The 1153433-nt window shown below is 43.8% G+C and overlaps 1 protein-coding gene across 4 annotated transcripts; it reads left to right on the top strand.

The window, feature by feature from the left end:
• Positions 1 to 313144: 313144 nt before the first annotated feature.
• Positions 313145 to 986760, top strand: ADGRB2 (adhesion G protein-coupled receptor B2). Of its 4 annotated transcripts, none has more exons than XM_075336138.1 (30): positions 313145 to 313873; positions 652900 to 653638; positions 769288 to 769374; positions 802004 to 802168; positions 823769 to 823933; positions 824817 to 824981; positions 826893 to 826994; positions 827278 to 827384; positions 860706 to 860900; positions 867603 to 867671; positions 869147 to 869255; positions 873384 to 873530; positions 873654 to 873832; positions 882003 to 882046; positions 885401 to 885527; positions 902049 to 902152; positions 907443 to 907545; positions 931372 to 931522; positions 939208 to 939277; positions 939579 to 939645; positions 945952 to 946037; positions 949124 to 949219; positions 950147 to 950318; positions 959399 to 959494; positions 976547 to 976625; positions 977309 to 977946; positions 978274 to 978309; positions 978463 to 978558; positions 982235 to 982291; positions 985929 to 986760. In XM_075336138.1, the coding sequence occupies exons 2-30, from the start codon at positions 652915 to 652917 to the stop codon at positions 986088 to 986090; spliced, it is 4398 nt and encodes a 1465-aa protein (XP_075192253.1). In that variant the 5' UTR covers positions 313145 to 313873; positions 652900 to 652914; the 3' UTR covers positions 986091 to 986760. The 4 variants fall into 4 exon arrangements, with proteins under 4 accessions (XP_075192253.1, XP_075192249.1, XP_075192252.1 ...); XM_075336134.1 differs by having other exon boundaries at positions 978238 to 978309; XM_075336137.1 differs by lacking the exon at positions 824817 to 824981 and having other exon boundaries at positions 978238 to 978309.
• The last annotated feature ends 166673 nt before the right edge of the window (positions 986761 to 1153433 follow it).

Below are 1153433 nucleotides of genomic sequence, written 5' to 3'. Positions count from 1 at the left end.
GCTTTCCTGAAGTTTAGTGTCCTTGTAGCCCCTCTACTATACATCTTACTAAAGAATACATGGAAACTTATTATTTTGTGATCACTATTCCCCAAGTAACCCCCAACTTGTATATTTGATATGCGGTCTGGCCTATTGGTTAGTACAAGGTCTAGTAGTGCTCCCCCTCTTGTGGGGTCCTGTACCATTTGTGAAAGGTAATTATCTTTCATTGTTATCAAAAATCTATTTCCTTTGCTGGAACTGCAAGTTTCTGTTCCCCAATTTATATCAGGATAGTTAAAGTCCCCCATAATAATTACCTCTCCGAGACTCGCTGCTTTATCAATTTGCTTTATGAGGAGATTCTCTACCTCTTCCATAATATTCGGCGTCTTATAACACACCCCTATCAGTATTTTATTATTCATTCTCCCCCCCTTATCTCCACCCATAGGGACTCTACATTCTCAGTACCCTCACATATGTTGTCACGCAGGATGGGTTTTAAGGATGATTTTACATATAGACACACACCTCCCCCTCGCTTATTTGTACGGTCATTCCTGAATAGGCTATAACCCTGTAAATTAACAGCCCAGTCATAGCTCTCATCCAGCCATGTCTCTGATATCCCCACTATATCATAATTTTCTTCCAACAATATTAATTCTAATTCCTCCACCTTATTTGTGAGGCTTCGGGCATTAGTGTACATGCACGTTACGTATTACTCTGTACCTATATTCCTGCTTACTGTATTGACTGTCCTAACCCTTCCCCCCGTACCACCCCCAATTTCATTACTTGTGCCCTGGTCACTATCTGCACTACATTCCCCTTCTATAAAGTGAACACCCTCGCCCCCCATTCCTAGTTTAAACACTCCTCCAACCTTCTAGCCATTTTCTGCCCCAGCAGAGCTGCACCCTCCCCATTAAGATGCAGCCCATCCCTAGCATAGAATCTGTAGCCAACTGAAAAGTCGGCCCAATTCTCCAGGAACCCAAAACCCTCTTTCCTACACCAATTCCTGAGCCACCTGTTAACCTCCCTGATCTCTCTTTGCCTCTCTGGTGTGGCTCGTGGCACAGGTAGTATTTCCGAAAATACCACCTTTGAGGTCCATGCTTTAAGCTTACAACCTAATTCCCTGAAATCATCTTTAAGGACCTTCCACCTACCTCTAACTTTGTCATTTGTGCCAATGTGTACAATGACCGCTGGGTCCTCCCCAGCCCCTCCCAGTAATCTGTCAACCCGATCAGCGATGTGCCGAACTCGAGCGCCAGGAAGACAACACACTGTTTGGCGATCCCTGTCTTTGTGACAGATTGCCCTATCTGTCCCCCTAATAATTGAGTCCCCCACTACCAGTACCTGTCTTGCCTGCCCTGCACTCCTATTCCCCGGCTTACTGGAGCAGACACTCCTCTGGCATTCAGAGGTCATGCCTTGCTGCAGCAATGCTACCCCTGTAATGACATCCCCCTCATCTGCCAAGTTTGCAAACCTATTGGGGTGTGTCAGTTCAGGACTAGCCTTCCTAGCACTTTTCCCTTTACCCCCCTTTCTAACTGTCACCCAGCTACCTACCTCACCGTCCTGCCGCTCCCTACTACGATCCTCCCCCACATCTGACCCAGCAAGCTGCTGCTCTGTGAGCAGCACACTCCTTTCCATATTGCTAATGCATCTCAGAGTTGCCAGCTGCTCATTTAGATCCAGTATCTGGGCTTCCAAATGTGCAACTTGCGCACATCTCGAACAACAGTATGCACCCTCGAACGGCTTTTCAAGGACTGCATACATGAGACAAGATGTACACTGGATCGCATTAGCAATAGTGGAGCACATTTTCTAATGGGGATAGCACTAAACAAATGTTAAGTAATTAAACAACTAAATACAAACAATTCTACTCACACTTACTTTTGCTCACACTTTGCTCACTCACGCTCACAATGAAGAAGACAGGCTAAAATTCACGCGCCGCTAGGCTTCATACTTCAAGAAGCACCCAGAAATGGATGGAAACAAATTGCTGGAAAGTTCTAATGTGGCCAGCAATGTATGTGGATCTAAATCCCATTGAACATCTGTGGAGAGATCTTAAAATTTCTGTTGTGAGAAGGCACTTTTCATGTATGAGAGACCTGGAGCAGCACAAAAGTGGGCAAAACTTCCAGTTGAGAAGTGTAAGAAGCATGTTGATGGTTATAGGAAGCAATTGACTGTAGTTATTCAAAGGATGTGTAACCAAATATTAAGTTGACGGTGCCAACAATTTTGTCCAGCCCATTTTTGTAGTTTTGTGTGAAATTATGTCAAATTTGCCTTTAATTCGTCTGGTTTTTTTTTGTGTTGTTCCAGTACACACAAGGGAAGTAAACATGCATAACAAAACGTGTAATTCCAATAATTTTCAAGGAGAAATAGTTTATTTTCTGGAACAATTTCAAGGGTGTCAACACCTTTGGTCATGATTACATATAGATGCTGAGCATATTTTAGTCAAGAACTATTTCCAAAATTTTAACAAGATTTTCATAAAAATTTTTGAGCTATAACAAGAAAGTAAAGATAATAACATAAAGTATATGGGGTACTTTGCACGCTGTGACATCGCAAGCCAATGTTTACGATGCCGAGCGCGATAGTACCCGCCACCGTCGCAGCAGCGATATCTTGTGATTGCTGGCGTAGCGAACATTATCGCTATGCCAGCCTCACATGCACTTACCTGCCCTGCGACGTCGCTCTGGCTGGCGACCCGCCTCCTTCCTAAGGGGGCAGGTCGTGCAGCGTCACGGCGACGTCATACGGCAGGCTGCCAATAGGAGCGTAGGGGCGGAGATGAGCAAACATCCTGCCCACCTCCTTCCTTCCGCATTGCAGCCGGGACGCAGGTAGGAGATGTTCCTCGCTCCAGCAGCTTCACACACAGCGATGTGTGCTGCCGCAGGAACGAGGAACAACATCGTACCGTCGCTGCACCGGCATAATGGAAATGTCGGACCCTACACCGATGATACAATAATGACGCTTTTGCGCTCGTTAATCGTATCATCAAGGATGTGCACACTACGATGTCGACTGCGACGCAGGAAGTGCGTCACTTTCGATTTGACCCCACCAACATCACACCTGCGATGTCGTAGTGTGCAAAGCCCGCCTAAGACTTACATTACAAAATCTTCATTTTTACTCAAATTAGTTGATACAAAAACGAATACACCGTACATAAAAAACAACTACATTAAGTATTTTATAAGACCGTCATGGTTTTTATAGACAGCCTTAAGTCTTCTAGCCATGGAACAAATAAGTTGGCGACAGATTGGAACATCTATCTTTTTTCATTCTTCAAGAACAACCTCTTTTAGAGTCTGAATGCTGAATGCAGACTGATACTCAACTTGTCTCTCCAGTATTCCCCATAAATGGGTGATTGGGTTCAGATCAGGAGGCATACTTGGCAATTGAATCATTTTCACACAGTTCTTCATAAATTCCTTAGATGTTTTTTTGGGTCATTATAATGATTGAAAAGTGCATGTCTACAAAGAGCATGGTTTGATGGTAGCAACTTATCTTTCAATATTTCTGTGAAAGAAATGTCTGTGAATTCATGATACCATCAATGAAATTTAGCCTCCCCACATCAGAAGCACTCATGCAGCCTAGAATTAGGACATTGCCACAACCGTGTTTTACTATGGGAACTATACATTTTTCTTTATACTCCTCAACATTGTGACCCCTTACAGAATTGAAGCCATCAGTTCAAAACATCTCATGCACATCATTCCTCAGCAATATACATTGTATTGTGTCACACTCACCGCAGTTTGGCCTTCTTTTCTTTATTTATTTTTTAATGAATTTAAAAAAAAAAATCAACATAAGGGCACTTTACATGCTGCGATATCGCTATCGATATCGCTAGCGAGCGTACTCGCCCCCGTCGGTTATGCGTCACGGGTAAATCGCTGCCTGTTGCGCACAACATCGCTTACACCCATCACATCAACTTCAATTCCCTGCGACGTCAGCCGTCCAATAGAAACAGAGGGGCGGAGATGAGCGGGCGGGATATCCCGCCCACCTTTTTCCTTCCTCATTGCCGGTGGACGCAGGTAAAGAGATGTTCATCGTTCCTGCGGTGTCACACATAACGATGTGTGATGCCGCAGGAACGACAAACAACCAGTGGCATGGACCACCAATGATATTATGAAAAGGAGCGACATGTCAACGATCAACGTTGTTTGACGTTTTTGCAATCGTTGATCGTCGCTCCTAGGTGTCACATGCTGCGATGTCACTAACGACGCCGGATGTGCATCACTAATGATGTGACCCCGACGATATATCGTTAGCGATGTCGCAGCGGCTAAAGCATTATATAGGCTTTGCCCATCAAGCACCCGAGCATTTTACTGCTCACTCATCCCTACTCCTGACCTCATAGCCAGCAGAACAAGTAATCAGATCAGCTGACTCCAGTGTCGGCCGATTACTATTTCTGTGTCCCGCTGCATCCATCGCAGTGTGTACGGGCTGTGAGGTCAACTGAGTTCGGCCGCCACTGGAGTCGGCTGATCTGAACTCAGTTGAACTCCAGCCCACACACTCTGTGATAGGCCCCCTTCACAAGTCCGTGAAAATCACGCACATGTTTTCGCCTGGTGCGTTTTCCCCTCCGTGTGCCTGTTTATGGCACTACGTGTGTTCTCCGTATGTTATACGTAATAACACACGGAGAACGGAAAGCCCCGCCTTACCTGTTTCTTCCGGAGCTGTCTGTGGTGCTGACTGACAGTGTCCGGCACAGGCCACGCCCCGCTGACGCTGCTTCCGACTCCCAGTGAAGAAGATGCGTTATTCAAATTCCCAGGGTGTCGGATGCAGGTGACAGCCGCGGTAGAGACTGCAGGGCTCGTGGGGGTGAGTTTGTGTTTTTTTTATTTTTAAAATGACACATGTGTTTCTCCGGCGTGTGTCACGTGGGTCCGCATCCACACTACATCCGTATGGTACGTGTGCAGGCCGCGTGACACCCGTGCTGCTGAGAAACACGGACATGTATCCGTGTGGAGCACACGATCTCACGTCTGCTCCACACAGAGGCACGGGCCAATGGCTAAACAGGTGCGTGCACATAAACCCATTGATTCTAAGGGGTCTACGTGTGCCCGTGTCTCCGGTACATGCGGGCACGGACCTAGCACGTCCCGGAGACACGTGCCTGTGAAGGCGGCCATAGATGCAGCAGGACACAAGTAATCGGCCGACAAGTAATCGTCCGACACTGAATCAACTGATCTGATTACTTGTTCTGCTAGCTAGGAGTTCAGCTGAGTTCAGATCAGCTGACTCCAGTGCTGGCCAAACTCAGCTGACCTCACAGCCCGCACACGCTGTGATGGATGCAGTGGGACACAGAACAAGTAATCGGCCAACACTGGAGTCAGCTGATCTGAATTCAGCTGATCTCCTGTTCACACAACCTGCACATGGTCACACGTGATTGGCAGCAGGCAGTGACTGCTGTTAACCTGCATCCATCGCAACTTGTGTGAGCTGTGAAATCAGGAGTTCAGCTGAATCCCGATCAGCTGACTCCAGTGTCGGACGATAAATTCTGTGTCCCGCTTCATCCATCGCAAGTAGAAGTAGAAGGATCTGGCAAAATACAATTGCGGTTGCATGCGTTGCACATTCAATCCACAGAATTCCGGTCATATGGGGTGTGCGTTTTTTTGCGTACAGGCAAAAAAACGCTGATGTGAAAGTAGCCTAACTGCAGTGAATTTGTATGTTGATTTTTTCAACCTTTCTCATCAGAAGACATTCCCGATTAGATGTTAACTTCCATGGTCAGCCTGGATGTCTCTGTGATATGGTTGCAGTTTCAGCTTTGTTAATTTTGTTGTACCACTTATTCTGACTGATAAGTAAAGCTTTGCTGACCTTTTTGTAGCCTTCACCTTTCTTGTCTAAAGAAATAATTTTTTTGTTCAGATCTTGTGACATTTCTTTTTCATGCAAGGCCATTGATGACAGCATGAAATGAGGAGTTATCTTTGTTAAGTAATGCCCTTTAATAGTAAACTGTCTGCTGGACATCTGTTTAATGTATAATTAAACTTATCATTGGTTTAATTCTTGTAAATTAGAATTTTGTTGTGAAAAACAAAATCTAAATTTAACCAGAACACCTTCTTCTGCACGTTAAGTGTTCTTTAAATGGCATGTGGAAGTTGATGCTTGGTCAGACCAAAGAAGAACTTTTTAGGCTAAATCCAAAACAATATGTGTCGGAAAACTCACACTGCTACTCTCCCTGAAAACACTATCCCCATCTTCAAACATGGTGGTTAATCAAACTAGCTTGGATAAAAATGATGGTACCCTTATTTTGCTGTCTTGTACCATTGTCCACTCAGTTGAAGCATCAGAGTGTGGACTAACATCATTTTACGTTGTCGTGTGGGCCTCCCCTTAATCCATTGCAGCACTGATATATTCCAGATTGTCATACCTTATTCAGTAGTGGTCAGTACCAGGGCCATAACAGATCAGTAGTTCCCAGTGGAGCACAGTTTGTATGGCAGGATTGTTTTCCATCTCCAAAGTCACTGGGTTAGTCTCTCTCTTTTTTAGTATTTCAGCTTTTAAGGCCAGAGGAGTCCACTCTCTTTTGCCTGTAGAGTGTAAGCTCTTGTGGTCTCTCTATTTCTCGCTTTCTGCACTCCACCATGTACATTTTCCAAGCAATTACAAGCTTTTTAGTATTGAGATTCACGCAAATTTGTTCACTACAAATCCCACTTTTTGGAACAGTTCAATCAGCTAATTTGAATTTCAAAAGATCCACTCATCCCTAGTAATAATGATCATTAAGTTGATATGTAAATTGAAACAATTATTAATTGAAACAGCTGTGTAGGAATTATAAAACTGGGTGAGGAACAGCCAAACATTGCAACAAAGATAAGGTTGTGGAAGACAGTTTCAGTAGACAGTAGATAAAACACTATAGAAAAACTGAGCACAGCAACAACACGCAAGGTAGCTATACTGCATCATCAAGGTCTTTTCCAAATAAAGGTTTTAAAGTAGACAGTAATTTCAAGATGTGTTATGCAAGCATTTTTTTAGAAGTAAGATTTTTTTAAATATCTAGCTATAACAGAAGGCAATTTGTTTGATGAAAAGCTGAAAAAACAAAAAATAATGATAGTGTTAGCTAGCAACAGCAAAGCATGATGGAGGTTTATTTTACATCTGTGGCAAATGGAATTGATAATTTGGTCAGGATTAATTTTGTCCTTTAATGGGGTTTTAACTACTAAGACAACCTCTTCTGATTCCACTTGTTTCCCCCAGTTAAAATAAAAGACTCAGTACTCACCTCCCGTTCTGGCACTGTCGGTAACTGCAGTTCGGGGCTCACATGACATTGTGATATCACGCTAGCCCTGCATCAAATCATCGCTGGTTCCTCTCTCCACGACTTCAGACCAAATAAGCAATCAACAGGAAGTGAATAGCAGCCACAGCATCACTTTCTGTTAATTAACTCATTTGAGCTGAAGGCAGGGAGAGAGAAGCTGGCGGTGATTGCACGCAGGGTTCGGGTGATATCACAATGTCACGTGAGCCCCAAACCGCGGTTACTGACAGTGCCAGAACTGGAGCTCAGCATATCATTGGAGTGCAACCAATCAGAGATGTAGGGACTGCCAGAGGGTGGGGAAGGAGTGCATATGTATGAAGGACAATGAATGGCTTCAGAAGTAGTATGAGCTGACCCAGAAGGTAACTGACATTGCTGGAATGGCGCCAGAATGGGAGGGGATTACAAGGTCTTAAATTTTACCTGGATGAAACTAGTGGAATAAGAAGGGGTTGTCATAACAGTGGGCAACACCTTTAATGCTGAAAACAGTCAGATTGTTATCCATCATGCAATACCATATAATACCATCAGGGTGAGGTCTAATTGGCTCCAAATTTAATTTGCAGCAGGGCAATGCCCACAAATAAACATTAATGTCAATAAGGACTATCTTAAAAGTACAGAGAAACAAGCAGCCCTGGAAGTGATTATATGCCCCCCACAAGAGTCCTGATGTCAGCATAATCTAGTCTGTGTCCGATTATATGAAGAGACAGAAGGGTTTGCACAAGCCTACACCTACAGGAGATTTGTGGTTAGTTCTCTAAGATGTTTGGAACAACCTGCCAAGTTCCTTCAAAAACTGTGTACAAGTATTCCTAGAAGAATTGATCCTGTTTTGAAATCAAAATGTGATCAAACCAAACATTGAATTGATTTAGGCTTCTCTTCTATTCATTCATTTTACTAATTGATAAAAATAAACTATGTATAATTCTATTTTAATACATTTTTACTTTGCAGCGTTTGTGTCCAAAACCTTCCTAAACTTTTTGCTCAAAAATGTGTATAATATTTTGCCTGTACATACTGTATATTTGTATTTATTGGTCAGATTTTTCATGAAAGTTTTACAATTAATACCTTTGAGCCTAAAAATGCTGCCTTTGGGTACAGGTAGCATTTACTGAATGACTAGCACACCAATTATGTAAAGCACCGTAAGCAATCTTCAAATTAGCTAACACCCAAGATATAGCAGGTAGTGTGAAAGTGTGCACATCTGCTGCAAATCTCTGCTTCCCATCGCACCTTATTTAAAAATGATTATATTAATGGTACAATTAACTGAAGAAAGAGTGAGAAACTGCTGAAGCGCATACCCTCACAAGGGTGTGCATGCAGTGATAATTTAAAGATGGCTTTCACATTAAAAAGGGGGTAGAAAAAAAATTAATGATGTACTTGACTAATTCCTTTCTTCTCTCTCATTACATCTTCCAAGGGAAAGAGCATCCAATTGGAAAGCAGTTTGCAGAACAAGCTCTTTTATATTTTTATTCTGTTTCTATAAGAACTAACAAAGGATTTTTATTAGGTGGCAATCACATCCAGATTCCATTAATAAATCCAGTACACGAAGACATCCACCCAGACTTTCATTTTAATAATGAACCTAATTATCCTTATAGTAGCGTAAATTCACCACAAACACAACTTAGGATAGAATTTTAATCCTCAACAATGGTCAAAACACAAAGGAAATTGGAGTGATTATTTTATATGATAAAGAGATTTTTTACAATTAAGCCAAAATCGACATACAAAATCCGTTTCCACAGCTTACAGAAACTTAGTGTCAGGTCTGGCAGTTTGCATGGTGGTGGGCATCATAGCAGGTCTCGCTCTGGCTGTGTTTTGCTCTCTAAGTGACTCACCTTAGGTTGTGGCATTGCTGGGAGCTGAGATGCCATCACTCCCAGCGATTATGTGGTTCAGGGGTCTCGGAACACTGGGTCCTCTAGTGTCAGCTGTTGCCAGGGGATATAGGATGCCATGTCTTTTGCTTCAGCAAGATGGTGGGAGGTTCAATCTTCCTCTCCCCCTCCCTTGCTACTCTGGATTGAAGGTGGACACTGGGAGTTACCGCAGCAGTGTCAGCTGATCAAGGGGAGGGATATTAAAACCTGCCACACCCTCTGGTCAGTGCTGATTGTTTTCAGTTTTGCCTGGGTAGGAAGGTTAGTAGTTTGTGTGCTGCTAGTTTGCGTTGGTCTTTTGTTTTTGGTTTTGTCCCCAGACTGCCCTTATACCTGTATAGTGGTTACAACTTTCCTTGCTTATGTTGGTGCTTTTGATCTGACTGTGGCCTGTGTGCCAAGCCACCAGTCACCTCACTATTTGTCACCTGGGAAAGGCTCTACCAAAGTCCCCCCTTCCAGGTTCGGAAGGTGGGTGAAATGTACCCCGGCTCTTAATGATGTACGGTGGCGTGACGAAACGCGGTACACTTGTACACAGTATTTGAAGGAACTTGTTCCAGGTAGGTTGTTCCAAACATCTTGGAGAACTAACCATAAATCCCCTGTAGTGTGTCTGGCATACTGCATTTGCTGGCCTTCAGTATTATCATCCCATCACTATCTGTGCATTACACTTAGCTGTTATAACTAGAGATGGGCGAATTGTAACTATGTGTGATCGGATTATTCGTAATGAATCCCAAAGTGCTATTCTGCTATTTGTCACGAATAACAAACCTAATGCAAGTCAATGGGGAAACTGTGCATTTTTTTTTGCCGTGACAAATACTGGAATAGTACGCGGTATTCAGTAAGCATTATCCGAACATGAATATAATCTTCGCCCATCTCTAGTTATAACACTACTGTGCATATGCTTTTTATATCACATTCAAATGATACCATTCCGCCAGGTGCCAAATATTGAAGTTACCATCTGTTTGGTGACAGTATATAACATGATAAAGTACAAGTAATATCAAAATGGTGCCCAGTCATTACTGAAGGTAAGAGAAGGGGTGCAAAAATATCAAGAAGGGTCAAACAAATAGTGAGATATAACACTAAGTATCTGTACTATTGGATCAATATTATTGATATAAATGAATTATTTATATCATCAAGAATATTGTTAGCTTTTTTACTGTTGAAAGATACTTTTATGAATATATTCTAATATTGGTATTAATGTGGTTGTTCACAACTTAGGAAATGTCAATATTAGATTGATTGAGGTCCCACCATCCAGCTGTTTAGTGTCTGCAGCAGCCGATGTAACCAGTGTATGGAGCTGGAACAGCATGGCTCCATACACGATCTAATGGTCTTCTTGGATATTGACGCTCAGCAACTATTCACTTCATTAGGAGCTGACTTACAGCACATGAGAAAAGGCACTATACAGTGTATAGAAACATGCTGTTCCGGCTCCGCACATTTTTTTATATCCATCTGTCAACTGTGTTTTAAAGAACTGATCATGGGGTATCAGATGTGAAAGCCAAAAGTGAAATTGGATCCCAAAAAGAATAGAAGGACTGTAAAATGGAGAGGTTTGAGAAATGGGAAAAATAAAAATGACAGTTGTAAGGCTCATATTTGATATGATGTTTCACTGGTTTGCTCAGCTGCATCATGCCCGTGGTTTAAGGTCGGAACAAAATGTGAACCGATCAGCTTTTTCTTCATTGGTCTATGTACATTTCCTGGGGGGACTTGGTTTATTTTAACTTTCCAGTTCTGTGATGATGTACTGGTTCAATTAAAAGGGTATATAACCTTTAATTATACTCATGATTCATTTTCATTATTATCTATGGTAAGCAGAAGGCAAACCTACACATGTATAGTAGTGAAAAAAAATGTATACATATATATATATATATATATATATTATTTATATATATATATATATATATATATCATACAAAAATATACATTTCCTAATAAAATGCTGGCATTGTAGTAGCTTTCTGCAATGCACCTCTAGGTCCCTGCTACTTCTCAAAAAATATTTCCCCAGCCAAACCATACGGCTTCAATGAAATCATTCAGTATTTGTTCATTTATGCCTTCTTTGCTTCATAGGAGTTATCATATACTTGCACTGAAAACTATCGTTGTTGGAAATATAGCAGCTGCAGCTATGCTAAGGTGACTGTATCTAGCAGACAGCATATTGTGCTATGTTCTAGTCTCTATTGTACGACCTCTCTGGCTTGTTTTGCTCCAGTTCTCTCTTTTATTATTCCTGTTTTGACAAAGGAGATAAAGGTTTCTGTATGTTCCAAATAAATCTTTTCTCCACAATGTCTGACAACTGATGATTCTGCTGAAAGTTGGAATTCTGAATCAAGTTATCGGTCTAGTTGAAGAATGACACAAAAAGAGACTGTGAACAGACTGATGGTCAACAGACTGATGTAAGGACTCTTCCAGATCTTCTCATGTCCTGAAGACAAGTAAAAACCTCAGAAGGTTTTTGTGATGTAATATGAGAGCACCATAATTTTTTTTTTAATGTGACCGTGCACTGCAACCCCAGGATATAGAAGAGATGGGATCATCGTGAGACCCTGCACGGGCCTTTTGGAGGATGGAGTATTTTTACTTTTTTTAAAATATTTTTTTTCTCTATGTTGTATGTTTATTTCTTTTTACTTAGACGATTCCCCATTACTAAACTTGGGCTTGATGAATGCTTTTTTGACAAATCACAGCTGTCATTATAGTACTTCGACTGCCACTGCTCCAGGAAAATTGAAATGAGCAGGGTAAAGTGCCAGGATTAGTGTATCTAATGGATGCACTAATTCTGAGGCAGCTGAAGGCCGCTATTATTGGGCAAGGCTGAATAACCATGGCCTTCCGCAAAATGGGAATACCAGTCCTCAGCTGTACGCTTTACCTTGACAGGGTATCAAAATGGGGGGGGGGACCTCACACTGTTTTTTTAAATTAGTTTAAATAATTTTTAAAAAGCCGCATTGGGTCCTTTGTATTTTGATACACAGCCAATATTATACACACAACTGGGGGCTGCAGCTACCATCTGTCTGCTTTATCTGTGCTGGGTATCAAAATATGGGGGACTATAAGTCATTTTTTTCCAATAATTGTTTTATTTTTACACTCCACTTCTGGGAGCCAGACAGCTACTGTGAGATCAACCAATCACAGGGTGGGAGGGGAAAGCAGTGAATACTCATGAAAGTTAATGAGCGGACCAGGAAGTAGTGTGACAGACGTGTGGAGAGTTGGTAAGTATAACTGTCCTGCTTTAATCCACATTTTTCTTCCTTTTACATCCCCCTAGATTATACTAACACCATGTTATAACATTCAAGTTCCTATCCCCCAAGACTTACATGGGCGTCGGCGTCTAGGGTCAAGTTCGGGGTTAAGTCCAATCATACCCATTGAACATGATCATCTATGAGTTCTTTAATCTATATTGAGAAGAAGTGTTGGAATTATAGCAACAGCTGCAGCTGTACCAGAGGCAAACAAAATAATACCATTGGTGCAACCTGTGAGGCCACACAGGGACCCGAGAAGGAAGGGGGTCCATTTCTATCTTCAAAGTAGGTGTAATTTTGCATTTTTATGGGCTCTAGGGATGCAAAGGGGTAATATATTCTACTTTCACAGAGGTCTTTCCTGTCTATGTCCGCCAGTGAACAGAGGGATTCTGTAGAGCAGTCAGCAGATAGTGCTATGTTCCAGACTGTATTGTATGACCTCTCAGGTTTATTTTGTTTTATTTCACTCTTGTGTTCTCAATGTCATGAAGATGCAGCTAAGGGTTACTATTTGTCTTAAGTAAAACAGTTCATTCTCTAACATTATACAGTGTTTCCACCTATATCCTGTCCACCACCATTAAGAAGTGGTGTCTAGGTATAGTAAAGTAGCAATGAGACCACCTATAGCGCCACCTGGTGGAAAATAACGGAGTTAGCATTTTTATCTCGAAAACGGAACGAGATAGAGAAAAAAAGTTAAAGAAGTTGTCCAGTTATCAAAACTGATTTTTTTTTCTCATAAATCTTGCTAATATGTGCCTCTCCACACATCTATTATGTTTTTTTCAGCAATATTACCTTTTATCGTGCTTTAGCAGCACATCCTCATTGCTGGCTCCAGCTCTGATGGGGTTAATCTCTCTTCTGACTTCCTGGGTTCAGTTACTACAACTCCCATCATTTTTGTGGCTCTAAGGCCTTAAACACACGTCCTTGAAAACCACGCACGTGTAAAACGGGCCATTTTTCGGGTCCGTTTTCCGTTTTTTAGGTCCATTTTTATGGTATGTGTGGCCTGCCTGTATATCCCGTATGCTAGCCGTATGTGCATGTGGAATGTCCGTGTGTGCGTGAGGGAAATAACTGACATGTGTGTGTGTTGTCCATGTGAAATGTACGTGTGTGATGCAAAATGTCGTTACTACATGTCGGAAGACAGATTAGCGGGATGAGAATGAACTCGGGTGAACTTCACCCGACTTCATTGTCATGCCGCGGCTCTGTCTGTGTGCCGTTTACTGATTAGCGGTCACCTGTGAAGGATTCACCGCTGACCGCTAATCCCCCGAGTGACTGAAGTGTCCCCCCCTCTCTCATACTCACCGATCCTCGATCACCGGCACCGCACGGCGTTCACACTGCTCCGGCGGCTTTTTCTATTTTGAAAAAGCCGGCCGCCCATTAATCAATCTCGTATTCCCTGCTTTACCCGCCCACCGGCGCCTGTGATTGGTTTCAGTCACACACGCCCACCACGCTGAGTGACAGCTGTGTCACTGCACCCAATCACAGCAGCCGGTGGGCGTGTCTATACTGTGCAGTAAAATAAATAAATAATTAAAAATACGGCGTGCGGTCCCCCCCCATTTTAATACCAGCCAGATAAAGCCATACGGCTGAAGGCTGGTATTCTCAGGATGGGGAGCTCCACGTTATGGGGAGCCCCCCAGCCTAACAATATCAGTCAGCAGCCGCCCAGAATTGCCGCATACATTATATGCGACAGTTCTGGGGCTGTACCCGGCTCTTCCCGATTTGCCCTGGTGCGTTGGCAAATCGGGGTAATAAGGAGCTAATGGCAGCCCATAGCTGCCAATAAGTCCTAGATTAATCATGTCAGGCGTCTCCCCGAGATACCTTCCATGATTAATCTGTAAGTGACAGTTAAAAAACACACACACACCCGAAAAAATAATTTATTAGAAATAAAAAACACTAACAAAGTCCCTCATCACCAATTTATTAACCCCAACAAAGCCCTCCATGTCCGGCGTAATCCACGGACCTCCAGCGTCACATCCAGCTCTGCTGCATGCAGGTGACAGGAGCTGCAGAATACACCGCCGCTCTTGTCACCTCCACGCAACAAATGAGGTGAGTAGCGCGATCAGCTGCTGTCAGTCAGGTAACTCGCGGCCACCGCTAAATCCAGCGGTGGCCGCGGGTAACCTCAGTGACAGCTCAGCTGATCGTGCTACTCACCTCAGTTGCTGCGTGGAGCTGACAGGAGCGGCGGTGTACTCTGCAGCTCCTGTCACCTGCATGCAGCAGAGCTGGATGCGACGCTGGAGGTGAGAAGGTGTGTCCAAACTTTTTTCTCCTTCAAACTATCACCCTGACCGCAAAAACGAGAGTGGCCTCATGACTCCTATGAAAGTGAACCTGACATACCTGTTGCCGGAAGGGTCCCTACAGAGGAGTCCCCGCAGTGTCCCGCAGGCGACAGCTGCAGCGCTGTGGTGGGTGACTCATAGCCATGCTGGCTCAATATGCCTTCAATTTTCAGCTGTTTCACACTTTTTGTTAAGTATTTCTTTCCACATGTGGTAATTCATAGTTTTGATGCCTTCATTGTGAATCTACAATTTTCAGAGTCATGAAAATAAAGAAAACTCTTTGAATGAGAAGGTGTGTCCAAACTTTTGGTCTGTACTATATATATATACATACTGTATATATATATATATATATATATATATATATATATATATATATATATATAGTTATTTCTCTATATTGCCAGCGTGAATCTGACTTTAGGGATATTAGCAATATATTGGAAAATGTCCTTAAAATTTAACATTGTATCAATTAGATACTACATGGAGATGTTTTCAGAAGTGTGAATACTGTATGTGGGGTGTATTTTGCTCTCTACAAATGTTTAGCTTTTTGTGAAGTCTTGCACTTCTTTCTGCTTACTCAAACTTAAACCTGATTTAGTCACTATTTTAACACCCATAAAAACACAGCAATCTTTAGAAGACTTGATTGATTGTCTTTGTAACTGAATTCCTATAACCTCGAGAGGGTCATGTCCTTAGAGGAGTGGGTAGGACAACACTGCACCATATCCTATTTACAAGTATTGCTTTTGTTTCTGTTTGTTTCATTTACTATAAAAGCGCTCTGTAACACAAATATGCATTAGTTACTATGCACAAAGAACTGTATTTCTCCGGATAATTATGTTCATAAGAGATGGCGCTGTCACAGTTATTGTTCTACCATCATTTATTGATGTATTACCTATAAAAGCTGAAAAGTCTAATGCAACCTAGCATCCAAATTTTCATGAGAAATTATGCAATTGTTGCATGGAATGACTTACACTGGAATCAGGCATCTGAGAGCTACAAGAATAATAGCTGTGCAATAACAAATTAAAGGCTGTTTTTCACTATAATTATAATTTTAGAGATTTCATACCAACAAACTGTTGAGTCTGCATTGACTGAACCAGTAATATTAGTATTTACCATGAGGGCTGTGAGCATAAATAAAAGCGAATTAGCATTAGGAGAAATGTATTTACCTGGCCTATTTAATAAAATATCTATGAGATACTGCAGCATTTTCAACAAAAGGTTTTCCTTAATGGCTTGTCCACCACTTGGGTTTTGTAAAAGAAACAGTGCCCCATGTAATATTAAACAGCACATACTCACCTTCTGAGAAAGCGCTAACAGCACTGTCTATCTGTGCTCGTGTGATATTGTTGTATGACATGAGTGCTGCAGCCTATCAACTGCCACTGATGGGCTGCAGCGCTCATGTCACATAGAGTCAACATGCTGGAACAGTGCTGGCCAGAGAAGTGATCATATGCTGATTTTATTTTAGCTGGAGCATTTTTTCATTTAAGAATGACTTGTCCAAGTAATGGATAACCCCTTCAATCCATGGAAATCAATGTGATAAATGCAGCTGCCTTCACTAGTTTATTGATCTCGCACAGTGCTCCTAGATTTCTTTCTGATGTTACAGAAAACTATAGATCTGTAGAAATACAAGACCCCCAGTAGACAAAGAACAATCTCAAAATGGGCCTAGGATAGGTTTAACTAAACCACAAAAAGAGGAATTAAATTTTCCTCCAAAAAATCTGAAAAAATTCACAGAAATAAAGGGCAACCAATGCTTACCTGCCTGGGCCATAGGAACAAATGCATAATTATTCATTTGTTCCTATGGCCTGGGCAGCTAAGCATTTGTGCCCTTTGTGCCCTTTGTTTCCGTGAATTTTTTCTAGGATAGACTTACCCTGTTTATCTTCTAGCACAAATAAAACTCAATACAAAAGATGTGGACGCTGTGGAGTTAAGAAGTTTGATGTCACAGTAGTGGTATGACTACCCAACAAAAACTATATAGTTTTTGTGAGAATCCAATGTGCCAGTCATAGGAAATCTAGCATGGAAGCCGAATGGAAATCAGCCTGGAAGTGCACTAAGGCTGTCAGCTTCTTCGTAGTGTATTGCTCCCCCCAGTGCACTTCTAGTTTTATTTAGATATGGCTTCTATGCTACATTTATGATGACTGGCACACTTGATCTTTACCAAAAAAAGTTATTAATATTATTGAGGAACAATCACCCTTACAGCCATTACTCAATTCCCTATTTGAAAAAAAGGGCTGAAGGGTTAACTATAAAAAATTATTTCTAAAATCTTTTTCCTTTCTATAGTTCCCAGCTGACTGTCTAATGCATATGATCTGAATGGAAATGGATTTTATAGAGCAGATAATCACCAGAGATGAACCCCTTGAAGACCCTTAACCACAAGGGTTCCTAATCTCTTCACCCATTAAAGGTACCGTCACGCAAAGCAACATCGCTAGCAACATCGTGCTGAGGCACGACTTTTGTGACGTAACAGCGATGTTGCTAGCAATGTTGTTGTGTGTGACATCCAGCAACAACCTGGCCCCTGCTGTGAGGTCGCTGGTTGTTGCTGAATGTCCTGGATTATTTTTTAGTTGCTGCTCTCCCGCTGTGAAGCAGACATCACTGTGTGTGACAGCGACAGAGCAACAACTGAATGTGCAATGAGCAGGGAGCCGGCTTCTGTGGACGCTGGTAACCTATGTAAATATCGGGTAACCAAGGAGCCCTTTCCTTGGTTACCCGATATTTACCTTCGTTACCAGCGTCCGCCGCTCTCACGCGGCGAGTGCCGGCTCCCTGCTCCCTGCACACATAGCCAGACTACACATCGGGTAATTAACCCGATGTGTACTGTGGCTAGGAGTGCAGGGAGTCAGCGCTAAGCGGTGTGCGCTGGTAACGAAGGTAAATATCGGGTTGGTTACCCGATATTTACCTTAGTTACCAAGCGCAGCATCGCTTCCACGCGTTGCTGCTGGCTGGGGGCTGGTCACTGGTTGCTGGTGAGATCTGCCTGTGTGACAGCTCACCGGCAACCCGTGTATCGACGCTCCAGCGATCCCTGCCAGGTTAGGTTGCTGGTGGGATCACTGGAGCGTCGCTTATAAGTGTGATGGTACCTTTAGTCCAAAAGAGAACAGTAGAGATATTACAAAATAACCATTTAACCACTTAAATACTATTTAGGCATTTTGTGGATCATAATTAAATTACAACAATGAGAAAGAAAGATAAGAATGGAAGGAAAGAAAAAAAGAAAGAACAAAAAGAGAAAGAAAGGAAAGAAAGAAAGAAAGAACAAAAGGAAAGAAGGAAAGAAAGAACAAAAGGAAATAAAGTATGTAAGGATAGAAAGATAGAAAAAAACAGCAAGAAAGAAAGGAAGAAAGAAAGAATAAAAGGAAAGGAAGAAATAAAAGGAAAGAAAGAAAAAGTAAGAAAGTAAGAATGAAAGTAAAGAAAGAACGAAAGGAAAGAAAGATAGAAAGAAGGAAAGAAAGGAGAGAAAGGAAAGAAAGAACAAAAGAAAAAAAACAAAAGAAAGAACACAATGAACGAAAGGAAAAAGGAAAGAGAGAAAGAAAGAAAAGGAAAGAGAGACAAAAAGAAAGAAACGTAAAAAGAAATGCGCAAAGACAATTCGTGTTTCCAATAAATACTCTTAGAAATGCATGAGCGTTTTATGCTGTCCGTAGTTGCATATGTAAATTAATATTTTGGCCGGCTAGTGCAGATTATTCTGATGCTTTAGATGATTGTGGTCTTGTTATTACCAGGTCATTTTGATCATTAGATTTTTGAAAACCTAACCTGCTATACGGTATTTCCATTTTATAAATAAATCATGATACATAATAATGAGTAATGCTCTTACTTAATACAAGTTCCGTATTCACATATATTACACCTTATCATAATTTCAGGTTCTCGCCAGCACTGATTATAAGCAAATACTATTACATTTTACAATGTGTCTCTAACAAAACATATTCATACTGTAAAAACAATTTTCTAGATGATTTAAAGCTATCACTTTGGATGAGGTCTTGTCAAGCTATTTATTTGAGCTCTTTTGCTCTGGGTGTCCATCTATACTGCAGAAGAAGATAATAGAAAGTAAATAAATCAGTATAAAGAAAAGTCAACCAGCAACCCAACAAAGCAGAAGGAAGTCTAGGTGATGTGGAAATAATTCTTTAGTCTACATCTTGGATTTGTGTAACCTTAAGTACATATTTCAGCCGTGAACTGGTTATGTCTAGCTAATAGCGAGCCGAGGCAGTGCAGCATACAGAGAGCACTGAGTTTAGGTCCTGTGTGCACTGAATATGATTAATGATTTATATGAGCTCGGAAAAAAACAACCTATGTGATAGTGGAAAAGGCCCACCAGGCACATAGTTCACCACTCAGCCCAAATTCATCCTTCTTCCATGCTCTTCTGTTCTCCAACATATTAAATTTGCTACTGGCAAACAAAGTCACATCATTCTGTCTGCCAAAGCTGTGTATAAGGTCAGAAATAAAGTTGTATTATGGATTCCTCGTACTGTCAACATTCAGCTGAGCACACTTTCAAAGGCCGTCATTTAATATTTATTTTTAATAAATATTTCTGAGTTGGAATACTTATCTAAAAAAAACAATTACGGGGTGAAATAATAGCAATTATTGAATTATTTTCTATAGGTAAGGGCTCAGTTTTTCTCTTACATGGATAAAACTCATCCCTAGTATAGTCTATGGGACTGATCACATGTCTGTGTATTTTTGTGGACTGACAAAAGCCCAGAGACTTGTCTGATTTTAATTCTCGGATTAAATTTGCAAACACAAGTTTGTGGGTTCATGATAAAATTGGGCAACACCATCCATGAGCTGTCCATCTTTCACTGACCAATTAATAGGAAAAACTTATAATAAAGAATAATAAAAGCTCAAATGTCTCCCAAGGTCCACTGAGCAGGTGGCAAGGCTATAGATGGACAAAGGAGAGGAAGACACAGCTTCAGAGAACACAAAAATGCACAAGGCAATGTTAACGTCACACACACCGGCAAACAGGACCTCCATTGTTAACTACACAGAGAGGACCCTGCAGGTGACTGTCCGGGCACGAACAGAGCACTTCTGAACAGGAGATAAAGCTAAGTTAACTCCACTGAGCTGCCACTGAAGGACTGGATCAGTGGAGGAGAAGCAGAGTGACAAACCCGAACAGTAGCTTCACCACTTAGTCTTGACATGATAGGTACTGGCGCCTGACCCTGCCTATTGCTTCTAGACTACTGTGCAGCTCTAACAGTGGAGGAGAAGCAGGTTGACTAACCCTAACAGTGCCTTCACCACTTAGTCTTGACGTGATGAATACTGGCACCTGACCCTGCCTAGCACTTCCAGACTACTGCGCAGCTCTGACACACTGAACAGAGCAAAAGTGACGCATGTGCAGCCATGTGCGTCATCCAGGATCTTTTAAAGACTAAGCTGCATCACTAGTGACGTCACGCGCATGAGCAATAGCGCGACTTACGCACTTAGAGCCAGGAGAGGCAGCGTGAACCTGTGCACGCAATTCAGGGACTTAGCCGCAGATGACACAGAGACCCTGGACACCTGACGCCTAACAGCCAGGCGCCTGAAGCGGTAGACAGGTTGCGCAGGAAAGTCGTGAGGCACCACAGAAGGGAATGGAGGCCAGGCAGGCGCAGTTCGAGGCTCAGGAGAACCCTAAACCGTGACACCTCCATAAGGGTTTTTAGAGAAAAAATGATAAAACTCTGACCAAACTATGATGGTAAAAGCCCACAGACTGAGCAAACTCTGAGGAAACTCTAATCAAAAGCATTGATAAAACTTGGACCGTTGTTTATATACAATACATTTGAATGAACACGATTACACACATTTATCAAAAATTACATTGTGGATAGAAAATAATTTTAACTTTAGCTGGCAGTTATCCATTATAGTGTTGTATAACACCATGGTAATTTCACAAATGTTTGATAAAATTGTCTTGTATATTCTGTTTATGTGAACAATATAAAATACAAGAAATGTGTTATTTTCTTGTACCACAAAAGCAATATTGATCTGTTCTGAAAGGAATATACTATTTATGTGCTTCCTCTGTCTCCCTGTCCGGCTGTTTCTTTATAATTCATGCTGTTTCTAAATTAAACTTTTAAAAAATTGCATTGTTACTCCATGCATAAAAAAGTCAGCCTGTTCTAACAAAATTACCTACTTAGGCCGAATTCACACAATCTAATATATAAAGCTAAGTGCATGTGTGTATGTATATACTGTATATCCGCACCGTCACATTTACAATTACGAAATTTTGCACAGACACTCCATGTGACTCAGGGAAGATCATAGACTATGTTTGGACGGGAAAATGTAACCCCACGTTTTACAGTTACTCTCCAAAAATCCTGCCTCCATTGAACTGAATGGAGGTGAGAGCTACAGGCTATTAATAGCAACTGTCAGGGGTTGCTATAGGAACAAAATAAACTGTATAAGAAGCTTATGTGTGAGATAATAAGATGTCAGTGGCAAGACGGATAGCGAGAGACAGAAACAAACAGAGACAGACAGACAGAGAAAGGGAGACTGGGAAAGAGAGGACAGACAGGGAAAGAGAGAGAAATAGACAGTCAAAGAGAAAGACAGAGGTAGACCGACAGACAGGGAAAGAGACAGGAAGACAGGAAAAGAAACAGAGAGACAAACAGACAGGGAAAGAGAGAGACAGACGGGGAAAGAGTCAGAGACAGACACGGAAAAGACAGATAAGGAAAGACACAGACAGACAGGGGAAGAGACCGGGAAAGAGACAAAAACAGGGAAAGAGACAGAGACAGACGGGAAAAGAGACAGACAGGGAAAGAGACAGATGGGGAAAGAGACAGATGAGGAAAGAGACAGATGGGGAAAGAGACAGACTGGGAAAGAGACTGACAGACAGACACAGAGATAAAGAGAGACAGACAGTCACAGAGATAGAAAGAGACAGAGAGACTGATACAAAGACAGATAAAGAGATAGACACAGACAGACAGACATGGATAGAGACACACGTGGCTAGAGACAGACACACAGACAGACAGAGACAGACGGACAGAGACAGACAAACAGACAGAGACAGACAAACAGACAGAGACAGACGGACCGAGACTGACAGACAGACACAAACAGACGAAGATGAGAGACAGACAGAGAGACAGTTACTATCCCGGGCAATGCCCGGGTACTACAGCTAGTCTAATATATAAAGCTAAGTGTATGTGTGTGTGTGTGTGTGTATGTATGTCCGTCAAAGGAATTTGAACCGTCACATTTACAATCACGAAATTTTGCACAGACACACCATGTGACTCAGGGAACGTCGTAGACTATGTTTTGACATGAAAATGTAACCCCGCACTTTACAGTTACTCTCCAAAACACCTGTCTCCATTAAAGTCAATGGAGATAGGAGCTACAGCTTAATAGGAGCTGTGAATAGTTGCTATAGGAACAAAATAAATTGTTAGCATAAGAAGCTTATGTGTGAGGTAAAAAGATGTTGGTGGGGAGACGGATAGAGAGAGACATAAAGAGACAGACAGACATAAACACAGACAGAAACTGACAGACAGTGTGTTACGAACCGGTGCTGCCATAGCCGCAAGCAGCCTGCTGGGGTTCCTGTTGCGCCCAAGCGCCGGCTGCCATTCTTGGCCGTGCCTCGGGTCGTCCAGTTGGCTGCTTCTTCCACCATGTCTAAGTGTGGAGAGGCGGCTAGTGCGCATGCGTGCGCCGATTTACCCCAGCCAGAGTCTAAGTCTCTTGTTTTGCCTACTGAGCATGCTCAGCCTGATTGTGTCATTTCTGAGACTTAAGCCTGCTTTACACCTTACGATCCAGCATACGATATCGTATGCGATCGTAACCGCCCCCATCGTATGTGCGGCACGTTCAATTTGTTGAATGTGCCGCACAAACGATTAACCCCCGTCACACGTACTTACCCGTCCATACAAACTCGCTGTGGGCGGCGAACATCCACTTCCTGGAGTGGGAGGGACGTTCGGCGTCACAGGGATGTCACGCGACAGCCGGCCAATAGCAGCGTAGGGGTGGAGCTGAGCGGGACGTAAACATCCCGCCCACACCTCCTTCCTTCCGCATTGCCGGCTGGAGCCGCAGGACGCAGGTAAGATCTGTTCATCGTTCCCGGGGTGTCACACACTGCGATGTGTGCTACCACAGGTTACGATGAACAATCTGACGTTCAATTCTAGAGAAATGAACGATGTGCATGCGATGAACGTTTTACCGTTCAATCACAATCCTACGTACCTATCACACACTGCAATGTACCTTATGATGCCGGATGTGCGTCACTTACGACGTGACCCCGCCGACACATTGTAAGATACATTGCAGCGTGTAAAGTGGGCTTAAGTCCTCAGTTCAGGGTACTGAGCATGCTTCCACAATTAATCCTAACAGCCTCTTTGCACAGGTACCTGGACTTCGTGCTGTGTCTAAGTTCTGGGATGTGCCTACTGAGCATGCTCAGGCAGATAGTCTGATTTCTGAGTCTGTTATTCAGGCTACTGAGCATGCTCAGGCACTTAGTGCATCAGAGGCTAGGTCCGTTAAGGACCTCACTGAGCATGTCCGTGAGGTGACAGGCCCTTATAGGGCAGAGGGTGTCAGGTGTCCTGATGACGCGGCCACTCCGGACTGGCTCGCAGAGGCCCGCCCCTATGATCTGGCACCTCACCATTGGTCATCAGACAATGACTGGTGAGGTATTTGGGGCGTGGCTGCCATGAGCTCATCAATGACGTGGCGGTTCCGGATAGGCCGCTGGTGATGTCGCTGATGATATGGCACTCTGCTATTGGACCTTGGTGGTTCCACCCTGGGTTTGGGGCGGATCTAGGTTATAAAAGAGGCTGGAGACAACATGGAGGTGTGCTGTCTTCACTCATATTCACTTAGAATTCATGGTGGCATAAGCCTTGTTGGAAGCGATAGGTAGGGCTAGGCAAGCGGTGCCTGTCACGTCAAGATTCGTGGCTCAGCACATGAGGGTCAGGCACCATGTTTCCTTGCTACCATTCCTGTTGTGCTATAGCAGTCCAGTGGCATAACTGGGCTGCGGCTTCTAGGTCACCTGTCCAGTTGTGCCTCCTATGCACACGGACAGCATACCTGCTGCGTCACCTGTCTGAGAGTGTCCTCTACGCACACGGACAACGCACCTGTTGCGCCACCTGTCCGGTTGTGCCTCCTACGCGCACGAACAGGGTGTTCCAGGATTGGGTGTGTGAACCTGTTGTCCTCCTTGGCTTCCCAGTCAACGCTACTGGTGTGATCCCTTGGCCTGACGTGTCCTCTATACATGTGGCCATTCGAGTAGTGACCAGAAACTCTAATCGAAGGACCGCTCGGCCTGTCGTGTCTGACACACGTTGCCGACAGGGCGCTGTCGCAGCGGTCTTCTCGGTCAACGCTACCTGGTCACCATCCGGTCTGACGTGTTCCCTGCACACGTGGTCGGGGTTGCGCAGCTTCCACCGACACGCTAACTGGGTTGTCGTCCGGTCTGACATGTCACTATACACGTGACCGGTTCCCTAGGTTATCTCAGAGTCATCCAGCTCTATAGTCTCCGCCTAACCCACAGGGTGCCAGCAGCTCCATTACCATCTGGAGCACGGTGGGCCCCGGCTGGCGATTGGGATATATACCCCCTGGTCCTAATCTGCCGGTTCCCCCGTAACAGTAAGACTGCGCCAGGGTCTGCCTGGCATGGCGGAGATGGAGCAGCTATGTCAGTTCATACTGCAGCTTGAGGCCAGAGTGAGGTCTCTGGAGCAGTCTGCTCTTGCTGCTGATATCAGGAAAAAACTTTGGAGGAAGAAAGCGCAAAATAGGGTCTTATCTGGTGGACAAGAGATTAAAATGTAAAGAGACAGGTACTCACCTGTTTCAGTTGTGACAGGCACAACTCCTCTGCGAGCATTTAGGCAGAAAGTGCATATGGTGGTCAGCTGCAGCCCCGATGGGAAGGTAGATCACAAGATGTATGAGAAAAACGGGTTTGATGCTGCGCTAAAAACCACAACTCCAGGGGATTTGATGAAATCCTTTTCTTTATTTGCACGGGTCAACGCGTTTCGAAGGCACAGCCGCCTTCTTCATCAGGACAATACAAAGCAAAAAAGAACAGCATAACACATGTTGCTGCACACAGTGAGATATATAGTACTGAACAAGCAACAGGAATGACGTCAGAAGACCAGTGACTAATCGCCACGTGGAGTTCTCAGAGTAGAGAAAAAAAAGGCGGGTGTAACTGTGAGATGAGAAAAAAGGAAAAAAAAGGGGAAAAAAAAGGGAGGGTGTAACCAGTATTGGTCTCAAAGGTGCTGGAAAAATACATTGATAACATTAAATTAATGAAAATAAATTGTGAAAAATATATATATGCACATGTATGTATATCTGCAAAAAAATACACATGCATAAAAAGCTGCAAAGATATGAATTTATATAAATAAAAATGAATTAATAAGAAATATATGAAAAGTGTACAGTGAACACATGAAGGTATCTGATATATCCATATTCTTCTTCAAAAAGGAGTGATAACTGTTAGATAAAAATATTGTTTAAGGGGTTTAATTTATTAGATTCATTAAAGTGACCGATAAAGTATATTTGGTGCAGGACTATTGTGGTTGAACAAGTGTGGAGAACCCTTATCTAGATCGAGGTGAAGAAAGTTCAAACAAGACCGTGGGAAAAAGAGATACTGAGCATGCGTGAGCTGACCCAGCTCATTATCACAGGGACCCGCTCGCAAGGGTAATGTGCGGACAGAGCGTGGGAAAAAGGAAAAAACACATGTGTAAAAGGAAAAAATAAACGCAGCAAAGGGAAGGATTAAGAAATATGCCTGCGAAGGCTAAAGATAGGGAAAAAGGGGGGGGGGGAGGAGGAAGAGAAGGTCCTACATTGAATCAACTGTAGGAAACCAGTTGAGATGTGTTCGTAAAATGGTAGGACATGTCCTGCAGAAATGTGGCCGACAATAGTAAAATGAGCACGGGGAGCTATGAAGGTGGCAATGCAAACCTCAAATTTAGAATAATGACATATATGTCTACATAAAAATATATCATATAAAAATATAAATATATATAAATATATCATATAAAATGATTTCATCCTTAAAGAAAACACACTAAAATGTGGAATAAAAGGGGGGGGCAAAAATATGGAAACAACTTACATAAAAACTATATATATATCCATGTGTACATAAATATCGTGTATCCGCATGTGCTCCTATATGCTAATTTCGGCATATAGTAGTGAAAAATGATAAAAATATTATTATTATTATAAAATTCGGGCGATGAAAAATATATATATATGGCTAATGAAACATGTAAAACATGAATACATATATATACATATATAAACATACAAAAACGCATAAATGTATAAAAATATAAAAATATAAAAATTGATGTTAGGTTAAATTAATAACGAAAATTAATAAAAGAGGTCCGTAAGTTCATTGAGGCCATGGGGTTTCAAAGTATCAAGTTTATGAATCCAGAATGTTTCTTTTTTACTAAGTAGTTCCATTCTGTTGGGTGTATCCGGTGGAATTTGTTCAATGGGGGTGATCTTAAAGCACATTGCTTTATTATGAAACACGGCACAATGCCTTGACAGGCCATGCAACATGAACCCTATCTTGACATTATGCCTGTGAGAATTCAACCTACAGTGTAAAGGCCCCGTCACACTAAGCAACATCGCTAGCAACATCGCTGCTAACGAACAATTTTCGTTATTAATTTAACCTAACATCAATTTTTATATTTTTATATTTTTATACATTTATGCGTTTTTGTATGTTTATATATGTATATATATGTATTCATGTTTTACATGTTTCATTATCCATATATATATATTTTTCATCGCCCGAATTTTATAATAAAAATAATATTTTTATCATTTTTCATATTTCTTAATCCTTCCCTTTGCTGCGTTTATTTTTTCCTTTTACACATGTGTTTTTTCCTTTTTCCCACGCTCTGTCCGCACATTACCCTTGCGAGCGGGTCCCTGTGATAATGAGCTGGGTCAGCTCACGCATGCTCAGTATCTTTTTTTCCCACGGTCTTGTTTGAACTTTCTTCACCTCGATCTAGATAAGGGTTCTCCACACTTGTTCAACCACAATAGTCCTGCACCAAATATACTTTATCGGTCACTTTAATGAATCTAATAAATTAAACCCCTTAAACAATATTTTTATCTAACAGTTATCACTCCTTTTTGAAGAAGAATATGGATATATCAGATACCTTCATGTGTTCACTGTACACTTTTCATATATTTCTTATTAATTCATTTTTATTTATATAAATTCATATCTTTGCAGCTTTTTATGCATGTGTATTTTTTTGCAGATATACATACATGTGCATATATATATTTTTCACAATTTATTTTCATTAATTTAATGTTATCAATGTATTTTTCCAGCACCTTTGAGACCAATACTGGTTACACCCTCCCTTTTTTTTCCCCTTTTTTTTCCTTTTTTCTCATCTCACAGTTACACCCGCCTTTTTTTTCTCTACTCTGAGAACTCCACGTGGCGATTAGTCACTGGTCTTCTGACGTCATTCCTGTTGCTTGTTCATTACTATATATCTCACTGTGTGCAGCAACATGTGTTATGCTGTTCTTTTTTGCTTTGTATTGTCCTGATGAAGAAGGCGGCTGTGCCTTCGAAACGCGTTGACCCGTGCAAATAAAGAAAAGGATTTCATCGAATCCCCTGGAGTTGTGGTTTTTAGCGCAGCATCAAACCCGTTTTTCTCATACATCTTGTGATCTTGCTGCTGATATGGATGATGTGGTGGCTCAAGCGGCTGCAATGGTGTCGGCCACCAAGCCCACTCCAACCCTCCCTCACCTCTCGCTGCCCAACAAGTTTTCAGGGGACAGCAAGGCATGTAGGGGATTCGTGAACCAGTGCTCCATCCATCTGCAGTTGCTGGCTACACGGTTCCTTACAGAGAGGTTGAAGGCCTGTGAACTCCTCGGTGGGTGGGGCCAACCGCTTGGCTCCGCCCCACCTGGTGTGAACATCAGACCCTGGAGGGAGGCAACAAGGGTTTTGTGTTTGGCTGGTGTCCCTGTCTAATGGGGGTGGGGGTGTTTGTGTGTTATCTGTGATGACCTGGCTAGGCCAGGGCGCCACATTAGCGTCGCGTGAGGTACAAACTACCCTTGAGGGCCTCATGACTCTGGCTACCCACATTGACATACGGACCTCCGAACGTCAGCTGGAGCACAGGTCAGAGGGTCGTTCAGCCACTGTGGTGGTCTCTCCTACTGCACCTCCCTTAGAGGACGTCTCTGTCCCTATGGACATCTCTAGGGTTGGTGCTGCTAGGTCATCGAGTCGCAAGGGCATTTCCTGTTTCGCTTGTGGGCAGTATGGTCATTATGCCAACCGTTGCCCACAGCATCAGGGTAAGTGACCGCGATTGGTGACCATAGCTGGAGGTAGACTGGACTCGGCGTCATCCATTAGGGTGACGTTTCCTGTGTCCATTTCCTTTAAGGGGTCAACATGGTCCACAAGGGCAAGCGTGGACACAGGAGCTGGGGATAATTTCATCTCCTCCTCTTTTGCCCGGCGGCATGCCATCCCGCAGGTGCAAATGCCAAGGCCAGTGAGAGTTCGTGTGGTGGATGGGTCCTTGTTGCCCAAGGTAATTCACCAGCGGACAGTGCCCATTACCCTTGCTATGTCATCTGGGCATAGGGAGACCATTTCATTTCTGGTTCTCCCTAAGGGTGCAGATGATATTCTGCTCGGTATTTTTTGGTTGAAGCGGCATTCCCCACATATCGACTAGTTGTCAGGGGTGATTATGCGGTGGAGTGAGTCTTGTAGCTCCCACTGCATGTCTCCATCTTCCGCCCGTCGCTCAGTGGTATCTTTGGCGACTACCTGGTCACCATCCGGTCTGACGTGTTCCCTGCACATGTGGTCGGGGTTGCGCCGCTTCCACTGACACGCTAACTGGGTTGTCGTCCGGTATGACATGTCACTACACACGTGACCGGTTCCCTGGGTTATCTCAGAGCCATCCAGCTCTATAGTCTCCGCCTAACCCACAGGGTGCCAGCAGCTCCATTACCATCGGGAGCACGGTGGGCCCCGACTGGTGATTGGGATATATACCCCCTGGTCCTAATCTGCCAGTTCCCCCCCACACAGTGATAGAGGGACAGTCAAAGAGACAGACAGAGGTAGGCAGACATTGAAAGAGATAGACAGAGGGAGGGAAAGAGACAGAGGGGGGGAAAGAGTCAGGGGGGGGGGGGAAGAGACAGAGGGGGGGAAAGAGACAGAGGGGAGGAAAGAGACAAAGGGGGGGAAGAGACAGAGGGAGGGAAAGAGAGAGACAGGGGGGGAAGAGACAGAGGGGGGAAAGAGAGACTACTACAGAGACAGACAGGGAAAGAGACTGACACACAGACAGGGAAAGAGGCTGACACACAGACAGACAGGGAAAGAGGCTGACACACAGACAGACAGGGAAAGAGACTGACACACAGAGCCACAAACACATAGACAGAGATAGACAGACACAGACAGACAGACAGACAGACTGGGAGAGATACAAAGAGACAGTTACTATCCCGGGCAATGCCTGGTTACAACAGCTAGTAATTAATGATATTTATTCACTTATATAGTGTTATTAATTCCACAGTGCTTTACATACATCATCAACACTGTCCCCATTTGGGCTCACAATCTAAACTCCTTATCAGTATGTCTTTGGAGTGTGGGAGGAAACCAGAGAGCCTGGAGGAAACCCACACAAACACAGGGAGAACATACAAACTCATTACAGATGTTGTCTCTGGTGGGATTTGAACCCAGGACCCCAGCGCTGCAAGACTGCAGTGCTAACCACTGAGCCACCATGCAGCCCTCCATTTGTTTCATAGATAACATTCATACCTATCATACTCTATGTAGAGGAAAGAAAGTTCCGCTCACCGATCCTGCTATCCACCACTCCTTGTTCGGACCAGCGCATGGAAGGCTTGGCTGCCAAAAATCCAGAGAAAGAAGAAATCCAGCGCAGTCCTCAAGTTATAATATATAATATACCCCATCAAATACACATTTCGACACACAGTGTCATGTCCTCTGGAACTCGCTGCCTCAACACGTCAGATTATCTGCTACACTTGCAAGCTTCAAACGGAACTTGAAAACTTATCTGTTCAGAAATGCCTATAATCTTCACTGACCCCAGTGCCTCACCACCACCACAGCAGCTGCCTCACCACCACCATAGTTGCCGCCTCACCACTGTGCGGAGCTGCCGCCTCACCACCGTGTGGAGCTGCCGCCTCACTACCGTGTGGAGCTGCCGCCTCACCACCGTGCAGAGCTGCTACCTCACCAACGTGCGGAGCTACTGCTTCACCACCGTGCGGAGCTGCTGCCACCTCACCACCATGTGGAGCCGTCGCCGCCTCATCACCATGCGGAGCCGCCGCCCAATCAACACCCCACTTATTGTCTCCTCCCCAAAATCCTATAGAATGTAAGCCCGCAAGGGCAGGGTCCTCTTCCCTCTGCACCAGTCTGTCCATTGTAACTTGTGTATGTATTCTGTATGTAACCCCTTCTCTTGTACAGCACCATAGAATTAATGGTGCTCTATAAATAAATATTAATAATAATAATGCGTAATGACTAAGACTATGTGTCGAAACGCGTGGTTCGATGGGGTATTAGATTGATAACATCGCCCTACACACTGCTATATCTTTAATGGAAATTTACCAAATAAACGTTGGATTTTATTTTATAACTTAAGGACTGCGCTGGATTTCTTCTTTGTCATAGTCTATGGGACTGGTCACGACAGATTTGTTTCTTGGACCAAGTCAAGTGTGCAAAATCATAGCGAGATGTACGATATTGATCCGAGTATCAGATTAAAATTGGCAATGCAAGTCTATGGGTCAGTGAAAAAATTTGATCTCATTCCAATGATATCAATGTGCTATCCCTTTTTTACTCACAGATCGGAGATAGTGGAGATTTTTTTTTCTCAGTGAAGAAAAACTGATGAAACACTGAAGACAATCTGGCATTTGGGGTTATACGTTAATAGGGTTGATGTTAGCTGTGTATGTAGTGTGACGCCGTTGACTAGCTAGGTAGTCACAAACATAACATCACACACACCCCCCTCCCCTGGATAGTCTACATCAGTCAAACAAAATCCTTGTTGCCTCCCTCCAGGGTCTGATGTCCGCACCAGGTGGGGCGGAGCCAGGCTGTTGGCCTCACCCACCGAGGAGTTCACAGGCCTGGAGGCGGGAAAAGTGACAGATTCGTTTCAGAGTTGAAAGTGAGAGGACAGAAACTGTTAGTGTCTGGGTAGGAGCCCAGGCACTGTCAGCAAGGTCAGCAGACGGTGGTGGCCGTCTGCAGGAGGTGGTGCAAGTCAGCGGAACCATAGGACCTGGGACGGGAGGTGGCCCGCCGGTACCGAGCCGGAGAGCAGATTTGTACCAAGCACACAGGCAGGGCCATCGGACCCCGACTAGGCTAGGAGCCGCTGACAACGGTCAAATACGAGAGTGACCGGAACCCCAGGGGTTTCCTAACACCCAAGACCCGACAGAAGGCAACAGTCTACACAGACAGGATAAAAAGCCACCACCATAGGCTAGAGATCCAAGGGCCAGCGCCTGCGGGCAAAATGGGTTCCTTCGGTACATACACACCGGGGAGCGGACTACCGTTGGGAAACCATCGGAGTCGATACATGCACAACGGTGCAGGGAAAGACAGCCACCATCAACCTGTCCGGGGAGAGCAAAAACACTGCAACCGGCTGCGGGACCCGTCCATCCAGCCGTTTGGTTTACCAGAGACTGTGAATTTGTGCCTGAGTGAGTACCACAGTGCCATCCGGCACCGCGCTGCGCTGCCCCTGCAACCCTGCACCCCGGCCATCCAGCCTCCCCGTACCACCACCGGGCCCCGAGATCACCAACCCCTACCCACGGAGGGGGAACCAACATCCTAGCTGCTCCCTGCCATCGCTCCCGGGATCCCCGTCACCAGCAGCGGTGGTGCCCATTATCACCACGGCGTCACGAACTATCTCCCCAAACAAACCACCCCTTTTCACTCGTGGGCGAGGAGCGTGGCTCGAGTCCCCGGGTCCGGCCCACCACTCGAGCCACCGAGCATAGCGAGTGCAGCCCCTCTGCCCGAGACAGTAGCGCCCTTGAAGCCATCAGAGAGCTATATGGTTCTGCATCCCCACCAGGATCCAGGGCCTACCCCCAGGGACACAGAAGACCAGTGCCGGTAACAACTAAACATTCCAGTTAATCCATGTTTTCCCCAATTCCCCAAAGACTGGTGACATACTAGGGTTGGACCCAATGGATGGCAACCTAGCGGTGGAGCCGATCCAGTCCACTAAACAACCCGGTGGGAAGGGACAGACAGTGTAGAGTGGACAGTGAGCAGTGAAAAGACAGTAGTTGGAGAGTGAGGCATGTGACAGTGACCTGAGGGCCCAGGCATGTGGTTGCCAGTGGAGTACGGTCGAGTAATTCCGGAGCCATAGCACCAACGGGGTACAGAATCCTAGTTTAGGCAAAAGCTCCAGGCAGACCTGATAAAATCTGCACAGTGAGGGGACCATCAAGGACCTCACTGACCTTGATGTTCGGGACACCGTAGTAACGGGAGAAGCGGGTAACCAGACCAGTGAAACCAACCCCACAGGGTTCACGCTACTGTCATATGGACTACAGTTGAGAGACTACCAAGAGGGGACCCCCAGGCGCTCCAAGCCATGGGGACCCACCAGCCAGAGACAGGTGCAGGGAAAGAAGCTAACAGGTCACTACACCGGCACTAGGACTAAAGGGACCTGCTGCGCACTCCCCAACGTGCTCCATCCCCCATGCTGCACACCCCCCATCGTGCTCCATCCCCCATGCTGCGCACCCCCCATCGTGCTCCATCCCCCATGCTGCGCACCCTCCATCGTGCTCCATCCCCCATGCTGCGCACTCCTCATTGTGCTCCATCCCCCATGCTGCGCACTCCCCATCGTGCTCCATCCCCCATGCTGCGCACTCCCCATCGTGCTCCACAGTCACACATCAGATAGTATACATGCACACATCTGATCGCATACACTCACACACACACCCCACTTCTCCCTGTGCCCACCGGTGGGCGGTCCGAGCAGCTGTGCTGCACGCCGTGCTCCTCTGCCGACACTCACAGATCCGATCGCATACACTCACACACACACACTGACGATATCGCACATACGCACTCACACAATCACAACATCCGGAGATACCACACACTTCCGGCCATGTGATCCTCCGGCAGGTCCTGGAAGGTCACTGCACAGTATCGCCGCCGAGAAGCAAGCGATATCACGGGATGTTGTGAGTGTGTGGATGCGATCTGATGTGTGTGTGAGGTGTGTGTGAGAGTGAGTGTGATCTGATGTGTGTGTATGTGTGTGTCTGTTCTTAGGTGTGTGCGTGTGTGTGTGTTCCGCCGCTGCAGGGAGTCGGTTCGGGGAATGTGTGCGAGGGGCCAGAGCAAGCGTGCAATGCGTGAGGGGGGGCGGGGCGTGGCCGAGTTGCCAATGCGTGCAGGGGGCCGGGCCGAGAGGCCAATCAGTGTGAGGGGGCGGAGCTGAGGCGAGGCGAGCGGCCAATGTGTGCGGGGGGCGGGGCCATGGTGAGCCCAGCGGCCAATCCGCTGTTTGTTACCGTAAGGACACAATTTTGGAGCAAGACAGACAGATAGACAGACAGACAGACAGACAGAATAAGGCAATTATATATATAGATATTTTTGATAATTTACACTATAGTCCAGCACTTTACCTAGTGTATGTGACTATTTATTATATTTATCCTATTTATATTTATCTATTGTTACTTTATACTGCATTTGTGCAATCCTGTGCTGTTCCTATATTTATTTATCTTTTGACATATATACATTGTCCATTAAATACATCTACATTTTCTCGAACATTCATGGTGGAACCGTTTACATAATTTTTGTGATATATTCTTGTGACTTTGTTAAATTACTCCTGTCCCCTGTCGTGCTACCTTTTTGTGCAAAATTGCTCTTTTAATGATATTTTTTAAATCATTCATTAATAAAACCTGTTTTTATTATGATCATTTGTGTAATGGCTATTTGTTTATAGGGTTATTTGGGAAGTTTCAGAAAAGGCAGAGGACAAGAACAAGGTTGATCTTTCTATAGAGTGTATATTCATCAATTTGCCATGACTCAAGATTGAGCTCAAGGCAGTTAAATAAAATTATAAATATACAACACTCATCTTATTTAGTGCTACACTTGTACAATTACTGCCTGGAGTGTTTGTCCATTTGTTCTGTAGGGCACGTCAGTATTTGACTGGGTGCACTCTGACTGCTGTGCCTCATTGTAAAGGGTTAATCTGGTCGTCCCATGTAATTTCTCCCTCCTCCATGTTTTGTTGCAGCCAATAATTTTGCTCCTCCTCCTGCTTCCCCTTTATAAACTTACTTCCTGCTTCTTTCTGTCTCTCCTCACCTGGAGACCTGCTGTTCCTGTTTATGCAGCCTGTCACTGGTGAGAGAAGATGGCTGATGCCATTAGAGACATTATCCTGGGGAAGGCGATTCCTGACTCACCTGCCTCCTGGGTGAGCAGGTTCCCTTCTCTCCTGAGGCTCAGGCACTTATGCACAGCGGCCGGCGGACAGCACGGCGAAAAGCCCGCTGTATTGCTTGAGTTCTCCGTCACTTTACATGACATGGAGAGCGCTGAAGCTGCACGCTCTCCCGTCTTGCCCGCACCCATTCGCCCTGCTTTGAATTATGCGACGGCTGCACGCCTGCCCTGTCTCTGAGGCTACGCAGTGCCGCCAACTTTGATAACTATTCCCCATTTCCTACCCCGTCCTTTGAGTAACATGGCAGCTGCATGTCCCCTTGGCAGGTAAGCAGCGCCTTAGCTCCTCTCCAGCCTGTCGGTCTGATAAGTTTTCCTTTCCTGCCCCATCCCCCTCCTGGCCGGAGTGTTTTTCCTCTCACTATGGGAGGTCAGGCTGCAGCAGCACCTGTAACACTGAGCTGCCTGGTGCTTAGTAACATGGTAGCACAAGGCATATTCAAATAACATTTAAAATTCATAACTTAAATAATTTATATAAATAAATAAATAGACACAGACAGAATGTGGATGAAAAGTGGCCGTGATGGTTTATTAAGAGTAACCAATACAATCAAATAAACATTAAAGATACCAAAAACCTATAAATACATTTTAAACCAAATTGCATGATGTTCCACCATCATGCCACCCAAATAACCATTACCAAGCAAATCCACCCAGGCGAGCTGGGCGATTTTTCCCTCTAATAACACATCACGACATATGAAACCACTGTATATACGAAAAAACAGTGGGCGGGCGGGCGGGTATTTCTTCAATCTTCATCAGCTGGACTGCCAGCTGACCGGTTAGTCACTCATATATATACCGAAAATCTCCCGCACAAAAACACTAACCACCAATCATATTACAGTAAAAAAGGCGCGCAACAGCTGGTTCAAACCAGTTTCCTCAGCTGTCCGCGTTACATCACCTCACTTCACCCTTATCTAATAAGTTAACTCTTCCTTTACCAGCTTCAACCTCGCTGATCTTTTTCTCTGCCTGTGCGACCATGGCAACCCCTCGATATTGGCTATGGGGTTTTTTCATGGTAGCACAAGGCATATTCAAATAACATTTAAAATTCATAACTTAAATAATTTATATAAATAAATAAATAGACACAGACAGAATGTGGATGAAAAGTGGCCGTGATGGTTTATTAAGAGTAACCAATACAATCAAATAAACATTAATGATACCAAAAACCTATAAATACATTTTAAACCAAATTGCATGATGTTCCACCATCATGCCACCCAAATAACCATTACCAAGCAAATCCACCCAGGCGAGCTGGGTGATTTTTCCACAAGGACACGACTAAACAGTCGTGGCCCCCCCCAAACCACTCAGCCACTTCTCAACCACAGACTGTAAACCCACATTAAAAATATCTAAACCGATCTCAGACAGATGAACCCAATCAAACCTAAATAACCCTGGAGTAAAGCCCTCCAAATCAATGTGCCGATAAGAGAAACCACCCAAAACACTAAACAATTTTTCTAGTTCCCTATTAATCCTCTTTCTAATCTTATTCATGAACAAACACCCCTCTTGACTCCATACTAACCGCGGTATCATCTCCGAATACACCAAAGTAGTGTCTGGAAAAACAGTTTTTATACTCATTAAATCCCTTCGCATTCTAAATAACATTTCAAGAGTATTAATTTTTCCAATGTCGTTTCCTCCTAAATGAATAATGATTAAATCTGGAAGAGGGGCCTTCAAGATCAAATCATTCAAAACATGAACTAAGTTTAACCACCGTAGACCCCTGTATCCGAACCAAAAAATTTGAATAGATTCCTGCTGGAATGATAAATTTTCAGTGTAGGTCCTGTGCTTGGCTCTCTTCTGAGCCCAAAAAATGTAAGAGTGTCCTACAATCCATACCGTCAAAGGTCCTAAAAAAATTGAAAAATGATTAAAACAATAAATTAGGACGAATGTACCCCTTAAACCTCTTTGATTCCCAGCGGCCAATACACTTATTTGTGTCATCGCCTAGCCCGAGCATTGCCGCTTCAGTGGCAGCTCCTATCCTAAAAGAGTGAGAGGAAATTTTTTGGGAGCCAATGTGCAGTTTAGCAAGACATTTCTTTAGAACACTATTAAACTGAAATATGGTAGCTGGCTCCCCATTGGCATGGACCAAAAACGAGCCAGGCACCATAGCACGATAATGGAACCATTCACGAACATTACTAACCGGACATACCTCTGACTCCAGCACTTTATTTAATGAAATGACACGACCCTTACCCAATTGATCCGTTTTTGATCTCCGAAGAGTGATCAATAGTCGTTCATTTGATAACACTACATCGCTCAATAGTAAACCAGATAACCGATTCTTACTACGAGCTACCAACTCACTGATCCTCAACGCTGCAAAAAACATCAGGACGAAGGCCGTTCTGAATAAACATGTTTCAAACGAGTCAAAACAAACAAATGGTAGTACTTCCCATAGTTTCCCGAGTAAATCAAAAGAAATTGGACATCTTTTATCGGGGTGACACCCTGCTCTTTTTAAACCTTTTAAAACCTGCTTCACTGCAAAGAAACTATTCAGAGGGGGGCTGCCTTGTAATTTTAGAAAAAATGAAACACCGGCAATAACCCTTGCAAGTGAAGCATAACTAATATTCTCATTTAATAAACCACTTATGAATAATAAAGCTGCATCCATATTTACTGCATCAACCTTTACATTCCTTTGAACACAAAAATCACACTATTTTTTCCATGCGACTGCATAACCAGCCCATGTTCTACTAGCCACTGAATTCATAATTGCCCCACTAATCTGACTCATAGAATGTCCCACAGATGACGAGGGCAAGGAGTGCCGTCTTGATCGGCATCGGGAACCAAATGCCGAAACATCGCCAACTGCTGGTGAGAGAGACAATCAGCCACCGTATTCCTATTCTTCTTCATATCAAATGTTGCTTTTAACCAAATATTAAACTTTAAGCAAATTAAAACGAGATGCCTCAATATCTTTGACGCCCAACCACATTTTGAAGATAATGTGTTGATACAGAAAACTAACCCTTGTTTATCGGAAATAAAAACAATCCTTTTATTTGCTAAAATTTTACCCCAGATCACTACTGCTACAAGAATTGCAAACAGCTCCAAAACCGTATCATTCTGAATCACCTTGTTCTGAACCCATGACTCGGGCCAGCAACCAACCGACCACTGGTTATGTAGAACAATCCCATAACCCAGAGAACTATTGACACCAACAAAAAAGGACAAAGCTTCGGATGACTGAAACTGTTCCTGCCAACAAGCTACCCCGTTAAAATCCTGAAGAAAATCCAACCAAATAGCCAAATCCTCTTTCATGTTCCTAGAAAGCCTGATATGAGCCCTAGGGGATTTTACCCCTTTTGTAGCGTCGTAAAGGCTCCGAGAAAACACCCTGCCCATCGGAATGATCCGTAGGGCAAAATTCAAAGACCCGAGTAATGACTGTAAGTCTTTTAGCACTACCTTTTCTTTTGCTGACATATCACCAATCAAGTATTTAAGTTTAGTAACTTTTTCTTCAGGTAACCTGCATTCCATTTTTTCAGAATCTATCACGATGCCTAAAAACTCCAACCTGCGGCACGGGAACACCGTCTTCTCGTCCGCAAGTGGGACCCCAAACAACTTAGCAATATCCATGAACTTTAATAATAACTCCAAACACCCTGACGACTGACTACAACCAATGAACAAAAAATCATCCAAATAATGAATAACTCCCCCTACTGACATCTCATATTGTAACACCCATTGCAAAAACGAAGAAAAAGCTTCAAAATACAAACAAGATAAAGAAAAACCCATCGGTAAACACATATCAAAATAAAACTTGCTTTCAAAACAAAAACCTAAAGAATTAAAACCTGAAGGATTCACTGGCAACAAACGAAATGCCGCTTTAATATCTGCCTTTGCCAATAAAGCATTCCTACCGAAACGTCTGAGCAATTCTACCGCCATATCGAAAGACGCGTATTTTACAGACGTACTAGCAGTATCAATCTCATCGTTTAAAGACCCGCCCGCCGGGTATGACAGGTGATGAATAAGTCTAAAACTACCTTTTTCTTTTTTGGGCACTAATCCTAATGGGGAGACTCTAAAATTAGCGAACGGAGGAGCACTAAACGGCCCAGCAACTCTGCCGGCCTCAACCTCTTTTTCAATTTTTTCTTTCGCAATATGAGGAAGCTCCTTAACCGAAGCCAAATTTTCGAACATACAACAACCTAAACCCTTAAATTCCGGTACAAAAAATCCCTCTTTTCCCCTAGAACAGCAGCATAAATCGAAAAAGCCTGGATCCAGTTGTTAAATGATTTAAAAGGCTTTTTCTTGTCATCAGCCTCCTGTTTATCATCCCTCTTATCCGACCTATGCTGCTGTTCCCTACCTATTGGTAATAATGTAAATAAATCAATAAACTCGCCATTCCAGATTTTTTCCTTAACAGAAGCGCTCAAATGGAAGCCAAGCGGCGATAAGTCACATGTGATTGCCTCCTTAAGGAAAGAGTCAGGAATGCCCTGAGTTCTAGTACTATTCAAGGAGTTCACTACAGATAACTCCTGACTATTACCCTTTAAAATATCCACTAATGTTTTAAACACCACATCTTTTAAATTATTAGGGAAAATGTTCTGCACAGGGAAAGGGGTAGTAGGCATCTCACCCCTCCTGCCGTCCTGTTCCTGAAGACTTGCATCCGACCCGTCATCGCTGGACCCAGTCCCAGAAGCCGACCGATCCTCTTCAGGGCAACACCGACCTCCGCGCTCCTCTTCATGCCCCGCCGCTGGAGCAGGCGTACCGCCTACCCAAGCCCCGAGTGCCGCCGCTGCCCTAGAGCTGCTCTTTTGCTTGGGCAGCGGCTGAACACCCCGGCCTTTGCTGCGCCCCCGTTCCCTGGGCGCCGCCATCTTCTTCCTGTTGATCGCGTCAGCTGACTCACCGCGACTTCCTGTCGCGGTCGCTCCGGACCCAGATTGATGACGCTGCTGCTCTCGCGATGACGCCCCTTGAGACTTGACACCCGACGTCTTCTTCCGCTCCACAGCACTCCTCCGCGATGGCGCTGTCGGCGGTGAGTATGCTTCTTTTCTTCTCCTTTTCCTCCGCTGCGTCTTCTCCGCCGACTCCTCCGCTGCCGACTCAGGATTCACGACCGGCGGCGACTCCGCCGGCCGCTCCGCTTCAGCTGGCTCCAACGATGCCGACGGATCAGCGGCTTTCAGGCAGGATCTCGGCCATTCCTCGCCGCCTCGCTCTCCGGCTCTTCTCAACAGCTGCTGCAGGAGGTCTTCCATGATGTATTTCTTCAATCTTCATCAGCTGGACTGCCAGCTGACCGGTTAGTCACTCATATATATACCGAAAATCTCCCGCACAAAAACACTAACCACCAATCATATTACAGTAAAAAAGGCGCGCAACAGCTGGTTCAAACCAGTTTCCTCAGCTGTCCGCGTTACATCACCTCACTTCACCCTTATCTAATAAGTTAACTCTTCCTTTACCAGCTTCAACCTCGCTGATCTTTTTCTCTGCCTGTGCGACCATGGCAACCCCTCGATATTGGCTATGGGGTTTTTTCAGGAGCAGCAGCATCTCCTATTATAGGTAAGGCTTTCTCCACTCCCCCTTGCCTGCTGATGCTGCTCTGCCTCAGTCACTGATAGGGTTCATCAAACAAGCTCCACCATACACCCCCACCCCCATTTTTGCCCTTCCTTTACCAGTGGATGTGGCTCCTATGCCACTTCTTCATACATAATGTCAGCCCAGTGGGTGCTGGATCATCGGTCTGTTAAGGACGCGCTACCCGCTCTGCTGGCCTGTATTCTCCTTGATTCTCATAGTCCCGAGGGTCCCCATCCATCAGCAGCTATTAATAACACAGCTCCATCGTTCAAGACCCTCACATGGAGAAGGACCCCTTACATTCATCGGTGATTGCCCTGCAGTTGGTTTACAGGTCCAGACACTATTGTAGAACCTCTGCAGAACCTTCATCATGCAAAGTGTTGGTAAGTACCAGTATTCAGAGGCGGGGGGATAACCAGCATTATGTCCCTTGCCATCTAGCCAGTTACTTTTCTGCCTGATTTGTAGTAGTGCTCATTAACACCCCCCTCAGGTAAGGGTCTTCCTTGCAGCATACATAGGCACGTCTTTTACTAGGTTCAAACTTAGACATCAAAACAGTTATTAAGATTCAGTTTAATTTTACATTTTGTCACAGCTTTACTATTATTATTGCTTATTATTATTGTGCCATTTATACCATAGCATGTTACGTGTAAGAGTGTTCATTAGAATTAAAAAAAAACAAACCCTTCAATAATCATCATTATTATCATCATTGATACATGGTACATCCTGGTACAGTTGGAGTGAGGATCTTGCCCATAAGCTCTAAGCTCACAGTCTAGAAGTGTGATGTGTATAGGCAGTCGTCCAGTGACATAGTGGAAAGGATTATTGCTCATCCACCAAAAAAAAAAAAATATATAATGGATGGATGGCATTATGGATTCAACCCCCGAGCATTTCTAGGGATGCTAAATTACCAGCTTTCTATTTAAGATACATAAGGAGTTTTGTATTTACTCACCTTGCATCTGCATTTCAGGGGTTTGCCTCCATACAGGGTGTCTCCCCATCCCCGGTTACACCGCGGGCATGGTGTGTTTTTCTTTAATGAGCTCTGCTGCCCCCCCCAGTGTCAGGTGAATTACGTAATTAATCAATTATTAGATGATGTCATGACTACTTTCGCTACTTTTTATTTTATTTCGAAATTTCAGTGAGCGTTTTGTGTTCTTTAACGTCGGCATTGCTGATAATTAATTTCTGTATATACAGATATGTCCAAATTCAATGCATGTCAGGTTTCAGCTTTAACAACGGCACTTTCGATAATGTCTTGTGTACTTATGTACCGCCCCGCGCTCGGCTGTAGCCGAGCCGCTCGGATCCGGGCTCGTTGCTGGGTGGCTTGAGCGTCTCCGGACCCGGGGTCACTTCGCTCTGAAAGGGTGCTGGCGCTACTTAGGGGGGTGGTAGGTAGGTGTACGGTCGGAGCCGTGTTTGAGTTCGTGACGCCACCCACAGGATGTGGTGAAGGTGTAGACACCACCGCTGCAGTTACGGGGCACCCGGGGGAGATGGTGATGCAGCAAGATGTTAACCCCTCCGTGGGCAGGGATAATGGCCCCGGGACCCGTTGGGGAGAGTAGCTGGGTGGTGCAGGGCGGTGCACAGCCGGATGACACTGTTGTACTCAATGTTATTGACACACACAAGTCTCAGGTAAACAAAGTTGATGGTGGTCGGTGCCCGCAGCCGGCTGCATCTGGTCCCACACCCGGTTCGGTGGTCTTTGCCTTTCTCCTGCACCATGTAGTGTATGTGTAGACTGCCTGCACTTCAGGGACGGGAGTCTGCTCCCCGGCTGTGCATATGTCGGAGGAGCCCGTTTGCCCGCAGACGCTGGCCCATGGGATCTCTCTGCCTGTGCGGTGGCTTTCTATCCCCCTCGGTGGGCTGTTGTCTTCAGTCGGGACTTGGGTGGGAAAGGACCTATAGTCCAGACCGCAATCAGTGAATTAACTCAGTCCAGTGGATTCTGGACCTTGTTTCAGGGTCTAAGTACCACCCTGTGGGCTCCAGTTTCCAGTCGGTTCCCCGGCTCGGTACCGGCGGGCCACTACCCTGTCCCGGTCCACCACGGTTCCACCGAGCCGTCTTCCCGGCTCTTGCAGGCTAGGGCACCGTATGCCTCCTAGCCAAGGTGTGCGGGCTACGACTCTCACACCTGTCAGTCCATCACAGGCCTTTACCACAGGCCTGACATCCTCACTCCTCGACACCCAAACTCAACTGTCTTGACTACTCAACTGAACTGAACTCTCTGTCTTCCTGCCTCAGGCCCTCTGAACTCCTAGGTGGGCGTGGCCAACCGATTGGCTCCGCCCCCCTGGTGTGACCATTAAGCACTGAGGGAGGTGACTAGGGTTTATGTGGTTGGCTGGTGTTACCTTGTGTGGGACTGGTATTGTGCGGGGCGCTATCTGTGACTGTCTGGCTAGTCCAGGGCGTCACACATACATAACCAATTTTCAACACATCCCAAAAGTTCTCGTTAACATAATCATATCGATAATTACATTTTCAGCCTGTGTGGGTTTATAACAGTTTTCAACTTATGTTAACCCCTTCATGACCGGCCAATTTTTCGCTTTCCATTTTTTTTTTCACCATTCTTCTTCCGAGACACGTGACTTTTTTATTTTTGAGTCAATATGGTCATGTCAGGGTTAATTTTTGCGGAACAAGCCGTACTTTTAAAAGAAACCATGAGTTTTACCATATATTGTACTGGAAAATGGCAAAAAAATTCCAAATGAGGAAAAATTGCAAAAAAGTGTACTATTGTTTTTGAGATTTTATTCACTGTGTTCACTATATGGTAAAACTGATGTGTGATGCTTGAGGTCGTTGCGAGTTCATAGACACCAAACATGTATAGGTTTACTTTTATCTAAGGGGTTAAAACAAAATCAGAAGTTTGTCCAAAAAAAGTGGCGCACATTTTACGCCATATTCCGTGACCTTTAGTGTAGCGCCCATGAGACCATCAGGGTGCTATAAGGTTTTGCATCCCCGCCAGGATGCAGAGCCTACTCCCTTAGGGACCCAGAACCCCAGTGCCGATAAAACCAAAAACCCAGGTAATCCCAGTTTTCCCCAACAATCCCTCATACAATGGTACCTAGATAGGGTGGGACCATGGATGGCCGCCTAGAGGTGGAGCCACTCCAGTCCACTAGTTCACCAGGTGGGAGGGCTAGACTGTGGAGAGTAGTCAGAAGTCAGTTGAGTAGTGACTGTGGAAGTGTAAAGGTGGAAGAGAAGTGATTCCCTGACTTGGGTTGATGGTGACCTGGTACCCAGGAGAGGTAGTTGCCGGTGGAGTATGGTGGAGTTCTCCTGGAACTACGTACCAACAGGGTACAGTACCCTAGAACAAGAAAGAGCTTCAAGCTGACCTGTTAACACCTGCACAACAAAGGGGACCATCAAGAACCTTGTAGCAAAGAGAGAGTCGGGGACAGGACAAGAGACTCCGTCCCCACAGGGTTCACACTACTGTCAGGAGGACAGAGGTGGACAAACCACAAACCAGGGACCCAAAGGGTTCCATACCATGGGGACCCACTTACCAAAGACAGGTGCAGCGTAAGAAGGTACCAGAGAACCAGACTGGCACAGGGACGAAGGGGACCTGGAGGTGAAACTAGCCGGCGTTGGGCAACCAGTTAACACCAATAAAGTGAGTAAACCAGTTGCACTGAATACCTGTCTGGACTCCTTCCGACATCTACTGCACCATACACCTGCTGGGGTAGTACCCTACTTGCAGAGGGCCCAAGTCTTCAGAGTTCCACATTCCATCAGCCACAGCAAAACCTGCAGCAGCGGCTCCCTACACTTAGCCGCAGCACCGCAATGCGCATCACAAATAACTTTATTCACAAATCACCTGTAAATATTCCCCATTACAAAAAGGACCCAGGGCATGGAACGGCCACCATCGTGACACTCCCAATAGAGGCACTGCCCGGAACCAAGTACCCCATATCCCTGGGTGCTAAAGTAGCCTTTTTATTTTTCGAGATCTATCGTTCAGTGATGGCTTATTTTTTGCATCTCAGGCTGACATTTTTAATGATACAATTGTTGTGCAGATGTTACATTTTAATCGCCTGTTACTGCATTTTGCGCAAAACTTGCCGCAACCAAAAAACGTAATTTTGGCGTTTGGAATTCTTTTGCCCCTACGTCGTTTATTGATAAATGTAATTGATTTTATATCTTGTTAGATCGGGCATTTCATTTGAATGCGGCGATACCAAATATGTGTATATTTTTTATTTTCTTAATCCTTTAATTTTCAAAGGGGCAAAAGGGGATTTGAACTTTTAGGTTTTTTTATTTTTTTTAATTTTTTAAAACTTTTTTTTTTACTTTTTTTTTTAATTTTACTAGTCCCCATAGGGGACTATAAGGATCAGCAAAATGCCATATCTGCTGATCACAGCTACACAGCTGTGAAGAGCAGATATACTTATTTCATGTCTCACCCAGCTCTCAGCTGGGTGAAACTGAAAGTGATTCATGTGAGCTACAGGAGTCACCACATGACCCTGTGCTACCATGACAACCACCGGAAGTCACATGATCACGTCACGTGACTTCCGGTATCGGCCGATAAGTAAATGTTTACCACCGATGCCGTTATAATGGCGCTGTCCCATATTGACAGTGCCATTTAAGGGGTTAAAAGGCACGGGCAGATAATGATTCTGAGACGTGCACCGATCGCTGCATGCTGCCGGCAGAAGACCGCGGGCAGTAACACTATGACCGCTAGGACGTAATATTACTGCCCGTGGTCGATAAAGGGCTAAAAGTTCCACTTCGGTAACATATGCATCATTAGACATTGGGTCTGCCTTCCGTTTTTTACTGGTTCATTCACACTGTCACCATTTTTCCACCTCTTTTTGGTCATTTTGCAGACTGGCATTAATTTAACAGACACCTGGCTATGAGCTCCTGTGATCTACATGCTATACCCCATGGTGTATTGATACCTGGTATATAATTCCTGAACTGTTTGGAAAGGACGACGGGGATGTGACTTTCTCCCCTGTTGTCAGCTTTGACCCCCTGATGAACCCAAGGCACAAATGGGGGGAAACGCGTTGGGAGAAGGTCGAGGTCAAAGACACAACTGAGCATTGCTGACATATCAATTGTCATTATTTGCTGACATGCATGGCTCGACAGTAGGCCTGGAGGCGCTACCAACAAATCGTAAAGTACTCAATGGGTGTATTCCTTTTTCTCAGCCACCTATCTATAATCATCTGATATGATTCATGCATCTTTCTAGGGATGTTTCTGGGGACATGTTATCCTTGGATTAATGGAGTATGGTGCTTTATCCTTTATATGTGAACTGTAATCCCTGGATTGAAGACATTCAACCAATGAGCTGTATGTTTTTTTGCATCTTTCTTTGCTAGTGAATTTAATGAGTGACAATCTAGAGTGCCTCGATCTCATATTCGTTCAATTTCAATGGATCCAGTGAATTACTGGTGATACCAGTCCTGGGTAACTCTAAGGTGTCACCTAGTGTAAATATTTATTGCAGTTGACTCTTTTGGGTAGCAACCGCTCTACTAATTTGTGTCTGATGTATGTGTATATGTGGTTTTGAACTTAGCACTTTATTCTGGTAAATTTGGTGATGGTTATCTTCAAGTTAGTAAGGGATACAATAGAGGCAGCCACCGTGGAATGGGGGCACCAAGAAAGTTAGGGTGCTTAAAGCCCCATTGCTAGGCAGGGACCAATTAAGGGTAAGTCATATCCCCTAGGGTCCAGCATCTAAATCTATTAGGTTTATATACCATTGATCTGCACGGCCCCTAGATACAATTACCCTTACACTTTCAATCCGGTGTATCTGTACCACCCCGCTCTCAGCAGCCAACGCTGCTCGGATCCGGACCTTCTGTGGGTGGCTCGAGGGTCTCCAGACCCGGGGGTCTCGCGGTCACTTCAATTGAAAAGGGGGTTATGGTGTATGGGATTTTGGAAAGTTTGTACGTGCTGCCACCCACGGTATGTGGTAAATGGGGTACCCCCGCTGCCGTTGAGGGGACTCCCGGGGGCGTTGGGCTGGCAGCTGGATGTTATTAACCCTCCGTGGGTAGGGATGGATGCACCCGGGGCCCAGTGGGAGTTGTGGTGGTGGCAGGGATTGCAGGGAGCAGGAAACTCACAGTTAGGTTGCCCTGGTGTTGGATGAGGCTGCTTTCATGTGACTTCTGCTTTCTCTTGGTTCCACTTCCCCTGCAGCACAGGGGACCAGAACCCTGTCTCCACTCCTCTCCCTCCTTCCACCGACTGACTCAACTCCTCCCCTCCTGCTCCTTTTGTTACACTGGGGGGGTGCGACTGCTGTACCAGTGTGGGATCAGGTGGTACCAAGGAGGTTTAACTCTTTCTGTGACTACCTGGTTTTGCCAGGGCGTCACATACCCCTTGGTTAAACAGAGACCGTCCGCGGGCTGTCCAGACACCGATGTTTGTTATTTTTCAGGAAAACTGCAATGGAAGAACTGGTTAAACATTAACATTTGATCCCCCTAAGGGGAGGCATTTTTGCTTAAACGTTACTAAACTGTCCTTCCCGCCAGTCCATAAAACAACAAACATTTTTACAACTGCTGCCGCTCCCAATACGGGGCATGGGTTCCGTGCTCCGACTCATGCTCAGGAGCCAGGCCCACTCGGATGCCCTCGGCGCTTCACTAACTGCCGAGAGCCCCAACGCTCAGTGGCCTGCTCCTCCTCTCGGCAGGTGCACTCCCGCTGCTCCACAGCCGAGACGGGGTATTTGGGAGCTGCTGGCACTGCAGCTGGGGGAGTTTTCAGGACGGGGGCCGCCTCGATTGCGGCCGGGCGGGCTGCCGGAACCGACGTTATCATCGTTGCGGCCATGCTCGGGGCTGGGTGAGATGTCATCGGGGTTGCAGCCTGGCTCGGGGCCGGACGGGATGTCATCAGGGTTGCAGCCTGCTGTGACATCTTGCTGCTCTTGTGTCCAGGAATGGAATTTTGCAGAGTCCTGGCGTCCCTGCACTTTAACTGCTCGGTCACATGCTCCAGAATCTTCACCCGCCCCCCCCCCTTGGTCTTTTGCTGGCACTTCTTTCTGCGGCCTGTTAGTTTCGTTTTGCGACTTCTGGGCTCGCTTTCCGGCCGCGTTCCCAGGGGGCGGGGCTTCGGCTTTCACACCCTTTTCGTGGGGAAGATGATGCTGGGCTGTAATTTTCGCGCCCAAAAATGGCGGCAAGATGGCGACTTCTGTAAATTTTACAACGGATCACCGCTGACTGTCCAATACAAGGCGCACTTCCACAAGGTAAGCGGATGGGTAAGTATCCTGTTCGTGACGCCAAAAATTGAGGTGTACCACCACGCTCTCAGCAGCCGACGCTGCTCGGACCTGGACCTTCTGTGGGTGGCTCGAGGGTCTCCGGACCCGGGGGTCTCGCGGTCACTTCAATTGAAAAGGGGGTTATGGTGTATGGGATTTTGGAAAGCTTGTATGTGACGCCACCCACGGTATGTGGTAAATGGGGTACAACCGCTGCCGTTGAGGGGACCCCCGGGGGCGTTGGGCTGGCAGCTGGATGTTATTAACCCTCCGTGGGTAGGGATGGATACCCGGGGCACAGTGTGAGTTGTGGTGGTGGCAGGGATTGCAGGGAGCAGGAAACTCACAGTTAGGTTGTCCTGGTGTTGGATGAGGCTGCTTTCATGTGTAGGGTCTGGAAACAGAGTCTAGTACTTAACCAGAAATTGCCGGTGTCCGTAGGCCTTTGATACAGGGGTGTTCGGATCCCACACCTGGTACAAGAAGCAGGAACCTCTCTCTCTCTCTTGCACTCCAGCTAAGAGTCACTTTCTCTGTTTCCGATGGGGGAAGTCCTCTCTTTGCACAAGTCCGGGGTCCCTTGCACACTACTGGCGGGCCACTACCCTGTCCCGGTCCACTACAGGTTCCTCTGAGCCTACTCTCCACTTCAGCTCCAAGACTTCTGCTTTCTCTTGGTTTCACTTATCCTGCAGCACAGGGGACCACAACCCTGTCTGCACTCCTCTCCCTCCTTCCACCGACTTACTCAACTCCTCCCCTCCTACTCCTTTTGTTACACTGGGGGGGAGGTGCGTCATCTTCACTGTACCAGTGTGGGATCAGTTGGTACCAAGGAGGTGTAACTCTTTGTGACTACCTGGTTTTGCCAGGGCGTCACATATCTAACACTATATGCACATTGTGTGTCTCTGGCTGCATGAATATAACCTTTTTAATTGATATAGAAATAAAGTATACATTTTTATTAGGAGTTTTTTTTGTTTGGTTTAATAGTTGATACCCCTGATACTATATCCTTTTGGTCTTTTGTCTGGCATTAATTTAACACATTTTTCCTTTGGGTTGTTTTAATTTCTGTTATTTTGAGCCAGTTTAGTTGTTTCCTGAAATGGTTCATTAAGTATGTGGCAGGTATTGTCCCATCAATCACAACCTTGATGATTTAATTCTTGTCAAGTTTATTAAATGCTTTTTGTCATGCTCTGTCCAGCGTCCTGTATTCGGTTTCACACTTTGTTTTTCTATTGTTTGTTCAGCTGATAATTCTTCCAACGGGTTAAATTTTCTCTCATCGGTTGTTCCTTCCAACAATGGGTTTTGGCTGTGATGACGTGTATAGCACAAGGGTAACTGTGCGGTTTACAGACAGAACTTTGGGTCCTGGTTCCACTAGTGGATAGTTGACATTTCCCTTAACACTGTTACGGTTGCTGTGGCTCTGGAGACTATGTCCGGATTTCTTGCTACTGCACATGTGCAAGCGCTGGAGACTAAGTCCTATCTTGGAGCCATTGCACATGTGCGGGTGACATGATCGTTGACACGAGGTCACATGTCTCTGACACCTTCTAAGCTGATTTTCCACTGGTCATGTGCTTGTGACACGTGGTCACATGTCTCTGACACCTTCTATGCCGATTGGTCGCTGGTCATGTGCTTGTGACGCTTTGCTCGGTGATAGGCCAGCGTGACGCCATTGCTGTCATTCTGGCAGCGGATTGGCTCTGGAGTCCTCCATCTTGGATGAGGCACAGAGTCTATATAAGACCCTGACGCACGCCGCCTGGCGCTCAGTCCTCTTGGTTCATGCATGAGGGTAGACGCCCTGTGCACGTCCCTCTAGGCATCTCTCTGTCTATGTTAGGTGAGCGCTACCGGCAGGGTAGCGTTCTTATACCTTACAGCTTCGGCTGCAGTCCGTATCCTTACCTCTTAGTGGAGCGGACATAGGCAGGTGCCTGAGGCACATGGTCCGGCTGGGCCTTGTGATTCTACTCGTAGGTGGACGTTGCCGCTAGGGTAACGTTCCTTATACTGCGTCTGGCAGTTGTTCATATCCTCGCACACTAGGGGAGCGAACAGAGGTAGGAGCTTTGTGCGGCTTATACTGCTGTCCGTCTCTTTTGCACCACTAGAAGAGCGGACCTAGGCAGGTGCCATATCTAGTGGTTCGTGTCCTCGCACACTAGTGGAGCGAACGCAGGTAGGAGCTTTGTGCGGCTTACACTGCTGTCCGTCTCTTTTGCACTACTAGAAGAGCGGACCTAGGCAGGTGCCATATCTAGTGGTTCGTGTCCTCGCACACTAGTGGAGCGAACGCAGGTAGGAGCTTTGTGCGGCTTACGCTGCTGTCCGTCTCCTGGCACCACTAGAGGAACGGACCTAGGTAGGTGCCATTTCTCACTCACTGCTTTTGTCTCTCTGATCTTTAACAGAGACCATTCCACACACCCTCCAAGGTAAGGGAGGAATTGCTTTATTTTCTAATTATATTCCTCTGTGAGTTTAACAGAGGTATTGCACTCTGCACTTGTGCTATTATTTTTTACAGTGGCACACTTATATACCCCTTATCCTCTGCCATAGTCTGCAGCAGAGTCTTTGCACGGTGGACCCTGACTGTCTGACATTCCTTTAGGTTTATAATCAGACAGCCCCCGTAACATTAGGACTGAGCCAAGGGTCTGGCAGTTATGGCAGAATATCAGCAGTTACACCGTTACATACAAGTACTTGAGTCGTGGCTCAAGAGTATAGAGGATAAACCTCAGACCATGGTGACATCTGCACATGATCCTCGACTTGCTCTGCCAAACAGATATTCTGGCGATGCCAGATCATGTCGTGGTTTCATTAGTCAGTGTCAGATACACCTAGAGGTCAACTCTTCTCGCTTTTCTACGGAGAGGTCCAGAATAGGCTTTATCATCTCCTTACTTCAGGACAAAGCCTTAGAATGGGCGACTCCCTTATGGGAGCGCTCTGATGTGGTTACTCTGAGACATCAAGACTTTCTTGATGCTCTTAAAGCGGTATTCATGGGTCCGCAGGTTACCCATGATGCGGCCCTGAGAATCTTAGATCTATCTCAGGGTTCGTTATCCACTAGTTCTTATGCCATTGCTTTTAGAACTCTGGTGGCAGAACTAGATTGGCCAGAGAAGGTGTTGATTCCTATCTTCTGGAGAGGGTTGGCAGGCTATGTCAAGGATGCCCTTGCTACTCGTGAGGTCGCTGCTTCTCTGGAGGACTTGATCACAGTAGCAACAAGGATCAACGTACGCCATAGGGAACGTAGACTCGAGGTCTCTTCCTCACGCCCTAAGCATCGGGCTATTCCAGTTGTTGAGGGTCCACTACCATCTTCCTCAGCATCTGAAACATCTCCCACTCCTATGGAGTTAGGTCATACGTCCTCCAGACTACGCAAGTCTGGTCCTCCTATATGTTACGTATGTCGTCAGGCTGGGCACTATGCCAACAAGTATTCTATTTTTCAGGGAAACTCCCAGGCCTAGTAACCATTAGAGGGGGGTTACTAGAGACGTCTTCTGCACCCTCTAAGTGTAATACACCACAAATACCACATTTTAATATCCACCAGACAGCATCATAACCATAGAAAAACACTAAGTGACTCCTCAAGGAAATCACTAAAATGCCATAATGTCATAAAACAACAATTTTTATTGATATATTTTTTAAAAAATGACAGTTTTTACTTTTGGCACAATGGGACATGCTGTTTAATCCACACAGCATGGTGGCGTTCGCGCTGAGAAAACACATGTTCCTCTGCGCTCCCTGATTAATTCAGGGTATAAATAGATCCTTAGTTGTTCCCATTGTACACCTGCCTCCCGAAGAAGCAGCAGTGAAGCGCGTTGAGGCGTAGTGGCTGCAGGTACGTGGTCGGCTCATCGGTCAGGTCTGTTTACTCTTTTGGCTATTATATGGTCTGGATGGCTTATGGAACTGGTAGGTGACTGGTGGGATTGGACATCACCGCTCTGATTCTATTTAGGTAGTATATTCCTTGATTTGATATAGCGGTGATACCCTCTCTCACTGCCTCAGTATGATTTATGCTGTGTTGGCATGATCCGTTACTAGAACTACCAGAATTGCTATAAACTTTAATTATTAATTAGAACTTTTTTTGTGTACTGGGGCCATAGCGTTCTCCTGGGTATACCCACATTGACTAGAGACATGTAATTTAGAATTATACTCTTTGTCTATACTATGTGGTGGTGCTTCAGGAGTATGCTATTTGCGTATGAGAGTTACCCTTGAGGTTCCATAGCCATATGGCGGACTGTTTGTATTCAATTAATATTATTACTTTGTATCATATTTGACCTACACGGATGGTCTGACTGCGTCCGCATCTACCCCTCCCTTGTTAGGAGGGACTCACTTGTGGTCTACACTGTCCCATTGTGCCAAAAGTAAAAACTGTCATTTTTTAAAAAATATATCAATAAAAATTGTTGTTTTATGACATTATGGCATTTTAGTGATTTCCTTGAGGGATCATTTAGTGTTTTTTTACCCTCTAAGTGTAGTATCACAGGTCAGCTCTCATTCTCTGAGAATACATGGCCTATTATGGCTTTTGTGGATTCCGGAGCTGACGGGACTTTTGTGTCCTCAGGATTTGTAAAAAGACACAATATTCCCTCTATCATGTTAGAGGCGCCTATTCCTGTCCGTGTTGTTAATGGGACTATGTCGTATCACTCCATTACATTAAGGACAGTTCCCTTGCGCCTTTCCCTGCCTCAGGATCACATAGAGGAGATTTCTTTTCTTGTTTTGCCTGAGGGTATAGACGACGTCCTTCTGGGTCTCCCATGGCTTCGGACTCATGCTCCTCACATTGACTGGGAGTCCGACAGCATTATTAGTTGGGGTTCGAAATGTCAGTCCCGATGTCTTCCCTTACCACCTAAGGTCGTTGCGGTTGCATCAACTGATCTCTCTCCCATACCTACACCCTATTTGGATTTCGCTGACGTGTTCTCCAAACAGGGTGCTGAGGTTCTTCCACCCCATAGGCCGTATGACTGTGCCAAAGACCTTATCCCAGGTTTGGTTCCACCTAAGGGCAGGGTTTACCCCCTGTCGATACCTGAGTCGGAGGCCATGTCGACCTATATAAGAGAGAGTTTAGAGAGGGGGTTCATTCGTAAGTCTGTCTCTCCCGCGGGAGCTGGGTTTTTCTTTGTTCGGAAGAAAGAGGGTGATTTGTGTCCCTGCATAGATTACAGGGGTCTCAACGCAATCACAATAAAGAACAAATACCCGTTACCTTTAATTTCGGAGCTCTTTGACAGACTGAGGGGAGCTCAGGTTTTTACGAAGTTGGATCTGCGGGGTGTGTATAACTTGGTACGAATTCGAGAGGGTGACGAATGGAAGACCGCTTTTAACACCCGAGACGGTCACTATAAATACCTCATCATGCCTTTTGGTTTATGTAATGCACCCGTAGTATTTCAGGACTTCATAAACGATGTGTTCAGGGATTTACTGTTATCCTCCGTCGTGGTGTATCTGGACGACATCCTGATTTTTTCTCCTGATCTGGAGACTCATCGTCAGGATGTCGTTCGTGTCCTTTCCCATTTAAGGGAGCACTCTTTGTTTGATAAACTCGAAAAATGTGTATTCGAGCAGTCATCCTTGCCTTTTTTGGGCTACATTATCTCACAAGAGGGTCTGGCTATGGATCCTGCAAAGTTCTCTGCTGTCCTGGAATGGTCCGAACCTCATTCCTTGAGGGTAGTGCAACACTTCTTAGGATTCATAAATTATTACAGGCAGTTCATACCCCATTTCTCTACTTTGGTGGCCCCTTTGGTGGCCTTGACTAAGAAAGGTGCTAATCCAAAAGTCTGGTCTACTGAGACATCAAAGGCTTTTGAGGCAGGAAAAAGACACTTTTCAACTGCTCCCATTCTTCAAAGACCCGATGAGAATAAGCCCTTTCTCTTGGAGGTTGATGCCTCTTCAGTGGGTGCTGGTGCGGTCTTGTATCAAAAGAACGGTTCAGGTAGAAAAAGGCCGTGTTTCTTCTTTCCTAAAACCTTTTCACCGGCAGAGAGAAACTATACCATTGGGGATAGGGAACTGCTCGCCCTGAGATTTGCCTTGGAGGAGTGGCGTCACTTGCTGGAAGGAGCGAAACATCCTTTCCAGGTCTATACAGACCATAAGAATCTGACGTACTTACAAACCGCTCAGCGTCTGAATCCTCGCCAAGCCTGCTGGTCCTTGTTTTTCTCTTTCACTTCTCCATCAACTATCTGTCTGGGAGTAAGAATAACAAGGCAGACGCTCTGTCTCGCTCTATGGTTTCTACCCAGGAAGAGATTGACGAACCTCGTCTGATCCTTCCCTCCAGGGTTTTTCATACGCTCTCCCCTGTGACGTTAGACCAAATCCCACCGGGCAAGACCTTTGTGTCGCCTGATCGACAGAATGATATACTGTCGTGGGCCCACACCTCAAAGGTGGGTGGGCATTTTGGTATTAGGCGGACACGAGAGTTACTGGAGAGGTGGTATTGGTGGCCACACTTAGCCAGCCATGTCAAGAGATATGTCGGTTCCTGCTACTCGTGTGCTCGCAACCGTCCATTGCGGCAGAGACCGGCTGGGCTCTTGCATCCTTTACCAGTGCCAGATAGACCATGGGAGGTGGTAGGCATGGACTTTGTGGGTGATCTTCCGTGTTCACAGGGACATAGATTTGTGTGGGTCATTACGGACCATTTTTCCCGGATGGTTCATCTCGTACCGTTATCAAGAATCCCATCGTCTAGGCTACCAGCCAAACTATTCCTCAAGCATGTCTTTAGGCTTCACGGGATGCCAGATCGTATCATTTGTGATAGAGGCCCGCAATTTGCTTCCCGTTTCTGGCGAGATCTTTGTAGCCTTCTGCAAATTGAGTTGAATCTCTCTTCGGCATACCATCCGGAGACCAATGGTTTGGTTGAGCGTACCAATCAATCCATGATTATATACCTTCGACACTTTGTTGCTGAGAACCACGATAACTGGTCCTCCCTCCTACCCTGGGCAGAATTTGCCCTTAACAATTCGCTGGCTGAGGCCACTGGGCAGACACCATTCGTACTCAATAATGGGCAACACCCTAGGGTACCGGTACCGTTTCCCGCTGCTGCACCTTCTCCTCTTGTGGCCGACTGGGCAACTAATGCCAGAGAGGTTTGGGATTGGCCTCAAGAGTCGATCCAAGCAGCTAAGGACCGTATGAAGACGGTGTCCGATCGGTTTCGTCGCCCGGTTCCTGTCTTTTCTCCAGGGGATTTTGTATGGCTCTCTGCAAAACACGTGAAACTTAGAGTGAGCTCTGTCAAATTTGCTCCTCTCTTACTGGGTCCTTATGAGGTTCTTCGACAGGTAAATCTTGTAGTCTACCAATTCAAGTTACCCGTCCATCTTAGGATCCATGACAAATTCCATGTTTCACTGCTAAAGCCGGCTATTTTACCTCACGCTCGTGAAGTGCACTCTCCTGCCTCTGATTCCTCTCGCTCTAGCTATGAGGTAAGAGCCATAGTTGGTTCTAAGATGATTAGAGGGCGCAGGTTCTTCTTGATAGATTGGGAGGGCTATGGCCCGGAACATCGCTCTTGGGAGCCTGAGGAGGCTGTCCATGCTCCCGACTTAGTTGCCGATTACCTGCGTTGCCGGGAGGGGGGCCCTTGAAGGGGAGGTACTGTTCCGGTTGCTGTGGCTCTGGAGACTATGTCCAGATTTCTTGCTACTGCACATGTGCAAGCGCTGGAGACTAAGTCCTATCTTGGAGCCATTGCACATGTGCGGGTGACATCATTGCTGACATGAGGTCACATGTCTCTGACACCTTCTAAGCTGATTGGCGACTGGTCATGTGCTTGTGACACGTGGTCACATGTCTCTGACACCTTCTATGCTGATTTGTCGCTGGTCATGTGCTTGTGACGCTTTGCTCGGTGATAGGCCAGCATGACGCCATTGCTGTCATTCTGGCAGCGGATTGGCTCTGGTGTCCTCCATCTTGGATGAGGCACAAAGTCTATATAAGACCCTGACGCACGCCGCCCGGTGCTCAGTCCTCTTGGTTCATGCATGAGGGTAGACGCCCTGTGCAGGTCCTTTTAGGCATCTCTCTGTCTATGTTAGGTGAGCGCTACCGGCAGTGTAGCCTTCTTATACCTTACAGCTTCGGCTGCAGTCCGTATCCTTACCTCTTAGTGGAGCAGACATAGGCACATGGTCTGGCTGGGCCTTGTGATTCTACTCGTAGGTGGACGTTGCCGCTAGGGTAACGTTCCTTATACTGCGTCTGGCAGTTGTTCGTATCCTCGCACACTAGGGGAACGAACAGAGGTAGGAGCTTTGTGCGGCTTATGCTGCTGTCCATCTCTTTTGCACCACTAGAAGAGCGGACCTAGGCAGGTGCCATATCTAGTGGTTCGTGTCCTCGCACACTAGTGGAGCGAACGCAGGTAGGAGCTTTGTGTGGCTTACGCTGCTGTCCGTCTCTTTTGCACCACTAGAAGAGCGGACCTAGGCAGGTGCCATATCTAGTGGTTCGTGTCCTCGCACACTAGTGGAGCGAACGCAGGTAGGAGCTTTGTGCGGCTTACGCTGCTGTCTGTCTCCTGGCACCACTAGAGAAACGGACCTAGGTAGGTGCCATTTCTCACTCACTGCTTTTGTCTCTGTGATCTTTAACAGAGACCATTCCACACACCCTCCAAGTAAGGGAGGAATTGCTTTATTTTCTAATTATATTCCTCTGTGAGTTTAACAGAGGTATTGCACTCTGCACTTGTGCTATTATTTTTTACAGTGGCACACTTATATACCCCTTATCCTCTGCCATAGTCTGCAGCAGAGTCTTTGCACGGTGGACCCTGACTGTCTGACATTCCTTTAGGTTTTATTATCAGACAGCCCCCCGTAACAAACACGGTATTGTATAACATGTTAGAGTGAGATGACCTGACCGTTTGAGAGCTTCTTTCATCCTATACTTGCCTTATTCAGCTCCCGGGTTCGATTATCAGGAATTTATCTTTTTTAGAAGATGTCGATTCTGTGGGTTTTAAGTGGTCTCTAGTGTCTCAGTGTTCGTTAATTAATCTTACATTGCTGTGTTGTTTCCCATTGATACCACACTTTGGATTGACTTTTTGCATTTGACCCGCTAGTGTTGCAGCCAGGGGCTGCTGCCGCTTCCCTGGGGCCCGCTCGGATCCGGGTTCGCTGCTGCAGCTCGAGTGGTGACTGGACCCGGGCTCGCACCACCGCCCGTCCTCACAACCGTCGGAAAAGGGGGTTATGTACAGGGGGAATTGTCTGTAACGCCATCCGTGGGTTGCGGTGAGGGATGGTGACACCGCCGCTGCCTGGTGATGGGGTGCCCGGGGCTAGTGGATTGGGGCAGCTAGATGGGATCCCTTCCACGGGTAAGGGAGGTGTAGTCCCGGGGCCCTGTCGGTACATGGGAGTAATCCCTGCTGGAAGTGGCGCGCCGGATTGGACCAGGGGTCAGTGGTGTACTCCAGTTCAGTAATTTCACACAAGTCCAGTGGTAAACCAAGTTGCTAGTGACCGGCTGCCGTTGGAGGGTGTATTCGGGTCCCACACCCTGGTTAGTGAACAGGTGTCCCTTCCTCCTGCATGTTATGTTTGTCTCTCCTGTTGGACAACTTTGCATGGAACGGAGAAGTCCACTCCCGGTTTTGTATGTATTTGGGAGCTGTGGCCCACGAAATCTGACCCTTGGGATCTCTGTGGGTTCTGACGGACACCCTATCCCCCGCGTTGGGCTTCCGTTTTGCTCTCTGGTACTTCGGGAGAACAAGGCCTGAAACCTCGTCCTCTGCTGGTTAATTAACAAGGGGGCTTGCAACTTTCCTCGTCCTAGGGTCCAGGCACCCCGTCTGTGCATGGCCTCCGGACCGGATTCCCGCTGTCGGCACTGGCGGGCTATGACCCTGTCCGGTCCACTTAAGGTTTTCCGCGACCTGATCTCCGTCGCCTGTGGCCCTGTTCACTGTCTGCCACCTAGCCAGGTAGTCAAGGGGCCTCTACCCCTGACTCCACTGCTGTCCACACTTGACTTCACTACACAACTCCTCCACACTTCAACTGTCAGCTTCAACTGTCAACTCTCTTCTCTCCAAACTTCATCTACTGTGTTCCCGCCTCTGACACATCAGGACCCCTAGGTGGGCATTCTCATCCGCCTGATCCCGCCCACTGGTGTGTCCTTATTATCATGAGGGGGTGGCTAGGCTTTTATGGCTGTGTTGTACCTGAGTCTGGGTTTCTGGTGGTAACAAGGAGGATGTACATTTTTGTGACTACATGGTTTTGCCAGGGCGTCACACTAGCATCAGCATTACGATTCTTAAACTATTTGTCATAGCCTCCTCACTAGTGATGAGCGAGTACTAAAAAGCTCGGGTGCTCGAGGCTCTGGCCGAGCATCCCAGGATACTCGTGTACTCGGCCCGAGCACCGAGCCCAATGTTATCCTATGGGAGACCCGAGTATTTTTATGAAATGACCCCCGGCAGCATGTAGAAACCCTAATAATGTCACAAAAGTCTCAGAAGAGTGCTCAAATGACATGGCAACAGCATGGGGAAGATCCCTTGAAGCATTTATCACTCAAAAGTCACAGCTGTGAACAATATTGTCCGCGTTTTACGCCATTTTTACGGACTCACCAGAAAACCTTCCAAAATGACACCAAAATGAATTTTCATGGCGGAAATGTTAAGGGCACATACCCAATAGTGAGATAGAGCTGGTGTATGTTACTTTTGGAGATTACATGAAAGATTTTACGTGAAAACATTGTGTGGCACTTCGATGTCCCTGAGAAGAGACGTACATGAAGGCCTCTTGAGTCTAATGTGCCCATTTTGAGGAAGTGGGTCTATTGTAGTATAGCCCTTTGGCAGGGCAGCCAAAAATTGGGAGGCTCCACATTGTCCCTGGATAGAGATGTGCATGAGGGCCTGTAAACCTGAAGTGCCCATTGTAAGGAAGTGGGTCTATTGTAGTATAGCCCTTTGGCAGGGCAGCCAAAAATTGGGAGGCTCCACGTTGTCCCTGGATAGAGACGTGCATGAGGGCCTGTAAACCTGAAGTGCCCATTGTAAGGAAGTGGGTCTATTGTAGTATAGCCCTTTGGCAGGACAGCCAAAAATTGGGAGGCTCCACGTTGTCCCTGGATAGAGACGTGCATGAGGGCCTGTAAACCTGAAGTGCCCATTGTAAGAAAGTGGGTCTATTGTAGTATAGCCCTTTGGCAGGGCAGCCAAAAATTGGGAGGCTCCACGTTGTCCCTGGATAGAGACCTGTTAGGGTCTTAGTGCGTCCGTGCTTGCATTTAAAAAACGCACGTGTGTGCCTGTTGGTGGCAGCGTTCAGGTGCACTTGTGTGCGTTTTGCACAAACTTGGATATAACGCACAAGTCTAGTGAATACACATCAGCACAGCATTGCAAAATGCGCAAGGGCGTTGGCAACGAACAAGGAAGTGGACGTGATGGTGGTGCAGGCAGAGACCGAGGTCGTGTGCAAGTTCTAATTTCACCACAACAAAGGGCCACATCTACTCGCTCGCACGTCCTGTCCCAAATTCTTGGGGACCGCAGCAGTACACCGCTCTTGAACCAAGACCAGTGTAAACAGGTTGTTAGTTGGATAGCGGATAATGCTTCCAGTCAGACTGGCACCACCACAAACACTCTGTCTTCCACACGGTCAAGTGTCAGTAGCCGTGATACTGCACCGCACATTTCAGAACCTGATCCTCCTTCCTACCACCAGGCCGAGTACACGTCCACGGACATTACTTACCCCACACTTGGACACTCGGAAGAGCTGTTCACGTTTCCATTCACACATTCTGGCCTCTCGCCAGCTCCTGTTGAAGTGGGCCATGACAAGATTGTATGTACAGATGCCCAAATATTTGAGCAGCCACGTTCTCACGAAGTTGGCAACGTGTCTCAACAAGGGGTGGACGATGATGAGACACAATTGTCAGGAAGTCAGGAGGAGGAGCAGGGTGCGGAAGAGGAAGATGATGTGGTGGATGATCCAGTAACTGACCCAACCTGGCAGGAGGATATGCAGAGCGAGGACAGCAGTGCACAGGGGGAGGGAGGCGTAGCATCCCAACAGGCAATAAGAAGCAGTGTGGTGGCCCCAGGCAGACGTCAGGCAACCGTTCCCTGGAACAACAACACGACACAAGGTGCCTGTACAAATGTTAGGTCTTCCCGAGTCTGGCAGTTTTTTAAGTTGGCTCCAGATGATTCTAAAAAGGCCATTTGCAACACCTGCCATGCCAGCATCAGCAGGAGTACCAAAACTAGCAGCCTGACCACCACCAGCATGATCAGGCACATGTCAGCCAAGCACCCGACTTTGTGGGATGTACAACAGAGTCGAGGAGCAGTGCTTGCTGATGTCACTGCTACGTCTTCGCTTGTTGTGCATGCGAGCCAATCCCCTGTCCATGCTGCCCGCGAAAAAGCCTCCTCCGGCCCTGCACCTGCAGTTGCCCACGCAGAAATAACACCATCATCAAGCACGTCCTTGTCCCAGCACAGCGTTCAGTTATCCATTCAGCAAACCTTTGAACGCAGGCGCAAATACACTGCCAACGCCCCACATGCCACACTTCTAAATGCTAACATTTCGCGACTGCTTGCGCTGGAAATGTTGCCTTTTAGGCTGGTGGAGACAGAAGCATTCCGCGACCTGATGGTGGCAGCTGTCCCACGTTACTCGGTCCCCAGCCGCCACTATTTCTCCCGGTGTGCCGTTGCATAACCACGTGTCACAAAACATCACACGTGCCCTGAACAACGCTGTTTCAGCCAAAGTCCACCTAACCACAGACACGTGGACAAGTGCTTGTGGGCAAGGCCGCTACATCTCGTTGACGGCACACTGGGTTAATATTGTGGAAGCTGGGACCCAGTCTGAGCGTGGGACGGAACACGTCCTTCCCACACCAAGTTTTGCAGGCCCTACCTCAGTCAGGGTTTCACCCACACTCTACAGCTCCGGAATGTCATACTCCTCAGCCTCCTCCTCCTCCTCCTGCGCATCCTCATCCACTTTACCCTCCACACCAGTCCCAAGCTGGAAGTGTCGCGGGCGGAGGAGGGGATGCTGCGCTCTCCCACTGCTCGGGTCCGGCTGCCGCTGCTCTACGGCTGCTGCTGCTCGGTGACTCGAGCGATGGCCGGATCCCGGGGACTCGAGCGGCGCTCCTCGCCCGTGAGTGAAAAGGGGTGGTTTGGGTTTTGGGCATATTGTCCGTGACGCCACCCACGGTTGTGGTGATTGTGTGGACACCACCGCTGCTCTGAACTCCCCGTCCCATCCCGGGAGCCTGTGACAGGGAGCAGCTTTGTTGTTATTTCTCCCCTCCGTGGGTAGGGGGGTTGGTTGTCCCGGGGCCCGGTGATGGGGTAGAGATGGATGACAGGCAGGTTGCGGGGCCTGATGAGGTGCAGGGTCGCAGGGGCAGCGCTGTGCCGCACGGCACGGAGGTACTCACTCAGCCCAATAATGATGACACAGTTCACGGTAAAAGAAGCGGCTGGATGGACGGGTCCCTCGGACGGCTACGGTTGTTCCTCCCTGCAGGTTAGTGATGACTGTCTCTCCCTGCACCTAAGTTCAGTGTTGGTAGCGATGGGTTCCCACCGGTAACCCGCTCCCCAACCTGGATATGGGCCGGAGGAGCCCCTTTTGCCCACAGGCGCTGGCCCTGGGAGACGGTTGCCCTTGGCGGTGGCGGTGTCTCCCCTTCACGGTTGGACGGTTGCCTTCTATCGGGACTTGGCTGTTTGGAAACCCGGAGGTCCCCTTCACTAACGGATTTGGCAAATTCACGGCGACTCCAAGCCTTGCTGGGTTCCGAAAGGCCCCTGCCAATGGTGCTGGCTTCTCTTTGTATACCGGTCCGGTACCGCCGGGTCACCACCCGTCCACTGTCCTTACGGCAGACTCCAATCGGCCTCCACTGCAGACGGTCACCACATCCTGCCAACCTTGCTGTCCTGTCCGGGCCACACACCCGGACCAACTTCAGGCTCTTTGCTGTCACTTTTCTCCTCTCTACTACTTTCCTCCTTCCACTTCCTTAGCTTAACTCTCACTGCCTGTGTTTTCCCTCCTCCAGGACTGTGAACTCCTTGGTGGGTGGAGACCAACCGCCTGGCTCCACCCCCTGGTGTGGACAACAGCCCCTGGGGAAGGCAACAAGGATTTTGTGTTTTGACTATGATGTGCCTGCAGGGAGTGTGGGGTGTGTAAGTGTTGTGCTCTGTGGCCCCTGGCTTGTCCAGGGCGACACAGAAGCACTGCAGCACTGCCTCGGCGAAGCGGCAACAGGCTGTGCTGAAGCTAATCTGCATAGGTGACAAACCCCACAATGCAGAAGGGGTGTGGACAGCTCTGAAACAGCATGCAGATCACTGGCTCACAACTCTGAACCTAAAGCCAGGAAAGGTTGTGTGTGACAATGGCCGGAACTTGGTGGCGGCTTTGAGGCGAGGCCAGCTGACACATGGTCCATGCGTGGCCAATGTGCTCAACCTCGTGGTTCAGCGGTTTCTAAAGTCATACCCAGAGCTGTCTGATCTGCTGGTAAAAGTTCGCCGCCTGTCTGCACATTTTTGAAAGTCACCTACGGCTTCAGCCAGCCTTGCCGGCTTTCAGCGCCATTTGCATCTTCCGGCTCACAGACTGGTGTGTGATGTCCCCACGCGTTGGAATTCAACTCTGCACATGTTGGTCAGGATATGTGAGCAGAAGAGGGCAGTTGTTGAGTACCTGCATCACCTAAGCCGTAGGAAAATGGGTCAAACTCCACACATAACACCTGAGGAGTGGAGATGGATGTCCGACCTATGTACAATCCGCCAAAACTTTGAGGACTCCATCAAGATGGTGAGCAGCGATGACAACATTATTAGCGTCACCATAACGCTTCTCTGCCTTCTAAAATGGTCTCTGCTCAAAAACAAACATGATGCATTGCAGGCGGAGCGCGATGAGTTGGAGCAAGAAACAGTAGTGGGTGTGGGTGATAACACACAGCCCAGCCTCGTCTCATCACAACGTGCAGTGGAGGACTATGACGAGGAGGAGGATGAAGACATGGAGCAACTCTCCGGCCAAATTGAGGATATGACATGTAGTCATATCCTCGGTTCAGTGTGGCTGGCCAGAGGACAGGGTAGATGATGAGGAGGAGGAGGAGGACAGCATGTTCAGTCATCGTGTTGGTCAGGATACTGAAGTGATGGCTGTTAAGAGTCAGGCACACATGGCTGACTTTATGGTAAGCTGCCTGTCTCGTGACCCTCGCGTTAAGAACATCTTGGCCGACAATCATTACTGGCTGGTAACACTGTTAGACCCACGCTAAAAGGAGAACTTTATGTCTCTTATTCCCGAGGCGGAGAGGTCAGGCAAAATGCAGCAGTTCCAGAAGGCCATAGTCACGGAAGTAGGCAAAGCATTCCCCTCACAAAACGCTAGCGGCATAGGTCAGGAATCAGTGGACAACCAAGGCGTACAGCCGAGAGGGGCACAAGTCCAATCCGCCAGAGGTAGGGGAACAGTCTTTAAGATGTGGGACAGTTTTCTCAGCCCCTCACATACCACAGCCCCTGAGGTGCGGGGTAGTGCCACAAGAAATCCTAAGTTTGCCCAGATGCTCAAGGAGTACCTTGCAGATCAAGCAACTGTACTCCGACATTCCTCTGTGCCTTACAATTAATGGGTATCCAAGCTGGACACGTGGCATGAATTTGCTCTCTACGCCTTGGAAGTCCTGGCCTGCCCTGCCGCTAGCGTTTTGTCAGAGCGTGTTTTTAGTGCCGCAGGTGGAATCATAACAGATAAACGCACCCGCCTGTCAACTGAAAATGCTGACAGGCTGACTCTGATCAAGATGAACAAGGGTTGGATTGGGCCAGACTTCACCACACCACCAGCAAATGACAGCGGGTTTTAAAGTTTGTAACGGGAATTTGCCATGTACCTCCACTCACCCATGGTAACACACTTCTGGACTTTGGCTAATCGCTGGACTGCTCCTCCTTCTCCTCATGCGCCATCATGATGACCGTTACAATAGTTAGGCCGTTGTTTCAGGTATACCCCCAGAGGTAAATTTTTTCGCCCATTCTTTCAGAATGGGCATTACAACGACAGGAGACCCGCTCCTTTGCAATGGGAACAATGTTTTGAGGCCCTCATGCACATCTCTATCCAGGGACAATGTGGAGCCTCCAAATTTTTGGCTGCCCTGTCTAAGGGCTATACTACAATAGACCCACTTCCTTACAATGGGCACTTCAGGTTTACAGGCCATCATGCACGTCTCTATCCAAGGACAATATGGAGCCTGACGCTGCCACCGACTGTCACACACGTGCGGTTTTTAAATGCAAGCACGGACGCACTAAGAACCTAACAGGTTTTTAGGAGCGACAATTACTGAGAAGTCTGACACTATCAGACACTGCTGACTGACGTGTATTATTCACTAGACTTGTGCGTTATATAATAGTTTGTGCAAAACGTGCACCTGTACGCTGCCACCGACAGGCACACACGTGCGGTTTTTAAATGCAAGCACGGACGCACTAAGAACCTAACAGGTTTTTAGGAGCGACAATTACTGAGACGTCTGACACTATTAGACACTGCTGACTGACGTGTATTATTCACTAGACTTGTGCGTTATATAATAGTTTGTGCAAAACGTGCACCTGTACGCTGCCACCGACAGGCACACACGTGCGGTTTTTAAATGCAAGCACGGACGCACTAAGAACCTAACAGGTTTTTAGGAGCGACAATTACTGAGAAGTCTGACACTATCAGGACTGTTTTAGACTGTGTACACCAGCCCCAGATATGGTGATGAAGTCTGGTATACGGTCACCACTAGGAATGGCTATATACCCTGCCTGCCTGTATACTGCTACAATAGTCCTGACAAGGACTCTTCTGGTCACTAGCCTGTATTCCGACCTGGCTATACCCTGCCTGTATACAGCAACAATAGTCCTGAGAAGGACTCTGCTACTGTACTCCGACCTGGCTATACCCTGCCTGCCTGTATACAACTATAATAGTCCTGAGAAGGACTTCTGGTCACACTGTTTGCAGCCCTGCTACGGAAATAACTATAAAGGGCCGCAAACCTTTCCCTGAAGCAGCAACACTCTCCCTGCACTGACTGTCTGGATGGCTGTGTGCAGAGCACAGCGCGCCCGCCGATATAAAGGCTCGGTCACGCTGTGCAGGCCGGCCAATCACTGCAATTCCACAACTAACAGGGCTGTGGCAATGCAGTGATCTGCCAGCCAATCCCTGCATGAGGGCTGGCTCTCAAAAGAGCGCCAACATGCAGGGATGAAGACCACGAGTACAGCACGAGTATTGCGAGATTACTCGGTCCCCGCCGAGTAGCCCGAGTACAGTGATACTCGTGCGAGTACCGAGTAGTAACAAGCATACTCGCTCATCACTACTTTTCACCCCTCGGTAATACAGTTCATTATGTTTATTGTTCTTTAGGGCTTTGGTTTCAACATTTGGTTATGGGCCCGGTACATTTTAGTTGTTGAAATATCATTGCTGACACTTTCTCATTTTCATTATGTTCTGAGAGTTTCGCCCCAATGCCTGAGTGTCCATTTCCATCCCTCATGTGGGAAGTGGTGAATACAGGCGATAATGCTGGTGAGGTTTTTTGGTGGCTGTGCAACATGGTAAGCTCACAGTAAAACATGGTGAGAGTGGTATGTGTGAGCGATCACTGTTTCTTCATACATTCGCTGTTAAATGTTTGTTTCTAGAAATGAAAAGACCTGATAAATATATTTATATAAAAAAAACAAAAAATATATATATTTACTCCTTATGTCAAGTCAAAATTTCAAAGTAAAGGAAATATGAGTTAGCAATTGTTTTATTTATTTTACACTAGTCTATATTGGTATCTAGGTTTTTTGCATCATATATTCAGGTAGGTGCTCACTTCTTGAAGGTGTGTTTTTGCACCATTGCACTGATTCCTGCATACTTGGAGACATGCGGAGTCCCGATTACAGGAATAGAAGTGGGATAATATAATTTTGTTTCCCAAACAAGCCCCGGTGGTCTTTATTGTGATCACGTCAATTTAGTGATTGGGTGTTTTGCATTTGGATTCGATGCTCAAGCAACCGAGCCTCCTGATATTGGTTTATGGGTATCTGTTTTTCCTTCCTTGGACAAAGTTTTCCCTGTCCCTAGTGGCAATTACCTTTCTTTCACCGTTCTGGCCCTTCTTTCTTACCCCACGACAATGGTTCCCCTCTCATAAATATTAATTTTATTGCTCCTTTGTGTTTCTCAGCCTCAAGGCTAGGAGATTGGTACTTATTCATAATTGGTGCCATTACTTGCCAATCCTGAAATTCGACATATTTATAGTTGCCATGCTGAGTGTTTTTTCTTCATGTATATTAGACCGGTTTTATTGCGTTTGTAACAATTTTCTCTATTACAGATGGTATCAAACCTGTGGTATCGATTTTGGCCATTCATTTATCTTTGGTGGCCAGGAGAATGGAGAGCCATGCACATGGAAGACGACTTGGTTTTTTAGGGTTTGGATGTTCCCTGGAAAGGCATCAAGGATCAATAGTTGGGACCTCCAGCGTGCCTCCTTACCTCTTATTTTGTTTTTCCATTCTGCCGGGAATTACCTCTGTCTCTTCCATTTAGCGCAACTTTCCACTATGGCGTGTTCCATGGTTTCTTTTGGAAATTGGTTTAGTCAGAGATCATTCCTCATGTGTATGACATGACAGCTATATAGGGATCACGGAGTCCACTTCATGTTGGAGTGTCACGTTTTATTCGCTTTGCAGCGCACTATTCACAGCTTCTGTATCCCGATGGTATACATTTAACGGAAATTAGAGCTCATTTATTTCTTTGGTATTGAGTTTTCCTTATTTTATGGGTGGGGGTCGGAGCACAGTTTGCTACTTTGCTCTTCCTTGGCGGTCAATTTAACAGCGTTGATGGGTTTTTGTACGAAAGCTTCCTGTGCTGGGAGTCCAGCAATGGCATAACGCTTTGTACTGGTTTACTGGGGTTTATTTATGTAATTTTATCTTAATATTTTATGCTGTGACCGACCACCATCCACTAAAAGATGAGATTTGGTTATTAAATCTCCAAATAAAGAGAGTTCGGTTTTATATACCTGAGTGTGGTTTTTCATTACATGGAATGATAATTTTGGGTTTGTTGGGGTCTCAGCAGTCATTGTTTTTAGAATTTTCTGTTTCTGCTAAACATTGAGCTATGACATACTGTATTTTCCCTATTATAAAATGGCTGCAGTATTCACTGCTTTAGCTATTATACAGGCAATGAAGGTTCTTTCTGGCACTATTCCATGTGATGTGATATCTGCAAGGCATTATGGGAAACCCAATATGGTAAAATCTGAGGTAATATATGTTTTTTTGTTGCTAATGCATTGTTCTGGAATGTGTAACGTTGGTTGGTAATTTTCAGGGCTATTCATAAGAATCAAATTGCAAATTTTAGGGATTCATTGGGATCTGCAAATTTTGTAAAATTCAATTCATATTCTATTTGTATTGAAGCGATTTGATGTTCCAGCTTAAAGGAAACCTGTCAGGTAATTTATGTGTTCTAACCTAGTAGCAGTGTGATGTGTGTGCTACTAACCTCTTCCTACCCATCCCTGTGTTGTAATAATGTGTAATGTGAATGTATAAAAATGTGTTTTATTACTTATGTGTACCCTATGTAAATGAGCAGGTGCTCTAGCCCCATGGGCGTCGCATCGCCCTATAAGCGTTTGCATGTTTTCCATGGTATCACATGCCTGTGGGCGTGATACCATGGATTTACATCAGCGACAAGACTATCGCTACTTCAGATCCTGCGCATGTGCATTTACCATTCCCGCAGCCTTGTTATGTGAGTGCTTGCTTCTCTTCTTCAGACGCACTCTGCACATGACCGGAACCGCAGGAGTCTTCTGAGCAGGCGCAGAGCACATCTGAAGATGAGAAGTAAGCAAGGCTGCGGGTATGGTAAGTGCACATGCGCGGGATCTGAAGTAGCGACGGTCACATCGCTGATGTAAATCCATGGTATCACGCCCACAGGGGTGTGATACTTTATATAGGGTACACATAAGTAATAAAACACATTTTTATACATTCACATTACACATTATTACAACACAGGGATGGGTATGAAGGGGTTACTAGGCCACACATCACACTGCTACTAGGTTAGAACACATAAATTACCTGACAGGTTCCCTTTAAAAAGGTTGTCTGGGATTTGATGACCTATCAACAGGAAAGGTCATCAATAGCAGATCACTGGAGGTCGGATGTAAGAACTGCTGAATGCAGTTCAATTCAAAATGTAGTGGCCTTTACCGGCTACTGCAGCACCTGCAGCACCTATGCAATAAAATAAGAGCTGCAGTACCCAGCAGAGGTGATCAGCAGCTACTACACTTTAATCAGAGGTGCACTTATCAGTTCCAGCAGCCACCAGAGCAAAATACTGATAGTGATGGGCGAACCCACAAATATCTAGGATCGGCAGGTCTAACTAGATTTTTAAAAATGACCTGCCTCGGACCTGGAATTAATTCCAGACATGTATGGAAACCTGAATCAGGCGCTTTAAAATGGTAGTAGAAGGGATAGGAGGATTAGAGCAGGTGCGTTATAGTTACGAGTCTCCTGTGCAGCGGTAACACTTTTTCCAGGGCCGCTTATTAACCTCATGCATTAGAACTGCTTCACATGCCCACTGACAGCCCCGACGTCTATAATTGGTTGCATTCAGACCACGCCCCCACTCTGTGTGACAGCGTGTCTAACTATTTATAATCGCACATGCTGTCTGTGTATGTATAGTGGTGTAAAAATAAATAAATTAAAAAATTGGCGTAGGATCCCCCCCATATTATGATTCCCAGCACAGATAAGGCAAACAGCTACAGGCTCCAGCCCCCCGCCATCTGCTTATCTTGGCTGTGTATTAAAATAAGAAGGACTCCATGTAACTTTTTTAAAATATTTGAATAAATATTTTTTTTTTAAAATACGACATGCGGTCCACCCCAATTTTGATAACCAACGAAGCTGACAGCTGGGGGTTAGCACTCTCAGGCTGGAAAGGTTCATGGTTATTGGGCCCCCCAGTCTAAAGATAGCAGCCTGCAACCGCCCCGAATTGTTGCATCCATTAGATACGACAATCTCTGAACTTTACCCTGCTCATCCCAATTGCCCTGATGTGGTGGCTATTGGGGTAATAAGGGGTTAGCTGTCACTAAGCCTTAGATTAGTAATGGGAAGTGTCTATAAGACCTATTACTAATCTAGGGCTTAGTGGCAGCTGTGAGCTATTATAAACATCATATTACCCTGATTGCCACCGCACCAGGGCAATCGGGATGAGCCAGGTAAAGTGTCAGGATTCTGGGCTGCTGTGGTCTGCTATTTTTAGGCTGGGCGGCTCAATAACCATGGGCCTCCCTAGCCTGAGAATACGAGCCCCCAGCTGTCAACTTTATTATGGCTGTAAGCAGTCAATCATGCTGTCAAACAGGGATCAGTGCACAGGTACTAGGTTTCCCCATGGATCCACACTTTTATAGTCTGACTTCTCCCATCACTAAAGATGACCAGTGAGCTGGCTGTGTCAGACCCCAATAATTGATTAGAATGGGAAGCGAATATGCAGTATCCGGCCGTGGCCGCTATCAGATGACAGACTAGCACCGGAACTGAGCATTTCTGGCTTCCTGCTGCCGCCACTGGGGCTGAGACCAGCTAATAAGCGTGGAAGCTGGTTGTCGGACCCTGACCGGTCAGACATTCATGATAAGGGTAAGTCATCAATGTCAAAGTAGTGGACAACCCCTTTAAGTTTTTGATACATATACTCACTTTAAACATACAGCATACAGTATTGTGGGAGATTTTCTTCCCGCCTACAAGAATTTTTTTCACAATGATGGTGTGAAAATATATCTTGCATTGTCAGAATATGTGAAACTAGTTCAACACTTTTGTCTAATTCTCCTAAAGGTATGTTCACACATGGTAAATTAGTTGCCGATTTTCCTGTGCCTGAAAAATCCATTCCATGCATCTGAATGGGATTCTTTCAGAAGTAAACACATTGATTTTTGTAATGCCTAGGCAGATGAATGGGACAGCAGCATGTGAATATACAGTAACACCTTTGTCCTCATACTTTTCAGCCAACTTGCAGCTCATAACAGCATTCTTCATACACTTACACTTTTATTTCTAGAATAAATCGAAATAAAAAGTAACTTTTGAATGTGAAGATTATTTTTACAGTGAAAGTACTGTATATTGTTTGACGGCATTTTAGAAATCATCATTTAAATCAAAGGAGATCTATATAATAGAAGTAAGTTATTTTGAGAAATGAATATAGGGAGTTGTACAAAGAAATAGAGAATTACAAGAAAAACTAGACAGGCACAGTCTTACTCTGTGCATTATAAATTGGCAGCAGAATTCCCATGCCCAGAGGAAATCTCAGACAAGAACTGGGATTTTAGCATAATGAGCTTCTACAGAAAAAAAAATAAAATAAAACAAGAGCGAATGTTAATAGAAGATGCGTGTTTTGAAGTTGATTGATAACTCAGTTCATTCTAGGGTGGAGAAATTCGTAACAAGTTCATATCTCCTGACTGAGCAGCAGATAATGTGAAAATGCAATCAATGACTGCAGGGATTTGATTATTAATGAGGTTATTAATCTTTAACTAGCATATTACATATTTTTTAGGTACATTACCCAAGGTTTCTATTTGTAAACTCCCAGGTCTGCAGTCTTTGTCTTAACCTGCATGTTTATTTTTAATGTTGTAAAAGGGTTTCTCAAGGGTAGCCATACATCTACATTGCTTCCCTGTCATGGTATATATTCTATATAATTCATATTTAATGAAGATTGATATAAACTATGATGGTGTCTCTAGGGCCCTACTCATAGGGGCCAATATTGACAATTTGACAATTATCATGATGTTTTTCCCATCTGAGCTGAGTTTTTGCCTCGATTTTTAAGTTGTGTCTACACTAATTTGCTTAGAATCTTGATGGAAGATAAGTAGATATATACAAACACATGACATAGACCGCCAAAATATAATTGTACCTGGTGGACATATGGAATAGAATCAGATACAGAAGCAGTAAATGGCTTGATCAATTTATCTTTATTTCAACACAACTTGGGGGCATGAGGTTGTGGCCATGCAATTATATCAACAATACAGGTTGTCCTCCTTCGTGACATACTGCCCAATCATTTTCCACATACTGTACAGTTCTCACAGTTCTCCTGTTCTCAAAATGGCACTTGATGGAGGATCATGAGACCAATTCTGTCCATTAGCTTTCTTCTGCTGAAAGATGGAATGCCTATTAGAAGTATTTTTCATCTGAAGGAGGAGGATGGACAGGGCTGGTATCACGTTCCTCCATTAACAGCAATTTTGAGACCAAGAAAGCTTCATTTCACAAAGGAGGAGAAGCTGTAATACTTACATATTGTTATGTGCCACAAATGTGCACACAATGTTTGTTAAAATAGACATTCCCTTTAAATGTAATAATTGTAAGCCAGTAAAAGTATTTGTTGATCACTATATATTGCATTATTTGTGCATGTACCCTAAATTTAGTAATGCTCTTACTAAAACAAACATGTCACCTTCACATTGGAGATCTTGATATTATGTTCTGCTTAATGTAATAGTGTAGAGAGGCTTTGCAGTGCAGAGAGCCACTGGCTTCCTGAGCCACAATACCCATTGTATCCAAAAACAACTGTGGGTATTTATATGGGCTATCCCCTATTCTGGCGCACAAATTAATTATAAGATCAGAATGGGGGACATAAAGTGTATAGGGGACAGAATGGAAGACATTACAAGAGTATGGGGGCCTAAATGAGGACATTAAGTGTATGTCAGTCTGAATTTGAGATATTATAAGTATATGAGGGCCAGAACAGAGACAATATATGTATATGGGAGCCAGAATGGGGACTTAATAAGTTTATGGTAGCCACAATTGAAGACATATCACAGCAACCTCTGCCATTTAAAAGATGGTAGAACCTAGCCTCACATGCTGAAGATAGCTCTAGCTCTGCTCCAGCGTTATCAGTCTTTGTGCGTGGTGATCCAGTTCTTGGTGATCAGTTGTATGCTATTTGGTGTGCTATGGAAATATCCTTATTGTTTGTTTATTTCCTCCCTGTACTTTATTTCTCCCTGAGAACATATTGTCTTTTCCCCTGTGTGTGCTAACAGTGTGTTTGAGCTTTGGCTTTCCCCTGTCTGTCGGTATTTGTGGTTTTCTTTACTCTTGTCCCTGCCCTCCCCTGGGTGGTGGGGGAGAAGAAGTATTATACCAAGGCTGCTCAGGTGTGAGGGCCATGAAGGCGGTCCAGACCTGGCTACCATCAAGCCTACCTCTGGAATAAGGGAATGAGGGCCAGTCTAGGTGCTCTTACTCCTGGTTATAAAATCATACTCATGAAAGCAGATCTACAATTTGTCCCTTGTGTTCTTAGACAGATGTTTGGTCTTGGCCATGGTGGAGAGGTTAGAGAGTGTGATTGAGTGTGTGGATAGGTGTCTATTAATCAGGTAAATAGTTCAAACAGGTACAATTAATACAAGTAATGAGTGCAGAGTAGGAGGGCTTCTTAAAGACAAAATAACAGGTCTTTGAGAGACAGAATTCTTGCTAGTTGATAGGTGATCAAATACTTCTTTAATGCAATAAAATGCAAATTAATTATTTAAAAATCATGCAATGTTATTTTCTGAATTTTTTTTTTATTCTGTCTGTCACAGTTGAAGTGTACCTATGAGAAAAGTTATAAATCTCTCCATTCTTTGTAAGTGGCAAAACTTGCAAAATCGTCAGTGTATTAAATACTCATTTTCCCCACTGTATCTGTGCACTTACGCTGCATTATTTTGGACATCTCAGGAGGCGTGGTTCTGTCTGTGGGTGTGTGTCAAATGTCTGGAAAAAATTTGGACTGTGTGAATTTTGGTCCAATTATCAAGGAAAAATTGAATAGTAGGTTGACAATCCTGATCTGTGCCAAATTAAGAGCAAAATATATATACCTGTACTATATACTATCTACAGAACTCCTGTGTATAATGTCAGTGATGATGATCACTGTATTACCTGTACACTTACACTGTACATTATACATTACTGACATAGCTCCTGTATATAGCTGTCATTGGTGATCACTGTATTACCTGCAAACGTGCACTATACACTACATACTATCTACAGATTTGCTCTATATCATGTTCTGGCACCGCTCCTGTGTATAACTCTCATTGGTAGTAATATTAGTTTTAGAACAGTGGTTTTTCTGAATGATATTGTTTGGTCACCATTGTATATCCTAGTACTACGTAGTCATGATGTTATGCAGCAATATGTGTGCCTTGTATGTGATTTTATTTATGATTTATTTATGGTCTTTATTTAGTGAGTTTTGTTTAGTCATCGGATCGTCGTTATATTAAGCCACTATATGATGGAGATATACGGTCATGGTGTGGCGGCATTATTTTGGCTTAGTGTAGTGGTATTGGTTTTGGTATAGTGAACTTTGCTCAGTAAGGGAATAGTGATGATATTTGCTATTTGGTAACTGTATGACTTTTATTTAAAAGCATTACGTAGGAAATTATCTTATTACTGCGTTTTCTGTGAAATTTATATTTTTTTCTGCATTTTTTATTATTTACAAATGGTTAATACACATGTTTTTATTGGCCTATGTATATGACCAACATGTTGGTGTTGGCAGGAGGGATGGTGGCCCAGATCTTTTTATACCACTGGTGTTGACACAGAACAGAAGTTCATAACAGAACAAAGCACTCTGGATTTTCAGTCGGACAGTAATTATTATTTTATACTTCTTTTTAAATCTCATGTAATGTTTGTCATGAGCAGCCCAGACGGGTACCGGATGCACAGATAGTTCCTGTATAGCTCATAACATCATCAGTCAGCAAAGGCCACCTATGTCAAGACAACCAAGGATCTTCCGAAATATGAGGATCTAGTAATTGGAACTACGGGGATTAGAAACTATTCTTCATGGGAAAAAGATGCTTTTTCAGCTTTTCCCATAGAGTCATTTTAATATGTTGAATGCAAAACCATACTCTATCTAAGGCTAGCGCCACACATCCGTGCCTCCGGCACGTGTTTGTCATTTTTTACACGTACCGGCGGCACGGAGACACTTTAACCAATGCTACCCTATTGTAGCAGGCACACACACGTAAAACCACACGGAACGTGTGTCCGTGTGCGTTTGTACGTGTGTGCGTTTTTGAAAGCGCTGACATGTCAGTGTTTTCTCCCGCAGCACGGGTGTCACACGGCCCGCACCCGTACCACACGGGTGTAGTGTGGATGCGGTCCCGTGTGACACGCGCCAGAGAAAACACACATGTCAGTGGAAAAAAAGAAAAACATTAACTCACCTTCTCCAGCCCTCCTGTCTCCGCCGCTGCTGCCTCTTGCTGCCGACCGCCGCTCATTATTCTCATTGAATATTCACTTCACTGCCTGGCAGCAGCAGCAGCGGGGAGACGGGAGGGCTGGAGACCGAAGATCAGCACCACGGACAGCAGCGCGGACATCAGGAAGGACCAGGTGAGTATAATAATTACCGGTTCTACGTGTGCTATCGCGGATAGCACACGTAGAACACACGTGTCACGCACGTACCAGAGACACGTACTTACCTGCACGCAACACGCAGGGAAAATACGTGTCTCTCGGCACGTGCGTGAATTTCACGTGAGTGTGGCAGAAGCCTAAAGTAGTACTTTTCTTTTCTCATAGAGTCAGTGTATACAGCTAATCTAATCCTTATCCATTGGGGATTCCTGAAGGTATTCTCTATTAACACACTCAGGAAAAAGAACATCTTGCACAAAACAGCACACACGCATCTGGTAGATGTAAAACTTGTGTTCTGGCTACTTGACATAAAATGACTTAAGTAGTAAACATGCCCTGTAAGTAAACCAGTATGAGCAAGAACACAGGGAGGGAAGGACATTACAAAATGCAGCATTTCTGTCTTAACACCTTTCAGAAAGGGTTTACACGTTTTCTCGGGGACGGAGACCATTAAATCATGTTTGTCATCGACTGTGCATGCTTGGCCCTACCCTGTCAGCTTCTTTCTCTCATTAGTATGCTGAGCCGTCTCTATGCACATGCCTTTGGAAACAGATACTGCATTGGCAAACTATTTGAAACCATGGACAGAATGACGAAAGCCTGAATTTATTTATTTTCCAGACTCCTAAAAGCCTGCTCTATCTAATCCTAATAGAGAGGGAGGAGGGTGACAGAAATAACGATATATAAATTACTGTATATAGATATATAGATATATAGATATAGATATATATCAGAGCATTTTCCTTTGGTACCTGCTTACAATTTGAGACCTTTCTTTTTTAATTAGCAATTAAGTAAAACGTTCAAAAACACAGCTTCGGAACGAGACGGAAACAAGGAAAGCAATGCAAAAAGGACAGTGAGGCTAAAATCTGGGATAAAGTCCAAAAAAGCGAAGCACATGACAAAATATACTGCCATGTAAGATCTAATTCATATACTGTACGCCCGGGGTTTAGGGCTTTAATAAACACAAGGGATGTCTATGGTATCAGGTCGGAGTCATGATTGCATGCTATAGTCTACGTAGTTTTCTCATTTAATTAATGCTGGCTTTCCCTTGTGATTTTGTTTCAGGGGTTGAAATAAAAGAGTGCAAATGGGTTGTAGCCTATTCTTTTCAATCTGCGAGCAGAGACAAAAGGGTAGATCACTGCCCTGGAGACTCTGATGTGGCAGATAATTAAAGAATGTATTATTATCAGTGTAATGCTATTCATGCACAGAAAATCTTACTAAAGATACTGTAGCAAAGGCTCAAAGGAGTTTTCAACAGTGAGTTTAAGACACCATTTACAGTAAATGTGATAGTTGTTTACAAAAAAAAAATTTAGACACATTATCGGAAAAGTCTTCAGGATTTGGCTCAAAATCTCCATTTTTTCCAATATGTACACAGATAGGTCTTTAAAAGCTTTTCACATAAGCATAGTATGGTGTTATATAATGCGATTTACTGGCAGAACTGATGCACTTTGTGTATTAGATATGTCATGTGCTCACCAGGAGTTACAGACAATACTGTAGTTACATCGTTTGTAAGTTATAAAAAAAATACAAACATCAATCTGGTTCAGCCTATTATACTGCGGAGTGAATAGGTAAAATGCCAAAAGCGTTAGTCACTCCTAGCTTCCGGCATTTAAGCAGAGATGAATAGCACAGCATGATGTAGGTACGGTATTACTTAACCTAAGGCATAAAATGTTAACACTGTACAGGAAGGATAGATCATGGTTGTGAAGCATCTTACAGGTCATTAGTAAAGAGGCTAAAGATGATTTTCGCTGCAGCCTACATTTTACTGGGAAGACCCATTGCTTTTGCTAATGGTTTGACACGGATTCTAGTTCAATACAATTCCAGTGTCCATTATAGCAGGGTGAGAGGTGAACATAAAAAAGGGGGGTCCACAGCAAAAATCAATTGAGCCCTTCCTATAGCGGCAAGTTGTTTTTTTCCCCTCCATACTCATGCTATGGTCTTTTAGCAAATTTCCTACCCCTTTATTTGCGAGCAGAGCTGTTTTCTCTGGGGTTTGTGTGTTTGTGCCACTTAAAATCAAAAAGAATGAGGCTAAAAAGGGCTGTCCCCTTCTCTCATAGAAAATCAAAAAAGTCCATGGAGCTTCTGTTAGGAGTTTCGACACGGAAAATAGCAAGATATCTCTCCAGGAAGGACCTAGCTAAGGAGTGGCTCTTTTTAGGAGACCACCATAACCACCATATTAAGTGGCCCTTTTAGTCAATATCCAGCTCTTGATGAGTTTAACACTAGAAGTCCCAGGAATTTCGAGCTCCCTCCTGAAGTCCCGAAAGAGGGTCAAATGACCCTTAGTCCAAACTGACCTAACTAACTAGAAACTAAATGGCTAAACTCAATGGAAAACAACAACCTCCTGTGGTGCGACAGTAATGGCCTTAATTACAGAACAAAAGACGGTGATTATAGAATGTTAGCTAAAATCCTTCAGGTCATTCAACCTGTCTCTGGGTTCCAAAGGTAGAAATGTTAAATGACCCCTCTATGGGACTTCTAGTGTAAAAGATATGACAAGGGAAATACCAAGGCCAGGTATCCATCCACAGACAGCTGGTTCGGGGTATTGCCCCTCATCAGTGTGGAGTAGGATTCTGGCCAGGTGGGAGCAATGCCTAGTAGACCAAGGATTTAACTGTGTTGAGTTCCTTTGCTGGCTGCTGGCAGTGTTTTCTCTGGCTGGTCTCCCCGAGATCAGGGATTGTTTTGCCCTTCTCTCATAGAGTCAGACAGCAGTTACGTTGGCTGCCTTGCTTGAATTTGATGAACATTTTTTTTTCTGTCTGCTTTAAGATTTATATTTTTTTATTAGTTAAATGTTATGCACACTAAGTGCACAGGTGGCAAACTGTAAAATGAGGTTTTACTTAAGACTGCTACACCTGGCCCAAGTGACCTGAGTCTTGTACAAACTATAGGTTCCAGATGCGCTGTCCCTAAAGGCCCCTGCACAGACTGAAACAACCCTAACCGGATGACTCAGATGACCACTTGGATCTATTTCTCCCTAAGTGGCCATCGAGTGTTCCACATACCTCCTTAAGAAATGTGGAGAAGGTGCAGAGTAACATAAACCAAATAAACAAAAATAAAACAAAAGTAATAATGACCCAGGAGATAAACAAACCAACAGGCTTTAGTTCTAAGCAGGGTCAACTTCCGAAATATCACCATCAGGGGATGGAAGCCTGGGAAGACTTTAAATAGTTACACCCACCAGGTGATAGGGCAGATCAAATTACATTAGAGGAAACACTTGTTGGCAGAAAGTCAATGAATATTAAATGTGTAAACCTAGAAATAACTAGTTCAGAACCCGGACAGTGTCCAAACATGACTATGGTCCAGTAGAGAGGGAAACGGCCCACAGTACAGGAGGCAGCCAGATAAAAACCAAAACATGATATCAAATTTGGCATGGTAATGAAAATCTCTTGAAATAAGAAAAATCACAGAAGCTAATTAACTACCTAGTTGACAGGCATCTTCATTTTCACATGATTAGGGCTTGTGCATAATAAAATATGTTAGCCTGAATTTCATGTCTGATAAATGGGAGCTAGCTGTGGAAGTGCAATGTATGAAGGGTACCTTAGTATTTACTTTGACTTACACCTGTTATTTGTGGCATAATTTCTCTGCAGCAACTATTAAAATGGTTGTCCAGGACTTTCATATTGATGACCCAGCCTTAGGATAAGTTATTAATATCATATTGATGCAGGTCTAACAACTCTATTTCCATAGAAATTATATATTAGGAGGTCCCATGTAGTTTGCATTTATACAGTGTTCAATGGGCATTAAGCTACCATATTCAAGAGCAGGTACTGCACACTACACAGTGTATAGAGCTGAGGTATTCTTGTTTCTGTTTCATAGCTGCTTATCGCGGAGGTCAAAAGATGCTTTACTGGTGCCCAAAATATATCTGAACCCCAACAATATCATTCTGCATAAATCGGTTTCAAACCTCAAATTTTAAATTTTTTGTAGAAAAAGCTGGAAGACAAACAGAGCACAAATAGGGTCTTATCAGATGATACCAGGGTGAAAAAACTCTCTAGGGGAGCTCACAACTGACAAACCTTTTAGCCACAGCTGCTGCAGCTCCACATGGAGAAAAGGACGATTGTTGGATGTCATTGTTCCTGAGGGAGGAGAAGGGTTTCTTTCCAAAACGCGTTGAAATAAAAATCACCGTTTATACCCAAAGGGCTTTTTTTCATCCTCACGGCAGTACGGCATCTTCCTGTCTATCCAACAGTCAATTTTGAATTCTTAGAATTCTGGCATAAAAAAACTTTGAAAAGTTGCAAAATAGTGGGCCAATGCGAGGCTAAAATTTTCAGAGTTTTCGTGGTCTCACATCATTTTTCGCCAGCTCCAACAAAGTTGGGGAAGGTTAGGCAGTATGTAAGTGTGGCAACCGCACATGTCAGATTCATGATGAGTGGTGGAGTTTCTTACAGCACAAATCTTAATCTAGTCAAGCACGTCACTTGTTAGACACACCAGATTCCTTAAGAGGTGCGCTACATTTAATGAATTAGAAGCATATGAAAAGCGGTATGCACTTCAGTGTGCAGCCCGCCACAAATCCTACTTCAGTCAGGGACTGGAGTAAACTTTGTTGTGAAACGTCCTCTGCTCTTCATGAATTTGATGAGCAGGTGTCGCCACACCTCTGCAGCTTAGTCCCACTTTGTCAGAGCTGGGCAAAAATGTAGTGAAAATAACGAAAGTGGCAAAATTTTAGTACAGCGTAAAGCCTTTACGAATTCTGGCATAAAAGCTTTGACAAATTGGGCCTTTAGTTTCTTTTTTTGGATCTACAAAGCAAATGATATTATATGTACTTCACACAAACGTACCAACGAGCTGACGAGGTGGACCAAAACATATTCTTTTTAAAGTTTTGCATAAAAAACATGTATGTTATAACGTCTATGACAAAACAATAAACAAACGTCCACTACGTCTGGGTGTCCACCTGCAGAAAGCATATATGCCTAAAAAGGGTGCAAAACAGAGCACTTGCTGACTCCGTCTGCTCCATTATAGTCAATGGCCCCATCGACACATGTGTCCGAAATCTATGTTGCAGGGGGGTTCAGATGGAAGCTCCGACGGGACTAGTGAACGTAGGTAATAACACAATGTGAAAGCAGCCTATGTCATCACACAAGAAAAGCATTTATTGATGCCTGGTGGATGCAATACAGTAGCCCCTTCACTATTGTTCTAACCAGAAACAGTAAGGCTTACAGCATTTTATTACCCTGTGCATATCAGTATCTGACAAAGTATCAGTGCATACCGACAGCACCTTTTCCAGGTACTAACTACACCTCATACATTTGCTTCCATCACTTGACCGTTGACAATTCTGACATAAGAATTATTTTTTTTTTTAATATCATATCAACTTTAAGAAGTAAATGTTCTCAAAACAGCAAGTATATTACATTGAATATTTTTCTCATTTAGAAGTTGAATATGATCGTTTATTCTATTAAATATATTGGTGTTTTATATGGATATAAAAGTGAAATCCAGGAATATAACTGTCCAAGGACAAATGCTAAAGCAATGGTGGGAATGAGGTTAGCACAGTGGGTAAGCATTTCAAAGACGTAGCATAATTGTAGCTCCAATTAAATTGGCTACATGGTGACTTGAAATACAGTAAATGGTCAAAATGATTAGCGAAAACCTAATGTCGTTGATTTAAAGTGTAGGCTTTACATTTTCTAATCTTCTAAAAAATGCACAAATTTCCATCTTCTCAGATAAATCTATAGCTAGCAACTAGAAAAAGAACATATAAGAACACTGATGCCTTAACTATTAATTTCCGACAGATGTAGCATTTATTAGCCCACAGTTCCCCAACTCCAGTCCTCAAGAGCCACCAACAGGGCATGTTTTCAGGATTTTTTTTAGTATTGTAAAGGTGATAATTTAATCACCTAATGATTCCAACACTTGCATTAAACTAAGGAAATCCTGAAAACATGACCTGTTGGTGGCCCCTGAGGACTGGAGTTGGGGAACACTAAATTTGCCTAACAACACACAATGCTCCATAAGGTATCTTGACACAGAAAATGTTAACAGTAGAGATGAGCGATCCTGCCAAGGATCACATTGATTAAGGATTGCTGATCCTGCCAGAGATCGCGAATGGATCGGCGATCCTAGCCGATCTGATCGTTGATCCTAGTCGAACCCATTAAATCCAATGGGAGGTAAAAGTGATGTGTTGTAAAATGGTGTGGGGTGGCTGTAAAAGAAAGAAAATAAAAAAGGGTTAAAGCAGGACATGCTTACCCCGCAGGTGCAGCGGTAGTTCCGGGTCCGACAATTATCACTAATGCATATACACTGCTTTCCCCTCCCATTGGCATCTCTGATTGGCTGCCATTGGACCATGCCCCTACCCTCTGAGAGAGCATCTGTGATTGGTTGGAATCACACATGCTGTCTGTCTCCTTATACTGGTGATAAAAAAAATAGGGTCCCCCCTGTATTGATGCCAGTACAGATAAAGCATACAGATACAGGCTGCAGCCTCCAGCTGTGCACTTATCTTGGCTGTGTATCAAAACAAGAACAACCACATGAGGATTTTTTTATTTGTAATTATTTAAATAAATAAATAATTTTAAAAAACATGTGTGCTATTCCTCCAATTTTGATACCAAGCCATGATAAAGCCAGACAGCTGGTATTCTCAGGTTGGGAGCAACCCAGCCTAAGAACATCAGCCTGTAGACTCCTGGAATTGCCAAATCCATTGGATGTGACAACCCTGGAATTTTAGCTGGCTATATCCGATTGCCCTGGTGCGGTGGCAATCGAGGTAATAATGGTTTAATGTCAGCTCATAGCTGCCACTAAGCCCTAGATTAGTAATGGAAGGCATCTATGAGAACCCCCCCTTAACTAATCTGTAAGTGACAAAAAACACCCTCTTTCACCAATTTATTAACGCCAAAAACACTCAGGTCCAATGTAATTCACACAAGGTGCCAGGATGATTCCTGATCTGCTACATTACTGAAGGCACAGTGTGCGATCATGGAACATAACTGCTCACTGTGAGGTTCAGACAGTGACTGAGCTGCAGTGATGAGCAGTGATGTCAATCCGGTTATTTGCGGTCACAGCTGTAGGTTTCCATGGCCCTCCACCTGTGATTGCAGGTAACCTGACCACAGGTGACCTCAATGAACTCTCACTGAATTCATAGACCTAGCAGAAAACTGTGGTGTTTTTGCCAAGAGATACAGATTTAGGGTTAAAATTTCTACACCATGTTCCTAAACCCAATCTATACGTCCTGGCAAAAAAATGCATCACTACCGCATGAAGTATGATGCAGTAGTGATGCAAAGTTTTTGACAGGAGGTGTAGATTTGGTGCAGGAATATGGTGTAAAAATGTCAGCACCAAATCTGCATCTCTTGGCAACCCCCCCCCCCCTGCATTTTTCTGCCAGGAGATGGAGATGCAAGTCTGTTAACTCATTGAGGTCCTCTGAGGTTAGGTTACCTGTGGTCACAGCTTGAGGGCCATGGGTGCCTCCAGCTGTGACCACAACTGACCTCATTGACTTCATCGCTTATTGTGTGGCTCAGTCGCTGTCTGAAGCTCACAACAGGCAGTCATGCTCTATGATGCTTGCTGTGAATTCAGATGTAGCAGAGCTGGAAGCTTCATGGGACTTCATAGTATGTATTACGTCGGATACGTCAGACCTGGGTATTTTGGGGTAAATAAATTGCTGAAAGAGGTTGTTTTTTTATATATTTTTTTTTAAAATAAAGGATTTTTCTCAATGTTTGTGTTTATTTCCTCTGAGCACCAGTTATAGGTGGTTGGAGTGGAACCTTAGCCTTCTATTACATTTAAATTAAAGTCCTGGGTGTGTGTATTTGCTAATGCTAATACATTGAGTACCTTAAGGCCGGTAATGCTGTGCTCCAAATAAGGACAACAGACATGTTCATAACAGTGACAACGAAGTACTCTTTACTTGGCACAACACCTGAGCACAGAATAAAGCAGAAAGCACACTTCATGGTACCTTCTATATTCCGGACAGTAACCTTCTGTATAACACAGAGGCACATTCATTGCCATTTATAGTAACAGCACTTTACATGTGAATAGTCTTTAAGCCAGGCAAGATAAATTAACCCTCCTTGTCTATGGCAGTGGAACTCATGGAGCTAATATTTTTCATTTAGTATTCTGCACCCACAGACACCATCAGGGATCCCTTGCGAAGAGCCTCCTCTTAGAGCCACATCCATCTTCCTTGTGTTCATAGCTGAGCAACACCTTCACTTCACCAGGACCTCCAGTACCGGCATAACTGTGCGCATAACTGCATCTCCTCAGACTCCGGTTTACTGATGCATCACCAGTCAGTCTCGCCGGCCACACTCCCTTTACTTGTCATCTCTTATCCAATGAACCGGCCCTTGGCATTAGGACATCTTTTCTTCTGAGCTGACACTCCCATGGGCTAGGCAAAATTTCATGCTCTCTGGCGCCATCCACTCCTAACATGGGTTTGACTCAATAGCTTCAGGCCACATGTCGCCACTATCTTGGGATCCACGCTGTGGTCCACCATTTTAAGTTGCTCGTTGTCCATCATTTTTGTGTCGCCGCTTATCAATGTTAAGTCCATACACAGCACCTCTTCAGGTCGCCCTACTTCAGTTCCTCGATTTTCTGCACCACGGGGTGCACAATTATTGGGGTTTATAGGAACAGCACTTTATTTGTGAATAGTCTTTGAACCAAGCAAGGTAAATTAACCCTCCTTCTCTGTGGCACTGGAACCCATGGATCAATATGTTTTGCTGAGTATACTGCACCCAAAGTTACTATGAGGGATCCCTTACAAGGACCATTTTTAGAGCTGCAACAGTCTTCCTTGTGTTCTCAGCTAGGCAGCACTCTCAACTCACCGGGTCCTCCACCACTGGCACACACTGGACTCACTACATTCCTGGCTTCTTTCCCACAGGTCTCTATAACTTGCCTACCACTGTAACCGCTGTCACACCGACAGGTTCCCTTGAAAGGTTTCTTGCTGTTTCTGTGCTATGTGCTTCACATTACACTAGGTCTAAAAGAACAATCCCTTCCTTCACCAGTACTACAAACCTCTAAACCCACACTGACTCTTGAACCAGGAACTTCCTCTTCTCTAGTGCTTTCCACCCCCTCCCCACTGCGGGTTGGCCCTAAAGTAAACCATGTCATATTTATCTATAGGACCTATGGCTATGGAGGTGAAAATAAACTTGCAATAATTTAGCATAGAAAAGTTATACATCACACATTTGTAATTTCATAACTGATGCCTTCAGCGCACAAGACCGTAGGTCTACTCTCATACATTGGTATTGTGAAATTTGGTGAAAGGTATGGTTTAACCAAGCACAAAACATTAAATATGTGATGATAGGTGTCGAGTTAAAGCTTAAAGCCTTGGGTTTTCTTATCTCTAGCTACGACCACGCATATAGTAACAATTGGTTAGTTGCTAATAGAAATAACCATGGATATCTAAGCTCCTGCAATGCCCTACACATGAGGTAAGAGACATAGTGAATTATATCACATTTCTAATTGGACGTATTTGCTAATATTATTATTATTATTACACATACTACATATTGGGATAGGATCTTGGAGATGGGAATACCCCTTTAAGGTATTAACCCCTTCACGACCGGCCGATTTTTCGCTTTCCGTTTTTTTTTTCGCCATTCTTTTTCTGAGAGACGTATTTATTTTTCAGTCAATATGATCATGTGAGGGCTCATTTTTTGCGGAACGAGCTGTACTTTTAAATGAAACCATCAGTTTTGCCATATAGTGTACTGGAAAACAGTATTTTTTTAATTCTTTCATTTTCAATGGGGCGAATGGGGGGTGATTTGAACTTTTAGGTTTTTTTGTTTTTTTTTAAATTTTTTAAAACTTTTTTTAACTTTTTTTTTAAATTTTACTAGTCCCCCTAGGGGGCTATTGCGATCAGCAATCCGATCGCTCTGCAGTATCTGCTGATCACAGCTACACAGCTGTAAACAGCAGATACGCTCTCTCTCGCTTTTGCTGTGCCGCTGGCGAAAGTGAAAGCAAGTCATGTGTAGTACAGGAGTCATCACATGACCCTGTGCTACCATGACAACTATCGGAAGTCACGTTATCGCGTCACGTGACTTCCGGTATCGGGCGGTAAGTAAAAGTTTACCGCGATCGAGCTTATAATGGCACTGTCACGTATTGACAGCGCCATTTAAGGGGTTAATCGGCACAAGCAGATAACGATTCTGCTCGTGCCTAGCAGGCACACATCTCAGCTGTGAAAATCAGCTGAGCTATGCGCCGATCGCGGTACGCTGCCGCCGGAGGACCGTGGGCAGTAACATTATGACACTTAGGACGTAATTTTACTGCCCGCGGTCGTTAAGGGGTTAATGCTTAAAGGGAACCTGTCACCAGTTTTTTCACTATGAAACCATATGGCAAAGAAGGCCACAAGCAGGGACAGGAGACGAAAATGAGCACGCCTATCTGAGCCCCACAGGTCATTAGCAAACCTAACGGTCAAGTTTTATAAAGTTATATTCGGGGTCTGCAAGGGGAGTCAGGACACAAGGTACACCTTCACAGAATGTAGCACAGGAGCTGCATAAGGTTACACTTGTGGTTTCACAGTGAAAAAACTGGTGTCAGGTTCCCTTTAACTTGCTCACTATGGTTGTGTTCACTAAGCAATGCAATATCAGTATATTATTTATTCTATTCTTTAAAATAGTGTAATTGCATTCAATGTGTACTTTTTACACAAAAGCAAGTATTGTGTTATCGGGTCATCAAACAAAAACAGATTTGACTTACTTTAATAGCAAGTTATTTATTTTACGCTCAAAGAACATTTGTCCTTAATACAATTTACAAATGTATCATTATTGAGCTCTGTCTAATTATCTTCTTATATCATACTTGTAACCATGGCAAAAAGGTATCACATCCAAGTCACCTAGAGAAAAGATTTCTAACTCATCATAGATTGGGATTATTTATTGTAAGAGCAGTAAAACCATGGATTAAAGATGAGAGAATCTGCTGAAATTCTAATTCTGCAGTTTCACTTACCTTCAGCCAGATTCGCGCAAATTGACACTTAAAAACATTATGCTCTCAGATCTCTGAAGACACTGGAGAATAACAAAGATATGGCATCAAAACTGCAGATGTATATACATATATGTGTGTATATGGATGGCACATGGTGAGGCTTATTTTCTAATGGGGAAACTGATGGACTGGTGTGGTCAGATGCTGCTTCATCAGCAGTCATTTTATATCTAACAAGGGAGCTTTAACCCTTTCACCCCCGTCCACTTAAACACTCTTCTGACCAGGCCATTTTTCACGATTCTGACCAGTGTCACTTTGACAGGTTATAACTCTGAAACGCTTCAACGGATACCAGTGGTTCTGAGAATGTTTTTTCATGACATATTGTACTTCATAATAGTTGTAAATTTAGGCCAATTTTTGTTGTGTTTATTTGTGGAAATTTCAGAAGTTTGTCGAAAATTTTGAAAATTTTGCAATTTTCAAACTTTGAAATTTTATGCCCATTAATTCGAGAATTATGTCACACAAAATAGTTGCTAAATAACATTTCCCACATGTCTACTATACACCATTGCATTTTTTTAAACAAATTTTTCTTTGTTAGGAAGTTAGAAGGGTTCAAAATTTTTCAGCAATGTCTCATTTTTCCTACACAATTTACACCATTTTTTTTTAGGGACGATGTGACATTTGAAGTGACTTTGAGAGGCCTAGGTGACAGAAAATGCCCAAAAGTGACCCCATTTTAAAACTGTGCACCCTCACACTGCTTAAAACCATATTTAAGAAGTTTATTAACCCTTTAGGGTCTTCAAAGCAATGTGTAAGGAAAAAATGAAAATTTTACTTTCTTACACAAAAATGTTATTTTAGCCATACAATTTAGCATTTTCACAAGGGTATCAGGAAAAAATGCACCATAAAATGTATTGTGCAATTTGTCCCGAGTATGCTGATACCTCATATGTGGTGGAAATGAATTGTTTGGGCACACATCAGAGCTCGGAAGGAAAGGAGCACCATTTGATTTTTTAAAGCAAATTTAGCTGGAATCATTAGCGGCTGCTATGTCGCATTTGAAGACCCCCTGAGGTGCCTAAACAATGGAGCTCTCCCATAAGGGACCCTATTTTGGAAACTAGACCCTCAAGAAATTTATCTAGATGTTTGGTGAGTACATTGAACTCCCAGGGGCTTCATAGAAGTTTATATCGTTGAGCTGTGGAAATATTTATTATTTTTTTACCACAAAATTGTTGCATCAACCAGGTACCTTTTTTTTCACAAGGGTATCAGGAAAAATGCACCATAAAATGTATTGTACAATTTGTTCCAAGTATGCCAATACCTTATATGGGGTGGAAATAATTTGTTTGGGTGCACGGCAGAGCTCAGAAGGAAAATAGTGTCATTATACTTTTTGAAAGCAACATTAGCGGATTCCATGTCGCGTTTAAAGACCCACTGAGGTGCCTAAACAATGGAACACCCACACAAGTGACCCCATTCTGGAAACTAGACCCCTCAATGAATTAATCTAGATGTATGGTGAGCCCCTTGAAACTCAGGGGGCTTCACAGAAGTTTATAACATTGAGCCGTGAAAATAAAAAAACATTTTTTACCACAATTGTTGCTTAAACCAGGTAGCTTTTTCCACAACGGTATGTGGAAAAAATGCACCATAAAATGTATTGTGCAATTTCTCCTGAGTACACTGATACCACATATGTGGTGAAAATCACCTGTTTGGGCGCACGGCAGGGCTCGGAAAAGAAGGAGCGCCATTTAGCTAAAAAATTGTCTGAAATGATTAGCAGACCACATGTCGGGTTTGGAGACCCTCTGAGGTGCATAAAGAGTGGAGCTCCCCCATAAGTGACCCCATTTTGGAAACTAGACCACTCAAGGAATTTATCTGGATGGTTGGTGAGCACCTGGAACCTGCAGGGCTTCACAGATTTTTATAACGTTGAGCTGTGAAAACGAAAAAAATAAATTAAGTACAAAAATGTTAACGCCAGATTTTTCAAATTCACTAGGGTAACAACATATAATGATCCATACAATTTGTTGTGCAATTTCTAATGAGTACATTAATACCCCATATGTGGTAAAAAACTACTTTTTAGGCAAAGTATGAAATGAAGAAGAGAAGGAGTGCCATATTGGAGTGCAGATTTAGTTGGAATGGTTTGCGGGTGCCATGTCACATTGGCAGAGCCCCTCAGGTGCCAGAAAAGCAGAAACCCGCCAAAAGTGACCCCCTTTTAAAAACTGCACCCCATAATTAATTCATCCAGGGGTGCAGTGAGCATATTGACACTACAGGTGTGTCACAAAATGTTCTACTATTATCGGCGGTGAACAAAAAAATAAATACATTTTTACCACTAAAATGTTGTTTTAACCCCAGATTTCCAATTTTCACAAAGGAATAGGTAAAAAGGACCCCATAATGTGATACATTATCCTAAATGTGGCAGCAGCTCACATGTGACCGTACAGTACTGTTTGGCCACACCACAGGGCTCGGAGGGGAAGGAGCACCATTTGATATTTGAAGCACAGATTTTCCTACAATAGTTTGCATACTCCATTTGCAGAGCCCTCAAGTGCCAGAACAGAAGAAATCCCCCTCAAGTGACCACATTTTGGAAACTACACCCCTTTGGGAATTCATCTATGAGTGTAGTGATTATTTAAGGGTACTTTACACACTGCGACATCGCTAGCGATCTCGTTAGCGATGTGAAATTCTAGATCGCAAGTGCGATCTTTTGAGATCGCACATGCGTAAAATGACCTATGTGCGATCTCAAAAGATCACACTTGCGATCTAGAATTTCACATTGCTAACGAGATCGCTAGCGATGTCGCAGTGTGTAAAGTACCCTTTACAAAAGTAATGAGAATACGCTATGCAAGCGATGGTGCTGTACATAACAAGAGAGGACACTATAAAATAAGGGGCAGCGCCATACATAACTAGAGAGGATGCTAATAATGGACAGTGTTAATCATAGTAAAAGAGGAAACTATATAATTAAGGACGGCGCTTTACATAATAACTGAATACACTAAATACTATTCGGCAGCTCTATATATAATAAGGCTTCATTTCTGTATCCATGTGAAGTGTCGGTGTGCTGCATGCTTTTTTTCATGGACAGCACACTGACCCATTGAGTATGTTCTCTTCCTCACAATTAGATCAAAACAGCACATGCCCTGAGTCTCGCAGATCTCATTCTCATTTTAACGGATATGAGAATGGATCTGTGAGACTCTAAGTCTGCATGCAGTGGACAGGCAGGCAGACAGGGGTGGGAATAACTAGCAAAACCCGACCCACCTATTAGATATTCTGTTGCACCTCTCATCAAATAACATTGCATTTCACAAAGTTTACTTGCTTATATTTCAGAAAGTATAGATCCGATCTCACAACTAAATGCATGTTTAGATTCAGCATGATGGTCCCAGTATAGCACTGGCTTTAGTTTATATATATGAAAATCATGGTGGTTGGTCCTCTTTAAGAGCCCTATGAAGTGATTGGAGCAGGAGGAAGCTATGTGTCAGGACTGCTCCAAAAGCGCTGAGGAGCCCCTGAGAGAGACTGGAGCTGGTGGATGCTTTATGGCCTTCATACCCCTTCCTGGCCCTAAAACAAATTGAGTAAAATGGCAGCCGGACAAATTTTATTCAAACTGCAATAAGAAGCCTAGAAAGTGATCCATCACTAGAATCAGGGTCTCTACCCTTACATCATGCTGCTGTCAGATTGTGAGATGGTGAAACAGCTCCCATTGTTCATGGCCAGAAATATGTACCTGGTTAAAGATGTGCATGGCAAGCCCCTGTATCACCTCACAAGCATAGTTTAGACGTATATATTTGTGTCTCATAAATGTGAACAGTATTTATTGTATGTAACTTTATAACCTGCAGCTGTCAGTAATGATGTGATAATACTTTATAAGGGACAAAAATGTCATTATTCAACCATAAGAGGACGCTGTTTCTCAGCACAGATGAAAGACTGCAATAGGTAGCTCAGATGGGGGCGGAGCTACAGGCTGATAAAAAAGTACATCACAGGAAGTAGAGCAGCGGCCATCTTGGAAGCGGTTGGCAGTTGGCAGTGAATGAGTACAGAGACAGAGGACGTGCAGAAGAGGGAAGAGAGAATATTTGCGAGTAGAAATCTATCATCTTTACCAGAGCTGTGGCGGAGTGGAGCTGACCGTGACTGTATCTGAATCCTTACCAGATGGGAGAAGATTGCTAAATGGAAGCTATCGTGAAGTTGATAAGATGTTGTCAAGGAGACCAGCCATAGTTACAAACAGTATTGGTCATCGGTTGGAGAGGCCTCTCATCTGACTGCGTATTTCAGACATTTTCCAGAGCAGACCCGGATCAGTAAGATAAGTAAGGCCCACTGCGCCATCGCGGTGGGTAACCGTGCACGCACCTCACATCAGTTTGGCGCCAGAATATTTGAGACTGAGGCAGGGCCTGTAGTTAGTTTAGTTAGGCATAGTAACCCTGTCAGGCCACAGTTACTGCCACAATCACCATTTGGTGCCATCGTTTCCACGGCTACATTATTTAAATCTTTGCCATTGAGGTTTCTCTGTGGACCACAACTACCTCACACCCGGATGTTACTAAGACCCATCATAGACTTCAGGGCATAATCGAGCTCATCCAGGAAGGAACTTGTGTTGGACAAAATATCTGTTATTTATGTTTTTATGCTCTTTGCTAAGCAGTCATTGTATATAGTAAATTGTTTGGTTATTCAAGGTGAATCGTGGGACAAATCCTCCATTAAAGGGCACTATATTTATATTGGGGCAGGGGAATAGTCAATTGGGGGTTAGAGTAAATTTATTTTAAGTTTGTAAACTGTTGTGCTATACCGTGGGCGGCTTGTATTTCACACCCATCCAATTTTTTTCATGTTTAAGGGTATTAATAGGTAGTTGGCGGTTGGAATATCCAGTCATGCCTGTAGGTAACATATAGTATATATATTGTAGCAGTCTCATGTTGTAAGGCGCCACCCTGTATAGCACAAGGGTCTCAGCCTCTTCGCTGAGTGTTTGTGGATTTTCCCTAAATGTCTTCCCCTGTTTTGATTGCATTCATATTCAAATTGTAGTAAAGCACTTTTGTTAGTTAATCTACTTTTGGGGCCGTTTATTTCTCGTTTGTGACTTCGCTGTATCCTAAAGAGCCCACCCCGGTGCATGGCTTACAAATTTGGCGTAGTCGGCAGGATACAGCGACCGTTATGGACGGGAATGCGGCGGGAGTCAACTCACCGGTATTAGCAGCACCAGTCCAGGCCCCAGCACAGGCAAGCCAGCTTTCCCTAATGTCACCAGTGCAATCTGCCATGTCACCCCAGGTAGGGTACCTTCCAGCGGGGACTTTGTTCCCTCCCTTGGTTAGGTTTGATGGTAGCAACATCGGCCTTGAGGATTGGATGGAGAGGGTTCGGAGTGCAGTCAAGATGTGTAACCTGACTCCGGAATTACAGGCAGAAGTAGCTCTGAATGCCCTAGAGGGTTATGCCCGACGGACACTGATGGTGCGCCCTGAATCCGAGAGAGACAACATTGAGAAGGTATTTGCCCTGTTAGAGAGGGTCCATGGGGCCCGTGTGCAAGTGGCGCAGCTGAGAAGTGGATTTTTCAATCGGCCACAGCGTGAAGGAGAAACACTTATGCGGCATGCAAACGCCTTGCAGGAAGCAATGCAGGAGATCCGCAGGCGTGACTCAGTGGGCATGGGCGCCTTTCAGGAGCTGGACAAGATCCTGAGGGACCAGTTCATTGCTGGGATAGCCAATAAGTCTTTACAGGATAAGCTCCGAGAGATGACTCGGAGCAACTCATCTCTGACATTTAATGACAGCTATCTAGCCGCTTTAGAACGGGAGGAGGAGTCAATTCCTGTGATCAAGAAGTGGGTGAGCAGTGCCCATATTGCAGAGGGTCAGAAAGGATCAGGAGAGGCGGCTGTCCTGAGGGATGTGATCAAGACTTTAACAGAACAAATGCAGGAACTTCAACTGAAGGTAGCTCAGGTGTGCGACCGACCACTTCACGCACCACCAATAGCACCGCGACCCCAAGTCGCGGTGCAAAACACCGGCCAGGAGGCAGAATTCCATGAGGTACGACACATTGGGATCGCAACCCCACCGTGGGCCCCAATGCTGGTGCTGTCAACAATTTGGCCATATCGCCAGAGACTGCTCTGCACAGATGGGTGCCGAGTCAGCGTTAAACTATCAGCCGCCGCAGTCAAGTCCAGTGTATGAAGAACACAACTTATATGCCAGAAGCCCTGTAATAGAAGCCGAGTTCGAAGGTCAACGGTTACGCTGCCTAGTCGATACTGGGTCGGAATGCACGATTATGCCGCTGGAATTCTTTGAGAGACATTTTGGGAACTTGATGGAACCGGAAGATGGAAGTGTCATTAGGCTGACAGCTGCCAATAACAAGGAGTTGGATGTACAAGGAATAGTCTGGATGCATATCCGATTGTTAGACCAGAGCATTGGCAAGAAGGGAGTTGTGCTCGTGAACCATCCGTCCCGGAGAGGATTGGACGTGACACTGGGTATGAACGTGTTGAGAGATCTAGATCACCACATGTATGCCAAGGAAGGGCCTAAGTATTGGCAACGGGCTACCACACATCGGCAGACACAGAAAGTTCTGCAGCAAATGGTGAGGAGCTGTAGCCTGCAAAAGAGCACCAGGTGCGGTCAGCCAATCGGACGAGTGAGGGTGCCGCTGAAGACTCAGGTGAAGATCCCACCACAACAGGAGCAAATATTGATGCTGCCTGTAGGTGCTGGGAGACGACTGAATGGGCTGGAGGTCTTGATTGAACCTGTCACTCAAGGGGAAGCATCAACCCGACCGCTGGTAGCTCGGGCTCTTGTCACCGTAAAGAATGGGTGTGCACCTGTACGATGCATTAATGTCCTAGACAGTGAATTAACCATTCCTGGAAATACTCTGCTGGCCGAAGTCTATGTGCTTGATGGGGAAATTCTTCGGCGGGGGGATTTCACACTACAGCCAGATAGGAGGTCAGCCTGGACTTATGCCGTAGGTGTCCAACAAAGAGCGACCCTGTCAGCTGAATGGAATGGCCAAGTGATCATGTCTCTGATGGGAGTGGACTGCCGAACCCTCACTCCGGGGCAACAAAAGCTTCTCGAAGACACTCTTTGGGAATACCAGGAAGCGTTCTCAAGAAATGATGAAGACTTCGGGTGTACTTCCGCCATTGAGCACGAAATTCCTACCGGTGATGCTGCGCCAATCCGGGAACGCTATCGGCAAATCCCACCCAAGATGTATCAGGAGGTGAAAGATATGGTGGCCAGCATGTTGCAAAATCGGGTGATCCAAGAGAGCCAAAGTTCATGGGCAGCGCCAGTGGTCTTGGTGAGGAAGAAAGACGGATCCCTTCGATTCTGTGTGGACTACCGGAAACTGAATGCCCAGACTGTCCGGGATGCCTACCCTCTTCCACGGATCGAAGAGTCATTGTCTGCCCTAGGTCATGCAAAGTTTTTTTCGACTCTTGATTTGGCTAGCGGGTACTGGCAGGTACCAGTGGCCGAAAAGGACAAAGCGAAGACGGCTTTCATCTTACCCATGGGACTCTACGAGTTTAATCGCATGCCATTCGGCCTGTCCAATGCCCCGGGGACCTTTCAGCGGTTGATGGAGCACTGTCTGGGTGATCTCAACTTTGAGTCGGTATTGATATACTTGGATGACGTGATAGTGTTTGGAACTTCATTCGAGGATCACCTCCAGAAGTTGCGGCAGGTCTTAGGGCGGTTGCGAGACCATGGTCTCAAGATCAAGCCCAGGAAGTGTCAACTGTTTCAACATCGGATAGAGTACTTAGGACATGTGGTCACCACAGAGGGGGTACAGCCGGCCGCCAGTAAGGTTGAGGCCGTCCAGAAGTGGCCGCGGCCAAATACCCTACGGGAGGTGCGGGCCTTTCTGGGTCTGGCCGGGTATTATCGAAGGTTTATACCCAAGTTTGCTCATCTGGCCGGCCCGATAAACGAGTTGCTGAGGGGCACGGCTGGGGGACCCAAAACTCGGCCCATCGAGTGGGGACCACGTCAGCAAGAAGCCTTTGAGGCACTGAAAAAGGCTTTAACGAGTGCCCCAATTCTGGCCTATGCGCGGTTTGATGCCCCATTCCTGTTATATACTGATGGGAGTTTACATGGTCTGGGGGCAGTACTATCTCAAATGCAAGATGGACGTGAGAGAGTAATTGCTTATGGCAGTAGGTCTCTGAGGGAGTCAGAGCGCAACCCCGACAACTATAGTTCTTTTAAGTTGGAACTTTTAGCACTGGTATGGGCCATGACGGAAAAGTTCGCTGAGTATCTGACGGGTGCCGAAGTGACTGTAATGACTGATAATAACCCATTAGCACACTTAGGGAATGCCAAACTAGGAGCTCTTGAACAGAGGTGGATGGCTCGTCTTTCCAAGTACCAATACCACATCCAGTTTCGGTCAGGAAGGGAGAACAGCAATGCTGATGCACTCTCCCGAGTTCCTGTAGGATTGCCCACCCAAAATGTTGATGAGGAGCTAGAGGACACTGAAACACCGAAACTCGGTCGATTACCTCTATTCCAGAACTTGGCACATTCAAGTGGGGTGGCTTCTGGGATGCCCATGGTGTTAGAAAAGACTTTGGATGATTGGGGGAGAGTCCAGCATGGCTGTCCGGACCTACGGCGAGTGAAAGAGTGGGTCCGGACCAAAGTCTGGCCACGGCCGGAAGAGAGGGCCTGCCTGACCACAGAAGGTCAGAAGTTGCTGAGGCAGTGGGATAAACTAAATGTTATCCAGGGAGTCCTGTGCCGGACTGTATACTTAAAGTCTGAGTTGCAGTACCGACAACAGATTGTTATACCTATGTCTTTGGGATCAGAGGCGGCCCGGGAAGCCCATGAGAGGGGCGCCCATTTTGGGAGCGATAAAACCTACAAGTGGCTCCAACGGCTAGTATATTGCCCTGACTTGGGAGATATGGTAACTGAGGCATGTCTGAAGTGTCGAGCTTGCGGATTGAGTAAGAGCCCCGAACAACGGGCCCCTGTCCAGGCCATCTTCACGTCTGCACCCCTAGAAATCTTGATGATTGACTATGTACAGATTGGGTATTCTGCCTCAGGACACTCATACTGCCTGGTCATGACAGATCATTTTACAAAATATGCAGTGGCCGTACCCACCATTGACCAGACAGCAGAGTCAGCAGCTGAGGCAGTCTGTAAACACTTTATACAGGTGTTTGGGTGTCCAAAGAGGATTCATTCAGATCAGGGGGCATGCTTCCAGGGCACCCTGATGACTGAGCTGTACCAGCTTTATGGCATAGAGCGTTCCCGCACGACCCCATATCACCCCCAAGGGAACGGGGCATGCGAGCGATTCAATCGCACCTTGCTCCAGATGCTGCGGACTCTGGAGGACAGTCAAAAGGCTCGGTGGCCAGAATACTTACCTGAACTGATGTGGGCCTATAACAACAGGGTACACAGTACCACCGGTTACTCACCACATATGCTCATGTTCGGGAGAGCCGGACGGGAAATCGAGGATCTCCACATGCCTGATCCAAGCCAGCCACCTCCGAGAAATACCACTGCATGGGCGCAAGAGCACCGGCGTCGGCTGAGAGCAGTGCACAAAGTTGTGGGGGAGCGCCTCAAACAAGTGGTACACCCAAATCCGAGACCCGTGCAAAAAGACGAGTATGCTCCGGGTGACCGGGTGATGGTCAAGGCCAAAAAGCCAACTGGGAAGTTGGATGGGCGGTGGGAGGCGATCCCATATGTGGTGAAAAGAAGGGTAGATCCTGCTATCCCAGTCTATGAGGTGGAGCCAGTGGGGACTGAGGGACCCTCGCGGAACCTTCATCGTAACATGTTGAGACGCTGCACCTTTGAAGAGCCCAAAGCAACAGAGGATGTGCCTATCCCTACTTTGAGTACAGTGGAAACCCCTTTAGTTGAGGAATGGTGGGTTGTCCCTGTCCCGGGAACGACTGAGGTTCCATCCGTGGTAAGCTTGCCACCCAGGGAGGGAGTTGTGCAACCGGCATCCCCTCCCTCAATAAATGTACATGAAGTCCCCGATCCCACGACTCTGCGTAGGACAACCAGGTCCAATGCTGGTGTACCTCCACAGCGCTATGCGCAAGACGAATTTGTATGGGAAGGGTTGCCGAGGACGTCAACCTCTAGTGGGGTGGCATGTGAGATGGTGAAACAGCTCCCATTGTTCATGGCCAGAAATATGTACCTGGTTAAAGATGTGCATGGCAAGCCCCTGTATCACCTCACAAGCATAGTTTAGACGTATATATTTGTGTCTCATAAATGTGAACAGTATTTATTGTATGTAACTTTATAACCTGCAGCTGTCAGTAATGATGTGATAATACTTTATAAGGGACAAAAATGTCATTATTCAACCATAAGAGGACGCTGTTTCTCAGCACAGATGAAAGACTGCAATAGGTAGCTCAGATGGGGGCGGAGCTACAGGCTGATAAAAAAGTACATCACAGGAAGTAGAGCAGCGGCCATCTTGGAAGCGGTTGGCAGTTGGCAGTGAATGAGTACAGAGACAGAGGACGTGCAGAAGAGGGAAGAGAGAATATTTGCGAGTAGAAATCTATCATCTTTACCAGAGCTGTGGCGGAGTGGAGCTGACCGTGACTGTATCTGAATCCTTACCAGATGGGAGAAGATTGCTAAATGGAAGCTATCGTGAAGTTGATAAGATGTTGTCAAGGAGACCAGCCATAGTTACAAACAGTATTGGTCATCGGTTGGAGAGGCCTCTCATCTGACTGCGTATTTCAGACATTTTCCAGAGCAGACCCGGATCAGTAAGATAAGTAAGGCCCACTGCGCCATCGCGGTGGGTAACCGTGCACGCACCTCACATCAGTTTGGCGCCAGAATATTTGAGACTGAGGCAGGGCCTGTAGTTAGTTTAGTTAGGCATAGTAACCCTGTCAGGCCACAGTTACTGCCACAATCACCATTTGGTGCCATCGTTTCCACGGCTACATTATTTAAATCTTTGCCATTGAGGTTTCTCTGTGGACCACAACTACCTCACACCCGGATGTTACTAAGACCCATCATAGACTTCAGGGCATAATCGAGCTCATCCAGGAAGGAACTTGTGTTGGACAAAATATCTGTTATTTATGTTTTTATGCTCTTTGCTAAGCAGTCATTGTATATAGTAAATTGTTTGGTTATTCAAGGTGAATCGTGGGACAAATCCTCCATTAAAGGGCACTATATTTATATTGGGGCAGGGGAATAGTCAATTGGGGGTTAGAGTAAATTTATTTTAAGTTTGTAAACTGTTGTGCTATACCGTGGGCGGCTTGTATTTCACACCCATCCAATTTTTTTCATGTTTAAGGGTATTAATAGGTAGTTGGCGGTTGGAATATCCAGTCATGCCTGTAGGTAACATATAGTATATATATTGTAGCAGTCTCATGTTGTAAGGCGCCACCCTGTATAGCACAAGGGTCTCAGCCTCTTCGCTGAGTGTTTGTGGATTTTCCCTAAATGTCTTCCCCTGTTTTGATTGCATTCATATTCAAATTGTAGTAAAGCACTTTTGTTAGTTAATCTACTTTTGGGGCCGTTTATTTCTCGTTTGTGACTTCGCTGTATCCTAAAGAGCCTACCCCGGTGCATGGCTTACAAGATTTCATAGCAAAAACCTGCTGACAGATTACCATAAAATGGGGTTCATAGAATCATAGAATATTAAGGCTGCTTTACATGCAGCGACATCGCTAGTGATGTCGCTCGTGAAAGCACCCGCCCCCATCGTTTGTACGTCATGGGCAAATTGCTGCCCATGGCTTACAATATCGCTAGGACACGTAACACGCACTTACCTTCCTAGTGATGTCGCTGTGGGCGGCGAATAACCTCTTTTTCAAGGGGGAGGTTCATGCGCCATCACAGCAACGTCACACAGCCGCCCACCAATAGAAGCGGAGGGGCAGAGACCAGCTGCATTAACGACACGCCCACCTCGTTGCCGGAGAATGGAGGAACACTGCTGTTCGTTGTTCTCGGGGTGTCACACATAGCGATGTGTGCTGCCTCAGCAACGACGAACAACCTGCGTCTAGCACCAGCAACGGCTTTTTGAAAATGAACGACGTGTCAACCATCAACGATTAGGTGAGTATTTTTGATCGTTAACACTCGCTCATAGGTGGCACACGAACGACGCCGGATGTGCGTCACGAATTCCGTGACCCCGACGACATATCGTTAGAGATATCATTGCGTGTGAAGCCCCCTTTAGAGTTGGAATGGACCTCCTGAGTCATCTAGTCCAACCCCCTGCTCAAAGCAGGGTTCACAAAATCATCCCACACAGAGGTCCGTCCAACCTCTTTTTAAAGACTTCCATTGAAGGAGAACTCACAACCTCTCATGGCAGCTTGTTCCACTCATTGATCACCCTGACTGTCAAAAAGTTTTTTCTAATATCTAATCTGTGTCTCCTCCCCATCAGTTTCATCCCATTGCTTCTAGTCTTTCCTTGTGAAAATGAGAACAAAACTGATCCCTCTACAGTGTGACAGCTTTTAAGATATTTGTAGACAGCTATTAAGTCTCCTCTCAGTCTTCTCATTTGCAAGCTAAACAATCCTAAATCCTGTAACTGTTCCTCATAGGACATGGTTTGGAGACCAGTCACCATTCTGATCACTCTCCTCTGAACTTGCTCCAGTTTGTTGATGTCTTTTTTAAAAAGTGGTGCCCAGAACTGGACACAATATTCCAGATGAGGTCTGACCAAAGAGGAGTAAAGGGGTATAATGACTTCACGTGATCTAGACTGTATGCTTCTGTTAATACATCCTAGAATGGTGTTTGCCTTTTTTGCTGCTGTGTCACATTGTTGACATGTTTAGTCTGTGATCTATTAGTATACCTAAGTCTTTTTCACACATGCTGTTGGATAGCTCTATTCCTCCCATGCTGTATATGCTCTTTTCATTATTTTTGCCAAGATATATGACTTTGCATTTCTCCCTATTAAAAACCATTCTATAAATTGCTGCCCATTGTTCCAGCTTGTTTAGATCTTGTTGAATCCTCTCTGTCTCTTCTCTAGTATTAACTATTCCTCCTAGCTTTGTGTCATCAGCAAATTTAATCAGTTTACCTTTAATACCTTCATCTAAATCATTGAAAAAGTTTTTGAACAACACTGGGCCCAGGACAGAGCCATGTGGTACCCCACTAGAGACAGTCTTCCAACTGGATGTGCAGCCATTTATGACCACTCTTTGACTCCGATCACTAAGCCAGTTACGAATCCATCTAACAGTTGCCTTATCCATTCCACACTTGGTCATTTTTTCAATAAGGATTGTATGAGATACTTTGTCAAATGCTTTACTAAAGTCAAGATATACTATATCAACTGCATTTCCCTGATCCATCCAGTCAGTGATTTTGTCATAGAAGGAAATTAAGTTAGAAATTGTGCTGGCTCCCTCATTCTCATTTTTCTATTGGCAGGTTGTTAGCCTCCACCAAGCCGTGCACCCTTTTTTGGTCATTCTAGCTGTCTGATTTTGGCAAGTGGTTACTGTTCACACTCAGCCATCAGCCCTGTCCACAGGCTATTTAATCCAAGCAGCACTTGCCTGGTCCTGTCCCGCTCACAGCTATAATTTAGTCACAGGTACAGGAATGTAAAGCATCAGTAGGTGCTGTTTTAAATAGTTCTGCTTTTAATGTGTGAGGCCGCATGGCACCCTTCAGATAAATTAAATATTAGTGTAGGACTGCCCCCTGAGATTTGCCGGGAAGTGGTGAGGGAGCTCAAAATATTGCAATGTTTTGCCAAAAATCTCCATTTCTTAATAAGTACGATTTAGAAATTGTGCTGGCTCCCCCATTATGATTTTTCTATTGGCAGATGGTTAGCCTCCACCAAGCCGTGCACCCTTTTTTGGTTGTTCTGTCTGATTTTGGCAAGTGGTGACTGTTCACACTCAGCCATCAGCCCTGTCCACAGGCTATTTAATCCAAGCAGCACTTGCCTGGACCTGTCCCGCTCACAGCTGTGATTTAGTCACAGGTACGGGAATGTAAAGCATCAGGTAGGTGCTGTTTTAAATAGTTCTGCTTTTAATGTGTGAGGCCGCATGGCACCCTTCAGACAAATAAAATATTAGTGTAGGACTTCCCCCTGAGATTTGCCGTAAAGTGGTGGGGGAGCTCAAAATATTGCAATGTTTTGCCAAAAATCTCCATTTCTTAATAAGTACGATTTAGAAATTGTGCTGGCTCCCTCATTCTCATTTTTCTATTGGCAGGTGGTTAGCCTCCACCAAGCCGTGCACCCTTTTTTGGTTGTTCTGTCTGATTTTGGCAAGTGGTGACTGTTCACATTCTGCCATCAGCCCTGTCCACAGGCTATTTAATCCAAGCAGCACTTGCCTGGGCCTGTCCCGCTCACAGCTGTAATTTAGTCACAGGTACAGGAATGTAAAGCATCAGTAGGTGCTGTTTTAAATAGTTCTGCTTTTAATGTGTGAGGCCGCATGGCACCCTTCAGACAAATAAAATATTAGTGTAGGACTTCCCCCTGAGATTTGCCGTGAAGTGGTGGGGGAGCTCAAAATATTGCAATGTTTTGCCAAAAATCTCCATTTCTTAATAAGTACGATTTAGAAATTGTGCTGGCTCCCTCATTATGATTTTTCTATTGGCAGATGGTTAGCCTCCACCAAGCCGTGCACCCTTTTTTGGTTGTTCTGTCTGATTTTGGCAAGTGGTGACTGTTCACACTCAGCCATCAGCCCTGTCCACAGGCTATTTAATCCAAGCAGCACTTGCCTGGACCTGTCCCGCTCACAGCTGTGATTTAGTCACAGGTACGGGAATGTAAAGCATCAGGTAGGTGCTGTTTTAAATAGTTCTGCTTTTAATGTGTGAGGCCGCATGGCACCCTTCAGACAAATAAAATATTAGTGTAGGACTTCCCCCTGAGATTTGCCGTAAAGTGGTGGGGGAGCTCAAAATATTGCAATGTTTTGCCAAAAATCTCCATTTCTTAATAAGTACGATTTAGAAATTGTGCTGGCTCCCTCATTCTCATTTTTCTATTGGCAGGTGGTTAGCCTCCACCAAGCCGTGCACCCTTTTTTGGTTGTTCTGTCTGATTTTGGCAAGTGGTGACTGTTCACATTCTGCCATCAGCCCTGTCCACAGGCTATTTAATCCAAGCAGCACTTGCCTGGGCCTGTCCCGCTCACAGCTGTGATTTAGTCACAGGTACGGGAATGTAAAGCATCAGGTAGGTGCTGTTTTAAATAGTTCTGCTTTTAATGTGTGAGGCCGCATGGCACCCTTCAGACAAATAAAATATTAGTGTAGGACTTCCCCCTGAGATTTGCCGTAAAGTGGTGGGGGAGCTCAAAATATTGCAATGTTTTGCCAAAAATCTCCATTTCTTAATAAGTACGATTTAGAAATTGTGCTGGCTCCCTCATTCTCATTTTTCTATTGGCAGGTGGTTAGCCTCCACCAAGCCGTGCACCCTTTTTTGGTTGTTCTGTCTGATTTTGGCAAGTGGTGACTGTTCACACTCAGCCATCAGCCCTGTTCACAGGCTATTTAATCCAAGTAGCACTTGCCTGGGCCTGTCCCGCTCACAGCTGTGATTTAGTCACAGGTACAGGAATGTAAAGCATCAGTAGGTGCTGTTTTAAATAGTTCTGCTTTTAATGTGTGAGGCCGCATGGCACCCTTCAGATAAAATAAAATATTAGCGTAGGACTGCCCCTTGAGATTTGCCGTGAAGTGGCGGGGTAGCTCAAAATATTGCAATGTTTTGCCAAAAATCTCCATTTATTAATAAGTACAGTTTAGAAATTGTACTGGCTCGCTCATTCTGTCTTTTCATTATTCTTGCCAAGATGTATGACTTTGCATTTCTTCTTGTTAAAAACCATTCTATTAGTTGCTGCCCATTGTTCCAGCTTGTTTAGATTTTGTTGAATCCTCTCTCTCTCTTCTCTAGTATTAGCTATTCCTCCTAGCTTTATGTCATCAGTAAATTTAATCAGTTTACCCTTAATACCTTCATCTAAATTATTGATAAAGATGTTGAACAAGACAGGGACCAGGACAAAGCCCTGTAGTACCCCACTTGAGACAGCCTTCCAACTGGATGTGCAGCCATTTATGACCACTCTTTGACTCCGATCACTAAGCCAGTTACGAATCCAACTAACAGTTGCCTTGTCTATTCCACACTTGGTCATTTTTTCAATAAGGATTGTATGAGATACTTTGTCAAATGCTTTACTGAAGTCAAGATATACTATATCTACTGCATTTCCCTGATCCACCCAGTCAGTGATTTTGTCATAGAAGGAAATTAAGTTAGTCTGACATGACTTATTAGTTAAAAACCCATGCTGGCTCTGGTTAATCACTTCATTCTCATCCAGGTACTTGCATAAATGTTGTTTAATAATTTGTTCAAAGATCTTTCCTGGTATGGAAGTCAGGCTCACAGGCCTGTAGTTCCCTGAGTCCACTTTCTTCCCCTTTTTGAAGATAGGGACAACATTTGCTCTTCTCCAGTCTTCTGGAACTTTTCCTGTTTTCCAAGAATTTTCAATAATTATGAAGATTGGTTCTAATATTTCCTCTGCTATCTCCTTCAGTACTCTGGGGTGTAATTCATCTGGACCTGGGGACATAAATTCATTAACGTTAGCTAAGTATTCCCTCACTATCTCTTTTTTATTGATGGCCTGGATTCTTCTAATCCTACAATAGAACGATGAAGATCAGTTGATTTTACTTTTACTTTTTCAGAGAAAACAGATGCAAAATAACAATTTAAAAGTTCAGCCTTCTCAACATCATTTTTTACAACTTCACCATTTTCATCCTGTAAAATTCCTATAACATCTTTAACTTTTATTTTATTTTTTTACATAACTCCAAAATGCTTTTTTATTGCTTTTGACATCTCTTGCAAGCCTTACTTCATTATCAGCTTTGGCTAATCTGATGTGTGTCCTGCAGGTTTTGCAGATGGTGTTATATTCTTCTTTAGATATGCCTCCCTCTTTCTTTCCATTTAATAAACATTTCTTTCTTCCTTTTTAGCATGTGTTTAAGTTCTGTGTTCATCCATCCTGATTTCCTTAAATGTTTCTTCTTCCCTCTTTTATGGATTGTTAACAATTGCGCTTTGAGAATCTCATTTTTCAAGATGTCCCATCCTTCCTGGACATTTCTGCTCTTAAGGATCTAAGGCCGTTGAATCCCTGCTATCCTTTTTCTGAGTCCCTTAAAATCTGCCTTTCTGAAATCCAGCCTTGAAGTCTGAGTTTTCACCGATCTTCCTGCTCTAGTCATCCAAAACTCTATGATAACATGGTCACTGCTTCCCAGGGTCCCAGCCACCCTTATCTCTTCAACCATTTCCTCCCTGTTTGTAAGGATTACATCTAAGGCAGCAGATCCTCTTGTTTTCTCCTCTACCTTTTGGAAGATAAAGTTGTCAGCAACAGAGGATTTGGCCCCTTTCACATTGCATTTTACCTTCCGCTTACAGGTCCCGTCAGAGCATCCGTCCGCTTGGCAGAGTGGGGGAGGGGCGGTTCGGACGGATCCTCCGATGGGACCTGTGGACATAGAGAAAAACGCAATGTGAAAGGAGCCTAAGAATTTGTTGGAACTGTTACTTTTGCCTGAGAGAGATTCCCAACTGGATAGTTGAAATCTCCCATGATCACAACATCATAATTTTTTGAGAAGTTGGTCATCTGATGTATAAAGAGTTTATCCATATCCTCCGCCTGTCTAGCTGGCCTGTAGTACACGCCTACAATGGTGTTCTTTCCCTTGTTTTCTCCTTGTTTTCTTACCCAAACAACTTCCACAGAACTTCCAGTCTCTGAAGCTTCAATCTCTGTGGAGATATATGATTTTCTAACATAAAATGCGACACCTCCTCCTCGTTTATTATGTCTGTTTCTTGCAAATAAGTTGTATCCTTCTAGCTTTGTATTTCAGTCATGTGTATCGTTCCACCAAGTTTCAGTGATTCCAATGACATCACATTTCTTTTCCTGAGTTAGTAACTCCAATTCTCCTTGTTTGTTGCCCATGCTTTGTGCATTTGTATAAAAACCATTTTAGTTTGTGATTGTGTATTCTTTCTCCCATATTTTCATTATTCTGACTTTTTTGTCTTAGTTCCTCCAGGGTTGTCCAGGATAAGACAAATGATCTGCCTTTCTTTTAGAACCTGTCCATGGGTTGTGTCAGGGTCTAAAGTTTAGTTTTATTGATGAATGAATGTATGAAAGATCAATTGCATGAAGGATCATCAATACCACCCATATGTTAGAGACAGGTGAAGCACTGGTTCCATGTTTTAACCTTATGCTGTCTTTATATATATACAGTATGTATATGTGTATATGTGTGAGTGTATATATATATATATATATATATATATATATATATATATATATATACATATCTCTGACAAACTTGTTATGGAGAACTAAAGCAACCAACAACCAGCCAAAAGGGTATGCTTGTAAGCTTAAAAAATATATTGCTTTTGTTGCAGAAAATATTAAATGGGATATGCTAAAATATTTTTTTTCCTCCAATTTTCAAAACAATTGAATTAATAAGTTGACTTTGAGTTCCGATGCAGTTGACGTAGCAACTAAAGAAAATTAGAAACATTATTTGATTAATGAAAAATTTGCCACAAAAAACGTTTTTCCCTTTTTGTAGATTACTAAAATGTTATATTAATATATCTGAATCAAAAGTAACTAAGGGTTGCTTTTGAACATTCCTTACATATATTACCATATAATAATTTTTTTGTTGATCAAAAATAGCAATCATTTCGAGCATAGTATAAATAGGGATTGTGTTTATTCCCAAATTTTATAGAAAAGGCAAATTCTTATATCAATGTGTTCATTATTTTAATGCAATTAGACTTCCATTGATTATGTAACAAATTAACACATTTCTTTATATTTAGAAACAACACGATTAAAACAAAGAGTTAAAAGGCATTACAATTAACTGCTGTGTTCAGTTAACACCAGATTCATTCAGCTTTATTGTTTGCAGTTTTAGTACAGATTTAGGAGTGATTACATTGATTTTCACAGAATACAGAACGACTCAATGAATCTTTCTTAAAACTTTCCTTAGATACAATGTTCGGGGAAAAAAACATCTTTCATTTATCACAGATTCTAAGGCACCTCGGGCAAAGAAAGGTTTGTTGGGGACAAATTTTCCATTGCCAATAATGTTATTGCTGACTTCATAATAGAGAGAAGTTTGTTAATTGGCAGGATTAAAATAAACAATCCTTTAAGTTTGGGTGGAGTGGATTTCTGCCTTTAGAAAGTAGGTGAAGATGCCAAGAAATATGTAAATCCTCTTTGCTAAAAGCCTCAAAAAACTGCTTGATAAGTTTCATTGAAGAGCTTAAGCGTTGCTCTCACTTCCTTATAAACAATAAGCCTTTAACGTTAAAAGAGTAAAAAGGGAAATTATGAACCTGTTGTATAAGATAATGTTAATAGGCAAGATAATCAGAAGTCTCCCTGATGGTATTGGATGATAGATAAGTACCGTATTTTTTGGATTCTAAGACACACTTTTCCTCCCAAAAATTTGGGAGGAAAATGAGGGGTGCATCCTATAATGTGAATGTAGCTTACTGGGAGGTAGAATGGGTACTGTGCTGCCTGTGGGTCGCTGTGCCCCCACTGCAGCCAGCACAGCCCCCACTGCAGCGCCTGCAGCATCACCCCAGCACTGCCCCTGTCTCCTGTGACCCCGCTGCACCACCGCTGCCGCCCCCCCTCTGGTAAAACACCACAGGAGTATAAGACGGTCCCTGTTTATTTTACCTTTTTTAACTCTAAATTTGGCGTGCGTCTTATAAAACGAGAAATACAGTAATTGCCTGTATTTCTCAGAACTGAGGGAACCAATATTAAACACTAGAGATGAGAGGACCAGACGGGTGTTTGTACCAAACATAGACTTTAGAAAGAAATCAGAGTTCAGGTTCAAAATTCTGGTGCTTTATGTATGGTAACCACTCATGCGAGCATTGGTGTGCTTCGGTACGCTTGGTACTCAGCCCAGTGTGAGCCGCTTGTAGAGTTTAAATGGCTCACACTGGGGGTAAAATCAACATTACCGGATGTAGTGCGCCCCCAAAAAAAAAAAAAGACAAATCCAGCCTACCTTTTCCCAGAAGGGATCTGTTTATGGCTGGCTGTATGTGGGCGGAGACCTGAACTGCCCACTTAGTGATTTCCATTGGATTTCAGGTCAAGTCCGTGTCCAGAACCAAACCATATCTAAAGTCCAGCTGAACCGAACTTCCACGGGTTCGCTCATCTCTACTCCTGATCAAACACCAAACTCCATTTACTGAAAAGGAGCCCCAAACCTGTAAAGAACCTTCACTGTTGCCTGCAGACACTCATAGTTGTACCACTCTTCAGCCCTTCAGCAACCACAGTATGTATTTGTGCAAAGTAGAGTCACTTGGTCTTTCCATGTAAAAGGTACATTATGGTTTATGCTTGCAATTCCATGAAAATCACCAAAGTACTCTGAACAGTAAAGGCTATGTGCAGATATTAAGTATTTGGTGCAGAAATTTCAGCACCGTTTCTGTGTCTCTTGGCAGGAAAAACACAGCTGTAAAAATGCTAATTGTGTGAAATCTGTAGAAAAACGCTGCTAGAATTCCCATGCTGCAGATTTAATTTTGCGTCAAATCTCCTAGGAAAAAATACTCAACGTGTGCATGAGGTTTCAATATTCTCATTCACTTTGCTGGCATCAGGAAATGGTGACAAATCTGTGCAGAATATAGCACAACAAATCTGCAACATGTGCACAGGCCCTTAATGGGTGTAGTTGGGTAACACTGATTGATGTGAGTTCTGAGCTGATAGTAATAATAATAATATAATAATATTTATTCATTTACATAGCACTGTTAATTCCACAGCGCTTTACATACAATGGCAACACTGTCCCCATTGGGGCTCACAATCTAGGTTCCCTATGAGTATGTCTTTGGAGTGTGGGAGGAAACCGGAGAACCCGGAGGAAACCCACGCAAACACGGGAAGAACATACAAACTCCTTGCAGATGGTGTCCTTGGTGGGATTTGAACCCAGGACCCCAGTGCTGCAAGACTGCAGTGCAAACCCCTAAGCCACCGTGCTGCCCCTGTACAAGTCAATATCTTCAGAGATAAAAGGCAAGTAAACATATGTCTTTCATCACCTGCCACAAGTTTCCTTTCCTTATATAGTTGATAATATAACACATACACGAAAACCACATTAATTTTCATTTGCCCCTTATTTGTTTGTAAGGCTATGTGATGTAATAACACCATCCCCTCATCATAAGCATTCAATATATTGGAAATATCATATCCTTTCAGAAATCCTCATTTAATATATCCAGCATTTCTTTTTTTCTCAGATATTTCTTAATTCTCACAGAAAAACTTGCTGTATTCCACGCTAATTGGCAATAAAAATGGCTTGGCAGAAGGATTATATGCCAGTTTTTAAAGTAGCAGTTGTGATGATGCATCCTCTATGTAGGAAAAAAAGCATCTAGTTTACAAGCTGTCATATTCCATGTTTTCTTTGAATTCAGAAAGTCTACAAGGATTTTGGTCATTTAGTGTCTCCTTGGGACAGATGGCTGGGAATTAAAACCTTTTTATAATACAGTTTTGCAAGCATTTGGAGCACAGAGCCGTCCAATTTTTTTGCCATATTGCTGAGAGCATCTTATACTCAGCTTTAGTTTCTTCTACTGCTGTAAATTGGGTATTTTTACTTTTAAGTTTACAGACTCAAATCAGAGAAGAGTTACACGTAAAGAATACAACTTTGCAAATCCAGTTCTACTTTTACATCAATATACAGGTGCATCTCAATAAATTAGAATATCATCAAAAAGTTAATTTATTTCAGCATTTCAATACAAAAAGTAAAACAGATATATTATATAGAGTCATCTGTTGTGAATGTCATCCGAGTGGGAACTGGTGTGGAGTTCCCTCTAGTGGCCAGGAATGGTAATGAAGCTGAGTTGGATTCTGTGATTCAGACAGGTGATGGAATTAATTGGGAATCCAGGAAATCCTATTGCAGATTAGCCTAGTTTATTTTGGAGAGCATTGTGTGCCTGGCAGTCACCGGTGATAGATATTCCTGCCTGCTTCTGAAGATGGCTGGGAGTTTTCCCTTCTGATTTTCCCATTTACTTGGTGCCTGAATCTACTCCAGATAAGTTTACTGTTTCTGTGCTTAATTGCTGGATTTGCACTTAAGAGTGTTTCTGCTTATTCCATTTGGTTCTGTGTTTGGTTTCTTGTATGTGAGGATCTGTCTTTCTGCTTTTGGGAGCAGGTTAGTCCCTACAGCAAGAAATGGAGCTTGCTCCCTGGTCAGTTTTGGATTATTTGCACTTTAGAATATTACTTGTTCTGTAATTTTGTTTCTTCCTTTTATATCTGCAGTTCTGTTTAAAGTGTCTGGCACAAGAGTACCTGATATAGTGGGGGAGACTCCATGTGGTCTCAGTATTTTTTATTATCAGGATATTTGTATTTTACAGGGTTTTTTGCTGGCTGCAATCAGTTATCTGTCCTGTTCTGTTCTATCTAGTAACTCGGGCGGGGACAAAGAGAGTTGGAGCGCACCACTGAATTTAAGTATACAGTTGGATGCACCCTGATGCAGTGAAAGGGGAATATATGTCAAAAGAAAAAGAAACAGCACTGCACAGAGGACCAGGGGCACCCCAGATGTCATATAATTAGCAAATAGAACCTTTATTCAAAGACAAATTGTTGTTTAAAAACATTAAAAACAAGACATGTAGGACAACTCACGCAGAGCGGAACCTATATCGTAACACTGATGGACAAGAAAAAATATACAATATACAATAATAGACCCTGTGTTCAAAAAAGCAACAAATGTAATGCAATAACATATGAGGTACAGAATGACATGTAGATATCATAAGACCATCAAAAGATGGGAGCTGTGAAGTAAATCATTGAGCTATATAAACAAGGGGTCAGGTGTGCAATTATAGCAAGGGAGGTCAAGAGGAAAAAAGCTATATTAGCAACACTAGAAAAAACACCTATGTCAGATAAAACATCAACCCTATGGGGAGGAAAATATGACAGTCAAAGGATTGTAAAATACTTATCACATAAAGGGCGAAAGGTAAAAGAGGACATAAGGCATCATATATCAAGTAAACAGGCACAAATGCCTATATGAGAGGTACCAGCACAATTAATGTTCATAGACAATAAATAGTAGCAGAAATTGAAAAAAAATAAAATAAATCTTTATTTTTATATAGCGCTAACATATTCTGCAGCGCTTTACATACATCAGGAACACTGTCCCCATTGGGGCTCACAATCTAAATTCCCTCTCAGTATGTCTTTGGACAGAAGAATGGCCGTATGTATATTACACACACAAAGAGGAGTGTCGCAGGATCAGAGCACAGATATACCCTGGTGGCGAGGGGTGTAAAACACCCATGGGTCAGGTGAACCCAAATGGTGACCTGCTTGAATAGTAAATGTGCACAGACCATGCAAGACAGCTCAAGTAGCTGGAGACCTAAATGAAAAGATAACCCAATAACACAGAGGCACTAATTTGCTTTAAATATGTAGCAGCAGTCTCTTCAAATAACGAAGGGTAGAGTGCACTCAAATATAGAATAATGATACAGCCTAAATATATAACTTTAAATAAGTTGGCATTTATAGAACTGGATACCTGTGTGACATATAAGACCTTATGAGCCTGCAGACAGTAAAGCAGGCGTATACATGAGAAGAGCACCCCAAAACCCCACAGCTTACCTAAAGGGTGCTATTACCCCTAAGAACTACAGAATAAGCCGGCAACAATAAGGCCATAGGACAAAAACATTTTTGCATAACAGCATAGGAGGGTTAGGTTCAGGATGGCTAAAGAATAAAAACACAGGGATAGCAATGACAAGTCACCATGTAGCCATAAGAGGCAAGGAAATGCTCAGAGTGGGTGACCCCATGTGTATCGCCGCCAAAGCGGCTTCATCAGGGAAAGTAACTCGGGCCTCACCTTTGCTGATCTAAATTTTCTATCTGTGTATTGTGTTTTCTTACATCACCATTGTTGCATATTGGGGGCTTGCTATTTCTTTGGGGACTGCTTTGAGGCAAGTTAGGATTCCTCATTTCTATCTTTGAGGTGTAGCAAGTTTCTCAGGCAGTGATGAGGTGTCTAGGTGTGTTAGGAACATCCCACTGCTACTTCCAGTGTTGTCTGGTAGATAGGGGATTGCGGTCAGCTCAGTTTCCAACTACTCTTGTGGTTTTTGTTTTTTTCCTTATTAATGGGATTTTTTGTGATCGTCCACGGTTACCAGATAATAACAGTTATCACAAACAGAGTGATCTATTTCAAGTGGTTATGTCTGTTAATGTTGTTGATTATGGCTTACAGCCAATGCAAACGCAAAAGTTATTATCTCAGTAAATTAGTAGAATCACCGCAAAACACCTGCAGAGGCTTCCTAAGTGTTTAAAATGGTCCCTTTGTCTGGTTCAGTAGGCTACACAATCATGGGGAAGACTGCTGACTTGACAGATGTCCAGAACACAGTCATTGACACACTTCACAAGGAGGGTAAGCCACAAAAAGTCATTGCTAAAGATGTTTGCTGTTCACAGAGTGCTGTATTCAAGTATATTAATGGAAAGTTGAGTGGAAGAAATAAGTGTGGTAGAAAAAGGTGCACAAGCAACTGAGATAACTGCCACCTTGATAGGATTGTTATGAAAACGCCACTTAAAAATTTGGGGGAGATTCACAAGGAGTGAGCTGCTGCTGGAGTCAGTGCTTCAAGAGCCAACACACAGATGTACCCAGGACATGGGCTACAACTGTCACATTCCTTGTGTCAAGCCACTTTTGACCAATAATCAATGCCAGAAGCGTCTTACCTGAGTAATGGAGAAATAGAACTGGGCTGTTGAACTGTGGTCCAAGGTGTTGTTTTCTGATGAAAGTAAATTTTGAATTTCATTTGGAAATCAAGGTCCCAGAGTCTGGAGGAAGAGTGGAGGGGCCACAATACAAGCTGCTTGGAGTGGAGCCATGTCATCTGCTGATGTAGGTCCACTGTGTTTTATTAAGACCAAAGTCAGAGCAGCCGTCTACCAGGAAATTTTAGAGCACTTCATGCTTCCCTCTGCCAACAAGCTTTTTGGAGATGAAAATTTTATTTTCTAGCAGGATTTGGCACCTGTCCACACTGCCAAAAGTACCAATACCTGGTTTAATAACCCCACTATCACTGTGCTTGATTGGCCAGCAAACTCACCTGACCTAAACCCTATAGGGAATCTATGGGGTATTGTCAAGAGGAAGATGAGAGACACCAGACCCACCAATGCAGATGAGCTGAAGGCTGCTGTCAAAGCAAATTGGGCTTCCATAACACCTCAGCAGTGCCACAGGCTGATCGTCTCCAAGCCACACCAAATTAATGCAGTAATTCATGGAAAAGGAAGCCCGACCAAGTATTGAGTGCATTTACTGTACATACTTTTCAGTAGGTGCCAAAATTTCTGAGTTTAAGATCATTTTTTCAGTTGGTCTTATATAATATTTAAATTTTCTGAGATAATGACTTTTGGGTTTTCATTGGCTGTAAGCAATAATCATCAACATTAACAGAAATAAATACGTTAAATAGATCACTCTGTGTGTAATGACTATCTAATATATGCATTTCCCTTTTTTTATTGAATTACTGAAATAAATTATGTTTTTGATGCTATTCCAATTTATTGAGATGCACCTGTATTTTCTCATAAATTAGATTAAATCAACCTGAATGATTTTAGCTTGGGGTGACTTTGCAGCCCCTTGTGATAAGAAGAATTAAGAGGCCATAGTGCTTGCTGAAGTGCCATGATCTCTTCATTGTGTATCCAGAAACAGCACCGGTACAACTGGTATGGCTGTGCTTGTACTTCTGGTTTTCACTTTGGTTGCTGTCCTAGGATTCAGACCCCCATTGATCATAAATTGATAACTCATCTAAAGGATAGGCAGTCAATGTCCTAGACAATCTGCTTAATCAGTGGTGCTTTATGACACAAAATTAGCAGTTTGTCACAAGTGACGAGCGATCACTATTATGTTCATGTGCTCAGTACTCGTAGTGAGTAATTGATGCTCAGATTGGCAAATCTTGAGTACCTGAGTATAATGGAAGTCAATTGGGAACTTGAGCATGTTTCCAGAGGATTTCCTGGAAAAATGCTTAAGTTTCCAATTGACTTCCATTATACTCGGTTAATCGAGTAGCACCCATCCGAGCATCAACTGATCATTATGAGTACTGAACACCTGAGTGTGGTAGGTCTCGCTCATCACTATTGGTCACGAAAAAAGCATAAATGGTGGCACATCAGTTTTTTGCTTTATTTTGTTTAGTACAATACCTGTATGTTATATATGAGAGAACAGATGTTTGTACAGATGAATGAGGCAGCTTCAGGCACCTTCTGGAAATTGCACCCAAGGATGAACCAAACTTGTGCAAATCCACAATTCTCTACCTGAGATCTTGGCTGATTTTTTTTTTTAACTTTCCCATGATATTACACAAAAAATCAGTGTGTTTCAGGTGTGCATTAAAATACATCCACAGGTGTGTCTCTAATTAACTCAGATGTTGCCAATAAACCTATTGGAAGCTTCCAAAAACATGACATCATCATATGGGCTGTCCTATATTATTTAAAGGCATAGTACTCATAAGGGTGCTTTACACGCTGCGACATCGCTAACGATATATCGTCAGGGTCACGGTGTTTGTGACGCACATCCGGCGCCGTTAGCGACATCGAAGCGTGTGACAGCTAGGAGCCATGATCAACGATTGCAAAAACGTCAAAAATCGTTGATCATTGACACGTCACTCCTTTTCATAATATCGTTGGTGGTGCTGGTTGTTTGTCGTTCCTGAGGCATCACACATCGCAATGTGTGACACCACAGGAACGACGAACATCTCCTTACCTGCGTCCACCGGCAATAAGGAAGGAAGGAAGTGGGTGGCATGTTCCGGCCGCTCATCTCCGCCCCTCCTCTGCTATTGGGCGGCCGCTTAGTGACGCCACTGTGATGCCGAACGAATCTCTCCCTTAAAGGAGAGATTGTTCGGTGTCTCCAGCGACGTCGCTAAGCAGGTATGTGCGTGTGACGCTGCCGTAGCGATATTGTACGCTACGGCAGCGATCACCCCCATGACGAAACAGCAACGTGGGCGGGTGCTATCGCGCACGACATCGCTAGCGATGTCGCAGCATGTAAAGAACCCTTTAGTGTATGTAAACTTTTGACTTTGCAGAAAGTAATAGAAATGCCTTAAAACATTCTATCTCTCTCTCATTATTCTGGCAGTTGACAAATTATAAATAATTGTGGTAATCATAATTTACCTAAAACAGGAAAGGTTTATTCTGATTTCATATCAGATAATGAAAAAATATGCATACAGTATGTGTCATTTTAGATAGTGTATGTAAACTTCTGGTTTCAACTGTAGCTAGTCAAATTAGTGGATGAAGAATGATTAAATTAAGTAACCCCATTAGTCATATATGCAGTCTTTATCCATAACGTGTTAAAAAGGTTGTCTTCAAATGAAGCCTAATGTACATGATGATAAGTAAACCTGTAGAATTTAATGTAAAAAAGCAATTTTAATCAGAAAAAAGGGGTTTAAATAGAGCACCACTACTTACAAGTGATCAGCCTAAAGCAAACCACAATGAGACATAAACAAAAGGGAATAAAAAGTATGCAAAACAGTGGTGATCACCTAAATTATATAATTACAAGGTGAGTCAAAAACCTTAAAAACACTTTCAAAAGATCATTAACTTAGCATAACCTACCCACAATAGGGCAACAGTTATTCCACTCTGACATGCAATGATTACAATAAATTATGTACAATAAATATTGGAAATATATAACAATCCGTCAAAATATACCTGGATGGGTCTTAGGCTAGAAAACTTGGTAAATTAATCAAATTGTTCACAAACTAGTAAATTAATTTTAAATGTAGATGGCTCTCTGAGAGATCAAATAGCAAAATAGGGTACGACCAGCACATAGAATAGTAGTGTAGATGAGAAAGGATAGCACGGACTGCCTGCCCCAAAGGGGCTTAAAGGAGGGCAGCATGGCTAAGGAGGGATGCTAGGCCTGTGGATGTAGCAAGTGGTTAAGTTGCGAATGCACTTTGTGTGGGAGAATTGGAGGGTGGGTTATAGAGGCTGTTGGGTTGTAGGGCCCAGTGATTGGTCATGGGGGGTCATTTATAGAGTAGTAAATAGGGCAGGGCTTTGAGTTGGGGGTGGTCATTCGGTACCTGGCAGACATTCAGAATCATCCCGCCCACCCACTGTATTTTGGGACTTTTGGAGATCGACGTGGAGAGATGAAGAGGCATTGACTTTGTTGCAGCAGCAGGAGGAAAGTAGGGAAGTATTTGAAATTGGCAGATTGCACAAAAGAGCGGGGGGGACCCAGTGCAGGGACGGGTTACCCCTGGTGGTACAATGCTATGGTTGGGTAATATAGATCCCTGCTGGGCTGGGTCCCAGCAGGACATTGGTTCAAATGTGCACAGCAAAGCATCAAAAATGTACCTAACTGTGAAAAGGAAACCTGAAAGATTAAATCAATTTATCCAAAAACAGGCTAAATAGGTGCAAATGTAAGTAGCACTGAATCAGAGCAATTATGAGCAAATTGCAATGCCACCAGCATGAAGGATAAAGATGTACATGGTTTGCAATAAGCAGAGTAATGGAATAAGCCTGTAATAAAAACAACTTGAAGCTGAAAGAAATCCCACGCATTTCACCACCCTGTGCGTGGCTTCTTCATAGGCAGACAGATATTTTAATCGGTGGTAACCAGGGACTTGGTTATTTATGCCACTCTTAAGCCCGCGTTACACGCTGCAATGTATCTTACGATGTGTCGGCGGGGTCACGTCGTAAGTGACGCACATCCGGCATCGTAAGGTACATTGCAGTGTGTGACAGGTACGTGCGATTGCGATTGAACGTTAAAACATTCATTGCATACACATCGTACCTTTTTCTAGAATTGCACGTCAGATTGTTCATCATACCCGGGGTAGCACACATTGCAGTGTGTGACACCCCGGGAACAATGAACAGATCTTACCTACGTCCTGTGGCTCCCGGCCCACAATGCGGAAGGGAGGAGGTGGGCGGGATGTTTACGTCCCACTCAGCTCCGCCCCTCCGCTTCTATTGGCCAGCTGCCGCGTGACGTCGATGTGACGCCGAACGTCCCTCCCACTCCAGGAAGTGGACGTTCGCCGCCCACATCGAGGTTGTATGGAAGGTAAGTACGTGTGACGGGGGTTAATCGTTTGTGCGGCACGTTCAACAAATTGAACGTGCCACACATACAATGGGGGCGTTGCAAATCGCATACGATATTGTATGCGAAATTGCAATGTGTAAAGCAGGCTTAAGACGTTTACCACATTCATGTAGGTCTAATGATACTTTGCCACTATCTTAACTCCCACATTGTTCTGTGCGCAAATGCTGCTCTTCTTAAGGTGGATTTTCTTATATCAGTGGGCATTAGGAATACCCATGGAATCAGCTACTTACATGCAAAGTAATAATGTGTTTTTAGGAGCTGATAATCACAATGAGTGAACTTATCGATCTGCTTGTTCAAGCTTATACTCCAAGCCACCACAGCTATCCTGTTTTTAACTGAATCCAAACAGTTTGTGATAAGACAAACTGACATATAATGGAGGCTTTCAGCTTTTGGAGGTATCAGTATCCAAAATACAAAATTGTGGGGCTGAACACAGCGCAACTGAATATTTACTCTGAGCTTTAAATCCTGGATAATGATAGGTGATTCCCATAAACATTGTACAATATTAATATAATGGTTGGTAACAAACAGAATAAAATGGATTGTCCTTCCAGCTTTCATTAACTACTTACAGAAAGGTGTGTCTTTTGTTTGTCAAACAGTTAAAAATACCCACCTAAACGCAGTATGACTTCGTACATATGTTCGAAAATCTCGGTTCTTGAGAGGTACACTGATGCTGCTGAAATGAGCCGCGCACATGCGCAAGATTTCTAGGAGCTGGCTATGAGGCCTGTGGAAATCATGCCATCATGCCAAATTTTTACTATTGCTAGTGAATAGTGGGTTGAAGGTATCATAGATTAAGTAATATATACAACTAGGGCAGTAGAAAACAGTTTGGACATGGCAAGACCATGCAGATGAAGTAAAATGCATTTTATAGTGTTATTCTTTCAATCTTGGTTATGGCACAGTTATTTCATCTTTATTAATTTAATAAAAGTGTACTTTTAAATTGCTCGCATGTGAAAAAAGTAATGTAAAGGTCACGCTTCAGACTTAGTTACTTACAAGCATTTTATTAATTTAACATGTTTACAAGTAACTTGGCAATTAAGGTAAAAAGGCTCGAAGAATTAACTGTTTAAAGAAGTCAAGGAGTCATAAATTAAATTGAAATAGATCATTTCTTGTGCAAGGTGTATAGATAAAATAAGGAGCCATGCTGCTCATCAGACATATGCTGTGCAACTATATAATTAGATGACTCCTATAATATAAAATATTTGCTATTACAAAATGCTGATAAAACCTGGTATTATAGAAATAAATATAATATAATATATAAACACTGTGCATATATATATATATATATATATATATATATATATACATACTGTATATATATTTATTACTAAATGAACCAACCAAATGTTCAGTACTATGTGTATGGTATGGTGTATCAAAACAGATTGGATATCTCTCAGAAATGTTTAGCACCAAGATCCAGACCAACAGTATGGTATAAATTGGCATACTGGGGTGTCAAATCCACATCGGTAATCAATTTGTGCTATAGAGGCTCCTTACCATATTTCATCAGAATCATATTTCATAAAATCTCATTTTTCAATCTGTTGCACAACCTGCTGCACATTGGACTTGTGGTAACAAGGCCAGAATGACCATCTGTCAATTCTGGCAAATGCCAGAAGGGCAAGTCTGGCCATGAGTCATCTTGGTGTGGTTATGGAGGACATCATACTGTATGTAAAGAAAACAAATACAGGAAAATAAATTCCTTGATCAGCTCACCATGTCAGAGTTTGCCTTGTAATTCCTCCCTTGTAACTGCCTTGGAGTCCCGTGCACACAGGCGGAAGCAAACCGCACTCAAGGTAAATAGGAGAAGACAGAATAGAATCTTTCAGACCTTGATGAAGGTGACACTTCAGTGAAACGCATAGTCTGTAACTTGGAGAACTGCTCAAAAAGTGAGCGTATTCATTGCCTTACTTTTACATGCTTCAGCAATAAAAGCTATGTTTTATTAATGCCAAGTTTGAATGCCGTCATCAGAGAAATCCACCTTCTGCCACTTTTCCAGCGTCCATCTGTTAAGCAGGCTGTGGGACTTGGCAAATGCCACATGATTTTTTAATTGCCTTTTGTTTGGTGCTGGCTTCTGGGCACTGATTCGACCATGGAGGCCATTTTGAGACAGAATTCTACAAACTGTTCTAGTTGACACAGGGACATGAGGTGATCAGGCCTTTTGGAGCTCCGCTGCAGTGGAAGAGGGGCTGGCTTTGGATTTTCTAACCAACAAACGTTCCTCTTGAGCAGTTGTCTTGTGGGGTCTGCTGGACCAGGGCTTGTCAACAAAACATCTCCAGTCTCTTCAAATCTTCTTATAATTTTTTGTACTTGACGCTGAGACACATTAAAGGTGCCAGCCACCTCTGCAATGGATCTGGTTTTCAGACTCTTGAGAATCAAGGCTTTGGTCACAGTGTGGATTTTTGGCATGTTGTCAGAGGTCAAGTTGAAGTTCAACTGAAGGTCTGGGGTGCTAGGTTTCTTTTTATACACACCACTAATTAACGGATCATTTAGTGAGCAAACGGGAGGATGTAAACTAGGATTGGGTGCATTATATGACAAGGCGACAAAACTTTTGTCTTGCCAAAATCTGACCTTTCTGTGTTCATTAAATGATCAATATTTCAGCTTTGCAGCAACTTTATTTTCATAGCCTAAACCAAATTTGGGAGGATTTCAGCTTTCAAAAGAGTAATTTATGAAACCAGTGGATGAATTTAAAGTCAGGTTATAAGCTTTTATTTACATAACATGGATAAGCGACAGAACTTCTGTCAGGGACTGTACTGATGGGGGTCATTATACCGTGTGGGGGCATAATACTCTAAGTGGGTCATGAAAGGGGTATCATTGTGAGTGAGACCATTTAGGGGCTTTGTTTAGTAGGGGCAAAATAACTGTGAAAGTGAAGCAATACATATTCTTCTTTGTTTCTTAATAAGTTGGGAGATATGCCTTTCTTTGACTGTGATGTGACAGGACTTATTCTATGGGACGCCTGTTATTCCAAAGATATTACCTTTGTAAACGCCCATTTACAAAGGTAATATATGTTTGCCTCATTATTGGATGCAATATCACTTTTGTTACACATAGCATTTGGGCTTTAGCTTATTATTTTGTACTGTAGCAATTACAAATACAGTGGGGGAAAAGTATTTAGTCAGTCACCAATTGTGCAAGTTCTCCCACTTAAAAAAGAAGAGAGAGGCCTGTAATTGACATCATAGTTAGACTACAACTATGAGAGACAAAATGAGAAAACAAGTCTAGAAAATCACCTTCTCTGATTGGGCAAGATTTTTTTTTTTCAAATTATGGTGAAAAATAAGTCTTTTGTCATCTGAAAACATGCAAAATTTCTGGCTCTCACAGACCTGTAACTTCTTCTTTAAGAGGCTCCTCTGTCCTCCACTCATTACCTGTAGTAATGGCACCTGTTTTAACTTGTTATCAGAATAAAGACACCTGTCCACAGCCTCAAACGGTCACACTGGTAGAAACACAAGCTCGTCGTGTTGGGAGGAGACAGAATGCTGAGTTGCATCCAAAGAATATCATACCTACTGTGAAGAATACAAATAAGAAAGCCGCGGAGACACCATCACGTGTTTCTCAACGCTGCCAGGAAACTAGCCAGGTCTTTCACCGGGAAGGAACAACCACGGGAAGGGCAGTCTCCAGTCAAGGAGACCACCTATACCAAACATGGTATCCATCCACAGACAGCCATTTCGGGGTATTTGCCCCTCATCAGTGTGGAGTAGGAATCTGGCTAGTGGGGGCAATGCCTAGTAAAAGACTACTTTAGCAAGCATTGTTGACCTTAGGGAGATCAACATATCCACTGCGGAGACACCATCACGTGTTTCTCAACGCAGTGATTCTAGAGCAACGCCCCCTGGGAAGTATGCAAATAAGAAAGCCGCGGAGACACCAGCACGTGTTTCTCAACGCTGCCAGGAAACTAGCCAGGTCTTTCACCGAGAAGGAACAACCACGGGAAGGGCAGTCTCCAGTCAAGGAGACCACCTATACCAACCATGGTATCCATCCACAGACAGCCGTTTCGGGGTATTTGCCCCTCATCAGTGTGGAGTAGGAATCTGGCTAGTGGGAGCAATGCCTAGTAAAAGACTACTTAAGCAAGCATTGTTGACCTTAGGGAAACACGTGATGGTGTCTCCGCGGCTTTCTTATTTGCATACTTCCCAGGGGGCGTTGCTCTAGAATCACTGCGTTAAGAAACACGTGATGGTGTCTCCGCAGTGGATATGTTGATCTCCCTAAGTTCAACAATGCTTGCTACTGTGAAGAATAGGGGTGGAAACATCATGCTTTGGGGCTGTTTCTCTGTAAAGGGACCAGGACGACTGATCCGTGTACATGAAAGAATGAAGGGGGTCATGTATCGTGAGATTTTGAGTGCAAACGTCCTTCTTCCATCAGCAAGGGCATTGAAGATGAAACGTGGCTGGATATTTCAGTAGGATAATGATCCCAAGCAACACCACCAGGGCAATGAAGGAGTGGCTTCACAAGAAGCATATGAAGGTCCTGGAGTGGCCTAGCCATTCTCCAGATCTCAACCCATTGAAAACCTTTGGAGGGAGTTGAAAGTCCGTGTTGCCCAGCGACTGACCCAAAACATCACTGCTCTAGAGGAGATGTGCATATTGTATATATTGTATAAATATAGTGGCTCAATATTGATGCATACAAGTCGACTCACGTGGGTATGTATACAGCTTTTGCTTGAGCTACCCTGTGACATGGCGGAGTAGCTCAAGAAATTGCAATTTTTTTGTAAAAATCTCAAATTTTAATAATAAGTACAGTGTGGAATTTTTAGTGCAGTAGAGCACATTTAGTGCTGGCTTTCTTGTTTTTTGTTGAATTGGTCGGTGATTGACCCCCACCTTGCCGTGCACCCCAATTTGGGTTGTATTCCACCTGTCTTGATTTTGGCAATTGGTGACTGTTCACATTCAGTCATCAGGCCCTGTCTACAGGCTATTTACTTCAAGCAGCATTTGCTTGGGCCTGGCCCACCCACAGCCATGATTCAGTCATGGGTACGGGATTGAAAAGCACCAGGTAAGTGCTGCTAAGAACAGTTCTACCTTTTCATATGTGAGGCCGTATGGCACATTTTATATAAAAATATTTTAGAGTAGGACTACCCCAAAGAGATTTGCTGTGACGTTGCAGGGTAGCTCAAGAAATTGCAATTTTTTTTGCCAAAAATCTCAAATTTTAATAATAAGTACTGTTTGGAATTTTTAGCGCTGTAGTGCACATTTAGTGTTGGCTTTCTTGTTTTTTCGTTTTTACCTTTTGCTTCAACTCTACTCACAAGTACTCAATTGAGTTGATGCCTGGGAACTGTGGGAGCCAATCCAATACCTCTACTTCATTGTCATTGAATCATTTGTTCGCCAATCTTGACTGATGCTTTGGGTTGTTGTCCTGCTGGAACACTATGTTGTCATTTTCATACCCATAGACCTAGAGTGTAAGAAGTAACTCGTCTTGTAGGATACTCACATATAGTTCAGCATTGCGACTACCATTGATCCTGGTCAATTATCCAACGCCTTTGGCTATGAAACAACCCCATATTATTAGGCTTCCTCCACTAAACTTCACAGTTCCTTCAAATTCACAAACCATTAACTCCTTTTTCCATTGTTTTTTCCTGACCCATTTGCCACATCAGAGCCTAGTCTTTGGACCTTCATCTCACCACTACAAAATAACCCATTTCCCATCTTCTACTGTCCACTTTTTTTTTTTTGCAAACTCAAGCAAAGCTTTTTATGATAATATTGAAGTTGAGGCTTCTTCACCTTATTTTGAGCCACCATTCCAGACTTGTGTAACGTGCATAGCACAGTGCTTGCATGGATGTCTGTGATCTCACTATTTACATACATAATCGATAGTTTCTGTAACCTTATTCCAGCATGCACCGCGGCACTGTCAGTTGCGCAGGTGCAGTTCATACACGTCACTGCTCTTCTCACACATGCACAGTAGCAGTTTGTATGCAGACACACATGGATACACACACATGGATACACCGAGCACATACAAACACAGCACACATGCATGTATACATTGAACACACACACACCTTGATACTCACCTGTCCCCAGCAATGCAGTCCCCGACACTGAAAGTCCCCAGCACTGCTCCTGCTTCCAGCTCTTCAGAGCGGTGAATATTCAGTGAGTATAATAAGCGGGGGTCAGGAGCGGGAGGCAGCAGAGCTTGAAGACAGCCTTGCTGGATACAGGTAAATATAGAAAATCTTTTATTTAAAAGACCTGTGTTTTCTCCGGGGGGGGTGGGGGAGAGAGAGAATACACACACACGACACTTACAGCCATATCACCAGTTCAGCCATTGCGGTGAAACGGGTCCCGAAGGTTCAGGGGGCCCTTGGTCGCCAGTCAGTAATGAGGGAAATCTGACCTTTTGTCTGGAGCTCCAGGCTCCAGGGGACCCTGGTCAGATCGCCCTCATCACATACTACGTGCCGGGCAGGGAGCGATCCTGCATCTCCGCACAGTCAGTGCAGGCAGCAGAATGCAGGAAGCTGTCCTCTGTTCCCTGCCTGGCACGTTCTCTGTGACACACGCGCACTCCCTGATGTCGTCAGGCAGGAAAAAAAGCGGCACAGCCGGGGCCTTCTTGGAGAGAAGCAGCTGTGGCGGCCCCTAGTAGAACAGCAGTGGCACAGCCAGTGCCCGTACAAGAGAAGAAGCAGCTTGGCGGGGGGCCCATATGGAGGTGCTTCAGGAAGGAGAGGTAAGTGGTGACTAATAACCTGAGGGGGGCAATGAGGGGGGTTACTGGTGACTAATATTGGGGGTTAGTGATGTATATGGGGGTGTAGTGATGTCGTTTTACAGGTGTAGTATATAGAGGTGTAGTGGTGTAGTTTATTACAGGTGCAGTATATAGTGGTGTAGTATATAGTGGTGTAGTATATGGGGGTGTAGTATATAGTGGTGTAGTATATGGGGGTGTAGTATATAAGGGTGTAGTATATGGGGGTGTAGTATATAGTGGTGTAGTATATGGAGGTGTAGTATATAGTAGTGTAGAATTTGGGGGTGTAGTATATAGTGGTGTAGTAATAGTAGTGTAGTATATAGTGGTGTAGTATATGGGGGTGTAGTATATAGTGATGTAATATATGGGGGTAATGTATATAGTGGTGTGGTATATAGTGGTGTAATATATGGGGGTAATGTATATAGTGGTGTAAAATATGGGGTGTAGTATATGGGGGTGTAGTGTATGGGGGTGTAGTATACAGTGGTGTAGTATATAGTGGTGTAGTATATAAGGGTGTAGTATATAGGGGTATAGTATATAGTGGTGTAGTATATGGGGGTGTAGTAAATGGGGATGTAGTATATAGTGGTGTAATATATGGGGGTATAGTAGATAGTGGTGTAGTATATAGTAGTGTAGTATATACTGGTGTAATTATGGGTGTGTAGTATATAGCGGTGTAATATATGGGGGTGTAGTATATAGTGGTGTAATATATGGGAGTGTAGTCTATAGTGGTGCAGTATATAGTGGTGTAGTATATAGAAGTGTGGTAATGTAATTTACTACAGGTGTAGTATATAGTGGTGTAGTATATGGGGTGTAGTATATTTGGGTGTAGTATATAGTGGTTTAGTATATAGGGTGCAGTATATAGGAAGTAGTATATGAGGGTGTAGTGATGTAGTTTATTACATATGAGGTGTAGTATATGGGGGTGGAGTAATGTAGTTTATTACAGGTGTAGTATATGGGTGGTGTAGTGATGTAGTATATAGTGGTGTAGTTTGTTACAGGTGTAATATATGGGGGGTGTAGTGATGTAGTTTATTACAGGTATAGTATATAGGGGGTGTAGTAATGTAATATATTACAGGTGTAGTATATAGGGGTGCAGTATATAGGGGTGTAGTATATAGGGGTGTAATATCTCAGGGGTGTAGTGATGTATATAGGGTTGTAGTATATGGCTGTGTAGTGGTGTAGATTGTTACAGGTGTAGTATATGGTGTGTAGTGATGTAGTATATTATGGTTGTAGTATATGGGGGTGCAGTGATGTAGTATATGAGGATGTAGTATATTACAGGTGTAGCATATGGGAATGTAGTATATTACAGGTATAGCATATGGGGGGTGTAGTGAGTGATGTAGTATATGAGGATTTAGTGATATATATATATATATATATATATATATATATATATATATATATATATATATACATATATATAGTTATATATACAATACAGACAAAAAGTTTGGACACACTTTCTCATTCAAAGAGTTTTCTTTATTTTCATGACTCTGAAAATTGTAGATTCACATTGAAGGCATCAAAACTATGAGTTAACACATGTGAAATGAAATACTTAACAAAAAGTTAAGTTTTGCATTCCTTTCCCAGGAAAGGAAGAGAGTCACCTCTGCTGCGGAGGATAAGTTTATCCGAGTCACCAGCCTCAGAAATCGCAGGTTAACAGCAGCTCAGATTAGAGACTAGGTCAATGCCACACAGAGTTCTAGCAGCAGACACATCTCTACAACAACTGTTAAGAGGAGACTTTGTGCAGCAGGAATTCATGATAAAATAGCTGCTAGGAAACCACTGCTAAGGACAGGCAACAAGCAGAAGAGACTTGTTTGGGCTAAAGAACACAAGGAATGGACATTAGACCAGTGGATATCTGTGCTTTGGTATGATGAGTCCAAATTTGAAATCTTTGGATCCAACCACTGTGTCTTTGTGCGACGTAGAAAAGGTGAACAGATGGACTCTACATGCCTGGTTCCCACCGTGAAGCATAGAGGAGGAGGTGTGATGGTGTGGGGGTGCTTTTCTGGTGACACTGTTGGGGATTTATTGAAAATTGAAGGCATATGCATGGCTACCACAGCATCTTACAGCGGCATGCTATTCCATCTGGTTTGCGTTTAGTTAGACCATCATTTATTTTTCAAAAAGACAATGACCCAAAACACACCTAAAGGCTGTGTAAGGGCTATTTGACTAAGAAGGAGAGTGATGGGGTGCTACGCCAGATGACCTGGCCTCCACAGTCACCAGACCTGAACCCAATCGAGATTGTTTGAGGTGAGCTGGACCGCAGAGTGAAGGCCTAACATTGCCACGCCTTGAGTGATGTTGCGGCGAGCAACGAGACATGGCGGCACTGATGAGAGGGAGAGTGAGGAGAGAGAGAAAAAAAAAATACCTACACATTGTTTATTTACACTAAAAATACACACCGCCTTTAACACATTAAATTAGCCCCAAAAGTGCAAACACTGTGACACATGTCCACTGCTCCTGTCAGCACCACTAAGCATAGACAGATGTTAATTTCACCGCACTCCGGATGCGATAGCATTGGGCCTATTTCTAGTTACAAAGCATATGAGCCACTTCCACTGTCGCGTTTGATGCTTAAGAACTGATACACCTTATGATGGGCTGACTTGTTGATGCCAATATTTTGCCTAGACGTCCACCTCTTGGCTTTTGAATGGATGGACAGATTTCATTTTGTATTCTTCCAACCGTCATTGTACTCCCATATTAGAGTTTGGCAATTTTCTTGGCTGAGAGACCTCTATGGATGAGGTGGATGCTGTTTCTCTTTTTCTTGAGAAATCTTCTTCATGGCTGCTCCTCTGTTGGAACAAATGACTTTCACTTGGGCATCAACCTAATAAAACACTTGAGCTATTAGGGAATGTGAGAACAGGTTGTAATTTGTAGTATACAGGAAGAAAAAGATTTTTACACCACCAGGAGCAAAACAGTAACAATGCAGTGACATGACAAAAATATGCATAACTAATTATATGCTAAACAATTGTAAAATTTATGTATGACATAGCCAAGATGATTGTCTATAAAATGAAGGTAGTCTCATGTTTAAAGCTGTAGTGGATGATGAGATATGGAGCCTGAAAGTCAAAAGTTCAAAACATTGTTACCCTTTTGTTCATCAGTGTAGATAGATAGATAGATAGATAGATAGATAGATACATACATACATATTTATATACCCACAAAATACATCATAAATTCATATTACCAAACGGCAGTGTGCTGCAGTCATAGAGCAGCAACTGAACATCGTTGTTGCTTTGGTGTTAACTGCATTTACTTTGATATTCTTTAGTCCTTACATAATGTGCATGTCGATTTGTCCTTTGAAATAAATTGTACGTTGTATATTATTTTAAAAGCACTTCTATAAATAAAAAGTATATGCTTATTTGACATTGTCACATTGCCATGGTGACAAAGGAATTTAAGCTGCTAAGCAGGCATAACTAGAATAAAATATGTGCAACATAAAAGCTAAAAGCAATTGTATAAGATGACTTAAGAAACATAATAAAACACTGGATGGTTAAAATCCACTATGGTTCAAACAACCCCTCATACACTTTAACACTGTACTGTATGCAATCTTCCCCCCATATAAATACAGTACTCTCAAGACTTATTTTATGATAACCATTATTTACTTGGTGAAATAGTATTTTACTATGTTTCTCATATTATTTTCACCTCTCTTATGTATACTATATGTTATCATTCCTAATTCAAGTCATATCAGCCTATCACCTCTAATATCCAACCATGCTACTGAGGAGATAAAAAGAAATGAGAGCAGACAACTGCTATTTGTCCAATTAGGATTGGCAGAATCACATTGTCATAACTAGATATATATGCTTGTCATCTGAACAAAATTAAGACAGTTTTTACTGTAGACCTTAGTGCGAGAAAATTTATGATTTCTACATAAAATTAAAAGCGGATGATAAAGCCATCAATCAAAGATGTAGCAAGGCTTCTCTTCACCCAACATTAAAATTCAGAGTGATAGCCCCCCTTCAAGCTTATACATACACTCATACCTAGATCTTTAAATGTGTCCACCACCTAATGTTATAATGTGGGGTACATAGCCCCCTCGCACATATACAGTACAGGCCAAAAGTTTGAACACACCTCATCTCTAGAGCAACTATTAAGAGGAGACTTTGTGTAGCAGGCCTTCATGGTAAAATAGCTGGTAGGAAACCACTGCTAAGGACAGGCAACAAGCAGAACAGACTTGTTTGGGCTAAAGAACACAAGGAATGGACATTAGACCAGTGGAAATCTGTGCTTTGGTCTGATGAGTCCAAATTTGAAATCTTTGGATCCAACCACCGTGTCTTTGTAGAAAAGGTGAACGGGTGGACTCTACATGCTTGGTTCCCACCATGAAGCATGGAGGAGGAGGTGTGATGGTGTGGGGGTGCTTTGCTGGTGACACTGTTGATGATTTATTCAAAATTGAAGGCATACTGAACCAGCATGGCTACCACAGCATCTTGCAGCGGCATGCTATTCCATCCGGTTTGCGCTTAGTTAGACCATCATTTATTTTTCAACAGGACAATGACTCCAAACACACCTCCAGGCTGTGTAAGGTCTATTTGACTAAGAAGGAGAGTGATGGGGTGCTACGCCAGATGACCTGGTCTCCACAGTCACCACACCTGAACTCAATCGAGATGGTTTGGGGTGAGCTGGACCGCAGAGTGAAGGCAAAAGGGCCAACAAGTGCTAAGCATCTCTGGGAACTCCTTCAAGACTGTTGGAAGACCATTTCCGATGACCACCTCTTGAAGCTCATCAAGAGAATGCCAAGAATGTGCAAAGCAGTAATCAAAGCAAAAGGTGGCTACTTTGAAGAACCTAGAATATAAGACATATTTTCAGTTGTTTCACGCTTTTTTAAGTTTTTCATTCCACATGTTTTCTTCATAGTTTTGATGTCTGCAATGTGAATCTACAATTTTTAGAGCCATGAAAATAAAGAAAACTGAATGAGAAGGTGTGTCCAAACTTTTGGTCTGTACTGTATATGTGTGTATATATATATATATATATATATATATATATATATATATATATGTGTATATATAAAAATGTTATACCACTAACATACAGCACATGGAGAAAATTGTTAGGGTACTTACACGTTGGACGTACATGAGATTTTATGATATCCCTTTTCAAATCTGTAGGCATTAAAGGGAATCAGTCAACAAGTTTTTACAATGTAATCTAAGGACAGCTTGTAGTAGTGGCTGAGACACAGATTTAAGTGATGTATCATCTTTTAGGCTGTGTGCTCTTGTTTACTAACAATAATTGTTTTAATACCAGAAGATAATCAATGCCAAGAATAAAGTTCATGTGATGCACTCATAATATTATATAAGGCTATGTGCCCACGGGACAACGTACCCATGGATTTTTCCGCAGAAAACCTGCAGATTTATCTGGATTTTCCCGATAAATCCGCAGTTTCTAGCAAGTACAGACACTCCCCATGTTATCCTATGGGATTTGGGGAGTGCTGTATCAATGCTGCGGTATGTGCGGCTGTAGAAAATGCTGCAGATTTCCGCAGTCGCACGTAACTGTATGTCAATTATTAATGTGGAAATATCTGCGAAATTCCCGCTCCTTCACTATGGAGATACAGGGCGGGAATTCCGCAGGAATTCTGCACAAAATCAGCACTATTTCCACAGGTTTACTGCAACCACTCCGCAGAAATACTGCAGCAATGGATAGCTGTTGATTCCTGTGAGCAGCTGCGGTAAACCTGTGGACAGACCTGCGGCAAAGTCCGCTGGTACATTGTCCCATGGGCATATAGCCTAATTGGTCATTTTGCCCCTTTATCCAGTAAATTCTTCTGTTTTCTATTAGGTCTACGGCATCACGTGATTAAAAGCAGGCTAAGTCCTTCTAAGCTCTATGTAGAAACAGGAAGTCTCTTTTCACTGAGTATAGAAAAATGTGACAAACAAACCAAAGTCTGGTTGCCGCTTTATACAGCAGCTTCATCAGTTAGTGTCCTACAATGACTTCAAACAGTCTTGACGGAGTTCCTAGAGGTGCTGAGCACTTGTTGCTTTTACACTATAGTACAACTACTCCTAATCATCTCAAACAATTTGTTCACCGAATGGTTGCAAAGTGGTAAAATAATAAGTGTCTGCAAGCAAAGTGAAACATCATGGCATTACCTTGAAAATTGGTGTTTGCTTTTCAGCAAACGAAGTTGAAGATTTGGTCTGGCCTAATGGTATCATCAATATTGAGAAATACAAGGGAATCAAAAAGGATTGGGCATAATTATAGCCTTGGTATTCATAACTGAGGAAATATAACACATTATATTTAATGTAAAAATACCCACTACCTATCCAAATTTCATCTAAACACTACAAATCTTCAATAGAAGATGTACTCTGTACTCATGGCTTACAATGCATAAACATGCCATACAGTGGTTATGGTACCTGTATTAGTATACTAGTCAGCCTGTTGCCTTTCGTGTAACATGGCTGAATTCTGGACAATATCTCTTCCGAAGTCTTTGAGTGGTCCGGACTCTTCCCATGATATAAAAACCCTGGGGTTTCAAATTAGTTTCTCAACACAAAATGTACATTTACCAAATTAATTCTGAACGTTTTCATGCACTGTCACAAAATACCCCATTCTTTCAAATTGCAACACACAAAAAGATTTTTTTTAGTTTGACGCCACCATTTTATGTCATGCTATATGAACACATTTTAAATATGTCACTTCAAAAATGAAAGTTTTGCTGTAATTGGCTGCTAAGAGCATCTGAGACAGTTTTACTTTGATTTTTTAGTTTCTTGTCCATTTATCACTGATGTTACATTAACTTCTGACCTCTACTTTTGATCATCCGTTTTGAATCATACTGCACAGGCAGATGCCTACCCTTCATGGAATACCTTCCGGAAGGTGTCTGGCTCCAAATTTATTCTGCAGTAGGACAACGACCCAAATCATACAACTAATGTTATTAGGCGCTATCTTCAGTGTAAGGCCGGTTTCTCACATCCGGCATTTCGCCTCTTTGCCGGATCCGTCACACTCCAGTACTGTGCAATACAGTACAATGGCATCGCGGCAAGCTGCGGTCACATGCTGTAATGTGACAGAAGCATGTGACCGGAGCTTGCCGTGATGCCATTGTAGTGTATTGCACTGTACAGGAGTGTGACGGATCTGGCAAAGCGGCGAAATGCCGGATGTGTGAAAAGAAGAACGAGGATTCACGGAAATGATAATATGGCCCCCACCGAGTCCAGATCTCAACATCATAGAGTCTGTCTTGAATCATATAAAGAGACAGAAGGATTTACTCAAGCATATATCCACACAAGATGGTAACAGAAAGATAATAGATCCTCCTTGGGGTCAAACTCTGTGGGCACCAGTACAATTCGGATGGCAAATCAGTAATCGGTAAAGGAAGTGGAAAAGAGTTTGGCACATCCATCCAGGTCATTACCTAGATAGATGTGCTGAACTCCTTTCCATTTCATTTATCCACAGGCGATATATGGAAACTTCTATTAGTCATTTGGAGCAACAACTAGCCCTTTCCAAAACTATGTGCAACTATACCTAGAATAATTGATGCTGTTTAGAAGGCAAAAATTGATTTGGTTTAGATTTTTCTTTTGTCCATTCACGTTGAATTTTGTAGCTATTTACGTAGATTGTCCATCTTCTATGTTTTGTAATGGTTGAACGATGTAAATTTCATAGTGTACCATAACACTGTTTATATGGCTAACAAACTTTGGTGTTTGTTACATCTGTAAAATGTACACATATACGCATACACATAGCACAAACGTATAGTTATATACTTCTACAGAGTTCTCTTGTGTCTGCAATGGAGAATAGGATGTGATGAGCACTGCTGTGCTGATCCTATCTTTGCACTCTTTCCATACCTTATCATTCTCCTGTCTGTTGGGATGGAGCCGCTGCCTTGGTCAAGTTACAACAGCCAGCAAACTGTCATAGGTGGTGTAATTCAATGGAACAAAAGAAGGAGGGAGTTGGAAAGACTTGACTGTGATTTAGCACCCCATGTCAGCATTCCATGTTAGTGTTCAGGGCAACTGACCTGTCTGTTCCACCAGCTGTGATCCTATCTGTACAGATAAATAAAATATATCTTTGTTAGCCAGTAGAGATAAAAAAAAAATGTTTAAAAGAACTGAGAGTCCTCAGTGGTTGGTACCTTTTAATGGCTAACTGAAAAGATGGTAATAATAGCAAGCTTTTGAGCCTACGCAGGTCTCTTCATCAGGCTCAGTATAACACAAAATCTGAAGTCACATATTTATACACAACAGGACATAGAACAGAGCAGTAAATAAGACAAGTTATGTGAGGACATAGGTTATGTGCTGCTCCGTTCTGTCTTATTTACTGCTCTATTCTATGTCCTGTTGTGTATAAATATGTGACTCTTTAGATTTTGAGTTATACTGAGAATGATGAAGAGACCTGAGTAGTCTCGAAAGCTTGCTATTATTACCATCTTTTTAGTAGCTATTAAAAGGTATTATGGTGCCCCTGCGGCTTCAGGCGCCACACAGTACTGCACCTCACTTAAGGTGCAGTATTCATCTTACGAAGGAGGTCGTCGTCAGTAACAACCAGCAAAACACTCAATCAAAACATAACACGGGGGTTCTGTCACTGGGACCGGGCTAGGGTAGGTGCTGGGGTGGCCATCACGAGGTATGGGACCTCATGCCCACTAGTCAAGAAACCGGGAGATGGGGCACCCACAGGGGAAGTTAGGAGCCATCCGACACACAATAGGCAGTCAGCACCGTACAGTGTCTGTGTGAGGTCGCACTTAGGAGGAGTAGGCATAAAACGAACAGTTCGGGGCCCGTGGTCTGGAGATGGAGGCTCGACCTGGGTTCTTAGGAAAGGAAGGGGAATCCCAGGGTTTGCGGGGAGTGCAGCAGGCACCCGTGACCCATTCCCGGCCCATGAGCTGGGGTGGAGGGAGACCATTGAAAGGAGTCTAACTAAAGGGACCGCTGGTCACAACCTCCGAAGTATCCAGGATCGGCGGGAGCACATCACAGTGGGAAGCGGTACATCCAATGGCAGTGTGTGACTAGTGCGTAATGAGACCTTGACCTGCACCACTTGTGTCGTTCTGTTATTGCTGGCTACCTCACCATCATGCCATGGCGCTAACAGCGTCAGGCGAGAATAACTACCGCCATCATCCTCCCTGAGGCCTAGCTCTACCTTTGGAGAGCTGAAACACCCGAGCTGCGTCACCATCCGCCCCAGCTGAGAAGGCACCCGCAGCTGCTGCTAATAGTGGCCTCGCACCACAGGTGGCATCACAAACAACTACCCCCATCATCCCCTTTCTCCAAAAGCCTTTTATTGATACTGGATGGGGTTATATGGTTGAAATCCCATATGTATCAAAGAGTAGATATTAAACAGTGGAGAAAACTAATATATTTTTGTTGTTTTGTTTGTTTTAATGTGTTTATTGAAGCAAAAAATAAGAATACAAAGTCAACAGAAATCACAGTCTTAACCAATATTATTGCAACTGTATCGTGAGCTTCCCATTGTATCTGTATAACTCAGACTACTTGTGTATTGTCTGAGCTTATCCAAATGATAGACTAAGCCTTCCGGCTTTTGGGAAAGTCCGATCCAGATTATTAGCCTGGTTTCTGGGTTAACATGAAACAATTTTTAACAGTAAGTACCATAGGAATTAGAAGTAGGGGGGGTAGCTAGAATCTAGAAGAGCGAATTTATATCGCATGGAATTCAGTTAAGGGATTAGAATTAATAGGTTCAAGGGACGGAGAAAGAAGGGGAAGAGATAGGATAGAAAGGAGAAAGGAGAGGGTTTTGGTCTTGAGTCCACTCATTTCGTGGTTGGTATGGTCCGACATCTGTCCTTCATCTCATTGGAGGGGGGTAGGATGACTCACATTTCCCTATGTTGCCGTCTGCGAAGTAACTACTGAAAATTGGGGTTTAGACTTATAGGCCTGCCAAGCCTTCCAAACCTGGTGAAAAGGGAGCACATTCTGACGTGAAAGGGCCGAAAGTTCTTCGACATGATATAATTGATCAATCTTCAGCAAGAGCTGCGTGATGGTGGGAATTTTCGTTGTGCGCCACAATTGGGCAATGAGAAGTTTACAAGCTGAGCCTACAAATGACGCTAGTTTCGAAGTAGCTTTATCTTTAGGCCACATTGGGAAGTTCAGAAGCATTTGTCTAGGGTCCAGGACCCCCTTTTTGCCTGTGAGGTCAAATATTAACAGGGATGCTATCCGCCAGAAGGTCTGGATAATCGGACATTCCCACCACACATGTAAATATGTTCCCTTGTCCCTCTCGCAACGCCAGCATTGATCCGAGGTGGAAGAGCTCCACGTACTAGACGAGGTGGGGACAATGTACCATCTCGCAATCACTTTGAAAGAATTCTCTTGAACTCTCACACAACATGACGGACCGTGTGAAGCATTATAAATTTGGCTCGTTTGAAGATCGGTAAATGTGGTTTTCAGGTCCCTTTCCCATCTTAGTATATACGCTCTCTTTACCACCAGTTTTTTTGTAAGCAGGGTATGGTATAGATTAGAAAGAACTTTTCTGGGAGCCCGGGTTTGCATGCAGAAAGATTCAAATGTAGTTAAAGGTCTGTCGAGATTGGTGTGGGGTAATAATGGGTGGATCACATGTTTTAATTTCGTATGATGGAGAAATGTGAGCCTAGCGAGGAGAGGGTTCATACCCATCTCCTGTTCAGATATCAAAGAGCCATCCACCAAAAGATCAGCTAACGGAACATTCACATTGGTCAGGAATGTGGCCTTCGTGGACGCGGCTTGATTGACATCAGCGTCTAGTATGTCTGAAACTTGGGTTAGAGGGGAAAGAGGTGGGGCCAATATCTCCCTATTTTCCTTCCATTTGTGTATACGGGTTCTCGTTAGTTCATTTGTATTGGTTCTTTTATCTTTCTGGTTAGGAGGGGAGAGTAACATAGCTCGTAGAGGGGCGGGGGCTAAGTATTCTTCTATAGATATCCACAATTTACTCGGTGGGCATCTGATCCAGTCTACCATTCTGGAGAGGACGGCGGCTTGGTAATATAACGATATATTGGGTAAACCCATGCCCCCTTTGTCTTTTGGAAGGTTCAATGCTTGAAAATTGATTCTTGGTTTATGTTTATTCCAGATGTAGTTGGAGATTAAAGAGTTACATTGAGAAAGAAAAGCTGTGGGGATTGGTATGGGTAACATTTGAAAAAGGTAGATAAACTTTGGGAGTATAATACTTTTAATTAAGTTTTTCCGGCCCTTCCACGAAAGAAAGGGAGCCTTCCACGAGGCTATTTGTGCGGTAAGATTAGGAAGAAGGGGTTTGTAGTTGAGGTCAAACAAGGACTTGAAGGTTTTCCCTAGTTTAATGCCTAGGTATGTTATGTGACTATTTGGCCACCGAAAAGGAAACGAGTTTTGGAGAGACTTTGTAACTTTACTGGCGATATTAATGCTTAATGCTTCTGATTTAGATAGGTTAATTTTGAAGTTAGACCAGTGGCCATATTCCTCTAGTAATTTCATGAAGGCAGGGAAACCTCTTTCCGGCCTGGACATTACCACCAACAAGTCGTCGGCAAAGGCGGCAGACTTGTGATGAACTCCCTGCAGGTTGAACCCCTCAATTTCCCGGTCCTGCTGGATGGAAGTTAGCAATGGCTCCATGGCCAAGACAAAGAGTAGGGGGGATAAGGGGCATCCCTGCCTTGTGCCATTTTTAATGTCGAGGGGGTCGGTGAGAGTATTATTTATCTTAATCCTGGCCGTGGGGGATGTGTACATCTGCAGGATTGCGCGTATGGTATCTGGAGGGAAACTGAAGGCCTCCAGTGTCCCCTGCAAGAAGGTCCAGTCCACCCTGTCAAACGCTTTCTCAGCGTCCATTCCCAGCAGCACCAGAGGCAGCTTATGGGTCCTGGCGTGTTGCATTAAGTTTATTACTCTTAGCGCGTTATCCTTCCCCTCTCTACCCCTAACAAACCCCGTTTGTTCAGGGGAGATGAGATCTGGAAGGATATCCGCCACTCGGTTAGCAATTAAGCTAGCATATATCTTTAGATCCACATTCAGGAGTGAGATGGGCCTATAGTTTCCACAACACTCCGGATCTTTCCCGTCTTTGTGTATTAATGATATATGCGCCTCTAGTGCTTGCTTGGGTATAGGATCGCCGTGTAGTAAAGCGTTGCATGATGCTAAGAGATGTTCCCCCAGGATGTCAAAAAAAATTTTATAATAGATAATGGGAAGGCCATCTGGACCTGGAGCCTTCCCCACGGGGCTCCTAGACAGGATGGACTGAACCTCAGCTCGAGAGAACGGTTTTCCCAGGGACGCCTGCTGTATTTTAGAGAGTTTCGGGAGATTTAATTTAGCTAAGTAGTTTTGTATACCACATTTCCTCTTGTCCCTTTCCGTAGCCGACTCCTCTGGTCGAATTTGATATAAATTTTTATAAAAACGAAGGAATTCGTCCGAGATTTGGGAATAGTCTTGCATACGATGACCCTGTGAGGTTTTAATTGCATGTATAAAAGTGCGAGCCTGTCTTTTTTTTATCAGTGACATCATAAGTTTAGAGGCTTTATCCCCGTGGAGGAACATGCGATTCCTCCAACCGAGATAGAATTTAGCCGACTGTTTTTTGAGTATATCCCTAAGTTCCACACGTTTCGCAGTCAGTTGTTCTAATGTCTGTTGGGATAGGGACTTTTTATGCTCAGCCTCCAGCGTGGCAATCTCAGCGTACAAAGTCTGCAAGATCGATTTCCTCTGCTTGTTGAGGTATGAGGAAATGGAGATCAACTCTCCCCTAATGACCGTCTTATGCGCTTCCCACAACATTGGGGCCGCAATATCTTGTGTCTTGTTCTCTGCAAAATAATTACGGAGACATTCAGATATGCGTTTCTTATTTTCTTCCGAGGAGAGAATTGATTCATTCAATCTCCACGTACGGTGAAGCCAATACGGCCTCAGGAGTGAGAAACTGACTGAGACATAAGCATGGTCGGAGTAAGGGGATGATTGTATCTCTGAGTCATTGACATTAGGTAGTAGATGCCTGGGTAGAAAAATGTAGTCTAGTCTGTGGTATGATTTATGGGGATTAGAAAAGAATGTAAAATCTTTAGTTGTGGGGTGTTGGTAGCGCCATATATCTATCAAAGAAAGGGAAAGGAGAGAGCATTTAATCCGAGATAGGTCCCTTAAAGAGAGGTGACCTTTTTTTGCAGTGGAGTCCAGTTTAGGTTCCAAAGCCACATTAAAATCACCGCACAATATTGGAGTACCTTCTGAAAAAATGCGAAATTTTTTGAGTGTGGACATCAACCAACGAATCTGTTTGACATTTGGGGCATACACATTCCCTAGGGTTACCATAGAACCGGCTAAAATACCCTTAACGAAAATGAACCGGCCCTCTGGGTCAATAGCGACATCTTGAGCTAGGAAGGGTATATCTTTAGCCAGGGCTATGGAGACCCCTCTAGAACCTTTACGTGGGGAGGGGGCATGGAACCAGGTGTTGTAGTATGCTTTGTTAAAACTTGGGATTTTGCCTTCGCGGAAATGCATTTCTTGGAAGAATATCATGTCTGCGTGCTTCTTTTGTAGGCTATGTAGAGTCTGTGACCTTTGTATGGGGGAATTTAACCCATGTGCATTGAGGCTTATCGCCGTAAATACCTTATGATGTAATGCCATGGTAATACAGGCGGAAGGACATTCTGTTCTTTTTCCATCGGGATGAATGGACCAGACCTATGACCAATAGAAGAGAAGAAGAGATAGAAAGAGCAGGGGGTAGAGAGAGATTCAGAGGAGAACAGGGTATTAGTATCAACATTTTCAACTATTTGCAATTCAAACAAGTAAGAGTGTGCATCAAGAGGGAGCAATAGGTGCAAAACCCCTATAATAACTTCATGTTTTAACTAGCATAATCAGTTGTGTGCAACAGCAGACCCACTCAAAGGCCCCTTCAGGGGGGCTCGCCCTCAGAGTTCATCTGGAGTTTCTTCGCCGCTTTGCGTCTGGATCTGTGGGTCTTTGGGGTGAGACTATGCCATGGTGCCGGATCTGGAAGCATTTGTAGCGTAGAGGCCGATCGATGGATTTCCAGCTCCGGGTATTTTTTCCAATGTGATCCCCAAATCTTCACAAATCCGCCTTATCTCCGCAGAAGTTTTGGCTTGGTAGTGTTTTCCATTAGCAGATATAGCAATGCCAAATGGATATAACCAGCGGTACGGAAACTGGCGTTGGTGTAACACTGTTGTGAAGGGTTGTAGCAATCTCCTCTTGGTCAGAGTGGTGGAAGCAAGGTCCTGGAAAATCAGAATTTTAGAGCCTTCATGACTTATAGACTCCGCTTCTCTGGCTTTTTTAAGAATAAGTTCTTTAATTCGGTAATCCAGGAAGCGGCATATGACATCCCTTGGTGGTTCCCCTTGTTTGGGTCGGGGTCTCAAAGATCTATGAGCTCGTATCAGTTCCATTGTCGGAGCAGGGTCAGAGTCCATCAGGTCAGAGAAGATGCCCTGTAGGGTCGGGATCAAAGCTTCATTTGCTACCGATTCTGGAAGTCCCTTTAATCTGAGATTGTTTCGCCTTTCTCTGTTTTCATGATCTTCCAGAATGGCATGAATTTGGTTGATATTGTCCTCCTGTTGGCGAAGGCAGGAGATGACAGTGTTGGAAGTGGAGGTTATTGTGGCTTGGGTCGCTTCCAGGGTTTCCACTCTGTGTCCAATTTGGCCGATTTCTTGTTTGATATCTGATAGCTCCCTTGCCACCGGTTCCAGCGCATTTTTGAGGATCCGTTTTATAAAGGATCTTGAGATGGGGAGACTCTTGCTATTATCAGCACCTTCAGTGTCACTTTCAACGTCATCCATATCTTGTATATCATTAGTAGACGTGCTTTGGGGGCTGTCTGTTTTAGCATCAGCTGCATGTAGGTGTTTTTTGAGAAACTTATCGACATCAGCCTGGGTAGTGGACTTAACCGGTCTGGGCAGAGAACTGGCACGTGCGTTGCCGATTTTGACCATGTTAAAGTTAGACATACGTGGTTTTATGATTAAGTGAGTGAATGGTAGGGGTTTGGCCACTCCACTCCCTCCAGGTAGCACAGATTTTAGTACATTGCACTCCCTCAAAGAGGGGGAAGGAGGCGAGAAGAGAGTGTCTCTATGCTAGAGGTACGTCTGTGTGACCCCCTCTCTATATCATCTCCACCCACGGGCCTCTCTTGCAGCCTCGGTGTTTAAAATGGTGTGTGGAGCCGGATCTTAAAAAAAATTCCTTGCCGCTGTCCAGGTTGCCAGGCTGTGGAGGCCCAAACCCAAGCCGACAGAGCACCCTGTAATGTGTAGGGGCACAGAGCAACCCCCCACGGCTCTTAATGTCCCTGGGTTATTTAGAGAAGGGGTCCCCTTGAACCGGGTCCGTTCTCCTATCTTCACCCTCCACCTGGCAGAATTCCAGTGTAGGGGGACTTTGTCTGGCGTCTTCCCCTCAGCACTGGCCCCTACGCTCCCTGTGTCTCCACACTCAGCAGCGTTGTCGGCCGCTGAGCCACGCAGGGGGGCTATGGAGGGGGGCGCCGGGGTGCCGGGTGCCCGCGACTGGGCCCGAAAGACACAGCAGGCCGGACCTGGGGCTTCGGTGCGGGAGAGGAGCGGGCGTGTAGCCGGACGCTAGATGGGGTCTCACTCACCGCCAGGCCGTCCCGCCGGGTACTGCAGAGTTCTCCCGAAGCGCCGCTCCCAGCCGCTGCGAGATCTCACGCTGCGTCCCAGGAGCTCCACGCGGCCTCTCCAGAAACCCGCGCGGCTCGTAGATCTCTCACTTCAGTCCCGCCGTCCAACAAGCTGGTGAGTATCGGGGCTCTCTGTCTCCAAAGGCCTTCCGGCTTGCTCCAGCGGCCTGTGCGGTCTCAGCTCTGCCCACCTTCCTCGGGGCCGGGCGGATGTGGAGTTAAGATGGCGGCGGCTCTTCTCCCGCTGTAGCCTGGAGCGTCGGACAAGCCCGGATCGGGATGAGGGGAGGTGAGGATCATCAGGCCTTTTGGTTTCGGTCCGCTCCTTCTGAGCCCCCTGGTAAGCTCTATCTTTCCTCCAGCGGGTGCCTCCGTTTCTCTGGGACCGCGCTTCTCGGGCCTTGCCACCCCCAGTGCCCGGTCAGGCCACAGCTTTGGATGGGTCTTAGGATGCGCCCTTGTGGGTGCAACCAAGAAATGAGGGTCTCTTCTCCCTTGTGGCGTTCTGGGGACCTGGATGGGGGAGCCAGACGTGTGTACTGTCCGTCGGGGAGCAGGATGCCTGTTGATAGATCAGGAGCTCCCACATCCACGTCTGCCCCTGACAGCGGCCATTTTGGACTCCCATATTTTTGTTGTTTTAATCATGTCCTGCTATTGCTATAGTTATTTGTCACAGGAGTGTATGGATGGAACAGGGGCTTCTAGGCTGACCCTCACACTGGGACTCCTGTGCTGTCCCTTATCCCAACGGTAGACTTGATGGTAGTCAGGTTCGAGCCTCCAGCGTGACCCTGTCTCCTGTCCAAGCCCTGATACTACTTCCCCCCATCCAGGGAGCGGGCCGGAGACCCAGATACCAACACCCCACAAACAGTCACAGAGAAGGGTAAATGAAAACCCGTGCACACTGCACTCAAACACAAAGGATGGACAATATGTGAACTGGGGAGTAACATAAAAGTTGTAGGAAATAAGTTCACAACTGGAGGACTCACATACCATGCTGAACCGCAAACTGATGATCACCATAGAACTGTATAACCACAGGAACTGAGGTAGCAGAAGCTATATCCGGCATTCAGCACCCGGGCTCTAGAAGCCTATAAAGGCTGAAGATGGTGATCAGCAGCCTGAGCTCCCAGCAGCTGATCACAGATCAGCAGAAATTAACTTTCGCTGTGCTAGAGAGCAGTGAAGCCAGAACCAACAGACACCCATGGCAGGCCGTGCAACTGAAGAATCCCAGGCAACTTGTTGGACTCTGCAGTGTGAACAGAGTCCGACGCCGCAATTGTGACGCCCCTGACCCGGTCAGGCACCACTGAGTACTGCACCCATACTGGGACAGTACTTTCAGGTAATCCTAAGGGCCAGAATGAGGTGTGTCACACAGACATAGCAACCAGGTCTCCCACACCTTTAGAGGGGACCCTTGGGTAGTCTCCAGAGAGGGCTAGACTTCAATTCTTTTCAAGGGGTGTAGTGGAGGGGCTGGGAGCTAAAGTGCAGAAGCTGTCAGGAAAGGAGTGGAGCGAGCCAGTCTGGTAGTGGTGAGCAGCGGTTGCTAAGGGATACGCGCGCTCACACTAGTCAGACCCTGCGCAGTGTAGTGACAGTTGGCGGGGAGAAAGGTTACCGAGAGTCGGAGTAAAGAGGTGCTCCTGGTGACTAGGCACATACGGGGACAGGTCCCTAGAGCAGACTCTAGTTTAACTATCTGCTAATCCTGCTGGTGAGGGGAACTACAAGTACCTCACCAACCACACAGAGTCCGAGCCTCAGCAGAAACACAGGGACCCATAAGGAGACAAAGCTTGAAGCCATCTTACCTGGTCCACGCTGCCGGCAAACGGGCCAAACACAGGGGAGAAAAGGCAGTTGCGACTCCCTGGATAGACCCCCATGGTACTTCAAGTCAGGGGGTTATCCGAACACAGAAGTGCTAGGAAGGGCAAGCTAACCTGTTACACTCAGACTGGCCTGAAGGAGCTCCTGGTCCTACCTGGTTCATCATAGCAACGCCCGGGTCAGCTCACCATAACAACTGTGTGAGTAAAAATCAGTTAAATGATTTTTGGACTGAGACTGAGTTATTCTGGGACCTGTTTTTCTACACACCCGAGCCCCTGGGGCCAGCCTCACTCACAGGAGGCCACACCATCTGACTGCAGACTCCATCAGCCCCAAACGCTCATTAAACCTGCAGTGGCGGTCACCCATATCCCTGACCACAAACCGTGAGTGGCGTCACGATACATACAAACAAAAACTACATACCTGTTGCCTTGCCATATACTAAAGAAGACCCTGTGGCGTCCCTGAAGGTGGATCGATGTCCTTGGGACGACCGGGCTTCATACAATGACACCCAGTGAGTTTAACAAAGAACACTGAATGACATTATTATTGCACAAAAAAACATGACATCACTGTAAGGTAGCTGAGTTTACAATAAGTGGGCTGTTGGCTGATTGCCGCCAACATCACTATTCGATCCGTGCCATCAATTCTCTGATACTGGTCCTGGCTCATGTCCCACATCTATAGAGGATCACTGACTGTGACAAAAATAGATCTACAGTCTGACTATGACATCACAAAATGATGTTTTGCCTTATATTTGCTTCTCCAGATAGTGTGTACTGGTGTACTGCCAATCAAGAATTTTTTTCATAATGTTACGATAGGTGCAATGAAGCCCATAACTTTCCGAGAAGGGTCATGGTATTTAAATGAGCTGTCAGAGGCTTAGCTTTGGGAAATGTAATATATGTACAACATGTTACAGATATATTTCTGCTAAAAATGGAAATGGACTTCTTCATAAATAATTATCTGTAAAACCCGACTTTCTGTAAAGTTTGGACTTTTTATGCAAACTGGCAGTGGATTGTCAAATTTGAAAAAAAAAAATCTGTGTAAATCATTTCTGATTACATGGAGTCTCGGAGTCCAAATGACCATAAACCTTTCTATCTCATCAGCAGCAGAAAGTAGACTTTTTATTATAATTTAATCTAAACTTCTACTAGGGATATGGGTAGATGCAAATAGCAGAGAAGACACACTTTTCTAAACTTATAAACCATCATATTTGAGAGGAACAACAGCTAGAATGTGTCTAGGACTAATATATCAGAAACAGAGAGAGACCTATAATATGATTGGGACAAGAATCAAACTTTACAATGAGAAATACTGAGTACTCATGGCTATGGAATTGGCCTATATTGCACAGGGTAATATTTTATTGCACAGGGTAATATTTTATATATATATATATATATATATATATATATATATTAGCTGTACTAACTGCTGTTAACAAAATAGATTGTGTTAACAAAAATGTATTCTGCACACAAAAAACAAAAAAAAATAGATAGAAATGTAATTATAATGTCTGTCTCCCCATCTGTATATATCTCTCTGTCTCTCTCTCTCTTTGTCTGTCTGTCTTTCCCTGTCTGTCTCTGACTGTCTCTGTCCCTTTCTCCGTCTGTCTCAATCTCTTTCCCTGTCTGTCTATCTATCTCTGTCACTTTCCCTGTCTGTCTCTTTCCCTCTCTTTCCCTGTCTATCTTTTTCCCTCTGTCTCTGTTGTTAACAAAATAGAATGTATTAACATTCCCGGGATAGAATGTATAAATAGAATGTATTAACGCCCGGGATAGTAACTGTCTCTCTGTTTCTCTCCCATTCTCTATCTCCCCCTCTGTATATATCTCTCTGTTTCTCTCTCTCTATCTCTTTGTCTGTCTGTCTCTTTCCCTGTCTGTCTCTGACTGTCTTTGTCTCTTTCTCCGTCTATCTCAATCACTTTCCATGTCTGTCTATCTATCTCTGTAACTTTCCCTATCTGTCCCTTTCCCTGTCTGTCTTTTTCCCTCTCTGTCCCTCTCTTTTCCTGTCTGTCTCTTTCCCTATCTGTCTCTTTCCCTCTTTCCCTCTGTCTCTTTCCCTATCTGTCTCTTTGTCTGTCTCTTTACCTGTTTTTGTCTGTCTCTTACCCTGTCTGTCTCTTTTCCTCTCTTTTCCTGTCTGTCTGTTTCCCTGTGTCTGCCTCTGTCTCTTTGTCTTTGTCTGTCTCTTTACCTGTCTGTGTCTGTCTCTTAACCTGTCTCTCTCTCTCCCTCTCTTTCCCTGTCTGTTTCTTTCCCTGTCAGTCTGTCTCTTTGTCTGTGTCTGTCTCTTTGTGTCTGTCTCTTACCCTGTCTATGTCTATTTCTTACCCTGTCTGTGTCTGCCTCTTTCCCCTGTCTGTGTCTGTCTCTTTCCCTGGCTGCATTGTGACACGTCAACATTCCATATAAGGGCGTGGCTGCGCATTCTTCTGAAGTTCTGGCTGCACTGTGGCTCCCAGCTCCATTCGCTTTAATGGAGGCAGATTTTTTGGTGAATAACTGTAAAGAGCGGGGTTAAAATTTCCCCTCAAAACATAGCCTATGACGCTCTTGGGGTCCAGAAGTGTGAGTGTGCAAAATTTTGTGGCTGTAGCTGCGACGGTGCAGATGCCAATCCCGGACACACATACACACATTCAGCTTTATATATTAGATACTAGCTGTACTACCCAGCTTCGCCCAGGTTAATAACTGCTGTTAACAAAATAGAATGTATTAACATTCCCGGGATAGAATGTATAAATTGAATATATTAACGCCCGGGATAGTAACTGTCTCTCTGTTTCTCTCCAATTCTCTGTCTGTCTCCCCCTCTGTATATATCTCTCTGTCTCTCTATCTTTGTCTGTCTGTCTCTTAACCTGTCTGTCTCTGACTGTCTCTGTCTCTTTCTCCGTCTGTCTCAATCTCTTTCCGTCTGTCTGTCTGTCTATCTATCTCTTTGCATGTCTGTCTATCTATCTCTGTCACTTTCCCTGTCTGTCTCTTTCCCTGTCTGTCTCTTTCCCTGTCTGTCTGTTTCCCTGTGTCTGTCTCTTTACCTGTCTGTGTCTGTCTCTTAACCTGTCTCTCTTTTTCCCTCTCTTTCTCTGTCTGTCTCTTTCCCTGTCAGTATGTCTCTTTGTCTGTCTCTTTGTGTCTGTTTCTTACCCTGTCTATGTCTGTTTCTTTCCCTGTCTCTGGCTGCCTCTTTCCCTGGCTGCATTGTGACACGCCAACATTCCATATAAGGGCGTGGCTGCGCATTCTTCTGAAGTTCTGGCTGCACTGTGGCTCCCAGCTCCATTCACTTTAATTGAGGCAGGTTTTTTGGCAAATAACTGTAAAGAGCGGGGTTAAAATTTCCCCTCGAAACATAGCCTATGACGCTCTCGGGGTCCAGAAGTGTGTGTGTGCAAAATTTTGTGGCTGTGGCTGCGACGGTGCGGATGCCAATCCCGGACATACACACATACACACACACACACACACATACACATACACACACATTCAGCTTTATATATTAGATATATATACACAGTACAGATCAAAAGTTTGGACACACCTTCTCATCTCTAGAACAACTATTAAGAGGAGACTTTGTGCAGCAGGCCTTCATGGTAAAATAGCTGCTAGGAAACCACTGCTAAGGACAGGCAACAAGCAGAAGAGACTTGTTTGGGCTAAAGAACACAAGGGATGGACATTAGACCAGTGGAAATCTGTGCTTTGGTCTGATGAGTCCAAATTTGAGATCTTTGGATCCAACCACCGTGTCTTTGTAGAAAAGGTGAACGGATGGACTCTACATGCCTGGTTCCCACTGTGAAGCATGGAGGAGGAGGTGTGACAGTGTTTTGCTGGTGATACTGTTGGGGATTTATTTAAAATTGAAGGCATACTAAACCAGCTTAGCTACCACAGCGTACTATTCCATCCGGTTTGCGTTTAGTTGGACCATCATTTATTTTTCAACAGGACAATGACCCTAAACACACCTCCAGGCTGTGTAAGGGCTATTTGACTAAGAAGGAGAGTGATGGGGTGGTACGCCAGATGACCTGGCCTTTACAGTCACCAGACCTGAACCCAATCGAGATGGTTTGGGGGTGAGCTGGACCGCAGAGTGAAGGCAAAAGGGCCAACAAGTGCTAAGCATTTCTGGGAACTCCTTCAAGACTGTTGGAAGACCATTTTCGGTGACTACCTCCTGAAGCTCATCAAGAGAATGCCAAGAGTGTGCAAAGCAGTAATCAAAGCAAAAGGTGGCTACTTTGAAGAACCTAGAATATAAGACATATTTTCAGCTGTTTCACACTATTTTAAGTATTTCATTCCACATGTTTTAATTCATAGTTATGATGTCTTCAATGTGAATCTACAATTTTTAGAGTCCTGAAAATAAAGAAACTCTTTGAATGAGTAGGTGTGTCCAAACTTTTGGTTTGTACTATATATATATATATATATATATATATATAATGTAGAGATAGTAAGTTTGAGAGTGACCCCACACTGGTATTGGTGGGTACACGTCACTCTTATTCTATAGAAAAAAATTAGACTTCTTTTGATGATACTTCCATTGATTTCACTTGGTTTTCATTAGCTTAACACTGCTTTGGAAGGCTAAAATTTTCATCATTGCAGATTTTCAGATTTTACAAAATCTTGCAAAACCATCTAGGCCCTGATTCATCAAAAGCACCGTGAACAATACCGGTCTTGATGAGTGTGTCGTGTTGGAATCAGTTCCTCCTGATTCATTTAGAGGTACATGCTTCTTTATGAATTGGAACCGTCTGAAAAGTGAAGTGCACTTCCGTGTCCCTCAGCACACATCTTACTCCAGTCTGGGACTGGAGTAAGGTTTCTGCTTTAGGTTATGACAAAGCTTGTGATGAATTAGACAAGCTGTGGCATCAAAGCCCCTGTTCTGACCTATCCCAACACAGTTCAGCTCAGTTTGGTAGAACTGGGTGAAAATGATGTGACAACACCAAAGATTACAACAGTTTTACACAACCAGTTGCAGAAAAAAATTGTTATTTATCAAAGTGTTTTAGGTAAAAACTTTTTGATGCATTGGGTCCCATACCCTTAATGTAACCTAGAGCAACTAGTCTCTTCTGCTGGCTTTCATAGTTATTATATTGTCTTCACCAATATGAATCTGAACAATGTGGTGAGATAAATGTGCTATACTGACCAGCTGGTTCTTCACTACAATGGCCATGTAGGTTGCAAAAAAAGAGCAAAAGGTACAGTCCATGGGTGCGAGTATAACATTAGACTGCAGATGGTACTGAGTGCAGTGCGATAATCACATCAGATGACAATGGAGGAGATGGGGAGATTTATCCCACCTCTCCTCCGCTGCTGCAGGATCGGGTCACAGTCGCATGACACTCGACTCACACTGGCAGCACAGCAGGAGGGTCATTAGCATATCACATCCGATGCACTCGCATCATGTGAATCCAGCCTCAAGATGTTTCCATGGATTTCTCCAAGTACATCTTTGACTTTTGTTCCTATTAGAATATGGATTCTGTTCCTGACATTGATCTTAACCCTGAGATTTGTCTTGTTACCAGATCACACTTCTAGCTGACCCTTTGGATTGCCCCCTGGTTCTTGTGGTCCTATTTCTGGTATTGATTCCTGGTATGTCATTTCGCTAGTATTCTATCTCATCCTACTGACTGCTTTTCATTGATAACCTTAACCTAAGTTCATGACTTTTTCTTGAAGTTCCTTGCTACAGTAAAACAGCCACCAATTAGAGACTAATCTTTAGAACTATGATCCGGGAATCCAAATGAAAAACTCTATAACTTTTTTTGCCAAAGTTATAAATGAAAAATAAAAAAGTTATGCACCTTGCCTAGCCAACACTAATCTGATTGTAGATTAGAAGACCCACTTCTCTGATGCAGGTTAGTGTGATCGAGCACACATATAATTAGCAGCTAGTATCAGATTATGTCTTAAGGATTTTGCTATTTCCCAGGTTGTCTGCTTGAAAAAATAAGTAATCTTTAGGCCCTGTGCGCACTTGCCGGTTTTTGCCGCGGATTTCCTGCGGTTTTGCTGCATATTTCGCTGCATGTTATGTTCCTAACATCTCTGTAGTGATTCACCAGCAAAACCTATGGGAAAAAAAATGCTGTGCGTACTATGCGGATTTTGACAGCTACAGGTTTTGCTGCAGGATTCCCGCAGCAAAAACAGTTGCATGTCACTTCTTTTCCGCACATCGCTGCGGCATTTCACTCCATTGACTGCAATGTAACCGTGAAATCCCGCAGGGAATAACGCAGGCAGCAAATTCTGTGTGGTTCATTGCGTTTTCCTGCGTTATTCCCTCCGGTATTTCATGGTTTCGGGACATAATGTACATCACTGCCTGCGGTTTACAGGGAAGTGATGTCATTATGACAGGAAGAGGAAGCAGAGCAGAGAGTAAACAGCCACACATCACAGACATAGAATACACACACATCGCACTCACACACAGACACAGACATATAGAATACACATAGAAATCAAACGGACATATAGAAAAAAAAACACGTGGGCTCCGCTGTATTTTTACCTTCCAGCCAAGGTAAACACACAGCGGCGGCCCGGTATTCTCAGGCTGTGGAGGGCGAGGGCCAGGGTTAATGTCCCCCCCTCCCGCAGCTGAGAATATCAGCCCGCAGCTGCCCTGGGACTGTCACATGCATTATGCGGCAGTCCCGGAGTGTCCCCGGCTCTTCCTGTTGCCGTGATGTGGTGGCAATCAGGGTAATATAAGGAGTTAATGGCAGCGCATCACCGCCACTGAGTTCAGGCTTGATCATGGCAGCGTCTATGTGACAGCTGACATGATCAACCCGTAAGTAAAGTGAAAAAAACACACACACCGAAAAATCCTTTATTTTAAATAAAACACAAAGAAGCCCCTGTTTCACCCCTTTATTACCCCCTCCCGAAACACACAGCTCCGGCATAATCCAAGTCCTGTGATGCTTGCATCCAGCCAAACTACAGAATGCAGCCTCGCAATGAGACAGCAGACAGCAGAGGTAACCACAGGTCATTTCCCACGGCCGGTAATGTGAACACACTATCGCCGGGAGAAATGCAGCGTGTGCTCACAGGGACTCTATCTATCTAGCTATCTATCTATCTATCTATCTTTCTATTTATCTATCGATCCCTCTATCTATTCTTTTTCTGTCTATTTATGTATTTATCTATCTACTATCTATCTCAGAAGGAAATTACTTTTTTTTTCAATGTGCTTTATTGCATTGAATGCATTAAAACTCATGTACCAACCCGCACACGGCAAAACCGCGGCAATACCGTGAACAATACCGCGGTAAAACCGCTGCAAACCGCATGCAGTTTTCGGGTGCGGTTTGCCGCATTTTTTTACCGCGGGTGCGGTAATCTTTCAGGCCCTGCGGAATTTTCTAAAGAAAATTCCATTTTCCAGTGCACACAGGGTCTTAAAGAGATATTCTCAAGTTTTAACGATATCCAGATATCTAATTATCGGAATCTGGATATCAATAATGGAGGCCAATCATACACACTACCACTTCATTAATTGGCTCAGTGGTTAGCACTGCAGTCTTGTGGTGACTCAGTGGTTAGCACTGCAGTTTTGTGGTGGCTCAGTGGTTAGCACTGCAGTTTTGTGGTGGCTCAGTGGTTAGCACTGCAGTCTTGCAGTGCTAGTGTCCTGGGTTCAATTCCCACCAACATCTGCATGGAGTTTGTATGTTCTCATGTTTGCATGGGTTTCCTTCAGGTTCTCTGGTTTCCTCCCACACTCCAAACACATATTGATAGGGAATTTAGATTGTGAACCCCAATGAAGACAGTATGATCACATCTGTAAAGCGTGGTGGAAATAATAGCGCTATATAAGTGAGTAAAATAAATAAATATATAAATTCTTATGGGAATACTCAAGACCAGCCAAGCGATGCGCTGGGCTATCTCTGGTTGCCCCATCAAGAATTAATTGAGTCGCAGCACGCATGATCAATCACTGCTCCATTTACACGGATTCTGAAAATTATTTGGGGTCACAGCGGTCAGACCCACAGCGATTGGGGAGTTATCAAATATCCAACAGCTAGGGAATAACTTTCAAACTTGAGAATAACCCTTTAATGGAAGGACAGTCAGCAGTGTTTCAAGTATAGATAATGATACAAATATATGTATCTATGTAATTAAAATGAAAGTTTCAATTACTGCATCTCAAAATGTCAAACTCAAGACTCCAATGTGTAATCTGAAGAGATTCTAAAGAGCAATGGGCATTTCCTTCCAACAGTTGATTTTCTCCCAGCCTACCCTTGATTAGTCATGAGGGTATATATATACTTGTTTCTAAGAAGGAAATTAATGTACTGGAAAAGGAGACAGAACAGTAGATATAATAATTCGGTATCAAAGAATATTACTGCAGCTGAAACATTAAAGTTATAGATATTTTAGAATGCCAAAGCAAAATCCCAATATGCAACCGAAAGATGCATGATCAGAGGAATCAACACACAAATGGTATTGATTGAATAGGAGGAAGTGTGCTGAGCTGACAGACTCACTGTAATTAAAGGGGCATCACAGAATTAGAAAAAACACATGGCAGCTTTCTTCCATAAGGAGCACCCCCCAGACTGCAGGTTGTGAGTTAACCCATCATTTTTATTTCGTATTCTCTCTTGAGATGAATGTGTAATATAATTTTAACTTATTTCTCTGTGATGTATAAAGTAAAATAAAGTAAGAGTAATACTAGGTTCACATCATGGCTGGTACATTTCTTTACAGTTCAATGTATTATTAAAAGGGAACCTGTCATCTTTCCCAGGTCACCCAACCCCGCACTATGAGTTTATTAAACCCTTTATGTACTTTGTAACAAACTCGTCCAGAGCTTTGAATCTTCATGAAATCCATTTTATAACTGTGCTTGCAATATGCTAATTTGTAGTTGTTCAAATTGTCTCTCCAGGAAAGGAGACAAACTCTAGTGCCACCTATTGGAAGTAGCAATCCTAAACGTCACAAGTGGCCTACAAACAATCCTTTTCATATGACCTAGGATATATGCCAGATCAGAATCACAATTTGCAGACACAGTGTTTCGGGGTGATTGCCCCTCGTCAGTGCAAAGTGTGGGTAATTGATCTGGCTTATGAGAAGCTTTGTTTGGATCACGGGGGAAGACTATTTGTAGTTGACTAGTCATCGGGGTATTGCTTTCCCTGGATTAATCTTCCCATTAATCATGATTTACAAGAGTGGCAACACGTCTGCTCTTAGCAAATGTGCAATGAAGCCTGGGTGTACCGAGCTCCATAGGCACACTACGCAGGACCAGAGAGCCAACAGCAAATCTCAAGTATTACATAAATGCTGCCTTCCTGGGCTGTGAGCTGATGAAGTCAAGGAGCATTGCCAGAGAAGCAGAGCGCCATGCGCACGCATGAGGATTAGAGATGAGTGAACCCGAACTGTAAAGTTCGGGGTCATTCATATAATTAATCTATATATGTCGGCTATTAACTGAAGTGGCGGGAAGCACTGATAAACACTATAACCTCTATATGTCCTAGGGGAGAACAAGGTGCTAAAACAACCCAATGTGTATAAAAAAAATCATTTTTATTTAGATGTTTAAAATAACAAATGTAAAAAATAAGTATGGGGTCCTAAGGACCATGGGACAGTCCATAACACCAGATATTGCATAATAATACTATGTAACTTGCTATAAGATGCACCAAATCTTATATCAAAAATTGTTGTGTGTGTATATAGAGTGGGGAAAAAAAGTATTTAGTCAGCACCAATTGTGCAAGTTCTGCCACTTATAAAGATGAGAGAGGCCTGTAATTGACATCATAGGTAGACCAAAACTATGAGAGACAAAATGAGAAAGCAAATCCAGAAAATCACCGCGTCTGATTTGGCAAGAATTTTTTTGCACATTATGGTGGAAAATAAGTATTTAGTCATCTAAAAACATGCAAGATTTCTGGCTCTCACAGACCTGTAACTTCTTTAACCCTGCTGTTCTGTTCCCATGTACTATACACTTGTATTGCTCCTGGGTCACTATGACCCGATTTATTAAATCTTGATTTTAGATACTCTAACTCAATTATTTTTATACCTTTTGCTTACTAGACTGTATGGGAACATGTTTGGAAATAAAAAAAAAAGAAAAATGAAATTGAAATCTTTTTTTTTTTATTCAGAAAAAACTTAGTAATAAGCAAAACGAAAAATAGCAAACTACACATACATGGTAAAAAAAAACAAAACAAAACAAGCAAATCAAACATTTTGTGAAAAAAAATTAAAGATAATAATCACTTCAATTTGAACATATTCACATGGTAATATTACTTTATGTATTCTTGCATGAAGAACAATAAACATGGGCTTTGCATAAGAATTTTTGGCATCCAGAACATGTAATACTTGTTTTATTATCGCAAGAATAAGGGCAATAGCTGCACCTTTTTCTTTTTATTCTTGAAGCACCGCTGGTAGAGGCCATGGGGGTAGAAGTGGTTGTGGAGGCCATGGTTTCACTTTCCTGAGCATGTTGCTGGATGCTCTGTACAAGGCCTGCTGCTCCTTCCGTTCTGGGTGTTACCTTTCTTTCCTCAATATACGGCCTAACCAGTGCTTTTCCAAGTTCTTCTATAAAGAGTCTTCGTTTATGGAGTTTGTTTGTATTCCAATTCGGGTTGATTTCCCTCCACAACACAAAAGCATTGTATGCCGACAAATCAAGAATGTTGTAAAACAGAATCATAGGCCACCGATTTGGGGTTTTTTTTGCAGGTATATGTACTAATGAGCTGATCTAATGTGTCTACACCACCTTTGGTTGCATTATAGTCCAAGATCATGTTAGGTTTTTTATCTTCCTGGGTACTGCATTATCATGGTGGTTCGTACTCATTAGAATTACTTGTTTATTTCTTTTTGGAACATACGCAACAATTGTTGTAAGTAAAGTAGAACATGGAACTATGTACATTTCTTTTACTCAAGATACCTTGCGGTCGTTCAGGCTTATTTTTTCGGATCATAGAAAACATGGTAAGTTGTCGCTTTTGTAACATTTGCCCTAGTTGGTAGGAAGTAAAAAAATTATCACATGTGACATTTTGTCCTTTCAGTCCATATGTCAAATCAAGGACAACTCTCATCACCTGATTTTTTTCTACTTTTTGTACTGGTGTTTTTCCGGTATACACCTGTGCATTGTAAAGGTAATAACTTGTACTGTCACATAATGCCCGTATTTTTACACCGTACTTCGCCGGCTTGCTTGGTATATACTGTCGAAATGGGCACCTGCCATGAAATGACACTAGTTGCTTATCAACGATTACTGCATCACCAATATTGTATAATTTTGACAGAATATCTACCCATTTATCCCAAAAAATCATTTGGAGGCCTTTAGAGCTCAGCTTTACAAAATAAGGCCCTCTTACACAGCGTGTTCTGTGCAGTCCGTTCTGCGCACAATATACACGTGTAGTGCACACCTAGTCTTCTCTCTGGATGCGCTCTACATTTTAGTATAGACTACGCACCAAAAATAATCAATATCAAGCCATTTTTATGGTGGGCAGATCTCAATGCATACACCCGGCAGATCTTGTGTACGACCCCATTGAAATAGTTTAGGAAATAAACAAAATGATATACAATAGTAGATGGAATAAATAGACCCAACTGAGGTTATAACTCCTTTATTTCACTGAACATATGGGCTCACAGCTGTAAAAAATGATGCTGGGTCACTATGACCCAAACACGACATGTGTACAAATCGGCGTGTAGCTAAAAGTAAACACACAAAAAAAAAATACTCATAGATAGGTCCCCCCAAATGAGGAAAAGTCAAGTAACCTCAAGTTTTAGAAACTTATAGAAAAATATCTACAGGGCCACAAAAAATTGTCTAAGGGTCACTATGACCTGAACAGAACAGCAGGGTTAAGAAGCTCCTCTGTCCTCCACTCATTTCCTGTAGTAATGACACCTGTTTGAACTTGTTATCAGTATAAAACACACCTGTCTACAACCTCAAACAGTCACACTCCAAACTCCACTATGGTGAAGACCAAAGAGCTGTCAAAAACAAAATAGTAGCCCAGCACCCGGCTGGAAAGACTGAATCTGCAATAGGCAATCAGCTTGGTGTGATGAAATCAACTGTGGGAGCAAAAATAAGAAAATGGAAGACATACAAGACCACTGATAATCTCCCTCGATCTGGGGCTCAATGCAAGATTTCACCCTATGGGGTCAAAATGATCACAAGAATGGTGAGCAAAAATCCTAGAACCACACGGAGGGACCTACTGAATGACCTACATAGAGCTGGGACCATCGTAACACATCGTAACACATTACACCGCCAGGGACTCAGATCCTGCAGTGACAGACGTGTTCCTTTGCTTAAGCCAGTACATGTCTGGGCCCATCTGAAGTTTGCTAGAGAGCATTTGGATTGTTGTCACGGCCAGGTGGACGGGCAGACCCAGGAGGTGGATCCACTGGGCCGAACTCCTAGATGGTAGTAAAGAGTCCGGTAGCTGGAACACTATAAACAGCAGAACAGTCCGTGCACACGAGTATAGCGGAGAAGTCCCTGGGACCACGGAGTCACGGGTGGTAGTCCGGGTGACGCAGCTCAGGTTCGGAAGCCGAGATGATGTCAGGCGGGGTCCGGAACCTTTGGAGCGAGATGACGAGTCACCGCAGGGATCCGGGATGGTGCGGACTGTCAGGATGGCAGATGGACAGCGTTCGGGGTTCAGGATACGGCAGGACTGGATGGCGAGGCAGGCACGGCTCTACAAGAGAGATAGGTGAGTATATCACAAAAACACCAGGAGACCTGACTCCTAGCTTAGGAAACACGAAGATCAGGCCCCGCCCCCTTGGACAATAAACCCCTTTATACCCTGTACCTGATTAACCTCATTTCCTGTTAATGGACGCTGGCCCTTTAAGAAAGGGTCAGTGACCGCGCGCGCGCCCTAATGCGCATGCGCGCGGCCCGGGTGCCAGAAGCCAGGGAAGGAAGCTGAGAGGAGGACGCAGGGGAGCCGGCCAGGGCCTGGGAAGCCGTCGGGCGCCGGGATCGGAGACCAGGGGGCCTGGGAAGGACGGGCACCGGAGGCTGGAGAGCGGGGAGCGTGGCAGGTGAGCCGGGGAGCGGGGCTGAGGACCCGGGGAGCGGAACAGAGGACCCGGGGAGCGGAACAGAGGACCCGGGAAGCGTGACAGTACCCCCCCCCCCACGCCCCCCTCCCCGCAACCGGGACATGAAGGCACGGATCAGAGGAGTGCCCACGTTCTCCCTGGGCTCCCAGGACCTATCCTCAGGACCATACCCTTCCCAGTCCACCAGGAAGAACTGTCGACCTCGAACGGTCTTCATGGCCACGATATCCCTTACCGCATAGATGTCGTCATCGGCAATAGGTGGAGGAGCCGGACTGGCAGCAGCGGAGAAGGGACCAAGGACAACCGGCTTGAGCAGGGAGACGTGGAATGAGTTGGGTATCCTCATCGTGGCCGGGAGCTGTAGCTTGTAGGAGACCTCATTGATCTTGTTGAGGACTTTAAACGGCCCAATGTAGCGAGGACCCAGCTTGTATGATGGTATCTTCAGGCGGACGTACTGGGAAGCAAGCCAGACGAGATCTCCAGGAGAGAAACACGGAGGGTCCAGACGTTTCTTGTCTGCGTGTCTTTTCATCCGCAGGGAAGCACGCCCAAGGGACGCTTTGACAGAGTCCCAAATGGTTGCAAAGTCACGGGCTACTGTATCTGCAGCAGGGACATCCGAAGAAGGAGATACAGGCAATGGGATGGACGGCTGAAGTCCGTAAACGACATGGAAGGGAGAGCTGGAGGACGACTCACTGATGTGGTGGTTGTGGGAGAATTCAGCCCAAGGAAGAAGAGCGGACCAGTCGTCGTGATGGGCGTTAACATAGTGACGTAAGAAAGAGGTCAAGATTTGATTGACCCTCTCTACCTGGCCATTAGACTGAGGATGGTATGCAGATGAAAAGTCCAGAGTCACTCCCAGATGTGTACAGAGAGCCCTCCAGAAGCGGGAGGTGAACTGAGTTCCTCTGTCGGACACGATGTGTAATGGAAAGCCATGCAAGCGGAAGATGTGTTGTATATAGGCGTCCGCGAGTTCCTGAGCAGAGGGCAGTCCAGCCATAGGGACGAAATGGGCCATTTGTGAGAACCGGTCCACCACGACCCATATGACTGTGTGTCCGGAGGACAATGGCAAGTCCGTAATAAAGTCCATTGCTATGTGTTGCCACGGAACTGAGGGTATCGGCAGAGGCAGAAGACGGCCATATGGGAGGTGTTTGGGCGTCTTGTTCCTGGCACAAGAGGAGCAGGCAGAGACAAAAGCAGCGACGTCCGTGCGAAGGGATGGCCACCAATAATGACGTACAATCGCACCCCATGTCTTTTTCTGACCAGCATGACCGGCTGTTTTCGAGGCATGACCCCAGTGTAACACTTTTTTCCTGTCTACCTAGGAGACGTAGGTCTTCCCGGGCGGTATCTGGGCCAGGGTGACAGGGGCCACCGGAATGATTTTACTAGGACAAATGATGGGTTGGGTAGTCTCTTCCTCCTGCTCCATGGGCATGAAAGACCTGGACAAGGCATCAGCGCGTACATTCTTGTCCGCGGGTCGGAAGTGAAGCTGGAAATCAAACCTGGCAAAGAATAGGGACCACCTGGCTTGTCGTGGGTTCAGACGCTGAGCGGACCGTAGGTATTCCAAGTTCTTGTGGTCCGTGTAAATAATCACGGGGTACACTGCCCCTTCCAGGAGGTAGCGCCATTCCTCCAAAGCCAGTTTGACTGCCAAGAGCTCTCGGTCACCGATGGTGTAGTTGCGTTCAGGCGCTGAGAAGCCCTTGGAGAAGAATCCGCAAGTCACCATCTTCCCGGAGGAGGACTTTTGCATGAGCACTGCTCCGGCTCCTGAGGAGGAGGCATCCACCTCCAAGGTGAACTGGCGGTTTAACTCCGGACGGTGGAGTACAGGAGAGGAAGCAAAAGCCCGCTTCAGAGAGCCAAACGCGGCGTCAGCCGCAGGTGACCAGTCCTTTGGATTAGCCTCCTTCTTAGTCAAAGCGGAGAGAGGAGCAGTCAAGGCAGAGAAGTGTGGGATAAACTGGCGGTAGTAGTTGGCGAATCCCAGGAAGCGTTGGATTGCCTTCAGTCCAGAAGGAGGAGGCCAGTTGAGAATGGCGGAGACCTTCTTGGGATCCATCTGCAGTCCAGTATCAGAGATGATGTACCCCAGAAAGGGGAGAGAAGACTGCTCAAAGACACACTTCTCATACTTTGCGTACAGACGATTCTCTCTCAGTCTTTGTAGAACCAGCTGTACGTTTTCTCTGTGGGTTTGGAGGTCCGGAGAGAAGACAAGGATGTCATCTAGATACACTACCACACAGATGTAGAGAAGGTCCCGGAACACGTCGTTCACCAGTTCTTGAAAGACGGCAGGAGCGTTACACAGGCCGAAGGGCATCACGCAGTATTCATAATGTCCATCGCGCGTATTGAACGCGGTTTTCCATTCGTCACCAGAGCGGATGCGTACCAGATTGTAAGCACCCCGAAGATCCAGCTTGGTGAACACACGAGCTCCTCTAAGCCGGTCAAACAATTCGGGAATGAGCGGCAGAGGGTACTTGTTTTTTACGGTGATTTGATTCAAACCCCGGTAGTCTATGCATGGGCGTAAGTCGCCCTCTTTCTTCTTGACAAAGAAGAAACCTGCTCCAGCAGGAGAGGAGGATCTCCGAATGAACCCCCTTGCCAGGCTCTCTGAGATGTAAGCAGACATGGCCCTTGTTTCGGCTGGAGATAAAGGATATATCCGTCCTCGTGGTGGTGTTGTTCCTGGGAGCAGGTCGATGGCACAATCGTATGGACGATGCGGCGGCAGTACCTCGGATTCCTTTTTATCAAAGACATCTGCAAAGGACCAATAGGCCGAGGGCAGCCCCGGTAGGTTCTCTGGAACCGGAGGTCGTCGGATGGGTTGTATGGACTTTAGGCACCTCTCATGACACGAAGAGCCCCATCGGGTGATTTCGCCAGTGCCCCAGGTAACTGATGGTTCGTGTGTCCGCAACCATGGAAGTCCCAGCAGGATCTGGTGGGACATGTGTGGGAGGACGTAGAAAGCGATGTTCTCGGTGTGAAGGGCACCGATACGCAGTTCGACCGGCCTGGTGATCCAGGAGATGGTGTCAGAGAGGGGTCTCCCATCCACCGAGGCAATCACTAGGGGCTTGTCGAGTGGAATAACAGGCACCCGGTACTTGTCCACCGTGGCCTGCTGGATGAAATTGCCTGCTGCCCCGGAATCGAGGTAGGCATCAGCCGTGAACCGCGTCTCTCCCGTTGTCACTTGCACTGTCCATGTAACCGGGTCAGAGAGAGTCCCAGCACCTAGGGTGGCCTCTCCTACCAACCCTAGGCTTTGGAGTTTCCCGGCCTTTCTGGACAGGAGCGTAGCAGGTGTGTGCCCTCACCGCAGTAAAAGCAGAGACCCTTGGCGAGCCGCTCTGCTCAACGTTGTTCAGACTGACGCACTCGGTCGATCTGCATGGGCTCGTGGACGGGAGCCCCAGCTGTCGATGACTGAAGTACGGAGGGTTTCTGCGGAGGAGAGGAATGCCGTACCGGACGTCTCTCACGGGACACTTCCTTGGATCGCTCCTGAAAGCGAATGTCCACTCGAGTCGCTAGGGCAATCAGGGCATCCAGGGTGGTCGGTACGTCACGACCCGCCAGCTCGTCTTTAATTCGCCCTGAGAGTCCTTCCCAGAAGGTGGCGGTTAGGGCCTCGTTGTTCCACCCGAGTTCTGAGGCCAGGGTGCGAAACCGGATCGCGTATTGACCCACCGTCAGAGTCCCCTGACGTAACCGGAGAAGAGACGAAGCAGACGCGGAGGCGCGTCCGGGCTCATCAAAGGTACCACGGAATGCCTGCAGGAAGTCCTGGATGTTCGTGGTCACAGGATCCCCCTTCTCCCACAAGGGGTTCATCCACGCCAGTGCCTCACCCTCTAGATGGGACATGATGAAGGCGACCTTGGCTTGGTCGGAGGCAAACAAATGCGGCAGCTGCGTGAAATGGAGGGAGCATTGGTTTAAGAATCCCCTGCAGGTCTTGGGGTCTCCGGCGTACCGGGGTGGTGAAGCCAAGCGAAGTCTGGTGGTATCTGAAGAAGTCGCCACAGGAGCTGGATCCGTGGATTGACTAGTGGAGGCCCGAGATGCTGAAGACGTGACTGCCGCTTGTAGCGTGTTCAGGCGGGCGTCCACAGAAGACATGAATTGCAGCATGCGGGTCTGAGTCTCACGCTGGCGTTGGAGTTCCTCCTGTACGGCTGCTAGTGCTGCAGCGGGATCCATGGCCTGATCTTACTGTCACGGCCAGGTGGACGGGCAGACCCAGGAGGTGGATCCACTGGGCCGAACTCCTAGATGGTAGTAAAGAGTCAGGTAGCTGGAACACTATAAACAGCAGAACAGTCCGTGCACACGAGTATAGCGGAGAAGTCCCTGGGACCACGGAGTCACGGGTGGTAGTCCGGGTGACGCAGCTCAGGTTCGGAAGCCGAGATGATGTCAGGCGGGGTCCGGAACCTTTGGAGCGAGATGACGAGTCACCGCAGGGATCCGGGATGGTGCGGACTGTCAGGATGGCAGATGGACAGCGTTCGGGGTTCAGGATACGGCAGGACTGGATGGCGAGGCAGGCACGGCTCTACAAGAGAGATAGGTGAGTATATCACAAAAACACCAGGAGACCTGACTCCTAGCTTAGGAAACACGAAGATCAGGCCCCGCCCCCTTGGACAATAAACCCCTTTATACCCTGTACCTGATTAACCTCATTTCCTGTTAATGGACGCTGGCCCTTTAAGAAAGGGTCAGTGACCGCGCGCGCGCCCTAATGCGCATGCGCGCGGCCCGGGTGCCAGAAGCCAGGGAAGGAAGCTGAGAGGAGGACGCAGGGGAGCCGGCCAGGGCCTGGGAAGCCGTCGGGCGCCGGGATCGGAGACCAGGGGGCCTGGGAAGGACGGGCACCGGAGGCTGGAGAGCGGGGAGCGTGGCAGGTGAGCCGGGGAGCGGGGCTGAGGACCCGGGGAGCGGAACAGAGGACCCGGGGAGCGGAACAGAGGACCCGGGAAGCGTGACAATTGTCCAGAGGAGAATTGGGAGAATGTTATATGGTCTGATGAAACCAAAGTAGAACTGTTTGGTAGAAACACAACTCATCGTGTTTGGAGGAGACAGAATGCTGAGTTGCATCCAAAGAACACCATACCTACTGTGAAGCATGAGGGTGGAAACATCATGCTTTTGGGCTATTTCTCTGCAAAGGGACTAGGACGCTTGATCCATGTACATGAAAGAATGAATGGTGCCATGTATTGTGAGATTTTGAGTGCAAACCTCCTTCCATCGGCAAGGGCATTGAAGATGAAATGTGGCTAGGTCTTTCAGCATGATTATGATCTCAAGCACACCGCCAGGGCAATGAAGGAGTGGCTTCATACGAAGCTCTTTTGCCAAGTATTTAAACGGATTGGATACGGCTTTAAAGAAGGCGATTAATTTTATTATAATGATTAAATGATTACAGAAAATATGAAATAGTGTGGTATTGCATACACTTTTGCATAATATAGATCAGAAAGGTAAAATTCTTACATTACACACTAAAGAAGAAAGAAACTTCACCAGGAGCCACACATCATCTGCCCGGAAAACATCAGCTGTAAGAAGCAAAACAGCGAAGACAGAGAAACTCCTGGGATCCACACTGTGGTGTCAAGGGTGTCCCCTCCACAGGTAAACAGGCCTCTGACTTCACTGTAATCTTCACCAGCCTATATCTCACTTGAAAACAAATTGCTTGCATAACCAAATGTTACAGAAACTCTAAAAGGTTCCATTTGTCCAATTAGTATCCCTCTTCTGAGTGGCCAATTCTTCAGATGCAAACATTAGAGTTGAGCCACTCCCCCTAATGTTCGAGTTCGGTTCGGTTCTTCAAACGTCAGGTGTGTTTGTCAAACGTTCGATGAACACCTTCGAACCCCATTGAAAACAATGGCAGGCAAACACAAACACATACAAACACATAGAAAGCACCATCTAAGGTGTCCAAAAGGTGACAAACAACTCAGAAGACACCACAAACACATGGAAAAGTGACAAGTACATATACTCATGCTGAAAGAAAAGAGCTGGACGAGTAAAAGGAGGAGGAGACACAGATATAGGAGTATCTGCAAGTGAACATCGATGCCATGACTGTGCAACTTGAGCCTTGCTCATTTTGGGCTTCCAATCAGGAAAAAAGGCCTGAGCTCGCCACTTACGCCTTGGAGATCTTGTCGTGTCCCGCAGCCAGCGTTCTCTCAGAACGTGTCTTCATTGTTGCTGGGTGTGTGCTGACAGATAAGCGCACGCGTCTGTCCTTTGACAATGTGGATAGACTAACGTTCATCAAGATGAACAAGTCATGGATCTACAAGGACTTTTCTACCCCTGTGTCATCCTGAGAAGACTAAAGGCTTGTGGATTTTTGAATGTGCTTTATGAACATAACCATTTTAAGTTTGCAACTGTGGGACAATTGATGCCACATAAGAGGTGTCTGTGGCCAAATTTTTGGGGAAAATGGAGACTCTTGTTGGAGTCCCCTTGCTGTGTTTTACATGATTTTAGAAGGGCATGACATGCCTATATCTGTGTCTTCTCCTCCTTTTACTCATCCAGCTCTTTTCTTTTCGCATGAGTATATGTGCTTGCCTGTACTTTCCTCCAACAGGGACACCAGCTTTCATTTTTGGCAGGTGAAGTTTGTCTTTTCCACTGGTAAGTCTTGGAACCTGTAGCATGAAATGCAGCTCACTAAATGGCTTCTGACCTCTTCAATGTAGTTAATGTTTATAAGATGTCAAAGTGTTGCAGAATGGGGAAAAGTTCGACTTCCTCCTTTTCACTGCAATGGGCAAAATACTTGAGATCGCGGAGACTCTTCACTTATCCACAAATGCACTGGAAATATGGAAATGATCTTGATAGGACTCCTACTCTGGTTTTCACATTTCCTCCTTTCGGCTGGAACAGTCAAACTCTGGTGTTTCTTGAGTTCACAGAGACTCTTCACTTATGCCAGAATGCACTGGAAATATGGAAATGATCTTTACAAGACTCCTACTCTGGTTTTCATAATTCCTCCTTTCCACTGCAACAATCAAAATCCGGTGTTCCATGAGTTCGTGGAGACTCTTCATGTATCCCAGAATGCACTTGGAATATGCAAATGATCTTTGCAGGACACCTCCCCTGGTTTTTCAATTTCCTCCTTTTCCACTTCAACGGCCAAAATCTGGTGTTCCTTCAGTTTGCAGGAGACTTTTCACTTATCGCAGAATGCAGATGAAGATGCCATTGAAAAAAATGAGTCAAAAGAAAAAATAAAACTCGCACTCCCTCTCCCGGAAATGCTCTGTGTATAGCAGGCTTTATGTCGGTGGAGAGCCAAACTGCCAAATCATTGACTTTCAATGTGTACGGACTCCAGGATCAAGTTCAGGTCAAGTTCGGTTGCAGACTTGAACTTTATCTAAAGTCTGGCTGAACCCAGCGAACTCAAACTTCCACTGGTGTGCTCATCTATAGTAAAGAGTGCATAAAGCTAGCTGGAATGCTGCTCCTGTAAATCATGTCACTCATGACCACAGGGCATCTTTACATGATTAGTGGCAAGATTAGTAATGCTCCCACGACTAGTCCACTAATTAGCATATCATAAGAACAGTTACAACATTGATTTTACGACTATTCAAAAACCTATAAACGACAAAAAGAGACTTGTTAGGAAGTGGATAAAGTATTCGATAAATGGTGGTATCCTGTGGGACCTGGGGAAGGTGAAAGGTTCCCTTAAATCCTGATGCAATATTTTCAAGCATAAAAAGCATGGCTGAAATAGGTTTCCTTAAAGAGAAATGTCACAGCACTAGATTAAATGACACATTGAATTTTGCATTAATTATGCACACACTGTACTCCATTCTTTGCTGGGTTAAGTGGGTGACATTTAATGGAAAATTTGCGGTATCCCTAATCATGTCATCTGTCATTGCATTTTCATGTGTAAATACAATAAACTTGAAGAAGCCACTTAAGAGACTGTCTTGCTTCCTCATCACATTTACAGTTAGGTCCAGAAATATTTGGACAGTGACACAAGTTTTGTTATTTTAGCTGTTTACAAAAACATGTTCAGAAATACAATTATATATATAATATGGGCTGAAAGTGCACACTCCCAGCTGCAATATGAGAGTTTTCACATCCAAATCGGAGAAAGGGTTTAGGAATCATAGCTCTGTAATGCATAGCCTCCTCTTTTTAAAGGGACCAAAAGTAATTGGACAAGGGACTCTAAGGGCTGCAATTAACTCTGAAGGCGTCTCCCTCGTTAACCTGTAATCAATGAAGTAATTAAAAGGTCTGGGGTTGATTATAGGTGTGTGGTTTTGCATTTGGAAGCTGTTGCTGTGACCAGACAACATGCGGTCTAAGGAACTCTCAATTGAGGTGAAGCAGAACATCCTGAGGCTGAATAAAAAGAAAAAATCCATCAGAGAGATAGCAGACATGCTTGGAGTAGTAAAATCAACAGTCGGGTACATTCTGAGAAAAAAGGAATTGACTGGTGAGCTTGGGAACTCAAAAAGGCCTGGGCGTCCACGGATGACAACAGTGGTGGATGATCGCTGCATACTTTCTTTGGTGAATAAGAACCCGTTCACAACATCAACTGAAGTCCAGAACACTCTCAGTGAAGTAGGTGTATCTGTCTCTAAGTCAACAGTAAAGAGAAGACTCCATGAAAGTAAATACAAAGGGTTCACATCTAGATGCAAACCATTGATTAATTCCAAAAATAGACAGCCCAGAGTTAAATTTGCTGAAAAACACCTCATGAAGCCGGCTCAGTTCTGGAAAAGTATTCTATGGACAGATGAGACAAAGATCAACCTGTACCAGAATGATGGGAAGAAAAAAGTTTGGAGAAGAAAGGGAACGGCACATGATCCAAGGCACACCACATCCTCTGTAAAACATGGTGGAGGCAACGTGATGGCATGGGCATGCATGGCTTTCAATGGCACTGGGTCACTTGTGTTTATTGATGACATAACCGCAGACAAGAGTAGCCGGATGAATTCTGAAGTGTACCGGGATATACTTTCAGCCCAGATTCAGCCAAATGCCGCAAAGTTGATCGGACGGCGCTTCATAGTACAGATGGACAATGACCCCAAGCATACAGCCAAAGCTACCCAGGAGTTCATGAGTGCAAAAAAGTGGAACGTTCTGCAATGGCCAAGTCAATCACCAGATCTTAACCCAATTGAGCATGCATTTCACTTGCTCAAATCCAGACTTAAGACGGAAAGACCCACAAACAAGCAAGACCTGAAGGCTGCGGCTGTAAAGGCCTGGCAAAGCATTAAGAAGGAGGAAACCCAGCGTTTGGTGATGTCCATGGGTTCCAGACTTAAGGCAGTGATTGCCTCCAAAGGATTCGCAACAAAATATTGAAAATAAAAATATTTTGTTTGGGTTTGGTTTATTTGTCCAATTACTTTTGACCACCTAAAATGTGGAGTGTTTGTAAAGAAATGTGTACAATTCCTACAATTTCTATCAGATATTTTTGTTCAAACCTTCAAATTAAACATTACAATCTGCACTTGAATTCTGTTGTAGAGGTTTCATTTCAAATCCAATGTGGTGGCATGCAGAGCTCAACTCGCGAAAATTGTGTCACTGTCCAAATATTTCTGGACCTAACTGTATTCCTATTGATGCACTATTCATGTAGCTGAGATATATATATATATATATATATATATATATATATATATATATATATATATATATATATATATATACTGTTTAGCAATTTAGGATATTAACTTTGTTTTCTTAAATAGTCTTTATCCCTTGTTTGACATACTTGTCGAGACTTTATTTCTCACTGTTGATGCCAAAAAAACTGTATGGTAGAATTTTATCAGCTAATTAAAATTATAAAATGATGCTTCTCCTTAAGTAGACAAACTGGGTATGAAGTCTTATTGACAATGTTTCATACGCAAAGGAGATGCCTACAATAGGTTTCCCTAAGGGCAATCTTGTTTTTTTCCTATAATAGCAATTTTCATCTCTTCCACCACCTGTCTCATGTATAGGCCAGGTAAGGTTTTCATTAGCAAATCCATTATTATAGACCTTACTTAGTATACCTTACTGGGAAAACAATACTGGGAGAAGCAATGCTATAGAAACTTATACCGATAGATACTTATATATATGCTGTCTTTTCAAATCATGGGACTCAACATCATGAAAATCTCTGATAGACTAATTGCTCCTATACAAAACTTGACTTTTTGCTGTGTGCAATCAAAAAGAAACTGTACTGTGTACATCCACCAAATTAGATCTGTTTGCCAGGCTCCCCATGGTGAAATATTTATACACTGATTTAGATTTTAATGGTGTTATTTTAATGTAATCGCACCCCAAATTTGTAATTTTAGGCATATATGCCTGTTTCTTATTGTCATGAGTGTATCTCACCCGGGGTAAACCCCGGGTGAATCTGGTGTCAGAAGGTCACAGCACCTGGCACTGGCAGGTTTACTACTGTTATTTGATAACCACCACTTTGCTTGTGGTACTGTAAGGGTTAAACACCCTTTCCTGCCTGGCTGCTGGTTGTAGCTTCCAATCTCAGGTGCGGCTCTTTGGGATCACTACCCTTCCCTATTTAAGTCATGTGATCTGATGATCAAATGATGCCTGTGATAGAAACTGAATAACTCATTTCTATGTGGTCCACTTTGAAAGGAGCCTGCACTGGAAAACGTTTGTCGTGTTGTGTACAGCAGTGGTGTTTGCTGCACTGAGCTGCCTGCAGTGTTTTTCCTTTGCATGTCTATTTCCCTTGTTTGTATTCCTACCCTTGTGTTTCTGTATTGTAGTGGCAAGACTAGTGATTTTGTTGACCTGCTCACTAGCCAGGATGAGTGTAGGGATAGCTGAGGGCCTAAGGTATCCGGTTCGGTGAAAGGTTGCAAGAACCTGTATAGGGACATTAGGGAGCTCAGAAATCAGCTTGAGGTAAGTTTAGGAGGTGTCCCTTCACCCCTCTTCTTAGCTGCAGGGACTTCCATTGCATTATGACCCCTGTGTTCCCTGTGTATTGTTCCATCTTCTGGCGGTTTACCTGGTATCGGGTAAACCCTGCTAGTCACGTGCATGACACTTATTGATCATTCCACCGATGTAATGGGAAATGTTGACCAATATAACTTCTATTTATTCTGGAATGGCATGGCTTGATGTATGCATTATTTTATTCACCTTTTGTCACTAAATGTGACTCAAGCTATAGCTGAAACTAATGGAAGTGTCCAGCTAGTAAATATAGGAGAAGTGTGAATTTGACTGGTTCTCCTATAGCATGGAACTAAAGGAGATTAACAATCAGACCAGCAGAGATTAACTCTTGCTAGCCTGTCTATGAACTACAAGTCTGTGGGTCAATGCCAGAGTCTCCCTGTGCTGATCACAGACTTCAAAGAAGTTAGAAGGCAGAATCTGGAGCTTCTACAGATCCTGATGCTGCCATGACAGTCGGTAATGCTTGCAAAAGCCTCCGTGTGACAATAAAAGGTTTCCATATTCTCATATCTTATACATGTTTAAAGAATAACAGTACAGCTAAATTTACTTTTTGACAAGCTGACAGAAAAGGACAACCCAATGCTTCATGCTTTTTTGATGTGTACATTGGGGAATATAGGTTACAATAGGTAGCAACCATTTAACTATATCAATTGCCTCAAATGTTTCTTACCTTGAAAGCCACAATCAGCTGAGACGTGGTCACAAGCCACATTTAGAGGTCTCATCCTCCCCTACCATAGTAGTAGTGTCACCAAAAGCCCCGATTACCAGTATACCAGCTAAAGCTTTTCCACAGAAAGCATCTGTGCCCCCTCCCTTACAGACGGTATAATTATATTTTGAGGTTTACATCATACGCCCATTTGGACTTCTCGCATGAAACACTCCCATCAAACTGCATCCAGGCTAATCACCCTTTTATCTAATAGTATATTATCCTATCTCCAGGTTCCCATATTTTTAAGCACGCACCCCACGAAGTCAGTATATGTACAATCATTAGTGTTTTTCCGTGAAGGGCTAATCATAAAAGTCACCATCTGGAGACCTTGTCTGCCAGACCTGGTGCAAAACACTAAGTTGGCACAAAGCCACGAGCCTCTCATTACGGGGGAAGGGGGGGGGGGTCGCATGTGGCTCCGAAGCCATAGGTTGGGGATCCCTGAACTATATTGCAAAAAAATGCTGTCGTAAAAAGAAACATAAAAAGATATGCTTTCATACTCTACAACAGACGAAAATTAGATTGTTAGCTGTCTGAACAAGAGTCACATATTTTTTGAATTATGGGGCCAGAAGCCTCAAATTAATCTTGTTCTAACATAGGTTTTATCGAGAAATATATAATAAATGTGATTTGTGCTCATACCTAGGAAGCCTTGAAATAAAATAGAAAGATAGGAACAAGTGAGCATGGCAGGAAATAACTCAATACGAGTATCCAGGGTAACGTGTAACATTTATCTACAATCAGGTTTAACCCCATAAAGAGAAGAATTATATTACATATGACATATACCAGGAAGAAACCAAGAGTGAGCTGCAGTAACAATTAAGTTGTCAATCTTGTCTAGTGGCTGTATAAAAAAATATATGTAAGCCATATATCAGTTTCAATGCTTCTGTAGAACAAATGTAATCATTCTTTCACATAGTGGCTTGAGCTAATCATAGTTAAAATGCACAATCAACACTACTAGATACCAAACTTCACTCTGAACTCTGCAAATAACATTAGACCTTGTGGACAGTGTATGCTATGGGGGGCAACATGTGGCTGTCCTGAGAGTGTGTCAACTAACCATAATCTAGACTGCCAACTTTGTAGAAGCACGTCATAGTAGGTAAAAGCTTCATGATGTTCTGGGCGATTTGGAGAAGATAGGGAAAGTGAATAACTACAATTATAAAAGAGAACAACAGTGAGCCTTTGGGTATAAATTGCTATTAAAGTATTTTTTCACAAACACAAGAAAAAAATAGAATAATGTATCAACCACAATTCAGATTTCTGCTTCCATCCAGACCTCCTTCCCACTCTTGGCTGTAGGAAAAAAAAATCCACAGATTTAATTACTCTACTCCTTATTTTATTCTATCTTTCTGAGTATGCCTGATCAGTTCTGTAATTACCTGTCAGCATATTGTTGTAATAATTGGACATAAAACAATGCTATTCTTGATATTAGTTATATATTTTTATGTATATTACATCTAATAATGTTGGTACAAATTATTACATTTGCCTTGTCAGCAGTTGTCTGACACTGTTTGCTACAGTTAAGCAGGCTTTACATGCTGTGACATCGCTAGCGATGTCACGAGCGATAGCACCCGCCACGTCGGTGGCGCGTCACGGGCTGATCGCTGCCGTAGCGAACAATATCGCTACGGCAGCGTCACACGCAATTACCTCTTCACCGACGTCGCTGTGGCCGCTGAACAATCTCTCCTTTAAGGGGGAGGTTCGTTCAGCATCACAGCGGCGTCACTAAGCGGCTGCCCAATAGAAGCGGAGGGGCGAAGATGAGCGGGCGGAACATCCTGCCCACCTCCTTACTTTCTCATTGCGGGCGGCCGCAGGTACAGTGATTTTCCTCGTTCCTGTGGTGTCACACGTAGCAATGTGTGCTGCCTCAGGAATGACGAACAACTTGTTTCCTGCAACAGCAATGATAATTGGGATTAGAACGACATGTCAACGATCAACTATTAGGTGAGTAATTTTGATCGTTAATGGTCGTTCGTGCGTTTCACACGCAACGTCGTTGCTAAGAGGCCAGATGTGCGTCACGAATTCCGTGACCCCAACGACATCTCATTAGTGATGTCGTTGCGTGTAAGGCCTGCTTTAGGCTTACTGCCAACTAATTGTTGCGATAAGGTTCAGCTAGAAAGCCAACTATGGAGAGGATGAGAGTAACAGTAAATGCTGAGCTAAGATAGCATATAAAGAGAGCAAAGACAAAATTGTAAAGATTTAGGGGCTAATTCATTAAGACTGGCATTGTGCATGCTAGTCTTAATGAAGGGGGATTGTGGAGCAAGATGCATCTAAGTATTAAGAGGCGTACACCACTTAATGAATTTGGCGCATCTTCTCAGTAGTGTGTGCCTCCTAGTTTGAAGTTTAGGGTAAGTTTTGCCTTAACTTTTAATAAATTGACTGGCAGAGACTGGTGTGAAAAGATCAAAAGTTTCAAAATTTTGGGGCAGCTTTGCATTACACAAAAAATTAGCAACTTTTCAAAGCCTAACATTCAGGCAAACATTTAGTTATAGAAGCGCTAAACTGAGTTTGTCCAGGAATAGTAAAACAAAGTTTTTACAAACACTGGTACATGGTACTGAATACAGGCACTTCTTCAGGGGTACAGAATACTGGTAATGAAATAGACAAAGCCCAAAAAAAAATACAAAAAAAAATCAAATTGTGACTATACCTATAGTAAGTAAACAGTTATAGTATAGATACAGTGCCCTGCAAAAGTTTAGAAACCCCTGGTCAAAATTATTGTTATTGTGAACAGTTGAAGATGAAGTGATATCAAAAAGGCATAAAGTTAAACATTACACATATCCTTTGCATTTTAGGCACAAAACAATTTAATTTTACATTTTTAAATTAACAGAAAAGGAAAATGGACACATGCAAACGTTTGAGCATCCTGCATGGTTAGTCACTATTAGCACCCCTTTTGGCGAGTATCAAAGTTTCTAAAAGTTTTTTGTAGCTAGCCAAGAGTCTTTCAATTCTTGAGGGATTTTCATCCATTCTTCCTTGGAAAAGTCTTCCAGTTCCGTGAGATTCCTGGGTCGTCTTTTATGCACTGCTGTTTTTAGGTCTAGCCACAGATTTTCAATGATGTTCAGATCAGGGGACTGTGGGGGCCATTGTAACCTTTCAGCTTGCGCCTTTTGAAGTAGTCTATTGTGGATTTTGACGTGCGTTTTGGATCATTATCCATTGGTAATAACCACCCTCATTTCAACTTCAGCTTTTTACAGATGTTGTTATGTTTGCATCAGGAATTTGTTGAAATTTCATGAATCCATTCTTCCCTCAACCTGTGAAATGTTCTCCGTGTCTTGGCTGCAACACAACGTCAGACTATGATTGATTCGCCCCCATGTTTAATGGTTGGTCATATGTTCTTTTCAAGACATTTTATGCCCTTTTTCTCACACATTCCTTTGATCATTGTAGCCAAAAAGTTCTATTTTAACATCATAGGTCCACAGGACTTGTTTCGGGAGTGAATATATGGAGCAGGTAATGGCTGTGTATAACAGCCAGGACCTGCCTCTAAAAATTGCAGGTAGAACTACCCCCATGATTGTTAACCTGTTAAATCCTGTTGTCAAACTCTGAGAGTGGGATTTAACATCCGCCGGAAAAGGGGCACGCCATTCAGTGAGTCCATGACATGATTGTCAGTTGGTGATGGGTTGCTATGACAGCAGGGGGTCTGCTGAAGACCTCCATGCTTGTTATATAGCTGGGATATACTTTACTTTGTACATGGATATGGTGGCCGGATAGGATACCGCTCCATGTAAATATAAAGAAAAGGAATCGGACACTCATTAATTAACAAAAGATATAGATTTAAATGGAAATTGCAATCCGATTCCTGAACTATGTAACGTTTCTGTTGGCACCATTCACCTGGGCTTCTACCCCCAATTTATTAGCGCTTTTTCATATAGTTTTTCAAGACAGTAGTCTGCTATCCGTCTTGCTGACTGAAACATAATATATTTGAGGATTCTGATTTACATTAAAACCTATATCTTTTGTTAATTCATGAGTGCCAGTTTCCTTCTCTTTATTTACCTCAATGCTTGTCTTAGCAGCGCTCCTTTGAAACCTTGCCTGTGGCCAAGCTTCAAAGGAAACAGTGATTGTCACTATATGCTGCAGTGCTATGGCATTGCTGTGTATAGCACAAGTGATCAGAGTATCGCCGGTTATAGTCCCTTGAGAGGACTATTAGAACAGTAAAAAGTAAAAAAAGTTATCAAAAATTAAAAAAACAAAACTTCAAATCATCCCCCTTTTACCCTTTTGAAAATAAAGATATTAAATTATGTTAACAAAAATACATATATGTGGCATCACCATGTTAAGAAAAGTCCGATCTATAAAAAAAAAAAAATAATAATAATTAACCCGAATAGTAAATCCTGTAAATTAAAACAATGCAAGAACACCAGTTTTTTTGGTCACTGCAATATCACAAAAAAGTGCTGTAAGACGCAATCAGAACATTATATTTACCCAAAGTCATATTAATAAAAATACTGTTTCGTGCTGCAAAAAACAAGCCATTACATGGCTCCACTAACCAAAAAATGAAAACGTTATGGGTCTTGGAAAATGGCAACACAATCCCCCTCATTTTTTTTTTTTGCAAACTTCTGATTATTTTTTTCACCACTAAACTAATAACAAAGATAATATAACATATTTGATATTGCCGTAATTGTACTGATGAGCAGAATCACACTGTGAGGTCAATTTTTACCACAAAATGTACACTGTAGAAATAATTCCCCAAAAAAATATCAAAATTGTGTTTTTTACACAATTTTTCCCATTTGGATTTTTTCCATGTTTTACACTACAGTTTATGGTAAAATTAATGGTGGCATTCAAAAAAAATCTTGTCTCGCAAACAACAAGCCCTCATATGTATATGTGCACAGAAAAATAAAAAGTTATGGCTCTGGGAAGGAGGGAAAGAAAAAACAAAAATGCAAAAACAAAAATTAGCTGCTTCGTGAAGGGGTTAAGTTTAAGCTACTTAATATGTCGGTACTGAGGAAGGCAAAACCCAATGAGATAAGTGCTAATTGCCCAATATTATGAGAAAAAAATCTTTGACACCAAAATTGTCAATCATTGTCAATAATTCAACACATGTTCAAGCTCTAGAAACTTAGTACCCAAAACCTATAATATTGCAATATGTTTTTCAATGAAATAACCATCACAGTATCTTGTTCAAGAGATTTCCATAGTAGCATTTCTTTAACAGTAAAAAATCCTGCCTTTGATTATGAAACCTTCTAAAATCGTGATGCAGAGGATTCCGTGTGCCATGGATTAAGGTGTATGTGTAAAAAAATCATTAGAAAGTTCTTTGTACTGTCGTTTTGTTTATTTGTACATTGTAGCTAGATTACACCTTCTATTTAGTGCATAGTTTAATGGTAGAGGGAGATGGACAGGAGGGGATGCTGATGTGGAAATGCCTAAGGGGTACTTTGCATGCTGCGACATCGCTAGCCGATGATAGCGATGCCGAGCGCGATAGTACCCGCCCCCGTCGCACATGCGATATCTTGTGATAGCTGCCGTAGCGAACATTATCGCTATGGCAGCTTCACACGCACTTACCTGCCCTGCGACGTCGCTCTGGACGGTGACCCGCCTCCTTCCTAAAGGGGCGGTTTGTGCGGCATCACAGCGACGTCACACGGCAGGCGGCCAATAGAAGCAGAGGGGCAGAGATGAGCGGGACGTAAACATCCCGCCCACCTCCTTCCTTCCGCATTGACGGTGGAGGCAGGTAAGGAGATGTTCCTTGCTCCTGTGGCTTCACAGGAGCGATGTGTGTTGCCGCAGGAACGAGGAACAGCTTCGTATCTCCTATTGGTGCGACATTATAGAAATGTCCGATGCTACACAGATCACCAATTTACGACTCTTTTGCGATCGTTTATCGGCGCATCTAGGCTTTACACGTTGCAACGTCGTTACCGGCGTCGGATGTGCGTCACTTTTGATTTGAGCCCGACGATATCGCAGTAGCGATGTCGCAACGTGCAAAGTACCCCTAAATATAAGAAGAAATGCTGCAATTGTAAACTATTAATATTTCCTTTAGTTTCTTTACTATTTGGATGAAGAGAAAACTAATGCAGAAACTAGCTGACAACTCTTTTTACTCCTCCAAGTGTTTGACATAGGGCCCACTGTTCAACCTTTTCATTGATCACGTAATGTATAGCTGTATATTAAAGCAAACAACAGTTTAAATACATAGTGAAACTTGCAGATTAATTGTTTTAGATAAGTGATAGGTAATTAATGATTTCAATTTCTTTAGAGAAGAGTGTTAATAGGATGTGGGAAAATAAGGTCTCCAAAATCTTGATCATGATGCAGACCCATGTCTTTCATACTACTTTAGACATAAAATATCAAGTTTTATGTAATTCAAGTGTTTGAAGTTCTGCTACCAATAGATATTAACTGCTGCCGGACTACTCATAGACTTTTCATATGCGGTATTCATATTACACTCCAATGACGTTTCAAAATGTCAATGCATTGCATGCAGAATGAGATAGTAAAGCTATAGTACCAAGGAGCCAGCTATCAGACACAGCCAGACTCCGCCATAGAGAAGACAGAGATGGTTTATTACCATCACTGCCATCTTGTTTACTGTATTGCTGAACAAGTAGTGTATACAGATGTGAGAGCGTTTATAGTGCGTCCTCTCCTCATCTTAGCAATCAGAAAGCTGCAGAATCCTATCAGACACACATCAACTCTGCAGCATAGTCAGAAGTCTGAATTTACTTTGTAACTAGGCTAATATGCCAGCCCTAGATGCATGACAAATCAGATTTGAAAACAATTATTAAAATATTGCAATTATCCACAATTGCTTTGATCTAAGCCATTCAATTTCAGCTCTGCTATATATTTAGGGTTGTTGTCCTGTTGGAAGGTGAATCTACGCCCCAGTCTCAAAACAACACCCCACCAGGAGGCATCATGCTGTGGGGATGCTTTTTTCAGCAGAGACAGGGAAGCTGGTCAGAGGTTCACCTTCCAGCAGGACAACAACCCTACACATACTGCCAGAGATACAATTCATCACCACCAAGGTCATTTTTATTATAATATATATATATATATATATATATATATATATATATATATACATATATATTTATATATATATATATACACATATATATATAATCTAATATATAAAGCTGAATGTGTGTGTGTATGTGTGTGTGTGTGTATGTCCGGGATTAGCATCTGCACCGTCGCAGCTACAGCCACATAATTTTTCACACTCACACGTCTGGACCCCAAGAGCGTCATAGGCTATGTTTTGAGGGGAAATTTTAACCTCGCGCTTTACAGTTATTCGCCAAAAAACCTGCCTCCATTAAAGCAAATGGAGCTGGAAGCCACAGTGCAGCCAGAACTTCAGAAGAATGCGCAGCCACTCCCTTATATGGAATGTTGGCGTGTCACAATGCAGCCAGGGAAAGAGACAGACACAGACAGGGAAAGAGGCAGACACAGACAGGGAAAGAAACAGACATAGACAGGGTAAGAGACAGACACAAAGAGACAGACACAGACAAAGAGACAGACTGATAGAGAAGGAGACAGACAGGGAAAGAGAGCGAAAGAGAGAGACAGGTTAAGAGACAGACACAGACAAGTAAAGAGACAGACACAGACATAGAGACAGACACAGGGAAACAGACAGACAGGGAACGAGAGGGAAACAGACAGACAGGGAAAGAGAGGGAAAGAGACAGATAGGGAAAGAGAGGGAAAGAGACAGACAGGGAAAGTGACAGAGAGACAGAGATAGACAGGGAAAGAGATAGACAGACAAAGAGAGAGAGACAGAGAGATATATACAGAGGGGGAGACAGACAGAGAATGGGAGAGAAACAGAGAGACAGTTACTATCCCGGGCAGCGGATATTGTGTGTAGAATAAATTTTTGTTAATACATTCTATTTTGTTAACAACAGTTATTAACCCGGGTAGTACAGCTAGTATATATATAAAGCTGAATGTGTGTATGTGTGTGTGTGTGTGTGTGTGTGTGTGTGTGTGTGTATGTCCGGGATTGACATCCGCACCGTCGCAGCTACAGCCACAAAATTTTGCACACTCACACTTCTGGACCCTGAGAGCGTCATAGGCTATGTTTTGAGGGGAAATTTTAACCCCGCTCTTTACAGTAATTCACCAAAAAACCTGCCTCTATTAAAGCGAATGGAGCTGGGAGCCACAGTACAGCCAGAACTTCAGAAGAATGCGCAGCCACGCCCTTATATGGAATGTTGGCGTGTCACAATGCAGCCAGGGAAAGAGACAGACACAGACCGGGAAAGAGGCAGGCACAGACAGGGTAAGAAGCAGACATAGACAGGGTAAGAGACAGACACAAACAAAGAAACAGACTGACAGGGAAATAGACAGACAGGGAAAGAGACAGACAGGGAAAGAGACAGACAGGGAAAGAGACAGACAGGGAAAGTGACAGACAGGGAAAGTGTTAAAAAATATACTCTTAAATATATTCTTCTTCAAATACGTAAAAGCGCATGAAAGAAAAGACTTCAAAAATGTAAAAAATAAATGTATTTTATCTATTTAAAAAAATGGTTGCCAGGGTTCAGTTACAGAAAGGAAAAATAATATACTTTGTTAGCTTACGCAAAGAGTTCATTTAGTCCATACTGAACAATGGGAAATCTTTACCCATCTCTCTTTGGTTCCTGAATGGCAAAGCAGGGGATGTCATCTCTTAGGCCGGACAGCGTGTGTGTTCATCTTGCAGCCTCGAGTCTTCTCACAGCAGGCAATGTGGAGGAGCGACCAGTGGCCCCCTCCATCGTGTATTATATACCAGCTGTTCAGTCCATATAGGGTGTTCTAGTTGAATATAGTTCATATGACATAATCTTCTAGAGGCTTCGGGAAGGATTTATATATATCCTTCCATGTCAGTACTCAAGTATACTCAATATAGATATTTTAATACTTCTCCTTATAAAAACTTAATTAATAAACTATGCCCTCCAACATAAACAGAACTGTGAACGTATATGTCTTACTATGAACTATTTGATAACTAGATGTATTAATTTTAATGTTTTTACAAACCCCCCTTGAAGCGGGTGGAGTAACCCCGAAAATTAATTAATACATCATTAAAATAACAAATCTTCTTTCCTTATTTGGCGATAACGGATTAATATCAATAATAATGATGAAGAATAATTAATTTGCATTATTCATGTTATAAGTTCAATAATATAATAATGTTGATTCCTGTTATGATAGGCCATGACTGATCAATCATATAAAAATATATAACTATACTTCGCTAGACCTAAAAAGAAATGCAAAAAAACAAATCCGGTCACCATATGATGTCCTCTGAGTTGATGTCTTCTTATCTCCGATGTAATCCGGCATAAACACAGTCTCTTAGAAATAAATCCTTTGATAAAAATGGATGGTTACCAATTTATACAGTCCCATATTGCGTTTATCATTGTTAGATCAAAGTCCATAAACTTTATTTTTTATTACAAAGTCCATAGCCAATGTTGATAAACCACAGTTCATGAGTGTAGAAGAATAGCAAAAGTCTTTGATGTCTGTGCAGTGTAATTGCCTTCATGCTGCCTGTTGTCAAATCCTGGAACAGATGTTAAGACGTTCTTGGTCAGCACGACAGGGGTTAACTTTAACACGTCATTGCTCTTCTTAGTAACTTTAGGGAGGTCTTAATGCACAGACCATGTGTCATTGTCCATCCTGGAATCATAGGACCACTATGTTTCTGAGATGCAAACGCGGTAAGTGTATTTTGTATGTTTCACAGTCTTATTTGAGACGTTACCTTTTGGACCTTTTTGCAGAATCCCTTTTAACTTTAGGATAATTATAAAGTCTTTTTATCTTCTATAATCTTGATTGAAGACTGATTCATTCCCTAATCTAAATACCAAATATGGCAATAACTATCACTAATAAATGTCACAGCGTATCATAACTCTGATACTATAATACCATGTCATTATTATTATTATTATCGTAGAAGTATTAATAAAATTGATACTTAGAATGATAAAATACTGCATAATGGTATAAACAATAGTATTTCCTTGTAATGACCTTTTTGTCGTTGGTGCATTACCCTTCCAAACCCATAGGTGGCAATGTGTTGAATGTAACCAAAATATAATATAAAATATGAAATAATATAATGTGTACCTATAACATGTATCATATTATAAATATGAAAGGCAACAATGTGGCTTATTTAGTTAGATCATTTGTAAAATTATAAACCAAAGCAAATAACCTTTTAGAAACGACTGGAGGATTCCATCAAAACACAATAATACCCATTATAAATTATTATTGATTAAAAATATAATATATATTATTTGTAAATATAGGAAGGTAAACCTAGATATACCTCGATCTTCCATCTTTATTACTCTAATTTAATCATTTGATTTGTCTATTATTTATTAAATAACCTACTATAAGAAAATGTGTAACTATAAGTAATAATTCATCCTTATTGTGTTAACATACTAATATAAAAATAATGTATTACTAGGAAGTAGACAATTGTATATATTGATGAAGGAAGTATCTTTTTCTTCCAAAAAGGTGGAACTTTTCCCTTTTAATATGATTCATATTTAATAAAGTAATATTCTTATATTAGATATTACTGAACTAAATATTGAAGTGTTTTCTCAATTGAGATATTTAAAATCTGAAGAAAAAATAAAAATTGTAGAATTAAGATTTTGATTAAAAATGTGAATATTAAATAATAATTAATATAAAAAATAGGAATCAAAGGAAAAATGAAAATCGGAATAAAAATAAAAATTGAAATAAAAATAAGGCCTTCTATGTATATAACACCTATGTCTTTAATAATACATAACCTTAATGTTACCAGTATCTTATAGGATTACCATACCTATTATATCAGTAATTAAGTCATGTAACCTTGCAAATAATACACTTCTCTTAGTATATAAATGCATTATCATATACTTCAAATATATATATATTTTTTTTTTTCAATTCTTCCTTTGTACTTGAAATATTAATTATTAAAGTAACACATATATTTATCAAATATAAAATGTGTGATTGAGACCAAACCTCCCCCTTTCAATATCATGAAATATGATATTATAAAAATTAATATGTTTAGATTAAATTAAATTAAAATTTGTGTTGTATATCTTCAAGACCATATTATAAATATCACTTCCATATTTGAAAAGAAAAATGATTTTCAATCTATGTACCAATAAAAGAAGTGACTAACACAAAAGATATAAAAAAAATCAAAACGTTATAACCTTATTCTAGAATGTAACTCTTCAGAATAAACCCTTAATAAAAAATCCTAATATCTCTATACTAAAGAAATATGTCTAAGAATAATATATATATATTCGGTATAAATTCCTTCATTTATACTTATGTATAGTGATGAGCGAGTATGCTTGTTACTACTCGGTACTCGCACGAGTATCACTGTACTCGGTCTACTCGGCGGGTACCGAGTAATTTTGCAATACTCGTGCTTTACTCGTGGTCTTCATCCCTGCATGTTGGCACTCTTTTGAGAGCCAGCCCTCATGCAGGGATTGGCTGGCAGACCACTGCAATGCCACAGCCCTGTTAGTTGTGGAATTGCAGTGATTGGCCGGCCTGCACAGCGTGACCGAGCCTTTATACCGGCCGGCCCGCTGTGCTCTGTACACAGCCATCTCATATTCCCTGCTTTCCACGCCCACAGGCGCCTATGATTGGTTGCAGTGAGACACGCCCCCACGCTGAGTGACAGGTGTCACACTGCACCCAATCACAGCAGCCGGTGGGCGGGTCTATACTGTGCAGTAAAATAAATAAATAAATAATTAAAAAAAACGGCGTGCGGTTCCCCCAATTTTAATACCAGCCAGATAAAGCCATACAGCTGAAGGCTGGTATTCTCAGGATGGGGAGCTCCACGTTATGGGGAGCCCCCCACCCTAACAATATCAGTCAGCAGCTGCCCAGAATTGCCGCATACATTATATGCGACAGTTCTGGGGCTGTACCCGGCTCTTCCCGATTTACCCTAGTGCGTTGGCAAATCGGGGTAATAAGGAGTTAATGGCAGCCCATAGCTGCCACTAAATCCTAGATTAATCATGTCAGGCGTCTCCCCGAGATTCCTTCCATGATTAATCTGTAAATTACAGTTAAAAAACACACACACACCCGAAAAATCCTTTATTAGAAATAAAAAACACTAACAAAGTCCCTCATTACCAATTTATTAACCCCGACAAACCCTCCATGTCCGGCGTACTCCACGGACCTCCAGCGTCGCGTCCAGCTCTGCTGCATGGAAGTGACAGGAGCTGCAGAAGACACCGCCGCTCCGGTCACCTCCACGCAGCTAATGAAGACAGCCGTGCGATCAGCTGAGCTGTCACTGAGGTTACCCGCTGTCACTGGATCCAGTGACGGCGGGTAACCTCAGTGACAGCTCAGCTGATCGCGCTACTCACCTCATTTGCTGCGTGGAAGTGACCGGAGCGGCTGTGTCTTCTGCAGCTCCGGTCACCTCTATGCAGCAGCGCAGGATGCGACGCTGGAGCATCCTGGATTCCGGCGGACATGGAGGGCTTTTTGGGGCTGATTAAAGTGGTGAACCAGGGTATATGTGTGTGTTTTTTATTTCTAATAAAGGATTTTTTCGGGTGTGTGTGTTTATTTACTGTAACTTACAGATTAATCATGGAGGGTGTCTCATAGACGCCTGACATGATTAATCTAGGGTTTAGTGGCAGCTATGGGCTGCCATTAACTCCTTATTACCCCGATTTGCCAAAGCACCAGGGCAAATCGGGAAGAGCCGGGTACAGCCCCAGAACTGTCGCATATAATGTATGCGGCAATTCTGGGCGGCTGCTGACTGATATTGTTAGGCTGGGGGGCTCCCCATAACGTGGAGCTCCCCATCCTGAGAATACCAGCCTTCAGCCGTATGGCTTTATCTGGCTGGCATTAAAATGGGGGGGGACCGCACGCCGTTTTTTTTTAATTATTTATTAATTTATTTTACTGCACAGTATAGACACGCCCACCGGCTGCTGTGATTGGGTGCAGTGTGACACCTGTCACTCAGCGTGGGGGCGTGTCTCACTGCAACCAATCATAGGCACCGGTGGGCGGGGAAAGCAGGGAATAGGAGATTGTTTAATGAGCGGCCGGCTTTTTCAAAATAGTAAAAGCCGCCGGTCACCTCCACGCAGCTAATGAAGGGAATAGCGCGATCAGCTGCTGTCAGTCAGGTAACTCCCGGCCACCGCTGGATCCAGCGGTGGCCGCGATTAACCTCAGTGACAGCAGCTGATCGCTATACTCACCTCAGTTGGTGCATGGAGCTGACTGGAGCGGCGGTGAGTATAGCGATCAGCTGAGCTGTCACTGAGGTTACCCGCGGCCACCGCTGCATCCACCGCTGGATCCAGGTAACCTCAGTGACAGCTCAGCTGATCGCTATACTCATCTCATTAGCTGCGTGGAGGTGACCGGAGCGGCGGTGTATTCTGCTGCTCCTGTCACGTGCATGCAGCTGAGCTGGACGCGACGCTGGAGGACTGTGGATTACGCCGGACATGGAGGGTTTGTCGGGGTTAATAAATTGGTAATGAGGGACTTTGTTAGTGTTTTTTATTTCTAATAAAGGATTTTTCGGGTGTGTGTGTTTTTTAACTGTAATTTACAGATTAATCATGGAAGGAATCTCGGGGAGACGCCTGACATGATTAATCTAGGATTTAGTGGCAGCTATGGGCTGCCATTAACTCCTTATTACCCCGATTTGCCAACGCACCAGGGTAAATCGGGAAGAGCCGGGTACAGCCCCAGAACTGTCGCATCTAATGTATGCGGCAATTCTGGGCGGCTGCTGACTGAAATTGTTAGGGTGGGGGGCTCCCCATAACGTGGAGCTCCCCATCCTGAGAATACCAGCCTTCAGCCGTATGGCTTTATCTGGCTGGTATTAAAATTGGGGGGACCGCACGCCGGTTTTTTTAATTATTTAATTATTTATTTCACTGCACAGTATACACACACCGGCTGCTGTGATTGGGTGCAGTGAGACACCTGTCACTCAGTGTGGGAGCGTGTCTCACTGCAACCAATCATAGGCGCCGAAAAGCAGGAAAGCAGAGAATACGAGATTGATTAATGAGCGGCCGGCTTTTTCAAAAGAGGAAAAGCCACCGGAGTTTGAACAGCTGTGCAGCGCCGCGGCAGTGATCGGGGAACGGTAAGTAAGAGAGAGGGGGGGGAACTGACCGACAGACTGTGAGAGGGGGACAGACAAGACAGAGAGAGACAGACCGACGGACTGAGGGAGATAGAATAAAAAAAAAAAATGACCGACATCGTTAGTAAAAAGCACAAAACGTGCGTTTTGGACATCGGACTGCCACACAAGGTTTTCATGTAAAATCTTTCATGTATTAATCTCAAAAAGTAACATACACCAGCTCTATCTCACTATTGGGTATGTGCCCTTAACATTTCCGCCATGAAAATTCATTTTGGTGTCATTTTGGAAGGTTTTCTGGTGAGTCCGTAAAAATGGCGTAAAACTCGGACAAAATTGTTCACAGCTGTGACTTTTGAGTGATAAATGCTTCAAGGGGTCTTCCCCATGCTGATGCCATGTCATTTTAGCACTCTTCTGAGACTTTTGTGACATTTTTAGGGTTTCTACATGCTGCCGGGGGGTCATTTCACAAAAATACTCGGGTCTCCCATAGGATAACATTGGGCTCGGTGCTCGGGCCGAGTACACGAGTATCTTGGGAGGCTCGGCCCGAGCTTCGAGCACCCGAGCTTTTTAGTACTCGCTCATCACTACTTATGTACTATAACTTATTATCTAATAGTATACATACATATATTATAACCTCGAAGTTAAAACAAAAATTCCCTTTTTTTTTTCCTCTCTGGATCCAAGTACTTTGACTTTAGCAGCTGCTCAGACAATCAATCATTCATAGACACATCTATGCACACAAGACTGCCATGGTTCTTTAACATATACTTCTACATAGAAACTGACAAACACATATCCCTTTTTTTTCCCAATATTCTATGCGCATTTCAAAAATTATGTTACTAATTTGAAGTACTTCTTGAAAAATACAAATTCCAATGTATTACATACTGTACATATGACCATGGAACCGACAGACATTTATTATTAGCTTTAGTAATTCAAAAGTCACATGCTCTGGTACGTGCAAAGAACATCATTCCAAAACAGCAAGCAGTGTTACTACACTCCAAAGCTCAGATTACATTTCTAATAACTCTAAAGAAGATATATATTCATAAAAGAAACGTTAAAGTAATAATACTCTGGCAATTGGTACCTGAGAAAATATTAATTATTATTAATCGTTCTTTCGCGATTATCCTTACCCAATAAAATATATGTTACCTGATTGAGGACAAGAACAAATGTATAAATAAAAAGTTAATACTTCATCAATCTGCTTTACTGATAAATTCTGAGGGAAATAAAAAGAATAAAATTATTATCATATTTATGATAAAAATGAAACACTTAAAATCTGTTACTTTCTCTTATTACTTTATTTTAAAAATTATTATTCATATACAGAGATCAAATTATTAATTTATAACATTTAACTATCATTTTACTAAATGAAAATATGACCTTCATTTACTATCACTACCTTTAATATATATATATATATATATATATATATATATATATATATATATATATATATATATATACATAAATTCACTGTATATGAATAAACATATTTATCAAACAATAAAATTAATTTCCCCAGAAATCCACTTTATCTTGCTGAAGACTAAACCTAAATTTTTCTTCAAAGATTCGATTTATGAGATCCATTTTAAACTTATAGGAATCTCTGAACTTATGTAATTCAAGTTTTTCTCTTATATGAGAAAGAATGTCTCTCTCTGAAAGACCACCCAGCTGCCACTGGCTATGAAATCCCAACCCAGGGAAAGAATCTGTACAAGACACCTGTTTCTGGTTTTCAAAGCTTTTACTCATCATTTGTCTGGGATCCTCAATCCCAGTGACCGATCCCTTCACTGGTGACAAGGGTTTTTCCTGTGGAAAAAGACTTTTAGATGATAAAAATCGGGGTGGATTGTATGGTTTATAACACGTATGCATCTTCCTCCGAACTTCATACACCCTGTCACAGAAATATCTGGATCTGGGAGACACTGTTGGTTTTTCACAAAAACTCTCCCTTTTTTGTATTGGTTTTTCAGAATTAATTAATTTCTGTTTTGATTGACTTTGGCGACTTCTAACAAAATCGATAAATGTCGTACATTCGAATAGGGACTTTTTATTTAATGCCACCGCACAGGCTGCATTATCAAGGAAATGAAATTTCTTGATGAATAAACGTATCATTCCATCCAATCTGACATTTGGAATGACCGCCCTATACAAACGTTCAAAAACGGACATAAATGAGAACGTACTCTCATTCTGTTCAATTTGTAATTCCTTCAACATCTCATAATTTGGATCAGATTCATTCCTTGCACAGAAGATGAGATTTTTCAGCCTTATGATATCATTATCATTTGAACAATCAAATGTCTCATTGTCAGAAGACTTTTTTAATGCCAATTGTCTAAAAAAATGCTGAGGTAACCACATACGGAATAACTGATTCGTCTCACTATTGGTTAAATTTAACTTCTCAATGGAACTTTCAAATATCTCTGAATTTCTGCAAACATGTATTTTAGGATTATATGCGGGAATTAATTTGCATATGTCCAATAAATTTTTTCTAAGTTTAATCCCTAACTTAGCCTGTTCCATTTTTAGAAACTGATCGTCGCCATTTTCTCTCTGCACGTGTCCTTTCTGCACGTGTCCCACTCTGGCTCCTCCCCCTTCTGGCTTCTCTACGTCATTTCCTGCTTCTTTCCCAGTGTCCTGAAAATGACCTTGATTACGTAGCACATGTCTGCCGCCATTATCAAAATTCTGATTTGCAAAATTACAGCCAACATTACAGTCAGAATTCACAATATCACTGACTGACATTCCAGGTTCTAAGCAGTCTTTAGATTTCTCTGTCACTGACTCTCCTGACAATTCAGGTTGTCTATTTCCACCATTTCTACATTTTTCTACGATTAACTTGTGAAAATCATAGACTAAATGACAGACATTTCTGATTTTCTGTTTCTCTCTATTAAAAGACCTTGCACATTCTATACGTGAATTCTCAAGTTCACACTCCTCATAAAAGCGTAACCAAATCTCTTCCACATTAGAAATATCTGGATAAGTGAACTGAAGTTTACTTTGCTTAACATATGAAGAGATAAAATCCATTTTCTTACCTGAAATGATCAGATGATCTGATGGATGATCCTGTAAGACTTGATTCACCTTGCTTAGCACGTCCAATACTTCTTATGGACTGACTTTATCTTTCTTGCTCAAAAATACGTCAAAAGTTAACTTCTGTGGCTTTGTAAAAACTTTAAAGTTCATTCAAAAAAAAACTTTCATGCAACTTGACTTATACGTATTTCCTAGGTTCTGCGAGATTTTTTTATAAATTGTCGATTCCTGATCCTTTGCAGGAGATACTTGACCCCCCTTATGCAAAGTGAAGGAACAACAAAAAATGCAAAAAAAAATTACGAATGGGTGGCTCACCAAAATGTTAAAAAATATACTCTTAAATATATTCTTCTTCAAATACGTAAAAGCGCATGAAAGAAAAGACTTCAAAAATGTAAAAAATAAATGTATTTTATCTATTTAAAAAAATGGTTGCCAGGGTTCAGTTACAGAAAGGAAAAATAATATACTTTGTTAGCTTACGCAAAGAGTTCGTTTAGTCCATACTGAACAATGGGAAATCTTTACCCATCTCTCTTTGGTTCCTGAATGGCAAAGCAGGGGATGTCATCTCTTAGGCCGGACAGCGTGTGTGTTCATCTTGCAGCCTCGAGTCTTCTCACAGCAGGCAATGTGGAGGAGCGACCAGTGGCCCCCTCCATCGTGTATTATATACCAGCTGTTCAGTCCATATAGGGTGTTCTAGTTGAATATAGTTCATATGACATAATCTTCTAGAGGCTTCGGGAAGGATTTATATATATCCTTCCATGTCAGTACTCAAGTATACTCAATATAGATATTTTAATACTTCTCCTTATAAAAACTTAATTAATAAACTATGCCCTCCAACATAAACAGAACTGTGAACGTATATGTCTTACTATGAACTATTTGATAACTAGATGTATTAATTTTAATGTTTTTACAGAAAGTGACAGACAGGGAAAGTGACAGAGATAGATAGGGAAAGAGATAGACAGGGAAAGCGATTGAGACAGACGGAGAAAGAGACAGACAGACAAAGAGATAGAGAGAGAGACAGAGAGATATATACAGAGGGGACGACAGACAGAGAATGGGAGAGAAACAGAGAGACAGTTACTATCCCGGGCAGCGCCGGGTGCTATGTTGTGAGGTGAAATTTTAACCCTGCGTGTTCCAATTTACCAATCAATTTTGCCCGTATCTACATAATGGGGAAAAAGTGAAACGAAAAGTGTTGGGGGCAAATTGACAGCTGCCAGATGTGAACAAGCGGGACTTAAAGAATGAGAGCGATGGCACCAAAGAGTATATACCGTACAGCTGCTAAGGTAGGGCCTCGACATGGGATACTCACCACACTCGGGGGTATGAACACACACACAAAATGCGCCACACACTACCACGTGCTTGAACACATATACCACCCTCAGCACACATCTCACCACACATACACCAGCCTCACCACATAATCGGCCTAAAACACACACAAGTTTGGTATTATCCTTCAAAAATAAAACTCTGATTAATAAGCAGCCAAACTACAAGAACAACAAATGTACCACATAGGAAATACGGCAGCTGTCAGTCACATGACCTGTCTATTATGTGTATGTGTGAGCTCATATATACTGTCAGGATGGAGGGCTTTCTGTTGCCTGGAGGTTTATCAGGCTGCCAATAGCAACCAATCACAGCTTAGCTTTTATTTTGCTACAGTTAATTAATCTGAGCTCTGATTGGTTAATATAGGCAACAATTTAATAATTACAATTCTATCTATTTGTTTTGTGGTTTTTGTGTGCAGAATACATTTTTGTTAATACATTCTATTTTGTTAACAGGGTAAGAGACAGACACAGACAAAGAGACAGACTGACAGGGAAAGAGACAGACAGGGAAAGAGAGGGAAAGAGAGAGACAGGTTAAGAGACAGACACAGACAAAGAGACAGAGACAGACACAGGGAAACAGACAGACAGGGAAGGAGAGGGAAAGAGACAGACAGGGAAAGAGACAGACAGTGAAAGTGACAGAGATAAATAGACAGACAAGGATAGAAAGAGAGACAGGGAAAGAGAGACAGACAAAGATAGAGAGAGAGACAGAGAGATATTTACAGAGGGGGAGACAGACAAAGAATGGGAGAGAAACAGAGAGACAGTTACTATCCCGGGCGTTAATATATTCTATTTATACATTCTATCCCGGGAATGTTAATACATTCTATTTTGTTAACAGCAGTTATTAACCTAGGCGAAGCCGGGTAGTACAGCTAGTAATATATAAAGCTGAATGTGTATGTGTGTGTGTGTGTGTGTGTGTGTGTGTGTGTGTGTGTGTGTGTGTGTGTGTGTATGTCCGGGATTGGCATCTGCACCGTCGCAGCTACAGCCACAAAATTTTGCACTATCACACGTCTGGACCCCGAGAGCGTCATAGGCTATGTTGTGAGGCGAAATTTTAACCCCACGCGTTCCAATTTACCAATCAATTTTGCTCCTATCTACAGAATGGGGAAAAAGTGAAACGAAAAGTGTATCCGCACCGTCGCATTTACAGTCACAAAATTTTGCACAGACACCTCATGTGACCCAGGGAACGTCGTAGACTATGTTTTGACAGGAAAATTTAACCCCGCGCTTTACAGTTACTGTCCAAAAAACATGCCTCCATTAAAGTAAATGTAGCCTGGAACTACAGGTTATTAGTAGGAGCTGTGATTGGTTGCTATAGGAACAAAGGACATTCATAGTATAAGAAGCTTATATGTGAGGTAATAAGATGTTGGTGGGGAGACGGATAGAGGGAGACAGAGAGAGACAGACAGAGAGAGACAGAGAGAGACAGACAGAGACAGACAGGGAAAGAGACAGACAAACAGTGAAAGAGACGGATAGAGGGAGACAGAGAGAGACAGACAGAGAGAGACAGAGAGAGAGACAAAAAGAAACAGACCTGGAAAGAGACAGATGGGGAAAGAGACAGATGGGGAAGGAGGAGACAGCCAGAGAGACAGACAAAGATAGATGGAGAAAGATACAGACCTTGATAGAGAGAGACAGCGAAATAGAGACAGACAAGGAAAGAGACAGATGAGACAGGCAGACAGGGAAAGAGACAGACAGGAAAAGACATAGACAAAGACAGGGAGACAGACGGGGAAAGAGACAGACCTGGAAAGAGACAGATGGGGAAAAAAACAGAGAGATAGAGACAGACAAAGAAAGAGACAGACAGAGACAGGCAGATGGGGAAAGAGACAGATGGAGAAAGAGACAGATGGGGAAAGAGACAGACGGGGAAAGAGACAGATGGGGAAAGAGACAGACGGGGAAAGAGACAGAGAGGAAAGAGGCAGACTTGGAAAGAGGCAGACCTGGAAAGAGACACCTGAAAAGAGACACCTGAAAAGAGACAGACGGGGAAAGAGACAGACGGGGAAAGAGACAGACCTGGAAAGAGACAGACCTGGAAAGAGACAGATGGAGCACATTACTTGGCCAATTTAGTTAAATCTGTGTGGAATATCTGTGGTGTTGAAATATATGTTGTGAAATGCTTCTATTAGCTTAGTTTTTGCCTTTTAATAATTACATTTCTATCTATTTGTTTTGTGGTTTTTGTGTGCAGAATACATTTTTGTTAATACATTCTATTTTGTTAACAGCAGTTATTAACCCGGGCGAAGCCTGGTAGTACAGCTAGTATATATATATATATATATATATATATATATATATATATATATATTAGCAGGTCTAATGGAAAGACTACATCAGTAACCTTCTTTCACTCATTTTGTATAACAGGGTTAAATAGCAGCAAAAGTTGCTGTGGTTATCTTATTTTTATACCATATGGTGAAATTAAAGGGTATATGCCATAAATGGCTGATAGTAGTCAGTTTTACTTTTAAAATTACCAGCTTTTTAGAATATGAAGGTCTTCGTCATCTTCATGAACCTAAAAGAGGTCCCACAATTGCAAAGTATCACCTTTCTGATCACTGATAGTCCAATGCACATTGCTGCTCCAATAATTTTCTAGTTATCACCTTCACACCATAGAGTTGAACAGTTCAAAGGATCCCTATTCTCGGTGGGACCTCCAAGGACCAAACATTTATCACCTCTAGGTGGTAAGCAGACACAAATACTAAAATGTAGTCATAAATGGAGGGATATAGCCAGGTCTTGAACTAATTAAGAATGTGGCTAGATACTAAATTGAGTTGGTGTGAATCGATTCACAGAACCCGGTCCTTCAGCCACATCAATAATCTGTGGTCGTTGGATGGGAGATCTGAGAACGGCCTCCTACCTGGTAGCATTCCCAGCTCTTCGTTTGATTAGCTGGCCTACTGCAGCATTGTTATGATTCAGTGATCGAGGAGGATCAAAAGGGTATAAACTAGGAAACCCTGAGAATCACCAGAGTGATTGGAAACTCAGCTGACTGCAGACCTCTAACTGACAACACAACTTGAAGCAGCCATGGGACGTGTCTACGATGACCTGGTTGCCTCGACACAGCCGGAGAGCTATTTGTTCCTAAAGAGAGAAAAAAAAAAGGAAAGCTAATCTTCCTCGGAGCAGTTCCCCAAAGATTATAGGTAGCCCCCAAACATGTAAAGCTGGTGAGACAAGATGAAATACAGTACACAGGTAGAGAACAGATTCAGCAAAGATGAGGCCCAAACTATCTATATCGGAAAGGACAGAAAAGAGCACTGTGTGCAGCCGCGCAAAACCCTAACAAAAAAACAACACCTGATATGAAAAAACTGAGACCACACGATCTCTCCACCACTATATCAGTACTCTGGTGTTACTGGGATCCAAGCAAAATACTAATATAGAGGAAGGACTGAAATTAATATCAAGCATGACAAAACAAAAATACATTGCAGAATATGGAGCTGGGTAAACAGACATTCCCAGCAGGGAGTAATCCAACTCCACCCAGAACTCCACACAAACAGAAACCAGGAAACAAGCCTTAATACCACAGAAATAAAAACGACAAGAAAGTGGAAACAAACTAGCAAATGGTACAAAGACAAAACTTATCTGCAAGTAGTTCAGGTGGAAACAAAAGATACGGCAGGCTCCAGAATGTCCACAGCACCACAGGAGACAACATTGATCACCAGCCCAGACCGAGAGAACACTACTCAGTTATATAGGCCCAGTCTGAGCAGCCTGATTTCCAATCATCATCAGCTGTCTGGCTTCTTTTAAGCAAACTAACTCTATTATCAGCACTGGCCACAAGAGGGAGCCCCAAACCGGAACCCAGTCCAAATGTGTTCACAACACACAATGATGCCAGGCTGGAAAGTCAAACAAAGAGCTGTGAATTCCAGGGGGTAAGCAGAGGTTCTCAGGGTTTACGTCCAGTGGCTACAGATTATTTACATGGCCAATAGACTGAATTGCTGTTAATTGATTCACACAAACTCTAGTAATAAAGGTTTTTTGTCAAAAGCATTTTTGATGCATATTGAAAAGATATTATCATGGGACGGGACCTGTCCTACCTCGGACCCCGGATATCTATGCAGTACTGTCTTATGTTGGACCTCATTTATCCATCCCTGCATTAAGCTAAGTTTACAGTTCTTTTACATCTGCTTCTTTGAAAATTTAGTAAGGTTACTTTGTGTGTATACATATTGGTTTATATTTACCCCATTGCACTCTGCAGGGTTATATGATGTTGCATTGGTATTGCATTTGCACTGCTTTAACTATATTGCAGGATATCTACTTCTTATATAGCTGGTTAGTTAGACCAGATGGTTTGGTATTGTCTGTGTGGCACATGAAATTGTACTACAGACTAAACTATATAATATATAGCATGTGCACTTTATGTGCTTATGGTGTTATTTGCATTTGCACTTTAATATATGGTGAGATATAGGACAGCGGATATGATTATTTAACTTGATATCCATAGAATAGATACCCTTTATTTATGGTAGTGATAATAAGTTATTTCTTGTTTACACTCATGAGGAACCTCTCAGTTCAGAGGGGAAATGCGTTGAGTCTTTTTTAATGACTTTCAGTCTATTACATTATTCTTGACAACATTTAGTACTAATTCTTATTGGTTATTGAGTTGTCCATATAGTGGACAATATGTAATATCAACATCTACTGTCCATATGGTATATAGTTGGACTTTAGACACATGATAAATCTTGTCCTATTAGGTGGTCGAGTGGTTGGTGTTCAAGTATTTTTTGGATTACAGTCAGAATTAACATCTACTGACCATTCCCTTACAATTTTTTTTTCAATTTTCCCATTGGGTGTTTGGTGTGGTGAAGATTTTACTTTGCACATGATCTGTTCTTCCTTATCCCAACGTATGGAGTATTATAGGGACAAGAAGGTAAGCCAACGAGGAGTGGGGTGCCATTTTTTGCAGGTTTTAGGGTGCCGACCTCTGTGCCTAGGTAGGAATAGGGTGGGATTTATCAGGGATAGAGCTCCCCTCCCTCCTGAGAATAATATTTTCACTATTGTGTCTTGGTATTTATGTGTTTGTAATGCTGTTTTGCACTTTTAATTTGTGAATAATAAAAATTAAAGAGAACTTGTCAGCAGATTTGAGGCCTATAAGCTGCGGCCACCACCAGTGAGCTCTTATATACAGCATTCTAACAAAGATGGACGAAAGAGGAAGCGCCGACACTGGAGAGCAGAGACCCAACTCCACCGCAGCGACCGTTTAGGTAAGTATTATAAAGTGATGTTTACGTTCTACACAGCGGCCTGGGCTCTTATATACAGCATGTTAGAATGCTGTATATAAGAGCCCACTGGTGGTGGCCGCAGCTTATAGGCCCCAAATCTGCTGACAGGTTCCCTTTAAAGTTTTAGGGGTTTTTTTTCAAATACGTTTTTGGTCTTGAGTACTCCTAATACTATTTGCTATGAGGTTGTTTGAATACATTAATCTGTAACTGGGGTAAGTTTAACTACTGGGAACCACATTAAATGAGAGCATTGTAATCCTTTGGTCCATAAACTGCATAAGAAAGGTGGCGTGCTCCATTATACTATGCAGAGATAAGGAAACAGCCGCATCCTATCAAACATTTGACATGTACTTTGGCTAAAAAATGACTGTTGTAAGAAAACAAAGAATATAAATATCTCTGCACCTACAGAATAAATAAGTAACCAACTTGTTACAGTAACTGCGCTCTCTTTTGATTTACTAATATATATTATAAGCATTTTAATGTTTTGGGTGGAAATCCTATTTGATAGCTATTGCATTATGCCTATGGAGACCTACAAACAAGAGAGTCCAAGTTATTAAAACAAAGATGCCTACTGGAAAGATTGCACTATGGCACTCCTGAGGAACATTTTTATAATATTCTATAAGCTGATTTATGCTTTACTGACTTATACTTTTCTTTCCAACTCTAGCATTAGGTTGAAATCTGAAGCTATCCAAGAATCTAATAGAAGCTGTATGATTGTTCCAAAGCGCTCAAGCACATTTAAAGACCCATCCATACCTGTAAGACAGCTTTGACATTGCCCTCTAAATCATACATTATTACAAACATCTCATACAACCTGTATACATTAACCAATACATTTATATAAATATTTTATGCTCTACTCTTAGTCTTAACATATATAAAAAGACCATTTGAATTGTTATTAAGTAATTTTGAAATGCACTAAGTCAACTTTACCAATTTATTAATATTTTTAGAAACATAGTACTAACCGATCTTACTTCACACATCCTTCAAAATAAACCCATCTGATTCATTACAGTGCGTAATGTGGTAAAGTAATGTCATCATGAAAGTGATAGTCCTTAGAGTAGCATGGAGCAAGTAAAGGTTTTACTCTCCATCACTGAAAGCTTTCCATCTTATTACAGTTAGTTTAATCTCTCCCATGAGCTCACAGATTATCCTACTTAAAGGTCTTCACCAAGTAGCGTGTTTTTCTAGGTTATGAAGACATGAGACGTTGGAACAACGAAGACATCTAGATGATGACAAGATCAGGGGATTTTAGTGTCATTAAAAACAATGAGAATTTCTTGTGTTGCTCATTTCTTTGAAATGTGCAACATAATCTTCTTTCTGAAGGATTTTTACTTTGTTGTCCTGTGCAAATCAAGACCTTTTTACAGACCGGAGAGAAGTACCTCCTGTCACTCCTACCACAGCGCAGGGACCACCTATTTACTTCTAAGAGACATAATGAGGCATGACCCCTCCGGGGCTCTTCTTGCTGAGATAACATTGTTATCGTAATGCAGCAAAATGTCATGTCAGCTTAACAGTTTCTGAAACAAATGTGACACATTATTCATCTTGCTAATGTGACGTTGTCACCTGTCACTGGAGAATATGTGGCTCTTTACTGAGAAACCTTCTGTAGTAGTTGCAGATCCTAAGAACAAGTCAAAACATTCATGTTACCATTTAAGAGATGTATGAAGAATACAGAATATGAAGGTTTACCATCCTTTTTATGTATCTTAAGTGATTTCTTTATGCATTCATCTTTGCTTAAAGGTACACTAAAGTCATTTTATAAAGCTCCTAAGTTATCAGTCTATTAAAAGATCTGCTTATACCAGTCATAAATAGATATGCAAATGTTGCTAGCAGTAATCAGAACTAGAGATATGTAAATCACAGTAGTGATCATGCCAGCAGACTTTTTACTGGACTTCATAGAAGTCACAATTGCACTGTTTGTAGAAATTTGGCAGGAAGGGTCATCTCACTGAGGTCACGTCAGGGACAAAATCAATAAGTAAGCATCTGGTCAAAATAAGGGGGGCTTCACACATAGCGAGCTCGCTGCCGAGATCGCTGCTGAGTCACTTTTTTTGTGACGCAGCAGTGACCTCATTAGCGATCTCGCTGTGTGTGACACTGAGCAGCGATCTGGCCCCTGCTGCGAGATCGCTGGTCGTTACACACAGCCCTAGTTCGTTTTCTTCAAAGGCGCTCTCCCACTGTGACACACAGATCGCTGTGTGTGACAGCGAGAGAGCGACGAAATTAAGCGAGCAGGGAGCAGGAGCCGGCGTCTGGCAGCTGCGGTAAGCTGTAACCAAGATAAACATCGGGTAACCAAGGTGGTTACCCGATATTTACCTTAGTTACCAGCCTCCGCAGCTCTCACACTGCCTGTGCTGCCGGCTCCGGCTCTCTGCACATGTAGCTGCATTACACATCGGGTTAATTAACCCGATGTGTACTGTAGCTAGGAGAGCAAGGAGCCAGCGCTAAGCAGTGTGCGCAGCTCCCTGCTCTCTGCACATGTAGCTGCATTACACATCGGGTTAATTAACCCGATGTGTACTGTAGCTAGGAGAGCAAAGCTAAGCGGTGTGCGCTGGTAACTAATGTAAACATCGGGTAACCATACCCGATGTTTACCTTAGTTACCAGTGTCCGCAGCTTCCAGACGCCGGCTCCGTGCAAGCGCAGCGTCGCTTGCACATCGCTGCTGGCTGGGGGCTGGTCACTGGTCGCTGGTGAGATCTGCCTGTTTGACAGCTCACCAGCGACCATGTAGCAATGCAGCAGCGATCCTGACCAGATCAGATCGCTGGTCGGATCGCTGCTGCATCGCTAAAGTGTGAAGGTACCCTAAGAGTCAGAGAAGCAAACAGGATTAATCAACAGGAGCAAGGACTAGGACTGTAGATCAGGTTAGCTGAACTTATTGGCCGACAGTTCAAGTGAGAGGTTCAGGCGTTTAAGTAGCAGCTCCACCCAAGGCTTTCAGGAAGGAGTACTCAAAACCAGACATAATTAAGCCCATGGATCCCTAATTTAGTGGCAACAAACATTTCAGAAATAAAAAGGGAGTGTTGTTGGTATGCGTCTACCGCAACAAAGGTGCAGTGCTGTCCAGCGCCTGAAGCAGAAAGAGAGTGGACAAGAATCAGCACAGATGTTACAGGAAATTAGTACAGAGATTGCACTGTTCTACAGCAAAAGTGATTCAGAGACAAAAACAGTCGAACTCAACTACTTTTCTGGTGCTGAAAACTAATATGATGCTTAAATTTGCCAATTGGCTCTAATTTTCAACATCCAGATGAGAATGTAGTTTCTTATGACACCTTTCATGCAGGCTTATAGAAACATGCAATCTTTATTATTTCATCACCATTATTACATTATTAGCTAGTCTATTACTTCATCTATTTAGTCTATTGAGCCTTCAGTATTCTATCATCTTAGGGTGACAAATCAATAAACGTCAATTCAGCTCCGAGAACGTAATCCTAATTACAGTGGCATCACTTACTTTTATAAATGCTCTCTGTGTAAAGTATACAGTTTTATGATTTCTTAGCTTAGTTTCCTAGCATATTTACATATTTCTATATGTTTTTCAGATATGAGAAGTCACTTTTACGTCACAAAGGCAAAACTTGACTATCATGATAAGGAAAGCCTACTACCTGTATTTTTGCTGCAGAATAGGAGATCAGGACAAGAGTTGGGCTCCACACATGTGCTACAATAGATGTGCATCACATCTTACCCAATAGTTGCATCTATGGCTTTTGCAGTCCCAATGATTTGGAGAGAGCCAATCAATCACGTTAACAATTGCTATTTCTCCATGGTGCCCCCATTAGGAAAGGAATACTTTAATGTATCCAAAAAATCAGTCTGCAATACGCCCAGTACCATATACAGAAGAACTGGGAGTTCCAAAAGCACCAGAAACATTTTCAGTAGAGTCAAGTGAAGAATAAGATGGCGCTTGGTGTCATGAAGCATCTTCCTCTCATGACCCAGACATTCTGTCAGCAATCTCAACTGAACCACCCCTTATATAATACGTAATGAACTGAACAATATTGTTAGAGATTTGGATCTGCCCCAGAGTAAGGCTGAGCTCTTAGGTTTCAGGTTACAGCGTGCAATCTCCTATCAGGCGCTGTTTGGATTTCTTTGCTCTGTAACCGTGATAAAGAGCTTGTCCAATACTTCTTCATGAAAGGTGATCTTGTGGCATGCAAGAACATCAACAATTTAATGGAAGCTCTGACTACAAGTCATAATCCAGAGAAATGGAGGCTCTTCATTGATTCATACAAAACAAGCCTAAAAGCTGTCTTACTGCATAATGGCAATGCGCTACCTTCAATTCCAGTTTGTTATGCAGGCCACATTATCGAAACCTGAATAGGATAACTGAAGTGAGCACTAATATATATATTATGAGTGCAAGCCAAAAATTACATACTATATACGGATAAGGCTGCACATCAAACTTAGATAATGGTATAATGCCTCAAGCATATGGACAAATATTGGAATATACAATGAAAAATGCTACTTGCTAATTTGAGCATGTGAATAATGAATTGCATACCTGCCATGAATATTAGGAAAAAGGAGATATTTAGCAATCGCATTGATCAATGTAACTGAGCCCCAAGGCCTCGACAAGGCATATCTCTATATTGGGGTCCCTAGCTCTGTGACCCTAACTGTGTGTCATCTCATTGCAATTAAAAACTGCTATGGGTGGAGAGGGGTAACTAAGGACTTTCTTATATAGGAGATGGAAAAAACATGGCCGAAAGGGGCGGAGCTGTGTTCACATTCAGAAAAAAACTACATATAACTGAATAGGATAACTGAAGTGAGCACTAATATATATATTATGAGTGCAAGCCAAAAATTACATACTATATACGGATAAGGCTGCACATCAAACTTAGATAATGGTATAATGCCTCAAGCATATGGACAAATATTGGAATATACAATGAAAAATGCTACTTTCTAATTTGAACATGTGAATAATGAATTGCATACCTGCCATGAATATTAGGAAAAAGGAGATATTTAGCAATCGCATTGATCAATGTAACTGAGCCCCAAGGCCTCGTCAAGGCATATCTCTATATTGGGGTCCCTAGCTCTGTGACCCTAACTGTGTGTCATCTCATTGCAATTAAAAACTGCTATGGGTGGAGAGGGGTAACTAAGGACTTTCTTATATAGGAGATGGAAAAAACATGGCCGAAAGGGGCGGAGCTGTGTTCACATTCAGAAAAAAACTACATATAACTGAATAGGATAACTGAAGTGAGCACTAATATATATATTATGAGTGCAAGCCAAAAATTACATACTATATACGGATAAGGCTGCACATCAAACTTAGATAATGGTATAATGCCTCAAGCATATGGACAAATATTGGAATATACAATGAAAAATGCTACTTGCTAATTTGAACATGTGAATAATGAATTGCATACCTGCCATGAATATTAGGAAAAAGGAGATATTTAGCAATCGCATTGATCAATGTAACTGAGCCCCAAGGCCTCGTCAAGGCATATCTCTATATTGGGGTCCCTAGCTCTGTGACCCTAACTGTGTGTCATCTCATTGCAATTAAAAACTGCTATGGGTGGAGAGGGGTAACTAGTGCTCACTTCAGTTATCCTATTCAGTTATATGTAGTTTTTTTCTGAATGTGAACACAGCTCCGCCCCTTTCGGCCATGTTTTTTCCATCTCCTATATAAGAAAGTCCTTAGTTACCCCTCTCCACCCATAGCAGTTTTTAATTGCAATGAGATGACACACAGTTAGGGTCACAGAACTAGGGACCCCAATATAGAGATATGCCTTGACGAGGCCTTGGGGCTCAGTTACATTGATCAATGCGATTGCTAAATATCTCCTTTTTCCTAATATTCATGGCAGGTATGCAATTCATTATTCACATGTTCAAATTAGCAAGTAGCATTTTTCATTATATATTCCAATATTTGTCCATATGCTTGAGGCATTATACCATTATCTAAGTTTGATATACATTATCGAAACCTATGACAACATGAAACAGCTGCTGAGGTGCCTGAACTATTACCAACCTTTGTGGCCCCTCTGTGGTGACTTAAAGTGGATGCCCTCTAAGTTTGTCTTCATGGTGGAGGTGTGATGCCCCAGGGCTGTGGGGTACTTGGTCCTGGGCGTGTGTGGCACTCAGGGGGAGTCGTGGTGCGGCCAATTCCCGATTCCGTGACCCTGGGGGTTGGTCTGATAAAAAAGGGGTGACAAATAAAAAGGAAAGGGAAAATAAAATAAAAGAGTTTGTCGACTACACCACTTGCGGTATGCGGCCAGGTTATTGGGGCCGCCGCTGCAGGGTCCTGCTGGGGCTGATGGAGTGGTGCAGCTTAGGTGTTTAAGCTCTCCGCAAGCAGGGACAGGGCCCAGCAGTGAATGATGGGGGTTGTAGTGGGGAACCATCTGTGTGAGTGCACGGGGCGATAATAAACAGTCCACACCAGTATTGCAGTTTCAACTTGCCTTGCTTTTACTTGTGGTACTTGGACCCGCTGGTGCCAGTTCCAGGTGTTCCCGCTCCCCTTGTTCTCCGTGCCAGCTATGACCTGGGTTGGCTGTCCTCCATGCACTCTTGTTGTGGTTGGACTCCCGTGGCCTAGAGCTACTTGGAAGTCCCTTCTCTTTAGTCTTAGTCCTAAAGCAGGCAGCTTGGACTATTGAAGAGGTTCAGTCCCCGGTCCCCTCTTTGCTGCTTGTGCTTCAGACTTTTTGGGCTGGTGATGGACCTTGGAGATCATCTCTCCCGGCAGAGTTAACAGCTGACCATAAAGTGTCCCACTGTTCTAGGGTCTGCACCCCACCTTGTGCTGATTCCTGTGAGCCTTGATTCCAGACTTCCACAGGCGTCCCGCAGTTCCTGGAGTCTTATACTTCCACAGGTAACCCACAATGCCTGGAGTCCTGGTTCTGTACTCCACAGTCCTTCACTCCTTTTACAGCACACCGGTGTCTCTTCAGGTCTTTTCTGTACTTTTGCTCTCGCTCCTTCTTTCTCTCCTCACAACCCCTCTACACCTTCCTTCACTTCCTCACTACTCGACTTCTGTCTCCTCTTCCCTCCAACTTCCAACTGACCACTTGCCCCCCCCCCTCGCTGGGTCTCTCCCTACAGATTGATTGGCGACTATCCAGTCAGTGCCCTTCCCTTTTACCTGTTGCTAGGCAGCCTCCCAGTGTAGTGTTGGGGTTGTGTATGTGGCCTGAAGGTGCTGGAGTACTGGCCGGTACGAATATTCTGGGGTTTGGGTTTCCACAGGTTACATTTGTGGCACCTGGTACCGCAGGGGTGCTACAGATACACAAATTACTGCTGTTTTCTGTGTGAGTGGAATAGTTGTTCAAGAGAATATAACTAAGATAAAAGAGACATTTACTTCAGTCAGGGAGTAAAAATGTCCCGCATCCAGCACTTGTTGACGCACATAGGATTTTGTTACCACCATTGCATATCAAGTTGGGCCTAATGAAGAAATCTGTAACATCAATGGATAAAAATGAAAAAGCATTCAAGTATCTCATTGATACATTTCCAAGGTTGAGTAAGCAAATATAAAGTAAGAAGACTTTATTGGACCTTAGATTCATAAATTTCTTTACGATGAGGACTTTCTTCATTTTGTTGCTGGGAAGGAAAAGCCTGCATTGATAGCTTTCACATTAGTGGTAAATCATTTTTGGGGAAACTCAATAGCAGATGACTATGAAGAGTTGATGGAAAAACTCTTCAAAACATATAAGGATTAGGCATGGGCAAGCACGTTCGCCGATACTCGGTGCTCGCCCGAGCATCTCAGTACTCGAGATACTCGGGCACATGCTTGGCTCCCCCTCCCTGCATGTTGGCACTCTTTACAGATTCAGCCTACAAGCAGGGATTGGCTGCCACACACTGTAATGCCACAGCCATGTTGGTTGTGGCATTACAGTGATTGGCTGGCCGCACAGTATCATCAGGTTTATATAAGACCTGACGGCGCTGTGCTCATCACTGTGATCCACAGTAAACTAGTGTAGAGAGAGGTGCTGCTGAGCCAGGGACAGATTTAATGTGTCAGAAAGCACAAGGAGAGGAAGAATGCTTCTGCTTCTCGTGCTGTCTAATCACTCAATGAGTGAGCAGAGACTGCGGGTTGGTAAGCGGTGACATCACCGCTGCCATCGTTGCCATAGTAACATAATGAGCGGGTTACTATAGCGATGGTGATCTCCGATCACCTGATTACTGGCGCCGCTATTCAGCAGCTCCTGCAGGAGCCACAGGGTTAACTCCCTGATTACCAGTAATGCTATTTACTGGCTCTTGCAGTCTCAGAAAATCAGGTGATCTGAGATCACCATTGCTATAGTAACCCGCTCATTAGGTTACTATGACAACGGTAGCAGTGGTGACATCACCGCTTACCAACCCGCAGTCTCTGCTCACTCATTGAGTGATTAGACAGCATGGGGACCAGTTGTTCATAAAAGCCGGTCGGCTTTTAAACAATCATATGATGAATTAGCTGATCGTTCATAACAACCGGACACCTTTTTACTGCCCAGCCGATTTAAATGATCAGATGATGCTGTCAGGTGACAGCATCATTGGGCTCGGTGCTAGTGTCGAGCACCCGAGCATTTCAATATGCTCAATCCGAGCATCGAGCACTCAAGCATTTTACTGCTTGCTCATCTCTAACAAGGATCTTGGCTGTAACATGTTCTTAAATGGCAACTGTCGTTTTAATTTTTATTTCATAAACTAATAGTACACATGAAAATAAGCAAGTTATCAGACAAATTTGCTTCTTTCTCTCACAGAATTGATCAGTCATTATCAAAATTCTCAATTGTGTTAAAATCTGTATTCAGTGAAGGCTTTCCCATTTCAGAGATAGGAAATGGCAGCTGTTACTGATGAGATTCTGTGTAGATACAAAAAAGAGGAAGGGGTGGAGCTCTGCAGCTAACTCCTACTTCTGTCTCTACCTCCCCCCCCTCATCTCTTTTTTATCTACATAGAATCTCATCAGTACCAACCGCCATCTCCTATATCAGTAATGGGAAAGTCTTCACTGAATAAAAGCTTATCTCAAAATTGAGAATTTTGACCATGACTAGTATTGATTTATGAAATAAAAATTAAAATGCCTATGCTTTAAAGATTCATTTCTTACATTCACATCTAGACTTTTTTCCACCAAACTGCAGAGTGACAAATATGGTAGGAGATCTTACCAAGATATTGCTGCAATGAAGAAAAAATATCAAGTAAAATGGAACCCATCAATGCTTGCACATTACTGTTCAACAATTGTAAGAGATGATCTGATGCAGTAGACAAGCAATGAAGAGTTGTCACTGAACGAGGACCAAATTTTATAGTGCAATTTCTGTAACTGTTTATAATTCACTATAGTGTCTCAGACATGTTTTCGTTATATATGAATTGTTGCTAAGTTTTCTCTAAATATCAGAAAATTTATGTAACAAAATATTTTACATTTTTATATTTGCAAAATTAATGTTTCAAAGTCCTGAAACTTTTATGCAATAATTATATGCAGCAGTAAAAGGAAAACTCTTTGATATAATAGAAACAAGAGCCAACTAACATTTTCATTGTCAGATTTGAATTCAGGAGTTCAAAATTATTAAGAAATGGCTCATGTCATAACTGAACCTGACAACTTTTGAAAATATGTAGAATAGTGTTGTCATTTTCCAGCAGATCTGTTGTATTGATGTCACAATGACTCAGGGATAGTGGGGAACCAGGACCCGTAAACCATCCTTCAAGCTAAGAAGCCATATGCTATTCTCAGGGATACCCCTAATGGTGGGGATGCCTGAGTCTCCTTACTAGCCCTGCTCCTGACCAGTCCTGATCTGATTCCCCCTCCCCTAACCACAGGGAGGGACAGGACAGGAGTGTAATGAAAATCACAGATATAGACAGACAAAGGAAAACCAAAACTCGGACACACAGGGTGCACAAACATAGGTAAAAACAATAAGAGATACAGGAGGAAAGAGAAGAATTGGAAGAAAGCTACAAAACAACAGAGGTAAATTTCCACAACTGCAACAAGCTAATACCACAATTTTCACCAGAGAATCTGGGACACCACACCCCATAGATCAACTATAGCTGGCATAGGTAGAAGATTTAATTCCGCTTAAATAGAAGGGGGGCAGATGTGATTGCCTTCCCCACCACATGTGATCAAATAAACCTAACAAGCAGACTAGCAGAGAGTAAAGGGCGCTTTACATGAGAAGACATCGGTAGCGATGTCGCTAGCGATCGCACCCGCCCCCGTCGTTTGTGCGTAACGGGCAAATCGCTGCCCGTGGCGAACAATATCGGAGGTATGAGTCAAACGTACTTACCTTCCTAGCGACGTCGCTGTGGCCGACGAACAACCTCTTTCTTAAGGTGGTGGTTCATGCGGCGTCACAGCGACGTCAATCAGCGGGCCACCAATAGAAGCGGAGGGGCGGAAAGCAGCCACATTCACGTCACTCCCACCTCGTTGCTGGAGGATGCAGGAACGCTGTTGTTCGTCGTTCCTGGTGTGTCACACGTAGCGATGTGTGCTGCCTCAGGAACGACGAACAACCTGCGTCCAGCATGAGCAACGATATTTTGAAAATGAACGATGTGTCAACGATCAGCAATTTGGTGAGTATTTCTGATCGTTAGTGGTCGCTCGTACGTGTCACACGCAACGACGTCGCTAACAAGGCCGGATGTGCGTCATGAATTCCGTGACCCCAGCGATATCTCGTTAGCGATGTCGTTGCATGTAAAGCAACCTTTACTCTTACTAGCCTGCCTATGAATCAGCAGTAGAGATGAGCGAACTTTTCAAGGTTTTGTTCGTCGACTTTACCAGTGTTCGCGAAACAGTTTGATGAATGTAAACGACGAGTGAAAGTTAAATGCCTGGTGGGCTCGGAGCCCTCATACCTCATGCAACAGCTCAAACTGCTTTTCTGCTCATCTAGAATCAGGTGGTACCAATATTAGCTTCATAGGCTTTTAATGCTAGACATATTTAAAAATAGTAAGAGAGGTAGATGAGTGAAATGTAACTGCATGCCTGCCAGTCTGGGAGCCCTACTGCTACAGGCAACACACAACAAGGAGACCCATCTATGAGTCCTCATCCCCATTTTCCAAAATTAGGGGCAGACACCAGGGAAGTGGCATCAATTACACCAGACTACAAATAGTATAAGGGCGCAGAAGTCAGGCCTGGACCATGCATGAGACAGGGTCTGGGTCAGCATTTATGACTTTCAAAAATTAAGTTAAAATTAAGAGGTGGGCGGGTTAGTTATCACGAAAATAGCAAAGTGAATAATAGAACCCCTAAAATATAACTTTTAATCTAATTAGTAATAAAAAATCCAATTAGGACCTATAGATCAAAATAAAACCGCCAATGTACTCAGCAACCGCAGAGAAAAATTGGCCAATTAGAAATTGTGGAAAATATCATTCATGTGACCAGTTACTGTAAATAACCGAATAATAACATCAGCAGCATTATTCATGTAGTGAATGTTGCATATCATACAGCCACATAGTCACCTGCCATAGACAGATGGTAGTAAAAAATGGTAGTAAAAGGAACGGTCTTACCCAATCTGCCGTGTAAACCTTTCCCTACTTATATAGGCACTGGATGCTGGATAGTCTCGGTAACCACCATAATAGAGAAAACCTGGTCCTTTATCTGGATGACTCAAGGTCTCCACTGGTTACAAACATGCGTCCAGCCGTTGTACATATTCTCCCAACGCGTTTCCTATTTCTTATATCATCAGGGGAGTGTAAACGCGTTTCCTATTTCTTATATCATCAGGGGAGTGTAAAAATCCTAAATTCCGGTCACAAATGACCCATACAGCATGGCATAAGTTACTGTTGAAAAATATATAATAAACCACGTCAGACAAAGGTCCAAGACAATAACAAGAGCAGACGGCCAGTGCAGCAAATCGGGTATAACTTACATCCATCACATCCAGGAGTTTCCTGGGCAGAGCGCATCTATCGTACCTCGCCACCTGGTTTAAATGAACCGCTCACTTAGAATAGCGTGTGACGTCACATCCGTGTGCAGCGGTGAGCTCACTTCCGGGTCACCTGATCGCGGCCGCGATGTGCACGTCACAAGGGGGCGTATAATTTAGTCATGTGCTCCTAAGCTTCAAAGGTAATATGACTACAACAAAATGGCCACGATTAGCATCGCAAATCAGCGGTAATGATACGGCCAATACTTTATAACAGTGGCCCATCCAAATGGGTCAAACGAGCAGCTGTAACACCTGTTACAGGCACCCAGATAGGTAGATAGCTCTAAAAAGTGCAACGGGCAGATATAGAAAGACAAAACCAGGACGAATCCATAGAAAGGATTATCAAAGGAAGGAAGGTACACAGAAAAGAAGACATTTATAGTTATTAAAAATAAAACCCATAACAATGGATCAGGAAAGGCCAGGATGGACTGGGAGGGTTAGATCACATCAAACAATATTATTGAAAAATATTAATGAAAAAAATGCATAATAGAACAGCAGACCTCATTTGATCGGACAAGAAAAAGAAAAAGAAAGAAAAAGAAACCACCACCAACCTAAAAATTCCTAGGGGCCCTATGGTAAAAACCTGACCCTACCTATTTGTGGAGGTCGGCACCCTGAAAAAGTACGGTGGTTGGTGCCCCCACTCGGGCGACGACTATCCCTCCTAAAATCTATCTAATCTAATCCACCACAAAGGGTGCGAAGGAGAGAGCTTCATTAAGGCCCAATGGTTTGCTGGTTTTAAGCCAAAAAATCCACTTGGTTTCTTGTTTAAGAATTTTGTTGTCCCAATTACCACCTCTAAGAGGGGGGGGCACTACATCAATGCCCTGGAAACTAATTGCTTTGGCATCCCCTGCATGATGTTCCATAATGTGGCGGGCCACGGGAGTATCATTACCCAGGCGAATGTCCCGGATATGCTCCCCTATTCTCCTCCTAAATTCCCTTTTGGTCTTGCCCACGTATTCTTTGTGACAGCTACAGGTGGCTTTGTATATAACGCCCTTGGTTCTGCAGTTAATGAAAGAGCGGATGTCATAGCGTTTTTCCAGAACGTGGGAAAAGAAATATTTTCCTGGGTTAAGGTAACTGCATGCAATGCAACCACTGCACTTGTAGCAGCCTTTGACTGGATTAGTCAGCCATGTCCCATTATGACATGAGAAATGGCTGTGCACAAGTCTCTCTTTAATAGAGCGAGCCTTCCTGTAGGTCACTGCAGGGGCATTGGGAATAAATTTACCGATGTCATCATCCATTTTGAGAATGGACCAATGTCTCTCAAGAATCCTTCTAACCTCCCCTGATCCATTATTGAAGGTGGTAATGAAACGGATAAATTCCTCATCTGATGTTGGTCTCCCTGATCCATGTAAAAGGTCGTTCCTAGTCTTCTGCTGGGTCTCAAAAAAGGCCTTCTTAATCACATGGTCCGGATACCCTCTGTGATGAAATCTGGAACTTAAATCAAGGGCCTGTTGACGAAATCTCTGCTCATCCGAGCAGTTTCGTTTTAATCTGTGAAACTGGCCCTTCGGAATACCCCTTTTCAGACCATTAGGGTGGCTACTCTCCCATCGTAGAAGCGAATTGGTAGCCGTCGGTTTTCTATATGTACTAGTATGGATGTTACCCACAGAATCTCTTTCAACCAGCACATCCAAAAAGGGCAACTTCCATCTATCAAACTCACAAGTGAAAAAAAGGCCCAAAGAGTTATTGTTAAGTGCAGCAACCGTTCTGACAATCTCATCTTCAGTACCCCTCCATAGGACGAACACGTCGTCTATGTAACGACACCATAGCATAATGCTATCCTGAGGAACAGGGGATAAGTCTCCAAAAACGCAGGTTTCCTCCCACCAACCAAGGAGGAGATTAGCATACGATGGGGCCACCGGACTCCCCATCGCGGTCCCCCTCAGCTGGTGGTATACCTGTCCATTAAACAAGAAGGAATTATTTTTGAGCCAAAACTCCACAAGACTCAAAAGAAAAGAGTTATGGTCATCAAATTGCTGTCCCCTACTCCTCAAAAAAAGTTTACCGCCTGTAGACCAAGATCGTGTCTGATGGAGGAATAGAGGGATTCGACATCAATGCTCACAAAGATGACATCATCCTCAATGGTGATACCCTCCAATTTTTTAAGTAAATCTGTAGTGTCTTTAAGATAGGATCCCAAGGATGTAACAAAAGGTCTTAATATTCTATCAGCATAGACACCTATATTTTGCGAAACACTTCCAATGCCAGACACTATTGGCCTGCCCCGCAATGGAGATAGGCCCTTGTGTACTTTAGGCAAACAGTAGAAGGTAGGAGTCACCGGAAAAGGAGGATATAGATAGTCAAATTCAGTTTTGCTGATCAAATCTCTGTCACGTGCACTCAACAATATCCCTCTCAAAGTCGACAAGTAATCTGATGTAGGATTACCATTAAGTTTCTCATAATTAGATTTGTCCCCAAGGATGTCCATACACATTTTTTTGTAATCAGAGACATTCATGAGTACGATGTTACCGCCTTTATCCGATTCCTTCACAACAATGTTAGTGTCCCTCTCCAAATTCCCAAGACATTCCATCTCCTGCTTAGTAAGATTAAATTTACTATTGTGCTTTTCGGTGATCATACCTAAGTCACGTGTAACCAGATTACAAAATACATCAATAGCAGATACTTCACTATTAGTCGGAGGCATCTTACTGCTCTTGGATTTGAGATCAGTAAAAGGACCCCTACCTTCCAAATTTGGATTGATGTCACTTAAGTTTTAAAGAAATCTGACATCCTCCAAAAGATCATTCGCAATACCCATCTCCCTACAAATTTTCTTATTCTCCATGGCAAAGTGTTTTTTCCATTTAAGTTTTCGTGTGAACAGATTGAGATCTTTTACTGCATCAAAATGATTGAAATCAGATGTGGGGACGAAGGAGAGACCCTTACTCAGTACCGTCATCTCTAAATCGGAGAGGGGCCTATCAGATAGATTAATTATTTGGGTTGAACCCCCTGTGGGTTGTACCCCACCGGACCTTGTTTGCTCCTCAGAAAGTGGTTGGACTCTAAAAAAGGTCCCTTGTTGTAACCACCCCTATCGGAATTCCTACCTCTTCCCCTTTGTTTGGTCCTCCGCTGATTGCTCCTCCCCTCTGTGTCAGAATACTCTGTATCAGTCGAGGTACCCTCCGTATCACTAGGTTTATTATATCTAATAACCGGAAAATTATAGGCCTTGTTATCTCTAAATTCCTGTACGTCTCTGATATAAAACCTGTGTTTTTTCTCCTTAAGATGGTACTGGTGTTTTTCAATAACACCCTGTAAAGTGGTCTCCTTCGTCCCAAACTCCGCCTCACTTGAAAATTTCTTGGTGATCTCAATATGTTCCTTGAGTAGGCCGTCAAGTTTGGCCAAATTCTTCTTCTCCTCTTCCAAGAGGAGGGTCATTAGTTTCAATGAGCAGTTTGTGATCTCCTTACGCCATGCAGAAATTAACTCCGGATTTTTGTATCTGTAATTAGGAGTAAGAGAAATGCGTATATTGCGTGGTACAATTTGATCTTTAAGATAACATTCAAGGGACTGTATCTCCCACCAGGAAGTGATCCTGTTCTTATATGTTTTGGTTAGATCCCTAAATGCACCATTAAGTGAGGGTGTATATTTTTTCTGTGTGAACTCCCTCTCTGAGAACACCTCCCTCGCCTCTGTGGCCCACGTACTGGTATCAAAGCCCGTTGCTAGAAAGCCAGCCATACCCTAATAATTAATTATGAAATAGCTACTGGGTATCAATTCACAAGAAAATGACGAAAATAGCAAAGTGAATAATAGAAACCCTAAAATATAACTTTTAATCTAATTAGTAATAAAAAATCCAATTAGGACCTATAGATCAAAATAAAACCGCCAATGTACTCAGCAACCGCAGAGAAAAATTGGCCAATTAGAAATTGTGGAAAATATCATTCATGTGACCAGTTACTGTAAATAACCGAATAATAACATCAGCAGCATTATTCATGTAGTGAATGTTGCATATCATACAGCCACATAGTCACCTGCCATAGTCACCTGCCATAGACAGATGGTAGTAAAAAATGGTAGTAAAAGGAACGGTCTTACCCAATCTGCCGTGTAAACCTTTCCCTACTTATATAGGCACTGGATGCTGGATAGTCTCGGTAACCACCATAATAGAGAAAACCTGGTCCTTTATCTGGATGACTCAAGGTCTCCACTGGTTACAAACATGCGTCCAGCCGTTGTACATATTCTCCCAACGCGTTTCCTATTTCTTATATCATCAGGGGAGTGTAAACGCGTTTCCTATTTCTTATATCATCAGGGGAGTGTAAAAATCCTAAATTCCGGTCACAAATGACCCATACAGCATGGCATAAGTTACTGTTGAAAAATATATAATAAACCACGTCAGACAAAGGTCCAAGACAATAACAAGAGCAGGCGGCCAGTGCAGCAAATCGGGTATAACTTACATCCATCACATCCAGGAGTTTCCTGGGCAGAGCGCGTCTATCGTACCTCGCCGCCTGGTTTAAATGAACCGCTCACTTAGAATAGCATGTGACGTCACATCCGTGTGCAGCGGTGAGCTCACTTCCGGGTCACCTGATCGCGGCCGCGATGTGCACGTCACAAGGGGGCGTATAATTTAGTCATGTGCTCCTAAGCTTCAAAGGTAATATGACTACAACAAAATGGCCACGATTAGCATCGCAAATCAGCGGTAATGATACGGCCAATACTTTATAACAGTGGCCCATCCAAATGGGTCAAACGAGCAGCTGTAACACCTGTTACAGGCACCCAGATAGGTAGATAGCTCTAAAAAGTGCAACGGGCAGATATAGAAAGACAAAACCAGGACGAATCCATAGAAAGGATTATCAAAGGAAGGAAGGTACACAGAAAAGAAGACATTTATAGTTATTAAAAATAACAATGGATCAGGAAAGGCCAGGATGGACTGGGAGGGTTAGATCACAGCAAACAATATTATTGAAAAATTTTATTTATTTTTAATAACTGGGTCCTGGGACCTGGGTCCTGTTGTATTGTATATTATTGAACTAATTTGGGTCCTGCTTTATTGTGCATGCCTGTTGGAGGACCCAAATAGGTTCAATAAACAGAAGAGATATAGCCAATAGTTGATACAATGCAAGTACAAGACAATGCAGGTATAACAACAAACAAGAGTGCATTCAAATATAGCACAAAGAGAGCTGGTATAAACAAGCGGTGACCTGCCTTAGAAAGATAAATGGAGCCACAAGCGGAGCAGGACACATGCGCGCATACAATGACCCTATTTGGGTCCTGTTGTATTGTATATTATTGAACTAATTTGGGTCCTGCTTTATTGTGCATGCCTGTTGGAGTCTCTTATTTTGGGGTTCTTTGGCCTGTTGTGGGGGTAGGGTGCTTTTTGGTGCCATATACCATTGGTACCAAATGTGTGTATAAGTTGTTGCTTTTTAATTGTTTTTATCTCAAATCCGTGTTCTGGTATGTCTTTTTTCATATAATAAATGATATTTTCTACTATTTTTGGTGATCCCACTGTATGCGCATTTTCTTTTTCTCCTCTTTTCAATTTGTCTTTTATTATGTGCTAGTGGTTTTTGATCCCATTTCTATTCATCTATATATACCCTTAGTGCCCTCCCACATATGTTGTTCTAAGGGAGCCCTCATACCTCATTCAACAGCTCAAATTACTTTTCTGATCACCAGCATTAGCATCCTCCACCTCTTCTGCTGAGATACTCGGCTGCGTGCTTCTGGGCTCACACCAAGTGGGATCTAGAACCTCATCGTCATCCTCTCTGTTCTTGTCCCACTCCTAACCCTGATAGTCACCCTCAAAATTTATATACTGAAATGTCTATTTGTGGAAGGACCACAGAATTAGCAATCAGAATTTATATGCTGATAAGTCTATTTATGGAATCATCATAGAGTTATCAATTAGTACGTATTTGCTGAACTATATATTTGTGCCAGGACCACAGAGTTATGAATTAGTATTTATCTGCACTGAAACATACAAGTGCATCTCAATAAATTAGAATATCATCAAAAAGTTAATTTATTTCAATAATTCAATACAAAAAGGGACATGCATATATTATATAGAGTCATTACACACAGAGTGATCTATTTCAAGTGCTTATTGCTATTAATATTGATGATTATGGCTTACAGCCAATAAAAACCAAAAAGTCATTATCTCAGAAAATTAAAATATTATATAAGACCAACTGAAAAATTGATTTTAGACTCAGAAATGTTGGCCTACTGAAAAGTATGTACAGTAAATGCACTGAATACTTGGTGGGGACTTTTTTTGCATGAATTATTGCACCAATGCGGCGTGGCATGGAGGCGATCACCCTGTGGCACTGCTGAGGTATTATGGAAGCCCAGGATGCTTTGATAGCAGCCTTCAGCTTGTCTACATTGTTGGGTCTGGTGTCTCTCATCTACCTCTTGATAATACCCTATAGGTTCTCTGTGGGGTTTAGGTCAGGTGAGTTTGCTGGTCCATCAAGCACAGTGATACTGTGCTTATTAAATATCATATTGATACTTTTGGCAGTGTGGACAGTTGCCAAGTCCTGCTGGAAAATAAAATTTCCATCTCCAAAAAGCTTGTCGGCAGAGGGAAGCATGAAGTGCTCTAAAATTTCCTGATAGATGGCTGTGCTGACTTTGGTCTTGATAAAATACTATTAAACCTACACCAGCAGATGACATGGCTCCCAAACCATCACTGATTATGGAAACTTCACACTAGACCTCAAGCAGGTCTCTCCACTCTTCCTCCAGACTCTGGGACCTTGATTTCCAAATGAAATGCAAACTTTACTTTCATCTGAAAACAACACTTTGGACCACTGAGCAACAGTCCAGTTCTTTTTCTCCTTGGTCTGGGTAAGACACTTCTGGCGTTGTTTATTAGTCATGAGTGGCTTGACACAAGGAATGAGACAGTTGTAGCCCATGTCCTAGATACATCTGTGTGTGGTGGCATTTGAAGCACTGACTTCAGCAGCAGTCCACTCGTTGTAAATCTCGCTCACATTTTTGAATGGCCTTTTCATAACAATCCTATCAAGGCTGCAGTTATCCCAGTTGTTTGTGCACCTTTTTCTACCACACTTTTTCCTACCACTCAACTGTCCATAAATATGCTTGGATATAGCACTCTGACAGCTTCTTTGGTAATGACCTTTAGCTGTTTACCCCACTTGTGGAGTGTGTCAATGCCTGCCTTATGGACATCTGTCAAGTCAGCAGTCTTCCCCTTCCCCATGATTGTGAAGCTTACCATTTTAAATGCTTAGGAAGCCTTTGCATTACCTTAAGAAAAAAAAACAGCCCACGGTTCATCTGACCTGAGAGTTACCGAAGATATGGCGAATATTAACAATTTTGAGAAAAGAAAAGTGTTAGGGAATCCGAACCCGAATCCGAATGGGCAAGGCTCGTACCGAATTTGAGATTTACAAACCTTTTTCAAACAACTTTGCTCTTCTCTAATCAGCACACACCAGATTGATGCCTATGTTGATCCCAGACACCAGAGAGACCATCGGGCAGAGTGTCAGAATCTGCAATGTGAACAGAGCCCGGCGCCGCCATGACAATCAGCGTGGATTGTGCAAAGCTCTGTGTGACAATTGAGCATGATAAAAACATATTAGAGAGCAAGTGCAGACTGGGTGTCTGCCTCCAGAAAGTGTACACTCCCAAAATTGGTACACAACAGAGCACATGGTGACTCAGTCTACACCATTATAGTCAATGGCCATGTCGGCACATACGTCTGAAACCCATTTTGCGGGGTCTTCAGACAGAATCCCCGATGGGACCACTGAAACACAATGGTGACTAGTTGGGGCCTGTACCCATAGCAATAAAGATGAATTGTTTGCAGATTTGAAATGAAATGGAGCAAGATCCCTCAAGATAACTTGAATTCCCTAGTGTCCATCGGTGTGGTGCAATCATTAAAACAAGAAGTTATGCTACAAAATACTAAGTTATGTCTTGTATGATGAAAGCTTCATGTGAGTCGCCCGGCCACAGCAGTCGCTCCAGGGACATCGCTCCACCTCCAGGGATGCTGCAGGGACTTCTCCTTTGGATCCCCTGCAACAGGTATGTCAGGATATTTACATCTGAGTCGTGATGCCACTCTCGGTTTGTGGTCAGGTTTATGGGTGACCGCCACTGCAGTTTTATCGAGCGTCTGGGGCTGATGGAATCTGCAGTCGGATGGTGTGGCCTCCCGAGAGTGAGGCTGGACCCAGGGGCTCGGGTGTATGTGTGTAGAACAACAGGTCGTAGAATAACTCAGTCTCAGTCCAATGTGTTTTGCAACTGGTTTTTACTTACTTTCAGATGCTTTTGTGAGGTAACCCGGGCGATGCTGAGATACACCAAGAGAGAACCAGGTATCCTTCAGGCTGGTATAAGGGTAACCGTTAGCTCGCCTTCCTAGCCTTCTTGTTTCGGATAACCCCTGACGTGAAGTACCGTGGGATTCATCCAGGGAAGTCGCAACTGCCTTTTCTCCCCTTTTTAGCCCATTTGCTGGAAGCGTGGACCAAGGAAGATGGCTCAGGCTCGATCCTCCTTATGGGCCCCCTCGTTGATACGGATGCTCGGACTCTAGTTGGTTGGTGTGGGACTTGTGGTTCCCCCCACCGGCATTTTTAGCAGACCAATTAAATGGATATTCACTCTAGGGACCTGTTCCCTGTGCATGCCTAGCCACTAGAGTCTCCGTACATGACCAGCTGACTTCCTCAGCGTCTTTCTGTCCAACTTCTGGTGACCGTTCTCCCCCGCCAACGGCCACTACACGTGCAGGGTCTGACTAGCGTGTCGGCTTTCCTACGTCCCCACTTCAGACTGGCTACCTCCAGCTCCTTTTCCTGACTGCCACTGCAACCTAGCTTCCAACCTCCCTACCGCACCCCTTGATTGGATGTGGAGGCACGCCCCCCCTGAGTCTGCCCAGGGGTCCCCTCAATGGTGTGTGAGACCTGGTCACTATGTGTGTGTGCATACACACCCTATTCCAGCCTTCAGGATTACTTATTTGCACTCACCCTGCATGGGTGCAGTACTCAGTGGCGCCTGACCAGGTCAGGAGCGCCACACATGCACTTTCAATTCATCACCAGGAATGAAATATTTGGTCGCCACTAAATACTGTATGTCAGGACTAGAGTTGAGCGCGGTTCGTGGTTCGAGGTTCTCCAGTTCTAGGCTCGAGTGATTTTGGGGCCTGTTCTAGATCGAACTAGAACTCGAGCTTTTTGCAAAAGCTCGATAGTTCTAGAAACGTTCGAGAACGGTTCTAGCAGAAAAAAACCAGCTAATTCCTAGCTTGGTTTCTGCTGTAATAGTGTAAGTCACTCTGTGAATCACACTATTATGACATTTCAGTGTATAGTGTGCGTGAACAGCGCCTTCAGATCACTGCTGTTTCTATAATGGCGATCGCCATTTTTTTTTTTTTCCTTGTCTTCCTTCCCAAAGCGCGCGCGTGTAGTGGGGCGGGCCAGCATGTCAGCCAATCCCAGACACACACACAGCTAAGTGGACTTTTAGCCAGAGAAGCAACGGCATGTGTGATAGGATGTCCATGTCACATGTCCCTGCATTATAAAACCGGACATTTTCCTCCAGGACGCCATTATCTCTTCTGCGTCTTTGGTGTCAGACATCACTGTCGCAGCTCCGTCCTCCTGAGTCCTATCGCCGATACAGCTGTATGCGCTCCATACACAGCGTTAGACAGCTTAGGGAGAGCACTTTCTATCAGTCCTTTCAAGGGCTCAAACTGGCAGGGTCAGAGAGCCATAGGTGACAGGTCCTGAAAACAGAGACAGCGTCTGTGTAGCCAAGGTCAGGGATTTCGTCGCTGCATTTCACCATTAGGAGGGAATAGAAAGGCAGGCTTCCTTTCCTCTACCCAGAGCCCCACAATCCTGGCACTGTACCCTCCTGTCCTCTGCACACTCCAACTCATTATAACTAAGCCATTATACTAGCAAACACTCAGTGTACCTAGTGGCATCCTAAACGTGGCTATTGGACTTTGCTATAGTCCCACTAGTGCAAAGACATTTGCAGAGCACGTCTGCCTGCATTGCACACTCCAACTCTTTTTAACTAAGCCATTATGCTAGCAAATAGTCAGTGTACCTAGTGGCATCCTAAACGTGGCTATTATACTTTTGTCTAGTCACACTATTGCAAAGATATTTGCATCACGTCTGCCTGCATTGCACACTCCAACTCTTTTTAACTAAGCCATTATACTAGCAAACAGTCAGTGTACCTAGTGGCATCCTAAACGTGGCTATTGGACTTTTGTGTAGTCACAGTAGTGCAAAGATATTTGCAGCACGTCTGCCTGCATTGCACACTCCAACTCTTTTTAACTAAGCCATTATACTAGCAAACAGTCAGTGTACCTAGTGGCATCCTAAACGTGGCTATTGGACTTTTGTCTAGTCACACTATTGCAAAGATATTTGCATCACGTCTGCCTGCATTGCACACTCCAACTCTTTTTAACTAAGCCATTATGCTAGCAAACACTCAGTGTACCTAGTGGCATCCTAAACGTGGCTATTGTACTTTTGTCTATTCACACTATTGTAAAGATATTTGCAGCACGTCTGCCTGCATTGCACACTCCAACTTTTTTTAACTAAGCCATTATACTAGCAAACAGTCAGTGTACCTAGTGGCATCCTAAACGTGGCTATTGTACTTTTGTCTATTCACACTATTGTAAAGATATTTGCAGCACGTCTGCCTGCATTGCACACTCAAACTCTTTTTAACTAAGCCATTATGCTAGCAAACAGTCAGTGTACCTAGTGGCATCCTAAACGTGGCTATTGGACTTTTGTCTATTCACACTATTGTAAAGATATTTGCAGCACGTCTGCCTGCATTGCACACTCAAACTCTTTTTAACTAAGCCATTATACTAGCAAACAGTCAGTGTACCTAGTGGCATACAAGAAGTGGCTATTGTACTTTTGTCTATTCATACTATTGTAAAGATATTTGCAGCACTTCTGCCTGCATTGCACACTCCAACTTTTTTTAACTAAGCCATTATACTAGCAAACAGTCAGTGTACCTAGTGGCATCCTAAACGTGGCTATTGTACTTTTGTCTATTCACACTATTGTAAAGATATTTGCAGCACGTCTGCCTGCATTGCACACTCAAACTCTTTTTAACTAAGCCATTATGCTAGCAAACAGTCAGTGTACCTAGTGGCATCCTAAACGTGGCTATTGGACTTTTGTCTAGTCACACTATTGCAAAGATATTTGCATCACGTCTGCCTGCATTGCACACTCCAACTCTTTTTAACTAAGCCATTATGCTAGCAAACACTCAGTGTACCTAGTGGCATCCTAAACGTGGCTATTGTACTTTTGTCTATTCACACTATTGTAAAGATATTTGCAGCACGTCTGCCTGCATTGCACACTCCAACTTTTTTTAACTAAGCCATTATACTAGCAAACACTCAGTGTACCTAGTGGCATCCTAAACGTGGCTATTGTACTTTTGTCTATTCACACTATTGTAAAGATATTTGCAGCACGTCTGCCTGCATTGCACACTCCAACTTTTTTTAACTAAGCCATTATACTAGCAAACAGTCAGTGTACCTAGTGGCATCCTAAACATGGCTATTGTACTTTTGTCTATTCACACTATTGTAAAGATATTTGCAGCACGTCTGCCTGCATTGCACACTCAAACTCTTTTTAACTAAGCCATTATGCTAGCAAACAGTCAGTGTACCTAGTGGCATCCTAAACGTGGCTATTGGACTTTTGTCTATTCACACTATTGTAAAGATATTTGCAGCACGTCTGCCTGCATTGCACACTCAAACTCTTTTTAACTAAGCCATTATACTAGCAAACAGTCAGTGTACCTAGTGGCATACAAGAAGTGGCTATTGTACTTTTGTCTATTCATACTATTGTAAAGATATTTGCAGCACTTCTGCCTGCATTGCACACTCCAACTTTTTTTAACTAAGCCATTATACTAGCAAACAGTCAGTGTACCTAGTGGCATCCTAAACGTGGCTATTGTACTTTTGTCTATTCACACTATTGTAAAGATATTTGCAGCACGTCTGCCTGCATTGCACACTCAAACTCTTTTTAACTAAGCCATTATGCTAGCAAACAGTCAGTGTACCTAGTGGCATCCTAAACGTGGCTATTGGACTTTTGTCTATTCACAGTATTGTAAAGATATTTGCAGCACGTCTGCCTGCATTGCACACTCAAACTCTTTTTAACTAAGCCATTATACTAGCAAACAGTCAGTGTACCTAGTGGCATCCTAAACGTGGCTATTGGACTTTTGTCTATTCACACTATTGTAAAGATATTTGCAGCACGTCTGCCTGCATTGCACACTCCAACTCTTTTTAACTAAGCCATTATGCTAGCAAACAGTCAGTGTACCTAGTGGCACCCTAAACGTGGCTATTGTACTTTTGTCTATTCACACTATTGTAAAGATATTTGCAGCACGTCTGCCTGCATTGCACACTCAAACTCTTTTTAACTAAGCCATTATGCTAGCAAACAGTCAGTGTACCTAGTGGCATCCTAAACGTGGCTATTGGACTTTTGTCTAGTCACACTAGTGCAAATCTATGTGCAGCACCTCTGCATGACACCCTCCTGCTCTGTTTTTAATAAGCTATAATGATAGCAAAAAATACTGCCATTTAGTGGCATCATAGAACTGGCTGTTGTATTCCATTAGTGCCCCACTGGTGACAAGCTATGTATAGCACCTCTACATGACACCCTCATGCACATTTTGCTACGCTAATGTTATAGCAAACTCATGGAATTCATTGCTGCATTTGATAATTCGGAGGGATAGAAAGTCAGGCTTCCTTTAGCTTTTCCTTCTGTTCATAGACAGCATCTCCAAGTTCACACCCGAAGAGCAATTTCTCCTCCACGTCTAAGTGTGGAGAGGCAGCTAGTGCGCATGCGTGTGCCGATTTACCCCAGCTGCAGCCTAACTACAGTGTTTCGCCTAGTGAGTATGCTCAGCCTGACTGTGCCATTCCTGACGCTAAGTCTTCATTTCGGGATACAGCACATGCTCCCACACTAAGTGTGAAAAGCCTCTTTGCACAGGTACTTGCATTCCGTGCCGGGTCTAAGTCCTGTTTTGTGCCTAGACACCATGCTAAAGCTGATAGTCTTTTTTCAGAGACTGTATTTCATGCTACTGAGCATGCTCAGGCACTTACTGCATCAGAGACTAGGTCCGGTAATGAACTCTTTGGCCCTGCCACTGATGTGGGGGGGCACATATAGACCACAGGGCATCAGGTGTCCTCCCAAATGGCTTGCAGAGGCCCACCCCTATGACTTTTCACCGCATTATTGATGGTCAGACGATGACTGGTGAGGTGTTTGGGTCATGGCAGCCATGAGGTCATCATTGAAGTTGTGGTTCCAAATAGGACGCTAGTTATGCCACTCATGACGTGTCACTCTACTTTTGTCTCCAGGAGGTGCATTGTGGTTCACCCTGGTTTGGGGCGGACCCAGGTTATAAAAGGGGCTGGAGCCAACAAGGAGGTCTTCTATTATGCTCCGAAAGAGCACACCTCCATGTGTTGAACCCATTGCGGCTTTAGGCCAGAGGTAGGCAGGGATAGGGTGTCGATGCAGGCCACCACCACAGTTGGTAACGCAGAACGGTTAAGACCAGCTCCTGTCCTACCAGTCCTGCTTGTGCAGCCCAGTGGCATTAACAGGCCTGCTGCTGCTGATGCGCCTGCTGTCCACAGGTGTGCCCCTACGCACACGGTCAGCGTACTCAATGGCCCCTGTGTTGTTAACAGGGAGTTCCTGGGCTGGGTGGGCATGTGGACCCTGTGACGCTAACAGGGCTCACAGTCTCCAGATCCGAATGGCGTCTAACTCGGTTCAGGCTACTATTAGTTTCATAGCCACACAGCTCTGTATCCTCCACCAAACCTTCCAGTTGCCAACCTCTCCTTTTCCAACTGGGAGCACGGTGGACACTGACTGCTGATGGGGATATATACCTTTTTCTTTTCTTATTAATTTTCGTTATATAGCGGTAACATAGTATATACCACTTTATCCAAATCTGCCAGTCCCACTGTAACAGATGGTGTTTATTCAGCAAATGTTACTGTTGCTTAACCACCAAATCCACGGACCAAAACTTTTTTCCCCTTTCCAACACACCTGTTCCACTTTCCACCAGCATCTGTCCTTTTTCAACTCATTTTGGTATATGACCAAAAGTGCAACTCTGCAGGGACACCGTACTCAACGCCATCTCAGCACAGCAGCCATCCCTCGGTCCCTCCGATGTGGACAAGTAAAAGACCATTTCCTCCTATCCATGACAAAGCGTTGAGATTCACTCTGTGCAGCACTGGTGTTTAGTGGAAAAGCAGATCTAAGATTGCGTACCACATTCTGCAGATACTCCTGTATACGTGCGTCCATTTCTAAGGCAGGAATTATTTTGCCAAATTTTTTCTTGTACCGGGGATGTAACAGTGTGGCAACCCAGTATTCTGGATTACTTTGAATTCGTACAATCCGAGGGTCATGTTGTAGGTAGTGCAGCAAGAAGCCGCTCATGTGTCTTGTGCATCCAGGAGGACCAAGTCCTTGGTGTGTTGGTGGCAGAGAGGTGAGAATCGTGCCTCCTTCCTCTGCCCTCTCCCCACAACCTCGCACAACCGAAATGTGAGCAAGCTCTCACTCATCTGCTGAGTCTTCCATGCCCATCGCCAGTTCGTCCTCCATTTCTTCATGGGCTCCTGCACCTTCCTCAACACTTTTTGCTGATACTATGCGCCCTTGTTAATCCCTCTCCCTCACCATGACTGCCGCATAGGTGCCGCTGACCATCTGGACCTCGTAGATCTTGTTATCCCTTCCGCATATGACTCCTCCTGTACTTCCTCCCCTTCCTCTTGTCCCAACACCTGACTCCGAATAATAATTACAGTGCGCTCCATCATGTAGATGACCAGAATTGTCACGCTGAGAATGACATTGCCAGTGCTAAACATCTTCGTCGACATTTGTAAACTGTGTAGCAGGGTGCATAGGTCCTTGATCTGACACCACTCCAGCAGCGTGATCTGCACCACCTCTGGATCAAGTTATCCCAGGCTATATGTCATAACGTATTGCAGCAGGGTTCGGCGGTGCTGCCACAAACGCTGCAACATGTGCAGATTCAAATTCCTGCGTGTGGGCACATCGCATTTCAGGCGTTTAACCACCAGACCTAAAGACTTCTGTAGCGACGAAAGTTGTTGAGCTGCTGTGTGCGCACGATGGAAGTGAGCACATAGCAAGCGTGCACGCTGCACAAGGCCATGTAGGCCATGATGGTGTTTTAAAAATTGCTGGAGAATTAGGTTCAACACGTGAGCCATACAAGGCACGTGTGTCACATTGCCCTGACGATGGCCCGCAGCCAGGTTTGCATCATTGCCGCACACGGCTGTTAAGTCACCAACGGAGTCCGCTCCGTCAATTTGTACTCCGGTCGCCAGGTGACAACGTGTTCCTTTCATGAATAGTGCTGATGATGGGAGAGGAGTCGATGCCAGCGGCGCAGGTGGACGCAGGTTATGCTCACCCACTGGGCTGCATTACCTTGACAGATGCAGAATCTCTGGCTGAATGTAGCTGGTGGGTATCTCACAGATGAAATACCATCATTCAGCTACAACCAATGGGAAGACACCACACCCTTTTTTATGCCCATCCTGTCTGCAGACCACTGCCAGACATAGCTCTGCTTTTACCCCCAGTTCAGTTTTATGATTTTGTGTGCTTGTTACCTGACTACTTTTCCTGCTTGCTGTTTATGTACCTTGTTGGCCGATCCGCATTTCACCTCTGCTTGTTTTCTGATTAAGTCCTGGCCGTCCCATTCTGTTCCTGTTCCTCAATTAATGTTTTGACCCTGCCTGACTACTATTCTCTGTAACTGCAGCCTTCCACAGGTATTAATCACCTTGGGCCCTGTGCAATTCCTAATCCCTGTATAGGGGTTAAAGGGTTTCAGGGTTCTAGGGGTCCTGCTTGGAGAGTGGCTTCCCTCTAGCCTATCATTAACAGCCCATCTGAGTGTGTGGATCAAGGAAGCCGTTACACCGTGCTCTCTGCAGAAGGCCATGTGGGCCAGGATAGTGCTTTAAAAATTGCTGGACAACCAGGTTCAACACGTGAACCACACAAGCCATGTGTGTCACATTGTCACAGCGAAGGGCCGCACCCATGTTTGCATCATTGTCGCACCCAGCCTTCCCTGGCTGCTGGTTGAGTGGAGACAACCATTGATGAAACTCGGTATCCAGAGCTAACCGTCCACAACTTCTCAGCGGTGTGACTCACATTTCCCATACATTTCAAAGTAAAACTTTGACCGCCTGATGGCATTGAGCTCTGCTGCCAGCATAGTAAGGAGGTGTGTGGTAGTCCTTGTGCGCAGTTACAAGGAAGGGTGGCCTGACCACACAGGGTTTGCGCCAAGGTGGAGGACCCACACGAGGTTAAAGAGGCAGAAGCAGTGTATTAACTTCTACATACAGAAGAAGGATTGAAACAACTCGTGGGGACGGCAAGACTTGTACAGCAGACCCTTCTCCATCTCTCACCATAGTTTGCCAGTGCCCAGTCAGTGACATGTAATGACCCTGTCTATGCTTACTGGTCCAAGTATCTGTGTTGAAATGCACCCTGTCGCACACAGAGTTTCTCAAGGAAGTGGTGATGTTGTGTGCGACATGCTGGTGTAGCGCGGGCATGCTTTTCTTGGAGAAGCAGTGGTGATTGGGCATCTTGTACTGGATCACAGCGACAGACATAAGGTCTCTAAAATCCTGTGTGTCCACTAGGCGGAAAGGCAGCATTTCGGTAGCCAACAGCTTACAGAGGGATAGAGTCAACCTCTTAGCTTTGTCATGGGTCGCAGGAAGTGGCCTTTTATTTGACCACATCTGAGGGACAGAGATCTGGCTGCTGTGTGTGGACGGTGTTGAGTAGGGTGTCCCTGGAAAAATGCAGGTTTGTGAGGAAAGTGCAGGCGGAGACATGATGTTGCCTTCATCCAACGTTGGTGCTATCGATGTCTGAGAGAGCTGTACACACTCACTTGTTTCCCCTTCCAAACCAACTGACGACCTACCAAGCAAACTGCCTGTTGCGGTTACAGTGGTGGAAGTTGTGGGTGGAAAAACAGGTGTGACAGCTGTCCCCACAGTCCTAGAAGATAACGAGCGCGCGGATGCACTGGAAGGGGCAGGCGGTGGGTGGTTCGCTCCGCTAGGCCGCATTGCAGCATGGTGAGCTTCCCACCGGGCCATATGATATTTATTCATGTGACGATTCATGGAAGAAGTTGTCAAACTGCTGAGGTTTTGACCTCTACTAAGAGAACCATGACAAATTTTACAGATCACATAATTTGGGCGATCTTTTTCTATGTCAAAAAAGGACCAGGCTAGGCAAGGCTTAGAGGCCATGCGACCTGTTGATCCACCCCGAATAATGCTCAGAGGCAGAGTGGTGGCTGAGGATGCAGTTGTAGACGTGCTACCAGTGCTCCGACTCTGTCCAGGAAGGCGCAAGGTAACTTCGTCGTCGGTTGCATCCTCCTCCACCGCCTCTGTTGACCTCCTCGAGTGTCTGACTGTGGGTTGACAGTAGGTGGGATCTAGAACTTCATCATCAATTGTTGTGTTTGCACTCCCCTCCCCCTCAGACCGAGCCTCTTCTTGCCCTGACCGAATATTTAAGTTGTCATCCCAATCGGGTATCTGCGTCTCATCTTCATCAGTATGTTCCTCATTGTCTATAACCACAGGTGTTGGAAAGGCAGCATTTTGGTAGCCAACAGTTTGCAGATGCTGAAAGTCAACCTCCAAGCCATGTCATGCCCTTCTAAAAGCATGTAAAACACAGCGAGGGGACTCCAACCACAGTCTCCCTCGTTTCCACTAACTGGGCCACACACACCCCACTTGACTGGCATCGGTTGACCCCCCTTTTGAAAAAGAAAAAGATGCTTTGCATGAAGCACTCTCAAAAATACGCGTGCCTTTCCCGTCCCCTGGCTGACCCAGGGGAAGAAAAGTCCTCTGAGAGCCATGACTTGTTCATCTTGGTTCTTTTAGAAACACAGCGAGGGGACTCCAACCACAGTCTCCCTCGTTGCCACTAATTGGGCCACACACACCCCACTTGACTGACATCGGTTGATGCCCCTTTTCAAAATGAAAAAGATGCTTTGCATGAAGAACTCTCAAAAATACGCGTGCCTTTCCCGTCCCCTGGCTGACCCAGGGGAAGAAAAGTCCTCTGAGAGCCATGAGTTGTTCATCTTGGTTCTTTTAGAAACACAGCGAGGGGACTCCAACCACAGTCTCCCTCGCTTCCACTAACTGGGCCACACACACCCCACTTGACTGGCATCGGTTGACCCCCTTTTGAAAAAGAAAAAGATGCTTTACATGAAGCACTCTCAAAAATACGCGTGCCTTTCCCGTCCCCTGGCTGACCCAGGGGAAGAAAAGTCCTCTGAGAGCCATGACTTGTTCATCTTGGTTCTTTTAGAAACACAGCGAGGGGACTCCAACCACAGTCTCCCTCGTTGCCACTAATTGGGCCACACACACCCCACTTGACTGACATCGGTTGATGCCCCTTTTCAAAATGAAAAAGATGCTTTGCATGAAGCACTCTCAAAAATACGCGTGCCTTTCCCGTCCCCTGGCTGACCCAGGGGAAGAAAAGTCCTCTGAGAGCCATGAGTTGTTCATCTTGGTTCTTTTAGAAACACAGCGAGGGGACTCCAACCACAGTCTCCCTCGTTTCCACTAACTGGGCCACACACACCCCACTTGACTGGCATCGGTTGACCCCCCTTTTGAAAAAGAAAAAGATGCTTTGCATGAAGCACTCTCAAAAATACGCGTGCCTTTCCCGTCCCCTGGCTGACCCAGGGGAAGAAAAGTCCTCTGAGAGCCATGACTTGTTCATCTTGGTTCTTTTAGAAACACAGCGAGGGGACTCCAACCACAGTCTCCCTCGTTGCCACTAATTGGGCCACACACACCCCACTTGACTGACATCGGTTGATGCCCCTTTTCAAAATGAAAAAGATGCTTTGCATGAAGCACTCTCAAAAATACGCGTGCCTTTCCCATCCCCTGGCTGACCCAGGGGAAGAAAAGTCCTCTGAGAGCCATGAGTTGTTCATCTTGGTTCTTTTAGAAACACAGCGAGGGGACTCCAACCACAGTCTCCCTCGTTTCCACTAACTGGGCCACACACACCCCACTTGACTGGCATCGGTTGACCCCCCTTTTGAAAAAGAAAAAGATGCTTTGCATGAAGCACTCTCAAAAATACGCGTGCCTTTCCCGTCCCCTGGCTGACCCAGGGGAAGAAAAGTCATCTGAGAGCCATGACTTGTTCATCTTGGTTCTTTTAGAAACACAGCGAGGGGACTCCAACCACAGTCTCCCTCGTTGCCACTAATTGGGCCACACACACCCCACTTGACTGACATCGGTTGATGCCCCTTTTCAAAATGAAAAAGATGCTTTGCATGAAGCACTCTCAAAAATACGCGTGCCTTTCCCGTCCCCTGGCTGACCCAGGGGAAGAAAAGTCCTCTGAGAGCCATGAGTTGTTCATCTTGGTTCTTTTAGAAACACAGCGAGGGGACTCCAACCACAGTCTCCCTCGTTTCCACTAACTGGGCCACACACACCCCACTTGACTGGCATCGGTTGACCCCCCTTTTGAAAAAGAAAAAGATGCTTTGCATGAAGCACTCTCAAAAATACGCGTGCCTTTCCCGTCCCCTGGCTGACCCAGGGGAAGAAAAGTCCTCTGAGAGCCATGACTTGTTCATCTTGGTTCTTTTAGAAACACAGCGAGGGGACTCCAACCACAGTCTCCCTCGTTGCCACTAATTGGGCCACACACACCCCACTTGACTGACATCGGTTGATGCCCCTTTTCAAAATGAAAAAGATGCTTTGCATGAAGCACTCTCAAAAATACGCGTGCCTTTCCCGTCCCCTGGCTGACCCAGGGGAAGAAAAGTCCTCTGAGAGCCATGAGTTGTTCATCTTGGTTCTTTTAGAAACACAGCGAGGGGACTCCAACCACAGTCTCCCTCGTTTCCACTAACTGGGCCACACACACCCCACTTTACTGGCATCGGTTGACCCCCCTTTTGAAAAAGAAAAAGATGCTTTGCATGAAGCACTCTCAAAAATACGCATGCCTTTCCCGTCCCCTGGCTGACCCAGGGGAAGAAAAGTCCTCTGAGAGCCATGACTTGTTCATCTTGGTTCTTTTAGAAACACAGCGAGGGGACTCCAACCACAGTCTCCCTCGTTGCCAATAATTGGGCCACACACACCCCACTTGACTGACATCGGTTGATGCCCCTTTTCAAAATGAAAAAGATGCTTTGCATGAAGCACTCTCAAAAATACGCGTGCCTTTCCCGTCCCCTGGCTGACCCAGGGGAAGAAAAGTCCTCTGAGAGCCATGAGTTGTTCATCTTGGTTCTTTTAGAAACACAGCGAGGGGACTCCAACCACAGTCTCCCTCGTTTCCACTAACTGGGCCACACACACCCCACTTGACTGGCATCGGTTGACCCCCCTTTTGAAAAAGAAAAAGATGCTTTGCATGAAGCACTCTCAAAAATACGTGTGCCTTTCCCGTCCCCTGGCTGACCCAGGGGAAGAAAAGTCCTCTGAGAGCCATGACTTGTTCATCTTGGTTCTTTTAGAAACACAGCGAGGGGACTCCAACCACAGTCTCCCTCGTTGCCACTAATTGGGCCACACACACCCCACTTGACTGACATCGGTTGATGCCCCTTTTCAAAATGAAAAAGATGCTTTGCATGAAGCACTCTCAAAAATACGCTTGCCTTTCCCGTCCCCTGGCTGACCCAGGGGAAGAAAAGTCCTCTGAGAGCCATGAGTTGTTCATCTTGGTTCTTTTAGAAACACAGCGAGGGGACTCCAACCACAGTCTCCCTCGTTTCCACTAACTGGGCCACACACACCCCACTTGACTGGCATCGGTTGACCCCCCTTTTGAAAAAGAAAAAGATGCTTTGCATGAAGCACTCTCAAAAATACGCGTGCCTTTCCCGTCCCCTGGCTGACCCAGGGGAAGAAAAGTCCTCTGAGAGCCATGACTTGTTCATCTTGGTTCTTTTAGAAACACAGCGAGGGGACTCCAACCACAGTCTCCCTCGTTGCCACTAATTGGGCCACACACACCCCACTTGACTGACATCGGTTGATGCCCCTTTTCAAAATGAAAAAGATGCTTTGCATGAAGCACTCTCAAAAATACGCGTGCCTTTCCCGTCCCCTGGCTGACCCAGGGGAAGAAAAGTCCTCTGAGAGCCATGAGTTGTTCATCTTGGTTCTTTTAGAAACACAGCGAGGGGACTCCAACCACAGTCTCCCTCGTTTCCACTAACTGGGCCACACACACCCCACTTGACTGGCATCGGTTGACCCCCCTTTTGAAAAAGAAAAAGATGCTTTGCATGAAGCACTCTCAAAAATACGCGTGCCTTTCCCGTCCCCTGGCTGACCCAGGGGAAGAAAAGTCATCTGAGAGCCATGACTTGTTCATCTTGGTTCTTTTAGAAACACAGCGAGGGGACTCCAACCACAGTCTCCCTCGTTGCCACTAATTGGGCCACACACACCCCACTTGACTGACATCGGTTGATGCCCCTTTTGAAAATGAAAAAGATGCTTTGCATGAAGCACTCTCAAAAATACGCGTGCCTTTCCCGTCCCCTGGCTGACCCAGGGGAAGAAAAGTCCTCTGAGAGCCATGAGTTGTTCATCTTGGTTCTTTTAGAAACACAGCGAGGGGACTCCAACCACAGTCTCCCTCGTTTCCACTAACTGGGCCACACACACCCCACTTGACTGGCATCGGTTGACCCCCCTTTTGAAAAAGAAAAAGATGCTTTGCATGAAGCACTCTCAAAAATACGCGTGCCTTTCCCGTCCCCTGGCTGACCCAGGGGAAGAAAAGTCCTCTGAGAGCCATGACTTGTTCATCTTGGTTCTTTTAGAAACACAGCGAGGGGACTCCAACCACAGTCTCCCTCGTTGCCACTAATTGGGCCACACACACCCCACTTGACTGACATCGGTTGATGCCCCTTTTCAAAATGAAAAAGATGCTTTGCATGAAGCACTCTCAAAAATACGCGTGCCTTTCCCGTCCCCTGGCTGACCCAGGGGAAGAAAAGTCCTCTGAGAGCCATGAGTTGTTCATCTTGGTTCTTTTAGAAACACAGCGAGGGGACTCCAACCACAGTCTCCCTCGTTTCCACTAACTGGGCCACACACACCCCACTTTACTGGCATCGGTTGACCCCCCTTTTGAAAAAGAAAAAGATGCTTTGCATGAAGCACTCTCAAAAATACGCGTGCCTTTCCCGTCCCCTGGCTGACCCAGGGGAAGAAAAGTCCTCTGAGAGCCATGACTTGTTCATCTTGGTTCTTTTAGAAACACAGCGAGGGGACTCCAACCACAGTCTCCCTCGTTGCCAATAATTGGGCCACACACACCCCACTTGACTGACATCGGTTGATGCCCCTTTTCAAAATGAAAAAGATGCTTTGCATGAAGCACTCTCAAAAATACGCGTGCCTTTCCCGTCCCCTGGCTGACCCAGGGGAAGAAAAGTCCTCTGAGAGCCATGAGTTGTTCATCTTGGTTCTTTTAGAAACACAGCGAGGGGACTCCAACCACAGTCTCCCTCGTTTCCACTAACTGGGCCACACACACCCCACTTGACTGGCATCGGTTGACCCCCCTTTTGAAAAAGAAAAAGATGCTTTGCATGAAGCACTCTCAAAAATACGTGTGCCTTTCCCGTCCCCTGGCTGACCCAGGGGAAGAAAAGTCCTCTGAGAGCCATGACTTGTTCATCTTGGTTCTTTTAGAAACACAGCGAGGGGACTCCAACCACAGTCTCCCTCGTTGCCACTAATTGGGCCACACACACCCCACTTGACTGACATCGGTTGATGCCCCTTTTCAAAATGAAAAAGATGCTTTGCATGAAGCACTCTCAAAAATACGCGTGCCTTTCCCGTCCCCTGGCTGACCCAGGGGAAGAAAAGTCCTCTGAGAGCCATGAGTTGTTCATCTTGGTTCTTTTAGAAACACAGCGAGGGGACTCCAACCACAGTCTCCCTCGTTTCCACTAACTTGGCCACACACACCCCACTTGACTGGCATCGGTTGACCCCCCTTTTGAAAAAGAAAAAGATGCTTTGCATGAAGCACTCTCAAAAATACGCGTGCCTTTCCCGTCCCCTGGCTGACCCAGGGGAAGAAAAGTCCTCTGAGAGCCATGACTTGTTCATCTTGGTTCTTTTAGAAACACAGCGAGGGGACTCCAACCACAGTCTCCCTCATTGCCACTAATTGGGCCACACACACCCCACTTGACTGACATCGGTTGATGCCCCTTTTCAAAATGAAAAAGATGCTTTGCATGAAGCACTCTCAAAAATACGCGTGCCTTTCCCGTCCCCTGGCTGACCCAGGGGAAGAAAAGTCCTCTGAGAGCCATGAGTTGTTCATCTTGGTTCTTTTAGATACACAGCGAGTGGACTCCAACCACAGTCTCCCTCGTTTCCACTAACTGGGCCACACACACCCCACTTGACTGGCATCGGTTGACCCCCCTTTTGAAAAAGAAAAAGATGCTTTGCATGAAGCACTCTCAAAAATACGCGTGCCTTTCCCGTCCCCTGGCTGACCCAGGGGAAGAAAAGTCCTCTGAGAGCCATGACTTGTTCATCTTGGTTCTTTTAGAAACACAGCGAGGGGACTCCAACCACAGTCTCCCTCATTGCCACTAATTGGGCCACACACACCCCACTTGACTGACATCGGTTGATGCCCCTTTTCTAAATGAAAAAGATGCTTTGCATGAAGCACTCTCAAAAATACGCGTGCCTTTCCCGTCCCCTTGCTGACCCAGGGGAAGAAAAGTCCTCTGAGAGCCATGAGTTGTTCATCTTGGTTCTTTTAGAAACACAGTGAGGGGACTCCAAACACAGTCTCCCTCGTTTCCACTAACTGGGCCACACACACCCCACTTGACTGGCATCGGTTGACCCCCCTTTTGAAAAAGAAAAAGATGCTTTGCATGAAGCACTCTCAAAAATACGCGTGCCTTTCGCCTCCCCTGGCTGACCCAGGGGAAGAAAAGTCCTCTGAGAGCCATGTCCACATTGTCAGTGGACAGACGCGTGTGCTTATCTGCCAGCAGACCCCCAGCAGCACTGAAGACAGGTTCCGAGAGAACGCTGGCTGCAGGACATGACAAGATCTCCAAGGCGTACGTGGCGAGCTCAGGCAATTTATCCAGATTGGAAGCCTAAAATGAGCAGGGCTCAAGTTGCACAATAATGGAATCGATGTTTCCTTGCATATACTCATATATCTGTGTGTCCTCCTCTTTTTCCTTGTCCAGCTGTTTTCTTTTCGCATGAGTATATGTCCTTGTCACTTTCCCATGTGTTTGTGTTGTGTTGTGAGTTGTTTGTCACCTTTTGGACACCTTTGAGGGTGTTTTCTAGGTGTTTTTCTGTGTTTGTGATTGCCTGCCATTGTTTCCTATGCAGTTCGAGTTCGGTTCGTCGAACGTTCGACGAGCCGAACTCGAACGGGACCTCCGTTCGGCGAACCGACCTCGAGCCGAACCGGGACCGGTTCGCTCATCTCTAGTCAGGACTTCAGAATGTATGGGCTACTGGTGGTATATATTAGTGAGGACTAGAGATGAACGAACCTAAACTTTAAAGTTCGAGTTTCGTATCGGACACCTAGTTCTCCCGGAAGTCCGTATCCGAATTCAATGCTGAATAAAGCTTTTTGAAAGGCTGCAGCGCAGTCAATCAACAAGCTTTTCAGCTGTAGACACTTCTGCAGCCATCACAGCCATGCAGTATTGACATGGCTGTGATTGGCTGGTGCATCACATGACTCGGCCTGTATTAATGCTGGATCACAGGTGGCGCCACCATTTTGCTCTGACTAATGTAGGGACAGGACTAGAGATGAGCGAACCGGTCGCGGTTCGGCTCGAGGTCGGTTCGCCGAACGGAGCTCCCGTTCGAGTTCGGTTCGTCGAACGTTCGACGAACCGAACTCGAACCAATAGACTATAATGGGAGGCAATCACAAACACATAAAAATGCATTATAAATGTACACATACAGTTAATAAACATTGCTATAACACTTACCGGTCCCTGCGATCCCTTCTGCACTCTGTCTCCTGCCGCTATTCCATCCAATGATTGCTGAATCCTCCCGGTGACCGGCACTGCCAGCAGAGATGCAGGACCTATCGTGACGTCAAAATAGCCATGTGACCAGTCACGTGGCTATTATCTCATTGGCTACAGACTGGTCACATGACTATGACGCGTCATGTAGGACCTGCGAGTGCATCTCTCCGGTACACGGTGCACATTTGTGTATCGCCGTGTACCGGCGACATGCTCTAGCACACAGTCGACTCCCCGTTCCGTTAGGGACCGGCTGACACAGCCGGTCATTAACGGAGATCACCGTTGCCATAGCAACGCAGTTAGCGGTGACGTCACCGCTAACCGCGGCTCCGGGAGCACCGTTGCTATGGTAACGCGTCTGTCAGCGTTACCGCTGTTACCGCTAGCAGCACTGATCACTCACGGAGTGAAGGCTGCACGCTGCTTCTCGTGCAGCTTTCACGGAGTGAATGTTCCACGGGAAGCAGCGTCTTCCCCCATGCAGCAGTGATGTAGCAGAGCTGCATTTGTTGAACGAGAAAGACAGAAGAGCAGGATGACAGGGGGTAATAAAGATGGAGTCTCTAATGTGTCTGTGTATTTATTTCTCTTAAAGTATTTTTTCTCTGTGTGGTGTCTTTTTTTTAACCCTTTATTGGAGATTCTTAATGGCCGGGTCAAACGTGCCTGACATTAAGAATCTCTGGCTTAATACTGGCTAGTAAAACTAAGCCAGTATTAACTCATGATTACCCAACAAGCCACCCGGCTCCAGGGCTGTTGGAAGAGTTGGATACAGCGCCAGATGATGGCGCTTCTATGAGAGCGCCATTTTCTGGGGCGGCTGCGGACTGCAATTCGCAGCAGAGGCGCCCAGAAACCTCGGGCTAACCTGTGCTGCGGATTCCAATCCCCAGCTGCCTAGTTGTACCTGGCTGGACACAAAAATGGGTTTTTCATGATTACCCAACAAGCCACCCGGCTCCAGGGCCGTTGGAAGAGTTGGATACAACGTCAGATGATGGCGCTTCTATGAGAGCGCCATTTTCTGGGGCGGCTGCGGACTGCAAATCACAGCAGAGGCACCCAGAAACCTCGGGCTAACCTGTGCTACAGATTCCAATCCCCAGCTGCCTAGTTGTACCTGGCTGGACACAAAAATGGGTTTTTCATGATTACCCAACAAGCCACCCGGCTCCAGGGCTGTTGGAAGAGTTGGATACAGCGGCAGATGATGGCGCTTCTATGAGAGCGCCATTTTCTGGGGCGGCTGTGGACTGCAATTCGCAGCAGAGGCGCCCAGAAACCTCGGGCTAACCTGTCCTGCGGATTCCAATCCCCAGCTGCCTAGTTGTACCTGGCTGGACACAAAAATGGGGCGAAGCCCACGTCATTTGTTTTTTAATTATTTCATGAAATAAGTGAAATAATTAAAAAAAATGTGCTTCCCTATATTTTTGGTTCCCAGCCGGGTACAAATAGGCAACTGGGGGTTGGAGGCAGCCCATGGCTGCCTGCTGTACCTGGCTAGCATACAAAAATATGGCGAAGCCCACGTCATTTTTTTGGTGGGCAAAAAACTTCTGCATACAGTCCTGGATGGAGTATGCTGAGCCTTGTAGTTCTGCAGCTGCTGTCTGCTCTTCTCCATACAGACAGACAGCAGCTGCAGAACTACAAGGCTCAGCATACTACATCGAGGACTGTATGCAGAAGTTTTTTGCCCCCTGAAAAAATTATGTGGGCTTCGCCATATTTTTGTATGCTAGCTAGGTACAGCAGGCAGGTACGGTTGCCCCCAACCCCCAGTTGCCTATTTGTACCCGGCTGGGAACCAAAAATAAAGGGAAGCCCTTATTTTATTATTTCATGAATTTCATGAAATAATTAGAAAACAAATGATGTAGGCTTCGCCCCATTTTTGTGTCCAGCCAGGTACAACTAGGCAGCTGGGGATTGGAATCCGCAGCACAGGTTGGCCTGAGCTTTCTGGGCCCCACTGCTGCGAATTTCAGTCTGCAGCCGCCTCAGAAAATGGCACTTTCATAGAAGCGCCATATTCTGGCGCTGTATCCAACTCTTCCAGCACCTGCCTGCTATACCTGGCTAGCATACAAAAATATGGCGAAGCTCACGTCCTTTTTTTGTTTTTTTTGGCAAAAAAAATAAAAAATGCTTCCCTGGATTTTCCATTGTCAGTGAAGGTAACACCAAGCAGTGGGGGTTAGCAGCCAGTAGCTGCTTGGATTACCCTTAGCTAGCAATACAAAAAATGTAGCGGGAGCCCATATATATTTGTTTTAATTATTTATTTAAATAACTAAAAACAAAAAGGGCTTCCCTGTATTTTGATTGCTGGACATCACAGTGCTGTAAAAATAAATCTTTAAAAAAATGACGTAGCGCTCCGCGGTATTTTTGATTCTCAGCGCAGATAAAGCAGACAGCTATGGGTTGCCACCCCCATCTGCCTGCCGTTACCTTGGTTGGCAATCAAAATACAGGGAAGCCCATTAATTTTTTCTATTTAAAAAATAGTTAAAAAAAAAAATGACGTTGGGTCCCCCCATTTTTGATAGCCAGCTAGGGTAAAGCAGACGGCTGTAGCCTGAAAACCACAGCTGGCACCTTTACCGTGGTTGGGGATCCAATGTGGAGGTCACCTCAGGCTCTTTTTTATAATTATTTTATAAATATTAATAATTACACAATAAAAGTAGGGTCCCCCCCAAATTGGATCACCAGCCAAGGTAAAGCGGACAGCTGTGGTCTGGTATTCTCAGGGTGGGAAGGTCCATAGTTATTGGGCCTTCACAGCCTAAAAATAGCAGGCCGCAGGCACCCCAGACGTGGCACATCCACTAGATGCGCCAATCCTGGCGCTTCACCCCAGCTCATCCCGTGCCCTGGTGCAGTGGCAAACGGGGTAATAAATCGGGTTGAGACTAGCTGTAAAGTCACCTGAGATCAAGCCCAGCAGTTTGTGATGTCATGGCGTCTATTAGATACCCAACATCATAAACTGTCAGTACTAACAAAAAAAAAAAAATCGACGAAAGAAATTTATTTGAAAAAACAGTCCCCAAAACATTTCCTCTTTCACCAATTTATTGTAAGAAAAAAAATAAAGGGGTCCCACGACGACTCTGGACCATCTAGAATATGGGGGGAGACACTCAGGGAACGTATCCCCCATTTTCTAGGAGTGCGGACCCTTCATGTGAGGAGTGTGGGTGCAATGAATCTGCACTCACTCTCCCCGGGTCCACAGCAGCAGAGTCCATGTCGTAATGGTTGCTACCAAAGCTGCAATGCCCTGCTCATGAGGTAAGGGCATGCCTAATCAGGAGAACTACTGTAGAGGAAGCTCTGCTCACTGGTATATAGGTGATCAGAGGTAATAATAGATAAAATTAGTGAGTAACCTCGGCACTCTATATCTCCCAGAATAAGTCAGTAAGTCACAACGGATAGTAATGCAAAATCACTCTTTACTGGTCCGTATTAAGAAAAAAAAATTTTCATAAGCATATATGTTTTTGTCCAAAACAAGTTACAAATGACGTTTTGGCCTGAGCCTTCGTCAGATTGGACTTATCTGCATGTAATCATGAAAAATGACAATAATCAGTATCACATAAGAGTGAGAGAACAATAACATAAACTCGAACAATGTAGAGGTACAATTGGGATGCAGCAAAAAAATTGCAACACAGCAAGAAATGAAACACATGATACAAATGTCATAATACAGTACAAGGACAATATAGTAATGACAAATATAGGGTCAGAGTAGGCTTAGACAGCTCTGGTACGAAAGAGATGTCAATCATAAAGTAACAAGTGCAGTAGGTGTAGAGCTACACTATGCATGGCAGAGCTAATGGGTAGACCGACCATAGAAAAATAACGGAGAAAAAGTGGAGAAAAAGTGGAGAAAAAATGGAGAAAAAAATGTAGAAAAAGTGGAGAAAAAGTGGAGAAAAAGTGGAGAAAAAATGTAGAAAAAGTGGAGAAAAAGTGGAGAAAAAGTGGAGAAAAAGTGGAGACAAAAATGGAGAAAAAGTGGAGAAAAAGTGGAGAAGAAGTGGAGAAAAAGTGGAGAAAAAATGGAGAAAAAGTGGAGAAAAAGTGGAGAAAAAATGTAGAAAAAATGGAGAAAAAAATGTAGAAAAAGTGGAGAAAAAGTGGAGAAAAAATGTAGAAAAAGTGGAGAAGAAGTGGAGAAAAAGTGGAGACAAAAATGGAGAAAAAGTGGAGAAAAAGTGGAGAAGAAGTGGAGAAAAAGTGGAGAAAAAATGGAGAAAAAGTGGAGAAAAAGTGGAGAAAAAATGGAGAAAAAGTGGAGAAAAAACGGAGAAAAGGTGGAGAAAAGGTGGAGAAAAAGTGGAGAAAAAGTGGAGAAAAAATGTAGAAAAAGTGGAAAAAAGTGGAGAAAAAATGGAGAAAAAATGTAGAAAAAGTGGAGAAAAAGTGGAGAAAAAATGTAGAAAAAGTGGAGAAAAAGTGGAGAAAAAGTGGAGAAAAGGTGGAGAAAAAGTGGAGAAAAAGTGGAGAAAAAATGAAGAAAAAGTGGAGAAAAGGTGGAGAAAAAGTGGAGAAAAAATGGAGAAAAAGTGGAGAAAAAATGGAGAAAAAGTGGAGAAAAAGTGGAGAAAAAGTAGAGAAAAAGTGGAGAAAAAATGTAGAAAAAGTGGAGAAAAAATGGAGAAAAAGTGGAGAAAAGGTGGAGAAAAAGTGGAGAAGAAGTGGAGAAAAAGTGGAGAAAAAGTGGAGAAAAAGTGGAGAAGTGGAGAAAAAATGGAGAAAAAGTGGAGAAAAAATGGAGAAAAAGTGGAGAAAAAGTGGAGAAAAAGTGGAGAAGAAGTGGAGAATTGGAGAAGAAGTGGAGAAAAAATGAAGAAAAAGTGGAGAAAAAGTGGAGAAAAAATGGAGAAAAAGTGGAGAAAAAGTGGAGAAGAAGTGGAGAAGTGGGGAAGAAGTGGAGAAGTGGAGAAGAAGTGGAGAAGAAGTGGAGAAGAAGTGTTTGTTCATGCCAGATGGGAGATAAATAATTTTTTACCGGCGCTGTCATTTACTGTAACGTGATCATCGGTGTACGGTGTATACCTGTGATCACGTGAGCGGGGACCGGAAAAACCGTCCTGAATCATGATCTCCAGGGTCTCAGCTAGCCCTGAAACCCCGGAGATTTTCTGACGCTGGGGGGCGCTATTCACTTATTTCTGCCTGCTGTTTATAAACGGCAGATCAGAATAAGGCTACATTAACACGACCGATCCATTTTTGCGGTCTGCAAAAAACAGTACATTTTTTTTCACGGGTGCATCCGTGTGGCATCCGTTTCCGTTCCGTAGATGGTCCGTATGTCATCTGTTTGTCATCCGTGTGCCTTCCGGTTTTTTTGTGTACTGAAGGAGGGTAAATGCATAAATTTACCCAGGATCCATAGCTTCATCCTACATGAGGCGGTCACATGTTCACTCCAGTGCCATTTTCTACTGCTTTTCACAGCGTAGAGCGCTCTGGTGATTTTCTTGTGCTTGTGAACTTCATATCAGTCTTTTCTGTCATTATAATGGCAGAAAGACACATAATGTTCCACTCTCCTGCATTTTGTAATTTTGCACCCTTTGGTGCCTTTCATGTGGCACTAAGGGGTGCTTAGCTTTGTATTTAGCCAAAAAAATGAAAAAAAAAAATGACGTAGGGTTCCCCCTAGTTTTGTAGCCAGCTAGGGTAAAGCAGACGGCTGCAGCCTGCAGACCACAGCTGGCAACCTCACCTTGGCTGGTAATCCAAAACTGAGGGCACCCCACGCTGTTATTTTAAATTAAATAAATAATTTTAAAAAAAAACACGTAGGGGTCCCCCCAAAATTGGACCACCAGCCAAGGTAAAGCAAACAGGTGGGGTCTGATATTCTCAGACTAGGGAGGTCCATGGTTATTGGACTCTCCCCAGCCTAAAAATAGCAGGCCGCAGCCGCCCCAGAAGTGGCGCATCCATTAGATGCGCCAATCCTGGTGCTTCGCCCCAGCTCATCCCGCGCCCTGGTGCGGTGGCAAACGGGGTAATATATGGGGTTAATACCAGATGTGTAATGTCACCTGGCATCAAGCCCTGGGGTTTGTGAGGTCAGGCGTCTATCAGATACCCGACATCACCAACCCAGTCAGTAATAAAAAAAAATAGACGACAAACATATTTTTATTTGAAAAAACACTCCCCAAAACATTCCGTCTTTAACCAATTTATTAGAAAGAAAAACAAATCCAGGTCTGGTGTAATCCAAGGGGTTGCCATGACGATCCACACTGTCCCAGTCAATGAAGAGCAGAATGTTCCCCATTGGCTGGGAGAGCAGTGCAGTGACCTGAGCTAACATCAATGGGTCAGCCCAGGTCACTGCAGGGCATGACAAGTGCTGCTGTCAGCGAGGTACATTACCTGCGCTGATCTCCTGCACTGCTGACAGCACCTGTCACTGAGTTCAATGACCGCCGCCTTCACAGCCAAGTATCGCGAGAGGCCCGAGACGTCACCGCTAGTCAGTCTCGGGTCGGAAGCGAGAGAAGGTGATGTGACAAGCGGCGGCCATGGAGGACAGTGACAGCGCTGAGGTCGGGATGGCGGGACTTCATCACCGCAGGTAAGCCGAGCGGGACCATGTGTGCAGAGTGTGTGTGCAGTGTGTGTGTGTGTGTGTGTGTGCGGGCAGGAGGGGGCGGAGCGAGCTGAGCGGGGAAGTGTGGGCTTCCTGCACGTAACTAGGATAAACATCGGGTTACTAACCAAAGCGCTTTGCTTGGATACCCGATGTTTATCTTGGTTACCAGCTTCTGGCAGGCTGCCAGTGATGGCTCCTGCACACTGTAGCTGTAAAAAGCCCTGCTTTTTGCTGCTAGAACCGTTCTCGAACGTATCTAGAACTATCGAATTTTAGCAAAAAGCTCGAGTTCTAGTTCGATCTAGAACAGCCCCAAAATCACTCGAACCGCGAACTGGAGAACCGCGAACCGCGCTCAACTCTAGACAGGACGCTGCTTAAGAAAGGGTCAATGTTAGGTTACAGTTGGGCCATTCTTAAAAAAAAACTCTCTGTGTTTACTCTGCACCAGGCTCTGTAGGGTTATTTGTAAAAAAGGTTCTCTGTAACCACTCTGTAGTAAGCTATGTGGGGGTATTTTAAAAAAAAGGGCTCTGTGAGGCCACTCTGCACCAAGCTTTTTGGGTGTACTTTTAAAAAAGGGTCTGTGTGGCTACTCTGCACCAGGCTCTGTGGGGGTATTTTTTAAAAGGCTCTGTGGGAGCAGTTTGTATAAAAGCAGTGTAATAATCTGCTGGGCCCTAAGTTTCTGTATTCAGGCCATGTAATACTCTACTCTTTATTGGTGTGATAAACATTTGGAAAAATTCAGATAGGATATCGATGTGGTGCAGCTGCTGGTGGTGGTGGTGCAGCTACTGCAGGAAAAGGTTGTGGTCGATCTGTGCCTGTATGCACCCAAATGAAACACCTTTATCTGGTGCATGAAAGAAACAGGATGTTGAGTGTAATTTATCCCACCCAAGTACCGTGTTTCCTCGAAAATAAGACATCCCCCGAAAATAAGATTTCGCGGGCAGCGGGGCGCTGCGCTCACCACGCTCGGGTCCGGCGCTGTTGCTGCTGCTGCTTGGTGGCTCGAGCGGTGGGCCGGATCCGGGGACTCGAGCGGCGCTCCTCACCCGTGAGTGAAAGGGGGGTAGTTCGGTTTAGGGATTTGGTCAGTGACGCCACCCATGGGTTGTGGTGAGGTTGGGCACCACCGCTGCTATTGACGGGGATCCCGGGAGCGATGGTAGGGAGCAGCTGGGATGTTTCTCTCCCCTCCGTGGGTAGGGGGTTGGTGGTCCTGGGGCCCAGTGAGGTGAGGTGTCGGGGAGGCAGGGTTGGCAAGGTGCAGGGTCGCTTGGACTGCACAGCGCGTTGCCGGATGGCACGGTAGTACTCAAACAGCCGCAAATGGATGCAAAGTCTCTGGTAAACCAAACGGCTGGATGGACGGGTCCCGCAGCCGGCTGCTGTGGTTTCTCCCGGACGGTTGGTGGTGGCTGCCTTTCCCTGCACCTTTGTGTATGTTCGGTCCCGATGGCTTCCCACCGGTACCTGCTCCCCAGCGTGTATATGTGCCGGAGGAGCCCTTTTGCCCGCAGGCTCTGGCCCTTGGAACTCTAGCTGTGGCGGTAGTTGTATTTCCTTTTGCTGGTTGGACGGTTGCCTTCGATCGGGTCTTGGCTGTTAGGAAACCCCTGGGGTTCCGGTCACTGACGGATTTGACCTATTTAACGGCGACTCCAAGCCTGGTCGGGGTCCGCAGGCCCTGCCGGTTTGTGCTGGCTTCACTTCGCTCCCCGGTTTGGTACCAGCGGGCCACCGCCCGTCCCCGGTCCTACGGTTCCGCGTCGATCTGCCTCTCCTGCAGACGGCCACCACCATCTGCCAACCTTGCTCTCGGTGACCGGGCCACGTACCCGGACACAGTCAGTTTGCTCCTCTACTACCACTTTACTCCTTACTCTTCCACTTCCCTAACTGCACTGAACTGACTTCCTTTCCCGCCTCCAGGACTGTGAACTCCTCAGTGGGTGGGGCCAACCGCCTGGCTCCATCCCACCTTGTGTGGACATCAGCCCTTGGAGGGAGGCAACAAGGATTTTGTGTCTGGCTGATGTGCCTATCTCGGGGTGGGGGTGCATGTTGTAGTACCTGTGACGACCTGGCTAGTCCAGGGCGCCACAAAGACATCCCAGGAGTTTTCATGGAAGCTTTAATATAAGACATCCCCTGAAAATAAGACATAGCTGCGGTCAATAATGAAGTGTCATGCAGCGGTGAAAGAGTTAAAGACACTGCAGGGCACTTCATTATAGGCAGCGGGCACCCCCAGAAGAGAGAAGACAGAAGAAAGAAGACCCCCGATCATACTCACCAGAAGCCGACCGGGAGCAGGTGAGCGCATCAAGGTCCTGCAACGGCGGAACACACACATAAGAACAGACACACACACACATCAGATCACACTCACTCACTCTCACACACACCTCACACACACCTCACACACACATCAGATCGCATCCACACACTCACAACATCCAGTGATATCGCTTGCTTCTCGGCGGCGATACTGTGACCTTCCAGGACCTGCCAGAGGATCACATGGCCGGAAGCATGTGATATCTCCGGATGTTGTGAGTGTGTGAGCGTGTATGTGCGATATTGTCAGTGTGAGTGTATGCGATCGGATGTGTGAGTGTATGCGATCGGATGTGTGCGTGTATGCTGTCTGATGTTTGAGTGTGTTCTGATGTGTGAGTGTATGCGATCGGATCTGTGAGTGTCGGCAGGATGCAGAGGAGCACGGCGTGCAGAACAGCTGCTGGGACCGCCCACCAGAGGGCACAGGGAGAAGTGGGGTGTGTGTGTGAGTGTATGCGATCAGATGTGTGCGTGTATACTGTCTGATGTGTGACTGTGTGAACGTAAGCGATCGGATTTGTGAGTGTCGGCAGGAGGCAGAGGAGCACGGCGTTCAGCACAGCTGCTGGGATTGTGGGGTGGGTGGGAAGAAGCAGGGTGGGTGTGTGTTTGTGTGTGAGTGAGTGTGATCTGATGTTTGTGTGTGTGTGAGAGAGATCTGATGTCAGCCAGACGCAGGGGAGCACAGCTGCAGGGAGATCACAGGGAGAAGTGTGTGTGTGTGGTGTGTGTGTGTGTGTGATCTGATGTCGGCCAGACGCAGGAGAGCCATGCAGCACACCTGATGGGAGATCACCGAAGGATCTGGGAGCCATACAGATGTCCGGGGCTGGTAAGTATGATGATCCTGGGATGGGGGGGGGGGTCTGCTTTTTGTGGGGGGTAAACTTACCCCCAACCATGTCTCCTCGAGAATAAGACACCCCCTGAAAATAAGACATAGTGCTTTTTTCAGGGCAAAAAAAAATATAAGACAGTGTCTTATTTTCGGGGAAACAGGGTACCGCCGCATGAATGGTGAAACCAGAACAAGTAGAGGCAGTGTTAGATTGGATGGCTCGGAGTGCCTACAGTCCCTTTGCTTTGTCTTCCACTCAGTCCTCCGTTGAAAACGCAGAGTTTGCACCTGCAGCTTATGGACATCTGGGTTCCACCTCACCCCCTTGCACATCAGAGAAGTACAGTAAAAAGACACCGGCGCTCACTGGTGGGAGAGTGATAGAATGATGTTTTCTTGTGGCTGAGAATAAAGTATGCAGTAATGGAAGCTGCAGGTAGTGGACAGGTACCGCGTGTGTCCTGTTTAAGTGATAATCACTGACTAGATGAGTTAAAGTAGAACTACCGCGCTGCACAAGTGGGGCAGGCAAAAAAAAAGGGGGGGGTTGTGTGAAGGGAGGGGGATAGGGGTGGTGTAGGGATTGAGAATGGTTAGTAGGTATGGGTTATGAAGGAAGGAGTCATAGACCTTTTCAAAAAAAATTAAATCTGTTTATTGATAATTAAAACTGGGATTCATAGTTAAAATTAAGTAAAATATTGGTAAATGGCAATGCCAGGATTCAGGATTTTTCAACCACTAGATTGATGTAGGACCTAGAAGGAAAGAACAAAAAAGGGGTGTGTGAGTGTCTAACCAGCGCCGCATTTGTGGCGCCACAGCCAACTGCCAGTACTCACTGGTGACGAGGTCAAGGATGGAAAAGTAATTAGCGGTTCTCAGCGCAGCCAGAGATTCCTCAATGCGGGGCAGAGGGTAAGCGTCCTTATGTGTTATCTGTTTAATTTTCCGGTAATCCACACACATCCGCATGGTGCCATCCTTCTTCTTAACCAGTACCAACGGGGCGGCCCAGGGACTACAGCTGTCCCTAATAACCCCTGCCTCCTTCATGTTCCTCAACATGTCCTTGGCACATTGGTAGTGTGCAGGGGGAATAGGCCTGTACCTCTCTTTGATAGGGGGATGCTCACCGGTGGGGATATGGTGTTGGACCCTTTTAATCTGCCCAAAGTCTAGGGGATGTTTGCTAAAAACACGCTCATACTCCCGTACCACCCGGTATACCCCTTCTTTGTGATGTGTAGGGGTATCGTCAGTGCCTACGTGTAGTTGTCGACACCACTTGTCTAACTCCCCTTGGGATGGGTGAGTGCTGGCAGTAGGTGGTGAGGTTGGGGGGACGGCCTTGTGGATGGTGTGGGGATCCAAGGTGAACAACTTGGCAAGGGTAGCGTACCGGGGAAGCCTGACTTCTTCCTCCCCGCAGTTCAGCACCCTCACTGGCACTCTCCCCTTTTTTACATCCACCACCCCTTGGGTGGCCATTACTGTAGGCCAGTGTTCAGAGGGCATGGGCTCTATCATGGCGGGGTAGTCACGCCCCTGGGGCCCTACTGCTGCCCTACACCAAATCATCATCTCGCTCCTGGGAGGCACAATCAAAGGGGCAACATCCATCACTCTCACCCCACCAATCTCTCCTCCTGTCGAGTTCACATGTTGGCGGTACATCAAGGCTCGGATCTCACGCTGCACAGCTCTCTGTCGGCTCTCCACCGCCGTGGTGGCCAGCTGCTGCAGTAGGGTTAGCACGTCACTCATACAGTGCTCCATCACGTTGGTCCCTAGCACTACCTTCGGGTTATGATCACTGGGTTCATTCATTATCACAATCATACACTGGTGTTGCAGTTCAGCTCGCCCCACAGTCATGGCCACTTGTTTGTATCCCACTTGGGTCAATGGGAGTCCATCAGCAGCAATCAGTGTTATACTGGCATCTGGGAGAGCCAGATCGTCTTTTCCCCAATACCGTTGATACAGTGTGTATGGTATGGTGGTTACCTGCGATCCAGTGTCCAGGAGAACCATCACCGGTATGCCATCCACAGCCACGGGGATGATGGTCCAGGCCCCGATGTACCGGTCCCGCCAGTCTGGGGGGCCATGGGGTTCTACTCCTGAGGATTGGCCCGTGGCCCCAGGGGTTGCTCGTTTAACGGATACCGTCGGGAGTAGTGGCCGGGTTTGCTGCACCTGTAACAGATTGGGGGTCCATTCCGTGAGTCATTGGCCCTTCTCCGCTGCATCCAGGGGACGGCCTAAGGGCTGTCGGCGAGCTGCATCTTCACCAGGGCCTGGGATCTGGTCGGAGGCTGGAGTTCGGCGAGGATCTTAGCGAGGTCCCCATCCATGCGGCGAACCTGAGCGGCAAGCTCTTCCATCGTTCCACTTGGGGCTGCAAGCACTGGAGGTGCTGATGGGGTAGGGGCCACCACGATGGGAGCAGTCTCAACCGGCCACGGGGCTGGTTCAGGAGCTTCACATGCAGGAGGTTGCAGAGCTTTGATGGCCCGTTCCTTTAATACGGCAAAGTCCACATCAGGGTGTTCTAGGGCCCACAGCCGAAGCTGTTTGCGGTCCTCTGAGGACCTCATCCCCTGCACAAACTGCTCGCTTAACATTTTGTTACTGTCCGCACTGTTGATGGTGTCCAATAGAAGGAAGGAGAAAAGGAGTACTAGATGGCCAACCATATAGTCAACAAATGGTATTGGACTCCTGCCCTGGCACTGACCTAGCACTTGCACCTTCTAATGGGTAAGCAGCTTTGCTCAATAGACACTTTATTGGATCTGTGGTAAGAGGATTACCTCTGCCACATTTTTAGGGTGCTGCTTACCCATGTATGTACATACCTTTACCATATTGGGCTGATGTCCTCCTGTTTATTGGGAATGATTTTCTGGGACTGACCTCCTATTTACTATGTCTTTTTCTATTATCATGATTTTACCATTGTCTGAAAATATGTCTAATAAACTTTAGATTTTATACTTTATTGACAATGGTCCTGATATTTGTTGACTATATGGTTGGCCATCTAGTACTCCTTTTCTCCTTCCTTCTATTGATGTTATTGTGGAGTGGCCGTAATTTATTGTTATTATACTTTCCATCTATCACTCAGAGATTTTTGATTGTAACTGTTGATGGTGTCCACCCGCTTCAGTGTGCGGAGTGCGGTTAGCAGGTGCAGGGCATAGTCCCGAATGCTATCTGCGGGACGTTGCCGGCATTGATAGAACTGCATCCGCAACTCTGCCTCGGTACGGGTCTCAAATGCAGTCTGCAGCTTTTCAAATATGGTGGCTACAGAGGACCGGTCCCCCTCGGCCCAGGTCTCCGCCTCTTGCTCAGCCGCGCCGGTTAGCTGCCCTAGCACTAGCGCTGCACGTTGCTTATCAGTCAGGGGGTACAGTTCTAGTAGCGGACCAAGTTTCTTTCGGAAAACCTGCAAGGCATCAGGTTTCCCATCGTACTGCGGTAGCCAGGCAGCTCCGGGCACATAGGGCAAAGAGAACAGCATCACCTGAGCGAGAGCTGGGGCCGCGGCGCCCCCCGCCAGCGCGGCCGGGACCTGGGCAGGCCCATTCCCATCGGCGGGTGCTCCCACGGCTGCGTCCGCCGCTCTTCCAGCGGCTCCGTCGGGTGCAGACATCTTGTTTCCGTCCCCCTTAGTCTCTTTCCGGCTCCTCCTCTACAGGGGCGGGGTTTTGGCCTTCGCACCTCTACTACTCAAAGAGACGCTCGAGCGGGAATTCTCCGCGCCCAAGATGGCGGCTTCACAAATTTTTCGGCCGGACACCTCCGGCGGTAACACAAGGCGCACCTCTACAAAACGGCAGAGCGGTAAGATCCTGTTCGTGACGCCAAGTTGTCGTGGGCGGAGGAGGGGACGCTACGCTCTCCCACTGCTCGGGTCCGGCCGCTGCGGCTGCTGCTGCTCGGTGGTGGCTCGAGCGGTGGGCCGGATACTGGGGACTCGAGCGGCACTCCTCGCCCGTGAGTGAAAAGGGTTGGGATTGATTGTGGGGGATTTAGTTATTGTCCGTGACGCCACCCACGGTTGTGGTGATATTGGTGACACTACCGCTGCTCTGGACGGGGATCCCAGGAGTGGTGACAGGGAGCAGCTTTGTTGTTAGTTCTGCCCTCCGTGGGTAAGGGGTTGGTTGTCCTGGGGCCCGGTGAGGGGGTAGGGATGGATGGCAGGCGGGTTACGGGGCCTGACGAGGTGCAGGGTCGCGGGGGAAGCGCTGTGCCGCGCGGCACGGTGGTACTCACTCAGCCAATGATGAGGACACAGTTCTCCGTAAAACAAACAGCTGAATGGACGGGTCCCACAGGCGGCAGCAGTGTTTTTCCCCTGACCCAGTTTGGTAGTGTAAGTCCTTTCCTGCCCCTTCTTGTACGCTCCTCCTGCGCTCCGGTTTCCAGATGGCTCCCCAGTTCGGTACCGGTGGGCCACCGCCCAGCCCCGGCTACCTACGGTTCCACCAGACTGTCTTCCCGGCTTTCGCAGACGGCCACTACCGTCTGCCTGACTGCTGCACGAGGGCCCTAGGCTCCAACCTAGGCCCCAGTCTGCGTCTGCCTCTCTGCAGACCTCCTCTCTCTTCCTCTGCCTCGACTTGTCTGCTCTAGTTTCCTGCCTCAGGCCAGCCAGACTTTTCGGTGGGCGTGCCTATCTGCTTGACTCCACCCACCTAGTGTGTCTGTCTGAACCCGAGGGAGAACTCAGGTCTCAATGGGGATGTCTGCTGTGAACTGCTGGGGGTGGGGTTGTGTGTGTGTTGTTACCTGCGGGCCCCTGGCTTGTCCAGGGCGCCACATTCCCCCTTAGTAGAATGCAGACCGTCCGCGGGCTGCCCGTCCATCACCGGTTTTATTTTTGTTAACTGTAGAAAAGAGGGTAAAACGGATAAAACAGTAAAACAAGCATTTTGTATAAAACTTCCCTTAACCCCATAGCGACGGCCTAATGTCTCAAGACGTCGGAAAAACAGGGTACTTATTCTGTTCCGACGTCTTGAGACGTCAGGCCGGAAAAAGCTTGTAGCGCCCCCCAGTGACGAAAAATCTCGGGGGTTTCAGCTAAAACATGTCAGATGATAAAGAAATATAAATTTCTAGTGCCCCCAAAGCCCCCGGTACCGGAGAGTTCCCCCACCACCCCTACCCCCCCTCCGGAGCAGTCGAAATGGCGCCGACTCGCGCCGAAAACTGCAGCCGCCGCCAGCTCTGCATTCATTTCCCTCCGATCTGAAATGATCAAACATTTCAGATCGCAGGGAAATGTCCTCCCCCTGACCCCTCCTCCGGTCCAGCGGAGCCCTCTGGTCCACCGGAGCCCCTCCGGTTCTCTAGAGCGCTCCCCCTCCCCCCGCTCCGGAGCATGTAAGATTGCGCCGCGCAGCGCACAGAGCGCCGCCGCATTCATTTTGCTCTTTCTGCCGCATGTGACACGTCACATGCGGCAAAAAAGTCGTCCCCCGGTCAGTCCTCGGTCAGCCCCCTGTCAGCCCCGGTCAGCCCCGTTACCTACCTGCTGCTCCGTCCCCGCGATCACTCCGCCTCCTAGAAAGCTGGCGGCGCATGCGCAGACAGCAGCTGTCAGCTGGATCCTTGTAAGCAGGGATGCTGACCTTGCTGCTGTGCTGTGGACCGGGGGAGAGTGAGTGCAGTAATCTGCAGCCACACTCCTCACAGGGGGAAAGCCTGCTGTTCTAGAAAATGGGGGGTACGTTCTGTGAGCGTGCCCCTCATATTCTGGAATGAGGTTACTGCAGGTCACTCTGCCCTAGGTTGGACCGGGGCAGTGTGAGTGCAGTATTCTCAGATTACTGCACCCACACTGCTCATGGAGAGCTTGCTCTTCCAGAAAATGGGGGATACGTTCCCTGAACGTGCCCCCCATATTCTAGAAGGTCCAGAGTCGCCGAGGGACCTCCAAAATGGATTACAGCGACCAAAATTTATTTATTTTCAATAAATTGGTGAAAGAGGAATGTTTCGGGGAGTTTTATTTTCAAATAAATTTTTTTTTGTGTGTTTATTTTTTTCTATTACTGACTGGGTTAGTGATGTCGGGTATCTGTTTAGATGCCGTGACATCACTAACCCCAGGGCTTGATGCCAGGTGACATTACAGCTTGTATCAACCCCGTATATTACCCCGTTTGCCACCGCACCAGGGCGCGGGATGAGCTGCAGCGAAGCGCCAGGATTGGCGCATCTAATGGATGCGCCACTTCTGGGGCGGCTGCGGCCTGCTATTTTTAGGCTGAGAAGAGTCCAATAACCATGGCTCTTCCCACCCTGAGAATACCAGACCCCAGCTGTCCGCTTCACCTTGGCTGGTGATCTAATTTGGGGGAGACCCCACGTTTGTTTTTTTTTTTAAAAAAACGCCTGGGGAGCCCTCCAAATTGATCACCAGCCTAGGTGAAGCTGTCAGCTGTGGTTTGCAGGCTACAGCTGTCTGCTTTACCCTAGCTGGCTATCAAAAATAGGGGGGACCCCATGTCGTTTATTTTAATTATTCATTTTCTGGGGGGCTAAATACAAGGCTAGGCACCCTTTAGTGCCACATGAAAGGCACTAAAGGGCGCCAGCTTAGAATATGCAGGGGGTGGGACGTTATATATGTTTGACATCTATCCATTCATCCATTGTAGCATTTTAGGCTGTGTGCCCACAATCAGGGTTTGCAGCGTTTTGGGCGCAGAGTGTTTTCCCTGCATCCATAGCGCTACGTTGTGCAGTAGAAGCACAGTGGAAGGATTTTTAGAAATCTCATGCCCAATGTGCTTCTTTTCTCCGCAGCATACACTGACCTGTGGTGCAGCTTCCCGAGCCTCAGCATGTCAATTTATGCTGCGGAGACAAGAGTGTTCTCTGCAGGTAGCATAGAGCTCCACAGCAGCCTGAACCCAAATCGTGGGCATGGGCAGCTGCGTTCTCCCGTGGACAACACTCACATCTCTGCAGGAAGGCTGACACTGTGTACTAGACGCCGTGTCGCTGGATCATGGCCACATAGCCTAAAAGTGAGAAATTTGTTGCTACAGCAACATTTTTGTGAAGTACCTGTGGATTCAAAATGCTTACTATACTCCTGAATAAAATCCAGTTTCCAAAATGGGATCACTTGTGGGGGGTTTCTGCTGTATAGGTACCCAAGGGGCCCTGCTAATGTGACATGGTGCCCGCAATTTATTTCAACTTTTCCAGAATTCAAATGGTGCTCCTTCCATTCCAAGCCCTCCCATTTATCCAAACAGAGGTTTTTGGCCACATGTGGGGTATCCCTGTGCTCATAAGACATTGGATAACAACCTGTGGGGTCCACGGTTTGTTGTTGCCTCTTGAAAAAGTAAGAAATATGATGCTAAAGCAACATTTTTGTGAAAAAAATGAAAATTTTCAATATGGCAACCTAAGCTTATCAAATTCTGTGAAGTACTCTTGGATTCAAACTGCTCAATATACACCTAGATAAAAGCCTTGAGGTGTCTTGTTTCCAGAATGGGGTCACTTGTGGGGGACCTCCACTGTTTAGTTACCTTAGGGGCTTTCCAAATGCAACATAGCGTCCGCTAATGATTCCAGCCAATTGTGCAGTCAAATGGCGCTCCTTCCCTTCCGAGCCCTGTTGTGCACCCAAACAGTTGATTTTCATCACACATAAGGTATCAGCATACTCAGGAGAAATTGCACAATAAATCTTATGCTGAATTTTTTCCTTTTACACTTGTAAAAAAAAAGCTACCTGGTTGAAGTAACAATTTTGTGGTAAAAATTTATTTTTTTATTTTCACAGCTCAACATTATAAACTTCTGTGAAGCACCTGAGGGTTCAGGGTACTCACCAAACATCTAGATAAATTCCTTCAGGGGTCTATTTTCCAAAATGGGGCCACATGTTGGGGAGCTTCACTGTATAGACACCTCAGGGGCTCTCCTAATGCAACATAGCGTCCGCTATTGATTCCAGCCAATTTTGCAGTCAAATGGCACTCCTTCCCTTCCGCGCCCTGTCATGCGCCCAAACAGTTGATTTCCACCACATATAAGGTATCGCCAAACTCAGAAGAAATTGCACAATAAATTTCATGGTGATTTTTTTCCTGTTACCCTTGTGAAAAAAAAAGCTACCTGGTTGAAATAACAATTTTGTGGTAAAATTTTATTTTTTTATTTTCATGGCTCAACGTTATAAAATTCTGTGAAGCACCTGGGGGTTCAGGGTACTCACCAAACATCTAGATAAATTCCTTGAGGGGCCTAGTTTCCAAAATGGGGTCACTTGTGCGGGGTTTCTGCTGTTTAGGTACCTTAGGGGACCTCCAAATGCGACATGGTGCCCGCAATCTTTTTCAGCCAAATTTCCTTTCCAAAATTCAAATATTGTTCCTTCCGTTCCAAGCCCTCCCATTTGTCCAAACAAAGGTTTCAGACCACATGTGAGGTATCACCGCGCTCATAAAAAAGTGGGTAACAAACATTGAGGTCAAATTTTTGGAATTACCTCTTGAAAAAGTGAGAAAATTGATGCTAAAGCAACATTTTTGAGAAAATTATTAAAATTTTCAATATGACAACGTAACGTTAACAAAATTTGTGAAGTACCTGTGGATCCAAAATGCTCACTATACCCCTAGATAGAAGCCTTGAGGGGTCTAGTTTCTAAAATGGCATCACTTGTGAGGGGTTTCTTCTGTTTAGGTACCTTAGTGGACCTGTAAATGCAACATGGTGCCCGCAATCTATTTCAGCCAAATTTGCTTTCCAAAATTCAAATATTGCTCCTTCTGTTCCGAGCCCTCCCATTTGTCCAAACAGAGGTTTCTGACCACATGTGGGGTATCGGCACGCTCATAGGAAAGTGGGAAACAAGTTTTGTGGTCCATTTTGTTGTGTTATTTCTTCTAAAAGTTAATAAATTTGGGTTAGAGCAACATTTTTAGGTAAAATTTAATTTTTGCTTTTTTTCATTCCACATTGCTTTTGTTCATGTGAAGCACCTGAAGGGTTAATAAACTTCTTGAATGTGGTTTTGAGTACTTTGGGGGGTGCAGTTTTTAGCATGGGGTCACTTTTGGGTATTTTCTGTCATCTAGGCCTATCGAAGTCACTTCAAATATGATGTGGTCCCAAAAAAAATGGTTTTGTAAATTTTGATGTAAAAATGAGAAATCGCTGATAAACTTTGAACTCTTCTAACTTCCTAACAAAAAAAAATTTTGTTTCCAAAATTCTGCTTATGTAAAGTAGATAAGTGGGAAATGTTATTTATTAACTATTTTGTGTCACAGAAATCTCTGGTTTAACGGTATAAAAATTCAAAAGTTGAAAATTGCTAAATTTTCTAAATTTTTGCCAAAATTCAATTTTTTTCATAAATAAACGCAAAAAATATTGTCCTAAATTTGGTACTAACATGAAGTCCAATATGTGACGAAAAAACATTCTCAAAATCACCAGGATCCGTTGAAGCGTTCCAGAGCTATAACCTAATGAAGTGACACTGGTCAGAATTGCAAAATTTGGTCTGGTCATTAAGGTGAAAATTAGCTCCGTCACTAAGGGGTTAACGGGAGGTACAGTACTTAAACGTTGCAATAACAATACACTTTTAATAATAACAACGGAACGGGTCCTTCAGTCACCCACCCAAATAACCTGGCCCTGATGCTGCCCCTAAGAAGTGGGCAGCACCCCTTGACCCCAGTCCAGGAACGGGCCCAGATTCCTTAACGGGATGGGTGCTTCGCTGCCGTTGCGGCCGGGCGGATTGCCGGAGCCGTCGTCATCTCCGTCGCGGCCGGGTGGACTGCCGGGGCCGTCGTCATCAGCGGTGCCGGACGGACGGGACATCTCGTGCAGCGGTGTTCCAGGAACCAAATACTTGCAGAGTCCTGGCGTCCCTGCTTCCACAGCCGCGGTTCACATGCGGCCGGACGCCATCCGTTCCCCCTTAGTGTCTCTCTGGCACCTCCTCTACAGGGGCGGAGTTTAGGCCTTCGCGCCTCCACTGCTCGAGGTGATGCTCGAGCGGGAATTTTTCGCGCCCAAGATGGCGGCTTCTCAAATTTTTCGGCCGGACACCTCCGGCGGTCACAAGGCGCACCTCTACCAAACGGCAGAGCGGTAAGATCCTGTTCGTGACGCCAAGTTGTCGCGGGCGGAGGAGGGGACGCTGCGCTCTCCCACTGCTCGGGTCCGGCCGCTGCTGCTGCGGCTGCTGCTGCTGCTCGATGGTGGCTCGAGCGGTGGGCCGGATCCCGGGGACTCGAGCGGCGCTCCTCGCCCGTGAGTGAAAAGGGTGGGGATTGATTGTGGGGATTTGGTTATTGTCCGTGACGCCACCCACGGTTGTGGTGATATTGGTGACACCACTGCTGCTCTGGATGGGTATCCCGGGAGTGATGACAGGGAGCAGCTTTGATGTTACTTCTCCCCTCCGTGGGTAGGGGGTGGGTTGTCCCGGGGCCCGGTGATGGGGTAGGGATGGATGGCAGGCGGGTTACGGGGCCTGGCGAGGTGCAGGATCGCGGGGGCAGCACTGTGCTGCACGGCACGGTGGTACTCACTCAGCCAGTAATTTACACGGAGTCTCTGGTCAAACAAACGGCTAGATGGACGGGTCCCACAGGCGGCAGCAGTGTTTTTCCCCTGACCCAGTTTGGTAGTGTAAGTCCTTTCCTGCCCCTTCTTGTACGCTCCTCCTGCGCTCCGGTTTCCAGCTGACTCCCCGGTTCGGTACCGGTGGGCCACCGCCCAGCCCCGGCTGCCTACGGTTCCACCAGACTGTCCTCCCGGCTCTCGCAGATGGCCACTACCGTCTGCCTGACTGCTGCACGAGGGCCCTAGGCTCCAACCTAGGCCCCAGTCTGCGTCTGCCTCTCTGCAGACCTCCTCTCTCTTCCTCTGCCTCGACTTGTCTGCTCTAGTTTCCTTCCTCAGGCCAGCCAGACTCTTCGGTGGGCGTGCCTATCTGCTTGACTCCACCCACCTAGTGTGTCTGTCTGAACCCGAGGGAGAAATCTGGTCTCAATGGGGATGTCTGCTGTGAACTGCTGGGGTGGGGTTGTGTGTGTGTTGTTACCTGTGGCCCCTGGCTTGTTCAGGGTGCCACACATTCACTCTATAACTGATTCTGAATATACAGAACATAGGACGCAGGTACAATTCCCATACATAGTTTGCCAATTACCTGCAACACATTAATGTATTAGACATTCACACACCCCTTTTTTGTTCTTTCCTTCTAGGTCCTACATTAATCTAGTGGTTGAAAAATCCTGAATCCTGGCATTGCCATTTACCAATATTTTACTGAATTTTAACTATGAATCCCAGTTTTAATTATTAATAAACAGTTTTAAATTTTTTTTCAAAGGTCTATGACTCCTTCCTTCATAACCCATACCTACTAACCATTCTCATTCCCTACATCAGAGAAGTAGTCTGAGCCCTAAGTCATGCAGTAATCACTTCTGCTTTTTGATGACTTAGCTGTTTGGGGTTACGCAGGCAATCCACCTGGCCATGCCCCAGAAATGGAAACGTTTGAGTGCACTGATGTCCAACCACTTGTTTAATTGGAGGATAAGGCTATGGGAAGGCACACCGGTAAGAAGGCCATGGATGAGAAGTGGGTGAAAAATGTTGCTGGGGATGATGAGGTCCTAGACCCCACATGGAGTCAAGGCCATCCATGTGATTTGCCTAGTTTGGATGAAGAGGTGAAGGTCACGCTGCCCCACCTGCATAGCAAAAGAGGGAGCAGGGTGCAAAAGCACAGTGGCCATCCCCTAGGTCAGTATGTTGACTGCTACTGACCACCATGCCAATGGAATGAGAACAACAAGGGCAGCTCAAAAAAGCTCACTAGCATTACATTTCTTCAGTCAATGGGGTGATGACAAGACATGCAGTGCTTTCCACGCTGTGCCGTAAAGGGCCTGAAGCAAGGTTTAAATGTTCTAATGTGAGCACCACCTGCATGACGAGGTATCTGAATGCAAAGTACGAGCTGAAATGAAATACAAACCTGAAAAAAGCAAGAAACATCTGAGGCGCCTCTTGCTCCCTTTTCTTTTGTGTTCTTGGCCTCTTCCTCTCACTCCCGAGCAACAGGGTCACCTGGCTCCCCACAAAGAGAGAATGTGACAGCAACACCACCAGCAGCATGACCAAACATCTCCACACCATCCCATGGAAGTGTTCAGCTATCTATCCCCCCAAACACTTCAGAGAAATGGGAAGTAACCCCTACCCACCCACGAGCCCTGACCCTGTATGGCAGCATTTCAAAATTCCTTAAACAGGGTTCATTACGTTACAGTCCTTGGTGTTGCAAGATACAACCAATAGACCGTTTCAGGGCCAATTTAAATACATTATATTCTCAAATAATACCTCTTAATCTACAATTAGTGTAGGGTTAGTGTGACGCCCTGGACTAACCAGGTAGGCCCTTACACAAACACCCCCCCCCCTTAATAAGGTAACAGCAGCCAACCTACAAAACCCTTGTCACCTATCTCAGTGTTCAATGGTCATACCAGGTGGGCGTGGCCAGGCGGTTGGCCACGCCCACCTAGGAGTTCGGAGAGCCTGAGACAGGAAACAGTGAGAGTGTGGAGTTGAGTGAGTTTGGAGTCAAGTTCAAGTGCAGCAGGCCTGAGGTGTCAGGTCTGCAGCGTCAACACTGACCGGTGCCGGGGTCGTAGCCCTAGTACCGTGGCAAGGAGGCAGACGGTGGTGGCCGCCTGCAGAGCTGGGATTACAGCCGGTGGAACCGTAAGGGACCGGGACCGGGTACTGGCCCGCCGGTACCGAACCGGGGAACCGATTGGAAAACCGGAGCACCAGGAGGGGTACTCAGACCCAGTACGAGGCCCAGAAACCACTGGACCTAGTCGAATCCACGGATTGAGGACTGGACTTTAGGTCCTTTCCCACCTAAGACCCGACTGAAGACAACAGCCCAATGATAGGGGTAGAAAGCCACCGCCCAGGCATCGAGACCCCACGGGCCAGCTGCGGGCACCGTCCACCTTCTTGTTTGGTTTACCAGAGACTCCAGCGTGTCTGTAATAGTGAGTACAACAGTGCCTTCGGGCCGCACCGCACCAACATGCCAGCACGCCTCCATTCCCTCGCCTTGGCACCTCCCTCAGGCCCCCGGGACCATCATCCCCCTACTCACGGAGGGGTCAACACCAAGCTGCGCAACACCGTCCCCGGTAGCCTTTTCAACGGCAGCGGTGGTGTCCATCTATTCACCACAACCCGTGGGTGGCATCACGAACTTAAATCCCCAAACAACCGCGGCCTCAGTCGTGAACATCCCAACCGAACACTACCCCTCACGTAGCGCCAGCATCCTTTCAGAGTGACATGACCCCCGGGTCCGTGAGGATCTCGAGCCACCCACCGACGAGCATGGATCCGAGCGGCTCGGCAGCTGGCCAAGTCCCAGGGCGGTACACATCGACTCTTCTGGCGTCACGAACAAGATCGAACCCTTCCACTTACCTGTGGAAGTGCGCCTTGAAGTTATTGTCAGCGGAGTCCCGTTGAAAAATTTCAGAATCCGCCATCTTGTCACTGTCCTGTGGCACGAAGTTTCTCGCCCAAGCCATCTTCTCCAAGGAAAAAGGCGCTAAAGTGAAGCCCCGCCCCCAGAGAACAATGCGGTGCAGCCAAGAAGTGAAGCTGAGCAGAAAGAAAGCAGAGTGCCCCGAAAAGACCAGGGGGGGCGGGTGAAGACCCTGTCCCATGTGACCAAAGGGATAAAGGGCAGGGACTCCAGGACTCTGCCACCCGTCTGGTTCCTGGACCCCGACAGTGCACCATGTTCGCCCCATCAGGCAAGCCAGAATTCCCGGAGCCCGTGCCTGGAACAGCGGCATGGGTGGAAGCCCAGACGACCCTGATGTGTTGCCGCTTGCAAGCCCAGGTGCGGTTCCTGATGGAAAGATGGGTGGCCGAGATGGAGGAGATAGCCGCGGCCGTGCAGGTGCGAGAAGTGGAGGTGAATTTTGGAGAGCGGGTAAGCGACCCACGCCCCTATGTCCCCGAGGGACCGGCCGCTGCGGCTGAGGGACCCGGTCTGCCCCTACTCTCCATGTTGCTTTCCTCACCGCCCGTGCCAGTTGCCGCTGCTCCCCTGCTCGGTCCGCTGCCCCCGGCAGCGGAATCTGTCCCATCCGCCTGTGAGGACCCACCTGAGGAGGCAGCCCATGGACGGCCACTTGTTCAGCTTGCACCAATCCCGCTTCCCTGGAAGCTTAGTTCCCGGAGGATGCCCGCTCCCAATGTGGTCCCCCCGGTCCCGGAAGTGACCGCGCCCCAGCTGCCCAAGGCCCTGGCAATCCGCCCAGCCAAAATGGAGGTGGATCCCGGCCGGAAGGAGGCCCAGCGGGTAGCGCTGGCCATTCCCAGATCCCAGGCCTCGGCTCAGGCATCGTGGGGTTGCCGCTGCAAGGCAGCTCAGCAGGCCATGACACAGCGGGGTTCCCCAGCACAGAAGGTGCCAGTCGTAGCCGGCACAGGGGAACTCCGGCTGGGCCTGACCCCTGCGCAGAGGGAGCAGGCAGACGCTCCATACTGGGAGCGACGGCAGGGCCTGCTGGGGTGGGAAATTGCGGCCCGTGAAAGGCAGAAGGTGAAGGTGCTGGCCCGGACCATTAAGGAGAAAGAGAACCTCCGCAGCGCCACCTATCGGGTGCGGGGCCCGAAGTAAGAAGGCCAAGTACGCCAGTTTGACCCCTGCCGTGGATGGGGGTTCATTTTCGAGCCCAGCCTGGAGGCCGAGATCTTTGTCTCCAGGAGGGATGTCTGTCCCCACCTTCCAGTGGGTCACCCGGACCGTGACCTAGTACCTGGTGAGCTGGTCACGTACACCCGGCATTGCGGGGAGATGGGCTGGTTCGCCCTTGACGTGAAGAGGAGGGAGAGCCGCAGTGTTCCCAGGCGGCCCCATTCCCCTCCCCCACCGTACAGCTCTGAAGTCACAGTGGAAGAGGAATATGAAGATGATGAGTAAAGGTAGCGGATCCCGGCTACCAAGTTGAAAAGTCCCCGTTGGGACCATACTGCCCGTCCCCGTTGAGACTTTTTTTTGCCCCATTTTAAAATGAACATGGCTGAGAACTTGCAGGCCACCCAAAAACTTTTGGGCTTGTAAATAATTCCTGAACCGACCGACCCCGTTTCACAACCTCCGGAGAGGCAGACTGGAAAGTGATGGCCGAGGCCCCGTCACCAATGTAACCAGTGGCGATCCTCCAGGTCCAGGGTCCCCTGGACGTGGGACCCCTGAGAGACAACCGGGTGTGGAACCCTGTACCCGTCCAGTGAAGCAAAACCTGGGCCCTTTTCTGGACTGGGGAAAAGGGGTGCTGACCGTTTCTTAGGAACAGCATCAAGGCTAGGTTTGTTTGGGTGGGCAAGCAGAAGGACCTGGTCCCATTCCCATTATTAATAAAAATGTTTTATAATTCAACAGTTAAAGAATGTGCCTCCCGTAAGGGAAGATTTAAAAATATGCTTGAATTGTACAAAGTTTATTATGCTTGTAAATATGTTTTATCTATTTCTTTCAGTTAAAAGCAACAAAAAATAAACTGGTGGTGGACGAGCAGCCCACGGATGGTCTGCAATAAACCAAAGGGGAATGTGACGCCCTGGACTAGCCAGGTAGTCACAGGTAGGCCCTTACACAAACACCTCCCCCCCTTAATAAGGTGACAGCAGCCAACCTACAAAACCCTTGTCACCTATCTCAGTGTTCAATGGTCACACCAGGGGGGCGGGGCTAGGCGGTTGGCCACGCCCACCTAGAAGTCCGGAGAGCCTGAGACAGGAAACAGTGAGAGTGTAGAGTTGAGTGAGTTTGGAGTCAAGTTCAAGTGCAGCAGGCCTGAGGTGTCAGGTCTGCAGCGTCAACACTGACCGGTGCCGGGGTCGTAGCCCTGGTACCGTGGCAAGGAGGCAGACGGTGGTGGCCGCCTGCAGGAGCTGGGATTACAGCCGGTGGAACCGTAAGGGACCGGGACCGGGTACTGGCCCGCTGGTACCAAACTGGGGAACCGATTGGAAACCGGAGCAACAGGAGGGGTACTCAGACCCAGTACGAGGCCCAGAAACCACTGGACTGAGTCGAATCCACTGATTGAGGACTGGACTTTAGGTCCTTTCCCACCTAAGACCTGACTGAAGACAACAGCCCAACGATAGGGGTAGAAAGCCACCACCCAGGCATCGAGACCCCACGGGCTAGCGTCAGCAGGCAAACGGGCTCTACCGGCATACACAAGGCTGGGGAGCGGACTACTGTTGCTCAGGCATAGGAGTCATCATTTCTACCAAAAGTGAGGTGCACTAGAAAGGCGGAAACCACCAACCTGAAAAGGGAAAAAGCGCAGCCGGCTGCGGGCACCGTCCACAATCTTGTTTGGTTTACCAGAGACTCCAGCGTGTCTGTAATAGTGAGTACAACAGTGCCTTCGGGCCGCGCACCGCGCCGCACCGCACCGACATGCCAGCACACCTCCATTCCCTTGCCTCGGCACCTCCCTCAGGCCCCCGGGACCATCATCCCCATACCCACGGAGGGGTCAACACCAAGCTGAGCAACACCGTCCCCGGGAGCCTAGTCAACGGCAGCGGTGGTGTCCATCCATTCACCAGAACCGGTGGGTGGTGTCACGAACTTAAATCTCCAAACAACCGCGGCTTCGGCCGTGAACATCCCAACCGAACACTACCCCTCACGTAGCGCCAGCACCCTTTTAGAGCGACGTGACCCCCAGGTCCATGATGAGCTCGAGCCACCCACCGACAAGCACGGATCCGAGCGGCTCGGCAGCCGGCCGAGCCCCGGGGCGGTACATTAGTTTCTGGAACAGGAATAGTGTATTAGAGGCATTTATGCAAGGTTCATTATGTTACTACCACATAATGCTGCTACCACATATAACTAACAGACCTTCTCAGGCCTAATTTAAATAAACTATTCTCTAATCATACTGCTCTCACCTGTGAACATAATTTAAAATGTGCAAGGGGTGCTTTAACACTAGAAGTCCCAGAGAGGGGTCATTTAACATTTCTACCTTTGGAACCCAGAGACAGGTCGAACGACCTGAAGGATTTTAGATAACATCCTATAAACAACGTCTTTTGTTCTGTAATTAAGGCCATTACTGTCGCACCACAGGAGGTTGTTGTTTTCCATTGAGTTTAGCCATTTAGTTTCATAAGGGTCATTTGACCCTTCACTAAGGGTCATTTGACCCTCTTTCGGGACTTCAGGGGGGAGCTCGAAATTTCTGGGACTTCTAGTGTTAAGGGACAGGCAAGTGGACGTTCTGCTGATAACAGTGCACGTAGAGGCCGTGGCCATGAACCAGGGTAAACTGAGACTGATGCGAGGGCACACCAAACACATACATCATCTAGACCTAGCATCCTGTTCCACTTTGCAGATAAAGCTGTTTCACTACGTGCAAAAGCTGAAAAACATTTACCCCTGCGGGTATAAATATATAGGTATGTGGAGAGGGAAGTGTCCCAATAATAATACATACACATATATATAAATGTATATTTGCATGTTTGCCCTTTTGCAAATATATATATATATATATATATATATATATATATACATATACTGTATATATATACAGTGTTCCCCCTCTGCATGTCTTGCTTGCTAGATTGCGATCCCTCTTGTAATTTAGCTAGGCCTCTCACTGAGTGAGTTAGAATTTTTCAAAATTGTACCAGAAGTGAAACACAGTCCCTCCTCTACTATGTCTCTAGCTGGCTGTTTTGCAATCCCTCTCTAAAATTTTTGGATAGGCTTTGCACTCAGAGCGTAGACTCTACAAGTCAAGGAGTCCCACTCCTTAAAAATGTAAAAAAAAAATGTTGTCTTAAGTCCTTTTTTATGTGTCCTCCAGGGGATATAGTAGTCCATCTTTCAAATTTCCTTGCCACCCAAACGTCCTGGGAGGGTCTTCCGGAAAAATGCTTGCATTTCCCATTCGCGCTGCTGTACAAAGAAACACTCCAAACAATAAAAGCACCATCGGTGGATTTTCCTGAGGAAGAAGAGGGGATATCTCTATGAACTGTGTAGAATAGACCATCCACATTGCTTTTATTATTTGGAGTGTTTCTTAATACAGCAGCATGGAGTATACCACAATTATCCTGGTTTTTGTCTTGCTTCTGCCTTTGGCACGTGGGATCGGCTGCAGCTGTTATATGTCTCTGTACTGGTTGTGAGTCTCATTCCAGGTGAGCGGTTTTCCTATTAAAAAGTCACCATATTTTACACTGGTAAGACCCTATTGCGCCCCTTATATCCACAGCTTGTTCCTGCGTTTTCCATTGACGTTCATTATACTCGCTACTCGAGACAAGCAGCCTAGCAGTTTGATTGCTCAATTCGACCACCCAAGTATTTTAGTGCTCGCTCATCAATATTAGGGATATTTGGCTTTCGGGTGAAATTTCATGATGATTCCAATATGCACTGTAACCTTTTAAGGTTAACTTAATGTGACATTCTCTAAACTTTTAAATACACATGTCCAACTGTTCAATGTTTTAGTACTGTTTACACAAATTGCTGTTCTCTAACAAAGAGCTTAATGGCAAAATTCACAACAGGTGTTGATTCATGAATTGCCCAATAAATTTCAAGTTCAATTAGAATTGGTATTTAAACAGTCCTCATCATGCTGTTCACATTATGACATCATGAGACCAATATGACACCTAACAATTGAACAACAGTACCTCACCATTGCCAGGCTTCTAGCAGTATTTTCTCAGACAGAAGTGGCCACTGAGCTTAGAATGTCATAGAGTGTCAGCATAAGGTTGCAATAAAGATAAAGAGAGACTGAAAGAGTCACAGAAAGGCCTAGAAGTGGATGTTCTTTGGCCACATCTCACAGCTTCATTGTGAACAATACCCTTCAGAACTGGATGATTAATGCCACACAACTCCAGGCACATTAATAAAGGATGTTAGATTCTCTCAATTGTCAGACCATTCAAAACCGTTACATCCACGTGGTCTGCACTAGATGACCTTGCAAAGGTACCTGACCAAACTACCAGGCAAAGGCATCATCTCCGCTGGACGAGGGATCAGTGGACCTCAGTGCTGTTCACTAATGAAAGCTGATTTACACTTTGCAGAAATGATGTCTGCCAACGATGTTGGAGACATCAAGGAGAGCACTATGCATATGTCACTGTTGTCACCAGATGAGCCTTTGATGATGTTGGTGGCGTTACATTGTGGGCAGGCATGTCTATGCAATACAGAACTGCCCTACACTTTGTGAATGGTACAGTGACAAACCCTTACTACTTGAATAACATCTTTAATCCAGTCATTGTGCATTAGCATGAACAACACAGGCCTAATTTTATCTTCATAGAAAACAATGCTCCAGCTCATTGAAATTGCATCATTAGGGAACAGCTGCTGGAACCTGGAGTACCTCAAATGGAGTGGCCTGCACGTTCTTCAGACCTGAATCCCATTAAAAACCTATGGGATTAGCTGAGTCACCATGTAGAGGCTTGTAACTCTGTGGCCAAGAACCTCAATGATCTAAGGACTACACTTCAAAAACTGAATGATGATATGCCTCAGCAGACAATAACTCGACTTGCGAACAGCATGAAATATCATTGTCAAGCTGTAATTCTGTAGAATACAGAGGGATGTGATATCCTATGTGTTTGCATCTGCCACCTTTGTGCACTCAAAGGCATCGCACTGTCATCCATCAGGTTGCAGCCTTTTAGTGTTCCTAGACAACCTTGGATGGACATTCCATGATTTTATTTCGGATCTTCCTTCCTCTGCTGGTAATACAGTCATTTTTGTTGTGCTGGATAGGTTTAGTAAAATGACACATTTTATCGCCCTACTTTTGTTAGCCAATGCTAAAACTTTAGCTCAGGTATTTAAATGTGAGATTGTCAGACTCCATGGAGTCCTGTCTAATATTGTTTCTGATAGAAAAACTCAATTTATTGCCAACTTTTCGAGGGCTTTCTGCTCTTGGTAAGGGATTATTTCTGTATGGAAATCACCACACTTGTCAAAACATTTCATACAATTTGGCTTTTTATTTTAAACAGACAGGTGATGGACAGGTACATAAAAAAGGCGACACAAGGGATTCAACTGCCTCATTGATCGGCGTTCCATCCTCAATCTGATGACAAAACAAGAGCATGAATCAGAATTCAAAGAAGTATTTGCGCTGTTTCTCAGATAATCAGTAGGAGTGGTCCTCATACCTTCTTCTTCCTGAGCTTGATATCCATAATCACCACGATGAATCCTCTGGTGTATATCTTTTCATTGTGTTTATGATCATCATTCCCGGTTCTGGAGGGGCACTCATCTGGGGTACCTGGGGAGTTCCAATTGGTCTCAGCACTATCGTCTACATGTGAGAAGGTTCAGCAGCATTTGCATGACATAAGCTCCAAGTAAAAGTGTGTCCTGACTGTAAACTTGTATCTGGTCAGGACTAGAGATGAGCGAACCGGTCCCGGTTCGGCTCGAGGCCGGTTCGCCGAACGGGGGTCCCGTTCGAGTTCGGTTCGTCGAACGTTCGACGAACCGAACTCGAACGTATAGGCTATAATGGGAGGCAATCACAAACACATAAAAATGCATTATAAATGTACACAAACAGTTAATAAACATTGCCATAACACTTACCGGTCCTCGCGATCCCTTCTGCACTCTGTCTCCTGCCGCTATTCCATCCGATGATCGCTGAATCCTCCCGGTGACCTGCACTGCCAGCAGAGAAGCAGGACCTATCGTGACGTCAATATAGCCATGTGACCAGTCACGTGGCTATTATCTCATTGGCTACAGACTGGTCACATGACTATGACACGTCATGTAGGACCTGCGAGTGCATCTCTCCGGTACACGGTGCACATATGTGTATCGCCGTGTACCGGCGACATGCTCTAGCACACGGTCGACTCCCCGTTCCGTTAGGGACCGGCTGACACAGCCGGTCATTAACGGAGATCACCGTTGCCATAGCAACGCAGTTAGCGGTGACGTCACCGCTAACCGCAGCTCCGGGAGCACCGTTGCTATGGTAACGCGTCTGTCAGCGTTACCGCTAGCAGCCAGCACTGATCACTCATGGAGTGAAGGCTGCACGCTGCTTCCCGATTGTAGTGAGCATTGTAGTTAGGATGGAGGTTCCCCAGCCCCAAGTGATGCCCCTCACTACAATCGTCACTACTACTACACTAGAAAGAAAGAAGACAGAAGAGCAGGATCGTGGAGGGCTGACAGGGGGTAATAAAGATGGAGTCTCTAATGTGTCTGTGTATTTATTTCTATTAAAGTATTTTTTCTCTGTGTGGTGTCTTTTTTTAACCCTTTATTGGAGATTCTTAATGGCCGGGTCAAACGTGCCTGACATTAAGAATCTCTGGCTTAATACTGGCTGGTAAAACAAAGCCAGTATTAACTCATGATTACCCAACAAGCCACCCGGCTCCAGGGCTGTTGGAAGAGTTGGATACAGCGCCAGATGATGGCGCTTCTATGAGAGCGCCATTTTCTGGGACGGCTGCGGACTGAAATCCGCAGCAGAGGCGCCCACAAACCTCGGGCTAACCTGTGCTGCGGATTCCAATCCCCAGCTGCCTAGTTGTACCCGGCTGGACACAAAAATAGGGCGAAGCCCACGTCATTTGTTTTTTAATTATTTCATGAAATAAGTGAAATAATTAAAAAAAACGGGCTTCCCTATATTTTTGGTTCCCAGCCGGGTACAAATAGGCAACTGGGGGTTGGAGGCAGCCCGTGGCTGCCAGCTGTACCTGGCTAGCATACAAAAATATGGCGAAGCCCACGTCATTTTTTTGGTGGGCAAAAAACTTCTGCATACAGTCCTGGATGGAGTATGCTGAGCCTTGTAGTTCTGCAGCTGCTGTCTGCTCTTCTCCATACAGACAGACAGCAGCTGCAGAACTACAAGGCTCAGCATACTCCATCCAGGACTGTATGCAGAAGTTTTTTGCCCCCTGAAAAAATTATGTGGCTTCGCCATATTTTTGTATGCTAGCCAGGTACAGCAGGCAGGTACGGCTGCCCCCAACCCCCAGTTGCCTATTTGTACCCGGCTGGGAACCAAAAATAAAGGGAAGCCCTTTTTTTATTATTTCATGAATTTCATGAAATAATTAGAAAACAAATGACGTAGGCTTTGCCCCATTTTTGTGTCCAGCCAGGTACAACTAGGCAGCTGGGATTGGAATCCGCACCACCGGTTGGCCTGAGCTTTCTGGGCCCCACTGCTGCGAATTGCAGTCTGCAGCCACCTCAGAAAATGGCATTTTCATAGAAGCGCCATCTTCTGGCGCTGTATCCAACTCTTCCAGCACCTGCCTGCTATACCTGGCTAGCATACAAAAATATGGCGAAGCTCACGTCCTTTTTTTGTAGCTTTTTGGCAAAAAAAAAAAAAAAAAAATGCTTCCCTGGATTTTCCATTGCCAGTGAAGGTAACACCAAGCAGTGGGGGTTAGCAGCCAGTAGCTGCTTGGATTACCCTTAGCTAGCAATTCAAAAAATGCAGTGGGAGCTAACATATATTTTTTTTAATTATTTATTTAAATAACTAAAAATAAAATGGGCTTCCCTGTATTTTGATTGCTGGACATCACAGTGCTGTAAAAATAAATCTTTAAAAAAATGACGTAGCGCTCCGCTGTATTTTTGATTCTCAGCGCAGATAAAGCAGACAGCTATGGGTTGCCACCCCCATCTGCCTGCCGTTACCTTGGTTGGCAATCAAAATACAGGGAAGCCCATTAATTTTTTCTATTTAAAAAATAGTTAAAAAAAAAAATTACGTTGGGTCCCCCCATTTTTGATAGCCAGCTAGGGTCAAGCAGACGGCTGTAGCCTGAAAACCACAGCTGGCAGCTTTACCGTGGTTGGGGATCCAATGTGGAGGTCCCCTCAGGCTCTTTTTTATAATTATTTTATAAATATTAATAATTACACAATAAAAGTAGGGGACCCCCCAAATTGGATCACCAGCCAAGGTAAAGCGGACAGCTGTGGTCTGGTATTCTCAGGGTGGGAAGGTCCATAGTTATTGGGCCTTCACAGCCTAAAAATAGCAGGCCGCAGGCACCCCAGACGTGGCGCATCCACTAGATGCGCCAATCCTGGCGCTTCACCCCAGCTCATCCCGTGCCCTGGTGCAGTGGCAAACGGGGTAATAAATCGGGTTGAGACTAGCTGTAAAGTCACCTGAGATCAAGCCCAGCAGTTTGTGATGTCATGGCGTCTATTAGATACCCAACATCATAAACTGTCAGTACTAACAAAAACAAAAAATCGACAAAAGAAATTTATTTGAAAAAACAGTCCCCAAAACATTTCCTCTTTCACCAATTTATTGTAAGAAAAAAAATAAAGGGGTCCCACGACGACTCTGGACCATCTAGAATATGGGGGGGAGACACTCAGGGAACGTATCCCCCATTTTCTAGGAGTGCGGACCCTTCATGTGAGGAGTGTGGGTGCAATGAATCTGCACTCACTCTCCCCGGGTCCACAGCAGCAGAGTCCATGTCGTAATGGTTGCTACCAAAGCTGCAATGCCCTGCTCATGAGGTAAGGGCATGCCTAATCAGGAGAACTACTGTAGAGGAAGCTCTGCTCACTGGTATATAGGTGCTCAGAGGTAATAATAGATAAAATTAGTGAGTAACCTCGGCACTCTATATCTCCCAGACTAAGTCAGTAAGTCACAACGGATAGTAATGCAAAATCACTTTTTATTGGTCCGTATTAAGAAAATTTTTTTTTCATAAGCATATATGTTTTTGTCCAAAACAAGTTACAAATGACGTTTCGGCCTGAGCCTTCGTCAGATTGGACTTATCTGCATGTAATCATGAAAAATGACAATAATCAGTATCACATAAGAGTGAGAGAACAATAACATAAACTCGAACAATGTAGAGGTACAATTGGGATGCAGCAAAAAAATTGCAACACAGCAAGAAATGAAACACATGATACAAATGTCATAATACAGTACAAGGACAATATAGTAATGACAAATATGGGGTCAGAGTAGACTTAGACAGCTCTGGTACGAAAGAGATGTCAATCATAAAGTAACATGTGCAGTAGGTGTAGAGCTACACTATGCATGGCAGAGCTAATGGGTAGACCGACCATAGAAAAAGTAGAGAAAAAGTGGAGAAAAAGTGGAGAATAAGTGGAACATAAGAGGAGAAAAAGTGGAGAAAAAGTGGAGAAAAAAGTGGAGAAAAAGTGGAGAAAAAGTGGAGAAAAAGTGGAGAAAAAGTGGAGAAAAAGTGGAGATTAAGAGGAGAAAAAGTGGAGAAAAAAGTGGAGAAAAAGTGGAGAAAAAGTGGAGCATAAGTGGAGAAAAAGTGGAGAAAAAGTGGAGAAAAAGTGGAGCATAAGAGGAGAAAAAGTGGAGAAAAAAGTGGAGAAAAAGTGGAGAAAAAGTGGAGCATAAGAGGAGAAAAAGTGGAGAAAAAGTGGAGAAAAAGTGGAGCATAAGAGGAGAAAAAGTGGAGAAAAAGTGGAGAAAAAGTGGAGCATAAGAGGAGAAAAAGTGGAGATTAAGAGGAGAAAAAGTGGAGAAAAAGTGGAGCATAAGAGGAGAAAAAGTGGAGAAAAAGTGGAGAAAAAGTGGAGAAAAAGTGGAGAAAAAGTGGAGCATAAGAGGAGAAAAAGTGGAGATTAAGAGGAGAAAAAGTGGAGAAAAAGTGGAGAAAAAGTGGAGAAAAAGTGGAGAAAAAGTGGAGCATAAGAGGAGAAAAAGTGGAGAAAAAAGTGGAGAAAAAGTGGAGAAAAAGTGGAGAAAAAGTGGAGATTAAGAGGAGAAAAAGTGGAGCATAAGAGGAGAAAAAGTGGAGAAAAAAGTGGAGAAAAAGTGGAGAAAGTGGAGAAAAAAATGGAGAAAAAGTGGAGAAAAAGTGGAGAAAAAGTGGAGAATAAGAGGAGAAAAAGTGGAGAAAAAGTGGAGAAAAAGTGGAGAATAAGAGGAGAAAAAGTGGAGAATAAGTGGAGAAAAAAATGGAGAAAAAGTGGAGAAAAAGTGGAGAAAAAGTGGAGCATAAGAGGAGAAAAAGTGGAGAAAAAGTGGAGAAAAAGTGGAGAAAAAGTGGAGCATAAGAGGAGAAAAAGTGGAGAAAAAAGTGGAGAAAAAGTGGAGAAAAAGTGGAGCATAAGAGGAGAAAAAGTGGAGAAAAAGTGGAGCATAAGAGGAGAAAAAGTGGAGAAAAAGTGGAGAAAAAGTGGAGAAAAAGTGGAGCATAAGAGGAGAAAAAGTGGAGAAAAAGTGGAGAAAAAAGTGGAGAAAAAGTGGAGAAAAAGTGGAGAAAAAGTGGAGAAAAAGTGGAGAAAAAGTGGAGATTAAGAGGAGAAAAAGTGGAGAAAAAGTGGAGAAAAAGTGGAGCATAAGAGGAGAAAAAGTGGAGAAAAAAGTGGAGAAAACGTGGAGAAAACGTGGAGAAAAAGTGGAGAAAAAGTGGAGAAAAAGTGGAGCATAAGAGGAGAAAAAGTGGAGAAAAAGTGGAGAAAAAAGTGGAGAAAAAGTGGAGAAAAAGTGGAGAAAAAGTGGAGAAAAAGTGGAGAAAAAGTGGAGATTAAGAGGAGAAAAAGTGGAGAAAAAGTGGAGAAAAAGTGGAGCATAAGAGGAGAAAAAGTGGAGAAAAAAGTGGAGAAAACGTGGAGAAAACGTGGAGAAAAAGTGGAGAAAAAGTGGAGAAAAAGTGGAGAAAAAGTGGAGCATAAGAGGAGAAAAAGTGGAGAAAAAAGTGGAGAAAACGTGGAGAAAAAGTGGAGAAAAAGTGGAGAAAAAGTGGAGCATAAGAGGAGAAAAAGTGGAGATTAAGAGGAGAAAAAGTGGAGAAAAAGTGGAGAAAAAGTGGAGAAAAAGTGGAGAAAAAGTGGAGCATAAGAGGAGAAAAAGTGGAGAAAAAAGTGGAGAAAAAGTGGAGAAAAAGTGGAGAAAAAGTGGAGATTAAGAGGAGAAAAAGTGGAGCATAAGAGGAGAAAAAGTGGAGAAAAAAGTGGAGAAAAAGTGGAGAAAGTGGAGAAAAAAATGGAGAAAAAGTGGAGAAAAAGTGGAGAAAAAGTGGAGAATAAGAGGAGAAAAAGTGGAGAAAAAGTGGAGAAAAAGTGGAGAATAAGAGGAGAAAAAGTGGAGAATAAGTGGAGAAAAAAATGGAGAAAAAGTGGAGAAGAAGTGGAGAAAAAGTGGAGCATAAGAGGAGAAAAAGTGGAGAAAAAGTGGAGAAAAAGTGGAGAAAAAGTGGAGCATAAGAGGAGAAAAAGTGGAGAAAAAAGTGGAGAAAAAGTGGAGAAAAAGTGGAGCATAAGAGGAGAAAAAGTGGAGAAAAAGTGGAGAAAAAGTGGAGCATAAGAGGAGAAAAAGTGGAGAAAAAGTGGAGAAAAAGTGGAGCATAAGAGGAGAAAAAGTGGAGAAAAAGTGGAGAAAAAAGTGGAGAAAAAGTGGAGAAAAAGTGGAGAAAAAGTGGAGAAAAAGTGGAGATTAAGAGGAGAAAAAGTGGAGAAAAAGTGGAGAAAAAGTGGAGCATAAGAGGAGAAAAAGTGGAGAAAAAAGTGGAGAAAACGTGGAGAAAAAGTGGAGAAAAAGTGGAGAAAAAGTGGAGAAAAAATGGAGCATAAGAGGAGAAAAAGTGGAGAAAAAAGTGGAGAAAACGTGGAGAAAAAGTGGAGAAAAAGTGGAGCATAAGAGGAGAAAAAGTGGAGATTAAGAGGAGAAAAAGTGGAGAAAAAGTGGAGAAAAAGTGGAGAAAAAGTGGAGAAAAAGTGGAGCATAAGAGGAGAAAAAGTGGAGAAAAAAGTGGAGAAAAAGTGGAGAAAAAGTGGAGAAAAAGTGGAGATTAAGAGGAGAAAAAGTGGAGCATAAGAGGAGAAAAAGTGGAGAAAAAAGTGGAGAAAAAGTGGAGAAAGTGGAGAAAAAAATGGAGAAAAAGTGGAGAAAAAGTGGAGAAAAAGTGGAGAATAAGAGGAGAAAAAGTGGAGAAAAAGTGGAGAAAAAGTGGAGAATAAGAGGAGAAAAAGTGGAGAATAAGTGGAGAAAAAAATGGAGAAAAAGTGGAGAAAAAGTGGAGAGAAAGTGGAGAAAAAAATGGAGAAAAAGTGGAACACCCTTTGGTACCTTTCATGTGGCACTAAGGGGTGCTTAGCTTTGTATTTAGCCAAAAAAATGAAAAAAAAATGACATAGGGTTCCCCCTAGTTTTGTAGCCAGCTAGGGTAAAGCAGACGGCTGCAGCCTGCAGACCACAGCTGGCAACCTCACCTTGGCTGGTAATCCAAAACTGAGGGCACCCCACGCTGTTATTTTAAATTAAATAAATAATTAAAAAAAAAAAACACGTAGGGGTCCCCCAAAATTGGATCACCAGCCAAGGTAAAGCAGACAGCTGGGGCCTGATATTCTCAGACTAGGGAGGTCCATGGTTATTGGAATCTCCCCAGCCTAAAAATAGCAGGCCGCAGCCGCCCCAGAAGTGGCGCATCCATTAGATGCGCCAATCCTGGTGCTTCGCCCCAGCTCATCCCGCGCCCTGGTGCGGTGGCAAACGGGGTAATATTTGGGGTTAATACCAGATGTGTAATGTCACCTGGCATCAAGCCCTGGGGTTGGTGAGGTCAGGCGTCTATCAGATACCCGACATCACCAACCCAGTCAGTAATAAAAAAAAAATACACGACAAACACATTTTTATTTGAAAAAACACTCCCCAAAACATTCCCTCTTTAACCAATTTATTAGATTGAAAAACAAATCCAGGTCTGGTGTAATCCAAGGGGTTGCCATGACGATGCACACTGTCCCAGTCAATGAAGAGCAGGATGTTCCCCATTGGCTGGGAGAGCAGTGCAGTGACCTGAGCTAACATCAATGGGTCAGCCCAGGTCACTGCAGGGGGGTGACAATTGCTGCTGTCAGTGAGGTACATTACCTGCGCTGATCTCCAGCACACTGACAGCCCCTGTCACTGAGGTCAATGACCGGCGCCTTCACATCAAGTATCGCGAGAGGTCCGTGACGTCACCGCCAGTGTCAGTCTCGGGTCGGAAGCGATAGGTGATGTGACAAGCGGCGGCCATGGAGGACAGTGACAGCGCTGAGGTCGGGATGGCGGGACTTCATCACCGCAGGTAAGCCGAGCGAGCGAGCGAGCGAGCGGGCGGGCGGGCGGGGGGGGGGGGGGGTGGATGTGTGTGTGTGTGTTTGTGTATGTGTATGTATGTGTACATGCCGCGGGCAGGAGGGGGTGGAGCGAGCTGAGCGGGAAAGTGTGGGCTTCCTGCACGTAACTAAGATAAACATCGGGTTACTAACCAAAGCGCTTTGCTTGGATACCCGATGTTTATCTTGGTTACCAGCTTGTGGCAGGCTGCCAGCGATGGCTCCTGCTCACTGTAGCTGTAAAAAGCCCTGCTTTTTGCTGCTAGAACCGTTCTCGAACGTATCTAGAACTATCGAGCTTTTAGCAAAAAGCTCGAGTTCTAGTTCGATCTCGAACAGCCCAAAAATCACTCGAGCCTAGAACTGGAGAACCACGAACCACGAACCGCGCTCAACTCTAGTCAGGACCTGTATGTGGGTGGTCCACGAAAAATTGGTTAGCTCTGGGATCACATGTTGTTGGAAACCTATTACATTTACTCCCCGCCTTTTTAAGATGGTGGAACTTGTCTTCCCATGCCGACTATAGTTTATTGCTGTGTTGGTCTGTGAGCTTTTGTGTCACAGACCTGCTGGTGATTATATTGCTTGGAGTTGTAGTGGAATTCTTTCGTCATCTTGTTCTTTCCTCCCTGCTCTTATTTTCCTCCTTACCTCTTATTGTCTTATACCTATGTGTGAGCTGTTTTTGATTACACTGTTTGTCTATCTCTGTTGCTTTTATCACACTATTGTTCCGGCCCTCCCCTGGGGTAAGGGGGAGAGGGTTTAAGATCAGGGCTGGTCAGAAGCTGCATCAGGAAGGTTGCTCAGATATCCTCACCTTCAGAGGTAACCCTGAGATAAGGGATAGCTAGGGTCCCCCTAGTCTGTGGGCCAGTTTAGGAGGCTCTGTCCCCTGCTTGCCTCGATTATCGTGACACAAGATCTTTTTAGCACAACAGTCTTTACTTTTAGATATAGATTGCATAGCAGACAAGCTGATTAACATTTTTCCTCTCTTACTGGATTATCTCTTTCCTCTAGGACTCCCACTATAGGTGCAGAGGCAGTTTCGCCATTCCCAGGTTACCTTTTGAGCAGCAGCAACCTCTCCTTTCTCCATCAATATACTCAGAGTGGTTCACATGGGTATTTAGTACCCCAGAATCATCTCATTTTCTTTCCTCCAACTCCCCTATGCATCACGCACTGGGAGCTTTACCAATCCCATACAGGATGAGCCTTATGCTCCAGACCTTCTGGGATTGGCATTGGGATTTTCAGGACCAACCCTGACACCTAGGCCCTTCTCCTGCTAGGCAGAACCTTAACTGATTTGCTCTCTCTTGTAGCCAGGAAGTCTCTCACTCTGTTCAACACTAGTCCCACCCCCCCAATGAGATGGATTTAACATTCTGTTTCTATTACTAACAAATTTCATCAACATAACATTGCTATTCAATGCATTACTTCCTGTAAATGACATCCTACACCTTTACCTCACACTACATCCTTCTTAACATTGCCCACCCTGCTATATGACTAATACACTTCACTACACATTGTTAACACATTTAATTTACATAACATCACACTTTTAATTGCAGGGGACTTTGCCACACTTCTACTCAGTCACCATATATTGTACATATTGCTAGAATCATGGCCTCTGGTCCTAACTCATGGTGCTGTTAGATTAGCATAAACCTTCCCCTTAATTATATAATTTACTGTTTGTTCCCAAGATTACTGGCCACCTTTCAGTCTATTAGCACGTGGCTGGTTCCTGGGAAAGAAGCATGTGCTTGCAACCTATTTGCCTTAGTGCTTGCAAACACTGCTGTGAAGTTACCCAGTTTGTTGGATCCAGCCAGAATTTAATAATTTAATCTAAATATTTTTTGTAAAAAAGACACTTTTAAACTTTCTTAAGCTGAAAACATAAATAATTGTACAAGAATTGAGAAATAAGATTTTCAGGCCCCAGTTCCACAGGCCATGGCAATAGTCCATTGCTGTAAGATCAAAGCCCTGCAGACCTCTTCCTACCTGCCTTCATCCTCTTGGTCCAATTCAGAAAATAGATGGCATTATGAGGAAAGAAGATTATGTGGCAATACTGAAGCAAAATCTCAAGACATCGCAAGGAACATAAAGTTTGGGCGGTGATGTGTCTTCCAAATAGACAATGACCCAAAGCATGCTGACAAACTGGCTAAAAAGTGGCTTAAGGATAACACAGTCAATGTTTTGGAGTGGCCATCATAAAACCCTGATCTCAATAAGATACCAAATACTAATGAAATGTATGTAAACTTTTCACTTTGCAAAAAGTAATAAAAATGCCGTAAAACATTCTTTTTCACCTATTATTCTGGCATTTGGCAAATATAAATATATAAGATGCGACAAGCTCGGCACTTTACCAGGCTCTTCTCGATTGCCTTGATGCGGTGGCAAACGGGTAATAGCAGTGGCTAATTACAGCCCACAGCTGCGCTGCTACTAAGCCCTAAATTAGTGATGTGAAGGGGTCTATGAGACACTCTTATCACTAATCTGTAAGTAAAAGTAAATAAACACAAACACCGAAAAAACACTTTATTTGGAATAAAAGAAAAACCATCCTCTTTCACCACTTTATTAACTCCAAAAATTCCCTTATGCAAACTCAACGTAATCCACACGAGTTTCCACAATGATTTAGCTCTGTTACATCCAAAATCACAGCGAGCGGCCATAGAGCATGACTGCCACTGTGAGTGCAGAGACCAAGCTGCGCGATCAGTGATGACGTCACTCAGGTGATTTTCGGACACAGCTGGAAGTTCCCACCATCCTCTAGCTATGACAGGAGGCAACCTGACTTCAGGTTATCTCAGTAAAGTCAGTGAACTGACTTGCATCTCCTGGCACAAAACTGCGTTTTTTTGCCAAGAGATGCAGATTTACTGCTGAAATATTCACACTATATTCATGCACCCAAGTTACACTTCCTGGCAGAAAACTGTATCAATACTGTGTCAAAAACCACGACAAAAAAAAAATGTGTAAAAAAACCCCCCTTTTTTTGCCGGGAGGTGTAGATTGGGTGCAGGAGTATGGTGTAAAAATGTCACCACCAAATTTGCATGTCTTGCTCCAAAAATTCAAAAAAAACATTATTTTTTCTGCCAGGAGGTGAAAGTTTGGTGACGAAATCTGGTGCAGACCATTTTAGCACCAAATGTGCACCTCCTGTCAGAAAACCACGGCAAAAACACGCTGCAAAAAAATGCATAGAAAAACACATTTTTTTTTGCCAGGAAGTGTAGATTGGGTGCAGGAATATGGTGTAAAAATGTCATCACCAAATTTGCATCTCTTGGCCCAAAAATGCAAAAAAACTTTTTTCTGCCAGAAGATGCAAGTTTGGTGCTGAAATCTGGTGGAGACCATTTCAGCACCAAATGTGCACCTCCTGGCAGAAAACTGCGGCAACAAAAGTGTAAAAAAAAAACATGTTTTTTTGCCAGGAGGTGTTTTTTTGCCAGGAGGTGTAGATTGGGTGCAAAAATATAGTGTAAAAATGTCATCATCAAATTTGCATCTTTTGGCCCAAAAACCTTTTATTCTGCCAGGATGTGCAAAATTGATGCAAAAATCTCATGCAGACCACTTCATCATCAAATGCGCACATCTTGGCAGAAAACCACGTCAAAAACCTGGGGCCAAAAATGCGTAAAAATATGCGTCTTTTTTCCCAGGAGGTGTAGATTGGTTCAGGAATATGGTGTAAAAATGTCATCACCAAATTTGCATCTCTTGGACAAAAAAAGGAAAAAAAGGTTTGCAAATTTGATGCTGAAATCTGGTGCATACCATTTCATCACCAAATGTGCACCTCCTGGCAGAAAACCGTGGTAAAAAACGCAGAAAAACCCGCAACAAAAAAAATGTGTCAAAATACTGCTTTTTTTGCCAGGAGGTATAGATTGGGTGCAGGAATATGCAGGAAATGTGTAAAAATTCCAGCACCTCTTGTAAAAAAATCTGCGGTTTTCTGCCAGGAGATGCAGGTGTCACCAGAGGTGAAGTGAGGTTACCTGCTGTTACTGTGGGAACCACCATCTGTCACCACAAATTACTGAGTAATGTCGCCGCTGATTATATGGCTCAGTCTCTATCTGCACTCACAGTCATGCTCTATGGCCGCTCGCTGTGACTTGGATTTAGCAGAGCTAAATCACTGTGGCACCTCGTGTGGCTTACATTGGACCTGCAGGGGTCTTTTGTGGGTTAATAAAGTGGTTAAAGAGGATGTTTTTTTGTATTTTATTCCAAATAAAGAATTTTTTCGGTTTGTGTTTTTTTACTTTTACTTACAGATTAGTGATGGGGGTGTCTCATAGATGCCTGTGCCATTATTAATCTAGGACTTGGTAGAAGCTGTGGGCTGTTATTAACCCCATATTACAATGATTGCCACAGCACCAGGGCAACAAGAAGAGCCGGGTAAAGTGCCAAGCTTGTTGCATCTAATAGATTTTTAGTCTGGGAGGTGGCCTAATAACCATAGGCCTCTCCAGTCTGAGAATACCAACCCCCAGTTGTCTTGCTTTATATTGGCTGAGTATCAAAATTGAGTGGACCACATTCCATTTTTTAAAATAATTTATTTAAGTAATTAAAAACAAAAAGCCGCATGTGTTTCATCTTATTTTGATACACAGCCAAGATAAGCACAGGGTTGGAGGCTGTAGCCTGTAGCCATGGGCTTTATCTGTGCTTGTTATCATAATACAGGGGGACCTTACACTACTTGTTTTATTTATTTATTTTTATACCTCGATACTGACCCGCATACAGCCTGTGAGTGGTTGCAGTCAGATGCTGCCACATAGGCTGGGGGCACGTCTGACTGCAACCAATCACAGATGCCAGGATGGCCGGTGGGCAGGGAAAGCAGTACATATACGATGACCAAAATGAGCGGCACAGGAAGCGAATGCGGGATCTGGAAGCAGTTTGCCTCCATGAGCCTCGGTAAGTATGAAGTGCTTGCTTCATTCTTATTTTCTTTTTTTTTTTTAACTTCTGGAGTGCTGAATCTGTATCAAACACCCAGAATCCCAGGCCCGAGTCCGCCACCTGAGTACCTTTGAAACCGCACGGATCCAAACTTTTACAGTCTGGATCCACTTATCCCTACTTGGTAGACTTTGAGTAGAGCAAGGTTTATAGAACACTTGTAATTATGGGTGCTCAAGAAGGGATCAAACCCGTCGTTAGATACAACAGAACTTTTGGCACACCAAAATTGAATATAAGGACTTTATTATATAGGCAATCCTAAAAAATGTAAAATGTAACGTTTCAACCACTATATTTGGGTCTTCATCAGACACTGAAATTAAACATATACAGAAAAGAAAACAAATATATGTGTGACTTTCAAGGGTAGATTATAACAAAAATGTATATATCTTAAATTATTTATCATATGAATATTATATTTAATTTAATTTCATTTACAGACAACATGAGACCTTATATTCAATTTTGGTGTGCTAAGTTCTCTTGTATCCATTGGTAGACTTTGAGGCATGCTTGGCATCCTTGTCCTGTTAGAAAGTCTAAAGGTACACATAACGAGATCGCTAGCGAGATCGCAGCTGAGTCACGGTTTCTGTGACGCCGTAGCGATCCCGTCAGCGATCTTGTTGTGTGACACCTACCAGTGATCAGGCCCCTGCTGTGAGATCTCTAGTCGTTGCAGAATGGTCCAGGCCATTTTCTTCAAAGGCGATGTCCTGCTGGGCAGGACACATCGCTGTATTTGACACTGTGTGACAGGGTGTGACATCTCACCTGCGACCTCCCAGCGACTTACCTGCGATCCCTATCAGGTCGCATCGTTTTCGGGATCACTGGTAAGTCGTTGTGTGTGACTGGGCCTTAAGGCGGGCTTTGCACACTACGACATCGTAGGTGCGATGTCGGTGCTGTCAAATCGAAAGTGACCCACATCCGGCGTCACAGTCGATATCATAGTGTGCAAATCCTTTTTGATACGATTAACGAGCGCAAAAGCGTCGTTATCGTATCATCGGTGTAGGGTCCGACATTTCCGTAATGCCGGTGCAGCGACAGGTACGATGTTGTTCCTCGTTCCTGCGGCAGCACACATCGCTGTGTGTGAAGCCGCAGGAGCGAGGAACATCTCCTACCTGCGTCCTGGCTGCAATGTGGAAAGAAGAAGGTGGGCGGGATGTTTACATCCTGCTCATCTACGCCCCTCAGCTGCTATTGGTCGCCTGCCGTGTGACATCGCTGTGACGCCGCACGACCCGTTCCCTTAGGAAGGAGGCGGATCGCCGGCCAGAGCGACGTCGCTGGACAGGTGAGTGCATGTGAAGCTGGCGTAGCGATAATGTTCACTACGCCAGCAATCACAAGATATCGCTGCTGCGACGGGGGCGGGGACTATCGCGCTCGACTTCGCAGCATCGGCTTGCGATGTCGCAGCATGCAGAGTACCCCTAAGGCTGTGTGCGCACGTACATGCTGAAATTTCTGCAGCGATTTGTCAGCAAATGTGCGCTTCAAATTGCTGCCGAAACACTGCATAATGGATGCAGTGTTTCAGCAGAATAAATGCCAATTTCATGCACTCGGGATGCTGCCTCTTCCATAGACAGAGTGGGAGAAGCATCAAAAGCGCACAAAAGAAGTGACATGCTGCATTTTTTAATGCACCGATTTGGCTCTGTAGCGTACCACAGGGTCTTAGGGTACTCGTCACTGGGCCAGTGGTTCCTTGGGGTAGCTGTGACTGAGCTGACCCGGTTCTGTGACCCCGTCGGCTACATGAAAAACAAACAACAAACAAGTGTACAGTACATATAGGGATGGAAGGAGGGTGACGGGCCCCTGGGAAGCGTATCACTGGTTGCAGCAGTGACTGGGGTCTTGTCCTCCTCTGCCGCCGACCCTTCCTGCGACTAGTCCTCTCCCAGGGGCAGTGCTGGATAGGGAATAAGGATGCTTTGCAGCGTCTCCCATGGTATGCGGCCAGGAATTAGCCACCGCTGCACAGTCTCTCTCCGGGGCAGGTGTTAGGTGCAGCCGGGATGGTGTCGCTCCCCATGGGCGGAGTGGGGGACCCCGGGAGGTTGGTGAGAACGGGGGCGGCAGTCCACGGGAGCACCGGAGTGCAGAGCGGCAGTAGTTACTCACAGAGTCTCCAGGTGTGGGTTCCAGTCACTTTATTTACTGGCTCAGGTGGTATCGCACCCGGGGTGCTGGTCCTCGTCATCAGAGACTCCGGTCGATCCCGGGCAGGTCAGAGGCTGGATCCGGTTTGTAATCTGTGGCCTTTCTCCTCCATGCACAACTCTGTACTCTCCCCCGGTCCTGGCCCGTACAGGACGGTAGCCTGGGCCTCACGTGGGTTGGACCTCTGTCCCATCTCCCAGGCTCTCTGCTGCCACACTGCGGCCACCCAAACTAGGGCTCTGTACCTCTCTTGTGCTCAGTCCCATGCTCTGGCGACTACTCTCTTTTAGTCCACAATTACAGGTGCCGGGTCCCGTCTTTCTAGATGTTACTGGCCCCAACTTGGCTGTGCTGTCTGTAGGGTGTTACATCCAGACAGCTCTGTTCTGCCTCCCCAAGGAGCCTAGCAGTCCTCACTCGGGGAGCTACACACTGTGCATCTGCTCTGTCTTGTGTCCAAGCTGTTCTCCCTGATTAAAACTGAAACTGCTTTGTTTTCTACTCTTAACTGCTCATGCCCCCACTTTTGCAAGTTGCTATGGCAACCACTCTTGACCTAATTATTGGATGCCACCTGGCATCAAGCCAGGAACTGTGTGTAGAAACATTGTTAACCCTTTCCTAGTGACTGCTTCTCCCTGCTGTATGGTGGTGTGAGGTATGTGTAAACTTACCGGGCCAACCTCTCCATGCCTGGGAAAGATATGATATATCCTGTTGCGACCAGTCTCAGGGGCGCTACAGATCAAAATTTCAGCATGCAAATCGCTGCGTTCAAAAAAGCATTGTGCGCAAGGATTATGCACAATGTTCATAGATTTTGCAGGGGACACAGGATGCATGCATTTACACTGCAGTGCTAGACGCAGCTTAAATGCATGCAATACGCACACGTGCACACATGCCCTTATGACGCCCAACTTTCAGCTTCTACGTAGAAAGTATGATATTTTCTCCTAGGATTTCCTGATATTTTATTGAATCTACTGTATCTTATCCTTCATATTCTGCAGGTTTCTAATGTCAGAAAAAACAATGCAGCCTCAGAGCATAACCGAGCTACTGAAATGCTTCACTGTAAGCAGGAAATTCTTTTCAGTATATGCTTCATTCTTTTAATCCATGGGCCCTAAAAGTTCCTATTCTGTTTAATTTTGCCACAAAACAGAATACTACAACTTCTGTTGTTTATTTGTATAGTGTAAGCATACTTAGGCTTACTTTAGTTGTGCATTTAGGTGACTAAAGGTGTATATTTTGAGGTTCAGGCATAAAGATCTTCAGCATTTACAGTTATGGCCAAACGTTTGGAGACTAACAATAAAAATGTGATTTTCCCAAAGTTTGCTGCATCGGCAAACTTCATTAACTCTAAATTGTTATGAAGAGTGGTCAGATAAAATGAAAACAATTACAGTCATGTCTTGCCATAAAAATTAACTCACGAACACACCACTCCACTAAAAATTAGCATTACCACAAAATGATATACTTACTTTTCAGCAACTCGGGAGAAATTGTTAACAATCAGAAAGCAGCTCATATTACACTGTCTTTCTGTGTGAATTACTCCTATAAGAACAGGCTGGTTGCTTTAAAATGAGGGGTTTTCTTGAAAACCTTGTGTTCTTCAGATAACCATGGTTACCTCCAAGGAAACGTGCAGTCATCTTTGCTTTGTATCAAAAGGGCTTTACAGGCAAGGACATTACTGCTTATAAGAGTGACCCCCTATATTAACCATTTATCGGATCATCAAGATCTTCAATGAATGAGGTTCAGTTGCTGGGAAGAAGGATTCAGGTTAACCAAGAAAACCAAATACAGTAGCTGCTAGTGTTATCTACTAAAGAGGATTCAGCCATGGAATATGTTCAATAACAAATAACGTTTGGAACACCATTCTAAGTCTGAACTGGGTGCAAAAACCTAAAAAAACATCACTATGGGGAGATAAGGTATGCAACACCAGTGACTATGTAAGGGGAATACATGAAATAGCAGAAACTGCTGTGTGAATACTGACTTGAAAAATCCAATAGCTACATGTAAGAGTGAAAATGTGAAAAATGGAATCTGCATTACTGCCATGAACATATGAATAAAGAGAAATTTAGCTACTGAATTGATCAATGCAATAGAGCCCCAACACTACGCCAAAGTATTTCTCTACGTTGGGGTCCCTAGCTTGTGTGTGTCCTCTCATGCAGTTAAAAAAACTTACCGTGTATGGGAAGCTGAGACCCAGGCTATATATGCGTATGATATGGATTGGCAATAGGTGTGTGGGGAGGGTTCACAAACGAAAAAAACTACTAACAATAACAAATAACGTTTGGAACACCATTCTAAGTCTGAACTGGGTGCAAAAACCTAAAAAAACATCACTATGGGGAGATAAGGTATGCAACACCAGTGACTATGTAAGGGGAATACATGAAATAGCAGAAACTGCTGTGTGAATACTGACTTGAAAAATCCAATAGCTACATGTAAGAGTGAAAATGTGAAAAATGGAATCTGCATTACTGCCATGAACATATGAATAAAGAGAAATTTAGCTACTGAATTGATCAATGCAATAGAGCCCCAACACTACGCCAAAGTATTTCTCTACGTTGGGGTCCCTAGCTTGTGTGTGTCCTCTCATGCAGTTAAAAAAACTTACCGTGTATGGGAAGCTGAGACCCAGGCTATATATGCGTATGATATGGATTGGCAATAGGTGTGTGGGGAGGGTTCACAAACGAAAAAAACTACTAACAATAACAAATAACGTTTGGAACACCATTCTAAGTCTGAACTGGGTGCAAAAACCTAAAAAAACATCACTATGGGGAGATAAGGTATGCAACACCAGTGACTATGTAAGGGGAATACATGAAATAGCAGAAACTGCTGTGTGAATACTGACTTGAAAAATCCAATAGCTACATGTAAGAGTGAAAATGTGAAAAATGGAATCTGCATTACTGCCATGAACATATGAATAAAGAGAAATTTAGCTACTGAATTGATCAATGCAATAGAGCCCCAACACTACGCCAAAGTATTTCTCTACGTTGGGGTCCCTAGCTTGTGTGTGTCCTCTCATGCAGTTAAAAAAAACTTACCGTGTATGGGAAGCTGAGACCCAGGCTATATATGCGTATGATATGGATTGGCAATAGGTGTGTGGGGAGGGTTCACAAACGAAAAAAACTACTAACAATAACAAATAACGTTTGGAACACCATTCTAAGTCTGAACTGGGTGCAAAAACCTAAAAAAACATCACTATGGGGAGATAAGGTATGCAACACCAGTGACTATGTAAGGGGAATACATGAAATAGCAGAAACTGCTGTGTGAATACTGACTTGAAAAATCCAATAGCTACATGTAAGAGTGAAAATGTGAAAAATGGAATCTGCATTACTGCCATGAACATATGAATAAAGAGAAATTTAGCTACTGAATTGATCAATGCAATAGAGCCCCAACACTACGCCAAAGTATTTCTCTACGTTGGGGTCCCTAGCTTGTGTGTGTCCTCTCATGCAGTTAAAAAAACTTACCGTGTATGGGAAGCTGAGACCCAGGCTATATATGCGTATGATATGGATTGGCAATAGGTGTGTGGGGAGGGTTCACAAACGAAAAAAACTACTAACAATAACAAATAACGTTTGGAACACCATTCTAAGTCTGAACTGGGTGCAAAAACCTAAAAAAACATCACTATGGGGAGATAAGGTATGCACACCAGTGACTATGTAAGGGGAATACATGAAATAGCAGAAACTGCTGTGTGAATACTGACTTGAAAAATCCAATAGCTACATGTAAGAGTGAAAATGTGAAAAATGGAATCTGCATTACTGCCATGAACATATGAATAAAGAGAAATTTAGCTACTGAATTGATCAATGCAATAGAGCCCCAACACTACGCCAAAGTATTTCTCTACGTTGGGGTCCCTAGCTTGTGTGTGTCCTCTCATGCAGTTAAAAAAACTTACCGTGTATGGGAAGCTGAGACCCAGGCTATATATGCGTATGATATGGATTGGCAATAGGTGTGTGGGGAGGGTTCACAAACGAAAAAAACTACTAACAATAACAAATAACGTTTGGAACACCATTCTAAGTCTGAACTGGGTGCAAAAACCTAAAAAAACATCACTATGGGGAGATAAGGTATGCAACACCAGTGACTATGTAAGGGGAATACATGAAATAGCAGAAACTGCTGTGTGAATACTGACTTGAAAAATCCAATAGCTACATGTAAGAGTGAAAATGTGAAAAATGGAATCTGCATTACTGCCATGAACATATGAATAAAGAGAAATTTAGCTACTGAATTGATCAATGCAATAGAGCCCCAACACTACGCCAAAGTATTTCTCTACGTTGGGGTCCCTAGCTTGTGTGTGTCCTCTCATGCAGTTAAAAAAACTTACCGTGTATGGGAAGCTGAGACCCAGGCTATATATGCGTATGATATGGATTGGCAATAGGTGTGTGGGGAGGGTTCACAAACGAAAAAAACTACTAACAATAACAAATAACGTTTGGAACACCATTCTAAGTCTGAACTGGGTGCAAAAACCTAAAAAAACATCACTATGGGGAGATAAGGTATGCAACACCAGTGACTATGTAAGGGGAATACATGAAATAGCAGAAACTGCTGTGTGAATACTGACTTGAAAAATTCACATTTTCACTCTTACATGTAGCTATTGGATTTTTCAAGTCAGTATTCACACAGCAGTTTCTGCTATTTCATGTATTCCCCTTACATAGTCACTGGTGTTGCATACCTTATCTCCCCATAGTGATTTTTTTTAGGTTTTTGCACCCAGTTCAGACTTAGAATGGTGTTCCAAACGTTATTTGTTATTGTTAGTAGTTCTTTTCGTTTGTGAACCCTCCCCACACACCTATTGCCAATCCATATCATACGCATATATAGCCTGGGTCTCAGCTTCCCATACACGGTAAGTTTTTTTAACTGCATGAGAGGACACACACAAGCTAGGGACCCCAACGTAGAGAAATACTTTGGCGTAGTGTTGGGGCTCTATTGCATTGATCAATTCAGTAGCTAAATTTCTCTTTATTCATATGTTCATGGCAGTAATGCAGATTCCATTTTTCACATTTTCACTCTTGCATATAGCTATTGGATTTTTCAAGTCAGTATTCACACAGCAGTTTCTGCTATTTCATGTATTCCCCTTACATAGTCACTGGTGTTGCATACCTTATCTCCCCATAGTGATGTTTTTTTAGGTTTTTGCACCCAGTTCAGACTTAGAATGGTGTTCCAAACGTTATTTGTTATTGTTAGTAGTTTTTTTCGTTTGTGAACCCTCCCCACACACCTATTGCCAATCCATATCATACGCATATATAGCCTGGGTCTCAGCTTCCCATACACGGTAAGTTTTTTTTTAACTGCATGAGAGGACACACACAATCTAGGGACCCCAACGTAGAGAAATACTTTGGCGTAGTGTTGGGGCTCTATTGCATTGATCAATTCAGTAGCTAAATTTCTCTTTATTCATATGTTCATGGCAGTAATGCAGATTCCATTTTTCACATTTTCACTCTTACATGTAGCTATTGGATTTTTCAAGTCAGTATTCACACAGCAGTTTCTGCTATTTCATGTATTCCCCTTACATAGTCACTGGTGTTGCATACCTTATCTCCCCATAGTGATGTTTTTTTAGGTTTTTGCACCCAGTTCAGACTTAGAATGGTGTTCCAAACGTTATTTGTTATTGTTAGTAGTTTTTTTCGTTTGTGAACCCTCCCCACACACCTATTGCCAATCCATATCATACGCATATATAGCCTGGGTCTCAGCTTCCCATACACGGTAAGTTTTTTTAACTGCATGAGAGGACACACACAAGCTAGGGACCCCAACGTAGAGAAATACTTTGGCGTAGTGTTGGGGCTCTATTGCATTGATCAATTCAGTAGCTAAATTTCTCTTTATTCATATGTTCATGGCAGTAATGCAGATTCCATTTTTCACATTTTCACTCTTACATGTAGCTATTGGATTTTTCAAGTCAGTATTCACACAGCAGTTTCTGCTATTTCATGTATTCCCCTTACATAGTCACTGGTGTTGCATACCTTATCTCCCCATAGTGATGTTTTTTTAGGTTTTTGCACCCAGTTCAGACTTAGAATGGTGTTCCAAACGTTATTTGTTATTGTTAGTAGTTTTTTTCGTTTGTGAACCCTCCCCACACACCTATTGCCAATCCATATCATACGCATATATAGCCTGGGTCTCAGCTTCCCATACACGGTAAGTTTTTTTAACTGCATGAGAGGACACACACAAGCTAGGGACCCCAACGTAGAGAAATACTTTGGCGTAGTGTTGGGGCTCTATTGCATTGATCAATTCAGTAGCTAAATTTCTCTTTATTCATATGTTCATGGCAGTAATGCAGATTCCATTTTTCACATTTTCACTCTTACATGTAGCTATTGGATTTTTCAAGTCAGTATTCACACAGCAGTTTCTGCTATTTCATGTATTCCCCTTACATAGTCACTGGTGTGCATACCTTATCTCCCCATGGAATATGTTCAACACCAGGACTGAGCTTTCTAAGGAATGGCAGCAGGCATGTGTTAATACATAAACACTCACTATGAGGCAAAGGCTTTTTAAGGATGACCTGGTGTCAAGAGAAGGGCAGCAAAGAAGCTACTTCTCTCTCCAAGTAAAAACATCAAGAACAGTCTGACATTCTGCAGGAAGTACAGAGATTGGACTGCAGAGGACTGGAGTAAAGTTATTTTTCTCTGATGAAGCCCCTTTCATGTACTTTGGAGGAGCTGGAAGAATGATTGTCAGGAAAAGAAACTGTGAGTGCTATCATAACAAGTCCTGTATCATGCCAACAGGACAGCATACTGAGACCATGTCAGAGTGGCATTGTTTTGCATCCAAGGTAGTGGGTTCACTCACAATGTTACCTAAAAACACTGGAAAAAATAATGAATGGTATCTAAAAATCTTCCAAGAGCAACTTTTCCCAACAATCCAGCAGCAATTTGGTGATGAACAATGCTTTCTCCAGAATACTAGAGCACCATGCCACAGTGCAAAAAATTATAATTAAGTGGCTCAGTGATCAAAACATTGAAATTTGGGTTCCATGGCCAGAAAACTCTCTTGATCTCAATCCCATTGATAATATGTGTCAATACTCAAAAAGCAAATGGAAGAAATAAACCATAGAAACACTACTCCCTGAAAGCGTAACCATCGTTTTAACTTTTATTTCATGAATCAATAGTATACATGAAAATAAGCAACTTTGTAATATATCTTATCAGACAAATTTACTTATTTATCTCCCAGCATTGATGAGTCATTATCAAAATTCTCAATTTTGAGATAAAATCTATATTCAGTGAAGACTTTCCCATTACTGAGATAGGAGTTGGCAGTTGGTACTGATGAGAATCTATGTAGCTAGAAGAGGAAGGAGGGTGCCGAGCTCTGCCTCTAGCTCCTCCCAATTCCTATAGCTCCTCCCTCTAGCTCCTCCTTTCTCCCATCATCATAGAATGTCATCAGTAACATCTGCCATCTCCACTCTCAGTAATGAGAAAGTCTTCTGAATACAGATTTTACCTCAGAACTGAGAATTTTGATAATGACTGATCAATTCTGGAAGAGAAAAAAAAATCAATTTCCCTGATAAGATATATTACACAGTTGCTTATTTTCATGTGTACTATTGTTTTATGAAAAAAAAATTAAAAAGACTGTTGCACTTTGAGTAAAAAGTCTTGCAATGAAAAACAAGTTGTATGAATATTAGAAAATTGCAGCACACACATTACAGTATTACAGTGCAAGCCACAAAAATGCACAGTACAGTTACACAAACACACATCACGCAAGCGCACAGCACACGTCACATAAGCATACTCACACAAACACACAGTGCACATCACATGTGCATATCAGAAAAGCACACATCACACAAGTAGACCGTACATGGGACACAAGCTTAGAGCACACATCACACAAATGTACAGTACATATCACAAAAGCAGACAAATGTACTGTGAATGTCAGAAAAACACACATAGAATGTCACAAAAGCTCTGAGAATGTCACACAAGCATATCACATAAAGACACATTACACATCATAAAACATACACTGAAAACATACATAAATATTTATGTCATCTGGTGATCTCCTAAGAGCTCCACCCATGAACAGCGCTAAGCCACGCTGAATATGTTGCCAAATTCCCATTTTAAGTTGTGATGGGACCTCTGTTCATTCAGCGAACATGTGCTGCTGCAGTCCATAGAGAGGAGATAACAAATCTTGGTGGAAACCGGGGAAGGGGTGACCTGTTTCATGTTGGACATACTGTATGTGTGAAGGTATAGTGCAGTGTGACAGCTACCGAGTGCATTGTATCAGCACAGGGCCAAGTGGCAGTTTTGCGAAATGGACTACATTATGTTTCCAAAGTAACTACCATACCGTGCACCCTATTTTTCCACGTTGTAAAGGAGTCCCTGATGGCAATACCAGCTTTACTGACTAAATGGTAGCCCATACATCCAATGAATCAAAGCAGTATTATATGCAATTTAGATAAACATGTTCTGTTCTTCATGGCAGCTCCATAGAGCCAACTAATCCTGACTGTAGAATGCCAAATCTGTCTAGTAACTAGAAACTTGAAATTATGCTGTGCAATTAATCACTATGATTAAACTGGCTCTCATAAGGGCCCCCCCAGGAAAGAAAGACCAAGAATATTCTTTGCTGCAGAGGATAAGTTCTTCAGTTAGAAGCCCCAGAAACCTCAACTTGTCAGGACTTTATATAATAACCCTCTAAAATGATGATGCACAGACACACCTTAAACGGAATCTATCACTAGGTTTTTGCTACCTCATCTGAGAGCAGCAAAATATAGGAAGAGAAACCGAGTCCAATGATGTATCATTTAATTTACTTGGTGCAGCTGATGTAAGATACTGTAGTTTTTGGATGCAGCATGAAGCAAATCTCAAAAATCGAATTCTGCACACACCACAGCTTTCTGTGTACATTGTCTATTGACAGCAAGCTGCATATCAGAGGAGGGCACATGCTCAGACCATGGCTCATTTACCATGTAGTTAAGGCAATGATACTCTCCTGGTGACAAAACCTTCACTGTATGGAAAAAAACAGCACATAGCCTAATAAATGACACATCAGTGAAATCTATGTCTTCTGCTGTCCACAGATTACATAGCAAAAACCTACTGACTGATTCCTTTGACAATTATTGTACAAGGTGACATTTTTTAAAAGATGCCTTTTTGGTGTTAATTCTTTTTCATAGTGCACTGTCCACCTATGTTTGAGGCCTGCAACACACATCCGTGTTTCCGGTACGTGTTTGGTACGTTTTAGCACGTACCAGAGACACGGAGACACGGAGACCCATGTTATTCAATGGGTGATGGCACACACACGTAAAATCACACGGAACGTGTGTCCATGTCATAAGTACGTGTGTGCAGTTTTCTACACGGACGACATGTCCGTTTTTGGCCGGCAGCACGCAGGCACGGACCCGCTTTAGTCTATGGGTCCGTGCCTGCACGGACCGCACACGGAATATGTCCGTGTTCAGCACGTATCGTCCGTGTCCGTTTTTAATCAAAAAATCTGAAACACTTGTTACCAATCTATTAGGTCAATTGTAGGCCATTAATTCTGGCGCCAAACATACATTTCCTGTCTCATTTACATGCCAGACAGAAGCTGGGCACCTGTCCTCCCACTGCAGGGGAACTTTGAGCTCAGAGAACACCACAGGTACTGCTCATGGCACCCAGAATCAATACAGAGAGGCTGATTGGGGAAGTAGAGAGGCATCCTGAGCTGTGGGACACACGTGATGATGGCTACCATGACAGGTTGATGGTGGAACAAGCATGGATGTCTGTGGCTGAACTAGTCTACCCCAGGAATGGATGGTCTCAATGCACCCCTGGAAGGAAAAATAGATATGGTGAGTACAGATATTTACATTACTTCTGTCTTTACCTACATGTGCACATTCTGTAGGCAGAATATCGGCATATTTGTATACTTTGTTTGGCATGTATTAATGGGCCTGACTCATTTTGAGCTACACTGGAGACTCACAAACAGGATAGTGTTGTTTCTTGGTATTTTAAACTAATCCTTGTTGTTTTGTAGTAATATCATCATGTGTATATGGGCTGCAAAGCACTTCATGCATGTACAAAAGGCATTTCAGGCTGCTAAAGCAGCATTCAAACATTTTTTTTTATTTTTGTAAGGCTTTTTACAATGTGCTGTTAAGTGTCTATACATTAATATTTATTGGTGTTTTTTTCATGCATTACCCTAGTTGCCACCATTTCTGTAATGGTAACTGTAAATTGTAGTTTGTAAAGTACTAGATTTGCGTAACATATGGCACTTCATGGGTTTGTAGACATTTAGGGTCTCATGGCTTACTGATGACATTTTTTTTAACAAGTTGTAAGTGATAAATGATTATAAATTGGTTTAATCTGTGTAATGGTGAACTGGTTTACATCTTCAGGTTAATTGTGTTATTATGTCACTATATGATTGTCATGGGTTGCAGTTTTAATCCACATGAATGTGTTAACCTAATTATTGAATAGTTTGGGAGACAAGATCAATGTGCCTTTTTGTAATGGAAAATATTGTGTTCATGATCTTGATATATTCTGTTTTTTTTGGAAACAGTGGATCTTGTGAAATGCCGTTGGCGGTCTGCACGTGGCCAGTTCAGAAGAGAATATAACCCGGTGCCAACCACAGCTGCTGCATCAAAAAAGAAAAAATATGTCCATTATGAAAGACTCAGCTTCCTCATGCCCATTATGGAAGTACCAAAGTAAGTTTAAACCATTACATCACATGGCGTTTTTTTTTTAAATGCACACATTAATTGTTTTTCTTTTTTTTTTCTATCTTCAAAGTACAGAGGATAATCTAGAAGATAGTGAGCCCAGTCAGCAGTATTAACAGCGACCTCTGCTTCCGAGATGGAGCCTACCTCATATCAACCACCAACAATCCCCAACACCAGCCAGCCAGACGCAGAAGAAATGTCCTCTGATTTGGGTTTGGGAACAAGTCAATCCCCTAATGTAATTCCAGGCCAGTCTACAGGGAAACAAAGTGACCCTTCACCAGTTCTTGCAGAGAGTAGTCCACAGCAACATGCAGGCACACAGCCAAGAATAACAACAAGTACCATGCGCACAGTAGCCCAATCTATCCGTGGTCGCAGACATAGGCGTTATGAAGATTTACGTTCCCTGCCAGATATCATTGATACCAGAATAATACACATGATGAATTCACTGATACCAGAGAGTGATGGAGAGAGATTTTGCCGCTCCCTTTCTCCCTCTCTTGCATTGGTCCAAGCTGATAGGCAGGACAGGTTAAGGGCGTCCTTAATAACACTGATATCTGCTACCCAGCGTGAGCCTGAACCCATATATTGTTTTGAAGTGATTGAGCAATGGAGAGCAAATCCACATGGCCCACACACAAACACAATCCTACAAACTGTGGAAACCCAAACAAATGAACATTACTCAAATTCACAACTAAATACTGTAGTGCAACAAACACATATACAGTGGCCTTCTTCTTCTATGGGAAATGATGTACAAATTAGGCCAACAATTGTCCAACATCAAACTGGTACATTAATGATACAAAGGCCATCTCAACAGCCATCATTTAACCCACAAGGCCCACAACAGACACCAATACAATCATCTTTTAGCTATCCAAGTAATGTTAGTAATGTTCATAGACTACCTCAAATGATTCAACAACCAACATCCTACCATGTGCCTAATAATCTACAACAACAGTACTTTCAACATCAGCCTTACCCACCTAACTACACATACACACATACTCAGCCTCTTCAAACACATCAATATGTACCACCTACACTTGGTCTTCCATCTGCTCAAACAACTGCATCAATATTTGTTCCAAGTACAACAACTGTTACAAGTGGAAACACTGATCAGTCACTTACTACAACATCTAGTGTTGGCCAACAAACATATTCAGTAGGTGTCAATGCAATGGAGACTACACAGGAAAGCATCACTAACCTAGAAGATTTAGTTGACTCATAATGTGATTAATAGTGATGAGCGAGCATGCTTGTCACTACTCGGTACTCGCACGAGTATCGCTGTACTCGGGCTGCTCGGCGGGGACCGAGTAATCTCGCGATACTCGTGCTGTACTCGTGGTCTTCATTTCTGCATGTTGGCGCTCTTTTGAGAGCCAGCCCTCATGCAGGGATTGGCTGGCAGACCACTGCAATGCCACAGCCCTGTTAGTTGTGGAATTGCAGTGATTGGCCGGCCTGCACAGCGTGACCGAGCCTTTATATCGGCCGGCGCGCTGTGCTCTGCTCACAGCTATTCAGACATTCAGTGTAGGGAGAGTGTTGCTGATTCAGGGAAAGCTTTGCGGCCCTTTATAGCTTTTTCAGTTGCAGGGCTGCAAACAGTGTGACCAAAAGTCCTTCTCAGGACTATTCTAGTTGTATACAGGCAGGCAGGGTATAGCCAGGTCGGAGTACAGTAGCAGAGTCCTTCTCAGGACTACTGTTGCTATATACAGGCAGGGTATAGCCAGGTCTGAATACAGGCTAGTGACCAAAAGAGTCCTTGTCAGGACTATTGTACCAGTATACAGGCAGGCAGGCAGGCAGGGTAGTGGTGACCGTATACCAGCCTTCATCATATCTGGGGCTGGTGTACACAGTGTAAAACAGTCCAGATAGTGTCTGACTTGTCTGTAATTGTCGCTCCCCAAAAAAACCTGTTAGGTTATTATTGCGTCCGTGCTTGGTTTTTAAAACCGCACGTGTGTGCCTGTTGGTGGCAGCGTACAGGTGCACTTGTGTGCAATTTCCACACACTTTGATATAACGCACAAGTAGTGAATATACACGTCAGCAGTGCACAGCATTGCAAAATGCGCAAGGGCATTGGCAAGGAACAAGGAAGTGGACGTGATGGTGGTGCAGGCAGAGGCCGAGGTCGTGGGCAAGCTCTAATTTCGCCACAACAAAGGGCCACATCTAGTCGCTCGCACGTCCTGTCCCAAATTCTTGGGGACCGCAGCAGTACACCGCTCTTGAACCAAGACCAGTGTCAACAGGTTGTTAGTTGGATAGCAGATAATGCTTCCAGTCAGATTGGCACCACCACAAACACTCTGTCTTCCACACGGTCAAGTGTCAGTAGCCGTGATACTGCACCGCACATTTCTGAACCTGATCCTCCTTCCTACCACCAGGCTGAGTACACGTCCTCCTCGGACATTAATGATCCCACACTTGGACACTCGGAAGAGCTGTTCACGTTTCCATTCACACATTCTGGCCTCTCGCCAGCTCATATTGAAGTGGGTCATGAGGAGATCGTCTGTACAGATGGCCAAATATTTGAGCAGCCACGTTCTCACGAAGTTGGCAACGTGTCTCAACAAGTGGTGGACGATGATGAGACACAATTGTCAGCAAGTCAGGAGGAGGAGCAGGGTGCGGAAGAGGAAGACGACGTGGTGGATGATCCAGTAACTGACCCAACCTGGCAGGAGGATATGCAGAGCGAGGACAGCAGTGCACAGGGGGAGGGAGGCGTAGCATCACAACAGGCAGTAAGAAGCAGGGTGGTGGCCCCAGGCAGAAGTCAGGCAACCGTTCCCCGGAACAACACGACGACACAAGGTGCCTGTACAAATGTTAGGTCTTCCCGAGTCTGGCAGTTTTTTAAGTTGGATCCAGATGATTCAAAAAAGGCCATTTGCAACACCTGCCGTGCCAGCATCCGCAGGGGTACCAAAACTAGCAGCCTGACCACCACCAGCATGATCAGGCACATGTCAGCCAAGCACCCGACTTTGTGGGAAGTACAACAGAGTCGAGGAGCAGTGCTTGCTGATGTCACTGCTACGTCTTCGCTGGTTGTGCATGCGAGCCAATCCTCTGTCCATGCTGCCTGCGAACAAGCCTCCTCCACTCCTGCACCTGCAGTTGCCTACGCAGAAAGAACACCATCATCAAGCACGTCCTTGTCCCAGCGCAGCGTTCAGTTATCCATTCAGCAAACCTTTGAACGCAGGCGCAAATACACTGCCAACACCCCACATGCCACAGTTCTAAATGCTAACATTTCGCGACTGCTTGCGCTGGAAATGTTGCCTTTTAGGCTGGTGGAGACTGAAGCATTCCGTGACCTGATGGCGGCAGCTGTCCCACGTTACTCGGTCCCCAGCCGCCAGTATTTCTCCCGGTGTGCCGTCCCCGCGTTGCATAACCACGTGTCACAAAACATCACACGTGCCCTGAACAACGCTGTTTCACCCAAGGTCCACCTAACCACAGACACGTGGACAAGTGCTTGTGGGCAAGGCCGCTACATCTCGTTGACGGCACACTGGGTTAATATTGTGGAAGCTGGGACCCAGTCTGAGCGAGGGACGGAACACGTCCTTCCCACACCAAGGTTTGCAGGCCCTACCTCAGTCAGTGTTTCACCCACACTCTACAGCTCCGGAATGTCATGCTCTTCAGCCTCCTCCTCCTCCTGCGCATCCTCATCCACTGTGCCCTCCACACCAGTCACAAGCTGGAAGCACTGCAGCACTGCCTCGGCGAAGCGGCAACAGGCTGTGCTGAAGCTAATCTGCATAGGTGACAAACCCCACAATGCAGAAGAGCTGTGGACAGCTCTGAAACAGCAGGCAGATCACTGGCTCACACCTCTGAACCTAAAGCCAGGAAAGGTCGTGTGTGACAATGGCCGGAACCTGGTGGCGGCTTTGAGGCGAGGCCAGCTGACACATGTTCCATGCGTGGCCCATGTGCTCAACCTCGTGGTTCAGCGGTTTATAAAGTCATACCCAGAGCTGTCTGATCTACTGGTAAAAGTTCGCCGCCTGTCTGCACATTTTCGAAAGTCACCTACTGCTTCAGCCGGCCTTGCCGGCTTTCAGCGCCGTTTGCATCTTCCGGCTCACAGACTGGTGTGTGATGTCCCCACGCGTTGGAATTCAACTCTGCACATGTTGGTCAGGATATGTGAGCAGAAGAGGGCAGTTGTTGAGTACCTGCATCACCTAAGCCGTCGGGAAATGGGTCAAACTCCACACATAACACCTGAGGAGTGGAGATGGATGTCAGACCTATGTACCATCCTCCAAAACTTTGAGGACTCCACCAAGATGGTGAGTGGTGATGACGCCATTATTAGCGTCACCATACCGCTACTCTGCCTTCTAAAACGGTCTCTGCTGAAAAACAAACATGATGCATTGCAGGCGGAGCGCGATGAGTTGCAGCAAGAAACAGTAGTGGGTGTGGGTGATAACACACAGCCCAGCCTCGTCTCATCACAACGTGCAGTGGAGGACTATGACGAGGAGGAGGATGAAGACATGGAGCAACTCTCCGGCCAAATTGAGGATATGACATGCACACCAGTCATATCCTCGGTTCAGCGTGGCTGGCCAGAGGACAGGGTAGATGAGGAGGAGGAGGAGGAGGAGGAGGAGGACAGCATGTTCAGTCATCTTGTTGGTCAGGCTACTGAAGTCCTGGCTGTTAAGAGTCTGGCGCACATGGCTGACTTTATGGTAAGCTGCCTGTCTCGTGACCCTCGCGTTAAGAACATCTTGGCCGACAATCATTACTGGTTGGTAACACTGTTAGACCCACGCTACAAGGAGAACTTTTTGTCTCTTATTCCCGTGGAGGAGAGGTCAACCAAAATGCAGCAGTTTTGGAAGGCCATACTCACGGAAGTAGGCAAAGCATTCCCCTCACAAAACGCTAGCGGCATAGGTCATGAATCAGTGGACAACCGAGGCGTACAGCCGAGAGAGGCACAAGTCCAATCCGCCAGAGGTAGGGGAACAGTCTTTAAGATGTGGGACAGTTTTCTCAGCCCCTCACGTACCACAGCCCCTGAGGTGCGGGGTAGTGCCACAAGAAATCCTAAGTTTGCCCAGATGCTGAAGGAGTACCTTGCAGATCGAACAACAGTACTCCGACATTCCTCTGTGCCTTACAATTATTGGGTATCCAAGCTGGACACGTGGCATGAATTGGCTCTCTACGCCTTGGAAGTCCTGGCCTGCCCTGCTGCTAGCGTTTTGTCAGAGCGTGTTTTTAGTGCCGCAGGTGGAATCATTACAGATAAACGCACCCGCCTGTCAACTGAAAATGCTGACAGGCTGACTCTGATCAAGATGAACAAGGGTTGGATTGGGCCAGACTTCACCACACCACCAGCAAATGAGAGCGGAATTTAAAGTTTGCCATGTACCTCCACTCACCCATGGGTACACACTTCTGGACTTTGGATAATCGCTGGACTCCTCCTCCTTCTCCTCATGCGCCACCATGATGATGACCGTTACAAATTGCAATACTTAGGCCTTTGTTTCAGGTATACCCCCAGTGGTAAATTTTTTCGCCCATTCTTTGCAGAATGGACATTACAACGACAGGAGACCCGCTCCTTTGCAATGGGAACAATGTTTTGAGGCCCTCATGCACGTCTCTACCCAGGGACAACGTGGAGCCTCCCAATTTTTGGCTGCCCTGCCTAAGGGCTATACTATAATACACCCACTTCCTTAAAATGGACACTTAATGTTTTGAGGCCCTCATGCACGTCTCTACCCAGGGACAACGTGGAGCCTCCCAATTTTTGGCTGCCCTGCCTAAGGGCTATACTATAATACACCCACTTCCTTAAAATGGACACTTAATGTTTTGAGGCCCTCATGCACGTCTCTACCCAGGGACAACGTGGAGCCTCCCAATTTTTGGCTGCCCTGCCTAAGGGCTATACTATAATACACCCACTTCCTTAAAATGGACACTTAATGTTTTGAGGCCCTCATGCACGTCTCTACCCAGGGACAACGTGGAGCCTCCCAATTTTTGGCTGCCCTGCCTAAGGGCTATACTATAATACACCCACTTCCTTAAAATGGACACTTAATGTTTTGAGGCCCTCATGCACGTCTCTACCCAGGGACAACGTGGAGCCTCCCAATTTTTGGCTGCCCTGCCTAAGGGCTATACTATAATACACCCACTTCCTTAAAATGGACACTTAATGTTTTGAGGCCCTCATGCACGTCTCTACCCAGGGACAACGTGGAGCCTCCCAATTTTTGGCTGCCCTGCCTAAGGGCTATACTATAATACACCCACTTCCTTAAAATGGACACTTAATGTTTTGAGGCCCTCATGCACGTCTCTACCCAGGGACAACGTGGAGCCTCCCAATTTTTGGCTGCCCTGCCTAAGGGCTATACTATAATACACCCACTTCCTTAAAATGGACACTTAATGTTTTGAGGCCCTCATGCACGTCTCTACCCAGGGACAACGTGGAGCCTCCCAATTTTTGGCTGCCCTGGCAAAGGGCTATACTAAAATAGACCCACTTCCTTACAATGGGCACTTCAGGTTTACAGGCCATCATGCACGTCTCTATCCAGGGACAATGTGGAGCCTCCCAATTTTTGGCTGCCCTGGCAAAGGGCTATACTGAAATAGACCCACTTCCTTACAATGGGCACTTCAGGTTTACAGGCCATCATGCACGTCTCTATCCAGGGACAATGTGGAGCCTCCCAATTTTTGGCTGCCCTGGCAAAGGGCTATACTGAAATAGACCCACTTCCTTACAATGGGCACTTCAGGTTTACAGGCCATCATGCACGTCTCTATCCAGGGACAATGTGGAGCCTCCCAATTTGTGGCTGCCCTGGCAAAGGGCTATACTGAAATAGACCCACTTCCTTACAATGGGCACTTCAGGTTTACAGGCCATCATGCACGTCTCTATCCAGGGACAATGTGGAGCCTCCCAATTTGTGGCTGCCCTGGCAAAGGGCTATACTGAAATAGACCCACTTCCTTACAATGGGCACTTCAGGTTTACAGGCCATCATGCACGTCTCTATCCAGGGACAATGTGGAGCCTCCCAATTTGTGGCTGCCCTGGCAAAGGGCTATACTGAAATAGACCCACTTCCTTACAATGGGCACTTCAGGTTTACAGGCCATCATGCACGTCTCTATCCAGGGACAATGTGGAGCCTCCCAATTTTTGGCTGCCCTGGCAAAGGGCTATACTGAAATAGACCCACTTCCTTACAATGGGCACTTCAGGTTTACAGGCCATCATGCACGTCTCTATCCAGGGACAATGTGGAGCCTCCCAATTTGTGGCTGCCCTGGCAAAGGGCTATACTGAAATAGACCCACTTCCTTACAATGGGCACTTCAGGTTTACAGGCCATCATGCACGTCTCTATCCAGGGACAATGTGGAGCCTCCCAATTTTTGGCTGCCCTGGCAAAGGGCTATACTGAAATAGACCCACTTCCTTACAATGGGCACTTCAGGTTTACAGGCCATCATGCACGTCTCTATCCAGGGACAATGTGGAGCCTCCCAATTTGTGGCTGCCCTGGCAAAGGGCTATACTGAAATAGACCCACTTCCTTACAATGGGCACTTCAGGTTTACAGGCCATCATGCACGTCTCTATCCAGGGACAATGTGGAGCCTCCCAATTTGTGGCTGCCCTGGCAAAGGGCTATACTGAAATAGACCCACTTCCTTACAATGGGCACTTCAGGTTTACAGGCCATCATGCACGTCTCTATCCAGGGACAATGTGGAGCCTCCCAATTTGTGGCTGCCCTGGCAAAGGGTTATACTGAAATAGACCCACTTCCTTACAATGGGCACTTCAGGTTTACAGGCCATCATGCACGTCTCTATCCAGGGACAATGTGGAGCCTCCCAATTTTTGGCTGCCCTGGCAAAGGGCTATACTGAAATAGACCCACTTCCTTACAATGGGCACTTCAGGTTTACAGGCCATCATGCACGTCTCTATCCAGGGACAATGTGGAGCCTCCCAATTTTTGGCTGCCCTGGCAAAGGGCTATACTGAAATAGACCCACTTCCTTACAATGGGCACTTCAGGTTTACAGGCCATCATGCACGTCTCTATCCAGGGACAATGTGGAGCCTCCCAATTTTTGGCTGCCCTGGCAAAGGGCTATACTGAAATAGACCCACTTCCTTACAATGGGCACTTCAGGTTTACAGGCCATCATGCACGTCTCTATCCAGGGACAATGTGGAGCCTCCCAATTTGTGGCTGCCCTGGCAAAGGGCTATACTGAAATAGACCCACTTCCTTACAATGGGCACTTCAGGTTTACAGGCCATCATGCACGTCTCTATCCAGGGACAATGTGGAGCCTCCCAATTTGTGGCTGCCCTGGCAAAGGGCTATACTGAAATAGACCCACTTCCTTACAATGGGCACTTCAGGTTTACAGGCCATCATGCACGTCTCTATCCAGGGACAATGTGGAGCCTCCCAATTTGTGGCTGCCCTGGCAAAGGGCTATACTGAAATAGACCCACTTCCTTACAATGGGCACTTCAGGTTTACAGGCCATCATGCACGTCTCTATCCAGGGACAATGTGGAGCCTCCCAATTTGTGGCTGCCCTGGCAAAGGGCTATACTGAAATAGACCCACTTCCTTACAATGGGCACTTCAGGTTTACAGGCCATCATGCACGTCTCTATCCAGGGACAATGTGGAGCCTCCCAATTTTTGGCTGCCCTGGCAAAGGGCTATACTGAAATAGACCCACTTCCTTACAATGGGCACTTCAGGTTTACAGGCCATCATGCACGTCTCTATCCAGGGACAATGTGGAGCCTCCCAATTTTTGGCTGCCCTGGCAAAGGGCTATACTGAAATAGACCCACTTCCTTACAATGGGCACTTCAGGTTTACAGGCCATCATGCACGTCTCTATCCAGGGACAATGTGGAGCCTCCCAATTTGTGGCTGCCCTGGCAAAGGGCTATACTGAAATAGACCCACTTCCTTACAATGGGCACTTCAAGTTTACAGGCCATCATGCACGTCTGTATGCAGGGGCATTGGTGAACCTCACAATTTTGGACTGCCCTGGCAAAGGAAAATACTACAAAGACTCACTTCCTCAAAATGGGCACATTAGACTCAAGAGGCCTTCATGTACGTCTCTTCTCAGGGACATCGGAGTGCCACACAATGTTTTCACGTAAAATCTTTCATGTATTAATCTCAAAAAGTAACATACACCAGCTCTATCTCACTATAGGGTATGTGCCCTTAACATTTCTGCCATGAAAAATCATTTTGGGGTCATTTTGGAAGGTTTTCTGGTGAGTCCGTAAAAATGGCGTGAAACGCGGACAAAATTGTTCACAGCTGTGACTTTTGAGTGATAAATGCTTCAAGGGGTCTTCCCCATGCTGTTGCCATGTCATTTGAGCACTCTTCTGAGACTTTTGTGACATTTTTAGGGTTTCTCCATGCTGCCGGGGGGTCATTTCACAAAAATACTCGGGTCTCCCATAGGATAACATTGGGCTCGTTGCTCGGGCCGAGTACACGAGTATCTTGGGAGGCTCGGCCCGAGCTTCGAGCACCCGAGCTTTTTAGTACTCGCTCATCACTAGTGATTAAGTATGCATTGTTCAACATTTTGTTATGTTTTCAGTGTTATAGTAGTTGGTCTCAAAACATTTCAAAATGTTAAACATTAATTACTCTATATGCATGGGAAAATTTTTGTCATTATGTTTCCAAAATTTATACAGAAAGTTAATCTATCACTTCCTAAACATTACCGGCCTGTAAGAATGTTGCCTTGCTCTGGACATGGTGTTTAGTCAATCCATTAGACAAAACTGTGTTTATAGAAAAAATACACGCACATAAACTACTACACTAACATTCAAACACCTTTATTACTAAAAATCCACCCACTATGCAGTATCTGCATATGGTCTGGTCCCATACTTGTATTCCAACATTGTCAAACAAATCATGTTTGCGTGACATTATTGCATAATACAGTATGGTGTTTTGTATGGGATTATGTCCCTGACAAAATTCTTTATAAAAAATAGAATACAGTGTGTTTTGCAAAAGAAAAAAGACATACATAGGTACAATAAACAATCAGGACTCCAATTTTTGAAAACATATAGTAATTGTTTTTATTACTCAGCTACATTCAGTAGTAATGTCACTGTCACAACAATATTTACTTAGTTTTTTCCCAAAAAAATAAAGCCAATAGCTTATTGGTAGCTGAAACACAACAAAACAAAAAAGTACACCAAACAATATACCAATGTATGGTGATTTTCTCTTTTGTATTACATATGTGTTTGTAATTATGTAACCGAGATAAAAACATATATATAACAATGTCAATTTTATACATGACTATGGAGATTTAAATTAAAATAATCTTTAAACTGATTCCTCACTTGTAGACTAGAAGAGGACAAATTGGTTCTAATAGTACCATTATTTACAAATGGGGCATTTAAAACAGGCAACTCTTCAATGTCTTCATCATTGCTTTCATGTAATCTACAGTAATTATGTAACACTACTGTAGCTTTCATGAGTTGGATGGTGGTTTGATAAATGCGCCATCTTGAGGCCAAAATGCCAAAGGTACATTCAACATAGCAACGTGCTCTTGCCAAATTGCCATTAAATTGGGCTTTTGATCTGTCCAGCCCCCTTCTGGGATATGGACGCATCAATTGCCTAGACAAGGCAAACCCCTGATCTGCAACCATGACAAAAGGTAAAATAGGCCAATTAGTACCAGGCAATGGTCTTGGTGCAGGCAAACTTAAACTATCAGACATTAATCGTCTTGCTAAACGTGAGCTTCTGAAAATGTGTGCATCTAGGCCCCAATATCAGCAAAAACAAAGCAGTAGTTTGTATCTACCATTGCCAATATAACTACAGAAAAAAAACTTGTGAAAATTATAATATCTTGATGCAGAGTTAAGTGGTTTCTTCAATCTAATGTGCTTTCCATCAATGGCGCCAATACAATTTGGGAAAGATGTTTTCTCCAAAAATTCATCCGAAATGTGCATCCAATCCTGTGTTGTTGGCTGCTGCATGACATGATGCCTAAGGGTCTCTCATAGCATAGTGCAGGTATGCAGGATTATCTTCCCTATTGTAGACCTTCCCAATAAGAATTCGAAATGTAGACTGCTGATGGATTGCCCAGTTGCAAGGTAACTGAAATTGAAACAGAACAAGACATTACTTTGTGTAATCATTACAGTTGGTTTTCAAAACAAATATTTGTGTCATGCAATGGCTGGCAACATACTCTGTATGACTATTATTTTATTGTTTTTGTGCTTAAAACATATTTATTGATATTTACTTTCCATATTGGAAACAAAAACACTGATCTGTTTAATAAACAAGATAGTTTGATGTTTGTCCCTTGTGTGTTATATCTTTTTAGCAATAGAATGGTATGGGTAAGCACTCAGCTCATTATCATTGTTTACAATGATGTTATGTGGTCTATATTCATTTTCAGCACACATAGAACATTTAAAAAAAGCATAGTTACCTAAATGCATGCCTTTAATTCGTTATACATTTTTCACACATTTTTGCCAAACACATGAGTATACATAACAAAACCTATCGTAAAGTGACCAACAGTCATTCCTCAGGGGAGATGCTGAGGCGCATAGAGGTGTCCTGATGCTTCAAACGATTATACACAAGGCCAAGGATGTTGTCAAATGAATTAATGGTGAGATGGCAGTAGGCTTTGAATTTGGCAGGAAATTTCCGCATTTCGGCATAGAGAATATTGAAATGCCCATGTGTTTTCCTGAGCTTCACAAGGGGGTGAATCCACATCCTTTTCTCCTGTGCTGGCTCTTCTTCAATCATATGTCGCCTAACCCCAAATCTCCTAGATATCAACCACAGCAAATACATGGTTGCTTCATTGGAGAGAGACATGTTGGAGTGTGTATGATGTGATAAAGAGCCCAAAAGCCTTGCTTTCACAGGGTTTTAAACAAAAAAACAAAATTGGGAAGTTAATTGTCCAATTAAACGCAACTGGAGCACATCATGATGGGTTAACAAGGTTATTAGTGGTAAAATACGGTTCTTACAAAACGGACCGCACACGGACAGCACACGTGCGTATTTTATGACAATACGGACAACACACGTACACACGGCTCGCATACGCCATCACATGGATGCTATACGTACCTGAAAAATGCCCCTAAAATACGGAACACGGACCCAAAAAACGGAACGTGAGACACGTACGTTTTTTATGCGGAAGTGTGTTTTAGGCCTTAAAGTGTATCGGCATTAAGTGCCTTTTCAGAATATCAAGTTTGAATTGTAAGTAATTGTAATTGTAAGTTTCCTGACAGAGAGATCTCAGAAAAACCTTACTCAAAGATGGAGGGGTCTGAGGAGAAGGAATTACTCTTGCCTGCAAGACTTCTGCTGAACTGTTTTCTGCATCGGCTTGCAGAAAACCTTACAGACAGATCAATAGACTTCACCTTATTCTTAAAAAAAATCTTCCTTTTTAAGGTTTTGTGTTCTTCAACATGACATTTAAATGGTGTAGTCTGGCCATGTTCTATCCTATACATTTTGGTCTTGATTAACCTGTAAAGGGTTTCATCACTGCAGGTTCAAGGGTAAAAAACTCATCACTGTACAGTGCCAGCAAGGTCAATTGGACTTTTGAATTCTCATGCTTATACTGCTTATTATTTTCCTAGCAGATTTGAATCACCAAAGCGTTTTTCAAATCTGCAGCATATCAATTTTTTTCAGTGTTTTTCACCTATTCAAATCAAAGCAAAAAATGCATAAAAAAGCACTAAAAAATGTAAAATGACCAAAAATATAAACGCAAAACGTTTTTGATCTCATTTTTCATGGGCTGATCTCAAAGATCTAACACTTTTTTTTGTACACAAAAGGCCTTTTTCTCTCAAATGTGTCTAAATCTGTGTTAGCAAATTCTCCTTTGTTGAGATAAACCATCCACCTTACAGGTGTGGCATATCATGATGCTGATTAGACACCATGATTATTGCACAGGTGTGCGTTACGCTGGTCACAATGAAAGGCAACTCTAAAATGTGCAGTTTTAAGGAATTAGTGGGTCCGGGGTGGTCAGAAAAGCCGTCAGTATCTGGTTTGGCCACCATTTCCCAAAAGTCATTGCTGCTTTTGGATGCAGGTTGATCGTCGTTCCTGAGGCAGCACACATCGCTAAGTGTGACACCGCAGGAACGATGAACAGCACCGTACCTGCGTCCTCCGGCAATGAGGTGGGCGTGTCTTTCATACGGCTCCTCTCTGCCCCTCCGCTTCTATTGGACGCCTGCCATGTGACGTCGCTGTAACGCCGCACGAACCGCCCCCCTTAGAAAAGCGGCTGTTCGCAGGCCACAGCAACGTCGCTGGGAAGGTAAGTTCATGTGATGGATACTAGCGATATTGTGTGCCACGGGCAGCGATTTGCCCTTGACGCACAAACGACGGGGGCGGGTGCGATTGGCTAGCGATGTCGCTGCGTGTAAAGTGATCTTAACACAATTCAACAGATACCAAGAGGAGTGAGGCCCCTGCTTGCAAGTTTACAATGATTGAGGACATAGTGGAGGCAAAAAATGTAAATGGTAAAAAGTGCTTGTATTATATGGTCCGGCATTCAATATAATAAATAAGGAATTCATATATTACTGCATGAACTGGTCACCAGTCAGTATGTGTAACTACAGATACAGAGGGCTAATAGGTGCATGGAGGATGTATAAACAGATTTTGAAGAAAATATTGTAAGGGCAAAACAGGAATAGTTAGATAAGTGAGGAGAGGTGATAGGCCAGTCAAAAGAAACGCATTTTTAGGGCACACTTAAAACTTTGGCTACTGTGCATTAATCAATTTTTTTTTGATGTGCGTTCCAAAGAATTCGCACAACTCGCAAGAAGTCTTTGAGATGGCAGTGGAAGGTTCAGATTATAGAGGTTGTCAGTCTTAGGTCATTAGCGGAAAAGAGGGTGATTGAGATGAGGGAGGAGATGTACGGTACTGCAGAACTTTGGAGGACTTTGTGGGCAACAGTGATAGGTTTATACTGTACTCTATAGCTATTCTAACTCATGGATATGTAAGACGTAATGGCGCCTCAACACACCGTTTCATTTCCCACGTTCATATCGGTTCCTCACATAGTTTGACTCGGCCACAATCTCATTGCAAGAAGACTCAAGGAAAAGATTAATGTTTTAACTGAAAATCTTGTATTGATGATAATGCAGCAGGTAAAATGAGTAATTTTATCCAGAGCGCATACAGCATGTTACATAAGACGGCTGGTATAAAACACTACATGGAGAAGAAGGGCGGGGAATGCTGAAATTACAGAGTTACAGGGAGGAGAAAGGGACAAAATACAAGAAAAGACAAAGCTTCTGCCTAGCAACAGAAAACCAATACACAGCAATGACAACAAAGAACAATTCCCAAGTCATGGAACATGACACTTCCCGTATGAAATCCTTGGATCTCACAATGTCCAGTATAACAGGAAGTCCTTTGAACCTGAAAAACAAGAAGCGGAAAAAACACACATATGTAATATAAACCTCAAACAGTTCTAATGTCCAACTTGTGGTTGGCGACCTGTCGATCACAGCGGGGGATTAATCCAAGTCTTTTAGGAACTCATCTTCGGATTGGGGTAGCCGCAACATACCAACTCTTCTACCAACCCAACAATGCAATGGCAATGTTCAAAGTTCAATCCAATGGAAATGTCAATTTTCCATTACAACTGGGAAAATGAGGAGGTATGCTCTCCGCAGTGGGCTACGTCCATCAGCAATGTCTAGTTCATGTGATTTCCTCCTTTGGCAGAATCAGCACAAGTTCGGTGATATGAGGAAGTAAAATTTGGATTGAGCACCCTTTTGTCACCTTAACTTATGCCTTTCAAGTCTTTCCATCTTTGCTGGGAAAGACCTTGGTGATAAGGCCCATTGGCCAGTTGTTACAATGAGCCTCTTTGTCTTTTAAAAGAACAAGGTCTAATTTTTGGAGATTAGGACTAGGTATCTGCCATTTGTGACAGATTTGAAGCAGATGCAAGTATTCAGTCTTCCAGTGGTGCCAAAACACATTAGTCAAAGGTTGTACTTGCTTCCACTGACATTTGTAAATGCCTCCGTGGTCGAAATTCCAGGGGGAAGTGTAGCAGCTCCAATCTTCTGTGTAAGAAGTGTAGCCGGAGTAAGAATTATTGGACCATCAGGGTCAGATGATACTGGGACCAAAGGCCTAGCATTTATTATGACCGTCATGTCTGCGAAAAAATGACCAAAACTTTATGGGTGAGAGGAAGTTTATGGTCCAGCAAAATGGAGTCGAGGACCCTTTGTGGAACTCCAATCATACATTCCCAGGATCCACCCATGTGTGAAGAGTGTGGAGGGTTGAATACCCATGTGCACCCATTGTCGGTCAAGAAGTTGTCAAACTGCAGTTCCTTGCAGGCTCCTACAAAGTTAGTGCCGCTGTCAGACTGGAGTTCCTTGGCAGGTCCCTGGATGGAAAAGAATCTTCTTAGGGCATTTATGAAACAAGAGGACTCCATGGATTCAATTACCTTGATGTGAACTGCATGGATGCAAAGACAGGCAAATAACACAGCCCACTGCTTACTGTTAGCGCCTCCTCCACAGGTTCCATTGGAAAAACTGACCATGGGCCAAAGATGTCTACACCGACCCATGAGAATGGGTGGTCTGTGCTCAGCCGGTTCGCTGGAAGATTAGTCATTTGTTGTTGCTAGTATGTTCCTCTTGACCTTCGAAACTTGACACATCTATGGAAACTGAGGAGACACATCTCTTCATCTCCATGATCCACAAACCAGCAGACCTGATGGCACCTTCGGTAAGATGTCTGCCTTGGTGCTGCATTCGTCCGTGATGATGATGTTGGATCAATAGAGTAGTGACGTGGTGTCGACCTGGAATGATGAAATAGTTCTGCTCCTTATCATATAGGTCAGATTTGTTTATATGTCCATCCACTCTTAGTAACTTGCGATGATCGACTACTGGGTTCAAGTCGAGCAGTGCACTGTTTTTGGATTGACGCCCTTGGTAATACTGTCGATCTTGTGTGAATATTCTTCTTGTTATACACACCTGATGATGACTTGTTCAGCATGGTCCATGGTATGATGACCCTTACACAAATGCCAGCCATGGCACTCTGAAGATTTGTCACTGGTAAAACAGCGAATGATGTGGATAAGATGAGCTACAGCTCATACAGCAGAGGACCAGCTTGAGAAGCGTTCGAAGAGATGAGACTTTAATTTTAACCTTGGTAGCATATAAGTATAGTGAATGGATATACTTTGTCTGATTGACTTATCAGATTCTAGTTCCAGCAGTTCATAGGCATTACTGATATTGCTTGCACAGAACACTTCATACAGGAGACTTGGAGGCGTTAACCACATGTTGTCACTGAGCTTAGATGCAGCTGTAAGTCTTGTTCCTCGGTCGAAGAGATGAGACTTTAATTTTAACCTTGGTAGCATATAAGTATAGTGAATGGATATAGTTTGTCTGATTGACTTATCAGATTCTGGTTCCACCAGTTCATAGGCATTACTGATATTGCTTGCACAGAACACTTCATACAGGAGACTTGGAGGCGTTAACCACATGTTGTCGCTGAGCTTAGATGCAGCTGTAAGTCTTGTTCCTCGGTCATCTGGCTTTTGATCGGTGGAGATGTGATACCACTGCTTGGGAGTAGAAAAATTTCTGATGCACTCTACTCTGTTGCTTACATAGATGTAGAATTGTTTAGTTTGGTTGTATATGTAACCAAGTACCACTGCGCTATCTGTATAGAAGGTAAAGGAATCAATTACAATGTCCATTTCATCTAATACAACTTTGGCAATTTCTACTGCCAGTACTGTAGTGCAAAGTTCAAGCCTTGATACGGAGTGTGCAGGTTTTGGGGTTAATTTGGCCTTACTCAGGATGAAACCACAATCCACCTTGTTCGCTTCTAAGGTCTTCAGATAAGCTACTGCAGCTATGGCCTCTGTAGATGCATCAGAGAAAATGTGGACTTCTCCTCTGACTGCAGCCGAGTGAGTCACAGTCCGTCGCCTTGAAGAATTACAGTATCCTGCAAAATATTTTGCAGGGATCCGTTTTTTCCCCATAGACTTCTATTAGCGATGGATTGTGACTGATGGCCCTGTGTTGCATCCGACGCGTGACAGATCAGTCGTTTACTGACGGTCAGGCAGGAGCAACGCTGAATGTAACGTTTTTTGTGTGTGGTGGATCGATTTTTTACTGTTTGCATGCGCACAGTAAAAAACTATGATCAACTGTAAATTCCGTTCCAGTTCCAGCGGCCGGAATGATCGTTCACAAAAGCCGGCCGCCGGGCGATCAGCTAATCATTCACAAAAGCTGTCCGCCGAGCAATCAGCTGATCATTCACAAAAGCCAGCCGCCGGTAAAACAGTAAGAAAAAAAACAACGGATCGTTTTTTTGCAGCATCAGTCACATCACTTGTGCCATTATCTGCAATGCATCCGTTGCATCAGTCACACAACTGATTGTGACTGATGCAAAACAACGCAAGTGTGAACTTAGCCTTAGTAGTATCTTGCGTTGAATGATGATAAGTGCAACAAACCCAATAGGATCATAGATGCTGTTTATGACGGATAGGACTCCTCCTTTGGTAAAGGGTTTGTCACAGGGTGACACTTGGAAAGTGAATGTGTCCTGTTTGATATCCCATAGTAAATTAAGGCTTCATTGTGTGGGAGGAACATCGAAACCCAAATCGAGGTCCTTTAAGTTTGTGGCGTAGTCCTCGGATGGAAACGCCATCATTACCTCTTGATTATTAGAGATGATCTTCTGCAGTCTAAGGTTTGATGCAGACAACATTTCCTGTGTCCTAGAGAGCAGATCAATTGCCTCCTGACTCGTTGGCAAAGACTTGAGCCCATCGTCTATGTAGAAGTTCTTCTATATGAATTGGTGAGCATCTGATCTATACTCTCTCTCACCTTCCTGAGCTGTCCGTCTCAGTCCGTAGATCAACACAGCAGGTGTGAGGCTATTGCTGAAGACATGGACTTTCATCTGGTAATCTACAACTTTGTTGTTGGCATCATTGTCCTTGTGCCATAGGACCCTGAGATGGTATCTGCTGTCTTCCTTGACGATGAAGCAATGAAACATCTGCTGGATGTCGGCCATTATTGCAAAAGGTTCTTGTCTGAAGCGAATCAATACTCCAATGAGGCTGTTGATCATGTTAGACCCAGTTAGGAGCAGGTTGTTGAGGGAGAGGCCTTCATACTGAGCATTGGAGTCAAACACCACTCTGATCTGGTTAGGCTTGTGAGGGTGATAGACACCAAAAGATTGAAGGACCAACTTTCTTCTCCTTCCTTCAATGGTGGCACAGGTGCAGCATGATCTTTGTAGAAGATGTTCTGCATGAAGACAATTAAATGCTTTTCCATCTCTGGTTTCCTCTGAAGGGTATGCTTTAAAGATAAAAATCTTGCAGTAGCATGCTGTAGGTTGTTTGGCAACCTTGTTCTTGGAGAATGAAAGGGTAAAGAAGCTACCCAGCTGTTAGAGTCATCTTGAGCAAATTCCCTGTCCATAACTCTTATGAATTCTTTATCTTCCCTTGTAGACGCCAATATGTTATGTTCAATTGTGGAATTGAACACCGTTGACCAGAGGTTTGCACAACAGGGCAGGAGCGTATTCATGTTTTTGAAGGATTCCTGTTGCCACTTAATGTTGCTCAGTTTCCCGTTCAACCAGTAATAATATGGGCATGGCTGAAAATTAGTGCTGTGACTAATAGGCAAGATGTGCATTTTGTAGGAGGAGATGTTGTTGGGTTTGTTCATTTTGTCTATGCAAACATTGTCTATGATCACTAAACCTAGATCAAAGCATTGGGCAAATGGTACATCATGCGGTCCGTTAATTTGCTGACGTACCTTGTGCAGCCGGAGAATGTCTCTGCTGAGCAGAATAAGGATATCTGCGCTGTTGTCAAGGGCTGGTATCCCCTTGAAATGTGGGTGATTAAGAACATCCTCTGGCGTTGGGATTTCTTCTCTGTTGGATAGGATCTAGTTACAGTTGACGAGCATACGTAAGGGTATCTCAACAGTGTTCTCAAGAAACCTTACTATAAGACCACTAGCCCTTCTCCCAGAGACCTATGTAACACCGCAGCAAGTGCCTAAGGTGTAAGGGTAAGCATTTCCCTTTAAGTTGAACATATCAAAGAGTTCTGACCTTGCGAGTGATCGGTTGCTCTGATGATCCATACGTCTTCACGGCTTTCTCTAGGTGACCCTTTTGATATAAGTTCATAAGACAAGTTTTCGCACAGGACTTGTACCAGAGGCCTTCTCTGCAGACTTCTGTGCATGAAGAAGATATTGTGGTGTGACTTGCTGCTTGACCTGCGTCCTCTCCGCCTTGGCTCATGGTGGGGAAGGAGTAAGTGCATAGTCAGGTCGGGATGGGTGGAGCACTTGTACGTGGTCCTCACTGTCACACTCCAAACACTTTATTGTAGTTTTACAGTCTTTAGCAAGGTGTTCAGTAGAAGCACAAAATCTGTAGCACACCCCAAACTTCTTTAGAAGCTCCTTGCATTCTTGGAGCGATTTCTTTCTGAAGCAGATGCACTTATTTATGGGATGTGGCTTCTTATGGATGGGACACTCACAATTTGAGTTTTCTACCCTTACATCCTTGTTGCTCTTGTCTGGAGCTGATAGTGGTGAGGGAAGAATATACATCTTCTTCACTGACACTGGACCCCTGCGATTTCTGTCATTCGAGTGTGTGCTCACATATTTGAAAGGAGATGTGGCTGGGCTATGAGTTCTCCATAGGAAAAGCTTGGGTCATTCTTACACACTGCAGTGTATTTTACAAACTCACAGAAGTAGGAGAATGGTGGAAATGACACTTGATGGTCTTTCTTGTATTTTGACCCTAGCATGGTCCACTTCTGTTGTACATTATGTGGTAGCTTGGAAACTGTGGGGTTTACCTCATAGGCAGTGTTCAGATAGCTGAGGCCAGGTACGTGGGTGTCTACCTTGTCTAGCTTGTGCTCTAATAGCAGGTCACTGAGTTCTAGGAATTTTGATATCTTCGGAAAACTCTGTAGTCGCTTGAACAGTGCATACTCTATGGCTTCTAGACTGCCAAAGTTTCTTTCTAGTCTTTCTCACGCAGCCATGAGACCAGCCGTTGATTACTGATATGTACGGACTTGAGTGTTTTAACCCACTCTATGGATTGTGGTCCTAACCACCTAATAAGCAGGTCCAGCTCTTCAGTAGCAGTGATGCCGAGGTCACTAGTTACGGTTCTAAAGGCACATTTTCAACATCTGTAATTTTCAGGTTGATCGTTGAACCTTGTGAGGCTTGTCTCAGTAAGTTCACGGCAAATCATGTATCTTGCAAAGTCAGACATGTCTGTTCTTTCTGACTTTGGGTAGTGTCAGCTGGGCAGTGCTGTATATAGGATTGGTAGTGTCTTGGCTTAGAAATGTGATGAAGTATGGCATTTAGTCCAGCAACCAGTTTGATGGGTATGGTCTCTGCCGCATGCGAAGGTGGTACTGTGTGGTTGTCGAGAGTATGGTGACCCGCCGGCATATTGCGTTCATGTAGGCATTAGCGTGTGGCATTTGGTGAGATGCAGGGTCCTGGCGCATTCTAGGGTATGAAGGAAGTTCAAGGTTGGGAGCTGGTGGAGCATTGTACTGACCTTGAATGCAGGGTGCTGTAAAAAGGATCGGCATCCTGGTGTCAGAGTTCCGGGATTTCCAGTTTTCTTCTGAAGGATCTTGCCCTTTGTTAACATGGAGTTTTCTGTTCTGTTGCCCTACTTCCTGTTCATCTGTTTAAAAGCCCGCCCCTAAGCTTAGTCTAGTTGCCTGAGTATACTGCTTCCTGTCTACTCCTGCCCTGCTGCTCTTGGTTCCTGATTGCTATTTGGATCCTGTAGAAACACCCGACACCGGCTCTGGACTTCACCTGGTCTCATCAAGCTGTGCCCGGACTCCGTCTGCCGTCTCTGGTCGGCACTTCTGCCCGGTTCCTTCCGTTTCATATCCACCCTAGGACTCACATCACGTACGGACATTTTTGGACTTTACCTGTTGCCCTTTCGTGTCCCGGCTGCTTCGCATTTAGGCCTTCTGGGGTGATCGGCAGACAGCCCCTGTATAGGGGTTCGCTCCTGGTGGTCTCCCTGGGGAAGTCCGGTGCGCGGCCCCGGGAATTCCCCTTTGCTCCGAACCTGGCAGGTATTTACTGTGTTTATGTTCTACTGTGTTTATGTTCTGTTCTGTGTACATATTGTTGGTTGCATATTATAAACGTCTTTGCACCAAGAACCCGTCTCTGGTTGTCATTGCCCTAACGCAATCGAAATCCTCAGTTCATACAATAGTATTACACCTGGTGCCCTGGAGAAGTGTCAGCAATGTCAGGAGCATTAGTGGTGGTCAGCGGTCCACTGTCTTGGCTTAGCACGTAGTCTCTTATGCGTTAAAGGGGGTCTTCTGCATCCATTTCACACAAACTGACACTATCTTTTTGACTCCCACTGATAGCTTGCTCCAGGAGCTCTAACTTTGCCATGGCTGTCGCATGCTCCCATTACTTCTATAGAGCTTTCATTTCCACTTTCATGTGTGCTGTTTCTGCTTCCTTGCGTGCTGTGTCTGCATCCATTTCTGCCTTCTTTGGCGAAAAAGCGGCTTGTATCTTAGTCGTTTCCGCCTTAGCACGTGCTCTTATAAGCTGCTCACTGAGAGTTGAATATTTTGATGAACTTGATCTAGATGAGCGTTTTGAGTGTTTAGTGGATTTGGATGAGTGAGTTGATGTATCTGGTATCCAAGCAATTCTAGCTTCTATCTTGGTCATAATGTCAAGTACAATTCGGTCTCTGTCAGAATTAAGTTGCTGGACACTTTGCAATTCGTTTAAAGACTCTGCGGAATTCAGACTTTGCGGAACAGTGAAGTATTTCTTACAGATATCCATATATAATTGGTATGCTGTGCACAATTGTTCTAGGGCTCCCTCAAGTGGTAACTCCTGAGAAGCAAGCCTTGATACAGTGTCTAGGTGACTCAGAACTTTTTTTCCATAGCAGACACACATTGTAAGACAATTCACATTTTGCGGTCTCCAAATTCTCCTTAACCTTTCATGTGGGCTTGACTGAGCGTTTCCCTCTTTCACTAGATGGTGGATGGGGATCTGGGTCTCTTTCCTGTGATTCTAAGTCTGGTGGGGACAGTTTAATCCTTCCTTCAGACATGATAAGCTGCATGCAGTGCAATGATAAGGTTTGTGGTATTCCTCACTGTAATTAGTTGCTAAGACAGGTGCAGCTGCAGGTTTGTAGATTCTTATGTAAGCTGGGATCTGGCTTAACAGTATATCTGGAAAATGTCCTTTTCCTCTGGGATTTAAACACAGACCTTGTGTTGCTGTCTCTGAAAGCAGATCACTCTTTTTACTATTCTGACACATGCATATGTAGGACGTGATGGCGTCTAAACACACCGATTCTTTGCATATTCGTACTCACGTTCATATCGGTTTCTCAGTTAGTTTAACTCAGCCACAATCTGATTGCAAGAAGATTCTAGGACAAGATGTTTTAGTTGAAAATCTTGTATTGATGATAATGCAGCAGGTAAAAAGAGTGATTTTCTCCAGATGGCATACAGCATGTTACATAAGATGGCTGATATAAAACACTACATGGAGAAGAAGAGCAGGGAATTCTGACATCACAGAGCTACAGGGAGGAAGAAGGGACAGAATATAAGGAAAGTCAAAGCTCCTGCCTAGCAACAGAAAAGCAATACAACACCAATGACAACAATGAACAATTCTCAAGTCGTTGGACATGACAGTAGAAAATGGGCAACCACGGCAATGGCTGGCACATGGTGGAGGCATCGGTGTAGCGATTGGAGAGGATTATGATCCTGGCTGCTGCATTAAAGATGGATTGGAGAGGGGATAGTTTAGTAAGAGGGAGACCGATTAGTAAAGAGTTGCAATATTCCAGACGAGATTCAATATGGAAAACAGTAATAGTTATTACAGAGTCAACAGTAAGAAAAGGTATAATTCTGGAGATGTTTTCGAGGTGTAGGTGTCATGAGCGTGTGATCAGATATAGGGAGTGAAAGAGAGATCTGAGTCCTTGAGGTCGATAGACCAGAGCATAGTGAGGAGGAGCTAGTGGTCAGATCAAATGCAGCAGGGAGATCCAGGAGAATCAACAGTAGTGGCCATTACATATAGCTGTTAGTAAATCATTAGAGACTTTAGTAAGAGCAGTTTCAGTTGAGTATAAGGAGTGGAAACTGCATTGTAAAGTGTCAAGAATGGAGTTATCTGAAAAACAGCAAATTAGAGGGGACTGGACCAAGTAATCCAGAAATTTGGAGATGAAGAAGAAATTAGAGAGAGGTCTGTATTTATCAGTGCAGTTGTAGTCGAGGGATGGTTATAAAAAAAAATGCAAAACATCCTTTACTCATCAACCGTGGCTTCACTGCTGAGTCTCTGCCACAGCTCCCGGTAGCTGATATTGGCTGCAGCACTGACGTTACGTCAACAGTGCAGTAATCAATGGGCAACCTTAGCGGCTCTGCCCGTGTAGGCAGAACACTTCAGTTAAAGGTTGTGAGTGCACCGATAAAGTGACTTCTTCACTGCACAATCAACATGAGAAACCAGGAACAGCTGCGGATACTGAGAGCTGGACCTGGGCAGATTCTGAGAGCTGGACCTGTGGAGGGTGAGTAAAGCCTACTTTGTTTTATTACAAACTGAAAGGTGATGCCCCTTTAACGCTTCTTCCGCAGGTTCGGCTACATAAAAGTTGTTATGACAATTATTACTCTAGTCAAGTTCGATCCTCTTGTTGTATATGGAGGTTTTAAAAAGTGTAATAAATGGTAAGTTTAAGGCCATGTGCACCTGTTTAGTATGTGGTGAGATTTTTCCTCAGTATTTGTAAGTAAAACCAGGAGTGGACTAATCAGAGGAAAAGTATAATAGAAACTCGAGCACCACTTCTGTATTTCTTACCCACTCCTGGTTTTCACTTACAAATTCTGAGGTAAAAAACTCACCAAATACTGAAAATATGAATGTTGCCTTTGTCCATCTGTGCACCTCAGTACAGTAAGACCACATGCACACAATGAATATTTGGTGAGGTTTTTACCTCAGTATGTATAAGCCAAAACCAAACCACGAGTGGAACAATCAAAGGAAAAGTATAAAGGCTGCTTTACACGGTACGACCGATTGTGCAATTTCACAATCGATCGTACCCGCCCCCGTCCTTTTTGCGTCACGGGCAAATCGCTGCCCGTGGCGCACAAAGTCGGTAACCCCCGTCACACATACTTACCTCTCGTGCGACCTCGCTGTGGGCGGCGAATGTCCACTTCCTGGAGTGGGAGGGACGTTCAGCGTCACAGCGACGTCACACGGCCGCCGGCCAATGGAAGCGGAGGGGCGGAGATGAGCGGGACGTAAACATCCCGCCCACCTCCTTCCTTCACATAGCCGGCGGCGGCCGCGTGACGCAGGTGAGCTGCTGTTCATCGTTCCCGGGGTGTCACACGGAGCGGCGTGTGCTACCATGGAAACGATGAACAACTAAATTAAACGATATTATGGAACCTAGCGAAAAGTACACGACTCATGATTTGTGAGCGATACTGCGTCGCTAGGAGGTGTCACACAGGCCGGCATCGCCAGCGATGCCGGATGTGCGTCACAAAAACCGTGACCCCGACGATCTATCGCACGATAGATTGTCTGTTGTAAAGCAGCCTTAAGGCTATGTTCACACGCTGCATCTTTTACTGCGTTTTTGGTGCATGTTTAACGTCACAAAGATGTACCTAAATGCGTGCATTTCCTTCTTCTAGCAAAGTCTATGAGATTTCTATTTTGCTGTCCACACAGTGCATCTTTTTTTGGCTGCATCTTGGCTGCATTTTTGAAGACGCAGCCAAGATGCAGCATATCAATTCTTTTTGTGTCTTGTCCCTGCGTTTCAAAGGACTGGCGGACCAATCCCCCGCTGACACGAGGTCGGCAAGGAATTGATCCCTGGTATCTGGTTAGATGCCGGTTCCCATAGAGTCAATGGGAACTAGAATCTGGCATAAAGGGGTAGGAGCAAGTGCTTCATACTTACGAAATCACCGGCGCTGTCACACTGACCCGGTCATTCACTTTCTGAGTATGCACTGCTTCCACCGCCCACCGGTGGCTGTGATTGGTTGCAGTCAGACGTGCCCCCATGCTGAGTGACAGCTTTCTGGCTGCAACCAATCACATCCGTTGGTGGGCGGGTCTATATAGTACAGAACAATAAATAATTTTTAAAAAATGACATGAGGTCCCCCCAATTTTGATACCCAGCCAAGATAAAGCCTCACAGCTGAGGGCTGGTATTCTCAGGCTGGGGTGACCCATGTTATTGGGGGCCCCCTAGCCTAAAAATATCAGCCAGCAGTTGCCCGGAATTGTCGCATCCATTAGATGCGACAGTCCCGGGACTTTACCCATCTCATCCCTATTGCCCTGATGTAGTGGCAATCGGGGTAATAGGGAGTTAATGCCAGCCCATAGCTGCCACTAAGTCCTAGATTACTAATGGACACCCTCCATGACTAATCTGTCATTGAAATGAAATAAACACAAACACCGAAATAATGCTTTATTTGGAATAAAAGACAAAAAAACACCCTCTTTCACCACTTAATTAGCCCCAACACAACCCTCCAGGTCAGACGTTATTCGCATGAAGTCCCATGACACTTCCAGCACTCCTACATATCTAAAGCTCACAGTGAGCATCATAGAACAAGACTGCCCGCTGTGAAGTTCAGGTTGCAACTGAAGTGAGCCGCGCGTGACGTTACTCAGGTTAGCCACGGCCACAGCATGGCCACGGCCTCCACCTGTGACAGCAAATCACCTGAGTGACATCCTGCTGATTGTGCGGCTCACTTCAGTCACTTGAGTGATTTGTTGTCACAGGTGGAGGACTCCATTTGTGGTCGCGGGTAACCTGAGTGACGTCACCGCCTATTGCACGGCTCACTTCAGTTGCTGGGTGGAGCTCAAATTGGGCAGTCTTGTTCTCTGGCCTCTCGCTGTGATTGTCAGATGTAGTAGAGCTCGAAGCATTGTGGGACCTCGTGTGGATTACGTCGGACCTGGAGGGGTGTTTGGGGGTTAATAAAGTGATGAAAGAGGGTGCTTTTTTGGCTTTTATTTCAAATAAAGGATCTTTGGGTTGGTTGTGTTTATTTATTTTCACTTACCGATTAGTGATGGGGGTGTCTCATAGACGTCTGCCGTCACAAAGCTAGGGCTTAGTAGCAGCTATGGGCAGTTATTAACTCCTTATTATCCCGATTACCACCGCACCAGGGCAACAGAAAGAGCCAGGCCCAGCTCTAGAATTGGAGCATCTTATGGAGGTGCCACTTGTGTGGTTTTAAAAAATAAAAGGGGGACCCCACGTCTTTTTTTTTTTTTTTTTTCAATATATCAAATAATTTACAAAAAAAGCATGGGATGCCCTTAAGTTTTCATAACCAGTCAAGGTACAGCAGACAGCTGAGGGCTGCAGCCTGCAGCTGTTACTGTGCTGGATCTGAAAAATGGGGGGACCCTATGTCATTTTTTTAACAAAAAAAAAATTAAAAAACAGCTGTCCAAGCTGGAAATTCCTTTATCAAGATATTCTGTTATTTCTTTCTTTTTATTCTATATGTTCTTTCTATTATCTATTATCTATCTATTATCTATCTACCTTTTATCTATCTATTCTCCCTCTATTTCAGCTATCTATCAATGATCCTATCTTATCATGTTTTTTTTCTCCTTTAAAAAACGTATTAACAAAAACACAGGAAAAAGGTGGCAAAATTACATGCGTTTTTTGGGCCACAAGCTGCATTTTCTTAGACTACAGGAGAAAGATGCGATCAAGATGCACACAGAAAAAAGATGTCGTGTGTGAACATAGCTTAACAGAAACACGAGCACCACTTCTGTATTTCTTACCTAATCCTGGTTTTGGCTTACAAATTCTGAGGTAAAAACTCACCAAATACTGAAAGTATGAATGTGGCCTTACGAATACTGAGGTAAAAATTCACTAAATACTCAATGTGGGTACGTGGCATTACAAATACTGAGTTAAAAAAATCACCATCTACTCAATGTGTGCACGTGGCCTTACGAATACTTGTTAGGACCTGCTGGTGGAAACACTGGACCATACACCGGATTCCCCGGGTGAGGCAACCAGGCTGGTCACCTCGCCAGAGGGCTTGATGCACGGCAGCCGAAGCACTCCTGGTAGCAAGACAGTCCGTACGGAGAAGGTAGTCCAGGTGACGAGGCTCAGGGTTAGAGGCCGGGTAGATGTCAGGCAGAATCCGAAACCAGCTGAGCAAGATGGCAGGTCACCACACGGAGCCAGGGACTGGAGACTGGCGGGACTGAAGAGGTGGTGGATTATCAGCCGACAGTCACCGACAGGAGTCCTGGAGCTGGCGTGGTTAGAACCGGTTGGCGTGGCAGGACAGGCTCTATGAGACAGCGAAGAGTTAATACCGGACAAGGCAAAAGGGGGACCTGAACTCCTAGCTTACTAAACACGTAGAACAGGCCCCGCCCACCTGGAAGGGGAATCCTCTTATACCCTGTACCTGTATAGGCAATATCCTGTTTCTGGGTGCTGGCCCTTTAAGAGAGGATCAGTGACCGCGCGCGCCCTAATGCGCATGCGCGAGGCCCGTATGCCAGAAGTCAGGGCAGGAAGCGGGGCAGAAGAAGCAGGAGTGCCCGGCAGGGTGTCCTGTGAAGCAGAGGAGCGCCGGGAGCGGGGAACAGGACACATGGAGGATGCAGGCGAGGGAGAGGGAGCAGGGAGGCCGTGGAGGGAAGGACCAGGAACCAGAGCGGTGAGCAGGGAACGCCGTCGGGAGCCGGAGAGCGCAGCATGGGGACTGAGGAGCGCAGCACGGGGACCGGGGAGCGCAGCAAGGGGACCGAGGAGCGTGACAATACTGAGGTAAAAATTCACCAAATACTCACTGTGTGAACGTGGCCTTACAAATACTGAGGTAAACACTCACCAAATATTCAACATGTGCACTTGGCTTAATGTATTTACTCTTTTTTTTTATTTTAAGACAATCCTGTATGATTTTTTGTTGCCATTGCTGTCTTGTGTCAGTTGATACATCATAAATGAACCAGAAGCGTTTCCTCCTGGATTCAGCTTTGTTTCCATGTCCCCAACATTAAATGTGAGGGTGAGGCAGATCTATGGTCGGTACAGTGGTGACAACTTGTTTCCCCCTCCGCCGTGAACACTCCAGATCCCCCCTTAGGTGCAGGGGTAGATAAGTGTCAGGGGAATTTCTGGGCTGGCCACATAATGTCATCAATGTGTTCAGGAATATGAAAGACATAGTGGACGAAAGGAAGAGAGAAAAACCCCAAAGAGATGGAAGTGAGTGAAGGATGGAAAGAAGCACAGAGTTAAGGAGGAGGCACAGAGAGGAGAGGGGGAGCAGAGATAGAGAGGGAGAGAATGAGGGAGGAGGAGGGATACAGAGCCGAGATGGAGGAGCAGATACACTGAGCCTGGTACACACACAGGGGGCACAGCTGCCAGGGCTGGACACACAGGGCCTTCTCTAGCTCCGAGCTGCACCATCACAGCCCGGGGACTGCCAGCAGCGACACGTAGACACCTCGGGGACAGCAGCGGGCACAGCTGGCACGGGACTTCGGAGGCTGGGTATACGCATCGCATACTGCGCCGGAATCCTGTCTGTGCCCAACCTCCATCACCTGGGATTGCCGGAGGAGACACGACCGTGCAGAGGGAGCAGAGCCAGGGATGGAAGTGTGAGGGATGGAGAGCAGCGCGGAGCTAAGGGGGAGGCAGTGAGCGGAGCAGAGCCAGAGCAGAGCCCGGAGGAGATGGGGGAGAAGATCCACTGAGCCAGTACACGGAGCCAGTACACGGAGCCAGTACACGGAGCCTGCACACGGAGCCTGCACACCTGGACCCTGCACACACGGAGTCTGTACACACAGTGCACTGCTCTATGCGGTAGATAACGGCGCGCTCTCCACCCGTGACACGTCCACTCCTCACACTGACGGGAGACACAGGAATAAACTTATCCGTGGAGATGTGACATGGAGCTGTGACTGAGCACGGGCAGACACCCCGGATCATGGGACATCCCAGGCGGCAGGATAAAGCCTCCCCCTCTAGAAAGTACTGCTAACAGCGGCCAGGTAAGAGAGCAGCACCCCCTGCCTGGCACCGTGCGTGCTGGCACCGAGCGCTGGCGCCCTGTGTGTCCTGCCATATCTGCAGTGGATCTCAGTCACGACTGTCACCAGTGCCGGGGCTGGGGAGGGGGATGGCGTCCTGGTCAGCTCCGGGATGGCGAGTGGAAGGAGCAGTGAGCCGGGCTCGTCACGTGTCAGGTCGGGGCCGAGCCTGGTTCTGGCCAGTGGTGCCGTGTGGGCAGCTGTGGGAATGGTCCTCGGCATTACACTGTCGACAGCACATACGTATGGACCGGTGGCAGTGTGGACCCCTGCACACAGCCCTGACAGGGTCCAGCCTTCATGGAAAGTATGGAGCAGGATCGGGGTCAGTGCGGAGCAGGATCGGGGTCAGTGCGGAGCAGGACCGGGGTCAGCCCGGATCCAGACCGGGGGCAGCATGCACCTGATTCAACAGCACCATGGAGCAGGATTGGGGGAAGTGGGGAGCAGGACCGGTGGCAGTGTGGACCCCTGCACACAGCCCTGACAGGGTCCAGCCTTCATGGAAAGTATGGAGCAGGATCGGGGTCAGTGCGGAGCAGGACCGGGGTCAGCCCAGATCCGGACCGGGGGCAGCATGCACCTGATTCAACGGCAGCATGGAGCAGGATTGGGGGAAGTGGGGAGCAGGACCAGGGGCAGTGTGGACCCCCGCACACTGCCCTGACAGGGTCCAGCCTTCATGGAAAGTATGGAGCAGGATTGGGGTCAGTGCAGAGCAAGACCGGGGGCAGCCCAGATCCAAACCGGGGTCAGCATGCACCTGATTCAACGGCAGCGTGGAGCAGAATTGGGGGAAGTGCGGAGCAGGACCTGGGGCAGTATGGAGCCGGACTGGGGGCAGCATGCAGCTGGACCAGGGGCAGCCCGGAGCAGAATCGGGGGCAGCATGCTCCTGATTCGACGGCAGCGTGGAGCAGGATTGGGGAAAGTGCGGATCAGGACTGGGGGCAGTATGCAGCTGGACTGGGGGCAGCGCGGAAAAGGACCGGGGCGGCCTGCATCCAGACCGGGGGCAGCATGCACCTGATTCGATGGCAGCGTGGAGCAGAATTGAGGGAAATGCGGAACAAGACCGGAGGCAGTACGGAGCCGGGCTCGGGGCAGCATGCAGCTGGACTGGGGGCAGCGCGGAGCAGGACCAGGGGCAGTGCGAAGCAGGATTGGAGGCATCGCAGAGAAGAATTGGGGGCAGTGTGCAGCTGGACTGGGAGCAGCACCTAGCATAATGGGAGGCAGCACCTAGCAGAACTGGGGGCAGTGTGTAGCAGGATCGGGGGCAGCGCATAGCAGAACTGGGGGCAGTATGTGGCTTGACCGGGGGCAGTGTGTATCAGGATTGGAAGCAGCTCGGAGCCAGATCAGGGGCAGCGCGGAGCCCAATACACAGCCCTGACTGGGTGCAGCCTTAATGGGACGTATGGAGCAGGATCGGGGGCAGCGCAAAGCAGGACTGGGGGCAGCACAGAGCAGAAGCGGAGGCAGGGTAGAGCAGGATCGGGGGTAGCTTGGAGCCATACATGGGGTAGTGTGGATTCAGACCAGAGGCAGGGCAAAGCAGGAGATCGGGGACAGCGCAGATCAGGACTGGGGACAGCACAGAGCAGGACCAGGAGAACGCGGAGTTGGACCAGGGGCGGTGCAGATCAGGACCAATAACAGCACGGACAAGACCGGGGGCAACGCAAAGCTGGACTGTGGGTAATGAGGAGCAGGACGGGGACAGTGAGGAACCAGATCCGGGGCAGCACGGAGCTGGATCAAGGTAGTGATGAGCAGAACCAGGGACAACATGGAGCAGGTCCGGGGGCAGTGAGGAGCCTGACCACAAGCCCTGGCACACACAGACTTGACCAGGTCCAGCCTTCATCTATGCAAAGAGTGGACTATCTAGAGTGTTTAGTGGCTGTGGTAGAGACGACCACAACCAAACTTACTGACATTGGGGCACATAGTCCTGCAGGAGCTTCCAGTGGCCTATATGCCCTCTGTCCTGGAGTTACTCTGTCAATCCATCTATCCATTTTCTTTATGTCTGTCTATCCCTATATCTATTATGTATCTATTCACTGGCAGACACAGACAGAAGAGGACCCCTGTGCAAGAACAATATAGAGACCCTTTGTAATCCAATAACTCATCATAATGCCTGTTTTGGAGGCAGAACCTATCTATCTATCCATCCCATATCTATCTATCCATCCCATATCTATCTATCTATCCATCCCATATCTATCTATCCATCCCATATCTATCTATCTATCCATCCCATATCTATCTATCCATCCCATATCTATCTATCCATCCCATATCTATCTATCTATCTATCCATCCCATATCTATCTATCTATCCATCCCATATCTATCTATCTATCCATCCCATATCTATCTATCCATCCCATATCTATCTATCCATCCCATATCTATCTATCTATCCATCCCATATCTATCTATCCATCCCATATCTATCTATCTATCCATCCCATATCTATCTATCTATCCATCCCATATCTATCTATCTATCCATCCCATATCTATCTATCTATCTATCTATCTATCCCTTTATCTATCTATCGATCCCATATCTATCTATCTATCGATCCCATATCTATCTATCTATCCATCCCATATCTATCTATCCATCCCATATCTATCTATCTATCGATCCCATATCTATCTATCTATCCATCCCATATCTATCTATCTATCCATCCCATATCTATCTATCTATCTATCTATCTATCTATATATCCATCCCTTATTTATCTATTTATCTATCTATATCTATATCCATCTATCTATCGATCCCATATCTATCTATCTATCCATCCCATATCTATCTATCTATCCATCCCATATCTATCTATCTATCCATCCCATATCTATCTATCTATCTATCTATCTATCTATCTATATATCCATCCCTTATTTATCTATTTATCTATCTATATCTATATCCATCTAGCTATCCATCCCATATCTATGTATCTATCTATCAATCCCGTATCTATCTATGTATCTATCTATCTATGTATCTATCTATCATTTATCATCTAGCAATATTTATCTAACTCTATATCCATCCGCCTATCATCTATCTATATCTCTATATCTATATGTACATTCCATCTATCATCTATGTATCTATCTCTCTATCATCTAACTATCCATCCATCCATTCATATATCTATCTATCTATCTATCTATCTATATCTCTATATCTATATGTACAATCTATCTATCTATCTATCCCTCTATTATCTATCTAACCATCCATCTATCTATCTATCTACGTATTTATCATCTATCTATCATCTATATATCTATCCCATCTGTTTATATATTGCCTGGTTATTTTCGTCATATCTACGTATGTGCCTATTGATTTTCTATCTATTGATCTCCTATATCTGTCTATCTACAGTGTTATCATGTCCATGTCACTGTGGTCAGTCTGTCCGGCTGTTCATCCATCCGTCCTGTGGGTAGAAGCTGCCCTTCATTATCTGTACATATGTAGCAGTTTCTTCATCTCTCCCAGTCTCCTTCTCTCTCCATCACTTAACCCTTTCCCTGACCCTTCATCCGCCGGTCTTCCCGCCTAGGATCCTGCAGGTTGCTGCTCTTGATGGGCTTCTCTGTACTATCTGTGAGATGCTATGAGAATGATCGCTATTGCAGCCTGATGATTCTGGGAATAGCTGTGATGCCATTTCCCTCGCTCACGAGGTTGACTCCTGTAGCTTGGTATGAACAAATGGTTTGGACATTTTTCTACTTAGTGGCTGGTAATGTGCAGCAGGTCCCACTAGCACAGTTAATTAATGGAAGCTTTTATCCATCCAAGGTCTTTCAACCACATAAGTAAAACTGTGTGTCAGGGACAGCCATCAAGCTCTATGTATATTCTGCCAAAGGAACCTCCACATAATTGCTACAGATGAAGGAAACTAATTTTTTTCTTATTTTACTGTGAAGAATGAATGATTAAGATTAGGTCACAGGAGGCTAATTGTCTTACTTTGGAGGCCTTTTATGGTGACATTTAATGTACTGACAAAAGTCTTATAGTATTCTAAAAATAATTGTGCTGTAAAATGCAACATGCTGCAATATCTATGGGATTTGTTACATCCCTGTAGACTGTGAGCCCTCGCGGGCAGGGTCCTCTCTCCTCCTATACCAGTTTGTTTTGTACTGTTAATGATTGTTGTACGTATACCCTCGCTCACTTGTAAAGCACCATGGAATAAATGGCGCTATAAAAATAAATAATAATAATAATTTATGTCAGCATAGCAGCGGTTACAGGGGTTGTCCCCACCACCCATTCTCATATGTCCCCTTAGGGCGGGGGACAGTTGGAGAGGGACACCCTCGCTCTGTGCTCCTCTTGGAATCAAAACTGATGCCCCTTCAGCCCAGATGGCCATTCACATGCATGGTAATGTGTAATACCGTATCTCTCCTGTAGTGGCCACTACAGGGAAAATGAAAAGCCAGGAGGAATTTTCCAGGCAAAACCATCAGCATTGGAGCTGCTGGCATTAAAGGGAATCTGTCATCAGGTTTTTGTTATGTACTCTGATAGCCACCTGATGCAGGGACAGAGACCCTGATTCCAGTGATGTGTAACTTAGTTTAGAATCACTGTTTTTTTTCTTTCGCAGATCTAGCAGAGCTGAGATGTTGTGCTGTGTATAACCCTGCCCACACCACAGCTTTCTGTTTATATTGTATAGTGAAAGCTACTAATTAGTGCTGGGGACGTGATTAGACTAGGAAGCACAAGGCCATTTGTCCTGTAGTGATAATCTCCCGTTGATAAAACAATTATAGTATTGAAACAGGAATACAGCCCACTAAGTGACACATCATTGGAATTAGGGTATCTGCCCCTACTTTATGGTGTTTTCAGATTACATGACACATCACTGGAATAAGGGTATCTGTCCCTACTTTATGGTGCTCTCAGATTACATGACACATCACTGGAATAAGGGTATCTGCCCCTACTTTATGGTGCTCTCAAATTACATGGCACATCACTGGAATAAGGGTATCTGCCCCTACTTTATGGTGCTCTCAGATTACATGACACATTACTGGAATCAGGGTATCCGCCCCTACTTTATGGTGCTTTCAGATTACATGACCCATCACTGAAATCAGGGTATCCACCCCTACTTTATGGTGCTCTCAGATTACATGACACATCACTGGAATCAGGGTATCCGCCCCTACTTTATGGTGCTCTCAGATTACATGACCCATCACTGAAATCAGGGTATCCGCCCCTACTTTATGGTGCTCTCAGATTACATGACACATTACTGGAATCAGGGTATCCGCCCCTACTTTATGGTGCTTTCAGATTACATGACCCATCACTGAAATCAGGGTATCCGCCCCTACTTTATGGTGCTCTCAGATTACATGACACATCACTGGAATCAGGGTATCTGCCCCTACTTTATGGTGCTCTCAGATTACATGACACATCACTGGAATCAGGGTATCTGCCCCTACTTTATGGTGCTCTCAGATTACATAGCAAAAACCTGAGAACATATTCCCTGTAAGGGGTCTTTTTGCATTGTTCAACCATTGGTGCAAGAACTATCTACATAGGTGATGGCTTGACAAGTTTTAATATGATGCCCAATGCATTTTTGCATGCAATAGCTTGTCCAAGTATGTCAAGCTGGTAGCTCCATTCACCTTTAGGAGAAAGAAGGGTATATCAGCAGAGCCAGAATGGCCCCATCAAGATGTATAGCGCTTGAACTGCCAAATTTATATGGCTTGTCCTGTTTGACCCAGGCACAATATGGGCTGAAAGATATTTACTTGGTTTGCACTTTTCTCTCTGTTTATTGTATATTATATCAGTAAGCAAAGGCGCAAGAAGAAAAGTTATGTGCAGTTAGTGTAGTGTACAGGAAGAGCTATCTGGAATCGAACTCCATGGCCATTAAATTCAGACATGTTTATGGCTTCTGTAAACATCATAAGTATGTGATGTACTGGCTTCATTAATCTCATCCTAATTTCCATACAACACCTATAAACTCCTTGGACCAGCTCCTTTTTGGCCATTTGCATCTGGTGCATTTATTAATGTGAACCTGTTTTCATTTTACTAACTCCCCCGTCATGCTCAGATTTATTACCTTCAGTAGCGCTGAGCTTGCCTTGTAAAGCTAGTGTAGAGCTGATGGAGAACATGGGGAACCTCTGGCACATCATGGGGCTGATTCCGTTTTTAAACAGCTATCCTGGAGGTCCATCCAGGTTGAAGTGGCAGGTGCAGCATCACTCCGACATTTGTTTTTATCGCTTTAATTTTAGTTCCAAAATTCCTTCAAACACATAGTTGTTCATCCCGAGCTAGCTGTTTCATGTGTGATGTGTAAGGCAAACTAATTTTTTGGACCTTTCTTCCACACCTGCTTCTCCAAAACACAGTTAGTTGCCAGCAGCCAAGCGTTGACAGTATCATAAATATGAAGAGAAAAATAAGACTATAGTAAGAGGTTATGAGAACCTCTTCTTATTAGAACAAGCTGAAAGTGCCACCTGCATGAGCGAATTATGTCTCATGGGTAGAAATTCACATGAGACTGAAATCAGTGCTTACAGGTGGCATTACTGGTGTCAATCAATTGTGTACAGACCTTATTTTGGCCCTTGTGTCTGTCTGTCTATGTGTATACATGGCAGAGGTAGAAATGATAATCTAGGCTTTTGTTGTTTTGTTTTGGAGGAAATTTGATGTCTGTAGTATACAGTTGAAACCAGAAGTTTACATACACTATCTAAAAAGACACATCTGCATGTTTTTCTCACTATCTGACTTGAAATCAGAATGAGGCCCTGTGCGCACAGTGCAGTTTTTGCTGCGTTTTTGGGTGCAGCAGTTTGTTGTCCTAAACTGCATGTCTCTACTTCTCCCAGCAAAGCCTATGAGAATTCAGAAAGGCTGTGCGCACGTTGCTTCGTTTTTTGCCTGCAGTATTGGGTGCAGAAAAAAGTAGCAGCATGTTATTTGTTTTTTGCCTTTTTTCCTGCATTTTTCCATTGAATATATTGAAAAAACGCACCAAAATGTAGCAAAAACGTACTGAAAATGTACCGAAATGCGGCATGTGGTTCTTTTTTTATGAGTTTTTCGGTTCGAGGTGCGTTTTTCTGCCAGAGGGTGCGTTTTTTGCTGAAGAAACAAAACTGCAGTGTGCGCACATAGCCTAAATCTTTCCTGTTTTAGGTCATTTAGGATAACCAAAATTATTAATATTTGCCAAATGCCAGAATAATGAGAAATAGAGAATGTTTTAAGGCATTTTTATTACTTTCTGCAAAGTCAAAAATTGACATACATTTCATTAGTATTTGGTGCCATTGCCATTAAACTGTATGACTTGGGTCACACGTTTTGGATATCCTTCCACAAGCTTCTCACAATAGGTAGTAATTTGGGCCCATTCCTCCTGACAGAACTGGTGTAACTGAGCCATGTTTGTAGGTCTCCTTGCTCACTAGGCCGTTTCTGCTTTGCCCATAAATTTTCAATAAGATTGAGAGCAGAGTTTTGTGATGGCCACTCCAAAACATTGATTTTTGTCATCCTTAAGCCACTTTGTAACCAGTTTGGCAGTATGCTTTGTGTCATTGTTCATTTGAAGGCACATTTCCACCCAAACATGCTGGCTGATGTCTTGAGATGTTGCTTCAGTATTGCCACATAATATTCTTTCCTCATGATGCCATCTATTTTGTGAAGTTCACCGGTCTCTCTTGCAGCAAAACAATCCCACAACATGATGCTTCCACCTGGTGTTTCACAGTTGAATGATGTTCATAGGCTTCAAAGTTTCTCCCTTTTTACTTCAAACGTAACAATGGTCATTGTGGCCAATCAGTTAAATTTTAGTTTCGGCAGACTACAGGACATGTCTCAAAAAATTAAGGTCTTTGTTCCTGTGTGCATTTACAAACAATAATTGGCTTTTTTTATGGTTCTTTTGGGGTAATGGCTTCTTCCTGATAGAGTGCAAAACAAGAATGCCGCGGAGACACCATCACATGTTTCTCAACGCTGGCAGGACATTAGCCAGGTCTTTCACTGGGAAGGAACAACCACGAGAAGGGCAGTCTCCAGTCAAGGAAACCGCCTATACCAAAACATGTCATAGCTGTTATCAGAACTATAAGAAAAAACCCCAAATGCAATTGTCCCCTGGATTTTTTCCTTGTGGGATGTGTAAGGGATGCCTCAACATGACTAGGTCAAAAACCTTTTTTGGAATGAGGAATTCAAAGGAATATGTCATTAGACCACACTTGACTTGTTCTTCCAAAAATGTGATATATCAAGCGGAATGTGGTTGTGGGAAATATTATGTAGGTCTCACTAGCCGGGAATTGAAAATTCGCGTACGTGAGCACGTACACGACATAGAAAAATCTAAGACGGCACAGGAGACTGAACATCTCAAAACTCTACCGAGACACTATAAATTATATCACAATTCCAATCCCACCTCTTTAAAAATCAAAGCCATTGACCAAATAAAAGCTGATCTGAGAGGAGGTGATGTGGGTACCACTCTAAGTAGATTAGAAAGCCAATGAATTTACAGATTGGGTACTGTTGCACCCATAGGGCTAAATGAGCACTTTGGGTTCAGCTCTTTTTTGTAGGTTGAACAGGTTTTAATATTGGTTTTATTAATTTTAACCAGTGTGTAGGTTATTATGGTAATTAAGTTGGGGCAATATTGATGTGATCGGTAACATGTCAATGAATATGGAATGCTAAGTATTAATTCTGTCTGTTCTTATGTTTAAGGGCTGTTAGATTTCTGACTAATTCACAAATGGAGTTGAAACGAGATCTTGAAGAAATAACCTTATTCTATACGAACAAAAACAACAAGAATGGATATAGTCTTCCCTATTAAGAACGACCGTAATTTCGTATTGCTCTTGTATTGCATTATTATGGGATCATGTTGTATTATATGTCAATAAGTGTCATACCGGGAGATTGTATATATTGCCAAATTGGGGTCATGAGGGCAAGTTCTAAGGTTGTGCGTGGGGCCACGGTGGAGCCCAAACATCGCTTCCCGTCTTGGTCTGGTTGACCGAGGTTGGGAGACGGATGTGTCTGGTGTCCCCATTGTTGCCACGCCATTTAACCTTAAGGATATAATAAAGTGTTACAGTCAATTTGAGGACGCTCATGGCTGTCATACTATTATTAATCGTTGAAAAATTAGTTAGGGATGATGTCTGATGATGGTATAATACAACAATAGGTCCTTCACGAATAACCGTGGACATCATGGTATATTGGGTCCAAATAAGCTGACACAGGGTTACGCACGTGCAGGGACATAGTTTCCCTGTAGCGTTGTATAGGGGGTTACTCTGACACCTGGTTGTAATTGGTCTTCCCTGGGGGGGTAGGTTTTTCACTTTGCACTATTACCGCCCATGACTCGTATGTGTCATCACATTGGGGGACTGGCATTTATTTACAAACACGCCATGTCCGGTTTCCATGTAACGACACCCACAACGCAATTGCATCGCCGAATGAGGCTATTGGTGGTTAGTTGATTATGTTACATTTGGCTTTGTACGTCTTGCTTCCTCCCCCCCCCTGTTTTGCATAATCACTCCCACACATAGGTGTCATCAGATAGGGGGACTGGCGGTCACTCACAAATACGTCATATCCGATTCCTTATGTTATTACGCCCATAGCGCACGTGCGTTGCCGAATGAGGCTATTGGCGGTTAGTTGGCTACGTCACATCCGGCCCTGTACGTGTGGTGATATGATCCTGTTGGAATGTATGCGTGGTGACGCGTCGCTCACGTGATCGCGGTGGTGGAGCATGCGTACTGACTTGCTCAGACGCAATTGCGCTCATGACGCACGTGCGTCGTCAATAGATAATGACGCAGGGCGCTCTATTGGTCCAATTACACCATGTGAACTATCGATGTGGGAGGATGTAGTCACCTAGTGATACACGCATGTTCTTAATAGTCAGGTGATCAATGGTGATTGGACTGTGTAGGCTGCTATCACATTGATTGACATATGGCTGTCCCTATGGGATACTCACAAACTACCCACGTGGGATTATGGGAAGTACATGCCCCCTTCACTTTACACTGATTGCCCACACTATATATACCTGACCTGCACACAGTCCATCATACGTCCCCTGAAGAAGAGGTGAAACGCGCGTAGGGACAGGTGGGATATCCAGAGCTGCTGCGGAATAGGTCAGTACTGCACTATGATACTGGAGTGATTTTGTCGTATTGGTGGGGAATTGCCCACAGCAAACTACTGAATGCATGTTATGAGCTGGGTATACAGGGCTTTTATTCTCTATACCAAAAACATTTAGATGCAGATGGCACATGGCTGGGTGTTCAGTCACCAGGGAACAGCATTAGGAAGGAGGGACCTTGGTGCATGGTGTATGTGATATTTGGTCACAGTAATGTGCCTAATACATATTTAATTACTAACTATATACACACCATGTATGTAATTTTGCCATATATGTATGTACTATGTGATTGAAAACGTATATGACCTTTTGTAATACTCTGTACTAAGTGTATTATATAGTAAAACCTTGACCATAATAAGTGTGAACTAATTCGCATGCAGTTCTGTTAATCCCATTCAGGACTCCTTGTCATATTATTTTAATGTACAATTAATAAAGTTTGTATTTATTGAATTGGAATCGTACTACTCTTTCTCTGTTGTTCATCTCACTATACCAAAACATGGTATCCATCCACAGACAGCTGTTTTGGGGTATTTGCCCCTCATCAGTGTGGAGTAGGAAACTGGCTAGTGGGAGCAATGCCTAGTAGAAGACTTCATAGGTAAGGATGGTTGACCTCGGGGAGATCAACATCCAACACCGCAGAGACACCATTATGTGTTTCTCAACGCAGTGACACTAGAACAAGGCCCCCCTGCGTTGAGAAGCACGTGATGGTGTCTCCGCGGTGTTGGATGTTTATCTCCCCGAGGTCAACCATCCTTACCTATGTAGTCATCTACTAGGCATTGCTCCTACTAGCCAGTTTCCTACTCCACACTGATGAGAGGCAAATACCCCGAAACAGCTGTCTGTGGATGGATACCATGTTTTGGTATAGGCGGTTTCCTTGACTGGAGACTGCCCTTCCCGTGGTTTTTCCTTCTCGGTGAAAGACCTGGCTAGTTTCCTGCCAGCATTGAGAAACATGTGATGGTGTCTCTGCTCCATTCTTGTTTTGCATATTTTCCCAGGGGGCCTTGTTCTAGTGTCACTGCGTTGAGAAACACGTGATGGTGTCTCTGCGGTGTTGGATGTTGATCTCCCCAAGGTCAACCATCCTCACCTATATAGTCTTCCTGGTAGAGTGGCCTATCAGCCCTTGCTGATACCGTACTTGTTTCACTGTGGATAATGAGACAATCTTACCAGCTTCCGCCAGCATCTTTACAAGGTCTATTGCTTTTGTTCTTGGGTGGATATGCACATGTCTGACCGAAGCATGTTCATCTCTGATACACAGAACCCGTCTCCTTCCTGAGTGGTATGATGGCTGGACATTCCCATCTTGTTTGTACTTGCGTATATTTGTTTGTACAGATGAATCAGGCACCTTCAGGTATCTGGAACTTGCATCCAAGGATGAAGCAGACTTGTGCAAGTCCACAATTTTCTTCCTGAGATCTTGGCTGATTTCTTTTGACTTTCCCATGATGCTACACAAAGAAGCAGTGTGTTTCAGGTGTGCATTAAAATACATCCACAGGTGTGTCTCTAATTAACTCAGATGTTGCCAGTAAACCTATCAGAAACTTCCAAAGACATGACATATGATATGGGCTGTTCTATATTGTTTAAAGGCATAGTACTCTTAAGGCCTCGTCACACACAGAGATAATTCTTTGGCAGGTTTGTGGTTGCAGTGAAATCATGGACATATTGTTCCATTTGTACACAGCCATAAACCTGGCACTGATTGTCCACAATTTCACTGCAACCACAGATCTGCCGCAGATTTATCTCTGTGTGTGACAGGGCCTTTAATGTATGTAAACTTTTGACTTTGCTGAAAGTAAAAAAATGCCTTATCTTTCTCTCTCATTTTTCTGGCATTTGGCAAATATAAATAATGTTGGTTACTAATTGACCTAAAACTGGAAAGGTTTATTCTGATTTCATGTCAGAGAGTGAGAAAAACATGTATTTGTGTCTTTTTAGATAGTGTATGTAAACTTCTGGTTTCAACTGTATATAACATGTATGAATGACATGTATATAATGCTTGGTATCTACACTATACATGACTTGTGATAATGCATTATGGTATAGTGACAAATTTTAAGCACAATGCTTTCTTAATGGGGGATTACATATACACTGTGTGACGCTGAGGCTCTGAATGTTGTGTAATGGCATCCATGCTGGTACTGCTTCTGTGAGAGTAGAGATAGGCGAGCTGGACCGCCACTTCTCTATATATACCATGTATAGGAGACATATGAGCTATGGGGTCTACAGAGGAAAAAAGTGAAAACTGCAGGAAGCAAGGTATATAATGGTTAGAAGTAATGCTACTCCTCATGTATACACATGATAGCAACAAATGTAAATTTGGAATGTCTCCCAGATACTATATATATATATATATATATATATATATATATATATATATATATATATATATATATATATTCTATAAGTTGAGACAAAATATGTCTCTAAGGTTAAAGCATCCCTTTTTTATAAAGTTTTGATATTGGCTGGGTTCACATCAGATTTCAGCTTCACATTCTTGGCTTGACATGTTCAATAGAGCCATTGAGTCCAGAATCTGCAACTTTGGATTTTGTTTTGCCATCTTTCCAGTAGTGTTTGTCCTTTTAGCAGGAAACAATAGTGTAGTAGACTTCTATTTTGTCCTTCTAAAAAGACAGAGCCCAACCTAATGGAAGCTAAAATAAAGTGTAATATTAGCCAAATACTAATAAGAAGAGTTCAGATCCAACACAGGAGAAAAAAGAACAAAACAGCAACTCACTGGGGAATGAGATCAAGTCTTCTTTATTGTGCAAACACAGGTAACATGTAGTGTAGGGAGGGGTAGCCCAAGCCTCGGACAATGGTGACCATTTGGCGCTAGTGTGGCGCTTCTACGGGTCCTATCGGCTTAGGACCCGTAGAAGTGCCACACTAGCGCAAAATGGTCACCGTTGTCCGAGGCTTGGGCTACATCTCCCTGCACTACATGTTACCTGTGTTTGCACAATAAAGACGACTTAAGGGTGCTTTACACGCTGCAACATCGCTAGCGATTGCTAGCGATGTCGTGCGCGATACCTCACGCCCCCACCGTTCTTGCGACATTTGGTGATCACTGCCGTAGAGAACATTATCGCTACGTCAGCGTCACACGCACATACCTTTTCAGCGACGTCGCTGTGACTGCCGAACAATCCCTCCTTCAAGGGGGCGGTGCGTTCGGCGTCATAGCGACGTCACTGCGGCGTCATTAAGTGGCCGCCCAATAGCAGAGGAGGGACGGAGATGAGCGGCCGGAACATGCCGCCCACCTCCTTCCTTCCTCATTGCCGGTGGACGCAGATAAGGAGATGTTCGTCGTTCCTGCGGTGTCACACATAGCGATGTGTGACGCCGCAGGAACGACGAGCAACCAGCGGCATGCACCACCAATGATATTATGAAAAGAAGCGACGTGTCAACAATCAACGATTTTTGACATTTTTGCGATCATTGATCGTCGCTCCTTGGTGTCACACGCTGCAATGCCGCTAACGGCGACGGATGTGAGTCACTAACGACGTGACCCCGACGATATATCGTTAGCGATGTCGCAGCGTGTAAAGCACCCTTTAATCTCATCACCGGGTGAGTTGCTGTTTTTTTTTCTCCTGTGTTGGATCTGAACTCTTCTTATTAGTATATGGCTAATATTACACTTTATTTTAGCTTCCGTTAGGTTGGGCTCTGTCTTCTTAGAAAGACAAAATAGAAGTCTTCTACGCTATTGTTTCCTGCTAAAAGGTCAAACACTACTGGAAAGATGGCAAAACAAAATCCAACGTTGCAGACTCTGGACTCAATGGCTCTATTGAACATGTCAAGCTCCGGGGCAGGTGTCCCATGTCTGCAATAGCGGTCTGGTTTCTTAGACCAGTGCGAAGCTGATTGTTGCTCGTCTGTGGTGCCCGTTTTTTTTTCTCCACACGTGAACTAATAAGAGGAGAGTAGCTACATTTCAGTAATGGTTCATGTTTTTTCTTGTTTCAGGACCATTTTTAAAGAGGTGACAACAAGGAGTGCGACCAAATTGTTTGACAGTTTGTGAGCTAGAAACTGAAGCATTTCAGCAAGTTTTATCAATAGCAAAGTGACAGCTTTAGCATCAGCTGCAGAGAAGCTAATTGAATTTTTTGATTGTAATAGGCAAACATATAGCCAAACCCAGTGTGAATAGAGCCGAGATACTTATTGTTTAATTAGCATTTCTCTCTTTTGTTATTATACACTGCTCTCCTGCAGACCGCTTTTTATGTTAGGATCCGTGAAGCTCCTAATATTTCAAAGTATGCTTAATTATACTGGACTTATACAGGCAGGTTTGCTTGTTTTGCCTTAATACAGTCTTCGTAGGTTTTATAATGGCCTGTGTGATATGAATAAATAAATGATATTAATTACTATGAGAATATAAATGAATCATTAAAGCCGTCAGCCACTGTACCAGAAGAGGAGAAGGGAATTATTCTCCAGCAGTGTTCCCCAAGTGCAGTCCTCAAGGCCCACTAACAACAGGACACGTTTTCAGGAGATCCTTAGTATTGCACAGTTTATAATTTAATCACTTGTGCAATGCTAAGGAAATCCAGAAAACATGACCCGTTAGTGGGCCTTGAGGCCTGGAGCTGGAGAACATTGTTCTAAAGAATGTGAGAAAAAATGGCTGATAATGACATTCAGAATATGTAATTGTTTTCAGGTCTGACAGCACAAAGCGCAGAATCCTGAAATATTCTGCACTGTGGTCAAACGCATATACACCGTGCATGGTATAGGTAGTTGTAATGCTGTGCATGTATTGGCGGTGTAACACTACCCCAGGCAATATTTCCTGTCTATCTTCTTCATTCCATGAATATCAAACTGAAAATACATTGGATTTGAAAGTACTATATTTCCATACATATAGTAACTTGTAGTTCAATGAGGGAAACCTCCAGAAGGCTACCTCTTCGTGGAGACCACATGCTTATCCAGATTAGATATTCTGTGACAGATTTTACATTTTACCTTACGCATATCTTGTATATTTTCTATCTATCTTGAAAAGACCACACCCTCAGAAAACCACTTTGCAATGCCATTGCCAGTGTAAGGGAATATGTGCTGTAGTTCTTTTATGCCAAGAACTAAGATCTTTACTCAGAAGTTAATAATTTGATTTTTGATGGCCATAGCCAGAACTGTTCTGACTTTTTCTGACTTTAATATGGTGAACAATTGGGTAGGAAGTTAAATTAGGCTGTGACCAAAGTCGAATGTAGTCAAGATTTCTCTCATTTCAATTCACCGTTACAGTGCCTTGAAAAAGTATTCATACCCTGTGACATTTTCCACATTTTTTCCGCGTTCCATACATTAATTTAAATGTATTTTACTTAGATTTTATGTGATATACCAACACAAAGCAGCAAGTATTTGTGAAGTGTAAAGGAAATAGTACATGGTTTACTAAATAAATATATATACATATATATATATATATATATATATATGACTTGGGGACAAAATATAGAATTGGTGGAGGAAGGTTGAACTAGATGGACCTAGGTCTTTTCTCAACCTAAGTAACTATGTAACTATATATATATATATATATATATATATATATATATATACTTCTAATGAAAATGGGCAATGACCTTGAAAACTTCCGAATTCAGGATTAAGACATCTATGACCTATGTTTACAATAGGTCTTGTATCAAATTATTATGGTTGTGATACCCCAATACCTGTCACCAGTAAGACCCCGATGTCTATTCATCAGCTACTCACAAACGGTCGTGATACGTGGTCATGCCACTTACATGCTGCCACTGTCAAAGATTGGCATTTAAATAGTTAAATAGCAGCAATCGGAGATTGAATGCTCTCTCACTATTCTAGATCCCCTAAAATAGTTGTTGCATTCCCTGTTGGAGCTTTTTTTACACGAGCTATGATAATACTTCCTGATTGCCTGATTTATACCTTGTGGTATCTGCAAAGCATTATCAGCCTATTTATTTATTTTTAGATTTTTGCAAATTAATTCGCAAATTGTTCAAATTTGCCAGGACCTGTGAATTTCATACATTTCAACTCAGAAGTCGATTGGCATTGAATTGATTCACTCATCTCTAGACAATAGATCGGCTGGCCAATAAGCAGAGCTTCTGTTAGAGTAAGAGAGTGCCTTAAGGGAGGCCTATCAGAGTCTAAATTGAAGCCAGAAATGTTCTTGGCACCACAAGTAATGCAAGTCAGGGAGTCAGGACCAAGCTTGGAAAAGTCAGCCGATGCCAGGCAAGGGGCAGGGTCATTCGGCAGGGTGCACAACCATCTTGTAGGCCATCTGTTGATCTTCCTCCACTTAATTTAAATCATTGCCCCTTTTAACTCCAATGGGAAGTATGCTCTTAGTCCTGGACAATATTAAAGATTGTAAATACTTTGAATTATTATGAGATAGTCGAGTTTAATAAGTGCAGAAGTTCTCTGACCAAACTCTTGCCTGCTGTCAGTTGTTGATTTTGCCTGATGAGCATAGGAATCTAGTAATTTTAAAGGGTCATCCTCTTTCAGAAAGATTTAACTGCCAGCTCACTTTGTTTCTTTAAAAAAAATTGCATGTTAAGTTCCCTCCCCGACTCCAGCGCTGTGTCTCCGACACTGCTCGGGTAATTGTGTATAAGCTTTAGTGATGACATCACATTGACAACGCTGCAGTGAATCACTCAGCTCAGCTGCTCTACCATTGCAGACAGCATGAGCTGCTGAGTTTAGTGATTGGCTACTTCGCAGTGTATGTGATGTCGCAATTGTGGATAAACAACAGAGACCAAGGCAGTTATGGAGATACTATTCTGGATTTGGAGAAAGTAACTAAAATGCAGTTTATTTGCTTACAATAAACTAGGCTGGCAGGCATTTTTTTTTTAATTTTTTAAACACAACCCCTCTAATAGGAACTAATCATATCAGTTATCTGTGTGCTTTACACTGGATAAAAATAAGTAGTGAACACGTCACCAATTTTCTAAGTAAATGTATTCCTAAAGGTGTTATTAATTAGAATTTCTCACCAGATGTTGGTAACAATCCATCCAATCCACACAGACAAAGAAAACATACCATACATAGATGTCCATAAATTTAGTGATGTATAAAAATGAGAAACGACACAGGGAAAAAATATTGAAAACTCTTACTGAAATGTATTTAATACTTTGTACGAAAGCCTTTGTTGGTGATGACAGCTTCAAGACATGTCATTATGCAGAAACTAGTCACATGCATTGCTCAAGTGTGATTTTGGCCTATTCTTTGACACAAACACTCATCAAATCCTTAGGGTTCCAGTGCCGGATATATATAAGAGCCCAGGCCGCTGTGAGAACATGAAAAACACTTTATAATACTTACCTAACGGTCGCGTGGTTGGCCATATGGGTGTCTCTGTTGTCTGGTGCAGGCGCCGCCTCTTTTGGTCATCTTTGTTCTCCTTCTCTAGCCGCGGTGCATGACGCGTCTGACGTCATACACACTCGCCGGAATTCAGGTCCTGAGCAGGTGCACTTTGATCTGCCCTGAGCAGGGCAGATCAAAGTATTGTAGTGCGCCTGCGCAGGACTGGTGGTGGTGGCCGCAGCTTATATGCCAAAAAAGTGGTGATAGGTTCCCTTTAAAGAAAAGGCAAGGCTAATAAATAAAGTAAAAATCAAAATAATGTTAAGAATATCAAAATTGGAATCATACCTCTTTTCCCCTAATTGAATATAAGAAAATATATACATGTGTTTTTTTTGTGTTCGTGAAAGCCTAGTCTATCACAATATAAAATTAACTCAATCAGTAAACGTCGTAATGAGAAAATAAAATCAAAATGTCAAAATTGCGTATGTTAGGTTGCCGCAACTCAGCAAAAAATTTAGTAAAAAGCAATGAAAAAGTATACGCACTAAAATGTCAATAAACAAACGTTGCCCCACAACAAAAAAGTCCTTAAGCAGCTCAATCAGCTGAAAATTAAAAATATGGCAATACAAGTATATTTTTTATTTTCCGAATTTCAATTTTTTTTTTACTTCTTAAAAGAAAGACAATACAAATTTGCTGTAATCATAGTGACCTGTTGCCAGGCCATGTTTAACAAACAACAAAAAAACAATTACAGATATTATGCTTTGTCTTTTTTTTTTTTTTTTTAATAAAAAAAAGAATGGCGTCATTCAAAACTACAACTCATCAAAAAAAAAAAAAAATAAAATCCCTCATACATTTATGTAGAAGGTAAAATGAAAAACATAGGAGGAAAAAAAATCAGAAAGCACAAAAATGGAAAATTGCCCAGTTAGGAAGGGGTTACATTTAGGCTATTCTAAGGATGGATCAGGAATAGTCTGCTGGATATGCCATTTTTCAGGCTTAGTAGCCTTAGTAGTGCGTTAGCCTATTAGGGAAATTAAAGATGTTTTTCATCTGATTTGGCTTAATCTTATCTCGCAAATTTTCTGATGTGTAACGTACCAGTAGACGGTTTGCTTTCTAAAAGTCATTGGTTGCCATATGTCGCTTCACTCTTCTCTGGATACATATTTGGGTCACGGTAAGTTCAGGAAGCACTTTGCAGTAGTACACGGTACTGTGATGATAAATGATATGCCATCCGATTTGACACTGAGTTTAGAGTTGTGTAACAGTCTCCACCGTACAGCACTACTGGGCGACTGTGAGAGGTGACATGAGCAGTGATCAAGGAGTTCTTTTCTATATTTGTTCATTTTTTTACTTATAAAATGTAACCTAATAAACACAAGTTGTATTTTAGTTTGTAATTCTTTTATCTTGTATAGATATTTCACTATTATTAGACATGTCTTTAGGTTTTACTAATATCCTGGTATACTCGGAATTCACCAAATAAAAGTCTGTAAGCAGAGATTATCAGCAGTAGGCCACAGCATCTTTTTTATTACATTATATTATAAATTTCTTCATAGATATTGGCGGAGCATTGTGATTTATAGTTATAATTAGTAAAGAAATGTAAAGGATCTAGTGCACATGAATACACTAGAAAACAAAGCTCACTAAGTGAATGGAAGTAGCATTTTAAGGACAAGGCATGAAGAAAACTGAATAGTTATAAGGATGTTCACAAAAAATAAAATTACTATGGGCTGATTCATTATTGCATTTGCACCTTTTTTGTGTTTTTCGTTTGTTTTTCATTTATGTCCATTTTTTTTAATTTGCTCCTTTTTTAAAATCTTTTTCTTGTATGTGTTCCTCTGTTTTGGTTTTTTATGTTCACCACTGTGAGCACAGTTTGAGATTTCAACAGCAGATTCAACAATTGTATCTTTTTAAAAGTCACAATTTTAGGCGTAAATTTTCTTAAGGCACCCTTCCCCATTTTGTGTGATTTTATGTCCGCAAGTTAGTTTGGCACCCTTTTATGAAACATGCCTTTTTGTGCTAAAAAGTCACAGATTAAAGATGAAAATAAACCTTAGATCCGTATGTGTGTGTGTGTGTGTGTGTGTGTGTGTGTGTATTTATGTGCTTAAGTGTGTGTATATGTGTATACAGTGGCATGCAAAAGTTTGGGCACCCCTGGTCAAAATTACTGTTATTGTGAACGGTTAGTGTAAAACAGCCAAGCAATTGATATAATCAAAAGTGTGGTGACAGTTAAAATATAACTTTTAAGAGCTAATAATAAAAAAATTAACCACACAACATATTCGGTTGTAAAACCAACCTAAAAGTATGATCGGAGCAAGTGTCAAGGTCCCACTATTACCAAAGAGGACAAAAACGGTGAGAGAGTCCCTCACCGTGCATGAAAATATTGGAGTGACAAAAATTGGACAGTTGTCACGCCAATGTGTACACCAAGATATATTTCACATTAACCTACAGTATTCAGAATATTACCAAAACCATTGGTTAAACATCACTGCGGTAAATAAAGCAAAAAGGTGTTGTCCAATAGAGGAGGGGGCAGAAACAACAGCCTCACACTACCCCTCAAATGGCAACAATCTGACCTTATACGTTCTTAGACCTCCCAACGCGTTTCTTAATTCACTTAGTCATCAGGGGACTGTGGTCAAGAAACCCAAGGCTTCCGTATAATACGGACTTCCAGCATGGTGTGTCTGGGCATGGCATAGCTTATTGTGAACGGTTAGTCAAGGTAGAGATGAAATGATCTCTAAAAGGCATAAAGTTAAAGATCGATGAGGCTGAAAAGACAAAAGACGCAAACCTGGCGTCTTATCCTGGTTGGAACCAGTGTAAGGAGCTGCAGAGAATCACTCACCTGGGTTACTTGTGCAAGTCACAACTTCTGTAATGCGCTTGTTAGCATGAAAAAACAGCTGCTGCAGCCCCACGAGGTAAAGTGTTGATCAGTGGAATATAAGAAATGGGCTGTTATGCCGTGCTCTCCTGAATCTATCTGGTAGCATGGCATAAAAACCTATTTCTTCTAATCCACTGATCAATAAAGTTAAAGATCATATGTTTCCTTTGTATTTTAGGCAAAAAAATATATATACATATATTTTCATCTTTACATTTTATAAATTACAAAACGGAAAATGGACAGATGCAAACATTTGGGCACCCTTGGAGATTTTTGTGCTCAGATAACTTTGACCAAGGTTTTGGACCTTAATTAGCCTGTTAGGGTTATAGTTTGTTCACCTTCATAGTTATGAAAAGGCCAGGGGGTGAAAGTTTCACAGCTTTATAAAAACCCAGCCTCCTCTAAGCTTGTGCCAAAACAAAACAGCCGTGGGTTCTTCTAAGCAGCTGGCTAGCACTCTGAAAATTAAAATGGTGGAGGTCCACAAAGAAGGAGAAGGGTATAAGAATGTAGCAAAGCATTTTCAAGTTGCCATTTCCCCAATTCAAAGTGTAATTAATTAAATGGCACTTAACATGAACAGTAGAGCTCAAGATAAGGTCTGGAAGGCCAAGCAACCTTTCTGTGACAGCTGCTCGTAGGATTGCTAGAGAGGCATATCAGACCGACTGTTTGACTGCAAAAGACCTTCAGGAAGATTTAGCAGACTCTGGAGTTGTGGTACTTTGTTTTACTGTTCAGATATGCCTGAACAAATATGGCCTTCATGGAAGAGTCATCAGAAGAAAACCTCTCCTGCATTATCACCACAAAATTCAGAGTCAGAAGTATGCAAAAAAACATCTAAACAAGCTGATGAATTTTGGACAGTCCTGGGTACAGAATTTAGTTAAAAGAACATATCACTAACCATTAAGCATTGGGGTGGACCAATCATACTTTGGGGTGGTGTTACAGACAATGGCACTGGGAACATTTCACAGGAAGAGGCGAAGAATGGATTCAATAACATTTCAACAAATTCTTGGTACAAACATAACACCAGCTGTAAAAAAAAACGTGAAGTTGGAAAGAGGATGACTTCTACAAATGGATAATGCTCCGAACCACATGTCAAAGTTCCCAATAGACTACCTCAAAAGGAGCAAGCTGAAGGTTTTACAATGGCCCTCACAGTCCCCTTGTCTCAACATCATTGAAAATCTGTGGCTAGACCTGAAAACAGCAGTGCATCCAAGATGACCCAGGAATCTCACAGAGCTGGATGACGTTTCCAAGGAAGAATAGAGGAAAATCCCTCAAACAAGAATTCACAGACTCTTGGCTGGCTACAAAAAGCGTTTACAAGCTGTGATAGTTGCCAAAGGGGGTGCTATTTTTTTTTTTGTGGAAGAATGAATTTGGATTGTTTTTAAGCGGGCTTTACACGCTATGATATATCTAACGAGATGTCGGCGGGGTCACGTTGTAAGTGACACACATCCGGCATCGTTAGTGATATCGTAGCGTATGACAGCTATGAACGAGCAGAAATACTCACCTTCTCGTTCATCGCTGACACGTCGCTCATTTTCTAAAAATCGCACGTCCTGTTGTTCATCGTACCCGGGGCAGTACACATCGTTCCGTGTGACACCCCGGGAACGATGAACTGCAGCTTACCTGCGGCCGCCGCCCCTCCGCTTCTATTGGCTGGCCGCTGTCTGATGTCGCTGTGACGCCGAACGTCCCTCCCCCTTCAGGAAGTGGATGTTCGCCGCCCACAGCGAGATCGTTTGGAAGTTAAGTACGTGTGATGGGGGGGTTACAGCATTGTGCGACACGGGCAAGAAATTGTCCGTACCGCACAAACGATGGGGGCGGGTTTGACGCAAAAGCGATCGCACGATTAATTGAAGCATGTAAAGCAGCCTTTAGTGGGAAAATATAAGACATCCCCTGAAAATATATTTCAGAGCAAAAAAATTAAAAAAAGACCCTGTCTTATTTTCGTGGAAACACGGTATATATATATATATATATATATATATATATACCGTGTTTATATATATATATATATATATATATATATATTATACTGTTCAGAAGTTCTAAGCAGATGTGGAAAGATGCTTCAAAGTAGGAATGCGTTAAAATTCAAAGTAGACGTGTTAATAGTTTACAGTTATCAATTAGCAAAATGCAAAATAAATGCCCAGAAAAGAAATCTAAATCAAATCAATGTTTGGTGCGGGCGGCTTTTGACTTCAAAGCAATAGACTTTCAACCTGGTACACTTGCACACGCTTTTTGATTGATAGAAAGGTTGTTCCAAGCATTCTGGAAAATTAACCACAGATCTTCTGTTCATGTAATCCCAGAAAGACTCGATGATGCTGGATCAGGGCTTTCATCGTCACTTCGAGGACTCCTTGTTCTTCTCTACGCTATAGATTATTCTAAATGACTATGGCTATATGTTTTTTGTCATTGTCCTGCTGCAGAATACATTTGGAAAAAATTATACTCCTATGTGATGATAATATATGATGGATAAGAATCCTTCATGTATTTTTCAGCATTGAGGACAGCAAGAAATGGCAACATTGAGGAAAAACACATCATGCTGTTCAAAATTGGAAGATGCCCAGTAGTGCCATAAGCTCAGAACTGACAGCATCCGGTGTGACCCAGTTACATCCATTAACTGTTTGGAGATGTCTGGCCAGAAATAGTCTATTTGGAAAAAATATGGACATAATCCATACCTTCAACATGGAAATAATACACAAAAACATAGTAATTTGGGTGCAGAAAAATGGTAGGACATGCTTGGGACAGATGGAGAGTGGTACAATGAGTAAAAAAGTAGTTTTACGGAGGTTTATTGCAAGTTTGGGGCAACATTTCAGCCAATTGGAGTTGGAAATTTGTCAGAATTACGTTTTCCTCTGCTAAAAATGCAAGCAGATACAATGTGCAACACTATCAGGGAGGCATCTAATTGTCTCCAAATTTATTCTACAGTGACATCGACTCCAAACATACAGCCAATATTACTAAAAACTATCTTCAGAGTATTGAAAAACAAGAAGTCTTGGAAGGGATGATCTAGCACCCACAGCCCTTATCTCATGGAGTCCATCTGGGATTATACAGAGAGAGAAGCCTTCAGTCACAGAAGATCTGTGGTTAGTTCTCCAAGATGTTTGGAACAACTTCCATTATGATTTTCTTTACAAACTTATAGTAATACTTTGATGCAGTTTTGTAGACAAAGGGCGATCACACCGCATATTGATTTGATTTAGATTTCTGTTTTGTTCATTCATTTAGTATGCTTCTATTATTGAAAGCTTTCTTACTTTGCAGCATTTTTGCACACCTCTATTGGTGCAAGATTCGTAACAGAAAATAATGGTCCCATCTTTATGCTCCAGATTCAGTCATTTCTAGCTTGGTTGTTACCAAAACTGACTTTGTGCATAAGGTTTGATATGACTGCAGTGAAAAATCTAATAACCAAAGGGCCTGTCACATCTGAAAAGATTTGCATGAAATTTGCATTTGTATTGCAAGTTAGTTTTTGCTTTTGGAAATAACCTTTGCATGTGCCCACATTTGTGTATTGCAACTCATGGAAATTATTGAATTGAAAGGTGCATCCTATGACTTCTGAATTAAACCATAAATTCTGTTTATTCATGTTTTCATCAAAATCATTTGCATAATTGCTTATTTTTTATTTTAAGTGTGATAAATGCAATTGTCCCTCAGATTTTCTTAAATACGTTATATGGGATTTTACAGAATCTGTACTAGAAAATGGAATTTTAGAAATGAATAGATAATATTTTCTTACCCCTTGAATTGCCTGCCACTCCAGCACTATCACTGGTGATCTCTTCCAATTCTGCAGTGTGGATGTTCCATGGATCAGTCATTTGCCTGGCCTCAATGGGGACTTTTCATGTAGGACTCATGACCTTGTTATTGACCTCAGCGGTCAGGTCACGGTAGGACCAGCAGTGGTACAGCTGGAGCAGCAATGAGATCATTGGTAAATGATGGTTATTTGCTTATTTTAGGAAAGGTTCAAAATAAAGCAGGAAAAAATGTATCTGGTGATGAAGGAGGTTGAATGCAGTAAATCAGAGTGTGAAGGAAAGCACCATTCTTCAGGGAGGGCAGATCAGACAGAATGTCAGCGTTTTCAATATTAGAGTATTCATCAGGCAAAGTTTACAATAGCAAAATAAGTTTGTTATCATGTCGTGATCTTGCATTGAATTTGTTTGGTGAGAAATTCGAGCACCTAAAAGGAACCTGAAAAACGCTATTTACGTTCAGATATGGGGTTCAACTACACTCTGTAGGTTAACAGCATTACTTTATGGCCTGTCCGCGTCTTCCCAGAAGACACCAGCCTTCAGTCACATGAATGGAGCAGATAGTCACCCCTTTCTATACTGTGAGCTGTGGCTTTAAACAAGCCCGTTTGATTGACAGGTGGCTTTGCAATGTATCTGTGCAGAGTGAGCTGACAATCAAAGTGGCGCTGTGTGCTTACAACTGCTCCTGATGGTATTGGTATAGGTGCTGTAAGTAGTGGCTGTAACCGATCCATGCATGCCCCATAACTAAAAGCAGGTGGGGCCTAGCAGCATGTAAGTTCATTTTCTCCCAGTATCCACACTTCAGTAATGCAGCATTGTAATGCTATTTACTTGCAAATTAACCCTATAACAGCAGGAAAATAGTGTTTTCTGAGGTGATATGTTTCTCTTAACCAAATTTGAGCAAAGGGAATTGTGACCAGATCTGTTTGTGCACCAGAGATTGTCAATAAAAAATATATATATTGCATATTATACATGCCAGATGTACTATCAGTAGTTTAAAAGAATGATGGATGGTGTCACATCCCCGCCAGGGTCCACTCCTGTTACTTCTGCTTCGATCACCAGGTGGCGCCGTGTTCCCGCTGTGGATAGTGCTCGTGAAAGGAGAAGAGTCGGTGCCAGTGGTGCTGGTGGGCGCAGGCTCCGCTCATCCTATTAAGCCGGATATCCTTGGGACCTGCAGTACCACTGGCTGACTGTAGGTAGTATGTGTCTTCCAGCTGAAGTTACCACCATTCAGCTACAGCCAATGGGAAGACACCACACCCTTCTAATCCCCCTCCTGTCTGCTAGTCACTGCCAGAGATAGTCCTGAATTTCAGCTTCCTGGTTCCCGTTCTGTTTTGTATAGTGATTCCTGTGTTCTGACCTCTGCCTGTTCTCTGACTACCCTCCTGCCTGATGTTTTTGTACCTCGCTGCCCGATCCGAATTTGACCCCTTCTTCATTTTCTGATTGCGTCCTTGCCTGCCTGATTCCGTCCCTGTTTTGCATTTCCTGGTTTGATCCAGCCTGACTACTACTCTCATCGGACTGCAGCCTTCCACAGGTAGTGATCACCGGGACCCTGTGTAATTCCAAATCCATGTATAGGGGTTAAAGGGTTTCAGGGTTCTCGGAGTCCTGCTTTGTGAGCGGCTTTCCTTTATCCTTTCCTTTACAGCCAGTCTGAGTCTGTGGTTCCAGGCAGGTGTTACAGATGAACACTGATTATGAAGGGGCAGGGTACCAGGCTTGGGCTCCAAAAAAGCTGATCAGCACTACCCCTTAAAATTATTTTGGTCCGAATGCTATCCGATGAAAAAATCGGATAGCACTCATCCAAGTTATACAGTGATGTGAGTGAGCTCTATGACAGAAAAAGTCCTCTTGTGGCTCACTGCTAAATCATCTCCCTGCCATACTAGAGGTCTTGAGTTTGAATTGAAAAACCATACTTTAAAAATCAATTAATGAACTATGCATGAAAGGATCTACTGTGCACAGAAAAATACAGGGGGCCCCTGTATTCATGGGGAGAAAAATGTAGGCAACCACAATAGCATTGGAAATACATGCAGTGTAACTGGGACACATGTGGTATGTCTGCCCCTGGTAGGACCAATATTTAATATATATTTTAATTCACATTATTTATATGGGAACAACCTTTTTCCCAGAGCTATACACAGATTTTAATGACTCACTTTAGTCAGTTGTGTGGATCATTAAATTTAGCCTCGTGGTGAAAATGATGCAGCAGAGGTAACAGCACCAATCACTAAATAATTTGGTGGGCAGTAATAAGCCAAAGATTAGGCAGAGAAATCTTTTCCAGTTTCCAAGTCAAACACTGGGATTTTAATAGAAGAGTGCTTGTACCCGATTCCTCAGTTCCCCACATTCCTTTAGATAACACATACCCCACCATTGTAATGTATAAGGGTGTATTGATTGTCACAGGTTTTCATTTATATCAGCCAATAGTGCAGACAGAATTTTTTTTTCATATGGGCGCTCAAACAAATATAGCATTTGAGTTACTGAAAGCTTTTCGGCTGTCTAGGTAGCCTATATTTACAGTTGATCCATCACTTTAGTTACATAGTAAAAAAATCAATTACAGTAGATTTGTTTGAAATGATCTTTCTTCAGTAAATCCATGCAGCCGTGGATACTGCTTGACATTAAATGCACGGCACTATTTTACAGAGTGTCTTTTATCTTTTTCAATACTGATGTTATACTCATATAGACAGATGAAGATAATTCAACAAGTTCCAGAATTCTAAAGATTGAGGTTCTGAATTGATTTACAAGATGGGACTCTCAGTTCTCACTGATACTTTTCTAAGTTATTCTGTTTTATCATTTTACTGAAAACTCTAGACAGATGTTACTGTTAACGTGCTCATTAATACTCATTTTTTATGACAAAACCCTCCCTTACAGTAGTGTAAACAAGAGATAAGAATCCACTTATTAACTTCATTAATGGGGTTTGCAGCTTGAAGTGTAAAGCGGGCTTTACACGCTACGATATCTTTAATGATTTATCGTCGGGGTCACGTTGTTTGTGACACACATCCAGCGTCATTAACGATATCGCAGTGTGTGACACTTATGTGTGACATAAAACGATCGCAAAAGCCTCCAAAATCATTTGCCGCCGAGAGGTCGTCCTAAAACAAAAAATCATTCTCTTCTAATTAGCGATGTCGTTCCTCGTTCCTGTGGCAGCACACATCGCTATGTGTGATACCGCAGGAGCGAGGAACATCTCCTTACCTGCCTCCACCGCCAAACCGGAAGGAAGGAGGTGTGCGGGATGTTTACGTCTCACTCATCTCCGCCCCTCCGCTTCTATTGGATGGCTGCTGTGTGATGTCGCTGTGACACCGCACGAACCGCCCCCTTAGAAAGGAGGCGGCTCGGCAGCCAGAGCGACGTCGCAGGACAGGTAAGTCCGTGTGACGGGGGTAAGCGAGGTTGTGCGCGACGGGCAGCGATTTGCCCGTGTTGCACAACCGACGGGGATGGGTACGATCGCTTGCAATCTCGCTAGCGATATCGCAGCGTGTAAAGTTCACTTAACTTTAATAAATTCCAGTTCTCTCTGATGTTTGAACGTCAGCAGATCTGCAAGACCCGGTAACAGCTGATTGGTGGGGTTGTCAGATGTTGGACCCCAGTGATCTAATTTTGATGCGCTGTTCTAAGGATCTTGTGTATAGAGGTGTTACTTTTTTAAATTCTTTTTAAGCCAAGGCACACAACCATACCTTCTCTCATCTGAGGGAATTGGGTTGATTATGCTGAATATACTCAGATCAGAGTTTGATCCTAGTCTTAGTATTATGTAATTCAAGAGAATCAGAGCACACTGTGAGGAGAAGATGAAGAACAAAGTTTCTCCATCTTCTCCATTGTGTCACTGTGTGAAAAATGGCCTGCACTCAGATGACATCCGAGTGTAGTCCTATGACTTCCACAAACTCTTAGATTTGAATGGCCAAGTCTCATCCAATTTCTTAGTGAAATCGCAGTACTTGATTTTTTTTCACTGACAGATTCTCCATCTTCTCCTTTGTGTCATTGTGTGGAAAATGGCCTGCACTCAGATGACATCCGAATGCAGTCCTATGACTTCTACTCACTCATAGATTTGAATGGCCGAGTCTCATCCGATTTCTTAGTGAAATCGCAGCACTCTATGGTTTTTACTCACTGACAGATTGTTAGTAAAAATATAGGCCATCGGCACTATCCCATTGAATAACATTGGTCTGAGTGTTGTCCGAGAAAAAAATTAGATACTCGTCTGATTTATATGGTGGTGCAATTGAGCCCTTAGGGTGATAATGAGTCTACTGTACGGAGCAGGAAAATACTAAAATATCCTTACTAGCCAATGTGAAAATTGCAAGATTTCTATTTTTTAATACAGATACTTGCGATATGAAAAAATACTAAAATTAAAAAAAAATTAATTTAACACAAAAAAAATTAAATAATAAGTCATTTTCTGATGATGCATTCTCTATAGCATCAATTAAAGGGACTGTCCCTTTTCAAAAAAGCTTTTTCCAATAAGCTCAATTACCCTAAAAAAAAAGTAAATGAAGTCAATTCCCTTCCCTGGGTCCAGAGCGGAGTCTTCGTCATTGCACTGGTCTCTGTTGTTTGGCGGCAGCGTTGACACTACGTCAACAGCAGTGTAGCCATTCATTAGCTCAGCAGCTCATATCATCTACATTGACAGAACTGTTAAGCATGGTGATTGGCTGCAGTGCTGTTGTTATTGCTGCAGCCAAACAATAGAGACCGGGGCAACAGTGAAGACACAGCACAAGACCTGAGGAGGGTAAGTAAAGATCAGTTTGTTTCTTTGAAGATAACTAAGACTATAGGAATACATTTTTTGAGAAGGAACAAACCTTTTAACAAATGCGAATCTGCTTGTTGACAATTTCCAAGTATCATATTTTTTGTTCCACACTGCACAGGGTATACAGAAATTGCCAAAATCATACGACATAGGATAAATACTGAAGATGATAGGTTTTACTGTTGCTGAATGGTGACCTCTTGGCGGTGCACACTCTCCTGTTTCTTCCTCGGCTTTGTTCTTTGTCTTCTCTCTGTGATGTTCACTCATGCATTAATGTCAGCTTTCTGAGTTTATTTTTATTGACATGGCATATAACAGGTTTGCTCTTCTGTATTTCGTGGATACAGCTTTATCTTGATGGGACTGTACCCACATCTGAACTCACCAGACCATTTATACAATTCACAAGGGGGTATTTTATGTAAAGGAACTTTAACTTTAGTTTTTTTTACTACTTCAAATGGTGATTTTTAGACTGACACTGAAATCTGCCTTTTAAATATGTTATCCTGGTTTTATGAGCCCTTCGCTCATAAAATAACAGACTCATAGGCATTAGCCTTTATAGAACAAGATTTTGTTATCTTCTAGAGATGAGGGAATCTTTTTCATTTTGAATCCGCCAGCTTTGCTGAATTAAAAAAAGAGAAAATACTACTCCAATTAGCCTGAAACGACGTGTTTAATACCCTGAGGTCTCCTGGGACTGTATCCAACTCATTTCATGTTCTTTAACACAACCACAGCATTAGTAATATCAAAGTGACCTCACCATATATGTCTATGGGTAAACAGATGGCAACTGTTCTTCACTGCTGAGCTGTCACACTCTATCTATAATGTATATTCTGTGTCTTATGGCTTTCTCTTCCTATCCCTGCTGATGAGCTGTCAGCTCTGATGTCCTCTTACTATCAAAATTCACCACAAAATGGCTGTTGCATTCCCTGCATTAACTTTTATAGAGACTATGATAGTCCCTCCTGATTGGCTGTGCTATACCATGTGTTGTAATAGCTGTAAGGAATTATGGGGAAGCCCACCCGGCTACTTCTGAAGTCATGTGAGCCTTCTCTGGCTGATGAACTCTTCTGCAATGTGGAAAATGACGATTTTCAGTTTGGGACCTTCACATGAACAGAGTTGCAAATTATTAAAATTTGCCTGGTTCTGTGAATTATTAAAAATTCATCTCAAATGGGATTCACATTGAATTGATTTGCTCTTCTCTATTATTTTCTCTTTGGCATATTACCATTGTGTATCTGGCATTATATATTGCTTTTCCCTAGGGCAGAATATTGCCTAAAAGGTTGGTTTGAAGGTCAAAATAATTTTTATCTAAATCCCTATTTGTTTAGTGCCATAATCTAAACTAATTTCAAATATATTTGCATTAAAAATGTACTATCCTTCCCTAGCTATATCTAACTGCTATTGTTTTTTTTCCCTACTTCCGCTCTGATAATGAGAACCCCAGTGCATGCTGGAATACTCAAAGAAAACAACAGCTTTAGAATGCACAGCCAAGGAATTCAGATAATGACCATGAAATGGGGGTGCACACGTCAAGCAAAACACATTTTGGACAGGAGAAACAAGAAGCTTGACCATAAAGGCACTCACTCCACAAGGTATATAAAGGGTTAAAAAACAATTTTATTTGTGTACAAAATATTAAAACCAACAATAACAAACATGATAAAGTGCACAAAGTGTGATAAAGCACCAAAGACAACAAGCAATACCCAGTTGGTCTTCCTATAAAATTATTTATAATGAATTTTCCATACGGTTCACAGGGATTGGATCTATATAAAAATTTGAATATCAAGCCGTTTACTTCATATCAAAAAGCACTGGAATTCAAACAATACAGTACAGACTTAATAACCTAATCATCAGAGGATAATATAGTACACTGATACTAGTACCTATAAGTCCTTGACTGGACCCCAGTTTGAGGCAGCAAAAAAAAAAAAAAAATCCTGACCCAGTAGTCAAAAGATCCAGATCCACTGATCTAAATATACGCAATCCCTGTAATGATAAATACTTAGCTTATAATAAGGAAGACCTGGCCCAACGCGTGTCGCTTAGAGCAGCTTCATCAGGGGCAAGGGGCACTCCTTGCCCCTGATGAATTAACAATGATTAACAATTCCTGCCATCCAACTCCACCAGCCATAAGCACCAAGCGCTCAATCCAGGTTCCTTGTGTAAGTCCCCATACCTGTTTAGGGGTTTAAGGGTTAATGCTAACCTGGGACCTGATAGTTGGAGTCCCAGGATGCCCTATTTAGAGCTGCCAGGTGACCTTGGACAGAGCCAAGTTACAATATCAAAACCAAAAATACCTTATGTTGGATTGACAGCTCCAATTTAGCAACTTTCTTGTACCATATACTTACCTACTCTTGTTTAGTGAAACATCCAAAATTCCTCTGTAAAAAGGAAAACACACCAGCAGAGTCTAGGCATTAACAGTCACTATTGTTTTCCTATCCTAAGAGTCTAATATGCTTTCAAAAAAACATTAAAAATGTGAGTACCTTCTTGTTGGGTACCTCAATATATATCTGCTCTCTATATATATTTGTGGGAAGATATTACAGAAGGTACCGTATCCAAATTTTTTGTAACATTCAAGGGGAATTAGATTAGCCGCAAATCAATCTGCCAATCTCTATCTCAGGCACCTATCCTTTTATGAATATATACAGAATATTCACATTATATTAGATGTTCAAGTTCCCAGATCCTTATTTACTTGTAGACATGATAAGTGTCCACACTAAATTAGTTGTTCCTGTCTTTGGTCTCTTATCCCATACTAAACGTATAGTCACATGGTGGTTTATTTCTTCAGATTCAAATCTAGAATACATCATATACAATATCTAGACAAGGAGGATTGAAGCGATTCTCCACATTGGGACTGAAAATTGATTATACATTGCCCATGAGAAGTTACCCTTCTTGGTGCCTTCTACTTCCCTCCCGCAGCCTCCTCTACTCAACTCAGCCTTCCATTCCTCCTCCTCCTATGTTGACCACCACAGTGGACTGGGGAGTTCGGCGGTAAGTTTAAATCAATGCCAACCCCATTACGTAAATATATGGCTTGTAGTCCTGGAGCGTGTATTAAACAAACTCAGAAATTGAGCCCTCATCTATAACAGCAGTGGCCAAGATATAGCTCCTATCGCTGCTGTTTAACCATTTAAATTTATCATTGTTATTTGAGGACATGGGGAACCGGTATGTTATCATGGCACCTGGTGCTATACTGAAGGCTCTTGTACTTGCCATGTTTACCCTCCTGTGAAGCTCTGTGACTAGCTCAGCTGCATAGGAAAACTGTGATTTCACTGCACATGTATACTGTGGTATAGCAGCATACAGTATAAGTGATCAAACCATTAGAAAACTAAAAAATAAAGTAAAAAATTAAAAGAAAAGTTAGAATTTATATTTTTTTTAAATATAAAGGTGTAACTCACGCCCCTTTCCGATCTAAAAAATAGAGAGATGAAATAAACAAACATATTTGATCTCCCCTTGCTCGTAAAAGTCCAATCTATCAAAAAGTCACTCCCAACAAAAAAATGCATCAAAAAGAGATTAAAATGGTATTAGAGACAGAGTTAAAACATCTAAGAAAGAAACATTTTAGCTGGTGAAGACCTTGTATAGAAAGTTAGAATAGCAGTATACTAGTAGAAGCACCATTTATGTGCACTATTCTTTTATATTCATCACCCTGGGTCCAATTTACAATGATACTTGTGAGCTGATTTCATAGGTTATGGTTAGTGATGGGCAAGCACTAAAATGCTCGAATGCTCGTTACTCCATTCAAGCTGGTCAGACACTCGGATGATCTCGATGCGAGTAACGAGCGTCATGGAAATTCAATACTTGGCCTGTTCTGGTCTCCACCTACATAGCTAGCTATAAACAAAGCATTTCCAGCAGAGAACATCTGAGAACGTTTAATTCCTCGGGAGAGCAATTCAGAGACTGTGAACTGCTCTCCCTGGGGTGCCTGCACACATCATGCAGTGAACCAAATCTGTGGTTTGTGGTCGATGTTTCACGAATGAGATATCCAAGCACCTGCTATATGCAGCCAATCTTCGTGAGTCCCAAAACACGCTAATGCTCGCCTGAGTACCGAGCAATGCCGAGCACGTTCGCTCATCAGTTGTTATAGTGCATTTGGGATATATTTATAAGAAACCCATTTAGAATAACATAATGCCTACTATCCATCCCTTCATAATGCTCATCATTAATGTTTAGAGATTTCTATCTTATAATTACTTTGAACATTGGACTCGATCATTCATCACACAATTGTGCAGGCTCGTTAACACCAAACAATCATGAAACATATAGATTTTTAGAACTACCCCCCTATCCTATGCAGCCGTCCCCCACATCCCCAACCCTCACAAAATACTTGACGATTGAAATATATGTTAAGAGCACTTGATAAGTATGTAATCCATCCCTACTTGTCATGTCTTAAGCACTATATGTGTGGGAACATGGCTGTGCTGTATTCACCTGAGTGAATGGGCTTTATGTGAGGATGTGGGATAGTATTCTATTATGTGAGCACATTACGGATATAAAAGAAGGATTGCACTACATCCAGTCCATGCTTACCACAAGAGAGAGGAGGATTCAGTTTGACAGCTTATCAGTCACTGTTCCATGCACTGGATCCTGCTGTTTCCCAGATTTTTCAGGTGCAGGCACCGTGACTTATGGTTAAACAATACATTTTAAAACAACCTCACTTTCTGTCCTCATTGTGCCAGTTGAACAGCTTCACATCTCACCCAGAGAACAAGTGTGGTTACACTATGTGCATGTTAAATACACAGTGGTGTATTGATAAAGCTTATAGGCCGAAAACCCTGGCATTAAGCGAACGTCAGATGCCTGATTAATGTTACTTGTCTTCTTTTGTGCCAGGTAAGTCACAAAGTCACATTGTACTGTGAAACATGTGCTATGTGCACAAATTTATGTGTATATATATATATATATATATATATATATATATTTCTATGCATATATATATGTATAGATATCCATCTAAAAAAAGCATAGGCAGCACTCTAGTTTTTCAGTGAAAAATATGGACTTTATTGAGCCCAGTTGCAATGTTTCAGTTCCTGAGAACCTTTATACATATGTGTGTGTGTGCTTGTTTTAGTTTAGGCCGGTATAGAAAAAATGCTTTCAAAACTAGACGTGTTAGGCCCTGTGCGCACTTGCCAGTTTTCCTGCGGATTTGCTGCATGTTTCGCTGCAGAAAATGTTCATAATATCTCTGCAGTGATTCACCAGCAAATCCTATGGGAAAAAAACATGCTGTGCGCACTATGCGGATTTTGACAGCTGCATGTTTTGCTGCGGGATTCCCGCAGTGAAAACAATTGCATGTCACTTCTTTTCCGCAGATAGCTGCGGGATTTCACTCCATTGACTGTAATGTAATCGTGAAATCCCGCAGGGAATAATGCAGGCAGCAAATTCTGTGCGGTTCATTGCGTTTTCCTGCGTTATTCCCTGCGGTATTTCGCAGTTTCGGGACATAAAGTTCAGCACTGCCTGCGGTTTGCAGGGAAGTGATGTCATTATGACAGGAAAAGGAAGCGGAGCAGAGAGTAAACACACACACATCACAGACACAGACATAGAATACACACATATCACACTCACACACAGACACAGACATATAGAATACACATAGAAATTAAACATACATATTACAAAAAAAAAACGTGGGCTCCACCGTATTTTTACCGTCCAGCCGAGGTAAACACACAGCGGTGGCCCGGTATTCTCAGGCTGGGGAGGGTGAGGGCCATGGTTAATGCCCCCCCTCCCGCAGCCGAGAATATCAGCCCGCAGCTGCCCTGGGACTGTCGCATCCATTATGCGGCAGTCCCAGAGTGTCCCCGACTCTTCCAGATTGCCGTGATGCGGTGGCAATTCGGGGTAATAACGAGTTAATGGCAGCGGATCGCCGCCACTAAGTCCAGGCTTAATCATGGCAGCATCTATGAGACAGCTTTCATGATTAACCCGTAAGTAAAGTGAATAAACACAAACACCGAAAAATCTTTTATTTTAAATAAAAGACAAAAAAGCCCCCTCTTTCACCCCTTTATTAACACCTCCCAACACACAGCTCCGGCGTAATCTACCGAGGTCCCACGACACTTGCAGACTGATCCAGCCGCCACTCACACTGTACTGAATGCAGCCTCGCAATGAGCCTGCAGAGGTAATCACAGGTCATTTCTCACGGCCAGTAATGTGAACACATTACCACTCGGGAGAACTGCAGCGTGTCAATTGTTGATTAATCTGTCCTCTATCTATCTATCTATCTATTCTTTTATTTGACTATTTATCTATCTATCTACTATCTATCTCAGAAGGAAATGACTTTTTTTTTTTCAATGTACCAACCCGCGGCAAAACCGCATGCGGTTTTCGGGTGCGGCTTGCCATGGTTTGTTACCGCAGGTGCGGTAATCCTTCAGACCCTGCGGAATTTTCTTCAGAAAATTCAATTTTCTAGTGCGCACAGGGCCTTAATAGTTTGCTTTTATCAGTTAACAAACCGAAGTGAATGAACAAAAGAGAAAGCAAAATCAAATCAATATTATATATGACCGCCTTGGCCTTCAAACCGGCATCAATTCTTTTCGGTGCACTTTCAGAAAGTCATGGATTTTTCTAGGATTATAGTCAGCTGTATAAGTAACCAATAATGACAAACAGGTGATAATGGCCTGTCTAAAATAATGACAGAACCAAGCAGAGCAACAAGACACAAGGTAGTTAAACTGCATTAGAAAAGTCTCTCCCAGGCAATGATTTCAAAGCAGATTGGGGTTTCAAGATGTGTTCTTCAAGCTCTTTTGAAGAAAAACCAAGAAATGGGCAACGTTGAGGAGGTGAGATGCAGTGGTCGGCCAAGAAAATTTTAAAAAATACAATCTGTACAAACAGATACATAGATAGATAGATAGATACATACATACATAAAAAGATGAATAGAAAGATAGATAGATACATACATACATAAATAGATAGATAGATAGATAGAGATAGATACGTAGATCGATATCCAAAAATAGAAAAATAAAGGCAGCATTTTAGTGAGAAAAGGCTTTAATGAGCCTGTAGCCACAAGCTCATTAAAGCCTTTTCTCACTAAAAAGCTGGAGTGCTGCCTTTATTTCTTTATTTTTCTATTTGTTTTTATATATAATACAACTTATGGAAAGTTGTGGTAAGGCCTGGCAGCCAATACCTGCAATAATGGTGCTTTTATATGACTATATTTTCTTAGATAGATAGATAGATAGACATAAAAGTATCAAAACACATTTCTTAAACATTGAATTCAGGATTTGTATGCATCCCATTGCCACAGATGTATACAATCCAGCAATCAGCCATGCAGTCCACCTTTATAAACATTTGTAAAAGAATGGATCATTCTAAAGAGCTCACTGAATTTGAGCATCCTGTAATAGCGGCCATTGTTGTATCAATTCAGTTCAGAAAATGTCTTCTCTCCTAAATATTCCTTTTAATATGCATTTGGTATTAATAAAAATGGAAGTAACCACACAGCAACTGAGCCATGACATCATTAATGTGATTACTTTGTTACATTTCCGAGTTGGATCACCCCATGCTTAAGGCCGCTTTACACGCTGCGATATCGTGACCGAAATCGCTAGCGTGGGTACCCGCCCCCATCGGTTGTGCGACATGGGCACAACATCGCCCAGACCCGTCACACTACTTACCTGCCCTGCGACGTCGCTGCGACCGGCGAACTGCCTCCTTTCTAAGGGGGCGGTTCGTTCAGCTTCACAGCGACGTCACAGCTGCGTCACTGATCCGCCGCCCAATAGAAGCGGAGGGGCGGAGATGAGCGGGACGTAACATCCCGCCCACCTCCTTCCATCCGCATTGCGGGCGGGAGGCAGGTAAGGAGAGGTTCCTCGTTCCTGCGGTGTCACACAGAGCGATGTGTGCTGCCTCAGGAACGAGGATCAACTTCGTTACTGCTGCAGCAACGATATTAGAGAATGGACCCCCATGTCACCGATGAGCGATTTTGCACGTTTTTGCGACGATGCAAAATCGCTCAAAGGTGTCACACACAACGACATCGCTAAAGCGACCGAATGTGCATCACAAATTCCGTGACTTCAACGAGTTCTCTTGAGCGATGTCGCAGCGTGTAAAGCGGCCTTTAGGCACAAAGTGAATAAAAGTCACTTATACTTTGTTGATTCAGTGACTACAGAGTTTACAACCATTTCTGGCATTAACATCAGCATAACAATTGTCCCCTCCACCCCATTGCAACTTGCCGTGGGCTTCCATGGTGGAGTAGCTGCCTTACATCACCAAGAGCAGAAGGAGTGGTGTCCATTACGCCATCACTGGACTTTTGAGCAATGGAAACTTTCTGTGGAATGAGGAACCATGCCTCTCTCTCTATCAGTCTCATAGATGAATTTGGGTTGACGAGCATTAAGAGACCGTTACCTACCTGACTGCATTGTGACAACTGAAGTCTTTGTCTTAGGAAGGTAGTGCTATAGGGTTCATTTCAGACTTTGGAATAGACCCTTTCGCTCCAGTTAAAGGGGTTGTCTGGTCTAAAATAGCAAGTCTGCAGTTACTCTATGTCACTGCAGACTTGTGAATTCTGATGTCGCACGCACTATGAGGATTCTCCAGTATCGTTTTTGTAGAAAACCTTCCCGGAAGACTGAAAGCTGTTTAAGATGCAAAGTGAATGTCTAACTGTAAATGTATACCTATAGATTTACAATGGGATTTCATAAAAGCTCCTGTACGTATCCCAATCTTTTTGTCCTTATAGACTGTGTCCATCTCTTTATTTATTGTTTATTACTTATTATAGGGTAAAGTTCATATGCAATCCTCTAGATCTTTTAGCCATGGTACATGGGCGATTTTTGGTGGGACCACTTGTTGCTGTTCTATACGGCTTTAGTTATCATTGAACTAAAATATCATCAACCAATGGCAATCAGCTTTCATCTGTCTACTAAAAGTTAAAGAAAGCAAATGTGATTGGTTGCCATGGTTATACTGCAGATTTTAGAAAACTCAGCATGTAACCTTCTGATAAAAAGAGCTTAATGAGAAAAACAAATCAGCAAAGATAAAATTGCATCTGCATCTGGCATTCTGCATGTGGCGTTCTGCATCTGCATTGGTGAATGCCACAAGAGGGTTTTATTTTTATAACAGAACATCAATTATCAGATTGATTTTAAATAGAGAGATGTAAAGTTGTTCAGAAAGTCTTAAAGTGAAAATAATCAAACCACAGTTGAGGGTAACGTTTATGAGGCATCCCTAATAAAATCGATGTTTTCACATTGTGCAAAGATTTCCCAAAAGCTTTAACACTGAATATCATCCTTTCCTGATGCCCTGTCCTATCTGATGTCATACATCATTTTTTTACCTGGCGACTTTACACAATATATTCCAAGTCAGATATGCATATATATTTAAATAGTCATAGCCATTTCAATGAACTTAGACTAATCTTGTGGCCAGTGCAATATCTAATGAAATTTCTAAGTACTTTAATTACCCTAAAATTACATTATCACGCTTAAAATCATTCCAAAGTGCTGACCTCTAAAGGCGGCGTCACACGGTACGATATACCGTGCGATCGCATGAGCGATCGCACCCACCCCCGTCGTTTGTGCATCACGGGCAATTCGTTGCCCGTGGCGCACAATGTCGTTAGTCCCCGTCACACGTACTTACCTCCCTAACGACGTCGCTGTGGGTGGCGAACATCCTCTTCCTGAAGGGGGAGGGACGTTCGGCGTCACAGGGACGTCACACAGCGGCCACCCAATAGAAGCGGAGGGACGGAGATGAGCGGGACGTAACATCCCGCCCACCTCCTTCTTTCCGCATTGCCGGCGGCCGCAGGTAAGTTGTGTCCGTCGTTCCCAAGGTGTCACACGTAGCGATGTGTGCTGCCTCAGGAGCAACAAACAACCGGCGCACAGAAGGAGGAATGACATTATGAAAATGGACAACGTGTCAACGAGCAACGATAAGGAGAGTATTTTTGCTCGTTAACAGTCGTTCGAAGATGTCACACGCTACGACATCTCTAAGGCTGCTTTCACACATCAGTGTTTTGCAATCAGGCACAATCCAGTTTCATTCTCTCCCTGGAAAAAGACTGCTCGTCGAAACGCGCGTAGGAGTTTCCAGACAAGACCTTTGTTTCTCTAGGTAATTATGCACTTACTCTGATGGCTTTAACATATCCGTGATTATTCACATTGTTTACTATTGTGATCCCTTGATTAGATTAGTGTGGTTCTTTGGCTACCTGTTTGTGCAGGGCTAATTGTGGTGGTTATTTACCAAGCATTGACTATACAATTTCTCTTGATAATGGTTATTCCTACCTTGAGTCAGCATGCTTACTGAATAAAGTGCAATATTTATAATTTTATTAACATCACTAGGTATCTAATTCACGTACATTGCCTGCCTACTAACATCTATATATGATCCCTTATCTGGAATCACAGTAGTCTATATATTGGGGATATTACATCAAAAATTGGTTCATCACGGATATATGGTGTATTTTTTGTCTAGCAAATTTTTGCTATGTACATTATTTGTGACCTTGTTGTGAAACAATCGTCTTCTGTCTTTAATTCTCTGCTGACGCCATGTCCACTTATTGATACTATTTGTTAGTAAATTATGAAATAATAAAAATTAATTCTTTATATGTCGTGTAGCGCAATTTTTTGTATGATATATTGCTAGTGTTGCGCTGACATAGGGTCATATTTTGTTTAGGCTTAAACCGCCTTTCTTTGACCTTATAATTAGCAAGATGTTTGATCTATTACAATCCAGTTTGTGCCTGATGCAACTGATCCGTCTGAGTGTGTAAAAACTGATGGGACGGATCCGGAAAAAAAACGGATCCGTTTTTTTTTTTTTTTTCTTTAAAGCTGAGAGAGAGGGAGAGACCCCATCATCACCGCACATACACCGGCACTCCCACTCGTATCATCACCGCACATGCAGGCACGCCCACACGCATCATCACCGCACACAACCCAGCACTCCCGCACGCATCATCACCGCACACACCATGGCACTCCCGCACGCATCGTCACCGCACACACCCCGGCACTCCCGCATGCATCATTTCCGCACACACCCCGGCACTCATCATCACCGCGCACACCCCGACACTCCCGCACTCATCATCACCGCACACACTCCGGCATTCCCGCACTCATCATCATCACCGCACACACCCCGGCACTCCCGCACTCATCATGATCACCGCACACACCCCGGCACTCCCGCACTCATCATCATCACCGCACACCCCCGGCATTACCTCAGTGACGTCACCGCTGACGACGCGACTCCCTTCAGTTGCTGCGTGGAGCTCCGAGGAGCGGCGGTGTTTTACTGCCGCTCCTGTCAGCTTCATGTAGCAGAGCTGAAATCGTCGCGGGACCTCTGTGGATTACGTCGGACCTGGAGGGGTATTTGGGGATTTTAATAACATGGGGAAAGAGGGTGTTTTTTGTCTTTTATTCCAAATAAAGTATTTTTTCGGGTGTATGTATTTATTTACTTTCACTTACAGGTTAATCATTGGGGGTGTCTCATAGATGCCTGCCATGATTAACCCCTTATTACCCCGATTGCCGCCGCACCAGGGCAATTCGGGATGAGCCGGGTAGAGGCCCAGGACTGTCGCAACTAATGGATGCGACAATTCCGGGCGGCTGCTGGCTGATATTGTTAGGCTGGGGGGATCCCCAAAACATGGGGCTCCCCATCCTGAGAATACCAGCCTTCAACCGTGTGGCTTTATCTTGGCTGGTATGAAAATTGGGGGGGACCGCACGCCTTTTTTTTTTTTATTATTTATTTATTTATTTTACTGGAAGATATAGACACGCCCACCGGCGGCTGTGATTGTTTGCAGTGAGACAGCTGTCACTCATCGTGGGGGCGTGTCTGCCTGCAACCAATCATATGCGCTGGTGGGCGTGGAAAGCAGTGAATATGAGATTGAATAATGGGCGGCCGGCATTTTCAAATCAGGAGAAGCCGCCAGAGGAGTGGGAGAGCTGTGCAGCGCCGCGCCGGTGATCGGTGAGTGGGTGAGAGTGAGTGAGTGAGTCAGTGAGTGTGATTGTGAGTGTGAGAGAGAGGCTGGGGCCACACGGGGCACTACTGGGATGCTCGCATGACACTCGGCTTGTGCTGGCAGCACAGCAGGAGCCGAGTGTCATGCTACTGTCCCTGCGTCTGCGGTCTGACTGTGCGAGCAGACCACAGCTGCGGGTGGCGGGCAGGCTCTCAGGAGGGGCGAGCACGGAGGAGGGGAAGGTGGTATTTATCTCCCTCTCTTCTCCGTTGCCGGCTATTGCGACTCTCACTCTGCACAGTCGGTACACCAGTGTACCGCGAGTGCAGTGCGATTTTTCTCTCGCCCCATTCACTTGAATGGGTGCGAGAGAAAAGAGTCTCGCATTACAGTCGCAGCATGCTGCGATTGTTTTCTTGGTCCAATTAGAACTGAGAAAATAATCACTCATGTGCGCTGACACACAAGCTAGAATTGGTCCTAGTGGAATGCGATGTTTTATCGATTTTCTTGGGCCAGAGAGAGAGAGTGAGATTTTCTGACAAGCAATGTTTTTCTCACTTCTGGGCATGCTCAGAAGTAAAAACCGAATCCGGTACATGCTTCCAGCGTTTGATGCATGCCACCGGATTCGGCGTGCATAGACTTTCATTATGCACCATGCCGCATGGCGCCGTACCCGGCGCTATTTCGTTTTTTGCCGCTGGCAAAAACCGTTCCTCTCTGCGTCCTGTGCAGCCGCCGGAGTGACGATTTTTGCCGCAACCGGCAAAAAACGAATCAAACACAAGTACATGCGGCACAATCCGGCGCTAATAAAAGTCTATGAGGAAAAATCGCACCCGGCGGCAAAAAAAAAACTGATGCATTTTTTCTGCAAAGCGCCGGATTGTGTCGCACTGCAAAAACCGGATGTGTGAAAGCAGCCTAACGATGCCGGATGTGCGTCACAAATTCCGTGACTCCGCCGACATATCGTTAGATATATTGTAGCGTGTGACGGGGCCTTAAGTGTTCTCCTTCTGTATAGCTCACTGTCCACTGTATGGTGTCAAGAGTAATCCATCACTAAACCTCCTTCTGTATAACTCGATGTCCACTGCATGTTGTCAAGAATAATCCATCACTAAACCTCCTTCTGCATAACTTGCTGTTCATTGTATGTTGTTGTAGCGCCCAGGGAAGGGGGTACTCGGTCCCGGGCAGAATATACCGTTAGGGATGTCACTTTGGTGGCCGTTGCCCGGTTCCGTGCCCTGGACCATTTTTACAAAGAGGGATATTTACAGGGGAGAATAGAGTTAATGTCATGTGACGTCACCTGTGGGTTGCGGTTAAGGACGGAGAACTGCCGCTGCTAAATGTGCGTACTCCCAGAGCTGGTGGTGATTACAGCAATGGTGTTAGGATGTCCGCTGGTAGGGCTGTGCCTGGGAGATGATGAGGGGTAATAACGGAGACCACACCAGGTTGTCTTTAACAGTCTCTACTCACTCAGGCCATTGGATTGCTGGTTCAGATCCCAGGAGTATCAGTGCCAGTGTAGTGACCCAGGTTGCTCTGTCCCCGGTACTCTCCATTGGTTGGGTCCCCATAGCGTGAAGTGTTTGGGGCCCGACTGTTCCTTTGGGGTACAGTCTCCTTCTCCGTACGGCGGGCAGTGCAGACCTTGTGGGGAGGTAGGTGTCCGAACCCCGATCCTAGTTTACTGCTGATGCCACCAGATTATTTGGTTCGGTGAAGTCCGTGAAGATGTCCTCACCAGGCAGGTATTTATCAAGCCGTGGAGAACTGGCACCTGATCTAGGGCCCTGTGCCCCGTGCATGCTCCGGTCCCAGTGGTATCTCTGGTACCCGACTTGGCGACCTCTCTCCTGTGCCCCCGGGTCACCGCTGCACGGACCCAGCTCAGGCACGTCTGCACACCTCTCCTGTGTGCTGCACTCTCTAGATTCCTCTAACTGACTGCTCACCCCTCCCATCAGGCTGGCTAATCCCAGGGACTCGTTCCTTTCCATGGCGACCATCCCCTTACTTGGTTAACCCTCTATGTCTGGTGTGGAGTGGAGAACTAGGATTTTGGTTGTGCTTTGGTGGTATCGGCACTAATACTCCAGGTCCCAGAGGGTAGATCCTGCATCCCCAGAGGATGCAGTTCCATGTAGTGCCCTGAGTGTCTCATGGGTGCTACATTGTCAAGAGTAATCCATCACTAACACCAGAGAATGGTCAAAAAGACAGCAGCCATAACAGAGAGGTGGGTATTCAGCTCTGAGCTGACAAGTTATTGCACATTGTCAAGTATAGTAGAAGAGGGTAGGAATTTCTGGGTCCTATAGTGCTACCAGGATACTAATGAAGAGGAATTGCCAACTCAAAAATTGTGGATAGCAAGGTACAGAGCATAAGAGGCACCAGGTCATTTGCTAGACATATTAGAAAGATATGAGCACAAAAAGTAGTGTGGAGTATTGAGTGAGGTCATCAAGATCATGCTTTTACTCTATTAAGAAGAGCAAAGGTAGGCTAATAAAAGTGTTTCCAGTCCTAGATGAGCCAACAAGTCCATGCATTATATCAATAGCTCACTAATAGTAGGAAACATGTAATGTTTCATTTTACAGATGTGGCAGTTTAGTGGAATTGGAGCAATTAATCCTAATTGCCTGCACAACTCTTGGGGGGTTTCAGCAGTGGGAAACAGGTGATCAGCTTATTGCCGGGAGACACTTGTAGCTAAAAATATTTTTTTAATATGTTTAACCACTTTTAGAGCGATCTTTTTCTGGACTCATTTGGTATCTTCACAATTCGGGAATTAGAGGATTATTGTATGTGCTTATTTTACGTATATGAACCAGCAGTAATTGTGAAAGAACCAGCAGTAATTGTGAAAGAACCAGCAGTAATTGTGAAAGAACCAACAGTAATTGTGAAAGAACCAGCAGTAATTGTGAAAGAACCAACAGTAATTGTGAAAGAACCAACAGTAATTGTGAAAGAACCAGCAGTAATTGTGAAAGAACCAGCAGTAATTGTGAAAGAACCAACAGTCATTGTGAAAGAACCAACAGTAATTGTGAAAGAACCAGCAGTAATTGTGAAAGAACCAACAGTGAAAGAACCAGCAGTAATTGTGAGAGAACCAGCAGTAATTGTGAAAGAACCAACAGTAATTGCTTTTGACCAACTTAGGTATATTTTAGTATTTTTCCTATGAAATAACTAAACAAAACTGAAATAAGAAAGGAATGTTTCAAAGAAAAAAAGGAATGATTTCTTTAATCTGTGAAATATAAATTTTTTTTATCAAGAAAAACACAGTTAAATAGTATAAATTGTGTTGCTGAACAAGTAATCTTTCTTTTCAGTAAACAAATTCCCTTGTGGTCACCAGCATGTGAAATAATTATGAAGAATCTTACAACTTCTAATACGTCATCTTCATTATCGTCTGTGAATGTGACATGGATGTCGAATGGGAAAATTGGTATTGGAGGGTTGCCTACTACTGGGCAAAAGCTTCTTAACCCCTTCCCGCTGTGGCAATTTTCCATTTTTGGGGTTTTCTTTGTTCCTTCCCTGATTTCCAAGAGCCATAATATCAATATAGCCATATGGAGGCTTGTTTTTTGAGGGATGAGTTGTACTTTTGAATGACATAATTTATTCTGCCACATAGTGTACTGGAAAACAGAAAAAAAAATCCAAGTGCGGTGAAATTGCAAAAAAAAGTTCAATTCCACAATCAGATCAGCTGACGTGCAGGGAAAGATGCAGGGTGAGTGAGCCCTCATCATAGGGAGCGACATGACCTAGCACATTCCAGTACATCCTATGTTGGTAAGGGGATAATAGCTCCTCTCAAAACCCCAAATTTAAAAAAATATATATTCTTACACTCCCTGACCAGCTTCCCTTCTAATCTCTACGCTGCATTGACCGACAGTCATGTGCCATAAACGTCCATTTAGACAGATTCGTTAAGGCTTCAGCTGTCAGGCGACATTATTTATGTCAGGCGACAGTGTGGACAGCGAAAGAATGGCACAAGTCTGAAAATTAAGATATAGGTTTTTCTTTTTTTGTGCTGCAGAGTTTTGCTGTTAAAGGGTTTGTTTACTACTTGGACAACCCCTACTTATTCCCCTTGTTCACCCCCATAAAAAGAAATACTCCTATGCTCAACTCCGGTGCAGTTGTGGTTTCAGCGATGCCTGCAGTCGCGTTTCCAGGGCCCACGTGACACTGTTATAACACGTGAGCCCCGAACCGAACACCAACTTAAAAAATCAAGCAAACAAAAAAAAACATTTCATCCAGCACTTGAAGATATAATATTATATCTTCAAGTGCTGGATCTAATGTTTTTTTTCTTCGCTCCATTAATTCCGGTATCTGGCCCGCTGACTGTCTATTTCACTGATCTCTAAAACCGGCCACAGCCAGCTTTGAGGTGAGCTGATCCTGAAACAATTTTTCTCTCTTCTGTTTAAAAAAATCGAGGTTCCAGTTCGGAGTTTGGATGCTTTTCGTGCGAGCTTCACTCACGCTAGCAACGCTGTGCTCAGGTATGCTTGGTGCTCAGGTACGCTTGGTGCTCAGCCCTGTTTGCAGTGTTTGAACGGCTCTCACTGGGGGTAATGTAAGCACGGTTAGATGTATGGTGAAAGCCCCAAAATTTTTGAAAAACCCTGCCCACCCTCCCACGGAAGTAATCTGCGTATGGCTGGCTGTATGTGGGCAGAGACTCGAACTGCCAATCAGTGGCTTGCTCCAGTGTTCGATTCAAGCTCGAACCAGTGGAGGCTCGGCTCATTTGCTGCCGGCGAACCAAACCTCCATGGAACCGCTTATCTCTAGTTGTGACTACCCATTGGCACCCACGATCACATCTAGGCCGCGCCGATGGGTGTGGGCAGTGACACGCTTGTTGCCCGCACGTGTTAAATCCTGCTGTCATAGATTTAACTGGTTAGCAACCACGGGTGGATTGGAGATGTTAGAGGCACATGTGGGCTGATCAGATGAGCCAACATGTGCAGGGAAAGATGTAAGCTCGGTGTGTGAGCTCGCAGGGGACATGACCTATGACGTATCAGTACATCATAGGTCGGGGTTAAGAAATGCTGAGTAGTCTGCAGGTACAGGAATGTATACAATGCATAAACAGGCTTTTAGAGATTCTGCTTTCTTTAAATCTCTTAACGGTTTTGCAATTTATTAGCCGGACCTGAAAATTGTTGGGTTTTGAAGAATTTAGCAGCTCCAGCTACACTGCGGAGCTATGGGAATACCGTGCCCTTCTGACCTGCCTTCAAGCGGAGAAAGAAACAGAATACACGACCAATCGAGTATGATCTACTTAAGGAATAGAATGGCAATATACATGTAATCTATTTGCTGGATTACTGAGCCTCAATTGACATATTTTACCTGTAAATAAAATCTTCTGGCTATTCATAAGATTATTTGTTTGCTTTAATGGAAGGTTGCAGTTCTCAATTCTATCTATCCTGCATCTAACGGGAGCATGAAATGCACTCAAAGCATTTTATTATTTAATGGAAACCGCTCTTTATGCCATTACTGTTAGCATTTTCTTTTTTTTTTATTCCCTTTTTAGAGCTGATGGCAGGAAGGGATTTTTTTCAGCACAGAAGCTGGTAGATAGCGTTGGAAGAGGAACGGGGGAAATTAATGTAGTGACGGCAGCTGTGAAATAATGAGAACATTTTGTTTTCTTTGTGTTTTTTTTTATTTATTGGATGGATTAATTAGCTTCTGTTTGGTTAACGAGCTCGCTTGCGCCAGAAATGTCACGTTGGTTTGTTTTTTATCATTTGTCTTGCTAAAATGTTTCTTTACTTCCCCTTTTATTGTTTCTGCTACTTGTGCATTTATTAATTAAAACACTGTAAATAAGGCTTATGACATAATGAAATGTGATGGATATATTACAAATATTAATCTGTAAATGGAAAGGTTCAGTCATTCTGTGCTGCGGGGAAAGTAGAGGTGTAATTCACAGCTATACATAACAAGTGCTGGTTTCAATAGCGCTATAAAACAGGGCCGTCCTATTAAATGCTGTGATATCCCCACATGACCTCTTTTATCATCTCGTTGCTCGCGGACCCAAAGTTCTGTTTATATCCTTTGCACCCCAAGGGCGCTTCTTCACCCGGAATGGTTTTATATTTGATGTACTCACTGAATAGCAGTGTGGATTTCTTTTTCTAGTCAATTAACAGAAATATGACCCTTCTCTATAGAGCTTATCACATTAGTATAATATTAACCTTATAATGCCAGTTACGTGGAGATGAGACATACAGTATTCTCCAAACCAACAATACTTATGCTGCTTTACTTTATTAAGATCAGAAATCTGACATCCTTCCGGCCTTTCACGTCAATTGCTCTCATTCTGCAAAACTGACCTCATCCGCAGTCATCCGTCTACTGCTCCTGACTATCAGACTGTCGTCTGCTCTGCTTGCTGTGTCTCTGCCATTCTGCTAATAGCACTTGAAATAATCGTGATTTGTGTGATCTTTATGTTTTTGTGATTCTGATGACGGGTGACTTTTAAAGCAGAGGGCTCCTTGATGCATTTGGGACCAGTTTGGAGACATACGAGACCGCCTGATCACACTAATCAGTCTTTTTACCCTGATAACCAGACAAGCGGTGACCCATAGATGAATGCTCTGCTCACCCTCAAGATTTCTATGGTAATTACTAGTGAATAAGCATCACTTAAACAGAGTTAACCATCCTTAGCTTAGGTCAGAAGTCCGAAAGGAATGGTTTGCAGTCAAGGTCTGGACTGGATAATCAATATGCAATATGTGACAGATTCAGGGGCGTTCTTCTAGACTTACTTTGACAAGGCTGCCTGCCTGGTTATGAATTGCATCTGTCAACATTAATTAACATGCCCTAAGTGTTATTTCTCTGTTTTGTTCTTTTTACAGTTATATAAATATGGAGGGGAAAAAAGAGTAAAGCAGACTTTCAGTATAAAACAAGAAAACGTGCCAAAGGAAATATTAGGTGTTATGCTATTTTGATGGGAATTAAATTGATTTTATAATCTACACCTGATGAAAGCTAATCATTTGGGCAGATACAATGGGGCACATCTAGGCTATGTGCGCACACTGCAGTTTTGTTTCTCCAGCGGAAAACGCACCCTCTGGCAGAAAAACGCATAAAAAAAACACATGCTGTTCGGTGTGTTTTTGACGTGTTTTGGTGCATTTTTGCCCTTGCATTTTTTTTAACATTGTAAATGGCAAAAGGCATGGAAAAACACAGAAAAGGAGTGCCATGATACTTCTTTTTTCTACAACCAAAACTGCAAGCCAAAAAGAAGCAATGTCCGCAGAGCCTTTTGGATTTCTCATAAACTTTGTTGGGGAAGATCATTCATGCAGTTTAAGACTACAAGCTGCACCCAAAACTGCACCGCAAAAAACGCAGCAAAAAAAGCAGCGTGCGCACAAGGCTTTATGAAACTGCCTATAAGAAAAACTGACTGATACCCATAATAAAGAATCACCATGCAGCTTTCATTTTTCTTGAAATCTACACGAATGAAAGATATCCTCTCATTGGTCATTGTAGGCAACAAAAGCAATTTTCTATTAGATAGTTTCATACACTTCCCTCTGGAGCTTCAGTACAGCTATTTGGATCCGTTCACATAGCGATTTCTCAGGGTCATTGCTCTAGGGTTATGTTTCACAATGCGTGGTCCAAGTGGCCTTTAGTAGCTACACCACCCTGCAAAACCAAAACTGCTGATATTATCCTATTGTAGCCAGTTATGTCTCTGTATAATAATCATCTGGAATGGCCCACCAGAATTGTGATGAGCCCATTCTTTTGCAGCACTCAATGGTTAAAGTGAACCAAACAGGTCTCACAGGCTTCCCAAAATGCCCCCATAATGATTTAGAGCCATAATTCAGCAAATATCATCATGCCCTTCATGTACTATCTTGTTATTCCTATCTCTGCCCTCACATATGCAAACTAGTTATCACTAGCCCAAACCCACATACCTCTCCAAGAACAGCCGGGCTTCACCTCTGGGTGTGATTAACGCTCTTCACACTGCCAATACTATGTTTTCAGTGGTTGCAATCATGTTAATTCATGCAAATTCTTTTCTCTATGGACAGGTGTCACGAGACTCCTGTGCGTGGTGGCCTAACAGCTCTTTATAGCATTTACACGGATAGTCTTAAAACTAGCCATTCTGTCTATCAGATCTCAGGGTTTGTCCTCGCCTTTACCTTTTACCCACCCCATGCAAGGATTTGGACTTACACAGAAGTCCCTAGTTGAGTCCACATAATAGCTACTGGTTGATGTATAGCCAAGGTGAGTCAGCAAGATGCATCAATATACCAGTAGATTCAGAACACGAGCACAAACATCAAACAGAAGAGTGGTCAAAATACAAGTTGAGTATTCTAATTTGGGTGACTATCTTGCAGTTAAAGCACCACTCCAGCTTTTTTTATTACATCTAAGTCCCCTACCTGCTGTCATATTCTCACCTTCCGGCGGTTTCATCTTTTTCCAGTGTCACTCCAGTCGGTCTCCGTCAATTTATAACCTGCCGGCAGCTCCAGTGTTTCATGGAGCTCGCCTGAGGTCACAACTCCATACATCTCTATGAGAGGCTCGTTCTGCCCTCATTCAGGATCTCATAGAGATGCATTGAGTCCTTCTGACTTTTGGCCAGCCAGACGTTTCAGGCATAAGATGGCGCTGTGGGATCTCAGCGACGTTAGTGAAAGTTGAAGACACCGGAAGGTGAGTATAATGCCGAGCACAGGGGGATTAGATTTAAAGAACCACTCGAGCCCTTAAAAAAAAACCTTGAGTGATGCTTTAGGCTATGTGTCCACGGTAGAATGTACCTGCGGATTTTTCTGCATGAAAATCCGCGACTTTCGCGGCAAATCCGCACCCGCGGATTTGCCGCGGATTTACCGCGGATTTTGATGCGGATTTTTTTTTTTTTTTTTTCCCCATTCTATACCCAAATCCGCACCAAAATCCGCAACAAACAATTGACATGCTGCAGATTTTTCCGCATCAAAATCCGCGGCATATCCGCGGCAAATCCGCAGCAGAAAAATCCGCAGCATGGACACAGCATTTCCAAAATGCCATTGAAATGGCTTGGAAGTGCCGCTGCTGCAGATTTTCGGGAAATCCGCGGCAAATCCGCGGCAAAATCCGCGGCAAATCCGCAGCGTGGGCACGTAGCCTTAAAGGTTTTGTTTGTGTTATAGGATTTTGTATTAGCCAGGGTGCAGTTTCCCATTCCAAATAGACAAGATTGTACAGCTTTAGAACCAGATTATGTGGTTCAGGTCCTACTAGCTGCTTGGTCAGGTTACATTTATCCACTTAGGTAAGATATACATTATATAATTGTAGTTATATAGACTATTAACTCCTCTATAAAAGGCACTACCTCCCTTTTGGAATAATAGAAAAAAAGGGCACGAAATCTTTCTTTTTTTTCTGCATTGCAGAATATTGCTAAGCATGGATTGTCCTTTACCTTAATTCATCTTATGTTTTAGCACAAATACTTGTTTAGTCCTTTTTTTCTTTGTAACAACCAAACTAGCAATTGAGTGAAAGATAACAAGCATCTCAGCACAAGGTAATTGCCTCGCCTGCCCTGTTCCTTTTATTGCTTCTCCTCACTCCAATGAGGACATGCATCGCATTTGATGGTAAATCCTGAGATTCTGAGTAAGCCACCTAATTACATTTCCAAAAACCTTAAATGTTAATTTATTCATCTTCTGTACTTCATTTACTTCATCCATTTATTTATTGTTGTTTTGCAACAATTTCATAAAAGAAGAAAATGAATGGCTGTGCTGGTCATTATTTTAGTTTGTTATTGGTAACGTGGTTGAGAAATGCTGAATATTACTCCAATTTCAAGAGTTGGTGCTACCCATTGTAAATGAAAAAGCACAAGCTCTGCACCCGGTCTAGCTTGTTGAATGGTTCTTTTAAGCTGGTCAACAAAAGTGACTTTATTTCGGATTTCACCAGAACCTGTTCAGCACAGGTGTAACTCAGTGGGAAGAAAGATTGAATTGAATGCATGATTCATATGGCAGTGGCCTAATTCTTTCATGAAGGAACAAAGAATTCGGTATACTCATTCCATGTTACTGTATCATCCATATCAAGGGGAGGTTCGGAGGCTTCTAAGCACATTAGAATGTCTGCCAAAAATAATCATGGAGAAAACATACCAACACTATTCCGATAATCCTGCTTTCAAAAGGACTAGAAAAATTGATGAGTTAGGGTATGTGTCTATGATCAGGATTAGTAGTGTTTTGGATGCAGCATAATTTTGTAGTGTGTCCAAAACGTGTTGTACAGTACAATCAAAGTGGATTGGATTTATAGAAATCTCCTGCCCACTGTATTTTTTTTAACACTGCTGTTAAGCTTCCACTAGGGGACGCAGGGACTCAGTGGAGAATGAACTCCAAAGTGCAGTAATACAAAAGCCCACCTGAGGTAGCTAGCACAAAAGTGAGAGTAGTCAGGCAAGCCAAAGTCAAACCGGGATGTCACGTCAATACAGGGGAGTGAGAAAGACAAAGTCAAATGGAAGCAAGGGGTCAAAAGCCGAGAAGTCACATAAGGAGCTGAGGAGGAGCAGAGTCGTAGTCAAAGGACATTACTGAGGTCAGGGGCCAGGAGAGCACTTAAGTACAAAGGTGGGGGTAGAGGCAGAGACATGGAACAGGACCAGGGTGAGGTAGGCAGGGCGGATAGACAGCACGGGGGAACGGAAGTCAGGGGGAGGTAAGCTGGGTAGCAGGACAGACCAGAGCTAATTCACGAACCAGTGTGCACGTTGCATAGCTGAAACTATTACTGCCAGCGTCCCGGAGGAGTCCACACCATAATAAAGTGGCGAGAGTCCCAGAACAAGGCACAACTGAACAGACCCCTTCCACCTGACTTAACCCCATCAGAGCCAAGCAATACTCATGACAGCTGCATAAACTGACCAGTGGCGCAGGTTTCCTATCCACAGCATTCCAATTTGTTGTGCGGAGACACTTGAGTCTTCTGCCCTGGGGAACACAGCGGATGCCACATAACCCTGATCGTGGGTACGCACCCTTAGGGTCTGTTTTCATGTGGCTACTGGCAACACGATATGACCACTGTTCGGTAAACTTTTATGGTCTTTTACACAGGCAGACTAAAATAAATCATGCATACTGTAAAGATAGTATGCTACAGTAGATTGCTCAATGCCCATAAACTGCCATGGTTCTCGGCAGTACGAGTGGTGTTTATGCAGGACGATGCACCGCCGAGAACAATGATCTTTTATGCTGTACAAAAGACAGTTTCACCCAATGAACAAACATTTTGAAAATTCATCGGGTGATTGGCAGCCTGTTTACACACCAGGATAATCGGGAAGCATACGTTCTTAACAACGCTTGTTCACAATTATCTTTCAGTGTAAATGCCCCATTTGGTAGTCAAATGAATGCCCAATAAATGTCCAAACCTTTCTCAATTCTTTTTAAAAGATTTGTTCGGCAAGGATAGTCTACTTTCCTAATGTATCCTCCCAGTTGATCATGATTTGGTCTAGCTGCTGAAACCCATAGAAATATGTAATTATTATCTGGGATATGTACCTTTCTCTGTAGATTTCCTCTGCAATAATTCTAGAGATATACTATGGCAGTACAAAGTGCCCATTCAAAAGAAATGACAACCATATAACCTAGCACTATTAGGTTTTGTTCACATCATGTTTGCCCCTATGTTCAGTGGTTCTGTTGGGGCTTACATTCAAGCCCCTGCAAAACAGGGCCATTGACTATAATGATGCAGATGAAGTCGCAGTGTGCTTTGTCTTACATCATTTTTACACCTAGATGAGTTGGCTATGTCTTGCCCACCTATAATAGGCATGTAAGGCTGAAAATGATGCCCGACAGAGCACAATGTGACTCCATCTGTATTTTTATGGTCAGTAGCCTCGTTGGTGTATACACCCGAATCCGGTTTTGTAGGGGTTCTGATTAAGCCCTGATGGAGCCATGGAATGTAGTGGTAAACATGATGTGAACTCATTCTACGTCTTTGCAGTTTTATCTCAACTCCCAAGTGAACAATCCCTTTAAGGGTATTGTGCAGTATTTTATATAACCTTGGGTTAAAGTCATGAATAAATCCCAAGCTCTCAATGCTTACCTGATCCGTCGTGTTTAACCTTCACCTGCCCTGTTTAATATGGTTAAGCTTATTCATTTATTTGAATCTAAATGTAGATTTAGAAGATGATTAATCCCTATTAAAGAAGACTAAGCACAGCATACTGTAGCACATAAAGGGCAACTTCATAGGCTTGTACTGTATCTAAAACTATCATAGCTGATTACTTGTACAGTATAATAGAAGGCTTGTTATAATAAAATCTGTAGCATCTTTGCTTGCTATAAAGTTAAATGATGTGTAAGTTAAATGGCAACAAAGTAAAGAAAAGGCAAAACAGAAGTTACAGCCCCTGTAATGACCTATTTTTATGACAGCCATATGCACTGACCATATCAATGAGCAGCAGGTAAGAAACATGCATTAAATTGTTAAAGAGATCGCACCATTTTATGGAGTAAAATTTGTTCGGAATAATGCACAAGAGAATGCTGAAGAGAAGGTTAGTTTTATTATTAGCAACTCAGAAAATGTCGAGAGGAAGCACAAAAAGCAGACTGACCAGGGGGAGGGTGGTTAAAGGGGTATTGACAAGCTTCAAAGTTATCCCCTCTCATTTGTATAACGGATAACTTTATGATTCCTGGGGATCCGACTGTCATAACCCCCAACGTTCCCGAAGACCCCCAGCCAAATGGAGCGTAGGTCAATCATGTGCACTACGTCACTATTCATTCTAATGCGAGCGCCAGAGATTACCAAACACTGCATTTGGCTGATCTTCAGCACTTCCTGCAGAATGACTGGAGAAGTAGTATGCATGATCGACCTTCATGCCATTCAGTAGGAGTTATTCAAAGCCCTGATTTTCTGGATCACTGGAGGGAGGGGAGTATTAGTGGTCAAACTACTAAGGATCAGAAAGTTATCACCTATGCCATAGATAGAGGATAACATTAAAACTTCAGAATAGGGCAGCAAAATTGTTGATACCTCTCTGTTGAAGTCACTCAAATACTTCAAAATGACAAAAGTAATTTTCAATTTATTTTTCTGAATATCAACAATTGAAAATCAGACATTGTCTTTTAATTTTGGTTCAACATAAAAGAAAAACAAAAAAAAATAAAGTAATGAAAATGACCTAGACAAAAATGATTCTACTCTTAATATATTTGTTTGAGGCAATCATTGTAAACAATTTTTGTAACTCTCAGTGAGACTTCTCCACCTGTCCAACAATAATCAAACTGCTTCAGCTGTCTCAGGTGGGAAGGGTTCCTTGTACAGACGTCTTCAGATGGCATGTTTCAGCTCCTTCCACAGATTTTCAATAGGATTTAGATCATGACTCCTTGAAGGCCACTTTAGAATAGTCCAATGCTTTGCTCTTAGCTAGGGATGGGCAAGCACTAAAATGCATGTTGCGCGATTCAAGCTGATCAGACGCTCGGATGAGCTCAACGCAAGTAACAGCATTATGGAAAGTCAATGGTTGGCCTGTTCGGGTCTCCACCCACATACAGCCAGCCATGAACAACATTTAGGTCTCTTCAATTGTCATCAGTTTTCCTCTTTCAGACACCTCAAGGGAGGTTGGCTATAGTCCCATAGAGTTTGAACTTCTGAATAATATGTGTGACTGTAGTAACAGGAATATCAAGTTGTTTGGAGATGGTCTTTAGGTGGCTTTACACACTGCAACATCGCAAACGACATCGCTGTAATGTCACCGGTTTTGTGACGTAATAGCGACCTCCCCAGCGACATTGCAGTGTGTGAAACACATCAGCGACCTGGCCCCTTCTGTGAAGTTGCTGATCGCTACAAATCGTTCAGGACCATTCTTTGGTCCTTTGTTTCCCACTGTGCAGCAAAGTCTCAGTGTGTAAAGGGGACTTAAAACACTGGAAATGAGTGATGTGTCACAATATCTGTCAATCACTATTCTCTGTCAGTCGGTCTCTCCCTCTCGGTCTCTATTCTCTCTCTGTCGGTCCGTCACTATCTCTGTCCCTCTCTCACAGTCTGTCGGTCATTTTCCCCTCCTCTCTCATACTCACCGATCCCCGATCCCCGGCGCGGCACTGCACGGCATGCACACTGCTGCGGCGGCTTTTACTATTTTGAAAAAGCCGGCCGCTCATTAAACAATTTCGTATTCCCTACTTTCCCCGCCCACAGGCGCCTATGATTGGTTGCAGTGAGACACGCTCCCACGCTGAGTGACAGGTGTCTCACTGCACCCAATCACAGCAGCCGGTGGGCGTGTCTATACTGTGCAGTGAAATAAATAATTTAAAAAAACGGCGTGCGGTCCCCCCCAATTTTAATACCAGCCAGATAAAGCCACACGGCTGAAGGCTGGTATTCTCAGGATGGGGAGCTCCACGTTATGGGGAGCCCCCCAGCCTAACAATATCAGTCAGCAGCCGCCCAGAATTGCCGCATACATTATATGCGACAGTTCTGGGACAGTACCCGGCTCTTCCCGATTTGCCCTGGTGCATTGGCAAATCGGGGTAATAAGGAGTTATTGGCATCCCATAGCTGCCAATAAGTTCTTGATTAATCATGGCAGGCGTCTCCCCGAGAAACCTTCCATGATTAATCTGTAAATTACAGTAAATAAACACACACACACCCGAAAAAATCCTTCATTAGAAATAAATAACACAAACAAATTCCCTCATCACCAATTTAATCAGCCCCAAAAAGCCCTCCTTGTCCGGCGTAATCCACGGACCTCCAGCGTCGCTTCCAGCTGTGCTGCATGGAGGTGACAGGAGCAGCAGAAGACACCGCCGCTCCTGTCACCTTCACGCAGCTAATGAAGACAGCCGCGCGATCGGCTGAGCTGTCACTGAGGTTACCCGCTGTCACTGGATCCAGCGGTGGATCCAGCGGTGGATGCAGCGGTGGCCGCGGGTAACCTCAGCGACAGCTCAGCTGATCGCGCTACTCACCGCTGCTCCGGTCAGCTCCACGCAGCAACTGAGGTGAGTAGCGCGATCAGCTGAGCTGTCACTGAGGTTACCCGCGGCCACCGCTGGATCCAGTGACAACGGGTAACCTCAGTGACAGCTCAGCCGATCACGCGGCTCTCTTCATTTGCTGCGTGGAGGTGACAGGAGCGGCGGTGTCTTCTGCTGCTCCTGTCACCTGCATGCAGCTGAGCTGGAAGCGACGCTGGAGGTCCGTGGATTACGCCGGACATGGAGGGCTTTTTGGGGCTGATTAAATTGGTGATGAGGGACTTTGTTTGTGTTTTTTATTTCTAATAAATGATTTTTTCAGTTGTTGTGTTTATTTACTGTAATTTACAGATTAATCATGGAAGGTATCTCGGGGAGAAGCCTGCCATGATTAATCTAGGACCAATAACTCCTTATTACCCCGATTTGCCAACGCACCAGGGCAAATCGGGAAGAGCCGGGTACAGTCCCAGAACTGTCGCATATAATGTATGCGGCAATTCTGGGCGGCTGCTGACTGATATTGTTAGGCTGGGGGGCTCCCCATAACGTGGAGCTCCCCATCCTGAGAATACCAGCCTTCAGCCGTATGGCTTTATCTGGCTGGTATAAAAATTGGGGGGGACCGCACGCCGTTTATTTAAATTATTTATTTATTTATTTCTATACTCCATAGTGACACGCCCACCGGCTGCTGTGATTGGGTGCAGTGAGACACCTGTCACTCAGCGTGGGGGTGTGTCTCACTGCAACCAATCATAGGCGCCTGTGGGCAGGGAAAGTAGGGAATACGAAATTGTTTAATGAGCGGCCGGCTTTTTCAAAATAGTAAAAGCCGCCGCAGCAGTGTGAATGCCGTGCAGCGCCGCGCCGGGGATCGGGGATCGATGAGTATGAGAGAGGAGGGGAAAATGACCGACAGACTGTGAGAGAGGGACAGAGATAGTGACGGACCTACAGAGAGAGAATAGAGACCGAGAGGGAGAGACCGACTGACAGAGAATAGTGATTGACAGATATTGTGACACATCACTCGTTTCCAGTGTTTGACTAGCTAGGTCGTTCTGCAGGTCCGGATCGCTGTTGCGTTGTTGGCCAGGTTTGCCTGTTTGACAGCTCACCAGAGACTTTGTAGCGATCCCGGCCAGGTTGGGATCGCTGGTGGGATCGCTGAAAGTCTCAGTGTGTAAAGGGGCCTTTTTACAGTCTTAAGGTCCCCATCACACACAGAGATAAATCTTTGGCAGATCTGTGGTTGCAGTGAAATCATGGACATATTGTTCCATTTGTACACAGCCACAAACCTGGCACTGATTGTCCACAATTTCACTGCAACCACAGATCTGCCGCAGATTTATCTATGTGTGTGACAGGGCCTTTAATGTTTAACATAATTGTCTATAAAATTCTTTGTAATCTGCAGTCACAACTCTCTCTTTATCTTTCTTTGGACTATGTGCAGTGTGGTAAGCACCATGATACCTAACAGCACAGTGACTACTTTTCACTCTTTAAATAGGCAGACTGACTGAATACAAGTTTGTAGACACATGTGATGCTGATTACACGCGCACACACACACACACACACACACACCTTAGTTTAACATGTTCCTATGCTCAAATTATTTTCAATCATTTCTAGTGGTACCATCATTTTTCTCCATGCCATTTTCATTTTTTTTTTCAGTTTAACCACAATTTAAAATCTATGTCTTATATTCATTAGTTGATATTCAGAAAATTTAAATTGAAAATTACTTTTTTCAGTTTCAGGTTATGTTAGTGACTATTGTGGGTTTCTAACTTTAACAAAGAGGTGCCAGCATATTTTGTCCATGTGTTTACTTCTAGTTCATCTATCTACTTGTATCTTTCAGAAAAATGAGGAAAAATATACACGACTTCTAAAAAATGTAAATAAAACATCTAAATTGAAATATAAATATTTTAGTGGAAAAATTGCAAATATTTTATTATTCTAATACAAATTTCCCCACGTTTTGTTATATGATGCAAAACTGTATTTGGGGGTCATAGTATTTTTGTAGGCAACTACCGTAACTGTTCCTGCTTACTGTTGATGTTCACTAGATTATGCCATACAATTTCAGTTTACTTGTAGCCATAAAATAGGGAGTAAAGTATTTTATTTCCATCGCATTATTATTGACTCGTTTAAATAGGGTCATTAAGTTAGTCTCTGCCGTACCAGAGATACCATTAGTCTACATGTGCAGACAGCCATTAGCTCATGTTATTCTTTAAAAATATTTTAATAAATATAATTATGATAGATCAACCTTTACATTGATAGATGTGCTTAAAGGGAACCTGAATTATATATACATACATCGACAAAATTGTTTTCCTTTTTCCTAAGCACTAATAAGATCGTAGTTGCTACCTACCTGCCTGTTGTGCCTGTCGCTATTCTATGCCAGCATAGAGCAGTCACAGGCCACTCCTACCAGCAATACAATGGCTTTGTCAACAGAGCGGAGGCTTCACTCTGCTCTGTAGATGGGGTAGGACAGCCATATCATGTCGATTGAAAGCCAGCCCCTCACTGCCTAACTGGGGGAGTCGGCTGCCAATCAGCGTGACTGGGTAGCCGGCTGTCAATCAGCATGATGTCAGCAGTTCCACCCCTTCTACAGAAAAGTTGCTGTGCCCGCGGAAGCAGGTGACTCACTGGCGGGAGTGATCTGTGACTGCTCTGAAGTGGCAAAAAATAGTGCCGGGCCCAACAGGCAGGTATGTAGCAACTTCCTGTCTGTTAGTGTTTAGGCACATTTTTAAAGAAAAAAAAAGTCCAGATATACTCTTTAACCCCTTCATGACCAATCTAAGAAGTTAAAAGGCGCAGGTGGATCTCCTGTTAGATTTTCATGTCTGCTGATCAAATCAAATGTGCGGGGATTATTCAACACTTTCAATTCTCTCCTCCATCCCCTAGCACCACCTCCCTCTCCTCTCATCTTAGCTAAAGATTTTGCCTCTTTCTTCAAGCAGAAGATTGACACCATCAGAGCAAGCTTTGACCCACAATCCCCACAGCCCCTCATCATAGCTACTCAGCCCTCTCCCTCCAAATCCAGCTTCTCCCCTATGACAGAAGATCATCTTTCCACTCTACTCTCATGATCACATCTAACCACCTGTGCACTTGACCCACTCCCGTCGCACCTCATCCCCAACATTACCGCAGTCCTCATCCCAGCCCTAACCCATCTCTTCAACCTATCACTATCAACTGGTGTATTCCCTTCATGCTTTAAACATGCTTCGATCACACCCATCCTCAAAAAGCCCTCTCTTGACCCATCCTCTGTGTCTAGCTACCACCCCATATCCCTTCTCCCCTATGCCCCAAACAACTTGAACAGCATATCCATCTTGAACTGTCCTCATACCTCTCTTCCTGCTCCCTCTTTGACCAGCTACAATCTGGCTTTCGATCGCATCACTCTACTGAAATTGCCCTCTCTAAAGTCACCAACCTACTAACTGCCAAAGCCAAGCAACACTACCCTGTCTTCCTCCTCCTGTACCTGTCCTCTGCCTTCGAGACTGTAGACCTCTCACTCCTATTACAGGTTCTCTCCTCTCTGGGCATCACAAACTTGGCCCTATCTTGGATCTCTTCATATCTAACCGACCGAACTTTCAGCGTCTCCCATTCTCACACCACGTCCTCATCCCACCCTCTATCCATTGGTGTCCCCCAAGGTTCAGTTCTTGGACTCCTGCTGTTCTCCATCTACACCTTCGACCTGGATCAGCTCATAGAGTCCCACGGCTTTTAGTATCATCTCTATGCCAAGGATACACAGATCTACCTCTCTGAACCTGACATTAGCTCCTTACTAACCAAAATCCCTCAATATCTGTCTGCTATTTCATCCATCTTCTCTGTGGGATTCCTAAAGATTAACATGGACAAAACAGAATTCATTGTCTTTCCTCCTCCTCATTCAACTCCTCCACCAAGCCTATCCATCAAAGTTGATGGCTGCTCACTCTTCCCAGTCTCCCAAGCTCGTTGCCTTGGAGTAACCCTCAACTCTTCTCTATCCTTCAAGCCGCACATCCAAGCTCTCTTCACCTCATGCCGACTACAACTCAAAAATATCTCCTGGATACGTGTTTTCCTTAACCAAGAACCTGCAAAAACATTAGTACATGCCCTCATCATCTCCCGCCTCGACTACTGCAACCTCCTGCTCTCGCGCCTCCCTTCCAACACTCTTGCACCCCTTCAATATATCCTGAACTCTGCGGCCCGCTTAATCCACCTCTCCCCTTGCTATTCCCCAGCCTCGCAACTCTGCCAATCCCTTCTCTGGCTTCCCATTGCCCAAAGACTCCAGTTCAAAACATTAACCATGACCTACAAAGCCATCTACAACCTGTCCCCTCCTTACATCTGTGACCTAGTCTCCCGGTACCTACCTGCATGCAACCGCAGATCCTCACAAGATCTTCTTCTCTACCCTCTCTTATCTCCTCTTCCCACAATCGCATACAGGATTTTTCCCGTGCCTCCCCCATACTCTGGAGCACTCTACCCCAGCATATCAGACTCTCTCCTACCGTGAAAAGCTTTAAGAGGAACCTGAAGATCCATCTCTTTTGACAAGCCTAAAACCTACAATATTCCTCAGTCCAGTACACCACTGTGCAACCAGCTCTGTCCTCACCTATTGTACCCTCACCCATACCCTTTAGATTTAGACTGTGAGCCCTCATGGGCAGGGTCATCTCTCCTCCTGTACCAGTCTGTTTTGTACTGTTAATGATTGTTGTACTAATTTTTATGTATACCCTTTCTCACTTGTAAAGCGCCATGGAATTAATGGCGCTATAATAATAAATAGTAATAATAATAATAATAATATGGCATGCTCGTCGAGCGAGCATGCGGTAATGGGACAGATATGGCCAAGGAAGTACCGGTACATCCTTGGCCATATATGTCCCATCATCACATGCTTGTGCTTCGAGCATGCCATAATCCCAGCACATGTCTGCTGATTTGATCAGTAGACATGTGAGGCTAACAAGAGATCCACCTGCACCTTTTAACCCCTTAGATTGTGCCCTCAAACTCTGGCAACGTGTTCAAAAGCCCTCCGGCGTGGATTACGCTGATCCCCAGCACCATTGGCAGCCCCATGAAGTGATCATAGGGCTCCAATGGGTTGGCATGGCAGTGTGGGGTCAGATGATGATCCCTGTCGGTGCCATAACTAACTTCCTGTAAATGCTAGTAGCGTGGCAGCACTCACAGGAACACAGGAATTCTGATTCTGAACCATCGCTCTGATCAGCAGAAGCAATTGGACAGTGTAATTATAAAGTCCTCTAGGGGGACTAGTAAAATCAGTAAAAAAAATATAGAAAAGTTTTCAAAAATATTAAAAAATAAAAAAACTATAAAAGTTCAAATCACCCCCTTTTTCCCCATTGAACATAAAACAATAATAATAACAATAATAATAATAATAATAATAATAATAATAATAATAATAAAGCCCACATATTTGGTATCATCACGTTCACAAAAATCCCAATCCATGAAACTATAAAATCAATTAATCTGATCGATACATGGCGTAAGAAGAAAAAAAATTCAAACGTGAAAGTTACATTTTTTTGGTTACCGCATCATTGCATTAAAATGCAATAACATAAAATTTACACAAAATGGTATAATTGAAAATGATAGCTGAAGATGCAAAAAATAAGCCGTCATTGAGCCCCAGATCCTGAAAAATGAGTGCGCTACAGGTCTCAGAAAATGACAACAAAAGCGTAATTCTTCTTTTGTTTTTTTCTCAAACTTCTACATTTTTTCCACGGTAAAGGTAAATCTATACATGTTTGGTATCTAAGAACGTGTACTGACCTGGGGAATCATATCGCCAGGTCAGTTTTTCAAAATAGTAAACACTTTAAATAAAAAAAAACGCCAAAACAATCGTGGAATTACACTTTTTTTGAAATTTCACCGCACTTGGAATTTTTTTCCCGTTTTCCAGTACAATATGGGGCAGAATGAATGGTGTTGTTCAAAAGTGCACTCCGTCTCTCACAAAACAGGGCCGCATATGGCCATATTTACAGAAAAATAAAAAAATTATGGCTCTTAGAAGAAGAGGAGGAAAAAATGGAAAATTGACCGGGGGTGAAGGAGTTAAGATGTAAAGACCTAGATAAATAGATCTAAATTTGTCTCAATATTTTAGGAATTTGCATTAATTGTTTTTAATGTTCTCCCAACATTTTAGACATTTCAGATTGTAGATTGCATCAGCCAGAGGCTCACGTGATCTTGGGCTTTGCCAGGTGGGCCTCCCCATAATGCCTTTCAGCTGTCTTATCACATGGTATAGCACAACCAATCAGAGGGACTATCATAGCCGGCACAAAAGCAGAGCCATTTTACAGCGAACCTGGATAGTGAGATCATGTCACATCTGACAGTTTAGCCACATAGGAAGAGAAAGTGATAAAACACTGAATAAACATTACAGATAATGCGTGACTGCACACAAGAGCAGAACAGTTACTATCTGTTTGCCCATTCCCATGTATGTGGAGGTTACTTTAATATTACTATAGCTGTGATTGCTTTAAGGAGCCTAAAATGAGTTGAATTAAATCCTATGAGACCTCAAAGCATATAATCCAGATTTTATTAGCAAACAGGAAACTCAAAGCCCCATATGTCCGCTTTACCTCTTATCAAGTAATGCATCTACTTTAATTTTCCAAAAATCGTTTTTTTGTTTATCATATGGCTGATAAAATAAGTAAGATGTTATGGAGGTACTCCATCCTTTTCTAAAACACTCCATTTAGATCCAACCTAAAATATTTTGGGGCATTTCTTAAGACTAGAATTTTACACTACCACTAGATAAATATACACCTAATTTATTAAAGGGAATCTGTCACCAGGTTTTTGTTCCCCCATCTGAGAGCAGCATAATGTAGAGACAGAGACCCTGATTCCAGAGATGTGTCACTTACTGAGCTGTTTGCAGTCATTTTGATAAAATCACTGTTTTCTCTGCTGCAGATCTAGCAGTTATACAGAGCTCATGAATATGCTGGACTACCTGCAGCACGACAAGTAGTCCTCTAATGATGATCTACTGCTGATTAATCAGTGATTTTATCAAAACTACACTAAGCAGCTGAGTAAGTGACACACCGCTGGAATCAGGATCTATGCCCCTGTGTTATGCTGCTCTCAGATTATTTGGCAAAAACTTAGTGACAGATTCCCTTTAAGAGGTGCAAGCATCTCTGGGTCTTCAGGCACCAGAAAATCAAATCTATCATTTTTCTTGGCTGGAGTCTATATGTGCTTTAATTTTTTTCTGTAAAATCTCAGCCACAATTTTTTGGTGACTTTTTAGTCCATCTTTTTTTTTTCTCTTGCTAAATCCAATTCTAAATGTCTCCCTTTTTTCTGTGCTCGACAATAATGGAATAGAGTATGGGGCATATGGGGCAAGTAAAAAAAAAAAAAAATATATATATATATATATATATATATATACATGTATATATATATATATATATATATATATATATATATTTATTTTATTTATTTTTTTACTGCACAGGAGAAACTGTTTCACTATGATTGACTCAGAAAGATATCCTGTGCTCTGACATTTGTCACGCTGAGGCCTGTTCTGCAAGGTTGACGTCTGCAGAGCGTATCTACATTGACATACAGTTGCATAGCTGAGAATGTGTCCTCGGCGGGGGGTACCGGCACATAAAACAAGGCTTGGGACTATGTGTACAGTGAGCGGAGACCTCTCTCTAGAGCAGATGAAAGAGATCCAAGGGAACGCATGATACTGCTGGGCAAGATGCTGTACTGAGCAGCTAAGGTGTATTCTGTATGGAAGATCACAGGAAATCATGCTGTCTTTCCGAGGAGAATAATAATAGCATTGAGGAAAATGCAGGCAGGCTTGAATGTTTGCAATGTGTCGTTATTTGCAGCATGGAACTGTACAAAAACTATAATGATGAGCTTTGGGGAGAGACCAGGGCTGCCAAAAGGATATTGTGCCCAGAACAAGCTCCGAGCAACAGTTTGTAGTCCCAGACATCAAGCTATATACATGGCAGCCTAATCCTGGCCTTGGTGGGCTTAGTTCTTCATTGTGTTATTCATACCCTTCTGTCAGCTGCCTTTTTTCACCATATAAATGTCCATGTACGTGACTAATAATTCTAAAAAAAAACGGTGTTATCCCTAATATATCACTTTATTTCTAGCTGTCACTAAAGAAAAAGGTTAAAATATAAACATCTGACTTTTTCTTTTCCCAAATTATAATATCTACGGTACCTGGGCATATTTGTTACAAGTATTTATTAAAATGTAACATGTACACTACTGTATTGCTAGATACCACCAGAAATCTTAAAGGGAACCTGTCACCATATTTGGGGACTATAAGCTGCGGCCACCACCACCGAGCTCTTATATACAACATTCTAACATTCTAACATGCTGTATATAAGAGCCCAGGCCGCTGTGTAGAATGTAAAAATCACTTTTTAATACTTACCTAAACGATCGCTGTGGTGGAGTTGGGCCCCATGGGCGTCTCCGGTGTCGGCGCCTCCTCTTTCGGCTATCTTCGTCCTCCTTCTGAAGTCTGTGTGCATGATGCTGCTACGTCATACACATTCGCCGATCCCACACAATGCCGGTGAGTGTAGATGACGTAGGACATGTCATGTACCCCGGCTTCAGAAGAAGGTCGACAAAGATGGCCGAAAGAGGAGGCGCCGGCACCGGAGATGCCCATATGACCCAACTCCTCCTCAGCGACCGTTTAGGTAAGTAATATAAAGTGATTTTTCCATTCTACACAGCGGCCTAGGCTCTAATATATAGCATGTTAGAATGCTGTATATAAGAGCCCACTGGTGGTGGCCACAGCTTATAGGCCAAAAAACTGGTGACAGGTTCCCTTTAAATGTTTGCCTTTCTATGTGTATCACACAGGTAGAAGTGAAGACCGGGTTTATGCCGCGCTAAAAACCACTGATGTGTGTAAATTAAAAGATTTCCTTTTTATTTGACAGTTCCTACGCGTTTCAGAGACATCCGTCTCCTTCCTCAGGAAAGGAAATCATGATTTTTTTTTCTGAGGAAGGAGACGGATGTCTCTGAAACGCGTAGGAACTGTCAAATAAAAAGGAAATCTTTTAATTTACACACATCAGTGGTTTTTAGTGCAGCATAAACCCGGTCTTCACTTCTACCTGTGTGATACAAAATTCCTCTCCCGGGGCTGCAGCTAAACCACCGGGCACTCACAGGCTATCATAAGGGGTTGTGACTGGCACAACCTCACCAGGTGAGTGCTTCTTTGTCTTGTCTGTCTACCCTCATACCGGGTAAGACCCTATTTCGCTTTTTCCCCCCTACAGTTTTGCCTTTCTATGTGGACAGAGTCAGCATGATTTCACGCATCAAAGTATTTATATGTGCATATATCTCTTTCTAAGACAAGTCACTGAGAAATCAGTGTTTGAATTGATATGAAAATGAGGCTGAAGATCTCAAGCATATCTGAAGCTTCAGTCACTCCAGCTCTATTCCCCAACCAGTGCTGCCGCCTCCTGCTTAAAGGGAATCTGTCAGTAGGTTTTTGCTACCTCACCTGAAAACAGCATCATGTAAGCGTAGAGCCCCTGAATCCAACAATGTATCACTTTGTTTGCTTGGCGCAGCGGTTCTGACACAATCAGAGTTTTTAAATTTAGCAATACAACAAAGCTGAAAAAGCTGCTAATCACAGAAGGGGAGTGGTATGTCTAGGAAGTGCATGTCAAGTAGTTGAAGCAATGTTTAGTGCTAGTCCTAGTGCTAAAAGAATCATTGCAAGTAAGAGAGACATAGCTGAAATATGTGTTTTAACCCTTACAGTATGCTGTCCTCTGATTGCATAGCAAAAATGTTGCGGGCGGAGGAGGGGACGCTGCGCTCTCCCACTGCTCGGGTCCGGCCGCTGCTGCTGCTGCGGCTGCCGCTGCTGCTCGGTGGTGGCTCGAGCGGTGGGCCGGATCCCGGGGACTCGAGCGGCGCTCCTCGCCCGTGAGTGAAAAGGGGATTTTGATTGTGGGGGTTTTGGTTATTGTCCGTGACGCCACCCACGGTTGTGGTGATATTAGTGACACCACCGCTGCTCTAGACGGGGATCCCGGGAGCGGTGACAGGGAGCAGCTTTGTTGTTAGTTCTCCCCTCCATGGGTAGGTGGTTGGTTGTCCCGGGGCCCGGTGATGGGGTAGGGATGGATTGCAGGCGGGCTATGGGGCCTGGTGAGGTGCAGGGTCGCGGGGGCAGCGCTGTGCCGCACGGCACGGTGGTACTCACTCAGCCAATGAAGAGGACACAGTTCTCGGTAGAACAAACGGCTGGATGGACGGGTCCCACAGACGGCTGCGGTGTTTTTCCCCTGACCCCAGGTTGGTAATGTAAGTCCTTTCCTGCACCTTCCGTACGCTCCTCCTGCGCTCCGGTTTCCAGCTGGCTCCCCGGTTCAGTACCGGTGGGCCACCACCCTGCCCCGGCTACCTACGGTTCCACCAGACTGTCTTCCCGGCTCTCGCAGACGGCCACTACTGTCTGCCTGACTGCTGCACGAGGGCCCTAGGCTCCAACCTAGGCCACAGTCTGCGTCTGCCTCTCTGCAGACCTCCTCTCTCTTCCTCTGCCTGGTCTTGTTTCCTGCCTCAGGCCAGCTAAACCCCTCGGTGGGCGTGCCCATCTGCCTGACTCCGCCCACCTGGTGTGTCAGTCTGAACCTGAGGAAGAAATCAGGTCTCACTGGGGATGTCTGCTGTGAACTGCTAAGGGTGGGGGTGTGTGTTGTTACCTGTGGCCCCTGGCTTGTCCAGGGTGCCACATTCCCCCTTAGTAAAATGCAGACCGTCCGCGGGCTGCTCGTCCATCACCGTTTTTATTTTTCTCTTTTAAACTGAAAAGATATAAAAACAAACACCAAACAGTATACATTTCAAATCTTCCCATACGGGAGGCATAACACTTCAACTGTTGCAACAGCAATAAAACACTTTTAATAACGGCAACGGAACGGGTCCTTCAGTCACCCACCCAAATAACCTGGCCCTGATGCTGCCCCTAAGAAGTGGGCAGCACCCCTTGACCCCAGTCCAGGAACGGGCCCAGATTCCTTAACGGGATGGGTGCTTCGCTGCCGTTGCGACCGGGCGGACTGCCGGAGCCGTCGTCATCAGCGGTGCCAGACGGACGGGACATCTCGTGCAGCGGTGTTCCAGGAACCAAATACTTGCAGAGTCCTGGCGTCTCTGCTTCCACAGCCGTGGTTCACATGCGGCCGGACGCCATCCACCCCCCCTTACTTAGTGTCTTTCTGGCACCTCCTCTACAAGGGCGGGGTTTTGGCTTTCGCGCCTCCACTGCTCGAGGAGACGCTCGAGCGGGAATTGTTCACGCCCAAGATTGCGGCTTCTCCAAATTTTCGGCCGGACACCTCCGGCGGTCACAAGGCGCACCTCTACCAAATGGCAGAGCGGTAAGATCCTGTTCGTGACGCCAAGTTGTCGCGGGCGGAGGAGGGGATGCTGCGCTCTCCCACTGCTCGGGTCCGGCCGCTGCTGCTGCTGCGGCTGCCGCTGTTGCTCGGTGGTGGCTCGAGCGGTGGGCCGGATCCCGGGGACTCGAGCGGCGCTCCTCGCCCGTGAGTGAAAAGGAGATTTTGATTGTGGGGGTTTTGATTATTGTCCGTGACGCCACCCACGGTTGTGGTGATATTGGTGACACCACCGCTGCTCTAGACGGGGATCCCGGGAGCGGTGACAGGGAGCAGCTTTGTTGTTAGTGCTCCCCTCCGTGGGTAGGGGGTTGGTTGTCCCGGGGCCCGGTGATGGGGTAGGGATGGATTGCAGGTGGGCTACGGGGCCTGGTGAGGTGCAGGGTCGTGGGGGCAGCGCTTTGCTGCACGGCACGGTGGTACTCACTCAGCCAATGATGAGGACACAGTTCTCGGTAAAACAAACGGCTGGATGGACGGGTCCCACAGACGGCTGCGGTGTTTTTCCCCTGACCCCAGATTGGTAATGTAAGTCCTTTCCTGCACCTTCCGTACGCTCCTCCTGCTCTCAGGTTTCCAGGTGGCTCCCCGGTTCAGTACCGGTGGGCCACCGCCCAGCCCCTAGGCCCTAGTCTGCGTCTGCCTCTCTGCAGACCTCCTCTCTCTTCCTCTGCCTGGACTTGTCTGAACTTGTTTCCTGCCTCAGGCCAGCTAAACCCCTCGGTGGGCGTGCCCATCTGCCTGACTCCGCCCACCTGGTGTGTCTGTCTGAACCCGAGGAAGAAATCAGGTCTCACTTGGGATGTCTGCTGGGAACTGCTGAGGGTGGGGGTGTGTGTGTGTTGTTACCTGTGGCCCCTGGCTTGTCCAGGGTGCCACAAAAACCTGCTAACAGATTCCCTTTAACTGACTGCCTCTATGCTGTATGCCGTCAGGCAAAGGAGCTATCAGTCAAACCGGAGGAGGCGATGGTGCAGAGTGGGGAATAGAGCTAATGTGACAGAGGATTCAGACAAGCAAATCTGCCTAAATTTGAATTCCACATATTTACTCAAATCAGGCAGCGGAATTCAGTTTACATAGTTACATAGGTTGAAGGAAGACCTAGGTCCATCAAGTTCAACCTTCCTCCACCAACATTTTTTTTGTCACTGAATTAGCTATAACCCACAACGTTATATCCACTGAGGAAAGCATACAGCCCTTTTTTAAAAGCTGTTATAGTGTCTGCCATTACTGCCTTTTGTGGTAGGGCATTCCACAGTCTGACTGCTCTGTTAAGAACTTTTTTGCCTTACTTCCACCTGTAATGACTGAACACTTGTCCTTAGTATTGTCTTTGGAAATAATGTCATGTGCAAGTTCTTTGTATTGACCACACATATATTTCTAAATATAAGTGAGATCTCCTATAAGATGTCTCTTTCTTCAGCTAAACAAGACTAACTTTTCCAACCTCTCATCATATGGGAGGCCTTCCATTCCTTGCAATAATCTAGTTGCCTGCTTTCAACTGACTCTAAAGTGGGCTTTACACGGAACGACATCGCTAAAGAGATGTCGTTGGGGTCATGGAATTCGTGACGCACATCCGGCCTTGTTAGCAACGTTGTTGCGAGTGACACCACAGGAACGACCGTTAACGATCAAAAACACCATATCGTTGATCGTTGTCTAGTCGTTCCTATCCCGATTATTGTTGCTGTTGCAGGTACGATGTTGTTCGTCGTTCCTGCGGCAGCACACATCGCTACATGTGACACCGCAGGAACGAGGAACAACATCGTACCTGCGGCCGAACGCAATGAGGAAGGAAGGAGGTGGGCGGGATGTTCGTCCCGCTCATATCAGCCCCTCCGCTTCTATTGGGCGGCCACTTAGTGACGCCGCTGTGACGCCGCACGAACCGGCCCCTTAGAAAGGAAGTGGTTCGCCGGCCACAGTGACGTCGCTAGGTAGGTAAATATGTGTGATGGGTGTAAGCGATGTTGTGCGCCACGGGCAGCGATTTGCCCGTGATGCACAACCGACGCGGGCAGGTACGCTCGCTAGCAGTATCGCTAGCAATATCGCTGCTTGTAAAGCCCGCTTAACTTCTGAATATCCTTCTTAAAATGTGGATCTTAAAACTGGATCCCATATTCTAGATGTGGCCTTTCAAGTAATTTATAGAGGGGTAACAATACGTTGGGATCTAATCTTTCTTTATATACGCCCTAAAATCTTGTTGGCTTTAGCAGCTGCTGCCTGACATTGAGTGCTGCTGCTCAGCTTACTTGTAACTAGAATCCCCAAGTCCTTCTCCTGTTCTGTAGTCCCGAGTTTACTTCCATTTAATGTATATCCAGCAATAGGATTACCCCATACTAGGTGCATTACTCTACATTTATCAACATTAAACCTCAGTTGCCAAGTGTTTGCCCATTCAGACATTGTATCGATATTGTTTTGCAATATTGTACTATCAAGATCTGTTTTTAATATCCTACATTTTTTGGTGTCATCAGCAAACACTGACACTTTACTCTCAATTCTTTACACAAAGTCATTAATAAAGAGATTAAAAAGAATCGGTCTTAGCACAGATCCCCGCGGCACCCCACTGCTTACTATAGCCCATTTACAGAATGTAAGCCCGCAAGGGCAGGATCCTCTTCCCTCTCTTCCAGTCTGTCTACTGTAACTTGTATCTGTATTCTGTATGTAACACCTTCTCATGTGCAGCACCATGGAATTAATGGTGCTCTATAAATAAATGATAATAATAATTTACGATGGCTCTTTGATTCCTATCGTTTAGCCAATTCCTTACCCATCTGTTTATTGTCTCCCCATGTCTCTGTTTCTGGAGCTTTAGTATAAGGTTATTATTTGGTTGAGTATCAAATGCCTTCTCAAAGTCCAGATAAATCACATCAGCTGCATTACCAAAATCCAGATTTGTACTTAGCTCCTCACAGAAGCCCAACATGTTGATTAGAAGTTACTTATTGTTCATAAATCCATGCTCTTTGTCAGTTATTATACCTATTATCTGCAATATATTTTTGCAGGTCATCTCACATAATGCCCTCAAAAACTTTACACACTACTTATTCAGATTTACCAGTTGGTAGTTGCTTGGATCCACCTTCTGACCTTTCATAAATATCGGTACCATGTCAACCATCCTCCAATCCTATGGCACCAACCCTTATTTGTGCATGAATACACTCTAAAGCAGGGGTCCCCAACCTGTGGCTCGGAGTCAGAAACAACTTGCAGGACCATAATTTGTGGCTTTCGGCTGTCTGCCAGCTAGGTGTATATGTTCCAGGTCTAGCAAACAGCTATAAAGAGCAAGTCACCTGATGATGACTTTTGTAAGTAGCCCCACACAGGAGAGCAGATCTTAATGGTGGTAAGGTAGGAACCCCTGGCTCTAGGTATACTGTCTTGGTGTGATTTCTGTGGAAAAGCTTTTGTTGTCATTATACCAATAATGGGGGCTCTGGGTGTCATTGCTGTGAGGGTGACAGGATCTGGATGTGGTTCACGACCCTTTCTCAGAGCTGAATGTGGCTCAAGATCCTCTATCAGACCTGAATGTGGCTCTCAAGGTCAGAAAGGTCTGCTCTAAAGCATAATAAACATAGATAAACAAATGAATAGTATAGTTTCTCCGGGCCTTGATTGTCACTTTCCTTTCTTGCTTTTTTGGGCATCCTCTTGTTCCCTTTGGTTTGGTCTGCAATTCTAGCACTCAAGAGGGAGAAACACAAAGTCTGAAGAGAAGACTGAACCAGAGGCAATGACAAGATGCATGAAGAGCAAAACTAGACTGGAAGGGGTAAAGGATGAGGACCGAGAATAGGAAAATAATATATATGGATATAGAGGGTGGTCCAAAAGTAGGTGGACAGTATGTGTAATAGGGTTATGAAGGGGGAGATTTATCAAACATGGTGTAAATACCTGCGTTGATAAAATTTAAGGGCTTTTGTATTATTGTTCAGAATAAAATGTAATTGCCAATGTTATTCTTGTGTTAGTAAATATAATTTTATATATAAATCAAAATAAATGTTATTATTTTCTGTCCACCTACTTTTGGACCACCCTTTATATATATTGTTTCCAACCCCTTCCTGGTCCTTTGGAAGCCAGCAGCAACAAGCCATTTTGCAATATTTGCACAAAGCAAATCGCCCCAATAATTAGACTGTATAAACTCCAATTATTTGTAGAATCAGGGCTAATTTGACTCATTTGCTCATCTTTAGACCATATCGTTTTATATTACAGCAGAGCAATGAAAAGAAAAGTCGTCAGTCTTTATACTTTAACCTTATATTGAATCATGTAACATTTTTTAGCCTTTTTTAATGCATTGATAAATAGAGGATATGATTTATAGCTCTCCTGGAGCCTAGGGGATGAGAACACTTTATTCTACATAATGAAGTTCATAAACAGGAAGTTTCCACTTAGTACAAGGTCCTGGTGTTTGCAAATGAAGAGCTTTGGTGATTTCGGGAGGCTGCTATGTTCTGTTGTCCTATTTGAAAAGGAAGCCAGCAAGCAAAGCTCCAACGCATAATTGCCTTGACATTATTCTGGTATGTGCGCTGAATGCTAGTTGCTGGGATGTCAGAAAAAAAGAATGGGCTGGAGAATGCTAGAAATGGGCCATGATCTTTTGATGAACATTCCCAATATATGCTCTTACTTTGTGTCCTTTATTAGTTTTTTCACAGCGATAGACATTAGTTCTGCACTTGTAGAACATTTTTTAGGTTAAATTCACGCTATTGATAAAATGGTATAATTTAATACAATGCTAAAGAGTCAGCTCAACCGTGATCAAAATGTGCATGGTATCACTTATCTGATGCTTTCAAGTAGACAGACTAAACTGGGAGACTTCCGGTGATAAAAGCATGATTTCAAGAGTATCAAGCATCTTATGACCTTGAAGGAAATTTTTTTATTGAACATTTGGCTTCTAAAAGCCACTCTTTATATTGGTATGACCATACCTCCCAACGTTTTAAGAACAGAAAGAGGGACAAAGTATGCAGCACATCGCTGCAAATTTTGGCTACACCCCAAACCACACCTGTATGGCAGGGAAGGATGTTCAGCAGACGCCCCAGACTGTTCATTCTATGATAGCAGTCAGAACATTCCTCATATTTATATAAGGCTAGGCTCACACGAGCGTATGGCATCCGATGCAAGAGCATCGGATGCGATATGCTAATGACCCCTGGCTCATGCACTGCTGCGAGTGTGCCACCCTCATGCCAGCAGCCGAGCTGCTCGGATCCGGATCCGCGGTGGCTAGAGAGGTCTCCGGACCCAGGGGTCATGCGGCCACTCAAATGAAGGGGGTATTTACAGGAGATTGTGTTAGAGTTCGTGACGCCACCCATGGTATGTGGTAATTTGGAGTACCCGGGGGTGATTGAATGGGGCAGCCAGGTGTTAGAACCCTCTACGGGTAGGGGGGAATGCCCCGGGACTCGGTGATGGTGAGGGGGAGTGGCGTTGGGTGAGAAGGGGGTCACTTGTGTACCTACTCAGTCCATTAAGTTGACACCGACAACTGGCTAAACCAAAGTTCTGGATACCGCTGCCGCTGAGGGGAGCTAGTTCGGGTCCCGTACCCAATGGTGCTGCCTGGTGATCCGTGACCTGCCTCCTGGCACAAAGTTTACTTCTCTGTTGGTCCCGGTAGTATGGAACTTGCTGGGTCCCGTTCCCCACTATGGCTAAGTGTGGGAGCTTGCTCTCAGGGTTCACGCTTGGGATTTTCTGGACCGTTTTAGTGGAAAGTCCTATCCCCCTTGTTGCGCTAGTACCCCGATTCTGGAGTGGGTAGAGAGCGGATCTTGAAGGCTCCGTTCTCGTCGGGTAAATTGTCAGGTTGCCTGAAGCTACTCCCTGACCTAGGGTCCACGTACCTCGTCGTGTCCTGGTCCCAGCCCGATGATGGTGCAAGGTCGCTGGCTGTCCTCCTCAACAGTTCTGTGCCCCTTGCCACGATCCCCTGCGACCAGGGGTCCAGCTCCTCTAGGCCCAGACCACCGTCTGCCACCTAGATAACTTCCTAGGAGCCCTGCTCCTGACCTCCTCTCTCCTTCACTTCCAACACACTTCTCCCTTCTCCTGACACTCCTCTCCTCCCCTAACCAACCTCCCAAGTGGGACTGGTGTGTCTGGTGGGTGTGGTGCAGAGTGTACCTAGGATTTTGATTAGCTGATGTAGGCAACACCATGTAGTTGGGGACCCATAACCAAGAAGGAGATGGATATTGCACGGGAGGGCAGATTATGCAATACCCTGTGATGACCTGATAGTCCAGGGGCGTCACACGAGCATGAGCCGAGTGTCATGCGACTGTGACCCGATCTTGCGATCGGCTCACAGCTGCGAAGCTGAGGGCAGGCACTGCGGAGGAGAGGGAGGGGTTATTCCCCCCATCTCCTCCATTGTCAGCCTGTACATATATTGCACTACACTGGGATAACATCCCAGTGCAATCTGATGTTTCTATCGTACCCATTCACTTGGGTGCGAGTGATACGGCTCTCGCAGAAAATCAAAGCATGCTGCTACTTTTCTCGCATCCAGAATCTGGATGCAAGAAAAGCTGACCAACTGCTCGCCCTCATTGACTAGCATTGGTCAAAGTGCAATGCGAGATTTTCTCGCATTGCACTTGTAGTGCCCCTGAAGCCATCAGGATGCTACAAGGTTTTGAATCCCCACAAGGATGCAGAGCCTGCCCCCTAGGGCCCACAGAGACCAGTGCTGGTAACAACAAAACTCCAGGTAATCCCAGTTTTCCCCAACAATCCCCCATACAATGGTATATAGCTAGGGTCGGACCAATGGATGGCCACCTAGAGGTCAAGATAATCCAGTCCACTAGTTGACCAGGTTGGAGGGACAGACTGTTGAGAGAAGTCAGAGTGAGTGTCAGAATAGGAGAGGAGTGAAGGTGAACGTGCGGAGACGTTCTGACTTGGGTTAACGGTAACCTAGTACCCAGGAGCGTAGTTGCCAGTGGAGTACGGTGGAGTACTCCCGGAACTACGTACCAACGGGTTACAGGACCCTAGGACAGGAAAGAGCTCCAAGCTGACCTGTTAACACCTGCACAGCGAGGGGACCATCAAGGACCTCTCTGACTCCGAAGACTCAGTAGCAAAGGGAGAACTGGGGACAGGAATAGAGACTCTAATCCCACAGGGTTCATGCTACCGTCAGGCGGACAGAAGTGGACAAACCACCGGACAGGGACCCCCAGTTTCTCTTCGCCACAGGGACCCATTTACCAGAGACAGGTGCAGGGGAAGAAGGTAAAAGAGTACTAAACTGGCACTGGGACGAAGGGGACCTGGAGGTGAAACCAGCCGACCTCGGGTAACCAGTTACCACCAACCAGCAGTGAGTAAAAACCAGGTGCACTATACCTCTGTGTGGACTACCTTCTTCCGATGCCCGTCAAATCACCCATCCTCTGGGGCCCGGCCCTGCTTGCGGAGGGCCTACCATCCAGGCTGCAATTAACACCAGTCCCAGTAGTGACATACTGCAGCGGCGGCTCACATATGTAGCCGCAACACCGCAAGTGGTGTCATGTATGAACACTAACCTAATCCCCTGAAAAATACACCCCATTACAAAAAGGGCCCTGGGCACAGAACCGGGCAACGGCCACCCCAGTGACATTTCCAAGACATATACTGCCTGGAGCCAAGTACCCCATATCCCTGGGCATGACACACTCATCCGATTTCAACGCTCGCTTGAGTGTACCCTAAGGCCCTGTGCGCACGCTATGGATTTATCGTGGATTTTGCCGCAGATTTTCTGCAGCATTGCTGCAGAAAATGTGTCTAACATTGCTGCAGTCATTCCCCAGCAAATCCTATGGGTTTTTAAAAATGCTGTGCACACAGTTTTTTTTTATACCCGCGGATTTACCCGTGGATTTTCCGCTGCGGAATTAATGAGTATGTCAGTTCTTAAAAAAAAAATAATGGGTTTTCCTGTGTTTTGATTGTCAGCCAAGGTAAAGCTAGGCAGATATTGGTGGCAGCCCCCATAGCCGTCCGCTTTATCTGCACTGAGAATCAAAAATACCGCAGAGTACTACGTCATTTTTTTAATTTTTTATATTTATTTTTACACTACAATATGTGTGAGAGACCCAACATCCAATCACAGACGCTGTAACCTGAAGTCTGCCCATATATGCTAGGTGCTAGAATGTATGAGCTGGTTTCAGGTTACTCCAGCATCCAATCACAGACGCCCACTCTGTGACAGCGTCTGTGATTGTCTGTTATTTTAACAGTAAAATAAAACAACAACACAGAGAAAAAAATATTTTATTAGATAAAAAACAGAAGACATTTAGGACTCCATCTTTATTACCCCCCAAAAAAACTCTGATGTAGTCCAAAGGCGGACGAGCATCTTCAGCTCTGCTACATCTGTGCAAGGAGACAGGTCTGCTCACACAGATGAGTAAGCACAGACTCAGCTGAGAGCTGTCGGAGACTCTACCCGAGTTCACAGCTGAGGCCGGTCACTTGTGCCCCCGGGTAACCTCGACTGACATCACTGCAACACTGCCGTAAAGTGAGCGTTGCAGTGAGAGCTCTGACATCTGGTCACATGGCTATCACATCATGGAAGGTCCTGTAACCCATGAGTTAACAACAGCATTCACACCAGACTGGTCACATGGCTATGACGTCATGGAAGGTCCTGTAGTCAGTGGAGGTTACCCGTGCACTCGGGTGAAGTCTCTGACAGCTCTCATCTGAGTCAGTGCCTGCTCTCTGTGTGAGCAGACCTGTGTTAGTCTCCTCGCACAGATGTAGAAGAGATGCTCACCTTTGGACTACATCGGAGGTTTTTTTTTTTACAGCCCCTGGACCTGAACTGTACAGTTAGGTCCAGAAATATTTGGACAGTGACACGATTTTCGCGAGTTGGGCTCTGCATGCCACCACATTGGATTTGAAATGAAACCTCTAAAACAGAATTCAAGTGCAGATTGTAACGTTTAATTTGAAGGTTTGAACAAAAATATCTGATAGAAATTGTAGGAATTGTACACATTTCTTTACAAACACTCCACATTTTAGGAGGTCAAAAGTAATTGGACAAATAAACCAAACCCAAACAAAATATTTTTATTTTCAATATTTTGTTGCGAATCCTTTGGAGGCAATCACTGCCTTAAGTCTGGAACCCATGGACATCACCAAACGCTGGGTTTCCTCCTTCTTAATGCTTTGCCAGGCCTTTGCAGCCGCAGCCTTCAGGTCTTGCTTGTTTGCGGGTCTTTCCGTCTTAAGTCTGGATTTGAGCAAGTGAAATGCATGCTCAATTGGGTTAAGATCTGGTGATTGACTTGGCCATTGCAGAATGTTCCACTTTTTTGCACTCATGAACTCCTGGGTAGCTTTGGCTGTATGCTTGGGGTCATTGTCCATCTGTACTATGAAGCGCCGTCCGATCAACTTTGCGGCATTTGGCTGAATCTGGGCTGAAAGTATATCCCGGTACACTTCAGAATTCATCCGGCTACTCTTGTCTGCTGTTATGTCATCAATAAACACAAGTGACCCAGTGCCATTGAAAGCCATGCATGCCCATGCCATCACGTTGCCTCCACCATGTTTTACAGAGGATGTGGTGTGCCGTTCCCTTTCTTCTCCAAACCTTTTTCTTCCCATCATTCTGTTACAGGTTGATCTTTGTCTCATCTGTCCATAGAATACTTTTCCAGAACTGAGCTGGCTTCATGAGGTGTTTTTCAGCAAATTTAACTCTGGCCTGTCTATTTTTGGAATTGATGAATGGTTTGCATCTAGATGTGAACCCTTTGTATTTACTTTCATGGAGTCTTCTCTTTACTGTTGACTTAGAGACAGATACACCTACTTCACTGAGAGTGTTCTGGACTTCAGTTGATGTTGTGAACGGGTTCTTCTTCACCAAAGAAAGTATGCGGCGATCATCCACCACTGTTGTTATCCGTGGACGCCCAGGCCTTTTTGAGTTCCCAAGCTCACCAGTCAATTCCTTTTTTCTCAGAATGTACCCGACTGTTGATTTTGCTACTCCAAGCATGTCTGCTATCTCTCTGATGGATTTTTTCTTTTTTTTCAGCCTCAGGATGTTCTGCTTCACCTCAATTGAAAGTTCCTTAGACCGCATGTTGTCTGGTCACAGCAACAGCTTCCAAATGCAAAACCACACACCTGTAATCAACCCCAAACCTTTTAACTACTTCATTGATTACAGGTTAACGAGGGAGATGCCTTCAGAGTTAATTGCAGCCCTTAGAGTCCCTTGTCCAATTACTTTTGGTCCCTTGAAAAAAGAGGAGGCTATGCATTACAGAGCTATGATTCCTAAACCCTTTCTCCGATTTGGATGTGAAAACTCTCATATTGCAGCTGGGAGTGTGCACTTTCAGCCCATATTATATATATAATTGTATTTCTGAACATGTTTTTGTAAACAGCTAAAATAACAAAACTTGTGTCACTGTCCAAATATTTCTGGACCTAACTGTACCTGAACTGTTAAACGGATTTCCCAGGAAAACTTGTGTTTGGGACCTTGTGCACAAACACCATGTGTTCGGTACAGACCTCGAACTTTACAGTTCGGGTTCGCCCATCACTGTTCACTGTTCACAAGCTGCTAAGTTCTAGTCCTGTCCTGGGAAATCAGAGCAGAAGAGAATTTAATTTATGTCCAGCACATCTTGAGTTAATTTATTCATTGCACTGAGGGGAGAAGCCGAGAAAAAAGCTGTGAACAGTGGGACTACAGGAGAGAGCCCTCAAATTGGGACAGTCCTGCTGATGGTTGGGAGGTAAGGCCACGTGCACATGTTGAGTATTTGGTGAGTTTTTTTACCTCAGTATTTGTAAGACTAAACCAGGAGTGGGTAAGAAATACAGAAGTGGTGCTTGTGTTTGTAATATACTTTTCCTCTGATTGTTCCACTCCTGGTTTTGTCTTACCAAATCTCACCAAATCCTCACCGTGTGCATGTGGTCTTAGTCCATCTGTGCACCTGTATGAAGCTACATGCGCACAAGGGGTATTTGGTGACTTTTTCCCTCAGTATTAGTAAACCAAAAACAGGAGTGGAACAATCAGAGAAAAAGTATAATAGAGACACGGGCACCACTTCTGTATATCTTAAGCGGGCTTTACACACTGCGATATCGTTCCCGATATCGCTAGTGTGGGTACCCGCACCCATCTGTTGCGCGACACGGGCAAATCGCTGCCCGTGCCGCACAACATCGCCCAGACCCGTCACACATACTTACCTGCCCGGCGACATCGCTGTGACCGGCGAACCGCCTCCTTTCTAAGGGGGCGGTCCGTGCGGCGTTACAGCGACGTCACTGAGCGGCCGCCCAATAGCAGTGGAGGGGCGGAGCTGAGCGGGACGTAACATCCCGCCCACCTCCTTCCCTCCGCATAGCGGCCGGGAGGCAGGTAAGGAGAGCTTCCTCGTTCCTGCGGTGTCACACGGAGCGATGTGTACTGCCGCAGGAACGAGGAACAACCTCGTTACTGCTGCAGTAACGATTTTTGAGAATGAACCCCCATGTCACCGATGAGCGATTTTGCACGTTTTTGCAACGATGCAAAATTGCTCATCGGTGTCACACGCAACGGCATCGCTAATGCGGCCGGATGTGCGTCACCAATTCCGTGACCCCGAGTTCGCATTAGTGATGTCGTAGCGTGTAAAGCCCCCTTTACCCACTCCTGGTTTTGACTTACTAATACTGAGGGTAAATAGTCCCCAAATACTCATTGTGTGTATGTGGTCTTAGACACCTGCACGGATGGGCTAAGGCCACGTTCATACTTTCAGTATTTGGTGAGTTTTTTTCCCTCATTACTTGTAACCCAAAACCAGGAGTGGAACAGTCAGAGGAAAAGTATAATAGAAACACGAGCACCACTTCTGTATTTCTTACCCACTCCTGGTTTTGGCTTACAAATACCGAGTGCTGGCTATTTTAGATATCAAAATAGTATATAGAGCCATTGATGTGATTTTTGTGCCACTTCCTTCTATTTTAGTGATGGTGTGAACTTGACCTTATTTACGCAAACAATATGTGTTAATTCAAGTTCGCTATAGGGTATGTGCTCTCGTTGAGTATTTGCAACACATCTTTCGACAGCAAAAATACAGAATGTTGGCAGGAACAATGCAGCATAAAATAAGCTCATTATTGATGTATCTTTCAATGGGTGAAAAACACTGAAAGGATAAACATGCTGCAGATTTGTAAAAAAAAGGAAACACTTTGGAGATGCAAGTCCGCAGGCAAAAAATAAGCAGCGTGTGCCTGAGATCTCAGAAATCTCTTTCACTTTTATTTTATTGTAAAACACTTCAAAAACGTGCTGAAAAGACGCACTGGGTAAACAAGCAATTCCACAGAATTTTTACTAACACGACATAATGCGCATTTTAATGAACTTTTCAATGATAATTCCACAAAGAAATTGTTAATTTGGCATTCTTTTTTTGTAGACATATTGCTTTGTCTTTAATTAAAAACTGTCAATTTCAAGGCTTAAATTCAGTTGCTAATTTACTATTTTCTCTTTTTAGGCTTTTATTTTGTTTGCTTTTTTATTAAAAGGGTATAGTAAAATTTTATATTTCAGTGAAACATTCCTGATTTAGAATTGCAGCCTATTTGAGAAAAGACCATGCTTATACTAACATTTTTCAGAAATACGTCAGTCTTACCTGTAAGACTATTAGGCTATGTGCGCACAGTGCGTTTTTCGCGGCGTTTTTGCGCGTTTTTCGGGTGCGTTTTTGGCCTCAAAACTGCATGACTTTGCTTCCCCAGCAAAGTCTATGAGTTTTCATTTTTGCTGTCCGCACACAACTGTTTTTTTAAGCTGCGTTTTTGAGCTTGAAAAAAAAAATGGACATGTCAATTCTTTCCTGCGTTTTTCTGCGTTTTCCCCCCATGCAATGCATTGGAAAAACGCAGCAAAACGCAGAGATCAAAAACGCAGCAAAACGCAGCCAAAAACGCACCAAATCGCGGTAAAAACGCATGCGTTTTTGACGCGTTTTTTCGACGCAGGTGCGTTTTTGTGCGTTTTTAGCGGCCACAAACGCATAAAAACGCAGCGTCAAAAAGACGCAGTGTGCGAACCTAGCCTAAGGTGTACTGCAGTGATTCAGAGCTTACAAGGACCAATATCTTAAGACAGTAATTTGAAGTAGGGTGAATAGCAAGGCTGAAATTTGTGAAAGACACAAGACCGTATCATTGGATTTGCACTTTTTATTATACTCATTCTTTGGATATGCTATTATCCTAGTTTGTATGTTCTCCCTGTGTTTGCGTAGGATTCCTCTGGGATCTCCGGTTTCCTCCGACCCTCCAGCTACAGTGCCTACAAGTAGTATTCAACCCCCTGCAGATTTAGCAGGTTTACACATTCGGAATTAACTTGGCATTGTGACATTTGGACTGTAGATCAGCCTGGAAGTGTGAAATGCACTGCAGCAAAAAAGAATGTTATTTCTTTTTTTATTTTTGTTTTAAATTGTGAAAAGTTTATTCAGAGGGTCATTTATTATTCAACCCCTCAATCCACCAGAGATCTGTTTGGTTCCCCTAAAGTATTGAGAAATATTTCAGGCACAAAGAACAATGAGCTTCACATGTTTGGATTAATTATCTCTTTTTCCAGCCTTTTCTGACTAATTAAGACCCTCCCCAAACTTGTGAACAGCACTCATACTTGGTCAACATGGGAAAGACAAAGGAGCATTCCAAGGCCATCAGAGACAAGATCGTGGAGGGTCACAAGGCTGGCAAGGGGTACAAAACCCTTTCCAAGGAGTTGGGCCTACCTGTCTCCACTGTTGGGAGCATCATCCGGAAGTGGAAGGCTTATGGAACTACTGTTAGCCTTCCACGGCCTGGACAGCCTTTGAAAGTTTCCACCCGTGCCGAGGCCAGGCTTGTCCGAAGAGTCAAGGCTAACCCAAGGACAACAAGGAAGGAGCTCCGGGAAGATCTCATGGCAGTGGGGACATTGGTTTCAGTCAATACCATAAGTAACATACTCCACCGCAATGGTCTCCGTTCCAGACGAACCCGTAAGGTACCTTTACTTTCAAAGCGTCATGTCAAGGCTCGTCTACAGTTTGCTTATGATCATTTGGAGGACTCTGAGACAGACTGGTTCAAGGTTCTCTGGTCTGATGAGACCAAGATTGAGATCTTTGGTGCCAACCACACACGTGACGTTTGGAGACTGGATGGCACTGCATACGACCCCAAGAATACCATCCCTACAGTCAAGCATGGTGGTGGCAGCATCATGCTGTGGGGCTGTTTCTCAGCCAAGGGGCCTGGCCATCTGGTCCGCATCCATGGGAAGATGGATAGCACGGCCTACCTGGAGATTTTGGCCAAGAACCTTCGCTCCTCCATCAAGGATCTTAAGATGGGTCGTCATTTCATCTTCCAACAAGACAACGACCCAAAGCACACAGCCAAGAAAACCAAGGCCAGGTTCAAGAGGGAAAAAATCAAGGTGTTGCAGTGGCCTAGTCAGTCTCCTGACCTTAACCCAATTGAAAACTTGTGGAAGGAGCTCAAGATTAAAGTCCACATGAGACACCCAAAGAACCTAGATAACTTGGAGAAGATCTGCATGGAGGAATGGGCCAAGATAACTCCAGAGACCTGTACCGGCCTGATCAGGTCTTATAAAAGACGATTATTAGCTGTAATTGCAAACAAGGGTTATTCCACAAAATATTAAACCTAGGGGTTGAATAATAATTGACCCACACTTTCATGTTGAAAATTTATTAAAATTTAACTGAGCAACATAACTTGTTGGTTTGTAAGATTTATGCATCTGTTAATAAATCCTGCTCTTGTTTGAAGTTTGCAGGCTCTAACTTATTTGCATCTTATCAAACCTGCTAAATCTGCAGGGGGTTGAATACTACTTGTAGGCACTGTAGATATATATATATATATATATATATATATATATATATATATACTCTCATATCTACTTTTTGGACATATTTGATGATGATTGTATGTGATTTATACTTTTATAACGCAGGGGCTGCTCTTTTACGCATAGATATCTGTGCAATTACTTAATAATATATTACCAAAAGATGTTATTTGGCATCTTATCCTCTAAAACCTCATACAATGTCCCACAAAGCAGAAAAGTCATGTAAACCTTTTTGTTCAGCATATAGAAAATGCGAGTAACCAACCACTCACAATAGAAGACCAAAATCCCATTTAACAGCCTTGATTGAAAATGAAGTAGAAAATTAGGAAATTGCCAAAAGGCCTCTCCACAAAATGATCTGTATGGTAATCTTTTCTAAAAAGGAAAGTATGACTCCGAGTCATACAATTGAGCAGTATCCTGCGCTTTACCGAAAATGTAATGTACGAATGATCGGCTCGAAATGAAAAGTTATCAATGATCATTTTTCTGAGTGTGTAAATAATTCCCATATGTCTCTTATCAACTATGTTAACATCATTTCCAGTCAAATATGACCATTTCCAATAAGTGTGGTATAAATATAATGACAAAAAGTAGAAAATCAGCAAATAATATAAGATGTCACCCCAAATGGAAATGAAATTATAGAGAGATCTTGATGTTGCCGGTGACATTAATGGCTAAGTCATAGACCAGTTCGAATAAAGCAACAACCAGTTTCTTTACAGGAAAGAAAATGGATCAGGTAGGAGAAGAAGGAAAGGGGATTTTAATAATAGAGAAGATTATTCTTCTTAGAAGACCAAGTTGAGCAGACATTTATATATCACATAGAAATGAATGATAGTGCGGTTTGCATATTTTGCTCCATATTTCAATTCATTTGTAGGCTTTATTGTATATTATTGTAAATTACTGCCTTTAGTCTGTGAAGCTCGTCTTCATAGCATTCCATTTCGAGGGTCTGCTTCTATCAAACATCATTTTACTTTCAAGTTATCTTTGTCACTTGCAGTACCACTTGTCATCACTCGATGCGACAGATGTTTTCTATCAGCATCATTATAATAGTGTCATCATCAACGTGATTTATTTCAGGCAAAACATGGAATGTTTTAACGCCAAACTTTAAAGTAATATAACCACATAATATAGAGGATGTCACATTTTGCCCTTCGTTACCAACTGCCTCTTTAACTGCCATTGATCATGTGGGAAAATACATAATGGCTACTTAAACTCAAACAAATATAATAAAAAAAAATGTACTGACGTGACAAATGGTAACATATATAATAGGCCAAGTAGTGAGGTACATACGAAATGTCAGCACGAGAAAAGAATAGCCACAGAGAGACTTACAATGGCTTTGGCAACACTAGACGTGAAAAAATAAAAAAGCAAATGGAGTTTAAAAATCAAGTCTGTGAAACGAGGCAGAAGAAAAAAAAACGTATGTGGGAATTTAGCTGTTTATTTGATTTACTTGAACAGGTCCAGAGAACACAGACTTAGTGCTCACCCCGGCATTCGGGGAAAATAAACAACATCCTAGATATCACAAGCCCGCTCCTGTATTCCCACGTCAAGAGACGGAAAGTAAAAGACTATATGAGAAGCTTAAAGGGGTTCTCCAGCCGAGTGAAAAGAAGTTATTTTAAGCACAGGTTCCTGCAGATTTATCAAAGTATAATACTGAATTTAGAGGGTCCTTTATGTACTCGTTATATATATCAGATGAAGCAGTCTTGAATTTTTCCTTTTGATAGATGTGTAAGGCAGGAAGCCTGGCTGAAAAAAAAATCAATCTTACAGAAATCTATGCACATGCTTTACATTCGCCGGAAAGTCTACAACAAAGGTCCATATTATTTTGCTGGGCTTAGATTTCTTTTCTTTCAATGACCATTCTCCAAAAACCATAAGGAGGTAAAGGTTTTCGGAGAATGGAGAATGGTCATTGAAAAGAAACAAATCAAACCTTTGCAGTTCCTTTACATACTTCTAGGTCACCCATACTTTACTCTGGACTAGCGTTCTACAACATAGTAGTGTATGCAGGAGGTTGTCCAGACTACCCATAGAGAGGGCACACATGATTTATTATCATGGTTATTTTCCTGATCACTGTGCTTCCACCTTCAGACCCAACAATCACATGTAGGGAGAGAGCAGGAACTGCTTGCTTCCAGGAGACCCAGTCATCTCTGTCATGTAGCTGGATGCTGATTTTCCCCTGTAACTGGGGCTAACATGCTCATCCCAGATATGGGAGAAATAAGCACTAAAAATAATGTCTCAATATCTTCAAATGCCCACTTTTAAGACCTTATGGGGTACACATTTTGTAAAATAAATGAGTAAAGAAATAAAAAAGCAAGAAAAAAATTAAACCAAACCTAAAAAAAGTCCACACAACAACAGTCTGAGTTTCTGTTTATGGCCTCAATCGAAAAAATATATGTGTCAGGTATGAAAATAGTTTTTAAAGTAAAGTGAACAATAAAATAGAAGAAAATTGAAAAATAGACTCATTACATTTTCTACATCAGCCCCCCCATAAAAGGATTATAAAAGTAACATAAAAATTAAGCCCCAAATATCACAAAAAAAAAAAGAGCCAAAAATTATTTAAATATCTGAACCTGAATATTTTTTTGAAATGTTAAAAACGCATGTATAAAACACAAATGCTCTGCGTCAGGTATAGGGAACAATGAGCCAGGCCTGAACTGGTTCAGAGTGTATTGCAAAAATTCCTTGCTCACCGCAGAAGATCCTTTTGTATCCTTCTCCTATAGTCCCATGGTATATACAGTGTATCCACTCATATCCTGTCCACCGCCATTAACTTGAGAACGGCGGCAGCTATAGGCATAGAAGTGGTCTAGGTATAGTAAAGTAGCCATGCGCTACACAATGAAACCACCTATAGCGCCACCTGGTGGAAAACAACGGAGTTAGCATTTTCATCTTGAAACCAGAACGAGATAGAGACAAAAAGTGAATTAAAAAATTGTAGGGCATTATCAATTCAATACGAATCGACACCTTGCATACAGAAATGCTATGATATGAAACCCATGACCCCCCCAAAACATTGAGTGCTGGTCATGCATATGGCGCTCATTTAACTTTGATGCTCAAAGTGGCCACTGTCAGCTGCAATGCACATCTGGACTCTGGACAGCATACTGTATCTTGCTGCACGTTGTGCAATATGGTAGGTGACACGTTTGCACAAGCATCTGTGATACGTTGTCGTAGGTCCTGCAATGTTGGTGGAGGGGTCGCATACACCTGCTGTTTGATGTGACCTCACAGAAAGAAGTCTAATGGGGTCAGATCAGGTGAGCGTGGGGGCCTCTCCACGCAGCCACCATACCCAATGACTTGTAGGAAGTTCTCCATGAGGTATCGCTTAACGTCCGCAGCCTTGTGAGCTTTACATCTTCTATTCATAGCATTTCTGTATGCAAGGTGTCGATTAGTATTGAATTGATGATGCCCTACAACTTTGTAATTCACTTTTTTTCCTCTCTCGTTCTGTTTTAGAGATAAAAATGCTAACTCCGTTGTTTTCCACCAGGTGGCGCAATAGGGGGTTTCATTGGGTAGCACATGGCTATTTTACTATACCTAGACACCACTTCTATGCCTATAGCTGCTGTCGTTCTCAAGTTAATGGCAGTGGACAGGATATGGGTGGACACACTGTATGCTCTTGACTGTATCAGAGATCTCTTTTAATCTTTCATATGTTATATCAATGTGTGTGTTCAGGGGCATAACAATCACAATCATAAGGAATACAACTGCAACTGGGACGGACGAGACAGAGGGCTATAAGCAGCTGGCTCAGTGAGGTAGAAGCTTTGCTGCGCCTGTATTAAGCCAAGGCAACCAACAAATATAAAAGCTTTTAAATACCAGACTGAGGGGGTACTACAGGGTAACTAGTAGCACTTCAGGGGATGTCATCTGGGGGGAGGGGATTTGGTTTCCCGGTGTGAGCAGAGGCTGGTGTGTTGATGGCTACAGCTTTAATGTTAAAGGGTTAGTCCCATCTCCAAGATCCTATCTCAATATGTAGTAGGTGTAATAATAATAATATTAGCAAATACCTCCAATTATATGTTGTATAGTTCCGATATAGCCGTGTCTCTTACCTCATATGCAGGGCATTGCAGCTTAGGTATCCATGGTTACGACCACGAGCAACTAACTAACTTCTAGAGTGGTTGTAAGTATTAATTCCTGTTTTCTTTAAAGTTGTTTTTCAGTGGTCTTACTAAAACATTGTCAGTTTGTGCCATAGGGCGTAAAATGACAAAATGTGTAAGTGCCAGGAAGTAGCTACTTCTTCACTCAATGTCATGGTCAGCCGTTGAGTAATTAATTTGCTATGAAGGTTTGTATACCAGGTGAGCATCTGACATTTTCTTCACCTTGTATTAGTAAAATAAGCTTACAATATTTTATATTTAGTTATATCTTAAAGAAATTGGACCACGGGGTACTAAAAAGAATCTGCCACCACAAATAATGCAAATTGAATAAAAAATTTAATAGACCTGGTGAAGCTGGTGAACTTACTTTGAAAATCCACATCAGAATGGATATGTATTTTTGAAAGTTTTCCAGCCTGGTATTAAGGTAAGCATTTTATGACTCTTGCTAGACCTAGACTTCTAAACAATATTTGAAGGTTTTACGCTTCTGCACATAGTGACATGTCAAAATCGCTTGTCTTGTGAAAGACCATCTTTTTTGCTGAGGATGATGGGCGGGATGAAGTGATATATATGTTCTCATATGAAAGTACCTAGTCACAGTTCTGCCAGTACTCACACTCCTAAATCACTAAAATGAGATTTTGTTATGTGCCAGATATACAGACTTACAGCAGATGGAAGACGTCACATACATACAAGTACATAAATGCCGGATAACAGTTGCCTGACAGTTGGGGAAATGCTCCTTTTCTTTCATTAGTGAAAAAATATTACTCAACAGCTGGGCAAAAATTAATTGTCCGGGTATACTTTGTAGTGAGGGGTTTAGCAGTTCAACCATAGCCTACTTGTTATTGTCTTTATTTATGAATGACTAAGTTCTGCGTGTTGCCTTTATTGTTTTTGAGTAGTTCTACAAATCAATGCTTTAAGCCTACACAATGCAAACGAAAATACTAAAATAATTTGGAACCTTGGCTAGGAGATATAAGGAGCTGGAGATACCCCCTTTCAGTTGTGCTTTTTGGCTGCAGCATTTGTGCAGGCTGCAGCAGTTTGTGGTGTGCTTGTTACGGTATGGAAGTTACCCAGTAGTCTGTTTACTTCCCCCCTTTTAAGTTATTTCCCTTGTGCACTTTAAGTGGCTCCTATGTCTGTGGTTGCCGTGTGTACGAGTTGTCATTGTTACCCCTATTAGTCTTTATTTGTCGGTGGAGTTTTTGACTTTTGTTCTTGCCCCTTCCCCGTCAGGTGGTGGGTTGTTTAGGGCGTCTTACCTTCAGGAAAAAGGATAGGAGATAGGGCCAGGTTGGAGACTCGGACCTAGTCCCTACCTTAAAGAGTACCTCTGGGTGTGGGGGTGAGCCCAAGGGCCCCAGCCTTAGGGCCAGTATAGGTTTCCCTGTGTTCCCCAGTCACCTGTGACAAAATCCTACCACAAACAACTTTCCAAGAAGTTTATATGTTTGTATGGATTTCCTGCCACACGCCAAAGACATACTGATAGGGAATTTAGGCCGTAAGCCCTAATAGAGACAATAATGATAATGTCCATAAAACAGTGTGGAAATTATTGGTGCTATATAGGCAAGTAAAATATATAAATGAAATCAGCATCGCCTCCTCCCACCTGCATTCTGAACTCATCATTCAGTCTGAAAAAAAAATAACTGATAAAAACTGTCTGACTTCGGAAAAGATTGAATTTCAGCCTACGGAGGGATCAGATTACAGATGCCTATTGAGATTCAGAGGGAGCAAATAGATAAAAAGAAACGGTGCTGCTAGTTCTAGTGTTTTCCTAATTCTCCCCAGAGCTGGATTCGTAGCTACACTGCTCAGTATTGCTGGATAATATCCCCCATACTGCTGCTGATTTTCAATGTGTCCTATAGAGACACAAGGGAGAAGGATCTTCTCTTTGTGTGCAGTTTTCATCCATTAGCTTAGTGAAAAGGGACTATTTTATAGCGTTTGCAAATAGGAAGCAAATACATGACATGCTATTGTGAAGTCTCCCGAAACGTGTTTGATTTATGTTATTTTGACTTTGAATTTTTTTTTACTATGCACAAACAATGCAATCTCCAACTTTTTTCATTACTTAGTTTGCTTTTACTCTCATCTTGCTATACTTGTGTTTTATTCCGGAACGTTACCGCGTCATTATCTCTATATAAATCTAAAGATGCAATAAAAACGTAGGTGTGTAATACATAAATACTCCAGAATAGTCTGTAAGTGACATGGCTCTAATAGCTATGCTTGAAACCTATAAAGCTGTATTCTCTAATACAGTATATTCAATATTCCCACATCTGCTTACCTGGTGTAAACTCTACCTGCTCCTTGGTGCACCAGGACATGCCACGATCTGTACTCAACCACCCAGAAGACTGATGAATGGAATAGGGTAACTGACCCACGTCCTGGCTTACTAATAGATGGTCAATTTTACACATTAAATGAAAATTCACTTTAACTAAGGTGAAAAATGTAGACATCGATTTCTTAAGTAAATTGTCATTCACATGATTATTTCTGAAGACTTTAAAGGCAAATATAATTAGGGAAACGTCTTTCGGCAGTCGACTTATATGCAAAATGGATAGAAAATGAAAAATAAACACATAACAATGTTCTCCCTCTAAATTATTTTGTTCGCTAGATTTTCTAAAAGCTCACGTATGCTTTTAAGCAATTAACCAGGAGTTTCAAGCTGTAGATGCTCTAAATGGGCGAAGCTGAGAAATGTATTGTGACAACTTGCTATGCACAAGAGGAATCAGGCAGAAGGCAGTGGAGTGAATCGATCGGTAATATTGATACATTTTGCTGGCTGTGTAATGACTGTGTCCTGTTGTGTTTTTGGATATGTCTCTTTCAAGGGTGGTTGACACTAAAAGAAATGTTAAAATCGGTCAGGATGCAAGATATGTTAAAAGCAAGACATACAAAAAACCTTCCAGAAACAGCTTTAAATGAGAAGAGTCACAATGGGAGGAAGCCAAGATTTCACTTTCTCTTTTTGGCTGAGGGAGGGCTCATGCAGAATGTACAACACTCCCTGAGTTAAATTGGTAGTTGAGCACAGGGGTCTTGTTATGTTACCTCTTATATTCTTTTACGAGTCCACAAAACCGTGCATGTATCACAATGGAGAATAGAAGTTCATGTCACAGCTAAGGATTTGGTAAAGGCAAAGAGTACAAAAAACTATAAAACATTGTTCTTATTGTCTTTGTTCTCGCTTCTTGGTTTGCTCCTCTCCGGGTGTTTCTCATTTTCCCGTTTTGGTCTGCCTTATCAAATTCTGGGTTGAGTTATATATGTTCAAATTTCCCTGCACTTTCTTGCTGGCTATGCCTCTAGGTGGACGTTTTTGGAGTTCCAGCTCTTCAGCTTAGGGATTTACCTTTAGGGAAAAACTAGTTGAGTGTCTGCTGTGAGTTGGTTTGTTTTCCTTTCTAGCACCTATTCCTGTCATCTTATATGAGCTTGTTTTTAGTTCTCTCGCTCTGGATTTTTCGTGTTTTAATGCACACCTTCCTGTCCCATCGTTGATAGTGTGTCGCAGACTCCCCTCTGGTCCTTCAGAAGTAACAAAAAAATCCTTGGCGGCCTTTTAAGCAGTCAGGTCCAAAGTGGTGTTGTTGTTAGTGATGCGGCTAGAGTCTTTCTAGTCTAGTACTGGGACCAGCTGGGTGTCGGCGCGTCTTCACTCTGTATTAGGTTTTCCACTTTTCAGTTACCCTTGTGGTAGAGTGTTTATGTTCATAACAGTTGCTTTGCACCGCTGGGTTCCCTGGTTGAAATCCCACTAAGGACACCATCTGTAAGGAGTTTGTATGTACCCCCTGTGTTTACATGGGTTTCCTTTGGATACTCCGGTTTCCTCTCCACACTCTAAAGGTATACTGATAAGACATTTGGATTGTGAGCCCCAATGGGGACAGTGATGATAATTGTCTGTAGAGTGTTGTGGAATTAATAGCGCTATATAAGTAAAACAATTAAAAATAATACAGTACATCACAAAATTGATAAAATGCCTCATATTTTTGTAAATTGTTATTAATGTCTTTTCATTAGATAACACTGAAGATATGACACTTTGATATCATGTAAAGTAGTCAGTGTACAGCTTGTATAACAGTGTAAATTTGATGTGCCCTCTAAATAACTCAACACACAACCATTAATGTCTAATCCGCTTGCAACAAAAGTGAGTACACCTTACCTGAACAAAGCCAAATTTTGCCCATTTGCGGCCACCATTATTTTCAGGTGCTGCCTTAACTCTCTCGAACACGGAGTTCACTAGAGCTTCACAGGAGCCACTAGAATCCTCTTCCACACTTCCTTGTGCTCCTTCACCTTCTGTTTGAAGATGCCCCTCAGATGTTCAATAGGGATTAGGTCTGGAGACTTGCTTGACCAGTCCAGTTACCAATTACCCTCATTTTCTTTAGCACAACAGTATTCGTCTTGGAGGTGCGTTTTGTGGTAATTATCATGATGATATACTGCTCTGCTGCCCAGTTTCCATAGGAAGGGGATCCTGCTCTGCTTCAGAATGTCACAGTACATGTTAATATGCAAATTGCCTGTTTAAAGAGGAAGAGGACTTGAACTGTAGTGCCACCTATTGGGAGTAACAATCCTAAATGTCAATATTGACCCATTAGTTTGTCTTCAGGGTTTCTTGTTAATCATCTTTAGAAGAGTCTTCCTTCTGAAACAACAGCCGTTCAGATCAATTTGCTGCAGTATGCAGCTTATAGCGTGAATACTGAAAGGCTGAACGTCCCACCCACCCCTTTAACCTAGCATGTTCTGAGTGGGAAAACAAAAGGGAAAACCACCCTGCCTCTGAAGAACCACTGATCCAAGGATGGTGAATTTTTATTTGTTAATTCGTTTCTAAGAATCAATCTCCTTCATCAGGACAAAAAATATCACCAATTCACCATCCTTGGATCAGTGGTTTCCCCTTTCATCCTCCCACTCAGATCATCTTTTCCAGAGGTGCTGCAGCAGCCGCCTACATACATTAATAGTAGTTGTGATTCTCACAACTACTCATGGTGAACCATGCAACCTACACTAACCCATCTTGTTTTTCCATGTAAGACCCTATTTGTGCTCCTTGTCTTTCCAGTTGCTTATTTCCTAGAAATTCTGGTGCCACTCATGACATCTATTTTGAAAAGACAACCTCTGGATGACACTGTGCAGATACACTCAACTTCTTTGGTCGACCATGACGCGGCCTTTTTTGAGTGGAACCTGAATTGCTAAACCGCTGTATGGTTTTGGCCACCATGCCGCAGTTTAGTTTCAGGGTGTTGGGAATCTTCTTATAGCCCAGACCATCTTTATGTAGAGCAACAATTATTTTTTTCAGATCCTCAGAGAATAGTTTGCCTTGAGGTGTGATGTTGAACTTCCAGTGACCAGTATGAGAGAGTGTGTGAGCGATAACACCAAATTTAACACACCTGCTCCCCATTCATACCTGAGACCTTGTAACACTAATGAGTCACATGACTCCAGAGAGGGAAATTGGTCAATTGGACACAATTTGGCCATTTCACTTAGTGGTGTACTCATTTTTGGTGCCAGGCTTTGAACATTAATTGTTGTGTGTTGAGTTATTTTGAGAGCACACCAATTTTACACTGTTATACAAGCTGTACACTGACTACTTTGCATTGTATCAAAGTGTTGTCTCATCAAAAGATATTATAAAATATTGACACAAATGTGAGGGGTGTATTCACTTTTGTGATATACTATATGTTTTGGGTTTTTTTAAGGATCAATCAAAAATAATCATTTCTGTTCTAAACTACTGGTCAGCCTATAATACCCACAATTGAACCAGTTGCATTAAACTAGCTGCTATACTTGGGCAAAGCTGAGAAATGTATTGAGACAATTTGTTATTGTACAGGAAAATCAGGCCGAAGGTGAAGCGAATTGATTCGCAATATTGATGCCTAATCCTGGCTGTGTAAATCCCATCTTCAGTGGTGATATTTGATGTGTGCCGCTGTGATACATGTTATAAAAGAAATACAACCAAGCCTATTAAAATCAAGACATGTTGGGGAATTTGAGAAAGAAGTTGTTTAGTATTCTTGTATTGTTAGCATTTTGTACAGTTATATTTACTTACATTTCTAGAGTGATTTCAGTAAAAAGCTCATTAGGGCTTGGATAAATGAGGTCTATCAAGGTTCTCATTTATTTGGAATTATTCATATATAATCATAAATGGTAATGTATTTAGGGTACAAACATGCCTGCTGATACCCAGCTAAGTACAAAAGTATCAGAGGAGATCCCATAAGAAAAATCAATTATACAAGAGTGAGCACTATGACAGAAGAAATCATCTTATATAGTCTCATGTACTATTATTGTCCTGGATAAATGAAAGGCATGGAATATAATAGTGGAGAAGACTACTGTAATTAGCACCACAATCCTGATCTAAAAAGAACCTGTCACCAGGTCAAAACTGGTCAGAATTTGCCTTCCCTGCTGCTCCCCTGAATATTCAGTTTTTTATTTTTAAAATATGCCGTACAATTCCAGAGATAGGGACCTTTTTTATTTAGTGCTAATTTTTATTGCCTTCAATAAGTAGGCGTGGCTTACAGGGTAATAATGAAGAGTAGTGGTGAGTGAGCACTACCATGCACCTGAGCATAGTAGTGCTCGCTCACCACTAGTCTGCATTATTACTAATTCAGCACAGTTTAAATACACCCCCCAGAGAATCCTGTGAGCCACGTCCCCTTACGTATATATAGTTACATAGATTGAAAAAAGACTTAGGTCCATCAAGTTCAACCTTCCTCCACCAATTATACATTTCATCACTAAATCATCTATAACTGACTATGTTGTGTACTGAGGAAATCATCCAGCCCTTTTATAAAAGCTGTTATAGTATCTGCCATTACTACCTCTTGTGGTAGGGCATTCCACAGTCTGACTGCTCTAACTGTAAAGAACCCTTTCATATTTAACTGTAGGAATCGCCTTTCTTCCACTATGTATGCCACCTGGTATTTTGTATTGTCTTTGGAAGGAATAAGTCATGTGCCAGTCCTTTATATTGACCACACATGTATTTATACATATAACTGACATCTCCTCTGAGATGTCTTTTTCATAAGCTAAAGAAGCCCAACTATTCCAACCTTTCATCATATGGAAGGCCTTTCAACCCTTGTAATAATCTAGTTGATTGCCTTTGAACTGACTCTAACTTCTGAATGTCCTTTTTAAAATGTGGAGCCCAAAACTGGATCCCATATTCCAGATGTGGCCTAAGAAGAGATTCACGAAGGAGTAACAATACGTTGGGATCACGGGATCTAATCTCTCTTTTTATACACCCTAAAATCTTGTTTGCTTTAGCAGCTGCTGCCTGACATTGAGTGCTGCTGCTCAGCTTACTTATAACCAGACTACCCAAGTTCTTCTCCTGTTCTGTAGTCCCGAGTTTACTTCCATTTATTGTATATGCAGCTATAAGATTACCCCGTCCTAGGTGCATTACTTTACATTTATTAACATTAAGTCTCATTTGGCAAGTGTTTGCCTATTCAGACATCTTATCTACATTATTTTGTAATATTGTACTATCAAGGTTAGTTTTTATTATTCTACATAGTTTGATGTGGTCGGAAAAGACTGACATTTTACTATCAATCCCATCCACAAGGTCATTAATAAAGAGATTAAAAAGAATCGGTCCTAGCGCAGATCCCTGTGGCACCCCACTGCTGACTATAGCCTATTTAGAGAATATACCATTTATGACTACTCTTTGTTTCCTATCTTTTAGCCAATTCCTTACCCATCTGCTTATAGTTTTCCCTATACCTTGCTTCTGGAGCTTGATAAAGATCATTAAGAGTATATAAAAATTTCTATATCTGTGGAGCCAAATAGCGGTTAAAAAACAAACAAACAAACAAAAAAAGTGGGGGACGAGCGGGAATAAAGCAACAGCAAAAAATGGTCACTTTTGACTTGTTGGAGGTAAATGTATGCCAATGCAATGAAAAATATTCTATTAAAAATTGTGGAGGAAAATTTAATATTTTGGTTTGAAACAGTAATTATAGAAAACTAGAGTGAACAGAGGCCAATAAACAATATCAAACTGTTGCCATGCTTTTCTAAAAATATGTTATGATGTGATAAAATGTTATGATGTGATTAAAGCATTCTCACTTTGCATGAATTTAGTAAAAAATATGTGATAAATTTCATACTGTACGTCACAGAGCTTTGATTGCATTTCACCATATTTTACATCTAAAAAACAACAGTTATAGAGGCTAGGCCCCCATTAGGAAAGATTCTTGATTCAGAAAATCTTCTTGCTCATACATGTAATTACCATATATACTTATACCCCCTGTCCCATCTAATTTGCCATTGAGAATACTTAATGTGGAGCCAACAGCTCTGCAAACAATGAACACGAACTTATACCCTGCACTTCATGTCACATGCCTCATTAAGCATACATGGTAAATACGGCCTTGTATATAGGATATCTATCTATAGCTCCTGCATTCTGAGCCCATTCTAATTATTGGCCTATGGTAAAATTACATGTGGAACTTACAGGTGTTTGTTGCAGCAAGAATGCCTTAAAAGTATAAGAATTTGGATGTTAGTGATCAGGAATAATCTGCTATCAAACATTTGTACTTATGTCATGCAGTTGTCAAGGATGGAACGCAATAGTTTGTGGTACTATAACATGAGACCAGCTGCATGGAGTCTTGTATTCGCTGTAGTTGTTTTTTTTTTGTGTAACTACATTATCCCCATGTCTGTCAAGTTTACCGGAAGCGCTGCTACAGGTTGAAAATAAAGTCTTCTTCAAACTGCAGGAACTCGCTTACAATCACTCCCCAGTACATTGACTGACAGCCTTCACTGCAGTGTCTCTGTGCAGTGCTGGCTGCCATTCATTGTGTCAGGGAGTGACTACTGTGTGATCACTGTGTAGTAAGCGGTGACTGTGACTGCTTCCTGCTCCGCCCCGATGATTGTAAGCGAGTCCCTGCAGTGGAAATAACACTTTATTGTTTCCATGTTGCAGCATAGAATTGGAACCCTGATACTTTAGAATTGCTAAAGTAGATTATGAAGATCTTTTGATAATCCTTGTTGAACAAATGACCTCTTTCATTTCAAAGTCTTTCAGGGGCATGAATAGAGGTAGTTAAAATTGGATCACAATCCAGGTCAGTAATCTTTGGCTGTTAGAGAAGAACCGCCTCCTACTTGGCAACATCATTGTTAAAAGGGAACCTGTCATGACTTGTTTTGCCCTATAAGCTGCGGCCACCACCACCGGACTCTTATATTCAGCATTCTAACATGCTGTATATAAGACCCCAGGCCGCTGTGAGAACATAAAAAACACTTTATAATACTTACCAGTCATGCGGTGGGCCTAATTGGCGTCTCCATTCTCCGGTGCCGGCGCCGCCTCTTTCGGCCATCTTCGTCCTTCTTCTGAAGTCTGTGTGCATGACGCGTCTATGTCATACACACTCGCCGATCCTGCGCAGACGCACCACAATACTTTGATCTGCCCAGCTCAGGGCAGATCAAAGTGCGCCTGCTCAGGACCTGAATGCCGGCAAGTGTGGATGACATCGGACCCGCCACGCACCGCGGCTAGAGAAGAAGGAGCACAAAGATGGCCGAAAGAGGCGGCGCCGGCACCAGACAACGGATAAACCCATTAGGTTCACCGCGCGACCGTTAGGTAAGTATTATAAAGTGTTTTTTATGTTGTCATAGCGGCCTGGGCTCTTATATACAACATGTTAGAATGCTGTATATAAGAGCCCGGTGGTGGTGGCCGCAGCTTATAGGGCAAAAAAGTGGTGACAGGTTCCCTTTAATGCAGAAAAGCTGGGAGGTGGGTGGCAGTTCTCAGAGCTCTTTCTCTCAGGTTTATCTCCTGTAAGATGGCTGCAGAATACTGACCTGACTTCTGAACCGGGTCCAACTTTAGTGTCGAATCAGTGATTATTCTCATTGATCAGAAGTATTAATCTGTTTGTGCTCTAGTTTTGGCCTATAATGCAGTTGTTTTGTGCACCTTTGGTTTCTTGTCATTTATATTCCTGTACAAAACTAATAGTAATTTGTTTGCAATTTTGGTTGTACATTGAACATGGATGAAATCTAACATGTAGGCACATTTCTAAAAGTTTAAAGATTGATTCTGTACATAGTTTTAGACACAAATGGTAACAGATCCTACTTGGCAGGAATTAAAGAGTTTGTCCACTACTTTTACATTGATAGCCTATCCTTAGGAAAGGTCATCAATGTCTGATCGACTGGAGTCCAACACCCTGCACCCCCATCAATCAGCTGTTCTTGGTGCTGGCATGGCAACAGACTGCCGCAAATGCTCAGTTCCGGAGCTGCCCCATCTTCTGATAGCCGCCTCGGCCCCGTTCTGCACATGCCCTTCCTATTGGTTTGAATGGGAGGCAAATGTGCAGTAGCTATCAATTGATGGTCTACCTCCAGAACTGAGTATTCCCAGCCAACCGCCGCCGCCACCGTTAACAGTTGACCAGTGGGGGTGTTGGATGTCAGACCCCAGACATTGATGACCTTCCTAAGGATAGGCCTTTAATGTAAAAGTAGTGGACAACCCTTTTAAGGTAATCAAGTTGAATGACAGATTTACCTATGTGCCAAAGTTCACTGGCAGAAACAGACAGAAGAGGGCCCCTGTGCAAGTACAGTAATGGGCCCTTTACAGTCCAATAGCTCATCATAATTCACAATTCCACCTGCTTTGGAGATAAAGGGGGGCCACTTTACTTTTTGGGCCCCTATGCGGCTGCATAGATTGTGCGAATGGTATGTTTGCCCTGCCAAAGCTATATACTGATGTGTAGCACATTTATTAAGTTCTCCGAATAATTTCTGAGGGATTCAGAACCGAACCCCATTTAAGACAATACAACACATCTTTAACAGGTAGGAAAACATATTTTTTTAACCTGCACATGAATATTTAATTAAAAAGATCATAACATGAAAACATAGAATAATTACAACCATGCTTTAATTCGAGTTTCAACATAGAGCACGGGATAATCAAAGATGATCCTGACATTAATAAAGAGTGAATTTTATCATCTCTATAAAATACCGGACTCAAAACAAAGATATTGGAGGATGGGAACTATAAAAAATCCATCTAGTTTCTTGCACACAGCGTATTATAGATCCATCCATAAATCCCTGTATCACCGAGAAGCTGGTAATGAAAACTCGGGGAAATACAACCAAATCTATGAGATAGAAGAAAGATCATAATCTTGTTCAAAAGTTCATCCTTAAGTATAAGCAGGTCTGTAAATTAGCTGCCAGGAAGTAGGGACAAAGCAGTGTGAATCTGCTCTTGATATAAAAGATGAATTACTGTCCCATACACAGTTCACTTTATCTCATTGCATGTTGGACGCAGAGTTATAGGACCTGTAATAAAAAAAGATTATTCCTCCCTCCTTCTCCGCTGCTTTATTTTCCTGTACTTTCGCTTCCCTGTGCGCGCCATCACGCTGAGAAATGCACACAGCTCAAAATGAAAAACCTCCCCTGTTATGGAAATTTACATTTTTTGTGTGTCTCTTGTTTGCACTGACATTGCAAACAACAATTATACAAGAGCAAGAGTCTTTGAAGCTGAGAGAAATTGTACAAGAAGCATTAATCTTAAAGTCCGCGAGACGGTCTTCTCAGCTTTATGTGCGTTCGAGAGGCAAGCTTCATCCGCTAATCAAGATGTGTCACAGGACCGGAGGATTGAGGTCACGTATAACAATCTCTCTGAGGTGCAGAATGATTCCTATAAATTTATAGAAATGTGTACAGGGCAGCCCTGGTCACTTGGCTGGCCCTCCTTTCTCCAGGTTGTATAAATGAAGACCCTATCGACCCTTGGACTAATTTATTATCAACAGTAAATGACAGACAGCCTGACAAATTGTAAGGAGCAGGTTGGGTTGGATGCCAACAAAGAAAATGTTTCCAACATGCTGATTTCTTGCTCAGGAATAATCAATGTAAATACTATTATGTCCAAAAAAAGAAAAAAGTATTCTAGGAGTGATACCTTTATTCCCTAACCAGAAAATGTATAAGCTTTCAGAGCACAAAAGCGCCTTCCTTTTACAACTGAATGACTGAGACAAAAGCACAACATCTTAGGCCTGTTTTACATGTCCATGAATGGAAAACACACACATTTTTTACGGATGTGGTGAAGGTGCGTATTGCCCTCTGTGTGCTGTGATTTTGGCACATGTGTGATCTCCGTGTGCTATCCGTGGTAGCACACGGAGATCAGGAACTTTTTACTCACCTGTCTCCGGTGCTGCTATCCGTTGTGCTGATGTCTCCGGTGCTGCAGTCACATTTTCTTCCAAATTCACGGTGCAGTGAATATGCAATCAGCATAATGAGCGGGCCCTGAAGCAAGTGTCAGTAGCACCGAAGACAGCAGCGCTGGAGACAGGTGAGTATAGAAATTCATTTTATTTCAAAGACACATGTTTTCTCTGGTACATGTCTCACGGATAACACCACTTCGTGGTCCGTGTGACATCAGTGCTGCCAGAGAAAATCGGACTTGTCTCCGTGCAGAACACATGGACACGCGAGTGCTCCATACGGACACATAGTCCTTGTAAAAACACTGATGTGTGTGCAGACCCATTAATTTTAATGGGTCTGCGTATGTCTGTGATTCCAGCACATATGAAAACGACATCATACATACCAGAATTACTGATGTGAAAGGGGCCTAAGAGATATTTTTTGCTTAGTAAAGGATCACTCCTAGAATACTTTTGTCTTTTTTGGGGCATAAAAGTGTTTACCACAACTATTCTGGATAACTCAGTACCACAATTTAATATTTTATTGTACATCATTGCTCAGGCATATCTGAGTTTATTTTTGGCAATTATTTTACATAAATATTTGTTAATATACTTATTTTTTCGTGTCTGCCGTTATCGGTTGTGGTGATAAAAAAGTACACAGTGTCTATGTAAAGCTCCAGTTTTATACTCAAAAATAATTTTTGATTCCAGTATAGATTTACTCAGGACCAGGCATGTTCAAAGAGTAATTCACTGAGATGGCAATGATGATTTTTGTTTTCCATGTTGTTCTGCATTTTCTAAGGGATAAAGTTTCACTTTACCGAAAGCACCAAGTTGGTATGAGAAGACTTTTAGGTCATGCAATGCACTCCCTGGAACTTAAGTATGCAAATAGCCAGTGGCGTAACTTGAAACTCCTGAGCAGCAATGCAAAAGTTCCAACGGGCTCCCCATTATTGCAAATTTTCATTAGTATTGGCCTTACTTTTTGGGCTCCTTTTGCTCCAGGGCCTTTGTGGTATTGCAACTCCTGTACACATTGTTGTAGTTATGCCCCTGCAAATGGTCTATAGTGATATATGTTGGATGTAACAATCCTAAAAGTCAATATCAACCCTTTAAAAGGCCTTGCACTTGAGTTGGGATAAGATGACAAATCAGAAACTCCATTTGGAGACACGTTTTAGGGTAAATGATCATAGGCAAACACCCCAAAATGCATGAGGGGAGCTTTTGGTTTGTCTTCTTTTCCTTAAGTTTTATTTTCATGAATCAACTGGTGGCCACCAATCATTAAATATTTACTCAACAGCAGTTGTTTAATGGCCTGTTTACACAGTCAGACCGCTTTTAACGATGCTCACTGACCGAACTCTTATAACTCATTCGGTGCACATAGGCCACTATTATTCTCGGCAGCATGAGTCCTGCTTATACAGGACGATGCGCTACTGAGAACCTTTTATCTTTTGTGCAGCACAAAACATTTCACCTGACAAATAAGCATATTTGTCTGTCAGGTGGTTGGTAGCCTGTGTAGATTGCAAGATTAGCATGAAATGGCCTTAAAGAAAACCTTTCATCATGAAAATATAGTCCAATCTGCAGACATATTTTTATAAAGGAAAGGGGACTGGGCAAATTAATAAATAGTTCTGTGAGAAAAGATTTAGTTTTACCTGTGATTTAATGATTTAATCCTCTGTGCTTTCTGGGATTTATGCTTCAGTGGGCAGTCCTATCAGTGTCCACACTTATACAAAGGAAGCTGTCAGCCACTGATGGCACTGTCCACTGGATTGTAAATCCCATAAGATGTTTAAATAATTAAAACACATTTTATACTAAATCCTTTCTCACAAATCAGTAAATTTAGCTGTATATAGCAGAAATCATTGCCTCCTTTGAAGTCCGGCCACAGAAATGGCTTCAAAGGAGTGCTGCTATGACAAACACTGATGTTCCAGCAGCCCCCCTGCTGTGCACCAATGGGAGATTGAAATGGCGCCCCCATGTCGACATTTTTTAAAATCCCTCTGTCAGAGTTTGACAGCGGGATTTAACAGGTTAATAATTGCAGGTGGAGCTCCACTCCTCCACAAATGTTAGCGGCAGGTTCTGGCTGTAACAGCGTTCTAGTCCTCTTCCTCTCTAAAAAAAAGGCTGTTTATATATCTGCCTTTTCTAGGATGGTTGGTTAGAAAAATGTCTGAAAGTTATGCATATGGCGTATCATTAGTGTACAGCCTAAAATCCTAGGCATGTGATCATTTAAATTTTCAAATTAATTCTTTTGCAGTATTATTTATACCTTGTTATATTTGGAATTTTGTATGCAAATGTTTTTGATGTATAGACACTCTACAGTCCATTATTTTTTGAGTGTACGGCGTTGGCAGAAATGTTTAGCACTGTTATCTTAACATTGGTATGGAAGTGTTATGCAGCAAAGATTTAGCCACATTTTGGCATTATCCTGTATGAAATTAATAATAAAATACTATTTCGTAAAATTAATTATACACAACATGGCATTACATAATTTAGACAGTTGCCAATAGGGCACTATTCAACATAAGGACTACTAACTGATGACTGTTGTTAGTCAGAATGCACTGGTTAACCATAAAAGTACTTATCCCAGTGCCAAGTACACCTAAAGGCTACTTTACACACTGCGACATTGCTAGCGATCTCGTTAGCGATGTGAAATTCTAGATCGCAAGTGCGATCTTTCGAGATCGCACATGCGTGAAATGACCTATGTGCAAAAGATCGCACTTGCGATCTAGAATTCCACATCGCTAACGAGATCGCTAGCGATGTCGCAGTGTGTAAAGTAGCCTTAAGAGTGAAGCGGCATTAGGTAATTAAAGTATTAACACACAAACTGCCTTTTAGATATTATAGCCATGGCTCCAGAATTGTCGAAAGGGCAATTTCTCTTTAAATACACTTTAGTGGCAAGACAAGAAAAGATCTGCACACCTATGTCAATGTTTTGTAATTCTCCCATCATAATAATGGGTATGCCCATCAATCACAAAAAAGCAGAAGCAGCCAGTGGCTAGCGGGAATATTTGTAAGTCTAGAATGAAGATTTCTTCCAGCACTTCCCATCTAAATTACAATTTTTTATTTGAAAATCATATTAGAAACAAACACACAAAAGTATCAAATGCTCTCACTGTCTGTTACGGTCCATTGTCATTTTTGCATTTTCTACTGTGCAATTTTTCGTTTTAACTCAGAACACAGGAAAAGAAATTGATTACTACAAAGGGGAAAATGTACAATAACTGCTTAAAATGAATCCAAAAACTGATGCAGCTTATAAATACTGATAGTCTGGATCAAGAACAGCTGAAAAGATAAAACGCTTACAGAAATGGAAGAATTCGGTTAACGTTATATAAAAAATGATAAGAAATGGATTCAAATACCTAATAATAATGAATAACAATGGAAATGACACCAGTCAGGTATTGACATTTTTCTAAATCAAGAAACTGGGTGAGTAGGCAGATATGAATGAGAAAGAAACTTGATGAGTAGGCAGATGGGATTCACCCCAAAATTAATAGCAAAACTTGTTCATAGTGATTGGCGCACAGAAAATCCCTCGGATCAGTCTGGCTGAGATTACTCAGATTCTCAGCTCATTTCTAAATTTGCACTGAAGAAGTGAGAAGTGGCACAGAAGCTTGGCAGTACTCAAACTATACTTTGTCTCTCTAAAGCATGCCATTCAAAAGTTAAGGAGTTCTCTGGCTTATGTATATCATATAGGGGAAGCGAACCTGGGCAAAAAAAAGAAGAAAAGCCACTAGACTCCAGTTCTGGCTCCAGCATTGCTGGTCTGACAGTTTCCATCAGATCGGAAGTGATGACGCCGAGACCACCAGTGATCTGACTGCTGAGGCCAGAACCACTAGTGAACCGACCGTAGAGGCCAGGACCACCAGTGATCTGATTGCTGAGGCCAGGATCATCAGTGATCTGACTGTTGAGAGCAAGACCACGAGTGATCTGACCATTGAGGCCAGGACCACCGATGATCTTACTGTTGAGGCCAGGACCACCAGTCATTTGACCCTTCAGGCCAGGACCACCAGTGATCTGACCGTTGAGGGCAGAACCACCAGTGATCTTACCGCTGGAGCCAGGACCACCAGTGATCTGATCATTGAGGCCAGGACCACCAGTGATCTGACCATTGAGGCCACTGACTGTCTGCAAGGTCAGGTAATCAGTGGTCCAGACATTATTGTATTTCTTGCAGTGAAGACTGTCGGAAGGGCAGTGGAGTACAGTGCTAAGTAAATCTTCTTTTTTCTTTCTTACAACTGGCTTATACCTAGGAAATATAGAAATATACTGGATAACCTTTGTAAAGTAAATTTAGATTGAAAACACTTTCAAGAACAGCAAGAGAAAAATGCTTCAGAATTGTTATTTTACGAGAAATGTCAGCATTAAAACATTTCTAAGACCTGCCGGGTGTTCTTTAATGAGCATTTGCTCTAAAATATATATTTAAGTATGCCTATAAGGTTTCTTTTATAGAATAGTTTCTATGTGTCTTAGGTTATACCTCTACACTGGGATGCTATACACTACTTACGAGGAGTATGAACGGAAGGGTAGTCAGACAAGTTGGGATCAGAAACCAGGAGGGCACAACAAGACACAGGGAGAAAGCAGAGACTCAGTAAAGTCACAGGCCAAGGGTCAGGATTTTAGGAGATTACGCATAGAATTCAGGGAGCAGACAGATGTGGTCAGGAAATGGTCCCAGGTCAGAAGCCAGGAGGTAACGACAAAGAAAGGGAGCGGGCAGAGACGTGGCTAGAAACAGTCTGGGGTCGAGAAGCCAAGATCAGAACACTTAAACAAACAGGAGCCAAGGGCACTACTGAGGAATCAGTAAGTACGACTGGCGAAATTCTGGCAGAGCATTCCAGTAATGAAACAGAGCAATCACCAGGAACGAGGAGCATCTGTTTAAGCACCTCCCAGAACAACCCGGGACTTAGTGCTGAAAAACAATCTATCTGCAGGTACTCAAGACACATAGCAGAGCATTTCCAAATGCAAAATGCTCTGCGCAAGGAAACATGTATGTGCCGCCTCTGCAGTTGAGGACAGCACGGGAGAACATACCAGTGTGCAAAATGCTCCGCACAGCGTAATTGTGACATATACATTTTCCAAAACACAAATGCCACTAAATAAGCACTGACTATATTTTGTGCACACAGAAATCCAGTGTGAACAGGGCCTAATACTTAATCTTAGGATGGAGGTATGTTGGTATTGGCTGAATGCCCTATGTAAATTGGGCATACGCAGAAATGCCATGTGAACAGGACCTAATTCTTATTCTCAGCACAAATGTATGTTGGTATTGGCTCAATGCACTGATTAACACTAGAAGTCCCAGAAATGTTGAGCTCCCCCCTGAAGTCCCGAAAGAGGGTCAAATGACCCTTAGTCTAAACTGAATAGAACTAACTAGAAACTAAATGGCTAAACTCAATGGAAAACAACAACCTCCTGTGGTGCGACAGTAATGGCCTTAATTACAGAGCAAAAGACGGTCATTATAGGATGTTAGCTAAAATCCATCAGGTCATTCGACCCGTCTCTGGGTTAAAAAGGTAGAAATGTTAAATGACCCCTCTCTGGGACTTCTAGTGTTAAATTGGGCATACACAGAAATGCAATGTGAACGGGGCCTAATACTTATTCTTAGCACAGTTATATGTTGGTATTATCTGAATGTAAATTAAGAAATCAGCATTGTGAATACTGACAAGGAAGCATGTCCGCTTATGCCAAGACCTGAGCCTCAAGCATGCCAGCAGAGCATATGCTTCTGGAAATGGGAAGACATAAGTAAGTGACCTTTGCCTGGCACCAGATGTGCAAGATTCCCAGCGGCCGGATGTAGGTCATGACTGCTACAAGGTTGGCCAACTCTTCCTAAACAAGCCTCAGTCACAGCCATGGTTAAGGGATGATGGGGCAGATGCCATGTTTACATATTTTTATTTGCTAGTTCGTAAACTTTAGTGTGTTTGGCTGGTTCTGAAGTGCAGCCCATCCAAGCTGTTTCTTTGATGCAAGACTGCCTTCTGGAAATGAACCTCACGGGTGCTGTTTGAATATAATATCACAAAGCTGAACTGCTGCGGGAAATGGAGAGGGATGTAGCTCCGCCGGGCAAATGAACCCTAGTGTGTGACAGTCATCGGTGCTGCAAGATAACAAGTGCCATGTAGCATCAGCGTCATTAGCGTGTGTGGCATGTGTGTACCTTCTACCAGGCCGAGGATATTTTAAACTAGTGAATGAAAATAATGAAGTGTGTTTAAACCTACCTGGTAATGAGGAGAGAGATGTCATCGTCAAATGTCAGCTCCCTTATCTCACTCACTCCATGTGACCTTTATCAATTGTTTTATAAGTATACGGATAGTATAAAAATAGGATAGCAGATTCTGGCATCTTTTTATGCTTTGTTGAGATTTAATTATTTTCTATTCCTACCAAAGTACCGTATGACACCAGCTTCAGTCATCCACACTCTCCCTTCCCCCAGCACCCAATGCCATGCATCGTGCAGAAATGCGGCAATCCTACCCGGAGCTGACAGTAGTGCCTTGTTCGTGTGAATTATCATCATGGGCCCATCCAGGCAAAACTAGATAAAACAAATACCCACGGGAGATATAGGTGTTCTTCATGAACACAGCTGCTCTGCCTGTCCCAAAATAATCTACATCGTCTTTCAGATAACCTCAGTCAACAGTTCTCGCAATGGCAAGTGTTTTTGTCATCATGAGTACTTACTAATGCTGAGTGCACTGTGCAAAAATCTGTATGTATTCATTGTAATTGCAGCACCGAAAGGAAATGCAGAGTGGATATGCCTGTCTATTAGGAAATTGCATTTCCTAACATATATATCAATTATCGGAAACACTCTCTTTATTAGTGTGCTATTGTCTGGCATTTAAAAGCAGCTTGTGTTGTCTTTGAGCCTGGAAAACAAGGAAATCTATTTCCCCTTCACTATCAGGCTCCTTTTTCAAAATCATTTCTGCTAACAAAGATCAAACCTAATAGTACGAATACTGCTGTATGGACAAATGTTCATAAATAGTAAAAATGGACTTAAATACCGGGGCTTAGAGACTCTCTACAACATACACCAAGAGTCTCCAACTTGTGGCTCAGAACCAACATATGACGTGCGGGTTCATGATGTGGGGCTTATGGCTGTGTGTCAGCTCGGAGTATTAGCACCAGGTACGGCAAACAGCTATAAAGAGAAGGTCTCCATATATTGACTTTTGTGAGTTGCCCTGTACAGAAGAGCAAGGCTGAATGCAATCAGTTGACGGATCCATTTTCCATAGACTTCCATCTTAACCCCTTTTCATTCTATTTTTCCATCTGTTTTTTTGCTCCCCTCCTTCCGAGAGCCGTAACTTATTTATTTTCCATCAATTTTGACATATAAGTGCCTATTTTTTGCGGGACGAGCTGTAATGTTAAATGAAACCATAAATTTTACCATATAGTGTACTGGAAAACAGCAAAAAAAATTCAAGTGTAGAAAAACTGCAAAAAAAGTGCGATTGCACAATAGTTTTTGGGATATTTTATTCACTGTGTTCACTATATGGTAAAACTGATGTGTTGGTGTGATGTCTCAGGTTGGTACAAGTTCATAGGCACCAAACATATATAGGTTACTGTTAGCTAAGGGGTTAAAAAAACTCACAAGTTTGTCCAAAAAAAGTGGCGCATTTTTTGCCCCATTTTTCGAAACCATTTTTTTCAGCATCTTTGGCTCAGTGATAGCTGACGTTTTTAACTGTACCATTTTTGCACAAATGCTAAGTTTTGATCACCTATTATTGCATTTTGCGCAAAAATTGTGATGACCAAAAAACATACTTTTGGCGCTTGTAATTTTTTGATGCTACGCCATTTACCGATCAGATTAATTCATTTTATATTTTGATAGATCGGGCATTTCTGAATGCGATCATACCAAATCTGTGTATTTTTTTTTTTATTGTTTTAACCCTTTAATTTTCAAAGGGCCAAATGGGGGGTGCTTTGAACTATTAGGTTTTTTATTTCTTTTTAATTTTTTAAAACTTTTTATTAACTGTTTTTTTATTTTACTAGTACCTCTTCAGAGACTATAATGATCAGCGGTCTGATTGCTCTTCCATTTCTCCAGATCACAGCTACACAGCTGAGATCTGGAGTAAAGCTGCTTTACTCTCACACATGGCAGTCTGCCGGCAGTGAGAGAAAGTGATGCTTGATAGCTACAAGAGTCATCACATGACCATGTGCTACCATAGCAACCACCGGAAGTCACATGACTTCTGATGGCACTGGGTAAGTTATGCTTACGGCGGTGCGCTGATACATCTTGCTGTCAGATTTTGACAGCGAGATGTAAGAGGTTAATAGGCGCAAGTGGAGCGCAATTCCACTCGCACCTGGCAGACACACATGTCAGTTGTTGAAATTAACCTCACACGATCCATGACATACCCAGTACATCATGTGTCGTGAAGAGGTTAAGATCTATGGCCCGTACACTGATCTCCTTCAGAATCTGCCTCCAGAGCTTATTTTAAATAAAACAGAGACCTGTAGATCAGAACAGCATACATGTTAGTTATTACATGTCTCATACTTGTAACGCCTATTCCATATAAAATAAGCTCCAGAGGCAAAAGCTCATGCAGATGTGTTTCTCCTGACAAAGAAGCTGGTTTAATCTCAACATATTTCGAAGCTTAACCAGCTTCTTCATCAGGAACCCACATTAATAGATATGGATCCTTACTGTTTAATTTGATTATCCTGATGAAGAAGCTGGTTTATTCTCTATGCGTTTCATAGCTTAACCATCTTCTTCATCAGGAGACCCACATTAATAGATAAGGATACTTGTCTATTAATGTGGTTCTCATGATGAAGAACCTGGTTAAGCTTCGAAACACGTAGGCCTTCCAGGACTTTTGAATTAACAGCAGCGCAGACTAGTATTCCCATTCTTCCACTACGTTATATAAAGAGCTTAGGAGGGTTGAACCTACTGACAAATTCCCTTCATTTATTTTTCATTCCAATTGGTTCTTTATGTGAGTGTAGATCTATAGTTTGCACTATACAGTGTGTGATAGTGTGTACAAAAGTGTAATACAGTACACTACTATTATTACTACTACATGGTATAACAATTGGACAATTTTACAACTTTGTGAAGCTACAACTCCATAAAGTTGGCTTTTAATTTCTCATTTCATTATTTGGTGTTGTGTACATAGTGAAGACCTTACTTATGAATTCCTATTTACTCTTCCTATAAGAGTATATTTATGAGTTATCATTAAGTGACACACATGAATGCAGCAAGGTGCACATATTAAATGTCATGTGGCTTTAATATTTGCTCACAGACACTTTTATGCATTATTGATGTGTTACTATGATCTGATGCTGGTTTTTTTTTAACCTGCTACATTACCCATAATTCACTGAAAAATACACCATATAACACATAATGCTTTTCACATAACTATCCATTAAATACTATTCTATACCGCATAAAGCTATGGTAAATCCATGAACAACTCAGCAGACCAAATTGCAAGTTGACGGTGCATGAAAATGTGTGTGAGCCATCTCTAGTGCACTAATGCCTAATGTGTGTGCATGTCCATTGCTGAAAAAACATGACTGTGATGTTTATGGTGGAGAGTGAGTGAGAATATCATCAGTAGACTATCTGGGCTCTTACTGAACCATGTTTCTGTTCAATTTCACAATCCTAATTTTATTTTAATTGTTTTCTAACTAGAAAATGTTACAATAATATCAATAAAATAATAGAATGCATCTGCTAAAAAACAAAGTTTAAATACTTTGATCGAAAAATTTGATTAATGGGTTAAAACAATAATAAATAAAAAAACACACCCTATGAATGAAAAGTTTGTAGAAGAACCTGTAGAAACAATAACTTTAAGTACCATTTATACTTGAGTATAAGCCGAGTTTTTCAGACCATTTTTTATGATGAAAATGCCCCCCTCAGCTTATACTCGAGGGAGGTTCCTACAAAACATTATTCTCACTTGTCCTCCATTCCTGCGGTGTCCTCTTAGCTGCTTCTTGCAGACTGCACATAGACCCCTCCATGATTGTGTCTGGTGTACGGGGCCACAGCTGCTGTCATTGCTTTACATAGTAATAATAATAATATTTATTCATTTATATGGTGCTGTTAATTCCAGCTTTATATACAATGGCAACACTGTCCCCATTGGGGCTCACAATCTAAGTTCCCTATTAGTATGTTTTTGGAGTGTGGGAGGAAGCCGGATACCCCGGAGGAAACCCACGCAAACACGGGGAGAATATACAAACTCCTTGCAGATGGTATCCTTAGTGGGATTTGAACCCAGGACTCCAGCGCTGGAAGACTGCAGTGCTAACCACTGAGCCACCGTGCCGCCCATAATTTTCTTCAGTTGAATGCTTTGTGGTGGTGGCACTGCAAAACATTCACCTGAGGTAAAGTGTCTACGGCACAAGGATGGGCACATCACTACAAGATGGGCACATTACTACAGAATGGGGCACAAGGATGGGTACATTACAACAGGATGGGGATAAGGATGGGCACATTATAACAGGATGGGGACAAGGATGGGATCATTACTACAGGATGGGACACAAGGATGGGCACATTACAACAGAATGGGGCACAATAATCGGCACATTACTATAGGATGGGGCACAATAATGGGCACATTACTACAGGATGGGGCACATTACTACAGGAGAGAAGGATGGGACATATTACATTCTATTAGTCTGTATTTTTATTTTTGCATTTCCCACCCTAGGTTTATACTCTAGTCAATAAGTTTTCCCAGCTTCTGTGGGAAAAATAGGGGCCTCGGCTTATACTCCGGTCAGTTTATAATCAAGTATATACGGTAATAGTTTTCTGTATGACTATTATTCTCTCACATTGTTCTGGATGCATTTTGTCCTAGTCTTGGTCACTGCAGTTGTGTGTGCAGATAAGGAATAACACTGTTTATAGCCATTTTATGACTTTTATCCTGTATTTTGCAAACTTTTCACCAATGCAGGCTCTCCAAATTTTCTATTGAGTTGGTGGGAGGAGACTAGCAGCTGTAATCTCTCCCATACACAGCACAGCACAGAGAGAGGGATTCCTGCTCTTCATTACTTTTTAAGCACATTGTTTAAAGAAGATACATATGAACAATTCAGAACTCTTGGGATATTTCTCAATGACATATTTAAAGTAGAAGACTTGTTAGAAAGCTCATCACAGTCTTACTGTGTCTCCCACTGTCAGTTTCCTCACTTTGCTCAACATTTATCTTCCCCTCTCCATGGAGTATAATGGGCTATGTAAAATGATTCCACAGTAATCTTGGTCTGTCTTGTCTGAGTGAAAAATACATTCAGAAGACAGAGTTGGAGGAGGAAGTGGATGACAAGATGTATTACAAGTTTCTTGAATTCTTTTCTTTGGTATTGATTTATGCAAAGTTTGTTGAAAGAACAGTTCCTTTTAAGTTTATTAAGGTTTGTGGACATTCATTTATGCACTCTTAGGCCCAGTGCCCATGCTGTGTAGTTTTGACGCGTATTTTTAGAAATCTGCAGCAAAATCTGCATGTCCATTGTGAAACCAGCAAAGTCTATGAGAATTCAGAAGTGCTGTGTCCACGTTGCTTATTTTTCCCTCGTGTATTTCGTGTAAATTTGGTGCAGAAAAAACTACAGATTAGGATAGGATCATGGAGATGAGAATACCCCTTTAACTGTTACTGTACCTGAAATGAAGACTACAGGGGCTCCTCCATAGTACATTATGCCATCTCACACTATAATCCTATCAGAAGATACAATATAGGATACAAAAAGGCACTTGTATAGTCAATCTTTTTAATTAATTAAAAAAGTATTCGTAGCAAAAGCAGAAGAGGATCAATCTCTGTTCCAGCCTTCTTTGCTCCAATCCAGTTTCTGGTATCCATCTGTAGACCATGTAGGCAACGAAGTAACATTTCACTGTTCCCACTCCCGGGATTATAGCACATTATATCACAATGTTCTATGGACAGACCTCTCAATTCTTAATTTCAGGTACACTAATAGTTTGAAATAACAATGATTTGATGGGGGAACCAAAGGTACGGCCATTTATCTAAAATGTTCCAAGCCAAGAGACATTTTTTAACACAAGAACGCCAGGCTGTATATTGCTCATGTTTATGGCCTAAATGTGATATCATCGCCTGCAGTGTCTCCAGACTTTTCTCTCATCGAGCACACTAGCAGAATTGAGACATCATCAGATGGCAATTGCAAAAGGACCTGACAGCAGCGGATTTTGATGATTTGCATTCAGCATGGCAGAATATTTCCCAGACAACCATTAATAACCTCATCAATGGCATGTCAAGGCATCTAAGTGTGTGACTGTCTCTGTGTAGAACCTATACTTGATACTGAATAAATTGAGATGTTTAAAAAAAACTTTGTTTTCATTTTGTCATCACTTGCATATCATTAACATATCTATTCTGTGATTTCCATAATTTCGCAAGTTTTCCTTCTTGGCATTACAATTTCCATAGTGAGCAATGTATATCATTACAAATCCACAAGTAATGTGAGTAGGGTCTGTTTTGGAGAGTTTTTAGCCAGCAGATTTACTATCCATATCCAGCCCTTGTGATCAATTAGAACATGAATCATGGTGGTCACCAGGTTTTTCCCTTATAAGCTGCGGCCACCTCCAGTGAGCTCTTATATACAGTACAGCGTTCCAGAATACTGTATATAAGAGCCCAGGCCGCTCTGTAGAATGTAAAAAACACCATTATAATACTCACCTCGGGGGGGGCAGTCCGGTCCGAAGGCTGTTACTGCTCTTGGTCCGTTGACTCCTCCATCTTGTGCCGCCATCCTCCTGCCCAACCCCATGTGCATGATATGTCCTGAATCATTCACACAAAGGCCTCCATTGCGCTCCTCCGCATTCGCACTTTCATCTGCCTGGCTAAGAGCAGATCAAAGTACTATTGTGCGCATGCACAGGTGGTCTTTGACCTTTCCTCGCATCTGCACATTACAGTACTTTGCTCTGCCCTCAGCAAGGTAATTCAAAGTTCGCATGCGGAGGAGCGCAATGGAGGCCTCTCTGTGAATGATGCAGGATGCATCATGCACACAGGGCTGGGCAGGAGGACAGTGGTCGCATAAGATGGAGGAGGCGCCGGACCGAGTGCAGTGACAACCATCGGACCGGAACGACCCCTATGTGAATTATTAAGGTGTTTTTTACATTATACAGTGCGGCCTGGGCTCTTATATACAGTATTCTGGAATGCTGTATATAAGGGGACACTGGTTGTGGCCGAAGCTCATAAAGGAAAAACCTGGTGACAGGTTTCCTTTAATTCTGTATATGGTGTCTGGTAAAAAAAAATAATGACTGGTTTGTAGTGGTTCAAAATATATTCAACTTTAAATTTCTAGAGGTGTATGTCAGTGATACAAAGTGTTCACTGTGTCATTTGAGGTGGTAGTTGTTTTGTCAGAAAAATAATCTCCTGTGACCTACATTCTAGTGGCTGTCGTTATGGTTCCTAGTGGTTTCATTTCTAGAATACAGAAAGAGGCTGGCATTTTCTCCATATGACCAAGAAGGCCAATAAAAGTTGTGGTTATTATTATTTTTGAATGTGTAAGTTAAATGGTTGGTTACCCAAATAGAGCAAAAAGTCATCTCAGCTGTCCTTTGTACGCAGGAAAGCTTCAGTAAATTCCGAAAATTTAGAAAGGGTACAACCAGCACAAATATCATCCATAGAATGAAAAAATAAAATCCAATCAAAATTCTCAAAAATCTTCAGCACAATGCTACAGAGCATAAAGTGGATGAAAAAAACACCGTCAACGCGTTTCAGCCGTAGAATAGTCAGCAGTTACTGTCGAAGCTGCTGTTTGTTTTTTATCCTCGTTATGCTCTGTATCATTGTACTGGAGATTGTTTATGGAATTGTAATTGGATTTTATTTTTTCATTCTGTGGATGATATTTGTGCTGGTCGTACCCTTTCTACATTAAATGGTTAGTTGTTATTGAATAAATTCCTGTGATATGCTGGATATTTTTAACATAAGTGCTAAACTTGAATGTATTTTCTTTGTAGATATTATACCTCTGTTTCTGCCGTTATCTCTGTAGATATTATACCTCTATTACTGCCATTGTAAAAAATAATAATAGAAATCAATCATTTTGGACGTCCCAAATTCTCGTTGTGCAGCGGCCGATCCTAAATCTCGGCTTTGTTATATAACAGATGAGATTCCTAAAGATGACAGAAAAGGCGTGGTACCTGCTAAAGTCATATAGTATAATAAAATAAAGCCTGTTCCAATCTCATAGACTCCGCATCATTGCCTCAACGCGATGACTACGGTGCAACGCTCTGTAGACACTGAATCAGCTGCGGGACACATCTGCAAGTATCAGCTCGGTGTCTGGGAGGTGGGTACGGTTTATCCTGAGAATTATGTGACAGCTTTGAACTTCACTGAGTGTCAGAGGGAAAAAAGGAGGAGGGGGGCCTTGTATTAATTTATTAGATCTCTCCCGGGAAATGCACAACAGTGGAGGAGAAACCCCAGCACCCTATAAATATTTATAATGCACATGAAAATTTTAAAGCACTGCAGTAATAATCTTGTGTAGGGCTATTGGAAACAACACGCCGTGTGCCTTTTCAGTCTGCATATATGGATGGGGGCTATGGGGATTTCTGACACATGGAGAGCACTGGTGGCTAGGCAATATTATATGCATATTAGTCGACATCGCGCACGGCTCCTGAAATGCTAAGACCTTGATGTTTTCTTACAGCTTGTTAATGACACTAACATTACTGCAGAGATGCTCAGCAGTCCATTCACATACAGTTTTCCTTTCCAGTGTTCCTGGCTTTTCGAGGGAACTGTTTCCTATAACGACAGTAATGCCTTTATGCTACGGTTTTGTATGGAAAACAGAGTGCACATCATTTACATTATTAATAATAAATAGAAATACATACGTAAAGAAAGAGAAACAATGTATCACAAGCCTGAAAATGGAGAATGATGGATCTGTTGCCTCCACAAACAGAAATGGTAGCTGAAATCCGATTAGTTTTTACAGAGAACTTGGATTTCTCTCTCTTTTTTTTAAAGGGTTTGTCCACTACTTTTACATTGATGGCCTAGCCTTATGATAGGTCATCAATGTCCGATCGGCTGGGTTTGACACCCCTGCCTATTATATTGCTCTCAGTGCCGACGGCAGCAGCAGGTGGCCAGAAATGCTCAGTTCCGGAGCTGCTCCATCTTCTGATAGTGGCCAAGGCCGGGTACTACACTTTCTATTGATGCTCAGTTCTGGGGCTGCTTGGTCTTCTGATAGTGGCCGCGGCAAGGTACTGCACATCCTATTGATGCTCAGTTCTGGGGCTGCTCCATCTTCTGATAGTGTCCGCGGGGCCGGGTACTGCACATCCTATTGATGCTCAGTTCTGAAGCTGCTCCGTCTTCTGATAGTGGCCGTGGGGCTGGGCACTGTACATCCTATTGATGCTCAGTTCTGGGGCTGCTCCATCTTCTGATAGTGGCCGTGGGGCTGGGCACTGTACATCCTATTGATGCTCAGTTCCAGGGCTGCTCTGTCTTCTGATAGTGGCCGCGGCTGGGTACTGCACATCTATTGATGCTCAGTTCCAGGGCTGCTCTGTCTTCTGATAGTGGCCGCGGCTGGGTACTGCACATCTATTGATGCTCAGTTCCAGGGCTGCTCTGTCTTCTGATAGTGACCGCGGCTGGGTACTGCACATCTATTGATGCTCAGTTCTGGGGCTGCTCTGTCTTCTGATAGTGGTTGCAGTCGGGTACTGCACATTCTATTGATGCTCAGTTCCACGGCTGCTTCGTCTTCTGATAGTGTCCGCGGGGCCGGGTACTGCACATCCTATTGATGCTCAGTTCTGAAGCTGCTCCGTCTTCTGATAGTGGCCATGGGGCTGGGCACTGTACATCCTATTGATGCTCAGTTCTGGGGCTGCTCCATCTTCTGATAGTGGCCGTGGGGCTGGGCACTGTACATCCTATTGATGCTCAGTTCCAGGGCTGCTCTGTCTTCTGATAGTGGCCGCGGCTGGGTACTGCACATCTATTGATGCTCAGTTCTGGGGCTGCTCCGTCTTCTGATAGTGACCGCGGCTGGGTACTGCACATCTATTGATGCTCAGTTCTGGGGCTGTTTTGTCTTCTGATAGTAGTCGCAGTCGGGTACTGCACATTCTATTGATGCTCAGTTCCATGGCTGCTTCGTCTTCTGGTAGTGGCCGCGGCCGGGTACTGCACATTCTATTGATCTGAAAAAATATTAATGTGCCGAGTCAGTGCCACCAAGCCAGGCCGGGGTAACTGGTCATCTAAAATTGTGCCCCCTCTGGGGTAGAAGGTGGATTGTCATCATTCTCACTATCTGTAGCTTTTTACACAGTGTAAGGCTATGTGCATATTTTGCTGCTTTTTTTCTGCAGCAAAACCTGCTCTATTAGCAGTTAAAAAGCTGCTTCCAAAAGGCTGATTTTGCTGCTTTTTTTCCTGAGTTTTTTAGCTGTGTTTTTGTTGTGTCATTTGTCTACAGCACGCGTTTAAATAATAGTTTCATTCACCACAAAAACAGCAAAAACACAAAACAGGAAGAAAACATCAGTTGCGTTTTGCACTTTCGCATTGCTTTCAATGGTGACAAAAAGCTACAAAAGCACTGGAAGAATTCAAATGCTGCTTCTTTCAAAAACAGCAGTTTTCCATTTCAGTCAAAAAAATTAAGCAATCATGTGCATGAGATTTGTGGAATCTAATAGGTTTTGCTTGTAACTATAACAAGCAGCTTTTATTTTTGAAAAAAAGCAAAAAAATAATGCAGCAAAAAGCAACGTGTGAACATAGCCTTAGGGCTTGTTTACAAAATGCAATTTTGCCTTGTTATTCCACGTTTTTTGACAGTGTTCTACTGTACAAGCAAAGCGAATGAGGTTTCTAAAGTCTCATGCACAAACTGCTTATTTTTTCCTTGCAGATTTGAAGCAGTTTCAATTCTTTTCAAATGAAGAAAAAAAAGCATAAAATTTGCAGCATTTTTCCTGCCAACAGCCCAGTATTTCCAGTGGAAAATGTTCTGCAAAGGCCGGGATCACATTTGCATATCGCTTCTGATGCGAGAGCTGTGGATGCGATGTGGTAATGACCCTCAGCTCAGGCTCTGCTGCCAAAGTGTCATGTGACTGTGACTTGATCTTCCGATCGGATCAAAGCTGGGGAGGAGAGGGCGGGCGCTTTAGAGGAGAGGACAGGATTAATCTCCCCATCTCCTCCATTGTCAGCCTATGCATATATCGCACTGCACTGGGATAACATCCGAGTGCAGTCGTATGTTTCAGCATGCTGCAATTGTCTGCGAGAGCCGTGTCACTCGCACCCATACAAGTCTATGGTTGCGAGTGACACGGCTCTCGCAGACAATCGCAGCATGCTGCGATTTTTTTCCTTTAGGGCTGAGGAAAAACTCTCAGATTTGAGCTCCCTGATTGATTAACGTTAGGCCGAGTGCAATGCTAGATTTTCTCACATTGCACTCATGCGAGTCCGGCCAAATGCTTTTTGTGTGCACATACCCTTAAGGGTGCTTTACACGCTGCGATATTGCTAGCGATGTCGAGCGCGATAGCACCCGCCCCCATCGTTCGTGCGATATTTGGTGCTCGCTGCCGTAGCGAACATTATCGCTACGGCAGCGTCACACTCACATACCTTGTCAGCGACGTCGCTGTGACCGCTGAACAATCCCTCCCTCAAGGGGGAGGTGCGTTTGGCGTCATAGTGACATCACTGTGACGTCACTAAGTGGCCGGCCAATAGAAGCGGAGGGGCGGAGATGAGCGGGCCGTAACATCCCGCCCACCTCCTTCCTTCCTCATTGCCAGTGGACGGAGGTAAGGAGAAGTATGTCGCTCCTGCGGTGTCACACATAGCGATGTGTGATGCCACAGAAACGACGAACAACATCGTACCTGTCGCTGCAGCGATATTAAGGAAAGGAGCGACATGTCAATGTTCACCGTTTTTGAACGATTTTGCAATCGTTGATCGCCGCTCCTTGGTGTCACACGCTGCGATGTCGCTACCAGCACCGGATGTGCGTCACTAACGACGTGACCTCGACGATATATCGGTAGCGATGTCGCAGCGTGTAAAGCACCCTTTAGTCCCCTTTTGATGATCAAACTGGCCTATCCAAAAAAATGGTTTGGGAAAAAAACTCTGTGACTTGGATAAAAAACAGTCATCTGAACGAGGCCTTATACTAAGACAGTCTTTTTCCTGTTGAAGGTGCATGATTACACATTGCAGACTATGTAAAGAGGCAGATAAGAATAATGATGTGGCCCATGCTAACTTGTCACATTTCATTTATTTAATGTAAAAGTGAAGGGTAAAATATGAAGGCCAGCATCTGGTCGTCTGCCACGGGCACAATGCTACATGTCCTCACTAGTTCGAATACAGGGCCCCCAAATTTTCATAGGACAGTTGTCAGCAAGATTCTGTTGGGTCTTGAAGTGAAGATGTAATAATAACCCAGAGCTCAGCTATTTCCATCCTCCGAACAGACAGCGGCAGCTCTGCTACTTGTACTTATGAAGCCGCTTATTGCTGCTGGCCAAAGTGATGTTACTGGCATCTTTACAAGTATGAGGAGGTGGATTGAAGAAGCAGATGGGACCTGAATACTGAGTACTGCACATTCCTCTGAAACTGAAGGTGGAGATGGCAGCATTTAAAGTGGATGTGCACACGAAAAAAGCTCTTCTTTAAAATGACCTTGTTCTGTGTCCTTAGTGCTGCTCAGAATACACCCCCTATTATGAGTGTCTATATATGATGCTGCTGTTGGTTTCCCTTGTAAATCTACAGTATGTATAAAAGCTGGTGTCACGTAGGTCATCATTGACCGGGCAGTATGGGAGGATTCAGAATCTCAAATTCTCCATAACACAGCTGTGAGATCTGGGGCAGCAAATACTTAATCCACAAAAAACTAGATGTGATTTCATCTGATTTGGTAGTCAGACTTGGTAATTAAGTCTTCTCCCAATAAAGTCATAAACATGATCCTGACATTACAGTAAATATTGTCACCCTGTCCGGAATAATTGCAGAGTCCTACAGTTCTTATTGCCCTCATCTCAGCGACTTCTGTATACATGCTGTTATATGTGCCTTCACCTATGGAATATTGAAGTAACTACATAGTTATTTTGGGGCAGATACAGATAGCATAACAGAGAGCCCAAACAGTGTGCATAAACCTCTGGCCCTCCAACAACTCCTCAAAAGTCCCTTTGCCCTTTGTCTATTTAAAACACCACCCTAGCATTTTGGGGTTTTTTTCACCACATGTAGTAGCCAGCCCCCAGTCCCCCTCTGATGTTATATCCTTTTTCAGCACCAGTTCAGTGGTGCCATCTTGTGCCTGTAACTTCTGACTTGCTGTAAGTCAGAGGTTATGTCACAAATGCTCAATGCAACTCTATAAGAGCCTCATTCTTACTCTCATAGAGTTGCATGGTATTGATTTGTGACCTCTGCTGTGCTCCATGAACCACTGGAGCTGCCAGTAGGTCACAAACTGCTGAAGATGGACACTGGAAACAGATGAAGACTATGGCAGGTGAGTATAAGACATGGGACAGGGGACTAACATTTAAAACACCACTCCAGTGGTGAAATAAAAAAAACACTGGAGCGAGTCTCCGCTCACACACCCCCATACAAGTCTATGAGTGCATGTGAAACACTGCACTCGAATGTCATCTAAGCACAGTGCGATATATGGCACGACAGGAGCGGAGGAGAGGGAGAAAGTGCTCCCTCCCCCTTCTCCGCAGCCGTGATCCGATCACAATATTGGATCACAGTTACATGACACCCGGTTCACACTCGCAGCAGGATCATTAGCCGAGGATCATTAGCATATAGCTTCCGATTATCTCATATCAGAAGCATTTTGCAAGTGGAGCTGAGGCCTAACAAATACACAATAATACTGAGCTAATTCTGAGCTATAAAATCAAAATCAATTTTCTTAAAGAGAACATGTCACCTCAGAAAATGCTATTAACTTACAGATATGAAGTTAATCTGAAGGTAAATACCATTGTAATCCTGCCCAGCTGCGTTACTGAAACAATGGCTGCTAGAAAATGAACGTATTTCCTCACAGGAGCCGCCACCTTTCAGTCATGGGGTGGCTTCAATCATCCCTCACTCTATTCTGAGGGGTGGCTGTAAGTATGCCCTAGCACTTTGATTGAAAGCTCAAACTGCACAGATGCACCGCAGAGCCTGCTGTCAATCAAAGTGTTCGGGCGTACTTCCAGCTGCTGTTCACAGGATAATGATCGATGGCTGTATCCACTTCCTGCATTGTCCTTATGACTGAAAGCCAACAGCTTCCAGGAGGAAATTAATTAATTTTCTTGCTGTAGCCGCACTTTCAGTAAGTTAGCTAGGCAGAAGTAATGAATTTTTTTGCAGATTACCCCTATATCTGTAGGTAAATACCATTTTTTGAGGTGACAAGTTCCCTTTAAACCATTCACCAATAGGTTGATAAAAGACCTAGGTCCATCAAATTTAACCTTTCTCCATCAATTATACATTTTGTTATCACAAAATTATCTATAAATTACAATGTTGTGTGCATTGAGGAAATCATTCAGCCATTTTTTAAAAGCTGTTATAGTGTTAGCCATTACTATCTATTGCAGTAGGGCATGCCACAAACTGCCTGTTCTAACTAAAAAGAACCCTTTCCTATTTAATTGCCAGAATCACTTTTCTTCCACTCGTAGTGAGTGCCCCCTGGTCCTTAGTATTGTCTTTGGAAGGAATAAGTCATGTGCCAGTCCTTTATATTGACCACACATGAATTTATACATATAAATTATATCTCCTTGAAGATGTCTTTTTTCTAAGCTAAAAAAGCCCAATTTTTCCAACCTCTCTTCATATGGGAGGCCTTCCATTTCTTTTAATAAGCTAGTTTTCCGTCTTTGATCTGACTCTAACTAATGAATATCATTGTTAAAATGTGGAGCCCAAAACTCGATTCCATATTTTACATTTGGTCTTATAAGTGACTCAGCGAAGGGTAACAATAGGTTGGGATCACAGGAGTTTATCTCTCTTTTCACATACCCTAAAATCTTGTTTGCTTTTGCAGCTGTTGCTTGACATTGAGTGCTGCTGCTCAGCTTACTTGTAACCAGAATACCCAAATCTTTGTCTTGTTCTTTAGTCCAAGTTTACTTCCATTTAATGTGTAGGCAGCAACAGGTTTACTTTGTCCTAGGTGCATTACTCTACAGTTTTCAAGATTTTATAAAAGTCACTGCTCATGTAGCTCCAGAGTTCTAATGAACTGCTTGATACTTTCAAACATTGTGTAGTTGTACCTAAGAACCCAACAAAATCCCTGCTGCTCTTCAAAGTGAGCCATAGCCTTGTACTACTCTAAAATTCTACATTGTCTGATATTCTGCCATTGTACACACTACAGCAAGTGCCTTCAGCTCCACCTCCTGCACTGAATAGGAGGGCAATAGTGGTTGCTGTATTGTCACATCTTCCACCAAGGTGGTCACTGTGTATTCCTTGCATGGACTCCTATTATGGTAATACCTGAATTCACCTACAAAAAGCTCATAATTTGGATTAGCAATTGAGAATCACAAAATTCTCAAGTTCTCATCTAAGTTCGTGGACGAATTATTTGTGGCATTGGTTCCTATATATGGGGACCCCAAAGGCTAGAGCACTAAAATTTAGCCTTCCCCTGGGATAGGGGTAACACATAGTCCCTTTTGGGAACTTCCACAGTCACTTCTAGCGGACAGGGGGAGATGTCCTTAATAAAGACTGCAGAGATGGTAGCACCAAAGAACTTGCTTCTGCAAAAACTGCCCCTGACCACCTGGTTATGTTTTTTTAAACCAGGGAAGACCCAAAACAATGGGAGTGGGTAAACCCTCCAAAACGTAACAGGAGAGATGCTCATTATGAAAAGAGCCTACACACAAGTTTATACCATGTACCGCCTGGGTAAACTCCTTCTGGCTGAGGGGGCCAAATCAATGGCCAGGATAGGAATAGGAATCTCGCTAACACACTACAAGTCAGACCCTGAGTCTGAGCAAAGCAAGAATCCACCAGGTTACCACCCGCACCACTGTCCACCAGGATAGAAACTGTCTCAGTACTTCCACCAATAACCATCAGGTGGAGCAGTGCATCTGGGGCTCAAAGATTATTGGTCCGTTTAAGGAGGAGGGGAGTGGCCACTAAAGGCTACAGCTGAGCTCCAATCAAGCAACATGCAGCAAGGGAAAACTGTCATTTAACCAACAGAAAGCAATGTACATTTAATACAGTCTTTAGAGTAGGGAGAAAGCCCAAAAAACAGAATCATCATAAATCTCTCAACGCCGAGAGATAAACGTGACAAATATACAATATATAAGAGAATACAACACATGCAGAGATGGTAATTAGCTATCATTATCTATATTCATGATTCAGATCAGATTGAATTTTAGGGTGATTTCTACTTATCTCTTGAACACTAATATTGCACTAATATAATTTACTCATAAAAGATTCAGTAAGAATCTAATTCTGTAATAATCCTGATAAAAAAGGTGCAAGACTATCATAATAGTGAATCACGGCATTAAATATTAATTAAGTCATATGAAACAATTTTATTAGTTTCCAACAAAGTACTCATTACACAATTGTCGCCCTAAATACTCACTCATAGCCACACAGCTGTGACGTCTGTTTTTTCCAATCAGGAGTCTATGAAAAGATGGGTGGCATAGTCTCTTTATCTAGTTTCTTTTCCTGGAACTTGTACAAATATTCTATATTTTCTAGCAACAATTACTTTATGAAGATAATTTAATAAATCCCTATAAATGATAACAAAGTCTTCCTGATGTATCAACATCCCCTAAAAATCTCTATATTTTAAACATACAGTCAGTTAGAATCTACACCGTATGCAGAATTATGAGGCAAGGTGTATTTTAGAGGATTTTTTTTATTATTGATCAACAACTATGTTCTCAATCATCCCATAAGACTCATAAATATCAAAGCATAATATTTTTGGAAGTTGGAGTGTTTGTTTTTTTTAGATTTGGTAATCTTAGAAGGATATCTGTTTGTGCAGGTAACTATTACTGTGCAGAATTATTAGGCAACTTAATACAAACCAAATATATTCCCATCTCACTTGTTTATTTTCACCAGAAAAAACAATATAACTGCGCAAAATTTAAAATAAACATTTCTGATATGCAAAAACAAAACCCAAATAAATTAGTGACCAATATAGCCACCTTTCTTTATGATGACACTCGACAGCCTACCATCCATAGATTCTGTCAGTTGCTTGATCTGTTTACGATCAACATTGCGTGCAGCAGCCACCACAGCCTCCCAGACACTGTTCTGAGACGTGTACTGTTTTCCCTCCCTGTAGATCTCACATTTTATGAGGGACCACAGGATCTCTATGGGGTTCATATCAGGTGAACAAGGGGGCCATGTCATTATTTTTTCATCTTTTAGACCATTACTGGACAGCCACGCTGTGGAGTAGTTGGATGCATGTGATGGAGCATTGTCCTGCATGAAAATCATGTTTTTTTGAACAATACCGACTTTTTCCTGTACCACTGCTTGAAGAAGTTGTCTTCCAGAAACTGGCAGTAGGCCTGGGAGTTGAGCTTCACTCCATCCTTAACCCAAAAAAGTCCCACAAGTTCATCTTTGACGATACCAGCCCATACCAGTACCCCACCTCCACCTTTCTGGCATCTTTGTCGGAGTGGAGCTCTCTGCTCTTTACTGATCCAGCCTCTGGCCCATCCATCTGGCCCATCAAGAATCACTCTCATTTCATCAGTCCATAAAACCTTTGAAAAATCAGTCATAAGATATTTCTTGGCCCAGTCTTAACGTTTTATCTTATGTTTCTTGTTCAAAGGTGGTCGTTTTTCAGCCTTCCTTACCTTGGCCATGTCCCTGAGTATAGCACACCTTGTGCTTTTTGATACTCCAGTAACGTTGCAGCTATGAAATATGGCCAAACTGGTGGCAAATGGCATCTTGGCAGTTTCATGCTTGATTTTCCTCAATTCATGGGCTGTTATTTTGCGCCTTTTTTGCCCAAACACACTTCTTGCGACCCTGTTGGCTTTTTGCAATGATTGTTCAGTGATCACGCTGCAAACGTTTGTCAATTTCAAGACTGCTGCATCCCTCTGCAAGACATCTGACAATTTTGGACTTTTCAGAGCCCATCAAATCTCTCTTCTGACCCATTTTGCCAAAGGAAAGGAAGTTGACTAATAAGTATGCACACCTTATATAGGGTGTTGATGTCATTATACCGCACCCCTCCTCATTACAGAGATGCACATCACCTGATTTACTTAATTGGTAGTTGGCTCTCAAGCTTATACAGCTTGGAGTAGGACGACATGTATAAAAATTATCATGTGATCAAAATACTCATTTGCCAAATAATGCACACAGTGTATATAATGTAGTTGCTTTATTTTACTTACTGGAGATAAACTAACCATCAGCATCAACACTGTATATCTTCTTTATAGTCCCATTTTAAAGCTAAAACACATTTTGTTCATTTCGCATCAGTTAGTTATTTTTCCACTTACTGTTCAGACACAAGAGGGCATGTCTTTTATGACTGGATCCTTTGAATAAATCATTAACCAGTTATATACAATTGAAAACTAAATTAATTTAATATCATGTTACTTAAGCAAATAGATAGGAAACCTTTCTATTTCTTTTTCATGAGGCAGTATGAGACTTTCTTTGTATACTATATATGTATAATATATTTGTTACCATCCCTCTTAAGCTCATTTTTTTACCTCCTCTTCACACATTTTATGACTTCTTTTGGCTTTGTCTGGACAAAGGACCCACCCTATATGACTCCTCTACGCTATATGCAAACTCAAAATCTGTTACATATAAGACCTTATTAAAACTTTATAACACATACACTATTAGATATTTCCTGTTCACAATCCTTTCAATATATTCACATTATGAAAATAACAGCATATTTTATTCACCATAAACTATCACCCACAGCATTTGCAAAAGACAAAAGCATAGACAAATCCCACACTTCTTTTTTCTAAGGCTATGTGTCCATGGGAGAATGTAGCTGCGGATTTTTCTGCATCAAAATCCGCAGCTTTCCCGCAAAATCCGCACCTTTTCAAAGGTGCGGATTTACCGCGGATTTACCGCGGAATTGCCGCGGATTTGATGTGGATTTTGGTGCGGATTTTTTTTCCCAATTTTAAAGCCAAAATCCGGATGAAAATCCGCAACAATAATTGACATGTTGCAGATTTTTACGGACGAAAATCCGCACGATTTCCGCTGCGGAAAAATCCGCAGCGTGGACACAGCATTTCCAAAATGCCATAGAAATGGCTGGGGAGTAGCTGTGCTGCAGATTTTCGGGAAATCCACGGCTTTTCCGCGAGAAATCCGCGGCAAAATCTGCGCATTTTCCGCAGCGTGGGCACATAGCCTAACAATTCACAGGAAACATCACCATATTCCTCAAACACAATTCTTTTCATGATATTATTCACATTCAAGTAATATACTGTTGACTGTGCTACAGGTGATCATCCACTACCTGCATACACATTAGTATATTTCTTTTCACATTATCATATTATATTACGCATTGTAGCTATTTTGTCAGCTCGTACATAGAATAATACAACTTAAGGCTACTTTACACACTGCGATATCAGTCTCGATATCGCTAGTGTGGGTACCCGCCCCCATCTGTTGCGCGACACGGGCAAATCGCTGCCCGTGTCGCACAACAGCCGTCACACATACATACCTGTCCGGCGACGTCGCTGTGACGGGCGAACCGCCTCCTTTCTAAGGGGGCGGTCCGTGCGGTGTCACAGCGACGTCACTGAACCGCCGCCCAATAGCAGCGGAGGGGCGGAGCTGAGCGGGACGTAACATCCCGCCCACCTCCTTCCTTCCTCATAGCGGCCGGGAGGCAGGTAAGGGGAGCTTCCTCGTTCCTGCGGCGTCACACGCAGCGATGTGTGCTGCCGCAGGAACGAGGAACAACCTCGTTACTGCTGCAGTAACGAGATTTGAGAATGGACTCCCATGTCGCCGATTAGTGATTTTGCACGTTTTTGCAACGATGCAAAATCGCTTATCGGTGTCACACGCAACGGCATCGCTAATGCGGCCGGATGTGCGTCACGAATTCCGTGACCCCAACGACTCCGCATTAGCGATGTCGCAGCGTGTAAAGCCCGCTTTAGACATACGAATGATTAGAGTACAAATCATTGGACAGGAAAATCTGAAAGGAACGATTATAGTAAGAACTAAAAAGTCTTACTTTACCAGCTCTTTTTGGTTTCCTCCCATCCTTCATGCCATTTCAGGTCATATGTAGCTCTATTTTTTCTGGGAACACAGTGAGTATCCAACATTGCAGTTAGAATTTAATGTTTAATTTCAAATTCAAATATTCAGTCCAGTGTAATTGTCACACTGTGTTTTGCGCTAAACTTGCCGAGTGTCATGGCAGCATTAGACGCTGCTCAGATTACAGACTCTTAGGCGGGCTTTGCACACTACGACATCGCAGGTGCGATGTCGGTGGGGTCAAATTGAAGTGACGCACATCCGGCTTCGCATGCGACATCGTAGTGTGTAAATCCTTTATGATATGATTAACGAGCGCAAAAGCATCGTAATTGTATCATCGGTGCAGCGTCGGCGTAATCCATATTCACGCTGACGCGACGGTCCGATGTTGTTCCTCGCTCCTGTGGCAACACACATCGCTGTGTGTGAAGTCGCAGGAGCAAGGAACATCTCAACCGGCGTCACCGCGGCTTCCGTAGGATATGCGGAAGGAAGGAGGTGGGCGGGATGTTTACATCCCGCTCATCTTCGCCCCTCCGCTCCTACTGGCCGCCTGCCGTGTGACGTTGCAGTGACGCCGCACGACCCGCCCCCTTAATAAGGAGGTGGGTCGCCGGCCACAGCGACGTCGCAGGGCGGGTGAGTCCATGTGAAGCTGCCATAGCGATAATGTTCGCTACGGCAGCTATCACAAGGATATCGCAGCTGCGACGGGGGCAAGGACTATCGCGCTCGGCATTGCAGCATCGGCTTGCGATGTCGCAGCGTGCAAAGTACCCCTTACACTCCTCACTATGCTTTCATGCTTTTTCTGGTGTTTCTGAGTTGTACAGGCAGGCTCAGGCGTCAACCAGCTGTGTGCTTTATAGTAATCGGACTAGCAGGAGTCAATTTCTGCTAGCCTGCTGGTTACCTTTTGGATCATATGTTGCAGGAGATCTATCAGAAGTACTCAGGTCTGATTGCTCTGCATGAGCATGCTGTGGGATAAAGTTTTGGATTTTCCTGTTTGTTTATCACTGTTAGTGTTTACCTACATGCTTCTGTTACCACTATTTTTCCCTTTACATCTCTAAAAAAAATCCCATTTTTTGTTGTTTTAGGTTTTCTGGATATTTTAAGGACAAGCCCCCAAACTGTTGGAGCAGATCTAACTCCAATGAATAGTTTCTGGGATTCATTGTACATCGCCAGTGAGAATTACAGAAACACACATGCATGTGATTTCCAAAGCTCTCCAAATGAATTTAATGAAGATAAAATCTTTTACACCCTTCAGAAATAAGGGTGTACCATGCAGAAATTTAGGTGGTTCATACATGATAGCAAATAGAATACATACAGTCATATGAAAAAGTTTAAGCACCCCTATTAATGTTAACCTATTTTCTTTATAACAATTTGGGTTAATGCAACAGCTATTTCAGTTTCATATATCTAATAACTGATGGACTGTGTAATATTTCTGGATTGAAATGAGGTTTATTGTACTAACAGAAAATGTGCAATCCGCATTTAAACAAAATTTGATCGGTGCAAAAGTATGGGCACCTCAACATAAAAATGACATTAATATTTTGTAGATCCTCCTTTTGCAAAAATAACAGCCTCTAGTCGCTTCCTGTAGCTTTTAATGAGTTCCTGGATCCTGGATGAAGGTATATTTGACCATTCCTGTTTACAAAACAATTCCAGTTCAGTTAAGTTTGATAGTCGCCGAGCATGGACAGCCCGCTTCAAATCGTCCCACAGATTTTCAATGATATTCAGGTCTGGGGACTGGGATGGCCATTCCAGAACATTGTAATTGTTCCTCTGCATGAATACCTGAGTAGATTTGGAGCGTTGTTTTGGATCATTGTCTTGCTGAAATATCCATCCCCTGTGTAACTTCAACTTCATCACTGATTCTTGCACATTATTGTCAAGAATCTTCTGATACTGAGTTGAATCCATGCGACCCTCAACTTTAACAAGATTCCCGTTGCCGGCATTAGCCACACAGCCCCAAAGCATGATGGAACCTCCACCAAATTTTACTGTGGGTAGCAAGTGCTTTTCTTGGCCTGCCACTTCTGGGCTTAACAAGAACTGTACCTGTGTTCTTCCATTTCCTTACTATGTTCCTCACAGTGGAAATTGACAGTTTAAATCTCTGAGACACCTTTTCATATCCTTCCCCTGAACAACTATGTTGAATAATCTTTGTTTTCAGATCATTTGAGAGTTGTTTTGAGGAGCCCATGATGCCGCTCTTCATAGGAGATTCAAATAGGAGAACAACTTGCAAGTGGCCACCTTAAATACCTTTTCTCATGATTGGATACACCTGCCTATGAAGTTCAAAGCTCAATGAGGTTACAAAACCAATTTAGTGCTTTAGTAAGTCAGTAAAAAGTAGTTAGGAGTGTTCAAATCAAGAAATTGATAAGGGTGCCCATACTTTTGTCACTTTTATGTTGAGGTGCCCATACTTTTGCACCGGTCAAATTTTGTTTAAATGTGGATTGCACATTTTCTGTTAGCACAATAAACCTCATTTCAATCCAGAAATATTAATATTCAATCCAGAAATCCATCAGTTATTAGATATATGAAACTGAAAAAGCTGTTGCAAAAACCCAAATTGTTATAAAGAAAAAAGGTTAACATTAATAGGGGTGCCCAAACATTTTCATATGATTGTAACTGCATAATAAGTAAAGACACTCCCAGCATCACACCCCCTCAGCAAGCCTTTGTTTCAATAATTTCTTGTGAAAACTACCACAACCTATGAGATTTTGGCTGGAACTGAAGACATTAAGGGTGGTTTCACACATCTGGCATTTCACCGGATTGCCGGATCTGGCACACTCCACTACAGTGCAATACAGTACAATGGCATCGCGGCAGCCTCCGGTCACATGCTGTCATGTGACCGGAGAATGTGACTGGAGCTTGCCACGGTGCCATTGTACAGTATTGCACTGTACTGGAGTGTGCCGGATCCGGCGTTCCGGCAAAATGCCGGATGTGTGAAGCCACCCTTACCCTTTCTTACTCTAACAGATGCTAAACCCATATATGTATATGAGACTTTTATTTGTGAGGATCTTTGATATAAAATATCTTGCATATTTTCCAGAATTTTTGAAAAGCCTAAAATAGTCGCAGCTATGTGCAACTCTTACAATGGGTTATGTCCAACCCCCCCTTTTGTGGTGTCTTTTCTTGAGTCTACAGGAACCCATAAAAATGTCAGTAGCATTCACATTTTCTCAAACAATTCTGACTGTTCTTCAGCTTCTTATGAGATGTGGGTTGCTCATAACTAGGCTTTAGCTCTCCAAGCTTCCGGCATATATAACTTTAAATAACAATAGGCTTACGGATTCAGCCATATTTTTCCATTACCTTTCTGCTTATAGTAAAATCGCAATGTTTATTTCAAATCGCCAGCACATTAGAATATCAATTGTACAATGTTTCTTTAGAAAACGTGCGGATTAAGGTAACAGAATAAACAGCAGGATAAATACTAGTGCTATAATAAAACGACGTGGTTGTAGGGAATGAATAGCCTTAAAAATAGAGTTAGAGGAAAATCTCCTGCGGTTGTACGTTGCCGGTGATAGGATCGCTAGGAAATTGTCTAGTTCTCTTCTGTTCACAAAGCACACACAGAGACCTGCAACATCAGTATGCAAACATTTGCTGAGCACAGGAGGAACACAAGAGACAGAAGGACAGGGAGCCAAACAGCATCCGTGCCTATGCCTCCAGTGACTACAAAGTACCTGTCATACAGGCTGTCTGGCCATACATTTCACTATATTGATTCTGCATGACCCTAGTCATGGCACATCAATTCCTATTTATTTCCTTTTCATATAAATCCCCATATTTCCTCGTACTGCTGCATATAGCTTCTCATGTATCTTGCTCCCTACATACAATTTAATAAAATGCTCCTATGATTGTATCAATGAATAAGTATTTTTCTCTACTAGCACTATCAGCGCAGGTCACATTGCAGTATCCATTTATATCAGTACAATTTATTATCCTTTATCTCCCTTTTATTTACATGGCAGGGTAGTGTCATCCTTCCCGCACACATATTTTGCTTTTTTTTTTAACCTTTTAACCCGCCTGTTATATTCAGTTATCATGGAGAAAAGGGCTGCCCTTCTAATATTTATTAACGCTTTAAATGAAATACATTCCACGTTCTAACTATTTCGATCACTTAAACATTAACCGTAAGTCACAACCATGCTTATCTGCTATTTATTTTCTTTATTGGATTTTTTTCTTATTTGCTTCTTCCTCAAGATGCCCATACATCTTTAACAGTTTTCACCCTAAACGTTAATCTGACTGACAGCTATTACTTTCACATGCACATTCACACTTAGGCCCTGATTCATCAAGAGACATCTTGATGAGGGGGCGTGCTGGAGTCAGACGCTCGTGATTGATGAAGAGGTGCACGCCTCTTAATAAATCTGTAGTGTTTGACAAGTGGCTTGAGCCTCCATGCGCTACATCAGAAACCTCACTCTAGTCAGGGACTGGACTGAGATTTCTGGTGTATGGAGCACCACAGCTCATCATGAATTTGACAAGCTGTGGCGTAATGCCCCATTCCACACCCACCTGCGTCCATGTTGCTGAAGGTGGAAGAAATTGAAAATGCCCATAGTTATAAAATTTAGATTCTGTCATGAAAGTTTTGGTGAATTGGGCCCTTAGGCCTATGCCACACGGCGAGAAAAACGGTGCGAGTGGAGTGCGATAAAACATTGCATTCCACTCGGACCAATATTAGCCTGTGTATCAGCACCCATGAGCGATTATTTTCTCAGCCCTAATCGGACTGAGAAAACAATCGCAGCATGCTGTGATTTTAATGTGAGACTCTTTCTTTCGCACCCATTCAAGTGTATGGGGCGAGAGAAAAATAGCATTGCACTTGTGGTACACCAGTGTTCCACGAGTGCAGTGCGAGAATGGCAATAGCTGGCTATGCAGGAGAGAGGGAGAGAAATCCCTCCCTCCCCTCCACAGTGCCAGCCCTGCTCCTCCTCAGAGCCGGTTCGCCCCCCGCAGCTGAGGTCCGCTCGCACAGTCGGACCTCAGTCGCAGGGATACTCGCATGACACTCGGCTCTGCTGTACTGCCAGCGTGAGCCGAGTGTCATGCGAGGATCACACTAGTGCCCTGTGTGGACCCGGCCTTAGTTCTATTGCGTGTACCTGTGTTTTCAATTAGGAGAGGAGAGCAAGCCACTGAAGAACACCTCTGAAAGCAGCTTATCCTCCCTTAGAAAAAAGGACTGGGCATGTTGAAATCCAAGATTCATCATTATCTCCAAATTATTCACTGGGAAAGGTGGGAGACATCATAACCAATAAGATAGTCCCTTGCTCTGATGAGTATGGGCACCTTTACGCCTGTTGCATTAGGTAACAGTTATACTCATTGTTTATTTGGATTCTGATAAGGTCTAAAACTCACCACCTATTAAATCAGAATCTCAGATTCTTGCTTATTCCATCTTTAAATCTTTAAAGTAATTCTTCTCAAAATGTCATGTGAGCTCCGCATGTAACACCACTCACAGTCCTTGATCAGACATGGCTTAACTCTAAAAGATTCCATAGTCGGTGGGGCACATCTAATTTTCAGGCCATAACATTTCTACCCAGGAGATGTTACCACAAATAATTTAATGTAGCAGAACAGGCAGAGTGTCAGGACACAGGGGGCACTGTTATTGGTACTGTGGCACAGTGTCTGCTTTTGTGTGGTACTTTTGGTACTCTGGTAGAATGTCTAATACTTTGGGGGAACTTTTGTTGGTATGGTGGCATTGTGTCTGATACTGAGGGTACTATTGTTGGTACTGTGGCACAGGGTTTAATACTTTGGGGAACTTGTGCTGTTGCTTAGGATCAGTGTCTGATACCGTGAGGAACTGGACTGCAACATAATGTCTAACACTGTGGGTAGTGTTGTTAGTACTCTGACAGTGACTAATACTGTGGGGAAATGTTGGTACTGTGGCATAGTTGTTGACACAAGGACTTTTATTTTCACTGTGGCACAATTACTTACTGTGGGGTACTGTTGTTAGTAGTATGTCAAAGTGTCTATATCTGAGGGAACTGTTGTTGGTTCTGTGGCACAGTGTCTAATACTGAGGTCACTATTGTTGGTACTGTGGCACAGGGTCTAATACTATATGGTACTGTTGTTGGTGCTACAGATCTGTGTCTGGTACTTTGGGGAACTGGAATCCAGTACAATGTGTAACATTGACAGAATGAAGAATCCCATAGCAACTAGCGGGGGATTGCCATGATCACACGGGCCCTGGGATAATTCTGCCTAGTAACGTGGGTGTGTGGCCTGGGGCCAATCAGCACACTGCGCGGGTGTTTACAAATATTTTAACAGACTCTGAGGTATTCTGCTTAGTAACGCGGGTGTGTGGCTGGCGACCAATTAGCACACCGCGCGGGTGTTTGAAGTATTTTTATTGGTGGTATCAGTTGTGTGGGATAAGATTTTTGATATAAAAAGGGTGGTTTTGGTCAGCTGTGCCATTCACAGCTGAAGAGCAAAGAAGAAGTTGTCATGGAGTCCCTGCTGGAGCAGCTGATTCGGAGGGCTGGCGAAGAGGACGGCGTTCAGTGGATGCGAGCCTGCCTGGGCGGAGGCGCCGCTGAAGTATCGGAAGACCGGGAGAGGGGAGAAGTGTCAGGGCCGGTGGTTCCTGTAGCGGTGACAGAGGATGGTGTCGGCATCGCGCGGAGGGCGAGGAAGAGAAAGGAGAGCTACTCACCGCCAGCGTCGGAGATGAGGTCCAGGAGCGGCAAGTCTGGAGCGGCGTCGGCAGGTGTCCGGAAGAAGGCGGCGGCGGCAGCGACTCAGTCATCGGCATCACGGAGCCACGAGGGTGTACGAAGATCCGGAAGAAGCGGAAGCTGCGGTCGTGGCAGCGGTCGCGCGAGATCGGCGCGGGCCGCGTCAACAGTCTCGCGAAATTTCGAGAGGTCGGCGCGAGACTTCAGGAGATCGGGTCATCAGGAGGCGCCAGTGGTGCCGGAGGTCGTGCGAAGGGCTGCCGCTGTACAGAGTGCCGGTGAGGGGGTTGTCGCGGGCAGTAGCATGCCGCCGCTGCTGCAAAAGAGCTCCCTTGCAGCGGCGGCGCTACAGGCCTGGACCTCCGATGACTCGGTCAGCGACGGCGGTGAAGTCTGTGGCGATCCTGGGCCTGCCGCCGTAGGACCATCGGTCGCTGCCCCCCAGCTATCGGATGCCAGCGGCAGGAGGGAGAATCGGGACTTCAGGAATGGTGAGCTTTCCTTCTCACATTCTCCTTTTGCTAACCTAAGTGTAGGTAGTGTAGATATTGTTAGGGACCTTATATACAGTATTTGTACGGAGTTTATGCAGACTGGTGCTAGATCAGCTACCCCCCAGCCAGTGCTGCCTGTAGATTTACATGAGCCTTTGGTTCAGGGTATCCCCCAAACTTGTTATAAGGAAGCGTTGACATGTAAATCTTCTCCTTTGGGGTTCCATTTGAGTGGAGCCGTGAAGGAGAAGATTTGGAAAAAAGAATATGTTGATGTTTTTTCACTTTTGCCAACTGGTAGGGAGTCACGGATTGTGGGGTCTGAGGTCAGGGGTGATTTGGACGGTGATAAGAAAAAGATTTACAAGTCCTTTCATAACTGGCTTCAGGCGTTCACAATCTATGCATCTGTCTTGGGTGAGCGGTTTCCTGGAGATTGTAGTGGGCTGTTCCAGCATATTGATGCGATATTGGAGGCCTACCGCAATTTTGGGGGAACCGCATGGCTTGTCTATGACGAGTCATTTAGGCAAAAAATGTCTGTGCATGATAGTATGAAGTGGGGGGAGAAGGATGTGGGTTTGTGGTTGAATTTAATGTTACCACAGAGGAATATGGTGGCAAAGCAGGCTCCTAATCTGCAGTTGAAGAAAGGAGTCTGCTTTGCTTTTAATGAATCAGCTTGTAAGTGGCTGAATAACTGTAGGTTTAGACACGAATGTTCTAATTGTGGTGGCGCACATCCCATGGCGAGATGTTTTAAACGTAATGCGCCAGCTGGTCAGCAAGCAACCAATCCGCGGGAGCTTTTTCTCAAAAGCACAGACTCCTGTGATGTTGGGAAAAATGCTTCCGTGGTTAAAACGGTACCCAGACAGGCTGAAAGCCAGCATAATAGCTAATGGCTTTGAGTATGGTTTTTTCGTACCGCCATTTTTGGGTCAAGGATGCGTTTTGGTTCGCAATTTACCTTCTATTAGGCCGCATATTCAATTTGTCTCTGAGCACATTCGGAAGGAATTGCTTTTGGACAGATTGGCGGGCCCATTTTCTTCTCCTCCGTTTGCAGATTTCCGAATTTCACCATTGGGTATAGTGCCAAAAAAGGAGGCTGGCAGTTTTAGGGTGATACACCATTTATCGTTTCCAAAGGGGGGGTCTCTTAATGACGAGGTTGATTCCAGGGATGCATCTGTTCATTATGCATCATTTGACTTGTCAGTTGAGCTCCTTCGACGGTTTGGTCGCGGAGCTCTGCTGGCAAAGTCTGATATAAAGTCGGCATTTCGATTACTGCCTGTCCATCCTTCTGGATTCAATTCCTTAGGGTTTTATTTTAATGGGGATTTTTACTTCGACAGGTGTTTACCAATGGGGTTTGCTTTGTCATGTTTTTATTTTGAAAGTTTTTCGTCATTTTTACATTGGGTAGTGCAGGATTCCGTGCCATCTGGCGGGATCCTGCACTACTTGGATGATTTCTTGTTCGTGGGCCACAGGGATTCTGATTTGTGTGGGGAATTGCTACAGAGGTTTTTGATGTTTATGAATCATTTTGGGGTCCCTGTGGCCAGCGAAAAGACAGTATCCCCTTGCCAGAGGTTAGATTTTTTAGGTATTACAATTGATTCGGCTTCATTAGAATGCAGCCTTCCAGCTGATAAATTGAGGCAGCTACAGGATTTGATTGATAGCATTGTATTCAAGGAGAAGGTCACTCTTCGTGAACTACAATCTTTGTTGGGATCGCTTAATTTTGCCCTTCGTATCATTCCCATGGGAAGGGTGTTTTTGCCGCAGGTTATATGACAGTATGAAGGGTCTTAGCTCTCCTGTGGCACATATTCGGGTATCGGCTGAAATGAGGGAGGACTTAGTGGTTTGGAAAAGATTCCTGTGTGAGTTTAATGGTATTAGTTGTCTGCAGGAGCAGTTTTGTTCGTCGGAGGAGTTAGGTCTTCTTTTTTGTACAGATGTTTCGCATGGTTTTTTAGTTTCTTTAGGGAATGTCTGGTCGGCGGATGCCTGGCCCAAGAAATGGTCAGCTGTTCGCTTGACGGACAAAAAGGTAGTTTTGGAGTTATTTGCGGTTTTTGTGGTAGTTTCCCTGTGGGGCGATGCTCTCGCTAATAAAAGGATTTGCCTTAGTTCCAGTAGTAAAGGCCTTGTTTTTGCTGTTAACACGCTCTCTTCCAAGTGTTTTTGGTCAGCCAGGTTGCTGAGGCAGATTGTTTTGCAATGCTTGAGAGCTAACATCTGGTTGAAAGCAGTGTTGGTACAGGAACAGGCCGTGGTTTCATCTCTATCTTTTTTGCAGCGGTTATCCGGGTGGAGAGAAGGAACACGGAAGGGGCAGGTAGAAGTGGCTTGTCCGGAGCACTTCTTCCAGATTCTGGGGATTTGATCTCGGGTTGTATAAAGAATTCTCTGGCTCCGAATACATGGGCAGCTTATGCTGCTGCATGGATCAAGTGGAAGCAGTTTTGTGATGCTAGAGGGTTTGATAGTCACAGGGGTGAGTTGCCCGCAGTTTGGGCTTATATACACTTTGAGTTATTGGGAGGGAGTAGTCATTCTGCATTACACAAAGCCTTGTCAGGTATTTCATTTTTTTCTGAAAATGTGGGGTTTTCAGTCGCTTTTTTCTTTTTTCTCCATTCGGCAGTTTTTTAAAGGGCTTAAGAAAGGGTCAATCCAGGCTGATGCCAGACGCCCGATCTCAATGGATTTGTTAGGAGAATTATGGGTTGCGCTGGCGTCTGTTTGTTTGAATAATTTTGAGACATTGTTGTTCCGGGCTGCTTTTGTTTTGGCCTTTTTCGCTGCATTGCGGATTTCGGAGTTAGTTTCTCATAGTAAGAAGGTTGTTAGTGGGTTAATGTTTGAGGACGTGAAGGTTTTTAGAGCTCATTGTTTTATTTCTGTTAGTAGCTCAAAAACTGATCAATTGAGGAGGGGTCAATTAATTAAGCTTTCGTCCATTGCTAATTCTCGTCTGTGTCCAGTTTTTAACCTTAGACAGTGGTTAGGCGTTCGCCCTCCTTTGGCTGGAGCTTTATTTATTCATAGCTTGGGCGACCCGGCAACAAAATTTCAGTTTAATTTAATTTTAAAACGTTGTCTGTCATTTTTGGGGAAGAGTGATGTGAAGATATCTTCGCATTCTTTTAGAATTGGGGCCGCCACAGTGGCAGCCAGCCTGGGACTGAAAAAAGGAAAAATTATGAAGTTGGGGAGATGGTCCTCAGGGCGGTATCAACTGTATGTCAGGCCTCATTTGCTTACCTAATCAATTTTTGTTTTCAGAGCCCCTGACTGTCTGGATTATGGGCCACTCGTTTGTTTATTGGGCCCAGAAGCGCGCCGCTGCTCGGACATATACTGAGAACCTTACATTTGCTCATGAACAGGTTAACATTTTCTGGCTTGGCAGCCGGGGTATGAAATGGGAGCACTTTTTGGCTGAGTTGAGGAGGAGAGCAGCGTACTACCCATCTCCTGATTTGTTAATCATTCATATTGGAGGGAACGATATTGGGAAAGTACGAACTCTTGATTTTATTGCTCGAATAAAAAGAGACATTGTTTTGGTTAAAAATATTTTTCCTTCAGCAGCGCTGGTGTTTTCTGAAATCATCCCCAGGTTGGTTTGGTGTGGATCCCAGTTTTTATTTATGGAAAAGATTAGAAAACGGATTAATAGGGTTTTATCTAAATTTTTCTTTTCTATTGGGGAAGCGTCCTTTAGACATCTGGATCTAGAGGGTTTTGAGCATGGCATATATAGGTCAGATGGGGTACATCTATCTGATATTGGTATAGATATATTTAATCTGGGATTGCAGAGTATGGTGGAAAATTGGCTTGTTGGTCGTGTGGGGGGACGCTAATGAGGCATTAGCGTCCGTGTGGGAAAAATCGCCCAGAGTATCTGGGTGGATTCTGGTTATTATTTTTGTGAAGTTTTGGTATGGTTTTTATATGGTAATGTTTTGTTATGGTTTTTATATATTTAATTGTTTGGTAACCCTTAATAATAAACAAATGGCCAATTTATTCCAATCCATACTCTGTAGTCTGTCTCAGTTTTATTTGTATGTGAATGTATGGGTCTTGTGTGATCATGAAGAATCCCATAGCAACTAGCGGGGGATTGCCATGATCACACGGGCCCTGGGATAATTCTGCCTAGTAACGTGGGTGTGTGGCCTGGGGCCAATCAGCACACTGCGCGGGTGTTTACAAATATTTTAGCAGACTCTGAGGTATTCTGCTTAGTAACGCGGGTGTGTGGCTGGCGACCAATTAGCACACCGCGCGGGTGTTTGAAGTATTTTTATTGGTGGTATCAGTTGTGTGGGATAAGATTTTTGATATAAAAAGGGTGGTTTTGGTCAGCTGTGCCATTCACAGCTGAAGAGCCAAGAAGAAGTTGTCCCGCCCTCCCGCCCCAGATTTTATCCTTTAATTTTTTCTTTGTTTTTAATTTTGTCATTTGTTTATATTAGAGGGGAAAAATCGCCCAGAGTATCTGGGTGGATTCTGGTTATTATTTTTGTGAAGTTTTGGTATGGTTTTTATATGGTAATGTTTTGTTATGGTTTTTATATATTTAATTGTTTGGTAACCCTTAATAATAAACAAATGGCCAATTTATTCCAATCCATACTCTGTAGTCTGTCTCAGTTTTATTTGTATGTGAATGTATGGGTCTTGTGTGATCATGACTAATAATATGGTGAACTGTTGGCACTGTGGCATAGTTGTTGACAGAGGGCACTGTTGTTGGTACTGTGGTATTGCACAGGGTGTATTACAGTGGAGGGCTGTTTTTCTGTCGTGATACTGTGGCATAGTGCCTGATACCAAGGTCACTGTTGGTGGGACTTTGTACTGTACTGTTAGTTCTGTAAATTTGCTTTTTTTTCATAGATGTTGACTGCTCTTGAGACCATATACTACCATGGTTCCATGGGTATGGCCTCAGATAGAATATTTTGAGAAGCCCTGCCTTAAACTCCAATTATATTTCTTTAGATTAGATTTTTTTTTTTGAGCACAAGTTTATTAGACAGTGAGTACAAAGAAAAATATATGTAATTATATTAAAGGGAACCAACCAGCAGGATTTTCCCATATACAGTAAAGGCAGTGCCATACTGGCGCTAGGAGGGAGAAACAAGTCATACCTTCAGTTTAGAGATTGGATGTTTGATTGCAGAAGAAAACTTAATCAAAGGTCCAGAAATAAGTGCGTTGGATGAGTGGAATGTGCATCGGGGTTGGAATATATGGGTCTGGTCTTGCGTTAATAGTCCTCTCCTGTGTGCTTTTCTGGCCTATATGTACATTTCTTTTCCCTATCGCCACCATTATACAGTACTTATGGCTGGCGCTTGCCAGATGATGTCAGAATTAGCGCCTGTCCATCCTGCTATCTCTGGCGCCATCTTATTGAAGATTATCTTATTATCCGAGCGGCAGTATGGCACTGCCTTTACTTTATATGGGAAGGTCCTGCTGGTTGGTTCTCTTTAAGAATAGAATGGCTAAAAAGATCAGCTCAAGACTATTATATTAATAGGGTTTTGCTATACTTCTACTGTGCGGGGGGACATGTTGTCCTATGTGCTACCTCTTAACCTTCCTCCTTTTTTCTGAGCAACAGACAATTAATGCTTATCATAGCATCAAAACAATTGCTTTGTGCGATAATGCACACAAGGAAGACTTAATTTATCATTTTGCCTCGCATTTCCTGCAAAAACTAAGAGATGGAGATTGGTAGTTCAAACAGCATATTTATGGTCCATCTGTGCAGATACTTTGCATGATCATTGCAGATTTCTCTCTGTAATTCAAACTGGCTTGCTAAGAAACTGTGGTCTCAAATAATTCTACTTTAAAGGCAAATAAGGATCTTTACACATATTTTTCATATTTGTCTGTTCTTTATACTGATGTCTACAAAATGTTTCGGGAAAAGAGAAAAGTTATGGTTTGGAGCACAAACATTGTAAGAGCATTTTCCTATCTCACCAAGTTTTCCCTTATAACATGTGGTAAATATCGTGTTTCCCTGAAAATAAGACACTGTCATATTATTTTTTGTCCCGAAAAATGTGCTAGGGCTTATTTTCAGGGTAGGGCTTATTTTTCGGGAAACACAAGTTTGGGGTTTGTGTACCCCCAAAAGAAGGCAGACCTATTCCAGGAGAATTGCACTTACCAGGCCCCGGACATCTGCGTCACTCCCAGGTCCTCCTGCATTCCAAAGTAGGTGCTCCCAGCAGATCCTCCAGTGTCCAACAATGGGTGCTCCCAGCAGGTTGTCATGCGTTCTACAGTGGTACTCCCCTGATTCCAGCCAGCAGGGGGACCTGGGACACAGTGGAATGCATTTCTCCGGTCTCACATACACACACACATCCAATCACAGTAACATTACACATCACACACATCATACATACATCCGATCGCAGTTTCATCACACACATCCTGTAATATCGTACTGCTTCCGGCTGGCAGAGGGACTTTGGACGCTGTGAAATTTGAGAACCTGCAGTGGAACGCATCGAGAAGTAGGTCCTTGATGCATTCCACCACAGGTCATTACATTCCACAGCATCCCATGTTGCCCTGCCGGCTGGAAGCAATACGGTATCACCGGATGTGTGTGAGTGAGAGCAGAAGGATCTTGGACCTGATGTGTGAATGTGAGTGGACCTGATAGCGACGCAGATCACTGTGGTGGAGCCCATATACCGTCGGCACCTGCCAGCTGTAGTTGTTTGGGGTCTGGTGAGTGTGATTGTGAGGTCTGTCTTCTGTCTTTTTGGCATGTCTTCTCTTTTTTGGGGGGTGTCTGCTTTCTTTAACGAAGTGTTCTGCTGTATTCTATAACTTTTTTAGCTGCATGGACACTTCATTATTGGACCGTAACTAGAGCTTATTTTTGGGGTAGGGTTTATATTCAAGTCATACTCCGAAAAGGCCAAGAATTCCTGTTAGGGCTTATTTTCGGGGTAGGGCTTATTTTCGGGGAAACATGATATAGCTTGCCATACGTCTCATGTATTCTACACAATGTTGGGGTTGATTTCATTATGTACCAGTACATGATGCACAAAAAACCTCAATGCTTTGATGGATTTTAGCGTCTCACACACAAAAAGGCAACCCTACTTACTATGTCAATGACTAAAAAGAATGGCGTATCATTACAGTACAACCACTTTCTGTTGTGGACTCAGTTTATATTGGCAGAAGAAAAGATTATGGGTCTCAGGTTTACATTTTATAACTGTCACCTCTAGCATTGGCTAGACTAGTGCTTTTCAAACTGTGAGATGGTCCTCACCATTGAGGAGCCCCTGAGATATTGGTGGAGCATTGTTCATAGATGTAATCATATTGTGCACAGCCATTCCTATGGCTGCAACAATCTCTGGTATAACTGATTCTAAATTGACCCAGGAGACTAAAAAAGAAAAATTAAGAGATATTTTAACTCCTTCTCGACCCATGACGGATATATCTGTCATGGATCGTGTGAGGTTAATCCCTGCCCCCTGCTGTGGGCAGGTCGCGGCGATCTGCGCACATATCAGCTGATTTCAACAGCTGACATGTGTGCCTGCAAGTTACGAGTGGAATCGCATTCCACCAGCAACTTTTAAACCCTTACATCTCGCTGCCAAAATCTGTCTGCGAGATGTATATGCGCGCGGTCATTACTTTTACTTACCGCCACCCCCACCGAAAGTCACGTGGTTACTTGGCGTCTTTTACGTATCAGGTTTTTTTTTCACACATTTTGGATTTTTTTTTTAAAAAAAAACCAAAACATTTTATAACTTTCAGAATTTTAGAATCTCAAGCCTTTGTATTTTATACTTGGCACGTAACCATTACTTCTCTAAATTTTTCCAGAAAGCACCAAATTGTGTCTAATGTGCCTTTTTCCATTTGTGTTGTCCGCAGTTTAGCACTGGAGTGGTAAATGGACAGAGTAAGTAGAGCATTGCCTATGGCTAATCATTAATGTATTCTGGGTACATACTCATTAAAATTTTTTAGTATGGCCCTAAATGTACAGAAAAGGGTAATAATAATTATCAAGCAATGTTAATAATTGATGAAAAGTCAAAGATGTCTTGTAATGGGGCAGACTCTTGCACTGCAATTGGAACTCCACTCAACTGAAGTGCAAAAGTACAATAACAAATGGACTCCTGAGTTTATCAACAATAACACAAATAATAATGAGAAATGTATAAATGGTTACATGTTATAAGATATTGTATCTCCAAACATTAACTGTATCGGTAGTGTCACACTAGGTACGGGGGAGTAGTAAGCGAACGGCGAAAGGGAAGGGAAACTCTGCGTCTAGGGAAGGTGAAGATGGTGACCCCTGACCAAACCTACCACTGGTTCCTGGGGTCCCTCATCACCCTAGATAGGTTCCTCACTTATGTGTGGAGTTGGATACCTGACTGTAGGATGACCCTAGAGTTGGGCCCTAAATAGGGAATGGGTGGGATGAGCTCTTCATCACCCCACTAAACACTATAAAAGACACAGGGAGCACACACATGGGGGAAAAGCATGAACAACTTATCTCCAGATGTCTAATGAAGAAGTTCAGCAAAGAGCAGCAACGATCCTACAGATGAGTGCAAGCCACCTACTTGCATCCAGAGCTTGTGAAGGAACTGAATATCACTAGCAAAATTCCAGGGAAAATGAGAGTATTTAAACCCAAGGGGAAACAAAGATGATTAGCTGTTGAAGCGAAGAGGAGCTCTGCTGCATTCTAAAGGGAAAAGGATGAAAACCCAGCAGAGGCAATCGATACCTAGTAAACTGAATACTTAAAGCAGGAATAATAGAAAGTCAGGGAGCTTTTTGTGCAGTCAAAGCTGTGACCTTCTATTGTCGGACACCACAGGATTGTCTGTCACCCGTGACACACCCGTGACAGGTAGGGTGACATGGAATACACATTTTATGGATTTTCATACTTGGATGGTCATCACCATCTTTATGTAAAATGCACTTTGGCACTTCCCATTTAGTTTGTCCTGGGTGGACCACTTAGGCACAGAAATGGAATATGGTTACCTTGACCTAGAAACATATTTAGGATTGTATATATTTTAGGATTATATTGGCTCACTTACAATTTCTCTGCCAATAGACGGGGCAGTTTAAAGAGCAGCCTCCATGAAGAGCCCCAAATAGTTAGTCATGGCAGCTCCAAGTTGGATATCTTAGCTCTTATGTTCTGATGTTAGCGACACTGTAAGTATTTTTCATAAAAAAAAGGTATACAGGTAGAATTACATTCACTAATTTGTCTATTCCCATTACACACTTTTTCAGTAGTGCCCAGAGTAAAGAGCCAATACCTCCTTGCGCTGAAATCAGCATTATCAAGATGAATAAATCAATACAAAAGCCACAAAAAACATGTCGTGTCATGAAAAAAAGGAGACCATTGATGCGGTAGAGGCGAAGAGCAATTATATTCTGTATATTTGCATCATAAATGACCACACAGCTGTCATGACTATTAACTCTTCTCCATTTTAGTGTATACTGTGTATATGTAGGTTTTACTTGTTGCTACAATACCATAAAGTAACGTAACCTCCAGTGACCACAAATTAGACCTTCTGGAGACTGTATGATTTATGTGAAGCCATAAAGGTGCAGATAATGATTGTGGCAGCAGTATTTTTAGAGAAACCATAGGTCAAAATAATTAAGGGCAGTTCTGTTGAGACAATTGTCAGTATGCAACTTAGAATATATCATTGAAATATGAAAGGAAAAGGAAACCCCCTTTATTTCTCACATATTGCTATAGTGCGCCAGTCTTAAACACATACAGTCCAGAATCGAATAGAAAGTCAATTAAATTAATTTCAACGTCAGGTGCGGGATTAACCGAATGCATATACCGTAATTTTCGTTTTATAAGATGCACCGGATTATAAGACACACCCCAAATTTAGTGCTAAAATAAAAAGGTAAAAAAAATAAAAATGGGGTCTGTCTTGTACTCCTGTGTTCTTACCGGAGGGGGGCAGCAGTGGTGGTGAATAGTTTGTTCTGGAAGCCGCGCCGGGTCCGTGGCGGCAGCAGCGGGGGGTTCAGTAGTGGAGTAAATATTTTTGGGTTGTGGAATAAATTGTCTGCGTTTCAATTATTTCCTATGGGAAAATTCGCTTTGATATAAGAGTAACTTGGTTTTAGAGCACACTCCCGGAATGAATTATGCTTGTAATCCAAGGTTCCACTATATTACTAAAGTTCTGTCTTAGACCCCCTTTCCACGTCTGTGTCTCTGGTACGTGTTTGGTACGTTTCCTCATGTACCGGAGACACAGACACATGTAGACCCATTAAAATCAATGGGCCTGCCCATACGTGCGTGTTTTGCCATGGACCGTGTGTTCGTGTGGAGCATACGTGTGTCCATGTGCTCCACACGTAGACATGTCCGTTTTTCTCCGGCATCACGGGAGTCACATGGACCGCATACGGACTGCGTGGATGTGATCTGTGTGACACACAGCGGAGACAACACACGTGTCTGTCAAATAAAAAGAATTTCTATACTCACCTTCTCCAGCACTGCTGTCTCTACCGCTGCTGTCACTTGCTTCCGACCCCCGCTCATTATGCTCATTGAATATTCACTCCACTACGGGCTTGGAGCAGCAGCAGCGGGGAGTCGGCAGGACCGGAGACTGTAGAACAGCACCACGGGCTGCAACACCAGAGACAGGTGAGCAGAAAGTTTCTGTTCTCCGTGTGTTATCATGAAAAACACACGGAGAATACACGTTGTGCCATAAACACGGCACATGGAGGGCAATACACACCTTTGACACATCCGTGAAAAACGTGCGTGATTTTCACGGACGTGTGAAGGGGGCCTTAAACACACAGTTCTAAAACATGTTGCTGAAACTTTCTTTGCCAACTGCACTTAGTTTTTGCACATGTGTATTTGTGCCAAGGTTGTTCTGATTTAAATAAAAAAAACAAAACAAAATAAGAGCTCAGTGGAGATAAGTAACAGATGGAATCATTATTTCATATATATTAAAAATAACACAATTATCTGGGATTATTGAAGAGATCATAAAAATATAGTTCGATTTTAAAAGATGTTTTATGTCTAAACATTAACATCAGAAAGAATTATTGAAATCACAGGATTGCTAGACAAGTTAATGATATGCAAATGACATTTTCAAAACATCTCGATTTATTCAGGGTCATGTACAGCATGCTACAAAAGTAAGTACACCCCACACATTTTTGTGAATATTTTATATCTTTTCCTGGGACAGCACTGAAGATATCTCACTATGATACAAAGTAAAGTAGTCACTGTACAGCTTGTATAACAGTGTAAATTTGGTGCCCTCTAAATAGCACAGCATAGAGCCGTTCATGTACTGCTAAAATATTAACAAAAATGTGAGGGGTGTACTCACTTTTGTGATATACTGTATGAGTGCCACGTATAGAAATACAGTATATGCATTTACACGTTATCAGTGAAGTTATTAATAGTTGTCTGAGGAATGTTCTAGCATGCTGAATGCACTTGGGCATGCAAATCATCAAGATCCGCTGCCGGCAGCTCCTTTTACAATTGCTGACCAATGGCGTTACAAATGTGCTCAATCTGAGACAAGTTCAGAGACACTGCTGATCATGATAGCACATTTAGTCTATGCATGCTGCTCACAATAGCAGGACCAACATGCAACCTGACATTGTTGTTGTTTTGAAAAACGTGAAGATATTCTTCATGGCGTTGCTCAAATGGTCTCCAGACCAATCTCTGGCTATCATTGCATCCAAGAGAAAAGTGGAACACTGGAAACCATAGAACTCCATTCCATCCTCTATTGCCACCTTGTTGTCTACCACAACAGCCTTTAAAAGAGGAGGCGTAACGTTCATGGGACACCTGTAGCTGAACCTCTGGCTTGTAACCCAGTGTTGTTCAAACACATTCTGATGGGTTGTGTACACACTGTGTGACATCTTAGGTAGGGTATGTAATATCTAATTGTACTTGTAGTGCAGAATATTCGTAGATCATTATACGTCATTCTTCAAATCTGACTTGATCATGTGGGCAACGTCATGAAGAAATGTCACAGCAATCCTACTTATGATGGTGGGTAACATATTGTAGTAAAACCCATCTAGTGTTGATTTCACTTAAGGCCCCGTCACACACAGAGATAAATCTTTGGCAGATCTGTGGTTGCAGTGAAATCATGGACATATTGTTCCATTTGTACACAGCCACAAGCCTGGCACTGATTGTCCACAATTTCACTGCAACCACAGATCTGCCGCAGATTTATCTCTGTGTGTGACAGGGTCTTTACACTAACATCCCAGTTTTACATTGATTTGGTCGAGAAACCAGTGAACCAACAATTTCTCTAATGTTTGCCAAGAGCCAATTTTCAAAACAACAATACAACGCCACATGTGGCTTGTGCTACTGTAAGAAGCAACATAGCCTAAACCTGTTACCATGGCGTTCAGTATCTCCAGACTTGTCTCCCATCAAGCACACCTCTAAAGGCCCTGTCACACACAGAGATATATCTGCGGCAGATCTGTGGTTGCAGTGAAATTGTGGACAATCAGTGCCAGGTTTGTGGCCGTGTACAAATGGAACAATATGTCCATGATTTCACTGCAACCACAGATCTGCCAAAGATTTATCTCTGTGTGTGACGGGGCCTTAAGCCTGCTTTACACGAGACGACCGATTGTGCGATAGCACAATCGATCGTACTCGCCCCCGTCGTTTTTGCGTCACGGGCAATTAGTTGCCTGTGGCGCACAAACTCGTTTAACCCCCATCACACGTACTTACCTTCCGGGCGACCTCGTTGTGGACGATGAGCGTCCACTTCCTGGAGTGGGAGGGACGTTCGGCGTCACAGCGACATCACACGGCAGCTGGCCAATAGAAGCGGAGGGGTGGAGATGAACTGGATGTAAACATCCCGCACACCTCCTTCCTTCCATTAAGCCGTCGGGTGCCGCGGGAGGCAGGTAAAGCTGCTGTTCATCGTTCCCGTGGTGTCACACACTGCGATGTGTGCTGCCACAGAAACGATGAACAACCACCGCCATTTTAATTAAACAATTTTATGAAACCTAGCGACGAGTACACGACTCACGATTTGTGAGCGATACTGCATCACTAGGAGGTGTTACACGAGACGACATCGTGTACGATGCCGGATGTGCGTCACGAAAACCGTGACCCCGACGATGCATCGCACGATCAGTCGTCTCGTGTAAAGCCCGCTTTAAGATGTCATAGGTCGGCAATTGTAAAAGGAGCTGCCAGCAGAGGATCTTGATGATTTATGCACCTAAGTGCATTCAGTGTGGCAGCATTTTTCTCAGCCAAATATTAAAAACCTCATTGGTAGCATGCCAAGTAATGTAAGTACATGCATTTCTGCTCTTGTCACTCTTACTTGATGCTACATACAGTGCCTACAAGTAGTATTCAACCCCCTGCAGATTTAGCAGGTTTACACATTCGGAATTAACTTGGCATTGTGACATTTGGACTGTAGATCAGCCTGGAAGTGTGAAATGCACTGCAGCAAAAAAGAATGTTATTTCTTTTTTTTTTCAAATTGTGAAAAGTTTATTCAGAGGGTAATTTATTATTCAACCCCTCAAACCACCAGAATTCTGTTTGGTTCCCCTAAAGCATTAAGAAGTATTTCAGGCACAAAGAACAATGAGCTTCACATGTTTGGATTAATTATCTCTTTTTCCAGCCTTTTCTGACTAATTAAGACCCTCCCCAAACTTGTGAACAGCACTCATACTTGGTCAACATGGGAAAAACAAAGGAGCATTCCAAGGCCATCAGAGACAAGATCGTGGAGGGTCACAAGGCTGGCAAGGGGTACAAAACCCTTTCCAAGGAGTTGGGCCTACCTGTCTCCACTGTTGGGAGCATCATCCGGAAGTGGAAGGCTTATGGAACTACTGTTAGCCTTCCACGGCCTGGACAGCCTTTGAAAGTTTCCACCCGTGCCGAGGCCAGGCTTGTCCGAAGAGTCAAGGCTAACCCAAGGACAACAAGGAAGGAGCTCCGGGAAGATCTCATGGCAGTGGGGACATTGGTTTCAGTCAATACCATAAGTAACGTACTCCACCGCAATGGTCTCCGTTCCAGACGAGCCCGTAAGGTACCTTTACTTTCAAAGCGTCATGTCAAGGCTCATCTACAGTTTGCTCATGATCACTTGGAGGACTCTGAGACAGACTGGTTCAAGGTTCTCTGGTCTGATAAGACCAAGATCGAGATCTTTGGTGCCAACCACACACGTGACGTTTGGAGACTGGATGGCACTGCATACGACCCCAAGAATACCATCCCTACAGTCAAGCATGGTGGTGGCAGCATCATGCTGTGGGGCTGTTTCTCAGCCAAGGGGCCTGGCCATCTGGTCCGCATCCATGGGAAGATGGATAGCACGGCCTACCTGGAGATTTTGGCCAAGAACCTCCGCTCCTCCATCAAGGATCTTAAGATGGGTCGTCATTTCATCTTCCAACAAGACAACGACCCAAAGCACACAGCCAAGAAAACCAAGGCCTGGTTCAAGAGGAAAAAAATCAAGGTGTTGCAGTGGCCTAGTCAGTCTCCTGACCTTAACCCAATTGAAAACTTGTGGAAGGAGCTCAAGATTAAAGTCCACATGAGACACCCAAAGAACCTAGATAACTTGGAGAAGATCTGCATGGAGGAGTGGGCCAAGATAACTCCAGAGACCTGTGCCGACCTGATCAGGTCTTATAAAAGACGATTATTAGCTGTAATTGCAAACAATGGTTATTCCACAAAATATTAAACCTAGGGGTTGAATAATAATTGACCCACACTTTTATGTTGAAAATTTATTAAAATTTAACTGAGCAACATAACTTGTTGGTTTGTAAGATTTATGCATCTGTTAATAAATCCTGCTCTTGTTTGAAGTTTTCAGGCTCTAACTTATTTGCATCTTATCAAACCTGCTAAATCTGCAGGGGGTTGAATACTACTTGTAGGCACTGTAAATCAAGATGTCTTCAAATGTTTTCTTTCTATTTCTTCATCATTTGCATATCATTAACATGTCTGTCGATTTCGTGATTTTCATAATTCCATGACCTTTCCTTTTTAGGTTTGCAATTTTAGGAGAAGTGTAGTTTTCAGTCTAGAAAAAATACATTTTACCTTGACAGGGAAATCTTAACTCAAAGTTTTAATTAATATCATACATCACAGGTACTAAAATATATGCTGCATCATCCAATATACAGGTATAGAAAACAGGGCCGACTTCAAGTGTTCGTGGGCTCCGGGCATACACAGACACGCACATACACAGATACGTACACATACAGGAATACATACACACACACTGTCATATACACTGATATACATAGATATACACATCTTACATGCACACACAGGCAAATTACAGATATTTTTAAAATGGTGAAGCCGGCAACAGCCTCACTCACCTCCCTCGCTTGTCTCCGTCCAGCTCATAGTGGGCATATGGCTGTGCAGACTGCGCTTCATGATGGACATCACTTTAACAGACATGGCTGTGCACAGTGCACACTGACACTGCTGTATATACATCACAGGAGGGGCTGAGAGCTACATTATATACATCACAATAAGGGATGGGAGCTACAGATTTACATATCACAGGAGAGGCTGGGATCTACAGTATATACATGACAGGACCAGCTGAGTGCTACAATACATACATCACAGGGGAGGCTGGAGGCTACAGTATATAAATCACAGGGGAGGCTGAGGACTACAGTATATACATCATAGAGGAGTCTGGAGGCTACAGCATATGCATCACAGGAGGGGTTTGGTGCAAAGACATTACTGGGGAGTATACACGTTGCTGAGGGGTATACACGTTGCTGAGGGGCATACACATTACTAGGGGGCATACACATTACTGGGGAGTATACAAATTACTAGGGGCGCATACATATTACTGGGAAGTATACACATTACTGATGGGGCTAGGAGGCTTAGACGTTACTGGGAGGCATACTGCTCTTGGGAGTGGCTCATACAGGTCTGGGGGCCCATACTGCTCTGTGGGTGGCTCATACAGGTCTGGGGGCCCATACTGCTCTGGGGGGTGGGTCATACAGATCTAGGGGCCCATAGTGCTCTGGGGGTGGCTCATACAGGTCTGCGGGCCCATACGGCTCTGAATAGGAGCTCATAGAGGTCTGCGGGGCGCATACTGCTCTGTGGGGTGGTTCATACAGGTCTGGGGGTCAATACAGGTCTGGGGGCCCATACAGGTAGGGGGAAGCATGGGGGAATGCACATACATACCTATGTCGCCAGGCCTGGGACTGTTAGTGTTGACTACGGCTAATAATTTATAAAAAATTGGTATAAATAGGGTATGTTGTTGGGTTTTTAATGTTTTTTAAGGTTAATTGATTTTATGTATAATGTCTCTATTTGTTTCAAACTTTGTATTTTACATTTTTATGTTGTGAGCCGCTCTGAGTCTTTGGAGGGGGGCGGCATACAAGTTTGACAAATAAATAAATAAATACAGCTCTGGGCCCGCTTCCTTGTGATGCTGCCTGGCACTACGGCTACTCTCGCTCTTCATCTGTGCGACAGGAGCGCGCGGCGTGCTAACTCCACCCACAGGTGAACTTTTATGCGCTGCTGTGGGAGAAAGTGCTGGGCTGGCAGCCAGGAAATGGGTAGCTGCCCGACTGAAAACTGCTGGCCCGGAGTCCGCAGAACTGATCACCGCTGCTGACGTCGGTGAGTGGGCACCCCCAGGCTGTCCAGGGCCCCAGCATTTGCCCAGGCACGCCGGGTGCTGACGTTGGTCCTGAAGCAGAGAGTAAATTGACAGAGATAACACAGCAATAGGATATCATGGCACTAAAAGTACAATTTGACACCTAACTTGTCAACAGTCAATGGCCAGTTCAATGTTAATTTACTTTCTTAAATCTCTTAAAGGGATTGTCTTGTCCGCTATTAGACAACCCCAGTTTAATCAATTCAGGAACCTAAAGAAATGAAGAACAATGGATACTCATCTCTCACAGTGATGCCTTTCCAGCAATGTTGATGCTGCTATTCCCTGCAGGTGATGTGACATTGTGACTACTGCAGCCAGTTATGACCACTGCAGTCAATCAATGGCTACTAACCAGCTGCAGCCTTTACTGTTTGTCTAAACATACATCTGCTCTGAAGAAATACTGATCAGCTATCACTTAATTTATCGGGAACTGCTCTGAGTTGATTAAACAGGGGTGGTTTAGTAGTGGAACACCCTTTTAAGTGAGATAATTTTCTGTATGAGGATGGTGAATCATGATAACCTTTGCTACATCTGTACGTCACATTAAAACTTTGATTTTCTCTAACGCATTGGTTAGTTGTAGTTTAAAAGCAGCTACGACCATTATTGCTTTCATTGAAAGTGAAGTGCCCTCCCCTTCACATTGCATTATATGCCCTATCTAATCCATTAGGTCAATGGACTATCCTGCTTAAAGGGAATCTGGCAACTGGTTTTTGCTACCTCATCTGAGAGCAGCATGATGTAGGAGACAAAGAGGTCCTGAATCCAACAATGTATTACTTAAATTACTGGTTCCAGCTTTTCTGACACAGACAGAATTTTTAGATTTAGTCATGTAGCAGAGCTGACAGAGCTGACCCACCCACACCAAGCTCTCTATAGAGATTGTACATTGACAGTGAAGTGTCAATCAGAGGAGGAGGTGTGCTGGACTGCCATGCACGTGATATTTTAGTCCAATCAATGATAGGAGCAACAGATCGGACTGCGACAAGACAGGCAGCTATGAATTTTCTATGTTAACCCTTGCAGCATGCTAGCTTCAGATTACATAGCAAAAACCTGCTGATAACCTGATGATTCCCTTTAACGGCCTTTAAAAAAAAAAACCTTCTCAGACAGCTACTTACCTATTTATGAGGCACATGATGCCAACTGCCTTTGCTCTCCTTGTCCCCATATCTGTCCTATAACTTTACCTTTCTGGCATCACCATGTAACTATCTTTAATCAATTTTTTTTTACTACCTTCTTTTCTATCTCCGTCTTGTGTAATTGTTTTTCATTCCTCTGAACGTGATGGACGTTCATTGACTGTATTGAGGCAGAAAGCATTTTTCTTTATTTGCTTCGGTAAGACCCTTTTAAGTACCGGTGAAAAAAGTCTTTCAATCTTCCATTGTACTGCCCATTGCTTTTCACATTGTGTGTGTACTGAATGTTTTCTTACATGAGCGGCCTGTTTTAGACATTTGTATTAAATTCATGGCCGCCTCTATTTCTTTCTTAGTCTCCCAGCATCTTGTTAGCACAGAGTTGGTATATACACCCTTAAACACCCACCAGCAGTCTTAGGGCTAGAACATCTCTGTGTACTGGTTTCTCCACTGATGCTCCTATGATGTGCCTACAGCTAGGTAGTACCTACTTTGTATAGTAGCATTTTTCCCATTTTTTTCGGGGGGTTACAAGAGTGAATAAAAAAGCACACTGATACATACAGCATTGTCATCATCTTTGGACGAAAATGCTAACAAAGACGGATTTTGTGCTGCTCAAGTCTCCCTTAGTGCACTTCACTTCAGCACTTCTTTCATCCCATGCCCCCGGTGTCACTTATTCTATTGTAACACATTACATCTAGACAGTTAGATCACACAGTCAGACATTAGATTCCATCACCTTCCTACCTTTATTACTCTCCTAAACACTCCATTTCATCCACAAACCTACACATCAAAGTGACAGCATATCTGTACAACCTTCAGCACGACAAAACACCCCTTCACTAGTCAGGGCGTCCCATTAATCTGTCATACTTTGTTGATGTTCATACTCTAATGTGCTGCGTAACATTCACATAGCTCCAGTTATGCTGCTTTATCCTCGCGGTATCTAAATCTGCTCTCAACGCCATTGTCAATAGCCAGGTCACATTATATCATCCTGTGCTTCAATGTTATCGGCCCCTGGGCTCTTCAATTCTTTAATGCCCTGACATTGCTCTGCACGTATTCTGCTGGTCTGTGTGTAACAAACTCCCTAAATTACACATACCATTCAGAAAGGTGAAAAAGTTTATTCCACGTTTTAGACGTGGATTCTTGGATTACGAGCATAATTTGTTCCAGGAGTGTGCTCTTAAACCAAGTTACTCTTATACCAAAGCGAATTTTCCCATAGGAAATAATTGAAACGCAGACAATTCGTTCCACAACCCAAAAATATTTACTGTATTTATACAAACATATTACAGTAATACAAAATAATGTCCTGTATTCATATAAAATTATTACAGTACACTAAAACACAATACCGTACAGTACAGTAAAAACTGTATAAAACAAAGTGTACGTATGCTTTCAATAGATAGAATTGTTGAGGGGGGGACAGTATAGAGAGAAAAAGCAATGTGCTGTATGGGTTAGCAGAAAGAAAGTACCGTACTGTATCCACAAATTCTAATTGATAGACATGCTATATAGTATATACTGTACTGTACAAGTATGTATACTGTATACATACTGTAAATATGTTATACTGTACACAGTACATATGTACAAAAAGTTACCTCCAGAGCGGGTCAAAGCACGGTGAAAGAAGGGAACCGGAAGTGTGCACGCTGAGTATTTGCTCTTATTGAAAAGCATTGCTCTTAAACCAAGTTACAAATGTTTCGCCCTGGACTAGCCAGGTAGCCACAGACAAAACACACACACCCCCCACCCCCGGACAGTTACATTAGTCAGACACAAAACCCTTGTTGCCTCCCTCCAGGGTCTGATGTCCACACCAGGTGGGGTGGAGCCAGGCGGTTGGCCCCACCCACCGAGGAGTTCACAGGCCTGGAGGCGGGAAAAGCAGTCAGATAGAGTTTGGAGGTGAAAGTGAGAGGTCATGTACTGCAAGTGTCTGGGTTGGAGCCCAGGCACTGACAGCAAGGTTGGCAGACGGTGGTGGCCGTCTGCAGGAGTTGGTGGAACTCCGCAGAGCCGTAAGGACCGGGGCTGGGCGGTGGCCCACCGGTACTGGACCGGGGAACGGAGTGAAGCTAAGCTCACCCAGGCAGGGCCATCTGACCCCAACCAGGCTTGGAGCCGCCTACAATAGTCAAATCCGAATGTGACAGGAACCCCCGGGGTTCCCTAACAACCAAGTCCCAATTGAAGGCAACCGCTCACACCGTGAGGACATACAGCCACCGGCTAGAAGTCCAAGGGCCAGCGCCTGCAGGCAAAACGGGCTCCTCCGGTATCTATACACCGGGGAGCGGACTACCGTTGGGAAGCCATTGGAGTCATCACAGTACACAAAGGTGCAGGGAGAGACAGCTACCATCACCTGTCCGGGGAGAGAGACACTGCAGCCGGCTGCGGGACCCGTCCATGCAGCTATTTGGTTTACCAGAGACTTTGTGCATCCATTGCTGAGTGAGTACACTCGTGCCATCTGGCACCATTCCGCGCTGTCCCTGCAACCCTGCACCTCACCGACCCTGCCTCCCCGTCACACCACCGGGCCCCGGGACCACCAACCCCTACCCATGGAGGGGGAAAACAATATCCCAGCTGCTCCCTACCATCGCTCCCGGGATCCCCGTCACCAGCAGCGGTGGTGCCCATCTTCACCACAACCCGTGGGTGGCTTCACGGACTAAATCCCCAAACAAACCACCCCTTTTCACTCACGGGCGAGGAGCGCCGCTCGGGTCCCTGGATCCGGCACACCGCTCGAGCCACCGAGCAGCAGCAGCAGCGCCGGACCCGAGCGTTAGCGAGAGCAGCGCCACGCCGCCCGCGACACAAATAGTTAGAAATCTTTGCTTGACTTGCAAAAGGCTCTAAAACCAAATTACTCTTAATCCAAGGTTCCACTGCATATCTATCTATCTATCTATCTATCTATCTATCCATCTATCCATACACGTGTATATATATATATATATACCCGTGGAAGCTAAACATTAGTGAAACGGCACGCCGTCATCCGGCGTTGTATGGCACGCCTCACCTCCCCTACCGCTTGTACCTGCATGTAAATGTGAAATAAAGATGGAACAACACTGAGATCTTTACGGTGTGCGACCCTCCTTCTTCCTTTGGATATATATATATATATATATATATATATATATATATATATATATTTATGCGTACATATGTGTGTAGTAAACATAGTATATCACAAAAGTACACCCCTCACATTTTTAGACATATTTTATTATATCTTTCATGGGAAGATATGACACTTTGATACAATGTAAAGTGGTCAGTTTACAGCTTGTATAACAGTGTAAATTTGGTGTGCCCTTTAAATAACTCAACATACAACCATTAATGCCATAATAATTATTAATGTTCAAAATCCTGGCAACAAAAGTGAGTACACCCCTAACTGAAAATGGCCAAATTGTGCCCAATTAGTCATTTTCCCTCTCCAATGTCATGTGACTCATTAGTGTTTCAAGGTCCCAGGTGTGTTTGGAAAGGAGTTGTGTTGCATTTGGTGTTATCGCTCACACACGCACTTATACTGGTCACTGGAAGTTCAACATGGCCCTTAAAGGCAAATAATTATCTGAGGATCTGAAGGAAAGAATTGTTGTTTTACATAATGATTGCCTAGGCTATTAAAAGATTGCCAACACCCTGAAACTGAGCTGCAGTATGGTGGCCAAGACCATACAGTAGTTTAACAAGACAGATTCCAATCAGAAAAGGCCTCGCTATTGTCGACCAAAGAAGTAGAGTGCATGTGCTCAGCATGATATCTAGAGGTTGCCTTTTAAAAATAAATGTATGAGTGCTGCCAGCATTACTGCAGGGTTTAAAGGGGTCAGCCTGTCAGTGTGTAGACCTAATGCCGCACACTGCGTCAAATCAGCCTGTGTGACTGTCATTTCAGAAGGAAGCCTCTTCTAAAGATGTTACACAAGAAATCCCACAGTTTGCTGAAGACAAGCAGACTAAGGACATGGATTACTGGAATCTTGTCCTGTGATCTGATGAGACCAAAGTAAACTTATTTGGTTCAGAATTGTGTCAAGCGTGGTTGGTCACAAACAGGTGAAGAGTACAAAGACAAGTGTGTCTTGCCTACAGTCAAGAATGCTGCCAGCTGTGCAGAGCAATAGTTCATTGAGGGAACCATGAATGGCAACATTTACTGTGACATACTGAAGCAGGAAGGAATCTTCTCTCTTTGGAAACCTGGCCATATGGCAGTATTCCAACATGATAACAACCCCAAACACACTTCCAAGATGGTCACTGTCTTGCTAAAAAAATGGGAGGGTAAAGGTGCTTAATTGGTAAAACTAAACCCTATTGAACATCTGCGGGGTATCACCAAACGGAATGTGGAAGATCACAAGGTCTCTAACATCCACCAGCTCTGTGATGTCATTCAGAAGTGGAAGAGGATTCAAATGGCAACCTGTGAATCTCTAGTGAACTCCATGCTCAAGAGAGTTAAGGCAGTGCTTGAAAGTAATGGTAGCACACAAATTATTGACACTTTGCTCACAAATTGGTCCTTTTCACTTAGGAGTGTACTCAGTTTTGTTGCCAGCATTAACATCAATGACTGTGCAATGAGTTATTTTGAGGATATACCAAATGTACAGTTATACAAGCTGTACACTGGCTACTTTACATCGTATCAAAGTGTCATATCTTCTGCATTGTCCAATGAAAAGATATAATAAAATATTTACAAAAATGTGATATACTGTATGTATAGCTAAGCCCAAAGTGTTGGCACCCGTGAAACCGTTCCAGAATATTTGTTTCCCCCTAAAAACAACCTGAGGGAAAAAAAAAGCAAATTGGAAATCTCCAGAGATCTTGATGTTCTTTTGTCCATGGTGTGCAACATAATCAAAAAGTTTACAACCCATGGCACTGTAGTTAATCTCCCTAGACATGGACGGCAGAGAAAAATTGTTGAAATGCTGCAAAACAGGATAGTCCAGATGAAGGATAAGCAATTACAATCAAGTTCCAAAGAAATTTAAGCTGTCCTTCAGGCTCAGGGCATCAGTGTCAATATGAACGATACATCAACATTTGAATGAAATTAAACCCTAAAGCAAGAGACACAGGAGGACCCCACTACTGAGATATAAAAAAGCTTGACTATAGTTTGCCAAAATGTACATGAGTAAGCCAAAATCCTTCTAGGAAACTGTCTCATTCACAGATGAGCTCAAGATAGAGCTTTTTGGTAAAGCACATTATTCTACTGATTACCAAAACTGGAATGAGGCCTACAAAGAAAAGAACACAGTATATACAGTCAAATATGTTGGAGGTTCAAAGATGGGGTTGTTTTCCTGTCTCTAGCACTGGGCTCCTTGACTGTCTGCAATTCATCATTGAATCTGAAGATTCCCAAAGGATTTTTTGTCAAAACATAGTGCCCAGTGTCAGAAAGCTGGGTTTGTATCCTAGGTCATAGTCATGGATGGAAACAAAGCACTGGAGAGTTTTGAAGTTACCAGCAACTAGTCTGGATCTAAATCTCGTTGAACACCTGTGGAGAGATCATAAAATTGCTGTTGGGAGAAGACACCCTACAAATATTAGAGACCTGGAGAAGTTTGTAAAAGAAAAATGGTCCAAAATTCCAGTTGAGAGGTGTAAGCAGCTTGTTGATGATTATAGGAAATGATTGATTGCAGTCATTAATTCTAAAAGGTGTGCAACCAAATATTAAGGGGGGCTTTACACATTGCGACATCGCTTCCGAAATATCGTCAGGGTCACGTTGTTAGTGACGCACATCCGGCGCCGGTAGCAACATCGCAACGTGTAAATCCTAGGTGCGACGATAAACGATTGCAAAAGCGTCAAAAATCGGTGATCTGTGTAGCGTCGGTCATTTCCATAATGTCGGGTCGACCGCAGGTACGATGTTGTTTGTTGTTCCTGCAGCTCCACAAATCGCTGTGTGTAAACCCGCAGGAGCAACAAACATCTCCTTACCTGCGTACCGACGGCAATGCGGAAGGGAGAAGGTGGGCGGGATGTTATGTCCCGCTCATCTCCGCCCCTCCGCTTCTATTGGCCGGCCGATTAGTGACGTCGCAGTGACGTCGCTATGATGCCGAACGCACCTCCCCCTTGAAGGAGGGATAGTTCGGCAGTCACCATGCAGATATGTGCGTGTGAAGCTGCCGTAGCGATAATGTTCGCATGTGCGACGGGTGTGGCTGCTATCACACTCTGCATCGCAAGCCGATGCTAGCGATGTCGCAACGTGTAAAGCCCGCCTAAGTTGAGGATGCCAACAATTTTGTACGGCCCATTTTTGTGGTTTTGTTGTGAAATTATGTCCAATTTGCCATTTTTTTCCTCAGTTTTTTTTGTGTTGTTTCAATACACAGGATATAAACGTGTATAACAAAACTTGTAATTGCAAAAATGTTACATTAATATATCTATAATATATAAATTAATATTAACATTGATATTATTAATATAATATATTCATTATTTAATAATAATTTTCTGGGAGAAATACTGCATTTCCTAGAACAATTTCAAGGGTGCCAATACTTTTAGCCATGACTGTATATACTTGGCTGGTGCTAAACATCTCAAGTAGATATTTTGATCTGTGTGCTCTCATATTGCTTTTGAACAAAGTAATGGAAAGTTTTCAGCTCACCCAAACTAATGCATGACAAGGGGGAAACACTCTATGTTGAAAATACACTTCAGATAAAATCATATATCCAGCAGCTCATCCAAGTAAAACATCCAATCCTTTCTTTGATTCCATTAAAAGAAATGCAGCACAAAAACAATAAAAATAGTAGGCTGACCTACATATTACGCACTAAAATATCCACAGTCATACCACTATACTTTTGCCAAAAAACTCTATTTAATAGCTGATTAAACACAGTGGAAATGACATCAGTTGATTAATAATTCACAATAATTTAAAGCGGTATCCTACAATAAAAAAATGTACTCATGCAATCATGTAATTGCAACAATCAAAATGCACATGTAAAACTAGGTATGAAGGTAGACATTACACTAAGGGAGTACTTATTTGTGGCTGAATTAGGCAAAATTGATTATCAGTATGTGCACATTAGTTCCCACACACGCTATGATTGATTGAAGAATATGTATTATTTATATCATTTACTAGCTGTAGTACCTGTTTGTCTGTCTCTCTCTCTCTGTCTCTTTCCTTGTCTGTCTGTGCCTGTCTCTTTCCCTGTCTGTGTCTTTCTGCCTCTGTCTTTGTATCTGTCTGTCTCTTGCCTTCTCCACCGATATCATATTACCTCACACACATAACCTTGTTACACTATGAATGTCTTTCGTTCCAACGTAGCAACCAATCAGAGCTGCTAATAATAACCTGTGGCTTCCAGCTCCATTGACTGTAATGGAGGCAGGATTTTTGGAGAGTAACTGTAAAGCACGGGGTTAAACTTTCCGGTCAAAACATAGTCTATGACGTTCCCTGAGTCACATGAGGCGTCTGTGCAAAATTTCGTGATTGTAAATGCGACGGTGCGGATTCCCTTAGCAGACATACAAATACATACATACATACATACATACATACATACACTCAACTTTATATATTAGATATTCCTAAACAGTGAATCTGTGTATTTTTATACAAATTGAGTAATCAATTTTCACATTCATGCCATTAGGGATACGTTCGTTTATCAAACTTACATATCCAAAAAGCTTCTCAACTATGTATCAGTCATATGTGGTTCAGGACAGAGACCTCCCTCATATGTCCGTTTTTTGGTCTACAAGTGCTATCCGTGTTTTCACAGGTAGCACTCGTACCTATAATAAAGAATGGGGTAATTCACATGTTTGTGATTTCCATGGACCTAGTGGCCAGGGCAAAATCGAGGAGACATGTACAAGTGTTGGATCAAAATCAACAATAGAAGTCTGTGGACCAGTGAAAAATTTGGACAGCGTTCAGATGACATTTGAGTGTGGTCCAATTTTCACAGAATGTTTGATAAAGAATAGTTTTTGGTTTTTGTCACTTTTCTTTTTCATGGACGACACTAGACACCAGTACAGTACAAAATGGCATCTATGTGCTGTCCATATTTAAAGTGATCCTGTCAGGTACAATATGCTTGCTGAACCACGAGAGGTTCTGGATGCATATTGATAATTCCTGCCTAACCGTCTCTGTATACACTAGCATAGATAAAGAGATATTTAGAAAAAGTATTTCTAAAGATCTTTTATCATATACTAATGAGGCCAGTGACTAGTCACAAGGGCGTTACTTCCTTTGGCTAGTCGGCCCCCGTAGCATGTAAGCATACCCTGTGGGCGTGCTAGCATGCTAATGAATGCGCAGTATCAGAGACATGGTCAATCTCATGGCTCTCTGCTGCCACCGCGCCCAACGCTGGTTTTCGGTTCAGTACGCATGATTAGAAGTCCCGGACTTCTAGTCATGCATACTATGAAACCGGGTGAATGCATCCCGGCTTCAGACTGGTATAGTGCGCATGACCAGAAGTCCAGGGGCATAATGATCTTGTGCACTGAAGCAAAAACCTGCGGTGGCAGCAGAGGTGAGCGCGACCATGCCTCTGACACTAGGCATTGAATAGCATGTTAGCACACCCCTGTGGATGTGCTAACATGCTAAGTGGGCTGACTGGCCAGGGGAACTAATGCCTTTAAGACTAGTCCCCTCGCTCATTAGCATATGATAAAAGATCTTTAGAAATACTTTTTCTAAGGATCCCTTTATCTATTATTTATCTAGTGTATACAGGGACAGTTAGACAGGGATTAGCAATATGCACCCAGAACTGCTTGTGGTTCTGGGTGCATATTGGACCTGACAGGTTCCCTTTAATATTGCAGAGGATTTGAGAAGTATGTAATTTATTTATTTATTTATTTATTTATTTAATTATTTATTTATATATTTATTTAATTATCCATCCTTGAAAAACATTGATGAACCTGATGGACAAAACAGATACATGGACCATACACTGATAACATACTGATCCAAAATACTGATGACACTGTTACCATTTTCCCATGTATGGGTTTAAACACAGACATGTGAATGTGGCCTAACTCTGAGGTATTTTACATCTCCAACCAGATTTACTGTAAAAATGATTGGATTCACCAGTTATGTTTCTTGAGTTAAAGCTTATTCAGATGTGAGTTTTTCACATACAAATGCTATTTTTTCTTTTTTTACAGTTAGCGCTCATACCTGAGATAATCTATGGGGCTGTTCTCATGTCAATGATTTTTTTTGTGGAACAAGTGGTTGATACAAAATCATGATGACATGTCTAATACTGATCCAAGTGTTCGAACAAACTCAGCAATAAAAGTTTTTGTGTCCGTGAAAATATAGGCCAGCACTTGGATGCCATCTATGTGCTGTCTGCTTTTTACTGACTGATAGATAGGAGAAGGTGAAGAAACGATTTTTGTCATCAGTGAAAACACTAATGAAACAATGATGAAAATAACTGATGAAGCATGAAGCATTCGGGTTTTGGGGCCATTATAAAGACAGAAGGTGAAATAAGTATTGAAAACATCACAAATTTTCTAAGTAAATATATTTTTAGAGATGCTATTGACATGAATTTCTCACCAGATGTTGTAACAACCCATCCAATTCATACAGGCAAAGAAATCAAACCATGGATGTCCATACATTTAGTGATGTGTAGCAATTAGAAATGAAACAGGGAGAAAGTATTCAACACACTTACTGAAATGCATTTAATACTTTGTACAAAAGACTTTGTTGGAGAAACAGCTTTGCATGCATTGCTCAGATGTGATTTTGGCCCATTCATCCACATAAACGCTCTACAAATCAGTCATATTCAGTCATATTATGTTTGCCAGTGCTGAATGCTGAAAAATAGTCCCACACCATGATATTCCCACCTGCAAACATCACTGTTGGTATTGTTGGTTGGTTTTCTGGAGTGATATGCAGTGCTTTTTAGCCTCCAGACCTGGTGTGTATTCTGGCTTCCAAAGAATTCAATTTTCGTCTTATCTGACCAGACTATATTCTCCCAGTACCTCACAGGCTTGTCTAAAAGTTGTTTAGCAAAGTTTAAATGTTCTTGAACCTGATTTTTGTCCCGCAATGGAGCTTTGTGTGCTTGCGTGTTGAGCATGTATACCGGCCATGTAGGTTAAGTGTATTTTCTTTGACACAATTGTACCTACTGATTCCATGTCTTCCTGTAGGTCTCCAAACGTGGTCCTTGGTTCTTGGAGAAGTCTTCTGATAATTTGTTTCACTCCTCTGTCTGAAATCTTGTGGGAAGCACCTGGCCGTGGCTGTTTTATGGTGAAATAATGTTCTTTCCAATTCTGGATTATGGCCCCAACAGTGCTCACTGGAACCTTCAGTAGTTTAGAATTTCTTTTGTAACCAATGCCATCAGTATTTTTTGCAATAATAAGGTTGTGAAGGTCCTGAGACAGCTCACTCGTTTTACCAATCATGAGATGTTTCTTGGTAATGAGACACATTTTTATAGGCCATGAATTAGACCAGCTAATATTATTTTCTACTAAGTAGAAAGACTGCTTTCTAATTACTGATAGATTTCAGCTAGTGTCATGACTTTCCATGGCTTTCTACACCTCTCTTTCTTCATGTGTTCAGTACTTTTCTTCCCTGTGTCATGTCTCATTATTAGGTATAACATAATTTATGGCTATCAATGGTTTGATTTCTATGTCTGTGTGGATTGGATGGGTTGTTACTGACATCTTGTGAAAAATTCATGTCAATAGCACCTTTAGAAATATATTTAGTTAGAAAATTGGTGGTGTGTACTTATTTCACCCACTGTATGTTCTCCTATGCATTTATATAATAGTGTATATGTGCAGCCATGACTTTGGTATAGTCGAGCTACGGTGACCCCCTCCAATACCTTTTACCTTAACCCCTTAATAATTTAAGAAATAAACACATACAACAAAGTTGGATGAAATGGCCACAGCAGACTTTATTAAACATATACCCACAGGAAATTAACTTAAATAGGGTGTGGTCCTCGAAGGTCATAAAATCTAGTGATTAACTAATACCTTATTAACATTACCTTCCCCCTGAACCACACTTACTCCCAGTCGTAACCACTAACTTGGGAGCACCAATAAAAGGGGTGGAAGGGATAACTACCAAACCCGGCACCCGACATTCCATTGCCGGTGGTCCCCCAAATCACCAGACCACCATCCAAACCGGCCAATAAAAGGGATCCATATTCCCTTGAACCCCCCAGTAACAATTTACACCAACTTCGAGGACCCACCCTAACCGTCAATAGCCACAATGACCCTGCAATACCTAAAATTAGGGAGGGAGGGCAGGACAATGCCAGGGGAGTGCAGGCCAAAGATATCCTCCACCCCCAGGTTGGCCTATATATGCTCCAACTGACCATAATCCCCACCCCACCCTCCTCCTTCTGGGGGTCACCTCCTCCTAACCAAGTCATGCTGGCCTCCACCCACACCGGGGGTGGGGCTCCGTCCTTGTACTGTGTATTGAACGTGACTAGCTTCATTGTTTATAACATAAGTAACAAAGCCACTGGCATTCATGAATAATTTAGTAAAAAAAAAAAACTGGATCGTTGGCATATGAACAGTAAGGTTTCATGTGGTCCATATGTGAAAATAAACCACTTAATGTTTGGTTGCACCTGTGTAAATGTTTAGTACCTAGTCAATTAGACGCCTTGATTTGTGAGTAGGGGACATGCTCACTTGAGGAAACGACACTTACTAGAAATAAACTTGCAATTATCTCTCAATGTTTGTTTAAGGGTACGCTCACACTTCTGTACAATAAGGGAATAAATTGCATTGTATCTTACCTTATGTTATGCAATGAGGCAGTGCTGATCCGTGATTTTTTCCTGACCTGTACTGGGGCTGAGGATAAAATCACAGCATGCTGCGCATGGTCGCATAAAACGACCGAGACTCACCATGCAAGTCTATGGATGAGAAAAAAAATAGTATGTCTCACGGACCATACATATGCCATCCAATTTTACGGATACATTACCATTCTGTATATGGTACTATAAATGAGTGTTAAATAATAGCTGCTGAGAAAAAAACGCATGTGATACGGATGTTATATGGATTCTAGGCGCTAAAACTCGCATGACATATAGAATAGCAAACAGATTTCACTCATCTTACTTTTCTGGATGACAATCAGACTGATAGACCAGTGTGAGTGAACCCTCATTGTCACATCAGTATGTAACATTTACAGTTACTTTTTAAAGGGAACCTGTCACCAGAATTTTCGCTATTAAACTAAAAGAATAACCTTCTGCAGCTTATGGCCTGCATTCTATAAAGGTTCATCTTGCTCCTGGCCCCCCTATCAGACCTAAATAACAACTTTATAAAATATTACCTTTTGCTATGGTAATGAGGTTTGTTGGCCCCAGGGGTGGGCTGTATTTCGTCCATTCTTCACCCTCCTGCCGCTGTTCACCATCCCCTTGTGTTCAATTACATAGATGAGGCTGCCGCCCTCATGTTCCGCAGTGCTCCGGGAGTCTCGCGCATGCGCAGTGGTACTGACAACACTGTTTTCAAATCACGAGCGCCGGTGATGTTGTTGCGCAGGCGCGAGATTATGGGCATCGCTGTGAATGTCATCACCAGCATCATCCAAGTACCCGCCCATAATCTCGCGCCTGCGCAATAACATCACCGGCGCTCGCGTTTTAAAAACAGTGCTCAGTCCCGCGATAGTTCCACTGCGCATGCGCGAGACTCCCGAAGCACTGCGGAAGATGAGGGTGGCAGCATCATTTATGTAAAAGAACACTGGGGGATGATGAACAGCGGCAGTAGAGGGGATAACACACGAAATACAGCGCGCACATGGGGCCAGCAAACCTCATTACCATAGCAAAAGGTAATATTTTATAAAGTTATTTAGGTCTGAAAGGGGGGCCAATAGCAAGATGAACCTTTCTAGAATGCAGCCCAGGAGCTGCAGAAGGGGAATCTTTTAGTTTAATAGCGAAAATTCTGGTGACAGGTTCCCTTTAATGATGTCCACTGCCTGAGAATAATAATTATTTGTATACTTTGAGAAAATGTTCCTTTAGGAAACATGGCAGTGTTATCTTTGTTGTATGACATTACATATTTTTTCATTCTTTAAGAATTAGCCATTTGTTTACCCTGAGAAAAATACATTTCTCTGAACTTTTAAGTCTCACTCTGCCTATGTGTGAACCTGCATAGGTAAAATAACAAAGCACAGTTGTGCAGTTTAGTATCTAAAAATCTGTGAAATAAAAATGACTTTAGTTTCTTTAAAGGGAATCTGTCACCAGGTTTTTGCCACTTAATCTGAAAGCACTATAATGTATAGACAGAGACTCTGGTTCCAGCCATATCATGTACTGGGCTGCTTGCTGTAGTTTTGATAAAATCACTGTCTTATCAAATGATTATTATTACGGGACTGGTAAACCTGCACCCTGTAGTCCTATATATTTGTTAGCTCTGTATAACACCACCCCACGAATTAATGGTAGCTTTCTGCCTATGCACAGTGTACACAGAAAGCTGCCTATCAGTGGTGTGGGTGGGGTTTTACAGAGCTCAGCATTCAGAGAACTGCAAGCAAGCAGATAAGTGATTTTATCAAAATAACATCAAACAGTCCAGTAAGTGACACATCTTTGGAAACAGGGGCTCTGCTCCTAAATTATGGTGCTCTCAGGTGAGGTGGCAAAAACCTGGTGACAGAGTCTCTTTAAACAAGAGAACCTCTTTGTTAAAGTGTAATTCTGCAATAGATGGATGAAGGGTGATATGCTTAAAGAAGCTGGCTAAATACACATCTTGACTTAATAATCATTTGTTTGTCAGTCTTTTTAAGGCCTGCTTCACATGTCCCCCCCTCACATTATTTGTATAATTGTATGGATTACAATTGTTCGGATGGTGGTAGTGAAGTAATGAGTATTATAGAGGTTTTTTGGTAATACGAGCAATCTTCTTGCGGACCCCTCCCCTCCCCCCACCCCGTGTGACAAAAACGAAGCAGCATGTTTATTATTCTTGTGTTTTTGTCACGTTTTGTCACCCATTAAAATCAATAAGGGGTTTAAAAACACATACAAGAACACGTTACCAAATTTGGTGCGTTTTGCATGTGACTATTCTGGAGCAAATATCTCTCTCTTTCTCCTCTCTTTCTCTCTCTCTGGTCTTATAAGAGGTTTCCCATCTGTTTAATTTATTTGAACCTCACATTTTCCCCTGATAAAGCCTGTATAGGTGAAACATGTTGGTGAGGCTTGATATTTAGCATTTTAGGACAGCGTTTATTACTAATGGCTACTGACACAATATGCAGCAATTATGCAATCACAGTAGTAGAGTGATATATTTAGAATCTCCATAAAGGGATTAGAATGAGCTGTTCCTTCACTAAGTGTTCTTAAAAGTATGTATAGTGCACTTAATTAACATTTAATTTTGGTGATATTAAAAGTTAAGATTTATCAATAGGTCTTTAGTTTAGGGGTTTAGTTGCTATTGGCAAATACCAATCAAGATTACCCCTACGCTGACTTTGTGAACTATCTAATGAGTAAGTGCCAGAATTGGCGAAACTAATGGATTTGTCAATTCTGGGGTGGCTGGAGGCTGCTATTTTTAGACTGGGAAGGGCCAAATCATCATGGGCCTTCCCAGCCTGATAAAACCTGTCTGCTTTACTTTGGTTGTTTATCAAAAATAGGAGGCACACTACGCCTTTTTTAAAATGTATTTAGTAAATTGAACCAGGTTAAAGCACCCTTTAATGCCACATGAAAGGCAGGTAATAAACCTTGCATATATGTCGGCTCTAATCATCTTTCCCTGATCTGCTTCCAGATATGAGTGTGCCTAAGACCTGATGATGCAATACAGCCAGCGAATCACAGTAATGCCAGTTGCCAACATTGTCAGGCAATCCCCACAGGTTTAGTGGCTGAAAAACAGCCACAAAACATGTGGGCGGGCATTCGAGCATGGTGCTCAAGCACCTACTTTACTCAACTGTCTAACAAGTGTGCCCGAGCATCCCAATGCTCGATCGAGTATGCTTGCTCATCAAGAGCATATTACTTACCATGCATAGATTCCATGAAGCAACACTGGGTTACTATGTGCTGAGAATTGAGCATAGTCATTACCGTTGATTCTCTTGAGATCCACACTTCTTGACAGAGTTTTACAATTTCCTCAATTAATATGTGATGAATCAATTAAGGGTAACAGTTTTTTTCACAGCAGTGCAGGGTGATGGATAGCATGATAACAAGTGGAATGTTAACTTTCTCATCAAGTAGAGTAACTCTTGTCAGGCGAATTAGGTTTAAACACTTTGTTCTTCAGACTATCTATATGAAAAAACTCACCCATACACAATCAGATCACAACAATGCTTTGAGTATATTAGGTACTGTGTAATCAATGAATAATTAGTCTTTATCAAGGAGAATTGTGTTGTGCCACATGGTATGGCATCTTTTGCAACCAGCCATATCCTTGTTTAGAGATACAACCAGCTGGACACTGCTCTCGAAACTGCTTTTAAAGGCCCTAGAGCACATTAGACTAATAGCGGGTGATCACACCAATATCAGTCTAATGTGTGGCCTCCCAACGATCTTCTTTCGGATGACGATAAACCATCCTTTTGTTCCACAGGAGGTAAACTACTGCTTATGGAGTCTGGCAGCATCTCTCTGGAGTAGACCACAGGAGTGCTTGGCTGTGCGTGTGGCATATCTAATGAGTGTGGGAGCTCTTAACTACTCCAGTACAGCCAGTCTGCCCCACAATCCTTTGTTATGTACATATATTTTTTGGATTATAAGACGCACTTTTCCTCCCAAAAATATGAGAGGAAAATGAGGGGTGCATCTTAAAATCCAAATATAGTTTACCGGGGGGTGGTGAAGAGGGGTCAATGGAGGCAGGGGTAATGCTATGCAGTGTGCTGCCCACGCTGGTCAGTGCAGCGCTGTTCTATGCATCGGGCGGTGCGGCTCTGCTCTGTGCGACCAGGCTCTGCTCTCTGCGGGGCTGCTCTGCTCTGTGCGAGGCTGCTCTTCTCTGCACGGAGCTGCTCTCTGCGGCAGGCGGTCATTCTGAAGATGTCGGTGGTCAAGGCTTCAAATAATGGCACCTAGAGTCAGCTCTCAGCTCAAGCCGCCATTATTTGAAGTCCTCAGCGCCGACCGCCGACATCTTCAGAATGGCCCGTGACTCACTGCCTTTTGCACACAGCAAAGCCGCGCCTCGCCACCCCGCATAGAGTCATGCTGCCCAGAGCAGAGCCACGTCAACAGTCCCGCACAGAGCAAAGTCATGTCACTAGCCCCACACAGAACAGAGCCGCATCACCAGCCCCACACAGAGCACCACCCGCAGTGAGTATCTGGTCCCCTCTCTGTACCACTGGCAGCATTGCAGTACTCCAGTACTGCCCCTGTCTGCTGTGATCCCCGCTCCGCTGCTCCCCCCTCACTCTGATAAAACACCACAGGATTATAAAACGGACTCGATATTTTTTTTTACCTTTTTTTCCTCGAAATTTGTGGTGCGTCTTATAATCCAGTGCATTTTATAAAACGAAAAATACAATAAATATGTTGGTTTGGACCTTTTGATATTATCATTACTTTCCAGTAAAGTTACTATGTTCTGAGAAAGGATGAAAACTTCCTTACATTTTATATAGCATTTTCATTATTTATAAGCAGTAGGGTGTTTTGGGTGCTTTCTTTTTCCCATCCATTTTTGATAAGGTATACGAATATCCACAAACATACCGTGAAGCGTTCTTGTAAAAAGTCTTTTTGTTTGTTATTTGGATCATTATACCTATAACTAAAATCCGGTGTCCTCTAGCCTTCTTTTTCATTTTTACCATATTTTGTTGCTTGGTTCCATAAACAAACACCTTATTAGCAAAAAAAAAAGTAAAAGATAAAAAGAAAAATGTAAAAAAATAACCAGACGCTTTGAAGACTACAAATCAATGGCATTTTTTGCTGACAATGTTGTATCCACTTTCCAGCAATGGAAATCATTGAGCGGCGGCACAAGGCTTTTATCGTTCTATAGAGCTTTTTATTTCTGGAAGTCAGAGGTAGAGTCAACATTAGACTTCTCCAATGTCATCTATAAAATATGAGAAGATCATCTTCACTAAATTTCTCTTTTAACTAAAAAGACATAAAACATGCAGCTCAAACAAGTGTTAAGCTGATATTTGTCATATTTTTCTGGAAGAAGCGGATAGATAGGTGTAGAATATGTGTTTAGGCAGAGTAGCATGTTCAGGAGCACAGTTGCATGTGTGCACAGTGTGGCATGATTACTCCATGTACCTAATGCGGTGCTGCATATGTAATATTCATTAGCGTAACATCATTCTTCAATAGCAAGGCACCAAGGCTTCCGTCACACATCCCTAAAAAACGGTACCGGTGTCATCAATGTTTTGGACCAGTGTGTCATCAGTGTACAGTCCATGTGTTAGTTATTACCATCGATGTATCAGTTTTTTTCACGGATGGATCATTAACTATATAAATTACAAAGCTTGTCCTATACTTTTCAATGTTAAACATGTACAGCCATCCGTGTGCTCTACTGTATGTGTTTTTCACAAACCCATAGACTGCTATTGGGCCTTGTCTTCCGTGCTTCCGGAAAAAAAATGGTCATGTATCTGTGCATAAAAACACAGATATGTGAAGAGCACCATAGGTTATAATGAATACAAATGTGGTATCAGCTCACCAGACTTGCTGCAGGTCCTTAGTAGTAGATTCAGCGCACGGATGGTTAGAAGTCTCCAGGTAGATATAAAGTACAAATCCAGCGCAATCTCATGAAATAGTAAAAATATATATTTGCTTCTTTATTCATAAATTTCCATAAAATCCAAGGGGTACATGCAGCATAAAATTATTAGATGCCCAGGTGAGAGCGACGCGTTTCAACAAACTGTCTTAGTCATGGTCATGGCCATGACTGAGACAGTTTGTTGAAATGCGTCGCTCTGACCTGGGCATCTAATAATTTTATGCTGCATGTACCCCTTGGATTTTATGGAAATTTATGAATAAAGAAGAAAATATATATTTTTACTATTTCATGAGATTGCGCTGGATTTGTGCTTTATAGGTTATAATGGGTATGTGTGGTATCCGTGAAAAAAACAGGTACCACATGTACTAGAAAGACGGATGTGAGAAGGAGGCCTAACAGTATGTAACCAGATATCACCGAGACACGTAAAAGTTGCGCTACCGGGTATTAGTGACAATAATGTGCTTCAATGGCAGACACATTGATTTTCATGTATATAGCCTTAAGGGTGCTTTACACGCTGCGACATCGCTAGCGATGTCGTGCGCGATAGCACCCGCCCCCGTCGTTCGTGCGACATTTGGTGATCGCTGCCATAGAGAACATTATCGCTACGGCAGCGTCACACGCACATACCTTTTCAGCGACGTCGCTGTAACCGCCGAACAATCCCTCCTTCAAGGGGGAGGTGCGTTCGGCGTCATAGCGACGTCACTGCGGCGTCACTAAGCGGCTGCCCAATAGCAGAGGAGGGGCAGAGATGAGCGGCCAGAACATGCCGCCCACCTCCTTCCTTCCTCATTGCCAGTGGACGCAGGTAAGGAGTTGTTCGTCGTTCCTGCGGCGTCACACATAGCGATGTGTGACGCCGCAGGAACGACGAACAACCAGCGGCATGCACCACCAATGATATTATGAAAAGGAGTGACGTGTCAACGATCAACGATTTTTGACGTTTTTGCGATCGTTGATCGTTGCTTCTTGGTGTCACAAGCTGCGATGTCGCTAACGGCGCTGGATGTGTGTCACTAATGACGTGACCCAGACGATATATCATTAGCGATGTCGCAGTGTGTAAAGCACCCTTTAGTGTCCAGGTGGGTCAATATATGGACAAACGAAATGAGGAAATGGGCAATTTGAGCTTTCAGTTGACAGCACTAATTCGTTTAACTCTTCACCAGATATTCTTTGGGCCCCATATATAATTTTCAATTCAAATATACCCCAATATATCTATGTCGCCTTATTGTATGATCTTATGCAATTATTGATGGTTAAATCATAAACTAGATGGGATTGGGGGTTGGTGGGAGTGGTAAAACACCATTGCTCCTGGATTTGGATGTCTAATGATGTTTATATTATTGACGATATCTATATCATTGCCTAATTATGATACTCATTGATGTTGTATGTTTGTCTATTGGTGAATTTTAGCAAAAATTAATAAAGCACTAATTGGCATTAATGTAATGAGTGGGCTTTCATGTTAGGAGGAAGTACATTAGAGGAATGGCAAATGGCTTTAGAGTGTCATTAATAGAGCAAGTGTTTTTAAAAAATAATATTAGCGGGTATTCCTATACATTTGCATAGTCGCTAAATCTTTGAAAAATAGCAAAATATTAAAAAGAGGACAAAACATCCAGAATAAGAAGGAGGTGATTGCTGGATAGTAAAATTGCACCTTAGTGGCTTGCATAGGGCTCCGTTCACACTTGCAGGTGCATAGTAACCTAGTCAGCAGCCTATTACACGCCCATACTATTCGATCAGACGGGCTGCCCGGTACTAGTGTGCACCATATATTGACAGAGTCTCCAATATGCAAGTCCCATTATTAAGGGGCCTGGCTGCACCCTGTATAAAATGTCATGTGCAGAAAAATAAATACACAATATCTGAGGTATTAGTCCATATTATGGCCAAAATAATGGTAGCCTACAAACCACGTCACGGTTCCTCATACTTGTAGGTCCCTACACTAATCTATAAAATTAGAAAAATAGCAAAATAGCAAAAAGAGGATTAAATATCCTCCACAATTTAGAATACTCGCAGCAGGATAAAGCAGTAATGAACTGCCCAGGCCAAGAAAAACTAATACACTAACAGGGTGCAACCAGACCCCCAATAGATGGAAATATCACAGGTGCAAGAGGAGCAAATCACTCACACATTTAGTTGCTAAATCTTTGATAGCAAGAGAGTGAAAACATACATGCCCCATCTCATCTAGGTCTATATGGGTGACTGAGGGAAGCAGACTCACTGGAATGCCTTACGGCCTCCCTCATCAACACCCTGGACATTCTTTCACAAATCTGGGTCTTCTGGGATGTCAATGATGCCACAACCAACTGCCTAGAAGCCTGATGGAGTCACGATATTGCTTTCCTTGGTCCCTTTTGTCCTAACCATTCCCTCACTTCATACCCCTTGCCTTGTGGTATGTATCCACCTTTCTGACCCCTTTTCTTCTTCTCTTCTTATTAGACATTGAATTGTACATATTATTAAGAGTTCAGAACACTGGACATATAACACAACTGGAGAATTAGTCATGGACCGCACCTCCAAAAATCATACCTTGATCTAATGCCCCTAGGCAAAAATTAAATACCTGAATACATGTATGATGTTCTTGGTTTAACATTCTGATAAGACTGTATTAAGCCCATAGCCACGTCACGGTGAACCTCTGAGTGGGTGGACGCCTCAAACAATGTGGTGCTGCGTGCCGACCACTGCCGCAGCGACAGTGGCAGGTGACCTGATGCCTCACACCACCCATGCTGCAAGGCAGAGTCCCCATGACTCCAGGCCACACCGGCCCACTGACACAAAACCTAATAGGGTCCACATCATGGGTATGAACATTATTGTATTATGTATGTGATTTTTCAATAAAGAAGAAACAAACATTTTTAAGGAATTATCAGTGTTGGACTTTCCTTTTCTCGATAAAGGGTGAAGACCAGGATAACCCCTGGGTTCTGTGAAATGGACTAGCTTCAGCTTCAGCGATTTAGGTGAATTAAAACATTTGAGCTTATGTTTCTAAAATGAACACTTCCATTTGAAAATAACAGAAAAGGGAACCACTGAAAACAACATATAATGTCAATACAATATCATCACCAGATATACAAAATATGATGTGAATCTAGCCTAAAATACATATCCTTTTGGATTGCCTCGTCTCCCTGCTGGTGCTTCTCAGTTGCTGATACGGTATCAGCGCCTACTTATTACTTGCATTTTGCAGACTGCGCTAAGGACATACATTAATTACAATAAATGAGTGGAAAGAAACCTTTTTAATCACGTTTTAGTTCCCACTAGGGGACTTCTTCTGACAGAAGGACTACTTATTTGCAGTGGTTATGGTTAATATTGACAGCATCTAAGGGGTTAAAGCAACAGTGCAGTCCTCTGGGGCTCATTCTTGTGACCACTATGGTAAAGTGGCAAAAATGTCACCCATGGGGGCTTAATATAAGTCATTTAAAATTGACACCGCATCATTAAGAACCTGCAGAAAAATATTAATACACGGCATAGCAGAGATACAGAAGGTATTTAATAAAAAAATGATAAAAAAATAAACACAAATACTATGTTCAATGCAAATTCTCTTAAAATACTAAAAATATATATAGTACTCGAATATATTTCACTAACTAAATGCCAGGTAATATAATGTCTTCAATGGACTTTTAATTACAAACATCTATTTTTAATGCTATTATGCCACAAAGCATGATTGCATTGTTCAATTGCCACAAGTACAAAAAAAACAGATTTTCCCAGAAAAGACTCTCATCACCGATGCACAACAAATGAATGATCATTGAGGGTCTTATAACTGGAAAGTCATAGGATTTGAATATTTTCTACAAAAATCTGCAGTATGTATTCTTTATGTATGCTAACCACTCAATCGAGCATTCGGGTCCTTGGGTACGCTCGGTTCTTGGCCCAGTGCGAGCCGCTTGCAGTGTTTGAAAGGCTCGCACTGGGGGTAAAACAGCTTTATCAAATGTAGTGTGTACAAAAAAAAATGAAAAACCCTGCCCTCCCCCTAAAGTGCCCTGCTTATGCCCTGTTTATGGCTGTCTGTATGTGGGCAGAGACCTGAACTGTCCAATCAGTGACTTCCAATGAGGTTTAGGTCAAGTCCGGGTCCAGAAAAGAACTTTATCTAAAGTCCAGCTGAACCCGCCGAACCTGAACTTCTACAGGTCCACTTATCACTCATCACTTGTGTTGCCATCTGTCTGAGTTTCTGCTGACCTATGATCCCAGCAGCCTCAGCATATACATAGAATAGAGGTCAGGTACTCCTTATTTTCAGGTGCACGATCTTTCAGAGCTTCCACTGCATTCATCTCCTGGACTCAAAGAAATCCAGTAAATCACTACATCCAAAGACAACTTCCATCAACTTTCAGGCTGTTGGGCACTTATCAGTGTTCATGCCATGATTGCCAACTTTACTTTTGATTTTTTTTCTGGACAGCCTATAAAAAAAAATCGTGACCGACAACATTTTTTATGAACATATTTGGAAACCGTAATAAAGCTTTATGATTATAAATGATTGATGCCTACAGACACTAATTGTGATAAGAAGACATTATCTGTATTCACTGTAAACTGTAAAAAAAAGATAATTTCTGTCAAAATAATTGATAGTGGGGGAAATAATTATTTCATCCCGTGCTGATTTTGTAAGTTTGCCCACTGACAAAGACATGAACAGTCTATAATTTTAAGGGTAGGTTAATTTAAATAGTGAGAGATAAAATATCCTAAATATAATCCATAAAATCACATTGTATAAATGCAAGCAAGAGATCAAATACTTACAGTATTTCCCCCAATGTATATATATATATATATATATATATATATATATATATATATATATATATATATGACACCTCAATTTTTTTCTATGGACAGGGCAAAAAGTGGACTGTCCAGGAATTTCAGGATGGTTGACAACCCAGTTTCACGTTGTCGGTTCTGAGCAGTGCTGCTATTTCTTAATACATGAGGCCCTGAAGTTCCTTCAGTAGCAGTACCGAGCAGTGTTTGCATCCTATGGCATCTTACTAATTATTTAGCCTGTGCTGTGAGTGCTACAATTAGGCTGGGGCCACACGAGGACTACTGCGATGTTCGCATGACACTCGGCTCGCGCTGACAACACAGCAGGAGCCGAGTGTCATGCGAGTGTCCCTGCGACTGCAGTCCGACTGTGCGAGCGGACCTCAGCTGCAGGGGGCGGGCTGGCTCTGAGGAGGGGTGGGCCGGCACGGAGGAGGGGAGGGAGGGATTTCTCTCCTTCTGTCCTCCATAGACGGCTATTGCGATTCTCGCTCTGCACAGGTGGTACACCGGTGTACTGCGAGTGGAGTGCCATTTTTCTCTCGCCCCATTCACTTGAATGGGTGTGAGAGAAAAGAGTCTCGCATTACAATTGCAGCATGCTACGATTGTTTTCTCGGTCCGATTGGGGCTGAGAAAATAATCGCTCATGTGCGCTGACACACAGGCTAAAATTGGTAAGAGTGGAATGCGATGTTTTATTGCACTCCACTCACACAGATTTTCTCGCCGTGTGGCTTAGGCCTTACATTGTGCCTGAATTATGAAAGCAAGCTGCAAAATTGATGTTTCCCCCTATGTTAGAAAAGGGTAATGCAGCCTGTGCATTTCTAATTTCAGTTCCGACATGTGGGTGCAAGGCTGGCCGGGCTTCATAGAAGCCTCTATGGACATACTTCTGCTTTGTCCCTGCTCATATAGAAGCCCCAAGATCTGGAGAACCACTGCAGGATGTGTATACTTTAGGTCAGAAAGTGGCACAGCCGCGATTCTCAACCTGTCCTGCTCCTATCTGCTCCTAAGTAGATCGGCATCACAGGCAGTGAGGAATTAAGACTTCTCTTGCTCCTCTCTGGCATCAATGACAGAGGAGTCCTAGACTTATCCTTAGATGTGCCCAGCATGCATAGCTGCTAAATAGAGGATACAGTCAATAATTTATATTCTATGCTAAATGTACTACACGTCCAAAGTCTACTAATACACCAGGCCTGAGGGCAGATGCCGGCCTGCCCCCCTGCCCAGCCACCACTGCTGGTCGCCTCAATTGCACTCTATAATTTGCTAAAAATCATATTTTATTTGCTGTTAGCATTCTTTCTGTACAATTCCGGCTGTATATTATTGCTCATAAAGTATAAATGATAGATTATTTTTTAAAATTTATTTTACATGGTGATTTTATTAAAACCTGCTGTGTTGCAAAATCATATTAAAAGACTGTCATGAATGACATACCGTAATTATTAAATTACCTAAGTGTTGGAGAGCAATGCTGTGTACGACATGGTAATTTGCCATACATACTGACATGTCCAAACGTTTCCCTAATACTGCAGACAATGCAACATTTTCAGAATTTGTATGTATTTTAGATGTCAAAATGTTCCAGGAGTTCTATTATGTCATTTATTGCTTTTAAATTAATAATCATTAGAGATGAGCGAATCTTTTGAAATTTGGCATCTTTGACACATTTTCCACAAAATGTCTGTTTGAATCTCCATACTAGAAAGCTTCTAATTACCCTGAAAATAGGTGTATAACACTCTAAGGTCTCCTCTGACTGTATTGAACCCCTTTTGAGCAATTTAACTTATTAATGTCTAAGTGATATCAAATTATCTGGCTAGGAAAAAACAGATGGTAACGGGTGGTAGCCAACAACCTATTTAAAGTGAACCTGTCTGGTACAATATGCATCCAGAACCACGAGCAGTTCTGGGTGCATATTGCTAATCCCTGCCTAACCATCCCTGTATCCAGTAGCATAGATAAAGGGATCTTTAGAAAAAGTATCCTTCATTGTATGCTAATGAGGCCAGCAACTAGTCGCAAGGCCGTTATTTCCCTTGGCTAGTCGGCCCCCTTAGCATGTAAGCACACCCCTGTGGGCGTACTAACATGCTAATGAATGTTCAGCCCCAAAGGCATGGTTGCTCTCGCATATGCTGCCATCTCACCCGATTTCAGCTCAGTGCGCATGATCACTGGACTTGCACACTACACCGTGTGCAGAATTATTAGGCAAGTTGTATTTTAGAGGATTTTTTTTATTATTGATCAATAATAATGTTCTCAATCAACCCAAAAGACTCATAAATATCAAAGCTTAATATTTTTGGAAGTTGGAGTGGGTTTTTTTTTAGATTTGGCTATCTTAGGAGGATATCTGTTTGTGCAGGTAACTATTACTGTGCAGAATTATTAGGCAACTCTGCCAAAGGAAAGGAAGTTGCCTAATAATTAAGCACACCTTATATAGGGTGTTGATGTCATTACACCACACCCCTCCTCATTACAGAGATGCACATCACCTGATTTACTTAATTGGTAGTTGGCTCTCAGGCCTATACAGCTTGGAGTAGGACAACATGTATAAAAATTATCATGTGATCAAAATACTCATTTGCCTAAATATTCTGCACACAGTGTATGAAGTTGGGTGTATGGTATGCGTACCAGTTTAAAACTGGTGTAGTGCGCATGACCGGACGTGCTGAGGACCTCTGATCATGCGCACTGCCCAGTGTTCTGAGGCGATGCAACGGACACAGGTATGCACATCACTGCCGATGATGACGCTGGACAGTGGGCATTAAATAGCATGTTAGCACTCCCCTGTGGGAGTGCTAACATGGTAAGAGGCGGAATGAGCGAAGGAACTAACGCCCTTGTGACTAGCCCCTGCACTCATTAGCATATCATGAAAGATCTTTAGAAATACTTTTTCTAAAGATCACTTTATCTATGCTAGTGTATACAGGGACGGTTAGGCAGGGATTAGCAATATACACCCAGAACTGCTCGTGGTTCTGGGTACATATTGCACCTGTCAGGTTCAGTTTTAAGGAGAATTCTCATGTTATTAAACTGCATTAGTTAGACAGCATGAAAATAAGTAAGTTTGCAATTTAATTGCTTTTTCTATCTGGTTTGATTCTCTTGATGTGAGAGCTTTAATCGTACATAGTGTACAGCTTGTTTCCAAGGATACCAGCCATCAGAGCCTGTCCAAGTGTGCACAGTGGTTACATTCCAGAAGAGGAGTTAAGGACAAACATCCTAATCAGAACTCTCCCAGCAGATAGCTGGTAATCTCACTCCCTCTCTGCTCCTGACAGAGCTCTTATCAGTCCTGTAGAATCAAAGCCCCCATCATCAGCAGTTTCCAAATCAGTTTTCCTAATCAAGGATCTTACTTTTTTGATCTGAGTATTTGTTCAAATACACTGTTATCGCTATATGTTAATATAGTAAAAAGTGTTGGATGCTCTCCAATAAAATAAAGTAAAATGATTTATTTCCCCGCAGCAATATGGGAACTGCTTGATATGGGATAATAAATAATTTTTTATTGATTTTTTGGCATGCTGCCAATTTTTCTACTATCCAAAGGATCTGCTCAAAGGTTCTGGGACTTGCACCTATCCTTTATTGCTATGGTGCTGCTTCTGATTTCTCTATTATATGTAAATATAGCGATAACAATGTGGACTGGGAACAAGCACTGACAGTTTGTTAATGTATTGTAGTAGCATTAATCTCTTGGATTAGAACTTTCATTTAAAGAAGAGTGCATCCGACTCCTTCCAGAGGACCAGGAAGTAAGGAGATTGCTCAAATGTGAGCTGCTTTAGAAACAATTTAAGGATACCCCTTTAAGAAAGAAATGCAATAGACTTTTTAGGTCACTTAAATTGTAAACCTGCAAATGGCTGCAGTATTTGGTTGGCATGTATGTGTGGCGCCCTAGGACCTGGTCGCCACAACAGCATTGCCCTCCCAAAGGGTTAATGCTGAGCCTGGAGGTAATTGGGAGATCCATTGGCCAGCAGGTTTAACACCCAACACAGTTCTCCCTCCGGCCAGCAGGGGGAGCTCTGAACCTGGGATTCCAGGGAGCCTTCCTCTACCCGACCAGAGGGAGGAAGTGGAGTCAGTCTGAAGGGAGTAGTGGAAGTGAACAGACGCAGAGTGAGCTGTCCTGTGAATCTGGGGCCTAGAGCTGGAGCAGCTTGGCCCAGAGAAGCAGGAATAGCTGAGAGGCAGCAGAGAGACTCAGACATCGGAGTCTGTGGTTGCCAGGGTATAAAATCCGTCCCTGGTAGCCGAGTCCGAAGGGCAGGAGAGCTGCAAGCCCCTGGCCCAGAAACATCCAAGGTACAGCTGCAGCATCAGGGCCCGGTGTGGACTCCAGCGGAGAAGCACCAGAGAGAGGGTCTGCGCAGCCACCTACAGAAAGAAGGGACGTGCCATCGGTCCCAGCAGCAAAGAGGGCCATTGCTGGATTCAGAGAAGCAGGGTCCTATCATCACAAAGCAAAGTACAGGAGTAGGCCTCATACTCAGCTGGCCAGAAAGATCATCCCAAGTACTTCCAGGCCGACCGGATCCCCATCACCACCTGTAACGGTCTCCCAGGACTGGACTGTTCCCAGAGTAAAAGAGGAGAAGGTAAAGAGACTGTTGTTTGTGCCTGGTTCTTTCCTCGCCTGTCGGCCCTGCACCGTGTTAGCCACACAACACCATAGACTTTCACGGGCACCAACTGTATCCCGGGGCATCGCTCCACCTGTGGGGAGCAGTACCATCATAGCTGCCATAACATCACCCCGGAGTTCTCCCATAGCAGCGGCGGCTTAATAGCCGCATACCACAGGTGGCGTCACGAACATTAACTTTAACTCATCAGCCACATATTCAACTGACACCCACCAGGGCCACGGAGCCGGGCCCAGCCACCACCGACTACCACCGGACTAGTCCGGCCCGGCACCGGGTGTCCCATAGCCCTGGGGTGGGCGAGTCAACTTTTGGCGTCACGAACAGGATTTCGTGCCCGGTCACACCGGGTACTGTGCGCCTGAAGAATTGCGCTTTAAAGACTGTATTACTGCGTGTTTCACTGTTTGAAAACTGCCGCCGCCATTAGCCTCACTGAGCGCAGGAAGAAGGGGGGCGTGCCTGACAAAGAGCGCGAAGGGAGCGCGCCATCAGAGCAGAGCGCTGTTAACCCCGCGCGACCCAGAAGGAAATTTGAAAAGTGAACGGAGCCTGGTAAGGTTCACTAAGGGGGAGGAAGATGTCCGACGCAGAGGGAGGGCAGGTGGCTGCCATAGCCCGAGACGCCGCAGCACCAGCCGAAGCGATCCCTGTCGCCGTCGCCCCATCCCCCGCTGTAGCGCCGGTAATGCCGATCACCATGCCGTACATACCGGGCGCAGAATGGCTGCCGCAGTACTCCGGGGAGTCCCATACCTTGAGCGACTTCAGAGAAAGCCTGCACAGCTTGTTCCGGGTGTATCCGCTGACTGAGAGCCAGAAGGTGGGCATATTAATGGGACAGCTAGCCGGCGCAGCCCAGCGTGAAGCGAAGTCCTGGCCTGATACAGATAAAGGGACAGTAACCCAGATACTGGCCAAGCTAAAGAGTACTTTTGACACCCGCACCGCAGCAGAGATAAAGATGAGATTCTTTGGGTGCAAGCAGCGGGCCACAGACAGCATAAGGGACTATGCCTTAAACCTGCAGGAGGCCCTGAAAGCGGTTAAACAAGTGGACCCAGAGAGTGTACGTGAGGAACACAAACTCCTAACTGAGCAGTTCATAGAGGGGCTCCTGTCAGATGCCCACAGGACCCAGCTGCGTATCATGGTCCTGCAGAACCCTGCTCTGGACTTTGCAAAGTTTAAGGACCAGGCCATCCGGGTACTGAGAGAATCTACACCGAATGACCCAGTACCCCTCCGGCCTCTTGCTATCACGTACCCCGGGGTGGTGCCTGCAACACGAGCCACTGCAGGGGCTGAGGCGCAGTCCCTGGATAAGGATCCCACTGCAGAGCTCAGACAGCAGGTCCAGGAGCTGACCAAGACTGTAGCTGCCCTTGCCAAGACCGTGCAGTCTCTACAAGTGACCCCATCGCCTGCAAGAATCGAGTTGGCCTCCAGCCCAGATGACGTCCCATGGATGCGACAGAGGAGGGTTCCGCCGACCCGAGGCAGAGACACAGACCGGTATGATTCAACGGGACAACCGATCTGCCGCCGCTGCAGCCAGGCGGGCCACATTGCACGATACTGTCCTTTAAATGGGCCGAGCCTGGGGCCAGGAGCCGACCCCCAGGTGTAAGGAAGCCCGGCTCAACACCCAGCCGCAGCAAGTATGTGGGAGGACGACCGGTCCTTCCCATTGTGCTGGATGGGATCCCTTTGAATGCCCTCCTGGATACGGGGTCCCAGGTAACAACCATCCCCTACAAACTGTACAAAAGATATTGGGCTGATTCAGACATTGACCATGGCCCAGATGATGATTTAACAATTGTGGCCAGTAATGGTCAGCCCTTACCTCAAATTGGGTACAAAGAAGTAACCATTAAAGTGGGGCGGGTAGAATTGCCGTGTCAGGGGATGATAATTGTAGATATTGATCGCAAAGAATCTGACCCATTGGTAACCATTGGTACAAATGTGATAGAAAATTGTGTTGCCGAAGTGATAATTTTGTTGCAACAGGCGTCTGAAACTGCCAGCTCCGGGCAGCAGCGTGCCCTACAGAGGGAGATCAGAGCCCTGATGAGGAGGCAGCAGGTAGAGCTGGCCGGAGGAGAAATTGGCAGTGTGAGGGTAAGTGACCCCCTCCCCATTGCAATACCCCCAAGAAGTGAAATGTTGATATGGTGTCGGGCAGCAATAGGCCTCAAGGGTCAGGATTACCATGCCTTGGTAGAACCGGTGTATTCAGACAGCAGGCCTGGAGTCCTGATAGCCAGAGGGGTAGCAGACGTCCGCAAGGGGAGAGTGCCCATCCGTGTCCTGAATTGTGGGGAGGAGGAAGCCAAATTGCCCCGGTACGCCACTGTAGCAAAACTGTACACTGTCAGCAACAACACCATCAAAGCAGTGGAACCCTTGATCCCGTCCGACCAGGCGGAAGACAATGGCTCCAAGGGGCAGCTGGAAGACTGGTGCCAAAACTTACATGTGGGCACCGACTCCACCCCCTCACACCAAAAGCATGGGGTTTACCGGGTGGTACAGGAGTACGAGCGGGTCTTCAGCAAACACCCCCTAGATTTTGGGCAGGTGAAAGGGGTTAAACATCAAATCCCCACGGGTGATCATCCTCCCGTTAAAGAGAGATACCGCCCTGTACCCCCCGCACAGTATCAGCGTGCCAAAGAAATGTTACGGGAAATGAAGGAGGCTGGGGTTATCAGAGATAGTTGTAGCCCCTGGGCAGCTCCACTAGTGCTCGTAAAGAAAAAAGATGGTACAATGAGAATGTGTGTAGATTACAGGCAAATTAACCGCATTACACATAAAGATGCTTATCCACTACCCAGAATAGAGGAGTCACTAACAGCCTTAAAGTCAGCTAACTATTTCTCCACCTTGGATCTCACCAGTGGGTATTGGCAGGTTCCCGTGGCAGAGGCGGACAAGGAGAAGACTGCATTCACGACGCCAATGGGCCTCTGCGAGTTCAACTGTATGCCATTCGGGCTCTGCAACGCCCCAGGGACATTCCAACGGTTGATGGAGTGCTGCTTGGGCCACCACAACTTCGAAACCGTGCTGTTGTACCTGGATGACGTCATAGTCTACTCCAAGACTTATGAAGACCACCTGAAGCACTTAGCAGAAGTGTTTGAGTCTTTGTCAAAATATGGCCTGAAGATCAAGCCGTCCAAATGTCACCTCTTGAAGCCAAAGGTACAGTACCTGGGTCATGTGGTCAGCGCAGAAGGTGTGGCACCTGATCCGGAGAAAGTCACCGTAATCAAGGACTGGCCAAGACCCACCACGGTAAAGGAGGTGCGGCAGTTCCTTGGGCTGGTGGGCTACTACCGAAGGTTCATTGATGGTTTCACCAAGATAGCAGCGCCCCTTCAAGATCTCCTGGTGGGCCAGCCAAAGCAGGCTAAGAAGCAGAGCCCTCCCTTTGAATGGAGCAGCCAACTAGAAACATCCTTTGTCCAGCTGAAAGGGGCTCTCACGGGAGAAGAAATTCTGGCCTACCCTGACTACAGCCAGCCGTTTGTACTGTATACAGACGCCAGCAACGTGGGCCTGGGAGCCGTGTTGTCCCAGGTGCAGGGAGGCAGAGAGAAGGTGATAGCGTACGCCAGTAGGAAGCTTCGGCCCACAGAAAGGAATCCAGAAAACTACAGTTCCTTCAAGCTGGAGTTCCTCGCTATTGTTTGGGCAGTGACTGAACGCTTCAAGCACTATCTGGCGTCGGCCAAGTTCACCATCTTCACGGACAACAATCCGTTGACACACCTGGCAACAGCCAAGTTAGGTGCGTTGGAACAGCGGTGGATGGCCCGGCTGTCTAACTTTGACTTTACCATCAAGTATCGGGCTGGCAAGAAGAATAACAATGCTGATGCGCTGTCCAGAATGCCTCACTTACCCGAATCTGGAGAAGACCTGGATGAACTCGAAGAGATAGAGTTACCGGCTTTCCATCATCAGGGTGTTTCCCAGTGTGAGCATGCTGTGGGAGTGAAGCGCTCGAGCCAACACGAGGTCTCGGTTAACCCATTACTCCACCATAATTGGGAAGAGACACAGAACGGTGACCCGGCTGTGCGATTGGTCAAAGAAAAGCTAGCACAAGCTGAGACTCATCTTGGCCCAGATGCTCCAGAAGAAGCCCAGCAGTTGTGGAAAGAGAGGGGACGACTGTTCACCTACCAAGGCAAGCTCTGCAAGAGATATGTCAACTATCGAACAAATGAACTTGTCTGGCAGATAGTGGTTCCGCAGAGAGATGCTCCAATGGTCCTAGCAGCGTATCATGATAACGCAGGACACTTCGGGTGGAAGAAGTTGGAAGCCCTACTCCGTGATCGGTTCTATTGGGTGCACATGAGAAAGATGATCGAGAAGTGGTGCCGAGACTGTGGCCCGTGTAACCTGAGGCGGAAAGACGATGCCAGCCAAAAGTCTCCCCTACAGCCAATTGTCACAAAGCAGCCCCTGGAGTTGGTGGCCCTGGACCACGTGAAGTTAACACCAAGCCGGTCAGGCTATGTGTACGCCCTCACCATTGTGGACCATTACTCTCGTTTCCTGGTAGTAGTGCCTGTGAAGGACCAGACAGCCAGGACAGCAGCTAGAGCGTTCCAGGCATCCTTTTGTCGACCTCACGGCTATCCGGAAAGGGTACTGACTGATCAGGGTCCTGCATTCGAGGCTGAAGTGTTCCAAGAGTTCTGTAACATGTACGGTTGTAAGAAAATCCGAACCACACCGTACCACCCCCAAACCAATGGACTGTGCGAGAAAATGAACCATGTGGTTATTGATATGCTGAAGACCCTGCCGCTGGAGGAAAGGAACCAATGGCCAGAAAAGTTGCCAGATCTGGTAGACCTGTACAACCACATCCCAGTGAATTCGACCAACTGCAGCCCCGCTTACCTGATGCGAGCCAGACCAGGCAAGTTGCCTGTAGACTTTGAGATGGGGACTGTGTCGCCTGAGGCGGTTCAAGAAATAGAGGATTGGGATACAGAACGGCAGCAGCGGTACCGTAAGGTCCAGGAGTGCGTAGAAAGGAGCCTGTCTCAAGCAAGAACGAGGCAAGAACAGCATTACAATCAAACAGCCCCAGCAACTCCCTTAGCACCTGGAGAACAAGTCCTCAAGAAGAAGCGGAAGACGCATAAATTGGATGATCAGTGGGAAAACGAGCCCTACACCATTATCCCCTCCAACTTTGACAACAGTAAGGTGTGCCTCATAAGCAAGGATGAAGGCAAGACTTGTCAAGCAGTATCCAGAGACCGCCTGAAGACGTGCCCTGAGCGGTGCAAAGTTCAAAAGGAAGTGGAGGAAGTTCGAGAAGAGGGGGAAGAGATGATACAAACAATCCTCGGCAAATTCCCCAAGACTTGGACCCGCATAAATGGTGCCGTAGTGGTACCGGTCCTGACGTTCCCACAGTTGGTCGAGCCAGAAACAGAACAGGTTCCGGATCCACCCAAAGAACCGTCCGCCCCGACACGAGGTGACACGCCAGCAGCGGAACAGGAGGATCAACCCCCTGTCAGTGGTGAACCTGTCATACCCTTGGCGACTCTTAGACCACATGGGCGATCATCATGCATACCTATTGGGGTTAGGCCTACCGGTAGTGCTGAGATAGGAGACACACTAAGTAGTCAGGGACAAACACCAGAGCTACGCAGGTCCCAACGCAGCACTCGGGGACAACCCCCTCTAAGGTATAGGGAATCAAATGTATAAAGGAGAAAGAAAGAGTATTTATTGGAATGTAAATAGTTATGCGAAATGTCTGTAATGTTGTGTACAAAATGTTTTTCTTTTTCTTTGATTGTGAAAATGGACAATTGGGCCACTGGACTATGGGTGGCCAACACCTAAATTGTTCATAGTTAGCACCAGTGTGCTCGACACCCCTGAAGAAAAACCCGTCCGGCGTGCATAGAGTGGGGTCATCAATGCTCTGACGCACGCCCAGAGCCTACGTTGGGGGTTTTATCGCGGCGGGTCCCCCATGGAGCAGTGTAATGGACACCCGGCAGGGAGCCACACTGGACTCTTATAGTACTGTTTGAATTTGTAACGTTAAAGAGAATGTGCCTCCCATATTGGGATGAAATGTATGACATGTTATGTTTTGTTTCCACAGTCCGGGAGTACTGAATTTAACTAAGGGGGAGTGTGGCGCCCTAGGACCTGGTCGCCACAACAGCATTGCCCTCCCAAAGGGTTAATGCTGAGCCTGGAGGTAATTGGGAGATCCATTGGCCAGCAGGTTTAACACCCAACACAGTTCTCCCTCCGGCCAGCAGGGGGAGCTCTGAACCTGGGATTCCAGGGAGCCTTCCTCTACCCGACCAGAGGGAGGAAGTGGAGTCAGTCTGAAGGGAGTAGTGGAAGTGAACAGACGCAGAGTGAGCTGTCCTGTGAATCTGGGGCCTAGAGCTGGAGCAGCTTGGCCCAGAGAAGCAGGAATAGCTGAGAGGCAGCAGAGAGACTCAGACATCGGAGTCTGTGGTTGCCAGGGTATAAAATCCGTCCCTGGTAGCCGAGTCCGAAGGGCAGGAGAGCTGCAAGCCCCTGGCCCAGAAACATCCAAGGTACAGCTGCAGCATCAGGGCCCGGTGTGGACTCCAGCGGAGAAGCACCAGAGAGAGGGTCTGCGCAGCCACCTACAGAAAGAAGGGACGTGCCATCGGTCCCAGCAGCAAAGAGGGCCATTGCTGGATTCAGAGAAGCAGGGTCCTATCATCACAAAGCAAAGTACAGGAGTAGGCCTCATACTCAGCTGGCCAGAAAGATCATCCCAAGTACTTCCAGGCCGACCGGATCCCCATCACCACCTGTAACGGTCTCCCAGGACTGGACTGTTCCCAGAGTAAAAGAGGAGAAGGTAAAGAGACTGTTGTTTGTGCCTGGTTCTTTCCTCGCCTGTCGGCCCTGCACCGTGTTAGCCACACAACACCATAGACTTTCACGGGCACCAACTGTATCCCGGGGCATCGCTCCACCTGTGGGGAGCAGTACCATCATAGCTGCCATAACATCACCCCGGAGTTCTCCCATAGCAGCGGCGGCTTAATAGCCGCATACCACAGGTGGCGTCACGAACATTAACTTTAACTCATCAGCCACATATTCAACTGACACCCACCAGGGCCACGGAGCCGGGCCCAGCCACCACCGACTACCACCGGACTAGTCCGGCCCGGCACCGGGTGTCCCATAGCCCTGGGGTGGGCGAGTCATATGGGTCTATTATTGGACTAGTACAAGGTGATTCACTTGCCACTTTATCCGGAAAAATAGATGTAACTTCTAAAAGAGCCGGTAAACCGTACTGAAATTTCATCTGTACATACTTTGGTTCTTGAGAAGTGAGCGTGCAATGAACCTCAGCGACAGCGATGAAAGGCATCCTTGCGCTGAGTGGTCTCGCCGACTTATCGCCCCACCATTCATCCCCACTACTTTATGCACGCATTTCTGCAGGTCAGTAGTGTATGTGTGGTTCTTGCATTTCCTCCTGCTGAATTCCTTCTTCATTTGTTAACAATGTGCAGATACACTTTGGACGGATGTGTTTTCAGTGTGAAAACTTATTGAAAAACTGAGTCTTTAAAGAGGAGTCAAAGTGAGTTTCTAAGGAAGGTTGGAGGTCGAAATCCACCATCCAAACTGTGTCATTGGTGAATAAGCTGGAACATGCCAGAACATTACTGGATAGGTATGATAGAGGAGATCCGAAAATGTCTGAGGACACAATTCAATACGTGAAACAGTGACTTTTGGCATCTACATGTAAATCGTTGCACAGTATTTCTCAAGAGACAGTCATGTCTTATTCCACATTCACTTTGTTTCAGGATTTTTCTTCACTAACAAAATTAGAACAAAGGGGTATTAAATGGCCCTCCTTGTTTGTTATGAATCGAAAAAAAGGGCTAATTAAGGGGAACCAATCACCAGGATTTTTGTGTATAACCTAAAGCCAGTGCTATACAATTGATTTCATTTTTGACTTGCAGGACCTGTGCTGATGTCATACCAATGTGACCAGAATGGGTGGGGCTTCAGCCAACAGAAAAATGTTGCTTCCTGGTATCAGCATTGTTTGCTGAGGCCCCGCCCCTTCTGGTCACATGGGTATTACCTCACACAAGTCCTGCAAGTCAAAAATTAAATCGATTGTATAATACTTATGCTAATTCTAACAGGCGGAGGGGCTAAGTATGAATACCCCCCCAGATATTATCTGATCCTCAGCTGTTGTCACTCAAGAAGCTGCCGATTTTATAAACTTTACTTTCCTGGGTTTCAAAACCTAAACATCCGAGCTGACCACTACAGATATGTATAGAATCAGCCTGATAGTGCCAGTATAGCACTGGCTTTAGGTTATGTGATTGGTTGATTGCTGATTGGTTCCCTTTAACATTTTGTAATTCTGTATACCACAGATCAATTAACAGTCACACAAACTCTGCAAGTCCTACACCTCTCTATTACTTGAATCTTTGTATTATGGTTCACTAATGGAAACTACCTCTTCTATTTTCCATGTTCTTCAGATCTTTAGTAGTTTATCACAAATGGGTATACCCTTTTAGATCCCGAGCTGATGCAATCTTCAGAAGTGTGTAATTGGTGCCGGACATTTTTTTGTTGAGCAATTCTCAAAATTGAATTGCAAATTGTTAGAATTCACTGGGACCTGCAATTTTAAGAAAATTCAACTCCTTAATCTCTAACAATTAGTTTACCTTACTTTTTACCAAAATATCCAATACTGTCCAAATATTTCATAAAGTATGTGGTAATTAATATAGTACTAGTTTTTATTTTTACCATTGAGCTTTGCAAAAGTATATGCTCTCTTGGTTATGGGCATGTTAAACATATGTTCTTCAATGTTTTTCAGCTATGACCCAAATCTGCTTGCCGCTTTTTACGTGCCGATGCAGATGGTAGATTCCCCTTTGCCTGCCCTGTACTGTATCCTATGACACGGCACCTATGCAGGAGCCTGGCAATATTCCCATCCTGTCACCGAGCAAACTTGATATGACAGCAGATATTCCAGGAGGAGGATTTTGCTAAACGCCCTACAAATTGTGAAGAGGCAGTTTATCCTAAATCATTCTTAGCTTTGTGGAACTCTTTCAGTAAGCAGGCGTGCTGCATCCCTGCCATATGCGGACAGCCTGCACAGAAAAGGTTTGTGGCAAGAGCCCATGTTAAAGACTTGGACAGTATTGTAATCTGGCACTCGAAGGATTTGGAGTTCAATTACCATATGGAAGCCCCTTATAATCACAGCAGCTAAAGGGAAAACTGCAAGCACTGCAAACAATTTATCATACAATCAATATAATTCTGAAAAAAGTCATACATAAAAATCAAACAACTCATACACAATTATTTATAGTAAGCCTAAATGAAGGCAAAATAAATTATGCCAGTTTTTAGTCTCATCTTGAATACCTCATTCACATGCATTACTAGAAAATACTGGAACCATGTCAAACTTTTGAAAGCCCCTTTTCACCAACCTTTTCACCAACCACCAACCTTTACTAGCTCTACCAGTATGTAACAGTTAAGTCTCTTTCACATATCCGTGTAACACAGTCTACTTACGGACCATGATGCACAGACTGGCCACGGGTCTTCCTATGTTGGGTTGTTACATTCCCCTTTTTTTATGAGGCTGTTAGGCTATGTGCCCACGGGAGATTAAACCTGCGGATTTATCTGCGGAAAATCCGCGGATTTTCTTGATTTTCCAGATAAATCCGCAGGTTTCAGCATGTACAGGCACTCCCCATGTTATCCTAAGGGACATGGGGAGTGCTGTGTCCATGCTGTGGATACGTGCAGCTGCGGAATATGCTGCGGATGTCCCGCAGCCGCACATAATTGCATGTCAATTCTTTCTGCGTAATTACCTGCGGAAACCCCAGCCCTCCACTATGGAGATAGGGCCGGGACGTCCGCAGGTAATCCACAGGAATGTCCACAGGGTTACTGCAGCTATTTCGCTGTACTATTGCAGCTAAAAATAGCTGCGGATTCCGGGTAGCAGCTGCGAGGAACCTGTGGACAAACCTGCGGATATATATCAGCAGGTGCGAGCTCCCATGGGCACATAGCCTTAGAGTTTTTATGGAAGACATGAATGCGAAATGCACATTGGTACTTGTCTATTTACACTCAGGTCTCTCCCTATCCACTATTCTTTATTCAGAGGCGTATCTAGGGGGGTCTGGCGGGACATCTGCCCTGGGCGCAGCTGTGAGGGGGGCGCTGTCAGGCTCCCTGATGCAGCACTCTGAGAGTCTCCCCGGCGGCTGTGTTTTACCGCCCTCTGTAGTGGGAGCCGGCTTTTCTCCGAGTCCAGCAGTCAAGCGGACAACCGGAGTCAGAGAAAGTGTGGCGCGCGGCTCCCTGTGATCATTTGCATGGCCAAGGGTTGCTTTGTGCGACCTGTGCAGTGACACAGTGTGCCGGTCGGCAAACAACACTGGGGGGGACTTCCCCCCGCCTCTAGCTCCTGCACATCTCCTGTCAGATTGCAGCGTGATGGGGGAGGGGCCCGCACGACCGTGCTGCATAGTGCCATGTGCTCAGCCTGTCACCCTCCCGTCCTGTGCACTCATGCCTATGTGCTCGGCTCTAGCACCTCAGAGGAGACAGAAGAGGAGAATCAAGCAAGCGCTGATTGGCCGCACATTAAACCCTTAGTGTCCGGCTGCTGCCTCCATCTTACAGGAGGAGGGTGCGTTAGTCAGGAAATTGTGCTGCACCTGAGCTTACAGGGGCAACTAGGAAGCAGGTATTTATATCTGAGCTAAGTATGTTTATGTCTAATATACAGTATATCACCATATATCTGATGTATTAGTGACTTCAATGTTCAGTGTATGTGTGCTGTATATGTCCAGTGTGTGAGTGCTGTATAGAAGTGTGAGTGCTGTATAGAAGGTGTGAGTGCTGTATAGAAGGTGTGAGTGCTGTTTAAAAGGTGTGAGTGCTGTATAAAAGGTGTGAGTGCTGTATAAAAGGTGTGAGTGCTGTATATGGGGTGTCAGTGCTGTATACGGGGTGTCAGTGCTGTATACAGAATGTGAGTGCTGTGTATGGCTTGTGTGAGTGCTGTATACGGCGTGTGTGAATGCTGTATACCGGTTGTGAGTGCTGCATAAAGGGTGAGTGCTGTATACAGCGTGTCGCGTGTGTGAGTGCTGTGTAAGGCGTTTGAGTGCTGTATACGGTATGTGAGTGCTGTATACAGCGTGTCGCATGTGAGTGCTGTGTACAGGGTTTGAGTGCTGTGTACGGCGTGTGAGTGCTGTATACAGTATGTGAGTGCTGTATACAGCATGTCGCATGTGTGAGTGCTGTATACGATATGTGAGTGCTGTATACAGCGTGTCGTATGCAAGTGTTGTGTACAGGGTGTGAGTGCTGTGTACAGCATGTGAGTTCTGTATACAGTATGTGAGTGCTGTATACAGCGTGTCGCGTGAGTGCTGTGTACGGCATACAGTATGTCCAATGCATGTGTACTGTATATGGCCAGTGTGTGTCGCGTGCAGTATACAATATCACCAGTGTGTCAAGACTGTGTGCAGTATACGCCCATTGTGTGAGTACAATGTGCTGTATACTGCCAGTGTGTCAGAGTTGTGTGCGGTATATAGCCAGTGTGTCATGGCTGTGTGCAGTATATGGCCAGTGTATCATGGCTGTGTGCGTTATATGGTCAGTGTGTCATGGCTGTGTGCGTTATATGGTCAGTGTGTTATGGTTCTATGCAGTATATGGTCAGTGTGTCATGGTTGTGTGCAGTATATGGCCAGTGTGTCATGGCTGTTTGCAGTATATGGCCAGTGTATCATGGCTGTGTGCGTTATATGGTCAGTGTGTAATGGCTGTGTGCGTTATATGGTCAGTGTGTCATGGCTGTGTGCATTATATGGTCAGTGTGTCATGGCTGTTTGCAGTATATGGCCAGTGTATCATGGCTGTGTGCGTTATATGGTCAGTGTGTCATGGCTGTGTGCGTTATATGGTCAGTGTGTCATGGCTGTGTGCGTTATATGGTCAGTGTGTTATGGTTCTATGCAGTATATGGTCAGTGTGTCATGGTTGTGTGCAGTATATGGCCAGTGTGTCATGGCTGTTTGCAGTATATGGCCAGTGTATCATGGCTGTGTGCGTTATATGGTCAGTGTATCATGGCTGTGTGCGTTATATGGTCAGTGTGTCATGGCTGTGTGCGTTATATGGTCAGTGTGTCATGGCTGTTTGCAGTATATGGCCAGTGTATCATGGCTGTGTGCGTTATATGGTCAGTGTGTCATGGCTGTGTGCGTTATATGGTCAGTGTGTCATGGCTGTGTGCGTTATATGGTCGTATGGTCAGTGTGTCATGGCTGTGTGCAGTATATGGCCAATGTGTCATGGCTGTGTGCAGTATACGGTCAGTGTGTCATGGCTGTGCGCGGTATACAGTCAGTGTATCATGGCTGTGTGCGGTATGTGGCCAGTGTGCCTGATCGGTTGTGATCCAGCACCTGGCACTCTCGCCAGTTGACTGTTTTTAAGGGAACCTGTCAGGTGCAATATACACTCAGGACCACGAGCAGTTCTGGGTGTATATTGCTAGTCCTTGCCTAACTGTCCGTGTATACACTAGTATAGATAAAGAGATCTTTAGAAAAAGTATTTCTAAAGATCTGTTATCATATGCCAATGAGTGCAGCAACTAGTCCCAAGGGTGTTATTTCCCTTGCTAGTCAGTCCCATTAGCATGTTAATATGCCCCTGTGGGCGTGCAATCATGCTAATGAATATGCAGCATTAGAGGATCATCTCACTCACCTCTCCGCTGCTGTTGTCGCCTGACGCTGGATTTCGGCTCAGTGCGCATGACCCCGGAGTTTCAGTCATGTCAACTACTACAGTTTGAAGCCAGGGTGTGTACACCTGGCTTCATAGTGCACATGACTAAAACTCCGGGGTCATGCGCACTAAGCCGAAATCCAGCGTCAGGTGGCGATGGCAGCATCGCATACGATGAAACACCTTTAGAAATACTTTTTCTAAAGATACCTTTATCTATGCTAGTGTGTACAGGGACAGTTAGGTGGGGATTAGCAATATGCACCCATATTGTACCTGACAGGTTCCCTTTAAATATCAATGACAGCAGCAGACGGCCAGAGTGCTCAATTCCAGATATGCTCTGTCTTCTGATAGTGGCCGTGCCCAGGTACTGTACATCTGTTCCCATGCTAATCAATGAGGCAGATGTGCAGTACTTGGCATAATTGTGCTCATGACTCGCCCACCCCAGGGCTATGGGACACCCGGTGCCGGGCCGGACTAGTCCGGTGGTCGTCAGTGGTGGCTGGGCCCGGCTCCGTGGCCCTGGTGGGTGTCAGTTGAATATGTGGCTGATGAGTTAAAGTTAATGTTCGTGACGCCACCTGTGGTATGCGGCTATTAAGCCGCGGCGGCTATGGGAGAACTCCGGGGTGATGTTATGGCAGCTATGATGGTACTGCTCCCCACAGGTGGAGCGATGCCCCGGGATACAGTTGGTGCCCTTGAAAGTCTATGGTGTTGTGTGGCTAACACGGTGCAGGGCCGACAGGCGAGGAAAGAACCAGGCACAAACAACAGTCTCTTTACCTTCTCCTCTTTTACTCTGGAAACAGTCCAGTCCTGGGAGACCGTTACAGGTGGTGATGGGGATCCGGTCGGCCTGGAAGTACTTGGGATAATCTTTCTGGCCAGCTGAGTATGAGGCCTACTCCTGTACTTTGCTTTGTGATGATAGGACCCTGCTTCTCTGAATCCAGCAATGGCCCTCTTTGCTGCTGGGACCGATGGCACGTCCCTTCTTTCTGTAGGTGGCTGCGCAGACCCTCTCTCTGGTGCTTCTCCGCTGGAGTCCACACCGGGCCCTGATGCTGCAGCTGTACCTTGGATGTTTCTGGGCCAGGGGCTTGCAGCTCTCCTGCCCTTCGGACTCGGCTACCAGGGACGGATTTTATACCCTGGCAACCACAGACTCCGATGTCTGAGTCTCTCTGCTGCCTCTCAGCTATTCCTGCTTCCCTGGGCCAAGCTGCTCCAGCTCTAGGCCCCAGATTCACAGGACAGCTCACTCTGCGTCTGCTCACTTCCACTACTCCCTTCAGACTGACTCTACTTCCTCCCTCTGGTCGGGTAGAGGAAGGCTCCCTGGAATTCCAGGTTCAGAGCTCCCCCTGCTGGCCGGAGGGAGAACTGTGTTGGGTGTTAAACCTGCTGGCCAATGGATCTCCCAATTACCTCCAGGCTCAGCATTAACCCTTTGGGAGGGCAATGCTGTTGTGGCGACCAGGTCCTAGGGCGCCACACTCCCCCTTAGTTAAATTCAGTACTCCCGGACTGTGGAAACAAAACATAACATGTCATACATTTCATCCCAAAATGGGAGGCACATTCTCTTTAACGTTACAAATTCAAACAGTACTATAAGAGTCCAGTGTGGCTCCCTGCCGGGTGTCCATTACACTGCTCCATGGGGGACCCGCCGCGATAAAACCCCCAACGTAGGCTCTGGGCGTGCGTCAGAGCATTGATGACCCCACTCTATGCACGCCGGACGGGTTTTTCTTCAGGGGTATCGAGCACACTGGTGCTAACTATGAACAATTTAGGTGTTGGCCACCCATAGTCCAGTGGCCCAATTGTCCATTTTCACAATCAAAGAAAAAGAAAAACATTTTGTACACAACATTACAGACATTTCGCATACTATTTACATTCCAATAAATACTCTTTCTTTCTCCTTTATACATTTGATTCCCTATACCTTAGAGGGGGTTGTCCCCGAGTGCTGCGTTGGGACCTGCGTAGCTCTGGTGTTTGTCCCTGACTACTTAGTGTGTCTCCTATCTCAGCACTACCGGTAGGCCTAACCCCAATAGGTATGCATGATGATCGCCCATGTGGTCTAAGAGTCGCCAAGGGTATGACAGGTTCACCACTGACAGGGGGTTGATCCTCCTGTTCCACTGCTGGCGTGTCACCTCGTGTCGGGGCGGACGGTTCTTTGGGTGGATCCGGAACCTGTTCTGTTTCTGGCTCGACCAACTGTGGGAACGTCAGGACCGGTACCACTACGGCACCATTTATGCGGGTCCAAGTCTTGGGGAATTTGCCGAGGATTGTTTGTATCATCTCTTCCCCCTCTTCTCGAACTTCCTCCACTTCCTTTTGAACTTTGCACCGCTCAGGGCACGTCTTCAGGCGGTCTCTGGATACTGCTTGACAAGTCTTGCCTTCATCCTTGCTTATGAGGCACACCTTACTGTTGTCAAAGTTGGAGGGGATAATGGTGTAGGGCTCGTTTTCCCACTGATCATCCAATTTATGCGTCTTCCGCTTCTTCTTGAGGACTTGTTCTCCAGGTGCTAAGGGAGTTGCTGGGGCTGTTTGATTGTAATGCTGTTCTTGCCTCGTTCTTGCTTGAGACAGGCTCCTCTCTACGCACTCCTGGACCTTACGGTACCGCTGCTGCCGTTCTGTATCCCAATCCTCTATTTCTTGAACCGCCTCAGGCGACACAGTCCCCATCTCAAAGTCTACAGGCAACTTGCCTGGTCTGGCTCGCATCAGGTAAGCGGGGCTGCAGTTGGTCGAATTCACTGGGATGTGGTTGTACAGGTCTACCAGATCTGGCAACTTTTCTGGCCATTGGTTCCTTTCCTCCAGCGGCAGGGTCTTCAGCATATCAATAACCACATGGTTCATTTTCTCGCACAGTCCATTGGTTTGGGGGTGGTACGGTGTGGTTCGGATTTTCTTACAACCGTACATGTTACAGAACTCTTGGAACACTTCAGCCTCGAATGCAGGACCCTGATCAGTCAGTACCCTTTCCGGATAGCCGTGAGGTCGACAAAAGGATGCCTGGAACGCTCTAGCTGCTGTCCTGGCTGTCTGGTCCTTCACAGGCACTACTACCAGGAAACGAGAGTAATGGTCCACAATGGTGAGGGCGTACACATAGCCTGACCGGCTTGGTGTTAACTTCACGTGGTCCAGGGCCACCAACTCCAGGGGCTGCTTTGTGACAATTGGCTGTAGGGGAGACTTTTGGCTGGCATCGTCTTTCCGCCTCAGGTTACACGGGCCACAGTCTCGGCACCACTTCTCGATCATCTTTCTCATGTGCACCCAATAGAACCGATCACGGAGTAGGGCTTCCAACTTCTTCCACCCGAAGTGTCCTGCGTTATCATGATACGCTGCTAGGACCATTGGAGCATCTCTCTGCGGAACCACTATCTGCCAGACAAGTTCATTTGTTCGATAGTTGACATATCTCTTGCAGAGCTTGCCTTGGTAGGTGAACAGTCGTCCCCTCTCTTTCCACAACTGCTGGGCTTCTTCTGGAGCATCTGGGCCAAGATGAGTCTCAGCTTGTGCTAGCTTTTCTTTGACCAATCGCACAGCCGGGTCACCGTTCTGTGTCTCTTCCCAATTATGGTGGAGTAATGGGTTAACCGAGACCTCGTGTTGGCTCGAGCGCTTCACTCCCACAGCATGCTCACACTGGGAAACACCCTGATGATGGAAAGCCGGTAACTCTATCTCTTCGAGTTCATCCAGGTCTTCTCCAGATTCGGGTAAGTGAGGCATTCTGGACAGCGCATCAGCATTGTTATTCTTCTTGCCAGCCCGATACTTGATGGTAAAGTCAAAGTTAGACAGCCGGGCCATCCACCACTGTTCCAACGCACCTAACTTGGCTGTTGCCAGGTGTGTCAACGGATTGTTGTCCGTGAAGATGGTGAACTTGGCCGACGCCAGATAGTGCTTGAAGCGTTCAGTCACTGCCCAAACAATAGCGAGGAACTCCAGCTTGAAGGAACTGTAGTTTTCTGGATTCCTTTCTGTGGGCCGAAGCTTCCTACTGGCGTACGCTATCACCTTCTCTCTGCCTCCCTGCACCTGGGACAACACGGCTCCCAGGCCCACGTTGCTGGCGTCTGTATACAGTACAAACGGCTGGCTGTAGTCAGGGTAGGCCAGAATTTCTTCTCCCGTGAGAGCCCCTTTCAGCTGGACAAAGGATGTTTCTAGCTGGCTGCTCCATTCAAAGGGAGGGCTCTGCTTCTTAGCCTGCTTTGGCTGGCCCACCAGGAGATCTTGAAGGGGCGCTGCTATCTTGGTGAAACCATCAATGAACCTTCGGTAGTAGCCCACCAGCCCAAGGAACTGCCGCACCTCCTTTACCGTGGTGGGTCTTGGCCAGTCCTTGATTACGGTGACTTTCTCCGGATCAGGTGCCACACCTTCTGCGCTGACCACATGACCCAGGTACTGTACCTTTGGCTTCAAGAGGTGACATTTGGACGGCTTGATCTTCAGGCCATATTTTGACAAAGACTCAAACACTTCTGCTAAGTGCTTCAGGTGGTCTTCATAAGTCTTGGAGTAGACTATGACGTCATCCAGGTACAACAGCACGGTTTCGAAGTTGTGGTGGCCCAAGCAGCACTCCATCAACCGTTGGAATGTCCCTGGGGCGTTGCAGAGCCCGAATGGCATACAGTTGAACTCGCAGAGGCCCATTGGCGTCGTGAATGCAGTCTTCTCCTTGTCCGCCTCTGCCACGGGAACCTGCCAATACCCACTGGTGAGATCCAAGGTGGAGAAATAGTTAGCTGACTTTAAGGCTGTTAGTGACTCCTCTATTCTGGGTAGTGGATAAGCATCTTTATGTGTAATGCGGTTAATTTGCCTGTAATCTACACACATTCTCATTGTACCATCTTTTTTCTTTACGAGCACTAGTGGAGCTGCCCAGGGGCTACAACTATCTCTGATAACCCCAGCCTCCTTCATTTCCCGTAACATTTCTTTGGCACGCTGATACTGTGCGGGGGGTACAGGGCGGTATCTCTCTTTAACGGGAGGATGATCTCCCGTGGGGATTTGATGTTTAACCCCTTTCACCTGCCCAAAATCTAGGGGGTGTTTGCTGAAGACCCGCTCGTACTCCTGTACCACCCGGTAAACCCCATGCTTTTGGTGTGAGGGGGTGGAGTCGGTGCCCACATGTAAGTTTTGGCACCAGTCTTCCAGCTGCCCCTTGGAGCCATTGTCTTCCGCCTGGTCGGACGGGATCAAGGGTTCCACTGCTTTGATGGTGTTGTTGCTGACAGTGTACAGTTTTGCTACAGTGGCGTACCGGGGCAATTTGGCTTCCTCCTCCCCACAATTCAGGACACGGATGGGCACTCTCCCCTTGCGGACGTCTGCTACCCCTCTGGCTATCAGGACTCCAGGCCTGCTGTCTGAATACACCGGTTCTACCAAGGCATGGTAATCCTGACCCTTGAGGCCTATTGCTGCCCGACACCATATCAACATTTCACTTCTTGGGGGTATTGCAATGGGGAGGGGGTCACTTACCCTCACACTGCCAATTTCTCCTCCGGCCAGCTCTACCTGCTGCCTCCTCATCAGGGCTCTGATCTCCCTCTGTAGGGCACGCTGCTGCCCGGAGCTGGCAGTTTCAGACGCCTGTTGCAACAAAATTATCACTTCGGCAACACAATTTTCTATCACATTTGTACCAATGGTTACCAATGGGTCAGATTCTTTGCGATCAATATCTACAATTATCATCCCCTGACACGGCAATTCTACCCGCCCCACTTTAATGGTTACTTCTTTGTACCCAATTTGAGGTAAGGGCTGACCATTACTGGCCACAATTGTTAAATCATCATCTGGGCCATGGTCAATGTCTGAATCAGCCCAATATCTTTTGTACAGTTTGTAGGGGATGGTTGTTACCTGGGACCCCGTATCCAGGAGGGCATTCAAAGGGATCCCATCCAGCACAATGGGAAGGACCGGTCGTCCTCCCACATACTTGCTGCGGCTGGGTGTTGAGCCGGGCTTCCTTACACCTGGGGGTCGGCTCCTGGCCCCAGGCTCGGCCCATTTAAAGGACAGTATCGTGCAATGTGGCCCGCCTGGCTGCAGCGGCGGCAGATCGGTTGTCCCGTTGAATCATACCGGTCTGTGTCTCTGCCTCGGGTCGGCGGAACCCTCCTCTGTCGCATCCATGGGACGTCATCTGGGCTGGAGGCCAACTCGATTCTTGCAGGCGATGGGGTCACTTGTAGAGACTGCACGGTCTTGGCAAGGGCAGCTACAGTCTTGGTCAGCTCCTGGACCTGCTGTCTGAGCTCTGCAGTGGGATCCTTATCCAGGGACTGCGCCTCAGCCCCTGCAGTGGCTCGTGTTGCAGGCACCACCCCGGGGTACGTGATAGCAAGAGGCCGGAGGGGTACTGGGTCATTCGGTGTAGATTCTCTCAGTACCCGTATGGCCTGGTCCTTAAACTTTGCAAAGTCCAGAGCAGGGTTCTGCAGGACCATGATACGCAGCTGGGTCCTGTGGGCATCTGACAGGAGCCCCTCTATGAACTGCTCAGTTAGGAGTTTGTGTTCCTCACGTACACTCTCTGGGTCCACTTGTTTAACCGCTTTCAGGGCCTCCTGCAGGTTTAAGGCATAGTCCCTTATGCTGTCTGTGGCCCGCTGCTTGCACCCAAAGAATCTCATCTTTATCTCTGCTGCGGTGCGGGTGTCAAAAGTACTCTTTAGCTTGGCCAGTATCTGGGTTACTGTCCCTTTATCTGTATCAGGCCAGGACTTCACTTCACGCTGGGCTGCGCCGGCTAGCTGTCCCATTAATATGCCCACCTTCTGGCTCTCAGTCAGCGGATACACCCGGAACAAGCTGTGCAGGCTTTCTCTGAAGTCGCTCAAGGTATGGGACTCCCCGGAGTACTGCGGCAGCCATTCTGCGCCCGGTATGTACGGCATGGTGATCGGCATTACCGGCGCTACAGCGGGGGATGGGGCGACGGCGACAGGGATCGCTTCGGCTGGTGCTGCGGCGTCTCGGGCTATGGCAGCCACCTGCCCTCCCTCTGCGTCGGACATCTTCCTCCCCCTTAGTGAACCTTACCAGGCTCCGTTCACTTTTCAAATTTCCTTCTGGGTCGCGCGGGGTTAACAGCGTTCTGCTCTGATCTCGCTCCCTTCGCGCTCTTTGTCAGGCACGCCCCCCTTCTTCCTGCGCTCAGTGAGGCTAATGGCGGCGGCAGTTTTCAAACAGCGAAACACGCAGTAATACAGTCTTTAAAGCGCAATTCTTCAGGCGCACAGTACCCGGTGTGACCGGGCACGAAATCCTGTTCGTGACGCCAAAAGTTGACTCGCCCACCCCAGGGCTATGGGACACCCGGTGCCGGGCCGGACTAGTCCGGTGGTCGTCAGTGGTGGCTGGGCCCGGCTCCGTGGCCCTGGTGGGTGTCAGTTGAATATGTGGCTGATGAGTTAAAGTTAATGTTCGTGACGCCACCTGTGGTATGCGGCTATTAAGCCGCCGCGGCTATGGGAGAACTCCGGGGTGATGTTATGGCAGCTATGATGGTACTGCTCCCCACAGGTGGAGCGATGCCCCGGGATACAGTTGGTGCCCTTGAAAGTCTATGGTGTTGTGTGGCTAACACGGTGCAGGGCCGACAGGCGAGGAAAGAACCAGGCACAAACAACAGTCTCTTTACCTTCTCCTCTTTTACTCTGGAAACAGTCCAGTCCTGGGAGACCGTTACAGGTGGTGATGGGGATCCGGTCGGCCTGGAAGTACTTGGGATAATCTTTCTGGCCAGCTGAGTATGAGGCCTACTCCTGTACTTTGCTTTGTGATGATAGGACCCTGCTTCTCTGAATCCAGCAATGGCCCTCTTTGCTGCTGGGACCGATGGCACGTCCCTTCTTTCTGTAGGTGGCTGCGCAGACCCTCTCTCTGGTGCTTCTCCGCTGGAGTCCACACCGGGCCCTGATGCTGCAGCTGTACCTTGGATGTTTCTGGGCCAGGGGCTTGCAGCTCTCCTGCCCTTCGGACTCGGCTACCAGGGACGGATTTTATACCCTGGCAACCACAGACTCCGATGTCTGAGTCTCTCTGCTGCCTCTCAGCTATTCCTGCTTCCCTGGGCCAAGCTGCTCCAGCTCTAGGCCCCAGATTCACAGGACAGCTCACTCTGCGTCTGCTCACTTCCACTACTCCCTTCAGACTGACTCTACTTCCTCCCTCTGGTCGGGTAGAGGAAGGCTCCCTGGAATTCCAGGTTCAGAGCTCCCCCTGCTGGCCGGAGGGAGAACTGTGTTGGGTGTTAAACCTGCTGGCCAATGGATCTCCCAATTACCTCCAGGCTCAGCATTAACCCTTTGGGAGGGCAATGCTGTTGTGGCGACCAGGTCCTAGGGCGCCACACTCACATGACCCTCCACTCTTGCCCCTGGCATGGAAGAATCCTAAAAGTGTGCAGAGCATGATTTGTGAGAATTCAGAAGCCTGCAGTCACCTAGAGTGACTGCAGACTGTCATCACAAAAAATTAAAATTAAGCTTTGTAGCCCAATGCTAACAACGTATAATATACTCACTGTCAGGATTCAGCTCTGCTTGCTGTTTCCAGCAGTCATCACATTGCAGCACCACTCATATGCAAGTCTCATATTTAGTTATGTGACAATTAGCGTCTCTTTTTACTTCTGTTTTTTTAATGAAGATTGAGAGAGTTAGGCTGAAGCCACATGGGGATTACTGCGAGTCCCTGCATGACACTTGGCTCACGGTCGCAGCACAGTGGGAGCCAAGGGTCATGCGACTGTGGTCAGATCGTGCGATCAGACCACAGCTGCAGTGGGGAGGGCTGGCGCTGCGGAGGGGAGGGCTGGAATTTTTCTCCCTCACTCCTCCATTGCCGGCTGATGAGAGAATCGCACAGCAGTCGCAGTACACCGGTGTAACGCAAGTGCAGTGCAATGTTTCTCTCGCCCCATAGACTTGTATGGGTGCGAGTTAAACAGGCTTGCATTACACTCACAGCATGCTGCGACTATTTTCTCGGTCTGATTAGGGCTGAGAAAACAATTGCTTATGGGAGCAGGCACATAGAGTAATATTGGTCCAAGTAGAATGCGATTTTATTGCACTCCACCCGCTCTGTTTTTTTTTTCTCCCTGTGTGTGCTAGGCCTTAGGAAGAGCAGCTCATCTGCACATGACTAAATGTGCAAATCATATATGAATGAGCAGCCATATGACGACTACCCAAACCACAGAGCAGGGGGTGGGGGATGGGGGGGCCCAAACAGGATTCTTGCCCCAGGTGCCAGAAAGCCTAAATACACCTCTGCTTTATTACCATTTGCACAACTATTGTGACACTTTTTGGCTATATTTACTCACTATATCCTTGTTTTCTGTCAATCCACTAGGCCTTTTGTAATATAGTGTTCAGCATAAATGAGTACACCCTAAAAGATTTGTCAGAAAACTTTTCAATTCCTTTCAGAATCAACATTTTATATGGGATGCCATACTATAAAATACTCCCACAAATGTGGGTCATTGTTTGCGAACACATTTTGTTATTTTGCACACCCAAAAAAGTAATTTTCCTAACATATCTATATATAATTGCCTTATTCTGTCTTGCTCCAAAATGACGTCATTACAGTGACAACCGTCGTATTGGCTGCTCGGCCCGGCCCCGCGTGCATCGGCCGCTCGCCTCGGCCCCGCCCCCGCACACATTGGCCACTCGGCCTGCCCCCCGCACACATTGGGCACCTATACACCTCCCCGCAGGACTACTCCACCTATTAGCCACCTCCCCCCATGACTACTCCACCTATTAGACATTTCCCCCCAGGTCTGCTCCTCCTATTAGACTCCTCTCCCCCAGGACTACTCCTCCTATTAGACTCCTCTACCCCCAGGACTACTCCTATTATACTCATCTCCCCCCAGGACTACTCCACCTATTAGCCACCTCCCCCCATGACTACTTCACCTATTAGACACCTCCCCCAGGTCTGCTCCTCCTATTAGACTCCTCTCCCCCAGGACTACTCCTCCTATTAGACTCCTCTCCCCCCAGAACTACTCCTCCTATTATACACCTCACCTCCAGGACTACTCCTATTATACTCCTCTCCCCCCCAGGACTACTCCTCCTATTATACTCCTCTCCCCCCAGGACTACTCCTCATATTATACTCCTCTTCCCCCAGGACTACTCCTCCTAATATACTCCTCTCTCCCCAGGACTACTCCTCCTATTATACTTCTCTCCCCAGGACTACTCCTCCTATTATCCTCCTCTCCCCCCAGGACTACTCCTCATATTATACTCCTCTTCCCCCAGGACTACTCCTCCTAATATACTCCTCTCTCCCCAGGACTACTCCTCCTATTATACTCCTCTCTCCCCAGTACTACTCCTCCTATTATACTCCTCACCTCAAGGACTACTCCTCCTATTATACTCCTCTCCCCCCAGGACTACTCCTCCTATTATACTCCTCATCTCCAGGACTACTCCTCCTATTATACTACTCACCTCCAGGACTACTCCTCCTATTATACTCCTCACCTCCAGGACTACTCCTCCTAATATACTCCTCTCCCCCCAGGACTACTCCTCCTCTTATACTCCTCTCCCCCCAGGACTATTCCTCCTATTATACTCCTCTCTCCCCAAGACTACTCCTCCTATTATACTCCTCCTATTATAGTCCTCCTATTATACTGCTCTCTGAGGGGTGCGCAACATGGGGGATGGAGCACGATGGGGGTGCACACCTCTTCCCAAAACACACACACTGCCACACACACACCGCACAACACACCACACACACACTGGGAACCACAAACACCGCCCTACACAGACACCCACACACACAGCCAACGCTGCACACACACAACACCCAACAAAAAACACCGCGGCATACACAAATATACGCATACACCGCGCAACACACACACTGCACAAAACATACCTCCCCCAAAACACACACGCACCCCACACACCCACACAAACCGCGCAACACACACAGCACAACGCACACACAACGCTGCAGATACACAGCGCTCTACAAACAACGCAACACACACAACGCAACACACAAACAACACAGCTCTCACACACCCCCCACCCAGACAACACCCAGAACATTTACAGCGCCCTACACAAACACTTGGCAACTACACACAACAACATCTATATATATAACAGAAATCATACATTAACTACACAATAAATTCTAGAATACCCGATGCGTTAGAATCGGGCCACCTTCTAGTTCAATTAATATCATGCTGGTAAAAAATAGTACTCCTCAATGAAAGTCTTAGGAGCAAAGCAAAAGTTTAACCTACCAATTCTGATTAACCCCTTCACGACCGGCCAATTTTGCGCTTTCCGTTTTTTTTTTCGCAATTCTTCTTCCGAAAGCAGTAACTTTTTTATTTTTCAGTCAATATGGTCATGTGAGAGCTCATTTTTTGCAGAATGAGCTGTACTTTTAAATAAAGCTATGAGTTTTACCATATAGTGTACTGGAAAATGGCAATAAAATGTCAAATGCGGAAAAATTGCAAAAAAAAGTACGATAGCACTATAGTTTTTGAGATATTTTATTGGCAAAATAAAATGTGATGCCTCCGGTCGTTGCAAATTTCGTAGACACCAAACATGTATAGGTTTACTTTTATCTAAAAGGTTAATAAAAATCAGAAGTTTTTCCGAAAAAAAGTGGCGCACGTTTTACGCCATATTCCGTGACTCATAGCGTTCTCAATTTTCAGGATCTATGGCTCATTGATGGCTTATTTATTGCGTCTCAAGCTGACGTTTTTAACGGTATGATTTTTGCGCACAGGATACGTTTTGATCACCTGTTATTGCATTTAGAACAAAATTTGTGGCGACCAAAAAACTTAATTTTGGCGTTTGGAATTTTTTTGCCGCTATGCCGTTTACCGATCAGATTATTTCATTTCATAATTTGATAGATTGGGCATTTTTGAATGTGGCGATACTAAATATGTGTATATTTTTTATTTTTTTAACTCTTTAATTTTCAGTCGGGCAAAAGGGGGGAAATTTGAACTTTTAGGTTTTTTTTTTTTTTTTGTTTTTTAAAACTTTTTTTTAAACTTTTATTTTATTTTACTAGTTTCCCTAGGGGATTATATGGATCAGTTGATTGCTCTGCCATATCTGCTGATCACAGCTACACAGCTGTGAACAGCAGATAAACTCATTTGCTGTCTCACCCAGCTCTCGGCCAGGTGAAACAGTAAGTGAGTTCTGTGAGCTACAGGACTCATCACATGACCCTGTGCTACCATGACAATCACCAAAAGTCACGTGATCACGTCACGTGACTTCCAGTTTCGGCGGTATATAAACGTTTACCGCGATCGTGATTATAATGGCGCTGTCACTTATTGACAGCACCATTTAAGGGGTTAAACGGTACAAGAGGATAACGATTCCTCTTGTGCCTGGCAGACACACATCTCAGCTGTATATATCAGCTGAGACCGCTAGGATGTAATTTTACTGCCTGCAGTCGTTAAGGGGTTAAGAAGAATTCAAAGACAGTTAAGTCTAATTATTCATTAAACAGGTGTCCACCAGACAGTTTATAATATTGGGTGTTAATTAACAATAAAAATCCTTTTCCATTTAAGAATGGCACCACATGGAAGAGAAATGTCACAAGACTGGAGAAAGAAAATAATTTATTTACACAAGAAAATTGAAGACCACAAGAAGATCAGCAAAGCTTTACTTATCAGAATACTGTAACAATAGTTATACACAAAAATAACAAAGATGGAACTGAAACAATCTCGCAGACATAGCCAGGCTGACCACAGAAGTTAAAGGGAATGTCCAACCTTGGGGTGCAAGTCTGCAGTCACTCTGTGTGACTGCAGATTTGTGAATCCTCAAATCACAGAGTATGTGTGCTGTCAGGTGTTTCTAGTGCTGGCTCCAGGAGCAGGTGGTCACAAGTATGTATGTGATTTGTATACTTCCCGCCATATTCTGACTAGACATTTCTGGCCTTGTTCAATTCACTTGTATTGAGCGTGGCCACTTATGTCTAGTTGGCATAATTGCATACTTGCAGTCATGCGCCCGCCTCCTACTGGCACCAACACCAGAGAATACTGACAGCATGCGCTGTGTGCACTGTGAGGATTCACAAGTCTATAGAGTTCATGGTGCCTACAGTGAAACATGGTGGTGTCAGTGTACTAATTTGGGGCCGTGTGAGTGCTACTGGTGTCTGGGAGTTACATTTCACTGATGGTATCATGAATTCACAGCTGTACTGCTTTATATTGAAAGAGAAAATGCAACCATCACTCTGTGTCTTGGTAAACGTGCACTTTTCCAACATGACAATGATCCAAAACACACGTCTAAGGTCACTGTGGCATTTGTTAACAAGAACAGGGTGAAAATTATTTAGTGGCCAAGTATGTCTCGTAATCTGAACTCACCTATGGGGAATTCTGAAAAGACAAGTTGGGCTCCACGCTCTATCCAGAATGGAAAAAGATAGATGCTGTAATATGTCTCCAACTTGTTTATTCCATGCCTAGAAGATTTGGTGCTGTTCTTAATAATCATGAAGGTTATAGAAAATGCTAGCTATAGACGTTTTTAATGTGGGGTGTACTGATTTTTAAATTAACTAATGTGAGTAAATTTAAGCTATTATATTGACAGTAATTTTATTCATCCTACTTTCATGTTTTGGGTTATAAAAAAGCCCTACAAAAAGCAGTTTTGTTAAAATCTTGGAAATTGTTCTTGTCTGTCGATGGGTTTTTCCTTGGTGGTATAGATCTCTGTGCTACATTTTCCTTTATTGGATTCTGTCCATCATGTCTTTTGATGAATTATAAATAAAATTTGTTACTTTTATTGGTCTTTCTTGCTTCCTTTATTTGTAGTTTGTTTATGAGGCTGTCAGGTTCAGGTCATGAGTCCTGCGGCAAATCCATGCATCACATTTCATGTTAAAAAGTCTTCTGAATGAGGCTTTAGTATAAGGGCAAACTTGCCTGCTAAGTTGCAATAAAAAAAAGCATCTTGTGACAATGGTACCAAGTCAGACTCCTAAAGTAGTTCAAACCCCAAACTAGATGTCATAATTAATTCAGTCTCAAGGCGAGAAACGTAAATCATACAAAAAAAGATAATGTTTTACCTCTCCATTCTCCATTTATCTTCAGAGCCTAGCGCAGAAGCTACCCAGTATTAGAATGTTGTATATGACCCATCACATAAAATCATGTGCTTCCACAAATGATTATCTTTCCAGGGTCAAGACTTTGAGTGCCAGATCCTGAAAGACCTGATTAGGATGTGTGGATGTGGGCTCTCTAGACTATAGGACTCAGGCCTATATATAGTTTTGCAACTGGTGGTCATCAGTTAGCGAATTTATAGCTAAAGGGAACCTGTCAGGTGCAATATGCACCCAGAACCACCGAGCCCAATGTTGGATTTCGGCTCAGGTCACATGATCCCCGGACTTCTTGTCATGTGCACCAAGAAGCCTGGTGTATGCATCCCAGCTTCAAACTGGTGTAGTGTGCATGACCGGAAGTGCCAGGGACTTCTGATCATGTGCACTGACCCTTTGCCCAGCGTTCTGAGGTGCTGCAATGGACACAAGTACGCGCGTCACTGACGATGATGACGCTGAGCAATATGCATTGAATAGCATGTTAGCATGCCTCTCTAGGCATGCTAACATGCTAAGAGGGTAGAATGAGTGCAGGAACTAACGCCCTTGCGAATACTCCCTGTGCTCATTAGCATGTAATAAAAGATCTTTAAAAATACTTTTTCTAAAGATCTCTTTATGTATGCTACTAGATACAGGGACAGTTAAGCAGGGATTAGCAATATGCACTCAGAATTGCTCGTGGTTCTGGGTGCATATTGTACCTAACAAGTTCCCTTTAAACAGTAGTCAATGTGGAATCCCTCCTAGTATCCTAGTAGCTAAATATGCTTAGCTCATGCACCATGGCCCACAAAATTCTGCTGCTTCCCAGTATTAAGATTTTATATACCGGGACCTGAAGAGCCTTAATGTGTCAGTGGAGCCTGTAGGCCCCCTGGACCAAGATGCTAGGTTGCACACAATACTACAATTCCTATAGTTATGCCATTGGTCACATTTCTTTTTTATAATTTTTCAAAATTCTAAAAAAAACTGAGACATGCATGTCATGCAACTAATTTTTTGTACTGGTATCACTTGTAGGTCAGTGACTTTGCAAAATCCCTTAATCTTTGAGCACCATGTTCAGCAATATGGCCCACATTAGGCTACACATTCTATACAGGTAAATTTGCCTACATTTCAGAATAAATATTGTCATAAGTGTTGCCATATTGACCCATAATGTATCTTTTCAATTAGAATTCATAAGTCCTCCAGCTTGTCATATAAGTCGTTGTTCTCTTTCTTACATAGTGACACGTATAGGCATAGTTTGCACTTTCTCATTGAGATTGCAAAGTAAGCTTAGGGAAGGTTTATGTGGATACGAAAAGGTTAAAAGGACAGCATCGAACAATTGGCCAGCAAAGACCTTTCTATTGATTTGTAAACTCCTATTTATTTTCAGCAGTGCCAATTTTGCAGTTTTTGTGCAATCGAGATTTGACAATCCAATGAATCTCCCGCTGGGTTGCGTTGGAGGCCCACTTTTCCATTTATTGCAAGTTCATGCTCAAGACTATTGATCCCAAGAACAGGCTTATAGATGAGGAGAATAAGAGAATCCTTTGTTGCCGACCTTAACAATCTTTTATGCTCTTTTCTGGTTCACATTTCCACATTCATCCCCAAGTCACATGCTTGATGAAATAGCATATTGCTTGGCATTTCAGGACTGTATTGAATTGTAGAATTGAGGCCATCGATAGCCAAGGAAAGAAGGCAACCATAGCTTTATACATAATCACTTTAACCCACTGTACAAAGTTGTCCTAACTTCTCTGCTCATTTTCCATTTGCTGTAATAAGCTGCATTAATAATTTATTTTGACATATAGTGCATTATAATGATTCTGGGGTAGTCTGTGGAAAAACAGAGAAATACAGAAGACCATTAAACTGTCCATCAATGCAAAGTAATGTTTTTAAAAGCTTCTTAATTTCCACTATTTATTTGGTCACTCAAGTTTTTAGGCACGTACAAAATATCAGGGCCAGGAATATGCTTGTATTTTGGAAATACATATTTTTAGAAATTTTAAAGATGGTGAGTTCCTTTAGATTTATGTTAAGCGAGCTTTACACGCAGCGACATCACCCAAGCGATCCCGTTGGGGTCACGGAATTTGTGACACACATCCGGTCGCTTTAGCAATGTCTTTGCGTGTGACACCTATGAGCGATTTTGAATCATCGCAAAAACGTTCAAAATTGCTCATCGGTGACATAGGGGTCCATTCTCAAATATCGCTGCTGATCAGTCTACGAAGTAGTTCATCGCTCCTGCGGCAGCACACATTGCTATGTGTGACACCGCAGGAACGAGGAACCTCACCTTACCTGCGGCCGCCGGCAATGAGGAAGGAAGGAGGTGGGCGGGATGTTATGTCCCGCTCATCTCCGCCCCTCCGCTTTTATTGGGCGGCGGTTCGGTGATGCTGCTGTGACGTCGCTGTGACTCTGAACGAACCGCCCCCTTAGAAAGGAGGCGGTTCGCCGGTCACAGCGACGTCGGTAGGCAGGTAAGTAGTGTGACGGGTCCACGTGATGTTATGCGCCATAGGCAGCGATTTGCCCGTGTCGCACAACCGATGGGGGCGGGTACGCATGCTAGCGATATCGGTCACGATATCGCAGCGTGTAAAGCGGCCTTAAGTACACAATCACGTTAAAAAAGTTATACCAATGTTTTACTAATATGTAATGTGTAGTTTTATATTATACATGTGGAGACACAAGGGTCAGTGGGTGCTCTTGTCTGCTGGCTCAGCCGCCTTTAGAAAGACCTCATGAACCAGGGCTCATCCTAACTGAAAGCCCGAACTCCTTACCTGTGGGCAGATCACTATTCAGACAACACAGGGTGATAAAGACAATAATTAGACTTTATTGGATCCCCAACAGTCAAAGGCACATAACACAAAACCATGCAAATCACATGATGTAACAGTCTCATCCTTCTGCTGGCTCACCAGGCAGTAGAATATTGGTGACTTCGGAGCTTCCACAGCCACATACCCCAAACCAGAAGCACCATGCTTTTGGCAGTCACCCACCGAAAAAATGTTAGTGACAAGCGTAGGAAGCTTTACGAGCACAGCAAGGTCCAGAGCCAGGTAACTGAATCGTCCCAATCTGGGTTTCTTCCAGCCGAATCCTAGAATTCTCAGCTGTACTCCTGCACAATATAATCCAGTTTCTGATTCCCCTAACCAGCAACAAAGTGCCTAGACTGGGTAAAGGCCTTCCAAACGTGATCGAAACCCCAAGGTTGAAGCCATGTAGCAAAAGAACGCCCTGGTGACTCAAGCAGTCCCCTTTGATATCTCCCCGGGCACTTCTCCCAGGGTATGGTGGTCTTCTAGGATTGGTAAAATAAGGCTGTTTCCTTATTCAGTGCCATTCCAATCCACATAGTTAATTCTCCTGTATAATTCTCCTCTGAGTGAAGTAGACAGAGAGGTTGAGGAAATTTACAATAACTTAGCAATACACATCCTCAGACAACGGATTGGTCTGATGAGTCCAGTGGAAAACAATGACTTAAGAAACACAAGTTAACACAGCACAGGGACGCATGTCTGGCCAAATTAAGAACTTTAACCCCTGACAGACATTGAACAGGGCTGTGTCTTCACAATACCTAATTCCAATAGTCATACACTTTTATCTTGACATCTATGAAGCCACAAGAGAGCTTGTTATTTTGGGGGGATTAATTGTAGCATTGAATGACACCATTCATTTTTCCATACATTGCAATGGAAAGCGTTCCAAGTACCGTGAAATAGTGAAATAAAAGCACAATACTACAATTGTTTTTACTGTGTTCACTCTGCTATTGTAATCAACTGGTGACATGATTCGTTGTGTGTAGTTACATCAATACCAGAGTTGTTCAATTTTTTTAATAAATTTCAGAAAGTAGTAAAAAAAAATGTACCTCTATATTGTGAGACCCGAACTTTTTCTAAGTCTGAAATCTTGTTTTTTACATTGCAAGCAATTTTTTTATTGGCATTACTTTGTGGCACAGACAATTTTTTATTGCTTTTATATGTATTTTGGAGTGAGGGATGTTTGTCAACTGAAAAACAGCCTCAATTCAAACACTATATTTTTGCTTTATGTCATTTACCTTAAAGGAGTTTTCCCATGAACAAAGTTAATTTTAAAGTACATTTTAATAAATAGATCTTACACTAATAATAAGTTCCACAATTGGATGTGATTAAAAAAAAAGTTCCTGTGCTGATATAATTTTATATATGTGTCCCTGCTATGTACTGTGTAATGGCCGTGTCTGACTGTACCAAGACATGGTCTGATCATACCACAGCTAGAGATGAGCAAACCTGAGGTTGGATTTTCGGAGTTCGTAAGAAATACAGCATTTAATCAAAAGAAAGAGTTCGAGTTCGGAGATCGGGTGGTTTACGTATGAAATTTGTAAGTAAAGAGAAGAAAATATGGTCCTGCACCACCACACAATACCTTAACAGGTGCTGTTGAGGAGAGAGTCCGCTCAGGTACTCCAAGTAAAGAGCTTGCAGGGGGTTCTCATCTTGCAACAAAAGTAAGCATCCAATGAGTAATCCACGAAAGCAGAAGTGACACAATCCATGATATAGCCAGAAAATCTTGCTTATTCCAAAGTGTGCGATAAAACTACGCTTCTTAGGGTCCTGTGTCCAGGACCCGTAGAAGCGCAAGCAGGCACGAAACAGCCATTTACGTATTTACGTATGCAAACCACTCGCTTAAGCATTGCTGTGCTCCGGTACTCTCGGTGCTCAGCCCAGTGCGAGCCATTTGAAGAGTTTGATTGGCTCACACTGGGTGGTAGCAACAGCATTATTGAATGTAGTGTGCACCAAAAAAAAAATGGAAAAACCTCGCCCATCTGCCTCCAGAAGTAATCTGTTTAAGGCTAGCTGCATGTGGGTGGAGACCCGAACTGCCCAATTAGTGACTTCCATTGAGGTTTAGATCAAGTCCACGTCCTAAACCGAACTTCATCAAAAGTCCGGCTGCACCCACCAAACAGAACTTCCAGAGGTCCGCTCCTCTCCAACCACAGCTCCTGGGTCAATGAGGAAATAAAAAAAGTATACAAACATTACAGCACGGGATAATAGCTTGCTCTTATTGTGAGATAAAACATTTCCCTGCATGTTTTTTTAAAAATGTTTTACTTTTTACTTTGATGCACAGGTCTTAATAAATCAACTTTTTTTTAAGAAACAAATACAAATTGAGATATATATATTTAATATTGTCAAACATGCTACTTTTACCAGCAGAGGCACCAACAACAAATGATTAACCATCGTTGCTGTAGATAATGCTGTAAATAACAGTATTTTTTTCAAATTTAATAAATCATGCTCTAGGTATAATGATTTTGTGTCATTGTTTTTTCTATTGCTGTGCATTACTCTTAGACACAGCTCTACGAACATCATTACTTTAAAAGAACAAAATAGATAAACAGACATGCTTTAGAAATAATCTGCACACATTTTAGGTTCACGAAAATTAGGATCTATAGAAAGGCAGGGATACAGTCATATGAAAAAGTTTGGGCACCCCTATTAATGTTAACCTTTTTTCTTTATAACGATTTTGGGTTTTTGCAACAGCTATTTCAGTTTCATATATCTAATAACTGATGGACTGAGTAATATTTCTGAATGGAAATGAGGTTTATTGTACTAACAGATAATGTGCAATCTGCATTTAAACTAAATTTGACAGGTGCATAAGTATGGGCACCTCAACATAAAAGTGACATTAATATTTTGTAGATCCTCCTTTTGCAAAAATCACAGCCTCTAGTTGCTTCCTGTAGCTTTTAATGAGTTCCTGGATCCTGGATGAAGGTATTTTTGACCATTCCTGTTTACAAAACAATTCCAGTTCAGTTAAGTTTGATGGTCGTCGAGCATGGACAGCACGCTTCAAATCATCCCACAGATGTTCAATGATATTCAGGTCTGGGGACTGGGATGGCCATTCCAGAACATTGTAATTGTTCCTCTGCATGAATGCCTGAGTAGATTTGGAGCGGTGCTTTGGATCATTGTCTTGCTGAAATATCCATCCCCCGCATAACTTCAACTTCGTCACTGATTCTTGCACATTATTGTCAAGAATCTGCTGATACTGAGTTGAATCCATGCGACCCTCAACTTTAACAAGATTCCCAGTGCCGGCATTGGCCACACAGCCCCAAAGCATGATGGAACCTCCACCAAATTTTACTGTGGGTAGCAAGTGCTTTTCTTGGAATGCCGTGTTTTTTGCCTCCATGCATAACGCCTTTTTGTATGACCAAACAACTCAATCTTTGTTTCATCAGTCCACAGGATCTTCTTCCAAAATGTAACTGGCTTGTTCAAATGTGCTTTTGCATACCTTAGGCGACTCTGTTTGTGGCGTGCTTGCAGAAACGGCTTCTTTCGCATCACTCTCCCATACAGCTTCTCCTTGTGCAAAGTGTGCTGTATTATTGACCGATGCACATTGACACCATCTTCAGCAAGATGATGCTGCAGGTCTTTAGAGGTGGTCTGTGGATTGTCCTTGACTGTTCTCACCATTCTTCTTCTCTGCCTTTCTGATATTTTTCTTGGCCTGCCACTTCTGGGCTTAACAAGAACTGTACCTGTGTTCTTCCATTTCCTTACTATGTTCCTCACAGTGGAAACTGACAGTTTAAATCTCTGACAACTTTTTGTATCCTTCCCCTGAACAACTATGTTGAATAATCTTTGCTTTCAGATCATTTGAGAGTTGTTTTGAGGAGCCCATGATGCCACTCTTCATAGGAGATTCAAATAGGAGAACTACTTGCAAGTGGCCACCTTAAATACCTTTTCTCATGATTGGATACACCTGCCTATGAAGTTCAAAGCTCAATGAGGTTACAAAACCAATTTAGTGCTTCAGTAAGTCAGTAAAAAGTAGTTAGGAGTGTTCAAAACAAGAAATTGATAAGGGTGCCCATACTTATGCACCTGTCAAATTTAGTTTAAATGCAGATTGCACATTTTCTGTTAAGGCCGCTTTACACACTGCGATATCGGTGCCGATATCGCCATCGTGCGTACCCGCCCCCATCTGTTGTGTGACACGGGCAAATCGCTGCCCGTGTCACACAACATCGCCCGGACCCGTCAGACTACTTACCTTCCCTGCGACGTCGCTGTGACCGGCGAACCGCCTCCTTTCTAAGGGGGCGGTTCGTTCAGCATCACAGCAACGTCACTGCAGCGTCACTGTTCCACCGCCCAATAGAACCGGAGGGGCGGAGATGAGCGGGACGAACATCCCGCCCACCTCCTTTCTTCCGTATTGTGGCCGGGAGGCAGGGAAGGAGAGCTTCCTCATTCCTGCGGTGTCACACGGAGCGATGTGTGCTGCCGCAGGAACAAGGAACAACTTCGTTACTGCTGCAGTAACGATATTTGAGAATGGACCCCCATGTCGCCGATGAGCGATTTTGCACGTTCTTGCGACGATGCAAAATCGCTCATAGGTGTCACACGCAACGGCATCGCTACAGCGGCCGGATGTGCGTCACAAAATCCGTGACCCCAACGATATCGCTTTAGCGATCTCGTAGCGTGTAAAGCCCGCTTTAGTACAATAAACCTCATTTCAATTCAGAAATATTACTGAGTCCATCATTTATTAGATATATGAAACTGAAAAAGCTGTTGCAAAAACCCTAATTGTTATAAAGAAAAAAGGTTAACATTAATAGGGGTGCCCAAACTTTTTTATATGACTTATTAGTAATACGTTGGCAAAGTTGTGCACTAAGGATTTTGCTGCTGATTTTATTTTCAGTGTGTTTACTAGTTTACTGGTTTATTTGGTCAATACCAGAAAAACTAATTGGATATTGCATATAAATGTAAAGTAAAATAATAGCATAATTTATAAGGAATTAATTATTTAAATTGATATATAGGATCAAAAATCTAAAATAATAAATAGAATCAATAAGCAGTAATAAAACAGAGTAATTAATTTTACATTTATTCTCACAAATATTCTTTCCCGATCTAAAACCTTCTATGGGTTTTCCACTGCTATTTGACCCTTTTTTCATATGTCCTAACTCTACAAACAATCCCTTTTCTAATATACTTTCATTACTTCTTCTATGAGCACAGCCCGCTGTAATCCTTTTGTTGACATGTAGGTAATACTTCCTCTCTGTTATGTCCAATTCGTACCTTGTCTGGACACAGGATTCGGAAAGAATTGAGAAAAGTACGTCACCCTGCTCTGATAGGGACATAGCTGCCTTTAAAATGATTGATAGCATGTCTGAGCATGCAATCTCAGATCAGTCAATGCTTTGGAGCGCCTCCCCCTTCAATTGACAAGCGCTGCAATGTGTTTTCATTAGAAAGCACATTTCATCATTTGTCAATATAAGGATCCGGCATCTGCACTCAAAAGCATCAGCAAGCTCCAACGACAGAATTCACTGTCCTCTGCAAAGATCCTTCCAATGCTTTGGAGCGCAAGAGCTAGCCCCTTCAATTGACAACTGTTCTAGTATGCTTTCTAATGGAAAGCACATCGCAGCATTTGTCAATTGAAGCGAACAGCAGTTGCGCTCCAAAGCATTGTTAGGATTCATGTAAAGTTTGTCATTAGAGCCTATGTGCTTAGATACACTGCCAATCATTAAAGATGAGCGATCTTGTTCAAAAAAGGTTTGTCAATCTCATATTTGTAATGAGCTTTGGCTCGTTTGGTTTGGGATCAGATTCACAAACAATTTTCTCAAAAATCGGCAAAGTTCGGCTTTGTTTGATAACTGTTCGCTTTTACACTGTTGGAGAAACCATACCTTTCCAGCCCCATCACAGCCATCTCAAATATTGGTATGGCTGTGATTGGCCAGGGAAGTCATTGTAAAAACAAAAAGTAAGTAAAATGGTTAAAGCAGAACATACCAGTCTCCAGCTGTATGTAATATCTTGGCTGTGTATCAAAATATGAGGGACCTCATGCCGCTTTTTTAAGTTATTTTAATAAATAATATAAAAAACGGTGTGTGGTCCCCCCAATTTTGATACCCAGCTATGATAAAGCTGATAGCTAGGAGCTGTTTTTTCAGGCTGGGGATGCCCACGCTCATTGTGGCCCCCCCAGCCTAAAAATAGCAGCCTGCAGCAGCCCAGAATTGTCGCATCCATTAGATGTGACAATTCGGGCACTTTACCTGGCTTATCCCGTGTGCCTTGATGCAGTGGCAATCAGGGCACTATAAGGAGTTAATGACAACTCACAACTGCCACTAAGTCCTAGATTATTAATGGCAGGGATCTATAAGACCCCCTGTTATGAACCGGCGCCGCCATAGCCGCAAGCTGCCTGCTGCGGTTCCTCTTGCGCCCAGGTGCTGGTTGCCGTTCTTGGCCGTGCCTCGGGTCATCCAGTTGGCTGCTCCTTCCACCACGTCTAAGAGTGGAGAGGCGGCTAGTGCGCATGCACGCGCCGATTTACCTCTGCCAGAGTCTAAGCACGGTGTTTTGCTTAGTGAGCATGCTCAGCCTGATTGTGTCATTTCTGAGACTAAGTCCTCAGTTCAAGCTACTGAACATGCTCCCACAATTAATCCGAACAGCCTCTTTGCACAAGTACTTGGACTTCGTGCTGTGTCTAAGTTCTGGGATGTGCCTACTGAGCATGCTCAGGCAGATAGTCTGATTTCTGAGTCTGTTGTTCAGGCTACTGAGCATGCTCAGGCACTTAGTGCATCAGAGGCTAGGTCCGGTAAGGACCTCACTGAGCATGTCCGTGAGGTGGCAGGCCCTGATAGGGCAGAGGGTGTCAGGTGTCCTGATGACGGGGCCACTCCAGACTGGCTCACAGAGACCCACCCCTATGATCTGGCACCTCACCATTGCTCGTCAGACGATGACTGGCGAAGTCTTTGAGGCGTGGCTGCCATGAGGTCATCAGTGATGTGGCGGTTCCAGATGGGCCGCTGGTGACGTTGCTGATGATATGGCACTCTGCTATTGGACCTTGGTGGTTCCACTCTGGGTTTGGGCGGATCTAGGTTATAAAAGGGGCTGGAGACAACATGGAGGTGCGCAGTCTTCACTCATATTCACTTAGAATTCATGGTGGCATAAGCCTTGTTGGAAGCGGTAGGTAGGGCTAGGCGAACTGTGCCTGTCACGCCAAGATTTGTGGCTCAGCACATGAGGGTCAGGCGCCGTGCTTCCTTGCTACCGTTCCTGTTGTGCTATAGCAGTCCAGTGGCGTTAACTGGGCTGCGGCTGCTGCGTCACTTGTCCAGTTGTGCCTCCTAAGCACACGGACAGCATACCTGCTGCGTCACCTGTCCAAGAGTGCCCTCTACGCACACGGACAATGCACCTGTTGCGCCAACTGTCCGGTTGTGCCTCCTACGCGCACGGACTGCATACCCCAGGACCTCTGTGGAGTTAACAGGGTGTTCCAGGATTGGGTGTGTGAACCTGTTGTCCTCCTTGGCTTTCCAGTCAACGCTACTGGTGTTATCCCTTCGCCTGACGTGTTCTCTACACACGTGGCCATTCGAGTAGTGACCAGAAGCGCTAATCGAAGGACCGCTCGGCCTGTTGTGTCTGACACATGTGGCTGACAGGGCTCTGTTGCAGTGGTCTTCTCGGTCAACGCTACCTGGCCACAATCCGGTCTGACGTGTTCCCTGCACACGTGGTCGGGATTGCGCCATTTCCACCGACACGCTAACTGGGTTGTCGTCCGGTCTGACGTTTCACTTCACACATGATCGATTCCCTGGGTTATTTAAGAGCTATCCAGCTCTATAGTCTCCACCTAACCCACAGGGTGCCAGCAGCTCCATTACCATCTGGAGCACGATGGTCCCCGACTGGCGATTGGGATATATACCCCCAGGCCTAATCTGCTGGTTCCCCCATAACACCCCCCCCCACAATTACTTTCCATGTAAGTGAAAAAAATAAACAAACACTGAAAAAATCCTTTTTTGGAAAAAAAAACCCCAAAAAATCCCACAATCTTTCTCTCCAATTATTAACCTCCAAACACCCAGGTCCTCACACGAGGCCCCATGACAATCTTGAAAGTCGCAGTGTGTGGGCACAGAACATGACCTTCCTATGCGACTTCAGGTAGAGACTGACTGAGCAGCTGTGAGTGGTAACATCACTGAGTTTATGTGCGGTCATAATTGGAAGTTCCCATGGTAGCCCACCTGTAACCAAAGGTAAACTCACCTCAGGTGAAATGATTGAACTCAGTGACCTTACCTCAGGTGCACTGAGTTCAATCAGATCTGCATCTCCTGGCAGATAATCCCGTTTTTTGTACCTAAGGGACCCTACGCAATTTTTTTTAAAATTTATTTATTTTTACACTCCATTAGACAGACAGCATTTGTGATTTCAACCAATCACAGGCTGTTACACAGTGCAGGGACACGGTCTGACTGGAACCAATCAAACATGCTGAGACTGCCGGTAGGTGAGAGAAGCAGTGAATATGTATGAGGGTTAATGAGTGAACCCGAGCAATGTGACAGCCGCGCTCATATGTCCTGATTTATTCATTTATTTTTAATGTGCAGTGCCCCTAGCCCTTACTAACACCAGCCCACCTAACCCCCAGTAACAAATAAGTTTTGCCTCCCATTGAATTCAATTATGCTCAGATATGTTCATCGAACTGTTTGACGAACACCAAGAAAGCTTGTGAATCCAAAGCGAACCAAGCGACAGGTTCGCTCATCTCTACCAATCATCTATAGGTAGTTCTTCTGCCATCTCATGCAGAGGGACGTGCTTTTCTCATTCCATCTGAATCCTGTGCCTAGATGAGAGATGGATCAAACATAATAGACAGGAAGTAGCTCTAACTCATTTGGATGGAGAGTGTCTGTGACTAGCAATTTTTACGTCTTCCTACAGATTCTTAATGGGATTTAGGTCTGGAATTTGACTGTATAACATAAATATATTTTGCTGTAAACCATTTAATTGTAGCTCTGGCAGTAAATATAGAGTTGTTGGCCTTCTGGAAGGTGAACGTACACCTCAATCTCAAGTCTTTTGTAGCCTTCAAGATGTTTTTCCTCCAGGATTACCCTGTTTTTAGCTTCATCCATTTTCACATCAACTATGACAAGCTTCCCTGTCCCTGCTAAAGAAAAGCATCCTTACAGCATTATGCTGCACCACCATGTTTGATAGTGGGTATAGTGTTTTCAGGGTAATGTGCAGTGTTAGTTGTCTGCCACACATAGCGTTTTGCATTTAGCCCAAAATGTTCTACTTTGGTCTCATTTGATCAAAACACCTTTTTCCACATGCCACGTAAGGGACACAGCTAGCATGTGGAAGACTTTGTGTTGGTGTATAACATGAAATACATTTAAGTTTGAGGATGTAATATGAAAAACTGTAGAAAAGGTCCTGGGTTATGAATACTCTTTCAAAGCACTGTAATTTTAAAGAAAATATGTCAACAGAAAATGACATAGTGCATAAAACAGGATATTATATTAAAATGTATATAAAATGTTTTTTTCTTTTTTGTATTATCTATTAAAAAAAAAACATTTAGCAATTTTCACATTGACCACTGGCGCTATTCCAGACTCACACTTCCTGCTCTTTCAAAAAATTCACATGTACATTAGGAACAATAGTGACTCAGACTCATATCTTTTCTGTTGAAGCATCTAATGAGTCTGTTCAAGCAAAGGTCAATGTGAAAGGAGAAGGAATAAAGGCATCTGTGGCATCACCTATTGTGAATAGTATATCCAATGTTATTAATTATGTATAGAAATGTTACCTGTCTTTGTAATCCTGCCTGTGATGATAATGAACCTGATGAAAATTTCTCCAGAAATAGGAGGTATTTGTCTAAAATTACCCAGTTGCCATGGTGAAAATTGTAAGATTTTTATTTTTTTTAAACTAATATCATGACACAAAAAATGGGTAAAGTAAAAAAAATATGCATTCAATATGAAAACCGGATTTAAACAAAACATCATTCACTTTAGTATAACCATTTTAAAACATCAATCAACATGTGACAAAGTACCATATTTTTCCGTTTATAAGACGCACCGGACTATAAGATGCACCTCAAATTCTGAGCAAAGAAAGGTGAAAAAAAATGGGGTCCATCTTATAATTCGGTAGTGTCTTACCGGAGAAGGCGACAGCAGTGGTCGAGCAGTCACAGGAGGCAGGAGCGGTGGGCGTACCAGAAACTCTGTGCTGGTGCTGGGGCTCCGGCGGCAGCTGCTGTGCTGGGGTTCAGGCTATGGCGGATAGGGCAGCTGTGCTGGTGTTGGGACAGCCGTGCTTGTGTTGTGGCAGTTGTGCTGGGGCTCAGGCTGAGGCATCGGTGGCTGCGGGCAGTGAGGGCTTCAAATAAATTATGCCAGTGGCAAGCAGAAATCTCATCTGTGCAAATGCCACCTCCGGGCATCATTTTCCTTAAGTCCGCTCTTGGGAGATCAATAGGGAAGAGGCAGATCATGAGCAGATGAGAGCTTGAGCAAAGAGCTCCATCTGTGCATGCGTCGACTTTGGGCGACATTATTTGAAGTCCTCACTTCCCACCACGCAACACCAGCACTAGATGCCACAGACCCAGCACAGCCGCCCCAGCACCAAACACTACACCAGCCGCCGCAGACTCCACACAGTACACCAGCAGCAGCTACTTCACCAGTCACCACAGACCCTGCACAGCCTCCGCAGACCCCGCACAGCTGCCACAGCGCCAGAGCAGCCATGGCACCACCTGCACAGCCACTGCAGCATTCCCCCGGCCTCCTACGACTCCTCTCCATCACCCCGATAAGCTACATTCAGATTATAAGATGCACCTCTCATTTTCTTCCCAAATTTTTGGGAGGAAAAGTGCATCTTATAATCCGAAAAGTACGGTATCTCATTTGTTTTCTATGGCATCTGTGATGATCATGTTGACTGGATCTTGCCTTTTAGTTCTTCTGCCACTCTACTATATGATATCATATCATGCCATATTTGTCTGTATTCCTTGCAGAAATGTTGTCATTGCACTTCTGTGCTACCCACTTGTAATGCTGCTGTGTTCTAAATTTAGTAGGAAAGCCTCTGGCGTCTAGCGGTAGGGATCCTACTGGTATGCCACTTCAAAGAAAACTATATTATACAATAAAAAAAATATTCTATATATAGAATATCTATGTACCACACTTGAATTAAGAAACCAGCCTTGGTATTGAATAAAAAATATTCTTTTAAGTCAGTGCTGCCCAGTTGTCACCGAATCATATTTTTTTAAATTTGTGTATTTTTAGTCTAATTCTTCAATATAATTATGGGAGCTATGAACAGTGTTCAATATATGTTTTTAACCCCTTCACCACCCAGCCTGTTATCATCTTCCTGACCAGACCAAATTTTACAATTTTGACCAGTGTCATTTTATAAGGTAATAATTCTGGAACGCCTCAATATATCCAAGTAGTTTGTAGTGGGGTTTTTTCGTGACCCATTGTCACCCATTGTCACCCATTTTTCGTGACCCATTGTACTTCATGTTAGTGGTAAATTTTGGTCGATATGGTCTGTATTTATTTATGAAAATATAGAACATTTGACCAAAAATGTGAAAATTTTGCAATTTTTAAGCTTTGCATTTTTATGCCCTTGAACAGATGGTTATATAACAGAAAATCATTAATAAATAACATTTGCCACTAGAGATGAGTGGACCCATTGAAGTTCGGGATCGGTGGGTTCAGCCGGACTTTAGAAAAAAGTTCAGTTGTGGAACCGGACTTGACCTGAACCCCATTGAAAGTCACTTATTGGGCAGTTCAGGTCTCCGCTCACATACAGCCAGCCATAAATGGAACACTACCGTTGAGGAAGAACGTGGTTTTCCTTTTTTTGTAAACAGTAGGTGCGATAACCCTGGTTTACCCCAGGTCCGAGCCATTCATACACTGCAAGTGGCTTACACTGGGTCGAGCACCGAGAGTATCCAAGCACAGCGATACTCAAGTGAGTGGTCAGCATACGTAAAGCACCCGAACTCCGAACTTGAACACTGATTTTTTTTCTAAAGTCTACGAACACTGAACCTTCCTGTTTGACTTCGCTCATCTCTATTTGCCACATAACTACTTTATATAAGCACCATTTTGAAACATTATTTTTTTTTTGTTAAGAAGTTAGAAGGGTTAAAATTTTATCAGCAATTTCTCATTTTTTCAACAAGATTTACAAAACCAATATTTTTAGGGACCACATCTTATTGGAAATTACTTTGAGGGGCCTATGTGACTCAAAAGTGACATAATTCTAAAAACTACACCATTCAACGTGCTCATAACCACATCCAAGACGTTGATTAACCCTTTACACAATTCACAGGAACTAAAACAATGTGGAAGGAAAAAAATGAAAATTTTACTTTTTCCCACAAAAATTTGCTTTAGCCAGAGTTTTTTTTATTTTCACAAGGATAAATGGAAAAAAATGGACCACACAGTTTGTTGTACAATTTCTCCTGCGTACACTGATATTCCGAATGTAGTAGAAAATTACTGTTTGGGTGCATGGCAGGGTTTGGAAGGGAAGAAGCACTATTTGAATTTTGGAGCACAGAATTATCTGTAATAGATAGCGGACGCCATGTCGCATTTGTAGAGTCCCTGATTTGCCTAAATAGTGGAAAGCCCGATAAGTTACCCCATTTTGGAAACTAGACCTCTCAAGTAATTTATCTAGATGTGTGGTGAGCACTTTGAACCCCCAGGTGCTTCACAGAATTTTATCATGTTGAGCTGTGAAAATGTTGAACAGCACTTGAAGAATTGGTTTTATTTATTGATTTATTATGCCTTTCATCGTGCAGTATAAGAGATTAGGCGGCTTCATTCCTCAGGTAAGTACGATTACAGCGATACCAGAGATATATATTTTTTTAGGTTTGACTACAATCCCTGTAAAAAGTGTTTTTTTTTACAAAACAAAGATTTTTGCATCATCATATTTTTTTATATTTCTATCAACAGAGTCATATGAAGGCCTGTTGTTTGCTGAATCATTCGGCGTTTTATATTTTATCGATACCATTTTGGGCCACATAATATCTTTTGATTGCTTTCTATTCCGCTTTTTGTGAGGCAAAATCAAGAAGAAACAGCAATTCAGGAATTGTTCCTTATTTGTTTTTTCACGCTAATCACCATGTTGTAAAATTGATAAGACAGCTTTATTCTTCTGGTCTTCTGGTCAGTATGAATATAGCGATACTACATTTATATACGTAATACTAGCTGTACTACCCGACTTTGCCCGGGTTAATAACTGTTGTTAACAAAATAGAATGTATTAACAAAAATTTATTCTGCACATAAAAACCACAAAACAAATAGATAGAAATGTAATTATTAAAAGGCAAAAACTAAGCTAATAGAAGCATTTCACAACATATATTTCAACACCACAGATATTCCACTCAGATTTAACTAAATTGGCCAAGTAATATGCTCCATCTGTCTCTTTCCAGGTCTGTCTCTTTCCCCATCTGTCTCTTTCCCCGTCTGTCTCTTTCCAGGTCTGTCTCTTTCCCTGTCTGCCTGTCTCTGTCTCTTTTTTTTGTCTGTCTCTATCTCTCTGTTTCTTTCCCCATCTGTCTCTTTCTAGGTCTGTCTCTTTCCCAGGTCTGTCTCTTTCCCCAGGTCTGTCTCTTTCCCCGTCTGTCTCCCCGTCTCTTTGTCTGTGTCTTTTCCGGTCTTTCCCTTTCTGCCTGTCTCTGTCTGTCTCTTTCCTTGTCTGTCTCTATTTCTCTGTCTCTTTCCCCATCTGTCTCTATCAAGGTCTGTGTCTTTCCCCATCTATCTTTGTCTGTCTCTCTGGCTGTCTCCAGCTTCTCTGTCTGCCTGTCTCTGTCCCTGTCTGCATGTCTGTCTGTCTCTTTCCCTGTCTGTCTCTCTGTCTCTTTCCCTGTCTGTCTGTCTCTCTGTCTGTCTGTCTCTGTCTGTCTCTCTCTATCCGTCTCCCCACCGACATCTTATTAGATCACATATAAGCTTCTTATACTATGAATGTCTTTTGTTCTTATAGCAACCAATCACAGCTCTAATAACCTGTAGTTCCAGGCTCCATTTACTTTAATGGAGGCATGTTTTTTGGAGAGTGACTGTAAAGCGCGGAGTTAAATTTTCCTGTCAAAACATAGTCTACGACGTTCCCTGGGTCACATGAGGTGTCTGTGCAAAATTTTTATTTATATATGACTTTTTGATCGCGTTTTATTCCACTTTTTTGTCAGCTGTATGATGTAAAGACAGTTTTTTTATTTATTATTTTTGGATGTTCACTGAAGAGGTTAACTAGTGTGACAGTTTTATTGATCGTTCTGTTGCCAAATATGTTTACTTTCTTTGTCTATTTTTGTTTGTAGATAAATATACATTTTTATTGGAATATTTTTTCATTTTTTATTCGTTATTTTCTGATTTTTTCAATATTTTTACAATGTTTCAAAACTTTTTTCACTTATTATTTAGTAACTATATGGGGCATTAACTTTTATTACACTGATGGCTGGTATAATGTATTGCAATGCACATACATTGCAATACATAATACCTGTCAGTATGACAATGACAGAACGCCTCTTAGACCGTGCTCCTTGCATGGTCTAACATGCCACCCTAGGCAGCTAACTCAGAGGTCGTCATTTGTCCTCAGGTTATCATGGAAATGATTGGGCACCCGTGATTAGTTCGAAAGGTCCTAATCATGTTGGAAAGGGAGAGAATTCCCTCTCCCAGCCTCCTGCGATTGCTATTTAGGGGCTTAAACAGCCAGAGGTGGGCACCATCACTGGCTGTGACAGCCAGAGCTCCTTAATCACTTTCACCGGTCTGTCGTATGGGCCGTGCTCCTGTGCCCCATGCAATCACCAAGATTTAAGTTTACGTCATAGGTCATGAACCCGACCGTAACATAAATTTATGTCAAAGGTGGTGATGATGGGGTTACACTAGTTTTGTGCATGTAACATTTAGGAAATCTCATCATAATGAGACCTATTAACTTTCATGGGAGAGTCTTGTGAGCAGGCTCTGTGATCTGTGCATGGGTCACTTGTGCAGAGAGGGAAGAGGTGAGATGTGCCGTCAATTACGTGATTCTGTGTTATCTGGTTCCTAACTTGTAATTGTCGTGTTTCCTTTCATTTTATCAATGAATTTTAAGACCTGGACAACAATATAAAAAATGGCAACATTTCAGTATATTTTTTATATTTAGACCGTGACATAGCTAATTAAATAACAACATTGAAAAAAATTTTTTAAAATAATTTTTTACTTAAAGCAACTTTATTTAAGCAATGGTTCATTGTTGATGATTGATTCCTTTTAAGAAAATGTTATCAAAAGGATATCTTGCTACTTGAAGTAGTGTTATCATTGACCTATCAGTAATAGACATTGATTACAGGTTGGGATTTATTATATTAATACATTTTAAGGTATGTTAAGAAAGCTGAAAAAATAAGCAGATGTACCAGCACCATACCATAATCAAAATTATGGAAACATTCGAGAAGTTTTTGATGGTAATTTTACGATACCACTTCTGTAGCTGCTTCTCTCCATTTTCAATTACTTTATGAAAGGGAGCTTCATCACAAATGATGTAATTAAAATGATGCATGTTTCTCCAAAGATCAATTATATTTAGCTTTACACAAAACATTAAAAGATTAATGATAGCTATGCTTTAATAGGTGAACTTTAACTAGGGCATTGGGAGTTTGATGTCCCAAAACCGTCATCATGACATTCCTCCGGTCAATAGATGATTTCACAGAAGAGAGATGTAATCTTGTGAAATCCTTACATCTCGAAATCTTCAAACACTTATGGGACAAAGACTACCATTCCCCTTCAAAGGTGCAGAATCCTGCCAATTGAGTACAAGTGGGGAGGGAGTATTATTTGTATGTGAGTAACTTGGCACTTGGAGATATAAATTAAATGAGGTAACATAGACACTCATATTTCTTTACATCCATGTATTTTAATTATGATATGCACAGTATCATTCATTATGTAGAGAGAGAAAGTCTTAGCCCAGTATTGGCTAGGTTGATTTATAGCATATTTGTCACAAGTGTGTTATGGCCTGATGTGACCTTGGGGGGATCTGAGATCAGAAGGTCACAGCGTTTAGTTGATCACAGAGCCACTTTAGTGCCCGGTTGGAACTTATTTAATTCCATCTGGTGCTGAAGGGGTTAAGATTCCTTTCTATCCTGCTAATGATTAAACAGGTAGTTGTAATCTCAGCTGCAGCCACTCTCTTCTGCTACAAATATTCACTCCACCCTATGCTGGCTATAGTTCATTCTAAGCTGACCTGAGAGGGAGCTGTCGTTGGAGAAAGCAGTGGTGATTTTTCCAGCATTTGCGGTGGACTCTCTGCCTGGAGAAGAATTGGAGTTCTATGTTGAATTTGTTCCCTTGTTTGTTGCCCTTCATTGTGATGTCTTTATAATAGAACTAAGACTATTTGTTTGCTGGCCCGAGCACTAGATGGTGCTAGTCCACAGTCAGCCAGGGCCTAGGCACGTGGGCGCGCATGGGAGGGAAGCACCTGTCTAGGGATGTTAGGGAACTCAGAGATCATTTACATCTCCTCTTATGTCGCACGCCGAGCGGCCCTCACTCTAGTGTGACATTATAGCCGGCCCACATTTTTCAAGATTTTTCATGGATCCTGTCGCCTTTTTTTACTGATCAGTTGCAGACTCTGTGTCTAGATTTCACAGATCTGTGGTCTGAGTTTTTGCATCAGCATGTGCAGTCACCGAGTCTGTTGTTCTCGGCAGCTAACCAGGTGAAATTAGAACCTAAAGTGGCTCTCCTGAATAGGTTTTCTGGGAGACATGATAAGTTTGCAAACTTTACTTCAAGCATCATCCACGTTCATCTCAGGGTGAGGAACAACAGGTAAGAATTACTGTATTATTTACTTCTTGCAAGATGATCCTCAAACCTGGGCCATTTCATTAATTTGACAGATGAGCTTAGCCATACTGTCTTGTCCATGCTCTTCCTATATTGGCATAGCTGGTTGAAACTAGCATGAAATTGCCAAAATTTATAATATGTTTATGCATCTTCTGAGTTGTTCTGAGTTTATAAAAAATGTTGTGACTTATTAAGGTGTTTGATACAAGAATTCTATGGATCAACCCCTTTAAGGTCCCAAAACAGCAGGTGAAAGGTGCTATATTTGATTTTTGGCAATCAATTCTTGTTTTATTGTGCTTATTAGAAATGGGCAGATGGATTTGTGGGACTCTTGTCCATCGACCAGGTCAGTTGTTGTAGGTCACGGAACTGCCAGCTTAAAAATCTCTCACTATCCAAGATCCCCAGTGCTGCTCTTGGCTAGCTGTGCTGGTGCGACATCATGATGGTAGCATGACACGCAGATGACGTCACTCCAGCTCAGCTAATCAAAAGGAAAAAGGTTTGCTGAGCTCCTGTCCAGCGGCCACAGATTATGAATCTGGCCGATGTATCGAAGTCTTGCAAATCGATCTGGCCATGTCATGCGGTGTTTGGTTCCACACTCGGGGGGTGCAGTTATGGTGTCGGTCTCTGTTCACATTGTAGCATCTGACAATCAGCCTGAGGGCTCCTAGTTGCTCAGTCTGAGCCAAGCTTCTGGTGATTACTTTTCAGTGCTCCCCAACCCTGCAGGAGTTAATTCTTGTGGATTTGTGTGCAGCAACTAGGAGCAGGTTACTAATTACCATCCACAGCTCTCTCTTTCCTATTTAAGGTATGGGAGCCTATGGTTCTGAGTCGATAATAGCTTTAGCATAGCACCAGCGATTCCGGTCTTAGTGGTGATCCAGTCTTTGGTGATCTGTAGTTGTTATTTTAAGTGGTATTGAAGTGTCCCTGTCGTGCGTTTATTTCCTTCCTTTTTTCTTTATTCCTCTGTACATGTATTGTCTCTCCTTTGTGTTAGAGTGTAGTGTGTATGAGTTTTTGTTCTCCGTTGTCCGTGTTGTTTCTGTGAGGTTTTGTTATTGTGTTTTCGGCCCGTTCCAAGGGTGGGGGAGAGGGGAAGTAGTATCAGGGCTTGGACAGGAGTCAGGGTCCCGCTGGGGGATCAGACCTCTGAGATAAGGGACACTGCACGGTCTCAAGTCTGATGGCCAGCTTAGGAGCCCGTTTTCTGTTATTTCTTACCCTGTGATAACCCATCTCCGCTATTTACAGTCATATGAAAAAGTTTGGGCACACCTATTAATGTTAACCTTTTTTCTTTAGAATAATTTGGGTTTTTGAAACAGCTATTTCAGTTTCATATATCTAATAACTGATGGACTGAGTAATATTTCTGGATTGAAATGAGGTTTATTGTACTAACAGAAAATGTGCAATCCGCATTTAAACAAAATTTGACCGGTGCAAAAGTATGGGCACCTCAACATAAAAGTGACATTAATATTATGTAAATCCTCCTTTTGCAAAAATAACAGCCTCTAGTCGCTTCCTGTAGCTTTTAATGAGTTCCTGGATTCTGGATGAAGGTATATTTGACCGTTCCTGTTTACAAAACAATTCCAGTTCAGTTAAGTTTGATGATCGCCGAGCATGGACAGCACATTTCAAATCATCCCACAGATTTTCAGTGATATTCAGGTCTGGGGACTGGGATGGCTATTCCAGAACATTGTAATTGTTCCTCTGCATGAATGCCTGAGTAGATTTGGAGCGGTGTTTTGGATCATTGTCTTGCTGAAATAGCAATCCCCTGCGTAACTTCAACTTCGTCACTGATTCTTGCACATTATTGTCAAGAATCTGCTGATACTGAGTTGAATCCATGCGACCTTCAACTTTAACAAGATTCCCGGTGCCGACATTGGCCACACAGCCCCAAAGCATGATGGAACCTCCACCGAATTTTACTGTGGGTAGCAAGTGCTTTTCTTGGAATGCCGTGTTTTTTTGCCTCCATGCATAACACCTTTTTGTATGACCAAACAACTCAATCTTTGTTTCATCAGTCCACATAACCGTCTTCCAAAATGTAACTGACTTGTCCAAATGTGCTTTTGCATACCTCAGGCGACTCTGTTTGTGGTGTGCTTGCAGAAACGGTTTCTTTCGCATCACTCCCCATACAGCTTCTCCTTGTGCAATGTGCGCTGTATTGTTGACCGATGCACATTGACACCATCTGCAGCAAGATGATGCTGCAGGTCTTTGGAGGTGGTCTGTGGATTGTCCTTGACTGTTCTCACCATTCTTCTTCTCTACTTTTCTGATATTTTTCTTGGCCTGCCACTTCTGGGCTTAACAAGAACTGTACCTGTGTTCTTCCATTTCCTTACTATGTTCCTCACAGTGGAAACTGACAGTTTAAATCTCTGAGACAACTTTTTGTATCCTTCCCCTGAACAACTATGTTGAATAATCTTTGTTTTCAGATCATTTGAGAGTTGTTTTGAGGAGCCCATGATGCCACTCTTCATAGGAGATTCAAATAGGAGAACAACTTGCAAGTGGCCACCTTAAATACCTTTTCTCATGATTGGATACACCTGCCTATGAAGTTCAAAGCTCAATGAGGTTACAAAACAAATTTAGTGCTTTAGTAAGTCAGTAAAAAGTAGTTAGGAGTGTTCAATTTAAGAAATTGATAAGGGTGCCCATACTTTTGCACCGGTCAAATTTTGTTTAAATGCGGATTGCACATTTTCTGTTAGTACAATAAACCTCATTTCAATCCAGAAATATTACTCAGTCCATGAGTTATTAGATATATGAAACTGAAATAGCTGTTACAAAACCCCAAATTGTTATAAAGAAAAAAAGGTGAACATTAATAGGGGTGCCCAAACTTTTTCATATGACTGTATAATGCAATTACATGCTTTCAGAGTGGACCTGTGCTGGAGTTCGATTTCATTTTGTTCTTTGCTGAGTTTTTCTATGCTTTGCTATTATACAGTGCCTACAAGTAGTCTTCAACCCCCTGCAGATTTAGCAGGTTTGATAAGATGCAAATAAGTTAGAGCCTGCAAACTTCAAACAAGAGCAGGATTTATTAACAGATTCATAAATCTTACAAACCAACAAGTTATGTTGCTCAGTTAAATTTTAATAAATTTTCAACATATAAGTGTGGGTCAATTATTATTCAACCCCTAGGTTTAATATTTTGTGGAATAACCCTTGTTTGCAATTACAGCTAATAATCGTCTTTTATAAGACCTGAACAGGCCGGCACAGGTCTCTGGAGTTATCTTGGCCCACTCCTCCATGCAGATCTTCTCCAAGTTATCTAGGTTCTTTGGGTGTCTCATGTGGACTTTAATCTTGAGCTCCTTCCACAAGTTTTCAATTGGGTTAAGGTCAGGAGACTGACTAGGCCACTGCAGCACCTTAATTTTTTCCCTCTTGAACCAGGCCTTGGTTTTCTTGGCTGTGTGCTTTGGGTCGTTGTCTTGTTGGAAGATGAAATGACGACCCATCTTAAGATCCTTGATGGAGGAGCGGAGGTTCTTGGCCAAAATCTCCAGGTAGGCCGTGCTATCCATCTTCCCATGGATGCGGACCAGATGGCCAGGCCCCTTGGCTGAGAAACAGCCCCACAGCATGATGCTGCCACCACCATGCTTGACTGTAGGGATGGTATTCTTGGGGTCGTATGCAGTGCCATCCAGTCTCCAAACGTCACGTGTGTGGTTGGCACCAAAGATCTCGATCTTGGTCTCATCAGACCAGAGAACCTTGAACCAGTCTGTCTCAGAGTCCTCCAAGTGATCATGAGCAAACTGTAGACGAGCCTTGAGATGACGCTTTGAAAGTAAAGGTACCTTACGGGCTCGTCTGGAACGGAGACCATTGCGGTGGAGTACGTTACTTATGGTATTGACTGAAGCCAATGTCCCCACTGCCATGAGATCTTCCCGGAGCTCCTTCCTTGTTGTCCTTGGGTTAGCCTTGACTCTTCGGACAAGCCTGGCCTCGGCACGGGTGGAAACTTTCAAAGGCTGTCCAGGCCGAGGAAGGCTAACAGTAGTTCTATAAGCCTTCCACTTCCGGATGATGCTCCCAACAGTGGAGACTGTTTGGGGAGGGTCTTAATTAGTCAGAAAAGGCTGGAAAAAGAGATAATTAATCCAATCATGTGAAGCTCATTGTTCTTTGTGCCTGAAATACTTCTTAATACTTTAGGGGAACCAAACAGAATTCTTGTGGTTTGAGGGGTTGAATAATAAATGACCCTCTGAATAAACTTTTCACAATTTAAAAAAAAAATAAAAAAAGAAATAACATTCTTTTTTGCTGCAGTGCATTTCACACTTCCAGGCTGATCTACAGTCCAAATGTCACAATGCCAAGTTAATTCCGAATGTGTAAACCTGCTAAATCTGCAGGGGGTTGAATACTACTTGTAGGCACTGTATACCTATTACTTTTATATCTGTAAATAAAATGCTAAATAAGCTCTATGTTAAATGTTAATGAAACCAAATGTGACAGGTGTTCTTTAATGCTTTCTTTCAATTGCCTCATAATACTTACACAAGTTAAGTCTTGATATATCTTTAGCAATAATGAAAATAATCATTTTTAATATGGTATCACATATTTGGCACCTTTATAAAAACAAAGTCCTGCAGAGACGTAGGCTGGGCATTATTTTCATCTGATTGTGCTTGTACGTTACTTAGTTGTATGTATGCACAGTTTATACCTCTTTGAGGATTGTGAGTCTAGAAGGTCATTGTGACCCAAAAATGACAGTCACTTTAATTTGGTCCCAGCACTAAAGCGGATCCACAGCTGTTGTGAGGATAGCTCACCTTTACTGAGAATGTGCAGGGAAATGGAAGATGGGCCTTATTGGTATACATTCACCAGCATATTATATTGGATCTGTTCCCACTCCAGGGCCTGGTGGGTCATCCTTATGTCATGAGCTGTAGAGTCCTGGTGGATTTAGGAATCAATTACCTATCTCTGCCTATGGCTAACAAGCTCTTAGTAATAACTGGAGCTTTTATTTTCTTTTGGCATTTCATAATAACTCTTTTAGCTTCATAAGACTTCAACCATATTGTTCCAAAGCCATGTATTAATGAGGCAGTGTCACAGTGATACATACTGACTGTGCGTTTATGGTCCTTGCATAATGAATCCCTTTTCAAAATGCCATTCATTTTCTATCATTGCGGGCTGTCATTATTATGTACGTAGGTAAAGTTATAACTAATTAGTTACTTACACATTTTATTGCACATCTTCCCAGGGGTGCTGACTGTATTCTCCATATTTATACAGACAGCCTTTCCTGCTAAAATGGTATAGGCGGTGAGAAGAACAGCATGGGCTTGGGCTGAGCAAATCCTACCTGCAGTAATTATCGCCCAAGGGATAAGATTATGATCCTCCTAGGAAGGAGTAGCTAATAGATAGTGCTAATTTTTCCCATTGACACAGTATTAATGGCGCTGGTGGCACCCAACAGAACCCACGGACTTAGGCTTTTGATGGCAGGAATAACGGTTCATGCTAAACTATCCTTGTTGTCAAAAAGTGATGGAAGCCTCAAATAGAAAGCCCCAACGCAGATGTGATCATGCCATTATATAAAACTGCACTAGTTTGTGGAAGAAAAAAGGAAGAGCTGGATAAAAGTAAGTCATTCTTAAAAAAAAACACGGCATATATATGACCCCAATTTGTCCTATTCTTTCAATTTGTCAAAATTACAAGTAAAATTATTACCAGTCATTTCTTTATTATATCTGTTCTTGCAAAACTGGGTGACAACCTATATAACCAGTCTTCCTTGTTATCCCGCAATATGTCAGCACCACATAATTAGGCAGATATGTCATTCTGCACCATGGCCATTATGTCACTTAGGTTTCCTAGTAACAGGTATAGCAAAGAAATTTTTAAATAAAATGTTTAAAGGCATTTTACAGGAAAAAAGATTTTATTATTTCACTAGTTCCTGCTCGAAATAATAAAAAGAGATGTCTACTCACCCTGCGCTGCTACAGTGACGCCTCTCCGCCGCTGCTTTTGCTTTTGTTTCCAAGCTGCGTTAGTGACATAATATGGACTGCTGCAGCCATGAGTTCATGCCACCTACATCAGCAAGGCTACTCAGCTCAGTGATTGGCTGCAACAGGTACATGTGTTGTAATCATGACATCACTGCTGCAGCCTGTAAACAAAGACCAGAGCAGCAGCAAAGAGGCGGCACTGGAGCAGCTCGGGGTGAATAAACAGCTCTTTTTATTATTTTAATCTAACCAATGAGATAGAATGAAGAAATGTAATCCCAAAAAACTCATTAGTTTCTCAGAAAGTAAAAGATCAAGAACTATTAAAAGCATTTTCCAGGAAAAAGATTTTATTATTTCACTAGCTCCTGCTCGAAATAATAAGAAGAGATGTCTACTCATCCTGCGCTGCTACAGTGACGCCTCTCAGTCGCTGCTCTTGCTTTTGTTCACAAGCTGCATTAGTGACATAATATGGACTACTGCAGCCAATCAGTGAGCTCAATGGCACATGCCACCTACATCAGCAAAGCTGCTCAGCTCAGTGATTGGCTGTAGCAGGTACATGTGTTGTAATCATGACATCACTGCTGCAGCCTGTAAACAAAGACCAGAGCAGCAGCAGAGAAGCTGCACTGGGGCAGCTTAGGGGCATGTGCCCCGGGCACAGCTCCTGTGCCTTCATTATCCCGAGGAGTCCCAGAGGCATATCTTGGGGGGCTGGTGGGGCATGTGCCCTGGGCGCAGTGCCTTTGCCTGCATTATCCCCAGGAGTCCGAGAGACATATCTATGGGGAGGCTGGTGGGGCATGTGCTCCGGGCGCAGCTCCTGTGTCTGCATTATCCCCAGGACCAGAGGCGTATCTAGGAGGGGGCTGGTGGAGCATGTGCCCCAGGCGCAGCTCCTGTGCCTGCATTATCCCCAGGAGTCCCAGAGGCATATCTATGGGGGGGCTGGTGGGGCATGTGCTCCGGGCGCAGCTCCTGTGTCTGCATTATCCCCACGACGAGAGGCGTATCTAGGAGGGGGCTGGTGGAGCATGTGCCCCAGGCACAGCTCCTGTGCCTCCATTATCCCCAGGAGTCCCAGAGGCATATCTATGGGTGGGGGGCTGGTGGGTCATGTGCTTCGGGCGCCGCTCTTGTGCCTGCATTATCCCCAGGAGTCCCAGAGGCATATCTATGGGTGGGGGGCTGGTGGGTCATGTGCTTCAGGCACCGTTCCTGTGCCTGCATTATCCCCAGTAGTCCCAGAGGCATATCTATGGGCGGGGGTCTGGAGGGTCATGTGCTTCTGGCGCCGCTCCTGTGCCTGCATTATCCCCAGGAGTCCCAGAGGCATATCTATAGGGGGGCTGGTGGGGCATGTGCTTCGGGCGCAGCTCCTGTGCCTGCATTATCCCCATGCAGGCACAGGAACTGCGCCCGGGGCACATGCCCCAGCAGCCCCCCCCATAACGTCTCTGGCTTGCCATACACAAGTGAAATATCTCAATACTTGTTCAGATGGTAACTATTACCCCCAAGCTCCTCACATGCACCACACATAGATCATGCATGTACATTATTATAAAAAATGGAAAGGGATACACTCCCAGACAGAAGAAAAAAAGCTTTAAAATGTTAAAAAAATAATTTACCTCTATACAGCTATCATATTTCTGCTATTGTATCCAACTTACTGCCTCCAAACACTCATTGTTATCTGGTGTCCCTTAAATCAGTAGGATCCATCAGCATTTCTCTAACATGCTTGGCAGCTTTAGTTGTTTCCATATCAGACCTCTGCATTGTACAGTCTCTGGTGTCAAGTTTTAATTTTGTAGTTTGCAGGTCACTAGAGAGAGCTCCTGTGCTGACTTTGAGCCAGTAAGGCATGCTGAAAGATTTTAGCTATAAATCCAGTAGAGCCACAATTGTAGCTCTGGCAAGAGTATAGACTATGATTCAGAGTCACTACAATAATACCATCCATTTCCAGAGTTACAGCGTTTCAGAGTTTAAAGGGGTATTCCCATCTCCAAAATCCTATCCCAATACCTAGAATCTGTAATAATAATAATAATAATAATAATAATAATAATAATATTAGCAAATACCTCCAATCAGAAATGTAGTATAGTTCTCCTGATATAGCCATGTCTCTTACCTCATGTGCAGGGCATTGCAGCATAGGTATCTATGATTACAGCCATGAGCAACTAACTAACTCACTATATGTGGGGACTAAGATAACATTGGATTCCTAAGCTCCAATGCCCTGCACATGAAGTAAGAGACATGGCTTTAACAGGAGACCTATACTACATTTCTAAATTGAATATACTTACTAATATTATTACGCCTACTATATATTGGGATAGGATCTCGGAGATACGAATAACCCTTTAAAGGTAACAACACAATTTAAATGACTACTTATAAAAAATATTAATAGAATCTACCTGTCAAAATAAAAAAAATCTGTAAAGAGAGGTGGAATTTTATTAATGGTAATCTTAAAATAAGATAACCCATATAAAAGCATTTGGCCTTGTTTATATGGCCATGGAATCATGAAACTCCTGTTATATTTATTGTTTTTGAAATCCCTTGGGAAATTTTTGTAGCCAGACTGGCCAAAGAACTCTGATAATTTAATACTCACAAAGTTAAATTTTAAAGGTTTATTTTCTTTGGATAACCACTTTTGTTAGACATGCTTAATAATGAGTTAATTGATATGATCTTTCATTATTAACAGTTTGCTGTGTGTCACATGGAGCTTTGCACAAAATTTGCCAACTGTCATGGTGGCATTAGGCTCTGTTCAGATTGCAGATTCTGACACTCCCACCCAAAGGTTTCTCTGGTGTCTGGGATCAACACAGGAAGACTGGTGAAAATTGTGTTTATTGTTTGGTGAGGTTGTGAATTTTACCCCTGTTGTTTTGTAGCTTTCTTCCTTCTCTTGGTTCTCCTCCTTAATCTCTTGCTGACTTTGCCTATGTGTGTGCGTGCTGTATTAGAGAGTGTTGGCTTTCCCTTGTCCATCTTTATCTGTGAGGTTTCATCACACTCCTGTACCATCCCTCCCTGGCAGAGGGGGATTAGATCAGGACTGGTCAGGAGCAAGGCGAGGAAGGAGACTCAGGCCTCTCCACCATCAGAAGTATCCCAGAGGATAGGGGGGGAGGGGCAAGGGGAATCATATGAGGACTGGTGAGGAGCAGAGCCAGGAAGGAGACTCAGACCTCTCCACCATCAGAAGTATCCCGGAGGATAAGGGGGAGGGGCAGGGGGAATCAGTTGAAGACTGGTCAGGAGCAGAGCCAGGAAGGAGACTCAGACTTCTCCACCATCAGAAGTATCTCTGATGATATGGGGGAGGGGCAGGGGGAATCAGATGAAGACTGGTCAGGAGCAGGGCCAGGAAGGAGACTCAGGCCTCTCCACCATCAGGAGTATCCCTGAGGATAGGGATAGCATAGGGCACCCTAGCTTGAGGAACAGCTTAGATCCCCCAGTTCCCCACTATTCCATACTCATCATGTCACTGGGATTGCTAGAAGTGGCTAATGAATTAACAATGCCTCTAAAGGTGAATTGAAGTATTACACGGCATCTGGTGAAATTAGTGGACTATTCATGTAGTTAACTACTTAATCGTTTCCCCAAGAAAGCCATCTATTTCTATAAGGACATGATAAAAAGAGGTTTAATGAGGAGCACAAAGTCTTTATGCAAGAGAAAGACAAATTAAATAGCATATATGAGTGCAAACATAGCGAGAATTCAAAAAAATGATTTAAAAATAACAATGAAAACAAGGAGGTAAAAGTTAAAGAATTGAGAGGGCAGTATAACATGAATATAGAATTGTGGAAGATGAAGGTCTCAGTGGAAGGAGATAGGGAATTCTAGCTGAAAGAATAGATAATTAAACATTTACAATTTAGAAAAAGGTCACGTGAAAGCGTCTGGTTGAAGAATGCCTTGAGTAGAGGCTTTATTGGGAAGGTCAGCATGGGCCTCTCAGCAAACAGAAAAGCCCTGTGTTATCACTCTAAACAGCTAGAAAATACTTTTCATTTGCTTCCCTCTCTGTTCTTCTCCATGCAGTCTGGGATTTCTTGCTCAACTAAGCTGGGTTAAAAGAGGCCTAAAAATCGAATGAAACCTCCCTTTTGTTATTTCTATCATTTTCTATCAGTGTGGGAGACCAAAGACTTGATAATCACTGCTCACTCTGTGAAAAATTCAATCAATACCGTAATAGTATAAATTCATTGGGGGGACAAAATGTGAGCACTTTCCTGTCTGATGTTGTGTGATGATTTTCAGTTTGTAACCGTGACTTAATAGCATTACATTATCGATTGCATTCTCCACATCTTCCCAAGGTTTTTTTCTTTTTTTTTTTTTTTCTTTAATTTTTCCCACAGCGATTTTCTGTTCTGGGGATAACCTACTGCTCTGGTTTCTGATTATCAGCTCATTAGTTATGAGCGAAGCTCAAGAATTCTTCTTTTTAGGAATCTTCAGCTGGTCATAGATTTTAGATCTTCTCCTTGGTGAGAAAATGCACACGTCCCTGGGGCCACATTCGAGATTTGCTTTTATTATGTCTTCGCTGTCAGATTATCTTGTTTTCCACCGATATAAGCATCAGCAACAGAAAGCTGCTCATCTGCCCTTCAGAGTACTTCAAATTATTCCATGAACAAAATTTATAAAAATATAAATTTATTGGTTAAAACTAAACACACATATATAAAATCAGACACACATAGACCACATAATAAAGGGAGGGCGTAAGTGGGTGGCCAAGGGAGCCCAAATCCTGATGCAGTTATACAATCAATTCATCAAAACAGTGTTTACATACATAATAAAGTCAGAATAGACATTTGTTCAGATGAGTAGAGATACAATTCATAACTGGCAAAATATTACGTCAATGTGCAATATTAACCTTAAAATGTATACATAAATTCACTATATCCAGAAGAAAGACACAAGTTTATCATATAAATTTCTGAGGTCACATGTAATATAAAGATGTCAATAAATTACTTCTAAGATGATGGCAGATGATACCCCTTAGTGTAAACTGCAACAGTGGCAAAGAATGGAGGAACCACTCACTCATATATGATATGGCATTCCTAGACACTATTTAAATCCCCAAAGTAGAGAAAAAGGGGTCATTAACCAACATTAGAGAGACCACATTGAAAAAGTGTAAAGCCAGAATCATAGATGTAGTATCAAAAGAACTCATCAAACAGCATCCATTATAACCAGTGTAATGGGATCAATACCAAAGCTCAACCAAGGCCAAAAAAGAGTTAATAGCCCACCCTCACCAAACACTCCACACTCCAACGATCGTTTCGCAACCGCTTCGTCAGGGAGTGAGGTGGGTGGGCTCGTGGGCATCTTAAATACCTGTACGGCAGCTGTGTCTAATGAAAAACCGGACGACACCATGATTATCGGGCGGCGCGACTCGCGCATGCGCAGAGTCACAACTCCGTGCCCGGATATCCGCCTACGTCCACCAAGGGCGCCACAGTCGCCGTTGATGATGCAGGCAAAACATCCACACACGGACCGCAACCCGCGCATGCGCAGTCACGCCGCACAGTGTCGACCGCCGCCATCTTAGTAAAGGTATGCCAGGCATATCACAGCCAAATATATCAGGAGGAGGAGAAATAGAAGCGCAATAGCAAAGATAATATTTATTGATAACATATCTATCACATATTTACCCGGTAATAGGTATTGCGAAGTGGACAGAAAGTGCACAATTCAGTAATCGTGCATTGCATAAATATTATACTTGAATTCATGTGTGGATTTACATCATTAATAACATCAATTATCCATATCATCTCAAATATCAGAAATAGCAATGGCTATACATAAGAATCCATACATAAGAATCCATAGCCATATGCATGATGACAGATGTGTACACACAAGTTTTTATATTTTAATTTTAACATAGCATAGATCGAATATATTAACAAAAACACCCATATGAAATATGTATCATAAACCTATAAATGTGTAACCATAAATATATAGGTGTCATAACTAGACTTATGTATTCAAACCTATCATCATTGATCTTAAGCCGTCCACTTACACACATAATATCAAAAATTACTCTCTCGGTCCATCTCCCAAAACCAATGTGATACAACACCCACAAGCCTCACCACCTACATAAGAGAGAAAAAACAATGGAGGCGGAATCAAAAAGGGGAACTATATCACTAAAATACTATAATAAGGAGATGGCAAAGACGACGAGACCCAAAGAGACAAACCCTCAAATAAATAAACGTATCATTGGACAGAGCATTCTCATAAGAAACTTGAGAAACCCCACTGATCGTTCAGACCCCTCGGTTTCATGCACTTAAGAAGTGTAATCCACCTACATTCTAACTGACTGAGTTTTTTGAAAAAATCTCCTCTCCTGTTCCCTGGATAAATGCGATCTATCCCACTGAACCTTAATAGATGTGACTGTCCTAGATGGAAATCCCTAAAGTGTCGAGCAAGAGGTTTGAGTTTTGCAATCACAAAAACCTGGTCTGCTGGAACTTTCTCTGCTGCCCTTATATCTCTAATGTGTTCCTGTATGCGAACACGAAGTTCTCTTGTAGTCATTCCTACGTATTGTAGGTTGCATGGACATTTGGCCACATATATGACCATTGATGTTCTGCAATTAATAAAGTGCAATATTTTGTATTCACGTTCTTTATTTGAATCTGAAAATGTATTAGTCTTAGAGACATAATGGCAAGCAGTACAGCTCCCACAAGGCCAGCAGCCCCATTTCGGGCCTTTAGACCCAAATAAAAAATTGGTAGAAGAGGACGGTACATGATGACTATGGACTAGCAAATCCCTAAGGGTTTTTCCCCGTTTGGCGACAAAATAGGGTTTCTCTGTAACGAAATCAGATAGCGATGGGTCTTCTCTTAAAATAGGCCATGACTTCGTTATAGCACTAGTAAGCTCTCGCCACCTGGATTGATAATTGGAAATAAATCGAGTAATGTCCTTTGATTCTTTTTGCTTCTTGGAGTATAGTAGCGAATGTCTTCCAATACTTTTTGAAACCTGATATGCGTTATCAATATTATCCCTCCGGTAGCCACGTTGTGAGAATCTTTTCCTAAGCTCTTCTGCTTGGAGTTCAAAATCTTCATCCCTATCACAAATCCGCCTGGCGCGGATAAATTGTCCCTTAGGGATAGCTCGAATGACATGGGAAGGGTGGGCAGATCGTGCATGTAAAAGAGAATTCACACTAGTGTCTTTACGAAACACAGTGGTGTGAAGATGACCCTCCCCATCGGTTGTAATATGTAGATCTAGAAAGTCAATGGCTGTTTGACTGACGTGATGTGATAGCTTGATGTTCCAAGAATTCGTATTCAGATGGTGAAGAAATTGGTCCAGGAGAGATCTCGTACCCTGCCAAATAAACAGCACGTCGTCAATATAACGAATCCAGAGTGCCACCGATGCACAAAAATCATCATTATTTTGGATGAATTCTCTTTCCCATAATCCCAGAAAGAGATTGGCGTAGCATGGGGCACAAGCCGCCCCCATTGCCACGCCCCTCTTCTGTAGGTAGTACCTATCCTTGAACACAAAGTAATTGTGTGATAAAACAAAATTCATCAAGGATAGGAGAAATTCCACCATTTTGGAATCTAAATCCCGGCCATGGAGAAAGAACTCCAAAGCTGACAAACCCAGGTTGTGATTAATGCAAGTATATAACGATTCTACATCACAAGTGACTAGAAACATGTCAGGGGTCATATGTATTCCCTCCAATCTCTGAAGAACTTCCGTGGAATCACGCACATATGAGGGTAATTCCATTACAATTGGTTTAAGGAAGTAATCTAGTAGTCTAGAGATAGGTTCCAAAAGACCCCCATTTCCGGACACAATTGGTCTACCCGGAGGGTTGTGCAAGTCTTTATGAACTTTGGGTAAAAGATATAAAGTCGGTACCGAGGGACTCTTGATCTTTAAACCCTCCCATGTTTTTTTAGGTAAAATGCCATCATCATATGCTTCATCCAAAATCCTCCCCAAATCTGTTTGAAATATCAGGGTCGGATCTTTTTGTAATTTTTTATAGCATAAAGGGTCTCCCAACTGTCTAAATACTTCCTTTTCATATAATTCATCTGGCCACACCACGATATTACCTCCCTTATCTGCTGGCTTGAAAGTGACCCCCTTCATCTTCCTAAGTTCTCCTAGGGCTTGTCTCTGTTCTTTAGTCAGATTGTCATATGGCCTGTGACCAGGGATTTTAAAAATCTCCCCCACAACCATCTTCACAAAGACCTCAATGGAGGAGTATTTTAGTGATATAGTTCCCCTTTTTGATTCCGCCTCCATTGTTTTTTCTCTCTTATGTAGGTGGTGAGGCTTGTGGGTGTTGTATCACATTGGTTTTGGGAGATGGACCGAGAGAGTAATTTTTGATATTATGTGTGTAAGTGGACGGCTTAAGATCAATGATGATAGGTTTGAATACATAAGTCTAGTTATGACACCTATATATTTATGGTTACACATTTATAGGTTTATGATACATATTTCATATGGGTGTTTTTGTTAATATATTCGATCTATGCTATGTTAAAATTAAAATATAAAAACTTGTGTGTACACATCTGTCATCATGCATATGGCTATGGATTCTTATGTATGGATTCTTATGTATAGCCATTGCTATTTCTGATATTTGAGATGATATGGATAATTGATGTTATTAATGATGTAAATCCACACATGAATTCAAGTATAATATTTATGCAATGCACGATTACTGAATTGTGCACTTTCTGTCCACTTCGCAATACCTATTACCGGGTAAATATGTGATAGATATGTTATCAATAAATATTATCTTTGCTATTGCGCTTCTATTTCTCCTCCTCCTGATATATTTGGCTGTGATATGCCTGGCATACCTTTACTAAGATGGCGGCGGTCGACACTGTGCGGCGTGACTGCGCATGCGCGGGTTGCGGTCCGTGTGTGGATGTTTTGCCTGCATCATCAACGGCGACTGTGGCGCCCTTGGTGGACGTAGGCGGATATCCGGGCACGGAGTTGTGACTCTGCGCATGCGCGAGTCGCGCCGCCCGATAATCATGGTGTCGTCCGGTTTTTCATTAGACACAGCTGCCGTACAGGTATTTAAGATGCCCACGAGCCCACCCACCTCACTCCCTGACGAAGCGGTTGCGAAACGATCGTTGGAGTGTGGAGTGTTTGGTGAGGGTGGGCTATTAACTCTTTTTTGGCCTTGGTTGAGCTTTGGTATTGATCCCATTACACTGGTTATAATGGATGCTGTTTGATGAGTTCTTTTGATACTACATCTATGATTCTGGCTTTACACTTTTTCAATGTGGTCTCTCTAATGTTGGTTAATGACCCCTTTTTCTCTACTTTGGGGATTTAAATAGTGTCTAGGAATGCCATATCATATATGAGTAAGTGGTTCCTCCATTCTTTGCCACTGTTGCAGTTTACACTAAGGGGTATCATCTGCCATCATCTTAGAAGTAATTTATTGACATCTTTATATTACATGTGACCTCAGAAATTTATATGATAAACTTGTGTCTTTCTTCTGGATATAGTGAATTTATGTATACATTTTAAGGTTAATATTGCACATTGACGTAATATTTTGCCAGTTATGAATTGTATCTCTACTCATCTGAACAAATGTCTATTCTGACTTTATTATGTATGTAAACACTGTTTTGATGAATTGATTGTATAACTGCATCAGGATTTGGGCTCCCTTGGCCACCCACTTACGCCCTCCCTTTATTATGTGGTCTATGTGTGTCTGATTTTATATATGTGTGTTTAGTTTTAACCAATAAATTTATATTTTTATAAATTTTGTTCATGGAATAATTTGAAGTACTCTGTGTTTGGTTATATTCCTGAACTTGACCTTTTGAGGTACACTGGGATGAATATCCTCCTGATTATAGGTTTTCTTCATCTGCCCTTCAGTCTGGTCTATTAAAATAACGTGGGTGTGGAAACTTGGCAGTCAAGATGTATGTGAATAGTGGTCTTTTATTGAGAAGAACTTGTAGGACCAGCACAAGCACATACATTTCGATCAAAGACTGCCACACAGACAACGGTGGACTCCGCGTCATCCCCAGTTACACCGTTTGCCAAGTTGCTATACCTTCTGAGGACCATCTGCACGCACACTGATGAAGGTCTTTGACCGAAATATCTGTGCTTGTGCTGGTCCTACAAGTTCTTCTCAATAAATAAACACTATTCACATTTATCTTGAGTGCCAAGTTTCTAAATCTACTTGAGACGGTTTTAGACCCTACTTGAGCACCACACCAGAAGTGCTGTGTGTATCAACTCACTTATTAAAATAACGTGAACACATGGAGACTTATGGCCAAAATCAATTATGATAGCATGATGCACTGTGAGCAATATACTGCCTTAGGCCTCTGCCACACTCACGTGAAAAAATCGTAATGTTTTTTCACGTACGTGTTAAAGGGGTTGTTTGCTCCCCGTGTGCCGTGTTTGTGGCACGTACGTGTTCTCCGTGTGTTATACATAATAACACACGAAGAACGGAAAGCTCCGCCTTACCTGCTTCTTTCGGTGCTGTCTGCGGTGCTGAATCCCAGTGTCCGGCCCAGGCCACGCCCCACTGACGCTGCTTCCGGCTTCCAGTGAAGAAGATGCGTTGTTCAAATTCACTGGGGGACGGATGCAGGTGACAGCCGCGGCAAAGACTGCAGGGCCCGTGGAGATGAGTGTGTGTTTTTTTAATTTTTAACCTGACACGTGTGTTTCTCAGGCGCTTGTCACACGTGACCGCATCCACACTACATCCGTGTGGTACGTGTGCGGGCCGTGTGCCACCCGTGCTGCCGGAGAAAAACTGACATGTCAGCGTATAGAACTCACGGACACACGTAGGTATGGAACGGCCACACGTTCCGTTCCTAAATACTTACGTGTGTCCTGACCATTAGGATTAACTAGGTCCCCATGTGTACGTGTCTCTGGTACGTGTAAAAAATGGCAAACACGTACTGGCAGTACGGATGTGTGATGGAGGCCTTATGCACTTAAAAAATTATCATAATAAAAATGCCAATTTTGGCCATGTATTATCTGCAGATTTTATGGAGTTGTGACAGTAAACACATTTTTTCAATGGAGGTCGAAAAAAGTGACCAAAGAATATAACAACGGCCAAGAACCATAACTTTTTTAGTTTTCTAAGGCTCTATTTTGTGTTGGACACATTTTTCTTTTCATTGGTACCTTTCTGTGGACTTCTTGATTAACTTTTATGCATTTGCTTTTGGGAAGGAAGATGAACAAAAATATATCAATCCTAGTATTTTTTTTACAGCTTTTAGGGCACAGAATAAGTAACATATTCATCTTACAATACTAGTCACAATTTTTATGGCAATGCTAATTGTGTGGTTTTCAAAGTGTTTTATTTTTATTTTATAAAGGACTTTGTATGGTGAAAGAGTTTTTCTTTTTTATCGTTATCTTTCTATTTTTATAAAAACTTCATTGGAGGTTTTAGTCGTCCATGCAGGACATCTACCTCTAATCACTTTTAAAATGCAGTACAGAGCCACTTAAGCAATTTCTCCTGAGTATGCCAATACCCCATATATGGTGGAAAACTACTGTTTGGGCACACGGCAGGGCTCGGAAGGGAAGAAGCACCATATGACTTTTGGAATGCAAAATTGGCTGAAATAGGTAGCAGACACTATGTTGCTTTTACAGAACCTCTAAGGTGCCTTAACGGTGGAAATCTCCCACAGTTATCACTATTTTGGAAACTACATGCCTCAAGAAATGTATCTAGATTTGAGGTGAGCACCTTGAACCTCCAGGTGCTTCACAGAATTTTATAGCGTTGAGCCAGGAAAAAAAGAATAAATTGTACCCAGAAACAGCTTTTGCTCTATATTTTAAATTTTCACAGGGAAAAATGGACCGTATAATTTATTGGGCAATTTCTCTTGAGTATGCCAATACCACATATGTGGTGTAAACTACTTTTTGGGTGTGCGGCAGAGTTCAGGAGGAAAAGAGTGCTATTTGCAGTTGGGAATAGATTGCACACTTCATGTCACATTTGACAAGCCGCTGACAAGGCAAAACTGCAGAAACCCCCCCACAAGTGACCCCATTTGATTTCGTTTTATTCCCAGCGGTTTGATTAAATAGGCTAATTTTTGCCACGGTTTTCACTGGAAGGGTTAACTAGTATGACAGATGTAAAGATGGGGTCATTTCAGATGCAGCAAAACCAAATATGTATACTTTTTTAAAATATTATTTATTTGGAGATTTTTTAAAAATATTTGTTCAATTTTTTTTTACTTTATTTAATCACCCTATGGTATATTAACTTTTATTAGTCTGATCACTGGTGTAATGCATTGCTATGCACACTGAAGAATGCCTATTAAACCATGCTCTTGGCATGGTCTAACAGGCTACTGTAGCCAGGTAACCCGGAGGTCGTCATTTAAGCTTGGGTTGCCATGGCAATGATGAGGACCCCATGATCACCTCACAGGGGTCCTGATCAGGTGAGAGAGGGAGTTCCCCATCTTTCCCAGCCTCCTAAATGCTGCAATTGTTATTGATTGTGGCATTTAGTGGGTTAAACAGCCACAGGAGCCTGGCTGCACAGACAGCTGGAGCGTAGCTATCTTCTTAAGCCGAGCTCCTGGTGACAATTGTGCGTTCACAGCTCCTGTGCCCTTCACGATCACCATGACATGCCAGTATGTCCATTTGTGGGAACGCACTGGAAAATAGGACGTACCAGTATATCCAATGTTAGGAAGGTGTTAAGCCTTTTATTGGTACACTGATAAACAGCTTATTAGGTGCTGTATGTGGAAGGGTCTACAAGACTTAAACCCACCTACACAAAACATGAGGCAAAAACAAAATGAGCAAATTCTCTGTTGGAAGTAAATAATGAAATTGTAATAAAACATGCAAATAATATAGGGTACTTAGTTGACACCATTTTGATCAAAACAGCGTAAAAGCCATACCACCGCGCCAAGGTATACCCAATCAGGACAGTCCTATGTCTAATATAAAATCTATCTGTGTTACTTACTATTACAATTTATTAATTTACATATAAAAGAGTATTTGTTCATTTTGTGTTTATCTCAGGTTTTGGCTGGTAAATGGTCACAGTGTGAATGTTCATCTACACTCTGCATTTATATCAAATGCCCCATCTATATTGAGGTCTGTTAACACATGGAGAAGTTTTATATTATAAATAATACTGTTCCGAATGGGTACACCTTGTCGCGATAGGATGGCTTTTATGCTTTTTTATTTAATCACAATGATGTTAATTAAGTGCCCTATGTTATTTATATGTAATATTTAGAGATGAGCGAACCGGTCGCGGTTCGGCTCGTGGTCGGTTCGCCGAACGGACGTCCCGTTCGAGTTCGTCTCGTCGAACGTTCGACGAACCGAACTCGAACTGCATAGGAAACAATGGCAGGCAATCACAAACACATAAAAACACCTAGAAAACACCCTCAAAGGTGTCCAAAAGGTGACAAACAACTCACAACACAAACACATGGGAAAGTGACAAGGACATATACTCATGCGAAAACAAAAGAGCTGGACAAGGAAAAAGAGGAGGACACACAGATATAGGCATGGCACGCCCTTCTAAAATCATGTAAAACACCGCAAGGTGACTCCAAGCGGAGTCTCCCTTTTTTTCCAAAAATTGGGCCCCACACACACCCACCCATTCAGTGGCAGCACTTGTGCCCTAGTTGTACACTTCACAGCTAGATTTGCATCAAGCACATTCAAAAATACGCTATTCTTAACCGTCCCCAGGATGACACCGGGGTAGGTAGCAAAGTCTTTCCTGATCCCAGCTCTGTTCATCTTGGCTTCTTTTAAAAACAATGTAAGCAAGGGTTACTCCAAGCGGAGTCTTCCTTTTTTCCAAAAATTGGGCCCCACACACACCCACCCCTTCAGTGGCAGCAGTTGTGCCCCAGTTGTACAATTCACAGCTAGATTTGCATCAAGCACATTCAAAAATACGCTATTCTTAACCGTCCCCAGGATGACACCGGGGTAGGTAGCAAAGTCTTTCCTGATCCCAGCTCTGTTCATCTTGGCTTCTTTTAAAAACAATGTAAACAAGGGTTACTCCAAGCAGAGTCTTCCTTTTTTCCAAAAATTGGGCCCCACACACACCCACCCCTTCAGTGGCAGCAGTTGTGCCCCAGTTGTACACTTCACAGCTAGATTTGTATCAAGCACATTCAAAAATACGCTATTCTTAACCGTTCCCAGGATGACACCAGGGTAGGTAGCAAAGTCTTTCCTGATCCCAGCTCTGTTCATCTTGGCTTCTTTTAAAAACAATGTAAGCAAGGGTTACTCCAAGCGGAGTCTTCCTTTTTTCCAAAAATTGGGCCCCACACACACCCACCCATTCAGTGGCAGCAGTTGTGCCCCAGTTGTACACTTCACAGCTAGATTTGTATCAAGCACATTCAAAAATACGCTATTCTTAACCGTCCCCAGGATGACACCGGGGTAGGTAGCAAAGTCTTTCCTGATCCCAGCTCTGTTCATCTTGGCTTCTTTTAAAAACAATGTAAGCAAGGGTTACTCCAAGCGGAGTCTCCCTTTTTTTCCAAAAATTGGGCCCCACACAGACACCTTATCAGTGGCAGCACTTGTGCCCTAGTTGCAAACAGGATGTTTTGATTTGCATCAAGCACATTCCAAATCCACAAGCATTTACTCTCCCCAGGATGACACAGGGGTAGTAAATTCCTTCTGGATCCATGACTTGTTCATTTTGATGAACGTCAGTCTGTCCACATTGTCACTGGACAGACGCGTGCGCTTATCTGTCAGCACACACCCAGCAGCACTGAAGACACGTTCAGAGACAACGCTGGCAGCTGGACACGACAAAATCTCCAAGGCGTAACTGGAGAGCTCTGGCCATTTTTCTAGATTTGAAGCCCAAAAGGAGCAAGGCTCCATTTGCAAAGTCATGGCATCGATGTTCATTTGGAGATAATCCTGTATCATCCTCTCCAGCCGTTGACTATGTGTCAGACTTGTTGTCTCTGGTGGCCTTGCAAAGGAGGGTCTAAAAAAATGATGAAAAGATTCCATAAAATTGCTGTTACCAGCACCAGATATGGTCCTACTGGTACGGGTAGACTGTTGAAGATGACGAGACCGTCCCATGTTTGTCAAGTTACAACTGGGAGAATCACTCCCTGCACCTGCACGGTTGTTTGGTGGAAAAGCCGAGCTAAGATCGAGTAACAGCTTCTGCTGATACTCCTGCATACGTGCGTCCCTTTCTATGGCTGGAATTATGTCACAAAATTTGGACTTGTACCGGGGATCTAATAGTGTGGCAATCCAGTAGTCATCATCACTTCTAATTTTGACAATACGAGGGTCATGTTGGAGGTAGTGCAACAAGAAGGCACTCATGTGTCTTGCGCAGCCATGCGGACCAAGTCCATGCTGTGTTTGTGGCATAAAGGTGCTAACCGTTCTTTCTTCCTCTGACATCTCTCCCCAACCTCTTTCAACAGAAATTTGACCAAGGTCTCCCTCATCTGCTGAGTCTTCCTTGTCCATGGACAGTTCGTCCTCCATTTCTTCATGTTCTCCTGCACCTTCCTCAACATTTAGCCTGCTACTATGCGCCCTTGTTGATCCCTGTCCCCCATTGTCCCATGCCTGCCGCGTTGGTGATGATGAACGTCTGGACCTTGGTGATGTTGTTGTCCCTTGCGCATATGAATCCTCCTGTAGTTCCTCCCCTTCCTGTTGTCCCACCCCCTGACTCCGAATAGTGTTTAGCGTGTGCTCCAGCATGTAAATGACTGGAATTGTCATGCTGATAATGGCATTGTCAGCGCTAAACATATTCGTCGCCATGTCGAAACTGTGCAGAAGGGTGCATAGGTCCTTGATCTGAGACCACTCCATCAGGGTGATCTGCCCCACCTCTGCATCTCGTTGGCCCAGGCTATACATCATGACGTATTGCACCAGGGCTCGGCGGTGCTGCCACAGTCGCTGTAACATGTGGAGAGTTGAATTCCAGCGTGTTGCCACATCGCATTTCCGGTGATGAACCGGCAGGCCGAAAGACTTCTGGAGCGATGCAAGTCGCTCAGCTGCGGCGCTTGAATGGCGGAAGTGAGCAGACAGTTTTCGTGCCCTGTTCAGAAGGCCATCTAGGCCGGGATAGTGTGTTAAAAATTGATGGACGACAAGGTTCAACACGTGAGCCATACAAGGTACGTGTGTCACCTTGCCCAGGCGAAGGGCCGCACCCAGGTTTGCAGCATTGTCGCACACGGCCTTACCAGGCTGCAGGTTGAGTGGAGACAACCATTTATTAAACTCGGACCGCAGAGCTGACCACAACTCCTCAGCTGTGTGACTCCTATTCCCAAGACATGTCAAGCTAAAGACCGCCTGATGCCGTTGCGCTCTGCTGCCAGCATAGTAATGAGGGGTGCGTGATTCCTTCTGTACAGTGAGAACGCTGGTGGCCTGACCAGGCAGGCTTGGGGCAGAGGTGGAGGACCCAGATGAGGTGGAGGAGGCAGAAGCAGTGGCGGAACTTGGACAGACAGAGGATTGACACACAAGTCGTGGGGATGGCAAGACTTGTGCAACAGACCCTTCACCATCTATCACCATAGTTACCCAGTGCCCAGTCAGCGACATGTAACGTCCCTGTCCATGCTTACTGGTCCAAGTATCGGTGGTGAAATGCACCCGTTCACACACAGTTTCTCAAGGAAGCGGTGATGTTGTGTGCGACATGCTGGTGTAGCGCGGGCACACCTTTCTTAGAGAAGTAGTGGCGACTAGGCATCTGGTACTGGGGCACAGCGACAGACATAAGGTCTCTAAAATCCTGTGTGTCCACTAGGCGGAAAGGCAGCATTTCGGTAGCCAAGAGCTTACAGAGGGATAGAGTCAACCTCTTAGCTTTGTCATGGGTCGCAGGAAGTGGCCTTTTATTTGACCACATCTGAGGGACAGAGATTTGGCTGCTGTGTGTAGACGGTGTTGAGTAGGGTGTCCCTGGAAAAATGCAGGTTTGTGAGGAAAGTGCAGGCGGAGACATGATGTTGCCTTCATCTAACGTTGGTGCTATCGATGTCTGAGAGAGCTGTACACACTCACTTGTTTCCCCTTCCAAACCAACTGACGACCTACCAAGCAAACTGCCTGTTGCGGTTACAGTGGTGGAAGTTGTGCGTGGAAAAACAGGTGTGACAGCTGTCCCCACAGTCCTAGAAGATGAAGAGCGCGCGGATGCACTGGAAGGGGCAGGCGGTGGATGGTTCGCTCCGCTAGGCCGCATTGCAGCACGGTGAGCTTCCCACCGGGACATATGATATTTATTCATGTGACGATTCATGGAAGAAGTTGTCAAACTGCTGAGGTTTTGACCTCTACTAAGAGAACCATGACAAATTTTACAGATCACATAATTTGGGCGATCTTTTGCTATGTCAAAAAAGGACCAGGCTAGGCAAGGCTTAGAGGGCATGCGACCTGTTGATCCACCCCGACTAGTGCTCAGAGGCAGAGTGGTGGCTGAGGATGCAGTTGTAGACGTGCTACCAGTACTCCGACTGTGTCCAGGAAGGCGCAAGGTAACTTCGTCATCAGTTGCATCCTCCTCCACCACCTCTGTTGACCTCCTCGAGTGCCTGACTGTGGGTTGACAGTAGGTGGGATCTAGAACTTCATCATCAATTGTTGTGTTTGCACTCCCCTCCCCCTCAGACCGAGCCTCTTCTTGCCCTGACCGAATATTTAAGTTGTCATCCCAATCGGGTATCTGCGTCTCATCTTCATCAGTATGTTCTTCATTGTCTATAACCACAGGTGTTACAGTTTGTGACAAAGGGTCAACATTATGCTCAGAAACTTGGTCCTCACGGCCTGAATCAGAGTCACAAAGGTTCTGGGCATCACAGCAGACCATTTCCTGTTCTGTACTCACTGTAGCTTGGGAGCAGACCTCTGATTCCCAGGCTATAGTGTGACTGAACAGCTCTGCAGACTCAGCCATCTCAGTTCCACCATACTGTGCAGGGCTGATGGAGACTTCAGAGCTGGGAGAAAGCAAGTTTGATTGGGATGACAACTCAGAGGACTGGTGTTTTTTGGATGCGGTACTTGAAGTGGCTGAGAGGGCACTTGTTGGACCACTTGAGATCCATTCAAGCATTTTCCTTTTTTGGCCATCATCTACCTTTGTTCCTGTTGTTCGTGTCCGTAAAAAAGGGAGCACATCGGATTGTCCACGGTAAGTAGTAGACATCTTACTTTTGCTGGTAGATGGTCTATCTTCAGCAGATGATAATGGAGCATTGCCACCTTCCCCACGGACAAACCCTTTTTTTCCTTTTCCACCACGCCCCACCACGCCTCTTCCCCTTTCCACCAGCATCTGTCATTTTGCCACTCATGTTGATTGCGACAAGATTGTGCACTGAAAATGTGGTAGTAAAAATTGAGAGGTGGTGTAGATTGCAGCGGTGGTCTAGTTTTATTAACAGCAGAATAATAAAGAATAAATATCCCTGATAATGCAACTACGGCCCTTAAACTGGCAGCATAAATTGCTAGTATAATGGCTTAGTAACTATCAGTTGGAGTGTGCAATGCAGGCAGAGGTGCTGCAAATATCTGTGCACTAGTGGGACTATACAGAAGTCCAATAGCCACGTTTAGGATGACACTAGGTACACTCAGTGTTTGCTAGTATAATGGCTTAGTTATAATGAGTTGGAGTGTGCAATGCAGGCAGACGTGCTGCAAATATCTGTGCACTAGTGGGACTATACAGAAGTCCAATAGCCACGTTTAGGATGCCACTAAGTTCACTCAGTGTTTGCTGGTATAATGGCTTAGTTATAATGAGTTTGAGTGTGCAATGCAGGCAGACGTGCTGCAAATATCTGTGCACTAGTGGGACTATACAGAAGTCCAATAGCCACGTTTAGGATGACACTAGGTACACTCAGTGTTTGCTAGTATAATGGCTTAGTTATAATGAGTTGGAGTGTGCAATGCAGGCAGACGTGCTGCAAATATCTGTGCACTAGTGGGACTATACAGAAGTCCAATAGCCACGTTTAGGATGCCACTAAGTTCACTCAGTGTTTGCTGGTATAATGGCTTAGTTATAATGAGTTTGAGTGTGCAATGCAGGCAGACGTGCTGCAAATATCTGTGCACTAGTGGGACTATACAGAAGTCCAATAGCCACGTTTAGGATGACACTAGGTACACTCAGTGTTTGCTAGTATAATGGCTTAGTTATAATGAGTTGGAGTGTGCAGAGGACAGGAGGGTACAGTGCCAGGATTGTGGGGCTCTGGGTAGAGGAATGGAAGCCTGCCTTTCTATTCCCTCCTAATGGGGAAATGCAGCGAGGAAATCCCTGACCTTAGCTACACAGACGCTTTCTCTGTTTTCAGGACCTGTCACCTATGGCTCTGACCCTGCCCGTATGAGCCCTTAAAAGGACTGATAGAAAGTGCTATCCCTAAGCTGTCCAGCGCTGTGTATGGAGCGCATACAGCAGTATCGGCGATAGGACAAAGGACGGAGCTGCGCCAGTGATGTCTGACACCAAGGACGCAGAAGAGATAATGGCGTCCGGATGGGCAGATACTCGTTTTTATAATGCAGGGACATGTGACATGGACATCCTATCACAGATGCCATTGCTTCTCTGGCTAAAAGTCCATTTAGCTGTGTGTGTGTCTGGGATTGGCTGACATAATGGCCCTCCCCACTACACGCGCGCGCTTAGGGAAGGAAGACAAGGAAAAAAAAAAAAATGGCGATCGCCATTATACAAACAGCAGTGATCTGAATGCGCTGTTCCCGCACACTATACACTGAAATTTCATAATAGTGTGAGTCACAGAGTGACTTACACTATTACAGCGGAAAGCCAGCTAGGAATTAGCTGTTTTTTTGCTGCTAGAACCGTTCTCGAACGTTTCTAGAACTATCGAGCTTTTGCAAAAAGCTCGAGTTCTAGTTTGATCTAGAACAGGCCCCAAAATCACTCGAGCCTAGAACTGGAGAACCTCGAACCGCGAACCGCGCTCAACTCTAGTAATATTACTATTTATTTATTTATTTACTCACAGCAGGGTATTTGTTCATTTTATTTTAAAGTGAACCTGTCACCAGATATGTCCCCTATAAGCTGCGGCCACCACCAGTGGGCTCTTATATACAGCATTCTAACATGCTGTATATAAGAGCCCAGGCCAATGTGTAGAACATAAAAATGACTTTATAATACTTATCTAAACGGTCAATACGGTGCAGATGGGTCAGATGGGTGTCTCCGTTCTCTGAGTGCAATGCCTCATCTTTCAGTCATCTTCGACCTTCTTCTGAAGCTGGGGTGCATGACACATCCTATGTCATGCACACGCATCGGCATTGAGGTCCTGCGCAGGCGCACTATAATACTTTGATCTGCCTTGCTCAGGACAGATCAAAGTGCACCTGCGCAGGACCTTAATGCCGGCTAGTGTGGATGACGTAGGACACGTCATGCACCCCGGCTTCAGAAGAAGGAGGACAAAGATGGTCGAAAGAGGAGTCGCCACACTCGGTGAACGGAGACACCCATCTTACCCATCTGCACCGTATCGACTGTTTAGATAAGTATAATAAAGTCATTTTTATGTTCTACACAGCGGCCTGGGCTCTTATATACAGCATGTTAGAACGCTGTATATAAGAGCCCACTGGTGGTGGCTGTAGCTTATAGACAGCAAATCTTTTGACAGGTTCCCTTAATCTCAGGCTTTCTATATTAAATGGCCTCAGTATGATCGTGCGCCTACACTTTTGCACTTATTCCAACATATGTGTGGCTCATTTATTTGGTTGCCACATACACAGTAGATAGCTGTCAGTCATACAACTGGCCTACAGCTATTTCTCCCAATTCCTCCATACACAGGAGCAATCCGATGTTTTCTATGAGTGAGACATTGCCAGACTGTTCTGGCACCAATTAATATCCCAGAGAACAAAAGTATCAGGTGTCAGAAAGGCAAAGTGCTGGATCCTTCTTTTTCCAAACATTATCTGTCAAAGGCGAGTCACGAGGCCCTTATGTCTGTGGTTTCGGCCATATTTACTGAGCAATTCTGGCCACCTGCTACCTCTGCTGAAACCGAGAGCAGCTAATCGGTGAGGGTGCCGGGTCATGGACCCAGGCCAATCAGACCTTGATGACCTATCCTAAGGAAAGACCATCAGTATAAAAGTAGTGGAAACCTCTTTAATATTAGGATAGTGACTGGACAGTTTAGCCAACCTTAGAGCCTTTATATTGTGCTCCCAACAGCACTACTTCAATTTAATACCCTCTGTGAAAGTGCTGGACTCCGGCCACCAGACAGTCCTTTGTGACCACCACCGAACCATCTAAGCTGTATCACACTGGCTTGTTTTAATTAAAGAACCTTCTATAGCTTTTACAGTAATTAAGTCAATTTATTCGGCCTGAATCTGAGGGAGCGTACATAAAACAACTTGTTGGGAATATGTTTATTCCTCCATAGTAACGAAACTAGGGGAAGAATTCTTCTCCAGAGTAATATAACAATAGTATAGTGCGAAATATATCAGCATTCAACCTGACGGAGTCCACAAAAATGTTGCTATGGCAACTACCTATAATGCATTCAACCAAGCACTCGTAGGGACGTGGGTTAAGCACGGGCTGTAGTGAGATGGGGCTGAATACATAACATACAAATATTCACTCTATACCCAAGGCAAATGCTGTTTTTTTCCCCAGGTTTACTTTACAAATAGCATGCTGTTTTTCCTGATATGGCTGGATAAACAATCTTTGGTTTTCAGCATTTAGTTTTGTCAGAGATGGATGAAAGACAGCGTGCTACACTGGTTGAGGAATGGGTGACAGGTCAGAGGAGGGGGTGAGTGAATTTGGGTACAATTAGCATAGAGATGAAACAGGTTGGCAGTTGTTGTGGAGCTGGTCATATCTTTGCTGACAAGGACAAACAGATGGAGGAGATTTGCTGCGCTCGGCATTTCCGTGCCAGTATAAATCTACAAATTATTTTCGGTCATATACTGTAAAAGATCTACACATTGGCGAAGGTAATCTGTAACTAACACTGGCACCCAAAAGACCCCTCAGCGGCCTCACAGGATGAAGTGAAACCTCCAGTCTCGGGATATGTAATTTATAAGTGTTGGGTCAAGACTGGGAAAAATTAATGAAAAATGAAATTGGAGGAAGCTGTGGTCTGACCCCAGAGAGTACGGGTCTTCTTTATTTTTGGCCCGTTGTTGTGTCACTTCTGAAAGTAATATTGTCACATATTAGCGCAGCGTACATTAGGTCACATACACAGAGTTTAATCGCGGCTGACTTACAGAAGAATACCGGCAACACGAAGACTTCTTAGAAGTCATTTTTATTTGTGTGTATTGACCCTTTCTCAGTTCCTCATAAGTCATGAGAATACTTATTGGGCAAACAATAACTACACTGTTAAATATACTGTTCAATAGACATTCAAGCCCCGATTTATTAGCCCAGCCCTAATGAACGTGGATTAAGATGCGCCTAATTAAGAAGGATATACCACTTAATGAATAAAGGGGGCTTTACATGGAGCAACATCGCTAGCGATGTCGCTGGTGAAAGCACCCGCCCCCGTCAGTTGTGCGTCACGGGCAAATCGCTGCCCGTGGCGCACAACATTGTTAGGACCCGCCACACGGACTTACCTGCCTAGCGACGTCGCTGTGGCTTGCGAACCGCCACCTTTCTAAGGGGGAGATTCATTTGGCATCACAGTGGCGTCACTAAGCGGCCGCCCAATAGAAGCGGAGATGAGCGGGCGGAATATTCCACCGACCTCCTTCCTTCCTCATTGCCGGCGGCCGCAGGTAAGGTGTTGTTCCTCGTTCCTGCAGTGTCACACATAGTGATTTGTGCTGCCACAGGAACGACGAACAGCCTGCGTCCTCAACAACCAACGATTTTTTTAAAATGAACGACGTGTCAACGACGGGCGATTTGGTGAGTATTTTCCATTGTTAACGGCCACTCGTTGATGTCACACGGAACCACATCGCTAACAATGCCGGATGTGCGTCACGGAATCTGTGACCCCGGCGATATATCGTTAGATACATCGTTGCGTGTAACGGGCCTTAAGGCACTAGTGATGACCAAATACTAAATATTTGGTTTGGGTTATTTGTGCCTAGTGCTATTCCAGTATTCGTCACAAATAACGAACCTAATGCAAGTCAATGGGGAGTCCAAACATTTTTCTGGGAAATCTACAAGAAAAATGCTCCGGTTCCCCAATGACTTGCATTAGATTTGTTATTAAAGACGAATACTGGAATAGCACTAGGTACAAATAACCGAAATCTGAATATGTAGGCACAAATGCCGTGCTCATGCTGCTGAAATGTCCTCCAGTCAAGGACTGGAGTACATTGATGGTATAATATATACCACCAGAGTGGAGTAACCCCTTCTAAATTAATTGGGTGTGTTTAGTCATCCCTATCATGCCCATCCTACCATGTTGCAAAAGAAGTTGCACAATCTCTTAATTTATTTGCAACCATTTTAGGCTGAGTAGAACCTGTTTAAAGTGCTCCTCAGAGTGTAGGGAACATTTATGGGGGTTGCAGACTATATAAAAATTAAGGATGACACCAAAGAACTTGCAACTCAATAGGGAGAGCAGTTGTCCTGCTAATGTAGGAACAGTCCAATTGTCTTTTTCAATAAAGAGCTCTTCTTTAAAGGGACTCTATCAGCACAAAATAACCATTAAAATCAAGCACAAGTGCTTGGTGCCACCAGTTGAGTGCAAACCTAGCCACCTGCTCATTTACCATCTTTCCCTGTCGTCCTTTGGCTTCTGTAAAGCCCAACCTATCAATTAAAGTAAATATGTCACCAGGTTTTTGCCACCTAATAGGAGAGCAGCATAATGTAGGGGCAGAGATCTTGATTCCAGCAATGTCACTTACTAGGCTGCTTAGTATAGTTTTGATAAAATCACTGATTAATCAGCAGTAGATTATCATTACAAGACTACTTGGTGTGCTGCCAGGTAGTCCAGCATGTTCATGAGCTCTGTATAACTGCTAGATCTGTCTCAGAGAAAACACTGATTTTATCAAAATGACAGCAAACAGCTTAGTAAATGGCACATCGCTGGAATCAGGGTCTCTGACTCTACATTATCCTGCTCTCAGATGAGATAGCAAATACCTGGTAAAAGATTCTCTTTAAGGACAAGGGGGCAGAGAGAGAGGGAAAAGAAGTAGCTGAGAAGGTGCACTCGGTTGTATAGCCATGTCAACAGTACAAAGGCCCTATAAGGCTATGTGCGCATGTTGCAGGTTTGGTGCAGAAATGTTCGGTATCAAATCTCCACCTTCTGGCAGAAAAAAAATGAACCAAAAAACACATTTTTGGTGCGGTTTTGTACCATGCGACTCTCTGAATGAAGTCAATGGGTGTAAGGGCTAAAAAACGCACCTACAACTGACATGCTGCAGATTCATTTCTGTACCAAATCTGCCAGGAAAAAAGAAGCAATGTGTGCACAGCACTTAAGAATTCTCATTGACTTTGCTGGCATAAAGATAGACATGCAGATTTGTGTCAAAATCTGCATGAAAAAATGCATGACTCTGAAAAGTCTGACTAGTCGGCCCTTACCTTGTCCAACCTACTATCACCCCCACCCGCTACCCCAATTCGTATCTGAAATAAATACAAAAATTGCGTGACGTTGGGTATAAAAGGCCACAGCAGCCTCTTTTATTAAAGAACAACAAACATCAAAACATAAGTAACGTTTTATTACACGGTGAAAAACACCCCAAAGGAGGAGGGGTAAATGAAGGTACCAGAAAACCGTTTTATTACAACATTGGCTCCACCACATGCCCTCAGCTGCACCACACCGGCTCGAGGGCACCCAGCCGAATGTTGCCCAACCCATGTCCCGCTAAGACTCAACCCAGCAAGGACCCATGTTACCAATCAGTTGCAACACCAAAGGTAACCCGTTCCTGCACTGGGTTCCCACCCTCACTATTTTATGCAAAATCCCCTCTTCAAATGCCCCCCTCCTTTCCCCCGCTGCTGCGACGAAGTCTCTCCTTCCACTTCTCCACGCTGGTTGACGAACTGCTATAAGGGCGGGTGGGCGCGAACAAATCGGGTCACCTTCCCAGGTAAAAGTGACCTACCTCCTGGAGACCTGACCTTATATACTGCTCCCCTTAGCACCACCCCATAACCAATTGGAGTGCCTCAAATCCCAACTAACCCTACAACTCCACCCTAAAATTTTCCCACACAAACCCCTCCACAAATTAACCCCTTCTCTGCCACTAAGGCCAATACTTTATAAACGCACTGTGCGCACACTATATCTTATAAATCTACATTCAGGCCAGGGCTTAGTGGATTTATAACAATTTGAATGGAGTGCCGTGTTGTTATCAGCAGATGTAAAGTCTGCCATCTCTAAATTTTTGTGTTAAAGGGAAGGTGTCGTCCAAAAAAAGAAAAATTCAATAACTGAAAAAATGTAAAGTATTAATGTTTTAATGTTTTGTTTAAATATTATTTGTTTTTAATTGAGCAAAATATAAAAAAAAATTAAAAAGTTTGATATTTTTCATTGGTAAACACTAGGGGGAGCAGCTGCTGAAATCCTACAGAAATCCTACTGTACTGGATTACAGCTGCAGTAAAGTGGGCAGAATCTGCTCTCCTGTGTGTGATGTCACAGCTCCCCCTCCTAATCTGGGTGTTTCGAAAGGATAACAGAGAATGAAATTTAGGATCACAGTGTGTTGGTGACCAGAAATGTCTAAAGTGTCACCTAAGACAGCTGGAGTATCACACAGGATAGGATTAGATACACGGCTCAGCAGACAGTATCACACAGGATAGGATTAGATACATGGCTCAGCAGACAGTATCACACAATATAGGATTAGATACACGGCTCAGAAGACAGTATCACACAGGATAGGATTAGATACACGGCTCAGCAGACAGTATCACACAGGCTAGGATTAGATACACAGCTGTGTATCTAATCCTATCCTGTGTGATACTGTCTGCTGAGCTGTGTATCTAATTCTAGCCTGTGTGATACTGTCTGTTGAGCTCAGCAGACAGTATTACAGGATAGGATTAGATACACAGCTCTGCAGACAGTATCACACAAGATAGGATTAGATACACGGCTCAGCAGACAGTATCACACAGGATATGATTAGATACACAGCTCAGCAGACAGTATCACACAGGATAGAATAAGATACACAGCTCTGCAGACAGTATCACACAGGATAGGATTAGATACACAGCTCAGCAGACAGTATCACACAGGCTACGATTAGATACACAGCTCTGCAGACAGTATCACACAGGAGAGGATTAGATACACAGCTGTGCAGACAGTATCACTGGTACACACACAGCCTGACAGGTGGCAGGCAAAAGGGGGATGGGGGGGTAGCAGCGGCAGTGGTGGGGAGAGGGGCGCCGGTACTCAAATGCAGAGGCACACAAACACACACACAGCAGCGGTGGCAGGGGGCAGAGTAGGGGCTGGGTAGAGCAGAGGGAAGGGGTGTCATTGGAGACGGTAACGGCGGGGAAAGGGGCAGTGGCGGCAGCAGTAGCAGGGGCAGAGCAGGGGCTAGGTAGAGCAGAGGGAGGGGGTGTCATTGGAGATGGTAACGACGGGGGTAGGGGAGGTTAGGCGGCCCGTACTCACACATCCCGGTGGTTGACAGGGGTAAAGTGGAGCAAACAGCATACGCTGTGAGCTCCACAATGATGGCGCCAATCTCCTCCCTCTGCTGTGATCTGGACAGCCCAGGGGGCACGTCCAGGTCACAGCAGACGTCTACTCTAACGTTACTAAATGGTGTCGGATCCCAACTACTGTTCTCTATGCACAGGGGCTGCCATAAAGGCGTGAGTAACTGTCGTTACGCACAGCAAATCCAAAATGGTAGCCCCTAGTGCCTTCAGTAAAATTAGAATTAAATAAAAACTATATAAGCAGTGATTTTAATTTTGTATTAAAAATACTTGATTTCATAATCACTATTTTTAATACAAAAATAAAAAAATGCGACACCCTACCTTTAAGCACATTAAGGTTATGTTTGCACAATGTGTATTTGCAGCGGATATTGATGTGAAAAATTTGACAACATTCCCATTCATCTGAAACAACCCGATTCAGACAAAAGGAAATGATTTTCTGTAGCAGAAGTTTCTTAAGGTCACCTCAAGCTGCTTCTTTTCTGGAGCTCTTTTAATTTACTGCAATGCAAAGGTTTTAAAGGGATGTCCAAGTTTAACGCGAGTCTGCCATCGCTCAATTTGACTACAGACTTGTGAATCCTCACATCATGCCAGCGTTCGCTGTGAGAATTCTCCGGTGTTGCCGGTCATATGACCGCAAAGGGTCATGCATCGTTTCTGCAACATTCTGACTAAACGTGTGTAACAATTTACGTGTATTGAGTGAGGCCTCACACGTCTAGTTGGAATGTGGCTGGGAGTATCCATATCTTATACATGCGGTCATATGACCGCTTGGCACCAAGGTCGATACCGGAAAATCCACTATGCACAATATGAGGATTTGCAAGTCTGTAGTCACAATCAGTGATTGCAAATTTTTGTAAAAAATCTGAAAAACCTCTTAAAAACAGACTTTGTGCAAATAAACATGCAGATGTAGCATAACCCATTATTATTGTGGCGCCCCTGTGGTAGCCAGGTGTCACAAAAATAAGGTAACAACAAGGTAACAGCTCGGGTCCAACATGACTGTGCCAGTCACTATACACAAACTACCACACCAGGACATTTACACTCGCTGTACCCGGCTGGGAGCCTCACCTAGCCAGATGACAGGGCTGGGCACTGTGAGATAACAGGCAACCAACTGGGTGGAAGAGACCAGACCTGGGGGAGGAGACAGTGACCTTGGAAGTGTTAGTGAGCAGTCAGTCTGGAGTAGACAGTGAAAGAGGAAGAGTGTCAAGACAGACCAGAGACTCTTGAGACACAGAAAGGAAAGTGAGGAGTAAGAAAGTAGGCGGAGTGGTAGAAAAAGAGACTGCAAAGACCTGAGCAGTAAGAACAGCCACTCCGAGGAAGAAAGTAGCTGCAGAGTGAGAGAGCAAGCCCCAAGGAGAGAGGGACCCTGTGGGGTGGACATCCATGGCTTACAGGACTTTGCACGCACAGGGTGCAGATCCCAGAACAGACCAGGACTTCAAGCCCTCTGTTAACTCTGCCAGACGGGTGGGTTTCCAGGACTCATCTGCCACCACTAACGTCTGAGGCATCAGCAGCAAAGTGTGGACCGGGACATATTCCCTTAAATAGTCCAAGCTGCCTGCGGCAGGACCCAGACACCAGGAGGACCTTCAAGTGCTCCACGCCACGGAGGACCCACTTACACATGACTGCACAGGTGGAGAGTGACACCAGGTTGGCAGCCATAGCCATCAGGACACCGGCGCATCCTGAATCCAGTATGTCTCAGGGCGTCGAACCACTGAGTTAACACCATCAAACTGCTCTCCTTGCCTGGGCTACTTCATTGCCGCGCGCCTCCATGTTAACCCTTCACCTACCCCTGGGGAAAAGCCCTGCTCACGGAGGGCTTCCCCATGCACGCTGCCCCCATCCATCGTCCCCAGAGGGAACCTGCAGCGGCGGCCCTACCATCCTAGGCCGCAAACCACGAGTGGCATAGTCGTACTTTTCTTTTTCTTTTAAAACTGTTCGACGGTGCCCCCGGGTCTGGGACCCCTCGAGCCACGGACCACTCCGGATCCGAGCAGCTCGGCTGCCCTAGGGTGCAACATTATCATACTTAAAAAAAAATAAAATAACTTAATTTTGCACCAACCATTGACCGATATCAAATTAGGGCTTGTTCACATGCTGCAATTTATACTCTTCCCCCCCCCATACATTTTTGCCACAGAAAAACCACAGCATTTTACACAGTACACCAGCAAAGTGAGTGAGAGTTCTAAAATCTCATGAACAATCTGTTCATTGTTTTACTTGTTGATTTGAACCAGTAAGTAAATCAAGTAAAAACACATTAAATTTCCCTGCCAATACTCTGGTTTTTGCTATAGAAAAACCTGCTGTTTACATACCCTTAAGCATCACATAACACTTTAATGTTCTGTTATCAAGAATTGTTGTCAATTTAACCTTTGATGTGTTGCGCCCAGGGTTATGGGGTACTCGGTCTCAGGTGGTGTATAACTGGGGAATGTCACTTGCCTGGTTGCCTGGTCTTGTGCCCTGGGCCCTTTTTGTAAAAGTGATATTTACAGGGGATTAGAATAATGTTCACACATGACGACACTTGTGGTGTTGCGCCTATGTAGATTAAGCTGCCACTGCACAATGTCCACTACTGGGGCTGGTGTTAATGGCAGCCTGGATGGTAGGTCCTCCACAAGCAGGGCCGAGCCCCAGATGGTAGGTGATTGACGGGTGTCTGAAGAAGGTAGTCCACAGAAGAGTTTAGTGCAACTGGGTTTTTACTCACTTTTGCTGGTGGTAACTGGTTACCCGAGGCTGGCTGGTTTTACCTCCAGGTTCCCTTAGTCCCAGTGCCAGTTTAGTAATCTGGTGCCTTCTTCCCCTGCACCTGTCTCTGGTTGGTGGGTCCCTGTGGCATAGAGCAACTGGGGGTCCCCGTCCGGTGGTGTGTCTTGCCACTGCTGTCCGCCTGATGGTAGAGTGAACCCTGTTGGGTTGGAGTCTCTGGTCCTGTCCGCGACTCTCTCTTTGCTACTGAGTCTCGGATTCTTAGATTGAGCGAGGTCCTTGATGGTCCCCTCGATGTGCAGGTGTTAACAGGCCAGCTTGGAGCTTTTTCCTGTCCTGTATCTGGTCCTGTACCAGATTGGTGTTTAGTTCCGGGAGTACTCCACTGTACTCCACTGGCAACTACCTTCCTGGGCACCAGGTTACTGTCTCCTCCTGTCCACCTTCACTCCTCGGCTCCCTAGGACTATCTGACTCTCTGTCCTCAGTCCGCCCCTGCCACCTGGTCAACTAGTGGACTGGACTGGCTCCACCTCTAGGCGGCAATCCATTGGTCCGACCCTAGCCCTGTACCATTGTATGGAGGATTGGTGGGGAAAACTGGGATTATCTGGAGTGTTTGTGTGTGACCGGCACTGGTCTTCCGGGTTCCTAGGGGGTAGGCCCTGCATCGTGGTGAGGATGCAGAACCTTGTAGCTCCCTGATGGCTTCAGGAGCGCTACAGATGTATCTCTATATACACTGGAGAACAAAATTAGAGAACAATGTATGATCACTTGCTTTTTTCAGAAATAATGTAATCTACATTGATCAACATTTGAAGGGTTTTTTGTAAGGGGTACACAATGCCACTAGAATAGTGGTTTACAAAAGATCCAAAGTTTATCAACATAAAACCTTTATTTTGCCCAAAACGTGATGATCATAAGAGAACAACAATGACTGTAGCACAAAGAAATATTATAACTAAATTTTCTGAAAGTAACAACAGTTGTCAATCATTAGGAAGTGTACAGGCCTTTGCTTTGAATGACTTTAGCACATCTGCAGCCACAGGACATTTCTAGTCTCTCACACTGCTCTGGTGTGATTTTGGGCCACTCTTCTTCCAGTCTCTTCCACAGTTCTTTGACTGTTGTGGGTTTCTTGGCCATAACTTTGTCACCAGGGATTTTTGAGAAGTTTTCCATTGGGTTTTTAGATTGGGTTTAGAGGTTTAGTTACTGCAGAGTGGGCTTTCAGTCCAAATGCTCTTAAACGTATTGACACTGTATAATGAGACAGATCCTTACCTTGTTCAGTGCTGAACTGGCGAGTAATTCCAGCTGTTTTGAAACGATTACCCATGGAGATTCTCCTCATTATTCTGTCCTCTCTTGCAAGGGCAACCAGCCTTCTTGAAGGACTTGAATAAGTTTGTGATGTAAAGATGCAATATTCTCAAAATGAAAGACTTTTACTTGGTGTCTGGGATTAGAAAACCTGACTGTTCACTTTTAGTAAAAGTGTCATCCCTGACCACCGGTTGTTTGTTTTTTTCTTACTAAAGGGGGCTTTACACGGTAGCGATATCGCTAGCAATTTCTAGCGATATCGAGCGTGTAAGTACCCGCCCCCGTCGTGCAGGCGATTGTTCGTGATCGCTGCCGTAGCGAACATTATCTCTACGGCAGCGTCACACGTACTTACCTGGTCGGCGGCGGCGCTGTGACTGAAGAACAATCCCTCCCTCAAGGGGGAGGGACGTTCGGCATCACAGCGACATCACCGCAACGTCACTGAGCGGCCGGCCAATCAAAGTGGAGGGGTGGAGATGAGCAGGACGTAACATCCCGCCCACCTTCTTCCTTCCTCATTGCGGCCGGCGGCAGGTAAGGAGACGATCCTCGGTCCTGCGGTGTCACACATAGCGATGTGTGCTGCCGCATGAGCGATGATCAACATGGATAAACACCCTTAACGATTTTTGAGTTTGGGATGACCTCTCCATGGTGAACGATTTTCACCATTTTTGAGGTCGCTTAAGGTCGCTGGTCAGTGTCACACGCTGCAATATCGTTAATGACGCCGGATGTGCGTCACTAACAACGTTACCCCGACGATAAAACATTAACGATATCGTAGCGTGTAAAGCCCCCTTTAGTCCTGTGCACTTTTATGAACTGAACTGCACTGACCAGAAAGGTTTGGGGCTGCTTCAGAAAGAAAACAGACAAGTATTCCTAATTCTGCTTAATCTCTTTTAAGGGACTTTGTCAGCACAAAATGACTGATGAAACCAAGTAAAGGCACTCGGTACATTATGGCCAAACATTTAAGTACACCTTCCCACTTGCTTGTTTTCCTCTATGTCCTCTCTTCTCAGGCTTTAGGAAGCCAGAACTGTCAATCAAAGAAGAGGGAAGGGTGGAGAGAGATGGAAAATACATAGGTGGGAAGGTGTACTGAAATGTTGATGCTCCGACTGCCTATACTTGGTTTGAACAGCCATTCTGTGCTGACAGAGTCCCTTTAAGGACTCCAGTACAGACAACATTATTTCTCCGAGGATTGGTGCGTGCCTCTTGTTCAGGATTCTGTCTCTGCAAAGAGATGCGATGTCCCTAGAGACTCACACACATGCTGCCGTCCCATTAAATGATTTACACGTGGGCCAGTAATCTCCATACGGTGCAATAAATCTCATTAAAAAGTAATACAACTGCAACGCATAATTGGTTCCAAATGAGCAAGTGCATCGAGCTGACGGCTTTCTCCTTAGGATGTTCCCAAGCACCTGCATCTCTTCAGCTGAGAGACTTGGCTCCTTGCAACAAGAGGCAGGTGGAGTGTCAGTGTACCGAATCACGCTTGGTGTGTGAGCACCCTCACCCCTACGGGTCATTCAATGCATACAGACAGCTCCAAACATTTCACAATCGTTCTTGGCCATGGATACATTACTTCCTTAAGTGAAAAAGAGCAAACACATCATGAGTTCATATCGTAGGTTAATAATTCTAAAGAAGGATTTTGGGAGGAGATTAAGGGATTATGAGATGTTTCTGAAAGAGTAACTTGAGAAATGCTGTGTAAAAATTGTATACGACTCAGTATGTAGAAAAGACAAGGGAAATTATCTGGACTGTGATCATATCATCATGTGGATGGCAACTTAAGTTATCTGAGACATTTTATGAACCTCATGAAGACAATGTGGCAACGTACTCCTGAAATGCCAATAATACTATGTGGACATGTTCTACAACATACTTATTTCATACTATTTTAATAATGTATGTTTTATATACATCTTTATATTGGGAAAATGAGGTATTCGTTGTCATCTGTAAGGAAGTATTTAACCGTCAGCCTTTTATGTCTCTTATGGGAAGGGTTCAGAGCTCCATCTTTGAAGACCATAATCCTAGGATTCATTTAATTAGAAGGCAATTAACCATTAATTAACTTGAGAGCTCCACACATGCTATGTCCTTTAAACCTCTACTGTCAGCATCATTCATAGACACATATCCTACTCCCTCTTTTTAATAATAGAGTCATCTGGGACCAGAATTGGAAAGACAATGTCCCACATGGGAAATATCTGTATGGTTTTTACTGGCTTTCTTGTAGTAGCCTCATAAGATTTATAACAAGTAGGCTGGGTATATTTTAATGCATTATTTATATATTAAAAGGATGTTACTTATCACCAAAAACACTCATTCATGTATGATGAAATGACAATTTCTCGATATTCTTCATTCATACTTTCCAAGATCTCTGTTTCCAGGAACTTTCATTGGTGATTTCCAAAGTATACACTTCACACAACTGGGGAAATAGTAAATCAAGTGGAAATAAACTATGAAAATTTCAATTAAATTTATTTTCCCTAAATTGCAAGTTGCCTCCTATCCATGATCAATGGAATTACAATGGATAAAATAATAATCAATTGATAAAATAATAATTAATGGATGAAAGAAAGTTTAGACAATTATCTTCCTTCAATAAAAAAATAGATGAGAAATAAAGAGCATTCAACTAGGATGTAACTAGGATGACCGTTAAAGGGAACCTTTCACATGGAATAATGTTTTTAACCGGCATATATGGGGTTAATCTACAGTTTAATAGCATTTTGAACCTGCACCCCGCTACTGGGAGGAATAGAACTTTAATCCTCCTGGCAGTGTTCCAGTTTAAGTCATGGTGGCAGTGGCGCCAACACAGGTTCCGTCAACGCTCTATGAATGGGAAGTGGCGGCTGTATCCACACCCCCGCACTGACTGACAGCTTCCTCTAATGCTGAGCTCAGTCGGTGCAAGGGGTCGGTGACATCCGCTGCGATCAATGCACAGAGTGGTGACTGAACCCGCACCAGTGCCACCTCCATTCCTGTTGGGAGGATTAACGTTCTTTTCCTCCCGGCAACGGGGTTTAATGTGCAGGCTGCGGGTAGGTTTAGAATGTTATTAAACTGCAGATTAACCCCATTTATGGAGGCTAATATAATTTTCCATTTGACAGGTTCACTTAAAGACATGATCAGTCGATTTCTCTCAGATGGCATGTGGATGCCTGAATACAGCCTTATGGATCTTGTTAATGAAACTAATTGCTACATATTTTACATAGTTATGTTGTAAGTACCATGTCACCATTGCACTACGGCTACTTTCATAAGAAGCACATGCTTTTGGCTTATGGATGGATATTCACACAAACTTAACGCAGATGATGTCCGTGCTTGGAATCAATCTCTGGACTAAGTACCTTACCACCCCATACTAATAGAAACTTATTACATGGCTTACTGCAAACAACTAATGGGAATAAGGAGCAGGTTATCCTACTTAGTTGATATTCTTTCCCTAGTGTTCAATGCTTTAGCATTCTGGGCCAACGCTGCTTGGTTTAGTATATCTCGTTTCTGGTTGAATAGGCTTACATAGTCATGCACAATAGAATGGGCGAGCATTCTGTGGACATTGACCTAGTGTATTTATTACGAAAATCCAAAAACCCGTTATAAGAAGTTTTTTATCCCTTACAGCAGATAACATTTTTTTTAACACCTTACAAAAAGGAAAGTCACGATTTTAGTTGAAACATGATTTTCTTTAAGTAAGATTTGTTTCAGTTTAGTTTGATCCTCTTTCAGTGATGGTGTCTGAGCTTTCGTCTTACATGGCTTTCTTTTCTTCATACTTTTGGATAGATTAAAGTTTATCTGGATTATTTTTTACCCACTGTATGTGGAAAATGCTGAGGCTAGGAATGGCTTGTTAAGACATCTTTCCAAGCCTTTTATTATGCAGGACTGCTTTGAAAAGTACAAGAATTGAAAATATTGTAAAATGTGAGCACGGTATGGTGAATATCATTAATGCACCTATAGGGGTAGCAGCATTGAAATCCCATTGCCATTCAAAGGAACGCCTTGTACAATTCCAGTAGTCTTTAAATTATATACAGTAGATAGGCCAAAAACAGTGTACTATAGGAGAAAAGAAGTCTTCAGTGGACTGGGTTAGGATGACACCATAACAGGAAGACCAATATGCGGAGTTACCAAAAGCTGAAAAGTGGAACAGATTATTAGCAGCCAGCCTACTTCAAAATAGATCAGATAATCTATGTACAGTAATAATACTCATATTCCAGGAGTTGCATATATGCCAAACGCCATGCTCCTTTATGGAGGCCATTCACTGAACTTTTTTAAAGGGGATGTCCAAGTTAAACACAAAATCCTCTATGGTAGATAATGGAATAAAATAATAAATAAAACAATACTCACATGTTGATGTGTTGTTGTGCTCCGATCTTCAGTGCAGGATACTGCAGTGCTCTTTACAAGGGTCAGAACTAAAGATATATCATTCTTCAGTCACTTGTTCACTGAGGTCTATGCGGGATAGGGCTCAGATGCTGCACTATCTCAGATCGCTGTTCTTTAAAGCTGGGTTTACACACTGCAACATCTCAAACGACATCGCTGTAACGTCACCGGTTTTGTGACGCAATAGCGATGTCGTTTGCGATGTTGTAGTGTGTGAAACACATCAGCGACCTGGCACCTGCTGTGAAGTTGCTGATCGCTACAAATCGTTCAGGACCATTCCTAGGTCCTTTGTTTCCCGCTGTGCAGTATGCATCGCTAGAAAGTTTCAGTGTGTGAAAGACTTTGCAGCGACTTTGTTAGCAACTTCCCTTTCAAAAAGCTGCTTATCAACGTCCCCAACAACCAGCTAGGTCGCTCTGCAGGTCCGGATCGCTGTTGCGTTGTTGGCCAGGTTTGCCTGTTTGACAGCTCACCAGCGACTCAACAGAGACTTAGGGAGGTCGCTGTTACGTCACAAAACCGGTGATGTTACAGCGATGTCCTTTGCGATGTTGCAGTGTGTAAACCCAGCTTTACTAATGTTGATGATATGATAAAGGCATTTAAGGGAATAGAGACCAGTGGTTCCATCACCCATTAATCACTCTCTACAAATGGTGATGTCATAGTAACAAGTAGCCTACTGAAAAATACTATAACTACCATGCTGATACTACTACAGTATGAAGCCCTGCCTGTGGCTGGGCATCATAGGAAATAATTAAAGGGGCTGTTAAGGTGTAGCATCGGCATCCCTGCACCACTTGTCCTCCTCTATGCAGGGACGCAGACTCACTCACTGCCAAGGCCGGCCGGTGCCACGCTGCCCAGCTTAACTGCGGTCCTCCACGTGAGTTTCCCCTGCTTCCTCCTCCCAGGGCCTGTGCACACCGCACAGGTTCTCCGGGAGTACTCCTGGGGCATGTACACGCACAGCTGCCTTTCTCTTAAAGGGCCAGAACGTCATATTCATTTCCTGCGGGGCACTGGGTACTTAAGGCACTCTCCCTCTAGGGGAGGCGCCTGATCAATATGTTTAGTTAATTAGTGGTTTGTACCCTAGCCAGCTAGTTGTCAGGTCCCCTTGTCCACTGTGTGTCCCCATGTCTGTGTATAGTGTTCCTCTCCTGTTTCCCAGTCCCTTGAGTACCCTGGTGCCTGTCCATCCTGGTCGTGCTTTTTGTCTCAGCTGTCCTGTTGGTTCTTGCTGCACTAGTGACTCTGTCCATCAATCTTGGCCATGCTATCAACCTCAGCTGTCCTGGTGGTCCCTGCTGCACTAGTGACTCTGCCTATCCATCCTGGCCATGCTATCAGTCTCAGTTGTCCCAGTATTTCCTGCTGCACCAGTGACTCTGTCCATCCATCCTGACCGTACTATCTGCCTCAGCCATCCTGGCTGCACATGGTAAATTAATGACTCTGCCTGTTTGCACCTTTGTCCATCCTTGCCCTGGACTTCAGCTGCCATAGTCCCAGTCACTGCTTTGGGAGTGGCACTTGGTGTCTGCCTCACAGTAGGCACATAGTCAAGCCCCTCCCACTAAAGGGTAAGTCCGCATTCCCCCCTGTGGCCCAGTGGGTCCACTCCTGCTCACCACCTTACCATCTTCAGCAGCGAGCCTTAGACAACGCTTGTGAATCCTTAGAGTACACACTATCAGATTTCTCTGTCATTGGGAGCTGCTGTCATGTGACCATAAGTATGCGATTTGCATACTTCCAGCCACATTCCAACTAGACATGTCCGGACTTGCTCAATTCATTTGTTTTGAGTGAGCCTGCGCACGTACTAGTTAAAGCTATATACTGTACAAGCAAAGAAAATAAGCCTTTACCCAATTACATCAACTTTTGAAAAGATTGAACAATTTTTTTTTCTTCATTTATAAGCAGTAAAATGTGAAAAATAAATTAAGAAATTAAGTATATATTTAATATCATCATAATACTATATAATCACACTAACCAGCAACATAAGGTATTTTTATGACAGAAGGAATGGTGTAACATGAAACCTAAGCAACAATGGTAAAATTGCATTTTATTCTTCATTAAATCCCAAATAAAATTATGTCTTCCCAACAACTTGTCAAGCAAATAACAAGACTGCTATGTTGACTGTGAAATAAACTGTATGGCTCTTGGCAAAAGAATGCACATTAACCGGCTGGGATTGTGTGGACTCATGATATTGATGACCTTTCCCTATGATAGGTTATCAATATCAAATCTGTGGGGATCCAATACCCGGCCCCTCCACATATCAGCTGTGTTCAGCTCTTGCCAGATGTAGACAGTGAGCTACTGAAAATTGTAATCCTAGAGCATGTTTGTGTCCCAAAAAGGCACTGCATAAACGGAAGAAACCGAAAAGGTGTCATGTGGTGGGACGGAATCAATAATATCTTCCTCCGGAGTCAAGCATTTATGAAACGTGCGTTGGGTGTTTGGTGGGTGAGCTTATTGTTAACAATTACCTATACTTATTACCTTTGACTCCTTTGTGGGATATACAGTTACTGATATTTTTTGTATAGACATTTTTATTTGGATTTATATTTATTTGTTAAAGAATACTATTGATAAGTGGGCACTACCATGCTCGGGTGCTCAGTACTTGTTAAGAGCAGTTGGATGCTTGGATGGGCGCAACTCAAATACTTGAGTATAATTGAAGTCAATGGGGGATGTTAGCATTTTTCCAGATTTCACGGAAAAATACTCCAGCCCCTCATTGACTTCCATTATACTCAGTAGTCAACTCATGCTCATCTGACCAACCAACTGCCCATTACAAGCACCCTAGCATGGTAGCGCCCGCTCATCACTAGAGTTGAGCGCGGTTCGTGGTTCGTGGTTCTCCAGTTCTAGGCTCGAGTGATTTTGGGGCATGTTCTAGATCGAACTAGAACTCGAGCTTTTTGCAAAAGCTCGATAGTTCTAGAAACGTTCGAGAACGGTTCTAGCAGCCAAAAAACAGCTAAATCATAGCTTGGTTTCTGCTGTAATAGTGTAAGTCACTCTGTGAATCAAACTATTATCACATTTCAGTGTATAGTGTGCGTGAACAGCGCCTTCAGATCACTGCTGTTTCTATAATGGCGATCGCCATTTTTTTTTTTTTTTCTTGTCTTCCTTCCCTAAGCGCGCGCGTCTTGTGGGGCGGGCCAGCATGTCAGCCAATCACAGACACACACACAGCTAAGTGGACTTTGAGCCAGAGAAGCAACGGCATGTGTGATAGGATCTGCATGTCACATGTCCCTGCATTATAAAACCGGACATTTTCTTCACGAACGCCATTATCTGCCTTCTGCATCTTTGGTGTCAGACATCAGTGTCGCAGCTCCGTCCTCCTGAGTCCTATAGCCGATACAGCTGTATGCGCTGCATACACAGCGTTAGACAGCTTAGGGAGAGCACTTTCTAGCAGTCCTTTTAAGGGCTCAAAGCGGCAGGGTCAGAGAGCCATAGGTGACAGGTCCTGCAAACAGCAACAGCGTCTGTGTAGCCCAGGTCAGGGATTTCCTCCCTGCATTTCACCATTAGGAGGGAATAGAAAGGCAGGCTTCCATTCCTCTACCCAGAGCACCACAATCCTGCCACTGTACCCTCTTGTCCTCTGCACACTCCAACTCATTCTAACTAAGCCATTATACTAGCAAACACTCAGTGTACCTAGTGGCATCCTATCTGTGGCTATTGGACTTTGCTATAGTCCCACTAGTGCAAAGACATTTGCAGAGCACGTCTGCCTGCATTGCACACTACAACTTTTTTAAACTAAGCAATTTTACTAGCAAACACTCAGTGTACCTAGTGGCATCCTATACGTGGCTATTGGACTTTGCTATAGTCCCACTAGTGCAAAGACATTTGCAGAGCACGTCTGCCTGCATTGCACACTACAACTCATTGTTACTAAGCCATTATACTAGCAAACACTCAGTGTACCTAGTGGCATCCTATACGTGGCTATTGGACTTTGCTATAGTCCCACTAGTGCAAAGACATTTGCAGAGCACATCTGCCTGCATTGCACACTCCAACTTTTTTAAACTAAGCAATTTTACTAGCAAACACTCAGTGTACCTAGTGGCATCCTATACGTGGCTATTGGACTTTGCTATAGTCCCACTAGTGCAAAGACATTTGCAGAGCACGTCTGCCTGCATTGCACACTACAACTCATTGTTACTAAGCCATTATACTAGCAAACACTCAGTGTACCTAGTGGCATCCTAAACGTGGCTATTGGACTTTGCTATAGTCCCACTAGTGCAAAGACATTTGCAGAGCACGTCTGCCTGCATTGCACACTACAACTCATTGTTACTAAGCCATTATACTAGCAAACACTCAGTGTACCTAGTGGCATCCTATACGTGGCTATTGTACTTTTGTCAATTCACAGTATTGGAACGATATTTGCAGCACGTCTGCCTGCATTGCACACTCTAACTTTTTTAAACTCAGCCATTATACTAGCAAACACACAGTGTACCTAGTTGTATCATAAACGTGGCTTTTGTACTTTTGTCTATTCACAGTATTGGAACGTTATTTGCAGCACGTCTGCCTGCATTGCACACTCTAACTTTTTTAAACTCAGCCATTATACTAGCAAACACACAGTGTACCTAGTTGTATCCTAAACGTGGCTTTTGTACTTTTGTCTATTCACAGTATTGGAACGTTATTTGCAGCACGTCTGCCTGCATTGCACACTCTAACTTTTTTAAACTCAGCCATTATACTAGCAAACACTCACTGTACCTAGTTGTATCCTAAACGTGGCTATTGTACTTTTGTCAATTCACAGTATTGGAACGTTATTTGCAGCACGTCTGCCTGCATTGCACACTCAAACTTTTTTAAACTCAGCCATTATACTAGCAAACACTCACTGTACCTAGTTGTATCCTAAACGTGGCTATTGGACTTTTGTCAATTCACAGTATTGGAACGTTATTTGCAGCACGTCTGCCTGCATTGCACACTCTAACTTTTTTAAACTCAGCCATTATACTAGCAAACACTCACTGTACCTAGTTGTATCCTAAACGTGGCTATTGTACTTTTGTCAATTCACAGTATTGGAACGTTATTTGCAGCACGTCTGCCTGCATTGCACACTCTAACTTTTTTAAACTCAGCCATTATACTAGCAAACACACAGTGTACCTAGTTGTATCGTAAACGTGGCTTTTGTACTTTTGTCTATTCACAGTATTGGAACGTTATTTGCAGCACGTCTGCCTGCATTGCACACTCTAACTTTTTTAAACTCAGCCATTATACTAGCAAACACACAGTGTACCTAGTTGTATCCTAAACGTGGCTTTTGTACTTTTGTCTATTCACAGTATTGGAACGTTATTTGCAGCACGTCTGCCTGCATTGCACACTCTAACTTTTTTAAACTCAGCCATTATACTAGCAAACACTCACTGTACCTAGTTGTATCCTAAACGTGGCTATTGTACTTTTGTCAATTCACAGTATTGGAACGTTATTTGCAGCACGTCTGCCTGCATTGCACACTCTAACTTTTTTAAACTCAGCCATTATACTAGCAAACACTCACTGTACCAAGTTGTATCCTAAACGTGGCTATTGTACTTTTGTCAATTCACAGTATTGGAACGTTATTTGCAGCACGTCTGCCTGCATTGCACACTCTAACTTTTTTAAACTCAGCCATTATACTAGCAAACACTCACTGTACCTAGTTGTATCCTAAACGTGGCTATTGGACTTTTGTCAATTCATAGTATTGGAACGTTATTTGCAGCACGTCTGCCTGCATTGCACACTCTAACTTTTTTAAACTCAGCCATTATACTAGCAAACACTCACTGTACCTAGTTGTATCCTAAACGTGGCTATTGTACTTTTGTCAATTCACAGTATTGGAACGTTATTTGCAGCACGTCTGCCTGCATTGCACACTCTAACTTTTTTAAACTCAGCCATTATACTAGCAAACACACAGTGTACCTAGTTGTATCGTAAACGTGGCTTTTGTACTTTTGTCTATTCACAGTATTGGAACGTTATTTGCAGCACGTCTGCCTGCATTGCACACTCTAACTTTTTTAAACTCAGCCATTATACTAGCAAACACACAGTGTACCTAGTTGTATCCTAAACGTGGCTTTTGTACTTTTGTCTATTCACAGTATTGGAACGTTATTTGCAGCACGTCTGCCTGCATTGCACACTCTAACTTTTTTAAACTCAGCCATTATACTAGCAAACACTCACTGTACCTAGTTGTATCCTAAACGTGGCTATTGGACTTTTGTCAATTCACAGTATTGGAACGTTATTTGCAGCACGTCTGTCTGCATTGCACACTCTAACTTTTTTAAACTCAGCCATTATACTAGCAAACACACAGTGTACCTAGTTGTATCGTAAACGTGGCTTTTGTACTTTTGTCTATTCACAGTATTGGAACGTTATTTGCAGCACGTCTGCCTGCATTGCACACTCTAACTTTTTTAAACTCAGCCATTATACTAGCAAACACTCACTGTACCTAGTTGTATCCTAAACGTGGCTATTGGACTTTTGTCAATTCACAGTATTGGAACGTTATTTGCAGCACGTCTGCCTGCATTGCACACTCTAACTTTTTTAAACTCAGCCATTATACTAGCAAACACTCACTGTACCTAGTTGTATCCTAAACGTGGCTATTGTACTTTTGTCAATTCACAGTATTGGAACGTTATTTGCAGCACGTCTGCCTGCATTGCACACTCTAACTTTTTTAAACTCAGCCATTATACTAGCAAACACACAGTGTACCTAGTTGTATCGTAAACGTGGCTTTTGTACTTTTGTCTATTCACAGTATTGGAACGTTATTTGCAGCACGTCTGCCTGCATTGCACACTCAAACTTTTTTAAACTCAGCCATTATACTAGCAAACACACAGTGTACCTAGTTGTATCCTAAATGTGGCTTTTGTACTTTTGTCTATTCACAGTATTGGAACGTTATTTGCAGCACGTCTGCCTGCATTGCACACTCTAACTTTTTTAAACTCAGCCATTATACTAGCAAACACTCACTGTACCTAGTTGTATCCTAAACGTGGCTATTGTACTTTTGTCAATTCACAGTATTGGAACGTTATTTGCAGCACGTCTGCCTGCATTGCACACTCTAACTTTTTTAAACTCAGCCATTATACTAGCAAACACTCACTGTACCTAGTTGTATCCTAAACGTGGCTATTGTACTTTTGTCAATTCACAGTATTGGAACGTTATTTGCAGCACGTCTGCCTGCATTGCACACTCTAACTTTTTTAAACTCAGCCATTATACTAGCAAACACACAGTGTACCTAGTTGTATCGTAAACGTGGCTTTTGTACTTTTGTCTATTCACAGTATTGGAACGTTATTTGCAGCACGTCTGCCTGCATTGCACACTCTAACTTTTTTAAACTCAGCCATTATACTAGCAAACACACAGTGTACCTAGTTGTATCCTAAACGTGGCTTTTGTACTTTTGTCTATTCACAGTATTGGAACGTTATTTGCAGCACGTCTGCCTGCATTGCACACTCTAACTTTTTTAAACTCAGCCATTATACTAGCAAACACTCACTGTACCTAGTTGTATCCTAAACGTGGCTATTGTACTTTTGTCAATTCACAGTATTGGAACGTTATTTGCAGCACGTCTGCCTGCATTGCACACTCTAACTTTTTTAAACTCAGCCATTATACTAGCAAACACTCACTGTACCTAGTTGTATCCTAAACGTGGCTATTGTACTTTTGTCAATTCACAGTATTGGAACGTTATTTGCAGCACGTCTGCCTGCATTGCACACTCTAACTTTTTTAAACTCAGCCATTATACTAGCAAACACTCACTGTACCAAGTTGTATCCTAAACGTGGCTATTGTACTTTTGTCAATTCACAGTATTGGAACGTTATTTGCAGCACGTCTGCCTGCATTGCACACTCTAACTTTTTTAAACTCAGCCATTATACTAGCAAACACTCACTGTACCTAGTTGTATCCTAAACGTGGCTATTGGACTTTTGTCAATTCACAGTATTGGAACGTTATTTGCAGCACGTCTGCCTGCATTGCACACTCTAACTTTTTTAAACTCAGCCATTATACTAGCAAACACTCACTGTACCTAGTTGTATCCTAAACGTGGCTATTGTACTTTTGTCAATTCACAGTATTGGAACGTTATTTGCAGCACGTCTGCCTGCATTGCACACTCTAACTTTTTTAAACTCAGCCATTATACTAGCAAACACACAGTGTACCTAGTTGTATCGTAAACGTGGCTTTTGTACTTTTGTCTATTCACAGTATTGGAACGTTATTTGCAGCACGTCTGCCTGCATTGCACACTCTAACTTTTTTAAACTCAGCCATTATACTAGCAAACACACAGTGTACCTAGTTGTATCCTAAACGTGGCTTTTGTACTTTTGTCTATTCACAGTATTGGAACGTTATTTGCAGCACGTCTGCCTGCATTGCACACTCTAACTTTTTTAAACTCAGCCATTATACTAGCAAACACTCACTGTACCTAGTTGTATCCTAAACGTGGCTATTGTACTTTTGTCAATTCACAGTATTGGAACGTTATTTGCAGCACGTCTGCCTGCATTGCACACTCTAACTTTTTTAAACTCAGCCATTATACTAGCAAACACTCACTGTACCTAGTTGTATCGTAAACGTGGCTTTTGTACTTTTGTCTATTCACAGTATTGGAACGTTATTTGCAGCACGTCTGCCTGCATTGCACACTCTAACTTTTTTAAACTCAGCCATTATACTAGCAAACACTCACTGTACCTAGTTGTATCCTAAACGTGGCTATTGGACTTTTGTCAATTCACAGTATTGGAACGTTATTTGCAGCACGTCTGCCTGCATTGCACACTCTAACTTTTTTAAACTCAGCCATTATACTAGCAAACACTCACTGTACCTAGTTGTATCCTAAACGTGGCTATTGTACTTTTGTCAATTCACAGTATTGGAACGTTATTTGCAGCACGTCTGCCTGCATTGCACACTCTAACTTTTTTAAACTCAGCCATTATACTAGCAAACACACAGTGTACCTAGTTGTATCGTAAACGTGGCTTTTGTACTTTTGTCTATTCACAGTATTGGAACGTTATTTGCAGCACGTCTGCCTGCATTGCACACTCTAACTTTTTTAAACTCAGCCATTATACTAGCAAACACACAGTGTACCTAGTTGTATCCTAAACGTGGCTTTTGTACTTTTGTCTATTCACAGTATTGGAACGTTATTTGCAGCACGTCTGCCTGCATTGCACACTCTAACTTTTTTAAACTCAGCCATTATACTAGCAAACACTCACTGTACCTAGTTGTATCCTAAACGTGGCTATTGTACTTTTGTCAATTCACAGTATTGGAACGTTATTTGCAGCACGTCTGCCTGCATTGCACACTCTAACTTTTTTAAACTCAGCCATTATACTAGCAAACACTCACTGTACCAAGTTGTATCCTAAACGTGGCTATTGTACTTTTGTCAATTCACAGTATTGGAACGTTATTTGCAGCACGTCTGCCTGCATTGCACACTCTAACTTTTTTAAACTCAGCCATTATACTAGCAAACACTCACTGTACCTAGTTGTATCCTAAACGTGGCTATTGTACTTTTGTCAATTCACAGTATTGGAACGTTATTTGCAGCACGTCTGCCTGCATTGCACACTCTAACTTTTTTAAACTCAGCCATTATACTAGCAAACACACAGTGTACCTAGTTGTATCGTAAACGTGGCTTTTGTACTTTTGTCTATTCACAGTATTGGAACGTTATTTGCAGCACGTCTGCCTGCATTGCACACTCTAACTTTTTTAAACTCAGCCATTATACTAGCAAACACACAGTGTACCTAGTTGTATCCTAAACGTGGCTTTTGTACTTTTGTCTATTCACAGTATTGGAACGTTATTTGCAGCACGTCTGCCTGCATTGCACACTCTAACTTTTTTAAACTTAGCCATTATACTAGCAAACACTCACTGTACCTAGTTGTATCCTAAACGTGGCTATTGTACTTTTGTCAATTCACAGTATTGGAACGTTATTTGCAGCACGTCTGCCTGCATTGCACACTCTAACTTTTTTAAACTCAGCCATTATACTAGCAAACACACAGTGTACCTAGTTGTATCGTAAACGTGGCTTTTGTACTTTTGTCTATTCACAGTATTGGAACGTTATTTGCAGCACGTCTGCCTGCATTGCACACTCTAACTTTTTTAAACTCAGCCATTATACTAGCAAACACTCACTGTACCTAGTTGTATCCTAAACGTGGCTATTGGACTTTTGTCAATTCACAGTATTGGAACGTTATTTGCAGCACGTCTGCCTGCATTGCACACTCTAACTTTTTTAAACTCAGCCATTATACTAGCAAACACTCACTGTACCTAGTTGTATCCTAAACGTGGCTATTGTACTTTTGTCAATTCACAGTATTGGAACGTTATTTGCAGCACGTCTGCCTGCATTGCACACTCTAACTTTTTTAAACTCAGCCATTATACTAGCAAACACACAGTGTACCTAGTTGTATCGTAAACGTGGCTTTTGTACTTTTGTCTATTCACAGTATTGGAACGTTATTTGCAGCACGTCTGCCTGCATTGCACACTCTAACTTTTTTAAACTCAGCCATTATACTAGCAAACACACAGTGTACCTAGTTGTATCCTAAACGTGGCTTTTGTACTTTTGTCTATTCACAGTATTGGAACGTTATTTGCAGCACGTCTGCCTGCATTGCACACTCTAACTTTTTTAAACTCAGCCATTATACTAGCAAACACTCACTGTACCTAGTTGTATCCTAAACGTGGCTATTGTACTTTTGTCAATTCACAGTATTGGAACGTTATTTGCAGCACGTCTGCCTGCATTGCACACTCTAACTTTTTTAAACTCAGCCATTATACTAGCAAACACTCACTGTACCTAGTTGTATCCTAAACGTGGCTATTGTACTTTTGTCTATTCACACTACTGCAAATCTATGTGCAGCACCTCTGCATGACAACCTCGTGCTCTGTTTTTAATAAGCTATAATTATAGCACAAAATACTGCCATTTTGTGGCATCATAGAACTGGCTGTTGTATTCCATTAGTGCCCCACTGGTGACAAGCTATTTCTAGCACCTCTACATCACACCCTCATGCACATTTTGCTACGCTAATGTTATAGCAAACTCATGGAATTCATTGCTGCATTTCATAATTCGGAGTGATAGAAAGTCAGGCTTCCTTTAGCTTTTCCTTCTGTTCATAGACAGCATCTCCAAGACAAATTTCCCCTCCACGTCTAAGTGTGGAGAGGCAGCAAGTGCGCATGCGTGTGCCGATGTACCCCAGCTGCAGCATAATTACAGTGTTTCGCCTAGTGAGTATGCTCAGCCTGACTGTGCCATTCCTGACGCTAAGTCTTCATTTCGGGATACAGCGCATGCTCCCACACTAAGTGTGAAAAGCCTCTTTGCACAGGTGCTTGCATTCCGTGCCGGGTCTAAGTCCTGTTTTGTGCCTAGACACCATGCTAAAGCTGATAGTCTTTTTTCAGAGACTGTATTTCATGCTACTGAGCATGCTCAGGCACTTCCTGCATCAGAGACTAGGTCCGGTAATGAACTCTTTGGCCCTGGCCCTGATGTGGGGGTCCCATATAGACCACAGGGCATCAGGTGTCCTCCCAAATGGCTTGCAGAGGCCCACACCTATGACTTGTCATCGCATTATTGATGGTCAGACGATGACTGGTGAGGTGTTTGGGTCATGGCAGCCATGAGGTCATCATTGAAGTTGCGTTTCCAAATAGGACGCTAGTTATGCCACTCATGACGTGTCACTCTACTTTTGTCTATAGGAGGTGCATTGTGGTTCACCATGGTTTGGGGCGGACCCAGGTTATCAAAGGGGCTGGAGCCAACAAGGAGGTGCACAGTCTTCTATTATGCTCCGAAAGAGCACACCTCCATGTGTTGAACCCATTGCGGCTTTAGGCCAGAGGTAGGCAGGGATAGGGTGGTGGATGCAGGCCACCACCACAGTTGGTAACGCAGAACGGTTAAGACCAGCTCCTGTCCTAACAGTCCTGCTTGTGCAGCCCAGTGGCATTAACAGGCCTGCTGCTGCTGATGCGCCTGCTGTCCACAGGTGTGGCCCCTACGCACACGGTCAGCGTACTCAATGGCCCCTGTGTTGTTAACAGGGAGTTCCTGGGCTGGGTGGGCATGTGGACCCTGTGACGCTAACAGGGCTCACAGTCTCCAGATCCGAATGGCGTCTAACTCGGTTCAGGCTACTATTAGTTTCATAGCCACACAGCTCTGTATCCTCCACCAAACCTTCCAGTTGCCAACCTCTCCTTTTCCAACTGGGAGCACGGTGGACACTGACTGCTGATGGGGATATATACCTTTCTCTTTCTTTTCTTATTAATTTTCGTTATATAGCGGTCACAGATTATATACCACTTTATCCAAATCTGCCAGTCCCACTGTAACAGATGTTGTTTCTTCAGCAAATGTTACAGTTGCTTAACCACCAAATCCACGGACCAAAATTTTTTTCCCCTTTCCAACACACCTGTTCCCCTTTCCAACAGCATCTGTCCTTTTCCAACTCATTTTGGGATATGACCAAAAGTGCAACTGTGCAGGCACACCGTACTCAACGCCATCTCAGCACAGCAGCCATCCCTCGGTCCCTCCGATGTGGACAAGTAAAAGACCATTTCCTCCTATCCATGACAAAGCGTTGAGATTCACTCTGTGCAGCACTGGTGTTTAGTGGAAAAGTAGATCTAAGATTGCGTACCACATTCTGCAGATACTCCTGTATATGTGCGTCTATTTCTATGGCAGGAATTAGTTCGGCAAATTTTGTCTTGTACCGGGGATCTAACAGTGTGGCAACCCAGTATTCTGGATTACTTTGAATTCGTACAATCCGAGGGTCATGTTGTAGGTAGTGCAGCAAGAATCCGCTCATGTGTCTTGTGCATCCAGGAGGACCAAGTCCTTGGTGTGTTGGTGGCAGAGAGGTGAGAATCGTGCATACTTCCTCTGTCCTCTACCCACAACCTCGCACAACCGAAATGTGAGCAAGCTCTCACTCATCTGCTGAGTCTTCCATGCCGATCGCCAGTTCGTCCTCCATTTCTTCATGGGCTCCTGCACTTTCATCAACACTTTTTGCTGATACTATGCGCCCTTGTTAATCCCTCTCCCTCACCATGACTGCCGCATAGGTGCCGCTGACCATCTGGACCTCGTAGATCTTGTTATCCCTTCCGCATATGACTCCTCCTGTACTTCCTCCCCTTCCTCTTGTCCCAACACCTGACTCTGAATAATAATTACAGTGTGCTCCATCATGTAGATGACCAGAATTGTCACCCTGAGAATGACATTGCCAGTGCTAAACATCTTCGTCGACATTTCAAAACTGTGTAGCAGGGTGCATAGGTCCTTGATCTGACACCACTCCAGCAGCGTGATCTGCACCACCTCTGGATCAAGTTATCCCAGGCTATATGTCTTACCGTATTTCAGCAGGGCTCTGCGGTGCTGCCACACACGCTGCAACATGTGCAGATTCCAATTCCTGCGTGTCGGAACATCGCATTTCCGGCGTTTAACTGCCAGACCCTAAGACTTCCGGAGTGATGAAAGTTGTTGAGCTGCTGTGTGCGCACGATGGAAGTGAGCACATAGTGAGCGTGCCCGCTGCACAAGTCCATGTAGGCCGTGATGGTGTTTTAAAAATTGCTGGAGAATTCGGTTCAACACGTGAGCCATACAAGGCACGTGTGTCACATTGCCCTGACGATGGCCCACAGCCAGGTTTGCATCATTGCCGCACACGGCTGTTAAGTCACCAACGTAGTCCGCTCCGTCAATTTGTACTCCGGTTGCCAGGTGACAACGTGTTCCTTTCATGAATAGTGCTGATGATGGGAGAGTAGTCGATGCCAGCGGCGCAGGTGGACGCAGGTTATGCTCACCCACTGGGCTGCATTACCTTGACAGATGCAGAATCTCTGGCTGAATGTAGCTGGTGGGTATCTCACAGATGAAATACCATCATTCAGCTACAACCAATGGGAAGACACCACACCCTTTTTTATGCCCATCCTGTCTGCAGACCACTGCCAGACATAGCTATGAACCTCTGGTTAATTTTACCCCCAGTTCAGTTTTATGATTTTGTGTGCTTGTTACCTGACTACTTTTCCTGCTTGCTGTTTATGTACCTTGTTGGCCGATACGCATTTCACCTCTGCTTGTTTTCTGATTAAGTCCTGGCCGTCCCATTCTGTTCCTGTTCCTCAATTAATGTTTTGACCCTGCCTGACTACTATTCTCTGGAATAGCGGTGTGACTCACATTTCCCATACATTTCAAAGTAAAACTTTGACTGCCTGATGGCAGTGAGCTCTGCTGCCAGCATAGTAAGGAGGTGTGTGGTAGTCCTTGTGCGCAGTTGCAAGGAAGGGTGGCCTGACCACACAGGGTTTGCGCCAAGGTAGAGGACCCACACGAGGTTGAAGAGGCAGAAGCAGTGTATTAACTTCTACATACAGAACAAGGATTGAAACAACTCGTGGGGACGGCAAGACTTGTACAGCAGACCCTTCTCCATCTCTCACCATAGTTTGCCAGTGCCCAGTCAGTGACATGTAATGACCCTGTCTATGCTTACTGGTCCAAGTATCTGTGTTGAAATGCACCCTGTCGCACACAGATTTTCTCAAGGAAGTGGTGATGATGTTGTGTGCGACATGCTGGTGTAGCGCGGGCATGCTTTTCTTGGAGAAGCAGTGGTGATTGGGCACCTGGTACTGGGGCACAGCGACAGACATAAGGTCTGTAAAATCCTGTGTGTCCACTACACGTAAAGGCAGCATTTCGGTAGCCAACAGCTTACAGAGGGATAGAGTCAACCACTTAGCTTTGTCATGGGTCGCAGTAAGTGGCCTTTTATTTGACCACATCTGAGGGACAGAGATCTGGCTGCTGTCTGTAGACGGTGTTGAGTAGGGTGTCCCTGGAAAAATGCAGGTTTGTGAGAAAAGTGCAGGCGGAGACATGATGTTGCCTTCATCTTGCCTTCAGATCTGTTCATCTTGTATCATTTTTAAAAAACACAGCAAGCAAGGGTTACTCCAAGCGGAGTCTACCTTTTTTCCCAAAATTGGGCACACAGACACCCCATCAGTGGCAGCACTTGTGCCCTAGTTGCAAACAGGATGTTTTGATTTGCATCAAGCACATTCCAAATCCACAAGCATTTACTCTCCCCAGGATGACACAGGGGTAGTAAATTCCTTCTGGATCCATGACTTGTTCATTTTGATGAACGTCAGTCTGTCCACATTGTCACTGGACAGACGCGTGCGCTTATCTGTCAGCACACACCCAGCAGCACTGAAGACACGTTCAGAGACAACGCTGGCAGCTGGACACGACAAAATCTCCAAGGCGTAACTGGAGAGCTCTGTCAATTTTTCTAGATTTGAAGCCCAAAAGGAGCAAGGCTCCATTTGCAAAGTCATTGCATCGATGTTCATTTGGAGATACTCCTGTATCATCCTCTCCATCCGTTGACTATGTGTCAGACTTGTTGTCTCTGGTGGCCTTGCAAAGGAGGGTCTAAAAAAATTATGAAAAGATTCCATAAAATTGCTGTTACCAGCACCAGATACAGTCCTACTGGTACGGGTAGACTGTTGAAGATGACGAGGCCGTCCCATGTTTGTCAAGTTACAACTGGGAGAATCACTCCCTTCACCTGCACGGTTGTTTGGTGGAAAAGCCGAGCTAAGATCGAGTAACAGCTTATGCTGATACTCCTGCATACGTGCGTCCCTTTCTATGGGTGGAATTATGTCACAAAATTTGGACTTGTCCCGGGGATCTAATAGTGTGGCAAGCCAGTAGTCATCATCACTTCTAATTTTGACAATACGAGGGTCATGTTGGAGGTAGTGCAACAAGAAGGCACTCATGTGTCTTGCGCAGCCATGCGGACCAAGTCCACGCTGTGTTTGTGGCATAGAGGTGCTAACCATTCTTTCTTCCTCTGTCATCTCCCCCCAACCTCTTTCAACTGAAATTTGACCAAGGTCCCCCTCATCTGCTGAGTCTTCCATGTCCATGGACAGTTCGTCCTCCATATCTTCATGTCCTCCTGCACCTTCCTCAACATGTCGCCTGCTACCATGCGCCCTTGTTGATCCCTGTCCCCCATGGTCCCATGCCTGCCGCGTTGGTGATGATGAACGTCTGGACCTTGGTGATGTTGTTGTGTCTTGCGCATATGAATCCTCCTGTAGTTCCTCCCCTTCCTGTTGTCCCACCCCCTGACTACGAATAGTGTTTAGCGTGTGCTCCAGCATGTAAATGACTGTAATCGTCATGCTGATAATGGCATTGTCAGCGCTAAACATATTCGTCGCCATGTCGAAACTGTGCAGAAGGGTGCATAGGTCCTTGATCTGAGATCACTCCATCAGGGTGATCTGCCCCACTTCTGCATCTCGTTGGCCCAGGCTATACATCATGACGTATTGCACCAGGGCTCGCCGGTGCTGCCACAGTCGCTGTAACATGTGGAGAGTTGAATTCCAGCGTGTCGCCACATCGCATTTCAGGCGATGAACCGGCAGGCCGAAAGACTTCTGGAGCGATGCAAGTCGCTCTGCTGCGGCGCTTGAACGGCGGAAGTGAGCTGACAGTTTTCGTGCCCTGTTCAGAAGGCCATCTAGGCCGGGATAGTGTGTTAAAAATTGCTGGACGACAAGGTTCAACACGTGAGCCATACAAGGTACGTGTGTCACCTTGCCCAGGCGAAGGGCCGCACCCAGGTTTGCAGCATTGTCGCACACGGCCTTACCAGGCTGCAGGTTGAGTGGAGACAACCATTTATTAAACTCGGACCGCAGAGCTGACCACAACTCCTCAGCTGTGTGACTCTTATTCCCAAGACATGTCAAGCTAAAGACCGCCTGATGCCGTTGCGCTCTGCTGCCAGCATAGTAATGAGGGGTGCGTGATTCCTTCTGCGCAGTGAGAACGCTGGTGGCCTGACCAGGCAGGCTTGGGGCGGAGGTGGAGGACACAGATGAGGTGGAGGATGCAGAAGCTGTGGCGGAACTTGGACAGACATAGAATTGACACACAAGTCGTGGGGACGGCAAGACTTGTGCAGCAGACCCTTCACCATCTATCACCATAGTTACCCAGTGCCCAGTCAGCGACATGTAACGTCCCTGTCCATGCTTACTGGTCCAAGTATCGGTGGTGAAATGCACCCGTTCACACACAGAGTTTCTCAAGGAAGCGGTGATGTTGTGTGCGACATGCTGGTGTAGCGCGGGCATACCTTTCTTAGAGAAGTAGTGGCGACTAGGCATCTGGTACTGGGGCACAGCGACAGATATAAGGTCTCTAAAAACCTGTGTGTCCACTAGGCGGAAAGGCAGCATTTCTGTAGCCAACAGCTTACAGAGGGATAGAGTCAACCTCTTCGCTTTGTCATGGGTCGCAGGAAGTGGCCTTTTATTTGACCACATCTGAGGGACAGAGATCTGGCTGCTGTGTGTAGACGGTGTTGAGTAGGGTGTCCCTGGAAAAATGCAGCTTTGTGAGGAAAGTGCAGGCGGAGACATGATGTTGCCTTCATCCAAAGTTGGTGCTATCGATGTCTGAGAGAGCTGTACACACTCACTTGTTTCCCCTTCCAAACCAACTGACGACCTACCAAGCAAACTGCCTGTTGCGGTTACAGTGGTGGAAGTTGTGGGTGGAAAAACAGGTGTGACAGCTGTCCCCACAGTCCTAGAAGATGACGAGCGCGCGGATGCCCTGGAAGGGGCAGGCGGTGGATGGTTGGCTCCACTAGGCCGCATTGCAGCACGGTGAGCTTCCCACCAGGCCATATGATATTTATTCATGTGACGATTCATGGAAGAAGTTGTCAAACTGCTGAGGTTTTGACCTCTACTAAGATAACCATGCCAAATGTTACAGATCACATAATTTGGCCGATCTTTTTTTATGTCAAAAAAGGACCAGGCTAGGCAAGGCTTAGAGGCCATGCGACCTGTTGATCCACCCCGAATAATGCTCAGAGGCAGAGTGGTGGCTGAGGATGCAGTTGTAGACGTGCTACCAGTGCTCCGACTGTGTCCAGGAAGGCGCCAGGTTACTTCGACGTCGGTTGCATCCTCCTCCACCGCCTCTATTGACCTCCTCGAGTGTCTGACTGTGGGTTGACAGTAGGTGGGATCTAGAACTTCATCATCAATTGTTGTGTTTGCACTCCCCTCCCCCTCAGACCGAGTTTCTTCTTGCCCTGACCGAATATTTAAGTTGTCATCCCAATCGGGTATCTGCGTCTCATCTTCATCAGTATGTTCCTCATTGCCTATAACCACAGTTGTTGGAAAGGCAGCATTTTGGTAGCCAACAGTTTGCATATGATGAAAGTCAACCTCCAAGCCATGTCATGCCCTTCTAAAAGCATGTAAAACACAGCGAGGGGACTCCAACCACAGTCTCCCTCGTTGCCACTAACTGGGCCACACACACCCCACTTGACTGGCATCGGTTGAGCCCCCTTTTGAAAAAGAAAAAGATGCTTTGCATGAAGCACTCTCAAAAATACGCGTGCCTTTCCCGTCCCCTGGCTGACCCAGGGGAAGAAAAGTCCTCTGAGAGCCATGACTTGTTCATCTTGGTTCTTTTAGAAACACAGCGAGGGGACTCCAACCACAGTCTCCCTCGTTGCCACTAACTGGGCCACACACACCCCACTTGACTGGCATCGGTTGAGCCCCCTTTTGAAAAAGAAAAAGATGCTTTGCATGAAGCACTCTCAAAAATACGCGTGCCTTTCCCGTCCCCTGGCTGACCCAGGGGAAGAAAAGTCCTCTGAGAGCCATGACTTGTTCATCTTGGTTCTTTTAGAAACACAGCGAGGGGACTCCAACCACAGTCTCCCTCGTTGCCACTAACTGGGCCACACACACCCCACTTGACTGGCATCGGTTGAGCCCCCTTTTGAAAAAGAAAAAGATGCTTTGCATGAAGCACTCTCAAAAATACGCGTGCCTTTCCCGTCCCCTGGCTGACCCAGGGGAAGAAAAGTCCTCTGAGAGCCATGACTTGTTCATCTTGGTTCTTTTAGAAACACAGCGAGGGGACTCCAACCACAGTCTCCCTCGTTGCCACTAACTGGGCCACACACACCCCACTTGACTGGCATCGGTTGAGCCCCCTTTTGAAAAAGAAAAAGATGCTTTGCATGAAGCACTCTCAAAAATACGCGTGCCTTTCCCGTCCCCTGGCTGACACAGGGGAAGAAAAGTCCTCTGAGAGCCATGACTTGTTCATCTTGGTTCTTTTAGAAACACAGCGAGGGGACTCCAACCACAGTCTCCCTCGTTGCCACTAACTGGGCCACACACACCCCACTTGACTGGCATCGGTTGAGCCCCCTTTTGAAAAAGAAAAAGATGCTTTGCATGAAGCACTCTCAAAAATACGCGTGCCTTTCCCGTCCCCTGGCTGACCCAGGGGAAGAAAAGTCCTCTGAGAGCCATGACTTGTTCATCTTGGTTCTTTTAGAAACACAGCGAGGGGACTCCAACCACAGTCTCCCTCGTTGCCACTAACTGGGCCACACACACCCCACTTGACTGGCATCGGTTGAGCCCCCTTTTGAAAAAGAAAAAGATGCTTTGCATGAAGCACTCTCAAAAATACGCGTGCCTTTCCCGTCCCCTGGCTGACCCAGGGGAAGAAAAGTCCTCTGAGAGCCATGACTTGTTCATCTTGGTTCTTTTAGAAACACAGCGAGGGGACTCCAACCACAGTCTCCCTCGTTGCCACTAACTGGGCCACACACACCCCACTTGACTGGCATCGGTTGAGCCCCCTTTTGAAAAAGAAAAAGATGCTTTGCATGAAGCACTCTCAAAAATACGCGTGCCTTTCCCGTCCCCTGGCTGACCCAGGGGAAGAAAAGTCCTCTGAGAGCCATGACTTGTTCATCTTGGTTCTTTTAGAAACACAGCGAGGGGACTCCAACCACAGTCTCCCTCGTTGCCACTAACTGGGCCACACACACCCCACTTGACTGGCATCGGTTGAGCCCCCTTTTGAAAAAGAAAAAGATGCTTTGCATGAAGCACTCTCAAAAATACGCGTGCCTTTCCCGTCCCCTGGCTGACCCAGGGGAAGAAAAGTCCTCTGAGAGCCATGACTTGTTCATCTTGGTTCTTTTAGAAACACAGCGAGGGGACTCCAACCACAGTCTCCCTCGTTGCCACTAACTGGGCCACACACACCCCACTTGACTGGCATCGGTTGAGCCCCCTTTTGAAAAAGAAAAAGATGCTTTGCATGAAGCACTCTCAAAAATACGCGTGCCTTTCCCGTCCCCTGGCTGACCCAGGGGAAGAAAAGTCCTCTGAGAGCCATGACTTGTTCATCTTGGTTCTTTTAGAAACACAGCGAGGGGACTCCAACCACAGTCTCCCTCGTTGCCACTAACTGGGCCACACACACCCCACTTGACTGGCATCGGTTGAGCCCCCTTTTGAAAAAGAAAAAGATGCTTTGCATGAAGCACTCTCAAAAATACGCGTGCCTTTCCCGTCCCCTGGCTGACCCAGGGGAAGAAAAGTCCTCTGAGAGCCATGACTTGTTCATCTTGGTTCTTTTAGAAACACAGCGAGGGGACTCCAACCACAGTCTCCCTTGTTGCCACTAACTGGGCCACACACACCCCACTTGACTGGCATCGGTTGAGCCCCCTTTTGAAAAAGAAAAAGATGCTTTGCATGAAGCACTCTCAAAAATACGCGTGCCTTTCCCGTCCCCTGGCTGACCCAGGGGAAGAAAAGTCCTCTGAGAGCCATGACTTGTTCATCTTGGTTCTTTTAGAAACACAGCGAGGGGACTCCAACCACAGTCTCCCTCGTTGCCACTAACTGGGCCACACACACCCCACTTGACTGGCATCGGTTGAGCCCCCTTTTGAAAAAGAAAAAGATGCTTTGCATGAAGCACTCTCAAAAATACGCGTGCCTTTCCCGTCCCCTGGCTGACCCAGGGGAAGAAAAGTCCTCTGAGAGCCATGTCCACATTGTCAGTGGACAGACACGTGTGCTTATCTGCCAGCAGACCCACAGCAGCACTGAAGACAGGTTCCGAGAGAACGCTGGCTGCAGGACACGACAAGATCCCCAAGACGTACGTGGCGAGCTCAGGCAATTTATCAACATTGGAAGCCTAAAATGAGCAGGGCTCAAGTTGCACAATAATGGAATCGATGTTTCCTTGCATATACTCATATATCTGTGTGTCCTACTCTTTTTCCTTGTCCAGCTCTTTTGTTTTCGCATGAGTATATGTCCTTGTCACTTTCCCATGTGTTGTGAGTTGTTTGTGACCTTTTGGACACCTTTGAGGGTGTTTTCTAGGTGTTTTTCTGTGTTTGTGATTGCCTGCCATTGTTTCCTATGCAGTTCGAGTTCGGTTCGTCGAACGTTCGACGAACCGAACTCGAACGGGAGGTCCGTTCGGCGAACCAACCTCGAGCCGAACCGCGACCGGTTCGCTCATCTCTACTCATCACTACTAAAAACTGATTCACATACATCTCTATTACTACTAATTCTCTATTCAATGTGTAAATTATGCCTTGGGCATCCACAGTTGCTCACCCACCAATTTTAATCTTTGTCTGTATTGCTAGGATTATCCTTACCCATTGTTTTTATGAATTGTACCTAAAAAGGTTTATCATCTTTAGTAATTGGTATTATTAATTCCATCCTGGCACATATCCCCTTTATCTGTTTCTTCCGGATGTAGACAGTGAACAGCACAGCGCCTTTCTCTATACCTAGAACTGCAGCGCAGATGTTTCAGCCATAGTGTTTCCATATGTGCCATTAATATTGCCTCTACGATCAGTGGATTGGATATATGACTTTAGGTGACAATCTCAGACTTCCCTGAAATTCTAATTTTCATGATGGCAATTTTTCAATGTAAAGGAAGTTGTACAAGCTTGATTTTAGAAGTAGATTTAGAAATGGAGCTGTACCTCCCATTAGGGAGTGTAATTGTATACCATTCTGTATCTGGAGCTACTATAATGCTAGTTTTTTAGCATGGCGCGGATAGGAAAAGCAATACTGTATTTCTGCTAATAAGGTTATGCTCCGTCATTCTTGGGGTTCTTTCATATTTTCCTTGTTGAATAGCCTTTCATGTCTTATAAAATACCTCTAATTCCTCCCTCTTTCCCGTTCCTTATACAGTGCCCACAGAATAGGGTGCCAGCAGGGAGAACAGATGCCATTCAGCAATACTGAGAACATGCATTAGGTCAATCTGAAAATAACAGTAGCACAAGAATCAAATTGGATTTAAAGCACCTAGTAAAATGACAGCCTGTGTCGCACAAATGGGTGTTATCTATTGTCATGTTCTACTTTCTTTGTAGTTTAATCCCATTTTCGAGCACAAGACCAAATCTTGCAATATTAAATGCGGTTTCTGCCAAGGAAATCCAATTACTCCGCATTATCCTCACTGCTGCCTTTTCTGGAAATGCACCACAAGAGCTCACAATCTCGGCGCAGCGAACATTTCTTCAGATGACTTGTGCCAGCTTTCCACAGCCGGCATGAGCTGTGATGATGTTGTGAGCCGCAACAGATCAATTCACAATTTACTCAGCTGTAACTGAGAGGTTGTGAATAAGGACTTCTGAACCAGACTGGAAGCAGCCGGAGTGTGGAGATCCGGGGCTGACACGTGTATTCAGACGTAAGCCTATGGAAACCAACGCGTTACCACCCGTGAGTGTCAACCATTTAAAAACAGTTGAATTGCTGCCTAGAAATCGAAATACCTTTAGCAAATGAGGCACAGAGAGACAGGCGCGAAGAAACACTTTGCATCCATTAGGCTTACAGACAGTTTCTTCTCCCTTCTACATCAACACTTCTCCCTCCTCCTTCGCCCCTCTCTGCTCCACATCACGTCTCCGCTCCACTCCATCAGCCCTGACAGAACCTTGAAAAACACAAGCGGGAGGTTTAATTAAAAGCTGGTCGATTTGACGAACAATCAGATGAGGTCACTCTAGGTTTTTCTTCTTTATCCTCTTGAGATTTATCCTGTTTTAATGTTTTCCCCTATTTATTTTGGGGTGGAGAGAGAGGGAAATACGAGGAGAGGATATATTGGTGATGCATTGTTTTCCAATTTTTCCAGTTTGAGTTGTTTTGAAATATTTAAGTGTGTGAGTACCTAGAAGTGGAAGCACTATAGACGCGGAGAATCAGGATTGTACGTGGACAGCCTAGACAAGCATTGTATCTGCATCATTTTCGGCCCTCACTTTACTATCCTAATGGGTTTCTACTCATGGAAATAATGAAGGGTCCGCAGGATTAGAAACACAGATCTAGAAACATATTTTGATTAGGAAAACCACTGGCGGGTGCACACATAAAAGGGCACCTGTGCAAGAACAATATATGGGCTCTTTGCAGCCCAAGAGCTCAAAAAAATGCTTAATTCCACCTGCTTTGGGAGGTAGAAATGGGCCCCCAACCTCTTGGACTCCTGTGCGGCTGCACAGATTACGCCAATGATTTGTCCACCCCTGAGTAAAATTAATTGTTTAAAGGGGTTATCTGGGACTATTTTATTTTTTTTACTATGAACCTTAAGAATTAACTGTTCTAGCCAGCGCCAGCTTAGGGTAGTCATGGACCACTCCTGCTGGCAATTCTCCTGCTTCCCATCAACAGAGCAGCTCTTCCTCTTCCGGACTGTGCTGTCGACAGGACGTCAGTGCTCACACCATGCCAATTGACAATTAGGCAGTGGGAAGTCAGCTGTCAGTCAACATGACATTGGCAGTTATGCCCCTTCAATGACGCAGAGTAGAAAAGAAGCTGCGGTTCTGTTGACATAACGCCACAAGATCACTAGCAGAAGTGATCATTGACTGCTCTGTGCCAGCGGAGCTCTTCCCTAGGCATCAGCTATCTGCCTGTTAGTTCTTAAGCTCATAGTAAAAACATTTTTTTAAAAAAAAGTCCTGGACAATCCCTTTAAAGGGGATGTAGAATACTGGTAAATCCCAGCGTAATCACTTCAGCCCTTTAAAAAATAAAGGCAATCTATACTCCCTTCCCGCAGCTGCGCCATTCAAGTAATGTGGGCGCAACTATTATATTACTAGGAGGTAAAATTGTCGTGTCACATGACCATTGCAGACAATCAGTGGGTTTGATTGGCTGTAGCTCATATCCGCTTCAGGCAAAACAGTAAAGTCTACAGTGAATCTGTGGCAACCTTTGGATAACCCCTTAAATTGTGCATCCATCTTTACATATTTCAATATTGCTATATCAATTATTCTTTTTTTCTTTTTTTAAAGAAACAATTGTTCACAATACTCCTAGAAGTAATATATATATATATATATATATATATATATATATATATGTTCATTCCATTGTGTGACAATTTTCACGTACCGTAAAAGGGGCCTTGGTAATTACTCTTTTCGGAAAAGCCCTTTATGAGCCACAACAGTGAGCCGCTATGGAAGAGCTGGTTCCCCTCGGAATCATTCATTGTGAGCATGTATTACATGGTCGGCTATTTTTTTCAACAAGTGTAGAGTACAGAGGAGATGGACTGCTACACAAAGCTTCCACTAGCTATAAAAGCTAATCACATGGGCTTAGAGAAGCCAGACACACGACGATCCTATTCGGCACTGCAGCTTCAACCTAAAAAATGGTTGGCCAGATGGGAAATCAGGCTTTTTTTTTAACAAGCTTTTTTCCTTGTTTTTTTTTCTTTACAAATTCCTACTGACTCATAGAAAACAATATATTGCGCTTGCTTGACCTATGGCAGTGAATAGATAAAATCACTAGGGGAGCATATAGGACATTTTACTACCAGTTCTGTTATTTTCTCATTTTGTTCTTTTTTAATCTATATTTATTATACAATTACTGCTCCCTTGTTAACATGGCTGTCATGTAGTCTTAAAGGGGTTTTCCCATGAACAAAGTTCATTTTAAAGTTAATTTTAACCAATAGATCTTGGAATAATACTAATTTTCATACTTGGATATGTTTAAAAAAAATGTTTCTGTGGTGAGATAACTTGTATATGTGTCCCTGCTATGTACTGTGTAATGGCCGTGTCTGACCATACAGGGACATGGTCTGATCATACCCCATCTCCTGGGCAGGGGAGGACGCAAAAGAGAGTATGCTGATAGCACAGCACAGGATCACAGCTGTTTTGTTGGGTAACACATTTCCTCTCCTCTTTTTAAAAAATATTTTACCTCATAGAAAGAATTATTTGCGATCCTGCACTGTATTGTAATATATTACCTTGCATCATAATCACGTACAATAATCACAGGCTGCAACAAGTTTTTACCACTCCCACTCTGTAGGTCATAGATCTGCAATCTGAGTCTATGGCCACAGGAAAGTTCTTGGTGTCTACATGGATGCACCTGACGCCAACCACCTTTCCTGGAATGAGTCGATGTGGAAATGTTGCCCTTATCAGGGTCACCAAATTTTCAGAGTTCTGGAGACCAGTCATTTGCATCCCATTTACAGATACGTGGCATGCTTGAGGCACATTGCCAGGATGAGGAATAGCACTACAGGCAGGGTATGCGAGTTAAGAGCAGAACCAGCCCATGCTGCAGTCCATCGGCTCAAAGGTCATGTAATAATTGGCTGATATATTCGATGGGGCACAACACCTCCGACACACAATATCTCAAGATGTTTCTCTCCACCAAGCCCACCAGTTTGTCTGAATTCTGAGGATCTCTCTGGGCGATCCATCTCTCCACTGGCCTCAGCAATGAGAGGATAAATTAATCCATCATGTCCCTCTTTACAGACTATGCTGGGAAATAAGTTTCAGGCTGGAGCCATTTTTGCATCAAGTGGAGGAGATGAAACATTTGGTACCTGGGAGGCTTATCCCTGTGACAGCCCTAGTGGTGCACTCGTTGTGCCCTGACTGCCTTGGTGACAACTAGACGAGCCAAGATCTCCACCCTTAGTTGCTGCAAAAACTCCTTTGTGTCCTGCAGAGCTAGGAAGTTCCTCAGTTAAATATGGTGCCAGAACTTCTGCCCCCTGCTTCAGGGACAGTTTCTCCTGGTCCACCACCCTCTCAAACATAGACAGGAATGCCTTATTCTCATCCCCGGTGCCATCTTCTGCAATGATCCTCTTAAAGTTTTCCTCAGCTGAGCATTGTCACCTCAGTTTTGAGGTGGTGCAGTTTTCTCTGATGTGGACAGCCTCTGTAAGGAGATCAATCTGCTGCTGATGTTGCTTCTGCTGCTGTTGTAACTGCTGCTGTTGCAGATGAAACTGTTGCACTGACAATTTCTTGGTCTCTTCCTTGGGTTGCTGTTGCTGCATATTGGCCTCTACCAGTTTTTTAACAAGCTCCTCCATTTTGTCCGTCTGTCCTTGCAGCACTGCAGCTGCTTTAGTCGAGGACATATGGTCTCTTATCCAGCTGAGCTTCTTGATATTTCTTGCCCGCATTCTCTACCAATTGTAGGGATTCACTATCTTCCAGGCAGCTGGGTATCGTTCACACAGGCACAAGGTTCTTTTATCAAACAGTGAGTGGTTCACAGTCTAGACTCAAAATAAAAACAGCCTTTTTTTCTAGGACAAAGGAAGAACATACAGATCAGTCCATTTAACAGTACAGGCCCAACTATTCACACACACACACACACACACACATATACACACACACACACACACACACACACACACACACACACACATAAACACACATACATACACTCACACACACACACACACACACACACACACACACACACTTTCCACTTTACCAGACATTGTAAGGAGACATATATACTCCATCCAGTACATGTGCAGCTGCCATCTTACAATATTTATATACATATATATAGATGCCCAAAATTTTATTTTCATAAGGACTTTATTTGTAACACACTTGTGATTATTGGTGGGGTGTGGTGAGAATTGATGGTGGGGGAGTGGAACTGTAAAACATCTTTGCTGACAAATGGGTGCTTCACTTATTTGATTCTGGCTGTTCTTTGGCTTCTCAGTGTACATGAGCCGTCTTCAGAACTTCCGGTCATGCGCAGTGCGCCTCTGAAGCCCGGAAGCGTACACTGTCAGAGAATGCAGTGATGCTGCCGAAATGAGCTGTGTGCATGCGCAAGATTTGACGATGATGCTGGCTCATGCACATCATCTTATCACGCCCCTGGAAAGATGGCCGACTATTCTGGGGAAACCCTAATCCTCCATCGACTAGTCAAAGCCCTAATTACCATAGGAAAAGTGGAGTTTATAAACATCTTATTTTAAACATTGATTTAAGTGAATAAAACAATACAGGGCTGGTTAGGCAAGGAATTTATATGCTCAACATACTCTATGGGTAAAATAGTGGGCAGAGTGGGCTTTTTCCCAATGATAACAGCTTTATCACTAAAGAAGCCGGTCAATATGCCAGCCTCAGATTTAAAAGGGATTGTTTTTGTGAATCCACCCCTTTAATACTGCTTTTCTGTAGTTTTTGCTAGTAGAAAAGGTTGTGTCTCTCTGCTCATAGCAGAAGTCTAATGGCAATGCACAAATTGAATAGAAATGTCTCAAATGTGCAGTAAAAATTATGTTCTTGTAGAAGTTAAAAGACATAGAGGACTAAGGTAAGGATATACCAGGGGAAGGATATCTGCTGAATGCTGCATATTCTGCTAACAAGCCATTTCTTACCAGATGGTAATATAAATATTTAACATAATATGTTTCATTGTGTGAAACACATCACATTGTGTTCTTATGCTTTTTCATTTCTAATCCATAAAAGACACACTGAATAAGACTGAACCATGCTGTCGTTATACCAAATGCTAAAAAAATCATTTTCACTTTTGTATACTGGAACATGTTTTTTTTTTTTGACAGTGCAAAAGCTTTAATAAAATTTTTCTTATTTAGTGATTTTAAGAAATGGGTTGCTTGACTCTGTAGATACAAGACATAGCTGGCACAATACTCTACCGTAAAGGCCACTTGGTTGTACGTAGAATGTTTTTAGTCTACATTTGACTTCTGTTTAATATGAATGTATTTTTAGCATAAAATATGCTTTTTCCATTCGTTTTAAATAATACAACATTGCATTTCCACTTTTTATCTGAGTATTGAAGCATCACAGTCTAAGGAATCATGTCTTCAAAAACTATAGTAATAAATAGAGACTGCACATTAGGTTAACTTCTGCCGAACCCACCAATATTGGTGGAAAGAGTGCGCCATATAATATATATGGTGATGAGAGGAAAGAAGGATCAGACCTGTTCAATTTTAACATCCCCAATCTTTGTTTTCACTGAAGATGAGCTACCACCATCATTAGCAGAGTAGATTCCACCCCTAATTGAGAACCCTTAAGTGGGAAGGGTGTTTGCAAGAATATGGTTGGGAGAAAAAGTTGCCTAACATGCCCACCAAACTGAATCCATTTGCCTTTAGCAAAATAGCATCAAAATGTCACATCTCCACCAGAGTCCGCTCTTGTGACTTCTGCTTCAGGTCACCAGGCGCTACCGTATTCCCACTGTGGGCAGTGCTGGTGATAGGGGAGGAGTCAGTACCAGTGGCTCTGGTGGGCACAGGCTCTCCCCATCCACTAAGCTGGGTTTGACTGTGACCTGCAGTACCACCGGCTGACTGTGGGGGTGTGTGACTTTCAGCTGAAATTATCGCCTTTCAGCTACGGCCAATCAGAAGGTACCATACCCTTCTTATTCCTCCTACAGTCTGCTGGTTGCGCCAGATATAGTCTAGGTATTACTGCTTCTCTTGTTCACACCCTGCTTTGTATTTTGATCCCTGTGTTTTGACCTCTGCCTGATCCCTAACTACTCTCCTGCCTGCCACTTTTGTACTTCGCTGCCATCTCTGATTTGAACTTGGCCTGACTTCCTGACTACGCTCTTGCCTGTCGATTTTGTCCCTTTTTGTACCTCCAGCTTTGACCCTGCCTGACGACTACTCTTCTCTGCTTGCAGCCTTTTCATAGGCAGCGATCTCCTGGACCTTGTTGTAATTCCAGATACTTGTACAGAGGTTGAAGGCTTTTGGGGTTCTTGGGATCCTTCTGGGTGGACGGCTTGTCTGTAGTCTGTCTATAACAGTTACCTTGTGCCTGTGGTCCCGGACAAACGTCACACAAATTGAATGGAACCATTACTTTGATATTTGAGATTAAATTTTCAGCCAAGACACCATGTTAAGCCCATAGAGCAACCTAGCAACCTATTAGAGGAGGAACAAGGAACAATCATGATCCACAACGTGTTTGTCACCTTTTGTCCCTTCATGCCATTCTCCGGAATAGACCTAAAAACATATTTAAAATGTTTTCTCTCAATAAAGATAGTATATTCGTGAGCTAAATAATAGCAAAAGTAAATCCATTGCACCTTTTAAAATGAGTTTAGTCTGTGTTTTAATTGTGGCATGGTGTCATCTCACAATTTCATACCACTGTGTGGGTAGTAATACACAGGCTATTAGTGAGCATTAATTGTTATCTAATATATTCATTAACAGCAAAGCTCTTCAAAGTCTTGTGAACCATGAACCGCTGCTAATTCATTCTGTAAGCAGCAATTACAATCCTACCAATAGCCTTAAACAGCCCCAATTTTACTGATCTCTGTAAAAGAAAAAAAATTGTGACACGGACAAGGCCTGGCAATGGAGTAGTTAAATCACTGATATCAGACTGGACTTCACCTCTAATGGATATGTGCCCTTTTCCTTCCAAAATTATTTTAATGCTTGAATGTACACGGAATAAAATGTAAGCAAATAAAAATCTGCTCTTTTGTATACAGTACGTTTATTCGGTCCCAGACTAATCTGGCAGTCATATTCCCTCTATAACATCCAATGGTCCTTTTTTTTCAGGGGATCAATCCTTGCAGGATTCCTAAAAATGCATATTACATATATTTACATACAAATCAATATAAAAAAAGCCCTGACCTGCATATATTTATAATACCAGAGAATGCTTATTAAAGTGTGATAAGCAGTGTTGCCATCTCTTCCCTGTGCTGACAACACAAATCTGCAACAGGACAAGGAAGTTTTACATTAGTGGTCATGGATCAGCTGAGGGAAGGAGTCTGATTTACTTTCTTATAGTACAGTTAGAACATTGTGGCTAAATGAACAATGTAAATGACAATGGACAGTTTTGTAGCTTGTGGTGGACATTGTGGCTGACACTGGAAGGTCACTGTGGCTTGTGGTGGGCATTGGGGCTGAAATTGAAGGGCACTATGGATTGTGTTGAGCATTGTGGCTTACACTGAAGGGCACTGTGACTTGTGGTGAACATTATGGCTGATATTGAAGTGCACTGTGGATTATGGTGGGCATTGCGGCTTATACTGAAGGGCACTGTGACTTGTGGTGAGCATTGTGGCTGATATTGAAGGGCACTGTGGACTGTGGTGGGCATTGTGGTTTACACTGAAGGGCACTGGGACTTGTGGAGAGCATTGTGGCTGATATTGAAGGGCACTGTTATTTGTAGTGGGCATTGTGGCTGACATTAAAGGGCACTGTGGCTTGTGGTGAGCATTGTGGTTGACATTGAGGGCACTGTGGCTTGTGGTGGGTATTGTGTCGTACATAGAAGGGCACTGTGACTTGTGGTGAGCATTGTGGCTGATATTGAAGGGCACTTTGGATTATGGTGGGCATTGTGGCTTACATTGAAGGGCACTGTGACTTGTGGTGAGCATTGTGGCTGATATTGAAGGGCACTGTGGATTGTGGTGGGCATTGTGGCTTACACTGAAGGGCACTGTGACTTGTGGTGAGCATTGTGATTGACATTGAAGGGCACTGTGGCTTGCGGTGGGTATTGTGTCTTACATGGAAGGGCACTGTAGCTTGTGGTGGACATTGTGGCTGATACTGAAGGGCACTGTAGCTTGTGATGGGCATTGTGGCTTACACTGAAGGGCACTGTGCACTGGGGAAATCAAGTAAGAGTATTATGGGCATTGTAACCGGACCGAGGGAGCTTCCTGGTCAAACCCTGAATGGTTGTAGCAAGAATTAAAGGGAATTTTAGTAGAAATAGTCATTGTTGCCTTATGGATTGGTTTTTATATGTCTACCGCATCTAGCAGCCAAAAATTGGAAATGTGTTAGGGGCACAATATGGTTGGTAGTAAATAGGGACACATTTCAGCTCTATGAGTCAGGTGCCACTTTTAAAGAAGGTTGTTTTTAGACATAGCGAATATTAAAACCTGATAAAAAAAAATATAAACAAGTGATTTGACACTTAAGGCCCTGTCACACACAGAGATAAATCTGTGGCAGATCTGTTGTAGATCTGTGGCAGATCTGTGGTTGCAGTGAAATTGTGGACAATCAGTGCCAGGTTTGTGGCTGTGTACAAATGGAACAATATGTCCATGATTTCACTGCAACCACAGATCTGCCAAAGATGTATCTCTGTGTGTGACGGGGCCTTTACTGTGTTGTTAGATAACACTACCATATTATTATATGGGGTTGGCACTATATGGAGGACATCGCGGTGGCCACTGTACAGGCCTCAGCTGCTGTATTTTAAAACCAATTAAGATCGATATTTAATCTCAAATTTTCATTTGGCTCCTGGGGTTCTTTGAGAACCTGAGGTGTTTCTTTTCAAGAATGATGGTGATGTGTCATGTCTCGTATGCTTCTACATTAGAATCGATGATTTCTTTTCCCGTATACAAATATATCTATTATTTATTCAGAATATATATTTATGTCACATTGACTTATGTGGAGTTTTATGAATCTACAGATCCTTCATTTATACCAGACATTCCGACCAGTCACCTGGTAAAAGTCATAGAGCTTGCTATTAGCAACATCATAAAACCCTCCTAAAAACTCATTCACAACCCACCAGAACCAAGACTGAAACCCACCAGGATTTATCAGGTTATAAACACACTCTTACAACTGCATCCTGGGATACGTCTGATGTTGTTACCTTCAATTTATATGCCCAACGGGAAGCCCTAGATATGTGTTCTTGAAAGATTATCAGCAAACAACATCTGTGAAGAAGTCTTACTATATCCCAATTAAAGGAATCTCTGCCTGTGGAGGAATCCCTTGTGATGTTAACAACTTTGTGAACTATTCCACTACATTTTTTTTTGTCTAGCAGATGCATTTACTTGAGAAGTGGATTTTGGAATTTTTTTCCTTTCTGTAACTCGCTATCTTCAAGATTCATACCAATATTAATACTAGCGCCAAGAAAATACACATTGTAAACGTCAGTAAAATATTATAAAATATACTTGGTACATGAGTCCCACTTTAAATAAAAATTATACATTGGATACAATTATCAATTACTTACCCAATGACTAAAGTACTCAGAATGATGTGAACTTTTTACCTAAATACGTACAATACTACTGTCATGATTCACGTATAGAGCCTTTGTATGTGTTTGTTTTCCTGCTGTCTGCATTCTCTAAGGTTAGTTCCGATGGGAGGAGCCTATTTTGTTGTGCCTCGTTCTGAGGTTCAAGCTGCCTTATCTTTGAACGGTTTTCCTCGGTACTCCGCCAGTGATAGTTCCTGCTCTACAGTATGCGCTTCTGGTTCCTGTGAGTCTGTTCTGATCCTGCCTAATACACCTAGTACTCCTTTCCCTGACCTCCATCCTTCCCGTCTTGTCTTACCTTCCTGTCTCTCTAACCCGCTCTCTGCTTTGTTATGCCGTCTCCACTTCCTCCTCTACACTTACTTGTCCTCTCAGTTTCCGACCCCGGCTTGCTTTCTGACTACAGCTCTGCTCCCCTCTGGTTCCTGACGATACCTCCTGGCATTTCAACCCTCGGCTCTTCACCTCTGTATCTACGTGACTTCCCTGCCCTGACCTTCTGCTTGATCGACCATTCTATTGCATCCTTTTCGTGGATGTTAGCGACTTCTAGTGGCCTTACGCCTACCTACACTAAGAAACACTACATCCTGTCTAAGTACCGCCTCCCTCTGCTGGTAGTATCACAACTACATTAATATCCCCCCAAAACACCGCAATTCTAGACTCAAATAAAATTGCCATTAGGAGTCCAAATAATTTTATCCTAAAATTAATAAATATTATTTCCATTATCTACATAAATACAATATATTATGCCATGTATTGCTCACAATATACTAACAGATAAAGCTAAAATAAATACCGCAATACTGATTTTGGCCAATAATAGGAATATAAATATAATTTAATGGTAGACTAAGGAAATGAAATAACCACATACATGGTTTTTAATTATTAGTACTGTACATTTTTACTTTCCTTCAGATTACTTGATTTTGTGTGTGGAATTATTATATAACCTTTTGATGTATAGTATCAATTAGTCAACAACCTAGGATTGCAAAACTGGTCCACAAAATCACACTTTCATGGCCATGTTTGACTATTGGAATGATCTCTTTACTGTTGATTGAAGTATTTACAATAGAGGCAGTAAACCCAGCATACATAAGAAGGACATTGATTAGAGTTGAGCTAAAATATTCACTAGCTTCCACGTCATCAGTCCCTACTAAAGACCACAGCCCTGTAAACCTCAAACCTCCTACCTGAGTGCTTTGATTAGTATGAAAGGGGGACGTCTGCAGGAGCAAGGTGATTCGTAGTGCTCTGGTCTGGCAGCCACGGACTACTGACATGGCAGCGGGACTGGGGAAATTTTTTTGCTCAACACTAGCATATATTTCTCCAACTTGTTACTCATTTTAAATATTTTGGACCTATCATAAACACTTCACATACAGAAGATGAAATTAGTATTGCTTATACTGCCAATGTTCACCTGCCATCATAATATCAGACAATTTTTCGGTCCACCACTCTTAAGAAAGTTCACTATGATTTAATGTCTAGTTTACTTTTTCCAAATATTATTTGAATGTTAAAGGGATGATCCGGCACCTAAAATACTCTTACTAAAAGACTGTCTTTACACTCTAAACCACTTTTGTAATTCGTTTAATTCTACAATACCCTACACTTCTCTCTCTCTCTAGCTAATCCCTAAATGTGTTTTTTTCACTGAACTTCCTGGAATATTTTATGTGAGAGGCATATCACAGGAGACTGGGGCTGCACTCATTTCCCTGCAGTGTCTATGATCCCTCCTTCAACAGGATATCATCAGGGGTGATGCTGCATTTACTACAGATTTTTGCATTGCTGCCCTCTGAAGGTGTCCTAGATCCATAGTGATAGACGTTGTGGGAGATGTGAGTGCAGCGTCGGCACTCTACTTCTATCTCTGCTGTAGCTTCTAACTGTGAAAGAAGATATCACCGTGGGGGATAGAAGTGACACCAGCGATGCCCCACAGCTTCTAACTTCGCACTCAAACGAATTGTGATCGGGGAACTGTGATAGAGGGAATAAGTGACACCATCACCACCCCACTGCTTCTTGTACCGCCCTCAAACAAATCGTCATCGGGTTGGTGCTGGTGTTACTTATGCTTTTATCACTGCCCTGTGATGACAATTTGTCTAAGGGTGGTACTAGAAGCTTTGGGATGGCGGGGGTGTAATTCACTGGGGATTTTTTTTCGCCTCCGGATGATGTCTTGTTTTACAGAAGCTACAGTAGTAGCAGAGATAGAAGCAGCCTGCGGTCATTGCACTCATTTCTCCCACAGTGTTTATCAATATGGATCCAGGACATGAACAGAGGGTAGTGATGCAAGAAACTGAAGTAAGTAACTGTAGCACGGCACTGTGATGATGAGTTGTTCCAGGAAGCGCAAAAGATGCTGCAGGAAAGTGAGAGCAGCCCCAGCCTCCTGTGATGTTACATTGGAAACTCCTGTCAGACTAAATATTTTTTATCAAAAAACAATTTATCAAGCACCAGTATCACAGGGCCAAAAATATGCCAAAAAGGGGGGTTATGGCAATGAATATTTCTCCCAAAAAATCTATAGTGTGGAATTTACTCCCTCAGACCATAGCAACAACAACAAGAAAATTGGAGTAACACATCCACTGAAATTTTTAAGTTTTTATTCAAAAAATTCAAAAAAATGAATCAAGTATAGCAAGCAATAATGTAGATAAGGTTTTTACATAGAGGAAATGTCACACATAAATCCCACTGGTAGGGGAGGGGAGTCTAGGGAGGAAAAAAACCTATCCAAAACATGGAACAGAAGATAAGCGATATAAGTAAGACACTAAGTGAGAGGTAACATCAATTAAATTATTCCAATATGTATTCATGTTATAGTATAGAGACATCAAAAAATTCCACTCAATGAATATACAAAGAATCACAGCAAAAGTTTACCCATGTTGGATGAGGGAAATCCTCTCAGAGACCCACTAGCAACCCAACGCGCGTTTCGCCTGGTGGATTTCTCAAGGGAATGTGCCTGAGAAAGCCACCAGGCGAAACACGCGTTAGGTTGCTAGGGGTCTCTGGGAGGACTTCCCTCATCCACCATGGGTAAGCTTTTGCTCTGATTCTTTGTATATTCATTGAATGGGATTTTTTGATGTCTGAATACATATTGGAATAATTTAATTGATGTTACCTTTCACTTAGTGTTTTACTTACATCGCTTACCTTCTGCCCCATGTTTTGGATACGTTTTTTCCTCTCTAGACTCCCCTTCCCTCCCAGCGGGTTTTATGTCTGACATTTCCTCTATGTAAGAACCTTATCCACATTATTGCTCTATATACTTGATTCATTTTTTTGTATTTTTTTTAATAAAAAATTCAGTGCATGTGTTACTCCAATTTTCTTGTTGTTATTGCTAAATATTTTTTTTAAGCAAATATCACATGCAAGAAATTCTGAAACCTTTTAATGGCAAAAATCTGGTGTAGCATGGATGATAAATTCTCTCAATAATTCATGAAGAGATAAAACATAGCAGGAGGCTGGATACGCATAAATGTAGGGTATATATGATGGTCATATTTGATGATCATATACAACGCATCGTGCAGTATCTCTATAGCTATTATAACTTCTGTGATCCATTTATATTTCATTGTGCAACATCCTACGATTCATATGAAACCATTAAATGTAATTATGACAAACAACACAAATGAAAATGTTGTTCTCAGTTTGTTTCCATTTTGGCCAAGATGGCCACCAATCTTCAAATCTCTGTGCCCAAAATTATTTTACTGTCCAAACAAAAAACTGAGCAGATGGAAGTTTAATTTTTTTTTCAGAGCAGAAATTCTGTTGGCCAGAAACTGTATCATTCTTTGCTTGCAGCGAATAACTAAAGGACTAAAGGAAATATTGTGTCCTAACGAAATTAATGACTTGGTCTGTTCATTTGGCTTTCCTGTGTTTAGCCAATTTAGCCATGATGCTGTCATTCCCAGGTTGGGCAGAATGACACTTTATCTTGTTTATTCTCTATTTATGCTTTCCGTTTGTGTTTTAATGTCTCGTGGTCTACCGTTACCTAAAGCCATGAGACCAGATAACATTATGGATGTTGGTAATTTTCTACTTTTAGTGTCAACTTCCAGTACTGCCCCCGGGGAACATTGCCCTTTTTATCACTATGTCATGGTGTTACGATTTCTAATACATGGAGACAAAGCACGTAAGCGCTAAAGTCATTTAAGACTTTATCATTTAGAGATTTGTGTCCCTTGATGTCAATGAATTAAAGGCGCAAGTCAATTACAGCCCAGAATCACATAGCCTGTCCTTGCTTTCTGCTCGCTTAAGCAGTATGATCAGGGTCTAAAGTGAACCTTAACTTTTCCTTCAGTTGCTCTGGTCCCTCCATAAAGCTTATTATAAAAGGTAAAATTATCATAATGCAAACCTGGCCAAGGTAAGCCTCTCTAATTAACGTTACAAAGTTCAGAATGTACAAGCACGTAGTGTAAATTAAGGCAACATTGCCCTTATTTGCTTTCCGTGATGTGTTTTTCTGATATAAGCAATCCATATCTATGTGAGGATGAGGCAGTCATTTTCATTGTGTAGCTTCTTTTTTTCCAATGCTTGCAAAAACACTGACTCCAACAGTTTGAAATGTATTAATGAAGTTTATTAGAAAAATTAAATCTTGGTAAAGATGTTTTTATATAAATGTGGCCAAAAACAGGGAATGGACGAAAAACAAACAAAAAACTACACTCACCTCCTTAATCCTCTGTAGCTTCAATAATGTCATTCCATTGGTTTCCTCCAGTCTTTGCCTATTTCCTGCAGTGTTTATGTGCTGTGCATCAGTCATGAGATTGCTGCAGCCAATCACTGATCTTGTTGGAGGACATATGGCCAGTGATTGGCTGCATTGGTATCATGAATGATGATCACTAAAGGAAAGTCAGCAGAGACCGGGGATCACCTACAGTAAAGAAGTGGGTAAGTATACCTTTTTTTTAATGATGCTCGGCTGAAACTCGGATCAGCATTTGATCCAAATATCAGCTTACTGTGATCTGATTCTCTCGCATGGGTGAATTGGAGCACAGCTGAGGAGAAGATGAGGAACTTAATTTCTCCATGTTCTCCTTGTTCTCCATTATCTGTGTTTCAGTGTATATCGGACTGCAATCGTACGATATCCAAATGCAGTCCAATGATTTCATGCACATTGTATGGATGCGTGTCATCCAATTATCGGATGCAAGTGTAGCAGGCTGCAATTTTTCTCATGCCAAATCGGCATGGGATAAAAAGTGCAAGTCGATGATGCCCCATAGCATAACATTGGTCCGAGTGCTATCTGACAAAACATCGGATTGCACTCGGTAAATTATAGTGAATTTGTCAGCCAAATTCATTAATACCCTCTTCTGGCTAAGCTCCAACCCCTTTTCAAAAATGTGATGGCATTTACCAGGACTGGATTTCTTTAAAATTCTAGGCTTTTAGCCCAGGTAGAGGCATATAAGGATATGGTCCCAATAAAGCGGTACAGTTAAGGCCGCTTTACACACTGCGATATCGGTACCGATATCGCCATCGTGCGTACCCGCCCCCATCTGTTGTGCGACACGGGCAAATCACTGCCTGTGTCGCACAACATCGCCCGGACCCGTCACACTACTTACCTTCCCTTCGACGTCGCTATGACCGGCGAACTGCCTCCTTTCTAAAGGGGCGGTTCATTCAGCGTCACAGCAACGTCACTGCAGCGTCACTGAACTGCCGCCCAATAGAAGCGGAGGGGCGGAGATGAGCGGGACGAACATCCCGCCCACGTCCTTCCTTCCGCATTGTGGCCGGGAGTCAGGTAAGGAGAGCTTCCTCGTTCCTGTGGTGTCACACGGAGCGATGTGTGCTGCCACAGGAACGAGGAACAACTTCGTTACTGCTGCAGTAACGATATTTGAGAATGGACCCCCATGTCGCCGATGAGCGATTTTGCACGTTTTTGCGACGATGCAAAATCGCTCATCTGTGTCACACACAACAGCATCGCTACAGCGGCCGGATGTGCGTCACAAAATCCGTGACCCCAACGAGATCGCTGTAGCGATCTCATAGCGTGTAAAGCCCGCTTTAGTCAATGTCTGTTGGGCTCTCATGAAGTTGTCAATTTGTGTTCCAAGTACCTAATTTTTAACATAGTTTCTATAACAGTAATGCAATTATAATGTAATTTATTCAATGTTTACATATTATAGCATTTCAAAGTGCAGCTGTATTTTTTTTGTTATATTGACTAGTTGTCTTGGTTTGCACCTATTCACACTTGTCTTATTCTTGTAGTTGCTGGTCAGTTGTTTTTATAAGCATGGTATATTTATTATGAACTTATTGCACTTACGATATTCCAACAAGTAAATGAGCAGTGCCAAAATGAAAAATGAGCACAAGTGGTACCAGGATGGCACTTTAAACTGCTTCCAAACATTTTGGCTTAATGGTACATCTAATGCTAAGTGTCTGTGTAAGGGCTCGCTCACACGAGCATATAACATGGCCGAGTGCAATCACTGGCACAGAGGAGACAGAAGAGGAGAATGAAGCCAGCGCTGATTGGCCACACATTAACCCCTTAGTTTCCGGCTGCTGCCTCCATCTTACAGGAGGAGGGTGCGTTAGTCAGGAAGTTGTGCTGCATCTGAGCTTACAGTGGCAACTAAGCAGCAGGTATTTATATCTGAGCTAAGTGTGTTAATGTCTAATATATATCACCATATATCTAATGTATTAGTGACTTCAATGTTCAGTGTATGTGTGCTTTATATGTCCAGTGTGTGAGTGCTGTATAGAAGGTGTGAGTGCTGTATAGAAGGTGTGAGTGCTGTATAAAAGGTGAGTGCTGTATAAAAGATGTGAGTGCTGTATATGGGGTGTCAGTACTGTTTACATAAATTGAGTGCTGTGTATGGCTTGTGTGAGTGCTGTGTATGGCTTGTGTGAGTGCTGTATATGGTGTGTGTGAATGCTGTATACAGGGTGTGAGTGCTGCATATAGGGTGAGTGCTGTATACAGCGTGTCGTGTGTGTGAGTACTGTGTAGGGCGTGTGAGTGCTGTATACTGTATGTGAGTGCTGTATAGAGTGTATCGCATGTGAGTGCTGTGTACAGCATGTGAGTGCTGTGTATGGCGTGTGAGTGCTGTATACAGTATGTGAGTGCTGTATACAGCATGTCGTGTGTGTGAGTGCTGTATACAATATGTGAGTGCTGTATACGATATGTGAGTGATGTATACGATATGTGAGTGCTGTATATGATATGTGAATGCTGTTGACGTTGGCATAGTGGAGTCTGGGTGCCCCTCTATACTGCTACCAAACTTCCACCCCCAATAGTTTAAACCCCTTATTAAAATAACCACAGACACATAAATGGATGAAATGGCCACAGCAGCCTTTATTTAAACATAACTTACAATAACATTATAGAAAAAAGGGGGTTGTGGTCCTCGAAGCTCAAAACCGTCTGGTGATCACCCAATACTCCAATCTTACCTTCCCCCTAAACCCCCATTACTCCCAGCCGCAACCACCAACTCGGGAGCACCAAAACAAATATGAGGGGGAAGGGTTAAACCACCAAACACGGGAACCAGCACCACCAAGCCGACGTTCCCCCATGATCACCAGACCACTCCCCAAACCAGTAAATTAAAGGGGGTTCCACCTCCATTGGGACCCCCAATCCAATTTTCACCAACTTGGAGGACCCCACCCCAACCGCCACAGCCACTATGACCCGAAACAAAAAAAAATAAGGGAGGGTGGGCGGGACAATTTCTTCAGCTGCCACCGCAGCAATGGCTTCTTCCCCCTTGAGCTTCACTATATTATCCCCTACCAGTCCCTGTACCCCCACCCCTTTCTCACCTCACCCTATCCCCCCTAGCCACGTCATGCCGGCCTCCACCTACCCCCTGGGGAGGGGGTGTGGGGTTCCAGCCGGGCACTTGACGTTGGCATAGGGGAGTCTGGGTGCCCCTCTATACTGCTACCAAACTTCCACCCCCAATAGTTTAAACCCCTTATTAAAATAACCACAGACACATAAATGGATGAAATGGCCACAGCAGCCTTTATTTAAACATAACTTACAATAACATTATAGAAAAAAGGGGGTTGTGGTCCTCGAAGCTCAAAACCGTCTGGTGATCACCCAATACTCCAATCTTACCTTCCCCCTAAACCCCCATTACTCCCAGCCGCAACCACCAACTCGGGAGCACCAAAACAAATATGAGGGGGAAGGGTTAAACCACCAAACACGGGAACCAGCACCACCAAGCCGACGTTCCCCCATGATCACCAGACCACTCCCCAAACCAGTAAATTAAAGGGGGTTCCACCTCCATTGGGACCCCCAATCCAATTTTCACCAACTTCGAGGACCCCACCCCAACCGCCACAACGAGAGCGCTTTGACCCCCTCAAACGCTCGAGACCCCCCTCCCTCACTTGACAATGCCATGGCCCACTCAAAACCCTTCTGAATCCCCAAAGACCATAAATCCGTTCCTACTGCATTCAGGTGGACCCCCTCCGCCAACCGGTAATCCTTGTCCACCGCCTCCAAACCAAAGTGATGAAGCGCCACATCCCCATTCCTCGCCCAAAGCTGAAATTACCCGATTGATATTATACGGGTCTTAATCAGTTTTAGTCAGACAGGGCCCTACGCCACGTCCGTCTTGGGACCATGTCTGACCAGCCGTCCAAAATCCTGGCACAAAGACCCACAGACGAAGTAAATCATGTTTTACATCCCTTATCATATCCTGGCTCGCCACCATCCCCACATCATTTCCCCCAACATACAAGCCAGAATATCTGGCGCCCGATCCAGCCGCATCGCCTTGTGCACCTTGGGCAGCACCCGCATCCTCCGCATGCCCCGGAAACCCAACCACCTGATTACACCGCCCTTCGAGCAAAGCTCAGCTGACGTCCCTCCAAACGAATGCTCACCTGGATCACTGCCCAGTGCACAACGGCGTGGCCCCATATCCAGACCAAATAAGCCAGGTCGCCTGCAAAGAAGACAGCAAAACCTCACAGTACCATGACATAACCAAACAGCTCCCACAGCTCCCCCCATGTAAACAATACTAAAGGCACACGTAACTCAAATATCGCCTAGATGCCACCGACCTACCCTCCATACCACCTAGGGACTCAAACCGCACCCAGCCGCCTCCGTTCCCGCTCCAATCCTAAAAGAATGAGGCGCGTAACAACCAGGATCCAGGCCAAAACCCTCCATGCATCTCCGAAAAATTGCCCGAAACTGATAATTTGATAACACAAACCATCTCGTGACAAAGCACCGGACCATCAACCCGTGGTCCCAACCCCCATTTTTTTTTTTTTTTTTTTTTTTTAAATACCTTACCGGACACACTACCGACCCAGCCACAATACCCTGCACCACACACCGTCCTCTGCCGGCTTGATCCGTCCCTAGCCCCAGAAGCCAAAATTCCACCCCATTCTCGAGTAAAAGCACGTCTCCCGCCTGAATCCTCCCATGACCTTGCCGACTAACCGCCACCAACTCCCTAATCTTAAGCGCTCCAAAGAACTCAACGAAAACTCAACGAAACAAAATAACCGCAAAACCGAATGACACACCAACACTCAAGTGGGCCCCCCAAGCGCTCCAACAAAGCAAGAGACACTGGCCTCCTCCTATCTACACTATGCCGCCCCCGGCGAAACCCCTTCAAGGCCCATCGCACCAATTCAAGTATCCGGCAAATCCAGCCTGTTCTCAACTGAAACCAAAAGCCAGGCCCCGCCACCATCCGCCCCCATTTTTTTCTGGGACCAACCCCATGCTGACCACCGCCTGACCCCAAGAGCAACATGCCTACCTGATCCCCCCACCTATCAAATCAACCAAACGACTGAAACCAGTCCCCCCATTGTAACCAAGCCTGCTGATAAACCGTCCAGTCTCCGCCGCCCACAATCCCTTGATCCAATGTCCAACGGCCCTCAACCCACCCTCCATAGTTCAAGAGGGCACGATAATCCCACGGCCATAGCCTCCCAGCGCCAAATCACTGAAGTGGCCCACTGGAAACGATAGAGAGCGTCAGCAATAGAATTCAGCACCCCCGGCACATGAGACCCAGATAAACTAGCATTGATGGACAAACAAGCCAACACTAATCTCCGCAACACTCTACTCACCGGGGGAGAGGTAGCCGAAACTTTATAAATTGCAAAACCGACCCCCATGTTGTCACAAGTAAAACCGCCCCCAACCATTCCGAAACCGCTCCCCCCACAGCGTAACTGGTGTCAAAATCGGAAAAAATCTTTCCGCCGCGCTAAGTGCTCCACCAAACCCGCAGAACACCCACCTCCGGCCCTCGCTCCGCACACCACTCGCCCCCAAAATAGGCCCCGAAGCCTTGACCCCCAGCCAAATTACCCCCAGAGGCTCCATCAACAGTGACCGCCCATTGCAGTCCCCCCCAGGAATTGTCCCCAAAAAACCTCCAAATCCGCCTCAAACTCGACCGACAACCGCACAAAAATGGTGAGGTGCAAGCGCCCCCACAGAGGCCATCCCAAGCCGCCGTGAAAATTCCGCCGCATCGGCATCCCCCCGAAATGTAAAATCGAATTTGCCCCGCAACGATTGCACCTCCCGCATGATGAGTTATCCAACCCTCAATGCCCTTGCCACCTCCTCCCTGAGGGCCACCACCTTGTCCACCGGTAACCAAACTCCCACCTGTCCGAATCAATAACCATCCCAAGGAAGGAAATACATGCCGCCGGACCCTCCGTTTTCCGGCGCCAAAGGGACCCAAAAACGCAAAGCCACCCACTCAATTGTTGCAAGCACATTCCGGCAAACCACAGAGTCCCCCGGACCGCCACAAGAAAACGTCTAAACAGGGAATAACAGCCTGCAAAACAGAAAACTCCCTAACCACCCACTCCAAAAAGGAACTAAGCCCTCAAACAATAACAAGACAACGAGCATCCCATGGATAGGCATCTATCAACAAAATAACTCCCCCCCCCCCAAGAACAGCCGAGCAAGCGCACACTATCCGGATGAACTGGCAACCGCCGAAACGCCGCGTCGACCTCCATCTTAGCCATCAAGGGGCCCCCTTTTCCACACCGCCGCACCCAGTCTGCTGCTTCATCGAAAGACGTATCAACCACCCAGCAAAACTCAGGATCTATACCATCATGTACTGATCCCCCACGGATAAGACAAGAGGTGATGGAGCCGAAACTTAATCCTCTCTCTCATCAGCACCACCCCCAGCGGAGAAAACCACCAAAGCCGGAAGGACGGGGGCCGAAAAAAGGTCCGCCATAAGCCCGAACGACACCTCCCCTGACAACTTTTTCCGAACCACCTCCGGATGCTGGCTCTCCAACTGTAAGTTCTTAAAACAAAAACGCCCCCGCCCCGGACCCGCTCCCGAAGGAATACAAAACCAAATTCAAAAACCCCTTGCTGGTAACTCTGCCTCCTCCCTCCTCGAGAACCTATTTAGCTAAGGGAGCATCTCGTGAAGCTTCACCAGAGTCTCCCCCTGTCGAATTACCAGGCCCCCCCTTTCACCCTATTGCGCCGGAAACACTTCCCCGCCCCATGAATGGGTCCACTACAGTGCAAGCAGTGGTGCTTAAACTCCACAGCTCCCAAAACTTGCATTGGTCCTCATAAAAGCCAGTTAAGTCCTGCGTTACGGGATACCAACTGACCTCCGGTTCCCCCGCCGGACTGTTACCCATACCGCCCCCCAGCCTGGCCGGAAACCCCGGCCACCCCTGGAAAGGATTGCCCGTACCTCTTCCGTGCCCTAAACCACAACCAGAGCCCAATATCCTCCTGCCCCCACCGTATAGACGGCCGAATAGCTTTCCTCTGATGAAACTGTCCGTCATATCACAACCATGCCTGCCCCCCATGCACCCAGAGGCTTCCCAAATGAAACCCATATAGCAACAAAAGGTGCGAACAATTGTCCGGCGTCTCCTCTCCTATCACACTGGCTCGAATTGTGTCTTAGGCTGATCGTAATTGTTTTGTTTTTTTTTTTTTTTTTTTTTTTTTTGTTTTTTTTTTTTTTTAAAAGCAGCAAAGAGAAGATTGCAACCTATTCTTCGCCGTATCAACCAAGTGAATCCGGACCTTGCCTTTTCTTGCCGGCACCGAAACCGACACGGGCTCGGACTCCCTTTGTACCCCCCAACCTCCACTGACCCCGGCGGAGCCGCCCGTCCCTGAGCCCCCCATGGCAGCACCCCCGGACCCACCACACTACCCGGAACATAAACAGCAAAAGGAGACAAACAAAAACACAAAACTATACTCACCGAGCTGCGCAGGAGCTGTGATCCCACCAGCTGCCAATCCGGAATCCTGCCGTCCAGCCGCCGCCACTGGCGCTGTGTAACTCTCGTGCCCGTCATCCTCCACCTGACTGATCAGCGAAGGTCACCTCGGATCGGTCCGTCCTGAACCCCATCCAGGTGGCCCCCACACCGCTGCTCCTGGCTTCAGACCACCAGGCTGCCGCTGAGACCCAGAGCCATCCTGCTCTGGCCCGCCGACCTCCTACCCAGGGATCCCGACGTCCATCCACCGCCGCCTCCGCAGTCAAGCCAGGCCGCCCGACAGGGACATCGCCAGCGCGGCCCGCCGCAGCCTCCAGATCCTCCTGATGACAGGCAGCAGTAGGCCCCTCCCCCCTCACGGGCTGAGGCCTACTAACCACCGCCGACCTCAGCCGCGGCCTGGAATTCCTCCCGGCGTGGAGGGGGCTCCCAAGGTTGAACACCTCCCCCACCGCCAGAGGGTCCCGTACGGGGCTTCCCCCGCTGCCGCTGAGGCCCCGCAGGCGCTGCACCGAACCGCCCCGACTCCCGCCGAGGCCTGCGAGCAGGCCGTGCCTACCCAGGTCCACCGGGAGTGAGACGCTCCGGAGGCCTGGACCTGCAGTATGGCCGCCCCCGGGTCACAGGGGAGACCTCCGCGGCCGCCTCAGGAGCCTCCCGCGACCGTGGACCACTACAAGCCGGCCACGCCTGCGGCCTAGCGGGAGCAGACGCGCCCGATGCCTCACCGCCGGCCAGCACTGGCCGCCACTGCTCCTCTAACCAGCCCGGAGGTTGGCGCCGGGCTGCCTCCCGCAGCTCCTCCATGAACCTGCGGACCTTCACAAGTAAGCTGCAGATAACTGAACTTTTTTTTTTTTTTTTTTTTTTCTGTGTGCTGTATAAGCTGCTGACAATTTCTTCAGCTGCCACCGCAGCAATGGCTTCTTCCCCCTTGAGCTTCACTATATTATCCCCTACCAGTCCCTGTACCCCCACCCCTTTCTCACCTCACCCTATCCCCCCTAGCCACGTCATGCCGGCCTCCACCTACCCCCTGGGGAGGGGGTGTGGGGTTCCAGCCGGGCACTATACAGCGTGTCGCATGTGAGTGCTGTGTACATGGTGTGAGTGCTGTATATGGTAAGTGAGTGCTGTAAACAGCATGCCGCGTGTGTGAGTGTTGTGTACAGGGTGTGAGTGCTGTGTACGGCATACAGTATGTCCAATGCATGTATACTGTATATGGCCACTGTGTGATCTGTGCAGAATACAATATAACCAGTGTGTCAAGACTGTGTGCAGTATACTCCCATTGTGTGAGCACAATGTGCTGTATACTGCCAGTGTGTCAGAGTTGTGTGCGGTATATAACCAGTGTGTCATGGCTGTGTACAGTATATGTCCAGTGTATCATGGCTGTGTGCAGTATATGGCCAGTGTGTCATGGCTGCGTGCGGTATATTGCCAGTGTGACAGAGCTGTGTGTGGTATACGGCCAGTGTGTCATGGCTGTGTGCAGTATATGGCCAGTGTGTCATGGCTGTGTGCGGTATATGGCCAGTGTAACAGAGCTGTGTGTGGTATATGGCTAGTGTGTCATGGCTATGTGTGGTATATGGTCAGTGTGTCATGGCTGTGTGTGGTATATGGCTAGTCTGTCATGGCTGCGTGCGGTATATGATTAGTGTATCATGGCTGTGTGCGTCATATGGTCAGTGTGTCATGGCTGTGTGCGTTATGCGGTCAGTGTATCATGGCTGTGTGTAGTATACGGTCAGTGTACTAAGGCTGTGTGCATTATATGGTCAGTGTGTCATGGCTGTGTGCAGTATATAGCTAGTGTGCCATGGCTGTGTGCGATATATGATCAGTGTATCATGGCTGTGTGCGGTATATGATCAGTGTATCATGGCTGTGTGCATTATATGGTCAGTGTGTCATGGCTGTGTGCGTTATATGGTCAGTGTGTCATGGCTGTGTGCGTTATACAGTCAGTGTATCATGGCTGTGTGCGTTATATGGTCAGTGTGTCATGGCTGTGTGTAGTATATGGTCAGTGTGTCATGGCTTTGTGCAGTATACAATCAGTGTATCATGGCTGTGTGCGGTATACGGCCAGTGTGTCTGATCAGCTGGGATCTGGCACATGGCACTCTCACCAATTGGCTGTTTTTAAGGGAACCTGTCAGGGGTAAAATACACCCAGGACCATGAGCAGTTCTGGGTGCATATTGCTAATCTCTGCCTAACAGTCCCTGTATACACTAGCATAGATAAAGAGATCTATAGAAAAAGTATTTCTAAAGATCTTATATCGTATGCTAATGAGTGAGGGGACTAGTCCCCTGGGCATTACTTCCCTTGCTAGTCAGTCTCATTAGCATGTTAATACGCCCCGGTGGGCCCCTTTGGTGCTAACATGCTAATGAATACGCAGCATTACAGGATAATCTCACTCACCTCTCCGCTGCCATCGCCGCCTAACGCTGGATTTCGGCTCAGTGTGCATGACCCCAGAGTTTCGGTTATGTGCACTACTTCAGTTTGAAGCCAGGACACGTACACCTGGCTTCATAGTGCACATGACTAAAACTCCGGAGTCATGCACACTGAGCCGAAATCCAGCATCAGGTGGTGATGGCAGCATAGCATACAATAAAACATCTTTAGAAATACTTTTTCTAAAGCTCTCTTTATCTATTCTAGTGTATACAGGGATGGTTAGGCAGGGATTAGCAATAAGCATCCATATTGCACCTGACAAGTTCCCTTTAAATATCGACAACAGCAGCAGACGGCTAGAAGGCTCAATTCCAGATCAGCTCTGTCTTCTGATAGTGGCCACGGCCAGGTACTGTACATCTGTTCCCATGATAATCAATGAGGCAGATATGCAGTACTTGGCATAATTGTGCTCATATGATCCTCCACTCTTGCCCCTGGCATGGGAGAATCCTAAAAGTGTGCAGAGCATGCTTTGTGAGAAGTCAGAAGCCTGCAGTCACCTATAGTGACTGCAGACTTTCATCATAAAAAATTAAAATGAAGCTTTGTAGCCCAATGCTAGCAACGAATAATATACTCACTGTCAGGATTCAGCTCCGCTTGCTGTTTCCAGCAGTCATCACATTGCAGCACCACTCATATGCAAGTCTCATATTTAGTCATGTGACAATTAGCGTCTCTTTCTACTTCTGTTTTTCAGTGAAGATTGAGAAAGTAAAGGCCGCTCAAGCGATCTCGTTGGGGTCACGGAATTTGTGACACACATCCGGCCGCTTTAGCGATGTCGTTGCGTGTGACACCTATGAGTGAATTTGCATCATCGCTAATGCGATCAGACCACAGCGGCAGTGGGGAGGGCCGGAATTTTTCTCTCTCACTCCTCCATTGCCGACTGATGCGAGAATCGCACAGCAGTCGCGTTACACTGCTGTACTGCGAGTGCTGTGCGATTTTTCTCTCGCCCCATAGACTTGTATGGGTGCGAGTGAAACAGGCTTGCATTACACTCACAGCATGATGCAACTGTTTTCTCGGTCCGATTAGGGCTGAGAAAACAATTGCTTATGGGAGCGGGCACATTGGTCCAAGTAGAATGCGATTTTATCGCATTCCACTCTCTCCGTTATTTTTTCTCCTCATGTGTTCTAGGCCTTAGGAAGAGCAGCTCATCTGCACATGACTAAATGTGCAAATCATATATGAATGAGCGGCCACATGACGACAACCCAAACAGGATTCTTGCCCCGGGTGCCAGAAATCCTAGATACACCTCTACACTAGACATGAGCGATCTTGAGTTTTGGTGTTCATACCGAACAGAGACTTAACAAAAAAAACTGAGTTTGGATTCGGAGTTCGAGTGTTTACATATGGAAACCAGTCACGTGAGCATCGGTGTGCTGAGGTATGCTCGGTCCTCAGCCCAGTGTCAGCCATTTGCAGTGTGGCATGCACTGGGGATAAGAACAGCGTGATCAGATGTAGTGTACACAAAGAAAATGGAAAAATTCTGCCCACCCAACCCTGCAGTGATCTGTTTATGGCTGGCTATATGTGAGCGGAGACCTTAGCTGCCTAATTAGTTATTTCCATTGGGGCTCAGGTCATGTCCGGGTCTTTAACTGAACTTTATCTAAAGTCCACTTGAACCCACTGAACCAAACTTCCACGTGTTCGTTCATCTCTACTAGGCACATATTACTTCAGAGCACTTTTTATAAAAACTGGCAAACTAAGCACCATTCTTAATAAATTGGGGCCATAGTGTATTTTGCTTGTTGTTTATGGTGCTATGTGGCTGTGGACTATTAAAAATGCCCTTGAAACATACCACCTACCTAAACAATAATGTAGATCAAGTACATCCCTTTATGGCACCTGCATTGGCAATGACCTTCCTTCCAGTAGAATGTGTCTTGATACTCTGTTCTTAAACAACCAGCTGCCACTGTCTTTGTGCCAGATGCCACTGAATGCCTCCAGAGATCTTGTGGATCCATCAACAAATCAGAGCTGTTTATGCAGCTTATGGGGGTCTTACACAATATTAGACAGATTGTTTTATTGTTATGGAGTGATAGGTGTATACTATGTTACATGTCTTAAATAAAATAGAAAATAATTAGTTACTTACTAGTACAACCTATGCAGGGAATCTTTACTTTAGTATACTGTAGATTGGTAAATAGTTAAATATATAACTGCTCCTATTTTCTAGTGTTTGGATCACTTTAAGAAAAAAAATCCGAGAGAAAATATCTAAAGCACAGAGTATATGTCATGTCAGGAAAAAGCAGATAAGGTGGGCCAAGTGATTTTATATGCAGTCAACTTCTCTGTCTTATTGACGTGCTTGTCGATGCCGTCTGAGCGTTTTTGATGTGATAGTGTCCCTCCAGCGCCGTAGAATCTGATGGCTATAGACGCTACTGGAAGAAGACAGGTTATTGTACACACGTTGCATGAATAAAATGGCTCGTTGCCATTCCTCTCACACCACATAATCCTCTTTCTCATGAAGCACCACGTTTCCTTGTTTAATTCAGTCTTCGAGGCTATAAAGGAGACCGAATTCCAGCAGGGACCATGGCTGTTCGTTTTTGTTTTGTATTTTATTTATATTACTGCATGTAATTTTCCTAGAAGTCCCCAAGACGGGAAAAGACGACGCTTAAGTTGAAAGGGATCAAAGAAAAGGCAGATTCACGCCAGAGCTGACAGCTGTTACTCCAGTCTGACAGGGGAGGAGAGGAGAGAACAAGGCAATGAGACGGGAGGAGGAGATGTATGGAAAGGGCATTTGTAATGAAAGATTCGTCCAGGTGATAAATTATCAGTAGTGGTCTTCTAGTATTCATTTTCTCACCTGAGCTTGTGACAGCGACGTGCATGGAATTGATTCTTCATGCTCCAGAACACAAATAACTAAATGTCTGTTCCTCATTTTCACCCCAATCCCCCAGAGGAGACAGTGGTGGAACGTTAGCATAAACAAGTGCCAGAAGAGCTTGGGCTCAGAGTTGGCACTTGCAGGAAGGACTTGTGAACTTGTTGGCACTTTGCTTTGCAAGCAGAAACAACTTCTCTTGGACCAGCTTCAAGCAGTATTTCCACTTTGGAGGTAGCAAGAAAGTTTTCAGTAATCAACACGAAGTTCTAGTGAGTGTCTTTGCGTTAAAATTCAGAAAAGTACCAGATTTTCTTTAGAATTCTGATCCTTTCTGCTTGACTTCCAGCAATGAATAATTACAATGTGATCCTTGTGACAGCATCGCAATTTATTCTCCGAAATGTTGGCATAACAACAGAGGAAGCCAACATGCTGCATACACCACATTTGATGGTGAACCACATTTTCATTGATGTTTCTCTGCCTTTTGGCTTGTTCTACAACAAATAGAATGACACAGGTTGCTGATTAGAAATTATTACATACGTACTTAGTTATCGTGGGTTGGAAAAAGACATATGTTCTACTAGCCAAACGGAGGCTGGAATAGGAGAGGAAAGATGACAAGAAAATTCATTCTTCATTTAGCTTTTTCTTCTAGGACCGTGAAATTCTCTAATAAGTTATGGGTCAAATTGCCCTTTATAGCCAAAAAACAAAAAAAAAAATCAGAATGGATTATATACATAAAGTCATATTTTACAATATTTAGCCAATTCATCAAGTATTTATCTCCAGAATTCTGTTGTAAAACCATTTGACGTGTTGGAAAAAAACACATTCAAATTGTTTGCATTTTTACGAGTATACTGGTTATCTCTACCAGATTTTTGAAAACTGGGAAGGGTTGAGCTGAAAGAAGACATGGCCTAAAAAATCATCATAATTTGTGCCACCAAAGTGTCATAAGTTACAATGGAAATGTTCTCCAATCCCCAAATGGAGTACATTTCTCATGGTGGCGCATGGTAGCTTAAAATACACCAGATTCATCAAGAAGAAAGTACCTCTTACCGCATTTGATACATACATCCTACTTTAATGCAGGCTTTACCAAGACTAGCATGTTAAAGGAGCTTATATGTTATTTCTTGCGCATAGGCTTACATACAGAATGATGTCTATAAGGATGAGTTTTTTGTGGTAGCAGACTGAATCTTCTTTAGCTGTAGACGGGTTTTGTGCCATTGAACAAATATAGTACTTAATACATTTAAAATTCCTAAATAAATAAATAAATATACACTACAGTTCAAAAATTCGGGGTCACCCGAATTTTGTCTTTTCCATGAAAAATCATATTTTTATTTATCAAATGAGTTGCATAATGAGTAGAAAATATAGTCCAGACATTGATGAGGTTAGAAATAATGATTTTTACTTGAAATAATAATTTTCTCCTTCAAACTTTGCCTTCGTTACAGAATGCACCTTTGCAGCAATTCCAGCTTTGCAGACCTTTGGCATTCTAGCTGCTAATTTGCGGAGGTAATCGGTAGATATTTCACCCCATGCTTTCAGAAACCCCTCCCACAAGTTGGATTGGCTTGATGGGCACTTTTTGCGTACCTTATGGTCAAGCTGCTCCCACAACAGGATTGAGATCTGGTGACTGGGCTGGCCACTCCATTACAAAATACTAAGTTATGTCTTGTATGATGAAAGCTTCATGTGAGTCGCCTGGCCACAGCAGTCACCCCAGGGACACCGCTCCACCTCCAGGGATGCTGCAGGGACTTCTCCTTTGGATCCCCTGCAACAGGTATGTCAGGTTATTTACATCTGAGTCGTGATGCCACTCTCGGTTCGCGGTCAGGGTTATGGGTGACCGCCACTGCAGTTTTAACGAGCGTCTGGGGCTGATGCAATCTGCAGTCAGATGGTGTGGCCTCCCGAGAGTGAGGCTGGCCCCAGGGACTCGGGTGTATGTGTGTAGAACAACAGGTCGCAGAATGATTCAGTCTCAGTACAAAGTGTCTTGCAACTGGTTTTTACTCACTTTCAAATGCTTCAAGTGGCACCCGGGCGATGCTGAAATACACCAAGAGAGAACCAGGTATCCTTCAGGCTGTCATAAGGCTAACCGCCAACTCACCTTCCTAGCATTTCTTGTTTCGGACAATCCCTGACTTAAAGTACCGTGGGATTCATCCAGGGAAGTCGTAACTGTCTTTTCTCCCCTTTCTGGTGCGTTTGCTGGCAGCGTGGACCAAAGAAAATGGCTCCAGGCTCGATCCTCTTTATGGGCCCCCTCGTTGCTGCTGATGCTCAGACTCTGTGTTGGTTGGTGTGGGACTTGTTGTCCACCCCACCGGCAGGTTTAGCAGACCACTAAATGGATGTCTGGCTCTAGGGACCTGTTCGTGCCTAGCCACCAGAAGTCTCCATACACGACCAGCTGGCTTCCTCAGCGTCTTTCTGTCCAACGTCTGGTGACCGTTCTCCCCCGTTAATGGCTACTTTATGGGCAGGGTCTGTCTAGCGTGTCCACTCTCCTGCGTCTCCACTTCAGACTCGGCTTGCTCCTCTCCTACTCCTTCCTGACTGCCACTGCCACCTTAGCTTCCAGCCCCTCCCCAGCACCCCTAGCTGAGATGTGGAGGAACGCCCCCCTCATGGGTCTGCCCAAGGGCCCCCTCTAGTGTGTGGGAGAGACCTGGTTGCTATGAGTGTGTGCGTACACACCCTATTCCAGCCTTTTGGATTACCTGCTTGCACCCACCCAGCATGGGTGCAGTACTCAGTGGCGCCTGACCAGATCAGGGGCACCACACATGCATAATTTTGAGGTGTGCTTTGGGTCATTGTCCTGTTGTAGGATGAAATTGGCTCCAAACAAGCACTGTCCACAGGATATGGCATGGCGTTGCAAACTGAAGTGATAGCCATCGTTATTCAAAATCCCTATTACATTGTACAAATCTCCCACTTTACCAGCACCAAAGCAACCTCAGACCATCACATTACCTCCACCATGCTTGACAGATGGAGTCAGGCACTCTTCCAACATCTTTTCTGTAGTTCGGCATTTCACAAAAGTTCTTCTGTGTGATCCAAACACCTCTTCGATTCGTCTGTCCATAACACTTTTTTCCAATCTTCATCTGTCCAATGTCTTTGTTCTTTCGCCCATATTAATCTTTTCCTTTTACTAGCCAGTCTCAGATATGGCTTTTTCTTTGCCACTCTGCCCTGAAGGCCAGCATCCCGGAGTCACCTGTTCACTGTAAACATTGACACTGGCGTTTTGTGGGTACTATTAAAAAAGCTGCCAGTTGAGGACCTGTGAGGCATTGATTTCTCAAACTAGAGACTCTAATGTACTTGTCTTGTTGGTCAGTTGTGCAGCACGGCCTCCCACTTCTCTTTCTACTCTCGTTAGAGCCTGTTTCTCCTCTCCTCTGAATAGAGTAGTACACACCATTGTAGGAAATCTTCAGTTTCTTGGCAATTTTTTGCATGGGATATCCTTCATTTCTAAGAACAAGAAAAAACTTTTGAGTTTCACATGAAACTTCTCCTTTCCTGGCCTTTTTGGGAGTTTAATGGAACCAACAAATGTAATGCTCCAGATTCTCAATTAGCTCAAAGGAAGGTCAGTTTTACAGCTTCTCTAATCAGCAAAACTTTTTTCAGCTGTGCTAACATACTTACACAAGGGTTTTCAAGGGATTTCTAAACATCCATTAGCCTTCTAACACAGTTAGCAAATACAATGTACCATTAGAACACTGGAGTGGATGTTGTTGGAAATGGGCCTCTATACACCTAAGTAGATTGCATTCAAAACCAGACATGTGCAGCTAGAATAGCCATTTACCACATTACCAATGTATAGAGTGTATTTCTGTTTAATGTTAGCTTCATTGAGAAAAAAAAAGTGCTTTTCTTTCAAAAATAAGGAAATATCTAAGTGACCCTAAACTTTTTAACTGCAGTGTGTATATATATATATATATATATATATATATATATATATATGAGGTTCTCCATGTGACTTTCTGTTTACTTGCCCTCTCTTGCGCTCTTTGCACTTGTAAAAAAGATGCCCTATTAAAGAAACGTGCCATTGGACTATCGGGTGGTAACAAACAATAAAGGATGCCATGAGCTTGGTGGCATGAGCTGTTACACTCTTGGGTTGGATTGCTTTTCAAGATAGTAATTAATAAGAATTATTATGATTACTCTTAGGATGATGACCGCTGGAATTACTACTCCGAGAGACTTCTCACGGAAGGTGTTTTTTTATTTTGCTAATTAATATCTCGGTGCGGTAAGGGCTTTAATTACGAGCACGGAGCCTGACATGGTGTATATTTATTATATTTATTAATACAGAACTTACTTATACTTAAAATGCCTCTTTAAATCATTGAGCATTTAGGAGGAAGAATTGTGGTTTTTAAATTTGCCTTTAGAATATATTTGATAGTTTGATTTCATAATTCACAGGTCATATTGTTCCATCAAAAGAGTAACAACCTAGATTTAGATACCTGTAGGAATATAAATAGTACATAATTAAAGTACAGTTTTCACAGCAAGTACTAGCATACAAGTAAAGATGTGACCTCAGTAGAACATTTCGTTCCTTAGCAGCCCTAAAACAGTAATTAAAGTTTTACTTCTTTTTTTAATACTTGTAAAACTATTTGGGGCACTCTCTAAATGGCAAAACAAACGCAACTTTGGCATAATGGACATACATTTTGTATAAGATTCTATAAGATCATTGTTTTTTGTCGATGTTGGTGCATAGCTGATTATACGTGTTTAGATTCAGTGAATATTTTCATTGGTCTGTTGATGTCTTTTGCAATTATTCTGAAGGCATTGAGATAGGAAAATGTAATTGCAATATGGGTACAGTTCTGCAAACATATTCAGAAGGATAAGTAGTGGTTTAAAGGGAACCTGTCAACGGATTTGGTGACTATAAGCTGCGGCCATCACCAATGAGCTCTTCTATACAGTATTCTGGCTACGCTGTATAACGTAAAAAACACTTTTATAATATTCACTTAGGGGGGCGGTCCAGTCTAATGGGTGTCACTGTTCTCCGATCCGGCGCCTCCACTCTGCGATCTCTGTCCTCCTTCTACCCAATGCAGTGCGGATGATGTGTCTATGTTATCAACACAGGCCAACATTGCGGTTCTGTGCAGGCACACTTTGAACTGCCCTGTACTGTAATGCACAGGTGCGAGGAAAGGTTAAAGATCGTCCATGCATGCGCACTGAAATACTTTGATTTGCCCTGAGCAGGACAAATCAAAGTGCGCCTGCGCAGGACCTCAATGCCGGCTAGTGTGCATGACGTAGATACGTCATGCCCACGGGCCTCAGAAGAAGGAGGATGGTGAGAGAGGAGGAGCAAGAGCAGAGAGAGGAGGCGCCGGCCAAGAGAGCAGCAACATCCATACGACCGGACCACCCCTTAGGTTAGTATTATAAACATGTTTTTTATTTTCTGCACAGTGGCCTGGGCTCTTATATACAGTATTCTAGAATGCTGTATATAAGAGCTCAGTGGTGGTGGCTGCAGCTTATAGGGGCCAAATTTGGTGACACGTTCCCTTTAAGGAGTATACCTACCATTTGTGTATACTGTCTTTCTCTGATTGGAGAGGATCTAACATCGGTGATACCTGCTCTTACTACAAATGAAGGGAACACCAATATACCCCCCAGTAGCATGTATACAGCTTTCCCCATGCAGCGATCCCCCTGGCTATGTGCCATGTAGAGAGTGTAAACTCCAGTTACCAAAATAATAGTGCTGTGTGGTAGTTGAGCATGCCACCGGGAAGAGACAAACTTTGATGGAGTTGTAAGAGTTTGGAAAGAGAAGTAACACCCCCCCTGAAGACCTTATTGCATTGATATGTTACTTTCCTGCATTTTCCGTATTTCGATATTTGGTGCAATTGTTTCAATGCGTGATTAACACCCTTCTATGCGCTTGTGTTGGAAATGCTAAAGTAACAGTCCAGACGCAAAATACAGAAAAGTTGACTGTTAGACAGCCCTGCAGAGGGGAGGAGTCTTTGGGAGTAAGAAAACTGTTTCTTCCTGGATAGCAGTTAGTAATGAAGTGAAGAGAGTGAAGACAGTCACTGGGAGTGTGACTGACAAGGCCACATACTGTGTGTGAGTGGTAGGAGGAGATTTTATGAGATAGCAAGCCATGTAACCATACTGGATAAAGTGGTAGTCTGCATCCTAATATGCCCAGAACATTATGGATCTTGAGAAGTGGAACATTCAGAAGAAGAGCTCAACTATAGTGGGTATGGCTAGGTTTCCAAAGAGCTATTTCAGTGGGTTGTGGGTAACCCTAAGACAGCACATGCAAAGTGGGACTGAGGAAGCAACATGTATTTGCTAGGCCGGGCCACGGGTACCACACGGAAGTGGGCTGTGGTCAGTGAAGATGACCGATAATGTGAATGTGACAGATAAAAAGAAATAAGGTATGCCAAATTACTAAAATATTGTTGCCAACAAGTGATGTGCCACAACATGAAACCAATGTATATACGCCTTTATGTCAAACACAAGATGATATGAAAACCAAGCTTTGTACCTGCTACCTCCTTTATATACAGTATGGTATATCAGTTTCAGCAGTAAAGTTGAATATATTTCATAAAATAGAATGAATTCTTTCTTGCTATTGCTTTAGATCTGGGGTTCCTGTGTCATCTGATGGTAGGCGGCCATAGGGGGAAATATCTAAAGGGAATAACATCACATGCCCAGTGGAACTAGTGCCTATGGATGTAACCGAACACCGCAGCCTGTGCAAACCATACAAACTCTAGTACTAAATTACAGCTTCTAGCCCTCCATTCTTATGGTCTGTCGGAGCTCAGATACACCGGAAATGTCATAATTTTTTGTCATAGTAATACGTCTTTAAGAAAAAAAGGGAATGGATTTGAGGAATAAAGGTTGACTACTGTTGGATGCAAGGGCTCTATACTTGTCAAATGATAAGTAACCCCTCAACAACCATGATCTGATTGTGTGGAGAATAGAAGGAGTCTTTTAAACTTATTTTACCCATCCATACTATTGCCTCTTCCTGAATATATAATGCTTTTTACAGTTACATTTCTTTGTCTCTCGAATCTCTAAGGAGCAGTGGATGTCATAAAAGAGGGTCTTCATTTCACTATATTTTTACAATTGCAATAATTGGAGTGTTGCATTAAAATATATTTTAAGATGGATAATCAGTTCACCTCATGTGACTACAGTTATAAAAAGTAACCTGGATGAGTTGGAACACACAGGAATAATAAGACTAAGTATCTACATCCTATTATTTGTCGCCGAGCCTGGTCTGATTGTAGAGGAGAAAGTTGATTAAGGTGAACACCGGATATAATTGTAAAACTAGGCATCATGTATAATAAATTCTGAAAAAGCTTTAATAGATAGATATGGTATCAGGTCTACATATGTTAGTGTATGCCTCCCAAGCATCACATTTATTTGCAGGATTCTCCTGCAAAATGAGTTGGTGTGGATATATTTGTATGAAAGTCGGCATTACCGGGCTGTTTTTTGGACATTCCCTGGTAGATCTGGGTGGGACTTAATTGACTTATGTATATGCAATTGTTTGTGTGTATACTTTGTAATTTACTTTATTTCAAAATATTGCACCATTTAGAATTACCTTTTGATGCTTTGGAAAATTTTAGTAAGTAGTTTCACAGTCAGGATTTTGTCCTGTTCTTGCCTGAACCTACTTAATATGTGACCCCCTTTTCGTTCCTGATAAGCATTAGGCTATTTTTTGCCCATGCTTTTCTTCTCAAAGATTTTAAAAGATTTTTATGAAGTTAGTGAAGTTGACCGAAATCTATTGATGCTACTGGTCATGTGTGGTAACTGTTTATCCACATGACCAGCTTTTCACAGATGCCTATGGACTCCATTAGAACCTATAGATGTCTATGAGAAGCCAAACTTGCACAAATCATGACAGATCATTGTAATGCCAAAAGTGGAGAGACATCGCCAATTTAGCTGCTCTATGTCAACAGAGCAGCTCTTCTGCTTCCAGGCTTCTCTGTCGATGGGACATGACTGTCAACATCATACTGATTGACAGCTGTCTCCCCGCAGTTGGCAGCAGGGACCTGGATATCAATCAGCATGACGTCAGCAATAATGCCCCATCAATAGATCTGTCAATGTGACATCAGTGGAAGCCTCTAACTTGTTGGCAGGAGTGGTCAATGACCATTCTGTACCTACAGGAATTAGCACCTGGAACAGCAGGCAGGCAGTAAACAACTATCTGCCTGTTAGTTCTTAGGCCCATAGTAAAAATTTTAAATAGTGCTGTATAACCCCTTTTGTCTTGCAAGGAAACAGTTGTTTGACCTGAAAAAGTTCATGGCCACTAAGATCGGCTGCACAGTTTTGCAAAATTACATACAGTAAGTGTGCAGGAAAACAGTGGGAAGAGCACAGTAGCACAGGGTTGCTTCTGAATAAAGTTGGTGCATGACCTACTGTGTGTGAATATCATAAACTGACAAGCATCTCCAAGAATAAGACAAGTGGGAACAGGTGTAAGCCAAGACAACTAGTCAATATAACAAAAAATATACAGCTGCTCTCTGAAATGCTATAATATGTAAACACTGGATATATGAAATTAGAATTGCATTACTGCTATAGAAATTATTATAAATTAGATACTTAACTCACAAATTGGCCAATTTATGAGAGCCCAACAGCCATCGACAAGGCGTAACACTTTGTTAGGACCCTAATATTATATGACTCTGCACAGGCTGAAAACCTGCAATATTCAGCCAGGGGTGCGCTTGTCCATCTGCACAGTGTTTCAAAACATGGGTAAGCTTTGTTAACCCCTTACTGTTTAATGTCACCTAATGGTATTATGGCACTTTGATATATATGGCCTTGTCACTTGACTTTTTACATGTTAAATCCCTAAATGGGTGTGAGTAGTTACATTTTAAGTGTGCCACTATTGTCAAACATCTGAGGGTTAATCTTGTTTAACTTATGTGGTTGCCCATTTTTTGATTCACTCTCTGATGGTGTTCTCTGAAGCTCTTACTTTGCACCTGTTTCTGTATATGGTTGATTTTACTGCTCTTTTATAGAGTTGAGCGATGTTAGAGTCGAACGGTTCGTCAATTTCAAATTCGAGTGATTTTGGTCAGTGTTCGAGTCGTTCGACGAACTCGAACGATTTGCTTCAAGTTCGGCCGTTCGAGTTACCGTTCGATAAGGGCTCGATCACCAAAAACATAATACAGCTACGTGTGCAGGGAGCCATCGCTGGCAGCCTGCGGTAAGCTGGTAACCAGGATAAATATCGGGTATCCAGGCAAAGCGCTTTGCTTAGTAACCCGATGTGTACCCTGGCTACGTGTGCAAAAATCCCCAGAAGCCACACAGAAGCACTTCCGTATGACTTTCGTCGGATGCCACTGCAGTCTGTGTCCCACTCCAGCCCCAGCCCCAGACCCGCGGCTACCCGCTCAGCAGTGTTCGCAGCTGCCCGCACTGTAGTTTGTCCGCAGCTGCCCACACTGCAGTGTCAGCAGCCGCGGGGATGACCAGCGCTGCCGTCAGGAGATTAGTAAAGTTCATTACCTGCGGTGATGAAGTCCTGCCCTCCTGACGTCAGCGCTGTCACTGTCTTCCATGGCCGCCGCTTGTCACATCTCCTCTCACTACCGACCTGAGACTGTGACTAGCGGTGACGACACGGGCTGCTCGCCATACTTGGTTTGTGAAGGCGACGGTCATTGAACTCAGTGACAGCGCTGCTGTCAGGCATGCAGCGATCACCGCAGGTAATGTACCTCGCTAACCTCCTGACAGCAGCACTCGTCATGCCCTGCAGTGACCTGGGCTGACCTATTGATGTTAGCTCAGGTCACTGCACTGCTCTCCCAGCCAATATGGAACATTCTGTTCTTCATTGACTGGGATATTGACTATGGTATGGATCGTCGTGGGACCCTCTTGGATTACACCAGACCTGGTTTTATTTTTCATTCTAATAAATTGTGTGGAAAGAGGGAATGTTTTGGGGAGTGTTTTTTCAAATAAAAATGTGTTTGTCGTCTTTTTTTTATTACTGACTGGGTTGGTGATGTCGGGTATCTGATAGACGCCTGACATCACGAACCCCAGGGCTTGATGCCAGGTGACATTACACATCTGGTATTAACCCCATATATTACCTCGTTTGCCACCGCACCAGGGCAATGGGATGAGCTGGGGTGAAGCACCAGGATTGGCGCATCTAAAGGATGCGCCACTTCTGGGACGGCTGCGGCCTGCTACTTTTAGGCTGGGGAGAGTCCAAACCATGGACCTCCCTAGTCTGAATATCAGACCCCAGCTGTCCGCTTTACCTTGGCTAGTGATCCAATTTTGGGGGACCCCCACGTGTTTTTTTTTAATTATTTATTTAATTTAAAATAACAGTGTGGGGTGCCCTCAGTTTTGGATTACCAGCCAAGGTGAAGCTGCCAGCTGTGGTCTGCAGGCTGCAGCCGTCTGCTTTACCCTAGCTGGCTATCAAAAATAGGGGGAACCCCACGTCATTTTTTTTTTTAAAGTTATTTTTTTTGGCTAAATACAAGCCTAAGCACCCCTTAGTGCCACATGAAAGGCACCAAAGGGTGCAAAATTACAAAATGCAGGAGAGTGGGACATTATGTGTCTTTCTGCCATTATAATGACAGAAAAGACTGATATGAAGTGTACAAGCACAAGAAAATAACCAGAGCGCTCTACGCTGTGAAAAAAAGTAGAAAATGGCACTGGAGTGAACATGTGACCGCCTCATGTAGGTTGAAGCTATGAATCCTGGGTAAATGTATGTATTCTCCCTCCTTCGGTTTTTTTGCGGTACGCAAAAAAAAAAAAACGGAAGGCACACGGATGACAAACGGATGACATATGGACCGTATACGGAACGGAAACGGATGCCACATGGATGCATCCGTGAAAAAAATGGACTGTTTTTTGCGGACCGGATAATTATAAAATAATTATAAAAAAAGAGCCTGGGGTGACCTCCACCTTGGATCACCAACCACGGTAAAGCTGCCAGCTGTGGTTTTCAGGCTACAGCCGTCTGCTTTACCCTAGCTGGCTCTCAAAAATGGGGGGGCCCAACGTCATTTTTTTTTTTTAACTATTGTTTTAAATAAAAAAAATTAATGGGCTTCCCTGTATTTTTACTGCCAGCCAAGGTAACGCCAGGCAGATGGGGGTGGCAACCCGTAGCTGTCTGCTTTATCTGCGCTGAGAATCAAAAATACCGCGGAGCGCTCGTCATTTTTTTTAATGATTTATTTTTACAGTACTGTGATGTCAGGCAATCAAAATACAGGAAAGGCCATTTTTTTTTTAGTTATTTAAATAAATAATTAAAAAAAAAAAAATGTGGGCTCCCGCTGCATTTTTTTTGTATTGCTAGCTAAGGGTAATCCAAGCAGCTACTGGCTGCTAACCCCCACTGCTTGGTGTTACATTCACTGGCAATGGAAAATCCAGGGAAGCATTTTTTATTCTTTTTGCCAAAGACTAAAAAAAAAAAAAAAAATGACGTGGGCTTTGCCATATTTTTGTAAGCTAGTCAGGTACAGCAGGCAGGTATGGCTGCCCCAAGCCCCCGATGCCTATTTGTACCCGGCTGGGAACTAAAAATATAGAGAAGCCCATTTTTTAATTATTTCATGAATTTAATGAGATAATAAAAAAAAAAAACGGCATGGGCTTCTACAACTAGGCAGCTGGGGATTGGAATCCGCAGCACAGGTTAGCCCGAGTTTTTTGGGCCCCTCTGCTGTGAATTGCAGTCCGCAGCCGCCCCAGAAAATGGCGCTTTCATAGAAGCGCCATCATCTGGCGCTGTATCCAACTCTTCCAGCTGCCCTGAAGCCGGGTGGCTCGCTGGGTAATAATGGGTTAATACTAACTTTGTTTTACTAGCTAGTATTAAGCCAGAGATTCTTAATGTCAGGCAATTTTGACCCGGCCATTAAGAAACTCCAATAAAGGGTTAAAAAAAAACACCACATAGAGAAAATATACTTTAATAGAAATAAATACACAGACACATTAGAGACTCCATGTTTATTACTCCCTGTCACCCCTCCACGATCCTGCTCTTCTGTCTTCTTTCTCTTTCAACCCATGCAGCTCTGCCACATCAGACAGCACTGCATGGGAGGAAGACGCTGCTGCTCCCGTGCAGTCTAATCACTCAGTGAGTGAGCAGAGGCTGCGGGCTGTAAGTGGTGACGTCACCACTGACAGGTGGGTTACTATAGCAATGGTGTTCTCCGTAATTCACCGGCTGTGGCACCCAATCCTTGCATGTGGGCTGACTCTATAAAGAGCGCCGACATGCATGGATGAGGAGTCAGCCATGTGCCAGAGCATCTCGCCGGTACACGGAGATGCTGAAAGGAGCGCGTGCCGGAGAGATGCACTGACAGGACCTAGCATGACGTCTAGCCATGTGACCAGTCTGTAGCCAATAGACACGTAACTGGTCACATGCTATTTTGACATCATGGAAGGTCCTATCATCAGTGCTGGTTACCGGGAGGGTGCAGCAATGATCGGAAGAGAAAGCGGCGGGAGACAGAGTGCAGGACGCGTTGCGGGGACCTGTAAGTGAATGGCAATGTTTATTAACTGTATGTGTATATGTATAATGTGTTTTTATGTGTTTGTGTTTGCCTGCCATTGTTTTCAATGGGGTTCGAAGGTGTTCGACGAACGTTCGTCGAGCGTTCGCCGAACTGAGCCGCTGTTCGACGAACCAAACCGAACTCGAACACTAGGGGGGGTGGCTCATCTCTACTCTTTTATATTCCCTCTTGTAATTTATATGACAAATTCTAAATAAAGATTTTATATTTTTTTCACTAAGAGGATGTTTTTGGACTACTTTATTCGCATTCAATGGGTCTTTATTCTCCCCTATTCTCTTGTTTTCATATTCTATGTCTCGGAGTGGCCCACACGTACTGAATATGTATGATCGTGAATATGTGTATCCTGTCTTGTCTTTTAAATTTTCAGCCAGTGTAGAGGCATATAAGGTTAGGGTCCCAACATAGGGGTACGCCTTGTCGATGGTTTTTGGCTCTTATGAATTGGCTAATTTGTGTGCTTTGTATCTAATTTTGTAAGATAGTTTGTATAGCAGTAATTCAATTCCAATTTCATATATTCAATCTTTACATATTATAGCATTTCAGAGAGCAGCTGTATTTTTTGGTTCTACTGTGTGTGAACAATGCCTATAGAAAGACTTTACTAAGATCATTACATTTCATAGGTATACCAGTTTTAATTGCTTTTTACTTTTTAAAAAAAATCACATTTTAGAGATAGTTATTTCAGTAAACATACATTGAATTATCCAACACCCGTATTAGCTATAAGAAATTGTAACGGCCAATCTTAATGCATTAACTACAAGAATATCTCAAACATTACTTAGAATTTTTTGCTCTTTTCTTTGCTGAAATGCTGTAATTTAGACATCTCTATATATTTTTTTGCCTAAACTGCTAATTTTTAATAAAGAAAGAAATGTGAAAATAGTTGTTTTTATCATCTGAAAAAGGTTACAAAGTAATTGTAAGGATTTGGAAAACATGAAAGCTGTTATCTCTAAATGAAGGGGACTTGTAACTGTGGGAATATTCCCAGGAGTGGCCAGCAACTTACTGCAGTGACAACTCATTAAGTAATTCACAAAACATCCAAGAAAGTGCATGACTCTAGCTTCTGCATTCACACAGGCACCATTATAAGAGAGCGACAGCAAAAGATCAATGGTGCTGGCCGGTACAAAACAAATGCAGTGTTTCTCAGTAGCATCATCTCATGATTCTGGTAAATTCATGGGATGTTGATGCTTTGGTTCCTCCGGACCTCAACAGAATGATATTATTAAGAAAACCTCAAGTACAACTTTATTTGGCTGGAGAGTTGAAGATTTGGGTATGCAGTAAAGCGGGCTTTACATGCTGCGACATCGCTAGCAGTGTCGCGATAGCGATAGCACCCGACCACATCGGTGGGTCATTATGGGGTGATCACTTTGCCATAGTGAACAATATCGATACGGCAGTGTCACATGCAATTACCTGTTCACTGACGTCGCTGTGGCTGCCGAACAATCTCTCCTTTAAGGGGGAGGTTCGTTCAGCATCACAGCGGTGTCACTAAGCGGCCGCCCAATAGAAGCAGAGGGGCGGAGATGAGCGGCCAGAACATCCAGCCCATCTCCTTCATTCCTCATTGCCGGTGGCCGCGGGTACGATGTTGTTCCTCATTCCTGCAGTGTCACACATAGCGATGTGTGCTGCCGCAGGAACGACAAGCAACCTGCGTTCCAAACGAAGAACAATTTTTTAAAAATGAACGACGTGTACACGACGAACGATTTGACACCTTTTTGCGATCGTTACTGATCGCAAAAAGGTGTCACACACAACGACATCGCTAACGAGGCCGGATGTGCGTCACCAACACCGTGACCCCGACGATATCTCGTTAGCGATATCGTTGTGTGTAAATGGGTCTTAAGACAATCATCTAAAACTACAAAAAGTTATAGTTATGATGTAACACAATTGAAATGGCAGTACCCCCCGGGATCAGTAATTATATCCTATGCTATGGTTAATTTACTATAGGGGATAACGTACTATTTTAGGATTAACCCTTTAACCCCTTCACCCCAAGGCAATTTTTCATTTTTCATTTTCATTTTTTTCTTCCGAGAGCCATAACCTTTTTTATTTTTATGTCAATATTGCCCTGTGAGGTCTTGATTTTTGCGTGCCTATTAGCCACAGCTTGTTCTTTTATTGTTGTCTGCACAATTTAATAAACTTTGTTATATTTTTGCTATTCCTGTGAGTAGAGTGCTTTTTACCTACCTCTTTCTTCTCTTTTTGCCATATGTCATGGTAGGTTATGCACCCTCACTTTCTTTATTATTATCATATTTTTCTATATTAACTTGATATAGCTGTGCAACTCAATTCCTTCTCTTCTATTATTAGCCACAGATGACTCCTGATCAGATCAGCAAACATGTGTGGAGTTTACCGCGGGCTCACCGCCTAAGCCTGCGGTAACCAGAGGGAGGCGACAAAGGACATACTGGTATGTCCTTTGTCATAAAGGGGTTAAAAGGCAGAGGATCAACACAAGTAATATATAGCTAACTTGGCAATATATAGAGAACTTGCCTTTTAACATAACTGTTTGAAAGTGAATCTGTCAGCAGGTTTTTGCTATGTAATATGAAAGCAGCATAATGTAGGAGCAGAGACCCTGATTACAGTGATGTGTCACTTACTGGGTTGTTTTGCTGTTTTAATACAATCTTTGTTTTATTAGCAGGAAATTATCACTACAGGGCAACTGATTTAGTGCCTTCTAGTCTAACCACATTGCCAGCGCTGGTTAGCAGCTCTCTCACACTATACAATGTACACAGAAAGCTGTGGTGTGGGCGGGGTTACATACAGCTCAACAACTGACCTCTACTAGATCTGCAGCAGAGAAAAATGTGGCTCTCATAACTTCTGCACCAAATATACAAAATTATACATCGTTGGAATCAGGGTCTCAGTCCCTACCCTATTGCTTTAGGTGAAAAAAAAACCATCGTTTTACAATATCAGCAAAGTGAATGAGATTTCTGATGTCTCAATCACTTATTCTTTCCTTGCCGATTGAGGCAGTCTTAAATCTATAGCATGACAATAATTTCTGCAATTTTACAGCATTTTTCAACCATTCAATAGAATGGGAAAAACGGGATGGCAACATGTTACTCAGACTTTTTCCTGCCAACACTAAAGTACTCACAGACTATTTTTGTGCTGAAAATTCTGAACTTGTGCGCAAACACTATAGCTACATTATGAAGGGGATGTTTTCTCACCCAAAAAGATCCCTAGAAAGATTATGGGTAATCAAATGACTGGTCATCCAGTTAAGGGGGCTTTACACGCTGTGACATCGCTAATGCGGAGTCGTTGGGGTCACGGAATTTGTGACGCACATCCGGCCGCATTAGCGATGTTGCTGCGTGTGACACCGATGAGCGATTTTGCATCGTTGCAAAAACGTGCAAAATCGCTCATCGGTGACATGGGGGTCCATTCTCGATTATCGTTACTGCAGCAGTAACGATGTAGTTCGTCGTTCCTGCGGCAGCACACATCGCTATGTGTGATGCCGCGGGAATGAGGAAGCTCTCCTTACCTGCCTCCCGGCCGCTATGAGGAAGGAAGGAGGTGGGCGGGATGTTACGTCCCGCTCATCTCTGCCCCTCCGCTTCTATTGGCGGCCGCTCAGTGACGTCGCTGTGACGCCGGACGGACCGCCCCCTTAGAAAGGAAGCGGATCGCCGGTCACAGGGACGTCGCCGGGCAGGTAAGTACGTGTGACGGGTCTGCGCGATGTTGTGCGGCACGGGCAGCGATTTGCCCGCGTCGCGCAACAGATGGGGGCGGGTACCCACACTAGCGATATCGGGACCGATATCGCAGTGTGTAAAGTAGCCTTTAATACATAAAACAGGCACAACAAAGGGTGATGTTGGTCCTTGTTAGAGGGAGTCTAGAGGAAGGGTACCTCCATCTTTGATCTGTCACATACCCTAAGGCAGGCTTTATATGTTTCGACATCGCTACCGATATATCGTCGGGGTCACATCGTTAGTGACGCACATCCGGCACCGGTAGCGACATCGCAATGTGTAAATCCTAGGTGCGACGATGAACGAGCGCAAAAGCATAAAAAATCACTGATCTGTGTCACGTTCATTTCCATAATGTCGTTACTGCTGCAGATACAATGTTGTTTGTTGTTCCTGCGGCAGCACACATCGCTGTGTGTGAAACCGCAGGAACGACAAACATCTCCTTACCTGCGTCCACGGGCAGTGCGGAAGGAAGGAGGTGGGCGGGATGTTACGTTCTGCTCATCTCTGCCCCTCCGCTTCTATTGGCCGGCCGTTTAGTGATGTCGCGGTGACGTTGCTGTGACGCCGAACGCACCTCCCCCTTGAAGGAAGGATTGTTCGGCGGTCACAGCGACATCGCCGACCAGGTAAGTGCATGTGAAGCTGCCATAGCAATAATGTTCGCTACGGCAGCGAGCACCAAATATCGCATGTACAAAGGGGGCGGGTGCTATCGCGCTTGACATCGCTAGCAATTGCTAGCGATGTCGCAGCGTGTAAAGCCCACCTTAGAGACACAAAATGATCCCAAAAATAAGACAAAACCTTTAAGTAACTCTTATTTCCTGTTGAAGGTGAAAAGATATTGTGGATGAATAATTTTGCGATGTGTTACAGTTGACCTCCATCATCCTGATTTATTTGTGCTACGCTACTGATACGTTGTCTCCATTACAGTATGTATGTACAAGGAGGTATTGGTAAAAAGTTGGCCTTGAATATTTCTAGCTGACAAAAGTAAATCCTGTTGCTATGGAAACAGGTACTAACTTTGACAATTTTGCACGTGTTAAGTTTTAGCAGAGAATGTTATGTCAGATTGATACTGAGATTAAGAAAAATTAACCATGTCAGGTAAACATTTGCACTTAAGAAAAATTTGCAAAAGGCATCTTTGTGCGTCTACCGACAAGTCTCGTATTGCCCCACAATCACGCCATAAAAATCGCTTTGAAATTGTCGATCATCCACCACATTGTCCTGATTTGGTCCCTTCTGTTTATTATCACTTTATGAAATTAAGAATCTCATTCAAAGAATGAATATTTATGACATCAAAATGGTAATTGATGCTGTGGAGTCGTAATTTGCAGAATAGAATATCATTTTTTTTTTTAAAGGATTAGAATGACTTCTTGATCGATTCATTAAATGCGCAGAATTAAAAGGTTATTATGTTGTATAAAATAGTTGTCACAGATGAGTCACGGGTGACAGACAGTCATGTGGTTTGTGGACATAGAAGGTCACAGTGTTTGGCTGCACAGAATTCTCCCTGACTTTCCATTGTTCCTGCTGTCAGTATTCATTGGTATAAGTAGCTTTCCTGCTAGATTTATCTCTCTTCCTTTTGGACCCAGCAGAAGATTGACTTCCACCCAGCTGTTGATCATCAGTATTCCCTTGCTGTTTATATACCCCTTCCTTCCTTTGGACTGGTGCTAGTGATATTTGTCAGTTCTTTTAAGCTGAGGTTGCAAGCAGGTAGCTTGTACTCCTTTCTGGTATTATTGCTGAAACCTCTGCTGAACTTCTACGTGAGTTATCTAATGAGAAGTAGTTCATGGTTTTCCCCCATGTGTCCTCCTTGTGTCTTCTATAGTTGTTTAGTGGAGTTGATGAAGAGCTCATCCCACCTATTCCCTATTTAGGGCCCAGCACTAGGGATACCTAGGGTCAGCACATAGGTACCCCTATTTGGAGTGGTAAGGGACCCCAGGGACCAGCAGTAGGTTCAGTCAGGGGTCACCATCTTCCCTTTCCCTAGACACAGGGTTTCCCTTCCCTTTCACCATGCGCTTGGTACTTCCCCCTTTAGGGTGGCCTATCACACTCCCTAGCCGAGCTAAATTCACATAGTCCCTCCACAACTTCTCAGAACATAACTCCCCTTCAAACTCCACCGCACCCAAAAGCATCTCAAAGTTTTGGCTGACTGGTGCAGGCAGCCTTTATTTATCCCTCATTTCTTTGAGGTGGCTGGATTGTCATTGTAAATAAGCACTTGTACTTTGTCCCCCCCTCACCTCATTGTAGATTGTAAGCTCTCATGAGCAGGGTTGTCTTCTTTTTTCTCTAATTATTGTATTTTCTATAGCTGTTATTTGTTTGTATATGAACCTCTGAATTGTAAAGTGCTGCGGAATATGTTGGTGCTATAGAAATAAAGATTTTTTTTTATTATTATTATTATTATAAAGCTTACATTGTTAAAACTGTGTGAATGTCACCTCTCTAAATTTATGTCTGTCTTTGCTTTTTAGGGCCCATGTCATAGGATGAACACTGCTTGTCCCCTCTTACTATCTGTGATATCGTCTCTTGTCTTGTGCTCTTGGGGGTCTCACCCCACACCGAGCACATGCTCGGCTTTGGCCTCTGGAGTTCTCTACGGAGCCTTTTCTCTTAAGGACCTATTTCCTGTTTTCTCCCCTGGCTGCTCCTGGACCTTGGAAAATCCAGACCCAACAAAATACACATTGTACCTGAAGTTCACACACGAGGAGCAAGTGTGCTCTCATTTATCCCCCATGGTGCAACCTTTGGATCATTATCTTCCCAACCATACTTGCAACCGCCCTGAGGAAGGTGCAGACGAGGCTCGTGAACTTTGCGTTTCTGGATCACCATTTACATTCTCTCACTTTGATAAAAACTTTCTTCGGATCTGCTTGTCAGAACAACCCCTATCCATACAGTTACTCCCTGATTCTATCCTGAGTTTCCGCTTTGTGGAGGTTCTTTTAGTAAACCATGATAACTCTAGCCAGTTTGCCTGTGGTGTATTGTGCCGATGGTTCGAGGAATGCTTGCGAGCTCGAGACTGGGGTGTACGTTGTGGATTAACACAGACCGGTTGCACTTGTCCTGAAACTGCAGCCCGTGGACGAAACGACTCAGCCTCTAATTCTATTGTTCCTGTAGGACATAATAGTGACTGCTGCGTTACACAACTACTCCCTGGAAGCAACAACGAAGCATATCCCCGCCCAATACCTTACGGTATGTTGATTTAAGTTTATTTGTCAGGCATGAAATAATGTTGTTAGTAATTCAGTGTTAATATTCATAATAGTAAATCTAACTATATAATGAAAGTATAGCAATTGCCATATTGACTGTTACTCAGCCTAGCCAACTTGGAGAGTTTTTAACAAGAGAAAGTATTACTCAATGACTTTCATGGAAAAGTGAACGCTGAATTAGTTAACTTTTATCCCATTATTACAAATAATAATAGGCCCATGAATGAGTTCATATAAACAAGTGAATCCTCAAGTCAGTCAATTCAGCAAATTCCAGGCATAACTGCAGATCTGTATTCTAGTCTGCATTGCGGGGGGTTGCAGAAGCTTTGTCGTATTAAAGGGAACTTGTCATCAGGAAATTAGACCCTTCACTAAAGGTGTAAAGGCCCTTTAATGCTTACTATAGCCATATCTTGCTTATATCATTTTGCTTCAAAATTGAAGAGAAATTCAGCCTTGAAGTTTTAATCGCAAAAGCATGGGTAGGACACTGCACATTTTAGCTCTCCTGCATCTCCCGCTATTTCCCACCACTAACCTGCCTCCTGTATTTTATTGACAGGTAACGCTTCTCTCAATAAAGATTATATGGTAGGCACTCGACGGTAAACAATAGTGGGTGATCAATGGTAGAAGATTAAATCAATGGAAAAAAATACCATGGCCATATCAAATGTCAAGATGAAGTGGTTTATTCCATAACAGTAGTCTGTGCAAGTGAAAGTGGGTCAACGTTTCGGTCATAAGACCTTATTCATGACCGGCAATGTGTGGAGACAGAGCGTGCTGAAGAAATGTGTAGACATAACTCTAGCACGCTCTGTCTCCAAGCTTTGCTAGTCATGAACAAGGTCTTATGACCAACGCATTGTCCCACTTTCAGTTGCACAGACTGCTGTGATGCAATAAATAAACCAGTTCATCTTGACATTTGATGTGCCATGCTATTTTTTTCCACTCTTCTCTCAATGACATGCCTTCCTTGCCAAAGATTCTGCTTAGGTACCGTTAATGTCAAGGTTTGTCATATCAGAAGGTATGGTGCGTGTGCTGCAAGATTTTTATGACTGTGAGGGTTGGGCTGTCAATCTGCATATACATCCCACCTCTGATGAGACATCCTGAGCAAAAAAGGGTATCTGAGCAGAATCTTGGGCAGGGGACGAAGACTACTGTCAGTCAAAGACCAGAGGCCAATGGCTGGCAATAAATAGGAAGCGAGACAGAAAAGCTGGACCTGCAATTAATATTTCAAGGCTTGATTTCTCCAAAATGTGTATATGAAATACTACGAGCAAGGTATGAATTTAATAAACATTAAAGTGCCTTTACACACATATCTTTAGTTAGGGGTCTAATATCATGGTGACAGGTTTCCTTTAAAACTTGCACTGTCTTGTCCGTTAGTTAATGCTATGATGCGGCAATTCATCAGTCTTGAATGTGGTGGCAGGTCCTGAAACAAAAGATATCTAGAGATGGCTAATGAGATAGACCATCCATGTTCAATGCACACCAGGCCTACTATCCCAAAGAGTGCCTCCTACACTCAAACTGATGATATCATTCACTGTGTAAGAGCTTATCTTCTTTAAGAGTGTCTCATTGCTCAAATGGGCCTAGGTGTGGGTTATGTTGGGCTATCAGCCCACAAACTCTGGATGATCTGCATTCCCCAGAAATGGCATATAGCCAGTCCATACTACAGTATGTACATTTCTCTTTTCAGAGCCATTCATGAAAATGATATTACATGTCGAAGATGGTTTCTCTGGACAAGGCATACGCCGGTGTAATGTTAAAGTGTACTTTTGCCATACGTTTGGCCAGTAAAAGCGTATTTTTTTATGAACTGCATTTAATATTACAGTATGTTGTCTTTTTCAATTCAACTGAATATTATATATATATATATTTATATATATATACACACACACACGCCATATTATCCACAACCATATATATCACGTGGAGAACTACAGAGCAGATTAATAATGGCACCCGCACAGCGGGTAGGATGAAATTTCTGGTATGTTTTATAACTGTTGGTAGAAGATAATGGGCTTTATAATTCTGTTGTACGGAGAGATTGTAATATTAAATTATGAATACAGATACAGAAGCTAAATGTAAGAAGATGAATGTTCAGGTTTGTGCTTTTGCAGTAGAGACGGGAATTATAATTATAGTCGAACATCAAAGCTGCTGTTGTTGCGCCGAGATAAAACGTCATATCTTTCAATGATCATCATGTCAGGAGGCTTTTGTCATCATATTAATTTTACTTTGGATTATTTTTTTGGGTGCATAGGATTTTGTTAATATTATTTGACTACCAAATGTGTTCTTCTGGCTTTTAAGTTCACCAACTCCATGTCTATCCTCCACATACTACAGAAATGATATTGCTGCCTATTGTGTTTCGTCTTTACAGGTTAATTGTTAAGTCCTGTAAATCTAAAAGTAGTGAACATTCTGGAGGTGAAGTGTGTTCTAATAGCATGTAGGAGTTCTAAAATGGCAAGCCTATATTGTATGGCTTTTGTCCCAGTGCAGCCTATAATCTACTGCTGCCCTCCATCAGTACTAGTGCTAGTCTTTGTTTCGACTCCCAACTATTAAGTACACCCAACTTGTAATACTAAATCAATTAACGCATATAGTGTATTGATTCTAATGTCTGTGCTTCACAAAGATAGCCAACTAGTCACCAGTAATGTATTGCTACATAGTTGCATACCGTATTTTTCGCTTTATAAGACGCACTTTTGTTCCCCCAAATTTTGGGGGAAAGTAGGGGGGTGCGTCTTATAGACTGAATATACAGATTATATACTGCAGGGTCCAGGGGAGGTGGAGGCCGCTCTGGAGCTGTGCTGGGGGTGGCTGGGGGGTTGGTAGAGGCTTGTGAAGCTGCGGGCGGCAGCCTTTGATCTCCTGCACCTGCTCATATAATATGGACAGCCGCTCTCCACCACCATGGTGCTGAAACTGCACCGCGGCGATGGGCTGGGGGAGCTGTGCATATTATCTGCCTGTGCTTACCTTTGATCGCACATGCCCCCTCCCCCTGTGTTAGCTATGGCCCCCATGCTGCTGCCCATAGTAAAATAATAAACTCTTTACAACACCTCCTCCAGCGTCTGCCCGGTCTCCCTCCTGCTGCTGTGATCTTGCACGCAGAGATATCTCTCTCTGCTTTCCCGATCACATGACTGGCACTAGAACCAGGAAGTAGGAAGTGCAGGAGACACTGGAGGAGCTCAACCCCGAGGAGGGTGACACCAGACAGGACACTGCTGCAGAAGATAAAGAGTTTATTTTACTAAAAGCAGCAACATGGGGGCGATATCTAACAGTGAGCCTGTGTGCCTGCAAACAGTGGGCCTGTGTGCCTGCAAACAGTGGGCCTGTGTGCCTGCAAACAGTGGGCCTGTGTGCCTGCAAACAGTGGGCCTGTGTGCCTGCAAACAGTGGGCCTGTGTGCATGGCCACAGTGGGCCTGTGGGCCTGGCACAGTGGGCCTGTGGGCCTTACTGGGGGACGTGTTCAATATAAGGTGGCCATATCCAGATTAAGGTGGCTAATTTTAGGATGAGGAACTATGACAGACATATAACCTATATTATTTGTTAGACGGACACTGGCATTATAAGACGGACCCTATTTATTAAAAAATTCTTTATTCCTTCACCAAATTTGGTGGTGCGTCTTATAATCAGGTGCGTCTTATAAAGCGAAAAATATGGTAATTACATAGGTTCAAAAAGACCTAGGTCCATCTAGTTCAACCTTCTTCCACCAATTATACATTTTGTCATTAAGTAATTTCTAACCAACAATGTTGTGCGTATTGAGGAAATCATCCAGTCATTTTTTAAAAGCTGTTATAGTATCTGCCATCACTAGCTCTTACGGTAGGGTATTCCACAGTCTGACTACTCTAACTGAAAGAACACTTTCCTATTTAGCTGCTGGAATCACCTTTTTTACACGCTAGTGAGTGCCCCCTGGTCCTTAGCATTGTCTTTGGAAGGAATAAGTCATGTGCCAGTCCTTTCATGTATTTATATATATAAATGAGATTTCCTCTGAGACATCTTTTTTCTAAGCTAAACAAATCCAACTTTTTTTTAACCTGTCATCATATGGGAGGCCTTCCATTCCTTTGAACTGACTCTAACTTCTGAATGTCCTTTTTAAAATGTGGAGCCCAAAACTGGATCCCAGATTCCAGATGTGGCCTTACAAGTGATTTATAGAGGGTTAGCAATACGTTTGGATCCCGGGATCTAATCTCTCTTTTTATACACCCTAAAATCTTGTTTGCTTTAGCAGCCGCTGCTTGACATTGAGTGCTGCTGTTGAGCTTTTTGTAATAAGAATATTCCCAAGTCCTTCTCCTGTTCTGTAGTCCCGAGTTTACTTAGATTTAATGTATATGCAGCTATAGGACTACTCTGTCCTAGGTGCATTACTTTACATTTATCAATATGGAATCTCATTTGCCAAGTGTCAGCCCATTTAAACATCTTATCCAGATCATTGTGTTCCAACTTTTGGGATAAAGAGTTGTATTTGATAGAGTAGCCTGGCATCCTGGTCTGTTTGCACTCAGGTTGATCAGAAGTCATCACAACCATCCCAAGTAAGCAGCAGAGATGGTGCAAATCGATTCACAAGACCCAGTCCAGGGGTGACGTCACTAATATGTGGCCATAGGAAATGACCCATATAAAATTCCCCTTACCAAACAGAATTCCTGATTAGCTGGCCTAACCTAATGGTGGTTGCTGGTAGGTAGTATGTGGCTATCCCTTCTGATGGTCTCAGTCTACTAGCTGGTTGGACTCGCAAATTGATTCACAGGACCCAGTCCAGGGGTCATGTCGCGGGTGGAGGGGAAGCGCTCGCCACGCCCGGGTTCGGGGCCTCTGCTGCTGCTGCTCGGTGGCTCGAGCGGCGCTCCTCGCCCGTGAGTGAAAAAGGGTGGTATGTTTAGGGAGATTGTTCGCGACGCCACCCACAGGACGTGCTGATGATGGCACCACCGCTGCTGGTAACGGGGTTCCCGGGAGAGATGGTAGGGTGCAGCTGGGGTGTTGTCCCCTCCGTGGGTAGGGGGGTTGGTGCTCCCGGGGCCCAGTGATGTAATGGGGAGGCTGGATGGCTGGGGTGTAGGGACTGCGCGGCGCGGTGCCGGACGGCACTGGTGTACTCACTCAGACAATCACTGACAGAGTCTCTGGTAAACCAAAACGGCCGGATGGACGGGTCCCGCAGCCGGCTGCAGTGTTGTTGTTGTGCTCTCCCCGGATGGTTGATGGTGGCTATCTTTCCCTGCACCTTTTAGAATGTTCTGACTCCTGTGGTTGCCCACCGGTAGTCCGCTCCCCGGCGTATAAGTGCTGTAGGAGCCCATTTTGCCCGTTGCAATCACTCAGACAGAAAGTCACACAGTCTCTGGTAAACCAAATGGATGGATGGACGGGTCTCGCAGCCGGCTGCAGTGTCTCTCCACGGACAGGTGATGGTGGCTGTCTTTCCCTGCACCTATGTGTACTGTGTTGACTCCGATGGCTTCCCAACATTAGCCCGCTCCCCGGTGTAAGGATGCCGGAGGAGCCCGTTTTGCCCGCAGGCGCTGGCCCTTGGATCTCTAGCCTGTGGCGGTGGCTGTATATCCTCACGGTGTGAGCGGTTGCCTTCTGTCGGGACTTGGTTGTTGGGAAACCCCTGGGGTTCCTGTCACACTCGGATTTGACTATTAACGGCGGCTAGAAGCCTAGTCGGGGTCCGATGGCCCTGCCTGTGTGCTTAGCTTCACTCCACTCCCCGGTTCGGTACCATCGGGCCAATGCCCGACCCCGGTCCTTACGGCTTCGCAGCGTTCCACCAACTCCTGCAGATGGCCACCACCGTCTGACAACCTTGCTGTCAGTGCCTGGGCTCCTACCCAGACACCTGAAGTCAACCTACAATAATTGTACAGGAATCCATAATTTGTTAATCAAAAGTGAAAATGATTTTTATTTTTACACATAATACATATCATCATATAGTTCAAAAATAGACATAGGACAACAGTTTCGTGAAAAACGGGGGAAGATAGTATAGCCAGACACCTGAAGTGTTTACTCCTCTCACTTCCATCTCCAACACTGATCTCACACTTTTCCCGCCTCCAGGCCTGTGAACTCCTCAGTGAGTGGGGACAACCGCCTGGCTCTGCCCCACCTGTTGTGGACATCAGACCCTGGAGGGAGGCAACAAGGGTTTTTGATTGACTGTTGTTACTGTCTAGGGTGGGGGGGTGTATGTTGGTATGTATGTGACTACCTGGCTAGTCCAGGGCGTCACACTCACATCAGTAATGTGTGGCTATTGGATATGACCCATATGAAATTCCCCTTACCTGACAGCATCCCTGATTAGCTGGCCTAACCTGGCGTCATTGCTGTGACATAGTGCTGAGTCTGCCAATCAAAAGAGCAGCCGCAGATGCTGGTAGGTAGTATGCGGTTATTCCGTCTGATGGTCATAGTCTACTGGCTGTTTGAACAACATTTTATGACTAGTTCTAGATATTATATGTTCTTTCTCTGCAATAGCACAAGCACAATGTGTGTTACTGCTGGATCTCAATTAATTAAATCCAAATTAAATTATCTAGATTAGCCATTTTTAGTGCAGTCATGCTTCCATAGATTTCAGGTTGGACATGTGTCAAAGTCAAGTCCAATTCATTTCAATGGAATTCATCAGGTAGGATTCGTTTTTCTGGCTAGGAGACCATGTAGAAGAATGTCCTTCAAAAGCCATTCTGCTCTTCAAGAATAATACAAAAAGAACCCATGCGTTACAAATATATACTGTATGGTTACAGACCGATGGTACATGACTCTATGGTGCAACTCCTGCGTCTTAAGTGTGCCCTTTGTGTAAGAACATGCCTGGCCAGCTTCCTTCTACGTGTAAACCACCTACCGAGGCTCTGCGAATTAAGGGTTACACTGCGATCGTCTCTGCTCACAGGAATAGATTAACTTGCTTGTATAATAAGGTCTAGGAAATGAAATGAAGGTTAATCACATCAGCCATTATTGAGTGAGTACAAATAACTTGTCATTTATATTAACACTTTTTAATCTCAAAATATACAATTTCTACAGGAATGATGAATATGGCACCTTCTCTAATCACATTGTGATGAAATAGAACAACAGGTTATCTGAAGGGGAAATCATCTTGTGTGCCATATAATTCAAAGCATAAGGACAAGTCATTGCAAGCAATCCAGCAATCCTGCTTTCCATTCGCTTCCTCTGCTTCATTGTTTTCACCTATTTGTGACCATTTTTGCACTCTCATTTGCATTATTGTTATGATCTATGGTCAATATCTTCCAATTGGATGTCAAGCCAAGATATGCATAGATATTTACTTTTTAACCCCCTAAAAATCAAGTCTGTTTGGGCCTTATAGCAGTTAATAACTATTTTATTCCCTAGAAATGAAGCTGTATGAGGGCTTAACAAGGTGTATTTATCACTGTCACGATTTTGGGATACATACAACATATTGATATTGATTAATTTTACTCAAAGGGGTTATTTATCATCTTATTAATTGAGCTCAAACCACAGGCAGCAGGAATCAGAGATTCACTGTGTTATTGCAGCCATGTTTGTTTACTCTGAAACCCTGCGTTATTGGAAAGGCTGGCTGGGGACTATGTGTTTTAGAGTCTAGTCCAAGGCAGGACTTTGACATCTTCTAGTCCTGCTCCCCTATATTTTTATCACAGGGATCTAACTGGAAGAGAAGCCACCAGAGACCTATCTGAGACTGGTTGTTTAAGATCCATAGTGCCAAGGCCAGCATTTTTACATATGCCTCTTTAAAATGGCGCAGCGTTTCTGAGTAAACCAGACAAACTCTAGTTCATGCTGTCTTTGTTTCAGGGAGCATGAATTAGATGACATGTTGCCTTTAACTCTGTCTAAACAGTGAATCCTCCTTGTGCATTATTTTGTTGTGATTATACAGTACCAAACACATATTTTTCATTGCAATCCAATGAAAAAAATATTTTTCACTAATTTTCATTTTGGGGGTGTGGTACATTGTTGATGTAACATTCTTAAATTTAATTCAATTTTTTCCATTATGCCTCATTGCTAATCACTCCAGGCTTTTGTTAGGCCCCTAACTACCATGGTAATCCATTAACAATTGATGATTGTATTATTGGGATAGGGTAGATGAGCTGACACAAAGCGCACCTTCCTCTGTCAAACACATTAGATTCTGCAGTCACTGTTAATTGTTGCATCTAAGTGGTTAAATTGCTAATAATTTAGGCAACTTAATTTTTAGCAGTTGAGACTGGAGCATTGCTGTGTATAAGGCCGGAGTCACACTAGTGAGGGACTCGCGCATCGCATCACCTGGCAAGGCCTGAGGCTCTCTGGACTTGAGCGTGCAGCTGCATAGAAATACATGCAGCCAATTTGCTCCTTTCAGGAGAGATGTTAACCATGCCGGGTGATGCGATACAATACTCGTGCGAGTCATGCAGCTCATGTGAGCGCATTCTTAGCTCTAAATGCAGCGGGCAGTACTCACAATGTATCCATTATTGTGTAGGAACCAGCACCTGTTCATGATGTTAATAATAATCAGAGGACTTTAAGATCTCCTATTTAGTTCAGGAATGTGTCACTTGAGTGAATGTCGTGTGCATCTATACTGCTCATATTGGTCAGTCTGTTATCAATTTGATGTGCAATTTGTTAGGCCTCTTTTAGACATCCATAAACAACGGTATCGACCGTAATGCAAAGACTGGCTACGGGTCTCCTTATTCCAGTTTGACAGCCTTACCTATGAGGGTGTGAAATTTGGGTTAGGAAACCCACAGTCAGTCCGTACATCATGGGCCATACTAGAGAACATGCGTCACAGATTTTGTGAACTCGGCCTTATTGCACATGTGCTGGTGCTCTTTGGCCTTTCCATGCTCATGTGTATTACAGTAGTTTGCTCAGCCATACATACAGCCCTTGAAATAAGTATTGAACATGTCACCAATCCCATCCACACAGGCAATGAAATCAAACCTTAGATGTACATAAATGTAGTGAAGTGCAATAATGAGAAATGACAAACAGAAAAAGTACTGAACTCATGAAGAAAGACAAGTGCAAAAAGCCATGGAAAGTCATGTCATCAGCTAAAATCTATCAGTAATTAAAAAGCAATCTTGCCACTTAGTGGAAAATAATATCACCTGGTTCAACTAATAGCCTTTAAAAGATGTCTCATTACCAAGGTGCAACACAAGAAACATCTCACGATTGGTAAAAGCAGAAAGCTGTCTCAAAACCTTCACAACATTATTGTTGCAAAACATTCTTATAGTATTGGTTACAGAAGATTTTCTAAACTAGTGAAGGTTTCAATGAGCACTGTTGGGGCCATAATCTGGAAGTAGAAAGAACTTAATTTCCTCAGAAACTGGCCCCAACCAGGTGCTCCTTGCAAGATTTTAGACAAAGTAGTAAAAAGAATTATCAGAAAAGTTATCGAAGAACCATGGACCACTTGGAGATAGCTGCAGAAAGATATGGAATCAGCAGGTACAAGTGTTTCAAAGAAAACAATAAGCAATGCACTCAACCTCCATGTCCTATATGCACGCTCACCATGTAAGACTCCATTGCTGAACAGAAAGCATGTCCAAGCGCATTTAAAGTTTACTCAACAACATTTAGACAAGCCTGTGAAATACTGAGAGAATATACTCTGGTCAGATGAGACCAACATTGAACTCTTTGGATGTCATAATACACACTATGTTTGGAGGCCATAAGGCAGTGCATATCACCACAAAAACATCATACCAACAGTGAAGTATGAAGGTAGGAACATTATGGTGTGGGGCTGTTTTGTACCACACGGCACTGATTAACTTCCTATAATTTAAGGAAGAATGAATGGACAAATGTACCAAGACATTCTTGATATAAATTTGCTGCTATATACCAGGATGATGAATATGAAATGAGGGTGGACATTTCAGCAAGAGAATGATCCCAAACACACAACCAAGGAAATTCTTACATGGTTCCAGAAAAAGAAAATATGGCTGCTGGAAAGGCCCAGCCAATCACCTGACCTTAATCCAATAGAAAATGTATGGAGGGAACTAAAGCTCATCAGAGCTCATCAAAGGAACCTAACCTTCAGGATTTGAAAAGTGTTTTTGTGGAAGAATGGACCAAAATCACACCTGAGCAATACATGTGACTAGTTTCTCCATACCAGAGGCATTTTGAAGCTTTTATTACCCACAATGGATTTTGTTCAAAGTTTTAAAAACAGTTCACTAAGCATGCTCAATACTTTTTCCCTGTGTCATTCCTCATTATTATTATTACACATCACAAACTTTATGGACATCTATGGTTTGATGTATTTGCCTATGTGGATTGGATGGGTTGTTATGACATCTAGTGAGAAATTCATGTCAATAGCACTTTTAGAAATATATTTACTTGTTGACATGTTCAATACTTACGGTAGTTAACCCACTGTATACACACCATTATAGTATGCTGTAGCAGAGGGCTTACAGGTGCTGGCCATATTTTATATGGGGAGAACTTGGCTTCAGGTTCTCTTTAAGATTGTGATATGGGAAAAAAACATTGCAAAGTTTTTTTTAAACAATATAAAACTCAAAAACATTATTTTAACAGTAGATAATTTTGGAACTATACATTCCTTTTAAATTGTATCTGTTACCATTTTGTATGTTTGGGGGTTGGGAGAATACCAGATTATTATATACCTTATTTTGGACATTCAGTATATTTCATATATTTTTATGTCTCTTTATTTCATTTTAAAGTTTCTTTCACTTTGAGGTAAATGAGTCTTAAGAGATTGCTTTTGTCTGAATGAGTTTAAAGCATGAGGAGAATATCACTATTCAGATTCAAGATAATATGTCAAGTGTCATGATAGGCCAAAAGATGGCTAAGCAGTGGAGAAGTCATGATGGATATCCGTCACCATTTGTTTTGTTAAGATGATAGAAAAAGCCAAGTCACATAGTATGGAATATACAGTATTTATCACATGTTACCGTAACAAAAATGGACCTGTTTCAATGTGGTTCATAAACCCTGGAGTAATACTATTCCATACTTTCATGTATTAAACATTCAGCTTTAGGCCCCACGCATTTCAGACTTTTTTATCCATCTCTTGCATAAGTCCATTCTTATTTTATTGTCCATCTCGAAACTATTGTGAACATGTTTTGGCAAAACTGCAACCCGGCCCACACCAATAGGCACCAGATTGTAGTTATACTTGTTCAATTACAGTTCAAGGAATGAAAACGAACAATTATCATCTGGGTATTAATGTGTTAATTCAGTTATACCTTTTTTCATATTTTTCTTTGAAAATATTGCCTTAATTTTTCCTATAAACATTTCTCAAGAAGAAGAATTGAGCTAACTATGCATTGGAATTTAGCAATATACCAATAATTGATCCACAGTAATATCAACAAATTAGCTGGACCGGATAGGAACTTGAAAAGAAAGACAAGCTTAAAACATAACTTTTACTTTATGTGCGGATAAAAAGTGAACAACTCACAAGATTAAAACCAAGGTAGCAAAGATCCAACCATATGGATCAATGGGCTAAACAAAACACGTAGGCCCAAATACGGACTGCCTCAGTTGGTGTAAAGGAGAGTGGATTGAATCACACAGTACATATATAATGGTAACTCCGACTGAGGTATAATCATAGGCACACAATATGATAAATTAATTTCGCAACCTCATTCAGGGGAAAATATAAACTTGTGTGTCAAAAGCAGATACTCCGGTAACCAAGGAAACCGTAAAAAATATTAGATCCCACATTAAATGGGAACGGTCTTACCAGGTCCAGAGATCATACGCAGGCATTAATGCAGGTTATCGGCTCATGCAGGGGGCTGTTAATCAGCACATCGAATTCCCATGGAAGCCTAAACCCGTATCAGGCATATAGTTGTAGAAACCCACTCCCAATTGCCGCGGCAATCTTTCAATTGGGTCTGGATATGCGCCATTGAGCGTGACCTGGGCATCTGCGGACTGTCACATTGTGGAGATACCTAGTGACAGCCCTCCTGTATATCCCACTTGGACTCCCCTGATGATCCACATTTGAAACGTTGGGAGTGGGTTTCTATAACTATATGCCTGATACGGGTTTAGGCTTCCATGGGAATTCGATGTGCTGATTAACAGCCCCCTGCATGAGCCGATAACCTGCATTAATGCCTGCGTATGATCTCTGGACCTGGTAAGACCGTTCCCATTTAATGTGGGATCTAATATTGTTTATATCTGTATCTGCCTTTGACACACAAGTTTATATTTTCCCCTGAATGGGGTTGCGAAATTAATATATCATATTGTGTGCCAATGATTATACCTCAGTCGGAGTTACCATTATATATGTACTGTGTGATTCAATCCACTCTCCTTTACACCAACTGAGGCAGTCCGTATTTGGGCCTACGTGTTTTGTTTAGCCCATTGATCCATATGGTTGGATCTTTGCTACCTTGGTTTTAATCTTGTGAGTTGTTCACTTTTTATCCGCACATAAAGTAAAAGTTATGTTTTAAGCTTGTCTTTCTTTTCAAGTTCCTATCCGGTCCAGCTAATTTGCTAACTATGCATTGGTAGAACCTTGTGGAGTACATGGAAGAGAAGACCACAGTCTCCTATCCAACTCCATTTATGAAAGCGGTGTGGGGGGCATCTAAAATGGACACCACCCTGCAGTCTGCTGTCGTGTTATTTCTTTACTGGTCTCTTCAGGTCTAACGTTTTTCAGAAACTGGTCAGAAGCATCCGACAGATTAATTGTGCAGTGAAACATTGTTTTCATGGCATGGGGCTACCATAATTAGTTGCATGTTGTGCAGCTTGGGGCTCAGCGCCGATCATAGCCGCTTCTCTTCAGTGTTTCCTTTTTCTTTTTTTTTTCCTTCTTTCCCTTTTTATTGCACTTGAGTGTTCAGCCGTGGAGCTTAATGTCTTCATGGGAAATTTCAGCGAATAAATCTGAAATCCATTTCCGCTGTGCACAGTAGATCAGCTCAAGTGTTTGTTACTCTTATTTAATTTGCGCTCTGCTGTCTCCCTTCTCCGCAGCCCGCACTTTCCTTTCCTCTCTTGTACAATGCGATCGCTCACTGTTTTTTCCATTTCTTACACGCAATTTTTACTTTACCACCCCCTTACCATTATAGTCTCCCCCACTCTTTTCTGTGTTGTTTCCATGTGTCAGTAATCGCTTATTTCAAGTGACACGTGGGCCCGCTTTGTATGCTGACAGGTGGTCTGCTGGCTACTAGATTACTTCTGAACACATGCCTGCCACACTTCCCGCTGGCACTAATATACACTCGTCACTCCGTTCCTATGCAACTCATTTCAAACAAATGCAATTTTCCTAAAATCAGTGGCAGGTAGATAGGTTTCCGGAACAAAACTGTAACGGAGATGGGGGTCACAAACCTTTGTTGACTATATGCAGCTCCCATTTAAATTGTATTTCAACATGAAAGCTACATAGGTCATCTCATTCTCACGAGCCCCAAAGAATGAGCAAGCAGCCGCATGAGCAGGTAACCAGATCTATCTCTAACTGGCCCAGAAACGCAGTATTTCTTCCAAGGACGTGGCGAGATGATAAAACGCAAGACCGAGCAAGTCCGGCAGCTGCAGCAATAACTTCAGGCTTTATAAAAGCAACAGGCTCTTCTCCCCTCCCAACTGACACATCGCCTCCACTGACTTTATTAATAACATTTTATTAGCTACCTGCAGAGTCCTAAGCCTCGCAGGAAGGATGGAGAACGAGCAAATGTTCACGCAGTCTCCTTTTTTCTCTTTTCTTTAGTATCTGTTGTAACAGGAATGCGCTGCAATCGAAAACCGGTGCTGCCGTTCGAGCCAGAAACACTAAAAGATCCTAAGGGGCTTATCTATCAAACTGCATAAAGGAGAAACGTCTAAAAATGCCATAAAGAGCACCATTTGGAGAATGCACCAGTTAACCGATTTTTATTACGTTGTGCACCAAGTTTTATGACGAAAAACAGTCATTTGTGACATTTTACAGAATGAAGACTGATTGCCGCTCACCAGTTTATGACGAGGAGGTGATGGTGGGGGGAAGGAGGTAGACTGGGAAATTACACCACGTCAGATTACCTCGCTTCGGTCACGTAAAGTCTCGGTGTAGATGTGAGACATGTTCCCGGGATGTTATAACGGAAAATTGGTATTTTAGATCAAATCATTTCATTATGGAGTCAAGCAGAGATAAGTAAAGACATTTACAACAATTCCATATACAAGCATGTTTTTTTCCATAAGGTACATTGTATAGAGATTTGTAAACTACTTTCTTTCCTCACAATCCTTAATAATAACCCCAAAGCAGCAATAAACCCAAAGTGAATTGCAAAACACATGGAGACATGTCTGTTTTCTTCCTACAGCACAGGTGACAAGGGCCAATACAAGACTATGGGTATGTGCAAAAAAACGTACAGTGCACAGATGGCATCCATGTGCTGTACATGTTTAAAGGGAACCTGTCAGGTCCCCTATGCCCTCCAATCCAGCAGCATTTATGGCTGGATCCCCAAACTCCCTCCCTAAATGGCCCTGTATAACGCTATTCACTAATATGAATGTTTTAAAAAGACTTATAAGCCTGGCTTTCCCTATGCTAATTGGGCCTGTGACTAGTCGGCCCTCTTTCCATATTATCATACCCTTTTGGGCATCATTTTCAGTAGCCGGCGTCGCCGCCGACTCCTTGAAATCTTGCACATGCGTTTCTCATTTCAGCTGCATCAGTGCACCTCAGAAGCAGGGTGTAGGCTTCCTGGCTTCATTAGGCGCACTGTGCATGACCAGAAGTTTAGAAGACGTGTACCGTGAACCATTTTCTGAGCTTTCGGTCATGCACAATGCGCCTATTGAAGCCATTAGGCATCCACTCTGCCTCTATATGTGCCCTTTATAACCGACAATGTTGTGTTTACTGAGGAAATCATCCAGCCCTTTTATAACAACTGTTATAGTATCTGCCATTATTACGTCTTGTGGTCGGCATTCCACAGTCTGACTGCTCTAACTGTAAAGAACCCTTTCCTATTTAGCTGCTGGAATTGCCTTTATTCCACCCGCAGTGAGTGCGCCCTCATACTTAGTATTGGCTTAGGGAGGAATAAGTCATGTGCCAGGGGTGTGATAGCATGGCAAAAAGGACAGACTAGTCAGGGGAACTAATGCACTTGTGACTAGACACATGACTAATGAGCATAGGGACAGCCAGGTTTATAATTCTTTTTTTAAACATTCATATTAGTGAATAGCATGTTAAAGTTCTGGTTAGGCAGGTATTTGGGCATACAGCCATGAATACTCCTGGGCTGGAGGGCAACCTGACAGGTTTCCTTTAACTTTGAAAACTACAGGTGAAGCTTTGCAATTAGTTAATTTATTTATCTGTCTGAAAAACACTAATGTCACACTGATCACAAACATTGATGACATCACTAATATTTTTCTCTTACATGTTTAAACACACATATGTGAATGAGGCCTTACGCTATTCAAGTAATTTTAAACGTCTTGCAGTAATACATGCTGATTATCAGAACTTGCATTTGAAAATACATTCCTATAGTAACATATTATGGAGTAGCTTATAACAGTTATAACAGATATGGACCTTAGGTTTAAAAATTATTTTTAAAATATAAATTGCTGCATTTACAATTCTACTGATTATAATTGCAAACAGCAGACAGTTTATCTGCACTACATCAATCTAATGGTTACATTCAAAAGAAAGCAGTGATTCATAGCACATCTATACAACACTGGAGCTGCTCCTTGGTGCTCCTCCTCCCATCTGGGATGTTACATCTTACATGAAGGGACGTCGCCTACTCCATGCTACTGGTAACAGCCAACCTGCTAATATCTGCTTCCCTGCAGTCCGACAATAGGGGGTGGGGTGGGTCCGTGGCTTGCTCCATTCTGCTGGTAACAGCCAACCTGCTGATATCTGCTTCCCTACAGTCTGACAATAGGGGGTGGGGTAGTGGCTTGATCCATTTTGCTGGTAACAGCCAGCCCCTAAAAACTGCTTCCCTGCAGTCTGAGAACAGAGGATGGGGTGCGGGCTTGGACTGCTCCATGCTGTTGGTAACAGACACTCCCTGATAATATCTGTTTCTGTGCCATTTGAGAACATAGGGTGTGGCCACAGCCCACTTCACCATGTGTTCTTGGACTGCAGGGAAACATATTATCAAGGAGCTGGCTATTACTAACAACATGGAGCAGGCCACGCCCCCACCCCATCCCCTGTACTCAGACTGCAGGAAAGCAGATATTAGGGGGCTAACTGTTACTAACAACATGGAGCAGGCCATGCACCTACCCCACCTCCTAGTCTCAGGCTGCAGGGAAGCAAATATTATCAGGGGGCTGGCTGTTACTCACAGCAAGAAATAGGCCATGCCCCTGTGCCACCCCTGTGCCAGCAGCCTGCCGCTGCTCGGGTCTGGACCTTCCGGTGGGTGGCTCGAGGGTCTCCGGACCCGGGGGATCCCGCGGACACTCCGAATGAAAAGGGTCGGGGGGTGGTGGACGTATATGTACGGGCTGGCCCGCACTAGGTTCGTGACACCACCCATGGTATGTGGTGATATTAGATACTATCGCTGCAGTTACGGGGCACCCGGGGGAGATGTTGTGCAGCAAGTTGTTAATCCCTTCGTGGGCAGGAATGGTGGCCCCGGGACCCGTTGGAGTTTGTGGTGCAGGGAGATGGGCGACCGCAGGGGGCTGGTGTACTCACTAATAAGAAAACACACGAGTCTCTGGTAAACCAAGGTGATGGTGGTCGGTGCCCGCAGCCGGCTGCGTTTTGGTTCTCCCACCCGGCTGGTGGTCTCTGTCTTTCTCCTGCACCTTTTTTAGAATAGTGGACTGGCTGTGCTTGCAACTTCAGGAGTCCACTTCCGGCTGGTTGTCGCCTAAGGAGCCCTTGCACGCAGACGCTGGCCCGTGGGATCTCTGAGCGGTGGCGGTGGCCTTTTATCCCCCTCGGTGGGCTGTTGCCTTCTATTATCTTTCGGTGGGACAGGACCTCTAGTTCTGGCCGCAATCAGTGAATTAGCTGGTTCTAGTCGCTTCTGGTTCCGGCTTCAGGGTCTTAGTACCCTTTGTGTGCTCCGGTTTCCGAGTTGGTTCCCCGGGTTGGTACCGGAGGGCTACAACCCTGTCCCGGTCCACCTCGGTTCCACCGAGCCGTCTTCCCGAATCCTGCAGACGGAGACTGCCGTCTGCCTCCTAGCCAAAGGCACCAGGGTGTTGTGAATGTTAGTTATGTTTTGGCTGCTGGGAGGCTCCCTCTGGTGGCCAGGAATGGTTTGGACTTGGACCAGGTGTGTTGTGCAGTGGGTGTTTCCTTTGCTAACTTTCTGCTTATTTAAATCCTGGTCTGATTGCAGGCTGTTGCCGGATGTCAGTTGTTCTTTGTATCTCCAGCCTGCTTAATCCTGCTCTACACCACATCTTCCCCAGATAAGTGCTTGCTCTTTATTTATTGTCTGGTTCTTTTGTCTATCTGGGTTTGTCATTTGCTGTGGTTGGTTTCAGTTTATTTGCTTGCAGGGATTTTCCCCCTTAGTGGATTGTTGAGGAACTCCCTGCCGTTCTGTGTGGAGTATAGCTCTTTTGGGTCCATGTGTTTGTGGCTTGTTGACTTTGTTATGATTCTTGTTTTCTGTTCATTGGTATGACAAGGGCACCTGGTATAGGACGGAGTTCAGATCGTGCGATCTGAGCGCCTTTTTGTACTATCAGGAAGTTGGTATTTTGCAGGGTTTTTCTCTGGCCACCATCAGTCCCTTTCCTGTCCTTTTCTATTTTAGTCAGCGGGGGCCTTACCTTTTGCTTATCCTGTCATCTACCTGTGTATTGTGTTTTTCCTATATCACCGCAGTCTTTGAATGTGGGGGGCTAGCTATTCTGAAGCAGAGAGTTATTCATGTTTCCTACCTTTAGGATAGTTAGTTCTCCGGCTGGATTCGCGGTGCACAGGATGTTAGTTCACCCCTCGGCTACTTCTAGTTGTGATGGTTAGTAAGGGGATGGCGGCCAGATTAGTTGCCAATGCTCTTGTCACCTTTTGCCAATGATTTGTGGTGGTCTTCCATGGTTCCGGATCATAACAGTACATCCGGCCAACAAATTTAAAGGGTACTCTTAAGAAGGAAAAAAAAAAAAAAAGGAAAAAAAACTGCTGAGAAAACATTTTTTTTTTTGGTGTTTTTCCTCTTCTTCTTTGGGTTCCGTGGAAGATTTCTTTTTTCTAGCATGGATGAATTAGATGAGCGTGTTGCTCATCTTGATGCTAAGGTTCGTCGTATAGAGTCTTATCTTGCACAGACTCCCCTTGCAGAGCCTAAGATTCCTGTTCCTGAATTTTTTTGGGAGATAGGTCGAGATTTTTGAGCTTCAAAAATAATTGTAAATTATTTTTTGACCTGCGCCCTAAGTCCTCAGGGAATCCCGTACAGCAGGTTAAGATTGTCATCTCCTTGCTGCGTGGTGACCCTCAGGACTGGGCCTTCTCTTTAGCGTCTGATGATCCGATTCTCAGTGATGTGGACTCCTTTTTTCAGGCCTTGGGTTTATTATATGACGAACCCAATATTGTGGACCAAGCAGAAAAGGTCTTGTTGTCCTTAACTCAGGGTTTGGATTCTGCAGAAACGTTTTGTCAGAAATTTCAAAAGTGGGCGGTCCTTACCAAATGGAATGATGATACGCTTGCGGCTCTTTTTTGGAAGGGTATTGCTGATGCTGTGAAGGATGTAATGGTAGGATTTCCCGTCCCTTCTGGTCTTGATGCCTCTATGACCTTGGCCATTCAGATTGATAGGCTTTTACGTGAGCGCAGGAAGATACCTGCTGGTTTTGTGCCTGTGGAACAGCCTTTGGAGCCTATGGAGTGTGATAGGGTTGTGACGCCCTGGGCAAGCCAGGGGTCACAGGTCATCACACCACCACACCCTACACCCCAGTTAGGAACATCACAGCTAACCAAAATCCTTGTTGCCTTCCTCCAGGGGCTGATGTTCACACCAGGGGGTGGGCCAGGCGGTTGGCTCCGCCCACTGAGGAGTTCACAGCCCTGGAGGCGGGAAGAACCAGGCAGAACAGTGAGGGAAGTGGAGGAGTAAACAGTGAAGTGGTAGAGCAGCTAAGTGAAGTGAAAGTAAAGTAGTAGTGGAGCAAAGAAGAAAAGAGTAAAGAGAGAGTAGAAAAGCCTGAAGTAAGTCCAGCTGTGTGCAGGACAGAGTCAGCAAGGTCAGCAACGGCGGTGACTGTCCGGAGGGGTGACCGTTTGGAAGTTCCTGGAAGGACCGCGGACGGGTGGTGGCCCGGCGGTCTGGAGCAGTGTACAAAGGACAGTCAGCACCAGGGCAGGGGCCTCTCGGACCCCGGCAAGGCAGGAGTCGCCATAATTTGCCAAATCCGTCAGTGAAGGGGACGTCTGTCTCCCAACAACCAAGTCCCGATTGAAGGCAACAGCCCAACCATTACAGTAGAGACACCGCCACCGCCAGGGCACCAATTTCTAAGGGCCAGCGCCTGCGGGCAAAGAGTAGAGCTCCTCCGGTCCAGCTTGAAGCCGGGGAGCGGGTTACCGGTGGGAACCCATCGAGACCATCAACAACATTAGGTGCAGGAAAAGGGACATCACCGTCACCTACTGGGGAAAGCAAGTGCAGCTGTCCGTGGGAACCGTCTTTCCAGCCGTGTGTTTTAACGAGAACTGTGTCAACGTCTCAGGCTGAGTGAGTACCACAGTGCCGCAAGGCACAGCGCTGCCCCCGCGTCCCTGCGCCCACCAAGCCCTGCATCTACCCACCTCAACACTAGGCCCTGGGATCACCAACCCCTACCCACGGAGGGGCAACACAACAGCTTGCTGCTTCACACCATCACTCCCGGGATCCCCACACCGAGCAGCGGTGGTGCTAACAGATCACCACAACCGTGGGTGGCGTCACGGACAATAGACTATATCCCAAAACCCAATCCCCTTTCACTCACGGGCGAGGAGCGCCGCTCGAGAACCCCCGGGATCCGGCCCACCGCTCGAGCCACCACTGAGCAGCAGCAGCCGGACCCGAGCAGAGGGGTGAGCGCAGTGCTGACACCCTCCTCCCCGCCCGCGACAGGGCCCTTTCTAATGCTAGTCGGCAGAGGTTCAGACGGAAGAATAGACTGTGCTTCTATTGTGGAGACGCTTCTCATAACATCTCTGTCTGCCCTAAACGTGAAAGGAGATTGGCTACTTCTGTTACTGTGGGTTCTTTGCAACCAAAGTTTCTTTTGTTTGTCACATTGATTTGCTCATTGTCTTCCTTTTCTGCATTTGCCTTTGTGGACTCAGGGGCAGCGCTCAATTTGATGGATTTTGGGTTTGCTAGGGATTGTGATTTTCCCATGGTTCCTTTGCAAACTCCTATTCCTTTAAGGGGCATTGATGCTACCCCTTTGGCAGAACATAAACCCCAATTTTGGACCCAGGTGCCTAAGAGAGTTGCACCAGCGCATCAGGAAACTTGTACATTTTTAGTATTGCATAATCTACAGGATACCTTGGTACTGGGACTTCCATGGTGGCAGACCCATAATCCGGTTCTTGACTGGAGATTCCTTTTCGGTAGCTAGTTGTGGTTGCCGGCTTCTTCTTTGTTGCTGAGAAAGATGGTTTGTTGAGGCCTTGTATTGATTATCGTCTTCTTAACAAAAATTACGGTCAAATATCAGTACCCTTTGCCTCTGATGTCTGATCTGTTCTCTAGAGTGAAGAGTGCCAAATGGTTTACGAAACTGGATCTCAAGGGTGCGTATAATCTCATCCGTATTAAGGAGGGTGATGAATGGAAGACGGCTTTTAATACTCCTGAGGGGCATTTTGAATACCTAGTAATGCCTTTTGGGCTCACTAATGCACCCTCCGTCTTCCAGGCCTTCATGAATGATATTTTTTGGGACCTTATTGGTAAATTTTTGATTGTGTATTTGGATGACATCTTGATTTTTTCTAATGATTGTGACTCTCATGTTGGGCAAGTACGGGATGTTTTTCAGATACTTAAGGATAATGCACTGTACGTTAAGGGGTCAAAGTGCCTCTTTGGGGTGCAAAGGATTTCCTTTTTGGGCTTCATCCTTTCTCCCTCCGCTATCGAAATGGACCCGGTTAAGGTTCAGGCTATTTACGACTGGGTGCAACCGACTTCTTTAAAATCCCTGCAGCGGTTTTTGGAGTTTGCTAATTTTTACCGTAAATTTATAGCCAATTTTTCTGCCATAGTCAAACCTCTGACAGATTTGACAAAGAAAGGAGCTGCTGCTGAGCATTGAACCCCTGAGGCTATTGTGGCCTTCCAGGAGCTTAAAAGGCGATTCACTTCTGCCCCAGTTCTGCAGCAACCTGATGTGTCTCGCCCATTTCAAGTTGAGATCGATGCCTCGGAGATCGGAGCAGGTGCTGTTCTGTCTCAACGAGACGCTACTTCGGGTAAACTTAAGCCCTGTGCCTTTTTCTCTCGGAAGTTTGCTCCTTCTGAACGGAATTATGATGTGGGGAACCGGGAATTATTGGCTATGAAGTGGGCATTTGAAGAGTGGAGGCATTGGTTGGAGGGGGCTAGGCATCAAGTTGTGGTGCTTACAGACCACAAGAATCTCATCTATCTGGAATCGGCCAAGAGGTTGAATCCTCGGCAGGCCAGGTGGGCTTTGTTTTTTACCCGGTTTAATTTTGTGGTCTCTTTTTGCCGGGCACCAAGAATGTTAAGGCCGATGCCCTTTCCAGGAGTTTCTGCGCTGACTCTTTGGAGGTTGTCGAACCGTCTACTATCCTGAATGATGGTGTAGTTTTCTCGGCTATTTCGCCTGATCTGCGGTTGGCACTGGCGGAATTTCAGGGGGATAAACCTGAGAGATGTCCTACAGGGAAACTGTTTGACCCAGACCAATGGAGAGACCGAGTTGTCTCTGAGGTTCATTGCTCTGTTTTGGCGGGTCATCCTGGCATTTTTGGTACTCGAGATCTTGTGAGACGCTCTTTTTGGTGGCCTTCCCTGTCCCGAGATGTCCGTCGTTTTGTGCAGTCGTGTGGAGTTTGTTCTAGGTCCAAGCCCTGTTGTTCACGTTCTAGTGGGCTATTATTGCCTTTGCCTGTACCTAAGAAACCTTGGACGCACTTCTCTATGGATTTTATTTCAGAGCTTCCCGTCTCTCAGAAAATGACTGTGATTTGGGTGATCTGTGACAGATTCTCCAAGATGGTCCACTTGGTTCCCCTATCTAAGTTGCCGTCTTCATCAGAGTTGGTTCCTTTGTTTTTCCAACATGTTGTTCGTTTGCATGGTATTCCCAAAAATATTGTTTCTGACAGAGGGGTGCAGTTTGTATCCAGGTTTTGGAGGATTTTTTGCTCCAAATTGGGTGTTCAGCTGTCTTTATCCTCGGCGTTTCATCCTCAGACCAACGGTCAAACTGAAAGGGCTAACCAGACCCTGGAGACCTATTTACGGTGTTTTGTTTCTGCGGTCAGGATGACTAGGTTTCGTTTTTGCCTTTGGCTGAATTTGCCCTTTACAATAGAGCTAGCTCTACCACGTTGGTGTCCCTCTTTTTCTGCAATTTTGGGTATCACCCTAGGTTCCTCTCAGGGCAGCTTGAGGCATCTGACTGTCCGGGGGTGGATTCGGTGGTCAACAGATGCAGCAGATTTGGGGGCAGGTAGTGGATAAATTGTTTCAGTCCCAAGAAACTGCTGAAAGGTTTGCCAACCGGCGTCGGACTGTTGGTCCCCGGTTTAAAGTAGGGGACATGGTGTGGTTGTCCTCTAAACATATTCCTAGGAGAGTTCCGTCTCCTAAATTTAAGCCCAGATTTATTGGACCTTATAAGATTTCGGAGATTATTAACCCTGTATCTTTCCGTTTGACTCAGCCTGCGTCATTTAAGATTCACAATGTCTTCCATAAGTCCTTGTTGAAGAAACATGTGGAGCCAGCAGTTCCTGCATCAGCGCCTCCTGACCCTGTTTTGGTACAAGGGGATCTGGAGTATGAGGTTGAAAAAATTCTGGATTCCCGTCACATTAGGCGTCAGCTTCAGTACCTTGTGAAATGGAAGGGCTATGGGCAGGAGGATAACTCTTGGGTTGTGGCTTCTGACATTCATGCAGACAGGTTGGTTCGCGCCTTCCATCATGCTCATCCCGAGCGGCCCGTTGGCGTGGGTGAGGGTTCGGTGACCCCTCCTCAAGGGGGGGGGGTACTGTTGTGAATGTTAGTTATGTTTTGGCTGCTGGGAGGCTCCCTCTGGTGGCCAGGAATGGTTTGGACTTGGACCAGGTGTGCTGTGCAGTGGGTGTTTCCTTTGCTAACTCTCTGCTTATTTAAATCCTGGTCTGATTGCAGGCTGTTGCCGGATGTCACTTGTTCTTTGTATCTCCAGCCTGCTTAATCCTGCTCTACACCACATCTTCCCCAGATAAGTGCTTGCTCTTTATTTATTGTCTGGTTCTTTTGTTTATCTGGGTTTGTCATTTGCTGTGGTTGGTTTCAGTTTATTTGCTTGCAGGGATTTTCCCCCTTAGTGGATTGTTGAGGAACTCCCTGCAGTTCTGTGTGGAGTATAGCTCCTTTGGGTCTATGTGTTTGTGGCTTGTTGACTTTGTTATGATTTTTGTTTTCTGTTCATTGGTATGACAAGGGCACCTGGTATAGGACGGAGTTCAGATTGTGCGATCTGAGGGCCTTTTTGTACTATCAGGAAGTTGGTATTTTGCAGGGTTTTTCTCTGGCCACCATCAGTCCCTTTCCTGTCCTTTCCTATTTTAGTCAGCGGGGGCCTCACCTTTTGCTTATCCTGTCATCTACCTGTGTATTGTGTTTTTTCTATATCACCGCAGTCTTTGAATGTGGGGGGATAGCTATTCTTAACTATTTTCTGAGGCAGAGAGTTATTCATCTTTCCTACCTTTAGGATAGTTAGTTCTCTGGCTGGGTTCGCGGTGCACAGGATGTTAGTTCACCCCTCGGGTACTTCTAGTTGTGATGGTTAGTAAGGGGATGGCGGCCAGATTAGTTGCCAATGCTCTTGTCACCTTTTGCCAATGATTTGTGGTGGGCTTCCATGGTTCCGGATCATAACACCAGGGCTCCTACCCTGGTACCTGTCAGTTTTCCTTGGCTGATGTTACCTGTGAGGGAAGGGTGTTGTGTGGGGCCCTATTTGTGACTACCTGGCCTGGCCAGGGCGTCACACCCCCACCCATCCTTTGTTCGCAGACTGCCAGGAAGTCAATATTATCAGGGGTCTTGCTGGTACCAGCAGCATGGAGCAGGCGACACCATCACCACACTCCCTATTCTCAGGCTGCAGGGAAACAAATATTCTCAGGGGGCTGGCTGTTATTAACAGCATGGAGCAGGCCATGCCCCCTGATGTGTGATGTAACATCCCAGAAAGAAGGGGAAGCATCAAGGAGCAGCTCCAGTGTTACTGTGAATCATAAGTGCTGTGAGGGTGAGGAGTAGAGTTGAGCGCGGTTCGTGGTTCGTGGTTCTCCAGTTTGCGGTTCGAGTGATTTTGGGGGGTGTTCTAGATCGAACTAGAACTCGAGCTTTTTGCTAAAGCTCGATAGTTCTAGTTACGTTCGAGAACAGTTCTAGCAGCAAAAAGCCAAGCTAATTACTAGCTGGCTTTCCGCTGTAATAGTGTAAGTCACTCTGTGACTCACACTATTATGAAATTTTAGCGTATAGTGCGCGGGAACAGTGCATTCAGATCACTGTTGCTGGGATAATGGCGATCGCCATTTTTTTTTTTCCTTGTCTTCCTTCCCTAAGCGTGCGCGTGTAGTGGGGCGGGCCAGCATGTCAGCCAATCCCAGACACACACACACAGCTAAGTGGACTTTTAGCCAGAGAAGCAACGGCATGTGTGATAGGATGTCCATGTCACATGGCCCTGCATTATAAAAACAGGTATCTGCCCGTCCGGACGCCATTATCTCTTCTGCGTCTGTGTGTCAGTCACCGCTGGCGTATCGCCTGTCTCCGATACTGCTGTGTACGCTCTACACACAGCGCTATACAGAATAGGGATAGAAGTTTCTATTAGCCCTTGTAAGGGCTAATAACAGCAGGCTCAGAGCCATAGGTGACAGTCAGGTCAGTGGAAACAGATTTTAACAGCTACAGAAGATAACAGCGTCTGTGTAGCTAAGCTCAGGGACTTCCTCGCTGCATTTCCCCATTAGGAGGGATAGAAAATGAGGCTTCCTTTCCTGTACACTGACCCACAACCCTGCCACTGTACCCTCCTGCCCTATGCACACTCAAACTCATTGTTACTAAGCCATTATACTAGCAAACACTGAGTAAACTTAGTGGCATCCTAAAAGTGGCTGTTGGACTTCCATTATTGTCCCACTAGTGCAAATCTATTTGCAGCACCTCTGCATTGCACACTCAAACTCATAGTGTTTGCTAGTATAATGGCTTAGTAACAATGAGTTTGAGTGTGCAATGCAGTGGTGCTGCAAATAGCTTTGCACCAGTGGGACAATAATGGAAGTCCAACAGCCAGTTTTAGGATGCCATTAAGTTTACTCAGTGTTTGCTAGTATAACGGCTTAGTAACAGTGTAAACTTAAGCCCACTTTACACGTTGCAATTAGTTGTACAATCGCATTTGCGATGTGACACGCCCAGGTTGCATACGGGATCTATGAGATTTCACGTTGGTCGTTCATTTGCTGTCACACGAGCGTTAGTAGTCTATGTTAAATTGGTCAATTTTGTGTGCGATCCTTTAGATCATGTGTTCTGTGACGTATGCATTGAGCACCTTTTTTTTTTTTTTTATTTATTGACTTGCCAAGCGTGTGTAATGTGTAGGGATGCGTTTTTACTATGTCATCTGCCATTCAGCTCTGCTACATGGCCGCTAACAGCAGACACAGACAGCCATGTAGCAGAGCTGAATGGCAGATGACAGCAGACACAGACAGAGCCGCACTGTCAGAATGAACTCGGGTGAACTTCACCCGACTTCATTGTCATGCTGCGGCTCTGTCTGTGTCGTGCCCTGATTAGCGGTCACCAGTGAAGACTCACCGGTGACCGCTAATCTCCTGAGTAACTGAAGTTAGCAGCCCTCTCTCATACTCACCAATCCCCGATCCCCGGCGCTGCACGGCTTTCTCACTGCTCCGGCGGCTTTTACTGTTTTGAAAAAGCCGGCCGCCCATTAAACAATTTCGTATTCCCTGCTTTCCCCGCCCACCAGCGCCTATGATTGGTTACAGTGAGACACGCCCCCACTCTGAGTGACAGGTGTCACACTGCACCCAATCACAGCAGCCGGTGGGCGTGTCTATACTGTGTAGTGAAATAAATAATTAAATAATTAAAAAAAACGGCGTGCGGTTCCCCCCATTTTTAAAACCAGCCAGATAAAGCCATACGGCTGAAGGCTGGTATTCTCAGGATGGGGAGCTCCACGTTATGGGGAGCCCCCCAGCCTAACAATATCAGCCAACAGCCGCCCAGAATTGCCGCATACATTATATGCGACAGTTCTGGGACTGTACCCGGCTCTTCCCGATTTGCCCTGGTGCGTTGGCAAATCGGGGTAATAAGGAGTTATTGGCAGCCCATAGCTGCCAATAAGTCCTAGATTAATCATTTCAGGCGTCTATGAGACATCCTCCATGATTAATCTGTAAATTACAGTAAATAAACACACACACCAGAAAAAATCCTTTATTAGAAATAAAAACACACACATATACCCTGGTTCACCACTTTAATCAGCCCCAAAAAGCCCTCCTTGTCCGGCGTAATCCAGGATGATCCAGCGTCGCATCCAGCGCCGCTGCATCCACCGGTGGCCGCGGGTAACCTCAGTGACAGCAGCTGATCGCGCGGCTGTCTTCATTTGCTGTGTGGAGGTGACCGGAGCGGCTGTGTCTGCTGCGGCTCCGGTCACCTCCATGCAGCTGCGGTGGAAGCGACGCTGCATCATCCTGGATTACGCCGGACATGGAGGGCTTTTTGGGGCTGATTAAAGTGGTGAACCAGGGTATATGTGTGTGTTTTTATTTCTAATAAAGGATTTTTTCTGGTGTGTGTGTTTATTTACTGTAACTTACAGATTAATCATGGAGGGTGTCTCATAGACGCCTGACATGATTAATCTAGGACTTATTGGCAGCTATGGGCTGCCAATAACTCCTTATTACCCCGATTTGCCAACGCACCAGGGCAAATCGGGAAGAGCCGGGTACAGTCCCAGAACTGTCGCATATAATGTATGCGGCAATTCTGGGCGGCTGTTGGCTGATATTGTTAGGCTGGGGGGCTCCCCATAATGTGGAGCTCCCCATCCTGAGAATACCAGCCTTCAGCCGTATGGCTTTATCTGGCTGGTTTTAAAAATGGGGGGAACCGCACGCCGTTTTTTTAAATTATTTAATTATTTATTTCACTACACAGTATAGACACGCCCACCGGCTGCTGTGATTGGGTGCAGTGTGACACCTGTCACTCAGAGTGGGGGCGTGTCTCACTGTAACCAATCATAGGCGCTGGTGGGCGGGGAAAGCAGGGAATACGAAATTGTTTAATGGGCGGCCGGCTTTTTCAAAACAGTAAAAGCCGCCGGAGCAGTGTGAATGCCGTGCAGCGCCGGGGATCGGGGATCGGTGAGTATATGAGAGAGGGGGATAGACTGACATGGACAGAGAGTGAGGGACAGAGATAGTGACGGACTGACAGAGATTAGTGCATGACAGACATTGTGAGGCGCTTCAGAACGCAGCTTTTCAGCTCCGCTCTGAAGCAGACCTTTTTTAAGCTGCGGTGCAGAGCGCACACCTGCGCACATAGCATCAGACACCAAAATCGTATGAGGGATGTCACACGTTACAATTCACTAGGTTCCTGCAACAAAACGCTCAATTCTAGAGAATGATACGATGTGTTTGCGATCAACGGTTTTGCGTTCAATCCTGATCGCATGTAGCTGTCACACGCAGATACCTCACAAACGATGCCGGATGTGCGTCACTTACAACTTGACCCCAACAACGGATTGTGAGATATATTGAAGCATGTGTAGCGGGCTTTAGTGGCATCCTAAAAGTGGCTGTTGGACTTCTGTATTGTCCCACTGGTGCAAATCTATTTGCAGCACCTCTGCATTGCACACTCAAGCTCACTGTTACTAAGCCATTATACTAGCAAACACTGAGTAAACTTAGTGGCATCCTAAAAGTGGCTGTTGGACTTCCATTAGTGTCCCACTAGTGCAAATCTATTTGCAGCATCTCTGCATTGCACACTCAAACTCATTGTTTCTAAGCCATTATACTAGCAAACACTTAGTTAACTTAGTGGCATCCTAAAAGTGGCTGTTGGACTTCCATTAGTGTCCCACTAGTGCAAATCTATTTGCATCACCTCTGCATTGCAAACTCAAACTCATTGTTACTAAGCCATTCTAATAGCAAACGATGCTGCCAGTTTAAGGGCCGTAGTTGCATTGTCAGGGATAGTTATTGTTGTTTATTCTGCTGTTAACAAAGATAGACCACCGCTGCAATCTACACCACCTCTCAATTTTTACTACCACATTTTAAGTGCACAATCTTGTCGCAATCAAAATGAGTGGCAAAATGACAGCTGCTGGTGGAAAGGGGAAGAGGCGTGTTGGAAAAGGAAAAAAAGGGTTTGTCCGTGGGGAAGGTGGCAAAGCTCCATTAACATCTGCTGAGATAGACCATCTTCCAGCAAAAGTAAGATGTCTACTACTTACTGTGGACAATCCGATCTGCTCCCTTTTTTACAGACACGAACAACTGGAACAAAGGTAGATGATGGCCAAAAAAAGAAAATGCTTGAATGGATCTCAAGTGGTCCAACAAGTGCCCGCTCCGCCACCTCAACTACTGCATCCAAAAAACACTAGTCCTCTGAGTTGTCATCCCAATCACACTTGCATTCTCCCAGCTCTGAAGTCTCCATCCACCCTGCACAGTATGGTGGAACTGAGATGGCTGAGTCTGCAGAGCTGTTCAGTCACACTATAGCCTGGGAATCAGAGGTCTGCTCCCAAGCTACAGTGAGTACAGACCAGAAAATGATCTGCAGTGATGCCCAGAACCTTTGTGACTCAGATTCAGGCCGTGATGAACAAGTTTCTGAGCATAATGTTGACCCTTATTCACAAACTGAAACACCTGTTGTAATAGACAATGAGGAACAAACTGATGACGATGAGACGCAGATACCAGATTGGGATGACAACTTAAATATTCGGTCAGGGCAAGAAGAGGCTCGGTCTGAGGGTGAGGGGAGTGCAAACACAACAATTGATGAGGAAGTTCTAGATCCCACCTACTGTCAACCCACAGTCAGGCACTCGAGGAGGTCAACAGAGGCGGTGGAGGAGGATGCAACTGACGACGAAGTTACCTTGCGCCTCCCTGGACAGAGTTGGAGTACTGGTAGCACGTCTACAACTGCATCCTCAGCCACCACTGTGCCTCTGAGCACTAGTCGGGGTGGATCAGCAGGTCGCATGCCCTCTAAGCCTTGCCTAGCCTGGTCCTTTTTTGACATAGCAAAAGATCGCACAAATTATGTGATCTGTAAAATTTGTCGTGATTCTGTTAGTAGAGGGCAAAACCTCAGCAGTTTGACAACTTCTTCCATCAATCGTCACATGAATAAATATCATATGTCCCAGTGGGAAGCTCACCGTGCCACAATGCGGCCTAGCGGAGCGAACCATCCACCGCCTGCCCCTTCCAGTGCATCCGCTTGCTCTTCATCTTCTAGGACTGTGGGGACAGCTGTCACACCTGGTTTTCCACGCACAACTTCCACCACCCTAACCGCAACAGGCAGTTTGCTTGGTAGGTTGTCAGTTGGTTTGGAAGGGGAAACAAGTGCGTGTGCACAGCTCTCTAAGACATCGATAGCACCAACGTTGGATGAAGGCAACATCATGTCTATGCCTGCACTTTCCTCATAAACCTGCATTTTTCCAGGGACACCCTACTCAACACCGTCTACACACAGCAGCCAGATCTCTGTCCCTCAGATGTGGACAAATAAAAGGCCATTTCCTGCGACCAATGACAAAGCTAAGAGGTTGACTTTATCCCTCTGTAAGCTCTTGGCTACCACAATGCTGCCTTTCCGCATGGTAGACACACAGGATTTTAGAGACCTTATGTCTGTCGATGTGCCCCAGTACCAGATGCCCAGTCGCCACTACTTCTCTAAGAAAGGTGTGCCTGCGCTACACCAGCATGTCGCACACAACATCACCGCTTCCTTGAGAAACTCTGCGTGTGAACGGGTGCATTTCACCACCGATACTTGGACCAATAAGCATGGACAGGGACGTTACATGTCGCTGACTGGGCACTGGGTAACTATGGTGATAGATGGTGAAGGGTCTGCTGCACAAGTCTTGCCGACCCCATGACTTGTGTGTCAATCCTCTGTCTGTCCAAGTTCCGCCACTGCTTCTGCCTCCTCCACCTCGTCTGGGTCCTCCACCTCCGCCCCAAGCCTGCCTGGTCAGGCCACCAGCATTCTAACTGCGCAGAAGGAATTACGCACCCCTCATTACTATGCTGGCAGCAGAGCGCAACGGCATCAGGCGGTCTTTAGCTTGAAATGTCTTGGAAATAAGAGTCACACAGCGGCTGAGTTGTGGGCAGCTCTGCAGACTGAGTTTAATAAATGGTTGTCTCCACTCAACCTACAGCCTGGTAAGGCCGTGTGCGACAATGCTGCAAACCTGGGTGCGGCCCTTCGCCTGAGCAAGGTGACACACGTGCCTTGTATGGCTCACGTGTTGAACCTTGTTGTCCAGCAATTTTTAACACACTATCCCGGCCTAGATGGCATTCTGAACAGGGCACGAAAATTGTCTACTCACTTCCGCCGTTCAACCATCGCTGCTGAGTGACTTGCATCGCTCCAGAAGTCTTTCAGCCTGCCGGTTAATCGCCTGAAATGCGATGTGCCGACACACTGGAATTCGACTCTCCACATGTTACAGCGACTGTGGCAGCACCGTCAAGCCCTGGTGCAATTCGTCATGACGTATAGCCTGGGCCAACGAGATGCAGAGGTGGGGCAGATCACCCTGATGGAGTGGTCTCAGATCAAGGACCTATGCACCCTTCTGCACAGTTTCGACATGGCGACGAATATGTTTAGCGCTGACAATGCCATTATCAGCATGACAATTCCAGTCATTTACATGCTGGAGCACATGCTAAACACTATTCGGAGTCAGGGGGTGGGACAACAGGAAGGGGAGGAACTACAGGAGGATTCATATGCGCAAGAGACAACAACATCGCCAAGGTCCAGACGTTCATCATCACCAACGCGGCAGGCATGGGACCATGGGGGACAGGAATCAACAAGGGCGCATGGTAGCAGGCGAAATGTTGAGGAAGGTGCAGGAGAACATGAAGAAATGGAGGGCGAACTGTCCATGGACATGGAAGACTCAGCGGATGAGGGAGACCTTGGTCAAATTTCTGTTGAAAGAGGTTGGGGGGAGATGTCAGAGGAAGAAAGAACGGTTAGCACCTCTATGCCATAAACACAGCGTGGATTGGTCCGCATGGCTGCGCAAGACACATGAGTGCCTTCTTGTTGCACTACCTCCAACATGACCCTCGTATTGTCAAAATTAGAAGTGATGATGACTACTGGATTGCCACACTATTAGATCCCCGGTACAAGTCCAATTTTGTGACATAATTCCAGCCATAGAAAGGGACGCACGTATGCAGGAGTATCAGCAAAAGCTGTTACTCGATTTTAGCTCGGCTTTTCCACCAAACAACCGTGGTGCAGGGAGTGAATCTCCCAGTTGTAACTTGACAAACATGGGACGGTCTCGTCATCTTCAACAGTCTACCCGTACCAGCAGCACCGTATCTGGTGCTGGTAACAGCAATTTTACTGAATCTTTTCATACTTTTTTTAGACCATCCTTTGCAAGGCCACCAGAGACAACAAGTCTGACACACAGTCAACGGCTGGAGAGGATGATACAGGAGTATCTCCAAATGAACATCGATGCCATGACTTTGCAAATGGAGCCTTGCTCATTTTGGGCTTCAAATCTTGAAAAATGGCCAGAGCTCTCCACTTACGCCTTGGAGATTTTGTCGTGTCCAGCTGCCAGCGTTGTCTCTGAACGTGTCTTCAGTGCTGCTGGGTGTGTGCTGACAGATAAGCGCACGCGTCTGTCCAGTGACAATGTGGACAGACTAACGTTCATCAAAATGAACAAGTCATGGATCCAGAAGGAATTTACTACCCCTGTGTCATCCTGGGGAGAGTAAATGCTTGTGAATTTTGAATGTGCTTGATGCAAATCTAGCTGTGAAGTGTACAACTGGGGCACAAGTGCTGCCACTGAAGGGGTGTCTGTGGGGCCCAATTTTTGGAAAAAAAGGGAGACTCCGCTTGGAGTAACCCTTGCTTGCAGTGTTTCTAAATGTGATCAAAGATGAACAGATCTGGGGTCAGCAAAGAATTTGCTACCTACCCCGGTGTCATCCTGGGAACAGTTAAGGATGGCGTATTTTTGAATGTGCTTGATGCAAATCTAGCTGTGAAGTGTACAACTGGGGCACAAGTGCTGCCACTGAAGGGGTGGGTGTCTGTGTGGCCCAATTTTTGGAAAAAAGGAAGACTCCGCTTGGAGTAACCCTTGCTTGCTGTGTTTTTAAAAAGGAGCCAAGATGAACAAGTCATGGTTCAGCAAAGACTTAGCTACCTACCCCGGTGTCATCCTGGGGACGGTTAAGGATGGCGTATTTTTGAATGTGCTTGATGCAAATCTACCTGTGAAGTGTACAACTGAGGCACAAGTGCTGCCACTGAAGGGGTGGGTGTGTGTGGGGCCCAATTTTTGGAAAAAAGGGAGACTCCGCTTGGAGTAACCCTTGCTTGCAGTGTTTCTAAAAATGATCCAAGATGAACAGAGCTGGGATCAGGATAAACTTTGCTACCTACCCCGTTGTCATCCTGGGGACTGTTAAGGATGGCGTATTTCCGAATGTGCTTGATGCAAATCTAGCTGTGAAGTGTACAACTGGGGCACAAGTGCTGCCACTGAAGGGGTGGGTGTGTGTGTGGCCCAATTTTTGGAAAAAAGGGAGACTCCGCTTGGAGTAACCGTTGCTTAGTGTTTTTAAAAATGATCCAAGATGAACAGAGCAGGGATCAGGAAAGACTTAGCTACCTACCCCGGTGTCATCCTGGGGACGGTTAAGTAAGGCGTATTTTTGAATGTGCTTGATGCAAATCTAGCTGTGAAGTGTACAACTGGGGTACAAGTGCTGCCACTGAAGGGGTGGGTGTGTGTGTGGCCCAATTTTTGTAAAAAAGGCAGACTCCGCTTGGAGTAACCTTGCGGTGTTTTACATGATTTTAGAAGGGCATGCCATGCCTATATCTGTGTCTCCTCCTCTTTTTCCTTGTCCAGCTCTTTTGTTTTCGCATGAGTATATGTCCTTGTCACTTTCTCATGTGTTTGTGTTGTGTTGTGAGTTGTTTGTCACCTTTTGGACACCTTTGAGGGTGTTTTCTAGGTGTTTTTATGTGTTTGTGATTGCCTCCCATTGTTTCCTATGCGGTTCGAGTGGTTCGCCGAACTGGTTTGCCAAACCGAACTCGAACGAGACCTTCGTTCGGCGAACCGAACTCGAGCCGAACCACAACCGGTTCGCTCATCTCTAGAGAGGAGCAGCACTGTGGATCTGATCCTTAGAGTTGAGGGCATGACCATTAGAATAATTTTTGTTATTTCCCCAGAGTATCGCTTTAACTATGACTAAGAGCGACTTGTGTGCTAGGAACACATCAATGTTTGTTGCTGTCGCTGTTATATGTTTTAACATGGATTTCCTCTGGGTACTCAGATTTTCTTCCATGCTCCAAAGACAGTATGTTGAGGAATTTAGATTGTGAGCCTCAATAGGGACAGTGATTGTGATGCTTGAAAAGTGCTATGGAATTAATCTAATATATAAAGCTCAGTGTATATGTGTGTGTGTGTGTGTATGTCCGCTAAAGGAATCCGCACCGTCACATTTACAATCACGAAATTTTGCACAGACGCCTCATGTGACCCAGGTAACGTCATAGACTATGTTTTGATAGGAAAATTTAACTCCGCGCTTTACAGTTACTCTCCAAAAAACATGCCTCCTTTAAAGTATATGGAGCCTGGAACTACTGGTTTTAATAGCAGCTGTGATTGGTTGCTATAGGAACAAAAGACATTGTTAGTATAAGAAGCTTATATGTGATGTAATATAATGTCGGTGGGGAGACAGATAGAGAGGGAAAGAGACAGAGAGAGACAGAGACACAGACAGAGACAGACAGGGAAAAAGACAGAGAGATAGAGACAGCCAGACAGACGGTGAAAGAGACAGACAGAGACAGATGAGGAAAGAGACAAACAGAGACTGACGGGGAAAGAGACAGACCTGGAAAGAGACAGACCTGGAAAGAGACAGACCTGGAAAGAGACAGACCTGGAAAGAGACAGACCTGGAAAGAGACAGATGGAGAAAGAGACAGATGGAGAAAGACACAGGCAGACAGGGACAGAGACAGACAAAGATAGATTTGGAAAGAGACAGACCTTGATAGAGACAGACAGGGTAAGAGACAGAGAAATAGAGACAGATAAGCTAAGAGACAGACAGAGACAGGCAGACAGGGAAAGAGACAGACAGGAAAAGACACAGCCAAAGAGATGGACAAAGACAGACAGGGAAAGAGACAGTAAAAGAGACGGGGAGACAGACGGGGACAGACGGGGAAAGAGATAGACCTGGGAAAGAGACAGACCTAGAAAGAGACAAATGGGGAAAGAAACAGAGTGATAGAGACAGACAAAGAAAGAGACAGAGACAGGCAGACAGAGAAAGAGACAGACCTTCAAAGAGACAGACCTGGAAAGAGACAGATGGCGAAAGAGACGGACGGGGAAAGAGACAGATGGGGAAAGAGACAGGTGTGGAAAGAGACAGACGTGGAAAGAGACAGACGTGGAAAGAGACAGACGGGGAAAGAGACAGACGGGGAAAGAGACAGACGGGGAAAGAGACAGACGGGGAAAGAGACAGACGGGGAAAGAGGCAGACGGGGAAAGAGACAGACGGGGAAAGAGGCAGACGGGGAAAGAGGCAGACGGGGAAAGAGGCAGACGGGGAAAGAGGCAGACGGGGAAAGAGGCAGACGGGGAAAGAGGCAGACGGGGAAAGAGGCAGACGGGGAAAGAGGCAGACGGGGAAAGAGGCAGACGGGGAAAGAGACAGATCTGGAAAGAGACAGACCTCGAAAGAAACAGACGGGGAAAGAGACAGACAAAGACAGATGGGGAAAGAGACAGACGGGGAAAAAGACAGACCTAGAAAGAGACAAACCTGGAAAGAGACAGATGGGGAAAGAGACAGATGGGGAAAGAGACAGATGGGGAAAGAGACAGACGGGGAAAGAGACAGACCTGGAAAGAGACAGTCCTGGAAAGAGACAGTCCTGGAAAGAGACAGACCTGGAAAGAGACAGTCCTGGAAAGAGACAGTCCTGGAAAGAGACAGACCTGGAAAGAGACAGACGGGGCAAGAGACAGACGGGGAAAGAGAGCGACAGACACAGAGATAGAGAGAAACGCAGAGATAGAGAGACAGACAGACACAGAAATAGAGAGACAGACAGACAGAGACACCGAGATAGAGACAGACTGATACAAAGAGAGACAGAGAGATAGAAACAGACAGACAGAGACATAGACACACACAGACAAGGAAAGAGACAGACAGCGACACAGAGTCAGACTGGGAGAGAGACAGACAGTTACTATCCTGGGCAACGCCCGGGTACTACAGCTAGTAGCTCTATATAAGTAAGCTAAATAAATAACAAATAGAAATGGATTAAATAAAACGTAGTTTTTTTTAACACTAATGGATACATCATAAAACGCTGCTTTCTCTTCTCTGTATTTTGCTGCTTGACCTACAGTGGGAGTCGATACCTGTATGCTTTCAGGCTGAGGATTTAAGTTTCTATCTTAATGTAGTGACTTGAGCACTCCTCTCATCTTTTTACAAGTCAATGTAGTGGCTATGTTTGTTTTCTTTTTATCGCTACTTTGTATCAGTTTATATTTTTGCAAATATTGAGCCAGCAGAGAATGTTGGGAGATTTCTGTTTAGAAATCAGCAGAATTATAAATACTGCTCTGGAGTAAAATGAAGGTTATCATTTTAGATTATGCATTGAATCCACTATATTCTCTAATGCCCTAGCACAGCATTTTACAATGCAGGGGTATAGGAACTTGGGAGCCACTGTGACCCTTTTTATTATATAAAAAGCAACATAATTTATCTGACCGATAAACCTGTTTGTTAGGTTTGTGCTGTATGCCATGGAGCATGCCAAGCCAGGAAACCTTGACACCTGTGATGAATGTCTCACAATGAATAATCTCACAAGATAGACCTTAAAGATTGTGTCCAAAAGTGTGTAGAATTTCCGAGTAATGAGAAGTTTTTACCTCCATGCTGAGTAGCTTTTTTATGTGTTTGCTTATTTCCTAACATAAAAGATTATTCTCAGTCAACATAGTTTCTTGTTTCTGCTAAAGGAAGGGGGTGCAGTCATCACAGTCCTGGTCAAGTGGCTTCATCTTACTGCTGAGCTTATGTTACTGTGACACATTATATCTGTGGCTTGTTTTGAAATCTAGATTGTTATTACTATATTTGCATAGAGAAATACTTAGGCGGGAGTTGAGGTGGATCCTCCAAGCCCAAGGTCCCGGTGGGCACATAGGCGTTGGTGCAGCCGGCAGGTGAGGTACACGGGAAATGGGTAGCAGAGGTACTGGAAGCTGCAGACAGAGAGGAGACAATGAGCAGAGGTACTGAAATCTGCAGGCAGACAGGAGACTGGTAGCAGATGTATTGGAAGCCGTAGGCAGACAGGAAACCTGTAGAATAAATGTTATAAGCCACAGATAGACAGAAAACCGGTAGAAGGAGCACTCAGGAATTCAGGAACAGTAAAAGTCTTAATACAAGGCAGAGTCTCCAACACTTGGAGGACACCAGGCCAGCTGTGTAGCCTGACATGGGGTACTCAGAACAGGTGTGAAACAGAGATAACAGGGCATTTGAGCAATCTCACGGGTAAAGGGAAAGCTGCTGGTTGTGTGGGTCAGGTGATTGTGATTTTGCCAGAGTGATAATAGGTAAGCAGTTGACAGGAGTGGGGATGGAGGTGAGCAGCTAACTTCTGTACAGAAATCAATAAACTTGAGGGAGGTGACTATGATCTTAGGAGTTAACTAGTGATGAGCGATTACTAAAGTACTTAAGTACTCGGTACTCAAATAGAGCAGGTTGGACGCTTGGATGTGATTTACTCGAGAGCCATGCATAATAGAAGTCAATGGGAAACTCAAGTTTTTTTCCCGGAATACCCTAACCGAGGAGAGAGACCAGGTTGGGAGTAGAGAATGTTAAGCACTCGACTCTATCGAGTATCTATCGTCTCAAGCACTCTCATGCTCGATCGAGTGTCGAGCAGTGCCAAGCATGCTCGCTCATCACTAGAGTTAGCGTGGAATGTAACTTGGCTCTGGTGGTCTCCTTGGTAACAAGTTGTATACTATGCAAGATAAAAGCTTTTAAAGCAGATGATTGATGGCAGATAGAAAAAGCAAGTCAATTGCAAAGTTAATTATTTGTTTGCTTTCGAACTAACCAATTTTATAATATGAGAATACTAACGATGAGCGAGCAATGCCATTCTTGGGTACTCCGTTCTCATAATGAGCAGTTGCATGCGCGGATGGTTGCGACTCGAGTGCCTAAGTATAATGCAAGTCAAGATTTGAGCATTTTTCCAAAAAATCTTCGATTTATACTTGGGTATTTGAGTCTTGCCCATCCGAGCATCCAACTGCTCGTTATGAGCACCCATGGTAGTGCTCCCTCATCACTAGAGAATGTCTCTTTAATATCACACCTTTTTTTTCTTTTTAACTCAGGTTAGTCTTTGTTGTTCTTCAAAAATGAAACATTTTTACTTTTCTTCACTCAGTACTGAAAAGATATGTTTGATGTGTAAAGGACTGTAAATCATTCCTCAAACATAAAAGGTATTATTTATTGCAGTTACCACAGGATAACAAGCATGGGGCTGACTTGAATAGATAAATCTTTGTTGAAAATAAAATCTGCATTTTTATGCCACGAAATGTTTGAAACAATAATATTGCAGTTGTCAAAAATCTCATGTTCCTGTACAAGTTTAAAAAAGAAAGTGAAAATCCAGCTAAAATTATATGATCCTCTAATGCAATGTCTTGAAAAAGTTTTCATAATCATAACCCGTGTAGTTCTCCATATTGTGGGGGATTTTATGTGATATACCAGCAATAATATACAAACACTAATTAGCAAGTATTTGTGAAATATAAAGGAAATGATACATGGTTTAATATTTTAAAAATATAAATCTGAAAATTGTGATTTGCATTTGTATTCAGGCCCCCTGAGTTAATACTTTGTAGGACAACCTTCTGCTGCAATTGGCGCCACAAGTCTTTTGGAGTACATCTCTACTAGCTTTGCACATGTAGAAGCTGAAATTGTTGCTCATTATTTACAAAATTGCTCTAGCTCAGTGAGATTGCATGGAGACCATCTGTGAAAAGAAATTTTCAAGTTGTGCCACAGATTGTCAGTGGGATTTAGGTCTGGACTTTAACTGGACCATTCACACACATGAATAGGCTTTGATCTAAATAATTCCATTGTAGCTTTGGCAGTATTTTAAGGTTGTTGTAATGCTAGAAGGTGAACCTAAGCCCCATTCTCAAGTACTTTGCAGCCTCTAACAGGTTTTCCTCCAGGATTGCCCTGAGTTTATCTCCATCCTTTCCCCTGTCAACTCAGACCAGCTTCCTGTCCCTGCTGAAGTAAAGCATCCCCACCATGATGCTGCCACCACCATGTTTGACGGTGGGGATAGTGTTTTCAAGGCATTGTGCAGTGTTAGAATTCTGACATACGTAGCATTTTGCATTTAGCCCATTTGACCCCAAAAGTTTTATTTTGGTCTCGTCTGACCAGAGCACCTTATTCCACATGCTATCTATGTCTCCTACATAGCTTTTTCCAAAATGCAAATGGAACTTCTCATAGCTTGCTTTTAAAAATGTTTTCATTCTTGCCATTCTTCCCTAAAGAACAGATCTATGGAAGATATGACTAACAGGTGTCCTGTGGACAGATTTTTTTCACCTGAGTTGTGGATCTCTGCACCTTCTCCAGATTGACCATAGGCCTCTTGGCTGCTTCTTTAAGTAGGGCTGTCCATTCTTGGGATTACAGTTTTGGCGGAGAGCCATGTCTCGGTAAGTAGTTTTGCAGTTGTGACTCTCTCCTTCCATTTTTGGATGCTGGATTGAACAGTGCTCCGTCAGATGTTCAAAGCTTAGACATACAGCATAGTGAGGCCAATAAAGGGGACTGCACCCTAAAAGGTGAAGAATTCAATTAATCCTCTTTATTCTCTCATCATAACATTGACCTTTCGACCTGATATAGGTCTTTATCAAGCATGTCTAACATACAACTGACCAGGTATAAATATTATAAACAATTACCAAAAAAACAATCCAAGATGCATCCACCCTCCAAGAGACACAAGTCCAATCACATCGATCCTTATACAGTATATATAGAAATCTAATAGCCCAGAATTTTATTTACCTAGCGATCTTACCAATAAATATATCCCAATCACAGTCACCAATAAAAATGTAATAGTAGAAAACAGTCCATATCCAATGTGTGACATATTTCTAATATTGCATGCTTTCTTCGGTGAAGGAAACCTCCAGAAAGAGGGTGTGTAGCTTTACTCCAATCAACAAGCTGCATCATCGTCATTCGGGATCTGTCAGCCCATCACATAAGGTTGTGTGCTCATGTGTACAAAGGTCATTTCACGCTGTACATTAATTGCGCCGGCGTCCCTCCTCACCGCATGTAGCAAAACATCACGACGGTCCAGAAGGGTTCACTGCGCATGCGGCAGGAACCGAAGCTATGGGTGCTGTCATAGAAATGCCTGTATGCTGTCATCCAATCCTGTATTAGGCAGCTTTATCATACATATGGCGGCATTTAAACACACATCTATTAATATATAAGCGTTCCATCTGATCTTAAATTGATACAGCAGAAGGTGCTCATGTAAATAATAGTCCATACATATAGACATTATGGGTAACACAATAGTGATAAAATAAGTTTAATATGTTTATTGCTGCTGTTGTGTTAACTGTAATGTCTATATGTATGGACTATTATTTACATGAGCACCTTCTGCTATGTAAATGAAATTTTCTTAATTTTTTCCTACTAGTGTGCAAAAGCAAGAAAACATAAAGAAACCTACATAAATGTGCTATCACTGTAATCATAGGACCCAATTAATAAACCTGTCATCAATTAAATAAAAAGGTTTTCCCAAAAGAAATTAATCAAAATCTGTGCTACCAAATCCAAATACCCCCCTCCCTTCTGGATCCCACAGTATGCCTAATCCACAGTTAGAACCAACATGTTTGGTATTACTGTGGTGAAGAGCGTCCACTTAATTTATGGGATGCATGTCTCTAGAAGCACAAGCTGGGCATATGTATGATGTATTGGGCTTTACAATGGCAGATTTGCAATTTTCACCCCGAATCCTCCCCTGTGTTTCTGTATACCAACCATGAAGTCAAAATTGTCAGTGCAGAAGTCGATGAATTCCCATAGGGTTGTCATTTCCAAAATGGGGTTACTTGAAGGGGGTTTCTGCTGTTCTGCACATTGGGGCTCTACATATGGAGTCTACAAAATATACTTGGAGAATCTGTGCTCCAAAACTCAAATAGCGCTCCTTCCCTCTCGAGCTCTGCTATGGGGCCATACAGCGCTTAAATGGGCTATTTCTGTGTTCAGGAGAAATCATGTAACAAATTATAGAGCCATTTTTACATATTTTCCCTGGTGAAAATGTCAAATCTGGGGCTGAAACAATATTTTAGTGGTAAAGATGTAATTGGTTTCTTCACCATGGTAGCAAATTTTGTGACACACCTGTGATAAATTATTTGGGGAGTGTAGCTTGTAAAATAGGTCTCTTATGGGGGTTCCTGCAGTTCTGGATTCTCAAGGGCTATGCCAATGTGACATGGAACCTGCAAACCGTAACAGCAAAATCTGCACTATAATATGGCACTCCAACCCTTCTGAGCTTTACACTGGGCCTGAAAAGTAGTTTCTCTTCACATATTGGCAAACTCATAAGAAATTGCTTAACAGATTATGTTGTCTTTTTGTATATAAGCCCTTCTGAAAATTAAGAACTTAGGGTTAAAATAACATTTAGTGTGAAAATATGTAATTTTTCTTTTCCACATACAAATGTTATACAAGTCTGTGAATCTCATGTGGGTTTAAAATGCTCACTAAGCCCCTAGATGAATTCATTGAGAAATGCTATTTCCAAAATAGGGTAACTTGTGAGGGATTTCTGCTGTTTTGCCATCTCAGGGACTCTCCTGATGTGACATGGTATCTGCAATTTGTTCTAGCAAAAATTGCTAGTCAAATAGGTCTTTTTCCATTCTGAATCCTGCTGTGCACCCAAACAGTAGTTTCTGACCACATAGCGGGTATCGGTGTACTCAAAAGAAATTGTACAACAAATTGTTGGATCATATTCTCTTGTTTCCCATCTGAGAAACTGAAATTGGGGCGTAGAACATTTTCATGTAAAAAATAGAATATTTGATTTTCGCTGCCAAACACTATAAAAATCTGTGAAGCTCCAGTGGATTGAAAATGCTCATCAGACCCTTTAATAAATTCTTTGAGGGGTATAGTTTCCAATATGGGGTCACTTGTAGGAGATTTCTAATGTTTTGACACTCCAGGGGCTCTGAAAATGCAACAGAGCATCTGCAATCTATTCTAGCCAAATTTACACTCCAAAAAATTGTGTGGTCCATTTTCTCCTGTTACGCTCATGAAAATGAGAAATTTGATGCTAAGCAACATGTTTCTGGGGAAAAAAAGATTGTTTTAATTTTCACAGCCGAATGTTATAAAATACTCCAAATCAATTGTTGGTTTAACCCTTTAGTGACGGAGCTAATTTTCAGCTTAATGACCAGACCAAATTTTGCAATTCTGACCAGTGTCACTTCATGAGGTTATAACTCTGGAACGCTTCAACGGATCCCGGTGATTCTGAGATTGTTTTTTCGTCACATATTGGACTTCATGTTAGTACCAAATTTAGGACAATATTTTTTGTGTTTATTTATGAAAAAAATTGAATATTGGCAAAAATTTTGAAAATTTAGCAATTTTCAACTTTTGAATTTTTATACCGTTAAACCAGAGATTTCTGTGACACAAAATAGTTAATAAATAACATTTCCCACATGTCTACTTTACATCAGCACAATTTTGGAAACAAAATTTTTTTTTGTTAGGAAGTTAGAGGGGTTCAAAGTTTATCAGCAATTTCTCATTTTTACATCAAAATTTACAAAACCAGTTTTTTAGGGACCACATCACATTTGAAGTGACTTCAATAGGCCTAGATGACAGAAAATACCCAAAAGTGACACCATTCTAAAAACTGCACCCCCCAAAGTACTCAAAACCACATTCAAGAAGTTTATTAACCCTTCAGGTGCTTCACATGAACAAAAGCAATGTGGAATGAAAAAAAGCAAAAATTAAATTTTACCTAAACATTTTGCTCTAACCCAAATTTATTCACTTTTAGAAGAAATAACACAACAAAATGGACCTCAAAACTTGTTCCCCACTTTCTTATGAGCGCGCCGATACCCCACATGTGGTCAGAAACCTCTGTTTGGACAAATGGGAGGGCTCGGAACAGAAGGAGCAATATTTGAATTTTGGAAAGCAAATTTGGCTGAAATAGATTGCGGGCACCATGTTGCATTTACAGGTCCGCTAAGGTACCTAAACAGAAGAAATCCCTCACAAGTGACACCATTTTGGAAACTAGACCCCTCAAGGCTTCTATCTAGGGGTATAGTGAGCATTTTAGATCCACAGGTACTTCACAGATTTTGTTAACGTTACGTTGTCATATTGAAAATTTTAATAATTTTCTCAAAAATGTTGCTTTAGCATCAATTTTCTCACTTTTTCAAGAGGTAATTCCAAAAATTTGACCTCATGGTTTGTTAACCACTTTTTTATGAGCGCGGTGATACCTCACATGTGGTCTGAAACCTTTGTTTGGACAAATGGGAGGGCTTGGAACGAAAGGAGCAATATTTGAATTTTAGAAAGGAAATTTGGCTGAAAAAGATTGCGGGCACCATGTCGCATTTGGAGGTCCCCTAAGGTACCTAAACAGCAGAAACCCCGCACAAGTGGCCCCATTTTGGAAACTAGGCCCCTCAAGGAATTTATCTAGATGTTTGGTGAGTACCCTGAACCCTCAGGTGCTTCACAGAATTTTATAACGTTGAGCCATGAAAAAAAAAAATAAAATTTTACCACAAAATTGTTATTTCAACCAGGTAGCTTTTTTTTTTACAAGAGTAAAAGGAAAAAATTCAGCATAACATTTATTGTGCAATTTCTCCTGAGTTTGGCGATACCTTATATGTGGTGGAAATCAACTGTTTGGGCGCATGGCAGGGCTCGGAAGGGAAGGAGTGCCATTTGACTGCAAAATTGGCTGGAATCAATAGCGGACGCCAGGTTGCATTTGGAGAGCCCCTGAGGTGCCTAAACAGTGGCGGTCCCCCACAAGTGACTTCATTCTGGAAACAAGACACCTCAAGGCTTTTATCAAGGTGTATAGTGAGCAGTTTGAATCCACGAGTACTTCACAGAATTTGATAAGCTTAGGTTGCCATATTGAAATTTTTTTTCACAAAACTGTTGCTTTAGCATCAAATTTCTCACTTTTTCAAGAGACAACAACAAACCGTGGACCCCACAGGTTGTTATCCAATGTCTTATGAGCACAGGGATACCCCACATGTGGCCAAAAACCTCTGTTTGGATAAATGGGAGGGCTTGGAATGGAGGGAGCACCATTTGAATTCTGGAAAAGTTGAAATAAATTGCGCGCACCATGTCACATTAGCAGGGCCCCTTGGGTACCTATACATCAGAAAACCCCCACAAGTGACCCCATTTTGGAAACTGGATTTTATTCAGGAGTATAGTAAGCATTTTGAATCCACAGGTACTTCACAAAAATGTTGCTGTAGCAACAAATGTCTCACTGTTAGGCTCTGTGGCCATGATCCAGCGACACGGCATCTAGTACACAGTGTCAGCCTCCTGCAGAGATGTGAGTGTTGTCCACGGGAGAACGCAGCTGCCCAAGCCCACGATTTGGGTTCAGGCCGCTGTGGAGCTCTATGCTACCTGCAGAGAACACTCATCTCCGCAGCATAAATTGACATGCTGAGGCTCGGGAAGCTGCGCCACAGGTCGGTTTATGCTGCGGAGAAAAGAAGCACATTGGGCATGGGATTTCTAAAAATCCTTCCACTGTGCTTCTACTGCACAACGCAGCATTATGGACACAGGGAAAACACTCTGCGCCCAAAACGCTGCAAACCCTGATTGTGGGCACACAGCGTAAAATGCTACAATGGATGAATGGATAGATGTCAAACAAATATAACGTCCCATTCCCCTGCATATTCTAAGCTGGCGCCCTTTAGTGCCTTTCATGTGGCACTAAAGGGTGCCTAGCCTTGTATTTAGCCCCCCAAAAAATTAATAATTAAAATAAACGACGTGGGGTCCCCCCTATTTTTGATAGCCAGCTAGGGTAAAGCAGACAGCTGTAGCCTGCAAACCACAGCTGACAGCTTCACCTTGGCTGGTGATCAATTTGGAGGGCTCCCCAGGCGTTTTTTAAAAAAAAACAAAAACGTGGGGTCCCCCCCAAATTAGATCACCAGCCAAGGTGAAGCGGACAGCTGGGGTCTGGTATTCTCAGGGTGGGAAGAGCCATGGTTATTGGACTCTTCCCAGCCTAAAAATAGCAGGCCGCAGCCGCCCCAGAAGTGGCGCATCCATTAGATGCGCCAATCCTGGCGCTTCGCCCCAGCTCATCCCGCGCCCTGGTGCGGTGGCAGACGGGGTAATATATGGGGTTGATACCAGCTGTAATGTCACCTGGCATCAAGCCCTGGGGTTAGTGATGTCACGGCATCTGAACAGATACCCGACATCACTAACCCAGTCAGTAATAGAAAAAAAAAAGACAAAAAAAAAATTTATTTGAAAAAACACTCCCCGAAACATTCCTCTTTTACCAATTTATTGAAAATAAAGAAATTCCGGTCGCTGTAATCCATTTTGGAGGTCCCGCGCCGACTCTGGATCTTCTAGAATATGGGGGGCACGTTCAGGGAACGTATCCCCCATTTTCTGGAAGAGCAAGCTCTCCATGAGCAGTGTGGGTGCAGTAATCTGAGAATACTGCACTCACACTGCCCCAGTCCAACCTAGGGCAGAGTGACCTGCAGTAACCTCATTCCAGAATATGAGGGGCACGCTCACAGAACGTACCCCCCATTTTCTGGAACAGCAGCCTCTCCATGTGAGGAGTGTGGCTGCAGATCACTGCACTCACCCTCCCCCGGTCCACAGTGGAGCCTGTGCATCAGCGACGTCAGCAGGATCCCTGCTTGCAGGGATCCAGCTGACAGCCACTGTCTGCGCATGCGCCGCCAGCATTGAAGAAGGAGGCGGCGATCGCGGGCCCGGAGCGGCAGACAGGTAACGTATAACCGGGGGCTTGGGGGGGGGGGGTGACGGGGGGTGACCTAGTGGGACCTGGGGACACCTTTCTGCCGCATGTGACGTGTCACATGCGGCAGAAAGAGCAGAATGAAGGCGGCCGCGCGCTGTGCGCCGCCATCTTCCACGCTCCGGAGGGGGGAGGGGGGTGGTGGCTCTGGAGAACCGGAGGGGGCTCCGGTGACCAGAGGGCTCCGGTGGACCGGAGGAGGGGTCAGGGGGAGGACATTTCCCTCCGATCTGAAATGTTTGATCATTTCAGATCGGAGGGAAATGACTGCAGAGCCGGCGCCGGCGGCAGTTTTCTGTGCGCTTCGGCGCCATTTTGGATGTCCGGTGGGGGTAGGGGTGGGGGTGGGGGGACTCTCCGGTACCGGGGGCTTTGGGGGCACTAGGGGGTTAGATTTCTTTCTCATCTGACATGTTTGATCATGTCAGATGAAAAAGAAATCAGTTTTACCGGCCATTTCTTTTTTTTCATGTGTTCGTCGGTATACAGTGTATACCGCCGATCACATGATCGGGGTCCAAAAAAAACACCCCGATTCATAATCTGGGGGGTCTCAGCTACCCCCGGTAGCTGAAACCCCCGAGATTTTCGGTCGCTGGGGGGCGCTACAGGGTTTTTTCGGGCCGCCGCTTTAAAGCGGCGGAACAGAATAAATACCCTGTTTTGCCGCCGCTTTAAGTCGTACGGCCGTCGTTATGAGGTTAAAGTGCTCACCACACTCCTAGATAAATTCCTTGCAAAATGGGGTCACTTGTCAGAGGTTTCTGCTATTCTGGCACCTGGGGGTCTTCATGCAATCTGGTCCATAAAAAAGTTTGCACCAAAAGCCAAATGGTGCTCCTTAATTTACGAGCCTAGCCATGTATCAAAACATTAGTTCCCAACTACATGCTGGGTATCGACATACTCAGGAGAAAATGCACTCCACAATCTACTGTGCAATTTCTCCTTTTAACATTGTGAAAATTAAAAATTTTGGGCTGAAAAAATGTACTATTTAATTTTCATGGACCAATATTATAAAATTAGATGAAACATCTCTTAGTACAAGATGGTCATCATACTCGTCAATGAATTCCTTGTTCAGTGTAGTTTCCAAAACTCTTGGGGAGAGAGGTTCTGCTGTTTTAGCATCTCGGGGGGCTCATGAAACTATGGGATGTGCAGCACAGACAGGTGCGTGTGGTCCGTGTGCTGTCCACAATGCAGACAAGCACACAAAGCTACACGCAGCCAATCATGTTGCAATGTGTAATCGGAATTGGCCCAATTGTAAAGCAAGCGATGTGAACTCGTCCTAACCGCTATGCTTCCTTAGAACTGAGAACAGAGAATATTTTTTCCTAATTTCTTTGTCTAAATCTTAGTGTGTCGTTCTGGAATCCAATGTGTCTTATAGTCCAAAAAATACTATAACCTGTAATCATCCTGACCTAAAGAATCTTATTGTCAAGTCATTTTACTGCACAATGAGTGTCAAAAACCAATGGCAGAATGCACTATTTAACCTCACTTGGAGGTTTGTTTTTTTTAAGGATACTATATGGTAAAATGAAGGTGTCTTTCACAATTCCAACTCATCCTCCAAACAACAAGCCATGATACAACTAAGGCTGGTTTCACACTTGCGTTGTTTTGCATCAGTCACAATGCATTGTGTGACAGATGTGACTGATGCGTTGTAAATAGGGATAATCGAATACCAAAATATCCGCTTTGACGAATAGCCGACGAATAGGTCGCCGCTATATTCACGAATATTCGATGCGCAATGTAAGTCTATGGGAAACTCGAATAATTTCACGTTGGACCTAACGGCTAGCTGTGGTGACTGAGGAAAAGGCTAAACTGGATGGGACAAGGCAGAAACAGTATGGGCACAGCCTGTAGAAGTTGCATGACTGTATTTCTGGTGTCTTGGAATAACGTGCTCAGAGCAGCACACAGCGTTTACGTAGTCGCCAGAACAGCTCTCAAACCAAAGTAATCGCTTTTTTGACAAACAGAATGCAGGTCTTTGGTCTCTCTCTCTGTCTGTAGGTCTCTTTCTCTGTCTGTCGGTCTCTCCCTCCCCCCCCCCCTCATCCTTACCGATCACTGACCGATCACCGGCATGGTGCTGCACGGCTGTCACACTGCTCCGGAGGCTTCTCCTGCTTTTGAAAATGCCGGCCGCTCATTATTCCATCTCGTATTCCCTGCTTCCCCTGCCCACCGGTGCCTATGATTGGTTGCATTCAGACGCGCCCCCACGCTGAGTGACAGCTGTCTCACTGCAACCAATCACAGCCACCAGTGGGCAGGTCTATGTAGTGTAGTCAAATAAATAAATCATTTTAAAAAACAGCGTGCGGTGCCCCCCAATTTTGCTACCAGCCAAAGTAAAGCTGAAGGCTGGTATTCTCAGGATAGGGACCCCCATGTTATGGGGAGCCCACCAGCCTAAAAATATCAGCCAGCAGCCACCTGTAATTACCGCATCCATTAGATGCGACAGTCCCGGGACTCTACCCGGCTCATCCTGAATTGCCCTGGTGCGATGGCAATCAGGGTAATAAGGAGTTAATGGCAGCCCATAGCTGCCACTAAGTCCTAGGTTAATCATGGCAGGCATCTATGAGACACCCCCAATGATTAACCTGTAAGTGAAAGTAAATAATCACATACACCTGAAAAAATCCTATATTTGGAATAAAAGTCAAAAAAACCCACCTTCTTTCACCACTTTATTAAAATCCCCAAATACCCCTCCAGGTCATGCGTAATCCACACGAGGTCCCACGATGCATCGAGCTTTGCCACATGAAGGTGACAGGAGCAGCCATAGAACACGGCCGCTCTCTGTGAGCTCCACGCAGCAACTGAAGTGAGCCACGCTGTCAGCTGTGCCGTCACTTAGGTTACCCGTTCCACCGCTCAGGTGGAGGACTGCAGCTGGCCGCGGGTAACCTGAGTGACTGCACTGCTGATCTTGCGGCTCACTTCAGTCACTCATTGGATTTGCAGTCACCGGAAATCAGGCTGCGGCACACAGACAGAGCCGCGCGATGACAATGAAGTCGGGTGAAGGTCTGATCGCGCAAGTCCAACATCACTCAGAGGAAGGTCTTTTTTTGTGGAGAGAAGAAAGTCCGACTTTTGGGGGTTCATCACCCATCCCAAGATGTGGAAGAGTCTTAGGGGTACTTTGCATGTTGCGACATCGCTACTGCGATCTCTTCGGGGTCAAATCGAAAGTGACGCACCTCCGGCGCCAGTAACGACGTCGCAAAGTTTAAAGCTTAGAAGCACCGAGAAACGATCGCAAATGTGTCAAAAATCGGTGATCTGTGTAGTGTCGGTCATTTCCATAATTTCGCTGCAGCGACAGGTACGATGTTGTTCCTCGTTCCTGCGGCAGCACACATCGCTGTGTATGAAGCCGCAGGAGCAAGGAACATCTCCTTATCTGCGTCCTGCCTGCAATGAGGAAGGAAGGAGGTGGGCGGGATGTTTACGTCCCGCTCATCTCCGCCCCTCCGCTTCTATTGGCCGGCTGCCGTGTGACGTCGCTGTGATGCCGCACGACCCGCCCCCCGTAGGAAGGAGGCGGGTCGCCGGCCAGAGCGACTTTGCAGGGCAGGTAAGTGCGTGTGAAGCTGCCGTAGCGATAATGTTCATTACGGCAGCTATCACAAGAGATCGCATCTGCGACAGGGGCGGGGACTATCACGCTCAGCATCGCTACAATCGGCTAGCGATGTCGCAGCATGCAAAGTACCCCTAAGTGTGAGCTGCACATGTTGGTGGAGCAATTGGGCAGAGGGGGTCACTACCAGGAAGTCGTTGAGGTAGGGGATTATACAAATGTTCTGACGCCGCAGGAATGCTACCACCTCCCCCATTATCTTGGTGAAAACCCAAGGTGCAGATGAGAGACCGAACGGGAGGGAGTTGAATTGATAATGCCGAAGACGCTCCCTGTGGAATACTGCGAAGTGAAAAAAAATTTTGTGGGCGTGAAAGAGCAGGATATGATAGTATGCATCTATAGTGGCCATAAAAAATCCCGGACCAACAAGGGGCGTGGTGGACCTGACCGACTCCATCTTGAAACGTCGGTAGATGACGTGGTGATTTAAGGGTTTGAGGTTGATGATTAACTAAGGGGTGCCATTGGTTTTTTTAGAGTAATGGCTGAGATCTGCCTCCGACTCTGGTACTAACAATACTACCCCTAGTTTTTGGAGGTTTTGAATGCAGCCCATGAGAGAGTCGTGACCCCCCCCGGGAGGGAGAGGGAGTGACCCTTGTACAGTGAGGACAATAAGTGGCGAACTCCACCTTGAGACCCCCTTTGATGGTGCTTAAGACCCATGGGTTTGATGATACCTCCTGCCACTGACTTAACAATGCTGACAGCCGACCTCCTATCCTGGTGGCGTCATTGCTTGTCTTGCTGTTGTCTCTGATCTTCAGACCTTTGGGATTGAAAGATGTTCCTTCCCCTGCCCCCTTTCGGGTAACTCCAACGGCCTGTCTTACCCTTCCCTCTGAAATGGGCAGATGTATTCTGGGGGGGACGAAAAATTTCCTATGTTGCTTTTCTTCTGGCAACAGTTTCTTCTTGTCCGTAGCCTTCGCCAGAATCTCTTCTAGGGCTGGACCGAAACCATGCTCCCCTCAAAATGGGAGAGAGCACAGCTTCACCTTGGAGGCAGCATCACGGCTCCAAAGCTTAAGCCAAAGAGCCCTTCTTACTACATTAGAAAGGATCCCACTTCTTGCAGCTACACGGACGGACTCCGCCGCAGCATCAGCCAGAAACCCTGTTGTCTTTTGTAGGAGTGGGAGGGAAGCCAGGATATCTTCTTTGGGTATGTCTTGGCTGAGATGTTCCTCCAGCTGCCCCAACCATCTGAACAGGGATCGGGTCACACAGGTGAAGGCTACTCCTGTCTTATGGAGAACCGCGGATGGCTCCCAGGATTTCCAAAGGAGGCTGTCCATCTTACGGTCCATGGGATCTTTGGGTTGAGACGAATTCTCAAATGGTAGAGTTGTGTTCCTTGCCACTCTGGCTACCTGAATATTCATCTTTTTACATCCCAGCAGCAGGTGGAATTTTCTTCCAGCGGGAATCTATTATTCAATTCATGGGAAATGGTGAGGTGTTTCTCAGGATTCACTTGTAAAACCATCTCTCGGATTATTTCGTGGACCGGAAATCCCACCTTCTTACGGGTCCGAAGACCCCCGAACATTTCATCTTGTACCGATCTAGTAGATTTTTCTTCCTCTACCCCCATAGTCTCCCTTACTGCACCTAAAAGTTCATCCACATCACCCATGGAGAAAAAAAATATCTGGCTTCAATCCTATCTGAAGATAAGCCATCATCCTCTTAAAACATTTCTTCCAGCGGCGATAAGGGACCCTCCAAAGAGTCTGACTCTGAGTCCTCCACAGGGCTGATTTTTCTCTTCTTAGGTGCAAAAGGTACTGCGGGGAGGTGGTGGTGGGGGCTTGGGAAAGGGACGCCAGGGAAGACTGAATCTTCTGACATACAATGCTTTTTAGTTCATCCATAAGGGAGGGTTGTTATTCTCTCACTACCTGATTGGTATAGGGCTGACATAGCTTCTTGGAATGCTCAACAGGAAGCTTCTTATTGCAGATCATGCACGTTTTGATAGATGACTTCTCCTTCTTAGGGGCAGGAGTCTTGTCTCCCTAAGGGGGAGAGAAGAGGCCATTAATATACAGGCACCCAGAAGTGAAGCATGCTGGAATGTTAGAGCCCACCACCCCAACCTTACCCCCTAGTCACTGTTACTCACAGAACCGGGGGCTGAGCTGGGCTCCACAGATGCAGAGCTTGTAGAGCAATCTCCCTCCATCCTATCTTAATCCTGGAGAGTGCTCATAGTTGGGTCCGTAATGCGATCCAGGTTATATCTAGCTGGCCACTTGTGTTGACTCCTCCTCTATCGGTCGGGGGGGGCGCAGGCTTCCACAGGAGCACGAGTGCCGGTAATCCACGGGCAGCAACTGCACGTGCGGACCACCGTGGAACGCATGGACCTGGAAGTGACGTCATCAAAGGGAGCCAACGTCACTTCCGCACGCCATCGCCACCGCATGCCATGCAGCTACCGGAGGTCCACAGCAAGTCAACCTTTACCTCACAGAGGCGCAGGAGGGGCAGACAGGTCCCGAGTCTCGAGGAGACGGGAGCAGCGATGGAGAAGGAAGCAAACTGGCCCCGACCTCAGCTGCCTGGTATGTAAAACTGAATGTCGCGTTTCTCATTGACGGCCACGAGAGCACCGCAGTAAGCTCTCATGTCCCATAGGGACAGCAAACAACACTGTAGATGGGAGGTGGGGGGGGTTATTTAACCTCTTTGTGTTTCCTGTCCCTAATAAGGCGGAGAGTTAACCTCCTGTGTGCTGTTGTGGAGGGTGACTTGAGAAAATATATTATGGCTCTTGTATGAAGAGGAGGAAACATTGAAAATGCAAAAACTCAAATTGGATGAGTCTTTAATGGGTTAAATAATAACAATTACCAGCAAATCTGAATGGTAGGCTATGTCTGGGACAATTTCAATTAATGAGTACTTTGGATAATGATAAATTCAACATAATCTGTCTCTTCAAATATGTGGGATGCTCATATTCAGGTACCAACTAGAATTCAAGGAAGATGAGGATGCTGCTGGGGATTGGATGGAGGGTGAGTCTAACAGTTTTTTAAGTGTGCAGAATGATGGGGGCCATGTACCAGGATAAGGAAACTTGTACCAGTATGCAGGATCATATGTACAAGGTTGGGGGATCATATGTACAAGGATGGGGGCCAGGTACCAGGATGGGGGAAATGTATAAGGATTGGGGAACTGTCTACCAAGATGCGGGGCATGTACCAGGATGGGGGGCCATGGACCATAATTGGGGAATCATATGTACCAAGATGGGGGATCATATGTACCAGGATGGGGGGGCCATGTACCAGGATGTGGGATCATATATAGCCGGATGGGGGCCATGTACCAGTATGGGGATTATACATACCATGATGGAAAATGTACAGGTTGGGGGACCATATATACAGTACCAGAATTGGGGCCATATACCAGGATGGAGGTATAAATTAATAGCATTTCAATTAATTTTAATGGGGAAATTTAATTTGACATAAAAGCAAATTGATTTAAGAGCTCAGTCACAGAACAAATTAAACTTGTAACTCAAGGTATTACTGTATTAATGTGGCTCCTAAATTTCTAGTAACCAGCCACCCCCTGCAATAAAGTGCTTCTTACCAGAAGGTTAAAACATGATCAATAGGTTCAGACTTGGATTACCTAGGTTGTGAAAGCTAATACTTCATAATCACTAAGAAGTGCAACATTTTTTAAATTATGAAAATCAGTTGTGACCTCTATGCCATGTCTTGCAACTTGCTTAATATATGCCTTGCGGCCTTTATTCATTGCACAGTGATGCACCTTTCTTCCACCAAGATATGATGAAATATGCAGCATCTGCAGTGACTGCAGTATACTTATGTATAATGCGCATGTAACAAATGTGTCATGTGGTTAATGTGACAAATGCCATAATCAGAGAAGATGTGGTAGTTTTGTTGTATACATGAGCCAAATGTAATATTAAAACATACAAATGAATGACTTGAAATGTAAGAGACAGACAGACTGCTGTTACGCCTGATCACAGTTGGGATTTTAATGAAATCTACTGCTTCTGAGAATAGTTGGATCTGCCCTGCTAGCTCCGGAGGCTGCAAGGAGGGTGTATATCTCTCCAGGCCAATCTCAGGGACTCTGATAATTAGATCTGACATTTAGTTAGGAGCCCAGAACTTTGAGACATTAAATGTTATTACAAGAGCCGTTAAGCGGCATCAGGGATTAGATTTAGTCTAGTATCATAGCATTGACATATCAGATATGTAGCTTACACTTCAATAGCACCAGCAAAATCTACAGTACAACATTCATGGAAATCCAATGGGCTGGCTAACAAATTTTAGTCTCTGCAAAAACATACGGCACTGGCCAATGAGTAGCCACCCATCCTTAAATTGGTGTCCAATATTGATGAGCAAGCGTGGTCTGCACTGCTTGATACTCAATTATGTATCAGGTGCTCGAGATGAATGGTACTCAATTGAGTATCGTGCGGGTGCTTTATATGCTCGGTTACCTAGCCGGCAGAAAGCCCTTATCCAGAGGGCCGGGCTGGGTCAAGCCGGACCGGAGTGAGAGAGAGATCTCGTTCTTGGCCTTTCTGTTAGGGGATTTCGGAAAAATGCTTGAGTTCCCTTTGACTTCCATTTTGCTTGTTACCGGGGTCAAGCCCGTCCACCCGCGAGCATTTCTAGAGTCCAGTAAGAAAAAATAGTTTTACAAATAACTGTTGTCAATAAACTATGCATATTTATAACATATATGAACTGTGAATTGTAAACTGTGGAAAAATGTGTAAAGTGTGAGAAGTCATGGAATAAATGTCTCGTTCCCACTGTAATAATAATTTTTCACTTGAACTTGTGGTCACCTAATTATGTGATGCAGCTCGGGGGCAATACAACATGGTTGGAGAGATAAATATCTTGAGGAGGAAGGATGGACAAAGTGGTATGAAATGGAAAGCTGGCCACAATTGGTTATCTGGTCAAGAATAAAAGAGGCTAGAAGTGGTGGAAAACGTTAAAACTATTAATTCAAAGTACATTAGAAAAATGTATAGTTTACGAAGGACTGTTGGGTAGAAAACATTTTTTTTATTGTTGGTCAATCCCTTTAACTTGTTTACTAATTTAAAAATTGAGCAGTTAGCTGTGCTTTAAAATCTAGCTGGAATTAAAAGGTGACCCAGCAGCCAACGTCATTTGAATAACAAATAGTACAAATACGCTCTCGAGTACACTCTAAACCCAAAATGAATGCAGACGCTAATAGCAGACTCATACTCTATACAGACCAAAGGCCCGTACTTTGCAGCATAGTGTACTTCAATTTAAAAGACAAAAAAAGTCTATTCAATTTTCTATATACACAGTTGGAGGAAATTTGCAGAAGAGGCACATTGTCCGTCCACATCTCTTTCTCTGCTACTTGAAGAGTCAGGCCACTTTCAGCTTTATATTTTCTAAGTTAGAAAACCTGACAAAACAATGAACTGAAAGGAAATTGGTTTTTGTGTATTTAGACATGCTGCCCTCAAAAAAAAATTACAAGAGGTCTGCAAATGACCGAATTTTCGTGATTTGGGCTCCGCATGCCACCATTTTTTATTTAAGATGAAACAACTCAAATGCAATTTAAGTGAAGACTTTCAGGTATAACTAAAGGGATTGAATAAAAATATCTTGTGAAACGTTCAGGAATTACAACCATTCAAGTACTTATGTCCCAAGAATGACAGAAGTAATTTTGAAGTGGTACCTTTATTGGCTAACCAGAAAAAAAAATGGTCTGGATTGTAGGTCTTAGATGTCGCTGTCAGTGATTGACAGCTGCATTTGAGAGCTTAACATCAGCGATTGTCAGGCGCTTAACTAATTATAAGCCTATCAGACCCTGCCTCTGATAGGCAGCATGTGATATGTTGAGGGATATGGCAAATATGGAAGCCAATGTTAGTCCTCCTTATTGCCATATCAACTATTGGCACCCTGTGATTGCACTGCAGGCATGCCCATGGGCTGACAAAGGGAACAATCTCCTTTTATAATATTTCTTACTTGCTGCTGTTACTATTGGAAGTGCTGGGATCGGATATGTGTCCAGTCCCAGCACACACAGCAGGATATCAGCTATGTCTGCTCCTGCTGTGGATAACACGGGCTCAACTTCTGATTCTGTGCTATCTCTCTGATGCAACTGCACATAGGATTTTGGGAAATAACCTGAAATCTTGACGTACAGCCACATGATTTTGTGCTAAGGGGTTAAAGTGAATAAATATTATGATGACTGTATTAGAAGTCTTCTCTTTGACCACAGCCCTATTTTTTTTTTCAATCACTATGTTTTTTTTGGAAAAATTAAAAATTTTATACATTGAAACATTAGAATTACAAAAATCAAGTATATGTTGTCTTACATTTTAGTTATTTTCCTACAACATTTTCTAGAAGGTTAACACAACTGAATAACATTTTACTTTTCCTTTGGACCTACCAAATCCATTTTTATAAAATACAACTTGCTGTTAAGTCATTCGTCTATGAAATACTTAACTCAATGGGCCATTCGGTGTAAAATAGAACTCACCACTTGACTTACTCTCAAATATCGTTTTCTTTGTAATTTTAGAAACAGTGCGATTTTTGTAACATTTCTAATAGAATTTGGTAATTTAAGGATGCGTACATTTGGAATACATCATTATAATATTTAAAGAGAATGTATCACCACATCACAATATGTCTAATTGTTCAAATCAGGTTTTTAGCATAAATGTATGTTTTTAAATTTTTTTACAATGTTATTTTCAATTTTCCATTTTGCTATCAATATGAAAAATACCACAGACATCTTGGAATTTTCACACTTCCTCTTCTTTTCAGCAGCCATGTGGACATAAGCAGTAATAGATTGGCTATGATCATTTAGACTTGTATTGATGACATTTTTGAGTAATCACTAATCTGGGAAAAGAGGGGAGGAGGATGTGATCTATGACTATCCCTTATTAGAAATGGTGGACCTTGTGTTATCTATTGTGTATAGTGGTGTTAACTGTCACTTTAACCCTATGATGATAGTGAGATGGCAGAAAAGTCTTCTGTATAAAACAAAAATAATGAGTCTATTATTAGGCTTAGTGGATAGTGTGAAAATTGTAAGATCTATCTATCTATCTATCTATTTATCTATCTATCTATCTATTCTCTCACACACACGAATATCAGCCTGTCTCCCCTTCAGCTTTAGTCTCCTGCAATTAAGAGACCTTTGGTCACATGATGTGATGTCAGTGATGTAATAAGGGTTCTTAAGCAGTCTTAATCTCGGAATACAAATGTTGTGGTTCCTAAGAGGAGGGGCCCTGTGAAATTACACAATTACACAATTTGACTCCCAGAGGGCCTCGGCCCTGACTATAACTAGGACTTATTTTGGAGTAGGGCTTATAATTCAAGCATACTTCAAAAATCCAGTAAAATCATCTTAGAGTCATTGTTTACCGTGACGAAGGTCACGCTGAAACGTGCGTTGGAGTGTGTGCTTCTGCAGGTTTATTTTCGGTAGTACCTATTAGATATTTATATAAAATACTCCATGCACTTGCACTTTATATGTTTATTTAATGTATGTTTACCTAATGTGGCCATATTTTTGATAGCTTATTCTTTTGATCAGTGTCAGATTGAGGCTAGGGCCCAGAGGTCGAATTGATTCAGCAGGGCCCACCCTGCTACTACTTACATGGAAATTTAACCTGTTCATACTCATGATATGTACATGAGAAACAATGCACAAAACAATGTGGCAAAAAGCATGTGCCTCTTAATGAAATTGGCACATCTTTTGTGGGCAAACACAAGAAATGTGTTCTAGTCAGGGACTACAATGCATTTTTTTCATACTTATGCCACATTTATGTAGTTTATTATTTTTAATTTGTCCTTGTGCGCTCCTTCTCACCTTCTTTACATTAAGCACCATCATCTTTCTGAAGCGTCAGCCTGGGCTATTGAAAAAATGCCAAAAGTATCACAAATTTAGCAAGATATCAAACTTTTTTTGGCAATATTCCATTAAAAACTGATGATTTAAGGCTGATGTCTCTATAAGGAGAGACCTGTCAGTCAAGTAGAATCAAGCTGCGAGAATTCAGCATGGGCCTGAATTGGTGACTAGTCATCTTAGTCTCCCATTCCCTGTTCAAAGTATGTTTTTTTCTGAGATGCCTCAGGGTTTCGGAGTAAAACATTATGTAGATATGTGTAATGATGGAGACGGTCTCTGATTAACACTGTCTGTGATTCGGGCAGCAAGAACCCCATTGACATGTTTCTCTTAACTTGTTTTCATTTTTTTTATACTATACAGGAACATATCTATGTATGACATTTTATTTATCCTCATAAAGCAAATAAATGAGACAGCAAATCAGGGAAAAAATATTATTATGGGGGAATTCAAATATATATACAGTATATATAAGATATAAATTGGGGAGCACGCTTTGCAAAGGAAACAGGTTTTTCACAATAATAAAAGACAATTACCTTTCCCAACTGGTGCAGGACCCAACCAGAAGGGGGGTAGTGCTAGACTTAATATTAACCAATAGGCCAGATAGAATATCAAAGATACAGGTAGGGGATCATTTTGGTAATAGTGCTAATATAATTTAATAAGATTTATAATAGAGGGGCTACAAGGACATTCAACCTTAAGAAGGCAAATTTCTAATGGCTAAAAGTTGATATTAGTGAAATGGAAAAAAAATCCTAAATATAACAGGTGCACAATATATACTCTAGAAAAAAACAAGCTAAGGCTAAATAGAGGTGTAATAAAAGATAAAAATAAAATGTTTAGGGAATTAAAGCAAGAGGGTAGTGATGATGAGGCATTAAATAATTATAGAAAATTAAATAAGTTGTTTAAGAAGCAAATCAAGGCAGCAAATACTGAGACAGAGAGAATCATTGCCAGAGAAAGTAAAAATAACCCAAAAATATTCTTCAGCTATATAAACAGTAAGAAACTTAAAAATCATAGTGAACAATAATCTTGGAGAAATGGTGGAAGAGGATAATAGATAGGCCAATCTGCTAAGCGCTTTCTTCTTTACAGTATTAACACAAGAAAATCACATGATAGAGGAGATTATCATGGATACCATAAAATATCCATTAAATCACACTTATTTAACTTAGCTGTAAGTGCAGTGTTGTATCAGAACACTAAAGTAGGCAAATCATCAGGCCCAGATGGCATGCACACCCAAATAGTGGAGCAATTAAGTTCCATGATAGACCATTCTTTCTACTATTAGAGAATTTCACAATAACAGGGTCTGTACCACAGGACTTGTACACAGCAAATGTGACAATATTCTAGAAGAGGGGAAAAAATAAACCTGGAAATTATGGACCAGCAAGTTTAACTTCTACTATGGTCAAAATCATTTAGGGTCTTCTAAAAGATGTTATCCTGGAAGATCTCAATTAAAATATCCTCATGACCTAATATTAGCATGAGTTTATGAGGGATCCATCCTGTGAAACCAATCCTTTTACAAGGAGGTAAGTTCCAGACTGGACCAGGGTAAGGCCGTCAATGTCCTCTATTTGGATTTTTCAAAGATGTTTGATACAGTGCCACAAATAATAATATCCATGGATAAATGTTCGAGATGAGAAAACCTTTATAAGAAGAGGTCAGACGGGGTGGAATTAATGTGGATTTGAGGTGCAGATTCTCCAGCACAAATTTGAAGGGATTTGTTGTACATTTGAAGAAATAAATTTTCTTAGGGTATAAAAAATGGCCTCCTGACCTTGTTTGTGTCCTGAAAAACTGGGTAAAAAATCTGTACGGTGGGGGCACCAAAGGGAAATTTTGCACATGGCACCATTCAGGCTAAGGCCGGCTCTGGCTGCAATATCGGCTGCAATACAGCCTATATTATTATTATTATTATTATTATTATTTATTATTATAGTGCCATCAATTCCATGGCGCTTTACATGTGAAAGGGGTATACATAATAGGGACAAGTACAATAATCATAAACAATACAAGGCACAGGGTCCCTGCCCGCGACGGCTCACAGTCTACAAGGGATAGGTGAGGATACAGTAGGTTAGGGTAGAGCTGATTGTGCCGCGCTGTATCAGACTGAGGGTTATGGCAGGTTGTAGGCTTGTCGGAAGAGGTGGGTCTTCAGGTTCCTTTTGAAGCTTGTCCTGCATACCTGACCTCAGTTAATGTGAATGAGGAGAGAGGTTGCTGTGGGGGACCTGGCAGGCTGCCGGGAAGTAGAGAGATTCTATTTGATCTCATCTTGGCCCTGTATGAGAATAAGTGTGATTCACACCAGCAAAGTATAAAAAATGTAAAAAAAAAAAAAAAAAAGCTTATGTAAAAACGAAAATATTATAACTATATATAGAGAGCAGACAAAAAAATAAATTAGGAAACTTCATTGTCTAAAAGTCTAATAAGTCATCCTCCGAAAATCACATAAAAACTATTTGTTTCTAATATTACAGCTTAAAGCTATGGAAGACTCCTTGTATAAATTCAAGGATCTTAAACACCAGCAGATGCTAGTCATAAAACTCCCATCTATATTTCATAATCACATTTTAGATAAAGGGTATAGGCTCTGCTCACAATACCGGCGTGGCTGTAAATATAACCAGCAAATAAATGAAGGTGAATAAACATGTTCATGATACTATATCTGATTCAAAGCGGCATTTAAAACAATTATAGCGGTTTTATTCTTTTTTTAATACTTCTCACCCCTTCTGCTTTCTCCTGGGTATCTATTTCTTTAAGCGGCAGAAGCTTGGGTTTCTTAACATACCCTTTCACATGTGATAGCAATCCTCCATTGTAGAGAGGTAAAAAGATAAGAAAGAGCAAACAGACCGTTCTCCAGATAAATGCGTTTTTTGTTTTTGTGGTGCGGCAATTGTTCATTTGGTAAGGGTGTGAGTAAGCACAACTCTTATGGGTACTTTGCACGCTGCGACATCGCTATCCGATGGTAGCGATGCCGAGCGCGATAGTCCCCGCCTCCGTCGCACATGTGATATCTTGTGATAGTGACTCGCCCACCCCAGGGCTATGGGACACCCGGTACCGGGCCGGACTAGTCCGGGGGACGTCAGTGGTGGTGGGGCCCTGGTGGGTGTCAGTTTAATATGGCTGGTGACTTGGGAGCAATTAAAGTATTTGTTTCGTGACGCCACCTGTGTTCTGCGGCTATTAAGCCGCCGCTGCTGTGTGAGGCCTCTGGGGTGATGATACGGCAGCAATGGTGGTACTGCTCCCCACAGGTGGAGCGGAGCCCCGGGGACACTGTTAGTGCTCGTGAAAGTCTATGGTGTTGTGTGGCTAACACGGTGCAGGGCCGACAGGCAATGAAAGAACCAGGCACAAACAACAGTCTCTTTACCTTCTCCTCTTTTACTTTAGGAACAGTCCAATTCTGGGAGACCGTCACAGGTGGTGAAGGGGATCCGGTCGGCCTGGAAGTACTTGGGGTGATCTTTCTGGCCAGCTGAGTATGAGGCCTACTCCTGTTCCTTTCTTTACTACGATAGGACCCTGCTTCTCTGGATCCAGCAATGGCCCTCTTTGCTGCTGGGACCGGTGGTACGTCCCTTTCCCTCTGTGGTAGGCTGCGCAGGCCCTCTCTGGTGCTTCTCTGCTGGAGTCCACACCGGGCCCTGATGCTGCAGCTGTACCTTGGGGCTGTTTATGGGCCAGGTGCTTGCAGCTCTCCTGCCCTTCGGATTCGGCTACCTGGTGGCCACAGACTCCGATGTCCAAGTCTCTTCTCTGCCTCTCTGCTACTCCTGCTTCCCTGGGCCAAGCTGTTCCAGCTCCAGGCCCCAGATCCACAGGACAGCACACTCTGCGTCTGCTTCCTTTCACTTCTCTCTACAGACTGAACACTACTTCCTCCCTCAGGTCAGACTTAAGGAATGCTCCCTGGAATTCCAGGTTCAGAGTTCCCCCTGCTGGCCGGAGGGAGAACTGCGTTGGATGTTAAACTTGCTGGCCAATGGACCTCCCAATTACAGTTAGGTCCAGAAATATTTGGACAGTGACACAAGTTTTGTTATTTTAGCTGTTTACAAAAACATGTTCAGAAATACAATTATATATATAATATGGGCTGAAAGTGCACACTCCCAGCTGCAATATGAGAGTTTTCACATCCAAATCGGAGAAAGGGTTTAGGAATCATAGCTCTGTAATGCATAGCCTCTTCTTTTTCAAGGGACCAAAAGTAATTGGACAAGGGACTCTAAGGGCTACAATTAACTCTGAAGGCGTCTCCCTCGTTAACCTGTAATCAATGTAGTAGTTAAAAGGTCTGGGGTTGATTACAGGTGTGTGGTTTTGCATTTGGAAGCTGTTGCTGTGACCAGACAACATGCGGTCTAAAGAACTCTCAATTGAGGTGAAGCAGAACATCCTAAGGCTGAAAAAAAAGAAAAAATCCATCAGAGAGATAGCAGACATGCTTGGAGTAGCAAAATCAACAGTCGGGTACATTCTGAGAAAAAAGGAATTGACTGGTGAGCTTGGGAACTCAAAAAGGCCTGGGCGTCCACGGATGACAACAGTGGTCGATGATCGCCGCATACTTTCTTTGGTGAAGAAGAACCCGTTCACAACATCAACTGAAGTCCAGAACACTCTCAGTGAAGTAGGTGTATCTGTCTCTAAGTCAACAGTAAAGAGAAGACTCCATGAAAGTAAATACAAAGGGTTCACATCTAGATGCAAACCACTCATCAATTCCAAAAATAGACAGGCCAGAGTTAAATTTGCTGAAAAACACCTCATGAAGCCAGCTCAGTTCTCGAAAAGTATTCTATGGACAGATGAGACAAAGATCAACCTGCACCAGAATGATGGGAAGAAAAAAGTTTGGAGAAGAAAGGGAACGGCACATGATCCAAGGCACACCACATCCTCTGTAAAACATGGTGGAGGCAACGAGATGGCATGGGCATGCATGGCTTTCAATGGCACTGGGTCACTTGTGTTTATTGATGACATAACAGCAGACAAGAGTAGCCGGATGAATTCTGAAGTGTACCGGGATATACTTTCAGCCCAGATTCAGCCAAATGTCGCAAAGTTGATCAGACGGCGCTTCATAGTACAGATGGACAATGACCCCAAGCATACAGCCAAAGCTACCCAGGAGTTCATGAGTGCAAAAAAGTGGAACATTCTGCAATGGCCAAGTCAATCACCAGATCTTAACCCAATTGAGCATGCATTTCACTTGCTCAAATCCAGACTTAAGACGGAAAGACCCACAAACAAGCAAGACCTGAAGGCTGCGGCTGTAAAGGCCTGGCAAAGCATTAAGAAGGAGGAAACCCAGCGTTTGGTAATGTCCATGGGTTCCAGACTTAAGGCAGTGATTGCCTCCAAAGGATTCGCAACAAAATATTGAAAATAAAAATATTTTGTTTGGGTTTGGTTTATTTGTCCAATTACTTTTGACCTCCTAAAATGTGGAGTGTTTGTAAAGAAATGTGTACAATTCCTACAATTTCTATGAGATATTTTTGTTCAAACCTTCAAATTAAACGTTACAATCTGCACTTGAATTCTGTTGTAGAGGTTTCATTTCTAATCCAATGTGGTGGCATGCAGAGCCCAACTCGCGAAAATTGTGTCGCTGTCCAAATATTTCTGGACCTAACTGTACCTCCAGGCTCAGCATTAACCCTTTGGGAGGGCAATGCTGTTGTGGCGACCAGGTCCTGGGGCGCCACAATAGCTGCCGTAGCGAACATTATCGCTACGGCAGCTTCACACGCACTTACCTGCCCTGCGACGTCGCTCTGGCCGGTGACCTACCTCCTTTTTAAGGGGCGGGTCGTGCGGCATCACAGCGACGTCACATGGCAGGCGGCCAATAGAAGCGGAGAGGCGGAGATGAACGTAAACATCCCGCCCACCTCCTTCCTTCCGCATAGCCGGCGGAGGCAGGTAAGGAGAAGTTCCTCGCTCCTGCGGCTTCATACACAGCGATGTGCGCTGCCGCAGGAATGAGGAACAACATCGTACTTGTCGCTGCAGCGAAATTATGAAAATGACCGACACTACACAGATCACCGATTTACGACGCTTTTGCGATCATTTATCGGTGCATCTAGGCTTTACCCGTGTTTTGGGTTGTTATCATGTTGGAGTACTGCCCTTCGGCAGGGTTTTTGAGGGGAAGGAATCATGCTCTGCTTCAGTATGTCACAGGACTTGTTGGTATTCATCGTTCCCTTAATGAGCTGTAGCTCCCCACAATCAGCAGCATTCATGCAGCCCCAAACCATGACACTACCACCACCATGCTTGACTATAGGCAAGACACACTAGTCTTTGTACTCCTCACCTGGTTGCCACCACACACGCTTGAGATCATCTGAACCAAATAAGTTTATCTTATTGTCATCAGACCACAGGACATGATTCCAATAATCCATGTCATTAGTCTGCTTGTCTTCAGCAAACTATTTGCAGGCTTTTTTGTGCATCATTTTTAGAAGAAGCTTCCTTCTGGGATGAGAGCCATGCAGCCCAAATTAATGTAGTGTGTGGCGTATGGTCTGAGCAGTGACAGGCTGATTTCCCACCTCTTCAACCTCTCAACAATCCTGGCAGCACTCATACGTCTATTTGAAAAGACAACCTCTGGATATGACAATGAGCAGATGCACTCAACTTCTTTGGTCGACCATGGTGAGTCCTGTTCTGAGTAGAACCTCTCTTGTTATACCGCTGTATTGTCTTGGCTACCATTTTGCAGCTCAGTTTCAGGGTGTTGGCAATCTTCTTATAACCTAGGCTACCTAGGCTATCTCTTTATAGAGCAACAATTCTTTTTATTAGATTCATAGAGAATTCTTTGCCATGAGGTGCCATGTTGAACTTCCTGTGACGAGTATGAGAGAGTGTGTGTGCGATAACACCAAATTTAACACAACAGTTCCCCATTCACATCTGAGACCTTGTAGCATTAATAAGTCACATGACACCGGGAGGGAAAATGGCTACTTGGGCACAATTTGACCATTTTCACTTAGAGGTGTACTCACTTTTGTTGCCAGTGGTTTAGATATTAATAGCTGAGTGTTCAGTTATTTAGGGCACACCAAATTTACACTGTTATACAAGCTGTACACTGACTACTATACATTGTATCAAAGTGTCAGATCTTCAGTGTTGTCCCATAAAAATATTTAATAAAATATTTACAAAAATGTGGGGGTGTACTCACTTTTGTGATATACTGTGTATATGTGTGAGTGATTATATCCAGCTCACTCATCAACGTCTGGTCAGCAATTCCTATGATTTATGCCCCCGAATCTTGACAGTGATCAGAGGATGAACTGGTCCTTCGCACAATGTCTGACTCTGTGCGTAGCAAATTACTTTGTATGCCGAGCACAGGGCTATGGAGGAAATACAGCTCAGAGGCTATATGGTGGGCACTACTGAAAAGGCATGTTTGTCACTGTGGAGAAGACTATGTAGCCCTAGTGAGGGAGGCATGTGGCTTCCAGTGTTGAGGTGGCATTCGGAAGGGAGCTTTTGCTCCCACTTTACTTTAGAGGGGAGCATTTAGTAGGCACTGTTAAGCTATATTCGCAGATTTTTTACTGTTTTTTTTTTGCCTGCAGTGAAGAAGCTGCTTACAAAAAGCAGGATTTGCTGCAGTTTTTATTGCTTTTTTTTGCTGCATTTTTCTTGTTTTTTTTTTTTTCATTTTCTGTTGCATATTCTATGTGTAGTTTGTCTGCAGTACATGTTTAACACTAGAACTACTGGACTCGTGACACCTATATAGAAATACATGGTGCAAAGTAGTCAAAATGACTACCTCAGTAGTTCTAGTGTTAATAAAGTTAGTTGTCCACCAAAAACACAGCAAAAATGCATTGTTGTATTTTTTTACAGAATTTTTGCACTTCATTGCTTTCTATGTTGAAAAAAAACCTGCAAAAACACTGAAGATTTAAGAAACGCAGCACTCTTTCAATTCAGTCAGGGACAAAAAGTAACTGTGTGTAAGATTTCTGAAATCTCATAGCGTTTGCTGGTACTGTAAAAAGCAGCTTATATTTTTCATAAAAAATACAGTATAAAAAAACCTGCAGCATATAAAAACACTGCAAAGGTGCAATATGTAAACATAGCTTAACAATGGCATGTGGCTGGCAGCATAAGAACATTTGCCATACACTGATGTGACTAGTTATTACTCCCTTGGTAGTTGAATAGGTGTCAGCAACGCATGCATCTATACAGCATATACAGTTAGGCTATGTGCCCACGCTGCGTAAAATGCGCGGATTTTGCCGTGGATTTCTCGCGGAAAAGCCGCAGATTTTCCAGAAATCTGCAGCACAGCTACTCCCCAGCCATTTCTATGGCATTTGGGAAATGCTGTGCTCATGCTGCGGATTTTTCCGCAGCGGAAATCATGCGGATTTTCGTGTGGAAAAATCTGCAGCATGTCAATTATTGTTGCGGATTTCTCCGGAGGGTCCCATATACTTACCTGCCTCATCGGAGTCACTTTCTCTGTCCGGTGTACAGCAGCGGGATGGATCCAGGTATAGGAAGGAAGAGGTGGGCGGGGCCTGCACAAGCTCCGGTCATGTGACAGCCGGAGCTAGTTCAGGCCCGCCCACCTTCTCCTGCAGACGCTGACAGAGTGACTCAGCCGCCGGAAAGCGAGGTGCTGCGTGATGGAGGTGAGTATGAACTCCCGATCACTGCAGCACTTGTTCTGCGTTGAGGATGCAGTGCCGAAGCCATGGTACTGTATCCTCAATGCAGAATGCCCGCACTATATCCGCAGGACATTCCGCAGGATGGAAACAGACAAAAGTTGTGGTGCGGTTTCCTGGGAGCTCCTGCGGAATTCGGGCTCTGCATGCCAATATATTTTATTTAAAATGAAAAACCTGAGATGCAATTGAAGTGTAGACTTTGACGTTTAAAGGGAATCTGTCAGGTGATTTTGTAGTACAATACCAATGTTATGTTTAAATAGGGCTTAAAGAGACCGAGCATCTGCCCAGAGCATCTCGCCGAGTAGCGAGATGCGAGCACCGAGTAGTGACGAGCATGCTCGCTCATCCCTACTTAACTGCATTTGGTTGAATCTGACCAGAAAGCCCCATTCAGAATTCATGCTGTCTTCAGTCCATGGTTGCCAACTTGATTTTTTATTTTTATTCTGGTCAGCTTATGAAAAACGGACAATGTTTTTTACAGATTAAATTGTAAACCTTAATAAATCGATATGATTATAAGTGATCCATGTCTACAGCCCACAATTCTGGTATAAAGACATCAGCTACATTCACTGTGAACTGTAAACTGATGATAATTATATTCAAAATAATCTGTAAAAGTCCTTTCATCTAGAAAAAAAAAATCATGAATGACTTAAAAAAATTACAGACATGGCAAAAAAATGCCCTATATTTATGGACTGTCCAGGAATTTCTGGATGGTTGACTTCACTCACATCATCAATACATACTAACGACCCAGTGCCATTGGAAGCCATGCATGTCCATACCATCACACTATCTCCACCATGTTTTACAAAGGATGTGGTATGCTTTGGATCATGAGCCATGCCAAGCCTTCTCCATGCTTTTCATCAGTTTGATCTTAGTTTTATTTGTCCAAAGAGTTATTTTCCTGCACTGGGCTAGCTTCTTTAGATGTTCTTTGGTAAAGTATAATCTGACCTTTCTATTTGTAAGGCTGATTAATGGTTTCACCTTGTCATGCAGTCTTCTCTTTATGGTTGACTTAGATACTGAAACCTCTACTTCCTGTAGACTGTTCTTCACTTGCGTGGATGTTGTAAAGGAATTTTTCTTCACTATGGAAAGGATTCTGTGATCATCCCCCACCTTTGTCAGGCCAGGCATTTTTGAATTGCCAAGTTCACCAGTGCGTTCTTTTTTTTTTTACAGAATGAACCAAACTATTCATTTGGCTACTCTTAACATATCTGCCATCTCTCTGGTGGATTTCTTCTTTTCTTTCATCCGAATGATTGTCAGTTTCACTTCCATTAAGAGCTCTTTGGACCGCATGTTGTGAGTTCCAACTAACAGCTTCCAAATGCAAATGCCGAACCTGGAATCAGCTCCAGACCTTTTACCTGCCTAATTGCTGATGCATTACCAGGAGAAAAGCCCATACAGCCCATTAAAGAGCTCTTGAAATAAGTGTCCAATTACCTTTGAATTCCTAAGCCCTTACTCTTGTTAGGATGGGTATACCATAAAATTAAAGCTGAGAGTCTGCACTTTAAGCCCATATTGATTACATAACTGTATCTTAAATATATTTTGTTAAATAGCTAAAATGTTAAAACTTGTGTCAATGTTGAAATATTTCTGGCTAGACCTTACCGTATAATATGCAGCTCGTGCCTTACTACACCCGCCTTCTTGCAAACTACACTTTTTTTATTTCAAACTGGCACAAATAACTCTTTTATCCACATCCCTTTTCATGGCAGAATTTTTAGGGGGGCTGGCAGCTATCATAAATATTTATTGGACATCATGTCCTATTTCGTATTCTGCTCTTTTTGTGAAAAGTAGTAAAATCTTCCTAATGGTGTTTTTTTACTTGAGATTTTGCATGCGCAGCATGTTACTACATGCATGACTCATTTTTTACCTGTGATTATATTATGTGAAAAGTGATGTATGCTCAGAAAGACAGTTTAATGACTATGTATTGTACAATGAAAATTGCATAGTCTAGAATTTCTTGCAAACACAGTCATCAAGTGTATGTGGGTGATGTGCTCAAATGACATAACAAATACACATCTTGATACAAGTAAAATATATCTTTGTACCGTGTTAGCCAGTACTACTGGCCAAATACACATCGGAATTAGTACAGAAAACAGGGGATACTACAGAACTGTGGCCTTTTGCAAATCAAACACAAGTCTTTTCCAGGTAAATATTTATTTAAAGTGCACCAATCACAAGGATTTTCCTACATAACTTAAAGCCATTGTTATACTGGTGCTATCATACTTATTCTATACATACCATTAGTTGTCAGTTAGGATGTATAGATTTTGAAACACAAGCAAGGAAAGTTTGTAAAATAAACATTAGTGATGAGCGAGCATGCTTGTCACTACTCGGTACTCGCACGAGTATCGCTGTACTCGGGCTGCTCGGTGGGGACCGAGTAATCTCGCGATACTCGTGCTGTACTCGTGGTCTTCATTTCTGCATGTTGGCGCTCTTTTGAGAGCCAGCCCTCATGCAGGGATTGGCTGGCAGACCACTGCAATGCCACAGCCCTGTTAGTTGTGGAATTGCAGTGATTGGCCGGCCTGCACAGCGTGACCGAGCCTTTATATCGGCCGGCGCGCTGTGCTCTGCTCACAGCTATTCAGACAGTCAGTGTAGGGAGAGTGTCGCTGATTCAGGGAAAGCTTTGCGTCCCTTTATAGCTTTTTCAGTTGCAGGGCTGCAAACAGTGTGACCAAAAGTCCTTCTCAGGACTATTCTAGTTGTATACAGGCAGGCAGGGTATAGCCAGGTCGGAGTACAGTAGCAGAGTCCTTCTCAGGACTATTGTTGCTATATACAGGCAGGGTATAGCCAGGTCTGAATACAGGCTAGTGACCAAAAGAGTCCTTGTCAGGACTATTGTACCAGTATACAGGCAGGCAGGCAGGGTAGTGGTGACCGTATACCAGCCTTCATCATATCTGGGGCTGGTGTACACAGTGTAAAACAGTCCAGATAGTGTCTGACTTGTCTGTAATTGTCGCTCCCCAAAAAAACCTGTTAGGTTCTTATTGCATCCGTGCTTGGTTTTTAAAACCGCACGTGTGTGCCTGTTGGTGGCAGCGTACAGGTGCACTTGTGTGCAATTTCCACACACTTTGATATAACGCACAAGTAGTGAATATACACGTCAGCAGTGCACAGCATTGCAAAATGCGCAAGGGCATTGGCAAGGAACAAGGAAGTGGACGTGATGGTGGTGCAGGCAGAGGCCGAGGTCGTGGGCAAGCTCTAATTTCGCCACAACAAAGGGCCACATCTAGTCGCTCGCACGTCCTGTCCCAAATTCTTGGGGACCGCAGCAGTACACCGCTCTTGAACCAAGACCAGTGTCAACAGGTTGTTAGTTGGATAGCAGATAATGCTTCCAGTCAGATTGGCACCACCACAAACACTCTGTCTTCCACACGGTCAAGTGTCAGTAGCCGTGATACTGCACCGCACATTTCTGAACCTGATCCTCCTTCCTACCACCAGGCTGAGTACACGTCCTCCTCGGACATTAATGATCCCACACTTGGACACTCGGAAGAGCTGTTCACGTTTCCATTCACACATTCTGGCCTCTCGCCAGCTCATATTGAAGTGGGTCATGAGGAGATCGTCTGTACAGATGGCCAAATATTTGAGCAGCCACGTTCTCACGAAGTTGGCAACGTGTCTCAACAAGTGGTGGACGATGATGAGACACAATTGTCAGGAAGTCAGGAGGAGGAGCAGGGTGCGGAAGAGGAAGACGACGTGGTGGATGATCCAGTAACTGACCCAACCTGGCAGGAGGATATGCAGAGCGAGGACAGCAGTGCACAGGGGGAGGGAGGCGTAGCATCACAACAGGCAGTAAGAAGCAGGGTGGTGGCCCCAGGCAGAAGTCAGGCAACCGTTCCCCGGAACAACACGACGACACAAGGTGCCTGTACAAATGTTAGGTCTTCCCGAGTCTGGCAGTTTTTTAAGTTGGATCCAGATGATTCAAAAAAGGCCATTTGCAACACCTGCCATGCCAGCATCAGCAGGGGTACCAAAACTAGCAGCCTGACCACCACCAGCATGATCAGGCACATGTCAGCCAAGCACCCGACTTTGTGGGAAGTACAACAGAGTCGAGGAGCAGTGCTTGCTGATGTCACTGCTACGTCTTCGCTGGTTGTGCATGCGAGCCAATCCTCTTTCCATGCTGCCTGCAAACAAGCCTCCTCCACTCCTGCACCTGCAGTTGCCTACGCAGAAAGAACACCATCATCAAGCACGTCCTTGTCCCAGCGCAGCGTTCAGTTATCCATTCAGCAAACCTTTGAACGCAGGCGCAAATACACTGCCAACACCCCACATGCCACAGTTCTAAATGCTAACATTTCGCGACTGCTTGCGCTGGAAATGTTGCCTTTTAGGCTGGTGGAGACAGAAGCATTCCGTGACCTGATGGCGGCAGCTGTCCCACGTTACTCGGTCCCCAGACGCCACTATTTCTCCCGGTGTGCCGTCCCCGCGTTGCATAACCACGTGTCACAAAACATCACACGTGCCCTGAACAACGCTGTTTCACCCAAGGTCCACCTAACCACAGACACGTGGACAAGTGCTTGTGGGCAAGGCCGCTACATCTCGTTGACGGCACACTGGGTTAATATTGTGGAAGCTGGGACCCAGTCTGAGCGAGGGACGGAACACGTCCTTCCCACACCAAGGTTTGCAGGCCCTACCTCAGTCAGTGTTTCACCCACACTCTACAGCTCAGGAATGTCATGCTCTTCAGCCTCCTCCTCCTCCTGCGCATCCTCATCCACTGTGCCCTCCACACCAGTCACAAGCTGGAAGCACTGCAGCACTGCCTCGGCGAAGCGGCAACAGGCTGTGTTGAAGCTAATCTGCATAGGTGACAAACCCCACAATGCAGAAGAGCTGTGGACAGCTCTGAAACAGCAGGCAGATCACTGGCTCACACCTCTGAACCTAAAGCCAGGAAAGGTCGTGTGTGACAATGGCCGGAACCTGGTGGCGGCTTTGAGGCGAGGCCAGCTGACACATGTTCCATGCGTGGCCCATGTGCTCAACCTCGTGGTTCAGCGGTTTATAAAGTCATACCCAGAGCTGTCTGATCTGCTGGTAAAAGTTCGCCGCCTGTCTGCACATTTTCGAAAGTCACCTACTGCTTCAGCCGGCCTTGCCGGCTTTCAGCGCCGTTTGCATCTTCCGGCTCACAGACTGGTGTGTGATGTCCCCACGCGTTGGAATTCAACTCTGCACATGTTGGTCAGGATATGTGAGCAGAAGAGGGCAGTTGTTGAGTACCTGCATCACCTAAGCCGTCGGGAAATGGGTCAAACTCCACACATAACACCTGAGGAGTGGAGATGGATGTCAGACCTATGTACCATCCTCCAAAACTTTGAGGACTCCACCAAGATGGTGAGTGGTGATGACGCCATTATTAGCGTCACCATACCGCTACTCTGCCTTCTAAAACGGTCTCTGCTGAAAAACAAACATGATGCATTGCAGGCGGAGCGCGATGAGTTGCAGCAAGAAACAGTAGTGGGTGTGGGTGATAACACACAGCCCAGCCTCGTCTCATCACAACGTGCAGTGGAGGACTATGACGAGGAGGAGGATGAAGACATGGAGCAACTCTCCGGCCAAATTGAGGATATGACATGCACACCAGTCATATCCTCGGTTCAGCGTGGCTGGCCAGAGGACAGGGTAGATGAGGAGGAGGAGGAGGAGGAGGACAGCATGTTCAGTCATCTTGTTGGTCAGGCTACTGAAGTCCTGGCTGTTAAGAGTCTGGCGCACATGGCTGACTTTATGGTAAGCTGCCTGTCTCGTGACCCTCGCGTTAAGAACATCTTGGCCGACAATCATTACTGGTTGGTAACACTGTTAGACCCACGCTACAAGGAGAACTTTTTGTCTCTTATTCCCGTGGAGGAGAGGTCAACCAAAATGCAGCAGTTCCGGAAGGCCATACTCACGGAAGTAGGCAAAGCATTCCCCTCACAAAACGCTAGCGGCATAGGTCAGGAATCAGTGGACAACCGAGGCGTACAGCCGAGAGAGGCACAAGTCCAATCCGCCAGAGGTAGGGGAACAGTCTTTAAGATGTGGGACAGTTTTCTCAGCCCCTCACGTACCACAGCCCCTGAGGTGCGGGGTAGTGCCACAAGAAATCCTAAGTTTGCCCAGATGCTGAAGGAGTACCTTGCAGATCGAACAACTGTACTCCGACATTCCTCTGTGCCTTACAATTATTGGGTATCCAAGCTGGACACGTGGCATGAATTGGCTCTCTACGCCTTGGAAGTCCTGGCCTGCCCTGCTGCTAGCGTTTTGTCAGAGCGTGTTTTTAGTGCCGCAGATAAACGCACCCGCCTGTCAACTGAAAATGCTGACAGGCTGACTCTGATCAAGATGAACAAGGGTTGGATTGGGCCAGACTTCACCACACCACCAGCAAATGAGAGCGGAATTTAAAGTTTGCCATGTACCTCCACTCACCCATGGGTACACACTTCTGGACTTTGGATAATCGCTGGACTGCTCCTCCTTCTCCTCATGCGCCACCATGATGATGACCGTTACAAATTGCAATACTTAGGCCTTTGTTTCAGGTATACCCCCAGTGGTAAATTTTTTCGCCCATTCTTTGCAGAATGGACATTACAACGACAGGAGACCCGCTCCTTTGCAATGGGAACAATGTTTTGAGGCCCTCATGCACGTCTCTACCCAGGGACAACGTGGAGCCTCCCAATTTTTGGCTGCCCTGCCTAAGGGCTATACTATAATACACCCACTTCCTTAAAATGGACACTTAATGTTTTGAGGCCCTCATGCACGTCTCTACCCAGGGACAACGTGGAGCCTCCCAATTTTTGGCTGCCCTGCCTAAGGGCTATACTATAATACACCCACTTCCTTAAAATGGACACTTAATGTTTTGAGGCCCTCATGCACGTCTCTACCCAGGGACAACGTGGAGCCTCCCAATTTTTGGCTGCCCTGCCTAAGGGCTATACTATAATACACCCACTTCCTTAAAATGGACACTTAATGTTTTGAGGCCCTCATGCACGTCTCTACCCAGGGACAACGTGGAGCCTCCCAATTTTTGGCTGCCCTGCCTAAGGGCTATACTATAATACACCCACTTCCTTAAAATGGACACTTAATGTTTTGAGGCCCTCATGCACGTCTCTACCCAGGGACAACGTGGAGCCTCCCAATTTTTGGCTGCCCTGCCTAAGGGCTATACTATAATACACCCACTTCCTTAAAATGGACACTTAATGTTTGAGGCCCTCATGCACGTCTCTACCCAGGGACAACGTGGAGCCTCCCAATTTTTGGCTGCCCTGGCAAAGGGCTATACTGAAATAGACCCACTTCCTTACAATGGGCACTTCAGGTTTACAGGCCATCATGCACGTCTCTATCCAGGGACAATGTGGAGCCTCCCAATTTTTGGCTGCCCTGGCAAAGGGCTATACTGAAATAGACCCACTTCCTTACAATGGGCACTTCAGGTTTACAGGCCATCATGCACGTCTCTATCCAGGGACAATGTGGAGCCTCCCAATTTTTGGCTGCCCTGGCAAAGGGCTATACTGAAATAGACCCACTTCCTTACAATGGGCACTTCAGGTTTACAGGCCATCATGCACGTCTCTATCCAGGGACAATGTGGAGCCTCCCAATTTTTGGCTGCCCTGGCAAAGGGCTATACTGAAATAGACCCACTTCCTTACAATGGGCACTTCAGGTTTACAGGCCATCATGCACGTCTCTATCCAGGGACAATGTGGAGCCTCCCAATTTTTGGCTGCCCTGGCAAAGGGCTATACTGAAATAGACCCACTTCCTTACAATGGGCACTTCAGGTTTACAGGCCATCATGCACGTCTCTATCCAGGGACAATGTGGAGCCTCCCAATTTTTGGCTGTCCTGGCAAAGGGCTATACTGAAATAGACCCACTTCCTTACAATGGGCACTTCAGGTTTACAGGCCATCATGCACGTCTCTATCCAGGGACAATGTGGAGCCTCCCAATTTTTGGCTGCCCTGGCAAAGGGCTATACTGAAATAGACCCACTTCCTTACAATGGGCACTTCAGGTTTACAGGCCATCATGCACGTCTCTATCCAGGGACAATGTGGAGCCTCCCAATTTTTGGCTGCCCTGGCAAAGGGCTATACTGAAATAGACCCACTTCCTTACAATGGGCACTTCAGGTTTACAGGCCATCATGCACGTCTCTATCCAGGGACAATGTGGAGCCTCCCAATTTTTGGCTGCCCTGGCAAAGGGCTATACTGAAATAGACCCACTTCCTTACAATGGGCACTTCAGGTTTACAGGCCATCATGCACGTCTCTATCCAGGGACAATGTGGAGCCTCCCAATTTTTGGCTGCCCTGGCAAAGGGCTATACTGAAATAGACCCACTTCCTTACAATGGGCACTTCAGGTTTACAGGCCATCATGCACGTCTCTATCCAGGGACAATGTGGAGCCTCCCAATTTTTGGCTGCCCTGGCAAAGGGCTATACTGAAATAGACCCACTTCCTTACAATGGGCACTTCAGGTTTACAGGCCATCATGCACGTCTCTATCCAGGGACAATGTGGAGCCTCCCAATTTTTGGCTGCCCTGGCAAAGGGCTATACTGAAATAGACCCACTTCCTTACAATGGGCACTTCAGGTTTACAGGCCATCATGCACGTCTCTATCCAGGGACAATGTGGAGCCTCCCAATTTTTGGCTGCCCTGGCAAAGGGCTATACTGAAATAGACCCACTTCCTTACAATGGGCACTTCAGGTTTACAGGCCATCATGCACGTCTCTATCCAGGGACAATGTGGAGCCTCCCAATTTTTGGCTGCCCTGGCAAAGGGCTATACTGAAATAGACCCACTTCCTTACAATGGGCACTTCAGGTTTACAGGCCATCATGCACGTCTCTATCCAGGGACAATGTGGAGCCTCCCAATTTTTGGCTGTCCTGGCAAAGGGCTATACTGAAATAGACCCACTTCCTTACAATGGGCACTTCAGGTTTACAGGCCATCATGCACGTCTCTATCCAGGGACAATGTGGAGCCTCCCAATTTTTGGCTGCCCTGGCAAAGGGCTATACTGAAATAGACCCACTTCCTTACAATGGGCACTTCAGGTTTACAGGCCATCATGCACGTCTCTATCCAGGGACAATGTGGAGCCTCCCAATTTTTGGCTGCCCTGGCAAAGGAAAATACTACAAAGACTCACTTCCTCAAAATGGGCACATTAGACTCAAGAGGCCTTCATGTACGTCTCTTCTCAGGGACATCGGAGTGCCACACAATGTTTTCACGTAAAATCTTTCATGTATTAATCTCAAAAAGTAACATACACCAGCTCTATCTCACTATTGCGTATGTGCCCTTAACATTTCTGCCATGAAAAATCATTTTGGGGTAATTTTGGAAGGTTTTCTGGTGAGTCCGTAAAAATGGCGTGAAACGCGGACAAAATTGTTCACAGCTGTGACTTTTGAGTGATAAATGCTTCAAGGGGTCTTCCCCATGCTGTTGCCATGTCATTTGAGCACTCTTCTGAGACTTTTGTGACATTTTTAGGGTTTCTCCATGCTGCCGGGGGGTCATTTCACAAAAATACTCGGGTCTCCCATAGGATAACATTTGGCTCGTTGCTCGGGCCGAGTACACGAGTATCTTGGGAGGCTCGGCCCGAACTTCGAGCACCCGAGCTTTTTAGTACTCGCTCATCACTAATAAACATCTTTTTGATTGGCAGCAGCTGCTGATCAGCTAATAGCTGGGGTGGGTTTTCATAGTGATGTTCGCCCCCCTGCCTGTTGTTCCTCCCCATGTTTTATTTATGCTAATTCCATTATAGAAGCATTTTACTAATGGTTGTGGCTAAATAAATGTCTAGAAGGACCTTGCTGATGTCATACCTATGTGACCAGAAGGGGCGTGGCCTCAGCCAACAGAAAAATAATGTTGCTTAATTATATACTGACTATACTGTTATACATTATCCTAGGTAATCCTGAAACATTAAAAGGAAGCTCTCAGTAGGATCAACCATCCCATTCTGTCTATATGGGCATGCAGGTCATAGAAAGTTGAATACAATGATACATTGATCCGCTTGTGAAAACTTGCAATCCGATGTCCGATTCCAGAGAAATACAAATTTTTGTTTATATGTAAATGCCGGACACAGATCTGTATGTGAAGCTGCCTCCAGAGCTGATGGTAAATGAAAGAAGGTGTTACCTGTGTGAGACATGTAATGACTGACACTTTGCGCCCATAATCACACAATGCTCTGCAGTGAGATTAGAACTATCATAGTACAGCAGAGTTGAACTTTGTCACAATACAAACATTTGCAGCAGCATTAGTGCTCATGGTGCTGTCAGCTATGCTGCAGAGTTGTGTCTGATTATCACTAACATACTACAGCACAGTTGAACCATGTCTCATTACAAGTACATCAATCACATTTGTAGTTGTCCTCTCACAGTCTGCTGTACTGCCCATTCCCCACACTGGATGCCTGAGAGATGCAAGCTGTCAGCACTGTGGCAGGACTGCATCTGCAAATGTGCTTGATATAAAGCAAACTACACTGCTGCCAAGCAACAGCTGCAGAAAAAAGAAATGGACCGCACATCCAAAACTCACCAATTGATGTAGTGCTGCTAGCAAAATTTATAAAACAGAAATACAGAACTGGAGGTTCTTAGTTTAACATTCTGATCAGACTGTATGAAGTCCACTGCCACGTCACAGTAAACATCTAAATGGGCCCCTATATTAATAGCCTTAAAGATGCAGCATTATGAGCCAGCCACCGCTGGTGCAACAATGTACCAGCAGGGTGGTAGACCTGGTGCCCCACAACACCGATGCTGCAAGGCTGAATCCCCATGACTCCAGGCCACACCGCCCCACAGGCACAAAACCACAGCAACAGTGGCTGCCACATAGCACCAACACCTAGTAAAAAGAGTTTGAAAGCACAATCCATCAGCTCTCAAAATATGAACTGAAAGCAAAAATAGGCGGAACCTGTCTTTTGATTTTGCTGCTAATTAAAAATGGCTATGCCAAATGCAATGAGTTCTGGTCCAAGTAAAACAAAAGCAGAGGACAGACCATACAATGCAACCGAACAAAACATGAGGTTCTTAGTTTAACATTCTGATCGGACTATATGAAGCCCACTGCCACGTCACGGTGAACCTCTCAGTGGGTCCCTACACTTAATAGCCTTAAAGGTCTGGCGTCATGCGCCAAACACCACCATACTGGATGTCTGTGAGATGGAAGTTGTCAGCACCGTGGAAGGATGGCATCTGTAAATGTGATTGTTATGAGACAGGTTTCATTGTACTGTGTTAGCTCTGCTGTACTGTGTTAGTTCTAATCTCACTTCAGAGTTGTGTGTGATTTTGAGCAAAATATCAGTCGTTACATGTCTCACACTGATATTGCCCCTTTCATTTAAAATAAGCGCTGGAGGTAGATTCTCAGGATGATCTGTATTTGACCCATAAGTCGTAACAGCTCATTTACATATAAAAAGATGTGGATTTCTTTGGAACAAGACATTGTATCACATATATCAAGGTATCATTTTATTTAGCCTCATATGACCAGAATGACCATAAAAGTGGCTTAGGAGGGTTGATTCTACTGACAGATTCTATTTAAGAAATGCAGACACAAGAATATATGAAAATATTTTTTTAAATTAATATCTTATGTTGTCTCTCTCTCTTTATAATATTTAATGTAGCTTATGATGTTTTTTAGTCATGCTTGTGACACTTATTGACTTACAACCAGGGTTGAATTTACAGTTTTTGCAGCCCTAACATCAAGTATAGCCTACTGTGGGCAACCAAGGCAATTTACTGTTGTATTAATTAAAGGGAACCATCAGGATTTTCATTTATAACCTAAAGCCAGTGCAATACTGGCACTATCAGTGGATCATTTGTATAATAGTTATGCTAATTTTAACAGGGGGAGGGGATAACTATGCATACCCCCCAGATATTATCTGATCCTCAGCTGCTGTCACTCAAGAAGCTGCCGATTTTATAAACTTTACTTTCTTGGATTTCAAAACCTATACCTCCCAGCTGACCACTACAGCTATGTATAGAGTCAGCCTGATAGTGCAAGTATACCACTGTCTTTAGCCTATATACGAAAATCCTGGTGATTGGTTCCCTTTAAGCTACACGTTTTTGTAAATACATTTTAAATATCACATGAACCACTTTTGATGACAAATGTGACGCCACTGGACTATCAGGTTGTCACAGGGTACTGCACAAGCTGCCCTTCCTGCAGTATTCCACCTCCCTCTTGGTTCTGGATCCCTACTTAAGTGGCGTTGCCTCCAACAGCAAAAAAAATCCTAGAGACACCCTGCACTACACCTACCTGACACACCAGTGGACGGCTTGAGTGGTATAGGGTCGCCCATCTGGGGGATCAGGGAGGGGAGGTGAGGAGTGTGGGGAGTAGAGTCTGGCTGTGAGAGGAGAAGGAGTTGGAAGTAGCCCTCGAGCTGAGAGGAGCTCAGAGGAAGTGGGGAGTGGTGACTCCCAAAGTAACTGCCTAGGTTGCAGACGGTGGTCTGGGCCTAGAGGAGTCGGACCCCCAGTCACAGGGGATTGTGGCGAGGTACTCGGACCTGTCGAGGAGGACGTCCGTCAGCCTAGCCCTATCACCGGTCCGGGACCGAAGGCACGATGAGGTACATGGACCCTAGGTTCGGGAGTAGCTTCAGGCAACCCGACAATTCACCTGAGGAGAACAGAACCTTTACGATCCATTCCCACCCACTCCAGAATCGTGGCATTAGCACAACGAGGGGGATAGGACTTTCCAACCAAAACGGTCCAGAAAATCCCAAGCGTTAGCCCTGAGAGCAAGCTCCCATACTTAGCCATAGTAGGGAGCGGGGCCCGGCTAGTTCCATGCTACCGGGCCATCAAATTGAAGTCAAACTAAGTGCCAGGAGGCAGGTCACGGATCACCAGGCAGCACCACTTGGGGACGGGACCCGGACGAGCTCCCCTCAGCGGCAGCGGTACCCAGAGACTTGGATTACCCGGTTGTCAGTATCTGCTTAAGAACTGAGTGAGAACGAGAGTGACCCCTGCATCCCCATGGCACCCCCTCACCGAGTCCCGGGGCACCCCCTACCCGTGGAGGGTTACAACACCTTGCTGCCCCCGCTCCATCACCCCCGGGTACCCCCAACGGCAGCTGTGGTGCTTTTAATTACCACACACCACGGGTGGTGTCACAAACTATAACTCCCCTGTAATCTCCCCCTTTTCATTTGAGTGGCCGCACAACCCCCGGGCCCGGAGACCCTCGAGCCCCAGCGAACCCGGATCCGAGCAGCTTGGCTGCTTCCACAGGGGCGGTACACAAACACACACATTTTTCTGGAATGTTAGAATATGTCTGATGAAGGGGGAATTGCCTTCTTGTCCCTCAGTATCCTAAACACCAAGAAATTAGCTTTACACATAAGAGAAGTTTAAGCCAAATTTGTGTACAAGTACTTTTCAAAACCGTCCAGGGACATCCATTGAAGTGGGAATAAATCTGCAGAAGTTGAAGCAACATTTGATGACAGTTCCACAGGCACAGTAGTCACTTGAGCATCATCATACATGGTAAAAGTGTACTTGCATCACCCAGGGAAGCTGCTAGTTATCACCAGGACATTTCAGTAACAACGAGACCCAGATTAAACATGACAAATCCAATGGGCAAGGCAGAAGAATAGTTAGCATTATATACAATTGAAATTATAATGCCTGAGGACAAAGCTACACATGACAGTGGAGGCATGCCTTGAAAATGCTCGGCCATATAGCCAACTGAATTAACTTATATACCCAGACCAAGTCCCTAAATTTATTAAAAACCCATAGCAGACTCAAATTTTTCACTCCCGAGACCAAAAGTCTAACTTAAATCATTATTATTATTTATTATTATAGTGCCATTTATTCCATGGCGCTTTACATGTGAAAAGGGGTATACATAATAGGGACAAGTACAATAATCAAACAATATAAGGCACAGACAGGTACGGGAGGAGAGAGTACCCTGCCCGCGAGGGCTCACAGTCTACAAAGGATGGGTGAGGATACAGTGGGTGAGGGTAGACATGGTCGCGCAGCACTACGGAGGACTGAGGGGTTCCGCAGGTTATAGGCTTGGCGCAAGAGGTGGGCCTTCGGCTTCGTTTTGAAGCTTCTCAAGGTAGGCGAGAGTCTGATATATTGTGGCAGAGAGTTCCAGAGTATGGGGGGATGCATGGGATAATTCTTGGATGCGATTGTGGGACCCCAAATCACACTAAACTTTTACAGTATCCAGATGAGAGCCTTAAGTATAGATACAGTATGCCTTTCTTAAAATGATAAATATGTTGTTACGTGTAATTTGAGACCTAAGTATACAAATTCAATGGCTTTTGATGTAAGCAGGGGCGTAACTACCGCGGTCACAGCGGTCGCCATTGTGATCGGGCCCGGGAGGTTAGAGGCCCGCGGCCGCCCAGCAGATCAGTAGCCAGCTCCTGTCAGTGAGAGAGGAGCTGCGCTGATCTGTCACTGTGCACGCGGCCACTATATGACCCGCTGCCGCCGACGACACCGGGCCCCCCTACCCGATGTCAGCGGCGGTGCCGGGGCCGCCCTGCCCCGTCACCGCGCACAGTAATAATGAAGCATAGAGTAGCCGGCGCTGATCTGCATCATCATTCTCCCCCTGTGCCTGCGCGGTGACGTCACTCCTGTGCAACTGCTGTGCTGAGTGCATAGAGCGCAGGGAGGGAGGACGCCGACCGGAGCACTGGAAGAGCGAGGAGAGGGGAGGACAGAGCAGCGGTGGTGGAAGAGGAGAGCGGTGAGGACAGTAGCAGTGGAACGAGGAAACGTGAAGACAGAGCAGCAGTGGAAGGAAGAGAGCAGTGAGTACTTTTTTTTTGTTTTTGTTTTTTTTATATAAAATAAATAAGTGCGTACACGGTGGTCAGAGGTCTGGGGAGGCTGCATTATACTGTACATGGAGGCCTGGGGAGGCTGCATTATACTGTACATGGAGGCCTGGGGAGGTTGCATTATACTGTACATGGAGGCCTGGGGAGGCTGCATTATACTGTACATGGACGCCTGGGGAGAGGCTAGCTGCTACATTATACATGGAGGACTGGGGAGGCTGGCTGCATTATTATACATGGAGGCCTGGGGAGGCTGGCTGCATTATTATACATGGAGGCCTGGGGAGGCTAGCTGCTATATTATACATGGAGGCCTGGGGAGATTGGCTGCATTATTATACATGGAGGCCTGGAGAGGCTGGCTGCATTATTATACATGGAGGCCTGGAGCGGCTAGCTGCTATATTATACATGGAGGCCTGGGGAGATTGGCTGCATTATTATACATGGAGGCCTGGGGAGGCTGGCTGCATTATTATAAATGGAGGACTAGGGAGGCTGGCTGCATTATTATAGATTGAGGCCTGGAGAGGCTGTCTGCATTATTATACATGGAGGCCTGGAGAGGCTGGCTGCTATATTATACATGGTGGCCTGGGGAGGCTGCATTATTATAGATAGAGGCCTGGAGAGTCTGGCTGCATTATTTTACATGGAGGCCTGCAGAAGTTAGCTGCTATATTATACATGGAGGCCTGGGGAGGCTGGCTGCATTATTATACATGGAAGGCTGGGGAGGCTGGCTACATTATTATAAATGGAGGTCTGGGGGGCTGCATAATAAACACGAAGGACACCTTATACATGGACATGGGCTGCATTATACATGGAGGAGTATGAGGCTGCAAAATACAATATGAAGTTTTATGGGGTTGCGTTATAATACATATAGGACTATGGGGGCTACATTAAAATATATAGAGGACTACGGAGGCTACCTTATACATGGACTATGGGGGTGCATTATAAAGCATGTAGGACTATGTGGTGCAGTATAATATATGGAGTACTATGGGTGAATTATAATACATGTAGAACTGTGAGAAATTCATTATAATAATTGGAGGGCTATGAGAGCTACTTTATACATGGAGGACTATCAGAAATGCATTATAATATATAGAGGACTATGGGGTGAATTATAATACATGGAGAGCTATGGGGTGAATTATAATACATGGAGAACTATGAGAAATTCATTATAATATTTAGAGGGCTATGAGAGCTACTTTATACATAGAGGATTATGGGCCTGCATTATAATATATGGAGGACTATGTGATGCAATATAATATATGGAGTACTATGGGGGGAATTATAATACAAGGAGAACTATGGGAAATGCACTATAATACAGTCATGGCCAAAAGTTTTGAGAATGCTATAAATATTAATTTTTACAAAGTCTTCGGCTTAAATTTTTCTAATGGCAATTTGCATATACTCCAGAATGTCATAAAGAGTGATCAGCTTAACAGCAATTACTTGCAAAGTCAATATTAGCTAAGAAAATGAACTTTAACCCCCAAAACACATTTCAACATCATTGCATTCCTGCCTTAAAAGGAGCAGCTAACATTGTTTTAGTGATTGATCCATTAACACAGGTGTGGGTGTTGATGAGGACAGGGCTGGCGATCAATCAGTCATGATTAAGTAAGAATGGCACCACTGGACACTTTAAAAGGAAGCTGGTGCTTGGTATCATTGTTTCTCTTCAGTTAACCATGGTTATCTCTAAAGAAACACGTGCAGCCATCATTGCTCTGCACAAAAATGGCCTAACAGGGAAGAGTATCGTAGCTACAAAGATTGCACCTCAGTCAACAATCTATCGCATCATCAAGAACTTCAAGGAGAGAGCTTCCGTTGTTGCCAAAAAGGCTCCAGGGCGCCCAAGAAGAACCAGCAAACGCCAGGACCATATCTTAAAACTGTTTCAGCTGCGGGATCGGACTACCAGCAGTGCCGAGCTAGCTCAGCAATGGCAGCAGGCCGGTGTGAGTGCTTCTGCACGCACTGTGAGGCGGAGACTGCTTGAGCAAGGCCTGGTTTCAAAGAGGGCAGCAAAGAAGCCACTTCTCTCCAGAAAAAGCATCAGGGACCGACTGATATTCTGCAAAAGGTACATGGAGTGGACTGCTGAGGACTGGCGTAAAGTCATTTTCTCAGATGAATCCCCTTTTCGATTGTTTGGGACATCTGGAAAACAGCTTATTAGGAGAAGAAGAGGTGAGCGCTACCACCAGTCTTGTCTCATGCCAACTGTTAAGCATCCTGAAACGATTCATGTGTGGGGTTGCTTCTCAGCCAAGGGAATCGGCTCACTCACAGTCTTGCCTAAAAGCACAGACCAGAATGTCCTCCAAGAGCAACTTCTCCCAACTGTCCAAGAGCAGTTTGGCGCCCAACAATGCCTTTTCCAGCATGATGGAGCACCTTGCCATAAAGCAAAGGTGATCACTAAATGGCTCATTGAACAAAACATAGAGATTTTGGGTCCATGGCCTGGAAACTCCCCAGATCTTAATCCCATTGAGAACTTGTGGGCAATCATCAAGAGACAGGTGGACAAACAAAAACCAACAAATTCTGGCAAAATGCAAGCATTGCTTATGCAAGAATGGACAGCTATCAGTCAGGATTTGATCCAGGAGTTGATTGAGAGCATGCCAAGGAGAATTGCAGAGGTCCTGAAGAAGAAGGGTCAACACTGCAAATATTGTCTTGCTGCATTAACTCATTCTGACTGCCAATATAACCTTTTGGTACTCATAATATGATTGCAATTATATTTCTGTATGTGATGTAAACATCAGACAAACACAATTAAAAGCCAGAGGGAACAGATCATGTGAAAATATAATGTTGGTGTCATTCTCAAAACTTTTGGCCATGACTGTACATGGAGGACTATGGAGCTGCATTCTAATATATGAAGGGTTATGTGGGACCCTTTATACTATTTGGAAGGCTATGTGGGGGCCATTATAGTATTTGGAGAACTATATACAAGGGGGGAGAAAGATACAAGCATGGGATGGGAACATTTTGTGCTGAGGGAAAAAGGCTCTTCTCTCAGCACCCAGCTTTCCCATGCTCTGATATGGGAAAGCTGTGTGTTGAGGGAAAGATGTATAGCAGAGCATGGGAAAGGTGGGTGCCGAAGACAAGATGGATATCAGAACATAGGAACGCTGGGTGCTGATAGAAGGATTTCAGATCACGGTAAACCTGGGTGCTTATTATCCCGTACCCCGTCATTATCCCGTATCCCAAGTGTCAGTGTACATGGAGAGGGGGGCCCCAGGTCTGAACTTTGCACCGGGGCCCGTCAACTCTAGTTACGCCACTAGATGTAAGTGTTAATTTTTTGTGATATCTCTCTTGTGCATTAGTTTAAGAACGGCTACACCTGCGGTTTAGACCCCAGATCAGACCCCTAAATTAATTCATACCGCAAATCAATTCCCTAAGTTAAATTAGACCTCAGACCCCAGAACTCATACATTGATAAATTGATCAGACTCAAACCAGGTCTTAAATGAATTCATGACCCAGAAAAGACTCCAAATTAATACATTCAGGCTTCAGAACCTTCCATCAATTAAGACCCCAGATAAGAATGAATCTCTAAGTTATCTCAAACATTAGTCTAGATTAATGAATCGATCAGACCCCAGACTCAAAGGAAACAACCGCCTCATATTGACCGCTGTGTGTTCCCACTTGGTGCTGCGTGCTACACAGTGTAACATGTGCGTTGGCCAAAAGTAGAGCCATGCTCATTTCTCCCTGGGCATAATATGCTTGTGGTGACCATCAGGTGATTTCTTACCTCCCTGCTATCCAGTGGAAGATTGCTTGTGTAGCCTGTCTCCCTCCCAGCTCAGAAGGAGTGTGTATTCGGGATGCAGAGTGTGATTGCAGACAACAATAAAATTGACTTGACTGCCGGTGCTCAGGGCAAAATTTGTCTAAGACAAAAAAAAATTATAATTAAAAAAAAATGCATTTTGATTATGAGAATGTAAGAATATAATTAGGTGTCAAAACTTTATTTGTATTATACCTACATGCGATGTAACTGGGACCTGCTTTGCTCAAACAGGGTTTCTGACAAACCTCATAATAATTGATGTCTATTAGTCTGCAATCTGCACTAATCCATAAATGCACAGGATTTAGCATAAAATGCATCTTCCCATCACTGTTCTGATGAAAATCATTCTGCAAGAATACTGGAACGTCTTCCAGGAAGAGAAAGGACCACTGAATAAATCCATAGGACTTTATCATCTTGGATAAAGTCCCTATTTATTTATTGATAACATGAAAAAAAAAGTTAAAATTTGAGAATTACCATTGTATAAACCATTTTATCTGATCAATCAGGCTTCTAATAGGAATAAGGGGCACTTTACACGCTGCGACATCGCTAGTAATTGCTAGCGATATTGCGCGATAGCACCAACCCCCATCATGTGTGCGATATTGTGTGATCGCTGCCGTAGAGAACATTATCGCTACGGCAGCGTCACACGCACATACCTTGACAGCGACGTCGCTCTGACCGCCGAACAATGCCTCCTTCAAGGGGGGGGGACGTTCGGCGTCATAACGATGTCACTGCCGCGTCACTAAGCGGCCGCCCAATAGAAGTGGAGGGGCAGAGATGAGGAGGACATAACATACCGCCCACCTCCTTCCTTCCGCATTGCCGGTGGACGCAGGTAAGGAGATGTTCGTCGCTCCCGCGGTGTCACACATAGCCATGTGTGATGCCGCAGGAACGACAAACAACATCGTACCGGTGGCAGCAGCAATATTAAGGAAATGAACGACGTGTCAACGATCACCGTTTTGGAATGATTTTGCGATCATTGATCGTCGCTCATTAGTGTTACACGTTGCAATGTCGCTACCGGCGCCAGATGTGCATCACTAACGACGAGACCCCGACGATATATCGGTAGCGATGTCGCAGCGTGTAAAGTATCCCTACAGCTATGCTCACACATTTTTTTAAGGTAGATTTTGAAGTGGATCTACTTTTCAATCCACATAAAATGTTCTATTGTAAAAGTAAGCCATAGCATCATACCTGAGGGACTGGGGACAGTAGGCCAGTATAAATGGAGAGTAATTTCCCTATACTGATTCAATATTTGTTTAAAGAGGTTGTCCACTACTTTGACATTGATGGCCTAGCTTTAGGATAGGTCATCAATGTCTCAACAGCAAGGATCCGCCACATCGCACCCCGTCGATCAGCTGTTCTTGATCTTGGCAGCGGCAGTAAGCAGCAGTAAGCAGCCAGAAATGCTCAGTTCCAGCGCTGATCTGTCTTCTGATAGCGGCCGCGGAAAGGTACTGCACATCAGCCTCCTATTGATTAGAATGTTAGGTAGATGTGCAGTACCCAGCCACGGCCGCTATCAGAAGACGGATTAGCACCGGAACTGAGTATTTCTAGCTGCCTGCTGCTGCCGCAAGGATCGAGAACAGCTGATCAGTGGGGTTGCGGCGTGTCGGACCCCGGCCAATCAGACATTGATGACCTATCCTAAGAATAGGCTATCCATGTCAAAGTTGTGGACAACCCCTTTAAATAAGAGTACAACTACATTTTTGTGTACTCAATACTGTACTTAAGAATGTCAGACTGACTGGTGTGTTTGTTTATGTTTGGTGACAAGATTTTAAATAATCCAATATTGTTTATCTCGTTCTGAAGCCTATACTCTAACACTTGGGCTACATTCACAGATTTGTGTGGTACATTCAATTGCTCTGTTTTTTTCTCAGATAGCACACTGACGCATAGAGTTTCCTTGATCCATACACACATCAGTTTTAAAAACAAGTCCGGGTCTCCGATCCGTGAGACTCAGAGTATGTCTTTTTACAGATAAAACTTGGCCTTTAAACCCTTTACGACCAAGGACGTAACTGTACATTCTTGGTCCCCTCCCTCTGGATCTGGTCAGCGAAGATGTGTGGCTCACAGGCACAGGTGGATCCGCCATCCACCTGCGCCTGTTAATCCTTTAGATTGCACTGTCAAATACTGACAGCGCAATTTAAATGGATGCGGTGAGGATCACACTGTTCTCCACCATCATCATCAGCCCCGTGATCACATCATTGGTGATCATGGGGTGACAGCTAGGTCAATCAATGTGTGGATGAAGGACCAGCACATCAGAACTCTGTCATGGCCAGCCCAATCTCTAGACCTGCACCCCATTGAAAACCTCTGGAATGTAATGAAGAGTTAGATGGATAGTCACAAGTCATCAAACAAAGAAGAACTGCTTACATTTTTGCACCAGGAGTAGCATAAGGTCACCCAAAAGCAGTGTGAAAGACTGGTAGAAAGCATGACAAGACACATGAAAGCTGTGATTAAAAATCAGGGTTATTCCACAAAATATTGATTTCTGAACTCTTCCTGAGTTACAACATTAGTATTGTTGTTTCTAAATGATTATGAACTTGTTTTCTTTGCATTATATGAGGTCGGAAAGCAATGCATTGTCTTGTTATTTTGAACATTTCTCATTTTCAGAAAATAAATACAAAATTTATTGCTTGGAAATTTTGAGACACGTTGTCCGTAGTTTATCGACCAAAAGAACAATATATGTTTTACTCAAAAATATACCTATAAAGAGAAAAATCAGAAAAACTGAATATTTTGCAGCAGTCTCTTAATTTTAGCCAGAGCTATATATATATATATATATACTGTATATATATATATATGTGTATGAGTATATATATATATATATAGATATATTATATATATGTATGTGTATATATATATATATATATATATGTGTATGTATATATATATATATATATTTATATATATATATATATATATATATATATGTATATATATATATATATATATATATATATATATATATATATATATAAAATACATATGTATGTGTGTATATATATATATATATATATATTTATTTATTTTATTTTTTTTACATAGTTACATATAGTTACATAGTTACATAGTTACTTAGGTTGAAAAAAGACCTAGGTCCATCTAGTTCAACCTTCCTCCACCAGTTCTACATTTAGTCACTAAGTCATTTATAACCAACAATGTTTTGTGTACTGAGGAAATCATCCAGCCCTTTTTTAAAAGCTGTTATAGTATCTGCCATTACTACCTCTTGTGGTAGGGCATTCCACAGTCTGACCGCTCTAACTGTAAAGAACCCTTTCCTATTTAGGTGTCGGAATCGCTTTTCTTCCACTCGCAGTGAGTGCCCCCTGGTCCTTAGTATTGTTTTCGGAAGAAATAAGTTATGTGCCAGTCCTTTATATTGACCACACATGTATTTATACATATAAATGAGATCTCCTCTGAGACGTCTTTTTTCTAAGCTAAACATATCTAACTTTTTCAATCTGCCATCATATGGGAGGCCTTCCATTCCTTGTAATAGTCTAGTTGCCCGCCTTTGAACTGACTCTAACTTCTGAATGTCCTTTTTAAAATGTGGAGCCCAAAACTGGATCCCGTATTCCAGATGTGGCCTTACAAGTGATTTATAGAGGGGTAACAATACGTTGGGATCACGGGATCTAATCTCTCTTTTTATACACCCTAAAATCTTGTTTGCTTTAGCAGCTGCTGCTTGACATTGAGTGCTGCTGCTCAGCTTATTTGTAATGAGAATACCCAAGTCCTTCTCCTGTTCTGTAGTCCCGAGTTTACTTCCATTTAATGTATACGCAGCTATAGGATTACTCCGTCCTAGGTGCATTACTTTACATTTATCAACATTAAATCTCATTTGCCAAGTATCTGCCCATTCTGACATCTTATCCAGATCTTTTTGTAATATTGTACTATCCAGGTCAGTTTTTAATATCCTACATAGTTTGGTGTCATCGGCAAAGACTGACACTTTACTATCAATCCCATCCACAAGGTCATTAATAAAGAGAGTAAAAAGAATTAGTCCTAGCATAGATCCCTGCGGCACCCCACTGCTGACTATAGCCCATTTAGAGAATGTAGCATTTATGACTACTCTTTGTTTCCTATCTTTTAGCCAATTCCTTACCCAGTTGCATATTGTGTCCCCTAGTCCTTGCTTCTGGAGCTTTAGTATAAGGCTATTATGTGGTACAGTATCAAATGCCTTTGCAAAGTCCAAATAAATCACATCAGCTGCATTACCAATATCCAGGTTTGCACTTACCCCCTCATAGAACCCCAACAGGTTGGTTAGACACGACTTATCTTTCATGAATCCATGCTGTTTGTCAGTTATCATATTATTTTCTGCAATATATTTTTGCATGTCATCCCTTAAAATGCCCTCAAAAACTTTGCATACTACTGATGTCAGGCTTACTGGACGGTAGTTGCCTGGATCTACCCTCTTACCTTTCTTAAATATCGGTACCACATCAGCAATCCTCCAATCCTGAGGCACCAACCCTGTTACAAGTGAGTCTAAGAAGATGAGATACAGCGGTCTGTCGATTACGGAGCTCAATTCCCTCAATATTCGTGGATGAATGCCATCTGGCCCTGGGGATTTGTCAATGTTTAATTTACTCAGACGTAGGCGTACTTCATCTTGTGTTAAATTAATTATATCGGGTGGTGGACTTTGATTTTTCACTTGTTGAATGATCCCTGGTACAGTCAGTTCCTTGGTGAACACAGATGAGAAATGCCTATTTAATATCTCAGTCTTTTGTTTGTCCTCTATAACTAACTTGTTATTATATTTTAAGGGTCCGATACTATCCTTTGTTTTCCTTTTGGCATTAATGTATTTATAAAAGATTTTGGGATTTATTTTAATGTCATTGGCGATTTTTGTTTCAGTAGCTAGTTTTGCTTGTTTGATTTCTTTTTTGCATTGCCTATTGATATCTTTATACTCCTGCAATGCTATTTCTGTATTCTCAGCCTTTAAGATTTTAAACGCCCTTTGTTTTTGTTTTATTATACTTTGTACAGTCTTATTTATCCATAGTGGTTTCTTTTTATTCCTGGACATTTTATTACCAGAGGGTATACGTTTTTTTACAGGACTCTAGTAGTATATCCTTAAACTTACCCCATTTATGTTCGGTATCCCCAGTTACCATGACTCTGTCCCAATCTACACATTTAAGCTCTTCCCTTAATTTGTTGAAATCAGCTTTCCTAAAATTCCAGGTTTTAGCATTCCCCCTTTGAAATGTTCTATTGAATATTATGTCGAAGCTTACCATATTATGATCGCTGGTGCCCAAGTGCTCCCGGACCTGTAGATCTGAAATTGTATCCGGTCTATTTGACAGGACCAGATCTAGCAAATTATCTCCCCTGGTCGGTTCACCTACCATCTGAGAGAGGAAATGGTCTTGAATGGTAGATAAGAACTTACAGCTTTTAGCAGAACCAGAAGATTCTATGTCCCACTGTATGTCTGGATAGTTGAAATCCCCCATAATAAGAACCCGATTATTATTATTAGCTGCCTTTTCAATTTGTTCCAGCATTTCACCCTCTATTTGTTCAGGTATGTTAGGAGGCTTATAGCAAACTCCAATTAGCATTTTTCCATTATTCCCCTCCCCATGTACATTTACCCATACTGACTCTACATTGTTGCTGTTCCCCTCAATGTCATCATACAACACAGGTTTTAGGTTAGATTTGATAAATATACACACCCCACCACCTTTTTGGCCTTTCCTGTCCTTCCTAAATGTACTATAACCCTGTATGTTTGTCACCCAGTCATGGCTTTCATCCAGCCAGGTTTCCGTAATGCCCACCACATCATAATCCATGGTTGACATAAGAGTCTCCAATTCATTCATTTTGTTTGCAAGACTTCTTGCATTTGCCAGTAGACATTTAATCCTATTAACACCTTTATTACTCCTAGCCTCCCTACGTTCCTTGTATGTCCCATCCTCACCTAATCCTTCATTGACCCCTACCGTCTCCCTGTCTCTATCTGCTCTATCTATCCCCTTATTTGCTCCACTACCCTCCCTCCCCTTTTAAGTGAAAGTTAGTTAGTTGAGGACCTTGTAGGTCATTATTTATCTTTAGATTATAGAGCAAATCCCTGTAGGTTATTTATAGCTTTTTCCTCATTTCTAGTCTTTATTCTATGTTTTTTTTATTAGGGAAAAGCAATGCATTTCAATTTAGAAAACAAATCATGTACTGCCAGTGCGGCAATGAATACTCAAATGATATATTTTCACCATTCAGATCGTTTAAATTTGTCCTCACTAAATTTAGGTTCAAGAAGAGGAATATTTTACTATGTTTAGTATGTCACCTGCGCTTCCAAAACAACTTGAGAATCTGTCTTTTTTTTACCTTTGACACAGGAAAAACTTTTACCATTACTCTGATTCATTCTCGCATGGACTACTGAAACTGTTGTAAATCTCTATTAATCGGTCCCCATCTTATTAAACTCTCATTTCCTCAATCTTTCATGAATGCAGAAGAAAGGCTCATATTTCTGTCCAGCCTCCACACGGATACCTCCACCCTATGCCAGTCATTGAACTGGTTGCCCATCCACTACAGAGTGCAATATAAACCTATGATTCTCATCCAAAATTACCTGCACAGTTCTGCAGTGTCCTATGTCTTTTCTCTCATTTCTGTCTTCCACTCGAATGTATAAGCTCCATTCTGCAAGTAGTCTAAGATTAATATACTCTATGATCTGATGCTCCCACTTTCGTCTCCAAAACTTATTACATGCTGCACCAGTTTTCTAGAATGCACTATCCCAGTATATCCGGTTAATTCCCAATATCAAAATGTAAAAAAAGACTGGCTCTTCTTGTATTCTTTTCAAGTTAAATCTTTTAATTGTTCAGTTCCATGCATGGGCAGGCATCACAATGTGACGCGTTTCGGCTTGAACATAAGCCTTTCATGTTCTGTTTGAGAAAGGCTTATGTTCAAACCGACCAATTTTGCTGTGAAAAGAATACAAGGAGTGCTGGTTGTTTTTTACAATTGGATTGTGGATGTTTTCCATAGACCTGAGCACCATCTACTTTTGAGTGCCTCCTGGAACTTTTTTTCTCTTAATTCCCAGTATCCCATCTTAATTCCCACTTTTTGACAAATAAATAAATCCACAGATTTCAGCACAGATTTCAGCATGCTCTAAAACCAGATTTCTTTACACTGGCCTATTACCTCACTTTACTAATAAACTATTATCTGTTCTCTATTGCTAACGTTTCCTTAGACTCTTGTCCCTTCTATCATCTGTTTCCACATCCTCCATGAACTTAGAACCACTTTGTATTTACCGTACTTATACAGATACTGGCTGATGACTGGTTCATGTCGTGTTATTTAAAATCCCAACTTATTTATAATAATGATGGCTGGACTATACATAATCATTTTTTACCTTTTTGTGTCACCCCTTCCTCAAAGATTGTAAACTTGTGAGCAGGGCCTTGCTCCTCCTGATTGAACTGTTTAATAATATATTGCTCTGTAAGGTAGGGTTCACATGTGCTCAAGTGATCCGACGGATGTAAAATAACATACGTAAACGGATTGTACAAACAGATCACTTTTATAACCGATTTGTTAACGGATCCGTTATCACTATAGTCAATGGAACCGATATCGGAGAGAGAGACAGAGAGAGAGAGAGAAAGGGAGACTTGTAAATAATTTAAAGCAACAGCGTGAGATGACCTCTGTTTTGGATTACTAGCCAAGGTCTGCTTCACCTAACAAAAATAAGGGGTACCCCACATTGTTTTTTTAAAAAAGTATTGAATTTGGGGCTAAAAAATAAGGCTAAACACCCTTTAGTGCCACATGAAAGGCACATCTATCTATCTATCTCTCTATCTCTCTATCTATCCCTATCTATCATCTATCTATCTATCTATCCCTCTATATCTATCTATCTATCCATCTATCTTATCCCTTTATCTATCGATATCTATCTCTCTATCTATTTATTATCTATCTCTTTATCTATCTATCTATTATCTAGCTATCCATCATCTATCTATCTATCTATATATCTATCCATCTATCTTATCCCTTTATCTATCGATATCTATCTCTCTATCTATCTATTACCTATCTATCTATTTATCTCTCTATTACGTTCATTCGGCTGCTCTCCGCCCCTCCACTTCTATTGGTGGCCTGCTGTGGGACGTCGCTGTGACGCCGCATGAACCGCCCCCTTAAAAAAGAGGTTGTTCGCCTGCCACAGTGACTTCATTAGGAAGGTAAGTTCATGTGACGCGTACCTGCAATATTGTTCGCCACGGGCAGCGATTTGCCCGTGATGCACAAACGACAGGGGCGGGTGCTATCGCTAGCGATGTCGCTGTGTGTAAAGAAGCCTTAAGTCTGATATTGTTAGTACATGTCCTTTCTGATTTGAAAACTACTGTGGAATATGTTGGCAGTATGGAACTAAAATGTTAGCTTATTAATTATTATTATTATGTTGTATTATTTGTGTTTATAGAGCTAAATGCAGTCAATATAGAATTCATACTGGAAACAAGTACGGTAGTTCTTCCTCCTGAAAGCTAAAACTAATTGTCTTCCATAAAACTTTCCTTGTGTATAGGGTCGAGGTGGTGAAAAGGTTAGATGGCGGCATGCCACAATGCGGTCAGACATTGCATTGCTCAGCTCTTGATGCCTCGGGAGGTGTTAACGGCAGGTGAATAGGAGGGCAAACAGCATTCAACTGTCCATATCAATCACTTTCACGACTTTCTTTTGATAATCCCTGCAAGGCGAGAACTTCTGTCAGAATTCTGCTTTCTGACATAATCTTCTGTTTTACTTCTTACTGCTCTAGTTTGTATTGCGGCAGACAGATAATTAGTCACCATGTTTGTCTTTTTCCCTCTTGTGAAAATATAGAGCTTAGCTATGCCATCAATGGATTTTCTTGAAACATAAGGAGCCTAAATAACAGAGCGTAGTCAGGGAACTGACCTACTACTTTCTTCCATTTTAAGAGGTTGTCTACTACTTTAACATTGAAGGCCTATCCTTAGGATAGGTCATCAATGTCCCATCAGCTGTTTCTCTTGTCAATTGTAGCTGGAACTGCACAATTATGGAGCTGCACAGCTGCGTTGACTTTATAGTGGTCACGTGCGGGTACTGCACATCCTCCCCCCATTCAAATCAATACGGGATGGATGTGTAGTACCGAGCCGCGACCACTATTTCAGCGACTGTGCAGCTCCATAATTGTGCAGTTCTGGCAGCCGCCAACACCGGGAACAGCTCATCAGCGGGGGTACAGGGTATCAGTCATTCATGACCTATCCTAAGGATACACCATCAATATTCATCAGGGTACAAAAAGAAATTAAAGGGCAAAAGAGGTTGCCCCAGAAAATTCAAGTGTGATGGGCAAGAAGGACCATATGCTAAAAACGACTATGGGACTAACTGATTACTAGTATTATTTATTCTATATGTTAAGCTCATCTTTCATCCAAATGCAATTTTTTATTGTTTTTTTTCTTCTTCATATACTGTATGTTAAAGGAATGAAGTCGAGAAAATAAAGTGAAGAACCTCTGATGACCTCTTAACCATTGTCTAGTGTGTTTGACCCCATAATAGAATAGAGAATAGAATAGAGAACCAATGAATTGATAATGTTAGCTTACATGCAGCTCTCCCGTTCTTTTTGTCTGTGTGAGGACATTATTGTCTATAGCATGGAGTGATCTGCTTAGAGAGTGTGTAGGCAGAGGATGTCTTTGTGTGAGCCTGTGTAGGAGGGAGGTGCGTGGGTAGCTGGCATAACGCATGTATTCCAATGCTGTGCATATGCGACTGGAGACGTTGGTTGGAAAATGCATGTTATTAAGTTTTTAAGTTGTTTATTGTATGTGATCGATGTGTTCGAGTCAAACATAGAATATCTAATGAAATTAGAAGATTTCCTATTCATTGACACTGTTCTGGACTTGAAAATGATGCACTTATTTGCTTACAATATTGTAGCTTTGATAGGTACATAGCAGGAGAATGAGTGAAATGCATATTAAAGCGGCATAGGCATAACCCACATTACAGTAATGAGTCATATTTATTCATGTTTACACATACATTTTTTTATACTCTAATAACAATTCTGCTTGGGAATAATTTTGGATGGTAAGACCCACCACCATCTTAGTCTGCTTAGTTTTGAATCACCTGTTCATCCAATTAATCTTGGAATGGAGTGTGCACTTTGTAGATTCAGACTGAAGTCAGCAAAATCATCAAGGAACATGGAATCAAGTGAAAAACACTGCAGAATATATGTTTAACCGTAAATTTCTCAAAGTAGCCTCCTTCTACTCTAACACGTTTGCACCTCCTTGGTATTATCTCAAGCAGCTTCATCAGATTTTCACCTGTAATGGCTTACAATAAACAGGCATGCCTTGACAAAAGTTTATTTGTAGAAAACACCGCCAATCAGACAGTGTTTGTGACCATCAGGTCTGTTTTGCCGAGGCAGTTTTGGTACACGGTTCTATACAGTGCTGAACCCTATCCCACAACTGTTTCAAGTCAGAATATGGCAAAAACCACTCAGATAAGTAAAGATGACAGTGCATCATTGCTTTAACACATGAAACTCAGTCAATCTGGAAAATTGCTAGAACCTTGAAGTTATCAACAAGTGTAGTCATGAAACTATCAATACCTTTGATGAAACTGGCTCTCCTAAGGACCAAACTAGGAAAGGAAGGCCAAGAATTATATGTGCTGCAGAAAATAAGTTTATCAGAGTTACTAACCTCAAAGAATTGACAGCACTTTAGAAAACAGCTCTCATAAATGATGCATAGACACCAAAATTTGCTGTCCAGAGTAGACTGCGTGAAGCAAGCTTTTATGGTCAAGTTGCTGCAAAGAACTACTGGGTGTCGCAAACAAGAAGAAGAGACTTGTTTGGGCCAATTAACACAAGGATTTCACATTATATCAGTGGAAATCTGTACTGTGGTCTGATAACTCATATTTGAGATTTTGTTATTCACCACTATGTCTTTGTGCAAAGCAGAGACGTTGAGCGAATGGTTTGTGGGCGCTTTATTGGTTACACTGTTGCTGATTTATTCCAAATTCAAGGCACATTTACCCAGCATGCCTACAGCTGCATTCTGTAATAACGTGCCTTCCCATCTGGTTTTCACATAGTGGCTCCATCATTTGTGTTGCAAAAGGAGAATGAAAACAAAATACTCTGTGCAAGGCCTATCTTGCCATGGAGAGGGATCTAGTGCTGAGACAGACGACATGGCCTTCACAATGTTCCAACCTCATGCCAATTGGTTTGTTTGGGGATAAATAAATTGAACTATAGAGCGCTGAGAAAAAAGGCAACAAGTGCTCTGAACCTTTGAGACCTCAATTCATTCCATTCTCTTCAATAATGGTTGGAAAGCCATCTCAGGCAGCTGCTTAAGAGAATGTCAAGGAGGTATAAACCTGTTATCCGAGTAATGCGGGCGTCACATGAGGCAATTTATCGTACGATAGATAGTCGGGGTCACGGTTTTCGTGACGCACATCGGGCTTCGTTGGCGACATCTTCTCGTGTGACACCTACGAGAGATCACAAATCGGTGAGAAATCGGGTATCGTGTACTCCTCGTTTATTTTTAAAAAATTGTTTATTTTACTTTGCGCAGGTTGTTCATCGTACCCGGGGTAGCACACATCGCACTGTGTGACACCCCGGGAACGATGAACACAGCATACCTGTGTCCCGCGGCACCCACCGGCTTTGCGGAAGGAAGGAGGTGGGTGGGATGTTTACGTCCCGCTCATCTCCGCCCCTCCGCTTTTATTGGCCGGCCGCTGTGTGACGTATCTGTGACGCCGAACGTCCCACCCCATTCAGGAAGTAAATGTTCGCCGCCCACAGCGACGTCGCTCAGCACGTAAGTACATGTGACGAGGGTTAAACGACTTTGTGCGACACGGGCAGCGATTTGCCCGTGACGCACAAACGACGGGGGCGGGTACGATCGCTCGTGCGATCGCATGATAGATCGTACCGTGTGAAGCCCGCATAAGGCCGGAGTCACACTTGGGAGTGACTCGCGCGAGTCTCGCATTGTATTCCCCGACACGGCCGCACACTCTCCGTACACAAACGTCTCAGCTACATAGAAATACATGCAGTCAAAACGCTCCTGTTAGGAGAGTGTGTGGCCGTGCCGGGGTGATGCAATGCGAGACTCGTACAGTCACTTGAAAGTGTGACTCCGGCCTTACAGAGGAGTATTTTAGGAAAATAAGGTTTAATACGTATTCTAGTGTACTGTATATTACACGTGTTTATTTATTCTTTGTTTCCATATGTGTACATCTGTGGTTTAGCTGCTTTCAGTCTGAATCTGTTGTGTTCGCACTCCAATAAAAACAAAGAAAACCATTGCATTAATGGGTATATCTAAACATTTGACTAGTATTGTATCTATTTAAATATTCTTACATTTTGGATATCAGTACACTTCAATACATATATTCTGGACTGTCTGAGTAAAGATTGGCTTCGGAACTGCTCTGGATGACTGCCAAGCCAATGAATTTCTGGACCACTGAGTTCAAGGCTGTTGCTGCACATGAAATAGTTGGGTAATATTTGTCATAGCAGATTTTATGGATACAAAATATGCTAATCAGTATTAAACCTTCACCGTGAATATTATTTTTAAAGTTTAGAATTTTATGTCATGTTAAACTTTAACCATGTAGAGCACTGACTATCACAGTCTGATCTGTGGCATTGCCTTAGCATGGATGGGCATGGGTTACTTACCTAGTAACATGTTCATTGTTCTCAAGAAAAAAAAATAGTAACCTAATCTGAAGTATAATAGGAAAAGAGATTCTGTACCAGCCACATAAAAAAACTAGTATTTTCCATTTCCTGAAGGTTTTCAGTAATATATATATATATATATATATATATATATATATATATATATATATATATATATATATACTTGCTGCAGGGAATAACATTTATTAGGCTGTTGCTAGGGGTATTGTACTTCATTATTCAATGCATCTAATTTTCCTATTTAAGGATATTTTTACAATAGCATGTATATTAGGCCATGATAATCATATACAGTGTCAAGCAACAGGGTAACAACGTTTTGACTTTCAGGCTCCATATCTCACCATCTAATATGGCTCTGAACATGAGACTACCTTCATTTTATAAACAATCATCTTGGCTATCTCATACATAAATTTGACTTGTAACTATTTAGCATATCATTAGTTATGGAGATTAGTTTAATGTCACTGCATTGTTACTGTTTTGCTCCTAAAAATCTTAATTTAAATGTTTATTATTTTGTTAGTATTTTGTAATCCATCTTTGGCTTACAACACTGCCTGAATCCTTCTGGGCATGCTCTCGATCAGACTCAAGCATGTCTCGACCGAAATCTGATCCTAGGTCTCTTCTACACTTTCCCAATGTTGGTGCATACTAGTTGACTCACTTGGATACAGCTTTTTCTCCAACTCTACCCACTATTGTTCGATTGGGTTGAGGTCTTCGGACTATGGGGGCCAATCCACCACCTCTACTTCATTGTTATGTAACCGCTTCTTCGCCAATCTTGATGTATACTTCAGGTCATTGTTCTGCTAGAACATTATGTTGTCCTTTTCATACCAATAGTACTCGAGTGTATGAAGTAACTCGGTTTTTAAGACACTCACATATAGTTCAGTATTGAGACCACCATCGACCCTGGTCAAGTATCCAACACCTTTTTCTGTGAAACAACCCCATATTTTCAGGCTTCCTCCACTGAACTTGATAGTTCCTTCAATTTCTCAATCCATTAGTCCCTTTTTCCATTGTTTCTTCCAGACCCATTTGCAACCATCAGAGAAATCACCTATTTCCAATTTTCTACTGTCCACTTTTCGTACTTCTTTGCAAAGTCAAGCCAACACTTCTTATGCTAATTTTGAAGTAGAGGCTTCTTCACATTTTTTTTGGCCACCATTCCAGATTTGTGTAACATGCATCTCACGGTGCTTGCACGGAGGTCTGTGATCTCACTATTACAAAGCATATGAGCCACCTCCACTGCCGTGTTAGTCATGCCAGAAATGATAGACCTTGTGATGAGCTGACTTGTTGACTACGATACCTCTTTGCTTTTGAATGGATGGACAGACTTAATTTCGTATTCTTCCTACTGTCATGGCACTCACATGATGCACTTTAGCAATTTCCTTGGTCGCTATCGATAAGGTGGATGATGCTGCTTTCCTTTTCTTACTTTCCTTTCCTTTTTTACTATTCGAACCAGTGATTTTTTTTGCTTGCCAATTAACCTAATAAAACACTGAGCTATTAAGGAATGTGAGAACAGGTTGTAATTTGTAGTATACAGAAAAAAAATAAAAAATCAAATACCAGGAAAAAAAATAGTAACAATGCCAATAATAATGTCAGTGATATAACAATAATCTACATAACTAATCATATGCTAAATAATTTCAAGGCAAATACTGTACATGCATGCGATAGCCAAGATGATTGTCTATAAAATGAAGGTAGTCTCATTCTCAAAGCTGTAGTGGATGGCGAAAGATGGAGCCTGAAAGTCAAAAGTTCAAAACATTGTTAGCCATTTGCTTGTCACTATACATCAGGATAATATATGACAAATTATGAATGTATACACATCCACAGGGCATTTAGCTAATTCTTTTAGCATGCTTAGACTCTTGTAACTTTTATTTTACTGTATTGAGTAGATTTTTTAACACCAAAGGAGCTCTCCAAAATCTCTATATATTGCAAAGTGTATGGGTTTTTTTACAGTTGAAATTATTCAACAAAGTATGACACTTATGATACACATTGAGCATAAATGTGAGGAGATTTTTCTTTTCTTAAATATACCTCAGATGCACACCATGAACTTATTATAATCAGGTGTGCTACAATTGTTTACCACGTCAGTGCCTACAGGAATGTATGGATCAGTTCTTTCTTACCTTTTCTTCTGCCCTTCCAGCGGTCTCCAGAATCGTGGTACCAGGGTCCACGTGCGGTTGTGAAGCCATGTGAACCCTGCATCCAATCAGTACCAGCTTCCTTCTCCTCACCTTCAGACCAAACAAGTTAGTCAACAGGAAGTGAGTGCTGCAGCTGTGCTCACATCTGTTGATTGTTCGTTTGGTCCGAAGGGAGGGAGAAGGAAGCCAGCGTTATTGGACGTGGGGTTTGCATAATGTCACTACCACACATTAGCCCAGTACTGTTATCTCGGACACCGCTGGAAGGGTGAGTATAGTCTTTATTCTTTTACCTGGGGAAACATGTTTAATCAAAAGGAGTTGTCCTAGTAGTGGACAACCCCTTTAAGGTGAATGGAGCAAGATGACCAGCTTAAACAAAAAAAAAAATCATAAGTCTGTTATACTATATTGTTGGGATGTCTATGCTTTCTATGATTGGCCAAGTAATGGGTTGCAACTTTTCTGTCACAAGGAGGTTTTTACACAGATCACCAACTCATGGTGGCGTAAGGATCGGTGGAGACTACAGATTCTTAGGCTACATGCGCACGCTGCTTTTTTTCTGCTTTTTTGCTGCTTTTTTGGCTGCAGTTTTGTCAGCAGAACTTTCTGACATCTGACTTCCCAGCAAAGTCTATGAGAAGTCAGATTTGTCATGCGCACATTGCAGTTTATTTGTCAGCGTTTTTTTTGTCAAAAGTTTGTGACAAAAAAAATGCAGCATGTTCATTCTTCCTGCGGTTTTGTCAACATTTGTCACCCATTGAAATCAACGAGGGCATCAAAAACGCAGGAAAAATGCATGCTAATCAAAAGTGGTGCATTTTACCTGCCTTTTACCTGCGTTTTTGGTACCAAAAACGCAGGTGATTTGTCAGGAAGTGAGGTCAGGCAAGTGGTCCCGTCCCGTCCTCCACGTGTTCCCCGAAGAACCGCTGTCCCCAGGGGAGATGATGTGGAGGACGGGACTATCAGCAGCGGCGGCAGCGAGAGGGAAAAATCAATGTTTTCAGCTGCCAATGTCCATCCCCCTCTCGCTGCCGCCGCTGATAGTCCCGTCCTCCACGTGTTCCTCGACGTACCGCTGTCCCCAGCGTGCACGCACAGGGGAGATGATGGACCCCTCTTGCTGCCACCGCCACCGCTCATAGTCCCGTCCTCCACATCATCGGTGGCGGTGGCAGCAAGAGGGGTCCATCATCTCCCCTGTGCGTGCACGCTGGGGACAGCGGTACTTCGGGGAACACGTGGAAGACGGGACTATCCGCGGCGGCAGCGAGAGGGGGATGGACATTGGCAGCTGAAAACATTGATTTTTCCCTCTCGCTGCCGCCACCGCTGATAGTCCCATCCTTCACGTGTTCCCCGAAGTACCGCTGTCCCCAGCGTGCACGCACAGGGGAGATGATGTGGAGGATGGGACTATCAGTGGCGGCAGCAGCGAGAGGGAAAAATCAATGTTTTTAGCTGCCAATGTCCGTCCCCCTCTCGCCGCTGCCGCTGATAGTCCCATCCTCCACGTGTTCCCCGAAGTGCCGCTGTCCCCAGCGTGCACGCACAGGGGAGATGATGGACCCCTGTCACTGCCACCGCCGCCGCTGATAGTTCCGTCCTCCACGCTCCTGTCAGCTCCACGCAGTAGCGCGATCAGCTGAGCTGTCGCTGAGGTTACTCGCGGCCACCGCTGGATTCAGCGGTGGCCGCGGGAAACCTCAGCGACAGCTCAGCTGATCACGCAGCTGTCTTCATTAGCTGCGTGGAGCTGACCGGAGCGGCGGTGTCTGCTGCTTCTCCGGTCACCTCCATGCAGCAGAGCTGGAAGCGACGCTGGAGGTCCGTGGATTACGCCGAACATGGAGGGCTTTGTCGGGGTTAATAAATTGGTAATGAGGGAATTTGTTAGTGCTTTTTATTTCTAATAAAGGATTTTTCGGGTGTGTGTTTATTTACTGTAATTTACAGATTAATCATGGGAGGTATCTCGGGGAGACGCCTGACATGATTCATCTAGGACTTATTGGCAGCTATGGGCTGCCAATAACTCCTTATTACCCCGATTTGCCAACGCACCAGGGCAAATCGGGAAGAGCCAGGTACTGTCCCAGAACAGCCGCATCTAATGGATGCGGCCATTCTGGGCGGCTGCTGACTGATATTGTTATTGATTGATATCCCCATAACGTGGAGCTCCCCATCCTGAGAATACCAGCCTTCAGCCGTATGGCTTTATCTGGCTGGCATTAAAATTGGGGGGGACCGCACGCCAGTTTTTTTTAATTATTTATTTCTAATTTTTTTTTTTTCAATTCAACAAGCTTTATGGGCTTGTTTGAACTGAAAAATACATGAAACAATTGTTGACAAAACTGCAGCCAAAAATGCACCAAAAAAGCAGCAAAAACGCACCAAAAAAGCACCTACATTTTTTGTGACATTTCCAGGCTCTCTCTGACAAGGTGCAGTTTTGGCTGCAGTTTTGGCTGCAGTTTGTGAACACGAAAAAGAAGCAGCGTGCGCATGTAGCCTTACTCTCTGCCTGTGAACTTCTCTGATTTCTGTGATCAGTACAGGCAGACTTGGGCGTCGACCCACAATCTGGTAGTTCATAGGCAGGCTAGCAAGAGTTAATGTCTGCTGGCCTGCTTGTTAGTCTACTTTGCTCACATGGTATGGGCAGCCAGTTACATTAGCTCCCCTACTATATATGTTTGCTGATCTGCACAGTGGTAGTTCTTGTATATATCCAATAATCCTATGTACTATCTATGTACTGGGTAGTAGCATATTATATGCCATGTGTAGTCGGTTGTTGGTAATTATTTATATGGTGTCACATGGTATGGGCAGCCAGTTACATTAGCTCCCCTACTATATATGTTGGCTGGATACTTCCTTTAATGCCAGCTATAGCTTCTCTATACTGGGCTGGTGAGGTGTTGTGATGCAAACATATTGGTGGCTGTAGTACTTTATTTCTGAAATCAGTTGTGGTGCTAACCCTTGTTGTCCTTTTGTTGCTGCCTTCATTCACTTACTTTTCTCCTTAGTCTCTTATTGTTTGTTCTTGTGAGTTACATTGTGTCTAAGTTTTGTTTTTCCCTGCTTGACTTTAACTATGTTACCATTTAATTCCCGCCCCTTCCTTCCTTGGGGGAAGGGGAATATATTAGTTCTGGTCAGAAAAATAGTAAGGCACGGGACTCCAGCATCTCCACTATCAGGTGCAATCCGAAGGTTAGGGATAGCCTTGGGTCCCCTAGCATGAGGGAGAGTATACTAGCGCCATGTTCTTTGCTATCCTGCAGTCACAACATGATATTTTAAAAAAAAGTTGCAACATTGAGATATTTTGAATTAGTATTTTAAGAAATTGCAGTCCTTACACGTCCTTATAATCTCAGCCAGTCTTTATTTGTATTAGAAATTCCTTAAAGGGGTTGTTCCATAACAGTTAAAGTTCTCTGCTGACTGTAGTTTGTTATAAAAAACAAACAAACAACACAGTCTCAGTTTCCCCAGATCCACTGCTTAGTCTCTGACGCTGTTCTCAGTGTCTGGCATTGGCTGCAGCGCTGATGTCACTTTTATACTGTGGTAGCCAATTTGTAAGTTCAGTAGTTCTAGCGAAGCAATTCTGTATAAATTAAATGCCCTGTACAGTGCTTCTGAGCTCATTGATTGGCCACTACACTTTCAAGGTGATATCAGCCTTGTAGCCAATAACAGACACTGGGAACAGTGACAGAGAGTCACTGGTGGACCCGTGGAAGGTCAGTACAGCATGGTGTGTTTTGTTTTTATAGCAAACTGCAACCAGGTGAGAAATTGAAATGTAAGGGCACAACCCCCTCAATTTTTTATATATTGACCTTACACCTTAAAGTCACTAAGTAAATAATGACCATTTTTTTTAATTTTTGCTCTTGTTAGATCCCCACTGTTTGCTTGAGTGCTCAGTGTTTTTATTTGTTTTTTTAAGGTTATGACTAGGGATGATCGAATACCTCAAATATTTGGCTTCGCGAATATTTGCCGAATAAATCACCGCTATTCGATGTGCAATGTAAGTCTGGGGCAAACCCGAATAACAATTATTCTGAACTATTCGGGCTTCCCATAGACTTACATTGCGCATCGAATATTCGGATAGCGGCGAGCTATTCGTCGAATATTCGCGAAGCCGAATATTTGAGGTATTCGATCATCCCTAGTTATGACCCTTTTTACTTTGGTTTTATATTTGTGGTATTTACCAAGGAGGCGTGGTTCTCAGGATTCCTTAAGGGGGTATCTTTAGGCTGCTCTGTTATTTTACCCTGTGAGCACTCCCTCCTTGTAATGCCCATAAAAAATTAGTGGTAATTAAAAAATCCCATATCCCTGGAATTTATGGCTGATGGAATAAAATAAGAAGCAGCGGGAATAAAATAAGAACAAAAACTGACCACTTCTGACCTGGTGACAGGTCCTCTTTAAGATTTTATAAGAAGTTGACTTTCGATTCAATTATTAAGATGATTCACCAGCAATGATAGAATTCATAACAGTCATTACAGGCTGGGTAGATCCAGCGATTATCACTAGAAATAAGTCATATATCGGTGACAAAACCATAGCGTCCACCCGGAGAGAACAGAGCGGACGGGCCTTATAACTAATGGCCAGAGAGTTTATAATATCCTATAATCAATGCGTGCCTGAGACGGTGGGCACGGATAATGTGTTGGAATTCAGTGTACGTGTGCCTCGGTGTGCTCTTATGTCTGCGTGTGTTCAGGGCACACAGTCATTTCTATTCTTTGTGAATGTGTGGGGAGCTGGAATCTTGGTTACCAAAGCAACGCAGGGATGTAAGAGGCATGGGGAATGATGAGGGAGCGCTGAGAACCTGCGTCTCGCTAAGAGTTTGGGAGGATTCCAGGAGGTGACAGGACCACCCAGGAGCAATATAATGATAACTGTGTGATATCTGGCTGGTGCTCCCTCCTTACCTCATATCCTTCCTGCACTAGTCTGGGTTATATGCAAGAACCTGCAAACGCGGTTCATTTTCTTAACTATTAATAACAAAATGGTGATATTAGCATAAAGAGACGCGTTCGTCTTAAAAGAAAGTCGCGTGAAACATCAAATTATTAATAATTACAGCCTTCAGCAGCAACAGCGAGATCTACCCAAAGAACGGGACAGCTAGAAGCCCGACTATATCATTTCTGCAAGAGGACTTCAGGGACTTCCAGAGAGGGAATTGGAACGATCTGTGAGAAAACGTCATCTCTTGCTAGATGAATGCACACTACTCTATAATCAAGGACATAGAAACACGCTGACAGTATCATAGGAACTTATAGATCAGAAAATTGCATAGAAAGCAATTCCATAGCATCACTGACATGTCCTCGCCTATTCCTCAGCGGAAAAATGGAAGGGTGACAACGTCCCACCGGGTGAAATTCAATCCATATGTATTCCATCAGATGTAGAAAAACAGCAACATTTTGACCGGTTTGGTCTTTATAAGGCCTCTTTCACACATCCGTGAAAAACCACTCACGTTTTTCACGGACGTGTCAAAGGTGCGTTTTGCCCTCCGTGAGCCGTGTTTATGGCACACGTGTGTTCTCCGTGTGTGTTCCATGATCAGTGATCAGTGAAATGAATATGCAATGAGCATAATGAGTGGCGGTCGGAAGCAAGTGACAGCAACGGCAGAGACAGCAGGGCTAGAGAAGGTGAGTAAAGTTTTTTTATTATTTTCTCAGACACGTGTGTTTCCTCCGGCACGTGTCACACGGAACACCTCTGTGTGGTCCGTTTGCGTTCCGTGTGACACCCGTGATGTCGGAGAAAAACAGACATGTCTACGTGTGGAGCACACGGGCACACGTATGCTCCACACGGTCCATGACAGAATACGCACGTGAGCGCAGACCCATTGATTTAAATGGGTCTACGTATGCCCGTGTCTCCGGTACGTGAGGAAACGGACCAAACACGTGCCGGAGACACGGACATGTGAAAGAGGCCTAAAGCATAGTGTGACGCAGTCACCCTTCTTTTTTGGTATGTTTACATTGAGTAATCCCTTGATTATGGACATGCGTCCCAGAACTGCCGATTGTGACTTTTTCCACAGGCAGTTTAATTTTTGACCAAGGTGCTATGGACTATGATTTTTCTATATTTCTTAGGGCAGTGACAAGGAATTTCATATAGCAAATTAAAAAGCATATGACAGAATATGAAACCCTCTGTACAAGACTTAGTATACCCTAACTATTGAGCTACTTACTTATTACTTGAGATCAAAGTCTGTCTGCAATTGAAAAAATACAGTTTTCTTTGGAGAAAGAGGACTCTACAGGACAGTACCCTCTGATAGTCTCATAGCATGTACATTTCTAACTATTAAAGAATCTAAGTGCAGCATGATGTAGGGGCAGATACCCTGATTCCAGCAATATATGACACTTACTGGGTTGCTTACTGCAGTTTTGGTAAAAATCACTGTTATATCTGCAGTAGATATAGCAGTTCTCTGAATGCTGAGCTCTATGGAACACCTCATTGATGGACAGCTTCCTTATATAAACTGTGAATAGGTCAGAAACTGCCCATCGTGAGTGGGGACACTGTTATACAGAACTCATGAATATGGAGGACTACATGGCAACAGCTTTACTAATCAGATAGTGATAATCTCCAGTTGATAAAACAGTGATTTATCATAACTACAGCAAGCAGTCCAGTAAGTGACACATCACTGGAATCAGGGTTTCTCTTTTTATGCTATGCTGCTCTACATTTAGGTGGCAAAAACCAGGTGACAGATTCCCTTTAAAGGAACCTGTCCCGTCCCTTAAATCATCCAAACCAGCAGCATTCACATTTGCATGTCAAAAGTACATTCCTGACCAGACCTGTATATGTAATTCATGCTCTAAAATGAATTGGGGAAAGGAAGCATTTATTACCTCCTTTTAAGTATACAAAATAGGGCATTGAATAGTCAGAGATGTTGTTTCTTCAGACCAATCGGCCCTCTTTTCATGTTATTACTCCCATGTGGGTATGATAAAATGATTTCCAAGAGCCGGTGTCACCGTAACTTCTTTAAATTTTGTACATGCGCGTGCCTCATTTCAGCAGCGTCAGTGTTTCTCTGAAGCCGAGTGTACGTGTCCCGGCTTCAGCGAGGTGCACTACGAATGATCAGAAGTGCAGAAGCTGTTTTCCGATAATGTGCAGTGCGCCTCTCTGAAGATGAGACGCGTACAACTGGCTTGAGAGGTGCACTGACGCTTGCTGAAATGAGCCATGAGCATGCGCAAAATTTCCAGGAGCTATGGTGATGCCAGCTCCTAGAAATCATGTCATTACACCCATAGGGGTGTGAATACATGGAAAGAGGGACAATTAGTCTGGGGAAATAATGCCCCTTTGACTAGTCAAGGCCCTAGTCAAGAATTTTGACATGCAATTGTGAATGCTGCTGGGCTGGATGGCATGAGGGACCTGACAGGTTCTCTTTAAGACCTTTTTCACACGTTCATGAAAAACCATGCACGTTTTTCAAAAACGTGTCAGAGGTGCGTTTTGCCCTCCGTGAGCCGTGTTTATTGCCTACGTGTGTTCTCCGAGTGTTATCCGTGATAACACATGGAGAACGGGAACTTTCTACTCACCTGTCCCTGGCAGCGCTGTCCGTGGTGCTGATCTTCGGTCTCCGGTCCTACAACTCCCCGCTGCTGCTGCTTCCGGCCGCAGTGAAGTGAATATTCAATTAGCATAATGAGCGGCGGTTGGCAGCAAGTGACAGCAGCGGCACAGACTGCAGGGCAGGAGAAGGTGAGTAAAGTTTTGTTTTTTTTTCTCGCAGACACATGTGATTTCTCCGGTGCATGTCAGATGGAACACATCCGTGTGGTCTGTTTGTGTTACGTGTGACTCGTTTGAGTTCTGTGTGACACCCGTGATGCCGGAGAGAAAACGGACATGTTGCCGTGAGAAACACATGGACACACGTATGTACGGAACGGACACATGTTCTGTGCGTAAATACATACAGTACATGTATCCAAATCTATTGGAATACCTAGGTCTACGTGTGTACGTGTCTCCAGTACGTGCGGAATTGACCAAACACGTACCGGAGGTACGTACATGTGAAAGAGGCCTAAGGAAGGGAGAAGCTCTGGATTATTGCTGATATTATATGTGTATATAGGATTGCTGCTGGCTGACACTGCTCTGTAGTTATTACTACACTATGACCACTGTTGTTCTTATATGGGCAATCTATAATCTCGCCAGGATTTGTATTCACAGAATTACTGGGACATACAGGATAGTAGAGGAGAGTGAAACACCGTCCTTTGGGCAATATCTGGCATTGTCAGATTTTGTGCCCAATAGTCTTCACAGTTTCCCAAGGGAGTGGTGCTCAATCAGTATGTAGTATGTGGAGGTAAACTTACTCAGAAGGAAGTTTTGTTTGGTAGACTAGTCTTTAGTGGTGGCATTGATCTCAGAGGATTCTGGGGTCTTCCTTTTCTATCCAAACCTTTGCAGCAAGTAAAAGTTCACTATTACCACTAGACATAGGGAGGAAATCAAAGCTTTTGTACCAGGATATTAACATTTTGAAAAGCCATATAATTTTTGTACAAGTGAGAGTTGTGAAAAAATTTGGTGACTTTTGCCATTTTCACGCCAGTTTGAAGCAGCTCCCCTAAAATGGGCTGAGTTAAGGAGGAAGCGAGGTGGGGCCTGGCTCCTTAAAATTTAGCAAAAGTGCTAGTGTGCACAATGCCAATCTTTATGTAATAATGTTGTAAGGGATGCACCCGATAGTGTTCTGCAACCCTTTAAGATGTGAGCCAGATGGTGTGCTATGCCCTTTAAGTTGTGAGGTCCTGGCTAGATGTTTTCCACTTGGTGGAGTGGAAGTAGACAACCATATGGTGACACTCTTTGCCTCTCTCAGTTGGTAGTCCTTCCCTCATCTATCCTCATAAATCTGTCTTTTAGTCACTGTGGCAGGCCTCTATATGATCCCGGACTCAAATTTCCTAACTCTTTAGGGGGGGCACTGACTCTTTTGCCGAGGACAGTTTGCAGTTCTGTAAACCTATTGCAGCTTGCTAATTGGCAACTTGACCCTTCCCCAAACCTACCAAGTTGTAGGCTCTACAGGGAATGGTAATCTCTAATCTGATCATTTATGTTCTGTGACTGACACCCACCTCTAATCCCCCTGGGCCATGTTTAATGAGTACTTCTCACATAGCGAGATCGCTAGCGAGATTGCTGCTGAGTCACAGGTTTTGTGATGTACAGTGACCTCATTAGCGATCTCGCTGTGTGTGACACTAAGCAGCGACCTGGCCCCTGCTGTGAAATCGCTGATCGTTACACATTGTTCTGGTTTATTTTTTGCTCATTAGTCTCCTGCTGTGCAGTACACATTGGCGTGTTTGATGGCGGGAGACCAACAAGCACCAACTCTGTGTAAGCAGCGTGCGCTGGTAACCAGGGTAAATATCGGGTAACTAAGCAAAGCACTTTGCTTAGTAACCTGATGTTTACCCTAGCTACGTATACAGGGAGCCAGCACTGGCAGCCTGTAAGCGGTGTACGCTGGTAACCAGGGTAAATATCGGGTAACCAAGCAAATTGCTTTGCTTAGTTACCCGATATTTACCCTGGTTACCAAGTGCAGCATCGTTACACGAGTCGCTGGTGGCTGGTCGCTTTTCGTTGTGACGAGCTGACTGTTTGACAGCTCACTAGCGACCCTGTAGCGACTTACCAGCGATCCCTGCCAGGTCGCATCGTGGTCGGAATCGCTGGTACGTCGTTTAGTGAGACGGTACCCTAAGGTTTGCGTACAAGCACCAACCCCACCTGCTGTCACAATGTCTCCTCACACAAACATCTACATGTAACCTTTGATTGCCAGGATCAACTTAGGCATGGCTCTCCTAGAACTGTTCTCCCTAACCTAATGCTCACTCCCACTTGCACCCAACAATGTTTACGTGCCAAGTAACCCTACTTATAAGCCGCCTATTGCCCCTTTCAGCAAACACTATAGTGCATCACCATTTAAAATGGGGGGTCATCGTCACTCTAGTGTCAAAAAAGGAGTCTGTGCTCCATTTGTATCTGGGTGAACCCCTTTTTCTTGCGGCTAATGGCACCACCACCCTACAATACACTATAATGATTATACAGTGCACGCTAACACTAATACAATATAACGGTAACTGGTTATTATGGGCAGCCTCACTCTTTTCCTCATATACTAATTTAAAAAACTATTCCTCATCGTCTGAGCTCAGTGCGCTCAATTTATGTCCTTGACTGTACCTAAGGTGAAAAGATGTATTTCACCTCAGTACAGACGGAAATCTCAAACTCGTACAGATCCAGAGCAGCGTGGTTTTAGCTTCTTCTTCTTCCCAGTGGAAGACGTACCATGCATATTTAATCACACAAGCATTATACCCAGAAGGGGAAATGATTCATGTTTTGCACCAGAAAACATACATCTAGGGCCCTGTCTTGAAGGCTGTACGTTGAAGACTAGAATTTAAAGTGAGGTTCATGAATTGTGTTCTTTATTTGTGCATCTAACTATTAGCTAATTAGTATTTATCCAGGAGGGGGCAGGTTTACTCTATCATGCAGGGCTCAGCAAGCACCGCTCTGTGTCTCTATTAAGAGGGAAATCTATCCAAATTAGCCTTCTTTTTCGTACAATGACTAACTCGGCCTAATCAGCATTTCTGAAATATGAAATGGAGACCTGGTTATAATAACTTCACTAATGTGTCAAACCAGTAAAAAAAGAAAGAAGAAAAGATCATCAAATAACTGCCTTGTAAAACCCGTCACCTGTACGTTTCGATAGTTAATCTTTGTGTGGAAGTGAGACAGTTATCAACTTCATATGTACATGGATAAACCGGTAACATATGGCGATATTACGTGGCTTCTTTAAGGTACCTATGTTTCACCATAGGGTAAATTAAAAAATTGTGTCCACTTTTGTGGACGGTTTCCATTCTTATGGTGACAAGTAAAGGCCACTGCATTGTCTTAAAAAAATGATCAGAATAGGACATGTTCTTATTTTAAAGGGAATCTGTCAGAAGGATTTCACTCCCCCCTTTACATGGCCTATACATTCCTCTGTTACTGACAAATCAGTGTTTGAATTGATATGTAAATGCAGCTGAAGATCTATTTGTAGATCTGAAGCCTCTGTCACTCCAGCTCTATTCTCCACTGAGCGCTGGCTCCTCCTGCTTGACTGACAGCCTGTATATTATATGACTTCAGGCAGAGGAGCCATCAGTCATGAGGCATTATTTGGGCACTTTTGGCTGTGTTATTTAGAATTAGGTTATATCGGTGGATTTTCTGATGAAGAAGTAGGGTGACGCTTCGAAACGCGTTGAATAAAACCCCCTTCATTCTATTTTCCTGGATTTATGTCATATCTTCAGCAGCACAGTAACAGTTCCACATCTACATTGTTCCTGATCTGCTTTGGCTTATATAGAACTTTGGCAGCTTTCTTTGAATGAAGCATGGCGCTATTATGTCGGCACTGTGCATTTTTATGTAGTTTAATAATTACATTGAGTGACTAGGGATAAGCAGTGCAATAATATTCACTGTCAAGAAGTGTGGTAGCACCATCTTTAAAGGGAATCAGTCACCAGATGTTGCTACTTCATCTGAGAACAGCATAAAGTAGAGAAAGAGATCCTGATTCCAATGATGTATCACTTAGTTTACTGGGTGTAGTTGAGACACAATCAGAGTTTTAAGATGTAGCACGTGGCAGAGCTCAGAGTGCTAACTCCACCCACACCACAGCTTTCTGTGTACATTGTCTATAGACAGTGAGCTGCTTATCAGAAGAGGGGGCACACATCCTAATAAGTGGCACATCACTGAATTCAGTGTTTTATCCCCTACCTCATGCTAACTGCAGATTACATAGGAAAAGCCTGTTGACAGATTTCCTTTAAAACAGAACTCTCATAATAAAAAAAAGAAAATAAATGCTGCTGCTAAGTTATATTGTTTGTGCTCAGATATATATTTCTTTAGGTCTCAAATCCAGTTTCCCTGTCATTGCAATTGTATCCAAAGACTACTATATAATGGAGAAAAAAAATGGTCCTAAGTAATCTTGTGTGAAAAGAGCCTAACACTGGCCACCTAGGTAGAAATTTTATGTACTGTACTTTCCATGATAAGCCGCGGTAATAACAATCACGGTATCTATGGTAACGAAATGGGAATTTGCAATTAATTGGAATACTTAGACTTTTTAAGGATATTTATTTGATATGTTTTCTAAACCTTTAGTTGTTAACCATGATTGTGAGATTAAGCCGACACATCCTGAATGGCACTTGACTACTGAAGAACAATAAATGAATTGGTTATTATCATCAGAATAAGAATAATAACTAATAGTACAAAAACAGATCGGTATGTTTCATATGCATTAACGAGGCAAGCAATAATTTTCAGCCTCACAAATATTGCATCCACGGTCGCATGTGCCTATTGGGGCGCCATTATTGGTGCAGGGAGTACAGGAATGGGGGATGGGAGGGCAATTGATATATAAAATTATAAGTATATAAGGTGCCAAGTAAAATTTCAGGACAACTGTTATATTGGGGTGTATTCAGCAGAAATTAAACCTAAATAGTTTTCTTAGCATTCTGATATTGTTTAATAGGGAGCTTTTTCTTGCAACAAACCTGTAAAAAAATAATGAGTTACTGATTTGAGGAACAGAAATTGCAGTAACCTGCTGTGCGGTGTATACAAATCTTCCAATCTCTTAATTAATATCTGTTGCTATTTTTTAAATAAATGTTTTATTTAGACCCCTTTTAAACCAAATATTGATATGTGTGCATTGTCTTTGGAATTCCTGAGAAGATTTACCACTTTGCTATGTCTTGTCTGTCAAGAGATAATGGCTCTAACCATGGGCTGATGATGTCTTGGACCTTTTGTATCATTTACAGATTTACATGCATTAGGATATCGTTTACTTACCACTTGTAGGCTTATTTCAGATGTCAAAGTATGGACTGTGATTTCTTTGATGCTAGTCACTACTTACTGGTAGTAAAACGGTAGCGTAATCAGTAAAGTGGAGTCTGGTAACAGGAGGAAACCTGTCATGGTTCGCCTCCCGGTCCACATGGCTAGGGTGCAGAGCCTTCTCTCGAGCCTCACTTCCAGACCCTGGATGCCTTAAAAGCTGGCATTTCCAGTGAACCAGTGCCGGCTATAAGCTTAGCACTGCTTTGCCTGTGATTGCTGGTCCTGTGAGTGATATCCTGATCTGTCTGTTCCTGTGCCCCCGTGCCCTTGTCTGTGTTCCATCCCCTGGTCGACCCTCCTGTCCTCTGTCCCCTCTCCTATTTCCCCACTCGGTTGCTTCCTCCGGTACTGACCTTGGCCTGACTTTGACTCCGCTTTTGCTCGTTCCTCCGGCCCTGCTTCTGCCCATACGGTGTTTGACCCAGCCTGTCTGACTATTCCTTGCATGCTCTGCAGCTCTGCTTCTCAGCTGTGCTTTGAGGTAATGCATGAGAACGCTGTGAATTCACTTCCTGGTTCTCATTGCTCTGTGTAGTGTATTATGCTACAGAGCTCTGGCTCCCCCTGGTGGCAGCATTACAAAACCTATGGACACATAGAGTACACAGAGGCATAGTCAGGTCACAATCCGAGGGTCAGAATTTCAGGAAGACACGTAATGGATTTAGGGAGAAAACTGAGACGTGGTCAGGTAACAGTCTAAGTTCAAAAGCCAGGAGGTCACGACAGGAACATGAAGCGGGAAGAGAGGAGTCAAACAACAGTCTGGGATCAGGAAACAATCAGAGCACAGGCAGGAACACAGGCCAACAGCACAACAACAGAACCAGAAAATATGACTGGCAAGGTTCTGGGATAGCATGCTCACTAAAGAAGCAGAGCAATAACTCAGAAGATGGAACACCTGAACAATCAGCATCTCCAAGAACCAGCATGGAAGCTTGCACTGTCAATCAATCTGCCAGCTCAGTAGCTCAGGAAAACACAGCAGAGCATTTCCTAGTATGCAAGATGCTCTGCACAGAGGAATCATGACAATTTCCCAGACTAACCACCCATCTCATGACCTGAACTCAAAAGTATATGTATATATATATATATATATATATATATATATATATACATACATATATATACAGCTCTTGAGTTGGGGTTAGGTGACCAGTAAATGGTCTGGAAACAATGGTCCGTAGGAGGACCATCTAAGTCCAGTCCTAAAATTTCTTTTGAGCATAGTACAGTGTCCTTTACGAAACCTTGTGTCACGCTCAATGCAAGGCGTGCTATGTAATTATTAGAGGAATGAGGGCTGGTTACAATTGTGTTCAATCAGCTGAATCTGTGATCTCTTAAAGTATGCTAGATGGCTACTTAAGTAGCTAGAAAGGGCAATCATTTTCTATTCAAGGTTGATAGTTTGGTTTCTGTCTCTATTATAAGATGTCTGTATTTGTAGCATGCCATTTTTGCCCAGTACTAGTCAGTGTCAAGTAATAAGTTCTTAGTCACCAATCTTTATTTTCCTTTTAAGGTGAAGATGAACAGGAAGAGAACCAGAAGGTCAAGACCCAGAGGCCACGATCTGCAGATGAGCCTGCTGTATACATGGCCCAGACAGGTGAGAAGAAGCATACAAATCATATTTTCTCAAAACATATAGTACTGTCATGTTATAAAGATCTAACACCAATATATATACAGTGGTACTTCGGTTTTCGTTGACGTCAGTCATCGTTGGCTTTGATTTTCATTGATTTTTTCCACTTTAAATTTGCCCCGGTTTTCGTTGTTTTTTGTCAGCATGCCCACGTGACTCTGCTGCTAATTTTGCGACAACAAAGGGTGGTCCACCTGCTCCGTGTGACCTTGTTTGAGTATCAGCCCGCTTGTCAGTTTCTAAATGTATGTAAGATAAAATGTATTTATTCTTTACATTAATATTTTATATTAATTTCTTATTGTTTTTTAGTATTAAACACTATCTTTATTCTCTATAAAATGTGTTTTTGGTATACATTTTAGAGTGTCTAAAACAAATTTATTAGATTTACATTGATTCCTATGGAAATAATTGCCTCGGTTTTCATTGGTTTCGGTTTTCATTGATTGTATTCAGACGGATTATATACTGTATTATCAATAAAAACCGAGGTATCACTGTAACCTGCAATTTAGGGAGGTGAGAATTAAGCTGCTTCTATGGATGCATATGGTCACTGTGGACTTTGCTGATAGGTAGTCGTGGATTCATAATAATAGTTATATAACTTGTTATTATGTAAAAAAAAAAAAAAGCACAGAAGGCAATATTGTAACCATTGATACGATCAAAAGGACACAACCTCCGGCAAAAAAATGAGAACTAGCTAAAATAAGAAGAAATGGGGTGTTAATGAAACCGAGTTTGGAAGAACTGCTGAAGAACAGTTGACCTTAAATAAAGTCACCAATAACAATATTTTTTGTAATACTTTGTTCGAATTCCTTAGCATTTCTATTCAGACATTTTACAGTTTGATAAGTAATTCATGAGATTCACAGATTACACCTATACTGTAGTATTGCGCCTATTAATTTTGACCTAGGCCCTTCTGTTTATGGAAATTGATTTGAGGTTGACAGCTACAACATTACCGGTTAGTAGCAATACTGAATAGTGATGTGGTCCTGCTCCCCACTAGCTAGTCTATCTCCATACATAAACAATGAGACCAACCACTCATGATTAGAGATGAGCGAACCGGTCCCGGTTCGGCTCGAGGTCGGTTCGCCGAACGGAGGTCCCGTTCGAGTTCGGCTCGTCGAACGTTCGACGAACCGAACTCGAACTGCATAGGAAACAATGGCAGGCAATCACAAACACAGAAAAACACCTAGAAAACACCCTCAAAGGTGTCCAAAAGGTGACAAACAACTCACAACACATGGGAAAGTGACAAGGACATATACTCATGCGAAAACAAAAGAGCTGGACAAGGAAAAAGAGGAGGACACACAGATATATGAGTATATGCAAGGAAACATCGATTCCATTATTGTGCAACTTGAGCCCTGCTCATTTTAGGCTTCCAATCTGGATAAATTGCCTGAGCTCGCCACGTACGCCTTGGGGATCTTGTCGTGTCCTGCAGCCAGCGTTCTCTCGGAACCTGTCTTCAGTGCTGCTGGGGGTCTGCTGGCAGATAAGCACACGTGTCTGTCCACTGACAATGTGGACATGGCTCTCAGAGGACTTTTCTTCCCCTGGGTCAGCCAGGGGACGGGAAAGGCAAGCGTATTTTTGATAGTGCTTCATGCAAAGTATCTTTTCATTTTTCAAAAGGGGCATCAACTGATGTCAGTCAAGTGGGGTGTGTGTGGCCCAATTAGTGGCAACGAGGGAGACTGTGGTTGGAGTCCCCTCGCTGTGTTTCTAAAAGAACCAAGATGAACAAGTCATGGCTCTCAGAGGACTTTTCTTCCCCTGGGTCAGCCAGGGGACGGGAAAGGCACGCGTATTTTTGAGAGTGCTTCATGCAAAGCATCTTTTTCTTTTTCAAAAGGGGGGTCAACCGATGCCAGTCAAGTGGGGTGTGTGTGGCCCAGTTAGTGGCAACGAGGGAGACTGTGGTTGGAGTCCCCTCGCTGTGTTTCTAAAAGAACCAAAATGAACAAATCATGGCTCTCAGAGGACTTTTCTTCCCCTGGGTCAGCCAGGGGACGGGAAAGGCACGCGTATTTTTGAGAGTGCTTCATGCAAAGCATCTTTTTCTTTTTCAAAAGGGGGCTCAACCGATACCAGTCAAGTGGGGTGTGTGTGGCCCAGTTAGTGGCAACGAGGGAGACTGTGGTTGGAGTCCCCTCGCTGTGTTTCTAAAAGAACCAAGATTAACAAGTCATGGCTCTCAGAGGACTTTTCTTCCCCTGGGTCAGCCAGGGGACAGGAAAGGCACGCGTATTTTTGAGAGTGCTTCATGCAAAGCATCTTTTTCTTTTTCAAAAGGGGGGTCAACCGATGCCAGTCAAGTGGGGTGTGTGTGGCCCAGTTAGTGGCAACGAGGGAGACTGTGGTTGGAGTCCCCTTGCTGTGTTTCTAAAAGAACCAAGATTAACAAGTCATGGCTCTCAGAGGACTTTTCTTCCCCTGGGTCAGCCAGGGGACGGGAAAGGCACGCGTATTTTTGAGAGTGCTTCATGCAAAGCATCTTTTTCATTTTGAAAAGGGGCATCAACTGATGTCAGTCAAGTGGGGTGTGTGTGGCCCAATTAGTGGCAACGAGGGAGACTGTGGTTGGAGTCCCCTCGCTGTGTTTCTAAAAGAACCAAGATGAACAAGTCATGGCTCTCAGAGGACTTTTCTTCCCCTGGGTCAGCCAGGGGACGGGAAAGGCACGCGTATTTTTGAGAGTGCTTCATGCAAAGCATCTTTTTCTTTTTCAAAAGGGGGGTCAACCGATGCCAGTCAAGTGGGGTGTGTGTGGCCCAGTTAGTGGCAACGAGGGAGACTGTGGTTGGAATCCCCTCGCTGTGTTTCTAAAAGAACCAAAATGAACAAATCATGGCTCTCAGAGGACTTTTCTTCCCCTGGGTCAGCCAGGGGACGGGAAAGGCACGCGTATTTTTGAGAGTGCTTCATGCAAAGCATCTTTTTCTTTTTCAAAAGGGGGGTCAACCGATGCCAGTCAAGTGGGGTGTGTGTGGCCCAGTTAGTGACAACGAGGGAGACTGTGGTTGGAGTCCCCTCGCTGTGTTTCTAAAAGAACCAAGATGAACAAGTCATGGCTCTCAGAAGACTTTTCTTCCCCTGGGTCAGCCAGGGGACGGGAAAGGCACGTGTATTTTTGAGAGTGCTTCATGCAAAGCATCTTTTTCTTTTTCAAAAGGGGGCTCAACCGATGCCAGTCAAGTGGGGTGTGTGTGGCCCAGTTAGTGGCAACGAGGGAGACTGTGGTTGGAGTCCCCTCGCTGTGTTTCTAAAAGAACCAAGATGAACAAGTCATGGCTCTCAGAGGACTTTTCTTCCCCTGGGTCAGCCAGGGGACGGGAAAGGCACGCGTATTTTTGAGAGTGCTTCATGCAAAGCATCTTTTTCATTTTGAAAAGGGGCATCAACTGATGTCAGTCAAGTGGGGTGTGTGTGGGCCAATTAGTGGCAACGAGGGAGACTGTGGTTGGAGTCCCCTCGCTGTGTTTCTAAAAGAACCAAGATGAACAAGTCATGGCTCTCAGAGGACTTTTCTTCCCCTGGGTCAGCCAGGGGACGGGAAAGGCACGCGTATTTTTGAGAGTGCTTCATGCAAAGCATCTTTTTCTTTTTCAAAAGGGGGGTCAACCGATGCCAGTCAAGTGGGGTGTGTGTGGCCCAGTTAGTGGCAACGAGGGAGACTGTGGTTGGAGTCCCCTCGCTGTGTTTCTAAAAGAACCAAGATGAACAAGTCATGGCTCTCAGAGGACTTTTCTTCCCCTGGGTCAGCCAGGGGACGGGAAAGGCACGCGTATTTTTGAGAGTGCTTCATGCAAAGCATCTTTTTCATTTTGAAAAGGGGCATCAACTGATGTCAGTCAAGTGGGGTGTGTGTGGGCCAATTAGTGGCAACGAGGGAGACTGTGGTTGGAGTCCCCTCGCTGTGTTTCTAAAAGAACCAAGATGAACAAGTCATGGCTCTCAGAGGACTTTTCTTCCCCTGGGTCAGCCAGGGGACGGGAAAGGCACGCGTATTTTTGAGAGTGCTTCATGCAAAGCATCTTTTTCTTTTTCAAAAGGGGGGTCAACCGATGCCAGTCAAGTGGGGTGTGTGTGGCCCAGTTAGTGGCAACGAGGGAGACTGTGGTTGGAGTCCCCTCGCTGTGTTTCTAAAAGAACCAAGATGAACAAGTCATGGCTCTCAGAGGACTTTTCTTCCCCTGGGTCAGCCAGGGGACGGGAAAGGCACGCGTATTTTTGAGAGTGCTTCATGCAAAGCATCTTTTTCATTTTGAAAAGGGGCATCAACTGATGTCAGTCAAGTGGGGTGTGTGTGGCCCAATTAGTGGCAACGAGGGAGACTGTGGTTGAAGTCCCCTCGCTGTGTTTCTAAAAGAACCAAGATGAACAAGTCATGGCTCTCAGAGGACTTTTCTTCCCCTGGGTCAGCCAGGGGACGGGAAAGGCACGCAAATTTTTGAGAGTGCTTCATGCAAAGCATCTTTTTCTTTTTCAAAAGGGGGGTCAACCGATGCCAGTCAGGTGGGGTGTGTGTGGCCCAGTTAGTGGCAACGAGGGAGACTGTGGTTGGAGTCCCCTCGCTGTGTTTCTAAAAGAACCAAAATGAACAAATCATGGCTCTCAGAGGACTTTTCTTCCTCTGGGTCAGCCAGGGGACGGGAAAGGCACGCGTATTTTTGAGAGTGCTTCATGCAAAGCATCTTTTTCTTTTTCAAAAGGGGGGTCAACTGATGCCAGTCAAGTGGGGTGTGTGTGGCCCAGTTAGTGGCAATGAGGGAGACTGTGGTTGGAGTCCCCTCGCTGTGTTTCTAAAAGAACCAAGATGAACAAGTCATGGCTCTCAGAAGACTTTTCTTCCCCTGGGTCAGCCAGGGGACGGGAAAGGCACGCGTATTTTTGAGAGTGCTTCATGCAAAGCATCTTTTTCTTTTTCAAAAGGGGGCTCAACCGATGCCAGTCAAGTGGGGTGTGTGTGGCCCAGTTTGTGGCAACGAGGGAGACTGTGGTTGGAGTCCCCTCGCTGTGTTTCTAAAAGAACCAAGATGAACAAGTCATGGCTCTCAGAGGACTTTTCTTCCCCTGGGTCAGCCAGGGGACGGGAAAGGCACGCGTATTTTTGAGAGTGCTTCATGCAAAGCATCTTTTTCTTTTTCAAAAGGGGGCTCAACCGATGCCAGTCAAGTGGGGTGTGTGTGGCCCAGTTAGTGGCAACGAGGGAGACTGTGGTTGGAGTCCCCTCGCTTTGTTTCTAAAAGAACCAAAATGAACAAATCATGGCTCTCAGAGGACTTTTCTTCCCCTGGGTCAGCCAGGGGACGGGAAAGGCACGCGTATTTTTGAGAGTGCTTCATGCAAAGCATCTTTTTCTTTTTCAAAAGGGGGGTCAACCGATGCCAGTCAAGTGGGGTGTGTGTGGCCCAGTTAGTGGCAACGAGGGAGACTGTGGTTGGAATCCCCTCGCTGTGTTTCTAAAAGAACCAAAATGAACAAATCATGGCTCTCAGAGGACTTTTCTTCCCCTGGGTCAGCCAGGGGACGGGAAAGGCACGCGTATTTTTGAGAGTGCTTCATGCAAAGCATCTTTTTCTTTTTCAAAAGGGGGGTCAACCGATGCCAGTCAAGTGGGGTGTGTGTGGCCCAGTTAGTGGCAACGAGGGAGACTGTGGTTGGAATCCCCTCGCTGTGTTTCTAAAAGAACCAAGATGAACAAGTCATGGCTCTCAGAAGACTTTTCTTCCCCTGGGTCAGCCAGGGGACGGGAAAGGCACGCGTATTTTTGAGAGTGCTTCATGCAAAGCATATTTTTCTTTTTCAAAAGGGGGGTCAACCGATGCCAGTCAAGTGGGGTGTGTGTGGCCTAGTTAGTGGCAACGAGGGAGACTGTGGTTGGAGTCCCCTCGCTGTGTTTCTAAAAGAACCAAGGTGAACAAGTCATGGCTCTCAGAGGACTTTTCTTCCCCTGGGTCAGCCAGGGGACGGGAAAGGCACGCGTATTTTTGAGAGTGCTTCATGCAAAGCATCTTTTTCTTTTTCAAAAGTGGGGTCAACCGATGCCAGTCAAGTGGGGTGTGTGTGGCCCAGTTAGTGGAAACGAGGGAGACTGTGGTTGGAGTCCCCGCGCTGTGTTTTACATGCTTTTAGAAGGGCATGACATGGCTTAGAGGTTGACTTTCAGCATCTGGAAACTGTTGGCTACCAAAATTCTGCCTTTCCAACCTTTTTAACCGAGGATTTTCGAGACCTTATGCCAATCGCAGTGCCCCAAGAGCCGATGCCCAGGCGCCACTCCTTCTCCAACAAAGGCGTGCACGCGCTACACCAGCATGTCGCACTCAACATCACTGATTCCTTGAGAAACTCTGTGTGACAGGGTGCTTTTCACCACAGATAATTGGCCCAGTAAGCATGGACAGGGGCGTTACATGTCGCTGACTGGGCAATGGGTTACTGTGGGGAGAGATGGAGAAGGGTCTGCTGTACAAGTCTTGCCGTCCCCACGAGTTGTTTCAATCCTTCTTCTGGATGTAGAAGTTAATACACTGCTTCTGCCTCTTCAACCTCGTGTGGGTCCTCCACCTTGGCGCAAACCCTGTGTGGTCAGGCCACCCTTCCTTGTAACTGCGCACAAGGACTACCACACACCTCCTTACTATGCTGGCAGCAGAGCTCAATGCCATCAGGCGGTCAAAGTTTTACTTTGAAATGTATGGGAAATGTGAGTCACACCGCTGAGAAGTTGTGGACGGTTAGCTCTGGAGACCGAGTTTCATCAATGGTTGTCTCCACTCAACCAGCAGCCAGGGAAGGCCGGGTGCGACAATGATGCAAATATGGGTGCGGCCCTTCGCTGTGACAATGTGACACACGTGCCTTGTGTGGTTCACGTGTTGAACCTGGTTGTCCAGCAATTTTTAAAGCACTATCCTGGCCCACATGGCCTTCTGCAGAGAGCACGGTGTAACGCCTTGCTTGATCCACACACTCAGATGGGCTGTAAATGATAGGCTAGAGGGAAGCCACTCACCAAGCAGGACCCCTAGAACCCTGAAACCCTTTAACCCCTATACAGGGATTAGGAATTGCACAGGGCCCAAGGTGATTAATACCTGTGGAAGGCTGCAGTTCCAGAGAATAGTAGTCAGGCAGGGTCAAAACATTAATTGAGGAACAGGAACAGAATGGGACGGCCAGGACTTAATCAGAAAACAAGCAGAGGTAAAATGCGGATCGGCCAACAAGGTACATAAACAGCAAGCAGGAAAAGTAGTCAGGTAACAAGCACACAAAATCATAAAACTGAACTGGGGGTAAAAGCAGAGCTATGTCTGGCAGTGGTCTGCAGACAGGATGGGCATAAAAAAGGGTGTGGTGTCTTCCCATTGGTTGCAGCTGAATGATGGTATTTCATCTGTGAGATACCCACCAGCTACATTCAGCCAGAGATTCTGCATCTGTCAAGGTAACGCAGCCCAGTGGGTGAGCATAACCTGCGTCCACCTGCGCCGCTGGCATCGACTCCTCTCCCATCATCAGCACTATTCATGAAAGGAACACGTTGTCACCTGGCGACCGGAGTACAAATTGACGGAGCGGACTCCGTTGGTGACTTAACAGCCGTGTGCGGCAATGATACCTGGCTGCGGGCCATCGTCAGGGCAATGTGACACACGTGCCTTGTATGGCTCACGTGTTGAACCTAATTCTCCAGCAATTTTTAAAACACCATCACGGCCTACATGGCCTTGTGCAGCGTGCACGCTCGCTATGTGCTCACTTCCATCGTGCGCACACAGCAGCTCAACAACTTTCGTCGCTACAGAAGTCTTTAGGTCTGGTGGTTAAACGCCTGAAATGCGATGTGCCCACACGCAGGAATTTGAATCTGCACATGTTGCAGCGTTTGTGGCAGCACCGCCGAACCCTGCTGCAATACGTTATGACATATAGCCTGGGATAACTTGATCCAGAGGTGGTGCAGATCACGCTGCTGGAGTGGTGTCAGATCAAGGACCTATGCACCCTGCTACACAGTTTACAAATGTCGACGAAGATGTTTAGCACTGGCAATGTCATTCTCAGCGTGACAATTCTGGTCATCTACAGGATGGAGCACACTGTAATTATTATTCGGAGTCAGGTGTTGGGACAAGAGGAAGGGGAGGAAGTACAGGAGGAGTCATATGCGGAAGGGATAACAAGATCTACGAGGTCCAGATGGTCAGCGGCACCTATGCGGCAGTCATGGTGAGGGAGAGGGATTAACAAGGGCACATAGTATCAGCAAAAAGTGTTGAGTAAGGTGCAGGAGCCCATGAAGAAATGGAGGACGAACTGGCGATGGGCATGGAAGACTCAGCAGATGAGTGAGAGCTTGCTCACATTTCGGTTGTGCGAGGTTGTGGGGAGAGGGCAGAGGAAGGAGGCACGATTCTCACGTCTCTGCCACCAACACACCAAGGACTTGGTCCTCCTGGATGCACAAGACACATGAGCGCCTTCTTGCTGCACTACCTACAACATGACCCTCGGATTGTACGAATTCAAAGTAATCCAGAATACTGGGTTGCAACACTGTTAGATCCCCGGTACAAGACAAAATTTGGCAAAATAATTCCTGCCATAGAAATGGACGCACGTATACAGGAGTATCTGCAGAATGTGGTACGCAATCTTAGATCTACTTTTCCACTAAACACCAGTGCTGCACAGAGTGAATCTCACCGCTTTGTCATGGATAGGAGGAAATGGTCTTTTACTTGTCCACATCTGAGGGACCGAGGGCTGGCTGCTGTGCTGAGATGGCGTTGAGTACGGTGTCCCTGCAGAGTTGCACTTTTGGTCATATACCAAAATGAGTTGAAAAAGGACAGATGCTGGTGGAAAGGGGAACAGGTGTGTTGGAAAGGGGAAAAAGTTTTGGTCCGTGGATTTGGTGGTTAAGCAACAGTAACATTTGCTGAAGAAACACCATCTGTTACAGTGGGACTGGCAGATTTGGATAAAGTGGTATATACTATGTTACCGCTATATAACGAAAATTAATAAGAAAAGAAAGAGAAAGGTATATATCCCCATCAGCAGTCTGTGTTCACCGTGCTCCCAGTTGGAAAAGGAGAGGTTGGCAACTGGAAGGTTTGGTGGAGGATACAGAGCTGTGTGGCTATGAAACTAATAGTAGCCTGAACCGAGTTAGACGCCATTCGGATCTGGAGACTGGGAGCCCTGTTAGCGTCACAGGGTCCACATGCCCACCCAGCCCAGGAACTCCCTGTTAACAACACAGGGGCCATTGAGTACGCTGACCGTGTGCGTAGGGGCACACCTGTGGACAGCAGGCGCATCAGCAGCAGCAGGCCTGTTAATGCCACTGGGCTGCACAAGCAGGACTGGTAGGACAGGAGCTGGTCTTAACCGTTCTACGTTACCAACTGTGGTGGTGGCCTGCATCGACACCCTATCCTTGCCTACCTCTGGCCTAAAGCCGCAATGGGTTCAACACATGGAGGTGTGCTCTTTCGGAGCATAATAGAAGACTGCGCACCTCCTTGTTGGCTCCAGCCCCTTTTATAACCTGGGTCCGCCCCAAACCAGGGTGAACCACAATGCACCTCCTGGAGACAAAAATAGAGTGACACGTCATGAGTGGCATAACTAGCGTCCTATTTGGAAACGCAACTTCAATGATGACCTCATGGCTGCCATGACCCAAACACCTCACCAGTCATCGTCTGACCATCAATAATGCGGTGACAAGTCATAGGGGTGGGCCTCTGCAAGCCATTTGGGAGGACACCTGATGCCCTGTGGTCTATATGGGACCCCCACATCAGGGGCAGGGCCAAAGAGTTTATTACCGGACATAGTCTCTGATGCAGTAAGTGCCTGAGCATGCTCAGTAGCATGAAATACAGTCTCTGAAAAAAGACTATCAGCTTTAGCATGGTGTCTAGGCACAAAACAGGACTTAGACCCGGCACGGAATGCAAGCACCTGTGCAAAGAGGCTTTTCACACTTAGTGTGGGAGCATGCGCTGTATCCCGAAATGAAGACTTAGCGTCAGGAATGGCACAGTCAGGCTGAGCATACTCACTAGGCGAAACACTGTAATTAGGCTGCAGCTGGGGTAAATCGGCACACGCATGCGCACTAGCTGCCTCTCCACACTTAGACGTGGAGGGGAAATTGCTCTTGGAGATGCTGTCTATGAACAGAAGGAAAAGCTAAAGGAAGCCTGACTTTCTATCCCTCCGAATTATGAAATGCAGCAATGAATTCCCTGAGTTTGCTATAACATTAGCGTAGCAAAATGTGCAGGAGGGTATCATGCAGAGGTGCTAGAAATAGCTTGGCACTAGTGGGGCACTAATGGAATACAACAGCCAGTTCTATGATGCCACTAAATGGCAGTATTTTTTGCTATCATTATAGCTTATTAAAAACAGAGCAGGAGGGTGTCCTGCACAGGTGCTAGAAATAGCTTGGCACTAATGGAGTACAACAGCCACTTCTTGTATGCCACTAGGTACACTGACTGTTTGCTAGTATAATGGCTTAGTTAAAAAGAGTTGGAGTGTGCAATGCAGGCAGACGTGCTGCAAATATCTTTACAATAGTGTGAATAGACAAAAGTACAATAGCCACTTCTTGTGTGCCACTAGGTACACTGACTGTTTGCTAGTATAATGGCTTAGTTAAAAAGAGTTGTAGTGTGCAATGCAGGCAGACGTGCTGCAAATATCGTTACAATAGTGTGAATAGACAAAAGTACAATAGCCACGTTTAGGATGCCACTAGGTACACTGACTGTTTGCTAGTATAATGGCTTAGTTAAAAAAAAGTTTGAGTGTGCAATGCAGGCAGAGGTGCTGCAAATATCTTTACAATAGTGTGAATAGACAAAAGTACAATAGCCACGTTTAGGATGCCACTAGGTACAGTGACTGTTTGCTAGTATAATGGCTTAGTTAAAAAGAGTTGGAGTGTGCAATGCAGGCAGACGTGCTGCAAATATCTTTACAATAGTGTGAATAGACAAAAGTACAATAGCCACGTTTAGGATGCCACTAGGTACACTGACTGTTTGCTAGTATAATGGCTTAGTTAAAAAGAGTTGGAGTGTGCAATGCAGGCAGACGTGCTGCAAATATCTTTACAATAGTGTGAATAGACAAAAGTACAATAGCCATGTTTAGGATGCCACTAGGTACACTGACTGTTTGCTAGTATAATGGCTTAGTTAAAAAAAGTTTGAGTGTGCAATGCAGGCAGACGTGCTGCAAATATCTTTACAATAGTGTGAATAGACAAAAGTACAATAGCCACATTTAGGATGCCACTAGGTACACTGACTGTTTGCTAGTATAATGGCTTAGTTAAAAAGAGTTGGAGTGTGCAATGCAGGCAGACGTGCTGCAAATATCTTTACAATAGTGTGAATAGACAAAAGTACAATAGCCACGTTTAGGATGCCACTAGGTACACTGACTGTTTGCTAGTATAATGGCTTAGTTAAAAAGAGTTTGAGTGTGCAATGCAGGCAGACGTGCTGCAAATATCTTTACAATAGTGTGAATAGACAAAAGTACAATAGCCACGTTTAGGATGCCACTAGGTACACTGACTGTTTGCTAGTATAATGGCTTAGTTAAAAAGAGTTGGAGTGTGCAATGCAGGCAGACGTGCTGCAAATATCTTTACAATAGTGTGAATAGACAAAAGTACAATAGCCACGTTTAGGATGCCACTAGGTACACTGACTGTTTGCTAGTATAATGGCTTAGTTAAAAAGAGTTGGAGTGTGCAATGCAGGCAGACGTGCTGCAAATATCTTTACAATAGTGTGAATAGACAAAAGTACAATAGCCACGTTTAGGATGCCACTAGGTACACTGACTGTTTGCTAGTATAATGGCTTAGTTAAAAAGAGTTGGAGTGTGCAATGCAGGCAGACGTGCTGCAAATATCTTTACAATAGTGTGAATAGACAAAAGTACAATAGCCACGTTTAGGATGCCACTAGGTACACTGACTGTTTGCTAGTATAATGGCTTAGTTAAAAAGAGTTGGAGTGTGCAATGCAGGCAGACGTGCTGCAAATATCTTTACAATAGTGTGAATAGACAAAAGTACAATAGCCACGTTTAGGATGCCACTAGGTACACTGACTGTTTGCTAGTATAATGGCTTAGTTAAAAAGAGTTGGAGTGTGCAATGCAGGCAGACGTGCTGCAAATATCTTTACAATAGTGTGAATAGACAAAAGTACAATAGCCACGTTTAGGATGCCACTAGGTACACTGACTGTTTGCTAGTATAATGGCTTAGTTAAAAAAAGTTTGAGTGTGCAATGGAGGCAGACGTGCTGCAAATATCTTTACAATAGTGTGAATAGACAAAAGTACAATAGCCACGTTTAGGATGCCACTAGGTACACTGACTGTTTGCTAGTATAATGGCTTAGTTAAAAAAAGTTTGAGTGTGCAATGGAGGCAGACGTGCTGCAAATATCTTTACAATAGTGTGAATAGACAAAAGTACAATAGCCACGTTTAGGATGCCACTAGGTACACTGACTGTTTGCTAGTATAATGGCTTAGTTAAAAAAAGTTTGAGTGTGCAATGCAGGCAGAGGTGCTGCAAATATCTTTACAATAGTGTGAATAGACAAAAGTACAATAGCCACGTTTAGGATGCCACTAGGTACACTGACTGTTTGCTAGTATAATGGCTTAGTTAAAAAATGTTTGAGTGTGCAATGCAGGCAGAGGTGCTGCAAATATCTTTACAATAGTGTGAATAGACAAAAGTACAATAGCCACATTTAGGATGCCACTAGGTACACTGACTGTTTGCTAGTATAATGGCTTAGTTAAAAAGAGTTGGAGTGTGCAATGCAGGCAGACGTGCTGCAAATATCTTTACAATAGTGTGAATAGACAAAAGTACAATAGCCACGTTTAGGATGCCACTAGGTACACTGACTGTTTGCTAGTATAATGGCTTAGTTAAAAAGAGTTGGAGTGTGCAATGCAGGCAGACGTGCTGCAAATATCTTTACAATAGTGTGAATAGACAAAAGTACAATAGCCACGTTTAGGATGCCACTAGGTACACTGACTGTTTGCTAGTATAATGGCTTAGTTAAAAAGAGTTGGAGTGTGCAATGCAGGCAGACGTGCTGCAAATATCTTTACAATAGTGTGAATAGACAAAAGTACAATAGCCACGTTTAGGATGCCACTAGGTACACTGACTGTTTGCTAGTATAATGGCTTAGTTAAAAAGAGTTGGAGTGTGCAATGCAGGCAGACGTGCTGCAAATATCTTTACAATAGTGTGAATAGACAAAAGTACAATAGCCACGTTTAGGATGCCACTAGGTACACTGACTGTTTGCTAGTATAATGGCTTAGTTAAAAAGAGTTGGAGTGTGCAATGCAGGCAGACGTGCTGCAAATATCTTTACAATAGTGTGAATAGACAAAAGTACAATAGCCACGTTTAGGATGCCACTAGGTACACTGACTGTTTGCTAGTATAATGGCTTAGTTAAAAAGAGTTGGAGTGTGCAATGCAGGCAGACGTGCTGCAAATATCTTTACAATAGTGTGAATAGACAAAAGTACAATAGCCACGTTTAGGATGCCACTAGGTACACTGACTGTTTGCTAGTATAATGGCTTAGTTAAAAAAAGTTTGAGTGTGCAATGCAGGCAGACGTGCTGCAAATATCTTTACAATAGTGTGAATAGACAAAAGTACAATAGCCACGTTTAGGATGCCACTAGGAACACTGACTGTTTGCTAGTATAATGGCTTAGTTAAAAAGAGTTGGAGTGTGCAATGCAGGCAGAGGTGCTGCAAATATCTTTACAATAGTGTGAATAGACAAAAGTACAATAGCCACGTTTAGGATGCCACTAGGTACACTGACTGTTTGCTAGTATAATGGCTTAGTTAAAAAAAGTTTGAGTGTGCAATGCAGGCAGAGGTGCTGCAAATATCTTTACAATAGTGTGAATAGACAAAAGTACAATAGCCATGTTTAGGATGCCACTAGGTACACTGACTGTTTGCTAGTATAATGGCTTAGTTAAAAAGAGTTGGAGTGTGCAATGCAGGCAGACGTGCTGCAAATATCTTTACAATAGTGTGAATAGACAAAAGTACAATAGCCACGTTTAGGATGCCACTAGGTACACTGACTGTTTGCTAGTATAATGGCTTAGTTAAAAAGAGTTGGAGTGTGCAATGCAGGCAGACGTGCTGCAAATATCTTTACAATAGTGTGAATAGACAAAAGTACAATAGCCACGTTTAGGATGCCACTAGGTACACTGACTGTTTGCTAGTATAATGGCTTAGTTAAAAAGAGTTGGAGTGTGCAATGCAGGCAGACGTGCTGCAAATATCTTTACAATAGTGTGAATAGACAAAAGTACAATAGCCACGTTTAGGATGCCACTAGGTACACTGACTGTTTGCTAGTATAATGGCTTAGTTAAAAAGAGTTGGAGTGTGCAATGCAGGCAGACGTGCTGCAAATATCTTTACCATAGTGTGAATAGACAAAAGTACAATAGCCACGTTTAGGATGCCACTAGGTACACTGACTGTTTGCTAGTATAATGGCTTAGTTAAAAAGAGTTGGAGTGTGCAATGCAGGCAGACGTGCTGCAAATATCTTTACAATAGTGTGAATAGACAAAAGTACAATAGCCACGTTTAGGATGCCACTAGGTACACTGACTGTTTGCTAGTATAATGGCTTAGTTAAAAAAAGTTTGAGTGTGCAATGGAGGCAGACGTGCTGCAAATATCTTTACAATAGTGTGAATAGACAAAAGTACAATAGCCACGTTTAGGATGCCACTAGGTACACTGACTGTTTGCTAGTATAATGGCTTAGTTAAAAAAAGTTTGAGTGTGCAATGCAGGCAGAGGTGCTGCAAATATCTTTACAATAGTGTGAATAGACAAAAGTACAATAGCCACGTTTAGGATGCCACTAGGTACACTGACTGTTTGCTAGTATAATGGCTTAGTTAAAAAATGTTTGAGTGTGCAATGCAGGCAGAGGTGCTGCAAATATCTTTACAATAGTGTGAATAGACAAAAGTACAATAGCCACATTTAGGATGCCACTAGGTACACTGACTGTTTGCTAGTATAATGGCTTAGTTAAAAAGAGTTGGAGTGTGCAATGCAGGCACACGTGCTGCAAATATCTTTACAATAGTGTGAATAGACAAAAGTACAATAGCCACGTTTAGGATGCCACTAGGTACACTGACTGTTTGCTAGTATAATGGCTTAGTTAAAAAGAGTTGGAGTGTGCAATGCAGGCAGAGGTGCTGCAAATATCTTTACAATAGTGTGAATAGACAAAAGTACAATAGCCACGTTTAGGATGCCACTAGGTACACTGACTGTTTGCTAGTATAATGGCTTAGTTAAAAAGAGTTGGAGTGTGCAATGCAGGCAGACGTGCTGCAAATATCTTTACAATAGTGTGAATAGACAAAAGTACAATAGCCACGTTTAGGATGCCACTAGGTACACTGACTGTTTGCTAGTATAATGGCTTAGTTAAAAAGAGTTGGAGTGTGCAATGCAGGCAGACGTGCTGCAAATATCTTTACAATAGTGTGAATAGACAAAAGTACAATAGCCACGTTTAGGATGCCACTAGGTACACTGACTGTTTGCTAGTATAATGGCTTAGTTAAAAAGAGTTGGAGTGTGCAATGCAGGCAGACGTGCTGCAAATATCTTTACAATAGTGTGAATAGACAAAAGTACAATAGCCACGTTTAGGATGCCACTAGGTACACTGACTGTTTGCTAGTATAATGGCTTAGTTAAAAAAAGTTTGAGTGTGCAATGCAGGCAGACGTGCTGCAAATATCTTTACAATAGTGTGAATAGACAAAAGTACAATAGCCACGTTTAGGATGCCACTAGGTACACTGACTGTTTGCTAGTATAATGGCTTAGTTAAAAAGAGTTGGAGTGTGCAATGCAGGCAGAGGTGCTGCAAATATCTTTACAATAGTGTGAATAGACAAAAGTACAATAGCCACGTTTAGGATGCCACTAGGTACACTGACTGTTTGCTAGTATAATGGCTTAGTTAAAAAGAGTTGGAGTGTGCAATGCAGGCAGACGTGCTGCAAATATCTTTACAATAGTGTGAATAGACAAAAGTACAATAGCCACGTTTAGGATTCCACTAGGTACACTGACTGTTTGCTAGTATAATGGCTTAGTTAAAAAAAGTTTGAGTGTGCAATGCAGGCAGACGTGCTGCAAATATCTTTACAATAGTGTGAATAGACAAAAGTACAATAGCCACGTTTAGGATGCCACTAGGTACACTGACTGTTTGCTAGTATAATGGCTTAGTTAAAAAGAGTTGGAGTGTGCAATGCAGGCAGACGTGCTGCAAATATCTTTACAATAGTGTGAATAGACAAAAGTACAATAGCCACGTTTAGGATGCCACTAGGTACACTGACTGTTTGCTAGTATAATGGCTTAGTTAAAAAGAGTTGGAGTGTGCAATGCAGGCAGACGTGCTGCAAATATCTTTACAATAGTGTGAATAGACAAAAGTACAATAGCCACGTTTAGGATGCCACTAGGTACACTGACTGTTTGCTAGTATAATGGCTTAGTTAAAAAACGTTTGAGTGTGCAATGCAGGCAGAGGTGCTGCAAATATCTTTACAATAGTGTGAATAGACAAAAGTACAATAGCCACGTTTAGGATGCCACTAGGTACACTGACTGTTTGCTAGTATAATGGCTTAGTTAAAAAGAGTTGGAGTGTGCCATGCAGGCAGATGTGCTGCAAATATCTTTACAATAGTGTGAATAGACAAAAGTACAATAGCCACGTTTAGGATGCCACTAGGTACACTGAGTGTTTGCTATTATAATGGCTTAGTTAAAAAGAGTTGGAGTGTGCAATGCAGGCAGACGTGCTGCAAATATCTTTGCAATACTGTGACTAGACAAAAGTACAATAGCCACGTTTAGGATGCCACTAGGTACACTGACTGTTTGCTAGCATAATGGCTTAGTTAAAAAGAGTTGGAGTGTGCAGAGGACAGGAGGATACAGTGCCAGGATTGTGGGGCTCTGGGTAGAGGAATGGAAGCCTGCCTTTCTTTTCCCTCCTAATGGTGAAATGCAGCGACGAAATCCCTGACCTTGGCTACACAGACGCTGTCTCTGTTTTCAGGACCTGTCACCTATGGCTCTGACCCCACCGGTTTGAGCCCTTAAAAGGACTGATAGAAAGTGCTCTCCCTAAGCTGTCCAGCGCTGTGTATGGAGCGCATACAGCTGTATCGGCGATAGGACTCAGGAGGACGGAGCTGCGACAGTGATGTCTGACACCAAAGACGCAGAAGAGATAATGGCGTCCTGGAGGAAAATGTCCGGTTTTATAATGCAGGGACATGTGACATGGACATCCTATCACACATGCCGTTGCTTCTCTGGCTAAAAGTCCACTTAGCTGTGTGTGTGTGTGGGATTGGCTGACATGCTGGCCCGCCCCACTACACGCGCGCGCTTAGGGAAGGAAGACAAGGAAAAAAAAAAAAAAAGGCGATCGCCATTATAGAAACAGCAGTGATCTGAAGGCGCTGTTCACACACGCTATACACTGAAATGTCATAATAGTGTGATTCACAGAGTGACTTACACTATTACAGCGGAAAGCCAGCTAGGAATTAGCTGTTTTTTTGCTGCTAGAACCGTTCTCGAACGTTTCTAGAACTATCGAGCTTTTGCAAAAAGCTCGAGTTCTAGTTCGATCTAGAACAGGCCCCAAAATCACTCGAGCCTAGAACTGGAGAACCGCGAACCGCGCTCAACTCTACTCCTGATCACTACAGCCTTCCCTGCCATGTCTCTCCTCTTCATCAATTCAATCTCATGGAGATTAGACATCCCATCAAGTTGTAATTTTACACTTTCTACCGATTTAGAAGAGCAAAGATTAATTCACACATTAATTCCTCCAATCAAAATGTTATAGTTTACATATAGAATTAATGTTAAGCAGATATTTAGTCTACTTATGAAGGCACATTTTTAACACTTTGCTTCATGGATGTAAAATATATTTCCATATAAGTCATGAGCAAGCATGCTCAGCACTGCTCTATGCCCCATCGAGCATCTGGGTGCTCGGGCACGCTCATTAATCATCCGAGTCTCATAGTTGCTCAAGCTCCATGCTGTTTTTCAACCACTAAACATGCAGGGATTACCTGCCATTCAGTGTAATGGCAGAGCCATGTTGTTTACTGGCATTACTGTGATTGGTCAGCCGCATCATATCGTCGAGTCTTATATGAGACCTGGGGGTGCAATGCTCGGCACGCTGCAGACCGGAGAGTGTTGATGGAGAAGGAATAGCTTAGTTTAGAGCAGGGTTGTACACTTGCACCCTTTAGTGCCTTTCATGTGGCAGCAGAGGGTGTTTTAGCCTGTTTTAACATAAGAAATAATTTAAAAAACAACGTGTGGTCCCCCTTATTTTTGATAACCTGCCAATATAAAGCAGACAGCTGGGGACTTGTATAATCAGGCTGGGAAGGTCTTTGGGTATTTGGCCCCTTCCCAGCCTAAAAATAGCAGCCTTCAGCCATCCCAGAATTAGCACATTCATTATATGTGCGAATTCTGGCGTTTTGCCTAACTCTTCTTGATTGCCCTGGTATAGTGGCAATCGAGTTAATGCTTTTGGATTGATGTCAGCTGTGAATTGTCAGCTGGCATCAAGCCTAGGACACCCCCATTACTAACCCGGTAAGTGTAGAGTTAAAAAACGCACAATGAAAAATAGTTTATGTGAATAAAGGCTCCCCCACACTATCCTTCGTTCATCAATGTATATATAAAAAAAAGCCATGAAGATCTGACATAAACTCATGGTGTAGTGCCCCCCGAATCCATACTCCAACCTATGTAGCAATTGTTTTTATGTTAAAAGGGCAGCAGAGTGTTAAATTCATTTTTGCTATTTACAGTATTATATTTTGAGACTACAGTCAAGAAGAAGTCAAGAAAATTAGTATATGGCAAACAGGAATATGCAACGTAACCAAGACTAATAGTCTTCCATTCTCTGCAGAACATGCTGACAAAGAGTCTGTATCAAACCCAAAATATTCAGGTCTCATTTGGTTTCATCATATAAAATCTATAAAAGAAAAACTGTCTCTAGGTGATGCTATTGATTTTGCTAGCACAAGATGCTAGAACTGCAGGCTTTTAGGTCACAACATCCCACGTTAAGCATGATTTACATGTCAAATGCTGAACCAATGCAGAATCACATAAGCCGGCGAGTTTAAAATTACCGACTGACGTGCTGCGGTGACAGGAGTTAAAGGGAGTGAGTGACAGGAAACCAGGAGCAGTAAGAATTGGTGCAGGGGTTGTAATTACCCAAGGCCATAAAGCCCTGGTAAGTTTTAGCATTTAACAATCCAGAAATGAGCTGCTGACCTTTTGCCTGCTGATGGAACATGAAGTGGGAACATGTTCAGGTCAAATATCTCATTATATTGTATAAGCCATGTTGGGTTTCTTAACCCACAAAATAAAAGGTCAGGTACTTACTTTTCGGTTGTCATATGATAGTAGCCATGACCCTATTGTGGAAAAAGGCTGGTATTTGCAAGCTTGCAGAATGTATGGATTGAATTTAGAACAAAAAAAACACAGAAATCTGTAAGTAACCAGTGTAACTACTTAACTGCAGATATGGGAGGCATTAACAGGAGCATAGTAGAGGGGGGAAGGATATGGGCAGGAGAGGCATGTGTCCCGGGGGCCTTTAGGATCAAGGTTATGGTGGAGCCTTCGTGACCTAACAATGTTCCAGGTGGTGTACGGTAAAATTAACTGAGAGATCAGCAGCTGACATAAATGGAATGAAAAAGTTCATTACAGTGCAAAATGTGTTGCACTGTCTTTTGCCCACAATAAAATTAGTTAAAGGGGTTGATCACAAAATCTGTATTTTAACAGATGTGTGGAGGAGATGATTTCTGTATATTTTCTAATATATAAGTATGACCACTTCTTCTCCTACACTTGTTAGGACAGCTTTCTTCACAGACTGCTCTGCTATCCAGTCCATAAAATGTCTGCTGGTGGAGGAGCATGTGACCAAAAGAAAAACACCTCAAAACAGAAAGCTGCTTTTCTATTGGAGGAGGCTGATGGACTGGTCTGGTCACTAGCAGCCATTTTAATGACTGGATAGCTGTGAAGTCCATAAGGAAAGCTTCTCTAATAAGTACAGCAGAAGAATCTGTCATACTTATATAATAGTAAATGTACACAAAATCATGTCCTCAACAGATCTGTTAAAGATGACATGGCCAACCCCTTTAAGTTTTATAGGAGAGGGAGCCAGGCTGAATCTTTGCTTTGGGTGAAAGGAAACTCTTCTCTGACATCAGTGTAGTAATGTAGTGAACCTGAATTTCACGCTGACATTGCTATGTAATAACATGGTACCAAGTCATTATTGTTATATGGAAAAACAGACATGCTAGTGAGTATGAGCTGCCTACCACCACGAGTCAGGACATTTATGTAATCTGAGTGGCCACTTTTGGTCAATAACAATGTCTGAAATCTCAAAAGCTATGGAGCAGCTTCATTCTGCAATAGCTATGCAGACCTTAGATGAGGTGAGGAGGTGAGTATCAATTATTTTACATGAGCCACTAAAGTGATTAAAGGGAACCTGTCACCAGATTTGGTGACTATAAGCTGCGGCCACCAACAGTGGACTCTTGTATACAGCATTCTAACATACTGTACATAAGAGCCCAGGCCGAACATAAGAATGACTTTATAATGTGCCGCCCCTGCAGTGGTCGAACCGCTCGGATCCAGGGGAGATGATTACTCGTGGCAAGAGGGTCTCCGAACCCGGGGGCTAGGGGCCGCACTCAAATGAAGAGGGGGGTATTTACAGGGGAGATATAGTTTGTGACGCCACCCGTGGTGTGCGGTAATTGGGAGTACCGCCGCTGCCGTTGGGAGTACCCGGGGTGATGGAGTGGGGCAGCAAGATGATGTTACCCTCCACGGGTAGGGGAAGGCCCCGGGACTCTGGATGGTGCTATGGGATGTAGGGGGAGCGCAGGCTCGCTGGTTGCAGGGGTTAATTGGGTACTCACTCAGCAATAAAGCAGACGCTGACAACAGGGTAAACCAAGTCTCTGACTGCCGCTGTCTCTCGAGGGGAGCTCGTCTGGGTCCCGTCCCCTGCAACACTGCTTGTTTGGAAAGCCCTATCCCGCTCATTGCGCTAGTGCCCCTGATCTCTGAGTTTCGTGGGAACAGTCCATAGAGATCTCCGCAGGTTAATTGCCGGGTCGCCTGAAGCTTCTCCCCGACCTAGGGTCCGGGTACCCCGTCGTGCCTTCGGTCCCGGACCTGTGTTAGGACCAGGCTGCTGACTGTCCTCCAAGACAGGTCCCAGGCACCTAGCCTCAATCCACTGCGACCGGGGGTCCGACTCCTCTAGGTCCAGACCACTGTCTGCGACCTAGTCTGCTCCTCCCCTGGGAACTACAACTCCCAGCTTCCTCAGAGCTCCTCACAGCTCGAGAGTTACCACTCAACTCTGGGGAGCTGCTACTCCCAGCTCCCCACTCACTGGGGGCTACTTCTTTTCTGCCTGTCAGCTCTTCTCTGCACTCCCTCCCTCGCTGACTTCCCCCCTTGCCACCACTCTGTCTGACCCCTAGGTAAACTGCCCTATTCCAGCTTAAGCAGCCCACTGGTGTGCTTGACAGGTGTGGTGTGAGGTGTAACTAGGATTTGTGAATGCTGGTGGAGACAGTACTGCAGGATGGAGACCCAGAACCATGGGGGGTTGAGTCCTGCACTGAAGAGAAAGAGCGTGCAGTACCCTGTGACGACCTGGATAGTACAGGGGCATCACAATAATACTTACCTAAATGGTGAGTACCGAGCACCCGAGCATGGTAGTACTCACTGATCACTACTTGTTATGAGTACCAAGCATGGTAGGGATCGCGCATTATGAGTACTGAGCATGGCAGTTCTCGCTCATCACTACTCGTTACGAGTACCAAGCACCCGAGCTTGGTAGTGCTCATGTGGCGCCCTTGAGGCTACCGTCACCACAGAGGTACTGCACCTCAGCCAAAGGTGTGGTGCCCCATCCTGGGTAAGAAAGCGGCCATTTACCGGTTCACGTACCAAAAACCTGCAGACACCCAATTGTCAGCTTACACATTAGATCAGGGTCGGAGCAGGTCCCATTAATGCTTAGCGACCAGTAGTCTGGTAATGGCACTTAAGGCCCATGCGCTGTCTCTAGAACCATCCAGGGATTGGAGCTTGGTGGGGGAGCTGTCTGAAGTAAAATGGGGGAGCTAAGTTTAAAGAGTTGACAGTTGACCATTGACAGAGTCAGTCAGGAGCAAGGAGGAGACCCACTAGGGGTCGGTCCGAACCCTGGCGGTCTTCCTCAACCCTGGTGATGTTGAAGAAATAATCCCCGAGAATTAGGGGAGGGGTGTCAGACTCCCCTATGGTCTTCTTCCACAAGCAACATCTCCCGGTGGAGGGATTTGGTCGCAAACGGTGTCGCAGTCCCTAGGCTAGGCAGAGACTTCAGGACTTTCTAGTAACACTAGAGACCAGGGTGGCTGTATGCACCTTTGGGCCACAAGCAGCACACGAATCCTCTGGAAGGGGTCACAGAGGATCAGGGAGCCAAGCAGGCAGAATTCCCTTTGAGGGTCTGTGACCCCTGGTTCAGGGTACTGTGTGTGGAGGTGCAGGACTGGCGGGAGAGAGTCAGTGCAGACGAGTTGACCAGGAAAGGCAAACAAAGGAGAACCGTTACTGGCCTCAGACTTACTCTGGATTGGCGGATGGCCATCACTGGGGATCCCAACATACCGTGTGGACTAATCTGGCTGTTAACTGAGAACCAGTACAGTGAATAAAAGACTGTTATTGAAAAGCCATGATGTCTCCATTCCTCCTGCATCACAGCCTTCCCTCATAGACTTTCATATTTCCAATGGTCGCCCCGGGGTCCTGCACCACCTGAGGGGAGCAAGATTACCTCAGCTGCGCTATCATCACCTGCCCCGGGGAACACGCAGTGAAGCCCCGTCCCACATAGCCGTAAAACCACAGGTCGCGTCACAAACTTTAAAATCTTTAAAAATACAACTCCCATCATCAGCCCCTTTATCGAAGAAAAACACCACCGTGGTTACGAAGCCGGATCCTGCCACTGCTAACATCCCCGGACTCCGAGTACCCCCGGCAGGGCGTGTGACTTACTCATCACTAATTACCACTTAAATTTCCCACTTTGTAGTCATTGAGAAAATAGCAAAAAAAAGTGCTCCAAAATTGTCCTTATAAATTATGGCTGTGGGTAAGGAGTAAAGTTTTTAATTCACTGTCAATAAGAAAGATAGTTTTTACAATCATTTTGCTACTGGACACAGCCTTCAACCTGAAGTGACAGTATACATCACATCTATAAGATAGACTAGGCTTTCTGTCCCTATAAATATATAGTCACCGTTCTCGCTTCTGGTCATTGCATCTTTATGACTGCAGATCTATATTATACTTATCGAAATCATGCTTGCTAGAATTGTTTAAAGGGTCTCTGCAATGTACAAAAATGCTATTATCATGCAAATATATGGTTATTCTGCAGGATCTGATGAAGTGCACCCACCGTACTGAGACATCTGCTACCAAGAGGAAATTATCTTTTTTCCTTCCAGCAGCCTCGTGTAATGGCCAGCTGATTATCCAGTGACAGCGAGTGTTACAAAATCCCAGAGATTGGCAGCACATGTTATCTGACAGTTCCCTGTTTCTGCAGCAGTGGACTCTAGGACCCTAGGAAACTGTCAGTTTTTCCTCCCAGTTGCCAGCCTCTGACTTCCTTTATAAACCTTACCCTGGGGGAATTTTGGTGCAGTTTATAGTTTGTTCCTTGCTGAACTCTGTAAAGGTCATCTTCTGTTGCACCAGTCTTCTGTGGTTGCTGCAGCTCAGATAAATGTTTGTCTTTTGCTATCTACCAGGGCTCTAGTGATTGTAGTTGTGTTTCCCTGTATTGTTCCCTTGTGTCTTCCTTTAGTGATAGTGGTGTGGAAAAGTGGCCATACTTTCCATCCATACTTAGGGCTCAGATCAGGGTTTGCCTAGAGTGAAGCATTCCTGCTCAGCAACAGGTGTGGAACCTGTATAGGGCTGGTGAGGTCAGTGAGGGTGAGCTGCAAATTGTTGCCAGGGGTCAACACTTCCCCCTTTCCCTAGCATTAGGGCATTTCTTTTCCCTTCCCTTTATGTTGTCCTATTCGGCCCATATAGCCGGGACACCTTGGGCTTTTAGTCACAGCGATGCGGCCAGCGTGGTTTCAGTCATCGCTCTGTGCCTAATGAGTGGCGGCTGTAACCACACCCCCGGTACTGACTGACAGCTGGTTCTGTGCTGATGAAATGCTGAGCCGGCTGTCAGTCAGTGCCAGGGGCACAGAAACAGTCTCCGCTCACTGTGCACAGAGTGGTGACTGAAACTGCACCAGCCGCACCCCTTTGACAAAAAGTTCAATGCTGCTGGGAGAAATAAGATCATTTTCACCTGGCAGTGGGGCTCTCAGAGCAGTAGCCACACAGTGTCAGTAATCTATTACCTGGTATATTACCTGCATATCTGCAGGTTATTAGCATTTTTTTTACATGACAGGTTCCCATTGGTAAGATCAACCCCCCAAACCACATATATGAGCATGCATGTCTTTGTTATTTAAATATATTTAATACCTTTATTGCTATGTGTGGCAGTCCTAATTAATTAGCCTTTTCATTCATATGGAAATGAGATGTTAAGTGCTGTGGGCATGACAGAGCACTTTCCCAGCCTTCGCCTCCTGAGCTTGTTTTCCAACCACCACCAGCCTCTTTAGCTGGATTGAATGATAACTCACTGTTTGTGTGACATCAGGCGCCAGGCAAGGAAATCAGACAGTGAGTTATCAAACTAAAGAGGCTGGTGCTGGGCATCGAACCAACCTAGGGATGCGGAGCACTCTGTCACTCTAAGAGCACTTAACACCTTATTTGCATATGAATTAAAATGATAATTTCTCAGTAATACTTGCAACAAAGAAGATATGATGGTGTTGAAGGATTTATATTTCAAATACCTGCATGCCTATATATGTGGTTTGAGGGGAGGATGGAGGGCTTATCTAATTGCCACCCTCAGGCCAGCCATAGGAGTGCCCACTTTTGGGTGGGTACACAATAGAAACATAAAAATAGTTTTCAAGAGCTCTCCTGACCACCACCTGTTCTCACCACAAGCAATAATGGAGTGGATCAGAAAAACAAATAGTAGACTAATCCCTTACACCATGCAAGCAGTAGCAGCCTACTCGCCAATTTTTATCGTCTTGAAATGCAAATGTAGTTTTAGTTTGCTACTATCCCCTCCGGTATATATAAAACAGGTTTCCGTTCCAAGACCTCTAAATGACAAAAGCAGGAGAGCGTGCCAAGCAATCTTGTAGCACCGATAATAGCAGTATGAAAAAAAAAATTTTTTTTATGCACTCTTCGCGGGTGGACACACAGTCTTCTAATTCCTACCTCTTCACCAGGTCCGCATAATAATTACACTTATCCTGAGAGGAACATTTGCCGCAACACTCTGATATGGAGCCAGCATCAAATTTAATGCATTAAACATGTACAAAATAAAAAAAGAAAGAAAAAAAATCAATATAAGACAGGACTATGCGATAGGGAATACCTAAACTAGTCACAAATTATATAATCGGACTACGTCAGGAGAACATACATCATGACCAGAAGGGATACCCATGACATAACATAATGTTATTTTTTGGTGGGGTTTTACTCAACCCTTTTGGTCTGGTTCTTGCCTGAATTTGCGGAAAATTCGAGACTGCCTCAACAAACTCTGGACTATGTCAGCTACGGTATGCTGAATTGAAATGATAAACCGCCAATGTTGTGCATTAATAACAATATAGCTTATCCCTTCATACAATTCCTTCTCACTTTACAGAAATATTTACTTGATGTTTCTTCTACTGGAAAACAAAAACATTCCACCTTGTTTCCTAAAATATATCACATTTTAATGTATTTATAGCAATGATCGCACCCCCCACCCACACGTTGTACAAGTCAGTGCACAGCTCTGAACAGCAGAAACATGAATTTCTCAGTTTTATATAGAAGCTTGGTAGATTTTAGCTACATGGCTGTCAGAGATTTCTATAAAGAATAGGTGATTTAAGAGAGCCCCTTAATGAGATTGGCCACCTATCCATAGGGCGGCTTTGCACACTACGACATCGCAGGTGCGATGTCGGTGGGGTCAAATCGAAAGTGACGCACATCCGGCGTCACTTGCGATGTCGTAGTGTGTAAATCCTAGATGATACGATGAACGAGCGCAAAAGCGTCATTATCTTATCATCGTTGCAGCCTCCGACATTTCCATAATGCCGGTGCAGCGACAGGTACGATGTTGTTCCTCGCTCCTGCGGCAGCACACATCGCTGTGTGTGCAGCTGCAGGAGCGAGGAACATCTCCTTACCTGCCGCCGGCCACAATGCGGAAGGAAGGAGGTGGGCGGGATGTTTACATCCTGCTCATCTCCGCCCCTCCGCCGCTATTGGCCGCCTGCCGTGTGACGTCGCTATGACGCCGCACGACCCGGCCAGAGCGACGGTCGCAAGGCAGGTGAGTGCATGTGAAGCTGGCGTAGCGATAATTTTCGCTACGCCAGCTATCACACAATATCGTACCTGCGACGGGGGCGGGGACTATCGCGTGCGACATCGCAGCATCGGCTTGCGATGTCGCAACGTGCAAAGCCCACCTTAGAGTGTGCAAAATGTAAAAATTGCCCAGTATTTCAGAATTGCCCTGCCATAAGGTTCTGTGTACATATTTTGATCAAAGTGTGTGAAAACATCTGCCTAAGACAAGGCAATCTCTCCTAGAAAGGACCTTACACTAAAGACACAAATCACTCTATGCCTACGCCTTAAATGTTAAGGGGGCTTTATACGCTACGATATCGTTAATGTTTTCTCGTCGGGGTCACATTGTTAGTGATGCACATCCGGCATCATTAACGGTATCGCATTGTGTAACACTTACCAGCGACCTTAAACGTCCTACAAAGTGGTGAAAATCGTTCACCATGGAGAGGTCGTTCTAAAACCAAAAATTGTTAATGGTTGTTTATGGATGTTGTACCTCGTTCCTGCGGCAGCACACATCGCTGTGTGTGACACCGCAGGAGCGAGGAACCTCACCTTACCTGCGTCCCGCCCGCAATGAGGAAAGAAGGAGGTGGGCGAGATGTTCGTCCCGCTCATCTCCGCCCCTCCACTTCTATTGGCCAGCCACTTAGTGACATCACGGTGACGTCGCCTTGATGCCAAACGCACCTCCCCCTTGAGGGAGGGATTGTTCGGCAGTCACAGCGACGCCGCCGACCAGGTAAGTGCGTGTGATGCTGCCATTGCGATAATGTTCGCTGCGGCAGCGATCACACGATATGACATGCACGACGGGGGCTGGTGCTTTTGCGTACGATATTGCTAGCAATTGCTAGAAATATCATAGCGTGTAAAGCCCGCTTTAGACTAGACGATAGCTGGAAAGACAAAAGAAGTGCAGATTGTAATGCGGGATGGTGGGACAAGACCCGCTGCACGCTAGCAAGCGCAATGTATTGGATGCACTTGGCGCTAGCTGTTGTACTGCCGCTCACCTTTAAGGGTTGGGGATATCCTTCACCCGCCTGCCGGTCCTGTCGAGGGGGGATTTTAACAGAACCCTTCCTAGGCAGCAAACAGTGCAGCGGCTGGTGACCGTGTACACAGGGTAGGTGGGACAATAACACCAAGAAAATAACTTAATGGAAAAGGAAACACAAACCTAAGGTTGATACCACAACAGAAACAAAAAGAGAGCTGAGCCCAGCCAACAAAAACCTAAGGCTGATACCATAGCAGAAACCAAAAGGGTGCTGAACCCAGCTGTAAGCAAAGGAAAGCTGAACCCTACAGCAGGAAGTGCTAGAGGAAACTTTAGAGATCCAGCACAAGCAAACCAACCAAACTATCCACACAACTGAAATAATCAGCAAATGAGAAAGGCAGAAATAAGTTTAAATCTGCTTCCTAGAACTCATGTGGCTCGCTGAGACAACCCCGATTCCCCACCCTCTACCCTCAAAACATCGGAAGGAGAGGAGAACTGTCAGAGGATACAGCATCCCATATCTGCTGGCAACAGCTCACACCGGGGGACCCAGCGTCTCGGGGCCCTTGAGTGACACCACTGCTGGAAGCAATGACGTCCCGCCTCCCAGCGACCCCTAGGATATTATGTGCTTGGTCTGTGCGGGCACTTGTGCAAGCTCTGCCCCCCTGCCAATAACATCCCGCACCACATGGCCAGTGAGTGGTGACAGGTAACCCCTCTGGGAGCCAGAATACACATAGGAGTGCGACGGACCCGCTCAAGTACAGAACCACCAGACGTGACACAGATAGGTTCTTAAACGGGGGATATTAGCAAAATCCAAATGGACTAGGAAGGCTCATGTCATGATCTTTATATTTTAACACGTTTCAGTGATAAATCTTTCTTCAGGATGAAAAAAACAACACATTTTTTGTCCTGAAGAAGGAAAATTATGCTTGAAACGCATTAACAAACTCAGATCAATCATCTATCATCATGAGTGTTGGAGATTCCTTCCATGGCAGCCAGGCCTTTGAGACACCCTTATTGATTATACTCCTTAAATGTACCTGAGAAGAATAGGATACAGGTAAACTTTTCTGTAAATAAAAACAGTCTTGGTAAAATGTTTTGATAAGGATGCAAGACCTTAGAGGTAGCTCCCCCTCAATACGCAATGCATAAAATAAAAAAAATAAAAAAGTACTACCTATAGTATTACCTAGATATACATTCTCAGGTGCAATGTGGCTGCTGTAGAAAAGTATATATGCAAACATTACCCTGCAAGTTTTATATACATGAAGTCTGCTATTGCCACCTACACAAAACAGGAGGAATATTGGGCACACATTGATCTTACTGTGACCCATCTACCAACAACACAGTGATTTCTGCAATGGATCCTGTAGTAAAATACATGCTCGATTGTCAATATCCTGATAATCATAAGAATTCTGTTGAATTTCATGTACACCAGTTATCTCTCTCCTAGAGGGAGGAGAACAATCTGGCTATTGCCACTTAGTGAAGGTAACTATAAGTTAATGGGCATCCCTTTGAAGGGTTATTCTCATGAAAATGGTATAATTAGTTCTACAGCATGAAAATGATCAAGTTTTCAGATTTGCTTTTTCAATTTGTTGTTATTCTCCTACAAAGAGAATTTTTATCGTACATAACTTGTTGTCAAAGCGTTTGAGGAGAGGTCTGGCCAATGAGTTAAATTCCAATTTGAGGAGTTAACTCCTCAGATACCAGTCAGCTCTCTCCAACCCATTAATTTCTATATAGCAGTTAGTTGCTCACCTTCTGCTCACTCTCAGCTACTGATGAGCTGCTATTATCATTCCTGCAAAATCGCTAGCTGCAGCATTTTCCAGAGCAGTTCTCTTTATCACTGGTCTCACTTTCCTAGTCAAAAACGTATTTAAAACCATGTTTTCATGATCCAGGACCGGTATTCTCCGCTCCAGAGTTTCAGAGACCCGGCCTGGTCATGTCAGGGGTCCCATCAGCCTCATTCTGGTTTCAGGAGACACTAAATATGGTCTCTGAACCTGCATTCCTATGCTGGTTATAGTTTTGCTCTGCAGCCTGTGACTTGCTCTGGTAAGATTTCCTGTTTGATTTGATTCCTTGTTACCATGCCCTGACCTGTACCCTCCCCCGTTCATCTCTATTGTTTGTATTTCCCTCTGCATACCTGATCTCCCGACTTCCAACTCTGTTTTTTTTCTGGCTTGCTTTTTATCCTCCACCTGATCTCCTGGCTTCCGACTCGGTTCTGTTTTCTGGCTTGCTTTTTATCCTCCCTTTGCAATGACTTGATTTTTCTGGCTAGACTCTGACTGTTTGACTACTCTATTGCCCCCTTGTGGTTTGCCTGTTAACTGCCTGCTGAAGTTTCTCAGCTGTATTTCAGCTGCCTTTCTGTTACAGTGCTACTTTGACTCTCCTTCACTATGTTACAGTGCTACTTTGACTCTCCTTCACTATTCTGCTGCCACCTAGTGGGGAATACGCGGTACTTCCTCTCACTTGCCCTTTGTACAGCGTGACACATGTTATCTCTATATACAAATACAGTGATGAAAGACTACACTTCAAAACACTCACTGGCAAACCATTCAAAGGTTAACTCCAGAGGATAAAATGTATTCATAGCACATGCTGCACACTATGAGGAACTTCTGGCTTATATGTCTGATTGTCAGGGAAGAAAATTCAGTTCATGGATGGACAGAAGCTGCCTCTGCACAGCCTGTTGGAGGGAAGCTCTAACTGCAAAATAGCAGATCACGGGGTTAGGCAAATAGAGCACAGAATCGCACAGGACATCAGGGATGCTCAGGGGGCATGGTTTGAATTATTTGCATGGCAAACCACACCCTGAAGTCAGAAAGGAGGGGGAGCTCTCAGCAGCTATGTCTCTATCATAGTGAATAGTTCTGAATACCAGGTTTGATGATGATTGAAAACAGTACTATGGATGTAAGCTTTTGTAGTTGATGAAGTTATGTTCATATAAATTAATTTTTATCTCCCTGAACAAAACCCTATAATGTGTCAAAAGTAGCATAAGCTCAGCAGTAAATCAAAGCTACTGTACCAGAACTGTCACTCAAGAAAGGGCACCTACCTCCCCAGCAACAAGGAAGTGAAGAGACTGGAAAGCTGTGCTGCTCAAGATACAACTTGAGAATAACCCTTTATCAAGCAATAAAGCAAGACCAGGGATATTAATCAAGCCACATATCCATCTATAGACAGTTGTTTTGAGGTGTTTGACCTCAGCACACAGTACTCAGTGTGGCTGGCTGAATAAGATGCAGCTCTGGGGTAGTATTGGCTCTCATTACAGAGCCTAGTAGTATATTGGTCTCGTAAACAAAAGCTAGTACCCCCAAAGGCTGTATGATATATAAACAAGTACAGTATGGTGAATTTTATAGCCTATACTCCTATTGGAATATTATGATTTATTATTTTTAATGATAATCTCCTGTGTATTTTATATTGCTGGCTCGTGCTCAGAATTATATTGGTTGGCTTATCCCAAAATTATTTCAATAAAAATAATGGTAAATTTAATTGATGAATCATTCAGCGCGGCTGGCATGGCGTCAGTAGTAGACAGAGTTGCTCAGTGGGTTGTATGACAAGTGACATTTTAAGTTTCCCCAGCTTCCCGTGCTCTCTTATTCTACCTTCTAAAAAATGAGCTGCCACATTGTATACCCCAGGGGTGCTGCACACAAGCTTCCGCACTCCCATTATTTGTTTTCAGCTTTATTCTGGCACCTGTATTATTCCCCAGATTAGCAGACAGGGGAAATACCTTTTTCTGGCTTGTCACATAATGGGCTTGTGACGGAGCTGGGAATGCTACATATAAATTTAGCCTTTCTCCTTCTATACCAAATCATTTGTAGAATTTATGCGTTTACCTATTTTTCCTGGAGGGCGCTGAGAATGAGCGCGAAGGGGAAGAAAATAATCTATTTATTCTTTGATTCAAACTTATATATTCAGCATTTTCCTGGTTGTGATTCCAGCACAAAGTGGTCCTAGCCCCTCTGATTTATGAGTCCACTTCTCCTGTTCGGCTGGAGATTGATGAAGTCCAAGGACGCTTATGACAGAAAGCATCTGAGCAGGGAAAGAGCTGCTTATATGAATATTTATGTGCCGGCTAATATGCCCTTATGTCGGAGCTTTGTGTGTTTTGTGTGTGTTTGTTTGTGTGTGTGCTTCTGCACACATTTCTATTCTTGGAGAATAAATGTATTCCACCCACGGAAGGAGGGGATTTTGCCATTGTCTCACCCTTGGCAAACTCTCAACCGTTGTTTTGTCATTCTCCTATGGTACTCCAGACTGGCGATGTGATTGGTGCACATTGTTCGGAAGGTTGTGTGTATTGTCGCTGTGACACTGTTCAGACTTTCTGGGGGTTGGGAAGGAATAAAACGGATTGTCAGCATCGCTAATTAAGATAGACACGGCATAAAATCTACCAAAGACAAAATGTTGGCCTTAGCAAAATGCTTTATCACAGTAGCAGTTAGCGAAATAATACAGAAAAAAGGATTAAACCGTGTACCTTATTATTAATCTGCAAATGTCACACTTTAACAAAGACAGGATTATGCCTGTTATGTGCGTCACTCTGCCAAGTGTTAACCCTGCGCTTTCTTCCTTTCTTCCAGGAGACCCTGCTGCTGAAGGATGGTCACAGTGGGGCGTTTGCTCGACAACATGTGGTCAAGGCACTCAAGTACGCACTCGCTCCTGTGTGTCATCTCCATACGGGACGTTGTGCAGCGGTCCATTAAGAGAGACGCGGACGTGCAACAACACAGCCACATGTCCTGGTACACACAGTTATTACACTCTTTTACCAAAATATTATTTATAGTTTTTATAGTTGTCCACCCAACAGTACGATGGGGATAGGAAGTGAGGGGTATGTTCCTCGGGAGGAACTGTATATCTAACTATTGTGTTCTTGTTACCATAATTCACACTCTACAAATGGTGAAGAATGATGAACGATGAAGCCCTATCGCAAAGAAGAAAGAGGTTATTGCAGATGTGGTTAGCGCCAAACGAATATGTGTTGCTCCAAATGAAGAACCATGGAGCACTATGATAATACAAAGTTAATAAGTGGTCAAGTTATGCTAATAGAATAAGTGTGGTACAATGGTTTGTTAGCACGCAACGATTGTTTGCTGTTTGCTACATCTAGATATAGATGTTATCATCGCAGGTTGGAAAGATCTGTGTTTCATGAGCATGGAACAACTAAGATATTCAGTTTTTTATCAGTTTATCCAGCCTTTTAAAAGTAATGACCTATATCTAAGATCGGTCATCAATATCAGATTGCTAAGAAATTGTCTCTCAGCACCCCATGGTTGAGATGTCTTAAAGGGCTTCTGTCAGTAGGATCAACCCTCCTAAGCCATCTATTTTGGCATGTAGATTATAGAGAGCTGAATAAAATGATACCTTGATGTCTGTGATCCGATGTCTTATTCCCTAGTAATCTACCTTTACTTATATGTAAATGAGCTGGTCCACGATAAGTATCGGACACTGATCTGCATGAGAACTTGCCTCCAGACAAATAAAATTGTGAGTTACCAGTGTGACATCATGACCACTCTCTTCTCTCCTGGTCTCACTGCAGAGCCACATCTGCAGGTTTCTCTCAGCCTCAAATTCCATGTCACAGTAAAGCCAATGTTGCAATATTGTATCAATACAGCAGAGCTGTGAGAGCTGCAGCAAATGTGTTTGTAAAAGACAAAGTTCAGTTCTACTGTTCTGTGTTAGGTTACATGTGTCACACTGATAATGCCTCCTTCTGTTTACAATAAGCTCTTGAGGCAGATTCTCAGGGAGATCTATGTCCTGCCCATAGCCTGGAACAGCTCATTTACATGTAAGAAAATATGGATTTCTATGGAATAAGTCGTTGTATCGTTGATATGAAGGTTTCATTTTATTTATCTTTATATGACCTGCGTGGCCATATAAGCAGCTTAGGAGGGTTGATACTAGAGTTGATCGAACCCACCAAAACCGGGACCGGCGGATCACTGCCAGATTTTAAAAAGAGTCCGATCCGCTCCGGAATCAGGTGCCCATCAGCTTGACACTTATAAACCCAATACATGGATGCAGTTGAGTTTAATGGTGATTAAACGTAAGTGGGACAAGGTGCTTTTGGGTTCACTCACACTAGCATATATAAAATTGGTCTCATTCTCAACCAGAAAAGTGGGACGAGTGAAATCCATCTGGTATTCCGAATGTCACGCGAGTGCGTTTTTTTCTCACCTACCATCCGTATGGAATGCATTTTTTTTTCTCAGCAGCTTTTATTCAACAGTCGGGGCCATTTACAGTGTTCTGTGCTACAGGATGGTAATGTATCTGGAAAGAACGGATGCCACTAGGATGGTCCGTATGGCATCTGTTTTTTATCTTGCACCGATAGATTTACGTACTGATTTACATGGCCATACACAGTATTCTGCAGTTTTCGTCAGCCCACATACAGCTGAGAAACAAATTGCAAATCTACACTGCCCCATTGAATAACATTGGTGCGAATACAATAGCTTTTTTTTTCTCGCGCTGCACTATTGTCATATTTATACGCTAGTGTGAACGAACCCTTACAAAGATCGTTGTCTGTATATTCAAATTACTTGGACTAGTCGAAGAGGGGTCTTCTACCTTTTCAAGTCCTGCCCTATCTCCGATACCTGATCTACCCTTTAATTCTCCTCCAGGAACATTGAATCCTCTGGTCGCATCTAAACACCCCAAGTTCAGGCATGCACTGTGGATTTCATGGCAGAAGCCTGTGGTTACACTGCACATCCCCCTTGAAGTTTGTCATAGTTTCAAAGTTTTGAGGGAGTGTAAGGGCGGATCAGGGATCTCAGTCATGCCTCAATGGATTTGTTATAGAGAGATGTAACAAACACTTTTTAGACTGGTCCAAATAATTATTTTATGTGGAAAACGATCTTTGAAAAAGTGAGGATTACAATATAATGTGAACTTGTCCCATACTATGGGGTTGCCTGTAATTACCATTAAATGGACTCTGTCAGCTGGTTTCTGAAATGTACTCTGAAGAGAGTATGCTGAAATAGTTAAAACAGAAAATTCAGCCCTGCGTATGTTAACTCACAGTCTGCTTTGGTTTACCTGCAATGTTAAGCTGGGTTTACACACTGCAACATCGCAAAGGACATCGCTGTAACGTCACCGGTTTGGTGACGCAACAGCGACCTCCCTAAGTCTCTGCTAAGTCTCTGGTGAGCGTTCAAACAGGCAAACCTGGCCAACAACTCAACAGCGATCCGGACCTGCCGAGTGACCTAGCTGGTTGTTGGGGACGTTGATAAGCAGCCTTTTGAAAGGGAAGTTGCTAACAAAGTCGCTGCAAAGTCTTCACACACTGAAACTTCATGCTGCACAGCGGGAAACAAAGGACCTAGGAATGGTCCTGAACGATTTGTAACGATTACAACTTCACAGCAGGGGCCGGGTCGCTGATAGGTTTCACACACTGCAACATCGCAAACAACATCGCTATTGCGTCACAAAACCGGTGACGTTACAGCGATGTCGTTTGAGATGTTGCAGTGTGTAAACCCAGCTTTAGTTTAAGCCTCTTATCTTTATCATTAGTGGGTCTAAGCAGTGCCTGAGTAGTAGTCCAACTCCTCCCTCTTCTGTGATTAGCAGCTTCTGTCTATGGAAATGTGCACTGTTAGGCTGGTATGGGCTGGGACAACTCTCCCAGCTCTGCTACACGCAAAATCTAAAATCTTTCACTGTGTCAGGACGGCTGCACACAGTAATCTAAGTGATACATCATTGAACTCAGGGCCTCTTTGCCTACATTATTCTGCTGTCAGATGAGGTAGCAAAAATTTGCTGACAGATTCCCTTTAAAAGACATGCAGCCATGTAATTCGTTTATAAAATGAAAAACTGCTGTCAGGATTCCCTTTAGTGTATAATATGACTTAGTTATGCCATAATTACAGTATAATTGGAATTGTTTTTTTAAGACTGGATAAGAAGATAATTGAGGCAAAGGACAGTTCGCCTATCACATGAACGTCTATGCACAATTCATGAGCTTTTTGTATAAAACATAGAAAGTAAATGTAATATGATAAACTGGTGGGTTTGGATATCACCTGCATTGTGTAGGAGGTGGATGAATATATGAAATATGGTCAGTATGAAGGTAGATCAAGTCATATGGCACTCTGAAAAAAAATAATGTAGAAAGTAATAAAATATCCGGAGAAGGAAACCTTATATGTCTAATTAGGAAGCCAGAGATCTAATAATGAAAAAAAAACCTATCCGTAAGAAATGCAGACAGAAAGGTAATATTTTGAAATCTTCAAGAGCCATATGAAAAGTCTAGATGAATGAACAATGATGGTGGTTTTATACCTTTCGCAGCAATATGATTGCAGGCATCTGCTGTATGTACTTTGTAGAGAGTGAAGGGACGGTATCAAATTGAAGGCATTGTTGGGCCACCATTTGTTTTTAAGGTGTTAAAAAAAGAGACGACGTAGAGTGGACACAAACCACTACTCTGTCACATTAATAAAATAAACAATAAGCAATGTAGCAATAAATCCAGAAGAATACATGATTATATTTCAAGGTCAAGCTGTCCAATAGTCAATTAACCCATAAGGTGCTAAATCTAAAAGGGATCACCTACAAAGTTAAGTCCATCAATCCAGGGTCTTATCAACAACATGCAACTCTCCTCAGAGAAGAAAAGGTTAATCCATAGCTTATTCTCTTCTGTGTGCAGGAGATAAAGTCTTGTGCTTGAGGTCCACATGCAACCCTGTTCTAAAACATAGATCAGACATTCTGGTGAGTGATTTAGGGACGTTGTGATGGACGTGCAGTAGGGTGCACAAAGTGGGGGCCTTTATACCAGGTATTAACAGTCAGGGCAGGTAAATCTGAGCTTCAGGTGTATTTATTGTGCACGAGTGTCATGAAAAAAAGTTCCTATTATGCACGTATCATGATACACAAGCTGGTGATCACCCGATGAACAAGCAAACCACTCATTTGTCAGGTGAAATGATCTTTTTGCGTTGCCAAAAGGTCATCTTTCTCAGCAGCACATCATCCTATGTAACAGGACCTGTGCTGCAAAGAACAATGACAGCTTGATGCTGAACTATCAATTACAGGTCGTTCCGTGCACTTCTGAAGTAGGTTGATCTGTTTAAACGAGCTGTTAAATGACCACCGATAGGTAAACAGTGGTTAAACGCCACAAATTGACTAATGTAAATGCACTCTTAGGAGTCGATATATTAAGACTGGTGTTTCTTACGTCAGTCTTAATGAGGACCTGCAGGAATAAGATGCACCAAATTCATTAAGAGATGCACGCCACTTAATGAATTCAGTGCACCTTATCAGTGACATGAGCCTCCATGCTCCTTGCCAGAAATGTTAATCCAGTTATGGACTGGAGTAACATTTATAGTGTAAGAAACGTCAGCACTATTGGGTAAAGCTGGGAAGGACCAGGGGCAGGATGGATCGTGCTTATGCCCATTCATCAAATTAGTCAATAGTGTTGATATTTCTTACACCAGAAATGTTACTCCAGTTATGGACTGGAGTAACATTTATAGTGTAAGAAACGTCAGCACTATTGGGTAGAGCTGGGAAGGACCAGGGGCAGGATGGATCGTGCTTATGCCCATTCATCAAATTAGTCAATAGTGTTGATATTTCTTACACCAGAAATGTTAATCCAGTTATGGACTGGAGTAACATTTATAGTGTAAGAAACGTCAGCACTATTGGGTAGAGCTGGGAAGGACCAGGGGCAGGATGGATCGTGCTTATGCCCACTCATCAAATTAGTCAATAGTGTTGATATTTCTTACACCAGAAATGTTACTCCAGTCCATGTTTCAGTTTTTCCTGGAAAACACTTTGATGAATCAACCCCTTAGTGTTAAGACAACTGCCCAAAGTGGTATTTTCTCAAGAAAAATGATCAGCATGCATGAAATACAAAATGATGGAACTGGAAATCTGTCACAGGGAAACATTATAACGCTGCGTCCCTTCCTCTCCTCTCCTGCAGGGAATGTTGTCACGCAGCGCTGGGTCGGCTTCTTCCACACTGCCTGTCATCCCTGCCTCTCCTGCCCGTGGGCTTCCTCCTCCTTCCACCTCCTGGAGTCTGTGCGCTCATCACAGGACCTCTGGGCATGCTGCTAATGAGTGCTTGTATGCACCGCTACCCCTCTCTAAAAGGGCCAGCGCGTGACCCCTAGGAAATGCCGCTTAGCCTATCGCTAAGAGGCATTGGGTATTAAAGGCAAGCTCCAACTAGGGGAGTTGCCTACTTAATGCGCTAGTTTAGCTAGTTAGTGTCCAGGGCTCTAGCTAGCTAGTTGTCAGGACCCCTTGTCTGTCCCGTCCGTTCAGTCCTGTTGGTTTCCTTTACCTGTCAGTTCTGTCCTGTCGGTGCTAGTGTCCCTGCCTGACTGTCCTGGCCATGCCTCCAGCCTCAGCTATCCCGGTGGCTCTTGCAACAGCAGAGACTGTGCCTGTCCATCCCAGCTGTGCCTCCAGCCTCAGCTACCATGGTGGCCCTCGCCACACCAGAGACTGTTCCTATCCAGTCTGGCCTGCCTCCAGCCTTGCCACACCAGAGACTGCGCCTGTAAAGTCCGGCCTTGCCTCCACCCTTAGATAACCCGGTGGTCCTCGCCACACCAGAGATGTGCCTCCAGCCTCTGCTACCCCGATGGCCCTTGCCATACCAGAGACTGTGCTTGTCCAGCTCGACTGTGTCTCCAGCCTCAGCTACCCCTTGTCCCTCTCCACACCAGAGACTGTGCCTGTCCGCCTTAACCGTGCCTTCTGCCTCTGCTACTTTCATGGTCCTTGTCTACACTTGAGACTCAGCCTTGTCTGCTCCTGTGTCGCCCCTGCCCTAGGGGTCATCTGCCACAGTATCAGCCTTTATCCCACAAAAGGGTAGGTCTGGGTTCTCCCTGTGGTCCAGTTAGTTCACGTCTGCTTGCCACAGTACCATCCCCAGTGGCGAGCGTGACATAGATCTTGAGGATGGCCAATAAAGAGTCTGCACTTTGCACTGACTCTTAGGGCGGCTTTGCACGTTGCGATATTGCACGTGCGATGTCGATGGGGTCAAATCGAAAGTGACGCACATCCGGCGTTGCAGTCGATATCGCAACGTGTAAAACCTTTTTGATACGATGAACGAGTGCAAAAGCGTCGTTATCGTATCATCGCTGCAGCCTCCGACATTTCCATAATGCCGGTGCAGTGACAGGTACGATGTTGTTCCTCGCTCCTGCGGCAGCACACATCGCTGTGTGTGAAGCCGCAGGAGCGAGGAACTTCACCTTACCTGCCGCCGGCTGCAATGAGAAGGACGGAGGTGGGCAGGATGTTTACATCGTACATACGCCGCACGACCCGCCTCCCTAAGGAAGGAGGCGGGTCGCCGGCCAGAGGGACGTTACACGGTAGGTATGTGCATGTGAAGCTGCCGTAGCGATAATAATCGCTACGGCAGCTTTCACTAGATATCGCACGTGCGACGGGGGCGGGACTATCGCTGTAGCATCGGTAACACATTGTTACCGATGTCGCAATGTGCAAAGCCCGCCTTAGTTACAACCTGCTATAGGATGTGCTCATAAGGAGCCAATGCACTGTGGATTTTACACCCGACTTTTTCAGGTAGATTTAACTATCAAAAAAAGATTTTACTAAATCTCATCCACACACATTTAATTGACCAGTGATGCACTTTTTAAGTCCGTAGCATGTCAATTTGTACTGCAAATTTTCACAACTATAAATGTCAGTCAGACTCAGGACCTTGTTAAGGTGTTATAGGAGCCTAACACACAGTGTGCCATTGGTAAACATCATGCCCTGAGCTATACATGGGGGGGAAGTCTTTTTGCTAGTTTCATATACGGTAAATGTGACAATAAAAAAGTGACAGGTTCCTCTGAGTGCTGTGTTGCAGAGGTCTTCTAGCCTACAAGAAGTGCTTGAAAAGAAAACCACCACAAAATGTAGTACAGAGCACTGCACCATATGGCAGCACGCTGAGCACCCATACACAAGGTTCCGTCATGTTCATGAATCCCAGATATTTTATTAATGGTATAGCATCGTAAAATCCAACTCACCTACACTGAATTATGGCAAATGTGGGTTATATGAACACAACATCATGTTGTATGTTAAAGGTAATTGGCGCATTATTATCTCTGCCAATGTGTCCATAGAAAAACATACACACGAGATGCGTCCAGCAGAGAGGAGGATATGTTTTATAAGCTGCTGAACAGTAAACTACACATTATCCAAATGACAGAATCTGAATATGAATTGGCCATTCACCAGCTGCATGACATTTCTACATACCGTGAACCTTTTATTCAGGTTTGTCACCTACTTTGTTGAAATGCCTCTAGCTTCTTTCTTCTTCTAGGGTCTGCATTGATGTTAACTAAGAGCTTTCGTAGGAGATTTGTAAATGTCACAGAATGCCTCCAAAATGTGTGTTGCTAACCTGGCACTTGGCATACAAAAGACATACCCAATCTGAATACATTTCGCAGATAGCATTGTTTTAAGAGAAATCTATTCATGATGGATGACTTTAGTTGTGTTAATAATTCTACAGTCCCTGTATTGTTTTTACGTCTTCACTGAAGTGTACAGCGTGGGCAGTCCTAATGCTGGTAGTCCTTACCATCAGATCATTATAGGGGCTTCTCTAATTTTCAGTTCTCCAGAATTAAGCATTAAACCCCCCACACAATTTACACTAGCCTAGACTGATAAGGTGGCTTTACACACTGCAACATCTCAAACGACATCGCTGTAACGTCACCGGTTTTGTGACGTAATAGCGACCTCCCCAGCGACATTGCAGTGTGTGAAACACATCAGCGACCCGGCCCCTGCTGTGAAGTTGCTGATCGCTACAAATCGTTCAGGACCATTCTTTGGTCCTTTGTTTCCCGCTGTGCAGCAAAGTCTCAGTGTGTAAAGGGGACTTAAAACACTGGAAACGAGTGATGTGTCACAATATCTGTCAATCACTATTCTCTGTCAGTCGGTCTCTCCCTCTCGGTCTCTATTCTCTCTCTGTCGGTCTGTCACTATCTCTGTCCCTCTCTCACAGTCTGTCCGTCATTTTCCCCTCCTCTCTCATACTCACCGATCCCCGATCCCCGGCGCGGCGCTGCACGGCATACGGCATTCACACTGCTGCGGCGGCTTTTCCTCTTTTGAAAAAGCCGGCCGCTCATTAAACAATTTCGTATTCCCTACTTTCCCCGCCCACAAGCGCCTATGATTGGTTGCAGTGAGACACGCCCCCACGCTGAGTGACAGGTGTCTCACTGCACCCAATCACAGCAGCCGGTGGGCGGGTCTATACTGTGCAGTGAAAAAAATAATTAAATAATTAAAAAAACGGCGTGCGGTCCCCCCCAATTTTAATACCAGCCAGATAAAGCCATACGGCTGAAGGCTGGTATTCTCAGGATGGGGAGCTCCACGTTATGGGGAGCCCCCCAGCCTAACAATATCAGTCAGCAGCCGCCCAGAATTGCCGCATACATTATATGCGACAGTTCTGTGACTGTACCCGGCTCTTCCCGATTTGCCCTGGTGCGTTGGCAAATCGGGGTAATAGCTGCCAATAAGTCCTAGATTAATCATGTCAGGCGTCTCCCCGAGATTCCTTCCATGATTAATCTGTAAATTACAGTAAATAAACACACACAACCGAAAAAATCCTTTATTAGAAATAAAAAACACAAACACATTCCCTCATCACCAATTTAATAAGCCCAAAAAGCCCTCCTTGTCCGGCGTAATCCACGGACCTCCAGCATCGCTTCCAGCGCAGCTGCATGCAGGTGACAGGAGCAGCAGAAGACAACGCCGCTCCTGTCACCTCCACGTAGCTAATGAAGACAGCCGCGCGATCGGCTGAGCTGTCACTGAGGTTACCCGCTGTCACTGGATCCAGCGGTGGATGCAGCGGTGGCCGCGGGTAACCTCAGTGACAGCTCAGCTGATCGCGCTACTCCCCGCCGCTCCTGTCAGCTCCACGCAGCAACTGAGGTGAGGAGCGCGATCAGCTTAGCTGTCACTGAGGTTATCCGCGGCCACCACTGGATCCAGGTAACCTCAGTGACAGCTCAGCTGATCGCGCTATTGCCTTCATTAGCTGCGTGGAGGTGACAGGAGCGGTGGTGTATTCTGCTGCTCCTGTCACCTGCATGCAGCAGAGCTGGATGCGAAGCTGGAGGTCCGTGGATTACGCCGGACAAGGAGGGCTTTTTGGGGCTGATTAAATTGGTAATGAGGGAATGTGTTTGTGTTTATTATTTCTAATAAATGATTTTTTCAGTTGTGTGTGTTTATTCACTGTAATTTACAGATTAATCATGGAAGGTTTCTCGGGGAAACGCCTGACATGATTAATCTAGGACTTATTGGCAGCTATGGGCTGCCAATAACTCCTTATTACCCTGATTTGCGAACGCACCAGGGCAAATTGGGAAGAGCCGGGTACAGTCCCAGAACTGTCGCATATAATGTATGCGGCAATTCTGGGCGGCTGCTGACTGATATTGTTAGGCTGGGGGCTCCCCATAACATGGAGCTCCCCATCCTGAGAATACCAGCCTTCAGCCGTATGGCTTTATCTGGCTGGTATTAAAATTGGGGGGGGACCGCACGCCGTTTTTTTAAATTATTTAATTATTTATTTCACTGCACAGTATAGACACGCCCACCGGCTGCTGTGATTGGGTGCAGTGAGACACCTGTCACTCAGCGTGGGGGCATGCCTCACTGCAACCAATCATAGGCGCCTGTGGGCAGGGAAAGTAGGGAATCCGAAATTGTTTAATGAGCGGCCGGCTTTTTCAAAAGAGGAAAAGCCGCCGCAGCAGTGTGAATGCCGTGCAGCGCCGCGCCGGAGATCGGGGATCGGTGAGTATGAGAGAGGAGGGGAAAATGACCGACAGACTGTGAGAGAGGGACAGAGATAGTGACGGACCGACAGAGAGAGAATAGAGACCGAGAGGGAGAGACCGACTGACAGAGAATAGTGATTGACAGATATTGTGACACATCACTCGTTTCCAGTGTTTGACTAGCTAGGTCGTTCTGCAGGTCCGGATCGCTGTTGCGTCGTTGGCCAGGTTTGCCTGTTTGACAGCTCACCAGAGACTCACCAGAGACTTTCTAGCGATCCCGGCCAGGTTGGAATCGCTGGTGGGATCGCTGAAAGTCTCATTGTGTAAAGGGGCCTATAGAGAAGACTGGAGAGAGTGCACCTTTCAATTGAAGAGTTGGTTGAGATGTCTGCTGACTGGATGACACTCATCTGACGGGCCTTATTCTAGTTTATTGATTGGGAACTCCTCTTTGGACCTCCTCATTTTTTAGCTCTGTAAGTCCTAAAGGGGCCACTCTATCCATGGGCTATAAATACCAGCCATGATAGCATAATAATAGCCTGCATTTTATTGATGGGTCTGCAGGCCAGAGTAAAAGATGTTAATTAAAGAAGCCCTCATGGGCTTACAATCTACAGGGTATTAGGGAAGAAGACAAAGGGGGAGGATGCTGATCTCATGGGCTCAAAAACTTCAAAGTATTGTGGAAGGAGACGGGGGGGGGGGGGGGGGGGGAGAGGACCCTGCCCCATGGGATCACAATTTACAGGGTGTTGGGTAAGGAAACAGAGGTGAGAAGACTCTGCCCTCATGGCCTCAAAATCTACAGGGTATAGGGTTAAGGAAGCACATGAGAGATGACCCTGCCCTCATGGGCTCACAGTTTACAGGGTATTAGGGAAGGGACAGAGGTTAGAGGAGCCTGCCCTCATGGGCTCACAGTATACAGGGTATTAGGGAAGGAGACAGAGGTTAGAGGAGCCTGCCTTCATGGGCTCACAGTATTCAGGGTGTTAGGGAAGGCAACAGAGGGAAGAGGACCTTGCCCTTATGTGCTTACAATCTACAGGGTATTGTACACGGGGACAGAGGACCCTGCCTTCATGGGCTTACGATCTACAGGGTATTGGGGAAGGGAACAGAGGACAGAGGGCCATGCCCTCGTGGACTTACAGTCTACAGGGCATTAGGGAAGGAGACTGAGGGAAAAAGACCTTGACCTCTAGGGATTACAATATACAGGGTATTGGGGAAGGGAACAAAGGAGAGGATCCTGCTGTCAGGGGCTTAAAATGTACAGGACATTGAGAACTAAGACAGAGGAAAGACGACCTTGCCCTCATGAAGTTATACTCTATAGGGTATTGGAGAAGAAGACCGATGAAAGAGGACGTTACACTCATGAGATTACAATCTACAGGGTATTGGAGAAGGAAACAGAGGAGAGAGGCCCTGCCGTCATGGGTTCACAGTATACAGGGTATTAGGAAAGGAAACAGAGGGGAGAGGTCCTTGCCCTCTTGTGTTTACAATCCACAGGATATTGGGAAAGGAGACAGAGGACCCTGCCCTCACGGGCTTACGATCTATAGGGTATTGGGGACGGGAATAGAGGAGAGAGGACCCTGCTGTCACAGCCTTTCAATCTACAGGGTATTGAAAAAAGAGACAGAGAAAAGAGGACCCTGCCATCATGAATTTATAATCTACAGGATATTGGGAAAGGGTACAGAGGAAAGAGGACACTGTCCTCATGACCTTACAATCTACAGGGTATTGGAGAAGGAGACAGACTGAAAAAAACTTACCCTCAAAAGCTTACAATCTACAGGGATTTGGGGAAGGAAACAGAATGGAGAGGACCCTGCCATCATGGGCTTAAATCTATGGGGTACTGGGGAAGGAAACAGTATGTCGGGTGATAGTAGGGACACGATGCTAGAAGTCTAGAAGCCAACTTGATATTGTCAAAATGGGTTATCCACACACATTAACATGTAGCAAATGCATCAGTGGTTTAAACCTGAAGTCCCCTTTAATGGCCATATTTATATGACTCCGTATTACAGAGCCGGGGCAGGGGATGCAGTTGCTTCATTTGTCATGCTTTGCTTTACTTACAGCTAATTGTCTGCTTGCTTTATGTAATGCCCGTACAACAAGCAGCCTGCTGTTCCCTAGCTCAGTTCATCAATTTTCGCTCAACAGCTTTCAATGTGAAATACAGTATGTCGGCATATTAGGCGCATTTCAGAGGTTGCTTTGTTAACTGTGCTAAACTTGACATAATTATTGATGTGTAATTAGTGAATAAATGGTGAATGATTATGACCATTACAGTACACACATTACTCTGTACACTGGAGACTCTAGTTTCCACACCCTGGACACACTGTATAATAAACCCACCCAATCACGCATACCGCCATTATACTGCCATGTACATTTTTTATGATGAGGTAATAGATTAAAATCAATTCTGCCATGCTGATGTATTTGTGAAAAGTGACATAATTGATCTAATTAGGGGTGTGATCACGTGGCGGTAATTCGCAGCCAAGTAACACGCTGTACCAAAATGTTCCATCTTCTCCAATCGCAATATGTAAAGAAGGTGAAAATGCCTGTCAAACGAGCACACACTCGTCATTTAGTGTGACATGTGCGCTTATGGTACATTCATGCAATTCCTAAAGCTTGTTTTATAAATACTAGATAGGAGCCAGGCAGATTAGAATAAATTACAGTAACTAAGACAATAATGACTTACTGATTTTTTCCTTATTGCCGTATATATTTTTCACATCGTCAGCTATTGTAATGACCCTCTTTTTTGAACATCCACTTTAGACAGGAATGGTTTACTGAGCACAACACCAATTGCCTCTAGTTTTTAGATTTCGAATAAATAGAGAATCTTTTGCGTTGAAGAGGGCAGTCCACAAGTGACGACCCAAGATTATCAAAATCGGCAGATGTTTTTAACGAAGGAGTGGTCCAAGATTTCTCGACAAGTATCTGCAATCTTGTAAAAACAAACCATGCTACATCTATTGAGAAATTATATTACTGGTAAATGAGCAGATCATTTAAGATTCGACGTTGCATGCTTTTACAAACGTTTCCCCCAAAGTTCAATAGGCAAAGGCTCTAATTACCCAGAAAATACATCTATAATATTTGGAGGTCTTCTAGGACAGTGTTCCCCAACGCCAGTCCTCAAGGCCCATCAACAGTGGATGTTTTCAGGGATTTCTTAGTAATGTCTAGGTGATAGTTTAAGGAAGATTCCAACACCTATCTATTGCTAAGGCAATCCTGAAAACATGCACTGTTGGTGGGCCTTGAGGACCGGAGTTGGGGAACACTGTTGTAGGAAACCCTTTTGAACTCTTTAATGCAAGCACAGCCTAATGTCCAAGTAACCTCAACCTATCTGCTAGGGGAAAATGGATGGTAACCTGTAGTGACCAACCGTAGTATCCAAGTAGCGTTTATGTATCTGCTATTGAATTATTACAAGGGTGCCAAAAAATAATATAGTTTGCCAATCTACAATCTAGGACACACAAGCCTTGGTTTCAGAAATTTAGTTTAGTAGAAAAATTTGGTCAGAGGGGTAGTAAGCTGCGCTCCTGTTTGCTGTGTGAATAAAGAATAAAAAGCAATGAAGTTATTAAGGTGTTGTTACCGCAGATTGATGAATTCAGTCTCACAGACTCTTCAGGTCCAGCACCTCCCTTTCACTTGAGTCTTTGGAATTTTTATTCACTGACTAAAGCGGGCTTTACACACTGCGACATCGCTAGCATCGGCTAGCGATGTCGAGCGCGATAGCACCCGTCACCCGTCGTATGTGCGATATTATGTGATCGCTGCCGTAGCAAACATTATCGCTACGGCAGCGTCACATGCACATACCTGCTCTGCGACGTTGCTCTGGCCAGCGAACCGCCTCCTTTCTAAGGGAGCAGTTTGTGCGGCGTCACAGCGACGTCACACGGCAGGCGTCCAATAGAAGCGGAGGGGCGGAGATGAGCGGGACGTAACATTCCGCCCATCTCCATCCTTCCGCATTGCCGGTGGAGGCAGGTAAGGAGATGTTCATCGCTCCTGCGGTGTCACACATAGCGATGTGTGGTGCCGCAGGAATGAGGAACAACATCGCTAATAAACAGAAAACTATTTTTTGTTTCAGGACAACCTCTCCAAGGCAAACTATTTTGACCGCTTTTGCGATCGTTTAAGGTCGCTCATAAGTGTCACACACTGCAATATCATTAATAACGCCGGATGTGCGTCACAAACACCGTGACCCCGACGATAATTCATTAATGATATTGTAGCGTGTAAAGCCCGCTTTAGACTATTAGTCCAATTTTCAATGTGCTTCAGCACTGAAGAAGGTTCTCACAATCAGATTAATGTCTTTTTCTGTCCCTATGAGAATGAGGCTGTGCAGTCTGACTACTGATGCCTTCACTGTAAAATCCTAAAATGGCGCTCCTTGACAAGCTCTCATCTTTCATAGTCCCGGTGATAGTCCAACCTGATTGACTGTGTTAGACCATGTGAAGTGATAGCTTCAACTTATTATGGGAAGCACACCTGGCATTATTAGCTCACTCTTTGAGTCTTTTACAGTGTATGAAATGGCGCAGAACAGATTTTTTGTGATCCTTATGAATCAAATTGGCAACATGTTCAAATCTGTGGATACAGGCAAATTTCAGGGAAATTCACATAAAAGTCAATCTTGCGCAGATTGAGTCCTTGACTCTCTTAGCAAACCCAGACCAGCTGTTACTATTGATTTTCCACTTAGAATACATTTTTTATAGAAACATAAAAAGTCCTATAGTTCTGTTATCACTTCTGTAGTGACACATTACATACAAAATATGAATAATTAAAAATAAAATATAGAAAAATATAAAATGAATTTAAAAATATACAACACAAACTGTACCTATAGACCCTGATGATCCCCACTAATATCCATATCATATCAGAATGGAATGGGTTACCCATTTAAATCCCTAAAAAAATGTACAATCAAATATATAAAATTCTATTTGTGTTTCTACAGAAATCACTATGAATAAAAAAAATAAGGTAAAAGTAACAAGTAAAAATGTTTTGGTGATGTTAATTAAACGCTAGGAAAGTGTTTGGTCAAATTAGATAATCCTTGAGCTGATTGATATCAATCTATTCATCTATCTATGTACACATGAGGGTGAGTCAAAAATGATTTGCACTCTGGCTGTAGAATTTATTTTAATCTAGTTTCAGAAAAGACATGTACGTCATACTCATAATCTCGATGCTTTTCAGTATAGTTTGTCCATCTGTCAACGAATTTTTGTATTCCCTCATTAAAAATTATATTAGGCTGATCTGTAAGCCACAAATGCAACGCTGTCTTCTCCTCTTCATCAGATATCAATCTTCATCCTTCTTGGGCTTCTTTCAGGGAACCAAACAGATGCAAGGGCAGACATACCATCGCTGCAATCATTGCAGCCACACAGGGGCCAAAAGGAAAGGGGGCCCACTTCCACATGATCACATTAAGGGGTGCATTATGATGGTGTATTTGACTGTAAAGGGCCCACGCACTATTTTTGCAAATGGCCCTCTTCTGTCTGGGCCCACCCTAAAACAGGTGAAAGTCTGATGGTGCAAAATCATGACTATAGGGAGGATGCTGTAACACCTCAAAACAATGGAGAATGTCGACAATTTGGGCAGTGGTCTGACATTTGTGTGCCTTCCTTGAATTTCTATATCCATTTGTGCCACCATGGCGCAGACCGGGGTGCTCGGATCCGGGGTGGTTGTGGCTCAAGGGGTCCGGACCCGGGCTCGTCAGACACTCAGAACCTTGAAAAGGGGATTATTTACAGGGGAGAAGTTCATGACGCCACCTGCGGGTTGCGGTAATGGGAGTACCGCCGCTGCTGGAAGGAGTACCGGGGCAGATGGTGGGGAGCAGCAAGGTGTCAGTCCCTCCGCAGGTAGGGAAGACCCTGGCCTCTGGGGTTGTTGGTGAGATGTTTGGGAGCGCAGGGTGCAGGGGAGCCAGTTTACTCACTGCGGGTAGTCGTGGTGCAGGATGAGGATTATAAAGCAGACACTTACACTGAAGATAAACCAAAGACTCTGTGCATCACAGTCTCTACGGGAGGAGCCCGTCCAGGTATCCACTCCCACCGGTGTCACTGGGTAATCCGGAGCCGCCTCCGTGCACAAGTTAGTTCTCTGTGTGGCCCCTCGGCTTGAAGCTGTTGGGGCCCCGCTCACTATGTCTTTAGTGTAGCTGTGCTCATGATGGCTGGCACTTGGGATTTTAGTGGGACGCGTTACTGGAAAGCCCTATTCCCCACGGTGTGCTGTCGACTTTAATCTTTGAGTTCATAGGGATGCTCCCTCCCAGGTTAATTATCAGAACGATGAACTGCTCCTGTTCTAGGGTCCTGTACCCCGCGTGCTCGGTACCGGTCAGTTCTTTTGGATGTCAGATGCCAACAGTTCTCCTAGACTATGTCCATCACACCCTTACAATGTCGCTGCCACCGGTCTCAGACTCCTCTGGTCCCGGACTTCCATCTGCGACCCAACCTTGGTCTAGCTCCCCAGGAGCTACTACTCCCCAGCTCCTCACTCCTCAGGGCTCTCACTCCACACTCAACTCCAAACTGACTTCCTTCCCTCCCACCAGTCTGCCTGACCCCTAGGTGAGTGGCCTTATTCCGCTTATCCAACCCACTGCTGTGTCTGACAGGACGTGATGTGAGGTGTGATTGTGATGTGTGCTGATGTTAGTGAAACTGGCTTGTTAAGATCCTGGAACCATGGGGGGTAGGTCCTGCACCCTGAGGGATGCAGTACCCTGTAGCACCCTGATATATTCAGTGGCACCACACATTCATATACACTTCTTCATGACAAAACACTTTCTCCATACTGTGCACAAAACCTTTGATAAATATCGGCACCAGACACACTTATGTCGCGGGCGGGGAGGACGCCGTCGCTGCTGCACTCTCGCTAACACTCGGGTCCGGCGCTGCTGCTGCTCGGTGGCTCGAGCGGTGGGCCGGATCCGGGACTCAAGTGGCGCTCCTCGCCCGTGAGTAAAAGCGGTGGTTGGTTTGGGGGATTTAGTCCGTGACGGCACCCACGGGTCGTGGTGAAGATAGGCACCACCGCTGCTGGTGACGGGGATCCCGGGAGCGATGGTTGGGAGCAGCTGAGATGTTGTTTTCCCCTTCCGTGGGTAGGCGTCGGTGGTCCCGGGGCCCGGTGATGTTGTGACGGGGAGGCAAGGTTGGTGAGGTGCAGGGTTGCAGGGACAGCGCGGCGCGGTGCCGGATGGCACGGGTGTACTCACTCAGCAAGAAAGGTACAAAGTCCTCGGTAAACCAAACGGCTGGATGGGTGGGTCCCACAGCCGGCTGCAGTGCTTCTCCCCGGACAGGTGATGGCGGCTGTCTTTCCCTGCACCTTGATGTTCTTCTTTCTGACTACTATGCTTTCCCAACGGTAGTCCGCTCCCCAGTGTATGGGTACCGGAGGAGCCCGTTTGCCCACAGACGCTGGCCCTTGGGTCTCTAGCCTTAGGCAGTAGCTGTATACCCTCACGGTGTGGGCTGTTGCCTTCAATTGGGACTTTTGCTGTTGTGAAACCCCTGGGGTTCCAGTCACATTCGGATCTGACTATTGTCTGACTATTGTCAGCGGCTCCAAGCCTGGTCAGGGTCCGATGGCCCTGCCTATGTGTGCTGGTTCCACTTCACTGGTCGGTACCGGCGGGCCGTCGCCCATCCCCGGTCCTACGGTTCCGCGTTGCTCCACCACTCCTGCAGACGGCCACCACCGTCTGCCAACCTTGCTGTTAGTGCCTGGGCCACAAACCTAGACACCCAAGTTCTTACTCCTCTCACTTCAACCTCCTGAACTGAACTGTCACTTTTCCTGCCTCCAGGCCTGTGAACTCCTCGGTGGGTGGAGCCAACCGCTTGACTCTGCCCCACCTGGTGTGGACATCAGACACTGGAGGGAGGCAACAAGGGTTTTTGTTTGGCTGGTGTCCCTATCTGATGGGGGTGGGGTGTGTTTGTATGTTATCTGTGACGACCTGGCTAGGCCAGGGCGCCACACTTAGACCACAAAAATCAATCATTGCAGATTGCTCTTCTTTTATGCAGTCATAATTATGGCAGCCATTGTTTCATGCACTACAGTCACACAAGTATTGATGTAACATGCTAAAACTTGCACAGGAAAGATTGCCATCCCATACAGAGTGTGGCCGCCAGAAGTTTTATTATAACCGCTGTGCGTGTCATACTTGATTCATCCTCATGAGTGTGTATATATACATACATACTGTGGTAGGTAAAAGTGTTTACCCATCACCAGATCTCTTATTCTTTTACATGTTTGTCACACTTAAATGTTTCAGATCACCAATCAAATGGAAATATTAAACAAAGATAACACAAGTAAACACAGAATGCAGTTTATAACTGAAGGTCTTTATTATTAAGGGGAAAATAAATCCAAACCTACAGGGCTGTGTGTGAAAAAGGGATTTTTCCTTTAGGCCCCTTTCACACGTCAGTGATTCTGGGACGTTTGTGCTTTTTTTAAAACGTACCAGAATCACTGACATACGCAGACCCATTATAATGAATGGGTCTGCTCACACGTCAGTGATTTTTCACTGCACGTGTCTCCGTGCGGCGTACCTGCGTGTGCGGGATTGCCGCCCGGAGACATGTCCATTTTTTTCTGGCATCACTGATGTCCCACGGACCACGCAGTGGTGTAGTCCGTGAAACACGTGCCAGAAAAAAACGTGCTTTTAAAATAAAAATCATTTTTACTCACCCGGCGTCTAGCGATGTCCTCTGCAGCCCGTGCAGCTTGCTGCTTCTGAGCCGGCTCATTATTGTCGCGCATATTCATTATGCGCGACACAGCCGACCCGGAAGCAGCTGCTGCGGGGGTCTCCGCCGGCCGGATGCTGCACCGCGGGAGCGATCAGCACCATGGAGAGCGGGAGCGCGCACAGGTGAGTTGTTTTCTAAGTGCAATCACGGGCCACGGAGAACGGAGCCCGGATTGCACTTAGACAACCCACGTGTGCCGTGAATCACGGCACATGCAGGGACATGTGCGTGTTTTACATGCCAGTGAAAAACGTCACTGTTTTTCACTGATGTGTGAAACGGGCCTAAACCTAATAACTGATTGGGCTACCCTAGGGGTACCGTCTCACTAAACGATGTACCAGCGATTCTGACCATGATACGACCTGGTCAGGATCGCTGGGGCGTCGCTACAGGGTTGCTATTGAGCTGTCAATCAGGCAGATCTCACCAGCGACCAACGACCAGCCACCAGCGACTCGTGTAACGATGCTGCGCTTGGTAACCAGAGTAAATATCGGGTAATTAAGCAAAGTGCTTTGCTTGGTTACCCGATATTTACCCTGGTTACCAGCGTACATCGCTTACAGGCTGCCAGTGCTGGCTTCCGGTATACGTAGCTAGGGTGCACATCGGGTTACTAAGCAAAACGCTTTGCTTAGTTACCTGATATTTACCCTGGTTACCAGCGTACGCTGCTTACACAGAGTTGGTGCTCGTTGGTCTCCTGCCATTAAACAGGCCGATGTGTGCTTCACAGCGGGAGACCAACGAGCAAAAAATGAACCAGAACAGTGTGTAACGATCAGTGATTTCACAGCAGGGGCCAGGTCGCTGCTTAGTGTCACACATAGTGAGATCACTGATGAGGTCACTGGTGCGTCACAAAACCTATGACTCAGCGATCTATGCGAACCTATGACTCGCTAGCGATCTCGCTGTGTGAGAAGTACCCCTTAGCACCAACAACTGCAATCAAGTGTTTGCAATAATTGGCAATGAATCTTTTACAATACTCTTCTCTTGAGAAATTTAATCAGGAAGGGGGCAAACATTTTTACACCACTGTATGTATGTGTATACGCATATATATATATATATATATATATATATATACACACTTTTTTATATTCACATCACTGTGTGTATATACTGTATATGTGTTATATATAAAACAACACACATGCGTACGCACACACATATACGGTATATATCTATATATATATACCAGGGTTCACATAGTATAAATATATATATGTATGTATATATATATATATATATATATATATATGTATACTGTATATATAAATATCTATCTACTGTATCTATCTATCTCTCTCTCTCTCTCTCTCTCTATATATTATATATATATATATATATATATATATATATATATATAAAGCATATAACCATGTACACCCATCACACAGACTCCACTCACTAATCTGTATGCCCAAGCATCTTGTAACAATTACAGAAACTTGGCTCATCTCTCACTATCATAACTAGGATGTCTCCGGTGGAATAATGTGGATCTCTTTGATTTATGTGGAAATTCACCCTCAATCTATTTCTCTTTATGGGCTCCCGTATGACTTTCCAAACCTGCCCACAATAATGTTTGACCTTAATCTGTATATTGTCTCCTCAGGTACTTAAACACATTTATCATGTTGAACTTTTATGTGCGGTAGAAAACTCTCCAAAGTGTATCTGGGGCACCATTGCTGAGACTCCGGCCTCACCCTTTATGTGCCGCATGGCACTAGAATAGCTTCAGAAAAATGAAATGTGATAATAGCATCTTTACAGGTGTTTTTTTAGTGATCATTTTTACTGTGAACATGTTTTATTGATGTTTTACAATCAATCGTCTTTTTCCACACACAGGTGTCTATAGTGTGAATGTATGTTTTAGATTATGAAGTAGCCACCACTATCTTCACATTCTTTGGTGACAAGGCTTGGTGATGGCCAGATGGAGTAAGACGTCTCTCTCTGCTATCACAGTCTCTTTCTATCATTACTGACTAATTCACCAGCCAAGTGTCCTGATCTCCAGACAGTGAATTCTATCATTTGTCTGAGGACTCTAAGATCAGAAGAGCAGTACAGGGCAATGAATTCCTTACGCAGCATTCAAAAGGGGTTAAAAGCCACTGTTCCAAAACCCTGACCCTATCTATCACTGGTTACCGATGTGCCCATGATTAATTCATCTCATTCACTTGAAAGGTTGCTTCCTTCTTCTGTCCTTGTCAAGGGATGTCCCCACTGAGCTTAGAAGATTTCTTGCTTTAGGATGTTTTTATGAGATTCCACATAGGGGATGCAATTGCACACTAAATATTATTTATTGCATGTAGCTTTACACATTTGTTTCTGGTGGGGATGGGGCACAGCTTGCGTGTTTGTCAGACGATGCTAAATTTACACAGCGTTGCTCTCTCTCTTGCAGTGGAAGGGATGTGGCTGGACTGGGGCCCATGGGGAAGATGCTCAGTAACATGTTCCAATGGAACCCAACAAAGGACGAGAAAGTGCAGCACCACAAGCCAAGCTGGAGGAGACTGCAGAGGGCAACAGACAGACACCAAGGAGTGCAATAACCCTGAATGTCCAGGTAATTCAAGACTAGGGGTGAACAGACCAAGACAGCTGTTCCTGTGCCTTAAAAGGAGTAGGGTTTCTTATTTTAAATAATGAAGTCTGGCCCTAATTGCAGTTACAAAACTTGTGCAAAATATTCCCGAATGTAGTGCATCAACTCATAGAGGAGGTGGTATGTATTAGTATTACTGAAGCTGCGTTAGGGCCAGTACAATTTCAGCTGTTATCCCTACTGAAAACTATGATATGATACACAACCCACCCAGAAATGACTCGGTTACGACTACCAGTGTGCCCGGTCTTCACTTAGCAGGTAGATCATATGTTATCATCTAGCCTATTTTTTGGAGATCTCTTTATAGCTTTTCCTTCTATCTTTATCTCTGTCATCTTTCTCTGATCATATAACCCAGCATTAACTGCTCTCTCATCTCACATTATGTGCCTCTGGCTCTTCACCTCTTAAACTTGTTTCTGTTACATGCCATCCAGGTATTTTTTTTCTATTTTCGGAAAAGCTGTTTTTCTTTACTAGTTTTATTTCTCCCTTTATTCAATTTGCCACTAACTAGTGATAGAGCGAAAAGAGTGTTCTGTTTTCTACACTACCTGTCACTGAAATGTCTTTGCTTTATGGCCTCTATACCTTTATACTGTAGCTATACACATCCCTAAGATCTCTTTCTATACACCTTTACTCTCTTTACTCACTGCTTAATTCCTAATTTTTGCTCCCCTTTATTCTTTTTTCCCCCCATCATCTCCCTACATTGTGCTGCATTCTCTAATATCTTACCTCTTACCCTTCCTCTACCACTTCCTCTCTTTTTATACCCTTCTGTGTTCCCTCTTTTCTTTACACTTTCCTCTGCTTCCTGCCCCTTTACACTTTCTAGCGGATGGAAAATGGGGCCCGTGGAATCATTGGAGCTTGTGCTCCAAAACATGTGACAGTGGCTGGCAGCGTCGCTACCGGATGTGTCAGGGAACAGGATTGCAAGGATACCCGTGCGAGGGCTCCGGGGACGAGGTCAGGACGTGCAATGAAAAGAAATGCCCAGGTATCCACCCAATACATCTCCTGTGTGTGCTGAGTGGAGGCGCCAGTTTAGCCCATTCTGGACTTTCCTCCTGTTCGAAACAGGCAACTTACAAAATTAGATATCGTGTATATGTTAAACCCATGCCTTACCAATATGTAATTATACACATGCTTTTCTGTGGATAGGTTAATTGATATTTTTCATTTACCAATAGTACTACATCTAGCGTTCTTCAAATATTCTAAACCTGCTTAAAAGCTTCGCAAAAAATTAATTTATTGCCAGTATAATTGCTGTGAATTGATTTGCAGAACCAAGTTCACCAGGCAAGTGAGTATTTTGTGGCTGTTGAATGGGAGCCCTTAGAACCACCTCACACCTCATAGCTTCCATGGCCCTTCTTTTGTTTAGCCAGTCTTGGTGTCTCATCATCATTGTGGCCTGGCCAACAAATCAAAAGAGCCATGGATGCTTGGAGATAGAGGATGGTTCTCAAGGCTCCCATCTGACGGCCATATATTACTGAACTGGCCACTGAACTGGTTCACTCGAAACAATTTACATCATCTCAAATTGCCTCCTAACTTCCCGCTATTGCTAGAAACCTTATTTCTGTTTTCTCCTTTAGATCATTGTGGTGTCATGTCCAGTAAAGGTAGTGAGGTATAGAATTTACAGACCTTAGATTCCAGTACCTCTAAGCAATTATTACTTTATATTAATGTAGGTCCTCAATAACCTGACCATAATGACACACTATATTTTAGATGGATATTCTAAACACCTTTAATTGAACATGCCTGATACTCATGGCACCAATGGTTGAGTTCATGAATCTTGGAAGACCACTTTAGGAAGATTTGCTTCATTGATGCCATGTACACTGTATCAAGACCGCATTATTTTTCCACCTGTTAGTCTGATTTTTCTAATAGTACTATCAAAACTATATACACTTAGATCACTGTTGTACTGTAATTATATTACTGTTTTATTATAGTTGCATTGCTTTGTGCATGCCGGTTGTATCATACAGCAGACGTTAGGTTACAAGTTACATAATATACCAACTATTTATAACATTGTATTCACAATAGTTACGTTTTTAAACATTTAGCTAGAATATGGACATTTTCTATCAAAATAATATGCATGTTCTTAGGTATCCTTTGAATCACACCCATAATCACATGAAATAGTCCACACTCTTCCTCTATCCGCAATCACTTAAGAAGCCGTTCTTACCAGTCTGATGTTTTACTTTTTTAATCATCATTTACAGATAGTCTTAATTTATTTTAAAGGTTATTTAGCCATCATAGTTCAGTATATACCCTAATATGCTAGCACTTGGGATTGTGAACATGACTCCACTACTGATTGAGTTGTCAGGTTGAGGTGGCACACAGACTCCTCCGTACTCCTCCTGCCTTCCCTTGTCTTGCTTTGAATCCCATCTTGACTGCACTTTTTGTTCACCACCACCTCTTCACCTCCGCACCTCTCCTGTGCTCTCTGTGTCCGGTCTCTTGCACCTCTCCTCTTGTTCTCCACATGCTCTTTCAGCTTTTGTTTCTTTATTCCTCTCTTGTGCTCCTTTCATCCTCTCAGCATGCCTGCTTCCTCTGTGGGCTCTTGCTGACAGGCTAGTGGGTTTACAAAAAGGGAATAGCAATGAATGTTCATTTTTTCATTAGACGGTCACAGCTTGCTCTTTACACATAGTCATCCATGTATTCTGAGGTCACCAGAGAAAGGTCAGGCCATCACACTCTCCTTAGCATCCCTAGGAAGATCACAAGGTGTATAACATGTCTGGAAGCTGTGAGATCTCAACTTCAAGATTTGGGAGATCTGTTGATCTAGGCAGGTAGCTTCTGTCTGACTTGATAACCAGTTATTTCATGGTAGTGCTTCCCTTCCTCACAGCGTTACATGAAATGTGTAAAGATGAGTATGTCTCATCCATGACCTGGAAGAAAGCCGCTGCAGGGGAAATTGTGTACAACAAGTGTCCTCCAAACGCCACAGGTCAGTTGCTCTTGATCATATCTTGTCAACACCTGACTGTATTTTTCCGGTCTTGTCATTTTACTTTGTGTTACATTGTTTCTTTTACGTTTGATTTATTTCATTTTATTACCTTATTTTTAACCTGTAGACTTGTGTTGAAGATCTTAATTTATTTTTTTATTATTATTATTTGTTTTGCCTTCTTCCTAATTTTTACAATGTATTTGAACCTTTTGCCAGTTATGTTCTTATGTATAATCGCACTTTTTGGTTTTCTTAGTGATCTCTATATCCCCTGCAGGATCAGCTAGTCGTCGCTGTCTGCTCAGTCCCCAGGGTGTCGCCTATTGGAGTTCTCCAAGTTTCGCCCGTTGCGTTTCCCATGACTACAGATTTCTTCACCTTGCAGTAATTACCAATTCTTTTTGCTTTACCGCATTGTTTGTATTTTTGTGTATTTACAAGAACCCAGAAAATTCTGTACGGCAGTCTGTCTTTATTAACTTAGCTTGGCTTTGGCTCAGAAAATGAAGCACTTTGCAGACATAATGTTTGCCACCGCCTACTATACACACGAGACTACACACAGGGCAGATGCCCTATTTGTTTGATCAAGTGCGTGAAACATTTGGATGATTTTGATGTCTCAGGATGCTCTAGTGCTTTCATTTTCTGGATTATATCAGTATACAATACCATATCTCTCCAGTTCAGTATTGTTTTTTAGAGATTAAGTATCAAAGTATTTAGTTAGCGATGATATTAGAGAAGAACATCTTGTCACTGTGTACAAAATATTGTGCATATATTATTCCTTAGCTTAAGTCCATATAGACCTCTAAATAGAAAGTGGAAAGCGTTTAAGAGTAACCAAACTTGTTATGGTGCACCTTAAATCTAAGGTCAGGTATGGAGGAAAAATTTGGGACAAATCCACCAAGTATTGAACATCACTATGGATTTTCAGTGTGAATTGTTTTGAACATTTTTCCAAAAAACATATTTAAAGCTACCGTAGCTATAGTACCTGGCATTGCCTGGGATAATAACTGTCTCTCTGTCTATCTCCCACTCTCTGTCTGTCTCTCTGTCCCTATCTGCCTCTCTCTGTCTCTCTCTCTATCCATCTCTCACTCTATTTGTCTCTCTCCCTATCCGTCTCTCTCTCCATCCGTCTCTTTGTGTCTCTTTATCTATCTGTCTCTGTCTCTCCCACTCTGTCTCTCTCTCCATCTCTCTTCGTTTGTCTCTTTCTCTCTGTCTGTCTCTATCTATCTGTCTCTCTGTCTCTGTTTGCCTCTGTCTGTCTCTCTCTGTCTCTCTGTTTCTCTCTCTTTCTGTCTCTATTTCTCTGTTTCTCTCCCTGTCTGTCTCTTTGTTTCTCTCCCTGTCTGCCTCTCTCTGTTTCGCTCTCTGTCTGTTACTCTATGTCTGTCTGTCTCTGTCTCTCTGTCTGCCTCTGTCTGTCTCTATCCGTCTCTCCACACAAATCATATTACCTCACACATAATCTTCTTATACTAAGAATGTCCTTCGTTGCCTATAGCAACCAATCACAGCTCCTATTAATGATCTGTTGCTCCCAACTCCATTCACTTTAATGTAAGCAGGTTTTTTGTTGAATAACTGTATAGTGTTAAATTTTCCCCTAAAAACATACAGTAGTTTATGACGTTCCCTGAGTCAAATGAGGCAGCTGTGCAAAATTTGATGATTGTAAATGCGACAGCGCGGATTCCTTTAATGGACATACACACACACACACATTTAGCTTTATATATTAATTGAACCTCACCATCTTGGGGTACTTTGTTGAAATGAAATTGACTTAATCAGACATTATTTAGATACTACCATATAAGTTTGTAAATTATTCATGTTACTGTAGAAGAAAAAAAATGTCCTTAAAAAACCAAAAACAACTTACCATAAAAGCTGTCTGAAGTTGCTTTAGGGTGGTTATACACCTTAAACCGCTCCAAACTGTTGTGTATCCAATGCACTTACATGTTTGACTTAGTCAAGCATACTTATATTTTCAATGGGGAGAGGGGCAAAATTTGCTGCCAAACAAGTATACAGCTAGCTAATCTCCAGAACATACAAAAGCATTCCAGAGATGTATGAATTACTAGGCTGCTTGTTGTAATTTCAATAAAAGCAGTAGAGGGATTATCCTTAGAGGAGTAGTTGTCTCATGTCATGTAGTCCTCCTGCTCTGTATAACACCACTCCAACTAATGATTGAAAGCTTTCTGCCTATGCACAGTGTGCACATGTAGCTGCCAATCAGTGATGTGGTGGCTTAGACGGAGCACAGCTCTCAGAGAAGTGGTAGATCAGCAGCAGAGAAAACACTGATTTTATCAAAATGACAGTAACAGACCAGTAAGTGACACATCGCTGGAATCAGGGTCTCTGTCCCTACATCATGCTGCTCTCAGATTACATAACAAAAACTTGGTGATAGTGTCCCTCTAATTTGGACTGAATTGTGCCATTGGAGAGAGTAACAATAGGAAGTCACACTGCCCTCTGTTTTCTGCAATGTCACAATGTGCAGGTGCCGTTAACACCTCTATTCTTTGAAAAGAGTAAATAGATAGACTGCTGCCATTGCATATACAGTATTATGTTTACATTATTGCTGACAACACTAAAAAAACAGACACATGAAATTCAGAAATTCAATTGCCCCATGACTGAATCCCCCTCCCTTTTACCCATTCTGTTTCAATTCAGCAAATAGAAGCATGTCAGGGAATTGTTAATAATGCAGCTCTCTATTAAACAAGTGAAGGTTCACTAAGGTTTGCCTGCTTCTAAATTGCATTACACACTACTCATGTGTAGCCTTTCCTGTATAGTGCACACTTTCATAGCTGCTTAGTTAATCTACAGTGCATACAGCAAAATGGGTTTCTAGAGGGAATTTAGAAGCTCTGCAGCAGCCAGCCAGCTCTGGATCTAAAAAGGAGCAGAACTGCTAATTGACGTCCATTAACAAATGAATATGAAAGGCAATAGTAGTCGATAGTTGTAACACACCTTGCAATATGACACAAGAAGCAAAATCAGCATGAGAAGAAAATGGTCTTATTAGGATGGAAATATAAATAACATGTCACACAGAGTTTTGCACAATGTTTGCCGCTGGTGTTGGGTGCTGTTCAGTTTACAGATTCTGTCACTCTTCCCGATGGTTTCTCTGGTGTCTGGGATCAAAACAGGCAGCTTCGGCTGTTGGCCTGCGGTGTGCTGATTCATAAGCAGGCTAGCAAGAGTTAATATCTGCTGCTCCGCTTGCTCCTTTGGGTTCATATTGTGGGGAGGCCTATCAAATCTCCTCCTATTAATGCTGGTTGAAACCTTCAACCCATGCCAGCTATAGTTTATTCTATGTTGGTCTGTAAGGTGTGGTGTCCCAGACTTACTGGTGCAAATTATGCTCTTTGCTTAGTGCAGTTGTGAAGTCTACCCCTGTTGTTTTGTAGCTTCCTTCCTCTTCTTGTGTTTGTTCCTGAATCTCTTATTGCCTTTACCTTTATGTGTGCGTGCTATCTGACAGAGTTTTTGTTTTCCCTTGTCTAACTTTATCTGTTGTTTTCATAATATTCGTGCCGCTTCCCTCCCTGTAGGCAGGGGGAATCAGATCAGGACTGGTCAGGAGCAGAGTCAGGAAGAAGACTCAGGCCTCTCCACCATCAGGAGTATCCATGACAATAAGGATAGCACAGGGCCCCCTAGTTTGAGAGACGGCTTAGGAGCTCTGGTTCCTCACTATGTCACAGTCATCGTGACAAAACAACTATACAGATCAAATCGTAAGGTAAAGGTTAGATTTGCTTAATGTTGATTCTGTCACTTATTCTGGGAGCAGCAAAATGTAGAGACAGAGATCTTAATTCTAGCTATGTAACCTATTGGGCTGCTTGCAGAAGTTTTTACAAAATCACTGTTTATCAGAAGGAGAATAATTACTAGCAGACTAGTAAACCTGTTGCCAGGTAATCCTTCATATTCATTAGCTTTCTATAACCACGCCCTCACCACTTATTGGCAACTTTTTGCCTATGCACAGTATATACAGGAAGCTGCCAATCAGTGGTGTGGGTGGGGTTATGCAATGCTCACCATTCAGAAAACTGGTAGAGCTGCAGCAGACAAAACAGGGATTTTAATAAAATGACACCAAGGTGCCCAGAAAGTGACACATTGCTGGAATCGAGGTCTCTGAATCTATGTTAGGCAGCTTTCAGATTTGGTAGCAAAAACTTAGTGACAGATTCCCTTTAAGCTTACCATTTAGGTGGAGCAAACAAACCTTGTATAATGTACATAAGGGGTGCCCCGACTGTTCTCTGATGGCAGATGAGGTAAGAAGTATCTTGCATTTGTTCTCAGGGGAGAAAAGCCATTAACAAAGGTGTCTGTCTGCAGGTCTCCCACTGAGAACACATGAGCGTGCATACAAATCTAAGGACAGGTGTATGGCCACCTTTACAAAGTATTTTCACTTATTGGTTGCTTCAGTACACATACCTCTCTAGTACTGGCATAGCCTAAAAAAATCAGCAATGACTGCTAAATGTAGATAAAATAATCACATCTTAATTAAAGGGAATCTGTCAGCAGGATCTCACTCACAACCTATCTATATGCGCATGCAGCTTTACCAAACATACATTCAGAAATATCTTCACATGGTCCGTCCATTCCTCCATTACTGAGAAACTGGGTTTGAACTGATTTGTAAATGAGGTTGTAGATCTGAAGTCTCCAGTCACTCCAGCTCTACTCTCCACCACCTACTTCTGCTTGAGTGATGAATCCTGTGACTGAAATCACAAATCACAGAGGCTGTCAGTCAAGCAGAAAAAGGCAACATTTGGCATGAAATAGAGCTGGAGTGCCAGAAGCTTCAGATCTACTAATAGCTCTTTAGCTTGATTTACATATCAATTATAATGCTGATTAGTCAGTAATGGGGGAACAGACTGGCCATGTACAGGTATTGCTGGACTTGTCTTTGAAAGAGCTACATGCACATATAAGTAGTTTAAGTGTTGAAATTATGCTGACAGAATCCCTTTGAAGTATATAAAGAAAAAAAATCACAGTAAATTATTAAAAATGTGTCCGTAGATAAAGCAAGACAATATTACCTAGTCAGCCTCCAAACAGAGCCTAGAGCTGAAATGTGTGTGTGGACTCCATCCCTATGGATTCTTTATATTGGGTTTGTTACTAAAATTATACAATGTGATTGCTATTGTTTTATTTCCACCGCACCAATGGGTAGTCTGCTTTGTTTTTAAATCCTACATATGGTTCCAGACATATAGGTCTTTTTATTTAGTGATGATTCTTAGGGGTACTTTGCATGCTGCGACATCGCTAGAGCGCAATAGTCCCCGCCCCTGTCGCACATGCGATATCTTGTGATAGCTGCCGTAGTGAACATTATCGCTACAACAGCTTCACACGCACTTACCTGCCCTGCGACGTTGCTCTGGCCGACGACCCGCCTCCTTCCTAAGGGGGCAGGTCGTGCGGCGTCACACGGCAGGCGGCCAATAGAAGCGGAGGGGCGGAGATGACTGGGACGTAAACATCCCGCCCACCTTCTTTTTTCCTCATTGCAGACGGGACGCAGGTAAGGAGATGTTCTGAGCTCCTGCGGCTTCATACACAGCGATGTGTGCTGCCGCAGGAACGAGGAACAACATCGTACCTGTCGCTGCAGTGAAATTATGAAAATGACCGACACTACACAGATCACCGATTTACGACGCTTTTGCGATCGTTTATCGGTGCATATAGGCTTTACACGTTGCGACGTCATTACTGGTGCTGGATGTGCGTCACTTTCGATTTGACCCCGACGACATCGCAGTAGCGATGTCGCAACGTGCAAAGTACCCCTTAGTCTTTACCAAGAGGGTGTTCCTCACATGATTCTCTGTGAGCGTATCTTTAGGCTGCTCAGCATTATTACTCACATGATTCTCTGTGGGCGTGTCTTTAGGCTGCTCAGTATTATTACTCACATGATTCTCTGTGGGCGTGTCTTTAGGCTGCTTAGCATTATTGCTCACAATTCTCTGTGGGCATGTCTTTAGGGTGCTCAGCATTATTGCTCACGATTCTCTGCGGGCGTGTCTTCATGGTGCTCAGCATTATTGCTCACGATTCTCTGTGGGCGTGTCTATAGGCTACTTAGTATTATTGCTTATTATTCTCTGTGGGCGTGTCTTTAGGGTGCTCAGCATTATTGCTCATGATTCTCTGTGGGTGGGTCTTTAGGCTGCTCAGCATTATTGCTCACGATTCTCTGTGGGTGTGTCTTTAGGGTGCTCAGTATTATTTATTACCCTGTGAGCTCTGACCCCATGGTAAAGAGCATACAAATTTTGACCTGGAGACACGTCTATTTTAAAGGGGTTCTCCAGGACAGTGATATTGATGACCTTCTCTTAGAATAGGTAATCAATACCAGGAGATGGGGTCTGACACCTGACCCACTCTCTTATTAGCTGTCATCAGCTTTCATGGCAGCCGAATGTAAAGGGTGTGTAGAGTTTGATCAGCACAATAATGTATAATATGCAGTGGCTATTCTTGGTACTGCAGCGCAGTTTCCTTTGAAATGATGAGGAGCTGAGCCCCATAAATATACTTCTGAAATTTTGTTGCACTATATTACTATACACTAATAAATGTATCTAGGGTTGTTCAAGTAAAACAAATTCATAAATGTGCATCATATAGTAAGTCCGATCTTTAGCTATCCCTTCCAATTCCAGGCTTAATAGCCCAACTTTCGCATGTAGGCTCCACATCTGACTATATTCCCTATGTCATCACATGACCATGGCTGTGTTTTAAGGGAGCTGACTGATGGCTCATATCAGTTCCTAAACAGCCCCCTTTACTATCTATACATCATTCGTAATTCACTGAAATGGACAAAAAAATCAATAAAAAAAAATCACAGAAAAAAGGCCATACCTACCATACCACGTCCGGACACACATGCGCAACAGGATGCAGCTAGCCCCCCAAGATATTGTGCATTTGTGTCTGGTCGTGGTATTGTAGGCATGGCCTTTTTTCTATCATTTTTTTCTATACATCATCCATGACAAAGCAGGGGAATCGTGTGAGTGTAGAAACATACTGTGAATCTATGGCAAGGTGATACCATCTTGTTCTGTGTTGTATTTGTTATTTTTAAGTATGGATTATGTATTTCTTGGTACCATATATATTAATAAAGATTTGATGTTTATACATTTCAAAACAAATTCTAGGGGCTCTGCAAATTATGTTTGTGTTTCTGAGCCCAGTTTTATGACGGGCTGTATTGTTATAGAGTCGACTGGAATTTGTATGATTAACAATAGATGTGTGGCCGGAGTATGTGGATATTCTTCCCCATGTTAAAACAATAATGTAAAGAAAATTAGGAAGTAAATGTCTATTTTTCAGATTTTTTACGACCACCAAAGACTGGTATAAAAAAAACCTTTTAAATTGCATTTGCCTTTCTGAAGAAATTATTTTTCTAAATTGTAGTCTTTTTCTAGGGGGTGTGACTAGAAATAGCACATTCAGACTGCTGGTGTCGTTTTTTTATTCTATTTATTTATTTTTTAATACTTCTATTTATTTTTTCCATATATTTCACACACTGTACACCCCATAAGGTCTTAAAAGACTTTTGTTAATGCATTTTAATATAGTAATGCATTCTTTTAATTGTTGCATTGCTGCTTAGCAGAGTGGACTGAGTCTCCTAGCGAAAAGAAAAGCAGAGAAGGTAGCAAACCATCTCTGTTTTCTCTATGAGTATTCCGGCTGTACCTGACAGCCAGCACCCTACTGCAGCAGCTGCATGATCTTGTGCAAGCAGCTAACTCTGGACTGATGTTTTAAAATGTCAGTGCAGAGTAAAGGGTGGACTGCCTGGATATTTAAATTGGAAATTGGGCCATGGATAAGTGTAGACCGGATCCTGCAAGCTACGGTGAAGGATTCCTGGGCTAGCACTCAGATCCTGGGCTGAAGTCAGGCAATAGTTATCAACACAGTTATAGAAAGAAAGGACCACGTGTGTTGTGACATGAAGCTAGTGTTTACCTCAAGTGTTGAGCCTCCACTAAAAACCATAAAGCTATTACCTCTGTCATTGACAGAAGCTATATCCATTAAGCATTGTGCCTGCTATCCCCTGTACTGTTAGTCAAGTTCTGTAGTAAAAGAAAGTTTATTTTTATAAACTAAAGTGTCCCTTGTCCTGTTGTCAACAAGAGATCGAAAGTTCAGTGTCGGTTTTAAGTAAAGCCACCAAGAGAAGAGTTAGCAGGAGGGAACATCACACACACAAACTAGGGATCTGTTTCCACTGGTGCTTGGGTTTGCTGATGTGATTGATCCTGGGTCATGATTCCCTATTGTAATGTTTGTGAACTCCATTTGAGATGAGGCATATTTTGTCCATACTTTCTTACTTCCAGAAGACAGGGAGAATAGAGTAGGTAGGTGTCGCGGGCGGGGAGGGGACGCTGCGCTCACCCACTGCTCGGGTCCGGCTGCTGCTTCACTTGCTGCTCGGTGGTGGCTCGAGCGGTGGGCTGGATCCCGGGGACTCGAGCGGTGCTCCTCGCCCGTGAGTGAAAAGGGGAATGGTTTTGGGGATTTATTGTCCGTGACGCCACCCGCGGTTGTGGTAAGGTTGTGACACCACCGCTGCTCTGGACGGGGATCCCGGGAGCGATGACAGGGAGCAGCTTGGATGTTGTTGTTCCCCTCCGTGGGTAGGGGGGTTGGTTGTACCGGGGCCCGGTGAGGGAGGGATGGCAGGCGGGTTACGGGGCCTGGTGAGGTGCAGGGTTGCAGGGGCAGCGCGGTGCCGCACGGCACGGTGGTACTCACTCAGCCAATGATGAATGCAAAGTCTCCGGTAAAACAAACGGCTGGATGGACGGGTCCCACAGATGGCTGCGGTGGTTCTTTTCCCGGTAGGTTGGCGGTGATTGCCTTTCCCTGCACCTGTGTTATGTTCTCGGTTCTGGTGGCGTCCCACCGGTAACCCGCTCCCCAGCTTGGATGGAGGCTGAGGGAGCCCCTTTTGCCCGCCGACTCTGGCCCTGGGAACTGTAGCCTTGGCGGTGACTGTATTTCCCTTCACGGTGTGAGCTGTTGCCTTCAATCAGGTCCTGACTGCTGGGAAACCCCGGAGGTTCCCTTCGCTAACGGATTTGACCGGTTTTACGGCGACTCCTAGCCTGGTCGAGGTCTGTAGGCCCTGCCGAATGGTGCTGGCTTCTCTTCGCTCCCCGATCCGGTACCGGCGGGTCACCACCCGTCCCCGGTCCTTACGGTTCATGTCAATCAGCCCCTCCTGCAGACGATCACCACCGTCTGCCAACCTTGCAGTATGTGCCCGGGCCACGCACCCCGACACGGTCAGTCTCCTCCACTACCGCTTCACTCTTCAACTCCAAACGACTCGTCACTATCTGACCTTCTTTCCCGCCTCCAGGACTGTGAACTCCTCGGTGGGTGGGGCCAACCACCTGGCTCCACCCCCTGGTATGGACATCAGCCCCTGGAGGGTGGCAACAATGATTTTTGTTTGACCTAGATGTGCCTAGCCGGGGTGTGGGGTGTGTTGTTGCAGTACCTGTGACGTCATGGCTAGTCCAGGGCGCCTCATAGGCAATGGCCATGAAGAGATGGCCATTGCCTAAAACATGGTCAGCAACATCTTGGGTAGGTTGTGGTAAAATAGATCCTTAGATTCTCATTCTGAATGCAATATTGTGACCCTACCATCTGCATCGCGTATCAGAAATTGAGAGTCATTAGGACAAGTGAGAATCTTCAGTGGAGCAGTTATGAGTCTGTGCTTATTGTGGCTTCGGGTCTTAGCAGACAAGAATGGAAGTCTGTAATGGAGATGTATGATCACATATGGGTAGCACAGTGCCTCAGTGGTTAGTAGTGATGGGAGTGCAAGACGTTCGTATGTTTCTCTCAACTTTACATGGTTTTCTCCTGGATACTCTGTTTTCCTCCAACACTACAAAGACATATTCATAGGAAATTTCGATTGTGAGCCCCAATAGGGACAGTGATAATGATGTCTGTAAAACGCTATGGAATTAATACCAGGGTGTTCTGCAGCTATTATAGCCCATTCATTTCAAGTATTAGAGCTGAGCATTCAGCATGCCTGTATATCAGTACTATCACCTGTAAGACTAGACTTTTATAGGCATTTGAATATACCATTACCAAAGACACTTTAGCCATCTGATCAGTATTTGTAAATTGCAAAAATCATTGTACATAAAAATCAGCACTTTCAAGAAAGACATAAACACCCATCTGGCACCCAAAAAAACATTCAGCATACACTTATCACTGAGATCGTATTTGTTCACTTATCTAGAGTTTGGTCCCAACTACTGTCCATTTTAATACTAGAAACCACTTCTTAAAGGGAACCAATCACCAGGATTTTGGTATATAACATAAAGCCAGTGTATACTGGCACTATCAGGCTGATTCTATACATATCTGTAGTGGTCAGCTCAGATGTTTAGGTTTTGAAATCCAAAAAAGTAAAGTTTATAAAATGATCTGCTTGTTGAGTGACAGCAGCAGAGGAACAGATAATATATTCATACGTATCCCCTCCCCTTGTTAGAATTAGCATAAGCATTATACAAATGATTCACTTTGTTGCAGGACCTGTGTGAGGTCATACCCATGTGACCTGGTATCCAGCTTTGTTGGCTGAGGCCCCGCCCCTTCTGGTCACATGGGTATGACCTCACCACAGGTCCTGCAAGAGACAAAGTGAATCGTTTGTATAATTCTTATGCTAATTCTAACAGAGAGAGGGGATAACTATGAATACTCCCCACAGATATTATCTGATTCTCAGCTGCTGTCACTCAAGAAGCAGCTAATTTCATAAACTTTACCTTCTTTGATTTCAAAACCTAAACATCCGAGCTGACCACTACAGGTATGTATAGAATCAGCCTGATAGTGCCAGTATAGCCCTGGCTTTAGCTTATATACCAAAATCCTGGTGATTGGTTCCCTTTAACTGATTCATTCCCCAACAAAAAAAGAAAAAACATCCCTACAAGATCAGCACTGCTCCTGCAATGTCGGCACGGCGATTGCCATAGGGTTCGCTGTTTCTGCCAGACAGAAGTATGAATGCTGCAGGCAATCAGCAGTCACTGATTGGTTGCAACTGTAATATGATATAATAATGTCAACCATGCGCAATCGGAGTGCCAACATTGGAGGAATGGATTAGCCGCATATACTTATTTTTTATGTTAAACATTTAAGAAGCAGTCGTACAGTGGGGGAAGTATTGTTTAATGCTTTTATGTATTGAATTGCTTTCCATTCTGACAATAATAAACAATAATAGATTCCCGTTTATTTGTTTTTGCTTTTGCTCACTTTTGTGGCAAGTCAGACCCAGTGCCTAAAAAATAATCACTCCAGAATTGGACCCCCATCCCCCCTATCCACTTATCACCTAATTGTCATCGAGATATTCCGTTAATGAGCACGCAACCTCTGAATGTATAGCATTAAGCATATCCCAAAAAAATGTAACACTGAAGATTTTAGTTCATTCAGTCTCATTATCCAAATCTGAGACCTACAAGATTCCAGCAGATGGCAGTCCTCCTCCAGGAACATATTTAGGAATTAGATCCCAGTGGTGCAAAGATTAATCCATGCTGGCATGAATCTCCCTGTGAACATATTGTATCTATCCGGCACACAGGGTGTTGTCTTCTCTTGCGGGCAATTTTCAATTCTACTATCAGTTTTGTGGTAGATGATAAGTATATCAATAAACTTATTGGCCCAAAACTAGTTCTGCGTCTTGAGTTCAGTATTTGTGTATCCGGCTTAGATCCCGAGGCTGAATAATGTCTGGTGACACGGTTCATCGCCCTTGCAGAAAGTAACTTACCCAACTGCCTAAGATTATGCCGTTTTATGGAAGGTTGTACTCCTGTAGGCTCTCTGCTTGTCAAAATCCATTGAAGTATTTTGGCAGAATCCATGAGGAAAAAAGTCTTAATTTCAGTAAAATTGATTTTTTTATGAGATTTGCTTCTCAGAAACCAGTTGATGATATTTGATGGAACAAGAAAACGGAAATTCTGATCTGGACGGCTAGAAAGCTGCCAAATCCCGGTTTTGATTCTGAGCTTATTCCCCTAAGTTATAAGCAACTGATAAAAGTGGATTAACATTGAATGTCCTGTCAGACGCGTGCTTGTAATACACCTGCCTTCATTTACATGATTATACTTTTCGCTGTCTTTTCTGTCAATCATCTATCTGGATTCATTTCTTTCCTCTGTCTCTTCTGCACTCTCTTTTTCCTTAGACATTGTCTCAACGCATCCATATATTTTTTGACTAATTTTCCGTCCCTTTTTATATCTTGTACCGATCACACGTAACCCCTTAGTTGCTGATTTTTATCTAGTGATCAGTTTTACATGCGGCATTCTTTTTTTTTTCAGGTCTTTTTGCTTTTTTTTTTTATAGTCTTTATTTCATTCTCAGGCACACTTATGGTCTTTTGTGTTTAACCCCTCACGCTGTAATAACCCAGAGAGAAGGACGGGCTTAGTTTCAGTATCATTCCCTCAATTCATTACAGATCAGTGGCTGAAAAGAGATCAAATCCCTCCTGTGTTACCAGGACAGCAGCTAAACTGTGCTCTTTCCTAATGACTGCTCTAAAGAACCACTATCACCCCCTCCCCTTCCGGCATGATGGGGTTCTGTGCACGAGGACCCCTATTATCGTTAAATACCTATTAGTTCCGGTGACAAGCTTGGCATGCATGCCAGGCGTGGGAGAGGCATAGTCAGGATAAAGCGACATGGCTTTTCATTCTTACGCACACCACCAATTAGCTTCTCATTAGCGGGAACAGCTGCAGGCGTTAGTATCTCGCCCCTCTCCATGCGTCGCTGCCCGCCTCCAAGCGAGAGAAAGGTCAATGTCGTCGCCGTGTCCCAGTTGAACACATCCCAGAAGTAAATCATCTCTTGTTACGGGAGGGGGGATTAGAGATGTGCATAATGTAGGAGCATCGAGTCTACGCAGTTGGAGTGGAAGCCGTTCAATAAACACACTTGACAAACCTTTCCCTGACCTTTCTCAGATTTATTACAGCTCTGTGTCACTGAATAATAGATATACGTGGTTAATAGTTCTGTTTTGGCTGCAGATCCGTGCATGTGACTTCCCAAACTGTGCGAGGGAATCTTGCCGTTAGTGTATTCCTGCGCTCTCTTTTTTTGTTTCTAGATTAGTTACAACGCTGCAGCCTTTTTTTGTTACCCTTCATGAAGGTGAAACCATTGTAAAGATGATAAAGCATGAAGAAATCCACATATCTAAAGATGCCGCAAGCTTGCTAGTGTTGGATTATGTATCTCGATGCCTCTGTAGTTAGAAACATATTACTGCAGTATGGCGAAGTAAGGTTGTTATATGCAAAGCGCAGTCTGCTACCCAGAAGATGTAAATGTTACATAGTAAGTAAGAGAGCTCTAAGGATTAAAACGGGACGGACGCTCATACTTTCGCATTAAACACAGAAGTAGAAAGTAGAGAATACAGGACTGACTAATAAAAAACCATCAATAATCTTCAGCTTGGATCGTTACAGCCAATCATTGGTTAAAGAATGTAACGCTACAATTTTTCACAATGGACAATGAGAAACTTTATGACAAAAAAAGCATTAGCCTACCGTAGTGTCATGAAAATGTAGAGAGGTGATGATTTCTGGACCAGTGTGACCAGAAAAGGTAACACTTGTGGACAAAAAAAAAGAGGAGAAGATCTATCATACCAAAAAAATTGAAAATCATATGTATATGAAATCAAAAGATTTATTCATCCATATTAAAACAAAGATACGAAAAACATACAGCACAAATAAAACATAGTACTGCTAATGCGTTTCAGACTTTGTAGTCCTTATTCATAAAAGAATTAGAAACTTTGTCAAAATTTTGGTTGTTAGCCGAAATGTAGATGCGTATGAGCAACACGGTGGCTCAGTGGTTAGCATTGTTGCTTTTTAGCGTTAGGTCCTGGGTTCAAATCCAACATCTGCAAGGGGTTTGTATGTTCTTCCTGTTTACGTGGGCTTCCTCCAGGTTCTGCGGTTTCCTCCCACACTCCAATCACATACCAATAGGGAGCGAAGATTGTGAGCCCCAAAGGGCTACGGAATTAAGGGTGTTATGAAATAAATCAATATGGCATAAATGGATGATTGTTAGGCACTGTGTACTGCTTTTTTTATGATGTGCCTTATCTCCCAGGTTAGTTTGACATTTTGCTGGTTGCCTCATCAACTTGGCTACACTGGTGAACAACTGCTCTTTTAATCCCATCATATGATATCATCTTACAGAACCCTCATAGCCCAACAGTAGTTTGTACACCTGCTTACTAGTTTTTAAATTTCGGGGGCTTTTTTTTTTTATAAATAAACACATCTGATTGGATGCTATAGATAACAGACCTACTTTATTACACTGTCCTGTAAATCTGGTCTATTTCTTCTTGATGATACTGAAAATGCAAAACACACATGACCAAGAAAAAGGTCAGGTTTTTGTGTCTAATGGTCCAGTAACTCACACTAGTAATTGGACTGGTCCTTGAGTGGGAGTCAGCTTGGAGGTCTAAAGACACTTAGTACATCTATACGGTGACTGTGATATTATTTATTATAACAGCGCCATATATTCCATGGCGCTTACATGTGAAAAATGGGCATACATAGACAACTACAATAATCATGAACATTTCAAGCCAGAGACTGGTATAGGAGGAGAGAGGACCCTGCCTGCGAGGGCTCACAGTCTACAGGGAAGGGGTTGAGAATACAGTGGTGAGGGTAGAGCAGGTCATGCAACCCTGTGATGTATTCTTTCGCTTGATTAGTAGTAACATGTAAAGGGAAGCAGTTATTACATATATTGTCAGGTCAGGAACCATCAAAGCTTTCAGGATGAGTTCACAAAAAGCTGGCGATCATGCACTTGACCCTGAATTGTTGGATGCCTAACTGGTATTTCCATGAGCAAGAATGCACCTGACCTTTCTTTTGCGGATGTGCGTGTATGTCTGGCCCTTTTTGTGTGAAAAAGTGAGTATATCATATCAGTAGGCTAGAGAACACTTGACCTTAGATGTCTTAAAGGATGAGCTTACACCTACACAAGCTGCCATGTAACTTAAGACTCATTCTCATACGGAATAGAGAGGTTTTCTCATCTATGAAATTTGGGTATGGTAATGGTGGGTTGGTTGCACACCATTAAGGCATGACATAGGTAAAACTTATAGTTTGTTATCTATAGTATATTATGCAGTGCCTTGCAAAAGTATTCATTCCCTTTGAATTTTTCAACCTTTTCCCACATTTTAGGCTTCAAACATAAAGATAAAAAATTTTAATGTTATGGTGAAAAATCAACAACAAGTGGGACACAATTGTGAAGTTGAAAGAAATTTATTGCTTATTTTAAACTTTTATGAAAAATAATAAACTGAAAATTGGGGCGTGCAATATTATTCGGCCCCTTTAAGTTAATACTTTGTAGCGCCACCTTTTGCTGCGATTACAGCTGCAAGTCACTTGGGGTATGTCTCTATCAGTTTTACAAAGACTGAAATTCTTGCCTATTCTTCCTTTGCAAATAGCTCAAGCTGAGTGAGGTTGGATGGAGAGCGTTTGTGAACAACAGTTTTCAGCTCTTTCCACAAATTCTAGATTGGATTCAGGTCTGGACTTTGACTTGGCTATTCTAACATCTGGATAAGTTTATTTGTGAACCAGTGGATTGTAGATTTTGCTTTAGGTTTTGGATCATTGTCTTGTTGAAAGACAAATATTAGGTTCCAGTCTCAGGTCTTTTGCAGACTTCAACAGGTTTTCTTCAAGAATGGTCCTGTATTAGGCTCCATCCATCTTCCCATCAATTTTAATCATCTTCTCTGTCTCTGCTGAAGAAAAGCAGGCCCAAGCCATGATGCTGCCACCACCATGTTTGACAGTGGGGATGGTGTATTCAGGGTGATGAGCTGTGTTGCGTTTATGCCAAACATATCGTTTTTTCATTGTGCCCAAAAAGTTCGATTTTGCTTTCATCTGACCAGAGCACCTTCTTCCACATGTTTGGTGTGTCTCCCAGGTGGCTTGTGGCAAACCTTAAAAGACACTTTTTATGGATATCTTTGAGAAATGGCTTTCACCTTGCCACTCTTCCATAAAGGCCAGATTTGTGCAGTGTATGACTGATTGTTGTCCTATGGACAGACTCTCCCACCTCAGCTGTAGATCTCTGCAGTTCATCCAGAGTGATCATGGGCCTCTTGGCTGCATCTCTGATCAGTCTTCTCCTTGTTTGAGAGGAAATTTTTGAGGGACGGCTGGGTCTTGGTAGATTTGCAGTGGTATGACACTCCTTCCATTTCAGTATGATCGCTTGCACAGTGCTTCTTGGGATGTTTAAACTTGTGGAAATCTTTTTGTAACCAAATCCGGCTTTATACATCTCCACAACAGTATCACGGACCTGCCTGTTGTGTTTCTTCATGACGCTATCTGTGCTTTAAACAGAACACTGAGACTATCACAGAGCAGGTGCATTTATATGGAGACTTGATTACACACAGGGGATTATATTTATCATCATCAGACATTTAGGACAACATTGGATCATTCAGAGATTCTCAATGAACTTCTGGAGTGAGTTTGCTGCACTGAAAGTAAAGGGGATGAATAATATTGCACGCCCCAATTTTTAGGTTTTTATTTTTTACAAAAGTTTAAAACAAGCAATAAATTTCTTTCAACTTCACAATTGTGACCCACTTGTTGTTGATTCTTCACCATAACATCAAAATTTTTATCTTTATGTTTCAAGCCTGAAATGTGGGAAAAGGTTGAAATATGCAAGGGGGCCGAATACTTTCGCAAGGCACTGTCTATATGTGTACACAGTATATATATATATATATATATATATATATATATATATATATATATATATATATATATATATACAGTATATATGTATATATATATATATACATAAATATATATATATATATACATATATATATATATATATATGTGTGTGTATATATACATATAACCATACAAGTGCATCTCAATAAATTAGAATATCCTCAAAAAGTTAATTTATTTCAGTAATTCAGTACAAAAAGGGAAACACATTATATAGAGTCATTACACACAGAGTAATCTATTTGAAGTGTTTATTTCTGTTAATGTTGATAATTATGGCTTACAGCCAATGAAAACCCAAAAGTGATTATCTCATAAAATTAGAATATTACATAAGACCAACTGAAAGAATGATTTTAAACTCAGAAATGTTGGTGCCTACTGAAAAGTCTGTACAGTAAATGTGCTCAATACTTTGTCAGGGCTCCTTTTGCATGAATTACTGCATCAATGCAGCGTGGCATGGAGGCGATCAGCCTGTGGCACTGTTGAGGTGTTATGGAAGCCCAAGTTGCTTTGTTATCAGCCTTCAGTTCGTCTGCATTATTTGGTCTGGTATCTCTAATCTTCCTCTTGACAATAGGTTCAGGTCAGATGAATTTGCTGGCCAATCAAGCACAGTGATACTGTGGTTTTTAAACCAGGTATTGGTACTTTTGTCAGTGTGGACAGGTGCCAAGTCCTACTGGAAAACGAAATTTCCATATCCAGAAAGCTTGTTGGTGAGGGAATCATGAAGTGCTCTAACATTTCCTGGTAGACGGCTGCGCTGACTTTGGTCTCGATAACACAGGGCAAAAATATAGAGTGACTCTGGCACACTAACTCTTTCCCATACAGACTGAAGAAACACAGCAAAATTGATGTCAAAATCCTTTTCTTTTCTTTTATTTTTTTGGTGCAAAAAGTGGAACAAATAGTGCTGTACAAGGGTCCGCCAAGGACGTTTCGGCCAACCGGCCTTCCTTGGTCGGACAGACTGGATACAATATTTACAGGTGTAAAGAACAAAGCAAAAGGATATCCATCAATATAGATAATGAAGCATATTCAAATGACATATATGAAAGTGCAGGGGGATAATGAAGAGACAATTGTATAGACTCTTGAGTACCTATCATCGTGCGGAGAATAGGGAATGGGAATCACAGGAATAAGTGCCATATGTGAGTGGTGTGGATATGTGTGAACCCTATATGCATATAGGGTTGTCATGTTGTCATGTTCAGTTATGCACCTGTTCACACGTCAGGTCGAGGAGTGCAGTCAGTCTTTTTTGTCTATATGAAGAGGGTCATACCTTCTGACCGTGTACCCTTCCCCCAGTTGCCACAGGTAATCTTATCCTATATAGCAGGTTCCTACTTGCCCATACACAGGAGGTTTTTAACCTAGAGAGAGGCTTCAGCATAGCGTCAGGGACCCAGTTACAAGATATGCCGTGAAGGGGCAACCGGGCAGATATACAAATAGCCATTTATATATGCTAAATATCTCATTTTTCTCAGATTTTCCTTAGCAGTAATGCAGGTCCATGTTCACACATTCATGGTTTCCATACTTTAGCATTATCAGAGTGCAAACTGTTGTTTTGTATTTTATGTCATGTTCAGTTATGCACCTGTTCACACGTCAGGTCGAGGAGTGCAGTCAGTCTTTTTTTTCCCTATATGCATATATACACCCATATGAGAGAACACTAAAGCATTCCAATTACAGTGGTGGGATAGGGTCAGGTGTGGCAGGTAAGGTAAAGACGCTCACCTAGAGAACAGCAGGGTATAAAGGTGGGTAGGTATATGGAACATAAACACGTAGGTTCAACCTGTCGTGAAGGAGAGAAATATAGTCATATCAAATGGGTCCTAAGGATTCAGACAATGAAGTAAATGGTTGCTATAAGAACATAAATGGTATGGGGCAACCTGTGTGGGGATACACCGTAGGTGGTAGGTAACTCTATAGGGGAGAGACCAAATTACACACTTGTGAAACAATATTGACCAGAGACAATACAAAGGATGTGCAGGAGGTACCTGTCATCAAAGGAACACAATAAGTCCAAGTTTCCTGTGAGGGCTGCAATGTGGTGACTCCAGGTCATATACAGGAGGTTTTAGGTATCGTCAGGATAAATACACATAAGTCAGGCAATAGACTTATGTGTAAAATAAATATGGTCCGAAGGAGGAATGGTCTGCCATAGGTATAAAGGGAAAGTAGGTTGAATAATTACCTAAATCGTCACCAATGTTAAAGTTAGTCTCTGGCGTAATCAGGTTTAAAGGGATCCTAGTGGTCCAGGAGAGATATAACTGTGCCTAAATGGGTATGGAGAGAATGAAAAAGGCAGAGATGGAAGAAACGGTGGGACAAAGGGGGGAAAAAAGGAAGAAAAAAGGAGGGGGGGAAGAGGGGGAGGGGGGAGAAAGAAAGGAGGAAGGAGGAATGGAATTATCTCCTGTGACAAGGTGAATCAAAAAGAGTTTGGTGGATATAGTATACCTGGGATGTTGTGTCAAGACCCAGGGCTATGGACCACTGTGTGCTCTGAAGGTATGATGGACAGGAGGCAGGTAGATGCCTAACCAGGTAGTAGCCTGACTGTATAGGAAATAAGAGAGTCAAAGATGAGACAGTGGTAGCATATGCAGTGTATAACGAAGAAGAGGAGAAAATATACCAATGACTTCAATGGTCTAGCATGGAAAAAGTCCATGGAGTATGGTAGCAGAAGTCCAGGTAACTACTGGCTGGAGGTAAGAGAAGAGTGAGTCTTTACCTTACCTGCCACACCTGACCCTATCCCACCACTGTAATTGGAATTCTTTAGTGTTCTCTCATATGGGTGTATATATGCATATATATGTATATAGGGTTCTCACATATCCACACCACTCACGTACGGCACTTATTCCTGTGATTCCCATTCCCTATTCTCCGCACGATGATAGGTACTCAAGAGTCTATACGATTGTCTCTTCATTATCCCCCTGCACTTTCATATATGTCATTTGAATATGCTTCATTATCTATATTGATGGATATCCTTTTGCTTTGTTCTTTACACCTGTAAATATTGTATCCAGTCTGTCCGACCTAGGAAGGCCGGTTGGCCGAAACGTCCTTGGCGGACCCTTGTACAGCACTATTTGTTCCACTTTTTGCACCAAGAAAATAAAATAAAAGAAAAGGATTTTGACATCAATTTTGCTGTGTTTCTTCAGTCTGTATGGGAAAGAGTTAGTGTGCCGGAGTCACTCTATATTTTTGCCTTATTTCCTCCTGAGCACCTACGTGAGGTGGTGTGAGGTCTCTCTCTTTTAAAAATCGATAACACAGGGGACCTACAACAGCAGATGACATGGCTCCCTAAACCATCACTGATTGTGGAAACTTCACACTAGACCTCAAGCAGCTTGGATTGTGTGCGCCTCCACTCTTCCTCCAGACTCTGGGACCTTGATTTCCAAATGAAATGAAAAGTTTACTTTCATCTTAAAACAACACCTTGGACCACTGAGCAATAGTACAATAGTTGTGAATCTCCCCCAAATTTTTGAATTGCCTTTTCTTAACAATCCTATCAAGGCTGCAGTTATCCGAGTTGCTTGTGCACCTTTTTCTATCACACTTTTTCCTTCCACTCAACCTTCCATTAACATGCTTGGATACAGCACTCTGTGAACAGCCTGCTTCTTTAGCAATGACCTTTGTGGCTTAGCCTCCTTGTGGAGTCTGTCAATGACTGCCTTCTGGACATCTGTCAAGTCAGCAGTCTCCCCCATGATTGTGTAACCTACTGAACCAGACTAAGGGACCATTTTAAGTTCTTAGGAATCCTTTGCAGGTGTTTTATGGTAATTACTCTAATTTTCTGAGATAACCTGTGTGTTTTCATTGGCTGTAAACCATAATCATCAACATTAACAGAAATAAACACTTGAAATAGCTCACTCTGTTTGTAATGACTTTATATAATATATGCATTTCCCTTTTTGTATTGAACTACTGAAATAAATTAACTTTTTGATGATATTTTAATTCATTGAGATGCATTTGTATGTATACACCGTGTGCAGAATTATTAGGCAAGTTGTATTTTAGAGGATTTTTTTTATTATTGATCAACAACTATGTTCTCAATCAACCCAAAAGACTCATAAATATCAAAGCCTAATATTTTTGGAAGTTGGAGTGGTTTTTTTTTAGATTTTGCTATCTTAGGAGGATATCTGTTTGTGCAGGTAACTATTAATGTGCAGAATTATTAGGCAACTTAATAAAATACAAATATATTCCCATCTCACTTGTTTATTTTCACCAGGTAAACCAATACAACGGCACAAAATTTAGGAATAAACATTTCTGACGTGCAAAAACAAAACCCCAAAAAATTAGTGACCAATATAGCCACCTTTCTTCATGATGACACAAAACAGCGAACTATCCATGGATTCTGTCAGTTGCTTGATCTGTTTGCGATCAACATTGCATGCAGCGGCCACCACAGCCTCCCAGACACTGTTCCGAGAGGTGTACTTTTTTCCCTCCTTGTAGATCTCACATTTTATGAGGGACCACAGGTACTCTATGAGGTTTAGATCAGGTGAACAAGGGGGCCATGTCATTATTTTTTCATCTTTTAGACCTTTACTGGCAAGCCACGTTGGGGAGTGGTTGGATGCATGTGATGGAGCATTGTCCTGCATGAAAATCATGTTTTTCTTGAACGATACCGACTTCTTCCTGTACCGCTTGCAGAAGTTGTCTTCCAGAAACTGGCAGTAGGTCTGGGAGTTGAGCTTCACGCCATCCTCAACCCGAAAAGTTCCCACAAGTTGATCTTTGATGATACCAGCCCATACCAGTACCCCACCTCCACCTTGCTGGTGTCTGAGTCAGAATGGAGCTCTTTGCCCTTTACTGATCCAGCCTCTGGCCCATCCATCTGCCCATCAAGAGTCACTATCATTTTGTCAGTCCATAAAGCCTTTGAAAAATCAGTCTTAAAATATTTCTTGGCCCAGTCTTGATGTTTTATCTTTTCTATCTATGTTTCTTGTTCAAAGGTGGTGGTTTTTCAGCCTTCCTTACCTTGGCCATGTCCCTGAGTATGGGACACCTTGTGCTTTTTGATACACCAGTAACATTGCAGCTCTGAAATATGGCCAAACTGGTGGCAAATGGCATCTTGGCAGCTTCACGCTTTATTTTCCTCAATTCATGGGCAGTTATTTTGCCCCTTTTTTGCCCAACACGCTTCTTGCAACCTTATTGGCTATTTGCCATGAAAGGCTTGATTGTTCGGTGATCACGCTTCAAAAGTTTGGCAATTTCAAGACTGCTGCATCCCTCTGCAAGACATCTCACAATTTTGGACTTTTCAAAGCCCCTTAAATCTCTCTTCTGACCCATTTTGCCAAAGGAAAGAAAGTTGCCTAATAATTATGCACACCTTATATAGGTTGTTGATGTCATTACACCGCACCCCTCCTCATTACAGAGATGCACATCACCTGATTTACTTATATGGTAGTTGGCTCTCAGGCCTATACAGCTTGGAGTAGGATGACATGTATAAAAAGTATCATGTGATCAAAATACTCATTTGCCTAATTCTGTACACGGTATATATATATATATATATATATATATATATACAGTGCCTACAAGTAGTATTCAACCCCCTGCAGATTTAGCAGGTTTACACATTCGGAATGAACTTGGCATTGTGACATTTGGACTGTAGATCAGCCTGGAAGTGTGAAATGCACTGCAGCAAAAAAGAATGTTATTTCTTTTTTTTTCTTTTTTTTTAAATTGTGAAAAGTTGATTCAGAGGGTTATTTATTATTCAACCCCTCAAACCACCAGAATTCTGTTTGGTTCCCCTAAAGTATTAAGAAGTATTTCAGGCACAAAGAACAATGAGCTTCACATGTTTGGATTAATTATCTCTTTTTCCAGCCTTTTCTGACTAATTAAGACCCTCCCCAAACTTGTGAACAGCACTCATACTTGGTCAACATGGGAAAGACAAAGGAGCATTCCAAGGCCATCAGAGACAAGATCGTGGAGGGTCACAAGGCTGGCAAGGGGTACAAAACCCTTTCCAAGGAGTTGGGTCTACCTGTCTCCACTGTTGGGAGCATCATCCGGAAGTGGAAGGCTTATGGAACTACTGTTAGCCTTCCACGGCCTGGACAGCCTTTGAAAGTGTCCACCCGTGCCAAGGCCAGGCTTGTCCGAAGAGTAAAGGCTAACCCAAGGACAACAAGGAAGGAGCTCCGGGAAGATCTCATGGCAGTGGGGACATTGGTTTCAGTCAATACCATAAGTAACGTACTCCACCGCAATGGTCTCCATTCCAGACGAGCCCGTAAGGTACCTTTACTTTCAAAGCGTCATGTCAAGGCTCGTCTACAGTTTGCTCATGATCACTTGGAGGACTCTGAGACAGACTGCTGCAAGGTTCTCTGGTCTGATGAGACCAAGATCGAGATCTTTGGTGCCAACCACACACGTGACGTTTGGAGACTGGATGGCACTGCATACGACCCCAAGAATACCATCCCTACAGTCAAGCATGGTGGTGGCAGCATCATGCTGTGGGGCTGTTTCGCAGCAAAGGGGCCTGGCCATCTGGTCCGCATCCATGGGAAGATGGATAGCACAGCCTACCTGGAGATTTTGGCCAAGAACCTCCGCTCCTCCATCAAGGATCTTAAGATGGGTCGTCATTTCATCTTCGAACAAGACAACGACCCAAAGCACACAGCCAAGAAAACCAAGGCCTGGTTCAAGAGGGAAAAAATCAAGGTGTTGCAGTGGCCTAGTCAGTCTCCTGACCTTAACCCCATTGATAACTTGTGGAAGGAGCTCAAGATTAAAGTCCACATGAGACACCCAAAGAACCTAGATAACTTGGAGAAGATCTGCATGGAGGAGTGGGCCAAGATAACTCCAGAGACCTGTGCCGGCCTGATCAGGTCTTATAAAAGACGATTATTAGCTGTAATTGAAAACAAGGGTTATTCCACAAAATATTAAACCTAGGGGTTGAATAATAATTGACCCACACTTTTATGTTGAAAATTTATTAAAATTTAACTGAGCAACATAACTTGTTGGTTTGTAAGATTTATGCATCTGTTAATAAATCCTGCTCTTGTTTGAAGTTTGCAGGCTCTAACTTATTTGCATCTTATCAAACCTGCTAAATCTGCAGGGAGTTGAATACTACTTGTAGGCACTGTGTATATATATATATATATATATATATATACACATAGACACACACACTAGCAGGGGGGAAGCAAAAAAAATATGTTTTGTTTTACTTCCCTAAGAAATACAGAATGCAGCATTTTATTATGATGAGGTTGGAAATGATTTTCAGATGCTTCGGTGGTGGACTTGATCAGAGACTGTCTTATGGGTGATAATCGTTAAAATGTGTTCCTTGATCACAAACAGGAATGTCTATGTATGGAGTGATAGCAGCTGTATTTGATCTACTTCAGCATATATTCCATGTGGAATATAGATTTCACAGGATAACTGATACTAGATATACAATGATCGGTCATTACATTACTACCACTGACAGGTGAAGTGAAAACAATTAGAGTCTTCTTATAATGCCACCTGTCAAGGGATTGCATATATTAGGCAACAAGTCAGTTCTATAAATTGATGTGTTGCATGCAAGTACAATGGCTTATTGCGATTGAAAAGGGTTCATTTGTGGTGGCTAGAAAGCTGGTTTACTGGTCCTCCAAATGGGCAAGTCTTTCTGTTTCAATCAAAGTTATCAAAGGAAGCATGATTGCTGATGATTGACAAAGTTGTGGGCACCCAAGGGTCCTTTAAGGCTGCTTCCAATCTATGGAGACCCCCACCTCGCAATATACAAGATTTAAGTTATTTGTTGATTGCACCAGATACCAGAGGACACCATTAGAGGTCTGGTTAAGTCTATGCCTCATCCGGTCAGAGTTGTTTTGGTGGTGTAACTGGTTCTTACAGCTTTTACATCTAGAAAATATCAACTTTTTCTACAAGTGAATATATAACCTTTTGGTGTAGAGAAAGGGGCATCTTTTCTTCCAACACCATATATTTTCTTTGTCCTTCCCTGCTAAATATCTGTAAACATTCACAAAGTTAAAAAAAACTTTCTAGTGTTAGACCTGGGGGATGCAACTGCACATTTTAAATTAAATAATGGCGTGGCACGGAAGACCTCCAATGAGGCACTGGCTGTTGCCATACATATTGTGACAAACTACCACTAGGTTTCACCAGATGCAACTAGTGACAGGGAAGTCAAACAAACCAGTGGTCAGTGGCTATTAAGTTACGTATGGAACACAGAGATGAAGCAAAGCCGAGGACGGAGCACAAGCTGGAGGTCGGAAGCCAGAAAGTCACGTAATGCACACTGGGTGGAAGCAGAGCCGAGGTCAGGTACAAGTCAGAGGTCAGAAGCAATGAAGTCACGTAAGGTACACTGGGGAAAAAGGGAGACAAGGTCAGGGTACAAGCCGGAGGTCAGTAGCCAGGGAACAACATCAGAGTCAGGGACACGGGAGGACAGAGGTAACAACAGGTCCATTGTAGGAGGACAAGACCAAAGCACAAACAGGAGCCAGAGCACTTACTACAGGCAGGAACTATGACTGGCAGCATTCCGGGTGATGTTGCTCTCTAATGAAGCAGAGAAATTACCTGGTATGAGGCACCTGGAGAGAGGCCCCTCCCAACACCAGTGCTGGAACCGAGGACAGGTAACCACCCATCGAAAGGTGCAAAATACAAAACAGAACACCGACTCTGCTGGAGAGCAGAGCACCATGGATTAGAACCATGACTCATGTACTCATCTTATAAAAAAATAAATTTCTTTCAGACATGAGTGCACAAAGTAAAAAGAGTCTTAGGTCTCGTTAGTAGTCTAAAACATGGCTATGTAATCTTCTAAAAGATTGAGGTCCATTAAGTTCAACCATTCTCCAGCATTATTTTAACAAATTTACAATTTTTTTACTTGGTTGTTTAGCACCATTATTGTACACAGTGCTTTACAGACATAATCAACTCTGTCCCCATCGGGTCATACAATCTAATTTACCTATCTGTGTGTTTGGAGTGTGGAAGGAACCGGAGTACCCGGAGGAAGCCCACACAAACACAGGGAAAACATACACAAATATGGCACGAGGTATGAGTGACTCTTTTCTGAATCCTCTTACTCCAGTATATAGCTATGTTTAGGGAGCTTCTGCACGTTAAGGCAAACTATGTAAATGACCTAAGAATTTATATACTGTAGGCTGCACACATATAAATAAATCTCAAGTCATTTAGATTCAGGAGCGACACAATCTTGAATAAATTAAGTCTTGTGCATATATATATACAATGCATGACTTAGTGTGTGGGTGTGAGTGTGACCTTCCAAGCTATTATTCTGATACAGGGTATATGACATTAGTTTTGGAGTAGTTACATTTATGTCATATTGAATTCATTACAAAGCTGTGATATATTGTTCTGCTATAGTAACTGTTACATTTCTTACATCAAGGATAATTGTTAAAATAACTAGATGCACAGTTTAATTTAAGAAACTAAATAGCGAACCTCAGGTCACTATGAGCTTGTATGGTTTTTTTGGGTATATATTTATCTGAAAATGCATGAGTACAGTAATGTAGTGTTTACGGACACAGGATAATATAGGGTTAATCCTCCCATGAAGACTGGAAAAGCTTTCAGACTAATTTTGTGCAGTGTTAATTGAACTGTTACATTGATGGTTGCCAAAATGATCATGACTGGCCATTGTCAGCATTGACTGCATTCCGGACTATGAAACAAATACAGTGCTAGTGTAATGACCAGTTTTGCATTTGTAAAGAAGTCTCCCGAGGGGTTTGATTAAAAATTCTGACTCAAACCTGAAGAAAAATATTACAGGACGACTCTCGGCTTAATCACTATGTGCTATTTAATTAAAATCCCGCTTTCCCATGTTCTAAGTTCTACGCAGGGCTGAATAAGAGCTGACAGCTGCTTATGGCACAATTAATAAAACCATTTATTTGGCCTGAAATTCTTTTTCCACAAAAAAAAATAAAAAATCAGATTAAAAATAGTTATAGCATCTACGAAATCCTCCCAAATGGGACTGGATACATAGTTACATAATTATGTGAGCTGAACTTGGTAGAAAGTCTTTACGTGCATGCTGAAGGCAACAAGTCCAGTCCCTGGGGATCGAGCGGGATCTATTTCAATGCTTTTTGTATCTTTTTTTCTTGTAATTTATTATGCCATTTTAGCTGTATAGATTTTATTGTATAACAGTTTAATGCACTGTTCATATATCTTTATGGATAGCATCAATAGCATTTTCATTTACTGGTATTTATAGTCATTGTAAATTAATTGTCCACCAGATGCGGATTATAGTTCTCCGTACAATGGCCAACCTTTAATATCAGAGAAAATAGCAAAGGATGGGAAAAATATAGATACTCTCTGCAGATGTGCCCTTGGTTGGACCAATCCTGCAAGGCTAAAGCCAACCACTGCGACCACTGTACAATATATATTTGGGTCATCTCTATATTTGTTTTACAAGTAAAATCTTATTAACTATTATTCATAATCAACTTGTTACAATGAGATATTATGTAGGTTGATTTATCATTCTCCAGAGCCTTAAATATCCAAAATGCTAAAATAGCACAATTCTTAAAGGGAACCTGTCAGGTTCTGTATGCATCCAGAGCCACGAGCAGTTCTGGGTGCATATTGCTAATCTTTGCCTTACTGTCCCTGTATACTCTAGCATAGATAAAGAGATCTTTAGAAAAAGTACCGTATTTTTTGTTTTATAAGATGCACCAAATTATAAGACGCACCCCAAATTTGGAGAAAAAAAAGGTGAAAAAAAAATATGGGGTCCGTTTTATAATCTGGTGGTGTCTTACCAGGGAGAGGGGGCAGCAGCGGAGCGAGAGTCACATAAGGCAGAGGTGGTATTGGAGTACGGTGATGCTGGCACTGGTACAGAGGGAGGCCCAGATACTCACTGTGGTCTCTGCTCTGTGCGGGGCTGGTGACGCCGCTCTGCTCTGTGCGGGGGGCGGTGAGTCACTGGCCATTCTGAAGATGTTGGCGATCTACGGTGAGGGCTTCAAATAATGGCGGTCGGAGTCGGCACATGCGCAGATGAGAGCTTGAGCTGAGAGCTCCATCTGCGCGTGCGCTGACTCTAGGTGCCATTATTTGAATCCCAGACCGCCGACATCTTCAGAATGACTGCTCTCCGCACAGAGCAGCCACGAGCCGAGTGGAACAGAGCAGCCGCGCACTGAGCAGAACAGAGCAGCCGCGCACAGAGCAGAGCAGAGCAAAGCCGAGCAGAGTGGCGCTGCCCGATGCACTCAACAGTACCGTACTGACCAGCGCTGGCAGCACCCGGTAAGCTACATTTGGATTTTAAGAAGCACCCCTTATTTTCCTCACAAATTTTTGGGAGGAAAAGTGCGTCTTATAATCCAAAAAATACGGTATTTCTAAAGATCTTTTATCTTATGCTTATGTTAATGAGCTCAGGTAATAGTCCCAAGGGCGTTATATTCCCTGACTAGTCCACAGGGGTATACTAACATGCTATTTAATGCAGCGTCACCAGCGTTGCAGGTCATACCTGTGATTGCTGTTACCGTGCTTCTGAATGCCCGCACTTCCGGTATGAAGCCGGGTGTATGCGTCCCAGCTTCAGAGAGGTCTAGTGTGCATGATCGGAGGTGTCCGGCATTCAGAAGCGTGGTCACAGTGAACACAGGTACGCGCGGCTCCACTTGTGATGCTGCATTGAATAGCCCTGTGGGTGTGCTAACATGCTAAGAGGACGGACTAGTCGAGGGATATAATGCCCTTGGAACTAGTCCCTGCACTCATTAGCATAAGATAAAAGATCTTTAGAAATACTTTTTAAAGAGCTTTTTATCTATGGTAGTGTATACAGGAACAGTTACGCAGGGATTAGCACCCAGAACTGCTCCTGGTCCTGGGTGCATATTGCACCTGAAAGGTTCACTTTAATATCTATTACAAGAATAAAAGTTGTAAAGAAGCTATAAATCGAGCTTTCATTATGCAGTTCCCCGCCAAGTCCCTTCCTCTTTGCTGCTACAATAGCTTCCATTCTTCTGGGAGCTCATTCTTCAACATTTTTGAGTGTCTTGGTAATTTCAGCCCTTGTTAGGTCAGACACCAATGTTGATTGAAAAAAGTTTGTTTAAAAGAACTGAGAGTCCTCAGTAGTTGATACCTTTTAATGGCTAACTGAAAAGATGGTAATAATAGCAAGCTTTCGAGACTACTCAGGTATGGTATGATACCATGCCTGATGAAGAGACCAGAGAGAGACCAGATAAAGAAGTATATTTCATTACTCCACAGAACACATTTCTCTTGCTTCAGAGTCTAGTGGCTTGTGCTTTACATCACTCCATCTAACACTTTTTCATTGTGCTTGATGATGTAAAACTTGTTTGCAGCAGCCTGGCCATGGAAAAAGTTCCCAGCATACAGTTTGTGACATGATGTTAATGCCATATGACGTTATTGAGCCTACAAAGCATTTTATGCGCTATGCTCCTGAGGACTTGGTGACCCCACTCTATAACTCCTCAGTAGTTGGTGACTCAGCTCTATAACACCTCAGGACTTAATGACCTCACTCTATATCACCTCAGGACTTTGTGACCCCACTCTATATCACCTCAGGACTTGGTGACCCACTCTATATTTCCTCAGAACTTTTTTGACTCCACTCTATAACTCCTCAGAACTTGGTGACCTGCTCTATAACATCTCAGGACTTGGTGACTCCAGTCTATGACACGTCAAGACTTGGTGACCCGCTCTATAACTCTTCAGAACGTTGTGACCCCCCACTATAACTCCTCAGGACTTGGTGACCCCCCTCTATAACTCCTCAGGACTTAGTGACCCGCTCTATAATGCCTCAGGACTTGGTGACCCCGCTCTACATCTCCTCAGACCTTGGTGACCCTGCTCTTTAACACCTCAGGGCTTTGTGAACCCCGCTTTATAATACCTCAGGACTTGGTGACCCCTGATATATACCTTTATAACTTGCACTGCACCTTTGTGGCTAAATTGCTGTTGTTATGAAGCGCTTCTGCTTCTCAATAGATTATTTTGCAGACCAATAGATTCATTATTTTTTGCTATACTTTTTTATTGAAACAAAAAATAGCATTTTTTTTGCTCCCCCTTTTCATATCTATGCTTGTGCTACATTTTTTTTTTATAAATCAATATTTTACTGCTTTAGTCTAACACTATGGTTATATTTTACAATAAATTAGGGTATCTTTGTTGGAAGCAAGAGGTAATATCTGGCAAAATATTTGCTTTTAGAATAAGTTTTAATGAAAGTGCACCCACATGAATCATGAAGGAACGAGCGACCTCTGAACATTGCATTTTCCATTTTTCTTTTCGATACTAGCCACATTCAGATTTCTCTAGGTTACTGGACAAGGACACAAGGCATATCATACTGCTGATCGTTGTGAGCTGGCCATCAGTATTTTTAGTTCTGAAATACAACTTCTTCACAACTTGTGATGAATAGGCACAGTTTGTAGTGAGGTCAGCTGATGGCCACAGTTTGACATGGCAAAAGTTCTATGTCTGCAGTCTCCTCTAATATAAATCTGTCAGTGCTTGAAAAGAGTAAATTGTATTGATTATAATCACACTTCTGCAGGCGGTTAGTTAAAAAGATGCTTCACGATGGCTAGAAAGTATGCTAATTTCTCAATTTATGAGGACATCGGTTTAATTCATTCTGTGCTGATGTTTTTGTCTGTTACCAGACTTGGCACTTTTTTGCAAGTTAACCTGGGCCTCATTAATCAGTTCACATAAAAAGTCTTAGCAATCTACTGAGGCAAATTTAACCCAGGAATAGAGTTGCTTCCAAATTTAGAACCAAGCAAATTGCTTACACAGAATTGGCAAGGCTTATTGCTCCACATGATGTGCCAAAGCCCCCTGCAATACAAGAATTTTATCGGAAAAAAAAAAATGCCTGGAATTGTAATGGATTCTATAGGAATATATTTATAGATAGATAGCTGTAGGATGGATAGATAGAAAGAGATTGAAAGATAGATAGTTTAAGGATGGATAGATAGATATATAGATAGATAGATAGATAGTTGGAGGATGGATAGATAGATAGATAGATAGTTTAAGGATGGATAGATAGATAGATATATAGATAGATAGATAGATAGTTGGAGGATGGATTCAGCTCCATGAAGGAGGAAGAGAAAACATATCCTGCTGGGGGAAGAAGAGAGCACAGTGGAGATAGCAGCGTGGTATGTGAGCGAATGTCATAGACTTCGAGAAAGAGAACTATAAAAAACCATGGACTTCCATAGCCCCCACCCTTGATGTGCACCCATCCATCTTTCCTACAGTCCCCACCATGGAGGTGTCCCCATCTATCCTTTCTACAGTCCTCACCCTGGATGTTCTCCCATCCATCCTTCCTACAGTCCCCATCCTCGATGTGTCCCCATCCATCCTTCCTACAGTCCCCACCCTGGATGTTCTCCCAGCCATCCTTCCTACGGTCCCCACCCTGGATGTGCTCCCATCCATCCTTCCTACAGTCCCCACCCTGGAGGTGCCCCCATCCATCCTTCCTATAGTCCCCACCCTGGAGGTGCCCCCATTCATCCTTCCTATAGTCCCCATCCTTTAGGGACCCCCATCCATTCTTCCTACAGTCACCACAGTGGATGTGCCCCCATCCATCCTTCCTACAGTCCCCACCCTAGATGTGCTCCCATCCATCTTTCCTACAGTCCCCACCCTGGAGGTCCCCCATTCATCCTTCCTACAGTCCCCACCCTGGAGGTCCACCATTCATCCTTCCTACAGTCCCCACCCTAGATGTGCTCCCATCCATCCTTCCTACAGTCCCCACCCTGGAAGTCCCCCATTCATCCTTCCTACAGTCCCCACCCTGGATGTGCCCCCATCCATCCTTCCTATAGTCCCCATCCTGGAGGTGCCCCCATCCATCCTTCCTCCTGTCCCTACCCATCAACCCATCATCCCCACAGTCCCAGTCCCTAGTGTGCAGTTGCTTTGGCAAAACTAATTTGTATTTGGTCCTGCCAATAAAGCTGATTTGATTGATGGTTTGATGGATGGCTAGATAGAAAGACAGACAGACAGACAGACAGACAGACAGATAGATAGATAGATAGATAGATAGATAGATAGATAGATAGATAGATAGATAGGTAAGCATGGTTGACCTTAGGGAGATCAACATCCAGCACCGCGGAGACACCATCACGTGTTTTTCAACGCAGTGATTCTAGAGCAATGCCCCCTGGGAAATATGCAAAACAAGAAAGCCGCGGAGACACCATCACATGTTTCTCAATGCTGGCAGGAAACTAGCCAGGTCATTCACCGGGAAGGAACAACCACGGGAAGGGCAGTATCCAGTCAAGGAAACCACTTATGCCAAAACATGGTATCCATCCACAGACAGCTGTTTCGGGGTATTTGCCCCTCATCAGTGTGGAGTAGGAAACTGGCTACTACTGGTTGTATTTTTGCATGTCAGAAATGTTTGTTTCTAAACTTTGTGCAGTTATATTGGTTTACCTGGTGAAAATAAACAAGTGAGATGGGAATATATTAATATTTGATATTTATGAGTATTTTGGGTTGATTGAGAACATAGTTGTTGATCAATAATAAAAAAAATCCTCTAAAATACAACTTGCCTAATAATTCTGCACACAGTGTATAGATAAATAGATAGATAATGGATGGATGGATATATAGATAGATACTTTAGTTTAGATAGAAAGAATGCTGGGGTAACTATATGTCGTACAGAATATACTCAACAATAATTATGACTAATTATGGACACCTTTGAAATGGAAAAAGTAAAAGATAATGGATATGAGATGTTGGTGTCTAGGATATTGCTGTCTTTACTAGATCTTGCACAGTTTTACTTCTCAGTCTGCAATGGGTGGTCTTTTGTCTCTCTACACACAGACCCAGCTTTTCCCCCCTCCTCCTGCAGATTGCTTGCATGCATTCTTCCCTTTTTACATTCTGATACAGTGTAACCTCTGTGATCTGACTTCCGTTTATATTTGGATGTTTGTTTCCCTCCCCACACTGATTTATTATGTACAATTGACCTTACCCCTACTGCTGATATCTCTAACAATGTTAAAAACAGCAGCACTTTGCAAAGATAGTGACAATGTGCTTTTTTAGAATCTGTCACAAGTCATACAACCCACTATATAGAGGAGTTACACAGACTTTACAACAGCAAATAGAACAATATGTAATGAAGATTAATAAGAAAGTTGTCTAATTATGCAATTATGAAGCAAATGAACAGTACAGAATCAGTACAAAGCTATCCATATTTTACAGATGTTAATTACTATTTTCTCAAAATGACTCCATGTTCTGTCTTGTCCTACAGCTCCGTGAACATCTGGCAAAAGGTCAGCGCTTATTGGCAGGACAAGGAATGACCCAGGTAGTGCGGAGCATGTTGGAATTGGTGTCAACTAAGAACTACTACAGTGGAGACCTCCTTTCCTGTGTTGAGATCCTGCGCAATGTAACTGATACGTATAAAAGAGCCACGTATGTTCCATCCTTTGAGGACATTCAGGTAGGTGTACATCAAGGTATACAAAGTAGAATGCGTTCCACTGATATGACTTGGCTAATAGACTGGAGCCAGTCAAATTTACAGATTGTTGATGGTGTAGAGGGTGAACTCGCATGAATAAATCATTATTTTAAACAATATTAGCACAGCTAATGGGAGTCAAGTGCCAAATTAAGAATATAATTAATTACATTAGTGAGATTCCTAAAACAACATTTGAAGATTACACAAAGATTAAATAAGCAAACAAATATATAGTGGCAGTCAATGAGGGTTGTCTGGTACAATAACTCAAAACTACGTGTTTCCTGTTTTCTTTAAAATGTAATTGCATTGCCAGTATCCCATATTGATTCCGCTCATTGCTTCATCCTCTGTTTCGGTTACACATGTAAACGATTACATAGTCACCACCCCGGCTTCTCCTGCCCAGCGGCTCGTCATGTCCTCCTGTCGGTTGTACATTTTACCTTGAGCTGTGCTGCAGAGGCCGGCTTGTATTTCCACACGTAACATTCAGACAGAGCCCGTAAGTGCTGTCACAGGGAGCTGTAGCACACACATAAAAGGCTCTTTTGCTTGTTAACAGAGCTCATGTTGTGTATAATGTGATATTACGGCCAGCACACAGTGCTGTGCAGGCTGCTCTCTCTCATTATTCTCTTGCCCTCTTTTCTTAATCCTCGACGCACCGTTTTTGTTCTATCTATTTTTATTATTATTTTGTGGCTGTCATTTTTTTCTTCTCTTTCCCTTCAGTTTTGCCATTGTTGTCTTTCTGGAGCAGGATAATATTCTGTTATGAACAACACCCTAAGTGCTTTTCTCCTATTACATATGTTCTATATGTGCAATGTCGTGCTCGATGTTAGGACAATGCTCTAACCCCAACATTTATATCTAATCCCTACATGGGCAACTTTTGCCTAATCTCACACTTTGGATTTGGAAACAAGAGTTATTGGTTTTCTAATAGTAAAATGCATCTATCCATCTATCTATCTATCTATCTATCTATCTATCTGTCTGTCTGTCTGTCTGTCTGTCTGTCTGTCTATCTATCTGTCTGTCTGTCTATCTATCTGTCTATCTATCTATCTATCTATCTGTCTATCTATCTATCTTATCATCTGTCTGTTGCTCTATAAAAATGCATCTATCTGTGTATCTATCTATCCCTCTATCTATTATTTCTCCTTCTATCATCTATCTGTCTATTCCTCTATTTATCTATCTCTCCCATATTTATCTATCTCTTTATCTATCTATCTATCTATCTATCCATCTATCTATCCCTCTATCTATTATCTATCTATCCGTATATCATCTATCCATCCTTTTATCTATCTATCTATCTATCCATCCATCTATCTATCTATCTATCTATCTACCTATCCAACTTTTTATCTATGTATCTATCCATCTATATATCTATCCCTCTATCCATTATCTATCTATCCGTATATCATCTATCCATCCTTTTATCTATCTATCTTATCTATCTATCTACTGAGTAGTGGGAGAAAGACAGGCACATAGGGTTTTAACCGATAAACAACAATAGGAGGATTATAGGGTGCACTCACCTATAGATGTTGTGAGACAGTCACAACACCTGATGGAGCATTGAGGCTGATGGAGACATCTGCGGACCCATCAGAAAGGAACAGAAACTTCTAAAGAAAATCGGGGATCATCGCCGTGCTTATCACCATTGAATCCAATGAATAATTTTCAGGTCATTTATTGAAGAAGTACAAGTTTACACATTTCAGGGGTCTTTGCCCCCTTCCTCAGGACAAGTAGATAGTGATCTTCTGTGTCATTATCTACTTGTCCTGAGGAAGGGGGCAGAGACCCCTGAAAGGCGTAGACTTCTACTTCTTCAATAAATGACCTGAAAATTATTCATTGGATTCAATGGTGATAAACGCGGCGATGATCCCCGATTTTCTTTAGAAGTTTCTGTTTCTATCTACTGGCAGACGCAGATAAATAGCGGCCTCTGTGCAAGAACAATATATGGGTCATTTTCAGTTTAATAGCGCACCAAAATTTACAATTCCACCTGTTTTGGAGGTAGAAATGGGCAGTTAAACATGTTGCACCAATAGTGTGTCAACCCCTGTATTTATCCCTCTATCTATTAAATATCTATCTCTCTATCTATCTATCTATCTATCGATCTATCTATCTATCACTCTATCTATCTATCTATTTATCTATCTATCTATCTATCTATCTATCTATCTATCTCTCCATCTATCCCTCTATCTATCCCTCTATCTATCTCTCTATCTATCCATCTATCTATCTATCTATCTATCTATCTATCCATCTATCTCTCTATCTATCTCTCTATCTATCTCTCTATCTATCTATCTATCCATCTATCTATCTATCTATCTATCTATCTATCTATCTATCTATCTATCTATTATAGCGGCACAGCAGCCAGCATGTGGTCATGTTGCAGAAGAAAGCTTGACTTACTGATCGGTGCCGTTCTCAAACTGACTGTAGCTGAAAGCAATTTAGTAGATAATGACTGTGACTTAGGCCCGTTTCACACGTCAGCGAAAAACACAGACGTCTTTAACTGGCGTGTAAAACACGCACATGTCCCTGCGTGTGCCGAAAATCACGGCACACGTGGGTTGTCTAAGTGCAATCCGGGCTCCGTTCTCCGTGGCCCGTGATTGCACTTAGAGATTCACTCACCTGCGCCCGCTCTCGCTGTCCATGGTGCTGATCGCTCCCGCGACGCATCATCCGGCCGGCGGTGGCCCCTGCAGGAGCTGCTTCCGGGTCGGCTGTGTCGCGCATAATGAATATGCGCGACAGTAATCAGCCGGCTTAGAAGGAGCAGGGAGGACGGGCTGCAGAGGACATCGCTGGACGCCGGGTGAGTTAAAATGTTTATTATTTTAAATGCACGTTTTTTTCTGGCACGTGTTTCACGGACCACACCACTGCGTGGTCCGTGGAACATCAGTGATGCCAGAAAAAATGGACATGTCTCCGTGCAGCAATCACGCACACGCGGGTACGCTGCACGGAGACACGTGCAGTGACAAATCACTGACGTGTGAGCAGACCCATTCATTATAATGGGTCTGCGTATGTCAGTGATTCTGGTACGTTTAAAAAAAGCACAAACGTACCAGAATCACTGACGTGTGAAAGGGGCCTTAAGCTGACATTTTGCTGCATTATCATGCGACCATTAATAATGTGATACTATTTGGCTGCATTAATTTTAAACACCGCCCCAACCTCATGTTGGTGCATTTTCATCCTCGGCATGTCACCCGTGCCTGGTCATGGCCAGTTTTAGGATTTGTTTCTCTGAAGATGTTCACTCATTGCTATATACGATCTTGCACGAGGAGAGAATCTGAGGTTTCCATGGTATCCCAGCTAGCTTTTCTCCTCTCTCCCACTCATTTCTAAGTCAAGCTGTGTAATAAAACTCTCACCGTCATTATTAAAATCCCGGTCCGGATCTACATTTGGTACAGTCAGGGTGTGTGCACACGTTGCGTTTTTCTGGCATGTTTTTTTCCTGAGCAGTTTTGTTACAAAACCTGAAGGATTTTCTATTACCAGTGTAATGAATGGTCTTCCTGAGGTCTTCTTGCTTAGTTTTACCTCGCAGAGTTAAATCTGCAGCATGGCAATCCTTTTAGTGTTTTTGCTGCAGATTTCACCCATACTAATGAGTAGAGAAAGTCTGCAGCAAGAATGCATGTAAAAAAAATGCAAGAAAATGTGACTTGAGTCATAAAGTCATAAGACACCTCTTTTTTCCCAGCAACCATTCTAATACCAAATTTACTAAGAGATATAATTGACACTTTTGATATAAGAGCAGAGCTAGAAAATACCTACATGGTTCTGCCTGTCTATTCACACTGTTCTATTCAGGTAGAAGCTATCATAGATGCAATGGGATCTGTACAATGGCAAATTATTGCATTGATATTCAAAGAGTTTAAATTAAAAATGAGTTTTGTCAGTCTTAAGTTATTTTTGTGATCGTTCTGTATTTTTCTTACTTCAACTCTTTCACGACCTTGGATGTATTGATTTATCCAATGTACTGTCCTTGCCTTTGATGCGGGCTTCCACGTCGAGCCCACATCTTTCCCTGCTCATGTCAGCTGATCTGATCAACCACTGATCTGCCCGTGGCTGTTACTAGAGATGAGCGAGCCTCTAAAGGCTCGAGTTCGGTTCGGTTCATCGAACGGAGGCCGCGTTCGAGTTTGGCTCGACTAACCGTTCGACAAACCTCTCGAACCCCATTGAAAACAATGGGAGGCAAACACAAACACATAAAAACACATTATAAATGTACACAAACAGTTAATAAACATTGCCATAACACTTACAGGTCACCGCGATGTGTCCTGCACTTTGTCTCCCGCCGCTTTTCCTCCCGATAATCGCTGCGTCCTCCCGGTAACCAGCACTGATGATAGGACCTATCGTGACGTCAAAATAGCATGTGACCAGTCACGTGTCTATTATCTCATTGGCTACAGACTGGTCACATGGCTAGACATCATGCTAGGCCCTGTCAGTGCATCTCTCCGGTACGCGGTAATCGTTTGTGTATCTCCGTGTACCAGCGAGATGCTCTGGCCCACGGTCGGCTTCCCCGTTCTGCTTCCCCGTTCCGTTATTCACTGGCTGCCACAGCCGGTCAATAACGGAGATCACCGATGCTATAGCAACGCGCCTGTCAGCGGTGACGTCACCGCTTACATCCTGCAGTCTCTGCTACTCACTGAGTGATATAGACTGCACTGGAAGCAGCAGCGTCTTCCTCCCATGCAGCGCTGTCTGATGTAGCAGAGCTACATGGGTTGAAGGAGAAAGAAGACAGAAGACCATAGATGGTGGAAGGATGCAAGAGAGTAATGAACATGGAGTTTCTAAGTGTGTCTGTGTATTTATTTCTATTAAAGTATTTTTTCTCTGTTTGGTGTCCTTTTTTAACCCTTTATTGGAGATTCTTAATGGCCGGGTCAAACTTGCCTGACATTAAGAATCTCTGACTTAATACTAGCTAGTAAAACAAAGCTAGTATTAACTCATTATTACCCAGCAAGCCACCCGTCACCAGGGCAGCTTGTAGAGTTGGATACAGCACCAGATGATGGCGCTTCTATGAAAGCGCCATTTTCTGGGGCGGCTGCGGACTGCAATTCGCAGCAGAGGGGCCCAGAAAGCTTGGGCACCCTGAGCTGCCGATTCCAATCCCCAGCTGCCTAGTTGTACCTGGCTTGACACAAAAATTGGGCGACGCCCACGTCAATTTTTTTTTAATTATTTAATGTGCTGTGGAGCACGCATTGGCGTGTTTGACGGTGGGAGACCAACGACCCCCTACTCTGTGTAAGCAGCGTACGCTGGTAACCAGGGTACACATCGGGTTACTAAGCAAAGCGCTTTGCTTAGTTACCCAATATTTACCCTGGTTACCAGGGTACAATGCTTAGCGCTGGCTCCCTGCACACATAACCAGGGTAAATATTGGGTAGCTAAGCAAAGCGCTTTATTTAGTAACCCGATGTGTACCTTGGCTACCAAGCGCAGAGTCGCTGGTCACTGGTGAGATCTGCTTGATTGACAGCTCACCAACGACTATGTAGCAACGCACCAGCGATCCTGACCAGGTCAAATCATGGTCGGAATCGCTGGTACGTCGTTTAGTGAGATGGTACCCTTACAGGCTTAGTTTTATTCTTATTTGCATTGTGACTACTTAGATTACCAAAAAGAGCTGTTTTGGATCCCGAGCGGCTTTCTATTAAAAATGTGTTCACCTGCAGATAAAATCTCTGTAGTCTGATGTGATGCAGCTTAAACCCTTTTCACCTGGCTGGGTGGGTAGGGTTTCAGAAGCATCTGCAGCTGAACATCATCATTTTACCACCATTGAGAGACTCAGAGGCTTCAAAGGGAACTCACTAGGGTGCCATCTCCCATCGTTCACAGAAGGGAGCCAGCTCATTGTGCCGGATTGGCGACGAACAACCCATCACTAATTGTGACATAGATGCACTGCGTTAGAACACATTATCTTTACATATTCTGCTACTTGACCAACTATATAATGGTTGTTCTTTTATTCTTGATCTTATTGCTATATATGTTTTTACTCATGATGAGATTTCATTCATGATGTTATCGGTATATACCGTATGTGTTTATTCTTGATGTTATTGCTATATATATTTATTCTTGATGTTATTGATATATGTTTTTATTATTAATGTTATTGCTATACATGTGTGTATTCTTCATGTTATTGCTATATATGTGTTTATTCTTAATGTTATTGCTATATATGTTTTTGTTCTTGATATTATCGCTATATATGTGTTTATTTTTTATGTTATTAGTATATATGTGTGTTTATTTTTGATATTGCTATATATGTGTTTATTCTTGATGTTATTGCTGTGTATTATTTTACTCATGATGATATTTCAAGCTTATTTGTTAATGCTAATATTTTTTCCATGTTATTCATTTTATCTCACCAAGGAATTTTTCTGCTGCATGAATGTGACTAGTTTACAGATTTATATTGCCTTTGCATAAAAGAAATGCCTTTAAATGTTACTCCAACTACTTCTTGCATAATCCTTCCTTCTCCCCTCCTCATTAATTCTCTCTCTTTATATACAGAAGTTTTTCCATGCTGTCAGCCACATATTGGATGCAGATAATAGAGAGAAGTGGGAGGACGCTCAGCAGGTGGGGAGCAGTGACGATGCAGCCATGAGCTGTGGATGTGTGACGTTCGCCTGTGGCGGGGGAGGGAGGTGTGTGTGCGCGTTTGTGTGACAGGCGGGGGATAATTCACAAGTGCAATGGAAAATGTTGTCAATACAATCAAGAGCAGGAGAGAATAAGAGAATAATCCTCTTCTTTAAAAGCAGGCTATTTGAACTTTTGTTGCTTGGAATAAGGAATAAATAGTGCTGCCCTTTCAAAATTGTAGATTTTATAAATTAAAAAATATAATAGCATGAATGACAACTTTACATATGTGCTTTACATACTTGCATTTAGATTTTGTATAGTTGTTATAGCGTACGTTTTTTTACATACTTGCATTTAGATTTTGTATAGTTGTTATAGCGTACAATGTTTTTTTACATACTTGTATTTAGATTTTGTATAGTTGTTATAGTGAACAATGTTTTTTTTTCACTAACAAGAAAGGACCCAATTAAAGTTCTGTATGTACACTTTGCATTCATTCAATGAATGGTCCATTGATTTCAATGTGATGAAATTTAAAAAATGTTCCAATCACTTGGGGCTTCCAGCACTAAGGGCCCCATGGATCAACTAATCATTAGGGGATTTGTGAAAGAAGTTCTATATGCTTGAATTCTCCTGGTTAAAAAAACTCCAGTTCTGTAGTCATTGCTCAAGTTTCAAAAAATGTGTTGAAGGAATACAGCAAACCAAGGTTTTCAGATGAGACCAAGTTTTTCATATCTTAGCAGAAGATATATATAAGAGCTAAAGATATAACCTTCCTGCACATCAATGGTTGAGCTGAAAGTAATGAGATAATGGAGATTCTTTTTATCCTCCAAAGCTTCTAGACAAAAGATTCCTTGATATGATAATAGATCCATTATATCCGTAGTAGGTAATTTTTTGTACTGTACTATGGAAAGAATATTTGGGTGGACTCTACACTGAAAATCTGCAACAAATCCATACATGTGTGAACATGGTCTGCAATCATGGACTCTTATGACTATGATGTCATAAACTGATCATAAAAAATTCCCAAAGGATTTCACCCTACGCATTGATGAATCGTTGTATGTGTTTGACCCTAAATGGCTGACTTATGTATAATATTTGCCCCAGGCTTCTTATACCTTATTTCCACTGTGGTCTTTTCCCTGTAAAATGCTGAATATCATTTTATTTTTACCAGAAAAGAGAATTGTAAAATGCAGGTGTGAACAAAGCCATAATTGCACATATATAGTCATAGATAGTTTGTGGATTTCAGTGTAAAAATTAAATGGCTGACTCTTGAGACGCAAAGAAACCCTACTACTGCTTCTTCTTAGCAGATTTGCAAATGGAATTTTTCATAGATCTTTATAAAACCATTAAGTTCGTTGACATTTTTTTAATTTCTCCATAATGTGCTGAGGAAAGCGCGATGTGTAATTAAAGTAAGCACATCTGTTTTATAGGTGGCCCCAGGCTCTGTTCTCCTCATGAAGGTGCTTGAAGATTACATCCACCTGGTTGGAGATGCGCTAAAACCTTTCCAGAGTTCCATCATTGTCACAGAGAATCTGGGTATGAGATATCTTATTTTTTAATAATGTAATATCACTTAGCTCATGGGTTTATACCATTACATGCCTTTAGTTTCTAAAAAAAAAGTCATATAGATAGGTAAGAGATAATAGTTAAGACAGACATTGGTTTATATTCTCTCAAACACAGCCTGCTGCCCACAGCTCTATAGCCTGCAAAATAAGCATATTTTAATGTAGACGCCATTCTTATATTTCTAATACTTTTTATTTATATCTCTATTTTAAATGTATTATAGAGGATCTGTCACCAGGTCAAAAGTGCCAAGTTTTGTCTCTTTATGTATTCCTGCTGCACCCTTAGTAATTATATATATATATATATATATATATATATATATATATACAGTTAGGTCCAGAAATATTTGGACAGTGACACAATTTTCGCGAGTTGGGCTCTGCATGCTACCACATTGGATTTGAAATGAAACCTCTACAACAGAATTCAAGTGCAGATTGTAACGTTTAATTTGAAGGTTTGAACAAAAATATCTGATAGAAATTGTAGGAATTGTACACATTTCTTTACAAACACTCCACATTTTAGGAGGTCAAAAGTAATTGGACAAATAAACCAAACCCCAAAAAAATATTTTTATTTTCAATATTTTGTTGCGAATCCTTTGGAGGCAATCACTGCCTTAAGTCTGGAACCCATGGACATCACCAAACGCTGGGTTTCCTCCTTCTTAATGCTTTGCCAGGCCTTTACAGCCGCAGCCTTCAGGTCTTGCTTGTTTGTGGGTCTTTCCGTCTTAAGTCTGGATTTGAGCAAGTGAAATGCATGCTCAATTGGGTTAAGATCTGGTGATTGACTTGGCCATTGCAGAATGTTCTACTTTTTTGCACTCATGAACTCCTGGGTAGCTTTGGCTGTATGCTTGGGGTCATTGTCCATCTGTACTATGAAGCGCCGTCCGATCAACTTTGCGGCATTTGGCTTAATCTGGGCTGAAAGTATATCCCGGTACACTTCAGAATTCATCCGGCTACTCTTGTCTGCTGTTATGTCATCAATAAACACAAGTGACCCAGTGCCATTGAAAGCCATGCATGCCCATGCCATCACGTTGCCTCCACCATGTTTTACAGAGGATGTGGTGTGCCTTGGATCATGTGCCGTTCCCTTTCTTCTCCAAACTTTTTTCTTCCCATCATTCTGGTACAGGTTGATCTTTGTTTCATCTGTCCATAGAATACTTTTCCAGAACTGAGCTGGCTTCATGAGGTGTTTTTCAGCAAATTTAACTCTGGCCTGTCTATTTTTGGAATTGATGAATGGTTTGCATCTAGATGTGAACCCTTTGTATTTACTTTCATGGAGTCTTCTCTTTACTGTTGACTTAGAGACAGATACACCTACTTCACTGAGAGTGTTCTGGATTTCAGTTGATGTTGTGAACGGGTTCTTCTTCACCAAAGAAAGTATGCGGCGATCATCCACCACTGTTGTCATCCGTGGACGCCCAGGCCTTTTTGAGTTCCCAAGCTCACCAGTCAATTCCTTTTTTCTCAGAATGTACCCGAGTGTTGATTTTGCTACTCCAAGCATGTCTGCTATCTCTCTGATGGATTTTTTCTTTTTTTTCAGCCTCAGGATGTTCTGCTTCACCTCAATTGAGAGTTCCTTAGACCGCATGTTGTCTGGTCACAGCAACAGCTTCCAAATGCAAAACCACACACCTGTAATCAACCCCAGACCTTTTAACTAATTAATTGATTACAGGTTAACGAGGGAGACGCCTTCAGAGTTAATTGCAGCCCTTAGAGTTCCTTGTCCAATTACTTTTGGTCCCTTGAAAAAGAGGAGGATATGCATTACAGAGCTATGATTCCTAAACCCTTTCTCCGATTTGGATGTGAAAACTCTCATATTGCAGCTGGGAGTGTGCACTTTCAGCCCATATTATATATATATAATTGTATTTCTGAACATGTTTTTGTAAACAGCTAAAATAACAAAACTTGTGTCACTGTCCAAATATTTCTGGCCCTGACTGTATATACACATATATACGTCACTGCATTTCTGTGTGCAGGGTGTCGTTTCATATTGAATTGATGATGCCCTACAATTTTTTAATTCACTTTTTTTCTCTATCTCATTCCGTTTTTAAGATAAAAATGCTAACTCCGTTGTTTTCCACCAGGTGGCGCTATAGGCGGTTTCATTGCATAGCGCATGACTACCTTACTATACCTAGACACCACTTCTATGCCTATAGCTGCTGCCGTTCTCAAGTTAATGGCGGTGGACAGGATATGGGTGGACACACTGTGCCTGTGTATATATATATATATATGTATATATATATATATATATATATATATATATATATATTTATCCACTATGCGGTTCCAGAGATATAGGCCTTATTTATTAAGTGATGATTTTTTTGGTCTCTACCAATGGGGTGTGGCTCACACGATTCCCCGGGGCCGTATGTTTAGGCAGCTCTTCATTATTATCCCGTGAGCCATAATCCTGCTTGAAGTTCTCTGGTTTAAAAGCGACAGTTCTATATGCATGGCTGAAGTTTCCAAAAATGTTTTGAATTGAGAAGTTGTCACAAGGAGATTTTTGCAAGCATCTCTGACACACACAGACCCACAGATGTGTAGTTCATAGGCAGGCTAGCAAGAGTTAGGGGCACTTTACACACTACGACATTGCAGGTGCGATGTCGGTGGGGTCAAATTGGAAGTGACGCACATCCGCAGGCGATATCGTATTGTGTAAAGCCTTTTTGATACGATTAACGAGCGCAAAATCGTCGTAATCGCATCATCGGTGTAGCGTCAGTTATTTCCATAATTTGGAAAAGACCGATGTTACGATGTCGTTCCTCGTTCCAGCAGCATCACACATCGCTGTGTGTGAAGCCGCAGGAGCGAGAAACATCTCCTACCTGCGTCCTGCGGCTCATGCCAGCTATGCGGAAGGAAGGAGGTGGGCGGGATGTTTACGTTTCGCTCATCTCCGCCCCTCCGCTTCTATTGGCCACCTGCCCTGTGACGTCGCTATGACGCCGCACGACCCGCTCCCTTAATAAGGAGGCGGGTCGCCGGCCAGAGCGACATCGCAGGGCAGGTGAGTGCATGTGAAGCTGGCGTAGCGATAATGTTCGCTACGCCAGCTATCACCATGATATCGCAGCTGCGATGGGGGCGGGGACTATCGCGCTCGGCATCGCAAGCATCGGCTTGTGATGTCGTAGTGTGCAAAGTGCCCCTAAATCTCTTCTGGACTGCTTGTTAATCTCCTTTTGTTACATGCTATGGGAGAGCAAATTGTATTCACTCCCCTCATATATATGCTGGCTTGACACTTCCATTAGTCCCTGCTATAGCTTGTCTATACTGGTCTGGAGAGGTGGTTTGATCCAGACTTACTGGTGGTTGTTTTGTATTATTGTTGTGAGCGGTTGTGGTGCTAACCCTCGTCCTTTGGTTGCTGCCTTTTTTCTCTTGCTTTTCTCCTTAGTTTCTGAGTTTCTTGTGTCTGAGTTTCTGCTTTGACCGATCATTCTAAATGTGTATTTCCATCACACCACTGCCACCTTCCTTACCTTAATTAATTAGCTCTGGTCAGGGGTATAGTCAGACACAAGGCATCTCCACCATTAGGGGTATACCTGAGGACAGTGATACCCTTGGGTCCCCTAGCATGAGGCACAGTATAGGAGCTTCCTGTTCCTCGCTATCCTGCAGGCACATCATAACAACAATACTACATAAGACCAAGGTTTTCAGATGACTCAAAGTTTTTTTATATTTGGCAGAAGATATATTCAAGTACTAAGAGCATAAAGATATAATCTTGCCGTAAAAATTAGCACTGAATAAAAAGGCTCATATCTCTGGAACCGTATGGTGGATATTAAAAATAAAAGAATGCAGAATACTCAGGGAAGCAGAGGGAATAAAATAAGAACTAAAATTGGCCAGTCTACATCTTTTAACTGTTTTGTAAGGTTTAACAGTGATATAAAGTTCCTTTACTTTATTTGTGTATAAACCCACTGGAAAATCTTTTTATACAATCTTCCCTTAAATGATGGCATATGTATGTACTAAACATTGAATTTCATGTTCATCTGTCATGCAGTTATTAGTATCCAAAGGGAACCAGTATCAGCTGTATCCAGTGATATAAACTTCCCCATGAAAGGTCGCCGCGGGATGAATGACTGGGCTAGAAACTCTGAGGATAAACTTTTTATTCCCAAAGAAGTGCTCGCTTTACCCCAAGCAGGTAAACACTGCATACAAATTTACATACTCAGTAAATGTATTAAATTATGAATGCTTGTGTGGGGGAGGGGTGTAATACGGAATAAAAATGTTATTCTGACCCTCTCTTCTTTTTGTACTGCAGAAACAGAAGACTCTGCATATTTTGTGATAGGTGCAGTGCTATACCGCACTCTCGGGCTCATCTTACCGCCTCCAAGTAACTCCTTAGCAGTCAGTTCAAAGGTTCTGACTGTCACTGTCCGTCCCGTCACCAAACCAGAAGAACAGTTAGTTGTGGTGGAGTTATCGCATATAATCAATGTAAGTACTATTTAGCACATGTCTACATTGTTGTCTGTCTGCCATAATGTCTCAGTCATAATGTGTAATACCTGATGTGAGGTAAATCCTAGGATATGAAGAGGAATTATGACTAGAAGTCATAATTGCTCTCATCACTCCCTGGCAGTGCCCCCCCTCCCTTCTTGTTCTCAAATGTCCAGCATCTGTGAAGGTGTCACATCCCACTTACACCTCCAACAGCCATCTCCTCTGATATGGAGATGAGATGATGTGAGGACAATGGACCCAGGATGACTCCCTGCCGTCACCCTGTAACAAGAGTTGTATCTCATTAGCAAGGCTTGGAAGTAGCCAGACAGAACGACTCCAGTAAAAAATGGTTCATATCTCGCAAGCCATATCTCCGATAAATATGGCAACCATAAAAATGGTGTTTGCGCAGGCGGACGATGCTGGCACACCTTTTTTATGGAAGGGGGAGCTTGGGAAATACCCCAGGCGTGATATCAGCCATATGGGAACTCGTAGACAGGTCATGAGTCCCCTCGTTCTGTAGCTAAATTCATAACTGTCACAATGAGAGCATTGGCGTCCGCCTACGACGCTCCCAGGCAAAGTTATGGCCAATATCCCCTTTGCTGGATAATTCTGATCCATGCAGGGGGAGTGGCAGTGCTTCCCTGTGAGGTCACTAAGGTAGGAGGGGACCTGGATCTGCCCAGGTTGATAACCCTACTTCGGCCATTTTCCAGTGTTCTTCTGCTCGGGGGCCTGGTTGGGAAAGACCTGTGAGGGAGTTCCTGGAAACCTGGTCTACAGCGCCCCCCTGTGGCCAGACGCAACAAGGTAACTGCTGGAACTGTGTATGCCTGTTTGTAACCCATGCTTTGATTGTAACTGTACTCTGACATAACTGTATATTCTGTAGATTCCCTATTGTATATATTGTAGTTCTAGTGTGCTTTAGGCTGATTAAATTATATAATTAATCTTGGGCTGTTCTGTTATCTCGATCTTGAATCCCACGTCTGTGTGTTCGGCTAATAGTTACCGTAAATCGGTTGGTGGCAGCGAGTTGTGCCAAGGATTATTGTGGGGAGGCCAGTGAGATTCAGGGAGGTTTTATATATTCCGCCCGCGGAGGTCGGGGGAATATATACCCTACTCTCACCGGGGACCCTTCAATAATCGGCATAAGTAGTATAGCGGCCTCCTTGCTTATTGTCGGGCAATTCCATAATTGGCCTGACTATAAGAGGGGCGCTAGAGAGCGCGTCACGTGCTCTGTCTGTCGGTCGGGAGGTATAAAGGAGGGGTGACCCCACTTGTTACCCCCCGATTGTGACGTACTGGTAGCCAGCGCGGGGGATTTCTGAGTGACCCCCCCGGTGGTTTGTGACATATTGGTGGCATAGCGGTGGGATCGAGATAATAGTGTGTGTGAGTGTGAGACCCATACTCCCAGACACTAAAGACTGCCTGCAGCAGCTGTGGCTGCTGGGGTCTTCAGACTAGCTCAACACTAGAGTGTCAGAGTGCAGATACTGTAAGGTGTGTGGAGGCATCAGGTGTCAGTTCTGTGTCAGTGACCAAAAGTCTGCAAGAATGGCTGATGGCACCAGGAGCAGAGCTATGCAACTGGCCAATGCTAAGGCAGGAGCCGAAGAGAGGGAGGACGGTGCTGTGGACAGCAATGAGGAGGTTGCCCACGAGTCCTCCAGGAGCTCGACGCCAGAAAACAGCTCCGCAGAGGACATTGCACAACCGGGCACTGCTGGACAAGAGGAGGAGCAGCTCACCCAAGGGTCCTCAACGAGCCAGATGCCAGCCCTCCGCTCTGCAATGGACAGTGAATCACCAGGCTCCGCAGCGGGCCGCAGATCACCACGTCCCATTCCACCGAGCCTGGGAGGCTCGGATAGCCTTCTTCAAATGGCTATGGCCCTTCTCCAGGCTGGAGACCAGGAGGGCTACAAGGGACTCCTGGCAGAGCACAGGGCAGAGCGGCAGGCAGCGCGTGATGCTGAGGCTGCGGAGCGGCAAGCAGTGCGTGAGGCTGCGGAGCGGCAAGCAGCGCGTGAAGAGCGAGAGCGAGAGCGACAGGCAGAGCGTGACTACCAGCTGCAGCTAGCTCAGCTCCGGCCCTCATCAGCCACACGTGACCTTCAAGACACCAAACTTCCAAAGGTCCGTGTTGAGGACTTCCCAGTGCTGGAGAAGGATGGAGACTTGGACTCTTTCTTGACTGCTTTTGAACGGACTTGCTTGCAGCACCATCTGGACAAGGACCAGTGGGCCAAATACCTGACCCCCCGTTTAAGGGGTAAGGCCCTGGAAATCCTTGGGGACTTGCCTGCTGAGGCAGATCAGGGCTACGACACCATCAAGCGGGCCCTGATCCAACAGTACAACCTCACTCCAGAGTCCTACCGCAAGAAGTTCCGGAGCCTACAGAAGGGACCAAAGGACTCCTGGGCTGACCACCGGCGGGCACTTGCCCGAGCTGCCGACCACTGGACCCAAGGCCTGCAGCTTTCCACCGGACCGGAGATCCTGGACTTGTTCATCACGGAGCAACTCTTGTGGAACTGCCCTGAGGATCTCCGCCAGTTCATCCGAGACCAGAAGCCAAAGGGGTCCACGGCTACAGCTGCCCTTGCCGATGACTACACCAACAACCGGGCCCCTGAGGCCAGGAGAGCGGCCACCAGCAGCACCTGGAGAGGGGGTAAGATGAATTCTGCGACTGCCCCACCTGCCCCTAGACTGCAGGGGGTGTCCCCCTCAACTCCCCTCTCCAGGCCCGTGGCAGAACCAAGACGGTGCCACCAGTGCAACCTACCTGGACACTTCAAGGCCATGTGCCCTCAGCGTCCCAAGGCCCCTGCTCCGTCCCCGTCCCAAGGGCCGCCCAAGGTGTATTGTGTGGGTGGGGGTGGTGGTAGGTCCCTGGACAGCTTCCAACCTGTCACCGTCGGCCGGTCTGTGACCATAGGACTGCGAGACAGCGCCTCGGAGGTGACTCTGGTGCGGCCTGAGATGGTGTCCCCCCAAGACTTGATCCCTGGAAAAACCCTCGCTGTCTCCGGGATTGGAGGCACTGACCCGGCGCTGCCTGTTGCTGACATTTATGTGGACTGGGGCGCAGGGCGAGGGGTGAGGGAGGTGGGGGTAACTGATCGGATCCCTGCAAACGTGCTACTTGGGACAGATTTGGGGCAAATAACCTCCCAGTTTGGCCCCGCCCCAAAGGCTGAACCTTCAGCCAGTGCTGACGTGCCTCCGGACAATGTTAATGTGTTATCTATGAATGATGTAAGGGAGGAGGGAGTGAACTCTGATATTTCTGCTTGCATAGACACCATAGACACACACTCAGCTGCAGCTGTGACAGGGGAGGGGGTCAGAGAAAGGTGTGACAATGCCTCTACAAGTAACCAGCCTGTGAGCTGGGATCTGTTGCCCTCTGCAGGGATAAGCAGAGAGCAGGGTGCTGCAGGGGGAGGACCAGTGTGTGGGGTGGGGGCTACCACAGCAAATGTGGGGTCCCCAGAGATTTCACAGCGGGGTTCTGTTGCTGCAGGAGGGGAACAGGCAGGTGAGATTGGGGCCGGTCCAGGAGCGGAAGTGCTCCCAGGTAAGATCTCGGTGCATGGTTCCCCCACAACCGGGGTGTCAGGAAGCCAGGTAGGTCTGCCTGAACCGGCGACTTGGTCAGGAACGGAGGAGGAGCAGGCACGACCCACGGTCGCAGCGGCTGTGGCCGCTGTCACCCGCAGTGGGAGTGCTGGAAGCCAAGGGGCCTCCCGGAGGTCCGATAGCTCTTCCCCTTCTGACCAAGTGGCAGCCGAGTCAGGTGGAGGCCAGGACACAGGTCCCGGGGTACTGACTGAAGATGTGACAGTCTCGTCGATTCTGGCCACATCTAGTCAGGGGTTTCAGGCAGCGTTAGAAGCTGACGACAGCCTGAAAGCTCTTAAGGAGCAGGCGGCACAGCCTCCCTCGGACTCGGACCCGGAGCGAGTGGTCTGGGACCAAGGACGGCTGTACCGGGCCACGGTCCAGCAGGGTTCACCGGAGGCGTGGCCCAGGGACCGACAGTTGGTGGTACCCTATCCGTTCCGGACGGAGTTGTTGCGGATCGCACATGAGATTCCGATGGCCGGACACCTAGGGATCGCTAAGACCAAGGCCAGGTTAAACCAGCATTTCTACTGGCCAAAAATGGGGGCCGATGTGGCTGCCTACTGCCGTTCGTGTGAAACCTGTCAGAGAGTGGGGAAGGCGGGGCCACACCCCAAAGCCCCACTAGTATCTCTGCCAATCATCGATGAGCCTTTCAGGAGGGTGGCTGTGGATCTGGTCGGCCCGCTGGCCATCCCCAGCAGCTCCGGGAAACGCTTCATACTGACGGTAGTGGACTATGCCACCCGGTACACAGAAGCAGTGGCCTTGTCGTCCATTCGGGCTGACAAGGTGGCCACCGCATTGCTGGAGATTTTCTCCCGAGTGGGTTTTCCCCAGGAAATGCTCACTGACCGGGGGACCCAATTCATGTCCCAGCTGATGGAGACCCTCTGTAAGCAAGTCCAGGTGCGACATCTGGTGGCCAGCCCGTACCATCCACAGACTAATGGCCTGTGCGAGCGGTTCAATGGCACCTTAAAGCAGATGCTTAAGATGTTGGTCGACTCCCATGGGCGTGACTGGGAGCGGTATCTCCCACACCTGTTATTTGCTTACCGGGAGGTTCCACAGGCCTCAACAGGATTCTCACCGTTTGAGCTCCTGTACGGGCGACGTGTGCGGGGCCCCCTGGCTCTGGTGAAAGAGGCTTGGGAAGGGGATTTGGCCACCCCTGGAGTGTCGGTCATCGAGTATGTCATGCGCTTCCGGGACAAAATGCAGGCCTTGACGCAACTGGTACACGACAATATGGCTCAAGCCCAGGCCGATCAGAAGCGTTGGTACGACCAGAACGCTTGTGAGAGGACCTACCAAGTGGGTCAAAAGGTGTGGGTACTGGTCCCCGTACCACAGGACAAGCTTCAGGCAGCCTGGGAAGGCCCATACCTCGTGTACCAGCAGCTCAACCCTGTAACGTACCTGGTCACCCTGGACCCCGCCCGTGGAAGGCGAAAGCCCTTCCATGTGAACATGATGAAGGCACATCATGAGCGGGAGGCATGTGCGCTCCCCGTGTGCAACCTGCCCGAGGAGGGAGAAGCGGAAACCCTCTTGGATATGCTAGCCCAGGTTAGGGCAGGCGGATCCATTGAGGATGTGGAGGTTGGCCACCAGCTCTTGGAGGACCAACGGTCCCAGCTGTGGGCCACCCTACACCCCTTCCGGGGGTTGTTTACCAACCAGCCCGGAAGGACTGACTTGGCTGTCCATCACGTGGACACTGGGGATCATCCCCCGATCCGGCGTTCAGCATATCGGGTCTCCCTGGAGGTGCAGCAACACATGCGCCAGGAGATTGACGAGATGCTGAAGCTGGGGGTGATCCAGGCATCCAACAGCGCTTGGGCCTCGCCTGTAGTCCTCGTCCCTAAGAAGGACCGAACCACTCGGTTCTGCGTGGACTACAGGGGGCTCAATGCGGTCACGGTCGCCGATGCGTACCCAATGCCACGCATCGATGACCTGCTCGATCAGTTGGCCGGGGCTCAGTACCTGACCATCATGGATCTGAGCCGGGGATATTGGCAGATCCCCCTGACTCGCAAGGCCAGGGAACGCTCTGCCTTTATTACCCCATTTGGACTGTACGAGTCCACGGTGATGCCATTCGGGATGAGGAATGCCCCTGCCACTTTCCAGCGGATGGTCAACACCCTGCTCAAGGGACTTGAAGGGTACGCGGCCGCGTACCTGGATGACATTGCCGTCTTCAGTCCCACCTGGGAGGACCACCTAGAGCATCTAGCACAGGTGCTCAGGCGGATCCACCGGGCAGGTTTGACCATCAAGCCGGGAAAGTGTCAGCTGGCCATGAGCGAGGTCCAGTACCTCGGTCACCGGGTAGGTGGGGGAACGCTGAAGCCCGAGCCTGAGAAAGTGGAGGCCATCGCATCCTGGCCCACCCCCAGGACCAAGAAGCAGGTGATGTCCTTCTTGGGGACCGCTGGGTACTATAGGAGGTTTGTTCCATGCTATAGTAGCCTGGCAAAGCCCTTGACGGACCTCACCAAGAAGAAGCTGCCCTCTGCAGTCGATTGGACAGTGGACTGCGAGACAGCCTTCCGGGCCCTAAAGGACGCCCTGTCCAGCCCGCCCGTGCTACAGGCAGCCGACTTCACGCGGCTGTTTGTAGTACAGACCGACGCCAGTGACTTCGGCCTCGGTGCGGTGCTCAGCCAGGTGGACTCTGCGAGCCAAGAGCACCCAGTCTTGTACCTGAGCAGGAAGCTATTACCAAGGGAAGTGGCCTATTCTACAATGGAGAAGGAGTGCCTGGCCATAGTGTGGGCCCTGCAGCGTCTGCAACCCTATCTATACGGGCGCCACTTCCTCGTGGAGACGGACCACAATCCCCTCAGCTGGTTGCACACCGTCTCTGGGACGAATGGGCGATTGTTGCGATGGAGCCTTGCGCTCCAGCAATACGACTTCACCATTCGCCACAAAAGGGGCCGTGACCACGGTAACGCAGACGGGCTGTCCCGACAAGGAGAGGTCGCGGACGGGCGCACGGGGGAACACCGGAGTGTGCTGCCCCCTAGCGCCCTCAAAAGGGGGGAGGTGTGAGGTAAATCCTGGGATATGAAGAGGAATTATGACTAGAAGTCATAATTGCTCTCATCACTCCCTGGCAGTGCCCCCCTCCCTTCTTGTTCTCAAATGTCCAGCATCTGTGAAGGTGTCACATCCCACTTACACCTCCAACAGCCATCTCCTCTGATATGGAGATGAGATGATGTGAGGACAATGGACCCAGGATGACTCCCTGCCGTCACCCTGTAACAAGAGTTGTATCTCATTAGCAAGGCTTGGAAGTAGCCAGACAGAACGACTCCAGTAAAAAATGGTTCATATCTCGCAAGCCATATCTCCGATAAATATGGCAACCATAAAAATGGTGTTTGCGCAGGCGGACGATGCTGGCACACCTTTTTTATGGAAGGGGGAGCTTGGGAAATACCCCAGGCGTGATATCAGCCATATGGGAACTCGTAGACAGGTCATGAGTCCCCTCGTTCTGTAGCTAAATTCATAACTGTCACAATGAGAGCATTGGCGTCCGCCTACGACGCTCCCAGGCAAAGTTATGGCCAATATCCCCTTTGCTGGATAATTCTGATCCATGCAGGGGGAGTGGCAGTGCTTCCCTGTGAGGTCACTAAGGTAGGAGGGGACCTGGATCTGCCCAGGTTGATAACCCTACTTCGGCCATTTTCCAGTGTTCTTCTGCTCGGGGGCCTGGTTGGGAAAGACCTGTGAGGGAGTTCCTGGAAACCTGGTCTACAGCGCCCCCCTGTGGCCAGACGCAACAAGGTAACTGCTGGAACTGTGTATGCCTGTTTGTAACCCATGCTTTGATTGTAACTGTACTCTGACATAACTGTATATTCTGTAGATTCCCTATTGTATATATTGTAGTTCTAGTGTGCTTTAGGCTGATTAAATTATATAATTAATCTTGGGCTGTTCTGTTATCTCGATCTTGAATCCCACGTCTGTGTGTTCGGCTAATAGTTACCGTAAATCGGTTGGTGGCAGCGAGTTGTGCCAAGGATTATTGTGGGGAGGCCAGTGAGATTCAGGGAGGTTTTATATATTCCGCCCGCGGAGGTCGGGGGAATATATACCCTACTCTCACCGGGGACCCTTCAATAATCGGCATAAGTAGTATAGCGGCCTCCTTGCTTATTGTCGGGCAATTCCATAATTGGCCTGACTATAAGAGGGGCGCTAGAGAGCGCGTCACGTGCTCTGTCTGTCGGTCGGGAGGTATAAAGGAGGGGTGACCCCACTTGTTACCCCCCGATTGTGACGTACTGGTAGCCAGCGCGGGGGATTTCTGAGTGACCCCCCCGGTGGTTTGTGACACCTGATATGCAGCACCTCCATGCCAGTTTGTGAGTTTTTGCCCATTTTTACCACCTTTTTTGTACATCATGTCTTTATACATATTGAAGCTTAAAAGAATTGTTCTAATAAAGGCTGTCTTCTTATCGAACAGGGCACGTCCAGTCCCCAATGTGCTGTATGGGATTATTCTAAAAGGTTGGTGTACTTGATCCGTTCACAACTTCATTTTATATTAAGAACTAAATAAAGATGGCTATAGCTATTATCTTAAACATGCAAGTTACCTTTCTTTTTATAAGAAGAGTAGCTGTCATTTTAATTATTATTTCATAAGTCGAAAAAATCACACAAGAAAATAAGTAATATGTCTAACAGAGAAATCTGCTGCTTTTAATCCTGGACTGAACTTTCATTCTCAATTCATGGGTAATATCTGTATTCGGTGAATAGAGAATTCACCATTACTGAGACAGAATATGGCAGTTAGTGCTTTCAAAATGCTATGGACAGGTGAGCAGGTAGGAGCTAGAGGTAGACACAGACATTCTGCTGCAAGTTCTCTTGAAATGACTTTTACAATTTTCCATAAAACTTTATGAGCTCCAACTGTTGTCCCTTGCATCAGAAATCTTCACTGAAGACATATTTTACCCATGAATTGAGAATTTTGAGAATGAAGGATCAGTCCAGGAGGAGAAAGAAGTAAGTTGTTCTAATAAGATATATTACAAAATTTCTTATTTTTACGTTTAGTCTTGATACATGAAAAATAATTAAAACGCCAGTAACTCTTTAAGTGTTTATTGCAATGACTCCCATTCTATGCCTTTGTCTTATTCAGTTGGGTGAAAGGCCATTTTCTAGAAGTTGATTTTACTTTTAGCAGAAGACTATGGCCCTTTTTCATCAATGTGATTTCGCAAGAATTCTGGCATAAAACACTTTGAAAAGTCACTAAAGGAGTGGCGCAAAAATGTTGTGACTTTTAGCAATTTTACACCATCTTCATCCGGCTCTGCCACAATGGGCAGAATGGGTGTGTGACGCCACAGCTCATCTAATTCATGACAAGTTGTGGCGTACCTTCAACCAAAAATCTTACTCCAATTCCTGAATGGAGATTAGTGTTGAGGTACATGGAAGCACACGCCACTTGTCGGACATGCCTGATTCATGAAGGGGCATGCACCTCTTTATGAATTAAACAAAAAGGGTATGCATTTATAGAGAAGAAATCATTTATTCATACAATCCAATAGTTGATCAAACAATATTTGACGTTTCTGTTCTACATCCGGACCTTCATCAGAATGGTGTGGATTTCTGTGGAAATAAAGGGTAGTGGACTATGTGCAGCCTAACACCATGCTGCACCTATTTTACTATGCTTTATTTCCACAGATATTCACACCATTCTGCTGAAAGTCCGGATGAAGAACCGAAACGTGAAATATTTTTTGAATAACTATTGGATTGTATGAATAAATTATTTGTTCTCTTTAACTGCATACCTGTGAGTGGCGAGTTTTTATGTTTGTTTGGCCTTACAAAATGGAACCCTACTCATTCACCAACCCAAGATGGAGTGACATACAGTATATAACTAACTGCTCTTAATGAATCAAGCACCCCTGACTCATAAATGCCCCCCATCAAGACTGCCATGAACAATGCTTGATAACTTAAGTCCCGTGACTTTTGTAGATCTCTTTATGAATAAAATAAACTACTATTAATGACCTTGGAAATGTGACCTGTATTGTGTAACCTTTTTCAACGTGACCCTAGGAAAAAGTTTACTGCTCAAAAAATGGCAGCTCTTGTTCTTTCCTTCTCTTTTTGTTAGTCCTACCTAAGAGAATTAACATTGTTGAAGACTTGTGAAAGTTTTTCCGAGATTGGGATCTGGAGCTGTCCAGATTGTGAAGTGCTGAAATGCTGTTGACTCATATTAGTACAGAATGCAAGCCGTGGTTTTTTTCCCTTTTTTGTTGTTGTTTTTGTGTTTTTTTTTAACATTGACCGATCAGCATTATAGAGTTACATTGTGTTTATGTAAGTGGCAATGAAAAGACCACCACAGCTGATTTCCTTGCACTGCGAGGAAGAAATTTGTCTAATTAACATACAGGACATGAAATTTTCAAAAGACAAAATGGGGCTTTAAAAGAAATATGTAGTACAATCATATATAATTTGTTATTGTGTATAGCAGATGGTGACAGGCCTTTTTTTTGCAGCTGCTAAAGTTTTGCCTCTTCTTTCTTCCCAGTGTCAGGGTATCTGTTAGAAATCTGCTTATAAAACAGAATAGAGTAGAAGCCACAAAGCATTTGTATTATTCATTCTGTCATGTATGCATATGTAACTGCATATTCCTATGAGTGCATGGAAACTAGAGCCCATAATTTAATATAAGAGGTGGTCCCTTGGTAGACGATTGCTACGGCCATGTTTCAGTATGGAAAGGTGTGCACGTAGAAGTGTGTGGGTGTGTAAGAGCCAATCTTCAGCCCTCATCCTCACCACGTTTTATTCTTACTTTCCATCTGCTGTGGTTGCCAGAGTAACGTGAATGACTGGGGAGCGATTTAGTGATGTATGGGAAGATCATGTTTCCTCTATGCGTATATGCAGCTGACGTTTTCCAGATAAGACCCCTTGCATTAAGTAATGGGAATGCAGAGAAATACTACAAATAGCGCCACATCTTTAAAAGCTCCAAAATCAGCGCCGAGTCGGATGTTATTTGTAAAGTATTTGTACCGCTTCATATATTTTACTTGTTTTTTGTATATAGTATAGGAATCCATAGCCTATAAGCGGTAAACCTCCCAGAGAATGTAGTATTTGACCCATTCCGAAGGGTTGTAGATAGCAAAACACACGGCAAGGACTGACAGGGAGGTAGGAAGGATTTGCTGTGAAAACCCCCTCAGCTTAGATGCTGCATCATTCCTCACCATTCAGAATATTATCCTGTTTCTCTTCCTCTTAGCTCTGTATTTCATATGCCTTTCTTCCTCTCGTCTTCTCTTCTTGTGGAATCCCTGGTGGATCATGTTTTACGGCATAACTTTATCTCTCCCCTACTGCTCGCACTCATCACATATTCTTGTATGTTCTGCCTTCGATGCTTTACCAGCTGTTCTCCCTTTTTCTACGTCGGTGTTGCCCTTTCAGCTTCTTACACTGTGCTTATCACACATTTAGTACTACTACTGAACAGTTTATCCCCACACAGTCTTTCTTCATCTGTCATTGCCATCTTTCACTCCCTCTCCCTGTGTTTACTTCTTCATCATCCTCCCTATTGTTTCTCCCCCTCATTTTGTCTTTCCGTCTCCCCCACACTCCTTCTTTCTCTGCCTCACTGCTCTCACAGGGTTTCACCCACACACACACTCATATTCAAGACACCAGTTTAGTGTAGCAGGCTTGCTGTGCCTGCTCCGGATATGCACAGCTTTCCGAGTATCCTCCACTCTTTCTACAGCAAAGCTGTGCCTTTTCAGGTATTGACTTCATATTACGTCTTCTGATCCCCAGTGATGTATCCAGTGGAAGCTGGGAAACTGAAAGCTGCCAGACCCTACCAACCCATCCATCTCACACCAAATGCCTTTGCAACCAGCTCTCCACCTTTGCAGTGTTGGCACAACTTCCCAAGGAGTTGGTAAGTGCAAAAAACATATTTGGACAGCATAGGCCGATGAGCATTGCGCGGGAGAGTTAACTTGGACTCTACAGGAATGAAGTTCAGGATGATCTATTTAGGCCTGTTCTTTATGCTTATCATTGTGTTATTGTGGTATATTGTGCAGAAATTATGCCTTGTATTTGTGTTTATGATGCTTTATTTTGTGGTCTTTTAGCATGTAGAACTATAACATACTAATTCGCTATAACAAGATAGCACCATTGGCTCATGCTTACATGCTTAACCCTTGTATTTCTACCTTATCGCAGATTTTAAAGCTGACTATGCGTGTTCAGTTCTATAAATAGTATAGGCCATACGATAATGGATTCCTGTTATAAACCTGAAATTAATTCTGTTACATGTTGACAGATTCATCAAATCTTATTAATCTGGCAGTTATTCTTCTATTTTTAGTATACAAGTCTCTATTAACGGTTTAATGTTTATATTTTTTGAATGATCCATCTGCTGTATTTGAATGACAGGTATATAAATACTATAGATGGATTATATAGTAGATACACGGAAAAGGGTCCTCTGCAATATCAGAATCTGTACTGTTGAGTTTTAGAACACTTTATTATGGCATGTCATGTAGTTATATACAATAGTCATGTACTATAACTGTTTATCTGCCTAGGCCAAATCTTAGTAAAAACATATCATATAAGTAAAAGTGCATTTGCTCTCTCGCAATTATATCCATTTTTCAATCTGGATCCAACAAATTGATTTCCACTATAATTGTATGCTACTTTTTTCTCATTACTTAGTATATATACATTTTTTTCTGAAATCCATCCCTAGCATAGTTGCTATTTTGGGAGAGAGCGATAGATTTGCAGTTGTTATATATAATGCACAATCATAGGATATCTCTGCTTGTCTTCTAAATGCATTGTAGGGGCCTGTCTCCACAATATTTTTGCGATATTTTTATGGCAATAGAATTTATTTTTATTTTATTCTTTTACATAAGTATTAATATTTGGTCATCTAAAGTTCTACTATGGACTTTTACTACTGGATTTATGATTGATATCCTGGAACTTTACTTTCACCTGGTTTGACTTAGTGGATGACTGGGCATTAGTCCAACCAACATCTACTTGTTCTCTACGACTTTTGGAGAATCTATTAGGTTTACTATGGAGGTATGGGCACAGCTTTCTTTATCCTTATAAGGTATTTTACTTGATTCCTAATGCTGCCATGTTTAAAAGATGCATTTTTATTCCACGTCATTGCATATAGTTATGAGGAAGGACTAGTCGAAAGCGGTTCTCCTGAATAGTCCTGCCTTGGATCTTCTAAATATGCTTCCCTGGGTGTGATTGGTGGGCTGCATAACGATGGTATTGTAATGGTGAGTGTATGTCACTGTTATTAACACCCAGGGAGGCATGTTTAGAAGATGTGAGGTAGAACTAGTCCAAGAGAAGAGATGCAACACCGGATTAGTTCACCCTGATGAGCTCTTTTAGGGCAGACTGGATCATGCATTGTGGCTGTACATATATCCTTTTCCCTTTCCACTTACCATTACTCAGTTGAACTTGAAGCAACCCCGGAAGAAATATGCTTTCCTCCTACTGCTTTCCCAGATCTGATATAACCTCTGGGAATTCATGCTTTCTCAAGACTGCTTTCCCAGATCTAGCTCTCCTTAAAGAGGTGGTCCACTTCATATCATAGTGGCCACATTGATTTAAAGCAGGGAAAAAAGGCTTTTTCTAAATAACTTTTTTTTTCAATTCTGCCTGTGAGTGGTGCTATTGCTATCTGATAATCCCCATCACGTGACCTGGGCTACTGTGACCTGTGATGTCTGCTGATGTCAAGTCAACTTCCAGAATTGGAAGTTGACTCAGCATCACCGAGGTGGGACCCAGTCTCCCTGAGTGACAGGGCTGTGGGCAAACTTTCATCGCATGTCACAGACCAGATCTCACAAGCTCTCACCTTCTCCGCATAACAGAGCTCCACAGGCACGCCAGATGCTGTGAGGTGCGATGTAACTCCGCCCACAGCCCAGTTACTCAGGGAGACTGGGTCCTGCCTCAATGATGCCGGGTAATCTTCCATTTCCGGAAATTGACGTGACATCACTGGACATCAGAGGTCACAGCAGCCCGGGTCACATGATGGGGAAAAGCAGACAGCAATAGCTCACAGGCAGAATTGGAAAAATAAGTTATTTAGAAAAAGCCTTCTTTCCCTGCTTTAAATCGATGTGGCCACTATGCTTTGTAGTAGACACCTCTTTTATTGATCTCATGTGCAGGGCATTGCAGCTTAGGTACCTATGGTTGTGAACACGAGCAACTTGCTAACTAAGGCCGGGGTCACACGGGGGACTAGTGCGATCCTTGCATGACACTTGGCTCACACTGGCAGCAAAGCGGGAGCTGAGTGTCATGCGAGTGTCACTGCGACTGAGGTCCGATCATGCGATCAGACCTCAGCTGTGGGGGGCGGACCAGCACTGAGGATTGGAGGGCCAGCACTGAGGAGGGGAGGGAGTGATTTATCTCCCTTTCTCCTCCGTAGCCGGCTATTGCCATTCTCGCCCTGCACTCTCGGTACACTGTTTTACCGCGACTGCAGTGCGATTTTTCTCTTGCCTCATTTACTTTAAAGGGTGTGAGAGAAACCAGGAACGCATTACAGTCGCAGCATGCTACAATTGTTTTCTCGGTCCGATTAGGGCTGAGAAAATAATCGCTAATGGGTGCTGGCACATAGGCTAATATTGGTCCAAGTGGAATGTGATGTTTTATTGCATTCCACTCGCACCGATTTTCATGCCGTGTGTCTTAGGCCTAATTGTCACTATATGAGTGGACGTAACCATGGATATCTAAGCTGCAATACATAAGGTGGGAAATATGACTATATCAGGTTAACTCTGCTACATTTCTTATTGGAGTTATTTGCTAATATTATTATTACACCTTTCTACATATTGGGATAGGATCTTAGAGATGGAAATAAACCTTTAACTGTTTGGCTATTCATTTGCTAATCTTACTGGTTAGGGCTGACAAATAGAAAAAAATCCACATTAAAATACTACAAATATCAAAGTAGGGCCAAACTAATATTGTATATTAAAAATTATATAAAACAAGACATTACATATATATATATATATATATATATATATATATATATATATATATATATATATTTATATATATATATAAATATATATATATATACAGTTAGGTCCAGAAATATTTGGACAGTGACACAATTTTCGCGAGTTGGGCTCTGCATGCCACCACATTGGATTTGAAATGAAACCTCTACAACAGAATTCAAGTGCAGATTGTAACGTTTAATTTGAAGGTTTGAACAAAAATATCTGATAGAAATTGTAGGAATTGTACACATTTCTTTACAAACACTCCACATTTTAGGAGGTCAAAAGTAATTGGACAAATAAACCAAACCCAAACAAAATATTTTTATTTTCAATATTTTGTTGCGAATCCTTTGGAGGCAATCACTGCCTTAAGTCTGTAACCCATGGACATCACCAAACGCTGGGTTTCCTCCTTCTTAATGCTTTGCCAGGCCTTTACAGCCGCAGCCTTCAGGTCTTGCTTCTTTGTGGGTCTTTCCGTCTTAAGTCTGGATTTGAGCAAGTGAAATGCATGCTCAATTGGGTTAAGATCTGGTGATTGACTTGGCCATTGCAGAATGTTCCACTTTTTTGCACTCATGAACTCCTGGGTAGCTTTGGCTGTATGCTTGGGGTCATTGTCCATCTGTACTATGAAGCGCCGTCTGATCAACTTTGCGGCATTTGGCTGAATCTGGGCTGAAAGTATATCCCGGTACACTTCAGAATTCATCCGGCTACTCTTGTCTGCTGTTATGTCATCAATAAACACAAGTGACCCAGTGCCATTGAAAGCCATGCATGCCCATGCCATCACGTTGCCTCCACCATGTTTTACAGAGGATGTGGTGTGCCTTGGATCATGTGCCATTCCCTTTCTTCTCCAAACTTTTTTCTTTCCATCATTCTGGTATAGGTTGATCTTTGTCTCATCTGTCCATAGAATACTTTTCCAGAACTGAGCTGGCTTCATGAGGTGTTTTTCAGCAAATTTAACTCTGGCCTGTCTATATTTGGAATTGATGAATGGTTTGCATCTAGATGTGAACCCTTTGTATTTACTTTCATGGAGTCTTCTCTTTACTGTTGACTTAGAGACAGATACACCTACTTCACTGAGAGTGTTCTGGACTTCAGATGATGTTGTGAACGGGTTCTTCTTCACCAAAGAAAGTATGCGGCGATCATCCACCACTGTTGTCATTCGTGGACGCCCAGGCCTTTTTGAGTTCCCAAGCTCACCAGTCAATTCCTTTTTTCTCAGAATGTACCCGACTGTTGATTTTGCTACTCCAAGCATGTCTGCTATCTCTCTGATGGATTTTTTCTTTTTTTTCAGCCTCAGGATGTTCTGCTTCACCTCAATTGAGAGTTCCTTAGACCGCATGTTGTCTGGTCACAGCAACAGCTTCCAAATGCAAAACCACACACCTGTAATCAACCCCAGACCTTTTAACTACTTCATTGATTACAGGTTAACGAGGGAGATGCCTTCAGAGTTAATTGCAGCCCTTAGAGTCCCTTGTCCAATTACTTTTGGTCCCTTGAAAAAGAGGAGGCTATGCATTACAGAGCTATGATTCCTAAACCCTTTCTCCGATTTGGATGTGAAAACTCTCATATTGCAGCTGGGAGTGTGCACTTTCAGCCCATATTATATATATAATTGTATTTCTGAACATGTTTTTTTAAACAGCTAAAATAACAAAACTTGTGTCACTGTCCAAATATTTCTGGACCTAACTGTATATATATATATATATATATATAATGTCATAGGAAGTCCAGGGGGGGAACAAGAAACTTAATATTACTAGATAAGTTCCACGAACAGCACAACCCCTAAAATGGCCCTAGGGAAAAGCCCTATGTGGGCGCGAAGGTTGGCACCCTAAGAGAAAAGCACAAGTGATGGTGCCCCTGCTGAGTGTCGTCTAACCCTGGTAATCCCTATATGTCTCTTTGTAGTCCTATCACAAATAGCCCTGGAGCACAAGAAAGAGTTGTTCTCTCAAGCAATTGCTTCTTTCCTCATTCTTCTCATTCTTATGTATCGCCCCTTAGGGATACATTTCTTTAGGGGCAATGAATGAAAACTATCCCATCTGAGCAAATTATTGGTGTAGGTAGGTATAGGTTGGCTTCCTATAGTACTGGTGGAGAAGGACCATTTATGATCTTTTATGAAGAAAATATCCAAAAATGGTAAATATGAATTTCATTTGTGAATCTCAGACCCAGTTCATTTATCTCAATAAAATCCTCTTTAAAGCCTGACCACAGGATAAAAATGTTGTCTATAAAAAATCTCCCCCAGTACAAATTTATGAATAGGCACAAAGCAGTGTCATCTTGGAACACCACTATGTTCTCCCACCAGCCCAGGAATAGGTTGGCTTATGACAGGACAAAGAAGCTCCGAATGGCAGTGCCCTTGAGCTGGTGGAAGAACTTGCCATAAAACCGGCAATAATTGTGGGTCAAGATAAAAAGATTGTTAAGGGTACTATAGCAGTTAAGAAAGGATACATCTAGTACAATTTCAATTACTTGTTTTACTACCACTACACAGTTGCATTTTGACCTTTTTGACTGGTTCAATTGGGTGTATTTAAGTGACTATTTTTTCCTTTTTTTGTAATTTATCTGCCCCTCTTCCTATTAATTGTTTTATTACTGGGCTGCTTTTTCCAGGTGATAGTGCTATTTACTAGGTTACTTTATCATAGCTGTATTGCTATCTCTATCTTGTGGTACATGGCCGTTTGTGATAGGACTGCTAAGTGACTTATAGGGATTAACATGTTTAGGCAATACTGAGTGGTACGCCGTCACCTGCACTTTTCTTTTAGGGTACCAACCTACTCAGCCAGATAGGGCTTTTCCCTAGGGCCATTTTTGTGTTGTGTTGTTAGTGGAACTTACTGTATCTATCAATTTTAGCTCTCTGGTTTTCCCTGGACTTTCTATGACATATACACTGATGAACAAAAGGGTAATAATGTTTTGAACCTTTGAATCTCAGGCTCCATATCTCAACATCCACTATCATCATCATCATCCACTATCATCAGTAGCGGTCTCTCAGCCAAGAAAATTGCCAAACTGCATCATGTGAGTGCCAAGACAGTTGAAAGAATACGAAATGAAGTCCGTCCATTTAAAAGCCAAGAGGTGGACATCCAAGCAAAATATCGGAGTCAACAAGTTGGCTCATCACAAGGTCTATCAGTTCTGGTGCGACAAACATGGCAGTGGAGGTGTCTTATATGCTTCGCATTTGTAAGATCACAGATTTCCATACAAGCACTGTGCGATGCATGGTACACAAATCTGTAATGGTGGCCTGAAAAAAGGTGAAGAATCCTCAACTTCAATATCGTCATAAGATGCAAAGCCTCGAGATTGCAAAAAAAGTATGAAAAGTGGACAGGAGAAAATTGAAAACAGGTAAATTGGAGCAATGAGACGAAAGTCAGTAGATTAGGCTCTGATAGCTGCAAATAGGTCTGGAAGAAACGAGGGTTAAAGTGGCTAATGAATTGTGAAATTGAAGAAACTGTCAAATTCAGTAGAGGAAGTCTGATTATATGGGGTTAATTCACAGCTAAAGGCATTGGATACTTGACCAGGATCAATGGTAGTCTATTTGTGAGTATTTGTGAGTATCCTACAAGAGGAGTTACTTCGTACACTTGAGTATTATGGGTTTGAAAAGAACAACAGAGTGTTCCAGAAGGACAACAACCCGAAGCATACGTCGAGATTGGTGAAGAAAATGGTTCCATGACAATGAAGTAGAGGTGCTGGATTGATTGCCACAATCTCCAGACCTCAACCCAATTGAATACTAATGGGTAGAGTTGAAGAAAAAGCTGTATATACAGTGCCTACAAGTAGTATTCAACCCCCTGCAGATTTAGCAGGTTTACACATTCGGAATTAACTTGGCATTGTGACATTTGGACTGTAGATCAGCCTGGAAGTGTGAAATGCACTGCAGCAAAAAAGAATGTTATTTCTTTTTTTATTTTTTTTTTTAAAATTGTGAAAAATTTATTCAGAGGGTCATTTATTATTCAACCCCTCGAACCACAAGAATTCTGTTTGGTTCCCCTAAAATATTAAGAAGTATTTCAGCCACAAAGAACAATGAGCTTCACATGTTTGGATTATTTATCTCTTTTTCCAGCCTTTTCTGACTAATTAAGACCCTCCCCAAACTTGTGAACAGCACTCATACTTGGTCAACATGGAAAAGACAAAGGAGCATTCCAAGGCCATCAGAGACAAGATCGTGGAGGGTCACAAGGCTGGCAAGGGGTACAAAACACTTTTCAAGGAGTTGGTCCTACCTGTCTCCACTGTTGGGAGCATCATGCGGAAGTGGAAGGCTTATGGAACTACTGTTAGCCTTCCACGGCCTGGACAGCCTTTGAAAGTTTCCACCCGTGCCGAGGCCAGGCTTGTCCGAAGAGGCAAGGCTAACCCAAGAACAACAAGGAAGGAGCTCCGGGAAGATCTCATGGCAGTGGGGACTTTGGTTTCAGTCAATACCATAAGTAACGTACTCCACCGCAATGGTCTCTGTTCCAGACGAGCCCGTAAGGTACCTTTACTTTCAAAGCGTCATGTCAAGGCTCGTCTACAGTTTGCTCATGATCACTTGGAGGACTCTGAGACAGACTGGTTCAAGGTTCTCTGGTCTGATGAGACCAAGATCGAGATCTTTGGTGCCAACCACACACGTGACGTTTGGAGACTGGATGGCACTGCATACGACCCTAAGAATACCATCCCTACAGTCAAGCATGGTGGTGGCAGCATCATGCTGTGGGGCTGTTTCTCAGCCAAGGGGCCTGGCGATCTGGTCCGCATCCATGGGAAGATGGATAGCACGGCCTACCTGGAGATTTTGGCCTAGAACCTCCGCTCCTCCATCAAGGATCTTAAGATGGGTCGTCATTTCATCTTCCAACAAGACAACGACCCAAAGCACACAGCCAAGAAAACCAAGGCCTGGTTCAAGAGGGAAAAAATCAAGGTGTTGCAGTGGCCTAGTCAGTCTCCTGACCTTAACCCAATTGAAAACTTGTGGAAGGAGCTCAAGATTAAAGTCCACATGAGACACCCAAAGAACCTAAATAACTTGGAGAAGATCTGCATGGAGGAGTGGGCCAAGATAACTCCAGAGACCTGTGCCGGCCTGATCAGGTCTTATAAAAGACGATTATTAGCTGTAATTGCAAACAAGGGTTATTCCACAAAATATTAAACCTAGGGGTTGAATATTAATTGACCCACACTTTTATGTTGAAAATGTATTAAAATTTAACTGAGCAACATAACTTGTTGGTTTGTAAGATTTATGCATCTGTTAATAAATCCTGCTCTTGTTTGAAGTTTGCAGGCTCTAACTTATTTGCATCCTATCAAACCTGCTAAATCTGCAGGGGGTTGAAGACTACTTGTAGGCACTGTATACCCATGTGTGTTATACACTAACATTAGGAATGTGTAGAAGAGACCTGGGATCAGATTTTGGTTGAGACTTGCTTGAATCTGATCGAGAGCATGCCCAGAAGGATTCAGGCAGAGTTGAAAGCAAAAGGTGGATTTACAAAATACTAACAAAATAATTTTATTAGCAAAACAGTAACAATGCAGTGACATGACAAGAATCTGCATAACTGATCATATGCTAAATAGTTGCAAGTGAAATTTAAGAATGAGATAGCTAAGATGATTGTCTATAAAATTAAGTTAATATCACACTCAGAGCCATAGTAGATGGTGAGAGATGGAGCCTGAAAGTGAAAATTTCAAAACATTGTTACCCTTTTGCTCATCACTGTACTTGTGATATATTGTTCTGTACCAGTTTTAATATACAATATTGGATTTGGTCCTTCTTTGCATATCCAATAAAATATTATGTTTTAATTGGAGTTTCTTCTATTTGTCACAACACTTTTTTGATCCCTTTAGATCCTTTTAGAAAATATTTTTTATTCTCTATAATCTTACTGGTTAATTTCAATGGCTAATAAATATACCGTTTTCATATTTATCATTTGTACTTTGAAACAATTTGCTATGTATTGAAAACTAATGTAAAAAAATTGCTCATCTAAATGTCGGATTATTAGTAAAATTCTTTATTAACCCCTTAACGGCCGTGGGCAGTAATATTACGTCCTAGCAGTCATAATGTTACTGCCCACGGTCTGCCGGTGGCAGCATGCCGCGATCGGCACATATCTCAGCTGATTTTCACAGCTGAGATGTGTGCCTGCTAGGCACGAGCAGAATCGTTATCTGCTCGTGCCGTTTAACTCCTTAAATGGCGCTGTCAATATGTGACAGCGCCATTATAACGGCATCGGCGGTAAACTTTTACTTACCGGCTGATACCGGAAGTCATGTGATCACGTGACTTCCGGTGATTGTCATGGTAGCACAGGGTCATGTGATGACTCTTGTACTACACATGAATTACTTTCAGTTTCACTCGGCCCGGAGCCGAGTGAAGCAGAAAGTGAGCGTATCTGCTCTTTAAAGCTGTGTAGCTGTGATCAGCAGATAGGGCAGAGCGATCGGATTGTTGATCACTTTAGCCCCCTAGGGGGACTAGTAAAATAAAAAAAAGTAAAAAAAAAAGTTTTAAAAAATTTAAAACAAAAACAAAAAAACCTAAAAGTTCAAATCACCTCCCTTTTGCCCCATTGAAAATTAAAGGGTTAAAAAAATAAAACATATACACACATTTCATATTGCCGCATTCAGAAACGTACGATCTATCAAAATATAAAATCAATTAATCTGATCAGTAAACGGCGTAGCGGCAAACAAATTCCAAACGCCAAAATTACGTTTTTTTGTTGCCACAACTTTTGTGCAAAATGTAATATCAGGCGATCAAAACGTAGCATCTACGCAAAAATGGTACAGTTAAAAACGGCAGCTTGAGATGCACAAAATAAGCCATCACTGAGCCATAGATCCCAAAAAATGAGAATGCTACGGGTCACGAAATATGGCGTAAAATGTGCGCCAACTTTTTTCTGACAAACTTCTGATTTTTTTTTTAACCCCTTATATAAAAGTAAACCTATACATGTTTAGTGTCTACGAACTCGCAGTGACCTGAGGCATCACACTCACACAACAGTTTTACCATATAGTGAACACAGTGAATAAAATATCTTAAAAACAATAGTGCTATCTCACTTTTTTGCAATTTTTCTGCATTTGGATTTTTTTTGCCGTTTTCCAGTACACTATATGGTAAAACGTATGGTTTCATTTAAACATACAGTTTGTTACGCAAAAAATGAGCCCTCACATGACCATATTGACTGAAAAATAAAAAAGTTACGTCCCAGAAGAAGAATGGCGAAAAAAAAATGGAAAGCGAAAAATCAGCCGGTCGTGAAGGGGTTAAGAAATATCCCTGCATCTATCTGTACACAAATTAGGAGCTGTGCCTGCATGATTGCCACCTAGAGCTTGGCGTAAGTAATAGCTGAACTCTGGCTATCACAGTCAGAATCGGTGCCCACACCGCCCCCGGCTGTTTAACTTCCTAATTTCCACGACCAATAGCGTTATAACAATATATAGGAAAAGAAAGGCTATTTTCTCTGTGCTGCTGTAGAAAGGATCAAAGAATTCAGATGATGTGAAGAAATTATTTTTTGTCAGCATGTTTCCAAGCCAATAGGCTTCTTTTTCAGGAAAAATCATATTCATATCATATATGATTTCTCTTTTTCTAGTTCCTAGTTACTATAGTACATCCACGTGTGTCTGCTGCAGCCGTTTGATGCTAATCTTAGTAGTTAATATGACTCTCACAACTACCAAAAGAGGAAGTGTTTGAAGGAAGTGAAATGCTGCCTATGACCCAACGAACACCATCCCCACTGTCAAGCATGGAGGTGGAAACATTATGTTTTGGGGGCACAGGACTATTTCCCTGCATCAATTAGACAAAGGATGGTGCCATAGACCATAAAATCCTGAGTGACAGCCTCCTTTTCTTCGCCAGGACATTAAAAAGGGGTCATGGCTGGGTCTTCCAGCACGACATTGACCCAAAACATACAGCCAAGGCAACAAAGGAGTGGCTCAAAAAAAATCACATTAATGTTATGGAGTGGCCTAGCCAGTCCCCAGACCTTAGTCCCATAGGAAACTTATGGAGGGAGCTGAAGCTCCGAGTTGCCAAGCAACAGCCTCAAAATAATTATTTCCTTGACTATATTTGCATTTCCAGAATTGTTTGAGTAATCAATAGCGATCACAGCATTTAGGAGGCTGGTAAAAGGGGTGCACCATTAGCATGGTCTAAAAGGCATTTTCCACGTGAAAAAAAATGACAGTATCCTGCGAATGTTCAGATCGTACCCACCCTTATAAGTCTATGGTTGCGTGTGAAACATCGGATTGCATTCAGATGTCATCTGATTGCAGCACGATTACCTGGGACACAGACAATGGAGAAGATGGAGAAATTAAATTCTCTGTCTTCTTCGCACCTGTGCTTCAATTCTCTCATGTGAAATAATCAAATCACAGTAATGTGACATTCACATCAAACGTTGGCAGAATTTGATCCTAGTGATATTAACATAATCGGACCAATTTTCTCACATAAAAGACTCTAAGGCCATATGAGCGGAGCCTTAGATGTAAACCCCGATGTAAGTGGTCCATGTAGAGCACAGAATAATTGTGATCCAAAATTGTATGCAAAATGTTCCCAATGAAAACTTCAACGCAGTCCACAAAAAAAACAAGTCCCGACTCAGGTCCGTCATCTGACAATAGGGGGTTTTCACATTACTGGTAACACAAATGCTGTGGAAAAGCTCAATGACTCCCCCCCCAAAAGAATCCCAGCAAAATATCTGCTTCCAAATCCAAATGCACACCTTTTTCTGAGAATCGCAGGTTGCTTAATCCACATTAAGGTGGGCTTTGCACGTTGCGACATCGCAAGCCGATGCTGCGATGTCGCACGCGATAGTCCCCGCCCCCGTCGCAGGTACGATATCGTGTGATAGCTGGCGTAGCGAAAATTATCGCTACGCCGGCTTCACATGCACTCACCTGCCCTGCGACCGTCGCTCTGGCCGGCGACCCGCCTCCTTCCTAAGGGGGCGGGTCGTGCGGCGTCATAGCGACGTGACACGGCAGGCGGTCAATAGCGGCAGAGGGGCAGAGATGAGCAGGATGTAAACATCCTGGCCACCTCCTTCCTTCCGCATATCCTACGGAAGCCGCGGTGACGCCGGTAGGAGATGTTCATCGCTCCTGCGACTTCACACACAGCGATGTGTGCTGCCGCAGGAGCGAGGAACAACATGGTACCGTCACGTCAGCGTAATTATGGATTACGCTGACGCTGCACCGATGATACGATTACGACGATTTTGCGCTCGTTAATCGTATCATCTAGGCTTTACACACTACGATGTCGCATGCGATGCCGGATGTGCGTCACTTTCAATTTGACCCCACCGACATCGCACCTGCGATGTCGTAGTCTGCAAAGCCCGCCTTAGTGTTCAGATTTCACATAACTGTAGTTAATGTAAGGGGTACATGTCTCCAGAATTGCGAGCTGGGCACAAAGTATGGGCACAATGTACAGGCATTACAATGTAATAGGCACTACAATGACATATTTTGCAATTTTCACTCGGCAATATCCAATACTGCTTGTTTATGGAACACATCCATGGAGTCAAAATAGTCACTACAACCGTAGATAAATTCCCACATGGATGTAATTTAAAAAATGGGGTCAATTTTTGCAGTGTGCTGCTTTTCTGGCACTTAGAGGTTCAGTATATGGCATCTCAAAGATATTTAATGAAAATTTGTGCTCCAAGAGTTAAATAGCACTCCCCCTCCCTTACAAGTCTCGCTTTGTGGCTAAGCAGTACTGTACAGCCACATGTGGAGTATTGCCATATTTAGCAGAAATTGTGACAAATTTTGGTGCCATTTTACCTATTTCCTCATGTGAAAATGAAAAATCTGGGGCTAAAACAACATTTTTGTGATAAAAATATAATTATTTTCTTTACCGCCCAATGGAAAATAATTCTGTGACACACCTGTTGTGTCAATATGCTCACTATAGTCCTAGCTGAATTCATTGAGGGGGGAAATTTGTAAGGTGAGGGGGTCACTTATCGGGCGGTTCTGCTTTTTTGGCGCCTCAGGGGCTTTACCAATGTGTCATGGCAGCCCAAACCATTCTAGTAATATCTGCACTCCAATATGGTGCTTTTTCCCATCCTAGCTTTGCACTGTGTCTCAAAAGTAGTTTTCTACCACATATGGGGTATCACTGTACTCAGGAGAAATTGCACAACAAACGGTATGGTCCATTTTCTCCAGTCACCCTTGTGAAAATGCAAAATTTGTGGCAAAAACAACATTTTTGTGGGAATAATGTATTTTTTCATTTTCATGACTCAACTGTGTTGCACATGTAGGTGCAAGGTGCTTACCTCTTACTAAATTCCTTGAGGTCTGTAGTAAAAAAAAATGGCCAATTGTAGGGAGTTTCCACTGTTTAGCCAAATCATGGGCTCTTTAAACAGAACATGGTGTCTGTTATCTATTTCAGCCAATTTTTTGTACAAAGTCAATTGGTTCTTCTTCTCTTCTGAGCCCTGGCATGCGCCCAAAAAAGTAGTTTTCCACCAGATATTGGGTATAAGCGTACTCAGTAGAAATTGCACAACAAATTGTATGGTCCAGTTTCTCCTATTACCCTTGTGAAAATGCAAAATGTTTGGCAAAAGAAACATTTTTATTGGAAAAATATTATTTCTTATTTTAACAGCTCAATATTATAAAATACTGTGAAGCACTTGCAGGTTCAAGGTGCTTGCAGCACCTCTGATATATTCCGTGAAGGGTGTCATTTCCAAAATGAGGTCACCTGTGGGGTGTTTTTATTGTTTAGGCACATCAGTGGCTCTGAAAATCTGATAAGGTGTCCACTATCTATGTCAGACATTTTTTAATTCTAAAAGCCAAATGTGCTCCCTCCCTTCTGAGCCCTGCCGTGCACCCAAACAGTATTTTTCCATCACATATTGGGTAACTGCGGAAGGAAAATGCAAAATTTGGTACTAAAAAAACATTTTTTTGTGGGAAAATGTGATTTTTTATTTTAATTGTTCAACATTATAAAACACTGTGAAGCACCTGTGGGTTCAACATGCTCAACATACATCTATATAAATTCTCTGGGAGTGTAGTTTCAATATGGGGTTACTCATGGGGGGTTTGCACTGGTTAGGCACATCAGGGGTCTTCAAAGGCAACATGACATTCACTATGCATTTCACCAAATTTTGCACTTCAAAAGTCAAATGGCGCTCCTTCCCTTCTGAGCCCTGCTGTGCATCCAAACAGGAGTTTTCCACCACATATGGCGTATCAGCGTACTCAGGATAAATTGTCCAATGAATTTTATGGTTTGTTTCTCATATTACCCTTGCAAATGTACACATTTTGGTACTGAAGCAGTATTTTTGTGAAAAAAAAGTAAAGTTTTCATTTTTTCCTCCCTCATTGCTTTATTTCTTGTGAAGCACCTAAAGGGTTCAGAAACTTCTCCAAAGTGTTTTTGAGCAATTTGAGGGGTGCGGGTTTTTAAAATAATGTCACTTTTGGGTATTTTCTTTCACATAGCCCGCTCAAAATCACTTGAAATGTGATATGGTTCCTGTAAAAAAATTCGATTTGTATACTTTGTTAAAAAATTGCTGAGAAACTTTTAACCCTTCTAACGTAATGACAAAAATAAATTTCAAAAATGATACTGATGTATACATACGTATATAGTATACATGTGGCAAATGTTATTTCTTAATTATTTAGTCTGATAACTATCTAGGTTAAGGGCATAAAATTTAAAGTTTGAAAATTGTGAAACTTTAAAATTTTTTGTCAAATTTGTTATATTTTCACAATAAAATGCAAATCATATTTATCTAATTTTACCACTAACATGAAGTACAATGTGTCATGAAAAACAGTTTCAGAATCACTGATGCCGACATCATATATGTGCGCGTGCCTGTGCCTGAAAAAGTGCCGAGGAAGGGAGCAGAGGACAGATTCCTGTGTTCCGCTGCCTGTACTGTGCGGACCTGCTGGATCGCTCCCTGCCCGAAACGCTACATGTGATAAGGGCAATCTGGCCAGAGGCCCACAGAAGCCTCGAGCCCCGGGCAACGGGCCAGATAGTCCTCATTATTAATTTGCCATCAAGGGCCCCCTGAATTTCTGGGCCCCAGTGCAGCTGCATCAGCTGCAGCGGTGGTATGTCCAGCACTGAGTATACCAAGTCAGGCATAGACGTGAAAGAAGGCGTAGACAGCTTAATTCTGCAGTATGCTACTATTTTTTGGCCACATTTTTTGTGCATACTGTATGTTATTCATTTCTCCACTGAGTTTTTTTTTTGTTATATTTGTCAGGAATTTTACATTGTTGCAGAAAATGCAATGTTTTGTTCTAAATAGACGCAAAATAAGGTTAAAAGACAAATAAACAACACGGAATCCTGCAAATGATGAATCAGAGCCATGCACCTCAGCTATTGAAATGGTCTCAGAGAAGTTATTTCTTTGTGACTCATGCCATTTAGGGATGATCGAATACCTCAAATATTCGGCTTCGCGAATATCCAACGAATAGGTCGCCTCTATGCAAATATTCGATGCGCAATGTAAGTCTATGGGAAGCCCGAATAGTTCCGAATAGTTGTTATTCAGGTTTCCCATAGACTTACATTGCACATTGAATATTCACGAATAGTCGAATAGCGGCGTCCTATTCGGCAAATATTTGTGAAGCCATATATTTGAGGTATTCGATCATCCCTAATGCCATTCATTTAGCTTTCAGGTTTCATTTTCTATCCAGTGTTGGTGCTGATTGGCTGCCAGTTTGTAAAATTCCATTTTAAAGTCATCCCGTTATAAGCTTATAGTAGTCCCATTCTTTGAAAGAACACAGTGATTCTCTTTTAGCTTTTTTTCATATGCATTAAAAGGCAATGAATTATGAAGAGCTGAACTCAATCCTAATTAATATGTATATTGAACTCTAGAAGGACACCAAAAGAGAACATCTCTTTTAGTCCTTTTTTTCCCTACAATACAGCAGAATTTTTATTAAACCTCTCACAATGCAGACAAGTCTCAAAGTGAATTCTGAATCTAGTGTTCTGCTATCAAAAAGTCAGTCTGAAAGAAAATTGACAATGAAACACGTCATGACAATTAACTGTGAGTCCTTGATGAAAAGCTTATATGTTGTTCTCTCCGCAGGTAATGGATGTCTCTGGTTCTCCATCAGTCCCCTTGATGATTGGCTGTGCTGTTTCCTGCATGGCTTTGCTCATTCTTCTTGCTGTTTATGCTGCATTTTGGAGGTATGTTACAATGTAGATAACAATGTCTTTTAAAATGAAGGTGCATCCAAGATAGAAATAAGTTATGTAAGTTACACAATTCTTCTTCAGACTGGAACTTAAACACAAATTGTAGATTGAAAATGTGAGTATGAGCCACTAGCTGTATCCTGTATAATGCACTACATTCCACTTTTGGGTAGGGATTACGTTTTTTAACAGACGTTTGTGTTGTTGGCATTGGCACTGGCATTGAGTGCGTACCTAGAACTGTCTTACTGATCATGTTGGGGAAACAGCTCTTGGCTGGATTTTTAACAACGTTTTTGCATGAAAAAGAAGCTATTTTAATTGAGTTTTCCATTGAAGAAACTCATGGCATATATCGCTAGAGCGTGCTATTATTTTCTGATTGGCAGCAGATCAACCAATGTACTAATTAATGAAGCACTTGGCACGATCCTGGCACTCTTTAGTAATCATAGGCATGAAAATTGTCCTTTTATTTCCAACAATAGCGGGTGGTCAGAACCGGATGTGCACTGCTAAGAAACTCATCAACATCAACGGTCCATCCAATAGAAAAATAAGTGGCACTCACCATCTGTAAAAACAAGTGATGACCAGACAGTGAGAAGATGCGGTGTGTACAGAAAATGGCTGCCAAATCACATGGCTATAGGATGGACTGTTCATGATGCGTCAACCAATCCCATAAATATGCCATCAATTTCTGGGATGAGAAGGCCCCTTTATTAGCAATCTTATTTTATTAACAACAAGAAAAGTTTAAAAGATTCTAGAATTTTACATTGTACAAGAAATATCAATACATATAAATATTTTTACACTTTATGCCCCCCCCCCCCACTGTTCTACCTACCAGATTTGACAAATTTAGAGTTTTCTGATTATACCTGGTCGTGTACATAGTTGAACCTAAGGAAAGATGCTTTATCATTGCTAAAGTATATTTAGTGAAATCTAAGGAAAGATGTATTACTATATTTTAGGTATGCAAATTGCCTCTTCATAGAGGAAGAGTACTTGAACGTTAGTGCCATATATCTGTCAGAGTTGTCTCTCAGGCTTTGAGTCTCTTATTACCATCTGAGACTATACACATTAAATGTGTTTTTTTCCATTTGGCATGCATGGGGTTAATGTCAGTTTTCTTGGTAGCAGATAGCTCATTACCCTTGCTCAGGTGTTTCCGCTGATATCCACTCCCAACCTGGATAAATACCCTCTGCTCCCAGCAGAGGGTGCTGTTTATTCAGCATTCATTCTGGAGCTTGGTCTGGAGTAGGAAGGAGGTATTCGCTGCTGCTGTGTTTGGTGTGAACGTTATCCTGTTGTTGTTGTTTAGTTATCTTCTCCTTACCTTATTTACCCCTATACACCTTCCTGTAGGTCCCCTTGTGTGTGTTTTTGGTGTGCATGAGCTTTGTTGTCCCCTTATCTTTGTTTTTTGTTGGTGGGGTTTTATGACTACTGTCCCGGCCTGACCCTTGGGTGGTGGGTGTGGAGTGTGTTACATCAGGGCCTTGGACAGGAGATAAGGACACACTGGGGGCCCAGACTTCACTATTATTGAGTGTACCTCTGGGTTGAAGGTCATCTCAGGGGGCTAACTAGTCTGAGGGCCAGCTTAGGAGTCCCTATCCATTCACATCCTAGGCAACAGTGTGACAATATCCTTACTCATGTGGCAAAGCTTGTTAAAGGGTTGATATTGACTTTTATGATTGCTACTTTCAGTAGGTGGCAGTAGAGATCAAGTCATCTTCCTCTCTGAAAAGGCAATTTACATGCTTAATTTCCTAGAGAAGCATTGCATGGTCTACAAGTATCCTTACACAGACATGTTAGACATGTCACTTTCCACAAGGAGAAATGTTACCCCTTAGAGCCCAATCAAAGGTCCCTCATACAGCCAAATCAGATTTCTTGCTTTGCACTGAAGAGGAGTAATAACCCTATACACATGTCTTCTTTATCTTTTATCCTAAGCCATGTGACATGGCTCCCAGAGGAGCATTGCATTCCCTACAAGTCCATTTACACTGGCATGTCACTTTCCATAAGGAGAAATGTTTCCCCTTATATTTTAGGTGTACTTTGATTTTTTTTATGTGTTTACCTTTGAAACATTTTTTCTGCTTGTATACAAATATATTCAACCAGAAAAGTTGAGGAACTTTGTAAATATCTACATATCTAATCCTAACATAAGCTTACAGACTGTAGCGTAGCCTTGAGCTGCATTTACAAACCTGTAAGCTTCAGATCTGACATTTGCTCCAATATTTTCCAAGCACGATATTTTCACAGAACTTGCTTTTGTCATTTTACTTCTGAGAAGTGTATTTTTACACAGATATTGTATACTCATCTAATGTTAAAAAAAAAGAAGTTGATCTTGAATGGTTGATTCTTTGAAACTTTGAAGAACTACATATAAAATTACAATCCAAAGAATTATTATTATTATTATTATTATTTTTCATAGATTCCTTCACTATTTACCAATATAATACCATGCATGCAAATTCACCTTATTGTGGTTGAATTTTTAATTTTCTAAAGAATATTTAGCTTGTGGTCTAATATTGCAATTTTAAAGTTTAGAGGGCTTGTTTAATAGAGATAATTATTGGGCATTTTTTTTTTATTTACCAGCCATCAGTACAGACTTACAAAATAAAGCTATTCAATTTTCAATCTTCTGATCAATGAAGAAATCATTTGTACAATATGGTCAATGTTCAATGCTCCATTCTCACTGTCTAAAAATAACAACTGCTTGTCAATTACAGAATCCTTTTGCTTACACATTTCGTGACTGATATGATAAATTCCCATAATTTAAAAACAATTTTGGAAATAATTGTAGCTGTTTGTCAGCCTGGCCGTACACCGTGCAGTACTGCGCTAAAGTCAGAGACCACCTTGTCATTTATTTAATTTCAAGTAAAAACAGCTATTAAGGACAAGCTATCCATTTTTCAGTGTCAAAAAAATGCAGAAAACATATTTATCATACAATGAGACAAAAGACTGCGACTCTAGGTATAATAGGGAAAACACAAGCTTGGAAATTTACTGTAGAAACAAGTATACCACCAAAACTGTATCCATGAGTCAGATAGTACTTAAAAGGGTTCTATACTTTAGACAACAAGATCTAAACAAGCTGGAACAGTGGGCAGCAACTAATAGAAGGGTTTTTTAACAGGGAGAGATGCAAAGTCATACATCAAGAATAATGAAAAGAGCATATACAGCATGGGAGGAATAGAGCTATCCAACAGCATGTGTGAAAAAGACTTAGGTATACTAATAGATCACAGACTGAACATGAGACAACACTGTGATGCAGCAGCAAAAAAGGCAAACACCATTCTAGGATGTATTAACAGAAACATACAGTCTAGATTATTTGAAGTCATTATCCCCCTTTAATCCTCTGTGGTCACACCTCATCTGGAATATTGTGTCTAGTTCTGGGCACCACATTTTAAAAAAGACATCAACAAACTGGAGCAAGTTCAGAGAAGAGTGACCAGAATGGTGACTGGTCTGCAAACCATGTCCTATGAGGAACGGTTACAGGATTTAGGATTGTTTAGCTTGCAAAAGAGAAGACTGAGAGGATACCTAATAGCTGTCTACAAATATCTTAAAGGCTGTCACACTGTAGAGGGATCAGTTTTATTCTCATTTTCACAAGGAAAGACTAGAAGCAATGGGATGAAACTGATGGGGAGGAGACACAGATTAGATATTAGAAAAAAACTTTTGACAGTGAGAGTGATCAACAAGTGGAACAGGCTGCCACAAGAGGTGGTGAGTTCTCCTTCAATGGAAGACTTTAAAAAGAGGTTGGACGGACATCTGTCTGGGATGGTTTAGTGAATCCTGCTTTGTGACAGCAAATTTGCTAATCCTCTAATCTCTTGCCAAAAAGAAAAGAAAATTGTCTCTAGTAAAAAAACATGAACATTGGAGTTGTAGAAGGGCCTTATGGACTGATAAGGGAAAATTTGAGATTTTTGGTAGTAATGGAAATCAGTATATATGCCACTCAAGCAATGAAAGCCTCTGTGAATCATGGATACAACTGTTAACCAAGCAAAATAGAGGATTGATGCAGGGATAGGGATATATCATAGCATGTTGAGTTGGTGAAATGTTTGGATTGAAGAAATCATGAATGTTAATGAGTACAAGCAGTTTTTAATTAAAATGGAATAACCTCTATGAAATGTTAATTGAAAAAAAAATAATTCTACAGCTAGAATATGACATTAAAGAGGTTGTCCACTATTTTTACATTGATGGCCTATCCTAAAAATAAAATATAAAGATAGGAAATGTAACAGTACATGCAAGATAATTCTGATAATGGTATTACTACCACTTGTTAAACAATCATTTAGGTGTTAAAAAAAATCCCTTTCTACAGATTTCTAGATTTCTTTTTTATTTTGATATACTTGTACACATGAAATAGAATATTTGATTTGCCCCATGGTATGTTATATGTACTATGCGTACAGAGACCTCCCTGACTAAAGGTCCGTTACCTGAGCTGACTGATGACCTGATACATTTTTACCTATCGGCTGTCATTTGGCTAGCTACTTACACAGTAGACCAAAGCAAGTAATGTGCACCAAACAATATATACTATACTCAGTGCCCAAAGGCAGCCATAGTTTTCGGCAGTCCAAGTGCTGTTTACTTAGGATGAAACACTGTGAAGAACAATGATCTTTCATGCTAAGGAAAAGATCAATTCACCCAATAAACTAGAGTTTTGCTCGTCCACCAGGTGATTGGCAGCCTATGAACTCGGCAGGATTATTGCCAAACAGGCGTCTTTAACATCACTCGTTAAGGGTTATCTTGCAGTGTAAATGCCCCTTAAGTGAACCCAATAGCATCATACGCTATGTACTGCTGTGTGTATGAGGCCGAATACAAATGAATGTTTTGAACATCTAACCTGGACATGTCTGTGTTGGAGTATTCAGACAACGGCAAAGCCTTTGGTCAAAAATGTAAAAAATATTGAAGGAAAATATTTGTAGATTTTAGTTTTGTTGAAAAGTCATGTACCGTAAGTCATATGGTCATTTGTTGTTAAATTATAACTCACTGTACCAGCCCTCAGACATTTTACTATGTTATGTTTATCGGGGGAATTTTATATGACTGAGCTTATATTTGTATTTCTCTTTTCAAATGTCCTGATGGATTGTGTAGTTCTGAGTCTTAATGCATTTCTTTATGCTTTCCATTCTAGATTCATTCGTTCTGAGCGCTCAATCATCCTACTCAATTTTTGTTTGTCCATTCTTGCTTCTAACGTCTTGATTCTGGTGGGACAATCACAAGCCCTCAGTAAAGTAAGAAAAAATCATTATGTCTGGCTGCTTTATAGGTCTATTTATTTATTTTAATGATGGTTTGAAAAATGCTCTGTATCAGTGTTGTAAAATCGTAAGTCTTCACAAAATTCATCTCTAACCCTGAAATATAAAATGATTATAGTAATTATTAGCAATGGTATGGTGGGGGGTATAGTTTTGAAAAAAATGTTTATTTCTTTTTTTAAAAAAAAAGATTATCTTATAATGACTGAAATATTTTTCCCAATTGATTGCAAGGCCCCATTTTACCACCTAGTTGTGTAAAAGCACACATGCAGTTTTTCGTATATTTTGTCCTACAAAGCGAGGAGTGGTTCAGACAGTTAGAGTTTAATACATTTTAAGCTTTATGTTCAAGCCCAAAAAAGACAAACGTATTCTAGGATTGATACCTTTATTGGCTAACCAGAAAAATTATATTTGCACATTTTTAGAGCACAGAGGCTCCTTCGTCGATGAAGAAGCCTTTATCAATAATGAACGTGCCTCTGTGCTCTGAAAGCTTATAGAAAATGTTTCTAGTTAGCCAATAAAAGTATCACTCCTAGAATACTTTTATCTTTTTTTAGGCATGAAAGTATTTATAAAGTAAAAGTATTTACATAGATTTTTCTGGCTAACATGGTACCACAATATAATTTTTTATTGTACAGCCTAGTTTTAATGTTTAAAGTAGATAAAAGTGCGTCGAGATCAAACTTAACATGTTGATCAAAAACCCCATGAGACAGATGCCAATTGTCCCATATTAGGCAAAAACGTCCTTCTCAACCCAGAATATGGCAACAAAACTAGTTCCCGGAATCCACAACTCATCACAGAATTCGTACCCATAACCTGTAATGTTATATGTTTGAAGAAAGGTTTCCAGGTCCTTGAACTTTTTTTGTAGATCAACCTTGAGTAATAATGAAGGACTTTTGCTTTTCCTTCAGATCTGTCTAGCTTTGGCTCAAAAAACTGCATCAAAACTGAATGGACATGTTCACACGATGCATTCATAATGTTTTTTTGCAGTGATTTTCCAAAAACACCACATTTTTATTGCATTTTTGGAAAATCATGGTAAAAAAAAATGTGACTTTGGCATGTTTTCATAATTTTTCCAAGTTTGTTAAAGATACCCTTGTACCCCACAATGAGTATTTGGTGAGTTTTTGATGTTACAGATTTTATGCAGTATTTCTACAGCCATTATGTATATTATTTTACTTGCATTTTTTTTCATTGCATTTTTGAGTGCTTTTTTATGTGTTTTTATTGCGTTTTTAATGCTGCCTTTTTTGTCTCTTTTTGGTGTCCCATGTTTTAATCCCTTAGCAACGGAGCCAAATTTGACATTAATGACCAGGCCAGATTTGAGAAATCTCAATGAAAAATTATCACGGCACTTCTGTTTGAACTTGTAATAAAATGTATTCTTTTTTTACATCAATTGGAGTGCCTGGTGCTAATTTTTCTAGATTTGAGAAATCTGACCTGTGTCACTTTATGATGTAATAACTCTGTAATGCTTCAACGAATCCAAGTGATTCTGAGGATAATTTTTTTTTGCATTTATTTGTGAAAAAAATCAGAAATTTGGCAAAAAATTTGAAAATTTCACAATTTTCAAACTTTTAATTTTTATACCCTTGAATCAGAGAGTTATGTCACAGAAATTAGTTAATAAGTAATATTTACCACATTCCCACTTTACAGCAGCACAATTTTTTTAAACCCATTTTTTATTGTCAGGAAGAAGGATTAAAAGTTTATCAGCAATTTCTAAGTTTTACAGCAAAATTCACAAAACCATTTTTTTTAGGGATGACTTCATATTTGAAGTGACTTTGAAAGGCCTAGGTGACAGAAAATACCCAAGAGTGAAACTATTGAAAAAACTGTACCCCCCAAAGTGCTCAAAACCACATCCAAGAAGTTTATTAACAATTCAGGTGGTTCATGGGATTAATGCAAAGTGGAATGAAAAAATAACTAAATTTTACCTAAAAATGTTGCTTTAGCCCCATTTTTTTCACTTTTAAAAGAAATAGCACAACAAAATGGACCCCAAAATTTGTTCCCCAGGTTCTTTTGAGAGCGCTGATACCCCACATGTGGTCAGAAACCTCTGTGTGAACAAACAGCTTGGATTGGAAGGAGCAATATTTGAATTTTGGAAAGCAAATTTGGCTGAAATAAATTGCGGGCACCATGTTATATTTGCAGGGACTGGAAGGTACCTAAACAGCAGAAACCTCCCACAAGTGACACCATATTGGAAACTAGACCCCTCAAGGATTTTATAAAGGGGTATAGTGAGCATTTTGAACCCACAAGTACTTCACAGAATTTAATAACATTAGGTCATCATATTGAACATTTTCATTTTTTTCACAAAAATGTTGCTTTCTTCTGAGCGTGATAACCCACATGTAGTCAAAAAGTTCTGTTTGGACATAAGGAAGTGCTCGGAATGGAAGGAGCAATATTTGAATTTGGAATAGGTCGTCATATTTGCAGAGCCTCTGTGGTCCAAGAAGAACAGAAAACCTCTATAAATGTCTGTTTTTGTAAATTAAACCATCTAATATACTTATTTAGGCAGGAAGCGAGTAGTTTGATACCACAATTCTGCAGGGAGCAGATGGGCTGTAACAAGCGGTGAAACACCGCTCACAGCTCAGCGGGTCAGGAAAACTGCAGCCGGCCGCAGAAATCGGACATGTGCAGCACTTGACGTGACGTCACCGGAGCGGGGAACAGCGGTCTGCAATAGCGCCTCTCACAGGCACTATTGCCAATGTATCGCCCCGCGCTCGTCTGCAGCCAAGCCGCTCTGATCCGGGCTCGTTTGTGGGTGGCTCGAGCGCCTCCGAACCCAGGGTCACTTCGCTCTGAAAGGATGCTGGCGCTACGTAGGGGAGTGGTAGGTAGGTGTATGGCCGGAGACGTGTTTCAGTTCGTGACGCCCCCCATGGGATGTGGTGAAGGTGTAGACACCACCGCTGCAGTTACGGGGCACCCGGGGGAGATGGTTATACAGCAAGATGTTAACCCCTTCGTGGGCAGGGATGATGGCCCCGGGACCCGTTGGGGAGAAGTAGCTGGGCGGTGCAGGGCGATGCGCGGCCGGATGGCACTGTTGTACTCACTGTTATTGACACACACATGTCTCTGGTAAACAAAGTTGATGGTGGTCGGTGCCCACAGCTGGCTGCGTCTGGTCCCCCACCCGGTTCGGTGGTCTTTGCCTTTCTCCTGCACCGTGTAGTGTATGTGTAGACTGCCGGCTGTATGTATGTCGGGAAAGCCTGTTTGCCCGCAGACGCTGGCCCGTGGGATCTCTCTGCCTGTGCGGTGACTTTCTATCCTCCTCGGTGGGCTGTTTTCTTCAGTCGGGACTTGGGTGGGAAAGGACCTATGGTCCAGACCTCAATCAGTGAATTAACTCAGTCTAGTGGCTTCTGGACCTCGTTTCAGGGTCTGAGTACCCCCCTGTGTGCTCCGGTTTCCAGTCGGTTCCCCGGGTCGGTACCGGCGGGCCACTACCCTGTCCCGGTCCACCACGGTTCCACAGAGCCGTCTTCCCGGCTCCTGCAGGCTAGGCCACCATATACCTCCTAGCCCAGGTGTGCGGGCTACGACCCTCACACCTGTCAGTCTGACACATGCCTCAAACTGATCTCACTGAACTGACTTAACTTCCTGCCTCAGGCCCTCTGAACTCCTCGGTGGGCGTGGACAACCGCTTGGCTCCACCCCCCTGGTATGTCCATTGAACACTGAGGGAGGTGACTAAGGTTTATGTGGTTTGGCTGGTGTAACCTTGTGTGGGACTGGTGTTGTGCGGGGCGCTATCTGTGACTACCTGGCAAGTCCAGGGCGTTACACCAACACAAAGTATTTGAGAGAAACATTGTTTCTCAATATAATATCGAACTAGACAAAAAATATGGGTGAACCACCCTTTTAATTTTTAACATATGTCCTGTGGTCTGACGAAACTAAAATTGAAGTGTTTGGCCATAATGACCATCGTTAAGTTTGGAGGAAAAAGGTAGAAGCTTTAAAGCCTAAGAACACCATGCCAACTGTGAAAAATGGGGGGGAGGGGCAGTATCATCTTGTGGGGCTGGTTTGCTGCAGGAGGAGCTGGTGCACTTTACAAACTAGATGGCATCATGAGGAAAGAAGATTGTGTCAATACTGAAGCAACATCTTAAGACATCAACAAGGAACTTAAAGCTTGGGCGGAAATGGGTCTTCCAAATGAACAATGAACTGAAGCATACTGCCATACTGGTTACAAAGTGGCTTAAGGATAACAAAGTCAATATTTTGGAGTAATCCAGATTAGACGAAGACCAGTGTCCGCAGATAGTATATTAAAACCTTTGCTTTATTCTTCCAAATACGCATTTAGAACAAAAAAATGTTCTTAATCATGACACACATGTCAGGTTTATTCATATTCATTTTAGATAGTGAGGAAAGCATGCAGATCTGTATTTTTAGATAGTGTATGTAAACTTCTGGTTTCAATTATGTTTCCACAAGTTGGAACGCAGAGTGGGCTTTTTACTATACCCATATGCAGAATAATGTCCCAAAAACCTTTTATTTCCAGTACATTTGTGGAGATCCAGGAACGGAAATGGATGGATATGGGATTTTTATAACTGTATTGCTGGGCATATACATTTGTTTGGTGGCCAATAAGTTCTAGTACATCATGGCTTTAAAACAGTTCAAAAAAATCGAAGGGGGCAAAATTAGTGACTAGAGATGACCATAGACGTGGAAGTTTTGTTCAGCAGGTGCAGACGGACTTTAGATAAAGTTCAGTTTGGGATCCGGATTCGACCAGATTCCCAATGGAAGTCACTAATTGGGCATTTCGGGTCTCCGGCCACATGCAGCCAGCCATAAACAAATCAGTTCCAGGGACAGGTGGGTGGAGTTTTTCCATTTTCGGGGGGTGCACACTACAACTGATCATACTGTTGTTAACCCCAGTTTGAGTCTTTTTTTTTTAATGTGATTGCCTTTAATTGTTGAATACGGGTGATCACATGACCGGGGACCCACATGTCCAGATCCTGTTCTCCAGGGTCTCAGCTACCCCTGGTAGTTGAAACTCCAGAGATTTTCAAACACTGGGATGCTATACACATATTCTTTACTGCCATTTTTAAACGGTCGTAAGGAATAAGTACCCTTACTGGTCACCATTTTGAAACGTTTTGATGCTATTTAATGTGGTAAGTAAAGCTACTTTGTTTTAGATACTTAATGATATTTAGCTTTGACAAAATTTTATTGATATAGTTATGTGCAAATTAAATGCATTTTTACTGCTTCTGAAACATACTAAAAATGCATGTTCGTTTTTTACCTGCGTATTTTCTACATCTAATGCAATTCTGTGGGGAAAATCCGCACATAAAACTCAGCTCCTCAAAAAAGAAATTCTTATATTATGAATTTGAAGCACAAACCGCATGTTAGTTTACACTACAAAAAAAACACCACTAGCAGTGGGCATGAGATTTCTATAAGGCCACGTGCAAGTGTGGTACTGCTCACCTTGAGGGGTTGTGCGAGTCACAACCAACTGATACAGCATATAAGGCACAGCTGCCGCGGCCCCACAATTAGTCAGAGATGAAAGAGGCAATGAAAGGGTTAAATGCAGTCCTGCAGTGCAAGCAGACAATCCGGGTATATCCAGAAAGTGATTGTGTCTGATGAAGGAGATGGAATCTCTGAAAACGCGTTCACAATAAATCCCTTTCTGGATATACCTGGATTGTCTCCTCATCCTCACACGGCAGCGTGGCGTTTAGCCCAAATACTGAGGTGAAATATTCACCAAATACTGTACATGTGCACGTGGCTGAAATGTACAAAATCATGGCAAATTGTGAGGAAACCCAAGTGTGGTTTCAGCAGTACAGTTCTTAGCCATGGGGTAACAGCCATGGCACAAATACTTCATGTGAATACACCTCTATTATGCTAGTACAGCTTAAAAAAGGGCAAAATAGAAAGAAATGTAAAAAGTAAATGCAGAAGAGAGAAAACAGACATCGCACAAATCCTTAGTTGGTGGCTTCTTAAAATTGTCTAAAGCCTGCTTTACACCTTACGATCCAGCATACGATATTGTATGCGATCGTAACCGCTCCCATCGTATGTGCGGCACGTTCAATTTGTTGAATGTGCCGCACAAATGATTACGTACTTACCTGTCCATACGACCTCGCTGTGGGCGGCGAACGTCCACTTCCTGGAGTGGGAGGGACGTTCAGCGTCACAGCGACGTCACACGGCAGCCGGCCAATAGAAGCGGAGGGGCGGTAAACATCCCGCCCACCTCCTTCCTTCCGTATTGCTGGCCGGGAGCCGCAGGACGCAGGTAAGATCTGTTCATCTTTCCCGGGGTGTCACACACTGCGATGTGTGCTACCCCGGGTACGATGAACAATCTGACGTTCAATTCTACAGAAATGAACAACATGCTTGCGATGAACATTTTACCGTTCAATCGCAATCGCACGTAGCTGTTACACACTGCAATGTACCTTACGATGCCGGATGTGCGTCACTTACGACGTGACCCCGCCGACACATTGTAAGATACATTGCAGCGTGTAATGCGGGCTTAAGCCATGCAGCAAAATTTGGTTAGGAAAGATGCTAGGTTGCTTGTAGAGCTGGCAAACCTGCATTCTTCGCTCCCCCTTCCAAAGGGACGTGCACATACTTATGACCGTGGCCGGCTCTCACCACGCTACCCGGCATCCCCGCACTTCTCCACGTGAGTGTTCCTCCTCCCGGGCCTGTGCTCACTACACAGGGCCTCCGGGAATGGTGCTAAGGTGCGTGCACGCACCCCTGCCCTACTCATTTCCTGGAACTGCCTCTCAAGCTATCTCTGAAAGGCCCTGGTTACTTAAGGCACTCTCCCTTTAGGGGTGGTACCTGATCAACGTGTTCAGTTAGTTAGTGGCTCGTTGCCCTAGCCAGAAAGTTGTCAGGTTCTCTTGTCCACTGTGCTTCCGTTACAGTGTACAGTGCCCTTGCCTGTGTTTCAGTCCGATCGGTACCTGGTGTCCGTCCACCCCGCTTTGCCACCAGCCTCAGCTACCCCAGAGGCACTTGCTATACCAGAGATTGTGCCTGTCCACCCCGACTGTGCCACCAGCCTCAGCTACCCCGGAGCTCTTTGCTATACCAAAGACTATGCCTGTCCACTCCAGCTATGCCACCAGCCTCAGTTACCCCTGAGGTCCTTGCTATACTAGAGATTGAGTCCGCTTGTCCATCTCTACCCAAGGAGTCAGCTGCCACAGCCCCGGTCACTGCCCTGGGAGTGGCACCTGATGTCTCCCTCGCTATGGGAGCTTAGTTAAGCCTCTTCCCCTAAGGGTAAGCCCCAGGTTCCTCTGTGGTCCAGTGGTCCAAGCCTGCTTGCCACTTTACCATCTTCTGTGGAGAGCGTTACACTGCTGGTTGGTAAAATTTCCAGATCTCTACCCTACTGTATACTTGTAGGATGAGCTCCACTTATGTTAAGGAAGAATGCCTTGAAAGCCACTCACACCTCTGGGAAAAGTTAAAAGAAACTATTGCTATAAATAGCTCATTTACATATTTCTGCAAAGCTGTGAATGCGGAAAGAAGAGGACTATTGAATGTCAGCTTTGATGAATAGAAAGTTGATATGACATTAAAATAAATACATTAGGACATCATCATTTCATTGACTATGATTACGAGTAAATGCAATGAAAGCAAGTAAAAATATCTCCATAACCCACAACCATTTGCACCCTACAGTAGGTCATATGAGCTTTTCACAATGTCATTTTGTTCCATATTCCAGGTGTTAGTATTTTTATTAGTATGTTAGCGGTATCCAAAAATAGCAGGTAAATCATTTCTGCTTTGAACACATCCGCACTGCGTCCTTCCTACGCACACACTGGTCCGACATGTCTTTGTATCCTGGGTTTGCTTTTGTTTCTTTTCTCCTATGCTTTATAATCAATATTTGTATCAAGTTACACGCTCGGTAATATGCTGCCAGTTATACACCAGATCCGCAATGCTGGGGGCTAGAAAGGGAAATCAATTTGGGAATGGAGTGGGAGGTGATATATCAGGATAGTATTTTCCTTGTTGCACATAGAAGACAGTAAAGATGAATAGGGTTGTTATGAACATCATTATTACCGCGAGTTTAGCTTGTAAGGGACAGTGTTTTGTGACTTTATATTTCTGAATATTACATAATTGCCACCCGCAGTACTAGTTGGGGCATTTCACTTTCAGGAGTAACAGTAATTACAGTTGTATTCAAAATGGTTCATCCACTCATTGCAAATCAGATTCCTTAGCAAAAATTACAAACTCACTGCTGTGTGGAATAAACTGATCAAACAAGAACCACTTAAATAGTTCAACACAACTAAGATAACAAGCAGTTTGCCCAAATTTAACACAAAATTCCAATTTTAATGACTAATGCAGTCTCAGAATTATTCAACATCTTCACTGACTTGGACCTTCCAAGTACAAAGAGCCCAAGCATACCTCAAGCACACCAAGGATTGGTTTTATAAGAAGTTATGGAAGATTACGGAGTGACTGTCAATGTTGTGGACTTAAAGCCCATAGAAAAATTTTGGTAGGATGTGAAGAAGTCAGTGACAGTACGCAAGAATATTAGTGAATTCAAGGCCATAGTCCATGAGGACTGGGCTAAGTATCTTCAGGACACCAGAGGCTGGTGTTGCGCTATGCAGCACATTTACTGCAAGTCATTACAGCTACCAACAGTGAAAAGTATACAGTTAATGGAGCTGTATAGTTCAAATCTGCAAATCATCACTTCCGGCCACTGCTGGAACCAAGAACAGCCGCTCGGCGGGAATGTTGGGTGTTGCTCCCCCACCATTATAATATTGATGACCTGTCCTTTACCCCTTCATGACAAAACAATCACTGATCTCGGGGAGACAAGCCAGAGAAAACACTGCCGGGAGCCAGCGAGGGCGCTCAAGACAGTGAAATCCTAGGTACATTGCCCCCTGGGAAATATGCAAACCAAAAAAGTCAATGGAGCCTCTGTTAGGGGTCTCAACACAGAAACCAGCCAGATATCCCTCCGGGAAGGACCCAGCCAAGGGGTGGCTCTTTTTAGGAGACCACCATAACCACCATATTAAGTGGCCCTTTTAGTCAACATCAAACTTTTAGTCAACATCCAACTATTTTTGGATGGATACTTGGCCTTGGTATTTCCCTTGTCATATCTTTCAACTTGTCAAAAACTTGGATGTTGACTAAAAGGGCCACTTAATATGGTGGTTATGATGGTCTCCTAAAAAGAGCCACCCCTTAGCTGGGTCCTTCCCGGAGGGATATCTGGCTGGTTTCTGTGTTGAGATTCCTAACAGAGGCTTCACGGACTTTTTTGATTTGCATTTTTCCCAGGGGGCAATGTACCTAGGATTTCACTGTCTTGAGCGCCCTCGCTGGCTGCCGGCAGTGTTTTCTCTGGCTGGTCTCCCCAAGATCAGTGATTGTTTTGTCTTGTTGGTCTACTAGGCATTGCTCCCACCTGGCCAGAATCCTACTCCACACTGATGAGGGGCAATACCCCAAAACAGCTGTCTGTGGATGGATACCTGGCCTTGGTATTTCTCTTGTCATATCTTTAAACTTGTCAAAAAGTTGGATGTTGACTAAAAGGTCCACTTAATATGGTGGTTATGGTGGCCTCCTAAAAAGAGCCACCCCTTGGCTGGGTCCTTCCCGGAGAGATATCTGGCTGGTTTCTGTGTTGAGACTCCTAACAGAGGCTCCACGGACTTTTTTGATTTGCACTTTACCCCTTCATGGCGCTTGACATAAGTTTACATCATGGTCAGATAGGGGTTCACGACCCATGACGTAAACTTACATTATGTTGATCCGCTGGGAGCTCAAAGTAAATTATAGCTGAGCTTCGACTGTCACAATCAGGGATGGTGCTTGAGTTGCCCTTGGCTGTTTAACCCCCTATTTGCTAAGAATAATAGTGATTGCAGTATTTAGGAGGCTGTGAGAGAGAATGAGCTCTCTTTCCAAAATGATTGTTGCCATGGTAACCAGAGGTCAAATTATAACCTCTGGGTTAGCTGGCTATAGTGCTTGTTAGACCATGCCAGGAATATGGTTGTTCATTGCAATACATTATAACAGTGTTAATAATAATAATGTAGCCATTATGTATAAACACTAAGGGCTCATGCCATGACGGCCCCTAGAGTAGGCACAAACTTCCAAGGAATATAAATGGGAGAACATGAAGTATCTGTGCCAAGAAACATTTTTTAGAAACCTTTTACTAATGAAAAACACTTGAAAAAACAACAAGTCTTTAAAAATTGCAAGAGACAGAGGTGTGAGGGCACAAATAGCAAATAATATTACAATTGTCTGTTGTTACACACATCGTGACAGATAGTAAAGAAAAGATTGGCCTAATAGAATTAATCAAAGAAAAGAAGGCAGATAGACATGCCCAAAAATATTAGTATCCCTGAATGAGGTTAGTCTAAATGGTCTAAGCATTACCTAAATAATATTGAGGGGGTCAATGTAATGCATGGTCCTAGCACTGTGCCTACGGTAATATTTCCATGATTATTCTAGCTTATCTAAATGAGCATAATAAATCCCATAACCACATGCCAAGGACGTAGGAGGGATATGCAATGATGTCACCAGAAATAGCGAGGGTTCCAATGCACGTTTCACTGTTGGTGCTAGCAGCTTTTTCAAGGGGAACAGTGTAAACGTGAGTGCCCCAAGGGATGTTTAATTAGCAGTAGTGGCCAGGTGCAGTGAGTTGCTGGGACAGTGCATTACATTAGCCCCCTCAATATTATTTAGGTGATGCTTTGCCCAATTAGACTAACCCCATTCAGGGATACTAATATTTATAGGTATGTCTATCCCCCCTTTTTTCTTTAATTAACTCTTTGAGGCCAGTCTTTTCTTTACTATCTGTCACCATGAGTGATGTGTGTAACAACAGACAAATGTAATATTACTTGCTATTTTTGCCCTCACACCTCTGTCTTTTGTAATTTTTAAAGAATTCATGTTTTTTTCAAGTGTATTTAATTTGTAAAAGCTTTCTAATAAATGTTGCTTGGGATGTATACTTCATGTTCTCCTCCTATTTACATTATACCAGTGGTCAGACTAATAAAAGTTAATGTCATATATACGGTCTACGTAAAAAAAAGTGGGGCAAAAAAAATGAAATAAAAAAAAATATTTGTAAAAAATCAGAAAATAAAAAACAAAAGAAAAAAATATTAAACAAAAATATATTTTTATACCGTAATAAGAAAATAAACAAAAAAAGTACACATTTGGTATTGACTCATCCGGAGCAACCTGATCTATAAAACTGTCACACTAGATAACCCCTTCAGTGAACACCGTAACAAAAAAATATGTATAATAACCTATGTCTTTTCATCATAGAGCTGAAAAATGTGAAACAAAATGGTATCGTCACCTTGTCCCTCAAAAAGCAAATGCAATAGAGCTCTGTCAGCGAAAAAATAAAATGCTATTTCTCTCAGAATATAGCAATGCTAAAACAATTTTTTTCCTATAAAATTGTTTTTATTGTGTAAAAACGACAAAATATATATATAAAAAAATACAAATGTGGTGTTAGTGTATTCGTAAGGCCCAAAGAATAAAGCTGTCTTATCACTTTTAAGGCACGGTGAACGGCGTAAAAAAAAACCCCAACAATTCCTGAATTGCTGTTTCTTCTTGATTCTTCCTCACAAGAAGTGTAATAGAAAGCGATCAAAAAATATTATGTAGCCCAAAATGGTACCAGTAAAAACTCCAACTCATCCTGCTAAAAACAAGCCTCACATGGTTCTGTTGGCTGAAAAATAAAAAAACTACAGCCTTCAAAATACAGTGATGCAAAAAATCTTTATTTTGTGAGAAAGCATTATTTGTGAGATGGCAGCCAAATCTAAAAAAGTATATAAACCCGGTATTGCTGTAATCATACTAATGTAAGAAATAAAGCCACCTAATCACCTATATCGCATGGTGAATGGAGTAAAAAATAAATAAAGCTAACTCTGCAACTGCTATATAGCTATCCATTAACGGATCCATTCTCCATAGACTCCAATGTTAAAAAATGGATTCAACTAAAATCAATTATTTAAAAACGAACATAAAAGTTGAGTTTGCACCACATTTTTGCCAATAGATTGTTGCTGGATCCGTTTTTAACAGATGATTACTGATCATGTGAACTTAGCCTTAGCTCTCACACCGGAGTTTATGTATAAATCTTTGAAAAATGTGATTGAGACAAAATTCCCAATGTAAAATTCTGTGAAATGAGGTATAGGGAGTCATTTTGAACTCCTGTCTGGCCTGTGGCTCTGCGATGTCCATCTTCTTACGTGTCCTTTTAGGTGTGCACAAAACTGCGGTCAACAACAATTTTGTGCACCTTTGAAAATAAGGATACCAAGGAACAGAGGCCAAACGGAGTCCGGAATAACTCTGCTGACTCAAGTGAATAGATCCTTTGGAGGTTTCACCTTAATCACATGTTTTGGACAGCATAGAAGACAGGATATATGTGAAATGTTCCAAAATGTTCTGTACTCCATATTGCCACCAATAGCATTCAACTCAGTCCACAAAAAACAAATCCCCACTCGGGTATGTCATCTGTCAAAGGAAATATAGGGGGCTTCCATGTTACTGGTAGCACAAAGGCTCTGGAAAAGTGCTATGCCTCCCAATTATATCTCGATTACGTGAATATTGGCGCATTCAGGAAAAATTACACAACAAATTGTGTGGTACATTTTTTTTATTAGCCCTTATTTTTATAAAAACTTGGGACTAAAGATAAAAAATGTAATTATTCTTTCTTCGCTAGCCAATGGTATAAAATTCTGTAACACACCTGTGGTGTTAATATACTCACGGTGGCCTAGATGAATTCACTGAGGGGCGTAGTTTGTAAAATAGGATCAGTTATGGGAGATTTGTTTTTCTGGTATGTCAGGAGCTTTGAGAATATGTCTTGGCTCCCCCAAACCATTCCAACTTACGGTAATATGAAGTCCAATATAGTTCTCCTTCCATTCTGAGCTTTGTACTTTGCCTCAAAAGTAGGTATGGGGTATTGGCAGACTCAGGAGAAATTGTGTAACAAATTGTGTGGTCCATATTATCCTATTACCTTTTTTTGTAAATTACAACTTTGGGGCCAAAGCAACATTTAAGTGAAAAAAATGTATTTTCTATTTTCTCAGCCCAATTTTTTATAATTTTGTGAATCACCTGAGGGTTAAAATTTTGCACTACATCCCTAGATGAATTCCCATTTTGTAGTTTCCAGAATGGGTTCATATATTGAGGGTTTCTGCTATTCTGGAGTGACAGATGATCTTTTACTGTGACACAATCTATTCCTGCCAAACTGGCCCTCTAAAATGCAAATAATGCTTCTTCCCTTCTGATCCCTGCCATGCACCCAAACAGTAGTTTTCCACCACATATGATGTATTGATGTACTCAGGAAAAATTGCACAACAAATTATATGTTCCACTTCCTCCCTGTTACTCTTATGAAAATGAAAAAATTGATGAAAAGCAACATTTTTGGGGAAAAAAAAATATTTTTTCATTTTCACAGCTCAACGTTATAAAATTTTGTGAAGGACCTGGTGATTCAAGGTGCTGACTAAACATCTAGATAATTTCCTCGAGGGAAGTATTTTCCACAATGGGGTCACTTGTGGAGTGTTTCTACTATTTAGGCTCTCAGGGGCTCTCCAAATGCAATTTGGAGTCTGATATCTATTCCAGTCAATCCTGTGCTCCAAAATTCAATTACAAGCCCTGCTGGTCCGTCCAAAAGAATTTTTTCCACCTCCTATGGAGCATACCTGTACTCAGAAGAAATTGCACAACAAATTTTTTTGGCTGTTTTCTAATGTTACACTTGTCAATATTTAAACATTTGGGGTTAAAGCAACATTTTTGTGGGAAAAATTAAAACTTTAATTTTTTCCTTCCACATTGCTTTAATTCCTGTAAAGCACCTTATGGTTAATAAAATTCTTGAATGTGGTTTTGCGCACTTTGATAGATGCAGTTTTTAAAATGGTGTTACATTGTGCCACATAGGCCCCTCAAAGTCACGAAAAATGTGATGTGGTCCTTAAAAACATTGGTTTTGTAAATTTAGTTGGAAAGATTAAAAATTGCTGATAAACTTTTAACCCTTCTAACTTCCTAACAAAAAAAAAATGTTTCAAAAATGGTGCTAATCTAAAGAAGACATGTGAGAAATTATATTTATTAATGATTTTGTGTGATATAACTATTTAGTTGAAGGACATAAACATTTAAAGTTGGAAAATTCCTAAATTTTTGCATTTTTTGTCAGATTTTCAAAATTATTATAAATGAATGCAAATCATTAACCAAAAATTACCACTAACATGAATTACAATATTTCAAAATAAATACAGTCTTAGAATCACTGGGACCCATTGAAGCGTTCAAGAGATATTACTGAATAAAGTGACACTGGTCAGCTAGGGTGACAGAACTTCTGGCCTAAATACAATTACTTGAAACACAGCATAAGAGCACCCAATCTACAGAAACGCTGGTAGAACTCACTAAATGCAGAGACGACTTGAAATCCCTCTTAAATCAAAGTTTCTTTCGGTTCAAAAATCAGTTCAAGAGGATTTTGTACAATTACTCGGATAAATGTGGCCGTCCATTGTCACGTCTTCTCCATCCTTACACACAGACCCAATTCATCCCCCGACTGCAGCACCCAAATTGGTCAGAGGCACACAATCCTATAGAAATTTTAGATATCATGAAAACATTCTACTCAAATTTGTATAACATTAAGCGGAAATTTTCGGAACTTGATCCCCAAGAATTTCAAAGGCAGATAGATAAAAACATCGAGGACAGGATGATGACATTACGGCACAGCTTGAAGAACACTTCACTGAGGTGGAGGAGGCCATTAATAACACACCTAGTAGGAAGAGCCCTGGCCCTGATGGTTTTTCCCCATTATTTTATAAAACATTTAAGGACCAACTCACGCCCTTCATTATAAGGGTGTTCAATTCAGTTACGTTTAACAATGGGTTTACCCCACAATCACTAGATGCTTATATTGCTGTGATACCAAAGCCAGGAAAATACCCCTCAATAGTCTCAAACTACCGCCCAATATCGTTGATTAATGTGGATATCAAAATATTTGCAAAACTTTTAACCATAAGACTGACTCATCTATTTCTGGGCATAATACATTTGGATCAGGTCGGGTTTGTGCAGGGACGCGAGGCAAGGGATAATGTATGTAAGACTATTTCGTTTGTTGCCAGTGCAGCTGAATGTCCGCACGGCGTGGGCCTATTATCGATCGATGTCGAAAAGGCTTTTGATTGCGTACACTGGAGTTTCATGGAGGCGGCTCTTAAGCAGATTGGACTGAGAGGGGGCTTCCTTGCCAAAAAAATGGCCCTTTATTCCGGCCCTACGGCATGAATTAAAACAAACGGTTCTCTCTCAGCACTATTCAAAATTCACAATGGCACTAGACAGGGTTGCCCATTGTCCCCATTGATATATGCCATTATCATGGAACATTTGGCAGTAACAATCAGGAGGAACCCCAGTGTGCGAGGTCAGGGCCTCAGAGGTAGACAGTACAAAGTGTGTCTCTACACAGACGGCTTATTTCTATACAGTATATTTAGCAGGCCCACATTATCTTCCCCTCCCTTATGATGGAATTTGAACATTTTGGGGATCTTAGTAATTTCATGGTCAACTACAACAAAAACGGAAGCCCTAAATATCTCCTTGCCAGCGGCAGAAGTTCAAAGATCCCAGAACAACTTCCATATAAGTGTCAGGCACATTCAATAAACTATCTAGGAATTCATATACCTTCTGACCGTAGCAAATTGTATACACTAAACAACCAAACACTATTAGACAAAACTCTTAAAGACTTCAACACATATAATAAGAAGCCCCTATCTTGGTTCGGAAGGATTAACACCTTTAAAATGGACATTCTCCCAAGATTCTTATACGTCTTTCAGGCAGTCCCCATCATCCCACAAGCCAGCTTCTTCAAAACCATGAAATCTGCACTTATAAAATTTATATGGAAACAGGCAAAACCCAGAATCAAATTTCTAACCCTTTTTAGACACAAACAAGAGGAGGGGTACCAAATCTCCGACTTTGCCACCAACTTCAGTGATGGTCAGGTTGTTTGACTAGCACTTCCAGGTAGATACAAAACAGTGGGTAAGACTAAAGCAAAACTCATCTACAATACCCCTTAAAAATCTTCCTTGGATTGGAAGAAAGGAAAATATACATATAGAGTCAGCAGGGATCCTAGTAAAGGCAACGTTGATGCTGTGGGACAGATTGAGAGTGAAAAACTTACTTACTACTCCCTTTAGTCCGCTTACCCCCATATTCAACAACCCTGAGTTTCCTCTGGCGAATCTGACGGAGAGATTTCTGCGATGGCACAAAAGCTCTGACCTTCGAGTGGCACATTTATTAAAGGGCTCACACATCCCTACACTGGATAAGTTAGAGGCAATGGCCCCCCCCTAAGAGATTATCATGGTTGCAGTATGGAGAGTTGCGGTCCTTTTTGGAGTGCTGGAGGGTGGGGAGTCGGCACTCCTTTCCGGTGATGCCTACACCGTTTGAGGGTTTGTTTCTCCGGGGATCACCACCCCCCCATCTGATTTCATTGATCTATAGCCATCTCAATCAGCAACCTAGTCTCCCGGATCCTGACTGTGTCCGGGCCTGAAAAAAGGAGTTATGAACCACTTTTTTGGAGGAGGACAAACAAAAAGCCTTCCTCTTTACCCACAAAATGTCGGTGGCAGGATACGCTCAGGAGAGAAATTACAAGATTCTGGCACGATGGTATCTTTCGCCAACCAAAATTCACAAACTATTCCCCTCGGAATCGGACATGTGTTGGCGATGTGGAACTGAAAAGGGGACAATGGTCCATATCTGGTGGGAATGTGACAAAATTAAGCCCTTCTGGGATACAGTATTCAGGGCTTATGTTAAAATCACAGGAATTCAAGTTCAGCCCTCCCCCCAGGTGGGAACTTTCTGCTACGGCTAATGATACTAATGACACCTATGTCAAGACTTGGCAATCTTGGATTCTGTTCATAGCAACCCAGGATTTCTCAAGGTTTTTGGTGCAGTAAGGGAGGTACCGGGATTTTATTGTGTCTCTTTTACCCTTACCCTTCTTACCCCCTTCTTCCCCCCCTTCTCCCCCTCTCCTTTTTTTTCTTCTCTCTTCTTCTTCTTCTTCTTCTTCTTCATATTCCATCTTTCTCTTCTATCTTCTCTCCCTACAAGGCCTCTTCTCTCTAATTCCCCTTTCTCAACACCTGATTACTAATCCTCCATTCCTAATTCTCTACTTAGCCATCCTTAGGGCCATGTGACATAAACAATGGTTTGGCTTTTTCCCATTCTTCTGTTCACCTCTCTTTCTCCCCTCGTTCTCATTTCCTTAATTATGAGGCGTGGAAGCAGAGATGGGGGGAAAATATTAAGGTAGTTAAATGCAATGAAAGGGCTACACCCAGGATCTCCTCCAGAAGGAAATATAGAATTTAGATTAATATTACCTGATATGCACCCGATAGCAAAATGTCATCTGAACAAAGGTCTTCGTGAATTTTTTATAATGGGTGCTGTTGTTTTATTAGAGTAAATGATAAGATTTTGATTTGCATTTCTGTAAACGAATGTAATTGATTATATCTGACTCCTGGACCCTGCAAGGTCCTATTTTTGATGTTTCTTCCCTTCCATTTTCTTTTCCCCTCGCTCTTACTTTCTTTTCCTCTTCCATATCGTTGTACAATTTGATATGTGAAAATTTAATAAAAATGGATTAATCATAAAGTGACACTGGTCAGAATTGTAAAATTTGGCTTGTAGGAAGGTGGAAACAGGCTGGGGGGGTGAAACCACTGGTTATATTAGTTGTATTGAGCTATTAAATTGTTCTTGTTTCATTAGATTATTGGCAAATATAGAAAGGTTATACATTTTGCTAATAAACCTAATTTGCAATTAGGAGTGAATTATTTTATCTACAACTCTATATCTGTTTATATTGGCAATCCATAAATGTTAAAGGGAATCTGTCAGCATGTTTTTTCTATGTAATCTGAGAACATCATGATGTAGGAGGAGCGAATCTGATTCCAGTGATGTATCACATACTAGGCTGCTTGGTGCAGTTTTGATTAAACCCCTATTTTCTCTATAGTAGATGTAGCAGTGGTCAGAATACTGAGCTGTGTATAACCACGCCCACATCACTGATTGGAAGCTTCCATTTAACATTGTACGCAACCTGCCAATCAGTGGTGGGGGTGAGGTTTTACATAGATTAATGACCAAATCTGGCAGTGATAATCTACTAGTGATAAAACACTGTTTGTATTGACACTATAGCTCTCATCCTAATAAGTCACTTATTCCTGAAATCACGCTCTCTACTCTCAGATTATATAGCAAATACCTGATGACAGATTCCTTTTAAGGCCCCCTTTACACATTCTGTTTGAACCATCTGTATGTACATATGTGTCATCCGTGTGTTTTCTGTGTGCTATCCGTGTGTACGTTTAAGCCGTCTTTGTGACATTCATGTGACACATACTGAAAAAAAATGCATGACACTGAAATTTGTAGCTTTTTATATGTTAAAGATATGCAAAGATAGATAGATAGATAGATGATAGATAGATGGATAGATAGAGGGATAGATAGATAGATAGATAGATAGAGGGATAGATAGATAGAGGGATAGATAGATAGATAGATAGATAGATAATAGATAGATGGATAGATGATAGATAGATGGATAGATACATGGATAGATAGCTGATAGATAGATTTTACAGCTATTAACTAAATAAATAAAAAATTAATTGAAAAAAAAATGATGTGGGGCCCCCATTTTTTAACCCTTTAACGACCCATGACGTACTGGGTACGTCATGGATCGTGTGCCGTTAATCCCCGCCCCCTGCCGTGGGCAGGCGGCGGCGATCCGTGCACATATCAGCTGTTTTCAACAGCTGACATGTGTGCCTGCTAGCCGCGGGTGGAATCGCTTCCACCCGCGGCCATTAACCCCTTACATTTCGCTGCCAAAATCTGGTAGCGATATGTATATGGGCGCCGCCATGACAGTTACTTACCCCGCCCCCACCGGACGTCACGTGACATGATCACGTGACTTTCGGTGGTTGCCATCGTAGCACAGGGTCTTGTGATGACGCCTGCAGCTACGAAGTTGCACTTTCGTTTTCACCTGGCACGGAGCAGGGTGAAACAGAAAGTGACTGAATCTGCTGTTTACAGCTGTATAGCTGTGATCAGCAGATAGATAAGAGCGATCGGATTGCTGATTGCTATAGCCCCCTAGGGTGACTAGTAAAATAAAAAGAAAAGTAAAAAAAAAAGTTTTAAAAAATAAAAAAAAATAAAAAAACCTAAAAGTTCAAATCACCCCCCTTTCAACCTATTGAAAATTAAAGGGTTAAAAAAATAAAAAATATACACATATTTGGTATCGCCGCGTTCAGAAATGCCCGATCTATCAACATATAAAATCAATTAATCTGATCAGTAAATGTCGTAGCGGCAAAAAAATTCCAAACACCAAAATTAAATTTTTTGGTCGCCGCAAATTTTGCGCAAAATGCAATAACAAGCGATCAAAACGTAGCATCTGCGCAAATATGGTACCGTTAAAAACGTCAGGTCGAGACGCAAAAAATAAGCAGTCACTGAGTCTCAGATCCCGAAAAATGAGAGCGCTACGGGTTTTGGAAAATGGCGCAAAACGTGCGCCACTTTTTTTGGACAAGCTTGTGAATTTTTTTTAACCCCTTAGATACAAGTAAACTTATACATGTTTGGTGTCTTCAAACTTGCACTGACCTCAGGCATCACATAGATACATCAGTTTTACCATATAGTGAACACAGTGAATAAAATATCCCATAAACTATTGTACGATCACACTTTTTTTGCAATTTTTCCGCACTTGGAATTAATTTTTTTGCCGTTTTCCAGTACACTGTATGGTAAAACTTATGGTTTCATTTAAAAGTACAACTTGTTCCGCAAAAAACAAGCTCTTATATGGCAAGATTGATGGAAAAAAAAAAAAGTTATGGCTCTCGGAAGAAGGGGAGCAAAAAACAAAAACGCAAAAACGGAAAGTGCCCGGGGGCTGAAGGGGTTCCATCAAAGGCAAAGCACACAGCTAAGAGCAGATATAACCAGGCAGGGAAGATCCATGGTTATTGGGCCCTTCCCAGCTTAAAAATCCACAGCCGCCTCAGAGGGACACATCAGATTAGATGCACCATTTCTGTCGCTTTGCCTTAGGGGCACTTTGCACACTGCGATATCGCAGGCCGATGCTGCGATGCCGAGTGCGATAGTGCCCTCCCCCGTCGCAGCAGCGATATGTGGTGATAGCTGGCGTAGCGAAAGTTATCGCTACGCCAGCTTCACACACACACTCACCTGCCGTGCGACGTCCCTGTGGCCGGCGACCCGCCTCCTTGTTAAGGGGGCGGGTCGTGCGGCGTCACTGCGACGTCACACGGCAGGCGGCCAATCAGAGCGGAGGGGCGGAGATGAGCAGGATGTCAACATCCTGCCCACCTCCTTCCTTCCGCATATCCTACGGAAGCCGCAGTGAGGCCGGTAGGAGACGTTCCTCGCTCCTGCGACTTCACACACAGCGATGTGTGCAGCCGCAGGAGCGAGGAACAACATCGGACCGTCGCGTCAGCGTAATCATGGATTACGCCGACGCTGCACCGATGATACGATTATGACGCTTTTGCGCTCGTTAATCGTATCATCCAGCCTTTACACACTGCGATGTCGCATGCGATGCCGGAAGTGCGTCATTTTCAATTTGACCCCACCGACATCGCACCTGCGATGTCGCAGTGTGCAAAGTGCCCCTTAGGCTATGTGCCCACGGGGACAGTGTCCTGTGGTTGTATCCGCAGGACATTCTGCAGGAGCTCCCAGAAAACCGCAGCAAAACTTTGTCTGTTTACATGCTGTGGTTTTATTGCGGAATGTCCTGCGGATATGGTGCGGGTATTCTGCATTGAGGATACAGTACCATGGCTTCGGCACTGCATCCTCAATGTAGAACAAGTGCTGCTGTGATCGGGAGTTCATGCTCACCTCCATCACGCAGCACCTCGCTTTCCGGCGACCGGGTCACTCTGTCAGCGTCTGCAGGAGAAGGTGGGCGGGCTTGAACTAGCTCCGACTGTCACATGACCGGAGCTCGTGCAGGCCCCGCCCACCTCTTCCTTCCTGTACCTGGATCCACCGCGCTGCTGTACACCGGACGGAGAAAGTGACTTGGGTGTCTGCTATCAAGGCAGGTAAGTATATGGGACCCTGCGGAGAAATCCGCAGAAATAATTGACATGCTGCTGATTTTTACGCAGGGAAATCCGCATTATTTCCGCTGCGGGAAAATCCGCAGCATGGGCACAGCAGTTCCCAAATGCCATAGAAATGGCTGGGGAGCAGCTGTGCTGCAGATTTTTGAAACATCCGCGGAATTTCCGCAAAAAATCCACGGCAAATTCCGCGCATTTTCCGCAGCGTGGGCACATAGCCTTAGGTCTTTCCGATTGCCCTGGTGTGGTGGCAATTGGGGTAATGGTTTATGAGGTTGATGTCAGCTGTCTAGTGTCACCTGGCATAAAGCCCAGGGGTTAATAATTGAGAGACATCTATCAGACACCCCCATTACTAAACCAGTAAGTAAAAAAGAAAACGACACACAAAAAAATTATTTATGTCAATAAACACTCCCTGAAATTTTCCCTTGTTTACCATTATATTAAAAAAAAAAAGCATGCAGTTATACCGTAGTTCAGGGAATCCGCCGTAGTCCACTGAATCCATTGAAAAATGGACATCTGAAAATAAACACAATCGCATAGAAATAAAACAAGACACTTACCCTTATTCAAAAGAAAAAAGCAATTCCCAGCCCGTCTAACATGGTGCAGGTATTCAGAAGAATATAGTCTATGGAGCATCGTTCTGACACTCCATAGACTTTGCTTAAGGCAATTCTGGGTCATGCTGCGTTGCGTGAAACCCGGTGCCTCTGAAGAGTGGTGACATTAGTAACATTACCACTTTTAAGGGTTGCCGGGTCATCAAGTCACTCTTCGCTGTGTTTTACCAAGCAACTCTGATGAGTGGTGATATGACGCCCCTGAACTAGTCAGGGTGTCACAGGGTACTGCACTCTTTATCTTTTGGTGCAGTACTCAACCCCCCTTGGTTCTGGGATCCTAACTTTTGGTATTGCTCCATCAGCATGCAAATCCTAGTCACATCTCACACCACACCCTGTCAGGCACACCAGTGGGTGGTCTAGCTGGAAAAGGGCCACCCGCCTAGGGGTCAGACAGACTGGTGGGAGGGGCAGAGTCAGAGAGGGGTAGCCCTCAGAAAGTGAGGAGCTGGGAGTTGGAGCTCCCTGGGAGAAGTTGGCTAGGTCGCAGATGGTGGTCTGGGATCGAAGGAGTCGGAGACCCGGTCGCAGGGTATTGGAGAAAGGTGCCAGGCTTAGTTTTGGGGAACGGTCAGCACCGGAGTACTAGGTTTTTTTTATCTCAGTATTTGTAAGTCCAAACCAGGAGTGGTTAAGAAATACAGAAATGGTGCTTGCTTTTCTATTATACTTTTCCTCTAATTGTTCCACTCCTTTTTTTGGCTTCCAAATACTCAGGTAAAAAAACTCAACAAATACTCAATGTGTGCACATGGCCTTAGCCCAGCTCTGCACCTGTATAAGACCACAAGCACACCTTGAGTATTTGGGGAGGTTTTTACCTTAGTATTTCTAAGCCAAAACCAGGAGTGGGACAATCAGAGGAAATTTATAATAGAAACACGAGCATCACTTCTGTATTTCTTACCCACTCCTGGTTTTGGCTTACAAATTATGAGGTAAAAAACTCACCAAATACTCAATGTGTGAACGTGGCCATAGGCTGTTTTTGCTATTGCAGCTTATCTCCATTGAAATAAATGAGACTGAGCATCATTACTAGCCACAACCTGTATACAAGAAAAGAGCAGATTCTTATTTTTCTGATCCTGTACAAAAAAAAAATCACAATTTGTTTGAATTATGCCTTTCACTTTCAATTGAATTCACATTTTACAGCCTACTTGTGTCAAAACAAGTAATTGCAATTCTTCTAAACCAAAATGTAATAGGAACAGTTGGGAAAAAATGTAAACTAATTATGCATTAAAGGTGGAGTTATCCAAGTGTAATAGTTAAAGGGAACGATATTGGAGCAAATAGCTACAAATGAACAGATGACTTTAGGTTGTAGAAGAATAAGGAAACTATTATGTCTCACATGGTTGGATGTTAAGATTACATTTTGGACATTTTGAGCAGTAGCTGTGGGCCAAAGTTAAATTAAAAAGAATTCTGTAGCTCTTCCTTTAGCTTGCTTTCTTGAAAAGCATAGACGAAAAGAAAAATGCCTAAGAACCAATAAACTAAAACTGCTCCTGTACTAAATTCTGTTTTCTGTCTCCCCGCAGGCTGTCTGCGCTTTAATCGCTGCTTTCTTGCACTTTTTCTTTCTTTCCTCTTTTTGTTGGGTGCTAACCGAGGCCTGGCAGTCCTACCTGGCTGTCATTGGGCAAATGAGGACACGTCTGGTCCGTAAACGCTTTCTGTGCCTGGGATGGGGTAAGCTCAGTTTATATACTTTGTGTGCTTCATTTCTGTCTCTACGACTTTTTAGTTCAAAGGTATATTTTCTGCTAAAATGTCATAAAATTTGCACAAACATTTTAGATACAGTGCCTACAAGTAGTATTCAACCCCCTGCAGATTTAGCAGGTTTGATAAGATGCAAATAAGTTAGAGCCTGCAAACTTCAAACAAGAGCAGGATTTATTAACAGATGCATAAATCTTACAAACCAACAAGTTATGTTGCTCAGTTAAATTTTAATAAATTTTCAACATAAAAGTGTGGGTCAATTATTATTCAACCCCTAGGTTTAATATTTTGTGGAATAACCCTTGTTTGCAATTACAGCTAATAATCATCTTTTATAAGACCTGATCAGGCCGGCACAGGTCTCTGGGGTTATCTTGGCCCACTCCTCCATGCAGGTCTTCTCCAAGTTATCTAGGTTCTTTGGGTGTCTCATGTGGACTTTAATCTTGAGCTCCTTCCACAAGTTTTCAATTGGGTTAAGGTCAGGAGACTGACTAGGCCACTGCAACACCTTGATTTTTTCCCTCTTGAACCAGGCCTTGGTTTTCTTGGCTGTGTGCTTTGGGTCGTTGTCTTGTTGGAAGATGAAATGACGACCCATCTTAAGATCCTTGATGGAGGAGCGGAGGTTCTTGGCCAAAATCTCCAGGTAGGCCGTGCTATCCATCTTCCCATGGATGCGGACCAGATGGCCAGGTCCCTTGGCTGAGAAACAGCCCCACAGCATGATGCTGCCACCACCATGCTTGACTGTAGGGATGGTATTCTTGGGGTCGTATGCAGTGCCATCCAGTCTCCAAACGTCACGTGTGTGGTTGGCACCAAAGATCTCGATCTTGGTCTCATCAGACCAGAGAACCTTGAACCAGTCTGTCTCAGAGTCCTCCAAGTGATCATGAGCAAACTGTAGACGAGCCTTGACATGACGCTTTGAAAGTAAAGGTACCTTACGGGCTCGTCTGGAACGGAGACCATTGCGGTGGAGTACGTTACTTATGGTATTGACTGAAACCAATGTCCCCACTGCCATGAGATCTTCCCGGAGCTCCTTCCTTGTTGTCCTTGGGTTAGCCTTGACGAGTCTTCGGACAAGCCTGGCCTCGGCACGGGTGGAAACTTTCAAAGGCTGTCCAGGCCGTGGAAGGCTAACAGTAGTTCCATAAGCCTTCCACTTCCGGATGATGCTCCCAACAGTGGAGACAGGTAGGACCAACTCCTTGGAAAGGGTTTTGTACCCCTTGCCAGCCTTGTGACCCTCCACGATCTTGTCTCTGATGGCCTGGGAATGCTCCTTTGTCTTTCCCATGTTGACCAAGTATGAGTGCTGTTCACAAGTTTGGGGAGGGTCTTAATTTGTCAGAAAAGGCTGGAAAAAGAGATAATTAATCCAAACATGTGAAGCTCATTGTTCTTTGTGCCTGAAATACTTCTTAATACTTTAGGGGAACCAAACAGAATTCTTATGGTTTGAGGGGTTGAATAATAAATGACCCTCTGAATAAACTTTTCACAATTTAAAAAAAAAAAAAAAAAGAAATAACATTGTTTTTTGCTGCAGTGCATTCCACACTTCCAGGCTGATCTACAGTCCAAATGTCACAATGCCAAGTTAATTCTGAATGTGTAAACCTGCTAAATCTGCAGGGGGTTGAATACTACTTGTAGGCACTGTATACTGTGTGTAAAATAACTCATAGGGTACGAGCATTTGCGGAAAAGGTTTCAAAGGTCTCAATTTACTAATAAGCCAAAACCAACTGTAAACCCTAAACCCACCCATAATGAGAAATCTAAAAACAACAATCTCATAACATTAAAAGAAAAATTAGGAGTAATTGAAAGCACCAAAAACTAGACAAAAATAAGGTGCAAATGCAATGATGACTTGGGAACACTGACTATAAAAGATTTGACTATGACTAAGCTCAATATCAACTCAATCCCAGAAGAAGATATTGTGGCTGCTCCATCAGTCCCACAAGTACAACACAAAAGTGAACCTGTCAGGTACAATATGCTCCCAGAAACACGAGCAGTTCTGGGTGCATATTGCTAAATCCTGCCTATCCATCCCTGTATACACTAGCATAGATAAAGGGATCTTTAGAAAAAGTATTTATAAAAATCCTTTATAACATGCTAATGAGGTCAGCAACTAGTCGCAAGGGCATTAATTTCCTTGGCTAGTCAGCCCCCTTAGCGTGTAAGCATGCTCCTGTGGGCATACTAACATGCTAATGAATGTGCAGTGTCAGAGGATGGTCGCGCTTACCTCTGCTGCCATCACACCAGATGCTGGATTTTGGCTCAGTGTGCATCATCTCAGATTTCCAGTTTTGCGCACTATGAAACCGCGTGTACACACCCTGGCTTTCAACTCGTGTAGTGCGCATGACCAAAAGTCCGGGATCATGCACACTGAAACAAAAACCAGCGGTGGCAGCAAACAGGTGAGTGCAACCATCATCTGATGCCACGCATTCATTAGCATGTTAGTACGCCCACAGGAGCATGCTTACATGCTAAGCGGGCCGACTAGCCAAGGGAACAAACGCCCTTGCAAATAGTCGCTGGCCTCATTAGCATGTCATATAGGATTTTTAAAAGTACTTTTTAGAAAGATCTCTTTATGTTTGCTACTGTAGGCTGGGATTGTTAGGCAGGGATTAGCAATATGTACTCAGAACTGCTTGTGGTTCTGGGTGCAAATTGCACCTGACAGGTTCCCTTTAAGCAGTAGTGATGTCTCTTTATACAGTAGCCCAAATTTTCTCATCTTTGAACCCTGTGACTATACACTTTAGTTTTGAATGCATGGTGGTTTACTTTAAAAGGCATTTGTCATCAGGTTTTTTTCTACCCCATCTGAGAACAGAATGATATGGGAGCAAAGTCCCAGATTCCAGTGACGTATCACTTACACGGCTGCTTGCTGCAGTTTTGATAAAATCACTATTTTATCTGCTGCAGAACTAGCAACTATCAGAATGCTGAGCTTTGTATAACTCTACCCACACCACTGATTAGTAGCTTTCTTTATGCATAGTTAAAAAGCTGCCAATCAGTGGTGAGGGCGGTGTTACACAGCTCGTGACAATGTTGGATTACATTGCAGTAGGTTTACTAGTCCTCTAGGAATAATCTCCTGTTGATACAACAATGATTTTTATCAAAACTACAGCAAGCAGCCTGGTAAAGGACACATCAATGGAATCTGGGTCTCTGTCTCTACATTATGCTGCTGTCAGAATAGGTGCAAAAACCTGGTACAAATTCCCTTTAAAAGGATAGCTCCAACTAAATATCTTGTCATCTATGGTATTGTAATACAGCATATCTTCCTTATTGTCTTGAGATATATCTCATTTGGCTGAAATGCCACTTTGATATATTTTTTCTTACCACTTATTGACTTTAATTACTGACTTATTTGGATTGATTCAGTGATAGCAGGCAAAATTTGACTCCCGCAATAGTTATAGTTTCTTGAAATTTTATTTACTTTGTTTTCACTACAAACCAAAAATTATTGAATGTCTCTTGTAATGAGTGTGCTGCTGATATAGAGAGTTACCGCACAAGACTTGAAAAGGACATTTGTCACTGTAAGCACAAATTTTACCTACAGAAACAAAAACATTACAGATGTAACAGGCACCAACTTGTCAGCGGCGACCTAACAATATTGTGTGCGGAGCTACTGTACTATGTCATTTTTCTGGACACATTTTAGAAAGCAGTTTGTTTCCATCTTACACTGTTCATATCAGTTTTGACCTATTCCTCTGATGTATAGCTTTGTAAACTAAAACAATGTATTCGAATGTATACAGTGACATTCTTATGGATTTCTATTCATGATACATATGCCAAAAGATTGTCTTGTAGGCATATGCTTGAGTCTCCAATCCTTATACTGTACTGAATAACCTAGGGTGCTACATTACTATATACCTACGGAAATTCTATGCCACATAGAACTGTATGGGCAAACAAATTCCAATATATGGCATCCTTATGTATATATTTTCTGAATTTTGCCCCAATTCATCAAGACTGGCATTTTACTTGTAGATTTTGATGAAGAGTGCTATGAAGTAAGATGTGATAAATTCATTTTGAGGGATTGGCCTCTTAAAGGGAATCTGTCAGTAGGTTTTTGCTACCTCATCTGAGTACAGCATGATGTAGGCAAGAAAATTCTGAATTCAACAATGTATCACTTAGATTACTGGCTGCAGCCTTCTGACACAATCTGAATTTTTAGATTTAGTCGTAATGGAGTCCAGACTCCTGCCCCTGACCACACCAGGCTCTCAATAGGTGACAGTTAGAGGAGAGGACATGTCGGACTGCTGTGCACTTGAATTTCTAGTCTTGAAATGATAAGGGTCCTGTTTCTTAAACAAACGTAGCAAATAAGCAAAAGATTGGACTGAGTTCAGGCATGCCTGTCTTGTCAATCTGTGCTAGGCTACGTGCATACGCTGCGGATTTACCGCGGATTTTGCCACTAATTTACTGCAGAAAATATGTTTAACATTGCTGCACTCATTCCCCAGCAAATTCTATGTGTTTTAAAAAATGCTGTGCGCACACTGCGTTTTTTTATACCCGCGGATTTATCCGTGGATTTTCCGCTGCGGAATTAAGAGCATGTCACATCTTTTCTGCAAGTACCTGCATTTTTTGCCATAGATAATGGTAAAAATCCGCAGGAAAATCCGCGTTAAATCCGCGGCAAACCGCGGTAAAACTGCATGCGGATTTCGCTGCAGTTTTAGTGTTTTTTTATTGCGGGTGCGGGATCCTTTAAGAGGGTCCGGATTTTCCTTAAGAAAAAGGCACTTTCTAGTGCGCACATGGCCTTAATCCTTGCCTTAATCCTTGCAGAATGCTGGCTTCAGCTAAGGCCCCCTTCACACGCACGTGAAAAAAACTAACCGTTTTTTCACGTATGTATTTAAGGGGTGGTTTGCTCCCCGTGTGCCAGGTTTGTGGCACATTCGTGTTTTCCGTGTGTTATACGCAATAACACACGGAGAATGGAAAGTCCCGCCTTACCTGATTATTCCGGAGCTGTCTGTGGTGCTGAATGACAGTGTCCGGCACAGGCCACAACCCGCTAATGCTGCTTCCGGCTCCCAGTGAAGAAGATGCGTTGTTCAAATTCACTGGGGGATGGATGCAGGTGACAGCCACGGCAGAGACTGCAGGGCTAGTGGAGGTGAGTGGGGTTTTTTTTATTTTAACAATGACACGTGTGTTTCTCCGGCGCGTGTCATGTGGGACCGCATCCACACTACATCCGTATGGTACGGGTGCGGGCCATGTGCCACCCGTGCTGCCGGAGAAAAACGGAAATGCGTCCGTATGAAGCACACGGGCACACATCTGCTCCACACGGAGGCACGAGCCAATGGCTGAACATGTGCGTGCACATATACCCATTGAATTTGAACAACGCATCTTCTTCACTGGGAGCCGGAAGCAGCGTAAGCGGGGCGTGGCCTATGCCGGACACTGTCATTCAGCACCACAGACAGCTCCAGAAAAATCAGGTAAGGTGGGGCTTTCCATTCTCCGTGTGTTATTACATATAACACACGGAGAACACGAATGTGCCACAAACACGGCACACAGGGAGAAAACCACCCCTTTAATACGTACGTGAAAAAACAGTTCATTTTTTCACACGCGTGTGAAGGGGACCTTAAAGTGAGTCTGTCAGCACAGAATGACTATTAAAATCAAGCATAGGCACTTGGTGCACCCTTTTAACATTTAAGAATATATTCCAACATACTTCTTTTTCCTCTATCTCCACCCCTTTCTTTGATTGACAGCTGTTGCTTTATGGAGCCAGAGAATGGTGAAAATAGATGGAAAACAAGTTCGTCGGAAGGTGAGCTGAATAGTTTGGCCAAACCAAAGATGCAATGAGTGCCTGTCATTGGCTTGAACATTCATTCTGTGCTGTCAGACTCCCTTTAATCAACCAGATTTATCAGCTGCCATGCACCATTGCCAGAAAAAAAGAACTTGAGTACATCTCTAGCATATTTTATGCCACTATTGCAGTGTAAATTATGATTAATTTGTCAGTCGTGCCATGCTAATCTGCCTCTTGACTAAGCTCCAATCACTTTTCAAAAAGTTGACATAGCTGCCAAGACTGGTGTAAAAACATCAAAGGTCAAAAAATGTTTCCATGGCTACGAGTTCCACAAAAATGTTTCTACATTTTCAAAAGAGTTATAGCAAAAAAAAAATATTTTATGAATTTGTTCCTATACAAATAAATGGATCTAAAGTCGTAGAAAACCACATTGCTTTTTAACTTACAACTTACTTTCTGCACAAGAACGTTAAAATTCTGTTATTTCAACGAAACGTTATGAGAATTCCAAATATATCCAATAAATTGAAACTACTGTCAGATGAAGTGAATAACATAGCTTGTTTCATCACAATGACACCTGTCAAAGAGTGCGATATATTAGACAGCAAAGAACTGGTACTGAAGTGACATGTTGAAAGCAGGAAAAATAAGCAAGTGTAAGGGTTTGAGAAAATTTGACAAGGGCCAGATTGTAGTAGCTAGAGGATTGGCCCCCCAAAGCTAGAGGACTTGTGAAATGTTCCAATATGCTGTTCTTAGAACATATCTAAAGGACAACTGGCAAACCAAGACCATGGTTATGGGTGCCCACATTCATTTATATGTGTCTAACACATAGGCTATCTTGTTTGCCTGGTACAATGTATCATGTTTTTCATTACATTAGGTGGACTGTCTTGTGTGTGCATCACTGGAGAAGAGATGGCACCAAGACGCAATATGGGAATAGGCAAACCGGTGAAGACAGTGTCATGGTTTGAATAATCAAACAAGACAACTTCCCACTGGCGATGCTGCATGGATTAATGAAATATATCAGGACCAACAGTTAATCCAATGTTTGATTCCACAGACATATTTATTGCTTGATACAACGCGCTTCGGCTTTTACAATTAAGCCTTTGTCAGGCATAATGAATACAGAGTGCACACAGAGATATCTTTAGAATTTTTTGCTTGGACACCTTGAGGCGTGCCGTATGGATGTTTCTTTATTGCAGACTAAGCTCACTTCTTCATCACAGTGGTGGCAGTGGCCTCTTTAAGCAGGATAAGGCTCTCTACCACAATACAATTTTTTTCAGAAATAGTTTGAAGACTATGACAGAGATCAAGGTGTTGAGTCTTGACCTCCCTGATCCAAATCGGATTTTGGTTCTTGCTAGAAGAGCAAATGCAAAGGACATTCTGCTAATGTCTTGGTCCCCGAGACCACGGGACAGCATCTCTTTGTCGAGTCCATATCTTGATTGTATATCAATCAGCCATGACATTAATACAAATGTTATTGTCATTAAATAGTCAATGATATTAATGTAATCTGTTATTAGCAATGTGATTGATATCTATACTATTGCATCTAATGTTGATCACATTTATAGTGATTATGTAAATTAAATGATGGATTTGTATAATTTATTCCGCCTGAATCACTAGATGGGAAGCTGAGAAATAGGTTTTATATGTTACACCGTTGTGAGTCCCTGTGATACAATCATTGATGTTTACTGTGCGCTCCTTTCCACAGGGTTACCAGCTCTTGTGGTGGCAGTTTCAGTTGGCTTTACCAGAACAAAAGGATATGGCACCCCCCATTAGTGAGTCAATTCTTTATGTCTAATCTTCTAAGTAGGTAATAATTGTTGTGTCTTCATAGTATTAAATTGCTTTCAAATTAGTATGATAATAACATCTGGTTGGAATCTCATATACTACTTTCCTGCACTACATAGCAAGGAGATGACCCCTATACCACATGAAAATTTCCTTGCAATTTGTATTTCATTTCCAATCTTCCTCCTACAGCATATGATAATGGGCAGTAAATGACTAAATTGTTTTAAATTCCAATATTTTTTCCCTTTATTACTGTCCATGTTTTGTTTCTGTCACTTACAGCTGCTGGCTTTCTTTGGAAGGGGGGCTACTCTATGCCTTTGTGGGACCAGCAGCGGTCATTGTTTTGGTAAGCAGAATTTTACTGATTTAACAGTATAATTGTACAATATAATTAATAGGCCTACCTATAGTATTATACACTTTGCTTCCAAAGGTCTTCTTTAAATAATACACTAAACATGTCTCTGGTTACTTTGCCCCATTAGCATATGTCAATTTTCAAATTTAGACTACAGTACAGTGGGGTATTTCTCAAAACTAGCCTTAATTACCATAGTATCTAATCAGATCTTGGCTATGATTTCTTAGAAAACAAGTCACCCCTCCTGTTATGTACAATTATGGCCAAAAGAGTTGGCACCCTTAAAATTGTTCCAGAAAATTAAGTATTTCTCCCAGAAAAGTATTGCAATTATACATGTACAGTGGACATAATTTCACACAAAACTCCAAAATGGGAGAGAAAAAAATGATGGCACCTTTCCAAAATTGTGAGTAAACAACTTTGTTTCACGCTTGTGATGCTCATTCAAACTCACCTGTGCCAAGTAACAGGTCTGGGCAATATGAAATTCACACCTAATACCAGATAAATAGGAAAGAAATTAACTCACTCTTTGCATTATTTGTCTTTGTGTGCCACACTAAGCATAGAGAACAAAAAGAGAAGAGAACTGTCTGAGAACTGGACAACCAAATATGTTGAAATATTCACAATCTCAAAAGTATAACTACAACACCAGAGATCTTGATGATCCTTTGTCTATGGTGCACAACATAATCAAGAAGTTTACAACATATGTAACTGTAGATAATCTCCCTGGACTTGGACAGCAGAAGAAAAATTGATGAAAGGTTGCAACACAGGATAGTGATGGTGAATACACAGCCCTAATCAAGTTCCAAAGCAATTCAAGCTGTGCTGCAGTGTCAGTGTGAACTATCCGTCCACATTTGAATGAAATAAAATGCTATAGCAGGAGACTCAGGAGGGAGGTACTGCCAACACAAAGTCATTAAAAATCCAAACTGCAGTTTGCCAGAATGTACAGTTAGGTCCAGAAATATTTGGACAGTGACACAAGTTTTGTTATTTTAGCTGTTTACAAAAACACGTTCAGAAATACAATTATATATATAATATGGGCTGAAAGTGCACACTCCCAGCTGCAATATGAGAGTTTTCACATCCAAATCGGAGAAAGGGTTTAGGAATCATAGCTCTGTAATGCATAGCCTACTCTTTTTCAAGGGACCAAAAGTAATTGGACAAGGGACTCTAAGGGCTGCAATTAACTCTGAAGGTGTCTCCCTCGTTAACCTGTAATCAATGAAGTAGTTAAAAGGTCTGGGGTTGATTACAGGTGTGTGGTTTTGCATTTGGAAGCTGTTGCTGTGACCAGACAACATGCCGTCTAAGGAACTCTCAATTGAGATGAAGCAGAACATCCTGAGACTGAAAAAAAAAGAAAAAATCCATCAGAGAGATAGTAGACATGCTTGGAGTAGCAAAATCAACAGTCGGGTACATTCTGAGAAAAAAGGAATTGACTGGTGAGCTTGGGAACTCAAAAAGGCCTGAGCGTCCACGGATGACAACATTGGTGGATGATCGCCGCATACTTTCTTTGGTGAAGAAGAACCCGTTCACAACATCAACTGAAGTCCAGAACACTCTCAGTGAAGTAGGTGTATCTGTCTCTAAGTCAACTGTAAAGAGAAGACTCCATGAAAGTAAATACAAAGGGTTCACATCTAGATGAAAACCATTCATCAATTCCAAAAATAGACAGGCCAGAGTTAAATTTGCTGAAAAACACCTCATGAAGCCAGCTCAGTTCTGGAAAAGTATTCTATGGACAGCTGAGACAAAGATCAACCTGTACCAGAATGATGGGAAGAAAAAAGTTTGGAGAAGAAAGGGAACGGCACATGATCCAAGGCACACCACATCCTCTGTAAAACATGGTGGAGGCAACGTGATGGCATGGGCATGCATGGCTTTCAATGGCACTGGGTCACTTGTGTTTATTGATGACATAACAGCAGACAAGAGTAGCCGGATGAATTCTGAAGTGTACCGGGATATACTTTCAGCCCAGATTCAGCCAAATGCCGCAAAGTTGATCGGACGGCGCTTCATAGTACAGATGGACAATGACCCCAAGCATAGAGCCAAAGCTACCCAGGAGTTCATGAGTGCAAAAAAGTGGAAGATTCTGCAATGGCCAAGTCAATCACCAGATCTTAACCCAATTGAGCATGCATTTCACTTGCTCAAATCCAGACTTAAGACGGAAAGACCCACAAACAAGCAAGACCTGAAGACTGCAGCTGTAAAGGCCTGGCAAAGCATTAAGAAGGAGGAAACCCAGCATTTGGTGATGTCCATGGGTTCCAGACTTAAGGCAGTGATTGCCTCCAAAGGATTCGCAACAAAATATTGAAATTAAAAATATTTTGTTTGGGTTTGGTTTATTTGTCCAATTACTTTTGACCTCCTAAAATGTGGAGTGTTTGTAAAGAAATGTGTACAATTCCTACAATTTCTATCAGATATTTTTGTTCAAACCTTCAAATTAAACGTTGCAATCTGCACTTGAATTCTGTTGTAGAGGTTTCATTTCAAATCCAATGTGGTGGCATGCAGAGCCCAACTCGCGAAAATTGTGTCACTGTCCAAATATTTCTGGACCTAACTGTACATGAGTAAGCCAAAATCCTTCTGGGAAAGTGTCTTGTGGACAGATGAGGCCAAGATAGAGCTTTTTTGGTAAAGCATATCATTCTACTGTTTAATGAAAACAGAATGAAGCCTACAAAGAATAGAAAACAGTACCTACAGTCAAATATGGCGGAGGTTCAAAGATGTTTTGCTGCCTCTGTCACTGCATGTTTTGAACGTGTGCAAGGCATCATGAAATCTAAAGATTACCAAAGGATGATAAGACAAAATATCTGAAGAAACACAAATATATGCACAAACAGAGCAGAGGGATGGCATAATAAAAGACATTTACATCCCTCTGCTCTGTTTGTGCATATATTTGTGTTTCTTCAGATATTTTGTCTTACCATGCCTGATGAAGGGACCTGAGATGTCTCGAAAGCTTGCTTTGTAACATCACTTTATTTTATTTTAGTTAGCCATTAAAAGGTATCACAAGATTATAATTTTGTTCCTCTCACTGAGAACATTCAATATTCGGAGCTGTAATACCACACTTATAGCAGTCTGCAGTGTCTCGCTCTGCCTCATACAGTATGTAATCTTTACTGCATATGGTTCCGAAAGGGAATGTGTGACAACATATGGGCTAAAGGGCATGCAGCAGTATTCTCTGCACTGGAGGGATAATCATTAGATGATATTGATTTCTGTTAAGTTATATGGGCACCGCGGCTATTCTCTTATATTGAAACCTCTGCTGAGGCCATTATACCATTCTATCCTTCTATAATTAGCTAATGTGGTATGGACCAACAATGCGAAATTGGATAACTTAAACTGCAACCACTACATGTTTCTGAATTGTTATTTTATTAAATTACTCTTTCATCCCCTCTGACATTCCAAAAAAGTTACCTCCCTCCAAACTCTACCCACATAACTTATAATACATCCACATGTTGCATCAGAGTTTTACTTATCTATTTTTAATTGTCCCCATATTGTCCCCAAAACCACCATGACAAACAGTCCCTCCATAAAGACATTGAACCACCTTTCCCTTTGTGCAATGTAACTGAGCACTAACTAAGTCAGGTAGTTACTAGCTCTGCTGGCACAAAGAGTTCAGACCGCTACTGCCGGCAATTTACTAGCTTCTGCTGATGTCTCATCTAAACAGAAGCAGCTTCTTTTTGCTGTGCTCTGTTGAGAGGACTTGACTTCTTACACCATGCTGATTGATGGCTGGCTGCCTGCTACCTAACTGTGGGCAGCTGGCTGTGAATTAGCATGATGTTGCCAGTCATGTCTTGTCAATAGAGCAGTCCACAAGCTGAAGAGGTTCTCTGGTGACATGGAGCAGCTGAACTGCCGGCAGGAGCAATCACTAACCACTCTGAACCGGGGTCATGTACAACAGGCAGGTAGTTGTCTCTGTTAGCAACTAACTTCCTATTATATTTTAGGCACATAGTAAACGAAAATGTCCTGGATTAACCCTTTAAATTGTTTCATAACTGTTGAACAAAGATATCAGATAAGTCCTTGAAAGTGCTCCAAAGTTTCACCAACTCTAAAGGATTACTAGTCATAGTTCCCCAATGAAGCCAATGACAGTGCCTTCAAACAATCCTTCCAAGCTAAATGTTTAATCATTTATCCCTTCTAAATATATTTATAATTTAGTGTCACAGCATAAAAATACTCTCTGATCTGTCTTCTCTGGTTTCCAACACAGCTCTGAACGTCTTCCGGACCATGTGACCGCTTTTCAGCTATGTTGGCTAACACACAGTCTACTATGTTGGGCAGTGCTGTTTTCCCAATGTAAGTCTATGAGACTCAGTACAGAGCTCCACAGACGTAAAATGAGAAAGCTACTTCTGGTTTACACATACACCCTTTGTTTCATAGTTTCATAGTTTCATAGTTTTTAAGGTTGAAGGGAGACTCTAAGTCCATCTAGTTCAACCCGTAGCCTAACATGTTGATCCAGAGGAAGGCAAAAAAAAACCAATGTGTCAAATAAGCTCCAATGGGGAAAAAAATTCCTTCCTGACTCCACATACGGCAATCAGACTAGTTCCCTGGATCAATACCCTGTCATAAAATCCAATATACATAACTGGTAATATTATATTTTTCAATTAATGCGATCAGGCTCTGCTTAAATTTTACTTGTGAATCCCTCAATACAACATCATATGGCAGAGAGCTCCATAGTCTCACTGCTCGTACAGTAAAGAATCCTCATCTGTGATTATGATTAAACATTCTTTCCTCAAGACGTAGCGGATGCCCCCGTGTTCCAGTCGCAGGCCTAGGTGTAAAGAGATCTTTGGAAAGGTCTCTGTACTGTCCCCTCATATATTTATAAATTGTGATTAGATCCCCCTAAGCCTTTGTTTTTCCTAACTAACTAACCCCAAGTTTAATAACCTGTCTTGGTATTGCAGCCCACCCATTCCTCTAATAATCTTGGTCGCTCTTCTATCTACCTGTAAGATTATGCTATTTATAACCTTCTATACTTTTGCTAACAAGAAATGCATCCATTCCTCTCTTAAATTCATTCAGTGAGTTGGCCATCACCACTTCCTCAGGAAGAGAGTTCCAGAGCCTCACTGCTCTTACCGTGAAGAACCCTCTTCTATGCTGATGTAGGAATTTTCTTTCCTCCAATCGAAAAGAATGCCCCCTTGTTCTTGTCATAGTCCTTGGTACAAACAGATCATGGGAGAGATCTCTATATGGCCCTCTGATATATTTGTACATATTTATTAGGTCTCCCCTAAGTCTTCTCTTTTCTAGAGTAAATAGACCTAATTTTGATAACCTTTCCGTGTATTGTAATGCACCCATTCCATTTATTATTTTAGTAGCCCGCCTCTGAACCCTTTCAAGTTCAGTATTGTCTTTCTTCAGCACCGGCGCCCAAAATTGCACACAATACTCCAAGTGTGGTCTGACTAGTGATTTGTACAGAGGGAGAATGATGTTTTCATCTCGTGCCCCCAGACCTCTTCTAATGCATCCCATCACCCTATTTGCTTTGGTGGCTGCTGCCTGACACTGGGCACTCCAATTTAGATTCTTATTCACTAAGATGCCTAAGTCTTTTTCCATGTCTGATTTCCCCAGCAGTTTCCCATTTAGTAAGTAATCGTAGCATCTGTTTCTCCTTCCCATGTGCATAACCTTACACTTATCTGTGTTAAACCTCATTTGCCATTTTTCAGCCCAATTCTCCAATTTACTCAAGTCCATCTGTAGTTGCAAACTGTCCTCCTTTGTGTTAACTACCTTACATAGTTTTGTATCATCTGCAAATACTGATATTTTACTCTGTAAACCATTGATGTCTCATGTTGACTCATGTTGTGAGTCGGCTAGTCATGTTGAGTTCACGTGGTCCAGAAGAGGAGTGGAGCAGTGCTGCAAAACTAAGAAGACAGAGATCGGTAAGTATTTTAATGCACTACACACTACATATCTAGAAGGGATTAGGAAATAAAAGTTGAGTGGTACTTTAATAGACCAGAAGTAAGATTTTACAGAGCGTGGCATGCTGATTCTTGAAGACACCAACAAATTACTGAACAAAGGAAAGTACAGTCACTTGACCAGTCAATACCTTGTTCTTCACACAAAGGGACATTTCATAGATCTGTTCTTCAAAGATATCCTTATTCTGTCTCATAGGTGAACATGCTAATTGGCATAATTGTCTTCAACAAACTAATGTCTCGGGACGGTATATCAGACAAATCTAAAAAGCAGAGAGCCGGGTGAGTGCATTTCTATTTTCCAATAAAGCATCACAACTTGCATTTTGATCCTGCTCTGTATGTTCTGGCATATTCCTCCATGTGTTACGTTTATGGTCCTATCTTGCAATGTGTGTGTTGATTAAGGGTATTTTTCGTATCCTCCTACTGTTAGCGTCTGTTTATGTTGGTGTGTATCTGCACTGTTTAAGGGTATAAGTTACAGTTTAGATGACCTTTCAACTATGGCATTATATCAGTATTGGAAGTAGTTTGTGTTAAATGTGCACAATGAAAATCCTTCCAAAACTGCAAATCTTGGGCTACACTTTTCTCCTGCCAAAGCAATTTTTTTAGTCTGTTGGCAGAATAATGTGTGGGGAGTATAATAATACTCCCCACACATTATTGTGCCTGTAGACTAGAAAACAATAATTATCTATTCATCTTTCTTTTAAAGAATTGCTGAAATATGTCCCTTAATAGTATCATACTTAAAGTAAGTGCACCCAATACTTTAGCTAGCTGTAATATTTCTGGTAATTTTTTGTTTGAAGCATGTGCTATTGTCACCCCATAGTACTAACATCGCCCTAATATACGTTCTACCACTGTACTGTCTCCTATCATTCAGATATTTGACAGCTGCTCACTGGGTATTGGTAGTGCCAGTTTGTTAAGAGTATTTTCTAGATGCCCATGGTTGTAAGTTTAGCTTTTTAGTGACAGATTCCCTAGCAAGTAAATTTACTAATATTAGAATTTTTTTGCATTATTTTCTTCTCAATTTAAAAAAGTTTGAGATGTTTTCCGAATCTGACACTATTCAGCGTTTGCGCTTCACTTTAAGTGTAATGGGACTATAGCTGACGGCATAACGCTTTATAAATCGGCTTTAATGCATGTTAATATATCTATTTTGTAGGCTATAAAATTAGTAATAAAAGGTATGGCTTCTTTTATATCAGGTCCCTTAAAACACTCTTAATTACTCTAATTCTTATCACCTTCCAACTCCTTCCAGTAAATGGTGATAAAGTTATCGCTGTGAGAACCTTGGATGGTGTTGGAGTTGCTAATTGGATCACTTTTATTATATAAGAAATCTTGGCCACTTGGCGGTAATGTTCAACACAAACCCCCTACTTTAATTATTACATATCAGTACGATTGCCCCAAATCTACAGTGCATGATAGGCAAAGACTGGAGAATTTGGAGTGAATTGAACTTGTCACATTGCCTTCATCATAATTTCATGCATTGTACATCCACCACTGAACGTGAAGGCCAATCATGGCAACATGTAGACCTGCCTTCCTAACAAAGGCATGGTATAAAGACAGTGGCTACGTCTTAGTCGTTCATCAAGCAAAAGGTTTCCGGCCTAGAAATACTGAAAAGAATTAAGTATGCATGCCCAGACTTTGTCCTGCTTTTCAATCAGAACATGATAAAATCTAGTGATTTTATAAATACTCTGGGCAAGGACATTCATAAACTAATTAACTAATAATGCCCAAAGACATAAATCAAAGCGACACCTATATCAGCTGTAGGTTTGGATTGTCATCATATTTGTTGGGACTGTTTAGCAATGTCCTCCCTTATTATATAACCACATATTTTAATAATGCATAGTCCATACTCCTGCTTATCCATTAATTCCAGTAGTCATTTAAGGGGTTTTCCAGGCTTCAGCTACATTTTTGCAGTGACTCTATGAGAATGCAGATTGCTGAAACCTATCAGTGTGCTCTGTTGCCTGCTCGAGCTGCCGATTACATGACATTATATATATGACATCTTGTGTGCTTTGCAATTTACATGCAGGCTACAACTTTTCCTGCTTCTCTCAGTAACTGATGGCAATTCAGTAGAATGAGATAATTAAGACCTGGGAAAGGAATTGATGAAATTACAACAGATATACCACAGGTGATTTTGGTTATATTTGTTGCTTCTCTCAATGTTCTATTGAGACAAGTGGATAAGAAGCTAGTTGTCATACGACTGCTACTATGCAAAACGTGTGGTCACATGAGCAGGAAACAGAGCGAAATCCTGACAGTGTCCACATTGCACACTGTAAGGATTCAGCAAAAAGTGATGGCAGAAAATTAGCTGAATCCTTTAAAACTCATTCAACATAAAGATGTATGAAGATGCTTAATGATATATAGTGGGCATGTTCCAGTGTGTATATAGATGATACTGCTGAAGACAGAAATGTGCAGATTCACACTTGCAAAAAAGTTGATATTGTATTTGTTAACTGTACGTCCTGTGTCTTGGTTTGTGTGTGTAAATGTGTGTTGTGTGTAGATGCAATGTACCATTCCCCCCTGCAGTGAAATGCTAGTCATGGGTCACAGATCCCAGGTCATTAATGCAGTTGCAATTGACACAAAAAGCATAATTCACTTGCGTACTAGAAAGTATAGCAGTTTCTCTCCAGATATTGTTGGATGACATGACTGGTTATATGGGGGGAACAGCATCTGGAGAGAGACACAGACAGGCAAAGCCAAAATGCAAATTTCGGGGTAAAGGTGATGGAGGTTCCCCTTCCTTGTATCCATCTCATGCTAACCAGGTTCTGCCTTCCTGCCAGTTCAGAGCTGATCTAACACACTTCCTTTTATTTCTCTCTCCCATCTTCGCTCTATTATCTCTTTCTTGTGTGCCCTATACCTGGCCCGGTGGCTTTTCCCTTCTGTCTCTGTATTCCTCATATCTGCTCCTTCCTGTCTTTCCCTGCCAACCCGACCTCCTTCATCCCCCCATGTATTCTAATTCTGTATGATGGATTTTATATTGATGTGTAAATGTGTCTTCTTTTATGCATGCATGAAATTACATCTTTTTGCATGAAAACACAAACAATATGTGTTATGTGCCTTTGTGTTTTTGTCACCTTTTTAATTTTACTATATATAAAAAATTCTATTTATCTGCCAATCTATCTGCATTTGTGTTTTTGGACCCAACATTCTGCAAATCCTTACTTTGCTATAAAATATTTCTATTTTTCCCTCTGGTTCTTTTGTTTTTCACTAAATCCTCACTATTCTGCATGGTCTTGGCTTGTTGTGATGTGGTGTTGCAGAATTGAGATATCCTGCAGGAACCTGCCGCTGATATGTTCCACATGTGGAGTGCTGCCCAGCGCAAATCTCTCCGCAGCTACTGCCAACAATGCTGTGTTAGTTTTTTCTCCTCTCCTTCTGCTGCACAAAAGCTCCATGACATATAATACAAACAAACATACAGACAATGACATTAACACTTTCCCAAAAATGTGCGCAGTCATGCAATGTAATCTGTGGCACTGTAGCGTTAAAACATATAGAAATCAAGGTCTTCTGCCGCATTCAGGTTAAAAGATGAAGACTTCTTTTTAGTATTCTCCTTTGAGAATGGAACATTTCCCATCGTATTGGTATGGGACTCACTGTATGTCATTTGTCACCTGCACAGCGTGATGTCTTTCCTGTACTGAAGTCCTGAATTAATGTGCCTGTCCCTAGTCTCTTGTTCTCCCACACGTACCCGCTTATCTGTAGATATAAAGTCCCTCTCCGCCCTTTTATCTCCATGTCACCCATGGTGACAACTACAGTAACTCTTCTCCCACCTCCCCACACTAACCTGAGACAATAAGACTTGTCCTATACAGCCATAGAAGCCTTCACAAGAGAAAATTCTGAGTGCATCTGCACACACCTAACCTGGGATTCTTGATCTTTTATCTCTCCTTACCCACACCACTTGCATTTCCCTTCATGCTACTGCGCCTTTTATTGTGTTACTGACCACTTGCTTTTCATGGCTTCTCATTTTCTTTAACCCTGTCTCTACTTTCTAACTACTCTTACTTTGTATTTTTCATCCCATACATGCTTTTTGCTTCTTGCCTTATGTTGCACATTTCCTTTTCACATTGCTTTTGGTTCTGGTTTATAACATACTTTTATTTCCAATTATCCCACTTATGTTGTTATTATCCTTTTTCAATCATTCATGTCTTTCCTCATACCTTTCTTTTCACCACTATCTTATTTCTATATCTCTCTTCCCTCTTCTTTCTTTACCCCTTCTTTCGCACCGTGTCTCCACTCCCTTAACACAGGGCATCTCTCTGGAGCTCCTGCGTGGTCCTTCCTCTGCTTGCCCTCACCTGGATGTCTGCAGTGTTAGCTATGACTGACCGTCGATCCATCCTCTTCCAAGTCCTGTTTGCAGTATTCAATTCTGTTCAAGGTTGTGTGATCATTACTGTACACTGCTTCCTGCGCCGTGAGGTGAGAACTTTCCATTAATAGTCTTTACTTTCTACTTTCCTACAATGCCATGAAAACAAATCACACTGTCGCTTCTGATAATTAGCACTTTACAGAACATCGGAATACTGTGCTAGTTTATAATTAAGTTCTGTCTATAAACTGATCTAGGGTATTCGCAAAGATAAATACTCATAATTTCTTGTACATTTTGTATTACATGTGTGCATTCCATTTTTCCTGATCATTTAATATATATTTTTTAAAATTAATTACTTACCATGGGCATAGACACTGCACTTGCACTAAAACATATAAACGCTGACGCATTTTATGTTTTTATTGTCCCCCTTCACAATTGGTAGTGAGACGTTGCCCATGGATCTTTCTTACCATGGCTACTGTAACATTACCAAATAATGGAGTAACTAACTGGTCAAAGAACTAAACCTACTAAATGTTGGGTAGAGGTATAAGAAAAACAAGCTTAGGGCTCTATTGTCTATGGGATAGGAGGCTCCCTTTTCTAAATTGGTTTATGTAAGTCAATGCAAATCTTTCTGAGTGCCTCACTCCTTTATTCTGTGTGGAGAAGGTAGGTACTGTTTCTTTTAGTGAAGCTCATCATCTGGCATATGTAGTCATTTGTGCCATCAATGCAAAATCTCTCCACCAGTAGAAAGAAGACTCTCTATCTGGGTCCACCTATTGGACCCTACAAAGTTCGAGTTCGAAGTTTGAGAGAGTTTTGAGTGTAAACCACTCAAGCGAGCAGTGCTGTGCTTGGGTGTGAATGATAGTCAGCCCTGTACGAGCCACGTGCAGTGTTTGAATGGCTTGCACTTAGGGGTACTTTGCACACTACGACATCGCAGGTGCGATGTCGGTGGGGTCATGTCGAAAGTGACGCACTTCCTGCGTCGCTCTCGACATCGTAGTGTGTAAAGCCTAGATGATACGATTAACGAGCAAAAAAGCATCGTAATCGTATCATCGGTGCAGCGTCGGCGAAAACCATAATTACCTTGCTGCGATGGTCTGATGTTGTTCCTCGTTCCTGTGGCAGCACACATCGCTGTGTGTGAAGTCGCAGGAGCGAGGAACATCTCCTACCTGCTTCATCGCGGCTCCTGTCGGCTATGCGGAAGGAAGGAGATGGGCGGGATGTTTACGTCCCGCTCATCTCCGCCCCTCCGCTTCTATTGACCGCCTGCCGTGTGACGTTGCTATTACGCCGCACGGCCCGCCCCCTTAATAAGGAGGCGGGTCGCTGGCCAGAGCGACGTCACAGGGCAAGGTGAGTGCATGTGAAGCTGGCGTAGTGATAATTTTCGCTACGCCAGCTATTACCACATATCGCTGCTGCGACAGGGGCGGGGACTATCGCACTCTGCATCGCAGCATCGACTTGCGATGTCGTAGTGTGCAAAGCACCCCTTAGAATCAGCGTGATCAGATACAGTGTGCACAGGAAAAACCCTGCCCACCCTTCCCCGGAGGTGTTCAGCTTATGTCAGCATGTGGGTGGAGCCACAAACTGCCCAATTACAGACTTCCACTGAGGTTCGCATCAAGTCGGGGTCAACAACCAAACTTTTTAAAGGTTCAAATATACCTGACGAATCGAACTTCCAAAACTCCGCTCATCTCTATTGAATAGTTCCTATCAACAGTCTGGGGCTGCCATTTTTATTTAAGAAAAGAGTGGGCAGCCTCAAACTGGTGTGGCCCCAAATGTCCCTAATATCCACCTAAAGGACACAGCTTTTGTTACAACTTTCTGGTTATGGGATCCTGGCATGCAGAGCAAAATTCAAAATTGCACCGCAGTCTTCGTCACTGTGAAACGGTGAGATCTTGCAAGATTTTGCTCTTTGCACTATAACACAGCACTAGCAAGTATTTTATTATTGCTACAGAAAAGTAACCACTCTAATGATGTTACCATTCAGTAACAGCTTAATTAAGTAAGTGTAGTAGTGGGTTAGTGCAAAGAGCGAGATTTCCCTCTTTCATAGCAAGAAGAACCACAAACAGTTGGTAGATCCCACTTTGTATGGGTTGCCACAAATTGGAAGTTTGAACCCAACTTTTTCTAGAAAATCTAGTCCTTTAAAGAGAAATAATAGACAGTGGGGACCTCTTTCATAATACGTGTTATTTAGAAACTTAACCAGTCAGAGGCTGCTCACTATATTCTTAACCCCATTACGACCGCGTTACGTTTTAAAACGGCACTAAAAAAGGGTACTTATTCCTTTCTGCCGTTTTAAAACGGCGGTCGGAAAAAAGGATCTAGCGCCCCCCAGAGTCAGAAAATTTCCGGGGTCTCAGCTGCCGGGGGTAGCTGAGACCCTGGAGATCATGATTCGGGCCGGTTTTTCCGGTCCCCGCTCACCTGATGACCGGTATACACCGTATACCGATCATCAAGTTATAGTAAATGACCGCGCCGGTAAAAAATCATTTATCTCCCATCTGGCATGATCAAACATGCCAGATGGGAGATAAATCTTTTTCCCGGTTCCCTCCGGTCCCCTCGGTATCCCCAAAGTGCCCCCCCCGACCCCCAACCCCCTCCCGAAAATCCAAGATGGCCGCGCGCATCGGAGAGCACAGCAGCGCGCCGGCCGCATTTACAGTGTTCCTATGGTTTCTGTCGTATGTGCCATAACACATACGACAGAAACCTGCTCCCTAGGCCCTGCCGGGTCCCCCCCTACCCTCCCCCTGGTGTCCCCCGGTGTCCCCCGGTGTCATACATACCGGAGCGCTGATCCCCCGCGGCCCCCTCCTCCGGCTCCTTCTCTGCAGACTCCGGTCACATGTGCAGAGCAGCTGACAGCTTCCTGTGTTCAGGACGCTGGCTGCAGCTGCTGCTGCACTGAGTCTGCAGCTGTGACCCGGGGAGAGTGGGTGCAGATTCTTTGCACCCACTCTCCTCAAATGGAGGGTCTGCCCTCCTAGAAAATGGGGGATACGTTCCCTGAACGTGCCCCCCATATTCTAGAAGGTCCAGAGGCGACGTGGGACGTCCAAATGGATTACAGTGGATTTTTTTTTTTCTTTTCAATAAATTGGTCAATCAGGGAATGTTTTGGGGAGTGTTTTTTCAAATAAATTTTTTTTTGTTGTCAATTTTTTTTTTATTACTGTCAATTAGTTATGTCGGGTATCTGATAGACGCCGTGACATAACTAATTGCTGGGCTTGATGCCAGGTGACATTACACACCTGGTATCAACCCCATTCATTACCCCGTTAGCCAACGCACCAGGGCGCGGGATGAGCTGGGGCGAAGCGCCAGAATTGGCGCATCTAATGGATGCGCCACTTCTGGGGCGGCTGCGGCCTGCTATTTTTAGGCTGGGAAGAGTCCAATAACCATGGCTCTTCCCATCCTGAAAATACCAGACCCCAGCTGTCAGCTTCACCTTGGCTGGTGATCTAATTTGGGGGGACCCCACGTTTGTTTGTTTTTTTTAATTATTTATTTATAAATAATTAAAAAAAAAAAAACAGCTTGGGGAGCCCTCCAAATTGATCACCAGCCAAGATGAAGCTGTCAGCTGTGGTTTGCAGGCTACAGCTGTCTGCTTTACCCTAGCTGGCTATCAAAAATAGGGGGGACCCCACGTCATTTATTTTAATTATTTTTTTTTTTTTTTGGGCTAAATACAAGGCTAGGCATCCTTTAGTGTCACATGAAAGGCACTAAAGGGCGCCAGCTTAGAATATGCAGGGGGGTGGGACGTTATATATGTTTGACATCTATCCATTCATCCATTGTAGCATTTTAGGCTATGTGCCCACAATCAGGGTTTGCAACGTTTTGGGGGCAGAGTGTTTTCCCTGCGTCCATAACGCTGCGTTGTGCAGTAGAAGCACAGTGGCAGGATTTTTAGAAATCCCGTGCCCACTGTTTCTTTTCTCCGCAGCATAAATCGACCTGTGGCGCAGCTTCCCGAGCCTCAGCATGTCAATTTATGCTGCGGAGATGAGTGTTCTTTGCAGGTAGCATAGAGCTCCACAGCAGCCTGAACCCAAATCGTGGGCATGGGCAGCTGCGTTCTCCCGTGGACAACACTCACATTTCTGCAGGAGGCTGACACTGGGTACTAGACGCCGTGTCGCTGGATCATGGCCACATAGCCTAAAGGCTACTTTACACGCTGCGATATCTGTCCCGATATCGCTAGCGTGGGTACCCGCCCCCATCTGTTGTGCGACAAGGGCAAATCGCTGCCCGTGCCGCACAACATCGCGCAGACGCATCACACATACTTACCTGCCCGGCGACGTCGCTGTGACCGGCGAACCGCCTCCTTTCTAAGGGGGCGGTCCGTGTGGCGTCACAGTGACGTCACTGAGCGGCCGACCAATAGAAGCGGAGGGGCGGAGATGAGTGGCCGGAACATCCCGCCCACCTCCTTTCTTCCTCATAGCGGCCGGGAGGCAGGTAAGGAGAGCTTCCTCATTCCTGCGGCGTCACACATAGCAATGTGTGCTGCCGCAGGAGCGACGAACTACATCGTTACTGCTGCAGTAACGATAATCGAGAATGGACCCCCATGTCACCGATGAGCGATTTTGCACGTTTTTGCAACGATGCAAAATCGCTCATCGGTGTCACACGCAGCAACATCGCTAATGCGGCCGGATGTGCGTCACCAATTCCGTGACCCTAACGACTCCGCATTAGCGATGTCGCAGCGTGTAAAGCCCCCTTAACAGTGAGAAATTTGTTGCTACAGCAACATTTTTGTGAAGTACCTGTGGATTCAAAATGTTTACTATACTCCTGAATAAAATACTTGAGGGGTCCAGTTTCCAAAATGAGGTCACTTGTGGGGGGTTTCTGATGTATAGGTACCCAAGGGGCCCTGCTAATGTGACATGGTGCGCGCAATTTACTTCAACTTTTCCAAAATTCAAATGGTGCTCCTTCCATTCCAAGCCCTCCCATTTATCCAAACAAAGGTTTTTGGCCACATGTGGGGTATCCCTGCGCTCACAAGAAATTAGATAACAACCTGTGGGGTACACGTTTTGTTGTTGCCTCTTGAAAAAGTGAAAAATGTGTCGCTAAATCAACATTTTTGTGAAAAAAATGAAAATTTCAATATGGCAACCTAAGCTTATCAAATTCTGTGAAGTATTCGTGGATTCAAAATGCTCAATATACACCTAGATTAAAGCCTTGAGGGGTCTTATTTCCAGAATGGGGTCACTTGTGGGGGACCTCCACTGCTTAGGCACCTCAGGGGCTCTCCTAATGCAACATGGCATCCGCTATTGATTCCTGCCAATTTTGCAGTCAAATTGCACACCTTCTCTTCTGAGCCCTGTAGTGTGCCCAAACAGTTGATTTCCACCACATATAAGATATCACCAAACTCAGGAGAAATTGCGCAATAAATTTCATGGTGATTTTTTTCCTGTTACCCTTGTGAAAAAAAAAGCTACCTGGTTGAAGTAACAATTTTGTGGTAAAATTTTATTTTTTTATTTTCATGGCTCAATGTTATAAACTTCTGTAAAGCACCTGGAGGTTCAGGGTACTCACCAAACATCAAGATAAATTCCTTGAGGGGCCTAGTTTCCAATATGGGGTCACTTGTGGTGTTTTTTTGCTGTTTACGTACCTTAGGGGTCCTCCAAATGCGACATGGTGCCCGCAATCTTTTTCAGCCAAATTTCCTTTCCAAAATTCAAATATTGCTCCTTCCGTTCCAAGCCCTCCCATTTCTCCAAACAAAGGTTTCAGACCACAAGTGAGGTATCACCGCACTCATAAAAAAGTGGGTAACAAACATTGGGGTCAAATTTTTGGAATTACCTCTTGAAAAAGTGAAAAAATTGATGTTAAAGCAACATTTTTGAGAAAAAAATGAAAATTTTCAATGTGACAACGTAACGTTATCAAAATCTGTGAAGTACTTGTGGATCCAAAATGCTCACTATACCCCTATATAGAAGCCTTAAGGGGTCTAGTTTCCAAAATGGTGTCACTTGTGAGGGGTTTCTGCTGTTTAGGTACCTTAGCGGACATGTAAATGCAACATGGTGCCCGCAATCTATTTCAGCCAAATTTGCTTTCCAAAATTCAAATATTGCTCCTTCTGTTCCGAGCCCTCCCATTTGTCCAAACAAAGGTTTCTGACCACATGTGGGGTATTGGCGCGTTCATAAGAAAGTGGGTAACAAGTTTTGGGGTTCATTTTGTTGTGTTATTTCTTCTAAAAGTCAATAAATTTGGGGTAGAGCAACATTTTGGGTAAAATTTTATTTTTTGCTTTTCTCATTCCACTTTGCTTTAGTTCCTGTGAAGCACCTGAAGGGTTAATAAACTTCTTGGATGTGGTTTTGAGTACTTTGAGGGGTGCTGTTTTGAGAATGGTGTCACTTTTAGGTATTTTCTGTCACTTAGGCCTCTCAAAGTCACTTCAAATGTGATGTGGTCCCTAAAAAAATGGTTTTGTGAATTTTGTTGAAAAAATGGGAAATTGCAGATGAACTTTGACCCCTTCTAACTTCCTAACCCCAAAACATTTTGTTTCAGAAATTGCGCTAATGTAAAGTAGACATGTGGGAAATGTTATTTATTAACTGTTTTGTGTGACATAACTCTCTGGGTTAAGGGCATAAAAATTAAAAGTTTGAAAATTGCAAAATTTTCAAAATTTTCATCAAATTTCCGATTTTTTTCACAAATAAAAGCAAAAAATATCGTTCTAAATTTATAACTATCATGAAGTACAATATGTCACGAAAAAACAATGTCAGAATCACCGGGATCCGTTGAAGCGTTCCAGAGTTATAACCTCATAAAGGGACACTGGTCAGAATTGCAAATATGGCCTGGGCATTAAGGACAAAACTGGCTTCGTCCTTAAGGGGTTAAATAAAAAAGGCAGCCCCAATCTGTTGATAGGTACTCTCTTATGCCAATCTCTCTTATGCCAATCCTTTGACAAGACTTGCAATATGACTAATAATATAGATCCAAAAGGCAGCTATTCAGTATTTTTTCCCCTCATGAGTTCAGATTACGGCATTAGTTGGCTAGAATAGAAGGCCTTTGATGTGAGTTTAGGGGAGATATTGTTCCTCCTTGTGGAGACCAACAGCTGGTGTAGGGATTCTTCTATCCCAGGCAATTTTCCTTAGAATGCAAATGAGCTCTCCTACGGGGAAAGAAAGCTGTCTATCCAGTGCCACCTGTTGAAGGTTTTAGCTGTCTTTCTCATGAAGGAGAACTAATTTTCAAATGGTTCAACTGAAAATAATTTATTAACAATTATTTCACATAAATATTCATATAATGGACTGTGGAGCAACTGTTCCTAAGAAGCAGCACACAATAAACAGTAACATCCACATGGTACATTAACATCCTTGCATAATTTTAAGAGAAACAAGTCAAATAATGAAGCATTACACATGTGATGAGCCATGGGAAGTGGGAAAAAATGCAAAGATGGGAAAACATAGGTAGAAAACTTGATTAAAATATGGACACATCAATCTCAAGGCTGTCCCAGGTGGAATATTCTCTGTGTAGGCTTTAGATTGGCTTGTATAAATTCATTGAGGACAGGCTTTTCATTTCCAAAATAAGGTGGTTCCTGACAATCTCTTCAACCTCTGGAAAACAGTTCATAAGGTGCCAATGCGCTTGAATTGCCCCAATAGTGTGAACTCTAAGAAATAGTCCATAAACTACTGAATAGTACAATAGGGTCCTACTGGGTACTGAGTGTTCAGTTTATGTTCTTAGGCATCTAACAGGCCATGTGCAAAAGGCAATTTGTGAACTACCGGCTCAGGTTAGGCATGTGAATGAATGACCTGAGAGGCATACTCTTCAGAATAGCTATCCATGTCAAGTCCTTGTGCCTGTTGGTTAGTTTGTCAGAAATCAATTTCTACAGTGGTGGTAGTGAGCCCTAGGATAGACTCAACCAAGTTCTTTGCTCTGATGAGCTTATGGATTGTCTTGGGTTTGCACAGCTCAAGCTGGAATTCCTCTATTTGGTGCTCTATCACAAAGCAGGCAACATCCTCATTGAACCATGGAAGTTGTCTTTTATAAGGGAAGGCACTGTATTATTTGACCCACCTGTATGCCTGTAAGAAAGGTGGAATAAGGAAATAAGACAAATAATAATAACAAATAATGATGGCAGCAAAATGCAAATATCAGGAATACATTTCCTATGCTTTCAAAGGTCTCATTATCCAATGTTAAGTTTGAAGTCTGAAACACTGTCCTATTGATGGCCCTGTAAATAGAGACGGCTATGCTTGGGCAAGGTACTAGAGAACAGCAGAACTCCAATGTGTAGGGCTAGTGCCTAAGTAGTAAACTGTCACAGACTACAGTGTCTAGTCCATATCCTTAGGGCTTTACCTTCTTTCACACACCAGACTCCAAGGAGTCTTATTTAATGGTGATGGTGAATAAGAAGGGGATAGATGATTGTTACCATTTCCCATAGAGCATAGTTTCTGATTTCCCATAATTGACCTTTGGCACTGACGCCTGACTGTACTACTTCAAAAAGCACATACATTCATGGCCAAAAGAGTTGGCACCCTTGAAATTATTCTAGAAAACAAAATACAGTATTTCTCCCAGGAAATTATTGCAGTTAACTCTGTTTTGTCATACACAAGTTTATTTCCTTTGTGTGTATTGGAACAACATAAAAAAATAGAGAAAAAGGCAAATTGGATATAATTTCACGCAAATTTCAAAAATGGGCCAGACAAAATTGTTTGCATTTTTCCAAAATTGTAGGTAAACAACTTTGTTTCAAGCATAACACTGATGTTTTCCCTACGGAAATGGAAAAATAAATTGTGGCGCTGTGTCACCGCGTTGTGGGAATACTTCATAATTTTGTAACAATTTTAAGGGTGCCAGCACATGACTGTATGTAGGGGTATAAATTGACACAACTACACTACGAATCATGGGAAAATCTGTTTCTACTAGCTTTAACATTCTTGTAGTTCTATTCTCTAAGGATTAGTATGGAAGTGGTGAAATATTGCAGTTTTCTTTCTCAGTGTAGTTTCTTTACGTATGTCCTCAGGTGCAAGAAGTGGTGAAATGCCAAATGGGTGGGTGTCGCAGTGATGAAAATGAAGATTCTCCAAACTCCTGCAAGAATGGTCAACTCCAGATAATGGTAAGTCATGTATCAGGATACGAAAAATATATACAGTAAATACAATGTCAAAGGCGTTTTACCAAAAGTGTACCATATGAATAGGCTGATTTAGAGTGATTCAAGCATTGCACTGGGAAAATAATTTCTAGTGTAACTGACTAAATCTCCATAATTTTTTTTTTTTACAAACTAGTCATATCACGTACGATGGACCATGTAGTCTGCAGTAGTTACCACACCACCATGGCAGTGAGAAAAGAAATAAAACAAAAAAGGAGCGTTCATGATGCATGGTTCATGGTTCATGGTGCACTCAATGTACCTCTGTTTCCTGGCAGTGTGGTGTAATATGGTGCAGTCCGATTGTAAGGGGTAGTCGGACCCCTGGTAGTGAAGGAACGTTTTCCCCCCCTGAAGACGCCACATAGTATGGTGGCAAATGTTAAATGTTAATGGTAAAATGTTACCTGTTGTTGTAGTGATTAAACAGTTTCCCCACTAGGTGCCAGTGTAGAGCAGTGGTTCCCCTGGTAACAGTGGCAGGGAAGGAAGGAAGGGAGGTCTCTGAAGGCAGAGCAGTGTGCAGAGGGTAGTGAGATGTGACTGGAGAGAGAAGTCTGAGGTGACGGGGCAGAGTGTGTGAGTAAAAAGTGGCAGGCAGCCAGAGTGAGTGCGCAGACAAAGAAGTGGAGGTACACGGGAACGCCCGTAGAAAGCAAGAGAAGTAGTTCCCCGGCAAAGAAGTGGAGAGGTGAGAACTTATCCGGAGCCGGTAGTCTGTGCTAGATCTGCCGTATAGATCCGGGTTCAGTGTGCAGCTACTAGAGGGTTAACACATGTCCCCTGCAGGCGAGGGAAAGTTACCGGGGAAAGAGGAAACCGTCAGCAAGAAGTGTAACCTGTAAACCGATGTGACTTGATGCTGAAAGGTGTAAAGAGGAGTGGGAACTCATCCGGAACCGGTAGTGTGTGCTAGATCTGCCCTGCAGTAATTCAGGGTTCAGAGTACAGCTACTAGGGGGTTAACAAGTGTCCCCTGCAGGTGAAGGAGAGTGACCGTCAGCAAAAAGGGGAAACCGTCAGGAAGGAACGTAATCTGTAACATTAAAGTGAAGTACTGAAGTAACTTGCTGCTGAGAAGTGTAACAGAAAATGGAAGCCTCGTTCAATAAAATGTTTCTTAGTTTACCAGCTGCCTGTCAGTGGCTCTTTTTTGTAACTGATGAAGGGGCTGGCGAGCCGAGGGAAAACGGCGTAACGGAGAACTCAGGTACCGGCACGAACGCGTCCCTGCCACCCACACTCTGCCCCACAAACAACACCCCTGTTTTAATAGTGACGGCCGGGCCGGGGGTCAGCCTGTCGCCCAAAGGGGCCACGACTACATCCCCTGAGGCGCCCCCTGCCCCCATTACAAACTGGCGTAGTCGGCAGGATGCCCTGCAAGAGACCCCGACTGAAAACTGTGAGGAAGATCAAGTGGTGCCTGACGTGCTGAACAGGCCACAAGATGGCGGCAAGATGGCAGCCGTCCTCATGGACTCAGCGGAGGCGCGAAAATTTGGCGTCAAACGAAAAGTGCTGGGCTGGCCTGGGCAGAGGAAGAAGCCCAGAGTGCACTGTCCAAAGAGGGGAGGTACCAGCCCCAAGAAGACCCATGACGCCCATTGTGAGCTGCAGAGGTCCGGAGATGTGGGCGGCGCTGCAAGAAGCAGAAGGCGTCGCCAACACTGTGCGGACCTGGTGAGTGAAGCCGGGGGCGGAGGATGGGCCAAAATGAGGAAAGAAGCACTGGAGCCACAGCCATGTTATGAGCCGTACTGTAGGCTACCCCGCTTACCTGGGCAGTCCCTCTCCAACCATGTGAGGGCCTAGCGGGCCGAATGGCTGCATGCATATCACCCAGCGTGAAGAGGTGGTCATCCGGAAGAGAATGCTGTTTGTTGTTGAGAGCCGGTGCTGTTAGGAGCCGGCGAATGTTTACAGTTCAAGTAACGCTAAAAGTACTGAACCTGGGAGTAGAAGAATGCAGGACTATGCATGGACTCCTCCCTCGACCGTTAAAGTAAGAACTCTTTTGTTTCTGTTGTTTTCTGCTCACCTGAAGACCGGGAGCGCTTGGGAATAGCCTCCGGGCAGAATACCAGCTAAGACCGGGAGCGCCTAAGGAGGGCCTCCGGGCAGATGTTCAACTAAGACCGGGAGCTCCCCTGGAGGGACTCCGGGCACCGAACTTGTGTGCCATTCTGTGTATTTTAAGTGTTGTTTTTAAAAGTTTTTCTGATAAAAAGAATATACTAGTTAAGAAACGTGTGTGTGTGCCCGGCATGTGTTGGTCTGCAGGTACGAACCTCACCAGGAGGCTGAGGTTAAAGAGGGGAGGAATGTAAGGGGTAGTCGGACCCCTGGTAGTGAAGGAACGTTTTCTCCCCCTGAAGACGCCACATAGTATGGTGGCAAATGTTAAATGTTAATGGTAAAATGTTACCTGTTGTTGTAGTGATTAAACAGTTTCCCCACTAGGTGCCAGTGTAGAGCAGTGGTTCCCCTGGTAACAGTGGCAGGGAAGGAAGGAAGGGAGGTCTCTGAAGGCAGAGCAGTGTGCAGAGGGCAGTGAGATGTGACTGGAGAGAGAAGTCTGAGGTGACGGGGCAGAGTGTGTGAGTAAAAAGTGGCAGGCAGCCAGAGTGAGTGCGCAGACAAAGAAGTGGAGGTACACGGGAACGCCCGTAGAAAGCAAGAGAAGTAGTTCCCCGGCAAAGAAGTGGAGAGGTGAGAACTTATCCGGAGCCGGTAGTCTGTGCTAGATCTGCCGTATAGATCCGGGTTCAGTGTGCAGCTACTAGAGGGTTAACACATGTCCCCTGCAGGCGAGGGAAAGTTACCGGGGAAAGAGGAAACCGTCAGCAAGAAGTGTAACCTGTAAACCGATGTGACTTGATGCTGAAAGGTGTAAAGAGGAGTGGGAACTCATCCGGAACCGGTAGTGTGTGCTAGATCTGCCCTGCAGTAATTCAGGGTTCAGAGTACAGCTACTAGGGGGTTAACAAGTGTCCCCTGCAGGTGAAGGAGAGTGACCGTCAGCAAAAAGGGGAAACCGTCAGGAAGGAACGTAATCTGTAACATTAAAGTGAAGTACTGAAGTAACTTGCTGCTGAGAAGTGTAACAGAAAATGGAAGCCTCGTTCAATAAAATGTTTCTTAGTTTACCAGCTGCCTGTCAGTGGCTCTTTTTTGTAACTGATGAAGGGGCTGGCGAGCCGAGGGAAAACGGCGTAACGGAGAACTCAGGTACCGCCACGAACGCGTCCCTGCCACCCACACTCTGCCCCACAAACAACACCCCTGTTTTAATAGTGACGGCCGGGCCGGGGGTCAGCCTGTCGCCCAAAGGGGCCACGACTACATCCCCTGAGGCGCCCCCTGCCCCCGTTACACGATTACTTCAGAAACCAGAGTAGCCAATTAAGTAATAGAAATCAACACAATTACTTGTAATAAATTTAGATAGGTACAACCAGATGAATGATGCTTGCACACAGGCTCAATTCGTATTCAACAATCACAGTTACTCTCCAGGGAAGTTATGTGGTTATTAGAGATCTGCGGACCTGGAATTCTCTGGGAATTCTGACTAATGATCAGGGTCCAGCACTCGGGTAATACAAAAAAATAAAGGAAAAATAAAGAAAAAAATATAAAAGCAAGCGGCGTTGAACTTACCAAGGCTCTGGCGTGGCTGTAACTGCTTCCGTGGCTGGCCATTCACTTCCGGGGCCACACATTAAGCTCATGCATATGCACTGCTTTCCCCGCCCACCAGTATCTGTGATTAGTTGCACTTAGATGCGCACCTCCACTGAGTAACAGCATGTCTGACGCTTCCAATCACAGAGCCGGTCTGTGGGTCTATAGCATATAGTAAAAATAAAAAAATTGGGGTAGAGTCACCCCGTATTTGATACCCAGCACAGATAGAGCATATGGTTACAGGCTACAGCCCCCTGCCAGGCGCTTATCTTGGCTGTGTATAAAAATAAGCGGAATCACATGTGCCTTTTTTTTAATTATTTAAATAAATAATTTTAAAAAATGATGTTCGGTGCCCCCCAGGTTTGATACCTAGCCATGATAAAGCCTAACAGCTGGGGGCTGGTGTTCTAAGGCTGGGGAGATCCATGGCTTTTGGGAGCCCCCAGCCTAAAAATAGCTTACTGCAGCTGCCCAGGATTGTCGTATCCATTAGATGTGACAATCCCAGCACTTTACCCGGCTATTCCTGATTGCCCTGGTGCGGTGGCAAATCAGTGTAATGAGGAGTTAATCGCAGCTCACAGCTGCCACTAAGCCCTAGATTAGTGATGAGGATGGTCTATGAGACCACACATTACTAATCTGTCAGTGAAAGTAAACAAACACTGAAAAAATCCTTTATTTTAAATAAAAGACAAAAAAAACACCATTTTATATCACTTTATTAACCCCCCAAACACACCTGCAAATCTAACTTAATCCACACAATGGCCCATGACAATTCCAGCTCTGCTACATCTGAAGATCACAGCAAGCGCTATAGAATATGACTGCCCACTGTGAGCTCCAGGCAGAGACTGAGCCGTGATAAGTGGTGACTTCACTCAGGTTAGTTGCAGTCACAGCTGAAGGTTCCCGCGATCCTCCACCTGTGATCGCAGGTAACTTAACCCCAGGTGACCTCAATGAATTCTCACTGAGTTCACAGATCTGCATTGCTGGCAGAAAATTGCCTTTTTTGCCAAGGGATGCAGATATGGTGCTGAAATTTTTACACCATATTCCTGCACCCAATTTACACCTCCTGGCATCACTGTGGCATGTGATATGTTGTGGTAGTGATACTTTTTTTGCCAGGAGGTGTATATTGGGTGCAAGAATCTGGTGTAATCGTTTCAGCACCAAATCTGCATCTCTTGGCAAAACAATGCACAAAAAAACGTTTTTTTTTATGCTGTGCAAATTTGGTGCTGAATTTTGTGCACCAGATTTCAGCACCAAATTTGCACTTCCTGGCAGAAAACTGCACCTAGATGGCATGAAAATCCTTTTGGGCATTTTTTTGCCAAGAGATGCAGATTTGGTGCTGAAATGTTTACACAATATTCCTACACCCTATCTATACCTCCTGGCAAAAAACGCATCACTGTCGTATCATACCGTATGCGCCTGTAGGCTGCTATTATTGGGTTGGGTGGGCCCAATAAGCATGGATCTACCCAGCCTGAGAATACCAGCCCCCAACTGTCGGGCTTTATCATGGCTGGGTATCAAAATTTGGGGGGACTGCACTCTGTTTTTTTAATTATTTATTAACTAGTTAAAAAAAAAGCTGCATGCGATTCTCCTTATTTTTTTGTTTTATTATTTATTATTTTTGCTTTATTATTAAGGTTTTCCTGGGGATTGACTGCAGAAATGTTAGACACATTTTCTGCAGCAAATCCGCTGCAAATCCGCGGTAAAATCTGCGGTAAATCCGCAGCATGCGCACATAGCCTAAGAGTGCCTGGTCCAGTGATGTAATTAACAAGCCGTAGAGTTTAGTACATTTACAGTTAGGTCCAGAAATATTTGGACAGTGACACAAGTTTTGTTACTTTAGCTGTTTACAAAAACATGTTCAGAAATACAATTATATATATAATATGGGCTGAAAGTGCACACTCCCAGCTGCAATATGATAATGAGTAATTGACTGGTGAGCTTGGGAAGTCAAAAAGGCCTGGGCGTCCACGGATGACAACAGTGGTGGATGATCGCCGCATACTTTCTTTGGTGAAGAAGAACCCGTTCACAACATCAACTGAAGTTCAGAACACTCTCAGTGAAGTAGGTGTATCTGTCTCTAAGTCAACAGTAAAGAGAAGACTCCATGAAAGTAAATACAAAGGGTTCACATCTAGATGCAAACCATTCATCAATTCCAAAAACAGACAGGCCAGAGTTAAATTTGCTGAAAAACACCTCATGAAGCCAGCTCAGTTCTGGAAAAGTATTCTATGGACGGATGAGACAAAGATCAACCTGTACCAGAATGATGGGAAGAAAAAAGTTTGGAGAAGAAAGGGAACGGCACATGATCCAAGGCACACCACATCCTCTGTAAAACATGGTGGAGGCAACGTGATGGCATGGGCATGCATGGCTTTCAATGGCACTGGGTCACTTGTGTTTATTGATGACATAACAGCAGACAAGAGTAGCCGGATGAATTCTGAAGTGTACCGGGATATACTTTCAGCCCAGATTCAGCCAAATGCCGCAAAGTTGATTGGACGGCGCTTCATAGTACAGATGGACAATGACCCCAAGCATACAGCCAAAGCTACCCAGGAGTTCATGAGTGCAAAAAAGTGGAACATTCTGCAATGGCCAAGTCAATCACCAGATCTTAACCCAATTAAGCATGCATTTCACTTGCTCAAATCCAGACTTAAGACGGAAAGACCCACAAACAAGCAAGACCTGAAGGCTGCAGCTGTAAAGGCCTGGCAAAGCATTAAGAAGGAGGAAACCCAGCGTTTGGTGATGTCCATGGGTTCCAGACTTAAGGCAGTGATTGCCTCCAAAGGATTCGCAACAAAATATTGAAAATAAAAATATTTTGTTTGGGTTTGGTTTATTTGTCCAATTACTTTTGACCTCCTAAAATGTGGAGTGTTTGTAAAGAAATGTGTACAATTCCTACAATTTCTATCAGATATTTTTGTTCAAACCTTCAAATTAAACGTTACAATCTGCACTTGAATTCTGTTGTAGAGGTTTCATTTCAAATCCAATGTGGTGGCATGCAGAGCCCAACTCGCGAAAATTGTGTCACTGTCCAAATATTTCTGGACCTAACTGTACATGCAAAATGGTCCTTTCACATTTCGGTCTGTCGTTATTTACAGTGTACATGGCAGGAAAGAACACATCCTTTGGTAACCAACATATGTCAAAACTGTGTCCTTTTGGCTTACGCTCAGTCAGTATGTATGATTAGGATAGGAATGTGTAGTCTTTTTTGCTTTCTTATGCAGATCATATTGTAGTACTATCCCACTGCATGTACTAGCCCACTGTATACCTATACAATGATATATATTGAGAGCGTTTGTCTGAAGTGCACAACAGTAAATACTTAATAAAAATAAACCTCTGACAGAATAAGGAATAAAAAAATTTACATTTTGGCAGTAACAGTTGGTTCAGGCCAAGGCAACTCTGCCTCTCTGGGCATTTGCAGTACACCAATAGAGTGTGTGATAACATCATTAGCTAGATGATGAGACTGGGGAAAACAATGCCACCATGACTTGTCTCCCACTAGTTATCATATCCCCACCACAATTATAAAATTGTTTTTTGGCATATGCAGCAATCAATAAGACAGTAAATGGGCTTGTTAGTAAGGGTATACAGATAGCAATGAAAACATGTTGGCTGTTTGAGAGGCTTAGAAAGCTGATATGTTCCTTTTAAGACTGGCATTATGCATACCAGTCTTAACGATGGGTGTGGAGGTCTAAGATGTACCTAATGCATTAAAAGGTGCAAGCCACCTAATGAATAATGCTCATCTTAAAACTGGTGTGGGACTTCATGACAAACATTTTTGCTCAACTTTGTGTTGAGCAAGAATTTCGTGACATTTGAGGAAAACACCTTCATGAATCAGTCCCTTTATTTTATTGAGGTTTTATGCAATTTGGAAAAGTCAGTGAGATTTTTATATATATATAAATAGGCGACATGGTGGCTCAGTGCTTAGCACTGCAGCCTTGCAGTGCTGGGGTCCTGGGTTCAAATCCCACCAAGGACACCATCTGCAAGGAGTTTGTATGCTCTCCCCGTGTTTGCGTGGGTTTCCTCCGGGTACTCCGGTTTCCTCCCACACTCCAAAGACATACAGATAGGGACTCTAGATTGTGAGCCCCAATGGGGACAGTGTTGCCAATGTATGTAAAGCGCTGTGGAATTAATTGCGCTATATAAATGAATAAAATCAAAATCATATATATCTATATATATATAATTGCCTTATTCTGTCTGTCTGTCTGTCTTGCTCCAAAATTGTGTCACCGTGAGTGTCGTTACAGTGACAACTGTCGGATTCGCCACTCGCCCCGGCCCTCCGCACGCATCGCCTGCTCCAGCGTACACCGGCTCCCGGTACACATGTGCAGGGAGCCGGCATACGCTGACGCCTCACCTGCTCGCCCCTGCCACACGTTGGCACACTCGGCCCCGCCCCTGGCGGACATAACCTTGCGATGCTTGGATCGTGACGGAGCCGATGTATGCTGGTAACCATGATACACATCGCATAACTATAGGAAGCGCTTCCCTTAGTTACCCGATGTGTATCATGGTTACCAGCGTACACCGGCTCCCAGTACACATGTGCAGGGAGCCGGCTGACGCCTCGCCCGCTCAGCCTCGCCCTTGGCACACGTTGCCACACTCAGACCCGCCCCCGGCGGCCCCAGCATGGGGGATGGAGCACGATGGGGGGTGTGCAGCATGGAGGATGGAGCACGATGGGGGGTGTGCAGCATGGGGGATGGAGCACAATGGGGGGTATGCAGCATGGGAGATGGAGCACGATGGGGGGTGCGCAGCATGGGACATGGAGCACGATGAGGGGTGCACAGCATGGGGGATGGAGCACGATGGGGGGTGCGCAGCATGGAGGATGGAGCACGATGGGGGGTGCGCAGCATGGGGGATGGAGCACGATGGGGGGTGCGCAGCATGGGGGATGGAGTACAATAGGGGGTGCGCAGCATGGGGGATGAAGAACGATGGGGGTGTGCAGCATGGGGGGATGGAGCAAGATGGGAGGTGCGCAGCATGGGGGATGGAGCACGATGAGGGGTGCACATCTCCCCCCAAAACACACACACCGCCACACGCGCACCGCACAACACACCACACTGGGAACCACAAACACCGCCCTACACAGACACCCACACACACAGACAATGCTGCACACACAACACACAAACACCGCGGCACACACAAATATATGCACATACAGCGCAACACACACATTGCACAAAACATACCTCCCCCCAAAACACCCACAGCCCCACACGCAACGCTACAGACACACAGCGCTCCACAAACAATGCAACAGACAACGCAACACACAAACAACACCGCTCTCACCACCCCCCACCCAGACAACACCCAGAACATTTACAGCGCCCTAAACAAATACTTGGCAACTACACACAACAACATCTATATATATATATATAAAACATATATATATATATAAAACAAAAATCATACATTAACTACACAGTACGTAAATTCTAGAATACCCGATGCGTTAGAATTGGGCCACCTTCTAGTATATATATACAGTCAGGGCCAGAAATATTTGGACAGTGACACAAGTTTTGTTATTTTAGCTGTTTACAAAAACATGTTCAGAAATACAATTATATATATAATATGGGCTGAAAGTGCACACTCCCAGCTGCAATATGAGAGTTTTCACATCCAAATTGGAGAAAGGGTTTAGGAATCATAGCTCTGTAATGCATAGCCTCCTCTTTTTCAAGGGACCAAAAGTAATTGGACAAGGGACTCTAAGGGCTGCAATTAACTCTGAAGGCGTCTCCCTCGTTAACCTGTAATCAATGAAGTAGTTAAAAGGTCTGGGGTTGATTACAGGTGTGTGGTTTTGCATTTGGAAGCTGTTGCTGTGACCAGACAACATGCGGTCTAAGGAACTCTCAATTGAGGTGAAGCAGAACATCCTGAGGCTGAAAAAAAAGAAAAAATCCATCAGAGAGATAGCAGACATGCTTGGAGTAGCAAAATCAAGTCGGGTACATTCTGAGAAAAAAGGAATTGACTGGTGAGCTTGGTAACTCAAAAAGGCCTGGGCGTCCACGGATGACAACAGTGGTGGATGATCGCCGCATACTTTCTTTGGTGAAGAAGAACCCGTTCACAACATCAACTGAAGTCCAGAACACTCTCAGTGAAGTAGGTGTATCTGTCTCTAAGTCAACAGTAAAGAGAAGACTCCATGAAAGTAAATAGAAAGGGTTCACATCTAGATGCAAACCATTCATAAATTCCAAAAATAGACAGGCCAGAGTTAAATTTGCTGAAAAACACCTCATGAAGCCAGCTCAGTTCTGGAAAAGTATTCTATGGACAGATGAGACAAATGTGGCGCCCCTGACCTGGTCAGGCACCACTGAGTACTGCACCCATGCTGGGGACAGTACAATACAGGTAATCCAGAAGGCTGACAGGGGTGTGGAACACAGGCGCATAGTGATCAGGTCTCACACATGTACCCATGAGAGGACCCCTGGGGATCCCAGGAGGGGGCAAGCCTTCACCTTCACTGGAATAGTGGAGGGGGTGGAGCCTCCATCTCCTCTCAAGGGGTGTGGTAGAGAGTCTGGTTGCTAGGTGGCGTAGGCAAGAACAGGAGAGGAGGGGCAGTGAGTCAGTTAGAGCAGAACTCCATAGGGCTCAGTGAGGAGCAGACCTGTGGGGCTGTTGCTGTCTAACAGCGCCCGCGCAGTGGCTATTGACGGGGGAGAACGGTCAACTAGGAGTGCTGCCTGAAAGCCAGCTTCAGCTAGAGAGTGCAACGGAGTGGGAAGTAAGGAGACTGCTAGAGAGCACCAGGCCCAACCGGGCGGCAGATCCCGAAGCGGAGATAGATTCAACTTTCTTCTGCTAAACCTGCCGGTGTGGGGCTCTTAAAGCCCACACCACAACACTACAAAAGCCGCAGCCACGTAACCACAAGTTAGGGCCCATAGGTCATAGGAGGCAAGAGGCTGGAGTGGCCTGGTCCGGGGAACAAGCAAACGGCAAACAAGAAGGGGAGAGAGGCTTGGAGCATCTTCCCTGGGTGACCCCCATAGGGACTCAAAGTCGGGGTCACCCCAAACCACCAAGGGCTAAGGAAGGCGAGTCAGTAGTCACCCTCATAAAGTCAGCCTGAAGGATACCTGGTTCCTACCTGGTTCATCTCAGCTACGCCCGGGTTACTCACCCTGCCATCTAATGTGAGTAAAAACCCTGAAAGACATCCTGCCTGTGTGGTCATTCTGCGACTTGTGGTACTACAAACCTACACAGGGCCCTGGGGCTTGCCTCACTCTCAGGAGGCTCCTACATCTAACTGCACACACCATCAGCCCCAGGCGACCCTCAACCTGCAGTGGCGGTCCCTACTGGCCGCAATACTGAGAGTGGCGTCACGATCAAAAACAGAAGATTTCCTACCAGTGACGGAGATCCAGCTGAGTGGAGTCCCTGAAGGTAATGCACCGACACAACACCGGAGGGGCTTCACATCTGGCTTCACGAACAGGATAAGGACTAGACCTGTCCAGACAGGTGACCATGTGCCTGGGCGGTCCGCTTGAAAAATTGGAAGCGCCGCCATATTGCCACCATGAAAAGCGCGCTGAAAAACAACAGCAGCCCGCGCTGGAAGAAGTTACCGCCCACGAAGAGGCGTGGCTACCCAGAGATCCTCTGCAGAGTTCTGAGCTTGCCAGCGAAGAGAGTGGAAGCGTCCAGAGACGTCGGGACAGAAAGGGAGCCACAAGCCTGCTGCTGGGAGAGGAGCTGCTGAAAGAAGCAGAGCAAAAACTGAACAGCTTGTTATCAGAGGCAACGGCGAGTCCACAGCTGGAGAGTCGTGCAGAAGAGGGCGCAGAAGAAATGGCGTCTGACCGCAGAAATCCAGAACCGGGCTCCGCTGCCTGGTGGTATCGGGAGCTGGCCCAGTTCTGCGACCGACTGGAGACCCGGGTTGTGGAGCAGATCCGGGAAGAACGAATGGAAATGCTGGAGATGACCGCGGCGGTTCGGGCCTATGAAAGGAGAGCCGCGCGCCGAGTGCCAGACAGGACGGCGATGACGCAGACCCCGATGCTGCCACCGGTGGGTGAGTCGAGTGATGCCCCGGCCAGCGCAAGTGCCCCGACCCCTGCTGCTACGCCCGCGGTCCCCGAAGAGGCGTCCGGTGCGGCGACGCTGAAGCAGGCCGCAGCCACGCCAGGCGCGGCCCGCCAAGCCCCGGCCGCCGCAGCGATGCCCTGCTCGGCCCACCAAGACCCGGTCCCTGCAGCAACGCCCAGTCCGGCCCGCAAAGAACCGGCTGCCACCGTGACCCTCATCCGCGTCGCAGGCGTAACGCTGACCCAGGCCGCCGCCCTGCTAGGCCCGGCCCGCCGAGACCCCACCGCCGCAGCAACGCTCGTCCGCGCCGCAAGTGAGGTGCTGAACCAGGCCGCAGCCACGCCAGGCGCGGCCCGCCAAGTCCAGACTGCTGCAGCGACGTCCAGCCCAGCCTGCACAGAGCCCCCTGCAACAGCGACACAGATCCAGGCCGCCGCCATGCCAGGCCCGGCCCGCCAAGACCAGGCCGCCGCCATCCAGGGCGCGGCCCGCCAAGACCAGGCCGCCGCCATCCAGGGCGCGGCCCGCCAAGACCAGGCCGCCGCCATGCCAGGCGCGGCCCGCCAAGAAGAGACTACCTCATTATTTACCCCGGCCTGCAAGGCCAGAGCAGACACCGCTCCCCAGTCCAAAGAGGTCCCTGCTAGGAAGACCCTGATAGGAGAGGACCCCGAATACTGGAAGCTGAAGGCTGACCTAGAGGCCCAGTTCCCACAAGAGATGGTGGATCGGTATCTGCTCCCTCCGCATACCCCCAAGGAGATTCAGGCAACCCCTGCAGCCGCGCCAGAGAGTCCACCGCCCAGACCAGCTGAAGAAAGCCCATCCCCAGCACTGCCACCAAAGGAGTGCAGCGAAGAACTAAGGGGGAGAGGAGGCCAGGAAGCTGAGGAGCTGACTCCGGAGCCACCAGCAGTGGATCTATACTCAGAACCGGAGATGTTGCCTTATTCCCGCTGGGATGAAGAAGATCTGACCCCGTCTGCTGACGAAGATCAGCCCAAAGACCTCACCTGGGAGCCCGCAGGCATGAACCCAGCTCGCAAGACACGGCGCAGCAGAACAAAGTATCCTCCAACACCACAGTCTCCAGAGCAGAGAGAGGTCACAGCCAGAGACCTGCAGGAGAAAAGATTACTGAGAAGGTCTAGAGCCCAGGTCAGAGGACCCCTTTACAGAGGAGTAGTAGAGGACTTCAATTTGAAAAGCGGATACGGCTTTATTGTAGTAAAAGGAATAAAAGAGGGCATATTTGTAAATCGGAGAGATGTTCAAGCCCACCTGCCCAGAGGACATTCAGGCAGAAATTTGAAAATTGGGGACTTAGTACAGTTCACCTTGCATCAAGGAGAAAGGGGCTACTATGCCTTAGACGTAGCACCATGTCCCAGACAAGAAAGACAAGAAAGACAAGAAAGAAAAGACAGAGATAAAGACCCAGATGTAGAAACAGACGAAGACCAAGAAAGGAAAGATAAAGAACCTACAGATGAAACAACCACAGACAAAGATCCTACAGATGAAACAACCACGGACGACGACGGAGAGCAGGAAAGTCACAGGTGCCGGTGCCCTACATGCCCACGCCCTAGTGAAAAAGAGGAGTAAAGTAAAAGAAAGTAAGAAATACAGCAAGTTACCAGTTGAAGTTTTGACAAGTTTTGTTTGCAACGTTTAAGAAATGCGCCCACAAAAACTATTGTGAGAAATAAACTCTAAGGCTATGAACTTGCTATAGCCACAAACCCTCGCAGTGTAAATAGTTACACCAGTGGCACCACCACCAGGGCCAGCCTGTTTAGGGGCTTGGCTCGTCTGCAACCAGGGGGGCCCGTCCGTAGAAAAGGGCCTTGGCTCACCTGCGACCAGAGAGCACGCCTGTTTATGGGGCCTTGGCTCACCACCACAAAGAGGGTACCTGGTCAGCACCAACTGTGGAGGCCGCCTCTGAATCCTGCCAGAAGAGGTTGACGGCGCGGATCCACTAGGCCAGGTATACCCTGAAACCACCAGCCCATGAAAGCCGCCTCTACATCCTGCCAGAAGTGGCTGAAGTCGCGGCCAACGGGAGAGGAAGATTGGAGGAAAGGTCTGGGGAAACGGATGGCCCAGACCTGGTTACCAACAGGACCGGTGACCTGCCTCCTGAGAGGGTTTTGGGTGGGTTAACGGACTTGTGGGTGGAGGGTGGTGATGTCTGATACCTGGTGCTTTTAAATGTTTTACATGTTTTAATGTTTTATGCATTTTAAAATGTTGTCTTGCAGCCCGAGGACGTGCTGGTGATAACTAAGGGGGAATGTGGCGCCCCTGACCTGGTCAGGCACCACTGAGTACTGCACCCATGCTGGGGACAGTACAATACAGGTAATCCAGAAGGCTGACAGGGGTGTGGAACACAGGCGCATAGTGATCAGGTCTCACACATGTACCCATGAGAGGACCCCTGGGGATCCCAGGAGGGGGCAAGCCTTCACCTTCACTGGAATAGTGGAGGGGGTGGAGCCTCCATCTCCTCTCAAGGGGTGTGGTAGAGAGTCTGGTTGCTAGGTGGCGTAGGCAAGAACAGGAGAGGAGGGGCAGTGAGTCAGTTAGAGCAGAACTCCATAGGGCTCAGTGAGGAGCAGACCTGTGGGGCTGTTGCTGTCTAACAGCGCCCGCGCAGTGGCTATTGACGGGGGAGAACGGTCAACTAGGAGTGCTGCCTGAAAGCCAGCTTCAGCTAGAGAGTGCAACGGAGTGGGAAGTAAGGAGACTGCTAGAGAGCACCAGGCCCAACCGGGCGGCAGATCCCGAAGCGGAGATAGATTCAACTTTCTTCTGCTAAACCTGCCGGTGTGGGGCTCTTAAAGCCCACACCACAACACTACAAAAGCCGCAGCCACGTAACCACAAGTTAGGGCCCATAGGTCATAGGAGGCAAGAGGCTGGAGTGGCCTGGTCCGGGGAACAAGCAAACGGCAAACAAGAAGGGGAGAGAGGCTTGGAGCATCTTCCCTGGGTGACCCCCATAGGGACTCAAAGTCGGGGTCACCCCAAACCACCAAGGGCTAAGGAAGGCGAGTCAGTAGTCACCCTCATAAAGTCAGCCTGAAGGATACCTGGTTCCTACCTGGTTCATCTCAGCTACGCCCGGGTTACTCACCCTGCCATCTAATGTGAGTAAAAACCCTGAAAGACATCCTGCCTGTGTGGTCATTCTGCGACTTGTGGTACTACAAACCTACACAGGGCCCTGGGGCTTGCCTCACTCTCAGGAGGCTCCTACATCTAACTGCACACACCATCAGCCCCAGGCGACCCTCAACCTGCAGTGGCGGTCCCTACTGGCCGCAATACTGAGAGTGGCGTCACGATCAAAAACAGAAGATTTCCTACCAGTGACGGAGATCCAGCTGAGTGGAGTCCCTGAAGGTAATGCACCGACACAACACCGGAGGGGCTTCACACAAAGATCAACCTGTACCAGAATGATGGGAAGAAAAAAGTTTGGAGAAGAAAGGGAATGGCACATGATCCAAGGCACACCACATCCTCTGTAAAACATGGTAGAGGCAACGTGATGGCATGGGCATGCATGGCTTTCAATGGCACTGGGTCACTTGTGTTTATTGATAACATAACAGCAGACAAGAGTAGCCGGATGAATTCTGAAGTGTACCGGGATATACTTTCAGCCCAGATTCAGCCAAATGCCGCAAAGTTGATCGGACGGCGCTTCATAGTACAGATGGACAATGACCCCAAGCATACAGCCAAAGCTACCCAGGAGTTCATGAGTGCAAAAAAGTGAACATTCTGCAATGGCCAAGTCAATCACCAGATCTTAACCCAATTGACCATGCATTTCACTTGCTCAAATCCAGACTTAAGACGGAAAGACCCACAAATAAGCAAGACCTGAAGGCTGCGGCTGTAAAGGCCTGGCAAAGCATTAAGAAGGAGGAAACCCAGCGTTTGGTGATGTCCATGGGTTCCAGACTTAAGGCAGTGATTGCCTCCAAAGGATTCGCAACAAAATATTGAAAATAAAAATATTTTGTTTGGGTTTGGTTTATTTGTCCAATTACTTTTGACCTCCTAAAATGTGGAGTGTTTGTAAAGAAATGTGTACAATTCCTTCAATTTCTATCAGATGTTTTTGTTGAAACCTTCAATTTAAACGTTACAATCTGCACTTGAATTCTGTTGTAGAGGTTTCATTTCAAATCCAATGTGGTGGCATGCAGAGCCCAACTCGCGAAAATTGTGTCACTGTCCAAATATTTCTGGACCTAACTGTATATATATATATATATATATATATATATATATATATATATATATATATATAAATAAATGATTGTGGGCTTGAATTTACATGTAAAATTGGTATTGTTGTCTGTGGGGGAGAAAAAGATTCCCTAATGGAGAGCATGTGTACACAGGGTGTCTATATAAGTCATACATTTCCATCTAATTGAAAAACCATAAATGTAGTGGTAATGCTCTGTAATAATTTAAAAACTATCGAATGGATTAAGGAAAGCAAAAACATACATTCATTTAGATTTCCTTATACCTTATATCATAAAATGTAAGTCACCTCTGACGTTTTTGGAAATATTTTATTATATCTTTTCATGAGACAACTCTGAATATACTGTATGATACTTTGATACAATGTAAAGTAGTCAGTGTACAGCTTGTATAACAGTGTAAATTTGGTGCTCTCTAAATAACTCAACACAGCCATTAATGTCTACACGAAAACTGTGCAGTTTGCGCATAATGTTACCCTGTCAACTACAGGAGGAGAACCTATGATATTTACTATGTATGCTACTAAGCATCACAAAATCATGTTGCCAAAAGAGTGTTAAAATAAAAATAAAGGGGACAACCCCTTTTAACCGTATATACTGGCCTGTTGCGTGCAGTGGCTTACAATAACTATCCTTTCTATAAAACCTATTGATATGAATTGTGTTTTGTAATGTGTGCCACTTTTTATTTCATTAATGGGTAACTTGTACAAATAGTAATTTATGTGTTATAGTGATGCATTGTTGTTCATTCTTGCTAATGTTATGTCCTATTGTTTTATTCTTATTTTTGTAGACGGATTTTGAAAAGGATGTGGACCTAGCTTGTCAGTCTGATGAAAAGGGATCGTGGTACACAGCACACGGAGAAACTGGTGAGACCCATATCTGTCTGCTGTCTGTCCATGTTAGTACCACATGACAGTATGTGACGTTCTTCCTGTTATCTAAAAGACTAACCATAGGGACCTATTTGGCCTGTAATAAGCTTTTAGTTAAAAATTGCTTGTTGTATATTCATTCCACTCCCTGTTTAACCCAGCAAAGTTCAATGAACATCTATTAAAATTAATTGAATCTGACAATTATTTGGCACGTGCTATCTATAGTAGAGACTTTTGGCAGTGATTCAAGGATAGAGCTGAAGAAAACGTGGCAAAAAAACCCACTTAGGAACTGTTCAAACTTTATTGATCAAACTATGCTCAGGCTCAGCAGTTCTTTCGCTATAGAAAACCACAGCTGAAAAGTGATCAGTAGAAAACTGTCAGATGCTCAGATTCAATTTACACCAAAGAACATCTGGTGGTTTCACCAGGTAATATTTTTGCAGTGATTTTTTTGCCTCCTTTAATTAAAAATGTAAATCAAATACTGTACATTTCCATAATTTTAGGGGTGAAATTTACAACAATCTAGAATATGCTTTATTTCAATGGATATTAATCATTAGTGATTGACTTGACAATGAACCATTGGGCAATAGGTGTACATGATATCCCAAGGGGATTCTTAAGAATCATCATCAGTCACTAATATTTTTCTCTATTTGTTTCAGTTCTCTTCAAAGATTTAAATACATGTCACCCTTCTAGTGTGACTGGAGCTCTATCCAGAATATCTTTAGATGACGAGGACGACTTAAAGCTGCACAAGGGTGTTGATGGGCTAAGTTTCTCCCACCTTCCTGGGAACCTCTCCTCTCCTGGAGGCATTCTGCTTCAGGTGCCCAAAATCACCCACAACCAAGTGAATGAGCTTAATGAACCTCTTCCGAAAAAAGAGATTAATTTGGAACGTGGTCCACTTTATTTGTGTCCAGAAGGAAATTTGTGGCCTTTAGACTTTGGGGATTCTCCTCAGGAGCCATCACTGGAAAGTGAATATATGGTTCTCCCCAGACGGACTTTGAGTCTCAAACCTTTTAATCGGGACCAAGGAAAACTCAACATGAAGCTTTCCGAATTTGGAAAAGTGCGTCAGCAAAGTGACACGGATAGTTATCCTAATTTCTTGTCAGTGGACCACATAAACGTCAATCTCACCCCGCCCTATGTTCCAGCACAGCATCAATATGGATTACCATTTAAACAACCACCCTCTGTCCGGCAGATCTTGGCATCAGAGATGAATGAGCGGAGTCGTACAATGCCCCGCACGGTGCCTGGTGCATCTCTGAGTGCTGGGTCTCTTGAGGTGAGGGGTAGAAGAAATATTACAGATTTTGTATATTTTTCTTGCGTGCCTTGTTTATGTCAATTCTGTCTCGAAAAGATCCCTTTTCCCATTATTGACCCTTTTCCAATATCACATTTCATTGTCATTCCCCTATTGTTTTATGTTAAGAACCTTTTCCCTTTTACTCTTGTTCCAAGTAAGGTCCTTCCATATTGCACTTCTCAGTCTCAGTGTCTGTGTGTACACCTTTCTCCCTTCTCTCAATCCATCTTCCTCCCTACCTCCCTTTTTCTTTTCCTCCTCACATAGAAACCACACCAACCTGTCCCTGTGTTTCTCCCTCAGCGGAAGCGATTGAGATACTCAGATTTGGACTTTGAGGTGAGAACTTTTACCTGCACTCAATCCCCTGTCTGTATGGTAGTCCTGGGATCTGCATTGCATGATAATTTTCATAAAATTGATGTCGCTATGATAACGAAAGCTGATAGGTTTGGGTGGCAGTGTGTTAATGCTATAGCTAACTTTTTGCAGAAAGTGATGCACACAAGAAAGAGACACTCAGAGCTTTATCATGAACTGAACCGCAAGTTCCACACACTGGAAAGGTACCGGGATGCCAGTTCAAAGGTGCGCTAACAATCTGTCTGTTCTATGTAACCTTAGCAATATTATTGTGCTTTATATTTCCATTTCATTATGACTTCTGTGAAAAGTGAGTTTAAATGGGTAGTACTATCTCAGATTTTTGGCATTTGCTGGATATCCATTGTTCAGAATGCTACCAATTACTTTATGGTTGGTGGGTCTGAACTCTTGGACCACACCAATCCTGAGAACGAAGGAGCCACAGTATTGATTTTCCTGCAGTGGTGCTCTTGGTCATTCTGCTGTCCATCCGCTTCAAGCCTCCACTTATAAGAGGCTATGCTGCAGTTCCTTGGTTCCTAAAAGGGCCACTGAAGAGACGCAAATAATGAAGGAGGCACAGTATTACATTGGCACTGCTTTATTCTCAGGATCACTGGGGTCCAAGAGCTCCAACCCAAACCCATTGTAAAGTATCCTTGCAATTGCAATATGGCATCTCAGGAATACCCCTTAGAAGATGTTTTCCACTTTATTTTAACAAAGGGACATGATGTTGTGGCACTTGCTAATCTATAAGTAGTACTGGTCCTCCAGCACTCATTAGTTCAGCTGTAAGGGTCACACAATCAGAGATGAGTAGTTGCAGCCCCTAGTACGAGTGTGCGTATGATGACGTCCCTCTTCTTGATCTCACTTCAAGACTTACTATTGCTGAATGATATTGAAAATCGGGACCCAGTAACCTCATAAGGAAGGACTCACTTCAGGATGCAAAAATAAACTGTTGTTTCCTGGAGGAATAAGTATAATATATACAATAGGTAGCAGGAATTACACTTGATTTTTACATCTTCTGAGCAAAACAGAGATTCACACTTTGTGATTGGAGGCAGCTATCTTTTGAGTAATGTTACAGTAACTCAGCACACTTCAGCGGGGCCCTCCGCCTCCAGTTAGCTTATTTGTCAGCTATCCCTCATCTAGTACACATGCTCTAGCATTACAAGCCCAGTATCTCTTTACCAATTCCTTACTCTGTTAACCCCAGGCCATCCCTGACCTCCTCACCTCAGCTACCATGACAGGAGCACAACATCTCACTGCACCTCCAACTACCACAATGTTTAACATTCACAAAATACTTTTTATTATTATTATTATTATTATTATTATTATTATTTATTAACGAAAGTAATAAAAAGGGGTGGGTGGGCAGGTCGTTCTCCAGTACAGAATCCAGGGCAAAAGGGATGCCACCAATGGTTCCTCCTCTTTTAAAAGGTATTCACACCTCCACAACCCTTCCTCCAAACTTGCCTCCAATTCTAAAACAGTTCCCAACCATGTGACCTCCCAGCTCAAATCCTAAGATTCCAACCCCCTAACCTTCCTGAGCGAATGTGCCCATCCTACTGTTAACCCTTTATTGCCCAACTCCCTATTAATCCTATTTGTGCCTTGTGCTTACAAACCCCTGTCATGTCCAGTCTTCCACTATGTCTGCTCCCTGTTCCAACTCTTCTCTTTCCCAAAACAAATGGATATAGGGGCATTAACTAGAATTTGGCACATGGTTTTTGCTACCTTATCTGACAGCAAGATGAGGTAGGGACAGAAACCCTGACTTCAGTTATGTATCACTTAGTTTACTGGGTACAGCATTTCTGATAAAGTCAATTTTCTCTGTTGCAGATGTAGCAGTGCTCTGAATGCTGAGCCAACACCACTGATTGACAGCTTTGTGTATACAATTTACATTGTGAAAATGCTGCTAATCATTGTTGTGAGCAGGGTTACATAGTACAGGGTGACCAGGAGGCACGAGACACCAAGTCTTGTAGTGATAATCTCCTCCTGATAAAACATTGATTTTATTGAAACAACAGCACACAGCCCAGTAAGTAACTCATCATTGGATTCAAGATCTAACCTCCTACATTATGCTGTCTTATATTATATAGTAAAAGTCAGCTCTATGAGGTCTTTCTGAAGGTTTTCCCTCTTTTTCCATACTCTTACACAGCTTTGTTGTCAATCTCCAAAGCTTTCAGTGCACAAAATGGCTGCTGATGGACGACCATGTCAGCCAATTTGTCCTACACCTCATCTAATTTGAAAGTGGCATTCCTACGTACAGTGCTTCTTATTTTGAGGAGGCTGGTGGACCAGTCTTGGTCTCGTGCTTTTCCTTTAACTGCTATTTTGAGAAGCTTATGAAATCTGTGGGAAGGCTTTACTAACAAGTGTCACAAAATTATGTCCCAACACAATTCTTAAATAAAGATAAATTTGACCTTTAACTTATTCAACAAAGAAATATTTCTAATTGGACTAATTGCAAATGTTACACCAGTTCCATATTTCTCTTTTTCTGCTTGTAGACCTTTCTTAACAAGTAATTAATATATATACTATAGAAAAGATGTGCAAATCATTTTATAACCAATTGAGTTTGTTACAAATCCCAAAATGTTGGGATTAAGCTCAAAAGAATCTAGCAAAACGGCGGCCAACTGGCCTGAATATTGCTGCTGTCTACTTAGTGGGCCTAAAGAAGGTTAAAAAATGACAAACACTATATGCTTACATGTCCTGAGCCATCTTTCCTTATGCTGCCAGTACTCTCCATTTCGCCTTTACCTGTCTTTGGATCATCTGGCATTGAGGAAGTGGAAGGCTGCAGTCCGATGAGAGTAGTAGTCAGGCAGAGTCAAACCAGGAATTACAGAACAGGGACAGTATCAGGCAGGCAAGGACATAATCAGGAAACCAAGCAAGCTCAAATCCAGGACGACAGGCAGAAGGGTTGACAAAAAAACAAGCAGAAGTCCAAACACAGGGGGTCACTAAGCAAAACAGAGAAGGGAGCCAGGTAACAGGAAAACAGAACCATCTCTGGCAGTAGCCAGCAGACAGGGGGGGGAATTAAAAGGGCCTGGTGTCTTCTCATTGGCTGAGGCTGAATGATGGTAACGTCAGCTGGAAGACACACGCCACCTACAGTCAGCCAGTGGTACTGCAGATCCCATGGAAACCCAGCCCAGTGGATGAGCGGAGCCTGCGTCCACCAGAGCCACTGGCACGACTCCTCTCCCATCACCAGCACTATCCACGGCGGGAACACGTCATCGCCTGGTGGTTGAAGAAATCGCAGGAGCGTACTCCGGTGGGGATGTGACAGGTCTTATGTGATCACATGGGAGACTTGATGCCCATCAGGGACTGATTGGGGCAGCGCATGTCAATGATATCGATGATGTGCATCTCTTGCCCCGTGACCACGTGAGGACAATTATAGCCTCAGCACTGGGAATGAGCAAGAGGAAAGATCTGAAGATGGGCATCAGAGGGCTAAAGTTTTACAATGCGGTAAGTACAGATGAGGAGGGGGGTTGGTGGGGCTAGAACAATTGAGTATATAATGTTTATTTTTTTTAACACCTTATTTCCTGTTTGTTTCTTATGATTTAAGGTCGTGAGTGACCTCAAAACATAATAAACATATTTTTCATGCACTTTTGCTTCGGACTGATTTTATTTGGACCAAATCAAAAGTGTGGTTGAATTGAGTAAATCTGCCTCAGACGAATTTCGGGAGATCTATTCATCTCTAGTATTGTTGCATAGGTCATAGTGTAGACTTTAGAACACTCAACCCAGTATCTTTCCTTCCTCTTATGCCTAACCTTGCTCCTACCCTTCTTGCATGATACAGAGAGATAAACGTTGGAGTATATCCTCAGGAGGAGCAGTGGAAAGAACCTCAGCCAGCGTAAGTAAAAGTGGTAATTGTAATATTATATATGTGGTATATTATGAGTGGCCATAAACTTTAAATTCAAGAAACTTATTAAGATCCTAATTACCATGAATATCTCTCGTTTTAAGGGCTTGTTGAGGACTGTAGTCTACGTATGTATAGAGAAGGTAGCACTTTAATACAACTGCTGGTGACACAATATAGTAGATGATCAATTTTACTTCTACAATAAAGGAAGACGGTTAATTACTAGAAGTTGTCATTGTGGTTGATTGATTTGAAAGTCAACTTGATACCTATGCTTGTGTTAATCTGCAAGTTGTTGGAACAGCTGAATTCAGTCCTATGGGAAACAGAGATCAATCATTTGTATTACACCAGCCAAATAGGTATATAGTCACTCCTTAAGAAAAAGGCAGCCTTCAACACATTCCGTGTGTGCAAAACCTGAAGAATTATGGCTTTGTGATCCAGCTGGTGGTTTAGTATAATTTCTGTCTCCTGGAGATAATAAAATATTAATGCAAATCAGAGATTACTTTAATTACAAAAAAGAACAATTATAGAAGACCCACTATGAAATGATCTACTGCCCTCATATCCCACAAGGTATTTTGTATCTGAAATTTGCCTGCATGAAGCTTTAATGAAGAAGTTATATATTAAAAAAAAAATATCAGTACAAATGTGAATAGGTATGTATCCTATATTAACGCTCAAATAAATTGGAGGTTTTCTGTAGTTCTTTAGATGTGTAAGATTTATAAGATTTATCCTTTAAACTACTAACTTATTTAGATTTTGTTTAGATATTTTTAGCATTTTATGTCTATGGGCACATGCTGCGTTTTTTTGACGCTGCGTTTTTGTGTGTTTTTGGCCGCTAAAAACGCACAAAAGTGCACCCGCGGCAAAAAAACGCGGCGAAAAATGCATGTGTTTTTACCGTGATTTGGTGCGTTTTTGGCTGCGTTTTGCTGCGTTTTTGATCTCTGCGTTTTTCTGCATTTTCCCAATGCATTGCATGGGGGGAAAATGCAGAAAAACGCAGGAAAGAATTGACATGTCCATTTTTTTTTTTAAGCTCAAAAACGCAGCTTAAAAAAAAGTTGTGTGCAGACAGCAAAAATGAAAACTCTTAGACTTTGCTGGGGAAGCAAAGTCATGCAGTTTTGAGGCCAAAAACGCACCCGAAAAACGTGCAAAAACGCCGCAAAACACGCACTTACCCTTTCACAGTATTTAAAAATTTTACTGAAGGTTATACATTGTTTTATATTATTGTGTGGATGTTTGGTGAAAAGTTCTTTATCATCTCTTCTTAGACTAAGGGGTACTTCACACACAGCGAGATCACTACTGAGATCGCTGCTGAGTCACGATTGTTGTGACGCAGCAGTGACCTCATTAGCGATCTCGCTGCGTGTGACACTGAGCAGCGATCTGGCCCCTGCTGTGAGATCGCTGCTCGTTACACACAGCCCTGGTTCGTTTTTTTATTGTTGCTCTCCCGCTGATAAGCACACATCGCTGTGTGTGACAGCGAGAGAGCAAAAATCCTGAATGTGCAGGGAGCAGGAGCCGGCGCCTGACAGCCTGCGGTAAGCTGTAACCAAGGTAAACATCGGGTAACCAAGGTGGTTACCCGATATTTACCTTCGTTACCAGCCTCCGCAGCTCTCACGCCGCCAGTGCCGGCTCCTGCTTCCTGTACACGCTAAGCTAAGCGGTGTGCGCTGGTAGCTAAGGTAAACATTGGGTAACCATACCCGATGTTTACCTTAGTTACCAGTGTCCGCAGCTTCCAGACGCCGGCTCCGTGCAAGCGCAGTGTCGCTTGCATGTCGCTGCTGGCTGGGGGCTGGTCACTGGTCGCTGGTGAGATCTGCCTGTTTGACAGCTCACCAGTGACCATGTAGCGACGCAGCAACGATCATGACCAGGTCAGATCGCTGGTGGGATCGCTGCTGCGTCACTAAAGTGTGACGGTACCCTAACCTGTCTTTGTCTAAAGGTCTCTTTTATCCTTATCAGTCTTCTGTTTTATACATGTTTATTGATAGCCATATGATAGAAAGATTGTGTGGTTTTCTACATGTCTAATAGACACACTCTCATCATAGCGAGATACAATGTTCTTTGAATTAGCTTCATCCATTGATGTCATTGGAGAATTATGCCAACATTAAGTTATTCAGGGTCAGATTGACCTGTCAATTTCCTAAGGTCAAATGCATTTATTTGGAAAGTAGTTATATTCATTGATTTCCTTACTGCTCTATTTATCATCAAATTCATCTATTGAGTCATCGATTCATCCTCTAGTGTCTTCACAGAAATGTATTTATTGCATTAGGTGCCATCCATATTAATCATCTACCCATAGTGTACTGCATGCTCTTGTACGGTACGTGGACATGTGTAAGATGATCATCCACCGAATTCTACAAATAGTCTACTCATTGGAACATTGCCTTGATATGTAGTTGCATATAACTGTGAGATCAGGTGTATATATATATATATATATATATATATATATATATACAGTCATGGCTGAAAGTGTTGGTACCCTTGAAATTGTTCCAGAAAATGAAATATTTCTCCCAGAAAATTATTGCAATAACTTATGTTTTGTTATACACATGTTTATTTCCTTTGTGTTTATTGGCACAATGCAAAAATACAGAGAAGAGAAAGCAAATTGGACATAATTTCACACAAAACCCCCAAAATGAGCTGGACAATATTGTTGGCGCCTTCAATTTAATATTTATTTGCACAGGCTTTGGAATAAATAACTGAAATCAATCAATTCCTATAACCATCAACAAGCTTCTTACACCTCTCAACTGGAATTTTTTACCACTTTACTTCTGCAAACTGATCCAGGTCTCTCATATTTGAAGACACCTTCTCCCAACAGCAATTGTAAGATCTCTTCATAGGTGATCAATAGGATTTAGATCCGGACCCATTGCCGGTCTTTTCAGAACTCTGCAGCACTTTGTTTCCATCTATTTCTGGGGGCTTCTTGAAGTATGTTTGGGGTCATTGCCCTCCTGGAAGACCTATAAGCTAGGATGCAAACCCAGCTTTCTGACATTGGGCACTATATTGCAACCCCAAATCCTTTGCTGTTCTTCAAATTTCAAGATGCCTTGCACACAGTCAAGACACCCAGTGCAGAGACAGCAAAACCAACCCTCAAATCTCTGAACATCGACCATATTTGATTGTGTGTACTGTGCTTTTTTCTTTGTAGGTGTCCTTCCATTTTTGGTAAACAGGAAAATGATGTATTTTATCAAAAAGTTTTCATCAGCACTCAAGACACTTTCCCAGAAGGATTTTGGCTTACTCATGGACATTTTCGGAAACTGTCGTCTAGCTTTTTTATGTCTCCGTGTCAGCAATAGGATCCCCCCAGGTTTCCAGCCATAGCGTTGTTCCAGTACATACAAAGGAAATAAACATGTGTATCATAAAGCATGTAATTCCAATAATTTTCTGGGAGAAATACGTCATTTTCCGGCACAATTTTAAAAGTGCCAACACTTCAGCCATGACTTTATATTAATATACATACAAGTATACATATATCTGTATAATATATAATGATATCTCTCTTACTGTATTTACTTTTTAGGAGAAGACAAGTCCGGCTGGCCCTCATCAAAAGGTTTGGGATAGCTATAGAGCACGTTCTTCTCAAATCCATGACCGCCTAGGCCTGCGTTGTGTGGATTGGGATCAGCCTCCACGTGTATCTATGGATATGTCAGATGGGGATTATCAGACTGAAGTATAAGGCAATCTCCCATTTTATCTATTAATTTTATTAACCTCTTGGACTCCAGTTGACTATCCTGGCACACCAGAGAAACAATCACAAGGTGTGTTCGGTTTCAGCCCACAGAGGATTATACTTGGCTAATGGAGTACTCACTGGAAATGTACTTGAATATATGCCAAATGAGACAACAAAGTCAGCAGTAATGATGTGAGCAAAAGGAATAGTGATGGTCAACATATGGACTTCGCAACTCTCGGGAGATGCATCTCTCTGACTTCAGGATTATACATCCAGGATCACTTTTACACTTTATTGTAATGAAGTCCCAGACAGCAAGATGCTGTTGATTCTCTTTCTAAACACACATATGTTGTTCTGTCACACATCTTCCTCTGTCCTGCTTACTGGACATGGCTTGTCAAGTGACCACTTTCTTCCAGTTTTATTGCCTCCCCCTCTCCTCTGCCTCCCGCCATATTCAGGCAGGGATGATGGGCATTACCTTGCTTGATGGACATCTCACAAGGTCAGTCAGACTGGACTCTTCTGGCCTATTTTACTCCTTGCTCAGATTACTGAACTGCAGGGCAGGGAGAAAGGGGGTCAGGTGGCACTGGGTTTTAAAAATGCCTAGAATTTGTTTAAAAAGGAGAAAAAAAAATAAAAAAAAAATCTTTTGAAACGTGATATGAGGTAAGTTGTTTTTATTCCTTGATTTATTCCTATAATGTTATTTTTCTATCTTTCTTCATGAGCAATAGAATTGCATCAGAGAAAACTGCAGACAAATGACCTGGATGTAATATAAAGAAAGAAAAACAACTAATATAAAAAAGTAGTATTACTGCATCTCTAAACAATAAAGGTGTGGAGGAAATGGTGGGAAATATACTAATGAACTGCATCATATATATACATATATATATATATACATATATATATATATATATATATATATATACATATATATATATATATATATATATATATATATAAAAATATCTTATTGCCCACTCCTCTCATGCTGACTGTGTTATACAGCCGGCATCAGCCTCTAACCATTAGCAACCAGAGCTAGCTACAATCACTGCTGTTTAACTCCATAAATGTCACTGTCAATCTATGACATCGGCATTTTAGGAACACAATCTGGGTTGTGTACCAATTCGAGCACCCATCCCTGAAGTAAAAAAAAAAAGTTTTTTAATAATATAGAAAAAATATAAAAATTCAAATTACCTCATTTTTCCAGTTTAAAAATGAAATAAATTGCTAAAACTGTAAGGATTACAAGTATTTAACCTATACAGTAAATGCCGTAGAGATAAAAATAAAGAAGGCTCTTTTTAGTTGCCACACCTCATTCAAACAATGCAATAAAACATTTATGTATACCTAGTATAGTACCAAAAAAATCATCTTACCGTGGAAACATTACCCTAATAAATAGGGAAATGAAAATATTTCTGGCTTCAAAACATCATGACACAAACCATTTTTTTTTCCAAATCAATCAAATCAATTTTTCCTGATTTTTTGTAACCATTTAAATAAAATACAATGTAATTGTACTTCACTATAAAATAAAAAAAAAATCAAACAATGGCAGAATTGCACTGGTTTCACCATTTTAATGCACACACATGGATTTTTTTTTTCCTATTTTCCATTTGTATGTTCAAAACCATAGTGTAATTCAAAGATATAATTCATCTTGCAAAACATGCACTCAGGCTAATATGTCGATGGAAAAATAACAAAAATGTTCCTCTTTGAAGAGGGGGAAGTGAGAACGAGCTCTCAAAAAGGGAAAATCGCCCTGTCATGAAGGGGTTAAAAGGAGATTATATTAATAATTATATCCATTCTGACAGAAGCTGTAATCTCTAGTAATTGTGAAAAAAAGACGATGTACAGCAGGTCCACATGTGACGACATAGGAAAGGCTGAGCAGACCCTATTGTGGTTGGCCCTTGGAGGATGACAGATCCTCCGCGTACACTTCTACCACAATAACACATCTGTGTTTTTATAATTAAGAAAACTTTAGTTTGGAATTTACAATGAAGAATCCAAGGGATTTCTATCTGTTTTAGCATATGGCATAAAAGTAATTAATAATATTGCCTGCATGTAATTTCACAGAAGAGGAGGACTGCTTCTGTAAGTCAGCCGGTTCTTTTCCCAATGTGTCCTTTTAACCCCTTCAGCCCCCGGGCACTTTCCATTTTTGCGTTTTTGTTTTTCGCGCCTTTTCTTCCGAGAGCCGTAACTTTTTTATTATTCTGTCAATCTTGCCATATGAGGGCTTGTTTTTTGCGGGACGAGTTGTACTTTTAAATGAAACCATAGGTTTTACCATATATTGTACTGGAAAACAGCAAACAAATTCCAAGTGTGGAAAAACTGCAAAAAAAGTGTCATCGCACAATAGTTTTTGGGATGTTTTATTCACCGTGTTCACTATATGATCAAACTGATGTATCTATGTGATGCCTCAGGTCGGTGCGAGTTTGTAGACACCAAACATGTATAGGTTTACTTGTATCTAAGGGGTTAAAAAAAATTCACAAATTTGTCCAATAAAAGTGGCGCACGTTTTGCGCCATTTTCCGAAACACGTAGCGTTCTTATTTTTAAGGATCTATGGCTCAGTGATGGCTTACTTTTTGCGTCTCGAGCGGACGTTTATAACGGTACCATTTTTGCGCAGATGCTACGTTTTGATCGCCTGTTATTGCATTTTGCGTAAAACTTGCGGCGACCAAAAAACGTAATTTTGGCGTTTGGAATTTTTTTGCCACTACGCCGTTTACCAATCAGATTAATTGATTTTATATTTTGATAGATCGGGCATTTCTGAACGCGGCGATACCAAATATGTGTATATTTATTTATTTTTTAACCCTTTAATTTTCAATGGGGGGAAAGGGGGGTGATGTGAACTTTTAGGTTTTTTGTTTTTTTTAATTTTTTTAAAACTTTTTTTTTTACTTTTTTTTTAATTTTACTAGTCCCCCTAGGGGGCTATAGCAATCAGCAATCCGATCGCTGATCGCTATCTGCTGATCACAGCAATCCAGCTGTAATCAGCAGATTCAGTCACTTTGGTTTTCCCTCTGCTCTCGGCCGAGGGAATACGAAAGTGAAACATCGTAGCAGCAGGCGTCATCACATGACCCTGTGCTACGATGGCAACCACCGATAGTCACGTGATAACACACGTGACTTCCGGTGGGGGCGGCGGTAAGTAACAAACATGGCCGCGCGCATTTAAATCTTGCTGCCAGACTTTGGCAGCAAGATTTAAGGGGTTAATGGCCACGGGTGGAAGCGATTCCACCCGCGGCTAGCAGGCACACATGTCAGCTGTTGAAAACAGCTGATATGTGTGCCGATTCACGCCGCCTGCCCGCGGCAGGGGGCGGGGCTTAACGAGACACGATCCTGGACGGATAGATCAGTCCAAGGTCGTGAAGGGGTTAAATATGTAATTTTTTTTTTGTAAAAGTAGGGTTTTTCATATAAGGCATATTAAAGGGATTGTCTCATCACAAATCATTTCAAATTGGAGCCACAATGGCAAACAGATACACTTTCTAATTGAAGTGGCAAATGTAGTATCTCATGGTGACCGATTAAAACAGGTGCCTGTAATCCATGGCTCAGAAGCCACATGTGGCTCGCAGGCCCATGATGTGTGACTCGCGGCTGTCTGCAAACTTTTGGTCAAAAGTACAAGCTCCAGCAAACAGCTATAAAGAGAAGGTCTCCTGATGGTGACACTGCACGAAGGAAAACTTAAGATGCCTATATTCTGGTGGTGGGGGTGGAATGGGAATTTAAATATAGTATGCTGGACATAGGATGAAAATCAATGAAAGAAAATACCGAACAATAAGATCATAAAAGTACATACAACAAAATTTGAGATAATACCACAAGCTTTTATTTCAAAACTAAGCAGATACAGTACATGGTGGAAAAAATAGATAGGAGCATACACAATGTATTAAAAACAAACCATGTATGTAAAAAATAAAATAATGTCACATATAACTGGACTGAAAGACACTGGTTGTATATAAGGGCCAGGTATTAAATAGGACCTAATGTCCCTAAATACATGTATGTATGCAGAGCGTTATGTAAAGAGGTACACGCTGCCCAATGTTTATGTATTAAAGTGCCAATGATACTGTATATTTCAAAAGTGAGTACACCCTTCACATTTTTGTAAATATTTAATTATATCTTTTCATGGGATAACACTAACGATATGACACTGAATAATGTAAAGTAGTCACTGTACAGTTTACACGTATAACAGTGTAAATTTGGTGTGCCCTCTAAATAACTCAACACACAGCTGTTAATGTCTAAACTGCTGACAACCAAAGTGAGTACACCCCAAGTGAAAAGGATCAAATTGTGCCTAAAGTGTCAGTATTTTGTGTGGCCACCATTGATTTCAAGCACTGCCTTAACTTTCTTGAACATGGAGTTCACTAGAGCTTTACAGGAGCCACTGGATCCTCTTCCACTCTTCATGATGACATCACGAAGCTAATGAATGTTGGAGACCTTTCGCTCCTCCACCTTCTGTTTGAGGATGTCCCACAGATGCTCAATAGGGTTTAGTTATGGAGACATGCTTGACCAGTCTAGCACCTTTACGCTCAGTTTCTTTAGCAAAGAATGGTTGTCTTGGAGGTGTGTTTGGGTTCGTTATTATGATGATTATGATGGAATACTGCCCTGTGGTCCAGTTTCCAAAGGGAGGGGGATCATGCTCTGCTTCAGTATGTCACAATACATGTTGGCATTCATGGTTACCTCACTGAACTGTAGATCCCCACAGCTGGCAGCCCTTATGCAGCCCCAAACCATGACACTCCCACCACCATACTGGACTGTAGGCAAGACACGCTTGTCTTTGTACTTCTCACCTAGTTGGCACCACACACACTTGACACCATCTGTACCAAATAAGTTTATTTTTGTCTCATCAGACCACAGGACTTGGTTCTAGTAATATATGCCTTAAGCAAATTGTTTCCAAGCTTTATTGTGCATCAACTTTAGAAGAGACTTCTTTTTTAGACAACATCCATGCAGACCAATTTGATGTAGTATCCTGTCTATGGGCTGAGCACTGATAGGCTTACCCCCCACACCACTTTAGCCTCTGCAGCATTGCTGACAGCACTCATACATCTGTTTTGAATGGAAAAACATCTTGATATATTGCTGAGCACATGCACTCAACTTCTTTGGCTGACCATGGTGAGGCCTGTTCTGAGTGGAACTTGTCTTGTTCTGTATGGTCTTGGCTACCGTACCGAAGCTCAGTTTCAGGGTGTTGGCAATCTTCTTATAGCCTAGGCCATTGTTATGTAGAGCAACAAATCTTTTTTTCATAACCACAGAGAATTCTTTGCCATGAGGTGCCATGTTAAACTTCCAGTAACCAGTATGAGAGTGTTAGTGATAACACCAAATTTAACACATGTCTCCATTCACAGCTGAAATCATGTAGCACTAATGAGTTACATGGCATCTGGGAGGGAAAATGGCTAATTGGGAATAATTTGGAAATTTTAACTTAGGGGCGTACTCACTTTTGTTGTCAGCAGTTTAGACATTAATGACTGTTTTAAGTTATTTAGATTGCACACCATATTTACAGCGCTGTACATGGACTACATTACATTGTATTAAAGTGTCATATCTTAGTGATAAGTGAGTGTGCTTGGCACTGCGCACTACTCGATCAAGCATTGGGATGCTCAATACTCGATTGAGCATTATGGTGTCAAGCGCATTGCCCATGCTCGAGTCCCAGTCCCACATGTTTTGCAGCTTTTTTTTAGCCACTAAATATGCGGGTATTGCCTTCCAATCAAGGTAATTCCGTAGCCATGTTGGCATTTCTGTGCATTGCATCATTGGGTTTATTTAAATAAATAATTAAAAAAAAACGGTGTACGGTCCCCCCCAATCTTGATACCCAGCCATGATAAAGCCTGACAGCTAGGGGTGGGTATTCTCAGGCTGTGGAGACTCATGCTTATTGGGCCATCCCAGCATAAAAATAGCCGCCTGCAGCCGCCCAGAATTGCTGCATTCATTAGATGTGACAATCCCAGAATTTTACCCACCTCTTCCCGATTGCCCTGGTGTGGTGGCAATCAGTGTAAAAAGGGGTTAATGTCCTCTCACGGCAGCCACTAAGCCCTAGATTATTAACGAAGGCCTATAAGGCCTCCCCATTACTAATCTGTAAGTGAAAAGAAATAAACAGAAACACCCAAATAAATTCTTTATTTGAAATAAATGACAAAAAACCCCTCTTTTTACCCCTTTATTAACCCCGTGAAAAAAAACCCTGAAGCTCTGATGTAATCCACACAAGGTCCCACAATGATACTGGCTCTGCTATATCTGAAGTGACAGAGGGTGGCCATAGAACATGACTGCCAGCTGTAACTTCAGGCAGAGACTGAGCCTCAGTGGTGATGTCACTCAGGTAAGATGTGGTCACAGCTTGAGGTTCCCATGCCAAGCATTGGGAAATTCTGGGGTTTCAGTTACCAAGGGTAGCTGAGACCCTGGAGAACATGAACGGGGCCAGTTTTTATGGTCCCTGATCACATGATTGCCGTTATTCATGGACTAATGGCGATCATATAAAAAAATGTTTGATCCATCGTAAAAATCATTTCTCTCTCATCTGACAGGATCAAATATGTCAGATGAGAGAGAAATGTTCACCCACAGTACTTTGGTACCAGAAAAATCCTCCCTCGGCCCCATTCCTTTCCTTCCTGATCCAAAATGACGAGTGCATGCACTGTACACCCGCTAAGATCTTCTTCCGGCATCCAGCAACTTTTAGGAACAAATGCCATTGGTTCCTGACATTCGAACACCGAGAAACACCCTATCAAAGTGTTTAAAACCCCAGAAAAAAAAACAAGTGGGTTTCTTGTTACAGTTGGTGTCCAGACTTTTAGAGAAGGGGTTGTCATTCTCACTGGCAAGTGGCCAATTACTTCCAGTGAAATAGAATGACAGGAAGCATATCTGCATGCTCACAACCCTGTATGCGAACACCACTGTGATGGACAGAGACAGGGGCATCACCAGGGAAAAGCAGAAACCAGTCTAACAGAGACTTTTCATACCAAGTGCTTCAATCATATTTGGTGAAATGAAAAACAAGGGTCTAGTACAAAAAGGTAGCAATCTACAGTACAGACCAAAAGTTTGGACACACTTTCTCATTCAAAGAGTTTTCTTTATGTTCATGACTCTCAAAATTGTAAATTCACATTGAAGGCATCAAAACTATGAATTAACACATGTGGAATGAAATACTTAACAAAAAATTGTGAAACAACTGAAAATATGTCTTATATTGTAGTTCCTTCAAAGTAGCCACCTTTTGCTTTGATTACTGCTTTGCACACTCTTGGCATTCTCTTGATGAGCTTCAAGAGGTAGTCACCGGAAATGGTCTTACAACAGTCTTGAAGGAGTTCCCAGAGATTGCTTAGCACTTCTTGACCATTTTGCCTTCACTCTGCGGTCCAGCTTACCCCAAACCATCTCGATTGGGTTCAGATCTGGTGACTGTGGAGGCCAGGTCATCTGACGTAGCACCCCATCACTCTCCTTCTTAGTCAAATAGCCCTTACACAGCCTGGAGGTGTGTTTGGGGTCATTGTCCTATTGAAAAATAAATGATGGTCCAACTAATCACAAACCGGATGGAATAGCATGCTGCTGCAAGATGCTGTGGTAGCCATACTGGTTCAGTATGCCTTCAATTTTGAAAAAATCCCCAATAGTGTCACCAGCAAAGCACCCCCACACCATCACACCTCCTCCTCCATGCTTCACGGTGGGAACCAGGCATGTAGAGTCCATCCGTTCACCTTTTCTGCATTGCACAAAGACACGGTGGTTAGATCCAAAGATCTCAAATCTGGACTCATCAGACCACAGCGCAGATTTCCACTGGTTTAATGTCCATTCCTTGTGTTCTTTAGCCCAAACAAGTCTTTTCTGCTTGTTGCCTGTCCTTAGCAGTGGTTTCCTAGCAGCTATTTTACCATGAAGGTCTGCTGTACAAAGTCTCCTCTTAACAGTTGTTCTAGAGATGTGTCTTCTGCTAGAACTCTGTGGCATTGACCTGGTCTCTAATCTTAGCTGCTGTTAACCTGCGATTTCTGAGGCTGGTGACTCGGATAAACTTATCCTCCACAGCAGAGGTGACTCTTGGTCTTCCTTTCCTGGGGCAGTCCTAATGTGAGCCAGTTTGTTGTAGCGTTTGATGGTTTTTGCCACTGCACTTGGGGACACTTTCAAAGTTTTCCCAATTTTTCGGACTGACTGACCTTCATTTCTTAAAGTAATGATGGTCACTCATTTTTCTTAGCTGCTTTTTTCTTGCCATAATACAAATTCTAGCTGTCTATTCAGTAGGACTATAAGCTGTGTATACACCAGACTTCTGCACAATACAACTGATGGTCCCAACCCCATTTATAAGGCAAGAAATCCCACTTATTAAACCTGACAGGGCACACCTGTAAAGTGAGAACCATTCCCGGTGACTACCTCTTGAAGCTCATCAAGAGAATGCCAAGAGTGTGCAAACCAGTAATCAAAGCAAAAGGTGGCTATTTTGAAGAAACTAGAATATAAGACATATGTTCAGTTGTTTCACACTTTTTTGTTAAGTGTTTCATTCCACATGTGTTAATTCATAGTTTTGATGCCTTCTATGTGAATCTACAATTTCAGAGTCATGAAAATAAAGAAAACTCTTTGAATGAGAAAGTGTGTCCAAACTTTTCGTCTGTACTGTACCCCATACAGATTGCTACCTATAATTGTTTTGTACTCTGTAAAAAGTCACAAAGTGTGCTCACATTTCTCCAAAACCAGGAGAAAATTGTTGAGTGTCTCCTATTTGTCTCGAAGGCAGAGGAGGCAGCCTTCGAGTGATAGGATGTCTGGAGACTGTCAGAGCGCCATTTCATTTACCCATCCCTGCTACTTCCCCCTAAAATCGTTCCCCTAAAAAGATGCTGTGTTTGTAGGAAGCACGGCAGAAGGAGCGATTCCCTCTACTATTGAACCATGTTCCCCTCCCAATCAGGCCTTTGTATCTCCACCTGTTTTGAGATCTACCACGCAACTATCCATTATTGAAGATAAGAAAGCAGGTAACAAATTGTGGAGTCCACTTTTTGATGTTAGCTCTTGCAAAAGTGAAAAATTTGGGACTAAAGCAACATTTTTGTGAAAAAAAATAAAATTTTCAATATAATGACCTTTTGTTATTAGATTCTGTGAAGTACCTGTGGGTTAAAAATGCTCACTATAATCCTGAATAAGATCCATCTATTTTTTTTTTGTAGTTTCCAAAATGGTGTCACTTGTGGGGGGTTTCTGCTGTTTAGGTACCTTAGGGGTCCTGCAAATGTGGCATGGTCCCCGCAATCTATTTCAGCCAATTTTTTGTTCAAAAATTCAAATTGTGCTCCTTCCCTTATGTTTGTCCAAACAGAGGTTTCTGACCACATGTGTTCTATCAGCACGCTCAGAAAAAAACAGGGTAACAAATTTTGGTGTCCATTTCTTGTGCTATCTCTTTTAAAAGTGAATAAATTGGGTCTAAAGCAATATTTTTTAGGTAAAATGTATTTTTTTTTAATTGTTCCATTTTGCATTAATATCTGTGAAGCACCTGAAAGATTAATAAACTTCTTGGATGTGGTTTTGAGCACTTCCAGGGGCACAGTTTTTAGAATGGTGTCCTTTTTGGGTATTTTTTTATCATATAGGCCCCTCAATCTCTTCAAACATGATGTGGTCCCTCAAAAAATGGTTTTGTAGATTGTGTTGGAAAAATTAGAATTTAGGACTCCCTTAAAAATAATTTGTTTAAAAAAATGGTGCTGATGTAAAGTAGGCATGTGTTAAATGTTATTTATTAACTATTTTGTGTGACATAACTCTCTGGTTTAAGGGCAGAAAAATTCAAAGTATGGAAATTGCTAAATTTTCAAACATTTTGCCAAATTTACATTTTTTTCACAAATAAACGCAAAAAAAATCATCTTGAATTTACCAATAACATGAAGTACAATATGTCACGAAAAAACACTCTGAGAATCACTTGGGTCTGTTAAAGCGTTCAAATTATTACATCAGATTTCTAAAATTTGGCTTGGTCATTAAGTCCAAAATTAACTCTGTTACTAAGGGGTTAAATATTCCAGAGTGTTAATATTTTATTCTGTTCTGCTTTTGATGTCTCATTCAGTCTTCTGACCTCTGAGACTGCATCACGGTGAAGACACAGTAACACTGTATTAGCCTCTTCCCAATTTGCATGTCAACTTAGTACAATTATTTTGCGATGCAGACTGCAGTATTTATGCCTGAAAGCCTGGCAGAAGAATTAACGCAGAATACTAAATCAGTTGTAGGGAGAAGCACCCATTGGTATCTTTTACACAATTTAAGAGCGTATAATTGGTATATTAAATCTTGGCATTCTTTGTCTTGACATCTTTTTAAGGCATTTTGTTAATCTAAGAGAATTAAAATACCAATATCAAGATGTTACAATCAATACCATAAAATTGTCATTCCTTCTAAGAAATACAATAAGAGAAAGAAAATGCACAACAAAACCTCTTCTTTGATATTTACCATAGAAATGTTATCATTGTCTGCAGATGTTGAAGTAATGCATTAAAAAGAAAAGAGCATAATACTGGTTGTACCACTATAATAACTCTGCTTCAATGTGAATATGTCCCATAAAGCCTAGTGCACCTGGCATTTGTGTGTATGGCTTTGTGTAATGCAATAAAACGAGCTGTGGAGTTCGTCTATTCCTAATATCTCTGCCTATAAGACATCAAATTGAGGGTGCCACAATTCTTATTTTATTTGTACAAAATACATTTTTTATCAGAGTAGCATTTTTTGCCAAATCAATGCTTCTGGGAGAGAATGCTGTGCTTTCTGGTGGCACTTACACTGCAATATGGCTGAGTATTAGTGATGGGTGAATTTGAACTGTAAAAGGACTCTCAGGGAAGTCTGTGTTACTGTTTGGGTTTGGCCACTCAAATAAAAATAATTAAAAAAAAAAAGGAAAAGGAAGCAAAATGTGGATTAGTGCATATTTTCATATTCACTGCTTCCCTCACCCTCTGTGACTGACACAGAAGTGTGATTGATCAAAGTCAAACTGCCAGCGTGCCATCATGTGTGATTGGTTGTGGAGTATAAAAATAAATAAATAATTGCAAAAAATGTCACATTTTGATACCGAGCACATATAAAGCAGATGGTTACAAGCTGCAGCCCCTAGCTGTGGGCGTTATCTTGGCTGTGTTTCAATATACTGTACATAGGACCCCATGTGGCTTTTTTAAAATTATTTAAATACATAATTTAAAAAAAAAAAGCATGCCGTCCTCCCAATTTTGATATCCAGCCAAGAAAAAGCACACAGCTGGGGGCTGGTATTCTCAGGCTGGGGAGGCCCATGGTTATTTGGCCCTCCCCAACCTAAGAATAGTAGCCCACAGCTGCCTCAGAATGCATCGATTAGATGCGCAAATTCTGGTGCTTTGCCCAGCTCATCCCGATTACCATAGAACGGAGGCCTTAAGTGAACTCACTGATCTCAGTGACCTCACCTCAGGTGAAGTAATTGAAGTCAATGCCAGATTACTGCTTTAGGCTATGTCTGCATGTAGAGTATTTGGTTGCAGACAATTCTGCACCAAATCTCCATCTCCTGGCAAAAAAAGCACAAAAACCGCGATGCGGTTTTGACACATTGTCGGTGCATTTTTCTGCCAGGAGATGAAGATTTGGTGCAGAAACGGCTGCAGCAAATTTCTGAAGCAAATCTGTACCTCCTGGTAGAAAATGCATAAAAAATGCATTGCGATTTTGATGTTTTTTCGGCAGGATATGCAGATTTGGCGTAGAAATATCTGGATCAAATACTCAATGTGCCCACATTGCCTAATCCAGTAATCTTGCATTGAGTTCAATGAGTTCACCTGAGGTGAGGTCAGTGAGTTCAATGAGTTCACCTTAGGTCAACTCACCTGAAGTTACAGCTGTGGTAGAGTGGGAACCCCGGCTTTGACCTTAAGTAAACCTATTGAACTCAAGGCTAGATTACCAGATTAGTCAATGTGTACACAGTGAGTATTTGGAGGCAGACGTTTCTGCACCTAATCTGCACCTCCTAGCAAAAACACGCACCAAAACCGCATGTGTTTTTTATGTGGTTTCGGTGCATTTTTTTGCCAGGAGCTGCAGATTTGGTGCAGAAATGTCTGAAACCAAATACTCAATGTACACACAATGCCTAATTGAGTAATCTGGCATTGAGTTAAAAAAATTCACATGAGGTGAGGTTACTGAGTTCAATGAGTTCACCTAAGGTCAGTTCACCTGAGGTCACAGCTGGAGTACCGTGGCAACCTCCAGCTGTGACCTCAGGTGAACTGACATCACCGCGCCCAGCAGCAGCTCCATAAGTGTGTTTTTAAGTTGGTAGTTAGCTGTCACATTTTCTAATGTCACTGCAACCTCAGGATATAGCAGAACCAGAATCATTGTGAGACATCATGTAGATAAAATCAGATCTGAGGGGGTGTTTTGGGGGTTAATAAATTGGAGGAAGACGGTGTTTTTTAAGTAAAGGATTTTTCTCTATGTTTTGTGTTTATTTATTTTTACTTACATGATTAGTAATTGCTAACCTCGGGCTTGATGACAGCTGTGATTTTTTGGCAAATCACAGCTGTCATTAACCCCTTATATTACCCCGATTGCCACTGCTCCCGGGCAATCTGGATGAACTGGGTAAAGCGCCGAAATGGCGCATTTAATGGAAGCAACAATTCTGGGGTAGCTACGTGCTGCTATTTTTAGGCTGGGTAGGGCCTAATAACCATGGCCTCCCCAGCCTGAGAGTACCAGCCCCCAGTTGTCTGCTTGTTCTTGGCTGGGTATCAAAATTGGGGGGGCCGCAAGCTGTTTTATTTATTAATTTATTTAAAAAAAAAAAGCCAAATGGGGTCCCCCATATTTTGATAAAGATGACACACACAGCTGGGGGCTGCAGCCTGTAGCCACCTGCTTTTTCTGTGCTGAGTATCAATATATGGAGGACTCTATGGTATTGTATCCAATTATTTATTTGTTTTTACACTCCAGAACCAATCACACTGGCAATCTGACTATAACCAATAACAGATGCTGTCACAGAGGTGGGCATGGGAAGCAGTGCATATGCATGAGTGTTAATGAATGGACTAGGAAGCAGTATAACAACTGCATGGAGACTTGATAACTATAACTGTCCTGCTCTAATGCCCATTTTGCTTCCTTTTGGAGACCCCTAGCACTAACCATTTTCTAGCACTAAAGTTCAGGTCTCCATAGACATATGGAGTTTGGCATCTAGGCTCAGGTTCATGTCTGGCTCCGAATCTGACTTTTTTAAGTCCGGCCGGACTCTGCATCCGCAGGTTCACCCATCTTTACTCATTACTACAGATGTACAGTGCATTGAAATCAATGAGTGCATGAGGTTTAAAGCAGAACAGTTTTAGAACACGTATTAATTCTAAAGGGAATATGTCAGTGGGATCAACCCTCCTGAATCATCTATATGGGCATGTAAATGAGCTGTTAAGATCTTTGGGCTGGACATAGATCTCCCTGAGAAACTATCTCAAGAGTTTATTGTCAGAGGGGAGTTAACAATGTGAGACATGTAATCACTGACACTTTGCTCTCATTATTGCACACAGCTCTGCAGTGAGATCAGAACTTAAACAAACTTCACCCAATCAAAACTACACTCAGCTTTTACTGAATGGTTAGATAGATATTGGAGTAATAGTGGGGATCAAGGTAAACTTTTACACATATTTTGTCAGTGCTCAAAATTAAAGAACTTTTGGGATGCTACAATTATGGGGAGGCTGTGAGCTGCTATTTTTAGGCTGGGGAGGCCCCAATATCCAAGGATCTTCCCAGCCTGAGAATACCAGCCCCTAGCTGTCTGCTTTATCTTGGCTGAGTATCAAAATTAGGGGTTACCCAATTTAAATAATTTAAAAAAAGCTGCATGTGATCCCTTGTATTTTAATACACAGCTGGAGGCAGTAGTCTCAAGCTGCCTTCTTTGTCTCCACTAGGTATCAAAATACGGGGGACCCTACACACCCTTTTTTAAAATTATTTATTTATTTTTTCACTCCACTTCTGGGACCTAGACAGCTAGTGTTAAGACAACCAATCACAGATGCAGACAGTCTGACTGAAACTAATCACAGACACTGTCACAGAGGGTGGGTGAGGGAAGCAGTGAATTTTTATGAGATGTAATTGAGTGGACCCGGGAGCAAAGTTACAGCTTTGCGGACACTCCATAAGTATAAATGTCCTGCATTAATCCTCCTTTTGCTTTTGTTTGCAGCCTCCTAGCCCATACCAACATCATTTTAAAACTATTTAGTTCGGGTCCCTAAGACAATATATGGGGTTCAGCATTTTGAGTCATGTCAAGACTGGACTTTTTTTGCGGGTTTGTCCATTTTCAGTCACTACCTGGCTCCTGAGAATAACTGTACTTTTCTGCTATTCACAGTTGCTGGAGCTGCATGATCATGGTCATGGACTATGATGGAATTTTGTGGTAAAATTTTTTATAATAAATTAGTGAACAAGGGATAGTGTGGAGGAGTTTTTATTCAAATATACTATTTTTTCCTGTGTGTGTGTTTTTTTATTACTGGGTTAGTAATGGGGGTGTCTGATAGACACCTCTTCATTACTAAACACTGGGCTTGATGCCAGCTGACATTACACAGCAGACATCAACCCCCATTGCCATCACATCAGGGCAATCGAGAAGAGCCACATAAAATGCCAGAATTGGTGCATCTAATAGATACACCAATTCTGGGGTGGCTGCGGGCTGGAACTTTTAGGCTGGGAAGGGCCAAATTACCATGGGCCTTACCAGCCTGATAATACCAGTTCACAGCTTTACCTTGGCTGGTTATCAAACATATGGAGGACCCCACATTGTTTTTTTCATTTATTTATTTATTAACAAGTACAGTAAATGACACACGCAAGGCACTAATTATTTATCTGATAGATAATTATGTGCCTTGCATATGTAGCTTACTGCACTTTTTAATTAATAAACAAATGAAAAAACAATGTTGGGTCCCCCCTATTTTTGATAGCCAGCCAAGATAAATCAGACAGCTGATGTTGGTATCATCAGGCTAGGAGGGCCCATAGGTATTTAGCCCTTCCAGTCTAAAAAAAAACCCAGCCCGCAGCCATGCCAGAATTGGCGCATCCATTGTATGCAAAAATTCTGGCGCTTTTTCTTGCTCTTCTCCATAGCTCTGATACAGTGGCAATCGGAGGTAATGTTATTGGGATTGATGTGTAATTTCAACTGGAATCAAACCCAGAGTTTAGTAATGGACAGGTGTCTATCAGACACCTGCATTACTTACCCAGTTATCCCCCAAAAAACACACACAGGAAAAAATAGTTTGACTAAAGACTTCCCCACACTATCCCTTGTTCACCAATTTACAGTATTATCAAAAATGTTCTCACAAAGGTCTGTTGTAGTCCACGCTCCCCAAATGCAGCTCTGGCAACTGTGAATAGCAGTAAAGTACAGTCACAGGCTCCAAGTAGTGACGACAACTCTCATTAGTGTTGCTGGGTCTCGCTGAGTGCAGCGTTGAGCCGAGTTGTCATCACTACTATCCAAAGATTTGTAGAATACATCCTTTCCTCAACCCTCTATCTACTAATTTATTAGTGAATGTCCTCATCATCTTCCACATCAGCTTCTGCAATATCCTCCTCTGTGGCCTCTCTGCTAAGACCCTCGCACCTCAAAAAGTCCATCTGTAACTCAGCAGCCCGACTAATCCACCTCTCTAAACTCTTGCTCTTCTTCCCTCTGCAAATCCTTTTATTGGCTCACAATTGTCCAACATATCCAATTTAAACCTACAAAGCCATCCATAATCTGTCTCCTCCATATATCTCCTAAATAATCTCACAATATAATCCCACACATAATCTCTGGACATCCTCCTCTCCTCCACACTTATACATTCGTCACCCAATTACCTCCAAGACATCTCCCGATTGTCCCCCTTTCTCTGGAATTCTGTGCCCTACAAGTCCGATTATCCACCAGATTTAGAATTTTCAGACAGAACCTGAAAAATGTATCTTTTCAAGAAATCTTACAGCATACAAGAACCTACCTCACCACAACCAGAGCTGCTGCAAACCGGCAACTTACTGTCTCGTTCCCCAGTATCCTGTAGAATGTAAGTCACAAGCTCATTTTCTGTACCAGTCTGTCATTGTTAATACCTAAATGAGACCCGATATAAATGGGCTCTTACTCAAAAACTAAGAGGAAACCTATGTAATGAAATGAGTAAAGAGAGCCAAGGAAATTTTTTTTATATATAATAAAATAGAAATCTTTATTAGGAAAATATTAAAAACAAGGAAAAAAGAAGAGGACACTGACATATGATCGAGGTTGTAAAAAATTATGCGTGCAAATATAGGCATATACACAGCGAAAAATAATAGTGAGACACACAAAATTAGAACACATGAATGCTGCTGAACATATGCAGAGAAAAAGGAAATCTCCTCAAAAAGTTAGATATATACAAGAAAAAATTATTATTCCCAACAGGCTAGTTACTCTTGTAGACCTCTATAGAAGTATCCCAAAAAGGGTTTTTGTTACTATGGAAAAACAACAGTCAGTTGGTGACTGTATATAAGGACTGCTGCCACACAAAGCATTAAACCACACTTATATCCACGCCATAATGGCACATAGTAGGGACAGCAGACCAACTAGAAGAGTACTATAAAGATAACCAAGGAAAAATAAAGGAGAGATAGGAGAAAATTCAGATTAGGGAAGCCAAGAATGCAACAATGGAAAAAGCCTAAAGAAATTGCATGTGCTGGGATAGAACCTGAAGGGATTCAATATAAAGACCCCATAAATATAATGATTGCTGCCATGCCCGACTTAGATCATATCGATACACTCGCCATAATGGCAGATAATAAAGTCGATGAAACAGCTATAAGGGTTACTTTCAAAGAAAGGAAACCCAAAGCGAAGCGAAGAAAAGAAGGAAAATGGAGGCTCAAGGATGCAGCAATGAGAATTACCTATGGTATAGCGTGTGCTCAAATGGGACAACCAGGGAACCAAAAAGAAGTACCCCTACGCGCGTGTTTCGCGTCTAGCTTCTTCCAGGGGGTGCAAATAAGGGGTATACCCAGGGTTTATATACTCACTGGTAGCCTTGATGATGGGTAGCGCTCCTGCGTCCCGCCCCACCTCCACGACCGCCGGGCGCAGCGTCTGACGTCACCCCGCTCAGCCAACGTCAGACGCGTCGTGACGTGGACAGAGGGCAGCGAGGTACATGAGACGCGTCGCCACAACAACCCAGAAGCAGACGGGACCCAGGAGCGCACATCACGGCAGAACACAGAACCCAGGCAGAACAATACAGTAGCGGACTGGCAGAACACAATTAAAGTGCAAACGTGCATATAAGATGCGAATGCAATCAATGGGTTACATATAACATACGTGTATTATATTATGTATATTTAGGAAATGTGATATCATGAATAAAGAAGGAAAAAATGGTACAAAAAAGATATATGATAAAGAAAAATACCCCAAAAGGGACATGAATAAATATGAGAATAAAAAAATTAAAAAATGACAAATAAAAGAGAGATGAAAAATGAATAAACATTAGATAAAGAAGAACATGGATATATGAAACCAAGCCTACTTAATTAAAATTAAACATATATATGCAAGAATCAACATGTGAAAAGGTGAGATCAGTGGCAAAAATACAGAAAAAGTGGGAATAAAAATAAAAATAAAAAGGGGATGAAATGTAGGGATATATAGTGAGATAAAGTGAAAAAAATAGTGATGAATAATAAAGAAATATAGAAAAAATTGAATGTGAAAAAAGTTGGTAAAAAAATATATATAAAATATAAATACATGTGAACAATCATTAAAAACAACGAAGTATATATTTATTATATAAGGTGCATGTGCACGTGATGAGTTCGGAGGTCCAAAATGTAGCCCAGGAAAAATTGCAGAAGAGTCAGATCTAAAAATAAAAAAAATATATAAATAGAAATATTAAAACCAGGAATGTTAAAAGAAACTATTATTATTATTATAACTATTAAAAATGTTATACAGAAACTATTAAAAGAACTACAGGAAAGGGGCAAAACTGAGGACATCATTAAGGCCATTGGGGTGGACACATCCAATTTTTGAAATCCATCGGGTTTCCAACTGAGCTAATCTTTTTTTGTAGTCACCTCCTCTTCTATCCAAATTAATCCAATCAATGCCAAATGCCCATAGACTACTGGCATCACAGTTGTGTTTGGATTTGAAATGTCTGGGTATGGGTTTCAACGAGGAGATGTCTTCAATTGTTGCTACCTTCGCAATATCCCGTACATGTTCTCTTATCCTAGTTTTGAGTTGCCGTGATGTCAAACCAACATATACTAGTTTACATGGACAAATAGCGTAATACACAGCATGCGTGGTGTTACAAGTAATATGTTGGGTGATTTTAAATTGGTGAGTACCATCGCTAGATGTAAAATCAGAAGCCCTGACCATATTCGGGCAGGCAATGCAGTCTTGGCAAGGAAAGAAGCCCCATTTAGGACCCGATGTTCCAAAAGGATTCTTTTCTATATTGGATCCATCATAACAGCTATGAGTGAGTAGGTCCCGTAAATTCGGAGATCTCCTATAGGTGATGGAGGGCTTGGCGGTGATTGACTTCGAGAGGACAGGGTCAGCGGTCAGTATAGGCCAAAATTTATCCAAGGCCATCTTGACTTCATGCCATTTGGAGTTATACGTACTGATAAATCTTACCTGTTGGTCAGCTTTGGGGCTTCTTCTGGAATGTAAGAGTGTTTCTCTTTTCGTCGTCAAAGCTCTTTGATAACCTCTTTTGATATTCCTCCCCGTATAGCCTCTGTCCTTAAAACGATCTTTAAGATCTTCCGCCTGTCTGTAGAAGGTTTCATCCGATGAGCAAATGCGGCGAGTTCTTAGGAATTGCCCTATGGGAATACCAGAAATCAATGGGTAAGGATGGGAGGAAGAGGCATGTAACAAGGAGTTTACAGATGTGGATTTCCGGTGTACTTCCGTTTGTAGAAATCCAGTAGAATCCTTAAGGATATGCACATCCAAGAAATCGATGTCAGATTGGCTATAGTGGTACGTCACTTTGATGTTCATCTGGTTTTGATTGAGTTTATGGAGGAATTCCTTCAGAGCATCCTCAGGACCCTGCCAAATCATAAATACATCATCAATATACCGGGTCCATAGGAGGACCCCCTCAATGTATATCGGATGCTCAGATGAAAAAAAGATCTCCCTCTCCCACAGCCCCAGGAAAATATTTGCATAGGAGGGCGCAAAGGCCGCTCCCATTGCAGTACCCTGGAGCTGCAGGTAGAGGGCGCCCTTGAACAAAAAGTAATTGTGTGTAAGGGCAAAATCAATCAAAGAGAGCAAGAATTGTATTTTCTTGATGTCCAAAGGAGACATGCTCAAAAACATTTCTGCTGCTCTCATACCATCATGATGCCGAACAGACGTATAAAGGGACTCGATGTCACAAGTCACCAACCACATGTCTTTCTCCATCTGAATATTTTCAATTTTTTTAAGAAAATCATTGGTATCTTTGACAAAGGATGGTAAATTCTCCACAATAGGCTTCAAATGGAAATCGATGTACTTACCTATTGTTTCACAGAGGCTGCCATTTCCAGAAACAATAGGGCAAGATAGGTCCTTGTGTACTTTAGGTAGTAGATACAAACAGGCTGTCCTGGGACAATCTGGTAGAAGACCATCTCTTTCTTCCTTGCTAATAGTGGCCTCTTGAAACGCATCTTCTAAAAGTTGAGAAAGTTGAGCCTGATAGGAGGAAGTAGGATTAAAAGTAAGTCTACGATAGCATGCTTTGTCATTTACCTGTCTGAAGGCTTCTCTCTCATATAGAGCACAGGGCCACACCACAATGTTGCCTCCTTTATCCGCTGGTTTAATTACCACATCTTTCAATTTTTTTAGCTCTTGTAAAGCCTTTCTATGTGCAGCGGACAAATTATCATTATGTATCCTAGTGGAGATCTTACCAAATTCTTCTGTGACCAGACGTACAAAAACATTAATGTCTGGGTACATAGTCAGGGGGGAAACTTTTTAGGTTTTGGGATAACAAACTTACCCATATCGGGGGAAGAGTTGGATTCCTCACTCAGTTCTTTTAAAATCTCTATGGCTTGTAGTTCTTCATTGGACCAATTCGGTAAATCAGGTTTATCAAGGATTCTTTTCAGCACAAGCTTCCGTGCAAAAAGATGTAAATCTTTTATGGCTGAAAATAAATCAAAACGTGAGGAAGGAGAAAAGCTCAAACCCAAACTTAAAACTTCAAGCTGATCAATATTAAGTGCCCTATTAGAAAGATTAATCACCTTCAATCTGGGCGTATCAGAGAAATTTGGCGTTTTCTTGTTATTTCCAGTATTTTTAGGTGTATATTTACGTTTCACAATTCTGTCAGTGATATTACTTCTTAAAGTATAAGGTTCAGAGTCTTCTTCCGTGGAGGAGACAGAGTTGGATGCAACAGATCGTCTGGGTACACTCCTCTTATTCCAGGGAACTTGCCATCTGTACACTCTTTTTAGCTGATAATCCTGTAGATCCCTTTGGAATTTTTTGACTTTTTGCTCTTGTACTTCCTTTTCCCATATCAAAAATTGCTTCTCAATCTCCATTTTGAATGCTTCCATACTCAAGGTAGAGGAAATTTCATTTAATTTGGTTTGATTAACCTCAATTTCATGCTCAACAGAACGTAAGCTTTTTTGATTGATCTCTACCAAAATACGGATCAAATCCTTGGAACATGTATCACACACTTGTTCCCATTTCGCTCTAAATTCAAGATCTTCAACGGGGAAAGAGGGTAAAATCCTCACCCTAAAACCTCTGGGTATAAGATTTTTGCTAAGATATTTCTCTAAAGTTGCCTTACCCCATCATATTCTTAGCCGCTTCTTAAGAAGATATTTCAAAGTGGTTTTAATCTCAGTAGAATGACCAATTCCTGTATTGTCACTGACAGTGACCTCTTCATTAAATAAGGTATCAATATTGCAAAGCCATGTCTTATCACGGGACTTAATATCCATATTTGGGCCAACTGTAAACACAGAAAAAACTCATGAAAATACCTAAATGAGACCCGAAATGGGCTCTTACTCAAAAACTAAGAGGAAACCTATGTAATGAAATGAGTAAAGAGAGCCAAGGAAATTTTTTTTTATATATAATAAAATAGAAATCTTTATTAAGAAAATATTAAAAACAAGGAAAAAAGAAGAGGACACTGACATAGGATCGAGGTTGTCAAAAATTATGCGTGCAAATATAGGCATATACACAGCGAAAAATAATAGTGAGACACACAAAATTAGAACAGATGAATGCTGCTGAACATATGAAGAGAAAAAGGAAATCTCCTCAAAAAGTTAGATATATACAAGAAAAAATTATTATTCCCAATAGGCCCTACTATGTGCCATTATGGCGTGGATATAAGTGTGGTTTAATGCTTTGTGTGGCAGCAGTCCTTATATACAGTCACCAACTGACTGTTGTTTTTCCATAGTAACAAAAACCCTTTTTGGGATACTTCTATAGAGGTCTACAAGAGTAACTAGCCTGTTGGGAATAATAATTTTTTCTTGTATATATCTAACTTTTTGAGGAGATTTCCTTTTTCTCTGCATATGTTCAGCAGCATTCATCTGTTCTAATTTTGTGTGTCTCACTATTATTTTTCGCTGTGTATACGCCTATATTTGCACGCATAATTTTTTACAACCTCGATCCTATGTCAGTGTCCTCTTCTTTTTTTCCTTATTTTTAGTATTTTCCTAATAAAGATTTCTATTTTATTATATATAAAAAAAATTCCTTGGCTCTCTTTACTCATTTCATTACATAGGTTTCCAGTCTGTCATTGTTAGTTGGTTCACTGTAATTTATATGTGTATTTGTATGTAACCCCTTCTCATGTACAGCACCATGGAATAAATATAATAAGTGCTCAGCAAAAATCACAGGATAAATGTGAACTGATCCAAAATGTTCTGTATCTTAAAATTCTACCAATAAAAGCTCCAACTCAACCCTTAGAAAACAAGCATCACATCAGATCCATCATCTTTTAATGGATATATAGAGAGTTTCTGTGTTACTGGTAGCACCAAGGCTCATTTAAGAGATGTAACTCCCTCCAAAATAAATCCAGTGATATCCTCCCCCTTCTGAGACCCACATTGAGGGTGGCTTTAAATGCTACGATATCAGTACCGATATCGCTAGCATGTGACCTGCCCCCATTGTTTGTGCAAAACGGGCATATCGCTGGCTGACGCGCACAAAATCGCGCACCCACGTCACACATACTTACCTGCATAGCAATGTCGCTGTGACCGGCGTACCGCCTCCTTTCTAAGGGGGGCGGTCCGCTCGGCGTCACAGCGACGTCACTGAGCGGCCGCCCAATGAAAGCGGAGGGGCGGGGATGAGCGGGACGAACATCCCGCCCACCTCCTTCCTTCCACATTATGGCCGGCGGCAGGTAGGAGATGTTGCTCATTCCTACGGGGGTCACACACAGCGATGTGCACTGCCGCAGGAACGAGGAACAACAACAGAAAAGCGATAGTATCGATAATTGGGAGCGGACCCCCATGTCAACGAGGAGCGATTTTGGACGTTTTTGCAATGATCTTAAATTGCTCCTTGGAGTCACACACTATGAGATCGCTACAGCAGCCGGATGTGCGTCACAAAATCCGTGACCCCAACGAGATCGCTGTAGCAAAATCGTAGCGTGTAAAGCCCGCTTTAGCCTAAAGCCACGTGCGCACGTTGCGTTCAGTAACTTGCAGAAATTAACGCATCCTCTGGCAGAATTTGTCATTGTCAAATTTGGTTTTGATCATATAAACGCAGGAAATATGCAAGCGTTTTTATAGCGTTTTTAAATGCAGTTTCAGTGCTTAAATTGAGATTCATTTTCAACACAAATACACAACTAAATAAAGTTTGCACATTCAAACAGTAGGAAAAAAATTGAAAAAAAAAAAAATTATAATTAAATCGTACACTATAATGATAATTTACCGAAAATTATTAAAGCAATTGAATAATTATGTTCAAAATAAACTAAAAGTAATGTTTCACTCATTTTTTAAAGTCGGAATGGATGTGAGAGCAATTAGAAACTGCTTGCCCTCACTATAATGTCAAAAAAGCATGCGTTAAGCATCAAAAAGCATGTAAAACACTAGAATTTACTTTTGGGATGCGTTTTGATAATTCTCATTGACTTTAATGTTAGTAAAACGCTGCCAAAATGGCAAAAACAATTGACATGTTGCTTCTTCAAACGCTGAGATTTTGACAAATTTTATGCGTTTTTAAAAGCATTGTGCGCAGAAGAAAGCCGTATTTCTCATAGACTTTGCTTGAAAATCAAAACGCATGCATGAAAAAACGCAACGTGCACACATGCCCTAAATAGCAGGTATTGTCCTTCTTTGTCAGTACTGTAGGAGGAGACCCACTTTATTTACTGGTACGTAGCTCCAAAAGCACAAGCTACTCACAATGTATGGGCATTATAATATATCGGGCACTAAATTGGCATATTTGCATTTTCATTCTGCAGCTTCTACTGCGTACTTGTTTCTGGGCAACAATCATGGACCATGGAGTCAAAATCATCACTACACCCAATGTAGCGGAATTTTCAAAAGGGTGTAAATTCCAATAAGGAGGGGTTCTGTTTTTCTGACACTTAAGGGTTCTGCAAGTTAAGTCTGTGGCGCAAAAGTCAAATAATGCTACTTCCGTCCCTTGCGGCCAGACAGTAACATTACAGCCACATGTGGGGTATTGCCAAGTTCAGGAGAAATTGTTTAGCAAATTGAGAGGCCTTTTTTTTATCGGTTTCCCTTTGTGAAAATGTAAATTATTTGGCACAGAATTTCAGTGATAAAAATTAATTATTTATTCACCATCCAATGGTATAAAATTCCATGACACACCTCTGCTGTCAATATTCTTATTGCACCAATAGATGTATTCACTGAGAGTGCCTTTGTAAAATGGGGTTACTCATAGAGGTTTTTACTGTTCTGGCACATTAATGGTTCTGCCAGTGTGACATGGCACTTGCAAACCTTTACAGCAAAATCTGCACTCTAATGTGTTGCTTCTTCCCTTCTGAGCTTTGCTCTGTAACTAAAAAGTAGCTTCTCACCACATATCAGGTATCGGGTACTCAGGAGAAATTCTGTAATAAATTATGTGGTCCACTATTTCCTATAAGTCCTTTTTAAAATGAAAAATCTGGGGCTAAACAACATTTTATTGGAAAAAAAATAATTTTTAATTTCCAGAGACTAATGTTACTTACTCTTCTAGATGAATTTCTCAAAAGGTGCAATTTCCAACATGGGGTCACTTATAGGGGGACTCTGCTGTTTTATTATCTCAGCAAAATTTAAAATGCAACAAGATGTCCATAACCTTCTTCCAAATCTGTATTTGAAAAGTTAAATAGCACTCCTTCGCTTCCAAGCTTTTCCGTGTTTATAGACAGTAGTTTTCCCCACAATTGGGGCATGGACGTACTTAAGAGAAATTGACCAACAAATTGAGTGGTCAATTTTCTCCTATTAGCTTTGTGAAAATAAAAAATTGAAGGTCTAAAGCAATATTTTTGGGGAATAAAACATACTTATTTATTTTCATGGTCTAGCGTTTTAAAATCCTTTAAAGCACCTGTTGGATCAAGATGCTCGCCACACCCCTATACAAATTCCTTAAAGGGTGTAGTTTGCAAAAAGGTCTCCTTCTGTTCTGTGCCCAAACAGAGGTTTTCACCCACATATGGGGCATTTGCATACTCATGAGAAATTGCTGAACAAACTGAGTGGCCATTTTCTCCTATTACCCATGTGAAAATTAACAATTTGGGGCTAAAGCAACAACTTAGTGAAAAATATGTAATTTTTCATTATTTTCTTCCACTTTGAAGCACCTGAAGAGCCAACAATATTCCTGAATGTGGTTTTAAATACTGGTGAGTGTGCCGTTTTTATAATGGTGTCTTGTTTGAGGTTTCTTTACACATAGGACCCTCAAAGTCACTTCAAAAGTGACATGGTCCTTAAAAAAAATAGTACATTTTGTAAATTTTGTTGGAAAATTAAAAATTATTGTTAAACTTTTAACTCCTCTAACTTCCTAACAAAATAATATGTTTAAAAAATAATGCTGTTATAAAATAGACATGAGGTAAATGATATTATTAATTATTTTGTGCAGTATGATTATTTGGTTTGAAGACATACAAATTCAAAATGAAAGAATTGCATGTTTTTCAACATTTTTGTCAAATTTCCATTTCCAGTATTTTCATAAAATGTATTACTAACATCAAGTATAATGTGTCACAAAAAAACAGTCTGAGATTCACTGGAATATGTTGAAGCATTCCAGACTTATTACCACATAAAGTGGTAATTAAAAATTTTGGCTTGGTCAGGAAGGTGAAAACAGGCTTCCATGTGAAGGAGTTAAATGCATGGTTAATAGCAGTTAAGGCAAGTTAAGGGGCTCCATATGGCACTCTATCAGCATCCAGCAACTTAATTGCTGGAAGCTGATGGATTATTATAGCAAGTAGGGACCTAATTAAATCTCCGTTGTCTAAATCATAACAGTCCTATTAAATACTACTATTAAGAATACCTAAGGCCTCTTTCACATTTCAGTGACAAACACACAGTTTTTACACTGACATGTTGAAGGTGCGTATGGCCCTCCATGTGCCGTGATTTTGGCTCACGTGTGTTCTCCATTTGCTATGCATGATAGCACACGCAGAGTAGGAACTTTATACTGACTTGTCCGCGACGCTGCTGTCCCTGATGCTGCTGTCTCCTGCGCTGTTGCTTCCGGGTCTGCATTGCAGTGAATATTCATGAGCATAATTAGCAGGCCTGGAAGCAAGTTACAGCATAGCTGGAGACAGGTGAGTATAGAAAGTAATTTTATTTCACAGACACGGGTTTTGTCTGGTTCTTGTGGTGTGAGCCATGGTGTGATCCGTGTGACATCAGTGGTGCCGGAGAAAAACGGACACGCGTGTGCGCCAAACGAACACACAGTCCATGAGAATTCACTTGTGTGCGCAGACCCATTGCTTTTAATGGGTCTACGTATGTCCGTGATTCTGGTACATATAAAAACGGCAACATTGGAATCACTGACGTTTGAAGGGGGCCTTATATTGATAATACTGATTGGCAAATACAATTCAATACTACAGTCATGGCCAAAAGTTTTGAGAATGACACCAAAATTATATTTTCACATGATCTGTTGCCCTCTGGTTTTTAATTGTGTTTGTCTGATGTTTACATCACATACAGAAATATAATTGCAATCATATTATGAGTACCAAAAGGTTATATTGACAGTTAGAATGAGTTAATGCAGCAAGTCAATATTTGCAGTGTTGACCCTTCTTCTTCAGGACCTCTGCAATTCTCCCTGGCATGCTCTCAATCAACTTCTGGATTAAATCCTGACTGATAGCTGTCCATTCTTGCATAAGCAATGCTTGCATTTTGCCAGAATTTGTTGCTTTTTGTTTGTCCACCCGTCTCTTGATGATTGCCCACAAGTTCTCATTGGGATTAAGATCTGGGGAGTTTCCAGGCCATGGACCCAAAATCTCTATGTTTTGTTCCATGAGCCATTTAGTGATCACCTTTGCTTTATGGCAAGGTGCTCCATCATACTGGAAAAGGCATTGTTGAGCGCCAAACTGCTCTTAGACAGTTGGGAGAAGTTGCTCTTGGAGGACATTCTGGTACCATTCTTTATTCATGGCTGTGTTTTTAGGCAAGACTGTGAGTGAGCCGATTCCCTTGGCTGAGAAGCAACCCCACACATGAATCGTTTCAGGATGCTTAACAGTTGGCATGAGACAAGACTGGTGGTAGCGCTCACCTCTTCTTCTCCTAATAAGCTGTTTTCCAGATGTCCCAAACAATCGAAAAGGGGATTCATCTGAGAAAATGACTTTACCCCAGTCCTCAGCAGTCCACTCCCTGTACCTTTTGCAGAATATCAGTCGGTCCCTGATGTTTTTTCTGGAGAGAAGTGGCTTCTTTGCTGCCCTCCTTGAAACGAGGCCTTGCTCAAGCAGTCTCCGCCTCACAGTGCGTGCAGAAGCACTCACACCAGCCTGCTGCCATTGCTGAGCTAGCTCGGCACTGCTGGTAGTCCAATCCTGCAGCTGAAACAGTTTTAAAATACGGTCCTGGCGTTTGCTGGTCCTTCTTGGGCGTACTGGAGCCTTTTTGGCAACAATGGAAGCTCTCTCCTTGAAGTTCTTGATGATGCGATAGATTGTTGACTGAGGTGCAATCTTTGTAGCTGCGATACTCTTCCCTGTTAGGCCATTTTTGTGCAGAGCAATGATGGCTGCACGTGTTTCTTTAGAGATAACCATTGTTAACTGAAGAGAAACAATGATACCAAGCACCAGCCTCCTTTTAATGTGTCCAGTGGTGTCATTCTTACTTAATCATGACTGATTGATCGCCAGCCCTGTCCTCATCAACACCCACACCTGTGTTAATGGAACAATCACTAAAACAATGTTAGCTGCTCCTTTTAAGGCAGGAAGGCAATGATGTTGAAATGTGTTTTGGGGGTTAAAGTTCATTTTCTTAGCCAATATTGACTTTGGAAGTAATTGCTGTTAAGCTGATCACTCTTTATGACATTCTGGAGTATATGCAAATTGCCATTAGAAAAACTTAAGCAGTAGACTTTGTAAAAATTAATATTTGTAGCATTCTCAAAACTTTTGGCCATGACTGTACGAATGTTCTCACGTTCCCCTCATTTCTTCTTTCCAATTGTGTGCATGAGTCATCCAATATTTTGTGACGCACTATTCTGCAACATTGCATATTGTTTTTGCTGCTTGAACAATTACAGTGCACCACAAGATAGCAGACATTTCTGTTGAATGACTGGTGATTGCTCATAACATTGTAAAGTGGTTGTCTGAGCATGAATTTCTTCAGGCACTCTATGTGACTGTAGATTGCCTAATCTTTACATTGTGTAATGTGCCCCCTATCAGGATTCTCCTGTTTGTCTGTTATGCAGCTTGTATTGTTGAGTCTTGGGCCAATGAGAAACATTACCCTTTTTCTGAATGTACTCTTGACAGAAAAAGATGAAAAGCTAGTTGGTACACAAAAGTAAAGCATGCAGTCACATAGTGAAAGCATTATCTGCAATAAATGGGAATCTTGAAAGTGTGCAATTTGCACTTAGGCGGGCTTTGCACACTACGACATCGCAGGCCGATGCTGCGATGTCGAGTGCGATAGTCCCCGCCCCCGTCGCAGCAGCGATATGTGGTGATAGCTGGCGTAGCGAAAGTTATCGCTACGCCAGCTTCACACACACACTCACCTGCCGTGCGACGTCCCTGTGGCCGGCGACCCGCCTCCTTGTTAAGGGGGCGGGTCGTGCGGCGTCACTGCGACGTCACACGGTAGGCGGCCAATCAGAGCGGAGGGGCGGAGATGAGCAGGATGTAAACATCCTGCCCACCTCCTTCCTTCCGCATATCCTACGGAAGCCGCAGTGAGGCCGGTAGGAGATGTTCCTCGCTCCTGCGACTTCACACACAGCGATGTGTGCCGCCGCAGGAGCGAGGAACAACATCGGACCATTGCGTCAGCGTAATTATGGATTACGCCGACGCTGTACCGATGATACGATTACGACGCTTTTGCGCTCGTTAATCGTATCATCCAGGCTTTACACACTGCGATGTCGCATGCGATGCCGGATGTGCGTCACTTTCAATTTGACCCCACCGACATCGCACCTGCGATGTTGCAGTGTGCAAAGTGCCCCTTAGAGTGCTGTAGGATTTTATCTTCAGCCCAGAAAATTACTTTCAAGAAGCAATGGACAGGATCACAAGTCATGTACTATGTTGAACTGGTGAAAATAACAACAACTAAAGGTCTATTTGCCCTACAAGATTATCATAAATAAGCTTTCCTGAAGGCTGCTTTACACCAGACAATCTATCGTGCGATAGATCGCCGGGGTCACGGTTTTTGTGACGCACATCCGGCATCGCTGGCGATGCCGGCCTGTGTGACACCTCCTAGCGACGCAGTATCGCTCACAAATCATGAGTCGTGTACTGGTCGCTAGGTTCCATAATATCGGTCCTGAAATCGGGCGACGGTTGTTCATCGTTCCCGTAGCATCACACGTCGCTCCGTGTGACACCACGGGAGCGATTAACATTGTGTACCTGTTTCCTGCGTCAGCCGCTGGCTCTATGTGGAAAGAAGGAGGTGGGCGGGATGTTTACATCCTGCTCATCTCCGCCCCTCCGCTTCTATTGGCCGGCGGCCGTGTGACGTCGCTGTGACGCCGAACGTCCCTCCCACTCCAGGAAGTGGACGTTCGCCGCCCACAGCGAGGTCGCACGAGAGGTAAGTATGTGTGACGGGGGTTACCGACTTTGTGCGCCACGGGCAGCGATTTGCCCGTGACGCAAAAAGGACGGGGGCGGGTACGATTGATTGTGAAATTGCACAATCGGTCGTACCGTGTAAAGCAGCCTTTACGCTTACTTCTTGCTAATCTTGCAGCCTAAACAGACTGACAATCACTTGATTGTTGGGTGAAACTATTATTTTTGCTGCAGAAAAAAAAAAGATCATCACTCTCAGCAACATATCATCCTCTGTGAACATCCTCCACCAACGCTAGGATAGCTGCTGTTAACACCCTACAAAACAACTGCAAAACAACAGGCAAGCAGCTGATCAGCAGTCTTTTAGTGCCCCAGATCAGCCCTATGCTTGGCTTTTGAAACTTTTATTACGTACATTTGCATTTATTGGCTCTCTAATCAATAACAAGGAGAAATAAATGGAACATTGAAGAATGAAGAAACATTGTCAGAATACCAAATTGCGTATCTTCTGACTCTTCAATCAGTAAATTAAAAAAAACAGTAATGTACTCAGCGGTGTAACCATGATAAGTTCAAGGTTCCAGGTTCTAGAACTTAAGGGTCCCAAATAGTCCCATTGGCCCATCATAACACCAATCAATACTATTTTAGACTTTAGAAAGTGGGGACTAGAGATGAGCCACCCCCCTGGCGTTCGAGTTTGGTTCGGTTCATCGAACGGAGGCTCCGTTCGACAAACGTTCGACAAACCGTTCGACGAACCACTCGCATCCCATTGAAAACAATGGGAGGCAAACATAAACACATAAAAACACATTATACATGTACACATACAGTTAATAAACATGCCATAACACTTACAGGTCCCCGCGACGCGTCCTGCACTCTGTCTCCTGCCGCTTTTCCTTCCGATAATCACTGCGTCCTCTCGGTAACCAGCACTGATGATAGTGTCACGGGCAGAGGGGTTGGGAACGCCGCTCGCCTGGGAATCGCTGGCGCTCGGGTCCAGTTCTTCTGCTCCTCGGTGGCTAAAGCACGGGACCGGACCCGGGTGCTCGAGCAGCGCCTCCTCGCCCACGAGTGAAAAGGGGAGGTTTGTGGTGGGATGTCGGTCGTGACACCACCCACGGGGTTGTGGTGATGGTGGGCACCACCGCTGCTGGTGACGGGGTTCCCGGGAGCGATGGCAGAGAGCAGCTGAGGTGTTGACCCCTCCGTGGGTAGGGGCTGTTGGTCCTGGGGCCCCGGGGGGAGGGGATCGGGGGGGGCACTTTGGCGACAGCGGGGGACTGGAGGGGACCAGGGAGGAGATTTATCTCCCATCTGACATGTTTGTTCATGCCAGATGGGAGATAAATAATTTTTTACCGGTGCTGTCATTTACTGTAACGTGATCATCGGTATACGGTGTATACCGGTGATCACGTGAGCGGGGACCGGAAAAAACGGACTGAATCATGATCTCCAGGGTCTCAGCTACCCCCTGAAACCCCAGAGATTTTCTGACGCTGGGGGGGCTATTCACTTATTTCTGCCTGCTGTTTATAAACGGCAGATCAGAATAAGGCTACATTTACATGGCCGATCCGTTTTTACGGTCCGCAAAAAATGGTCCGTTTTATTCATGGATGCATCTGTGTGGCATCTGTTTCCGTTCTGTATACGGTCCATATGTCATCCGTTTGTCATCCGTGTGCCTTCCATTTTTTTGCATACTGCAAAAAAACTGAAGGAGGGAAAATACATAAATTTACCCAGGATCCATAGCTTCAACTTACATGAGGCGGTCACATGTTCACTCCAGTTTCATTTTCTACTGCTTTTCACAGCGTAGAGCGCTCTGGTGATTTTCTTGTGCTTGTACACTTCATATCAGTCTTTTCTGTCATTGTAATGGCAGAAAGACACATAATGTCTCACTCTCCTGCATTTTGTAATTTTGCACCCTTTGGTGCCTTTCATGTGGCACTAAGGGGTGCTTAGCCTTGTATTTAGCCAAAAAAATAAATACATTTAAAAAAAAATGACATGGGGTTCCCCCTATTTTTGATAGCCTGGTAGGGTAAAGCAGACGGCTGCAGCCTGAAGACCACAGCTGGCAGCTTCACCTTGGCTGGTAATCCAAAACTGAGGCACCCCACGCTGTTATTTTAAATTAAATAAATAATTTAAAAAAAAAAAAAAACACGTGGGGGTCCCTCCAAAATTGGATCACCAGCCAAGGTAAAGCGGACAGCTGGGGTCTGATATTCTCAAACTTGGGAGGACCATGGTTATTGGACTCTCCCCAGCCTAAAAATAGCAGGCCGCAGCCGCCCCAGAAGTGGCGCATCCATTAGATGCACCAATCCTGGTGCTTCGCTCCAGCTCATCCCGTTGCCCTGGTGCGGTGGCAAACGGGGTAATATATGGGGTTAATACCAGATGTGTAATGTCACCTGGCATCAAGCCCTGGGGTTTGTGATGTCAGGTGTCTATCAGATACCCGACATCACCAACCCAGTCAGTAATAAAAAAATAGACGACAAACACATTTTTATTTGAAAAAACACTCCCCAAAACATTCCCTCTTTAACCAATTTATTAGAAAGAAAAACAAATCCAGGTCTGGTGTAATCCAAGGGGTTCCTATGACGAGCCATACCATAGTCAATGTCCCAGTCAATGAAGAACAGAATGTTCCATATTGGCTGGGAGAGCAATGCAGTGACCTGAGCTAACATCAATAGGTCAGCCCAGGTCACTGCAGAGCATGACAAGTTCTGCTGTCAGAAGGATAGCGAGGTACATTACCTGCGGTGATTGCTGCACTCCTGATAGCAGAGCTGTCACTGAGTTCAATGACCGCCACATTCACAACCAAGTATCGCGGGTGCCTGTGACGTCACCGCTAGTGACAGTCTCGGGTTGGCAGCGAGAGGAGATGTGACAAGCGGCAGCCATGGAGGACAGTGACAGCGCTGACGTCGGGAGGGCAGGACTTCATCACCGCAGGTAGGGAACTTCACTAACCTCCTGACGGCAGCACTTGTCATCCCCTGTGGCTGCTGTCACTGCAGTGTGGGCAGCTATGGACACCGTACAGTGCGGGCAGCTGCGGACACTGCTGAGCGGGCAGCCGCGGGGCTGGTGCTGGGGCTGGAGCAGGACACAGACTGCAGCGGCATCCGACAGAAGTCACACGGAAGTGCTTCTGTGTGGCTTTCGGGGATTTTTGCACATGTAGCCAGGGTAAATATCGGGTTACTAAGCAAAGTGCTTTGCTTGGATACTCGATATTTGCCCTGGTTACCAGCTTACCGCAGGCTGTCAGTGATGGCTCCCTGCACATGTAGCTGTAAAAAGCCACACTTTTGGTGATCGAACCGTTCTCGAACGTAACTCAAACTGCCAAACTTTTAGCAAATCGTTCGAGTTCATCGAACAACTCGAACACCCCCCAAAATCACTCGAACATGAAATTGGCAAACCTCGAACATCGCTCATCTCTAGTGGGGACCCTGTTGGAGATTTTGTAGTGTGGCCCACAAGCTTCAAGTTATACTACTGAATGTACTGTATTACTGGTAAATTGATATTATATTTTCAATATTTTATCCATGAATTGTTTTAATCCAGACTGAAAAAGTTCAGATCCGCGTGGTCTCAGAGTTTCCTTGGTGCCGGCCCCGACCCTGGGATTCCGGGTGTTTGATCCACATCCAGCACTCGAGAAACGTTCCCAGTTTTCTGCAAGTTCGACCAGCTCTATCCATAACCCTATGGTTGTTAATCAGTTTTCCCATGTTGCCACCTTATAGCAACCATTACAGTTAGGGATACTTTGCACGCTGCGACATCGCTAGCCGATTGTAGCGATGCCGAGCGCGATAGTCCCCGCCCCCGTCGCATATGCGATATCTTGTGATAGCTGCCATAGCGAACTTTATCGCTACTGCAGCTTCATACACACTTACCTTCCCTGCAACGTCACTTTGGCCGGCGACCCGCCTCCTTCCTAAGGGGGCGGGTCATGCGGCATCACAGCGACGTCACACGGCAGGCGGCCAATAGAAGCGGAGGAGCGGAGATGAGCGGGACGTAAACATCCTGCCCACCTCCTTCCTTCCTCATTGCAGGCGGGACGCAGGTAAGGAGATGTTCCTCGCTCTTGCGGCTTCACACAGCGATGTGTGCTGCTGCAGGAATGAGGAACAACATCGTACCTGTCGCTGCAGCGAATTTATGTAAATGACCGACACTACACAGATCACCGATTTTCGTCGCTTTTGCGATCGTTTATCGGTGCATCTAGGCTTTACACGTTGCGACGTCATTACTGGCGCTGGATGTGCGTCACTTTCGATTTGACCCCGACGATATTGCAGTAGCGATGTCGTAACGTGAAAAGTACCCCTTAGTCTTCCTTTGGATTTCACTTTCCATTCTAACCTAAATGCTTTCCTTCTAACCCAAATAACATTGTAAAAAGTTAATCTATCAGCTTCCTATCTATTGAGGTTAAATTAATGGAAGTAAAAGCTTGTGCAGCATGGATCCCTGTGCAGCCAGCAGCTGGTAGCAGTCACAAGCAGAATATCCTCTGGCTGCGCAGCACATACAGGGTAATATTAGGTAGTGGGAGAGGGGAGCATACAGAGTCTAATGGAGGCTCCCATCTGTTTGTATTAGTTCCGGGTCAGTTCTTGTAGCGGTATCAAAAGATGAGTGAGATTGCATCTGACGTCTGTGCAGGACATTTGTTTTATTTCTGGAAGTGTGTTTTTTTTATAAATTATATATATATATAGGACGTGAGAAGGTATTGAATGAGGTACCCTGGGGCAGGATGAATATGAGCATTAAGTAATGAGTTAGAAAGTCTGAGAGCTCTGGGATTAAGAGAGTAATTTAAGAATGGTAACTGAGTTGAAAATTAACTGTAAACGCATGATAGTTTGAATCTACCAGGGTGGTTTGAATATTTTTCTCATATCTGATATGCATTCATACTACCCTGGTCCAGTATCCGGTTTGGTCGCCTGTTTCAGAGGAACCAGGGCAGTGTTTACTTTTCCATCATCAATTTTCTGCACAACATCCAGAGGATATGTGCCACTTACTATCAAACTGGACACTGGACCAGTGCTATTCAAATCTTTTTGCCGTTCAGGTAGTGTTCCAAACTACAATCCTCTTAAGTTATAATTGAGACTACTCCCTACCACAGCATACTCTGTTTATGTGTCGATTTATGGGCTTGCATCATCACTCATCAAAGAATGACCTGGTACCACTTGGGGTAACTCAAGCTGTTAGGCCAATGCCTTTTTCCAGCATCCCATGTGGATGAGCGTATCAGGGATAAGTGAATTCGCCTGTTTGTTTGGATATTTCTTTGACATTTGATTGGAACATAAGTTATTCACTTCAAATTTAATGACCCAGAGCATAATACACTTAAGATGTAAAAAAATATAAAAAAAAAACTTATACTCACTTTACCGCTCTCGACTCCAGCCTTCTGCTCCTCACCGTCACCTGTCTGGTCCTCATCACATCTTGTTATCAATGCCTAGCGCATTTTGGAGAGGGTCATTTACTAGAGATGAGCGAACCGGTCGCGGTTCGGCTCGAGGTTGGTTCGCCGAACGGACCTCCCGTTCGAGTTCGGTTCGTCGAACGTTCGACGAACCGAACTCGAACTGCATAGGAAACAATGGCAGGCAATCACAAACACAGAAAAACACCTAGAAAACACCCTCAAAGGTGTCCTAAAGGTGACAAACAACTCAAACACATTGGAAAGTGACAAGGACATATACTCATGCGAAAACAAAACAGCTGGACAAGGAAAAAGAGGAGGACACACAGATATAGGCATGGCACGCCCTTCTAAAATCATGTAAAACACCGCAAGGTGACTCCAAGCGGAGTCTCCCTTTTTTCCAAAAATTGGGCCACACACACACCCACCCCTTCAGTGGTAGCACTTGTGCCCCAGTTGCACACTTCACAGCTAGATTTGCATCAAGCACATTGAAAAATACGCCATAATTAACCGTCCCCAGGATGACACCAGGGTAGGTAGCTAAGTCTTTCCTGATCCCAGCTCTGTTCATCTTGGCTTCTTTTAAAAACACATCAAGCAAGGGTTACTCCAAGCGGAGTCTCCCTTTTTTCCAAAAATTGGGCCCCACACACACCCACCCCTTCAGTGGCAGCAGTTGTGCCCTAGTTGTACACTTCACAGCTACATTTGCATCAAGCACATTCAAAAATACGCCATTCTTATCCATCCCCAGGATGACACCGGGGTAGGTAGCAAAGTCTTTGCTGACCCATGACTTGTTCATCTTGGCTTCTTTTAAAAACAATGTAAGCAAGGGTTACTCCAAGCGGAGTCTCCCTTTTTTCCAAAAATTGGGCCCCACACACCCACCCATTCAGTGGCAGCAGTTGTGCCCCAGTTGTACACTTCACAGCTAGATTTGCATCAAGCACATTCAAAAATACGCCATTCTTATCCATCCCCAGGATGACACCGGGGTAGGTAGCAAAGTCTTTGCTGACCCATGACTTGTTCATCTTGGCTTCTTTTAAAAACAATGTAAGCAAGGGTTACTCCAAGCGGAGTCTCCCTTTTTTCCAAAAATTGGGCCCCACACACCCACCCATTCAGTGGCAGCAGTTGTGCCCCAGTTGTACACTTCACAGCTACATTTGCATCAAGCACATTCAAAAATACGCCATTCTTATCCGTCCCCAGGATGACACCGGGGTAGGTAGCAAAGTCTTTCCTGATCCCAGCTCTGTTCATCTTGGCTTCTTTTAAAAACACATCAAGCAAGGGTTACTCCAAGCGGAGTCTCCCTTTTTTTCCAAAAATTGGGCCCCACACACCCACCCATTCAGTGGCAGCAGTTGTGCCCCAGTTGTACACTTCACAGCTAGATTTGCATCAAGCACATTCAAAAATACGCCATTCTTATCCATCCCCAGGATGACACCGGGGTAGGTAGCAAAGTCTTTGCTGACCCATGACTTGTTCATCTTGGCTTCTTTTAAAAACAATGTAAGCAAGGGTTACTCCAAGCGGAGTCTCCCTTTTTTCCAAAAATTGGGCCCCACACACCCACCCATTCAGTGGCAGCAGTTGTGCCCCAGTTGTACACTTCACAGCTAGATTTGCATCAAGCACATTCAAAAATACGCCATTCTTATCCATCCCCAGGATGACACCGGGGTAGGTAGCAAAGTCTTTGCTGACCCATGACTTGTTCATCTTGGCTTCTTTTAAAAACAATGTAAGCAAGGGTTACTCCAAGCGGAGTCTCCCTTTTTTCCAAAAATTGGGCCCCACACACCCACCCATTCAGTGGCAGCAGTTGTGCCCCAGTTGTACACTTCACAGCTACATTTGCATCAAGCACATTCAAAAATACGCCATTCTTATCCGTCCCCAGGATGACACCGGGGTAGGTAGCAAAGTCTTTCCTGATCCCAGCTCTGTTCATCTTGGCTTCTTTTAAAAACACATCAAGCAAGGGTTACTCCAAGCGGAGTCTCCCTTTTTTTCCAAAAATTGGGCCCCACACACCCACCCATTCAGTGGCAGCAGTTGTGCCACAGTTGTACACTTCACAGCTACATTTGCATCAAGCACATTCAAAAATACGCCATTCTTATCCGTCCCTAGGATGACACCGGGGTAGGTAGCAAAGTCTTTCCTGATCCCAGCTCTGTTCATCTTGGCTTCTTTTAAAAACACATCAAGCAAGGGTTACTCCAAGCGGAGTCTCCCTTTTTTTCCAAAAATTGGGCCCCACACACCCACCCATTCAGTGGCAGCAGTTGTGCCCTAGTTGTACACTTCACAGCTACATTTGCATCAAGCACATTCAAAAATACGCCATTCTTATCCATCCCCAGGATGACACCGGGGTAGGTAGCAAAGTCTTTGCTGACCCATGACTTGTTCATCTTGGCTTCTTTTAAAAACAATGTAAGCAAGGGTTACTCCAAGCGGAGTCTCCCTTTTTTTCCAAAAATTGGGCCCCACACACCCACCCATTCAGTGGCAGCAGTTGTGCCCCAGTTGTACACTTCACAGCTACATTTGCATCAAGCACATTCAAAAATACGCCATTCTTATCCGTCCCCAGGATGACACCAGGGTAGGTAGCTAAGTCTTTCCTGATCCCAGCTCTGTTCATCTTGGCTTCTTTTAAAAACAATGTAAGCAAGGGTTACTCCAAGTGGAGTCTCCCTTTTTTCCAAAAATTGGGCCCCACACACACCCACCCCTTCAGTGGCAGCAGTTGTGCCCTAGTTGTACACTTCACAGCTACATTTGCATCAAGCACATTCAAAAATACGCCATTCTTATCCATCCCCAGGATGACACCGGGGTAGGTAGCAAAGTCTTTGCTGACCCATGACTTGTTCATCTTGGCTTCTTTTAAAAACAATGTAAGCAAGGGTTACTCCAAGCGGAGTCTCCCTTTTTTCCAAAAATTGGGCCCCACACACCCACCCATTCAGTGGCAGCAGTTGTGCCCCAGTTGTACACTTCACAGCTAGATTTGCATCAAGCACATTCAAAAATACGCCATTCTTATCCATCCCCAGGATGACACCGGGGTAGGTAGCAAAGTCTTTGCTGACCCATGACTTGTTCATCTTGGCTTCTTTTAAAAACAATGTAAGCAAGGGTTACTCCAAGCGGAGTCTCCCTTTTTTCCAAAAATTGGGCCCCACACACCCACCCATTCAGTGGCAGCAGTTGTGCCCCAGTTGTACACTTCACAGCTACATTTGCATCAAGCACATTCAAAAATACGCCATTCTTATCCGTCCCCAGGATGACACCGGGGTAGGTAGCAAAGTCTTTCCTGATCCCAGCTCTGTTCATCTTGGCTTCTTTTAAAAACACATCAAGCAAGGGTTACTCCAAGCGGAGTCTCCCTTTTTTTCCAAAAATTGGGCCCCACACACCCACCCATTCAGTGGCAGCAGTTGTGCCACAGTTGTACACTTCACAGCTACATTTGCATCAAGCACATTCAAAAATACGCCATTCTTATCCGTCCCCAGGATGACACCGGGGTAGGTAGCAAAGTCTTTGCTGACCCATGACTTGTTCATCTTGGCTTCTTTTAAAAACAATGTAAGCAAGGGTTACTCCAAGCGGAGTCTCCCTTTTTTCCAAAAATTGGGCCCCACACACCCACCCATTCAGTGGCAGCAGTTGTGCCCCAGTTGTACATTTCACAGCTAGATTTGCATCAAGCACATTCAAAAATACGCCATTCTTATCCATCCCCAGGATGACACCGGGGTAGGTAGCAAAGTCTTTGCTGACCCATGACTTGTTCATCTTGGCTTCTTTTAAAAACAATGTAAGCAAGGGTTACTCCAAGCGGAGTCTCCCTTTTTTCCAAAAATTGGGCCCCACACACCCACCCATTCAGTGGCAGCAGTTGTGCCCCAGTTGTACACTTCACAGCTAGATTTGCATCAAGCACATTCAAAAATACGTCATTCTTATCCGTCCCCAGGATGACACCGGGGTAGGTAGCAAAGTCTTTCCTGATCCCAGCTCTGTTCATCTTGGCTTCTTTTAAAAACAATGTAAGCAAGGGTTACTCCAAGCGGAGTCTCCCTTTTTTTCAAAAAATTGTGCCCCACACACACCCACCCATTCAGTGGCAGCACTTGTGCCCTAGTTGTACACTTCACAGCTAGATTTGCATCAAGCACATTCAAAATCCACAAGCATTTACTCTCCCCAGGATGACACAGGGGTTGTAAATTCCTTCTGGATCCATGACTTGTTCATTTTGATGAACGTCAGTCTGTCCACATTGTCACTGGACAGACGCGTGCGCTTATCTGTCAGCACACACCCAGCAGCACTGAAGACACGTTCAGAGACAACGCTGGCAGCTGGACACGACAAAATCTCCAAGGCGTAAGTTGCGAGCTCTGGCCATTTTTCTAGGTTTGAAGCCCAAAAGGAGCAAGGCTCCAGTTGCACAGTCATGGCATCGATGTTCATTTGGAGATACTCCTGTATCATCCTCTCCAGCCGTTGACTATGTGTCAGACTTGTTGTCTCTGGTGGCCTTGCAAAGGAGGGTCTAAAAAAATTATGAAAAGATTCCATAAAATTGCTGTTACCAGCACCAGATACGGTCCTACTGGTACGTGTAGACTGTTGAAGATGACGAGACCGTCCCATGTTTGTCAAGTTACAACTGGGAGATTCACTCCCTGCACCTGCACGGTTGTTTGGTGGAAAAGCAGATCTAAGATCGAGTAACAGCTTCTGCTGATACTCCTGCATACGTGCGTCCCTTTCTATGGCTGGAATTATGTCACAAAATTTGGACTTGTACCGGGGATCTAATAGTGTGGCAAGCCAGTAGTCATCATCACTTCTAATTTTGACAATACGAGGGTCATGTTGGAGGTAGTGCAACAAGAAGGCACTCATGTGTCTTGCGCAGCCATGTGGACCAAGTCCACGCTGTGTTTGTGGCATAGAGGTGCTAACCGTTCTTTCTTCCTCTGACATCTCCCCCCAACCTCTTTCAACTGAAATTTGACCAAGGTCTCCCTCATCTGCTGAGTCTTCCATGTCCATGGACAGTTCGTCCTCCATTTCTTCATGTCCTCCTGCACCTTCCTCAACATCTTGCCTGCTACCATGCGCCCTTGTTGATCCCTGTACCCCATGCTCCCATGCCTGGCGCCTTGGTGATGATGAACGTCTGGACCTTGGTAATGTTGTTGTGTCTTGCGCATATGAATCCTCCTGTAGCTCATCCCCTTCCTGTTGTCCCACCCCCTGACTCCGAATAGTGTTTAGCGTGTGTTCCAGCATGTAAATGACTGGAATCGTCATGCTGATAATGGCATTGTCAGCGCTAAACATATTCGTCGCCATGTCGAAACTGTGCAGAAGGGTGCATAGGTCCTTGATCTGAGACCACTCCATCAGGGTGATCTGCCCCACCCCTGCATCTCGTTGGCCCAGGCTATACGTCATGACGTATTGCACCAGGGCACGGCGGTGCTGCCACAGTCGCTGTAACATGTGGAGAGTTGAATTCCAGCGTGTCGCCACATCGCATTTCAGGCGATGAACCGGCAGGCCGAAAGACTTCTGGAGCGATGCAAGTCGCTCAGCTGCGGCGCTTGAACGGCGGAAGTGAGCAGACAGTTTTCGTGCCCTGTTCAGAAGGCCATCTAGGCCGGGATACTGTGTTAAAAATTGCTGCACGACAAGGTTCAACACGTGAGCCATACAAGGTACGTGTGTCACCTTGCCCAGGCGAAGGGCCGCACCCAGGTTTGCAGCATTGTCGCACACGGCCTTACCAGGCTGCAGGTTGAGTGGAGACAACCATTTATTAAACTCGGACCGCAGAGCTGACCACAACTCCTCAGCTGTGTGACTCTTATTTTATTAAATAGCCACTGGGTTAAATACACAGATTAACAGTTCAGGACAGCAGTATTGCGCAATAGGGTCACCATATGCGAGAAAAATTCTTTAAAATTTAACTTTTAATTAAATTATTCATAAAAATGAGGATAATCCTCACTGACAAACAAACAAACAATACAAGAATAGGTTTGGCCCCTCCTACTTTTCAAGAGTTCAATGCAAACCACAAGTAGATTATTACCGCTAATATAAAGTGGAACTTTTTGCCCATGAATCAGGTGCCAGTTTCATAAAGTCCACTGATAAATAAAGAATTGGAATTATCTCACCAAATTCTGATATACCACATATTAAATTCGAATGGGTTCAGGCATCCTCCTGGCGGAACCTCATGATTATGAAATTGTACCTCCCAACGCGTTTCGTTAGAAAAGCAAACTCATCAGGGGAGCTTATAATTGTGGCAATTACATCTCAGATCTCATAAAAAATGAGTCCAAAAAGTTCATCATATGCTGAAACAAAACATATATAGAGTAACAATAAGTATCAGCATATCAATGGTTAATCACACAATCATATGTGGAGAAACTCACCAAAGATCATAGACTCAAAACAGGAGTCATATGTGCGGTCAATCCAATTCAGGTCCCACAAGCCATGGACCTCACTTGCAATGGCATGCTGAAATACATTTATAGATAAACAGACATCAGCATGTCAGGAACGATTCATTCCATGACAGCATGCAGACAGAGCAGGGGGACTCACCACATGGCAGGAGCGGCCGTGCTTCTCGCTGACTCTTCGCGGTGACTCTTATTCCCAAGACATGTCAAGCTAAAGACCGCCTGATGCCGTTGCGCTCTGCTGCCAGCATAGTAATGAGGGGTGCGTGATTCCTTCTGCGCAGTGAGAACGCTGGTGGCCTGACCAGGCAGGCTTGGGGCGGAGGTGGAGGACCCAGATGAGGTGGAGGATGCAGAAGCAGTGGCGGAACTTGGACAGACAGAGGATTGACACACAAGTCGTGGGGACGGCAAGACTTGTGCAGCAGACCCTTCACCATCTATCACCATAGTTACCCAGTGCCCAGTCAGCGACATGTAACGTCCCTGTCCATGCTTACTGGTCCAAGTATCGGTGGTGAAATGCACCCGTTCACACACAGAGTTTCTCAAGGAAGCGGTGATGTTGTGTGCGACATGCTGGTGTAGCGCGGGCACACCTTTCTTAGAGAAGTAGTGGCGACTAGGCATCTGGTACTGGGGCACAGCGACAGACATAAGGTCTCTAAAATCCTGTGTGTCCACTAGGCGGAAAGGCAGCATTTCGGTAGCCAACAGCTTACAGAGGGATAGAGTCAACCTCTTAGCTTTGTCATGGGTCGGAGGAAGTGGCCTTTTATTTGACCACATCTGAGGGACAGAGATCTGGCTGCTGTGTGTAGACGGTGTTGAGTAGGGTGTCCCTGGAAAAATGCAGGTTTGTGAGGAAAGTGCAGGCGGAGACATGATGTTGCCTTCATCCAACGTTGGTGCTATCGATGTCTGAGAGAGCTGTACACACTCACTTGTTTCCCCTTCCAAACCAACTGATGACCTTACAAGCAAACTGCCTGTTGCGGTTACAGTGGTGGAAGTTTTGCGTGGAAAAACAGGTGTGACAGCTGTCCCCACAGTCCTAGAAGATGAAGAGCGCGCGGATGCACTGGAAGGGGCGGGTGGTGGATGGTTCGCTCCGCTAGGCCGCATTGCAGCACGGTGAGCTTCCCACCGGGACTTATGATATTTAGTCATGTGACGATTCATGGAAGAAGTTGTCAAACTGCTGAGGTTTTGACCTCTACTAACAGAATCATGACAAATGTTACATATCACATGAGTTGGGCGATCTTTTTCGATGTGAAAAAAGGACCAGGCTAGGCAAGGCTTAGAGGCCATGCGACCTGTTGATCCACCCCGAATAATGCTCATAGGCAGAGTGGTGGCTGAGGATGCAGTTGTAGACGTGCTACCAGTGCTCCGACTCTGTCCAGGAAGGCGCAAGGTAACTTCGTCGTCGGTTGCATCCTCCTCCACCGCCTCTGTTGACCTCCTCGAGTGCCTGACTGGGGGTTGACAGTAGGTGGGATCTAGAACGTCATCATCAATTGTTGTGTTTGCACTCCCCTCCCCCTCAGACCGAGCCTCTTCTTGCCCTGACCGAATATTTAAGTTGTCATCCCAATCGGGTATCTGCGTCTCATCTTCATCAGTATGTTCCTCATTGTCTATAACCACAGGTGTTACAGTTTGTGACAAAGGGTCAACATTATGCTCAGAAACTTGGTCCTCACGGCCTGAATCAGAGTCACAAAGGTTCTGGGCATCACTGCAGACCATTTCCTGTTCTGTACTCACTGTAGCTTGGGAGCAGACCTCTGATTCCCAGGCTATAGTGTGACTGAACAGCTCTGCAGACTCAGCCATCTCAGTTCCACCATACTGTGCAGGGCTGATGGAGACTTCAGAGCTGGGAGAAATCAAGTGTGATTGGGATGACAACTCAGAGGACTGGTGTTTTTTGGATGCGGTACTTGAAGTGGCTGAGAGGGCACTTGTTGGACCACTTGAGATCCATTCAAGCATTTTCCTTTTTTGCCCATCATCTACCTTTGTTCCTCTTGTTCGTGTCCGTAAAAAAGGGAGCACATCGGATTGTCCACAATAAGTAGTAGACATCTTACTTTTGCTAGTAGATGGTCTATCTTCAGCAGATGATAATGGAGCTTTGCCACCTTCCCCACTGACAAAACCTTTTTTGCCTTTTCCACCACGCCTCTTCCCCTTTCCACCAGCATCTGTCATTTTGCCACTCATGTTGATTGCGACAAGATTGTGGACTGAAAATGTGGTAGTAAAAATTGAGAGGTGGTGAAGATTGCAGTGTTGGTCTAGCTTTATTAACAGCAGAATAATAAAGAATAAATATCCCTGACAATGTAACTTAGTTATAATTAGTTGGAGTGTGCAACGCAGGCAGACGTGCTGCAAATGTCTTGGCACTAGTGGGACTAAAGCAAAGTCCAATAGCCACGTATAGGATGCCACTAGGTACACTGAGTGTTTGCTAGTATAATGGCTTAGTTATAATTAGTTGGAGTGTGCAACGAAGGCAGATGCGCTCTGCAAATGTCTTGGCACTAGTGGGACTATAGCAAAATCCAATAGCCACGTATAGGATGCCACTAGGTACACTGAGTGTGTGCTAGTATAATGGCTTAGTTATAATTAGTTGGAGTGTGCAACGCAGGCAGATGCGTTCTGCAAATGTCTTGGCACTAGTGGGACTAAAGCAAAGTCCAATAGCCACGTATAGGATGCCACTAGGTACACTAAGTGTTTGCTAGTATAATGGCTTAGTTATAATTAGTTGGAGTGTGCAACGCAGGCAGATGCGCTCTGCAAATGTCTTGGCACTAGTGGGACTATAGCAAAGTCCAATAGCCACGTATAGGATGCCACTAGGTACACTGAGTGTGTGCTAGTATAATGGCTTAGTTATAATTAGTTGGAGTGTGCAACGCAGGCAGATGCGCTCTGCAAATGTCTTGGCACTAGTGGGACTATAGCAAAGTCCAATAGCCACGTATAGGATGCCACTAGGTACACTGAGTGTGTGCTAGTATAATGGCTTAGTTATAATTAGTTGGAGTGTGCAACGCAGGCAGATGCGTTCTGCAAATGTCTTGGCACTAGTGGGACTAAAGCAAAGTCCAATAGCCACGTATAGGATGCCACTAGGTACACTAAGTGTTTGCTAGTATAATGGCTTAGTTATAATTAGTTGGAGTGTGCAACGCAGGCAGATGCGCTCTGCAAATGTCTTGGCACTAGTGGGACTATAGCAAAGTCCAATAGCCACGTATAGGATGCCACTAGGTACACTGAGTGTTTGCTAGTATAATGGCTTAGTTATAATTAGTTGGAGTGTGCAACGCAGGCAGATGCGCTCTGCAAATGTCTTGGCACTAGTGGGACTATAGCAAAGTCCAATAGCCACGTACAGGATGCCACTAGGTACACTGAGTGTGTGCTAGTATAATGGCTTAGTTATAATTAGTTGGAGTGTGCAACGCAGGCAGATGCGTTCTGCAAATGTCTTGGCACTAGTGGGACTAAAGCAAAGTCCAATAGCCACGTATAGGATGCCACTAGGTACACTAAGTGTTTGCTAGTATAATGGCTTAGTTATAATTAGTTGGAGTGTGCAACGCAGGCAGATGCGCTCTGCAAATGTCTTGGCACTAGTGGGACTATAGCAAAGTCCAATAGCCACGTATAGGATGCCACTAGGTACACTGAGTGTGTGCTAGTATAATGGCTTAGTTATAATTAGTTGGAGTGTGCAACGCAGGCAGATGCGTTCTGCAAATGTCTTGGCACTAGTGGGACTAAAGCAAAGTCCAATAGCCACGTATAGGATGCCACTAGGTACACTAAGTGTTTGCTAGTATAATGGCTTAGTTATAATTAGTTGGAGTGTGCAACGCAGGCAGATGCGCTCTGAAAATGTCTTGGCACTAGTGGGACTATAGCAAAGTCCAATAGCCACGTATAGGATGCCACTAGGTACACTGAGTGTGTGCTAGTATAATGGCTTAGTTATAATTAGTTGGAGTGTGCAACGCAGGCAGATGCGTTCTGCAAATGTCTTGGCACTAGTGGGACTAAAGCAAAGTCCAATAGCCACGTATAGGATGCCACTAGGTACACTAAGTGTTTGCTAGTATAATGGCTTAGTTATAATTAGTTGGAGTGTGCAACGCAGGCAGATGCGCTCTGCAAATGTCTTGGCACTAGTGGGACTATAGCAAAGTCCAATAGCCACAGATAGGATGCCACTAGGTACACTGAGTGTTTGCTAGTATAATGGCTTAGTTATAATTAGTTGGAGTGTGCAACGCAGGCAGATGCGCTCTGCAAATGTCTTGGCACTAGTGGGACTATAGCAAAGTCCAATAGCCACGTATAGGATGCCACTAGGTACACTGAGTGTGTGCTAGTATAATGGCTTAGTTATAATTAGTTGGAGTGTGCAACGCAGGCAGATGCGCTCTGCAAATGTCTTGGCACTAGTGGGACTATAGCAAAGTCCAATAGCCACGTATAGGATGCCACTAGGTACACTGAGTGTTTGCTAGTATAATGGCTTAGTTATAATTAGTTGGAGTGTGCAACGCAGGCAGATGCGCTCTGCAAATGTCTTGGCACTAGTGGGACTATAGCAAAGTCCAATAGCCACGTATAGGATGCCACTAGGTACACTGAGTGTGTGCTAGTATAATGGCTTAGTTATAATTAGTTGGAGTGTGCAACGCAGGCAGATGCGCTCTGCAAATGTCTTGGCACTAGTGGGACTATAGCAAAGTCCAATAGCCACGTATAGGATGCCACTAGGTACACTGAGTGTGTGCTAGTATAATGGCTTAGTTATAATTAGTTGGAGTGTGCAACGCAGGCAGATGCGTTCTGCAAATGTCTTGGCACTAGTGGGACTAAAGCAAAGTCCAATAGCCACGTATAGGATGCCACTAGGTACACTAAGTGTTTGCTAGTATAATGGCTTAGTTATAATTAGTTGGAGTGTGCAACGCAGGCAGATGCGCTCTGCAAATGTCTTGGCACTAGTGGGACTATAGCAAAGTCCAATAGCCACGTATAGGATGCCACTAGGTACACTGAGTGTGTGCTAGTATAATGGCTTAGTTATAATTAGTTGGAGTGTGCAACGCAGGCAGATGCGTTCTGCAAATGTCTTGGCACTAGTGGGACTAAAGCAAAGTCCAATAGCCACGTATAGGATGCCACTAGGTACACTAAGTGTTTGCTAGTATAATGGCTTAGTTATAATTAGTTGGAGTGTGCAACGCAGGCAGATGCGCTCTGCAAATGTCTTGGCACTAGTGGGACTATAGCAAAGTCCAATAGCCACGTATAGGATGCCACTAGGTACACTGAGTGTGTGCTAGTATAATGGCTTAGTTATAATTAGTTGGAGTGTGCAACGCAGGCAGATGCGTTCTGCAAATGTCTTGGCACTAGTGGGACTAAAGCAAAGTCCAATAGCCACGTATAGGATGCCACTAGGTACACTAAGTGTTTGCTAGTATAATGGCTTAGTTATAATTAGTTGGAGTGTGCAACGCAGGCAGATGCGCTCTGCAAATGTCTTGGCACTAGTGGGACTATAGCAAAGTCCAATAGCCACGTATAGGATGCCACTAGGTACACTGAGTGTTTGCTAGTATAATGGCTTAGTTATAATTAGTTGGAGTGTGCAACGCAGGCAGATGCGCTCTGCAAATGTCTTGGCACTAGTGGGGCTATAGCAAAGGCCAATAGCCACGTATAGGATGCCACTAGGTACACTGAGTGTGTGCTAGTATAATGGCTTAGTTATAATTAGTTGGAGTGTGCAACGCAGGCAGATGCGCTCTGCAAATGTCTTGGCACTAGTGGGACTATAGCAAAGTCCAATAGCCACGTATAGGATGCCACTAGGTACACTGAGTGTTTGCTAGTATAATGGCTTAGTTATAATTAGTTGGAGTGTGCAACGCAGGCAGATGCGCTCTGCAAATGTCTTGGCACTAGTGGGACTATAGCAAAGTCCAATAGCCACGTATAGGATGCCACTAGGTACACTGAGTGTGTGCTAGTATAATGGCTTAGTTATAATTAGTTGGAGTGTGCAACGCAGGCAGATGCGCTCTGCAAATGTCTTGGCACTAGTGGGACTATAGCAAAGTCCAATAGCCACGTATAGGATGCCACTAGGTACACTGAGTGTGTGCTAGTATAATGGCTTAGTTATAATTAGTTGGAGTGTGCAACGCAGGCAGATGCGTTCTGCAAATGTCTTGGCACTAGTGGGACTAAAGCAAAGTCCAATAGCCACGTATAGGATGCCACTAGGTACACTAAGTGTTTGCTAGTATAATGGCTTAGTTATAATTAGTTGGAGTGTGCAACGCAGGCAGATGCGTTCTGCAAATGTCTTGGCACTAGTGGGACTAAAGCAAAGTCCAATAGCCACGTATAGGATGCCACTAGGTACACTAAGTGTTTGCTAGTATAATGGCTTAGTTATAATTAGTTGGAGTGTGCAACGCAGGCAGAGGCGCTCTGCAAATGTCTTGGCACTAGTGGGACTATAGCAAAGTCCAATAGCCACGTATAGGATGCCACTAGGTACACTGAGTGTTTGCTAGTATAATGGCTTAGTTATAATTAGTTGTAGTGTGCAATGCAGGCAGACGTGCTCTGCAAATGTCTTTGCACTAGTGGGACTATAGCAAAGTCCAATAGCCACAGATAGGATGCCACTAGGTACACTGAGTGTGTGCTAGTATAATGGCTTAGTTATAATTAGTTGGAGTGTGCAACGCAGGCAGATGCGTTCTGCAAATGTCTTGGCACTAGTGGGACTAAAGCAAAGTCCAATAGCCACGTATAGGATGCCACTAGGTACACTAAGTGTTTGCTAGTATAATGGCTTAGTTATAATTAGTTGGAGTGTGCAACGCAGGCAGATGCGCTCTGCAAATGTCTTGGCACTAGTGGGACTATAGCAAAGTCCAATAGCCACGTATAGGATGCCACTAGGTACACTGAGTGTTTGCTAGTATAATGGCTTAGTTATAATTAGTTGGAGTGTGCAACGCAGGCAGATGCGCTCTGCAAATGTCTTGGCACTAGTGGGGCTATAGCAAAGTCCAATAGCCACGTATAGGATGCCACTAGGTACACTGAGTGTGTGCTAGTATAATGGCTTAGTTATAATTAGTTGGAGTGTGCAACGCAGGCAGATGCGCTCTGCAAATGTCTTGGCACTAGTGGGACTATAGCAAAGTCCAATAGCCACGTATAGGATGCCACTAGGTACACTGAGTGTTTGCTAGTATAATGGCTTAGTTATAATTAGTTGGAGTGTGCAACGCAGGCAGATGCGCTCTGCAAATGTCTTGGCACTAGTGGGACTATAGCAAAGTCCAATAGCCACGTATAGGATGCCACTAGGTACACTGAGTGTGTGCTAGTATAATGGCTTAGTTATAATTAGTTGGAGTGTGCAACGCAGGCAGATGCGCTCTGCAAATGTCTTGGCACTAGTGGGACTATAGCAAAGTCCAATAGCCACGTATAGGATGCCACTAGGTACACTGAGTGTGTGCTAGTATAATGGCTTAGTTATAATTAGTTGGAGTGTGCAACGCAGGCAGATGCGTTCTGCAAATGTCTTGGCACTAGTGGGACTAAAGCAAAGTCCAATAGCCACGTATAGGATGCCACTAGGTACACTAAGTGTTTGCTAGTATAATGGCTTAGTTATAATTAGTTGGAGTGTGCAACGCAGGCAGATGCGTTCTGCAAATGTCTTGGCACTAGTGGGACTAAAGCAAAGTCCAATAGCCACGTATAGGATGCCACTAGGTACACTAAGTGTTTGCTAGTATAATGGCTTAGTTATAATTAGTTGGAGTGTGCAACGCAGGCAGAGGCGCTCTGCAAATGTCTTGGCACTAGTGGGACTATAGCAAAGTCCAATAGCCACGTATAGGATGCCACTAGGTACACTGAGTGTTTGCTAGTATAATGGCTTAGTTATAATTAGTTGTAGTGTGCAATGCAGGCAGACGTGCTCTGCAAATGTCTTTGCACTAGTGGGACTATAGCAAAGTCCAATAGCCACAGATAGGATGCCACTAGGTACACTGAGTGTTTGCTAGTATAATGGCTTAGTTATGAGTTGGAGTGTGCAGAGGACAAGAGGGTACAGTGGCAGGATTGTGGTGCTCTGGGTAGAGGAATGGAAGCCTGCCTTTCTATTCCCTCCTAATGGTGAAATGCAGGGAGGAAATCCCTGACCTTGGCTGCACAGACGCTGGCGCTGTTTTCAGGACCTGTCACCTTAACTCTGACCCTGCCGGTTTGAGCCCTTAAAAGGACTGCTATAAAGTGCTCTCCCTATGCTGTCTAACGCTGTGTATGCAGCGCATACAGCTGTATCGGCTATAGGACTCAGGATGACGGAGCTGCGACAGTGATGTCTGACACCCAAGACGCAGAAGGCAGATAATGGCGTCCGTGAAGAAAATGTCCGGTTTTATAATGCAGGGACATGTGACATGCAGATCCTATCACACATGCCGTTGCTTCTCTGGCTCAAAGTCCACTTAGCTGTGTGTGTGTCTGTGATTGGCTGACATGCTGGCCCGCCCCACAAGACGCGCGCGCTTAGGGAAGGAAGACAAGAAAAAAAAAAAAAAAATGGCGATCGCCATTATAGAAACAGCAGTGATCTGAAGGCGCTGTTCACGCACACTGTACACTGAAATGTGATAATAGTTTGATTCACAGAGTGACTTACACTATTACAGCAGAAACCAAGCTATGATTTAGCTGTTTTTTGGCTGCTAGAACCGTTCTCGAACGTTTCTAGAACTATCGAGCTTTTGCAAAAAGCTCGAGTTCTAGTTCGATCTAGAACATGCCCCAAAATCACTCGAGCCTAGAACTGGAGAACCACGAACCACGAACCGCGCTCAACTCTATCATTTACACATATTAATATATTCTTTTTATAAGGGTATGCTCACACGAGTGTATGAATCAGACGAGTGCAATACATGAAAATCTCGCATTACACTCGAACCAATGTTATTCAATAAGGGAGAGCAGATGGTCAGCTTTTTTCTCATTCAGATTCTGGATGAGAGAAAAGTCGCAGCATGCTGCAATTGTCTGCGAGATCCATGTCACTTGGACCCATACAAGTTTATGGGTGAAAGTGAAACATCGGACTGCACGTTGATGTTATCCGAGTGCAGTGCAACAATCGCATTAGCTGACACTTTAAAGCCACAACCCAGGATGGGCCAGCATTGCAAGAGCGATGTTTAACTTAACAGTTCCTCCTTTCTTTTCTCAAATCATTCCCAAGGGGAAGATAGCACCTAAGGGGTACTTCACACACAGTGAGATCGCTACTGAGATCGCTGCTGAGTCACGTTTTTTGTGACGCAGCAGTGACCTCATTAGCGATCTCGCTGTGTGTGACACTGAGCAGCGATCTGGCCCCTGCTGTGAGATCGCTGCTCGTTACACACAGCCCTGGTTCATTTTTTTTATTGTTGCTCTCCCGCTGATAAGCACACATCGCTGTGTGTGACAGCGAGAGAGCAACAGTCCTGAATGTGCTGGGAGCAGGAGCCGGCATCTGACAGCCTGCGGTAAGCTGTAACCAAGGTAAACATCGGGTAACCAAGGTGGTTACCTGATATTTACCTTCGTTACCAGTGTCTGCAGCTCTCACGCTGCCAGTGCCGGCTCCCTGCACACATAGCCGGAGGACACATCGGGTAAATAAGCAAAGGTTTGCTTATTAACCCGATGTGTGCTGTGGCTACGAGTGTAGGGAGCCAGCGCTAAGCGGTGTGCGCTGGTAACTAAGGTAAACATCGGGTAACCATACCCGATGTTTACCTTAGTTACCAGTGTCCGCAGCTTCCAGACGCCGGCTCCCTGCAAGCGCAGCGTCGCTTCCATGTCACTGCTGGCTGGGGGCTGGTCACTGGTCGCTGGTGAGATCTGCCTGTTTGACAGCTCACCAGCGACCATGTAGCGACACAGCAGCGATCCTGACCAGGTCAGATCGCTGGTGGGATCGCTGAAGCGTCGCTAAAGTGTGACGGTACCCTAAGTCTCTTCTAAACTCCAGTGACCTCAATGAAATAACGAAACGTTTACCTAAATTATTTACCTACAAGATAACATTATCTATAGACTGCTTCCAACACTCTGAGATCAGTGACTCCTATGGTGTTATCTCCCTTAGTATTCTCCCTTCAGATATATTATTCAGGAGCGACTAGTGAGCAAGGCCTGAAGTAAGGCCAAAATGTCTAAACAGTCACAATCATCACAATAAAACACAACTTGAAATGCAATTTTGAGAGTGCAGTGATTTTCTTTGATTTTAGCTGACAGTGGAGGAGATGGGGAGACTAGTACCGCCCCCTCCTCCATAGCTGTCATCCTATCGCGGGATCGAGTCACAGTCGCATGACACTCAGCTTAAACTGGCAGCACAGCGGGAGCTGCTCATCATTAGCATATCGCATCTGGTGCACTTGTATCGGATGCCATAGCATTGTGTGACTCAAGCCTTACCCTGTACCTAGGGTTAGTATAATAGCACAGTACCTGTAGATATTCAACTTCCTGCCTGCATAGCAAAGTTGACTGGATCTCCTAGGATCCAGCAGTTCCTGTTCTCTCTATACCCAACAATCATATGACCATTAGGTCCGGAGGAGGAAGTACAGTCGATGCTTCACAAAATGTGTGCACATTTCTATACTGTATACACACTTTGGTATAAAGACAAAAAAGGAATCCTGGAAGTGATGCTATTGCCTCAACCGAATCTTGATCTCATCAACATTGAGTCTGTCTGAAATTATATGACTAGACAGATGGATTTGCGCATGCCTACATCCACAGAAGATGCCTGAAAAATTGTGCAAGTGTACTTAAAATAATTATTATAGGTTTGACAGCTAAACGTGATAACGATAAGTATTGATTTGATTTAGATTTCTCTTTTGTTAATTCACTTTGCTTTATTCTAACTGCTAAAAATTAACTATTAACACTTTTACTTATGAAAGAATATTAACAGTGCCTTGCGAAAGTATTCAACCCCCTTGAATTTTTCAACCGTTTCCCGCATCTCAGGCTTCAAACATAAAGATAAAAATGTTAATGTTATGGTGAAGAATTCACAAGTGGGACACAATTGTGAAGTTGAATGAATTTATTGCTTATTTTAAACTTTTTAAAAAAATAAATTACTGAAAAGTGGGGCGTGCAATATTATTCGTCCCCTTTAAATTAATACTTTTTATCGCCAAGTTTTGCTGCGATTACAGTTGCAAGTCACTTGGGGTATGTGTCTATCAGTTTTGCACATCGAGAGACTGAAATTCTTGCCAATTCTTCCTTTGCAAGTAGCTTGAGCTGAGTGAGGTTGGATGGAGAGCGTTTGTGAACAGCAGTTATCAGCTCTTTCCACAGATTCTTGATTGTATTCAGGTCTGGACTTTGACTCACCAATTCTAACACCTGCATACGTTTATTTGTGAACCATTCCATTGTAGATTTTGCTTTATGTTTGGGATCATTGTCTTGTTGGAAGACAAATCTCCGTCCCAGTCTCAGGTCTTTTGCAGACTCCAACAGGTTTTCTTCAAGAATGGTCCTGTATTTGGCTCCACCCATCTTCCCATCAATTTTATCCATCTTCCCTGTCCCTGCTGAAGAAAAGCAGGTCCAAACCATGATGCTGCCACCACCATGTTTGATAGTGTGGATGATGTGTTCAGGGTGATGAGCTGTGTTGCTTTTACGCCAAACATATCATTTGGCATTGTGCCCAAAAAGTTCGATTTTGTTTTCATCTGACCAGAGCAACTTCTTCCACATGTTTGGTGTGTCCCCCAGGTGGCTTGAGGCAAATTTTAAACAACACTTTTTATGGATCTCTTTGAGAAATGGCTTTCTCCTTGTCACTCTTCCATAAAGGCCCGATTTGTGAAGTGTACAACTGATTGTTGTCCTATGGACAGACTCTCCCACCTCAGCTGTAGATCTCTGCAGCTCATCCAGAGTGATCATGGGCCTCTTGGCTGCATCTCTGATCAGTCTTTTCCTTGTTTGAGATGAAAGTTTGGATGGACGGCCGGGTTTTGGTAAATTTGCAGTGGTATGATACTCCTTCCATTTCAGTATGATCGCTTGCACAGTGCTCCTTGGGATGTTTAAAGTTTTGGAATTATTTTTGTAACCAAATCCGGCTTTAAACTTCTCCACAACAGTATCACGGACCTGCCTGTTGTGTTCCTTGGTCTTCATGATGCAGAGCAGGTGCATTTATACGGAGACTTGATTACACACAGGTAGCTTATATGTATCATCATCAGTCATTTAGGACAAAATTGGATCATTCAGAGTTCCTCAATGAACTTCTGGAGTGAGTTTGCTGCACTGAAAGTAAAGGGAACGAATAAAATTGCATGCCCCACTTTTCAGTTATTTATTTTTTAAAAAAGTTTAAAATAAGCAATACATTTCGTTCAACTTCACAATTGTGTCCCACTTGTTGTTGATTCTTCACCATAAAATTAAAATTTTTATCTTTATGTTTGAAGCCTGAAATGGGGGAAAAGGTTGAAAAATTCAAGGGGGCCAAATACTTACGCAAGGCACTATATCTTGCTGTATTTTAGTTATATAAAACAAATTGTAAAGTGTTGCATATTACAACCAAGTAAAAAAGCCATGTTGGCAACACAAAGTAGCTCTAAATATCTGGTCGGGGTGTGGACAAACTTTATTTTTGATTCTAGTCTTCTCTCCTATTTCACTGTCAGATCTTTCAGACATAGATACTATTTATTGAATTCAGGTTCTGCCAATTGACAAATTGATTGGTTCAAACCATTGATCAAGAGAGCATATAGTTCTATTGACTACATTTCACCCCTGTGTTGTTAAAATAAATTAAATACATTGATTATTAGGTTACTGTAGTAGGCTCAAGACATAGGGCAACCTGTGGTGGTAAACAGGAAAATCAACTTAAGAGTAAAAACACTTAAAGTGAAAGTCATGGCAAGGTTCACAATAGCAGATTTAAAAGGATGCTTCAATTTTCCTCGTTAGTTTTTCTTATAATTTATATGCTATTTAAAAGACAGCAGTAGCGCTAAAACAAAGAAATAGTACTTACCCTGCTTTCTAGCAATACGTCACCACTGCACCCCATGAGTATATCGCTTACATGGATATAGATGTCACAACCATTAGTCCTTATTCAGAAATCTGTTTTTTTCACATACGAGAAAAACTTACCAATTTTTCAGGTCAGACTTTCATCCGAGGGTCAGAGTTTGGTTCGAATTTGGTCTGAGTGTCATCAGTTTTTATTAGGCATGAAAATAAAAATTCTCTATCCTATCTAGTCCTATCTAGAAGATCATGAAAGTTAGACAGTGAGATCCAAGAGCTGTTTGATTTTTTTACAAGAAATAAACTTGTATTGCCAATTTTATCCAACTCTCGAATCAATATCGGACATGCTGTAAAGCAGTTAGTCTAAGGGGTACTTTGCACGCTGCGACATCGCTAGCCGATTGTAGTGATGCCGAGTGTGATAGTCCCCACCCCCGTCGCAGATGCGATATCTTGTGATAGCTGCCGTAGCAAACTTTATCGCTACTGCAGCTTAATACGCACTTACCTGCCCTGCAACGTCACTTTGGCCGGCGACCCGCCTCCTTCCTAAGGGGGCGGGTCATGCGGTGTCACAGCGACGTCACACGGCAGGCGGCCAATAGAAGCGGAGGGGCGGAGATGAGCGCGACATAAACATCCCGCCCACCTTCTTCCTTCCTCATTGCAGACGGGACGCAGGTAAGGAGATGTTGCTCGCTCTTGCGGCTTCATACACAGCGATGTGTGCTGCCGCAGGAACGAGGAACAACATCGTACCTGTCGCTGCAGCGAAATTATGGAAATGACCGACACTACACAAATCACCTATTTTCGACACTTTTGTGATCGTTTATCGGTGCTTCTAGGCTTTACACGTTGCAACGTCATTACCAGCGCTGGATGTGCGTCACTTTCGATTTGACCCCGATGAGATCGCAGTAGCGATGTCGCAACGTGCAAAGTACCCCTTAGTTCAGACAGGTATCATGGGTCTGTTCTGTCAGGTTTCCTTTGTTCCTGGTAAGCCAAGAAAAAATAGAAACCTGGCTTGTTAATCAGAAGAATTTATATTTCTCATAAATACTGTAAAAAATCTTCAGTTGTGTTATCAACTATTATCTATACCTTATTAATATTTGTTGGGAGTTTTTTTGTGTCAATTGAAAAGCATAGACATGAGGAAAAGTAGTCTACAGTATAATTCCACAGAATGGATGAATTGTAAGGTCCAAGTATTTGTATTATCATGGGTCCTACACCTGCAGGCTTGTATACACACTCGTACTGTAAGCAGCAGTTCACATAAGACATATTATTCCTTAGCATAACTTATTATGCCCCCTACCTCTAATGTTCAGCATTATTTCATAGCGATCATTGTAGTGGTCAGCGCTCTGATTCAGTCATGGGTTAGCTATGCATTACATGAGTGCCAGTATTTTTTCTCCTGTGATTTTTCAGCAAGTTTATACACTGTTTATAAATGTGGCTTTTGTTCAAAATCTCAAGTAGAACCAGTCATTGTTTTCCAGCCCTCTGATACAAAAGTAAAATAACTTTTTTACAAACAAGTCACTTTTGGTGCCGGTTAGACTGAATAATACTTTTTTCAATGTTTTTACAGCATTTATTCATTGATAAATTTGGCCCATACTGTTCCATGTTTCCCTTCACACAATACAATAAATTAACTCTGACTGCTTCCTGTCACCACAATGGGGAGCTCACTTCCTATTAAAGGGAATCTGTCAGCAGGTTTTTGCTGTGTATTCTGAGGACAGCATTATGTGGAGTTAAGACACTGAATTAAGAAATGTGTCACTTATAAGGCTGTGAGCTGTATTTTCCATACAATGAATGTTTAATCACCAGGAATTAATCACTACCAGGGCTATAGTGCACATGAGCCCTGGTCCAACCACTCCCCTACTCTGATAAGCAACTCACTGTCAATAGACAATGTACACGGAAAGCTGTGGTGTGGGCTGGGTTAGCTTTCTGAGCTCTGCTACAGCTAAACAACTTTCATTATGTCACAGCTGCTGCACACACTAAACTAAGTGCTATATCAGGGACTTTTTGCTACATTATGCTGCTTTCAGATGAGGTAGCAAAAACCTGGTGACTGATTCCCGTTAAATATTTGTCCCTTTCCAGGGTGGGACTATGCGCTATCCTGTCATTGAATATAGTGAAGGTGTTTTGACCAGTCAAAATGGGGTTTCCTTTTAGAAATACTAGGGCGCATTGACTTTGGGTAAAGCTTTAGTAACCCTTTCCCAACATTATACGGTCGGGTACGTCATATATATGTTCCCATTTATGATACTGGCTCATGATCTGAGCCAGAATCATACCCATCAGATGATAGCTGTGTTACTGTAACACCTGCCTGGATCAACAGACTCAGATGGGACATAATGGACATGCTAGAGGGAAGTCACTCCCCAAGCAGGACCCCCAGAACCCAGAAACCCTTTAACCCCTATACAGGGATTTGGAATTACACAGGGCCCTGGAGATCACTATCTGTGGAAGGCTGTAGTCCGATGAGAGTAGTTGTCAGGCAGAGTCAAACCAGGAATAGCAGAACAGGGACAGAATCGGCAGGCAAAGACGTAATCAGAAAATGTAGCAGAGGTCAAATCCAGATCGGGCAGCGAGGTACAAAAACAGCAGGCAGAAGGGTAGTCAGAAAACATGCAGAAGTCAGCACACAGGAATCACAAAACAGAATAGGACGGACCAGGAGCCAGGAAATCAGAACTATCTCTGGCAGAGGTCAGCAGACAGGAGGGGAACTAAGAAGGGTGTGGTGTCTTCCCATTGGCTGTAGTTGAACGCTGGCAACTTCAGCTGGAAGACACACGCCACCCACAGTCAGCCAGTGGTACTCCCAAGATAACCCAGCCCAGTGGATGATTGTAGCCTGCGCCCGCCGGTGCCGCTGGCATCGACTCCTCTCCCATCACCAGCACCATCCATGGCAGGAACGCGGCGTCGCCTGGCGATCGGAGCAGAAGTCGCTGGAGCGGACTCCGGTGGTGACGTAACAGTTACACAGCCAGCCTCTGTTTCTAGCAGCAGCTGAGCTCCACCTGCTGCTATTAATAATTATTTACCTTAACTTTGCAATGCATTTAGTTTTTTTACAACTTATTATTTTTTTTTCTTACCACCTAAAATTAGGCAATTTTGTGATTTGGGAAATTGTTCTGACCTAGAGATCACATCGCCTAGTCATTTTTATTACACATCAGGCAGTGTAAAAGCAAAATTTAATAAAACTATGGCAGAATTGCAATTTTTTTTTTCAATTTCACTGCACTTGCTCGGAGTGCAAAAAAACAAGCCCTCATACTGCCTCATATCCTGAAAATTGAAAATATTATGTGTCTTCGAAAATAGCAACATAAGCAAAATTTTTGATTTTTTACAAATTTCCCCCCAAATTTTCACCACTTAAAGAAAAAATACATGTTTGATATCTGTGTAATCATACTGACCTGGAAAGTCATATTTTACCATAACATGGTTATTAAAAAAAATCTCCAAAACAATTGTGGAATTGCACTTTTTTTTGCTATTTCAACTCATTTTTGCCCTCTGCTTTCCAGTGCATCATGTGATAAAATAAATGGTGTCATTCAAAAGTAATACCTGTCCTGCAAAATAACAAGCCCTAATATGGTCATGTGGGCTGAATAATAAAAAAATTATGCCTCTTGGAAGAAAGGGAGGAAAACATGAAAACTAAAAAGCACTAAAAAAAGTCCAAAGGGGTATAAATAAAGGATTAAATAAAATCGGAGAAAGATCCTAGGTGTTCTCTGTGTTCAGTCAGGGATGCCACTTCTTCCTCCTTCTTTTTGCATGTATCATAGGAAATATGGCTATAAAAGTAGGGATGGATCCTCGGACTGTGGGATGTGAAGCAGGAGAAATGAGAACAATTATAATTGGAGTGTCAAACTAAAGGCTTGCAAGCAGGGTTGTGTAATGATCACGGTTTGGGTGTACAGTGGGCCCCTCAAACCAAGCACATACTTCAGCTGGACGTATGTCAAAGGAGGGGGCCTGGGATAGGGGCAGACATATATACCAGAGTGGGGACACCTGGATGAAGACATATATACTAGGATGGGTAGATATATACCAGGATAGGCCCAGGATGGGCACATATATACCAGGATGAGGACATATATACCAGGATGGGCCCAGAATGAGGACATATACACCAGGACAGGAAACATATAAACCAGGAAACCTATAAACCAAGAAGGGGACATATAAAGTGAAGCAAATAATTATTTGATCCTTTGCTGATTTTGTAAGTTTGCCTACTGACAAAGACATATAGTCTATAATTTTAAGGGTAGGTTAATTTTCACAGTGAGAGATAGAATATCAAAAATAAAATCCAGAAAATCACATTGTATAAATTATAAAAATGTATTTGCATTTTGCAGACAAAAATAAGTATTTTATACCTTACCAACCATTAAGAGTTCTGGCTCCTACAGACCAGTTAGACGCAGGTCACCATACGCATAACTAGTTCTTCTATGTCCACTGGCTGTGATTTTCTTATAAAGAGCAGTGTGGAGGTGTGAACTGAAACTCAAAATCCAAGATGCCCCCTGTGCTGGCACCACCTACCTTACTATATCCTGGAAGAACTTTATGTTGACATAGCTATCACTTAGGCCGGGTACACATATCCGGCTTATCGTCGGTTTGATGGATGCGGCGCACGCCAGTACAGTGTATACAGTACACTGGCAGCGCAGCAAGCGCCGGTCACATGCTGTCATGTGACCGGAGCATGTTACCCGGAGGTTGCGGCACTGCCACTGTACTGTATGATACTGTACTCGCGTGCACCGCATCCGTCAAACCGGCGAAAATCCGGATATGTGTACCCGGTCTTAGTAGAGTGGTGTAACCAGCAAAAGGGAGCTGGTGCCGTGTTGGAATCTAATCAAACGGAGCCAGTGTTTAGTAGAGGTGGCAGCACCAACATAAGAAGCGGCTGCATTCTTTGAAATCAAGAGGGTGTCATAAGCACCTTTCAACAGCTCTATTAACTCTCCTAGTCAAGGACAGCTCTTTTAGCCATAACACCCAATTACAGCTGGCTTAGCCCTACTTCCTAAGAAAAGCACTCCTATTCCTACTACCAAGGACTACTCTTTTACAGCCCTACTATCCAGAGACTGATATCTTATAGCTCTACTACCCAGGGACAGCTCTCCTATAGCCTAATAACCCAAGGACAGTTGTCGTATATACCTACTACTGCAAAGACAGCTCTTGGATAGCCATACTAGCCTAGCACTAGTACTCATGGACAGCTGTCATATAGCCCTACTACCCAGAGACAAATTTCGTATACCCTTACTACTTAAAGAGTCGCATTGCCCTACTACCCAGAGACAGCTGTTGTATAGCCCTACTTCCCAGGGACAGCTCTCTTATAGTCCTACTACCCAAGAAAAGCTGTTGTATAGCCATACTACCTAAGGACACCTCTTGGATAGCATTACTACCTTAGCCCTAGTACTCACGGACAGTTGTCATATAGCCCTACTACTCAGGGACAGACTTCGTATATCCCTACAACATAAGGACAGTTATTGCATTGCCCTGCTACCCTGGGACAGCTGTTGTGTAGTCCTACTATCCAGGGACATCTGTCACATAGCCCTACTACCCAGGGACAGTTCTCTTATAGCTCTACTACCCAGCGACAACTCTTCTATACCCCTTCTACCCAAGTGAAGCTCTTATATACTCCTTCTACCCAGAGACAGCTCTTTAAAGCCCCTGGCCAGTTTGTGCATTGCAATCCATGCTTATACCATGTTGCATGGATAGCTTCAAGAGCCCTTAGGCTATGTGCGCACGTAGCATAATTTCATGCATTTACGCTGCGTTTAGCACTGCAGCGTAAATGCATGCATCCTGCGTCCCCAGCACAATCTATGAAGACTGTGCCTAATCTGTGCGCACGATGCTTTTTTGAATGCAGCGATTTGAGTGTCACAAATTTGACAAAATCACTGCATTTAAAAATGCAGCATGTCAATTAATTTGTGCGCTTTGGATGCAGCTCCCACTCTGCCTATGGGAGAGCCAGCATACAGAGCGCATGAAATCGGCACCTATTCTGCTGAAACACTACATCCATTACACAGTGTTTCTGCAGAAATTTCAGCATATACGTGCGCACATAGCCTTACAATTTGGCTGTGTGCGCACGTACCTGCTGAATATTCTGTAGCAATTTGACAGCTCATGTGCGCTTCAAATCGCTGCAGAAACACTGCATAATGGATGCAATGTTTCAGCAGAATAGATGCCGATTTCATGCGCTCTGTATGCTGCCTCTCCCATAGACAGAGTGGGAGCTGCATCCAAAGCGCATGAAAGAAGTGACATGCTGCATTTTTGAACGCATGGATTTGGATCAGAATTTCAGCATCCAAATCGCTCTGTTCAATAAAGCATCGTGCGCACGGATTATGCACAATCTACATAGATTGTGCTGGGGACGAAGAATGCACGCATTTACGCTGCAGTGCTAAACGCAGCGTAAATGCATGCAATACGCAGACGTGCGCACGAGCCCTTACAAATGGCCCTTTGAAGGAAAATATAATGCTGATGTGGCCCTTGGTGAAAATGAGTTTTATACCCCTGTTTTGCACTGTTAACATACCATACATGTAGGAGGAAACTCTGACATAATATGGTTTAGCGGGTGCATAGATTTTTAGACTTTTCGGGAATGTAAACAGTAAAGGGGGCTTTACACGCTACGACATCGCTAATGCAAACTCGTTGGGGTCACGGAATTGGTGACGCACATCCGGCCACATTAGCGATGCTGTTGCGTGTGACACCTATGAGCGATTTTGCATCGTTGCAAAAACTTGCAAAATTGCTCATCGGTGACATGGGGTTCCATTCTCAAAAATTGTTACTGCAGCAGTAACGAAGTTGTTCCTCGTTCCTGCGGCAGCACACATCGCTCCGTGTGACACCGCAGGAACGAGCAAGCTCTCCTTACCTGCCTCCCGCCCACTATGCGGAAGGAAGGAGGTGGGCGGGATGTTACGTCCCGCTCATCTCCGCCCTTCTGCTTCTATTGGGCGGCGGTTCAGTGACGCAGCTGTGACGTCGCTATGACGCTGAACGAACCGCCCCCTTAGAAAGGAGGCGGTTCGCCGGTCACAGCGACGTCGCCGGGCAGGTAAGTATGTGTGACATGTCTGGGCGATGTTGTGCGGCACGGGCAGCGATTTGCCCGTGTCGCACAACAGATGGGGGCGGGTACCCACGCTAGCGATATCGGTACCGATATCACAGCGTGTAAAGTAGCCTTTAGAAAGAATTGAAGTACTTTCAGCAGGAGATGTTTTTAAGTAAATAGGTCTTTTGTGAATTTTTTATCTCAGTATTTTTTAAGCCCAAACCAGGAGTGGGTAAAAAAAATGACAAATACCGAAGTGGTGCTCATGTTCCTATTATATTTTTCCTCTGATTGTTCAACTCTTGGTTTTGTCTTACAAATACTGCGGTAAAAAACCCACCAAATACTTAATGTATGCTTGTGGCCTTAGGGTATCCAATACGTTTTAGGACAATACAACGTTAAATCTGACTTCTATAGCTAGCCAATTAACACTAGAACTACTGAGGTAGTCAGTTTGACTACTTTGCACCATGTATTTCTATATAGGTGTCACGAGTCCAGTAGTTCTAGTGTTAAAGGAGTTGTGCACCCCTTAGGAAAATTTCTGGAAGCTGGTAGGTAATGTATACACTATTAGGGTACAATGAGTCTCAGCTGCTTCTCTCAATAGCACAGTGACCAAAACTATGCAAATCGCATACTTGGTATCCTGTGATGGCTGCTGGAGCCAACAAAAGGAACGACATGTACAGGACACATCCCTAGGCTTCAGGAAGTTTGGAAAATGATAGAATATCTGATATCAGATAAAGGAGGCTTAACGTTTCCTGATACACTGATGAACAAAAAGAGCTCAGGCTCCATATCTCACCATCCACTACAGCTTGGAACGTACGACTACCTTAATTTTATAGACAGTCACCTTGGCTATCTCATACATAAATTTGACTTGCAACTATTTAGCATACGATTAGTTATGCAGATTACTTTCAAGTCACTGCATTGTTACTGTTTTGCTCTTAAAAATCTAAATTTACTCTAAATTTAAATTTTCATTATTTTGTTAGTATTTTGTAAATCTACCTTTGGCTTTCAACACTGCCTAAATCCTTCTGGGCATGCTCTCGATCAGATCTAAGCATGTCTCGACCGAAATCTGTTCTCAATGTTGGTGCATACTGGACAACTCACTTGTGTATGTATAATGCTTTTTCTTCAGTTCTACCAGAAGTGTTTGATTGGGTTGAGGTCTGGGGACTGTGGGATCCAAAACACCTCTATTTAATTGTCATTGACCCATTTCTTCACCAATCTTGATGTATACTTCGGGTCCTTGTACTTTTTCCAACCCTAAGTACACAAGTGTACAAAGTAACTCATCTTGTATGATACTCACATATAGCTCAGCCCTGACACCACCAATGATTCACCTATCTTCTGCCTTTGGCTGTGAAAGAACCCCAACTTGATAGTTCCATCAATTTTATGATTCGGTAGTCCTTTTTACCTTGTTTTTTCCAGATTAATTTGCACTCGTCAAAGCTTAGTATCATTGCTTCATATCACCCATTTCCAATCTTCTGCTGTCCACTGTTCGTACTTTTTTGCAAACTCATGCCAATACTTCTTATGATGATATTGAAGTCAATGTCTTTTAACCTTTTTTTGGGCAATCATTCTAGACTTGTGAAACATGCATTACATGGTGTTTGCCTGGACATCTGTGAGCTCACTATTATGAAGCATACAAGCCATATCCACTGCTCTGTTTGTCGCTACAGAAGTGATAGACCTTATGATGAGTCGACTTTTTGACTCCGATATTTTGACCAAAAATATGTGAATAACTAGGTCCATGTCAACATGCTAATCTCATGAAGAGTCACCAAAACCAGATACTATACCTACAAAAAGACCTTCATATTCAGTAATATACATATTCAAAGACCATAATGGTTCAAAGGCAATATATATTTTATTTATTATTTATACAAAAATTGGGTCTAGGATTTCAAAAAGGACAGAAAAAGACACAGATTGTGCATATAAAAACTGTAAAAATCGCAGGGGGGTGTGTTTACAAGATGTATGGTCTGGGCATCACATGATTATGCAGAAACACACATGAGCAATCTGATCACATATAAAAAATTGCATGATTACACTGAGATAATTGTTGTTCACATGATTAAACCATTACAGTTGTTTTAGAAAAAAACTTCAATTCATGAGGAATGGTTTTGCTTATAAACCGTGACCCCAAGTATCTATAGTGCCTGAATATAAGGCTGGAACACCATTAAATCAATACATGTGAGTCAAAAAATGCCTGAATACATATACAGAAGCGATTGCTTGCATCAGTGTGGCATTAAACAGTGAATACCAGCAACAATTCAGTCACCACAAGTAAATCTTGTGTGATAATGGATCAGTACGGCATTAACCAATGAATACCGGCAACAATTTAAACACCACAAGTAAGTTTTCAGTTACATTTGATCAGACTCAATAGTCTGATTATAGCAAAGTAGATGACAAGTTGCAAACAAAGCAATGAAATTAATGCCCATGTATGATGCCCAGGAGAAATAGAGGTACAATGACCTACCCAGGAACCGCTGCAGGCCCAATGCACACACACCACCCTGCACCTCGACGCGTTTCGCTACCGCTTTGTCCAGAGGTGCAGGTATGGTGCTCAGAGCTGCCTTTTATCCTTGGGGTGTGTGACTCACCGTCCCATAATGGCGCGCTACGATCCACCGGTGTCCATCATCCAGCGAGCCCGGCGTCCCGGAACCGAGACTGCGCATGCGCACAGGCAGAGCACTCCATAGGTCGCCGGGCGAGGAGGAGGAGAGAAGACCAGGGGGCCGCGCGCGCACAGGGCGGAAGTCAGAACCGCCATTGAGAGGGAGGGCTGAAGTGAGAGCAAAAATCACAGTATCAGTGAATAAATAAGAAATATAAACATTATTGGCATATTATGTTGTCCCGATGTCCTCCAGTTTAGTAAGTTCAGCTCCCATCCGTTTATAAGAGATGTTCATCTTTATATATATTTTCATATATCCAGGGAAAAGGCAGTCTGGAAGTTAAAATCCAAAATTAAAACATATAATAAAATGGCAGGTGGGCAAACAGAGATCCAACATTAACCCCCAAGTTGCAGGACCGCGAACCACAATCAGACCAAAAAGGGTTTATAACTAATAACATCATTGAATCCCCTTGGTCTGACAGTATCCAAAATCGTTATCCAACGAGCTTCCCTCTGGTGCAAAATCTTTTTTAAATCGCCACCTCTGGCTCCAAGATGGACCTTTTCAATCCCCCTGAATTTTAACAGCCGCCAATTACACTCATGCTTTTCCTTGAAATGTTTGGGAATGTTTTTTAAAAGCCCTATTTCTTCAGGTTTATGTAATTTTGCCGCATTTTTAATGTCCCGAACATGTTCAAGGACTCTGACCCGGAATTCACGAGTCGTCAATGCAACATAGATAAGCCCACATGGGCAATTAGCCCAGTAGACAATCCCTGCTGAACGACAATTAATAAAATGTACTATTTTGTACATGTTTGTTCGGGTGGAGTCCCAAAAGTCAGTTGTGCGGTCCATCTGAGGGCAAGCACCACAGTCCCCGCATGAACGGGAACCCCACCTAGGGCCTCTGTTGGCACTAAAAAAGTTTTTCCCAATCGCAGGAGTGTAATGGCTCCTTACAATTTGATCTCTCAGAGTCTTAGCTCTTTTTGGAGTAATTGCAGGGCTAGGAGTTAGAACCCTGGCGAGGTCACTATCCGTAAGGAGCACCGACCAATATTTTCTAACAATCCCAGACATCTCTCTCCACTGGGCGTGATAGGGTGTGATAAACCGAATCACATCCCCATCATCCTTTTTCCCAGTATGCCTCAAAAGGGTCTCACGTGAAGTATTCCTTGCTCTATCATAAGCGGTCTGTATCGACCGCTCATGATCGTGCTGAGCCCTAAAGCGTCTGTTAAGATCTGTAGACTGTTTTTCAAATAGCCCACCATTAGAACATATACGGCGAGCTCGCAAAAATTGTCCTGTAGGGACCGATTTAATCACCTGTTGAGGGTGCGATGATCTTGCACTCAGAATTGCGTTAACTGCCGTTTCTTTATGAAAGATGTCTGTACAAAGTTGTCCATCTGTCCCCTTGAAAACCCGTATATCCAAGAAATCGATTTTCTCATGACTGAAAACATAAGTGAGACGGATATTGTTGTTAATGATGTTGAGTTGCTGCATAAAGATGTCCAGCTGATTGGTCTCCCCCTGCCAAATCATAAACACGTCGTCGATGAAGCGCAGCCACATGTGGACTGCACCCCTCTCCGAGTCTGGATAAATTATGGACCGCTCCCAATATCCAAGAAAGAGGTTCGCATATGAGGGCGCACAAGACGCCCCCATTGCAACTCCTCTCTCTTGGAGATAGAAGCGGTCCTTGAAAAGAAAAAAATTATGATGAAGAACAAACTTAAGTAGAAGCAGGAGGAGGTCAATGAGCTGGATATCCATCTTAGTTGTTCTCAAATAAAAATCCACAGCCCTGATGCCATCGTCATGAGCTATTGACGTGTACAATGACTCTACGTCTGTGGTTACCATAATTATGTCAGTCTCAAACATGATTCCCTCTAACCGATTAAGAAACTCAGTGGAGTCCTGGATGTAAGAGGGGAGGGTGCTCACTAATGGCTTCAGATAATAATCTAAGAACTTACACACGGGTTCACAGAGGCTGTTATTTCCCAAGACTATTGGTCTTCCTGGGGGACATTCAATACTTTTGTGTACTTTCGGCAGAAAGTAAATCGTGGGGATAACCGGGTGTTCCACCAATAAACCCTCAAAGATGTTCTTGGGTATAATCCCCCCTTCCAAGGCCAAAAAAAGTATGTCATACAGTTCAACCTGATATTTTTTCAGAGGATTGCCCTCGAGCTTGGTGTAACAAGCAGCATCATTCAGTTGTCTGAATGCTTCTGCCTCATATTTGACCTTTGACCAAAGGACTATGTTTCCCCCCTTGTCAGCCTGTTAAACTACAACACTGTCCATGTTCTTAATTTCTCTCAAAGCCGTGCGTTGTTTCTGGCTGAGATTGTCATGAGTGCGCCTACGTTGTAGGTCCCGAAACTCCTGAGTCACTAATCTCATAAACATGTCAATCACAGGACAGGCTGACAAGGGAGGAAACACTGTAGATCTCTTTTTAATGAATGGAGGAAAATCTGCCAAGGCAGTCTCCTCCTCTTCCGCCAGTAGTGATTCCAAGGTCTTCACTGCTTCAATTTCATCCATAGATAAATCAGAGTATAAACCCGTCTCCCTTCTGGAAAAATATTTTTTAAAAAGTAATTTCCGACTGAATAAATTCAAGTCCTTGATAGCAGTGAAGACATCGCAATTCGCCACCGGCGAAAATGATAAACCTAATTGGAGTACGTCTGTCTGGTCATTGGTCAGTTCTATGTCAGTGAGGTTGATTAACTTTAAGGTGTCCGTCTGGTTAAGTTGTTTTTTCAAAACCTCCTGACGTTGCTTCTTCTTGGTGTAATTTCTGGTCTCTATTCTATTGGGGAAAAACCTCTGTCCACCACGAGCCCCAGTGGATGAATAAGAGTAGGATGATCCCTCGCCGGAAGAGGCAGATTCGTTAATAGAATGAGAGCCAGAGCGATTAGCTGATCCGGACTTTAAGATTTTTTTCTGGTGCCATCTAAAGACATTCCCATTTTGATAGTCTGTTAAATCACGTTTGAATTTTTGAGCTTTTTTTTGCTTAATATCAGCCTCCCATTCTTCAAATTCCTTTGTTAGCTCTTTGTCAAATTCTGCCAGACTGGCTTCAGACATGTTTTGTTTCAATTCCTTATTAATCTTTTCAATTTCACACTCTAACTCATCAATTCTTTTTTTGTCATGACCAATAAGTAACTCAAGCATAGTGCGGGAACATAATCTGCACGCTTCTTCCCATCTGGTCTTAAATAGATCATCATCTACCACAAAGGCAGGAAATGTTTGGATCCGTAATCCTCTCGGAACAATATCCCTAGCCAGGTACTGTTCCAAGGAAGCTTTGTTCCACCATGTTTTGGTGCGTTTGAATAAATAATTTTTTATTTTAACCTGTAGCTCACGGTGCTGCAACGGCGGCGCTGGATCAATCTGATTGCCTCCCCCACCAAATACGTCTGTGACCTGAACTGCCCAGTTCGCATCCCGGACACGATTGTCCATACTCGGACCTGTATTCCCTAAAGAAAAAAAGACCAAAAATATGTGAATAACTAGGTCCATGTCAAGATGCTAATCTCATGAAGAGTCACCAAACATGTCACCAAACAGACTCACATGTATTGATTTAATGGTGTTCCAGCCTTATATTCAGGCACTATAGATACTTGGGGTCACGGTTTATAAGCAAAACCATTCCTCATGAATTGAAGTTTTTTTCTATAACAACTGTAATGGTTTAATCATGTGAACAACAATTATCTCAGTGTAATCATGCAATTTTTTATATGTGATCAGATTGCTTATGTGTGTTTCTGCATAATCATGTGATGCCCAGACCATACATCTTGTACACACACACCCCTGCGATTTTTACAGTTTTTATATGCACAATCTGTGTCTTTTTCTGTCCTTTTTGAAATCCTAGACCCAATTTTTGTATAAATAATAAATAAAATATATATTGCATTTGAACCATGACTCCGATATTTTGCCTGGACATCCACCTCTTGGCTTTTGCATGGATGGACAGGCTTCACTTTGTATTCTTCCAACTATCATGGCACTCACATGATGCAGTTTGGTAATTTTCTTTGCTGAGAGACCACTATCGATAAGCTTGATGATGCTGTTTCTCTTTTCTTGGGAGATTTTATTAATGGCTGCTCCTTGATTCGAACCAGTGACCTTTACTGGGGAATCAACCTAATAACATACTGAGCTATTAATGAATGTGAGAATAGGCTGTAAATTGTAGTATACAGGAAGTAAAATAATTTTCCACCTCCAGGAGCAAAACAGTAACAGTGGAGTGACATGACCAGAATCTGTATAACTAATCATATGCTAAATAATACTGTAGCAAGTCAAATTTATGTATGAGATAGCCAAGATGATTGTGTATAAAATGAAGGTAGTGCCACGTTCAAAGCTGTAATGGATGGTGACATATGGAGGCTGAAAGTCGAGAGTTCAAAACATTGTTACCCTTTTGCTCGTCAGTGTATGAAGTTGAACTATGTGTCAGCTCAATTGGTTTATTTAATGAAATGGGAGGAGTCAGATTTCTGAAACCCATAATATCACCATGGAATCTGCTGGAAACAGAATAAATGGGGTTTGGACCACTTGCAGAGCTACTATTGGCTGTGGGAAAAAAAAAAACAATTAAGTTATAGGCTTTTTTTATTTTACATTTTCCTCTGACATGATATAATTTAATTTTAAAAACGTCTTCAAAATGAGTTGGCTGTGTAAATTGGGGAATAAAGGAGTCCAGTCTATAAACCATGTGATAAAGAACGATGAATTTATTGAAATAGGTGAACTAGAGAAGGAAATTGGTCCTTGTGGTTTGGACAGGTTTTCATTTTTCCAATTAAAACACGTCCTACAGAATAACTTTTATGGGAAAGACTATATTATCTCCCCTTCGGGAGTTTTAGAAATATTAATTAAAAGTGCATTAAGAGACAGAAAAAGTGTCTACTATTTATAAATATGTCTTGGAGGCATATATTAGGAATAAAATATTTAATAGTGAGATTAAATAGGAAAAATGTTTAAAATAATACGAAAGAAATGTTGGCATACAGTACACTAAAGTATGGAAAATATAGCCATTAACAGAAACTACTCTTTAAAGGATTTGTTTCATGAACAAAGTACATTTTATTCTTTATTTTAATAGATCTTGAATCTTTAATAGATTTTAATAGATTTAATCTTTAATTTTAATAGATCTTGAAATAATAATTTCCACAACTTAATGTGTTAAAAAAATGTTCTTGTGCTGAGATAATCTTATATACATGTCCCTGCCATGTACTGTGTAAGTCCTCTTTCACACGTCTGTGCAATATACACATGTTTTGCATGGTCCGTGGTGTAGGTGCGTATGTGTGTGCATGTGTCCATGTGTGTGTTCATCGTGTGCTATCAGTGTGCTATCTGTGTGACATGAACATAGCACACAGACAGCATGAACTTCTATACTTACCTGTCCATGGTGCTGATGTCTCCGGTGATGCCGCTGCTTCCGGGTCCGCAGTGCAGTGAATATGCAATGAGCATAATGAGAGGGGGTCAGAAGCAAGTGACAGCAGTGCTAGAGATATCAGCGGTGGAGACAGGTGAGTATAGAAAAGCATTTTATTTCACAGACACGTGTTGTCTCCTGTATGTGTGACATTGATGTCACACAGAGCACATCAGTGTGAAGGCCGTGTGACATCCGTGCTACTGGAGAGAAACGGACATAAAATATGTTTAGAAACAGGCAGGCAATTGTTTTACCCTGAAGAAAGAATCAGCTGCAATCCAATGCTGTCCTGTCTGTACAGTTATGCTCAAAAATTTACATACTCCAGTAATTTTTTGTTTCTTGGCCTTTTTTCATAGAATGTGAATGATAACACAAAATCTTAGTGTCCACTCATGGTTAGTGGTTGAGTGAAGCCATTTATTGTCAATATACTGTGTTTTCTCTTTTTAAATCATAATGACAACTAAAAACATCCCTGATCAAAAGTTCACATACCCTGGTTATTTTGGCCTAATAACATGCACCGTTGACACAAATGGGTTTGAATGACTAATAAATGTAACAGCCTCACCACTGACGTTTCTGGATTGTGAGTCATGGGAAAAGCAAAATAATTGTCAACGGATGTACGGGAAAAGATAGTTGAACTGTATAAAACATGAAAGGTATACACAAAGATATCCAAAGAATTAATAATGCCAGTCAGCACTGTTCAAACTGTGATTAACAAATGGAAAATCAGGGGCTCTGTAACAACCAAACCATGATCATGTAGACCAACAAAAATTTCGGCCACAAATGCCAAGAAAATTGAGGTGTGGCTGTTTCAAGGTGCACAATAAGGATACCCTTGAAGAAAAGTGGGCTGCCTGGTCGAGTCACCAGAAGAAAGCCATTACTCTGCAAATTCCACAAAGTACCTTGCCTACAATACACAGCACAAATACAAGCCTCCAAACTTTTGGAACAAGGTAATTTGGAGTGATGAGAGCAAAATCAAACTTTTTGGCCACAACCATGAACGTTACATTTGGAAAGGTGTCAACAAGGCCTATGATTAAAGGAACACCATTCCTACTGTAAAGCATGGAGGTGAATCACTGATGATGTGGGGATATGTGAGCTACATGAAACTTGGTCAAAGTTGAAGGAAAAATAACTGCAGCACGTTATCAGGAAATACTGGAGACAAATTTGCACTCATCAGCCCTGAAACTGCGCATGGGATGTACTTGGACAATCCAACATGACAACGATCCAAAACACAATCCCAAGTCGACCTGTCATTGGCTACAGTAGAACAAAGTTAAGGTTTTGGAGTGGCCATCTCAGTCTCCTGACCCCAATATCATTGAGCCTCTCTGGGGAAAACTCAAGCGTGCAGTTCATGCAAGAAAGCCCAGGAACTTACAGAACCTGGAGGCTTTTTGCCAAGAAGAATGGGCAGCTTTCCCATCTGTGAAAATAAAGAGCCTCATCCACAACTACCACAGAAGACTTCAAGCTGACATTGATGTTAGAGGGGGGCAATACACGGTATTAAGAACTGGGTTATGTGAACTTTTGATCAGGGTTATTTGGATGTTTTTGGTTGTCAGTATGATTTAAAAAGAGAAAACACAGTAGTTTGACAATAAATGGCTTCACCCAATCACTAACTATGAGTGGGAAAAAAGTTTTGTGTGATCATTCATATTCTCTGAAAAAAGGCCAAGAAAGCAAAAAAGTCTGCCGGGGTATGTAAACCCTTTCCTGTTTTTGTTTCTTTTTTACTTTTGCTTTGACTTCCACATATTGTTTGTTTCTTTGTGGAATGAGTTCTAATTTTGAATGAGTGACACCAATTAGTTTATCATACTGGGTTAAAAACTGGCTCAGTGATAGGAAACAAAGGGTGGTTATTAATGGTACGTACTCGGACTGGGTCTCAGTTCACAGTGGGGTACCACAGGGGTCAGTATTGGGCCCGCTTCTTTTCAACATGTATATAAATGACCTTGTTGGGGGCATGCGGAGTAGAATTTCAATATTTGCAGATGATACTAAACTCTGCAGGGTAATCAATACAGAGGAGGATAATTTTATATTACAGGGAGATTTATGTAAATTGGAGGATTAAGCTGAGAAGTGGCAATTGAAGTTTAATGTAGATAAATGTAAGGTCATGCACTTGGGTAGAGGAAATAACATTTATGATTATGTACTTAATTGTAGAACACTGGGTAAAACAGACACAGAAAAAGACTTGGGTGTATGGGTGGATGGTAAACTTCACTTTAGTGGACAGTGTCAGGCAGCTGCTGCCAGGGCTAATAAAATAATGGGATGTATTAAAAGAGGTATAAGTGTTCATGAAAAAAATATAGTTCTACCTCTGTACAAGTCACTAGTGCGACCGCACTTAGAATACTGTGTACAATTCTGGTCACCGATATATAAGAAGGACATAGCTGAACTGGAGAGGGTGCAGAGAAGAGCGACCAAGATTATTAGAGGAATGGGTAGGCTGCAATACCAAGACAGGTTATTAAACTTGGGGTTATTTAGTTTGGAAAAACGAAGGCTTAGGGGGGATCTAATCACAATGTATAAATATATGTGGGGACAGTACAGAGACCTTTCCAAAGATCTTTTTACACCTAGGCCTGCGACTGGAACACGGTGGCATCCGCTACGTCTTGAGGAAAGAAGGTTTAATCATAATCACAACGAGGATTCTTTACTGTACGAGCAGTGAGACTATGGAACTCTCTGCCGCATGATGTTGTAATGAGTGATTCACTACTAACATTTAAGCAGAGCCTGGATGCCTTTCTTGAAAAATTTAATATTACCAGTTATGTATATTAGATTTTATGACAGGGTATTGATCCAGGGAACTAGTCTGATTGCCGGATGTGGAGTCAGGAAGGAAATTTTTTCCCCATTGGAACTTGTTTGCCACATTGGGGTTTTTTTTGCCTTCCTCTGGATCAACATGTTAGGCTACGGGTTGAACTAGATGGACCTAGGGGTACTTTGCACACAGAGATAAATCTGCGGCAGATCTGTGGTTGCAGTGAAATTGTGGACAATCAGTGCCAGGTTTGTGGCTGTGTACACATGGAACAATATGTCCATGATTTCACTGCAACCACAGATCTGACAAAGATTTATCTGTGTGTGCAAAGTAGCCCTTAGAGTCTCCCTTCAACCTTAAAAACTATGATACTATGATACTATGATGATACAATGTATAAGAACTGAAAACAATGTAAAGTGCAGTAAAATTATTAAAAAAAAAGGGCACAATTCTGGCGCTGTTTTTTTAGTTGTCTTTACATTGTTTATTGTGCGATAAAAATAGCCTGACAACATGATTCTCCAAATGAAAAAAGTGTTTAAAACGTTTTCAGAAATTTGTACCAAAAAATTTGGTGTGTCACAATTTTCTGCAAATCTGTAACTTTTTCATTTTTCTGTCGATGGAGCTTTATTAGGACTTTTTTTTTTTTTTTGCATGGTTAGCTGCAGTTTTTACTGATACCATATGTGGTACATGCATTATCTTGTTTACTTTTTATTGCATTTTTAGGGTGGACATGTCAAGACCGAAAAACAGCAGTTTTGGATATTTGGTTTTTTTTATTTTGGGTTAATAGTGTTTACCATACGGGTTAAATCATTTTATAGACTTAACTTCTACTGAAGTGACGATGTTAATTTGTTTCTCTTTATTTTTAACTTTAAAATGAGGGATTTTAAGGTTTATGTTTGTTTATTATTTTTACAAACATTTTCCCTACCTTATACTAGTCTTTTAACCCATTTACGGCCTAGAATATACCTATAAATTCTAGGTCACTTTAATGTGGGCTTGCGCGGTGAGCCTGCATTTTTCGCCTCACATGTCTGCCATTCCCTGCTGCCATTGGTGGCCCCATGACACAATCACGGGGCACCAATAGGTTTTCATGACAGCGTGAGATTAGCTGATGACCCCAGTCGCTGACATAATGTGCTTCTTGTGAATGCTGGCAGAGCACCGCATTCACAGGAGAACAGCAATTCTGCAGTTCAGAGGGATGGTGCCTCGGATAGTGCAGACATAAAGTCCCATAAGGGAACCAGTAAAATCAATAAAAATGTTAAAAAAGTTTTTAAAAATATGAAAAAAAACCCAAAAATTAAAAGTTGAATTCACACCCCCTTTTGGCCTATTGAAAATACAAATAAAAAGTATGCATATTTGATATTGCCTTGTTCAGAAATGTCTGATTTATTTAAATATAAAATAAATTAATCTGATCGGTACACGGCGTAACAAGAAAAAAATCAAAATGCCAGAATTATGTTCCTTTGGTCGCCACAACATTCCATTAAAGTGCAATAACAGGTGACCAAAACATCACATCTACCCAAAAATAGTAAAACTTAAAAGGTCAGCTCAAGACGCAGAAAACAAGCCCTCAAACAACCAGAGATCCTGAAAACTGAGAATTCTACAGGTTTCGTTACATGGCAATAAAAGAACAATTCTTTTTTTTTTTCTTTACAAATTTCTGAATTTTTTTTCACCATTTAGTAAAAAGTAAAACTATACATGTTTGGTATCTGGAAACTAAAACTGACCTGGGGAATCTTAATGCCATGTGAGTTTTACCGTACAGTAAACATGGTAAACAAAAAAAGCAAATAAGAAAAACAATTGTGCAATAGCACTTTTTTTGCAATTCCACTGCACTTGGAATTGTATTCCCATTTCTAGATTGAATGGTGTCACTCAAAAGTGCAACTCGCTTCGCAAAAAACAAGTCCTCATACAGTAATATTGACGGAAAAATAAAAAAGTTATGGCTTGTTGAAAAAGGGAAGGAAAAAATGAAAAACCGAACATCGCCGGATGGTAAAGGGGTTAAATCTCTATAGAGGACTTAAATTTGGAATACATAGAGCAAAAATAATAATAATTATTATTATTATCTATGATAAAGTCCAATCACAGGCTGCGTTTGAGAGCAGGGCCAAGATGGTAGTATTAAGGGCCAGCGGTATACCTTAAGTGCCGTGAGAACCTAGCAGAAAATTCGGATCAGTGATTGACAGCGGCTTCTAATTGGTTAAAGAGCAGATGTCGGAGGTAGCTCCAGTCAATGCTAGTGCACTGACTTTTCCTGACTGGACTTGAGGAGTGAGTATGTGGGAACAGGGGCATATCTGTGCCACCCCCACGTCAGCAGTCGGGCTGCTTGGATCCGGATCCGCGGTGGCTCGATGGGTGTCCAGACCCAGGGGTTGTGTGGCCACTCAAATAAAGGGGGGGTATTTACAGGGGATTATAAATTTAGAGTTCATGATGCCACCCGTGGTGTGTGGTAAGGTGGAGTACCACCGCTGCAGTTGGGGAGTACCCGGGGTGATGACGGGGCAGCCAAGTGTTGCGACCCTCCACGGGTAGAGGGAATGCCCCGGGACTCGGTGATGGGGTCGGGAAGTGCCGTTGGGGGATGACAGGGTCAGTTGCGTACTCAGTTCATGAAGCTGACACCGACAACATGGTAAACCAAAGTTCTGGACACCGCTGCCGCCGAGGGGAGCTAGTTTGGGTCCCGTCCCTGATGGTCTTGCCTGATGATCTGTGACCTCTTCCCTGGCACTTTGTCTACTTCTTAGTTGGCCCCGGAAGCGTAAAACTAATCGGGTCCCGCTCCCCAGTGTGGCTAACTGTGGCAGCTTGCTCTCAGGATTCATGCTTGGGATTTCCTGGACCATTTTCTGGAAAGTCCTATCCCCCTCATTGCACTAGTACCCCGATTTTTGAGCTGGTGGAGAGCGGATCTTGAAGGTTCCGTTCTCATCGGGTGAATTGTCAGGTTGCCTGAAACTACTCCCTGACCTAGGGTCCACGTACTCCGTCATGCCCTGGTCCCAGCCTGGTGATGGTACAAGGCCGCCGGCTGTCCTCCTCGACAGTTCTGTGCCCCTTGTCACGATTCCCTGCGACCGGGGGTCCAGCTCCTACTAGGCCCAGACCACCGTCTGCCACCTAGTTACTTCCAAGGAGCCTGGCTCCTGACCTCCTCTCTCCTTCACCTCTAACACTACACTGGCTTACTCCTGACACTCCTGACCTCCCCTTACCAACCCCCCAAGTGGGCAACCCTATTCCACTCAGGCCAGCCACTGGTGTGTCTGGTGGGTGTGGTGCAGAGTGTTCCTAGGATTTTGATTAGCTGGTTTTGGCAACACCACAAGTTGGTGTCCGTAACCAAGGAGGAGGTGGATATTGCACAGAAGGGCACATTGCACAATACCCTGTAACGACCTGATAGGCCAGGGCATCACATATCGTCCACATACCCACATTATTTATTTTGAAGTAAACAAATGTGTCATTTTAGGGCATACAACATTTTATTTCTAACAATGGAGCTATATCATAAAAATGCAAAACAAAATTCACCACTGTTTTCTATTTTACCATGGTTTGTTAGAAAAATTCTTTAACTAAATCTATAATTATGTGGGATCCAAATATGTGTAGTATATGCTATACATTCAGTTTTGTAACTATATTTAATAAAATGTTTTTTGTTAAAATAAAGTTCATTAATTTTTTTTGCTGCATTGTGTTTATATATTTTCACCCATTCTAATGAAAGGGGAAAAATCTGCACCAAAAATGCATCAAAAATGCACATAAAACACAGCAAAAATGCGTGTTTTTCCTGTCAAGAAATGCAGAAATGGTACAGAATTAATAAACATGGGCATGCTTTTTTATTTATTTTACTTGCTTATACGAGGGGCTGCTGAAAAGTCTTTGGCTTTGTGATCTATTTTTGTTTCTATGGTAATGAATGTTACATCACATGAAAGCCTTATGTGTCTGGTATATGTTTTGAAAATTTTGTGTTTGTTGCTTATGGCAACCGTGTTCTATGCACACGGGAAAACAAAATGGAGGAGTCTAATGCGATATTCACAGCAACTGAGAGCAGAGAAGTGATAAAATTCTTGTTTCTGCAAGGAAAGTCCACGAAGGATATTCATGGTGATATGTCGCAGACAATCGGGGATCAATGCCTTTCATATTCCACAGTTAAAAACTGGGTTGCCAAATTTAAAATGGGCCACTTCAGCACCAATGATGAGGAACGTCCTGGACGACCAAGAGTGGTTGTTGCTTTGGAGATCGTCGATGCTGTGCATAACCTCATACTGAATATGTTTGTGTCATTATACAGGACCATTTGGATATGAGGAAGCTATCTGCAAAGTGAGTCCCCAAATGTTTGACAACAGATCAGAGAAGTATGCGAGTACAAACTTCCTGGTCCATTTGTCAGCATTTCTGGACTGATTAGAACGTCCTGGATCGACTAGTTACTATGGATGAGACCTGGATTTATTTGTATGACCCTGAAAACAAGAAGCAGTCAACAGAGTGGAGGCACAGTGGTTCTCCTCGTCCAAAGAAGTTCAGGGTGCAAAAATCAGCCACTAAGGTGATGGCATCTGAATTCTGGGATAAGGAGGGTGTGCTGCTAGTGGACTACCTTCAAAAGGGTTCCACCATCAATGCAAGGTATTACATTGAACTTTTGGACCAATTGATGGTAGCTATAAAGGCCAACAGGCGCGGCAAGCTATCCAAAGGAATCTTGTTCTTGCAAGACAATGCCTCCAATCACAGTGCGCAAGCAACCACGACAAAATGGTTGGGCTTCCAGCTAGTTGACCAACCACCTTATTCACGAGATCTAGCTCCCTCCAACTTTCATCTGTTTCCAAACCTGAAAAAACATCTCAAGGGTACCAAATTTCACACCATTTCTGATGCCATGGCTGCTACGGATGCCTAGTTTGAAGCACAACAAAAATCCTTCTTTTTGCTAGGCTTACAGAACAGAACTTGGAATACCGATGTAAGAAGTAGGTTGACATCAGTGAAGAGTATTTGGAATAAAAGTAAAATTTAATCATCATATCTCGTTTTTTGCTGGGTAAAGCCAAAGACTTATTAGCAGCCCCTCATATAGAACCATTAATTCCACAGCACTAAACAGATATCATTATCATCCCTATTCCCTCTGGGCCTCACATTCCCTCTCAGTATGCCTTGTGTGGGAGAAAACCAGAATATTTGGAAGAAATCCACACAATCACAGGAAAAACATACCATCTCCGTGTGTATGGGGATCTTTGTGGGATTTGAACCCAGGACCCCAGTACTGCATGGCTACAATGCTAACTACTGAGTCATGCTTAAAGGGGTAGTCCCTAAATCACTATTGAATGCCATAATCAAAACTAATTTCTAATATGGCATCATTAAAAAGTCCCTTTTCTTAACTAATTCCATAATCTAGCTTCTATTTCCTTATATTTTACATACATACTGTCTAATGACACTTAGTTTGAGAATCCCAGTACATGCTGAAATAATTAAAGTGTCACCAAGGGGTAGAGGTTGCAGTCACTGCCACAGCCACTGCCCCTTCCCTGAAACAAAGCGTCATTGCGTCATCAGTGACACTTGTTTCAGGGGCTGCTCTGTTCCCTGATGGGCTGCGTTGGTTTCTGAACACCACATGATACTCTGAAACTGATAGTCCTCTGTTGCTGGCTCTACTGATTCGAGCTGGCGACACAGACTGTTGTCACTGTGCAAATGGCACTGTGCAAATCGAACAATGACAGTGTGCAGGGATTAGACCAGCCCCTGTAATGAGCATCACTGATGGATCTTTCAGAGAGGTGTCAGAGGCCATGCCAGTGACTTCAGCCTCTGCTCCCTGATGATGCTTCTTTGAGTATCACAGCATGCACTGGGGTTCTCAAATGAGTCATCAGAAAATCAGTGGGGGAAAAAATCAATATAAGTTAAATAATGTCAGGGAATGGTATGACATTTTCAATGCAGCCATATTAGAAATTAATTTAGATTGGAGTAATAAATAAATAGGGATTTAGATGATCATCTATTCATGGATGTTAGGGGTACTTTGCACGTTGCGACATCGCTAGCATTGGCTAGCGATGCCGAGCGCGATAGTACCCGCCCCCGTCGCACATGCGATATCTTGTGATAGCGAACATTATTGCTACGGCAGCTTCATACGCACTTACCTGCCCTGAGACGTCGCTCTGGCCCGCGACCCGCTTCCTTCCTAAGGGGGTGGTTCATGCGGCGTCACAGCGACGTCATACGGCAGGCGGCCAATAGAAGCAGAGGGGCGGAGATGAGCGGGACGTAAACATCCCACCCACCTCCTTCCTTCTGAATAGCCGGTGGAGGCAGGTAAGGAGATGTTCCTCGCTCCTGCGGCTTCACACACAGCGAGGAACGGATTTTCGACGCTTTTGCGAACGTTTATCGGCGCATCTAGGCTTTACACGTTGTGACGTCGTTACCGGCACCGGATGTGCGTCACTTTCGATTTCACCCCGACGATATCGCAGTAGCGATGTCGCAGCGTGCAAAGTACCCCTTAGTATCTGCATTTCATTAGACATCATTGTACCTGGCTATATGCCTCTTTTTGTGTATGCACAGGAGCAGACACTGACAGCTTGGGGCCCTTGTGCAAGGAATTGTGCCTGTGCCCCCCTGCTTTTATGAAGAGAAAGTTATGTGGCGCCCTGGACAAGCCAGGGGCCAGAGAGAACAACACCTACACACCCCACACTCCCGGTCAGGCACACCGAAGTCAGACACAAACCCTTGTTGCCTTCCACCAGGGGCTGATGTTCACACCAGGGGGGTGGGCCAGGCGGTTAGTCCCGCCCACCGAGGAGTACACAGTCCTGAAGGCGGGAGAAAGAGTTCAGTTTTAGAGAGAGGAGTGAGGAGTAGAGTTGAGAGAGGAGTGAAGTAGCAGTTGAGCAGCCTGAAGTTGGTCCGGGTGTGTGGCCCGGACGGATCAGCAAGGTTGGCAGACGGTGGTGACCGTCTACAGGAGTGGCCTATTGGAGCTAGCCGTAAGGACCGTGGACGGGCGGTGGCCCGGCGGTACCGGACCGGTATGCAAAGAGAAGCCAGCACCATCCGACAGGGGCTTACGGACCCCGGCAAGGCTAGGAGTCGCCGTGAATTTGCCAAATCCGTTAGCGAAGGGAACCTCCTGGGTTTCCAAGCAGCCAAGTCCCGTCAGAAGGCAACCGTCCAACCGAGAGAGGGAAACACAGTCACCGCCAAGGCTAAAGTTCCCAGGGCCAGAGCCTGTGGGCAAAAGGGGCTCCTTCGGCAACCATCCAAGCTGGGGAGCGGGTTACCGGTGGGACCCATTGGAACCGTTACAGTACACAGGTGCAGGGAAAGGCAGTCACCATCAACCTGCCGGGAGAAAACAACACCGCAGCCGTCTGTGGGACCCATCCATATAGCCGTGTGTTTTACCGAGAACTGTGTCCTCATCATTGGCTGAGTGAGTACCACCGTGCCGTGCGGCACAGCGCTGCCCCCGCGACCCTGCACCTCTCCAGGCCCCATAACCCGCCTGCCATCCATCCCTACCCCATCACCGGACCCCGGGACAACAAACCCCCTACCCACGGAGGGGAGAACTAACATCAAAGCTGCTCCCTGTCATCGCTCCCGGGATCCACGTCCAGAGCAGCGGTGGGTCACAAATCACCCCAACCGTGGGTGGTGTAACGGACAATATCCAATTCCCTCAATCAAATCCCCTTTTCACTCACGGGCGAGGAACGCCGCTCGAGTCCCCGGGATCCGGCCCACCGCTCGAGCCACCACCGAGCAGCGGCAGCAGCAGCCGGACCCGAGCAGTGGAAGAGCGCAGCGTCCCCTCCTCCGCCCGCGACAACTTGGCGTCACGAACAGGATCTTACCACTCTGCCGTCTGGTAGAGGTGCGCCTTGTTACCGCCGGAAGTGTCCGGCCGGAAAATTTGAGAAGCCGCCATCTTGGGCGCGAAAAATTCCCGCTCGAGCGTCTCTTCGAGTAGTGGAGGCGCGAAGGCCAAAACCCCGCCCCTGTAGAGGAGGAGATTTGGAAAGAGACTAAGGGGGACGTGGATGGAGAGATGGCGGCGTCCTCGAATTGGAGAGCGGGAGTACCCGCTACCGGAGCGTCCAAGCTCTGGGGGAACCGAGGAGGAGTAGCCTTTGAAGACTGCGGCCCGGGTGAGCTCCCCACTGGGACCGCTGCGTGGCTGGAGCGGGAGCTGGGCCGGTTCTGCTTGAAGGTGAGGGCGCAGAGCCTGCAGCAGCTGCTGGACTGGAAGGCGGAGATGCGCAGGATGAGCAAGGGGCCGCTGCGGCCGTGCCGCGTCGCGACCAGTCCACCCAAACCCCAGAACCAGCCCTGATTGCATGGGAGCCGGGGGCCGGCACCGCAGCCGGAGGCCCAGAGAGAATGTCGCTGATGGAGGAGGGGGTTCCGACCACGCTGCCCCCGCCACCGTTCTTAACGGCCGTCAGTGGTTCTGGGCTGAACTGCCTGTGGAAGGAGAACCCGATGTATCGACCGGTCCCCGAGTGGGCTGACCCCCTGCGGTGGTAGCCATTCCAGAGTCAGCAGAGCTCTGCTGCAAGTTGTCCCCGTTGGGACCACCAAAGTACCATTTAACTGTTTTGAAAGAATGATAAGTGAATGATAACCGAAGATTTACCTGATTGTTAGCGTGATTGAGACCGGTCGTTGCCGGCACCATTGTCCCCGTGGGGGCTGTCTACAAGTTTTGCATAAGGGACTCCTTATGGACAAGCCTGAGAACTAGCAAGGCAACCACGAACTTGTGGCTTGTAAATAATTATGTTTGTGGCTTTCACCGTTGCCGCCTCCGGAGAGGCAGATTGGAGGAAGGGCCCGCACTGGAGCAGGCTGGGGCCCAGCCACCACCGGAACCGGTGGCGATCCTCTGGGGGTTTCAGGGGTTCCCCATGGACGTGGGTCCCCTGAAAAGGACAGAACCCGCTCGGGTAACATGTGCTGGACTGGGGTCAAGGGGTGCTGCCTGTTTGCTTAGGGGCAGCATCAGGGCCAGGTTACTTGGGTGGGAGAGAGCGGAAGCCGTACCCGTTTTGCAATGTTTAAGTAAGAGTACCTCCCGATGTGGGAAGATGTTATTGTAATTGTAACCTCTGTTTTACCGTTTATCTTTTCAGTTGTGAAAATAAAACCGGTGATGGACGGGCAGCCCGCGGACGGTCTGCATTTTACTAAGGGGGAATGTGGCACCCTGGACAAGCCAGGGGCCACAGAGAACAACACCTACACACCCCACACTCCCGGTCAGGCACACCGAAGTCAGACACAAACCCTTGTTGCCTTCCACCAGGGGCTGATGTTCACACCAGGGGGGTGGGCCAGGCGGTTGGTCATGCCCACCGAGGAGTACACAGTCCTGGAGGCGGGAGAAAGAGTTCAGTTTTAGAGAGAGGAGTGAGGAGTAGAGTTGAGAGAGGAGCTAAGTAGCAGTTGAGCAGCCTGAAGTTGGTCCGGGTGTGTGGCCCGGACGGATCAGCAAGGTTGGAAGACGGTGGTGACTGTCTGCAGGAGTGGCCTATTGGAGCTAGCCGTAAGGACCGTGGATGGGAGGTGGCCCAGCGGTACCGGACCGGTACGCAAAAAGAAGCCAGCACCATCCGGCAGGGGCTTACGGAAGAGAATGTGAGGAATTGTGGGTTGGGGAGGACTCTATCAGGGCCATATAATGAATTGTGGGGTGGGGACGACACTGAGGATCATATAATGATTTGTGGCGTGGGGAGAATGCTATGAGGGCCATATAATGAATTGTGGGGTGGACACTGAGGACTATTTTATGAATTATGGGGTGTGGATGAAGCTATCAGGGCTATATAATGAGTTGTGGGTTGGGGAGCACTAACCCACATACATACCATTACCCCCTCCCTCACATACATAACATCACCCCCTTAACCATAACCCTTCCTAAAACAGCCCTCTAGCATGCTGCCCTCTGCTCATAACTTAATCCCCTTTCCTATGTAACATCATCCCCCATCACCACACAGCCCCCAAGCATGCAACATCACCCACTTCCCCATGCAGCCCCCCAGATTGCAGCCCCAGACAAATAAACCTTATACTTCCCCATTCAGCCCCCGAGCATGCAGCCCCCCAGCAGGTAGATCCTCAGCATGCAGCCCCCTAACAACTGAAACATCCTCCCTCTCCTTTCCCGAGTGAGTAAAATCACCCTCTTTCCTGCACAGCCCCAGTACGCAGCCCTACAATACAAGATCACCCCTTTCCCCATCCAGCCCCATGTATGTCAAATCACCCCTTTCCCTGTACAATACCCCAATATGCAAACCTTTCCCTGTAAAATCCCCCAATATGCAGCACCTTCTCTGTACAATCCCCCAATTCAGCAGCATTCAAGTAGGAACATCCACTTATTATATATTTATCATTATCTTGTGACCCCCAAAAACCAAACACATTACTCACTCTTATCACATGCTCCATAGTGCAGCCCCTCAGTGTGAGCTCTCCACATCTTCAGCAGCCACAGCCCAACGCTGAGCTCTGGGATGATGAGATCACCTCCGCACTGGAGGATGAAACCCCGCCCCTTTTGTTGACATCATCACCTCACAGGATGATCTCCATTCTAGCCACAGGGTATGAATTCATGTGGCTCCGCTGCCTCCACGTTGCAGCTGAGCAGCAGGATCACTCTCTGCCCAGTGCACCGCTTATAATATATGAGGGCAATCTGACCATCAGCCCCCGGAGCCTCGGGCTCTGAACAACAGACCAGATTGCCCTTGTGACTAACTGCCCTGTATGGGTCACCCTTAACCTCTGGGCCCGATGCAGCTGGGGCCACCGCACAGGCAGAGAGATCCCACGGCCCAGCGTCTGCGGGCAAACGGGCTCTCCCGACATACACACGGCCGGGGAGTGGACTCCCGTCGCTGACGCGCAGGCAATCTACATCTACACAACACGGTGCAGGAGAAAGGCAGAGACCACCATCCAGGTGGGGGACCCGACCGCAGCCGGCTGCGGGCACCGACCACTATCAACCTGGTTTACCAGTGACTTGTGTGTGTCAATAACAGTGAGTACAACAGTGCCCTCCGGCCGCGCACATCGCCCTGCACCGCCCAGCTATCCCCAACGGGTCCCGGGGGCCATCATCCCAGCCCACGGAGGAGTTAACATCTGGCTGCACTACCATCTCCCCTGGATGCCCCGCAACTGCAGTGGTGGTGTCTACCTTCAGCACATCCCGTGGGTGGCGTCACGAACTCAAGCGCGGCTCCGGCCGTGCACCTACCTAAGCCCCCACCGAAAGTGCCAGCATCCCCCTTTTCAGAGCGACGTGTCCCCGGGTCCGGAGGCTCTCGAGCCACCCACCAACGAGCCCGGATCCAAGCGGCTCGGCTAAGGCCGAGCGCGAGGTGGTACATTGGCAACAGTTTTAAAATTGAGATTATACTAATGACTACATGAAAAATCAGTAACATAAAGCAGTCTGTTCAATACGCTAAGTAGGCCTGTGAAGTCCATATGGCGCCAAATTTTTGCACCGCATGTTTCCTCTTGGTGTTCTGTACAGGTGCCAAAGGAGTTCTGATGTATTTTTCACTTCACACCAGTCATTCTTGCCTGCAGTTTATGTGGGAAAATCAGTATTTGTTTGCAACATGTAAATCACATTTTAAGTACAGATTCAATATTTAATGTCCATTGACTTCTATGGAAAAAAATGGCAACTGATGGAACAAAGGACAATCTTTTGATATGGTGTCACACAACTTTACACTTCCTTACAAACTTGGGATTCCATTGGAGAAGAGAAGCCTTCTGAGGATAACATTGGCACTGTAATGGCCCCCGATCTTGCTTGGAGCCATAATTCTGTTGTGAGCATGAAACCTAATGCATTAAATATTTTCCTAGACTTTCTAGTATAAATGTGTCATGAATATAGTTCTCATTATTACAAGGATGTAATTATGCAGTGTTTCTATACGAAACAAATGTTAGGCTATGCTCAGATTGGAGTTTGCGTCAGATTCAGTTTTGGAGGAATAGACAAGTGCTATATGTCAAAACAACAGCCAGCCAATGTAAATCAATGGACAGAGGAACTTAAAGGACCCATTATAAATTCATAGGAGGACTGTGATTTCTGGTTATGAAACATTGACAGGGATGTGAATACAGCCTTAGATCTCATTCCCAGCTCAATGCTTATTTCTCGTTCTTGCTCCCCGTGCAGGCCTGGGTGTGAATGAGTTAATTTTGTGAGTGCTATTCAGCAGACAGATGAACATCGACTCTGTGGGATTGTGCTGGTCTCTAGGGTATTAATTATATGCACTGTAGAATTGTGTAGTCAGAATATGTAGCTGCGATATTAATACACACTAATCAGGTTTGCTTTTCCAGTAAGATTGATAAATTGAAGTGGTGATTAATGTATTCCTGTCTTTCATTCTTAGGAGTTCTTTGAAAATCATGTAATTGTATTATCCAAGGGTTATGCTTTGTTTTCTATAATTAGATCAGCCCAAAACATGTCTTTCTCTCCAGGAAAAGGTCCTGTTTGTGCATTGATCATTACATACAGTGGTGCAAAATTATTTACGGGAAAGTCTCCAATTAATGAACGCTCTGATTTTCCCATGTTTTTTCTCCCGGTAATACGTTTCCCTCTCCCCTTACAGAAACAACTGAAAACAAATGCATTCTTTTCTGTAGGAATCCCAAACTGGGTGATATAATATGGCTATTATGGTTTATTTGTACAGTGTTTTTCTGGGAACGTTTACATTTATCATTGCAAAGTTCAGTCTCATTATTTCCTATTAGGTTACATGACGTTTTTATTTAGCTTCCCATTATATGAATAACGACAATTTAACCTGTAACACCCCCTCCGCCTGTTGATGAATCTGACTTTGCTTTCAAACAGATCAAGGTTGGACCTGGCATTGTTTTCTGCCACTTCTAAGAAGCAAAGTGGACGGAAATGTTTTCAAATTAATCATGTGCAAAACATTGATCATAATGGCATTTAGCGCACCCCATTATAAAAAAAAATTAATGTCCATACTCAACAGATTAATCAGACCCACCTCTTGAGACCATAATAGATTCCAGCTCTCATTCTTTAGAAACAGAAGACTCTATTTTCATTAGTTGTGTCAAAACTATGACAAATCTAATTTTGGCACGTTCACATGACAGTATTTCAGTCAGTGTTTTGGATATATTTACTAAACCTTTCCAACTGTGGCTATCAGAAGCATCCGTGTGTCACGGGGGTGCCATGCTGACCCTAAGGCTGTGGGCCCTATGTTCTCCCTGACACTGGAGGTACCCTTGATGGTAGGGAGGTCCTGGTCTCCACCCTAGGTCCTGTCTTCTGTCCGGCCCTGTCCTAATACCTCCCCCGTACCACCATCCCCAGGATGGGCAGGACACCAAGTAGCTACCTGTCACGCTCCCCGGGTCCCCTGCCCTGCTTCCCGGCTCACCTGCCACGCTCCTCGGCTCCCCTGCCTCGCTCCCCGGTTCTTCGGTCCGGTCTCCGCCGCTCCCCGCTCTCCAGCCTCCATTGCCTGCGCTTCCCAGGCGTCCTGGTCCCCGCTCCCGGCGCCCGTCGGCTTCTCAGCCCCAGCCCGGCTCTGCTGCTTCCTCCTCACAGCTTCCTGCTCTGGCTTCTGGCACCCGGGCCACGCGCATGCGCATTAGGGCGCGCGCGCGGTCATTGACCCTTTCTTAAAGGGCCAGCGTCCACTGACAGGAAATGAAGCACACAGGTACAGGGTATAAAGGGGTTTAGTGTCCAAGTGGGCGGGGCCTGTTCTTCGTGTTTCCCAAGCTAGGAGTCAGGTCTCCTTGTGTTCCTGTGAGATACTCACCTCTCTCTCTTCTAAAGCCGATCCTGCCTTGCCATCCGGTCCTGCCGAATCCCGCACCCCGAACGCTGCCTATCTGCCATCCTGACAGTCCGTACCATCTCTGATCCCTGTGGTGACCCGTCATCTCGCTCCAACGGTTCCGGACTCCGCCTGACATCATCTCGGCTTCCGAACCTGAGCTCCGTCACCCGGACTACCATCAGTGACTCCGTGGTCCCAGGGACTTCTCCATTATACTCTTGTGCACGGACTGTCCTGCTACCTGTAGTGCTCCAGCTACCGGACCCCTTACCATCATCAAGGAGTTCGGCCCAGTGGATCCACCTCCTGGGTCTGCCCGTCCACCTGGCCCTAACACTACCTCCCAAAGACACAGACAAAAGGATCAAACTGAAACACACTCACACAGCAAATAACCACTGAGAAGAGACAAAATGACACCGGAGGGAATAAACCAAAAGAGGTAGGAATAATTCACACCAGGGCACTCTCAAACAGCACATACAAGAAGTCACTGGTCACCAACAAGAGGATTGCTTTGGACACCAGGATTTTGTTACTGAAAGCAGGAACTATCTTTGGCAGTCTCCTACTCGCTCCTGGAGATGATATTCAGCAGTCTGGCTCTCAGAAAAGTTGCACACTGCTCCAAAAAGATTAACTCCTGTATGGCTGTGAGCAGTGTAACAACTCAGCCGATGCCCAGTTGACCTGAGCACTTAAGAGAGACCAGGCTGCATGTCGGACTCTGCAATGTGAATAGAGTCTGATGCTGTAGTAGTACTCCGCGCGTGCGAAGTCAAACAGCGCATAACACCGTGAAGCTGAATAAGGCCATGTGCACACAATAAATATTTGGTCAGTATTTGTAATCCAAAACAAGGAAAGGAACAATGAAATGAAAGGTATAATAGAAACACGAGCACCACTTCTGTATTTCTTACCCATTCCTGTTTTGGCTTACAAATACTGAGGAAAGAAACCTCACCAAAAACTCATCGTGTGCCTGTGGCCTAGTAGACCATATTTCTCATCGTTCATTCCCCCCCTCCTCTTTTTACTTCTTTTCCATGTAAAACTGGATGTCTAGTTTCTGTATGACGAATCATCTTGGTATAATGCTTTCCTACAGGCAGTGTTAATGTGGCGCCCTGGACAAGCCAGGGGCCACAGGTAACAACACGCACACACCCCCACCCACCCCCAGCAGTTCACACAAACATCCCCAGTGAGACCTGATTTCTTCCTCGGGTTCAGACAGACACACCAGGTTGGCGGAGTCAGGCAGATGGAGACGCCCACCCAGGAGTCTGGCTGGTCTGAGGCAGGAAACAGGTCCAGACAAGTCCAGGCAGAGGAAGAGAGAGGAGGTCTGCATAGAGGCAGACGCAGACTGGGGCCTAAGTTGGAGCCTTGGTCCCTCGTGTAGCCAGTGGGGCAGACGGTAGTGGCCGTCTGCAGGAGCCGGGAAGACAGTTTTGGTGGAACCGTAGGTAGCCGGGACAGGGTAGTGGCCCGTCCGGTACCGAACCGGGGAGCCAGCTGGAAACCGGAGCACAGGAGGAGCGTACACGAAGGTGAAGGAAAGGACTTACATTACCAACCTGGGGTCAGGGGAAAAACACCGCAGCTGTCTGTGGGACCCGTCCATCCAGCCGTTTGTTTGACCAGAGACTCTGTGTGAATTACTGGCTGAGTGAGTACCACCGTGCCGTGTGGCACAGCGCTGCCCCCGCGACCCTGCACCTCACCAGGCCCCGTAAACCGACTGTCATCCATCCCTACCCCTTCACCAGGACAACCAAACCCGTGGCGTCACGGACAATATCCCTAAACCACAAACATTCCCCCCTTTTCACTCACGGGCGAGGAACGCCGCTCGAGTCCCCGGGATCCGGCCCACCGCTCAAGCCACCACCGAGCAGCGGCAGCAGCAGCAGCCGGACCCGAGCAGTGGGTGAGCGCAGCGTCCCCTCCTCCGCCTGCGACATTAGACATATCATTGGTGTAGCCTATGCTGCTGCACAGGAGCCCAAGGGGTAAGGGGGCCATTTCTATTTCTAAAGCAGGTGAAATTGGGCTGAAATGGCTTATATATTGTATTTGCACAGGGGCTCTTTTCTGTCTGTGTCCTCCAGTGCCTATAGGTATCGTCATGGTCCAAAAGCTTCTTCCAGGTGATCTCCCCTGTTTCCAGAAACCTCTTTTATGTTCCGAGAAAGTCGATAAATACTGTATAATTTTGAATCAGTATTTGTAAATAAAAAAGCTGCACTTCTTCCTTGTTTTAGACATAGTCCAGGTTTTGACTTACAAATACTGCTCAAAATAATTAAAAAAACGTAGGTTTCAGCTCACCCGTATAATAACCTCCAGGCTGGAATGGATGCCCGCAATCCCCCGGACAGGCAGGTCCGTAGTCCAAGACAGCAGGTAATATTTAGTTTAATTTTTAAATTTTGAAATAAAGCTTCCAAGTTTTACCATACCGCATTGGTGCTGAGTCCCATCCCTTCATCCCTTTTGCTGCTGTCAAAATAAAGAAAGTGTCCTTTAATGTTATAGATTAGGAAGAGTATGTTGCAGAAAATACATAACACCATGAAATAAGTATTTACAATACAACCTTTGCTCTTGACAACTCAACTGCAAGTACAAACTATCTGCAGGCAGGGAAGTAATTGAATAAAAACACAACATGTCAAAGCAAATAGTGACAGGCATTGGAGTGACAGCCTGACTGATGCTTATGTCACGGTGCATCACAGTCACACTTTCTCTTGTGTGATACAAAGAAAAATCACAATACTGACCTGCTAAAGTAAACTAAATATTACCTAGCTGAAGAGGAGAATTTGGTTCTTTTTTAAGATGTGTTGGAAACTATTTTCTTAATTTGTTAACTGCACGAACTAAGGCTAAATAATCAATGAGCATTTTTCCGTTGCTTGGAATCTGTCAAGTAAGAAATAAAAGCAATGGGCCATTCATGTGTTGTTCTTGATAAACGGCTTGGTACAAGCCCAAAACACTTTATACCTCAAACACAAAAGTTTATTGTTTGGAATGAAAAATTGTTAGCTATCTATCTTTTCTATTACAAAGTTACCGGACCGTCAAGTAGGTTTGAGAAGGATCAGCGATCTGTAGCGCCTATAGACTAAAGGCCCAGTCACACACAGAGATAAATCTTTGGCAGATCTGTGGTTGCAGTGAAATCATGGACATATTGTTCCATTTGTACACAGCCACAAACATGGCACTGATTGTCCACAATTTCACTGCAACCACAGATCTACCACAGATCTACCACAGATCTACCACAGATCTACCACAGATCTACCACAGATCTACCACAGATCTGCCACAGATTTATCTCTGTGTGTGACAGGGCTTTTAGACCACGTGCACGCGTTGGGTATTTGGTGATGTTCTACTTCTGGTTTTGCCTTACAAAATTAAGGTAAAAACTTAATTTTGTAAGGCAAAACCAGGAGGGATCAATCAGAGGAAAAGTATAATAGACACACAAGCACCACTTCTGTATTTCTTACCCACTCCTGGTTTTGGCTTACAAATACTGAGGTAAAATACTCACCAAATACTCAGCGTGTGCATGTGGCTTAAGGCTACGTTGCCACAATGAGCTTTTGGTGAGTTTTTGACATTGTAGAATTTATGCACCATTCTGCACTTATTATGAAAATTTCGGTTACTTGCGTTTTTTTACATGCGTTTTTATCCTATTTTTGACATTGTGTTTCTGTCTCTTCTTCTGGTGTCATGTTTTAAACAAATCTGCTTTGTTTTTTGATACTCACTGGTGTTTGGCTTTGAAAAAACTTTATTTATACACTTAAGTGCAGATTACATGCGTTTCTGATGTATTTCCACAATGGAAACATCTAATGCAAGTCTATGAGAAAAATCTGCACATAAAACTCAGTGTACCCGCAAGAGAAATTCACATGTTGTGGAATTGAAACACACACGGCAGATGAGTATACGGTGAGGAAAAAAGAAGCTCAGTGGGCAGGAGATTTCTATAAATCTCATCCACTGAGCTGGAACTGTAAGATGCTGCATTTTTGATGAAGCGAAAATAGCCAGCACCAATATAAATAAAAGGTGTATCAGACTGTTGTTCCTCATTCAATAACTACAATTGGGGAATACCAGAGTTTGATGCTAGGACAGACTTGACTTGTTTACCGAGTATAATGGAAGTCAAAGGGAAAACAAGCATTTTTACTAAAGATTTTCTGATAAAACGCTCCAGTCCTCCATTAACTTCCATTATACTTGGTACATGAGTCAAGGCCATCTGCACCTCCAACCTGCTCATCCTAAGTACCGAGCACTCAAGCATTGTACTCTCTCATCACTAATTATGAGTGATCAATGTCTACAGCCCCATTATTCTGACATCAGCTTAATTTTAAACTGTAAAATGTTGATAATTACATTGATAATCCATATACATTTCTACAACTTCAAAAAAAAAATCATGAAGATGTTACATTTTTTTTACAGACAGGGCAAAAAAGTGCCCTATTAGAATGGACTGTCAAATCCCAAATGGAGACTAGCAGCCATAGTTTTTGTCAAGATGGGGAATTCAGTTTGGCTATACCAAATCATTGAAAACCACTATCCTTTTGGAATGCACAATGTGACATTACCATTGTCTTGAGAAGTATATTAGCCATGATAATCACCTACCCAGACATACTCAAGACTCAAGTTTGATTGTTTGTTTTTTTTTTCAATTTTCTTTCCATTGTACTTTATGGTTGGAGCCACAAGGTAAAATAAATTATCTCATCAGAGACAACCCCTTCAACAAGAGGCTACGAGGAACTCTGCTGATCCTATCAGATCCTAGTACATATGGCTGGAAAAAGCCACAGTTAACAAGGCAAACCCTGAAAGCAGCTGCTGCTAGGGAAATATAGGTTTACAGGGTCACTGCTAACTTGGAGAGGTGGTTCACTACTCTGCAGTAGTGACCACATCTCTGTAAAACTGGTAGGGGAGGCTTTTTCTAAATACCTTGATCAGCCAATTCAGCCTCTGAGTAGCGCTATCGCGGTCTGCTCTTCCCCATCACGTGAACCCCCCTGGCTCCATGACCACATCAACTTCTAGTTGACCTGACATCACCACAGCCAGCCCCAGTCTTCCTGAGTGACTGGGCTGTGGGCAGCATTTCATCACTCGTCACAGCCCAGCATCACAGCCCAAATGCTGAGCTGTGATGCTGGGTTGTGATGTCAGAAAGACTGGGGCAGGCCTCGGTTATGTCAGGTTAACTGGAAGTTGATGTGACATCACCGGATCCCAAAAAGCATGGAGCCCAGAGGGGGTCAGACGGGGAAGAGCAGACAGTGATATCACCGCTCAGAGGCTGAATTGGCTGATCAAGTAACTTAAGGCCCCTTTACACACTGAAACTTTCTAGCGATCCCACCAGCGATCCCAACCTGGCCGGGATCGCTACAAAGTCTCTGGTGAGCTGTCAAACAGGCAAACCTGGCCAACGACGCAACAGCGATCCGGACCTGCAGAACGACCTAGCTAGTCATTGCGGACGTTGTAAAGCAACTTTTTCAAAGGGAAGTCGCTAACGAAGTCGCTGTAAAGTCCCCTTTACACACTAAAACTTTGCTGCACAGCGGGAAACAAAGGACCAAAGAATGGTCCTGAACGATTTGTAGCGATCACAACTTCACAGCAGGTGTTTCACACACTGCAATGTCACTGGGGAGGTCGCTATAATGTCACAAAACCGGTGACGTTACAGCGATGTCGTTTGCGATGTTGCAGTGTGTAAAGCCACCTTTAGAAAAAGCCTTCCCTATCAGTTTTACAGAGATATGGTCACTACTGCAGAGTAGTGAACCAACCCTTTTAATAGCCAGCTGTCCAATATAAGGACAGTTGAGTTTATTAAAATTGGAGCTGCTCAAAAGTGACTCTCTTGTCTAGCTCATAGAAGGGGAATCTCCTCTGCTATTGAGTCTATATGCCAGAAATAGAAAACTAGGGCTGTCTATAAGACAACCACTTTAAAAACAGTGAGGGGTCATATAAGGTAATATTCAGAAAAGCAACATGTAAAATGTGACACTTGCTGGCATGAGTAGAAAAGTGTGATTCCCAATTGTATTTAGGCTCCAGGATTGTTTGCAGTTCATGCATATCATAATAATGTTTTCTATCATGTATTCATTACATGTCAAGAAGAGTCATAGCTATAAGGGATGCAAAGGTAGCACTCCAACAATATGAGAAGACATCAGTATTACTGGCCCAAGGTAGGTGGTGGCAATTATTACAACTTTTGCTCTGGGCACTGAAGCTTCATGAATCATGTTATGTCTCTCATCTAAGGCCTGAATTGAAATGTTACCAAATTTTTGATCAACTCGTAGTTGCACAAACATGTTATGACTTTTGCCATTTTTATGCTAGTTCCATCCTGCTGTGCAAATTTTTTGAGAAATGGGCTTAGCAGGGAGTGGATGTGGATGACAAGTTCTTCATATTTTATAGCATTAGTTATGACAGAAGTGTTACAGTCCCTCACTGGAGTACATTTCCTGCAGTGGTGGTGGCAGCTACAGTCTTGATGAATAATGCAATGATTTTCTTGGCATTCTTGATGAGGGGGCATGTTGGAGTCAGATGCTCAAGATTCATTAAGAGGCGCATGCCTCTAGTGTCTAACAAGTGGCCCCACCTCTGTGTCCCAAGCCAGAAATCTTACTCCAGTCATGTAGTCAACGCCATTGATCGTCATTAATTCGATGAGCAGCCCCATCTCTGCCAAGTTTAGAGGAACTGGAAAATAATTGTTGTGAAAACACCAAAAATTTTCAAACCAATTTATTGCAGAATTCTGGACTAAGTTCTTTTGGCTTTGATTTCCACTAAGAATTGTATAGACTCAAATAATAAAGTTATGCAGAAGAAGGTTTTGCCATTGACCGGAAAGTTTTGCCTTTACTGTACCCTCTTTAACCTGTAGAGTTGTTACCTTCCACCTTCTTTAGCTTCATCTCATACTGTATATTCAGTGTTTACGATAAGTAAGGTCCATCTCTGAACCCAAACTAAGCAACACCGGAGCACCCAGTGCTGATTATAGCATGCACAAAACTAAAACTGATCAGATCTGACAGAGAATTTCACTCCACCTCTACGGCAGCAGATCAGGCAATGGGGAGGGATACAGTGCTAGGAATATGGACCAAAGTCATCTCTTTAATAATACCATCACTAGACTAATTTACTCACTATGCGGCAGCTCGCATAATTTAACGAGAAGCCATAATTCAGTGTTGTGGTGTGTTTGTGATGATTGGATTTGCGACACAGTAATGAGAGGGACGTGAGATGATAAGGAAAGCACTGTGACCAAAGCCTGCAAGCCTCTGCCCATTGAGCACGCTCCCATTTAATGTCGCAGACTGTTAGGTTGCACGGATGAATCTTTCAGGAAAAGAAACAGTTAAAAGGATGGTCTGTCGAGAGCTGTCACAGTCTGGAGGATATTGCCTTTTTAACACTGCCGTTTCCGGTGTGCAGAGCTAAGAGGGGCTTTTGAGCCTTTATTCTTCTATCCACATGCCATCAGTCTCCCGTTCACCCATTAGGTTGCATTGTGTCTTGGACACCTGTCACTGCAATGCTCCAACTCGCATTGTCTGGCTTTTGCTCAGACGTGGTTGCAGGAGTGGGTGTGCAGAGGTTTGCGCCTATTATACCGGGTATGACTCACAGTAATTCGCCATCTGCGCTCCTATTTTGGCAGTTCCTTTCTAACTTTCTAAATGCATGCAGACGAAGAAACATCACACACTCTGGGCTAGAAAGGGTGAAAGCTTTCATTTGGCTGCGTTCAGTCAGGGAGGGACGCTTTGTACTCGTTGAAATGCCATTTTACCCAATGCTGTGCGGATTAGAATATTTGAATTACAATGTAAATCTCTGCCTCTTGAAGAGGAAGACTTTACTGTGAATAATGATACTCGCTACTGTGAAGCTGGAGTCACAAGTGAAAGAAGACGCAAAAATATAACTGGATTTTTTTTATTCTTTTTAATCTACTACCCCATTTGATTTGATGGAATATGTAAAACCATCAATCACATGGTGCTTGAGAGGTTTGCGCCAGTAAATAAAAGAAAGTTGAAGGGAACATGTCTGCACATTTTAAGACCATGTCCACACAAGGCGTTTTTTGCCACAATTTTACAAAACTGTAGTAAAAATGTAGCAACACGTCAAAGGACCAAGTAACACCCCTTTATCCACCAGTGCACTTTAGCCATGATTTTCATATGGCTTCTACAATAGATTTCTTATGTCTTTCAGATCTCGACAAAATATGCACCTTTTTTTATATGGGAAGAAGTGTCTGCATAGTTCTACCAATATTTTTTTTTTGTTAAAAAAAATACTGTCAGGTTCCCTTTATTATATTTTATTTTCTGGACACAATACTTCAAAGTGTTTAGACCAGAAAACTGGCATAAAATACTTTAAAATAGTCATAAAATGTTTGCACAATGTGGAGTTGCACAAAGATTTTGCAATTTTTGCTGGTTTTACGCCAGTTTTAAGCAGCTCTGCCTAAGACGGTGGACCCAGGGTGACATGCAGTTGGATTACACCCAATCTGTCATAGAAAGTGTTGGCGTTTCTTATGCCAGAAATGTTACTCCAGTCAATGACTGGAGTAACATTTTTGAGAGGCACTTGTCACTGATACGATGTGCCAAATTCATTACGGAGACTAGCGTAGCTGTTCTTTTGTAATTATCCCTTTGTTAATTTTCCCATGTGGTGTTTTATGAGTTTTTTGGCTGTCTGATTTATCATCTTTGGTGACATTGCAAAATATACTCACTTTTGCTTGCACATGCTTAGCATCTTGAAGTCTCTTGATAATCTAATCTGTCATTTATGGTGACATTGCAATGTGTATGTATCATCTTTATTATTTATGCATGTGTGATACCTTTGATACCTGAAGTGTCTCCGTATTTCGATATGTCCCTTACGGTGAGGTCACAGTGCATGGGTGCAATATTTTGTTATTTGTGAATGCATGATATATTTATGTTCATTGATATTACAATGTGTCACCTCTGGTGAAATTTCAGATGCATGTGCACTTTGCACATCTATTTGCCTGTACATCATACACTACGGTTATTAATGCACACATATACTGTAGGTGGATAGATCTATTACTGCTGTCAACATATTCATGACCTGGAGCGGTAGGTAGGAAATTTGGAACATTCCCTATTTACTTCAATATTCTATTTTTCTTTCCACATTTTTGTTTGGATAATTCTATGCATGCTATATGAACACCAATATACTGTACTAAACTCAAAGCCATGAGGAAGTCAGGTTCTACTGACAAGTGTGGGGCCCCATTTCTTCCCTCCTAGGCAGGGCTGGATTGTCCATAGAGCAATTCTCGCAAATGCCAGATGGGCCAGTCTGGCTGAGGGCTACATTGTCTGCTACACTGTTAACACAGTATCAGTGACCTCAAGATGCCGATACTTTAATAGTTGTGACAGAGCACAGATCCACTGGCTTCGTGCTTTGTGACTTACTCTGGCAGGCTGCAGGATACATTCGGCTTGCGGCCTGCTGAAGGTTGGGTGATATGCAGAGGATGTTGGGTGGCACAGTGACGTCATTGCAGAAAAGAGGAGGAGACGAAGGCTGCGGAGGATAGAAAGTCTAGATTAGGTGACTATAAGTTGTTTTTTTTTATTTTTGGGGGACTGTGAGGGGTCTCATCATATTACATATCGCTATGATGGAATCATAATACTATATGGGGAGTTGGGGGGGCCAAACATACTGTTTTGGGGATGCGGGGTATCATCATAATATATGTACTGCTGTGGGGGGACCATCAAACTACATGGAGGGTTGTTGGTCGGAAAATCATACTGTACTAGGGCTATGGGGGACCATCATACTGTGTGGGGGGACGGTCATACTTGAAAGAGTGCTGTGCAGCATCCTACTTTGTGTGGAGTTTGTGGGAGTATCATATCCTATGGGAGCCGTGAAAAGGGTATCATAGTGGGAGAAACTGAGGGTCATTATTATAAGCAGGTGCAATGTGGTAGGTGCTATTATTACTAGGGAATCTCCAGCAGTATATGGGAAGCACATGATACAGTATAAAGAGGCAAGCAGCCGGAGTGACCTGGTCCAGGCTACAAGCAGACGGGCCGAAAAAGGGGAGAACAGGCAGCAGCAACTTCCCTGGGTGATCCCAGCAGGACTGCAAGTCGGAGTCACCCCAAAAACACAAGGGCTAGGAAGGCGAGTCGGTAGCCACCCTCACAAGTCAGCCTGAAGGAGCCTGGTTCCCTACTGGTGCATCACAGCTTCGCCTGGGTTACTCACCCTGCCACCTGTTGTGAATAAAACCCCTGAAAGACATTCTGATTGTGCGTGTGAGTCATTCTGCGACCTGTGGTTCCACACACTCAAACCGGGCCCTGGGGCCAGCCCCACTCTCGGGGGGCCACACCATCTAACTGCCTCTACCAACAGCCCCAGGCGTCCCCTAACCTGCAGTGGCAGTCCCCTGACCGCAATACTGAGAGTGGCGTCACGAAACTCCTAAAGAAGATAACCTACCTGTGACCAGACTGTCCCTACACGTGGAGTCCCTGAAGGTAATGCATCGCTACACCTGGGCTTCACAATTGCACTGAGAATGGGTCCCAACCCTTCACTCTTTTGGGTTAGGACGTTTGTGCTATTATAATTTTTTTAATCAACATTTTTGGTGTCATATATGCATTTCATGAGTTTCAATAAACATCATTTTCATATTTGGGAAGCATGGTTTTGCATAGCTTACCTTCTCTGTTAGTCCAAATTCATTAAGTGGTGTGCGCCTCCTTATGATATAAGTGCTTCCCTGCACGCCCTTCATTAAGACTTGCCTACAAAATGTGAGTCTTACTGAAACAGGGCATATGTGTCACTGCAAAATGTCTTGTGAATGTCTACACATAAGACAAGAATAAAATGGACAGCACTCGGATCAATGGTATGCGATGGGGCAATGCAGATAGCCAACTTTTGGGCATTGACAGGATCTTTGTGAAAAAAAAAATCTCAGCATGCTCGGTTTTCTTCCACAAATCGGATGAGACTCACCCATTCAAGTCTACTGGTGCAAAAAAAAAATCAGATGCCCCAGTATGGAATCTGATTTGTATGGAAATACTGTAGTGCAATTCTGTGACATTGGAAACTATAAGTTGTTCTGTAAATGATTAATAAATGCTACTGTAAAAAACAGATTGCACATGGATAACAAGTGAGAAAATGGCTGAAAATGGCTGAAAGTCAGATCAATTTTTTTATACACTTGTCTAGCCTAAGAAGCCGCAACACACTATGTGATTGGCACTGTGCTCCTAGCATCAAATCCCACCTAGGTGACATACTGTATGTAGACACCAGGTGACTATGTAGTGGGTTTGTGAATGGTTCACCCTACTAATAGGTTAACTATTTGCCTATGTAAGGCTAGTTTCACACTTGCGCTATTTTGACGCAAACGGAATCCGTCCCTAATGTAGTACAGTTCATTTATTTACAGTGGAAGCGCGTTACTATGGCATATGTGTGTGTCATGCAGTACCCGATTGTGTCCACACGATGTCGCGCTTCCACTGTAAATAAATGAACTGTAGTACATTAGTGACGGATTCCGTTTGCATCAAAATAGCGCAAGTGTGAGTGAGCTCTAAGTGATTATAATCTGTGTACTGCTCTGTAGAATATATTAGTGCTATACAAATCACAGGAAATAAAATATACAGAGGACCCAACTCTGTGGATATCAATATTTCATGCTCTGAACTAGATCCACATGTGAGGGGTTGGCAGAATATTACATCTGGATGCATACACCACTAGAGAATTATGCTGAGACAATACCATATGACTTTCTTCTGCTGGAAGTTGAGCATTTACAGAGTCATTTACACAGAAATCAAGCTTCACACTTTTACCCTAAATCCATATAATGTGTACTAATTCTACAAATTATTTTATTACTGGAATGCTCAGTCCTCCATTTTCCTGGGATCAGTTGTCTCTATCGATACGTAATAGATCAGTGCAGTCCCCCACATCATATCATTAGTGAGCATCACAGAATAAATAGGTCTGTCTTAAAGGTGCTTTACACGCTGCGATATCGCTACCGATATATCGTCGGGGTCACGTCGTTAGTGACGCACATCTGGCACTGTTACCGACATCGCAGCATGTAACACAAATGAGCGACGATCAACGAGCACAAAAACGTGAAAAATCGTTGATCGGTGACACGTCGCTCATTTCCTTAATATCGCTACTGCGACAGGTACGATGTTGTTTGTCGTTCCTGTGGCAGCATACATCGCTATGTGTAACACCGCAGGAGCGACAAACATCTCCTTACCTGTCTCCACCGGCAATGCGGAAGGAAGGAAGTGGGCGGGAGGTTACGTCCCGCTCATCTCCGCCCCTCCGCTTCTATTGGACGGCTGCCGTGTGACGTCGCTGTGACGCCGCACGACCCGCCCCCTTAGAAAGGAGGCGGTTCGCTGGCCAGAATGACGTCACAGGGCAGGTATGTGCGTGTGACACTGCCGTAGCGATAATGTTCTCTACGGCAGCGATCATCACATATCGGCCATACGACGGGGGCAGGTGCTATCACGCTCGACATCGCCAGCAAATGCTAGCGATGTTGCAGCGTGTAAAGCCCGCTTTAGGCCACGTGCACATGTTAAGTATTTGGTGAGGTTCTTTTACCTCAGTATTTGTAAGACAAAACCAGGAGTGGAATAATCAGTGGAAAAGTATAGAAAAATGAGCACCACTTCTGTATTTCTCACCCACTCCTGGTTTTGTCTTATAAATTCTGAGGTAAAAAACTGACCAAATACTGAACCTGTGCACATGGTCTTAGTCCATCTGTGTACCCTTGTAAGACCACATGCACACAATGAGTATTTGGTGAGTTTTTTACTTCAGTATTTGTAAGTGAAAATCCGGAGTGGAACAATCACCACTTCTGTATTTATTACCCACTCCTGGTTTTCGCTTACAAATACTGAGGTAAAATACTGACAAAATATTCACTGTGTGCAAATGGCCTTAGTCCATCTGTGCACCTGTGTAAGGTCACGTGCACACATTAAGTATTTGGTGAGGTTTTTACCTCAGTATTTGTAGCAAAAACCAAGAGTGGAACAATCAGAGGAAAAGTATAATAGAAACACGAGCACTACATCTGTATTTCTTACCCACTCCTGGTTTTTACTGTGGTAAAAGAATCCTCCCCAAATACTCAATATATGAACGTGGTCTAAATGGTGCTTTACACGCTGCGACATCGCAACCGATATATCGTCGGGGTCACGTCCTTAGTGACGCACATCTGGCGCCGGTAGCGACATCGCAGCGTGTGACACCAAGGCGCGACGATCAACAATCGCAAAATCGTTCAAAAACGGTGATCGTTGACACGTCGCTCCTTTCCTTAATATCACTGCTGCCACAGGTACGATGTTGTTCGTCATTCCTGCGGCATCACACATCGCTATGTGTGAGACCACAGGAACGATGAACATCTCCTTACCTGTGTCCACCGGCAATGAGGAAGGAAGGAGGTGGGTGGCATGTCACGTCCCCCTCCGCTTCTATTGGCCGGCCGGTTAGTGACGCCGCAGTGATGTCGCTGTGATGCTGCACGCACCTCCCCCTTGAGAGAGGGATTGTTCGGCGGTCACAGCGACGTAGCTGACAAGGTATGTGTGTGACGCTGCCGTCACTATAATGTTCAATACGGCAGCCAGCACCAAATGTCGCACGAACGACGGGGTCAGGTGCTATCGCGCTCGACATCGCTAGCAATCGCTAGCGATCTCGCAGCGTGTAATGCACCCTTTAGGATATGTGCACCTGTGTAAGACCACATGCACATGTAGAGTATTTGGTGAGATTTTTACCTCAGTATTTGTAAGCCAAAACAAGGAGTGGAACAATCAGAGGAAAACTAGAATAGAAACACGGGCACCACTTCTGTATTTGGCCTTCACATACTGAGGTAAAAAACACTAAATATTCAATGTATGTACATGACCTTACATGGGTCATCTTCGTGAAAATAAAAGAATTGCTATGAGTATATCTACCCTTTGCAGATATGGGTTTGCTTTTATAGTTTTTTTGGTTCTGCACAATACAGCTTGTAAAGGCAATGGGGAAAAGACACAGTAAAAGTGTTAAATTGAAGCTTGATTCCATGTGTACATGGAGGCTGATTCAATCTAACAACAGTTTATTCTTAGACAAATAAGACAGCCGCACGCTGCTAAATATGGTGGCGTTTAGTACTTCCACATCGTCTGAATATTTAATTTTGCAGGCACATATTGCCACCCAGTGGTCCGCTTTGGTAGTGTCCTTAGTGTTTCAGATGCTCAGTGAGCACTTGACAGTTATATTTTTGGTAAAATGCAGTTATAGCAATCTTATCATTAAGTCATTTGTCATTAGTGTTCTCTTACAATTATCTTCCTTATAACATTTTGCTATTAAAAGGTCAGTGTCTTGTCGTAACTTATAGTGATGGTCGTCTCCAAATATACAGACGTGAATGAGGCCTATAGGTTATTTGTAAAAATTCATAAGGCCTCCTTCACACCTCCATGTCTCTTCTCTGGGTGGTGTCCATTTTCACACCTACCGATGGCACGTTCTTACGCATACTAATTAAGGTCAATAAAAATCTTTACACCTTAGTGTTTTCACCTTGTGTCCATGTGAAACATAGGGGTTTTTTCCAGCAGCACAGGTCAACTACGGACATCACACAGATAGCAAAAAACAGATATTACTGTAATAAATGTTTTTTTTATGTGCACAGCTTGCAAAAGAATAGAATGATAGATGGGATCAATAAATGGAAGTGATAGATGGAAGTGATAGATAGAATAGATAGATTGAGAGATAGCTAGATAGCTTGTACAGCTATTTAGCAGAATTAATGACTAATTTTAGAAAACAAAAATGATGTGTGGGTTCCCTCCAGTTTTCATAACCAACACAGGTACAACAACAGCTGCGGGCTGCAAACCTCAACTGACCTTGGCTGGTTTTGACAAATAAAGGGGATCCTATGCTAATTTTTTAAAATGTTTAAACAAATAATTTAAAAATGGCGTAGGGTCCCCCCATTTTTCTAATTCAACCAAGGGATAGCAGAAAACAGGGGGCTGATATCTTTAGAGTGGGAAGGGCCATGGTACTTTGACCCTTCCAAGCCTAAAAATAGCAGCCCGCAGTTGCCCCAGAGGTGGTGCATCTATTATATGCACCAAATCTGGCGCTGTACTTGGCTCTTCCCATTGACCGTGCGGCAATGAACTTTGGCAAACTCATGAGTTCACCGCAGCTGTTCTCACACCTCTAGCGATAATTGGCATGAGAACAGCTGCTGGCATTGAACTGAGTTGAACTCACAAGTTCGCCGAAAGTCATTGCCGCAGACTCTCTCGATAGTTGACGCAAGCGCTGTGGGCATTGAACTGCATTGAATTCATGCTGTCACCGCTCGTCGCTGCCTGTGGCCGTTCACACACTGCTGGGTAACTTCATGAGATCATCTCAGTTCACTGCAGTGATTCTCACACTGCAATGTGTGAGCCTGCAGTAACTGCTCTCCCTGACAATTAGGAACCCTCTGTTCTTCATTGGATGGGACCAATAATTGGTGAACAAAGGCTGCAGTCAGGGGATGTTTGTTCAAATATTGTTTTTTTTGCCTTTCTACTGGATTTGTAATGGGGATGTCTGCTAGACGCCTACCCGTTACTAATACCAGGGCTTGATGTCAGCTGACAATTCACTGCTTCCATCAACCCCATATATTACCCTGTTTTCCACAGCACCAGGGTAACAGCAAGAGCAGAGTACAGCACTAGATTTGGTGCATCTAGTAGATGCGCCACCTCTGGGGTGACTGTGGCTGCTATTTTCAGGCTGGAAAAGACCAATAATCATAGCCCTTCCCACCCTAAAAATATCAGCCCCCAGTTGTCTCCTGTCCCTTGGCTGATTTTGAAAAAATGGGGGTACCCTATGCCATTTTTTAAAAAAAGTTTTTAAAATAATTGAAAAAAAATCATTGTGGGATGCTCTCAATTTTATCAAATCAGCCAAGGGACTGCTGACAGCAGAGGGTTGCAACTTCTGTACCTGTGCAGGTTATGAAAATTAGGGGGCACCCCACATTTTTTTTCATAAATAATTTATTAACTCTGCTAAATAGCTGTACAAGCTATCTATCTATTTATTTATCTATCTATCTATCTACCATTTTTCTGGCTTTGCACATCTTTTACACATAAAACACATTCATTTCAGTATCATGCATTTTTTTTCCTGTATCAGTTACACAAGTGTCACATGTACACATACACATACAAATGGCACACGGATGACACACACAGACACACGGATGGTCATACGGATGTCCAAAATGGACTTTGCAAAACGTGCTTTTTTTACACAGATTTGTGAAGGAGAAAATTGTTTCCATTTATCTGATTGGGGTGTTTCACATAAATTGAGCAGTTGAAGAATTTTTAGCATTTTTGGTGGGTTTTTTTGGGCTGTAAATAAGCTGAATTTTACAGTAAAAGCAAAAGTATTGAGATTTCAGAATTCTCTTATGCGTACAGATTTTTTTTTTTCTTATTGAAACTGAGCACTGCAGTGTTTTTCAAAATATGCAGCATGTCAATTATTTTAGCACTTGTGCAACTCTTTTTACCCCTTGAAACTCATTTGAAACAGCAAAAATCTCAGCACAACAATTGTGCTGCATTTTTGAAGAATTTCTGGTGAATAAATGTAATTTTATTGAAACGTACTATAGTTAAATCACACATAAAATGCAGTAAAAATGCATTAAAAAAACACATCAAATACAAGTGCATCTCAATTAATTAGAATATCATCAAAAAGTTAATTTATTTTAGTAATTCAATACAAAAAGGAAACACATATATTATATAGAGTGATTACAGAGTGATCTATTTCAAGTGTTTATTTCTGTTAATGGTGATGATTATGGCTTACAGACAATGAAAACCCAGAAAATTAGAATAATTACCACAAAACACCTGCAACGGCTTCCTAAGCATTTAAAATAGCCCCTTAGGGCTTATGCACACGTAACTGCTGATTCTTCTGCAGCGATTTGACAGCACATGTGCACTTCAAATCGCTGCAGAAACACTGCATAATGAATGCAGTATTTTTGTTAAAAAAAAAGCCGATTTCATGCGCTATGGCTGCTGCCCCCACCATAGACAGAGTGGGAGCTGCATCCAGAACGCACAAATAATTGACATGCTGCTTTTATGAATGCACGGATTTCAGTCAAAATTTTAGCACCCAAATCGCTGTGTTCACAAAAGCAACGTGCACACGTATCATGCACAATCTACATAGATTGTGCAGTGAACGGAGGACGCATGCATTTATGCTGCAGTGCTAAACGCAGCGTAAATGCATGTAATTACGCATCGTGCGCATGAGCCCTTAGTCTGGATCAGTAGGCTACACAATCATGGGGAAGACTGCTGACTTGACAGATGTCCAGAAGGCAGTCATTGACACACTCCGCAAGGAGGATAACCCACAAAAGGTCATTGCTAAATAAGCTCGCTGTTCACAGAGTGCAGTATCCAAGCATATTAATGAAAAGTTGAGTGGAAGGAAAAAGTGCGGTAGAAAAAGGTGCAGAAGCAACCGAGATAACCGCAACCTTTTTAGGATTGTTAAGAAAAGGCCAATCAAACATTTGGGGGAGATTCACAAGCAGTGGGCTGCTGCCGGAGTCAGTGCTTCAAGAGCCACCACACACAGATGTATCCAGGACATGGGCTACAACTGACTGTCGCATTCCTCATGTCAAGCAACTCATGACGAATAGACAATGCCAAAAGCTTCTTAAATGGGAGAAAAAGAACTGGACTGTTGCTCAGTGATCAACGTTGTTGTTTTTAGATGAAAGTAAAGTTAGCATTTCATTTGAAAATCAAGGTCCCAGAGTCTGGAGGAAGAGTGGAGAGGCCACAATCCAAGCTGCTTGAGGTCTAGTGTGAAGTTTCCACAATCAGTGATGGTTTGGGGAGCCATGTCATCTGCTGGTGTAGATCCAATGTGTTTTATCAAGACCAATGTCAGCGCAGCCATATACCAGGAAATTTTAGAGCACTCCATGCTTTCCTCTCTAACAAGTTTTTTGGAGATGGAAATTTCATTTTCTAGCAATACTTGGCACCTGTCCACACTGCATAAAGTACCAATACCTGGTTGAATAACCACAGTATCACTGTGCTTCATAGGCCAGCAAACTTGCCTGACCTAAACCCCATAGAGAATCTATCGGGTATTGTCAAGAGGAGGATGAGAGACACTAGACCCAACAATGCAGATGAGCTGAAGACTGCTATTAAAGCATCCTGGGCTTCTATAACACCTCAGCAGTGCCACAGGCTGATCGCCTCCATGCCACACCGCATTGATTTAGGATCACTACTTCAAATAGGTGGCGCTGCGCTAGAGTTTGTCTCCTTTCCTGGAGAGACAATTTGAATATTCCCCAGAGGGGCATTGCAGCTATAAGTCCCCTTACTGTCAGCCAGACTGGCTTGCAAAGTCTCCTTAAGGATAATAGTGTTCCCCCCGTGGTCCCCACATAGCTTCTCAGAGCCAGATCAGACACCCCATACTTTGCACTGACGAGGTGCAAGCCCCCCGAAATACCGTGTCTGCAAATTGGGATTCTGATCTGGCATATATCCTAAGTGATATGCAAAGGATTGTTAAAAATCCACTTTTGACTTTTAGGATCGCTACTTCCAATAGGTGGCGCTGCACTAGAGTTTGTCTCCTTTCCTGGAGAGATAATTTGAATATTTCACAGAGGGGCATTGCAGCTATAAGTCCCCTTACTGGCAGCCAGACTGGCTTGCAAAGTCTCCTTAAGGCTATGACCACACTTTGCGTCGTCCTACTTGCTTTTCTAAATGCACGTTTTTGCCTTAATTGATTTGGCCAAAGTTGCCTTTTCCATAAATTTAGCACTAAAAATACATGCATATTTACCGTGTTTTAGATGCGTTTTCTGCGCTTTTTACATGCTTTTTCACCTGCGTTTTGATAGATGCGTTTTGAACATCAAGACACTGCCAAATAAAATTTACACAGTCAAACAGAATGAAAAAAGAGAAAAAAAACAAATACATATATATTTTGTGAATTATTAAAGAAAAAAGTTATATTTCATGAAATTATAGCGGTTTTATAATATTTAATGCTAAAATATCAATAATATAATTTTCTTTAATTTACTTGTCGGATTATGTGTGTGTAAAGGGACATATAATTCCATTAATTTAAAGTTAGAAAAGCATGCGTTTTGTTTGTCCAAAACGCATGATTTCTGCACCTAAAAAGCAGGTAAAACGCAGGTAATTTGAAGTTTCTTGGTTTTTGCCATTTCTCATTGACTTCAATGTTAGCAAAACGCTGCAGAAATGGCAAAAACAATTGACATGCTGCTTCTTTGAATGCATGGTTTTTGCCACAAATTATGCAAATTAAACGCAGCGTTTTAAAACGCAAAGTGCGGTCTAGAAATTTACATTTTCCATAAACTATTATGGAAAAGCAAAACGCATGCTTTTTGGCATGAAAACGCTGCAGTTCAAAACGGACCTAAAAAGCAGCTGAAACGCAGGTGGAAACGCAAAGTGTGGTCATACCCTAAGGAGAATAGTGTTCCCCACGTGGTCCCCACATAGCTTCAAAGATGCCAGAACAGACACCCCATACTTTGTACTGACGAGGGGCAAGCACCCCGAAACACCGTGTCTGCAAATTGGGATTCTGATCTGGCATATATCCTAAGTCATATGCAAAGGATTGTTAAAAATCCACTTTTGACTTTTAGGATCGCTACTTCCAATAGGTGGCGCTGCGATAGAGTTTGTCTCCTTTCCTGGAGAGACAATTCACATTGATGCAGTAATTCATGCAAAAGGAGCCCCGACCACGTATTGAGTGTATTTACTGTACAGACTGTTCAGTAGGCGCTAAAATTTCTGAATGTAAAATCATTCTTTCAGTTGGTCTTATATAATAATCTAATTTTCTGAGATAATGACTTTTGGGTTTTCATTGGCTGTAAGCAATAATCATCAACATTAACAGAAATAAAAACTTCAAATAGATCACTCTGTTTGTAATCACTCTACAAGTATATGTGTTTCCTTTTTGTATTGAATTACTGAATTAAATTAACTTTTTGATTATATTCTAGTTTATTGAGATGCATTTGTAGCTGCATTTTATGCTATATTTTTATTGTCAAGAGTGAAGGTTTTAGCTAGAGCAAAAAAAGTCTGCAAAAATGCCACATGTGACCATACCCTAAGGCTACATGCGCACGCTGCAGTTTTTTCTGCACACAAACTGCAACCAAAACTGCATCTTGTTAGAGAGAGCCTGGAAATGTAAAATAAAAATGCTTGTAATGTAGGTGCGTTTTTTGGTGCATTTGTGGTGTGTTTTTAATGCGTTTTTGTTATTGCGTTTTTTAAAGGAGAAACAAAATATGATAGGATAGGATAATGGATAGATAGCTGGAATAGATGATAGATAGAAAAAATAGAAAGAATAGCTAGATGGATAGATATATAGATAGATAGATAATAAGAACATGTAGATTAGATAATAAGAAAGAACAGATAGAATAGATAGAAAGAAATAACAGAATAGCTTGATAGAGGGATAGCCAGCTTGGCCAGCTGGTTTGTTAATTTTTGGGGGTAAAAAAAATGATGTGGGGTCCCCCTTTTTCATATCCAGCACAGGAACAGCTAAAGCTGCAGGCTGCAACCCTCAGCTGTCTGCTGTACCTTGGTTGGTTGTGAAAAATAAAGGGAATCCCATGCTTTTTTTTAATTATTTGATTTATTTAAAAAAAAAAATATGACTTGGGGTCCCCCATTTTTCTAATATCAGCCAAGGTACAGCAGACAACTGGGGGCTGATATTATTAGGGTGGGAAGGGCCATCGGTTTTTGGCCCTTTCCAGCCTCACAATAGCAGCCCACAGCCGCCCCAGAAGTGGCGCATCCATAGGATGTGCCAATTCTGGTGCTGGACCCAGCTCATAGCTGCCACTAAGCCCTGGGTTAGTGATTTCAGGTGTCTATGAGATACCCCACATCACTAATCTGTAAGTGAAAGTAAATAACTACAAACAGACAAATTCTTTATTTGAAATAAAATAAAAAGCCCCCTCTTTCACCACTTTATTAACCCTTGAAAACCCCTCCAGTTCCAAAGTAATCCACACAAGGTCCCATGGCGATTCAGCTCTGCTACATCCCTGTGAGTGCAGACAGAGCTGCAGCGGTCAGAATGAACTGGAGTGAACCCCTGATGTCACAGCTATGGGTTCCGCAGTACGCTTTGTCGCAGCAGTGACATCACGGGTTCACTACTGTGAGGGTCAGGCCACTACTGAAGTGTACTGTATTGTACTGTATGATGTAGACACGCCCACCGGCGCCTGTGATTGATTGCAGTCAGACAGCTGTCACTCAGTATGGAGGCACATCTGACTGCAACTGTGGCGCCCCTGAATATATCAGGGTGCCACAGGGTACTAAAATCCTCACCCAGGGTACAAGGCCTACCTTCCCATGGTTCCAGGTTCACAACAACGGTGTCTCTAACATCCGCACTGCAAATCCCAACCACACCTCACACCATGACCTGTACAGACACACCAGTGGGTTTGGTCAAGTGAGTGCACGGTCGCCCACCTTGGGGTCAGGCAGGCTGGTGGGAGGGAGGAATTCAGTTTAGAGTCAGAACAGTGTCAGCTCTCAGTGTGAGAGGAGCTGGAGTGGTAGCTCCTGGGGAGCTGGAGAGAGGTGAGTAGTAGCCCTCAAAAAGTGAGAAACTGGGGAGTTGGAGCTCCCATGGAGGCGACAGGTTGGGTCGCAGACGGTGGTCCAGGACCACAGGAGTCGGGCACCAGTATCAGGAACACTGGACAGGAGTGTAACGGACGCAGTCTAGGAGGACTATCGGCACCAGAAAGCCCTATTACCTTACCGGTACTGAGCACGGCGGGGTACAGGACCCTAGATCAGGGAAGAGCTTCAGGCGCCCTTGATAATTAACCTGTGGAGGATAGTCTCTTTATGAACTTTCCCCAAGAGCTCAGAGATTGAAGGCATCAGCACAACGCGGGGGATAGGGTTTTCCAAAGTACACAACCAACTTAAATCCCAAGTGCCAGCCATCAAGAGCACAGCTGCCATACACACGGGTAGCGGGGCCCCAAAAGCCCTGTGATGGCACAAGGCCACCAGCTGTTTTCCTCGACAGTCCGTGCCCCTTGTCACGATCCCCTGCGACCGGGGTCCAGCTTCTACCAGGCCCAGACCAACATCTGCCACCTAGTAGTCTCAAGGAGCCCAGCTCCTGACCTCTCCTCTCGAGAGTCACTTCACAACTCACTGTCTCCTGGCACTCCTGACCTCCCCTTAACCAACCCCCCAATGGGCGACCCAATTCCCTTCAAGTTAGCCACTGGTGTGTCTGGTGAGTGTAGTGCAGAGTGTTTCTAGGATTTTGATTAGCTTGTTCTTGGCAACACCAAAGGTCAGGTACCCGTAACCAAGGAGGAGGTGGATATTGTACAGGAGGGCAGATTGCACAATACCCTGTGATGACCTGAAAGGCCAGGGTGTCACACTTACAGTCTATGAGGAAATAGGGGAGGCACAAAAGGTGAATGGGAGGGGAGAAAAGCTTGTCATATATGGTCCAGCCATCGATTTAATAGGGGATTCAAAACCAGCTGCGTGGACCGGTCACCAGCCAGAATTTATACAGGTACAGAGTGTAAAAAAGTACATGGAAAGTAATGGAATCAGAAGATACAGGGGACAAAAAAGTCTCAGCGCGGCTGTAACACTATTGCCAGGTCTACTCATTAACCCTCATACATATTCATTGCTTCTCCCACACACTGACAGCCCTGGCATCTGTGATTGATTGCAGTCAGACCATGCCCCAACCCTGTGTGACAGCATCTGGGATTAATTTGAATCCCACAAGCTGTCTGCATACTTAGAATTAAAAAATACATAAATAAATTCGCGTAGGGTCCCCCTATATTATGATACCCAACACAGTTAAAGCATACAGCTACAGACTGCAGACCTCAGATGTGTGGTTATCTTGGCTATGTATCAAAAAAAGTGAGCCCTTATGTAGCTTTTTAAAAATTATTTAAATAAATAATTTGAAAAACCGGAGTGCGGTCCCCCCAATTTTGATACTCAGCCATGATAAAGCCAGCAGCAGGAGGCTGATATTTTCAGGCTAGGGAGGCCCATGGTTGTCGCATCCATTAGATGCAATAATCCTGGCACTTTCCCTATTTCCTCCTGATTTCCCTGGTGTAGTAGCAATTGGGGTAATATAAGGGGTTAATGACAGCTCACAGCTCACAGCTGCCACTAAGCCCTAGATTAGTAATGGGAGGCATCTAAGAGACCCCTGCTTTACTAATACTTTAAGTGAAAAGAAATAAACACAGACACAGAAATAATCCTTTATTTGAAATAAAATACAAAAACACTCTTTTTCTCCAAATGAATAACCCCAAACACCTAGTTGCGACATAATCCCCAAGACGACCCACTACGATCCCAGCTCTGCTACACACAGAAGTCACAGCACGCGGGCACGGAACATGATCGCATACTGTCGCGTAAAGCACAGACTGACTGAGCCGCAGTGGTAATTGTTGATGTCACTCAGTTTATCTGCGGTCATAGCTGGAGGTTCCCACGGTACTCCACCTCTGACGACAAGTAAACTGACCTCAGGTGACTTCATTGAACTCGGTGACCTCACTTCAGTGACTTCATTACCTTAAAGGTGTGAGTCCTGGTAAAATAACTGCTAACTGTAAACATTTAAAGTATATTATTTTGATATAAAAACCAATATATATTTCTTAGATCGGGAGTTCCCAACCTGTAGCTTGGAAGCAACATGTGGCTCTCGGGACCATGATGTTTGGCTCACGACCACCTGTCAGAACTGAATGTGGCTCTCACAGTTATAAAGGTTGGGGACCGCTGTCTAAGATGATATTAAGTCTTTAAGTTATATTGTTGGATTGGTTTATTTTGACTATTTTGCTCTCAAACTAAAAACATTGTGTATCATTTCTGCACTGCAACAATTTTAAAATCAAGAAATATAGTCTAGCTCTGACCCTAAGGATCCTGAAGGAAACTTATTGGATATTTTAGTATTTTAATAAGGGGGCATAGACTGCACCCGATGCAATGTACCCTGGAAGTGTGTACTGAGCATAGACTGGCTCCCTGACAAGAAACCAAAAGATGGAAACAATTCAAGATGGCTTTATTTTCAGTCATCCAATATGGATGCAAAATACTTTAAACATTTCAGACTTCAACTCTTGTATAACACTTATAGAGACTTTTTCCGTTTCATGATTTCTTTGATGCGCCTGGCTAACACCATCACCTGTGATGTGCCACATTTTGTTGTTGCAGCTCTCTCGCATTCCACTACTCAGTAACATGACTCTTGCTCACTAAAGAAACCCTGTGTAGAGCCGTCTTGTCCATAACTAAAGCAAGGTGCTCAGCATTCCTCCAGGCATGTATCAAGAAAATAAAATGGCATATAGAAAAGTAGACACTGTGTGCAGAACTATTAGGCAAGTTGTATTTTAGAGGATTTTTTTTATTATTGATCCACAACTATGTTCTCAATCAACCCAAAAGACTAAATATAATAAATATCAAAGCTTTATATTTTTGAAAGTTGGATTGTTTTTTTTTAGATTTGGCTTTTTTAGGGGGATATCTGTTTGTGCAGGTAACTATTACTGTGCAGAATTATTAGGCAACTTAATAAAAACCAAATATATTTCCATCTCACTTGTTTATTTTCACCAGGTAAACCAATATAACTGCACAAAATTTAGAAATAAACATTTCTGACATGCAAAAACAAATCCCAAAAATATTAGAGATCAATATAGCCACCTTTCTTTATGATGATACTCAACAGCCTACCATCCATAGATTCTGTCAGTTGCTTAATCTGTTTACGATCAAAATTTTCAGGTTCTCTATGGAGTTACGATCAGGTGAACAAGGGGGCCATGTCATTATTTTTTCATCTTTTCGACCTTTACTGGCCAGCCACACTGTGGAGTAGATGGATGCATGTGATGGACCATTTTCCTGCATGAAAATCATGCTTTTCTTGAACGATACCGACTTCTTCCTGTACCACTGCTTGAAGAAGTTGTCTTCCAGAAACTGGCAGTAGGACTGGGAGTTGAACTTCACTCCATCCTCGACCCAAAAAGGTCCCACAAGTTCATCTTTGATGATACCAGCCCATACCAGTACCTCATCTCCACCTTTCTGGCGTCTGAGTCGGAGTGGAGCTCTCTGCCCTTTACTGGCCCATCCATATGGCCCATTAAGAGTCACTCTCATTTCATCAGTCCATAAAACCTTTCAAAAATCAGTCTTAAGATATTTCTTGGCCCAGTCTTGACGTTTTATCTTATGTTTCTTGTTCAAAGGTGGTGGTTTTTCAGCCTTCCTTACATTGGCCATGTCCCTGAGTAAGGCACACCTTGTGCTTACTGATACTCCAGTAACGTTGCAGCTCTGAAATATGGCCAAACTGGTGGCAAATGGCATCTTGGCAGCTTGACGCTTGATTTTCCTCAATTCATGGGCAGTTATTTTGTGCCATTTTTGCCTAACACGCTTCTTGCAACCCTGTTGGCTATTTGCCATGAAACACTTGATTGTTCAGTGAACACGCTTCAAAAGTTTAGCAATTTCAAGACTGCTGCATCCCTCTGCAAGACATCTCACAATTTTGGACTTTTCAGAGCCCGTCAAATCTCTCTTCTGACCTATTTTGCCAAAGGAAAGGAAGTTGCCTAATAATTAAGCACACCTTATATAGGGTGTTGATGTCATTACACCACACCCCTCCTCAATACAGAGATGCACATCACCTGATTTACTTAATTGGTAGTTGTCTCTCAAGCCTATACTGCTGGTAGTAGGACAACATGTACAGTCATATAAAAAAGTTTGGACACCCCTATTAATGTTAACCTTTTTTCTTTATAACAATTTGGGTTTTTGCAACAGCTATTTCAGTTTCATATATCTAATAACTGATGGACTGAGTAATATTTCTGGATTGAAATGAGGGAGGTTTATTGTACTAGCAGAAAATTTGCAATCCGCATTTAATCAAAATTTGACTGGTACAAAAGTATGCACACCCTTATCAATTTCTTGATTTGAACCCTTCTAACTACTTTTTACTGACTTACTAAAGCACGAAATTGATTTTGTTACCTCATTGAGCTTTGAACTTCATAGGCAGGTGTATCCAATCATGAAAAAGGTATTTAAGGTGGCCACTTGCAAGTTGTTCTCCTATTTGAATCTCATATGAAGAGTAGCATCATGGGCTCCTCAAAACAACTCTCAAATGATCTGAAAACAAAGATTATTCAACATAGTTGTTCAGGGGAAGGATACAAAAAGTTGTCTCAGAGATTTAAACTGTCAGTTTCCACTATGAGGAACATAGTAAGGAAATGGAAGATCACAGGTACACTTCTTGTTAAGCCCAGAAGTGGCAGGCCAAAAAAAATATCAGAAAGGCAGAGAAGAAGAATGGTGAGAACAGTCAATGACAATCCACAGACCACCTCCGAAGACCTGCAGCATCATCTTGCTGCAGATGGTGTCAATGTGCATCGGTCAACAATACAGTGCACTTTGCACAAGGAGAAGCTGTATGGGAGAGTGATGCGAAAGAAGCAGTTTCTGTAAGCATGGCACAAACAGAGTTGCATGAGGTATGCAAAAGCACATTTGGACAAGCCAGTTACATTTTGGAAGAAGGTCCTGTGGACTGATGAAACAAAGATTGAGTTGTTTGGTCATACAAAAAGGCGTTATGCATGGAGGCAAAAAAACACGGCATTCCAAGAAAAGCACTTGCTACCCACAGTAAAATTTGGTGGAAAATTCCATCATGCTTTGGGGCTGTGTGGCCAATGCCGGCACCGGGAATCTTGTTAAAGTTGAGGGTCGCATGGATTCAACTTAGTATCAGCAGATTATTGACAATAATGTGCAAGAATCAGTGATGAAGTTGAAGTTACGCAGGGGATGGATATTTCAGCAAGACAATGATCCAAAACACCGTTCCAAATCTACTCAGGCATTCATGCAGAGGAACAATTACAATGTTCTGGAATGGCCATCCCAGTCCCCAGACCTGAATATCATTGAACATCTGTGGGATGATTTGAAGCGTGCTGTCCATGCTCGGCGACCATCAAACTTAACTGAACTGGAATTGTTTTGTAAACAGGAATGGTCAAATATACCTTCATCCAGGATCCAGGAACTCATTAAAAGCTACAGGAAGCGACTAGAGGCTGTTATTTTTGCAAAAGGAGGATCTACAAAATATTAATGTCACTTTTATGTTGAGGTGCCCATACTTTTGCACCGGTCAAATTTTGTTTAAATGCGGATTGCACATTTTCTGTTAGTACAATAAACTTCATTTCAATCCAGAAATATTACTCAGTCCATCAGTTATTAGATGTATGAAACTGAAATAGCTGTTGCAAAAAACAAAATTGTTATAAAGAAAAAAGGTTAACATTAATAGGGGTGCCCAAACTTTTTCATATGACTGTATAAAAATTATCATGTGATCAAAATACTCATTTGCCTAATAATTCTGCACACAATGTAGTGCAAAACAAAAATGCTTAATCATAATGGCACATGCCCAAAATGATAACAGCTTAACAGACAAGAGGGTGTCGGACGTTTACCTTCATGCTCTTATAGTATCATCCATAAAAGCAGACTCACCAGAGAAACAATGTCTCAAATAACAAAGCGTGAATTGAGCCCAGATCTCTAAAATCTGCCTTTTTGTACTGTGCTCTGATACATAATCTTCTTGATAACTTTAACTCATTAGCATTGTCTTCCTCCATTAAATGCTCTTTTCTTACTCATTTTACATGCAGTAACCAAGCTTATATTTCTGTCTAAATCTCATACATCACCACTTCTTCAATGCCTCTACCCTGTAAAGGTCCAGTCACACTAAGCAACTTACCAGCGATCCCAACAACGATAGGGATCGCTGGTAAGTTGCTAGGAGGTTGCTGGTGAGATGTCACACTGCGACGCTCCAGCGATCCCACCAGCAACCTGACCTGGCAGGGATCGCTGGAGCGTCGCTACACGTGTTGCTGGTGAGCTCACCAGCAACCAGTGACCAGCCCCCAGCGCCGCGTGGAAGATGCTGCGCTTGGTAACTAAAGTAAATATCGGGTAACCAACCCGATATTTACCTTGGTTACCAGCGCACGGAGCTACACGTGCAGAGAGCAGGGAGCAGCGCACACTGAGCGCTGGCTCCCTGCTCTCCTAGTTACAGCACACATCGGGTTAATTACCCGATGTGTACTGCAGCTAAATGTGCACAGAGCAGGAGCCGGCACTGACAGTGAGAGCGGCGGAGGCTGGTAACAAAGGTAAATATCGGGTAACCAAGGACAGGGCTTCTTGGTTACCAGATGTTTACTGTGGTTACCAGCCTCCGCAGAAGCCGGCTCCTGCTGCCTGCACATTTAGTTGTTGCTGTCTCACTGTCACACACAGCGATGTGTGCTTCACAGCGGCACAGCAACAACTAAAAAATGGCCCAGGACATTCAGCAACAACCAACGACCTCACAGCAGGGGCCAGGTTGTTGCTGGATGTCACACACAGCAACATCACTAGCAACATCGCTGCTATGTCACAAAAGTTGTTCGTTAGCAGCGATGTTGCTAGCGATGTTGCTTAGTGTGATGGGGCCTTAACAGTCACTTCACTTAAAGGAGTTGTCCGACATTAGCTTAACAAAAAATTTTGAGTTTATCTGTGCTGTATTGTCATATAAATCACACCTACATTGTTATTTTTTGTTTTCTAACTTTTGTTCCTCTTGAATTCACCCTTTATTCTCTGCAGCTTCTTGTTTACATTCAGATCCAGCAAACATGACCACTTCCTGTGCAAAACCTCAGTCAGAGCTGTCACCACCCACCCCAGTGTCCAGCGTCGACCTCTGCCCGCCCCCTGCACACACATTCCCTGTCAGTATTCTTCCCCAGCACCTGACCTGGTATCACTACAGCATTGCAAATAACAGCCCCACATCGGGCTCTGCACCGCACACGCACACATATGGCTCTGCACCGCACACGTATGCTCTGCACCGCACACATATGGCTCTGTACCACACACATATAGCTCTGTACCGCACACATATGGCTCTGTACCGCAAACGCACACATATGGCTCTGCACCGCACACGCACACATATGGCTCTGTACCGCACACGCACACATATGGCTCTGCACCGCACATGCACACATATGGCTCTGCACCACACACATATGGCTCTGCACCGCACACATATGGCTCTGCACCGCACACGCACACATATGGCTCTGCACCGCACACGCATGGCTCTGTACCACACACGTACACATATGGCTCTGTACCGCACACGCACACATATGGCTCTACACACGCACACATATGGCTCTGCACCGCACACATATGGCTCTGTACTGCACACGTACACATATGGCTCTGCACCGCACACGCACACATATGGCTCTGCACCGCACACGCATGGCTCTGCACCGCACACATATGGCTCTGCACCGCACATGCACACATATGGCTCTGCACCGCACACGCACACATATGGCTCTGCACACGCACACATATGGCTCTGCACACGCACACATATGGCTCTGCACACATATGGCTCTGCACATGCACACATGGCTCTGCACACGCACACATATGGCTCTGCACACGCACACATATGGCTCTGCACACGCACACATATGGCTCTGCGCACCCCCCCCATAGGGAACACATGTAGGGAGTACATACTCACCCGTCCTCGGTCCCCGCCGCTCCTGCACGTTTGCCAGCTGTCTGTGCTCTGGACATATCAGCACAGTAGTGACGACACCGCTGTGCTGAAGAGAGCACAGACAGCCGGAGGGACAGTGATGAGAAGCAGCGCTGCGCTGCTTCTCATCAGCACTTTCAAATGTACCGGCATCTGTGATCTGTGATGCCGGTACATTTGAATGTGCAATCCTGGGCAGGGGGCCTGGTGCTGGCGCTGACACTAAGGCAGCCGCCACCAGGCCCCTTCCCCAGGTCACAGACCCCACAGCAGTGCAGGGGGAGGTTACTGGAGAGTAAAAGAGGTGCGGGGGAATGTGTGGGAGGGTGCAGGGAAGGGAGCGGGGACTCCTCGCACTGTACAGCCCAGCAGGGAGGCGACATGCTGTTCCACATTTGCATGTCAACATGGCCCTGCCCATGTTGACATGAAATGACCGGAAGCAGCAAAATCGCGGCAGGAGCGGTCACATGACCGCTCTGAGCCGGGGGAGAGGGGCTGACAGCAGGGCAGGTAAGTGGGCTCTATCTACTTACCTGCCCCAATGTAGCCCAATAGGGAAATAAAAAATAAAAGTCAAAGAAGCCAGATAACCCCTTTAATGATCGTGTTTTGTAGAGTAAAATATAAACTTATTACTCTTACTCACAAAGTTATTGACATAGTTGCACCTTGATAACATATCCTCCTTGCACTAGGTTCTGCTACCATCTAAACTAACGTCCTCCATAATCCAAATCTTCCCACTTCAGTCTCTTTTATTAGTTGTTTGGAATGAGAGAATCAAACTAATTGCCAACTCTGACAGTTTTAAGTGTACTCTAAAAACAATATTTTTAGGTAAGTGTGTCACATTCCCTAAGTGGAATCCTTTGCTATTAAATATTCACATTTTTATTCAGAACTCATTTACCTGAAAGGGAGTTTATCAGCAGCTTTTTGCTGTGTAATCTGAGAACAGGATGAAGTTGGGACTGAGACAAAGATTTCACCGATGTGTGCTGTTTTTTTACTTACAATGATTTTTTTATCACCAGAAGATTATTGCTACCCTGGACTACAGCTCAAGCACCTACCAGACTAACCACACCCCCTCCTCTGATAAGCAGCTCAATGGCAATACACAATGTATGTGTCACCCCTCAATACATCAGGGTGCCACAGGGAACTGTATCCTTACCCAGGGTGCAGAGCCTACCCCTTCATGGTTCCAGGTGCCCAAGAAACCGGTGTCACTCCCATCTGCACCACAAAACCCAATCACCTCACAGCAGCCACTTTGGAACTGGGCAGACTGTAAGAGAGAGACAGAGAGTGAAGAAGTAGGCTCCAGAGAGTGAGGAGCTGGGAGAGTGAGCTCCTGGGGAGCTAAGGAGAACTGATTGGGACGCAAGCAGTGATCCAGGTCCAGAGGAGTCGAGGACCGGTTGCATGGTCGTTGGACAGGGGTGTGATGGATGTAGTCTTGGAGGGACTGATGGCACCAGAAGGGCCCAACAGGACTGGCCAGATCCGAGCACGACGGGGTACAGGACCCTAGGTTAGGAGCCGATTCAACGTCCTGACAATTCACCTGAAAGGGAGAGGATCGTGAAGGACTTCCCTAAATGCTCAGAGATTGAGGGCATCAGCACAATGAGGGGGACAGAGTTTTTCCAGGCACAGCAACCCACTGAGGTCTCAAGTGCCAGTCATTAAGAGCACGGCTACACTACACATAGTGAGCAGGGCCCTCAACAGCTTCAAGCCACGGGGACCATCAATGGACAACAAATTGTGCATGTAGGTGGGCTCCGAATCACTAAGTGACACCAGTGGGACCGGGTACTTGGACGGGCTCCCGGCAGCAGCAGCTGTACTCAGAGACTTTGGTTTACCTACAGTGTGTGTGCCTCCTTCCTCCACCTCATCCAACACCACGACTACCCGCAGTGAGTACCCTTGTCCCTGCACCCTGTCCTCCCAAATCTACCAAACCCCTGAGCATGGGGCCTTCCCTACCTGCGGAGGGACTGACACCTTGCTGCTTCACACTATCTGCCCCGGTCCTCTCTCCAGCAGTGGCGGTACTCCTATTACCGTAACCCTCAGGTGGCATCACAAACTTTCCCCCTGTAAATAACCCCTTTTATGGATCAGAGTGTCCGCCAAGCCGGGTCCGGACCCCTTGAGCCACGACGATCCCGGATCCGAGCAGCCCGACTAAACCGGGGTGGCACAATGTACACAGATGGCTGTTGCGTGGGTGGGGTTAGATTTCTGAGCTTTACAACATCTAAGAACTCTGCTTGTTTCACAACTGCTCCACCCACTAAACTAACTGATACATCGTTGAAATCTCAATCTCTTTCCATAGATTATGGTGCTCTCAGTTGAGGTAGCAAAAACCTGATTCCAATTAAATCAACAGTATCCCCAAAACTCCTTCTACACTTATTAATTGTGTGTACTACCCTCACATCTCTTGTTTGAATTGAGTTTATTCATGTGAAAGGAAGAAGGCAGCACTCTCCATCTCCATTACGCAGAAATCCAATTTATTGAAACCACGTGCATTAACAACATGCGGCGAAGAGGCCAGGTGCGGCCGTGTCATGCTGGGTTGTGCTTCCACGGGTCCTTGAATGGAGTTTATTACAATATAATGTCTGATGTGATTTTACGTGATTTAACAATTTTGTTCGTACATGCACCTTTGTAAAATTGTATGGAATCATTCCACTGGAATTACAACCAAACTACAAGTTTGGAATCAAAGACAAATGAGGGATTAGTTGGTGTTGCCTTTTTACCAGTAGTAGATCATTTTATAGCCTTATTTGAATCATGATAGTATACTACCCACTGATACTGCACCCATAGGAATATTTCCACAACCAGTCCTGGTCATAGGTCTATTTTTGAGCTGATTATTTAGCATTACAATGAACAATGAACTCTGCCTAAAATGAGCCTTCTTACCTATGTCATATAGGATATACAAAAAGAATCCAAAATCAGCTCACCTGTTCAGTGCACAATCAGAGGGCTCAAGGGTAGAACAGCATAGATTCCAATGGAGACAAGAACTTGTCTTATCCATAAAAAATATATAATTTATTGATCCATGTTAAAATCCATGTAGAAAAAATAGGTGACTATGTACAGTGATACAAAGAAAGGCACAGAGGAAGCTACATCATACATCTCTTGCTGTGCAGGACTTGTCCTGCATAACACAGACAGACCATTGATATGAATGGTCACTGTTTAATGCTTTATTTCCCCGGTGGCAGAGCTGCAGGGACTGTGAACACTTACTGCTCAGTTATCCTACAGATTACAGCTGATTGTTGGGGGCAAAGCAAGTCAGCAACATTAAATATAAATAATATATTACAAAAACCTTGTTTGCTCTGTTCTCTGTATTTACTCAGTATTGTATAAAACCTATACTTTTCTAATACTGGAGAAGATAAATGCACATAAAGGGAACTTCCAGCCTTTTAACAATGCCAGGCATCCAAGAACTATCTGAAACCAAGAACATTTTACGTGTGTTTCCACCTGGTAGAACATTTCATAAAATCAATAAACTATATGTAGTTTGTGTATAGCAGTGAAAATAGAATAATTCTAGTGAAGGGTTTTATATCAGTAAAAGAATGCTTTTGTTAGGAATCAATCTTTTTAAACTCTATTTTCACCTCTATGATTTCATAAAGGTGCTGTGAAACTGATTGGAAGTCAACCAAGAGAGGAAGATAGACTATTGTCCCAAAAACAAAGATAATAGCAGCAAAAATAAAAGACTTTGTACTAACATCCTCAATTTGGAAGTGTCAGGATGCTATTATTAAATGTTAAATTGTAGCACAGGATATTTTTTTAAATTCATGGCGAAGCTAGGGAAAGAAGACAATCATGTACCAGTATGTGGTAAGTCAACATGAATCAAACAAAGAGAAAACGAAGATAGCCACCGGACAGATATTAAAAAAACAATACCAAGAGTTTATTGACACAACTATACAAAAGCATACCGACAGTACCTTGCATCACAGTTACTATGTGCCTTATGCACTTTTTGTGCCTTTGGTGTGGCGGGTAAGCTGTATAACCTCAAATGCAGCAGCTTGCGTCAAAATTCTGCAGCAAAATATTGGCAAAAACTAAAACAATCAATAAGTGGTGTGAAGTTCGATAAAAATGAGTAAAGATATGCCAAGTTTATCATCCAGTATGAGCCAATGTAATTCATTTGAAGACTATTCAGGCTGCTTTATCTGGCTAGTAAAATTGTGCCATCTTTCATAACGCTTTCATGGAGAAGGACTCCTTCTTGACAAGGAAAAGGAAAGAACCACATACCAATCCAGTTTTGATATCCTATTTGAGATTTGTTATACTAGTCCTATTGATAAATTCAAGTCTATCATCCTTTATTACTAGCTCAATTCATGTCATATTCAGCAGTATTCCACATCTCATACATCTCAATGGGGCTTCCTCAATTTCCATGTAGATAAAGACACTGTTAGAAATAATGCACCATGGAAATAAGCAGCTGAATTTTGCATTGAAAAGACCAGGATTAGCCACATTAAATGACAATGGCGTGAAAGAGTCACATCCCTAATGAAGCTAATCACAACTCTAAGCACTACAGATGAGGAGCAATGACTTTACAAGAGTATTATATCGCTGAGGATGGGGATGATGGGGCTGAATGAGGTGAGGTTCAAGTAGTACTGTCATAAGTTAGGATGATGAATGCACAAAGAAAGGCACCAACCTATTTGAAACCTGATGAATTACAAAAAAAAATGAAATAATGGTTATATACTATATACAATATATACAATATTGCCATTCTTGTTTGACAACATATCCGTTCACTTACAAAATATTGTAAAATGGCTAGAGATACACAGCCCAAAGCTGGGGACTGCTCAGAAGAGGGTGAAAAAGCAAGTGCTAAAGAAGGTAATTGTATTAAAAAAAACTTTAAAAACAACGCGTTTCGTTGTGGGACTCACACATTCCTCACTTTCGACAAAATATATACAAACTTATTCATTTAGACTTCCTGAGAATAGAACAAAAAGTGAAGAGAAGAACATTCATTGGAGTTAAGATATATTTGGCTGTTTTTCTATGATGCTCCAGTAAACACTTATACAATATAAGTATATTGGCCTAGTGCTTTATTGAACCTGAGGAAGGAGTGAGTCGCCCTTTGAAATGCATTGGTTTTTTTTCAAAGTTTATTTAGTAAACTTAAAATGTTGGCGCCTGTTTCCTCATCCTCTTCTGAACAGCACCCATCTTTGGACTGTATAATCGTAGCAATTCATGTGATCACTCCTTTTGTCACAACAGCACATGACTTCAGAGGAACAAAGCCTCAGCAGATCACATCTGCTGGAAGGCGCTCATATCCCAACCATGTTATTTTTAGAGTTTTACCCAGTTTTCAGCACAATCCCCCACGGTTAGCTCTTCTACAACCTCAGCTTTATTGGTCTTTTGATTTATTGCACAAGGGAGCACCCCCTCCTCTCTTTGTATTTGCCTTTTATAGTGTTGATGACCTTTGTGATTTTTGACAAATGCCGAAGAAAGTGACAAACTTATCAATATACCTAATGTTGATTCAACATTTTGGATTGTAGTGATGTCCTTGTGGTAGAACTTCATTAGTGTACTAACCATCTGCAACTACAGACTGCTAATTTACTAGTGTTGAATCTTCTTGTAAAATGATTATATTTATTTAAATATTATCTTTCTGTGTTTTATTGGATTGTACACTGACAAGCACAGGAAGATACAGTATGCCGGCAGAATGCTGAGTATGTACGTCATAAATGTTGGCTGATTTCGCTTGGGAATACATTTTCTCTTTGGAAACAAAGCTTTTAGCTTTACGCAGATACTTACCAATTTCCAGTGCAATTTATCTAAACATTAATTATTAGTGTGTTAAACCCATTTTGATCTTTTGTTTTAGCTGTCACTGTGTCCTTACCTGAACCCGCTTAAACTAAATGATGAAAGTACCACAGTGTGAATGATCAAAAGAAGGTTCTATTTCATCATGATTATCAAAACTTATCATGAAGTTATTATAGGCATGTATTCATATTCCTTAAAGTGTACCAAGTATATAAGCTATTCTCATTCATAAGATAGGGTCAGTACTTTGGGCATTATAAGCAATCCAAAGATGTTGGCTCTACAGATCCCCAGCTGAATAGGCTGGAAGACAAGTAAGCACATGTCTACTCCATTCCTTGTCAATCAGGCTGCTGGAGATAAACTACACTAATGAAAAGAAAAAAAAACATTTATCATTATAATACTAAAATGTGCAATATATTTTACATGAAGTATATAAATGACTAACACATAACAGGATACTAACATTTCTGATGGGTGGTAAAGAATGGGTCACTATACCTGAGTGTACAGTTCAATAGATAGGAGTAAATCAGGATAAACCAAGTATTTAAGGGTTGTCTAAAAAAACAATATTTTTTCTAAAAAAAAAAAAATTATGTAGCTGTAGAAAGGAAGGATACAGATATGGACCCACATGTGGTGTACATTTTTTGGGGGATCACACCATACAGTAATATAGGATAAGGAGAATGGCAGAAGGACAATATTTTTACAAGCATTGCAATGAGGTGCAGGTTGTATTCCCGCTAGGGGAAAAGGAAACTATTTAAATCATCTTCCATTGGGAGTGTGAACAAGTAGGCGAGTGTGATTTATGTCTTAGGCTAAGTTCACACTTCAGTTGTTTTAGATCCGTCAGGTCCGTCAGCAACGGATCAGTTGTTTTTTAGGCTAAGTTCACACTTCAGTTGTTTTAGATCCGTCAGGTCCGTCAGCAACGGATCAGTTGTTTTTTAGATGTCAACTGATGCAACTGATGTGTTTTTCACAGGATTCCTTTCACAGGAATCCTGTGAAAAAACTGATCAGTTGCGTCCGTTACATCCGCTGTGCATCCGTTTTTTGACGGATCAGTCATGATCCGTTTGTGTTTGGGACAGCCCAGTGGGCGTGCCAAACATGCTGGGCATGCTCAGTAGAGCATGGCGGAATCCAGCGCTGGATTCCGTCGTAAGACGGATTATGACGGAATCCAGCACCATAGACATACATTGCAAGTGTGGCGGATGGCGACGGATTCCTGCGCGGCGTGTTAATTTTGACGGCCCGAAAAACGTTACATTCTGCGTTGCTCCCCGCTCGGCGGTCAGTCAAAAACGACGGACCGCGACGCAGCGGATGCAACGCAGGGTCATGAGTCGCAATCCGTCACTAATAGAAGTCTATGGGGAAATACTGGATTCCTGCAAAATATTTTGCAGGATTCCATAATTCCTCAAGGCTACAGATTGTGACTGATGCAAAACAACTGAAGTGTGAACTTAGCCTTAGATGTCAACTGATGCAACTGATGTGTTTTTCACAGGATTCCTTTCACAGGAATCCTGTGAAAAAACTGATCAGTTGCGTCCGTTACATCCGCTGTGCATCCGTTTTTTGACGGATCAGTCATGATCCATTTGTGTTTGGGACAGCCCAGTGGGCGTGCCAAACATGCTGGGCATGCTCAGTAGAGCATGGCGGAATCCAGCGCTGGATTCCGTCGTAAGACGGATTATGACGGAATCCAGCACCATAGACATACATTGCAAGTGTGGCGGATGGCGACGGATTCCTGCGCGGCGCGTTAATTTTGACGGCCCGAAAAACGTTACATTCTGCGTTGCTCCCCGCTCGGCGGTCAGTCAAAAACGACGGACCGCGACGCAGCGGATGCAACGCAGGGTCATCAGTCGCAATCCGTCACTAATAGAAGTCTATGGGGAAATACTGGATTCCTGCAAAATATTTTGCAGGATTCCATAATTCCTCAAGGCTACGGATTGTGACTGATGCAAAACAACTGAAGTGTGAACTTAGCCTAAGGCTATGTACACACGCTGCGTTTTTGTGCGGTTTTGGCCGCTAAAAACACACAAAAACGCACCCGCAGCAAATAAAACGGCAAAAAACGCATGCGTTTTTACCACGATTTGGTGCATTTTTGGCTCGTTTTGCTGCGTTTTTGATCTCTGTGTTTTTCTGCATTTTTCCAATACATTGCATGGGGGGAAAACACAGAAAAACGCAGGAAAGAATTGACATCTCCATTTTTTTTTTAAGCTCAAATACGCAGCTTAAAAAAAAGTTGTGTGCGGACAGCAAAAATGAAAATGCTGGCGAAGCAAAGTCATGCAGTTTTGAGGCCAAAAACGCACCCGGAAAATGCGCAAAAATGCTGCTAAAAACGCACTGTGTGAACTTACCCTAAGTGTGATTTGTATTAAGTGTGTGACTTATGATTCAGTGATTTTGAATAGTTTTGAAGGGAGTAATTTGTACTGAATAGGTGCTTATATTTATTTATTTACTAGCTATAGTACCCGGGCGTTGCCCGGGATAGTAACTGTCTCTTTCCCAGTCTCTGTTTGTGTGTCGCAGTCTGTCTGTCTCTCTGTATGTCTCTTTCCTTGTCTGTCTGTGTCTATGTCTCTGTCTGTCAGTATTTGTCAGTCAGTATCTCTCTGTCTGTATTTGTATCAGTCTATCTGCTTCCATCTCTGTGTCTGTATGTCTCTCTCTCTTTCCCCGTCTGTCTCTTTCCAGGTCTGTCTCTTTCCAGGTCTGTCTCTTTCCCCTGCTGTCTCTTTGCCCGGCTGTCTCTTTGCCGGGCTGTCTCTTTGCCGGGCTGTCTCTGACTGTGTCTCTTTCTGTCTCTTTCCCCGTCTGTTTCTGTCTGTGTCTCTGTCTGTCTCTCTCTATCTGTCTCTCCACCGACATCATATTACCTCATACATGAGCTTCTTATACTATGACTGTCCTTTGTTCCTCTAGCAATCACTGACAGTTGCCATTAATAGCCTGTAGCTCCCACTTCCATTCAGTTTAATGGAGGCAGGATTTTGGAGAGAGACTGTAAAGCGCGGGTTACATTTTCCCGTCAAAACATAGTCTATGACGTTCCCTGAGTCACATGGGGTGTCTGTGCAAAATTTCGTGATTGTAAATGCAACGGTGCGGATTCCTTTAGCAGACATACATACACACATACACTCAGCTTTATACACTGCGTGCAGAATTATTAGGCAAATGAGTATTTTGATCACATGATCATTTTTATACATGTTGTCCTACTCCAAGCTGTATAGGCTTGAAAGCAAACTACCAATTAAGTAAATAAGGTGATGTGCATCTCTGTAATGAGGAGGGGTGTGGTGTAATGACATCAACACCCTATATAAGGGGTGCATACTTATTAGGCAACTTCCTTTCCTTTGGCAAAATGGGTCAGAAGAGAGATTTGGCGAGCTCTGAAAAGTCCAAAATTGTGAGATGTTTTGCAGAGGGATGCAGCAGTTTTGAAATTGCCAAACTTTTGAAGCATGATCACCAAACAATCAAGCGTTTTATGGCAAATAGCCAACAGGGTTGCAAGTAGCATGTTGGGCAAAAAAGGCACAAAATAACTGCCCATGAATTGAGGAAAATCAAGCGTGAAGCTGCCAAGATGCCATTTGCTACCAGTTTGGCCATATTTCAGAGCTGCAACATTACATTATCAAAAAGCACAAGGTGTGCCATACTCAGGGACATGGCCAATGTAAGGAAGGCTGCAAAACGACCACCTTTGAACAAGAAACAAGATAAAACGTCAAAACTGGGCCAAGAAATATCTTAAGACTGATTTTTCAAAGGTTTTATGGACTGATGAAATGAGAGGGACTCTTGATGGGCCAGATGGATGGGCCAGAGGCTCATCAGTAAAGGCCAGAGAGCTCCACTCCGACTCATACGCCAGAAAGGTGGAGGTGAGGTACTGGTATGGGCTGGTATCATCAAAGATGAACTTGTGGGACCTTTTCGGGTTGAGGATGGAGTGAAGTTCAACTCCCAGACCTACTGCCAGTTTCTGGAAGACAACTTCTTCAAGCAGTGGTACAGGAAGAAGTCGGTATCATTAAAAAAAACATAATTTTCATGCAGTACAATGCTCCATCACATGCATCCAACTACTCCACAGCGTGGCTGGCCAGTAAAGGTCTAAAAGATGAAAAAAAAATAACTTGGCCCCCTTTTTCACCTGATCTGAACCCCATAAAGAACCTGTGGTCCCTCATAAAATGTAACATTTACAGGGACGGAAAATAGTACTCCTCACGAAACAGTGTCTGGGAGGCTGTGGTGGCTGCTGCATGCAATGTTGATCGTAAACAGATCAAGCAACTGACAAAATCTATGGATGGTAGGCTATTGAGTGTCATCATAAACAGAGGTGGCTATATTGGTCACTAATTTTTTGGGGTTTTGTTTTTGCATGTCAGAAATGTTTATTTCTAAATTTTATGCAGTTATATTGGTTTACCTTGTGAAAATAAACAAGTGAGATGGGAATATATTTGGTTTTTATTAAGTTGCCTAAAAAGTCTGCGCTGTAATAGTTACCTGCACAAACAGATACCCTCCTAAGATAGCCAAATCTAAAAAAACCCACTCCAACGTCCAAAAATATTAAGCTTTGATATTTATGAACCTTTTGGGTTGATTGAGAACATAGTTGTTGATCAATATTAAAAAAATCCGCTAAAATACAACTTGGCTAATAATTCTGCACCCAGTGTATATTAGATTTATTTATTTAATTTAGCTGTTTTCTAGTTCTTTTTTGTGCAAACTCTATTAGGAAAATGTGCTTCATTATTGACAATGCCATTCGGGGTACATCTTGTCGCATGTATGTGTACCGCCCCCGTGCCAGCGGCCAAGCCGCTCAGATCCGGAGCTGCGGTGGCTCGAGGGGGTCTCCGGATCTGGGGGGTCCGCGCGGAAACTCGAATTAAAAGAAGAGGGGGGGTATATGTACAAGGGGGGTTAGAAAGTTTGTGACGCCACCGACGGTATGTGGTAATGTGAGGGACCACCGCTGCTGTTAGGGAGCCCGATGACGATGGTGTAGGAGCCGGATGTTTAACCCCTCCGTGGGTAGGAGGTTTGTGTCCCGGGGCCTGTTGGATGGTTGGTGCTTTGGGTGCCGTTGGTGGTAGGAAAAGGGTTTTTCAGTGTACTCACTCAGTCCAAGAATAACAACACCGACAGCTTGTAAACCAGAGTTCTGAGCACCACTGCAGCCCAGAGGGAGCATCCTTGGGTCCATGCCCTTGGTGTTGCTGTTAGCCTGTGGCCCTTTCCTTGGCACCTTTGTCTCTATTTGGACCCTCAGGTATGAAACTCTTAGGGTCCTGCTCACCCGTATGGCTAACGGAGTAAGCTTGCTCTCAGGGTTCACGCGTAGGATTTCTTGGACTGTATTGGGAAAGTCCTATCCCATCGGTGCGCTAGTACCCCGATTTTGGAGCGGGTTGGGGATGAATCTTGAAGTCTTCACCCCCGTCGGATAAATTACGGGAACGCATGAAGCTACTTTCCAGCCTAGAGTCCATGTACCCCGTCGTGCCCTGGCCCCTGCCCGGTGATAGCTCAAGGTTGCCGGCTGCCCTCGTCGGCAGTCCATGCCCCTTAACACAATCCCCTGCAACCGGGGTTCCAGCTCCTACCAGGCCCACACCAACGTTTGCCACCTAGTAACTACAGGAGCCCTGCCCCAGGCCAGTGACCTCTCCCTCTCAGAGAGTCACCTCCACCTCTTTCCTCTCCTGAAGTAAGGTGATTCCCTGCAAGGTATATAATAAAAAACAAACACGCGGCGCCAATCTCAGCGCGTTATCAAAGCGGCTTTCTGGTGCCCTTTTTTTTAACTGAAGTTTTATGCACTCACCTTTTGCCACAAAACTTCAGGCATATATGACTTTTGCAAAGTCTCCTTATCCGGGTCTGCTGCTTGCCTTGAATTGATCCTGTGTTCGGTCCTGGCTCGGATTACCACAGGTGAAAAAGTTAAAAATGAAGTAAACCAATTCTGTAGTGGCCGCGCTCCCCGTAGTAATGATTTTAAAAACTCTTGTCCTCAAATGGAATTTATTACTCAAACATACGGAAATAAAAAACGGATACAACGCGTTTCGGCGGGAACAACCGCCTTCCTCAGGTATCTAAATAAAAATGCATCTCACTCTACTTTATAGATAAAAAAATAAATACAATTTACCTGGTATTCAAATAAGGGTGTGGATATAACCACAGCTGTATAATCAGTTTCTTAGTTCACTTCAACTCTAGTGGTTCATTAAAAACAAATCCACAAACAACAAATCACTTAAAAGAATCATAAAACTAAAAACACTGTAAGCATTTATCAATAAAATTACTATCAATAAGATTTATCAAATAAAAGGTAGTACAAAAAAAAAAATTAGATAAAAATTCTTTAAAAAACAAATTTAAAATATTATTTTTTTTTTTTCTTTTTCATTATATTTAGACAGGGATGTATACTATATTCTTTCCACAATATCATTAAGGCCATTAGGATGCAATGTTTGAAGGCGGTAAATCCAATATGTTTCTTTGCGATTGAGCAAAGAATTTCTATTGATCGTTTCCATAGGTATCTGTTCTAGAGGTGTCACCCTTATATTAAAATTCTTTTCATGCTTGAGTAGTATATGTCTTGATAAACTATGTTTTAAAAACCCATTTTTTGCTCTATTTCTGTGCCCGTTCATACGAGCACGTAACGTCTGTGTCGTGCGTCCCACATACTGTAGCCCACAGCTACAGTCGATAACATAAATAATATAATCGCTATCGCAACTCAGATTTTGTTTTATTTTAATTAATTCGCCTGTACTTTTACTTGTAATCTGTTTTGCTCCATGGTTTATAATACCACACGTATGACATTTCCTAGAACTACATCTAAAAACTCCAATCACCTGATCTTCATTTTTTTCTATCCTTGCTGATTTTTTTTATTTTCTCTTAATCTTCTTGGGGCTATTAAGCGTTTTATCGTTTTCCCCCTCCTAAATGTTATATTTGTTTCCTCAGGCAAATATTTTCCCAAAATCAGATCCTGTTTTAGAATATACCAATATTTTTTCAGAATCATACGTATCATCTTATTCCCTCTATTATAGGTCGTAATAAAATTAAATTTCCACCTGCCTCCTTCTCTGTCATTTGTTTTTTTTACACATCACCTCATTTTTTCCCCCTTCTTTCTTACCCAAAAAATCCTCCTGTTTTTTTCCTCTGTTTTTTTCAATTTTATTGATAAATGCTTACAGTGTTTTTAGTTTTATGATTCTTTTAAGTGATTTGTTGTTTGTGGATTTGTTTTTAATGAACCACTAGAGTTGAAGTGAACTAAGAAACTGATTATACAGCTGTGGTTATATCCACACCCTTATTTGAATACCAGGTAAATTGTATTTATTTTTTTATCTATAAAGTAGAGTGAGATGCATTTTTATTTAGATACCTGAGGAAGGCGGTTGTTCCCGCCGAAACGCGTTGTATCCGTTTTTTATTTCCGTATGTTTGAGTAATAAATTCCATTTGAGGACAAGAGTTTTTAAAATCATTACTACGGGGAGCGCGGCCACTACAGAATTGGTTTACTTCATTTTTATCCTTCCTCTCCTGGTTCACTTCACTCTCTCCTCTGCTCCACTGTCACTTTCTCACTTTCCCCTACCAACCCCCTATATGGGCGGCCCTATTCCCTTCAGACCCCCCCAATGGTGTGTCTGGTGGGTACAGTGTAAAGTGTTCCTAGGATTTGATTGTCTAAGCTGTTAGCAACACCAAAGGACCAGGACCCGTAACCAAGGAGGAGTTGATATTGTGCAGAAGGGCAGATTGCACAATACCCTGTGACGACCTGATAGGTCAGGGCGTCACATATGCAATCTTTCAACAGCCGTTCGAGGGTGCATACTGCTGTGCGAAATGTGTGCACGTTGTACATTTGGAAGCCCAGGACTTGGATCTAAATGAGCAGCTGACAACACTGAGATCAATTGACAATATGGAAAGGAGTTTGCTGCTCACTGAGCAGCTGCTTGTGGTGGTAAATGTGATGGAGGAACATAGTATGGAGCTGCAGGACAGTGAGGCAATTAGCTGGGCTACAGTTAGAACGCAGGGTACAGGGAAGAGTGCCAGGGAGGCTAGTCCTGATCTGGCACACCCCAACAAGTTTGCTAAATTGGCAATTGAGGGGGAGTCAGTACAGGGGTAGCACTGCTGAAACAAGACACAACCTCTGAAAGCCGGACGAGTGTCTGCTTCACTAAGGGGGGAAACCAGAGTTTAGGGAATTCCAGACAGGTGCTGGTAGTAGAGGAATCCATTATTAGAGGAACAGAAAGGGCAATCTGTCACAAAGAAAGGAATCGTCAGTGTGTTATCTTCCTGGCACTCGAGTTTGGCACATCACCGATCAAGTTGACAGATTACTGAGAGGGGCTGATAAAGACCCAGCGGTCATGGTACACATCGGCACAAATTACAAAGTTAGAGGTAAGTGGAAGGTCCTTAAAGATGATTTCAGGGAATTAGGCTGTAAGCTGAAGGCAAGAACCTTGAAGGTCGTATTTTTTGAAATACTGCCTAAATCACATGCCACACCAGAGAGGCAGTGGTAGATTAGACAGGTAAATAAGTGGCTCTGAAATTGGTGTTCAAAGGAGGGGTTTGGGTTTCTGGAGAACTTTTCTGTTGGCTACAAGCTCTATGCTTGGGATGGGCTGCGCCTCAATGGGGAGGGTGCAGCTTCTGCTGGAGGGGAAAATAGCTATAAGGGTAGAAGAGTGGCACTGGAGGGGAGGGCAATTACTGTACAGGAAGGGAAGATAGTGCTGATAGTGACCTGGCCATAAGTAATGAAATTGGGGGTGGCATGAGGGAGGGGTGAAGAGAATTAATACATTACGCAAGAATAGAAGTGCAGAGAAAAACATTAAGTGCATGTTCACTAATGTCAGATGCCTCAACAACAAGATAATGGAATTAGAATTAATTGTGTTGTAAAAAAATATGTGTTCGGGATAACAGAGACATGGCTGGATGAGTGCTATATCTGGGCTGTTAATTTACAGAGATATTGTTTGTTCAGGAATGACCATACAAATAAGTGAGGGTGAGGTATGTGTTTATATGTAAAATCATTCCTAAAACCCATCCTACATGAAAATATATGTGTTTCGGTTGCTGTGGCACTGGAGACTATGTTCGGATTTCTTGCTACTGCACATGTGCGAGCACTGGAAACTATGTTCGGATTTCTTGCTACTGCTCATGTGCAAGCGCTGGAGACTAAGTCCTATCTTGGAGCCATTGCACATGTGCAGGTGACATCATCGCTGACATGAGGCCACATGTCTCTGACACCTTCTAAGCTGATTGGCCGCTGGTTATGTGCTTGTGACACGTGGTCACATGTCTCTGACACCTTCTATGCCGATTGGTCGCTGGTCATGTGCTTGTGACGCTTTGCTCGGTGATAGGCCAGCGTGACGTCATTGCTGTCGTTCTGGCAGCAGATTGGCTCTGGTGTCCTCCATCTTGGATGAGGCACAGAGTCTATATAAGACCCTGACGCACGCCGCCCGGCGCTCAGTCCTCTTGGTTCCTGCATAGGAGTAGACGCTCTGTGCATGTCCCTTGCGGCACCTATTCTATCTAGGTGAGAGTTATCGGTAGGGTAACGCTCTTGTACCTTGCAGCTTATGCTGTGGTCCGTATCCTCGCACCTTAGTGGAGTGGACATAGGCAGGTGCTTGCTGCACATGGTCTGACTGGGCCTTGTGGTTCTACTCTGAGGTGAGCGCTATCGGTAGGGTAGCGCTCCTGTACCTTTCAGCCATACTGTTTTCCGTGTCCTCGCACCTTAGTGGAGCGGACATAGGTAGGTTAGGTGGCCGTTGCCTTCTAGGGTAACGCTCCACTACGCTGCCTCCTGCAGCAGTCCGTATCCTCGCACACTAGGGGAGCGGTCATAGGCAGGAGTTTCAAGCTAGCAGCCTCCTATGCAATTTTATGTTGTATTCCTCACTCTTTTGCATTTCCACTCCTATGTTATTCTAATAAGGTAGTCGCTGTGACTTAAACAGTATACGCCGCTATTGGTCTTCGTGACACTGTGACGCAGCAGTGTAAGTACCGCTTTGGTTGTACAGGTTTCCCCTATCCTCTGCCATACTCTGCAGCAGAGCTCTGCACGGTGGACCCTGACTGTCGGATAGCCTTCCATTCCCTTATTATCCGACAGCCCCCGTAACAATATGTTATGCTAATGAAATTGTAAAGAGAAATCCCTGTGGATATCACTAAATACCTCGCCCTAGTGTTTCTCATTAAATGTCCATGCCTACCTTAACAAGGAAGTTAGCACCCTAATGATTGATATGGTGCCCCCACTCCTCATTGACTGTTCCCTACAGCACCTTTGAAATAGGCTAATCTAATACCAGGTGTGCACACAGAAATGAAACAAATAAAGCCTCATCCTAAAAAGATGCACAAAGCAATGCTAAACATGATAGCTCAATGCTCCCACATACTGTATGAAGCTATAGTCAGGTCCAGATTATTTTGACAGTGACAAAAGTTTTGTCATTTTAGCTGTTTACCAAAACATGCTCAATATACAGTTATCAATATGTGCATAAAGTGCAGACTCTCAGTTTTAATTTGAGGCTATTCACATCTTTATTGGAGTAAAAACTTAGGACTTACAGCTCTTTAATAAGAAGCTGCCTCTTTTTCAAGAGAACAAAGAATTGGACAATTATGTTAAAATCTCATTAATAGGATGCATGGGCTATTTCCTCGTCAATCCATCGTCAAATAAGCAGGTAATGGTCTGGAACTGATTCCAGGTGTGACATTTGCATTTGGAAACTGCTGCTATGAACTAACAACATGCTTTCAAAGCAGCTCTCAATGGTAATGTAATAGATTGGGAATGCCCCATGATGTAAATATACTATGTTTTATGTATTTATTATCTTATATTATAAATGCATGTGTGATATTTAAGTGTTTTGGAAAAGAATTAGGATGTAGCAGAGCTAGGATTGTTCAACAAGTTACCAAAGGTTGTATCCAGCAGTCGGGTTAGCCAGCAGTAGAGCACGTTTAGAAGTGGTGTTAGATAAGAGAAGGTTAAGGTAGTTAAGGGAGGAGTGAGAGATGGCAGGGCATGTGTTTGGGAAGGGGAGTTCTATAGGGAGTCAGTCAAGAAGTGGGTTCAAAGTGAGAAGACAAGGCATCGATGCCAAGGCCAATCAGGGAACTGCTAAGGTAACCTTTGGAGGTCCGATCCTATAGCTCACCCTGGCGGACTAAAAGACTTGACCAGCTAGAGAGCCGGCAGGGCCCAAAAATGGATGAAGGTGTGTGGTGTTAGGGGGCAAGAGGCATAGAAACCAGAGTATTGAGGACGGGGTACAAGATAGCGAAGGACAGCACAAAGAGTAGTACCCTACAGGGAGAGGAAGGAAGGCCAAGTCTGTCATAACAGTGTGAAGAGTAAAAGTAAACAATACTGGTTAGCTAAGTGAACTCTGATGTTGCGTGTCTTACCACATTGAGGGGTGATGGACACCAGCGTGCAGCAGCAAGTAAGTGTCATGTATCCCACCCAAAGTCAGTTCCGTACACCGAGTCTCATTGAGAAGGAGAGCAGCACCTGCACAGCCTGTGGCTCTGTTACATCCCCACAGGAGTCGGCTCCAGTGACTTCTGCTTCGCTCACCAGTCGACGCCGTGTTTCTGCCGTGGATAGTGCTGGTAATAGGAGAGGAGTCGATGCCAGCGGCGCTGGTGGGCGCAGACTCCGCTCTTCCACTGGGCTGGGTTTCCTTGGGATCTGTAGTACCACTGGCTCCCAGTAGGTGGCATGTGTCTTCCAGCTGAAGTTACTATCATTCAGCTACAACCAATGGGAAGACACCACACTTTTTTATTTTCCCTCCTGTCTGCTGACCGCTGCCAGAGATAGTTCTGTATCCCTGGTTCCTGTCCTGCCCTGTTCTGTGTAGTGATTCTGGTGTTCTGACTTCTGCTTGTTTCCTGACTACCCTCCTGCCTGCTGTTTATGTACCTCGCTGCCTGATCAGGATTTGACCTCTGCTTTGTTTTCTGATTACGTCCTTGCCTGCATGATTCTGTCCCTGTTTTGCATTTCCCGGATCAACCCTACATGACTACTACTCTCATCGGAGTTCAGCCTTCCACAGGTTGTGATCACCGGCGCCCTGTGTAATTCAAAATCCCTGTATAGGGTGTTAAAGGGTTTCAGGGTTCTAGGGGTCCTGCTTGGTGAGTGGCTTCCCTCTAGCCTGTCCATTACAGCCCATGTGAGTCTGTGGATCCAGGCAGGTGTTACAGGCTGGCAGTCTCCTTCAGCAGAGAAAGTGACTATCATTAGGCTGAAATAAAGAAGAAATCCATCAGAGATATAGCACAAATGCTATGAGTGGCCACATCAATAGTTTGGTATATTCTGAAAAAAAAGAGCACACAGGTGAGCTTGGGAACTCAAACAAGCCTGGGCATCCATGGAAGATGACAGTGCTGGATGATCGCAGAATCCTTTCCATAGTGAAGAAAAACCCCTTCATAGAACTCACCCAGGTGAAGAACACTTTCCAGGAAGTAGATGTTACAGTATCTAGGTCTACTATATAGAGAAGACTTCATGAGAGCAAATACAGAAGGTTCACGACAACCAGCCTTTAAAAAATAGAAAGACCAAATTAGATTGTGCCAAGAAAAAAATCTAAAGAAGCCAGTCCAGTTCTGGAAAAACATTCTTTGGACACATGAAACTAAGATCAATCTGTACCACAATGATGGGAACAGCTCATGATCCAAAACATACCACATCCTCTGTAAAACATGGTGGAGGCAGTGTGTGGACATGGGCATGCGTGGCTTCCAATAGGACTGAGTCAGTAGTGTTTATTGACGATGTGACTCAAGGCAGAACCAGCTGGAAAAATTCTGACATGTACAGGGCTATACTTTTTGCTCAGATTCAATCTAATGCAGCAAGGCTGATTGGGCGGTCTTCATAGTACAGATGACCCAAAACATACTGCAAAGGCAACTCTGGAGATTTTTAAGGCAAACAAGTTGAATATTCTGAAATCACCATGTCAAGTCAGCATTTCACACGATTAAGACAAGACCCACAAACAAGCAATAACTGAAGTCAGCTGCAGTAATGGCCTTGCAAAGCATCACAAAGGAGGAAAGCCAGTGTTTGGTGACGTCCATGACTTCCAGACTTCAAAGAGTCATTGCCTGCTAAAGAATCTCTACAAAGTATTGAAAATGAACATTTTATTTATGGTAAAGTAAATGTGTCCAATTATCTTTGAGCGCCTAAAATGTGGAGGCTTTGTAGAAAAATGGTTGCAATTCCTAAACGTTTCACAGGATATTTTTGTTCAACCCCTGAAATTAAACCTGAAAGTCTACACTTTAATCTCATCTCAGTTGTTTAATTTTAAATAGAAAAAATGGCATGCAGAGCTCAAATCACAAAGATTCAGTCACTTTCCAACTATTTCTGTACCTAACTGTATACTTAACATAATGGCTCAGGACTCCAATAGACCTATGGATGTAGCAGGGTGTATAAGATGAAGTGCTCCTGGTATGACACTGTGGTGGAACTCACCCCACCGACTATAATGTGATACTTGGAGGGATACAGAAGCTACACCAACTACGAGGGGCTGCTGATAAGTCTTTGGTTTTCTGACCTTTTTTTTTCTATGGTAACGAATGTTACATCATATGAAAGCCTTATGTGTCTAATATAGGTTTTCAAAATTTTGTGTTTGTTGCTTATGGCAACAGTGTTCTACACATGCAGGAAAACAACATGGCCGATATTCACAGCAACTGAGAGCACAGGAGTGATAAAATTCTTGTTTCTGCAAGTAAAGTCTGCAAAGGATATTCATGGTGATATGTCGCAGACATTGAGGGATCAATGCCCTTCATATTCCAGAGTTAAAAACTGGGTTGCCAAATTTAAAATGGGCCAGTTCAGCACAAATGATAAGGAACGTCCTGGACGACCGAGAGTGGTTGTTGTTCCGGAGATCGTCGATGCTGTGTACAACCTCATACTGGAGAATCGATGAATTTCAGCTAAAGCAATAGCAGACATCATGGGAATATCCCGTGAACGTGTTTGTGTCATTATCCATGAACATTTGGACATGAAGAAGCTATCTGCAAAGTAGGTCCTCAAATTTTTGACAACAGATCAGAGAAGTATACGAGTGAACACCTTCCGGTCCATTTGTAAGTGTTTCCGGACTGAAAAAAACTTCCTGGATCAACTGGTCACTCTGGATGAGATCTGGATTTATTTGTATGACCCTGAAAACAAGGGGCAGACAAAAGAGTGGAGGCACAGTGGTTCTCCTTGTCCAAAGAAGTTCAGGGTGCAAAAATCAGCCACTAAGGTGATGGCATCTGAGTTCTGGAATAAGTAGGGCATGTTGATAGTGGACTACCTTCAAAAGGGTTCCACCATCAATGCAAGGTATTACATTGCCAATGGAAGGCAGCTCTGTAGGCCAAAAGGCGCGGTAAGCTGTCCAAAGGAATCTTGTTCCTGCAAGACAATGCCTACGCTCACACTATTCAAGTGACCATGGCAAAACTGGCAGAGCTGGGCTTCCAGCTGGTTGACCATCCACTTTATTCATCAGATCTAGCTCCCTCTGACTATTATCTATTTCCAAACTTGAAGAAACACCTCAAGGGTACCAAATTTCACACCATTTCTGATGCCATGGCTGCTATGGATGCCTGGTTTGAGGCACAACAGAAATCCTTCTTTTTGCTAGGTTTACAGAACTTGGAATACCGATGTAAGAAGTGTGTTTGTGGTGCCCTGGACAAGCCAGGACGTCACAGGTACTGCAACAACACTCCCCACACCCCGGCTAGGCACATCTAGGTCAAACAAAAATCCTTGTTGCCTCCCTCCAGGGGCTGATGTCCACACCAGGGGGTGGAGCCAGGCAGTTGGCCCCACCCACCGAGGAGTTCACAGTCCTGGAGGCGGGAAAAGGAAGGAGTTCAGTTGAGTTGAAGTGAAGAGTTGAGTTTGGAGTTTGAGGAGTGAAGTGGTAGTAGAGGAGACTGACCGTGTCCGGGTGCGTGGCCCGGGCACATACAGCAAGGTTGGCAGACGGTGGTGACCGTCTGTAGGAGGGGCTGATTGACGTGAACCGTAAGGACCGGGGACAGGCGGTGGCCCGCCGGTACCGGATCGGGGAGCGAAGAGAAGCCAGCACCATTCGGCAGGGCTTACGGACCCCGACCAGGCTAGGAGTCGCCGTAAAATCGGTCAAATCCATCAGCGAAGGGAACCTCCGGGGTTTCCCAGCAGTCAAGACCCAATTGAAGGCAACAGCTCAAACCGTGAAGGGAAATACAGTCACCGCCAAGGCTACAGTTCCCAGGGCCAGAGCCTGGGAGCAAAAGGGGCTCCCTCAGCATCCATCCAAGCTGGGGAGTGGGTTACCGGTGGGAAGCCACCAGAACCGAGAACATAACACAGGTGCAGGGAAAGGCAGTCACCACCAACCTACCGGGAGAAGAACAACAGCAGCCATCTGTGGGACCCATCCATCCAGCTGTTTGTTTTACCGGAGACTTTGCATTCATCATTGGCTGAGTGAGTACCACTGTGCCGTGCGGCACCGCGCTGCCCCCACGACCCTGCACCTCACCAGGCCCCGTAACCCGCCTGCCATCCCTCCCTCACCGGGCCCCGGGACAACCAATCCCCCTACCCACGGAGGGGAAAAACAACATCCAAGCTGCTCCCTGTCATCGCTCCCGGGATCCCCATCCAGAACAGCAGTGGTGTCACAACCTCACCACAACCGTGGGTGGCGTCACGGACAATAAATCCCCAAAACCATTCCCCTTTTCACTCACGGGTGAGGAGCACCGCTCGAGTCCCCGGATCCGGCCCACCGCTCGAGCCACCGAGCAGCAAGCGAAGCAGCAGCAGCGCCGGACCCGAGCGTGGTGAGCGCAGCGTCCCCTCCCCGCCCGCGACATGTTGACATCAATGGAGAGTATGTGTGATAAATGTAAAGTTTCATCATCCTATCTCGTTTATTTCTGGGTATAGCCAAAAACTTATCAACAGCCCCTCATTTCACAACTTCATGAGCCAAAATCAGTGTTTTGGTGCTGGAAAATGAAAGCATAAACTCCACCATCCTTTAATGAAAATGTGTACACAGTGATGAGGGTGGACATCTTTCCAGCAATTTTCTGCAGACTAAACTGATCAATGGGTATTGTTTCTTTATGCAAAATGGATCAACTTGCCATATGTTAAACACAGCGCTGTGATGATTTCATGAGACATTCTGGAAGAGCCAAATGCAAAAGGTTGTGACCTCCATCCTCACCAAACCTCACAATATGCAAATAGGATTACCTGAAGGGTAAGATATATGAAACTAATATCTAGACAATGCCCAAACTGAAAAAGGAAATTGAAATTCATATTTGGAATATTGAAATATCAGAAGTTCCTGAACATTAAAAGATTGTCACAACTTTGCATAGATGGTAACCATTTATTCTAAATGCTCGTCAAGTTGGGTTTTTTTTTACTAAATGTTGAATTTTTTCAATATATCATTAATGCCAATGGAATTTGGCAGAGATTTTAGATCAGATTATTCCATTGTGTATAACCTATACATACAGTAGCTATGTTTCTAGCTCAGTAGTTATACAACAGTGAAGATCTAGGTTGTTAGAAATTGCAACAATGATATTCTCCAGCAAGACATCATTTCCATTTTTTTTTACAAATGATTAGGCACCCACTGAGAACATTGCTCAATTTCTACCAAAGAAGGAAAGATATTATTTACTGCTGAAACAAACATTACTTCACTCACTGGGTTTCATCCTATTTGTAGCCTGATGTTTTTGGCATCATTTATGCTTGGTTAAGTTGATAAGGTACAGTAGAACGGATGACTTGAAGAAAGCAATATAAGAACAAGCATCAGTCAAGATCATGCAGTTTACAGGACTAGATTTGAATTTTGGGAGCCTGAAAATGTAATTTGACAACTGAATAGGAAATAAGGGTGAAGGTGAAGTGGTGACCACCCGATGGAGGTCTGACACTACAAAAAAATATGGTGGTGATGTAAGGGGGTGACAGGAGTTAGATAGAAATGTGGGTTGGGGTGTAGTTACGCAGCTTACCACTAGAGGGCACAGGGTCCCCATAGTTTGTTGCAGGAGGGGGAGGGGATAGTTTAGGAGAGTGGGGAGGGCACTAGTGAGAGAAGGAAGGAGACTAGAGTGTAGAGAAGCAGACAAGAAAGCAGGAGGCTCTAGAGTAACACAGAGTGGAGGATAGTCGAGTCCTGAAGCAGAGAAGGTCGCACTGTTGTTTGAGGACTAGCAGGAAAGAATGTTGCTGAGGTTTCCCGGAAAGAAGGAAGTCAGCATGGCCAGAGCACTGGTATTCACAGGGAAAGGGACCGGTAAACCAGGAAGCCGATGGAAAACTCTGACAACCAGGATAGTGAGAGTATCAAGAAAATGGATGTGTCTGGGAAAGAAGTGCCTTATCTCAGAGATGTTTACCAACTAAATAAAGAGGAGGCGTTGAACAAGATATCTGAGTCTGCCTCTCTTTTGTAGGGACTGAAGCTGAACCTAGAGGAAAACACCACAGCACCCCTGGGAGCCGACACCTTCCTACCACCCCTACAGACATTTCCCCTTTTTCATTGAGTGAACCGGTTGGGAACAACACGACTACAACCCCCAGCCTTAGCAGAGCCCTGCCGGTTACTTCAGTGACACAGGTTACAATTGCAGAAATAGAACTTTACTAACTTGGAGGTTCAAAAGCTGGGAGGTTATAGAGTTCAGGTTCAGACACTTAGCAGTTATGCAATTTAGACACCACTTTTATGTACACTTCTTTGCTATTGGTCCACATTGATTGTGAATGTAACAGCTATTATTAGACAAGTTATTAATTTATATTATATTATATGCCAGAGTTCCACTTTTTACTCCAGGTGCCTAATCCATCACATGCAGATTGAACTCAAACTATTGGACCTCATTCTCAGATGTTTGGTGACTACATGTATACCACAAAAATACAGCCAACAACAACTTCTCTGGCAGCAAAGCCCTGTTTTAAAATAGAATACAAACTTCTCCTATGGAGATCTTCAGGACAGTAAGTTGTCTGCCTCCATCAATATGGCACCCAGGGAACATCACATGTTGCATTTATCACTGAAGGCCAAAGTTACTTCTTCAAGAGAACTTATTTCCTCCTGGGGAACTGTATGAGGCTAAAGGGAATCTGTCACATGGTTTTCGCTACTCCATTTGAGAGTATCATAATGTAGGGGCAGAGACCTTGATTCCAGTGATGTGTCACAAAGTGGGCTGTTTGGTGTCATTTTGATCAAATTGTTGTTTTTGCTGCTGTAGATCTATGATTTATCTAAATCTGGATCTCTGTATAACTCTGCCAACACCACTGATTGTCAGCTTTGTGCTCATTTACTGTGTGCACAGAAAGCTGCCAATCAGTGGCAGGCGTAGGGCTATACAGAGCACATGAATTTGGAGGACTACATTATAGTAGGTTTACTAGTCATCTAGTGATAATCTCCTGCTGATAAAACAGATATTTTATCAAAACTACAGACTAGTAAGTTATATATTGCTGGTATTAGGGTCTATGTCTCTACAATGTGCTGCTCTTAGATTAGGTCAACAAGACTCCCTCTAATTAGGCCAAGATATTAACCTTCTCAAATATTTAGTTAGAATAACATATAATAATAAAAGTTCTGGCCTTTCAAGAGAGTGAGGCTGAAATCAGCTAAAGTGGGGCTTTACACTGTCTAACTAGAAAGCAATGAGAGACTTCCTGCCTCTGAGCTGAGAGATACTATTATGTTGAAGGGACAGTGTTCAAGTAGAAAAAATATAGCACTCACCAGATTATTTTGCTGTGCAGGATCCTGTTTATTTAAACAGCGGAGGTTACATGTGCGGAGAGGGCTGGTGGGGAGAGGGAGTGAACGCCTTGGCAGACGACGGCCGTTTCGCACCTGTCCGGTGCTTCAGCTGGAGACCAGCTAAATAAACAGGATCCTGCACAGCAAAATAATCTGGTGAGTGCTATATTTTTTCTACTTGAACACTGCATGATTTGCTATCTATGGATATAAGCACCCCAGTGTTTGCCTCTAGCCACTGAATACGTGACTTTTTTCTGCATTGGATGGAATGGCTGGCTATATGCAAAGTAGTGCCCTGGTATCCCTCTTTCACTTCTGTATGTTGAAGGGACACTTTGTGCAGCTTGTCACAGGGGAAGTCTGTACTGCGGTATTAGTTCATTTTGTAAGTAGTTATTCATGAAGCAATATACAGTTGAAACCAGAAGTTCACATATACTATCTAAAAACACACATATACATGTTTTCTCACTATCTGACATGAAATCAAAATAAACCTTTCCTGCTTTAGGTTAATTATGATTACCAAAATTATTTATATTTGCCAGATACCAGAATAATGAGAGAGAGAGAGAGAATGTTTTAACATATTTTTATTACTTTCTGCTAAATCAAAAGTTTACATGTACTAAGAGTACTATAGCTTTAAACTATATGGGACAGCCCATATGATGATGTCATGTCTTTGGAAGCTTCTGATAGGTTTATTGGCAATATCTGCGTTAATTGGAGACACACCTGTGGATGTATTTAATGCAAACATGAAACACACTGCTTCTTTGTGTTGCCTCATGGGAAAGTCAAAAGAAATCAGCCAAGATTTCAGGAAGAGAATTGTGGATTTGCACAAGTCTGCTTCATCCTTGGGTGCAATTGCTAGAACTGATCCCAAATTCCTAACAACTATTGTAAGAAGCTTGTGGAAGGATATCCAAAACGTTTGACCCAAGTCATGCAGTTTAAGGGCAATGGCACCAAATACTAATGAAATGTTTGTACAATTTTTACTTTACAGAAAATAATAAAAATACCTTAAACATTCTCTGTCTCATTATTCTGGCATTTGGCAAATATAAGTTACTAGCTGTAGTACTGTAATGCCTGCCTGAATCAACAGACTCAGATGGGATGTAATGGACAGGCTAGAGGGAAGCCACTCACCAAGCAGGACCCCCAGAACCCTGAAACCCTTTAACCCCTATACAGGGATTTGGAATTACACAAGGCCCTGGAGATCACTACCTGTGGAAGGCTGCAGTCCGATGAGAGTAGTCGTCAGGCAGGGTCAAACCAGGAATAGCAGAACAGGGACAGAATCGGCAGGCAAGGATGTAATCAGAAAATGTAGCAGAGGTCAAATCCAGATCGGGCAGCGAGGTACAAAAACAGCAGGCAGGAGGGTAGTCAGAAAACACGCAGAATTCAGCACACAGGAATCACAAAACAGAATATGGCGGATCAGGAGCCAGGAAATCAGAACTATCTCTGGCAGAGGTCAGCAGACAGGAGGATGTGGTGTCTTCCCATTGGCTGTAGGTGAATGCTGGCAACTTCAGCTGGAAGACACGTCACCCACAGTCAGCCAGTGATACTGCAGATCCCAAGATAACCCAGCCCAGTGGATGATTGGAGCCTGCGCCCACCGGTGCCACTGCATCGACTCCTCTCCCATCACCAGCACCATCCACGGCAGGAACATGGCGTCGCCTGGCGATCGGAGCAGAAGTCGCTGGAGCGGACTCCAGTGGTGACGTAACAAGTACCCGGCATTGCCCGAGATAGTAACTGTCTCTCTCTCTCTCTCCCAGTCTCTATCTGTCTGTCTCTTTCTCTCTCTATCTCTGTGTCTGTTTGTCTGTAACTATCTGTCTCTCTCTGTCTGTCTGTCTCTGTCTGTCTCTTTGCCTGTCTGTCTCTGTCTGTCTGTTAATCTCTCTCTGTCTCCCTGTCTTTCTCTGTATTTTTTTGTCTGTCTGTCTGCATCTTTCTATATGTCTCTCTCTGTCTGTCTCTTTCCCGGTATGTCTCTGTCTATCTGTGTGTCTGTCTGCTTGTCTGTCTCTCTCTATCTCTCTGTGTGTCTGTCTCTGTGTGTTTTTCTGTCTCTGTCTGTCTCTGTGTGTCTGTCGGTCTCTGTGTCTTTGTCTGTCTTTTTCCCTGTCTGTCTCTTTCCCTGTTTGTCTATTTATCTATCTCTCTGTCTGTCTGTCTTTTTGTCTGTCTGTCTCTTTGTCTGTATCCTTCCCTGTCTGTCTCTTTGTATTTTTCACTGTCTATCTCTTTCTCTGTCTGTCTCTTTCCCTGTCTATCTGTCTGTCTGTATCTTTCACTATCTGTCTCTTTCCATGTCTGTCTGTCTGTATCTTTCTCTAGCTGTCTCTTTCCTTCTCTGCCTCTGTCTGTCTGCCTTTTTCCCTGTCTGTCTGTCTCTTTCCCTGTCTGTCTCTTTCCCTGTCTGCCTCTTTCCCTGTCTGTCTCATTCCTTGTCTGTCTATTTTCCAATCTGTCTCTTTCCCTTTCTGTCTACCGGTCTGTCTCTGTCCCTGTCTGCCTGTTTCCCTGTCTTTCTCTTTCCCTGTCTGCCTCATTCCCTGTCTGTCTCTTTCCCTGTCTTCCTCTTTCCCTGTCTGTCTCTTTTCCAGTCTGCCTCTTTCCCTGTCTGTCTTTTTCCCTGTCTGGCTGTCTCTGTCTGTCTCTTTCCCAGTCTGTCTCTTTCCCTGTCTGCCTCTTTTCCTGTCTGCCTGTCTCTTTGTCTCTTTCCCTGTCTGTCACCTATCTCTCTGTCTGTTTCCCTGTCTGTCTCTCTCTGGCTCTCTCTCTCTATCCGTCTCTCCACAAACATCATATTACGTCACACATAAGCTTCTTATACTAAGAATGCCCTTCGTTCCTATAGCAACCAATCACAACTCCTATTGATGACCTTTAGCTCCCAGCTCCATTGACTTTAATGGAGGCAGGTTTTTTGGAGAGTAACTGTAAAGCGCAGGGTTAAATTTTCTGGTCAAAACATAGTCTATTACATTTCCTGAGTTACATGGGGTGTCTGTGCAAAATTTCGGGATTGTAAATGTGACTGTGTGGATTTCTTTAGCGGACATACAGTACATATATACATACATACATACATACACTTAGCTTTATATATTAGATTGTGGAAATCTTAATTGACCTAAAATGGGAAAGGATTATTCTAATTTCATGTCAGATAGTGAGAAAAAAACATGCAGATGTGTCCTTTTAGATAGTATGTATGGTAAGTATGATGTATGATAGTATGGTATGTAAACTTCTGGTTTCAACTGTAAGATTTTTTCATATTATGGAGCAAGAATATGAGAAAGACAAGATGGATAGCAGAATTAGGTATAAAGGATAAACCTGCTACAGTTCCTTTGTTTTCATATACTGAATATGTGTGCATGTAGTGAGACACTGAGATAGACCTGTTAGAATAAAGCCTGCTTTACACGCTGCAATATATCTTACAATGTGTCAGTGGGGTCACGTCGTAAGTGACGCACATCCGGCATTGTAAGTTACATTGCAGAGTGTGACAGGTACGTGCGATTGCGATTGAACGTTAAAACGTTCATCGCATACACATCGTACCTTTCTCTAGAATTGCACGTCAGATTGTTCATTGTACCCAGGGTAGCGCACATCGCAGTGTTTGACACCCCGGGAACGATGAACAGATCTTACCTGCGTCCTGCGGCTGCCGGCCCACAATGCGGAAGGAAGGAGGTGTGCGGGATGTTTACGTCCCGCTCAGCTCCGCCCCTCCGCTTCTATTGGCCGGCTGACGTGTGACGTCGCTGTGATGCCGAACGTCCCTCCCACTCCAGGAAGTGGACGTTCGCCGCCCACATCGAGGTCGTATGGAAGGTAAGTACGTGTAACGGGGGTTAATCGTTTGTGCGGCACGTTCAACAAATTGAACGTGCTGCACATATGATGGGGGCGTTGCAAATCGCATACGATATCGTATGAGAAATTGCAACGTAAAGCAGGCTTAAGCTATGGTCTCATCTGATAGATAAGCATATTACAAGCAACTATTTAATTCTTTAATAGTTTAACTACTTAGAAGCAGCCATTTCCTCCTCATTAAGATTAATCCTTTATGAGCAGCTTTGTCATCCTTCTTTATCTGGGCTACATACTACACTGAAAAATCTTATTACGTGACTGACATATAACAATATTTTGTATGAAAAGTAAAGGAATCCAAGGCATCGGATGCCTTCCTCAATAATTTTTTTTATTAATTACAGCACGTAGAAAAAAATTTAGACATTTCAACCACAAATTACCTTAATAAAGCTATATGAGAGAATACATCTTAGCACATTAGAATGTTTGTGCTTTGCTTTTGGTGAATTCAAGACAAAATAGATATAATATTAATTTGCCCAATACAGTATATTATATGGGGCAGCAATTTGACAAAATTGTGCAAATAGGCAAATTGATTTGTGTATCCTGACTCTTTACCAGACCTGAGGACAAAGCATTATTTACTATTCAAATGCTGTATATATTCTGCTGTCCACACCGTTGGAAACTTCTAGAGAAAAGAATTGCATCCGATTTTCATCTCACTTTGCTAAAATTAAAGTTAAGCCAGTGTCAATGTAATACAAAGGGAAATCATCTGATTACTAATGACATACTTTGAGAAAAGTCATATAATTTAAAATCTTCCACTACTTTTACTCAGAGGCAATAGGTCATCGTTAAGTACAGCTAGGTCTCAATTAGACGTAAGTGAAAGTAGTAAGCCGTAAGAATGGCATTAAGAGCAAAGGACAATATAACATGTTTATATTGACAAACTCACCTTTTGGCATTTAGTTATGGGCTAATAACAAGCCCAAATTACTCTCATAACCAGATAGCAATACAACTTCCATGGGAAACAGAACATTTAGAATAAAAACTCAGATTATTTCATACTTTGGACTTAAATATCAAATACCTTAGCCCATACACATATAGGAAAAGATCTGTACTTGTGGACATACTATACATTTATGATTTAGCCCCAAATGACAAATATGAAAGACTGTTAAAAAGGATGTCGGCTGTGTAACACAACTAACACCCACCGATAACAGCTGTGGTAGGATCTAGCTATGTTCACGGCAGATTAGCATGTTAGATGACAACGTGGCCACAGTTCTCCATCAATTATAAAATTTAATATTCTTTTCAGGTTTTATTTATTTATTTCATTTTTTTGTAAATGATTTAAAACAAAAAAAACTGCTGTGACGATGAAAAAAAAAATATGGCTCCTTTCATTTACACAATACTGTAAAAGTTTAAATAACAAATCATTACAGCTACTATAGATTACATATATACAATTACACATTCTGTGTGGTAAGATGCAGATTTCACTACAGCAGTCATTCTGGTCTGAACGCCACTATTAAAGTATGGTAAATCCAGCCCTGGTTATCAGTCATCAGGTCACAGCTCTGGGACCCTTACAGATACCACTGTCTACAGACAGCTTTTGCTTCAGCTTTTGTCCAATAAACATTGCACACAATTTTAATGAACAGCATAACCTTGGTGGTGACTTACAATTTTCAAGAACTCTTTTTGTATTTTTATTGTGATGTCTTATATTCAGCTAAGCCTTCAGTTCATATGCAATCACTTTGGTGTGCACTAATTGTGCTTATATGATTAGATTACATTCCGATTACTATCTTTTGCTTAGATATACACATTTTCTATTATTAAGTATAGTATAATGAGTGGTGAGAACCTCACTTGACCTAGTGGCCCTTATTACCATTACAGGTGCTCTGACATAAGCAGAACAAAGCTCAACCACTCAAGAACACTGCAATTACTTCATCAGCTGATTTGCAATTATATCATTTGTCAAAGATTTCCAGCCACCTAAACACTTTTCTTCACTTGAATTTTAATAAAAGTATTTAATACAGTTCTTAATATGCTTTATCTGATTTTAAGCTCTTACCTGCATATTATGCTAATGCCATTTCTGTAAAATGCTTCAATTCTTTTATATTTTACAATATTAGGTGTCAAAATACAGATGTACTGGTGACATACAGAAAATATGTAAGGAAATCGGGAATACATTATGGTGCCCTATCCCAGATCAGGAGTAAATCGTCTATAAACCTACCACCCTCCTGATCTAGGATATTATGCCATTTAATTTTCTGGATTTCCTCTAGTATCTTAAATGAAACAATGATAACCTCATTTTCACAGCTGAATTTAATAATAATTTCATTACTTTTTTAAACCTCTTGCTTATCAGAGACACTATGAATGTCCCCCTGTAACAAAAGTTACCATGTCGGCTAGAGGAACTGCTGAAGACCTCAAATATTGCAAATTTTGGTCCTCCTCTGAAGCTCAGCTGTTACCTTTGCTTCAAAAGAGACTACAATATTCTATTGTATTGCAGTATATAATATAGGAAATCAAACAATTACAGGTTAAAGTCACTTCATGAGAATAAAAGATAAAGTAAAACTCCCCTCCCCCATATATATATATATATATATATATATATATATATAAACTTGCTCACTGAACAAAAGTAGGTGCTCTAAAGAAAATTATAGTCAATATGTATTAGGGGATCTTCGGCACACAAAAAAGGATTAGTAGCTCAAAATTATATTTCTCAGTCATAGAAATACAGTATATCACCAGTATATCGCAAAAATGAATACACCCCTCCCATTTTATTATATCTTTCATGGGACAATAGAGAATATATGACACTTTGATATAATGTAAAGCAGTCAGTGTACAGCCTGTATAACAGTGCAAATTTGGTGTGTCGTCTAAAAAAATTTAACACACAGCAATTCATGTCTATATTATTGACAACAAAAGTGAGTTCACCCCTAAGTGAAAATGGCCAAATTGTGCCGAAAGTGTTAATATTTTGTGTGGCCCACATTATTTCAAACACTGCCTTAACTCTCTTGGGCATGGAGTCCTGTTATAATTCGGTAACCGTGAAAAAATACAAAAAACTCCCATTTGTGGAAAAAACAGCAAGAAAACAGGAGTAGTTGGAACCTGGGCTGACCGCAATCCCCTGACTATCAGACCACACTAGAAGTAGCCATGGAGCGTTCCTAAAATCCTAGACGCCATGTTACAGCCTGAGAAACTAGCTACACCTCACAGAATCAAATGAGAAAATCTAACTTGCCTTAGAGTAGTCCCCAAAGGAGTAGATAGCTCCCCCACATACAAAGATTACAGTGATGTAGGAAAACACAATACTCAGATAGGAAAAATAGATTTAGCAAAGGCGAGGCCCGACTAACTAGATACAAAGCAAAGGAAAGGAACTGATTGTGGTCAGTACAAAATCCCTGTAGAAAAATACCAAACTCTTGATAGTAAAAATGGCCATGGAGGTCATACGACCTCACCCCTACTATATCAGGTACTCACGTAAATACTGAGAGAACAAAATACCAAAAGAACACAAAATACAGAAGAGCAAATAATCAAATTTGACAGAGATAAATCCCCTTTTCCTGCAGGAGAGCTAGCACAGGGGGAACCATGCTAACAACTCAATTGAAACAAAACTTAACCTGCAAGAAAACAGGTACAAAGCAAAACAAGAAAACACAACACCCTAAGGTGTAAACCAGGAAGCAAGGCAAAAACTGAAACTTATCTGCAGAAGTCTCGCTCAGGGATACAGAGAAGGACAAATCTCCAGGTCAGGAACAGAGACAGAGGAATACACAATCATAACCGGTGCCCGCAGGGCAGAAAGTGCTCTCCTATATAGACCAGACTTGTCTGCAATAGGACTTCTCCAATTCCCAATTAACGCCGACACCTGTCTGAGTCACAGGCTCAGATTCAGCTTCACTACCATTCCTGGCCACCAGAGGGAGCTCCAGAACAGCACCTACACAGACGACATTCACAACAGAGTCCACTAGAGCTTCACAAGTTGCCAATGGAATCCTCTTTTACTTCTCCATGATAACATCATGTCGGATGTTAGAGACCTTGCTCTCCAGCACCTTCTATTTGAGAATGCCCGACAGATGCACAATAGGGTTTAGGTCTAGCACTTTTACCCTCAGTTTCTTTTGCAAGACAGTGGTTGTCTTGGAGGTGTGTTTGTGGTTGTTATCCTGATGAAATACTGCCATTTGGCCTAGTTTCCTAAGGGTGAGAATCAGGCTCTGGTTCAGAATATCACAGTATATGTTGGCATTCATGGTTCTCACAAAGCTCCCCACAGCTGGCATCACTCATTCAGCCCCAAATCATGACACTCCCACCACCATGCTTGACTGTAGGCAAGGCAAAGCTGTGGAGAGATAAGGCGCAATAGGGTCTTACCCGGTATGATTGTAGGCAAGACACTTTTGTCTTTGTACTTATCAGCTGGAAGCTGCCATACATTCTTGACATCATCTGATCTTATCTTGACATCATCTGGTCTCATCAGACCACAGAACATTGTTCCAGAAATCCATGTCCTTAGTCTGCTTGTCTTCAACAAACATTTGCAGCCTTTCTAATTCATCTTCTTTAGGAGGGGCTTCCATTTGGGACGACAGTCATGTAGACCAATATGTTGCAGTGTGCAGCAAATGGTCTGAGCACTCAAAGGCTGAGCCTCCACCCCTTTAACCTCTGCAGCAATGCTGGCAGCTTTCATACATCTATTTTGAAAAAATCCTCTGGATATGGCGCAGAGCATGTGCACTCAACTTCTTTTGTCAACCATGGCAAAGCCTGTTCTGAATGATATCTGATTTGTTAAACCACTGTATGGTCTTCGCCACCGTGCTGCAGCTCAGTTTAAGGTGTTGGCAATCTTCTTATAGCCTAGGCAAACTTTATGTAGAGCAACAATGCTTTTTTCAGCTTTTCAGATAATTTTTTGTCATGAGGTACCATGCTGTTCTGGTAGTGACCAGTGTGAGACAGACTGTGAGCGGTATAACATCAAATTTAATATACATGCACCACATTCACACCTGAGACCATTTAACACTAGTGAGTCACATGACACCGGGGGATGTGGTGGTGAATGACATATTGGACACAGTCTGACCATTTTCTCTTAGGGGTGTACTCAGTTTTGTTACCAGCAGTTTATATATAAATGGCTATGTGTTTAGTTATTTAGAGGACACACCAAATTTACACTGTTATACAAGCTATACACTGACTACTTTACATTATATCAAAGTGTTATGTCTTTAGTGTTGTACCATGAAAATATATAATACAATATTTACAAAAATGTAAGGAACGTATTCAATTTTGTGATATACTGTATGTTTGATGTAATTGACTGTAATGCAGAAATTCGTTTTATATACAATGTTTCGGCCTAATGAGTCCTTTTTCAAGTATTTTCTAAATAATGATGAAAATAAATAGCAAAAGGACATGTCCAAATTAAAGATAAGGTATCAAAATAACATTATATTGTTATATATGGTAGATGTATAAAGAGATCAATATTTGTAGAGCATAGTAATATGGTAGTCTATCCAAGACAATGACTGCTATCATATCATTAAGTGCTAAAAAAATGTATCCCCTTCACCACCAAGCGATTTTCTGTTGTTGTTTTTTTTGTTTTTTGCTCCCCTTCTTCGAACAGCCGTAACTTTTTTACTTTCCATCAATTTTGCCATATAAAGGCTAATTACTTTTGAATTAAACCATTAGTTTTACCATATAATGTACTGGAAAATGGCAAAAAAATTCCAAGTGCGGAAAAATTGCTAAAAAAAAGTGTGATTGCACGATTGTTTTGGGGATATTTTATTCACCTGGTTCACTATATGGTAAAACTGATGGATACATATGATGCCTCAGGTCAGTATGAGTTTGTAGACACCAAACATGTATAGGTTTACTTTTATCTAAAGGCCACTTTACACACAGAGATAAATCTGCGGCAGATCTGTGGTTGCAGTGAAATTGTGGACAATCAGTGCCAGGTTTGTAGCTGTGTACAAATGGAACAATATGTCCAGGATTTCACTGCAACCACAGATCTGCCAAAGATTGATCTCTGTGTGTGATGGGGCCTGAAGGGGTTAAAAAAAATCAGAAGGTTATCCAAAAAAGTGGTGCACATTTTGTGCCATTTTCCGAAACCCGTAACGTTCTAATTTTCCAGGATATAGAGCTCAGCAATGGCTTATTTTTTGCACCTCGAGCTGACGTTTTTAATGGTACCATTTGTGCGCAAATGCTATGTTTTGATCATCTGTTATTGTATTTTGCGAAAAATCTGCGCTGACCAAAAACCGTAATTTTGGAGGGTGGAATTTTTTTGCGGCTATGCCGTTTACCAATTGGATTAATTACTTTTTATATTTTGATAGATCGGGCGTTTCTTAACTCGGCAATACCAAATGTGTGTATATTTTTTATTTTTTTAACCCTTTCATTTCCAATGGGGCGAATGGGGGATAATTTGAACTTTTAAGTTTTTTATGTTTTTTTAACTTTTAAAAAATTTTATTTACTTTTTTTATTTTACTAGTCCCTCTATGCAGCTATAAGGATCAGCAGTCTGATCACTTGTTCATTTCTTTCTTCATTTTACAGCGCCCTGCCAGTTGTAAGAGGAAGTGACTCATGATAGCTACTGGAGGCATCACATGACCCTTTGCGACCATATCAACCAGAGCGGAGAAGAGCTAAGGGTGGGAACAGAAGAAGTTGGGTAAAGTGAGAAAGAATTCGACCTGAGAGACTATTTGAGAATGGTGGTTGGGAGACAGGCATGGTGCCAGGCTGCAAGAGAGACTGTGAGCCGGACCGTGACAGAGCCCTGGTGTCCACCAAGCCAGTACTGGATTGGGAAGCTCCCGAGGTCAGTGATTCCAATGACGAGCAGAGACTCCCTCCAGAGGAGACAAGCACCCTGTGCCCATTTACAAGGAGAGGTTCCTCACTGCCCTGGAAGGAGTGTGCATTGATGATCCACCCAAACACCGCAGTATTGAGCTCCCTGGATTGGACTTAGCCTTCCATAACTGTACTGTGAGTCTTTTACTAGTGCACACCTTTGATAGGGTTTAGCATAGGCTTTGGTAGCCAGAGTGCCGTAGCCGCATGCCCCAAATAGCAGAGACCAGTTACAGTAGTTGTGATCATAGAGAAGTTTCCAGCTTATACTGTACATCAAAGTTTTCTGCTGCATTGGTGTTTGTAATAGTTGGGGCAACGCAGTGTTGTTGTGGCCCAGCTAGAATGTACAGTATATACCTGAACAATAGTAGGAGTGAATAAAAAAAGAGTAATAATGTCTTTGTCTATAGTATAGAAGTGGGAGTACTGGCATTGGCAGTAGCTCTAAGAGCAGTAGTGGAAGAGATTTTAAGAGAAACACAAAATAAGAGCCATAGGCTAGATTAGCAGGAGATACAATAAACTAATGAGCCTGAGGGAGCAAGAGTGAGATCAGCAACGGAACCTGCACGTGGACAATAGAAGTAGGAGTGTTGGCCTTGCGATCTAGTCACATTGTTATGGCTGAGCAGGACCTGCTGTCACATCTGATATGGGGAGGATACAGGAAGGAGGCGTGAAACTTGCTGATGCGCAGAGTGATGTCAGCCAAGAATCTCTGTGAGAAACTAAGTGCTCATGCACACCGTATGTGACAGAAGAGAGAGAGATCAAAGTACCATAATGTGTAATATAGGTATTTATATAGGTAAGACTGGACTCACACGAGCGCATGGCATCCGATGCAAGAGCATCTGATGCGATATGCTAATGACCCCCGGCTCAAGCTCTTCTGCGAGTGTGACTCCCTGGCCAGCCAGGTAGTCACAGATAGGGCCCCACATTACACCGTTCCCTAGCAGGTGACAGCAGCCAAACACATAAAACCCTAGTCACCTCCCTCAGTGCTTGATTGATACACCAGGGGGGCGGAACCAGCCAGTTGGAAGACGCCCACCAAGGAGTCTCAGACAGCCTGAGGCGGGAAAGTTTAGTTCTGTTCGAGAGTTCAGAAGTCTAGAGGTCAAGTGGAGAGGTGTGTGGGCTGGAGCTGTGTGCAGCTCCAGCAGAGGAAGGACCCAAACTGAACCGGTGCCAGGGTAGGAGCCCTGGTACTGCTGGCTAGGAGGCAGACGGCGGTCTCCATCTGCAGGAGCCGAGAAGACGGCTCGGTAGAACCGTGGTGGACCTGGACAGGGTAGTGGCCCGCCGGTACTGACCCGGGGAACCGACTCGGAAACCGGAGCACAAAGGAGGGTACTCAGACCCTGAAGCTAGGTCCAGAAGCTACTGGGGGCTAGCTAATTAACTGTCCCACCCAAAGTCCCGACTGAAGGCAACAGCCCAACGAGGGGGATAGAAAGCCACCGCCACGACACATCCCACGGGCCAGCGTCTGCGGGCAAAAGGGCTCCTCAGACAACCACAAGCCGGAAGCGGACTCCTGAAGTTGCAAGCGCAGGTAGTCCACCATCACAAACAGGTGCAGGAGAAAGACAGAGACCACCAACCGGGTGGGGGACCAGACTGCAGCCGGCTGTGGGCACCGACCACCATCACCTTGGTTTACCAGAGACTTGTGTGTTACCAATGGTGAGTACATCAGTGCCCTCCGGCCACAAATCTCTCTGCACCACCAAACACCCCCAACGGGTCCCGGGGCCACCATCCCTGCCCATGGAGGGGTTAACAACTTGCTGCGCAACATCTCCCCTGGGTGCCCCGTAACTGCAGCGGTGGTGTCCACCTTCACCACATCCCGTGGGTGGCGTCACGAACTTAACACGGCTCCTGCCGTACACCTACGTCCCCAAACCGCAAACCCCTTTTTGATTGACGTGACCGCAGGACCCCTGGGTCCGGAGACCCTCGAGCCACCCACTGAAGGTCCGGATCCGAGCGGCTTGGCTGCCGGGCACGAGGCGGTACACGAGCATGAGTCGAGTGTCATGCGACTGTGACCCGATTATGCAATTGGGTCAAAGCTGTGAAGCTGAGGGCGGGCGCTGCAGAGGAGAGGGAGGGGTTAATTCCCCATCTCCTCCATTGTCAGCCTGTGTGTATATCACACTGCATTTAGATAACATCCGCGTGCAGTCCGATGTTTCTCTTTCAAGTGAATGGGTGCGAGTGATACGGCTGTAGCAGAAAATCGCAGCATGCTGCTGTGCCCCCCCTACGCCAGCAGCCGGTGCTGCTTGGATCCGGATCCACGGTATGGCTCGAGGGATCCTCCGGACCCGGGGGCCGCGCGGACACCACGAATTAAAGGGGGGCATAATTGTACAGGATTTGTTGTAAACTGTCTGTGATGCCACCCACGGTGTGTGGTGAGGTGTAGCACTACCGCTGCTGTTGCGAGGCTCCCGGGGACATTGGGTTGGCAGCTAGATGTTAACTCCTCCATGGGTAGAGATGGATGTCCCGGGGCCCAGTGTCTCTATGCTAAGGATGGTGACTGCAGGGGCCGGCGCACCCGGTCAGGCCGGGGATATTACTCACGGTCGAATAAAGCACACAAGTCCTGTGGTAAACCAAGGTGATGGTGGCCGGTTGCCGCTGATGGGTGTATCTGGTCCCACACCCGGGCTGGTAGTCAATGTCTCTCTCCTCTGCACTCGGTGTGTTGGACTTCCCGGTGTGTAACACGCTAGTCTGCTCCCGGTCCTTTGGTTGGGAGCCGTGCCCGTCTGATGCTGACCCTTGGGATCTATGGGGCCTGGCGGTTGCCCTATTCCTCTCAGTGGGTGGTTGTATACTTTTCGGGACTTAGGTTGGGAAAGGACCTAAAATCCTGGCCTCAATTAGTTAATTAGCTAGGCCATCGGTGCCGGTTCTGGCTTCAGGGTCCAAGTACCCCCTCTGTGCGTACGGTTTCCGGGTCGGTTCTTCGATGTTGGTACCGGCAGGCTACAACCCTGCCCCGGTCCACCTCAGATCTCTGACAGCCGTCTTTCCGTCTCCTGCAGATACTGTCTACCGTCTGCCACCTAGCCAGCACACCAGGGCTCCAACCCTTACGCCCGTCAACTTGATCTTCCACTCCACTTCAGCTCCACTAACAAACTCAACTGACTGTTTTCCCCGCCCCGGGTTCTCTAGACCCCTAGGTGGGTGTTCCCTATCCGCCTGGTCCCGCCCACTGGTGCGTCTGTCCTACCTTGAGGGGGATGACTAGGGTTTCAGGTCGGCTGGTTTAACCCTGTGTGGGATTGGTGTTATGCAGGGGCCTATGTGTGTATCTACCTGGTTTTCCAGGGCGTCACAATCCCCCTTGGTTTAATACAGACCGTCTGCGGGCTGTCCGACCCCCACCATTTATTTTAACCGGAACTGGAAAAATAGAAAAAGACAGAAATACAAGTATAATAACATTTGTACAATTTTTTCCCTTACGGGAGGCACATATCTTAAACATTGCAAATATAAACGGAACGGGAGGGACCGGACCAGCTTCTTGTTGCACCCACCCAAACAACCTGTTCCCTCGTGCCACCTGCTAAATACTGGTGCACACCACTTTGCCCAAGTCCAGAAACGGGTCCGGGTGACACCCACATGGGCTGGGTAAAAAGTTCCTTACCTGGCAGTCCTTGTCACGGGTCCCAAGTCTGAGGACCCCTGGCCTGGAGGTTAGTCACTGGTTTTAGTAGTGACTGGGCCTCGGCCGACTCTACCGCAGGCCCTTCCTCCAATCAGCCTCTCTAGTGACTGCTGTGGACAAGACAGGTGATCTTGAATTATTTACAAAACCCAAAAGTTCTTGGGTTGGCTTTCCAGTCCAAAGCCATGGTCCTTTTTAAAACTGGGGGAAAGTTTGCAACAGGAAAAACATCAACTGAGGTAGCCGGGAACCGCTACCCTAATCATCTTCAGTTAATCAAGGGAAGTATTCAGTTAATTGGAATGTATTTAAACACTATTTACACAATAAGCAGACACCACTCGCTAAACATGGGTTTCTCTGTACTTGAGTGGTGGCTGACCTAAGTTGGGGTGTGTGGACCTTCTGAGCCCTTTATCTTCACTTAGGACTGGTGGGGAAGAGTGAGTAACTGGTTCCTCTTCCCTAATGTCGGGTATAGCAGGTAGGGACCTACGGGGGCGTGGTGTAGGTGCATCCCTGGGCGCTTGTGGTGGTGTCTTGCTGATAGATCTTTCTGGCACTGTATCTTCCACGGGTTGTGGGAACATTATAACGGGAACTATCACCGCTCCATTCTGCATAGGCCAATCAGCTGGAAAGTCACCCATAATAGTGTGGATCACCTCTTTCTTCTTCTCCACACCTGGAGTGGGAGTGGGAACCTTCTCCATCATCTTCAGGGGCTCTGGGCACTTCTTCAGGTAGTCCCTGGAAACAGTAGCCGTAGTCTTCCCTTGATCACGACTGACAAGGTACGTTTTCCGATCTCCCGACCAGTGGGTTGGATAACATAAGGGGTCTTTTCCCACTGGTCATCTAGTTTGTGCAGTCTTCTCTTCCTCTTCAGTATGACATCTCCGGGTTTAAAGGGGGCAGCCTGAGCTCATCTATTGAAACGCTGCTCTTGCTTCTCTCTGCTCTGGTGCAGGTTTCTCTCTACATATTCCTGGATCTGTCAATACTGCCTACGACGCTTGGTGTCCCAGTCGGTGGTCGATGGGATGGTCTCTGGCACCTCCACATCCAACTCCAGATCCACTGGCAATCTTCCGGGCCTTGCCCTCATTAGATATGCGGGTGTGCATTTAGTGGAGCTGCTGGATATGTTATTGTACATGTCCACTAAATGAGGCAGCTTCTCAGGCCACAGGTTCCGCTCTTCGAGGGGTAAGGTCTTAAGAATGTTGAAGACCAGATGGTTCATCTTTTCACACATCCCGTTGCTCTGGGCATGATAGGGGGTGATACGGATCTTCTTGCATCCGTACAAGTTGCAGAATTCCTCAAAAGATCTCTGCCTCAAAGGCAGGGCCTTGGTCGGTGAGCACCCTCTCTGGGTAACCATGCAGCCGGCAGAAGTATGCTTGGAAGACCCTGGCTGCAGTGCGAGCTGTTAAATCCTTGACGGGTACCACCACCATGAACCTGGAGTAGTGATCTACGATGGTGAGGGCATAGGTGTAGCCGCTCCGGCTTAGTGTGAACTTGACGTGATCAAAAGCGACAAGTTCCAGTGGCTGGTGAGTGACAATTGGCTGTAACGGGGCTTCTGGCTGGTTCCATCCCTTCTCCTTAGCACACAGGGACCACAATCCCTACACCATGCCTCGATGGACTCTCTCATCCCGTTCCAGTAAAGGCGTTCTCTCAGCAGCATCTCCAACTTCTTCCAGCCGAAGTGTCCAGCTCCATCGTGGTAAGCTTTCAGGACCACGGTCACATATGCCTGTGGGATTACAATCTGACAGACCTTCTCATGCATTTTAGGATTAATCAGCCCTCGGTACAATTTGCCCTGGTGTAAGTATAAACGGTCCCTTTCTCTCCACAGCCGCTGTGCCTCTGCGAGGGCATCGGGCCCCATCCTGGAATGGGCCTGTGAGATTAGCGTCTTGATTAACCAGACTGCAGAGTCCTGGTCTTGGGCTTCCTGCCAACCATGGTTGTTGGGGCAAGGGGTTGAAGGCTGCCTCCTGCTGGCCACTATATGGCCTGCTGTGTTTCTCACTATCAAGATGATGGAACACAGGCATCTCAAGTTCTTCCAACTCATCTCCATCCACCCCTCCATCAGGTAAGTGCGGCATCCGAGACAACGCATCTGCATTGGTGTTTTTACGGCCGGCCCTGTACTTGATGGTAAAGTCATAATTTGCTAGTCGAGCCACCCAGCATTGTTCTAGGGCACCAAGCTTCGCCGTGTCCAGGTGACTTATGGGGTTGTTATCTGTGTAGGCTGTGAATTATGCAGAAGCCAGGTAATGCTTAAACCTCTCGGTAATTGCCCAGATGAGTGCCAGGAACTCCAGCTTGAAGGAGCTATAATTTTCGGGATTTCTCTCCGTCGGTTGGAGCTTCCTGCTTGCGTAGGCAATCACCTTCTCTTTGCCATCTTGCATCTGAGACAGGACAGCTCCAAGGCCTTCATTACTGGCGTCTCTGTATAGAATGAACGGGAGGCCATAGTCGGGGTAGGCTAGGATCTCTTCTTCAGTCAGTCCTGACTTCAGCTGTTGGAAGGACTTTTCCTGCTTTTCACCCCAGGTAAACGGTGGACCAGGAGTCTTGCCATTTCTGGTTTGTCCCACCATGAGGTCTTGCATGGGGATGGCCATTTTGGTGTAGCCCTTGATGAAGAGACGGTAATAACCCACCAGGCCCAGGAACTGCTTCACCTCTTTGGTCGTGGTAGGCCTTGGCCAGCTCTGAATGTCTGTAACTTTCTCTGGATCCAGCGCCACGCCTTCGGTACTCACCACATGCCCAAGGTACTGTACTTTAGGCTTCAGCAGATGGTACGTTACACAACCCAAAAGACATGCTGTTGAACCCACAGAGACCCATTCGGGTAGCGAAAGCAATTTTCTCTCGGTCTTCTTCCGCAACAGACACCTGCCAGTAGCCACCAGTAAGGTCAAGAGTAGAGAAATAATTAGCTGCTTTCAATGCAGCCAACGACTCTTCAATACGGGGAAGAGGGTACGCATCCTTGTGCATTATCTGGTTAATCTTCCGGTAATCCACACATATCCTCATAGTGCCGTCCTTCTTCTTTACCAGGACCAACGGAGCTGCCCAGGGACTACAACTATCACGGATGACCCCTGCCTCCATCATGTTCCTCAACATGTCTTTGGCACACTGGTAATGTGCAGGTGGAATTGGCCTACATTTCTCCTTGATGGGTGGGTGTGTACCAGAAGGGATGTGGTGTTGGACCCCCTTGATCCTCCCGAAATCTAGCGGGTGTTTACTGGAGACCTGCTCGTACTCCTGCACTACCCTGTACACCCCTCCCTTGTGATGTGCGAGTGTGGAGTCAGCGCCTACATGTAACTCTTGACACCACTCCTCTAGCTGCTTTGGTGCACTGTCACTGTCTGATGGTGATGGGGTGACGGTGGAGGTTGCCACCTGGATGGCATCAGTGTTAACTGTAAAGAGTTTAGCAATGGTGGCGTAACGGGGTAGCCTAACCTCTTCCTCTCCGCAATTCATCACTCTCACGGGCACTCTCCCCTTCCGGACATTAATCACCCCTCTGGCTGCCATTACTGTGGGCCAGTGCTCTGAAGGTAGAGGTTCTACCACTGCCGGGTAATCCTGTCCCCTGGGACCTACTGCTGCCCTGCACCAAGTCATCATTTCAATCCGTGGAGGCACCACTAGAGGCGCTACATCCATCACCCGCACACTACCAATCTCTCCACCTGACATGTTCATCTGTTGCCGCTGCAGGAGGGCACGAATTTCACGTTGCAGAGCCCTCTGCCGGCCCGCTCTTGCCATGGCAGACAGTTGTAACAAATGCAGTACTTCTCTCATGCAGTTCTCAATCACATTTGTCCCTAGGAACATTTTCGGGTTACGATCACTAGGGTCATTCTGCACCACAATGAGTCCTTGATGTTTCAGCTCCACTCGCCCCACCTTTAGAGATACTTCCTTAAACCCGACTTGGGTGATAGGGAGTCCATTAGGCGCAATGATGGTCAAGCTGCCATCAGGTGGGGTGAGTTCACTGTCAGACCAATAACGTTTGTATAGTACATAAGGAATAGTTGTTACCTGCGAGCCAGTGTCCAGGAGGGCGAACGTCGGGATACCATCCACCGCAAGAGAGATGATAGGACGACCTCCAACATAACGGTCACGCCAATCAGCTAGGCCTTGAGGATCTAATCCTGAGGATTGGACCTTGGCCTCAGGGGTTGCTCGTTTAAAGGACACCGGCGGGAATCATGACCAGTCTTGTTGCACTTGTAGCAAACGGGAGGTCCATACCGGTTGCTGTTTCTGTTTCTCCTTCTTTGCATCCAAGGGACATCTTCCGGGCTGTCGGCGAGCTGGATCTTCTCCAGTGGCTTGGCCATTGGTGGAAGTTGTAGGGCGGCGAGGATCCTTGTGACGTCTTTGCTCAGGCGCTGAACTTGCGCTGCTAAGTCCTCAGAAGTCTCAGACGTTGCGGCAGGCGCTGGTAAGGCCAATGGAGGGGGCGCCACCGAGACGTGAGCAGTGTCAGCCGGCCAGGGTGGTAGATCAGGGGCACCAGCTTCGGATGTTTGTAGGGCCTTAATGGCCCAGTCCTTTAGGACCGCAAAGTTCAAGTCCGGGAGGCTCTAAGGCCCACAGCCGCAGCTGTTTGCGATCTTCAGCGGACCCCAGCCCCTGCAGGAACTGCTCCACCAGCATTTTATTGCTCTCAATCTCATTGATGGAGTCCGTCTGCCTCAACGTACGCAGGGCAATCTGCAGCCTTAAGGCATAGTCCCGGATGCTATCTTGGGGGCGCTGTCGGCAGTGGTAGAACTGCATCTGCAGCTCTGCTTCTGTGCGGGTTTCAAAAGCGACTTGCAACTTGTCAAAAATGTTGGTTACCGAGGCCCGGTCTGCATCGGCCCAAGTCTCCACCTCTTGCTCGGCGGCGCCAATCAACTGCCCCAACACTACCGCTGCACGCTGCTTGCCGGTCATGGTGTACATATCAAGATCGGCACATATCTTCTTCTTGAATACCTGCAGGGCATCGGGTCGTCAATTATACTGAGGCAATCAGGCAGCGCCGGGTACGTAAGGTAAGGTGATCGGCATAACCTGGGTGCCGGCCGGAAATACAGGCCCCACCGCTCCTGCGACCGGAGCAGGAGCCGCTGTATCTTCACCAACCGCTTCGTTCGCGGGCGCCGCCTCTCCGGCGGCGGGCGCTGCCCCGTCATAAACAACATTTGGTGCGGATATCTTCCCGCTGCTCCCCCTTGGTTTTTCGGGAGCAGTCTCTAGACGCGGCTTGCTAGTTTCGATTTTGGCCTCAGGGTCCTCCTTCCGGCCTTGTTCCCAGGGGGCGAGGCTTCAACTTCGCGCCCTTTCGCTGGGAAGAAGACGCTGGATTGTTGTTTTTCGCGCCTAAAAATGGCAGCAAAATGGCGTTTTTTCAAAATTTTGCAGCGGAGCACCGCTGATTGTCCAGAACAAGGCGCACTTCCTCCAGGTAAGTGGATGGGCAAGAATCCTGTTCGTGACGCCAAGTTTCGGGGTGTGCCGCCCCCATGCCAGCGGCTGGGGCTGCTCGGATCTGGATCCACGGTATGGCTTGAGGGATCCTCCAGATCCCGGGGGTCGCGCGGAAACCACGAATAAAAGGGAGACGTGATTGTACGGGATTTGTTGTAAACTGTCTGTGACGCCACTCACGGTGTGTGGTGAGGTGTAGCACCACCGCTGCTGTTGCGGGGCTCCCGGGGACGTTGGGTTGGCAGCTAGATGTTAACCCCTTCGTGGGTAGGGATGGATGTCCCGGGACGCAGTGTCTCTATGCTAAGGATGGTGACTGCAGGGGCCGGTGCACCTTGTCAGGCCGGGGATATTACTCACGGTCGAATAAATGCCACAAGTCCTGTGGTAAACCAAGGTGATGGTGGCCGGTTGCCGCTGACGGGTGTATCTGGTCCCACACCCGGGCTGGTAGTCAATGTCTCTCTCCTCTGCACTCGGTGTGTTGTGTGTTGGACTTCCGGGTGTGTAACACGGGAATCCGCTCCCAGTCCTTTGGTTGGGAGCCGTGCCCATCTGACGCTGACCCTTGGAATCTACGTGCCCTGGTGGTTGCCCTATCCCTCTCGGTGGGTGGTTGTCTACTTTTCGGGACTTAGGTTGGCGCAGGACCTAAAATCCTGCCCTCAATTGGTTAATTAGCTAGGCCGTCGATGCCGGTCCTGGCTTCAGGGTCCAAGTACCCCCTCTGTGCGTATGTTTTTTGGGTCAGTTCTCCAGTGTTGGTACCGGCGGGTTACAACCCTGCCCCGGTCCACCTCGGATCTTCGGCAGCCATCTTCCCGTCTCCTGCAGACACTGGCTACCATCTGCCACCTATCCATTTGAACTCCACTAACAAACTCAACTGACTGTTTTCCCGCCCTGGGTTCTCTTAGCCCCTAGGTGGGCGTTCTCTATCCACCTGGTCCCGCCCACTGGTGTGTCTGTCCTACCCTGAGGGGGGGACTAAAGTTTCAGGTCAGCTGGTTTAACGCTGTGTTTGATTGGTGTTATGCGGGGGCCTATGTGTGTATCTACCTGATTTTCCAGGTTGTCACACTGCTACTTTTCTCGCATTCAGAATCTGGATGCGAGAAAAGCTGACCAACTGCTTTCTCTCAATGACTAACATTGGTCAGAGTGCAATGCGAGATTTTCTCGCATTGCAATTGTCCGACTTCAATGCTCGTGTGAACGTACCCTAAATGTGATTATAGTGTAGCGCCCCTGAACCCCTCAGGGCACTACTAGGTTCTCTATCCTGACAAAGATGCAGGTCCTACCCCCAAGGACCTGAAAGACCAGTGCCAGTACCACCAAAACACATCACATCCCCAGTTTTCCACTCCCCATTAGGGATGACTGACTAGTCCGGGACCCAATGGATGGCCACCCAGAGGTGGAGCCAGTCCAGTCAACTAGACAGAAAAAATGTAAGAGGGGACAGACAAAACGATAAGGGAGTCCTATCGTGACAGTTGAAGGGGATGGACGTGTCCCCAGACGGGGTTGTGTAGTAGTGACCTAGGTGGCACAGAAGAGTGGTTACCGGGGAGGGTACAGCCAGGTACCCCTGGAACCAGAGCACCGACGGGGCACAAGGCCCTAGGTCAGGCGACAGCTTCAGGCAACCTGACAAGTACTTGCACAGTGAAGGGACCTTCATGGACCTCGCTGACCCAAGAATCCGTGGGCACCAGCAGTAAAAATTGAGCCAGGGACCGGAATAGAACACCGACCCTACAGGGTTCGCACTACCCGCCGTACAGACGAGAAACTGCTGACAGACATTAAGGGACCCACAAAAATGCTCCAAGCTACAGGGTCCCACCAACCAGTGAGAGGTGCCGGGGAAAGAGACTACCAGGTCACTACACTGGCACTAGCACAAAAGGGACCAGGGGTCTGAACTAGCCGTCCTCAGTGCCACGGCTCAACATCACTGTGAGTAAAAACAGAAGTTGCACTGCATCCCCATCGTGTGATCTCCCTTCTTTCTGCGCCAGATCCCACCATTCACTCCCTGGGGCCCAGCCCTACTTGCGGAGGGCCTACCATCCAGGCTGCTATCACCATCAGCCCCAGTGGCAACAGACTGTGCAACGGTGGTTCCATCACCATAACTGTGACGCTCTGGCACCGCCAGGTGGTCACACATAGAATGGGCCTCATCATAACACCTTCCCTCACAGGGTTACACCGTGCCAACCAAATCCTAGTCACCCCCCCAGGGCAGGACAGGCACACCAGTGGGCGGGACCAGGTGGAAAGGAAACGCCCACCTAGGGGTTTAGAGAGTCCGGGGTGGGAAAAGTTCAGTTTACAGTTGAGTTTGAGTTCAAGTCAGTGACAGTGCTGGTTGACAGAAAGGTGGAGGTTCAAGTGAGGAGTCTGACAGGAAAGGCGTCGGGATTGGAGCCCCGGCGTTCTGGCTAGGTGGCAGACGGTGGTCCATGTCTGACAGGAGATGGGAAGACGGCTGCCGGAGATCCGAGGTAGACTGGGACAGGGTAGGAGCCCGCCGGTACCAATACCGGAGAACCGACCCGGAAACCGTGCATAGAGGGGGTACCTGAACCCTGAAGCAGAGACCGAAACCACCGACTTTGTTAATTAACCAGTTGAGGACAGGATTATAGGTCCTGTCCCACCAAAACTCCCGAAAACAGACCAGCAGCCCACCGCGGGGGATAGAGCATCCGCCAGGGCCCCTTTAGATCCCAAGGGTCAGAGTCTGCGGGCAAGGCTCCCACCTGAAGTTCTGGGAGTGGACTCCCGAGTTTCATACTGTGAGGTCCTAAAGAGAACTAAAATAGGGCAGAGGAAAGTGACACAGACCATCACCTTGGGTGAGGGACCAGAATACACCCGGCCGCGGAGCTCTGGCCACTGGCATGTTGGTTACCACTGGACTTGTGTGATTTCTTCAATAGTGAGTACACCAACATCCCCCAGTCCGACCGGGCGCGCTGCAATCACCATCCTCAGCATAGAGACACTGGGCCCCGGGGTATCCATCCCTACCCACGGAGGGTTAACAACACTAGCTGCCATTCCAACACCCTGGGTGCATCCCAATAGCAGTGATTTTACCACACATCGTGGGTGGCATCACATACTGTTTAACATATCCCACACACAATCAACCTCCCTTTTATTTCAAAGTATCCGCGAGACCCCCGGGTCCGCAGACCCCTCGAGCCACACCGCAGATCCAGATCCGAGCAGCTCGGCTGCTGACGTGGGGGCGGTACATAACCGCAACCCGCAAGTGGCGTAATGATACAAACTCTTTAATCTCCCCTGTATATAACCCCTTTAAAAAGCGTCCCCAAGGTCACAAGGTCACGGAACCGGTTATCGGCCATTACACAACCGTGACACAGCATCCCCGTACATATATGGCCTGGGACCGAGTACCCCATAGCCCTGGGCTACACAGCTTTTTCCTGGCGTCACGAACAGGATATGGACTAGACCCATTAACACGGGTGACATGTGCCTTATAGACTGTTTTTGTGATCACCACCGCCATTTTCCGCGAAAAAGTAACTGCGCCATCACTGTGGTGAAAAGGACGCGAAAGGGGATCCCGCCCACAACTCCTGCAAGCGCGGGCGGAAGAAGGCAGTGCCCTGACCCGGAAGCTCTGGAAGTGCTCCAGTCCCAAAGACAGTGGTGAGAAAAACCAAGGTGGACGAAAAAAATGCAAGCACCGGACGACGGGAGTGCAGCAGGGACTCCTCTGGTAGCAGTGAGCGATGGGAATGCAGCGGGACCAGCTCCGGTGGCGCAAGTGGCCACGCCCGGAGCAGAAGCGGTGGCACCGATCATGCCGATCACCCTGCCGTATGTCCCAGGAGCGGCATGGCTGCCCCAGTACAATGGCAAAACGGATGCCTTACTCGGATTTAAAACGAAAATCTGTACTGTACTGGACATGTATGTGATGTCCGGCAGACAAAGAGTGAAAAGTATTCTTGGGACAGTTAACGGGTGCAGCAGAGCTGGAAGTAGAGACCTGGTCAGATGCAAACAGGGAATCAGTGAACACTATCTTTGAAAAGTTAAAAATTGCTTTTGAAACCCATACAGAGGCAGAGCTGAGAATGGGATTTTACAATTGCAAGCAGAGGTCACAGGACAGTATCAGAGGCTATGTTCTAAGATTACAAGCAGTACTGCGGACCTTGAAACATGTAGACCCCATCAATGATCCAGAAGGGAACAAGATGATGATTGAACAGTTCCTGCAGGGGTTACAATCAGTGGAGGACCTTAAGCTCTCTCAGATGAGGGAGAAGACGTAGATGAACTAGAGGAGATC

This window comes from Anomaloglossus baeobatrachus, chromosome 2 (assembly GCF_048569485.1).
Source record: "Anomaloglossus baeobatrachus isolate aAnoBae1 chromosome 2, aAnoBae1.hap1, whole genome shotgun sequence".
In the NCBI taxonomy this organism is placed as follows: domain Eukaryota; kingdom Metazoa; phylum Chordata; class Amphibia; order Anura; family Aromobatidae; genus Anomaloglossus; species Anomaloglossus baeobatrachus.
The sequence above is the reverse complement of the archived record's forward strand: the minus strand, read 5'-3'. Positions and strand labels throughout refer to the sequence as shown.

Bases quoted from the DNA above. Each gene is read 5' to 3' on its own strand.
- ADGRB2 (XM_075336134.1), top strand. From the start codon at position 652,915: ATGAACACTGCTTGTCCCCTCTTACTATCTGTGATATCGTCTCTTGTC. The intron at 867,672-869,146 runs GTGGGGAGCAGT...TCTGTTTTATAG, and splicing joins AGTGGGAGGACGCTCAGCAG to GTGGCCCCAGGCTCTGTTCT. The intron at 949,220-950,146 runs GTTAGTTTTTTC...CCCTTAACACAG, and splicing joins GCTACTGCCAACAATGCTGT to GGCATCTCTCTGGAGCTCCT.